Source organism: Typopeltis vanoorti, chromosome 5 (genome assembly GCF_054136105.1).
Source record: "Typopeltis vanoorti isolate ZY-2024b chromosome 5, IOZ_Tvanoo_1.0, whole genome shotgun sequence".
NCBI lineage: Eukaryota > Metazoa > Arthropoda > Arachnida > Uropygi > Thelyphonidae > Typopeltis > Typopeltis vanoorti.
The window spans coordinates 164,201,235-165,257,934 of record NC_143553.1 but is presented as its reverse complement, the minus strand read 5'-3'; the positions used below and the strand labels follow the sequence as shown (position 1 = coordinate 165,257,934).

The window sequence follows — 1,056,700 nt, the reverse complement described above, 5'->3', positions numbered from 1 at the left end:
TAATCCAAATCACCAGCTTCAGATCCATACCCATTTGCTCTAATCTATGCAACAGGGTTCCCGTGTGGAATCTTGTCAAATGCCTTTGCAAAGTCCAGCAATATCATTGAGTAAGGATTTCCTTTATCCAACTCTACTGTTACTTTAATATAGAAAATAAGCAAGTTATCTCATAGGGTATATTCCATTTATTAATTTTATTATTTTAAATAACTTAGTACTATCGTTTTAGTTCCCAATTAAACGTGATTTGCTTAGCTCTGACTCAACTGAGAACTTGTTTCAGATAGCTTTTAATTCTTTATTACGCCCCTGCACTCGATGTGTCACAACCCAGTGTGTGTGTGTGTGTGTGTGTGTGTGTGTGTGTGTGTGTGTGTGTGTGTGTGTGTGTGTGTGTGTGTGTGTGTGTGTGTGTGTGTGTGTGTGTGTGTGTGTGTGTGTGTGTGTGTGTGTGTGTGTGCATCAGCTATTATCAAGCCACTGCTGGATGAAGGCTTTTCCAGTATTACTCCAAAACTGTTTGTCCATGGCTCTCCTTTCCCATGTCACCCATGCAAATCTGATGATATCATCAATCCACCATGATTTAAGTCGGCGTTGTGGTCGTTTTGCTTCTCGTGGAATCAAATCCAATACTTCTTTTGTCTATCGTTGATCTTGTCTTCGAGCAAAATGCTCAGCCCACTGCACATACTAGCAAAACCCTAGTTGAAATCCCATCTAATCCCACAACTATATTTATATTGAGATTCTGCAATATCCTAAGAACAAGAAACTCCGATTCATCCACCTCTTTTCCCACATTAGTGTCTGTCACATAGTTTAAAGCAATAACCTCACTAGGAAGATATATGCTTGCAAAGTGGTCAATCAGTAACTCAACTATTTTATCCGCTTTTGTCTTCTTGTGATGACTCCTTGTTCTGGTGCCTCTAGCGAAGTACTCAACCATTTCCCTTGCATCTATTCTATAAAATCCTTTAATTAACTTAAAAGCAACTATCATATTCCCTCTTTTTCTCCTATCAACCAATTTCTGCAATTCACACACCTTCAATCTATCCTCATAGGGAATTTTCCACATGCCACTCACCATCTTGGACACTCGCCTCTGAATCCTCTCCACCGTTTCCTCATCCCCAAGAAACCCAGTGGATATTCTTGCAGAGTGGTCACTCAATAACTCAACTATTTTATCAGCTTCTGTCTCCAAGAGATGACTCCTTGTTTGGGGAAAATTATTGTTTAATTTTTATGTAAATGACATTTGAAAGTGCTGAAATTCTGATATACAGCTGTTTGAAGATAATGCAAAGTTGGGGAAGAGTTATGAAAAGTAGAGCAAATTATAATCTTGCAAGAGGACTTGAATAGACTGGCTGAATGAGCGAGTGTGTGCGGATACAGTTTAATGTCACAAAATGTAAGCTTTTAAAATTTGAGAAGAAAAGATGAGATGCAGAGGATAGGATTGGTGGGGATATTTTAGAGGGAGTGGAGGAAATGATGATCTGGTGGATAGGAACATGAAATTTCCTGGACATTTGGCTAAAATTGAGGACCACACACAGAATTATGGGAATGATGCAAGAACACTGATGTGTGTAGAAGTAAGGATATTTTGATTTCATTATACAAGGCTATGATCACTCTGCACATAAATTACTGTGCACACATTTGGTCACTTGATTTTCAAAAGGATGACGAAATGTTGGACAGGGGTCAGAGATGATTGATTAAATTGGTTTCTGGTCTCTGAAATGGCAAATATGAGGACAGATTGAGAGACTGAAAATTACAGAGCATAGTGGATAGAAGGAAGAGGAGAGACATGATCGAAACGCATAAGTTGGTAAGGGGCAATTAAAAGATTAACGTGGATTAGATTTTTCATAGAATGTCTGGAGATAGGAGAACAAGAGGCCATCCTTGGAAGCTATACAAGGAAATTGTGAGCAAGGGGGGATGAGGGGTAGATTTTTCGCATGAAGAGTGGGGGTGATTGAAATGTATTGTCTGAAAGTGTAGTGCAGAGACAGCGAATGCACTTAAGCAAAGGTATGATGAGCTGTGAGTAAGAGAGTGGGACCTTCCATTGTCTGCTGATGGTAATACGAAAATGTTCTTCTAATCGGTGATTAGAATAGAACCTAGAGTAGCCTTTTTTTCTGCAGATGTAGCGTGATGGTTCTCAAGGCAATGTAGTCACAGCTCACTTTCCTCGAATTCCATTCATTCATCCTTAATGTTTTATTTATTTTTTATGACCACAACAGCAAAAGACTGACTCTTCTGAGTTCGATTCCAGTCTACGACGTCAGGAAATTTTGAGGTCTTTTCAATCAAATAATTAAATATCCTGTCTCATATAAGGTCTCATATAAGAACGGCTTGGGGGTGTGACTCATCCCAACCAAGCACGTCCCTCGGGTGGCATGGGACGTGCTTGGTGATGAGGGAAGCCCAAGCGGGCAGCTCTGAATAACGAATAAGGAGCCGTGGACCAAAGGCGCACTTCAGAACCATGGTCAGGAGAAGTGCAGTAGACCACTGTAAAGTTGCCACCATCTAGAAGAAAAAAAGGCCCCCAGTCCTGGGCGGCTTTTTGCAATCCCACCAAGGTGGTGGTGAGAAATCTGAAAGAGCAGGGGTGCTAAGAATCTCTCAGAGGAAGGTAGACCACCATCTGGAAATCCTACCCTATTTATTGGTTCCTTCAACCCTCGAACTCTGTCTTCTGACTCCCATATTGATTTCCTGCTTGAAGAACTGCAAAATGTCAAGTTTGCTGTCCATGGTATTTGTCAAACCCGAAGAGGCTCTCAATTAACAGCAAAAAGGAACAATGGCAACCAAATTTTCCTGGGAGCTTCAGAAAACACTACAACGGCTGGAGAAGTTGGCTTCATCATAAATAAAAAGTAACTAAAAATATTATTTCTTGCACAATCGATTCTGAATGACTAGGAACACCAAAATTAAAAATTGGAGAATCCGTAACAAAAAAAAATAATAGTAGCTTACGCACCACCTCAACAGCTGACAAAGAAGAAATAGAAAATTTCTATGAACACCTATGAGAAACATTACAGGAAAAAAAAACATACACAAGAGTCTGTGGAGATTTCAACACAAAGATTGGTACAGGATTTATTGAAGAAAAATACATTGGATCGTGAGGGAAAGGGAAAAGAAATGAACGAGGTGAACTCCTAGCAGAATTTGTAGAAGCAGAAAGGCTGTACATTATGAATAGTTTCTTTAAAAAAAGAACTGGAAAAAAATGGACTTGGCAATCTCCAAATGGAGAGACAAGAAATGAAATTGATTTCATCCTAGAATAATAAAAAATGTCGAAATCATTGGGAAAACCTACTGCGACATTCATTCAGAACAGAGCCATCCTCAAAATACATTTAAAAAAATGAAGAACGCATAGGAGCACAGTCCAACCATAAAAAACGCTTAAAACAGATAAACCCAGAAGAATTTAGAAAAAATGTGGATGAAACCGACTGGAAATTAAAAAATGACATCGATGAAAATTTCATAGATTTTAACAATCAGTTAATCAACTACAAAGAAAGAACCTCGTATGAACTTCCTCCTAAGACCAGGGATCGCCTATCAGCAAGAACAATAGGACTATTGAAGAAAAGAAGAATAATGAAAGATACAGGAAAAGACCGTCTAGAATATAAAATTATTTGTAAACAACTGAAGCAGGGCATCAAAGACGACTCTAACATATATAGAATAACAAAATTGGCAGCAGCAGCTAGGCTCCGCAGTTGCCTAAAAAAGTAGAAAAAGAAATAAATCTAAAGCAACCACTACCGTCAGCCTTCATAGACAATCAAGGAAACAGACACACAAACAGAGGTGAAATGGGAAAAATAGTAAAATTGTTTTATGAGAACCGTTACTCATCTAAACAAGTAATCACAGCTCCAGTACCAGACGAAAATTTGGAAATACTATTTGTCCTACCTGAAGAAGTAAAAATGGCTATCCACCATATGAAAAATGACCAATCACCAAGAATTGACGGTATAAAATCTGATGAATTAAAAATTGGTGGACAAATACTCTTTAAAGCTCTAGCAGAAAGGTTTACCCGATATATATACAATTAAGGAAAGTACCCACAGAATGGAAAACATTAAAGACCATAATTCTGCATAAAAGGGTAATAAAGAAGACATCAGTAACTACAGACCCATCTGTCTGTTAGCACACACATAAAATATTCGCCAGAGTCATCCTAAACCGAATACAAACATCCATTAACGCTGCAAAGAACTGACTGGTTTCAAAAAAGGCTTTTCAACAATAGATCACATTCAAACTATTACTCGACTAACAGAAAGATGCAGAGAACACAAGATTCCACTTTGTCTTCTTTTTATAGATTTTAAAAAGGCATTTTATACTGTTGAGCATAACGCAGTATTCCAAACTTTAATAGAACAAGGCGTAGAAAAAGCATACATCCAACTCATAAAAGATATCTACAAAGAAGGCACAACAAATATCACCCTTTTCAATCACCTGATTAGAATTAACTTAAGTAGAGGAGTACGTCACGGTGATGTCTTATCACCTAATCTGTTCACATCTACTCTGGACAGTAACATTCGAAAAATTGACATGAAAGATGGAATAAACATTGATGGTGAAATGTTAAATATTCTATTATTCGCCGATGATGTGGTATTAATATCTCACTCACACAAACTCTTAGAATCAATGCTAAATAACATAAACCAAAACTGCCAAAAAATTGGATTGGAAATACATCAGGACAAAACAAGATGGATGAAAAACAAATACTGTAAAGATCATACAATTACTCTAGAATCTCACACCATTGAAAAAGTTGAAGAATACATCAACCTCGGTCACTCCACAAAAATGAATAATGATATAACAAATGAAATAGCAAGGAGAAAAGTGCTGCTTGGATAGCCTTCAACAAAATAAAATCAACAATTACCTACCAAAACATAGACATAGAAATAAGATCCCATTCTTTTCAATAGGCACATCTTACAAGCATTAAATTATGGCAGTGAAACATGGAACACAACTTTAAAAGAAAAACTTAATAACAACTCAACGTGCAATAGCAAGAAGAATGTGCAATCTAAAAATAGACCGTGTAAGACACACAGAAATCAGGAAGAAGTCTGGACTTATGGATACAATAAAAGCAATCTACAACAGTAAAAGATGGGGAGGACATCTCGCCAGAATGAGCGTCAACAAATGGACAGTCAGAGTTACAAACTGGTATCCGAGAGATACCAAAAGGAAACCTGGAAGACTTTTTTAGACTAATGGTTAAGAAAGTTGGAAGAAAATGGAGAAGAAAGGCCAAGACAAGAACAGCTGGACTCTTTACGACCTGCAGTCATGGAGAAATCCTGACTGAAATCACAGGTCCATCAAGGTAATATAAGAAGGTACACAGTTTTTTCTCCAGGAAAATGTATTTTCATTCCTTAGAATAAGCAAACCGGATCCATGAACATACAGTTCTGCAGACATAAAATACATATCCCTAGATGGCTGAAGCAGAGGAATGGGAACTTGCTGCATTAAATTGCATAAAATCCCTTGATCAGAGGATTGAGCCGTCTTGGAAGGATGAGGAATGTATGACTGCAAAGTGTCTAAGATTAGTATATTCTTTTACTTAATTGCATGTGCTAGTTGCAGAAGCGAGTACTTGAAAGCCCTTTTTCAAAGCTCGTCAGTAAAAATGATGAGATTGAAACAACAAATACAACTATGCGTTAAACATTCCAATGTATCTAAAATATAAAAATAAAAATTCTGATGTATATCCATATCGCAGGTAGTGTTATGGACTGCGCGATGGCGGTTGTTGTTGTTTACTATAGACTCTTCCACCCAGATACCCATTAGAAACCATTGCTGGCATTGTAAAGGCTGCCAGTGATGGCAAACGGTATATATATATATATATATATATATATATATATATATATATATATATATATATATATATATATATATATATATATATATATATATATATATATATATATATATATATATATTTGGTATTCAGATGCACATCTCAAACAACAAATTTTATTGTCTGTAATCGGCCTGATTGAAACGAAGTTTAAATATATTAACATTTAAATGAATTTTAGCATTTAAATTCAAGGCACAGTTCGATCAAATCTCTCCTCCCTGCCCTCGTGAATAAATTGCTTTAAGGAGAGAAAACGTATCTACGTATTTTTAGAAGTACTTATCTCTTAACACTTTCATTGCCTAGCTGAAAATTGGAATTTGTTGTGGTGGCCAAATTTTTTTTATTTTGTTATTTAGTTAGCGACTTCCACGCGATAACACGTGATCTGCCGTTTGTGAGAACTCACACCGCGCGATATCGCGTAATTGGCAATGCACATGTTAATAAATATTTTTAACATATAACATAAGAAACTTTTAATGGTATTTACTTACAAAAATGTCGGCTTCAAGCTAAACTGTTATTTAATATTTCTTGTGTTTACTTGTTAAAATATTTTTTAAAATCTAATATGTGCTTTACGTATGTGGAGCCTGTGTAGCTCAGTGGATGTGGCGTTTACACACCACGGCGCTTGGCCGCACGAAGGAAGACTTGGTTTCGAGTCTAGTCGGCGACTAGAGGAAATTTTTCTAAGCCTTTTTTTCGACCGGTTCTCGAGTTAGTCGATCTCTGGCACGGGCTAGCGGGTTTTTCCTCCCGGAAACTCGGGTTTTTCGTCTCGTAAACTTAAGAAAATCGACCGTAGAACCCACATTATTTCAGACATTAAATATATTGTGTTAGGGTTAGGGACCACGAGATGGTGGCACATATGAACCCTCTCTCTTCACTGTGTACCGCTTAATTAGTGATAGCCTTGGGCCATCTATCTCTGATTGGTACCAGTGGAGATTGAACTGCCCACTCAGTCTCCAAAAAAAGTTAGATAGGGCTAAATGGCCTAGCCTACTCCCCGTATAGGGGGAAAAAAAGGCGTTAGCTGATAGCTTTACGTATTTGTAGAAACACACTTAAAATGTATTGATGTCTCATAAAAGCTGCGGTGTAACTTTTAGAGATATCTAATATTTTTACTGATAAATTACACTATAGAAATTATATTTAAGAAAATCATGTTTTAAGAATCAAGTATATAAATTACACTTATACATATTTGCTATTAGATAAACAAGCTGAACAAAAGTCGTTTTGCTGTTCCCATGAATAAAGCCCAGACAAACGTCTGTTGTTGAGTAGAGATGAGTAGATTTCATTCATTACATTGAGTCAGTTCTTGAAGATATTTTCCAGGGCATAGGAATACAAGGATTACATTCTCAGATTAGGTCACTTGTAACGAGATCGCTTCGTTCCTATGCGGTGATCTCGCTAACATCCAACGCTAAGACTAACAGCAGTTGTTGCACAAACTCTAGTTTCCTTCATTTTGAGTACCTTCTGAGTATGCACTTTCACTATCGTCAAACGAGTGTCTATATGCTATGTGTGAAGAAGTAACATTGAAATCTGCAAAAAAAAACTTTGAGTATTTACTTTAAACAAGCAAATGTAAAGTGGCAGATCATGTACTGATCTCCTACTTGGGTTTCAGCATGTATGCACAGTATTTAATAGAATGGGTAAAGTGTGCATATTCATCAGCGATGTTTATTGTTTCAATTTTACAGACCTGTGTTATCCTCTGGAAGCGGAATTTTAGCCCATAACCCTAGGTGGCCGAAAGAAAGACCTTAGTTCAATTCTAGTCGCCGACCTAAAGAAGCATTTTCGAACCATTTTTGACCGATTCCCGAGTTAGTCGATTTTTCTTCTCAGAAACTCGATTTTTTCGTCCCATTATATTTTGTGTTAGGGTTAGCTAACGCGAAAAGGAGACACTTCCCTACCGTATTCTCTCACTGGATGCGATTCAAAAGTGATAGTCTTGGACCATCTATCTCTGATTAGCTAACCATAGAGGGGCTAATTCAGCCTCAGTCTTCAAATGTTAGATAGAGCTAAACGGTCTCGCCTACTCATAAAATAAAAGAAGTTAGCTAATTATTAATTTTTTTACAGCAAAGAGGTGTAGTTCTGTTTAATTTCTTTTTGTCCAGTGGTACAGTGGCAAATGGATCCACTGATTTCAATGGCTCCTCTTGAGGAAAAAAAATTACTAGATCAATGTAATGAAATAGTTGGTAATATTCTACTTCTTATTCTTGACATAGTTCACGAAGGACAGTATCAGGAAATATTGCTCACTGACATCTTCTACTCAGTGTTTCACTGACACTGTACGTTCAGCTCTATAAGTGAAGTACCCGTCCATTATTTATATTGTCTATCCAGTTTATTCTAGGTATGTCTAGGCATTCTTTTTGACCTCTTTAAATAAGTTCTTCAAGTATTTGCATAGGTAGATCTGGTGATATGACCGAATATTTAAACTGTTTCCTTCGAATCTTTTTTATTTCTTATACCATCGAGAGATTTGATTCTTTATCTTGTTTTAAAATTTGTGAGATGATCAGTATATGGTATCTTTAGGAGTCATCTATAGTACCTCATTTCAAGATAGCTACCTCTTTCTTTTCATCTTCATTTAAGGGGATGCAAGATTCACTTCTGTGTAGAAGTACTGAATTAACTAATGTGTCAAGGCGGAATCTTTGCAATTCTAAGCATGATATCTGTCCATTGGGGTTTTAGTTTTTGGAGTGCTGTTGTTGCTTTTTTTTGCAATTTTTGTTCTAATATCATGTCTTGATCTTCCATCTTTATTAAAGATATTGCTTAGGTATTTAACCTGATCAAATTCTTCTATGGGTGTATCCTCAAGTACGATTTTTTTTTTTTTTGTTTGTTTGTTTGTTTCTGCCACCACACTTCATTCTTGGTCAGAAGAACAGATATTTTGTCAGTTTTTCACATTTGGGTATTTATGGTTAAGCTATATTTTTTAAAACTTAGAGATGACTACATGATGATTTCCTTATTTGATTTCTGCTAGATCAATATCATCACTAAACCTTAAATGGTATGTTATTTACTTCCTCCTGCCAGGAATCCAATATCAGAGTTCTCCAGGGCTTCATTTACAACATATTCCAGAAAGCATTTAAATGACATTGGTGATAATTGGCACCAATTTCTCACTCCAAGTTCCATTGGAAAGGGAGTTCTATACTTCCCTTTTATTTCAACCATTTCAGAAGACGAGTTCATCAATCAGCGATGTTATTTTGCTTTTCCGTTATGTTGCAGAATTTTCCAAAGAGCATCACTCCAAATAGAATCCAAAAATCAATATAATTATTCCGGTTTTGTGACCACATTAAAGAAAACTATTTTTAAAACTAAACCAGTACTAAAAACAACACCCGACAAGTTTCGTTAGTCGTCAGACTAACATCTTCAAGGGTAAAGAGAACTAAAAGTTTAAAGCACAAACTATTAGAAATTACGAAAATTAGTTCATTTGTTGGTATTGTGAACAACGAAACAGTTTGTTAAAAACCGAATAACAGATCTATACAACCGTTAATTAGTGTTAGCTGGAGATAATACTATTTGTTGTCGATTTCTGTATTTCGCGCTCACTCTGTCTGAGGTCTGAAATTGGTAAATTTTAAATAAACAATGGCCAAACTTGATTTAAAATCAAACCTTGGATTTTGTTACATTGCTCAGGAATTTTAATCATATTTGCTGCCGCTTTGAATTTTCTTGTGAAACAATTCTTATCTATATATATACAACGTGTTTGTTTATCCCAGAGTACATCATGACCGGCAGAGGCTGTGTAAAATCCCAATCCTGATTTATGTTCTCTCTGATTTTGTACATCCTTTTGATGTTCGCTCATGTGGATTTCTTTCGATCTCCACCGTCTGGCACACATAGCAGATGCCACAGGAACAGTGAATATTATAAACTCCTGGTTTTTTTCATTGGGTAATGTAGAGGTTTCGGAAGATGAAGAGATCTTGATATTTTTTCAAGTGGCAGGAAGGTCACTTTTATGTTGTATCTGTAGAGAAGTTTGGCTAATTTATCTGTGACATTCTTGATATAAGTACGGGTGACTTCTTTCTAGAAATCTTGTTTAAGTTTCTTGTTTAATTAACTTAATATCGAAACCATTCAGTTGTAGGATCTGTGTTGAATATTGTATTTCTTCTTTCCGTTTTTCTGTACTGGGGATGTTGTGTGCTCCCTTAAGGTTTTTATTAAGCTTATTTTTTGAGTGGGGTGGTGATGGGAAGTGACTTGTAGAAATCTTCCTGGGTTTGTTGGTTTTCTATAGATGGAGGACGATAATCGGTTTTTTCTTTCATTTATTACTATAAGGATGCTTAGGAAAGGAAGTTTTTTTTTTTTTTCTAATTCAGAGTGAATTTAGGGTGTAAGTTATTAAGATAGTATTGAAATGTAGTCTGTCATAGTGCTGTTCCTGGCCAAATGATGAAGATATAGTCCACATTTAGAAGCTATATTTTTAGTTTTTTGTGCCAGTTGTGTAAAGCCTAATTTTCAAAATTTTCCATGCAGAGGTTTGTTAGAACTGGTGAGAGGGGTGAACCCATTGCCAGTCCTTCTTTTTGTTCCCAGAGTTTGTCTTGGTAAAGGAAAAATGTATTTTTTATGCAAAGTCTGTAGAGCTGTACAATGTCTGGTGGGAAGAGATTATCTAGAATGTTCACTGTTTCATTTCTTGGAATCTTTGTGAAAAGGCTGACTACATCTAATCTCGCTAATGTCTGAAGGATCTATGTGTATATATTTTACTTTTGCTATGAAGTCTTGTGTTTTTAATGAACGATAGTGTTTTTCCTATATGTGGTAAAATCAAATTTGTAAAGTGTTGTGCCAGATTTCAGATCAAAATTCCTATGCAATGCAAAAATAACCAAGGTTTGATTTTAAATCAAGTTTGGTCATCGTTTATTTAAAATTTACCAATTCCAGACCTCGGACAGAGTGAGCTTGAACCACACAACGCGAAAACAAATAACATGTCTCCAGCTAACACGAATTAACGGTTCTATAGATATGTTATTCGGTTTTTTAACGAACTGTTTTGATGTTCACAATACCAACAAATGAACTAATTTCCGTAATTTCTAGTGGTTTGTGCTTTAAACTTTTAGTTCTCTTTACCCCTGAAGATTGTTTATAGTACTCGTTTAGTTTTAAAAACAGTTTTCTTTAAAAACATGTGGTCACAAAACCGGAATAATTATATTGAACTTCTTAACCACAGAAACCTATGCAGGAAGAAACCAAAACTTTCTGTAGGTCAAATCCAGCATTGAAGTCTGAAAAATTGGATTCCATTTTTGCTTCAATACGTGAGAGTAAGGTGTCCTAAAAATTTGATTGGGTGACGAATGAGACTAATTATCCTAAAATTATTGAACTTTTACTGTTTCGTTTTTTGGAATAGAAATAAAGATAACTGTGCCCCAATCTTTTGGTTGGTCAGATCTCAGTGTTCCTGCTGGCAAAATTTGTGGGGTGCACTAACAATAGGTTCTTCCCCCTTTTATAAATATTCATATAAGATATTGTCAATTACTAATCTCTAGATTCCCAGGAAATTAAGAAAATCTAGAGATTAGTAAATGCGAGAGTGATTACATTATGTCAAATGTAGAATACCAGGTTTGTAACTTTGGTAGGCTAAGCAACACAAGGTGGAAGGAAGGTTGTGGGATGAAAGAAGTATTGCCGTTAATGTATACTAATGCCTTAGTGTGTGTGGGGGGGCTCAACTATAGGGAGAGATTGGCGGGAAGATGGTCACACAGAATGAAGGAAATGGGATTTATACAGCAACTACTTAGACATAATTGTCTGAGGCGGCATGTAATGGAGGGCTCACGTAATTCGATAAAGCTGTATCTGATCATAGCATTTATTTATTTTGACAAAGTATTCGCTTCAGTCTCAACGCTGGCTATTTTAGAAGCTCTTTATAATCAATGAATTGAAAAAAATTACATTGTTATACTTGACCAAATAGATATAAATCAACTGCAACTATGAAAGCAGGAACAAATATTGAATTTCCTATAAGGGGAGTTAGCCAGATGCCATTACCTAAATTATTTACAACAGCCCTACAAGAATTTTTTTAAAAAGCCGGATTCAAAAAATAGAGTGATTATGGTAAATGAGAAAGAACTAAATCACCTACAATTCGCTGATGATTGTTCTTTCAGGAAACTCTGCTCAAGAACTTCAACAAATGATCACTGAATTGAATGCAGAAAGTAATTAGAAAGGATTAAATAAAAACAAAAACAAATAAAATTAATGTATAATAAATAGATACGCAAAATGCCAGTACAAATGAGACACCAAAAAAATGATATTCTAACCTCCTATGTTTATCTAGAACAAAAGATCAAAAAAGAGGAAGACGGTGAAGAAAAATAAATTATATGTAGAATTTTGGTTGAATAGCCTTCATAAAACGTCATGAAGAACTCAAAGAAAACGCCCCAACCTGCCTAAAAATAGATAAAGAAATGTATTCGATTGGCATTCTGGTTATGACATATGGAAGTGAAACGTGGACTTTGACAAAAATTTTTTCCAACAAGTTGTGGATTTCCCAGAGGAAATTGCAAGGATCATTATTCAGTATTACTATGTTAGATAGAAAGCACAATACTTGGGTCAGAGCTTAGACTAGGGTGAAAACAGTATAACAACCATTAAATTAAAATATCATAATGACAAAGGGCAGCTCATCTGATAGATATAACACTCAAAAAATGAAAAAAAGTTGATATCAGAATGGTAAACCAGAGATGGAAAAGGAAGACCACAGAGAAGGATAAGATTAAAGAGATAGCTTGAATACAGTGGCATAAAAATGCTCAAGAAAGAATTAAATGGAGAACTTTGAGGAAGGCCTTCATGTAACAGTGGATAGAAAATGGCTAATGATGATAACGGTGGTTGAATGTCAGAAGTAATCGAAATATGGGCAAACATTTCCACTGGTTAGCTCAACTTGGCCAAACACTATAGGCATAAGGCATAAAGCACAAAGCATTAGCATGTTAGTTCAGGATAAATAATTTTGTAGGATATTTCAAATATGGCGACAAAGATTGGGAGGAGGCTTCTCAGGGAAAGAAGACAAATCGGATTTTATTATTATTATTATTATTATTTTAACGGTGTCTCCATGGAGTCAAAAGACTCATCGCGGGAGACCCGACATTGACACACTAACCATTATTTACACAATACCTGTCATACCTCTTCTTAAATTCATTCACAGTTAAAGCATTCACAACCAGTTCTGGCAAAGCATTCTACCCATTCACAACCCTCCAAGTAAAAAATCTAGTCCTAACACCCTTGTTAACCACACTCTTACACAATCTCCAGGGATGGCCCCTCGTTCTCTCACATCCTGTATTGGTCTTAAGAATATCATCAGTATCAATCCTGTAAAATCCCTTTAACAATTTAAATACCTCTATCATATCTCCTCTCCTACGTCTATCAGCTAGTTTTTGGAGCGCACAGATCATCAATCTATCCTCATAGGGAACATCCCACAGACCTGCAACAATCTTTGTAACCCGCCTCTGAATCCTCTCTACCACTTCCGCCTCACCAAGAAATCCTGGCGACCAGATCTGTGCAGATATGTCTTGCTTACCTTCTATAATAATGTGACAATGCAGTTGGATATGGCTACTCGGTGAAAATGCCATACTTTACAAAGGCATTTGACAGGATTCCAGAATAGAACTCTGTTACATAAATTGGGAAAATAGGAATGAACAGTTTGACACTCTAACCCACGGGTCGGGGAACTTTTTTACCGATTATCCCAAAATATATTTATTTACGCCGACGTTACTCCCTTAATTTGAAAGGGAGAAAATCATAGATTATTTAAATCCAAAAGGTTTATTGAATCTATTTATATGAAGAATACAATTATAAATATAAAAAGTATAAAATAAATGCGACAAAATAAATTAATATCCTCATTATGAAAGAAAAGGATTTATTTGAAAACTTTTTCCCTTCAGGTTTTGGAGAAATTATGTTTTTTCATTTTTGATACAATAACATCAAAATTGGGGCAATTTGATGTCAAGTGCTTGGAGATAATTACCTGAGGCAGCACATAACTGAGGGAAACAAGGATTGACATTTCTGGATCTGATCCTAGTATAATATAACTTAATAGTAACCGTTCTAGCCATCCAACATCCACTTGTGGAAAGTGATGATGCAGTCTTGACTTGGGAGATTGCCAGATATGAAGATTTCTCTGTTAAGAGATATGTGCGAAATTACAAAGGAGATTATTGTGAGAAACTGAGGAGTCAGTCAAGTGGGAGGTACATGTGGAATTACAAAGCAACTGATTATGATAACTTGAGAAGTAACGAGTCAAGGCACAGGCCAGAAGGGTCACCTGTATGGAAAGGAAGGCTTTTCTCTCATAAGCCAAAGCTAATTATGAGAGAAAACTATCTCATGAGGCCACAAGAAATCCTAGAGTTCTTTTGTTATGTGGTAAATAAAAGGACGAATAACTTTGGAAGGATGACTATAAAAACTGTTGATAATGGAGAGGTAACGGAAGCAACTCAGTTGTATTACTGAATGAGCATTATGCAAGGGTGAACCATCTAGTTGGTGATGTTGCAATGGTAGATGTGACACTGACTGACGGGCGAATTGACGATGAAGAAATGGAGGTGCAGAACCTCAATGTCAACCAGGCCATATGATTATTTGGTATATCCGAGTGTGCATTAAGATATTGTTCAAGGGAATCCTCAGCTCCAGACTAAGTTGCTCAATTTAGGTTTTCATACTGGGAAGGTGCAAATGGAATGGAAAGAAGGCAAAATCGCTCCACTACATAAAGGAGACTCAAAAAGTGAAGCAGGAAATTAATGCTCCAATTAGCACATCGAATTGAGGTTAAAACTGTTAAAGAAATTGGAGAAAGAAATCATTCATGAGTGGGTGGAAAGGAATATGATAATTTATGAGGGACAACATGGTTTTGCAAAGATATGTCTTGCTTAATTTATTTGCTTACCTTCTATAATAATGTGACAATGCAGTTGGATATGGCTACTCGGTGAAAATGCCATACTTTACAAAGGCATTTGACAGGATTCCAGAATAGAACTCTGTTACATAAATTGGGAAAATAGGAATGAACAGTTTGACACTCTAACCCACGGGTCGGGGAACTTTTTTACCTATTATCCCAAAATATATTTATTTACGCCGAGGTTACTCCCTTAATTTGAAAGGGAGAAAATCATAGATTATTTAAATCCAAAAGGTTTATTGAATCTATTTATATGAAGAATACAATTATAAATATAAAAAGTACAAAATAAATGCGACAAAATAAATTAATATCCTCATTATGAAAGAAAAGGATTTATTTGAAAACTTTTTCCCTTCAGGTTTTGGAGAAATTATGTTGTTTCATTTTTGATACAATAACATCAAAATTGGGGCAATTTGATGTCAGAGCAATTTGGATACTGTCTCTGGGATCCAATCGATTTCTTTGCTTTGTTTTCATGTTTATTGGAGTAGTAAATCCTTGTTCGCAAAGGTAGGTTGTAGCAAAAGTCAGCAACTTTTTGACTGCCTCCTCAAGTGCAATTTTGAAAGCCTTTGCAACTATTGACATCCAAAAATACTGCAGATCTGCTTTGTTTTCAAATTCAATACGTGCTTCATTATTGGATCGAAGTTCAAGAAGTGCCTCTGCACCAACCCTTGAGGCTCTTCTGGTATATCAGCAATTTCACATTTAAAGGGATCTACAACCCAACTTACAGTATGTGAATCAAGATCTGGAAAGTAATCAGCGAACCGCTCTTTGAGTTTGATAAGATGCCTTATAACTGTATCCTTAATGTCGTCAAAAGTAATATTTTCACAATCTTCCAAAAACAAAGCTAACTTTGAAAAGGCACCTATGTTGTTTTGTTCAGCTTTGTGTCTCCAAAATAAAAGCTTTGATCCTAACACTTTTGTTCGGATCAAAGCTTTTATTTTGAAATATTTTCTCTGGCTGAAATTATATTGATGTTTTTTCCTTGCAATTCTTTGTTCAATTCATTCACATACTCAAAAATATCAGTTAAATATGCGAGATATGCAGCCCAAGGAGTTTTTAAACTTATCTGCGAGAACATGCTTTTGATTAACCATAAAAATTTCAAGTTCAGTTTTGAGAGCCTACACTCGGTTCAGAACACATGTAGAAGTGAGAGCCACCTCACTTCTGCATGATAAAGTTGGTCTGTATATTCAGCCTCACCATCTTTACATAATTCACGGAATAGTCGCGTGTTTAGTGCATGTCTTTTGACAACATTGACAACCTTGATAACATCATGTATGACGGCTTCCAATGCAGGTTCCAAATGTTTCACAAGCAGTGCCTGGCGATGGATCATACAGTGGTTAACTTCAATTTTTGGATTATTCATTCTCGCCAAAGCCTAAAAACCACTTACATGACCCAACATAGCTGGAGCTCCATCAACAGACACAGCAATGCAGTCTTCCGACTTTAAATTAACGTTATTAAAGTATTCATTAACTTTATTGAAGACATCAATTCCACGAGATCGCAACCAGAGAGGAGAACAAAACAACAATTCCTCTTAAATTGCATGTAAACCTTTGTAGCGAACATACGCCATCAGCTGCGAATTACTACTGACATCTGTAGTCTCGTCAAGCTGAATAGCGCATTTACTCTCTTTTATTGAAGAAATAACTTGTTCCCTCACATTTTCTGCAAAAATAAAAATTCTTTCTTTCACAACTTTTGCAGACAAGGGCACTGAATTTAGTTTCATGGCTTCTTTCTGACCACACATAATCTCTGCCATTTTCAAAGCTGCTGGTTTAAACAATTCCTAACCAATAGTATATGGTTTCTTGTTTCGGGCAAACAACCAGGCCACTTCAATGCTAGCCTTTGATGCTGAACGTTGATCGAATATACTTCTCAAGTTGCTGTCCAGTCTTTGTTTTTTGACAGACATTCCAAATTTACAAATCATTCCCGCGGTTTGGAAGACAGATGTGAGTGCAAATTTTACAAGTGTTTCTTCAATTGACTCTTTTTGAAAGATTCTGCAGTCAGTACTTTCAAACAGACAACACACTGTGCTTTCATTATTCCTTCGTCTTTTGTGTAAACCCATAACTGAGGAACTCTTCCTGGTGTATTCTTTTTCTAGTTGATGTCATCTGAAGGGTAAAAAAGACAGTGATTGAATTCAAGTTTTTTAAAGTTCGTTTAATTTTACAATACTTTAATTGGTAAACGTGGCACTAAGACATGTCTTCAAGATGAAGGCAGTATTTAATTATTTTAATGACCATCGAAAATTAATCGAGCAAGGAGAAAATATATTAATCAGATTATCGAACTAACATAAAACTAAAATATGATTAATAAATGAAAATCTTACACTTAAAATAGAACTATTGAAATAAATTAAATTAAATAATTAAATAACTACTTAAAGTTCAGTGGATGTGGCGTTTGTACATCATGGCGCTTGGCCGCACGAAGGAAGACTTGATTTCGAGTCTAGTCGGCTCGATAAATTTCCTCTAGTCGGCGACTAGAGGAAATTTTTCTAAGCCTTTTTTCGACTGGTTCCCGAGTCAGTCGATCTCTGGCACGGGCGAGCGGGTTTTTCTCCCGGAAACTCAAGAAAATCGACCATAGAGACCACGAGATGGCGGCACTTGTTGAGCCGTCACTCTTCACTGCGTGCCGCTTAATTAGTAATAGCCTTGGGACAGCTATCTCTGATTGGGTACCAGTGGAGATTGAACTGCCCACTTAGTCTCCAAAAAGTTAGATAGGGCTAAAAACGGCCTCGCCTACTCCCTGTATATATACGGGAATAAAAAGGCGTTAGCTGATTTTTTTTCTTAAATCGACTTAAACAAAGCAAAAACACATGTGTGGAAAAATAAGGTTAAGGCGAGTAATAGACAACTGACAAATAATATCTGTTTAGCCACTTGACAATGCCTTAGCAACCAAATTGTTTGGAGTTCAACATGGCGTGACGTCTCCTAAACACGTATATTACATTGGCCAGATGCAATGTTGCCAGAAGAAAAATTTCTGTCGTAACAAGGAACGCCCTTTTTATATAATTTTATTTATGTCTATTGAGTCCTCTCATTACCTCCAAGAATTTCATTTTTACCCCGGTTAGAGTCTAATCAAATGAAAGGAAAGAGATGGATAATTGGAGGTACTGAAGCTCTGTTATGAGTTCATCCTGGCGAAAGGTTATTGTCATTAGTGAGACATGGCTAACAGAAGATATATAGTTAGTGGGATAGAATGTGAAGCATATGTGCTCAAGGAGGATAGAGAAAAAAAATGAGGGGAGGAGTCTTATTGATATCCGATGAACTGCAACCAGAGAGTATAGCTCAACTGCTGGACATTGAAAATATCAAATTTGAGGCTATCTGGTGTGAGAGAGGACAGTAGAACAAAATATATAGTTGGATGCTACTGGAGACCAGGGTATGGAAAAGATGATGCAAATTGTTCTCGATCTAGTAACTGCATCTGAGAATTTGTCTATAACAAATATGACCATGTTGCCACTAATTGGTGAGAGTGATCATATGGTCTTGACCTGGCAGGTGGCTAAATATGTGGGATTTTCAGTTAAGATGGGATATTTGTGGAATTAGGGGATTGCTTAGATTGGTGCCATGGCATGTAAAACTTCAAGGGCTGAATGTTGATAGTGAATGGGAAGTAGTGGTAAAGGAGTGTTTGAGGGAGGTAATGGCAGACTGCATACTTAGAGTCAGGGGAGTAAATCAAGTGAGAGTTAAATGGACGAATACCATCATTAAGCTAGAGCTGCAAAAAAAAAAGAAACAATTGTAGAGGGAATTCAAGGAGAAAGATGACAAGCAGGCACATGAACAGTAAAAGGCACAGGCCAGAATTGTGGTAAGAAAGGCAAAAGCAGAGTATGCAAGGAAGTTAGCAATGCAGGTTAAAGAGAATCCCAAACAGTTATTACAATATGCAGAATGTTTTAATGAATTCTGATGGTAGGGAGATAACTAAATCAGTCGAAATAGTAGAATTACTAAATGAACACTTTGCAAGCGTATATCATCCAGTTAGTGATACTGCAGAAAGGAGAGCCAAAGGTTTATATAGGAACTGAGGTAAATGAAATGGAGGTGCTTAGAATATTACAGAACTTTAAATGTGAATACAGATGTGTGACTGGATGGTATACCAGCTCGAACTTTACGTGAAGCGGCGAGAGAAATGTCAATACCCTTATCCATATCGTTTAATCTAAGTCTCAGCTCTGAATTAGTCTTGAGGGGGTAAAAAGAGGGGGAAATAGTTCCAATGCATAAAGGAGGCTACAAGACTGATGTAGCAAATTACCGACCGATCAGCATATCAGGAGTTGTCAACGTATTGGAGAAGTTGGTCAAGTGCAAAATACAGGAATGGTAGATGGAAATTGGACAGCTGAGTTGGATAAAGGTAATGGGTTCACAGTGATACTGCTGAACTTTGCGAAGACTTCTGACAGGATACCACATGGAATTCTAATCAATAAACTGCAGCACATGAGGATGGATATAGTGCTGATGAGATATGAGTGGTTCATGTAGAGATATCAGAGTAGTTTATTAAAAAGCAGAGTCTAAATGAAGGCCTGAGGCTAGTGGCGTGATGCAAGGTCATGTTCTAGGACACCTACTGTTTAATTTGTACATTAACGATTTCGGCAATGATGTGAAAGGAACTTCGGTTATTTGCTAATACAAAGTATGTTAGAGCAATAGTTAACAGAGATTATGTCAAACTTTTGCAGGATGACTTGGATAGATTGGCAGACTGGGAAAAGGAGAATGAATGCCAGTTTAACATAGCAAAGGGTAGCTATGCGTTTTGTGTTGAAAAGATTACCAGCTGTATACCACATTGTTGGAACTGTATCCCAGGAAATTGAGAAAGCCAGAGACTTGGGAGTGTTGGTGGATAGGGAGTTAAAGTTTAGAGGCATATAGCAAAAGTGGCTAAATCAGCTCATCAGATTACTTGGTCGCTGAAGAATGCTTCGACGATCAGAGACAAGCTGGTTATTGTTCCTTTTTATCAAGCCTTGTTAAGACCCAATCTTGACTACTACTACTGTATGCAGATCTGGGCGCAGTGGTAGTTGGTGATGAGGAGATTGAGAGGATCCAGAGGTGAGTGGCCAAGATGGTAGCAGGTCTATGGAATGAACCTTACGAGAACAGGTTGAAGATTTGTGGTTATGGAAACTTGTTGATAGGTGGAAAAGGGGTGATGTGATTGAGACATACAAATTACTAAGGGGTTTTTGCAAGATTAATTCAGAGGTCTGGTGGTGGTGGTGACCAGATGCCATTAATGCAAACTGAGGCGAGAGTGTAGTTAGCAAGAGTGCTAGAACCAAGTTTTTTTTTGCTTGGAGAGTAGTGAATGAGAGGAATAGGTTGCCAGAGTTTGTTGTGGGTACCATAGCCGTGAATGAGTTCAAAGCGAAGTATGCTAGATACTGTGCAAATGTTGGACAGTTCTCGATTTGCCACAGGATTTGTGGCATTTCACAAGCGTGCTGATATAATGTGCAAAAGACTTAGCAGTGCCCGTTCACTTGGTTACTCAGCTTTCCTCAACATACATACAGTTCTTCATGTCATACTGTACCCTGGCCAGCATAAATGATAGCATTTGTAGTTAAAAGCAATTCTTGCTTTAGCAATTTGCCACCGTTTATAACCAAGTGACTGCGGAGTCGAGTTTGAATTTCAAATTCCATATGAGATTATAATATAATTATAAGGTTTATTGCTAAACGTAGCTTATGACATGGATAAGAGAGTGGTTAATTAATGTTAGGAATGAGGGAATAATGTACGAAACTAAGTGCAGAATTTAAAAGCAGGATAACAGTAAAGTGCTTGTGCAATTTTTCTTTATCTCGTATATTGGGATTGCTTAGGATAGTAATATACAATTATTTTCACACTATCCAGCTAATAACGTATGACTTTAATAGTAGCATTATCATCATCATGCTTTTCAAGGATTTAGGCCTTGAGTGGCCGGTTACGGCCTTAGACACCATCGTTGAATCTCTTTAGAGGACATCCTGATTTTCTTTTTCTTAATGTTTTGTAATTTAAGGATTCTTTTGGTATTCTTTCAATGTGTTCCATCCATTTATGTTTATATTTTTTCTATTACTGATTCCTGGTTTAATTCTTTCATAATTTCTTTTGTGATCGAATAGAGTATATTTTAGTTTTTCTCAAATTATCTTTCAGCTCTTATTAATCTTCGTTTGTCTTTTTGTTCTATTGTCCAGATTTCACCTCCATACAATAGGACTGGTAGGGCTAATGTATTGTATACTTTTAGTCTGGTTTGTTTTTGAACTAGGTTAGATTTAAATAGAGTTAATTACACCTGTTATTTTTAAATATTTCGCAGTTTTTCGGTTTATCTTTTTCATGTGTAATTATACATTCTAAATAGTTAAATGAATTCGCCTGTTCTAAAATCATGTTATCTATTGCTTATTTGTCAGCGTTGTTAGAACATCCGCTCTCCAGCCAAAGTCTGCGGGTTCGAATCCCGTCGTAGCCATGGGTATTACGTTTTTCTGTGAAAATACTAGTGGTGGTGCAGTAGATGGCGCTGATGTATGTCATGCGGTTCGCCGTAGTTGAATTGAGTGGTGGAGAGAGAGTTGTCGAGTAGGTGCCCTCTCTCTCCATGAGTCCTTGGACGTGTCAGGTAATAATAATTATTACTATTTTAGTTCTTATTCAATATTGCCCTTTAAAGGCCATCGTTTTTTTTTTTTTTTCTGTTGATATCATTCCACAATCTTTGGCTAATTCATTTAAAATTTCTTTCTATGAATTATCTTCAGCAATATAATTATTATTTAGTCATCAGCAGAAAAAAATGACTATTCACAGCAGGAGAAAGTTTAATACCTTGATCGTGATTTTTATTCCATTTTATTATTTCATTTAGATAAATATTAAAGTTGTTGAAAGCGGATATCCCTGTTGGACTCCATGGTTTATTTTTCTCGGATATGATAGTTTTTGATTTAATTGTATTTGTATTTGATTATTTTCATAGCAAATTATGATAGTTTCTAGAATATTATTTGGTATTTGTCTTTCTATTAATATGCTAAATAAAATACTTCCTTAAACGTTAACAGTAATGTTGTTATTTATATATTATGGTCCAGATACAGAATCTAGAGATTTCAATACCTAATCAGTGGCAGCTCGTAAGAATTTGTAGTGGTGGGGCTGCAATGCTACCAGCCCAAACTGCACATAAAACACGCATTACCCCCACTACGTTATCCCGACTAGGTAGCGGTTTGGTGCGGCCTGCATTGAATGCAGCTCCAGCGTTGAGTATACTAGCCCGCACACCACATTGACTATTGCAAAATACAAACTATTGCTACAAAATGAATTATATAAAATACTATCGAGCAGTATTGAATTACAAACAAGAAAATAACGGTTTTTAGATAAATATATAAAAATTTAAGAACGGCGATAATAAAACAGGAACTTTCATTTTATACTGGAGGAGCTGCAGCCCTTATGGACAAGTCGCTGCTGGACGTATGCTATGGAAACTGTGGCCCTGAGGAAAAATAACAACAGCAGGATGGAGGTAGCAGAGATGAGAATGCTTAGGTGGATGTGCAGTGTGACCGGAAAGAATCGTGTGAGAAATGACTATGTAAGGGGAAACGGTGAAAGCTACGAACTTAGGAACGAAGATACAGGAGGCAATGTTGAGATGATTTGGTCATGTGATGAGGGAGAATGAGTATGTGGGAAGAAAGGTCATGCAGATGGATGTGCAGGGGGGAGGAGGAAGCGCTGGTGGCCAAAGAAGAGATGGAGCGGGTTAGTGGAGGAAGACAAAATTTTGATTGAACCACCGTACCATATCACCTTTTTTTTTTTTCTTAGATTTTAATTGACATACCTTATTATTATTACTAAGTTCAGTGCTTTCCTACTTCTTGTTCTAATCCGTTTTCTTATCCTGGTTGATTTTCTAATAAATTCTTTTAATTGGGAATTTTCAACTTCATATTTTCCACGGATATATTTTCAACACTACAGCAACGATTCTGCTCACTGAGTAGTAACTACATTAAATCATGCTTTAAACATTGCCTTATTGTGACGTTTTTGGTGCAATTCTTAAGACTATTAAAAACTAATAATAATTCTACAATTGTTATTACATGGAATACACTAAAAAATATAATATACTACAAATACACCAATTTTAAGGTAGCATGTGATGGAGAGGAATAGGAGTGGGAGAGTATTGGACCTGGTCATAGGTTCAGAAGAGTATCTATGACCAATGTGACCACATTGCCTTCGATTACTGAAAGTGACCATGCGGTCTTGACTTAGGAGATTGTAAAACATCAGGAATATTCTATCAAAAAGGGGTATTTGTGAATTACAAGGCAGGTGATTATGACATGCTTAGGAAGAAGCTTAAATCAGTACCATAGCATAAAACACTGCAGGGAAAGGATGTCCAAAGTAGTGCTTGGGATTTAGTTAAGGATCATCTAAGGGAAGCAGTATTAAATCGTATAATTAGGGTAAGGAGGGCTAATCAGGTAGCAGTTAGATGGATGAGTAATATTATTAAGCACGAGCTGAAGAAGCAGAAAATGCTGTAGAGCAGGGGTCTCAAACTCAAATGCAGCAAAGGGCCAGTCAATTAGATGTATATCAGATGCAGGCCGTATTCAATATAATTCTGTAAACCAAAACATAAACTAAAAAAAAAAAAGGCTCTAACAAAGGCCCCCTTTTGTTGCCAGGCCTTTACGACTTACATAAACAGTTACACTGCCATTTAAATTTATAACCATTTTTATTTTTAAATTTTAAAAATATAAGTTCAATTACGTTTTATTCATACTTTAAGAAAACTATTTAAATACATAATTTTGACTTACAAAAATAAAGATTTTTATTTAAGTCTTTTTTTTTTTATTTGATTTCATGATTTTGATCCTGAAACCTGACATTCTGTGCCATCTAAGACACCGGCATTATGCAATATTGCACAGGATATGTCTGGTTTTGGGCTTGGTGTCTTGCCATTTGGATCACCTGTCCTTGTTCTTCTCGTGGTGCTCGACCTAAGATAAGGAACAATATTTATGGATTGCCTTCTTTAGCTCGTTCTAGTGATCGTAAGTTTAACATGCAGCAGCAACCTCATGTGTCACTAAAGGGCAAATGGAACAAGTGATGTTAGTACAGAGCATGGTGATTCATCAACACTTGATAGCAATTCAATTCTTGTGTCTATTCCACTCTCTAAGTTGAAGAGGAGTTGTGTTCCAATTAACTGTCCAACAAATGCTGCATCCCTCTGCAGATTCTCCAACAGTTGGAGTCCAACTTTCACTAAAAATGAAGATTCCTGTCAGACGAGCTCATCATTCTTTTCTGGTTCTGAAATGTCTGAACTTCATCTCCTGCAAGAGGAATTGGAAATGCTCAGAAAGGAGGTTCAGGATATTAAGACTGAGTTAAATGTGATGAGTAGAGAAATTAGAACTATTGAGATTACTTTAGTTGAGGTAACTAAAACAGGTTTAAGTATCAGTGAGAATTTGGTAAATGATGGAGTAATGAATAGAATGGAAGTGATTGGGAGTCGACATAATGAAATCACAAACGTTCGGGAGGAAATGAGATGTGAAAGTGAGGGAGTAAGTAAAGGAGTGATGAGGGAAAGTAATGAAGTTGGGAGAGAGGTATGAGGGAATGTAATGAAATTGGGAGAGTGATGCAGAAGTGTGTAGAAAATGAGGGAGTGAGTGAGTGATGCTTGTTTGGGTGTGAATGAAGTTATGAGTGGTATAATCTATGGTGATTCAATGATTAAAGGTATGGAGGGCAGTATGCCTGAGGAGTGCTTCTCTGGCAGAACAATAGAGGGTGATTTTAGCAATAAAGAGAGGATAAGATGAAAAGATATTAGTTATGGTGGGCACAAATGACCTGAGAAGTAGTATTAATTGTGTAGCAAAATATTTAAGAACATTGTTAAATATCGTGAAGAAGAAAAGTGTCAAAGGGAGAATAGTGTGTGTGCTGCCTCGTTTTGACAATTATAAGCCAAGTAGACGAGTGATGATAATGAATGATATGATTGCAAGAATGTGCAAAAAAAGAGGTCTGAAATTTGTTGTCTGGAGTGTATTTAAAGGCAAAAGACAGCTGTATGCAAGAGATGGGTTACATCTGAACTTGGAGGGTCACAAGCGAAAAGTTACTGTTTTCTGAGCAAGTAGAAGTAATTGGACAGGGAAACAACTAAATTTGAAGAGGTTGAGCATGAGACAGAGAAACTTATGCAGTGAATGTGTGTTTGTTGATCCTTTTTCATGAAATAATTTTAAAAATAGTGGATAAAAATCAGCATGGGACCATTGTGAATACTAAATTTAGTAGAATGAATATCAGTTCTAAAGCTGGTATAAGAAGTAAAGGGAATCTGCAGTTTTTGTACACTAATTCAAGAAGCATACGAAATAAGAGGGAGGAATTTTTGGCAGTAGCAGGGAAATCACAACCAGCATATGGCTTGGATAGAAATAGCTATAAACCTAAAAATGAACTGTTTGTTTACAAATGCCAGAAGTATCAAAAATAAAGGGGTGAAATGGTTTCAGTGATTGAGTTTATTCGCCCCCAAATCATTGGAATAAGTGAAACATGGTTGAATGAAGATGATACTGTAACAGGAACAGAAATGGAAGGGTACAGTATTTTTCATGAGGAAAGGGCAGGAAGGGGGGGGGTGTTGATGATAGCAGGGTTAAGTCCACATAAGGCAGACATGAAAGAGGGAAATAGTGGCAATTGTTATGAGGCAGTGTGGTGTAATGTGGAGGTTGAGAGGAAGAAAGACATATTTAGTTGGATGTTGCTATAGGCCTGGGAATATGGAAGGTGGTGATGAAGAAATATATAAACAACTTGGATTGGTGAACAAAGGAAGGGTAATTATTATGGGTGATTTTAACTATGGTGGTATAGATTGGAATGAAGCAATAGCATTTGGGAATAAGGAAAGTGAATTTCTAGAGTTCTTCAGAGATAACCATCTAAGGCAGCATGTGAAGAAAGGCACACGAGGATCATGAGTTCTAGATCTCATCATTTCATCCGAGGATGTAATTGTTAGAGGGGTTTCACATTTTCCTCCAGTTGGTGAAAGTGATCATGAAGTAATCACCTATGTTGTGACTAGTCATATTCAGGCTTTTGCAAGGAAAGGATATATGTGGAATTATAAGACTGCTGATTATGACAAGCTTAGGAGACAACTTCCAGCTATAACATGGAACGAGGAGTTGAGCGGTTAGGAAATAAATGCTGCATGAGAACTTACAAAGAAATACATAACAGCATTCAATGTGCGAATGCATCCCAAAGGCCAAAAGGCTGAATAAGGTTGGTGTAAAATGGATGAATGTGGAGCATAAGCATGAAATCTGGAAAAAGAAAGTCCTTTGGAGGAAGTACAAGATGAATAATGGTAATCAGTCACATGAAGAATATAAAGAACAAGCCAGGAGAGTGACTCAGTATCATGTTATCTCAGTTACTCAGTTCATAGTATCAGTTAGAGATCATGTTTCACTAACTTACTAATGTACTATAACAAGGTGACAAATACCTTGAACAGAGGAAATGCGTATATAGTGGTGTGCTTGGATTTTGCAAAGGCTTTTGATAGACTGCCACATGACAAGCTCTTAATTAAATTGAAAGAGATGTGGGATTGGATAACAGACTTCTGTTGGATCAGTGACTGGCTGTCAGATGGGTATCAGAAAGTTGTATATGGGGATGCAGTATCTCGAAAGAGAGAGGTCACTAGTGGTGTGCCACAGGGGTCAGTTTTGGGGTCATTATTATTCAATTTGTATGTTAATGATATTGGGTTGGGTTTAACTAGTGATATCCAGCTGTTTGCAGATGATGCAAAACTGGGGAGAGCAATGCAGAGTCAAGTGGATGTTATTGCCTTACAAGAAGACTTGAATAGATTGCATGATTGGGCAGGTAAGGGAAACTGTCAGTTCAGCGTTGCAAAGTGTAAGGTTTTGAGATTTGGTAAGCAATAATGGGATGCCAAGTATAAACTTGGTGGGTAAACTTTAACAGAAGTAGAAGAGATGATAGATCTAGGTTTGATGGTGGACAAGGACCTGAAATTCAGGGGCCACAGTGCACGAGTTGTGAAGACATCACATTGAATAATGGCAATGATGTGGAGAACCCTGAAATGCAGAAATAGAGAGGTTATGATTCCATTGTATAAAGCCATGATCAGGCCTCATATGGATTATTGTGCACAGATTTGGTCGCCAGGTTTTCATGGTGACGAGGATATGTTGGAAAGGGCACAGAGAAGATTCACAAAGGTAGTCAGTGGTCTTTGGAATGTTGAGTACAAGGACAGATTGAGGGAATGGAAGTTGCAGAGCCTTGTGAATAGGAGGAAGAGGGGATATGATTGAGACATAAACTGGTCAGGGATTGTTATCAGGTAGATATGGATTTTTCATAGAATTGGAGAGGGAAATAGAACAAGAGGCCATTGCTGGAAACTGTATAGGGAGGTGCAAAGGAGTGAGAAGCAGGTTCTTTGCATGGAGGGTGGTTGGTGAGTGGCATACATTGCCTGAGTGTGTTGTGGATACAATGAATCAGTTTAAGATGAGGTTGGATAAGCATTGTATGCAATAGTGAGTACCACTCACAACGAGTCTGACTCCATGGAGTTCGGGTTTTGATAATAATCATAATAATAATATTACAATGGTAACCTGCAACTTATTAACATAATTTATCACGTTAAATGACTGTGTGACAAGTAGCTTCCATTCACTGTTGCCAACATTTCATGATAGAAACATGGTGCAAAGAATTGTAGTAGTAAGTTTTACTTTTGTTTAAAGCTCTCATAAAACATTTAGAAGTCTGAATTTTTTCTGTTTTAATCCCCGCAGGATGTTAGAAACTGATTTTTAGAAAAGAAATCGTTCAGGTTGCGGCCAGATACGAAGCTTTCACTGGCCGTATCTGGCCCGCCAGTTTGCGACCCCTGTTGTAGGTAAATAAAGAGAAAGGTGACTAGTAAAGTCATAAACATTACAAGGCTCAGGCAAGAAAGACCAGAATGGCAAAATCAGAATATGAGAAGAATCTAGCCAAGCAGCTCAAAGGAAATCCCAGAGTTCTTATGTGGCAAATAAGAATGACTATGAAAAATTAACTTTAATGAGTGATGATGGTCATGAGGAGACAGAAGCAGATAAAATAGTAGAGTTACTGAGTGATCACTTTGCAAGGGTATATCATCCTAAATGAGGTTACTGCTTTAACATATGTGACAGACATTAATGCAGGAACAGGGATGGATGAATTGGAGTTTCTTAGGATATTGTAGAATCTCAATATAAATACAGCTTTGGGGTTAGATGGGATATCAGCTCAGGTTTTGCGAGAATGTACAAGGGAACTGGCAATGCCTTTAACTAGGCTCTTTAACTTAAGTCTCAGCTGTGGTAGAGTTCCAAGGGAGTGGAAAGAGGACAAAATAAGGGAGATTCTAAGACTTTGACTTATCTAGGCACTATCAACCCAGTAGGACTTTTGGCCTCAAGCACCACATGATGCTACTGGGCACGGTCCTCTGTGACTATCCACCATGTTTCGGCCTCCAGCCCAACAACCTGCAAGTCCTACTCCTCCTGATCCGCCAATCTCCTTCTGGGTCTCCCTGATCGGGGTCGGGTTTACCACTTGCCTCACAGTCCTTTCGGGGCCCATACGATGCAGGTGCCCCAGCCACTGGGCTCGCAGCTCCATCAAAACATCTGCCGAGTTGTACAAAGCATGTATGGCAGCATTCGACCGCCTCCTCCAGACTCCGTCTGCCATGACCCCTCCATAGATACGTCGTAGCATCTTGTTCTCGAATACTCTCAGGTGATCGGGTTGCCTCACCATGAGAGTCCACGCTTTAGTACTGTAGAGGAGAACCGGTCTAATCAGTCTTGTATAGTCTCACCTTTGTAGTCCAAGATAGTATACACAAGGGCAATAGGGGTTGCACTTGGTAATAGGCCAAACTTCGTCTTCTCAACATTTATCTTCAGGCCATTTTCTGCAGCTTCCTCAATGGCAGTAATCAATGCCACTGCATCGTCTCATTGATGCACCATGACGTTCAGGTCGTCCACGTAGCCAAGAATCCTGACTTGCACCCCCATGTCAACCCAACCCACCACTTGCTGTGTACTTCTAAATACCTTTTCTAGCACTAAATTGAAGAGAATCGGAGAAAGCCTTTCACCCAGCTTCACGCCGGTCTGCACTTGAAACAGGTCCGACAGGTCACCTGATTTCACTCTTGCTCTCGAACCACCACGTACACTGACATTCAGCAAGTTCTCAAACTTGCTGAATGTCAGTGTGTGTTCTTTTATGTTCTCAAAATATCTACGCCACTGAGCGAGGGTGTCTTTTGAGTTTGTTAGAAGAGTTCCACTCTCATCTCTTATGGTTGCCACTGGGTACCTCGCATGGTTTTGATCGTCCGATACATTTCCTGCCCAAAGCAAATTATAAACCAATCAGTATCTCAGGCATGGTGGTAAAAGTACTAGAAAAATTGGTAAAAAAGAGAATTCAAGAATGAGTAGATAAAAATGATACTGTATGAGGATCAACACGGCTTTGCGAAGGGTCGATCATGCCTTAGTAATTTACTAACTTTTTATAATAGATTAACAGCTGAGTTGGATAAAGGAAATGGCTATACAATGCTTTTACAAAGGCATTTGACAGAATACCACACATAGAACTCTCTTATGCAAATTAGAACAAATGGGGATGGATATTGGTAAGTCGATAGGAGGGTGGCTGCTGGACAGATATCAAAAAAGTAGTATATGGAAGGGCAGAATCGAGGCAAAAACAGGTGTGCCACAAGGTTCAGTGCTGGGGCCATTGCTGTTTAATTTGTACATAAATGACATAGGAAATAACCTAAAAGGAAATATTCAGTTGTTTGCTGATCATGCGAAATTAGGTAGAGTAATCAAGTGATATGGAGAGCTTGCAGGATGATTTAAATAGGGTTAGTATGGGCAAAGGTTAATGGGTGTCAGTTTAATGTTGAGAAATGTAAATTTATGCATTTTGGAATAAATAGATTACAAGCTGTGTATCAGATTGATGGCAGTGTACTCAAGGAAATGGATGAAGCTAGTTTTTTTTGGGGGGGGGGGGAAGAGTTAAAGTTTAGAGGACATATTGCTAAGGTTGCTCATAAGGTTACTTGAACACATTAATAAGTAGAGAAGGAAGTTGGCGTTCCTCTTTATAAGGACTTGATACACCCACATCTGAATTACTGTGCCCAAGTCTGGTCTGCTGGGTTTCTTGGGAATGAGGAAGCGACAGAGGACTCAGAGGCGAGCGATCAAGATGATGAGCGGCCTGTAGAATGTTCCCTATGAAGACAGATTGAAGATTGCAGAAATTGGCTTAAATGTTTCTTAAATTTTTAAGAAACATTTAAGTTCTTAAAATGTTTTACATAATAGACAAAGGAGAAATATTTCAGGACTTGGCTAGAGGGATCAGAACAAGGTGTCATCCTTGGAAGTTTTTGCTTGGAAAGTTGTGAATGAGTGGAATGGGTTGCCAGAGTCAGTTGTTTGTGCTTTGTCTGTTAATGAGTTCAAGGAGAAGAGTTTGATAGATTCTGTGGACAGATTGGGTCACCCACGATGAGTTTTTAGACTTCACGGAGGTGTCTGTATTATAATAATAATAATCTATGAGAACACTCAATAAATCACTGATCTCAAGATCTTTGTAACAGTGCATTTTCATGAGATAGCTTTGAATTAGGCATCTCAAATGATGAAGAATCCTTTACGGTGTAATGAATAACAAGGGATTACTTTAAATCAAGTCTGATCTTCATTAATTCATTACAACACATTTGTATCTATCAGTAGTATGCTACAGCAATCCACACCAGCAGCCTGCATAATAGAGAATTGTTTAAACATTTTCAAATATTTTTCACTAGAAATGTTGACTTATCATTTGCATTCCAGTTTTTAGTTTATTCATGTTATTTCCTGAAGTGCAAAAGTATTTCACAAAAGTAGTTGAAATAAAAACATAGTTTCTATGACATCTCTGTTGGTAGTTTTATACCAGAATAGTTCTAAAAATAAACGTACAAGGTGGGGAGATGAAAAATTCCGATAAACACCTAGAACAAAAATATATTAAAGAAACTGATATAACGACAAGAAAGAACATATCTTAAAAAACTCTTTAACCCCCATGTTTCATGAAATTGGAATAATTTGTTCTTTTTCTTTTAGGATATATAAGAAGAAATGTCAGAGGTTTTGAAGAAATTCAAAGACACAGAGGTGCAGGATGTCATCAAGTTTTTCGTGCTGCAAGGAAAGTCCACAACTGAGATTCACCAAACTTTGTGTGAGATTTTAGGTGACTGTGCCCCAGCATATCCAAGAGTTGCTAGATGGGTGGTCAAGTTTAAAACTGTGTATCCTGAGACAACAGATGCTCCCAGGTAAGGAAGACCTTCCACAGCATTCACACCTGAAAACATTGATGCAGTGCATGTCATGATCCTTGGTGATAGACAAATACCAGCCAAAAACATCTAAAAGACTCTGGGGATATCTATGGAACAAGTTGGGATCGTTCTCCATCAACATCTGGGTATGCAGAAGCTCTGAGCAAAGTGGGATTCCAAACATTTGAATGCCAACCAAAAGAGAATGTGTGCTGTCATCTCAAGGAATTTGGGGCCATTTTCGAGAAATCAGGTGCATTTTTTGATCGTATTGCAACTGTTGAAGAAACATGGTTTCATCACAATGACTCAGAGACCAAACAAGTCAATGGAGTGGAGACAGAAAGGTTTCCCATAGCCCAAGAAGTTCTAAATCCAAAACTAAGTAGGGAAGGTTCTTGCCATTATCTTTTGGTATGTGGATGGTGTAATCCTTACCAAGTAGCTTAAAAGTGAAATTGTTACAGCAATAGTTTATTCAACAGCTCTGAAGGAAAAAACCATGGGGGAAACTGAGCAGAGGTGTGTTGCTTTTGCAGGACAACACACCTGTTCACGAAAAACCCAACAGACAATACATAACTTGGGCTTTCAACATCTACCTCACCTACCCTATTTGCCAGATCTGGCCCCATCTGACTATTTCCTATTCCAAATTTAAAGAAACACTCAAAAAGGAACAAAATTTACCACAGATGAAGTAGCCATATCTGCAGCTGAGAACTGGTTTGTACAAAGGGAAAATCCTCTTTCTCAGAGGATTACAAATGATGCAGCAGCACTGTAACACTTTGCAGGGAATATGTAGAATAATGTGTAGGTTACATGATTCTACTTCAATTCCTTCATGATTATCGCAAGTTTTCAGCACACCATCATTGGATTCTTAAGAAAACCACTCTTAATGAAAGTAGATTTCGTGGAGTCAGGCCTTTTTACACTAACCAAACCTTCTGATGGCTGTTGGTTATCCCCTTTATGTGGAATATTTATTGTATCAATTTTATTTAAACTCCTGATTATTATTATTATGTGACACCTCCAGGGAGTCCAAAGACTCATCGAGGAAGAGTCTGCCAACAGCATCGAACGATTGTTCATCTTCTAACTACTACTAACTGCACTCAAACTTGTTTAACTTTTTGCATGAGCCATTAGTAGCAGAGGCTCTACCAATCGACCAATCTTTGCTCTTATATTGTTTATTTCTTTTTTAAATTAGGAATTTACTGGCCATCTTCCATCGTATACCATAGTGATGCTTTTAAAATTAATTATTTTATTGCATTTTATATCAATTCTATTTTTAACTTTTTGATGATGCCATTAATGCATAAGCAAAAATTTTACACCTAATAAATTTACTTCAGTGTGAGTTTTCATCATTAATATTTTACAAACGTTTTCGGAACAATCCTAAATGCAGTCTCTGGTCTTTCAACAAGTATTTCCAAGCCAGCTCTCAGATCTATAAAATTGGTTTGAAGTCTTGTGTACTGTTAGTTTAAAGTTTCACTAATTTCTCTCTTATTCCATAAATTTATTAAGCTGACTTCTAATCATACTAGCTTTGCTAATTCTCTTGTCTATTTCCATATTTAATTTGCCATCTTCACTAAAAATTTGCCTAAACAGCAAAAATGTTTTACTTCTGCATGTTTTCAAAGCTTCTTCTTCTTCTTCTTCCCTCTTTTACATTGCAGCGTTGAGGGTTTTCTATTCATTTAACCGTGTGCACAAGGATAAGGTGATTAGCTCCATGCCTTCCTGTGTATCCAATGTCTGTAGAGGCATTGAGTTCTTGAGGCCGGTTTGCCTGCTTGCGGAATGACTGCAGGGTTTTTCTCCACAGATAAACTGGGGAGAAAAACCCTGCAGTCCACTCCCAAGACCAGCTAACTTGGCTATGCCTGAGAAAGATCCTAAGCTCCTCACACCAGCGATGGGAATTGAACCGGACACTCCTTTCCCAGGCATATGGTTGGAAACACGGACACTTCTGGCCAATTTGTCTTTTCTTCATAATGTGATCCATATGGATAGTGAATAACAGAGGAGACAATATGCACCCTTGTCTTACACCTCGTTTAACAACAAACCATCTTGTACCTCCTTCAATTCTAACTGCTGATTTACTACTCAAATCTAGACCATGTATTGCTTGATTTAATGACCAATTGACACCACATAACTGTAGCAGTTTGAACAGCTTTTCTCTTGGCATCTTTAAGTTTCATATATCTGAAAAAGGCACACGACTTTTTTAGATATATGAAACTTAAATACAGATCTTGTTATATTCATATGATTTCTCAACATGTCCTGATATCCTCTATTTAGCCTGAACCCAGCTTCCACAATTTCTCTCAACTTTTTTTTAAGTATGTTTGCATACATCTTATCAGGAACACTCAGTAGTGAAATTCTCCTGTAATTCTCAAATTTACTTTTTCCCATTTTACAGGAGTATATTAGAGCTCCACTCTAATCACCTGGAATTCAACTCTATGACTAGGCCCTTCTGAATTATGCAGAAAACTTTTTACTTCCACATAATAATGTTACCATTTTATTTTGCTAAGGTTTTTGATAGAATACAGCATGTAAGACTGTAGCATAAACTGGAGAATATGAACTTTGGATATGAAAATATCAGCATGGACATGAAGATGGCTGATGACAAAATTATCAAAGTGTAGTATATTTGGGCTGTGAGTCTGCTAGATTTAAGGTAACCAGTGGTGTACCAAAAGTATCAGTCTTTGGTCCATTGTTATACAATCTATACATTAATGATATTGGGAAGGATTTGACAAGTCACATAGAGCTATTTTCTGATGATGCAAAGATGGGCAGGGTAATCAAAAATGTGGCTGATATGCAGTACTTGCAGAATGATTTGAATAGGCTGGAATTGTGGATATGTGAAAACTGGCTATTAGTTCAATGTTAATAAATGTAAAGTCATGCACTTTGGTGTGAGATTAGATATCCAATGTCATTATATTGTTAGGGTTATGCTAGAAGAAACTAATTAGGCTAGGGATCTTGGAGTTTTAGTTGACAGGAAGTTGAAACTCAATGGCCAGATAGCAAAGATTGCAAGTACAACTCAGAGGATAATTGCAATGTTGAAATGAAAATGAACTTTAACATACAAATATAAGGAAGTAATTTTACCTTTTATAGAACTCTTTCCTCCTTTCTAAGCTTTTTCAAGAGTCTAGAATATTTTGTCACCTTCCTGATATTTATTTTCTATGTTCTCTTATCGCTTTTGTTTAGCTAGTTTTACACACTGTGTACTTTCGTACATTTTTCTCTGTATTATCTAAGAGCACAAACTGATTTACCTGCCAGGAACTTTTCATATAGTTATTTTTTTTACTTCACTGCCTCTTAACTTCCTGAGTCCACTGTGGACTTTGATTTTTCTATTCTTGCACACAACCTCAGCACATGCCTCTCTGTTTGAACAATCAATGTTTTCTTCAGAGTTTGCCAGTGAATCTCCAAGGTTTGTTTCTTGTTTTCAATCTCTCATTTTTTCATGAATAATGCGCATTTGAGTCTACAGTTCAATTCTGAAAACTGCTCAACTTCAATTCTTTTAAAATTTTTTTACATGCTCTTATTTCCAATAAATTCACCTTTATCTTGCTCAAAACTAAATAATCAATTCCAATTTCAAATCTTCTATATATTATTGTGTCCTGAAGCAACAGTGACGAAACATCACTATCAACTGACACAGTTTTCATATTTCCTGCATCTCTCCATTATTATTAACTTAGTTCTTTTCTTCAAATTTTCTCCAAACATTTCTGGTAATCATTTCCTACTCTGCTGTTCAGATCTTTCAAGGACCATCTTATCCTAATTAATTCTGTCAGCTGCCTTCTCTAGTGCCTGAAAAAATTCTTTCACTTCTTCCTTAAAACTTTCTGTGGAACCTTCAATACAAAGAAGTCCTATTGTCAGATTCCCCATTCTAATATTTGCCCACATCACTCTACTTGATACTCCTACCACCATTAAAGATTATTTTCATATTTAGTGCTGAATACCATAGCTACTCCTTTTTTTCCCTGATCATTAATGCCTGAATATAGCATCTTGTATTTGTTGCTTAAAAAGATTTTTGTTTTGGTAGCACCTATTATGTCTATCTGGTACTTATCCAATTCCACTGCTAGTTCTTCTTCCTCTCCTCCCCATTTCATGCTTCTTAGATTGATTGTGACAATCTTCAACTCTGCTGAAGAGTTGCTCTGAGATTTGTTCCAGTAGCTGTTTCACTGCTCTTGGTTGGTTACTAATCAAGTTCCTAGACTATCTGTTAACTTACCATTTAGTAAATATGCTACAGGTTACTAACCTTGTAGGTGGGAGATGAATTTCATTTCTGGTGTGAGGCCACTGTTCCACACACTAAAGGTCTGAAGTAGTTTAACAAAGTTCCATGTTTGATCTCTAGAGCAACATTTTCAGACTAAAGCTTTATAAAATAACCTTTCAGTGACAGGGGCCATATAAAAATGCTTTGCCAAAAAAAAGAGAAATGTTACCATTCCTCAACCAACAGTCAAAAGAGAATAAAGATTCAAAAGAGAATAAAGGAAATGGTGTAAATATATCTTTGTTTGATAATTATTTTATTTCTGGATGCTATACATTATTGGAGTTTCTTTTTAAATTTGTGTATCATGAATAACTATAAAAACTAGACTCGTTTTTGGCAAATATACTGACTTTTTGAAATGTCAACTACTCCACTCTAAATGTCAAAGAAAACTATGATCTATATACCAACCCTATACCACCTTCCTACAAAAAAAAAAAAAGTCAAGGCACCACCAGATTAAAAAACATCATCTATAGAAAAGCCATTCATAGGACTTTGTAATTTTAAATATTTAATAATTAAATGTGGTAGAGGGAGAAAATCAGCAACTGTTTTTGTTTTCCCACCTAAGATTCTCCACACCGTTGTCCTGCAAAGATCACTTAGCTGAGGAACATCTGTTGATCTCTTGACTAACCAGGTCCGTAATTCATCATCCATTATATGAAAGGTATCTTGGTAATCAGAATTAGCCTGATCTAACCAACTGAGATTATGCACGTCTGCACCAGCAGCTACTAACATAATTACTAACTGTCTTTTACCACACCTTGTGGCATAAAACAATGGTTGAAGCCCCAGATAATCATAAGTATTTGGATTGCAACCAGAACGAATTAATTTTTCTGCTACTAAGTCACTGTTAAGTGTAACACTTAAGTGAAGAGGAGATTGCCGTAAAGTAGTGCACACATTTAAATCGCATCCTCTTTCTATAAGAGTCTCGACAATCTTAATGCTTTCATTTTTTGCTGCAGAAAAACAATGTTCTTCATCTATTAATCTCTGAATAGCAGCAATTAAAGGTGTATCACCATGATGATTGAATTGGTTAACCTATAAAAACAAAAACAACCAAATTATAAATTCAGTAATAACAACAACAACAACAACAACAATAATAATAATAATAATACACATAAGGTATGTAATAAGGTTAAGAATTCTATTAAAACAAAGCATTTAGAAGAGTTAAATCTTTCCTAGGGTGCTTATGAGTCAAAGCTGTATAACTGAGAGGAGCCCTCCACATAGCCTTTAGAGGAATGCGGAGAACCGACCAGGGCTTCTGACCTAATGTCCAATCTTCACCTATTCGTGGTGCACTGTGCTGAGTATCTACCTGGATACTGAACGAATAAGGATGGGCTGCCAATTTGGGATTTAACCAAAAAAATTGTATTCTTATTGGCTTAAACCAATATACAAAATGATGGTACAACATGACAAAATTTCATGCCGGCTGGGGTGTCGCCCGGTTAAACAAGGCCCAAGTTGTTTTCGCCAGGGAACCAGAGTGAACAGCGAAAAGTCAGCTACTGGAACAAATCTGAAAGCACACCCCAACTCAACATCACCAGAATTAAAGATCAGTACTATCAACATAAGAAGCCTGAATGGCAAAGAAATGGAGCTAGCTGAAGAATTAGATAAGTACCAGATCGACATAATAGCGGGGAGACTGAAACAAAAAAGAAAAAAACTGGCGAGATCTTTCTGAGCAATAAATACAAAATGTTATATTCAGGAAATGACAATCAAGGAAAAGAAGGAGTAGCCATAGTATTTAACACAAAATACGAGGCTAATCTTCTTGAATGGCAGGCAGTCTCAAGCAGAGTGATGTGGGCTAATATCAGAATGGGGAATTGGACAATGAGACTTATTTGTGCCTATGGTCCAACAGAAGGGTCTACTAAGAGAGAAGTGGAGGAATTTTTTGATGCTTTAGAAAAAGCAACTGACACAATGAAAAAGGAAAAGTTGGTCTTTGGTGGGGATTTAAATAGCAGAGCAGGAAATAACTGTCAGACATACAAAAATATTTTGGGAAAATTTGGAAAAAAGAGCAAAGCTAATAATAATGGCAAATACCTGTTGGATTTCTGCTCAGGACATGGACTGGTTATTACTAACACCATTTTCCAACATAAAAATTTGCACAAATTCACATGGAGAGAAAACGCAAGGAAATTATTGTTGATAGTGTTTTCTCCCTGGTGCAGGGCACAAGAGTGTACAGAGGATTTGAAATTGGAAGTGATCACTATTTAGTCTTGAGCAGGATAAAACCGAATTTCATATTGAAAAGAATAACATGTAAGAAAGTTTTAAAACGAATAAAAGTTGAGCAGCTCTCAGATGTGAACTCTAGACTAAAATACACAAAGATTATTGAATTAAAAATGAAAGAGTTTGAGAACAGGAATCAAACCTTGGAGATTCAGTGGCAAACTCAGGTGGTATGATCACTTAGAATGGGCGAGGAAAGATTAGCAAAACAAGTGTTCTCTGCCAGGTCGGCAGGGAAACAACCCAGAGGAAGACCAAGATATAGGTGGATTGATACGGTACAAAGTGCCTTAGAAGATAGAAATATAATATCTGACAATGTTGGGGTCTTGACAAGTAACACACTGATTTGGAGGAAAATTGTAGATAGGAAGTTAGTAATGATGTAAATTTTTCATGTAGTACTATCATATCCTGTAGACTCCTTGAGGGTACATGTTAGGAATTTGATGATGATGAAATCTTTCCTAGGATGGACATATAGCAGAATATTATGACAATTCACCAACATTAGACTTCATTTACTGGTCTTCTATCAATCTCCCATTTTCTTTACGAACTGAACTGTTATTTGTTATGTTTACAACATATCTTAGTTCTTAAATTTCAGGATTTTATGAAATAACTAAAGCAAAAATGAAGATGGATAAAATGGATTAATAAAGTTAGTACTGCTTTAAAATGTAGAAAGGCTTACAACAACAACAAAAGTGGGTTGAAGAGAAGACCAAATAAAGCTACATATGTGAAAGAAAAACTGAGAATAGAACACAAGCTTAGGTGCTGAACATTATTCATAAATCAGCTAAATTATTAAAAAAAATGTTTATTAACTAGCTTATATTTGCTGGATTTCAAACTAGTATCTTCAGAGCACATTACACGAAACAGTTAACAAGTGACAATGAATAAATGAAAGAATTTGAATTGTAATGGACAAAAGATCTAAAGTCCTGGCACCCTCTAATGTAAAATAACAGTCTCCCAAATTTATGGCAAATTAATGCAACCATACTAACCTGAGCAAGTGTGGCTGCATTAATTTTTAATTTACCAAAAATTTGGGAGAGACTGTTATCTTAAGATCAAATCCTACATAGCTGTAATATCCTTTTTTACAATATTAGAGGGTACCAAATTAGAACTTTAGATTTTTTATCTGTTAAAATTTGAACTGTTTCACTTACTCATTATCATGTGTTAAATGTAACACGTAATGTGCTCTGAAGATGCTGGTTTGAAATCCAGCAAATATAAGACAGTTCATAAACACATTTTTTATAATTTAGTTGGTTTGGTGTTGTAATATCATTAATATAAATTATGAGAATAGAAGAAGCATACAATAAGCCACCATTTTGACCATAAAATGCAAACAGGCAGTGAAAATATCCTATATCTCAGATACTGTATTTAGTCGAACATAACTCGCACCCTTGATTGTACTTTATGAAAAAAGGAATTAAGGAGTTTCACATATACCTCGCACACAAAAAATGTTTAAACACATTCACATCAGGGCGATAGTAACTTGCTTGTAGCAGTAAGCAACATGCCCTCCTCAACAACCACTATAATGCAGACACAAGAAAAACAAGTAGTTTTATTGTATCACTGAATAAGGCACAAGACATTTGCAGTCTGTGTAATATATTTGTCAACAAATAGTGAAAATAGAGACAACCGGGATAAAAAATGGCACTAACTAATGAATCACATGTCCCCTCCCACAAAAACTATGCTGTATAAACTCGAGTAAAACTGTATGCTGTACTGCCAAACACAGTATCTAACTAAAAACTATTGTCCACATTTTCAATTACATGAAATAAATATTTGTTCAATTGCATTTGAAATTTTCAATGTCATTAAGACAGATCACAAAGGCTAACTTCAAATAAACTTTTGCCAACAAATTGAACTGACATGCTGTATAATGTACATGTGAGGCTGCCTGACATGGAAGCAGCAATAAAATTTAACCCAAGGATTGAAACTTTGTGTCAGTTAAGCCCATTCGTGCAACACAGAAGCAGCACATAAACAGTAATAAGTAGTCCCATGGGAATGATAAATGGACAATAAACAGACCTTTGTCGTTGAATCATCAAATCTTTTGTTAATACTGCACTAATCATATGCATGTCTTCATAGCTGCTCTAGCTCTACTGGCCTAACATAGCTGTCTGTTTTATGCTCTGCTTTCACTTCTCATTAGTCATTCTTGAAGGATTGTTCATTATGTATCTCGAGTCATGTAAATTATTGACAATTTTTGCTTGAAATATGGAGAAATGTTCAAGTTATAGTGCTGGTTTTAAACTGAGAGTTATGATAAACTCAAAGATCTTATGATTCCAAAATGATAAAAGGACAAGCAAGAATGAAACTCTGTGTTTTGAGTTAATTACAAAAGTATTGTTGCTAAAGACTCAAATATATCATGTGATGAAGGTGAGCAAATGATCGCATAAATAACTTTGATAATTATAATTTAAATTTCATTCATTTTATAAAAAATGTGAGCAATTATAAATTATTATGAATACTGAACATTTAATTATAAATGTCCATTTAGTCTTTGCCTGAAAATCTTTAGTTTCTGAAAATCCCTGCATATATCTCGCACCATTTTTTTAACTTTAATTTTTGGGAAAAAAGTGTAAATTATATTCGAATAAATGCAATATTATTATTTTATTTTATTTGTTAAAATAATTTTCTGACATGCGGTGCCAATATACGAGGGTGGTCTGAAAAGTTCTCAGCCTGACAATGAAAAAACGAATTTATAATTTCAAAATTATTTTTATTTTTCAACATAATCTCCCTTAATACTAATACATTTATTCCAGTGATGCTCCAGCACCATTATCCCATCCCTGTAGTGGTTCTCAGTAAGATCTGCAAAACACCCCTCTACAGCTGAAATCAAAGAATTGATTCGAAGAAAAACGCTGACCAGAGAGGAAGAATTTTAGTTTTGGGAATAGATAGAAATCAGAGGGAGCCAAATCTGAGGTAGATAAATAGGGTGGTTGTTCCAACAATTCACAGTGCAGATCCCTTAATTTTCCCATTGCTAAAACACCTTTGTGGACAGGTACATTGTCCTGGTGAAAGATGATTTTTTTTCTGCTGCAAACCAGGTCTTTTCTCATGAATTTTTTTATCTAATCTGGTTAAAAGATCGGAATAATATTCCCCAGTTACTGTTTTACCCTTTTCAAGATAATTAATAAATAAAACGCCTTTAGCACCAAAAACACCGATGCCATGACTGTTCCTGCTGATGGAATTTACTTTGTCTTCTTTGGCACTGAACAACCGGCTTCTGTCCACTGTTTGGATTCTGGTGTGTAATGGTGAACTCAAGTCTCATCCACAGTAATAAATCGATGCACAAAATCAGTTTTATTCTTGTTAAAACGTTCCAAGCACTGTTCAGAGATTTTCATGTGAATGCATTTTTGATCTGCAGTGAGCAAGCACAGCACCCATCTTGCACAAAGCTTTTTCATATGCAATTCTTCATGCAAAATATATCCTATACATTTTTTTGAAATGCCTATAATCATAGCAATTTCACGCACTTTGACTCACCGGTCATCCAATACCATATCGTGCACTTGTTCAATGATTTCTGGCGTTGTTACACTTTTTGGACATCCTTCACATGGATCACCTTCAAGGCTGGTATGGCCATGTTTAAACTCGGCAGTCCATTACTTAATTGTCAAAAACGAAGGAGAAGAGTGCCCATAAAAGTTTATGCACTTCAAATTAATTTCTTTTGGCATTAAACCTTCTTTTACAAAGAATTTTATAACCACACGATACTCAATTTTATCCATTTCAAGGGATACAGACAACACTTTTACTTCAGACATATGCATAAAACAAACTACTTGATAGAATGACTAGCAATGCATACATGTAGTGAAATATGGATGTCCCAAATCACTTTGACTGAAACCATTCTTCTATGATAAAAATAAAAGTAGCTGACTTTGAATTCAGCTCAGAAAACTGATGTGGAGACCACATAAAAATTAGAATTTTTTGTCAGATACACTTGATAGTTATCTATAACTGATCATATTCGGTTATTTTCATCCCTTCGGCGTTTTTTCAATCCCCTCCCCCATTTTTCAGTGTACTCAGTACACCCACTTATCGAGACAATTTTCAAGAACTTGAGTAGTAAGAAGTAAGCAAAATTATATGTTGAGAGTTTTTGTATGTCACCAGAATCATTGTAAAAGTAGAATGAAACATTAAATTTTTTTTTTTTTTTTTTTTTTTTTTTTTTTTTTTTTTTTTTTTTAAAAGTATAGCAGCAATTTAGCATGTGGGAATGTGTAATTTCAATATCCCCAATCCCCAGTACATGCAAAGAACAGATGCACTGCAATTTGAAGTGCTTATAAAATTTTTTGTTCTATTTTAACCAATTTTAGCCAAGTAATAAAAGTAACTAGTACTTATCACTTAAATATAATTTTTCCAGAGAATGTAAGATATAAACTTGTCATTTTTAATAGCATTTATATGTTAAGTCAATTCGATTTTAAAAGTTACCATCATAAACACAGCAGACTTAATTGTTCACCTGTGATGAAACAAATTTTGATGCTCGAGTGACTGCAGCAACTACAAAGGTTTTCTGAAGCAGAATAGTGGTGGACAAATATTTTCCCTCGTTAACCAGGATCCAGCTGTGATATGTTCTTATTTTATGAATGAACAACTTAATGACACACACATCTTTAACAAACACTAACAGAGCACTCCATTATCACATTTAGTCAACTTGCGTACAAACACAACATCACAGCAACATGAGACTGAACAAAACTGTCAGGAGTTAGGGGGGCGGGAAGGAATGGGATGACAAATAAGTTGTGAATCCTGTCTCCACCTGCACCAACATACTGAGTCACAGACACCACTCGTATTTTCAAAGTAGCCTGTATTACTACAAGTTCTGTAGTTTCCACAATTCTCACAGTTTTGGATATGAAAATTTTAGTGTTTTGTGTAATTCCTGTTTATATCCATCCTCATCATTAAATTCCTGATGGATATCTTCAAGGGGTGTACAGGATATGATAGTACTACATGAAAAATTTACATCATTACTAACTTCCTCTCTACAATTTTCCTCCAAATCAATCTGTTACCTGTCAAGACTCCAACACTGTCAGATATTATATGTCTATCTTTTAAGGCACTTTTTACCATATCAATCCACCTATATCTTGGTCTTCCTCTGGGTCTTTTTGCTGACAACCTGGCAGAGAACACTTGTTTCGCTAATCCTTCCTCTCCCTTTCTGTTTAAGTAACCATACCACCTGAGATTAGCTCTGACAACACATTCCTGGATGATAACAACATCAAGTCTTCCTAATATCCTTGTTTTTTAATATGTATTGCCATTGATGCCATCTGTTCACGCTCCTAATCTTTCTCAGGACTCATATCTGCAGTCTCTAGTCTTTGGTCAAGTGTTTTACTTCTGACCCAGCTCTCAGATCCATAAGTTAAAATTGGTTTGAACACTGTCTTGTATATACAGCTAATTTAGTGTTTTGACTAACTTCTCTCTTATTCCATATAAATTTATTCAATTGACTTCCTACCATACCAGCTTTGTTGATTCTGTTGTCTATTTCCATATTTAATTTACAATCTTCACTAAAAATCATGCCTAAGCATGAAATGTTTTACTTGTTCTATAGGTTCTCCATTCATAATGCAGTTGATATTTTCAATGCTTTTGCCTATTTTCATCATCTTTGTCTTGTTATTGCTGACTTTCATATCATATCTATTAAAACAGTTATTCAATCAGGTTTAATCCCACTTTTTTCATAATGTGATCCATTTACATAATTAATAACAAAGATGATAATGTACATCCTTGTCTGACACCATATTTAACATTAAACCATCTTCCTTCAATTCTGACTGCTGACTTCAAATTCAAATAAAGACTAAGCATTGCTTGATATAATGCCCCATTGACACTATATAACTGTAGCATTCAACTGCAGCTACTGTATAACTTTTATACCTCCATATTTGAGCATATCTGGTCAAATATGATCTACTCCCACTGCCTTTCCACATTTCAGGCTTTTTGATGGCTTTTTCTACTTCAAGTATGGATATGTATTCTTGACTGCATCCCTGTTGAGCATTTTTTTTACCACTGTGCTATCACTGCTTACCACTTCCTCGATATTTATTTTCTATGTTCTTACCAAAGTCTTCATGGGAAGACTTTGGTAAGAACATAGAAAATAAATAAGGTTAGCTTTCTTACATTTGTCTCTGTAATATCTAAAAGCACAAGCTGACTTATTTGCCAGGAACTTTTGATATGCTTTCTTCTTTTCCTTCACTGCCTGTTTAACTTCCTGTGTCCACCATGGAGTTCTGAATTTTCTATCCTTGCAGACAACCTCACCACATGCCTCTCTGACTGAATCAATCAATGTTTCCTTTAGTGCTTGCCAATGAATCTCTAAGGTTTGGTTCCTGTTCTCACACTCTTTCATTTTTTCTTCAATAATGTTTGCATATTTTAATCTATATCTGAGATCTGCTCAACTTTTATTCACTTTAAAACTTTCTTACATGTTCTTCTTTTCAATATGAAATTCAATTTTATTCTGCTTATGACTAAATGGTGATCACTTCCAATTTCAAATCCTCTGTACACTTTGGTGCCCTGCAGCAGGAAGAAAACATCACTATCAACAATAATATAGTCAATGAGACTTTTCTTATTCGTTGCCTCTTCTCTCCATGTGAATTTATGCACATTATTATGTTGGAACATTGTGTTAGTAATAACAAGTCCATGTCCTGAGCAGAAACCCAACAGGTATTTGCTATTATTATTAGCTTTGCTCTTTTCTCCAAATTTTCCCAAAATATTTTTGTATATCTGACAATCATTTCCTACTCTGCTATTTAGATCCCCAACAAGGACCAACTTTTCCTTTTTCATTGTGTCAGTTGCTTTCTTTAAAGCCTCAAAAAATTCCTCGAATTCTATCTTAGTAGAACCTTCTGTGGAACATAGGCACAAATGTCTCATTATCCAGTTCCCCATTCTGATATTTGTCCATATAACTCTGCTTGAAATTGCCTGCCATTCAAGAATATTAGCTTCATATTTAGTGTTGAATACTATGGCTACTCCTTTTCCTTGATTGTCACTGCCGTTTAAGGGGGGTGGTTAAGGGTCAAAGCTGTATAACTGACAGGAGACCTCCATATAGCCTTTAAAGGAATGAGGAGAACTGACAGGGCTTCTGACCTAATGTCCAATCCTCACCTTCACAGTGTCATATGGCAGGTGCTAATGCAATAGTTTGAGGAAATGGCGTGGAAAATCTGAAATGGTCTAGAATTCAACTCAACAGAATACCTTTCACTCAAGAACAGAAATATCATGAATGGCGATAAAATAAGCATGTCTGACAATGTGTATGAATTGGTGGTTGCAGAAAATACCTGGCTGACATTATTACAAACCAAGTAATGCCTGGAAAGTATGTCTAGAAAGGTCAAAGTCAGTCTCCAAAATATTACAGTCCAGAAGAAGATTCTGAGGTGTGAGTGAATGAGTGAGAGAGAGATTAAGGTTTCTCTGAAAAATACAGCCGTCCTGATATTAACTTCAGTACAGCATATGAATAAAGTAATGAAGTGATATGTTTGCAGGGAGCAAACATATCACTTCATTACTTATTATATAAACAGAATATAATCATTGGATTTAATATGCAAGTCTCCTCGAACAGAACTAAAATAACAATTAGATATATTATCTGCATGATTCTGTCATAAAAGTGTTATTTCTGAGAAAATAGATAAATATTCCAATTTTAAGTGAATGAAAAACAATTGTAATTAAAAATGAAGGTGCCTATATGAACTAATGCTCCTAACAAGGTGCCTTGTTAAGACATTAGTTCATGTGAGCACCTTCATCTTCAGACAATTTTGACAATTTAAATTGGTTGCATCTACCACCACATTTATAGTTTTTATGTAACCTTCCCCTCTCCCCCCAAAAAATGAGCCTTTGTAGCTCAGTGGTGCTTGGTGTTTGCACTACTCAGCACTAGACCACCCAAAGAAAGAGTTGCTGACCAGAGGAACTTTTTTCTAAGCATTTTTAGACCAGTTCCCAGTTTGTTGATATCTGGCATGGGTAAGCGGGTTTTTTGTCCTGTAAACTCAAGAAAATCAACTGTAGAACCCACACTATTTCAAAAATTAAAACATTGTGTTAGGGTTAGGGACCACAAGATGGTGGCACTTGTAGCTGTCACTTCACTGTGTCATTGTTATCTGTTCATTGGACATTCACAGATGCCGTATGGTCTCCGATGATCGGCGATGCCACACCAGTCCTCACCATGTAGTCAGTCCTGTTGCATGCCCTTCTGGAGGCTTCAACTCTTTAAAATCAGTCACTCCACACACACACACACCATCCATCCACTGAAGGTCTGTCCCTTCCATCCTTTCAATGTGTCCAAAATATTTTACCTGTCATCAGTCAATATCCTTAAAGTTCTACTAATCTTTTCTAATAACCATTCATTTGTATGCCTTTCAGTATATGATATCCTCAACAGCCTTCTGTAACACCACATCTCAAAAGCAGCTATCCTTTTCTTATCTGACTTCTCTAGGCTCCAAGTCTCACATCCATAAGTTGCTGTTTGAAAAACAACTGCATCCAAAATCCTCAACTTTGTTCCCATCGAAATAGATCCATCCTTCCAGATTTTAGACAGGTCTCTGACTGTTGTTTTAGCCATTCCTAATCTTCTTCTAGACAGCAATTCTCATTAATAATGGATCCCAGTTACTCAAACTTCCTGTGTGGCACTTAAATTAGTGATAGCATTGGGCCAGTTATCTCTGATTGGTTACCAGTGGAGATTGAACTGCCTAGTCAGTCTCCAAAAGTTATATAGGACTAAATCAGCCTCATCTACTCCCTTTTATTCCCTATAAGGGAATAAAAGGCATTAGCTGAGGGAGATGATGTGACCCCCACCCATGAAAGGATGCAAACCTATAGTATGTTAGTACAGTGGGTAGACATAGGATTCCCCCCTCCCAATTTTTTAAAAATTAATTTTGTAAATTGTTACTGTATTTTTTTATTCATTTTCATTTCATCTGGAAACCCTGCTCTAGAGACCAAACATGAAACTGTTTTCAAGTCACCTCAGGCCTCTAATAAGCAGGACAATGGTCTCACACCAGGCAATGAAATGTATCTACCACCTAAGGACAATCACAAACATCCATGCCCACAGTGGGATTCAAATCTACTCCTGTTGGTTGGAGAGCAGATAGGCTAACCACTTGGCCAACCAGGACAGCTGGTTGGAAGCAGAGAGGAAATTAGTAAGCTGAATAACTTAATTATTTATTTTCCTCTAGTGTTGCTTACACCAAGAAGCACTTATGAATAACAATCAACAACTAAGCCTATCTACACATACAAGGCAGGAAATTATAAGAAACATAGGAGATAGCTTGAAGCAATATGAAGTTGCTAGCTATTACAAGAGAAAAATGTAAACAATGCACGAAAAAGAGTAAAGGGTTGTTTTGATTGAAGTATTTCACTGCATTCCTAGAATTAGAAGAATAAATTAAGTGGGAGTCAGATGCATAAGTAATCTGATTAAGAAAGAGATTCTACAAAAAACTATTAAAAGAAGAAAGATGAGAAATTACACAAGCAGTAGAGAGCAGATAGAAGAGCAATAAGCATAAAAAGGAAAACAATATTGAGAGAGAGAGAGGCAACTAAAGAAGCCAAAGAAAATGGTTTGTTCTATCACTATTTATCACGTATATCTATTATTTATGAATCCCACTCATGAAATGTTAGGAACCTATAGTACATTAGTAGTGTGGATAGGCTAAGGGTTAAATAGTTAGTAAACCTTGCTCTCAATGCCAAACATGGAACAAATGGTAGGATGGCAACAGATACACAAGAAGTAATTGAATTAATGAGTGACTATTTTGTAAGGGTCTGTCATTTGGGTGGAAATAATCTAGTACCTCTAGTACCTTACTGATGGAGTAGTTCAAGTTTTAACAAGTAAAATCCTGAAGTAATGTCAGAGGGGAAAGATAGTAGCCATGTTGCACAAGGGTGATGTCTAAACAGATGCTGCAAGTTATATGCCATCAAAATCTCTGGAGTAGTAATTAAAATCTTCAAAATAGTTAAGAGTTCCAATTCAGGACGGGATAAACAGAAAATTAATACTCTGTCATTAGCAGCATAGTTTTGTTAAGAGAAGATCTTGTCTTAGTAATCTATAATTTTATAATCAAGTTATCTAAAGGTATGCTAGGTTGAATTGAGAAATGGATGATATTATCAAACTTTGCTAAGGCATTCAACAAAATGATCCATGGTAGATTATTGTATAAACCTATGAAACAGAATGAAAAATAAATTAGAATACTGCTCATATGCTTGTGAACGTATTTTTGGTGACAGATGAATTTCATTCATTGCTAAAGATGTTCAGTTCACAAATATCCATGCTCACAGTCGTACTTGAATCCATGACCAATCAGAAAGCTAAAGCACTATCCACTTGGCTGGCCAAGCCTGGATGAATTGACAGAGAAATAAGAATAAGATGAAGAAATAACTCATAGACACGAAGGTACTCACTGCAAATAAGAATAAATTTAGTGTTGCATTCAGACAAGCAGGACTGCAATCAGAAAAAAAACTGAAAAACAATCATCTAACCTATGGAATTTATACTCTTATCTAACCTCTAATTTATATTATTTATTTTTTTTCCACAAGAAAAAGAGTATAAATTACAGAGGTCATCCATGGCAAACTGGAGTGATAAATAATGACATATTATAAATGAGAAGATTTAAAGGAAAACAAATCTGTATATGATATAAATGCCCATCAGAGAGGCAATTTCAACAGAACCAGTGAAACAATTAAATGCACAGAAAAAGAGCAACTATGCTGGGAAAGTGAGAATCAAAACTTAAGATTTACGCATCAAGTAGCTGGATTGCTCTTGGTGACAGTCCACTATATTAAAATTTCACATTTTGTACAGATTGAACTACATACTTTCACCATGAAAATGAAAGGAGGGAGGAAATTTCCATTCTAAGAACAAGTGACATTACATATATAGCTCAAACATTGAATTTATATGTACTTACTAACCTTTACTCCTGAATCTAATAAGAGATTGACTGCTTCTACAGTAGGATAGGGAGAACTTATTATATGTAACAATGGAGTGTTTGCATATATATCTTCAACAGTAACATCCGCACCCTTATCAATAAGATACTTAATAACACGAACACTTCTTTGGGCACAAGCATAAATTAATGGAGTACAACCATTCTGGTCTATACAGTTAATGTCACTTCCAGCCTCAATCAGCAATTTTATTGCTTCTATGAATTAAAAAAATAAATGTTATTTAAAAAGTAAATATTAAATTTTCTTGACAAAATATAAAATGCACACAAGATTTCTAAATATCATTTGAATAGTTTATTTAGGTAGGAATAGAAAAGAAACAGCAAAACAAAATAGCACTGGCATTATATACAATATACTGTATCATAATGGAAGGCAAAAGAGTAGAGATTGGGAGGTTCTGGGGGGGAAAAAAAAATCTTTTAACTGTTAAGGTTTCATTCAATGGGATATTGATGGAGAAAAAAAAATTTTTTTTTCCCCCCTGATGTCACTGATCTCTGCTCTTCTGCCATCCATGCAAGTTACTTTCCTGGAAGAATAGAGTATACAACTAGATAAGGAAGTGCTGAAATAAGTTCATTCATCTGACTTCCCAGCCAAGTTCTACACAGTGATGTTTTAAAAGCATACTCTTGCACTTAAGCCTTCTATGTGGTTAAGGTATATACTGATAATGCATTCTCAATTTGGGCTCGTCAAACACTTTCTTCCTCCATCTCAACAACAACATTTTACTACCATAAATATGGTCAAGCAATGGGCTCATCTCTACTGCCTCCCATTGCAATTTATATGTGGAAAAACATCAGGAAGAAGCTATGGCATAGACAATCCTGAACATTTTGCACATTTCCTGAATAATCACAAAAAAAAAAAAAAAAACTCAAATTAGAAATAGAAAAAGACAATAAATTACTATTCCTAGATACCCTCTAGGAATAGTAATCAACAAAAACATCGCTGGTGGATTAACATTAAACATTTACAGGAAACTGATATTTATTTTCTATGTATTAACAAAATCTTAACATAAATTTTGTTTAGCTAGTTTTACATAGTGAATTACTTTCTTTCATTTTTCTCTATTTTCTCAGGGCACAAGCTGATTAACTTGACAGGAACTTTTGATATGCTTTCTTCTTTTTCTTGACTACCTCTTTAACTTCCTAAATCCACTATGGACTTCTGATTTCTCTATCCTTGCAGACAACTTCACTATACCCCTTTAGCTGAACCAATTAACATTTTTTTCAGGGTCTGGCTGCTACTGAATTTAAGAGATTTGGTTCTTGTTTTGAAATCTTTTAACCTTTCCTTGAATAATAATTGTGTATTTGAGTCTCTGAGCCTCCATAGCTCAGTTGGTATAGACAAAGCCCTTTGGTCGGAAAGACCTGGGTTCGATTCTTTTCCATGATGTGAGGAACCTTTATCTGGTCTCTTTCGACTAAAGATGAGTGAGCTGATCTTACATGGAGGTCGAGGGTTTTTTTCACCCGGAAACTCAGGTTTTTCATCCCTCAGAACAGGGCCTGTGAACATACACATCTACAGACATTGGACACTCCTGGAATAAGGATTGCTGACCTATTCCGTGGGATTTCCAGTTTTGGATGCCTGCACAGTGAAGTGTGGGTCTACGCATGAGCATAAATCAGGATTTGAGTCTCCAGTTAACCTCTGAAAGCTGCTCAACTTTGAATCTTTTTAAAACTTTTTCACACACTTCTTTTCAACATGATATTAATTTTTATCTTGCTCAAAACTAAATAGTGATCACTTCCTATTTCAAATCCTCTGTATGCTCTTGTGTCCTGAACAAGTGGGAATATAATCACTATTAACATAATCAATGAGACTATGTTATTCAACTGTTCAAGAAACACATCCACAGTTTCTTTCTTCTTATCTGCATATAGCACTGATATACTATAGGTCATGCAACTTCTTCTGTGTGGATCATATATGAGGCCACATTGCCAAATAGGATAGAAGTTCTTAAAATGGTTTATGATTTATATATGAGAGTGAGAGATAATTATATTTGTTCATATCTCTTAATTTTTAATCTTATACATTTGTTTCTCAAGATATACTTCTGTAAAATAAATTTCAAAGATAAAAACAAAACCATAGCAAATGAGTGATGGTCATAGTATCATTTATAGTATCTCAGTCTGCACGGTTAGCCTAATGGCTATGCGCTTAGCAACCATATGTCTAGGAAAGGAGTGTCCTGGGTTCAATTCCCATTGCCGATTAGGAGCTTAAGGATCTTTCTCAGACATAGCCAAGTTAGCCGGTCTTGGGCACGAACAGCAGGGTTTTTCTTCACGTAAAGCAAGCAAACTGGCCCCATGAATACACGCAGCTACAGCCATAGAATATACCGGGAGGCATAGGGCTAGTCACCTTATCCTCGGGATGGGTACGACTTATAAGAGCTTAAGATAGGCCTACTGGCCTGTTACAGAGCTAACACATTGAAGAAAGAAGAAAAAAATATATCTCATCTATCTTCCTGATACCCTCTTTTACCTTGCGGTGTCGAGGGTCCATTGATCATCAGACCTCACTCCGTTTACAGGATAAGGTGGTCAGCCTTATGCCCCGGTGTATCCTATGGCCTGTAGTGTTGAGTTCTCAAGGCCAGTTTGCCTGCTTTGCGGGATGAAAAACCCCAGAATAAACTGGGGAAAAAACCCTGCTGTCCACGCCCAAGACTGGCTAACTTGGCTATGGCTGAGGAAAATCCTTCAGCTCCTCACGTCACCGACGGGAATCGAACCTAGGACACTCCTTCCCCAGGCATATGGTTGCGAAGCGCATAGCCACTAGGCTAACCACGCAGGAAAAAAAAAAAAAAAAATATATATATATATATATATTAAAAATAGTAAAATGCAGTATATGAAACAATATATTGTAAGTTAAATTAACTACTTACCAAATGGAGAGTGTTTAACTGCAAGATGCAAAGGAGACTGTCTATGAATTTCCAGAGCTTTAACATTTGCTCGATGTTTCAACAATAACTGTGTAATTAAAGTATGACCATGCATTGCAGCAAGATGAAGAGGAGTGTACCAATAATAGTCAAACTGACTAGCACTACAACCATGGCTTAATAGAAGTTCAGCTATGAAATAAACAAATATTATGATCTAACAGAGAACTTTTTTGCAAGTAAATAACAAAAATAAACTAAAAGAGAAAGCAAAATAAAAATACTGGAGATATATTCAAATTATTATGTAATGTTACAGAGATTCCTCATCATTTCATGAGTTTTCAATCTTTAAAGTATTATTACTTTTTTTTTTTTCCTTCTGATATATACTTTCAAGAGGGGTACAGGATATGATGATAGCACTACTAAGCTACAAAAAAAAAAAAAAGTGAAGATTATATTATTTTATTTTAACAAAAGCAAATTTTAGCACCATTAAAAATACAGAAGTATTTTTAATGGTGCTAAGCAAACAGTGGTTTTTAAAAAATTGTATAGCTTTTTCTGTAATAATATGTTTGTAACAAAACTGGATATGGGTGTTGTTCTGTGGTGTTATCTTAATTTTGTTACATTAGCATTGTTACTGTTTGGTTCCTGCAGTAGTTGACATTTCAAAAAGGCACCCATAAAGAAGCACACACACACCAGCATTGCATAATGTTTCAATTTCAAGTTTTTCCTTGGATTTTTTCAGAGGACATGCTGCAGAAATTATTGCACGTATGTGACAAAAAATGAAATGTTTGAGCTCATGAAAAAGCTGAAAACAAAGAGTGAAATGGAACATACAGAGGATAAAACTGAATGGAGAAGGAGAAAGTTAGTAGAAAGAAGTAAATATCAAAGGATGATGTGGTGGCACTATATAAAAATTCAATAATTAGAAGTGTGGTGAATAACATGGTACATGAAATATTTTCCAGGCGGCATACTGAAACAAATGCATGATGCTTTGCATGGAAGGAACAAGTATAATCAGTGGTAGTTGTGAATGGTGAGAAAAGGATAGTGGAAAGGGATTTGGAAGCTGTGTTTGGAAGAGGATTCAGTGTTGTTGGGAAAGTGATTAGAGTGTTGCCCAAATATGACAAGCTGAGAAGGAAATCAGAGTTAAGAATAGCAAGATAGCAGAGTTAAGGTAAAGGATATGCAATTTTTGAATGTACTGAGTGAATGTGAAAGGAAATCAGAGAATGATTTAAAGTTCATGAATTGCATTTGAATGGATTTGATGCTGAATATTTAGAGCAAACACTGTCTAGTGTGGCTAAGGATCATTAAGAAATTGAGACATGGGCTGTAGGACAGGAAGATGATGAATACAAGGTTGAGTAAGTAATTATTGCAAGACAGAATGATGGAAGGCATGAAGGTGAGGATGAGAGAGATGAGATGAGGATGACAAAGACAAGAGTAAAGAACAGGGAAACAAGAGTGGTAAGAGTAGGGGAGATGTACTATTGTAGCCAGAGTAAGCAGGAATGATGATAATGGGATGGCCTCAAAGAGAGTGGAATTGCTGTTTATGTACTAAAGTAAGGAGTATCCGAAATAAGGGAACTGAGTCTGTGGCACTGACCAAGTCAGTAGACCCTAAGATACTTGTTACAAGTGGATGGATATAAAATTTATGGAAGGTTAGAAAGGTGAAAAGATGGGGGAGGAGCTGTTAATGACAGCAAATGAATTGTATCCACTAAGAGTGGAAATGAAAAAAAAAATAGTATATGTTAAGATTTAGTGGAATCAATTCAGGACATCTATAAAACAATAGAATTACATGAAGTTTTTACATCTATCTGCATACCAATTCCAAAGAAAAATAATGCACAAAATTGTGAGGATTAAAGAACTGTGAGCCTAATATCCCACGCATCTAAAATTATTTTAATCATTGTTAACAAAGAAATTGAAAGAGCCTTAATCAGTGAATTGAGTGAACAACAGAAGAGGAATGGGAACCATTAATGCTATCCTAGAACTAAAAATACTAATAGAAAGATCACTTGAAAGAAATGGGAACATACATATGTTTCATAAACTTTCAGAAGGCCTTCAACCAGGTAAAACATAATAAAATGTTCAATATATTAGATAAATTAGACATAGAAGATCATGTACTTAAGACTATAAAATTGATTTACACCAAACAGAAAATGCAGCTGTTTAACTCTGAGACTCCTGAAGTGAAAATAAAATGGAGTTAGACAAGGTTGTATCCTTTCACCAAATCTACTTAATACGTATAGTGAGACAGTGATGAAAAAGATTGAAAAACAAAAAATAGGAATTAGTATCAATGATATAAAATACAACAATCTTAGATATGCTGATGATACATTCTAATAGCAGAAAACAGAAACAAATTAATCAAATTACTACAGCTACTAATTGAAGAAGGAAAAAGAGTTTGGATTAGATATAAATGTAAAAAAGACCAAATTTATGAAAATCTCAAAAGAAAAACAGATCGAAGCCAGAAATATTCATAAACAATATGAAAATTGAACATAGAACAGAATACAAATATTTAGGCACCTACTTTACTGCAGATGGAAAGCAAGATAAAGAAATAAAAATAAGAACAGCCATAGCTAAGGATACCTTCTGGAAAAAATAAGATCTGCTCAGAAGTTCTGTGGATATCAAGACAAAGAAAAGAATGATAAAAACATTAGTCTGGCGAGTTTTCACATATGGAAATGAGACCTGGATATTCAATAACAGAGTAAGACGATAGTTAATGGCCTTTGAAACGTGGTACTATAGGAGAGCTCTGAAAATCTCATGGGCAGATGACGCAACAAGGATACTAACAGTTTTAGAAGGAAAAATTATGGGAAAGGGATCAAGAGATAAAAAAACAAAGGACATGGTTTGAAGATATAAAATCATGGACAGGATCACATGGCTATGCAGAAACAAAAAGGAAAGCCACCAACAGAGAGAACTGGAAGGGCATGGTGCTGCATCCTCTCACTGAGGAAGCTACATGATGATGACAAAGATTTTGAAATTAATAGAATAGCATATCTAATAGGATGTTATAAGGAATGTGGAGAGAACTGACTGTGAAATGGTTAGAAATGTAAAAGAATAGTGATCTTACTGAGAATTTTAATAATTGGAATATGGATCCAAAGAAAAAGACAGTGTACTGAAATAATCTGCTAAGTTCCTGAGATAAATCAATAGATTGTTTCCTCTCACAGAACAACTGCATTGTACACTGCCACACACAAATTGTTTCAAATCTTAAGCAGCATGTGATGGAACACACACACACACACACACACACACACACACACACACACACACACACACACACACACACACACACACACACACACAAGGTTTTAGAGTGTTGGATTCAGAGCTGTCACTAATTGGTGAGAGTGATCATGAAATACTGGGAAGTGATCAACAGGAAAAGTTGCTATCAAGAAGGGATATACATGGAATTATAAGGTGAAGCATCAACCTTAGCATCAACAGTTTCTTTTAGCTTCTCTATCCTAGTATCAACTCCCCAAGTAGTTGATGCTAAGATAGAGAAGAAATTGATAGAGCATAGGAATTAATTAGGAAGCATCTAACAAGCAACACACAACTGTATAACAAGAGTTATGTGAATAAATACAGTAGAAATGAGATGGATGAACAGTGAAATCAGGCAAGCAATGTGAGAAAAAAAAAGATGTTATGAGGTACAAGAGAGTTGGTAGGGATCAGAAGCATGAAAATATAAAACATGAGTTAAGAAGGTGACAAGTGTGGTAAATCATCAGAAACCTCAATCTAATAATAAAAAAATAAGGAGAAAAAGAGAATGTTCACAACTATGGACCAATAACTTACTTTCCCACCTCTATGAAATATTCACAAGAACCATACCAAATATAAATTAAAAAACACTATATGCACTTAGCAGGTGAAAGTAGAATTTAAGAATGAATTCTTCACAATCGATCATATTATTATTATTATTAAGAGAGACCTCCAGGGAGTCAGGGACTCATCAAGGGAGGCCACATACAAAAAACATGAACTATCACATTTATTCTTGAATTCATTCACAATGCTTGCACTCACAACATTCAATGGCAATTCATTCCAATCATGCACCACCCAATGAGAGAAAAATCTAGCTCTTGCTGTCTGAGACTTACAAATTCCATCAACTGAAATCCTGTATGATCCTTTCAGAAATTTATAAGTCTCAATCATATCACTCCTCTTTCTCCCGTTTGCTAGTGTCTGCAGTCTACAAATTCTCAATCTGTCTTCATAACCAGTATTCCACAATTCTGATATCATTTTAAAATACTCTCTCCACTATATCAGAATCACAACAGAAACCAGGAGACCAGACTTGCACACAATAATCCAAGTGAGGCATTATCAAGGCCTTGTAAACAAGCAAAATGACATCCTTATATTTACATGTGAACGTTAGTTTCAAAAGGTAATTTCCTTTTGATAACTTCCTATCTACTAACACTCCAAGACCCACAGCCGCATCAGTTTCTTCTAGCATAGTCCCATCAATATAATACGACATTTTACATTTACTGACATTGAATTGCCATCCATTTTCCATTGCCCACAATTCCAGCCTCTTCAAATTATTCTGCAAGCACTGCATATCAGCAGCAAATAGCTGTATGTCGCATGTCAAATCCTTCCCAATATCATTAATGTACAGATTGAATAACAGTGGACCAAGCACTGATCCTTGTGGTACACACCACTGGTTACCTTAAATCTTGCAGACTCACATTCCCCCATATACCACTTTTTGATATCTGTTAGTCAGCCCTCCTGTTATCCATGCTAATATTCTTTAACCGAAACCCATATCCTACAATTTATGTAACAGTCTATCATGCTGTATTAGTCAAAAGCCTTAGCAAAATCCAAAAGTATCATGGTGTATCTGTTCCTCCTGTCTGGTTCAATAACATTGTTATTGAATGTGAGCAAACTGCTAAAACATTACCTTCCCTTAGTAAACCCATGTTCTTTATTGCAAAGTAGAGATTCACTATCAACCCATTTCTGAATGCAGGGCCCTAACCAATTTTTCCAAAATCTTCACCACCACTCCTGAGATACTAATTGGCCGATAGTTGGATACATCGGTCTTTGCACCACCCTTGTGCAATGGAATTACCATACATTCCTGCCATTCCTGCAGAATCTTCCCTGTTCTGAGACTCATACTAAACATCCTGGTCAAAGGAATGGCCAGTTCAGCTGAACACTCTTTTAGCACACGTGCTGATATTCCATCAGTCCTTATTGCTGAATTCTTATTACCTCGGCCTCACACACCTGTGTTTCTTCATCTAGTGAAAAGGTAACAGTCAGCTCAATGTTGCATACACTAGGTTGATAGCCTTTAACAAAATGGGCACTCATTAACTGAACAACCTCTTTTGCTAAAACATGCCATCTATTACACTCATGCCATCTGCATTCAGAAGAGTTATATTCATTCTTTCTTTTACTTACAACATATTGATAGAATTTTTGTGGATTGCCTTTCACATGCAGAGGTAGTTTCTTTTCATTCTCAGACTTTGCTTTCTGTACAACAGTTGTGACTAATCTAGCCTGCTGCTTATAATTTTCATAACAGATTCATCCTTATGCACACAGTATTCCTTTTCTTACGAATCGCTTGCTTAATAAGATTACATATCCATTTGACTCTTACCCTATTTATTCTTCGAACTCTCAGGACACACTCTGATATCGCATCATTTAAGTATTGTTTAAATGCTTCCCATGCACTGTCAATATTCTTCCCATTCATCAACCAATCCCATTCAAGTGAACTTAATATATTCCTCAGTTGGTCATAATTTCCTGCTGTAGTTAGCATGTAATTTCTGAATGGAACATTCATAAACATAATCACTTCCCAAGTGAGTACTACATGATCACTGTCACTAACCAGAGGCAGAATAGTTACGTCTTTAACTTAAACTCCCTCTGACACTATAATCATATCTAGCACTCTTTGACCTCGAGTTCCTTCTGTCACATGCTGCTTGAGGAAGTTGTCAGGCAACAGCTCAATAAATGCATTTTCATTCTTTTCATGAGATTCTATTGCTACCAAATTAATATTTAGATAATTAAAGTCTCACATTATGATTACTCTTTTCACTCTCATCTTTTCTATTTGGTAATGCACTTCTTCATCACTAACAACTGATCCATCAGGTCTGTAACAACACCCCACTATGTAATTGATCTTGTTAGATTCCACCTCACACCAGATGGCTTCAAACTTGCTGCCATATGAAATACTATGATTGTAGTAATAGTAGTACTACAATGAATAAAAAAGTGCGTCTTATATGCCGGCAAATACGGTAATTGAAACTTGCAGTTGAAAAGTCCTCAAAGTGTTTTGCATCCTATGGGTAAACCTTGATTCTTTCAACCAAAGGGTACTGTTGATACAATCTGAGCTATGGAGGTGCATTAGAAATATAATGAATTTTGCAATTGAAATCCCTTTCTTGCAATGCTAGCATTTGACTTGCAGGCAGTAAATGTCTGTTTTTGACTGCAAGTTGCCGGTATCACAGGTTTTCCCCTGCTTCCCACTGACGGAACAATCCTGTCTAGTAGTGAAACCTCAAAAAAATGAACTAAATAAAAATGCAATTGTAATCCCTTCAGAAAGCATGTCTTTTATTAATTGTTATGATTTTGCATTTAAAATAAAAGTTAGATATATTCATGTCCAGCTCTTATTTTAAAATCACCTATCCACCAGAGTTTTCATTCTACACTCCCTCAATCTTTCTCATAACCAACATTCCACAGTTCTGAAATTGTCTTGGTTATTTGTCTGTGGATCCTCTCAAGTGTTTCCACCTCACAATGCAAACTAGGTAACCAAATTTGAGCCTAATAGTACATATGTGATTGCATTATGCAGTGGCATCACTACTTCCTTATTCATATTCATCAGTTGTACTCCTTATTATAGCAGCAGCACAATATACAGTCATTGCAATGTGTCCAGTGTCAACCATCATCCTCATATTCCAAGTCTCATTCACTTCTTGAAATGCATTTCCATCACTACAGTTTCACAGCCATATATCTGCACTCCAAAGTGTGTCGCCTTCATTTATTATTAAAAACTAAAGCCCACTCATTTGTCCAAGCTAAAAGTCTGCTCAAATCATTCCTGAAAGGAAAACATCAGAAATACTCTTTATAATTCTCCTCGACTTTACATCATTAGCAGACAATTGAAAATCCCATTTGGTCTGCATGAAATATCATTAACAAATGATGTTTCATGCAAATATTATCATCATCATCAAATTCCTGCCATGTACAGTCAAGGGGTGTACAGGATATGATAGTACTGCACGAAAAATTTACATCAATAAATGCAAATATTATTATTATTATTATTCGTGACACCTCCAAGGAGTCCAAAGACTCATCGCAGGAGGACACCTACTGTACAACTCTCCATCTCCACTACTACACAGAACCTCTACTACCAATCACCTGCATCAACACCATCTACTGCCCACATCCACCACCACTAGTATTTTTTGGCTGCAAATTGTGTGTGTTCTGAAGGGCCGATTTGTCTGTATGCAGGATGAAAAACCCGAGTTTCCAGGAATAAAAACCCTGCTACCTCCGTATGAAATTGGCTAATTCACCTTCAATTGAAAAAGTCCATATAAAGATTCCTCCCATCATGACGAGAATCGAATTTAGGCCTTTTCCAATCGAAGGGCGCAACGTACCGTCGTTCTTCCAATTGCACTACGGAAGAGCTTAATATAACAAATGTTATTGCTGGATTGGTTAGCATATCCATTCTCCAATCAACAGGTTGTGGATTTGAATCCAACCATGGGCATGGATGTTTGTGATTGTCTTTAAAGACGAGAAGTGAATCGCATTACCCATTGTGAGACCACCACTCTGCTTATTGGAGTCCTGAAAGTAGCTTGAAAAAGTTCCATGTTTGGCAACTAGAGCAGAGTTTCTGGACTAGGTAAAAAATAAATAAAACAAACAAATATATAAAATTAATTTTTAAAAATGGAAAAAAAAATTCATACATCATGTATGGTATGAATGTACTATAGGTTCACAGCAATAATATTTCACAGGTGAGAGCCACATAAACAAGTTATGTTAAACAGCAGGATCCCAAGAAAAGAACTCTGAGGCATGCCACTGGTCACCTTTCCTTTTTTGAGACACTGTTCCCACATACTTGCAAGCTGGTTTCATTCAGAGAGTCAGTCTCCTATCCATCTAACCTGTTTATCCAGACTCATCTTTCTTAGCATGTACACCAACGTATTATGTTTTAATTTATTCAAATGCCTCTGAAAAATCCAAGAATATCACCGTTTAAGAATCTCCCTTATCCAACACATTTATTGCCTTAAATAAAATGCGTACAGATTGCTAAAACAATATCTATCCTTCACAAATCCTGTTGATCATTGAGAATGCTGTGTCTATCATCCAGTCCTATATGCCATTCCTGACAAGCTTTCTCCATACACAGATTGGTCTGATAATTAGAAACTTTGTCCTAGAACTGTGTTTGTGGGGTGGTGCTATTTTACTTTCTTTTCATTTTTAGGAATCTTTCTCTGCAAGATGCATAAATAACCAGGTCAGGGGCATAGATAACTCTTGTACATTCCTTAAAAATATGTAATAATATGTCATCCATTCTCACAGCTTGACATATCTCTCCCAATCAGTACTTATTAACATCAGGCCCAAACAAAACTTGATATTTTTTGTGCGACTCTCACACACAATAAGCATGAAGTTTTATCTCTTTTTTGTATCTTTATTTCTTACATAATTCAGAAATCCTACTCTAGATACCAAATGTGGAATGTTTTCAAGCCACTTCAGGCCTCCATTATGTGTAGTTGTGATCTCACACTAGATGAAGTTCATCTCCCGCCTAAAGACAGTCACAAACATCCTTGCCCACTGTGGATCTGAAAACACAGCCTGTAGGTTGGAGGGGATCAACTGAACTATTCAGCCAACCAGGCTACTCTGATTTCTCTAATTCTTTCACTTCTGATTCCTTTGAAATTACAAGGAATAACTAGGAAAAATTCTTGACAAAGTTAACGAGATCAATAAGAACAGAGGACTTCAACTCAATCCTAGCAAGACAAAGATTATGATTATCAAAGGAAATATAGACAAGGAAGCTGCTGAGAAACAAGTGCATCTTAATGGAAAAAGAACTGAGAAACTCGGCAAGTTTGAGTACCTGGGCTTCATTAGTAATGAGAAGAATTGCTGTTCAGAAGATATCAGAAGATTAGGAATGGTCAAAACAACAGTTAGAGACTTGTCTAAAATCTGGAAGAATGGATCACGCGAACAAAGTTGAGGATTTTGGATAAATTCCAACAGCGACTTATGGAGATGAGATTTAGAACTTAAAGAAGTCTGATAAGAAAAGAACAGCTACTTTTTGAGATGTGGTGTTACAGAAGGTGTTGAGGATATCCTACACTGAAAGACAAACAAATGGATGGGTGCCAGAAAGGATCAGTAAACTTTAAAGCCCCTTAAGAATACTGACAGAAGAAAGTTGAAATATTTTGAACATGTTGAAAAGATGGAAGTAGGACTTCTCAAAACAGTAATAAAGGTAAAGTTCCTGGAAAAAGAAGAAGGGGTAGACTGTCAATGAGATGGACGGATGGTGTCTGGAGTGACTGATCTTCAGAAAAAAGCCTCCAGAAAAGCATACAAGAGGACCACATGGTGAGGACTGGTGTCACACATCACCGAGCATCTCACTAACCATAAGGCATCTGTTGATGTCCAATTAACAGATGGAATAGATTCAAGGTACTAAACCAACAAGATTTCATGACACAGAACAAATACTAAATACAATGCGTGTTCAATAATTTTTTTCTGCCCAACAAATTTTGATCCACTTGATCGAATTGGCTTCATCAATTTCCTGGAGTACAGTTCCCTCAATGTGGTACACAGCTTGTAATCTTTGTATCCCAAAATGTTTAACTTTACATTTTTCCACTTTAAATTGATATCTATTACGTTTTGCCCATACTATCAGCCTATTTACGTCATCGTGCAAGCTCTCTACGTTACTTTGATTAACTATTAACCTAACCAACTTTGATTCGTCAGCAAACAACTGAATATCACCCTTAAAATTAATTCCTATATCATTTATGTACAAATTAAACAGCAGTTGTAGCACAGAGGTCCATGGTACAGTACTAGCTACCTGTCTTCTCCTAGATGATCCACCATATACTACTTTTTGGCATCTGTTCATAAGCCACCATTTTATCCATATCATCAGTTTCATTTCCATCCCTATTTGTTGCAGTTCCAGAGTTCCATGTGGTATTCTGTCAAACACCTTTGCAAAATCCAGTAGTATCATCGTGTAGTCATTCCCTTTACTCAGCTGTTACCCAATTATAAAGTAAGGCATGATGACCTCACAAATTCATGCTGCCTCTCAGAGTATCATATTCTTATTCAGCCATTCCTGAATTCTCTTTTTGACCAACATTTCCAGAAATTTTACCACCACTTCTGAGATACTGATTGGTCTATAATTTGCTACCACAGACTTAAATCCTCATTTATACAAAGCAATTATTTTGCCCTCCCACTCTCTTGGGGCTTCACCAGAGATGAGACTCAAACAGCCTAGTCAAAGGTATTGCCAGTTCCCCTGCAAATTCTCTTAAAACATGAGATGACATCCCATCCAATCACACAGCTGGATTCGAATTCCGATTCTGTAATATCGTAAGTACCGCCAATTTATCAACCTCTGTTCTCAGATCAGTTCCTGTCACCTCTGCTATATCTTCACTTGGATGATATACACTTGAAAAATGGTCATTCAATAGCTCAACAATTTCATCTGCCACTGTTATCATCTGCACTCATTAAAGTTATTTTTCCAGAGTCAATCTTCCTCCTCCTACTTTCCACATAACGAAAAAACTCTGAGATTTCCTTTTGCCTGCTCAACTAATTTCTTCTCATAATCCTTCCTTATCATGTGGGTCACCTTTCTTGTTATATACCCTCCACAACATTTTCTTTTGTTTGTAGCTCATGTTTAATGACCCTACTCTTACCTGATTTATCCACCTGACCTCAGGTATACAGTGTGATGTTGCTTCTGCCAGATACCCTTGATTATCTCCCATGCACTGAACATCCTTCCCTTGATGATCTTTATGCCAGAGTACTGTTTCAAGTATATCATAATCCTAAGTGTATCATAATCACCTGAACTTGTAGTTCCACATATACTCCTTAACTGTAATTTCCATATGTTTGGCTACCTCCCAAGTCAAGATCACATGATCACTTCCCCAATTGGAGGCAATAGACAACCTTAGTTATGGACAGGTCTTCCGATCCTATAAAAAGATCCAACACTCTCGTACCACAAGTTTCCTCCATCTGCACTTATTCTGCTTCAAGTAATTATCTCTCAGTAAGTGTATAAAATCCATTTCCTTCATGCCATGTGATCTTTCATTCTTCCAATCTATGTCTCCAAAATTGAAGACTCCATAATAATTATTGTACTAATCTGCTGATGCATGTCTTCCACATTTTCCCTGGCACCCCCTGGCCTATAGCAGCATCCATTTTATATTTTGTCCTACTAGCCTCAATCTCACATTATACTGATTCAAAAGTACTGCAATTTGCTATCATCAGTAGCTATCACCCCATTCCCTGTCCTGTCTATTCTATCCTCCCTGATTAATATTAAATCCATCCATTCTATCCCTGTAACTATATCATCTGCTGTCAGCCAAGTCACTAACTTTTAGGAGAGTGGCACTAACCAATGCCAAAAAACTCCATCCTCTTATTCTAGCTTCTAGCAATAGTATATAGAAAATGTAGTCTCCAACCAGCTTCGCATCCTGAATTGATTACACCGTTCGATATTGTTGCCTGAGAGACTAGATTCTGCATGTTTTGCTCATTCACACACACACACACACACACACACACACACACACACACACACACACACACACACACACACACACACACACTCATCTGCATTAATTTCTTTACTTTCCCTGACTTTGTACTTCCAAAGTACAAAGTGAACAAAGCTCTTGTTCTTTCTCTTGACACCTAACTCTGAGTTCATATAAGAGCAGCCCATCAGCTATGCCCAAATCTTTCCATTCATGAAACTCAGGCCACAGGTTCACAAACTATTCTGCACAAGCTGTGTATTGATTCATTACCATCATCACTCTCTTCCTCAGTTCATCTCTATGATAGTGTGGCAGAAAACACAAACTTCACCTGCTAACTCTACTTTTTTGCTTCTATAAAATATTCTTTCACATACTCTCTCATACAACACTTCTCCTTTTAGGTCATTGGTTCCAGCCAAAACAATCAATTCTTTCACCTCCCTTTTCTGCATTCTAAGAGCATTACTAATATTATTATTTTTCACACCAGAGAAACAAGATTTTGTAGTACTTTCTTGAAGTACTCCCCCCCCCCTTATCACAGAATCACAGCAATAAAATTATATGTCTATGCTCTTTCCCTTGTTTATTCTTACAGTTTTCTTTTTTAGCTTCAAATATTTTGCTTTTTTTCTGTTCTCAGTTCAACTGATCTCTTGCTGTTTCTGCAGCCTTTCAATCTTGTGGTTTATCCTATGACAACATGCATGGAAAACATCATCCATATGTCATGAGGTAAAATATTATTATTATTATTCAGGCCTCCATGGAGTCAAAAGACTCATCGTGGGAGGTCCTTCCTAAGAACATAAAGTCTGTCAAGACTCATCGAGGGGAGGTCCCCCCTAAGAAACACAAAGTCTATCACACCACTCTTTAAACTCATTGATCGTTCTCGCCCCAACCACTCCATCAGGCAATGCATTCCGCATTCCACAGTTCAACCACCCTCGACGCAAAGAAACCACTCCTTACCTTCTTGCTCACAGTTTCCTTTCGTAACTTCCAGGGATGGCCTCTTGTCATCACTCCTTCCCGCTGTTCAACCAAGTGAAAGAACTCCCCAGTGTCAACCCTGTAACTACCTCTCAACAGTTTAAAAGTCTCGATCATATCACCTCTCCTTCTTCTATCCACCAAACTCTGCAGTCCACATTCCCTCAGCCGATTCTCATAACTATCCTTGTACAGTCCTGAAACCATCTTTGTCATCCGTCTTTGTATCCTTTCCACACTTAATTTATCCCCTTCAAATCCTGGGGACCAAATCTGAGAACAATAATCCAAGTGTGGTCTGATCAGAGACTTATACAACGGAATGATAACCCTCTTATCTCTGCAGGTCAGAGTCCTTCTCATAATTGCAGCAATCCTCTGTGTTACCTTTACCACCTTTGCAATATGTCCCCTAAACTCCAGGTTTCTATCAATCATCAACCCCAGATCTCTTGTCTCCCCTACTTCCTCCAGTATAACTCCTCCCATAGTGTATGCAGCATCCCATTGATGTTTCCCAAACCTCAAGACCTTACATTTTGCTGCATTAAACTGACACCCCCATTCATCTGCCCATCTATCTAGTTTATTCAAATCCTCTTGCAGGGCTACCACAGCGGCACTATTAGTAATAATCCTTCCCAGCTTCGCATCATCCACAAACAACTGAATATCCCCTTGCAATGTCATTGATATAAAGGTTAAACAATATAGGTCCTAGTACTGAGCCCTGTGGGACCCCACTTATAACCCTCTGCCTCCTGGAAACTGCTCCACCATACACAACTCTCTGATACCTATCAGACAGCCAATCCTGAATCCAGTTGACCAATCTGACATCCAGACCCATGTGCTGCAACTTAAATATCAGCTTATCATGTGGCACCCTGTCAAATGCCTTCACTAAGTCTAAAAAATTTGCAGTATAAGCCTTTCCCTCATCTAATGTTCTTGTAACTTTATTATAAAAGGCTAGCATATTGCTAAAACAAGAGCGCCCTTTCACAAATCCATGTTGACTCTCACTCTCTGCATATATATGTTAATTATTTAAATTTAATTTAAATAATTAACATATTTAATTATTTAAATTAAATATGTTAATTTAATTTAATGTCTTTACTTAACTTTTAATTTACTTTATTCTGCTTCACTAAGTTAGGACTAGAAACTTCTTTAACACAAACTTCTCAAGGTTAGGCTTATGTTTGCTTAACTGTACCACAAAAATTAATCTCACCATAACCAATTTCTGTTCCCCCCCCTTCTCTGTGGTTAGTTAAACCTCGTGTAGTAAGCCTATTTAACATAAGCAGTCCCTAAGCACTCGTGCAATATCAATTAAGAAATTTATATTTTATTATCAACCTTGCAACCTAATTGACTTTCTATTGCTTGAAAGTTACGGTGAGAAGAAAATAGAAATAAATGAATACATTTACACAACTTCCTTATATGCAAGTCGTGATTAGTCATTTCTTACTATGCCCGCAGGTTTGCTCATTTTTCCGAGATAGCGCATTGGCTAAGGAATAAAACCAGGTAATTACAAAACAAAACATTTATTTTTGATCTAGCGGAATAGGTACAGAGCACATAATAATTACTGAGAGATTACTTCACTCAAAAGATTTAACACACTAAAAAAATGCAATTCTAGCAATGGAACGTACTGTGCATTCACTACCAATAGAAACTCATTATACATTAACATAAATATGTCTCTTGTGACACAACTACGCACATATACGCTTACAAGCTATAATTCAAGTAAACATTAAACAAGTAAACATTATTCTTTCTATAAGGATTGTAACAAAAACTTTCTTCCAGCCACATACAATACTTATTTAGCACTATTACCAATGTTATCACATACACTCTCATAAACTAAACATACTTAACAGCACATAATCTTCCCTCAACTTATAACCAAGTTACCACCTTGCCAAATATAGTAAACTATAAAGTATCGGCGACACTAGAGTTAGCCAATGCAAGTGATCCTAGTACGTAGTACAATACCGGACGACTCGTTGCAAAGGTAGGGGAAGTTCAGATCGCTATTCTTGGGTATTTTCCATAATGTAAAAACACATTTCCTAGGAAATGTATGCTGTTATTACATTATGGAGGGAGGTCACTACCCAGACCGGTTTCAGCCTTTTTTGAGGCTTCATCAGTGAGTAGCTAGACCTAATACCAAAGTGTATAGCGAAAAGAACTTATGTACTCTGCGAACGAGTTTTCCAAAAAGGTGCAACCATTAAGTTACTTAAGTATAAAGAGCTAATAAGCTTCATTTCGGCAATGAAAACATTACTTAAATTAAGGGGATATTAAATCCCACATAGTTTTAAAACCGAATAAGAAACTCAAAGATTGGAATCAGAAAGTATTGGCGACACTAGCGTTAGCCAATGCAAGTGATCCTAGTCACTTGCATTGGCTAACACTAGTGTCGCCGATACTTTATAGTTTACTATATTCGGCAAGAAACTCTCCGATTCCAATCTTTGAGTTTCTTATTCGGTTTTAAAACTATGTGGGATTTAATATCCCCTTAATTTAAGTAATGTTTTCATTGCCGAAATGAAGCTTATTAGCTCTTTATACTTAAGTTACCACCTGTTTACAAATAATATCTCGCAATCACATACAATTTCGAGGTACACTCTCTTAACAAAATACAATAAAATAGTTGCTTACTTGCTAACTATCACTAGTGGAAGGTCCAATTTACACACAGCAAACTACATTGAGACTGAAGCATCTTCCATCTGGTCAGTCTTCGAGCTGCTCGGACTGCTTTGGCAGTTTCCCCATAGAGTTTTCCTCCATCGAACTCGCTGGGGTTCTGCCGTAGCTACCCGGAGCTTAGAGAGAGAGAGAGCTGACGGCAGAAAAACATCCGGCAACAGGAAGAACAATTCTCCTGGATGAAGGGAAGGAGCCCCGAGGAAGTCGAAGGTAAAAAGCCAAAAAAAGTCTCGAGCCAAGCACTGCATTCCCTTTCATGCAGATTTTCAGCCCTTTGTTCTTAATTATGAACTTGCCAGGATTAGCCAGTAGCAAAAATGATGTCATTGCCGGCCGTTCAACCATACGATCTTTGGATGGTACTTATCAGCAATAATCTGGCTTAATTCCTACTAAGCTTTACTAATAGGTCAAATAATAATGAATTTAGTTTAATCCTTTATCCAAGTCTTTATCAAACTTAGATAAAGGATTAAACTAAATTTATTATACTCTAACCAAGTGAAAAATAAACTTTCAACATCTTTCTCTAAATCCAGAGTAATTTATTAAAAAAAGGTGGCACACCATTTGGCAATTCCTATAGGTAGAGATGACCTGCTAATGCTTCTGCCTGGTATCTCCACTTGGGCCTGGCTCCCGCTGAAGAGACCTCAATAAAGGTCGAAACTAGTGTGGGTTGTGGCCCTTCCCTTAATGCATAACATTAGACATATCCGCAAGGAGATGTGTTTTGCATTATGGGAGATACTGAGTTAGGAGTGTTGGTAGCTTGCTCCACCTTTGCAAGGAGTGCCCTGGTGTTGTACCACCTTACCCCAGTCCTGAAGATACTTTCAGGCGCAAACTTTGTTTGCTCACACTTGGATAAAGGATTAAACTAAATTTATTATACTCTAACCAAGTGAAAAATAAACTTTTAATAGGTCAAACGTAAGTGCATTCTTAGAGCAAATTTTATAACATCTCATTTAGTACATTTTTCATAGATAATTTCAAACAAAAAACCAGAAAATCTATAATGAAAATTTTACGAGATTTTACAATGATAACAGCGATATAGCTAATTTTTTGTAAAACAGGTCCACACTGATTGCCAAATGAGCAATGTGCTTACAAAGACATTTGCATAACTTCTTGTCAAGTAAAAAAAAATGCTACTCACCAGTTAAAAAGGATGTAGTAATGGAAATGGCTAAAAAGAAGATAACAATTTTGCTGCTGAAGCAGTTAGGTAAGGTAAGATAAGAAGTAATTGCAATATGGATTTCTACAAGAAAATCTAAATGATATGGGCTGATATGGAAGTGAGCATAAAAATGATTAACTAGAATAACATCATCATCAAATTGCTGCCATGTATCCTCAAGAGGGTGTACAGAATATGATAGTACTACATGAAAAATTTACATCATTACTATCTTTTCTACAATTTTCTTCCAAATCAGTCTGTTACCTGTCAAGACTCCAACATTATCAGATCTTATATTTCTATCTTCTAAGGCACTTTTTACCATATCATCCACCGATATCTTGGTCTTCCTCTGGATCTTTCTCCTGCCAACTTGGCAGAGAACACTTGTTTTGCTAATCTTTTCTTGCCCATTCTGTTTAAGTGACCATAACACCCGAAATTACCACTGCTAACACATTCTTGGATGCTGACAATGTCAAGTTCTTTCCTAATAGCCTCGTATTTAATATGATATTCCCATTGATGCCATCTGTTCAACCCCTAATCTATCTCAGGACAACTTCTTGACTCAGCTCTCAGATCCATATGTTAAAATTGGTTTGAACACTGTCATGTATACACTTAATTTCATGTTTTGACTCATTTCTCTCTTATTCCATATAAATTTATTCAGTTGACTTCCTATTGTACCAGCTTTGTTGATGCTGTTGTCTATTTCCATATTTAAATTACCATCTTCACTAAAAATAATGCCTAAGTAGCTGAAATGTTTTACTTGTTCTATAGGTTCTCCATTCACAATGCAGTTGACATTTTCAATGTTTCTGCCTATTTTCATCATATCTGTCTTGTTATTGCTGACCTTCATGTCATATCTATAACAACAGTTATTCAATTTAGTTAAGGAATCTTGCATACTTGCAACGGAGTTATTCAGAAGTATAACATCATCCAAAAAAAAGCAAAGAGATGACATTAACATCTCCAATTTTGATATCAAGTTTAATACAACTTTCCTTTGTATTAAACAACTTTGCCATAATGTGTTCCATATAGATAATGAATAACAGAGGGGATGATGTACAGCCTTGTTTGACACCAGATTTAACATTAAACCATCTTCCTGTAATTCCTTCAATTCTAACTGCTGACTTACAATTCAAATAAAGACTAAGTATTGCTTGATATAATGCCCCATTGACCACTTATAACTCTAGCGTATTGAATAGCTTCTTTCTTGACACCTTGTCATATCCTTTTTTCAGATCTACAAAACGTAAATACACATCTTTGTTATATTCCCATGATTTCTCAAATATATGTCATAAAATGAAGATCTGATCCTGACAGCCTCTATCTGTTCTGAATCCAGCTCATTCACCAAGCTTCCCTTCCACAATCATTCTCAACCATTTCTCAAGTATTTGTGTAAATCTTACCAGGAACACTCAGTAGAGAAATACCTGTGTAATTCTCACATTCAGTTTTCTTTTCCTTTTTATATATGAGAGCTCTCATATATAAAATTCCAGATGATTGGAGTAGAGCTCTCATGAGAGCTCTACTCCAATCATCTGGAATTCGTCCCTCTGTCTAGACCTTCTGAACTATGCAGTGCAGCCACTGTAAGATTTTTATACCTACATACTTGAGCATTTCTGGCCAAATATCATCTACTCCAGCTGCCTTTCCACATTTCATGCCTTTGATGGCTTTTTTCTAATTCAAGTATGAATATGTATTCCTGACTGCATCCCTGTTGAGTGCTTTTTTACCACTGTGCTATCACTGCTTGTTTCATTTAGTAATTTTTCAAATAATTATTCCATACTTCAAGGATATCGTTTTCTCCAGTTTTCATGTCACCTATAGCATTTCTAATTCCTTTTACAGCACTTTTTCCTCCATTTCTGAGCTTCTTCAACAACCTCCAGAATATCTTTCCACCTTCTTGATATTTATTTTCTATGTTCTTACCAAAGTCTTCCCATGACTTTTGTTTATCTAGTTATATACAGGGTTTAGCTTTCTTACATTTGTCTCTGTATTCTCTAAGAGCACAAGCTGACTTATTTGCCCGGAAAGTTTGACAAGCTTTCTTCTTTTCCTTCACTGCCTCTTTATCTTCCTGTGTATACCATGGAGTTCTGATTTTTCTATCCTTGCAGACAACCTCACCACATGCCTCTCTGATTGAATCAATCAGTGTTTTCTGCAAGGCTTGCCACTGAATCTTCAAGGTTTGGTTCCTGTTCTCAAATTCTTTTGTTTCTTCTTGAATGTTTGTGTATTTTTAGTCTAGAGTTCATATCTGAGAGCAGCTCATCTTTTATTCGCTTTAAAACTTTCTTATATGTTCTTCTTTTCAATATGAAATTCAATTTTATCCTGCTCAAGGCTAAATAGTGATCACTTCCAATTTCAAATCCTCTGTACACTTTGGTGTCCTGTACCAGGGAGAAAACATCACTATCAACAATAACATAGTCAATAACACTTTTCTTATTCCTTGCCTCTTCTCTCCATGTGAATTTGTGCACATTTTTATGTTAGAACATTGTGTTAATAATAACCAGTCCATGTCCTGAGTAGAAATCCAATTATTTGCCATTATTATTATTATTAGCTTTTCTCTTTTCTCTAAATTTTCCAAAAATATTTTTGGATGTCTGACAATCACTATTTCCTACTCTGCTATTTAGATCCCCACCAAGGACCAACTTTTCATTTTTCATTGTGTCAGTTGCTTTTTCTAAAGCCCCCCTCCCCCCAAAAAAATCCTCAATTTCTACCATAGTAGAACCGTCTGTGGTACCATAGACACAAATGTCTCGCCATTCTGATATTTGCCCACATCACTCTACTTGAGACTGTCTGCAATTCAAGAAGATTAGCCTCGTATTTAGTGCTGCTTCTTTTCCTTGATTGTCATTGCCTGAATATAAAATTTTGTAATTACTGCTCAGAAAGATCTCACCAGTTTTTGTCTTTTTTGTTTCACCCGTATTATGTCTATCTGGTACTTATCTAATTCCTCAGCTCACTAGAATAACAATCATCTAAAAATATATTATGGAGGTTCCAAATATATAGGAAATAAATGTGTAAAAGCAAAATTTTTGGCCTAATTTCAAGACTCAAGACATTCTCAATGAGAATTATCAAAAAGACAAAATGCAATACAATAACAAAATTAAAGCACATAGTATAATACGTGATATTCATTTCAAGAGATTTATCTATAATTGATCTGAGGAGTATACTGGGTTCAGCACAACAGTATCAGTTGTTGGATACGAAAAATGACAGTGCATGGAAAGTATTTAAAAAATACTTAAAGAATGCAATATCAGAATGTGTCTCAAGAGTTCGAAGAATAAACAGGATAAGAGTCAAATGAATGTGAAATCTTATAAGAGAGATTCATATCAAGTAAGAGATTCATAAGAAAATATGTAGAAGGAATACCATGTCCATTACAAAAACGATAAGTAGCAGGCCAGAAAAGTAACAAGTTTTGTACAGAAATCTATTTCTGCGTATGAAAAGAAACTAACTCTGCAAGTTAAAGACAACCCCAAAGATTTCTATCGTTATGCTGCAAATAAAAAATAAATAAATAAAAAATAAAAATGAATATGAAAGAATAACAAAATGAGCACTCATTACTTGTTCACGTAATGAGTGTCCATTTTCCTAAAAGCTATCAACCTGGTGTATGTAACATCAAGCTCACTACTATCTCTTCACTGCATGAAGAAACTCAGGTGTATGAGAGGGATGTATTAGAGATGTCACACAAACTGAATAAGAATTCAGCAAATAGGGACTAATGGGATATCAGCACAGGTGCTAAAAGAGTGTTCAGCTGAACTGGCTATTTCTTTGAGCAGGCTATATAATTTGAGCCTCAGAACAGGGAGCATTCCACAGGAACGGAAAGAATGTATAGTAATTTCATTGCACAAGGGTGGTGCAAAGACCAATATCCAACTATTAAACCAATGAGTATCTCAGGAGTGGTGGTGAAGATTTTGGAAAACGAAAACTTGGTTAGGGCTCACATTCAGAAATGGGTGACAGAAAATCTCTACTTTGTAATGAACAACATTGGTTTACTGAGGGAAGGTCATGTTTTAGCAACTTGCACACATTCTATAATGGTGTTACCAATGAGCTAAGCAAGGGGAATGGATACACCATGATACTTTTGGATTTTGCTAAGTAAGACTGTTCCAGAGAGCAGCAGAAGGGATTAGCAAAGAGGAAAGAGTGTCAGTTAGCTGCTGCAATCATTTGGAGGGATTCACACAAGAATGAAGGAATTATTGATACTAATTCTGATCAACAGAGGCCATAGAAAATGTAGGATGCAGAGGGTGAATACTTGTAAAAAATGAGTGGAATGTATTTGAATGGAAGACTGTTGAATAAATTGAAAAATATGGGTCTGGATTATAAAATATTAGTGTGGATGCTGACTGACATATCAAAAATTGGTATACGGAGATGTGTGTATGCAAGATTTAAGGTAACCGTACCACAAATATCAGTCATTGGTCCATTGTTATTCAATCTGTATTAATGACACTGGGAAGGATTTGACAGGCTATATACAACTATTTGCTGATGATGCAAAGATAGGTAAGGTAATCAGAAATGTGGCTGATATAAAGTACTCTTAAAATTATTTCAACAGCCTGGAATTGTGAGCATGGGAAAATGGATGTCAGTTCAATGTCAGTAAATGTAGTCATTCACTTTGGCGTGATTAAATATCCAATGTGGTATTATACTAGAAGAAACTGGTGAGGCTATGGATCTTGGAGTGTTAGTAGATAAGTTGAAGTTCAGCGGTCATGTAGCAAAGATTTTGAGTTGCTAATACAACTCAAAAGATAATTGCAATGCTGAAATGAACTTAGACATGTAAAGATAAGGATGTAATTTTACCTCTTTACAAGGCTTGATAAGACCTCACTTGGACTATTATGTGCAGGTCTGGTCACCTGGTTTCCATCATAATTCTGATACAGGATTATATCAAGATTGTGGAATACTGATTATGAAATCAGATTGAGAATTCATAGACTGCAGACACTAGCAAACAAGAGAAAGAGGGGCGATATGATTGAAACTTAGAAACTTCTAAAAGGGTCATACAGGATTTCAGTTCATGGAATTTTTCAATTTATGAAGGGTGGGAAAAGGATGAGAGGACAGTATTGGAAGCTGAGATTGAAAGCTGCCAAGAAAGGGCTGAGATCTGGATATTTCTCTCAAGGTGGTGAGCGATCAGAATGGATTGCCATTGTGATGTGTGTGAATAAATTCAAGGACAAGTATGACAGCTGGTGTGTGTAGTATGTGGCCTCCCTCAGTGAGTCCCTGACTCCCTGGAGGTCTCTCTTAATAATAACTATCAGAATTCAAGAAAGAATATTGAAATCATCATAGATTTTTTTTTTTTTTTTAATGGGGAACCCATCCATGAGAAGTTGTCAACCATCTACCATCCATGGTACTATAGTGCACTAGTACCATGGATGGTAGATAAGGGCTTATTCACATTTGACTTGAAAATGCATGGGTTGTATTCCTTGGAAAACTCATGGTGGAAGACTGTTCCAGAGAGCATCAAAAGGGATTAACAAAGAGGAGAAATTTGTTCTGTGGGTTTGGAATTGAACTATGAGAGAGTGTCGGTTAGCTGCTGCAATCATTTGGATAGATTTGCAAGAGGATGAAGGAATTATCGATACTAATTCTGATCAACAGAGGCTATAGAAGATGTAGGCTGCAGAGGTTGAATACCTATGCAAAAATGAGTGGAATGTATTAGTGAGAGAAATCATCAATCAATGCACATTTCTCTATAAAATCCAATATTTTCAGGGAGCTCTTAAACGGCACCTCACTAGTTTGGAGAGCAGTATTCAATGGTTGTGCAAATTTGTATCAGACTAGGAGCTATTTAAAGTAATGCCTCAAACAAAAGAGAAAGCCTAACTACTGAAAAAAGAGCCAAAAGGCTTCACTTCGGCAATGCAAAATTATTCAAATTAACTGGATATTGAATCCAACATTACTTCAAAGCCGAGTAGAGAAACTACAAGAGTTTTATGCCAAATATAGAAACTATAAAAGTTTCAGCAGATCCAAGTGTAAGCAAACCTTTCATGACAGGAGCAGTTTATAGTTTCTATATTTGGCATGAAACTCTCGTAGTTTCTCTACTCGGCTTTGAAGTAATGTTAGATTCAATATCCACTTAATTTGAATAAATAAGAGAAAGCCGAATTTTGGGGTGCAGAGATGGCAATATTTGTAATGTTTGTGCCAACAGAAATTTTAAGTCAGAGTTCCGCTGATAAAGTGAATATCATCCTGAATAGAGATTTAAGTATTGTCAAGGGTAAGATTGAAAGAACAGGGTTTTTCTTTTCTGGGTAATAGCACTGAAGTTGATAACGTTATTTATCCAAATCCGAATGATGAATGTTTTGAAGATCGAAATTTAAAGTAGTAGAGATTAGAGTTCTGGAGGTTGTGATGATTTGTACTTTGCAGAGTTTGTCAAATGAAAAGGAGGAGTGCAATGTGCTGTCATCAGCAAACTATGTACCAGATTGGCAGTCAGGTGGAGTAGATAGTTTATGTGCAAAAAGAAGTGGGTGGGCAAAAGAATCGAGCCTTGTGGGACCCCAGCATCAGTTGTATAAACAGAAGATAAGGAGCTCCACCATCACTCAAAGTAAGCAACCATCCAAAAAGCTGGCTATCCAACTGCAGAAGTCAAGGGAAGACCAAATGATGGGAGTTTTCTTTATAGACCTTTGTGCCAAACTTGGTCAAAAGCCTTGGAGATATCATGAGCAAGCACTTGAGATTTACACCAAATCTTACCATGGTGTTTCTCCAGAGATAGTAACATAGGTTAGATCCCCTGTTGCTCGACAATGACATGATCCATACTGTTGGTCATTTATTAGATTAGAGTTGTCAAGGTAGCATAGTAGTTAGCTGTTCATTGTTCTTTCCATTACTTTAGAAAGAACTGAAGTGAGAGAAACTGAACAATAATTTGAAGGTAAAGATTTGCCCCCCCCCCCCTCTTAAGAATAGGTTGTATGTGAGCTAGTATCCAGAGTGCAGGATAGAAGTGGAATAAGAAGTATAAATAGGTAGCATAAAGTGACATATATTAGACACAGAATTCACTGGAATAATAGCCATCCTGGTTGGCCGAGTGGTTAGCATATCTGCTCTCCAGACAAACGGCTGCGGGTTTGAATCCCACCGTGGACATGGATGTTTTGATTGTCTGTGAGCATACTAGTGGTGGTGGGCAGCAGATGGCATTGGTGTAGATGATGATCGTAGTTGCAGTTCGTTGTAGTTGGTGAATTGAGTGGTGGAGACAGAGAATTGAAGAGTGGATGCCCTCCCTCAATGAGTCATTGGACTCTCTGGAGGTGTCATGTAATAATAAGGTTTTACACAGGAGCCAATTTTTATTAGAAAGACTGTATAAAGAAATCAACCCAATCTGACCAAAAATTATTTTCCCCAAGCTGGGAGGTCATCTTACTCAATTCTTTTTCTGGTTCCCATCTGCCATACGGCCGCGGGAGGGTAGCTATATGCTACCATTCTAGGGAGAGATGATTATGAGCAAGGTGGTTTCCCGTTGCCTTCCTTGCTGTAAGTATTTATGACTGTAACCTGTGTGTTCACGGGGCCGGTTTGCCTGCTTGTGGGATGAAAAACCTCAGATAACTGGCGGAAAAAACCCTGCGGCCCACGCCCAAGACCGGCTAACTTGGCTATGGCTGAGGAAGATCCTTAAGCTCCTCACGTCGTGGACGGAAATCGAACCTAGGACACTCCTCCCCAGGCATATGGTTGCGAAGCGCAAAGCCACTAGCTAACCGCGCGGACACAATTTTAGAATTCTAATAGTTACAGATCAAACCTTTCTCTTGGACTATATGTCACAAGCTTTAATTTTCAATTGTTATTCCACTGTATTTTGTCTTTAACTCTTTGCAATGAGAATGGTCTTTGCTTTTAATAAATATTTATTTCTAGTGTAAGTCAATTCTGTAATTTAATTCATCAGAATATATCAACCTCTTACATTTCTATATTTTGTAATATTCAGAATAAGAATGTTAGCATAAAAGATCTGGAGAATAATGTGGCAGATGTAATGAGAGAGAGAGGGAGCTTATATGGAGTCTTTTAGGATATAAGCTTGAGAGATTGGAGAAACATTTGGTAAGTGGTACTACTGAAAAGAAGAGGAAGTGAGGAAAGAGAAAGGAATATTTGACAAAGTGAGACAAGGAGGGTAATGAGAAAATTCTGTCATTTTTATGATGATTCTATAATAAAGCAAATGACAAGAGCAGGATGAAATTGCATTTCCAGAGTGTGAATAATGAAGTGAGTAAGGCTATCAGGATGCAAAGAGCTAAAGTGAAAACGCTGATCATTTGGCAGGTAAGAATAGTTTGAAAGGTGATGTGATATGAGGGAAAACAAAATGTCTGGTTGTGGATCCCAGGGGGTTACTTAATTTTTTTATGTATACTAATGTCAAAAGCAGCTGGTACAAGGTTTCTGGCAATGGTTAGTTCTATTTGACCAAAGTTCATTAGCGAATCATGGCGGAGAGAAAAATGATATAATTATAGGAACAGAATGTAAAGGGTACAGTATGAGGGTTGTAAATAAAGTAGTGGCAACATGTGCACAAAATGTAAAATTGTTTATTTATCAAGTCTATACAATTACATCCCTTCAATGTAATCTCCTGCCATGTTCTACACCTGTTTCCAAATTTGTGGGAGAAGCAGGAGAGTGTTGAGTATTGACATGTGATGTAGTGCTCGAAGAACCTCTTGCACATAATGAAAGCACAGACCTCTGAGGGATTCTTTCATTTTGAGGAACAAGTCAAAGTTGCAAGGATATCTGGTGAATACAAAAGATGTTCCAAGACTTTCCATTGCCATCTGTCCAACATCTCTATCACCAATTGCATCACACATTATCACACATGGCATCATGCACTGTCATGCAACAAACACGATGGAGAACCTGTGAAAAAGTGTGATCACTTTCTTCTTAAAGCTGGACACAAATGGTGCTCTACAAATTATCGATAGTACTGTGCATTAACAGTTTGCCCTCAGGACACAGCATGATGAAGAATGACAACTTGAATGTCACAAGCAACTATCAACATGATTTTAACTTAGCTGGGTTTCTGGCAAAGTTTTTTTCAGATAATCCTGAATGGTGCCATTCATTAGATGGTCTCTTCAGTTTAGGCTCATAAGCCCTTGCCCAAGTTTCATCAATGGCTACAATAATTCAGGAATGCATCCCTTTCATTTTCGTATCACTGCAAATGGAGCTCAGCAACCACGTACCTGTACCATTTTTATATCTCAGTCAAATGATGTGGAATCCCATTGAATGTTATATCAACCACAAAAAACGTGTATATAGAATATGACTAAAATAAAAAGAATACCTAAAGAAATTTACAGATATCCAAACCAACTAAAAATTCCAACACAGCCTGTATGTTGAACAATGGTAGCACTATTCACTTGATGAACCAAGCCCAGCATTTGATATATTATTTGAATGGTTCAATTATTTGATCTTTCCCTAGTTTTATAGATCCTTATAATAGGCAAGTTAGCATACATATCTACCTCACTTATGTTTTTTTTAATATCATATCCACATAGAAAACAGCCTGGTTATAGAACCTACAGCACATAAGTACTGTGGAGTAGAGGTCAGAAAGAGAACACTGGGGAACACGTGGAAAACCCACAAAATGGAGACTGACAGAATGAAACAGTGGTTGTAGTTGGACAGTGAAAGGATGCTGAACACTGTGGTTGTATTTTGAGGCTTAGAGGAAGGTGGAATAGGGTGGTATAGGGGAAAGAGAGAGAAGTTATAATTAGACAAACTGACTCCTTACGGAATCAACAAATATTTTTGATATTTATGCATACATATTTGTTTTGCAACACATTCAGTGATTTGTTATTGTTATCAAAATAGAATGGCACTATACTTTTTCACATTATACAGTTCTTCTATAAAGGCTTACAAAGGATTTTGAAAAAACTGACTACAGTTAAAAATCTGAAAGTTGATCCAAATTCTGAATGAAGTTTAAAGGTCTTAGCCATTATCAGAAATGGCTCATCATGTTACTGGTAAATTCACTGGGAAAAAAAAAAAAAAATCTTTAGTTCAGAATCAACTATGTAGAGAATTTTATTTGAAGACGCTCTAAACAGTAAATCCTGTAGCATTTTTACTTTTCATGTCAAAGCTTATGAAAAATCAGGGATCAATTTATGACAGCTCCATTAACAATATTTTTGCAGGTAACCAAATCATAAAGCAAGAATCTATGCTTCATCAGAACAGTTTATGTGCTACCCATCCCTCATGTTACAGTACTCATCTTCATGATAATTTACTCATCCCATCAGGTATATGCATTTTTAACGATAAGCACCTTTAAATAGCACTTGATCATTTGAAAACATCTAGGAACTGAAAGATTAAAGACCAAGTTATAGAATCAATCTTCAAGATATTTCATCACAATTATGAAAATGAGTAAAACATAATTATATTATCATACCTATTTCTAAGTTTCCACTCTCAACAGACAAGCAAAGTGCCGGTTTCTGCTGACCACCCATCTGGAATCGGACATCGGGATCAATCCCAGAGCATAACAATGATTTAACACTTTCAACGTCATTATTTTTGATAGCCACCAAAAGCTTACTCTCACGATCCCACTTCATTTGGAACAATAACTAATGTTCATCTGAAATATTTTCCTGTTTAAAAGGGAAAAAAAAAAATTAATAAGCAATTCTCAAATAGTATTTAATTTACTAATTTCATGCAGTGCAGAAAATTGACTTTTCATTACCCACATTGCTGTACTAATGTTCATATTTCTATTTACATTCATTCATGAACTTGGATGTAAAAATAAAATTATTTTATCCTGAAATGTGGTCTGCACACCTTTCGAAATGTTGATAACAAAATGCATTCAGTAAATGTAATATAAGCCTGCTGCATTCAACTTCTCGACAATATTGCATATGTCAAGAAGATATTTCATCTTGTTTCACCCCCCCCCTTTCAAACCTGTTACTTTTGGAGTAATTTTCTAGGTATTGTTAGTAAGCTCTTTGCATTTACTCATACAATATGTCTAACACACATCACCTTTTCCTCCTATCTGCCAAGATATATAATATATCAAGATGGCAATTTATTACATTCTTTCAATATATTCTCATAGTTAACATTCCATAATTATTGTAAATTTAGTTTAATCCTTTATCCAAGTGTGAGCAAACAAAGTTTGCACCTGAAAATATCTTCAGGACTGAGGAAAGGTACTGCAACACCAGGCAACTCGTAGCAAAGGTGGACCAAGCTAACATCACTCCTATCTCAGTATCTCAGATAATCTAAAACACATCTCCTTGCAGATATGTATAGTGTTATGCATTAAGAGAAGGGCCACTACCCAGACCGGTTTCGACCTTTATTGAGGTCTTGTCAATGGGAGCCAGGCCCTGAGGTGGCAGAAGCAATGGAGAGGTCACCTTTACCTATAGGAGTTGCCAAAAGGTGTGCCACCTTATTATTAAATTACTCTGGATTTAGAGAAAGATTTTGAAAGTTTATTTTGCATTTGGTTAGACTATAATAAATTTAGTTTAATCCTTTATCCAAGTGTGAGCAAACAAAGTTTGCGTGCAAAATAAACTTTCAACATCTTTCTCTAAATCCAGAGTAATTTAATAATAAGGTGGCACATCTTTCGGCAACAAATCTGAAAACACACCCCCAACTCAACATCACCAGAGTTAAAGATCAGTACTATCAACATAAGAAGCCTGAATGGCAAAGAAATGGAACTAGCTGAGGAATTAGATAAGTACCAGATCGACATAATAGGTGTGACTGAAACAAAAAAGACCAAAACTGGTGAGATCTTTCTCAGCAATAAATACAAAATGTTATATTCAGGAAATGACAATCAAGGAAAAGGAGGAGTAGCCATAGTATTCAACACAAAATACGAGGCTAATCTTCTTGAATGGCAGTCAGTCTCAAGTAGAGTAATGTGGGCAAACATCAGAATGTGAAACTGGACAATGAGACTTATTTGTGCCTATGGTCCCACAGAAGATTCTACTAAGGTAGAAGTAGAGAGGTTTTTTTGAGGCTTTAGAAAAAGCAACTGACACAGTGAAAAATTGAAAAGTTGGTACTTGTTGGGGATCTAAATAGCAGAGTAGGAAATGATTGTGAGACATACAAAAATATTTTGGGAAAATTTGGAGAAAAGAGCAAAGTTAATAATAATGGCAAATATCTGTTGGATTTCTGCTCAGGACATGGGCTGGTTATTACTAACACCATGTTCCAACATAAAAATGTGCACAAATTCACATGGAGAGAAGAGGCAAGGAATAAGAAAAGTCTCATTGACTATGTTATTGTTGATAGTGATGCTTTCTCCCTGGTGCAGGACACCAGAGTGTACAGAGGATTTGAAATTGGAAGTGATCACTATTTAGTATTGAGCAGGATAAAATTGAATTTCATATTGAAAATAATAACATGTAAGAAAGTTTTAAAGCGAATAAAATTTGAGCAGCTCTCAGATGTGAAATGTAGACTAAAATACACAAAGATTATTGAAGAAAAAATGAAAGAGTTTGAGAACAGGAATCACACCTTGGAGATTCAGTGGCAAACCTTGAAGAAAGCCCTGATTGATTCAATCAGGGAGGCATGTGGTGAAGTTGTCTGTAAGGATAAAAAAATCAGAACTCCATGGTGGACACAGGAAGTTAAACAGGCAGTGAAGGAAAAGAAGAATGCATATCAAAAGTTCCTGGCAAATAAGTCAGCTTGTGCTCTTAGAGAATACAGAGACAAATGCAAGAATGCTAAACACTGTAAAAATAGCTAAAAAAGTCATGGGAGGACTTTGGCAAGAATATAGAAAATAAATATCAAGAAGGTGGCAAAATATTCTGGAGGTTGTTGAAGAAGCTTAGGAATGGAGGAAAGAGTGCTGTAATAGGAGTTAGAGATGAAAAAGTGGACATGAAAACAGAAGAAAAAGATATCCTTGAAGTATGGAGTAATTACTTTGAAAAACTGCTAAATGAAACAAGCAGTGATCACAGCACATTGGTAAAAAACACTGACCAATCATGCAGTCAGGAATACATATCATACTTGAAGTAGAAAAAGCCATCAAAGGCTTAAAATGTGGAAAGGCAGCAGGAGTAGATGATATTCGACCAGAAATGCTGAAGTATGATCTTCAGCATTTCTGTAAAAGTCTTACAGTGGCTGCACTGCATTGTTCAGAAATGCCTGGACAGAGGAACGAATTCCCGATGAGTGGAGTAGAGCTCTCATAGTACCCATATATAAAACGGGAAATAAAACTGAACGTGAGAATTACAGAGGTATTTCCCTACTACAAGATCTATGCACGTATACTTGAGAAATGATTGAGAAGAATTGTGGAAGAAAAGCTGGGTGAAGAACAAGCTGGAGTCAGGTCAAATAGAGGCTGTCAGGATCAGATCTTCACTTTACGACAAATAGTGGAGAAATCATGGGAATATAACAAAGATCTCTATTTGAATTTTGTAGATCTGGAAAAGGCATATGACAAGGTGCCAAGAGAGACGTTATTCAATACACTACAGTTATATGGTGTCAATGGGGCATTATATCAAGAAATACTTAGTCTTTATTTGAGTTGTAAGTCAGCAGTTAGAATTGAAGGAAGTACAGGAAGATGGTTTAATGTTAAATCTCGTGTGAGACAAGGATGTACATTATCTCCTCTGTTATTCATTATCTATATCGATCACATTATGAAGGAAAGTGGTATTAAGCATGATATCAAAATTGGAGATGTTAATGTCATCTCTTTGCTTTATGCGGATGATGTTATACTTCTAAATAAATCCGCTACAAGTCTGCAAGATTTTCTGACTAAATTGAATAACTGTTGTAATAGATATGGTATGAAGGTCAGCAATAAAAAGACAAAGACAATGAAAATAGGCAGAATCATTGAAAATGTCAGCTGTGTTGTGAATGGAGAACCTGTGGAACAAGTAAAACATTTCAGCTACTTAGGCACGATTTTTAGTGAAGATGGCAAATTAAATACAGAAATAGACAACAGAATCAACAAAGCTGGTATGGTAGGAAGTCAATTGAATAAATTGATATGGAATAAGAGAGAAATTAGTCAGAACACTAAATTAGCTGTATACAAGACAGTGTTCAAACCAGTTTTAACTTATGGATCTGAGAGCTGGGTCAGAAGTAAAACACTTGACCAAAGACTAGAGACTGCAGATATGAGAGTCCTGAGAAAGATCAGAGGCGTGAACAGATGGCATTGATGGCAATATCATATTAAAAACGAGGATATTAGGAAAGAACTTGACATTGTCAGCATCCAGGAATACATTAGTAGAGCTAATCTCAGGTGGTATGGTTACTTAAATAGAATGGGAGAGGAAAGATTAGCAAAACAAGTGTTCTTTGCCAGGTTGGCAGAAAAATGACCCAGAGGTAGACCAAGATATAGGTGGATTGATACAGTACAAAGTGCCTTACACGATAGAAATATAAGATCTGATAATGTTGGAGTCTTGACAAGTAACAGACTGATTTGGAGGAAAATTGTAGATAGGAAGTTAGTAATGATGTAATTTTTTACATGTGGTACTATCATTCCTGTACACCCCTTGAGGGTACATGGCAGGAATTTGATGATGACCTTTTGGCAACTCCTATAGGTAAAGGTGAACTCTCCATTGCTTCTGCCTTGGTATCTCCACCACTGGGCCTGGCTCCCACTAACTTTGTACATTATGCAAAACACATCTGCAAGGAGATGTGTTTTGCATTATGGGAGATACTGAGATAGGAGTGATGTTAGCTTGGTCCACCTTTGCTACGAGTTGCACTACCTTTCTTCAGCCCTGAATTTATTTTCAGGCACAAACTTTGTTTGCTCACACTTGGATAAAGGATTAAACGAAATTTACCATAATTATTGGTTAATCACCTTGAAGTTTTTCCAAAATTTTCTCTTCTTCTACCTTAAACCTTGACAACTATACACCCAATGATCTAGATGTAGTCTGGATCAAGTGTTATAAAATGGAATAACTATTTTCTCTGCTTGTTCATGTACTTCTCATTATTACAGTAATCCTGTTAAGTTCAGGACCTTTGCAATGTGTGTCTCAGATCAACACCTTGTCTACGTTCATAAAAATTCAAAGACGAAAACAAACTTACGTGAAATAAATTTATTAGCTGTAAAGTGTTGCCTAAGTATCATAGGTTCAATAACAACAATGGAACACAAAATAAAATTACAATAAATCTTATAGATAGGCTTACCACCTTCTAACCTAAGTCCATCAGAATTTAAAGCACTTCATTCTCTAAAAAAGAATGACAATCTTATTATTATTCTGGCAGACAAAGCAAAGTAGTAGTTATATAAGATAAGAAACTGTGGAAAGGATACAAAGACGGATGACAAAGATGGTTTCAGGACTGTACAAGGATAGTTATGAGGATCGGCTGAGAGAATGTGGACTGCAGAGTTTGGTGGATAGAAGAAGGAGAGGTGATATGATTGAGACTTTTAAACTGTTGAGAGGTGGTTACAGGGTTGACACTGGGGAGTTCTTTCGCTTGGTTGATCAGCAGGAAGGAGTGATGACAAGAGGCCATCCCTGGAAGTTACGAAAGGAAACTGTGAGCAAGAGGGTAAGGAGTGGTTTCTTTGTGTGGAGGGTGGTTGAGCCGTGGAATGCATTGCCTGATGGAGTGGTGGGAGCGAGAACGGTCAGTGAGTTTAAAGAGTGGTATGATAAACTTTGTGTTTCTCAGGGGGGGGGACCTCCCCTCGATGAGTCTTGACAGACTTTATGTCTTAGGAAGGACCTCCCTCGATGAGTCTTTTGACTCCTTGGAGGCCTGAATAATAATAATAAGAAGAAGAAGAAGAAACAATATTTTAGAAAGATTTCCTTAATGCTACATGTCTTCACTACTTATCACTTATCATCCGCTCTCATCTGATCTGACTTCTAGCCAAATTAATAATGTCAAGAAATTAATTGATAATATCTCCAGTTGGGATGAAGAATTCAAGAAAAAACTAAAAAAATTTTTCATGATCATCCATCTAAATTATATGGTCTTCCCAAGATTTAAAAACCAGGTATTCCATTAAAAAATACTAGTGGTGGTGGTTGTCAGTAGATGACATTGGCATAGATGATGGTAGTGGCAGTTCTGTATGGTTGGTAATTGTGGTGGAGGCAGAGAGTTGTAGAAGTCCTCCCTTGATGAGTCTTTGAACTCATTGGAGGTGTCACATAATAATAATAATTAAAATCAGTAGCAGATTATATCAGCTTTCCCACATAAAGTTTCTAAACACTTGTCTCTGTTATCTTCATTTACTGGATAACTACTTCTCACGTCAAGAACTCCATAGATTTTAAAATAAGTTTGTAATCTACATTTAGAACCTTCGGTTATTATGTTTAGGCTTGATATAGTATCTCTTTTCACAAACATTCCTTTTGCAGAAACTATTAATTTACTTAAACAAGATTTCCCACTTGATATTATCAAACTTTTTGACTTTGTAATTCATTCTGGTTATTTCAGTGTACAAGAAAATTATACTAACAAGTGTTATAAAATGGAATAACTATTTTCTCTGCTTGTTCATGTACTTCTCATTATTATAGTAATCCTCTTAAGTTCAGGACATCTGCAATGTGTCTCTGAGATCAACACTTCCAGGGATAACCTCTTGTTCTCTCCCTATCTTTACCCATTCTATGCAAAACATCCTAGACATTAATCTGGTAATAACCTCTTAAGAACTTATATGTTTCGATCATATACCCTCTCCTTCTTCTATCCAATTTCTGCAAATTATATTTTATCAATCTGTCTTCATACTCAACATTCCAGAAATCACCTTAGTCAATTGTCTCTGGACCTTTTACAATAATCTTCATCTTTTTGAAAACCAGGTGATCAGATCTGTGCATATGTGGCCTGATCAAAACCTTATACAAGGGACATTAACATCCTTAGTTCTACAAGTCAGCGTCCTCTGCATCATTCTCATTATCCACTGCGCTGTCATCACAATTTTAACATGTTCCCAAAATTTTAGGTACTTGTCCACAATCACTCCCAGATCTCTCATCTCCTCTACCTCTTCCAAGATATTTCCACCAATTGTGTACTCTATACCCCATCTCTACTTCCCAAATTTCAAAACGTTACACTTGGCAGCATTGAATTGACATCCCCACTCATTACCTATTCAGCCAGTATATCCAAGTCCACTTGTAAAGCCACAGCATCCACTCTACTCCTTATAGCTCTTCCCAACTTCGCATCACCTGCAAACAGCTGCATATAAATATTCAGATCTCTCCCAATATCATTTATATACAAATTAAACAACAATGGACTCAAATCAGACCCTTGAGATATACTAATAGTAAGTTTCCTTTTCTGGGATATCGCTCCTTCATTGACAACCCCTGATACCTATCAGACAGTCAATCTCCAATCTGGCGAACTAATCTACTGTTCAGTCCCATCCATTCTAATTTAATTACTAGCTGGTCACATGTGGCAATTTATCAAAGGCCTTTGCAAAATCAAAACATGCCACAGTGTATGCAACACCCTATCCAATGCATTTGTCACTTTTATAAAAAGTAAGTGGATTATTAAAACACAATCTTCCTTTAACAAATCCATGCTGGCCACCAAAGAATATTTTTCTGTTGTCAACACAATTCTGAATATTGGTCTACCCTCTTTCCACTGTTTTGGAACTTGGACCAGTGCAAGACTCATGTTAAAAAGATATGTAAAAGCTGTTGTTGACTCTCCAGAACATTCCCTCAAAACCCACAATGAAATAGCATCAAGTTTATTAAATTCCTCATATACTCCTGCTCACTTACTAACAGTTTCTCCTCCTCCTCGTTTATCAAATTCTCATTCAAGTTCTGAAAGATGTCACAAGAATGAAATACTTTTATAAATTGCTCATTAAATACCTCAACTATATCCTCCGCAACGGTAATCATTCCTCTATTTTCATCAGTCAATGCCATCCTTCCATAATCATCCTTTCTTCTACTGGCCGCATATCGAAATTAAAACGACTATTCAAAAAAAAGTATATTATAAAAAGCACTTTTTTTTCCAAAATAAAATTTCAAATACTTATTTAAAAGAGAAATTATTTATTTTTTCACACATTCCACACGTTGTTTTCGCCTGATATCTGGAATACACAACTGCACTTGATGGATTAGATTATTATCATCTGTCTCTTTTATGGAAGGTCACATGGAACATATTTTCGTCTTGAAGCATAAACTAACAGCAAAAAATGTAATTTATTTTCATGGTGGAGTTTTTAATCATATCTGCTGACTCTCAGCCTATCTTACTCTACAGGCCAATGATAAAGTTTGTTGAACTCACAAAATATATATTATTATTATTCCTGACACCTCTCTAATTCTGGAATACGGTAGTGTGTATCGAACTTTTTCTAGATTACTATTAAAAAGTTTTATATCACACATGAAAATAGTAATATTTTAAATTTATTTTCATCTCAAATACATGTTTACTAAACATCAAAGCGAAGTCTTTATTCACACCTGTTTGCATACAGCTTTGAATAAACAAACCGCCAGTTGAAAGACACCGGTATCACTGTCAGATAAAACAGATCGTTCAGATAAAACATCAAACACCAGATTATGAAACTTATGAGATAACTTTATTTTTATTATTTAGCTTTTGTGTAGCAACTGAAAGGTAATTTGTAATGCTCAAGGCAAAATACATACCTTGAATATAGCAAAGCGAAGAGGTGGATTGGTAGTCCTTGACCCGAGGAAAGAAGAAAAAAATGCAGGATTAGAAAGAATGAAATTAGTTTCCGTATTTCTTAACAATGAGTTATGAATAAGCATTTCGGGAAAAAAATGCAACTAGCAAAAATACGGAGGCTACATTTCGAGCCTTTCTAACTGCATCTTTACCTAATTTTGCATATCTCATAGTTGATGTGCCAGGTCAAAGCAGTAAATAACGTCCAGTGAAAATTGCACAATGACATTACCAACGTGATGAGTTTTCGATTTTAATGCAGACATTTAACAAATAACCCTCCACCCCATGTGTTTTCTGAGTACAGTACGCTAATAAAATATACACTAATTAATAGTAATAATAATAATAAATATAATATAATCAATCCGATTATATCCTTTCCTGGGATATAATCGGATATAAAAGTTGAAAATTTGCTGTATATTTTATTATGCACATAAAATTTGGGAAGGGCTAATAAAGATCTACGAAAGTCTAATAAACAATGGAACGAAACAATGCACGAATACGAAAAAAAAAAAAAAAAAATCTAGTATCAATAATAATAATAATTGCTAATTCTCATAAAACAAACACCAACAAAGTAACTCATACTCACACGATATTATATATGAATTTACGAACATTCTCTTAGAATATCAATACACATTAATTATCTTCCAATGTCACTACTACCGATAACGAGATTTTAATTCACTACAACGGGCTCACACACTAAGACACCGTCGGAACCTCAACTGAACGAAACCTTGAACGAAAAACAGCTTATAGCGGTGACCTTGACTATTGCATAACAGACTTCGATGTACCGGACGAAAGTGAAACGATGTTATCAAGAAAGAATCTCTGTACTCCTTTCAGTATTTCGTATTACAGAAGGAAATAATACATTAGGATTGCACAATATTCGTAATAAACAGAGGAAACATAATACGTTGTTTTTAATGACGCAGACTGTGCAAACAAAAAAGGAATGACAGCCACAAGTTTAATTTTATTACGCCACTGCTACCTGACTGTTTAGTAAAATTGAAAGCGAAAATTAATAATATACCATTTAGAGGTGATTATCACACTCGCTAAATTTCTAAAAACGCAACAGTTATGATCGGATTGATTATATCGACTTGGACTAAACAGACTATATACTGAAAGTGAGCAAATCCACCATTCCTGTACTACGTTTACAGCAAAATAAAAGATCATCAAACATAATTAGTTATCTTGGAATGCAAGTACGAAGAAAGTAACTAAAGCAAATTATATGTTACAGAAAATTTTTACGGTTGGTTAGAATCTAAATTACATGACTAAAAATTATTTTTTTAATGCTTTACCCAAGCGTAAGAAACCGAAGATAGCACGCAGAGCCGGATTTAAGGTTGTTATGGCCCTTAAGCTATAATTTTTAAGATTTCCCACACTTCCTCCTCTACTGAGCTAATTTTAGGTACTCTATACTGAGGCAAAAGTCTCTAAATTGTAACTTCTCTAGTTATGCATACATCCAGCCTTGGCATGTAAAGTATCTTCAAAACACTATTTGTGACGTTGGAAGTTTATTTGGTACTTGGTTAGACTATAATAAATTTAGTTTAATCCTTTATCCAAGTGCGAGCAAACAAAGTTTGCGCCTGAAAATATCTTCAGGACTGAGGCAAGGTTGGCAACTCGTAGCAAAGGTGGACCAAGCTCTCATCACTCCTAGTCTCAGTATCTCCCACCATGTAAGGCACATCTCCTTGCGGACGTGGATAAAGGATCAAACTAAATTTATTATAGTCTAACCAAGTTCAAAATAAAATTCCAACATCTTTCTCTAAATCCAGAGTAATTAAATACAATAAGGTGGTACACCGGTTGCAACTCATATAGATAAATATGACCTCTCCATTGCTTCTGCCTTAGTATCAGGACTTAGTATCACCACTTCTGGATCTGCCTTCCACTGACAAGACCTCAATAAATCTGGGTGGTGGCCTTTCCCTTAATGCATAGCATTATACATGTCTGCAAGGAGATGTGCTTTGCATGGTGGGAGATACTGAGACAAGGATTGATGAGAGCTTGATCTACCTTTGCTACAAGTTGCCAACAGATGCACCACCTTGCCTCAGTCCTAAAGATATTTTCAAGTGCAAACTTTGTTTGCTCGCACTTGGATAAAGTGTTAAAATAAATTTATTATACTATTTGTGATGTAATCTTGTATCGATACTTTGAGTGCAAACTTTTGTTTGCTCGATTTTGAATGAAGTATAAAAATAAGAATATAATTCCTTATAAAGCTGAATTTTCTTTCTGCAAAGCGAAAAAACTAGCAACTATCACTAATCCATACTATTTTAATAATATGCTTTTACAGCAAATTGCTGGCCTGTGCAGTTCTATGGAAATGCTGTATGCATCAATAGCGCTAGTCTTCCTGAAGATTATTCTAAGTCGATTCTAGTCACCGACTAGAGGAACTTATAATTCCTCTGGTAGAAGTAAAGCTTTTTCCTCCTGGCAACTCGGTTTTTTAATCCTGCAACTCAAGAAAATCGATTTCAGAATTCACACCATCTCTGACAATAATATATAGTGTTAGGGACTAATATAATTGTCAGTTAGATTGCAGAAATTTTCTACTGTACTCTTTACCCAGATGCCAATGAAAACTGTCTTCGATAAGCTTTCATGATTGTCTTAGGGTCTCTGGAGGTTGGTTGACTACCTTAGTTTCCAAAAAGTAGTTAGGGCTAAATGGCCACATCTGTTTCCAAGGATATAAAAATCTTTAGCGGATTTATCTATTATATTTTATATTGTATACCATAGTGCTACCAGTATATGGAATATATGACTTGCACTTTTTAAAGCCATCCCGAGAATATCCTATCCTAAAAGTATATTCAGTTTTTGCCTCTGGGTTGAGCTCAACTCCAACTCTCATGCAAGCCTCGTCTATCGCCCCCCGAGCTGAAATACAGCACGTGATGGGTTTTCATACAAATGCCCTGCAGCACAGTGCTATCTGGTGGAACCAAGGTAGAGAAGACGCAGTAACCTGGAGTAATAGGTATAAAGTTACAAGACCATCATAGTTTTTTGGAAACCATAGAACCTGTCATCAAATTGATTACAAATTGTTATACTTACTCATTGTCCTGTGCAAAGTATAACATGCTGCTTTGTGCTCTGAAGATGCTCGCTTGATATCCAGCAAAATATAAGCTACTTAATAAACATAATTTCTATAAAATAGTTCTTTTGATGTTATTAATACTGTAAATATAAATTATGAACAACTTCAACACCTAAGCTTGTCTATTGGATACTACTTTAGAAAAATCTAAAAATGAATTGAGCGATTTCGTTTCATTTTAAAATGCTATTCACATTAACAAAGTGAAAACATTTGTAGTAATCGCAATGAAAATGAAAATGAGGCATCGCATATAGTGTAATTATCAAATACAGAAAAAAAACAGAAAATTTACGACAACCAACTCAAACAAAATACAATAGAAAAATAATATACACGTAATTACTTTCGTTGTAATTTCTATAACAAAACGTCTGCAGAAGAGACTGTTATGCGTTGGGAAATAATATATTTTCTTATTCTTTCTCATCCATCAGATGACGGGTTAAGATTCCTATGAATCAATCTTTGCCATCTAGCTCTATGGTCATTTCTCTCATCTCTCTGAAGCTCGATGATCGTTTCTTTCCTTCAAAGACTGTAGACAAGATATTTTTGGTCTGCCTCTTGCTTGTCTTCTTCCAATAAATTCAAGATTATATTTGATAATCTCTGAGAGGAAATTCTCTGGAATAAAAAAAATTTAAAAAACGCTAACTCCACTTACACCCTTACAGGGTGTACGTGAGGTCGTTTTAGCTATCTAGCTTTTGGATACTGAGGGAGCAGTTCAACCACCACTGGTGGCCAATTAGAGTTAGCTGGTCCAAGACTATCATTAACGGTATCTGGCATCTGGAGGAGAGAGGCGGGTTGCAAGTGTCGCCATCTCGCGGTCCCTATCACTATATATTTATTGTCTGATATGGTGTGGGTTCTATAGTTCATTTTCTTGAGTTTATGTTATGATAAACCAGAGTTTCCCCCGGAAACTCTGGTTTATCATAACATAAACTCAAACCTGCTTTGCACCTCAAAACCCGCTTGCACCTCCCAGAGGTCCACTAACTCAGGGACCGGTGGAAGAGAAGAGTGGAAAAAAAGATCCTCTAGTCGGTGACTAGATTTTTTATTTGAACTAGATCTTCCTTCGGGGATCAAGCGCCGTGGGGTGCAAACCTCATTTCCACAGAGCTACACAGGCTACTAGAATATCCAAATAAATAAATAAATATAATTTTTTTTCATTTAACGTTAGTTAAAATATACATTTGATTATTTCGAAACAATAAAGCATTTTTACACTTTAAAATGCATATTAAATACATGGTGCTTATAACATAAACCCAGAAAAATTAAACAAAACATCAGCAACAAGCAAAAGTCGGAAGGATAAGACATTTTCACATTATCACGGAAAAGGTAGTACAGTTTTAAAAGCAGAGGAGGCACCGTACTTCTCATGTCATTCACAACTGCATGCTTTTTTATGGTCCATACACAGCTCTGAGATTATTTGTTAGTGGGTGATGAGTCTCTGTGCTTTTCCAGCATTGTAAGGGACCCCGATAGAATGGAGACAGTTTGGGAGGTGCCAGTGGATTGAACATTCGAGAGACTGTGGATAATTCCAGTCCTCTTGTGCCTCTTTCAGAATATGATTGAGAGTTGTCATATAGGTTTGTTTAATCTGGAGTGTCCTAAAGAAACAAATAATCCTGAAGAAGGCGATTTTGGTCTCAAGGGAGACTAGACCCGCAGTTGAATGGCTTGCAGAGTGCTGGGTAGGTTGAACAGTTAGTTTTACTTCAGAGAAATCGTGTTACTGACTTCTGGATTTAATGGAGGAAGTCTTCAGGCGTTGTTAATACTTTACAGGTGTGCCATATCACACTATAAGCCATCTGTTAATGATTAGCACTCTTCTCTTAAATGAAGAAGTTGCTCGTGTGTTGTCCCATTTATTTAGTACCTGTTTGAACAGTTGAATGAATTGTAAGCTGGGGTATTATCGAAGTAGATACCTAAGCATTTTATCCTTCACTTGATCAGTTATTTGATTAGAGAGACTGTTCTAGTTTTCTAATTGCTTGCTCACAAGCCAGAAGATTTTTAAAGAATTTTTTAATGTTACCGTCCTATAGTATAATGGCAGAGATGTAAGTGGTACTGAGCATTTTTTTTCTAGAGTGAAGAGTAATTTGTGGGGCATCTAACAGGTTTATATGTGTACCATGATCTAAAGGGGGAATCTTTCTCAGACTCTCCTAGGTGTGATTTTATAGCTTGGAGTACAGATTGGTATTTTAGACTTCCTTCAGTGAGGAACTGAAGCTGCTGTTCAAATTGCCTTATGCTGGTGTTCCTCTTTGAAGAATTTGATGACTGTAGATTTGTATGTAAACTTTCCGTTGAGATTTCAGGTCAGGCGACCATATTTTCATGAGTTCTGTTGTATCTCTTGATTATGTAAGGTTGGAGAACAAGGCCTGGAGGTTCTGTACTTATTCTGATCCATTAGGTGCTTTCTGGTTTGGACGCTTTCTAAGGTAATGAGAGTTCTAGATTAGTGATGAAGTAATCTGAGATGTAGGATGGGATATGTTTCTTATCAGAGGAATAGTATCTTTAAAGAGGTGGAATCCATCCAGTCGAGACTGGTGGAGAGACCTATTTGATGCTATAATAGATGATCTTTTAGAATAGCACTTCTTTTCTGCATATTGGTGCCGAAAGGCATCGACAGGTTCATTCACTGTTCACGATTTCCTGCAATGTGTTGATGAAAGAGGTGCGATGCTCAGTGCAGTTTAACCAGGTAGATTTCGGGGTTCAGGATGCAGTTGGAATAGTCGATTTTGGAGTTAAGGGTGCAGCTGACGTGTTCTAAATGGATTTTTGAAACACAGGCATTTGTGAATTCCAGTAGTTTTGCTGCAACAGCATCTTGCAGTGGTATGTAACTATTGAAAATATGGAGGGCGTTGCGATTTGGTTTCAGTGCAGGAGTACAGCACATGGCTATGTACCTCAGAAATCTTCTTGACCTTGTAGGAGGACTGATGATGGGCTTCCCGGTTAACTCCTGTTCTATGGTGCTTCTGAGCAGGTCAGTGGTGGATTTCGTTAGATCAGGATGTTCAGTTTGCTGCCAGTTTGGGTGTTAATTTGATATCTGTTTGCTGTAAAAGAATTAGAATTAGATCAACACCATGTTGCTGTACTTTCTCAAGGACTAGCTTGTTGTGTAAGGTACAGAACACCTTTCATTTAACGACAAAATTCTTAGAGCCATTATGATAAAGTGGATTTGGAAGATCATGAATTGATTTCCTTTAGTACTGTTCCTAGTATTGGGTTTCCAGTGCGTTGATTAGGCAGAAGTCCACAGATTTGCACCTGTGGACGTCTGCTATGTACTTTTTGCATTTTAGATTTGAATATAACTCCTTGAGCTGACATGAGTTCAGATATTCTTGTGGTGTATGTTTGAGAGTTATGGTTAATAAATGAGGGGAGCCTCGCACTTTCTGTATGAAGGACAATAACTGTTTGCTGTTCAGCACGCCTTCATTAGGTGGGAGTTCACCTTCAGCTTCTTCTTCTACGTCGTCGTGTAAAGGAAGTTTCTCCCATTCATTCTCCAAAACCTCATTATCTCCCTTGTTCATAGAGTCTAGTGAGGTTATACACGTATTACAAACTGGAATATCCTCTTGCTCTGGGTCTGCAAGAGATACAACTGAGTTTAATTGTTGAATGTGCAAATTTCCTCCCTGCAATCATTCATGTTTGTTCTCGTTGGGTGGGTTTCTACCCAAAAGCAGTGTGGTGGGTGCATCATGTAAAATGTCATGATTGTTTTATTCTTCAGACAATCGGCCTTCAACAGCGTAATCAATTTTTTTTTTGTGGAGTTTCGTTGTTTCCAGTTTGGAGGTAAGCATTTTGGATGCATTTTATTCCGTACTCGGATTTTTTTTCCATGAGCAACGTTACATTGGGCTGCATATCTGTTTCCAGTGACTGTTCTTAGGGTTTTAGTGTTTCTTGCAGTGTCGCTGGAAGTGAAGGGACAGTTCTTCCTAATATGACCCTCCTTGTGGCAGTGACGTGAAGAATATGTAGAAATTATAAGTGATTTCCCTTTATATCTCTGTTGATGATCATCGTAAAGTTGTTTATTGCATCGTTCCAATAAACAAATTAGGAAACTTCTGATGTGCGCAAATTCAGGCCTAGTGGTAGATGCTGATAGTGTACGTATTTTCCAAATGACAAAGTCGTATTTCGTTAAGAGTCCTCTAAAACCCTGAGGGATTTCAGGGGTAATTTGACATTTGACAACGTTACTTTGGTCGGTGCTAATGTGATGAGACAGCGTCTAGGTGGTAAGGGCCGATATTAATGTTCTTTAGCATCACTGCTTGTGCCCATCAGATGTGAGTGAAAGAAACTAGTACGGTTCTTATTACGTGGATGCATCAGTAACGTTTTTTATTACCGATGCATCCAGGTCATGCATACAATCTTGGTAGCAATGTCAGGTAATCTTCTAAAGAATGCTTTTTTAGTGGCCAAAATGACTATACCATTTTCTCTGGAAATGCCGTTGTTAGTGGAATTGGTTGAAGATGTACTATTTAATTGGCTGTTTGCTGGAACCGTAGTGCGTGAAAGAGCAGTGTTTTCGCTGGTGAATTTTTGCTTTTGCGACAATATTAGCATAAGTATTAAAAATTACCCACCTATTTTCCTTCTGAAAGGTCTTCTGTCTTTCTTGAAAAATGAAAGCAGGGGGACTACACTGGCGTTAGCTGCAGAACATATATTCAAAATTAAAACGGAGACAATACGTGTAAGTGCATATATTACTTCAAATCAGCTAATCAGCTAATATTACTTACCAATGGATATTGGAAAATCAACACCCAGGAGCTAGTGGCATAGGAAGGCTTCAGCATTGGTACAGAGGTAAACAAGCGCTGGTGTCAGAAGAGCTAAAGTGGCATGATATATAACCAATCATCCAAAGTGCCATAATATAATAGAAACTAAGTTACGAATTTGCCACCAGCACACTAAAAACCTAGCTATACCTGCTGCCAGGACCAATACTAAAAGAATCTCACTCAACATTTTCACAAATCCTTCAAATTCACAAAGTCTTGAGCATTTTGTTCCTAAATGTAAGAACATGTGCTCTGTATAACGCAATAAGCTAGTCCTTGAGTAGGTGCAGCAATGTCTTGCTGAAGTAACCTTTTACAGAAAGAAATATCTATTCAGCATCAGAAATGGTAGCAAAGAGTAGAGTCAGGCCTTGAGGAGACAGTATAGGACTGCAATATAAATCACATTACTCAAGTAATCGGAAAAGGACTTGGACATGATCCTTAATTCCAGCACAAAAACACCAAACCATACGATTCTTTATGGATTTAATATCTGCTTATCTTAGCAAGATACTCTGGCATCAGATTTTTAGAGTTCATGCAAGCTCATCTCCTTAAAACTGATCAAGAACATATCATCGTTGCTGAACATTTCAAATACATATTTGGGTTTAAAATAGTTAACCTCCAGTGTAGTTTCTTCAGGTCAATTATTTCATTGTGCCTCATCGCCCTCTGCTTGTCTCTATGAAGAGGTTTCTTGCAACCATCCACGAAACCTTGATAGTCAAAAGCAGATTCTTGTACAAAGCATAAAATTTCTTGAAAATTCTATTACAATGGAAGAACTAAAAACAATATACTCAAGAAAAAATCTCTACCGCCTGGCGACTCCTTGTTAAAATTCTGTAAAACGTTTGCATAGACAGGCTTCCATAATTTGTCATATCCTATATGGCTCCCCTCATTCCTAATGAGGGAAATGACACAGATCATCGGAACGTGTTAAATCTCACTAATTAACACAGACTGTAAAATTATTTCCAAAGTAATTTCAAATTGACTGAATCAACGTTACCTGGTGTTATCGGACGATGTTCAAAGCACTGGGACTCACAGAAGAATTTATTTACATTAGATTGAAGAAGTAATCACACATTTCCTTCGGAACTAAACGAAATGGACAACACCTTCGTAACACACGAAAGGCTATTGCATAAACTGGAGAATATGGGATTGAAATATAAATTCTTGACATGGATCAGTGGATGGTTGAGAGCCAGATTTCAAAAAGTAGTGCAGAATGGGTGTGAATCTGATATATTTAAGGTGACCAGTGGTGTACCTAAGGGTTCAGTCATCTACCAGATGTGCAATTATTTGCCGATGTTGAGAAGATAGGGAAGACAATCAGGGATGTTACTGATATCTAGCACTTACAAAATGATTTGAATAGGCTGTAAATTTGGACAAACGCAAATGGCTAACACTTTAATGTTAGTAAGTGTCAAGTTATGCACTTCGGTGTGATTAGATTTCCAGTGGCATATTATATTAGTGGGGTTATGCTACAAGAACCTGATGAGGCTAGGGATCTTGGCATAATGGTGGATAAGAATTTGAAGTTAAAAGGTCACCTAACAAAAGTTGCACAGAGGACAACTGCGATGTTGAAGCGAAACTTGAAATCTATGGATAAGGAAGTCATTTTGCCTCTTTATGAGTCCATGAGAAGACCGCTCCCGGATTATTGTGCACAGATTTGATCTCCCGGGTTCCAAGAGAATAAAGATTTAAAAAGATTGTATCCGGATTATAGGATTTGGATTCCGAGAACAGAATGCGAGTGTGTGGATTGCAGACTCTGGTTAATAGGAGAAAGAGGAATGATATGATAGAGGTAATTAAACTTCTGAATGGGTGTTATAGGATATCACCTGATGAAATTTTTTGTTATATGGAAGGTGGAGAGAGAACACGGGGGCAGGCATGTTAGTTGTTTGTTCGCAGACAAGAAAGGGGTAAGAGTCAGGTTTTTTCGCCTGTGTAGCTCAGTGGATGTGGCGTTTGCCAACCACCGCACTTGGCCGCACGAAGGAAGACTTGGTTTCGAGTCTAGTCGGCGACTAGAGGAAATTTTTCTAAGCCTTTTTTCGACCGGTTCCCGAGTTAGTCGATCTCTGGCACGGGCAAGCAGGTTTTTCCTCCCGGAAACTCGGGTTTTTCGTCCTGTAAACTCAAGAAAATCGACCGTAGAACCCACATTATTTCAGACATTAAATATATTGTGTTAGGTTTAGGGACCACGAGATGGCGGCACATTTGAGCCGTCTCTCTTCACTGCGTACCGCTTAATTAGTGATAGCCTTGGGCCATCTATATCTGATTGGTACCAGTGGAGATTGAACTGCCCACTCAGTCTCCAAAAGTTAGATAGGGCTAAATGGCCTCGCCTACTCCCCGTATACGGGAATAAAAAGGCGTTAGCTGATTTTTTTTTTTTTTTTTTTAGTTTGCTTTTAGAAATAGTGAGTGGATCTAATGTGAATGAATTTAAGGAAAAGCATGACAGCTGGTTTTGTGATTTATAGGCACTCTCGATGGATCCTTGACTCCCTGGAGGTCCGAGATAATAATATCAACACTGGCTATCATTGGCATCTTCATCTTCCTTTTTTGACCATAATGAAATTCAAATAGCGTCAAATTATCAAGAAATCCAAAATCAACTGTGATGGTAGTCATGTTTAAACTTTTTCCAAATTGTACTCCATAACCTTTGTAATACTCGCATTCTCCAGTGAACCTACGGATGTTTTTTGCGTCCTAGGCAGTTCAGATTACAGGATAGTGTAATGATATATCTCCTGATCTCCCACAGAAAAGTCGATCTTGTGGTCTTTTTTTTTTTAAATCTTGCTTTAATGATATTACAAAATGCCATCGCCTGATTCTAAAATCAAAACATTCAGTGCACCATTAATTTTTCACTATGATAAAATCAAAAGTCTTGTTCATTGCAGATTTAAAAAAAAAAAAAAGAAGAAAAGAAAAGAAAATCTTAGTGAAATTTCTATTGTTCTGAATTCAGGGTTGAACTGTCCTATTTGTCCAAGTGAAATATTAACACAGTCCGGTCAAATCATTATAACTAGCGTCCTAATAGTTCCTTCTCTTGCTACAGGAACTGTTACTACTATTCGACGTGACATGGACTCTCAAGACATGAACATTGCAGGCCATGCTGTACCACGTCATCAGGATAAGTTCAGTAGTGATATGAGTTCAGGGTGAGGATTCCAATGCGAGACCTCTCGATCCGCGCTATCTCAGACATGTTCTATAAGATTCAGACAATGATAATACTTGATAGCTGGTTGTGTTTGACGAACCACTCTGAAAAGATATCGGCAACGCACATTTTCCTGCTGAAAATGCGCGTTGCTTTGCTGAAAAGACAGAACCATGACAGGAAGTACCTGATCAGTAATGCACAGGCACTTTTAATGTCACAAAGAATTCCAAGGGAAACATAAGGCTGCTGCTTCCTGCCTGACCATGACATCAGGGTGATTCGTCTTCCCAGTTTTCTGCTAATCTCCCACCTGCCATCCACACGATATGGACGAAGATCCACATTCTTCAGAAAAGGCAACGTTTTTCTAATCCTTTCAGTGGTCATCGAAGACTACTTGTACACGCAAACTGTACACGCAACAGTCAGTGATAAGGCATAAACATCGAGCCCAATAATTCATATTTTTTTAAATATTTCATATCTTCATATTCATATTAATATTTCGTATCTAAGCATGGAACCCAATAATGGGCTATTGTTTCTTTGGTAAAAGAAACAATAGCAACAGAAGAGTTTATTTTTTAACGTAATCTGACTGTTCTTATTTCTGCCTGCAAATGACTTGCGAGCTTATTCATTCTGATCTAAAATAAGAAATAATATTACTATTAATAATCGATACAAATTTTCATGTAACTAAATTTTCGATTATTAATAGTAGTCTCCAGTCCTTGCTACCAATCCTCGGTATGGGGAAATCTCGGAGCTCGCAGTTATTACATGTAACATCCATGGATATAGATCGCAAGCAGATTAAAGCTGATAATGAATACACTGTATTCATTACGTGGATGCTGTATATATATATCTATCTATATATATATATATATATATATATATAGAGAGAGAGAGAGAGAGAGAGAGAGAGAGAGAGAGAGAGAGAGAGAGAGAGAGAGAGATGTTACTGAGGACAAAGGGAGCCTGTGTAGCACAGTGGATGTGACGTTTGCACGAAGGAAGACTTGGTTTCGAGTCTAGTCGGCGACTAGAGGAAATTTTTCTAAGCCTTTTTTCGACCGGTTCCCGAGTTAGTCGATCTCTGGCATGGGCAAGCGGGTTTTTCCTCCCGGAAACTCGGGTTTTTCGTCCCGTAAACTGAAGAAAATCGACTGTAGAACCCACATTATTTCAGACATTAAATATATTGTGTTAGGGTTAGGGACCACGAGATGGCGGCACATTTGAGCCGTCTCTCGTCACTGTGTACCGCTTAATTAGTGATAGCCTTGAGCCATCTATCTCTGATTGGTACCAGTGGAGACTGAACTGTCCACTCAGTCTCCAAAAAGTTAGATAGGGCTAAATGGCTTCGCCCACTCCCCGTATACGCGGGAATAAAAAAAAAAAAAAAAAAAAAAAAAGGCGTTAGCTGATTACTGAGGACAATTAAAACGATGAAAAATCTGACAATATTTATTTTAAACATTTGTTTGATTAATATAACTGTCTTCACGTTTCACTAATAGCAGTTCTTTTAAATTTAAATGTATATTATTATTATTACGTGACACCTCGAGGGAGTCCAAAGATTCATCGAGGGAGGGCACCTACTCTATCACTCTCTATTTTCACCACTGAATTATTATCATCTACCATAACCATCTACATCTACCGTCGACTAACACCACTAGTATTTTCACAGACAATCACAAACATCCATGCCCACGGCGGGATTCGAACCCCCCGCAGCCTTTTGGCTGGAAAGCGATTACGCTAACCACTCGGCCAACCAGGAGGCAATTTATTTATATTATAATTCAAGAAAGTCTATAAAGAAGTTTATTTTTATGTTCTTTAAGGGAAAAATCACCAATATTTGTCCTGTCTAATTTCTTCAAGCACAAGCAATCCCACCCCCGCTGTATTTATTACTGCTTCTTAATCGGAGATTCAGGACTGCCGGGTTTATCGGTCAATGACGCATGTGCACGTAGTATGCCTTTGTATTTAAGGAAGTGGTCTCGGTATCTTCATATTCCTTCTCTTGATGATGTGAATAGAACTGATGACGTCATCAGTACAATTCCAACCCACATAAAACCTATCTCTGTTTTGCTATAAATTACTTAATAAACAAAAATAACAAATGCAAAAATAATCACAGAGAGTCACATATATACTTGAAATTTAACTTTACTTAAATAACAATATTTTACAACTGTATATCAGTAGGATTACGGCAAATCACTTTTTTATTTGCTGCATTTTCATTGCCTGTTTGTCACATTAATTAAAATATTCAGGTAAGCTGAACATGCAATAAATTATTACGTAAAAAATGACGCAATAGGGAAATAATTTCTTAGAAGTATAAAACCCGTGTAAACAAGTTTCCAGCGTGAAGTAACCTTCATTCGTCCACGCCAGGCGTAACCTCTAAAGCAGCAATTACAAAAAAAAAAAAAAAAAAAAAAAAAAAAAGAGAGAGAGAGAGAGAACAGTTAAAATATTGCGAAAGAAATTGCAGCGCATGTCCCAATTTGTATTAGTCACCGAAGTCCGCCCCGAGTGGATTCATGATACTTAATATCGTGTTCGCTTTTCTCGTATATGTTGTTTATCGCAAAATACCTGTATCACAGGCAACTATAATATAACATTCACTACTTATAGGTGCACTCAGCTTTTATAATAGGTATTGCAGATATATTCGTGTGAAATATTTAAATTATACTATATCAACAGCACACCTGGAATATATATAAAGATAATATATATAGTATCTGTTTATCATATGAACAGTTTATCCTTTCCGATTAATATTAGTAAAATTAATCCACTTTTAATGTTACAGTGTAATATATAACATTAACTATGGATTAAATTTACAAATATTATTCTATTGTTTTAACTTAACAGTGGATTAATAGAAAACAAACCAAATAAATAAAATAAATTATGCAAAGTTGGGGAGAATTATGAAAAGTAGAGAAGATGAAGCTTTGCAAGAGGACGTGGAGGAAATGAAGAATTTGGGGGTTGTGGTAGATAGAAATTTGAAATATCGTCTTCACATTTTGCTAAAATTGTGAAGACGACACAGCGGATTATGTGAATGCTGTGGAGAACACTGACATGTAGAAGTAAGGATGTTTTGATTCCATTGTACAAGGCTTTGATCAGGCCGTATATGGATTACTATGCACAGATTTGGTTGCCAGGTTTTCAAAAGGATGATGAGATGTTGGAGAGGATCCAAAGATAATTGACTGAGTTAGTTTCTGGTCTCTGAAATGTGGAATATGAGGAGAGATTGAAAGAATGCAAATTACAGTCTATTGGGTAGAAGGAAGACAGGAGACATGATTGAGACGTATAAGTTGATAAGGGGTAATTACCAGATTAACGTGAGTGAGATTTTATTTAGAATATCTAGTAAACCCATGGTTTACTAAAAGAAGGTCATGTTTTAGAAATTTGTTCATATTTTATAACAATGTTGGATAAAGGGAATGAATACACTACGATAATGTTGGATTTTGTTAAGGCATTTGATAGGATACCACACAAATGGCTGTTGCATAAACTGGAGAATATTGATTGGCATATAAACTCTTCAGTTGGATCAGTGTATGGTTGACAGTCAGATATCAAAAAATGGTGGAAAATAGGTGTGAATCTGCAAGATTTTAGGTGACCAGTGGTGTAACTGAGGGTTTAGCCATTGAACTATTGTTGATCTATCTATTCATTAATGACATTAATGAATAGATAGATCAACAATAGCCAAATGACGGACCCCACAGTTACACCACTGGTCACCTTAAATCTGGCAGATTCACACCTAGATCCAAACATGAAAAACCACAAAGAGACCAATCTCTTAATACGTAATATGACTAGATGGCATCAAGAATTACAACGAAATTAAAAATCTCTACATATATTACCACCATTCTTATATGATGTACCAAAAGTTCATAAAGTCGGAGTTCCGCTCTGCCCAATCGTGGACGGTAGATATTCTCCAACATATCTACTAGCTAAACACCTAGCCGGTCTGTTGAAAGATAGGATAAAGAAATTGGCCTCATTTATAAAGAATTCTAAGCATTTCGTTGAAAGATTAAAAACTTTATCAATATATCAAATACAGATATACTTGCCAGTCTAGACATAAGTAGTAGGGTGGCCACTTTGAACCAGATAAGATGAGGAACCGTGACGTCATTGGTTGATAAGATGATGACGTCATGGTGTGTAACATCATGCGTTTGGAATGTTTGGAATTTCCCTGGGGGGCATATGTGTCAATGGCTTCAGTTATGTTTTGGTTCGCATATAGAATTATGGGTGATGGTAGAGATAAGGATTCATGTCGTGATTGGTGGGACACTTCGACAAGATCAAGATCAGGATAAGATAGGGAATCGTGTCGTGCGTGTGCGTTGTTATCAGATGTAGATGAGTGACGTCATTTGTTAGTTGTAAATAAGTGACGTATTTGTTAGTTGTAAATAAGTGACGTTATTGGTTTGAATGGAAAAGGAAGATATTTTTTTTTAATGGAAAAGGAAGAAACGAGAAAACATAACGTACTTTTGAATGCTTTTGGAAACATAGCGAACATTTCTGTAGTTTTAATAATGCACAATAATATATGTATTGGTTTCAAAATAATAAAAATGTGACCCTTAATTTTACTGCAATAACAAATTCCCAACGATCACAAATGAAGAAAATTTCAGATGAGAGTCACATTGTCGAAAACCACATGATGTCAATTCCACAACCATGGGAAGAACCTTTGAACAACAGTGCAAAACTAACAATAAGCAGATTAAGGACCAAAAAATAAGATCATATTTTTTACTTTATTTTCTGTGTAATAGATTCAGTAAATACATTGTAAATAAAATTTTCACTCAAATAAAATGTGTAAATTAGAATGAACAAATCGGGTGTTTTTGATGTGTTATACAAAGTTAAGTAAGACTTTTTTGTGTGTGAAATTTCATGCCACAAACCAACCCAGACTTTTTTTTTTTTTTGAAAATCCACTCAGTGAATTAAAAGTCTTACTTGTTCATGCAAGCCCTCAAATATTTCAAGAAACTGTCAACTCTTGGAAGCAAAAGGAATCGGGTATTAAATTAAGCCAGAATTTTAGTGGAGAAGTTTTCACCTGAAAATACACAATTTTGTTATTATATCTGCAGATACCCGCAACAGACTAGAAAAAAAACAGTCGTACTGAAAGTACGACTGTTAGAATTTGGTCATTTTACAAAGAGAGACATTAGATATTAAAAACAGACATGTTACTAAAACTCTTAAAAAGATTCCTGTAGAAAAAAGGTATCGTAGTGTGCAGATAAAATAAAGTGAATCAACATGCATATGTCAAATTATAGTCGTCATTGGAAGAGATAAAAAAACAATAACGAACTTAATAGCGAGACCCGTTCTTCTCTTAAACGATACCAAATGATGAATACAATATTTGCATGAATTTCAAAACTTTGAAAAAGATGATGAATTTCTTGTTTGCTGTGATTATAAATATCTATTTTATTATTATTAGTATTATTGTTCCGGTAAACTCCAAGGAGTCGAAAAACTCATCGAGGGAGACCCTAACATCATGTCAAGAACAACTATTCGACATTCACACAGTATCTATCATACCTTGCCTTGAACTCATTCACGGTCGTAGCACCCACAACAGATCCTGGAAGCTTATTCCACTCATTCACTACTCTCCAAGTAAAAACCTAGCTCTAACACCCTTGTCAACCACGCTCTTTCCCAGCTTCCATTCATGGCCGCTAGTCCTCCCACCACCAGTCATATTTTCAAAAATATCTTCTGGATCAATCTTATAGAAACCCTTCAGTAATTTGAATGTCTCTATCATATCATCCCACCTTCACCTATCGACCAATTTCTGCAACCCACAAATCATCAACCTATTCTCATAAGGTTCATTCCACACCTGATATCATCTTGGTCACTCGTCTCTGGATCCTCTCCACTTCCTCCCCATCACAAAGAAACTCTGATGCCCATAACTGGACACAGTAGTCCAGATGGGGTCTTATCAAGGCTCGATATAGAGGAACAACTTGTTCGTCTCTGCATGTTAAAGTAATTTTCAGAAGCCAAGTGATTTGGTGAGCTGTTTTAGTCACTTTAGCAATGTGCCCCCTAAACTTCAATTCCCTATCCACCAACACTCCCAAATCCCTGGCCTCATCAATCTCCTGGAGTACGGTTCCACCAAAGCTATATACTGCTGCTATTCTTTTCACCCCAAAGTGCATAACCTTACACTTTGGCACATTAAATTGACATCCATTTTTCCTAGCCACCCAGTCCTCCAAACTATCCAAATCATCCTGTAAAATTTTGACATCCTGTGCACTCATAATTGCTCTACCCAACTTTGCATCATCAGCAAACAAGTGAACACTTCCTCTCAAATCCTTTCCTATACCATTGATGAACAAATTGAAAAGCAGTGGTCCAAGAACAGAGCCCTGTGGCATTCCACTAGTCACAAGCCGTCTTTTAGACTCCACTCCTGAATAAACCACTGTCTGGTATCTCTCCTTCAACCACCCACCTATCCAGCTCAACAACCCTATAATCAGCCCCATCTGCTCCAGTTTACTCATTAGGATTCCATGTGGTATCCTATCAAAAGCCTTGGCAAGGTCCAGTAGTATTACTGTAAACCCATTACCCCTATCCAGTCGTCACTGTGTTATAAAACGTGAGCAAGTTACTGAGGCATGATCTACCCTTTACAAAACCATGCTGTCCCCGATACAATATCCCATTTCATCTATCCAATCCTGTATTCTTTTCTTGACTAATTTCTCTAAGACCTTGACAATGATTCCTGATATGCTAATCGGTCGGTAATTTACAACAGCAGTCTTGGAACCACCTTTATGCAGTGGAACTATTTTCCCCTCTTTCCACCACCTCAGGACTAACCCACACCAGACTCAAATTAAACAAAATGGTCAAGGGTACTGACAATTCTTTAGCTGCTTCTCGTACAACACGAGCTGGTATACCATCCAATCCCACAGATGTATTGACATTGAGGTTATGCAATAGACAACTCACCTCCAATTCATTCACCACAATTCCGGTATAATTTACTGGTACATTCGTTTCTGCAATGTCACCACCTAGATGATATATTCTTGCAAATTGCTCACTCAGTAACTCAACTATATCAACTGATTCAGTTACCTCCCTACCATCGGCATTCTTTAAAATCATTCTGCCATGTACATTTTTCATTTTACTTGTTATATATCTAAAAAACTGTTTAGGATTCTCTTTAGCCTGCATGGCCAATGTTCTTTCGTAATCCTTTTTTGCTTTTCTTACCACACTCGTTACCCTTCTGGCCTGCGCTTTATACCGTTCGTGTGCCTGCGGGTCACCTTTCTCCTTAAATTCCCTCCATAGTTGTTTCTTTTTTTGCAGCTCAAGCTTAATGGTGTTATTCATCCATTTAACCCCTAGTTGATTTATTATTTGGACTCTAGGTATACAGTCAGCCATTGCTTCATGCAAACACTTCTTAACTACCTCCCATGCACTATCGACTTCTAGTCCTTGCAGTTATATATGCCATGGCACTAAACCAATCATACTCCTAAGGTTGTCATACTTTCCAGCCTGATAATTCCACATGTACCCTGTCTTAATTGAAAATTCTACACCTTTAGCCACCTCCCAAGTCAAGACCCTATGATCACTCTCACCGATTGGTGGCAATGTGGTCATATTTGTTACAGCCTCAGATGTAATTACTAGGTCAAGCACTCTCTGACCCCTAGTATTTTCAATTACATGCTGTCGCAGATAGTTATCCTTTAATAACCGCATAAAATCCAATTCCTTCCTCCCGTGTATCCTCTCCTCACTCCAATCAATGCGACCATAGTTGAAATCTCCCATAAATATCACCCTTCTTCCATTCATTTCTTCTATTTGCTTGTGCATACTGTCACCACCATCTTTTCAATCACTTGGTCTATAGCAGCACCCAATTTTATATTTAGTTCTGCTAGTCACAATCTCACACCAAATGGCCTAAAATGTGCTCTTTTCTCTATCCTGCAAGTCAACTTCTATTCTCCTTGGCTGCAGCTCATCAGCAATACTCTCCCCTCCCCATTTTATTCTCCCTGTCATTCCTGAACACGCTATACCCATCACATTCAATCCCACTAGCTATATCATCTACAGTCAGCCATGCTTCACTAATACCAATAACCTATGGTCTGGAAGTGCCAACCATGGCCAAAAACTCTTCCTTCTTGTTCCTAATACTCCTCTGATTAGTGTACATGAATATAAGACCCCCATTAGCCCCAACCCTACCTTGATGCCTTATATTAACTGTCCCACTCTGATTTGTTGTCCTTATTTGCTCGGGCATATTATATTCATTCTTACATTCAACTGCCTCCCTAAGGACTGTATATCTATTCCCCCCCCTTTAATAAATCTAGTTTCCCAGAATTGCACATCCACCACATTCAGCAACACTTTCTCAAGTCTTCTTACACCGTAACCATTCAAATGCAAGCCATCCATCTTATATAGATCCTTTCGCCCATCGAACTCACTCCACACGTTTCACAAATTCCACACCACTCGTCATACATAACCCACGCATAAAGTCATTCGCAATTATGGCCTTCCTTTTAAACATTTCACTGTCATACCGTGGCAAAAGACTAATCATTCTAACTTTCTCACTCTTTTCTTTTGCTACCTCAAACAATTCATTCAGGTCTTCTATCATTTCCATTTTGTCTACTTTCAAATTATTCGTACCTGCCACAACAATCATTTCTTTCACCCTTTCCTTTTGCTCTCTAATAGACCAGTTACATCCTTTATGGTCGCACCAGGTTGGTACGCTTTTTTCAAATCCTCTACTAACACACCTCGTATTAACGAGTCTCCATACAGCACTCTATCCTTCATTCTGTTCATGTTCACATTCATACGTCTATTTTTCCTGTCATACTTTTTATTATTAGCTGGTTCATTAAGTCGACTTTTGCTCATATGCTCTAGCTGCTGTTTTGCCCTTTGTATTGCACCATTCAACAACGCGATCTCACTCATTGCGTCTATCTCATCTTTTTATTCTCAGTAAAACCATTAATACTATCATTTACACTCTTATAATTCTCTGGTACAACCTCGCTGTTTCTTGTCATATCCCTATTTTCTTCCTTCTGAAGTTTGACAAAAATTATCACACTCACGATCCGAAATACTCTTCAATTTCTCATTCTCCCTACATTTTCTACACACATCCACTCCTTTATTATCATCTAACCACACACCGACCGCACTTCGCAAAGCGTACATTTCGCAGCTAGTAAACTGACTCCCTCTTTTAATGGCGAACCATCATTACTGGCCGCCATTTTCCTTTGTGCTGGAGCCATACTTACTTGCAACGTATTTTTTCAAATTATAAATTATAACACACTAAAAACACACAAAAGGATGCACTAAGAGACGCAAGGTAAACAAAACTACGCAATATTAAATAAATTTATCAACGATAACTGAAAATAATACCTTTCTTATCCGGAGCTTTCACGAACAGTACAGACTATGAATCCCTCTAGCGGCGACAGCCCCAATAAAATATGTTATAAAGACACACAAAATACTCTAAAAACACGAAAATCGTTCTAATATACTATAAAACCAATTTTCTAAGGAAAAACACACACAAAAAAAACCAAAAATCACAATTTTACACGGGCGCTAAATTACACCGACCACCATTTGAAGGTAAACATTTTTTTTTCTCTCTGAGCTAATTTTCATTTGAAATAAGAATAAGTAATTATTTATTTGTATTGGAAAGAATATCTAACATAATAATTGTATTTATATTATATATATATATATATATATATATATATATATATATATATATATATATATATATATATATATATATACTGTGAAATAATTTTCGGGCTGAGAGGACAACAGTCAATTGGGACTAACGGAAATTAGTTTTACATAGCTGAACTATGTAAAACTCATAATTCAACTTGTTTTGAAATGTCACATGGAGAAAAAAATGACATGAATTACATGTAAACACCAGTGGTAAATACACTACGAACAGGGCCGGTGGAAGCGCCCATGCGGGCGCCGCTATGATGAGGGTGCCGCCGCCAGGAAGCGGTTTATAAGTTAATTTTTAAGAAACAAAATTTTTATCATAAAAACAAAAAATTCTTAGAATGATCAATATTAAAATAAATAAGGCCGGATACACTGAATAAAAAAAAAAAAGTATATTGCCGCCTCTTTGATCTGCTGGCTGTTTACCATTTGCAGCTAGAGCAGGCTAAATGCTTGCCTGCAGAATGTTGTGTCTACTGCAATCTATCTAAAGTGAAAGATGAACGGTTTTTACGTGCAGAAAAAAATTTTCGTACATAACATTTGTTGCTAGTTAACCAGTCATATGGTACGCATCTCAGTAGGCTACTGACAGTAGCGCAGTGCTGACTATTATTTCGTCTCTGTGTCGTGTTGTGTAATAATTTCTTGTGGGTATAAAATAGAAATGGAATCAAAATTTAAAAACAAAAGTCATTCGGTGCACAAAATCGTAAGCGTCATGCTGTGAAAGAAGCAGATATTAAGAAACAAACCGGGGCTCTTAATAAATTTGTTAAATATTCTGATGCAGATTGCAACCAACTCGATACATCAGAAATTAGAGTTGAAGAACCGTGCACATGATCCAGTTTTCATGAAAGTACTATTGCAACTATTGAACAAGATAATTGAACATGATTTAAGTGAAAAATAGTTAGGATTTAGTCAACTACAACAAGATTTAGTTGTAGTTGACCAGGAAACTAACACATTGCTAGTCTCTGTAAATTTAGAAGAGTGAATGGGGAAATATTGATGAAAAATTACGAGCTGTTTTAATTGAAATGGGGCCTGTTCAAAAGAAAAATATAATATATTCCAGAGATACATATGGTCATAAATTTGGCGACACGTATTATAATAGAAAAATAGAAAACGGGAGCTCGTGCCAAGAACATGGCGCATTTATTCCGAAACTTTAAATTCTGTTTTTTGCTTTTGTTGCAAACTTGTCGCACCTACTAAATCAACTGAATCATCAACTGAGTTTTAGTCTTGTAGAAGGTTATAACGATTAGAGAAATGTAAGTACAACTTTACATAGACATGAGACTAGTTTAACTCACATGAAAAATTTCTTTAAATGGAAGGAACTTGATAAAAATTAAAAAAAAAAACTACTATTGATTTCCACACTCAAATCATGTATAAAATGGAAAAGAAACATTGGATGAGTGTTTTAGAAAGTTTGATTGAAATTATAAAATTCCTTGGTAGTCGAAATTTAGCATTTCGAGTATCATCTGATAAATTATATGAAAGGAGTAACGGCAATTTTTTTAAATTAGTCGAACTGTTTGTTATGTTTGATCCCGTTATGGAAAATCATGTTGAAAGGGCCCTACATCAAACAATAGAGTACACTATTTTAGTAAAGACAGTCAATATGAAATATACGAAACTTTAAGTAACACAATCAGGGATACAATTTTATTATCAATTCGTAAATCTGAATATTATTCCATAATTTTAGAGTGCACACCTGACGCAAGTAAAACAGAACAAATGACCATTATTATTCGCGTTGTTTCCTGTGACAATGGAAGTGTCAAGATCAGGGAAAACGTTTTAGGTTTTGCAGATATATCAGATTCGAACGGAGGTGGTTTATGTGCAACAATAATGGAACAACTGGAAAAATGGAACATTCCCATTGAAGACATGCGAGGTCAAGGGTATGAAAATGGGGCAAATATGGAAGGGAAAAAATATGGGCTCTGAAATTTGCTTTTGAACAAACATCCTCGAGCGTTTTACGTGACATGTGCTGCTCATACTCTAAATTTAATCATTAACGATGCAGCCAAAGTGAATGCAGATACAATTAGTTTCTTTGCAATTATTCAAGAAATATAAAATTTCTTTTCATTCTCTTACAAACGTTGGGCAATCCTTTCAAAGTTCGTAAAAAAAAAACTAACATTGAAACAACCATCAGAAACGCGATGGGAAAGTAAAATTAATGCAATCCGCCCTCATTGTGCAATCCCACAATGCTTTACGCGAACCAAACACAGCACGTGATGTCCCTGACAGATAAATGTTTGGAATTTCGCCCCCAGCGAAATTCCAAACTTTATCTTATCACTATCCATCACCCATAATGCCATATGCAAACCATTTACTTATCTACAACTCATAACAATACACATCCAAGACACTGTCGTTGCTTCCCCTAATTCACCCTATCCCTATTTGTTCATAGAGTCCCACCAATCACACCACTAATCCTTATCTCCTAATATATCTCTCTTTTCCATTCAAAACAATAACGTCACTTATTTACAACTAACAAATTATGTCACTTATTTACAACTAACAAATTACATCACTTATCTACATCTGATAATAACGCACACCTACGACACGATTCCTTATCTTATCTTGATCTGGTCAGAAGTGTCCCACCAATCACGATACGAATCCTTATCTCTACCATCACTCATAATTCCATACGCGAACCAAAACATAAGAACTGAAGCTATTCACACATATGCCCCCAGGGAAATTCCAAACATTCCAAACTCATGACGTCACGCACCCCATCGATTGGGACAACAGCTCTATGCCATACATTGAAGAAGATTTCAGATGTAGAAACTTTAAAGGAGCTGCAGTGGCTCCAGACAGGAGAGAATCTCAACAGAAATCAAAGCATGATATTAAAAGACATTTGGAAAAACTTAATAAATTCACTATGTACAGCAGAACTCAATTTCGCGAAAAACTATAAAGCGTGATCTATAAACAACGACTAAGTCGCCATGCTTCATGCTCTTAATGTCACGCGTCATTTCGATTTTAATTAATTTTACTGTCATCACTGCATTCCTTTTTTAGCATTTAATGTTAGTGTACCGATTTCTTGTCCTGAAGAAGCCAGACAGACTTAAGCTGGCGAAACTTGTAGATGATTGTATACATATAATTGGAGAAAACTATGATTCTTTATACATGATTGTATAAAGAATCATGGTCCAATAAAATCCAAAGAAAATGTCTCATAATTAGTATAAAAGGACCAAATATTAACAGTTACAATTAATGTTAGTAATTGTAAAATAAAATTGTAACAAAATTATGCACTTTAGTGTGATGAGATTTCCAGCAGCATATTATATTAGAGGGGGGGTTATGCTACAAGAATGTGATGAGACTAAGGATCTTGGTGTATTGGTAGATAGGAATTTGAATTCAAAGTCATATAACAAAAACTACAAATACAACTCAGAGGATAATTGCGATGTTGAAGTGAATCTTGATATGCAGGGATAAGGAAGTCATTTCCCCTCTTTATAAAGCCTTGACAAGACTGCGCCTGGATTATTGTACACAGATTTGGTCTCCCGGGCTCCAAGGGGACAAAGAAGCTGTGGAAATGGTGCAAAGGAGAGCTACAAAGATTATATTTTTATATGGATTACAGTCTCTAGTTAACAGGAGAAAGAGGAGTGATATGATAGAGGTCTATATACTTCTGAATGGTTGTTATAGGATATCGTCTGATGAAAATTTTTATTATGTGGAAGGTGGGGAGAGAATACAGAATCCGTGGAAGTTTGTTCACAGTCTAGAAACGGGTGAGAGCAAGATTTTTCTCTCACAAAGCAGTGTGTGAGTGAAAAATCTTGCCTTTAGGGGCTGTAAGTGCATCTAGTGTGAATTAATTTAAGAGTAAGTATGAGAGCTGGTTTGTGTCATTTATAGCCTCTTTCTTGATTACTCTCCTTTACTCCCCGAAGGGCTCAGATAATAATAAAAATATAAATAAAATTAGATGTAAGAAAAAAGACTTAAAAACACTAGTTTCAGCAGAATGTAGCTCAGATATGTCACTGACGGGTCACAAATGTGAATATACCATCTTATGTCAACTATTACTGATGAATGTCTTAAAAAACTGGATAATAAAACCCCTCAAAGAATCCATTAAACAGAATATACTTTTTGTCATTCAGGTATATAGTCATGAAATTGGAATAGTTTTCTCCAAGAGTGCTTCACTCTTGTTCAAAATTATCCACCTCAATTATGAAATTTTAGCTGTTAGAAAGTTTTCAATAACTTATTAAACAATAATTTTCCGAATAGTGAAAAAAAAGATTCTGATTACTTTATTCTGCCTTCAGAGATTTGGTATTTTATCTGTATTACTTTATTATTATTCTTAAGCAAGACTTCAAGAGAGTCAGAGACTTATTGGTGAAGATTTCATTATACCCACACCAGTTCTCATACCTCTTCTTGAATTCATTCACACACTACTTGTGCACAACATCAATCGCAATCACAAACCACTCTATGAGAGAAAAATTTAGCTTTCATCCTTTTCTTGATGGCATTAGTCTTAAGTATATATATATATATTAAGTATATATATATATATATATATATATATATATATATATATATATATATATATATATATATATATATATATATAATGAAACCCTCACAAAATTTGAAAGCATTATGGGAGAACATTTACACAGAATACAAACATCAACCCCAAGTAATATGACACGTTTAGAGGAGGAAATATAAAACCATTCAATGAATAAATAATGTTGAATAAGGTACTAAATATGGTTATTCGTTTAATAAATATTATTCATTTAATTTTAGATACAATCTTTGATGTGAGTCATGTAAAAACAAATAAAACGTTTTGTTAGATTTGTGGATTATACACATTAATGCACTATTTATGAATTTTGATCTAGGCAAAAGTAATTAGGAGCCAAGGATATTACAAGGCTGGAAATATTGTTATTTATTGGGCAAGAGCTTCCGTAGCTCAGTTGGTACAGACGAAGACCTGGGGATCGATTCCGTTCTATGATATGAGGAACCTTCATCTGGTTTCTTTCAACTAAAGGTGAGTTGAGCCAGTCTCATACAGATGTAGAGGGTTTTTTCACCTGGAAACTGATTTTTCGCCCATCATAAAGGCAAACTGGCCTCGTGAACACACACGGAGTCATAAAAAATATATATACCTAATCTCTCACTAGGAGGACATAACATCGAGAAATGGGTTGAAACCCATACGAATAAATAAATAAAATTTACTAGGAATCTCTATAAACTCAAAGACTCATTATGTGAGACCCGCTCTAACCACTGTTCATGCAATACTAATCATACCTTTCCTTGAATTCGTTTACTGATGAAACATTCACAGTCACCTCTGGCAACCTATTCCACCCATTCACCATACTCCAAGCAAAAATCTAGTCCTAATACCTCATTAACCACACTTTTATACAAAACCTCACAATTTTAGTAACAGGTCCCCGAAATTTTAGGTCCTTTTGTCTACAATCACACCCAGATCTCTCATCTCTCCACTTCCAAGATATTTCCACTGACTGTGTACTCTACTTCCCAAATGTCAAAACCTTACATTTTGCAACATTGAATTGACATCCCCACTCATTACCTATTCAGTCAGTATATTCAAGTCCACTTGTAAAGCCACAGCATCCACTCTACTCCTAATACCTCTCCTTAACTTTGCATCACCTGCAAACAGCTGCATAGAACCATTCAGACCTCTCCCAATATCATTTATATACAAATTAAACAGCAATGGACCCAAAAAACAGACCCTTGAGATATACCAATAATAACTTTCCTTTTCTGGGATTTCGCTCCTCTATTGACAACTCCTGATACCCATCAGACAGCCAGTCTCCAATCCAGCGAACTAATCTACTGTTCAGCACCATCCGTTCAAATTTAATTACCAGCTTGTCATATGGCAATTTATCAAATGCCTTTGCAAAATCTAAATATACCACTGTATATGCAACACCCTTATCCAATGCATTTGTCACTTTATTATAAAAAGTAAGCAGATCGCTAAAGCACGATCTTCCTTTAGTAAAGAGTATTTTTTTGTTGTCAACCCAATTCTGAATCTTAGTCCTAACTAACTTCTCTAATACCTTGACCACAACTCCAGACACACAGAGTGGTCTGTAATTCAAGGCTCAACTCTTATTACCTGCCTCATGAATTCGAACAATTTTACCCGCTTTCCACTCTTTTGGAACTCGACCCAGTGAGAAACTCGTTGAAAAAAATATGCAAAAGCTGTTGTTAATTTTCTGGAATATTCTCTCAAAACATGTGGTGAAATAGTACCAAGTCCCACAGCCTTATTTACATCAAGTCTATTGAATTCCTCATATACCTCCTTAATCCTCAATGGGATTAAGAAATTCTTCAAAGATAAACAAAGGGATGATATTTATGAAAAATATATTATTGATGCTAAACAATTTGCAGTCACTTGACACTGATGTCACCTCTCCAATGTAGAATTTACTAAAAAAAGGGAAGGAGAGACTAATTTCTAGAATTCAAATCTTATCAGCCCATCTATGATTCAAAACTAACAAAATTTTAAAATCAATTTATAGTTTCTATGTTAAAGATATCAATATCCTTAAAGGAAATGTCTATGATATTAAATGAATATCATTATATTTTTATTTAATAGATGATATATTTCATTTGAAGAATTACAATGTTCACGAACTACTGCAATTATGTAAACATTTACAATTGAAATTCGCTGATGATTAGTAAGGAATGTGATGATGGAGCATTGAAGTATGAGGAACAAAAAACCTTTAGTTTTCTAAAATTTACTGCTCCAATTATTGCAATTAAATAATGTATTCAAGTATTTGTATACCAACACACACACAGTTGACGCTTGAACAACGGGGGGGGTAGGGAAGCCGACGTAACTTTTGACTCCTCCAAAACTTAACTACTAATAATCGTAACCTACTATTGACCGAAGCCTTACCGATAACATAAACAGTCGATCAACACATATTTTGTATGATTTATGTATTAGATATTGCATTCTTACAATAAAGTAAGCTAGAGAAAAGAAAATGTTATTGAGAAAATCATAAGGAATTAAAAATACGTTTACACTACGGTACTATATTTATCAATACCGTAAGTTTACGTCGTCTGTTTACAACATGAAGCATTTTATAAACAGACTACGTGTATATATATATATATATATATATATATATATATATATATATATATATATATATATATATATATATATATATATATATATATATATATATATGAGCCTTAAAGTACAAGCCATTAGGAAAAAGAAAACCAGGACGTCCTCTTAAACGATGAGTTCTAAGGCCGGAACAGGCCATTCTAGGCCTAAATCCTTGATACGCATGATACACAAAACACTGTAGATGTTTTACGTATTATTAACAGAAGACATCAAAAATGACAAGACAATGTGAAAAAGAAATTTATATTTACAGGTATATCGACTCATGCATTGATAACGAAGTAGCAGCAAATATGATTGCTTCATTGGTGTATACTAATGAATGAATCGTTATAAAATTTTTATTATATGCTAATTAAATAAATTTAACCAATTAATTAACAGTTCATTTTTTGCAGTTATGAATTTTAATACTGCATCCTTACGTTTGTTTATATTTCTCGACTACGAATGACGCCATGTGCAGTTTGCAAGCTTTGATAAATTTTAACTTTTTATAATATATTTGCGTTTATTTTATGACAGTAAATGGTAAAATAGAGTGGTATCTACATATATTTTATGCATTCATGAGACTTAATTTTTTCGATATTTCTGGGCTGCACGGTTCGTCTGCGAGTTTTCTTCAAATTGCCGCAAATCCCCAAACATTTTTCCAGTATATTTATTGAAAAAAAAAAACCAGCGTTGTTCAAGAGTCAACTATATATTATTATTATTATTCGACAACTCCAGAGATCCAAAGACTCATCGAGGGAGGGCACTGGCTCTACAACTCTTCTCCATCTCCACCACTCAAGTCCTCCAATTACATCATCTACACCAACGCCGTCTACTGTCTACTACCATCACTAGTATTTTTCACAGAGAATCACACACATCTGTCCACAGCCTTTTGGCTGGTGAGCGGATACGCTTACCACTCGGCCAACCAGCCTGGTAGTGTGTGTGTATTATATACTGTATATATATATATACACACACACTACAGCTACAACCACCTCTTGATTCAAAGAAAAACGCTGACCAGCGAGGAAGAGTTTTAGTTTTGGGAAGAGATAGAAGTCAGAGGGAGCCAAATCTGGGGAATAGGGTGGATGTTCCAAGAATTCATAGTGCAGATTCATTAATTTTTCCATTGCCAAAACACCTTTGTGGACAAAAAAAAAAAAAAAAAAAAAAAAAAAAAAAAAAAAAAAACGGTTAAAAGATCGGAATAATATTTCCCCGGTTATTATTTTACTCTTTTCAAGATAATTAATAAACAAAATGCCTTTAGCATCCCAAAACACCGATGATGCCATGACCTTTCAGAACAACTGGCTTCTGTTCACTGTTTTGACTGCTCTTTGGATTCTGGTGGGCAATGGTGAATCCCAGTATCATCCATTGTAATAAATCAACGCACAAAATCAGTTTTATTCTCGTTAAAACGCTCAAAGCACTGTTCAGAGATTTTCACGCGAGTGCATTTTTGATCTGCTGTGAGCAAGCGTGGCACCCATCTTGTGCAAAACATTTTCATTTGAATTTTTCAATCAAAATATATCCTACACGTTCTTTTGAAATGCACATAGTCTCAGCAATTTCACGCACTTTGACTCGACGGTCATTCAATAACATATTGTGTGCACTTGTTCAATGATTTCTGGTATTGTTACACTTTTTGGACGTCCTTCACGTGGATCATCTTCAAGGCTGGTATGGACACGTTTAAACTCGGCAGCCCATTTCTTAATTGTCGAAAACGAAGAAGAGTGCCAATAAACTTTTATGAACTTCGAATGAATTTCCTTTGGCGTTAAATCTTCTTTTACAACGAATTTTATAACCGCACGATACTGAATTTTATCCATTTCAAGGGATACAGACAACACTTTTGTTTCAGACATATGTATAAAACAAACTACTTGATATACCTGCAATTTCACATGGATGCTTTTGACAATTCTATCAACTTAAAAAAAAAAAATCTTGCCAATAGTGTTGCCATCTATGGTCGAGGCCGAGAACTTTCCAGACCACCTTCCTATTTATTATTGTATGATTATTATGTATTTACGATATACAGGGTGTTCGGGATAAATTTGACATATTTATAATTAATTATATTTTTCCGTAAGTTACATGTATTAACACACACTTCTCTTCATTTAAAAGTTTGGACCCTTCTTCATTCATATACAAGATGTCAGAAAGGATGGATAGCTGGAACCCACCTGAATCATGGAAGAGAATAACTTGTATCATGATGATTCGTGCCCGCCATCAAAATAAGGATATTACGACTGCTGCCCAATGCTCCCTGAATACAGTAAAAACAATCAGGCATGAACTAGAGACTTGCAATGGTGACTACGAGGATGTAGCAAGAAGAAAGATCCCTAGCAGACGATCTGATTGCGTTCGTACAGCAGAATTCCTCGCAAATCTGCAGGAACAGGTGTTGAAGAACCCTGGCATTGGAATTCGGGCTTTGTTCGTGGAGTTGCTAACTGTAGTCAAGCCCTGGATAACAAGGGTAGCCAATGGTAGGCCGTATGTATGGCAGCAGGATTCGGCCCCTTGCCACACCTCTGGGAAAAGTCAAAAATGGTTGTCTGAAAATTTCTACGACTTCACCAGTCCAAATGTTTGGCCTCCAAACTCCCCAGACCTTAACCCCATGGATTATTTTGTATGGGGCGCAGTTGAAAAAGACACCAATCGCACTTCCAGTAATACAAAAGCCCAGTTAATGGATAAAATTAAAACAGTTTTTGCGGCCCTTCCCAGGGAGACTGTAGCATCAGCTTGTTCGAGGTTCCGAAGCAGAATTGAAGCTGTGATCGATGCTAATGGTGGTTATTTTGAGTAAATCTTGTTGATAGTATTGTAATTAACTCTGCCTGTAATGTTTTTTTGTCAATTCATTAAATTTAATAGATACAAAGAAGATTTTCTTTTTCCTTACGAAACTGTCAAATTTATCCCGAACACCCTGTACAATACAGGTAGTTATCACTTTACAAATTTTTTGGATCGCAATTTTTATTTTAAATTGTGCGCGGCGAAGGCGATTAGGGGCGTGTACGGGGACTTATGTAATATGTAATGACGTAATGATCAGTTAGAACGAGCCTTGGCGACGCGTGTGTGTGTTATTCGTAGTTTTCTTCAATTACACCTGCTTTTTTATTTTGTTTTCTTTTTAACTATAACCTTTCACTTTTCCAACAATGTCAAAAAGAAGCAACAGTGCAAAACCAGAAGATGAGCAAAAGAAACAAAGAAAAGCAATTACATTAGAGAAAAAAATTGCGAAACTATTACCAGCCATCAAGCGGGTTGGCACTGTCAAAGGCCTTTCTGAGAAATTTTCTCTTGCTGCTTCCACAATTTGCATCATTAAGAAAAATATTTGAAAGTAAAAAAAAAAAATGCGCAATCTATGCAGTCTACATCTTTTGCTTAATAAAGAAACAGGCAGTATAATTCCTCATATGGAAAAAGCGTTAACTGCTTGGATATGTGACCAAACGATTAAACATGCCTATTACATAGGCAACGATTTAACATCAGGAAAGGTGCCGCCTGAGGATAAGGAGGCAAGGTGGTGGAATGAGGAGGTGTAGTTGGAGATCAGGGAAAAGAAAGAGGCAAAGAAAAAATGGGACATGACTGGAACCAGAGCCGACAAGGAGGTATACAGATTGGCGAAGAAAAGTGCAAAGAGAGCTGTGGCGAGGGCAGTTGAAGAGGTTTATGAAGTACTGGAGAGAAACGGTGGTGAAGCTAAGTTGTTGAGAATAACAAAAGCTAGAGATAAGGCCTCAAAAGACATAACATCAGTCAAGCATATAAAGGACGCCACGTGAGTACATGAGTAGTACTACAAGAGGAGGCCAAAATCAGAGGAAGATGGGAAGAATATTTTCGTAATCTACTAAATGAGGAAAATCCAAGAGAGAGGTGTGAGGATGGAGAGGCAAACGAAGGATCGGTGCAGGACATAAGCAGAGAGGAAGTTTATTGGGCACTGAGAAAAACGAAGAATGGAAAGGCTGTGGGTGCGGACCAGATACCTGGAGAAGCTTGGGCAGCGAGGATGTAGACATGTTATGGGATCTCATGAGGAAAATAACCCAACAGGAAAAGATACCAGAGGAATGGAGGAAAAGCATTCTCGTCCCGATCTACAAGGGAAAAGGAGATGTTCAAGATTGTGGCAACTACAGAGGAATCAAGCTGATGTCACACACGTTGAAGATATGGGAAAGAGTAATTGAAGGAAGGATATGGTGGGGAAACAAAAATTGGTGAGGAGTAGTTTGGATTTATGCCAGGAAGAGGGACAACAGATGCAATATTTCCGCTAAGGCATTTGATGGAGAAATATAGGGATGCAGGTGGAGCTACATATGGTGTTTATATATGTATGGAGGTGTATGAGGAAGAAGGGGGGGTGTCAGAAAACTACGTGAGGTTGGTGAAGATGTATGAGGGAGCGAAAACTCAGGTCAGGTCAAGTGTCGGCATGACAGGGGTTCCCCATTGTCGTAGGGCTCCATCAGGGATCAACTCTGAGCCCCTACCTCTTTGATCTGGTCATGGATGTACTAGTGGTGGACATAAAGGAGGCACCAGGTAACATGATGTTTGCCGATGATATTGTTCTCTGCGAATAATCCCGAGAGAAGCTTAAACAGACCCTGGAAGAATTAAGGTATTGGAGGAGAGAGTCATGAATTAACCAGGTAAAGATCAAATATATGTCAACGGGAGTGACGAGAATATGATCATACGACTCCACGGTGAAAGGCTAACTTCAGGGAAGAAATTCAAGTACCTTGGGTCGGTCGTCGAGAGGAATGGTGACTGGATGAGGAAATACAGCACCGAATAACATGCGGCTGGATGAACTGGAGGAAGATGAGTGGGGTCCTGTGCGACAAGAGAGCGAGCTGCAAGATGAAAGGAAAGCTGTATAAGATGGTGGCGATGCTCCATGGTACGGAGACGTGGCCTATAACAAAGGCACAGGAAAGGAAGATGGAGGTAGCAGAGATGCGGATGTTGAGATGGATGAGTTGTGTGACAAAGGACAGAATAAGGAATGATTACATCAAAGGGACGATCAAGGTGGGATCAATCGATAAGAAGGTAAGCAGGCTGAGTGGTTCCGTCATGTAGAGAGGAGTGAGGAGTATGTTTGTAAACGAGTGGAGCGTATAGAGGTGGAGGGAAGGAGGAAAAGAGGCAGGCCCAAACTCAGATGGAGGGATAACAGAGGATCTTAGGGAGAAAGGATGGAGTTGGGAAGATGTCCTGGACTGGGGAATCTGGAAGATTAAAGATGGGAACGCCGACCCTGTTTAACATGGTAAAAGGCATAGCAAAAGAAGAAGATTACATAGGCAATGATTTGTACTAAAGCATTAGCCATTTTTTAAAATGCTGAAAGACTAAAAAGGGGATGACCGCAAAAACACTTTTGCAGCAAGTAGAGGGTGGTTTGACCGCTATAAAAAGTGAACTGGCTATATAGCACAGCATTAAAGCACAAGGTCAAGCTGCAGTTGCAAACTGAAGTTTTGGGAGGTGATGTTAATGAGCAGCTTCAATCTCATGCTATGGAGCTCTCACCCAATGATCTCCTTGAATTAGAGGAATGGAAACGAAGAAGAAAAAGACAAAGATAACGTATATGAAGCTCCAACTCGGTTTTTCATTTTAAAAGGCCTAGAAGAGGCATTTAAACTTCTCGAAAAGCTCAAGCAATTTTTGAATCACAGGATTCAGACTTAGAACGATTTAGTAAATTTTCTCGCGAAATGCATAATGCTTCTGCTTGCTATCCAGCTATTTTAAACCAAAAGAAGCGAAAGTCAACGAAGCAGACATTCGAGGCCTTTAAAAAAAAAGGAAAAAAAAGATGCATGGAAGTTTCCTAATATATCTCCTATTACCTGTCAATTCAACTGGCGATATAGAAATGAGTTGTTTTTTTTCCAAAGAATCTTTTCTAATTTAAAATTTTTCTTATGTTATTTTTTAAATACGTAAATTTTTGGCCAGTTTCTTAAAGTCTTTTCTTATCATTTAATATTTATATTTTATATAAAGCGAACGTAACCGTCGCTTATTATTATTATTATTACGGGCGACCTCAGGGATTCCTTAGACTCATCGAGGGAGGCCCTAAACATCATGTCCACACAACTATATGACATTCTCACAGTAACTATCATACCTTGCCTTGAACTCACTCACCATCATAGCACCCACAGCAGACTCTGGCAGCTTATTCCACTCATTTACCACTCTAAAAGTAAAGAACCCAGCTCTAACACCCCTGCTAACCACACTCTTGCCTAGCTTCCATAGGTGTCCCCTAGTTCTCCCACCACCAGTCCTGATCTCAAAAATATCCTCTGAATTAATCCTTTAGCAATTTGAATGTCTCAATCATATCTCCCCTCTTCCGCCTATCAACCAATTTCTGCAACCCACAAATCTTCAACCTGTTCTCATATGGTTCATTCCATAATAAATTTAGTTTAATCCTTTATCCAAGTGTGTGCAAAAAGTTTGCGCCTGAAAGTATCTTCAGGATTGGGGTAAAGTGGTACAACCACCGGGCGACACCTTGCAAAGGCGGAGCAAGCTACCAACACTCCTATCTCAGTATCTCCCATAATGCAAAACACATCTCCTTGTCGATATGTATAATGTTATGCATTAAGGGAAGGGCCACTACCCAGACTAGTTTCGACCTTTATTGAGGTCTCTTCAGTGGGAGCCAGGCCCAAGTGGAGATACCAGGCAGAAGCATTAGCAAGGTCATCTCCTCCTATAGGAGCTGCCAAACGGTGTGCCACCATTTTATTAAATTACTCTGGATTTAGAGTAAGATGTTGAAAGTTTATTTTTCACTTGGTCAGACTATAATAAATTTAGTTTACTCCTTTATCCAAGTGTGTGCAAACAAAGTTTGTGCCTGAAAGTATCTTCAGGACTGGGGTAAAGTGGTACAACACCAGGCAACTCCTTGCAAAGGTGGAGCAAGCTCCCACTGACGGCCTGGCTCCCACTGAACAGACCTCAATAAAGGTCAAAACTAGTCTGGGTAGTGGCCCTTCCCTTAATGCATAACATTATACATATCCATAAGGAGATGTGTTTTGCATTATGGGAGATACTGAGATAGGAGTGTTGGTAGCTTGCTCCACCTTTGCAAGGAGTCGCCCGGTGTTGTACCACTTTACCCCAGTCCTGAAGATACTTTCAGGCGCAAACTTTGTTTGCACACACTTGGATAAAGGATTAAACTAAATTTATTATAGTCTGACCAAGTGAAAAATAAACTTTCAACATGGTTCATTCCATAGACCCGCTATCATCTTAGTCACTCACCTATGGATCCTCTCCCCTCCCCCCCATCAAGAAGGAATCTAGGTGACCAAATCGGGGCACAGTAGTCAAGATGAGGTCTTATCAAGGCTCGGTACAGAGGTACAATGTCTCTGCTCGTCAAGGTATTTTTCAACAACCAAGTGAGTTGATGAGCTAATTTAGCTACTTTTGCAATGTGCTCCCTAAACTTCATCTACCTATCCACCAACACTCCCAAGTCCCTGGTCTCATCAATCTCCTGGAGTACAGTTCCACCAATATAGTATACTGCTGCTAATCTTTTCACCGCAAAATGCATAATGTTACATTTTGTCACATTAAATTGACATCCATTTTCCTTAGCCCAGAACTCCAATCTATCCAAGTCATCCTGCAAGATTTTGATATCTTCTGCATTCACTATCGCCCTACCCAACTTTGCATCATCAGCGAACAAATGAACTGTTCCTCTTAGATCCTTCCCTATATTGTTAATGAACAGATTAAACAGCAATGGTCCAAGAACAGAACCCTGCAGCACACCACTAGTCACAAGCCGTCTTTTGGCTTCTACTCCTGAATAAACTACTCTTTGATATCTCTCCATCAACCACCCACCTATCCATCTCACCAACCCTATATCCATTCCCATATGTTGTAGCTTATGGATTAGAATTCCATGTGGTATCCTGTCAAATGCCTTTGCCAGGTCCAGCAGTATCACTGTAAACCCATTACCCTTATCAAGTTCAGCCATCACCTTTTTATAAAACTTGAGCAAGTTACTGAAGCATGATCTACCCTTCACAAAGCCATGCTGTCCCCCATACAGTATCTCATTTTCACTAATCCATTCCTGTATTTTTCCCTTGACGACTTTCTCCAAGACCTTGACGACTCCTGATATGCTGATCGATCGGTAATTTGCAACTGTAGTCTTGGATCCTCCGTTATGCAGTGAAACTATTTTCCCTTCTTTCCACACCTTCGGGACTAAACCAGACCTGAGACTCAGATTAAACAACATGGTCAAGGGCACTGATAATTCCTTAGCCGCTTCACGCAAGACCCGTGCCGGTATACCATCCAATCCCACAAATGTATTCACATTAAGGTTCTGTAATTTCACCTCCACTTCATTCATCACAATTCCCGTATAAACTAATGGTTCCTTCATTTTTTCAATGTCACCACCTGGATGATATACTCTTGCAAAGTGCTCACTCAGTAACTCCACTATATCGACTGTTTCAGTGACTTCCTTACCATCGTCATTCCTTAAAATCATTTTGCCATGTACAGTTTTTTTCTTGCTTGCAGCATATTGAAAGAACTGTTTGGGATTCTCTTTAGCTTGTATAGCTAGTTTCCTTTCATAATCCGCTTTTGCTTTTTTTACCACATTCGTTACCCTTCTGGCCTGCACTTTATACCGTTCGTGCGCCTACAGGTAACCCCTTTCTTTAAATTCTCTCCACAGTTGTTTCTTTTTTTGCAGCTCAAGCTTACTGGTGTTATTCATCCATTTAACCCCTACTTGTTTTACTATTCGGACCCTAGGTATACAATCAGCCATAACCTCCTGTAAATGCACCTTGACCACTTCCATGCTCTATCGACATCCAGCCCTTGCAGTTGTACATGCCACGGCACTGATCCAAGCAATCTCCTAAGCTTGTCATACTTGCCAGCATGGTAATTCCACATATACCCTGTCTTAATCGAAAATTCCACGCCTTTAGCCGCCTCCCAGGTTATTACTAAGGCAAATAAACTCCTGCTTTATGATCGCCAGGAACCAATTAATTCGTAAAGGCGAACTACCTCTATGTTTACGATATATTTCTGAATACTTTTGCAGTGATATAGAAAATGAGGTACTGGAGCAAGTAAAAATTGAAACTGTCAAAGAATTTCTCCACCATTAAAGCAAGAAGTATTTTTTAACAAATTATTATATCCTAGTAATTTTGATTTCTTAATTATTATATTTAAATTTGAATTTTTATTATTTTATGTTCAGTCATTTGAATTGTATAATAATTCATACAGAATTATTTTGTTTTTATTACTGAGAAATAAATAATACTATTAATAACTTTAAAAAAATTATTTCAGGAAGGGGACCTTTTTCTAATTCAAACAGAGGTGCCATGTGGGCTAGCAACAGCCAAGTATTTCTGGCTTTTCATTTCTCATTCTACTTTTGTTCTCTTTGCACAGTCGACTTCTCAATTCTTGAAATTTCTTCCTATACCTTCTTTAAGTGAAATGTTTTGCCTTCCACTTCCTTTCTTATTAGCTCTATTTCTCGCTCTCTCTTTCTCCAAGCATCCAGACTTAACATTTACCAACACAATCAAGGACATCCATCAGAACTGTCATATCATCCTCAGTCACACTATCAAAGATTAAATTCATTGCCATTTCATGTTGAAGAACATATTCACGGATAAAGATAGGGAAGTTATTATCCCTCTTTATAAGGCTAAGATTTGGTCACTGGGCTTGTTAAGGATCAGGAAGTGGGGAAAAGAGGATTCAGAAATGTACGACCATTGACATACACCTGGCAATAGGTGTATGTAATGCTCCCTATGTGAACAGATTAAAGGTGTGTGAGTTACAGAGTTTAGTTAACAGATGGAAGAGACAGGACATGATAGAAACTTAGAAATTACTAAAAGAATTCTATAAGACTTCACAAAAGAAATTTTTCAATACATTATAAGTAAGGAAGAGAACAAGGGCACACCCCTGGAATAAATTAAAGATGCCAAGAAATTATATTCTTGGTTTAATCCTTTATCCAAGTGTAAGCAAACAAAATTTGCACCTGAAGTAATTTCAGGACTGGGCAACTCATATATAGAAGCTATGCCTTCACATTACCTGTTTTAGTATCTCATAAAACTTGGATAAAGAATTAAACCAAGAATATAATTTCTTGACATCTTTAATTTATAGTATAACAAACTGGAAAAACTTTCAACATATATCTCTAATCCAGAGTATTTTAATAATAAGGTGTGACACCATTTGGCTACTCGTATATGAAAATATGACTTGTGCATTACTTCAACCTTGGTATCACAGATTGCAGAAAAAGTAATCCTTACAAGGCTTCAATCACAAACAGATAAACTAGGTATAATCCCAAATGAGCAATTCGGATTTAGAAAAAACCACTCCACCGTTCAGCAGATCCACAGGTTGATCAAATACATCTCCGAAGGCTTCGACCGGAACCTACATACAGCTGCAGTCTTTCTAGATGCTGCAATGACTTTTGATAAGGTGTAGCATCAGGGTCTTCTCTACAAGCTCATCACATTCAATATGCCTACTAATCTAGTTAAAATAATTCACTCTTACCTCAGAGACAGATACATGCAAGTCAAAATAAATGAAACTGTATCAACCAGACACAAGGTTCTGGCGGGAGTGCCGCAGGGCTCATGCTTGGCCCCTTTGCTGTTTTCTATCTATATTGCTGATATCCCTCAAAACCCAGGCTCAACAATCACTGCATTATTAGCAAGATCTCTCAGCTCCAAAGTAGCTATCAAAAGACTCCAAAACAGTATTCACACACTAGACAAATGGTTGATGGACTGGAGAATCCAAGCCAACCCACAGAAGAGTTCAGCCATACTGTTCACTAGAAAAAACCTCAAATCAAGGAAGATATACATTTATTGGGTGTTAAAATCCCATGGCAGAATACACTCAAATATCTCGGCGTAATTCTCGATAAAAAACTACAATTCACCAATCATAGAGAACACATAAGTTCAAAGACATCCAAAGTAATAGCGCAGCTCTACCCCATGATCAACAGAAAAAGTAAATTCGATACTCAGAACAAACTTCTCATATACAAGATGGTAATACACCTAGTCATCACTTACGCATCTCCTGCATGGAGTCATACTTCGAACACAAATATTCAAAAGCTGCAGAGAATACAGAACAAATGTCTGAGAATGAGTTTGGATGCCCCATGGTTTATCAGAAACTCCCAAATTCACAGAGAAGTCAACATTTCCTACATCACATTTCTCCTTCATGACAGCTAAAAAGTTCTTCATCAAGACAATTAATCATCCAAATTCACTGATCAAGCAAGCTTCAGACTATAATGAAGCAGATTTCTGCAAATACAAGAGACCCAAATCAATTCTATGCTCAGCTGAACATAGTTAATCTCACTACCCTTTCAGGGCAAGCTTAAAGCTCAATAATTCTCCACCCAAAGAGCTTTCCTTTTCAGATGGAGGGGAATATGAAAAGCATTTATGCTTCACCCATCAAGTCAGTATTGTTCTGCGTTCTGTCTTGGTATCATGGACATTGATTGAAAAAAGTTTTCATGTGATTAGGAGGTGAATGATCGAGGATGTTTAAAGTCGACTATTACTGTAATGCAAGTATGATGTGAAACTGGTTTTGTAGTGTAGCTACTAGATTAACTAGCAGAGATGCGATTATAGTTTTTAAATTATATACAAGAACAGCAAGTTAACATCACAGGTAAGTGGACTGTAATTGGGCAATTCGATAGGCCTAACTGCCGTTGGAATTGCCATTGTTAATTACTAAAAGCAACTGAATCGTAGGCTCACTGCCACATGTTGTTGAGGGTTTTTTTTCGTAGCCCTTACATAACTCCAGGAGACTCCTGATTGGTATGGAAAGTATCAAGGAACAGGTTACGACTCTAAACAAGGACTCATTAGAAGTTTTAAAACTTATCATGGCAAAGTTTGAGACTGACTGGCTGGGTTATTTAAACCTGTATGCCCAAACAAATGATCCAGAAGTAGAGGATGAAGAAACCCAAGGGGAATTCATAACTGTTCCACATCTAAAAACCTCTGTCATACAACTCACAAGAAGAACACTCCAGCAAACGGAGAACAGCATACGATCTTATGGAAGATGACTCACTCACACAGGACGCTGCACGATCCAAGAATACTTCCTCAAAAAAATTTACAAACTCCAACCATACATCAGCTCTAACTGCCTCACTAGCTACCATGCTTCAGGAATTCAGCAAAACAAATCCTACACCATCCTCCATGAAGAAATTCCTTCAAGGTACTCATTCCATTCTGACAGCCCTCAATCATGAGCAATAGGAAATATAAGCCTAACTCCCTTACTATAACTGCATGGAATGCAAATGGATTGAACAACAAAATCCTTGAACTACAAGAGTTCACTCACAGATATACTCCTGATATAATTCTAGTAAATGAAACACATCTCAGACCAGCTAATAACCCTAAATTACGGAAGTACGCAATATACAAAACAGACAGACTCACTGTCAGTGGAGGAGGCACAGCCATATTCATTAAAAACTACATAAGCCACAATGTACTGACCAATCCACAAACCAAGAACCTAAAGATAACAGGCGTTGAAGTCCATACAAACAATGCTGGCAGTATCAAAATCTATGCAGTATACAACCCACCCAGCATTCCATTACTGGTATCTGACTTGGACTCCATTCTTGGCTCCACAATCAATGACAAAGGCTGCACCCTAAACCATTACTCAATGCAAAATTCTATTGTTATAGCCAGACCCACAGAGCCCACTCATCACAGTCCAAATGGAAGATGAGACACACTGGACATCGCAGTCCTTAGAAACATCAGATACCAATACCAACTGGAAATGCTAAATGAATTATCTGATCACAACCCCATTCTGCTCAAGCTCGCTACACAAGAACAATTCTCTCCTCCACACTCTTTTATATCATGGGAAAAGCTCTCCAAAACTCTCTCAGACCACATTGGCCCAACACCCATTATCCATAAAAAGAGGAGATAGATATAGCTGTCAGCAACCTCACTTACCAAATTTAAAAAGCAATAACTTCAGTCGCACAAACCACAGTTTTTCATTCCAGTGGTCGGATCCCTGAGGAAATTATGGACCTGATCAGGCTGGAAAAAAGAGCCAGAAAGAGATACCATAACACAAAAGCCCCACAAGATAAAACAACTCTGAATAATTTAAATAGACAAGTCCGGGAAGCTCTACAAAAACATCGAAATCAAGATTGGGAAACCAAACTGAACAATCTGAACCCAGAGGATAACTCCATCTGGAAATTCTTGAGAACCCTCTGCACTAAAAGACAACTCATACCCCCAATTCAGACCAAGAAAGGGGCAGCTCACACTGACCAAGAAAAAGCAGAAGCTTGGTTGACAATTTGGAAACTCGGTGTAACCCCTCTTACCAGAACTAAAACATCAGTCTAATCTACAAGATTCACCGCAGAGTCAGGCAGGTTATAACAGAAGAATAGGAGAAGGCAGAATCCATCACACCCACCTCTCCAGCAGAAGTTAAAAATATCACAACCAACTTGAATGACAACAAGGCTCCAGGTTCAGATGGAATCACAAACAGAACAATCAAATTACTCCCCAGAAAAGCCATTGTGCACCTAGTCAATATTATCAATGCAATAATCAGATTCAAATATTTTCCCTTAGCATGGAAAACGGCTGGCATCGCACCAATCAAAAAGATTGGAAAAAACCCTCAACTCCCCGAAAGCTACAGACCTATCAGCTTACTGTCCAGCCTAGGTAAGGTTGCAGAAAAAGTCATCCTTACAAGGCTTCAATCAGCAACAGATAAACTATGTATTATTCCTAATGAGCAGTTCGGATTCAGAAAAAACCATAGCACCACACATCAGATACATCAACCGGTTGAATTTATCATCACAAGTTTCAACTATAAAGACTGCAACACTGTTGCAGTCTTTATAGATGCTGCGAAGACTTTTGACAAGGTGTGGCACCAGGGTCTTCTCTACAAACTGATCAAATTTAACATGCCAACTAATCTAATAAAAATCATAGATAGTTACCTTAAAGACAGATTCATGCAAGTAAAAATAAATGAAACCGCATCAACCAGATGCAAGATCCTGGCAGGTGTGCCACAGGGTTCTCTTCTGGCTCCCCTTCTGTTTTCTATATACATAGCTGATATTCCACAAAATCCAAGTTCAACAATCACAGCATTATATGCAGATGATACCGCTTTATTAGCAAGATCTCTCAGTCACAAACTAGCTGTCAAAAGACTCCAAAACAGTATTTACACATTGGAGAAATGGCTGATGGACTGGAGGATCCAAACAAACACAATGAAGAGTTCAGCCATCCTGTTCACCAAAAAGAAGTTTCAGATCAAGGAAGACATACACCTGCTAGGTGTCAAAATCCCATGGCAGAATGAAGTTAAATACCTCGGTGTCATGCTTGACAAAACACTCCAATTCACCAATCATATAAAACACATAAGCTCAAAGACATCCAAAGCAATCGCCCAGCTCTACTCCACGATCAACAGAAGAAGTAAACTGGATATCCGGAACAAACTACTCATATACAAGATAGTAATACACCCAGTCATCACTTATGCATCTCCTACATGGAGCCACACCTCAAATACAAATATTCAAAAACTGCAGAGGATACAGAACAAATGCCTGAGAGTGATTCTGGATGCATCACGGTTTATCAAAAACTCCTAGATTCACCAATGAGTCAACACTCCTTACATCGCATCCCTCCTCCATGATCTAGCAGTAAAGTTCTTCACCAAGACAAACAATCATCCAAACCCGCTGATCAAGCAAGCTTCAGACTACAATGAAACAGAATTCTACAAATACAAAAGATCCAAGTCAATTTTATACTTAGCTGACCACAGCTAATCTCACTGCCCTTCCTGGGCGAGCTTAACACTCAATAACTCTCCACTCAAAGAACTCCCTCTCAGACAAAGGGGAATATGAAAAGCATTTATACTTCACCCATCAAGTCAGCAATGTTCTGCATTCTGCTTGGTATCACGATTATTCAGAAAAATGGCACCTATCATGAAGAGAGTTTACGTGTACTTGTTACTAAAGTTACTAATTTTGCATTTTGATTAATGTGATATTTTTTTGGGAATTCCGAATGATTTTTAGAGGTAAGCTTCTTCGTTATGTGACTATTTTTGCACTTATATTGTTTAGCTGGTAGACTATTGCATTAGCCAACACTTGGCATTGCTGGCAGTTCTCTACGGCTGCAGGATTCCCTACAGAAATTTTGCTGGCAGGTCTCTAGACCTGCGGGATTTATATTTGTGCTCATACGCAATTAAATTGAAATGAGCGTGCCTGACTTGGACGTTGTCACTGACTTGATTGACAAAGAGCCAGCTATCATACTCATTAATAAACTTCAAAAGAAGTTCGAACTGAAATGGCCTGCTAACTTGATTGATCCCGACATTATTGTCGACTCTCTTGACAAAGGGCTAGCACTCACTTTCATTAAAAAGCTTCTTAAAAAATTTGAACATGAATGGCCCGGTTACTTAAATTTATATTCTCTACCCAAAGTTGATGATGAAGAAAATAAAGACTCTCCCCAAATGGAGAAAAAGCTACATTTACTGGTGTCTGCCTCTAATCCCACTGATCAAGAAGAAACTCATGTTTGTAAGAAGCAAAAAACTCTTGCTTCTGAACCAACAAATGAAGTTGGTATGGACGAAGACTCTCCGAATTCAGACTCCTCCGCCTCTCCCAATGAGAAGGTTCCACCGATCATCCTAAGGGAGAAGCAGAGATGGACAACCTTAAGAACCACCATGGCTAACCTACAGATAAATTATAGATTGGCCAAAACTATAGATGAGGGCATAGAAATTCAGCCTGCCATGGCGGCTGATTATAGAAATCTTACAAAGGAGCTGGACGCAAGAGGAATACAATACCATAAATTTTCACTTACCTCCAAAAAAAATCTGAAAGTGGTCTTCCGAGGATATTGACACGGATGAAATAGTCACTGACCTCAACTTACAGGATCTACCTCCCATAAAGGTCAGTAGAATGTTCAGATCAAATAAGACACTATGCCTCTAGTTTTAGTAGAGATTCATAACATTTACAAGGATATTTACAATCTAAAGTCAATCTGTGGACTTAAAATAACCCCAGAACCATTCAGGAAAAGAGCATCTTCTGGGCAGTGCCACAAATGCCAGAAGTTTGGCCATGCCCAAAAGTTGTGCAAAGCTCAGTACAGATGCTTGAAATGTGGTGAGAATCACCCACAAACATTTGCACCAATCCAAAATCCACCACGGCTAAGTGACGTTAATTGTGGCGGTCCTCACCCCACTAATTATAGAGGGTGTATTCATCACCCCAAAAACAGATGGAACGATCCAAATAGTCAACCTACCTCGTCATCTAGTGCGAGAGTTCCTGAAATTCAAGCTCCTCAGTCCTCCAAAAGTGAGACCATGACAACAGATGATCACTCATCATTAACTGAGCTCCTTAAGAAAGTGAATCTTCAACATCAAACGAGAACATATGCCGATGTGGCCGGCTCCAAACAGATAGCACAAAACCAGAACCTGGCTAAACCACATTCAAATCTATCACTATTATCACCACTTTTCTTGCAAATATAATGCAGAATTTCAGCAACACAAATCCATCACTAAATGTTACAAAAAGATTTTTACAGCAAACTCAATCCATATTATTTGCACTCTCTGATGCACAGGAAAAAAATCACTCCAGATTCACTTAGGATTATTATTATTGTTGTTGTTCCGGACAACTTCAAGGAGTTGACAGACTCATCGAGGGAGGCCCTAACATCATGTCAAGAACAACTATTCGACATTCACACAGTATCTATCATACCTTGCCTTGAACTCATTCACGGTCGTAGCACCCACAACAGACTCTGGAAGCTTATTCCACTCATTCACTACTCTCCAAGTAAAAAACCTAGCTCTAACACCCTTGTCAACCACGCTCTTGCCCAGCTTCCATTCATGGCCGCTAGTCCTCCCACCACCAGTCATATTTTCAAAAATATCTTCTGGATCAATCTTATAGAAACCCTTCAGTAATTTGAATTTCTCAATCATATCACCCCCCCTTCGCCTATCGGCCAATTTCTGCAACCCACAAATCTTCAACCTATTCTCATAAGGTTCATTCCACAGACCTGCTATTATCTTGGTCACTCATCTCTGGATCCTCTCCACTTCCTCTCCATCACGAAGAAACCCTGGTGCCCATAACTGGGCACAGTAATCCAGATTTTTGATATCACTTGGAACGCTTGGCGTTCCAAGCGATATCAAAAACAAAGTGTCGAAAATTTAGGAATTCAATAATAGATATAATCCAGATATACTTCTAATCAATGAAATTCACCTGAGGCCTGCTGACAACCTAAAAATCAGAGGGTATCAGGTTTACAGAAACGACAGACTTGGGTATAGAGGTGGAGGTACAGCCACCCTTATCAAAAACTATATAAACCATCATTCAATAACCAACCCTGCAACCACCAACCTCGAAATCACAGGCATTAATGTCCTCACAAACTCAGTTGGAAACCTAAAAATTTTTGCTGCTTACAACCCTCCAACAAAAACATTGTTGACCTCAGATCTAGATGCCATCCTTGACGTAAAAGGACTGGTCATCATCGCTGAAGACTTCAATGCAAGACATCCTGCTTGGAACAGTAAATCTGCCAACAAAAATGGTCGCATACTGTTTAACTACTCAAGTTCCAATTGCATAACTGTGGCTGGTCCTTCAATACCAACTCATCTCAGTCCAACTGACTCCTCCGACGTCCTAGATATAGTTGTCCTCCAAAACGTCAAATTGCAGTACCACTTGGATTAGTCCAACAAACAGCAAATTATGATGAATCGGAATTATGCAAATATAGATGATTTAAGGCGTCTAGTTTCCTTTTAAGATCTATAACTTGCCCAACTTGGGCTGAGCACATAGCTCATAAATTTTTCCCTACACAGTAACCTTATCAGATAGCAGGGATTAAAAGCATTATGCTTCACCCTTATAGACAGTAACGTTCTGCTTGGTATCACTTCTGTGTCTAGCTCCTGCTGATGGGGATTCAATAAAGGTTGAAACCAGTCCGGGTAGTGACCTTTCCCATAATGCATATCATTATACATGTCTGTAAGGATATGTGCTTTGCATTATGGGATATTAAGACAAGTGATGTGAAGTTAGTAGCTTCTTCATATGAGTTGCCTAATCCTGAAATTACTTCAGGTGCAAACTTTGTTTGCTTACACTTGGATAAAGGATTAAACCAAGAATATAATTTCTTGGCATCTTTAATTTATAGATAACCAAGTGGAAAAACTTCCACCCCTGGAAGTTTTGTATGAGTTGGTCAGAAGGGTGTGCACACTAGATTTTGCTGAGAGAGTAGTGAATGAGTGGAATGGATTGCCAAAGGTAATTGTGAGTGTCCTGGCAGTGAATCAGAGTGAATAAAGGTTTGCATCAATAGCTTAGGTACAGGACTATGTTCACCTTAAAAATGAACGAACACAACCAAACAAGAACATTGGGAATTGCCTGGCTATCCACCAGTTGAATATCGAGGGATTCACTAGATCAAAATTATAAGTACTAAATAATACCAGGAACAAAGTAGACATTGTTGCTCTACAAGAAACTCATCACATCCCACAAGGAAATATTATCATTCTTGGCTACATTCTTCTCACTGACAAACCTGATGAAAGACAAGGCCTAACAATCTACACAAAAGCAAATTTTGAAATATGAGCTCTTCCCCATTCAGAAAGTGACTTTTTCTTTGGTATATGGCTGAATAACTTCTCCATCTACAATGCAACATATAAGCTTTCTCTACTTGACAGACCAAGCCCTGCACTTCCTCAAACATCCTCCATCTCCTCTATAACAGCAAGCAATCTGGAACCTTTAAATATGGAAGATGGAGATTAGACAATGCCTGACTTCTGTTTTACCACTGCTGATATGGAAGAAACCTCTCAACCTATCAAATATTGCCTCCTTTTCTCCACAGCCAGAACAGACCCTGCCTAATTATTGTAGGACTTATAATACCCAGAATAATAGGCCCAAATTTACTCAATTCATTGAAAACAACATCAACATAATTCCATCTACAGTCGATAAGTATAAAAGATGGACTAAACTTCTCATAGTATCTGGCAAGAAACACATCCCAAGAGGATTCAGAAAAATCTACACACCATGCTGGTCAACTGAAAGTGATACTCTTCTGACAGATGTCCTTAGATGATGGTAGAAGAGCTTGCTGGCATGAAGAAATGAACAACCTCAACTTTACCAGATCAATTGTGTTGAATTTTTTCTTGACAATTATTCATAAGACTATTACACTTTTTTTTTTTTATAATCTTTGTCAAGTAGTTTTATTTTATCCTCCTAAATGTTTCACCAATCTTTTTCTATTGGCATCCTCAGGGAATACAAACTAGTAAGCTAAAATGAAGGTTACAGACTAGGTTATAACTGATAATTCTAATTCATACAAAAAATTGGTATTGTGCGTGACAATGTGCGTGTCTCGTTAATGTGATTTATTCGTTATGGCTCATTACGTAATTGTTATGAAAGTTCATTTCTTTGATGTTTAATGATCTGATAAAAGTTTTCCAAATTTCTGGTAAAATTAGACCTTGATTCTTGTTTAGGTTTTCAGTTTTACGGGCGACTGTAGCTGCTTCTTTAAAGGTTCTTGAATGGTAGTTATCTTCTATGTATGGCATAAGGCTCTTATCCCACTCAATATGATGGTTAGTAGAGGCAAAGTGGCATGAAAGGCCTGAAATGTCTTGTCTGTTATTTCTGACATATCCTATGTGTTCTTTCTTTCTCGTTTCAAAGCTTCTAGAGGTCTGACCTACGTAACTAATACCATGTGAGCAAGGTATATTATATACTCCAGAGTACTTGTAGAATGGGTGAGGATCTTTCGGTGATCTTAAAAATTTCTGAATAGTGTTGATTGGTTTGAATGCCACTCTGATCTTATGTGGTTTTAAAAGGTTAGCTAATTTTTTGGAAAGGTTGCTGACAAAAGGAATCGTAATTGTACTGATGTATTGGACGTCATCATGTTGTTGATGTGGTATATCAGTAAAGAGAATCTTGTTATAGAGTCTTTTTGGGTAACCATTTAAAGAAAGTTCTCTGGATATTGTGGTTAATTCCGTTAGTAGGTCATCCTTGTCTGTCGTATACTGTATAGCTCTTTTCTTGAGACTATGGATAATGCTAAGTTTCTGAGCTATGTGATGAGCTGAGTTGAAATGGAGGTAATGTCCAGTATTTGTAGGTTTTCGGTATACAGATAGGTTGATACTATTATTGGATTGTTTCTTTATTAAAATGTCAAGGAATGGCAGTTTTTTATCTTTTTCCATTTCTAATGTGAATTTGATGGTATTGTGGAAACTATTGATTTGGTTGAGGTAATTCATTAGTTCTTCTTTCGTATGATCCCAAATGATAAAGATGTCATCTACATATCTGTACCAAATGCAACAGACATGGCAACTATTAGACAATATGATTAGCAACAGTTTTACCAAAACATTTAATCAAAGCAAAAAGACACAAATTGATAAATTCAATATACTGTATGATAATCATAGCAACTGCAAACCATCTCTACCAGATAACCAAGTGATAATTAACCTATCTAAACACGTTTTAAGTAAACCTGAGATCTCTATCCTCAAAAAAAGGATTCAATTTTGCTTTAAAACCCACTGTCATTCCTAAAATAGAGTTCATCTGCAACTTAGAAAAAGCCTTCTCATTACTAGTTCCAATAGCTAATGACTTACGATTAAAAAGTAGCATAATGCTTTCAGCTCAGTCAAGATCTCCTAACACCAACTCTAACCAAATGGAAAGAAGAACGTTTCTCAAATTAAGGAATAATAAAGATATCATCATACTCAAAGTCAACAAAGGTAATAATACAGTTATTTTAAATACTTTAGATTATGAAGAAAAAATTAAAAATCTATTATCTGACAGGTCTGTATATGAAGTTCTCAGTAGAGATCCTACCACTATAAACCATAATGACACCAATGAATTATTACGTGGAATGAATAACTGGCCTATAGAAATTATAAAAAAACTAAAATCTATGCACCACTTACTCCTAGATTGTATGGCCTTCCAAAAATTCATAAAGAAGGTATACCATTATGCCCACTAGTTGATGGAATCTATTCTCCCACTTACCAACTGTCAAAGTATCTTGCAAAGATTTTACAACAACACATTCACGTCTCCGATACTTATATTAAAAACTCAAAGCATTTTATAGATAAAATAAAAAACATCCCTATTTTTGAAGAGGATATACTAGCAAGCTTGGACATTACTTCTCTGTTTACTAACATACCAGTGTTTGAAGTCATCAACATCTTAGACAACTTATTCCCCAAAACATCACTACTTTGTTCAATCACTGTTATTATTATTATTATTATTATTATTATTACGGGTATCTCCATGGAGTCAGTAGACTCATCGCGGGAGACCCAAACTAGCAAAACAATATCTGTCATATCTCTTCTTGAATTCATTTACAGATGAAGAGCTCACAACAAAGTCAGGCAATGAATTCCACTCATTCACCACCCTCCAGGCAAAAAACCTTGAATTTCTGAATTGTTCCATCTGTAATGCACTTAATTGGAAGATATACAGACACATACCGAAGAGTTTCAGAAGAGGCGTTATGACAAAGCCACATCTATCATCTTGATATTTAAAAGCGAAATTTCAACTACCTGAAAAACCTACAAATTGGTTAATGCAGGTTTTTTCTTCTTTTTTTTTATTATGATCCAAAACACGAGAGATTGCAAGACCTATGACAGCAGTGTTATTTACTCATTGAATTAAAAAAAAAAAAAAAAAAAAGTTGGAAAGTTTGGTCTAAAGAATAAAGTCGATGGTCATCCACTATCACCCCAAACTATTTTATTTGGCAAAAAACAATCTACAAACAACTCACTGGATTAGCTATGGGCAGCCCCCTATCACCTGCTTGTGCTGACTTATTCATGGAAGATCTAGAGAAAAAAATCTTAACCCAGATCATTCCAAAACCGAAAATTTGGTAGAGATATGTAGATGACATCTTTATCATTTGGGATCATACAAAAGAAGAACTAATGAATTGCTTCAACCAAATCAATAGTTTCCACAATACCATCAAATTCACATTAGAAATGGAAAAAGATAAAAAACTGCCATTCCTTGACATTTTAATAAAGAAACAATCCAATAACAGTATCAACCTATCTGTATACCGAAAACCTACAAATACTGGACATTACCTCCATTTCAACTCAGCTCATCACATAGCTCAGAAACTTAGCATTATCCATAGTCTCAAGAAAAGAGCTATACAGTATACGACAGACAAGGATGACCTACTAACAGAATTAACCACAATATCCAGAGAACTTTCTTTAAATGGTTATCCAAAAAGACTCTATAACAAGATTCTCTTTACTGATATACCACATCAACAACATGATGACGTCCAATACATCAGTACAATTACGATTCCTTTTGTCAGCAACCTTTCCAAAAAATTAGCTAACCTTTTAAAACCACATAAGATCAGAGTGGCATTCAAACCAATCAACACTATTCAGAAATTTTTAAGATCACCGAAAGATCCTCACCCATTCTACAAGTACTCTGGAGTATATAATATACCTTGCTCACATGGTATTAGTTATGTAGGTCAGACCTCTAGAAGCTTTGAAACGAGAAAGAAAGAACACATAGGATATGTCAGAAATAACAGACAAGACATTTCAGGCCTTTCATGCCACTTTGCCTCTACTAACCATCATATTGAGTGGGATAAGAGCCTTATGCCATACATAGAAGATAACTACCATTCAAGAACCTTTAAAGAAGCAGCTACAGTCGCCCGTAAAACTGAAAACCTAAACAAGAATCAAGGTATCATTAAACATCAAAGAAATGAACTTTCATAACAATTACGTAATGAGCCATAACGAATAAATCACGTTAACGAGACACGCACATTGTCACGCACAATACCAATTTTTTGTATGAATTAGAATTATCAGTTATAACCTAGTCTGTAACCTTCATTTTAGCTTACTAGTTTGTATTCCCTGAGGATGCCAATAGAAAAAGATTGGCGAAACATGTAGGAGGATAAAATAAAGCTACTTGACAAAGATTATAAAAAAAAAAGTGTAATAGTCTTACCAGATCAAGTTGCAAGGCTTGGTTAACTAACTAGAAAGACTAGTTAGGACTCTAGTCTTTCATTCATGTGTTTCAGTTGTGTTGCTTTGTGTATGAATGTGTGTTAAGTCTCATATTATATTCCACTAGCCATATGGTATATAGCCATATACCATATGGCTAATGGAAATACTAGATGATGGTCCCTAGGACAGGTGGAGAAGATGCTGGAACAAAGTACAAACAAGTACCTGATTCTCATGTTAGAGGCTTAATTTAGGATGAGAATGAACTTAAAATATTATTTAATTCTTCCAATATTTTTTCTCAGCCACTGAGACATTGTCAGGTAGTACAATATGAGATTTGTAACTCACACATACAAAGCAACACAAAACTAAAGTGAAACACGTGAACAAAAGACTAGAGTCCTAACTAGGTAGACGCACCCTCTGTGTGCACCTATTAGCAGCCTAGGATGTAAACTGGGGTCTCAAAGTATTAGTGTTTCACATATTTTGGGAAGTTCAGTGCAGTCCTGTTTATTAAATTAGGTTGATTTCTGAAGCAGCTGCTGACTCCAAAAATTGTATTTTTCTTCTAAATTTACTACAATGGAACATGGTAGTCTTTTTTCCAATATCTCTGCAATACAATCTCTATACAGCTCTCAAACCCCACCAAAAGCTTGCTACCCTTATATGTTCTACTAAAGATAAGCTCCCTTCTCTCTCTCTCTCTGTGCCTGGAATATATAAAAAGTGTCCTGTTCCTGCAAGTTGGCCTACTATGAATGGACAGGAAGATCAGCTAACATTCATGTGGAAGAACACAAAAAATACATTTGCAGTCATGACTATGGTCAACTGAGCTTTGCAGACTATGCTTTATGAATTAGAATTAGAATGAGCCAACCGAATCTTTAGATTCAGCTCATAGAATCAACTGGAGAAAAGACCACCATGCTCCATCACAGTAAATATATATAGAAGAAAAAGACTATTTTTTGGAGTGTGCTGCTGCTTTCAGAAATCAGCCTAATTTAAATAAACACGAATACTTTGAGATCTCAGTTTACATCTTAGGTCACCAACAGGTGCACACAGAGGTCACCCCATCTAGTTAGGGATGTAGTCTTTTGTCTACATGTTTCACTTAGTTTTTCTTTGTGTGTGTGTGTGTGTGTGTGTAAGAGAGAGAGAGAGAGAGAGAGACAGACAAGTCTCATATTGTACTCCCTGACAATGTCTTATTGACTGAGATGAAATATTGGAAGAATTAAATAATATTTTACATCCTTTCTAAGTGCTGTTTCACACCATTAAGCCTCTAACACGAGTTTCTTCCAGCACTTAAAACACGAAGTAACTCGTTACAGATCCAACTATCAAAGCTCCTGGATTCAATGTACCTTGATACCTCTGGAGCCATCTAAACAGATTTAGGATGGGACAAGGTCACTGTGCTGCCCACTTGTCTGTTTGGAAATTTCACAGTCACCCTTTTGCATGTGTGAGGTGCTATGCGGACTGTGCATCATATCACTGAAAATTGCCCCCCCCCCCCACTCCTTCCCTGGAGGCTTCAGGAACTTGCATTTACTTCTAGATAGTGCCATTGATTGGTTAACTGAACTGTCAATCTGTATATTTTTTTTCTCATTAATTTCTTGTATTTTTCCCCATATGCTAAATAAATAAATTATAAATAGGTATTGTGTGAATAATGGTTAGCAGGGAGTCCCCCACAATGACTCTTTTGTTTCCATGGAGATATCCATAATGATAATAATAATACTTTTGCAGATGTTCAAGTGTCAGCAATGACTCAAAGCTAAGTACATGCAACAAGTCATTAACTCGCTGTTACGTCACTGAGACTAAAATTCAACCTATAGTAACTCTGTTCTAAGTGGAAAGTGACTGGTTTGCTATCTCTTTGCAGTATTCAACAAGACAGCCTATCAAATTTGATATGTTAAGTCCAATTAATTAAAAAAAATAACTGAAATGCACATAATTTTTTCATGAAGATACCTCTACATTTTACATCAACCAAATTTCAGCCGAATTTGGAACAGAGTTTACATTGCCAAAGATCCATCCATATATGAATGAATTCTACATATTCATTCAGTTGAATAAGGTGACAAAAACTCATTCAACTGAATGAATCTTATGTTGCAAAAAAGTTTAATCAGACTGATGAGACAAAAATGAAGTGGAGATTATTGCAATAAGCCTCCTTTCACTATAAAAACCAGACTGCATCATTCAATTGTTTTCAACTAGATCTAGAATATAGTTGTATATGCTGTTTAATATATCCTGAAAAATTTTGAACAACTGGAACTAAATGAAGCATAGGATGTTAGCAGGAAAAAGAAATAAAATTTCACAGCCACTGATACATATTTGCATCATTACACCAATTTCAATAGCAATTTATTTCTCAGTTGTTACCTACTTAATCTAAGGTCAGAGGCATTGACAATTCAACCAAAAGGACTTTGTACAGTGCAATGTCTGTGAGATGTACACATTACTAAAGGCAAATTGACTTTGGTTTGAAAATGATGGTGGGAAAGTGTGTCAAAAATGCTACAAGAGTGAGGGTCAAAGTGTAGGTCAGATTGCGAGATTGCAGCATTGGACGGAACAGAGAATACACGTGAAAATGTGTGTGGTGGGTGTAATGGCAAGTAGGATTGAAAGAGAGGTACTAAAATTAATGATATTAGTGAGGCTATTAGAATGCAAAAGGATAAAGTGAACGAGCCGACTGTTTTAACTGGAAAGAATGATTTGAAAGGAGAAAGTATATAATGAGAGAGGACATGAAAGAGTTACTGAAAGTAGCAAAAGAATTGAGAAAGTTAAGATAGTGAGTCTGCCTTGGCATGACAGAGTTGAGTTGAGAATAGTGAATGAGTCGATGCATACGATGGTTATGCATTTGAACAGATTTAGTGTTCAGAGTCTAGAAAAAGTGTTGTTGAATGAAGTGAAAGTGGATGTGTAAAATCTGGAAAGTAGAGCTTTTAGGGGAGAAGCTGTTGAGTGGGTACACATATATTAGTGAGGCAGTTGAGTGTAAGAATGCACATAAAATTAAGGTTCTTGAGGAAAATCCTTTCTAGGAACTTCCAGGGTAACGGACGGTAATGCCGTAGCCAGTGAAGTTTTTGCTTCCATAGCACAATTGGAAGAACTATGATACGTTGCACCCTTTGATTAGAAAATGCCTAAGTTCGATTCTCGTCATGACAGGAGGAATCTTTATATGGACTTTTTCAATCGAAGGTGAGTTACGGTGGTAGCAGGGTTTTTTTCTCCCGGAAACTCGGGTTTTTCATCCGGCATACAGACAAATCAGCCCTTCAGAACACACGGCATTTACAGACAAAAAAATACTAGCTGTGGTTGTGGTAGTTGTGGGCAGTAGATGGCGCTGATGTAGGTGATTGGTAGTAGAGGTTCCATGTAGCAGTGGAGACAGAGAGTTGTACAGTAGGTGTCCTCCCGCGATGAGTCTTCAGACTCCTTGGAGGTGTCACGAATAATAATAATAATAATAATAAAATGCCTAAGTTAGTACTGCTGGTAACAAACCAGACTGGGATAGTAAGTATAAAGCATCAAGATAGCAGTGAGCTTAAGGGGCTTTTGCACTTTATGTACACTAATATCAGGAGCATTTGGAACAAGGGAGAGGAGCTTTTGGCATTGGTTAGTTCATCCTGGCAAAGGTTATTGGCATTAGTGAGACATGGTTGATAGAAGATAATATAGTTAGTGGGATAGAATGTGAAGGGTATAGTGTGTTCATGGATAGAGAGAAAAGAAGGAGTATTATTGATGATGATAGCCAATGAACTGCAACCACAGAGAGTAGAAGTTCAACTGCAGGCCAGTGAAAATAGCACATTTGAAGCCATCTGGTGTGCAAAGTGGGCAGCAGAACAAACTATATAGTTGGATGCTTATATATGCTTCTACAGGGGATATAAAGGATAATAGGATAGTATGCATCGGCAAATAAGCTCAATGAATGGAAGGCAGGTAATTAATATAGGGGATTTCAACTAAGGGAACATAGGTTGGAAGGAGGAGGGGACACATGAAAGGAAGTAAAATTTATGCAGTTACTAAGGCAGCATGCAATGGAATATACTAGGGGTTTGAAAATGCTTGATCTAGTAACATCAGAGAATTTGTCTATAACCAACATGACATGTTGCTACCAATTGGTGAAGGTGATCATACGGTCTTGACCTGAGAGGCGACTAAATGCATGGAGTTTTCACTTAATAGGGGATATATATGGAACCACAGTGCTCGTAAGCATGATAAGCTTAGGAGATTACTTGGAACAGTGCCATGGCACGGCATGGCATGTCAAACTACAAGGGCTGAATGCTGATAGTGCATGCACAGGAAGTGGTAAAGGAGTGTTTGAGGAAGTAATAGCAGACTCAAGTGGAAGTTAAATAAATGAATATCATCATTAAGCTGGAGCTAAAAAAATAAGAAATTGTGGAGGGAATTCAAGAAGAAAGGCAACCAGCAGGCACATGAGCAGTACAAAGCACAAACCGCATATATCAATGAGGCAGTTGAGTGTAAGAATGCTCATAAAATGCCTAAATTGTTAACCAGTGTGGTAAGAAAGGCAAAAGCAGAGTATGAAAGGAAATTAGCAATGTAGGACAAAAAAAAAGTACAATGAAAAGGTTGCTGAAAAGTTGCAAAGTATGACAGATATTGCACAAATGTTGGATAGTGCTGCCATGATGTTTAGGACCTCCTTTAATGAGTTTAAGGACTCGATGGAGTAATAATAATAAAAAATTGAAAACATAAGTGATAATTTATAAAACTCCTCCCCCTCTACCTTTTGATACTTGTACTTCAAGTATCAAATGGTAGCTATAATTTGGAAGTGGCTACTATGCTCATATTCATGTTCTTACTGTTCAGTAAGAACATGAATGTAACCTCTTCGCTGACATTCAAGCAATATCATATCAGCAACAACATCATTATTATTAAATATAATGTCAGCAGAGAAGCTGCTTCTCTACTGACAATGGTTTTTTCCATTAAACCATAGAAGATGATTCATGACATTGGCACCCAATTTTTATATCTTTCAAGAGTTAAAAATAAATAAAAATACAATTGTAAGGTGTCCATGCAGTTAGCTGAGTGGCTAGGTGCTTCATAACCATATGACTGGAAAAGGAGTGTCCTGTGTTCGATTCACGTCACTGACATGAGGAGCTTAGGATCTTTCTCAGACATATCCAAGTTAGCCGGTCTTGGGCGTGGACTGCAGGGTTTTCCTCCAGCCTGCTTACTGGAGGAAAAACACACACATTTACAGACATAGGACTAGCCACCTTATCCTCGCGATGGGCATGGCTTAGGACAGCTCCATAACAGGCCAATAGGTCTAATACGAAAAAGGAAGAAGCAATTGTAAGGTGAAGGTGGTCTGTTCAAACTGTAGTGATATAAAATACTTTTTTTTATATATCTGCAAGTAATGAAAAAAAAATATTAATATAAAAAAAAAATCAGGTACTATTTAATGATATTGGAATGAGTTTAATTGGTGATAAACAATTGTTTGCAGCTGATGCAAAACTAAGGACACTGATAAAGAAACAAGCAGATGCAGCATTATAGGAAGAGTTGGCTGGATTTTATGAGTGGGCAACAGCATGGAACTATCAGTTCGATGTTGCAAAGTGTAAGGTTCTGAAATTTGGTAGTCAACAATGGGATGTGAAGTATACACTTGGTGGGGAAATTTTGGATGAAGTTAGGGAGACAAGAGATGTTAGAGTGGTGGTGGACACAGATCTGAAGTTCAGAGGTCATGCTGCAAAAGTTGTAAAGTCATCACAATAATGTAAATAATGTAAAGGACTTTAATGTGCAGAAATTAAGAAATTCTGGTTCCACTGTATAAGGCCTTGTATGGATTATTGTGCACAAATTTGGTGCCCTGGTTTTCATGGTGATGAAGATATATTGGAAAGTATTCAGAGAAGACTGACTAAGGTGGTAACTGATCCCTGATCCTTGGGATGTGGGATAAAGACAGATTTAGAGAAAGATGTTCAGAAAGCCTTGTGAATAGAAGGAAGAGAAGAGATATAATTGGGACTAAATTCATAAAGGATTGGTGCCAGATTAATGTGGAAGAAATTTTATGCCCCTGCTGTATGAGCAGGGGCATAAGAAACAGTTTCTATGCATGCAGAGTGGTTGGTGAATGAAATGTATTGCCTGATATTTTGGTGAATATGGATATACTGAATGAGTCTAAAGAATTATTATTATTATTATTATTATTATTATTACGGGTATCTCCATGGAGTCAGTAGACTCATCGCGGGAGACCCAAACTAGCAAAACAATATCTGTCATATCTCTTCTTGAATTCATTTACAGACAAAGAGCTCACAACTAAGTCAGGCAATGAATTCCACTCATTCACCACCCTCCAGGCAAAAAACCTTGTTCTGACACCTTTGTTAACCACACTCTTCTTTAATTTCCAGAGATGGCCTCTTGTTCTTCCATCACTATCACACAGCTGAAACATTTCCCCTGCATCAATCCTATAAAAACCTTTTAGTAATTTGAATGTTTCTATCATATCCCCTCTTCTTCGCCTATCAACCAATCTCTGCAATCCACAAGCTCTCAATCTATCAATGTAGGGAGCATTTTTTATATCACTCACCAACTTGGTCACTCTTCTCTGAACCCTCTCCACAGCCTCCTCATCTCCAAGGAATCCAGGTGACCAGACCTGAGCACAGTAATCCAAATGTGGAAGTATCAATGCTTTATAAAGGGGAATAATAACCTCTTTATCTCTGGATGTCAGTGTGTTCCTCAACAACCAAGTAATCCTATGTGCAATCTTGGACACCTTAGCAATGTGTCCTCTGAACTTCATCTCCCTATCTACCAATACCCCTAAGTCCCTAGCCTCATCAATCTCTTGGAGTACCTTTCCATCGATGTAGTACACAGCTGGTAATCTTTTAATCCCAAAATGCATGACTTTACACTTTTCCACATTGAACTGACATCCATTTTCTTTTGCCCATTTTACCAGCTTATTTAAATCCTCCTGCAAACTTTCAACATCAGCTTGATTTTTTATTGCACTACACAACTTTGCATCATCAGCAAACAACTGAATATCTCCCTTTAAGCCATTTCCTATATCATTTATATACAAATTAAACAACATTGGCCCAAGCACAGAGCTTTGATGGGGCTTTGTGTGTAACAATGTGCATCTCCCATGATGAGTCTTTTGACTCCATGGAGGTCTTATGTTAATAATAATAATAATTAATGGTGGCATAAAGTTATCTTGTCCATGTGGTTAGTCTAGTGGCTATGCACATTTGCAACCATATGCCTGGGAAATGAGTGTCCTGGGTTCGATTACCATTGCTGACATGAGGAGCTTAAGGATCTTTCTCAGACATAGCCAAGTTAGCCAGTCTTGGGCATGGACAGCAGGGTTTTTCTCCCCAGTTTATTTGGCGTTTTTTCTCCTGCAAGCAGGCAAACTGACCCCGTGAACAGACGCAGCTACAACCATAGAATATACTGGGAGACATGGGCTAGTCGCTTCATCCTCGGGATGGGTACAATTTAGGACTTAAGATAGCTATGTAACAGGACAGTAGGCCTAACACATAAAAGGGTGAAGGAGAAGATAAAATTACCTAATTTGATGTATCAGAGAGAAATTGTATAATGGTTTCTCTAATAACCAATCATTATCAACTTCTGCTGTTTTCTAGTATGAGAAGACAGCAAAAGTTTTCAGCAATAAAGTTGTCTATAGCAATTTTATTAACATCGCAGCAAAATAAAGCATGTGATGGAAATTTTAACATTTTATTTACACTGATTATCTGTAACAGCATGCATTTCTTGGTATTATTCATCACTATCCTTAGTTATATTTAATATATTTGGAAGCCATTGCAATACACATAATATCTTCAAACCATTGTGATTATCATTTATAAAATATTTAAATGAATACTTAGTATGCTGAAAGAATGTTTAATATCCATAAGTACTTATTTTTATGTAGTTCCAAGCATATTCTACATGTTCATCATAATTAAAAAAACAACAACCTTATTCTATTACAAAGTACATATATTCAAATTTTACTACAGTTATAATATTCATGTTGAAACAGCTGTATCTATAGTACACAGATATATTCAATTACAATATGTAATTTATAAAATAACAATTTTGATAGCACTACTAAATAATCAGTAGTGTTTGTCAGGTACAAAAAAGTTATAAACATCACTATTATAAAATCTCAAAAATTCCACATTTCTCATAGGTGAAAAATTATGTATATAGATTTATCATATTTACATGTGACAATATTATTTTCAACTTTATCAAAAGTTCCTTATGAAAAGGATAACATATCACAGCAGTGCTTAATATTAAATTCTAAAATATAAATATCAAACATTTTGTTTTAACTTATATATATATATATATATATTTATTTCATAAACTCAACAAAAGCAAAAAGTGCAATGAAAAGGCTGCCTGAAATGAAAAATACTGTATAACTGCGGGGGGGGGGGGGGGGAAAGAGGGGAGAGATTTCAAAATATTAGTTTAAGAAATAAGATAAAAAAACCTAAGTTTGTTATAAGAAATATATTAGTATAGCATAATGCTGCAAAATATAAATATTGCTTTTTTTTTAATTGATAATAGACATCATTATATGATGCTACTGGTTTATTTTAAAATAGTCCTTTTTATTATAAAGTCAAAGAAAAGACAAAAAAAGTTATTTTTTAAAAATTAATGTAGCTTCTGTATATGTGAAGTATGTGTTAATGTGGAACAGTGAAATGGTTTCGACTAGAAATAATAAATCTAACTTATTGAAATAAAGCATAAATTCAATACTGTTTATCCACTGCAACAAATGCTGGAAGATCTCTAACAGTACAGAATTTATAAATATGAAACTGAAATGTCAAGAGCTAAAGAACAATGTCGTCATGATAAGAAATAATATTTGGATAGCAGACAGAATGGTTATCGTATTAGCATGCATTGCAGATATTATTTAGATTAAATTCACTGTAACAAATATTCCACTACAATAAAACTATTGCTTAAAAATAGTACCACACAGTACGATTGACCATACCAGACAGTAAAACATCAGAGCAAAAGAATCTCAGAAGGATTAATTTTTGATAATTGAATTAGATTTTAATCAAAGTAACAAATAGAAAAAAAGTTTGAATTTTAATATACGAAGAATATTAGCCAAGCAAATAAGAAAAGGGCGATTATTATGGGAGATTTTAATCATGGCAATATAGACTGGAATGATGAGATAACAACTGGAAGTAAAGAAAATGAGTTTCTTGAGTTTTTGAGGGATAACTACCTCAGACAGTATGTAACAGAGGGCACACGAGGATTGAGGGTCTTGGATTAGAGTGACCATGAGGTGATTACCTGGGTGGTTTCCAGCAGTGCGAGGACCTCCGTGAGAAAAGGGTATATGTGGAACTACAAGGGGGGGGGGGTGATTATGAAGAGCTCAGGAGACAGCTTGCGGGTATAGCGTCGAATGAGGAGTTAGCTGGAAAAGAGATCAATGCAGCTTGGGGGATTTTCAAAAACTGTTTAGAAAATCCCCCAAGCTGCATTGATCTCTTTTCCAATGTCTAAATGTATTCCAAGGGTGAGAAGGTTAAATAAGGTGGGTGTGAGATGGATGAATAAAGAGATTAAGCATGCGATACAGAGAAAAAGGACATTATGGAGGCAGCAGAAATAACTTGAGAGCAGTAGAAATAACCAATTCCATGAGATCTACAAAGACCAAGCAAGGAGGGTGGCTTGGTTGGTGAGGGTAGCTAAAGAGAGGAATGAACAGCAGTTGGCTAATGAAGCCAAAAGGAATCCTAAGGAGTTCTTTCGATATGTAGCCAGCAAAAGAAATAATAATTATGGAAGGATGACATTGATTGGAGAAAATGGTATAAAGACAGCTGATGCAGATTGTGTGGTGGAGATACTTAATGAGCAGTTCATAAAGATCTTTCAATCTTCTAAATGTGACTTCATGGAGGGGATTGAGAGCAGTTGATGATGGGGAGGAGAGACTGACTGTAGGTGAGCAAGAGGTGTATGGGGAGTTGAGTAAACTAGATGTTAATAAAGCAGTGGGACTTGATAATATATCACCACATATTCTGAAAGAATGTGCCATGGAGTTGACACCTGCCTTGACATATTTTTTTAATATGAGTCTTGCACTCAGTCAAGTTCCTAAGGAGCGGAAGGAGGGCAAGATTGTGCCACTTCATAAAGGAGGTGATCGAACTCAAGCATCAAACTATAGGCCTATCTGTGTGTCAGGTGTTGCGGTTAAGTTGTTGGAGAAGCTTGTGAGAACTAGGATCCAGAGTTGGGTTGATAACAATGGTATTATCTTTGATGGACAGCATGGATTTACTAAAGGGAGGTCATGTTTTAGTAATCTACTTACTTATTACAATAAAGTGGCTGCTTCCTTGGACAGAGGAAAAGGATACACAGTAATATATTTGGATTTCGCAAAGGCTTTTGATAGAGTACCTCATGATAGGTTGACAGTCAAACTAGAGCAGATGGGGTTGGATATTAGATTAGTGCATTGGATTGGAGACTGGCTATCTGATAGGTATCAACAAGTTGTGTATGGGGAAGCGATATCCAGGAAAAGAAAAGTCACTAGTGGAGTGCCTGAGGGGTCTGTTTTAGGTCCATTGCTGCTTAACTTGTATATTAATGATATACGTGAAGATTTGGATGGAAATATTCAGTTGTTTGCAGATAATGCAAAGTTGGGACAAACCATGAAGCGTAGTGAAGATGTTGTGGCCTGCAAGAAGACTTGAATAAATTGAGTGATTGGGCATGGAAATGGGGATGTGAATTCAATGTTGCAAAATGTAAGGTTTTAAAATTTGGAAAACAAAGATGGGATGCAGAATTTATGCTTGGTGAGAATGTATTGTTGGAGGTAGAGGAAATAAGAGATCTGGGGGTGAAAGTGGATAAGGATCTAAAATTTAGGGGACACATCACCAAAATTGTGAAGACAACACAAAGGCTTCTGGGAATGATGCAAAGGACACGGACTTGTAGAAGTAGAGAGATTCTTGTTCCGTTGTATAAGGCTTTGATTAAGCCACACTATTGTGCCAAGATTTGGTCACTGGGTTTTCAGAAGGATGAAGAGATGTTGGAAAGGGTCCAAAGGAGACTGACTAAGGTAGTTTCTGACCTCTGGAATGTCGAGTATGAGGAAAGATTGAGAAGATGTAATTTGCAGAGTCTGGTGGACAGGAGGAAGAGGGGAGATATGATAGAGACCTACAAGTTGGTAAGGGGTTGTTATAGGATCAATGCTGGAGAAGTTTTACAGAGAATAGTGGGAGATCGGGGGAGAACCAGAGGTCATCCCTGGAAACTGTATAAAGAGGGTGTGAGTAGGGGAGTGAGAGGCAGGTTTTTTCATGCAGAGTTGCGAATGATTGGAATGTCTTGCCTGAGAACGTGTTGTCTGCCAAGAGTTTGAATGTTTTTAAAACACGGTATGATGAGCTGTGTGTGTGTGTGTGTGTGTGTGATAAAATGACTTCCCAGATGAGTCTTTGACTCCATGAGGTCTTGGGGTGGTAATAATAATAATAATAAGAAGAAGAATAACTCAATGCATCAAAATTTAATTTAGACAGGTTATTAAAACAAAGTTCACAAATTTGTCAAGAAGCCAGATGATAAACACCACAGCAGACACAAAGAAGTACATAATTTTAGTTATCTACTAGTTAAAATTAAAAAAAAGCAAAATATTAAAATATATTTGGATAATCTTTAAAGCATTCATTTGAAGAATATGATCATAACAAGTAATAAAACAGAAAATTCAAAAAGAATGGTAAAAAAAGATAATAAATCATGCAGTTAAGGGACTCAAGATACTGATAAAGCTGTGATGATTATGATTTCTCTCTTGACTAGATCTATATCTGCAAAATATTAAGAGATTCAACTTTAAGAGCAAAATGGAATGCATTTACTGCATAGTTAGTCAACGGAGCATGGAAATATTTGCTGAAACTATTTATGTTTTGAAATCTTAGACATCATTGCTAACCACAATGGAAATAAAAATGTCATTAACTGTGATGCTCATGCATTCATACTATGATCAGTGCACAGTAAATGAAGGGATTCTTGATCATTTTAAGTTCCTTTGCAAGCAAAAAGATTAGCAAATTATTATTATTAGCATCTGACCTTCATAGAATCATCATGCAAATACTTGGAAAGTAGCAGAAACCTTTTGAACTTTGAAACATTATTATAGTGACAACCATATAAATAAGAATATGATTACCCTTGGTAGCCATTCATTTATATTAATGTGTAATAACTGAAATTGGAAAATATTTACAGTAATTATATCTGTGAGCAATAGCTAAGAAAACAAAACATGATTATCAGTTTTATCTTTAGGACATGATATTTTTTTCCTTTACATTTTTCTATATTAATAACAAATGTGATCTCCCTCACCCTTTACCCGAGATAAATAATGAATGGGTGCAATGCTATACACATGGCTCATATTTGTTCTGCACTATTCATACCACCACTGCTTTCTAACATCCATGAATTTTTTGGCTAAATCTAAACCTTTGAACAAAGAAGTTCTTTTCCTGATGTAATGAGCAGCAAAAAAGCATATCTAGATTTGTTAAAAAAAATGAAATTAAATTAAAAAGAAAACTTTTATTATATTTTAGAACATGTATTAAAAACTATTTGCTTTTGTGGTTACAGCTTTCTTAAAAGAAAACAATTTTTATACATAAAAAAATGAAACTGAATAAGTGATTCTATTCTGTTTGAACAAAATTTTATTCTATTCCATTTGCCATCTGATTGTCTGAAGCATAATTATACTGACTTACTAATTGTCCATTATGTTAAAAAGTTTAAAATGATGCCTACCTGAATATTCTATCATCTGTTACTTTAAAAATCAGGGGTGGAGAACTTTTTTTTTTTTTTTTTTTTTTTTTTTTTTTTTATTTTTAACTTGATGACCAAAATTTACTTCAGGGAGCAGAGAGTTAGTATCAGGTTGCAGAATTATCACAATATTGTCTGATGCTAACTCCCTGAAAGTGAAAATTATATCAGCTTTGTTAACGAAACGTCACCATGTTCGTTGCTACAATGCACTACAATAAATAATGAAACATGAATGCAGTATGCTTCTCTGCACATACCATTAAAATAATCAGATGAAACACATTAAGGCTATAGTAATTCTTCAAAGCCACTGCTTTATTATTATTATTATCCCCATAAGACCACATGGAGTCACAGACTCATCTAGGAGGTCCATTTGTCATACATACAGCTCATCATATAGTGCCTTAAATACATTCAAATTCTCTGCAGATGCAATGCATTCCAATCATTCAACAACCTCCATACAAAATACCTGCTTCTCATGCCCTTGCTCATATCATCCTTATACAGTTTCAAGAGATGATCTCTTGTTCTCCCTCATTTCCAAATATTTCATTAAAAAACCTCTTAAACATTAATCCTAGAATAATCCCTTACCAACTCGAATGTCTCTATCATATCACCTCTCTTCTTCCTATCCACTAGACTCTGAAAATTGCATCATCTCAACATTCCTTCACATTCAACATTTGATACATCAGAAACTATTTTGGTCAATTGCTTCTGAATCCTTCCCATTACCTTTTCATCCTTTTGAAAACCAGGTAACCAAATCTGTGCACAGTAATCCATAAAAGTCGATGTACTCTGCATCATTGCCAGAATTCATTGTGTTGTTCTCACAGTTTTAGCAATGTGTCCTCTAAATTTTACATCCATATCCACCATCACCTCAAGATCGCTTATTTCCTCCACTTCCAACAATATATCCTCACCAAGAGTAAATTCTACATCCCATCTTTGTTTTCCAAATTTTAAAATCATACATTTTGCAACACTGAACTGGCATCCCTACTCCTGTGCCATTTCACTAAGGCCACATCTGCCCTACTGAACTCCTTATAGTTCTCAACTTTCCATCATCTGCAAACAACTGAATATTCTCATTAAAATCTTTCTCAATATCATTAACATACAGGTTAAACAGCAATAGCCCTAAAACAGACTCCTAAGGCACATCAATAGCGACTTTCTTCTTCTGGGATATTGCTCCTCTATAACCAACTTTTTGATACCTATCAGATAGCCAATCTTCAATCCAATGCTAATACTAGTCTAATATCCATTCCCATTTGCTGTAGTTTGACTATAAACTTCTTATGTAGTCAACTATTAAACTTTTATAAAATCTAAGTATACCACAGTGTATCCATCTCCCTTGTCCAATGCAGATGTCCTTATTGTAATAAGTAAGCAGATTACTAAAGCATGACCTCCCATTAGCAAATCTGTGCTGTATATCAATGATAATCATCTCCCTTGTCCAATGCAGATGTCCTTATTGTAATAAGTAAGCAGATTACTAAAACATGACCTCCCATTAGCAAATCTGTGCTGTATATCAATGATAATACTACTACTGTTCAAGCCAATACTAGATCATGGTTCTAACAAGCACTTTCCAACATTTTACCACAACACCCGACACACAGATTAGCCTATAATTTGATGCTTGAGTTCTGTCAACTCCCTTATACAGCAGAACACTCTTTCCTTCCTTCCACTCCTTTGGAATTTGACTGAATGTAAGACACATATTAAACAAATAAGCAAATGCAGATGCTAATTCCCTGACTTTGTCAGGGAATTAGCATATTCATTAGCATATTCAATTCCATATTCATTCATTTCTCATTTGCTCAATACCATTTGGTCACTCACAGTCAGTCTCTCTTCCTCTTCATCCACTGCTCTCAAACAATCCTTGAAGTCAAATTCACAAGGATGAAAGACCTTTATGAATTGCTCATTAAGCATCTCAACTGTATCCTCTACAGCAGTTGTTCTTACACCACTTTCTCAGGACAATGTCATCCTTAGAAATTAATCAAAATTAGAATTTGACAATGAATCAAATATATATATATATATATATATGATTTATTAGCTAACTGCTGCTCATACTGCTCTTTTGCTACTCTTACCAACCAAGTCACCAATACTAGACCCTCTTTACTTGTTCTTTATACACCTCATTATTACCACTCATCTCGCCTCCATAATGAGGTGTACACATTACCAGGTCTATAGTAACACCCAACGAAGTATATCGTTCTATTCACCTGTAGCTCACAATATACTACCTCAAAACCACTACAACTATTTCCATCTATTCCTGGTATGGACATAACTCTTTTTCAACAGCACTCTACCTCCCTTTTTATCCTTTCTAAATTCACGAGATACATCATACCCTTCCTGTCAGGATGTCATCCTCATCCAAATATATCTTGCTTACTCCAAAAATTTTTGGGTGAATGAACTCAATCAATGCAGTCATTTCCTTTATTTCTGATACTGCTATCATTCATTAACAAGCATAACAGTTCATTCAAGTTTCACTGATACTATTTATTAGATATGACTTCTCCATACTCTCCTCGAGCCATTTTTTTTTTACTCCTTATCCAGAATCTTCTTCAAATCTAACTGTTCTTTCTACATCCCAGGCCATCCCATTCTCTTTTTGTCTACAAATACACTCACTTCTTCTTTGAGCATCAATCTTTCTCATGTTGTGTTCCTCTGCCCACCATGAATCTCCTCATTTCCCTGTTTGTCTTGCACATTTGTTCTCTCAATCTCTACACTTATGCAACCCACCTCTCCATTCATAAGCACCACTTTAATCTCTCCTGCCTTACTCTTTGTCTCTTTTACATCACTTTTTACTTGCTCAGATTCATTCTCTGCATGCATTCCTCTACCTTCCAGCAGCAGTCTCTCTCCAAATGACTCACACAAAAACCATTAAAATGCAGTTTGATTCATCCTTCAAACTCACAAACACACACATCAACAAACTGCACTCCTTTCTCTTCAATCATTTCCAATAAATATCATTCATAATCCTTGCTCTCCACTTCATCTCATCATTGTCATACCTAGAAACATACTCACTACCTATCCTGTCAAACTATTATCTTTTATCTTTCTCAACAACCTCCTGATATCCAATCTTACATTCTCCTTTTTCAGTCAAGTCATTATGTGAATGTGCAAAACAACTGGCAGGGTACTTGACTTGGTTGTTTAACAGAAGTCTGGCAACAGCAATAGGTCCCAGAAGAGTGGAAAGAATGAAAAATAGTGCCACTGCATAAAGGAAAATCCAGATCAATAGTGTCAAACTATAGGTCGATGTGTATATCAAGAGTAGCAGTAAAGGTGTTAGAGAAGCTGATTACAGACAGTACACAAACCTGAATTGATGGGAATGGAAATATTTAAGAGAGCAGCATAAGTATGTTAAAGGGAGGTCATGCTTTAGAAATTTGGTTTCATTTTATAACAGGTTTACTGGTGCACTGGACAGAGGAGATGCTTATATAATTATTATTATTCAGGCTTCCATGGAGTCAAGAGATTCATCGTGGGAGGACCTCCCTAGGAAACACAAAGTCTATCATACCACTCATTGACCGTTCTTGCTCTCACCACTCTATCAGACAATACATTCCACCCTGCACACAAAACCGCTCCTCATCTTCTTGCTCACAGCTTCCTTTTGTAACTTCCAGGAACGGTCCCTTGTCATCACTCCTTCCTGCTGTTCAACCAAGTGAAAGAACTCCCCAGTGTCAACCCTGTAATTGCCTCTCAACAGTTTATAAGTCTCAATCATATCACCTCTCCTTCTTCTATCCACCAAAGTCTGCAGTCCACATTCCTTAAGACGATTCTCATAATTAGCATTGTACAGTCCTGAAACCATTTTTGTTATCTGCCTCTGTACCCTTTCCACAGTTAATTTATCCCCTTCAAATCCTGGGGACCAAATTTGAGAACAATAGTCTAAATGTGGCCTGATCAGAGTCTTACAATGGAATGATAACTCTTATCTCTGCAGGTTAGCGTCCTTGTCAGTATTGCAGCAATCCTCTGGGTTACTTCACCACTTTCGCAATATGCTCCCTGAATTTCAGTTTTCTATCAATCATCACTCTCAGATCTCATCTACTCTACTTCCTCCAGTACAGCTCCTCCAATTGAGTATGAAGTCTCCCATCGATGTATCCCAAACTTCAAGACTTTATATTTTGCTGCATTAAACTGACATAACCATTCATCTGTCCATCTGTCCAGTTTATTCAAATTCTCCTGCAGGGCTGCCACATCTGCACTATTACTAATAACCGTGCTCAGCTTCACATCATCTGCAAACAACTGAATATCCTCTTGCAATCCACTGACAATGTCATTGATATAAAGGTTAAACAATACAGGTCCCAGTATTGAGTCCTGTGGAACTCCCACTTGTAACTTTCTGCCTCCTTGATATTGCCCCACCATATATACAACTCTCTGATACCTATCAGACAGCCAATCCTGAATCCAGTTGACTAATCCGACATCTAAACCCATGTGCTGCAACTTAAGTATCAGCTTATCATGTGGTACCCTATTAAATGCCTTTGCAAAATCCAAAAAAATGGCAGTATATGCCTTTTCCTCATCAACTGCTCTTGTCACTTTATTATAAAAGGCAATCATATTACTAAAGCAAGAGCACCCCTTAACAAATCCAGGTTGATTCTTACAGATAACATTACCCTCATCTGCCCAACACTGTATATGGTCCTTCACTAATTTCTCCACAAACTGGCCTATAATTAGACACTTCCAGTCTGCTACTGTGCTTATGCATTGGAACTATCTTACCTTCCTTTCATTGCCTGGGTACCTTTCCCGCAGCCAGACTTTCATCGAAAAGCCAGGTCAATGGAGCTATCAGTTCTTTAGCACATTCTCTCAAAACCTGTGGTGAATACCATCCAGTCCCATAGCTTTACTGACATCCAGAGTACTCAGTATTTGGAATACACTCTCCTTTTGCACCTCTAAAACGCAAACCTGCCCTATCCTTCTAGTATTAAAACCTATTTCTCCAAGATGAAATACTCGAATAAAGTGGTCATTGAACAACTCCACTATATCCTCTACATCAGTCACTCTATTCCCATTTTTATCTCACAATGTCATTCTCACAACATTTCTCCTCCTACTGGCCACATAGCTAAAAAATTCCCTAGGATTTTCTTTGGATCTTAATGCCAATCTCTTCTCATATTCCAGTTTTGCCTTTCTCACCACACTAGTCACTCTCCTGGCCAGAGTCTTATATTTTTCATGTATCTGCTCTCCACCCCTCTCTTTATATCTCTTCCATAATCTCTTTTTCACCTGCAGTTCCTGTTTGATATTGTTTGTCATTCACTTTACACCAAATTGTGTCCACTTCTTCACTCGTGAATACAGCTTACTATTGCTGCTAACAAATATTCCTTCACAATTTCCCAAGCACTAATGATATCCTGGCCTTCCAATTCTGTCCTCCACTGAACTGTCCAAATTGATATCTAAGACTATTATAATTCCACATACGTTCCCTTTTCTTTGATACTCCTGCATGTCTATTCATCTTCTAAGTCAAAACCACATGGTCACTCTCTTCAACTGGGGGAAAGAGATGTCATCTCAGTTATTATCAGCTCTTCTGATACTATGACCAAATCCAAAACTCCTGAACCTCTTGTTCCCTCTATTACATGTTGCCTAAGACATTTGTCCCTTAAGATTTTAACTACTGCTGTAGTTAAAATCTCCCATAACAATCATTCTTCTTGCACTTGCCAGGCTCAACTGTCTAAACATTTCCTGGTCCTCACCCTCTGTGCTTCTTGGTTTGTAGCAACACCCCACTAAATATCCTGTCTTGCCCACCTCTACCTCATACCATATGCTTTCAAAATTATTAGTGTCACTGCCTTCCAAAACCTCCACTCTGAGAGGACATAAGTCATCACTTATCATAAGCAGTACTCAACCACTATGTTTTCCCTTCCTATCCTGCTGAAAAATGCTGTATCCTGCTACTTCTATTAATGTTATTATATCATCTTCCATCAACCACATCTCAGAGATCCCAATTATCTTTGGCCAGGTTGATGCTATCAGCGCTGCCAATTCATCTCCTTTATTCCGGATACTCCAGGAGGCAATCCCTGCTGTCCTGGCATCACTCCATCCCTGGTTCCAGCACTCACTCACATTCTTCTCATTCTCTCTCTCTGACTGTTTCCATTCTCTCCTCTTCTATCGTTCCCATAACTCTCTCTCATTTCCTCTCTTCCACTGTTTGTATTTTCTCCTCTTCTATCATTCCCATACCTCTCTTTCTCATTCCCTCTCTTCTACTGTTCATATTCTCTCCTCTTCTATCATTTCCATACCCCTCTTTCATTCCCTCTCTTCTACTCTTTCTATTCTCTCCTCTTCTATCATTCCCATAACTCTCTCACTCCTGCTCTGATTTGCCTTGCAAACAATGACACATCTGGATTTTGGAAAAGCATCTGATTGAGCACTGCAAGATAAACTACTGTTGAAATTGAGCAGGATAGAGGTGGATAGTGATTAGGTAGTTTGGTTACAGGAATGATTGGCACTGCCATACAAGTTATGTATGGAGGTGCAGTATCATGAAAATGGAAGGTGTTGGATTCTGATTGAAGATAAATTTTATTGATATTTCTTTCAGAATCCAACATAATCTTCCATATCATAAGACTTGTAAATATTGTTTATTGTTTGTCTCTTGCTTAAACTGTATTACTCATATAATTTCCCTGTATTTTGTTTATTACTAAATGATGGCGTGATCTTATGTAAGTATAATATTTTTTTATTTTTCATTACTGTATGTAAAGGTATAATCTTATGTAATGCTTCTGTTTATGTTTTGTTTTGGTTGTTGTCATGGAGACAGAGTTAAAATTAGATAGAGCGAGCTTAGAACGTGAGCTATGGTATTCGACGGGATAAAGAATTAATATGAGCTGAAGTGTGAGAACAAGTTTTGGCGGGATGAATAGTGGAGATATATAAGCGGAAAGCGAAAGTAAACAAGGAGCACTCAGGGCAGGACCACTCACGACAGCACGGAGAAGGGAGAGAGGGGGAGGCATTCACGACAGTATGGAGAGGTGGGAAGGAGGGAGCACTCATGGCAGCACGGAGTAAAGTAAGGGGCTGCAGTATCAGCGATTGTAATGCTGTAATTAAATTAAGAAGGGACAGGGAAATGAGTTTATAGGCAGCACGGAGTAAAGTAAGGGGCTGCAGTAATAGGAATTATAGTGCTGTAATAGGATTAATAAAGGACTGGGAGATTAATAGGCAATTCAGAATAATTCTTCTGAGTTCTAGAATTACTTCATATTCCAAAGTCGTTTTAAAGAAGGATTGTGCAAAGCTGAATTTGTTATATAGAAGTAAACATGGAATAAGTATTCTGCCTTATTGCAAGTGCATCAAGATTTGTGAAGTGCAATGATTAATAATTCAGTTATCATTGAGAAGATTTCTTTTGAATAGTGTTTCTTCAGAGTGATAAGTGAATATAGTTTTAAAATGTGCCTACTGTGAATCTGATGTGCAAAGAATTTAACCAGGTAAGAACAATCCTATTTTATTGTATTTCTGAGTGAAGATGTAAGAGTTGACTCCTCCTGTTGTATCCCTACATTAACTGTGGCATTTTGCTGAGATTAGCCGAAGTTAGAAGCTTGAAAGTCCCTTGAAGTAATAACTACCACCATTAATGAATTTAGAGTTTGCTAACTGAGTGATAACAAGTGAAGATATAAGAGTTAGCTCCTCATGTTATACCCTAACATTAACTGTGGTATTTTGCTGAGTTAGCCATAGTTAGCAGAGCAATCTGGCAAATAAGCAGCCATGAACCAACAGCGACTGAGCTATCAGGGCGTGGGGGAGCAGAAGTGGCAACTCTGTTTCACTTAAAACCTCACAAAGCCCAATGACAACTCGGTGACATGGCGAGTAGTGCCGCCATTAAATAAGCACCTGCTGGGGTCACTGCCCCTGACATTGGGAAGCAGCATTGTCAGTACTGACACAAGGTGGAAGCCAAATGATGACAGAAAAGCTTGTGATCAGAGATTTGCAGATGGCAATATGATTATATTGTGTACGTCTGTAATACTGCAGAGCAGAAAGCAAATGGAGAAACTACTGCTCTACCTTATCTCCAGAACAACCACCATGGCGAGCAAACCCTTACAATTGGCCCCAAGTTCCCGGCGTCCCTTAAATGGGACAGGGGTGCGAAGAATCTCCGGGCTCAAAATGGTGTCCACTCTTAAAATTGCAACTTGGAATGTCAGAACTCTGTATGAAGCTGGCAAATTAAGAAATGCCACAAGAGAAATGAAGAGGCTGGGCATCTGGATTTTGGGAATTTGTGAGACAAGATGGCCAGGATCTGGAAAGCGTCAACAAGATGGCCAGGATCTGGAAAGCGTCAACAAGATAATACGACAATGTATTACTCTGGGAATGATGAGAACAAACATCGACATGGTGTAGCTGTAATAGTAGATGAAGAAATCAATAAATCAGTAATAAATTGGATTCCATTTTCTGAAAGGATAATGCTGTTAAAACTTAAGGGAAACCCCGTTAACATAAATATCATCCAAGCTTATGCACCCACATCTGACAAAAGTGAAGAAGATGTTGAAGAGTTTTATGAACACCTAAAAGAGATTAAAAACCTAACAAAGAAACATGATATAAACATAGTGATGGGTGACTTCAATGCAAAAGTGGGAAGAGGGGGTGATGGAGAAATTGTTGGCGAACATGGCTTAGGCACCAGAAACGACAGAGGAGATCGCCTAGTCCAGTTCTGTCAGGAAGAAGATCTAACAATAGCAAATACCTGGTTTAAACTTCCACCCAGAAGACTGTACACTTGGAAATCGCCTCAAGATAACCAACATAACATTGTCAGAAATCAAATTGATTATATACTGATAAATAAAAGATTCCACAGTAGTATAAAGAGCGCAAAGACTTATCCTGGAGCAGATATCTCATCAGACCACAATCCCATAGTTGCAGAAGTATGTCTTAGATTAAAATCAGCTAAAAAATCACAAAAGAAGAAAAAGAAAATTGATGTAGAAAAACTGAAAGATCCGAACATAAATAAAAGTGCCAAGACACAGCTTAACCTGCGATTACAACAGATTAACATAGAAGAAAATAAAAGTGTGGAATCTCTTTGGAATAGCTTAAAGAATGCCATCGTAACAACAAGTATTGAAGAAGTAGGTTATGTGAATAATATAAAACAACAGGAATGGATGACAGATGAGATTCTTTCTCTTATTGATACAAGAAGAATGTACAAAAACAAAGACCTTGCCAGGTATACAGAAACACATAACATCATCAAGAAAAAATAAAAGAAGCCAAGGAAAATTGGATGAAAAATTTATGTACTGAAATTGAACTGCTTCAGAAGAAACATGATAATTTCAATCTATATAAGAAAATCAACGAAATTTCTGGAAAACTAAGGTAAAAGCAAATAGTGTCTCTAAGAGACGAAAATGGAAAAATAGTTCTAGAAGAAGAGAATAAAGCACAGATTTGGATAAAATATGTAACAGAACTTTTCAATGATACTAGACAGAAGCCTATAAATATAAAAGATAACATTCAAGGACAAGCAATCGTGAAATGCGAAATAGAGAATGCTATACGAACAAGTAAAACAGGAAAAGCCAGTGGACCAGATGGTGCAAACAGAATTTTTAAAATTAATAGAACCAGATAACATCAAACTTCTTGAAAAACTATTTAATAAAATATATGAAAGTGATGAATTTCCATCAGATTGGCTCAAATCTACATTTATCACTGTCCCAAAGAAACCCAAAGCGAATTCCTGTGGTGACTTCCGATTTATTAGTCTAATGAGCCAAACATTAAAAATATTTTTGAAAGTAATTCAGAATCGTATTTATAGAAAAAGTGAAGAAACTCTAAGTGAAACACAATTCGGCTTTCGGAATGGTTTTGGTGCTAGAGAGGCCCTTTTCTGTACCCATATATTGATACAAAAATGCATAGAAAAACAGAAATCTGTCTTTATGTGTTTCATAGATTTTGAAAAAGCATTCGACAAAGTCAGACACACTAACTTAATAGAAGTCCTTCAACAAATAAGGCTAGACGAACAAGACATAAGACTAATAACAAATCTGTATTGGAATCAGTCAGCTACTGTTCAATTAGACAACATTACCACCAGTGATATTAACATCAAAAGAGGAGTGAGACAAGGATGTGTGCTCTCACCACTCCTGTTCAACATATATGCAGAGGTAATCTTTAAAAAAGCATTGGAAGAATGTTCAGAGGGAATCACAATAAATGGAAAGATTGTTAACAACCTTCGATATGCAGATGACACTGTGCTAATTGCAGATAATATTATGGATCTCCAAAAACTCATTGACAGAGTATACATAGAAAGCCAAAGAATGGGAATACATATAAACATCAACAAGACAAAATACATGATCATCAGCAAACATCCAGCCTCATCAATGAAACTGACACTCAATGGGAAAAATATTGATCAAGTGTCAAGATATAAATATCTTGGTTGCTGGCTTAATGAACAGTGGGATCCAGAAATAGATATAAAGACAAGGATTGAAGTTGCATGGCAGTCCTTCATGAAAATGAGAACACTATTCTGCAATAAAGACCTAAACATGGAAGTCAGATGCCGAATGCTGAAATGCTACGTGTGGTCTATTCTGCTCTATGGAGTTGAAACATGGACATTGAAGGCGACAACCATCAAGAAAATCGAAGCCTTTGAGATGTGGCTATACAGAAGAATGCTAAAGATATCATGGACAGAAAAAAATACCAATGAAGATGTCTTAAAATCCATTGGCAAAGCTAAACATCTTGTACAAATAATCAAGAAACGAAAAACATCATATCTTGGCCACATCATGAGAAACAGCAAATACCAACTTCTACAAACTATTTTGATAGGAGGAATTGGTGGCAAAGGAACTAGAGGAAGAAAAAGAATATCATGGTTTGACAACATCAAGACATGGACAGGAAAGAGCAGTGCACAACTGCTCAGATTAGCACAAGAGCGCAGTTTGTTCGCCAAGATGGTCGCTGACCTTTGATAGAAGATAGCACAATAAGAAGAAGATGATGCTTGAAAGAATCCCCCCCCCCCCCCGAAGTGATAACTGTCTCATAACAGAAATTAAGTGTTAGCTCTGTCTGTTATATCCCAACATTAACTGTGGCATTTTGCTGAGATTAGTCGAAGTTAGACGCTTGAAAGTATTCCCCCAGAAGTGATAACTGCCTCATGACAGAAATGATGTGTTTGCTGACTAAGTGATATATTAATGATGTGTTTGCTGACTAAGTGATATATTAAGGAGTACAATTGTTAAAATAATTACTGAGAGATTCTGTAATATTGAACTGTGTGATTCATTTTAATTACTAGGAAAAACTATAGATTTAATGACTGAATGTCTAATGTCTAAATCTATGTGAATGTTATTACCAGTTGAACTAAGTTATTTGCATTATCTTGTTTTCAAAGTTAAGCTTATGTACTCGTCATATAATCCTGCATTAAATGTTTTGTTATATTGATTTCAATATTGTGTGCCTGATTCTCCTTCATTGCACCATTCATAAAGATATCGGACCTTGTGGAAGCCTTAAGTGTTAAATTTAAAACTCGGCCTGTATGAATAATAAGATTGCTCAAATTAGTTGATGATTAATTCTACTATTTTGCATAGACTAATTTGAATATAGGGTGACACAGTATAAATATAAATTTCTCTATATTTGATTAGTAATCAACCTACAATTAATTAATTTAATTAGTTCTGGAACCACTGTTTTTTTTAACTTATTTATCCATGATATAGTTTACAGTGTTAAAGGAGATATTCAGTTTGCTGATGATGCTAAATTGCAAGATCTGAATAGGTTGGTGCTTTGGACTGAAGAATAGGGGATATCATTTCAGTGTTGCTAAATGTAAAGATAAGCACTTTGGTCAGAGATGATGGAATAAGGCTTACCACACTGGAGGACAAGAAGTGGAGGAGACAAGGGATCTGAGGATCTTGGTGGATACGAAACTGAATTTCAGGGAACATATTGTGAAAGTTGTAAGAGTTACCCAGCAATTTTCTGGGTAACTCAAAGAACATTTTCATGCATGGATAAGGAGGTGACAGTTCCATAGTATAAGGCAAAATTAGGGCCTCATTTTAATTTTGAACTAAAATTAGCAGTTAATTCTATTGAAATTGTGGAGGGCTATATTTACTTAGGTCAATTAGTTCTAATTAAAAAACATAATAAAGAAATAAATAGAAGACTCATGCAAGGAAACAAAGAATTCTAGCTGTATAAAGATTATGTGATTGACAAGAAAGCTATACCTCTCTACTGGCCCTGATGTGTGTGTGTTCGTGTGGGTGTGTGCATCCAGCAAAATCTGGATACGATGCATCGATGAAAATGGCTAAGAAGTGCAAGCCAACCCTCATATTCATTACAAGGTGTGATAATCCTTCATGCTGAGGGGAACACTTAACCAGATTAACTTATGTTCATAGCTGCATCTTAGTTACCTCTACTCCATAAATGTAGTTGTTTGCGGTATGCTCAGTAACAGAAATCTTATTTACATTGGATCTGATCTGATTTTCCCTTTCAGTCATTTCTGACCATAAGGTGACTTTGTAGGCATTGCCCACAAAGTATTTCTGGTGAGATTTTTTTACAGGGTAGTTCACCACTGCTTTCCCCAACTCCCTAATTTTATCCGGGCTCAAGACCAGCATATGGCTGGAACGTATTCATGACTGTAATCCATGTGTGTTCGGGGGGGGGGAGGATGGTTTCCCTGTTCTGGGAGATGAAAAACCCTAGTTTCCGGGTGAAAAAACCCCCTACCTCCGTATGAGACCGGCTAATTCACTTTTAGTCGAAAGAGACCAGATAAAGGTTCCTCAGATCACTGACGGGCATCAAACCCAGGTCTTTCCTACCAAAGGGCTTCGTCTATACTGACTGAGCTACGGAGGCTATTTTACATTGGAGAGACTAAATATATAGAAATAATTTGTTTTTCTACTTTTTTTATCATATAATTGTTTTGTGCCAGCCTAGTTGGGCGAATGGTTAGTGTATCTACTCTCCAGCCAAAACGCTGAGGATTTGAATCCCGCCTTGGGAATGGATGTTTGTGATTGTCTGTAAAAATACTAGTGGTAGTGGCATTGGTATAGATAATGGTAGCTGTGGTTTGTTATAGTGGTGGAGATGAAGAGCTAGTGCCTTTCTTCAATAAGTCTTTAGACTCCTTGGATGTGTCACATAATAATAATAATAATAATATAATTGTTTTTCAATGTCAGGACAAAAGAGATCCTTGCATACTCTCTTCACTTAAATAGTGCTTCAACTTTGAAAGCCAATGTCATTATCAATTTTTTGTTCTATGACTAATCACTTAGATGACAATACATTTCATTTGTTCTTGAAGAACTTGATTCCAGAAAATTTTGTCAAACATTTAATTTATAAATCAATGAAAATCCAAATCTTAAAAATAAGAGATCATATATGTTCCAAATGAAAATTTGTTTATTTTTTATTCATAATCATATTTTGAAAAATACTTCGCAGATTGTGTCAATGTCTGACCATTTCACTTTACATAGAACAATACACACATCTTTATTCATATCACATAATTTATATTCCTTATAACATAATCTGCAGTTTTTTGCACTTCAACTTTCTTGGTCCTCCAGTATAATTATTATTATTATTATTATTCAGGCCTCCAAGGAGTCAAAAGACTCATCGAGGGAGGTCCTTTCTAAGACATAAAGTCTGTCAAGACTCATCGAGGGGAGGTCCCCCCCTGAGAAACACAAAGTTTATCATACCACTCCTTAAACCCACTGACCGTTCTCGCTCCCACCACTCCATCAGGCAATGCATTCCACGGCTCAACCACCCTCCACACAAAGAAACCACTCCTTACCCTCTTGCTCACAGTTTCCTTTCGTAACTTCCAGGGATGGCCTCTTGTCATCACTCCTTCCCGCTGATCAACCAAGCGAAAGAACTCCCCAGTGTCAACCCTGTAACCACCTCTCAACAGTTTAAAAGTCTCAATCATATCACCTCTCCTTCTTCTATCCACCAAACTCTGCAGTCCACATTCTCTCAGCCGATCCTCATAACTATCCTTGTACAGTCCTGAAACCATCTTTGTCATCCGTCTTTGTATCCTTTCCACAGTTAATTTATCCCCTTCAAATCCTGGGGACCAAATCTGAGAACAATAGTCCAAGTGTGGTCTGATCAGAGACTTATACAACGGAATGATAACCCTCTTATCTCTGCAGGTCAGTGTCCTTCTCATAATAGCAGCAATCCTCTGTGTTACCTTCACCACCTTTGCAATATGTCCGCTAAACTTCAGGTTTCTATCAATCATCAACCCCAGATCTCTTGTCTCCCCTACTTCCTCCAGTATAACTCCTCCCATAGAGTATGAAGCATCCCATCGATGTTTCCCAAACCTCAAGACCTTACATTTTGCTGCATTAAACTGACACCCCCATTCATTTCCCCATCTATCTAGCTTATTTAAATCCTCTTGCAGGGCTACCACATCTGCACTATTACTAATAATCCTTCCAAGCTTCGCATCATCCGCAAACAACTGAATATCCCCCTGCAATCCACTAGCTATGTCATTGATATAAAGGTTAAACAATATAGGTCCTAGTACTGAGCCCTGTGGGACCCCACTTGTAACCCTCTGCCTCCTGGAAACTGCTCCACCATACACAACTCTCTGATACCTATCAGACAGCCAATCCTGAATCCAGTTGACCTATCTGACATCCAGACCCATGTGCTGCAACTTAAATATCAGCTTATCATGTGGCACCCTGTCAAATGCCTTCGCCAAGTCTAAGAAAATTGCATTATATGCCTTTCCCTCATCTAATGCTCTTGTAACTTTATTATAAAAGGCTAGCATATTGCTAAAACAAGAGCGTCCTTTCACAAATCCATGTTGATTCTCACAGATAACATTACCCTCATCTGCCCAATGCTGTACACGGTCCCTCACTACTTTCTCCAACATCTTAACAACTACTGATGACACACAGACTGGCCTATAATTAGACACTTCCAGTCTGTTACCACCCTTATGCAATGGTACTATCTTACCTTCCTTCCATTCCCTGGGCACCTTTGCCAAAGCCAGACTTTCATTGAAAAGCCACGTTAAAGGTATTGTCAATTCCCTAGCACATTCTCTCAAAACTCGTGGCGAAATACCATCCAGTCCCACAGCTTTACTGACATCCAGAGTATGCAGTATCTGAAACACACTCTCCTCCTGTACCTCCAGACCTCGTACCAGTCCTATCCCTCTAGCATTAAAACTGACTCCTCTATGATGAAATACTCCAATAAAGTGTTCATTGAACAATTCCACTATGTCCTCTGCATCAGTCACTCTATTCCCATTTTTATCCCACAATATCATTCTTCCACACTCATTTCTCCTCCTACTGGCCACATAACTAAAAAATTCCCTAGGATTTTCTTTGGATCTTAGGGCCAATCTCCTCTCATATTCCAGTTTCGCTTTCCTTACCACACGAGTCACTCTTCTGGCCTGTGTCTTATATTCCTCATGCATCTCTTCACCTGTCTCCTTATATCTCTTCCATTGCCTCTTTTTCGCATGCAATTCCTGTTTAATATTGTTTGTCATCCACTTTACTCCAAATTTCGCCCTCTTCTTCACTCGTGGTATACAACTTACCATTGCTGATAACAAATATTCTTTCACAATTTCCCACGCACTGGTGATATCCCGGCCTTCCAATTCCTCTCCCTCCATGAAACTTCCCGAAGTTGACGTCTAAGACTATTATAATCACCTGCCTTATAATTCCACATAAGTTCCCGTCTCTTTGATACTCCTGCATGTCTATTCATTTTCCAAGTCAAAACCATATGGTCACTCTCTCCAACTGGTGGGAGAGACGTCAACTCAGTTATTATCAACTCTTCTGATGCTATAACCAAATCCAAAATTTTTGAACCTCTTGTTCCCTCTGTTACATGTTGCCTAAGACATTTGTCCCTCAAGAATTCTAGAAATTCCATTCCCCTATTGCTACATGCATCTTCCCCTCTCCAATTTATACTACTGAAGTTAAAATCTCCCATAACAATCATTCTTCTTGCACTTGACAAACTTAGCTGTCTAAACATCTCCTGGTCCCCATCCTCTGTGCTCCTGGGTCTGTAGCAACACCCCACTAAATATCCTGTCTTGCCTACCTCTACCTCACACCATACGCTCTCAAAATCATTTGTCTCACTACCTTCCAAATTCTCCACTCTTAGAGGACATAGGTCATCACTTATCATAAGCAGCACCCCACCACCACACTTTCCCCTCCTATCCTGGCGAAAAATGCTATACCCAGCGACTTCTATTCCTGTTTTTATATCCCTTCTGTCAACCACGTCTCAGTGATCACAATAATTTTTGGCCAGGCTGATGCTATCTGCGCCACCAATTCCTCTCCCTTATTCCGAATACTCCTGGCATTAGTATACAGCATATAAATGCCATTGTTTCTATACCCAGCATTATCCCTTCTAGACTCCACTGGGCTCAGTCTTACCTGACATTGTCTCCCTTCTCCCAAGTATCCATTCCCACAAGAGGCCACCCCTGCTATCATCCTCCCTGGGACACACTGACTCGTTCAGAACAGCAATCTCTCCAGATGCCTACGTCCTTCCTCATTCAAATGTAAATGGTCTCTCGCAAACAACTCCTCTCTTTCCTCAAACGCACTCCAAGCATCCACATATACCAGTCCTCTCTTGTCACACATTCTCGCTATTATGCCATTCAATATCACTGCTCTTCTGCTCAGCTCATCATTATCATACCTAGGCAACACGCACACTATTTTTCCTCTCTCTGTCTTCTTCCGTACAGTCTCAAGCAAAAATCTCATATCTCTCGCTGCCCGACTTACATTACCACTCAAGTCATTCGTTCCTACCATCACAATCATCTCATCCACCCTTTCACTTCTCTTAATTGCCATAGCCACCCTTTCTATTGTTCCTCCTGGCAAACACTCCTCACGCATCCTATCCTGAACACCACGGATCATTGAGTCACCATACATTATACCTCTTACCATTCCATCGCTCCTATTGTTTCCATTCTCTCCTCTTCTTTCATTCCCATACCTCTCTCTTCTACTGTTTCCACTCTCTCCTCTTCTAGCACTCCCATACATCTCTCTCATTCCCTCTCTCCTACTGTTTCCATTTTCTCCACGTTCATTGCAAAATGAAATAAATGGTTATGAAGTAAATTATTCTGTTAGTTTAGATATTATGTAGTGATTTTGAAGTAATGATACTTTCGCTATTGTTCATTATTCAAGGTATTATTATTATTATTATTACCCAAGACCCCATGGAATCAAAGACTCATCTGGAGGTCCTTTTATCACACACACACAACACATCATACCATGCTATAAACACACTCAACTTCTCTGCAGACACCACACTCTCAGGCAACGCATTCCAATCATTCACAACTCTGCATGCAAAAAACCTGCTTATCGCTCCCCTACTCACACCCTCTTTATAGTTTCCAGGAATGACTAGCGGTTCTCCCCTGATCTCCCACTATTTTTTGTAGAACCTCTCCAGGATTGATCCTGTAACAATCTCTTACTAACTTGTAGGTCTCTATCATATTTCTCATCTTCCTCCTGTCCACCAGACTCTGTCGCATCTTCTCAATCTTTCCTCATACTCGACATTCCAGAGATTAGAAACTACATTAGTCAGTCACCTCTGAACTCTTTCCAACATCTCTTCATCCTTCTGAAAAACCAGGTGACCAAATCTGGGCACGATAGTCCATGTGTGGCCTAATCAAAGCCTTATACAACGGAACAAGAATCTCTCTACTTCTACAAGTCAGTATCCTTCACATCATTCCCAAACGGCTTTGTGTTGTCTTCACAATTTTGGCTATGTTTCCCCTAAATTTCAGATCCTTATCCACTACCACCCCCAGATCTCTTATTTCCTCAACCTCGTATAAGTAAAAAATCAAAAGTGAAATTTTATTTCCAAAATTTTCATAATATAGCAAACGAATTAATCTGAACAAGCCAAATTTTTGCTTTTGGTTTAGTTTTTGTTTCAGTTCACAATAAGTTTGGATTTGATTTTTGTTTACTATTTTGGTTGAGTGCTGTGTGCTTTAATTGTTTTAACTGTCTCAATGACGTTTATTAATAGAGTGGTGTGTTTTTAATAGTCTAAACAATGCATTCTTAGTGTTTTATTCATTTTATGTAGCTATAAAATGCATTCAAAAGCATTCAAAGATACATACTCTTTCTCAGCACATATCCATAACTCAAAGACAAATTGCCAATCAGTGTGGTGTTGGTTCGGGTACTGTTAGTGTGATTTTAAAGTGGTTTAATGAGACAGTAACATTTTATTCCACAGAAAAGTAAAACGTGGCACCAAAAAAGGAAAACTACATTTACTAGTTAGGAAAAGCAAAATGAGTTCAAGATTGTCTACTGTAGACTTAAATAGAGACTCAGCACCTAGTCAGATTAATGTTTCTCACATGACAGTCCATGAAAGATTGTTGGAAGCAGGGGGAACTGTCCAAAAACCAAAAAAAGAAACAACTATTAATGAAGGCTATGTAGAAAAAGAGGCTCCAGTGCGCAAAAGTGTACAAAGATTGGACTATTGAGAAGTGGAACAAAATAATATATTCTTAATATAATATACTATATAATTTATAATAATATAATAATTTTTATAATAATTTATAATAATATATATAATTTATAATTATATATAATATAATAATATAATATACTTAAGCACCTCCGTAGAGCAATGGGAAGAATGATGGTACATTGTGCCCTTCGATTGGAATAGGCCTAAATTAGATTCTCGTCGTGAAGGGAGGAATCTTTATGTGGACTTTTTCAATCAATGGCGAATTAGCCGATCTCATAAGGAGGTAGTAGGTTTTTTATCCCGAAAAGTCGGGTTTTTCATCCTGCATGCAGACAAATCGGCCCTTCAGAACATAAGCAATTTACAGACAAAAAAATACTAGTTGTGGTAGCGGGCGGAAGATGGCGTTGATGGAGATGATTGGTAGTAGAGGTTCGATATAGTGGGTATCCTCCCGCGATGAGTCTTTGGACTCCTTGAAGGTGTCACGAATAATAATAATAATAATATACTCAGATGAGAGCCATTTCTTTGTCCAAGGAGAGTGAGTACCCTATGTTTGCAAATCAACAGCTGAGAAGACTTCTCCCACCTACCTTCAACAAGCTCCTAAACAACCAGCTAAAAAAATGTTCTAGGGTTGTTTTACATATGACTATGCAGGATCACTTGTGCCTGTTGATGGTAGGATGAAAAGTAACCAATACGAGGGTGGTCTGAAAAGTTCTCACCCTAAATGAAAAAACAAATTTATAATTTCAAAATTATTTTTATTTTTCAACACAATCTCCCTTAAGACTAATATGTTTATTCTAGAGATGCTCCAGTGTCATTGTCCCGTCCCATCCCTGTAGTGGTTCGCTGCAAAATACCCCTCTACAGCAGCAATCACCTCTAGATTCGAAGAAAAACGAGGGAGAGTTTTATTTTTGGGAAGAGAGAGAAGTCAGAGGGGGCCAAATCTTGGGAATACGGTGGATGTTCCAACAATTCATAGTGCATATCCCATATTCCTTAATTTTTCCATTGCCAAAACACCTTTCTGGACACGTGCATTGTCCTGATGAAAGATAATTTTTTTCTTCTGCAAACCTGGTCTTTTCTCACGAATTTTTTCACCTAGTCTGGTTAAAAGATCGGAATAATATTCCCCAATTATTGTTTTACCCTTTTCAAGATAATTAATAAACAAAATGCCTTTTGCATCCCAAAACACCAATGCAAAAAAACCTTTCCTGCTAATGGAACCGACTTTGTCTTCTTTGGCACTGAACAACCGGTTTCTGTCCACTGTTTTGATTATTGTTTGGATTCTAGTGTGTAATGGTGAATCCAAGTCTCATCCATAGTAATAAATTGACACACAAATTCAGTTTTATTCTTGTTAAAACGCTCCAAGCACTGTTCATAGATTTTCATGCAAGTGCATTTTGATCTCCTGTGAGCAAGCGTGGCAGCCATCTTGCGCGAAGCTTTTTCATTTGCAATTCTTCATGCAAAATATATCCTACGCATTCTTTTGAAATGCCTATAGTCTTGGCAATTTCACACACTTGGACTCACCGGTCATCCAATACCATATTGTGACTTAATGAATGATTTTTAGTGTTGTTACACTTTTTGGATGTCTTTCACGTGGATCGTCTTCAAGGCTGGTATGGCCACATTTAAACTCGGCAGCCCGATTACACAATTTTATCCATTTCATGGGATACAGACAAAAGCTGTATAAAACAAACTACTTGATAGAATAACTTGCAATTTCACATGGATGGATATGACAGATGTACCAACTTAGAAAAAAAAAAATCAAATTAATCTGAACACTCACGTTTTAAAGAAATATTTTAATTTTATGAAAATAAGTACAAAAATTAGACTCCAACTTTACCTAATAATTTATTTGTGCTCCTCTATTCCTAATAAGTTCATTAATTTGCTTAGGCATGGAACGGTATCAACATGAACTTATTATTATTATTATTATTATTATTATTATTATTATTATTATTAAGAGAGAGAGACCTCCAGGTAATCACAGACTCTGCAAGGGAGGCCACATACTACAAACACTGGCTATCATACTTATTCTTGAATTCATTCACACTGCTTGCACTCACATCCAAAGGTAATCCATTCCAATCACACATCACCTTCTTAGAGAAAAATCTAGCCCTCACACCCTTCTCAGCAGCCTTCATTCTCAGCTTCCAAGGATGCCCTCTTGTCCTTTCCCCACCCTCCATAAATTGAAAAATTCCATCAATTGAAATCCTGTATGACCCTTTTAGAAGTTTGTAAGTCTCAATCATATCACCCCTCTTTCTCCTGAGAGAATAAAAAGGAGAGTGTTAAAAATGATATCATGATTGTGGAATACTGATTATGAAGACAGATTGAGAATCTGTAGACTGCAGACATAATCAGTATTCCACAATCCTGATATCATTTTTAACACTCTCCTTTGTACTCTCTCTCTCCAACATATCAGAATCGCAACGGAAACAAGGAGACCAGACCTGCTCACAATAGTCCAAGTGAGGTCTTATCAAGGCCTTGTAAAGAAGAAAAATACCATCCTTATCTTTACATGTGAATGTTCATTTCAGCATTGCAATTATCTTTTGAATTGTATTTGCAATCTTTGCCACATGGCCCCTGAACTTCAACTTCCTATCTATTAACACTCCAAGATTCCTAGCCTCATCAGCTTCTTCTAACCTAATCCCACCAATATAATACAACATTGGATATCTAATCATGCCGAAGTGAATGACTTTACATTTACTGACATTGAACTGACACCCATTTTTTAATGCCCACAATTCCAGCCTATTCAAATCATTCTGCAAAGACTGCATATCGGCAGCATTCCTGATTACCCTACCTATCTTTTCATCATCAGCAAACAGAATCCTTCCCAATATCATTAATGTACAGATTGAATAACAGTGGATCAAGCACTGATCCTTGTGGTACACCACTTGTTACCTTAAACCTTGCAGACTCAGATCCCCCATATACCACTTTCTGATATCTGTCAGTCAGCCATCCTCTTATCCATGCTAATATTGTATAGCCCAAACCCATTTTCTCCAATTTATGCAACAATCTACCATGCTGTATTCTGTCAAAAGCCTTAGCAAAATCCGAAAGTATTACAGTGTATTCATTCCCCTTGTCTAGTTCAATAGTTAACATTGTTATAGAATGTGAGCAAGTTTCTGAATGAAATGGTTGAAGTGAATGTGGGCCGTAACGAATTTTTCCAAAATCTTCACCACCACTCTTGAGATACTAATTGGTCAACAGTTGGATACATCATCTTTGCACCACCTTTGTGCAATGGAATTACCATACATTCCTGCAAATCTTCCCTGTTCTGAAGATCATATTAAACATCCTGGTCAAAGGAATGGCCAATTCAGCTTTATACACTCTTTTAGAACACATGCTGATATTCCATCAGTCCCTGTTGCTGAATTGTATTAGGAACAGAGGAGCACATATAAATTTTTAGGTAAAGTTAGAGTCTAATTTTTGTAATTATTTTCTTCTAAAATTAAAATTTTTCTTTAAAACATGAGTGTTGAAGATTAATTTGTTTACTACTGCAAAATTAAAATTGTATTTTGCATTTGTAGAATACATTCCACATTCTCACAGTAAACTTTGGAGCCAAATAGATATTAGTATGTTGCTTATATTCATAGCACTCTTGATTGTGCAAGGTTCTGAAAAAGCCCACTCTCAAGATGTATTAATCTACAAAATGGATTCTTAACATGCCAGTGTTTTGCGATGTTATGACTGAAAAACAATTCAGTTTCAACATGAAGAATTTGCATTTTTAGAATAATGTGAAATATGATCAGGCAACACATCTTTGTCCAGTCCTCAACAAAATTTAGACCACTATACATTCCATAGAGAGAGACTTGAGGGTCAATGAAAGCCTTATGCCATTCAAAGGCAGACTGAAATGTAAGCAGTATATTCTCCAAAACAAAGTATGGAATAAAACTTTTTACGCTTTGCACAGCACAAAGTGGATGTTTTTGGGATTTCAAACTTTAAACAGGAAAGGAAGCTGTATCTGAACATGATAAATATTTGGATCTCCCCTTGTCAATGTGTGTCGTAATGCAGTTACTAGACCCTTTACTGGAGAAAGGTTACTGCATTACAATGGATAATTATTATGCTGAACTCGCTGATTTACTTTTACAACATTGTACAGATAGTTATGGTGCCATAAATGCAAAGAGGCAAGACATGCCTCCAGATCTAACATCAGAAATTTATCAAAGGGGGGAAATGCATGCTTATTGGTGTGTGGGGAAAGTCTTTGCACTATGTTAGAAAGACTAAAAAGATATTTTTCTGCTATCATCCCAACACAATCATCATCAATGGAATCTACCGAGAAGCACGGCTTCAAGAAAGAGATCCAGAACATACAGAAATCCATTGCTGTATGTGCATACAACAACATATGGGTGTAGTATGTTGTTGTATGCATACAACAACAACATATGGGTGGAATCGACAGGGACAATCAGTAGCTATCATTTTACTTAGTAATGAGGAAAAATATAAAATATATTAAAAAAAAAATGTTTGGACATAGATTGGATTTTATTATTTGGAGCAGTTTCCCAAGAAAAAAATCTGTCTACCATAATATATCTAGATTACAAAGTAGAAATCATGAAAGTATTGCTACAAGCTTTTGCTCCTCCATCTTCAGAAAGCAGAAAAACAGGCAATCCTTCCAGACTTCTGATGTTGAATACTGTTGACTCCAACCATTTCTCAGAAATAACTTTACCACATACAGCTAAAAAACAGGCACACAAATTATTATCCCAAGATCCCATGGAGTCAAAGACTCATCTAGGAGGTCCTTTTGTCATACACCAGCTCATCATACTGTGCCTTAAACACACTCAAATTCTCTGCAGACAACCAACAACAATAATAACAATAATGCTATTTCATCAGAAATAGCATTATTGTTATTATTGTTGTTGGTGTTATAGTAGTGTACATACTCTTTTCATGTACATATCGATTTTTTATCAGAAAACGTATTGTGTTATCATAATGTAAATTGTATTTTATAATAACAGCATAGTCATAAAATAACAACAGTTACATAATGATAACATAATATTCTATTATTTTCATTCACTCAGGAAGAACAAATAAAAGTAAAATTACCTGCTACTGTTATCATCAAATTTCATTTCTAGTGGAAAAGAAAGAATTACTATTAGAACATGGAACTTTCAGAATAACTACAGAGCAATCTTCAAAAGAAGATTCTCATTTTATCTCATAATACACAAATTCTGTTTTGCATGAAATTCCAGTTTTTATCAGGAGAAAACATTCGAAAACTACCAGTGAAAAGTAAACTGTTTCACAGTTTATTTTCAAATGTAAATGTGCATGTATACACACACACACACACATCAACAATTTATTTTATATATACACAAATATACTGTATTTTTCCCTTTATAAGATGCATTTTTTTTGTACCTAAAATTTATCTGAAAATTAGGATGTGCCTAAAATGCATCTTATAAACCAGTGAATCTTACACACTGATGTGTGTTTTATGTATGTGTAGTTAGTGTGTCATCGCTTGTCAGTAATGCATGATCAGTTTGAATAGTTGCATGGTCGTTAATGGTCATGCATTTAAACAAGTAATCAATATATTATTATATTAATATTTTTTTATAACCCACAGATTCTATGAAGGACAGATATATCTATATGATTGTGTTTAAGTATAGCGTAATTGAGTATGCAAAAAAGAATGGCAATAGGGCAGCAGAACAGCACTTTGGGCCTCTGCCAGTTTATAAGATGCATTGGGCTTTTAGGACACATAGAAAAAATAGCACAAACTTGGAGGAAACAAGAGAAGCAATTAACAGAAGCAAATTCTAAAAAAACACAATCTCCATATAAAACTGGCAAATAGTCAGAAATTGAAAATGAATTAAAAACTTAGATAATGTATAAAAAAAGATCAGGTTGCTGCATATCTACAAAAATTATTATTCAATGAGCAAAATTATTGGCAACAGAAAGAAATATCATCAGTTTTACATTGGTGGCATTATGGTACTCTAGATTTATGAAGAGATTTATGCATGCATGAAAAAATGAAAACATCACAAAAAATTCCAGATGAATTTGAAAAAAAAAAAAATATCGAGTTTCACATATTCATCATAAATGCTAGAAAATAAGACAATTTTGAACTTTCATAAATAGCTAATATGGATGAAGTGCTTCTGATTTTTGATGTGTCCTCGAACAAGATTGTTGACTTGAAAGGGAAAAAAAAAATTATATTCCAAATACTTCTGAATAGTAGGCTAAATCATTCTCCAATTATTTTTTAATAAAATATCTTCAACTGGTTTGAAATTTGCCTATTATGAGATCATTTCTAGTAAATAAGATTACAGTTTGCTGATAGTGAAACTTTGTCTATTAAATTTTCATAGCAGTGTGTACCACAGTTAAAAAAAAAATTCAAAATAGCTATTTTATTTGCTGTTTGTAAAAAAAAAAGAATGTTATGATATATTCAAAGGGATAAAAAATAAGATTCTGCATAAACAAAACTACACAAAAATTATTTCGTGCTATTCAGCTTCCTTCTCATTTTTTTAAGGACAGAAAATATTAACCTTCACATCTATATAAGACTTTTTAAGTACAAAAAATAAGACGCAATTATTATTATTTATATGGGCACTAAATGGAGTCAAAAGACTTATCGCAGGAGACCCACTTTTTTCATTAACACAATACTTATCTTATACCTTAAACCTATTCACTGTTGGGGTGCTCATAACCAACTCTGTCAACTCATTCCACTCATTCACCACTCTCCAAGAAAAGAACCTTGTCTGCATACTCTTACTAATGACACTCTTAGCCAGCTTCCAAGTGTGACCCCTCGTTTTCTCCTTACTCCCCCATGTATTGAAAAATTTCTTCTGTGTCAATCTTATAGTGCCCCTTTAGTAACTTATAAGTTTCTATCATATCCCATCTCCTCTGCCTGTCAGCTAAACTCTGCAACTCACACTCCCAATCTATCCTCATAGGGAACATTCCAGAGACTTGTCACCAGCTTGGTCATTCATCTTTGAATCTTCTCCACCACCTCCCAATCCTCAAGAAACACAGGAGACGAAATCTGTGCACAGTAGTCAACGTGGCTGAATCATAGATTTATAAAGAGGGATAATAACCTCCCTATCTTTACTTGTCAATGTGCTCTTCAGCATCCAAGTAATCCTGTGAGTTATTTTGCCAACTCTTGCAATATGTCCTCTGAATTTCAAATCTCTATTCACCATCACCCCCAGATCCCTAGCCAGATCACTACCAATTTATTGAAATCATCTTGTAAGATATCTACATCACCGTTATCAACTATTGCCCTCCCTAGTTTTGCATCATTGGAAAACAACTAAATGTCCCCTTCAAATCTTCTGCTATACCATTAATATACAAATTCAAGAGTAGCGGTCCTAGCACAGAGCCCTGGGGCACTCCACTAGTCACCCTCATTTATCTCGATTCCACCACCACAATACATCACACTCTAATATAATGTATTAGTAAAAATTACAACAATTTCAGATGATCACTATTCCCTAAACAACTGAATACTGGGACTCACAAAGAATTGAAAATAATGGCTGGAATAATAAAATTGCAAAAAAATAGTATGGATACAGATAAGAGAATAATTATGTCATTTCTCGATGGGTAAAATGAAGTTACAGAATTTGAATACTGAAATATGAAGTACACAATGTGACAAGAATGAAATACCAAAGAATAAAAAGCAGATATTTATAATTCAGTTACTATGAGCAGTTGTGCTGAAAGTGGGGAGGGGATGCTGGAATACTTCAAAATGAATATAAAATTTAAATCATTTCAGTATAGGACATGTCTCAGATAATTTCATTATATATGTATTTTGCAATGATTAATTAACAGAATTCTTATTATTAAAATGTGCTCTCTACAAATAATAATTATTATTATTTAATAACCTCCATGGAGTCAACAGACTCATCACAGAAGGCCCACTCAACCAACAACATGACTATCATAATGAGCTTTGAAGTTATTTACACTCACAACACACTCAGGCAATGCATTCCACTCACTAACAACTCTCCATGTAAAAAATCTACTCCTCACACCCTTCTTCACCACATCTTTATACAACTTCCAGAGATGACATCTCGATCTTCCCATCTTAACATCCAGTCTTTTCATAATTTCTTCTGAATTAATCTGATAGAATCCCTTAACTAACTTGACGATCTTTATCATATCTCCTCTTGTTTTCCTATCCACCAATCTCTGTAATCCACATTCTCTCAAATGCTTTTCATAACTAATGCTCCAGAGTCCTGACACTAATAATAATAATCTGTTTCATTTTTCATTTTTAAAGTCAAGAAGTCATACAGGGTGCAATTCCATTACAGGTAAGTTAATGTCATTCTTATACTTATTTCAGATGTTCAGTTGGCAAAAACAGCAAGAAAATAATCACGTGCATTTTTCTTTAAAAAAAAGAAAAAAGAACATTGTAAATTTACCCAATGAAACAAAAGAATTACTACATATTTTTCTTATTATTTTTTTCTGATATTTTCTTGTAGTACAAACAAGAAATCACTGCACATTTGAAAAATACATTCACTGCTAGTTTAGATGTGTATCATTTTTGAAGTAACTATACTTTTACTACTTTGTTACACTAAAATGTATGAGCATGTTCTCCAAGTAATTTACGTTTGTGACAGTTGTCTTGTGAACATGTTTGAAAATAAAATGTCTGAAATATTTGCAGGTTGAACAGATTGGTAACCCTACACCACTCAAAAAAAAAGTTAAACAATTATGTGACACACGTGCACCTTTTTAAAAAAATTCAAATCCTTTTTTTTTTCCCAAGATAACTGTATCAAATAATTTATAAATTTTCAATAGTAAAAGTGAAACTGTGATTATTATAAATTAAGAAATTATTTCGACATAAATACAGTATCAGCCTGCAAAAAAAAAAATCAGTATTTCTGTTTAGGTTGTCTACTAATCAACAACTGAAAATGATGTATTCGGAAATATTGCTTGAGGCACTTTAGTGTAATTTTGGCAAAGTGTTCTCTCTTGTCTTTCTCAATAGCAGTGAGAGTAATCTAAGCCTTTAGCCTTTTCCTACAGCTGAGAGGGTTATTGGCTGGCCGAGTGGTTAGCATACCTCCTCTCCAACCAATAGGCTGTGGGTTCAAATCCTGCTGTGGGAATGGATGTTTGTGATTGTCTTTAGGCAGAAGATAAATTTTGTGACCCAGTGTGAGATCACCACCTCACTTATTGGGCCTGAAGTTACTGAAAAAGTTAAATGTTTGGTCTCTACAGCCGAATTTCCGAACCATGTAAAAATAAATAAAAAATTTATAGAAATTAAGTGGATAAATTTACATCGCTGAAGTGAGGCCTTTTGCCGCTTTATATTAGTAAAAAATTTACCCCCCCCATTTTCATCAATATATAAAATTGATAAAGATGGAAAAAAAAATCCTTAGCTCACTGATGGTACAAATGTACCATGGGCTTAGCAATAACCTTTCAAGGGTGTTAACCATATTTAAAAAAAATGTGGTTAAAGTAACATTAACAATATTTACAATTTTTTAAAGAAAAAAACTAACACTGCTGAACTTTCCTTTTTTGTAGCATGCATATAAACAGCTTTATGTGGTGAAAATATAGCATAGTATTTCTAAACTTTAGAATAACTTCAGTTGTTCAGTAGACAGCCGAACAACTGATTGTAGAATGCAAAGAAATAGTCCGTAATTAGAAGTACCTGCTTCCACAGAAGTTACAGATTTTGAATACTGTCTATCAAAACTTTCAAAGCAGTAGAAAATTACATAGAGTAGTTATTTAAAATTCAGTTCCAGGAGCAGAGAGGGAGGGAGGGGAGTGGGGGGGATGCATTGGAAATCTTCTAAATGAGCATAAATAAAAAAAAACTGGAGTAGCCATAGTATTCAACACTAAGTACGGGATAATCTTCTTGAATGGAAGGCAGTTTCAAGTAGCGTGATGTGGACAAATATCAGAATGGAGGACTGGATAATGAGATTTATTTGTGTCTGTGGTCCCACAGAAGGTAGAAGTGGAGGAATTTTTTCTGAGGCTTTAGAGAAAGCAACTGACACAATGAAAAAGGAAAAGTTGATCCTTGTTGGGGATATAAATATCAGAGTAGGAAATGATTGTCAGACATAAAAAATATTTTGGGACAATTTGGAGAAAAGAATGAAGCTAATGATAATGACAAATACTTGTTGGATTTCTGCTCAGGACATGGACTGGTTATTACTAACACAATGTTCCAACATAAAAATGTGCACAAATTCACATGGAGAGAAGAGGCAAGGAATAAGAAAAGTCTCATTGACTATGTTATTGTTGATAGTGATGTTTTCTCCCTGGTGCAGGACACCAGAGCAGGGGTGCACCAGTGGTGTCCAGCACCTGTGTGCAAAACTTTAGTTGGCGCCCCTATCCCCTCCCCAAAATAAAAAATCACTTTATAAAAACATATCAGTGAGTTAAAATGAAATATGAAATATATTAATTAAAAGTTTATTGAACAAAAAGCAGAAATTACAAAAAAAAATGTATAAAAAACAATAAACATACAAGAAGGGAACAAAAATAACAAAAAAAAATAAAGTAAATAAATAATAAGATAAATAAATAATAGTAACTTACAAGTATATAAAATAGGAACATATTAAACATTATTGGGTAAAGAAATAGTTAAATAAATATTTAAACAGAAAGAAAAATCACTTAGTGAATTGAACTTTTCTAGTTTTCAGTAATGAAAATTCTCGAATAATATCATGTATATCAGGTTGATCCAAAATATCTGATTCTATTGATATAATGGCAAGATTTGAAAGTCTGTCTTGTACCATTATGGAGCACAAGTATTTTTTAATAATTTTAAGTTTAGAAAAGGACCGTTCCACAGATGCTACAGATACTGGTAATGACAAAAGAATCTGAAGAGCAATTGTAAAGTTTGGATAAACTGTGATTAAGTCGTTTGAATAAATATACTGAATTATCTGATATATATTGTTTTTAAAATTAGAAATAAATGGTTGACAGTGTAAAATTTCTTCGCATAAATCATCTGTGTCAATGTCTGAATGATTCACGTGTTAATTTTTGTCATAACTTTTTACAAGATAATAAATATTCTTCATTTTGTGAAGTACTTAACAAATACAAAAACTGAAATGAATCCATATTTTCATTTTCATGTTCGTAATCAAATTGTGTTGTCTTTTTATGTAGCCTTAGTGGTCTACAAAATACAGATTCTGTGTCAAATTTTGCTGCAATTAATTTTAGCTTTCTACAATTTCTTTGAAAGTTTCATCAGATCTATAATCATTTAAAATTTGATTTAGATCATTCAATGCATCTAAAGTAAGTTGGAGATTCATAGATTAAAAAATGCAGTATTTTGCTGACAAAAATTCATTTTATTTAAAATATCATACCAAATCTTTGGTGCCTTTACTATCCTGGCTCCTGTGTGCGTCGCACACATTGCACATATGGCCGGCATGCCCCTGCACCAGAGTGTACAGAGGATTTGAAATTGGAAGTGATCACCATTTAGTCTTGAGCAGAATAAAATTGAATTTCATATTGAAAAGAAGAACATGTAAGAAAATTTTAAAGCGAATAAAAGTTGAGAAGCTCTCAGATATGAAAAATACACAAACATTATTCAAGAAAAAATGAAAGAGTTCGAGAACAGGAACCAAACCTTGGAGATTCAATGGCAAGCCCTGAAGAAAAAATAAATATAAAAAATGTAAAAAAGTTGTTTGAAAGGATAGAAAAATCAAATCTCCATGGACATAGGAAGTTAAAGAGGCAGTGAAGGAAAAGTAGAAAGCATATCAAAAGTTCCTGGTGAATAAAGTCAGCTTGTGCTCTTAGAGAATACAGGCAAATGTAAGAAAGCTAAACACTCTATAAAACTAGCTAAACAAAAGTCATGGAAAGGTTGTTGAAGAAACTCAGAAATGGAGGAAAAAGTTTCCTGTTGAGTGGTAAAAAACACTCAACAGGAAACAGTCAGGAATACGTATCCATGCTTGAAGTAGAAAAAGCCAATCAAAAGCCTGAAATGTGGAAAGGAAGAGGAGTAGATTGATATTCAACCAGAAATGCTCAAGTATGGTATAAAAGTTTTACCTGCATAGTTCAGAAGGCCTGGACAGATGGATGAATTCCAGATGACTGGATTAGAGCTCTCATAGTACCAATATAAAAAAGGGAAATAAAAATGAATGTAAGAATTACAGAGGTATTTCTCTATCGAGTGTTCCTAGTAAGATTTATGCATGTATACTCAAGTATACTTGCGTACAAGTATATATGGTGTACATGGGCATTCAAAATGCCCCATTTACACCATATATCAACACTCGTATATGGTGTAAATGGGGCATTATATCATTATTATTGGTATTATTATTATTATTACTGCAAGATTCCATGGAGTCAAAGCCTCATCTAACAGGTCCTTTTATCATACACACAGCTCATCATACCACACTTCAAATACACTCAAATTAAACTAAATATAAAATTGGTAGCATAGCCAAGTGAAAAAACTTCCATCACACTCAAAATTGTCTGCAGATACTACACTCTCAAGCAAGGCATTCCAATCATTCACAACTCTGCATGCAAAAACTTGCTACTCACTGGTATCCGGAGAGTTCATCGAAAAACAGTTTACCGAAAGACAATTCATCGAACAACAATTCATCGAAAAAGCAATTCACCGAATAAACAATTCATCGAAAATCAGTTTATCGAACAACAATTAATCGAAAAAGCAATTCATCGAAAGACAATTCCCCAAAAAAGCAATTCACCGATGAGCAGTTAATCGAAAAGACAATTCATCGAAACGCAATTGATCGAAAAACAACAATTCATCGAAAAATCACAATTCATCGAATATACAGTTCACCGAAAAATGAATTATAAGGCGTGTGGGGGCAAAGATGTGTGTGCAATTTTTTTTTTTTTTTTTTTTTTTGTTTTGGATTATTTTGAGAGGTATTTTATATTATTTGAGAGGTATATATATCTTTTTATTATCCTACTATTTATAACTGTTATTTATCCTACTTCGTTCGGAAAGCGAATTTTTGGCGGGGCATACTGGTTGCAGTGAATGATATCCACTGAGGCGGGTATAGTTGAGATGTTAAAAGAACATTTCATAAAGGGATTTCATCTTCGTGAAATTTTTTAGCTCATATTCTAACCGTTGATGAAACATGGCTTCGTCACTATGACCCAGAGAACAAACAACAGTCAATGGAGTGGAGACACAAAGGTTCTCCATGGCCAAAGAAGTTTCGAACCAAACAGTCAGCAGGGAAAGTTCTTGCCATTGTCTTTTAGGATATGGATGGTGTAATCCTTACCTTACCTCAAGAAAGGTGAAACTGTTACAGCAGCTCTGAAGGAATTGAAGGAGGTACTGAAGGAAAATCGGTTCGAGAAACTAAGCAGAGGCGTGTTGCTTTTGCAGGATAATGCACCTGCTTATGAAATCCAACAGACAATATACGACTTGGGATATCAATATCTACCTCAAACACCATATTCACCAGGACTGGCCTCAGGGCCAACCCTAGAAATTTTGTCGCCACGTGCAGTAGCATATTTTTCCGCCCCTTCCCCTTAAAAAAAACTATTTTAATGACGTCTTAAAAGCCATGATATTAATCTAGGCTTCAACATCTCTGATCATAAATTCTAAATAGCAGCATTAGCTAATAAAAATTCATACGTTAATGAAAAAGGATCATAAACTATATTTTTTACAGAGAGAGAGAGAGAGAGATTTGCTCTTAATGTGCAGTATAATAAAATGATTCGAAACGTGTTATTGTACTTCGGGATCTTTTAATTTTTAAAGGGGGAGGGGGACACAAAAATTTTGCACTCAGGCGGCGCAAACCCACGGAACGGCCCTGAAGATCAGTCACTAAGAGTTGTGTAGATTCTAGTTAATTGTTAAGAAAAGTTAATTGCTCTCCACATGTTTACTTGTGGCACCAAATAATGAATGAATGATTCCAGGAAAAACAAAAGTTTCTTTTCCAGGCATTAAAAAATACACAGCCTATATATTTACAAATAAATGAATTGTAAGAATAAATTGCTGGTAGACAGTTTCATTTCCTGATCATGTTATCAGGAAATGAACGTTTATGCTAAGAAAGAAGATATATATATATATATATATATATTCAAGATACCAAGTAATTTTATATTAACTTTGTTTTAATCCTATTTCCCAAGTAAGCAAACAGACAAGAAAGTCAAGTTTGCGCCTGTAAGTAGTGCAAGTCCAAGGCAACTCTTGGTAGTGCCAGTCGAGGCATAATATATATATATTAGTTAATTAGTTATTAGTATTATACACACTAAGAAAAGTGATCAGAACTTTATCCACCTTTACCAAGAGTTGCCTCGATTGGCACTACCAAGAGTTGTCTTGGACTTGCACTACTTGCAGGCGCAAACTTGACTTTCTTGTCCGTTTGCTTACTTGGGAAATAGGATTAAAACTAAGTTTATATAAAATTATTTGGTATCTTGAATACATAATATACCCAAGTTAAAAAACGTTATATATATATAGTTCTGTAGTACGCAAGTTTACATTACTGAAATACATGAACTTAATTAAGAAAGGAATATTAGCCACATTTTTTTACATAGAGAAAGCAAAGCATTCATTATGAAATTTCTTCACGTACCATGATGCACGGATGTCAAAAATAGACTGGACGTATAAATGCTTGTAATCTTTTTTTTTTTTTTACTAAATTTAAAAAATTAAAATAAACATCGATATTTCTTAGGCAACCAAAACGAAACGAGAGAGAGTGTTCGCTATGAAATAGTAAATTGACGGAAAGAAGAATAAACATCGATATCGCCCTATCTAAGTAAACTCAAAGAGACCACACATAAAAATCAGAATTACATTAGTTGGGATGTCTTTCTAAATATAAAAAATGAATTCATTTACGGCGCCATACCATTTTTGCGGAAAATGTTGTGATATTTTCAGCTATTTTGCCTAGTTAAAGTTATGTTTGCAGCTTAGCATCATTCTACATGTCTAGAAAGAGTGATATCTAGTGTTAAGGGAAAAAACAATAAATTGATAATTTCGAATGACTGCACAGGAGCCCTCAACTATCGCGAGAAAGTGCAGTTTCTGTGGACATCTGACCTATGATTCAAATCTTTGAACGATAGTTGTTTCAGATGTCGAATAAACTGTAGATTATTAAGTGTGTGTGGTGTTTTCGTTTTCTTCCCAACAGTAACCCTACCGGGAGGTTATTTATTGTTTATCGTATGACAATCTACATAAAGTTATAAAAGTACATTTACAAAAATGGGTACAGATATGTAAAAAGTAAAATAAAAAAAAAGTGTAAATGATAAATAATTACAATAAAACAGGCAGTTACACGTTTGACGGACAACGCACTTATGAGTTAAGATCATGTTCTCTGATCCAGTCTATAGAAGGCGGTGTCGCCTCTAGGAAGTCGCTCCTTTGACCTGTATATGCGCGAAGACTGCACTCAATGCAAATATGATGGATTGATTGGTTCGGGTGTCCATAGTCACACTCCGGTGAGGGAATTTTCCTCCACTTGTACAGAAAGCTTGCACATCTTCTATTGCGTACGAATCCTGTTCACTGTTATCCATGTCTTTCCAATTCCAAACCCGGGATACAGGGGCACGCCGGCCATATGTGCAATGTGTGCGACGCACACAGGCGCCAGGATAGTAAAGGCGCCAAAGAGGAGGAAATACTTTTAAAAAAAACGTTTTTTTTAAGTGATTTTTTTATTGGAGGGGAGGATAGGAGCGCCAATTAAAGTTTTGCACACAGGCGCCAGACACTACTGGCGCGCCCCTGCCGGGATGTTGAGGCAGCAACTATCAAACTAAATTTTGAGTTGGGCATTAGTATTTATGCTCCACACTCGTTTCCATTAATTTTTAGTATTTTAATTAATCATTCTCAGATGTTTATCTTCACGAAGAGTGAGCTTTCTTGATTTCAATCTGTTAAGCTATAGTTCTGATATGTCATTATGTATAGGCAATACAGTATTTCTGAGTACTTTGTCATGTTCTCGTGAACAAGCATCACTTCTTAGATTTGGTGGTATTATGTTGCTTAGCATTGTAAGCCAATAAATAGGAGTTGTTTTAATGGTTCCAGATATAAGTCGCATGGTGCTGTTAAGCTGACCGTCAATTATCAATGGTAGTATAGCTCCTGTATATATTGTTTTCAGGGCTCATTGGCCTAATCCCTCAATCTCAATTTTCAATCTCTTGTTATCCTAGGTATTTTAGCTGACTGGCTACCTCGAGAACTTCGACCTTTGGAAAGACCGTTATGGGTTGTTTTGATTATTTGAGACAGATGTGGAGTATTTTAGTCTAGCGCTTCCCAAACTGTGGGCGCGGCCCCCGGAGCCGTTAGTTTTGTTGAGAAGTCTCAGATATAAGTTGCATTGTGCTGTTAAGCTGACCGTCAATTATAATTGACGGTCAGCTTAATTGTTTATTTATGAATAATTGTTTATATATGAATAATTATTCACTTAAAAGTGAATAATTATTCATGTTGCGGAAAAGGTAGATAATAGATAATATATTATTCATAAACTGTTATTTGTGTTTCTTTCTGGTTTATCTTTTAAAAGTTCTTATATTATCACATTTTTGAAATCAATGGCTGAAATCAACAGTTTCACCATTGAATATAAAGTTGCATCGTAAACGAAGAATTTAAAGAATTTTTGTAGAACGCACTTAGAACTTTTACTAGATAGCTCCAAGCATCACAGTTTTCCATAGTGTCAATAGCAATGGGAAACCTAGGGCATGCCGCCTTTTCGCAATTAAGAAAGAAATGTAATCAAAAATTATGAAATTAGCTCAGATTGAGATTTTAATGAGATACAACTACATATCCTATTCTGTGCAGTTAAAAGAAATCGTAAGGAGAACGCTGAAGTTATCATTTATTTCATAAATATCAGATATTTAATATTTAATATATTTAACATTTAATTTCATTTCCATCTCCTAATGGGGTATTAGGGTTGAAGTTATTTCCATTGTCGAAGTTCCTTCAGAATTCAGAATTTTTGTAGAATACACTTAGAGCTTTCACTAGAAAGCTACAAGCATCACAGATTCCATAGTGTGGCCCATATATTTATTTATTTATTTATTTATTATATTAAAAGCAAGCAGGCCAGAAGAACATATTTAATATTCACTTAGACATTACACAGTCATCGAAGGCTTAGTCCATTCGGCCGAAGCATATTTATGCCGCATATGTTTGCATATGGAAAGACATTAGTGTGAAACCCATAAAATTCAAATGAAGAAACTACACATATGGCATCCTCGAAAACATTTAGTTGTTTAGGAATATACCCTAAGATAGCAGTTTGAGAGCGATCAACCACAAACAAAACAAGAAACCAAAAAAAGTCGCATCACGAAGCTGCAGACAAAAACTCAAAATAATTAACACAAACAGAAATCTTGAATGTTTAATTTAATGCGACGGATTTCACGCCCGTTTGTATCTTATAGCTTGATTTGATTTTTAATAATTTGTAAAATTATTAAAACTACACTTTCAACTTGTGAACTACACTTTCCAGTTGTCATGGCGGATAATCAACAGCTTAAAATATAATATATATAATATAGTATAATTATATGTAATATAATATAATAATATATATGTAAAAAGTTTTTTTAACTTGGGTATATACTATGTTAAAGATACCAAGCAATTTTCTAAACTGGGTTTTAATCCTTTTTCGCAAGTAAGCATACAGACAGATTAGTGAAGTTTGCGCCTGAGGTATTTTCAGGTTTGAGGCAGCTCGTCGTAAAGGTGAAGTAAGCTCTGATCACTTTCCCTTAGTATCTCCCCTAATGATAATAATCCTCTAATGATCACATGTAATAATCCAAAACAGGAAAGAGAATTGGTATACAAATGCATTGTTTAAAATGAGTAAATTAAAATGAATAAATAAATAAGGATGCACTAACAAAGATTATCGGGAACTAGAAGACTAGATTTCAGAAAAATAGATAATAAAAAGAAGTATAGAAAACAACAAAAACGACTGTCTTCAGTTTACAATGTAGAGTAATACTGCTTAAGAAACTTGCGGTGTTATGTTTTGAATAGTATTCTAAAATAAATGCACATTATTGCAAAAATTGAAATGTAACATAATGTATAATATAATACGTATAATAATATATATAATATATGTCACTGAATAATTGTATTTCCTTACTAATTCTCATATGATTAATTTATTATCAGTATACGAAAGTTGCTGGTAATTGCAATTACATATGGAAAATAACGGGAATATAAAAGTAGGGCAAGTTTATTACATTATACATATTATAAAAGCAAGAGAAAATGCATCACTACCAGCCTAAGTGTAAATAAGTCACTTAAACTGAATGAAAATGGAAAAGTTATTTGGAAAAAAAAAGTTCAGCAAAATCAGATAACATACATATAAACTATATGATTCATTTACAGTGTAATATCATATCACTGAAAATCAATCCGCGCGGTTAGCCTAGTGGCTATGCGCTTCGCAACCGTACTCCTGGGGAAGGAGTGTCCTAGGTTCGATTCTCGTCAATGACGTGAGGAGCTTAAGGAAATATCCAATTGTCTAGTAAATTTTCTGGAAAGCTCCATTGAGGGATCTTGGGCGTGGACAGCAGGGTTTTTTCCACCAGTTTATCTGGTAGTTTTCATCCCGCAAGCAGGCAAACCGGTCCAGTGAACATACACGGATTACAGTCAGGAATACTGACCCAGCCATAGGTCTGATTCCTCATCTGTTCCAGAGCCCGGATAAAATTTTGGGGGGAATGAGATGGTACCGTACCTCCTCATAAAGGGGACTCACGGCCGTGTATCATCATACGATTATTATTATTACTGAAAATCGATTAGTTTCAATACTTGGTAAATAAATTTGTTGACAAAAATGATAAATTTGTTGGTAATAGGAATTTTTATCTACAATATTGATCTTAGCATAAAGATGATAACTAAAATATTTAAATAATATAAAAAATATTTAAGATGCGCATGCAAATATCTTGTCTAATTTTAGTTCTTGGCTAATTCTCTACAAATGATATGTGTATGTATACTTGTAAATTAATAGTAAACAGTTATGTAAATTGCATAAAAATGAAAAAAAAAAAAATAGAACAATTTCGGCTTACAGTAGAGGTCAATTTTTTTTTTTTTTTTTTTTTTTTTTTTTTGCATATTCTTAAATAGTTTAAACTTCCACATTGGGCAGGAATGAAGTCTGCTGACTTGGAAGGTAAGATACAAATTGAAGTACAGGTAACTCTCGTATAACGCGGATGTTAGGTTCCACAAAAATACCGCGCTGTATAAATCGCGTTATGCGAGACTCAAATCACATAGAAAAAGTAGGTTTAGGTTCCCAAATCGTTTTTTTCTTTTTTTTTAAGATTATAAACAATGACATATTCAGGTAATTCATGTAAGTTAAGAAAACATAAACTATGCAACAAATACATAGTAAAAAATTATAAAAATTATAAATTGTATGTATACTTCATAGATGTTCTTTATTTATATATGCAATAGTTCTTATTGCATACTTCGGCTGGTTTAGTTATGAATTCAAGAAGTCAGTAATAAGACCTTGCTTACCACTATGCTACAATTTTTTATTAAGTTCATAATACGGAACTAAACAAATGTCCAATTGTCTCGTAAATTTTCTGGAAAGCTCCATTGAGAGATCATTATCCATAAAATAACTTTCTTGCCAAATCTAATCCTATTGCTAATTTCTTTAAACTGAATTCTTTAACGGACTCATCACAATCATAATCTTTGGCAGAACTTTCGACGTCATCTATTAATTGTACCAGTTCCTCCTCGTTTAACCCCCCCCCCCCTCAACCGGTCAGGACGTCTATAGACGTCCAGATAAATCTGGATACGATGAATGCTATCTGTTGAAGTTATAAGAAGTGCAATTCGGCCAGCATGTCCATTAGAAGGTGTGATAAACCCTCCCGCTGAAGAGAACAGTTAATGGGATTATCTCACGCTCATAGCTGCATCTCAGTTGTCTATAACAAGGAATGCAGTTCCTCGTTCTATGCTGGGTAACTGAATCCTAGTTATATTGGATAAACTAAAAATATAGAAATTATTTTTATTTTCTCTTTTTCTTGTACAAAGCAATTTTAATGCCTGGACAAAATAAAGGTTCTTGCATAGTTTCTTCATTTAAATATTGCCTTACCTTGGAACACTAATTTCATTTTTATTTATTTTTATTTTTTTGCTAATTTTTTTCTAATCGCTTACTCCACAAAACATTTTCTTTGTTCTCGAAAAAAAATAATTCACGATAGTTATTTGATATATTTGAATTATTTTTGAAAAAAACAGGCTGCGGAGGTTCAAGATTATGTTATATTTTTGTTCAAAATCATGTTTCGAAGATTTCCTGAAGGACGTGCTTGAGCGACTCTGCTTTATAGAGAATAAAATGAAATTCTTTAATCATATCACTAATTTTTTTCTTTATATTGTGATCTTTTTGGTTTCCCTGTATAATTGGTCATTACAAAATGAAATTAAAGGTTATGATTTAAATTGATATGTATGTATTTTCTGCTAGTTCAGATATACTAATTGTATCAGATGTTATAATGGCAAAAATAGTAAGAAAATAATCATTTACACTTTCCTTCCAAAACACAAAGAAAGGACATTGTAAATTCACCCAATGAAAAAGAAAATATTACATATTTTTCTTGTTGACTGATTTTTTTTTTTTTGTAGTACAAAGAAGAAATTACTGCCCATAAGATGGTAGAATACAAGAGGGCAAAAATCTGTAGATTGATTACATTATAACTAATAGAGATATGTCAGAAAAAAATTATTTATGAAAGAGTTCTAGCATCAGCAGATTTATTAGACGTTATTACTCTTGTATAAATATTTTTTTCTTCCAGTTTAGATACATGGCATTGTTGTATTTACATTAAAATGATTGGACATGTTTCCCCAAGTGATTTACGTTTGTAACAGTTGTTTTGCGAACGATTTATAAAATAAATTCTCTGAAATATCTGCAGATTGAATAAGTCTATAACCCCCCACCCCACCAAAAAATAAGATTATGCATATGTTCCTTTTCTTTCAAAAACAATTCAAATCTTCTTTTTCAAGATAATTGAAAGAAATAATTTATAATTTTTCGATAATAAAAATGAAACTGATCATTATAAATTAAGAACTTATTTTAGATAAATACTGTATCAGCCTGTGAAAGAAATGTCTATATTTATTTCTATGTTAGGATGTCTACTAATCAACAATTGAAAACAAAACACGACATTCTTGATGTAATTCGCACTACAGCTTGAGGCACTTTAGTGTCCCTTCTGGCTAAGTGTCCTCTCTTTTCTTTCTCAGTAGCACCCAGAGTAATCTAAGCCTTTACCCTTTTCCTCCAGCTAAGAGGATTACTATCAAATATTTCTAAGACGTAGTATTTCTAAGACGTATTTTACTTCAGAAATAGCAACCAGCATCTGAAGTAGAAGTAAAAATATTTAGATTATTTTAAGAAAAAGAAACAAAAATCTGAACTTTCTACTGAACTTTCTTTTGTGGTATGCATATAAGCAGTTTTACACGTTGAAAAAATAGCATAGTGTTTCTAAAATTTCAAATAATTTCAGCAGACAGTAGAACAGCTGATTTTAGATGGCAAAGAAAGAGTACAGAATTAGAATCTGCACGGTACAACAATATTATTCTCTTATTTCTTTTGTCAAAATGGTAAAATGAAGTAAGAGATTTTGAATACTATCTGGAAACTTTTAAAACCTGTAGAAATTTAGAGTGGTTATGTAATCGAATTGCAGGAGAGAATAAGGAGGGGAGAGGGGCGTAAGCATTAGAAATTCTTCAAAATAAGCATACATTTTGAATCATTCTGTATATGATATCCTTCATATTATATTTTCAACATATCTACAATGGTTACGCACTGGATATTATCGTAATATGCATCCTACAAGAAAAAAAAAAAATATATATATATATATACTCTCATATAAATCCAGTATAAGTCTGCTTGCCTAAATAAACTGAATAAATGCTGTATTAAATTTGGTATAACAATCAACAATAAAAAGACGAAATGTGAACTGCATCCTGAATGGAGAACTTACAGAAGAAGCATAATATTTCAGCTATTCAGGCACAATTTTTAGTAAAGTTGGCAAATTTAAAATTTTAAATATGGAAATAGACAACAGAATTAGCAAAACTGGTATGGTAGGAAGGAAAAAGAACAAAGTTTCATGGAATTAGAGAAATTATTCAAAACACTAAAACTAGCTGTATACAAGACAGTGTTCGAACCAGTTTTAAAAAATTATGGATCTGAAAGCTGGTTTAGAAAAAAAAAACACTATCAGTCTAGAGACCGCAGATATTAGAGAGAAAGATTAGAAGCGTGAATAGAGGGCATCAATGGCAATATCATATTAAAAACAATGATATGAGGAAAGAACTCAACATTGCTAGCATTGAACAATTTGTTAATCTCAATACATTAGGTTTTTTTTATTTTATTTATTTATTTTTTTGCTGTCAGCAGCGCTTATGTCTTATCAATAATAGAAGATCTCAAAAATAAAAAAATGCTAATATTTTGTTGTAAATCAACTTCTTATAACACAGAGAAGTATTCATTTTTACTCAGGAATTGATAAATTTTTACTACTTCTGTTTTGTCCGATGAAAATGTCCATGTACCATTAAAGAAACTTTCACTTCAACAGATGCTATAATGCAGAAGCCAGAAAACAGGTGGCTTTGTTTAACACTGAATACGGTAAAAAGACATTTATGTATTGCGATGGCAAATAAGTTTGTTCAGTTTATGCGTTAGTAAAAGTTTACGCCTTTACGAAATTTATCTTCACTGCATTTACTTTTCATATCGGTATCAATGCAATATCATTTCAATTTTCTAGCGAATAACATTTTCAGCGAATTTTTTCTGCAATCAATAGTTCGCGAGATGAATTTTTCTGATTTTTCCTCGCGATGAATTGTTCGGACACGAACATAGCCATATGTAAAAATCGGAAAAAGTAATCATTTGGGAAAATAACTCTTTTACTTAATTATTTATACACAAATATAAATATACGCAAAAGAAGAAATCCATCGGAATCAAATCGGGACTGCGCGGTGGCCACAAGCAGTGGGATACGCGCAGTCACCATAATGTGGAGTTGCTCCATCATGTTGGAAAATGAGGCCCTACACATTCTCAATCTGGGGAAACACAAATTTCTCTAGCATATTTAGGTATGCCACTCTCGTAATCGTCTCCTCATGGAAAAAATGGCTCAACAATGCGATCATGCATGATCGCATTGTTGAGCCATTTTTTCGAACCAACTCGAAAATTCCAAATCAGAAAACTCAACTTTAAGAAACATCTCATCTCTGGAAAATGGAAGACCACAAAAAAACTTGGCGTGAATGTATAAAAAAAGTTCTCCATCCTAAACTTATTTTCATCAAAACTGCAGAAACCGAGAAGAGAAAAATTCTACAGCTCATTTAATGAAATTGCTGAAAAGGACTTCAGCATCCTACGTTTATCAAGGATGTCAAGTGCAAAATTTGGTAGAACGAATTTCTTAGCCTATTCCTCCCCTTATTAACTGCAATTACATGTTTTCGAGGTTATTCGGGAGATAAGTGCATGCGGTACTCCTGTCTTCCCTACAGATAAATCGCTAACTGTACAATGAAGCAGGATGTACACTTACATTAAATGCTCTAAAATGCAAGAAAATAATTATTACGTTTCAATGACCGCTTCCATATGATGTCTGTATCATGAGTAACGTTCCACATTGTTACTGAACATTTTCTAAACAATAGTTTGCAAGAAAAATGACTTTTCGATGAATTCTTTCATAATTCATCGAAAATTTTTCGGTGAATTGTTTTTTCGATGAATTGCATTTTCGACGAATTGTCGTTCGATGAATTGTCATTCGAGGAATTGGTCATTCGATGAATTGCCTTTTCGACGAATTGCCATTCGTTAAATTGCCGTTCGGCGAATTGTTTATTCGGCGAATTGCTTTTTCGATGAATTGCTGTTCGATGAATTGCATTCGGTGAATTGTCTTTCGATTAACTGTTTTTCGATGAATTTGCCGGTAACCTACTCACTCCCATGTTCACACTCTCTTTATACAGATTCCAGAGACGACCTCTGGTTCTCTCCTGATCTCCCACTGTTTTCTGTAGAATCTCTCCAACAGTGATCCTAAAAACAAACCCTTACTAACTCGTAGGTCTCTATCATATATTCCCTCTTCCTCCTATCCATTTAGACTCTGTAATTTGCATCTTCTCAATCTTTCCTCATATTCGACATTCCAGAGGTCAGAAACTACCTTAGTCAGTCGCCTCTGGACCTTTTCCATCATCTCTTTGTCCATTTGAAAACCAGGTGGACACAGTAGTCCATGTGTGGCCTAATCATAGCCTTTTACAATGGAACAATAATCTCCCTACTTCTAAATCAGTCTCCTCAGCATCGTTCCTAGAAGTCTTTGTGTAGTCTTCACAATTTTGGTTATGTGTCTCCTAAATTTCAGATCCTTATCCACTATCACCTCAAGATCTTTTGGTCTTTCTTTATCACCCCAAGATACTTAGTCTTTATTTACGTTGTAAGTCAGCAGTTAGAATTGAAGAGGAAGCACAGGAAGATGGTTTTAATGTTAAATTTGGTGCCAGACAAGGATGTACATTATCCCCTGTGTTATTCATTATCTATACGGATCACATTATGAAGGAAAGTGGTATTAAACCTAATATCAAAATTGGAAATGTTAATCTCACCATTTTGCTTTATGCAGACGATGTTATACTTCTAAATAAATCTGCTTCAATTCTGCAAGATTCCCCGACTAAATTATTATTATTACGGGCAACTCCAAAGAGTCCATAGACTCATCGAGAGAGACCCTAACATCATGTCAAGAACAACTCAACATTCACACAGTATCTATCATACCTCGCCTTGAACTCATTCACAGTCATGGCACCCACAACAGACTCTGGCAGCTTATTCCACTCATTCACCACTCTCCAAGTAAAAACCTAGCTCTAACACCCTTGCTAACCACCCTCTTGCCCAGCTTCCATGTATGGGCAATCAATATAAATTATATAACTGCAATAGATATGGTATGAAGGTCAGCATGTAATAGGCAGAACCATTGAAAGTATCAACTCAATAGTGAATGTTGAACCTAACAAGTAAAACATTTCAGCTACTTAGGCAAGATTTTTAGTGAAGGTGGTAAATTAATATTGGAAATAGACAACAGAATCAAAAAAGCTGGTATGGTAGGAAGTCAAATGAATAAATTTATATGGAATAAGACAGAATGCACGGTGATCAGCATTCATTTTAGAAATTATGGACTTTACAATGTGTTTTATATAACTATTTTAATTTCCCTACGTTTCGACCTTCATATTAAGGTCATCATCTGGAGTATATACAAATATACAAGGACAAGCTGAGTTACATTTCACACAATAAGCTAAAGAAACAATGATTTGATCACCAGTTATTCTAGCATGACCTCTAGTGAAAAAAAAATACAGATGAAACTACAAATTAATTATTTAGAAACGACATCAAAGCTAAATTCTAATTAAAATAACAGCAGAGAGAAACATTCTTTTTTATAAGATAGTTTTCTTACAGTCACAATGATGTTGTATTTTTAACATTACAATTGTTATATTAGATTTAGGATTCAGGATTATCTACAGTCCTGTTTATAGTTAACTCATAGGGAGAAAGGTTTTGTTGGTAGAATATATGCCTTCCATATGCTTGGGATTTTTAGACTATCATTATTGTTCAGATTGGGGTGGTTAATAAGAATCTCACCGGCTTCCTTAAATTTGTGTTCATACCGTGTTTTGGTGCGATGCAAACAACTGGCGCTTTTCCAGTCAATTCTATGTAAAGTGTTCAGGGAACGATCAGAAAGGCCAGCTTCACCATATTTTATTATTATTATCATTATTGTTCCGGGGAAACTCCAAGGAGTCGACAGACTCATCGAGGGAGGCCCTAAAATCATATCTGGAACAACTATTCAACATGCACACAGTATCTATCATACCTTGCCTTGAACTCATTCACAGTCGTAGCACCCACAACAGACACTGGAAGCTTATTCCACTCATTCACCACTCTCCAAGTAAAAAACCTAGCTCTAACACCCTTGTCAACCACGCTCTTGCCCAGCTTCCATGCATGGCCCCTAGTCCTCCCACCACCAGTCATATTTTCAAAAATATCTTCTGGATCAATCTTATAAAAACCCTTCAGTAATTTGAATGTCTCAATCATATCACCCCTCCTTCACCTATCGTCCAATTTCTGCAACCCACAAATCCTCACCCTATTCTCATAAGGTTCATTCCACAGACCTGCTATCATCTTGGTCACTCGTCTCTGGACCCTCTCCACTTCCTCCCCATCACGAAGAAACCCTGGTGCCCATAACTGGGCACAGAAGTCCAGATGGGGTCTTATCAAGGCTCGATACAGAGGAACAACAACTTGCTTCTCTCTGCATGTTAAAGTATTTTTTATAAGCCAAGTGATTTGGTGAGCTGTTTTAGTTACTTTTGCAGTGTGCCCCCTAAACTTCAACTCCCTATCCACCAGCACTCCCAAATCCCTGGCCTCATCAATCTCCTGGAGTACGGTTCCACCTATGCGATATACTGCTGCTATTCTTTTCACCCCAAAGCGCATAACCTTACACTTTGCCACATTAAACTGACATCCATTTTTCCTAGCCACCCAGTCCTCCAAACTATATTTATTATATTTAATGAGTCGTTTATGTTCCAATAGTCTGACAGGAATTGTGCATCCTGTTTCTCTTATATATGGTAGATTACAGTTGCAATAAATATGGTATACTCCAGGGAGAGTGGGTCTTTGGATGAGTTGAGTAAGCTTTTTAATTTTGCGGGAGATTTAAATGTGGCTTTGAAGTTGTATTTCTGTAGTATTCTGTTTATTTTATCTGATGTCCCTTTATTGTAGGGAATGGTTATAGTTTTATTGTAGTCTGGTTTATCTTTGTTTTTTATTAAGGTCTTGTAGAGAATTTTGTTAATAGTGTTTTGGCTGTAACCATTTTTTAGAAAAGTATTGCTGATAACTTTAAATTCATCTTTCAGCACTTGTTCATTGGAGAAGACCTTCAAAGCCCTGTTTTTTAGAGTATTAATGACACCTACATTTTGTGTTGGTGGTGGTAGGAGTTTATTATTATTATTATAAGGTGAGGGAGAGTGAATTTAGATTAAGAGTGACTGACCTGCAGCAGGAGATAGATGAGTTGAAAGAGGAGGTGGAATGTCTAGTGAATGAGAGCAGAAGTATGAAAGATAAGATTAGGAGAATGGAAGAGATGAATGCAAGGCGAATCAGAGTAGGAGAGAGAGAGAATTTAAGGAGTATGAGTGAGAGGTATGGGGGTGCTAGAAGAGGAGAGATTGGAAACAGTAGAAGAGAAGGAATGAGAGAGAGGTATGGGAATGCTAGCAGACGAGAGGATGAAAACAGTAGGAGAGACGGAATGAGAGAGAGATATGGAAGTGCTAGAAGAGGAGAGAATGGAAACGGTAGGAGAGAAGGAATGAGAGAGAGGTATGGGAATGCTAGAAGACGAGCGGATGGAAACAGTAGTAGGAGAGACAGAATGAGAGAGGGATATGGAAGTGCTAGAAGTGGAGAAAATGGAAACAGTAGGAGAGATGGAATGAGAGAGATGTATGGGAGTGCAAGAAGAGGAGAGAATGGAAACAGTAGGAGAGAGGTATGGGAATGAAAGAAGAGGAGAGAATGGAAACAATAGGAGCGATGGAATGGTAAGAGGTATAATGTATGGTGACTCAATGATCCGTGGTGTTCAGGATAGGATGCGTGAGGAGTGTTTGCCAGGAGGAACAATAGAAAGGGTGGCTATGGCAATTAAGAGAAGTGAAAGGGTGGATGAGATGATTGTGATGGTAGGAACGAATGACTTGAGTGGTAATGTAAGTCGGGCAGCGAGAGATATGAGATTTTTGCTTGAGACTGTACGGAAGAAGACAGAGAGAGGAAAAATAGTGTGCGTGTTGCCTAGGTATGATAATGATGAGCTGAGCAGAAGAGCGGTGATATTGAATGGCATAATAGCGAGAATGTGTGACAAGAGAGGACTGGTATATGTGGATGCTTGGAGTGCGTTTGAGGAAAGAGAGGAGTTGTTTGCGAGAGACCATTTACATTTGAATGAGGAAGGACGTAGGCATCTGGAGAGATTGCTGTTCTGAACGAGTCAGTGTGTCCCAGGGAGGATGATAGCAGGGGTGGCCTCTTGTGGGAATGGATACTTGGGAGAAGGGAGACAATGTCAGGTAAGACTGAGCCCAGTGGAGTCTAGAAGGGATAATGCTGGGTATAGAAACAATGGCATTTATATGCTGTATACTAATGCCAGGAGTATTCGGAATAAGGGAGAGGAATTGGTGGCGCAGATAGCATCAGCCTGGCCAAAAATTATTGTGATCACTGAGACGTGGTTGACAGAAGGGATATAAAAACAGGAATAGAAGTCGCTGGGTATAGCATTTTTCGCCAGGATAGGAGGGGAAAGTGTGGTGGTGGGGTGCTGCTTATGATAAGTGATGACCTATGTCCTCTAAGAGTGGAGAATTTGGAAGGTAGTGAGACAAATGATTTTGAGAGCGTATGGTGTGAGGTAGAGGTAGGCAAGACAGGATATTTAGTGGGGTGTTGCTACAGACCCAGGAGCACAGAGGATGGGGACCAGGAGATGTTTAGACAGCTAAGTTTGTCAAGTGCAAGAAGAATGATTGTTATGGGAGATTTTAACTTCAGTAGTATAAATTGGAGAGGGGAAGATGCATGTAGCAATAGGGGAATGGAATTTCTAGAATTCTTGAGGGACAAATGTCTTAGGCAACATGTAACAGAGGGAACAAGAGGTTCAAAAATTTTGGATTTGGTTATAGCATCAGAAGAGTTGATAATAACTGAGTTGACGTCTCTCCCACCAGTTGGAGAGAGTGACCATATGGTTTTGACTTGGAAAATGAATAGACATGCAGGAGTATCAAAGAGACGGGAACTTATGTGGAATTATAAGGCAGGTGATTATAATAGTCTTAGACGTCAACTTCGGGAAGTTTCATGGAGGGAGAGGAATTGGAAGGCCGGGATATCACCAGTGCGTGGGAAATTGTGAAAGAATATTTGTTATCAGCAATGGTAAGTTGTATACCACGAGTGAAGAAGAGGGCGCAATTTGGAGTAAAGTGGATGACAAACAATATTAAACAGGAATTGCATGCAAAAAAGAGGCAATGGAAGAGATATAAGGAGACAGGTGAAGAGATGCATGAGGAATATAAGACACAGGCCAGAAGAGTGACTCGTGTGGTAAGGAAAGCGAAACTGGAATATGAGAGGAGATTGGCCCTAAGATCCAAAGAAAATCCTAGGGAATTTTTTAGTTATGTGGCCAGTAGGAGGAGAAATGAGTGTGGAAGAATGATATTGTGGGAAAAAAATGGGAATAGAGTGACTGATGCAGAGGACATAGTGGAATTGTTCAATGAACACTTTATTGGAGTATTTCATCATAGAGGAGTCAGTTTTAATGCTAGAGGGATAGGACTAGTACGAGGTCTGGAGGTACAGGAGGAGAGTGTGTTTCAGATACTGAGTACTCTGGATGTCAGTAAAGCTGTGGGACTGGATGGTATTTCGCCACGAGTTTTGAGAGAATGTGCTAGGGAATTGACAATACCTTTAACGTGGCTTTTCAATGAAAGTCTGGCTTTGGCAAAGGTGCCCAGGGAATGGAAGGAAGGTAAGATAGTACCATTGCATAAGGGTGGTAACAGACTGGAAGTGTCTAATTATAGGCCAGTCTGTGTGTCATCAGTAGTTGTTAAGATGTTGGAGAAAGTAGTGAGGGACCGTGTACAGCATTGGGCAGATGAGGGTAATGTTATCTGTGAGAATCAACATGGATTTGTGAAAGGACGCTCTTGTTTTAGCAATATACTAGCCTTTTATAATAAAGTTACAAGAGCATTAGATGAGGGAAAGGCATATACTGCAATTTTCTTAGACTTGGCGAAGGCATTTGACAGGGTGCCACATGATAAGCTGATATTTAAGTTGCAGCACATGGGTCTGGATGTCAGATAGGTCAACTGGATTCAGGATTGGCTGTCTGATAGGTATCAGAGAGTTGTGTATGGTGGAGCAGTTTCCAGGAGGCAGAGGGTTACAAGAGGGGTCCCACAGGGCTCAGTACTAGGACCTATATTGTTTAACCTTTATATCAATGACATAGCTAGTGGATTGCAGGGGGATATTCAGTTGTTTGCGGATGATGCGAAGCTTGGAAGGATTATTAGTAATAGTGCAGATGTGGTAGCCCTGCAAGAGGATTTAAATAAGCTAGATAGATGGGCAAATGAATGGGGGTGTCAGTTTAATGCAGCAAAATGTAAGGTCTTGAGGTTTGGGAAACATCGATGGGATGCTGCATACTCTATGGGAGGAGTTATACTGGAGGAAGTAGGGGAGACAAGAGATCTGGGGTTGATGATTGATAGAAACCTGAAGTTTAGGGGACATATTGCAAAGGTGGTGAAGGTAACACAGAGGATTGCTGCTATTATGAGAAGGACACTGACCTGCAGAGATAAGAGGGTTATCATTCCGTTGTATAAGTCTCTGATCAGACCACACTTGGACTATTGTTCTCAGATTTGGTCCCCAGGATTTGAAGGGGATAAATTAACCGTGGAAAGGATACAAAGACGGATGACAAAGATGGTTTCAGGACTGTACAAGGATAGTTATGAGGATCGGCTGAGAGAATGTGGACTGCAGAGTTTGGTGGATAGAAGAAGGAGAGGTGATATGATTTAGACTTTTAAACTGTTGAGAGGTGGTTACAGGGTTGACACTGGGGAGTTCTTTCGCTTGGTTGATCAGCGGGAAGGAGTGATGACAAGAGGCCATCCCTGGAAGTTACGAAAGGAAACTGTGAGCAAGAGGGTAAGGAGTGGTTTCTTTGTGTGGAGGGTAGTTGAGCCGTGGAATGCATTGCCTGATGGAGTGGTGGGAGCGAGAACGGTCAGTGGGTTTAAGAGGTGGTATGATAAACTTTGTGTTTCTCAGGGGGGGAATTCCCCTCGATGATCTTGACAGACTTTATGTCTTAGGAAGGACCTCCCTCGATGAGTCTTTTGACTCCTTGGAGGCCTGAATAATAATAATAATAATAATTATTATTATTATTATTATTCAGGCCTCCAAGGAGTCAAAAGACTCATCGAGGGAGGTCCTTCCTAAGACATAAAGTCTGTCAAGACTCACTGAGGGGAGGTCCCCCCCTGAGAAACACAAAGTCTATCATACCACTCTTTAAACTCACTGACCGTTCTCGCTCCCACCACTCCATCAGGCAATGCATTCCACGGCTCAACCACCCTCCACACAAAGAAACCACTCCTTACCCTCTTGCTCACAGTTTCCTTTTGTAACTTCCAGGGATGGCCTCTTGTCATCACTCCTTCCTGCTGATCAACCAAGCGAAAGAACTCCCCAGTGTCAACCCTGTAACCACCTCTCAACAGTTTAAAAGTTTCAATCATATCACCTCTCCTTCTTCTATCCACCAAACTCTGCAGTCCACATTCTCTCAGCTGATCCTCATAACTATCCTTGTATAGTCCTGAAACCATCTTTGTCATCCGTCTTTGTATCCTTTCCACAGTTAATTTATCCCCTTCAAATCCTGGGGACCAAATCTGAGAACAATAGTCCAAGTGTGGTCTGATCAGAGACTTATACAACGGAATGATAACCCTCTTACCTCTGCAGGTCAGTGTCCTTCTCATAATAGCAGCAATCCTCTGTGTTACCTTCACCACCTTTGCAATATGTCCCCTAAACTTCAGGTTTCTATCAATCATCAACCCCAGATCTCTTGTCCCCCCTACTTCCTCCAGTATAACTCCTCCCATAGAGTATGCAGCATCCCATTGATGTTTCCCAAACCTCAAGACCTTACATTTTGCTGCATTAAACTGACACCCCCATTCATTTGCCCATCTATCTTGCTTATTTAAATCCTCTTGCAGGGCTACCACATCTGCACTATTACTAATAATCCTTCCCAGCTTCGCATTATCTGCAAACAACTGAATATCCCCTTGCAATCCACTGGCTATGTCATTGATATAAAGGTTAAACAATATAGGTCATAGTACTGAGCCCTGTGGGACCCCACTTGTAACCCTCGCCTCCTGGAAACTGCTCCACCATACACAACTCTCTGATACCTATCAGACAGCCAATCCTAAATCCAGTTGACCAATCTGACATCGAGACCCATGTGCTGCAACTTAAATATCAGCTTATCATGTGGCACCCTGTCAAATGCCTTCGCCAAGTCTAAGAAAATTGCAGTATATGCCTTTCCCTCATCTAATGTTCTTGTAACTTTATTATAAAAGGCTAGCATATTGCTAAAACAAGAGCGTCCTTTCACAAATCCATGTTGATTCTCACAGATAACATTACCCTCATCTGCCCAATGCTGTACACGGTCCCTCACTACTTTCTCCAAGATCTTAAAAACGACTGATGACACACAGACTGGCCTATAATTAGACACTTCCAGTCTGTTACCACCCTTATGCAATGGCACTATCTTACCTTCCTTCCATTCCCTGGGCACCTTTGCCAAAGCCAGACTTTCATTGAAAAGCCACGTTAAAGGTAATGTCAATTCCCTAGCACATTCTCTCAAAACTCGTGGCGAAATACCATCCAGTCCCACAGCTTTACTGACATCCAGAGTATGCAGTATCTGAAACACACTCTCCTCCTGTACCTCCAGACCTCGTACCAGTCCTATCCCTCTAGCATTAAAACTGACTCCTCTAGGATGAAATACTCCAATAAAGTGTTCATTGAACAATTCCGCTATGTCCTCTGCATCAGTCACTCTATTCCCATTTTTATCCCACAATATCATTCTTCCACAGTCATTTCTCCTATTACTGGCCATATAGCTAAAAAATTCCCTAGGATTTTTTTTGCATCTTAGGGCCAATCTCCTGTCATATTCCAGTTTCGCTTTCCTTACCACACTAGTCATTCTTCTGGCCTGTGTCTTATATTCCTCATGCATCTCTTCACCTATCTCCTTATATCTCTTCCATAGTCTCTTTTTTGCATGCAATTCCTGTTTAATATTGTTTGTCATCCACTTTACTCCAAATTGCATCCTTTTCTTCACTCGTGGTATACAACTTACCATTGCTGATAACAAATATTCTTTCACAATTTCCCACGCACTGGTGATATCCCGGCCTTCCAATTCCTGCCTCCATGAAACTTCTCGAAGTTGACGTCTAAGACTATTATAATCACCTGCCTTATAATTCCACATAAGTTCCCATCTCTTTGAAACTCCTGCATGTCTATTCATTTTCCAAGTCAACACCATATGGTCACTCTCTCCAACTGGTGGGAGAGACGTCAACTCAATTATTATCAACTCTTCTGATGCTATAACCAAATCCAAAATTTTTGAATCTCTTGTTCCCTCTGTTACATGTTGACTAAGACATTTGTCCCTCAAGAATTCTAGAAATTCCATTCCCCTATTGCTACATGCATCTTCCTCTCTCCAATTTATACTACTGAAGTTAAAATCTCCCATAACAATCATTCTTCTTGCACTTGCCAAACTTAGCTGTCTAAACATCTCCTGGTCCCCATCCTCTGTGCTCCTGGGTCTGTAGCAACACCCCACTAAATATCCTGTCTTGCCTACCTCTACCTCACACCATACGCTCTCAAAATCATTTGTCTCACTTCCTTCCTAATTCTCCACTCTTAGAGGACATAGGTCATCACTTATCAAAAGCAGTACCCCACCACCACGCTATCCCCTCCTATCCTGACGAAAAATGCTATACCCAGCGACTTCTATTCCTGTTGTTATATCCCCTTCTGTCAACCACGTCTCAGTGATCCCAATAATTTTTGGCCAGGCTGATGCTATCTGCGCCACCAATTCCTCTCCCTTATTCCGGATACTCCTGGCATTAGTATACAGCATATAAATGCCATTGTTTCTATACCCAGCATTATCCCTTCTGGACTCAACTGGGCTCAGTGTTACCTGACATTGTCTCCCTTCTCCCAAGAATCCATTCCCACAAGAGGCCACCCCTGCTATCATCCTCCCTGGGACACACTGACTCCTTCAGAACAGCAATCTCTCCAGATGCCTACGTCCTTCCTCATTCAAATGTAAACGGTCTCTCGCATACAACTCCTCTCTTTCCTCAAACGCACTCCAAGCTTCCACATATACCAGTCCTCTCTTGTTACACATTCTCGCTATTATGCCATTCAATATCACCGCTCTTCTGCTCAGCTCATCATTATCATACCTAGGCAACACACACACTATTTTTCCTCTCTCTGTCTTCTTCCGTACAGTCTCAAGCAAAAATCTCATATCTCTCGCTGCCCGACTTACATTACCACTCAAGTCATTCGTTCCTACCATCACAATCATCTCATCCACCCTTTCACCTCTCTTAATTGCTATAGCCACCCTTTCTATTGTTCCTCCTGGCAAACACTCCTCACGCATCCTATCTTGAACACCACGGCTCATTGAGTCACCATACATTATACCTCTTACCATTCCCTCGCTCCTATTGTTTCCATTCTCTCCTCTTCTTTCATTCCCATACCTCTCTCTTCTACTGTTTCCATTCTCTCCTCTTCTAGCACTCCCATACATCTCTCTCATTCCCTCTCTCCTACTGTTTCCATTTTCTCCACTTCTAGCACTTCCATATCCCTCTCTCATTCTGTCTCTCCTATTACTGTTTCCATCCACTCGTCTTCTAGCATTCCCATACCTCTCTCTCATTCCATCTCTCCTACCGTTTCCATTCTCTCCTCTTCTAGCACTTCCATATCTCTCTCTCATTCCGTCTCTCCTATTGTTTCCATCCTCTCATCTGCTAGCATTCCCATACCTCTCTCTCATTCCCTCTCTTCTACTGTTTCCATTCTCTCCTCTTCTAGCACCCCCATACCTCTCACTCATACTCCCTAAATTCTCTCTCTCTCCTACTCTGATTCGCCTTGCATTTATCTCTTCCATTCTCCTAATCTTATCTTTCATACTTCTGCTCTCATTCACAAGACATTCCACCTCCTCTTTCAACTCATCTATCTCCCTCTGCAGGTCAGTCACTCTTAATCTAAATTCACTCTCCCTAACAAAACCATCTCCTAAACTTCCACAGTCACTCACACCTTCCACACTATCAACTATTATTTTCTCATTCTCTCCTATCATACTACTTGTCTTCCTACATTCATTCCCCGTGCCTGTAGCAACAAAGTCAGATATCGACATATCTAATGTACTTATTTCCTCCAACTGCCTGCATTTTGCGCACATACGAGAGAGAAAAAAAAAATGGCGGTGGCATTGTCATTCCATGATTTGAATGTAGATTTCAGTCGTTTCGTTAAGTGTGAGGTCTGTTATATGTATTCCTTCGATTACATAAATGATTTGTGGATGTTTAGTGCGGATGGAAGAAGGGTGTGTGCGAAGTGTGACCTGAACGAAGAACTAATGAATGCGATTATGAAATTGATGACAGAAAGTGCTAGTACCGATTGCATCGCGATCGCACGTTTGAAAGAAAAGGATACTGAGCAAGAGAAGCGAAAAAATGTTAAAAAATGAGGAAAAAAGAAAAAGAGCGATTTGACAACCGTAACGGATGTTAAAAGGGGACGAAAGTGAAGTGGAAAGAAACGAAATTGAGAGAACGAATGAAAGTAGAACCTGCGTAATGCAGAAATTGCAAGTAAAAAAAATCGAAAGAATAAATGATGGCGAAAGTTCGACGCATGTTGGACCGAAAGTACTGAAACAAAGAAAGATGAATGACAGTAAAAGTGAGAAGAATGATAGCGAAAGTTGGACGCATGTTAGTCCGAAAGTACGGAAACAAAGAAAGATAAATGAGAGTGAAAGTGAGAAGAATGATAGTGAAAGTTGGACGTATGTTGGACCGAAAGTACGGAAACAAAGAAGGATGAATGAGAGGGAATGTGAGAAGAGGGGGTCGAGAGTTAGAAAGTTAGAAAGATTTAATGATAGAGAGAATGTGTCGCGAGGTTCGGAAAGTGAATTAGATTGGATGAGGCAAGAAATGAAATGGATGCGGAATGAAATTAAGAGATTTCAGGTCAAAACTATTACAATAAATCATGATGGCATGAAAGAGTTAACGAAAGATGAGCGAGTGGCGTTGTATGGCGATTCCATTATTAAAGGTGTGCTAGAGGATAAAATGCACAAGGTATGTTTTCCAGGTGGTAAAAGTGATTGAGGCATTGGATATGAGGCGGGAGCGAGCAAAAGAGTTAATTGTATTAATTGGTACAAATGATTTGAGAGAGAACAAAGAGCATGTCAAAATGAATGTCAAGAGACTGCTTGGAAAGATAAAAGAGAATAGTGTGACAGGAAGGGTGGTCAGTGTGTTGCCTAGGTATGATTGTGGTGAAATGAGGCAGAGAGCAAGGATTATGAATGGTATTCTGGCTGAAATGTGTGAGGAGACGGGAGTACAGTTTGTTAATGTGTGGAATGAGTTTGAGGGACGAAGTGAGCTGTATGGGAGCGATGGACTGCATTTGAGTGGTTATGGTGTGAGTCGCTTGGAGAGACTGCTGCTGGAAGGTAGAGAAGTGAACAGAGAAAATGAATCAGATCGAGAGGGGAGTGATGTGGAAGAGCAGGAGAGTAAGACAGGAGAGATTGAAGAAGTGGAAAACAATGGAGAGGTGAGTGGTATGAGTATAGAAAATGAGAGAATGGGTGTGCAAGAGGAGCAGGGAAACGGGGAGGCCCAGGGTGGACAGGGATACACAGCGTGAGAAAGGTGGATGCTCCAAGAGGAGGTGAGAGCATGTGTAGGCAGGAAAGTAATGGGATGACCAGGGATCAAGAGGAAACAGATGTTGTTGCAAAGGGTTCTAAAATGAAGAAGCAGAAAGAGAAATGGCCCCAGTCCAGCATGGAGAGAGCACATCGAGTGAATGGTATCAGTGGAACTAGCTGTAGATCCAGAAATGAGTTGTTGTGTTTGTATACCAATGCTAGAAGCATAAGAAACAAGGCGGATGAAATGGTTGCACTAATTGCGTCTGTGCACCCAGAGATTGTCGGAATAAGTGAGACATGGTTAGATGAGGACGACATCCTGACAGGAATAGAGATGGAAAGGTATGATGTGTTTCGTGAGGATAGAAGGGATAAAAAGGGAGGGGGAGTGCTATTGATGATAGAGAAAGAGTTATGTCCATACAAGGTAGAGATGCAAGAGGGAAATAGGGCCAGTGGTTTTGAGGCAGTATGGTGTGAGATAGAGGTGAATAGAATCAAATACTTGGTGGGATGTTGTTATAGACCTGGTAATGTGGATGGTGGTGATAGTGAAATGTATAGTCAAATAAGCCAAGCAAATAAGAAAAGGGTGATCATTATGGGTGATTTTAATTATGGCAATATAGACTGGAATGAAGAGATAGCGACTGGAAGTAAAGAAAATGAGTTTCTTGAGTTTTTGAGGGATAACTACCTCAGACAGTATGTAACAGAGGGCACACGAGGATTAAGGATCTTGGATTTGGTCATCTCATCGGAGGATGTAATTATAAATGAGGTGTCAAATCATCCACCAATTGGTGAAAGTGACCATGAGGTGATTACCTGGGTGGTTGCCAGCAGTGCAAGGACCCCTGTGAAAAAAGGGTATATGTGGAACTACAAGGGGGGTGATTATGAAGAGCTCAGGAGACAGCTTGCAGATGTAGCATGGAATGAGGAGTTAGCTGGAAAAGAGATCAATGCAGCTTGGGGGATTTTCAAAAACTATTTAGTAGATGCAATGTCTAAATGTATACCATGGGTGAGAAGGTTAAATAAGGTAGGTGTGAGATGGATGAATAAAGAGATTAAGCATGCAATACAGAAAAAAAAGGCATTGTGGAGACAGCATAAGAGAAGTGGAAGTAACCAATTTCATGAGGTCTACAAAGACCAGGCAAGGAGGGTGACTTGGTTGGTGAGAGTAGCTAAAGAGAGGTATGAACAGCAGTTAGCTAATGAAGCCAAAAAGAATCCTAGGGAGTTCTTTCGATATGTAGCCAGCAAAAGAAAGAATGATTATGGAAAGATGACATTGATTGGAGGAAATGGTATAAAGACAGCTGTTGCAGAATGTGTTGTGGATATACTTAATGAGCAATTCATAAAGATCTTTCAATCTTGTGAATGTGACTTCATGGAGAGATTAAGAGCAGTTGATGATGGGGAGGAGAGACTGACTGTAAGTGAGCAAGAGGTGTTTGGGGAGTTGAGTAAACTAGATGTAAATAAGGCTGTGGGACTTGATAATATATCACCACGTATTCTGAAGGAGTGTGCTAGAGAGTTGACACCTGCCTTGACATATTTTTTTAATACGAGTCTTGCACTTGGTCAAGTTCCTAAAGAGTGGAAGGAGGGCAAGATTGTACCACTTCATAAAGGAGGTGATCGAACTCAAGCATCAAACTATAGGCCTATCTGTGTGTCAGGTGTTGTGGTTAAGTTGTTGGAGAAGCTTGTGAGAACTAGGATCCAGAGTTGGGTTGATAACAATGGTATTATCTTTGATGGACAGCATGGATTTACTAAAGGGAGGTCATGTTTTAGTAATCTACTTACTTATTACAATAAAGTGACTGCTTCCTTGGACAGAGAAGGATACATAGTAATATACTTGGATTTTGCAAAAGCTTTTGATAGAGTACCTCATGATAAGTTGACAGTCAAACTAGAGCAGATGGGGTTGGATATTAGATTAGTGCATTGGATTGGAGACTGGCTATCTGATAGGTATCAACAAGTTGTGTATGGGGGTGCAATATCCAGGAAAAGGAAAGTCACTAGTGGAGTGCCTCAGGGGTCTGTTTTAGGGCCATTACTATTTAACTTATATATTAATGATATTGGTGAAGATTTGGATGGAGATATTCAGTTGTTTGCAGATGATGCAAAGTTGGGATGAACCATAAAGAGTAGTGAAGCTGTTGTGGCCTTGCAAGAAGACTTGAATAAATTGAGTGATTGGGCAAGCAAATGGGGATGTGAGTTCAATGTTGCAAAATGTAAGGTTTTAAAATTTGGAAAACAAAGATGGGATGCAGAATTTATGCTTGGTGAGAATATATTGTTGGAAGTAGAGGAAATAAGAGATCTGGGGGTGATAGTGGATAAGGATCTAAAATTTAGGGGACACATCGCCAAAATTGTGAAGACAACACAAAGACTTCTGGGAATGATGCGGAGGACACTGACATGTAGAAGTAGGGAGATACTTGTTCCAATGTATAAGGCTTTGATTAGGCCACACTTGGACTATTGTGCCCAGATTTGGTCACCGGGTTTTCAGAAGGATGAAGAGATGTTGGAAAGGGTCCAAAGGCGAATGACTAAGGTAGTTTCTGACCTCTGGAATGTTGAGTATGAGGAAAGATTGAAAAGATGTAATTTGCAGAGTCTTGTGGAGAGAAGGAAGAGGGGAGATATGATAGAGACCTACAAGTTGGTAAGGGGTTGTTATAGGATCAATGGTGGAGAAGTTCTACAGAGAATAGTGGGAGATCAGGGGAGAACCAGAGGTCATCCCTGGAAACTGTATAAGGAGGGTGTGAGTAAGGGAGTGAGAGGCAGGTTTTTTTCGTGCAGAGTTGTGAGTGATTGGAATGCCCTGCCTGAGAGCGTGGTGTCTGCAAGTAGTTTGAATGTGTTTAAGACACGGTATGATGAGATGTGTGTGTAAGATAAAAGGACCTCCTAGATGAGTCTTTGACTCCATGAGGTCTTGTTTTAATAATAATAATAATATACGCTCTCCACTCTCTTTAACAATTCCCGAGACGCATACATGCCGCAAGTACTGCATGCCACAAAGTCCCTTATGATATTGCTAATAATTGAGTTCTTAAATGACGGAGGACTTGGCGTTACGCCACTTGCGACTGCTGCTGAATCCACCATCATTCCTTACTGCCGAGTAGCGTAATCTTTAATAATTATTCAATTAATAAATAAGAGGGAAAAAAAGTACAAACATCAGAACATTTAAGTACTAAATATAATTAAATAAAATGAAATATAACTAAATACAGTAACTTAGCTTCGTTTTGTCTTCCACCGTTACGCGTTCGATTCCGACAGTACCAAAATATATTATATCGCGACAGCAACTAACTTCCAAAAAACAACCACTGAAGTACACTCGTATTCAGAGAAACAATTTAGCACTCAAAAACGTAGAAAAACGGGGAAAAAAGCGGACTATTCACCGATTAAAAATCACTTTCTTCTGCACAGCTCAAATTCACCATGTGTGTATATATTGACTGTTTATGTGTATATATTGACCAGTATGTGTTGGTTTTCTGTAAACAGCGAAGGAAAGATTCCAGAATGAAGTCATGTGACAAGTGTATCTAGAAATGGAAGTATGTTCTGTTTTTCAATCTCAATTGAAAATCATGGGTCCAGACCATGAAAACATTATCAACGTATCTAAGCCAGACTTTGGGTTTTAAAGAAGAGGAATCTTCTAAAGCAGTGGTCTCCAAACTTTTCACCATGAGGGCCACATTGGGTACTTCAACACTGTTCAGTGGGCCGTAGTAATAAAACACTCTAGAACTAGATATATGAATTTTATTGAAAGCAGATAAAAACTGATTATAGAATATGTGAGATTAAATTATCATATATTAATGAAAACGAACACTGTCAGCAAATTCTCATATTTTTATCACAAATTATAATAAAACCATTAATGTGAATGATGTAACTGTGTTTGTGTTTTTAAAATCTTATTAAACTCAGGTTCAAATTTTGAAGTGCTAATTACAAGTAGTGATTTCAAATGTTCATCAGATAAATTTGCCCTGTATTGTGACTTGATATATTTCATTCGGGAAAAAGTTTGTTCGCAGAGATACATTGTCCCAAAAATAGAGATAAATTTACAAGCAAATTTCTTCAAATTTGGGAACTGCTCAGAGTTCAAAAATTTATAAAAATCGATCAAGTTTCCTTCCTTGTATTTATCTTTAATATGTTCATTTGCCTGAAGTTCAATAATTTCCATTTGAAGTTGACTTGGGACATCAGTAGCAACACAGTCAAACGGATTTTGAAACAATCTTATTTCCCTAGCATCGGCGTCCAAATCAGCACATAGCTTCTGAAATTTTGTTTAAAGATCTGAAATAACTAAATTTGTGAATGAGAAAGGAAATTCTGCTTCACCCTTTTTATGCAATTCTGCACAGTATGGCATATGAGCAAAGTTGCAATTTTGAACCTGGCCTTCCAGAAGTATCAAGTTTGCTCTGAATGCCTTGATATGAGATATAAATCACAAACTAAGTTATTTTCACCCTGCAACTTTAAATTCAAATTGTTCATGTGGTTCACCAGATCTGAAAAAAATGCCAATTTCCAAACCCACTTGGTATCTGATAAAAGTGGTTCATAATGGTTTTTCTCGGTAAGAAATATATCAATTTCATTCCTGAGATGAAAGAAGTGTGAAAGAACCTTTCCACAGCTAAGCTAGTGAACTGCAATTTATTTATTTATTCGTATGGAGTTTCCTCCCTTTTTCTCTCCCAGCCTTATTGAGGCGAGTTGAGTATTTATGGCTGTAGATCCGTGTGTGTTCACGGGGCGGTTTGCCTGCTTGCAGGATGAAAAATGTCAGATAAACTGGCGGGAAGAAACCCTACTGCCCGCTCCCAAGACCGGCTAACTTGGCTATGGCTGAGGAAGATCCTCAAATTCCTCACGTCTTCGAACCTGGGACACTCCTTCCCCAGTCATATAGTTGCAAAGCGCACAGCCACTAGGCTAACTGCACGAACAGCGAACTGCAGTATAATATGTCAAGTCAACATACTCAGAATCACATTCCTCGAGAAAAGACCTAAACTGGCAATGATTAAGTGCATGAGAGCGAATGAAATTTGCCATAGAAATAACAGGTTTCAAGACACAGCTCATATCAATGTATTTTCCACAAAGTGATTGTTGGTGGATAACACAGTGAAGAAACATTGGTTATGATATTTTTGCATCTTCACAAGCTTTTGTGATTTGCCCAACCAACCCCATTTTTATGCCAGACATGTTTTTTCCTCCATCAACTGTCACGCACTGCAGATGATTCCAGTCCAAATTACATTCTGTTAGTGTTTTTTGAATTTCTTTGAAGATATCTTCTCCTGTTGTAGTACCATGCATGCTGTGAAGTGACGCTAATTCCTGTGTGACATTATCAATGCCACTGAAAATACTACGAGTTGCGAGGTATTACAAACATCAGTTGATTCATCCAGTACGAGAGAATACCAACTAAAACATTGTGCTTTGCCTACAACTTGCTGGATAATGTTATTTCCCATATTTTCGACCCGACGAGCAATAGTATTTGACAAAAGACTTATTATTTTATAAATATTAAGCTTTTCTGGGCATAACTCGGCAACTGCTTCCATCATACATTCTTTGATGATATTGCCATCGATGAATGGTTTTCCTTTTTTAGCCAACATATAAGCAACCTTGTAGCTTACCAAGGTTAAGGCTTCATTGTCCGAGTTTTCTTTCATAAATAAGCCTTGCTGAGAATGCAAACAATGACATAATGATTGAAATTTATCTGAACGCTCCTTTTCTCTAAATTGCGAAAACGTTGAAGTGTGTTTTGTTTCATAGGCTGTGTTGAAAGAATACATATATTGTATTCTTTCAACACAGCAAGTGTCTTTACAAATGAAACATACAGCTTTATCCTTTGAGTTCAATTGTATGAAGAAGTATTTTACACCCCATTCTTCATTAAACACACGACAGTCATGATCAACTTTTCTTTTCTTTTTCCCATCCATGTTAACCCTATAAAATAGAATAAATTGATAAATAATTATAAACAATTTTTTTTATTTATTTCAAAAAAAATTTTGTAAAAATTACCAAAAAAAATCTTATCACGACAATTTCTACGCATGGACTGATGCTTTATTTTTTGAAATAGCCGAATTCATTTTTTTCTGTTCGGGGAAACAATTTGTTTAAATTTTTGCTAGTCATCAGTTTTTCAACCGAATATACACCGACAATTTACACATAACTTTTTTTTAATTTCATATAACTTCGAGTTTTTTGTCAATGAATACAGATCGGGAAATTTTGTTTTTATTTCATTTTTTGCTCGTTAGTTCATTTTAACCATGTTTTTACCGACTTTTTTAAGTGTTCTTATTTCGTGTGACATAAAATTTTTTTGTTGATAAAAAAGTTTATTCGGATGTAACTTTTTTATTTCATTTGGAATTCTTTAAAATGTTTTTCTTCATTAGTCCATTTTAACTGACCTTTTACAGTCAGAAAGACCTTAATTTGGATTACAGTTACTTTTTGCTCTTCGGGAATAATATTTTGAACACAATTTTAATTGATGCAGTTGAAATCTATCAACACCCTGTGTTTTTTTTGCAGATTCTAATTGAAAAATCAGTCCAATTGGAGGGCTGGATAAAATCATATCGGGGGCCACATCTGACCTGCGGGTCGCAGTTTGGAGACCCCTGTTCTAAAGCATGTTGCTCAAAATGTTCCATTTAAAAGTTAGCAATGGGAGGGGATAATGGTGAGCCCATGGCTGTGCTTTCTTTTTATAGGTAGAAAGTGTTTTGCCATACAAAATAACCAGAACGTAATACATGCACAAAGAGCGCCATGATATCTGGAGGGAATTTCTTCTGTAAAAGAAGGATTGAGTCATTGATTGGGACATTCGTAAAGAGGGTAGAGACGTCAAAATTGACTAATAAATCATCTTTTTCTAATGTAATGTCTTTGATAATGTTTATAAAGTGTTGTGTGTTTCTGATATAGGAGGGGGGAATGATCTACCAACTCCTTGAGCGTTGCCACTAATTTCTTGGCTAGGTGATAATTCGGGCTGTCTATACCCTCGACTATTGGCCGCAGTGGTGTGTTTTGTTTGTGTATCTTTGGTAGACCGTAAATTCTCGGGGAACGAGTGTAGTCTGGAAGTAATTTTGTGCATTTTTGGGCCATGTAGTAACTGATTTAAGTAGTTTCTCTGTTTTCCTTTTTATTCTGTTGTTTAGGTCGTAGTTAACAAGTTGGTATGTACTATTGTCCAAGACTAGTTGATTCATTTTTTCTAAACAAATGGTTCCGTTTAGAATAACGGTAGCACTTCCTTTATCGGCTCTAGTTATTACGATGTTCAGATTTGATTTGAATGATTTCACCGCTAAGTTGCTTGTAATTGTTTTCTTATGATTTATATTGAAAATGTTGGGAGTTTCTAAACATATTTTATCTGCTTTATTTGGAAAGAATCTTAAGCTTCTTTCAATATTACAAATAAAATCCAGTTTGTTCAATGATCTGGGTGCTATGGCAAAATTACTTTGCTGAGTAGCGAGAGTTCATCTTTGTTTAAGGCATGGTTGGATAGGTTAACTATGTTACTGTTACCTGCAGGTGATTGGTGGCTCCTGTTGTTTCTTGCTTCTAGTTGGTCGTTAATGTTCACTGTGAAGAAATTCGAATATGCTCATTGGTTTTGTCAATCTTTTAGTCTATGAAATTTGGATATGAGATTTTCTCATATCCAAATCCTATCCGTTACTCAAAACAAAGTACAAAATGAAAAATCTAAACTTTCAAGTTACTTGAATGCAGATATTTGGATTATCATCGAAAAGATTATGGACAACATGGTGATCGATATCCTTCAAACTAAGAAAGAAAATCTCATATCCAAATTTCATAGAATAAAAGATCGACAGAACAAATGGCATATTCGAATTGCTTCACAGTGAACGTTAACAACCAACCAGAAGCAAGAAACAACGGGAGCCACCAATCGCCTGCAGGTAACAGTAACGCAGTTAACATATCCAACCTTGCCTTAAATAAAGATGAACTCTCGCTACTCAGCAAAGGTCTAAATTTTTCTGTAGCACTCAGATCGATGAACAAACTGGATTTTATTTGTAATATTGAAAGAGGCTTAAGATTCATACCAAATAACATAGCAGATAAAATACGTTTAGAAACTGTCAACATTTTAAATATAAATCATAAGAAAACAATAAAAAGTAACTTAACGAAACATGAATTAACAGCAGTGAAATCATTAAAATCAAATCGGTACATCATAATAACTAGAGCTGATAAAGGAAGTGCCACTGTTATTCTAAACCGAACCATTTATTTAGAAAAGATGACTCTGCTAGTCTCGGATAATAGTACATACCAACTTGTTAACTACAACCCCAACAACTGAATAAAAAAGAGAATAAAAAGGAAAACAAAATTACTTCCGCACTACGCTCGTTCCCCAAGAATTTACGGTCTACCAAAGCACAAACAAAACACACCACTCTGGCTGATAGTCGAAGGTATAGACAGCCCGAATTATTACCTAGCCAATAAATTAGCAGCAACACTCAAGGAGTTGGTAGGTCATTTCCCCTCCTATATCACAAACACACAACACTTCATAAACATAATCAAAAACATTACATTAGAAAAGGTTAAATATTTATTAGTCAGTTTTGACATCTCTGCCCTCTTTACGAATGTCCCAATCAATGCCACAATCCTTCTTTCACAAAACAAATTCCCTCCAGATATCACAATGCTTCCTTCACACGTCCTCCTTCTGGAGTCTTTCCTTCACTGTTTACCAAAAACTGACACATACTGGTCAATATATACACATAAACTCCTACCATCACCACCCAACACCAACACTAGGTGTCAATAATACTCTAAAAAACAGATCTTTGAAGTCTGCTCCAATGAACAAGTGCTGAAAGATGAATTTAAAATTATCAGCAATACTTTCCAAAACACTATTAACAAAATTCTCTACAAGACCTCAATAAAAAAAAAAAAAACAGACTACAATAAAACTATAACCATTCCTTATATTAAAGAGACATCAGATAAAATAAACAGAATATTACAGAAATACAACCTCAAAACCACCTTTAAACCTCCTGCAAAATTTAAAAGCTTACTGAACTCATCCAAAGACCCATTCCCTCCACTGGCCCACCCTGGAGTATACCGTATTTATTGCACCTGTAACATACCATATATAAGGGAAACAGGAGACGCACAATTTCTATCATACAAAAAGAACATAAACGACATATTAAATATAATAACTATGGTGAAGCTAGCCTTTCTGATCATGCCCTGAACACCTTACATAGAATTGACTGGAAAAGCACCAGTTGTTTACATCACAACAAAACATGGTACGAACGCAAATTTAACCCTTCAGAGGTCGTGTAAAAATTTTTGCCATCAAGGATTGCGCGCATTCTGCACTCATTTTTAACAAAATTGAAGGTGTTTTGAATAATAAAAAATAAGAATATTGTAAAAAAAGATTATTTATTCAAATTACAACATATCTGTAAGAGAAAACAAAATAAAAAAATAATTAAATGTCTTAGAAATGGAACTGCATATGCTACATGCTACATGTGCAATAAATGTGTAGAACTGGATTAACATAACATTCTTTTACTTCAGTTCTACGCATTCATTGCACATGATTGTAGCATGTTCAAGACACATAAATTTGTAACATCTCTTACAATAATATTTAGATGCATGGTTTTTTTTCTATCACAATAATAGTATTTTCCTTTTTCTGGATGTGCAACTGCAGTTTTGTTCTCAATTTTGTTCTCGAGTGATCCACAAATTTCGGCGAGTCTTAGTTTTATATTTCTTGGCAAACTTTGAATTGATACCCTTTCTTGCAAATGTGCTTGTAGTAGAGAGAATCCAAGATCTTGCAGAAATTTACGTCGCAATATATTTTTCTCAATGTTATTCACATGGTAAATAACTTGAGAATTAATTCTAGCAATGTTGATGCAAGAGTAAAAAACTACCATAGGCCATCTTCATGTTGATCTAGCACAATTGTATGTTGAATACAAATGATCCACAACATCTACTCCTCCTTTTGTATGGTTATAGGTAATCAGAATTTCAGGTTTGTATAAAGCTCCACTCTCTGTATCAATGCCATCATCATCATGCAAACTTGATGCTAACAAAACAAATTTCTTTTTTTGGGGACAGTATGATACAAGTGTGCATTTATCTTTGAAAGCAAACATACTCAATTTTATAGGACAATTTGCTTGCAATAATTCAGGAGGTAGTTCTCTTTTATTTTTTTGAACTGTTCCTATTACAGTAAGTATATATTTCTTTAGAAAGTTTTCAATCAAAGGAAAAGAAGTGAACCAATTATCTAAAGTAATATTTATCCCAGAATTTTTGATTGGTTCTACTAGTCTCTCAACAACGTCATCTGGCGAATTGCTCATGAAGTACAGCCCTTCCAGTTGTTATCCAACATATACCTCAAGATTAGCCGTATAGTACATTCTAGCATCACATAATGCAAAAATTTTAATACCGTATTTATTTGGTTTACTTGGTATGTATTGGCGAAATGAACATTTTCCTCGAAAATCTTCAAACTTTTCATCGATTGTAGCGAGTGCACCTAGATTGTATCCATTTTTGCACTTTGTAACAAATAGATCAAAAACTTCACAAATATGTGCCAATTTGTCTAGCTTTTTTCTTTCTTCACATGTACTCTTATCATCAAATCTCAAACACCTCAAAAGGAATTTGAATTGCCTCACCGACATTGTTAGTAGAAATATTTCAATGCCTTTACCATTACTTCCAAAAAGATCTTCTAAATTCAAACGGTTTGCTTTATATGTACCAGCAATATATAGAAGTCCAACTAAAGCCCATATTTCATTCAGAGTTGTAAACTTGGCATCTCATTCTCGAGTGTAATTACTAGCTAAACTTTCAATATACTTGTTCGTGTTTTCCAAAATAAACGATAAAATAGAATCGCCTATAAAATAATTCCAAATATCAAGAGGTGACCAAATTTTGAGTGTCGTTTTTAGGGCCAGATGATTCTTTGATTATATTGTATCTCTCAGTCCTAATACGTTTGTTAGTTTGTGGTACTGCTCTCCATAAAGTCACATCATTTCCTTGATAGAATCTATCCTCCAAACTCTCCGGGTTAACTTCAGCTACTTCTAATGACACCTCATCGGCTTTTGTTCGGCTTTGCTGCCACTCATTTCTTCCACATTGTCTTCCACCTCTGAACTAACATCATTGTCTGAAACATCTTCATCCTCGTCATTAGTGAAGCATTCATTCATCAGCTTCTGTAGTCGTTCTTGCTCCTTCTCATAGTCACCCATTTTATTTTGCCTAAAGAGAATATAATTTACCATATTGTAATTATATATAAACATATATAAAATAGATATATACGTATAAAAAATATATTTCCTGTGTAAATATATAAGCCTGTATGTAAAAATATAAATAATTTACAAGTACTCACCAATTTTAAAAATTCTGATGACTGCTTATTCTCATAACACTAAGGGTCGCATGGGATCTGTGACTGCGCAATGTCTCAGTGGGAACAGTTATTATCGCATCAATGTAATATTCTACACTAACATATGTCCTGCCTATATACAAAGCTAAATAAATGCACAATCAGATTTAACCAGCTGCTTTAGAAATATATGCAAAAAAGCAAACGTGCGGACTGGGAGTCCACACGCAACCTCCGGAGAGTTAAGAAAACCTGTGAGATTCTAATCAACCACCCCAATCTGAACAATAATGATGGTCTAAAAATCCCAAGCATATGGAAGGCACATATTCTACCCACGGAACCATTCTTTCTAAGAGTTATCTATAAACAGGACTGTAGATAATCCAGAATCTTAAATCTAATATAACAATTGTAATGTTAAAAATACATCATTGTTACTGTAAGAAAATTATCTATAAGAAAAAACGTCTCTCATGTTATCTTAAATAGAGTTTAGCTTTGTTGTAGTTTCTAAATAATTAATTTGTAGTTTTATCTGTATTTAAAAAAAATTTTTTTTCACTAGAGGTCATGCCAGTAGAATAATCAGTGATCAAATCATTGTTTCTTTAGCTTACTGTGTGAAATGTAACTCAGCATGTCCTTCTTTGTATATTTGTATATACTCCAGATGATGACTTTAATATGAAGGTCAATGGCACAATGACTTGTTACTGAGGGCTTATGATGCAACAATAGCATGGCAGACAGATTGGACTGCCAAAGCTCCAGTAATCTGGCAGACTGTCTTTAACAAAAACAGCCCTCCATGAGGATTCGACCTACCTCGAAAAATATGGACCTCCCCTAAATAGGGTTCGCACCAACCATGGTAGGTGCAGAGCTTCCTTATTTATTTGGGCAATAAGACTAAACTTTTCTTGTGACTGTGGTGAGGATAACCAAACTATACAACATATCACATTCGACTATCATCACAGAGCCTACATGGGACTGTAACTGACTTTATAACAGTTTCTACAGATGCTATTTACTGGCTGTCAAACTTAGACATTCAATTTTAATTTTATGCTTATTTGTATATCTTTATATGTATATATGACTACAGTGTCACTTCAAACTATTGTATTCTTTTATGCATTTTGTTGTCTTGTATGTGGTGTTTTTTTGTGTGTGGTGGCATATGCATGTATTCTTCTTAGCCAAACACTAAAAAAAAAAAAAAAAAAAAAAAAAAAAAAAAAAAAAAAAAAAAACCAGGAGGATTTGAACAGATTGCATGAATTTGGTAAGCAGTGATGGGATGCAAAGTATACATTTGGTGGGGAAACTTTAAAGGAGGTTAGAGGAGATGAGAGATCTAGAAGCGATGGTGGAAAGGGACTTGAAATTCAGGGGCCACATTGCTCAAGTTGTGAAGATAATGGCAAAGATGCAGAGGGCCCTGACATTCAAAACAAAGAGGTTCTGATGCCATTGTATAAGACCTTGATCAGGCCTCATATGGATTACTGTGCACAGATTTGGTTGCCACATTTTCATAGTGATGAGGATATGTTAGAAAGGGTCCAGAGAAGATTCACAAAGGTGCTCAGTGGTCTTTGGAATGTAAAGTATGTGGACAGATTGAGAGAATGTGAACTGCAAAGCCTCATGAATAGGAGGAAGGGTAATATGACTGCGACATATAAACTCTTGTTCATGGCTTCTTGTTCTGTTCCCCTCTCCCATTCTATGAAAAATCTCTTCCATGTCAACCTGATAACCACCCCTGACTAGCTTATATGTCTCAATCGTATTCCCACTCCTCCTCCTATTCATAAGACACTGCAATTTACATTCTTTCAATCTGTCCTTCTACTCGTACTCTACATTCCAAAAACCACTGATCACCTTTGTGAATCTTCTGGAAGAATGAGTAGTCGATAGTGAATTGTGTGAATAAAGTACTCTTTTGCAATGAGTCCTCTGATTTCTTGGAAGTTGAAAGTAATTTTCACTTGGTTAAACTATAAGTTAAAGATGCCAAGAATTATATTCTTGGTTTAATCCTTTATCCAAGCCAAAGAAAACAATGTTTGCATGTGAAGTTTCTTAATGACTGGGGTGTTTGTATATAGAGGCTAATGACTTCCCATCACTTGCCTTAGGCATCTTATAATGCAAAGCACACATCCTTTTAAGCATTAATGGAAGGGCTACTACACAGACCGGTTTCCACCATATTGAGGTATATTAATGTGCAGGGATACCCCTCCAAAACTACAAGTGATTTCATGAGCATCTTCAAGATCATACGGGCAATCCAATCATCTTGATTGTAAGGGATCAGTCAACTCTTCTTATTTTATGATCCTTATGCTATTAGGTACGCAAGGGGTTTAGGTTTTTCCGTTTCTGGCCCATATCTATGCCCTCGCTCTAAAATATACTCTTTCCCCTTCAAATACTCTTCCTCCTAGAGGTTTAAATTTGGAAGAAGGCTAATTCAAAAGCCTTAAGGTAGTAGCCCTATGACTGGAGTATCCAACACCAGGCTAGTCACCAGACATGGAGAACATTAATTACTTTTAAGCCAACAGAGAAAGGTAATTGAAATGAATCTATGGAAAAGGTAAAATGAAAATGGAAATGACAAAATATAATACATATAGGAAACTGGAAAGTAAGAGGAATAGAGTATAAAGAAATAAAATTAGATCAAATATTAAATGAAAGAAACTCAGCAGTAATCACTGAAACAAAAAAGAAATTAAAAGGAATCCATGACAACTGAAAATTTTAATGTAATATATAGTGGAGTTGACAGAGACCAAAGAGCACAAGATTTGAATTCATAATTCTTTTCAAAACAGTTAAAATATTATAAATTATGGAATGAACGAATAATAGAAGCTAGAATAAAAGATAAAGGTTATTTAACAATAATTGTTTTTTATGTCCAAGAAGAAGGAAGAGAAGAGGATAATATTGAATTTTATAATCAATTACGAAATATATAATAAAATAAATAAAAATAATTATGTAATATTAGCAAGAATTGGAAACACAAAAATTAATAATAATTGTAATTATTATTATGACTACACCCTCCATGGAGTCGACAAACTCACTGTGGGAGGTTCATTCAACTGACAAAATATTTATCATATAGAAGCTTAAAGTCATTAATACTCCTTGCATTAACAACACATTCTGGTAGTGCATTCCATTCACTGACAATTCTCCATGTAAAAAATCTACTCTTCACACCCTTCTTCACTGCACTTTTAAATAACTTCCAGGAATGACATCTGGTTCTTCCCCTCTCACGTTCTACTTTTTTTATATAGGAAATATATATTAAAGTTTATTTTAATTTATATTCCATATAGGTTGTGACTTCCTTAAGTTATTTAGTAATCATGTACTCATTTTATAATCCCCTCTGGATTAATCTGATAAAATCCTCTCACTAATTTAATCGTCTCTATCATATCACCACTCTTCCTCCTATCCACCAGACTCTGCAATTAACATCTCTTCAACCTCTCTGCATAGCCAGCATTCCAAACTCCTAATACTATCTTAGTCACTTGCCTCTGGACCCTCTTCAATGTGTCCACATCACATTGAAAACCAGGTGACCAGATCTGAGCACAATAGTCCAAGTGTGGTCTGACCAGTGCCTTATATTTCCTTATCCTTGCATGTTAGAGTACTTCTTATCATAGCATCACTATGATGTGCAACCTTTGCAACCCTAGTAATATGCCCTCTAAACTTCAGTCTACTATCAACCATCACTCCTAAATCTCTAATCTCATCCACTTCCTGCATTATAGCACCATCAATATAGTACACAGCCTTATATTTCTGCACTCCAAAATGCAACACCTTGTACTTATTGATGTTAAAACTACAATCTCACTCTTTTGTCCAAGTAAAGTCTATTTAAATCTTCCTGAAGGGATTCAGTATCAACAGTGCTACTTATAGTTCTTCCCAACTTTGCATCATCAGCAAATAACTGAAGATCCCCAGTCAGTCCACTTGATATATCATTTACAAACAAGTTAAACAGCAGGGGCTCAAGAACAGAACCCTGGGGCACAGCACTGGTTATCCTTCTTTTTTAAAACACTGCTCCATCATACGCAACCTGCTGGTATCGTTCAGAGAGCCAATCTCTGATCTATCTAACCAATATACTGTTTATTCCCATCCTCTACAGCTTGTACACCAATCTATCATATGGTAATCTATCAAACGCTTTTGCAAAGTCCTAGAATATCAATGTATATGATTCTCCCTTATCTAACAGGCTTGTTACCGTATCGTAAAATGCAAGTAAATTACTGACACAGGACCTACCCTTTACAAATGCATGCTGACCCTTCATAAAGAATGCCATGTCCATCAACCCAATTCTGTATTCTATTCCTTATCAATCTTCTCTTCAACATCTTGACCACAACTGCAGTTATACAGACTGGCCAATAGTTGGAGACTGCTGTCTTAGAACCACACTTGTGGAGTGGTATTATTTTGCCTCCTCTTTCTACTACTTAGGAACCCTACCCACTGCAAGACTTTCATTAAATAACCAGGTCAAGGGCATAACCAACTGCCATGCACATTCCTTAAGCATATGTAGTGATATGTCATCCATTCCTACAGCTTTATTAACATCTAACCCTACCAACATCTGATATACCTCCGTTTATTTCACTTTCAATTCTCCTAATACTTGCCTCTCTTCTATATATTGAACATGATAATTTATACCAGTATGATGTACGCTGATAAAGTGCTCGTTCAATAATTCCACTATATCTTTTGCAGCTGTTAGTATGCTGCCATGGCTGTCCATCAATGTTAGTCTGCTGTAATTCTTCTTCTTCTTGCTTGCCATGTAGCAGAAAAATTCCCTCGCGTTAACTATGGCCTGACCAGCCAATCTTCTCTCATACTGCACCTTTTCTTTCTTTACCATGCTCATCACCTTCCTAGCCTGCACCTTATACTCTTCATGGATCTGATCACCAGCAACTGTCTTGTACCTCCTCCATAACATTTTCTTTTCCAGCACAGCTTGCTTGCTTGCTTGATTTCTCTGTTCATCCATTTCACTCCCACTCTATTTACTCGCTTAACCCTCGGTATGTAGTCATACGTTGCTCTTGTCAGATACTACCTTATGAGTTTTCATGCATTTTCAACATCTTTTTTGCTCAGCTCATCTACCCAATGCTAACTGACAACAGAGGTTCCTACAATCACCTGCTTGATACTTCCACATGTATCCATTTTTGGCAGTAACCTTTTCTTGTTTCATCACTTCCCACACAAGTACCTCATGATCATTCTCACCAACTGGCAGCAGTGTCAACACCTCATTAACAACTACATCTTGTGAAGTTATCACCAAATCCAAAACATTAAAGCTTCTATCACTTCAATGTTCTGCTTACGATAATTATCTCTCAGAAATTCCACAAACTCACTCTCCTTGTTCCCGTACATTATCTCTTCCTCCTTTCAGTCTATATTCCTGTAATTAAAGTCTTCCATCAGGATCTTCTTTTTACATGTGCAACTAATTTGCCTAAACATTTCACAATCAATATTCTCTGCATTCCCTGACCTATAACAGCATCTTATCAGATATACTAACCTGTTTATTTCAACTTCGCACCACACGGATTCAAAATCTGTGCATGCACCATCGACTTCCATACTTCGCAGACACAATTCCTCTGCATTCATTAACAGCACTCCCCCTCCTCTTTTCACATGTCTATTCTTCCCAAAAATTATATATATCCTTCTAATTCTATTCCTGACAACATATCCTCCTCAGACAACCAAGTTTCCTTATTCCAATTACTTTTGGGCATACCATCTCAATCAATGCCACAAACTCAGCTCTTTTGTTTCAAATACTCTTTGCATTTGTGTATAAACATAACAATATTGCTGCGTGTTTGAGGCCATTCTACCAGCACCAACATTCTGTATTGTAGCTGCTATACTACACCTTGCTCTTTGGTCTGACCATTCCTATTTCCCTGATGCCGATTGTGATTTCCATTCTTACCTGTCTCATCCTAACTTTTATGCATTTCATCACCTTGTGCTGCTGCAGCAACATCTTTAGCCTCATATCCATCTTCCTCCTGCTGTACAATCTGTTGATTTGTGCTATCCTGTTTCACAAGTAAACTATGATCATTTGCTACATTAACTTCTTGACTCTGTGCCTTCTCAGAAAACAATAGCCTTTCTAAATGCCTAACACCAAACCCATTCAAATGTAATCCATCAGGTTTATACCATTTGAACTTCTCTTCAAATTCATTCCACAGATTTACAAATTGAACCCCCTTTGCCTCACAGAAATCAGCCATCTTACTATTCATTATCTCTGCTCTCCTTTTCAATTCACTGTTATCATATCTGGGCAACAAGCCTACCACTTTTCCAACAACACTATTCTTCTTTACCTGCTGCAACAACTTCAAGTTTCTATCAAATTCTTCTCCCCAACTAAGTCATTTGTGTTCACAGCTACTAAGTTTGATGTCCAGTATTTCCTTTTCTGCAATGCTTCAGTTATTTGCTTTATTGTTCTATCAGGAAAGCATGTTTTGTGCACTTTATTAATAGTCACACCTCTAATGATCTAGTCGCCATACACTGATATGCACCTATCCTTTGATTCTTTCTTTATAACATTAACTTCCTCCTTTTTCTTATCATCAGCAAATCTCTCGTTTAGTTGTTTAATATCCTCTTCTAGATGATTCCTTTCATTTTTCATTAACTCCTGCCGAAGCTCTTCTACTATGGTTCTGACGTTTGCTCACATTTCTAATCGTTTTAATCTATCCAAACACTTTTCACATACGTTAACACTTTCCTTCTTCTCGTTTATCTAAAGAGTCCACAGATCTTTCATATAATATAGGAATATATGGAGAACATACTCTAAACAGGAATGGTAAAAATATGATCGACTTTGTAGTTTATAATAATCTTAAAATAGTGAATTTTTTCTATAAACATAAAGACATACATAAATATAATTGGGCAGTAAAAGGATGGAAATAAATATTAGATTACTTTATCTCAAACAAAAAAACATCAAAGTTCTCTTTAGATGTTAGAGTTCACATAGGATATGACATAAGTAGTGACCATTTCCTCATTAAAATAAAATTAAGATTACCACCTAAATGACTACAAATAACAAAATCAGAAAATTTAAAACATTTGTTTATAAAATAGATTATTAAATGACAGTACAATGGCTATATGAACAAATAATAAATCAATATTTAGATAAAATAAAACGAAATGAAGACATAGAAATGGCTTAATATAAAAATGATAGTAAATATAGCAACAAATGAAAGCTTAGGAAAGACCAAAGAAATTCAATAAAAAGAAAAAAACTAAAGATATGGGAAGATACAATCAAAGAAATAATCAAAATGAAAAAAGAAGGATATCATAAATAGATAAGCAGTAAAAGATTAGAAGATGAAATAGAATATAAAAGAATAAGAGCCATAGCTAAAAGAGAAGTCAGAAAAAGACAGAGAATCGTGGAACAAATCTGTTTCTAATTTAGAACATGATTTATATAAAATAAGACCCAATGTATATAAGATTTTGAAACATTTAAGTACAGATACTAAAGAAAGCTTAAAATTAAATACTGAATTGAAATTATTATTATTATCCCAAGACCCAATGGAGTCAAAGATTCATCTAGGAGGTCCTTTTGTCTTACACACAGATCATCATACCATGCCTTAAACACACTCAAATTCTCTGCAGACACTACACTCTCAGGCAATGCATTCCAATCATTCACAACTCTGCGTACAAAAAAAACCTGCTTCTCACTTCCTCCTTACATCCCCCCTTTCAGGGATGTCCTCCGGTTTCCTCCGAGCTCCCACCGTTTGCTCTAAAACCTCTCTGACACTGATCCTATAACAACCCCCCCCCCCTCACTAACTTGTAGGTCTCTATCATATCATATCACCCCTCTTCCTCCTATCCCCTAGACTCTGTAAATTGCATCTTCTCAAACTTTCCTCATATTCAACATTCCAGAGATCAGAAACTACCCTTAGTAAGTCGTCTCTGGACCCTTCCAACATCTCTTCATCCTGTTGAAAACCAGGTGACCAAATCTGGCCACAGTAGTCCATGTGTGGTCTAATCAAAGCCTTATACAATGGAACAAGAATCTCCTTACTTCAGTGTCGTCTGCATCATTCCCAGAATTCTTTGTGTGGATCTCATAATTTTGGCATTGTGTCCCTTAAATTTCAGATCTTTATCTACTATCAGTGCAAGATCCCTTATTTCCTCAACCTCCAACAATATATCTCCACTAAGATTAAATTTTACATCCCATCTTTGTTTCCCAAATTTTAAAACCTTACATTTTTCAACATTGAACTGGCATCCCCATTTTGTGCCCATTCACTCAATTTATTCAAGTCTTCTTGTAACCACAACATCTTCTAGAAGAATTTAGAATTTAGAAGAATTTCTAAATTTCTATACAGAATTGTGGCCAGATAAATATTTTAAAAAAGATAACCGGCAAACATTTAATGAAAATGAAAAGGAAATAACTAAAGAAGAATTAGAAATCAGCCTGAAAGAAACAAGAAATGGAAAATCACCCAGAGAAGATAATTTAGGTTCAGAATTATATAAATATTTCAATGAAAGACACTGATTATTCTTAAATAAAATGTATTCAACAAGTCACTCACCAATAGACTGGAAAAAAGTAATAGTGATCCCTATCTTTAAAAAATGTAGTAGAGATAACCCTAAAAATTATAGAGGTATAAGTATAGGTATTGTTGCAAAAGGCAGGGCTACACATGATCATCCATTTCTAAATCCATTTTGTACTTCTAAAATAAAACTTTCAGAATATTTTATTAGTTTGTTATTTGAAATTCTGCTATATAACAAACCAATAAAATATTCTGAAAGTTTAATTTTAGAAGTACAAAATGGATTTGGAAAAGGATGTTCATGTATAGACCCTGCCTTTTGCCGAAAATTAATAATAGAGAAAAGAAGAGAATGCAATTTAGAAACACATATTGCATTGGTGGGCTTTGAAAAAGCATTTGATAAAGTTAAAAGAAGTATTTTATTTAACATATTAAAAGAAAGACAAATACCAAATAATAATAATATTATTATTATTACGGGTATCTCCATGGAGTCAGTAGACTCATCGCGGGAGACCCAAACTAGCAAAACAATATCTATCATATCTCTTCTTGAATTCATTTACAGACGAAGAGCTCACAACTAAGTCAGGCAATGAATTCCACTCGTTCACCACCCTCCAGGCAAAAAACCTGGTTCTGACACACCTTTGGTAACCACACTCTTCTTTAATTTCCAGAGATGACCTCTTGTTCTTCCATCACTATCACACAGCTGAAACATTTCCCCTGCATCAATCCTATAAAAACCTTTCAGTAATTTAAATGTTTCTATCATATCCCCTCTTCTTCACCTATCAACCAATCTCTGCAATCCACAAGCTCTCAATCTATCAATGTAGGGGGCATTTTTTATATCACTCACCAACTTGGTCACTCTTCTCTGAACCCTCTCCACAGCCTCCTCATCTCCAAGGAATCCAGGTGACCAGATCTGAGCACAGTAATCCAAATGTGGAAGTATCAATGCTTTATAAAGGGGAATAATAACCTCTTTATCTCTGGATGTCAGTGTGTTCCTCAACAACCAAGTAATCCTATGTGCAATCTTGGACACCTTAGCAATAACCTGTCCTCTGAACTTCATCTCCCTATCTACCAACACCCCTAAGTCCCCAGCCTCATCAATCTCTTGGAGTACCTTTCCATCAATGTAGTACACAGCTGGTAATCTTTTAATCCCAAAATGCATGACTTGACACTTTTCCACATTGAACTGACATCCATTATCTTTTGCCCATTTTACCAGCTTATTTAAATCATCCTGCAAACTTTCAACATCAGGTTGATTTTTTTATTGTGCTACCCAACTTTGCATCATCAGCAAACAACTGAATATCTCCCTTTAAGCCATTTCCTATATCATTTATATACAAATTAAACAACATTGGCCCAACCACAGAGCCCTGAGGCACACCACTGGTCACCTGCCTCATTCTGGACTCGGCTCCTCCATACACCACCTTATCGTATCTCTCCCTGAGCCATTCTCCTATCCATATCACCAATTTAATATCCATTCCCATCTGCTCCAATTTGCGTAACAGTGTTCTATGGGGTATCCTGTCAAAAGCCTTAGGAAAATCCAGAAGTACCACTGTGTAGCCTGCTCCTTTGTCCAACTCAGATGCTATTCTATTATGAATAGTTAATAGATTGCTAAGGCAGGATCTACCTTTAATAAAACCATGTTGGCCTCTATAGAGTATCATATCCTGATCCACCCATTCTTGGATTTTGTCTTTAACCAACTTTTCCAATACTTTTACCACTACTCCTGAGATGGTGATTGGCCTGTAATTAACTACTGCAGTTTTAGAGCCACCCTTATGCAAAGGAACCACTTTCCTAACTTCCACTCCCTAGGGACCATATACCAGAGTTCAAACTTAAATTAAATATCCAAGTAAGAGGGGTTGACAATTCATTTGCACATTCGTGCAACACCCTCGAGCTGATATTCCATCTAGGCCTACAGCAGTGTTTGCATTTAACTTTTGCAATATATTTAATACCTCTGATTCTTTAGCTTCAATTCTCACATTAGGTATTGCTAGAGGTATAGAGATATCCTCACTTGGGTGATAGACTTTTGAAAAGTGATCACTCAGTAACTCGACTATTACATCTGATTTTGTCACCTCAATACCATCAGCACCCACTAAAGTTATCCTTCCAAAGTCATTCTTCCTCTCACTTACTGCATAGTGGAAGAACTCTTAGGGATTACCCTTGATCTCTTTGGCTAAGGTCTTCTCATAATCTGATTTAGCTTTTCTTACTATGCTGGTAACCTTCCTAGCTTGAGCCTTGTACTGCTCATGGGTGTAGTGGTCGCCTTTCGCCATGGTTGGAAGTGCCAACCATGGCCAAAAATTCTTCCTTCTTGTTCCTAATACTCCTAGCATTAGTGTACATGAATTTAAGAACCCCCCCCCCCATTAGCCCTAACCCTACCGTGATGCCTTATATTAACTATCCCACTCTGATTTGTTGTCCTTATTCGCTCGGGCATATTATATTCATTCATTCATACATTCAAACCCCCACCCCTTAATAAATCTAGTTTCTCTGAATTTGCACATCCATTACATTCAGCAACACTTTCTCAAGTCTCCTTACACCGTAACCATTCAAATGCAACCATCCATCTTATATAGATCCTTTCGCCCATTGAACTCACTCCACACATCCACAAATTCCACACCACTCGTCATACATAACCCACGCATAAAGTCATTCGCAATTATGGCCCTCCTTTTAAACATTTCACTGTCATACCGTGGCAAAAGACTAATCATTCTAACTCTCTCATTCTTTTCTTTTACTACCTCAAACAATTCATTCTGGTCTTCTATCATTTCCATTTTATCTCCTTTCAAATCATTCGTACCTGCCACAACAAACATTTCTTTCACCCTTTCCTTTTGCTCTCTAATAGACTCAGTTACATCCTTTATGGTCGCACCAGGTTGGTACGATTTTGTCAAATCCTCTACTAACACACCTCGTACTAACGAGTCTCCATACAGCACTCTATCCTTCATTTTGTTCATGTTCACACTCATATGCCTATTTTGCTGTCATACTTTTTATTATTGGTTGGTTCATTCAGTCGACTTTTGCTCATATGCTCTAGCTGCTGTTTTGCCCTTTGTATCGCACCATTCAACAACGTGATTTCACTCATTACATCTATCTCATCTTTTTTTCTCTGTAAAACCTTTAATACTATCATTCACACTTTCTACATTCACACTCTCACAATTCTCTGGTACAACCTCGCCGTTTCTTGTCATATCCCTATTTTCTTCATTCTGAAGTTTGACAAAAATATCACACTCACGATCTGAAATACACTTCAATTCCTCATTCTCCCTACATTTTCTACACACACATTCACTCCTTTATTATCATCCAACCACACTCTGACTGCACTTCACAAAGCATACATTTCGCAGATAGTACACCTTATCCTCGGGATGGGTATGACTTAGAATGGCTTAAGATAGTTCTGTAACAGGCCAGTAGGCCTAACACGTAGAAGGGAGAAGAAGAAGGACATTAATAAACACCATGAGTGGGAGCCAGACCTAGAAGAGATACCAAAGTTGAGGTAATGCAATGGCATATATTAGCCATATATAAGTAGTGAAAAGTAGTATCACTTTATTATTAATTATTCTGGATTAGAGATAAAAGTTGAAAGTGTTTTCACTTGATTATACTATAAGTTAAAGATGATAAGAAATTATATTCTTGGTTTAATCCTTTTATCCAAGCATAAGCAAACAAAGTTTTCACATGAAGTTTTTTCACAACTGAGCTAGTTGTATATAGAGGCTAATGACTAACTTCACATCACTTGCCTTAGTATCCCATAATGCCAAAGTTTCTTGGCATCTTTAACTTATTTCTGGGAGGTATCATATAATAATAATAATATTCACTTGTCTATTTACTATGTTAACACTTACCAGTATCTACAAAACATTAAACAACTGGATAAGAACACTTTCTTATATAAATTTGTTTCCTTTCTCCGATCAGAGGTGCACTCTCAGATAATCTAGGTGGATCGGACAATTTTGCTTCAGTAAATCTAGATTGCTCATGTTCATCCTCAACTGACAACTCCCCAAAACATTTGCAAGGATTGATCCAAGCTAGAGTAGCTACTATACTCTTAAAAAGAAATAAAATAAAATATTTCCTTAATATCAATATATATAATTTAACATTTTTAAATAATAAGTTTAAAACAAAAAATACCAAAAGAAAAATCTCTTTCACATTCATTTCACAAATACTACAGAAACAATCCCAACATAAACGTACACTGCTGTTTATAGTCATTCAAGTCCATTTTTTTCCCTTTCCAATTATGTTTATCCATTCCTTGACCCAGGAGCACAGAGGATGGGGACCAGGAGATGTTTAGACAGCTAAGTTTGGCAAGTGCAAGAAGAATGATTGTTATGGGAGATTTTAACTTGAGTAGTATAAATTGGAGAGAGGAAGATGCATGTAGCAATAGGGGAAATGGAATTTCTAGAATTCTTGAGGGACAAATGTCTTAGGCAACATGTAACAGAGGGAACAAGAGATTCAAAAGTTTTGGATTTGGTTATAGCATCAGAAGAGTTGATAATAACTGAGTTGACGTCTCTCCCACCAGTTGGAGAGAGTGACCATATGGTGTTGACTTGGAAAATGAATAGACATGCAGGAGTATCAAAGAGACGGGAACTTATGTGGAATTATAAGGCAGGTGATTATAATAGTCTTAGACGTCAACTTCGGGAAGTTTCATGGAGGCAGGAATTGGAAGGCCGGGATATCACTAGTGCGTGGGAAATTGTGAAAGAATATTTGTTATCAGCAATGGTAAGTTGTATACCATGAGTGAAGAAGAGGATGCAATTTGGAGTAAAGTGGATGACAAACAATATTAAACAGGAATTGCATGTGAAAAAGAGGCTATGGAAGAGATATAAGGAGACAGGTGAAGAGATTCATGAGGAATATAAGACACAGGCCAGAAGAGTGACTAGTGTGGTAAGGAAAGCGAAACTGGAATATGAGAGGAGATTGGCCCTAAGATGCAAAGAAAATCCTAGGGAATTTTTTAGCTATGTGGCCAGTAGGAGGAGAAATGACTGTGGAAGAATGATATTGTGGGATAAAAATGGGAATAGAGTGACTGATGCAGAGGACATAGTGGAATTGTTCAATAAACATTTTATTGGAGTATTTCATCATAGAGGAGTCAGTTTTAATGCTAGAGGAATAGGACTGGTTCGAGGTCTGGAGGTACAGGAGGAGAGTGTGTTTCAGATACTGAATACTCTGGATGTCAGTAAAGCTGTGGGACTGGATGGTATTTCCACGAGTTTTGAGAGAATGTACTAAGGGAATTGACAGTGTCTTTAACATGGCTTTTCAATGAAAGTCTGGCTTTGGCAAAGGTGCCCAGGGAATGGAAGGAAGGTAAGATAGTGCCATTGCATAAGGGTGGTAACAGACTGGAAGTGTCTAATTATAGGCCAGTCTGTGTGTCATCAGTAGTTGTTAAGATCTTGGAGAAAGTAGTGAGGGACCGTATACAGCATTGGGCAGATGAGGGTAATGTTATCTGTGAGAATCAACATGGATTTGTGAAAGGACGCTCTTGTTTTAGCAATATGCTAGCCTTTTATAATAAAGTTACAAGAGCATTAGATGAGGGAAAGGCATATACTGCAATTTTCTTAGACTTGGCGAAGGCATTTGACAGGGTGCCACATGATAAGCTGATATTTAAGTTGCAGCACATGGGTCTGGATGTCAGATTGGTCAGCTGGATTCAGGATTGGCTGTCTGATAGGTATCAGAGAGTTGTGTATGGTGGAGCAGTTTCCAGGAGGCAGAGGGTTATAAGTGGGGTCCCACAGGGCTCAGTACTAGGACCTATATTGTTTAACCTTTATATCAATGACATAGCCAGTGGATTGCAGGGGGATATTCAGTTGTTTGCGGATGATGCGAAGCTGGGAAGGATTATTAGTAATAGTGCAGATGTGGTAGCCCTGCAAGAGGATTTGAATAAGCTAGATAGATGGGCAAATGAATGGAGATGTAGGTTTAATGCAGCAAAATGTAAGGTCTTGAGGTTTGGGAAACATCGATGAGACGCTGCATACTCTATGGGAGGAGTTATGCTGGAGGAAGTAGAGGAGACAAGAGATCTGGGGTTGATGGTTGATAGAAACCTGAAGTTTAGGGGACATATTGTAAAGGTGGTGAAGGTAACACAGAGGATTGCTGCTATTATGAGAAGGACACTGACCTGCAGAGATAAGAGGGTTATCATTCCGTTGTATAAGTGTCTGATCAGACCACACTTGGACTATTGTTCTCAGATTTGGTCCCCAGGATTTGAAGGGGATAAATTAACTGTGGAAAGGATACAAAGACGGATGACAAAGATGGTTTCAGGACTGTACAAGGATAGTTATGAGGATCGGCTGAGAGAATGTGGACTGCAGAGTTTGGTGGATAGAAGAAGGAGAGGTGATATGATTGAGAATTTTAAACTGTTGAGAGGTGGTTACAGGGTTGACACTGGGGAGTTCTTTCGCTTGGTTGAACAGCGGGAAGGAATGATGACAAGAGGCCATCCCTGGAAGTTACGAAAGGAAATTGTTTACAAGAAGGTGAGGAGTGGTTTCTTTGCATGGAGGGTGGTTGAACCGTGGAATGCATTGCCTGATGGAGTGGTGGGAGCGAGAACGGTCAGTGAGTTTAAAGAGCGGTATGATAGACTTTGTGTTTCTCAGGGGGGGACCTCCCCCTCGATGAGTCTTGACAGGCTTTATGTCTTAGGAAGGACCTCCCTCCAACAGTCTTTTGACTCCTTGGAGGCCTGAATAATAATAATAATGATAATACTCATATATAGTATCTCATACTGAACAATGCAAAACCACATCTCTCCTTTTGTTGATCATCTAATACCTCCACATCTCCTTGTCCCATTCTGATAGATCAATTTTCTCCCTTTACCACTTTCAAAATTCTGAAAATCATTCCCAACTTTTGAGTTTCTATCTTTGAATTTTATGGGTTGCTTGAGTCAGTTCATAAGTGCTTCTTTAATGGTTTCAAGGAGAGGTACAATAGATATTGTGTTGATAGTCAGAAAATCAAAATTCAGTTGAAGAGTGGATAAAAGAACACTTTGGCCTGGTTGGTCAAGTGATTGTTGTATCGACACTTCAACTGACAGGCTGTAGGTAAAATTCCTGCCGTAGGAAGGATATTTGTGATTATATTTAGGCAGGAGATGAATTTCATTGCTCTCACTTACTGGTAGCTTGAAGTGGCTTGGAAAAAAGTTCCATGGTTGGTCTCAAAAGCAGTTTCTGGATTATGTAAATTAGGACTATAGTCTTGTGTTGCACGCTGCAATCACTTATACTGTCCCCACTGTTACACCGGATTGTGGTTGTCTTGCCTTTGTAACAAACTTTGTGTTGTGGGCTCTGAAGATGCTGGATATAAGACCAGTGAAATATTAGCCTTAAGTTAATAAATAGTTATTTGCTTAACCATCTGTGTTCTTTTATACCGTGAAACCTATCATAACATGTCGGACGAACACATAAGCCTATCCACGCGTATAAATATTCTTCACGGAGATAACATCATATGTAAGGCACGACAATACGGTAAGTGGAAAGTAAAATTGTCACGGCAACTGAACCAGTTAGCCTTCTTAAAAAGGTGCCGAGATACCAAATTGATACCAAACTGTATAAAAATTAGGGACAAGTTTCACTCGGCCAAAGCCCAACGTATTTATAAAACAGCGAGTTTAGCACTATTACGGGAACAGGTATACGCTAATCGCTGAGAACTTTCAAAAATAAATTCCTCGATCAGTGTACTTCGGGATACATTATCTGACATTTTGAACCCGCAGCTATGGGAGATTTTGGATAGAATCTCCAACTCTACAGCCAATAAAGAATTTGCTAAAGTTAAAAACCGACACCAGAAAAAATTTGAAATCCTCCAGCAATGCAACGTTACACAGCGGCCGCATTTTCATCAAGATGGCGTCATTGTGAACCTATTATCGACTACCTTATCCAAAGAGGCCACCAGTGCATTAAGTCTTGGACACAATTTTGCCGTTACTCCAAAAGATGTGCCTAAAACCAAAATAATGGCTTCCGTTGAACGTGGGATTCACGACTTGCCTCCAGCCATAGCCAATAATATTAGGTTAGACGTGGCCAATATCCTTATCCATTCTAAGCCTCCCAAAAATAACATCCCGCATAAAGAAATAATAGCTCTAAAAGAACTACGCAATAATAACCACATTACAATAACCAAATCAGACAAAAGAAACGCCACTGTAGTTATGGATACAACAGAATATGAAAGCAAAATGCATGCACTGCTCCAAGACCGGTCTACATATGAAATCATAGATCGAGATCCCACCAACTCACAAAAGAATAAGGTGTGCAAGTTACTGAACAAAATCACTTCCTGGCCTAAAGAAATTATCAAAAAACTTAAACCCATACACGTTAAAGCACCCAGAATATATGGTGCTCCAAAAATACACAAACTAGGTACACCTTTACGTCCTATTGTAGATAGTATAAACAGTCCTATATATAAACTAGCCAAACATTTAGCAAAATTACTAACCACTCACACAAACAATTCTCCTTCTTTTGTTAAAAATTCTACCCACCTAAAAAGTATTTTAGAAAACCACACCTTAAATAGTTCAGACCTAATGGTGAGTTTTGATATCACCTCATTATTCACTAATGTACCACTGATTGAAACACTTAACTTACTAAATTCACAATTTCCCCCAGATATATTCCAGCTATTTAAATTCACAGTACAGGCAGGTTATTTTACATGGAAAGGGAAAATATACAAACAGTTAGATGGGACAGCTATGGGTTCACCTCTTTCTCCCCCCTTAGCCAACTTCTACATAGAACATCTGGAAAAATTAGCTATCAACACAGCCACTCTCAACCTAGCCTCTGGCTACGCTATGTTGACGATGTGTTTGCCATTTGGCCACATGGCCCAGACACATTGAATACATTTTTAGCGCATCTAAATAGCCAGCATCCTAAAATCCACTTTACAATGGAACTAGAAGCCAATGACTGCCTGCCTTTCTTGGACACACTGATCACACGTCTTCCAGAAGGTACCTTATCATTTTCTGTTTACAGAAAACCCACACATACAGGAAGATACTTACACAAACAATCACACCATCACCCTTCTCAACAATATGGTATCTTAAAAACACTAACCCATAGAGCTAGAGCAATCTGTTCCAATGACAGTGCTCTCACTGCTGAACTTTCTCACCTACATCAAACCTTCTTAAACAATGGTTATAATCCCCGTAAAATAGATAACATACTAAATGCTACCCATAAATCCCCTCTATCTACCACAGAACACTACAACAAAACAATCACCATCCCATACATTAAAGGCACATCTGAAAAGATATCTAGGGTGCTTAACAAACACCAATTACGCACAGTATTTAAACCTTATAAAAAATTAGCAACTCTCATCTGCTCACCCAAGGACAAATGCACTCCTTTATCACATCCTGGTGTCTATGAAGTGCCCTGTTCTTGCCATCAAGCCTACTACGGACAGACAGGAAGAAATGTGGACATCCGCCTCAGTGAACACAAAAAATATATCCGACACTTTCACTATGGTAAGTCAGGTCTGGCAGACCATGCTCTGGATACCCCTGCACACAGGATCAATTGGAAAGAAACAAAAGTAATGCACAGAAGCTTCTACAAGTCAGAGAGGTTGTTCCTGGAATCAACAGAAGCCTTGAAACATACCCCAAACCTTAACAAGTATGGCTGTATAAATCTACCAAAGATTTGGGAGACAGTCATCCTAAGACCAAATTAATATTTATTACTTTTATTTTTTATCATTTGGACTCTATTTCAAAACTTGAAATTTTTTTTTTTTTTTTTTTTTTTTTTTTTTTTTTTTTTTTTACCTAGATGGCGCCATATTAGGACTATAGTCTTGTGTTGCACGCTGCAATCACTTATACTGTCCCCACTGTTACACCGGATTGTGGTTGTCTTGCCTTTGTAACATACTTTGTGTTGTGGGCTCTGAAGATGCTGGATATAAGACCAGTGAAATATTAGCCTTAAGTTAATAAATAGTTATTTGCTTAACCATCTGTGTTCTTTTATACCGTGAAACCTATCATAACATGTCGGACGAACACATAAGCCTATCCACGCATGGATTATGTAAAAATAAAATAAAAATAAAATAACAAAAATTATATAGCATTTCAGAATAGAAAAAAAAATCCATAGTCCACCCATGGTACTAATGTATTATACGAGGATGGTCTGAAAAGTTCTTGGCCTAACAATGAAAAAATGAATTTATAATTTCAAAATTATTTTTATTTTTCGACATAATCTCCTTTAAGACTAATACATTTATTCCAGCGATGCTTCAGCGCCATTATCCCATCCCTGTAGTGGTTCTCAGTAAGATCTGCAAAATACTCCTCTACAGCAACAATCATATCTTGATTCAAAGAAAAATGCTGACCAGTGAGGAAGAGTTTTAGTTTTGGGAAGAGATAGAGGTCAGAGGGAGCCAAATCTGGGGAATAGGGTGGATGTTCCAACAATTTATAGTGCAGATCCCTTAATATTCCCATTGCCAAAACACCTTTGTGCGGAGGTGCATTGTCCTGATGAAAGATGATTTTTTTTTCTTTTCTGCAAACTGGGTCTATTCTCACAAATTTTTTCGTCTAGACTGGTTAAAAGATTGGAATAATATTCCCCGGTTATTCTTTTACCCTTTTCAAGATAATTAATAAACAAATTGCCTTTAGCATTCCAAAACACCGATGCCATGGCCTTTCCTGCTGATGGAAAGGCCATGGCACCAACTTTGTCTTCTTTGGGGCTGAACAACTGGCTTCTGTCCACTGTTTTGATGGCTGTTTAGATTCTGGTGTTTAATGGTGAATCCAAGTCTCATTCATAGTAATAAATCGATGCACAAATTCAGTTTTACTCTTGTTAAAACGTTCCAAGCATTGTTCAGAGATTTTCATGCAAGTGCGTTTCTGATCTGCTGTGAGCAAATGTGGCACCCATCTTGCGCAAAGCTTTTTCATTTGCAATTTCACGCACTTTGACTCACCGGTCATCCAATACCATACGTGCACTTGATCAATGATTTCTGACATTGTTACACTTTTTGGACATCCTTCACGTGGATCACCTTCAAGGTTGGTATGGCCATGTTTAAACTCGGCAGCCCATTACTTCAAAAACGATGGAGAAGAGTGCTCATAAACTTTTATGAACTTTGAATGAATTTCTTTTGGCATTAAACCTTCTTTTACAAAGAATTTTATAACCGCACAATACTCAATTTTATCCATTTCAAGGAATACACACAACACTTTTGCTTCAGACATCTGTATAAAACAAACTACTTGATAGAATGACTTGTAATTTCACATGGATGCTTATTACAGATGTAAACTTAGAAAAAAAAATCTTGCCGATAGTGTTGCCATCTATGGTCAAGGCCAGGAACGTTTCAGACCACCCTCGTAGGTTTTTGACCTTTCATGCAGTGAATCATCTTTCTGGAATGTTTATAACTGCAACTGACTTTCATTTTCCACCTCTACAGACTAAGAGTTGGAATGATATGAGTTGCTAAGGTGCTGTAGGTAACAATCACAAATGTCTCATATGTCATATCCACCCCCTTGCAGAATTCCAAGGAATTCTCATCAACTTCTCAAAATCCATGGCACTGCCAGAAAACTGCTATGTGTATGCATCAAAAAATGTGAAAGATTTGTAGTCTGTTTGGGTAAAAGAGAAGGAGGAAAGCATTAACGTTTGTGAAAAGCGTCTCTTGATAGATTAAAGAGATTAGAAATGGGAGTAAGCACCAGAACCATAGCAGAAGAGCTTAGGCAGAAGTTAGTGAAAATAAAAAGTGAAATGAAATCTGGAAGAGGACATTAAACATCTAAAGGAGAGATTGGCTGATGAAAATGAGAAGAAGAAAATTAATATTATGAAGAAAGAGTCAAAGGATAGTCGTATATCATTGTATGGGGACTCGAACATTAGAGGTGTGATTACTAATAAAGTGTGCAAAACATGCTTTCCTGATGGAACAATGAAGCAAATAACTGATGCATTGTAGAAAAGGAAATACCAAGCTTCAAAATAAGTGGTAGAATGGGCACAAATTACTTACTTGGGGAGAAAACGAATGTTGATTGAGACTTCAGGCAGTTGTTGCAGCAGGTAAAGAAGAATAGTGTTGTTGGGAAAGTCATAAGCATGTTGCCCAGATATGACAACAGTGAAATGAGAAGGAGAACAGAGATAATGAATAGTAAGATTAGAGGGACTGCTGCTGGAAGGTAGAGAAGTGAATAGAGAGAATGAATCAGATCAAAAGGGGAGTGATGTGGAAAAGCAGGAGAGTAAGACAGGAGAGATTGAAGAAATGGATATGAATGGGGAAGTGAGTGGTATGTGTATAGAAAATAAGAGAATGAGTGTGCAAGAGGAGCAGGGAAACGAGGAGGCTCAGGGTGGACAGGGGTACAAAGTGTGAGAAAGGCGGATGCTCCAGGAGGATGTGAGAGAAGGTGTAGGCAGGAAAGGAATGGGATGGGATGACCAGGGATCAAGAGAAAATAGTTGAAATTGAAAAGGGTTCTAAAATGAAGAACCAGAAAGCAAAATGGCCCCAGTCTAGCATGGAGAGATCACATCAAGTGAGTGGTATGGAACTAGCTGTAGATCCAGAAATGAGCTGTTGTGTTTGTATACAAATGCTAGAAGTATAAGAAACAAGGCAGATGAAATGGTTGCACTAATTGCGTCTGTTCACCCAAAGATTGTTGGAATAAGTGAGACATGGTTGGAAGAGGATGACATCCTGACAGAAACAGAGATGGATGGAAGGGTGTGATGTGTTTTGTGAGGATAGAAGGGGTAAAAAGGAGGGTGGGGGAGTGTTATTGATGATAGAGAAAGAGTTATATCCATACAAAGTAGAGATGCAAGAGGGAAATAGTGCCAGTGGTTTTGAGGTAGTATGGTGTGAGATAGATGTAAATGGAATCAAATACTTGGTGGGATGTTGTTACAGACCAGGTAATGTGGCTGGTGGTGATAATGAAATGTATGATCAAATTAAGTAAATAAGAAAAGGGTGATTTTAATTATGGCAATATAGACTGGAATGATGAGATAGCAACTGGAAGTAAAGAAAATGAGTTCTTGAGTTTTTGAGGGCAAACCACCTCAGAAGACAGTATGTAACAGAGGGCACATGAGGATTGAGAGTCTTGGATTTGGTCAGCTCATCAGAGGATGTAATTATAAATGAGATGTCAAATCATCCACCAATTGGTGAAAGTGACCATGAGGAGTTAGCAGGAAAAGAGATCAATGCAGCTTCGGGGATTTTCAAAAACTATCTAGTAGATGCAATGTCTAAATGTATTCCAAGCGTGAGAAGGTTAAATAAGGCAGGTGTGAGATGGATGAATAAAGAGATTAAGCATGCGATACAGCGAAAAAAGGCATTGTGGAGACAGCATAAGAGAAGTGGAAATAACCAATTCCATGAGGTCTACAAAGACCAAGCAAGGAGGGTGACTTGGTTGGTGATGGTAGCTAATGACATGTATGAACAGCAGTTGGCTAACGAAGCCAAAAAGAATCCTAAGGAATTCTTTCGATATGTAGTCAGCAAAAGAAAGAATGATTATGGAAGGATGACATTGATTGGAGAAAATGGTATAAAGACAGCTGTTGCAGAATGTGTGGTGGAGATACTTAATGGACAGTTCATAAAGATCTTTCAATCTTGTGAATGTGACTTCATGGAGAGATTGAGAGCAGCTGATGATAGGGAGGAGAGACTGACTGTAAGTGACCAAGAGGTGTTTGGGGAATTGAGTAAACTAGATGTAAATAAGGTTGTGGGACTTGATAATATATCACCAAGTATTCCGAAAGAATGTGCCATGAAGTTGACACCTTCCTTGACATATTTTTTTAATACAAGTCTTGCACTTGATCAAGTTCCTAAGGAGTGGAAGGAGGGCAAGACTGTACCACTTCATAAAGGAGGTGATCGAACTCAACCATCAAACTATAATCCTATCTAGGTGTTGTGGTTAAGTTGTTGGAGAAGCTTGTGAGAACTAGGATCCAGAGTTGGGCTGACAACAATGGTATGATCTTTGATGGACAGAATGGATTTGCTAAAGGGAGGTCAAGTTTTAGTAATCTACTTACTTATTACAATAAAGTAACTGCTTCCGTGGACAGAGGAGAAGGATACACGGTAATATACTCGGATTTCGCAAAGGTTTTTGATAGAGAACCTCATAAGTTGACAGTCAAACTAGAACAGATGAGGTTGGATATTGGATTAGTGCATTGGATTGGACTGGCTATCTGATACGTATCAACAAGTTGTGTATGGGGGTGCAATATCCAGGAAAAGGAAAGTCACTAGTGGAGTCCCTCAGGGGTCTGTTTTAGGGCTATTACTATTTAACTTGTATATTAATGATATTGGCGAAGATTTGGATGGAGATATTCAGTACCCTTGACCATTTTGTTTAATTTGAGTCTGGTGTGGGTTAGTCCTGAGGGGGTGGAAAGAGGGGAAAATAGTTCCACTGCATAAAGGTGGTTTCAAGACTGCTGTTGTAAATTACCGACCGATTAGCATATCAGGAATCGTTATCAAGGTCTTAGAGAAATTAGTCAAGAAAAGAATACAGGATTAGATAGATAAAAATGGGATATTGTATGGGGGACAACATGGTTTTCTGAAGGGTAGATCATGCCTCAGTAACTTGCTCATGTTTTATAACACAGTGAGGGCTGAACTGGATAAGAGTAATGGGTTTACAGTGATTCTACTGGACCTTGCCAAGGCCTTTGACAGGATACCACATGGAACTCTAATCAGCAAACTGGAGCAGATGGGGATGGATATAGGGTTGGTGAGATGGATAGGAAGGTGGTTGATGGAGAGATACCAGAGAGTGGTTTATTCAGGAGTTGAGTCCAAAAGATGGCTTATGACTAGTGGTGTGCCCCAGGGCTCTGTTCTTGGACCACTACTTTTCAATTTGTTCATCAATGATATAAGAAAGGACCTGAGAGGAAGTGTTCACTTGTTTGCTGATGATGCAAAGTTGGGTAGAGCACTTGTGAGTGCACAAGATGTAAAAAGTTTACAGGATGATTTGGATAGTTTGGAGGACTGGGCTAGGGAAAATGGATGTTAATTTAATGTGGTGAAGTGTAAGGTTATGCATTTTGGGGTGAAAAGAATAGCAGCAGTATATCACATTGGTGGAACCGTACTCCAGGAGATTGATGAGGCCAGGGATTTGGGAGTGTTGGTGGAGAGGAAATTGAAGTTTAGGGGGCACATTGCAAAAGTGGCTAAATTAGCTTATCAAATCACTTGGCTTCTGAAAAATACTTTAACATGCAGAGACAAACAAGTTATTGTTCCTGCATCGAGCCTTGATAAGACCCCCATCTAGACTACTGTGCCCAGATATGGGCACCAGGGTTTCTTCTTGATGGGGAGGAAGTGGAGAGGATCCAGAGATGAGTGACTAAGATGATAGCAGGTCTGTGGAATGAACCTTATGAGAACAGGTTGAAGATTTGTGGGTTGCAAAAATTGGTCGATAGGTGGAAAAGGGGTGATATGATTGAGACATTCAAATTACTGAAGGATTTCTATACAATTAATCCAGAGGATACTTTTAAGAATAAGACTGGTGGTGGGAGGACTCGGGGCCATACATGGAAGCTGGGCAAGAATGTGGTTAGCAGGGGTGTTAGAGCTAGGTTTTTTACTTGGAGAGTGGTGAATGAGTGGAATAAGCTGCCAGAGTCTGTTGTGGGTGCTATGACCGTGAATGAGTTCAAGCCGAGGTATGATAGATACTGTGTGAATGTCAAATAGTTGTTCTTGACATGTTGTTAGGGCCTCCCTCAATGAGTCTGTCGATTCCTTTTAGTTGCCTGGAATAATAATAATAATAATAATAATAAAAATAATAACACAAAGGCTTCTAGCAATGATGTGTAGGACACGTGTAGAAGTAGGGAGATTCTTGTTCCGTTGTATAAGGCTTTGATTAGGCCATAGATGGACTATTATGCCCAGATTTGGTCACTGGGTTTTCAGAAGGATGAAGAGATGTTGGAAAGGGTCCAAAGGCAACTAATTAAGATAGTTTCTGACCTCTGGAATGTTGAGTATGAGGAAAGATTGAGAAGATGTAATTTGCAGAGTCTGGTGGAGAGGAGGAAGAGGGGGAGATATGATAGAGACCTACAAGTTGGTAAGGGGTTGTAATAAGTGCAATGGTGGAGAAGTTCTATAGAGAATAGTGGGAGATCAGGGGAGAACCAGAGGTCATCCCTGGAAACTGTATAAAGAGGGTATGAGTAGGGGAGTGAGAGACAGGTTTTTTCGTGCAAAGTTGTGAATGATTGGAATGCCTTGCCTGAGATTGAGTGTGGTGTCTGCAAGGAGTTTGAGTGTGTTTAAGACACGGTATGATGAGATGTGTGTGTGGTGATAAAGGGATCAGATGAGTCTTTGACTCCATGAGGTCTTGGGGTAATAATAATAATAAAAGATGGCTGATTTGTGTGAGGCAAAGGGGATTCAATTTGTAAATCTGTGGAGTGAATTCGAAGGGAAGTTGGAATGGTTTAAAGCTGATATATTACATTTAAATGGGTTTGGTGCTGTGCAGTTAGAAAGTCTATTGTTTTCTGAGAAGGCACAGAGACAACAAGTTAATGTAGTAAATTATCAGAGCCCATGTGTGAAGTAGGATAGCACAAATCAAAAATGGTACAGCAGGAGGAAGATGGATATGAGGTTGAAGCTGTTGTTGCAGCAGCAACACAAGATGATGGAATGCATAAAGGTGAGGATGAGACAAGTAGGAATGGAAATCAGAGTCAGGATAAGGAAAATGGTGGTGGTCAGACCAAAGAGCGAGGCATAGTATAGCAGCTACAATAGAGAATGTTGGTGCTGGTAGGATGGCCTCAAACATACAGGGAATGTTATGTTTATACACAAATGTAAGGAGTATTCCAAACAAAAGATCTGAGTTTGTTGCATTGGTTCAGATGGTAATAAGTGAAACCTGGATGTTTGAGGAGGATGTGATGTCGGAAATAGAAATAGAAGGATATATAATTTTCTGAAAGGATAGAAATGTGAAAAGAGGAAGGGAGAGTGAGAGAGAGTGCTCTTAATGATTGCAGAGGAATTGTGTCCACAAAGTGTGGAAGTTGATGGTGAATGTACAGATTCTGAATGTATGTGGTGTGAAGTTGAATTTTAGTTGAATTCAGGTTACTGTTTATTTCAACTTCACATTTCCTAAATGTGAAGTTGAAATAAACATATTTAGGAAAATTGTTGGTAAAAAGAAGGTGATCCAGATAAAAGACTTTAATTACAGGAATATAGAATGGAATGAGAAGATAGTATATGGGAACAAGGAAAGCGAGTTTGTGGAATTCCTGAGCGATAAGTTTAAGCAGCATGCAATTGAAGCAACCAGAGGTGTTAATGTTTTGGATTTGGTGATAACTTCACATCATGTAATTGTTAATGAAGTGCTGATACAACCACCGGTTGGTAAGAACAATCATGAGGAATTTGTTTGGGAAGTGATGAAACAAGAAAAGGTTACTGCTAAAAATGGATACATGTGGAAGTATAAATCAGGTGATTATAGGAAGTTCTATAGTCAGTTAATATCATTAAGTTGGGTAGATGAGCTGAGCAAAAAAGATGTTAATAAGGAATGGAAACTCAGAAGGCAGTATCTGATAAAAGCAATGTATACCTGCAAAACAAGGGTTAAGAGAGTAAATAGAGTAAGAGTGAAATGGATTTACAGTGAAATCAAGCAAGCTGTGCTGGAAAAGAAAATGTTATGGAGGAGGTACAAGACAGTTGGTGGTGATTGGATCCATGAAGAGTATAAAGTGCAGGCTAGAAAGATGATAAGTATGGTATAGAAAGAAAAGGTGCAATACAAGGGAAGATTGGCTGGTAAAGCCAAGATAAACTCAAGGGAATTTTTCCGCTATATTGCAAGCAAGAGGAAGAATAATAATGACACTGGTGGACAGTCATAGCAGCAAACTAACAGCTGCAAAGGATACAGTGGAATTATTGAACAAGCACTTTATCAGCGTATATCATACTAGTTATCATATAGATAATATATAGAAGAGAGGTAAGTATTATGAGAATTGGAAGTGAAAGAGACAGAGGTGTATCAGATTTTGGTTGGGTAGATGTTAATAAGGCTGTAGGAATGGATGACATATCACCACGTATTCTTAAGGAATGTGACCACAGTTGGCTATGCCCTCGACCTGGTTATTTAATGAAAGACTTGCAGTGGTTCGGGTTCCTAAGGAGTGGAAAGAAGGTAAAATAGTACCACTCCACAAGTATGTTTCTAAAACAAAAGTCTCCAACTATGTGCCAACCTGTAAAACTGCAGTTGTGGTCAAGGTATTGGAGAGATTGGTAAGGATTAGAATACAGGATTGGGTTGATGGCCATAGCATTCTTTATGATGGTCAGCACAGATTTGTAAATCATAGGTTCTGTTTTAGTAATTTACTTGTATTTTACGATAAGGTAACAAGCCGGTTAGATAAGGGAGAATCATATACTGTACTAATGTACTATAGGTTGACAAGTTAACCTCTCATATATGGGCCCAACATTTAAAAAAAAAAAAAAAAAAAAAAAAAATATATATATATATATATATATATTCAAAGAAGCCAGTTTACTTCGCATGGAAGCATTACTTGCGATTAATAATGCAAGACCTCCATCTGATAACATCTCCCTTGGCGAAAGGCTAGCAATAAAAAGTCTTAAGAACAACAAAGACATCGTTATCATACAAGCTGACAAGGGCAATGCAACTGTAGTGCTAAATAAAACAGATTATCATGAAAAAATCTTGGCATTATTAGAGTCAGATACATACTTGGAAATTGAGAGAGAGCCAATGAGGGAGATACATAACAAAACAAACAACCTCTTACAAAAAGCCACAGAACTTCCAAGAAACATACGCCTTGCCGCTCGCTCTTTACATCCACTCATCCCAAGGTTATATGGTCTCCCAATGATACACAAGGAAAACTACCCACTGAGACCAATAGTAGATAGTATTGACTCGCCTACCTATAGCTTATCTAAGTTTCTGGCTTCATCTTCAAAAGGTTTTACAGGAAATTCTTCATATATCAAAAACTCAACAGATTTCATCTCAAAAATCAAAAATTTCAAACTCCAGCCTTCAGATATCATGGTGAGCTTTGACGTGGTAGTGCTCTTTACAAACGTACCAATTCAAGAGGTTCTCGATATTTTAAAGAACAAAATTTCAAAAAAGGTGTTTTCCATGCTATCACATTGCGTTCACTCTGGCTACTTTCAATATGAGAAGAAAATCTACAAACAAAATAAAGGATTGGCAATGGGAAGCCCACTGTCTCCTATATTAGCTAACATCTTTTTTGACGATTTCGAACAAAAGGCAATCTCCTCAGCTACTCTTAAACCAAAAATTTGGCTAAGATTTGTAGACGACATATTTCTTATCTGGGACCATGGCACCGATAACCTTCAGTCTTTTTTAAATCATTTAAACAACTTCCACCAAGATATCAAATTAACAATGGAGGTTGAAGAAAATGGATCTCTTCCCTTCCTGGACGTAAGACTTACTAAGTCATCTGATTCTATTAAAATATCAATCTTTAGAAAATCTACACACAGAGATCGATACTGCACGCGTCCTCACATCACTATCCTGCACAGAAAGTGGGTATCATCTCAACCCTAGCACATCGTGCTAGATCTATACTGTCAGATGATGAAGATCTAAAAAATGAACTACAACATCTACAAAGAACCTTCACAAGTAATGGCTACTCGTCGAAAACTATTAATAAGCATCTATACCACCGCCATCAAAACAACTCAGAAACACAAGACAATCCAAAAGGTTATATCTCCTTACCATATATCAGCTCGCTCTCCATGAAACTAAGAAAAATTTTAAGAAAGTTTAACATAAAAACCTGTTTCTCTACTCTTCCTAACCTAAGATCAATTTTAAGCAAATACAAACAAGCTCACAACCATCTACAATTCTCAGGAGTGTACAAAATCACGTGTGACTGCAGGAAGCAATACTATCAAACTGAAAAATCCATCCTCCTACGTCTAGAAGAGCACGCGAGAGACATTGCCTACAAAAGAACTAGAGCAAGTGCCCCGTCAAGCCATGTACTGTTTTCAGTAAACACAAATGATGAAGGCCGTCAACATGAGATAACAACCTCAAACCTTCATATATGCCATGACGAGGTGGAGCGATGCATAGTCGAGTCTAAGGAAATTGTTATGGACCCTCATCACATAAATAATAACCTTACCTATAATCTATCGGACTCTTTCAGCTCTGCTATCCGATATTGGCACACATATGCAATCAGAAGCACGCAGCTACTTAACAACAGAACTTCAACATGGATGGTAGCTACAGTTCAAAGCTAACTGATTTTATAATAGTTGTTTTATAGTGATACGATGTTTCTTATAGTGTTTACTTGCTTTCTATGTTCCCATGCCTGAAGAAGTTGGACAATCCGATGAAACATGTTGTTTTGAATAAATTTAATTGTTATTCTAGTCTCAGTTATAGTCAGTATATATAAATATGAACATATCCCAGTACCGAGTTAATACTACAAATTGCTATATATATATATACACACACACACATACACATTGTATTCTTGGACTTTGCAAAAGCGTTTGATAGGTTGCTGTAAAAGCTGCAGGGTGGGAATAGATAGTATACTGGTTAGATGGATCAGAGATTATCTTTCTGAACAATACCAGCATGTTGTGTATGATGGAACAGCTCAAAAAACATAGGGTAACTAGTGCCGTGCCCCAGGGTTCTGTTCTTGCACCGTTTCTGTTTAACTTGTTTATAAATGATATATCACATGGACTGACTGGGGATCTTCAGTTATTTGCTGATGATGCAAAGTTGGGAAGAATGATAAGTAGCACTACTGATGCTAATTCCCTCCAGGATGATTTGAATAGACTTTTGACTTGGACAAAAGAGTGGGGTTATAGTTTTAATATCAATAAGTGCAAGATGTTGCATTTTATAGTGCAGCAATATAAGGCTATGTACTGTATCGATGTGTCATATTGCAGGAAGTGGATGAGATTAGAGATTTGGGAGTGATGGTTGACAGACACTGAGGTATAGAGGCATACTGCTAGTGTTGCAAAGGCTGCACTTCATAGTTCTGCTATGAAAAAAAGTACACTAAAATGCAAGGATAAGGAAGTGGTTGTGCCACTGTATAACTCACTGCTCAGACCACGTTAGGACTATTGTGCTGAAATTTGGTCACTGGGTTTGTTTTCAGTGTGATGTGGAAACATTAGAGAGGATCCAGAGACAAGTGACTAATACAATATCAGGACTTTGGAATGCTGGCTATGGAGAGGGGTTTAAGAAATGTAGATTGCAGAGTTTGGTGGATAGGAGGAAAAGAGGTGATATGATAGAGACATTTAAGTTAGTGAGAGGATTTTATCAGATTAATATAGTTGGGATTATAAGAAGAGTAAAAGGCGAGAGGAGAATAACCAGAGGCTATCCATGGAAGTTATGCAAAAATGTGGTAAAGAGGGGTGTGAGGAGCATATTTTTTGCAAGGAGGATTATCAGTGAATGGAAACCATTACCAGAATGTGTCAATGTAAGGATAGTTAAGAATTTTAAGATTCTATATGATAAATATGCTGTCAGTTGAACAAACCTATAATAATAAATAATCTTATATATATTTTTTTATTTTATTTTATTTATTATTATTTTTTTTTTTGAGCCCATACACGAGCAGTTGGTTGATCCTATAGTACTAATGTACTATAGGATCAACCTATAGTACATTAGTGCAGTGTATGGGATAGTGTTTTGGAAAGGGAGAACTTGTTTACATTGGATTTAAAGGACTATATATTGTATTCTAGGAAACACAACAGGGGGAAGACTGTTCCACAGAAGAGCAGTAGTTGCCGAAATGAAGGAGGAAGAAAAGAATCTTGTTTTGTACGTTTCAAGGTGCACTGTGAAAGGATGTTGAGTAGCAGCTACGCATGTTCTGAGCTTAATGCTAACTGGGGGAAAATTATTGAAACTTATTGTAGAAAACACATATTGGGGAAATCAAACATCTGTGCTAAAGTGGAGGGAGTGAGTCGGTAGGAGATGGGTCGTTAATAAGTCTAATTGCTCTCCTCTGTATCGAGTCAAGCATTTTGAGGGAGCTTTTAGCCCCATCCCATATGTGAGAGCAGTATTCAATAGCTGAACAGATTTGCAATTTGTATAAAGTTAACAACTGTTCAGGGGTGAAGTAACATCTTGAGAGAAAGAGAAATCCTAGTTTTTTAGAAGCTGAGGATGCAATAGTTGTATGTGTTTATGCCAGGAGAGGCTTGATGTCAGGGTAATTCCAAGAAGAGAAATCTCAAATTGTCTGGAAATTTGGGTGTTGTCAAAAATAATACTGAGAGAAAATGGTTATTTTTTATGAGAAATAAGACAGCCTGGGTTTTATTAGCATTGAAATTGACAAGGTTATCTGAACTCCACTGGAGGATAGCTTGGAGATCAGAAGTGAGGGAAGTGGTGACTGATATTCTATAGGTTGAGGTGAGTTGTGTAGAGTAAGGTTTATCAAATGAAAGGGAGGAATGCAACGTTCTGTCATCTGCAAAACTGTGTATTGGATTGGAGGTCAACTGAAGTAGGTTATTGATATATAGTAGGAAGAGGGTTGGTGAGAGGACAGAACCTTGTGGAACCCTGGCATTAGTTGAATGGTAAGATGATAAGGAACCATTCACCACCACCACATACCAAATGAGGTAGTTTGCTTAGTAAGCCACCAGACTCAGTCAAATGCCTTGCAGATATTGAATGCAGCCACTAGAGATTTGCTAAACTTCTCCATGCCATTTGTCCAGAGATGGGTGATATATGTGAGCAGATCTCCTATTGATTGGCATCAATAGAATCCATACTGGCAGTCGTTTATTAAGTGGGTGCCTTCAAGGTAGTGTAGGAGTTGGGAATTGATTTTTTTTTACATTACTTTAGAAAAGACTGAGGTAAGCGAGATATGGTGGTAGTTAAATGATAATGACAGATTGAATATAGTCAAATTTACAGGCTGTGGAACAGATTCCAGTGGAGTAAGAGAGAGAGTATATACAGGCAACATAGGATAGGAGTCAGTTCTGGTGCACAAACTTTCAGGACAATTGGGGGAATGCCATCATGACCAGGAGACTTTTTTTGTGGCTAATTTAGACCCTATTTTCTGATCTCTTTCTGACAAAAAGATATAGGGGTTATAAGATATAGGATAAAAGGATATCAGGGTTATATAAAAATTTGAGAATTTATATTGCCCTATTGTATTGTAAATCTCCTTAGAACTAATGGTCTGGGATTTGGGCCAGAAAATAATACCCACATTTTTCTAAATGACTGGATATTGAGATTTTAGAAAAATATTGTAATACTTCTTAGTGAGGAACTCCAGATATATTTAATCTCAGGCAGATTTAGACAGGTGTTTTGTTTTGTATTTGAAACCATGTGTTTCAAATACTGTTATTATTTTATTATTCCAAATATATTTCAATTTATCAAATATATTTCATTTTTTAATTACTAATATATAACATTTGTAGTGTCTTTACTTATTGCAAGGTTTGATATGTATTGTCTTTAAGACTTTTTTAATAAATGTAATTAACATTTCTTGTATATATACACACACACACGAGAGTGAGGAGTAGTTTCTTTGAGTGGAGGGTGTTGAACCTTGGAATGCATTGCTTGAGAGAGTGATTGGGGCGGGAACAGTCAATGGGTTCAAGGAGTGGTATGATAAACTTTGTGTTTCCTAAAAATGACCTCCTGATGAGTCTTTTGACTCCATGGAGGCCTGGATAATAATAATAATAATAATAATAATAATAATGATTGTTTTTATTTGTCTTTATTCATTTTGTAAGGTGGGTTCCTGGAGCATTCTAGCATCTCAAGCCCCATAGTGTAAGTATGGCCAAGACTCCACTATGACAGTATAAAAAGTAAATTACTAAGGCAAACCATGTTGTCCTTCATAGAGTTATCATATTCCTAACAATCCAATAGGGAATTCCCTTTTTTACCAATTTCTCCCAATATTGTCATATGCAAGTATTGAAAAGGTGTTCACCGTATTAGTAAATTACTCTGGATCAGAGATAGATGTTAAAGGTTTTCACTTGGTTATGCTTTAAATTAAAGATGTCAAGAAATTATATTCTTGATTTAATCCATTATGCAAGTGTAATTACACTTGCATAATGGATTAAACATTACACTCTTTTCTGCAGACTGCAGAAAAGAGTGTACAAAAGAATATGCAGTTAGATTATTATGTCTGTACATTAATGCTAGGAGTATGAGAAACAAAGGGGTAGAATTTGTTGGCCTTAGTCAATATATTGGGACCTCAGATTGTAGGATTGTAGGCATTAGTGAGACCTGGCTATCAGAATCAGACATACTAGCTAGTATCGAGTGTAAAGGGTACACTACTTTTAGGAAGAATAAAGCGGATAGGAGAAGAGGAAGCATGCTGCTAATGATATCGAATGACTTGAATCTAGTTAGAGTTGAGACCTATGATTGTAGTACTAATGCTAACAGTATTTCATGTAGCAGTGAGTTTGAAGCCATCTGATGTAAGGTTGAATCTAAGTAGACCAATTACATAGTGTGTGTTGTTACAGACCTGTGGATCGGTTGCTAGTGATGAAGAGATGCATCACCAAACAGACAGGATGAGTGTGAAAAGAGTAATCATAATGGGAGACTTTAATTATCCAAATATTGGTTGGGTAGCTGTAGAATCTCATGAGAAGATTAAAAATGCATTTATTAAGCTGTTGCAGGACAACCTCCTCAAGCAGTATGTGACAGAAGGAACTCGAGGTCAAAGAGTGTTAGATTTGATTAGTATCAGAGGGCATTTCAGTTGAAGATGTAATTATTCTGCCTCCGATTGGTGACAATGATCATGTGGTACTCACTTGGGAAGTGACTAAGTTTATGAATGTTCCATTCAGAAAAGGATACATGCTGAATTACAAAGAAGGAAATTATGACCAACTGAGGAGTACACGGAGTTCAGCAGAATGATATTGGCTGCTGGATGGTAAGAATATTGACAGTGCATGGGAATCCTTTAAAAAATACTTAAAAGCAAAATCAGAATGTATCCTGAGAATTCGAAGAATAAATAGGATAGGAGTCAAATGGTAATCTTATTAAGCAAAAGTTTCATAAGAAATGGATGATGTGGAAGGAATGGTGCATAAGGATGATGTCCATTATGAAAATTATAAGCAGCAAGCTAGAATAGTCACAAACTGTTGTACAGAAACTAAGAGTGAGTATGAAAAGAAACTGGCTTTGCTAGCTAAAGACAACCCACAAGAATTCTATTGATATGCTGCAAGTAAAAGAAAGAATGAATATGAAAGAATAACTCTTCTCAAATGTAGATAGTGTGAAGGTGACACACTATCTACATTTGCAGACTGAGACTCAATTAGTTGACTCTCAAAACAGGGAATATTCAATAGGAATGGAAAGAATGTATGATATTCCTATTGCAAAGGGTAGTGCAAAGACCGATGTATCCAACTATTGACCAATTAATATCTCAGGAGTGGTGGTGAAGATTTTGGAAAAATTAGTTAGGGCTCACATTCAGAAATGGGTTGACAGAGAATCTTTACTTTGCAATGAACAGCATGGGTTTACTAAGGGAAGGTCATGTTTTAGCAACTTGCTCATATTCTATAATGTTACCATTGAACTAGACAAAGAGAATGGATACATCATGATACTTTTGGATTTTGCTAAAGCTTTTGACAGAATACAGCATGGTAAGCTGTTGCATAAACTGGAGGAAAATAAGTTAGGGTTATAGAATATTCACGTGGATAAGAGGATGGATGACTGACAGATATCAAAAAGTGATATATGGAGGATGTGAGTCTGTAAGATTTAAGGATTAGTAAGGGTTATCAGCCCTGGTAGGGTAAAATTTACTCTCTTGCAACAATGCATCAGATGAAGGCTCGTCAAGTGTAATTCCAGATGCTTGTTTCTTGTTTGGAGGTGATCCTGCCTCCCGTCCAAGCAGAGTCCTCAGGAAGAAAGTTAAAAGAAAGCTCTGCAAGGACTGTCACCAACCCATTTCTTCAAGTTCTCATCATACTTATTTCGGCAGTCAAGGAGTTCCAAATCTCAAATACTTCGTGTATTAGGTCTGCGATCGTGCATTCTCCACTGCAGTCAGCCTTGCCGTGAATCACACCTCAAAACATCCTGCAGAAGCCAACGCTGCAATAAGAACTGAGAACGTCAAAGCATGTTGAACTGCCAAAGAAGAAAAGATCCTTGCCACTCATGAGATCGAGTTGACGGCTCGAGGGATAAAGAACATCAATGAGGCTTTATTTAGGGTGTTCCCATTAAGATCTTTGGATACCATCAAGTGTCATAGACAGAACGCCAGTTACAAAGCCTTAGTTCAAGAATTGGCAGATCATCCGCCACAGGTAGAGAAAGGTAATATCTCCATATCTCTTGTCCCTGCCTCTCCATCTTCCAGCCACCATCCTGATGTTGAAGAAGAGGCTTTGATTCTCAGACTGACATCATATCTAGATGACCCTCCTCTTCCAGAATATAACCATCAAATTCTTATATCTCTCATCCAGACTCACCTTCTGGGAATGGATATCACAGATCAGTTAAATGACTACCTCCATGCTGAATTCTCTGAACACTTGATGCCTCATCAACATCAGCCTACGTGTCATTCTACAATGACTTTGTCAAATAGGAAGCAGAGGAAGAAGGCCTATGCAGCTATGCAGGCCCTCTATAAAAAGAATAGAGGGCAATGTGCCAAGACCATTCTTGACAGTGCCTCCCCTCCACTTCTAGCAGACTTATATGATGATTTTGTTAAATTCTGGTGTACAGTCTTTTCTGCTCCACCTCCGCAAGTCCCTGATGATGATCAATCTATGATATTGAGATCCATTCCTGCCCTTCAGATATATCAGCCTGTCTCCTTCCAGGAGATCAAAGCAGCTCTTCCATCCAATTTCTCTGTCTCTAGACCTGATGGTGTTCCTGCGGCTAGGCTTCAGAAGGTGCTGTTGAAGATTCTTCAAGACTTATTGGACATTCTCCTTTCCAGTAAAGCAATACCACCATACCTACATGCTTCAAGAACTATCTTCATTCTGAAGAAAGAAGCTTCAAGCTGTGCATCAGACTTTAGACCTATTACCATCTCCCCTGTGATACTTTATCATAAAATCTTAGTTAAACAACTTCAGCAGCATATACAGCATGATTATAGATGGAGAGCTTTTGTCCCTTCAGATAGCTGTGCCGAGAATATATATCTTTTTTCTTCTCTTCTCTCTGATTCCCGACGCTGCCTTAAGCCTCTATACATGGCATCGCTGGATCTCCAAAAGGCCTTTGACAGCATCTCCCTTCCCGCTCTCCTTTGAGCGCTATCTATTGCTGGATATCCAGAACCCTTTCTTTCCTATGTTATGGAGCTATACATTTTAAAAATTTTATGGAATTTACAACCGTGTTAAAAAAACTTTTTTTATTATCCCGACGTTTCGATCTTCACATCAAGATCATCATCTGGAGCATACATAAATATACAGGACAAGCTGAGTTACATCGTTAACTGTAAGCTAGAGAAACAATGATCTGATTACATGTTATTCTACTGGCATGAACTCTAGTGGAAAAAATAAAAATAAAAAATAAAAATAAAAAATAAAATAAAATAAAATAAAAAATAAATTTTTACATCAAACTAAATTCTATTTTTACAATGACAGGAATAAACATTCTTTTAGATGGATTTCTTTCAGATAATTGGTGTCCTATTTTTAGTATTACAATTCTTATTTTTGATTTACAATACTGGATTTTTTTTTTTTTTTTTTTTTTTGATTTACAATACTGGATTTTTTACAGTCCTGTTTATAGTTGTTCTTGGTGAGGAAGGTCGAATATATACCTTCCATATGTTTGGTATTTTTAAACCATCATTGTTGTTCAGATTGGGGTGGTTGCTGATAATCTCACAGGCTTCCTTGAATTTCCGTTCATACCATGTTCTAGTGTGATGTAGACAGTTGGTGATTTCCCAGTCAATTCTGTGTAAGGCATTCAGGGCATGATCAGAAAGGCCAGCTTCACCATAATTATTATATTTAATGTGTCGTTTATGTTCTTTTTTTCTAATAGGAATAGTGCGTCCTGTTTCTCCTATATATGGTACGTTGCAAGTACAATAAATCCGGTATACTCCAGGGTGAGCTAGTGGAGGGAGTGGGTCTTTGGATGAGTTGAGTAAGCTTTTTAATTTTGAAGGAGGTTTAAAGGTGGCTTTGAGGTTGTACTCTTGTAGTACTCTGTTTATTTTGTCTGATATTCCTTTAATGTAGGGAATGGTTATAGTTTTACTGTAGTCTGGTTTGTCTTTGTTTTTTATTGTGGTCTTATAGAGAATTTTGTTTATAGTGTTTTGGCTGTATCTGTTTTTTTGTAAGTTATTACTGATAATTTTAAATTCGTCTTTCAGTGCCTGTTCGCTGGAACAAATCATCTGAGCTCTGTTTTTTAGCGTATTGATGACACCTAGTTTTTGTGTTGGGTGGTGGTAGGAGTTTATGTGTATATATTGTCCCGTATGTGTCGGTTTTCAGTAAACAGTGAAGGAAAGATTGCCCGAGAGAAGACGTGTGACAAGTGTATCTAGAAATGGAAGTGTGTTGTGTTTTTCAATTTCAATTGTGAACTGTATGCATTTGTGTTGTTTGTTTAGGTGGCTAAGGAATGTGTCTAATGTCTGGCGGCCATGGGACTAGATCGCGAAAACATCGTCAACCTTTCTAAGCCAGATTTTGGGTTTTAGAGGGGGGGAATCGGGCAAGTTGCTCAAAATGTTCCATGTAAAAGTTAGCAATGGGGGGGATAATGGCGAGCCCATGGCTGTGCCTTCTTTTTGTAAGTAGAAGGCGTTTTGCCATACAAAATAACCCGACCGTAATACATGCGCAAAAAGTGCGGTGATATCTGGAGGGAATTTGTTCTGTAGGAGAAGGATTGTGTCATCGATTGAGACATTCGTAAAGAGGACAGAGACATCAAAACTGACTAATAAATCATCTTTTTCTAATGTAATGTCTTTGATGATGTTTATGAAGTGTGGTGTGTTTTTGATATAGGAAGGGGAATGACCTACCAACTCCTCGAGTGTTGCAGCTAATTTTTTGGCTAAGTGATACGTCGGGCTATCAATTCCTTCAATGATAGGTCTTAGCAGGGTGTTTTCTTTGTGAATTTTTGGTATCCCATAAATTCTAGGGGAGCACGCGTAATGAGGGAACAGTTTTTTGACTGTATCTTCGGGCCATGTGGTAATTGATTTAAGTAGTTTCTCTGTTTTGTTTTTTGTTCTGTTAGTTGGGTTGTAGTTAACTAATTTGTATGTGTTATTGTCAGAGACCAGCAGATTAAATTTTTCTATATAAGTGGTACGGTTTAAAATGACAGTGGCATTTCCTTTATCGGCTCTGGTTATTACTATGTTCAGATTTGTTTTAAGTGATTTTATCGCTGTTAATTCGTGTTTAGTTATGTTGCTTGTTATTGTTTTGTTATGGTTTAAAATGTTCGCAGTTTCTATACGTATTTTGTCTGCTATGTTATTAGGTATGAATCTTAGGCCTCTTTCCATATTACAAATAACTTCAAGTTTGTCTATCGTTTTCGATGCTATAGCAAAATTTAAACCTTTGTTAAGTATAGAGATTTCATCTTTGTTTAGAGGTGGTTAGATAGGTTAATTATGTTATTGATACCTGTGGGTGATTGGTGGCTCCTGTTGTTTCTTGCTTCTGGTTGGTTGTTGCTGTTCACTGTGGTAAACTTTGAATATGGCGGCTAGTTTTGTCGTTCTTTTAGTCTTTGAAATTTGGAAATTAGGTTTTCTTTCTTCGTTTGTTGGATGTGGTTTGCTGTGTTGTCTGTAATCCTTTCTAGGATTATCCACATATCTGCGTTTAAGTAGCTAGACAGCTCCATTTTTTTCTTTTAGTAGCTGGTTTTGTGTAGTGGCTAGGTTCTTCTGGTAGCTTGGATCTGCTTTCTCAGTAGTGCTTTCTCCATGCTGTGGTATATTCTTTGAACCTTTGTTGAAGTGAATTTTCTCTTTAGCTTGATGCAATTAGGAGTGATATCGCTGTCCCTACACGGTTTTAAAAACGCCAGTCGATTGATCAAATTTGAAACTTGGATCTTCAGCTTACCGTATTGATTACATCGCTTGTGGGTCGAATCTCCATGAATTATAGTAATCATTTTTTAGGGTTACACGGTAATCAGCATACATTTTAAAAATGTTATGGAATTTACAACCGTGTTAAAAAAAACTTTTTTTATTATCCTGACGTTTCGATCTTCACATCAAGATCATCATCTGGAGCGTACATAAATACACAGGACAAGCTGAGTTACATCATTAACTGTAAGCTAGAGAAACAACGATTTGATCCCATGTTATTCTACTGGCGTGACCTCTGGTGGAATAATTTATGTACGCTACAGATGATGATCTTGATGTGAAGATCGAAATGTCGGGATAATAAAAAAAGTTTTTATAACACGGTTGTAAATTCCATAAATTTTTAAAATGAATGCTGATCACTGTGTAACCCTAAAAGAAAGGATTATGGAGCTATATTTGGATAGCTCCGTCACTATCACTAGAGGGTCCCATGCGACTTTTATTCCTGCAGTGCAGGGTGTTCGCCAGGGTGATTCTCTATCTCCCCTTTTCTTTAACTGCATCATAGATGAGTATGTTCACTCTCCTCCTAGCCATATAGGCTACTCTCTAAGCGCTTCTTCCTTTAATGATATGGCCTTTGCAGATGATCTTATTCTCATAGCCTCTGCTAAGGTAAGGTTGCAGGAACTCCTTGACTGGGCAGTTGACTTTTTCTCTATTCAAGGCCTTTCTATTAATGTAGAGAAGTCCTGCTCTTTAGTTCTTGTTCTCTCTGGTCATGACATGAAGCTTAAGGTTGAGACTATAGAGCTTTACCTGCATGGGAGGCCATGGCATGCTTTGACTATCCTGGAAGAGTGGAGATACCCCGGTATCATGTTCACCCCAAAGAGAAGGTCTTCTGTCCCTTCTATCCTAGAAGCTGGGATCGCTTCTTTGAGGAAAGCTCCTCTCAAGCCCCAGCAAAGACTGTTTCTCCTTTCCCACTATCTCCTACCTCGCTTTTACCACAAGTTGGTGCTTGGTAGGACATATATCTCGGTACTGTCCCGAATGGACAGGGCTATCTGTTTAGTCATGAGATCATAGCTCCGACTGCTACCTCACATCCCTACTGCATATTTCCACGCGAGGGTGAAAGACAGTGGGGTCGGGGTTCCATCGCCTAGATGGCTGATCCCACACCTGTGGCTGTCCAGAATCGCGAAGTTAGAACTATCTTCTTCCCCTATCTGCAGAGAGGCTTTCTATAGCCCAGTAATACAAGAAGATTTTAGGCAGGCTAAAGGCTGGTCCCATTATCAAGGTACCTTAACTGAGTCAGCACCCGCAGAACACAATAGATGAGCATCTCTACTGCACTGTTCTGTAGATGGTGCTCCTTTAAAAGAGTCATATCTGGTGCCTCCCCAGCATGATTGGGTAAGGGATGGAACCAGACTCCTCCCTGGGTTCAAGTATATTGACCTTATCAAGATGAGGATCAATGCCCTGCGCACTCGAGCCTGCACAGCTCGATGGGATAGTGACGACTCAAACTGTAGGGTTGGCTGCCAGTACAGTGAGACATAGTCTCATATAGCCCAGTGTTGCTTCCGCACCCTAGATCTAGAGCGGAGTCCACATGCAGAGGCATGATGCCGTGATCTCCATTCTGAACAACCACTTTAAGAACAAAAGTTGGGAGACCGCAGTGGAACCGCATTATAGGACCTCTGCAGGTTTGCGTAAGCCAGACTTAGTGATTAAAAGAAATGGTGATGTTTGGGTAGTTGATGCCCAGGTGGTGGGAACAGGGCACCCACTAGCCTATAGCCATAATAATAAGGTAAACTATTACAAGAATAAGCAAGATCTAGTTAGTAAGATATGGGAGGAGCATGGGGCAATTCCGAAGTTTACCAGCACTGTTTTAAGTCCTTATAGCGCAGATAGCTCCATACACCATCACCAAGGTCAATATATTTAAACCCAGGAAGAAGTTTGGTGCCATCCCTTACCAAATAAGGACTTAAAACAGCTTGGGCTTACTCAGAAGAATATTAAAGTTCTTTCCTTGAGGGCCCTACAGGGCATACTGGTGGCATGGCATTGCCACCAGAGAATGACTACAATGATAACGAGAACAGGCATAGGGTAAAACACTTGTAAAGGCCTAGGCCTATATCAAGTTTGGACATGAAGTAAGAATAGCACTGCCCGTAACCAGTACAAAGATTAATAAAAAAATAAATAAATAAATAAAATAAAATAAATAAACAGTGGCGTACCACAAAGATCAGCGATTTGTTCACTGTTAGTCAATCTATACCTTAATGATATTGGGAAGGATTTGACAAGAGACATACAGCTATTTGATGATGATGCAAAGATAGGTAGTGTAATCAGGAATTCTGCTGATATGCAGTACTTGCAGTTAGATTATTACCTGCAGAATGATTTGAAGAGGCTGGAATTATAGGCAAGGGAAAATGGATGTCAGTTCAATGTCAGTAAATGTAAAGTCATTTCGGCATGATTAGATATCCAATGTCATATTATATTGGTGGGATTATGCTTGAAGAAACTGATGAGGTTAGGGATATTGGAATGTTAGTAAATAGGAAATTGAGTTAAGGAGCAATGTAGCAAAGATTGCAAATAAAACTCTAATGATAATTGCGATGCTGAAATGAACATTCACATGTAAAGATAAGGATGTAATTTTGCCTCTTTACAAGGTCCTTGATAAGACATCACTTGGAGTATTGTGTGCTGGTCTGGTGCCCTGGTTTCTGCTGTGATTCTGATATATTGGAGAGAGTGCAATGGAGAGTGTTAAAAATGATATCAGGATTATGGAATACTGATTTTGAAGACTGACTGAGAATTTGAAGACTGCAGGCAATAAGGAGAAAGGGGATGATGTGATTGAGACTTAGAAACTTCTGAAAGGATCACACAGGATTTCAGTTGATAGGATCATTCAACTTAGGAAGGGCGGGGAAAGGAAAAGAGGGCATGCTTAGAAGCTGAGAACGAATGAATGCCGCTGAGAAGGGGGATTCCGGCATGAGTTTTCTCTCACAGGGTGGTGCATGATTGGAATGGATAGCTGTTGGATGTTGTGAGTTAAAGCAGTGTAAATGAATTCAAGAATAAGCTGATAGCTGGTGCGTGTAGTATGCGGCCTTCCTTGATGAGTCCCTGACTCCCTGGAGGTCTCTCTTAATATTAATAATAAGAATAATACTAAAAATAATATGGAGTGCCTAAGGGTCAAAGTTGTATAACTGAGAGGAGATCTCCATATAACCTTTAAAGGAATGGGGAGAACCGACCATGGCTTCTGACCTAATGTCCAATCCTCACCTTCACATGGTGTGTCCTGTTAGGTATCTACCTGAATAATGAACGAACGAGGATGAGCTGGCTATTTGGATTTAGCTGACCAAATTGTATTCTTACTGGCTTAAATGAAAATGTAAAATGATGGTACAACATGACAGAATTTCATGCCAGCTCGGGCGTCACCCGGTTAAACAAGGTACCTATTGTTTTTGCCAGGGAACCAGGGCAAACAGCGAAAAGTCCGTTACTCGAACAAATCTTAAAACACACCCCAACTAAACTTCGCCAGAGTTCAAGATTGGTACTATCAACATAAGAAGCCTGAATGGCAAAGAAATGGAGCTAGCTGAGGAATGAGATAAGTACTAAATGAACATAATAGGGGTGACTGAAATAAAAAAGACCAAAACTGGTGAGTTCTTTCTGAGCAATAAATACAAAATGTAATATTCAGGCAATGACAATAAAGGAAAAGAAGGAGTAGCCATTGTATTCAACACAAAATATGAGGCTAATCTTCTTGAATGGCAGACAGTCTCAAGTAGATTGATGTGGGGAAATATCAGAATAGGGAACTGGATAATGAGACTTAATGCCTATGGTCCCACAGAAGGTTCCACAAAGGTAGAAGTGGAGGAATTTTTCTGAGGCTTTAGAGAAAGCAACTGACACAATGAAAAATGAACAGTTGATCCTTGTTGGGCATATAAATATCAGAGTAGGAAATGATTGTCAGACAAAAAAATATTTTGGGAAAATTTGGAGAAAAGAGTAAAGCCAATCTTCTTCTTCGCGTTATTCCCACTTCCTATGCAGGGTCCACGTGTTACATAGATGCGACTTCTTGTTAGTATTACTCCCAACTGACCCGTCGCCTGGTCTGCCGTTGGGGGGGGGTATATTTTTGACTGTAGAAGTGTATGTTCACGGGGCCGTTTTGCCTGCTTGAGGGATGAAAAACGCCAGATAAACTGGCCGAAAAAACCCTACTGACCGCGCCCAAGACCGGCTAACTTGGCTATGCCTGAGGAAGATCCTCAAATTCCTCACGTCTACAACAGGAATCAAACCTGGGACACTCCTTCCCCAGCCATATGGTTGCGAACCGCAAAGCCACTAGGCTAAATGCGCGGTCAGAAAAGAGTAAAGCCAATAATAATGGCAAATACTTGTTGGATTTCTGTTCAGGACATGGACTGGTTATTACTAACACAATGTTCCAACATAAAAATATGCACAAATTCACATGGAGAGAAGAGGCAAGGAATAAGAAAAGTCTCATTGACTATGTTATTGTTGATAGTGATGTTTTCTCCCTGGTGCAGGACATCAGAGTGTACAGAGGATTTGAAATTGAAAGTGATCACTACTTAGTGTTGAGCAGGATAAAATTGAATTTCATATTGAAAAGAATTATTATTTTTATTATTACATTACACCTACAGGGAGTCAAATGACTCATCGAGGGAGGACACTCGCTCTATAACTCTCTGCCTTTACCACTCACTACCCCAATTACAATCAACATCTATACCAACGCCATCTACTACCCACCACTAGTATTTTCACAGACAATCACAAACATCCATGCCCATGGCGAGATGCAGCCTTTTGGCAGGAGAGCGGATACACTAACAACTTGGCCAGCAATGCCAGCATTTCTGGCCGAGTGGTTAGTGTATCCGCTCTCCAGCCAACAGGCTGTGGGTTCGAATCCTGCTGTGAGCATAGATTCGATTGCCTGAGAAAATACTAATGACGGTGGTGGGTAGTAGATGGTGTTTGTGTAGGTGATGAAAGTAGTTGAGGTTCATTGTAGTTGGTGGATTAAGTGGTGAAGACAGAAAGTTGTAGAGTAGATAAGAAAGTTTTAAAGCGAATAAAAGTTGTGCAGCTCTCAGATATGAACTGTAGACTAAAATACATAAATGTTATTCAAGAAAAAATTAAAGAGTTTGAGAACAGAAACCAAACCTTGGAGCTTCAGTGGCATGCCCTGAAGAAAACACTGATTGATTCAATCAGAGAGGCATGTGGTGAGGTTGTCTGCAAGAATAAAAAAATCAGAACTCCATGATGGACACAGAAGTTAAAGAGGCAGTGAAGGAAAAGAAGAAAGCATATCAAAAGTTGCTTGTAAATAAGTCATCTTGTGCTCTTAGAGAATACAGAGACAAATGTAAGAAAGCTAAACACTGTGTAAAACTAACTAAACAAAAGTCATGGGAAGACTTTGGTAAGAACATAGAAATTAAATATCAAGAAGGTAGTAAAATATTCTGGAGGTTGTTGAAGAAGCTCAGAAAAGAAGGATAGATTGCTGTAAAAGGAATTAGAGATGATAAAGGTGACATGAAAACTGAAGAAAAAGATATTCTTGAAGTATGGAGAAATTACTTTGAAAAATTGCTAAATGAAACAAGCAGTGATAGCACAGTGGTAAAAAGCACTCTACAGGCATGCAGTCAGGAATACATATTCATACTTGAATTAGAAAAAAGCCATCAGAGGCCTGAAATGTGGAAAGGCAGTTGGAGTAGATGATATTTGGCCAGAAATGATCAAGTATGTAGGTAAAAAAATCTCAGTGGTTGCACTGCATAGTTCAGAAGGTCTGGACAGAGGGATGAATTCCAGATGATTTATAGCAGAGGTCTAATAGTACCCATATATAAAAAGGGAAATAAAACTGAATGTGAGAATTACACAGGTATTTCTCTACTGAAAGTTCCTGATAAGATTTATGCAAGTATACCTGAGAAGCGGTTGAGAAGGATTGTGAAAGATAAGCTTGGTGAAAAACAAGCTGGATTCAGGCCAAATAGAGGCTGTCAGATCAGATTTTTAATTTTACGACAATTGTTGAGAAATTATGGGAATATAACAAAGATCTGTGTATAAGTTTTGTAGATCTAGAAAAGACATATGACAAGGTGCAAAGAGAGAAACTATTCAATACACTCAGTTATATAGTGTCAATGGGGAATTATCTCAAGCAATACTTAGTCTTTATTTGAGTTGAAAGTCAGCAGTTAGAATTGAAGGAAGTACAGGGAGATGGTTTAATATTAAATCTGGTGTCAGACAAGGATCCTCTGTTATTCATTATCTATTATTATTATTATTCCGGGCAACTCCAAGGAGTCGATAGACTCATCGAGGGAGGCACTAAACATCATGTCCACACAACTATACAACATTCTCACAGCATCTATCATACCTTGCCTTGAACTCATTCACAGTCGTAGCACCCACAACAAACTCTGGCAGCTTATTCCACTCATTCACCACTCTCCAAGTAAAAAACCTAGCTCTAACACCCTTGTTAACCACATTCTTGCCCAGTTTCCATGACTGGCCCCAAGTCCTCCCACAACCAGTCCTATTTTCAAAAATATCTTCTGGATTAATCTTATAGAAACCCTTCAGTAATTTGAATGTCTCAATCATATCACCCCTTTTCTACCTATCAAACAATTTTTGAAACCCACAAATCTTCAACCTATTCTCATAAGGTTCATTCCACAGACCTGTTATCATCTTGGTCACTGGTCTCAGGATCCTCTCCACTTTCTCCCCATCACGAAGAAACCATGGCACCCACAGTAGTCTAGATGGGGTCTTATTTAGGCTCGATACAGAGGAAAAATAACTTGTTTGTCTCTGCATGTTCAAGTATTTTTCAGAAGCCAAGTGATTTGATGAGCTGATTTAGCCAATTTTACAATGTGCTCCCTAAACTTCAATTCCCTATCCACCAACACTCCCAAATCCCTGGCCTCATCAATCTCCTGCAGTACGGTTCCACCAATGTGATATACTGCTGCTATTCTTTTCACCCCAAAATGCATAACCTTACACTTCACCACATTAAATTGACATCCATTTTTCCTAGCCCAGTCCTCCAAACTATCGAAATCATCCTGTAAAATTTTGACATCTGCACTTACAATTGCTCTACCCAACTTTGCATCATCAGCAAACAAGTGAACACTTCCTCTCAGATCCTTTCCTAAATTGATGAACAAATTGAAAACTAGTGGTCCAAGAACAGATCTCTGCAGCACACCACTAGTCACAAGCCGTCTTTTGGACTCAACTCCTGAATAAACCACTCTCTGGTATCTCTCCATCAACCACCCTCCTATCCATCTTACCAACCCTATATCCATCCCCATCTACTCCAGTTTACTGATTAGGGTTCCATGTGGTATCCTGCCAAAGGCCTTGGCAAGGTCTAGTAGAATCACTGCAAACCCATTACCCTTATCCAGTTCAGCCATCACTGTGTTATAAAACGTGAGCAAGTTACTGAGGCATGATCTACCCTTCACAAAACCATGTTGTCCCCCATACAATATCCCATTTTTATCTATCTAATCCTGTATTCTTTTCTTGACTAATTTCTCTAAGACCTTGACAACGATTCCTGATATGCTAATCGGTCGGTAATTTACAACAGCAGTCTTGAAACCACCTTTATGCAGTGGAACTATTTTCCTCTCTTTCCCCCCCCCCCCTCGGGACTAACCCAGACCCGAGACTCAAATTAAACAAAATGGTCAAGGGTATTGACAATTCTTTAGCCACTTCTCGTACGACACGAGCTGGTATACCATCCAATCCGACAGATGTATTGACATTGAGGTTATGCAATAGACTATTCACCTCCACTTCATTCACCACAATTCCCGTATAATCTACTGGTTCATTCATTTCTGCAATGTCATCACCTGGATGATATATACTTGCAAAGTGCTCACTCAGTAACTCAACTAAATCAACTGATTCAGCTACCTCCCTACCATCGGCATTCTTTAAAATCATTCTGCCATATACATTTTTCCTTTTACTTGCAACATATCGAAAAAACTGTTTAGGATTCTCTTTAGCCTGCATGGCCAATGCAGGCTAAAGGTGGTATTAAACCTGATATCAAAATTGGAGATGTTAATGTCAGCTCTTTGCTTTATGAGGATGATGTTATACTTCTAAATAAATCCACTATAAGTCTGCAAGATTCCCTGACTAAATTGAATAACTGTTGTAACAGATATTATTATTATTATTTCAGGCGACTCCAGGAGTCCTTAGACTCATCGAGGGAGGCCCTAAACATCATGTCCACACAACTATGCGATTACATTCTCACAGTATCTATCATACCTTGCCTTGAACTCATTCACCGTCATAGCACCCACAACAGACTCTGGCAGATTATTCCACTCATTTACCACTCTAAAAGTAAAGAACCCAGCTCTAACACCCCTGCTAACCACACTCTTGCCCAGCTTCCATAGGTGTCCCCTAGTTCTCCCACCACCAGTCCTGATCTCAAAAATATCCTCTGAATTAATCCTATAGAATCCCTTTAGCAATTTGAATGTCTCAATCATATCTCCCCTTTTCCGCCTATCAACTAGTTTCTGCAACCCACAAATCTTCAACCTGTTCTCATATGGTTCATTCCATAGACCTGTTATCATCTTAGTCACTTGCCTCTGGATCCTCTCCACCTCCTCCCCATCAAGAAGGAACCGAGGTGACCAAATCTGGGCACAGTAGTTGAGATGAGGTCTTATCAAGGCTCGGTACAGAGGTACAATAACTTGCTTGTCTCTGCTCGTCAAGGTATTTTTCAACAACCAAGTGAGTTGATGAGCTGATTTAGCTACTTTTGCAATGTGTCCCCTAAACTTCATCTCCCTATCCACCAACACTCCCAAGTCACTGGCCTCATCAATCTCTTGGAGTACAGTTCCACCAATGTGGTATACCGCTGCTAATCTTTTCCCCACAAAATGCATAACCTTACATTTTGTCACATTAAATTGACATCCATTCTCCTTAGCCCAGAACTCCAATCTATCTAAGTCATCCTGCAAGACTTTGACATCTTCTGCATTCACTATTGCCCTACCCAACTTTGCATCATCATTGAACAAATGAATTGTTCCACTTAGATCCTTCCCTATATCGTTAATGAACAAATTAAACAACAGTGGTCCAAGAACAGAATCCTGCAGCACACCACTAGTCACAAGCCGTCTTTTGGACTCTACTCCTGAATAAACTACTCTTTGATATCTCTCCATCAACCAACCACCTATCCATCTTACCAACCCTATATCCATTCCCATATGTTGTAGTTTACGGATTAGTATTCCATGTTTTATCCTGTCAAACGCCTTTGCCAGGTCCAGCAGTATCACTGTAAACCCATTTCCCTTCTCCAGTTCAGCAGTCACCTTGTTATAAAACTTGAGCAAGTTACTGAAGCATGATCTACCTTCACAAAGCCATGCTGTCCCCTGTACAGTATCTCATTTTCACTAATCCATTCCTGTATTTTTCCCTTGACTACTTTCTCCAAGATCTTGACGACTCCTGATATGCTGATCGGTCGGTAATTTGCAACTGTAGTCTTGGATTCTCCTTTATGCAGTGAAACTATTATCCCCTTTTTTCACACCTTCAGGACTAAACCAGACCTGAGACTCAGATTAAACAACATGGTCAAGGGCACTGATAATTCCTTAGCCGCTTCACGCAAGACCCGTGCCGGTATACCATCCAATCCCACAGATGTGTTCACATTAAGGTTCTGTAATAGACTAGTCACCTCACTTCATTCATCACTATTCCTGTATAAACTAATGGTTCCTTTATTTTTTCAATGTCACCACCTGGATGATATGCTTTTGCAAAGTGCACGCTCAGTAACTCCACTATATCGACTGATTCAGTGACCTCCTTACCATCGTCATTCCTTAAAATCATTTTGCCGTGTACAGTTTTTTTCTTGCTTGCAGCATGTTGAAAGAACTGTTTGGGATTCTCTTTTGCTTGTATAGCTAGTTTCCTTTCATAATCCGCTTTTGCTTTTTTTACCACACTCGTTACCTTTCTGGCCTGCACTTTATACCGTTCGTGTGCCTGCAGGTCACCCCTTTGTTTAAATTCCCTCCACAGTTGTTTCTTTTTTTGCAGCTCAAGCTTAATGGTGTTATTCATCCATTTAATCCCTACTTGTTTTTCTATTAGGACTCTAGGTATACAATCAGCCATAACCTCCTGTAAATGCTCCTTGACTACTTCCCATGCTCTATTGACGTCCAGCCCTTGCAGTTGTACATGCCATGGCACTGATCCAAGCAATCTCCTAAGCTTGTCATACTTGCCAGCACGGTAATTCCACATATACCCTGTCTTAATCGAAAATTTGACACCTTTAGCCACCTCCCAGGTCAAGACCGTATGATCACTCTCACCAATAGGTGGCAACATGGTCATATTCATTATAGTCAAATTCTCAGATGCTAATACCAGGTCAAGCCACTCTCACACCCCTAGTATTTTCAATTACATGCTGTCTCAGATAGTTATCCCTTAATAATTGAATAAAATCCTTTTCCTTCCTCACATGTGTCCTCTGCTCCTTCCAATCAATATCACCACAGTTGAAATCCCCCATAATAATTACCCTCCTTCCACTCATTTCATCAATTTCCCTATGCATACTATCTCCACCATCTATTCCATCACCTGGTCTATAGCACCCAAATGTATATTTTTTTCTGCCAGTCTCAATCTCACACCAAATAGCCTCAAATGAGCTCCTTTCACTATCCTGCGATACAACTTCAGTTCTCCTTGGCTGCAGTTCATCAGCTATCATCAATAATACCCCTCCCCCCATTTCATTCTCTTTGTGCCTCCCAAACACATTATAACCTACACATTCTATCCCACTAGGTATATCATCTTCCGTCGGCCATGTTTCACTAATGCCAATAACCTGTGGCCAGAAAGAGCCAATCAAGGCCAAAAATTCTTCCTTCTTGTTCCTAATACTCCTGGCATTAGTATACATGAAATGCAGTGATCCCTTAGTCCTACCCCTATACTGATGCGTTATTCCAAATGACCCATTCTCATTTTTTGTTCTTAGTGCTGGCTCGGGTACATTATATACATTCTTACACTCATCTGTCTCACTGATGTCTGCATATCCATTTCCCCCCCCCCTTCTTGGTAGTTCTAGTTTCCCTGGTTTTGCACATCCATTTTCACTTCATTCAGCAACACTCTTTCCAGTCTCCGCACACCAAGTCCATTCAAATGCAGGCCATCCATCTTGTATAAGACCTTTTGCCCTTCAAACTCATTCCACACGTCCATGAATTCCACACCACACTGTCTGCATAACCTGCGCATAATGTCATTTGCGATTATGGCCCTCCTTCTAAACTCCTCTCTGTCATACTGCGGCAACAGACTAACCATTCTAACTCTGTCACTCTTTTCTTTTGCTACCTTTAACAATACTTTCAAGTCCTCTCTCATAAAAAATTTATCACCTTTCAATTCATTCGTACCTGCCACAATTATTAATTCTTTCACCCTCTGGTTTTGCACTCTAATACTCTCACTTACATCCTTAAATTTCGCACCTGGTAAGTACGATTTAGTTACACTGCCATCTATCACCCCTCTTAATAACAAGTCACCATACAACACTCTTTCCTTCATTTCAGAAACTCTCCCATTCTTACACTGTTTATTTACATTAGCCGAATCACTCTGGAAAGAGTTTTGCAGGTGCTCTAATTGCCGCTGCGCATTTTGTATCACTGCGCGCAACCTAGCGATCTCACTTCCTACAAATAATTCCTCATTATTTTTATCATGTAAACCATTTTCTCTCTCTGTATGGTTGCTTTCATTCTTTCTTAGATCATTGCTCTCATTGCCATCTTGTGCATCGCAATTCCCTATCAAGCCACTATTTTCACTCACATTCTGGCAATTCTGGTTTTCTTCAACTATAACTATCTCACAACCTGACACATACTTCAACACTTTGCTTACACTTTCTGCACATTCTCCCACCACTATCACTTTCAATCCAAATTCCAGCCTCATTCGGGAATGCATACATCCCACACACATCACATTGGACAAACTCTCTCACAGTATAGTTTTTGAACAATGGCATCGTATTTTTGGACGCCATTATCTTATGTCGCATTGGCGCCATATTCAAATCTATGAAACATAACATTAAATACTAAATTAAATAACGGAATTCACACCAAAATCCCACAGACACAACAAGCAACCAAAATTAGGCAATATTATGTTATGATTTTAACCTATATTCTAATTTTTACTCAAAATTGTACTTAACTTTCGGGAGCTCTCTGAAAACACAACCATCCGTCTGGCCCTCTAGCGGGCATGTTGATATAAAGATTATGGTATGAAGAATATGGTATGAAGGTTAGCAATAACAAGCCAAAGAAAATAGGTAGAAGCATTGAAAATATCAACTGCATTGTGAATGGAGAACCTATAGAACAAGTGAAACATTTAAGCTACTTAGGCACATTTCTTAGTGAAGATCGTAAATTAAACATGGAAGTAGACAATCAACAAAGCTGGTATGGTAGGAAGTCAACTGAATAAATTTATATGGAATAAGAGAGAAATTAGAAAAAACACTAAATTAGCTATATACATGACAGTGTTCAAACCAATTTTAACATATGAATCTGAGAGGTGGAGCAGAAGTAAAACATTTGATCAAAGACTAGAGACTGCAGATAAGAGAGTCCTTAGAAAGATTAACAGCATGAACAGATGGCATCAATGGCAATATCATATTAAAAACAAGGAATATTAGGAAAGAACTTGACAATGTCAGCATCCAGGAATGTGTTAGCAGACCTAATCTCAGGCTGTATTGTCACTTAAACAGAATGGGAGAGGAAAGATTATCAAAACAAGGGTTCTTTGCCAGGGTGGTAGGGAAAAGATCCAGAGAAGACCAAGATATAGGTGGACTGATGCAGTAAAAAGTGCCTCAGAAGATAGAAATATAAGATCTGATAGTGTTGGAGTTCTTGACCAGTATCAGACTGAATTGGGGGAAAATTGTAGATAGGAAGTCAGTAATGATGTAAATTTTTTATGTAGTACTATCATATCCTGTACACTCCTTGAGGGTACATGGCAGTCAGCTATTTGATGATGATGATAAAAATAATATATTTTACCTAAATCATAATTCTACCTAAATTATAATTAGAAATATAGTACTCTAGGATCTTAGCCTTAACGAACTGATGTTAAATTATTCATCAGACCACCACTATTGTTGTATTAAAAGTATTTATATGAATTTGTTTTATCACCATGTTATAAACAGGATATAACTTTGATGTAGTTTTTTTTTTCCAATAGAGGTCAGGCCAGTAGAATAATGGTTGATCAAGTCACTGTCACTTTGGTATACTGTTTGAAATGTAATGTAGCTTGTCTCTGTGTGTGTATATGTGTAACATCATCACGCAGGTGATGATGTTGAGAAGGTGGAAATGGCAGGAAAATAAAGTCATTATTACTGTTATTATTATTCTCCATGAAGTCACACTACCCATAGTGGGAGATCAACAGTAGTCAAAACAAAATCTATCATACCACTCCTTAAAATCATCTAAAGTCTATATGTTTCACCATCCTCTCATTCAATGTTTCTCCCACTCTCTATGCAAAAAAAATTCTTACCCTTTTACTCACCACCTCCTTTTGTAACTTCCAAAGATGACCCTTTGTCCTTATTTTCCTGTATTCTACAATATGAAAAATCTCCTCAGTGTTAATACAGTAATAACCCTTCAACAGCTTAAATGTCTTGATCATATCCTCCTCTTTGCCTTCTATCCACCAAACTCTGCAGTTCACATGTCCTCGGTCTATCTTTATAATCAACATTGTACTCTCTGATATCATTTATCATATTCATCTCTGAGGGTATGAGCAGCAGGTTCTCTGCATGGAGAGTGATTAGTGAGTGGAATGAAGTGCCTGAAAGTGTGGAGAGTTTGAGAACTGTTAATGAGTTCAAGGCAAGGCTCGATCTTTTGGCATAAGATAATACAGATCTCCAGCAAAGAGTCCTTTGACTTCATGGAGGTCAGGTGATGACGATGATAATAATAAAAATATAGCATCGATATCATAGGGTGATAATGCTCTGGTGTATCTGATCAAATATCATCAAGTATCTAATTAAAAACAGAAGCACAGGCATTATAAGTTACTCAAATGGAACAAAGCATTTTTATAATAAAGTTGGTTAAAAGAAGCAAAATTTTCAGCCATGTTACTTGGCTATTCTCATTGAAAACTAAGGTTTGCAGTGAAGGCTGCCATGAAATATTCCATTCTAGCTACCACGAAGACAGTCAGAATATAATAACAATGAATTTAAATATCATGACAACCATGTGTTGTACATCAGAAGACGAGCATGATCAATATTACCATTAGAATTCGTAAGAAATAAAGCACTTAATATATTATTATTATTATTATTATTATTATCCAGGCCTCCATGGAATTAAAAGACTCATCGTGGGAGGTCCTTCCTAAGAAACACAGTCTATCAAGACTCATCGAGGGAAGGTCCCTCCCATAAGGAACACAAAGTCTATCATATCACTCCTTAAACTCATTGATCGCTCTCACTCTCACCACTCCATCAGGCAATGCATTCCATGGTTCAACCACTCCTCACCCTCTTGCTCATGGTTTCCTTTCATAACTTCCAGAAATGGCCTCTTGTCATCACTCCTTCCCTCTGTTCAACCAAGCAAAAGAACTCCCCAGTGTCAACCCTGTAACCACCTTTCAACAGTTTAAAAGTCTCAATCATATCACCTCTCCTTCTTCTATCCACCAAACTCTGTAATCCACATACCCTCAACTGATCCTCATAACTAACATTGTACAGACCTGAAACTATTTTTGTTATCTGCCTTTGTACACTTTCCACAGTTAATTTATCCCCTTCAAATCCTGGGGGCCAAATCTGAGAACAATAGTCTAAGTATGGTCTGATCAGAGTCTTATACAATGGATGATAACCCTTTTATCTCTACAGGTCAGTGTCCTTCTCATTATTGCAGCAATCGTCTGTGTTACCTTCACCACCTGTGCAATATGTCCCCTAAATTTCAGGTTTCTGTCAAACATCAACCCCAGATCTCTTGTCTCCCCTACTTCCTCCAGTATAACTCCTATAGCGTCCCATCGATGTTTCCCAAACCTCAAGACCTTACATTTTGTGGATTAAAATGACACCTCCCATCATTTGCCCAGCTATCTTCTGGTTCCCATCTGCCATACGGCCGGGGGAGGGTAGCTATATGCTACCATTCTAGGGAGAGATGATTATGAGCAAGGTGGTTTCCCGTTGCCTGCCTTGCCCATCTATCAGGCTTATTCAAATCCTCTTGCAGGGCCACCACATCTGCACTATTACTAATAATCCTTCCCAGCTTTGCATCATCTGCAAACAACTGAATATCCCCTTGCAATCCACTGACAATGTCACTGATATAAAGGTTAAACAATATAGGTCCCAGTACTGAGCCCTGTGGGACGCCACTTGTAACCCTCTGCCTCCTGGAAACTGCTCCACTATACACAACTCTCTGATACCTATCAGACAGCCAATCCTGAATCCAGTTGACCAATCTGACATCCAGATCAATGTGCTGGAACTTAAATATTAGCTTATCATGTGGCACTCTGTGAAATGCCTTCGCTAAGTCTAAGAAAATGGTAGTATATGCCTTTCCCTCATCTAATGCTCTTGTAACTTTATTATAAAAGGCTAGCATATTGATAAAACAAGCACGCCCTCTCACAAATCCATGTTGACTCTCACAGATAACATTACCCTCATCTGCCCAATGTTGTATACTGTCCCTCACTACTTTCTCCAAGATCTTAACAACTACTGATGACACACAAGCTGGCCTATAATTAGACACTTCCAGTCTGTTACCACCCTTATGCAATGGCACTATCTTAATTTCCTTCCATTCCCAGGGCACCTTTGCCGAAGCCAGACTTTCATTGAAAAGCCAGGTTAAAGGCATCGTCAGTTCCCTAGCACATTCTCTCAAAACTCATGGTGAAATACCGTCCAGTCCCACAGCTTTATTGACATCCAGAGTACTCAGTATTTGAAACACACTCTCCTCCCGTACCTCTAAACCTCGAACCTGCCCTATCCTTATAGTATTAAAACTGACTCCTCCAGGATGAAATACTCCAATAAAGTGTTCACTGAACAATTTCACTATGTCCTCTGCATCAGTCACTCTATTCATATGGATTAAAAAAAAAACCCAGATTACTTAACAATCTTTGAGATATATTTAGTAATCCATATATTAAGTGCTATATTTTTTACGGATTCTAATGGTAATATTGATCATGCTCTCTTCTGATGTACAACACATGGTTGTCAAAATATTTAAATTCATTGTTATTGTATTCTGACTGTCTTCATGGTAGCTAGAATAGAATATTTCATTGCAGCCTTCAAGTGCAAACCTTAGTTTTCAATGAGAACAGCCAAGAAACATGGCTGAAAATTTTGCCTCTTTTAACCAACTTTATTATGTAAAGGCTTTGTACAAATTTTTGTATAAATTTAGAGGAGAAAGTTTTGCCTTGTGTACAAGGCTACTTCAAATTCATTGTCATGAGGAATGTGCATAGGTATTTATTAATGTTATTGAGAAAATCCATTGCTGGAAATTATTTTTTTTTATGGTAACTATGGATCAAAACCTTTAACTGCTAGTACAGGTATCTCATAATTTGTTGAAATCAAATGTCAGAATCTCGGGTTGCATCTCAAGTTGTCTGAGGTGTTACTAATAGTTTTCTAAGCATCAAGAGTACAGCTAGGAGGATGACATTTCTTGCTTAGTAAATGTAAACTTTTGAATATGTCGTGTCAGTAGCCATATCATAATCTGAAACAGATGACACTGTGTAGATTATTTATCAGAAGAGATTTGCTTCTGGATCAATGAGCCTAATTAAACTGAAGTGTATGTTTGAGTAGACAACAATGCCTAATTAAACTGAAGTGTATGTGTGAGTAGACAACAAGAATTACTTGTACTTCTTGTTGTCTACTCGAACATACACTTCAGTTTAATTAGGCTCATTGATCCACAAGCAAATCTCTTCTGATAAATCATCTACACGGTGTCATCTGTTTCAGATTATGATATGGATACTGACATGACATATTCAAAAGTTTACTTTTACTAAGTAAGAAATGTCATCCTCCTAGCTGTACTTTTGATGCTTAGAAAACTATTAGTAACACCTCAGACAACTTGAGATGCAACCTGAGATTCTGACATTTGATTTCAACAAATTATGAGATACCTGTACTAGTAGCTAAAGGTTTTGATCCATAGTTACCATAAAAAAAAGTTCCAGCAATGGATTTTCTCAATAATATTAATAAATACCTATGCACATTCCTCATGACAATGAATCTGAAGTAGCTTTGTACACAAGCCAAAACTTTCTCCTCTAAATTTATACAAAAATTAAATGAGCTCAGTTTTCTCTCTAAATAGAATGATAATCTTATCATAATAGTTATGAAGTGGTTGTTAGTGTCCCAGGGTATGATAGAAACTTATAAGTTATTAAAGAAATTCTATAAGATTGACACAAAAGAAATTTTCCAATACATGCCAAATAGGGAGAGAACAAATAGTAGTCACTCCTAGAAGTTGTGTAAGAGTGTGATTATTAAAGGTGAGTGGACTAGATTTTTTGCTTAGACAGTGATGAGTGAGTCGAATGAATTGTTAGAGGTAGTTGGGAGTGCTTTAACAGTGAATGCATTTAAGGAGAGGTATGATAAGTATTGTGTGAATAATGGTTAGCATGAGTCGCCCATGATGAGTCTTTTGACTCCATGGAGAAACCTGTATAATAATGATAATAATAATATAATAATGAAGCATGACAAAGGACATGTAGCATCAATACATGACAAAAAAGAATACCAAAGGAAACAACATATTATGGTAACACTCTGCAAATGTACCACTCTGCATCTGAAGAGACCTGACACAACAGTAAATTAAGAAATTAAATAAATTTCTGGATAAGTCCAGTCTTGGAAAAGAAATAACAGATGAAATTCATGTTGAACAGTTAACTTTTTCTCTGTAGCATGTTCACGATGAGTACTGTACAAGTTGATAATATGTCTGCTCTCCAACCAATAGGCTCCACCATGAATATGGATATTAGACAAATGTCTATGTGGTAGATGAATTTCATCACTTGGCAAGAGACTATCATTTCACTTATTGGAGGCCTGAAGCGGCTTGAAAAATAGTTTCACATTTAGAATATATAGGGTTTCCTAGATTACCTAATGCTCAGTCCACTCAGCCCAGTCTATTGTTCATTGTGGGTAGAATGCATATTAAAAAAAATGAAGGATACATTGACAAATAGTAAGGCTTATCTTACAATTTATTAATATGTTCTTCAACATCCAAGTAATCCTTTGAGCTATTTTGCCAACTTTTGCTATGTGTTCTCTGAACTTCAAATCTCTATTCACCATCACTCCCAACACTTTTTTTTATAAAAACAATTAGGAGAACCAGTATAAAATTTAAACTGCTGATTCAAACATATCCAACCATGGTTAAGTAATTGTGTACAGTGTATTTAAGGCATAATGATTAAGAACTATGATAAAATATGCTTCATATAAATGTAACTTACAACAAATAGAGAACATGCAGCCATTATGGTAGAAGCCCAAGGAAATGTCAAGAAATCACTTAAAAACCCTCCTAAAGTTGGACCAGCAACTTCACTGAAAAACAAATAACAGTCTATACTTTATAAATTAGTAATGCACATCAAATTATTTTGTAATTTAGAAAATTAAACAAAACAATTTTATAATGAGTATATATCTTCTTATATATATTGAATCCAATGACCTATTAAAGACTGTGTGTGTGGGGGGGCATGCAAGTCTTTCTGTGTTGAAAAATCCAAGCATCCAGAAGGCAAAACTCTTCATCTTCATATGTGATCTTCTAACACATGCTTGGATGAGCTCTTTTTATTGTACTAAACAGGAACAGAATAAGGTTTCATAATTAAGAATACTAGCTACCAGGTGTGCTATAATATTATTTTTCTAAGCCTCCACGGAGTCACAAGCCTCATCACAGGAGATGTTCTTTACATACTTTCCAGTCAGATATAGATGTTGACATAGCACAGCTGGAAGCACAACAGGACTTGCATCCTACAACTGGAAAAACATCCCAGTTCAATTCTCATTGCAAAGAGTGGAATCTTTATGCCGGCTTTTTCCCCCCCCCCCCTCAATTAAAGGTGAGTTAGCTGATCCATATGGAGCTAGCAGTAATCCCTTCTATTTTACTTGTTAATATGTTCTTCAACATCCAAGTAATCCTTTGAGCTATTTTGCCAACTTTTGCAACGTGTTCTCTGAACTTCAAATCTCTATTCACCATCACCCTCAAATCTCTAGTCTTATCAATTTCATATAATTCAGTACCATCAATATGATACAAAGTATGTCATCTTTTCATCTCAAAGTGAATAACCTTACATTCTTCAATATTAAATGACAACCCTTGTCCTTTTCCCACAATGCCAATTTATTTAAATCATCCTGCAGGATATCTACATCACCTTTATCAAGCATGCATCTCCAGTTTTGTATTGTTAGCAGACAACTAGACATCCTGTTCCTTAAATCATTCCCAATATCATTAATATACAAATTAAACAATAGTGATCCTAGTACAGACCACTGAGGCAAGCAATAGAACAGTTACCCTCTTTCACCTTCATTCCATTCCACCATACCAACCTCTGATGTCAATGCATCAGCCACCCCTAACTATGCAACCAGCTTTATATCCATCATTTGCTCCAATATATGTAACAGTTGAAATCAAAGGCCTTTGCAAAGTCTAGTAATGTGGTATAATCATTTCCTTTATCTGACTCCGCTATCATTTTTACTAACCTTTTACAAAGCCATGCCACCCACAGTATCATATCATATTCCTATCCATCCATTCCTGAATTTTACCTTGGACCAATTTTTCAAATACGTTAACCACTGTTCCTGAGATACTAATTGGTCTGAAATTTGCTACTTCCATCTTGGAGTCAAATTCATGTAATAATGATACTATCTTACCCTCTTTCCATACTCTTGGAACCTTACCAGAGATCAAACTTAAATTATACAAACTTTGTCAAGGACACTTTCAATTCTCTTGTATATTTTTGTAGCACACAGGCTAATATGCCATCCAGTCCCACTATAGTATTCATGTTGATATTTTTCAACATGGTAAGTAACTCCTGTTTGTTCACCTCAATTCCCACATCAGCAACTGTAAAATCTCTACGTTGATGATTCTCTACCTTGCAAAGTTTCTGTTTCTGTCACCTTCCTATCATAAGTATTGATTAAAGTCATTGTTTCATAGTCATTCTTCCTCTAACTCACAACAATAGTGACAAAAATCTTGTATTTAATTTGGCCTGCTTAGCTAATTTTCTGTCATAATCTGATTCAGCCTTTCTTACCATTTTATTCACCCTACTTGCCAGCATTTTGCACTACTCATTGGTATGCTGATCACATTTTACTTTATATTCCTTCTACAATGTTTTCTTTTTTTTTGAAGCTTCTGCTTTACATCTCTACTCATCCACTTAACCCCACTTCGTTTATCCTTCTGACCATGGGTATGCAATCTGATACAGCTTTTTTTCATGCAATCACAGATCACTTCCCATGCACTACTGACATGCTTCCCTTGTATCTCTTTAACCATGATGGCACTGCTCCATAAATCTGTCATAATTTGACTTGGAAAATGAATAGACATGCAGGAGTATCAAAGTGACGGGAACTTATGTGGAATTATAATGCAGGTGATTATAATAGTCTTCGACATCAACTTCGGGAAGTTTCATGGAGGGAGGAATTGGAAGGCCTGGATATCATTAATGCGTGGGAAATTGTGAAAGAATATTTGTTAGCAGCAATGGAAAGTTGTATACCATGAGTGAAGAAGAGGACACAATTTGGAGTAAAGTGGATGACAAACAATATTAAACAGGAATTGCATGTGAAAAAGAGGCTATGGAAGAGATATAAGGTGACAGGTGAAGAGAGGATGCATGAAGAATATAAGACACAGGCCAGAAGAGTGACTAGTGTGGTAAGGAAAGCGAAACTGGAATACGAGAGGAGATTGGCCCTAAGATCCAAAGAAAATCCTAGGGAATTTTTTAGCTATGTGGCTAGTAGGAGGAGAAATGACTGTGGAAGAATGATATTGTGGGATAAAAATGGAAATAGAGTAACTGATGCAGAGGACATAGTGGAATTGTTCAGTGAACACTTTATTGGAATATTTCACCCTAGAGGAGTCAGTTTTAATGCTAGAGGGATAGGGCTGGTTCGAGGTTTAGAGGTACAGGAGGAGAGTGTGTTTCAGATACTGAGTACTCTGGATGTCAGTAAAGCTTTGGGACTGGATGGTATTTCACCAAGAGTTTTGAGAGAATGTACTAGGGAACTGACAGTGCCTTTAACCTGGCTTTTCAATGAAAATCTGGCTTTGGCAAAGGTGCCCAGGGAATGGAAGGAAGGTAAGATAGTGCCATTGCATAAGGGTGGTAACAGGCTGGAAGTGTCTAATTATAGGCCAGTCTGTGTGTCATCAGTAGTTGTTAAGATCTTGGAGAAAGTAGTGAGGGACCGTATACAGCATTGGGCAGATGACGGTAATGTTATCTGCGAGAGTCAACATGGATTTGTGACAGGGCGCTCTTGTTTTAGAAATATGCTAGCCTTTTATAATAAAGTTACAAGAATATTAGATGAGGGAAAGGCATATACTGCAATTTTCTTAGACTTAGCAAAGGCATTTGACAGGGTGCCACATGATAAACTGATATTTAAGTCGGCACATGGGTCTGGATGTCAGACTGGTCAAGTGGATTCAGGATTGGCTGTCTGATAGGTATCAGAGAGTTGTGTATGGTGGAGCAGTTTCCAGGAGGCAGAGGGTTACAAGTGGGGTCCCACAGGGCTCAGTACTAGGACCTATATTGTTTAACCTTTATATCAGTGGATTGCAAGGGGATATTCAGTTGTTTGCAGATGATGCGAAGCTGGGAAGGATTATTAGTAATAGTGCAGATGTGGTAGCCCTGCAAGAGGATTTGAATAAGCTAGATAGATGGGCAAATGAATGGGTGTGTCAGTTTAATGCAGCAAAATGTAAGGTCTTGAGGTTTGGGAAACATCGATGGGATGCTGCATACTCTATGGGAGGAGTTATACTGAAGGAAGCAGGGGAGACAAGAAATCTTGGGTTGATGATCGATAGAAATCTGAAATTAGGGGGACATACTGCAAAGGTGGTGAAAGTAACTCAGAGGATTGCTGCAATAATGAGAAGGACACTGACCTACAGAGATAAAACAGTTATCATTCTGTTGTATAAGAACCTGATCAGACCACACTTGGACTATTGTTCTCAGATTTGGTCTCCAGGATTTGAAGGGGGATAAATTACTGTGGAAAGGATACAAAGACGGATGACAAAGATGGCTTCAGGACTGTACAAGGATAGTTATGAGGATCGGCTGAGGGAATGTGGACTGTAGAGTTTGGGGGATAGAAGAAGGAGAGGTGATATGACTGAGAGACTTTTAAACTGTTGAGAGGTGGTTACAGGGTTGACACTGGGGAGTTCTTTCGCTTGGTTGAACAGCAGGAAGCAGTGATGACAAGGGGCCATCCCTGGAAGTTACGAAAGGAAACTGTAAGCAAGAGGGTGAGGAGTGGATTCTTTGCATGGAGGGTCATTGAACCATGGAATGCATTGCCTGATGGAGTGGTGAGGGCGAGAACGGTCAATGAGTTTAAGGAGTGGTATGATAGACTTTGTGTTTCTTAGTGTGGACCTCTCCTCGATGAGTCTTGACAGCCTTTATGTTCTTAGGAAGGACCTCCCACGATGAGTCTTTTGACTCCATGGAGGCCTGAATAATAATAATAATAATAATAATAATAATAATTACCAGCTTAAAAGTTCAATATAAAGTTCAATAAAGGTAATCTGTATGTTGGCCAGGTATTACAGTCATGAGATGACATGGAGAGCAAGAATGATGAATGATATATAAAAAGAAATGTGTGAAGTTAAAAGAGTGCAGTTTGCTAATGTGTAGAATGAATTTGAAGGAAGAATTGAACTGTGTAAGAGTGATGGACTGCATTTGAATGGTCTGTGTGAGTTATTTGGAGATACTGCTGAGGGAGAATAATGAGTGCAGAGAATGAATTTGAGCAAGTGAGAAGAAATATGAAAGAGTGACAGAGTAAAGAAGGAGAGATTAAAGTGGTACTTATGAATGAAGAAGTGGGTAGCACGAATGTAGAGAATGCAAAAACAAGTATGCAAGACAAACAGGGAAAAGGCAAACTCATTGTGGATAGGAGACCATAGCATGAGAAAGGCCGATGCTCCGAGAGGATGTGAATGTGTGTAGACAAAAAGGGAAGGAGATGACTTGGGATCAAGAAAAAATAGTTGGATTTGAAGTAGGTTTCTAAGATGAATAAGGAAAAAGAAATAGCTCGAGTTAAGTAGGGATAAGTCATCAGCAAAACTTACTACAGATCTCGCAAAATGAGATGTTGTGTTTCTATACAAATATTAGAAGTGTAAGAAATAATGCAAATGAAATGGTTGCATTAATTGAGTCTGATCACACAAGAATTGTTGGAATATGTAAGACATAGTTGGATGAGGGTGATATCCTGACAGGAAAAGAGATGAAAGGGGATGATGTGTTTCGTGAAGATAGAAAGGGTAAAAAGGGGGGTGGAGTACTATTATTGATAGAAAAGAGTTATGTCCATACCAGGTGCAGATGCAATGGGGGTGGGTGGGGGAGAAATAGTGGTTTTGAGGCTGTATGGTGTGAGATAGAAGTGAATAGAATGAAATACTTTGTTGGATGTTGCTATAGACATGGTAATGTGTATGGTAGTGACCAGGAAATGTATAAGCAAATTAGCCAAGCAAAAGGTGAAAAAGGTGATCCTTATTTGCTGCTTGGATGCTATTTAAGAACTACCTAGTAGAGGCAATTTCTAAATGTATTCCATGGGTCAGAAGGTTAAATAAGGTAGGTATGAAATGGATGAATGAAGAGATTAAGCATGCAACAATACAGAAAAAAAAATGCATTATTGCAGCAAAATAATAGTAGTAATAATCAGTTCCATGAGGAATACAAAGAACAGGTAAGAAGGGTGACTCAGTTGTTAAGGGTAGCAAAAGTTCAGTATCAGCAGCAGTTGGCTAAAGAAGATAAAGAAAATCCTAGGGAGTTTTTTTGATATGTACCCAGTTAAAATTAAGAATGATTATGGTAGATGGCATTGAGTTTAACTAATGATATGCAGCTGTTTGCAGATGATGCAAAACTGGGGAGAGCAATGCAGAGTCAAGCGGATGTTATTGCCTTACAACAAGACTTGAATAGATTGCATGAATGGGCAGGTACATGGAACTGTTAGTTCAATGTTGCAAAGTGTAAGGTTCTGATATTTGGTAAGCAACGATGGGATGCAAAGTATACACTTGGTGAGGAAACTTTAAAGGAAGTAGAGGAGATGAGAGATCTAGGAGTGATGGTGGAAAGGAACTTGAAATTCAGGGGCCACACTGCACAAGTTGTGAAGATAATGGCAATGATGCAAAGGACCCTGACATGCAAAAATATAGAGGTTATGATGTCACTGTATAAGGATTATTGTTCACAGATTTGGTCACCAGGTTTTCATGGTGATGAGGATATGTTGGAAAGGGTCCAGAGAAAATTCACAAAGGTGGTCAGTAGTCTTTGGGATATGGAGTATGAGGACAGATTGAGAGAATATAAGTTGCAGAGCCTCGTGAATAGAGGCATATGATTGAGACATATAAGATAATTAGGGGTTGTTATTGAATCGACACGGAAGAGATTTTTCATAGAATGGGAGAAAGGGGTGGAACAAGAGGCCACTGCTGAAAACTGTATAAGGAGGATGTGAACAGAGCAGTAGGTTCTTTGCATTTATTCAACTTCCAAGGATGACCTGTTCTGCACCCTCAAGCTAAGTGCTGAAACATTTCCCTTTCAATCCTATAAAACCCTTTAAGTAATTAAATGTTTCTATCACAGCCACTCTTTTTTACCTGTCATCCAATTCTGAGGTCCACACAGCCTCAATCTATCCTCATATGGAACATTTCACAGACCATTCATCATCTTGGTTGCTTCTCTCTGAATCCTCTCTACCACTTCCTCATCACCATGAAACCCAGGAGACCAGACCCGAGCACAGTAATCTAGATGTGGACATATTAAAGGCCTTTTAAATGGGAATAACAACTTCCTTATCTCTATTTGTCAGTGAATTCTTCAACAGTTAAGTAATCTTTCTTATCAGCTACCTTAGTAATATGATCTCTAAACTTCAACTATCTGCCTACTACCACCCCCTAAATCCCTAGCTTTATCTATTTCCTGGAGTATGGTTCCATCAATGTGGTATGCAGCTTGTAATTGATTCATTTGAAAATGCATAACTTTACACTTTTCTACATGAAACTGATACCAGTTATATTTTGCCTATACTGACACCTATTTAAATCATCCTACTAGCTTTCCATATTACCTTGATTCACTAATTTCACTAATTACTCTACCTAATTTTGCATCATCATCATCAAACAACTGAATATTCCCTTTCAGGTTATATCCTGTATCATTTATGCACAAATGAAACAGTAGTGGGCCGAGAGCTGAACCTTTTGGCCCACCACTAGCAGCAGCTTTCACCTGGCTTCTGTTCCTCCATATACTACTTTTTGATGTCTGTCTAGCTTATCCACATAACCAATAATCATATCCATCCCCATTTGTTCTAATTTGTGTAACAGAGTTCCATGTGGTGTTCAGTTAAATGCATTTGCAAAATCCAGCAGACATCATGGTAGTTATTTCCTTTATCCAATTCAGTTAACACTCCAATATAAGAAGCTAGCAATTTCAATCCCAGAAATATCATCAAATGCCATCTTTTCGGACCCATAGATAAAAGAAAGGATGGAACGAACTTCCCACATCTCATGAAAGTGACCTGCGACACACCAACAAACACATCCAAATTTATAACGACAAGAAACAACAAGCTAAAGGACACTTGCCCCCAGTCGAGCATACAAGCTCGACCTGATTTAACCTTTGCCCAGAGAGAACAAAGATGCCAACTCCAAAGACAACTAGAAGAAAAACCAAAATGGAGACGACAGTTGGATGATAGACTACAAACAAACCAAACTTGTGCAAAAACCAAGTGATGCCACTAGTAGCCACCAAGGACACCTGTATAGGAAATGTGCAAGAACCTTGAGGTCAAATCCATGCCTCACAGAACCTTGCATATACACTTCACCAACATCCGTGGACTCAATTCCAACCTAAATAGCATCCACTACTATCTGCAGTCCACCAAACCCCCACCTACTCTTTTTAACAGAAATCTCACCTTCCCCCCAGCACTATTCATCTCAACCTTCCTAACTATACACTATTTAACTCCTTTTGACCCAAGGGTTCTGATGTCTGTGCATCAGAACTCCTTTTGACCCAAGGGTTTTGATGTCTGTGCATATATCCACTCTGACATACCCTGCCCGAGAGCACCTAACCTAGAATCACCCAACTTCAACCTTCTTTGGCTGAAGATATCCCTTCCCCCACTCAGTCAAATTCATCTGCTGTCTCTATCGCTCTCCTTATACCACCAATCACTCTGAGCTCTTTCATTTCGTCTCCTTAAAAGTTGATTTTCTCCAGTTCCACTCTCCTAACAGCAAAATCATCCTCCTGGGTGATTTTAACATCCATAATACCAATTGGCTATCCTCTTCCAGTTATACAGATCCTGCAGGCAGAGATGTTGAAACATTTACCATCAAAAACGACCTTACACAAATTGTTCAAAAACCGACCAGAATACCAGATAACCCAAACCACTACCCAAATACCCTAGATCTCTTCCTTACTAATGACCCCTCCAAATATGCAGTGAAAGTAGTGAGCCCCCTGGGTAATTCTGACCACAACCTTGTGCTCATCTCCTCCCCCATGCAACAATGCTTACACAGTCACTCCCACACAAGAGTGGTTTGGCATTATAACAGTGCTAATGGGACAGTCTCCGAGACTACTATGCTTCATTCCCATGGTTGGACTATTGTTTCCAGCCTTCCAGTCCAAACATATGCACTGAACGTATCACCAAATTAATCCTCACTGGCATGAAAACATACATTCCCCACACCACTCAGAACTGCCGTCCCCCTAACTAAACCCTGGTTCTCCAAAAGATGTGCCAAGGCTGTACAAATGAAAAATCAAGCATACCACAGCTAGCTCCCATCCTCCTTCAATGCCTATACTGAAGCCCGAAACAGATGCAAGAAAATTATCAATGCTTCTAAAACAGAATTTGAATGTGCAAAAAGCAGGAAGCTTGCAGCCTGTCCAAATGGCAGCCATGCCTTTTGGTCTCTTGGCAAGGCAATTGGTCATAGCTTTAGCCCTACACTATTCCCACCTCTATCATACTCAGATGGTTCAATTGCAACATCACCCATAGAAAAAAATAACCTCCTGGCTCCACACTTTGCCTCCAATGCCCTCCAGTCGTTCCAACTGCCCAACATACAATATCCCCTGTATCCTTTAGCCAAAAAGATATCATAAACCTGTTGTCTAAATAAGACACAAAAAAGTCTCCTGACGGCATTCCTCCAATTGTTCTGGTCTATGCACCAGAACTGACTCCTATCCTATGCCATCTGAACACACTCTTACTCCACTTGTATATCTATCCCAAAGCCTGGAAACTGGTCTATATCCAACCCATTCCTAAAAAAGGATGACAAATCACTGCCATCTAACTACTGCCCTGTCTCACTCACTTCAGTCCTATCTAAAGTGATGGAGAAAACCATCAATTCTCAACTCCTAATCTACCTTGAAAGTACCCAGCTATTAAGCGACCACCAGTATGGATTGCATCGAAGCCGATCAGCAGGAGATCTACTCTCATACATCACCCATCGCTGGACAAATGGTATGGAGAAATTCGGTGAATCCCAAATAGTTGCACTTGATATCTCTAAAACCTTTGACCGAGTCTGGCACAAAGGCTTACTAAGCAAACTCCCATCATCTGGACTGTCTCAGGACTTCTGCAGATGGATTGCCAGCTTCCTGTCTGGATGCACACTGTGTGTGATGGTAGATGGCTCCCTATCCTCTCACCATCCAACCATGCTGGGGTCCCACAAGGTTCGGTTCTTTTGCCAATCCTCTTCATTCTATATATCAATGACCTACTTCAGCTGACCTCTAACCCAATACACAGTTTTTCAGATGACAGCACATTACACTCCTCCCTTTCATTTGACAAACCCTACTCTACACAACTCACTTCAACCCACCACTGCCCTTAATTCCGACCTCCAAGCCACCAATGGGGCTCAGATAACCTCGTTAACTTCAACACTAGTAAAACCCAGTTCTGTCTTATTTCTCAGAAAAAAAGAACCATTTTCCACCAGCATTGTTTTTGATAACACTCAAATTCCCAAACAAGATGAGATTTCTCTTCTCGGAATTACCCTGACATAAGCCTCTCCAGGCATCAGCCTCTAAACAGGTGTTAACATTATACAAATCACAAATCTGCCCAGCTATCGAATAATGCTCTCACAATTGGAGTGGGGCTCCTAAAAGCTCCCTCAAAATGCATGACTCAATACAGAGGAGAGCAATTAGACTGATAAATGACCCATCTCTCAACAACTTGCTCCCCTCACTTTCACATAGATGCTTGGTCTCTGCAATTTGTATATTCTATAAATATTTCCATGGGAAATGTTCATCTGAAACAGCATCAATAATTCCCCCACTCTGTACTAAGCCCATTGGAACACACACACACAGCTGCCACCCAACATCCTTTCACAGTACACCTTGAAACCCACAGAACAAGTTTCTTTTCCCCCTCCTTCATACCTGCCACTGCAGTACTGTGGAACAGTCTTTCCCCTGACATATTTCCCAAGGAATACAACATACAGGTTTTTAAATCAAATGTAAACAAGTTTCTCCTTTCCCAACCCACTACCCATATATTGTACCAACGTACTATAGGTTAACCAGCCAACCTCTCGCATATGGGCCCAACATAAAAAAAAAGAATTACTAAGGCATGATTGACCCTCCACACAAAGCCATGTTTCCACTCATAGAGTATCACATTCCTATTCATCACATCCTGAATTCTCTTTCTGACCAATTTTTCCAGTACTTTTACAACCACTCCTGAGATACTGATTGGTCTATAATTTGCCTGTATTAGAAATTTTTTTATGCAAAGAATTTATTTTGTCCTCTTTCCACTTCCTTAGAACAGAGCTGAGATTTAAAGATCCTGGTCAGAGGCACTGTAAGTTTCATTGCACATTCCCTCAAAATGCAAGCTGATATCCCATATATTCCACAAGCCACATTCTAAGGATGTCTAATTCATCCACCTCCATTCCCACACGAGACCAATGCTGTGTCATATATATCACTGCATTAACCCCACTTGGATGATATATTCTCACAAAGTGGTCACTCAGTAACTCAATAGTTTTATCTGCTTTTATTCCCTTGTCACCATCAGCACTCATCAGTTATTCTTCCATAGTCATTCTTCGTCTTACTATTACTCAAAATCAGATTATGAGAAGAAACCTAGCTGAGCAGGCCAAGGGAAATCCCAGAGTTGTTTCACTATGTGATTGTGTCTTCCTTATCATACTGGTCACCAGTGGTGCACCCGTGGGGTGCACCAGTCCCAAAAAATGAAAAAGGAAAAAAACACTAGAAAATTTTTCAAAAATCTTTTCCTAATTAAAATTTATTTTTTTATTTATGTTATGTCGAGTCTCCTATTTCTATACTACTTATGAATTAGTGGTCACATAAGGTGGGAATACCCTATAGCTCTCAGGAATCACAACTGCTGTGAACGCAAGGCGAATGAGGTAGTGCTCGGGTGGACAGAGTGCTACTTCATTTGCCCGAGCTGGGCCAGAGGAGATCGTGGGTTTCATGTATTGGCGATCACTGCAGTTGCTCAGTCATAGGTCATATGCAATGTGTAGTGTCTATTCTCAAATAGTCTACTTAACTCTCCCCCCCCCCAAGATTAAATCCTGAGTTCACCACTGCTGGTCATCTTTCTTGCTTGACCCTTGTAATGTTCATGAGCTTGCTGGTCACCTTTCTCTTTATATATCCTCCACAGCATTTTCATTTTCTAAAGCTCATGCTTACTGATATTGCTCATTCATCTAACTCCTACCTAATTAACCCTCCTTACCTTTGGTATACAATTCAATATAGCTTCCTCTAGATACCCATTAACTATCTCCCATGCACTATTAACATCCTTCCCTTGCAGGGTTTTATGCCTGGGCACAGCTTAGCTTCCTCCTAAGCTTGTCATAATCATCTGCATTGTAATTCCACATATATCCATTCTTGACAGAATATTCCTTATTTTTTAATCTTCCAAGTCCAGACTGCATGATCACTTTCTTCAATTAGAAGCAATGTGCCCACTTTAGTTATGGACAGCTCTTCTGATCCTATAATCAGGTCTGACCTCATGCACCTCAAATCCCCTCCATCAAATGCTCCCTCAAGTAATTAACTCTCAGTAGGTATATAAATTCCATTTCCTTTCTGCTTTGTGTCTCCTCTCCTTCCAATCTATATCTTCATAGTTGAAGTTCCTCATAATAATCACTTGACCTGCATTCATTGCACTAATTCGCTGAAGCATATTAGCTATCATTAATAATATCATACCTCCTGTGCTATTTTCCTGTATTCTCCATGAAAATACAATACTAGATCTTGCTGATGCCTATAATTTTTGTCTGGGTAGAGCTGACCAATGTCAGAAACTCCTCTCCTTTATTTCTGATACTTCTGGCATTCATGTATAAGGAGGGGGGGGGGAGTCTGAAAAGCACTGATGAACACCTAGAACAAAAGTGATATTAAAGAAACTGATATTAACATCCAACCCCCATGGAGTCAGAGACTCATCGTGGGATAACTACAAGAAAGAACATATTCGTTCTTGTAGTTATATCAATTGCTTTAATATCGTTTTTGTTCTAGATGTTTATCAGAGCTTTTCAGACCCCCCGTACATGCATTTTAACATGATCTTGGACCCACAGTTACCCTCATATGTCATTATCAACACATGCCGATTTGAAACCTGTGAAACTGCATTTAGCATTGCATAATCGTTTCCACACACACATTTGTCTCAGGGATAACTTAACTGACACGTGACTGCATCCCCCCCCTGCCCAATACTTCTAGTTTCTATGATTTTGCACTGAAACCTGTGAAACTGCATTTAGCATTGCGTAATCATTTCCACACACACACACACACACGCACATTTGTATCAGGGATAACTTAACTGACACGTGACTGCATCCCACATCCCCCACCCACCCAATACTTCTAGTTTTTATGATTTTGCACTTCTAACCATTAACTGAACAACACTTCCACCAAACATCTAACTCCAAAACCATTCAAATGCAGTCCATAAAGCATATGAAAGTACTTTCATCACTTGCTAAAATTCGCAAACAAACACACATACTCAATTACACAGTCTAATGTAAGTAAAAAGTTATCAATAAAAATTATTAAAATTACTAATATTTACTAAAATAAAATGACTTTTATGTAAACCCACTATTACTACAATAGCCAATTATGTAATGTATTATATCTCACTATGGATATAGGCTATGAAAATAGCCTACAATTTCAGGTCACTCCTGACATTTTTATGAAATACTTTTCATAAAAATGTCAGGAGTTAAGGAGTCGTATGATAGACTATGTTTCCTTAGAGGGACCTCCCATGATGAGTCTTGATAGAATTTGTGTTTCCTAGGAAGGACCTCCCGCAATGAGTCTTTTGACTCCATGGAGGCCTTAATAATAATAAACTCTGAACAAGGAGGTCTTGGCTGCAATTTTCCTCCACTGATCAGGTCAAGAGTGACCTGAAATTTTTTTGCCATACTTGGCAAAAAAAGGGATGATATGGCAAGGAGTGAGTGAACTAAATCGCTTGGTTGGGTGGTGAAGAGTGAAAAAATGCAGCATGATAGATATGATTCTGTTGAATAATTGGGATGAGTCCACTGATTCCATGAGTATTATCATTATTCTTATGTAAAAAAAAATACACACACACACACACACACACACACACACAATGGACAAAACATTAGAGATATCTACCTAATAGTGTGTCCGTCCTCCTCTAGCATGAATAACAGCCTTCTCAAAGTATACTTCAAATGTATACTTCAAAGCTATACATAACAGCTTTGAAAGAAGATTTTAAAAAATGCCTCAATAACACAGTAGGTGACACATATTAAATCATTTTAATACTATAATTTAAATAGTGAAATATGGGTACAGTTCCTTAGTGAGGAAAAAAAAATTAGGCTAAATTATCTGGACTTAGAGAAGAGGCAAAGTAGTTTTGTTCCTGTACTCTGAGTCACTGACTTCACTAGATGCTGGAGGGTTGCTGGAGATAATTCCAGCCATGCCTGTTGCAACATTGTTCACAACTACGGTTGCCTTCGAGAATCCCCTAGGGTTCTTACCACTTGGGTGATAGAATGACACATCTGTCTTGCACCGATAATATGTCCATGATCAAAGTAGCTAAGATTGCCACATTTACGCATGTTCATCAATTGTGATACACCATGAGGAAGCCCCAATATCTGTCCATTTACCGTCTGCATTCAGTTTGAGTACGTTTCACTCTGTGTAGGGATGTCAGTGTCAGCTTCCCATCACCCCTATCTATATCCCTAATGTTTTGTCTATTGAGTGAATATACACTCAACTCTCACTATAGCAAATACTGTTATAACAAATTAGCTCAGCAAACCACTAAAACAAACTATTCAAATGGTTCTTACAAATTCACTATAGTGAGCATCAATTGTATGATTGTGAAACATATTATGAGCATCAAGAATGGACTTTTGTTACTTTCCACACATAGGGGAAAAGACAATTTTCATTACTTCAAAGCTATACATAACAGCTTTGAAAGAAGATTTTAAAAAATACCTCAATAACAGTAGGTGACACGTATTAAACCATTTTAATACTATAATTTAAATACTGAAATATGGGTTCAATTCCTTAGCGAGGAAAAAAAAAATAGACTAAATTATCTGGACTTAGTGAAGAGGCAAAGTAGTTTTGTTCCTGTAAAACAGATAAAATGGCTGAAAACACATATTTCACCAACACAATAAATAAGAACATCCTAATGTGATAGTTGAAAGATTACTATATGTAACAAGTAACTTTTTTTAAATGAAATAAACAAAAATCCACCAGCCTGGTTGACCAAGTGGTTAGCGTATCTGCTCTCCAGCCAAAAGACTGCAGGTTCGAATCCCACCATGGGCATGAATGTTTGTGATGGTCTGTGAAAATACTAGTGGTGGTGGTGGTAGATGGCGTAGATGATAAAAGTAGTTGCAGTTCGTTGTAGTTGGTGGATTGAGTGGTGGAGATGGAGAGTTGTGGAGCATGTGCCTTCCCTCTTTGGACTCCCTGAAGGTGTCACCTAATAATAATATTTTTGCTGGCAGAGCTGGCTAAGTGGTTAGCGTATCCACTCTCCAGCCAGAAGGCTGCGGGTTTGAATCCTGTGTGGGCATGGATGTTTGTGATTGTCTGTGAAAATACTAGTGGTGGGCAGTAGATAGCATTGCTGGTGGATTGCACGGTGGAGATAGCAAGTAGTAGAGTAAGCCCTCTCTCGATGAGTCTTTGGACTCCCTGGAGGTGTCACGTAATAATAAAAATCACTTATGATTAATTTTAATTTTTTTTCCTACTTACCCTAATGAATACATTGCATTCCACAATCCTGCAACCACACTATAGGTACCAATATCATCTTCCAATCCTCCAGCCCTTAAAAAAAAAAAAATAAATAAATAAAATATCTTGTATGTAGAAAGTTTTTTTTTATTATTATTATTTCCTGAGATGAGTATGCATTATTCTTGCAAAAATTATATTCATGTTTTCATTTATGTTTTATCAAAGCATAAACAAACAATAAACTTCACTTATTCTTTGCAAACTAAGCAACTGAATTAGCCACAAGTTTCTCTACATATCCGCTGCACTGACATAAAGCATGTCTTTTTAAGTAACGTATATTGCCTTATCATACATTAATTACTATTAATTGAATATATACTAATGCTAGAAGTATTCAAAATAAGGGGAATGAAACTGTTGCTTTGCTTGAGTTCATTCAGCCTAAAATTGTTGGTATAAGCGAGACATGGTGAGATGACGATGGCATCCTGACAGGAATAGAGATGAACGGATATGATATTTTTCATGAAGACAGACAGAGAAGAAAGGGAGGAGGAGTTAATGGTAGCAGATGAGTTGTGCCCATCTACATTGGATTTGCAAGGTGCAAATAGTGGCCACAGTTTTGAGGCAGTATAGTACAGAAGCAAACAGGATGAAATATTTAGTTGGTGTTGCTATAGACCTGGTAATATGGAGGGTAATGAGCAAATTGGCCTAGCTAGCAAGAAAAGAGTGATCATTATGGGCGACTTTAATTATGGTATACACTGGAATCAAGAGATTGCATCTGGGGGGGGTAAAGAAAATGAATTTTTGGAGTTTTTGAAAGACAATTACCCAGTAAGTAACAGAGGGTACACGAGGATCAAGAGTATTGGATTTGATCATCTTATCAGATGTGTTGTTATAAATGAGGTGTCAAATTTTCCACCAGTTGGTGAGAGGGACCACGAGGTGATCACTTGCAGGGTGACCAGTCATTTGAGGACATCTGTTAGAAAGGGATATATGTGGAATTATAAGATTGGTAATTATGAAAAGCTCAGGAAACAGCTTGCAATAATAAATTGGAAACAGGAACTGGATGGAAAGGATATCAATGCTGCTTGAGCCCTACCCAAGAACTATTTGGTGGAGGCAATATCAGAATGTATTCCAAAGGTTAAGAGGGTAAATAGAGCAGGTGTGAAATGGATGAATCAAGAGATAAGGTATGCAATCTGGAAGAAAAAGGTATTATGGAAGAAACACAAGATGAGTAGTTATAACAATCAGTTGCTTGAGAAGTAAAAAGAGCAGGCAAGGAAGGTGGACTCGCTTGATAAGGGTAGCAAAAGTGAGGTACGAGCAGCAGTTAGCTAAAGTAGCCAAAAAAATCCTAAAGAGTTTTTTCGATATGTAGCCATTAGAAGAAAGAATGATTATGTTAGGATAAAATTGATTAGTGAAAACGGAGGAATGGTCTGCTGCAGAGGATATAGTTGAGATATTTAATGAGCAATGTATAAAAGTATTTCATTCTTATGAATGTGACATCATGCAGAACCTGAAAGCAGTGAGAAAGAAGGAGGAGGAACTGTTAGTAGGTGAATAGGAGTTATATGAGGAATTGAATAGACTTGATGTAAATAAGGCTGTGGGAATTGATGCTATTTTACCACGTGTTTTGAGGGAATGTTCCAGAGAGTTAACATCTTTTGCATATCATTTCAACATGAGTCTCTCACTGGGTTGAGTTCCAAAAGAATGGAAAGAGGGTAAAATTGTTCCAATTCATAAGGGAGATAATAAGAGTAGGGCTTTGAATTACAAACCAGGCTGTGTGTGTGGAGTTGTGGTCAAGGTATTAGAGAAGTTAGTTAGGACTAAGAATCAGAATTTGGTTGACAACAGAAAAATACTCTTTGGTGACCAGCATGGATTTACTAAAGAAAGATCATGCTTTAGCAATCTGCTTACTTTTTATAATAAAGTGGCAATTTGTTGGATAAGGATGTTGCATATACAGTGGTATATTTAGATTTTGCAAAGGCATTTGATAAATTGCACTATGATAAGCTGGTAATTAAATTGGAATGGATGGGGCTGAACAGTAGATTAGTTCACTGGATTGGAGATTGGTTGTCTGATAGGTATCAGCAGGTTGTCTATGGAGGAGCGATATCCCAGAAGAGGAAAGTTACTAGTGGTGTACCCCAAGGGTCTGTTTTGGTCTACTGATTTTCATTTGTATGTAAATGATATTTGGAGAGATCTGACTGGTGATATACAGTTGTTTGCAGATGATGCAAAGTTGGGAAGAGCTATCAGGAGTAGAGCAGATGCTGTAGTTTTGAAAGAGGACTTGAATGCACTGGCTGAATGATAAATGAATGGGGATGTCAATTCAATGTTGCAAAGTATAAGGTTTTGAAAATTGGAAAGCAGAGATGGGATGTAGAGTACACAATTGATGGAAATATCTCGGAAGTGGTAGAGGAGATGAGAAATCTGGGAGTGAATGCAAACAAGGACCTAAAAGTGTGAGGACAACACAGTGGATAATAGGAATGATGTGGAGGGCACTGAATTGTAGAAGTAAGGATGTTATGGTTCTTTTGTATAAGGTTTTGATCAAGTCACATATAGATTACTGTGCACAGATTTGGTCACCTGGGTTTCAAAAAGATGAAGATGTGTTGGAAAAAAGTTCAGAGATGAGTGACTAAGGTGGTTTCTGGTCTCTGGAATGTTGAGTATAAAGACAGATTGACAAAATGCAATTTGCAGAAATTGGTGGATAGAAGGAGGAGAGGGGATATGATCGAAACATATAAGCTGTTAAGAGGTTATTACCAGATTAATGTCAGGGAGGTTTTGCACAGAATGGGTGAAGATAGGAAGAGAACAAGAGGTCATCCCTGGAAGCTCTATAAGGAGGGTGTGAGCAGCAGGTTTTTTTGCAAGAGAGTGGTGATTGATTGGAATGCACTGCCCGAGAGTGTGGCGAGTGCAGAGACAGTGAATATAAAAGTATGATAAACTGAATATTTCCATGGAGTTTGATTATTCATTTTTCAAGCCAGCTCTAAATCACACAGTACCTAGCATCCCTTTAAATTCATTCCTCCTTAGCACTTCCTCTATAACAATATTTCACTCATTCACTACTTGGCAAGAGAAAATTCTGCTTCTTACTCCTTCTCGATGACCATTCTTTTTATCCCTGCAGTAGAATGAAAATTCTCCTCTGTATTTATCATATCATATATAATGATATAGATACTTATCAACTTTATAATATTCCCCCTTTTCTGCCCATTTGTGAAATTCTGAAATTGCAGTACAAATAACGGAGAAACAATGGCAGAATTTTCAGAGCATAATTAAAACTGCAAAACACACACAGCACTCTTAAAGGGTGTTTTGATAGGATATTACTCCTTTTCAATTACAATCTAAACTGCAAGGGAACTAATGTCCTCTCAAGGGACATTAGTTCTCTAAGAGTAAAATAAAATAAAATTTCATATAAAATATAGAAAATAAAGTTAATTCAGGGTAGTTAGACTAAATGTGGTCATGGAATGAATGTGGCCAGATCTCTCACAAATTAATGCAGCCATATGGACTGAGGTTAGGAGAATGTTTCACAGCCAATGGTGAGTAAAAATTAAATGTGTGAAAGATTAAATCCTCCAGAGCCTAGTCTGTCACTCTTGACTTGAATTGTTAATGTAGTTTCTGTAATTCAAAGAAGTTGTAAAAAATCCACAAGACAGTTCACAGTAGGACAAGTTGCAAGCACAAAGAACTTTATCTACTCCAGAATGTGTAAGAGAATGAAGCTTCAGCGAATGGACAAAGAATGTGTCATTTGAAAGTGCCATGGAGATTATAGTAATCAACAGCTAGCTATCTATCTTTTGAGATGTATCCTGTGCATATCCAAGAGGATGTGAGAGCATGTGTAGACAGGAAAGGAATGGGATGACCTGGGATCAAGAGGAAACAGTTGGAATTGAAGAGGGTTCTAAAATGAATAAGCAGAAAGGGAAATAGCCCCAGTCGAGCATGGAGAGATCACATTGAATGAGTGTTATCAGTGGAACTAGCTGTAGATCGGAATGAGCTGTTGTGTTTATATACAAATGATAGAAGTATAAGAAAAAAGATAGATAAAATGGTTGCACTAATCGAATCTGTTCACCCAAAAATTCTTGGATTAAGTGAAACATGGCTAGATGAGGACGACATCCTGACAGGAATAGAGATTGAAGGGTATGATGTTTCGTGAGGATAAAAAGGGTAAAAAGGGAGGGGAAATGCTACTGATGATAAAGAAAGAGTGATGTCCATAAAAAAGTAGAGATGCAAGAAGGTAATAGTGCAAATGGTTTTGAGGCAGTATGGTGTGAGATAGAGGTGAATCGAATGAAATACTTGGTTAGATGTTGTGATAGTGACTATGAAATGTATAATCAAATTACCCAAGCAAATATAAAAAGGATGATGGGCAATTTTAATTATGATAATATGGACTGGAAGGATGAGATAGTAAAGAAACTGGAAGTAAAGAAAATGAGTTTCTTAAGTTTTTGAGAGACAACTACGTCAGACATTATGTTACAGAGTGCACACAAGGATTGAGGGTATTGGATTTGATCATCTCATCAGAGGATGTAATTATAAATGAGATGTCTAATCACCCACCAATTGGTGAGAGTGACCACAAAGTGATTACCTGGGTGGTTGGCAGCAGTGTGAGGACCTCTGTAAGAAAAGGGTATATGTGGAACTACAGGGGGGGGTAATTACAAAGAGCTCAGGAGACAGCTTGTGGGTATAGCATGGAATGAGAAGTTAGCTATAAAAGAGATCAATGCAGCTTGGGGGATTTTCAAAAACTATCTAGTAGATGCAATGTCTAAATGTATTCCAAGGGTGAGACTGTTAAATAAAGGTAGGTGTGAAATGGATGAATAAAGAGATTAAGCATGCGATACAGAGAAAAAGGACATTATGGAGGTGGCATAAGAGAAGTGGAAATAACCAATTCCATGAGGACTACAAAGACCAGGCAAGGCGGATGGCTTGGTTGGTGAGGATAGCTAAAGTGAGATATGAACAGCAGTTAGCTAATGAAGTCAAAAAGAATCTTAAGCAGTTCTTTCAATGTGTAGAAAGAATGACTATGGAAGGATGACATTGATTGGAGAAAATGGTATAAAGACAGCCATTGCAGATGTTGGAGATACTTCATGAGCAGATCATAAAAGTCTTTCAATCTTGTAAATGTGATTTCATGGAGAGATTGAGAGCAGTTGATGATGGGGAAGAGAGACTGACTGTAAGTGAGCAAGAGGTGTATGGGGAGTTGAGCAAACTAGATGTAAATAAGGTTGTGAAACTTGATAATATATCACCGCGTATTCTGAAGGAATGTGCAGGGAGTTGATGCCAGCATTGACATATTTTTTTAATATGAGTCTTGCACTCGGTCAAGTTCATGAGGAGTGGAAGGAGGGCAAGATTGTGCCACTTTATAAAGGAGGTAATAGAAATCAAGCATCAAACTATAGGCCTATTGGTGTATCAGGTGTTGTAGTTAAATTGTTGGAGAAGCTTGTGAGAACTGGGATCCAGAGTTGGGTTGACAACAATGGTATTATTTTAGTAATCTACTTACTTATTACAATAAGGTGACTGCTCCCATGGACAGAGGAGAAGGATACACAGTAATATACATAGATTTTGCAAAGACTTTTGATAGATTACTGCATGATAAGTTGATAGTCAAACTGGAGTTGATGGGGTTGGATATTAGATTGGTGCATTGGATTGGAGACTGGCTATCTGATAGGTATAAACAAGTTGTGTATGGGGGAGCGATATTCAGGAAAAGGAAAGTCACTAGTGGTGTGCCTCAGGGGTCTGTATTAGGGCCATTACTGTTTAACTTGTATAGTAATGATATTGTTGAAGATTTGGATGCAGATTTCAGTCGTTTGCAAATGATGCAAAGTATGAACAATGAAGAGTAGAGAAGATATTGTGGGAATGGGAATGTGAGTTCAATGTTATTATTATTATTATTATTCAGGCCTCCATGTAGTCAATAGACTCACCTGAGAGGTCCTCTTAAGAACATAAAGTCTGTCAAGACTCATCAATGGGAGGCCCTCCCTAAGAAACACAAAGTCTATCATACCACTCCTTAAACCCACTGACCGTTCTCGCTCTCACCACTCCATCAGGCAATGCATTCCACAGTTCAACCACTCTCCATCCAAAGAAACCACACCTCACCCTCTTGTTCACAGTTTCCTTTTGTAACTTCCAGGGATGGCCTCTTGTCATCACTCCTTCCCGCTGTTCAACCAAGCGAAAGAACTCCGCCAGTGTCAATCCTGTAACCACCTCTCAACAGTTTAAAAGTCTCAATCATATCACCTCTCCTTCTATCCACCAAACTCTACAGTCCATATTCCCTCAGCCGATCTTCATAACCAAAATTGTACTGTCCTGAAACCATCTTTGTCATCCATCTTTGTACCCTTTCCACAGTTAATTTATCCCCTTCAAATCCTGGGGACCAAATCTGAGAACAATAGTCTAAGTGTGGTCTGATCAGAGACTTATACAATGGAATGGATAACCCTTTTATCTCTGCAGGTCATTGTCCTTCTCATAATTGCAGCAATCCTCTGTGTTACCTTCACCACCTTTGCAAAATGTCCCCTGAATTTCAGGTTTCTATCAATCATCAACCCCAGATCTCTTGTCTCCCCTACTTCCTCCAGTATAACTCTTCCCATAGCGTATGCAGCATCCCATTGATGTTTCCCAAACCTCAAGACCTTACATTTTGCTGAATTAAACTGACACCTCCCATTCATTCGCCCATCTATCTAGCTTATTCAAATCCTCTTGCTGTTGCAAAATGTAAAGTTTTAAAATTAAAAAAACAAAAATGAGATGCAGAATTTATGCTTAGTGAGGATATATTGTTGGAGGTGGAGGAAATAAGAGATCTGAGGGTGGTGGTGGATGAGAATCTGAAATTTAGGGGACACATAGCGAAATTATGAAGAAAACACAATGGCTTCTGGGAATGATGTGGAGGACACTGACTTGTAGAAGTAGGAAGATTCTTGTTCCATTGTATAAGGCTTTGATTAGGCCACACATGGACTATTGTGCCAGATTTGGTCACCTGGTTTTCAGAAGGGTGAAGAGATGTTGCAAAGGGGCCAGAGGCGACTCACTAAGGTAGTTTCTAACCTCTGGAATGTCGAGTATGAGGAAAGTTTGAGAAGATTCAACTTGCAGAGTCTGGTGGACAGGTTATTAAGGGGTTGTTATAGGATCAATGCTGGAGAGGTTCTACAGAAAATACTGGGAGATCAGGGGAGAACCAGAGGTCATCCCTGGAAACTGTATAAAGAGAGTGTGATTACAGGAGTAAGTGAGCAGCAGGTTTTTTTCATGCAGAGTTGTGAATGATTGGAATGCCTTGCCTGAGAGTGTGGTGTCTGCAGAGAATTTAAGTGTGTTTAAAGCATAGTACGATGAACTGTGTTTGATAAAAGAACCTCCTGGATGAGTCTTTGACTCCATGTGGTCGTGGGTAATAATAATAATAATAATAATATGGGATAGGAATAGTTTTGTTGTGGTTTTTATGTCTCTGGCATGGCAGGGATGAGAGAGGCATGCAGTATTTTGCCTATTTTATAGGGATTGTATCCACTGGCTAAAAAGTGTTATGAACATAACTGAGTTCTGTGACAACAGAAATCCCATTTTAACAGTCCTACATCAGTGTGTAGATGCTTTGACGATGATGAATTATTAGGATGAATGATAATCTAACTGCTTATGCAAGAATGTTAAAATATGTATGTGTGTGTGTGGGGGGGGTTCCAATAAAGAGAAAAAATGATAATGAAAGACTTCAGTGCAGGTAGTCTGTCCATCGTTTTTGTAGTCTACCAACTGGTCTTTTCATATTTGGTTTCCAGTCTCTTACTAGTTTAACTATTCATTTTGGTCCATTTCATATCTCAACCTGGCTCAGGCTTGAATTCTGCTGCTGGCATGGATGTTTGTAATTGTCTTTATTAACACGTTCATTGCCAATCACACGATATCGCGTGATGCGAGTTCTCACCAAACGGCCGATCACGCATTATCGCGTGGACGTCGCTATCAAGTAAAAAAAATTTGGCCACCACACAAAATTCCAATTTTCAGCTTGGCAATGAACGTGTTAAGTGGAAGATGAATTTCGTTGCCCGACATGAGACCACTATCCTGCTTATTGGAGGGCTGAAATGGCTTGAAAAAGTTCCATATTTGGTGTCTAGAGAAGGGTTTCCCAGAGAATGTAAAAAATACAAAAACATAAAATCGATAAAAAAATTGGAGAAAAAATCCTCCCACCCACAGTACAAATTTACTATAGGTTTGCAAATAATCTTTCATGGGCGGGAACCACAAAAAAAAAAAATTCTATTCATATGTTCCATTCTGATCTCTTTTCTATTCGTTTATGAGTTGTAACTGATATTCTTTATTAAACTTGTGATTATTTACTCCATCCTTTGTTTCATTAACTATTTTTCTTAATGTTTTCATTTCACATGTTGTATTTTTTAATGTTTCTATTCATCAGTATTGGTCAGGGTAATGATTTACATGTTTATACTTTTGTTTTCTTTTGTTAGATCTTTATTGTTCCATATAGTTGAATTTAGACAATGATATTTTATCAGCCTTCGGAGATTGTTCTTTTACTTCATTCTGTGTTATATTTTCATTAATTAACAGTTGTTCCTAGGTATTTAAATTTCCTGTATTTTTTCCAGTTTAGTTCTAATTTGCATCTTATGGGTTCTTTTGCAGTTATCATTGTTTTTGATTTTTCTTTGATATTTTCATGTTACAACTTGAATATCTGTTAAAACTGGAAATCTGAATAACTGCTTTTGGAGATCATCTTCACTTCCTGCAAATAATACTACATCATCTGCAGATCTAATGACAGTTAAATTTTCTTTTTTTATCTTTATTCCATTTCATTTCTGTTTCTTCATCATCATCATCACGCCTATTAAGGATTTAGCCCAAGAGTGGCCTGTTCCAGCCTTAGAAGTCATTGTTGAATCTTTTAAGAGGATGTCCTGGTTTTCTGTTTCTTAAATTCTATTATTATTTCATCCATTATTATGTTAAACAATCATGGATTTAAGAATCACCTTGTCTGGTGCCTCCATTATTTTCATAACTTGCAGTGGTATATTTCTTGATGCTACTTCTTCTCTAAGTTAATCAAACACATAAATATTAGTTTCTTATATTATTATTATTATTATTATTACCCAAGACCCCACTGGAGTCAAAGACTCATCCAGGAGGACCTTTTATCAAACACACAGCTCATCATACCGTGCTTTATGCACACTCAAATTCTCTGCAGACACCACACTCTCAGGCAAGGCATTCCAATCATTCACAACTCTGCATGAAAAAAACTTGCCTCTCACTCCCCTACTCACAACCCCCCTTATACAGGGATGACCTCTGGGTTCTCCCCTGATCTCCCAGTATTTTCTGTAGAACCTCACCAATATCGATCCTATAACAACCCCTTAATAACTTGTAGGTCTCTATCATATCTCCCCTCCTCTGCTTTTTCTATAATTTACTTTATGGTAAATATAGCATGTATATATGACCTTCCCTCATAATTTAGTCTTGATTCTATTTCTTCTTTAATAATTTTTTACATATTTTTAGGGAAGTGTACAATAAGTTTATTCCTTGATAGTTTTCAGATTTTGTTCCCTATTTAAATATTGATACTGTAATGTTCAGTCGTCATTCATTGGGAATCTATCTGTTCTTAGAGATAGGTTTAATTAGAATTCTCATGTTTATGGTAATTTCTTTGCCTCCATAATTTAGAATTCAAAAAGAAACCAAACTGTGCCGGATACTCAGCAACAGATTGAGTTACAGTCTCATGACATTATGTGTCAGTGGTGTAACGTTGTTGAGTCAGCCCATCATGTGGCATTTAGCTATGTGCAATGCATGTTATTCTTATCACATGTTGGTGTCATTCTGTGATTTCACCATGAATGCAAAATTAGAACAAAGGGCAAATGTAAAATTTTGCATATAAAACTGGGGAAATCTGCCACAGAGATCCTTGAATTACTTCGTAAGGTATATGAAAATGAAGCTATGAACCGAACTCAGTGTTTTCAGTGGCACTCACATTTTAAGAAAGGTAGAAACACCTTGGAGGACGATACAACTAACAAAAATGTCAAAAAAATTTGGCAGATCATCCGTTCAGATCAATGCATCACCATCCAGGAAGTTGCTGAGAGAGGCATGAGAGAATTGAACATGCATATCTCCTCATGAGAGAATTGAACATGCATTGCTGCAAAGTTCGTTCCCCATCTCGACTTCTGACCAGAAGGAGCACTATGTGAACATTTGAAAAGATTTTCATCAAAAGGCGATTAAACCCAACCTTCATCCTAAAGGTCATCTTAGGGGACAAGACTTAGGTTTATGGCTATAACCCAGAGACAAAACAGCAATCGTAACAGTGGAAGAGTGGAGAACATTCTCCAAGACTGAAGTGTGACAAAGAGCATGTTGATCATCTTTTCAACATTAAGGGGATTTTTCACCAAGAATTTGTCCCATGTGGTCAGACAGTCAGCGCAGAATTCTACTGCAATGTTTTAAGGCAGTTGAGAGAAGACATACATCGCTCTAAACACCAGAACTGTAGCAAAGTCACAACTGGCTCTTCCAACACAACAACACTCCTTCCAACAGCATCATGAGAGAGTTTTTGGTGGCCAACAGCATGGCAGTCATCCCACATCCTTCTTACATGCCAGATTTAGACCCTTGTGACATCTTTTTGTCCCCAAAAATGAAATTGAAGCTGAAGGAGTGGGTGGTGGTTAGACACCGTTAAAGGGATCCAAGATGAACAGCAATCAGTGCTTAATGCACTTAAACTAAAAGACTTCTAAGAAGCATTTGGAGCATGGGGAATTCCCCAGTGGGATCCCTGCATGAACTCGGAAGAGCTTTGAAGGGGCTCTAGTCAAAATTTATATTGGGTAAATTGTAAAGATTTTATTAGCCTAGTCCAGTGTTTCTGTTTGATGGTACCTTGTATAAAGTTTATTTTTCACTTGGTTAAAGTATAATAAAATTAGTTTAATCCTTTTTTTCCAAGTGTGAGCAAACAAAGTTTGTGCCTGAAAGTATCTTCAGGACTGGGGTAAGGTGGTACAACACCAGGGAAACTCGTTGCAAAGGTGGAGCAAGATACCAACACTCCTGTCTCAGTATCTCCTATAATGCAAAACACATCTCCTTGCGGATATGTCTAATGTTATGCATTAAGGGAAGGGCCACTACCCAGACTAGTTTCAACCTTTATTGAGGTCTCTTCAGTGGGAGCCGGGCCCAAGTGGAGATATCAGGCAGAAGCATTAGCAGGTCATCTCTACCTATAGGAGTTACCAAATGGTGTGCCACCCTTTTTTAATAAATTACTCTGGATTTAGAGAAAGATGTTGAAAGTTTATTTTTCACTTGGTTTAAGTATAATAAAATTAGTTTAATCCTTTTTTCCAAGTGTGAGCAAACAAAGTTTGCGCCTGAAGATACTTTCAGGCACAAACTTTGTTTGCTCACACTTGGAAAAAAGGATTAAACTAATTTTATTATAGGCACCTTGTATAATTTGATAAAATAATTTTCCAACTCTTCCTGTGATTTATGTACTCACAAATTTCTTTTTTTTTTATTTTGGATCATTTTTCATATTTGTTTCTATGATAAATAAAAATCATATTATAGCTGTCTTATTTTGTTGTTAATTTAATTTCTTATTCTTTTACAGTCTTCATATTTGGCTATATTAGTCTTAGATTGTAGATGTTTATTAAATGCACTTTATTTGATTTCTGATAGTGCTTGTATTTCTTCAGTATGTCATGCAGTCCATCTTGTTTTATTTTTCAGCTGGTTTCTGTCCCAGTGCTTCATATACATCATGTTCATTTTGAATGTTTCCCAATGAGAATATATACTGGTGTACAAAAACTTAGGACAAACTACATTTTTACCTGCATGTGAAAAATTTTTCACGACTACTGCCAAATGTGGACATAAATTTATTGCAAGCATACTAATAAATTATATTACATAAAAGATGCGTTATAGATTTCATACAAATGAAATTGCAATATGTTTTTGGCAAAAGTTAAAAATTTCCTAAGGATGTAGTTAAGGATTTAATTCGCAATACATACAGAAAACTATGCAGAGAGACATTTTAGTATGGAACATGTCCATCCTGAATTGCAATGCAGCTCTCACAATGTTGTACCATGCTTAGCACCAAGTGATTCAGGAGTTCTTGAAGCAAACTAGCCCACTTCACCTTCAAAGCAAAGATAACACCTTGTTTGTTTTCTGGAGGGAAATTTCAAGTAGCAATGCATCTCCCTATTGCATCCCAGACATGTTCTATGGAGTTGAGATCTGGTGAGCATGCTGGCCACTCAATTCCATTAACATCCTTTGTCTCCAGAAGCATCTCCACTGCTCATATGCGATGTGGTGTGGTTTGTCCTCACCACATCCACGAAAATGAATTCTTTTCCAACAGCACCATGGAACAATCGAACATGACACCGAAGGATTTTGTTGCAATATTTTCACCAGTCATTGTCCCTTTCTTCCAGCACTGGTAGCTTGGTGTGTCCATTAAACATAATGCCTCCATACAACATGACCCTAGCACCATTGTATCTATCCCTTTCAAGAACATTCTCGTGATGGTAAGAGTGCCACTTTCACAACAGATCAAGTGTCATCTAGAATTGGAGGAAAGGCTAAAATGACTCCCACCCGTAAAGATTATATTAGCCTATTAGTGTCTTGTCCAATTTTTATAAATAAAAAAAACACTAAAAACATACTCTATAATGAACTGTGGATAAAGAGATGCAAACTCTTTTTATTTTATTTATTTACTCTTTTTATTTATATACCCAAAGGTCTATAGGCATACTTGTCGCAGATATCTTGTCACAATATGTTTAGATATTCATGTACCTGTGTTTGAATGGAGCCAACTTGCAAGCTGACCTGCCACGGTGTGTCGATTATGTTTTATTGTTATAACCAAAAATCTGTCTTTGTGCTTTGTGGTAGGGCGAGGGCAACATCTGAAACACATTCCATTGGTTTGAAATACTGCCCAGAGCGTGGATACAATGCTATGTAAGATTCCAAACTCTGTGGCAATATCAGTAATTCTGTGACCGTCTTCAAGCTTTCAAATAATTCTTCCCCATGTGAAATCACAGGGAAGAATTATGGAAATGTCTTATTCCTTCACAAAAAGAGCCTCCTTCAATCACAATTTGCTTAGCACAGCCTTTTGTCTTTCATCCTGTTGAGTGCTATCACATGATCCGTTTGGGTGCAATTTGAAAATTTGAATGTGTACTCGCTTTCTACTTGAAATAGTCAGTTATACAAATTGCCACAAGCTGATTCATCTGAATTTGCAGTTGTGATCTTCAGAAATAGTGTTCGTCCTTAAGTTTTGGACACCAGTGTACATTACTGACCGCATTTTCTTGAAATTACTCTTTTAATCTATTTTGATAAAGTATTCTTATACTATGTTCTTGAAATAATTCCACCTTAAATTTATATCCATATAATTCTTTAATTTGGTTTTTGACTTTTTTTATATTTTATCGTAGTTAAAATTTTCCTATCAATAGTCCACGACCATTGCCAACATTTGCAGATGTTAGAACTCAACTATCCAAAATTTCATCTGGTTTAGCTGTTCTATTGTTATTATATAATCTATGGTAGATATTTGTCCTCTGTTATTTCTCCATATTATTTTGTGCTGACTCTTGTGGTTAAAGGAAGTATTATTTATCCTAAATTAATCTGTATAAACCTGATGTAATCTTATTCCATTTGAGTTTTCAATTGTTTCATTGAATCTTTCACATGTTCCTGGTATTACACTCTTTCCAATTCTTATATTTAAATCTCTTGTAAGTATTATTAATCCAGCTGATGATATTTCTTCACAGTTTTGCTGGAGACTCATTGCTGGAGACCCAGACTATTCCACACAGTGTTCAAATTTCTAGTCCCAGTTTTCCTTCTTCAGGGCTATAGGCATAGATTATATTTTGCAATTTTATTTTTATTCTTAGTATCCTTTCAGATACATATACATTCCCATTCTTTTATTTCATTTTGAAAATTCTCATGTATCATACCTACACCTGATTTGGCTCTCACTTGTTTTTCTATTCCACTGAAAAATATGTGATATTTATTTAATGTATACATCCCTTTAACATTCTGTTTTGTTTCTGATATGCAAGTTATTTTTATATTTTGATTATCCACAAGTTGAGTAAAAGTGTGGTTAGTAGGGGCATGAAGACTAGATTTTTTGCTTAGAGAGTTGTGAATGAATGGAATGGGTTGCCAGAGAAAGTTGTTGGCACTTTTTCTGTTAATGAGTTCATGGAGAGGTATGAGAGATTGTGTGGAATAGTCTGGGTCTCCAGCAATGAGTCTTCGGACTCCATGGTAGGTGCCTATACAATAATAATAATAACAACAACAACAACACTATAATAACAAGATAGATTTTCTGTCTTTGAGTTTCTTATTCGGCTAAGAAATAATGTTGGATTCAATATCCACTTAATTTGAATATATTTACTTCACCGAAGTGAAGCCTATTGCTCTTTATCTCAGTAATTTATTAGTGCACCTTTTGGCGACTTGTACAGTAAAGAAATAAACTTGGTATTACTGCAACCTCAGTATTTACATCTAGGTCTACCTACTCACTGATGAGACCTCAAAAAAGGTCGAAATCGGTCTGGGTAGTGACCTTCTCCCATAATATATAATAGCATACATCTCCTAGGAGTTGAGTTTTACATTATGGGAAAATACTAAGGAAAGTGATTGGAACTTAATCCACCTTTACTACGAGTTGCCCAGCATGTACCACCTGTTGGCTTACACTTGGACTCGCCGACTTTTATAGTTTCTATATTCGACATGAAACTCTTAGATAGATTTTCTATCTTTGAGTTTCATATTTGGCTAAGAAATAATGCTGGATTCAATATCCACTTAATTTGAATAATAACATTTTGTACACTATTCATTTAGTCTTCCTATTACATTCTCTACAAAATTTTCACTATTCTGCCTTACATCATTAGTATCAGTTACTTCATTCTGCTGCTTTTGATACAACTCACATTTCTTTCATTCATTCATGAAACATTTCCAATGTTTCATGAATGAATTAAATCCAATGAAACACTCCCCATTCTTGCTTTCATAACAAACCATTCACTTTAAGCAATGAGTACACTGTATTACACGAAATCCCTCGTATTAAAATCAGTGAATATCAAAGTCTTGCAACCATTTTTCTCATATGCAATGGTGCCATGTAGAATACTTTTTACACAATATTGCACTGCATAATAAGATTCACAATTAAACATATACACCCTCAACCACACAGTCTAAAAATAAAAACATAATAATAAAAAACAATATTGATTAGTGATATTGCAAATATTTGCTAAAAATAAATACTTATCTTTACAACATGCCATTCTGCTGCTTAAAAGGACAACACTAGCAACCTCTCTCTTATTATTAAAAAAAAAAAAAAAAAAATGTGTCTATATATGAGAGAGAAGTCAATACAGATGAGAAATTAATTAAAAACAAATTAAATGAATATATTATACTTACACTGCTGCATCTAAAACACATTCAAATGTTGGAACATAAGCCATGGCCAGAGATATACCTAATAGGAAGATGGCTAATATATTCATCCAGAGTTTCCTAAAAAGAGCATTTAATATTTAATAACATATTTTATCATATGAAAAATCAAAAGGCAACAAATGTAATATTTTCAAAATCATGATTCCCTTACCTAATACAATAATTATCACCAACTCTTCCAAAAGGTGTTCTATAGGGTTCAAGATTAGAACTCTGTACTGGCATTATTTGTCCAATTTTCTCAAGCCATGCCACCACAGCCTTGTAGTATGGCATGATGCACAACATGTTATTATTACCATTGCTCAACTATAATAAATTTAGTTTAATCCTTTATCCAAGTGTGAGCAAACAAAGTTTGGACCTGAACAAGGAGTCGCCCCAGTCCTGAAGATACTTTCAGGCGCAAACTTTGTTTGCTCACACTGGGATAAAGGATTAAACTAAATTAATTATATTCTAACCAAGTGAAAAATAAACTTTCAACATTGCTCAACTAGATAGTTTTCACAACAATGCTACAGTACTGGTAATATGGAATTGTTTAGAATATCAATATAATATAATTTCAATATCATTTCTGTAAGGCATACAGTCTATTGTGCACTCTCTTATAAATGTAAGTTATGCTCCAGAATGCTGCAAATTCAGAATTTTTGGTTAATTATTTATGGGATTTGATATGCTTATGTTTTTCTGTTTTGAGAACTATTGCAGGGGTTGAGTACTTGAGGTGTGTACTTATTTTAGATATAATAATATAATGATCAAGATACAGTTGACATGAACTGACTAATATGTTAATCAGGATGGGAGCCGCTTTATATTTATTGGATATACACTTAGTCATTAGTCATTTCGTGAAGTATGAAATGCGTTTATAGATCACACTGTAATTTATTCTTTACATTATGTTGCAGATCTTTAAATGAGATGGCAGGTAAGTGTGTGCACTTACTTGAATGAAGAACTGATGAATGATGATGATGAACAAATGGCTGAGAGTGCAAGGTAGCACTTTAGTAGTTTGAAGACTGGATATCCTCTGTATGGGTAACATGTTCAGGAGTCTATTTCCTTCCATTGCATGCTCCCATTTTGTTTTTCTCTTCATCTTTTACAATATTAAACATGAAACTAAGCTTAAATAAGTATAACCTAAATAAGTATGATAAAAACCTGAAATTTAGGGGACATATTGACACTGGGGAGTTCTTTCGCTTGGTTGAACAGTGGGAAGGAGTCATGACAAGGGCCATCCCTGGAAGTTACAAAAGGAAACTGTGAGAAAGAGGGTGAGGAGTGGTTCCTTTGCATGGAGGGTGGTTGAACCATGGAATGCATTGCCTGATGGAGTGGTGAGAGTGAGAACGGTCAATACATTTAAGGAGTAGTATGATAGACATTGCGTTTCCCGGGAGGGACCTTCCTTGATGAGTCTTGCTAGACTTGTGTTTCTTAGAAAGGATCTCCCACAATGAATCTTTTGACTCCATGGAGGCCTGAATAATAATAATAATAATAAAAGTCTTACAGTGGCTGCACACTGCATAGTCCAGAAGGCCTAGACAGAGGGACAAATTCCAGACTGGAGTAAAGCTCTCATATTACAATTATACAAAAAAGGGAAATAAAACTGAATGTGAGAATTACAGAAGTATTTCCCTATTGAGTGTTCCTGGTTTACTTGAGAAACAGTTGAGAAGGATTGTGGAAGGGAAGCTTGGTGAAGAACAAGCTGGATTAAGGCCAAATAGAGGCTGTCAGGATCAGATTTTCACTTTACGACAAATAGTTGAGAAATCGTGCAAATATAACAAACATCTCTATTTAAGTTTTGTAGATCTGGATAAAGCATATGACAAGGTGCCAAGAGAAAAGCTATTCAAAATGCTACAATTGTATGGTGTCAATGGGGCATTATATCAAGCAATACTTAGTCTTAATTTGAGTTGTAAGTCAGCAGTTAGAACTGAAGGAAGTACAGGAAGATGGTTTTATGTTAAATTTGGTGTCAGACAAGAATGTACATAATCCCCTCTGTTATTTGTTATCTATATGGATCACATTAAGAAGGAAATTGGTATTAAACCTGACATCAAAATTGGAGATGTTAATCTCAGCTCTTTACTTTATGCAAAGAGCTAAGATTAACTGGATTTATTTAGAAGTAGAACATCTAAATAAATCCGGTACAAGTATGCAAAATTCTCTGACTAAATTGAATCAATATTATACTAGATATGGTATGAGGGTCAGCAATTACATGACAAAGAGAATGAAAATAGGCAGAAGCATTGAAAATATATTGCAGGCCTAGTTGGCCGAGTGGTTAGGTATATCCTCTCTCCAGACAAAAAAGCTGCTGGTTCGAATCCCACTGTGGGTATAGATGTTTATGATTGTGAAAATGCTAGTGGTGGGCAACAGATGGTGCTGGTGTGGATGATGAAGGCATTTGTAGTTGGTGGACTGAGGTGGTGGAGACAGACAGCTGTAGAGTAGGTACCCTTCCTCAACGAGTCTTTGGACTCCCTGGAGGTGTCATAATAATAATAATAATAATATCAACTGCGTTTTGAATGGAGAACCTATAGAACAAGTAAAACATTTCACCTACTTAGGCATGATCTTTAGTGAAGATGGTAAATTAAATATGAAAATGGAAAACAGAATCAACAAAGCTGGTATGGTAAGAAGTCAACTGAATAAATTTATATGGAATAAGAGAAATTAGTCAAAACACTAAATTAGCTGTATACAAGACAGTATTCAAACCAATCTTAACTTATTTATCTGAGAGCTAGGTTAGAAATAAAACATTAACCAAAGACTAGAGACTGCAGATAAGAGAGTCCTGAGAAAGATTAGGAATGAGACCAGGAATCTGTTAGCAGAGCTAATCTCAGATGGTCACTTAAACAGAATGTGAGAGGAAAGATTAGCTAAATAAGTGTTCTCTGCCAGGTTGTCAGGAAAAAGGCTCAGAGGAAGACCAAGATATAGGTAGATTGATACAGTAAATAGTGCCTTAGAAGATAGAATTAAGATGTGATAATGTTGGAGTCTTGACAGGTAACAGATTGATTTGGAGAAAAATTGTAGATAGGAAGTTAGCAATGAAGTAAGTTTTTCATGTAGTGCTATCATATCCTGTACACCCCTCGAGAGTACATGTCAGGTATTTGAGAAACCAGGGTTTCTGAAAGTTTCTTAAAGTTTGAGAAACCAGGGTTTCTCAAACTTTTCATACAACGGAACGCTTCACAAATCCTGAAATTTTAACGGAACACCTTGGTTAGAGTCAAGTATCATCGGTCTTGTATTCAATGTGAAGCTAAGCACACACCACAGGTGTGTTGGGCTGCATCGCATCGCACTGACCTTGCTTGTGACCACATTTTTCCTAGAATAGATACTTCCATACTTCACTCATGCTTGGAGGTGTCAACAACTGTGGGCCATCAGCTAACAGCTGAGCCAAGTCTGGTGCGTGCTGGCCTTAATAGCACAATCCACACACAAAGTGAGGAGTGCCTGATTTTCGAACATGTTTGAACTTGTTACAACATTTAAAACCATTCCAGGTTCATATTAATTTTGATAATTTTTCACAGAACACTTATTCACTTAGTCTGGGAAACGCTGCTCTACACAACCCACCACCTCATTCAAAAGAACATCAACAATCACTGCCCTCAATTCTGATCTCCAAGCCATCCTCCAATGGGGTTCAGATAACCTTGTCAATTTCAATGCTAGTAAAACCCATTTCTGTCTTATTTCTCACACAAAAAAATACATTTTCTCCCAGTATTATTTTTGACAACACCCAAATTTCCAGACAAGATGAGATTTCTCTTCCTGGAATTACTCTGACATCAAGCCTCTCTTGGAATAAACACATCACAGCTATTGCACCCTCAGCTTCTAAAAAACTATCATTTCTCTTTCACTCAAGACGTTACTTCATCTCTGAACAGCTGTTAACCTTATACAAATCACAAATCTTACTAGCTATTGAATACTGCTCTCACATTTGGAGTGGGGCCCCTAAGAGCTCCATCAAAATGCTTTTGATGGAGGAGAGCAAATAACTTATTAATAACCCATCTCTTACTAACTCACTCCTCCCACTTAAGCATAGATGTCTGGTTTCTGCAATATGTGCATTCTGTAAATATTTCCTTCACAAATGTTCATCTGAAAAACATCAATATTTCCTCCACTTAGTACTAAGCCCATTGGAACATGTGCAGCTGCTGCTCAACAACCCTTCACAGTGCATCTTAAAACCTACCGAACAAGTTACTTTTCCTCCTCCTTCATCTCTGCTACTGCTGTATTGTGGACCAGTTTTCCCTCTGATGTGTTTCACAAGGAATACAAAATAGTCTTTGAAATCAAATGTAAAGAAGTTCTCTATTCCCAACCCACTACCCATATATGTAGGTTGATTAACCAACCTCTTGTGTATGGGCTCAACATAAAAACAAATCCCAAATCTGCCTATGTTTTAAATGCTGCTCAGATGTTTGAGGCAAGTGATTAGGCTCAGTGATGATCCCCTCTCTTACAAATTAAATTCAGTCTCTATCTCACAGATGCAGTGTTTCAGCACTATAATTATTCCACAGGTACTTCCATGGTCACTGCATCAGTGAATTGACAACTATCATTCCTCCACTTTCTGTTTCATGTGTTAATATAAGGACAGCAGCTGCCCAACATCCTGTTTTCTTCCATCCTCTGGAACAGCCTTCCTCGTGAAGTATTCCCAAACTATAACTTGCAGCTCATCAAAAAAAAAAAAAAAAAAAAACACCAATAAATTTCTATCTCAGTTCGCATCTGCACACAGCAACGATATGCTTATAGGACTCTTGATCCCTCGTGTATGGGATCGATATTAAAAAAAAGTTCCAATTTCAAAATGTTCCTACTGTTTTTGCTTTGTAGACTTGACCTATTTTCAAGAAGTTGAGGCTTACCTTTGTCAGATTAATATTTATCAATTGAATTTTGGGACGAATGGAAGACCAGTTTCTATCTATTCCTCTGGAAAAATATTCAATACATCATCTAAAGTTTCGGGATTGGCTGAAGTTGGTAAGTTTAATTTACTTTTAGTGGATCTCATAGGAGTATTCATGTTTTCTGTGGGAATCTGGAGTTTATCTTTAAGTGATATCCTAACCATAATTTTCTGAATAAATTTTCTGAAAACAAACTTGTTTCCATTCAATGAAAACAAGTTTGTTTTCATTGAATGGAACTATTCGTAGAATTGTTTCTGGAGTGGGACTGTAGGTCATTGGTTGATGCACTCAACATTCATAATCATAAAGTTCAGGTGTGGTGAAATTAAAAGATAATGGAATGGACATATGAGTTTGATATGCTGTTGGCATTGTCTTAACTGCCACAGTCTCAGCATAAGATGATTTCTGGACAGGTGTGGTGGTGGGAAACTTCCATTTTGCAACCTGGCGTGATATATTTTGTTCTGCTTTAATCCTGGCCTGGTTGGCCGAGTGGTCAACATATCTGCTCTCCAGCCAAAAGGCTGCGGGTTTGAATCCTGCCATGGGCATGGATGTTTGTGATTGTTTGTGAAAATACTAGTGGTGATCGGCAGTAAATTGCGTTGGTGTAGATGATGAAGATAGTTGCGTTTGATGGAGACAAAGAGTTGTAGAGTAGGTGCCCTCCCACGATGAGTCTTTGAACTCCTGGAAGTGTTACACAATAATAATTTCTTTTTCACTGTTCCACTTCTGGCATGAATGTGAGTAAGCTGGATGATCTCCATGACAGTTGACACAATTAGCTTTCTTTGCAGAGCAAGGTTGTTATCATGCTCTTTACAACTACATAGGACACAGGTGGTATAGCTATGACAGACAGTTTGGGCATATCCATATTTCTGACATTTAATGCATCTTAGTGGATTAGGTAAGTACAGTCTAACAGAATAGACTTAGGTGTATGAAAAGTAAGTATAATGTTCCAGTCAGAACAGTAAAAATCCCTACATATTAGGATGCGTCTCATAACTGTCACTCCTAGATCTTTCAAGCTCTGTACCTTTCCTCATCAGGAACATCACACAGATTCCATTCTGATATCACTCCTCTATGAGAATTGAGTGTTTTATAACATGGTTATTGTGATTGGTATTCCATCCATTTATGTTGCACTCACTCAAGTAACACTGACTTCTCGCTCAATTTTTTTTCACTTATCACTTATAAATCCTTCACACTTTGATAGCAAATACCCTGATTACATAAACTTCCTCATATTTGATTTCTTGAATAATATTATTCAAATGCTCTCTTGCCAACTGTTATCCTGTGTTCTGTTTTAGCATCATGGGCACTTCCATGGATTCCTAAGACTCATCGTGGGCAACTCAAATTACCAACACAATATCTATCATGCATCTCCTTGAAACTATTAACAGACAAAGCACCCACAAATGACTTGGGCAACCCATTCCATTCATTCAGCACTCTCCAAGTGAAAAATCTAGTCCTCATCTAGTCGCCACCAAAAGGCTGTGGGTTTGAATCCCACTGTGGGCATGGATGTTTGTGATTGTCTGTGGAAATACCAGTGGTGGTGGTGATCGGCAGAAGATAGCGTTGGTGTAGTTGTGGTCAGTTGGTGGTTTGAGTTGGTGGAGACAGAGTTATGGAGCAGCTGCCCTCCCTCAATGAGTCTATGGACTCCCTGGAGGTGTCAAATAATAATAATAATAATATTCTCCCCTCCCCCAATTTCACCCATCAACCAACATTTGCAATCCACAAAACCTCAATCTATCCTCACAAGAAGCATTCTGCAGACCACTCACCATCTTGGTCACTTCCTCATTCCTAAGAAACCCAGGTGAACAGATTTGAGCATAGCAATCCATGTCTGGTTACATAAGACTTTACAAAGAGGAATAATAACTCCCTTATCTCTGCTTGTTAGTGTCTCTTTCTTTTCTTCACATCACATCCCGACATCACAAGGAGCAGCCAATCACCCACAAATGAAGTTAGGAGCAACCAACCACCATCAGACCGCAGCCTGGTTATCAACAAATCAAACTACAACCTCACCCAAGGGGAACTCTCACTGCTGGAAAAAGGCCTAAACTATGCCATTGCACCAAGGTCAGTAAACAAACTTGATATCATTTATCATATCGAGAGAGGTCTAAGATCCCCCCGCCAATCTAGCTGACAAAATACGTATGGAAACATGTTGCATACTAAACTCAAACAAAAAACTAAGCAGCAACCTAAACGAAACAGGAAAACTGGATATCAAAGCCCTAAAAAATAACAAGGACATTATAATCACAAAAGCAGATAAAAGGAATGCTACTATTGTTTTAGATCGGACAACCTACATAGAAAAAAATTAACCATTTGGTATTGGACCACAACATCTACCAAATGGTAAACTACAACCTCATGAAATGAATCAAAAAGAAAATAACTGAATTAATTAAATCCATTAATACATGGCCAGAAGAAACAACCAAAAACCTAATACTTCATTATGCCTGCACGCCCAGAATTTATGGCCTGACAAAAATACACAAAACAAACACACCACTACGTCCGATTGTTGAAGGAATCGACAGCCTGAATTACACACTTAGCCAAAAAAATTAGTGCCCACACTCAAGGAATTGGTAGGTCATTCCCCTTCCTACATAAAAAATACACAACATTTCATAAACAAAATTAAAAACATTACACTCAACGACCAAGATTTATTAGTCAGCTTTGACATAACTGCCATGAAAACAGCAGTTATGTCAATCTCATTCACTACTCTCCAAGCAAAAATCCTAGTTATAACACCCTTGCTAATTACACTCATATTCAGTTTCAACAGATGGCACCCTAGATCTCCCACTACAAGACCTGTTATGAAAAATTTCCTCTGAATTAATCTTGTAAAAACACCTCAGTAATTTGTATGTCTCAATCATATCACCCCTTTTCCACCTATAAACCAGTTCTGTAACCCACAAATCTTCAATGTGTTCTCTTACAGTTCATTCCATAGACCTGCTACCATCTTCATCACTCACCTCTGGATCTTCTCCATATTACCAAGAAACCCAGTGCCCAGATCTGTACACAGTAATCAAGATGATGAAGTCTTACTAAGGCTTGTTAAAGAGAAACAATAACCTGCTTGTCTCTGCTCATCAAAGTATTCTTTGACGAGTAGTTTCCTAAATTTTGCTATGAGTCCCCTAAAGTTTAGAGGACACATAGCAAAAGTGGCTAAAACAGCTCATCAGTAACCAAGTGATCTGATGAGCTAATTTAGCCACTTTTGCTATGTGACACCTAAATTTTAACTCCCTATCCACTAATACTCCCAAGTTTCTGGCTCCGTCAATTTCTTGGAGTACAGTGCCACAATGTGGTATAGAGCTGGTAATCTTTTCACCACAAAATGCATAACCTTACACTTTGCCACATTAAATTGAAATCCATTCTCCTTTGCCCAGTCTGCCAATCTATTCAAATCATCCTGAAAAATTTTGACGACATCTGTATTAACTATTGCTCTACCTAACTTTGCATCATCAGCAAATAACTGAACAGCTCTTCTCAGATCTTTTCCTATATTGTTAATAAACAAATTAAACAGTAGCAGTCCAAGAACAGAACCCTGTGGCACATTGCTGGTCACAAGCCTTCTTCTGAATTCTACTCCTGAATAAACCACTCTCTTCTATCTCTCCATCAACTACTCTCTTATCCACTTCACCAGCCCAATGTCCATCCCCATATGCTACATTTTCTGATTGGAATTCCATCTGGAATCCTGTCAAATGCCTTTGCAAAGTCCAACAGTATCACTGTAAACCCATTACCTTTATCCAACTCAGTTGTCACTGTATTATAAAACATGAGCAAGTTACTGAGGCATGACCTATCATTTACAAAACCATGTTGATCCCCACATACAGTATCTCATTTCCATCTATGTCCTGTATTTTGCTCTTCACCAACTTCTCCAATACTCTGATAACTCCTGATCGGTTGGTAATTTACTACATCAGTCTACTTTATGCAATGGAACTATTTCCCCCCTCTTTCCACTCCCTCGAGACTAACCTAACGTTGAAACTTACATTAAACAATATGGTCAATGACACTGACAATTTCCTCACTGCTTAGTGTAAACTAGAGCTGGTATACCATCCAATCCCACAGCTGTATTTACATTAAGGTTCTGTAATATGCTATCCACCTCATTTCTTTTACCTCAGTTCCTGTTTAAGCCTTTGGCTCTCTCATTCTTGCAATATCGCCACTTGGATGATATACTGTTGCAAAGTGTTCACTCAGTAATTCTACTATTTCGATTGATTCAATTATCTCCCTACCTTCAGCATTCTTTAATATCATTCTGCCATATACATTCTTTCTTTTACTTGCAGCATATCGAAAGAAATGTTTGGGATTATCTTTTGCCTTCATTCCTAGGAATGAAGAACATTCCTAAGAATTTAATGAGAAATGTGCCTGCAGGTCACATTTCTCATTAAATTCCCTCCAAAACTGTTTCTTTTTTTGCAGCTTGATGATGATCCTCATTCATTTAACTCACATTTAATTTACTTTCCTGAGTCTAGGTATGCTATTACCTCCCTCAAACACCCCTTTCAGTACCGTCGACATGATATAGCATAGAGGCAGCCTGCCTCATGGCGCATCTAAATGAGGGCGCTCATTCAACCATATTGCGGTAGGCGCAGTTGCTACACTAACAATTCATGTTAACGTAGCAAGTGCAGAAAGAAGTTTTTCCAAGCTTAAACTGATTAAAAATTATTTACAAACAGTAATGACCCAACAAAGATCTAGCAACTATATCGATAGAGGCAGACATAGCTTATAATTTAAATTTAGAAGAGATTATAAATTGTTTTATACTGTGATATCCCCATTTAGCAAATATTTAATTAATATTATTATGTAATTATTTTGCATTCATGTTTCTGTTGTAATAAAAACAAAATAGCATTTGAAGATTTTCTTATATTTTTGAAAATATAAGAAAATAATCCTTATAATCCATCAGGAGCGATATTCAATTGTTTGCCTCACGGCACGATCTAATCTGGCGACAGCCCTGACTTCATTACCACTTCTCATGCACTATCAAAATCCAGCAATTGCAGTTTTAATTGCCATAGCACTGATCCAAGCAATCTCCTAAGCTTGTCATAATTATTATTATTATTAGTCAAAGAGTCATCTAGGAGTCAAAGACTCATCTAGGAGGTACTTTTATCAAAGAGAGAGCTCATCATACCGTGCTTTATACACACTCAAATTCTCTGCAGACACCACGTCCTCAGGCAAGGCATTCCAATCATTCACACTGCATGAAAAAAAACCTGCCTCTCACTTCCCTACTCACACCTTACTTATAGTTTCCAGAGATGACCTCTGGTTCTCCCCTGATCTCCAACTATTTTCTGTAGAACCTCTGCAGCATTGATCCTATAACAACACCTTAAAAACTTGTAGGTAACTATCATATCTCCCCTCCTCCTCCTGTCCACCAGACTCTAAAAGTTGATTCTTATCAATCTTTCCTCATACTTGACATTCCAGAGGTTAGAAACTACCTTAGTCAGTCGCCTCTGGACCTTTCCCAACATCTCACCCTACTTCTACAAGTCAGTGTCGTCTGCATCATTACCAGAAACCTTTGTGTTGTCCTCACAATTTTGGCTATGTGTCCCCTAAATTCCAGATCCTTATCCACTATCACCGCCAGATCTCTTATTTCCTCCACCTCCGACAACATATCCTCACCAAGCATAAATTCTGCATTCCATTTTTGTTTTCAAAATATCAAAACCTTAGATTTTGCAACATTGAACTCACTTACCCATTCCCTCCATTTATTCAAGTCTTCTTGTAAGGCCACAACATCTTCTCTACCCTTCATGGTTCATCTCAACTTTGTATCATCTGCAAACAACTGAATATCTCCATCCAAATTTTAACCAATATCATTAATATACAAGCAATGGCCTAAAACAGACTCCCTGAGGCACACCACTAGTAACTTTCCTTTTCCTGGATATCGCTACCCCATACACAACTTGTTGATATCTATCAGATAGCCAGTCTCCAATCCAATGCACCAATCTGATATCCAACTCCATGCACTGCAGTCTGACTATCAACTTATCACGCGGTAATCTATCAAAAGCTTTTGCAAAATCAAAGTATATTACTGTGTATCCTTCTCCTCTGTCCATGGAAGCAGTCACCTTATTGTAAAAATAAGTAGATTACTAAAACATGACCTTCCTTTAGCAAATCCATGCTGTCCATCAAAAATTATACCGTTGTTGTCAACCCAATTCTGGATCCTAGTTCTCACAAGCTTCTCCAACAACTAAACCACAACACCTGACACACAGATAGGCCTATAGTTTGATGTTTGAGTTTGATCACCTCCTTTATGGAGTGGCACAATCTTGCCCTCCTTCCACTCCTAAGGAACTTGACTGAGTGCAAGACTCATATTAAAAAAAATATGTCAAACCAGGAGTCAACTCCCTGACACATTCTTTCAGAATACGTGGTGATATATTATCAAGTCCCACAACCTTATTAACATCTAGTTTGCTCAATTCCCCATACACCTCTTGCTGACTTACAGTCAATCTCTCTTCCCCATCATCAACTGCTATCATTCTCTCCAAAGTCACATTCACAAAATTGAAAGACCTTTATGAACTGCTGATTAAGTATCTCCACCACATGTTCCGCAACAGCTATCTTTATACCATTTTCTCAAATCATTGTCATTCTTCCATAATCATTCTTTCTTTTGCTCGCTACATATCGAAAAAGCTCCTTAGGATTCTTTTTGGCTTCATTAGCTACCCTCACTAAGCAAGTCACCCGCCTTGCCTGGTCTTTGTAGTCCTCATGGAATTGGTTATTTTTACTTCTCTTATGCTGCTTCCATAATGCCCTTTTTCTCTGTATCGCATGCTTAATCTCTTTATTCATCCATTTCACACCTCCCTTATTTAACCGTCTCACCCTTGGAATACATTTAGACATTGCATCTACTAGATAGTTTTTGAAAATCCCCATTGATCTCTTTTATAGCTAACTCCTCATTCCATGCTACACCTGCAAGCTGTCTCCTGAGCTCTTCATAATCACCCCGCTTTTAGTTCCACATACACTCTTTTCTTATAGAGGTCCTTACACTGCTAGCAACCATCCAGGTAATCACCTCATGGTCACTCTCACCAATTGGTGGGTGATTTGACACTTTATTTATAATTACATTCTCTGATGAGATGACCAAATCCAAGACCCTCAATCCTCGTGTGTGCTCTGTTACATACTGTCTGAGGTAGTTGTCCCTCAAAAACTCATGAAACTCATTTTCTTTACTTCCAGTTGTTTATTATCAATAGCACTCCTCTCTCTTTTTACCCATTCTATCCTCAGGAAACATATCATATCCTTCTATCTCTATTCCTGTCATGATGTCGTCCTCATCTAACCATGTCTCACTTATTCCAACAATTTTTGGGTGAACAGACTTAATTAGTGCAACCATTTCATCTGCCTTGTTTCTTACACTTCTAGCATTTGTAAATAAAGACAACGGCTCATTCCAATGATAACACTCATTCGATGTGATCTCTTCATACTCAACTGGGGCCATTTCCCTTTCTGCTTATTCATTTTAGAACCCTCTTCAATTCCAACTGTTTCCTCTTGATTCCAGGTAATCCCAATCCTTTCCTGTCCACACATGCTCTCAGATCTTCGTGGAGTATCTACCTTTCTCACGCGTTTACCTCTGTCCACCCTGAGCCTCCGCATTTTCCTGTTCATCTTGCACACCCATTCTCTCATTTTCTATGCTCATGCCACTTACTTCCTCATTTATAGCCACCTCTTCAATCTCTCCCGTCGTACTCTCCTGCTCTTCCACATCACTTTCCACTTGAACTGATTCATTCTCTATATCACTTCTCTACCTTCCAGCAACAGTCTGTCCAAATGACTCACACCTTAACCACTCAAATGTGGTCCATCCCTCCCATACAGTTCACTTCGTTCTTCAAACTCATTTCACATATTAACAAATTGTACTTCACCTCTCCTCACACATTTCAGCTAACATACCATTCATAATCCTTTGCTCTCCACCTCATCTCATCAGTCATATCTAAGCAACATGCTTACTACCCTTCCTGCCACATCTTTTATCCATCTAAGCAGCCTCCTGATATCCATTCTGACGTACTCTTTGTCCTGTCAAGTCATTCATACCTATTAAAACCATCAACTCCTTCGCTCGCTCCCTCCTCATATCCAATGACTCAATCACTGTACTTATTTTACCGTCTGGAAAATATACCTTGTGCATCCTCTCATCCAGCACACCTTTAATAATGGAGTTGCCATACAACACCACTCGCTCATCTTTCGTTAACTCTTTTGTACCTACTTGATTTGTTTTAATCATTTTCATCCGAATTTTCTTAAATTCACTCTGCATCCATTTCATTTCTTGTCTCATCCAACCCAATTCACCTTACGAATCTTGCATCACATTCTCTCTATCAAGCAATCATTCTAATTTTCGAACTCTCGACTGCCGAATCACACTTTCACTCTCATTCAGCCTTTTGAGTTTCTGTACTTTTAGTCCATGTGTCCAACTTTCACTTTCATTCATTCATTCCATTTTTTCCACTTTTGATCATTTCATCATGCTATTTCCAGTTTCTTTTGTTCTCTTAATTTTGTTTCCTTCCACCACATTCACCTCGCTTTCAATCTTTTTACAGAGTTTTCAGGGTTTTTAAATCACTCGCTTTCTTTTTCAATGCTTTCTTCACAATTTTTCGCCTTTCTTTAACGGCATGCTTATCTTTCGAATGAGCACTCATTCTTCCCATGACATTCTCGCTACTAACACTTTCTGTCATCAAATTCATATTAGCACTCATCAAATCCTCGTTTAGCTCATGCTTCGCACATACCCTCCTTCCATCAGCCTTAAATGTCCAGAAATTATCTATGTAATCAAAAGAATGCATGTAAAACACCTTGCACTTCACAAAATGACTAAAGACTAAATCATGCACTAACAAAGCCACCGCCATCTTTCCTCTGTTGGTTACTACTCTAAGGGCCAAAAAACAATGAATTTGTAATCAAGTTTAAGCAAAATATCCCACACACTAATAATACTAGTAGTGCATAACTTTTATAGCAGCTCAAACAATCACTCATATACAATTAATTATTTCAAAATAACTTATCTGAATCCAGAGCACTTCTCACACGTCACTGCTACTGTTGCCTCACGAGTGCCCTGTAACTGAAAATTCCACACGTGGCCACTTCCCAGGTCAAGACCATATGATCATTCTCACCAATTTGTGGCAACATGGTCATATTGGTTATAAACAAATTCTCAGATGCAATTATTAGATCGAGCACTATTGAACCTCTAGTATAGTACAATACATGCTGTATCAAGTAATTATCTCTTAGAAACTGCATAAAATCCATTTCCTTCTGCTCATCCTTCCAATCGATGTTCCCATAGTTGAAATCCTCCCACAATAATTAGCTGTCCTCCATACATTGAGTCTATTTCCTGATTCATGCTATCTCCATCATCTTTTCCATCCCCTGGTCTATAGCATCATCCAACTGCATATTTTGTTCTGCTGGCCTCAATCTCACACCAGATAGCCTCAAATGTGCTATTTTCACTGGCCTGCAGATGAACTTTTACTCTCTTTGGTTGCAGTTCATTGGCTCTCATCAATAACACTTCTTCCCCATTCTTTTCTCTCTATCCTCCCTGAACATACACATGAGAATAATTAACCGCTCCACTCACTGAGCTTATTTGCTGATGCATACTCCCCCCATCATTTTTTCCATTCCCTGGTCTATAGAATCATCCAACTGTATATTTTGTTTTGCTAGCCTCATTCTCAAATCAGATAACGTCAAATGTGCCATTTTCACTGGCCTGCAGTTGATTGGTTATCATCAATAACACTCTTACCCCAATTTCTCTGTATCCTCCCTGAACACATTATACCCTTCACTTTCTATCCCGCTAACTATATCATCTTCTATCAGCCATATCTCACTAATCCCAATAACCTTTGGCCAGGATGAGCCAACCAATGCCATAAATTCCTTCTGCTTGTTCAAATGCTCCTGGCATTAGTGTACATAAAGTGCTATCCTGACATTTTATAATAACTATTCCATTCTGTCATCCTATTTAAATCATCCCTGCATAACAGTTCCATGTGGTATCCTGTTACATGCCTTTGTAAAACCCAGCAGTATCATCAAGTTCTCTACATCAACTTGATTAAATATTACCTTACCTAACTTTGCATAATCAGCAAACAACGAACATCACCATTCAAATTAATTCCTGTATCGTTTCTGTAGAAATTAAACAGCAGCGGTCCAAGCACAAAGCACTGTGGAACACCACTAGTCACCTCCCTTCTCCATATACTACTTTTTGGTATCTGTCCATTAGCAACCCTTTTATCCATATCACCAGTTTATATCAATTCCCATTTGTTGCGGTTTGTGCAACGGTTCCATGTGGTATCCTGTCACATGCCTTTGTAAAATCCAGCAGTATCATCATGAAGCCATTCCCTTTATCTAACTCAAATGTCACTGTATTACAGGGGTGGCCAACTACGTGTCCTTTTGGAACCAAAATAATTCCAGTAAGACTTAGAAGAGCTGCAACCTTCGAAGGAGCAATGGTATGGGAGTAAGTAAGTGAGTGTGCGTATGGTGAGGTGGGTGGTGGGGATGGAGAAGTTATGCTTTCCCACCACACCACGTTAGTTACCCATCTGGCGCTCATCTATAGGTATCGGTCAACATATTCTTGATCGAATCCAATGACAGCTCTTGCACTGTCAATGGACTCGTGCAACAATATTTCTTTTTTGTAAAACGACAAAGTAAACCAATGCGTGTCATATGCCAAATAACACTTGCGCAATTCAAAGCCAGCAATCTTAAGCACGTTAAAATTAAAAGATGTTTATAAGAATGCAGTTGCAGCAGTTAGAATAGGTGATGATTTGGGAAATGGTTTGGAACAAGTAGAGGTACTAGGTACTAGACAGGGGGACACAATATCATCAAGCATTTTCATCACACATTTAGAAAGAGCAATGGATAAAATGAAGGAAGATGCAAAAGGAATATCAGTATATGAGATGAGAATTAACAATCTGAAATTTGCAGATGACATTGTTATTATTAAAGAAGACGAAAGAGAACTACAAAAAAACCCATTGAAACTGTTAAATGAGGAAGGGAAGAGATTGGACTTGTTATGAACTTGAAAAAAAAAAAAAAAAAACCAATTTGGTATTTGGTGAGAAGAACATGAAACAAAAGATACAAGTGGATGGAATTGATAAAGAAAATGTAGAACACTTCACATATTTGGGAAACAAAATGCCATATGATTTGGACCGTAAAAAAGAAATAAAGATCAGGATTGCAAAGGAAAAAACAAATCTGAAAGCCATAGATAACACATGGAAAAGTAAAGTGATCAGCCTGAAAACAAAACTAAGAGTACTGGAAACATGCCTCTTTAGTGGTGTACTGTATGGATCTGAAACGTGGGCAATAAATAAGTACAAGAAAAAGAATTCTGGCATTTGAAAGAACTTGTTACAGGAAGATTCTAAGAATAAAATGGGTACAGAAAATCACAAATGAAGTGCTCTATTGGAAGATACAACCAAAGGGAATCTAATGAAGAAGATTATATAACAGAAGCTGCAATTATTCGGACACATCTGCAGAATTTTTCCCTCATCTCAAAGACACTCGGTGGTTGTTAGACATGGCATTTTTCACTGATGTTTTCCAGCATCTCAATATTAAACGTTTCACTTCAAAGGGAAAAGATAAACTAATAACCAATCTCGCACAGATCATGCTAAACTTCCAAAGCAAACTGCAATTTTTCCAGTGAGATTTGGAAAATAAAACTTTCAATCACTTTGTTTGTCTGAAGAAAATAGTGACAAATTCGTCTGAAGTGGAATTAGAAAAGGGATCTTATGTTAGCAAATTAAATGATCTTGCCAAAGAACTCAACAGTTAATTTTGAGACCTTCAAGAACTTAAGCCGACATTCGCCTTTTTTGGAAAATCCTTTCTTCAGAAACATGCTTGAGTACAGTTGTCCTATTTCAAAACCAGTTGCGATGGATGTCACAGCTGCAGAACTGGAGGTTTTGGAACTTCAAGAGGATGAAGGACAAAAGCTAGTGAAGCAAAGTGCATGTTCCAAAACTGAGTTTTAGAAGTAAGTTCCAGACCAAATAGTATCCAACACTTAAGCAATGTGCCAGACAACTGATCTCTATTTTTAGGACTCCTATAAAGCACTATATTTGACTCTTATATTTATTAAATCTAAATATAGATCTGTTTTAAATGATGAACATTTGAACTAGCTTGTAAGAACTGCCTTGCCTAATTTTAAGGAGTTTACTAAGAAAATGGATACAAGGCAGGCCTTTGCTAGTAAATAAGTAACTAAAATTATTGTTTTGACTTTAAAATTATTCTAATTGTTCAAAAGTAAACTTCACTGAATGTGTTTTGAATTAAACTTTTGTATTGCAGTAATTTTTATTAACTCTGTTTTTTTCTCTCTTTTTTTTTTATTTTGTTCCTCTTTTTTGTTGTCTCCTCTTCTCTTTTTGTTTACTTATTTATTCTGGTAGAGCACGAAGAGCCACATAATGCGTGGCTTGCGAGGCACATTGTGGCCATCCCTCCTCTATTATAAAAAGTTAGTAGATTGCTAAAGCTAATCCTTCACAAAGCCATGCTGCCTCTCATAGAGTATTACATTCTTATCCAATCATAAGACTTCTCTTTTTGACCCAACTTTTCCAGTACTTTTACCATCACCACTCCTAAGATACTGATTGGTCTATAATTTGCAACCACAGACTTTGATCCTCCTTTATGCAAAGGAATTATTTTGTTGTCCTTCCAACTCTCTTGGGACTTTCCCAGAGCTAAGATTTAAATTAAACAGCCTAGCCCAAGGCTTCATCAGTTCTACACATTCTCTTAAAATGTGAGTCAATATTCCACAACTGTATTCAATCCCACAGCTGTATTTACATTCAGATTCTGTAATATCCTAAGTACCTGCAATAATTCATCAGCCTCTGTTTTCACATCAGTCCCTGTCATCTCTGCCATAACAATATCTTCACTTGGATGTTATATCCTTGTAAAATGGTCGCCCAGTAGCTCAACTATTTCATTTGTCTCTGTCATTTCTCTACCATTTAAACTCATTAAAATTATCCTTCCATAGTCATCCTATTTGCCATATAACAAAAACTCTCTGGAATATCCTTTTGCTTGCTTGGCTTATTTCTTCTCATCATGTGATGTGATTTTGACTTTTTTACTATGCTGGTCACCTTTCTTTCCTGATCTTTGTACTGTTCATGAGTTAGCTGGTCACCTTCTCCCTATATACCCTAAAGAACATTTTCTTTTTTTTTTTTTTTTCTAAGCTTATGCTTAGAGATACCACCTATCCATCTAACTCCTACCTAATTTATCCCTCCCTCTGACCTTGGGTATATATGATATTGCTTCTTCCAGATACCCCTTGAAGAATCCCCATGTACTGTGAAGTATTTTCTCTTGCAAATATTTATACCATGGTACTGCTTAAACTGCCTCCTAAGCATATCACAATCACCTGCCTTGTAGCTCCACATATACCCTTTCTTAAATGGAATTTTCACAATTTTCTACCTTCCGATGATTACTTCACTCCAATTGCAGGCAATGTAGCCACTTTAGTTATGGATCTAACTCTCTCATACCCAGAGTTCCCTCCTTCACATTCTGCTTCAAGTAATTATCTCTCAGTAAGTGTATAAATTCCATTTCCTACCTGCCAGTTCAAATCTCCCATAATAATTACTCAATTTGCACTTGCATTAATCTACTGATGCATGCCTTCGACATCATTCCTAGCACCTCTGGACTATAGCAGCAACCGATTTTATATTTTGTCCTGTTGGCCTCAATCTCATACTAGACGGATTCAAAAGAACTGTCATCTGTCTGACTGGCTCCTACTCTTGTGGGCTGACCCATCTGCTATCATCAACAGCAGCCCCCCCCCCCCCCCCCATTCCTGTCTGGTCTACTCTATCCTCCCTGAAAATACTAAATCCATCACATTCTATCCCTGTACCTACATCATCTGCTGTTAACCAAGTCTTACTAATGCCCATAATGTTTGGCAAGGCTGCACTAATCAATGCCAAGGTCTTCTCCCTCTCATATTCTGATGCTTTCAGCTTAGTATATAGACACTGCAGCATTCCTTTAGGCTCACATTTACATCCTGAATTCACCCCCATTCAATATCATTTAATGAGTGACTAGATTACACATTTCTTGTTCATCCACACACTAATTCTCTTCACACACACACACACACACACACACACACACACACACACACACACACACACACACACACCTGCATACAACGTAATTTAATTTTGCTGATTTTGCACTTCCACACTCTCAGTGAACAGAGCTCTCTCTAGACACCTAACTCAGAATCCATTTAAGTGCAGCTCATCAGCATTGTACAAATGTATCTGTCCATCATACTCAATCCATAGGTCCCAAACTCTACATCATTCCTTCTGCACAATCTGTGTATTGATTCATTAGCCATCATAGCCCTTCTTCAGTCCAATTCTATCACAGCATGACAGCAGATGCACAAACTTCATCCTCTTGCTCATGTTTTTCACTTTTTCCAATAATTCTTTCACATCCTCCCACATACAACACTCCTCACCTCTCGGTATTTGGTTCCAGCCAAAACAATCAATTTTTTCACCTTCCTTTTCTGAGTTCTGACAGCATTACTAATATTATTAATTTTTCAACCAGAGAAGCAAGATTTTGTAGCACTTTCAAAAACTATCTAGTGGATGCAATGTCTAAATGTATTCCAAGGGTGAAAAGGTTAAATAAGGCAGGTGTGAGATGGATGAATAAAGAGATTAAGCATGCGAGACAGAGAAAAGGGGCATTGTGGAGGCGGCATAAGAGAAGTAGCGATAACTAATTCCATGAGGATTACAATGAACAGGTAAGGCAGGCGTTAAGTGGTTGTTAAGGGTAGCAAAACTGAGGTATGAACATCAGTTAGGTAATGAATCCAAAAAAATCCTAAGGAGTTCTTTCGATATGTAGCCAGAAAAAAAAAAACTAATAATTATGGAAGAATGACATTGATTGGAGAAAATGGTATAAAGACAGCTGTTGCAGAATGTGTGGTGGAGATACTGAATGAGCAGTTCATAAAGGTCTTTCAATCTTGTGAATGTCACTTCATGGAGAGATTGAGAGCAGTTGATGATGGGGAGGAGAGACTGACTGTAAGTAAGTGAGCAAGAGGTGTATTGGGAGTTGAGTAAACTAGATGTTAATAAAGCTATGGGAATTGATAATATATCACCACGTATTCCGAAGGAATGTGCCAGGTAGTTGACACCTGCTTTGACATATTTTTTTAATATGAGTCTTGCACTCGGTCAAGTTCCTAAGGAGTGGAAGGGGAGCAAAATTGTGCCACTTCATAAAGGAGGTGATTGAACTCAAGCATCAAACTATAGGCCTATCTGTGTGTCAGGTGTTGTGGTTAAGTTGTTGGAGAAGCTTGTGAGAACTAGGATCCAGAATTGGGTTGACAATAATGGTATTATCTTTGATGGACAGCATGGATTTGCTAAAGAGAGGTCATGTTTTAGTAATCTACTTACTTATTACAATAAGGTGACTGCTTCCTTGGACAGGGGAGAGGGATACACAGTAACATACTTGGATTTTGCAAAGGCTTTTGATAGAGTACCTCATGATAAGTTGACAGTCAAACTAGAGCAGATGGTGGTTGGATGTTAGACTAGTGCACTGGATTGGAGACTGGCTATCTGATAGATATCAACAAGTTGTGTATGGGGGAGCGATATCCAGGAAAAGGAAAAGTCACTAGTGGAGTGCCTCAGTGGTCTGTTTTATGGCCATTACTGTTTAACTTGTATATTAATGATATTGGTGAAGATTTGGATGGAGATATTCAGTTGTGTGCAGATGATGCAAAGTTGGGAAGAACCATGAAGAGTAGTGAAGATGTTGTTGCCTTACAAGAAGACTTGAATAAATTGAGTGATTGGGCACAGAAATGGGGATGCGAGTTCAATGTTGCAAAATGTAAAGTTTTAAAATTTGGAAAACAAAGATGGGATGCAGAATTTATGCTTGGTGAGAATATATTGTTGGAGGTGGAGGAAATAAAAGATCTGGGGATGATAGTGGATAAGGATCTGAACTTTAAGGGACACATAGCCAAACTTATGAAGACAACACAAAGTTTTCTGGGAATAATGCGGATTACACTGACGTGTAGAAGCAGGGAGATTCTCGTTCCGTTGTGTAAGGATTTGATTAGGCCACATATGGACTATTGTACCCAGATTTGGTCACCTGGTTTTCAGAAGGATGAAGAGATGTTGGAAAAGGTCCAAACTGACTAAGGTAGTTTCTTACCTCTGGAATGTCGAGTATGAGGAAAGATTGGGAAGATGTAATTTGCAGAGTCTGGTGGACAGGAGGAAGAGGGGAGATATGATAGAGACCTACAAGTTTGTGAGGGGTTGTTATAGGATTAATGCTGGAGAAGTTCTACATAGGATAGTGGGAGACAGGAGGAGAACCACAGGTCATCCCTGGAAACTGTATAAAGATGGTGTGAGTAGGGGAGTGAGAGGCAGGTTTTTTTTGTGCATAGTTGTGAATGATTGGAATGCCTTGCCTGAGAGTGTAGTGTCTGCAAGGAGTTTCAGTGTGTTTAAGACATGTTATGATGAGCTGTGTGTGTGATAAAAGGACCTCCAGATGAGTCTTTGACTCCATGAGGTCTTGGGGTAATAATAATAACACAAAATGAGTAAAATAAATACTTTTCGCTGAATTAAAACTATATAAAATGAACTAAATCTAACAAAAAATATATAATATTGTTAACTAAAACCAAATTACATCTTATATTTTTACAGAAACATTATGCCTGCCAACCTGCCTTCACATCAAGCAGTAATTTCATTAACAAATTAAATTGCTGTCATTTAGTATTATTATAAAGTAAAATATTTACCCATCAAATGGCAGAATTGGTGATGGCCCCAGCAGAAGAAATGACAGAGTCATCAAAAGTAGTCCATAAATCATGAGAGGATAAGGATTAGTCTAGAATGAGAAAAAAACAAAATATAAATGATTATTAAAATACTTTTTTTCCCTATTTTTTAGTTTTTTTTGGCCCATGCAAAAAACAAATAAATGAAAAAAATCACGAGAGAATAACTGTAAGGATAAAAAAAAATTAATCAATTATCCTTAAACACATACAGAAATTATTTTCTGCAAATATTTTTGAAACCAGACTTTTGAAAGTTAATCTAAAATAAATATTTATCTGTTCAAAGAGTTTAGCTGTCATCCCATTCTAAACAACCAATCAAGATGGCGACAGGTGAGCAAAAAGATCATTATTGAATATTAAAAAAAATATGAATTACGGATTTGTGTGCAATGAGAATTTGACGAATCTCCATTAAATCCACTTGATGATAAAAGTATCAGGTGAAAGTAAAATCAATTTAAAGAAACTGATAATGTTAAGGAACATTGTGAAATGATCTTTTCCAAAATAAGTGGGTGGGTAGAAAAGGATAGATTCCTGTCTACCTCATAATCCCAACTTCTCACTCTAATTTTATTGTATGGGGTTACCATAAAGGGATAAAATATACTCTTCAACAGCAATTTGCTGCAAGAGTTTACAAGACAAAATTAGAGATGATGCAAGTACAGTCAACTCAGAGCATATACAGCAAGAACTGAGTAACATGATGGAAGTATGACAAGTATGCAAGTAGAGCCAACTGAATTTGCTTCTGCCAAATAAATTCCTTTACACTATGACTATCATTTACAATATTTGTTACTGCTGTTTCTTAATTATTCATTTCTTAATTATGTTTCTTAATTTCTTAAATGAAATAAATATTTGCATTTAAGCTACTGCAATGTTTTATGAAAACACCCATTAAAGTTAGATGTCCTGAGCCAGAAAAAAATACTGAAAAAGAGAATATCACAGATAAATGAGGGTTGATGAGTGAGCTGCCAATGAATAATAAATCTTTTTTTTTTTTTGAGATATCACTCCCCCATACACAATCTGCTAATACTTATCTGACAGCCAATTACTTATCCAAGTCACTAGTCTCTTATCTAGTCCCACCCATTTCAATTTATTCATCAGCTTGTTGTGTTGCAATCTGTCAAAGCCCTTTGTAAAATCTAGTCATACAACTGTATATGCATCTTTCTTATCCAATGAACTGTCATTTGTTGCAGTTTACATAAACAGATTGATAAAACATAACCTCCCACCAAAAAATATAGTGCTGACCGTTATGGAGAAGCCAAATATTATAATCCTAGTCCTTACAAACCTCTCTAACAAACAACTCCAGACACACTGATTAACTTATAATTTTTAGCCTCAGCCTTATCCCATCCTGTGCAAAATGGAACAAATTTTCCCACTTTCATCCTGTTGCAATACTCATGTTAAACAGGTGTGCCAAGGGCACTGTCAATTTCCTAGAGCTTACTTTCAAACACACAGTGATATTGTCAAGTCATACTGCTTTATTAACATCAAAGTTTACTTAATTCCTCATACACCTCCTGTTCACTTACCATCAATCCCTCCTCCTCCTCTAGCCTAAGACAGATCCCTCCAGCATCTCATGATGTTGCTTTCACAAGGATGAAATTCAGATATCATCTGTGAAACTCTTCTTCACAGGATCTCCAAAGAACTCAGAAGCCCACAGTCCAGGTGCAGTGCATGACCTCTCACATGACCTCATCCCTATGCTGAAGCATGCAATAAATGCAAAACAACTATCGGCAAATCCAAATCTGACTTCATAAAAGCCAACAAGAAAATTCCCTTCATGTCCAAATAGAAGCAGTGCCTTCTGGTCCTTTTCTGAGGCCATCAGATGCAACTTCTACTCACCAGTGTTTCCACCTCTCTCTCTCATCTATATGGCACATCTACTACACCACCTAAACACAAGGCTAACCTCTTAAATTCACTCTTTTCCTCCAACTTTTGCAGAGACAACACAAATCACCTCCTAACATACCAGAAGCACTGCATTTCTCCTTTTTTTGGAAAATAAACATCAAAAAATGCAAAACAACTTGGACACAAAAAAGTTTCTATCCTCAGGAATCTCTCTAATTGTACTCATACACTATACCCCAGAGCTAATACATGTCTTGTATTGTCTCCACAATCTTCTTTATTTAGCTGGCACTTATCCCAATGCATAGAAGCAAAATATAAATGTAGCCTATTCCAAAAAAAGGAGACAAAAGTCTACCAGCAAACTACTTACAAAAAGCCAAGCTTCATCAAGTGAATACCCTCCTGAATAATGGAGAAAATCATCAGCAGTTAACTTTTCCACTGCCTATAAGCTTTCCAGTTAATCAGTGACCACCAGTATGAATTTTGTCAATCAATATCCATTACTGGATTATATGGCATGGGAAGTTTCAGAGAAACACATGCTCTCCTGCTATTGCGCTCAACATTTCAAGACCTTTTGATGGCATCTGGCATGCCAAGCAGACAGTCATCCTTTGGTCTATCTGCCACCCTCTGAAATTGGACCAGCTTTCTCTCTGGTCATTTACAGCATGTCATGGTGTCACCACCAATGCAGGAGTGCCTCAGAGCTCTGTTCTATCACCTACCCTTTTTCTCCTATGCATATATGATGTACTATCAACCTCCACCATACACAGCTTTGATGATGATAGTATACTCCATTCATCTAACTCATTTTACAAACAATGTAGTGCTCTGATATACCACTGGTTTAAGGCATTGGTTAAATATTATCTTGATCTTTAACGAGTACATTAAACAATGATCTCCATAGCATCCTTCAATAGGGCATGGAAATCTTGTCACCTTCAATGCTATCTATCTTCTTAGTCTTGCCTTTTCTCTAAGAAAAGGGATATCACCTTAACTTTCTTTACTCTCAGCAATACACAAAAATCCTTAAAATATTGCTCAATAGACAGGACCAGATCTCTCTCTGCATAGACATTTACCTCTAGCATATCCTGCCATAAACACATCATATCAATGCCTAGTTTTATTTTTATTTTTCTAAAACACTAGGCATTCTCTTCCATTTAAGATGATATTTTTCACCAGCCCAAATACTAACTCTATACAAATGCAAAATACACTGGTGTCTAAAAGTTCAATGCCATCTATCTTCTTAGTCTTGCCTTTTCTCTAAGAAAAGGGATATCACCTTAACTTTCTTTACTCTCAGCAATACACAAAAATCCTTAAAATATTGCTCAATAGACAGGACCAGATCTCTCTCTGCATAGACATTTACCTCTAGCATATCCTGCCATAAACACATCATATCAATGCCTAGTTTTCTTTTTATTTTTCTAAAACACTAGGCATTCTCTTCCATTTAAGATGATATTTTTCACCAGCCCAAATACTAACTCTATACAAATGCAAAATACACTGGTGTCTAAAAGTTAAGGACAAGCTATATTGTTACAGCTATATGAAAAAAAATTTCATGACTGCAGCCAAATACAGATTTAAATTTATTGTCAGCATACTAATAAATTATATTACACAAAAAAAGTGTTATAAATTTCATACAAATTAAATCGCACTAAGAAATGTTATAAATTTCCGAAGGATGTAGTTAAGAGAATTAGCATACAGTGCTTACAGAAAACTATGCAGAGAGAGAGATTTCGGTATAGAATATATTCACCCCAAAATGTGATGCAGCTCTCACATCATACCATGTGATTCAGGAGTTCTTAACACAAACTGGCCCACTCCTCCTTCAGAGCAAGGATATGGCATTGATTGTATTTTGGAGAGGAATTTTGAGCAGCAATGCATCTACCTACTGCATCCCAAATGTGTTCTTCGGGTTGAGATCTGGGGAGTGTGCTGGTCACTTGATTTGGAATGGTAATCCATTCCAATCCCACACTACCCAATGAGAAAAAATCTTGTTCTCACCTCCTCCTTAGCAGCATTCATTCATTATCAGCTTCCAAGGATGTCCTTATGTCCTTTCCCCATCCTTCATAAAATGAAAAATTCCATCAACTGAAATCTTGTATGAGTCTTTCAGAAGTTTGTAAGTCTCAATCACATCATCCCCTCTTTCTCTTGTTGGCTAGTGTATATAGCCTACAAATTCAATCTGTCTTCATAATCAGTATTCCACAATCCAGATATCCTTTTTAACACTTTCCTTTGCATTCTCAATCTCTCTCTCTCTCTCTCTCTGTATCAGAATCAGAATGAAACCAGGAGACCAGATCTACGCACAATAGTCTAAGTGAGGTCTTACAAGGCCTTGTAAAGAAGCAAATTACATCATTATTTTTATAAGTGAACATTTGTTTCAACATCACGATTATCTTTTAAGTTGTATTTGCAATATTTGCTACATGGACCCTGAACTTCAACTTGCTATCTACTAACACGCACTCCGAGATCCCTAGCCTGATCAGTTTCTTCAAGCATAATCCCACCAATATAAAACGACGTTGGATATCTAAGCATGGCAAAGTGCATAACTTTGCATTTACTGATATTGCACTGACATCCATTATCACATTCCCACAATTCCAGACTATAAATCATTCTGCAAGTACTGCATATCAGCAGCATTCCTGATTACCCTACCTATCTTTACATCTTCAGCAAATAGCTGTAATGTTGCCTGTCAACTCCTTCCCAATTTCATTAATGTACATGTTGAATAACAGTGGACCACCATTAGTTATTATTTTTTTTAATTAATCATTGTACTGGTTATGGGCAGTACTACCTTTACATCATGTCCAGACTTGATATAAATCTAACCCTTTATGAATGTCTTACCTTATGTAAAACACAGGGTAAAACACTATTATCATTATATTGGAGGTTTAATGGATTTTTTACAACACTCAAAAACAACACTTTTTTTGAGTGTTGTAAAAAATCCATTAAACCTCCAACATAATGTCCTCACAGCACTTAAGCCTCTACACAAGAAAACTATTATCATTGTAGAACTATTATCTAGTTATCATTGAAGTCATTCTCTGATGGCAACACCATACCACCAGTAGGGCCCTCAAGGAAAGAAACTTTTGTATCCTTCTGCGTAAGTACAAGCTGTTTTAAGTCCTTATAACTATCTGCACCCCATACACCATGTAAAGAGATGGTGGCACTGATAAACCTCGGAGTTGCCCGATGCTGCTCCCGTATCTTAAATAAATCTTGCAGGCTCACATTGACCATATACCACTTTTTGATATCTGTCAGTCAGCCGTCCCCTTATCCATGCTAATATTCTATAATCCAAACGCATATTCTCCAATTTATGCAACAGTCTTCCATGCTGTATTCTGTGAAAAGCCTTTGGATTTGACAAAATCCAAAAGTATCATATTATCATTATCCCAAGACCCCATGGAGTCAAAGACTTGTCTAGGAGGTCCTTTTATCATACAAACAGTTCATCATACAGTGCCTTAAACACACTCAAATTCTCTGCAGACACCACACTCTCAGGTAAGGCATTCCAATCATTCACAACTTTGCATGCAAAAAACCTGCTCACTCCCTACTCACACCCTCCTTATATAGTTTCCAGGGATGTACTCTGGTTCTCCCCTGATTTCCCACCATTTGCTGTAAAACCTCTCCCACATTCATCCTATAACATCCCCTTACTAACCTGTAGGTCTCTATCATAACACCCCCTCTTTCTCCTTGGCACCAGACTCTGTAAATTGCATCTTCTCAACCTTTCCTCATAATCGACATAACAGAGATCAAAAACTACCTTAATAAGTCATCTCTGGACTCTTTTCATCCTTTTAAAAACCAAGTGACCAAATCTGTGAACAGAAGTCCATGTGTGGCATAATCAAAGCCTTATACAATGGAACAAGAATCTCCTTACTTCTACAAGTCTGTTTCCTCCGAACCATTACCAGAATTCTTTGTGTTGCCCTCACAATTTTGGTAATGTGTCTGCTAAATTTCAGATCCTTATCCACTATCACCTCAGGATCTCTTATTTCCTCCACTTCCAACAATATATTCCCACCAAGCATAAATTCTACATCCCATCTTTGTTCCCCATTTAAAACCGAACTTTTTGCAACATTGAAATGGTAACCCCACTCCTGTACCCATACACTCAGTCTATTCAAGTCTTCTTGTAAGGCCACAACATCTTCTATACTCTTCATAGTCATCCCAACATTGCATCATCTGCAAACAACTGAATATCCCCATCCAAATATTCGCCAATATCATTAACATACAAGTTAAACAGCAATGGCCCTAAAACAGACCCCTGAGACACATCACTAGTGACTTTCTCTTCCTGGATATAGCTCCCCCATACACAACTTCCTTATATCTATCAGATTGCCAATCTCCGATCCAATGCACTAGTCTAATATCCAACTCCATCTGCTCTAGTTTGACTATCAACTTATCATGAGGTAATCGATGAAAAGCCATTCCAAAATCTAAGTATACTACTGTGTATCCCTCTCCTCTGTCCAAAATCACCTTATTGTAATAAGTAAGTAGATTACTAAAACATGACCTCCTTTTAGCAAAACCATGCTGCCCATCAAAGATAATACCATTGTTGTCAAACTACTTCTGAACCCTAGTTCTCACCAGCAACTTAAACACAATACCTGACACACAGATAGCCTATAATTTGATGGCTGAGTTCTATCACCTTCCTTATGACGCGGCACAATCTTGCTCTCCTTCCACTCCTTTAGAACTCAGCCCAGTGAAGACTCATATTAAAAAAAAATATGTCAAGGGAGATGTCAACTCCCTGACATATTCCTTCAGAATACATGCTGATATATTATCAAGTTCCACAGCCTTATTAGCATCATCATGAAAATTATGGAAACAACTATCATGCTAGAGTAAAACTTTAGTTTAATATAAACCAAAATAAACGCTTGATGTTTTGACCTTCACATTAAGATCATCATCTGGAGTATATACACATATATACAAAGAAACAAGCTGCACTACAATCTACATGGCATGCTAAAGTTACTGAACAACCTTTAAAACTGACCTTTGGGGGAAAAAAAAAAAAACCTTACTACATCATGCTAGACCCTATTATTATTATCAATTAGGTTACAAGATTAAATTAAGCTGGAGAGCAACATGTTTACAAAAAAGGAAACATTAATAAATACTAAATAAAAATAAAAAAATTACTTATATAAGTATACATATAAATTACAACCAACTGGTATGGATAGTAGACAATAAAAGCTGAAAAACTGCTTAGAGTCCTAAAGTCAGGGTTTGCTGGAAACTAAATGGGCGGAATGTGTGCTATCTAAATTCTTGGGATTTTTATGCCACCATTATTGTTGGTTTTTGTATGATGTAAAGAGCAAGTACTTTTCCAATTAGTTTGGTGTAGGGTGTTAAGAGCGTGATTGGATGGCACACATTCAGCCCACTTAGTTTCCAGCAAACCCTGACTTTAGGACTCTAAGCAGTTTTTCAGCTTTTATTGGCCACTATCCATACCAGTTGGTTGTAATTTATATGTATACTTATATAAGTAATTTTTTATTTTTATTTATTATTTATTAATTTTTTTCCTTTTTTGTAAACATGTTGCTGTCCAGCTTAATTTAATTTTAAAACCTAATTAATAATAATAATAACCATAATAGGACTCTAGCATTGATGTAGTAAGGTTTTTTTTCTCTTTACCACAGGTCAGGCTAATAGTTGTAATGGTTGATTAGTAACTTTAGCATGCCATGTAGATTGTAGTGCAGCTTGTTTCTTTGTATATATGTGTATACTCTAGATGATGACCTTCATGTGAAAGTTGAAACGTCGACTATTTATTTTGGTTTATATTTAACTAAAGTTTTACTCTAACAGTTAGTTGTTTCCATAATTTTCATGATGCATTCTGATCACCATATAAGCATGAAGGAAAGGATTAACATCAAGTTTGCTCAATTCCCCACATACCTCTTGCCCACGGTGTATCCATTCCCCTTGTCTAGTTCAATGTTAACATTATTATAGAATGTGAGCAAGTTGCTAAAACTATTGAGTGGATACTCATATTGAACTGGTAATTAGTTTACAGAATTTACGAAATAGAAGCCTTGCTACTAGGATACTCATATTGGTGAGGCAGTTGAGGGTAAGAATGTGTATAAAATGCCTAAATTAATACCACTGGTAACAAACCAGAATGGGATAGTTATTATAAAGCATCAGGATATCCGTGGGCCTAAGTGGCTTTTGCACTTCATAATGCCAGGAGCATTTGGAACAAGGGGGAGGAAGTTTTGGAACTGGTTAGATCATCCTGGCCAAAAGTTATTAGCATTAATGAAACATGGTTAACAGAAGATGATATAGTTTGTGGGACAGAATGTGAAGGGACTTATGTGTTCAGGGAGGATACAGAGAAAAGAATTGGGGTAGGAGTGTTATTGATGATAGTCAATGAACTGCAACCAAAGAGAATAGAACTTCAACTGCAGGCCAGATAACCTCAAAAGCACATTTGAGGTTACCTGGTTTGAGAATGAGGCTAGCAGAACAAAATATACAGTTGGATGATTCTATAGACCAGGGAATGGAAAAAATGATGGCGGAAGTATGCATCAGCAAATAAGCTCAATGAGTGGAGGGCAGGTAATTATTATTTTTATTATTATTATTCAGGCCTCCAAGGAGTCAAAAGACTCATCGAGGGAGGTCCTTCCTAAGACATAAAGTCTGCCAAGACTCACTGAGGGGAGGTCCCCCCCTGAGAAACACAAAGTTTATCATACCACTCTTTAAACTCACTGACCATTCTCGCTCCCACCACTCCATCAGGCAATGCATTCCACGGCTCAACCACCCAATACACATAGAAACCACTCCTTACCCTCTTGCTCACAGTTCCCTTTCGTAAACTTCCAGGGATGGCCTCTTGTCATCACTCCTTCCAGCTGATCAACCAAGCGAAAGAACTCCCCAGTGTCAACCCTGTAACCACCTCTCAACAGTTTAAAAGTCTCAATCATATCACCTCTCCTTCTTCTATCCACCAAACTCTGCAGTCCACATTCTCTCAGCCGATCCTCATAACTATCCTTGTACAGTCCTGAAACCATCTTTGTCATCCGTTTTTGTATGCTTTCCACAGATAATTTATCCCCTTCAAATCCTGGGGACCAAATCTGAGAACAATAGTCCAAGTGTGGTCTGATCAGAGACTTATACAACGGAATGATAACCCTCTTATCTCTGCAGGTCAGTGTCCTTCTCATAATAGCAGCAATCCTCTGTGTTACCTTCACCACCTTTGCAATATGTCCCCTAAACTTCAGGTTTCTATCAATCATCAACCCCAGATCTCTTGTCTCCCCTACTTCCTCCAGTATAACTCCTCCCATAGAGTATGCAGCATCCCATCGATGTTTCCCAAACCTCAAGATATTACATTTTGCTGCATTAAACTGACACCCCCATTCATTTGCCCATCTATCTAGCTTATTTAAATCCTCTTGCAGGGCTACCACATCTGCACTATTACTAATAATCCTTCCCAGCTTCGCATCATCTGCAAACAACTGAATATCCCCCTGCAATCCACTGGCTATGTCATTGATATAAAGGTTAAACAATATAGGTCCTAGTACTGAGCCCTGTGGGACCCCACTTGTAACCCTCTGCCTCCTGGAAACTGCTCCACCATACACAACTCTCTGATACCTATCAGACAGACAATCCTGAATCCAGTTGACCAATCTGACATCCAGACCCATGTGCTGCAATTTAAATATCAGCTTATCATGTGGCACCCTGTCAAATGCCTTCGCCAAGTCTAAGAAAATTGCAGTATATGCCTTTCCCTCATCTAATGCTCTTGTAACTTTATTATAAAAGGCTAGCATATTGCTAAAACAAGAGCGTCCTTTCACAAATCCATGTTGATTCTCACAGATAACATTACCCTAATCTGCCCAATGCTGTACACTGTCCCTCACTACTTTCTCCAAGATCTTAACAACTACTGATGACACACAGACTGGCCTATAATTAGACACTTCCAGTCTGTTACCACCCTTATGCAATGGCACTATCTTACCTTCCTTCCATTCCCTGGGCACCTTTGCCAAAGCCAGACTTTCATTGAAAAGCCACGTTAAAGGTACTGTCAATTCCCTAGCACATTCTCTCAAAACTCGTGGCGAAATACCATCCAGTCCCACAGCTTTACTGACATCCAGAGTACTCAGTATCTGAAACACACTCTCCTCCTGTACCTCCAGACCTCATACCAGTCCTATCCCTCTAGCATTAAAACTGACTCCTCTAGGATGAAATACTCCAAGAAAGTGTTCATTGAACAATTCCACTATGTCCTCTGCATCAGTCACTCTATTCCCATATTTATTCCACAATATCATTCTTCCACAGTCATTTCTCCTCCTACTGGCCACATAGCTAAAAAATTCCCTAGGATTTTCTTTGCATCTTAGGGCCAATCTCCTCTCATATTCCAGTTTCGCTTTCCTTACCACACTAGTCACTCTTCTGGCCTGTGTCTTATATTCCTCATGCATCTCTTCACCTATTCTCCTTATATCTCTTCCATAGCCTCTTTTTCGCATGCAATTCCTGTTTAATATTGTTTGTCATCCACTTTACTCCAAATTGCATCCTCTTCTTCACTCGTGATATACAACTTACCATTGCTGATAACAAATATTCTTTCACAATTTCCCACGCACTGGTGATATCCCGGCCTTCCAATTCCTCCCTCCATGAAACTTCCCGAAGTTGACGTCTAAGACTATTATAATCACCTGCCTTATAATTCCACATAAGTTCCCGTCTCTTTGAAACTCCTGCATGTCTATTCATTTTCCAAGTCAACACCATATGGTCACTCTCTCCAACTGGTGGGAGAGACGTCAACTCAGTTATTATCAACTCTTCTGATGCTATAACCAAATCCAAAATTTTTGAACCTCTTGTTCCCTCTGTTACATGTTGCCTAAGACATTTGTCCCTCAAGAATTCTAGAAATTCCATTCCCCTATTGCTACATGCATCTTCCTCTCTCCAATTTATACTACTGAAGTTAAAATCTCCCATAACAATCATTCTTCTTGCACTTGCCAAACTTAGCTGTCTAAACATCTCCTGGTCCCCATCCTCTGTGCTCCTGGGTCTGTAGCAACACCGCACTAAATATCCTGTCTTGCCTACCTCTACCTCACACCATACGCTCTCAAAATCATTTGTCTCACTTCCTTCCAAATTCTCCACTCTTAGAGGACATAGGTCATCACTTATCATAAGCAGTACCACACCACCACGCTTTCCCCTCCTATCCTGACGAAAAATGCTATACCCAGCGACTTCTATTCCTGTTGTTCTATCCCCTTCTGTCAACCACGTCTCAGTGATCGCAATAATTTTTGGCCAGGCTGATGCTATCTGCGCCACCAATTCCTCTCCCTTATTCCGGATACTCCTGGCATTAGTATACAGCATATAAATGCCATTGTTTCTATACCTAGCATTATCCCTTCTGGACTCCACTGGGCTCAGTGCTACCTGACATTGTCTCCCTTCTCCCAAGAATCCATTCCCACAAGAGGCCACCCCTGCTATCATCCTCCCTGGGACACACTGACTCGTTCAGAACAGCAATCTCTCCAGATGCCTACGTCCTTCCTCATTCAAATGTAAACGGTCTCTCGCATACAACTCCTCTCTTTCCTCAAACGCACTCCAAGCATCCACATATACCAGTCCTCTCTTGTCACACATTCTCGCTATTATGCCATTCAATATCACCGCTCTTCTGCTCAGCTCATCATTATCATACCTAGGCAACACGCACACTATTTTTCCTCTCTCTGTCTTCTTCCGTACAGTCTCAAGCAAAAATCTCATATCTCTCGCTGCCCGACTTACATTACCACTCAAGTCATTCGTTCCTACCATCACAATCATCTCATTCACCCTTTCACCTCTCTTAATTGCCATAGCCACCCTTTCTATTGTTCCTCCTGGCAAACACTCCTCACGCATCCTATCTTGAACACCACGGATCATTTCCCATGGGTGTGTGTGTTCAGGGAGGATAGAGAGAAAAGAATGGGGGAGGAGTGTTATTGATGATAGCCAATGAACTGCAACCAAAGAGAGTAGAAGCTCAACTGCAGGCCATTGAAAATAGCACATTTGATATTATCTGGTGTGAGATTGAGGCCAGCAGAACAAAATATACAGTTGGATGCTTCTATAGACCAGGGAATGGAAAAGATAATGGGGATAGTATGCATCAGCAAATAAGTTCAATGAGTGGAAAGTAGGTAATTATTATAGGGGATTTCAACTACAGGAACATATGTTATTTATTTTCATGTATTGGTGAAAACATAGAATGATAAGAAAATATTATTTACTAACTTATTTGCTGATATTTTGCTGGTATTATATTGGCACCTTCAGAGCACAAAAACAGTTTGTCACAGTATGCAAAACAACAACAATCTGGTATAACAGTGGGACTAGTTTAAAAAAATTGTAATGGACAACACAAAGAACTGAAGTCCTAATTAGGCACCATGTATGTTGGAAAAAGGGAGAAAATAAATATTAATTAGTTCTTCAAATGACTGTCTGACAGATTTCTGGTAAATAAATAAATATTTTTTTATCATTCTGTGTTGTCATCAATAACATGAAAATAAATAACTTGCACTGTGAACACATAAGCCTTTCCACGTGTTATAGGCACATATATTGGAAAGAGGAGAGGACAAATGGGAGAAAGGAAATGGAATTTATGCAGTTACTCAGGGATAATTACTTGAGACAGCATGTGATAAAATATACCAGGAGTTTGGGAGTGCTAGATCTAGTAATTGCATTTGGGAATTGCATTTGGGAATTCTATAACCATGATGGCCACGTTGCCACCAATTGGTGAGAGTGATGATATGGTCTTGACCTGGAAGGAGGGCAAATGATTGGAATTTTCAGTGAAGTGGGGATATATAGTGAGACTGGCTATCTGATAGGTATCACCAAGTTGTGTATTGAGGAAGATTAAAGTCACTAGGTTTGCCTCAGTAGTCTGTTTTAGGGCCATTGCTGTTTAGCCAGTATGTTAATGATATTGGCAAAGATTTGGATGGGCATATGTAGAGTTGTGTATTGGAGAGCAATATTCTGGAAGAGTAGTCACTAGTGGTGTGCCTCAGTGGTCTGTTTTAGGGCCATTGCTGTTTAGCCTGTATATTAATGATATTGGCAAAGATTTGGATGGGATATTCAGTTCTTTGTGGATGATGCAAAGTTGGAACGAACTATGAAGAGTAGAGAAGATGTTGTGGCCTTACAAGAAAACTTGAATAAACTGAGTGAATGGGCACAGGAATGGGGATGTGATTTATGCTTGGTGGGGATATATTGTTGGAGGTGAAGGAAGTAAGAGATCTTGGGGGTGATAGTGGATAAGGATTTCAAATTTAGGGAATACATTGCCAAAATTGTGAGGACAACATAAAAAATTCTGGGAATGATGCAGAGGACGCTGACTTGTAGAAGTAAGGATATTCTTGTTCCATTGTATAAGGCTTTGATTAGGCCACATATTTACTACTGTGCCAAGATTGGGTCACCTGTTTTTCAGAAGTACAAAGAGATATTGGAAAGGGTCTAGAGATGACTGACCAAGGTAGTTTCTGGGAATGTCGAATATGAGGAAAGATTGAGGAAATGCAATTTATAGAGTCTAGTGGATAGGAGGAAGAGGGATGATAAGATAGAGACCTACAAGTTAGTAAGGGATTGATATAGGATCAATGATGAAGAGGTTTTACAGAAAATGGTGAGAGATCAGCGGAGAACCAGAGATCATCCCTGGATGCTGTAGAGGGAGGGCGTAAGCAGAGGAGTGAGAAGCAGGTTTTTTACATGCAGAGTTGTGAATGATTGGAATGGCTTGCCTGAGAGTGAGGTGTATGCAGAGAATTTGAATGTGTTTAAAGCATGGTATGATGAGCTGTGTGTATGACAAAAGGACTTCCTAGATGAGTCCTTGACTCAATGAGGTCTTGAAGAGATGATGATGATAATAATAATATTTGGAATTATAGGGCTAGTAAGTATGACAAGCTTAGAAGATTGCTTGAATCAGTGCCATGGCATGTGAAACTGGAAGGACTGGATGTTGATAGTAAGAGAAGCGATGGCAGACTGCATACCTAGAATTAGGAGAGTAAATCAAGTGGGAATTAAATGGATGAATATCATCATTAAGCTGGAGCTACAAAAAAAGAAAAAACTGTAAAGAGAAAGAGAAAGGTGACAATGAGAAAGGTGACCAGCAGGCACATGAATAGTAGAAAGACAGGCCAGAAGAGTAATCAGCATGGTAAGAAAAGTAAAATCAGAGTATGAAAGGAAATTAGCAATATGCCAAAGATAATCCCAAACAGTTCTTTCAATATGTTACAAGTAAAAGGAAGAATGTTTATGGCAGAATGATTTTAATGAATGTTGATGGTAGGGAGGTAACTGAATCAATCAAAACAGTAGAATTATTAAGCGAACACTTTGCAAGAGTATATCATCCAGGTGGACATATTACAGTAATGAGAGAGGCAAAGACTTACATGGAAACAGATATAAATGAAATGATATGCATAGCATATTACAGAACCTTGATGAGAATATAGTTATTGGATTGAATGGAATACCAGCTCAAGTTTGAAGGGAAGATTCTAGGGTATTGTCAGTGCCTTTGACTACATTGTTTATTCTAGGTCTCAGCTCTGGTTAATTCCAAGGGGGAAGGAAAGGAAATATAGTTCCACTGTATAAAGGAGGCTACAAGACTGATGTAGCAAATTGCCGACTGATCAGTATATCAGGAGCTGTTGTCAAGGTACTAGAGAAGTTGGTCAAGAACAAAATACAAGAATGGATAAACAGACATGTATGGTGGTGGGACATGTTTTTTTGACTATCTAGTAGAAGCAATATCTAAACGTATTCCAAGGGTCAGAAGGTTAAATAAGGTAGGTGTGAAATGGATGAATAGCGAGATTAAGCATGCAATACAGAGAAAAACAGCATTATAGAAGCAACATAAGAGAAGTGGTGATAACCAATTCCATGAGAATTACATAGACCAGGCAGGGCAGGTGACTTGGTTGGTAAGGGCAGCAAAAGTGAGGTATGAACAGCAGCTAGCTAATGAAGTCAAAAAGAATCCTAGGGAATTCTTTTGATATATATAGTTGCGGTTAGTTGTAGTTGGTGGATTGAAGGCAGGGACAGAGAGATGTATAGCAGCTATCCTCCCTCGATGAGTCTTTGGAATCCCTGGAGGTGTCACTTATTATTATTATTATCATTATTCACCACCATCATCATCACGTGTATCAAGGATTTAGGCCTAGCATGGCCTGTTCTGGCCTTAGAAGTCATCGTTGAATCATTTAAGAGGATGTCTTGGTTTTCTTTTTCCTAATGGCTTGTACTTTAAGGCTTGTTTTGGTAACCTTTCTGTTTTCATTCTTTGAATGTGTTCCATTCATTTCTGTTTATATTTTTTAATTTTTTTCTATTACTGGTTCTTGGTTTAATTCTTTCATAATTTCTTCATTTCTTTTGTGATCAAATAGAGTATACTTTGCAGTTTTTCTCATAAACTTCATTTCTGCTGTTGTTAATCTTTGTTTGTCTTTTTGTTTTATTGTCCAGATTTCGCTTCCATACATTAAGACTGGTAGGGCTAATGTATTGTATACTTTTAGTCTGATTTGTTTTTGTACTAGGTTTGGTTTAAATATAGAGTTAATTACACCTGTTATTATTAAATATTTTGCAATTTTTACATTTATATCTTTTTCAATTTCATATGTGATCATACATCCTAGGTAGTTAAAAGAATTCACCTGTTCTAAGATCTTGTTATCTATTACTATTTTAGTTCTTGCTGGATCTTGTCCTCTAAAGGCCATAGTTTTTAATTTTTCTGTTGATATTATCATACCATAATCTTTGGATATCTCATTTAGATCTAAAATAGCTTTCTGTAAATTATCTTCAGAATTTGTAATTATTATTTGGTCGTTGGCAAAGAGGAGAGTGTTTAAGTTAACTGTAGGAGAAAGTTTAATTCCTTGATGTAAATTTTTATTCCATTTTATTATTATTTCATTTAAGTAGATATTAAAAAGAGTTGCTGAGAGGGGACATCCCTGTCGGACCCCTTGGTTTATCTCTCTCGTATATGATAGCTCGTGATTTAATCTTATTTGTATTTGGTTATTTTCATATATACTTGTGATAGCTTTTAGGGTATTATTTGGTATTTGTCTTTCTTTTAATATGTTAAATAATATGTTTCTTTTAACTTTGTCAAATGCTTTTTCAAAGTCAATAAATGTAATATGTGTTTCTAAATTGTATTCTCTTCTTTTCTCTATTATTAATTTTAGGCAAAAGGCCAGGTCTATACATGATCGTCCTTTTCTAAATCCATTCTGTACTTCTAAAACAAAGTTTTTGGAATATTTCATTAATTTGCTATTTAAGATTCTGTATATATTTTGTTGAAAATATATAGCAGAATTATTCTTGTTCTATTTCATGGTTTTCAACTTTGATAGTTGAAAACCATGAAATAGAAAACAAGTTACTTCATATGTATATTTGAGCCAATTGTTATCCTTTGAGGAGTGCCAAAGAAAAGAGATTGAATGAAGAATTCACCTTGGACGGATGGCTTATGGGAAAATGAGAGGCATACTCAGAAGTGACATCCATATGAGTCTAAAAAGGAAAGCTTTTGACCAGTGCATACTTCCTGTCCTAACACATGGAGGAGAAAGATGGACTTTAACAGAAGCCCTAAATAAAAAGCTGAGAACAACACAACATTGCATGGAAAGAAGTATGCTAAAAATAACATTAAGAGATAGGAAGACAAAGATCTCAAACAAGTGTCATGGATATATACGTTAAACAGGCTAAGTGGAGATGGGCTGGCAATATTGTCAGATGCAGTGACGGGAGATGGACTAGAAAAACAACAGAGTGGAGACCAATGGATGGAGCAAGACAAAGAGGAAGACCGAGAAGAAGGTGGAGAGATGAACTGGAACAGATTGCAGGAGTGAGATGGATGGGAGAAGCAGAAAACCGAGTGATCTGGAAAATCATGGGGGAGACCTTCATCCGACAGTGGACAGAACCAGAAGGTTGAAGAAGAAGATACATTTTGTAACAGGAATTTAGTATACTGATACCTCTATAGTTTTTAGGGTCATCTCTATTACCTTTTTAAAAGATAGGAATCACAATTACTTTTTTCCATTCTATTGGGAGGATACCAGTTGAGTAAATTTTATTTAAAAATAATAAGAGTCTTTCATTGAATCTTGTTCCTGTGTATTTATATAGTTCTGAACTTAGCTTATCTTCTCCAGGTGATTTTCTGTTTCTTGTTTCTTTCAGGCTTATTTCTAATTCTTCTTTAGTTATTTCCTTTTCATTTTCGTTAATTGTTTGCCAGTTGTCTTTTTTAAAATATTTGTCTGTGCGCAGTTCTGTGTAGTAATTTAGAAATTCTTCTAATTTCAATTCAGTGTTTAATTTTATGTTTTCTTTGGTATCTGCATTTAAATGTTTCAAAATCTTATATACATTGGGTCTTATTTTATATAAATCATGTTCTAAATTAGAAACAAATTTCCATGATTCTCTGTGTCTTTTTCTGACTTCTCTTTTAGTTATAGCTCTTATTCTTTTATATTCTATTTCATCTTCTAATCTTTTACTGCTTAACCATTTGTGATAGGCTTCTTTTTTCTTTTTGATTATTTCTTTGATTGTATCATCCCAGATCTTCAGTTTTTTTCCTTTTATTGAATTTTTTGGTCTTTCCTAAGCTTTCATTTGCTGCTGCATTGAGTATCATTTTTATATTAAGCCATTCTATTTCTATTTCTTGATTTTGTTTTATTTTATCTAGATATTGGTTAATTCTTTGTTCATATCACCATTGTACATTTGTGTCATTCAATAGTCTAGTTTTATAAACAAATGTTTCAATTTTTCTTTCTGTTCTTGTTACTTGTATCCATTTAGGTGGTAATCTTAATTTTATTATAACAAGGAAGTGGTCACTGCTTATTTCATATCCTCTGTGAACTCTAACATCTAGTGAAAATTTTGATGTCTTTTCATTTAATATGAAGTAATCTAATATTGATTTCCATCCTCTTGCTGCCCAAGTATATTTATGTATGTCTTTATGTTTATAGAAGGAATTCATTATTTTTAGGTTATTATAAACTACAAAGTCAATCAATTTTTTACCATTCCTGTTTAGAGTATGTTCTCCATGCATTCCTATATTATTATTAATGTTCGTGTTTCCAATTCTTGCATTTAAGTCTCCTGCTAAAATTACGTAATCATTTTTATTTATTTTATTATATATGTTTTGTAGCTGATTATAAAAATCAATATTATTCTGTTCTCTTCCTGCTTCTGGGGCATATAAGCCAATTATTGTTAAATAGCCTGTATCTATTTTTATTCTAGCTTCTATTATTCTTTATAATTTATAATGTTTTAACTGTTTTGAAAGGGAGTTTGAATCCAAATCATGCTCCTGCTTGTGCTCTTTGGTCTCTTATTAATAATAATAATAATAATAATAATAATAATAATAATAATAATATAGCTAGCAAAAAAAAAAGAATGATTATGGAAGGATGACATTGATTGCAGAAAATGGTATAAGAACAACTGCTGTAGAAGATATAGTGGAGATACTTAATGAGCAGTTCATAATGGTCTTTCGTTCTTGTGAATGTGACATAATGGACATTTTGAAAGCAGTTGATGATGAGAAGAGACTGACTGTCAGCAAGAGGTATATGGGGAATTGAGCAGACTTGATTTTAGTAAGGCTGTGGGACTTCATAATATATCACTACATATTTTGAAGGAATGTGCCAGGTAATTGGCATCTGCTTTGACATATTTGTTTAATATGAGTCTTGCAATGGGTCAAGTTACTAAGGAGTGGAAGGACAAGATTGTGCTGCTTCATAAAGGGAGATGACAGAACTCAAATATCAAATTATAGGTCTATAATTTGACTAAATCTCTTATAGACCTATAAGGTCTATAAGAGAGCATGGTGAAAACCAGGATCCAGAATTGGATTCACAACAATGGTATTATCTTTGATGGACAGCATGGATTTGCTAAAGGGAGGTCATGTTTTAGTAATCTACTTATTACAAAAGATGACTGCTTCCTTGGACAGAGGGATACACAGTAATATACTTAGATTTTGCAAAGGCTTTTGATAGATTACCGCATGATAAGTTGATAGTCAAACTGGAGTGGATGGGGTTGGATATTAGATTGGTCATTGAATTGAAGACTGGCTATCTGATAGGTATCAACAAGTTGTGTATGGGGGAGCGATATCCAGGAAAAGAAAAGTCACTAGCGGCATGCCTCAGGGGGCTGTTTTAGGGTCATTACTGTTTAACTTGTATATTAATGATATTGGTGAAGATTTGGATGGAGATATTCAATTGTTTGCAGATGATGCAAAGTTGGGATGAACCATGAAGAGAGTGAGTAAGGGGTTGTTACAGGATCAATGTCAAAGATGTTTTACAGAAAACGGTGAGAGATCAGGATAGAACAAGAAGTAATCTCTGGATGCTATAAAGACAGTGTGAACAACGGAATGAGAAGTAGGTTTTTTGCATGCAGAGTTGTGAATGACTGGAATGCCTTGCCTGAGAGTGTGGTGTCTGCAGAGAATTTGAGTGTGTTTAAGGTACAGTATGACGAGCTGTGTGTGTGTGTGTGTGTGTGTGTGTGTGTGTGTGTGTGTGTGTGTGTGTGTGTGTGTGTGTGTGTGTGTGTGTGTGTGTGTGACAAAAGGACCTCCTGGATGAGTCTTTGACTCCATTGGTCTTGGGGTAATAATAATAATAATATATCTCTCTTTATTTGTATATCAAATGAGTTATGCTGTTTCCTACTATATATATATATATATATATATATATATATATAGTAGGAACTCTGCTTAAGACCAAACATGGATTTCATGCCACCTCACATCTTTAATAAGAAACACTATATCTCATTCACTGGGCAATGAAAATTATTCTGCCAATCACAGACTTTCCCAAATCCATGCTGTAGTGGTATATAAAGTCTGAGACTTGGCAAAGCAGATATACTATCTATTCAACTGCCCAAAGTATCATGAAAATCACATAATATTATTAGATAAGTGTTCCTATTCAAGAGATCCACTGTAGGAAACATCTCCTCACCTTTCAACAGCCAATACAGCAACTACCATATCTCTACTTGAATTTATTCAAAAGAAGCACTTACTCATTGCTGGAAACTTATTCCATATACTCCACATGTTATGGCAAAAATCTAAACTCCCAGAAATTATTAATTTTCCAGGATTACTGCATGTTCTTTCCACATATGCTGTGATTTCAAAAAAAATTTCCTGTATCTATAAAACCCACTTACTAATTTTTAAGTTTCTATATTCTCTTTTCCCTCTCTGTGTCAAACTTTTAAGTTTACATTTCCTCAATCCATTTTTATAGTCAATAATTTCAATAGCCTGAATACAATATATTGGATATCAACCTCTGAAACTTCTCAATACTCTTCTCATCCCCCAGAACATGGGCAATGATAATATTTGAGCACAGAATACAGGCATAATTATCGGTCTACAGTATTAAATATTATTACTGACACAACACAATACACCAAATTCCTATGATTTTCTGATTTTACATGAATTTATTAAGTATAAAATTTTACAATATTTTCGTACTTACCAATTTCCCTGAAATCCAACCAACAACAGGAGATAAAACAGAATAGGCACCAGACATTCCCAAAAACAGAGCTCCAACGACTCCCACAGGAACATTATACTTAAATAAAGAAAGATGACAAAATAAACTTAAAAGTAGATTCATTGTGAACTTCAAATTCTAAAATTATTATAATACACATTATTATTATTATTATTTGACACCCATGAAGTTAAAAAAAACAGATACTGATAATAAAAAAGATGAGTTAGTAGTTTATTAGTGACCGTGTGAAAGCAGGACATTATGATCATCTGTTGTAACCCAACTGGTATAAACTCAGCTTATGCACCTGTCCTCCCACAGATGGAATTGTACAATAGTGATGGACTGCATTTAAATGGATTTGGTTTGAGTCAAGGGAATAGATTTTTGCTAGAAGAAAGTGCTAGATCTCTTGTTCTGAACAAGAGATCAGAAAAAATAAGGTGATGTGAAAGATCATGAAAGTGGAAAAGATGAGCCTAAAATGCTTGTAAATGCAGAGATTACTAGTAAAAGATGAGTGCAGGAAAACAGAAACGCAAGATAAACAGGTAAACACAGGGAATCAGAATGGAGGGATTAACTATTGTAAGGAGAGCTTCTAGAGCAGTAGTGAATATGTGTGTGGGAATGGTCAGCACAGGTATGGGATGTAAAGGAAGTAGTTGAATCTAAGTAGTAGATATATGGGATAAGAAATGTAAAGGAGAGTGGCAACAGACAGGTGCAGAGAAATCACAACTGAGTGGTGGCATGATAAGTCTGGTTATAAAACTAAAGTGAATAATTATTTATAAATGTCAGGGGCATCAGAAATAAGGGATATTAAACTGTATCACTGATTGCATTTGTTTGCCCCAAAACTGTAGGAATAAGTGAAACATGGTTGATTGAAGATGATATCCTGGAAGTAATAGAAATGGAGAAATACAATGAAGGTAAGAAGGACAAGAAGGGAGGGCAAGTGCTGCTGATGATGATGGAAGAAAAATTATGTTGGTACATGTGGTAGAGATGAAAGGGTGTGTGTGTGGGGGGGGGTGTTAGCAGTAGTTCTGAGGCAGTATGGTGTGAGGTGAGGTTGACCTCCCCCATAGTCTGAGGTGGATGAAATAGCCAGACCACCTTAGCATTTTTCATGGATCAAAACTTTATCGACATTCTACCTTTTATCTTGTAATTACTCTCCTCTGCTCTTAATCTCTTAATGGCAATTTTAGAGCATTAGCGAATTAGCTGTGGTGGAGCGCCCTGTGTGTGTCACTTGTCTTTACGTGTACTGTGTTACTTGGAATTTCCTTTACTGTCCTCCGATATTTGACTTTTTTTTTGCTGAAATTTATTTATTGTCTCTTCCCAAAAATAAAAACGGATTTCACACATGCAAAAATAAATAATCAATCTTGAAATGACCAGAGATCAGCATTTACAATGAATTTATTTAGTAGTAGCATATTTATTCTTCAAATCGGTGCAACAGAACGAAGTCAATTGATGTTCTTTCATTTTACTGACAATATAGAAGCAATTTTTTTTTCTCACAATTTTCCAATGTTTGTTTGCTTTGAAAATTATTATGTTAAATATTTATATTTTTTAAAATAACATTTATTAAAATAAAAATGTGATGATCCATAAAATACCATTATATGGATCATCACATTTCAGTTTTAGAAACAAATTAGTTTTTCGTTTTTATGAATAACAAATGATATTAAATTGCATTTCTCGGTTTCTGATTGTGAGACATTTTTAATATCAAAAATTTATATCAAATGATATTATCATTATTATTATCCCAAAACCCCCATGGAGTCAAAGACTCATCTAGGAAGTCCTTTGTCACACACACATACACACAGCTCATCCTAACGTGCCTTAAACAGACTCAAATTCTCTGCAGACACCACACTCCCACACTTTCATTCCAATCATTCACAACTCTACATGCAAAAAACCTGCTTCTCAATCCCCTGCTCACACGCTCTTTATACAGCTTCCAGGGATGTCTTCTATTTTCATGAGGAAATATTTGAGGTCTCATCAGTGGGAGCCAGACCCAGAGGTGATACTATGGTTGAAGTAATGCAGAAGTCATATTTTCATATAATAAGGCAAGTGGTGTAAAGAAGTCATTAGTTTCTTTATACGAGTTATTACCCCAGTCCTGAAAACAGTTCAGGTGCAAACTTGTTTGCTTACACTTGGATAAAGGATTAAACCAAGTATATAATTTCTTGTAATCTTTAATTTATCGTATAACCAAGTGAATAAACTTCCAACAACTTTCTCTAATCCAGAGTATTTTAATAATAAGGTGTGACACCTTGTGGCTACTCGTATATGAAAATGACTTCTGCATTACTGCAATCTTAGTATCACCTCTGATATATGGAAAGATACTCTTGGAGGGTAATTGGTGGCAATGCTGTAGCTAATGAAGTTCTAACTGAGGCTTGGCTATTGCTCTTACCCTCCTGCCATGATCAGAGCTTTAATAGCTCAATAACACCTTATCCCTACACTGTCCTCCACAGATAACGGGGAAGATGAAAAGCATTCTTGCTTCGCCCCTTTAAGCCAGTCCTTATAAGGACTATTAGTATCACCTCTGGCTCCCACTGATGAGACTTCAATAAAGGTTGAAACTGGTCTGGGCAGTGACCCTTCTCATAATGCATAGCAATATACATGTCTGCAAGGAGATGTGCTTTGCATTATGGGATACTAAGGCCAGTGATGTCAAGTCATTAGCTTCTTTATACAAGTTGAGTTGCATCAGTCCTGAAAATAGTTCAGGTTTAAACTTGTTTGCACTTGGATGGTTGGTTGCATTAATTGAGTCTGTTTTATTTTAAAATTCCTAGAAACTATCCCATCACCAAAACTAGCCAATGTAATTAACCAAATACTAGCAGACAGATGGATACAAATATCTCTCAGTGAATCCAAAAGTAAATTCTTTAAGATTAAAAATGGCCTATCTCAGGGGTCAGTTCTTGCCCCATTGCTCTTTAACTTATATATTAGTGATATCCCAGAGACAACATCATGGAGATTCATGTATGCTGACGATATTGCCATTGCAACTCAACATTCCAAAAAGCTGACAATACCTTAACTGAAGATCTGGCTGTACTTGATAAATACTTCAGATGATGGTGATTACGACCTAATCTGAACAAAAATGAAGTAGCATCATTTCATTTAAGTAATATCCAGGCCAATTATATCCCAAAAGTTTACTTCAGAAATAAATAGTGAAATTTAACAATCATCCAAAATACCTAGGGGTTACCCTAGACAGAAGTTTGAAATTTAAATATCATGTAAGAAAATATTGCTGGAAAATTAAAAATTCGTAATAGTATAATGCATAAACTTGGTGGTACTTCTTGAGGTGCTGATGCCAACACACACTGCATACTACCATACTGTCTTTGGTCTATTTTACAGCAGAATATTGTGCTCCTGTGTATTGCAATTTGTATTGCACTCCTCCAGGCAGGGAGGAGTGCAATACAAATGAACGACCAGAACTTCGCAATATGCGAGTCATGGGGAGAGTATTGGCTTCAACGTATCTCCAATCTTCAATTCCCATTTAAAATCCAACATCTTGCTCAGAGGACTTTGATCTACCTAGACATGTATGGACCACTTTAATTTGGATCAGAACAGGACATGGGAGATGTAAGCATCTCTTGCATAAATGGAACTGGTCGATATCAGGCAGGATACAGACAATCAATCACATTGTGCATGAGTGCCCTGTCTACCATTCTCAGCTACTAAAGAGGACTTTTTTAAACTGAACCCAGAATCCCTGGAGTGGATCTGGGATTTAGGGATTAAGCTCTGACTCCTGATTCTTAATTTTGATGTTTAATCATTTCAATCTATTGTACCCCTTTTAATATGATTTTTACAATTTTTAAGCTGTTTTTTGCAATATGTATTTAATATCTTGAAACCTGTACATCATATGTTAAATAAAATAAATAATAATTCAGTCTGTATTCCAAAAATTGTTGGAATAAGTGAGACATAGTTAGATGAGGATGACATCCTGACAGAAATAGAGATGGAAGATTATGATGTGCTTCGTGAGGATAGAAAGGGAAAATGGGAGAGGTGAATGCTATTGATGATAGAGAAAGAGTGATATCCATACAAAGTAGAGATGCAAGACGGAAATAGTGCCAGTGGTTTTGAGGCAGTATGGTGTGAGATAGAGGTGAATAGAATGAAATACTTCGTTGGATGTTGTTATAGACATGGTAATGTGGATGGTAGCGACTATGAAATGTATAATAAAATTAGCCAGGCAAATAAGAAAAGGATGATCGTTATGGGCAATTTTATTTATGGCAATATGGACTGGAAGGATGAGATAGCAACTGGAAGTAAAGAAAATGAGTTTCTTGAGTTTTTGAGGGACAACTACCTCAGACAGTATGTAACAGAGTGCACACGAGGATTGAGGATATCGTCAGAGTATGTAATTATGAGGTATCTAATCACCCAATAATTGGTGAGAGTGACCATGAGGTGATTACCTGGGTGGTTGCCAGCAGTGTGAGGACCTCTGTGAGAAAAGGGTATATGTGGAATTACAAGGAAGGTGATTATGAAGAGCTCAGGAGACAGCTTGTGGGTGTAGCATGGAATGAGAAGTTAGCTGAAAAAGAGATCAATGCAGTTTGGGGGATTTTCAAGAACTATCTAGTAGAAGCAATGTCTAAATATATTCCAAGGGTGAGAAGGTTAAATAAGGTAGGTGTGAAATGGATGAATAAAGAGATTAAGCATGCGATGCAGAGAAAAACGGCATTATGGAGGTAGCATAAGAGAAGTGGTGATAACCAATTCCATGAGGATTATAATGAACAGGCAAGGTGGTAATAGACTTGGTTGTTAAAGGTAGCAAAATTGAGGTATGAACATCAGTTAGGTAATGAAGCCAAAAAGAATCCTAAGGAGTTCTTTCGATATGTATCCAGAAAAAAAAAAGGAATAATTATGGAAGGATGACACTGATTGGAGAATATGGTATAAAGACAACTGTTGCAGAGGATGTAGTGGAGATACATAATGAACAGTTTCATAAAGGTCTTTCAATCTTGTGAATGTGACTTCGTGGAGAGATTGAGAGCAGTTGATGATGGGGAAGTGAGACTGACGGTAAGTGAGCAAGAGGTGTATGGGAAGTTGAGCAAACTAAATGTAAATAAGGTTGTGGGACTTGATAATATATCAGCACATATTCTGAAGGAACGTGCCAGAATGTCGATGCCAGCCTTGACATTTTTTTTTAATATGAGTCTTGCACTAGGTCAGGTTCCTAAGGAGTGAAAGGAGGGCAAGATTGTGCCTCTTCATAAGGGAGGTGACAGAACTCAAGCATCAAATTATAGGGCTATCTGTGTGTCAGGTGTTGTGGTTAAGTTGTTGAAGAAGCTTGTAAGAACTAGGATCCAGAATTGGGTTGACAACAATGATATTATCTTTGATGGACAGCATGGATTTGCTAAAAGGAGGTCATGTTTTAGTAATCTACTTACTTATTACAATAAAGTGACTGCTTCCTTGGACAGAGGAAAAGCATACACAGTAATATACTTAGATTTTGCAAAGGCTTTTGATAGATTACTGCATCAATAGTTGATAGTCAAACTAGAGCGGAAGGAGTTAAATATTAGGTTAGTGCATTGGATTGGAGACTGGCTATCTGATAGGTATCTGCAAGCTGTGTATGGGGGAGCAATATCCAGGAAAAGGAAAGTCACTAGCAGTGTGCCTAAGGGATCTGTTTTAGACAAGTAGCGTGATAGGAGAGAATGAAAAAAATATATGTATGAATGAGAAAATAGTTGATAGTGTGGAAGGCGTGAGTGACTGTGAAAGTTTAGGAGATGGTTTTTGTTTGGGAGAGTGAATTTAGATTAAGAGTGACTGACCTGCAGAGGGAGATAGATGAGCTGAAAGAGGAGATGCAATGTCTTGTGAATGAGAGCAGAAGTATGAAAGATAAGATTAGGAAAATGGAAGAGATAAATGCAAGCAGAATCAGAGTGGGGGAGAGAGAGAAATTTGGTAGTGTTAGAAGAAGAGAGAAAGGAAATAGAAGAGAAGGAATGAGTGAGAGGTATGTGGATGCTAGAAGAGGAGAGAATGGAAACAGTAGAAGAGAGGGAATGAGAGAGAGGTATGGGAATGCTAGAAGACGAGAGGATGGAAACAGTAGGAGAGATGGAATGAGAGACAGATATGAAAGTGCTAGAAGAGGAGAGAATGGAAACCGTAGGAGAAATGGAATGAGAGAGAGATATGGGAATGCTAGAAGACGAGAGGATGGAAACAGTAGGAGAGACAGAATGAGAGAGGGATATGGAAGTGCTAGAAGTGGAGAAAATGGAAACAGTAGGAGAGAGGGAATGAGAGAGATGTGCGTGAGTGCTAGAAGAGGGGGAGAATGGAAACAGTAGGAGAGAGAGGTATGGAAATGCCAGAAGAGAGAATAGCAGTAGAAGAGAGGGAATGAGAGAGATCTATGGGAATGAAAGAAGAGGAGAGAATGGAAACAATAGGAGAGAGAGAGAATGGTAAGAGGTATAATGTATGGCGACTCAATGATCTGTGGTGTTCAAGATAGGATGTGTGAGGAGTGTTTGCCAGGAGGAACAATAGAAAGGGTGGCTATGGTAATTAAGAGAGGTGAAAGGGTGGATGAGATGATTGTGATGGTAGGAACAAATGATTTGTGTGATAATGTAAGTTGGGCAGCGAAAAATATGAGATTTTTGCTTGAAGCTATATGGAAGAAGACAAAGAGAGGAAAAATAGTGTGCGTGTTGCCTAGGTATGGTAATGATGAACTGAGCAGAAGAGCGGTGATATTGAATGTCATAATAGCAAGAATGTGTGACAAGAGAGGACTGGTATATGTAGATGCTTGGAGCGTGTTTGAGGAAAGAGAGGAATTGTATGCGAGAGACTGCTTACATTTGAATGAGGAAGGACGTAGGCATCTGGAGAGATTGCTGTTCTGAACGAGTCAGTGTGTCCCAGGAAGGATGATAGCAGGGGTGGCCTCTTGTGGGAATGGATACTTGGGAGAAGAGGGGACGACATCAGGTAACACAGAGCCCAGTGGAGTCTAGAAGGGATAATGCTGGGTATAGAAACAATGGCATTTATATGTTTTATACTAATGCCAGGAGTATCCGGAATAAGGGAGAGGAATTGGTGGCGCAGATAGCATCAGCCTGGCCAAAAATTATTGGGATCACTGAGACGTGGTTGACAGAAGGGGATATAATAACAGGAATAGAAGTTGCTGGGTACAGCATTTTTCGGCAGGATAGGAGGGGAAAGCGTGGTGGTGGGGTACTACTTATGATAAGTGATGACCTATGTCCTCTAAGAGTGGAGATTTTAGAAGGCAGTGAAACTAATGATTTTGAAAGCATATTGTGTGAGGTAGAGGAGGGCAAGACAGGATATTTAGTGGGGTGTTGCTACAGACCCAGGAGCACAGAGGATGGGGACCAGTAGATGTTTAGACAGCTAAGTTGGGCAAGTGCAAGAAGAATGATTGTTATGGGAGATTTTAACTATAGCAGTATAAATTGGAGAGAGCAAGATAAATGTAGAAATAGTGGATTGGAATTTCTAGAATTCTTGAGGGACAAATGTCTTAGGCAACATGTAACAAAGGGAACAAGAGGTTCAAGAGTTTTGGATTTGGTTATAGCAGAAGAGTTGATAATAACTGAGATGACATCTCTCCCACCAGTTGGAGAGAGTGACCATATGGTTTTGACTTGGAAAATGAATAGACATGCAGGAGTATCAAAGAGACGGGAACTTATGTGGAATTATAAAGCAGGTGATTATAATAGTCTTAGACGTCAACTTCGGGAAGTTTCATGGAGGGAGGAATTGGAAGGCCTGGATATCATTAGTGCGTGGGAAATTGTGAAAGAATATTTATTAGCAGCAATGGTAAGTTCTATACCACGACTGAAGAAGAGGACACAATTTGGAGTAAAGTGGATGACAAACAATACTAAACAGTAATTGCATGCTATGGAAGAGATATAAGGAGACAGGTGAAGAGAGGATGCATGAAGAATATAAGATACAGGCCAGAAGAGTGACTAGTGTGGTATGGAAAGCAAAACTGGAATATGAGAGGAGGTTGGCCCTAAGATCCAAAGAAAATCCTAGGGAATTTTTTAGCTATGTGGCCAGTAGGAGGAGAAATGACTGCGGAAGAATGATATTGTGGGATAAAAATGGGAATACAGTGACAGATGCAGAGGACATAGTGAAATTGTTCAATGAACACTTTATTGGAGTATTTCACCCTAGAGGAGTCAGTTTTAATGCTAGAGGGATAGGGCTGGTTCGAGGTTTAGAGGTACAGGAGGAGAATGTGTTTCAGATACTGAGTACTCTGGATGTCAGTAAAGCTTTGGGACTGGATGGTATTTCACCACGAGCTTTGAGAGAATGTGCCAGGGAACTGACGGTGCCTTTAACCTGGCTTTTCAATGAAAGTCTGGCTTCGGCAAAGGTGCCCAGGGAATGGAAGGAAGGTAAGATAGTGCCATTGCATAAGGGTGGTAACAGACTGAAAGTATCTAATTATAGGCCAGTCTGTGTGTCATCAGTAGTTGTTAAGATCTTGGAGAGAGTAGTGAGGGACCATATACAACATTGGGCAGATGAGGGTAATGTTATCTCTGAGAGTCAACATGGATTTGTGAAGGGACGCTCTTGTTTTAGCAATATGCTAGCCTTTTATAATAAAGTTACAAGAACATTAGATGAGGGAAAGGCATATACTGCCATTTTCTTAGACTTAGCGAAAGCATTTGACAAGGTGCCACATGATAAGCTGATATTTAAGTTGCAGCACATGGGTCTGGATGTCAGATTGGTCAACTGGATTCAGGATTGGCTGTCTGATAGGTATCAGAGAGTTGTGTATGGTGGGACAGTTTCAAGGAGGCAGGGGGTTACAAGTGGAGTCCCACAGGGCTCAGTACTGGGACCTATATTGTTTAACCTTTATATCAGTGGATTGCAAGGGGATATTCAGTTGTTTTCGGATGATGCAAAGCTGGGAAGGATTATTAGTAATAGTGCAGATGTGGTAGCCCTGCAAGAGGATTTGAATAAGCTAGATAGATGGGCAAATGAATGGAGATGTAGGTTTAATGCAGCAAAATGTAAGGTCTTGAGGTTTGGGAAACATCGATGAGACGCTGCATACTCTATGGGAGGAGTTATGCTGGAGGAAGTAGAGGAGACAAGAGATCTGGGGTTGATGGTTGATAGAAACCTGAAGTTTAGGGGACATATTGTAAAGGTGGTGAAGGTAACACAGAGGATTGCTGCTATTATGAGAAGGACACTGACCTGCAGAGATAAGAGGGTTATCATTCCGTTGTATAAGTCTCTGATCAGACCACACTTGGACTATTGTTCTCAGATTTGGTCTCCAGGATTTGAATGGAATAAATTAACTGTGGAAAGGATACAAAGAGGGATGACAAAGATGGTTTCAGGACTGTACAAGGATAGGTACGAGGATCGGGTGAGGGTATGTGGACTGCAGAGTTTGGCAGATAGAAGGAGAGGTGATATGACTGAGACTTTTAAACTGTTGAGAGGTGGTTACAGGGTTGACACTGGGGAGTTCTTTCGCTTGGTTGAACAGTGGGAATGAGTGATGACAAGAAGCCATCCCTGGAAGTTACGAAAGGAAACTGTGAGCAAGAGGGTGAGGAGTGGTTTCTTTGCATGGAGGGTGGTTGAACCGTAGAATGCACTGCCTGATGGATTGGTGAGAGCGAGAATGGTCAATGAGTTTAAGGAGTGGTATGATAGACTTTGTGTTTCTTAGCGGGGATCTCCCCTCGATGAGTCTTGACAGACTTTATGTTCTTAGGTCCTTTAGTACTGTGCCCAGATTTGGTCACCTGGTTTTCAGAAGGACGAAGAGATGTTCGAAAGTATCCAGATTCAACTGACTAAGGCAGTTTCTAACTCCTGGAACGTCGAATATGAGGAAAAATTGAGAAGATGCAATTTACAGAGTCTGGTGGATAGGAGGAAGAGGGTAGATATGATAGAGACCTACAAGTTAGTAAGTGGTTGTTATATGATCAATGTTGGAGAGGTTCTACAGAAAACAGTGGGAGACCAGAGGTTATCCCTGGAAACTGTGTAAAGAGGGTGTGAGCAGGGGAGTGAGAAACAGGTTTTTTTGCATGCAGATTTGGAATAATTGGAATGCCTTGCATGAGAGCGTGGTGTCTGCAGAATTTGATTCTGTTTAAAGCATGGTATGATGAACTGTGTCTCTCTGTGTGTGTGTGTGTGTGTGTGTGTGTGTGTGTGTGTGTGTGTGTGTGTGTGTGTGTGTGTGTGTGTGTGTGTGTGTGTGTTTGATAATAGGACCTCCTAGAAGAGGCTTTGACTCCATTGGGTCTTGGGTGATAATAATAATAAAGGATTAAACCAAGTATATAATTTTTTGTTATCTTTAATTTATAGTATAACCAAGTGAAAAAACTTCCAACAGGAAATTACTGGAAAATATCAGACACACAATGCATTTGCCATAATTCCAATCAAAACAAATCCACAATCTTAGTGAACTCAATCAATTTTCTGATTGAGACAACTAAGCTTGGATAGCCAACTGGAATGGGTCAATGTTTTTTTTTTTTTTACTAAGCAACTGCAGATCAGAATCCTCATACTGGAACAAATGCTTATGAAAATATTTATGTGGTAGATGAATGTGTAAATAGCATAGTGCAAAGCCATCCCAATTTATTGGAGGCTTTAAAAACGTTTTTAGTCTTATGTCAAATGTTAATTTGATACATATAGCATTAATGTATTATAGGTTTCCAAACTTTTGTGGTTGTGGAAATAAATATTTTATTCCCTTAAAAAAAGTACTATTAGCCACTTCGAGAGGAACAATATATTATTTTGCATGTTATAAAAAGAAATTAAATAAATTACTCTTCAAGAGCAACTTTAATGAGTACAGTCAGGCATCTGTCTATCAACATTTGTAATCCAGAAAAGGAACTGTTTTGATGGCCCTGAAAGGGAACATTTTTGTTTTCATACTATTCAAAATTTATAAATCTTGAACAGTATGGGACACCTTAAACCAAGGGCGAACACACAAAGCAATTTTACATTCTGGACACTAGATTATTGTCTTCTGGAAAATGGTTAGAGATATAGTTCGCCCACCGATTAGAGGTCCCTCGACACTTCTGTGCATGTCAGAAAAAGGAGAATCCATTCCGATAATAGGGTAATCAGTCTGTCTTCTGGGATGTAATAATAAACAAACTGAGTTTGTTTATTATTACAGGTCGGAAAATTTAGCTTTTCTTTTACGAACATTGCTGTTTTTAAAGTGTAACTATTTTGCTTGTATAACAGTTGGAAAAATGTATGTAGAGTGTTAATAAAATTAAAAAAGGTATAGCATGAAAAACAAAAATGTAACTAAGTTTATTTTTAAGAAAGTTTTCTATAAAATAAAAATAATTATACAGAAAAACAGAAATTATTTCAAATGAACTTAGATATTCTAAACTTACAGTTGAGAGAACTGAGACACTTTAATGTTCTAAACTGATTAATTATTTATGACTTGTTGTGACTCTCAATAGCATGCAAAAAAAATGTTGGAAAAAAATACCATTGTCAAATTCTTTTAATCTTCAGAGTCATCTGAATCGGTCTCCGAATCGCCATCACTTTCACTTAAACTGATCACCAAAGGTTTGCACAATTCTTCGATAATTCCGTCTCTATCCCAATATATATTTTCCAATGAGGTGACATTAGAGCAATATTTTCCCCACTTTTGAACTGTAATACTTTCAATCGCCTGTTCTGAAAGCTTAAAAAGTTTCGACATGTCAATATCCCAGTTACGTTGCAATGGCAAATGAAACTTTCCACTTCTGCCCAAACATACTCAATAGCATTAATATCACAATGATATGGTGGTAGCATCAAAGCTAGAAATCCATGCTCTTTGAGCATCGTGTCAAATTTAAATAGTTTAGTTGTGGGCAAGTTTCTTTTGACCAAATTAAGCAATTTAATTTTTTGCATATCTGGGGAATGAGAAATGTTATTTGCAGAAAGCCAATCCATAAGAACTTGCTTCTTATTAGACCAATTTGGAACTTTGTTTAATCGAATAGAGTGATATGAAGCGTTATCAATTATAACAATTTTTATCAATTTTTAGGAAAGTTTGGAATCGGTTTTTCTTCTGCCCACTTTTCGAATATCGTAGAATTGATTTGCCCATGGTAATCTCCAATAGTTGAATTGGCTTTGTATAATAAGTTTTAATTCGCTAAAAAAACCCTTTCTCCACTCGCACACAAAATTATTATGCGCCGTGAGGCATTTCCAGTTTGTAGCACTCCACATTCTTCTTTAGACTGCCAACATTTTCCATAAGTTAAATTACTATCAATCCAAGTTTCATCTAGATACACAATCGGTCTTTTCTCCTCCCTGAAACATCTTATTGCTCTCAAATATTGCGTTCTACATAAAACAATGTCACTTCGCTCCATGATAAGTTTCCTTTTATTCTGGGACTTTTTAAAACAAAATCCGATTTCATGAAGTATTTTCCTTAAAGTTTCTCTTTTCCAAAGAAAATTAATTTTTTCTTTGAGCACAGGAATCAATTTCGGAACAGTTGGCACTCTTTTCTCGACCATGTAAAAATCGTGAATAGTTCTTATATCTACATCAAAATCATTCAAAGCTACGGTGTCGATGGTTTTCTTTCTCTGGATTCGAACCTGCAGCCTTTTGGCTAGAGAACAGATATGCTAACTACTCGCCATCCAGGCCGGCAATAATATAAGGTTTGAAATCCCAAAGATATCTACTTTGAGCATAAATTTACCCCATTTCTTTGGGAGAATATACTGCTTACATTTCAATCTGCCTTTGAATGGCATAAGGCTTTCATCGATACTCACGTCTCTCTCAAGAATGTATAGTAATCTAAATTTCTGACGAATTTTCATCAGAAAATCATAGTCATAAATTTTGTTGAAGACTAGGTAAAGATGTGTTGCCTGACATAATCCTCATTACTCTGAAAATGGAAATACCTCATGATGAAATTGAACCATTTTCTAGTCATAACATCACAAAACATTGGCATGTTCACAATCTATTCTGTAGACCAATACATTTCGAGATAGCATGAAACTGAATAAACTTAAAAGACATTTGGAAACACTTCATAAGGAGTACGTTAACAAACCTGGAGAGGTCTTTACTGTCAAACTGAAATGTTTTGAAAAGCTTAAATCTAGCATTAAAAAAGCTTTGTCTGTAAATGAAAAAGCTTTACTAGCTTCTTACAAAGTTGCATATAAAATAGCTAAGCGCAAAAAGCCCCACACTATTGGAGAAGGTCTAATTCTGCCAGCTGTGATTGATATTGTGGAAACTATGCTTGAAGAAAGTTTTACTAACCAACTACAGTGCATAACTCTATCAAATGATACTGCTGCTCGGCGAATTGGTGATATATCTGAAGATGTGCAGCTACAACTTTTGTCGAAGCTTTGTGACCAATTATTCTCAATTCAGCTTGACAAAGCAACAGATAGCAACAAAATTGTTATTTAATTGCTTAAGGAGTACGTTAACAAACCTGGAGAGGTCTTTACTGTCAAACTGAAATGTTTTGAAAAGCTTAAATCTAGCATTAAAAAAGCTTTGTCTGTAAATGAAAAAGCTTTACTAGCTTCTTACAAAGTTGCATATAAAATAGCTAAGCGCAAAAAGCCCCACACTATTGGAGAAGGTCTAATTCTGCCAGCTGTGATTGATATTGTGGAAACTATGCTTGAAGAAAGTTTTACTAACCAACTACAGTGCATAACTCTATCAAATGATACTGCTGCTCGGCGAATTGGTGATATATCTGAAGATGTGCAGCTACAACTTTTGTCGAAGCTTTGTGACCAATTATTCTCAATTCAGCTTGACAAAGCAACAGATAGCAACAAAATTGTTATTTAATTGCTTATGTTCGATTCACAATGGATTATCAGCAGTTGAAAAGTTGTTTTATAAACCAATAGAAAGAAGAGCCACAGCACCTGAATTGGTCAAAACATTGGACGCTTTTATATGCAAGGCACACATACAGTGGAAAATTGTGTTGGAATTTGCACTGATGGTGCTTGAGTTATGTCTGGAATGTTTAAAAGTTTACAAGCCCTTGTGAGGAAAAAATCCCCACAACGTATTTGGACACATTGCATGATTCATAGAGGAGCTCTTGCTGCAATGGAAATGAATCCTGGTCTAAACATTGTGTTAACAACAGTTACAACCATAGTGAATTATATAAAAATGAGACCCTTAAAATCAAGTCTATTTTCTGAACTTTGCAAAGACATGGCTGGAGTGGGGAACATTCAGTGTTACTATTTTACTGCGAAACAAGATGGTTATGATAAGGAAAATGTTTACAACATGTTTACGAATTAAGAGATGAAATAGCAATCATCTTGGAAGAAGAAAATCACAAAGAAGCAGAGAAGTTTAGAGACCACTTATTTGTGATAAAATTGAGCTACTTAGTGGACATATTCAAGATACTAAATATATTAAACCTGCAAATCCAAAGAAAAAATACACATAACTTAGAGATGAGTGACAAAGTTAATGCTTTTTGTAAAAAAACTAGAGTTATGGAACAAAAAAAGTAAAGCAACAAAAATTAGAAATGTTTGCAAATGCAGATGAATTTATCAAAGCCTACAAGACAGAAGAGCAACACATCAAAGTTTTATTTGCAACTTCAAAGTAATTTAACAATGTTGACAAAGAATTTCAGAAACTATTTTATTATTATTATTATTATTATTATTATTCAGGCCTCCATGGAGTAAAAAGACTCGTCGTGGGAGGTCCTTCCTAAGAAACACAAAGTCTATCAAGACTCATAGAGGGGAAGTACCCCCCCCCGTGAAACACAAAGTCTATCACACCACTCCTTAAACTCATTGACTGTACTCGCTCTCACCACTCTGTCATGCAATGCATTCCATGGTTCAACCACCATCCATGCAAAGAAACCACTCCTCACCCACTTGCAAACATTTCGTAACTTCCAGGGATGGAAGTTACGAAATTCACTCCTTCCCGCTGTTCAACCAAGCGAAAGAACTCTCCAGTGTCAACCCGGTAACCACCTCTTAACAGTTTAAAAGTCTCAATCATATCACCTCTCCTTCTTCTAGCCACCAAACTCTGTAGTCCACATTCCCTCAGCCAATCCTCATAACTAACATTGTACAGTCCTGAAACCATCTTTGTTATCCACCTTTGTACCCTTTCCACAGTTAATTTATCTCCTTCAAATCCTGGTAACCAAATCTGAGAACAATAGTCTAAGTGTGGTCTGATCAGAGACTTATACAATGGAATAACCCTTTTATCTCTGCAGGTGAGTGTCCTTCTCATTATTGCAGCAATCCTCTGTGTTACCTTCACCACCATTGCAATATGTCCGCTAAATTTCAGATCTCTATCAATCATCAACCCCAGATCTCTTGTCTCCCCTACTTCCTCCAGTATAACTCCTCCCATAGAGTATGCAGCGTCTCATCGATGTTTCCCAAACCTCAAGACCTTACATTTTGCTGCATTAAACCTACATCTCCATTCATTTGCCCATCTATCTAGCTTATTCAAATGCTCTTGCAGTTCTACCACATCTGCACTATTACTAATAATTCTTCCCGCTTCGCATCATTGTTTAACTGCAAACAACTGAATATCCCCTATATTGTTTAACTTTTATATCAGTGACAATGTCACTGATATAAAAGTTAAACAATATAGGTCCCAGTACTGAGCCCTGTGGGCTCAGTACTGGGACCCTCTTGTTTAAGGACCCCACTTGTAACCCTCTGCCTCCTGGAAACTATCCCACCATACACAACTCTTTGATACCTATCAGACAGCCAATCCTGAATCCAGTTGACTAATCTGACATCCAGAAGCATGTGCTGCACCTTAAATATCAGCTTATAACGTGGCACCCTGTAAATGCTTTTGCTAAGTCTAAGAAAATGGCAGTATATGCCTTTCCCTCATCTAATGCTCTTGAAACTTTATTATAAAAGGCTTGCATATTGCTAAAACAAGAACGCCCTTCACAAATCCATGTTGGCTCACAGATAACATTACCCTCATCTGCCCAATGCTGTATACGGTCCCTCACTACTTTCTCCAAGATCTTAACAACTACTGATGGCACACAAACTGGCATATAATTAGACACTTCCAGTCTGCTACCACCCTTATGCAATGGCACTATCTTACCTTCCTTCCATTCCATGGGCACCTTTCCCGCAGCCAGATTTTCATTGAAAAGCCAGGTTAAAGGCACTGTCAGTTCCCTAGCACATTCTCTCAAAACTCCTGGTGAAATACCATCCAGTCCCACAGCTTTACTGACATCCAGAGTACTTATTATTTGAAACACACTGTCCTCCTGTACCTTTAAACCACGGACCTGCCCTATCCCTCTAGTATTAAAACTGACTCCTCCAGGATGAAATACTGCAATGAAGTGTTCATTGAACAATTCCACTATGTCCTCTGCATCAAAAGTTCCTTGCCGACTAGAATCTAACTCGTGAAACTCTTTCTTCAGGCAATGTACGAGTGGGTTAGAAACTCATTTCGAATTACCCTGAGGGTTTCACAATTGAAGAAGAGGAACAATTTATATACATCATCATCATCAAATTCCTGCCATGTACCCTCAAGGGGGGGGGGGTGTACAGGATATGATAGTACTACATGAAAAAATTATATCATTACTAACTTCCTATCTACAATTTTCTTCCAAATCAGTCTGTTACTTGTCAAGACTCCAACATTATCAGATCTCATATTTCTATTGTCTAAGGCACTTTGTACCGTATCAATCCACCTATATCTTGGTCATCCTCTGGGTCGTTTTCCTGCCAACCTGGCAGAGAACACTTGTTTTGCTAATCTTTTCTCTCCCATTCTATTTAACCTCCCTACCGGCTAGGACGTCTATAGACGTCCAACTAAATCTGGATATGTTTCAGCCCACCTGTTTAAAGAACCTGGATAAGAAGTGCAACTTGACTGTCATATCCATTAGAAGGTGTGATAAACCCTCATGCTGAGGAGAACGGTTAATCGGATTATCTCCCGTTCGTGGCTGACTCTCAGTTGCCTATAACAAGAAACGGACTTTCTTGTTCCATGCTGGTTAACTGGATTTTAGTTATATAGGATAGACTAAAAATAGAGAAATTATTTATATTTTTGTTTTCTCTTTTTATTGTACAATACAATTTTAATTTCTGGACAAAATAAAGGTCTTGAATAATTTCTTCACTTAAATATTGCCTTACCTTGGAGAACCAATTTAATTTTTTATTTTTCTGCACTAATTTTTTTCTAATCGCTTACTAGACAAAAGATTTTTCTTTGTTCTCGAAGAAATTAATTCACAATAATTATTTGAAATATTCTTTTAAAAAAAGAAAAGAAAACCGGCTGCTGAAGTTCCAGTTTATATTCTTTTTATTTTTGTACAAAACCATCGAAATCGAATAATACTTCACAGATTTCCTTTAGGACACGCTTGAGTAACTTTGTTTTATAGAGAATAACATGAAATTCTTTAATCATATTACTAAATTTTTTCTTCATGTTGTATAGTAATCTGTACTTTCATTTTCTTGGTTTCCTTGTATAATTGGTCATTACAAAATGAAATTAACAGTTATGATTTTAATTTATATTTTCTGCATAATTCAGATATTTTATTCTGCAATTTTTAAAGTAAGCAATACATTTGCTTATTTTTATCATTCAAAATATGTATATCAAATGTGAAATTTCATTTCCATATTTTTACAATAGAATTGAACTTTATTTCGCCTCTGATAGTTTACCCCCCCCCCCCATTGCATTACTATCACACCCCCGAAAACTCCATATTTTTACAATAGAATTGAACTTTATTTCGCCTCTGATAGTTTAACCCCCCCCCCGTTGCATTACTATCGCACACCCGAAAACTGTTATGAAACATAGGTACAGTTTTTATTTAATTCGTTATTTTTCTCTAGTAATTGTTCCACATAACTTTAATTTTTCGATACTGAAACTATGTGGTGACTATTATAAATTAGCAAATTATAAATCAGACAATATACATATTTCTTGATTATTATAAATCAGGAAATTACGTGATATATTCGGATATAGGTGAAATTAATATTTAAAATCACTGTCATCCTTCAAATGCAATATCAGAATAAAGAAAGTGGAAAACCCGAAGTTTCGAAATACATTTCGAAAACCCGCTCTCAAAATGTATTGGTCTACAGACTGGATTCTGAACACGCCAATGTTTCGTGATGTTATGACTGAAAAACAATTCAGTCTCATCATGAAGTATTTGCATTTTCAGAATAATGAGGAATACAATCAGGCAACACATCCTTACCCAGTTCTCAGCAAAATTTATGATTTTCTGATGAAAATCCATCAGAAATGTAGATCACTCTACATTCCTGAGAGAGACTTGAGTATAGATGAAAGCCTGATGCCATTCAAAGGTAGACTGAAATGTAAGCAGTATATTCCCAAAAAGAAAGCAAAGTATGGAGTAAAATTTTTTATGCTTTGCAAATCGGAAAGTGGATATCTTTGGGATTTCAAACCTTATACGGGAAAGCAAACTGTAATCGAGCATGATAAATATTCGGATCTTCCCTTGTCGATGCGTGCAGTAATGCAGTTACTAGACCCTTTATTGGGGAAAGGTTACTGCATTATAATGGATAATTACTATATATATATGTGTGTCCTGAACTCACTGATTTGCTTTTACAGCATCATACAGATATTTATGGTACTGTAAATGCAAAAAGGCGAGATATGCCTCCAGATCTGGCTTCAGGAAAGCTATCGAAGGGGGAAATCCGAACTTATCAGCGAGGGAAAGTCTTTGCACTACGTTGGAAAGACAAAAAAGATGTTTTTCTACTGTCTTCCCTGCACAATCCATCAACGGAATCCGTGGAGAAGCATGGTTTGAAGAAAGAAAAACCCATTGCTGTGTGTGCATACAACGACACTATGGGTGAAGTCGAAAGGTGCGATCAGTAGCTATCATTCTACTCTGTAATGAGGAAACAGCATAAAAAATATTACAAAAAAAGTGTTTGGACATGTATTGGATTTTATTATTTGGAACAGTTTCCTCCTGTACAAAAAAAAATGTTTGTCTACCATAACATATCTAGAATACAGAATAGAAATTGCGAAAGCATTACAAAAAAAGTGTTTGGACATGTATTGGATTTTGTTATTTGGAACAGTTTCCTCCTGTACAAAAAAAATGTTTGTCTACCATAACATATCTATAATACAGAATAGAAATTGCGAAAGCATTGCTGCATGCACATGCACCTTCTTCAGCAAGCAGAAAAACAGGAAATCCTGCCAGACATCTGAGGCTGAACGCTGCTAACTCCAACCATTATCCCGAAAATCTACCACCAACGGCTGATAAAAAAAAAAACCTGCACGCAAATATTATGTATGTAATAAAAAATATATCAGAAAGGAAACAAAAATCTGGTGCCCTGAGTGTAAAACTACTTTGTGTGTTTACCCTTGCTTCAAGGTGTTCCACGCTGTTCAAGAATTTTAAATTATGAACAGTATATGAAATAAAAAATGTTTGTTTTCAAGACCATCAAAACAGTCCTTTTCAGGACTACAAATATTGATAGAGGGATACCCAAATGCACTGTTTCTTTTTCATCTTGAAGACTAATTTTTAAGTTCTTTTTATGAGACAGAGAAACTGGAAAGAGTATTCCAGGTAAAGTATTTCATCAAAACAATAAAAAATAACGAAATAAAATCTACCCTATATATATATATATATAAAATGATAAGCCTTTTTGTCATGTTTATTGAAACGTTTTGAAACTCAGGGGCTACCCTGAGTGTCAAGTCTTCAAAATTCGAGTCATCAGAATTCAGGGGTAGAACCCCCTTACGAGTTATCACAATTGAAGGAGAACTGGTCTACCATACCGGAACACGGGGGGGGGTTAATAAATGAAATATATAAATAATAACGGGAACATTTTCACCTTGCCAACACTCAACATTGATGTGATATGGGTTACAAATTTCTTGTTTCGGAGATATATATATATATATATTTCAAAGTTTTGTAATAAAAATTTCTGCTACAATGAAGTTTGGCAGAATCAACAATATTATTACTACCTTATTTCTGTTTCTCGTGTGGGAGAAAAACGGTAAAATGTCACTCTTATAATTATATGAGATGTTATAATGGCAAAAATAGTAAGAAAAAAGTCATTTGCACTTTCTCTTCAAAACACAAAGAAAGAACATTGTAAATTCAGCCAGTGGAAAAGAAAATACTACATATTTTTCTCCTGTTATCTGATTTTTTTTTCTTGTAGTACAAAGAAGAAATCACTGCATATAACATGAAGTCTGCAGGAGGGAAAAAAATCTGGAAATTGGTTACATTATAACGAATAGAGAAATCATGTCAGAAAAATTATTCACATAAGATTCCAATCTCAGCAGACATAACATTTTCTTCTAGATTAGATATCTAAAGTAACTGACCATTTGCTACTATTTTACACTAAAATGAATGGGTATGTTCCCCAAGTGATTTACGCTTGTAACAGCTGTCCTGCGAACGATTTATGAAATAAATTATCTGAAATATCCGCAGAGTGATTAGGTCTATACCCCCCCACCCAAAAAAAAAGAAGATTATGAAACGCATATCTTCTTTGAAAATAATTAAAATCCTCTTTTTCAAGATAATTGTATGATTTAATTTCTAATTTTTGATAATAAAAGTTAAACTGATCATTATAAATTAAGCAATTATTTTGGCATAAATAATGTATAAGCATGTAAACGAAATGTCAGTATTTCTGTTAGGATATAGGTAATCAACAATCGAAAAGGAAACAAGACATTCTTGACATATTCTGCACTACAGCCTGAGGCACTTTAGTGTTCTCCCCTTTCTTCTCAATAGCACTGAGAGTAATAAGCCTTCAGCTTTTCCTCCAGCTAAGAGGATATTATCAAGTATTTAGAAGACGTAGATTATTTCAGAAATAGCTTCCAGCAGCAGAAGAAGTAATATCTAGATGTTTTTAGAGAAAAACAAACACAAATAATACTACTGAACTTTCTTTTGTGTGGTATCCATATGAACAATTTTGCATGGTGAAAATATAGCATATTATTTCTAAAATTTCACATAATTTCAGGGGACAGTAGAACAGCTGGTTTTAAATTGCAAATAAATAGAACAGAATTAGAAGCTTACGATATAATCTGATTGCCGTATATCTCTTGTCAAAATGTAAAATGAAGTAATTGATTTTGAATGCTGTCTAGAAAAGCTTTCAAACCTGTATAGATATTTAGAGTAGTTATGCAATTGGATTCCAGGAGAGAATAGGGGGGGGGGGAAAGCATTAGAAAATCTTCAAAATGAGCAAAAATGTTGAATCATTCCGTATATGATATTTTTCACATTACATTTTCAACATATCTACGAGGTTATGCACTAGATATTATCATAATATACATAATACAAATAAATAAATAAATGACGAAGGCGAAGTATTACTGCTAAAATATCATTGGATGTAAATTTTTGATAGCAAAAAGACATCATCAGAAACCGAGTAATGCAATTTAGCATTTTAACATTTTTTTTTATTTTGTCTTGATGAATAACACATTTCAGACTTAGATACGATTGTATCTAAATCTGAAATGTGATGATCCATGTAATGCTATTTGGCTAGAAACGAAAGAAAAAGGACATATTTATTTCAATAAATATTATTTAAAAATATAAATATTTGACATAATATTTTCAAAGCAAACATTTGAAAATTCTAAAAAAAATTATTCAATTATTATATGTAAAGTGAGAGAACAATCAGTGCAACTCTTCCGGTGCACTGATTTGTAGAATAAAATACACCAAATTTACTATCACTAAATAGATTCATTGCAAAAGCTGACCAGCGGTCATTTCAGGATCGATTTTTTTCGCATATGTGAAATTCGTTTCAATTTTTGGGAAGAGATACAATAAATCATTTTAGAAGCAAGAAAGGTCAAATAACTTAGGACAGTAAATGAAATACTAAGCAACACAATAGACGTAAAGACAGGGGGAGAGGACACAAAGGTCACTCAGCAACAGTTAATCCACTAATGGCTATAGAATAGCCGTAACGAGATTAACGGCAGAGGAAGGTAATGGCATGATAAAATGTAGAATGCCGACGAAGTTTTAATCCATGAAAAAAGCTAGGGAGTGTTGAATATTTCATCCACACCGGCCAGTTGGGAGGTTAAGTGACCATACTACCTGAGATTAGCTCTGCTAACGCATTCCTGGATGCTGACAATGCCAAGTTCTTTCCTAATATCCTCATTTTTAATATGATATTGCCATTGATGCCATCTGTTCACGCCTCTAATCTTTCTCAGGACTCTCATATCTGCAGTCTCTAGTCTTTGGTCAAGTATTTTACTTCTGACCCAGCTCTCAGATCCATAAGTTAAAACTGGTTTGAACACTGTCTTGTATACAGCTAATTTAGTGTTCCGACTAATATCTCTTATTCCATATGAATTTATTCAATTGACTTCCTGCCATACCAGCTTTGCTGATTCTGTTGTCTGTTTCTATATGTAATTTACCATCTTCAATAAAAATCGTGCCTAAGTAGCTGAAATGTTTTACTTGTTCCACAGGTTCTCCATTCACAACACAGTTGACATTTTCAATGATTCTGCCTATTTTCATTGTCTTTGTCTTTTTATTGCTGACCTTCATACCATATCTATTACAACAGTTATTCAATTTAGTCAGAGAATCTTGCACACTTGCAGCGGATTTATTTAGACATAAGGCAAGCAGCTGACTTTAACATCTCCAATTTTGATATCATGTTTAATACCAGTTCCCTTCATAATGTGATCCATATAGATAATGAATAACAGAGTGGATAATGTACATCCTTGTCTTACACCAGATTTAACATTAAACCATCTTCCTGTACTTCCTTCAATTCTAACTGCTGACTTACAACTCAAATAAAGACTAAGCATTGCTTGATACAATGCCCCATTGACACCATATAACTGCAGCGTATTGAATAGCTTCTCTCTTGGCACCGTGTCATATGCCTTTTCCAAATCGACAAAACTTAAATACAGATCTTTGTTATATTCCCATGCTTTCTCGACTATTTGTCGTAAAGTGAAGATCTGATCCTGACAGCCTCTATTTGGCCTGAATCCAGCTTGTTCTTCACCAAGCTTTTCTTCCACAATTCTTTTCAACCGTTTCTCAAGTATACTTGCATAGATCTTGTCAGGAACACTCAGTAGGGAAATACCTCTGTAATTCTCACATTCAGTTTTATTTCCCATTTTATATATGGGTACTATGAGAGCTCTACTCCAATCATCGGGAATCCGTCCCTCTGTCCAGGCTTTCTGAACTATGAAGTGCAGCCACTGTAAGACTTATTCCACCATACTTCAGCATTTCTGGTCGAATATCATCTACTCCTGCTACCTTTCCACATTTCAAACCTTTGATGGCTTTTTCTACTTCAAGTATGGATATGTATTCCTGCCTGCATGCCTGGTCAGTGTTTTTTACCACTGTGCTGTCATCACTGCTTGTTTCATTTAGCAGTTTTTCAAAGTAATTACTCCATACTTCAAGGATATCTTTTGTCCTGTTTTCATGTCACCTTTATCATCTCTAACTCCTTTTACAGCACTCTTTCCTCCATTCCTTAGCTTCTTCAACAACCTCCAGAATATTTTGCCACCTTCTTGATATTTATTTTCTATATTCTTGCCAAACTCCTCCCATGACTTTTGTTTAGCTAGTTTTACACAGTGTTTAGCATTCTTGCATTTGTCTCTGTATTCTCTAAGAGAACAAGTTGACTTATTTGACAGGAACTTTTGATATGCTTTCTTCTTTTCCTTCACTGCCTCTTTAACTTCCTGTGTCCACCAGGGAGTTCTGATTTTTTTTATCCTTGCAGATAACTTCACCACATGCCTCTCTGGCAGAATCAATCAATGTTTCCTTCAGAGTTTGCCACTGAATCTCCAAGGTTTGATTCCTGTTCTCAAACTCTTTCATTTTTTCTTCAATAATATTTCTGTATTTTAGTCTACAGTTCACATCTGAGAGCTGCTCAACTTTTATTCCCTTTAAAATTTTCTTACATGTTATTCTTTTCAATATGAAATTCAATTTTATCCTGCTCAAGACCAAATAGTGATCACTTCCAATTTCAAATCCTCTGTACACGCTGGTGTCCTGCAACAGGGAGAAAACATCACTATCAACAATAACATAGTCAATGAGACTTTTCTTATTCCTTGCCTCTTCTCTCCATGTGAATTTGTGCACATTTTTATGTTGGAACATGGTGTTAGTACTAACCAGTCCATGTCCTGAGCAGAAATCCAACAGATATTTGCCATTATTATTAGCTTTGCTCTTTTCTCCAAATTTTCCCAAAATATTTTTGTATGTCTCACAATCATTTCCTACTCTGCTATTTAGATCCCCAACAAGGACCAACTTTTCCTTTTTCATTGTGTCAGTTGCTTTTTCTGAAGCCTCAAAAAATTCCTCCACTTCTACCTTAGTAGAATCTTCTCTGGGACCATAGGCACAAATAAGTCTCATTGTCTAGTTCCCCATTCTCATATTTGCCAATTTATATTTATATACATTATTTATATACAATTTATATACTTCACATCAAATGGCAAAATAAATAGACAAGTCGCATCTAAATTTTTAGCTGGTGTTCATGATGAATTTTTTACACTAAATTCAAAAACTTTGTGTGCACTTTTGCTATTTCCAACATCTTATCTTTGTGAAATCGGGTTTTCTGCAGTGGCTGCCTTAAAAAAAAAAAATATAGATCTCAGTTAAATATAGAATGAAAACTAGAGTGTCAATTTCCAATGTATCACCATCATATGAAAAGCTTTGCTCTGCAACACAGGCCCAAGGAAGCCATTAATTTTTAGACATGTTATCATTCAGTTTTAATTAGTTGCTCGGTATATTTTGCAATATTGATATGTTCTCGTAAGCGTAAATAGTTTATTCAATACAGTGGATTTTATACATTTTATTATTTTATTTTCAGAATGTATTTTTTGTTTTTGTTTTGTTTTTGAGTGAATAAATAGTTTCATCAAATGCTTTTTTCGATAAAGTAGTTTTTCCTTTGATTTCCACTTTCTTTTCCCCCTTAGGTATTTTGCACCCCCTTTAGGGGGCGAGCCCCACAGGTTGAGAATCACTGGTCTGCACCCATAACACACACACACTCAGACAATGTATTCCATTCAACAACCATTCTCCATGCAAAGAACCTACTCCTCACTTCTTCCTTATACGGTTTCCAGCGATGGCCTTTCGCATTCTACATTCTATGTCAACCTGATAACAAGCCCTGACTAGCTTATATGTCTCAATCATATTCCCCCTCAACAAAGATTAGCTTATAGCTAATCTTTGTTGAAATTTTCTCAGCTTACAGCTGAGAAAGAGAGGAAAGAAAACTTCTCAGTAGATACTAAAAAATCCCAAGCAACAGCCAGATACATGCAGAAATTTGTTTTTTTGTTTTCAAATTTTTGATTCATTAGCAGATATTTGAAACATTTTATTCTGATTTGTAAGATGACACTGTATTTAATCATTAATTTTCCAAATTACCCAATATTAATTTCCAGATTTATAATAATGAGGAAATAATATAAATGGGAAAATATACAAAATTTGCTAATTATTATTATTAGACCTCCAGAAAGTCAAGGACAGCCATACATCGCCCCCACCAGCTGTAATAGCTTTGATTAAATTCATCACACTAGATGCACTTACTATTTCAACAGGCAAACTGTTCTGTTCACTCACTCACTCATAGCTCTTAACCCTTTCTTAACTGCACACAAACTTAACTTCCTCTTATATCTACCTGCCCTCTCCCCACCTTCCATACAACAAAAACTTTTATCAATTAATATCCTATAATACCCCCTAAAAAGTTTATAGATCTCTATTATATCACTCCTCTATTTTCTGTCTTTTTCTTTTGTTGGCAGTTCACATACCCTCTATTTTGAAAGTTTTTGAAACTAAAGAGACCTCAATAAAGGTCGAAACTAATCTGGGTAGTGGCCCTTCCCTTAATGCATACCATTATACATATCCATAAGGAAATGTGTTTTGCATTATGGGAGATACTGAGATAGGAGTGATGTTAGCTTGGTCCACCTTTGCTACGAGTTGGCCAGTGCTGTACTACCTTACCCCAGTCCTGAAGATATTTTCAGGCACAAACTTTGTTTGCTCACACTTGGATAAAGGATTAAACTTAACTTATTATACTCTCAATCTATTCTTAATCTACATTCCATAAACCCAATATCATCTTTATAACTGTTCTTTGCAGCCTTTCCAGTTTCTTTATCCCTTTGGAACCCAGATCAAATCTGTGCACAAGAGTACAAGTGCAGTCATATCAAGGCAGACCTTGTAAAGAGACAAAATGATTTCCATATCCTTATGTGTTGATGTTCATTTCAACATCACAATTATCCTCTGAGTTGTATTTGCAATTTTTGTTATTATGACCTTTGAACTTAAATTTTCTATCCACCATAACTTCAAGATCTCTAGCCTTGTCAGTTACTCCAAGCATAATCTCACCAATATAATATGCTGTTGGATATCTCACATTGCCAAAGTGCATAACTTTACACTTACTAACATTGAATTGATAGCCATTATTGTTTGCCCAAACTTCAGCCTATGCAAATAATCACCCTGTAAATGCTGTAATCAGTCTCTGATTGCCCTTCCTTTCTTTGAATCATCAGCAAACAACTGAAGATCTCCTATCACTCCCTTTCCAATATCATTAATGTATAAATTAAATAACAGTGGTCCAAGGACTGATCCCTTAAGCACACCAATGGGAAATTTAAATCTGGCAGATTCACATCCCTCATATACTACTTTCTAATATCTGTCTGTGAGCCATCCACTTGTCCAGTTTATATTCCAATCACATATTCTCTAGTGTATGCAACTGACTTTCATATGGTATGCAATCAAGTCCCTAGCAAAGACCAACAGTATCATAGTGTATCCATTCCTTTTATTCAACTCAGCTGTAACATCATTATAAAATATGAGTTTGCTCAGACATGTCCTCCCTTTAGTAAACTCATGCTGTTCCTTGCAAAGTATATTTTGTTTATTCACCCATTTCTGTGTGACAGTTCTTACTGACCTCTCTAAAATCTTTACAATTACTCCAGAGATACTGAAAGTTTAATAACTAGACACATCAGTCTTTGCACCACTCTTGTCTAATGGGATTATTATACATTCTTTCTATTCCTGTGGCTTTTTTAGCATTTCTTTAGCATACATAATTAAAATAATTTCTATTCTCATATTCCACTATTGAAAATCATCTTAATTATATATGTATTAATAAATTATGATAATTAAGACATTATATGAAATTATCTTAATATTCATCTATAATTTCAGGCTTGTTTAATGTAAGTCATAAGTGTAAGTATTCAGACACACAAGTTATTGTGTGTCAGTTTACCTCCCAATATCTTCTAGAGGATATCTAGAGGAGTTTACCTCCCAATATCTTCGCAGATGGCTTTTCAAAGGCTATATGTGGAAACTACATAAAGGTGTGGCAAGTACGAGAGTGATGCTTTTTACACAGGAGAGCTGTAGGTGATGAGGACTCATTAGAGAGAGTATAGGTGCAAAAAAATGTGAATGAACTTGTGATTACTGGTAATAATAATAATAATAAATTACTGTTAAGACTTTGCTCACAGTTTATAATTATAGGTAAAAAGAAGAATATATTATTATCTCTAAATGTAGTTATGAAATTCAGTTCCTCACTTTCTGCTTAGAATAAATGCAGTCTTGCAGCAAAAGCTGTGGAACAAAAGGCTGGTATTGGAACTTTCATGTGATATTGCAGTAATCTTATTTCAAGTCAACTCTCAATTTTAAGACCATTAATTTTAATTACATGGCATCTTCAAGTTCTGCATATTTTGGCATTCAAAATTCAATTTAATACCAGAGGTGAATTATATAATTACTTTCAATAGATGCTGGCAATGCTATAGATAAGATTACTATATGTTTTAATAATGATTTATAACATGAACATGTAGCATTTAGTGAAATAATTTGGCTAAAAACAAGTGCTTATCTTAAATTTACTGATATTTTATGTGATCATCTTGGAGCAATGCCATGGGCTTGAGATGCTACAAGGAAAAAATGCCAGAAGTGCACAGGTAGTGGAATGGTCAGGGACTGTTTGAGAGAAGCAGTATCAGACTGCATACCCACAATGAGAATGATAAACCATGAAGGGGTTAAGTGGATTAGCAGAGATATAAAACAATAGCTGCAAAAAAAGAAAACATTGTGAAGGGAATATAAATAAAAAGGTGATCAGTATTCTCATGACCAGTACAAAGAGCAAGCAAGAAGGGTGACTAGAATGGTAAGAAAGATTAAGTTAGATTATGAGAGAAAATTAGCTAAACAGACCAAAGTAAATCCAAAAGGTTTATTTGCTATGTTACTAGTATGAGGAATAATGATTATAGAAGGATGACTGTAATCAATGCTGATGAGAATAAGATGCCAGAAGCAGAAGAAATAGTTGAATTCCTGAGTGATCACTTTCCAAGATGTATCATCCAGATGGAAATCGTGCTGTTGCTGATGTGAGGATTGAGGAAGATGAACAGGAAGTGCTCAGAACATTGAAAAATGTCAATGTATATACAGTAGTGCAACTGGATGGCATGTCGGCCCATATGCTATCCGAATGGGCAACAGAATTGGAAGTACCCATAACAAAGTTGCTTGATCTGTCTCAGCTCTAGCAAACTTCCAAGGAAAGAGGAAAGAGAGTAAAATAGTTCCATTACAAGATAGAAGTAGAAAATTACAAACCTATTAGTAAACAACAAAATTACATGACAACCACAGCAACAAATTATAATAAATACAATTTAATTTCGGTATTGGAAAATTAAAAGTTACCTGGTACAATGACTTTGGAAAAATAATGAATTCAAACAAAAAATGTGCAGCTATGTTACCTAGCAGTTTTTGTGTGTGAGTGATAGTTTGGGGAATGGGAGGGTTTTTTTTTTTTTTTTTTTTTACTTTTGACACACACACCTTATACATGTTTTGAATGATAAACTATAGGAAAAGTATCGATACTTCAAAGCTGCTGCATAATATCTAAACTAGCAGAAATCAAAAAGTTGAAGTGTAAAGAACTACAGATTACATTATAAAGGTTACACATCACATGATATAATTCAAGATTTATGTATAGTTCTCTATAAAGCAAAATAGTAAAAGTGCGAACCTTCATGCAATCTGTGATGTAATTTTCGAACTAAGATTACTATTATTATTATTATTATTTATAGCATCTCCTTGAATCCATTCACCATCAGGAAACTCACAACCAATTCTGTCAATCCATTCCACTCACTTACTATTCTCCATGCAAAAAATGGTCTGTACATCCCTACTAACCACACTCTTACACAACTTCCATGGATGGTCCCTAGTTCTCTGACTATTTGTCATATATTGAAAAATATATTAAAGCAAAGATATTAAAGATATTAGGTTGACAGTTTGTTGACAACAAACTCTCAACCTATCCTCATAGGGAGTATTCCACAGACCTGTCACCATCTTGATCACTCGTCTGTGAATCTTTTTGACCACCTCCTGGTCCCAAAGAAACCCAACTCTTGACAGAGAATTCCACATGTTTAGCAACTTGGAGGCTGAGTGTCTACTTGGTTATGGATATATTTTCTGATGCAATTATCAGATCCAGCACTTTCAAATCCCTGGTCCCCTCTATATTATGTTGTTTCAGATAATTATCCCTTAACAACTGTATAAATTCCACTTCCATCTTGCCATGCCCCCCTTTCCTCCCACCAATCTATGTTTCTATAGTTGAAGAGTCTCCCATAATAATTATTTGGTCTGCACTCATTGTGCTAATCTGTCAAGACATACTATCTATATCTTCCTGTGGACCCCCTGGTCTATGATGCATTAGCAGCCAACAAAAAATTATACCAAGAAGAAACTGCAAAAAAATATACAATCAAAGAAATAACAGGAATGAAAACAGAAATATACAAATGGATAATATACAGGAAAATCTTCAAATAATCATTACAGAAAGTGCACATAAAATTGTAAAATATAAAAAGGTTAAAAAAAGCACCTCTCAGGGAAAACAAAAAGTCTGTTGAAGAAAATAAGACAACTGACTGATTAAAATAAAGAAAAAGAAATAAAATAATGAGAAAAAATATTAAGAAGACAAAGAGAAAGAAAAAGGTAAAATGCTACAAAAAACAGCAGATACCAACAATATCAAAATTCTATGAAACAGTCTCATAAAAGAAAAAAAAAAAAAAAGAATAATGATACTAGAAATTGAAAATGGACGATATATCAAAGAAAAAAAAAGCATAGAAAAAAAGCTAGACAGTATTTTTCAGAATTGTATAACACCACAAAGCACTGTTTTAAACAATACATGGAAGTCAGAAGAACAGAAAGAAGCAGAAAGAAACAAGTAATAATATATAAAATGTCAGAAAAATAATAAAATGCCAGAAAAAAATGGAATTGCAGTATAAATGTAGAAAGGTTTTTTTTTCCCACCTTGGATATAATAAACGTTAAAGATACCAAGCTATTTTATATATAAACTTCGTTTTAATCCTATTTCTCGAGTAAGCAAACAGACAAGTAAGTCAAAAAAAACTTTCTACATCTAACTCTCATCCTGAGATTTTTATTTAATAAGGTCAAAGCACCTTATGGCAACTTGTTTAGGTAAAATTTATAAGCTCTGTATTACTTAAACCTTAGTATTTCTAAGCCTGGTTGCCGTTGATGAGACCTCAATAAAGGTCGAAACAGGTCTGGGTAGTGGCCCTTACCTTTAATGCATAGCATCATACATCTCCGCAAGGAGATGTGCTTTGCATTAGGGGTAAATACTAAGAATAGTGATCAGAGCTTATTCCACCTTTACTACAAGTTGCCTCAGACTTGCACTATGTGCGGAGTCGCCCAGACTTGCATTACATGCAGGCGCAAACTTGACTTACTTGTCTGTTTGATTATTTGGGAAATAGGATTAAAACCAAGTTTATATATATATATAAAATAGCTTGGTATCTTTAACATGCAGCATAAATGATGAAAATCAGAAAATATATTAACAGAATTAAACAGTATATTTAATAAATGCTCATAAATGAATGATATACCAAACAGCTGGAATAATGCTAACATGATACTCTTGTTTAAAACACCTAATAAAATTTTACCTGTGTTGGAGTGGAGAAGCCAGTTGGAATTGTGGACATTGAGGTCACCCAGGAAGATGACTTCACTATTTGGATAGCTGGATTGCAGGTGGTTGAGTTTCATAGAAAGGAATGTGAAGAGATCTGAGTGGTTATCAGTGTTTGGAGATGAGTAAATGGAACGAATGAATGTTACTAAATGAGGCAAGGAAACCTTGAGCCAGGGAAGGTCAAAAACTGGGGATTCTAAATTAGCCATTCTTCAGCATGTTATGTCAAAGCACAGGCGTTATGATACAAAGAATAATAATAATAATAATGTATTATGATAAAAAGAATCGTGAAGTTTGTGTGCAGTAAAATAAAACCAGGAAATAGAGCCAAACTGGAAAACCAGTGTGTCATTTAAGTTATGATGTGTGGATCGAAGACATGGCCAATAACCAAACAAATACTGGACAGAATGAGGAAAACTGAGCAAAAAATCAGAGAGCCATGTAAATCAGATTGCAATACACAATAAGGAATGAACACATAAGAAAAGAAACAAAAGTGTTGGGTATGGGGGGGGGGAAGAGATTTTAAAATTAAATTGGAGATGGACAAGACATAGATTTGCATGGATGAAAAGTGATAGATGGATAAAGACGATCACCTATCAACATCTATAAGAAAAAGATGACTGCATGGATGACCAGAGAGAGAAGACAGAACAATGACCTAGTGGAGATAGCTAGAGAATGTTGTCATCAAGACACCGTAAACAGAGATAGATGGAGACAAATGGAGAATGCCTATAACCAAAAATGGTTATAAGAAGGGCTTAGAAGAAGAGAAAAAGAATATCTCTGTGATGTTCACATGCATTTGTTAAAGGGAGGTCTTGTTTTAAAATGTGGTTATGTACTACAAGGTGACAAATGAATTATACAAAGGCGATGCCTATAAAGTGGTATATTTAGATTTTGCAAAAGCTTCTGACAGATTGTCACATGACAGTTTGTATGGAGGTTCTATATGAGCTGTGGCGGGACAACTTCCTCAAGCAGCATGTGACAGAAGGAACTCGAGATCAAAGAGTGTTAGATTTGATTATTAGAGGGGATTTCAGTTAAAGACATAACTATTCTGCCTCCGGTTGGTAACAGTGATCATGTGGTACTTACTTGGGAAGTGACTAAGTTCATAAATGTTCCACTGAGAAAAAGTTACACGCTGAACTACAAAGCAGGAAATTATGACCAACTGAGGAGTATACTAAGTTCAGTGGAATGGGATAGGTTGATGGATAGGAAGAATATCAACAGTGCATGGGAAACAATTAAACAACACTTAAATGATGTGATATCACAGTGTGTTCAAGAGTTCGAAGAATAAATAGGGTAGGAATTAAATCGATGTGTAATCTTATTAAGCAAGAGATTTGTAAGAAAAGGATGATGTAGAAGGAATGCTGAGTGCATAAGGATGATGTCTGTTATGAAAATTATAAGAAGCAGGCTAGAATAGTCACAACTGTTCTACAGAAAGCAAATTCTGAGTATGAAAAGAAACTGGTTCTGCATGCTAAAGACAATCCACAATAATTCTGTCAATATGCTGCAATTAAGAGAAAGAATGAATATGAAATGCAGATGGCATGAAGGTTACAGATGCAGAGGAGGTTGTTCAACTAATGAGTGCCCATTTTGTTAAAAGCTAACAACCTGGTCTGTGCGACAAAGAGCTCACTGCTGCCTCTTCACTGGATGAAGAAACTCAGGTGTATGAGGACAACGTATTAGAGCTGTTGCACAAACTGAATAAGAAGTCAGCAATAGGGACTGATGGGATATCAGCATATGCGCTAAAAGAGTACTCAGATAAACTAGCTATTCCTTTGACAGGCTGTTTAATACGAGTCTCAGAACAGGGAAGATTCTGCAGAAATGGAAAGAATGTATGGTAATTCCATTGAACAAGGATGGTGCAAAGATCAATGTATCCAACTACCAACCAATTAGCATCTCAGGAGTGGTGGTGAAGATTTTGGAAATATTGCTTATGGCTTGCATTCAGAAATGGGTTGACAGTGAATCTCTACTTTGCAATTAGGAACATGGGTTTACTAAGGGAAGGTCATGTTTTAGCAAATTACTCCCATTCTATAACAATGTTACCATTGAACTAGACAAGGGGAATGGATACACCATGATACTTTTGGATTCTGCTAAGGCTTTTGACAGAACACAGCATGTAGACTGCATAAATTGAGTCAATCTATACCTTAATAATATTGGGAAGGATTTGACAAGCGACATATAGCTATTTGCTGATGATGCAAAGATAGGTAGGGTAATCAGGAATGCTGCTGCTAATATGCAGTACTTGCAGTTAGATTATTACCAGCAGAATGATTTGAATAGGCTGAAATTGTAGGCATGGGAAAATGGATGTCAGTTCAATGTCAGTAAATGTAAAGTCATTCACTTCGGAATGTTTAGATATCCACTGTCATATTTTATATTGGTGGGATTATGCTTGAAGAAAATGATGAGGCTAGGGATCTTAGAGTGTTAGTAGATAGGAAGTTGAAGTTCAGGGGCCATGTAGCAAAGACTGCAAATACAACTCAAAAGACAATTGCAATGCTGAAACAAACATTCACATGTAAAGATAAGGATGTTAGTTTGCCTCTTTACAAGGCCTTGATAAGACCTCGCTTGTCCTATTGCGAAAAGGTCTGGTCTCCTGCTTTCTATTGTGATTCTGATATGTTGGAGAGAGTGCAACGGAGAGTGTTAAAAATGATATCAGGATTGTGGAATACTAATTATGAAGACAGATTGAGAATTTGTAGACTGCAGACACTAGCAAACAGGAGACAGATGGGTGATATGATTGAGACTTACAAACTTCTGAAAGAGTCATAAAAGATTTCAATTGATGGAATTTTTTAATTTATAGAGGGTGGGGAAGGACAAAAGGGCATCCTTGGAAGCTGAGAATGAATGCCACTAAGAAGGGTCTGAGGGCTAGATTTTTTTCTCATAGGGTGGTGCATGATTGGAATGGATTATCATTGGATGTTGTGAGTGCAAGCAGTGTGAATGAATTCAGGAATAAGTATGATAGCTGGTGTGTGTAGTATGTGGCTTCCCTTGATGATTCCCTGACTCCCTGGATTTCTCTCTTAATAATAATAATAATAATAATAAATAATATTCCAAAAGAGAAAAGTCACTAGTGATGTGCCATAGAGATCTGTTTGGAAGCCATTTAACTAGAGATATCTAGTAGTTTGCAGATGATACAAAGTTGGGTAAAACAACGAGGAATCAAGTAGGTCTGAGGTGGCCCTATAGGAGGATCTGAATAAACTGTAAGCAATAGACAATTGAGTGAGAACTACCTTGTGAAAAAGAGTTATGTTTTGAAATATAGGGATAGAATACAAAATCAAAAATTGATGGGGAAATTTTGTAGGAAGTGGAGGAAATGAGAGATCTGGGAGTGGTGGTGATAAGGACCTGCAGTAAAAGGGAGGAATGAAAAGATTAAGCATGCAATCTGAAAAAAGACACTGTGGAGCAGCACAAGTTAAATACCAGTAATAAATAGTTATACGAAGTGTACAAAGAACAGGCCAGAAAGCTCCTCCTCATCACTGTCACAACCTAATTATTGTCAATGATGAGGAGAAGCTTGACATACAGAAGTGAGGTTATGGTTCCATTATATAAAGTCTTAATCAAGCCTCATATCAGTTACTGTGTGCAAATTTGGTCACACAGCTTTCATCGGAATGAGGATATATTAGAAAGGGTTCAGAGAATGACTATGAAAGTTTCCAGTATGTGAATATGAGGGCAGACAGAGGGTCGGCCATTTTCAGAGTTTCATAAATAGGAGAAGGGAGGAAGGAGATATGATTGGGACAATATAAGTTGGTAAGATATTTGTTACTAGGTTAATATGGTATTAGGAAGTTCTGAGCAAGGGGATGCAAAGCAGGTTCTTTGTACAAAAAGAGTGAAATAGCCTGAGAGTTTGGTGAGAGAGGAAACAATGAATAAGTTTAAGGCACAGTTTGATGACCTTTGTGTGTGACAGTGGAGAACTGATATGCCTTTTGACTTTGCTGAGGTCTGGTTGCTAATAATAATAATAATAATAATAAAGCAGTGATTCTAGATAGCATGCCAGCTGTTTGTTATGAGAATGTGCAAGAGAATTGGCAGTACCTCAGACCAAACTATTTAGGTCTCAACTCTGGCAAGGTTTCAAGAAGTGCAGAGAGGGCAAGACAGTTCCATTATATAAAGTAGTAATTTACAAACCAATTAATATCTCAAGAGTGGCGGGCAAAGTACTGGAAATGTTGGTTAAGTGCAGAATTCAGGAGTGGATGGATAGGAACAGGAATACAATGGTAAGTGACACAGCTTTGTGAAAAGTGGGTCCTGCCTTAGTAATTAACTGACTTTTTTTTATATGGCAAAAGCTAAGGGAATTGTCTATGCATACACTGTTGGACTTTGCAAAGACATTTAACAGAATACCACATAATAAGCTGGAGCAATGGGAATGAATGTGAAGCTGGTGTAATGGAAAGGAGGTATGGTTGTCAAACATATATGAGTATGAAGTAGGCAGGAGAATGAGGGAGACTAGTAGAGTGTTTCCAAGCTCAGCACTAGAGCCACTGCTATTATATTTGTATATTAATGATATAGGGGATGATTTGAGGGGAGAGATCCAGTTGTTTCCTGATGATGATGCAAAACTGGAGATGGCAATAGTTAATAAGCAATGTAGAAATCCTAAAGAATGAGTTGAATAAACTTGTGCACAAAGACTAATGGCTGTCATTTTAATATAATGAAATGTAAGGTTAGGCAGTCTGTGATGAAAATATTACATACTGTGTATGACACTGATCATACCAGACTGCAGGAAATTGATGAGGCCAGGGGTTTGGAAATGATAGGGGGACACTCAGTTGAAATTCAGAGGGCACATTATTAATGACATAGGGAATGATAATATGTCCTCTGTACTAGAAAAGCAGCTCTAGTACAGAAGGCATATTATCCCTTTTTCACGAGGCTATGATACCACTGAATCTTGACCTATTGCACACAGATTTATTATTATTACCCCAAGATCAATCTCATGGAGTCAAAGACTCATCTGAGAGGTCCTGAGAGGTCTTTTATCTCACACACACACACACACACACACACACACACACACACACACACACACACACACACACACACACACACACACACACACACACACACAGGGCTCATCATACTGTGCTTTAAACACATTCAAACACCACATTTTCACGCAAGGTATTCCAATCATTCACAACTCTACACGAAAAAACCTGCCTCTCACTCCCCTACTCACACCTTCTTTATACAGTTTCCAGGGATGACCTCTGGTTCTCTCCTGATCTCCCACTATTTTCTGTAGAACCTCTCCAGCATTGATCCCATAACAACCCCTTAATAACTTGTAGGTCTCGATCATATCTCCCCTCTTCCTCCTGTCCACCAGACTCTGCAAGTTGCATCTTCTCAATCTATCCTCATACTCGACATTCCAGAGGTCAGAAACTGCCTTAATCAATCACCTTTGGACCCTTTCCAACATCTCTTCATCCTTCTGAAAACCAGGTGACCAAATCTGGGCACAATAGTCCACGTGTGGCTTAATCAAAGCCTTATACAATGGAACAAGAATCTCCCTACTTCTACAGGTCAGTGTCCTCTGCATCATTTGCAAAAGCCTTTGTGTTGTCTTCACAATTTTGGCTATGTGTTCCCTAAATTTCAGATCCTTATCCATTATCACCCCCAGATCTCTTATTTCTTCCACCTCCAACAATATATCCTCACCAAGCATAAATTCTGCATCCCATCTTTATTTTCCAAATTTTAGAACTTTACATTTTGCAACATTGAACTCGCATCCCCATTTCTGTGCCCAATCACTCAATTTATTCAATTCTTCTTGTAAGACCACAACATCTTCACCACTCTTCATGGTTCATCCCGATTTTGCATCATCTGCAAACAACTAAATTTCTCCATCCAAATCTTCACATATATCGTTAATATACAAGTTTAAACACTAATGGCCCAAAACAGACCCCTGAGGCACTCCACTAGTGACTTTTCTTTCCCTGAATATTGCTCCCCTATACACAAATTGTTGATACCTATCAGATAGCCAGTCTCCAATCCAATGCACTAATCTAATATCCAACCCCATCTGCTCTAGTTTGACTATCAATTTATCATGAAATACTCTATCCAAAGCCTTTGCAAAATTGAAGTGTATTACTGTGTATCCTTTTCCTCTGTCCAAGGAAGCAGTCACTTTATTGTAATAAGTAAGTAGATTACTAAAACATGACCTCCCTTTAGCAAATCCATGCTGTCCATCAAAGATAATACCATTGTTGTCAACCCAACTCTTGATCCTAGTTCTCACAAGCTTCTCCCACAACTTACCCACAACACCTGACACACAGATAGACTTATAGTTTGATGCTTGAGTTCGCTCCTTGGAGGTTGTGCGAGAATGTGGTTAGTAAGGGTGTGAGGACTAGATTTTTTGTATGGAGAGTAGTAAATGACTGGAATGAACTGCCACATGTGAGCGCTTGGACAGTGATTGAGTTTGCAGAAAGGTGTGATGGAAGATAATCATGTGATAATAATATTAATTCGTTTGTTATTATTATTATTATAATTATTATTAATAACAAATGAATTTTTGTGATCAGCCCTTTGACTACATGGAGGCCTAAAAAAATGGACCAAACTAATCTTATAATAGAAACATTCATTTTTTTTCAGAAAACAAAGCAAATAATTAAAAGTTATATTCTTATCATTTAGTTTCATTCTACATAATTTCAAAATTAGGAAAATGAGAATGAATATTTATAAACAAGGTACACCATATCAGTATCCATTATTTATAACAAGATATTCCTTATGAGGTCATTACCTTTTTGGAATGCAAGTTGAAAGAAAGTAAACTAAAAGTATACAAACTTACTTCTCTCATGTGAGGCTCTAGAGTGGGATCAACAAATCCCTGACCTTGTGCTGATACCATCAGTATGAGAGATAAAACCAATACATGAGGCATTGAAAGCAATTTTCTGTATGAAATTTCTGAGCTGACTTCAAATGCGACATCTACAACAAGAACATAAATGAAGATTAATTATTCAACATAAGTATATTCATTCAACATAAGTATAACAAAGATCAATATTTAAGTTTTGTAGATCTGGAAAAAGCATACGATAAGGTGCAACAGAGAAGCTATTCAAAACACTACAGTTGTATGGTGTCAGTCAGTGGGGCATTATATCAAGCAATACTTAGTCTTTATTTGAGTTGTAAGTCAGCAGTTAGAATTGAAGGAAGTACAGGGAGATGGTTTAATGTTAAATCTGGTGTCAGACAAGGATGTACATTATCACCTCTATTAATCATTATCTATATGGATTACATTATGAAGGAAAGTGGTATTAAACCTGATATCAAAATTGGAGCTGTTAAAGTCAGCTGCTTGCTTTATGCAGATGATGTTATACTTCTAAATAAATTCGCTACAAGTGGGCAAGATTCCCTGACTAAACTGAATAACTGTTGTAAAAGATATGGTATGAAGGTTTGCAATAACAAGACAAAGATAATGAAAATAGGCAGAAGCAATGAAAATATCAGCTGCATTGTGAATGGAGAACTTATAGAACAAGTAAAACATTTCAGGCTACTTAGGCACAATTTTTAGTGAAGATGGTAAATTACATATGGAAATAGACAACAGAATCAACAAAGCTGGTATGGTAGGAAGTCAACTGAATAAATTTATATGGAATAAGAGAGAAATTAGTCGGAACACTAAATTAGCTGTACACAAGACAGTGTTCAAACCAATTTTAACATGGATCTGAGAGCTGGGTCAGAAGTAAAACACTTGACTGAAGACTGGAGACCACAGATATAAGGGTCCTGAGAAAGATTAGGGGCATGAACAGATGGCATCAATTGGCAATATCATATTAAAAATGAGGATATTAGGAAAGAACTTGACATTGTCAGCATCCAGGAATGCATTAGCAGAGCTAATCTCAGGTGGTATGGTCACTTAAACAGAATGGGTGAGGAAACATTAGCCACGCAAGGGTTCTCTGCCAGGTTGGCAGGAAAAAGGCCCAGAGAAAGACCAAGATATAGGTGGATTGATAAGGTAAAAAGCGCCTTGGAAGACAGATATATAAATTATTATTACGGGCAACTCCAGGGAGTCCTTAGACTCATCGAAGGAGGCCCTAAACATCATGTCCACACAACTATACAACATTCTCACAGTATTTATTATACCTTGCCTTGAACTCACTCACCGTCATAGCACCCACAACAGACTCTGGCAGTTTATTCACTCGTTTATCACTCTATAAGTAAAGAACCCAGCTCTAACACCCTTACAAAACCACCCTCTTTCCCAGCTTCCATAGGCATCCTCTAGTTCTCCCACCAGCAGTCCTGATTTCAAAAATATCCTCTGAATTAATCCCATAGAAACCCTTTTGCAATTTGTATGTCTCAATCATATCTCCCCATTTCCGTCTATCAACTAATTTCTGCAACCCACAAATCTTCAACCTGTTCTCGTAAGGTTCATTCCATAGACCTGCTATCATCTTGGTTACTTGCCTCTGGATCCTCTCTGCCTCCTCCCCATCAAGAAGAAACCTAGGTGACCAAATCTGGGCACAGTAGTCGAGATGAGATCTTATCAAGGTTCGGTACAGAGGTACAATAACTTGCTTGTTTCTGCTCGTCAAAGTATTTTTCAACAACCAAGTGAGTCGATGAGCTGATTTAGCCACTTTTGCAATGTGCCCCCTAAAATTCATCTCCCTATCCACCAACACTCCCAAGTCCCTGGCCTCATCAATCTCCTGGAGTACAGTTCCACCAATGTGGTATACTGCTGCTAATCTTTTCACCCCAAAATGCATAACCTTACATTTTTTCACATTAAATTGATATCCATTCTCCTTAGCCCAGAACTCCAATCTATCCAATTCGTCCTGCAAGATTTTGACATCTTCTGCATTCACAATTGCCCTACCCAACTTTGTATCATTAGGGAACAAATGAACTGTTCCTCTTAGATCATTCCCTATATCGTTAATGAACAAATTAAACAGCAGTGGTCCAAGAACGAAACCCTGCGGCACACCACTAGTCACAAGCCTTTTGGACTCTACTCCTGAATAAACTACTCTCTGATATCTCTCCATCAACCACCCACCTATCCATCTCACCAACCCTATATCCATTCCCATATGTTGTAGTTTATGGATTAGAATTCCATGTGATATCCTGTCAAATGCCTTAGCCAGGTCCAGCAGTATCACTGTAAACCCATTACCCTTATCCAGTTCAGCCATCACTGTCTTATAAAACTTGAGCAAGTTACTGAGGCATGATCTACCCTTCACAAAGCCATGCTTTTCCCCGTACAGTATCTCATTATCATCAATCCATTCCTGTATTTTTCCCTTGACTACTTTCTCCAAGACCTTGACAACGACTCCTGATATGCTGATCGGTCGGTCATTTGCAACAGTAGTCTTGGATCCTCCTTTATGCAGTGGAACTATTTTCCCCTCTTTCCACACCTTTGGGACTAAACCAGACACGAGACTCAGATTAAACATGGTCAAGGGCACCGATAATTCTTTAGCAGCTTCACGTAAGACCTGTGCCGGTATACCATCCAATCCTACAGATGTATTCACATTAATGTTCTGTAATAGACTATTTGCCTCCACTTCATTCATCACAATTCCCATATAAACTAATGGTTCCTTCATTTTTTCAATGTCACCACCTGGATGATATACTCTTGCAAAGTGCTCGCTCAGTAATTCCACTATATCGACTGATTCAGTGACCTCCTTACCATTGTCATTCCTTACAATCATTTTGCCGTGTACAGTTTTTTTTTTTGCTTGCACCATATTGAAAGAACTGTTTGGGATTCTCTTTAGCTTGCATAGCTAAGTTTCCTTTCATAATCCGATTTTGCTTTTTTTACCACACTCGTTACCCTTCTGGCCTGCACTTTATACCATTCGTGTGCCTGCAGGTCACCTCTTTCTTTAAATTCCCTCCACAGTTGTTTCTTTTTTTGCAGCTCAAGCTTAATGGTGTTATTCATCCATTTAACCCCTACTTGTTTTACTATTCAGACCCTAGGTATACAATCAGCCATAACCTCCTGTAAATGCTCCTTGACCACTTCCCATGCTCTATCATAATATAAGCTCTGACAATGTTGTAGCTTTGATAGGTAACAAATTGATTTGACAGAAAATTGTAGGTAGGAAGTTAGTAATGATGTAAATTTTTCATGTAGTACTATCATATCCTGTACATCCCTTGAGGGTAAATGTCAGGAATTTGATGATGTATATTCCTTTCCTGTTTTTCAAATTAATTTCATTTGACTCAGCTTATGCTACGATAATATTAAGTTTATATCATAAGATTGCTAATGATGTCTTCTAGCAGTTCTTATTCTCTAATTTCTGTGGATTCCAATCATTGATTTCTTTTTCCCCCTTCCACATATGAGAGACCACAGAGCCTATAACAAATACATGCTATGTATGGGTTGAGGTCGAAAGCAAAAACAATCTGTTTATATTCTTCTTGAAGAGTTGGTGATTGGGAAATACTTCATGGGGAAGGCTGTTCAACAGAAGCAAGGTTGATGGAATAAAAGACAACTGGGAATAACAGGTTTGGTGAGTCAACAGTTTAAAAAGATGTTGGCAGCTGCTGCTCATGTTCCTGTAAGTTTAGAAGAACTGGAGAGATAATGAATGCCAGTTCTGCTGAACAGTGATCATGGAAATATCTGTAGAAGACACAATGTAGAAACTGACTCTCTATGAGACAGTCACTGAAGGGACAGTGTAATGGGGAGGGGGGGGGGTATCAATCAACAGAACTACTCTCATCTGGACTGCATCAATTATTTTTACAGAAGTCTTAGAGTTGCAGCACCATAATTGTGAAATTTTAGATTTGTACAGAGTAAGTAATAGGACAGGTGAGAAATAATATTTTAAGAAAAAAAGTATGCTAAGTTTTCTGGAAGATAAAGATGTTACAGAGGTAATTACATTACCTCTGTAGCAAGACCAGGAAAGAATAAGAGTCAGTCCATAAAGAGAGAGAGATCTGGTCTTGACTGTTAAACTGAGTATTTTCAAAGGTAAGAGAACTAAGTGCTTTTTTTTTGTGAAAAAACAGGTGAAACTGTTGTTTTGGAAACACTGCAGATGAGCAGGTTGTTGTTGTCCCAATGAAGGATAGTTATGAAAATCATTGTTTAGGGTAATTATCATAAATGATTTTGAAGCGTGAGATATTTGAGCATTGCAGGGTTTATTATACGAGTAAGATGAATCGACAGTGTTTTCATCAGCAAACTCTGAGCAGGATTTGAGGTCAGTCAGAGCAGATCATTTACGTATATAAGGAAAAGAGTTGGTTGTCGTTCTTCATGGCAGTTATGAACACTGATCTGCTCATTTGTGAAATAACTGAGTCCTGACGAACATGTGCATTAAAAGGAAAATGTTCAGAGAGAAACAGAATACCTTCCATCATTACACACAGTGAACAACTTAAGAGAAAAATGGTAATCCAATTAAAAAAGGAAGAAGGTAGACCATAAGATGGCACTTTACTGAGAATCTCTCAGTGTCAGATCCAATTAAATGCCTTGCAAACGACAAATGCAACAGCACGGGTTTCTCCAATTTTTTATTATTATTATTATTATTATTCAAGCCTCCATGGAGTCAAAAGACTCCATGGGAGGTCCTTCCTAAGAAAGACAAAGTCTATCAAGACTCATCGAGGGAAAGTTCACCCCCCCTGAGAAACGCAAAGTCTATCATACCACTTATTAAACTCATTGATCATTCTCGCTCTCACCACATGTCACGCAATGCATTCCATGGTTCAACCACCCTCCATGCAAAGAAGCCACTCCTCACCCTCTTGCAAACATTTTGTAACTTCCAGGGATGGCCTCTTGTCATCACTCCTTCCCGCTGTTCAACCACGCAAAAGAACTCCCCAGTGTCAACCCTGTAAAAACCTCTCAACAGTTTAAAAGTCTCAATCATATCACCTCTCCTTCTTCTATCCACCAAACTCTGCAGTCCACATTCCCTCAGCCGATCCTCATAACTATCATTGTGCAGTCCTGAAACCATCTTTGTTATCTGCATTTGTACCCTTTCCACAGTTAATTTATCCCCTTCAATTCCTGGGGACCAAATCTGAGAACAATAGTCTAAGTGTGGTCTGATCAGAGACTTATACAATGGAATGATAACCCTTTTATCTCTGCAGGTCAGTGTCCTTCTCATTATTGCAGCAATCTTCACCACCATTGCAATATGTCCCCCAAATTTCAGGTCTCTATCAATCATCAACCCCAGATCTCTTGTCTCCCCTACTTCCTCCAGTATAACTCCTCCCATAGAGTATGCAGCGTCCCATCGATGTTTCCCAAACCTCAAGACCTTACATTTTGCTGCATTAAACCTACATCTCCATTCATTTGCCCATCTATCTAGCTTATTCAAATCCTCTTGCAGGGCTACCACATCTGCACTATTACTAATAATCCTTCCCAGCTTTGCATCATCTGCAAACAACTGAATACAATCCCTTGCAATCCACTGACAATGTCACTGATATAAAGGATAAACAATATAGGTCCCAGTACTGAGCCCTGTGGGACCCCACTTGTAGCCCTCTGCTTCCTTGAAACTGCTCCACCATACACAACTCTCTGATACCTATTGGACAGCCAATCCTGAATCCAGTTGACCAATCTGACATCCTGTCTCATGTGCTGCAACTTAAATATCAGCTTATCATGTGGCACCCTGTAAAATGCCTTTGCTAAGTCTAAGAAAATGGCAGTATATGCCTTTCCCTCATCTAATGCTCTTGTAACTTTATCATAAAAGACTAGCATATTGCTAAAACAAGAGCGCCCCTTCATAAATCCATGTTGACTCTCACAGATAACATTACCCTCATCTTCCCCAATACTGTATATGGTCCTTCACTACTTTCTCCAAGATCTTACTAACTACTGATGACACACAAACTGGCCTATAATTAGGTACTTCCAGTCTGCTGCCACCCTTATGTAAACCCACTATCTTACCTTCCTTCCATTCCATGGAAGGAAGGTAAGATAGTGGGTTTCCTGAAGCCAGACTTTCATTGAAAAGCCAGGTCAAAGGCACTGTCAGTTCCCTAGCACATTCTCTCAAAACTCGTGGTGAAATACCATCCAGTCCCACAGCTTTTGTGACATCCAGAATACTCAGTATTTGAAACACACTCTCCTCCTGTACCTCTAAACATTGAACCTGCCCAATCCCTCTAGCATTAAAACTGACTCCTCCAGGATGAAATACTCCAATAAAGTGTTCATTGAACAATTCCACTATGTACTCTACATCAGTCACTCTACTCCCATTTTTATCCCACAATATCATTCTTCCACAATCATTTCTCCTCCTACTGGCCACATATCTAAAAAATTCCCTAGGATTTTCTTTGGATCTTAGGGTCAATCTCCTCTCATAATCCAGTGTCGTCTTCCTTACCATACTATTGACTCTTCTAGCCTGTCCATGGCATGTGTCTGAAAGTTGGTGATACAGACTAGGAGATCTGCTGTGGATCATGATTGGCAAAATCCATATGGGTGGTCATTGATTAGCTCACCTTTCAGATTCATATATTAAATTTGGATTTATTTTTCTTGTGACTATAATCTAACATATTCTGGGTAGACAGGCCATTCTGTGGAAAAAAAGAATTAGTGAACCACAATACTACACTGAATACCTTAAACCTCAAAAGTCTGGTCTTACACAACATGGAATTATTATTACCAAACACAGTATTCTTTAGAATAAGGCTCTAGTTTCTCTATAGAAGCAATTTTAAATACGAAGCACTCTTCAAAGAAAGTTGGGAAGCCTTTCTACACCAACCTAATTTGAATTGAATGATTGTCTCTCCCTCCCCCTCAAAAATTTGGGAGATTCTCATCCTATATAAATATCAGAAATAATATTTTTATGTTTTAAATTTTTTATTTCTTTTTTAAATACAATTCTTCTGGCATATGGCAACTGTTTCAATGGTTAACTGATTATTGTATTTACCTTGTATTCTTGTCTCTTTGAGGAGTTTGTTTATTCCACATGCCGATGATGTAATGTTAATATGAGTATGAAATAGTTTTGCTATTTTCATTATTTATTTACTGTGTTTAACATATTTTGCTCTATTCATCATTACGCTACAGGTGCCATTAGAGATTTCTCACACATTTAGTACCCAGGAAAGCTAATCATTTAATAATCTAGTTTCCCTACTTTAGAGACCAAACACAATACTTTTTCAAGCCATTTCATTGAGTTCTTCTGGAGGTCTAACCAGACCGAACAACTTCACATGAATACCTTAAACCTCAAAAGTCTGGTCTTGCACAACATGGAATTGTTACCAAACACAGTATTATTTAGAATAACGCTCTTGTTTCTCCATAGAAGTAATTTTAAATATGAAGCACTCTTCAAAGAAAGTTGGGACCCTTTACACCAACTGTGAAATGTCTGTTCTAAGCATCTATTGCTGCTGCTGCATGTCACTGTAAGAGAGTTTTATTTTATTAAAGTCTTGTTTGATATTGTCAATCCCTCTTATTCAGGGTCTTCCTCTTTCCTTAATACTTTCTGAATCATTTAATGTAATTTTGTTGACTAAGTGAATGTAATGTCCTGCATTCTGTCAACATGGATGAACAATCATAGCATTTCCTTACATAGGATAATACTAAGAGTACTGCACAATAATCCAATGTATCATCCATATTCACAGAGTCAAACCATCTTACACTCCAGACCTTAAACAGCTCTGATCAAGAGCATCAAACCTGTGATTATCACCCTTACACAATGGTCATGTTTTGGCTCCATTACACACAATTGAAAGAATCAGGTTATTATAAATTTTAAGTTTTATTCTTATTACTATTTTCCTGTCTTTCAAACTACCCATGTTTTTTGAAAATGCCAGAAGCTATTCGTAATCTTCTACCCATTTCATTCTTCACCTCACCAACATCAATTACACAATCTGGAGTTGATGATTGATAGAAACCTGAAATTTAGGGGACATATTGCAAAGGTGGTGAAGGTAACACAGAGGATTGCTGCAATAATGCTTTGGGAGTGTTGGTGGAGAGGGAGATGAAGTTTAGAGGGCACATTGCAAAAGTAGCTAAATCAGCTCATCAACTCACTTGGTTGTTGTAAAATACCTTGATGAACAGAGAAAAGCAAGTTATTGTACCTCTGTACCAAGCCTTGATAAAACCTCATCACGACTACTGTGCCCAGATTTGGTCACCTAGCTTCCTTCTTGATGTGAAGGAGGTGGAGAGGATCCAGAGGCGAGTGACTAAGATGATAGCAGGTCTATGGAATGAACCATATGAGAACAGGTTGAAGATTTGTGGGTTGCAGAAATTAGTTGATAGACGGAAAAGGGGAGATATGATTGAGACATTCAAATTGCTAAAGGAGTTTCTATAGGATTAATTCAGAGGATATTTTTGAGATCAGGACTGGTGGTGGGAGAACTACGGGACACCTATGGAAGCTAGGCAAGAGTGTGGTTAGCAGGGGTGTTAGAGCTGGGTTCTTTACTTTTAGAGTGGTAAATGAGTGGAATAAGCTGCCAGAGGCTGTTGTGAGTGCTATGATGGTGAGTGAGTTCAAGGCAAGGTATGATAAATACTGTGAGAATGTCGTATAGTTGTGTGGACATGATGTTTAGGGCCTCCCTCGATGAGTCTAAAGACTCCCTGGAGTCGCCCGTAATAATAGTAATAATAATGAGAGGGACACTGCCCTGCAGAGATAAAAGGGTTATCATTCCGTTGTATAAGTCTCTGATCAGACCACACTTAGACTATTGTTCTCAGATTTGGTCTCCAGGATTTGAAGGGGATAAATTAACTGTGGAAAGGGTACAAAGGTGGATAACAAAGATGGTTTCAGGACTGTACAATGTTAGTTATGAGGACTGGCTGAGGGAATGTGGACTACAGAGTTTGGTGGCTAGAAGAAGGAGAGGTGATATGATTGAGACTTTTAAACTGTTGAGAGGGTTACAGGGCTGACACTGGGGAGTTCTTTTGCGTGGTTGAACAGCGGGAAGGAGTGATGACAAGAGGTCATCCCTGGAAGTTACGAAATGTTTGCAAGAGGGTGAGGAGTGGTTTCTTTGCATGGAGGGTGGTTGAACCATGGAATGCATTGCAGGATGGAGTGGTGAGAGCGAGAACGGTCAATGAGTTTAAGGAGAGGTATGATAGACTTTGTGTTTCTCAGGGGGGGGTGGGACTTTCTCTCGATGAGTCTTGATAGACTTCGTGTTTCTTAGGAAGGACCTCCCACAATGAGTCTTTTTACTCCATGGAGGCCTGAATAATAATAATAATAAACAATCTACCAACACCAACAAAAGATAACCAAAGTGAAAAATGTGCTTTATATCACATGTAATAAGACAGACAGGAAACTCGTCTTTATCATCTATTTCTTTTATCATTTTCAATATCTACTCCCAGAATTATCAAGTGCTGCAAATAAAGGAGTTTATTTTTCCCATTATTTGTGAATAATGCCAAATCATTAGCATAATACAGATCAGTTATCCTAAGATTAGACCACTTCAGTCCTCAGTGATTCCTTGAATAATCTTGTTATTAACAAAATCAATTACTAGAATAAACAGAAAAGATGACAAGACACACCACTCTGTTACTTACTTCAGTTATTGTAAATCATTCTCTATATAGGGGAGAGAAATCAGCAGTGTCTGGGACTTGGTCTAGAATCAATTATTTATGGCAATGTCAAATTATATTCCAAAGGTTTGGAGGATAAATAAAGTAAGAGTAAAATGGATGAATCATGAAATTATGTGAGAGCTTCTGAGAAAGAGGATGTTATAGGATATGAGATATCCAAAAAACAGGGTATCGCTCAGAAGCACGAGAAGCATAAGTTGATGAGTATAAGTAAGGAAAGAGAAACTGACATATGAAAAGAGATTGGCTAATTGACTGAAGACAGATTGCTTCATTAGTATATTATGGGGGGTTAAGAATGGTGTTTATTATTATTATTATTAATAACATCTGACCTCCATGGAGTAGGAGACTCATTGTGGGGGGGGGGGGGTACACACTATTGCACACAATGTTCATCCGACTGTGTTTTAAACTGATTCAATGATGTGTCTACACCCACAACACACTCAGGCAATGCATTCCACTCACCAACCACTATCCATGCAAAGAACCTACTCCTCACTTCTGCTCACATCCTCCTTATACAGTTTCCAGCAATGGCCTCTTGTTCTATTCCCCTCTCCCATTCTATGAAAGATCTCTTCCATGTCAACCCAATAACAATCCCTGACTAGCTTATATGTCCCAATCTTATCCTACCCTCTTCCTCCTATTCACGAGGCTCTGCAACTTACCTCATCTCAATCTGTCCTTGTACTCCACATTCCAAGTCCAGTAACCACCTTTGAGAATCTTATCTGGACCCTTTCCAACATACCCTCATCATCATGAAAACCAGGTGACCAAATCTTTGCCAATAATCCATACGAGGCCTGATCAAGGCCTTATACATGGTATGATAACCTCTATTTCTGCATGTCAGGATCCTCCACATCATTGCCAGTGTGATGTCTTCACAACTTGTGCATAATGTGGACCTTAAATTTAAGGCTCTGTCCACCATTATTCTTAGATCTCTTATCTTCTCTACTTCCATTAAAGTTTCCCCACCAAGTGTATACTTTGCATCCCATCGTGGCTTACCAAATCTCAAAACCTTACACTTTGCAATGCTGAATTGACCTTCCCTTACCTGCCCAATCATGCAATCTATTCAAGTCTTCTTGTAAGGCAATAACATCCACTTGACTCTGCATTGCTCTCCCCAGTTTTGCATCATCTGCAAACAGTTGGATATCACTAGTTAAACCCAACTCAATATCATTAACATACAAATTGAACAACAATGGCCCCAAAAACTGACCCCTGCAGCACACCACTAGTTACCTTTCTTTTTCGGGATACTGCACCCCATATACAACTTTCTGATACCTATCCAACAGCCAGTCACTAATCCAACTCAGAAATCTGTTATCTGATCCCATCTGTTTCAATTTATTTAAGAGCTTGTCATGTGGCACTCTATCCAAAGTCTTTGCAAATTCTAAGTACACCACTGAATATGCATCTCCCTTGTCCAAGGTATTTGCCACTTTGTTATACATCAGCAATAAAAAGGAGAACAGAAAACTGACAGTTCAAGAATGGAAGTCTTTAGAATATTCAGTAATCTTGATGCTAATAAGGCTGTGGGATTGGATGGGATATAACAATGCATATTACAAGAATGTGCAAAACAGCTGGCAATGTCTTTGACTTGGTTGTTGAACAAGTCAAGGGCATTGACTTAGTTGTTCAACAGAAGCCTGGCAATCCAGAAGAGTGGAAAAATGGTGATGCTGCATAAGGGAGAATCCAAATCAGTAGTCTTTAATGATAGGCTAGTGTGTATCTATATCAAGTGTAGTAGTGATGGTGATAGAGAGGCCGGTTAGAGACAGAATACAAACTTAGATTGATGAGAATGAAAATCTTATAATGAGGATTACTTTCACTTCATAATAGGGTGACTAGTGTACTGGACATAGATGCTTATATAGTGATTTATCTGGATTTTGCAAAAGCATTTGATTTAGCAGGTTGGGAGGATGGATAGTCATTTGTCATCTTAGCTACAGAGATTGTTGACTGACAGAGAGCGATTGCGTATTGATGTGCAGTGTCCCAAAAAGGAAGGTGACAAGAGAGGTGTCACAGGATTCTGTTCTGGGACCACTGTTGCTTAATTTATATATCAATGATATAGTTTACAGTGTGAAAGTAATATTCAGTTGTTTTCTGATAATGCTAAATTAGGAAGACCAATACCAGGAAGTTCTGATGTGTTGTTGTTACAAGAGCAATTGAATAGGTTAGTCCTTTTGGCTGAAGAATGAGAATGTCATTTCAAAGTTGCTAAGTGTAAAGTTATGCACTTTGGTAAAAGAAGATGGAATGAGGTTTACCATATTGGAGGAACTTTGTTTCAGGAGTTGAAAGAGGCAAGGAATCTAGGGATCGTGGTGGATAAGAAACTGAAATTTAGGAAACACACTGCAGCATAGAACACTGACATGCACAGATAAGGAGGTGATAGTTCTACTGTATAAAGCACTAATTAAGGCACAGATCTCATCATCTGGCTATACTGGCAATAAGGAAACATTGGAGAGAGTGCAGAGGTGAATAACTAAGGCTGTCTCAGGACTCTAGAATATTGAATATGAGGACAGACTGAAGGAATGTGGTCTCCAGAGCCTAGCAACACAGTATGTTACCAAAAGTGTCCAGACACCCCATAGTTCTACATTGCCTCGCCTGTCTGATACAGATACATGTTCACGATGCTATAAAAGCATAGGCAGCACATTGGCATTAGCAGTGTAGACATGCTTTGCCATCAGGATGAGTGGACAAGAAGAGTTTTGTCCATTCAAATGTGGTATTATAGTTGGAGCCCACAAGTTCAGTCATTCGGTCTGAGAGATTTCTATGCCAGTCTACTTTCAGTGAAGTTATTGTGAAGTGGAGATGTGATGGAACCACTAAATCCTCCCCAGAAACTGGTAGGACCAAGAAACTGACAAATTAGGGCTGGCAAAACTCTCAAGCATGTTATCACAGTAAATTTTCAGTTTCCTTAGCAATCATTGCAGCAACTTCTGCATGAGTTCTGGAAAGGATGTCAGTGACAGAACTATTCACTAGGAGATGTTTGCCCTTGGGTTTCATGGTCGTGCTGCAGGTCACAAGCTCTTGATTACACCTGCCAATGCCTGGTGTCATCTGGAATAGTGCAAACAACACTGTCACTGAACTGTGGATCAATGGAAAAGTGGTCCTGTAGAGTAATGAATTGCAGTACATGATCTGGCAATCCGATCTGGACCTGGCAGATGCCTGGTGAATAATACTTACAGGAATGGCTTGTATTGAATGTGAAATTTGGATGTGGCAGCATAATGGTCTGGGGCTGTTTTTCCTGATTTGGACACTGGGCCCGTTGGTTTCTTTTTCCAGATATTTAAATGTTGATGACTACCATGGCATTTTGAATAATCCTGTTCTTTCCACATTGTGCCAACATGAATAGGCCCTTTCCTGTATCAGCATAATAATGCACCTGCTCACAAAGCAAAGGTCCTAGCTCCGTGATGGAGATGGAAGAACTAACATGGAGCTAGGACCTTTGCTTCGTGAGCATTTTTGAAATTTTTGGGATGAGCTGGAGTGAAGGTTGCAGGCCAGACCTATTCACCTAAACACTAATCAGCTGTTCACCATACTACAGGAGGAACAGAAATGAATTTCAGCAGTTCAACAGAACTTAGTGGAGAGCCTGCTGAAGGATAATGGTTGTAATAGCAACAAAAGGAGACCTGAACTCATACTGACAGCAAAGCTGTAATGACAGGAAATACAAACAGTTGCTGTCTCGACACTTTTGGCAACACAGCGTAGGAGGAATGGTATGATTGAGATGTATAAGTTGGTGAGAGGAGCCTATCAAATATATACAGGGGAATTATTATATAGGGTAATGGGTGATGCAAGAATGAGAGGTCATCCCTGGAAACTGCACAAAATGTTAGGCATGTGAGTAAGGAAGTGAAAAGGAGCTTTTGCTCAGCTTTATCCTCTTGAATATAGCAATGCAGAGGACTTTATCTGAAATAGACAATAAGCTAATTTCCCTATAATTCTCGCACACAGTTCCATCTCCTTTCTTAAAATGGGCACTATTATACATCTGATGAAGTCATCTGCAACTATTACATTGAAAGAAAATGTTCAGGATCTCAGTCAGCGAAGTCAATATACTCTTCCCACCGCTTGTTTGGTGAGGGCAAAAGGATAGCATGAGCACTAGGTAGCTCATGAGGATAAAAAAAGAATCTCAGTGGGTTCTCTTGATACGTGGCCAATAGAAGAAGAATGATTATGGAAAGATGATATTGACTGGTGAAAATAGCAGAATAATAAATACTGTAGAGGATAGCCTCGATGAGTCTAAGGACTCCTGGAGTAGCCCGTAGTAATAATAATAATAATATACGTGTTTCCATCAATTAATGAACAAAGAGAAAAATCGCGATAACTCAAAAACTGTAAGATGAATTTTTATGTAATTCTGTGAAACACATAATGATATGAGATGTGAAAGAAACACCCACAAAAACTGTAAATAAATAGTTTAATTCAGTAACAAATAAATAATCCTAAGGATTTCTTTCGTATGTAGCCAGCAAAAGAAAGAATGATTATGGAAGGATGACACTGATTGGAGAAAATGGTATAAAGACAGCTGTTGCAGAAGGTGTGGTGGAGATACTTAATGAGCAGTTCATAAAGGTTTTTCTGTGACTTCATGGAGAGATTGAGAGCAGTTAATGATGGGGAAGGAAGGCTGACTGTAAGTGAGCAAGAGGTGCATGGTGAGCTGAGCAAACTAGATGTAAATAAGGCTGTGGGACATGATAATATATCAGCACATACTCTGAAGGAATGTGCCAGGGAGTTCACGCCGACCTTGACATATTTTTTTTAATACGAGCCTTGCACTGGATCAAGTTCCTAAGGAGTGGAAGGAAGGCAAGACTGTGCCACTTTGTAAAGGAGGTGATAGAACTCAATCATCAAACTATAGGCCTTTATGTGTGTCAGGTGTTGTAGTTAAGTTGTTGGAGAAGCTGTTAGAACTAGGATTCAAAACTAAGTTGAAAACAATGGTATTATCTTTCATGGAAAGCATGGATTTACTAAAGGGAGGTCATGTTATAGTAATCTACTTGCTAATTACAATAAGGTGACTGCTTCCATGGACAGAGGAGAAGGATACACGGTAATATACTTAGATTTTGCAAAAGCTTTTGACAGATTGCGGATAAGTTGATAGTCAAACTGGAGTGGATAGGGTTAGATATTAGATCAGTGCATTGGATTGGAGACTGGCTATCTGATAGGTATTAACAAGTTGTGTATGGGGGAAAAAATATACAGGAAAAGGAAAGTTACTAGTGTTGCGCCTTGGGGGTCTGTTTTAGGGCCACTGCTGTTTAACTTGTATATTATTGATATTCAATAATATCAATAATATACAAGTTAAACAATGACAATCAAGGAAAAGAAGGAGTATCCATAGTATTCAACACAAAATACGAGGCTAATCTTCTTGAATGGCAGTCAGTCTCAAGTAGAGTAATGTGGGCAAATATCAGAATGGGGAACTGGACAATGAGACTTATTTGTGCCTATGGTCCCACAGAAGGTTCTACTAAGGTACAAGTGGAGGAATTTTTTGAGGCTTTAGAAAAAGCAACTGACACAATGAAAAAGGAAAAGTTGGTCCTTGTTGGGGATCTAAATAGCAGAGTAGGAAATGATTGTGGGACATACAAAAATATTTTGGGAAAATTTGGAGAAAAGAGCAAAGCTAATAATAATGGGAAATATCTGTTGGATTTCTGCTCAGGACATGGACTGGTTATTACTAACACCATGTTCCAACATAAAAATGTGCACAAATTCACATGGAGAGAAGAGGCTAGGAATAAGAAAAGTCTCATTCACTATGTTATTGTTGATAGTGATGTTTTCTCCCTGGTGCAGGACACCAGAGTGTACAGAGGATTTGAAATTGGAAGTGATCACTATTTGGTCTTGAGTAGGATAAAATTGAATTTCATATTGAAAAGAATAATCATGTAAGAAAGTTTTAAAGGGAATAAAAGTTGAGCAGCTCTCAGATGTGAACTGTAGACTAAAATACAGAAAGATTATTGAAAAGAAAATGAAAGAGTTTGAGAACAGGAATCAAACCTTGGAGATTCAGTGGCAAACTCTGAAGAAAACATTGATTGATTCTGCCAGAGAGGCATGTGGTGAGGTTGTGTGCAAGGATAAAAAAATCAGAACTCCCTGGTGGACACAGGAAGTTAAAGAGGCAGTCAAGGAAAAGAAGAAAGCATATCAAAAGTTCCTGGCAAATAAGTCAGCTTTAACTCTTACAGAATACAGAGACAAATGTAAGAAAACTAAACAGTGTGTAAAACTAGATAAACAAAAGTTATGGGAGCACTTTGGCAAGAATATAGAAAATAAATATCAAGAAGGTGGCAAAAAGCATGGGAATATAACAAAGATCTGTATTTAAGTTTTGTCGATTTGGAAAAGGCATATGACAAGGTGCCAAGAGAGAAGCTATTCAATACGCTGCAGTTATATGGTGTCAATGGGGCACTGTATCAAGCAATACTTATAGTCTTTATTTGAGTTGTAAGTCAGCAGTTAGAATTGAAGGAAGTACAGGAAGATGGTTTAATGTTAAATCTGGTGTGAGACAAGGATGTACATTATCCCCTCTTTTATTCATTATCTATATGAATCACATTATGAAGGAATGTGGTATTAATCCTGATATCAAAATTGGAGATGTTAATGTCCTCAGCTCTTTGCTTTATGCGGATGATGTTATACTTCTAAATAAATCCGCTACAAGTCTGCAAGATTCTCTGACTAAATTGAATAGCTGTTGTAATAGATATGGTATGAAGGTCAGCAATAAAAAGACAAAGACAATGAAAATAAGCAGAATCATTGAAAATGTCAACTGTGTTGTGAATGGAGAACCTGTGGAACAAGTAAAACATTTCAGCTACTTAGGCACGATTTTTTCTGAAGATGGTAAATTAAATATAGAAATAGACAACAGAATCAGCAAAGCTGGTATGGTGGGAAGTCAATTGAATAAATTCATATGGAATAAGAAAGAAATTAGTCGGAACACTAAATTAGCTGTATACAAGACAGTGTTCAAACCAGTTTTAACTTATGGATCTGAGAGCTGGGTCAGAAGTAAAACACTTGACCAAAGACTAGAGACCGCAGATATGAGAGTCCTGAGAGGCGTGAACAGATGGCATCAATGGCAATATCATATTAAAAATGAGGATATTAGAAAAGAACTTGACATTGTCAGTATCCAGGAATGCGTTAGCGCAGCTAATCTCAGGTGGTATGGTCACTTAAATAGAATGGGCGAGGAAAGATTAGTAAAACAAGTGCTCTCTGCCAGGTTGGCAGGAAAACGACCCAGAGGAAGACCAAGATATAGGTGGATTGATACGGTACAAAAGCCTTAGACGAGAGAAATATAAGATCTGATAATTTTGGAGTCTTGACAAGTAACAGAGTGATTTGGAGGAAAATTGTAGATAGGAAGTTAGTAATGATGTAATTTTTTCATGTAGTACTGTCATATCCTGTATACCCCTTGAGGGTACATGGCAGGAATTTGATGATGATTATTGATATTGGTGAAGATTTTGATGGATATTCAGTTGTTTGCAGATGATGCAAAGTTGGGACGAACCATGAAGAGTAGAGAATGTTGTGGACTTACAAGAAGACTTGAATAAACTGAGTCATTGGGCATGGGAATGGGGATATGAGTTCAACATCGCAAAATGTAATGTTTTAAAATTTGGAAAACAAAAATGGGATGCAGAATTTATGCTTGGTGATGATATATTGTCGTAGGTGGAGGAAATAAGAGATCTGGGGGTGATAGTGGATAAGGATCTAAAATTTAGGGGACACATAGCCAAAATTATGAAGACAACATAAAGCTTCTGAGAATGATGCGGAGGATGCTAACTTGTAGAAGTAGGGAAATTCTCATTCCATTATATAAGGCTTTGATTAGGTCACACATGCACCTATTGTGATCAGATTTGGTCACCTGGTTTTCACAAGGATGAAGAGATGTTGGAGAGGATCAAGAGGTGACTGACTAAGGTAGTTACTAACTTCTGGAATGTCAAGTGTGAGGAAAGACTGAGAAGATGAAACTTGCAGAGTCTAGTGGATAGGAGGAAAAGATAGAGTATGAGATATGGTAGATCTACCAGCTATTAAAGGGCTGTTATGGATCAATGCTGGAGAGTTTTTACAGAAAATAGTGGGAGATATAGGGAGAACCAGAGGTCATAACTGGAAACTATATAAAGAGGGTATGAGTAATGGAGTGAGAAGCAAGTTTTTTTCATTTAGAGTTGTGAATGATTGGAATGCCTTGCCTGAGAGTGTGGTGTCTGCACAGAATTTGAGTGTGTTTAAAGCACAGTATGATGAGCTGTATGTTTGATAAAAGGACCTCCTAGATGAGTCTTTGACTCTATAGGGTCTTGAGTAATAATAATCATCATCATCATCAAATTCCTGTCATGTACCCTCAAGGTGTGTACAGGATATGATAGTACCATATGAAAAAAATTACATCATTACTAACTTCCTATCTACAATTTTCTTCCAAATCAGTCGGCTACTTGTCAAGGCTTCAACATTATCAGATCTTATATTTCTATCATCTAAGGCACTTTGTACCGCATCAATCCACCTATATCTTTGTCTTCCTCTGGGTTGTTTTGCTGCCAACCTGGCAGAGAACACTTGTTTTGCTAATCTTTCTTCGCCCATTCTGTTTAAGTGACCATACCACCTGAGATTAGCTCGGCTAATGCATTCCTGGATGCTGACAATGTCAAGTTCTTTCCTAATATCCTCGTTTTTAATATGATATTGCCATTGATGCCATCTGTTCATGCCTCTAATATTTCTCAGGACTCCCATAGCTGCAGTCTCTAGTCTTTAGTCAAGTGTTTTACTTCTGACCCAGCTCTCAGATCCATAAGTTAAAACTGGTTTGAGAACTGTCTTGTATACAGCTAACTTAGTGTTCTGACTAATTTCTCTCTTATTCCATATGAATTTATTCAATTGAACTTCCTACAATACCAGCTTTGTTGATTCTGATGTCTATTTCTATATTTAATTTACCATCTTCAGTAAAAATCATGCCTAAGTAGTTGAAATGTTTCACTTGTTCCACAGGTTCTCAATTCACAACACAGTTGACATTTTCAATGATTCTGCCTATTTTCATTGTCTTTGTCTTTTTATTGCTGACCTTCATACCATATCTATTACAACAGCTATTCAATTTAGTTAGGGAATCTTGCAGACTCGTAGCAGATTTATTAATAAGTATAATATCGTCCGCATAAAGCCAAAAGCTGATATTAACATCTCCAATTTTGATATCATGTTTAATACCACTTTCCTTCATAATGTGATCCATATAGATAATGAATAACAGAGGGGATAATGTACATCCTTGTCTCACACCAGATTTAACATTAAACCATCTTCCTGTACTTCCTTCAATTCTAACTGCTGACTTACAACTCATATAAAGACTAAGTATTGCTTGATATAATGCCTCATTGACACCATATAACTGTAGCATTTTGAATAGCTTCTCTCTTGGCACCTTGTCATATGTCTTTTCCAAATCGACAAAACGTAAATACAGATCTCTGTTATATTCCTATGGTTTCTCAACTATTTGTCGTAAAGTGAAGATCTGATCCTGACAGCCTCTATTTGGCCTGAATCCAGCTTGTTCTTCACCAAGCTTTTCTTCCACAATTCTTTTCAACCGTTTCTCAAGTATACTTGCATAGATCTTGTCAGGAACACTCAGTAGGGAAATACCTCTGTAATTCTCACATTCAGTTTTATTTCCCTTTTTTATATATGGGTACTATGAGAGCTCTACTCCAATCATCGGGAATTCGTCCCTCTGTCCAGGCTTTCTGAACTATGCAGTGCAGCCACTATAAGACTCTTATACCACCATACGTCAGCATTTCTGGTCGAATATCATCTACTCCTGCTGCCTTTCCACATTTCAAGCCTTTGATGGCTTTTTCTACTTCAAGTATGGATATGTATTCCTGACTGCATGCCTGGTTAGTGTTTTTTATCACTGTGCTGTCATCACTGCTTGTTTCATTTAGCAGTTTTTCAAAGTAATTACTCCATACTTCAAGGATATCTTTTTCTCCTGTTTTCATTTCACCTTTATCATCTCTAATTCCTTTTACAGCACTCTTTCCTCCATTCCTAAGCTTCTTCAACAACCTCCAGAATATTTTGCCACCTTCTTGATATTTATTTTCTATATTCTTGCCAAAGTCCTCCCATGACTTTTGTTTAGCTAGTTTTACACACTGTTTAGCTTTCTTACATTTGTCTCTGTATTCTGTAAGAGCTGACTTATTTGCCAGGAACTTTTGATATGCTTTCTTCTTTTCCTTCACTGCCTGTTTAACTTCCTGTGTCCACCAGGGAGTTCTGATTTTTTCATCCTTGCACACAACCTCACCACATGCTTCTCTGGCAGAATCAATCAATGTTTCCTTCAGAGTTTGCCACTGAATCTCCAAGGTTTGATTCCTGTTCTCAAACTCTTTCATTTTTTCTTCAATAATATTTCTGTATTTTACTCTACAGTTCACATCTGAGAGCTGCTCAACTTTTATTCGCTTTAAAACTTTCTTACATGTTATTCTTTTCAATATGAAATTCAGTTTTATTTTGCTCAAGACTAAATAGTGATCACTTCCAATTTCAAATCCTCTGTACACGCTGGTGTCCTGCACCAGGGAGAAAACATCACTATCAACAATAACATAGTCAATGAGACTTTTCTTATTCCTTGCCTCTTCTCTCCATGTGAATTTGTGCACATTTTTATGTTGGAACATGGTGTTAGTAATAACCAGGCCATGTCCTGAGCAGAAATCCGACAGATATTTGCCATTATTATTAGCTTTACTCTTTTCTCCAAATTTTCCCAAAATATTTTTGTATGTCTCACAGTCATTTCCTACTCTGCTATTTTGATCCCCAACAAGGACCAACTTTTCCTTTTTCATTGTGTCAGTTGCTTTTTCTAAAGCCTCAAAAAATTCCTCCACTTGTACCTTAGTAGAACCTTCTGTGGGACCATAGGCACAAATAAGTCTCATTGTCTAGTTCTCCATTCTCATATTTTCCCACATTACTCTACTTGAGACTGACTGCCATTCAAGAAGATTAGCATTGTATTTTGTGTTGAATACTATGCTACTCCTTTTCCTTGATTGTCATTGCCTGAATATAACATTTTGTATTTATTGCTCAGAAAGATCTCACCAGTTTTTGTCTTTTTTATTTCAGTCATCCCTATTATGTCGATCTGGTACTTATCTAATTCCTCAGCTAGCTCCATTTCTTTGCCATTCAGGCTTCTTATGTTGATAGTACTGATCTTTAACTCTGGTGATGTTGAGTTGGGGTTTGTTTTCAGATTTGTTCCAGTAGCTGACTTTTTGCTGTTTGCCCTGGTTCCCTGGCGAAAACAACGGGGGCCTTGTTTAATCAGGCGATGTCCCAGTTGGCATGAAATTTTGTCATGTCGTACCATCATCTTTTATTTTGGTTTAACCAATAAGAATACAATTTGGTCAGCTAAATCCCAAATTGCCAGCCCATCCTCATTTGTTCAGTATCAAGGTAGATACCCAACAGGGTGCACCACGAGAAGGTGAGGATTGGACATTAGGTCAGAAGCCCTGGTCAGTTCTCGGCATTCCTTTAAAGGCCATGTGGAGGTCTCCTCTCAGTTATACGGCTCTGACCCTTAAGCATCCCATCTGACCCTTAAGCAACCACCCAATAATAATAATAATAAAACAAAAGGTAAAAATGAGATTGTTAAAGTGCTTCAATAAGGAATGCAGTCAACCTGCGCAGCAACACAGAGCTCACAACAATGTTTCATACTCTTTATAATGGTGACCAGAAACTCAGTTGATAATAACAACCATTGCTCTTACAAAACTGTCCTAAGCCCTTCAAAATTTTGGGGAGGGGAAGGGATGAGGGCAGTAACACATCTATCTATATTGCAACACATCCCCAACATGCTGAATAGAATTAAGGTTAGGACACCTGGCTGGCCAGTCCATATGTATGATAGTCTCTTCTTGAAAAAGTGGTACATGAGCTTCACTCAATGAAAATAACTATTATCATCTTGTAGGATAAATATCTCCCCATCGTATTTGTATATGGATGAACATGGAGGTAAAGGACCTCTTCTCTATAAGTTGTAGTCATGGTTCAGTTAGAAAGCATATACAGGTTGATGCATCCACCCAAAGAGATAATTCCCCAAACCATCACACTAGTGTCTCTTTCAAGGATGTTAGAGGGATGATAATATGTTTCTTCTTCTCTCCAGATCAGAGCATGCCAGGTATAACTTTGAGAACAAATCAAAACTTGCCTGTAAAAAATACTAACTCCCACTGGTCTTGGGTTCAGATGACATGGAGCTTGGCCCATTTTGAAAGTTCTCTTTAGTGATGAGGGAATAGAAGCGTGCAGATTACTGGTTGCCTGACACACAGATTCCCTTTATGAAGCTTTCTGCACACAGTGAAAGCATATACCAAATATTCTTTTCGCTGATGGGAATGTGGATTGTAGTTGATTTGGGGTAGCATTCCTTTTTTGGAGAACAGATAATTGGAGATATCAGTCACCCACTTCAGTTGTAACCTATGAACTTCTTTCTCTGTATCTCCAAGAGGCTGTTTATGACATTTGGAATTGGTTCTGCAGTCTCTGAGCTACAGAATTCATTGGCTAAAGGTTAAATGAAATTTTACAGTCATATCGAAGAATTTTGCTATCACAAATTGTCTTGCTACATAAAAATGGAAAACCACCAAAATGCCCAATTTAATGTGATGGCTCATTTGCATATAGTGCTGACAGCACTACTCATATGCATATGATAATCAGACTCAGTGTCATGTTTACATAATATACCTGGCTTTTATGTTTGCCACCCCCCTCTCCTCTATGCAAGTTATTGTGATTTTTCTTTTTGTTACTCAATTTATGGAAATAAAAAAAAAAAAAATATATATATATATATATTATCGTTCATATTTACTCGGTAAATAATGTTATAAAAAATTAGTTTGAATGACTATATACCGAGAATGAAAAAGAATAAGGTTTAATGTTAAGATACTACTAGTTTCGTTGAATAAATCAACTTCTTCAGGTATCACAGGCAAAGAACTGTATAAAATAACAGAGACATGATAAAATTACATCAACAGATCAAGTATAAAATACAATAGCACATTTTAAAACAGGAATGTGTGCTGGAGTTCCAATTGAGGTTGAATACGTGCGTGAGCTGTCACGAGTGCGCCAATACTGAACAATGACAATGTGTGCATCAGAAGGATTGTAGCTAAGGCTGTTGTTAATATGGGATGAATCTAGGGATATTTCTCTAGGTTCGATAATCTTTCTTTCGAGTTCATCATAACACACATGGATATTAGAGATTTTTTATTTACAATTTTTATTTATTTCTCTTGTGAAACATTCAAAAATAAACTATATGAAGAATTGAGTAAACTTGATGTTAATAAACTTGATGATGCTATAGGGCTCATTAAAATATCACCACTTGGTTTAAAGGAATGTTCCAGTGAGGTAACAACAGATTTGACATACCTTTTTAACATGAGTTCCAAAGGAGAGGAATGAGGGTAAAGTCATTCTTCTTCATAAGGGAGGCTATAAGACTAAAGCTTCAAATTATAGAGAATTCTGTGTCTGGAATTGTGGTTAAAGTGTTAGAAAAGTTAGTCAGGACCAAGATTCAGAATTCAATTGACAATAGCAGCATTCTCTTTGATGGTCAGCATGGGTTATATTTAGCTTTCTGAAAATTTTTATTCTGTATAAAGTTATTAATATTCTTTCTTACTACAGGCTCTGTAGATGGAATATTAATTGCTACAGAACTCGGATAGGATGGTTAGGGAGAAAGAGCACCATATTTAAGAATATTTAGGGATAATAGTAATATCCAACTAATATTTATAGTTAACTATTTACATATTCCTATTATTTCTATTAACTATTCTAACTATTAATAGTTATATTAGGGAGAATAAAATATTTAAGTATAGTTAAGGATAAAGGGCACAATATTTAAGGATATTTATTCTTCTAACCATTCACTATTTTTCTGTTCATTTAGTCATTCATCCAGGTGGGATATTTTTTTTTATCTGAACTAATTCAGAAGCTTACGTGTTTCAGTTACTGAATACACATGTATTTTGAAAATGACTCCACTTTTCCTGCATACGAAAGACAGAAATATCATGTCGTTAACTAGATAGTGTACCCTCTCCCACCAATGAGCTGTGGATTCAAAACTCACAATGGGCTCAGAAGTTTGTAATTTTTTTTAGGTAAGAGATGAATTTCAATGTCTGATGTGAGACCACAGCACTGCTTATTGGAAGTCTGAAATGGCTTGAGTGGTTTCCACGTTTGGTCATGGAATCTGAGCAGAATTTCCGAACCAGGTTAAACTGAATAAAAATTACAACAAAAATAAAATTAGGAAACTCACCGATTATGAAATATATTGCTTTCATTGTATAAGAATAAAAATATTATGAAAATCAAATTAAAATCTAAACAAATAATACCTACATACCTAAAAAAAAACAACTATATTTTGTGAAATTTATCTTGCAATGCATTTACTTTTTATATATTGGTATCAATGCAATATTGTTTCAATTTTCTAGCGAATAACATTTTCAGCAAATTTTTTCCACAAAGAATAGTTCCCACAATGAATTGTCCATGAACCCTTGAAAGTGTTGGCTAAATGGGCAAGTCAGTGAGCCAGTTCAATGTTGCAAAGTGTCAAGTTTTAAATTTGGGAAGAAAGGACGGGATGCAGAGTACACAATTGGTGGGAATATTTTGGAGAAAGTGGTGGGAATGAAGAATCTGGGAGTGATTGTGGTCAATAGTATATATGATGAACTGTATATGTGTGTGTGTATGAGAGTGATAGTGGGAACCTCCCGCAATAAGTCTTTTGACTTCATAGAGATCTGAAAATAATAATTATTATTACTTCATTTATATCACTTCTGAGGCTTTTCATTTTAAATTTCATATTCAACAAACTTTGACAACAAATAATATATATGTGGAATTTATATTGGACTCAAAAAGTTTAAAAGATTTTATTTTTAGCCACAGATGATTTTCATAAACAATATAAAATAATTAGCAAGGCCTTTTATAAAAATAAAATTTAAAACTAAATGTTTTGTGCATTATGCACTTTACAAAGGCATGATTTTTCTGTTTCCTTAGATCATAATAAATTTGCACATGATCCACAGCAACAAGGTTATAGGCTCATGTGTAATTCACTTCATCATTTTCTTCATCCTGTTCAGCGACAACCCAATAGCCTCTTACTGTCTACTACCTCTTGACTGAAGGGGCTTGAGTCGCCTAGTTGTCTCCTTCCTCTAGGAGTCCTTCACTGGAAATCGTATAAGGGAGGTGTCAGCAAGGGTTTCAGGAGCAGATTTCTTTGCATGGATGGGGTGAGTGGTATTTAGTGAGTCGGTGAGTGGAATGCATTTCCTGACAGTGTCACGAATGCAGACACACTGAATAATTTTAAAATAGTTTGATAAACTTCATTTGTAATCAAAGTGTACCTCTCATTATAATGATGCTTATAAACTGAGGGTTTTCACTGATCTTGCCTATTTTGATAGTATCTTTTTAGTAATGATTTTCATAATAAATGTGTTACAGCAGTTATTCAAATTCTTGTAATTTCTTGTATTCAAATTCAAGTAAGGAATCTGCATTTAGTGAATTTATTTAAGAATATAATAGCATCTGCATGAAGAGCTGTAACATATCCAATTTTGATATCAAATTTAATGTGACTTTCTTTTATAAGGTGATCATATATATGATCACATATATTCTCATGATTTATCTATCTATCTGTCTATTCCATTCCCTTCTGCCATATAGTTGGTGGGGGATAGCTATATGCTACCATACTAGGGAGATGATTATGAGCAAGATGGCTTCCTGTTGCCTTCCTTGCCATACTATATCATATGGCTGTATCCTGTGTGTTCAAGGGGCCGGTTTGCTTGCTTGCAGGATGAAAACCCCCAGATAAACTGGTGGGAAAAACCCTGCTGTCCATGCCCAAGGCCGGCTAACTTGGCTATGGCTGAGAGAGATCCTTAAGCTCCTCACATCATTGATGGGAATCGAACCTAGGGCTCTCTTCCCCAGGCATATGGTTGTGAAGCGCATAGCCACTAGGCTAACTGTGCAGACCATGATTTATCAACTATTCCTAAAGAGTGAAATTATGATCCTAACCTTTATTTGACCATAACCCAGCTTGTTCTTCTCCAGTTTTCCCTTTCACAATTTTTCTTAGCCTATTCTTAAAGATTTATGCTTGCATAAATCTTACAACTTTCTCTACTGAGTGTTCTCTTTCTCTAATAAGTGAACATTGTACCATTTCCTATTTATTTCCCAACTCCCGAGATAAGTGTTTTGACTCCTTGGAGGCCTAAATAATAATAATAATAATAATTTTTATAGATGGGTACTATGAGAACTCTAACAAAAGCATCTAGTTTTCAACTCCATTACCAGGCTTTCTAAATTATGCTGTGAAGCCACTGTAAAACTTTTATAACTCTATATTTGATCATTTTAGACTGGATATCATTTACTAAAGCTGCCTTTCCACATCTCAGGTTTTGGACAGTTTTTCTACCTCAAGGCTGACATGTATTTCTTAATTACATTTCTCTTGAATATTTTCTGATACTGTTCTGTCATTTCTTGTCTCATTTAGCAATATTTCAAAGTAATTACTCCAGATATCTACAATATCTTTAGCTTCGATTTCTATGCCATCTTTGTCATATCAGATTCCTTTTACATGACTATTTTCTCATTTTTAAGCTCTGCAATAGCTTCCAGAACATTTTGCCACCTTTTTGTTAAACATGTTCTATATTCTTACTCAAGTCTTCTCATGACTTTTGTTTAGCTACTTTTACACACTGAAAGCATACGGTTAAGAATGCAACTTCTTACATTCTTAACTGTATGTTTTCAGGGTATGCTGAATGACTTGCTAGGAATGGTTCATACAATTCCATGAGTTAACCATGGAATTCTGATTTTTCTATCCATGTAAACACCTTCACCATATTCCTCATAGCTGAATCCAAGTTTTCAGAATCTTCCACTGAGTCTCCAAGGTTTGGTTCTTGTTTTAAACTTTCATTTTTTTTTCTTGACTAATATTTGTATATTTTGAGTCCACAGATTACCTCAAAGTGCTCAGCTTTGATTCTTCTTTTAAAAGTTATTTCTTACATATTTTCCTTTTCAGTATATTCATTTTTATCCTGCTCAGAACTAAATGGAGATCACTTCTATTTCATATCTCTTGTATACTCTCCATAATCTCTAGTATTAAACCAACTGAATGTACCCAACAATACGTCCTAGCCATATGCCGGTCCCAAGCCCGGATAAAACTGAGGGATTGGGGGAAAGCAATGGTGAACTACCCTATAAAAAAAAAAAATCTCACCAGGAATACTTTGTAGGCGATTACTACAAAGTCACCTATGGTTGGAAATGACTGAAAGGGAAAATCAGTTAATATAGCCCACACCATTACTGCTCCACCACTAAACTTTACTGTGGGTACAACACACTATGATAATAAGTGTCCACCAGGCTGCCTCCACATCCTGCAATCAGACTGGAAACAGGTGCACCTTGATTCATCGCTTCAGAGAGCCATTTTCTACTGGTCAGCTGTCCAGTTCACAAGCTCTTTGCACAAGGCCAGACAAGCCACGTTGTTCATTGTCATGATGTTCGGCTTGTGTGCTGCTGCTCTTCTGTTGAAATCCAGTAAATGGAGTTCTTTTTGTACAGTGTTAGTGCTCACCATGGTGTTACTGATGCTCTGGAACTCATTATGGATGGTCTGTGCTGATTGTAGCCAGTTTCAGCATGCCACCCATTTTAACACCTTCCTGTCCCTGTCAGTCATTTTCAGTGGCTGCCATGGATGTTTTCCTACACTAGTGATGCCAGAACATCTCCATTTGTTGATCACATCATTCATTTTGGATGCTCCAGTTGAGCAATAATGGAATGTATGAACATGTCACTAATGTGACAGCCCACAATGACATCTCTCTTGAAGTCACTGAGTTCATGTCATATTACCATACTATGAAGTATGGCAATATGACATGAACTTCAGAACTGCTATGAAGAAATCCTACTGTACACAGTTTTTATGTTATTAACAAACCTGGAATGTTTTATAACTTCAAATAACAGGGGTGACTGGGTAATTATTAGTAAAATTGTGTGTGTGTGTGTGTGTGTGTGTGTGTGTGTGTGTGTGTGTGTGTGTGTGTGTGTGTGTGTGTGTGTGTGTGTGTGTGTGTGTGTGTGTGTTGATGGTACCTGTCACGACTTCTGCTGATGATGAGTTAGAATTTATTCCAATAGCTGACTTTAAAATGCTTGCCCTGGTTCCATTCCATAATTCCCACTTGTTTATCTAAGTGATGCCCCCAGCATAAAATTCCAAAGATATTGTTTTGTTTTGTTTTTTAAAGCAATAAAAATATTGGTCATTCAGCATCCTAGACTGATATGCCTCCTAATAGGGTGTGCTATGAGAAGATGCGGATTGGATTAGGTTAGAAGCCCCAATCTCTTCTCCACATTTCTTTAAGGCTATAGGAGGTCTCCTCCCAGATAATCAAATCACACATGAATGTAGAAGCTAAATGTTTCAAAAATGTGCTCATAAAATAACATTATGACAGTTTTGCTACACTTACTTACCTTGAATATCTTTCATAAGATACCAACATAATGGAACTGTCAGAATAACAAATGACCCAAGTGTAAAAAATGGCAAAGGATATCCTCCAGCCTAGAAGAAGAATATCATCTTTTAAAAACAAAACATAATTTCTTTACAATAATGATAAATAAAATATTAGTATTCTTCAAAGTTGATTTTCCTATCAGTGAATTTCAGATAGTTTGCATCAGATTAGCCATACTAAAGAGGTTGCCTGATATAATTAACATACCCAACTGGCAGTACATAATAGTGAACTCTTAAGAAAAATAACAAATTCAAAATATCACATTTAAGTACAGCTGTGATTTTCAAATTGAATAATCTAATTTCTTTTCAATGCTTACTGAATGTATGCAAAAACTTGTAGTTTGCATTCAGATTTATTCCATTCCATTGAGAGAGAGAGAGAGAGCTTAGGTTCAAGAGATACAGAAAATTACTTTGACAGAGAAATGGATGCTGAGAAGCAGAGATGATGATGTGTAATCTCATTGTCTAAGGTCAAACCAGCTCTAACCAATACAAATTTAGTCACTTCAATTTCATGGAGATAGAGAAACCCTGAAGAAAGTTCAAAGGAGTTCTAACAAAGTTAGTATCAGTGATGGTGAATATCAATTATGATGAGGAGAGGCCAGAGAATGTGAGCTGCAAAGCTTGGTATCATATGACATCAATTATTGAAGGAGCATACTGTAATAGGCTTGCTTACATGAATCTTCCTAAAGACAGAAGAGAAAAAGGGAATAAAAACAGATAATCATCCCTCTAAAGTTTGATAAGGATATAATAATAATGCTGGCCTGGTTGGACGAGTGGTTACTATCTGCTCGAGCCAAAAGGTTGCAGGTTCATATACTACCATGGGCGTGGAGGTTTGTGATTGTCTGTGAAAATACTAATGGTGGTGGGCAGTAGATGGCACTGGTGTAGATTATTATTATTATTACGTGACACCTCCAGGGAGTCCAAAGACTCATTGAGGAAGGGCACCTACTTCACAACTCTCCGTCTCCACCACTCAAATCCAACAATAATGAACTGCAACTACCATCATCAGCATCTACACCAATGCCAACGCAACAATAGAACATGAAAAATCATAACAAGTGAATCAAGATTTTTCAGAAAAGTTCTGTATGCTTATATGAGGAACAATCAAATCAACCTTGATAATTAGCTGGCCTGGTTGGCCCAGTGATTAATATATCTGTTCTCCAACCAACAGGTCACAGGTTCAAATGTAGCCACGGATGTCTGTGATAGCTTTCAGTCGGGAGATTTCATTGCCTAATATGACCAGTTTTCTTTCTTACTGGAGACCTGAAGTGGCTCAAAAATTCTGTTTGATCTCTAGAACAGAGTTTCTAGCCAATTTAAAAAATAAATACAATATATATATATATATATATATATATATATATATATAAAGAATAATTAAAATCCTTAGTCCACCCAAAGCATAAAAGCACATTAAGAATAAGAAGGCTAAAATAGCATGTTGTACTGCCCACCAAGGGTACATTCTAGAAAGAATAAAGATAACAAATGCAGACAGGTAATCAATGTGACATTTACTTCATGATACAGTTTTTGCAACCCCCATCCCTCAGTAATTTCATGAATGCTATTTAAACCCTGACAACTGCATTTTAAAGTGAGTAAACACTTCATCTAAATAGCTCAACCATGCTTTACAACTTTTTGTGGGTGGGAGTCACATTAAAAAATAAATAAATAAAATCTGAAAATAAAAACTTTTTACCAGGATCTATCATATCCATACAAAGTAAGATGACTTTTGTTAGTTCTTTTTGCACATTTTGCTAAGATATCCTCTTCATATATTTACAAAAAATCATTCTCAAGTGATACATAAAATTTATACTTTTCAGATGATCAGTAATTATTTGGACTTTCCATCCCATGTCTCTGTTTGGATTATGTACTATATTAGCACATGCACATACATATCGGTTAATTCATTTTTTTTGCTTGTTGTTTGTTTTTTTACTGTATGAGCTTTCATTAGAGCAGATGCATTGATCTTATCAACACATTTATGCTTTATTTTACACCAACATTTTCTTCATCCCCCTTGCCCTCAATTCACTTGTATTCAACTTGTACTTGGCACAATCGCTCTGCTCACTATCCATCAGGTCCTTTACAATGATTGTAATTAAGAGATTTCCAATTTGTAAGGATATAAACATGCTACACCTCTGGATGCAGTAGGGACAAAAACTTCAATTTCCTGATTATTTTCCAGATGATGCAGTTCATTGTGGTTGGTGGATTGAGTGGTGGAGGCGGAGAGTTGTAGAGTAGATGCCCTCCCTCGATGAGTCTTTGAACTCCTTGGGGATGTCATGTAATAATAATAATCAAGGCACATGGAACAGTTTTTTGCACACAAAGTAACAAGTTAGTGAAATGAATTTGCCAGAGGAAGTTGTAAATAAATGGTCATCAAAATAATTTATGATATGAATACATATAATGTTGCATTATTAAATCCACATGTGAAGAGTTACAAAATCTATTGTATTGATTTGATATTTTATTATTTTCTTACTGTTCTCTGCCATGCTGCCTGCCAGATGTTTCTAACTCACACTTCCTGTGAAAAAACTGCACATACAGGCATTATTTTGTTCATTAAAGTCATCTTTCTATCTCCTCGTCTTAGTTAATTTCTTGGTTATCTCTCTTCTGACTTACAATTTCATCATTTATATTTCATTTAGCTTTACTTATTTCTGTTACTCTCTTCATTCTTTACAACACACATTTTTGCAAACTTCACAAATATTCACCACATACTATTTCTCTCTGACTTGCACACTTCTGACATTCTCTTACATAACACTTTATTATTATTATTATTAATATTATCCCCAAGACCTCATGGAGTCAAAGACTCATCTGGGAGGTCCCTTTATCACACACAGCTCATCACGGCGTGTCTTAAACACACCCAAACTCCTTGCAGACACCACACTCTCAGGCAAGGCATTCCAATCATTTACAACTCTGCATGAAAAAACTCTGCCTCTCACTCCCTACTCATGCTCTCCTTATACAGTTTCCAGGGATGACCTCTGGTTCTCCCCTGATCTCCCACTATTTTCTGCAGAACCTCTCCAGCATTGATCCTATAATAACCCATTACCAACTTGTAGGTCTCTATCATATCTCCCCTCTTTCTCCTGTCCACCAGACTGCAAATTACATCTTCTCAATCTTTCCTCATACCTCAACATTCCAGAGGTAAGAAACTACCTTAGTCAGTCACCTTTGGACCCTTTCCAACATCTCTTCATCTTTTCTGAAAATTAGGTGACCAAATCTGGGCACAATAGTCCATGTGTGGCTTAATCAAAGCCTTATACAACGGAACAAGAATCTCCCTACTTCTACATGTCAGTGTCCTCTGCATCATTCCCAGAAGCCTTTGTGTTGTCTTCACAGTTTTAGCTATGTGTCCCCTAAATTTTAGATCCTTATCCACTATCACCCCCAGATCTCTTATTTCCTCCACCTCCAGCAATATATCCTCACCAAGCATAAATTCTGCATCCCTTCTTTGTTTTCCAAATTTTAAAACCTTACATTTTGCAACATTGAACTCACATCCCCATTTCCGTGCCCAATCATTCAATTTATTCAAGTCTTCTTGTAAGGCCACTACATCTTCACTACTCTTTATGGCTTGTCCCAACTTTGCATCATCTGCAAACAACTGAATATCACCATACAAATCTTCACCAATATCATTAATATGCAAGTTAAACAGTAATGGCCCTAAAACAGACCCCCGAGCAACTCCACTAGTGATTTTCCCTTTCCTTGATATTGCTCCCCCATACACAACTTGTTGATACCTATTAGATAGCCAGTCTCCAATCCTATGCACCAATCTAATATTCAACCCCATCTGCTCTAGTTTGACTGTCAACCTATCATGAGGCACTCTATCAAAAGCCTTTGCGAAATGCAAGTATATTACTGTGTATCCTTTTCCTCTGTCCAAGGAAGCAGTCACTTTATTGTAATAAGTAAGTAGATTACTAAAACATCATCTCTCTTTAGCAAATCCATGCTGTCCATCAAAGATAACACCAATGTAATAATATAAGCACGTAAACATAAGAAAGATATTTAATTAGCCAAATATTTCGGTCTGAAAATTGCAGACCATCTTCAGTGGCACTACAAGAACAGTTTAAAAAATAAAATAAAATAAAAAAATACAAGGTGGAATACTAACAATAGATCATTTAAAAATAGAACAAGCCGTGTGATGTTATATCACTAAGTATTAAGGGAATATTTTTAAACAGAGACATGATTGAAATAAAGATAATTATTAATAATATTAAATAACATAAAATTAATATAAATTAATGAGTTATCCTGATTAGACTTTCCCAGATTTTTGAAATAGATATACAGTCATTCCGATTCAGGTTAGGACGATGGAGTAAGGCCTCTACGCTTTCTTTGAATAAACGTTCAAATTTATAATGGGATCTATGTAAGAGGTGAGTTTTTGACTAAAGGATGTTGTGGTTAGTTTCAATCCCGTGCTGAGCCAATCCAGATTTTTCAGGTTTGTTGTGATGAATGGAGGATTGATGTTCTTGGATTCTTTTTTCAAGAGAACGTCGAGTTTGTCCAAAATAGGAGAAATCACAGTTGCAGGGAATTTGATAAACTCCAGGAAGAGACATAGTTGAGCGTTTATCTTTAGGAGAAGGAAAATAGGAAGATAATTTGTTAATATGTGAATACGTAGCTGTTAACTCATATTTCTTCAGAATTCTTATGATAGGTTCTGAAATCCCAGAGATGTATGGAATTGGAACTCGACGTATTGAATCTTTGTTGTTTTGTGGTGGATTATAAGAATCGAGAAGATGTTGAGTACTCTTTTCGGAAAAGCCACTGAGTTTCATGTGTTTTTGGATAGTAGAAAGTTCTTTCTGTAGAAAATTAGAAGTAGAACAATTAGTTTTGGCTCTTCTGATTAGACATTTTATGATTCATGTTTTTTGACAAGGATGATAGGCTGATTCTTTAAGAATATAACGACCTGTGAACGTTGGTTTCCAGTAAACTGTAGTTGTAAGAGTATTTGAATGTGACCGGATGAGGAGAACGTCTAAAAAAGATAACTGGTTGTTTTCTTCCATTTCCATAGTAAACTTTATACGATGAATTAAGGAACTGATACTGTTTAAAAAAGAAGGTAAGGAGTCTTTGTTGTGCTGCCATACAGTAAAGATGTCATATATATATATATATCTTACCCAAAAGGATGGTTGAGGAAAATAGATGAGAAGAGGACTTTTTCTAGATGTTCTAAATAAAAGTTGGCTAAAGCAGGAGAGAGAGAGGATCTCCCATGGCTATTCCTTCTACTTGGCTGTAAAATTTGTTTTGACATAAGAAATATCCAGAGTGTATTACAAAAGCAAATAGTTTTATGTCTTCTGGAAAGATGTCAGCAAATAATATTAATGTCTCCTTGAGAGGTACATTTGTATATATTGTATATAATGTATATTTGGTGCAAAGTGAATGACAAACAATATCAAACAGGAACTGCAGGTGAATAAGAGATTATGGAAGAGATATAAGGAGAGGGGCAGGGAGCAGATGCATGAAGAATATAGGATTCAAGCCAGGAGAGTGACTAGTATGGTGAGGAAGGCAAAACTGGAATATGAGAAGAGATTATCACTAAGATCCAAAGAAAATCATAGGGAGTTTTTTTTAGCTCTGAGGACAGTAGGAGGAGAAATGATTGTGGAAGAATGACATTGTGGGATAAAAATGGGAATAGAGTGACTGATGTAGAGGATATAGTGGAGTATTGTTCAATGAATACTTTATTATCAGCTGCAGGTTCGAATCCTGCCGTGGGCATGGATGTTTGTGATTGTCTGTGAAAGCACTAGTGGTGGTAGTCAGCTGGATGCCATTGGTCTATGAAGGCTGACGGTAGTGGTTGCTTTAGATTTATTTCTTTTTCTACTTTATTTAGGCTAATGCAAAGCTTAGCTGCTTCTGCCAATTTTGTTGTTCTATATATGTTATAGTCGTCTTTGATATTCTGCCTCAGTTGTTTACAAATAATTTTATATTCTAGATGATCTTTTCCTGTATCTTTCAGTATTCTTCTTTTCTTCAATAGTTCTATTGTTCTTGCTGATAGGCATTCCCTGGTCTTAGGAGGAAGTTCATACGAGGTTCTTTCTTTGCAGTGCATTAATTTATTGTTAAAGTTGGTTAAATCTTCGTCGATGTCATTTTTTAATTTCCAATCGGTTTCTTCCACCTTTTTCTAAATTCTTCTGGGTTTATCTGTTTTGAGCGTTTTTTATGGTTGGACTGTGCTCATATGCGTTCTTCATTTTTTTTATGTATTTTGAGAGTGGCTCTTATTGGACAGTGGTCTGAATGAATGTCGCAGTAAGTTTTCCCAATGACTTCGACATTTTTTATTATTCTTTTGCAATCTGTTAGGATGAAATCAATTTCATTTCTTGTCTCTCCATTTGGAGATTTCCAAGTCCATCTTTTCCAGTTCTCTTTTTAAAGAAACTATTCATAATGTACAGCCTTTCTGCTTCTACAAATTCTGCCAGGAGTTCACCTCGTTCATTTCTTTCCCCTTTCCCCCAAGGTCCAATGTATTTTTCTTCAATAAATCCTGTACCAATCTTTGCATTGAAATCTCCACACACTATTGTGTATGTTGTTTTTTCAGTAATGTTTCTCATAGGTGTTCATAGAAATTTTCTATTTCTTCTTTGTCAGCTGTTGAGGTGGGTGCGTAGTCTACTATTATTCTTTTTATTGTTATGGACTCTCCAATTTTTAATATTAGTGTTCCTAGTCATTCAGAATGGATTGTACAAGAAATAATATTTTTAGTTAGCTTTTCATTTATGATGAAGCCAACTCCTCCAGCCCTTGTAGTGTTATCTGAGGCTCCCAGGAAAATTTGGTTGCCATTGTTCCATTTTGCTGTTAATTCAGAGCTTCTTCGGGTTTCACAGATAGCGAGGACATCAAAGCAGTGGTTAATTGTTTCACTATCATCCCAGCTAGTTTTCTGTTACCAATAAAAGTTTCGCATATACTTCACACATGAAAAAAAGCTTAAACAAGTTCATGTGGGGAGATAGTAACTCGCTTGCAGTGGTAAACAACACACTCTCCCTAACAGCCACTATACTGCAGAGGCAATAAAACAAGTACTTTTATTATGCCAGTGAATAAGGTAAGAGGAGTCTGTGTAATATTTCTCAACAAATAGTGGAATTAGAGACAACTGGGATAAAAACACACTAATTAATGAATCACATATCCCCTCATACAGAAACTATGCTGTATAGGCTGAAACAAAACCACATGTTGCATGGGCAAACACAGTATCTAACTAAAAACTATTGTTATTAATTAGATGTATGTGTGAGTTCGATTTCCCAAGGCAGCAATAAAATTCAACCAAACGTGTTAAAATTCATATATATATATATATATATATATATATATATATATGAATGTTATGGCAGTTTCACATATGGAATTCGGTTGAAGAGAGTTAGCATTTCAACTCAATTGTCAGCTATGCTTTTATCTTTCAGTTGCGCGATCTTTTGTTAATACCGCACCAATCATATGCACGTTTTAATAACCTTCCTTTGCTGTCTGTTTCGCGTTAGGCTTAATTACCATAAAGGGAGAAAAGTCACAAAAGAGAAAAATGTTCCTGGTCCAGCGATTCCCTTATTCAGGTAATATTCACTAATTTCATGTTATCAGTCTGTGGTGTGCCAGTATCGGTAAGTGGTGATATTATTTGATCTATTCTACGTTAAAAAATTTAACCCTGAGATGGATAAGTGGCTGATAAAAAAAAAAAAAAAAAAAAATCCCGCGAACAATCAGAAGCAGAAACAGACTCAAAAAAAAAAAAAAAAAAAAGGACAGTATTTCATATTTTAACAGAACGGCCCGCATTGTCTTCAGAACCAAACGGTAAGAGGCAAAAAATGTAATATATGCATTTGATTTTTGCTATATTCGCTGGGTATGTTTTGTATTGAATATAAATACAATAAATATTATAATAATATATCTCTCTATTACAATTTTTTTTCGAGAGGGGGCCGTGAAATATTGTAATTTTTGCAAAGGGGGCCCTGACATCCAGAAGTTTGGGAAACACTGGTTTAGATCATTTAAGTGATGTATATCAAGTCCTTTTCTTTTATTTTCTTGCTATGAATCCTTTTTTGAACAAGGTTCTAGGAGATTTAAAAAAATACAATGATTTAAGTTTATCAATGTGTTTTTTGGTAGAATAGTGGAAAAGAATGGCTCTTTGTTTATTTCAATGGACAGGTGCTCTAAGTCGATCTGTTTTCTAATTTCATAATCATGTTTTAAAGTAGATAACCTCTTTAGTCTAGATTTTCTTGTCCAGGCATCGAAAATCCTGAGTGAGACGTGATCCTGTTGTTCACTCCTGATTTTGTTAGTGAATTTAACTGTGGAGATTTTTCTTCTGTCTTCTAGTATGTGAAGCCAACACTCTTGTTAAGCTTTTAAATTATTTCTGGATGAGAGTGCACTATAATAATTTTTGCTGCTCTGTCAAGTTTTTCTTCTGAGCTAGTAGAAGCTGGAGTCCAGACTGATGAGAGACCCATTATGGAAATGCATCGTATGAGTGCAATGTAGTTTTTATGTGTAGTTTGAGTGTCTTCAGTTCTGCATCCCACTTTGTTCCACAAAGCCTTTTGATGATATTAATCTTTTTAAGAGCTTTATTAGATATATTAGTAATATGAGTTGTAAATCTCAGTTCAGTATTTAGGATTAAGCCTAAGTATTTTGGAGACTGTTTTTTCTAATTTGGTATTATATATTTTAATTTGGGGGTTGTAATTGTGTCTATTTTTTCTATCAGTGGAGAAGATGCTCAATTTTTTTTTTCTGGGTTTATCTGTAATTTAAGTTCCTCTGCCAATATTTCTAAGCCTTTTATTGAATTATTCAGGACTTTTTCAGATTGTTGAAGATTATTGCTTGTGTGCCAGATTGCTATATCATCTGCATAGCATGCTATTTTTGTGTCATTTATTATGTGAGGATGGACATTGTTCACATAGATGAGAAATAGGAGTGGACTTAAAACAGAACCTTGTGGGACTCCAGCCCAAGTTCGATGCATGTTAGAATAAATTCCATTAACTTTTACTTTCATTTTTCTTTCATGAAATCTAAAATCTAAATTAATGTGTTCCCCCTTATTCCAGTATTGTATGCAATTTTTATTAACTTTTGTCTCCAAATGCGATCAAAGACAGCTATGAGATCCAAGAATATTGCTGTTGTCTTCTTGGGTGGTTTTTCTTGAAAGCAATCTATGACTGATTGGCAAAGATAAAATAATTGATCTTCTATACTGTGCTGAGACCTGTATGCAGTTTGGTAGAAGTTGATCTTGTTATTTTCTAAGAGTCAATTCATAAGTCTGGTATGTATTATTCTTTTGTTTAGTTTACAGGGAATGCTAGTCAAAGCTATCAGTCTGGAGCTTTTACACTGGGGTTTTTGTTAGGTTTTAGTAAGAGTATAATGACGGATGTTTCCCAGATTTTTGGTAATTTATCTGTATTCCAGGAAGTGTTAAATGTCTTCAGAAGACAGTTTTGGGCTATTTTTCACATGTTTTTAATCACATGTCCAAAGAAGAGTGTCTGTTCTGATATTCTGGATTAATTACTTTGAAAGACTGCTAAATGAAACAAGCAGTGTCAGCACAGTGGTAGAAAACTCCCAACAGGAATGCAGTTGGGAATACATATCCATACATGAAGTAGAAAAAAGTCATCAAAAACCTCAAGTGTGGAAAGACAGCTGGAGTTGATGAAATTTTACTAGAAATGGTCAAATATGAAGGTCTAAAAGTTTTATAGTGACTGCATTGCATAATTCAGAAGGCCTGATCAGAGAGTTTAATTCCAGATGATTGGAGCAGAGATCTCATAATATCCATCTATAAAAAGGGAAATAAAACTGAAAGTGAGAATTACAGAAGTATTTCTCTGCCGAGTGTTCCTGGTAAGATTTATGCAAGTATACTTGAGAAACAGATAAGAAATCATCCGAAATGAAATTTCTGAGCAGAACTGAAGGAGTCGCAATAATGGACAAAATGAAAAGCAGCAAAATCAGAAAAAAGTTGGAATTACAACCTCCCTAAATGAAACAGTTATTTGCTATAGAGAAAAATGGAAAGAACACATACTGAGAATGAATAGAAACAGAATACCTAAACAAATTATAAATTTCCACCCAAAAGGTACTCAATGCAGAGGAAGACCCTTAACAAGATGGAATTGAGTTAGAACAGACCACTTGGCCTATAAGCCTGGAAAGGAAGAAGAAGACAGATAAGAAAAATTGTGGATAGAAAGCTTGGTGAAGACCAAGCTCGATTCAGATTACATAAATGTTATCAAGATCAGATTTAGTTTACAGGGAATGCTAGTCAAAGCTATTTCTCAACTTTAAGACAAATAGTTGAGAAATCTTGGGAATATAACAAGCATGGGAATTTAAGTTTTGTTGATCTAGAAAAGGCATATGACAAAGTGTCAAGAGGAAAGCTCTTCCAATCACTACAGTTATATGGCGTAAATAGGACATTATATCGAGCAATACATAGTCTCTATTTTAGCTGTAAGTCAGCAGTTAGAATTGAAGGAGGTACACGTTGGAGTAAAATCAGATGTGCGACAAGGGTGCACGTTATCTCCACTATTATTCATTATCTATATGGGTCACATTATGAAGCAAACTGGTATTAAATCTGATATCAAAGTTGGTGATGCTAATCTAAGCTCTTTACTTTATGCAGTTAATGTTATACTTCTGAATAAATCCAGTACAAGTCTGCAAGATTCCCTGACTAAATTGAATAACTGTTGTAATAAATTTGGTATGAAAATCAGCATTGAAAAGACAATGAAAATAGGCAGAAACATCAAAAACATCAACTGTATCCTGAATGGTGAACTTATGGAACAAGTAAAACGTTCAACTATTTAGGCACAATGTTTAGTGAAGACGGTAATTTAAATATGGAAATAGACAACTAAATTAGTAAAGTTGGTATAGTAGGAAGTCAGCTAAATAAATTTATATGGAATAAGAAAGAAATCAGTCAAAACAATAAATTAGCTGTATACAAGAGTGTTCAAACCAATTTTAGCTTATGGATCTGAGAGCCAGGTTAGATATAAAACATTTGATCAAAGACTAGAGGCTTTGATATGAGAGTTCTGAGAAAGATTAGCGGAGTAAATAGATGGTATCAATGGTAGTATAGCATTGAAAATGAGGATATATTAAGAAAGAATTTGCCATTTCTAGCATTCAGGAGTGTGTTAGTAGAACTAATCTGGTGGTATGGTAACTTAAACAGAATGAGAGAGAAAAGATTAGCAACACAAGTGTTCTTTGCCAAAAAAAGCCAGAGGAAGATCAAGATGTAGGTGGATTGATACAGTACAAAGTTCCTTAAAACACAAAAATATAATATCTGATAATGTTGGAGTCTTTACAAATAACAGACTAATTTGGAGTAAAATTGTTGATCAGAAGTTAGTAATTGTACAGTGGTGCCTTGCAATTCGACGTCCCATAATTCGACAGTTGAATTTTGCAGGCCCAGCACATGCATGTGCATGGAATTGAGAGATGCCATTTGTTATTTGTCATTTCTTGTTGGGCTGTGTTGGTGTATGCTCATGTTGTTTGTGCTAATTTTCAATTCTGCATTTTTCAGAAAGTAAAAATTATGTGCATCCGCAGTTATTATTATTTTTTTGAGTGAAATTTAAGAATGGATCCAAAGAGAAGTGAACAGAGGGATAATTCAGGAAAGAAGCACACTTGGTTGAACATAGAGAAGAAGAAGAAAGAAATTGTAGATAAAGTGCAGAAAGGTAGAACAATTACAGATGTAGCTCAAGAGTATGGCGTTCCTAGGTCAACTGTTGCAACTTTTTCGCAACAGAGAAAGAAGATTATGGGTGCTAAGGCGTCTGCTAGTGCAATGAAGATTTCTGACAAGAATAGATCTTCAATCAATGAAGGGATGGAAAAGCTGCTTATCACCTGGATTAGAGAAAGACAGATGAGATCCAGTAACTCAGGTAATGAGCTGTGAGAAGGCTAGGTTAATTTTTGAAGAATTTCAGAAGAAAATTCCAGGATGTACCTCAGATCAAACGAAGGAATTCAAAGCAAGTCGAGGCTGGTTTCACAGATTCCAAGGTAGAACAGACATCCATAGTGTTCTCAGACACGGGGAAGCTGCTAGTAAAGATAAAGAGGCTGCAGAAAAGTTTGTGAAAAAATTTGAAGATTTAATCAGGAAGGAAGGCTACCTTCTACAGCAAATTTTTGACGGGCATGAAACTGGGTTATTTTGGAAGCACTCGCCAAATCGAACTTATATCATGCAAGAAGAAGTGAAGCTCCCAGGACATAAGCCTATGATAGGCTTACCTTGTTATTGGCAGCAAATGCATGCAGAGACTTTAAACTAAAGCTATTTCTGGTCTATCACTCAGAAAATCCTTTGGGAAGAAAATCATTAAGTCCAAACTGCCAGTGATATGGAAATCCAATGCAAAAGCCTGGGTAGACCAACAAGTCTTCAAAGATTAGATTTTTGAGGTGTTTGCCCCGAGCGTGAAGAAATTCCTCACTGACAACAATTTGCCTTTGAAAGTACTGCTGATTCTTGAAAATGCTAGTGCCCACCCTCAAGACTTAGAGGACATTCTTGAAATTGACTTCATCAAAGTCCAGTTCTTGCCTCCAAACATGACGTCACTAATCCAACCCATGGATCAAGAAGTGATTGCATGTTTTAAAAAACTTTACACAAAGGCTTTGTTATCACGGTTTTCTGACATCACTCACTCTTCTGACAGGACACTGAAGGACTTCTGGAACACTGAGTTCAACATTCTCCATGCCATTTCCTTCATTAAAACTGCATGGAATGAAATGACACAGAGAACCCTTCATGCATTGTGGAAGAAACTCATTCCTAATTTTTCTCAGGATAACAACAGTGTAGACCAAGCAGCTGGAGAATCAGAAGCAGCTGAAGCTATGTGAAGGATCATTTTGGCAGAGAATCTTGACATAGTAGAGGTTGATGAGGCTGATGTAGAAGAGCTTGTGGAGGATCACGATGAACTGACTGTGGAAGAACTCAGCACTAAGTGAACAGCAAACAAAGGAGAGAGAGAGAGAGAGAGAGAGAGAGAGAGAAAGAGGAGTTTCACCTGAAGAAGAGGATGGCAGGGAAAAAGGGCCGATGCCAACAGCTGCCATTAAAGAAGTTTTATTCCATTGGGGGAAAGTTCCGTGCAGTCTTTTTGTTTGAAATGGCACCCCAACACTGCTGATGCGAGTAGAATGATAGACTTGTTCAACAACACCATCATGCATCATTTCAAAACCATCTTGAAAAAGAGGGAGAGACAGTCCACCCTTGATCAGTTCCTCATCCCTGTTCAAGCAAAGAGGAGACAAGAAGAGGTAGAACAGGATAAAAAAGACTCCCTTCCAACATCCAAGGCTCAATAGTGTATTTTGTAATTTAGTGTGTTATACAATAGTAAAATATGTAAAGTAAAGTAAAGTAAATAATATGGTGCATTTCTCCCACTTCCTCGTTAGGGGGAGTGGAATGGGCATTCCAACAACAAATTAATCTTTTTTCCATAGACTTATATGGGAAATATTGTCCAGCAATTCAACAGTTTTGCAATTCAACATTAGTTCGTTAATGGATTAGTGTCGAACTGTGTGGCACCACTGCATAACTTTTTCATATGGCACTATCATAATTATCCTGCACACCTCTGAGGGTACATATCAGGAATGATAAACAGTAATAAAAAAAATAAATTAGTATATGTACAAAAAACAACTTTTGATAAATTAAGTTAATCAAATCAGTATCTACATATAAATAGAACAGATAATCAAATGTGTTTGTAGTGGAAGAAGGGAAAGATTGTGCAAAGGTAATAGAACTTAAGCATCAAATTATAAGCCTATCTATATGTCAGGTGTTGTGGTTAAGTTGTTGGAGAAGCTTGTGAGAACTGGGATCCAGAATTGGATTAACAACAATGGTATTATCTTTGATGGACAGCATGGATTTGCTAGAAGTCATGTTTTAGTAATCTACTTACTTATTACAATAAGGTGACAGCTTTCTTGAAGAGAGGAGAGGGATACATAGTAGTATACTTAGATTTCACAAAGGCTTTTGATAGATTACCACATAATAAATTTACAATCAAACTACAGTGGATGGGGTAGGATGTTAGATTATTGCACTGAATCGGAGACTGGCTATCTGATATGTATCATCAAGGTGTGTATGGGGAAGCAATATCCAGGACAAGGAAGGTCACTAATGGTGTACCTAAGGGGTCTATTCTATGGCCATTGCTGTTTAACCTGTATGTTAATGATATTGGCAAACATTTGGATGGGGATATTCAGTTGTTTGCAGATGATGCAAAGTTGGGATGAACTATGAAGAGTAGAGAAGATGTTGTGGCCTTACAAGAAGACTTGAATAGATTGACTGAACAAAACAGAAATGGGGATGAAAGTTCAATGTAAAGTTTTAAAAATTGGAAAACAAAGATGTGATGTAGAATTTATACTTGATGGAGTTGTATTGTTGGATGAGGAGAAAATAAGAGTTCTTGGGGTGATAATGGATAAGGATCTGAAATTTAGGGGACACATTGCCAAAATTGTGAAGACAACACAAAGACATCTGTGAATGATGCGGAGGACACTAACTTCTAAAAGTAGGAAGATTCTTGTTCCATTGTATAAGGCTTCGAGTAGGCCACACGTGAATTACTGTGCCCAGATTTGGTCACGTGGTTTTCAAAAAGACGAAGAGATGTTGGAAAGAGTCCAGAGGCAGCTATCTAAGGTAATTTCTGACCTCTAGAATGTCGAATAGAAAGAAAGATTGAGAAGATGCAATTTACAGTCTAGTGGATAGGAGGAAGAGGGGAGATATGATAGTGATCTACAAGTTAGTAAGGGGTTTTTATAGGATCAATGTTGGAGAGGTTCTACAGAAAACAGTGGGAGATCAAGGGAGAACTACAGGTCATCCCTGAAAACTGTATAAAGAGGGTGTGAGCAGGGTAGTGAGAAGCAGGTTTTTTGCATGCAGAGTTGTGAATGATTGGAATGCCTTGCCTGAGACTGTTGTGTCTGCAGAGAATTTGAGCGTGTTTAAGGCACGGTATGATGAGTTGTGTGTATGATAAAAGGACCTCCTAGATGAGTCTCATGGGGTCTTGGGGTAATAATAATAAATTAACAGTTTTTAAAAAGTTGAAAACTTCATACAATTTATCCATGTCTGTTACGATCTGCATGAGGCTAAATGAAATGACTGAATGAAAAAAGTCATTCCTTTCTCGAGTAAAGTGCTGGCATCCCATCAGAAGATGACGAATAATGAGAAGCATGTTGGCCTGCTCTTTCTCTCTCTCTCCCTCACTCGCTCACACACACACACACACACACACACACACACACACACACACACACACACACACACGTGTGTCATAAGCCCTCAATAACTACAAATAAGTAAGATGACTGTGACCTATGCAGAGCCTAGCAAGAACAACTTTTGTTCTTCTGTTTCTCCATTGACTATACCTGTCAATGGGTATAGTCAATGGACAATTTATTTGTCAATGCTTCCTGACATGATGACTTAGAAAGATGGGTTATTAGATTTGATCTTGTAAACTACTATCTGTAGACTGCATACAGGACTAACAAACAGTATGGAAAAAATTTATCAGCTGATCTAACAGATGCATCTGTAGTCTCATTTCCCTCAACAATGAAGCTGGGAATAAAGCACAGCTCAATACCAAATTTTTGAATTTCAATTTGTAAAACAGGTGTAGAATGTTCACAAAGCACTGGAAGTGGATAGTACAAGAGATGATATGAGATGGCCTGTATAGAACTGAATGAGTCATATAAATCATAACTTTTGGTAGTAATTTTCTTTGATATGCACAAACTGAACTGCATGCAACTCTGCTGTGTAATACTGCAATCAAGTAGGATCTGATAAAGTCAAAAAATACAGCAGCACCACCAACAGAGATCTCAGATTTTGAACCATCGATATAAATGGGAACAAAATAAGTATTCTGCTCTGCATACATTAAATAACAGCATATAGATGGATGACAGAGTGTGAGACTTTCTTAGTTAACACAGCGAGAGATTGCAGAATGGAGTATAAACCTATTGTGGAGCAATGCTGTTATGTTTGGTGCAATTAATCCTGTCACCATTCATGGCAACAGCTTGCATAACCTCGTTAGCACACATACCAAAAGGACATATGGTAGTCTGCCATTTGCAATATTGAGCCTCCCAATGTAGAGAAAAGGTCTCTCGAAGAGATTATTTTCAGGGCAGAGTTAGATGACAACTATCTTCATCTAAGTGACAGAGCTGGTTCATTTGCTTCAACATAAAGAATGGGTGATGTGAAAAAGACACAGCAGCTATCCATATACTTTGATGGTGGATGGGATCCAAACATCACAGTCTAATCTACCTTGCAGAACTGCCAGCTTTGAACATATAAATGCGTGATCCAAATGAAGCAATGAAGGTCAATCCACACCACATTCAGTAGAGGACAGCACACATTGCTCATCCAACCATGCCATCAACTGATTCAATGTGTCTACACCCACAACACACTCAGGCAATGCATTCCAATCACCAACCACTATCCATGCAAAGAACCTACACCTCACTCCTCTGTTCACACCCTCCTTATACAGTTCCCAGTGATGGCCCCCCTTGTTCTACTCCCTTCTTCGATTCTATGAAAAATTTCTTCCATGTTGACCTGATAACAACCCCTGACTAGCTTATATGTCTCAATTATATCCTCCCTCTTCCTCCTATTCAAAAGGCTCTGCAACTTACATTCTCTCAACCTGTCCTCATACTCCACATTCCAAAGACCAATACTACCTTTGAATCTTCTCTGGACCCTTTCCAACATATCCTCGTCACCATGAAAACCCAGTGGCAAATCTGAGTACAATAATCCATATGAGGCCTGATCAAGGCCTTATACAATGGAATCATAACCTCTCTATTTGTGCGTGGCAGGGTCCTCCGCATCATTGCCATTATCTGATGTGATGTCTTCACGACGTGCAGTATGGCCGCTGAATTTCAGGTCCCTTTCCACCATCACTCCTAGATCTCTCATCTCCTCTACTTCCTTTAAAGTTTCTCCAATAAGTGCATACTTTGCATCCTATTGTTGCTTACCAAATATCAAAACGTAGAAAGTTTTTTACCTTGGGTATGATATATGTTAAAGATACCAAGTATTTTTTTAAACTTGGTTTTAATCGTTTTTCCCAAGTAAGCAAACAGCCAAGTCAGTCAAGTTTGTGCCTGAACATAGTTCAGGTCTGAGGCAACTCGTGGTAAAGGTGGAGTAAGCTCTGATCATTTCCTTAGTATTTTCCCCTAATGAAAAGCACATCCCCTTGCGGAGATGTATGATGCTATGCATTAAAGGCAAGGGCCACTACCCAGACTGGTTTCTACCTTTATTGAGGTCTTATCAGTGGGAATGGTCTTCTGGCTGCCTGGTCATATGACTAGTCACAACACAGATGATTACTTAATGATCACTTCCACCAACTGGAGGAAAATGTAAAACCCCTCTAACAATTACATCCTCCGATGAAATGATGAGATCTAGAACTCTTGATCCTCGCATGCCCTTCTTTATATGCTGCCTGAGATAGTTATCTCTCAAGAACTTGAGAAATTAATTTTCCTTATTCCCAGATGCTATCTCTTTATTCCAACCTATACCACCATAATTAAAATCACCCATAATAATTACCCTTCCTTTGTTCACTAATCCAAGTTGTTTATACATTTCTTCATCACCACCTTCCACATTCCCAGACCTATAGCAACGTCCAACTAAATACATCTTCTTCTCAACCTCCATGTTACACCACACTGCCTCATAACCATTTCCACTATTTCCCCCTTTCATATCTACTTTATATGGACTTAATTCCCCTGCTATCATCAGCAGCACCCACTCCTTCTTCCTCTTTCTACCCTCGCGTAAAATACTGTACCCTTCCATTTCTATTCCCATTACGATATCATCTTCATTCAACCATCTTTCACTTATTCCAATGATTTGGGTGTGAATAAACTCAATCACTGAAACCGTTTCATCCCCTTTATTCCTGATACTTCTGGCATTTATATACAGACACAGCAGTTCATTCTTAGGTCTATAGTCAGTCTTACCCAAGCCATGTGTTGGTTGTGATTTCCCGACTACACCTGCTCAATCATCGCTTACCACATGCATCTGATCAGTCTCAACTTCTCCACCCACATCGCAATATATTCCCTCTTCATACACACACACATTCACTCTCACTATGCCATGACTCCCTGTCCACCTGAGCCCCCCCCCATTTCCCTGTTCCTCTTGTATTCCCATTCTCTCTTCCTCTCTCACACTACTACTGTTTCCACTGCCAAGCACTTCTGTCTCTTCAGTGCTATTCTCCTGATTTTTCCTTTCATCTCTTTCTTCTGATCTCTGGCATGCATCAGACACTGTACTTCCACACACTATACTTCCATCCAGCAACACTTTCTCCAGCACATTCGCTCCAAAGCCATTTAAATGCAACCCATCATGCCTGTATATTTCATTCTACCTTCAAACACATGCCATACGTCCACAAACTCCACTCCCTTCTCCTCACACAGCTCTGCTAGCATACCATTCATTATTTTGGCTCTCTGTCACAACTCATCATCGTCATATCTAGGTAACACACTGACAACCTTTCCTACTACACTGTTATCTTTCACCCTTCAGAGGGAGCCAAATCTGGGGAATACAGTGGGTGTTCCAACAATTCATAGTGCAGATCCCTTAATTTTCCCATTGCCAAAACATCTTTGTGGGCAGGTGCATTGTCCTGATGAAAGATGATTTTTTTCTTCTGCAAACCAGATCTTTTCTCACAAATATTTTTGTCTAGTCTGGTTAAAAGAGCTGAATAATATTCCCTGGTTATTGTTTTACCCTTTTCAAGATAATTAATAAACAAAATGCCTTTAGCATCCCAAAACACCGATGCCATGACCTTGCCTGCTGATGGAACTGACTTTGTCTTCTGTCCACTGTTTTGACTGTTGTTTGGATTCTGTTGTGTAATGGGGAATCCAAATCTCATCCATAGTAACAAATCGATGCACAAAATCATTTTATTCTTGTTAAAATGCTCCAAGCACTGTTCAGATATTTTCATGCAAGTGCATTTTTGATTTGCTGTGAGCAAGTGTGGCACCCATCTTCCACAAAGCTTTTTCATTTGCAATTCTTCGTGCAAAATATATCCTACACATTCTTTTGAAATGCCTACAGTCTCAGCAATTACACGTGCTTTGATGGTCATCCAATACATATCGTGCACTTGATCAGTGATTTCTGGTCTTGTTACACTTTTTGGATGTCCTTCAAATGGATCATCTTCAAGGCTGGTACAGCCATGTTTAAACTCGGGAGCTCATTTCTTCTTCTTCTTCTTCTGCAGCTTCTCCCACTTAAGTGGGGTCACTGTTTGTAATAAGTGTCCTCCACACCATCCTGTCTTGGGCTGTCACCACATCCAAGTTCTTCATCTTCAAGTCCTCTTCTACCAGCTCTCTCCATCTCTTCTTTGGCTGCCCACGCTTCTGCCTTCCTTGCACATCCATCTGCATGACCCTTCTTCCCACATATTCGTCCTCCTTCCTCATCACATGAGCAAACCATCTCAACCTTGCCTCCTGTATTTTCGCTCCTAAGTTCGTAACTTTCACTGTTCCTCTGACATAGTCATTTCTCAGATGATCCTTTCTGGTCACACCACACATCCACCTAAGCATTCTCATCTCTGCTACTTCCATCCTGCTGATGTTATTTTTCCTCAGGGCCACAGTTTCTATAGCATATGTCATAGCTGGCCTCACTACTGTCCTATAAATTTTTCCTTTCAGATTGATCGGCACCCTCTTATCGCATAACATCCCGTTGCCATCTCCCTCCAGTTCCTCCAACCTGCTTGTATCCTGCATCCCACTTCCTTCTCAGCTCCTCCATCTTCTTCCACTGTTGAACCTAAGTATCTAAAGTCTCTCACCTTCCTGATGACATTTCCTTCCAGCTCCAGATCTGTCTCCTGGTCGCCACCACCCACTGCGCAACACATATACTCTGTCTTACTTCTGCTCAGTCTCATACCTCTCTCTTCCAGTACTTTTCTCCATCTTTCCAGTTTAGTTCCTGCTTCTTCTCTTGAATCTACACACAGCAAGATGTCATCTGCATACAACATTGTCCAAGGCGCATCTTCTCTCACCTCCTCTGTTACCACCTCCATCACAATATTAAACAGAAACGGACTTAATGCTGACCCTTGATGCAAGCTAACTGTTACTTGAAAACTTTCTGTCTGTCCCAAACAGGTCCGAACATTTCTGTACATTTCCTGCACCAACCTGACATATTTCTCCGGCAACTTCTTCTCCCTCAGACACCTCCAGACTTCTTGCCTTGGCACTCTATTGTATGCTTTCTCCAGATCAATGAATACCAGATGTAGCTCCCTTTGTTTCTCTCGATATTTTTCCATCATCTGTCGTAACCCAAAGATAGAATCTGTTGTTGATCTACCAGGCATGAAGCCAAACTGTTCCTTTGCAATCTCCACCTCCTTCCTCAATCTACCATCAAGAACCCTTTCTAGGATCTTCATTGTGTGGGACATCAACTTTATTCCTCTGTAATTTTTACAGTCTTGTGCATCCCCTTTACCCTTGTAGATGGGAACAAGAGTACTCTCCCTCCATTTCTCGGGTATATTTTCCTGTTGGCAAACTTTCATGAACAGGTCCCACAGCAGGTCAATTCCCTCTTCTCCCCAGTGCCTTCCATGCCTCCACTGGAATTCTGTCAAGGCCCACCGATTTTCCATTCCTCATCCTCTTCATGGCCTCCGTCACTTCCATTCTACTGATGTTCTGCACCATCCCCTCAGAAGGCTGCCCATCTCCTCTGTGAGTCCTTGCATTTTTCTCATTCAAAAGTCCCTCAAAGTATATTTTCCATCTGTTTCTTATGTCCACATCCCGCCATAATACTCTTCCTTCAGCATCTTTGATCTGCCTCACATGTAAGATGTCCTTTGCTGCTTTATTTCTACATTTCGCTAGTTGGTAAATTTTTCTGTCCTTCCTTTGTTTCTAATTGATCATACAGATCTTGATATGCCATGGCCTTCGCCTGTGCCACAACTCTCTTGGCTTCTTGCTTTCTCTCTTTGTACACCTCTCTGTCCTCTTCCACTCTTGACTCATCCCACTTCTGCTTTGCCTTCCTCTTAGCTGTCACTGCCACTTGTACATCATTATTCCACCACCAACCCTCCTTCTGCTCTCAAATCTTTCCAGATGTCTCACCAAGCACCTCGATTGCACAGCTCAGGATTACTTTTGAATTATGTTTCCACCAATCTTGTACACTTTCCAGTCCATCCGAAATCCTCTCTAACACCCTCTCCCTAAAACGATTCCTCACACTCTCCTCTTTTAAGCGAAACCACTTAATTGTCTTCATCGCATGGCATCCAGAAGTTCTTATCTTCGATCTTATTTTAAAGTCTGCGCACAGCAGTCGGTGTTGTTGTGCTACTTGATCTGTTGGAATTACTTTACAATTTGTCACAACCTTAAGATGTTTTCTTCTAGTCAAAATGTAGTCAATTTGTGAGCTGTTGTTACCACTCCTAAATGTTATCAAATGTTCTTCCCTCTTGTAGATAAACGAGTTCACAATTGCCAGATCAAACGCTACTGCAAAGTCCACAACCCTCTCTCCTTCCTGGTTCATTATTCCCACTCTGTGGCCACTATGCACCCTTTCACAGTCTCTATTCTGTCTTCCTATGTGCCCGTTCAAGTCTCCTCCGACAATCACCATCTCATTTTCTTCCAATTCCCTCATTTCTTCATCTAACACGTTCCAGAAGTCATCTTTTTCCACTGCTGTACAACCAACTTGCGGGGCATATACACATAATACAACCACCTGCTCTTCTCCAAGACCCAATTTCATTCGCATGATCCTGTAGTTCCTTCTACCCACGTCTAGTACTTCACCCTTCATTCTGCCACACACCACAATTCCTACACCATTTCTTCCCTCGTTATTCGCTCCAGAGTAGAACAATTTATATCCATCTCTTAGTTCCTTTGCCTTTCCCCCTTTCCCCCTTGTCTCCTGCACACATAAAATGTCCAACTTCCTCTTCCTCATCATGTCTGCCACCTCTCTTCCCCTTCCAGTCATGCTTCCAACATTCAGTGTTCCCACTCGCAACATCCTCTCCACCTGCTGGGCTCGCTTCTTTAACCACACCCGCCCTTGATGCGGTAGCCCTCGTCCACTTCTCGCAGCTGTAGGGCGATGTGGCTGCGTGTCGCTTAAGGGCCCTAGCCCTTATATCATTTTCTCTTTGACTCATAATCATAGTTCGAGTTGGCACTGAAGTTTTCCGACCGGATGCCCTTCCTGACATCAACCCTCGCATTTATCCAGGCTTGGGATCGGCACCTATTGAGGCTAGCTTGCCTCCTTCAGTGGCTGCATAAGACGAAATAGACTTGCATAAGACTTAGCAAGATAGGAAAGACTCACCTCTATCCCTCGAATACTCTAATAGCATCAGGGGAAGGAGCAAGGAGAGGAGAAAGAAGCAAAGAAAGAAGAGGAGGGACCAGTCTACAGAATAATATAACAGATATATATTACATGAAGTAAGGCATGGTCCAGCATCAGGTACCTCGGGTTTGCCATGCCCGTACTCACTAAAGTGAGCCCTTGAGGTATCGGGAGCTCATTTCTTAATTGTCAAAAATGAAGGAAAAGAGTGCCCATTAACTTTTATGAACTTCTTTGGTTAAACCTTCTTTTGCAAAGAATAATTTTATAACTGCATGATACTCAATTTTATCCATTTCAAGGGATACAGACAACACTTTTGCTTCAGACAGCTGTGTAAAACAAACTACTTGATAGAATGACTTGCAATTTCACATGAATGCTTATGACAAATGTACCAAATTAGAAAAAGAAATCTTGTAGACAGTGTTGCCATCTATGGTCGAGGTCGAGAACCTTTCAGACCATCCTCATGTTTATTATATAGAATCTTAAAATCTTTAACACTCCTTGCATTAACAAGGCATTCCAGTAATGCATTCCATTCACTGACTTAAAAATGCAAGAAAGTATCACTTTTGAACAGACTTAATTGCTTGTAAAATTGGAGTGATAACTCTATAATTCCTGCATTTCTAAGTATTAAAGAAAATTTACATACTGCCAAAGCATGAAAGATATATAGAAAAGAAAATTTTGCTCTTTGGCGAGCCAAAATACAAAGATTAGATCAGGCTTAATTCTCAACTGAGCAAAATGCATATCACCTACATTGTACAGTGGCTAATTCAATATCTCCGGATACATGGAATGTCATAGATAGCATACATTCAAAGAAGGTCTGAAGAACAGATGGAAAAAAACTGCAAACATAGACTGTCAAAAAATGTCAAGCATTTATACAACAGAGTTCACCAAAATGAAAAATTTCAAAATTTTAATAAATTTGTCTTAATTTTTTCAAACTATAATCTTACTAATATAGAGGCTTCAATTTTAGAGAAAGACTTTAGTTATGCCATCACTCTAAGAGACATCCCAAAAGTAGACTTTATGACCAGCGTTGAAAAGCTACTAAATTTCTGTCATCACATGAAGAGGCATTATCCACAAGATTACTTAGTGCTTCAGTTTTATTAAACAGTCACACACCAAAAAATAATTTCACAGCTTTAGAAAAAGAAATTTTGAGAAGTTTACGTAACAATGATTTCATCATTTTACGTAAACTTATACTTAAGGCATATAAAGGGAATTCAACAGTTGTTATATCAAGTCAAATTATATCATGCCCAACTAGTAATTAAACTGGAACAGATGGAGTTGGATAACAGATCATTGTGTTGGTTTGAAGACTGGCTGTCTGATAGGTATCAGCAGGTTGTGTATGGGGCAGTGATATCCCAGAAGAGGAGAGTCATTAGTGGCATGCCCCAGGGGGTCTGTTTTGGGACTACTGTTGTTTAATATGTATGTAAATGTGACATTGGAAGGTGATTAAATGGTGATGTACAATTTTTTGAAGATTATACAAAGTTGGAGAGAGTTATGAGAAGTAGAGCAGATGTTGTACTCTGGCAGAAGGACTAGAATGGACAAGTGTGTGTGTGGTGATATCAACTCAATATAGTAGATTGTAAGGTTTTAAAATTTGGGAAGCAAAGATGGGATGCAAAGTACAGAATTGGTTGGGATATTTTAGAGGAGGTGAAGGAGATGAAATATCTGGGGAGTGATGGTGAATAGGAACTTGAAATTTCATGGACATTTTGCTAAAATTGTGGGGACAACACAGTGGATTATCGGAATGATGTGGAGAACACTGATGTGTAGAAATAAGGATGTTTTGATTCCAGTGTACAAGGCTTTGATAAGACTGCATATAATTACTGTGCACAGATTTGATTGCCTGCTTTTCAAAAGGATGATAATATGTTGGAGAGGGCTCAGAGATGATTGACTAAGCTGGTTTCTGTTCTTTGAAATTTGGAATATCAGTACAGATTGAGAGAATGCAAATTACAGAGCTTAGTGGATAGAAGAAAGAAGGAAGACATGATCAACACATATAAGTAAGGGGTAATTACCAGATTACCGTGGATGAGATTTTTTTCATAGAATATCTGGAGACAGAGGGAGAATGAGAGGCTATACTCTCGGATAGCCTCTCGTTCAAGGGGGTAGAGTAGATTTGATTTTTTTGCATGGAGAGTAGTAGATGATTAGAATGCACTGTCTGAGAGTGTGGTGAGTGCTTGGGACAGTGAATGCATTTAAGTCAAGGTATGATGAGTTGTGCATGTGAGAGTGGGATCTCCCATAATGAGTCTCTTAACTCCATGTTGATAATAATAATAATGTTATGTGGGGAGAGAATCAAGGTTCATTAAAGGAACTGAGTGAGAAAGATCAACAAGTATGTGAAGTCTATATTTTTCTTGTGGTATATATGGCAAGCAAGTAGAATAAGTAGAGCAAGCAGAATAATTATGAATTGCTTATTCAGTAAACATATTCAATGTGAGGTCTTATCTTGATGAGTCTTTGGTTTCCCTGAGGTACTTATATTATAATGTTATTTGTTACCCTTTCTTTCAATAATTTTAACTGTCAAGTTTCAATGCCTTTAGGCTTTTTTTTATGTGAAATTGTTATTTAATGTTAAATTAACAGATAAGTGAATTAATTTTTAATTTAATGTTACATTAACAATAGCTTGCATTAAATTTTCATAGCATGCATGCATCAGTGCAGCATTCATAATTTTTTTTTTAAATCCAATTAAAATCAATTAATGTATCTATCTGAAATTCAGTTAGGGGCAAGATGCATTTTGTTACTGTTCCAAAGCTTTCTAATTCCCCTGGTGATTAAAATGAAAAAAATCCTAATTTTATATATATATATATAAAAAAGAACAATGCATTCAAAAAATGTGAGATTAAAATCCTATGAAAATGTTCTATTTTCTAACTTATTTTATTGCTTTAGATTAATTCTTACTTTTTAAAAAAAATTAAACATGTTTAGATCTAATATCTCTTAGCTCAAGTGTATAACACAGTGAACTCTATGCTATTTGAATAGGAAATGGCATCTTCAGATAGTAGAGTTATATGCATGCTAGAGGCCAGTAGAATGATGCTTTCTTGATTATCATAAAACCAACACACCATCATGTATTTGGATATGTGAATTTCAATATTACAATATTAGTGCTATTAGGTGTGTCAAGAATTTCATTCAGAAAAATCCAATTACTGAAGAGGGGAAAAATAAATAAAAACATTACTGTCATAAAATTAATACAGAATGCTTACATCATCAAACAAATATGCACACACACAAAGGAAACATGCACAAAAAAAACCCATTTCACTTCCATCATCTTTCATTCTCCGTCTCTCTGCAAACCAAAAATTTCCACTTTAAAATATGAAGTTCTTCAACAGTGTACAAAAAACAGTTATCACTGGTAACTTGAATTTGTCAGATTAATTTATATTTGAATTAAATGGAATTTAATTTGTATAGTTCCAAAAGTTTATAAAAGAAGAATATAGAGGCAATCGCTGGAAACTGTATAAGGAAGGTGTGTGCAGAGGAGTGAGGAATGAGTTAGCTACTGTTCAGCAATGTGTGCAGATAGTTGGCTGAAAACTTGAAGTCTGGCATATGGAATGATCTGATAAGTAATTTCCAAGTATCACACAGATTTAATCCTTGATTCCTATTAAATGTGCCTTGTGAAAAGATAATTAGAGTAAATTCATTTATGCTGGGAGCAGTAAAATTGTCTTCAATGCAAGGAATGGAGCTCTTAATCCACTCAATGTTGTGGTGTGTGTGTGAGAGAGAGAGAGGGGGGGGGGTATGAAAAGCCAAGTCTGAGTTGTTGTCTCTGTTGTTGACATTTCCAATGTGTTCTTTCTGTTTTATTTCAAAACTTCTTGATGTCTGGTCTATGTAAGAAAGGCCACAAGAGCAAGGAATATAATAGACCCAGGATGTTTGTAGAAGAGGTTGTGGTCGTCAGGAGAATGAAATAAACACTGAGTAGTGAAAATAGGCTTGAAAGCCACCTTGATGTCATGAGCTTTAAGGAGACTGGCGATCTTGATAGAAAGTCAAGTCCCATAATGAATGTCAGGATTTGCTGTGGAGCAAGAGATTTGCTATATTTAGAGAATAGCAATTTGTGTACAAAGTTCTGTGTTCTATTCTTTGTGAACAAGTTGTTGGAGAAGAGTTCGTATTTCTTCAGAAAATAAAATAAAATAAAATCAGATAACTACATTATAAATATTTAAAATCAGTTTAAACTATGTCATTTAAAATTGGTTTTGGTTTTTAATCAGTAGTTTATAGTTTCTCCATACCCAAAACAAGTTACAAATATCATAGAACCCTAGTTTAAGAAAATAATGCATGCATATTGTATCTTTTCATTGGCTGTATTCCATTATAACAAAATTAGTAATATTGACAAAACAGGCATTCTTAATAATCAGCATTCTCCAATAGATGCAATAAGTAAGGTGAATATATACAAAAACTATTTATGACAAAACACATTACATAAATAAAACTGACCTTTAAGCTGAAACTTTTCTTTTTCTTTTTTTTTTAATCACCACCTACAACTTCTCACTCATCACAGATGAGCACATTTTTCAAGCCTTGATTATAAGTAAACCATAGAAGAGATGGTAAAACATGCATTATCACTTAGTTGACTTCAACGGATGAAACAGAAGTGAAAATATCAGAAGACTATTATCTCCATAGCACAACCGGAAGAAAAGTGGATTATTGCACCCTTTCATTGGAGAAAACCCTGCATTTGATTCTCACTGTGATGAGAAGAATCTTTATATGGACTTTTTTAATTAAAGGTGAATTAGATGATCTCATGCAGAGGTAGCAGAGTTTTTCTGCTAGAAACTTGGATTTTTTTGTCCCATGTACAAGCAAATCAGCCATGAGAACACACAATTTACAACAGTATTTTACAGACAAAAATACTGTTGTTTTTGTTGGTGGTGATAGGTAGTAGATAGTATTACTGATTTAATGGTAGTAGTGGTGTCTTTGTGTGCATTTCGAGAATTAAGTAGTTGGGGAGATGGTGCAGCAGAGTAGATTACAGTAGAGTGTCCTCTAGCAATGAATCCTTGGACGTGTCACATAATAATAATAATAATCGTATAAATGCTGCATTCGTGATATGTCTAAAGATTTGTTTCGTTTTTTCTACAGAAAAGCCATATAAATGCAGAACCTAAGCATTCATTTTGTGAAGTAATTTTTAACTAAGACTATGAATAAACAAAACTTAACAGACAGACTGGTTGACTGACTGATTTTCCCTTTCAGTTGTTTCCAACTGTAGGTGACTTTTGTAGGTATTGCCCACAAAGTATTCCTGGTGAGATTTTTACAGGGTAGTTCACCATTGCTTTCCCCAACCCCATAATTTTATCCAGGCTCAGGACAGGCATATGGCTGGACGTATTCATGACTGTAATCCATGTGTGTTCACAGGGCCGGTTTGCCTGTTCTGAGGGATGAAAAAATCAAGTTTCTGGGTGAACCCCCCCCCTCCATATAAGACTGGCTAACTCACCTTTAGTCAAAAGAGACTAAATCAAGTTTCCTCACATCACTGATGGGAATCGAACCCAGGTATTTCCAACCAAAGAGTTTCATCTATACTGACTGAGCTACGGAGTCTCAACAGACAAACAGGGAACTTTTTTAAAACTTGAACCTATGAAATTAATGCAAGCCAAATAAAATACTGTTGCATGATTACCTACAATAAAATTCTTTGTAAACAGAAAATACTAAGTGTAATTAGGCAAAATTAACATGTTAATCCTTTCTCAGTCCCTCAACAGCCTACATCCAAGAATCCAGTTCATGATGGAAAAGGAAAAGAACAATTGTTTACCCTTCCTAGACACCTTAGTTACACGCCTTCCCAACAGTACACTTTCCTTCACAGTATATAGAAAACCCACGCACACAGGCAGATACATTCACAAACTCTCTCACCACCACCCTGCTCAACAATATGGCATTATTAAAACTCTTACCAAGAGAGCCCACAATCTTTGTTCCAGTGGAACCATCCTTACAACTGAGCTTGACCCATACACAACATTTTCCTCTCTCCAATGACTACAGCAATCACAGCATTAAAAAAATAATCAGGTCCTCCCCCATTCCCCGGTCCTCTCTCCAGAAAGAGTTTAGAAATGCCGTCGCCATACCCTACATCTGTGGCACATCCGAAAAAATAGACAAGATTTAAAAAAAGTACAACCTACACACAGCATTCAAGTCCCACTGCAAACTTACTAAACTTATCCACTCTACAAAAGATCAGCTACCTCCTCTCTCAGTGCCTGGAGTCTATAAAGTACCCTGTTCCTGTAAACTATACTTTGGGCAGACAGGCATATCAGCCACTATCCACCTGGAAGAACATGTCATACATCTGCAACCACGACTATGGTCAGTCAGGTCTGGCTGACCATGTCTTGGATACAACCCACAGGATTTCATGGAAAAAACTACCATGCTCCACCACAGCAAATTCAAAAGAGAGAGACTATTCTTAGAATCAGCAGCAGCTCTCAGGAATCAGCCAAATCTTAACAAATATGGTTGCATTAAGCTTTGGGAAACGCTTATCACCAGATGTCCCACTTTACATTCCAGGCCTGGAATAAAGTGGGACATCTGCCCTTAGAGTGGAATGTAAAGTGGGACATCTGCCCTTAGAGTGGAATGTAAAGTGGGACATCTGCCCTTAGAGTGGAATGTAAAGTGGGACATCTGCCCTTAGAGGGTGCTCCACCTAGATAGGACTTTAGTGTCACCCACGAAGTTGGGCTTAGTACTGTTTGTTATTTGTTTTTATGTTACATTAGTTTTTTTTGTAATCCCTGAAGATGTCTCATTGACTGAGATGAAAAATATAAAGAATTAAATTCTGTTTTAATCCTTTCTCAGTGCTGTATACAATCCATTAAGCCTCCAACATGATGTCCTCACAGCACTTGAGCCTCTACACATGCAAAATTAACAAAAAATAAACAGTAAATAATAATTCTGAGATCACATTTTTGGATAGGAACAACATTTGTGTGATCAGATAAATATTGTATCTGCTTGTATTGAGTTTTTACAAGAATTTTTTATGGTAAAAAAATCATATATTTCAATATGGAAGTTTCTCATATTTGTCATACCATTAGCAACAAACTATAATTATAAGATAACACTATATATAAAAAAAATTTATGCAAGAAAACAAGAATTTCTTGGCAAGAAATTTCCCATCACCCATTGTAAATAACAAAGAACTGAGAAATAACAAAAATATAACAAACAGCTGAGATTACTACTTAATTTGACTTATGAACAAAATCAAGTGTGGATTACACCCTAAAATTTATCAACTGTTAGCAATACATGCAATGCCACTTTTTCTGGAGGTAGAATGAGTAGAGTGATTGAGGCACAGGATATGAGAACTAAGTGAGCAAAAGAGCTGGTAGTTGTAATAGTGACTGGGAACAAAGAGCATGTCAGATTGGATATCAGGAGAGTTGTTGAGATGGATAAAAGATAACAGTGTGATAGGAAAGGTAGTAAGTATGTTGCATAGGTATGACAGTGATTAGTGGTGTGGCTGGAGCTTTTGCTGCCCATGGCAGTCCCCGAGTTTGCTGCCCCTCTCAATACACACCAAAAATACTAAAAAGTCAAAATAATGAATAGGGAAATAAATTAAAACACTGTTTTTTTCTGAAGTAAAACTTTAATTTCAGCATTCTAAAATATTTTTCTTGCTTTTCTGTTAGCAAAATTGTTGATGACATTGGCAAAGTCTATTATTATTATTATTATTATTATTCATGCCTCCAAGGAGTCAAAAGATTCATCGAGGGAGGTCCTACCTAAGACAAAGTCTGTCAAGACTCATCGAGGGGAGGTCCTACCTAAGACAAAGTCTGTCAAGACTCATCGAGGGGAGGTCCCCCCCCTGAGAAACACAAAGTCTATCATACCACTCTTTAAACTCACTGACCGTTCTCGCTCCCACCACTCCATCAGGCAATGCATTCCACGGCTCAACCACCCTCCACACAAAGAAACCACTCCTTACCCTCTTGCTCACAGTTTCCTTTCGTAACTTCCAGGGATGGCCTCTTGTCATCACTCCTTCCCACTGTTCAACCAAGCGAAAGAACTCCCCAGTGTCAACCCTGTAACCACCTCTCAACAGGTTAAAAGTCTCAATCATATCACCTCTCCTTCTTCTATCCACCAAACTCTGCAGTCCACATTCTCTCAGCCGATCCTCATAACTATCCTTGTACAGTCCTGAAACCATCTTTGTCATCCGTCTTTGTATCCTTTCCACAGTTAATTTATTCCCTTCAAATCCTGGGGACCAAATCTGAGAACAATAGTCCAAGTGTGGTCTGATCAGAGACTTATACAACGGAATGATAACCCTCTTATCTCTGCAGGTCAGTGTCCTTCTCATAATAGCAGCAATCCTCTGTGTTACCTTCACAACCTTTGCAATATGTCCCCTAAACTTCAGGTTTCTATCAATCATCAACCCCAGATCTCGTCTCCCCTACTTCCTCCAGTATAACTCCTCCCATAGAGTATGCAACATCCCATCGATGTTTCCCAAACCTCAAGACCTTACATTTTGCTGCATTAAACTGATACACCCTTTCATTTGCCCATCTATCTAGCTTATTTAAATCCTCTTGCAGGGCTACTACATCTGCACTATTACTAATAATCCTTCCCAGCTTCGCATCATCCGCAAACAACTGAATATCCCCCTGCAATCCACTGGCTATGTCATTGATATAAAGGTTAAACAATATCGGTCCTAGTACTGAGCCCTGTGGGACCCCACTTGTAACCCTTTGCCTCCTGGAAACTTCTCCACCATACACAACTCTCTGATACCTATCAGACAGCCAATCCTGAATCCAGTTGACCAATCTGACATCCAGACCCATGTGCTGCAACTTAAATATCAGCTTATCATGTGGCACCCTGTCAAATGCCTTCGCTAAGTCTAAGAAAGTTGCAGTATATGCCTTTCCCTCGTCTAATGTTCTTGTAACTTTATTATAAAAGGCTAGCATATTGCTAGAACAAGAGCCCTTTCACAAATCCATGTTGACTCTCACAGATAACGTTACCTTCATCAGCCCAATGCTGTATACGGTCCCTCACTACTTTCTACAAGATCTTAACAACTACTGATGACACACAGACTGGCCTATAATTAGACACTTCTAGTCTGTTACCACCCTTATGCAATTTCACTATCTTACCTTCCTTCCATTCCCTGGGCACTTTGCCAAAGATAGACTTTCATTGAAAAGCCATGTTAAAGGCACTGTTAATTCCCTAGCACATTCTCTCAAAACTCGTGGTGAAATACCATCCAGTCCCACAGCTTTACTGACATCCAGAGTACTCAGTATCTGAAACACACTCTCCTCCTGTACCTCCAGACCTCGAACCAGTCCTATCCGTTTAGCATTAAAACTGACACCTCTAGGATGAAATACTCCAAGAAAGTGTTCATTGAATAATTCCGCTATGTGCTCTGCATCAGTCACTCTATTCCCATTTTTATCCCACATTATCATTCTTCCACAGTCATTTCTCCTCCTACTGGCCACATAGCTAAAAAATTCCCTAGGATTTTCTTTGGATCTTATGGGCCAATCTCCTCTCATATTCCAGTTTCACTTTCTTTACCACACTAGTCACTCTTCTGGCCTGTGTCTTATATTCCTCATGAATCTTCTCTTCACCTGTCTCCTTATATCTCTTCCATAGCCTCTTTTTCGCATGCAATTCCTGTTTAATATTGTTTGTCATCCACTTCACTCCAAATTGCGTCCTCTTCTTCACTCGTGGTATACAACTTACCATTGCTGATAACAAATATTCTTTCACAATTTCCCACGCACTAGTGATATCCCAGCCTTCCAATTCCTCCCTCCATGAAACTTCCCGAAGTTGACGTCTAAGACTATTATAATCACCTGCCTTATAATTCCACATAAGTTCCCGTCTCTTTGATACTCCTGCATGTCTATTCATTTTCCAAGTCAACACCATATGGTCACTCTCTCCAACTGGTGGGAGAGACGTCAACTCAGTTATTATCAACTCTTCTGATGCTATAACCAAATCCAAAACTTTTGAACCTCTTGTTCCCTGTGTTATGTGTTGCCTAAGACATTTGTCCCTCAAGAATTCTAGAAATTCCATTCCCCTATTGCTACATGCATCTTCCTCTCTCCAATTTATACTACTGAAGTTAAAATCTCCCATAACAATCATTCTTCTTGCACTTGCCAAACTTAGCTGTCTAAACATCTCCTGGTCCCCATCCTCTGTGCTCCTGGGTCTGTAGCAACACCCCACTAAATATCCTGTCTTGCCTACCTCTACCTCACACCATACGCTCTCAAAATCATTTGTCTCACTTCCTTCCAAATTCTCCACTCTTAGAGGACATAGGTCATCACTTATCATAAACAGTACCCCACCACCACGCTTTTCCCTCCTATCCTGACAAAAAATGCTATACCCAGCGACTTCTATTCCTGTTGTTATATCCCCTTCTGTCAACCACGTCTCAGTGATCGCAATAATTTTTGGCCAGGCTGATGCTATCTGCGCCACCAATTCCTCTCCCTTATTCCGGATACTCCTGGCATTAGTATAAAAATATACCTACATTACTATTTCATAGTAATGTAGGTAATTCTTAAAAATCAACTTTATTTAGAAAAACTCCTCTTACAACTAGCACAACTAGCAACACTTACAGCAATTGTGAGGAAAATTTGCAGTAGTAACAAGTAGAAAAACAATATTTGGAAATGAGTTCTCGAGACAGTATTTTAGAATTAACTACAAAAGTGCAAAAAAGGCTCAAAGTGCCACCTGGGGCGACCCCCTGCCTCGGGTGGTCTGCTGAGACTGACTGTAAGTGAGCAAGAGGTGTATGGGGAGTTGAGTAAACTAGATGTTAATAAGGCTGTGGGTCTTGATAATATATCACCACGTATTTTGAAGGAATGTTCCAGGGAGTTGGCATCTGCCTTGACATATTTTTTTAACGTGAGTCTTGCACTGGGTCGAGTTCCAAAGGAGTGGAGGGAGGTCTAGCTTATGCCACTCCATGAGGTGATAGAACTCAAGCATCAAATTATAGGACTATCTGTGTGTCAGATGTGGTTAAGTGTTGAAGAAGCTGGTGAGAACTACCCGAATTGGGTTGAAAACAAAGCAAATCCATGCTGTCCATCTTTGATGGACAGCATGGATTTGCTAGAGAGAGGTCATGTTTTAGTAATCTACTAATTTATTACAACAAGGTGATGGCTTCCTTAAACAGAGGAGGGGGATACACAGTAGTATACTTAGATTACCAGATGATAGGTTGATAATCAAACTAGAGAGGATGGGGGTTGGATATTAGATTAGTGCATTGGACAGAAACTGGCTATTTGATAGGTATCAGCAAGATGTGTGTGGGTGAGCAATATCCCAAAAGAGGAAAGTCACTAGTGTTATCCCTCAGGGCATCTGTTTAGGACATTTGGAAGTAGAGAAGATATTGTGGCCTTAAAGAAGATTTGAACAAACTGAGTGAACGGGCACAGAAATGAGGAACAAGTTGTATGGTTTTAAAGTTTATACTGTGACCTTGCAAGGAGCAGCAAGATAATTATCATCACAGACATGGTAAATAACTCTTCCTACTTATTAGTCAATAACAGCAGTGTACTGTGTATTGCTTACAAGACTTGCAAGCTGTTATATGGGGAGAATCATGGGAGATATAGCAGTGTTAAAGGAAATATTCAATGGGCAAAACTAATATCTAAGCAAATACCATATGATACACAATGGGCAGTTTTGTTAAAAGAGTTTACAAAGCATGCAGTAAAACATTCTTTTATTGTAATTTTATACGCTAAAAACAGACAGTAGTTTTTGTTTGATAAAGAAGCAAGTCAACAACAGCAAAATTTGCCTAGTTTATCAAAGTATTAAGTGTTCACTGAAATGAAAAATATTTTGTCCTTTCCATTTTTTTATATGAAAATATGGTGAATGTGGTGTGAAAAAAAAAAGTTGTAAAAATAGAGACAATGTGTTCTATTGGTAATACAATGCAGATTTGTAAGGGGGGAAAAAAACGTATGAAGAGCTGACAAATATTAGTACAACTAAGCAAATGTATATATTTTTTTACTTCCCATGTATTCAAGAATATATTCATTTCATCTGAATGATTTTTGCAACCAATTCTAGTAAATAAACAAAGGAAAAAGGTGGAAATAATGCTTTAAAAGTGACAGGGAAAAACACAGATTGTCAAGTCCCAAAAATTTGTGAAATTAAATTTGTACAGAAAATGCAGTATAACTTCAAAAGTTATACTGCTATTATAATGTGATGGATTATTATTAAATAGATAATTATTATTAATAATATTACGGGCAACTCCAGGGAATCATTAGATTCATCGAGGGATGCCCCAATGTTAAGGGGGGGGGAGTAGAGATACAGTCCTTATGGAGGCAGTTGAATGTAAGAATGAATATAATATGCCAGGGCAAATAAGGACAACAAATCTGAGTGGGATAGTTAATATAAGGCATCAAGGTAGGGTTGGGGCTAATGGGGGTCTTAAATTCATGTACACTAATACTAGGAGTATTAGGAACAAGAAGGAAGAGTTTTTGGCCATGGTTGGCACTTCCAGACCACAGGTTATAGGTATTAGTGAAACATGGCTGACTGTAGATGATATAACTAGTGGGATTGAATGTGATGGGTGTAGTGTGTTCAGGAATGACAGAGAGAATAAAATGGGGGGAGGAGTATTGTTGATGATAGCTGATGAGCTCCAGCCAAGGAGAATAGAAGTTGAATTGCATGATAGAGAAAAGAGCACATTTGAGGCCATTTGGTGTGAGATTGTGGCTAGCTGAACTAAATATACAATTGGGTGCTGCTATAGACCAGGTGATGGAAAAGATGGTGGTGACAGTATGCATAAGCAAATAGAAGAAATGGGTGGAAGGAGGGTGATTATTATGGGAGATTTCAACTATGGTCGCATTGATTGGAGTGAGGAGAGGACACACGGGAGGATGGAACTGGATTTTATGCAGTTATTAAGGGATAACTATCTGCGACAGCATGTAATGGAAAATACTAGGGGTCAGAGAGTGCTTGACCTAGTAATTACATCTGAGGATTTGGCTGTAACAAATATGACCACATTGCCACCAATCGGTGAGAATGATCATAGGGTCTTAACTTGGGAGGTGGCTAAAGGTGTAGAATTTTCAATTAAGACAGGGTACATGTGGAATTATCGGGCTGGAATGTATGACAAGCTTAGGAGTTTGATTGGTTCAGTGCCATGGCATGTACAACTGCAAGGACTAGAAGTTGATAGTGCATGGGAGGTAGTTAAGTGCTTGCATGAAGCAATGGCTGACTGTATACCTAGAGTCCGAATAATAAATCAAGTAGGGGTTAAATGGATGAATAACACCATTAAGCTTGAGTTGCAAAAAAAGAAACAACTATGGAGGGAATTTAAGGAGAAGGGTGACCAGCAGGCACATGAACAGTATAAAGCGCATGCCAGAAGGGTGACGAGTGTGGTAAGAAAAGCAAAAAAGGATTACGAAAAAACATTGGCAATGCAGGCTAAAGAGAATCCTAAACAGTTTTTTAGATATGTAGCAAGTAAAAGGAAAAATGTACATGGCAGATTGATTTTAAAGAATGCCAATGGTAGGGAGGTAACTGAATCAGTTGAGATAGTTGAATTACTGAGTGAGCACTTTGCAAGAATATATCATCCAGGTGGTGACATTGCAGAAACGAATAAACCAGTAGATTATACGGGAATTGTGGTTAATGAAGTGGAGGTGAGTAGTCTATTGCATAACCTCAATGTCAATACATCTGTGGGATTGGATGGTATACCAGCTCGTGTTGTACGAGAAGCAGCTAAAGAATTGTCAGTACCCTTGACCATTTTGTTTAATTTGAGTCTCGGGTCTGGGTTAGTCCCGAGCGGGTGGAAAGAGGGAGAAATAGTTCCACTGCATAAAGGTGGTTCCAAGACTGCTGTTGTAAATTACCGACCGATTAGCATATCAGGAATCATTGTCAAGGTCTTAGAGAAATTAGTCAAGAAAAGAATACAGGATTGGATAGATGAAAATGGGATATTGTATGGGGGACAACATGGTTGTGTGAAGGGTAGATCATGCCTCAGTAACTTGCTCACGTTTTATAACACAGTGACGGCTGAACTGGATAGAGGTAATGGGTTTACAGTGATACTACTGGACCTTGCCAAGGCCTTTGATAGGATACCACATGGAACCCTAATGAGTAAACTGGAGCAGATGGGTATAGATATAGGGTTGGTGAGATGGATAAGAGGGTGGTTGAAGGAGAGATATCAAAGAGTGGTTTATTCAGGAGTGGAGTCTAAAAGACGTCTTGTGACTAGTGGAGTGCCACAGGGCTCTGTTCTTGGACCACTGCTTTTCAATTTGTTCATCAATGATATTGGAAAGGATCTGAGAGGAAGTGTTCACTTGTTTGCTGATGATGCAAAGTTGGGTAGAGCAATTATGAGTACACAGGATGTCAAAATTTTACAGGATGATTTGGATAGTTTGGAGGACTGGGCTAGGAAAAATGGATGTCAATTTAATGTGGCAAAGTGTAAGGTTATGCACTTTGGGGTGAAAAGAATAGCAGCAGTATATCGCATTGGTGGAACCATACTCCAGGAGATTGATGAGGCCAGGGATTTGGGAGTGTTGGTGGATAGGGAGTTGAAGTTTAGGGGGCACATTGCAAAAGTAACTAAAACAGCTCACCAAATCACTTGGCTTCTGAAAAATACTTTAACATGCAGAGACGAACAAGTTGTTGTTCCTCTGTATCGAGCCTTGATAAGACCCCATCTGGACGTCTGTGCCCAGCTATGGGCACCAGGGTTTCTTCGTGATGGGGAGGAAGTGGAGAGGGTCCAGAGACGAGCAACCAAGATGATAGCATGTCTGTGGAATGAACCTTATGAGAATAGGTTGAAGATTTGTGGGTTGCAGAAATTGGACGATAGGCGAAGGATCGGTGATATGATTGAGACATTCAAATTACTGAAGGGTTTTTATAAGATTGATCCAGAAGATATTTTTGATAATATGACTGGTGGTGGGAGGACTAGGGGCCATGCATGGAAGGTGGGCAAGAGCGTGGTTGACAAGGGTGTTAGAGCTAGGTTCTTTACTTGGAGACTGGTAAATGAGTGGAATAAGCTTCCAGAGTTTGTTGTGGGTGCTACGACCGTGAATGAGTTCAAGGCAAGATATGATAGATACTGTGTGAATGTTGAATAGTTGTTCTTGACATGATGTTAGGGCCTCCCTCGATGAGTCTGTCGACTCCTTGGAGTTTCCCGGAACAATAATAATAATAATAATAATAATAATCCTAACTCTCTCACTCTTCTCTTTTGCTACTTCAAGTAATTCCCTCACATCCTCTATCATTTCCATTTTGTCCTCTTTCAACTCATTTGTTCCTGCCATGATTATCATCTCTTTCACCGTCTGTTTTTGCAGTCTAATAGATTCGCTGACCTCCTTTATGTTCGCACCTGGCTGGTACGACTTCATCAAACTCTCAACTATCACACCTCTTAATAATGAATCCCCCATACAGGACTCGCTCCTTCGTTTTATTGACATTTACGAACATTCTATTATTTGTCGTCACAGACTTTCATTGGTTATTAGTCGGTACATTCAGCACACATTTTTCCATATGCTCCAGTTGCCTTTTTGCTCTGTGTATTGCTCCGTTCAAACGCACAATTTCACTACTCGCATTTATCTCACCATTTTCATTATCAATCAAATCATCCATTCATTCTGTATTTCTACCTTCATTTACACTTTCAACGACGCTCTTACACCTATCTGGCACTACCACGCAATTCTCTATCACACTGCCATTTTCTACATTCTGACTATCGTTAACGATATCACTCTCGCCACCCGAAACACGCTTGAGATCCTCATTCTCCTTCCACTTTCTGCACATGTTAACTCCACTATCGCCCTCTAACCAGACTCCTACTGCTCTTCGCAAAGCATACATCTCGCAGACAGCACATTGCATAAATTTGTTTACATCAAAACTCTTAAACAAACATGGCGACCTGGCCGCCATTTTTTTCTTTATCGTGCCATATGTACGCTATCTTATCTTAAAAATAATACTTAAAATAACAGAAAATGCACAAAAATTGCACAGATACACCAAGAAACAAAAAGCAAACAATACTACTTAAAATTCTAGTAAAATTGCCAATGTTAACACAAAATACTACTAATCTTTTCAGGAGCTCTCAACAAGCCGACGATCAAATCACTCTATTATTCCTTTTGTATACTTTCTATAGGTAGTATATGTAAATGCTTGCATTGTCAGTTTTTTTTATATCATAAGAGTTTTAAATTCATAACTAAATCTTAAAAATAAATAAAAGAACAGCAAGCAACATATACACACAGAAACATTTAGGCCTGGCTGAAACTATTTTTTGGCACTCTAGATAAACATAGTCTTTTATAGTTGGCATAATAAGAGGTATAAATAAATTACATCAATGGTTATTTTTCAAAGGATTTTTTGGATAACATGACATATAAATGAAGTAGCATCTCTTAAAATAGAACATGCAAATTTTATTTTTGAACCAAAACTTTGACATACAGTCATGAGGATTGGCTGAGGGAATGTGGACTGCAGAGTTTGGTGGATAGAAGAAGGAGAGGTGATATGATTGAGACTTTTAAACTGTTGAGAGGTGGTTACAGGGTTGAAACTGGGGAGTTCTTTCGCTTGGTTGAACAGTGGAAAGGAGTGATGACAAGAGGCCATCCCTGGAAGTTACGAAAGGAAACTGTTTACAAGAGGGTGAGGAGTGGTTTCTTTGCATGGAGGGTGGTTGAACCATGGAATGCATTGCCTGATGGAGTGGTGAGAGCGAGAACAGTCAATGAGTTTAAGGAGTGGTATGATAGACTTTGTGTTTCTTGGGGGGGGGGGGGGGAGACCTCTCCTCGATGAGTCTTGATAGACTTTGTGTTTCTTAGGAAGGACCCCTCCCACGAAGTCTTTTGACTCCATTTAGGCCTGAATAATAATAATAATATTAATACTAATAAAATAATAATATACAAATATACTATTCTGTTATAATAATACTAATAACAGAATAGAAAATAAAAAATATTTCACATTAGTCTTCCTCAGTGGTGCACCCAGAGAGGGGGTAAAAGGGCCCCCCCAAAGAAAAAGGAAAAAAACACTAGAAAATTTTCCAAAAACCTTTTTCTAATTAAAATTCATTTTTTTAAAATTTATGTTGTGTTGTGTCTTCTATTTCTATACTACTTATGCATTAGCGATCATTGCAGATACTCAGTCATAGGTCGTATGCGATGCCGTAGTATGTATTCTCAAATTGTCTACTCAACTTGCCCCCCCCCCCCAAGATTAAACCCTGAGTGTGCTACTGGTCTTCATACCTTTAAACTTAATTGCAACACAGTTTAATTAGAACACTTCTAATACAAGGATAAAAATAAAAAAAACATGTTAAAAAAATGGAAAAAAATGAATACACAACAAAACATAACTTATAACGAGGGCATTGTATCACGTGGCAAAACACAGAACTAGATAGCTCTGAAATTTGTAATTCGGTTAAGTACTCACTTATTTGTGGTTCAGATAATACTGAGTTCACTGTATATAAAATCATATCTTCTGAGATTACGTTTTTATGTATCACACTTACACACAAAAGGTTTGTCTCCCTGTGATAGTGCTACACACTACTGTGTAGCACTGTCACAGGGAGACAATAAGTTAGGGAGAAAGGAGGGATATACTGACAGATTTCTTGAATATGTCATATTCCTTCTGAAAGTAAATGAAGACTGCAGTCGTAGGGAAAGATGGGGTGAAGATGAGTCTTCCAATGAACAGAGGTAAATGAATGAAAGATGAAGTGTTGTTTCAGTGGGTTTAAAAATGTACTTGAATTTTACTTGTATTAATTTGCATTTTAACCTCCGTATATGTTGTATCTTTGTTCTATCAACTGTTAAATATATCATCTTGATTGCATGAAGATTATTCTTAGGTATTTATTTTAAGAAAACACTTACAGAGTACAAGGCTCCACCAATGGCTGGTCCCAAGCTCATGCCAATTCCGATGAAAGTCTCTGTTAAACCCTATACGAATATCACAAATATTAGATAAATATTATAAATATTAGACTAATAAATACAATAAACATTAGATATCTAAATGGATATTAACTTCCATATCAAGAAGAGCTTATTTCATCGTGGCAGAAATCACTTTAAATATATATATCAGACTTGACACAAGAACAATAAAATGAATTGCAGAGAAAGGTTTATGAATATTATTATTATTTCTTTATTATAGATTCTGCATCATGCAACCAAGAGATTCACAAGAGAATCTGCTCTGTTTAGCACAGTATCATAAAATAAGGATAATACTTAGTAATTTCTCAATATTTTGATTTTATAACAGGATCATCCTAAGGAGCATATACACACTTGTGTATACAAGACTGTAATTTCTTGTGTATACACAACAAACGATGTGTGTATACACTGCAAACTAATAGAAGCCAATAATACCAAATATCACAACAAATGTGACATCTGATTAGAAAAGAGAAAATTTGCCATCAATAAACATTAATATGCATATAAAAACATGAAAAAATATATGACTATTAAATAATAAAGAAATGTAACTGTACTCAGGAATAGTATATGAAATTCATGGAATGACGATATGCTAACATTCTTGAATCCTCAAAAGAGCATGCAAATTATTCATTTATATGTATATACTTATAATGTACCATGAAGATTGATGGGTAGCCATGTGTTTGGTCTAGACAACTGTGTCAGAAAAACATTAAGTGCTAAAAATTCTGGATGATTGCCCTACATCCTGTTGATTTCTCTTTTGCAGTCTAAAAAGTCTGGATATCAGTTTTCAGTGGAGATTCAGGCTGTAGACATGTGCCTATTGGAATACAGCCCTGAACATGTGAAGCATGATGTATTGGGAGAGGGGGGACTGGATGGTGAGAGCAGATTAAATCCTAGATAGTTTGGGGCTTCTTGGGTAATCCAGTGTTAATTTTCCAAAGTGGATGATCTTAAGGTCTCCAGGATTTGGCCTACACCATATCAGAAAAACCTGCATTAATATTTCATATGATCAGGAGTGGATTTTGACAGGCTTAAATTGCTAAGAATCAGAATAACAGGAAGAATTGACATTTGGCAGAGGATTTTTTGCCCAAGAATTTTCAGGACTTTTTGTCTCGATTCATAATAATCTATAAAAGATAATTAAGTATGTCAAAAGTGTCCTTGATAGAATAGAGCAATTAGAAATGGAAGCAAGCATCAGGGACTGTAGAAAAGAGCTTAGGCAGGAGTTAGTGAAATTGAAAAGTGAAATGAAACAACTGGAAGAGAATAATAAAACATCTAAAGAAGAGATTGGAGAATGATAATGAGAAGGAAGAAGTTAGTATTATGAAGACTACGCCCCATGTTGGGCATAGCATTTTTGCCAGCCTGGTTGGCCGAGTGGTGAGTGCATCTGCTCTCCAGTCAAAAGGCTGTGGGTTCGAATCCTGCCGTGGGCATGGATCTTTGTGAATGTCTGTGAAAAATACTAGTGGTGGTGGTGGAGGACCGTAGATGGTGTTGGTGTAGATGATGCGTTTGGTGGATGACAGGTGGATGAGTTTGAGCGATGGAGACGAGAGTTGTAGAGTAGGTGCCCTCTCTCGATTAGTCTAGAACTCCCTGGAGGTGTCAAATAATAATAAAGAAAGAATCAAAGGATAGTTGTATATCATTGTATGGGGACGCTATCATCAGAGGTGTGATTACTAATAAAGAACACAAAACATGCTTACCAGGTGGAACAATGAAGCAAATAACTGATGTGTTGCAGAAAAGGAAAGACTAGGCATCAAAATTAGTGGTAGTCATGGGCACAAACAATTTATTTGGGGAGAAAAAGAATGTTGATAAACATAAGGAAGTTGTTGCAACAGATAAAGAAGAATAGTGATTTTGGAAATTCTTAGGCTTGTTATCCAGATATCACAACAGTGAATTGAGAAGGAGAGCAGAGATGATGAATGTAAGATGGCTGAGTTGTGTGAGGCAAAGGAGATTCAATTTGTAAATCTGTGAAGTGAATTTGAAGGAAAGTTGAAATGGTTTAAATTTGATGGATTGCATTTGAATAGGTTTAGTGTTGGGTCTTTACAAAGGCTATTATTTTCTGAGAAGGCACAGAGTCAAGAAGTTAATGTAGTAAATGATTGAATGTATTGTATGACAGGAGAAAGACGGATATGAGGTTGAAGATATAGTTACAGCAGCACAGGGTGATGGTATGCATAAAGGTGAGGGTGAGACAGGTAGGAATAGATATCACAGTCAGAATTAGGGAAACACGAGTGGTTAGACTGAAGAGACAGGTGAAGTATAGCAGCTAGAATCGAGAATGTTAGTGCTGGTAGAATGGCCACAAAGACACAGCGATTGTTATGTTTGTATACAAATGTAATGAGCATTTGAAACAAGAGGGCTGAGTTTGTTGCATTGATTGAGTCAATATGCTCAAAGATAATAATAAGTGAAACTTGTTATTGTCTGAGGAGGATGTGATGTCGAGAATAGAAATAGAAGGATATATACTTTTCCAAAAGGATAGAAATGTGAAAAAAGGAAGGAGGAATACTGTTAATGATTGCAGATAATTATTATTATTATTAACATTTGACCTCCATGGAGTCAGAGACTCATCGTGGGAGGTACACATTATTGCACACAATGCTCATCCAACCGTGCTTTAAACTGATTCAATGTGTCATGTTGGAGGCTTAATGGATTTTTTACAATACTCAAAAATAATTAAAATAGAATTTAATACTTCCTATATTTCATCCCAGTCACTAGGACATCTACGGGGATTACAAAAACAATTAACGTAACATGCAGACAAATATCATATAATACTAAGCCCAACCATGTGGGTGACACTAAAAAAGAACAATTGTTTACCCTTCCTAGACACCTTAGTCACACACCTGCCTAATGATACACTTGCCTTCATTGTATACAGAAAACCCACACACACAGGCAGATACATTCACAAACTCTCTCACCACCACCCCTCGCAACAATATGGCATTATTAAAACTCTTACCAAGAGAGCCCACAACCTTTGTTCCAGTGGAACCGCCCTCGCTACTGAGCTCAACCACATACACAGCACTTTCCTCTCCAATGGCTACAGCGAATACAGTATCAAAAAAAACAATCAGTTCCTCCCCCATTTCTCATCCTTCTCGTCAACAAGATTTTAAAAATGCCATCACCATACCCTACATCTGTAGCACATCCAAAAAAATAGCCAAGATACTAAAAAAGTACAACCTACACACAGCATATAAACCCCACCACAAACTTGCTACCCTTATCCGTTCTACGAAAGATCAGCTCCCTCCTCTCTCTCTCTGCCTGGAGTTTACAAAGTACCCTGTTCCTGTAAGCTGGCGGACTTTGGCCAGACAGGCAGATCAGCATCCATCCACCTGGAGGAACACAAGTCTTACATCTGTAAACACAACTATGGCCATTCAGGCTTGGCTGACTATGTTTTGGACACCACCCACAGGGTATCATGGAAGAAAACCACCATGCTTCACCACAGCAAATTCAAGAAAGAGAGACTTTTCTTAGAAGCAGCAGCAGCAGCTCTCATAAACCAACCAAATCTTAATAAATACGGTTGCATTAAGCTTCCGAAGATTTGGGAAACACTCATCACCAGAGGTCCCACCTTACATTCCAAGCCACCTACTACTGCCCTTAGAGGGCGCTCCACCTAGATAGGACTTTAGTGTCACCCACGTGGTTGGGCTTAGTATTGTATGATATTTGCGTACATGTTACATTAATTGTTTTTGTAATCCCCGTAGATGTCCTAGTGACTAGGACGAAATATAGGAAGTATTAAATTCTATTTTAATTCTTTTTGAGTGTTGTAAAAAATCCATTAAGCCTCCAACATGATGTCCTCACAGCACTTAAGCCTCTACATACAATGATTCAATGTGTCTACACCCACAACACACTCAGGCAATGCATTCCACTCACCAACCACTATCCATGCAAAGAACCTACTCCTTACTCCTCTGCTCACACCCTCCTTATACAGTTTCCAGCAATGGCCTCTTGTTCTACCCCCCATTCTATGAAAGATCTCCTCCACTTCCATGTCAACCCAATAACAATCCCTGACTAGCTTATATGTCCCAATCTTATCCTACCCTCTTCCTCCTATTCACGAGGCTCTGGAACTTACATTCTCTCAGTCTGTCCTCGTACTCCACATTCCAAAGACCACTGCCCACCTTTGGAATCTTCTTTGGACCCTTTCCAATATATCCTTGTCACCATGAAAACCTGGTAACTAAATCTGTGCACAATAATCCACATGAGGCCTGATCAAGGCCTCGTATGGATTATTGTGCACATATTACAGATTATGGGTGGATAAAAATATTATTATTATTATTAACATTTGACCTCCATGGAGTCAGAGAATCATCATGGGAGGTACACACACACACACACACACACACACACACACACACACACACACACACACACACACACACTATTGCACACAATGCTTATCCAACCGTGCTTTAAACGGATTCAAAGGGTTCTTTTAAGGCCTGATCAAGGCCTCATAAGGATTATTTTGCACATATTATACAATGGTATCGTAACCTCTCTATTTCTGCATGTCAGGGCCTCTGCATCATTGCCATTATCTGATGTGATGTCTTTAACTTCGTTGCTTTCCAAATCTCAAACCTTACACTTTGCAACATTAAACTGATAGTCCCACTTACCTGCCCATTCATGCAATCTATTCAAATCCTCTTAAAAGGCCATAACATCAACTTGACTCTGCATTGCTCTCCCAAGCTTTGCATCATCTGCAAACAGCTGCATATCACTAGTTAAACACATCCTGATATCAATAACATTCAAATTGAACTATAATGGTGCCAAAACTGAGCCCTTTGGCACACTACTAGTGAACTTTCTCTTTTGGGATACTGCACCCCCATATACAACTTTCTGATACCTATCTGAGACAGCCAGTCACTAATCCAACTAAGAAGTTGTTATCCAATCCCATCTGTTTCAATTTAATTAAGAGCTTGTTGTGGCAGTCTATCAAAAGCCTTTGCAAAATCTAATTACACCACTGTATTATGCATCTCCCCTATCCAAGGTATATGTCATATGTCACCTTGTTATAGTATAAGTAAATTAGTGAAACATGATCTCCCTCTTAACAAATCCATACTGATAACCACAGAGAATACCACCTTTATGCAGTGGAACAATTTTACCCTCCTTCCACTCCCTTAGAACTTGTGCTGTTGTAAGACTCTTATTAAACAGGCATGCTAATGCTACTGCCAATTCCCTGGAACATTCCTTTAAGATGCGTGGTGATGTGTCATCAAATCCTATTGCCTTATTGACATCAAGTTTATTTATTTCCTCAAATACCTCTTGCTCGTTCACAATTAAGCCATCCCCTCCTATGTTCTCTACGCTTACGTTCCTCATGATTCGACCCTGATGAGGATGAAATACCCTTATAAATTGATCGCTGAATACCTCAACAATGCCTTCTGCAGCAGTTACCATTCTACGTCTTTCATCCCTTAACTTCATCTTACCATGAGCATTCTTCCTTCTACTTGCTGCATATCTAAAAAACTCTCTAGGGTTTTCTTTGCCTGATTTGCCAATTTCTGCTCATACTCTACTTTTGTTTTCCTTACTAACTGAGTCACTCTCCTGGCTTATTCTTTATACTTTTCATGTGACTTATTACTATTATTCATCTTGTACTTCCTCCAAAGTATCTTCTTTTTCCAGATTTCATGTTTAAGCTCCACATTCATCCATTTTACACCTACCTTATCAACCTTTTGGCCTTCAGAATACAGTCGTACATTGATACTGTTTTGTATTTCTTTGTCAGTTCACATACAGCATTTATATCCTTACCGTTCAACTCCTCATTCTGCGTTATAGCTCCAAGCTGTCTCCTAAGCTTGTCATAATCACCATCCTTATAATTCCACATATATCCTTTCATCACAAAAGTCTGCATATGAGTAGCCACCACACAGGTGAGTATTTCATGATCACTTTCACCAACCAGAGGAAAGTGTGAAATTCTTCTCTCAATCACATCCTCTGATGAAATGATTAGATCTAAAACTCTCGATCCTCGCATACCCTGCTTTACATCTTTAAGTGCTGCCCTGAGGTAGTTATCTCTCAAGAACTCGAGAAATTCATTCTCCTTATTCTCAAATGCTATCTCTTCATTCCAATCTACACTGCCATAATTAAAATCACCCATAATAATTACCCTTGCTTTGTTCACTAATCTAAGTTGTTTATACATTTTTTCATCACCACCCAGATTCCCAGGCCTATACAACATCCAACTAAATATGCCGTCCCCTTAACCTCCATGTTACACGACGTTGCCTCATAACCATTGCCACTATTACCACATTCATGTCTAACTTATGTGAAATTAATTTCCCTACTATCATCAGCAACACCTCTCCCCTTCCTTCTTCCCCTTTCTATCCTCACAAAAAATACTGTATCCTTCCATTTCTATTCCCATTACAATATCATCTTCATTTAACCATGTTTCACTTATTCCAATAATTTTGGGGCGAATAAACTCAATCACTGAAATCATTTCATCCCCTTTATTCTTGATACTTCTGGCATTTGTAAACAGACACAACAGTTCATTTTTAAGTCTAGAGCCATGTGTTGGTTGTGATTTCTCCAATTGTGTCCACAAAGTGTGGAAGTTGATAGTGTATACACAGATTTTCATTCTGTGTGGTGTGAAGTTGAAATAAACAGTAATAATAATAATAAATTTAGTTTAATCCTTTATCCAAGTGTGAGTAAACAAAGTTTGTGCCTGAATATATCTTCAGGACTGATAAGGATAGGTATTGCACCACCTTCTCTTGGTGGTGCAATACCATGGCAACTCGTAGCAAAGGTGGACCAAGCTCTCATCTCCCAGTATACATGTCTGCAAGGAGATGTGCTTTGCATAGTGGGAGATACTGAGACAAGGAGAGATGAGAGCTTGGTCCACCTTTGCTATGAGTTGCCATGGTATTGCACCACCAAGAGAAGGTGGTGCAATACCTCTCCTTATCAGTCCTGAAGATATATTCAGGCACAAACTTAAGGGAAGTTTGTGCCTGAAGGGAGGGGCCACTACCCAGACCGGTTTTGACCTTTATTGAGGTCTCATCAGTGGGAGGCAGACCCAGCAGTGGTGACACCAAGATAGAAGCAATGGAGAGGTCATATTTACCTATATGAGTTGCCAACAGGTGTACTACCTTATTATTAAATTACTCTGGATTTAGAGAAAGATGTTGGAAGTTTTGCACTTGGTTAGACTATAATAAATTTAGTTCAATCCTTTATCCAAGTGTGAGCAAACAAAGTTTGCGCCTGAATATATCATCAGGACTGATAAGGAGAGGTATTGCACCACCAAGAGAACGTGGTGCAATACCATCCTGAAGATATATTCAGGCGCAAACTTTGTTTGCTCACACTTTGAAATAAACAGGTTAGTATATCTAATAGGATTCTGTTATAGGCCAGGGAATACTGATTATGAAATGTTTAGGCAAATTAGTTGTTCGTGTAAAAAGAAAGTAATTCTGATGAGAGACTTTAATTACTGGAATATAAAGTGGAAGGAGGAGATAGTGTATGGGAACAAGCAGAGAGAGTTTGTGAAATTTCTGAGAGATAAATATCTTTAGCAGCACATGATTGAAGCAACTAGAGGCGTTAATGTTTTGGATTTGGTAATAACTTCAAAAGATGTAGTTGTTAATGAGGTGTTGACACTGCTGGTTAGTGAGAGTGATGATGAGGTACTTATTTGAGGAGTGGTTAAACAAGAAAACGTTACTGCCAAAAAAAAAAAAAAAAAACATGTGGAAATATAAAGCAGGTGATCACAGGAAGCGCTACAGTCAGTTAGCATCAGTATGTTGGGTAGATGAGCTGAGCAGAATAGATAATGATGACAATACATGGAAACTCACAAGGCAGTATCTGATAAAAGCAATGCATAACTGCATGCCAAGGGTTCGGTGAGTAAATAGAGTAAGAGTGAAATGGATGAACAGTGAAATCAAACAAACTGTGCTGGAAAAGAAAATGTTATGGAGGCAGTACAAAACAGTTGGTGGTAATCATATCCATAAAATGCAGGCTAGAAAGGTGAGGAGCATAGTAAAGAAAGAAAAGGAGAGGAGATCTGCTGGTGATGCCAAGGTCAACCCAAGGGAGTTTTTGCTATATGAAAAGCAAGAGAAAGAATGATTATGACAGACTGACACTGGTGGATAGTCATACAGCAGAATAACAGTTGCAAAGGATATAGTGGAGTTAGTGAACAAGCATTTTATCAGCATATATCATACTGGTGTAAATGAAGCCTTGCAATATATAGAAGAGAGGCAAATATCAGGAGAATTGGAAGTGAAAGAATCAGAGGAGTATCAGATGTTGGTTGGGTTAGATGTTAATAATGCTGTGGGAATGGATGACAAATCATCATGTATTCTTAAGGAATGTGCGCCACAGGTGGCTATGCCCTTGACCTGGTTATTTAATGAAAAGCTTGCAGTGGGTAGAGTACCAAAGTAGTGGAAAGAAGGCAAACAGTACCACTCCACAACCATGGTTCTAGGAGAGAAGTTTCCAACTGTAGACCAGTCTGTATAACTGTAGTTGTGGTCAAGGTGTTGGAGAGATTGGTAAGGAATAGAATACACACTTTGGGTTGATTGACATAGCATTCTTTATGACGGTCAGCATGAATGTGCATAGGGTAGGTCTTGCTTAAGAAATTTATTTGCATTTTATTATAAGATAACAGGTGTGTTAGATAAGGGAGAATCATATACAGTGATATTCTTGGAATCTGCAAAATCATTTGATAGATTAGCATATGTATACAAGCTGCAGAGGATGGGAATAGACAGTAATCGGTTAGATGGATCAGAGACTGGCTCTCTGAATGATACCAGAAGGTTGTGTATGATGGAGCAGTGTCTTAAAAAAGGAGGGTAACCAGTGGTGTGCCCAGGGTTCTGTTCTTGGGCCCTTGCTCTTTAACTTGTTTGTAAATGATATATCATGTGGACTGACTGGGAGTCTTCAGGTGTTTGCCGATGATGAAAAGTTGGGAAGAATTATAGATAGCACTGCTGATGTTAATTCCCTTCAGGAAGATTTGAATAGACTTTCGGCTTGGACAAAGGAATGGGGTTGTAGTTTTAATATCAATAAGTGCAAGGTTGCATTTTGGAATACAAATATATAACTCTGTGTACTATATCGATGATGTCATATTGCAGGAAGTGGATAAGATTAGATTAGTGGGAGTGATGGTTGACAGTAGATTGAATAATTAAATAATAAATTACACAGTAATTAATTTTACCACAGTAATTAATTTTAATGAAATGAAAGTAGAGATATTTCGTACTGAAAATAACAGTACATCATCATCAGTGTGAGGAAACAAGCAATCAAAGGAACTGGATTACAAAGTACATACAGCAGTCAGTAGTTTAAAGTTTATTTTTCACTTGGTTAGAGTATAATAAATTTAGTTCAATCCTTTATCCAAGTGTGAGCAAACAAAGTTTGCACCTGAAAGTATCTTCAGGACTGGGGTAAGGTGGTACAACACCAGAGCACTCCTTGCAAAGGTGGAGCAAGCTACCAAGGGAAGGGCCACAACCAATGGGTTGTGGCCCTTCCCTTAATGCATAACATTAGACATATCAACAAGTAGATGTGTTTTGCATTATGGGAGATACTGAGATAGGAGTGATGTTATCTTGCTCCACCTTTGCAAGGAGTGCCCTGCTGTTGTACCACCTTACCCCAGTCCTGAAGATACTTTCAGGTGCAAACTTTGTTTGCTCACACTTGGATAAAGGATTAAACTAAATTTATTATTAGTCAGTAGTTTACCAATTAAAAATTGTTGCTGCATGCTAGAAATTAGTATTAATAAATAATATTATTAAAAATATTATTAAACAACTATTTTTGATGGTTACATAAGATAAGAATCTCCCAAACTTTTGGGAGAGAGACAATTGTTCCGATTCAGATTTGGCCGATGTAACTTCACCACTTTCTTTGAAAAGGCATTCATATTTAAACCTACATCTATGGAAAAACGCCCTGTTTGTCCAAAGTATGTTAGATTACATTCACACAATATCTGGTAAATGCCAGCTAATGATAGAGGCGCCAGTTTGTCTTTTGTAGATGGCAACAGATGAGAAATTTTGTTGATCAGAAAATATGTGAGAATGAGATGATACTTCTTCAAAATTCTACCAATTGGTAATGAGATGCCAGAAATATAAGGGACTGGAACCCTGTGGTCTGTTGATGAATCCTGTGGTGTTGGAACTTATGTAACTATCAAAAATAGTTGTTTAATAATATTTTTAATAATATTATTTATTAATACTAATTTAAAGCATGCAGCAACATTTTTTAATTGGTAAACCACCGACTGCTGTATGTACTTTGTAATCTGGTTCCTTTGATTGCTTGTTTCTTCACACTGATGATGTACTGCTATTTTCAGTAAGAAATATCTGTACTTTCATTTCATTAAAGTTAATTACTGTGGTTATCGTGAAATTTATTATTTATAATCATGCCACAAGTACCTTTAAAGTAGATTGAAGTTTAGAGGGCATATTCCTAGTGTTGCAAAGGCTGCACATCGTAGTGATGCTATTATAAGAGGTACTCTAACATCTGGCGATAAGGAAGTGGATGTGCCACTGTATAAAGGACTTGTTAGACCATGCTTGGACTATTGTGCTCAAATTCTGTTCACCTGGTATTCAATGTGATGTGGAGACTTTGGAGAAGGTTCAGCAGCAAGTGACTAAGACAATGGCAGGACTTTGGAATACTGGCTATGGATAGAGGTTGAAGAGATGTGGATTACAGAGTTTGGTGGATAAGAGGAAAAGAGGTGATATGATAGAGACATTTAAGTTAGTGAGAGGATTTTATCAGATGAATTCAGAGGGGATTATAAAAAGAGTAGAAACTCAGTGGGGAAGAACCAGAGGTCATCACTGGAAGTCATGTAAAAAGTGTGGTGAAGAGGGGATGTGAGGAGTAGATTTTTTACATGGAGAATTGTCAGTGAATGAACGCATTACCAGAATAATAATAATAAAGCCTATATCATAACAGTGAAGCTTGGGTGCAAACCACAAGAGCAAAAGCTGAGGATGAAGCAATCTGCACCATGGAAAATCCGGTTGAAATGAAAAGTCAAACTCCACGCTGATTTGAGCAACTTAAGGAGTCTTAAAGAAGGATGGCTGAAAAATAATAGCATCAAAAACAACTGATAAACACATATAATTTGGCCAATAAAAGAAATACTGAAGTTATGAAAGAGCTAAAACAAAGAATTATAGACAGCACAGAAAATTAAGACATGAAGCATGAATAAACCAATATGTACAAAATATGGAATTTTGACAGAACCAATGTCAATTCTTTCAGAAGAATTGATGTTGCTCAATTCCCTCCAGAGAAATCAATCAGAAAAACAACCATTCACCATTAAAAGAAGAAACACTCAAATTCTGGAAGTCAAGCTGGGATAATCCTATTGAACATAATAAAAATACCTCATGGATTAAGGAAACAGAATCAGAAATGAAACAAATACAAATGCAAATTGTTGTTCTCACTAAAGAAATGGGCAGTGCACAAGCTAGAAAATTAAAAAACTGGACTGCACCTAGCAAAGATGAACTACATGGATTTTTGTAAAGCATCTAACCAGTGTACATGATTGAAATGCAGAACAATTTAATTATTTTTTGCAGTCAGGCTCAGTGGAAAACTGGATGATATCTGGCATACTTTTCTCTTCATGAAAGATAAGGATAAGGTGCAGACCCAAGTAACTATATTCCAATAACATGCCTACCAACTATGCTTAAGCTGTTCACTGCAATCATAGCAAATTCCATATAAGACTACTTATCAGATAATCATATTTATCTGATTGAACAAAAAGGTAATTTTCAAAAATCTAGACGAGCAAAAGACCAGATCCTTTTTAATAAAATGATCCTCAGAAACTGAAATAGGCAAAAAACTAACTTAAACATGGCATGGATAGACTATAAGAAAGCATTCTATTCCATCTCACACTCCTGGATCCTAAAATCACTACAAATATTTGGAATTAGCAATAACATACGTTCGTTTCTGACTGCTGCTATGAAATCATGGAAAACAACTTTAATAGTCAATAATGAATGATTCGGAGATATTACCATTAAATGTAGAATTTTCCAAGGTGATTCTTTGTCACCATTGCTCTTCAACATTTCATTGATACCTTCGTCTATGATTTTGAAGAAAACAAAACTTGGATATGAAATTTCTAAATATAATATTAAAATTTCCCATCTGTTTTATATTTCTTCGAGATGCTGAGGGAAAAAATTGACACGAACAAGACGTTTCAATGGCTACAATATTGATACATTAAAAAATAAACAGAAGTATTTATTCTAGCAGCTCAAGAACAGGCATTACAAACTAATGTAATCAAAGTAAAAATTCAGAACATCAATAATAACAGCAAATGCAGATTATGCGATCAGAAAGATGAGACTGTAAGGCAGTGTTTCTCAACATGGGAAGTACGCCCCACAGGAGGGCAATTTGAAGATTGGGGGGGGGGGCAATTAGAAAATGTACATATTTGTACATATTTATATTATACTTTCTCAGAATTTGGCTAACTATTATGCTAGAGGGGGGGGACATCAAAATCTTTGAGACATTGAGGTGGGGCATGATCTCCAAAAAAGATTGAGAAACACTGCTGTAAGGCATCTAATCAATGCCTGTAGCAAGACAGCTCAAACTAATTATAAATACCACCATGATCAAGTGGCCAAAATAATTCATTGGCATGCATGCAAAAAATATGGCTTTCTTATTTCTGGTAACAGCATAAAATAGACAGCACTGGAAAATGAAACAGCAAAAATTCTCTGGGACTTGAGAATACAAACTGATCACATTTGGTACACAACAGACCCGACATCACAATTATCAAACATAGACAGGGTTTGGATTATTGATATTGCTGTACCCAGTGATAACAACATTAACAACAAAGAACTGGAAAAAATTACTAAATATCGAGATCTGACAATCGAAGTTGGCTGGCTGTGGTTAAACACACCAAAGTCATCCCATAGTTATTGGTGCACTTGATGCAATTTCAAAAAAAAAAGCTATCCAACTATTTACAAGAATTAAACATCAATGAAATGACCACATATGATCCACAAAAAACGACATTACTTTGAACAGTCCATATTTTACAACGCTACCTGACAGATATTCTTAGATTCTTGGGCAGAATCTGAATTGCACTGTTTCACCAGTCAAATTGTTGTTTGAAGGATATCTTGTTTTCATCATCATCACGAACCATGGGCTCACTGCCCGTTGATGTCTGATGCCTGTTTCACTATCTTCATCCACCTTTCTTTGTCCAGTGCACAGTGTAGCAGTTTTTGTACATCCATTCCACACCAGTCTTTTATATCGTCTATTCATTCTCTGTATGGACTACCTCTTCTGTTTAAACCATCCAAAATACCAAACATAAATGTCTTTATCTTCCAGTCCTCACTCATTCTACAGATGTGTCCAAATAATTGCAGCTTCTGTTTTATAATCTTCTGCATTAGATTCTCTTTTGGTTATATCTTCCGATAGAGCTCTTCATTTTCTGTACCCATCCTATTCTTAGAATCTTCCTGTAACAAGTTCTTTCAAATGCCAAAATTCTTTTTCTTGATTCCTTATTTATTACCCACGTTTCAGATCCATACAGTACACCATTTAAAGATGCATGTTTCCAGTTCTCTTAGTTTTGTTTGCAGGCTGATCACTTTACTTTTCCAGATGTTATCCATGGCCTTCAGATTTGTTCTTCCTTTTGCAATCCTGATCTTTATTTCTTTTTTACAGTCCAAGTCATATGTCAGTTTACTTCCCAAATATGTGAATTGTTCTACATTTTCTATATCAGTTCCATCCACTTGTATCTTTTGTTTCATGTTCTTCTCACCAAATACCATTGTCTTTGTTTTTTCAAAGTTCATAACAAGTCCAAATCTCTTCCCTTCCTCATTTAAAAGTTTCAGTGTTTTTTGTAGTTCTCTTTCATTTTCTTCGATAAGAACTATGTCATCTGCAAATCTCAGACTGTTAATTCTCATTCCATGTACAGATATTCCTTTGGCATCTTCTTTCATTTTATCCAGTGCTCTTTCTAAATGTGTGATGAAAATGCTTGGTGATATTGGGTCTCCCTGTCTGGTACCTCTGCTTGTTTTAAACCATTTCCCCAAATCATCACCTATTCTAACTGCTGCAACTGTATTCTGATAAACATCTTTTAATATAGCTATTAGTTTTTTATCAATTCCATAGAATTCCAGAACTGCTAATGTCACTTTCTGGTCAATACTGTCAAATGCTTTCTGAAAATCAACAAAGCAAGTATATATGTTTTTGTTTTTTCTCCTAGCTTTCTCTGCTATTAACCTCATTATCAAAATCTGTTGAATTGTAGTTCTATCCTTCCTAAATCCTGCTTGCTCGTCTGCAAGGTATGCTTCCAATTGTGTTCTCAATCTTTCTGTCAATATGATCATCATCACTTTACCAAGGCGCCTTATCAAGGCAATTGTTCTATAATTTTTACATTCTTTTTCTTCATATAACTCACTACAGTATCTTGTCCACAGCTGTACAATTTTTTCTTTATTCATCAATACTTTGCCTTTTTCATCTTTAAATGTGGTGTGTTTTGGTTGCCACTTTCTATTAACTGTTCTGAATATTTTGTATACCTCCCTTGTTTTATGCTCTCCATAGTACTGTTCTATATTGTTGCATTGGGCTTCTAACCATTTCATCTTATCCATTATGACTTCTTTTTTCACCTCATTACACTTTCTTCTATATTGCTCTTCTATTTGTTCTGATGTATCGCTTCTTATCTTCAACATTCTTTTCTCCTGTACAAACTTCAGTGTTTCTTGTGAAATCCATTTCTTCTGGTACTGTTTCTTCAACTGCATCTTCTATCGCCTTCATTACTCTTTTCACTCTTAAATTCGAGTTTTTTTTCTTTCTCCACACTTTTAAATTTCTCTTCTAACACTGTTCTGTACCTTCTTCCTATTTCTGCTTCACTTATTCATGCTGTATCTCTTCTATTCTGATGTTGGGATTTATATTTCTTTTTTAATTTCATCTTGATGTTTGCAATCACTAAACTATGGTCCGAGTCTATATCCGCTCCTTGAAAATTTCGACATTGCTGTACTGATGTTATCTGTCTTCTTTTAATCATATCAATCATGTTTTTGGTTTTCCCATCATTTGATCGCCATGTCCATTTTCTACACTCCTTTTGTTGGAATCTTGTGTTACAGATCATCATCTCGTGGTCCACAGCAAATTCTAACAATTTTTCACCTCATTCATTTCTTTCCCTGAAACCATATTTTCCCATGACTCTTTCCCAACTCATTATCTATTCCAACTTTGGCATTCCAATCTCCTTCAATAATTAGCACATCTTGCTTTGGTATTGTTTCTATTGTCTCGGTCAGATCTTTGTAGAATAAGTCAATATCCTCATCTGTGCTGTCAGATGTGGGTGCATATATCTGGACTATTGATATGTTGAATGGCTTTGCCTGAAATCTTGCTACTATGATTCGTTCATTAATTGGTTTGTAGCCTAACAGTGCCTCTCGAGCTCTTTTGCTAAGAAGGAAGCCAACTCCAGCTTCGTGCATGGTGTCATGTCCTGACCATATTACTTCGCATTCATTGATCTCTCCAGATGATGTCCATCTCATCTCTACCAATCCTAGTATATCCCACCAATATCTCTTCATTTCCTCACAAAGTAGTTCTATTTTCCTGACGTCCAGATGTCCGCACATTCCACATTCCTACTGATAACAGTTCTGTTAGTTTCAGTTTCTGTTTCTTTTCAGTATCCCACTTTTCAATCCAATCCCGATCGCTCGATTGGTATCCCGGGCCTTGTTTATCCAGGCGACACCCGAGCCGGCATGTTGTAGCTGTTGATTGTATAGGCATCAGATAACAATCGTGTTTTTTCTTTCAATTTATCTTGTTTTGACTGTGTATTAATTATGTGAATAAAATAATAATAAATATTAAGTATATAAGTGCTCAAGACCCATACATGAAATTAATATTATTATTATTATTATTATTATTCAGGCCTCCAAGGAGTCAAAAGACTCATCGAGGGGAGGTCCCCCCCTCAGAAACATAAAGTTTATCATACCACTCTTTAAACTCACTGACCGTTCTCGCTCCCACCACTCCATCAGGCAATGCATTCCACGGCTCAACCACCCTCCACACAAAGAAACCACTCCTCACCCTCTTGCTCACAGTTTCCTTTCGTAACTTCCAGGGATGGCCTCTTGTCATCACTCCTTCCCGCTGATCAACCAAGCGAAAGAACTCCCCAGTGTCAACCCTGTAACCACCTCTCAACAGTTTAAAAGTCTCAATCATATCACCTCTCCTTCTTCTATCCACCAAACTCTGCAGTCCACATTCTCTCAGCCGATCCTCATAACTATCCTTGTACAGTCCTGAAACCATCTTTGTCATCCGTCTTTGTATCCTTTCCACAGTTAATTTATCCCCTTCAAATCCTGGGGACCAAATCTGAGAACAATAATCCAAGTGTGGTCTGATCAGAGACTTATACAATGGAATGATAACCCTCTTATCTCTGCAGGTCAGTGTCCTTCTCATAATAGCAGCAATCCTCTGTGTTACCTTCACCACCTTTGCAATATGTCCCCTAAACTTCAGGTTTCTATCAATCATCAACCCCAGATCTCTTGTCTCCCCTACTTCCTCCAGTATAACTCCTCCCATAGAGTATGCAGCATCCCATCGATGTTTCCCAAACCTCAAGACCTTACATTTTGCTGCATTAAACTGACACTCCCATTCATTTGCCCATCTATCTAGCTTATTTAAATCCTCTTGCAGGGCTACCACATCTGCACTATTACTAATAATCCTTCCCAGCTTCGCATCATCCGCAAACAACTGAATATCCCCCTGCAATCCACTGGCTATGTCATTGATATAAAGGTTAAACAATATAGGTCCTAGTACTGAGCCCTGTGGGACCCCACTTGTAACCCTCTGCCTCCTGGAAACTGCTCCACCATACACAACTCTCTGATACCTATCAGACAGCCAATCCTGAATCCAGTTGACCAATCTGACATCCAGACCCATGTGCTGCAACTTAAATATCAGCTTATCATGTGGCACCCTGTCAAATGCCTTCGCCAAGTCTAAGAAAATTGCAGTATATGCCTTTCCCTCATCTAATGCTCTTGTAACTTTATTATAAAAGGCTAGCATATTGCTAAAACAAGAGCGTCCTTTCACAAATCCATGTTGATTCTCACAGATAACATTACCCTCATCTGCCCAATGCTGTACACGGTCCCTCACTATTTCTCCAAGATCTTAACAACTACTGATGACACACAGACTGGCCTATAATTAGACACTTCCAGTCTGTTACCACCCTTATGCAATGGCACTATCTTACCTTCCTTCCATTCCCTGGGCACCTTTGCCAAAGCCAGACTTTCATTGAAAAGCCATGTTAAGGGTATTGTCAATTCCCTAGCACATTCTCTCAAAACTCGTGGCAAAATACCATCCAGTCCCACAGCTTTACTGACATCCAGAGTACTCAGTATCTGAAACACACTCTCCTCCTGTACCTCCGGACCTCGTACCAGTCCTATCCCTCTAGCATTAAAACTGACTCCTCTAGGATGAAATACTCCAATAAAGTGTTCATTGAACAATTCCACTATGTCCTCTGCATCAGTTACTCTATTCCCATTTTTATCCCACAATATCATTCTTCCACAGTCATTTCTCCTCCTACTGGCCACATAGCTAAAAAATTCCCTAGGATTTTCTTTGGATCTTAGGGCCAATCTCCTCTCATATTCCAGTTTCTCTTTCCTTACCATACGAGTCACTCTTCTGGCCTGTGTCTTATATTCCTCATGCATCTCTTCACCTATCTCCTTATATCTCTTCCATAGCCTCTTTTTCGCATGCAATTCCTGTTTAATATTGTTGGTCATCCACTTTACTCCAAATTGCGCCCTCTTCTTCACTCGTGGTATACAACTTACCATTGCTGATAACAAATATTCTTTCACAATTTCCCACGCACTGGTGATATCCCGGCCTTCCAATTCCTCCCTCCATGAAACTTCCCAAAGTTGACGTCTAAGACTATTATAATCACCTGCCTTATAATTCCACATAAGTTCCCGTCTCTTTGATACTCCTGCATGTCTATTCATTTTCCAAGTCAACACCATATGGTCACTCTCTCCAACTGGTGGGAGAGATGTCAACTCAGTTATTATCAACTCTTCTGATGCTATAACCAAATCCAAAATTTTTGAACCTCTTGTTCCCTCTGTTACATGTTGCCTAAGACATTTGTCCCTCAAGAATTCTAGAAATTCCATTCCCCTGTTGTTACATGCATCTTCCTCTCTCCAATTTACACTACTGAAGTTAAAATCTCCCATAACATAAATATCTTTTATGCTCATTCAAAATATGATGCCTGAACAATATCTTTGAACTATGACTAAATCCTTTCAGATACTGTTCCCAAATGAGTGCAATCACCTTTTCTTTATCATTTTATGGGAGTTTTATATTATCATTATTATTATTATTATTACGAGACATCTCAAATGAGTCTAAGGACTCATCAGATTAAGGCACTCTGCTCCACTCTGCTATACACATCTCACAGTCTCCTCTACTACCTAATTCACCAAATACACACACCATCAGTGCCATCTACCACTCACCATCAATAGTATTTTTTTTGTCTATAAATTGTGTGTGTTCTCATGGCCGATTTGTCTGCATACAGATGAAAAACCCATGTCTCCATGTGAAAACACTCTGCTACCTCCATATGAGATAAGCTTACTCATCTTCAACCGAAAAAGCCCATATATTTCTTATATTATTATTACGGTTTTCTTATGTGTATATTTTTTTTGGATTTTGTTCCTTCTCTCATCAGATGCTAAGCCTACTTTAATGATTTGAAAGGATGGCTTCTGTTAACTTGCTGTCATTAGTTATGGTGTTTGTTATATATATATATATGTGTGTGTGTGTGTGCACAAAAGGATGAACTTCATGCAAATATTAATACAGTGTGAGAAAGTAATGAATATTAATCTAAAACTACGGATTATCCTGCACAAAAGTGCTTCAATACTCACAGGCAATATTTTAATCCTGATATTACCTATGTTACTCCATCTTGCCTCTGTACCATTTCTAAAGTTTCATTGTAACCTCAACATCTATGTACACATATCACTCTAGATGAATTCAAATCAAACATTTATAGTAAAATTACCACATCCTGATGTGGAAATTTTACTATAAAGTTTTACTATAAATTTTGCTGTTGTTCTTCAGTTGAAGAACAACAATGGAACAACAACTTGCAATTTTTTTTTCAAACAACAACCTAAATAGAATGTCTGAATGGGCAAGTGTGTGGTGGATATCAGTTTAATGCTACAAAGTGTAAGATTTTAAAATTTGAGAAGCAAAGATGAGATGTAGAGTATAGGATTGGTGGGGAAGATGAAGGATTTGGGGGTTGTGGTGGATAGAGACTTGAAATTTCATGAACATTTTGCTAAAATTGTGAAGACGACACAGTGGATTATGGGAATGATGTGGAGAACACTGACATGTAGAAGTAAGGATGTTTTGATTCCATTGTACAAGACTTTGATCAGGTCACATATGAATTACTGTGCACAGATTTGATCACCAGGTTTTCAAAAGCAAGATGAGATGTTGGCAAGGGTCCAGAGACAATTGACTAAGTCAGTTTCTGGAATGTGGAATATGAGGACAGACTGAAAGAATGGAAATTAGTTCACACCAAATACACACAAAATGAACTTCATGCAAGAAGTTCATTTTGTGTGTATTTGGTGTGAACTAAAGAGCCTAGTAGATAGAAGGAAGAGGGGAGACATTATCGAGACATATAAGTTAGTAAGGGTAATTACCAGATTAGAATGGATGAGATTTTTCAAAGACTATCTAGAGACGGGGAGAACAAGAGACCATCCCTGGAAGCTGTGTAAGGTGGGTGAAAGCAAGGGAGGGGGAAGGTTTTTTTTGACGTGGAGAGTGGTAGGTGATTGGAATGCATTGCCTGAGCATGTGGTGAGTGCAGGTACAGTAAATGCATTTAAGTTGAGGTACAATAAGCTGTACATATGAGAATGGGACCTCCCTCAATGAGTCTCTTGACTCCATGGAGGTCTGTTGATGATAATAATAGTATATTGTGCCCTTCAATTGGAAAAGGCTTAAGTTCGATTATTGTTGTTATGAGAGGAATTTTTATATGAACTTTTTCATTTAAAGGCAAGTGAGCCAATCTCATATGGAGGTAGCAGAATTTTTTCTCCTGGAAACTCAGCTTTTCTTTTTCATTTTCATCCCACATTCAGACAACTCAGCTTTCAGGATACAACAATTTACAGACAAAAATACTGTTGGTAGCAGTGATGGGTGGTAGATGGCATTGATGGTAGTTATGTGGTAATTAAATAATTAATTACCACATAATGCTGTTTGTATTATGTGGTAATTGAGTAGTGGGGAAAGTGGTTAGATGTGTGTAGCAGAGTGGAGTGTCCTCCTGCAATAAGCCCTTGTACTCCTTGGAGGTGTCATGTAATAATAATATTTTCCTTTCTTTCTGAAGGTGATGACAGCTGCTTTCATCACCTTCGAGCTAGCAAACTCTCTCTGCACCATCATCCTAAGGTTTCTCGCTATCTTCCACTTCCATCAGTAGCATCACATCAACAGAATACACTACAATCTCTGATATTCAGTTTATAGCATCACCTGCAGCCTAGTCACAACAATGCATACTGGCTGGAAAGATCTAGATCTAATCCTCACGTGGTATGAGAGGGAACTTGATAAGGGATGTGGTAGGATTCCCCATCCAAGAAGCTTTGGTTTTTGGTACTGCATGAACCAGACAACATGACCAGAAAATAAACAATTTACAGATATAATACATTTGCTAGATATCTCGGCTATGGAGTAACCAAAACGAGTAATCAACAAAAGTTTAAAATTAACCTTAGTTCATTTAAACTTATATTCTCACTCATTTTTTCCACCTTTACAGCCTTTATACATACAAATAAGTGAACATCTGGCAATCAATACATAATATCATTAACATAAAGAAAGAACAATAAGCCCTGATCCTCCATGTTGCTTTTTTTCCTTCTTGATAGTGTTACTTCCTCATACACAGCCTTTTAATATATACAATTCCCCCCCCCCATAAACCACTCTGGTTATTTTTATTATTATTATTATTATATTATTATTATTATTTAGGCCTCCAAGGAGTCAAAAGACTCTTCGAGGGTGGTCCTTCCTAAGACATAAAGTCTGTCAAGACTCATCGAGGGGAGATCCCCGCTAAGAAACACAAAGTCTATCATACCACTCCTTAAACTCATTGACCATTCTCGCTCTCACCAATCCATCACGCAGTGCATTCTACGGTTCAACCACCCTCCACACAAAGAAACCACTCCTTACCCTCTTGCTCACAGTTTCCTTTCATAACTTCCAGGGATGGCCTCTTGTCATCACTCCTTCCTGCTGTTCAACCAAGCGAAAGAACTCCCCAGTGTCAACCCTGTAACCACCTCTCAACAGTTTAAAAGTCTCAATCATATCACCTCTCCTTCTTCTATCCACCAAACTCTGCAGTCCACATTCTCTCAGCCGATCCTCATAACTATCCTTGTACAGTCCTGAAACCATCTTTGTCATCTGTCTTTGTATCCTTTCCACAGTTAATTTATCCCCTTCAAATCATGGGGACCAAATTTGAGAACAATAGTCCCAGTGTGGTCTGATCAGAGACTTATACAATGGAATGATAACCCTCTTATCTCTGCAGGTCAGTGTCCTTCTCATAATAGCAGCAATCCTCTGTGTTACCTTCACCACCTTTGCAATATGTCCCCTAAACTTCAGGTTTCTATCAATCATCAACCCCAAATCTCTTGTCTACTTCCTCCAGTATAACTCCTCCCATAGAGTATGCAGCATCCCATCGATGTTTCCCAAACCTCAAGATCTTACATTTTGCTGCATTAAACTGACACTCCCATTCATTTGCCCATCTATCTAGCTTATTTAAATCCTCTTGCAGGGCTACCACATCTGCACTACTGATAATCCTTCCCAGCTTCGAATCATCTGCAAACAACTGAATATCCCCTGCAATCCACTGGCTATGTCATTGATATAAAGGTTAAACAATATAGGTCCTAGTACTGAGCCCTGTGGGACCCCACTTGTAACCCTCTGCCTCCTGGAAACTGCTCCACCATACACAACTCTCTGATACCTATCAGACAGCCAATCCTGAATCCAGTTGACCAATCTAACATCCAGACCCATGTGCTGCAACTTAAATATCAGCTTATCATGTGGCACCCTGTCAAATGCCTTCGCCAAGTCTAAGAAAATTGCAGTATATGCCTTTCCCTCATCTAATGTTCTTGTAACTTTATTATAAAATGCTAGCATATTGCTAAAACAAGAGCGTCCTTTCACAAATCCATGTTGATTCTCACAGATAACATTACCCTCATCTGCCCAATGCTGTATACGGTCCCTCACTACTTCAGGCAATGCATTCCACGGCTCAACCACCCTCCACACAAAGAAACCACTCCTTACCCTCGTGCTCACAGTTTCCTTTCGTAACTTCCAGGAATGGCCTCTTGTCATCACTCCTTCCCGCTGTTCAACCAAGTGAAAAAGAACTCCCCAGTGTCAACTCTGTAACCACCTCTCAACAGTTTAAAAGTCTCAATCATATCACCTCTCCTTCTTCTATCCACCAAACTCTGCAGTCCAGATTCTCTCAGCCGATCCTCATAACTATCCTTGTACAGTCCTGAAACCATCTTTATCATCCTTCTTTATATCCTTTCCACAGTTAATTTATCCCATTCAATTCCTGGAGACCAAATCTGAGAACAATAGCCCAAGTGTGGTCTGATCAGAGACTTATACAACGGATTATAAAACACTAACAGTTCATTAATGCAAGACAGACTTTTAATAAACCATGCTGCTCTGTATTTTTAACATATAATATATGTTAAAGATGCCAAGCTATTTTAAACCTGGTTTTACTCCATTTCTCAAGTAAGCAAACAGACAAATAAATCAAGTTTGTACCTGAATGTATTGCAAGTCTAGGTGACCCGCAAGTAGTGCAAGTCTAGGCAACTAGTGGTAAAGGTGGAATAAGCTCTGATCACTATTCTTAATATTTACCCTTAATGCAAAGCCCATCTCCTTGAGGAGATGTATGATGCTATGCATTAAAGGCAAGGAGCCACTACTCAGACCGGTTTTGATCTTTATTGATGTCTCATCCGTGGGAGCCAGGCTTAGAAATATCAAGGTTAAGTAATACAGAGCTTATAAGTATTTTACCAAAACAAGTTACCATAAGGTGCTTTGACCTTATTAAATAAAAATCTCAGGATGAGGTAGACATGTAGAAGTAGGGAGATTCTTGTTCTATTGTATAAGGCTTTGATTAAGCTACACATGGACTATTGTGCACAGATTTGGTCACCTGGTTTTCAGAAGGATGAAGAGATGTTGGAGAGGGTCCAAAGGCGACTGACTAAGGTAGTTTCTGATCTCTTGAATGTTGAGTATGAGGAAAGATTGAGAAGATGTAATTTGCAGAGTCTGGTGGACAGGAGGAAGAGGGGAGATATGATAGAGACCTACAAGTTGGTAATGGGTTGTTATAGGATCAATACTGGAGAAGTTCTGCAGAAAATAGTGGGAGATCAAGGGAGAACCAGAGGTCATCCCTGGGAACTGTATAAAGAGGGTGTGAGTAGGTGAGTGAGAGTCAGGTTTTTTTTGTGTAGAGTTGTAAATGATTGGAATGCCTTGCCTGAGAGTGTTGTGTCTGCAAGGAGTTTGAGTATGTTTAAGACACAGAATGATGGGCTGTGTGTGAGATAAAAGGACCTCCAAGATGAGTCTTTGACTCCATGAGGTCTTGGGGTAGTAATAATAATAACAGTAATAATTTGTTTCATTTCTCAACTGCGAGTTCATTTGAAATACTACTGTATGTAATGCAATTTATTCATAAAAGCTTGTTCATAAAAGCCCTGTGTAGCTCAGCGGAAGTAGCACCTGCATCTTCTGCGTTAGGCTGCCCAAAGATAGACTTCAGTTCAAGTCTAGTCGCCGACTGGAGGAGCTTTGTCTAAGCCTATCTTTGACATGTTCCTGAGTTAGTCGATCTCTGGCACAGGATAAGCAGGAGTTTTCTCCTGGAAACTCAGGTTTTTCATCCCATAAACTTAAGAAAATTGACCGTAGAACACATATTAATTAAGACAGTAACCTATCCTGTTAGGGTTAGGTATGTCTAGAGATGGCAGCACTTATTTGCCGGTCCTCTTCATCAGTGGTGGCTTATAATTAATGATAGTCAAGGACCAGCTATCTCTGATTGGCTACCGGTGGAGACTGAACTTCCCACTCAGTCTCCAAAAGCAAGATAGAGTTAAAAGGCCTCACCAACTCCCTATAAAGGAATAAAAAGGCGTTAGCTTATTATTATTTAATATATGTAATATATGTTCATAAAAGCAGAAAGAGATGTTCTCAAATTGCAGCAACAACGGGACACACCCATATTTCCATACAATGTAGTAGTGCAAGGTAAAATAAAAAGTAATGTTCAAACTTTATTTATTGCAATGAATTTTGCTCGATAGTATTTTTTTTTTAGAAATTTTAAAACAAATGTTTAACACAAGCGTGGAAATTAGCATGAAAATAATTTTCACAATATTTTCTGTAATACACCTTCGAAAATGAATATATATATATATATATATATATATATATATATATCTTGGAAACAACCAAAATGTTGACTTGGAATTTCCTAATGGAGGAACCCCCTAATAACACATTCACTATTCAAAGTCAAGAGATCATAAACATTACAAATTTGCTACAGTTAGTCATTCTCATTATTTCCAATGTTTAGTTGACAAAAATAGCAAGAAAATAATCACATGCACTTTCTTTTCAAAAACACACAATTAAAGTACCTGAGGTTTTGTATTGAGGTTTAAATGCTGTGAGGACATCATGTTGGAGGCTTAATGGAATATATACAGCACTCAGAAAGGATTAAAACTGATTTTCCATTAAGCTTCCAATGACAAAAATAGTACATTATTAATCACACTTCATTCTGAAACCTCCACTCAATGAAAAAGAAAATTATTATTATTACACCCTCCATGGAGTTGGCAGACTCATCGTGGGAGGTTCATTCAACTGACAACATATTTATTATTATTATTATTATTATTCGTGATACCTCCAAGGAGTCCGAAGACTCATCGCTGGAGGACACCTACAACTGTCTCAACCACTACACCGAACCTCTACTACAATCATCTCCATTAACGCCTACCACCCACCTCCACCACTACCACAACTAGTATTTTTTGTCTGTAAATTGCGTGTGTTCTGAAAGGTCGATTTGTCTGTATGCGGGATGAAAAACCCGAGTTTCTGGGAAAAAAACCTGCTACCTCCATATAAGATCGGCTAACTCATCTTCGATTGAAATCGTCCAGATAAAGATTCCTCCCGTCGCGACAAGAATCGAATTTAGGCCTATTCCAATCGAAGGGCGCAATATACCGTTGTTCTTCCAACTGCGCTACGGAGACATAATCTTAAAATCCTTAACACTTCTTGCATTAACAACACATTTTGGTAATGAGTTCCATTCACTGACAATTCCCCATGTAAAAAAATCTACTCCTCACACCCCCTCTACATCACACTTCTACATAACTTCCAGGGATGATCTCTGGTTCTTCCCCCTCTCACCTACTACTCTTTTTACAATCTTCTCTGGATTAATCTGATAAAATCCTCTCACTACCTATTTTCTTATTATTATCTGACATTTTCTTTTAGTACAAAGACAAAATCACCACATATTTGGAAAAGACGTTTACCTCAAAAAACTAACACTACTGAACTTTCTTTTTTGTTGCATACATGTAAACGGTTTTTATATGGTAAAAATATAGAATAGAATTTCTAAAACTTAGAATAATGTCACCAGACAACTGAACAAATGCTTGCAGATTTCAAAAAAATAGTCCAGAATTAGAAGTATCCGCTTTCGCAGATACAACAATATTATTGGCTTACTTCTTTTATCAAATGGTAAAATGAAGTAATAGATATTGAATACCATCTGTGAAAACTTTCAAACCAGTAGAAAATTAAAGTAGTTATTGATAATTCAGTTCCAGGAGTTCCATTCTGAAAATAAAAAATCTATTGAACAAAAAATTTGGTAAGACATAAAAATTAAATGTAAATAAACAATAAAAATAAATAAATACTCAAAGAAATGCATAATTTTTTCTTTGATTTGTAAATCCTAAGGTTAAATTCTACTTACCTCAGTGTGAAGTAATTACACATTCACTGCCAAGTGTTTGGCAATCAACAATTCGATGATTTATAAAGAGAATTTGAGCCGGGTACACGTGTGTGCCTCACGTCCTAACTGGCGAATGTGTAATGCATTTAAAAAAAAAAGTCTGTAATGTAAGAAGTCCCCCCCCCGTAACACGATGCCCTGGCAAATGCTTGGCTTGTCTAGTGCTTCCAACAGCTCTTTATTGCAATATATTTAGTGCATATCTACATTTAATAAATGCTAATATTAATATGTGTTTTTATTGTTTCTGCTCACTTCAGTGTCCCTTGAAGAAGTTGCCCCGATGTGGTGCATCGCCTGCTTACCATGTCAAGCTGGCCCTGCTGTAATGTAATGCATATATCCTTACAGACATGTATAATGGCATGTATTATGGAAAGGGCCACTATCCAGACCAGTTTCGACCTTTATTGAGGTCTCATCAGTGGGAGCCAGAGCCAGAAGTGATACCAAGGTTGAAGTAATGCATATTTCCATACACAAGTAGTCAAAGTATTTTTGTAATAAGGTGTGACACCCTTTGACTACTTGTGTATGGAAATATGACTTCTGCATTACTTCAACCTTGGTATCACTTCTGGGTCTGGCTCCCACTGATGACATCTCGGATTTTGGCAAGAACCTTAATTTTCTTTCCTTTATTTTTTTGCTTTGATTTAATTTTAGTAGTGCTAGTGGTGTTTTTTCCCCAACAAGCACTGACTTTTTTTAAGTAAATATTAAGAAAACTGGTAGTGCAGTTAATATCTGCATTACAGGATTACGTTTGGTGGTATCACGGCCACCATTTTATACTTGAAATATAACATTTGCTGGGTTTTTTTTTTCTCTTACAATCAAACACAGAAGTTTTTAGTCCCCCCCCCCACAAGATAATGGTACCAATTTCTCCAAGGGTGCAAACTATAGGAATTGAAATTTCAGATGTGAAGGAGAGAGACAGGTGACTAAGGTTTTAAAAGAGATAGGTGCTGCTAGTAAGATTTATTCTTTCATGCCATACAGCAGAGGAAAATATTTAAATGTAATTAAAGATGAGGAAATAAGGAATAAACTATTATAGGGCTTTACATTCGAACGTAGCACAGTAATTCCTGTAATGGTGGGAAGTAAAAGTTATAGAACCAGAGTTATGGTAAACTATCCAGAAGTACAGAGGCAGTGCCCGCATTGTGGTTCATGTGATCACTTGAGTGGCAACTGTCCCAAATCTAAATGTTTCAATTGCATGGAGATTGGACATATCGCTAATCAGTGTCTGAAACCCTCAAAAATGCAAAAGTTCCCACCACATTAATTGTTAACACCTGTCCTTTCAGAACTTTCTCTGAAAGAGTGGGAGCACTGGGAGAGTGAATTAGAACTGTGTGTGTGTGTGTGTGTGTGTGTGTGTGTGTGTGTGTGTGTGTGTGTGTGTGTGTGTGTGTGTGTGTGTGTGTGTGTGTGTGTGTGTCAGAGAAGCATAAAGAAGAGTTCCTTGATCATCCAATTCAGTCTGGTAAAGATGGCACTTTTAAACAAACTATATTTGGTAAAATCACAAAAAGTGCACAACCAAATCAGCCAGAAATTAGTCCCAAAATTCCAGAACTGAAGTAGTCATTTTCCCAGTCAAATATGGATGGAAAAACATCAGTTGAAGTTACCAATAATGAACCTAGTATAACCAGTGAACAGATACAAGATGAAATGCAAACACATGAAACTGTTCTACAAGGAGAAACTGGAGAAGAAACAGAAAAGCAATTAAGATGACTGAAAGAATTTAATATGCAGACAACATCATCAAAAATAAAAGATTAATAAAAAAAAACTGATAAACAAAACAAATTAAAAATGTGTTAAAAAAAGGAACTTAATCTAAAAGAAGAAGAAATAATAAAAAATGTTTCATTCAGATGAAGAAGGTTACAGATCATCAAATGAAGACTCTTTGAAGACAAAATTTGAAAAACAAAGATAGGATGTAGAGTTTGCTCTTGGTGGGGATATATTGTTGGAGGTGGACGAAATAAGAGATCTTGGGGTGATGGTGAATAAGAATATGAAATTTAGAGAATATATATTGCAAAATCAAGGAACAGGATGGTAAGGGGTGTAATGTATTGGGGACTCAATGATCCGTGAGGAAAGATAAAAAGTGTGGCTATGGCAATTAAGAGGGATGAAAGGGTAGATGAGATGATTGTGATGGTAGGAATGAATGACTTGAGAGGTAATGTAAATTGGGCAACAAGAGATACAAGATTCTTGCTTGAGGTTGTACGAAAGAAGATGCAGAAAAGAAAGATAGTGCGTGTGTTGCCTAGGTATGATAGTGAAGAGCTGAGCAGAAGAGCAATAACATTGAATAGCATAATAGCCAGAATGTGTCAGAAGAGAGGATTGGAATATGTGGATGCTTGGAGGGGCTTTTGAGGACAGAAAGGAATTGTATGCGAGAGACCGCTTGCATTTGAATGAGGAAGGATGTAGGCATCCACAGAGATTGCTGTTCTGAATGAGTCGGTGTGTCACTGCAGGGAAACTAGAATGCCCAGGATGGATAGTAGTAGGGATGGCCTCTTGTGGGAATGGATGCTTAGGAGAAGGTGGACGACATCAGGTAACGCTGAGCCCATGGAGTCTAGAGGAGATAATGCTAGGTATAGAAACAGTGGCATTTTTATGCTTTATACTAATGCCAGAAGTATCTGGAATAAAGGAGAGGAATTGGTGGAGCTGATAGCATCAACATGGCAAGATTGTTGGGATCACTGAGGCATGGTTGACAGAAGAGGATATAATAACAGGAACAGAAGAAACAGCATACACCATTTTTCAGCAGGATAGGAAGGGAAAGCGTGGTGGTAAAGTACTGCTTATGATAAGTGACGACTTATGTCCACTAAGACTGATGGCTTTGGAAGGCAGTGACACTAATGAATTTGAAAGCATATGGTGTGAGGTAGAGGTGGGCAAGACAGGATATTTATTGGGGTGTTGCTACAAACCAAGAAGCACAGAGGGCAGGGACAAGGAGATGTTTAGACAGTTGCACTTGGCAAATGCAAGAAGAATGATTATTATGGGAGATTTTAACTACAGCAGTAGAAATTGGGGAGAGGAAGATGCATGTAGCAATAAGGGAATGGAATTTCTAGAATTCTTGAAGGACAAATGTCTTAGGCAACATGTAACAAAGGGAACAAGAGGTTCAAGAGTTTTGGATTTGGTTATAGCATCAGAAGAGTTGATAATAACTGAGATGACATCTCTCCCACCAGTTGGAGAGAGTGACCATATGGTTTTGACTTGGAAAATGAATAGACATGCAGGAGTATCAAAAAGATGGGAACGTATGTGGAATTATAAGACAGGTGATTATAATAGTCTAAGACTTCAACATGGGGAAGTTTCATGGAGGGAGGAATTGGAAGGCCAGGATATCATTAGTGTGTGGGAAATTATAAAAGAATATTTGTTAGCAGCAATAGTAAGTTGTATACCACGAGTGAACAAGAGGACACAATTTGGAGTAAAGTGGATGACAAACAATATTAAACAGGAATTGCATGCAAAAAAGAGGCTGTGGAAGAGATATAAGAAGACAGGTGAAGAGAAGATGCATGAAGAGTATAAGACACGAGTCAGAAGCGTGACTAGTATGGTAAGGAAGACGAAACTGGAATATGGGAGGAGATTAGCCCTAAGATCCAAAGAAAATCCTAGGGAATTTTTTAGATATTTGGCCAGTAGGAGGAGAAATGACTGTGGAAGAATGATGTTGTGGGATAAAAATGGGAACAGAGTGAATGATGCAGAGGACATAGTAGAATTGTTCAATGAACACTTTAATGGAGTATTTCATCCTGGAGAATAAGGTTTTAATACTAGAAGTGGTAGGGCAGGTTTGAGGTTTAGAGGTGCAAGGGGAGAGTGTGTTTCAAATACTGAGTGCTCTGAATGTCAATAAAGCAATGGGACTGGATGATATTTCACCACAGGTTTTGAGAGAATGTACTCAAGTACTGACAGCTCCTTTGACATGGCTTTTTAATGAAAGTCTGGCTATGAGAAAGACACCCAAGAAAGGGAAAGAATGCAAGATAGTACAATTGCATAAGGGCGGTAGCAGACTAGAAGTGTCTAATCATAGGCCAGTTTGTGTGTCATCAGTAGTTGTTAAGATCTTGGAGAAATTAATGAGGGACCATATACAGCATTGGGCAGATGAGGGTAATGTTATCTGTGAGAGCAACATGGATTTGTTAAGGGGCGTGCTTGTTTTAGAATATTCTAGCCTTTATTATATAAAGTTACAAAAGCAACTGAGGGAAAGGCATATACTGCCATTTTCTTAGATTTAGCGAAGGCATTTGACAGGGTGCCACATGATAAGCTGATATTTAAGCAGCACATGGATTTGGATGTCAGGTTGGGCAACTGGATTGGCTGTCCGATAGGTATTAGAGAGTTATGTATGGTGGAACAGTTTCAAGGAGGAAGAAGGTTACAAGTGGGGTCTCACAGGGCTCAGTACTGGGACCTATATTGTTTAACTTTTATATCAATGACATTTTCAGTGGATTGCAGAGGGGGATATTCAGTTGTTTTCAGATGATGTGAAGCTGGGAAGGGCTATTAGTAATAGTGCAGATGTAGTAGCCCTGCAAGAGGATTTGAATAAGCTAGACAGGTGGACAAATGAATGGAGGTGTCGGTTTAATGCAGCAAAATATAAGGTCTTGAGATTTGGGACATGTCACTGCATACTCTTCGAGGAGTTGTACTGGAGGAAGTAGGGAGACAAGAGATCTGGGGTTGATGATTGATAGAAACCTGAAATTCAGGGGACATATTGCAAAGGTGGTGAAGGTAACGCAGAGGACACTGGCCTGCAGAGATGAGAGGGTTATCATTCCATTGTATAAGACTCTGATCAGACCACACTTAGACTGTTCTCAGATTTGGTTCCCATGATTTGAAGGGGATAAATTAAGCCTAGAAAGAGTACAGAGGTGGATAACAAAGATGGTTTCAGGACTGTACAATGTTAGTTATGAAGACTGGCTGAGGGAAATTGGACTGCAGAGTTTGTTGGATAGAAGAAAGAGAGGTGATATGATTGAGACTTTTAAACTGTTGAGAGGTGGTTACAGATTTGACACTGGGGAGTTCTTTCGCTTGGTTGAACAGCAGGAAGGAGTGATGACAAGGGGCCATCCCTGAAAGTTGCGAAAGGAAGCTGTGAGCAGGGGGGTGAGGAGTGGTTTCTTTGCATTGAGGGTGGCTGAACCATGGAATGCCTTGCCTGATGGAGTGGTGGGAGCAAGAACAGTCAATGAGTTTAAGGAGTGGTATGATAGACTTGGTGTTTCCTAGGAAGGACCTCCCGCAATGAGTCTTTTCACTCCATGGAGGCCTGAATAATAATAATAAAAATTGTAAGGACAACACAACAGTTTTTGGCAATGATGCAAAAGACACTGACTTGTAGAAGTAAAGAGATTCTGGTTTCATTGTATAAGATTCTGATTAGGCCACATATGGACTAATGTGCACAGATTGAGCACCTGATTTTCAAAAGAATGAAGAGATGTTGGAGAGGATGCAGAGACAATTGACCAAAATAGCTTTTGATTACTGGAATGTTGAATATGAAGAAAGTTTGAAACGATGCAATTTGCAGAGTTTAGTGGATAGGAGGAAGAGAGGTGATATAACTGAGACATACAAATTAGTAAGGGATTGTCAGTGGATTAACAATGAAGAGATTTTTCATAAAACAGTGAGAGATTGGGGAAGAACAAGAAGTCATCCCTTGAAGCTATATAAGGAGGGTATGAGAAAAACAGTGAGAAGCAGGTTTTTTTGGCATGGAGAGTTGTAAAGATCAGAATGCCTTCCCTGAGAGTGTAGTGTCTGCAAGGAGTTTGAATGTGTTCAAGGCACAGTATGATGAGATGTGCGTATGACAAAAGGGACCTCCTAGATGAGTCTGCGACTCCATGGGATCTTAGGATAATAATAATGATGATGATACTATTTCTTCATCCAGAGTTAGTGGATTCAAAAAATTTGGACCCAATATATCAGATCGTCATTAAAATTTATTTCCTTCATCCAAGACTTTTTTTCCTAGGTTTAACAATGTCACTATTCATATTATCCATAATGTCTGGAAGATATTCCTTAGATTTTTTGCTATCTCTTTATTACCAGTAAGTATTAGTATTCATCTTAAGTGCACAATCTATTTCTTTTTTAAGTTCATTACTTATATTTGATATCTTTATTAGGCCAATATTCCATTTTCTCTTTTTCTAAATATTCCTGCAATTTTTTTAACGTTATGCAAAGACCAATGATTATTCACCATGTATTTCAGCTATAAAATTACATTAACTCTTGGCCAATTGTCCATATGGTACATACTAGATCTCCTGGTGATTTTCATATTATAGCTCATTTGTTTTGGTTCTTCAAAAAAAAAAAAAAAGTGTTACCAATCATAAAACCATGCTATTCACAAAAGTCTAACAATCTAGCTCCTTTTCATTTCACATGGTCCAAAATGCCTAGTTTCTTAACATTTGGTGCTCTCACCAACCACCACAATAAAATCATCCATTAAAGTTTTATATTATTTTTGTCTTTAACTGATGTTATTAGTTCCTCTAGTTCAGTAGTTCTTAACCGGTGTTCCCTGGAACACTTGCAATTGAAAGATGTCACATAACACAGTTATGAGTGTAATTGGCTATACTGATCCTAACAACTGAACACTGCTATGCACATTGACTTCTAAACCAATAGAATATCCTTTATAGGTCAATGGATTTGTTACCCTTACAAAGAAAATAAACCTGAATATTATATCTGCACACTGTTTTTTTGCACAGAGAATTCATAGTTTCAAAAACATTATCGGCAATATTAAAAACTGTACTAAACCAAGTTGTAAATATGGTAAATTACATCAAGTCAAGACCTTTAAAAGCACACCTTTTTAAATATTTGCATATGCACATCTTTGCATATCTATGGAAGCCAAGCACGAATCTTTGCTTTTGCACACTGAAATAAGATGGATAAAGTGCTATTCCGAATATTAGAACTTAAGAATGAATTATTAGCCTGTTTTCAAAATGAAGGTACAGATGCTTTTGTAAAATGTCTTCAAAATATTTGGTGTGCTAAAATGGCATATTTAGCAGATATTTTTAATTACTTAAATATCGTTAATACAAGTATTATTATTATTATTATTATTCAGGCCTCCATGTTGTCAAAAGACTCATCATGGGAAGTCCTTCCAAAGAACATAAAGTCTGTCAAGACTCATCGAGGGGAGGTCCCCCCCCCCCTAAGAAACACGAAGTCTATCATACCACTTCTTAAACTCATTGATCGTTCTCACTCTCACCACACGTCACGCAATGCATTCCATGGTTCAACCACCCTCCATGCAAAGAAACCACTCCTTACCCTCTTGCTCACAGTTTCCTTTCGTAACTTCCAGGGATGGCCTCTTGTCATCACTCCTTCCCACTGTTCAACCAAGCAAAAGAACTCCCCAGTGTCAACCCTGTAACCACCTCTCAACAGTTTAAAAGTCTCAATCATATCACCTCTCCTTCTTGTATCCACCAAACCCTCAGCCGATCCTCATAACTATCCTTGTACAGTCCTGAAACCATCTTTGTCATCTGTCTTTGTATCCTTTCCACAGTTAATTTATCCCCTTCAAAGCCTGCGGACCAAATCTGAGAACAATAGTCCAAGTGTGGTCTGATCAGAGACTTATACAATGGAATGATAACCCTCTTATCTCTGCAGGTCAGTGTCCTTCTCATAATTGCAGCAATCCTCTGTGTTACCTTCACCACCTTTGCAATATGTCCCCTAAATTTCAGGTTTCTATCAATCATCAATCCTAGATCCTCTTGACTCCCCTACTTCCTCCAGTATAACTCCTCCCATAGAGTATGCAGCATCCCATCAATGTTTCCCAAACCTCAAGACCTTACATTTTGCTGGTTACAGGCAAATTCATCAAAAAACAGTTAATCGAAAGACAATTCATTGAATGCAATTCATCGAACAGTAATCGAAAAAGCAATTCGCCGAATGACAATTTAACGAATGGCAATTTGTCGAAAAGGCAATTCATCAAACGCCAATTCGTTGAAAAAACAATTCATCGAAAATTTTTCGATGAATTCTTTCATAATTCATCAAAAAGTCGTTTTTCTTGCAAAGTATTGTTTAAAAATCTTCAGTAACAATGCGGAACATTACTCATGATACAAACAACATATTTAAATGGTCATTGAAACATAATTATTTTCTTGCATTTTAGAGCATTTAATGTAAGTGTACATCCTGCTTCATAGTACAGTTAGCGATTTATCTGTAGAGAAGACAGGAGTACCAAATGCACTTATCTACCGAATAACCTCGAAAACATGTAATTGCAGTTAATAAGGGGAGGAATAGGCTAAGAAATTTGTTCTACCAAAATTTGTCACAATAAGTCTAGTCGATTGAAATTAAAAATTTCATTAAATTTCATCCAGCCAGAGCGAAATTGCTAGTATTATTTAGGAACTTCTCTACGGAAATGTCATGATACAAGTGATCCATTATGAACTAAAACTGAACCGTGCATTCAGCTTCTTGTTCTGAAAACTTCTGCGAATTCTTCTACGTCTGCGAGTTATCGTATACATAATTTTGACACTATTCTTTGTAGCCCCGATTATAGCTGAACTGAAAACCGGAAGGGTTCGACATTTTTTTGTAAAAGTTTCAAATACGGAATCCAAATAAAATTTTTTCATTAATAAATGTAATAAATAAATAAATTTACTGAACGTAAGTTAGTAGGCCTAATACTGATATGATTAGGCTTTTCCTCCTGAAAATAGGCAAATCGGACAAGAAAAACAATAAGAATCGATATTGTTCTGTAATTATTCCTTAGTAAAGCAGCATTGCTATACCAACAATCATTATTAATCATTAATATTACAACTACTACTACTAATAATAATAAATTGATTCTTGATGTAAATATTTTTCACAATATAATAATAAAATATACAGGAATTCAGAGTAAAAATATTGGAAAACTTGAAAAAAATTCATTCCTGAAGATTTTTCAATCACGTTTCATTTATTTACTCCTGTTTCTGTTATTCCTCAAAGATAGGAGTGCTACATGCACTTATCTCCCGAATAACCTTGAAAGCAAGTAATTGCAGTTAATAAGGGGAGGAATAGGCTAAGAATACTGAAGAGTATAGTGTGGGTATATTTCTGGGTTTTGAGGAGGTGATCGGTGCAGTTTGTTAAAAAATATTAAACAAATATTAAACAAATTCTTAAAATATTCTCTAGGAATGGAAAATAATAAAATAAGGAATGATGAATAAAGAGTCTTAAAAAACAAACCTATAAACCTTTTAGAAGCATGCTCATCTGGTGTTATATTTAGATGGGCAGCGGTTGGAAGTCTTATTCGACTTTTGAAGGATGCCAGTGGTTGGCAGATCACAGTTAGAAAACACAGTGCTAAAGGAAATTGAAATTGGGTTGAGTTGTTTTGAATTAAGGAAGAAGCAACTGGCCTTAAATCCCTGCGTGTTTTTCCAATTCGGTTCGCTTGTTTTTCGGTAAGAAAAAACCAAGTTTCAGAGAGGAAAAACCTTCCATCCTCGTATGAGACAGGCTAACTCACCTTCAGGTTAAACGCCCTGATAAAGGCACTTGACATCCTTGATAAACATAGGATGCTGAAGCCCTTTTCAGCAGTTTCATTAAATGAGCTGTAGAATTTTTCTCTTCGTTTCTGCAGTTTTGTAGAAAATAAGTTTAGGATGGAGGACTTTTTTTTTATATACGTTCACGCCAAGTTTTTTGTAGTCTTTCATTTTCCAGAGATGAGATGTTTCTTAAAGTTGATTTTTCTGATTTGGAATTTTCGAGTTGGTTCGAAAAAATGGCTCAACAATGCAATCATGTGTGATCTCATTGTTGAGCCATTTTTTCCATGAAGAGATGATTACGAGAGTGGCATAACTAAATATGCTAGAGAAATTTGTTTCCCCAGATTGAGAATGTGTAGGGCCTCATTTTTCAACATGATGAAGCAACTCCACATTATGGCGCCTGCGCGTATCCCACTGCTTGTGGCCACCACGCAGTCCCGATTTGATTCCGATGGATTTCTTCTTTTGCATATATTTATATTTGTGTATAAATAATTAAGTAAAAGAGTTTTTTTTTAAGGGGAAGGGGTAGAAAAATATGCTACTGCACGTGGCGACAAAATTTCTAGGACCAGTCCTGGTGAATATGGTGTTTGAGGTAGATATTGAAATCCCAAGTCATATATTGTCTGCTGGATTTCATAAGCAGGTGCATTGTCCTGCAAAAGCAACACGCCTCTGCTTAGTTTCTGGAACCGATTTTCCTTCAGTACCTCCTTCAATTCCTTCAAAGCTGCTGTAACAGTTTCACCTTTCTTGAGGAAAGGTAAGATTACACCATCCATATCCTAAATGACAATGGCAAGAACTTTCCCTGCTGACGGTTTGGATCAAAACTTCTTTGGCCATGGAGAACCTTTGTATCTCCACTCCATTGATTGTTGTTTGTTCTCTGGGTCATACTGACGAAGCCATGTTTCATCAACGGTTAGAATATGAGCTAAAAATTTCATGAGGATGAAATCCCTTTATGAAATGTTCTTTTAACATCTCAACTATACCCACCTCAGTGGATATCATTCACTGCAACCAGTATGCCCCACCAAAAAATCGCTTTCCGAACGAAGTAGGATAAATAGTAGTTATAAATAGTAGGATAATAAAAAGATACATACCTCTCAAAATAATCCAAAACAAACCAAAAAAAAAATTGCACACACATCTTCACCCCCACACGCCTTATAATTCATTTTTCGGTGAACTGTATTTTCGATGAATTGTCTTTTCGATTAACTGCTCATCGGTGAATTGTTTTTTCGGGGAATTGTCTTTCGATGAATTGCTTCTTCGATTAATTGTTGTTCGATAAACTGATTTTCGATGAATTGTTTATTCGGTGAATTGCTTTTTCGATGAATTGTTGTTCGATGAATTGCCTTCGATGAATTGTCTTTCGGTAAACTGTTTTTCAATGAACTCTCCAGATATCCATTTTACTGCATTAAACTGACACCCCCATTCATTTGCCCATCTATCTAGCTTATTTAAATACTCTTGCAGAGCTACCACATCTGCACTATTACTAATAATCCTTCCCAGCTTCGCATCATCCGCAAACAACTGAATATCCCCTTGCAATCCACTGGCAATGTCATTGATATAAAGGTTAAACAATATAGGTCCTAGTACTGAGCCCTGTGGGACCCCACTTGTAACCTTCTGCCTCCTTGAAACTGCTCCACCATACACAACTCTCTGATACCTATCAGACAGCCAATCCTGAATCCAGTTGACCAATCTGACATCCAGACCCATGTGCTGCAACTTAAATATCAGCTTATCATGTGGCACCCTGTCAAATGCCTTCGCTAAGTCTAAGAAAGTTGCAGTATATGCCTTTCCCTCGTCTAATGTTCTTGTAACTTTATTATAAAAGGCTAGCATATTGCTAGAACAAGAGCGCCCTTTCACAAATCCATGTTGACTCTCACAGATAACGTTACCTTCATCAGCCCAATGCTGTATACGGTCCCTCACTACTTTCTCCACGATCCAAGGGAAAAATTAAAATATTTTAACATCCACTGACAAATTGTCAGCTTTTCAGAAAAAAAAGTATCTCTTGGGAAAAAACGCATATCAGAAAAAAATACAGTAGATATGTTTCCTTCATTCCATAATAAAAATGTCGAGGGAATTATTTCCGTTATAACAGAGCATTTAACAATATTGGATGAAAAGATTTCAAGTTATGCTCCTTCCTTAAATACACACAATTATGACTAGATACGAAATCCATTTGGCACAGTTAATACATTGAGTTGTGAATTTTCGTTACAAGAAGAAGAAGAACAATTAGTTACCTTGTCAACGGATCGTATGCTAAAAATGAAATTCTCTGAAATAACTCTTGAAGAATTTTTGATTTTTATCCAAGTCAAATCCTGAGCTCCCTCCAAAAGGGCACTGAAAATTTTGTTACAGTTTTCAACATCATATTTGAGGTGAGCTCGGTTTCTCAATATTAACCAAAAAACTAAAAAGCGTGAAAGACTTACTAATATAGACAAAGAGATGAGAGTAGCTATATGACATATTAGACCTGATATTGCTGAAATCTGCAAAAGCCAACAAGCTCAATAAATATTGTTATTTGAATGGCAAGTATTTTTTACTTTAACCAATCTTCTTGTACAGGGGTGGGTCAAAAGTCACAAAAGGATCTGAAGTTTTAATAACTTTTTTTAATTAATTAAAAAAAAATTTTTTTTACAGATTTTATAAAGAAGACCTTGGAGATCAACCATAGAAAAATTCACGACTGAACAGTGAACACAAATTGTGAAATTTTACTATCAAAACCAAGGATCAATAATTCTTACCCAATGGGCATATCATTCCCATTATGGTGAGAGATTCTCAAAGCAAATCAATGATTAGAAGTTTGATTGGTTCATTTTGAGGAACAGGGTTCAGTAAGCAACCTTCTATGAACAGGCAGACTGCGCTCAGTTAGGAATGAAGCCACAGTTGAGCATGTAAGAGAGTGTTGCAGAAGACCAGAGCACATCGACTCGAAGGCGGTCAAGGACAGGCTGGAGTCTCTCAGACATCACTCTGGCATATTCTGAAAACTTCGAGCCTGTTTCCGTATAAAATCAAGTTGGTGCAACAGTTGAAGCCACCAGATTATGCCCACAGATTTCAAGAATTAGCAAGGAGAGATCCTGAATTTATTTGCAAACTGATAATGTCAGATGAAGCACATTTTCATTTGAATAGCTTCATTAAGAAACAAAACTGCAGCACTTGGGGGTTCAGAAAATCCTAGGGCAATTCACCAAAGGGACTGCACCCCCTTAAGTGTATGGTCTGGTGTGGGATAACGTCAGAAGAAGCAATTGGACCTTACTTTCTCCAAGACCACATTGGGAACCCTGTCAATGTTACAGGAGATGAATATCGGTCTATACTCGAAAATTTCTTACTCCCAGCAGTTCAAGATAAACATGAAATATGGTTCCAACAGGACAGAGTGACAGCTCACAATCCAACTGCTCAGGCAAATTTTTGAGGAAAGAATAATTTCCCATCCATGGTTGTGACCAGTGGTGAGCTTTGGAAATTTTAACAAAGGGCTCGCATCGTCGACAAAAAAAAAAAAAAGGCCTAACTTAGTCCTTATAATATTTATATTGCGACTTTGTGTAGAGCTTCTGACAGATATGATAATTCCTGTAGGATATCAATCATTAATGCTAGATCTTTTAAAAATTCCAAATTGAGAAGTCAGTTTAAAAAGCCCTTATATTTATAGTTCAATGCAAAATGCTTGTATAAAGCTGGGTAATTTATCCACGCAGCAAGAGCCATTCGTAAACTGAAAGCTGCCCATTGTGGTCCAAACACACGCCCGATCTTTAAAATTTCGATACCAAGGTCTTCTGCAATCGTATTTAATTCTCGTTGATTTTTTGGTGATTGATGATAAAAAGCATATAATTTATCTATAAATATTTCAAAATGATTTATTTCTTTAATGTTTTTTATTGAATCATCTAATGCTAAGTGTAAACGATGAACGCAATGCCAAATCACAACATTGGGAAATTTTCGTAGAAGTTTGATGATTGCAACACCCGATTGTTTCCTAACATTACACTAACTCCATCAGAACAAAATGCAACGAAATGATTTTTATATAGTTATCAGAAAATCCATATGAATTTAAAGTAGCAATTATAATAGCACGTATACATTCCACTCTGGTATTTTCTAGTTCTATAAAATTATTAAACAAGATGAACAAGGGGCTCGCAAATGTGAGAAAAATTTAACAAAGGGCTCGAGCTAGCCCCCACAAGCCCCTTACAGCTCACCACTGGTTGTGACTATCTCAAAGATAGTGGCAACCATGGGAACCATGGGACTATCTAAGAAAAAGTTCATGTTAACAAGCCTCAGACACTCCAACAGCTGAAGAACAATATTCAGGCTGAAATCAGAGCACTGGAACCTGAAACACTAAGAGGTGTCATGAAAAACGCCTTAGAAAGGGCATGTTTGTGCGAAGCAGGAAATGGACGCCATTTACAAGATTTGATTTTTCACACCTAGTGTAAATTTATTTCCTATATATACTGTATATGATGCTATGTTATTGTAAATTTAAAATAAAAAATAAAGGAGTTATTAAATATTGAAACCCCTTCGTCACTTTTGGTCCACCCTGTAGTAACCAAATGCACAATTTTGTCCTCTCTCTCTCCCCTCCACTACAGATTATCATACAGTCTACACTCCAGTAATCTCCATTTCCTTTCCATTGGATTTCACTAACTCCTAAAATTTCTCCATCTGATTCCGTTGTTTGTTCTTGCAGTTCTAACTTTCCTCATTGTTTCTTTTTGCAAGTTCCAATATATACAGGTATTTCATTATGCTCTTGGTATCTCCTCTTCAGATAATTAACTATACCTATTTTTATTTCTATTTTTAAAGATATTCAAGTGCATTTTGTCCAGGGATTCTTCACATCTCTGTCCTATTAAAGGGATATTAGAAAGAACCAAACTGAAGTTCTCTCCACAGTAATATTATTATTATTACGTGACACCTCCAAGGAGTTCAAAGACTCATCGAGGAAGGGCACATACTCTACAGCTTTCCATCTCCACCACTTATTCCACCAGCTACCAAAACTACCATCATCATCATTATCTACTGGCAAAGGTTGGTCGATTGGTAGAGCCTTTGCTACTAATGGCTTAGTTAAGTAAGTTTGACCGTGGTTAGTAGTTGGAAGGGGACCAATCGTTCGATGCTGTTGCCACACTCTCCCTCAATGAGTCTTTGGACTTCCTGGAGGTGTCAAATCATAATAATATATATCTACACCAACGGCATCTAATGCCCACCATCACCACCACTAATATTTTTTATCTGTAAATTTGCGTGTTTTTTCAAGGCCGATTTGTCTGTATGTAGGATGAAAAACCCAAGGTTTCCAGGAGAAAAAACACTACTACCTCAGTATGAGAGCAGCTAACTCACCTTCAATTGAAAAAAAACCATATAAAGATTCCTTTCATCATGACGAGAATCGAACTTAGGTCTTTTCCAATCGAAGAGCACAATGTACCATTGCTCTTCCAATTGTGCTAGAGATGTTTGGGAAAATAGTGCAGTAGCTTCCCCTTGCTTTCTGCATCAGTCTTGCAACCAATTTTGTCATAACTATACTTGCAAATATCTGAAGCACTGGCATAGATCTAGTCATATTACTTATGGCATAGACTTTGTCATATGATTATGCTTGCAAACACCTGAAGTCCTATCAAGCTAGTCAACTTAATAATACCAACTAATAATATGAATAATACTGGAGAATGGCTTAGTGACTAAGGGTTACATAATCCTGAAACCTTGCTTTTGTAACACTTCAGCTTTCTAAAAAGCATGGTGGCTTATATATACAAATTTTTGCTGTTAAAAGTGACATTTGTTACACTTACAAAAGACTCAATGTTTTAGAACCTGCAAGTCTCTTATGATAACTTAATTCATTAGGATGGAGGAGAAAAAGAAAAAAAACTAACTTACAAAGACTGTACCTATGTCATCTGGAAACATGTCTAAGATAATGGTACATGCTGCTGTGCTAAAAGCTGCAGCTCCCACTGCTTCAAAAGATCGTACTAAGAAGCAAAATGTAGAAAATGTGACTTCATTATCTATTCTGTCTAATAACCTATTAAAGAAAAGCAGATTTTATATATATATGCACACACACACACTATAAAATGCAGTTAGAGAATAATAAAAAATAAAGAAAAACACTAAAACATTAGTATTTTATCGTTTTTTTATCACATTTTAAACACTGGAATGAATCAAAGCACTCTGAATTGGAGATCAGTCATAGCAATTATCGATGAGCAAAAAGCCCAACCACAATATTAAACAATTATAGAATGAAATAGGAACATGGTATCTTAGTTTGCACTGGGAGATAAATGATTGATGCTGCTGATGGAAAAATGGGGATAAGAGATGGATAACATGTTAAAAGGAAGACATTCTGGAAGAGATAGGAGAGGAAGAGAGAGGTATATGTCAAAAGAAAGAATACGTCAGGTGGGAAGGAAGAATAAAATGGGAATGCATTACATATTTTGAATATTGGACTTACTGAGAGAAACAAAAATATTAAGTATAAAAAAAGAGTGAAGGTGGGAGAGAGAGAGAGAGAGAGATCATAAATATATGGAATATACACCCACATATGAGAAGATGTATACAGGCAAACATACACACACATCTCTTTCAATTTTGGGTACAGGTGGTTAAGTTTCTGTTACACAGTAGGCATGATTTTATTACAGGTAGTTAAATTTCTGTGGTGTGCTATGGCTTGAAAAAGAAATGCTCACCTTTTTAAGTGTGAGTACCTTTCAAGAAGTGTTTTGCATCTTGTGTATGTGTTACTTCTGCTTTCAAGTGGATAGTTTCTTATGAAAGCAATGGATAAGCATTTTATTTCAATGCCAGAAGAAATTGTATTTGTGAGAGAGTGGGTACTAGCTGATTCAGCATCAATAATGAAATGCACTAAAAAAAAAAAAAACTAACAATTTCTAATCACACACTTAAATCACTAGATGTCTCCTCTCTATATATATGAAGGCTGAGAACACGACTTCCATCAACATCATGCAGTGTATTGTAAACCATAACCAGAGCCGGCCATCTCGGGGGTGCGGTTGGTGCAATGCACCCAGGTCCCATGATCAAGTGGGCACAGTCGATACACGTTTGCAGAAACGTATTATATTTCTAATGTGTTTTTTTTTTTGTTTTCCTGTGCCGAAATCATTTGCAGGTAAGAGGTTTTACAATACATTTATTTAATCCTTTAATTTTTACCTTTGAAAAATATTTTAGGGCCCCAAAAGGTTTCTTGCACCCAGGCCTCTTTATAGAGAAGGCCGGTCCTGACCATGACACAAACTGACACAATGAACCAATTCACCCTCAACAGTGACCTACTTCTTTACACCATCTCCTCCTCAGCAAACTTCTCTGCATCGAACAGTCGAAATGCAACTAGCAACTAATTTGCCAAAGATCAAATGGTTTTTGTCTACATGTGGAAGACACTCCATATGACTTTTCAACTTCTTCATCACACCTAGAACATACTTGTCTAAGCCCATTGCCAGACATCTCTTAGTACATTGGCTTATTTCCAATACTGAATCAGCATTCAGCTTATTAGAGACCTGAAGTAGCAAAAAATTCTATGTTTGGTCTCTAGAGCAGGGTTTCTGGACTATGTAAAAGATAATTTAAAAACTACCAAAAAGTATACAATATTGATAAAAAAAAAAAATAGAAAAAAAATCCTTAGCTCACCCAGTGTATGAATGTACTATAGGGGTTTATAGAAAAGGGTTTATAGAAAACCCTTTTGTGGGAGCTACATAAAAAACCTTATGCAATACAACAGATTGTGGTTCTTCCTCAAAACACAAATGAAATGCTTGATTAACTTCCTCAATTTCACCACCGCTGGCCCAATGTGAACTCTTAGCTTCCACTAAGACATTGACAACCATCTCTGCCAAACTTATACCACCCTAGGAAGTATTTTTACCTTGGGTATAAATATGTTAAAGATACCAAGTAATTTTAAACCTGGTTTTACTCCATTTCCCAAGTAAGCAAACAGACTAAAAGTCAAGTTTGCACCTGCAATTGATGCAAGTCTAACTGATCCCACAGGTAGTGCAGGACCAGGGCAACTCGTGGCAAAGGTGGAACAAGCTCCGATCACTAATCTTAATATTTACCCTTAATGCCAAAACACATCTCCAAGAAGGGGATGTATGATGTTTTGTATTAAAGGCAAGGGGCCACTACCCAGACCACTGACGAGACCTCAATAAAGGTCGAAACCGGTCTGGGTAGTGGCCCCTTGCCTTTAATACAAAACATCATACATCCCCTTCTTGGAGATGTGTTTTGGCATTAAGGGTAAATATTAAGATTAGTGATCGGAGCTTGTTCCACCTTTGCCACGAGTTGCCCTGGTCCTGCACTACCTGTGGGATCAGTTAGACTTGCATCAATTGCAGGCGCAAACTTGACTTTTAGTCTGTTTGCTTACTTGGGAAATGGAGTAAAACCAGGTTTAAAATTACTTGGTATCTTTAACATACTTATACCACCCTGTTGAAAGTTTATTTTTCACTTGGTTAGACTATAATAAATTTAGTTTAATCCTTTATCCAAGTGTGAGCAAACAAAGTTTGCACCTGAAAGTATCTTTAGGACTGGGATAAGGTGATACAACACCAGGCAACTCATTGCAAAGGTGGAGCAAGCTAACATCACTCCTATCTCAGTATCTCCCATAATGCAAAACACATCTCCTTGTGGATATGTATAATGTTATGCATTAAGGGAAGGGCCATCCGCAAGGAGATGTGTTTTGCATTATGGGAGATACTGAGATAGGAGTGATGTTATCTTGCTCCACCTTTGCAACGAGTTGACCGGTGTTGTATCACCTTACCCCAGTCCTGAAGATACTTTCAGGTGCAAACTTTGTTTGCTCACACTTGGATAAAGGATTAAACTAAATTTATTATACCAGCCTCTTTGCATCAAAAAAAAAAAAAGAAAAGGCAGTCAGTCACAACAAATTCCACAATACTTATGCCTGCTTCCCCCTCTACAGAGATTTCTAAAGATCCTACCCACTTAAGCATAAAGAAATCCAAAATACATCACTCAAGTCTCTGAATATCTCCAAAAACATAAAATGCATACAACAATATCCTCAACCCTTTCTGGAACACCAAACTAAAACACCTTGTAGAAAGAGCTCTAAACCACCCACTTCCACTTGATGGAAACACACACCCACTACAACATTACCATCAATTACAAAATTAGTTTCCCAGAATCCAGAACACTGGCTCACACTTAAAGAGAATTTTGTTTCATCCATAACACTACAGGAATTATGTCTTATCTGTTCCTCCAGACTAAAGCAAACATGCAGAAAGCAAAATGATCCTTCCCCACAAAAAAAGAAAGAAAGTATAACTAAAGCAGTTAAAAAAAAAAAAATTTCATGTATATATTATATATCGATCCTTCACATATGAGAGATTTTTTTTTTATGTCATGTGCAAGCAAGGATTAAGGCAGAAGGAATCTGCTGATATTTTTCTTGAAAAGCTGGAGGTTGTAGCTATTGGGAACACCTCATGAGGAATGAAAGGCAGAAGGAGAAAAGTTCAGTGGGTTTGCAGCTGGATCCTAAAACAATGTTGGGTGGCTACTGCTAGTGTTTTAATAGGCTTAGTGAAAAGTGAGAATAATCAGCAGTACCCATGGAAGAATCTGTAAAAAACAGACATAAGGCTAAAGAAAACTATCAGTAAGAAATGATCAATCAGATAACCTACCTCTAAAAATATCAAAAAATTTTAGGAAAGTCCTTAGCACCATTTCCAAAAAAATGAGAACAGTATTTAATGTTAAACCGAATTAAGATTTTATACAGAGTTAGCTCAATTGGTAAATCAAGTTATATATTAATGTAATGTGTTTATGCCTGGATAGGCTATTATCATGGATAAAAGAAGGTGAACAGAGGTTGTTGTTTTTAAAAAAAAAAAAGGCATTGTCTCACGTGATAGAAACCAAGCACATACCCACTGAAAACTACCATAAAACAGGCCTATGGTACAGACAGACCACCACTACCATTATGTATTTCCTGCACTAAAGTAAGATACCTCCTTATTCCAAGCATGTTTGATAAGGTTAAATTAGCACTTGTTAATCAGGGATAATAGCCACTACTGATATACATAATTTTTTATACATAATATACATAATATACAAATCACAAAATCTCATTATAAAAAACATGAATTTTATATAAATCAATGAAATATTGTTAATCAATAATAAAATAAGTGTTAAAGGCTAAATATTCCAGAAAATTCTCCTCTAAAAGACAAACATGAAACTTTTTAGCATTTAACAAGCCTAATAAAAATGATCAAACATCTCAAGACATTCATAAATGTCCATGCACAGTATGGAATTATTATAATTAACATCTTACCTGCATGGAGTCAGAGAGGTATCATGGGAGGTACACACTATTGCACAGAAAGCTAATCCAACTGTGCCTTAAATTGATTCAATGTGTCTACATTCACAACACACTCAGGCATTGTATTCCACTCACCAACCACTCTTCATGTAAAGAACCTTCTCCTCACTCCTCTGCTCACACCCTCCTTATACAGTTTCCAGTGATGGCTCTTGTTCTACCTCCCCCCTCCTATTCTATGAAAAATCTCTTCCATGTCAACATAATAACAAACCTTGACTAGCTTATATGTCTTAATCATACCCCTTCCTCCTATTCACGAGGCTTTGCAATTTACATTCCATAAATCTGTCCTTGTACTCCACATTCCAAAGACCACTGACTACCTTCGTGAATCTTCCCTAGCATATTCTGCATCACACCATGAAAACCCAGCAAACAGATCTGTGCACAATAATCTGTGCATATGAGGTCTGATCAAGGCATGACATCACAAACCTCTTTATTTCTGCATGTCAGAGTTCTCCGCATCATTGCCATTATCTGATGTGACGTCTTCACAACTTGTGCAACGTGGCCTCTGATTTTCAGGTCCTTTTCCATGACCACTCCCAGATCTTTCATCTCCTCTACCTCCTTTAAAGTTTCCCCACTAAGTGTATACTTTGCATCCCATCATTACTTACCAAACTTCAAAACCTAACACTTTGCAACATTGAAATGACAGTTCCACTTACCTGCCAATTCATTCAATCTATTCGAGTCCTCCTGTAAGGACATACCTAACATTTGCATTGCTCTCCCCTGATTTTGCATCATCTGCAAACATTTGCACATCACCAGTTAAACCTATCTCGATAACATTAATATAAAAATTGACCCATGCAGCACACCACTAGTGACTTTCCTCTTTCAGGATACTACACTCTCATATACAACTTTCTGATACCTATCTGACAGCCAGTCACTGATCCAACTCAGAATTCTGTTATGCAATCCCATTAGTTTTGATTTATTTAACAGCATGTTGTGTGGAAGTCTATCAAAAGCTTTTGCAAAATCTAAATACAACACTGTACATGCAATACCTTGCCCAAGACATTTGTCACCTTGATATAGTACAAAATTTAGTAAAACATGATCTCCCTTTAACAAACTCATGCTGATAACCACAGAGAATACTGCTGTATTCAACCCATATCTGTATCGTACTTTTCACCAATCTCTTTCTCTCTCTCTCTAGTACCTTCAACACAACTCCAGATATACAGATTGGCCTATAATTTGTAACCACAGCCTTATCACCACCTTTATGTAATGGAACAATTTTACCCTCCTTCCACTCCTTTGGAACCTGTGCTGTTGTAAGACTTTTATTAAACAGGCATGCCAATTCCCTGGAACATTCCCTTAAGATGTGTAGTGATATGTCATCAAATCCTATTGCCTTATTGACATCAAGGTTATTTATTTCTTCAAATACCTCGTTTTTATAATTAAGCCATCCTCTCCTATGTCCTCTATATTTAAGTTTCTCATGATTTTACCCTGATGAAGATGAAACACCATTATAAAATGATCACTGAATAACTCAACAATGTCTTCTGGAGCAGTTACCATTCTACCATTTTTATCCATTAACATCATCTTACCATAATCATTCTTCCATCTACTTGCCACATATCTAAAAACCTCCCTAGGGTTCCTTCGCCTGAGTTGCCAATTTCTGCTCATACTACACTTTTGTTGCCCTTACTGAGTCACTCTACTGGCTTGTTCTTTATACTCCTCATGTAACCGATTATTATCATTATTCATCTAGTACTGTCTCCAAAGTACCTTTTTCTTCCAGATTTCATGCTCAAATCCTTCATTCATCCATTTTATACTTACTTTATTCAGCCTTTTGGCCTTCAGAATATATTCACACATTGATGCTGTTATGTATTTCTTTGTCAGTTCTCAAGAAACATTTCAAGGGGATAAATGAGCTGTGGAAAGAGTGCAAAAAAAGAAACACAGAGATTAATAAAACAGAATTATTATTAAAGGAGACCTCCAGGGAGTCAGGGACTCAACAAGGGAGGGTAAATACTACATGCACCAGCTATCATATTTATTCTTGAATTCATTCACACCACCTGCACAAACAACATCCAATAGCAATCCATTTCAATCATGCACTAACCTATGAAAGAAAAATCTAGTCCTCACCCCCTTCTTAGTGGCATTCATTCTCAGCTTCCCAAGATACCTTCTCATCCTTTCCCCACCGTCCATAAAATGAAAAATTCCATTAATTGAAATCCTGCATGATTCCTTCAGAAGTTTATGGCATTCAGATTATGAGAATACACTGTATGTGGATTACAGACTCTGGTTAACAGGAGAAAGAGGGGTTATATGATAGAGGTCTGTAAACTTATGAATGGGTCTTATAGAATATCACATGATGAAATTTTTTGTTATACACAAGTAGAAGGTGGGGAGAAAACACAGGGGAGTATCCATGGAAGTTAAGTTTGTTCACAGTCAAGAAAGGGACAAGAGCTAGGTTTTTCTCTCACACAGCAGTCAGTGAAAGGAATAATTTCCCTTTAGAAGTAGTGAATGCATCTAGTATGAATTAATTTATCCTTTCTTTTAGTGTTACAGGGTGATCAGCATTCATATTTGAAATTATGGATTCTACAACCGTGTTAAAATAACTCTTTTTATTATCCCGACATTTCAATCTTCATATCAAGATCATCATCTGGAGCATACATAAATATACAAGACAAGCTGCATTACATTTCGAACCGTAAGCTAGAGAAACAACGATTTGATCACATGCTACTCATTGACATGACCTCTAGTAAAAAAATAAATAAATAAATAAATAATAATAATAATAATTACATCAGGCTGGATTTAATTTATGATTACATGAATAAACATTCTTGCTTACAGATGGTTTTCCTTCCAGTAACCGTGGTGTCCTATTACAACATGAATAAACATTCTTTCTTATAGATTTTTTCTTTAACAGTGATGTCCTATTTTTTAGTATTAAAGTTGTTAGTTTAGATTTAGGATCCTAGATTTTCTACAGTCCTGTTTATAGTTGTTCTTAGAGAAGAATGATTCGTGGAACGAATATATGCCTTCCATATGTATAAGATTTTTAGACCATCAGATTGGGGTGGTTGATAATGATCTCACAAACTTCCTTAAATTTGTGTTCATACCATGTTTTGATGTGATGTAGACAACTAGTGCTTTTCCAGTCAATTCTATCTAAGGTGTTCAGGGCATGATCAGAAAGGCCAGCTTCACCATAATTATTATATTTGATGTGTCGTTTATGTTCTTTTTGTCTGATCAGAATCGTGCATCCTGTTTCTCCTATGTATGGTATGTTGCAGGTGCAGTAAATATGGTATACTCCAGGGTGAGCCAGCAGAGGGAGTGGGTCTTTGGATGAGTTGAGTAAGCTTTTTAATTTTGCAGGAGGTTTAAAGGTGGCTTTGAGGTTGTATTTTTGTAGTACTCTGTTTATTTTGTCTGATGTCCCTTTAATGTAGGGAATGTTTATAGTTTTACTGTAGTCTGATTTGTCCTTGTTTTTTATTGAGGTCTTATAGAGAATTTTGTTAATAGTGTTTTGGCTGTATCCATTTTTTTGAAAAGTATTTCTGATCACTTTAAATTCGTTTTTCAATGCCTGTTCACTGGAGCAGATCTTCAGAGCCCTGTTTTTTGGGGTATTGATGATACCTAGTTTTTGAGTTGGGTGGTGGTGGTAGGTGTTTATGTGTATATATTGGCCAGTATGTCTCGGTTTCCGGTAAACAGTGAAGGAAAGATTGCCCGAGGAAAGATGTGACAAGTGTATCTAGAAACGGCAGTGTGTTATGTTTTTCAATCTCAATTGTGAACTGTATATGTTTGTGTTACTTGTTTGGGTGGCTAAGGAATGTGTCTAGTGGCCATGAGACCAGATCGCGAAAACATCTTCAACGTATCTAAACTTCGGGTTTTAAAGAGGAGGAACCTAAAGCAAGTTGTTCAAAATGTTCCATGTAAAAGTTAGCAATCGGGGGGGGGATAATGGCGAGCCCATGGCTGTGCCTTCTTTTTGTAGGTAGAAAGCGTTTTGCCATACAAAATAACCAGAAAGTGATACATGTGCAAAGAGCACCGTGATATCTGGAGGAAATTTGTTCTGTAAAAGAAGAATTGTGTCATTGATTGGGACATTTGTAAAGAGGGCAGAGACGTCAAAACTGATCATCGTTTTCTAATGTGATGTATTTGATGATGTTTATGAAGTGTTGTGTGTTTTTGATATAGAAGGGGGAATGACCTACCAGCTCCTTGAGTGTTGCCGCTAATTTTTTGGCTAAGTGATAAGTCGGGCTATCAATCCTTTCAACTACAGGCCTTAGTGGTATGTTTTCTTTGTGAATTTTTGGCAGCCTGTAAATTCTCGGGGGACGAGCACAGTGTGTAAATAGTTTTTTGACCGTATCTTCGAGCCATGTGGTAATTGATTTAAGTAGATTCTCTGTTTTCTTTTCTATTCCATTAGTTGGGTTATAGTTAACTAATTGGTATGTGTTATTGTCCGAGACCAGCAAATTCATTTTTTCCACATAAGTGGCTCGGTTTAAGATAATGGCACTTCCTTCATCTGCTCTGGTTATTAAAATGTTTGGATTTGACTTTAGTGATTATATTAGTGATAGAAAAATACGTTTAGAAACCGTCAACAATTTAAATCATAACAAAATAATAACAAGCGACCTAACTCAACATGAATTAACAGCGATAAAATCACTAAAATCAAATCCGAACATCTTAATAACCAGAGAAGATAAAGGAAGTGCCACCATTATCTTAAACCGAACCACTTATGTGGAAAAAATTAATCTGCTGGTCTCAGACAATAACACACCAATTAGTTAACTATAACCCAACTAATAGAATAAAAAAGAAAACAGAGAATCTACTTAAGTCAATTACCACATGGCCCAAAGATATGGTGAAAAAACTATTTCCATACTATGCTCGTCCTCCGAGAATTTACCGGCTACTGAAAATTCACAAAGAAAACACACTGCTAAGTCGAAGAGACTGATAGCCCGACTTATCACTTAGCCAAAATATTAGCGGTAACACTCAAGGAGCTAGTAGGTCATTCCACCTCCTATATCTAAACACACAACACTTCATAAACATCATCAAAAACATTACATTAGAAAACGATGATCTATTAGTCAGTTTTAACATCTCTGCCCTCTTTACAAATGTCCCAATCAATGACACAATTCTTTTACAGAACAAATTTCTTCCAGATATGACGGTGCTCTTTGCGTATGTATTACGTTCTGGTTATTTTGTATGGCAAAATGCTTTCTACCTACAAAAAGAAGGCACAGCCATGAGCATGCCATTATTCCCCCCCGATTGCTAACTTTTATATGGAATATTTTGAATGACTTGCTTTAGGTTCCTCCTCTTTAAAACCCAAAGTTTAGATACGTTGAAGATGTTTTCGCGATCTGGTCTCATGGCCACTAGACACATTCCTTAGCCACCCAAACAAGTAACACAAACATATACAGTTCACAATTGAGATTGAAAAACATTTCAATCGAAACAGACTACAGTCACACGTCTTCCCTCGGGCAATCTTTCCTTCACTGTTTACTGGAAACCGACACATACTGGCCAATATATACAAATAAACTCCTACCACCACCCAACACAAAAACTAGGTGTCATCAATACCCCAAAAAACAGGGCTCTGAAGATCTGCTCCAGTGAACAGGCATTGAAAAATGAATTTAAAGTGATCAGAAATACTTTTCAAAAAAATGGATACAGCCAAAACACTATTAACAAAATTCTCTATAAGACCTCAATAAAAAACAAGGACAAATCAGACTACAGTAAAACTATAAACATTCCCTACATTAAAGGGACATCAGACAAAATAAACAGAGTACTACAAAAATACAACCTCAAAGCCACCTTTAAACCTCCTGCAAAATTAAAAAGCTTACTCAACTCATCCAAAGACCCACTTCCTCTGCTGGCTCACCCTGGAGTATACCGTATTTACTGCACCTGCAACATACCATACATAGGAGAAACAGGATGCACGATTCCGATCACACAAAAAGAACATAACGACACATCAAATATAATAATTATGGTGAAGCTGGCCTTTCTGATCATGTCCTGAACTCCTTAGATAGAATTGACTGGAAAAGCACTAGTTGTCTACATCACACCAAAACATGGTATGAACGCAAATTTAAGGAAGCTTGTGAGATCATTATCAACCACCCCAATTTAAACAATAATGATGGTCGAAAAATCTCATACATATGGAAGGCATATATTCGTCCCACGAATCATTCCTCTCTAAGAACAACTATAAACAGGACTATAGAAAATCCAGGATCCTAAATCTAAACTAACAACTTTAATACTAAAAAATAGGACATCAATGTTAAAGAAAAAATCTATAAGAAAGAATGTTTATTCATGTAATTTATAATTTTTTTTTTAAATCAAAAACAACAATTCTAATAATAGAAATAGGACACCACTGTTACTGGAAGGAAACCATCTGTAAGCAAGAATGTTTATTCATGTAATCATAAATTAAATCAAGCCTGGTGTAATTTTTTTTTCTTTTTTTTTTTTTTCAGGAGATGGCCTTGCCAGTGAGTAGAATGTGATCAAATCATTGCTTCTCTAGCTTACGGTTTGAAATGTAATGCAGCTTGTCTTGTATATTTATGTATGCTCCAGATGATGATCTTGATATGAAGATCAAAACGGCCGGATAATAAAAAGAGTAATTTTTAACACGGTTGTAAGAATCCATAATTTCAAAAATAAATGAATTTAATTTAAGGGAAGGTATGACAGCTGGTTTGGTTGATGTATAACCTCCTATGGTGGGTCTGACTTGATGGAGGTGAGGTCTCAGATAATAATAATAAAAAGTTGGTTCAATACATTTGGATTTGGACTGTGTATGGATGTAGACCCATGGCAGTTCAAGTTCATACACGATTAGAGGAAAATGATCAAATAATCTGAGTCAGTTCAGCAGAGTAACACCCACATGAGAGTACCTATTAAAAAAAGATATGATGCAAAAACAGAACACCTATGGGAAAGTAACTGGAGAGAGTATTTGAGGAGTCACATATTAGGCAAGACTGCCCTCTTTTGTATACATAAATTAAAGATGCCAAGAAATTATATTCTCGGATTTATCCTTTATCCAAGTGTAAGCAAACAAAGTTTGCACATGAAGCAACTTCACAACTGGGCTACTTATATATATAGAGGTTAATGACGTCACATCAATTGCCTTAGTATCCCATAATGCAATGTCCATATCTTTGTGGACATCTATAATGCTATTCATTATGGAAAGGGACACCACTCAGACCTGTTTCGACCTTTATTGAGGTCTCCTCAGTGGGAGCCAGACCCAGAAGTGATACCAAGATTGAAGAAATGCAGGTCATATTTCCATATGCAAGTAGTCAAAAGGTGTCTTCAAGTTACTTCACGTGCAAACTTGTTTGCTTACTCTTGGATAAAGGATGAAATCAAGAATATAATTTATCGGCTTGTTTAATTTCTAGTATAACCAAGTGGAAAAAACTTTCAACATCTATCTCTAATCCAGAGTATTTTAGTAATAAGGTGTGACACCTTTTGACCACTTGCATAATAGGCCTGCAGATAGGCCCATAACATGGCATCTGATCACAATGCCTCTTTCAAACTCTGTCAGTTCTCTTCTAGCAACCATTTGACCAGGATACATTTGAATTGACTTGGGAGCATCATATTCCTCCAATTTATATTGGCTACAAACATGACTCGTTACATGGCACAATGCACCTTACTCATGGGGATGTCCACTAACTTCTTTCCAAGCAGTGTACATATGGTTTATATGTGCTGAAAGCTGTAAATGATTTACTGATAGATTAAAGGTTTATGCACTGTTCAAGTTGTAACAGTATTTATGGCTAGACTAAGTATTTTGGTTTTATTACACTTTTGGATGATTTTCACATGTTATTCAGTCTTCTGAAAGCAGTATTATTATTATTATTATTATTATTCAGGCCTCCATGGAGTCAAAAGACTCATCGTGGGAGGTTCCCCTCTAAGAAACACAAAGTCTATCATACCACTCCTTGAACTCATTGACCGTTCTCGCTCTCACCACTCCATCAGGCAATGCATTCCATGGTTCAACCTCCCTCCTTGCAAAGAAACCACTCCTCACCCTCTTGCTCACAGTTTCCTTTCATAACTTCCAGGGATGGCCTCTTGTCATCACTCCTTCCCACTGTTCAACCAAGCGAAAGAACTTACCAGTGTCAACCCTGTAACCACCTTTCAACAGACTTGCTTTTGTCAATCCCTGTGTCAGTTTCACTATAAACATTAGCTCCCAAGTATGCAAAATTCTTAACCACTTCTACTATAGGTTGGTCAATTTTAATTTGGGGGGGGGATTTGTTCAATTTAAGAGCAATTGTGTTATTCATATGTAAGTCCAACATTTTAAGCTGTTTTTTTTTTCACAATATTTCCAATTTTTGCTTTTAAAAAAAAAAAAGAACTGAAAATGTTATTATAAATTACACAAATTTAAAAAGAAGCACGACAAACATATTTACAGAAAGTGCCACAAGAGAAGAGGCCAGCACGATAGTCCACTATTTTCTGATTTTGTTTTGCTAAAGATTGTCAATTGGATGTGTATTGGAAATACATCATTTTTTTTTTTCCTTTCATGCTCACTTTTACTTATTTAATCTTTAATTACCCTTATGATTAGAAAGTTTTCTAGTAGTTCTACTGAAATTGTTGTTGTGGGAGAAGATGCAAAGTCAAGGCTGCATAACTAGGAGGAGACCTCCTCATGGCCTTTTTGGGAATGCAGACAACTGACCAGGTCTTTTGGCCTGATGTGCAATCCTCACCTTCTCGTAGTTCGACCTGTTGAGTATCTAACTGGACACTGAACAAACGATGCTAGGCTGGCAATTTGAAATTTAGTTGATCAAATTGTATTCTTATTGGCATAAATCATAACTCAAAATGATTAATATTATTATTATTATTATCCAGGCCTCCATGAAGTCAAAAGACTCATCGTGGGAGGTCCTTCCCAAGAAACACAAAGTCTATCAAGACTCATCGAGGGGAGGTCCTTCCTAAGAAGCACAAAGTCTATCATACCACTCCTTAAACTCATTGACCATTCTCACTCTCACCACTCCATCAGGCAATGCATTCCATGGTTAAACCACCCTCCATTAAAAGAAACCACTCCTCACCCTCTTGCTTACAGTTTCCTTTCGTAACTTCCAGGGATGGCCTCTTGTCATCTTTCAGATGACAAGAAACCATCCCTGGAAGTTATCTTTCATTTCAATCATATCACCTCTCCTTCTTCTATCCACCAAACTCAGAAGTCCACATTCCCTCAGCCGATCCTCATAACTAACATTGTACATGCCTGAAACCATCTTTGTTATCTGCCTTTGTACCCTTTTCACAGTTAATTTATCACCTTCAAATCCTGGGGACCAAATCTGAGAACAATATTCTAAGTGTGATCTGATCAGGGTCTTATACAATGGAATGATAACCCTTTTATCTCTGCAAGTCAGTGTCCTTCTCATTAACAGTAATCCTCTGTGTTACCTTCACCACCTTTGCAATATGTCCCCTAAATTTCAGGTTTCTATCAATCATCAACCCGAGATCTCTTGTCTCCCCTACTTCCTCCAGTATAACTCCTCCCATAGAGAATGCAGTGTCCCATCGATGTTTCCCAAACCTCAAGACCTTACATTTTGCTGCATTAAATCGACACTTCATTCATTTGTCAATCTGTTTAGCTTATTCAAATCCGCTTGCAGGACTACCACATCTGCACTACTACTAATAACCCTTCCCAGCTTCACATCATCCATAAACAACTGAATATCCCCCTGCAATCCACTGATAATGTCATTGATATAAATAATATTAAATAATATAGGTCCCAGTACTGAGCCCTGTGGGATTACACTTGCAACCCTCTGCTCCTTGAAACTGCCCCACCATACACAACTCTCTGATACCTATTGGACAGCCAATCCTGAATCCAGTTGACCAATCTGACATCCAGACCCATGTGCTGCAACTTAAATATCAGCTTATCATGTGGCACCCTGTCAAATGTCTTCGCTAAGTCTAAGAAAATGGCAGTATATGCCTTTCCCTCATCTAATGCTCTTCTAACTTTATTATAGAAGTCTAGCATATTGCTAAAACAAGAGCACCCCTTCACAAATCCATGTTGACTCTCACAGATAACATTACCCTTATCTGTCCAATGTTGCATACGGTCCCTCACTACTTTCTCCAAGATATTACTAACTACTGATGACATACAAACTGGCCTATAATTAGACACTTCTGCTATGCCCTTATGCAATGGCACTATCTTACCTTCCTTGCATTTCATCTGGGCACCTTTTCTGCGGCACTGTCAGATCCCTAGCACATCCTCTCAAAACGTGTGGTGAAATACCATCCAGTCCTACAGCTTTACTGACTTCCAGAGTACTCAGTATTTGAAACACACTCTCCTCCTGTACCTCTAAACCTCGAACCTGCCCTATCCCTCTAGTATTAAAACTGACTCCTCCAGGATGAAATACTCCAATAAAGTGCTCATTGAACAATTCCACTATGTCCTCTGCATCAGTCACTCTATTCCCATTTTTATCCCACAATATCACTCTTCCACAGTCATTTCTCCTCCTACTGGCCACATAGCTAAAAAATTCCCTAGGATTTTCTTTGGATCTTAATGCCAATCTCCTCTCATATTCCAGTTTCACCTTCCTTATCATACTAGTCACTCTTCTGGCCTGTATCTTATATTCTTCATGCATCTTCTCTTCACCTGTCTCTTTATATCTCTTCCATAGCCTCCGTAGTCTCTTTTTCGCATGTAATTCCTGTTTAGTATTGTTTGTTATCCACTTTATTCCAAATTGTGTCCTCTTCTTCACTCGTGGTATGGTAGAACATGATGGAATTTCATATTGGCTGGGGTGTTCCCAAATTAAACAAGGCCCTCATTGTTTTCATTAGGGAACCAGGACAAATAATGAAAGTCAGTTACTAGAACAACTCCAACTGAACATCAGCAGAGATCAAAATTGGCACCATCAACATAAAAAGCAAATGGAACTAGCAGAAGAAATGGATAAGTACCAGATCAGTATAACAGATGTTACTGAAACAAAGAAGACCAAAACAGGTGAGATCTTTCTAAGCAACAAATACAAGATGTTATAATCAGAAAATAACAATCAATGAAGTAGCTATAATAATAAACACTAAATATAAGCATAATCTTCTTGAATGACAAGTAATATCAAGTAGAGTGATGTGGAATAATATCAGAATGGGGAACTGGACAATGAGACTTATTTGTGCTTATGATCTCACAGAAGGTTCTAAAAAAGGAGGAACTTTTTGAGACATTACAGAAGGCAGTTGACATAACAAAAAAGGAAAGGGTGGTCCTTGTTGTAGATCTAAAAAACAGCAGAGTAAGAAATGATTACCAGACATATGAGAATGTTTGGTAAAATTTGGAAAAAAGAGCAAAGTTAATGATAATGGTAAGTAACTGCTAGAGTTCTGCTCACGTCATGGACTAATTATTACTATCACCATGATCCAACATAAAAATGTGCACAAATTCACATGGAGAGAAGATGCTAGGAATAAGAAAGTTTCATTGATATGTTATTATCGACATTTTTCCACTGGTTCAGGACAAGAATATACAGAGCATTTGAAAGAGGAAGGGATCACCATTTAGTGTCGAGGAGGATAAAACTGAACTTCAGCTTGAAAAGAAGGATGTGAAAGAAATTTTTGAAACAAATTAAAGTTGAACAGCTATCAGATGTTAACTGTAGACTCAAATACACAAACATTATTCAAGAAAAACTGAAAGAGTTTGAAAACAAGACCCAAACCTTGGAGATTCAGTGGCAAACCCTAAATGAAACTTTGCTTGATTTAGTCAGAGAGGAATATAGTTTGGGTAATCTGCAAGGACAGGAAAAAAACATAACTCAGTGGTGGACTCAGGAAGTTAACAAGCTACTCAAAACAAAAGATATCATATCGAAAGGTCCTGGCAAGTAAATCACCTCATGTTCTTAGGGAATATAGAGAAAAATGTAAGAAAGCAGAGCATTGAGTAAAATTTGCTAAACAAAAGTCATGGGAAGACTTTGGTAAGAACATTGAAAATAAACATCAGGAAGGTGGCAAAATATTCTGGAGGCTATTGAAAAAGTTTAGAAATGGAGGAAAAAGAACTGTAAAAGGAATGAGAGATGATAAAGGGTACATGAAAACTGAGGATAAAAGATATTCTTGATGTGTGGAGTAATTACTTTGAATTGCTAAATGAAACAAGCAGTGACAGCATGGTAGTAGAAAACACTCAACAGGAAAATGCCAACTGGAATATAGGAGTGTGGTCTGAAAAGTTCTCGGCCTAACAATGAAAAAACAAATTTATAATGTCAAAATTATTTTTCTTTTTCAACGTGGACTGCAGAGTTTGGTGGATAGAAGAAGGAGAGGTGATATGATTGACTTTTAAACTTTTGAGAGGTGGTTGCAGGGTTGACACTGGGGAGTTCTTTCGCTTGGTTGAACAGCAGGAAGGAGTGATGACAAGAGGCCATCCCTGGAAGTTACGAAAGGAAACTGTGAGCAAGAGGGTGAGGAGTGGTTTCTTTGCATGGAGGGTGGTTGAACCGTGTGGTGGGAGCGAGAACGATCAATGAGTTTAAAGAGTGGTATGATAGACTTTGTGTTTCTTAGGTAAGACCTCCCCTCGATGAGTCTTGACAGACTTTATGTTCTTAGGAAGGACCTCCCATGATGAGTCTTTTGACTCCATGGAGGCCTGAATAATAATAATCTCTCTTAAAACTAATAAATTTATTCCAGTGATGCTCTAGCAGCATTATCCAGTCCATCTAGTGGTTCTCAGTAAGATCTGCAAAATACCCCTCTAGAGCTGCAATCACCTCTTGATTCGAAGAAAAACGCTGACCAGCGAAGAAGAGTTTTATTTTTGGGAAGAGATAAAAGTCAGGGGAAGCCCAATCTGGGGAATAGGGTGAATGTTCCAACAATTCATAGTGTAGATCTCTTAATTTCCCATTGCCAACACACCTTTGTGGGCAGGTGCATTGTCCTGATGAAAGATGATTTTTCTTCTGCAGGGTCTTTTCTCACGCATTTTTTCATCTCTAGTCTGGTTAAAAGATCGGAATATTATTCCCTGGTTATTGATTTGCCCTTTCCAAGATAATTAATAAACAAAATGCCTTTAGCATCCCAAAACACCTTTCCTGCTGATGGAACTGACTTTGTCTTCTTTGGGGCTGAACAACCAGCTTCTGTCCACTGTTTTGATCGCTGTTTGGATTCTGGTGTATAATGGTGAATCCAAGTCTCATCCATAGTAAGAAATCGACACACAAAATCAGTTTTATTCTTGTTAAAACGCTCCAAGCACTGTTCACAGATTTTCAATGGAGTGCATTTTTAATCTGCTTTGAGCAAGTGCGGCACCCATCTTGTACAAAGCTTTTTCATTTGTAATTCTTCATGCAAAACTGACTTTGTCTTCTTTGGGGCTGAACAACCAGCTTCTGTCCACTGTTTTGATCGCTGTTTGGATTCTGGTGTGTAATGGTGAATCCAAGTCTCATCCATAGTAAGAAATCGACACACAAAATCAGTTTTATTCTTGTTAAAACGCTCCAAGCACTGTTCATAGATTTTCAATGGAGTACATTTTTAATCTGCTGTGAGCAAGTGCGGCACCCATCTTGTACAAAGCTTTTTCAATTGTAATTCTTCATGCAAAATATATCCTACGTGTTCTTTTGAAATGGCTATAGTCTCAGCAATTTCATGCACTTTGACTCACTGGTCATCCAATACCATAGTTCAATATCATCCAATACCATCTGGTGTTGTTACCTTTTTTGGACGTACTTCACATGGATCATCTTCAAGGCTGGTACGACCATGTTTAAACTTGGCAGCCCATTTCTTAATTGTCGAAAGCGAACGAGAAGAGGGACCATAAACTTTTATGAACTTCAAATGAATTCCTTTTGGCATTAAACTTTCTTTTACGAAGAATTTTATAAATGCACAATACTCAATTTTATCCATACAGGGGATACAGATAACACTTTTGCTTCAGACAGCTGTATAAAACAAACTACTTGATAGAATTATCTGCAATTTCACATGGATGCTTATGACAGATAACTTAGAAAAAAAAAATCTTGCCGATAGTGTTGCCATCTATGGTCAAGGCTGAGAGCTTTTCACACCACTTTCGTATATAAAACAAACTACTTGATAGAATTATCTGCAATTTCACATGGATGCTTATGACAGATGTACCAACTTAGAAAAAAAAAAATCTTGCCAATAGTGTTGCCATCTATGGTCAAGGCTGAGAGCTTTTCAGACCACTTTCGTATATCTGTACTTGAAGTGGAAAAAGCTATCATGAGCCAAAATGTGGTATGGCAGCTGGAATAGATGATATTTGACCACAAATGCTAAAATATCAAGGTATAAAAGTTTTATATTGGTTATGCTGCATAATTCAGAAGGCCTGGTCCGAGAGTCGAATTCCATATGATTGGAGGAGAGCACTCATAACGCTCATCTATAAAAAATGGAAAAAAGCTGAATGTGAGAATTACAGAGGAATTTCTCTACTGTGTGCTCTTGGTAAGATTTATGCAGGTAGTCTTGAGAAACAGCTAAGAAAAATTGTGGGGGGGATAGAAACTTGGAGAACAACAAGGTGGGTTCAGGCTAAACAGAGGTTGTCAGCATCAGATTCTCACTTTAAGATAAATGGTTGAAAAATCATGGGTAAATAACAAGAATCTGTATTTAAGTTTTATAGATCTGACAAAGGCATATGACAAGGTGCCAAGAGAAAAGTTGTTCAGAATGCTCCAGTCATATGGTGTAAATGGGACATCATATCAGGCAATACATAGTCTCTATTTGAGTTGTAAATCACAGAATTGAATGAGGAGGTACAGGAAGCAGGAAAATGGTTTGATGTTAAGTCAGGTGTGCCACAAGGTTGTACATTATCTCCATTGTTATTCATCATCCATGAATAACAATATGGATCACATTGTGAAAGAAAGCAGCATTAAATCTAATATCAAAAATGGAGATGTTAACCTCAAGCTCATTACTTTATGCAGATAATGTTATACTCCTAAATAAATCTAAGCCAAGTCTTCACCAAAAGAATTAGTAAAGCTAGTATGGTAGGGAATCAACTGAATAAACTGATATGGAATGAGAGAGAGAGAGAGAGAGAGATTAGTCAAAACACTAAACTATCTGTATACAAGACAGTGTTGAAACCAATTTAACTTATGGATCTGAGAGCTCGGTTAGAAATAAACCTCTTGATCAAAGACTAGAGACCACAGATAAGAGCGTAATGAGAAAGATTAGGGGACTGAACAGATTGCATTAATAGCTGTATCATATTAAAAATGAGGATATTATCAGGAAAGAACTAGACACTGTTATCATTCAGGAATATGTTAGCAGAGCTAACATATTCCTGAATGATAACAATGGGTATAGTGTGTTCAGGAATAACAGAGAGAATAAAATAGGGAGAGGAGCATTATTGATGATAGCTGATGAGCTACAGCCAAGGAAAATAGAAGTTGCATTGCAGGATAGAGAAAAGAGCACATTTGAGGTCATTTGGTGTGAGATTGTGGCTAGCAGAACTAAATATACAATTGGATGCTGCTATAGACCAGGTGATGGAAAAGATGGTGGTGACAGTATGCACAAGCAAATAGAAGAAATGAGTGGAAGGAGGGTGATTATTATGGGAGATTTCAACTATGGTCGCATTCATTGGAGTGAGGAGAGGACACACGGGAGGAAGGAATTGGATTTTATGCGGTTATTAAGGGATAACTATCTGCGACAGCATGTAATGGAAAATACTAGGGGTCAGAGAGTGCTTGACCTAGTAATTACATTTGAGGATTTGGCTGTAACAAATATGACCACATTGCCACCAATCGGTGAGAGTGATCATAGGGTCTTGACTTGGGAGGTGGCTAAAGGTGTAGAATTTTCAATTAAGACAGGGTACATGTGGAATTATCGGGCTGGAAAGTATGACAAGCTTAGGAGTTTGATTGGTTCAGTGCCATGGCATGTACAACTGCAAGGACTAGAAGTTGATAGTGCATGGGAGGTAGTTAAGAAGTGCTTGCATGAACCAATACCTAGAGTCCGAATAATAAATCAAGTAGGGGTTAAATGGATGAATCACACCATTAAGCTTGAGTTGCAAAAAAAGAAACAACTATGGAGGGAATTTAAGGAGAAGGGTGACCGGCAGGCACATGAACGGTATAAAGCGCAGGCCAGAAGGGTGACGAACGTGGTAAGAAAAGAAAAAAAGGATTACGAAAGAACATTGGCCATGCAGGCTAAAGAGAATCCTAAACAGTTGTTTAGATATGTAGCAAGTAGAAGGAAAAATGTACATGGCAGAATGATTTTAAAGAATGCCAATGTTAGGGAGGTAACTGAATCAGTTGAGATAGCTGAGTTACTGAGTGAGCACTTTGCAAGAATATATCATCCAGGTGGTGACATTGCAGAAACGAATAAACCAGTAGATTATACAGGAATTGTGGTGAATGAAGTGGAGGTGAGTAGTCTATTGCATAACCTCAATGTCAATACATCTGTGGGATTAGATGGTATACCAGCACGTGTAGTACGAGAAGCAGCTAAAGAATTGTCAGTACCCTTGACCATTTTGTTTAATTTGAGTCTCGGGTCTGGGTTAGTCCCGAGCGGGTGGAAGGAGGGGAAAATAGTTCCACTGCATAAAGGTGGTTCCAAGACTGCTGTTGTAAATTACCGACCGATTAGCATATCAGGAATCGTTGTCAAGGTCTTAGAGAAATTAGTCAAGAAAAGAATACAGGATTGGATAGATGAAAATGGGATATTGTATGGGGGACAACATGGTTTTGTGAAGGGTAGATCATGCCTCAGTAACTTGCTCACGTTTTATAACACAGTGACGGCTGAACTGGATAGGGGTAATGGGTTTACAGTGATACTACTGGACCTTACCAAGGCCTTTGATAGGATACCACATGGAACCCTAATGAGTAAACTGGAGCAGATGGGGATAGATATAGTGTTGGTAAGATGGATAGGAGGGTGGTTGAAGGAGAGATACCAGAGAGTGGTTTATTCAGGAGTGGAGTCAAAAAGACGTCTTGTGACTAGTGGAGTGCCACAGGGCTCTGTTCTTGGACCACTGCTTTTCAATTTGTTCATCAATCATATTGGAAAGGATTTGAGAGGAAGTCTTCACTTGTTTGCTGATGATGCAAAGTTGGGCAGAGCAATTGTGAGTGCACAGGATGTCAAAATTTTACAGGATGATTTGGATAGTTTGGAGGACTGGGCTAGGAAAAATGGATGTCAGTTTAATGTGGCAAAGTATAAGGTTATGCACTTTGGGGTGAAAAGAATAGCAGCAGTATATCGCATAGGTGGAACCGTATTCCAGGAGATTGATGAGGCCAGGGATTTGGGAGTGCTGGTGTTGAAGGGAGTTGAAGTTTAGGGGGCACATTGTAAAAGTAACTAAAACAGCTTACAAAATCACTTGGCTTCTGAAAAATACTTTAACAAGCAGAGAGAAGCAAGTTGTTGTTCCTCTGTATCGAGCCTTGATAAGACCCCATCTGGACTTCTGTGCCCAGTTATGGGCACCAGGGTTTCTTCGTGATGGGGAGGAAGTGGAGAGGGTCCAGAGACGAGTGACAAAGATGATAGCAGGTCTGTGGAATGAACCTTATGAGAATAGCTTGAGGATTTGTGGGTTGTAGAAATTGGACGATAGGCGAAGGAGGGGTGATATGATTAAGACATTCAAATTACTGAAGGGTTTTATAAGATTGATCCAGAAGATATTTTTGAAAATATGACTGGTGGTGGGAGGACTAGGGGCCATGCATGGAAGCTGGGCAAGAGCGTGGTTGACAAGGGTGTTAGAGCTAGGTTTTTTACTTGGAGAGTGGTGAATGAGTGGAATAAGCTCCAGAGTCTGTTGTGGGTGCTACGACCGTGAATGAGTTTAAGGCAAGATATGATAGATACTGTGTGAATGTTGAATAGTTGTTCCAGACATGATGTTAGGGTCTCCCTCAATGAGTCTGTCGACTCCTTGGAGTTTCCCGGAACAACAATAATAATAATAATAATAATAATAATAACAGTAAGGCTACTTAAACAGAGAGGAAGGATTAGCTAAACAAGTTTTTTTTCATAGGATTGCAGGAAAAAAGACCCAGAGAAAGACCAAAATGTAGGTGGATTGACACAGTAAAAAGTGACTTAGAAGACAGAAATATAAGATCTGATAATATTGGAATGTTGACAGATAACAGGTTAACCTGGAGGAAAATTGTTGATAGGAAGTTAGTAATAATGTAGCTGTTCATATAGTACTATCATAAGATCATATACACTCCCTAAGGATATATGTCAGGAATTTGATGATGAGATGAATTTTTTTATTTTGTTTTTTATGTGGTTCCCACCCATGGAAGGTTATTAGTAAACCTATAGTACTTTTGTACCATATGTGGGCTTGTACCATAGACGTTTTCCCCCATTTTTATCAATTTTATATATTTTTTTAAATATTTTTATTTATTTTTACATTATTATCACCATCATCATCATTGGAGACCGTGTGTAGTTCAGTGGTGTTTGGACGGACTCCTTAGCACTAAACTGCCCGAAAAGAGAGAGTATCAATATTTCAATTCTAATCACTGACTAGAGGTACTTTTTTTGCCGGCCTGGTATTTTGGACTCCAGAGAGTCCAAAGACTTGTCAAGGGAGGGCACCTACTCTACAACTCTCCGTATCCACCAGCAGCAACTACCTTCATCATCTACACCAATGCCATCTACTGCCGACCACCACCACTAGTATTTTCACAAACAAGCATCCATGTCCACGGCGGGATTCGAACCCACAGCCTTCAGGCTGGAGAGCAGATACGCTAACCACTCGGCCAACTATGCTGGCATGATGATGACTGTAGTTGGAGAACTGGGTAGAGACAAAGTTGTAGAGTAGGTGCATACCCTCGATGAGTCTTTGGACTCCTTGGAGGTGTAACGTAATAATAATAATAACAATAACGGTATTTCCATTGATTTGCAAGACTTATTACAGGGAACCCACATTAACCTTTATACACACAACACCTATCATACCACTCCTTAAACTCATTCACTGTTATGGCACTCACAATCATATCTTGTAATCCATTCCACTCATTTACCACTCTCTCTCCAAGCAAAAAATCTAGTCTGCACAATCTTCAAACCTAACTGAATTTTATAACAGTCATTTTTATAGTGATATGATGTTTCTTATAGCGTTTATTTGCTTTCTATGTTCCCTCGCCTGAAGAAGTCAGACAATCCGATGAAACATGTTGCGTTTTGAATAAATTTAATCGTTATTCTAGTGTCGGTTGTAGTCAGTATATATAAATATGAACATAACCCAATTCCGAGTTAATACTACAAATCGTTATATATATATATATATACTTGAATTCCAAGTATATATATATATACCAAATACTTGAATTCCAAGGATGTCATTCCAAAGACTAGAGACTGAAGATATGAGAGTCCTGAGAAAGATTAGAGGCCTGAATAGATGGCATCAATGGCAATATCATATTAAAAATGGTGAAAGAGGTGATACGATTGAGACTTTTAAACTGTTGAGAGGTGGTTACAGGGTTGACACTGGGGAGTTCTTTTGCTTGGTTGAACAGAGGGAAGGAGTGATGACAAGAGGCCATCCCTGGAAGTTACGAAAGGAAACTGTTTACAAGAGGGTGAGGAGTGGTTTCTTTGCATGGAGGGTGGTTGAACCATGGAATGCATTGCCTGAGCGAGAACAGTCAATGAGTTTAAAGAGTGGTATGATAGACTTTGTGTTTATCAGGGGGGGACCTCCCCTCGATGAGTCTTGAGATAGACTTTGTGTTTCTTAGGAAGGACCTCCCAAGACGAGTCTTTTGACTCCATGGAGGTCTGAGTAATAATAATAATAATGTTAAAAATGAGGATATTAGGAAAGAACTTGATTGTCAGCATCCAGGAATGTGTTAGCAGAACTAATCTCAGGTGGTATGGTCACTTAAACAGAATGGGCGAGGAAAGATTAGTAAAACAAGTGTTCTCTGCCAGGTTGGCAGTAAAGTGACCCAGAGGAAGACCAAGATATAGGTGGGTTGATAAGATACAAAGTGCCTTAGATGATAGAAATATAAGATCTGATAATGTTGGAGTCTTGACAAGTAACAGACTGATTTGTAGGAAAATTGTAGATAGGCAGTTAGTAATGATGTAAATTTTTGATGTAGTACTATCATATCCTGTACACTCTCCCTTGAGGGTACCTGGCAGGAATTTAATGATGATATATATATATATATACACACATAGACACACACACTGACTGTTTCTAAAATGTTTGGTTCAACTATGGGTACTTGTTCTACTGCCAATTTATGATGACAAAATATCATTTAATGGGTGGGATGGTAAAATCTATGCAGTTGTGTTAATGATATGAATGTATTTTATCACAGAGGTGATTATGATGAACAGATTATTATTATTATTATTATTATTATTATTAAAACAAGACCTCATGGAGTCAAAGACTCATCTAGGAGGTCATTTTATCTTACACACACATCTCATCATACCGTGTCTTAAACACATTCGAACTACTTGCAGACACCACGCTCTCAGGCAGGGCATTCCAATCACTCACAACTCTGCACGAAAAAAACCTGCCTCTCACTCCCTTACTCACATCCTCCTTATACAGTTTCCAGGGATGACCTCTGGTTCTCCCCTGATCTCCCACTATTCTCTGTAGAACTTCTCCACCATTGATCCTATAACAACCCCTTACCAACTTGTAGGTCTCTATCATATCTCCTCTCTTCCTTCTCTCCACGAGACTCTACAAATTACATCTTTTCAATCTTTCCTCATACTCAACATTCCAGAGGTCAGAAACTACCTTAGTCATTCGCCTTTGGACCCTTTCCAACATCTCTTCATCCTTCTGAAAACCCGGTGACCAAATCTGGGCACAATAGTCCAAGTGTGGCCTAATCAAAGCCTTATACATTGGAACAAGTATCTCCCTACTTCTACATGTCAGTGTCCTCCGCATCATTCCCAGAAGTCTTTGTGTTGTCTTCACAATTTTGGCAATGTGTCCCCTAAATTTTAGATCCTTATCCACTATCACCCCCAGATCTCTTATTTCCTCTACTTCCAACAATATATTCTCACCAAGCATAAATTCTGCATCCCATCTTTGTTTTCCAAATTTTAAAACCTTACATTTTGCAACATTGAACTCACATCCCCATTTGCTTGCCCAATCACTCAATTTATTCAAGTCTTCTTGCAAGGCCACAACATCTTCACTACTCTTTATGGTTCGTCCCAACTTTGCATCATCTGCAAACAACTGAATATCTCCATCCAAATCTTCACCAATATCATTAATATACAAGTTAAATAGTAATGGCCCTAAAACAGACCCCTGAGGCAGTCCACTAGTGACTTTCCTTTTCCTGGATATTGCACCCCCATAGACAACTTGTTGATACCTATCAGATAGCCAGTCTCCAATCCAATGCACTAATCTAATATCCAACCCCATCTGCTCTAGTTTGACTGTCAACTTATCATGAGGTACTCTATCAAAAGCTTTTGCGAAATCCAAGTATATTACTGTGTATCCTTCTCCTCTGTCCAAGGAAGCAGTCACTTTATTGTAATAAGTAAGTAGATTACTAAAACATGACCTCCCTTTAGCAAATCCATGCTGTCCATCAAAAATTATACCATTGTTGTCAACCCAACTCTGGATCCTAGTTCTCGCAAGCTTCTCCAACAACTTAACCACAACACCTGACACACAGATAGGCCTATAGTTTGATGCTTGAGTTCGATCACCTCCTTTATGAAGTGGCACAATCTTGCCCTCCTTCCACTCTTTAGGGACTTGACCAAGTGCAAGACTCGTATTAAAAAAATATGTCAAGGCAGGTGTCAACTCTCTGGCACATTCCTTCAGAATACGCGGTGATATATTATCAAGTCCCACAGCCTTATTTACATCTAGTTTACTCAACTCCCCAAACACCTCGTGCTCACTTACAGTCAGTCTCTCCTCCCCATCATCAACTGCTCTTAATCTCTCCATGAAGTCACATTCACAAGATTGAAAGATCTTTATGAATTGCTCATTAAGTATCTCCACAACACATTCTGCAATAGCTGTCTTTATACCATTTCCTCCAATCAATGTCATCCTTCCATAATCATTCTTTCTTTTGCTGGCTACATATCGAAAGAACTCCCTAGGATTCTTTTTGGCTTCATTAGCTAACTGCTGTTCATACCTCTCTTTAGCTACTATCACCAACCAAGTCACTCTCCTTGCCTGGTCTTTGTAGACCTCATGAAATTGGTTACTTCCACTTCTCTTATGCTGTCTCCACAATGCCTTTTTTTTCTGTATTGCATGCTTAATCTCTTTATTCATCCATCTCCCACCTACCTTATTTAACCTTCTCACCCATGGTATACATTTAGACATTGCATCTACTAAATAGTTTTTGAAAATCCCCCAAGCTGCATTGATCTCTTTTCCAGCTAACTCCTCATTCCATGCTACATCTGCAAGCTGTCTCCTGAGCTCTTCATAATCACCCCCCCTTGTAGTTCCACATATACCCTTTTTTCACAGGGGTCCTTGCACTGCTGGCAACCACCCAGGTAATCACCTCATGGTCACTTTCACCAATTGGTGGATGATTTGACACCTCATTTATAATTACATCCTCCGATGAGATGACCAAATCCAAGACCCTTAATCCTCGTGTGCCCTCTGTTACATACTGTCTGAGGTAGTTATCCCTCAAAAACTCAAGAAACTCATTTTCTTTACTTCCAGTCGCTATCTCTTCATTCCAGTCTATATTGCCATAATTAAAATCACCCATAATGATCACCCTTTTCTTATTTGCTTGGCTTATTTGACTATACATTTCACTATCACCATCATCCACATTACCAGGTCTATAACAACATCCCACCAAGTATTTGATTTTATTCACCTCTATCTCACACCATACTGCCTCAAAACCACTGGCCCTATTTCCCTCTTGCATCTCTACCTTGTATGGACATAACTCTTTCTCTATCATCAATAGCACTCCCCCTCCCTTTTTATCCCTTCTATCCTCACGAAACACATCATACCTTTCCATCTCTATTCCTGTCAGGATGTCGTCCTCATCTAACCATGTCTCACTTATTCCGACAATCTCTGGGTGCACAGACGCAATTAGTGCAACCATTTCATCCGCCTTGTTTCTTATGCTTCTAGCATTGGTATACAAACACAACAACTCATTTCTGGATCTACAGCTAGTTCCACTGATACCATTCACTCGATGTGCTCTCTCCATGCTGGACTGGGGCCATTTCTCTTTCTGCTTCTTCATTTTAGAACCCTTTGCAACAACATCTGTTTCCTCTTGATCCCTGGTCATCCCATTACTTTCCTGCCTACACATGCTCTCACCTCCTCTTGGAGCATCCACCTTTCTCACGCTGTGTATCCCTGTCCACCCTGGGCCTCCCCGTTTCCCTGCTCCTCTTGCACACCCATTCTCTCATTTTCTATACTCATACCACTCACCTCTCCATTGATTTCCACTTCTTCAATCTCTCCCGTCTTACTCTCCTGCTCTTCCACATCACTCCCCTCTCGATCTGATTCATTTTCTCTATTCACTTCTCTACCTTCCAGCAGCAGTCTCTCCAAGCGACTCACACCATAACCACTCAAATGCAGTCCATCACTCCCATACAGCTCACTTTGTCCCTCAAACTCATTCCACACATTAACAAACTGTACTCCCATCTCCTCACACATTTCAGCCAGAATACCATTCATAATCCTTGCTCTCCGCCTCATTTCACCACAATCATACCTAGGCAACACACTGACCACCCTTCCTGTCACACTATTCTCTTTTATCTTTCCAAGCAGTCTCTTGACATTCATTTTGACATGCTCTTTGTTCTCTCTCAAATCATTTGTACCAATTAATACAATTAACTCTTTTGCTCGCTCCCGCCTCATATCCAATGCCTCAATCACTCTACTTATTTTACCACCTGGAAAACATACCTTGTGCATTTTATCCTCTAGCACACCTTTAATAATGGAGTCGCCATACAATGCCACTCGCTCATCTTTCGTTAACTCTTTCATGCCATCATGATTTATTTTAATAGTTTTGACCTGAATTCTCTTAATTTCATTCCGCATCCATTTCATTTCTTGCCTCATCCAATCTAATTCACTTTCCGAACCTCGCGACACATTCTCTCTATCATTAAATCTTTCTAACTTTCTAACTCTCGACCCCCTCTTATCACATTCCCTCTCATTCATCCTTCTTTGTTTCCGTACTTTCGGTCCAACATACGTCCAACTTTCACTATCATTCTTCTCACTTTCACTCTCATTTATCTTTCTTTGTTTCCGTACTTTCGGACTAACATGCGTCCAACTTTCGCTATCATTCTTCTCACTTTTACTGTCATTCATCTTTCTTTGTTTCAGTACTTTCGGTCCAACATGCGTCGAACTTTTGCCATCATTTATTCTTTCGATTTTTTTTACTTGTGATTTCTGCATTACGCAAGTTCTACTTTCATTCGTTCTCTCAATTTCGTTTCTTTCCACCTCACTTTCGTCCCTTTTAACATCCGTTACGGTTGTCAAATCGCTCTTTTTCTTTTTTCCTGATTTTTTAACATTTTTCGCCTCTCTTGCTCACTATCCTTTTCTTTCAAACATGCAATTGCGATACAATCGGTACTAGCACTTTCTGTCATCAATTTCATATTCGCATTCATTAGTTCTTCGTTCAGGTCACACTTCGCACACACCCTTCTTCCATCCGCACTAAACATCCACAAATCATTTATGTAATCGAAGGAATACATATAACAGACCTCACACTTAACGAAACGACTGAAATCTACATTCAAATCATGGAATGACAATGCCGCCGCCATTTTTTTTTCTCTCTGCCGGTTATAGGTCTAATAATAACGATTTCGTAATTTAGTTTAGACAAGAAAAAAAAACCCACACTAATAATACCAGTAGCGTACAACGTTTACAGCCGCTCTTACTCAAACAATTACGCATATATACTTAATTATTCCTAGTAAAAACTTATCTGAATCAGGAGCTCTTCAAAACACGTCCGCAGTACTTGGCCTACTAGATTGTGTAAACATCCAGTCTGGACTTATTCAGTATGTATAAGAATGTCTACATAAATAAGGCATTAGTATTATACAGTTATCTATATGAAGTCAGAAAACTCATCAAGGAGATCCATTATTTACACAATACTTATCATATCTCAAACTCACTAAATGACAAAGCTCTCACAACCACCTCTGACAACCCATTCACTACCCTCCAAGCAAAAATTCTAGTCCTAACGTCCTTGCTAACCACACTCTTACACAATTTAAATGAATGACTCCTCATTCTCTTCCTTCCTGTCAAACTGAAAAAGTCTTCAGTGTCAATCCTACAAAATCCATTTAATGACTTATGCCTCTACCATGTGTCTGCATTTCTATCAGCTATTTTGGCAGGTCTGTGGAATACTCCATATGAGAATAGATTGGAGGTTTGTTGGAACATTCCAAAGACCTGCAAAATCTTTGTCACTCACCTCTGAACCCTCTTCATCATTTCCACAGAATCCAGGTAACCAGATCTGCAGTCCAGATGTGGTCTAATTAAAGATTTAAAAAGGATAACAACTTCTCTATCCCTGTTTGTTAGTGTTTTCTTTACCAACCACATAACCTAGTGTACTCTTTCTGTTTTGGCCAACTTTGCAATATGTACTCAAAACTTTAACTTCATGTCCGCAATCATCCCAAGTGCCTGACCTCGTTACTTCCTGCAATTCAGTTCCATCAACACAGTACACATTTTGTGATCTCTTCTTCCCAAAGCATCACTTAGTCAAATTAAACTGACGCCATTTATAATTACCCTTACAGCTAGTCTATTTAAGGATTCCTGCAAGATCTCTACATGAGTTTCATTTACTGTCATTCATCCCAGTTTTGCATCATCAGCAAACAACTGAATACTTCTGTCTAATCATTTCCTATATCACTGATGCTCAAATTAAGCAACACAGGACCAAGCACCAAGGCCTGTGGAATACCAAGTCATCTGCCTTCTCCTGACCTTAACTCCTCCATAAACAACTCGTTGATATCTGTCCATCAGCCACCCTCTAATCCAAATCACCAGATTTGTATCCATCTCAACTTCCTCCAATTTATACAACACAATTCTAGGTAAAATCCTGTTAAATGCCTTTGCAAAGTCCAGTAGTATCACTGAGTAGCCATTTCCTTTATCAAGAAAATTACTATGGCAAGACATACCCTTCACAAAACCATGTTATCCCCTTATAAAGTATCATGTTTCTATCCATTCAGTTCTGAAGTTTTTCTCCAGCTTTTTGAGCTGTCTTTCTCCAATAATGTAACTACCGCCACTCCTGAGATGCTAACTAGCATATAATTTGCTACTTCTATCTTAGAGCACCCTTAATGCAGTGGGAATATTTTGTCTTCTTTTCACTCCACTGGCACCTTACCAATACTGAGAATTAACAGCTTGGTCAGAGGAGATGATAATTCCCTTCGACATTCTTGTAATACACAGGGTGATATGCAACTAATGTTGATAATGAGGTTCTGCAATATTCTAAGTACCTTCGATTCTTCAACCTCTATTCGCCCAACAGTCAATGTCACATTCAGCATTGCAACATTGCCACTTAGACGGTACACCCTTGCAAAATTCTCAGTCAATAATTCAACTATTTGCTTTGCTTTGCTTCTGTTACCTCTCCACCATAAGCACTTTTTAAAGCCATCCTTCTAGAGAAATTCCTCCTTTTACTTGCTACACAGCAAAAGAACTCTTTAGGATTTCTTTTAGTCTCACCAACTAGTTTCTCTCATAATTAGCTTCAGCACTTCCTTTCAATACAGGTTAACTCTTCTTGCCTGAGTTGCTCATGGGTATGCTGATTATCATTTCAAAGCTGAATATAGAAACCATAAAAGTTTTGTGCATAAACTATAGTAGTTTCATGCAAAAATTGACCAGAGTTTAGCAGGAATACACCACTGCCATACTACGAGTTGCCCTAGCCAAACCTTATAGGAAGTGACGAACGCTCAAAGTGCCTGTATATATTTGCCTCCTATTGGTTCATTTTGATAGGTTTCACCAGTCTGACAGCTGTTTCAAACTCATTGGTTTTTGTCAGAGATACTGTTTAAGTAAAGGTCTCGCTAAAAATTAGGCGATCCCCCTGGACCACTCCCTATGAGTGACTGAAAGATCATCCAACTCGGCGTTCGTTCCACCCAGTGACAGGCTCACCCCACCGAGCAGAACCGCTCATATTCCAGGAAAAAGCACCACCGAAATAGCCCATCACGGACCATGCTGGAAGGCACTTCCCCCAGAGACTCAAAATGCTCTCTCAGGCAAAACTCTTCCGAAATCTTAAGTCCCCCTCAGCGGGACAAGACTCAGAGCAAACCTAACAGAGCAAAAACTCTCGGTACTAAGGAACTTGGAACCTCTTTGGGAGATGGACCGAGTCCTTGACTCTTTATCCCTTCATCTGATTTTAGCTTGTGTATGAGAGGATTATTGTTGGTAAACTACCCGCTCATTGTGAGCATTGTAGGCTGTATTAGCTTTCTTTTGTAATGGAGGACTTCGGTTTTTTGTGTTTGAAATGATCTGAGGGTTTGTAGTCTACTGCCTGTTGAATTAGCTGATTTGGGTGATTATCTGTGACTGCGAAGAATTTTTCTGCAATGCCTATCATGTAGGTCTTGATATCTGGAAGGTTGGCTTCTTGGTGTGACTGGAGATTTCTCATGAACCAAGGGGCATTAAATGCCATTCTCAGGCATTTGTTCTGGATGGTCTGTAATCTGTTGATGTTGCTTTTCGCTGTGTATCCCCAGGTTGGTGATGCATAAGTTAGTCTTATCACTGTTTTGTAGAAGAGGAATTTGTTATTTATGTTTAGGAAGCTCTTCCTGTTCAAAAGTTCAAATTAGCTGTGCTATTGTTTGACTTGCTTTAGTGGAGATACTATTTATGTGTGTCTTGAAATTTAGGCATTTATAAAGATGAACTCCTATATATTTGGTAGAGTTGTGCCAAGGGACTTGGAACTTGAGGCGTCAGAGAAGTATATTTTCCGTAAGCGAAATTCCCAATCGGTGCGTAAAGTATTTACTAAAACAAAGAGCTAAAAGGCTTAATTTCAGCAATGCAAAATTATATAAATTTAGTGGATATTAAATCCAACATCATTTCAAAGCCGAATACAGAAACTATAAAAGTTTCATGAAAAAAAATGTTATATGTGAAAATTGACCAGAGAGCTAGCAGAATACATTGCCACCATACTACGAGTTGCCCTAGCCGAATCTTATAGGAAGTGACTAATTCTCAAAGAGCCCGTATATTCGACTCCTATTGGTTCATTTTGTTAGTTAACTGACAGTTAACTTTTTCAAACGCATTGGTTTTCATCAGAGACTAGGTAGAAACCTAAGAGAACAAAAACTCTCAGTACTAAGGAACTTGAAGCATCTGAGAGGTGTATTTTCCATAAACAGAAATAGGAAGCAAATATAAGGGTGCTTTAAGCATTCATCACTTCCTATAAGGTTCGGCTAGGGCAACTCGTAGTATAGCGGCAATGTATTTCCACTAGCTCTCTGTTCAATTTTGGCACAAAACTTTAATAGTTTCTGTATTTGGCTTTGAAATGATGTTGGATTTAATATTCACTAAATTTATATAATTTTGCAACACCGAAATGAAGCCTTTTGGCTCTTTATTTTAGTAAATGCTGATTATTTTCTCTTTATATTTCCTCAACAAGTTTTTCTTTGTCTGCAATTGCTACTTAATAATGCTATTCATTCATCTATCTCCTACCAGATTTATTCATTTTTCAAAGTGAAGCTGGCATTTCTGATCATGCCCTGAACACTTTACATAGAATTGACTGGAAAAGCACCAGTTGTTTACATCACAGCAAAACATGGTTTGAATGTAAAGTTAAGCCTGTGAGATTCTTATCAACCACCCAACTCCTGCCAATCTATAATGGTCTGAAAATCCCAAGCATATGGAAGGCAAATATTCTACTCATAAAACCTTTCTCCCTAAGAGTTAACTAGAAACAGGACTGTAGATAATCCAGAATCTTAAATCTAATATAACATTTGTCATGTTAAACTAACACATCATTGTTACTGTAAAAAAACTATCTATATGAAAGAATGTTTCTCTTATGTTATCTTAAATGGGACTAAACAATGTTGACATTTACTTTAAACATATAGTATAAGGGATCATTATAACTGACATATCATATCCAATTAAGGTACCAATATACTAACTAGTTCATTCACTTAGAAGACTAATATATTAACATGTACATCAAATCAAACCGTGTAAGGTGAGCCCTCATAGATACTGTCATTGGACTCGCAGTGACTGCTTCGAACTAATTTAATTCTCTAGTAATCAGTATGGCTATGACCCTTGGTTACAAACAAATGCACAAACTAACTTACTTTATCACTAAATCCAGTAACTTATTATAAAATACGAAAACTATCTGAAATGTATTTTAATCTATTTGTATATATATAAGGAAACATTTATTAACTGTAACAAAATAATAGCCAAAAATAAGTGTAATAACCAACAGAAATGTTATTAATACTTGAACTGTATAATATAATTATATAATATAATATAATTTATATTATATAATAATATAATATAATATAACTGTATAATATAACTGTATAGTATAATATGAAGTTGATGACAGAAAGTGCTAGTACCGATTGTGTCGCGAGTGCACATTTGGAAGAGCAGGATGGCGAGAAAGAGAGGCGAAAAAATGTTAAAAAATCAGGAAAAAAGAAAAAGAGCGATTTGACAACCGTAACGGATGTTAAAAGGGACGAAAGTGAGGCGGAAAGAAACGAAATTGAGAGAATGAATGAAAGTAGAAATGGCGTGGTGCAGAAATCGCAAGTAAAAAAAATCGAAAGAATGAATGATAGCGAAAAAAGAACGACTGATGGCGAAAGTTGGACGCATGTTGGAACGAAAGTACTGAACCAAAGAAAGATGAATGACAGTAAAAGTGAGAAGAATGATAGCGAAAGTTGGACGCATGTTAGTCCGAAAGTACGGAAACAAAGAAAGATATGTGAGAGTGAAAGTGAGAAGAATGATAGTGAAAGTTGGACGTATGTTGGACCGAAAGTACGGAAACAAAGAAGGATGAATGAGAGGGAAAGTGAGAAGAGGGGGTCGAGAGTTAGAAAGTTAGAAAGATTTAATGATAGAGTGAATGTGTCGCGAGGTTCAGAAGGTGAATTGGATTGGATGAAGCAAGAAATGAAATGGATGCGGAATGAAATTAAGAGAATTCAGGTCAAAACTATTAAAATAAATCATGATGGCATGAAAGAGTTAACAAAAGATGAGCGAGTGGCGTTGTATGGCGACTCCATTATTAAAGGTGTGCTAGAGGATAAAATGCACAAGGTATGTTTTCCAGGCGGTAAAATGAGTAGAGTGATTGAGGCATTGAATATGAGGCGGGAACGAGCAAAAGAGTTAATTGTAATAATTGGTAGGAATGATTTGAGAGAGAACAAAGAGCATGTCAAAATGAATGTCAGGAGACTGCTTGGAAAGATAAAGGAGAATAGTGTGACAGGAAGAGTGGTCAGTGTGTTGCCTAGGTATGATTGTGGTGAAATGAGGCAGAGAGCAAGGATTATGAATGATATTCTGGCTGAAATGTGTGAGGAGATGGGAGTACAGTTTGTTAATGTGTGGAATGAGTTTGAGGGACGAAGTGAGCTGTATGGGAGCGATGGACTGCATTTGAGTGGTTATGGTGTGAGTCGCTTGGAGAGACTGCTGCTGGAAGGTAGAGAAGTGAATAGAGAGAATGAATCAGATCGAGAGGGGAGTGATGTGGAAGAGCAGGAGAGTAAGACAGGAGAGATTGAAAGAGTGGAAATGAATGTGGAAGTGAGTGGTATGAGTATAGAAAATGAGAGAATGGGTGTGCAAGAGGAGCAGGGAAACGGCGAAGCTCAGGGTGGACAGGGATACACAGCGTGAGAAAGGTGGATGCTCCAAGAGGAGGTGAGAGAATGTGTAGGCAGGAAAGTAATGGGATGATCAGGGATCAAAAGGAAACAGATGGAATTGCAAAGGGTTCTAGGGTGAAGGAGCAGAAATTGAAATGGCCCCAGTCCAGCATGGAGAGATCACATTGAGTGAGTGGTATCAGTGGAACTAGCTGTAGATCCAGAAATGACTTGTTGTGTTTGTATACCAATGCTAGAAGTATAAGAAACAAGGCGGATGAAATGGTTGCACTAATTGCGTCTGTGCACCCAGAGATTGTCGGAATAAGTGAGACATGGTTAGATGAGGATGACATCCTGACAGGAATAGAGATGGAAAGGTATGATGTGTTTCATGAGGATAGAAGGGGTAAAAAGGGAGGGGGAAAGCTATTGATGATAGAGAAAGAGTTATGTCCATACAAGGTAGAGATGCAAGAGGGAAATGGGGCCAGTTGTTTTGAGGCAGTATGGTGCGAGATAGAGGTGAATAGAATCAAATACTTGGTGGGATGTTGTTATAGACCTGGTAATGTGGATGGTGGTGATAGTGAAATGTATAGTCAAATAAGCCAAGCAAATAAGAAAAGGGTGATCATTATGGGTGATTTTAATTATGGCGATATAGACTGGAATGAAGAGATAGCAACTGGAAGTAAAGAAAATGAGTTTCTTGAGTTTTTGAGGGATAACTACCTCAGACAGTATGTAACAGAGGGCACGAGAGGATTAAGGGTCTTGGATTTGGTCATCTCATCGGAGGATGTAATTATCAATGAGTTATCAAATCATCCACCAATTGGTGAAAGTGACCATGAGGTGATTACTTGGGTGGTTGCCAGCAGTGCAAGGACCCCTGCGAAAAAAAGGGTATATGTGGAACTACAAGGGGGGTGATTATGAAGAGCTCAGAAGACAGCTTGCAGGTGTAGCATGGAATGAGAAGTTAGCTGGAAAAGAGATCAATGCAGCTTAGGGGATTTTCAAAAAATATTTAGTGGATGCAATGTCTAAATGTATACCACGGGTGAGAAGGTTAAATAAGTTAGGTGTGAGATGGATGAATAAAGAGATTAAGCATGCAATACAGAGAAAAAAGGCATTGTGGAGGCAGCATAAGAGAAGTGGAAGTAACCAATTTCATGAGTTCTACAAAGACCAGGCAAGGAGAGTGACTTGGTTGGTGAGAGTAGCTAAAGAGAGGTATGAACAGTAGTTAGCTAATGAAGCTAAAAAGAATCCTAGGGAGTTCTTTCGATATGTAGCCAGCAAAAGAAAGAATGATTATGGAAGGATGACACTGATTGGAGGAAATGGTATAAAGACAGCTGTTGCAGAATGTGTGGTGGAGATACTTAATGAGCGGTTCATAAAGATCTTTCAATCTTGTGAATGTGACTTCATGGAGAGATTAAGAGCAGTTGATGATGGGGAGGAGAGACTGACTGTAAGTGAGCAAGAGGTGTTTGGGGAGTTGAGTAAACTAGATGTAAATAAGGCTGTGGGACTTGATAATATATCACCGCGTATTCTGAAGGAATGTGCCAGAAAGTTGACACCTGCCTTGACATATTTTTTTAATACGAGTCTTGCACTTGGTCAAGTCCCTAAAGAGTGGAAGGAGGGCAAGATTGTGCCACTTCATAAAGGAGGTGATCGAACTCAAGCATCAAACTATAGGCCTATCTGTGTGTCAGGTGTTGTGGTTAAGTTGTTGGAGAAGCTTGTGAGAACTAGGATCCAGAGTTGGGTTGACAACAATGGTATAATCTTTGATGGACAGCATGGATTTGCTAAAGGGAGGTCGTGTTTTAGTAATCTACTTACTTATTACAATAAAGTGACTGCTTCCTTGGACAGAGGAGAAGGATACACAGTAATATACTTGGATTTTGCAAAAGCTTTTGATAGAGTACCTCATGATAAGTTGACAGTCAAACTAGAGCAGATGGGGTTGGATATTAGATTAGTGCATTGGATTGGAGACTGGCTATCTGATAGGTATCAACAAGTTGTGTATGGGGGTGCAATATCCAGGAAAAGGAAAGTCACTAGCGGAGTGCCTCACGGATCTGTTTTAGGGCCATTACTATTTAACTTGTATATTAATGATATTGGCGAAGATTTGGATGGAGATATTCAGTTGTTTGCAGATGATGCAAAGTTGGGACGAACCATAAAGAGTAGTGAAGATGTTGTGGCCTTGCAAGAAGACTTGAATAAATTGAGTGATTGGGCAAGCAAATGGGGATATGAGTTCAATGTTGCAAAATGTAAGGTTTTAAAATTTGGAAAACAAAGATGGGATGCAGAATTTATGCTTGGTGAGAATATATTGTTGGAAGCAGAGGAAATAAGAGATCTGGGAGTGATAGTGGATAAGGATCTAAAATTTAGGGGACACATTGCCAAAATTGTGAAGACAACACAAAGACTTCTGGGAATGATGAGGAGGACACTGATGTGTAGAAGTAGGGAGATTCTTGTTCCATTGTATAAGGCTTTGATTAGGCCACACATGGACTATTGTGCCCAGATTTGGTCACCTGGTTTTCAGAAGGATGAAGAGATGTTGGAAAGGGTCCAAAGGCGACTGACTAAGGTAGTTTCTGACCTCTGGAATGTCGAGTATGAGGAAAGATTGAAAAGATGTAATTTGCAGAGTCTAGTGGAGAGAAGGAAGAGGGGAGATATGATAGAGACCTACAAGTTGGTAAGGGGTTGTTATGGGATCAATGGTGGAGAAGTTCTACAGAGAATAGTGGGAGATCAGGGGAGAACCAGAGGTCATCCCTGGAAACTGTATAAAGAGGGTGTGAGTAGGGGAGTGAGAGGCAGGTTTTTTTTCGTGCAGAGTTGTGAATGATTGGAATGCCCTGCCTGAGAGTGTGGTGTCTGCAAGGAGTTTGAATGTGTTTAAGACCCGGTATGATGAGATGTGTGTGAGATAAAAGGACCTCCTAGATGAGTCTTTGACTCCATGAGGTCTTGTTTAATAATAATAATAATAATAATAATATTGTACATTGAATTGTATTGTACATTGAATTGCAAAACTTGAACTGTATTGTATAATACTAATTCAAGTTGTACACTGAATTGTGCAACTTGAATTGTATTGTATAATAGTGTACATTGAATTGTATAATATAAATATCTTGTATACGTGATGGGAATGATAATAATAAACTGTTAAATAGAATTTAACTTTGATGTAGTTTTTATATATATATATATATATATATATATATATATATATATATATACACACACTAGGAGAGCTCTTCCCTCTGGTGCCTACAGTGCCCAACTCCCCAAATTCTAGGCCTGTTAAGCCGGTTCTCCATTGTTTTGAAATGTCTAACAAATTGTTGTTTCATGATGGCAAACACATTGTTGGACGTAAAACGTTTCAAATTTCGGCTTATCAGCTTAACCCGGCTCAAAACAATGAAGAGACATAAAAACGTTTCAAATTTCAGCTTATCAGCTCAAAACAATGAAGAGACAAAAAATGTGACATAAAAACGTTTCAAATTTTGGCTTATCTTTTTATATATATAGAGTGGATATTATATATATATATATACATATGCATTTTTTTATATTATATTTTCACTAGAGGTCATGCCCGTAGAATAACAATTGATCAAACCATTGTCTCTTCAGCATACTGTGTGAAATGTAAATAAGCTTGTCCTTGTATATTTGTATATACTCCAGATATGAAGATTTCGACCTTAATATGAAGGTCGAAATGTCAGGAAATTAAGTTATTTATAACACAGTTGTCAAGTCCATAATTTCTAAAACGAATGCTGATCACCATGCAACACTAAAAGAAAGGCTACCAGATTTATCTTCTGACTTGATACTGCTTTCTTCAAACATCCCATGCATTGTCAACATCTGTCACATTCAACAACATCTTTCAACAGTGCCATGGTACTGTTGAAAGCTGACTTCTCAGCTTATCATAATCACTTGCTTTGTAATCCACATATATCCCTTCTCAACAGAAAACTCTGCATGTCTGACAATCTCCAAGGTCAAGACTACATCATCACTTTTCCCCACAGATCCAGCATTCTCGAACCTCATGTCCCCCTCCATTACATGCTGTCTTGGGTAATTATTTCTCAGCACTAGCCAAAATAAACATATCTTTTGCCTTCACTCTCTGCATGTTACATTACTAACATCATTAATCTTGGCACCAGGTGTATAAATTCCATTTGTTTCCCTCCCTGTAATCATTCCTCCTGCCAATCTATGTTTCCATAGTTGAAATCCCCCATGATAATTACTCGACCAGCACTCATCATACTAATTTGCCAATGCAAGTCATCTACATTCTCATCTAAATATCCCCTGGATTATAGCAGCAATCAATTATATACTGCATGCAGCTGGCCTCTGCTCACATCAGATAGTCTCCAATGAACTGTCCTCTACATCCCTGTCCTTGTAATGTAATTCTATTATTTTTGGCTTTAATTCCTCTGCTATTATTAGTATAAATCCTCCTCTTACCCTCTTCTTTCTGTCCTCTCTGAAGATAACTCTCCTTTACACTCTATTCTTATATCATCATCGATGAACCAAGTCTCACTATGCCTATAACATTTGGCCAATTTGAGCTTATCAATGCCAAAAAACAAATCCTCACCCTTATTCCAAATACTCTTGGCATTAGTACACATAAACAGCAATACCTCATCATCGCACAACCTCCATTACACCTTGTGTTGCTTATCCTGCTAAAGTTAAGAACCTGGGGTGCTACATTTAGCATCATGCAATCATTCTCCTGTTTACTAACCTCTAGGTTGTCTGGACCAACCCTAACCAGCATCTCCCCCCTACCCCAACAATCTAGTTTCTCTGACTCTGAACTCTCACTGAAGAACACTTTCTCAAGCTTCCTGACCTAAATCCATTCAAATGCAAACCATCCACCTTATATAAATCCTTCCATGAAACTCACTCACACATTCAAACTCCACACCATTCTTCCTGCATAACTGTGCACTGACTCATTCATGATCATAACTCTGTTTCAGCTCACCTCTATCATATGGTGACAACATATTCATAATTTTCTCTCTTCTTTTTTGCATGTACCAGCAACTCTTATACATCTTCTTGAATACCACACTAGTCACCTGTTAAATAATTTGTACTAGCCAAAATAAACATATCTTTTGCCTTCACTCTCCGCATGTTACATCACTAACATCATTAATCTTGGCACTAGGATCACATGATTTCATCACACTCTCTTCAAACACTCCTCTAATCAAGGAAACATCATACAAAATTCAATCCTCATTCTCACACTTCATACTCTGCTTCCTCTCTTCTTGCATCTTCCCCTTCTTTCACTTCTATGTCATTCCATCTCCCAGGAACTTTTCCAACCACTCAATATTACATTTTGTGTTGTGGAGAACTCCACATAAGTGGGCAATCTTTTGCATTACATCTAGTTATTCTTTTAATTTTCACAGTCACTCATACATACCACTTGTAATATCGACCTCACCAATCTCATTTTCATGCATTTTGTCTTTCAACTCACATCTCATTCTGCTTACTCTCCTCAAGTTTCTGGCTTTAACTCTGGAATCACTATATGAATTTATTATATTATATGTACAAATAAAGATTTGTAAATTATATGGTCCTAAAGATTACAAAGGTAAGCATACAAAAAACCTTAGAGGTAACTTATTTAGTCCACACAAACTGACAGGAGTAATCAGGAACAAAAGGTTATAGGAGTGATTGGCAACATTTTATCACTGTGGGGTCAACGTTCACCACTTAATGGTGGATTACAGGAGACAATGTTAGAAAAAAAACATATAGTTAAATGATGTACTAAGTGTTACAGAAAAACAAAACTTTTATTCTTCTTATAAATGAATATAAAAAAAAAATACTACAAAAATCTGTTAAACACTATTTCAATATTGAAAACACAAATAAACATATTTAAATCGCAAATTTATATATAAATTATCACAAAGCATATAAATAATGCAATCATGATATAAATAATGATAAATATATTAAACAATTATAAAAAAATTATATACATTTTTGGTTCATAATTGAAAACTTTTACATGTACATATGACTCAGAATTGTCACACATTAGTTTGCTTCTCAGTGGGATTTAAAATGTAATTCACATGTATATCATCATCATCATCATCATCATCAAATTCCTCACATGTATCCTCAAGAGGTGTACAGGATATTATGAAAGCACTACATGAAAAATTTACATCATTATTAATTCTTATCAACAATTTTCCTCCAAATCAATCTGTCATCTGTCAAGACTCCAACATTATCAGATCTTATTATATTTCTGTCTTCTAAGGCACATTTTACTGTATCAATCCACTTATATCTTGGTCTTCCTTTGGTTCTTTTTTCTGCCAACCTGGCAGAGAACACTTGTTTTGCAAATCTTTCCTGTACTATTCTGTTTAAGTGACCATACCACCTGAGATTAGCTCTGCTAACATATTCCTGAACAATAACAATGTCTAATTCTTTCCTAATATCCTCATTTTTAATATGATACTGCCACTGATGCAATCTGTTCAGTCCCCAAATATTTCTAAGGACTCTCACCTCACATCTGTGGTCTCCAGTCTTTGATCAAGAGTTTTATTTCTAACCCAGCTTTCAGATCCATAAGTTAAAATTGGTTCGAACACTGTCTTGTTCGAACTAACTAATTGACTAACTAATCTCACTCATATTCCATATCAATTTATTCAATTGACTTCCTACCATACTAGCTTTGCTAATTCTGCTGTCTATTTCCAAATTTAATTTGCCATCCTCACTAAAAATTGTGCCTAAATAGATGAAATGTTTTAGTTGTTCTATAGGTTCTAAATTCATGATGCAATTGATATTTTCAAAGTTTTTGCCTATTTTCATATCAAATTTATTACAGCAGTTATTTAATTTAGTCACGGAATCTTGCAGATTTGTACTGGATTTATTTAAAAGTATAACATCATCTGCCTAAAGTAATGAGCTGAGATTAACATCTCCAATTTTGATATCAGGTTTAATACTGCTTTCCTTTATAATGTGATCTATACAGATAATCAATAACAGAGGGAATAATGTGCATCCTTGTTTCACACCATATATAACATCAAAGCATCTTCCTGTACTTCTTTCAATTCTAACTGCCGACTTACAACTCAAATAAAGTATTGCTTGATATAAGGCCCCATTGACACCATAAAACTGTAGAGTTTTGAATAGCTTTTCCCTTGTTGTATGCCTTTTGAAGGTCTACAAAACTTAAATACGGATCTTTGTTATATTCTCATGATTTCTCAACTATTTGTTGTAAAGTGAAAATCTGATTCTGACAGCCTCTATTTGGCCTAAATCCTACTTGATCTTCTCTAAGCTTCCCTTCCGCAATCCTTCTCAACCATTTCCCAAGTAGATATGCATAAATCTTACCAGGAACACTCAATAGGGAAATACCTCTGTAATTCTCACATTCAGTTTTATTTCCCTTTTTATATATGGGTACTATGAGAGCTGTACTCCAATCCTTTGGAATTCGTCCCTCTGTCCAGGCCTAATGAACTATGCTGTGCAACCACTGCAAGACTTTTATACCTCTGTAACTGAGCACTTCTGGTCGAATATCATCTACTCCCTGCTGCCTTTCCATACTTCAGGCTTTTGATGGCTTTTTTTTTCTACTTCAAGTAGAAAAAGTATTATTATTATTATTATTATTATTATTATTATTTATCACCTCCAGGGAGTCCAAAGGCTCATCGAGGGAGAACACCTACTCTACACCTCTCTGTCTCCACCAACAAACTGCAAATTACACCAACGCCATCTACTACCCATCACCACCAGTAGTATTTTCACAGACAATCAAACATCCATGCTCACGGCGGGATTCGAACCTGCAGCCTTTTGGCTGAGGAGTGGATATGCTAACTACTCGGCCAACCAGGCCGGATATGTGTTCTGGATATAAGTATCGATAAGTATTCCTGATTGCATGCCTGCCGAGTGTTTTTTTACCATTGTGCAACTCACTGTTTGTTTCATTTAGAAATTTTTTGATGTAATAACTCCATCATCAAGGATATCTTTTTTTTCCACTTTTAATGTCACCTTTATCATCTCTAATTCCTTTTATAGCACACTTTTCTCCATTACTGAGCTTTTTACAGCCTTCTGAATATTTTGCCACCTTTCTGATATTTATTTTCTATGTTCTTACCAAAATCTTCCCATGACTTTTGTTTAGCTAGTTTTACACAGCATTTAGCTTTCTTACATTTGTCTCTGTACACTCTAAGAGCACAAGCTGATTTATTCCCCAGCCACTTTCGATATACTTTCTTCTTTTTCCTTCACTGCCTCTTTTGCTTGTGTCCACCATGGAGTTCTGATTTTTCTATCCTTGCAGAAAATCTCACCACATGCCTCTCTGGCTGAATCAATCAATGTTTACTTCAGAGCTTGCCACTGAGTCTCCAAGGTTTGACTTCTGTTCTCAAACTCTTTCACTTCTTCTTGAATAATGTTTGTATATTTCAGGATAAGTTCACATCTGAGAGCTGCTCAACTTTTATTCACTTTAAAACTTTCTTACATGTTCTTCTCTTCAATTTTATCCTGCTCAAGACTAAATGGTGATCACTTCCAATTTCAAACCTTTTATGCCAGGAGTCTTCAATGCATGGCCCACAGGCCACCTGTGGCCCGCAGAGCTCTTTGCCGTGGCCTGCCGACCATTTTGAAAACATAACTACTTAACATTAAAACGCAATTAAATAAAACATAATTTCATGTGAAGAGGCTTAAGTGCTGTGAGGACCATGTTAGAGGCTTAATGGATTGTATACAGCACTCAGAAAGGATTAAAAACAGAATTTAATTTTTCCTATATTTCGTCTCAGTCAATAAGACATCTTCAGGGATTACAAAAAAAACTAATAACATAAACGTTGCGGGTAGATGGCTGAAGCAGTAGTTCATTCAAGTGTGCTGTCTAGTGCCTTCCAGATACATCTCGAGGGTTCTCGATACTTCGTTATTTTCATATAAATACAAAAGGATTTCATCCACAGTCAGTCAGTCCGTCAGTCGTGAACAGTGTGATATTTGTGTATAAGCACACACAGATTTGTCGTGTCAGCCCATAGCTTCTTGTGGTTTAATATTGCCATATTTTTTATTAGTGTGAGACATATTCATCGGATAATAACCATTACAAGGCCATTTTGGATCATTTTTTGGGTTCACCTTCCATCACTATGGTGTCTACGAGTAAAAAGCGCAAATTAAGTGATTCTTATCAAGTTTTTAATGAAAAATGGACCAATTTGTACTTTTTTGTGCGGATCAACGATAAGCCAGTGTGTTTAATTTGCCGTGAGTCGGCATCAGTATCAAAAGAATACAATATAAATTGACACTATGAGACAAAGCATGCATCCAATTTCGATCACCTTCAAGGACAGCTTCATGTGGACAAAGTAAACCGCCTTCAAATTGATTAAAATGCCAGCAGAGTATGTTTAAAAGGCAGAGGGAAGAGAGTGAAGCGTGCATCAAAGTAAGTTATGTAATAGCTGAAAAAATTGCTAAAAAATCAAAATAAAAAATCATCTGTATATTTTGTCTTAATGGCTTTAATGTCACACTAGACTGCTTCAAATGAACAGCCACCCTCCCACCTATCTCCTATTATTTTATGGCTGCAATACATCTGCTATCATCAGCAGTACCCCTTCCCCCATCTTATCTTCTCTGAACTAAACCATTAACATTCTAAACCATTAACTAAAATACTAAACCATTCACATTCAATCCCTGTAACTACATCATATTATAGGATCAATGCTGGAGAAGTACAGAAAACAGTGGGAGATCAGGGGAGAACCAGAGGTCATCCCTGGAAACTGTATAAAGAGGGTGTGATTAGGGGAGTGAGAGGCAGGTTTTTTTTGTGCAGAGTTGTAAATGATTGGAATGCCTTGCCTGAGAGAGCATGGTGTCTGCAAGGAGTTTGAATGTGTTCAAGGCACAGTATGATGAGCTGTGTGTGTGTGTGTGTGTGTGTGTGTGTGTGTGTGTGTGTGTGTGTGTGTGTGTGTGTGTGTGTGTGTGTGTGTGTGTGTGTAGTGTGATAAAAGGACCTCCCAGATGAGTCTTTGACTCCATTAGGTCTTGGGGTAATAATAATAATAATCTGCTGTTATCCACCAAGTCTCATTAATGCTTGTAACTTTTGGCGAGGTTTGCCTCTATCATAGAGGCAAACCTCGCTTATTTCGTATGATGGATGTATCTTAAACACTGCCTTGGCGGAATATTTGTCTAATTTTTGAATTATGAAGTCTTTAGTTAAGTAAATCAAACCGAATCAGCATTGAAGTTTTAACTGCATAAAGGGCAACAACTGTCTAGCCAAATGGTACTGTAGACTAGGATTGTTCAAGATGACGACCAAGAATAGTCGAAATGGACCGCACCCCACCAACCCGCCTTTTTCCCCTTCCTCCTCTCTATATAAAAAATAAACCCTTTCACCTTTTCCCCCACCCTATATAATATAATAATATAATATATATGTTTATATATATATTACTGGAAAAAAACCCGGGTTTTTCTAATTTAATTCTCCCAAATTACCTACCCCCCCTCCACACGCTCAGTAGTTTTTGGACATCGCAGAAAGAAGAAAAGCCGCAACACCCAGAAAAAGGTATGTGTAAATTTCTCTTCCTTATGCTACATATACTTTTTGTAGATTTACATTTACAATGCCCTAAGAATCCGTGAGTAAATAGCCAATGACATTTAAACAGGGGCACTCCTAAACTGAAGCAGGCAAAATAGCTGTAATTATAATAGTTTATTAAGAGGAGTAACATGGGAGTTTTCCCAGAAATAATATACATAGCTAATAACAATTTAGTAAAAATGTTTTCTCAGTACCACCTGGAGCATCCAAGAAAAACAGTTTCCCAGATTGATTTTCACAGCTTGTTAAAACATTGTGAAAAACTTGAGCTTGATCTGAAGTTAGTGATTGTTCATGCAAACTTAATAAATCCCAAAGTTCATTGAAATAGTATAAGGTTTCCCAGATTAAATCTGTATCTAGAGCCAAAGGATTGTTCAGTATCAGAAGACCGAAATCTTTAACACTTTTGTTACTTATTGACTTCAATTGATTCAAGTCTCAGTAATGCCTCATATGTATTGCTTTATTGCTTTATTAAACTGAGCCTGAGAATGGGTAGAACATTCTAGGTGTAAGGTATCTTCCGAAAAATAATTTTTGTAAGTTGACCATAGCAATAGAGGGTCAGTCATGTTGCAGTGAACCAACATTACAGTAAACAAAAGGTGCAAAATAATGGTGAGTGTGAAATTATTGCATCACTGAGACAATTGGACCAGTGAGAATCATCTTCTATCAAATTCAAAGCGTTACATGAATCCCAGTATGTTGGATGTTTTACACCATTTACTGTTCTTAGGTTGCTGAATGATTTTAGTCTTTTCACATGCATCAAGAGCATTCATAAATAAAAGCATTGAGCATTATTAGGATGCACACTATAAACACAACCTAGAGCATTGCTCTTTTTCACACCAGGATAACTGTCCATGTTGGCACCCTGTCTCTTTGTTGAAATTTGTTTTGATGCCAGGTGCAGTATGTAGGTATCTCATTATAGGTCAGTGTTTGGGAAAAATTATCTTTGATGCATAGCTTAAAAAAGGCTGTTAATGTTGTGTCCCTTGGTGACTCCAGTATGCTGACTATTTTCGAGATGAACTACTATGGTTGGATGGTGCTCATGAATGTTAAAAGATAACATCTGCCAAACAACTTCAGAGGTAGTGGTGTATTGTCCGGTTTGGTATAGATCTACGTTCATTTTGTAAATGAAATGGAGCTTGGTCTGAGCATTTGTTGATATACTTGCATACATATTTAATAGATTTCACAGAACTGCAAATTTCAACATATGTGTGCATTAAAAGTTGGCCACAAAACCGGATTATAAGACACTATATGACAATTATCAATTTCAAAAGTTCCTTGGCTATCTTGGATATTGATGATATCGTGGATATCCATCCTCACTTATTTGAATTAAATTGATAAATGAGCTTGGATTTATCTTTGTGCACTTTCCTGACTTCATGCATGGTGAGTTTGGATTAACAGGACTGCATGGACTGTACACCATATGTTTTGTTATGATATCAAACAGTTCTTTGTCATTTTGAGGAGAAGGTATATCAGCATGTGGCAATTTCCTTTTTTAGAATTTAACAATATCTAAAAAATATAACATCTGGCCACAGGTAATAACGAAAGATATCACAGTATCTAACAATAGAATTTAACAATATCTAAAAAATTTAACAATATCTGGCCACTATTTTACCTCCCTCCACAACCAGTACTGCAGTTTAACAAGCTGCGGTACTGGCTGACAGAGGTAAAAAAAAAATTAATCACTGCTCCATAATCTGGAGGTGTACATCAAAGAAAATGCACATAAACCATCTTTGGAACATTTTCTATCTATTGTTGAAGAGATCATCAAATCAAACAATTCATTCTCAATATGGAACCTAACATCCGCGTTATATGAGGCAACCCTCATATAACGTGGATGTTAGGTTCTATAGAAATGCCGCATTATATAAATCGTGTTATGCGAGACTCAGATCACATAGAAAAAGTAGGGATATGTTCTGAAATCGTTTTTTTTTATTATATAAACAACAATGACATATCCAACAAAAAATATTTTTATTTAATTCAGGTAATTCATGTAAGTTAAGAAAACATATAATCTATTAAACAAATACATAGTACAGTATAAACTTATAAAAATTACAAATTGTACGCAAACTTCATTGCACATAATGCATAAATGTTTTAGGCAAAATAAAATAAAGTACATATTTTAATCATCATCACTATCTTCAAAACTAATATTTTGTAGATGTTCTTTATTTATGAGTGGCCGGACGTCGTCATCACTTGAAATCTCTTGGACACCATTAGTATAATTCTCATTGCATGCCTTGGCTGGTTTAGTTATCAAGAAGTCAGTAATAAGACCTTGATTACCACTATGCTGCAATTTTTTTATTAAGTTCATAATATGGAGCTAAACAAATATCCAATTGTCTGGTGAATTTTCTGGAGCTCCATTGAGGGATCATTATCCGTAAAATAACTTCCTAACTTTCTTGGCAAGTCCAATCCCCTTCTGCTAATTTCTTTAAACTGAATTCTTTAACGGATTCATCACAATCAGAATCTTCGACAGAACTTTCTCCGCCATTTGGTTCAACGTCATCTATTAATTGTATCAATCCCTTCTCATTTAAATCTGTTTTCCCATTAATTAATTCACTAATTTTGTTTTCAACCATATCTCAAAAGCCCTCTAAGTGGCCATTACTATAAAAATAAATTTTTACATAAAAAAGAATTACATATTGTATGTAACTCAGCTTGAGATTAACACAGTTATGATTTTTAATGCACTTTCCTGGCAAAAAACGAAGGCAATTTTCAACAATAAGCACTTTATACAGCAAACAATTGACATATATGCATGCTAAAGGATATTTCCCTAATATAAATTAGCTTCTTATAACTACATGCGCGATATGGGCACACTCAAATTTAACGAAGATAAAATTTGATTTTTAAGTTGCACGGTGAAAAATATATTAAAATATAAAGGGTTACTACAGTTTGTAGACGATGTTATATTGAAACTGCGTTGTATAAGTACCGTGTTCAACAATTGTTACTGCAATTTGTAGACCACGTTATACCGAAACCAGGTTGTATAATTACTGCGTGATACGAGGGTTACTTGTATGTGTATATATATATATATATAGATATTAAATCTTGCATTATTTCGAAGCCAAATACACTAACTACAAAAGTTTCGTATTAAATTTGACGAGAGAGGCTTACTGGAATACACTCGCTGGCATTTACAAGTTGCCCTAGCCGGATTGAAATAATCTTGGCTGAATTTAATATCAACTTGATTTATATAATTTTGCATTGCCAGAATGAAGCCTTTTGGTGCTTTATATTTTAATAAATACTTTATGCACCGAACGAGAGTTTGCTTACGAAAAATACACCTTTCTGACACTTCGAGTTCCTTAGTACTGAATGAGAGTTTTTGTCTCTTAAGGTCTCTGAGGAGAACCAGTCAGTTTGAAATAGCTGTAAGGCCAGTGAAATCTTATCAAAATGGACCAATAGGAGGCGTATATATGGATGCTTGGGCAAAGCGATCATGTCTCCTATAATGTTTGGCTAGGGCAACTCAATAATGCTGGTGAGTGTATCTCCGTAAGTTCTCTGGTCAAATTTCATACTCAACTTTTATAGTTTCTGTATTCAGCTATGAAATAATGCTGGATTTAATATCCACTTGATTTATATAATATAGATAGATAGATAACCCGAAGCACCTAAGAAGGACTTTCTAATAATTCAAGGGGACTGGAATACAAAAATCGGATTAGATATATTTAGGGCGAATGGGGGACTTAAATTCATGTACACTAATACTAGGAATATTAGGAACAAGAAGGAAGAGTTTTTGGCCATGGTTGGCACTTCCAGACCACAGGTTATAGGTATTAGTGAAACATGGCTGACTGTAGATGATATAACTGGTGGGATTGAATGTGATGGGTATAGTGTGTTCAGGAATGACAGAGAGAATAAAATGGGGGGAGGAGTATTGTTGATGATAGCTGATGAGCTCCAGCCAAGGAGAATAGAAGTTGAATTGCAGGATAGAGAAAAGAGCACATTTGAGGCCATTTGGTGTGAGATTGTGGCTAGCAGAACTAAATATACAATTGCGTGCTGCTATAGACCAGGTGATGGAAAAGATGGTGGTGACAGTATGCACAAGCAAATAGAAGAAATGGGTGGAAGGAGGGTGATTATTATGGGAGATTTCAACTATGGTCGCATTGATTGGAGTGAGGAGAGGACACACGGGAGGAAGGAACTGGATTTTATGCGGTTATTAAGGGATAACTATCTGCGACAGCATGTAATGGAAAATACTAGGGGTCAGAGAGTGCTTGAACTAGTAATTACATCTGAGGATTTGGCTGTAACAAATATGACCACATTGCCACCAATCGGTGAGAGTGATCATAGGGTCTTAACTTGGGAGGTGGCTAAAGGTGTACAATTTTCAATTAAGACAGGGTACATGTGGAATTATCGGGCTGGAAAGTATGACAAGCTTAGGAGTTTGATTGTTCCAGTGTCATGGCATGTACAACTGCAAGGACTAGAAGTTGATAGTGCATGGGAGGTAGTTAAGAAGTGCTTGCATGAAGCAATGGCTGACTGTATACCTAGAGTCCGAATAATAAATCAAGTAGGGGTTAAATGGATGAATCACACCATTAAGCTTGAGTTGCAAAAAAAGAAACAACTATGGAGGGAATTTAAGGAGAAGGGTGACCAGCAGGCACATGAACGGTATAAAGCGCATGCCAGAAGGGTGACGAGTGTGGTAAGAAAAGCAAAAAAGGATTACGAAAAAACATTGGCAATGCAGGCTAAAGAGAATCCTAAACAGTTTTTTAGATATGTAGCAAGTAAAAGGAAAAATGTACATGGCAGATTGATTTTAAAGAATGCCGATGGTAGGGAGGTAACTGAATCAGTTGAGATAGTTGAATTACTGAGTGAGCACTTTGCAAAAGTATATCATCCAGGTGGTGACATTGCAGAAACGAATAAACCAGTAGATTATAAGGGAATTGTGGTTAATGAAGTGGAGGTGAGTAGTCTATTGCATAACCTCAATGTCAATACATCTGTGGGATTGGATGGTATACCAGCTTGTGTTGTACGAGAAGCAGCTAAAGAATTGTCAGTACCCTTGACCATTTTGTTTAATTTGAGTCTCGGGTCTGGGTTAGTCCCGAGCGGGTGGAAGGAGGGGAAAATAGTTCCACTGCATAAAGGTGGTTCCAAGACTGCTGTTGTAAATTACCGACCGATTAGCATATCAGGAATCATTGTCAAGGTCTTAGAGAAATTAGTCAAGAAAAGAATACAGGATTGGATAGATGAAAATGGGATATTGTATGGGGGACAACATGGTTTTGTGAAGGGTAGATCATGCCTCAGTAACTTGCTCACGTTTTATAACACAGTGACGGCTGAACTGGATAGGGGTAATGGGTTTACAGTGATACTACTGGACCTTACCAAGGCCTTTGATAGGATACCACATGGAACCCTAATCAGTAAACTGGAGCAGATGGGTATAGATATAGGGTTGGTGAGATGGATAGGAGGGTGGTTGAAGGAGAGATATCAAAGAGTGGTTTATTCAGGAGTGGAGTCTAAAAGACTTCTTGTGACTAGTGGAGTGCCACAGGGCTCTGTTCTTGGACCACTGCTTTTCAATTTGTTCATCAATGATATTGGAAAGGATCTGAGAGGAAGTGTTCACTTGTTTGCTGATGATGCAAAGTTGGGTAGAGCAATTGTGAGTGCACAGGATGTCAAAATTTTACAGGATGATTTGGATAGTTTGGAGGACTGGGCTAGGAAAAATGGATGTCAATTTAATGTGGCAAAGTGTAAGGTTATGCACTTTGGGGTGAAAAGAATAGCAGCAGCAGTATATCGCATAGGTGGAACCATACTCTAGGAGATTGATGAGGCCAGGGATTTGGGAATGTTGGTGGATAGGGAGTTGAAGTTTAGGGGGCACATTGCAAAAGTAACTAAAACAGCTCACCAAATCACTTGGCTTCTGAAAAATACTTTAACATGCAGAGACGAACAAGTTGTTGTTCCTCTGTATCGAGCCTTGATAAGACCCCATCTGGACTTCTCTGCCTAGCTATGGGCACCAGGGTTTCTTCGTGATGGGGAGGAAGTGGAGAGGGTCCAGAGATGAGTTACCAAGATGATAGCAGGTCTGTGGAATGAACCTTATGAGAATAGGTTGAAGATTTGTGGGTTGCAGAAATTGGACGATAGGTGAAGGAGGGGTGATATGATTGAGACATTCAAATTACTGAAGGGTTTTTATAAGATTGATCCAGAAGATATTTTTGAAAATATGACTGGTGGTGGGAGGACTAGGGGCCATGCATGGAAGCTGGGCAAGAGCATGGTTGAGAAGGGTGTTAGAGCTAGGTTCTTTACTTGGAGAGTGGTAAATGAGTGGAATAAGCTTCCAGAGTCTGTTGTGGGTGCTACGACCGTGAATGAGTTCAAGGCAAGGTATGATAGATACTGTGTGAATGTTGAATAGTTGTTCTTGACATGATGTTAGGGCCTCTCTCGATGAGTCTGTCGACTCCTTGGAGTTTCCCGGAACAACAATAATAATAATATAGGAAGGAATGTTCGCCCCTTTGTAGGCTCTATTTTTGGATTAGGAGAAACAAATGACAGGCGTATGAAACTATTAGAATTTGCTTTACACAGTATACCCGCCATAACTAACACATTTTTCTCATGTAAAAGGTCACGAAAATAGATCTGGATCTTCCCAGATGGAAAAAATCAGAATCTAATTGATTATGTACTTATAAAAACTAAATATAAAACCTGTACAAATTCAGCAAAAACTAGACCTTTCCCAGGTACTGACATTGGAAATAAGATGATTTAGTCAGAGTAATATTTATGTTGAAATTTGGATTTAGACCCATGAGACAAATAAGAATACAAAAGTTTAACCTTTTAAATTAGCTGCATTAGCTTATTAAATTAGCTGTATTAGCTGATTAAATTAGCTGTATACTAGACAGTGTTCAAGCTAATTTTAACTTATTGATCTGAGAACTGGGTTAGGAATAAAACACTTGAACAGAGACTAGAGACTGCAAATATGAGAGTCCTGAAAAAGATTAGTGGTGTGAACAGATGGTATCAGTGGCAATATCATATTAAAAACGAGGATATTAGGAAAGAACTTGACATCGTTATCACCCAGGAATGTGTTAGCAGAGCTAATCTCAGGTAGTATGGTCACTTAAAGAGAATGGGAGAGGAAATGTTAACCAAACAAGTGTTCTCTGTGAGGTTGGCAGGAAAAAAGACCAAGAGGAAGACTAAGATATAGGTGGATTGATACAGTAAAAAGTGCCTTAGAAGACAGAAACATAAGATTTGATAATGTTGGATTCTTTACAGGTAACAGATTGATTTGCAGGAAAATTGTAGATAGGAAGTTAGTGGTGATGTAATTTTTTTATATAGTACTATCATATTGTAAAAATAATCATAATTTAAAATTATGAATATTTTTACAAATTGTTTGTTAGTATATTATTAGTTTTGATTTTGTAACACGTATATCACACTTGCGATGTGCCTGCTGTTGATATTATTATTCTCAAAATGTAATGTAAAGCATTTGAAATTTTGATGTACTTACTAGATTCTGATAATTATGTTGCTTTCAATCCTTGTTATTGTAATTTAAAATTATCAAGTGTTGTGTTTTGTAAAAGCCATCATATGTTGCTTCTTGCTTGCCATCATACATGGAATATGCATCATTGCCGAGGGGTTGATGGGTGATTGATAGCTGATAGAGAGAGTGTTCAGTATCGTGGTAATGAGGAAACCAAGCATTCAGTAACAAGAAAAAACAGAGAGAGAGAGAGAGAGCGCTAATGAAAGTTTAAGAATGCAGACCAGAGAAATTTTGTTGTCAGAAAGTTTAAGTTTTACGTGATAGTCGGAAGAATATTAATAGAAGATTCTGAAAAGGAATCGTCGTGGAAGAATTGAGGCTGTCAACAAGTATTTACTAATTAAAAGAATATATGGCAGTCGATGTTCTAATTGAATGTTCGAGGAAATGCTGATTGGAAAGATTCATCTGTCTCAAGAATTATTATTTTTTATTATTATTATTATTATTATTCAGGCCTCCATGGAGTCAAAAGACTCATCGATGGGAGGTCCCCTCCCCCTAAGAAACACAAAATCTATCATACCACTCCTTGAACTCATTGACCATTCTCACTCTCACCACTCCATCGGGCAACGCATTCCATGGTTCAACCACCCTCCATGAAAAGAAACCACTCCTCATCCTCTTGCTCACGGTTTCCTTTCGTAACTTTCAGAAATGGCCTCTTGTCATCACACCTTCACCTCTGTTCAACCAAGCAAAAGAACTCCACAGTGTCAACCCTGTAACCACCTTTCAACAGTTTAAAAGTCTCAATCGCATCACTTCTCCTTCTTCTATCCACCAAACTCTGCAGTCCACATTCCCTCAACTGATCCTCATAACTAACATTGTACAGTCCTGAATCCATCTTTGTTATCCGCCTTTGTACCCTTTCCACAGTTAATTTATCACCTTCAAATCCTGGGGACCAAATCTGAGAACAATAGTCCAAGAGTCTTATACAATGGAATGATAACTGTTTTATCTCTGCAGGTGAGTGTCCTTCTCATTATTGCAGCAATCCTCTGTGTTACCTTCACCATCTTTGCAATATGTCCCCTAAATTTCAGGTTTTTATCAATCATCAATCCCAGATCTCTTGTCTCCCCTACTTCCTCCACTATAACTCCTCCCATAGAGAATGCAGAGTCTCATTGATGTTTCCCAAACCTTAAGACCTTACGTTTTGCTGCATTAAACCAAGATCCCTATTCATTTGCTCATCTATTTAGCTTATTCAAATCCTCTTGCAGGACTACCACATCTGCACTACTACTAATAACCCTTCCCAGCTTCACATCATCCATAAACAGCTGAATATCCCCTTGCAATCCACTGATAATGTCATTGATATAAACATTAAATAATATAGGTCCCAGTACTGAGCCCTGTGGGACCCCACTTGTAACCCCCTGCTTCCTTGAAACTGCCCCAACATACACAACTCTGATACCTATCGGACAGCCAATCCTGAATCCAGTTGACCAATCTGACATCCAGACCCATGTGCTGCAACTTAAATATCAGTTTATCATGTGGCACCTTGTTAAATGCTTTTGCAAAGTCTAAGAAAATGGCAGTATATGCCTTTCCCTCATCTGATGCTCTTGTAACTTTATTATAAAAGGCTAGCATATTGCTAAAACAAGAGCACCCTTTCACAAATCCATGTTGACTCTCACAGATAACATTGCCCTCATCTACCCAATGCTGTATACGGTCCTTCACTACTTTCTCCAAGATCTTACTAACTACTGATGACATACAAACTGGCCTATAATTAGACACTTCCAGTCTGCTACCACCCTTATGCAATGGCACTATCTTACCTTCCTTCCATTCCATGGGCACCTTTCCCACAGCCAGACTTTCATTGAAAAGCCAGGTCAAAGGCACTGTCAATTCACTAGCACATTCTCTCAAAATTCATGGTGAAATACCATCCAGTCCCACAGCTTTACTGACATCCAGAGTACTCAGTATTTGAAACACACTCTCCTCCTGTACCTCTAAACCTCGAACCTGCCCTATCCATCTAGTATTAAAACTGACTCCTCCAGAATGAAATATTCCAATAAAGTGTTCATTGAACAATTCCACTATGTCCTCTGCATCATTCACTCTGTTCCCATTTTTATCCCACAACATCATTCTTCCACAGTCATTTCTCCTTCTACTGGCCAAATATCTAAAAAATTCCCTAGGATTTTCTTTGGATCTTAGGGCTAATCTTCTCCCATATTCCGGTTTCTTCTTCCTTACCATACTAGTCACACTTCTGACTCGTGTCTTATACTCTTCATGCATCTTCTCTTCACCTGTCTTCTTATATCGCTTCTACAGCCTCTTTTTCGCATGCAATTCCTGTTTAATATTGTTTGTCATCCACTTTACTCCAAATTGTGTCCTCTTCTTTGCTCGTGGTATACAACTTACCATTGCTGCTAACAAATATTCTTTCACAATTTCCCACGCACTAACGATATCCCGGCCTTCCAATTCCTCCCTCCATGAAACTTCCCGAAGTTGATGTCTAAGACTATTATAATCACCTGCATTATAATTCCACATAAGTTCCCATCTCTTTGAGACTCCTGCATGTCTATTCATTTTCCAAGTCAAAACCATATGGTCACTCTGTCTCCAACTGGTGGGAGAGATGTCATCTCAGTTATTATCCACTCTTCTGTTGCTATAACCAAATCCAGAACTCTTGATCCTCTTGTTCCCTCTGTTACATGTTGCCTAAGACAACATGTAACATGTAACTGTCTAAACATTTCGTGGTCCCCATCCTCTCTACTCCTGGGTCTGTAGCAACACCCCACTAAATATCCTGTCTTGCCCTCCTCTACCTCACACAATATGCTTTCAAAATCATTAGTTTCACTGCCTTCTAAAATCTCCACTCTTAGAGGACATAGGTCATCACTTATCATAAGCAGTACTCCACCACCACGCTTTCCCTTCCTATCTTGCTGTAAAATGCTGTTACCAGCGACTTCTATTTCTGTTATTATATCCTCTTCTGTCAACCACATCTCAGTGATCCCAATAATTTTTGGCCAGGCTGATGCTATCTGTGCCACCAATTCCTCTCCCTTATTCCGGATACTTCTGGCATTAGTATATAGCATATAAATGCCGTTGTTTCTACACCCAGCATTATCCCCTCTAGACTCCACTGGGCTCAGTGTTACCTGATGTCGTCCCCCTTCTCCCAAGTACTCATTCCCACACTATTTGTTATTTCTACTGGAGAAGGTAATGTAATTAGCTGAACTTAGATACATTGTTTATAAAGTATTAGAAGAAACTTTTTCCTCTAGTACAAAAATGAATGAATTGTGCATGAAATTGAACTGGAATTCAGTAAGAGTATTCATACTTCAATGAGTCATTGAGGAATAATATTGTATACTACATGAGGGTGATAAGAAGGGATGCCATGGAAAAGAAGAAGGAAATGTTAATATTTTTGACAAATGCCTTGACAAAGAAACTGACTATGAACATTTTGTTATTGTGAAAACAAGGTGTTTAGTCTGGTAGACGTGATTAAGCATTCAAGCAATCCAATAATAGAATGAGCCAGAGGACAAATGACTTTAATATTTTGGATAAGAAAATCTCTAAAGTGTAGATTTAATTTAGAAGGTCTTGGATCCAGTTATTTTTGTAGTTATGTTTTTTTATTTAAAGTGTATATATTGTTTTAGTTTTATTAAATGTGTATAATTTTTGTATTTGGTCTGGAGTCAAAGATTTTCTGAAAACTTTAAAAGAAACAGTTAAAAGTCATTGCACCAATCAGAATTGAATCTTTGTGTAAATACAAAACACTCTGAGTATAAAACATTTCTTTGTAGAGATGAATAAAAATAAAAGGCAATCTCTTTACAATATCCTGTATACCCCTTGAAGGTACATGCCAGGAATTTAATGATGAAGTTTAACCTTACACAACTCAAATCAAATACCACTAAAGAATTATTTAAAACAAATCTTGCTTCTGCTCTTTCTAAAATCTCTTCTTGACTCTCTTTATCCTGATACCTCTTGTCAACAGTTTTCGAGGAATGTTATTGAAGCAGCTGAAATATCCAAGGAAGAAAATTTAGTATTAATAAACCTTTACCCAAGAAACATTACAGCTTTGTGATTAGTGGAGAAGATTATGACCAATTCAAAACATTGGAAACAACAATAAACACTAGTATAACCATCTGAACAGACAGATTAAAAAGGAGATAAAGTTTGCAAAACATAATGGTTATCCAAAGAATGTAAAGAAATTCAGGATAATCTTCATAGGAATAACCACACAACAACATATAATAACAACAACATATAACCACGCAAGAACAAATAATTAAGAAATTAACAATGCCTTTTGTTTCTAAGAGCTGGATAATTGAGGATGAGGATGGAACAAATATTACTGATCATGAAAAAATATATTGAAAATCCATGATATTAGCCATTCTATCCAGATGAAGAAAGGTAAGTCAAAGGAAATTATTGTCTTGGTTAGTACAAATGATTTGACAGGCGAGTGGTATTCTATGAGAGAGGATTTAACAAGTTGTTAGAAGAGGCAAAACTGAAGAATGAGATGGTGAAGATTGTGAGTTTTTGTTTAGTAGAAAACTCACAATCTTCATGGGGGGGGTGGGGGGGGGGGGGGGTGGGGGGGGGGGGGGGTGGGGGGGGGGGGGGGTGGGGGGGGGGGGGGGTGGGGGGGGGGGGGGGTGGGGGGGGGGGGGGGTGGGGGGGGGGGGGGGTGGGGGGGGGGGGGGGTGGGGGGGGGGGGGGGTGGGGGGGGGGGGGGGTGGGGGGGGGGGGGGGTGGGGGGGGGGGGGGGTGGGGGGGGGGGGGGGTGGGGGGGGGGGGGGGTGGGGGGGGGGGGGGGTGGGGGGGGGGGGGGGTGGGGGGGGGGGGGGGTGGGGGGGGGGGGGGGTGGGGGGGGGGGGGGGTGGGGGGGGGGGGGGGTGGGGGGGGGGGGGGGTGGGGGGGGGGGGGGGTGGGGGGGGGGGGGGGTGGGGGGGGGGGGGGGTGGGGGGGGGGGGGGGTGGGGGGGGGGGGGGGTGGGGGGGGGGGGGGGTGGGGGGGGGGGGGGGTGGGGGGGGGGGGGGGTGGGGGGGGGGGGGGGTGGGGGGGGGGACTGTTAATCCAAACTCACCATGCATGAAGTCAGGAAAGTGCACAAAGATAAATCCAAGCTCATTTATCAATTTAATTCAAATAAGTGAGGATGGATATCCACGATATCATCAATATCCAAGATAGCCAAGGAACTTTTGAAATTGATAATTGTCATATAGTGTCTTATAATCCGGTTTTGTGGCCAACTTTTAATGCACACATATGTTGAAATTTGCAGTTCTGTGAAATCTATTAAATATGTATGCAAGTATATCAACAAATGCTCAGACCAAGCTCCATTTCATTTACAAAATGAACGTAGATCTATACCAAACCGGACAATACACCACTACCTCTGAAGTTGTTTGGCAGATGTTATCTTTTAACATTCATGAGCACCATCCAACCATAGTAGTTCATCTCGAAAATAGTCAGCATACTGGAGTCACCAAGGGACACAACATTAACAGCCTTTTTTAAGCTATGCATCAAAGATAATTTTTCCCAAACACTGACCTATAATGAGATACCTACATACTGCACCTGGCATCAAAACAAATTTCAACAAAGAGACAGGGTGCCAACATGGACAGTTATCCTGGTGTGAAAAAGAGCAATGCTCTAGGTTGTGTTTATAGTGTGCATCCTAATAACGCTCAATGCTTTTATTTATGAATGCTCTTGATGCATGTGAAAAGACTAAAATCATTCAGCAACCTAAGAACAGTAAATGGTGTAAAACATCCAACATACTGGATTCATGTAACGCTTTGAATTTGATAGAAGATGATTCTCACTGGTCCAATTGTCTCAGTGATGCAATAATTTCACACTCACCATTATTTTGCACCTTTTGTTTACTGTAATGTTGGTTCACTGCAACATGACTGACCCTCTATTGCTATGGTCAACTTACAAAAATTATTTTTCGGAAGATACCTTACACCTAGAATGTTCTACCCATTCTCAGGCTCAGTTTAATAAAGCAATAAAGCAATACATATGAGGCATTACTGAGACTTGAATCAATTGAAGTCAATAAGTAACAAAAGTGTTAAAGATTTCGGTCTTCTGATACTGAACAATCCTTTGGCTCTAGATACAGATTTAATCTGGGAAACCTCATACTATTTCAATGAACTTTGGGATTTATTAAGTTTGCATGAACAATCACTAACTTCAGATCAAGCTCAAGTTTTTCACAATGTTTTAACAAGCTGTGAAAATCAATCTGGGAAACTGTTTTTCTTGGATGCTCCAGGTGATACTGAGAAAACATTTTTACTAAATTGTTATTAGCTATGTATATTATTTCTGGGAAAACTCCCATGTTACTCCTCTTAATAAACTATTATAATTACAGCTATTTTGCCTGCTTCAGTTTAGGAGTGCCCCTGTTTAAATGTCATTGGCTATTTACTCACGGATTCTTAGGGCATTGTAAATGTAAATCTACAAAAAGTATATGTAGCATAAGGAAGAGAAATTTACACATACCTTTTTCTGGGTGTTGCGGCTTTTCTTCTTTCTGCGATGTCCAAAAACTACTGAGTGTGTGAAGGGGGGGTAGGCAATTTGGGAGAATTAAATTAGAAAAACCCAGGTTTTTTCCCAGTAATATATATATAAACATATATATTATATTATTATATTATATAGGGTGGGGGAAAAGGTGAAAGGGTTGATTTTTTATATAGAGAGGGGGAAGGGGAAAAAGGGGGTTGACGGGGTGCGATCCATTTCGACTATTCTTGGTCGTCATCTTGAACAATCCTAGTCCACAGTATCATTTGGCTAGACAGTTGTTGCCCTTTATGCAGTTAAAACTTCAATTCTGATTCGGTTCGATTTACTTAACTAAAGACTTCATAATTCAAAAATTAGACAAATATTCCTCCTTATTTCGTGTGATGGATGTATCTTAAACACTGCCTTGGCGGAATATTTGTCTAATTTTTGAATTATGAAGTCTTTAGTTAAGTAAATCAAACCGAATCAGCATTGAAGTTTTAACTGCATAAAGGGCAACAACTGTCTAGCCAAATGGTACTGTAGACTAGGATTGTTCAAGATGACGACCAAGAATAGTCGAAATGGACCGCACCCCACCAACCCGCCTTTTTCCCCTTCCTCCTCTCTATATAAAAAATAAACCCTTTCACCTTTTCCCCCACCCTATATAATATAATAATATAATATATATGTTTATATATATATTACTGGAAAAAAACCCGGGTTTTTCTAATTTAATTCTCCCAAATTACCTACCCCCCCTCCACACGCTCAGTAGTTTTTGGACATCGCAGAAAGAAGAAAAGCCGCAACACCCAGAAAAAGGTATGTGTAAATTTCTCTTCCTTATGCTACATATACTTTTTGTAGATTTACATTTACAATGCCCTAAGAATCCGTGAGTAAATAGCCAATGACATTTAAACAAGGGCACTCCTAAACTGAAGCAGGCAAAATAGCGGTAATTATAATATGTTATTAGCTAAGTTGAGAAGCCAAGGTGAAATCGCTCTAGCTGTGGCATCCTCAGGTATAGCAACTACTCTATTGCAAGCAGGGGTGCAACAGTAGTGTCAGGTGCCTGTATGCAAAACTTTAGTTGGTACCCCTATCCCCCCCCCCTCCAATAAATAAAGAAATACTTTAAAAAACGTTTTTTTTTTAAGTATTTCCTCCTCTTTGGTGCCTTTACTATCCTGGCACCTGTGTGCATTGCACACATTGCACATATGGCTGGTGCACCCCTGATTGCAAGGTAGTTGAACTGCTCATTCTACTTACAAATATGACTAATGATACACCTATGTGCAATATATCAAAACAAAGTAATTTGTCAAAATTATTACATCTTATGAAGTTGTTGGTGCATACTTGTTACAGAACCTTGAGTTGACCATGGTGGTATAATGATCAAACATTCCATGTTCTAATCATAAATCTGCTTCTCAGACAAAAATGAATGTTTGAATATCTTTATAATCACGGGAAGGTCATTATCACTAATAGCTCATTTTTCATCATCTCTCCTGGTGTCTCCAAACACCAGGAGAGATGATGAAACAACCTCATGATGTGGTCCTTGTTTGTCCAGACAACAATCATGCCCACATGGCATTCTGTAATGCCATGTGGGCATGATTCTAATAATCTAAGAGTGGGTAATTAAGAACAGGTGGTACCCATGTCCTCTCCTATCTTTGCCTACTAGTGAAGCAAAAGAAGGCAGACTCCCACTGCATAAGACAAAAAGAAATAGTATAATAGGGAAGATTCACCCCCTAAGCCCTCGAATACTCTAACAGCATTGGAGGGAAGGAGCAAGAAGAAAAGAAAGAAAGAAAGGTAGGGACCAGTCCACAGATAATTATTAATTTTCCATGCTAAGTAATCTTATATATTATGAAAATTATTTTACCGAAAAAATAATATTATTTAAAATTAAATAATATAAAAGAACTGAGAATGAACTTACCCAAACAAAATATTACAACAACCAGCAAAAAAAACTCCACTAAGAAACAAAAATTTAGATCCGACAAGTGGAAGCTAAGGAACAAAAACAGAACACACAAATTATAAACAATTTTAAAAAAATGGGTTTTTTTGTTTGTTTCTGATTGTTTAATAATGATAAATATAGCTCTCTACTAAAACAGTAGCTAATATTTTTATAACATCTTCTCTCTACTTGTACAATGTCTCCTTATATTAACAGCAATACACAGCATGAAGTGTCCTTTGATCAAGGAGGTCAGTATATTGGTCATAACAGGTCTCATTCAATCATTCAATTCCTGTCCTGTCACCATCCAATAAATGCTAGGGTCTCACAAGGTTCAGTTTTCTCACCGACCCTCTTCCTTCTATGTATCAATGACCTACTTCAGTTGACCTCTAACCCAATACACAGTTTTGCAGATGATAGCACATTACGTTCCTCCCTTTCATTTGACAAACCCTACTCTAAACAACTCACCTCAATACACAGAACATCAACCACCACTGCCCTTAATTCTGACCTCCAAGCCATCTGCCAATGGGGCTCAGATAACCTCGTCAACTTCAATGCTAGTAAAACCCAGTTCTGTCTTATTTCTCACAAAAAATAACCATTTTCCCCCAGCATTGTTTTCGATAACATTCAAATTCTCAGACAAGATGAAATTTCTCTCCTTGACATCAAGCCTCTCCTGGCACAAACACATCACAACCACTGCATCCTCAGCTTCCAAGAAACTAGGCTTCCTCTTCCGCTCAAGAATTATTTCAACTCTAAACAGCTGTTAACACTATACAAGTCACAAATCCGCCCAGCTCTAGAATACTGCTCTCACATCTGGAGGGGGACTCAAAAAAGCTCCCTCAAGATGCTTGACTCAATACAGAGGAGAGCAATTAGACTAATAAATGATCCATCCCTCACCAACTCACCCCCCCCCCCCACTTTCACATAGACGGCTGGTTTCTGCAATCTGTATATTCTATATTCTATAAATATTTCCATGGGAAATGTTCATCTGAAACAGCATCAATAATTCCCCCAACCTGTACTAAGCCCATCGGAACACATACAGCTGCCGCTCAATATCCTTTCACAGTACACCTCGAAACCCACAGAACAAGTTTATTTTCTTCCTCATTCATCCCTGCTACTGCAGTATTGTGGAACAGTCTTCTCCCAAACATATTTTCCAAGAAACACAAACATACAGGCACTCAAAACTAATGTAAACAAGTTTCTCCTTTCACAACCCACCACCCATATACGGTACTAACGTACTATAGGTTGACTAGCTAACCTCCTGTATATGGGTCCAACATTTAAAAAAAATAAAAATAAAATAAAAAATCAACAACATACAGTTCCTTAAACACATTCGCATTCTTCAATTCAGAAAATTCACTGGCAAGGCATTCCCATCACATAAAACATCTACTTCTCATTCATGACACTCTCTTATAGAACTATTAGAATAGCCTCTTAATTCCAATGATTCCTCCTCCTCGTCTCCTTATCTTTATGTATAATCCCCACCATATTAATCCGTTAACCCAAACAATGTCATTAACTAAAAATCTCTCTCTCTCTCGTAGCTCTTTTCCACCTATCCAACTATGTATGCCAATTTACAATTCCTCAACTTCTCCCAATTAATGTTCCAGGTCCTTATATCACCTTATATTCTATATAATATTGCCTTATTACTCATCTCTGGACCAACTCCCAAATTTTCTTATTGTAGTGAAAACCAGGTCACCAAATTTATGCACAAGAGTGTGGGTGTGGTCTGATCCAGGCATTGCATAGTGGGAGAGGTGATTGTATACTGCAATCATCTCCTTCTCTCTACTTGTCAGTGTTTCCTTATCTTAACAACAATACACAGCATGAACTCTTCTGAAGTGTCCCTTGCACAATGAATTGACCATTATACTCAGATTCCAAATGACATTTGCCTGATGGAGACTTCACAATATAGTATGCAGCATTACACTTCTATACTCCAAAGCCATGACAGTGCTCCCCAAATCTCAGTCAAATGTACAAATTAAAAGCCTATTTAAATATTCCTGAAGTGATTTGACATTAGCAGAATTCCCTCACAATCTCTGCTTATCTGCTAAAGATGTTTCGCATGGCCTTGATTCCTATGAACATCATTAACAATATATAATAAGTTGAACAGTAAAGCCTCAAGGGCAGAAAATTTTTCACACATCCTTAATTATCTTTACTTTTACTGTGTTTCTCCTAATCCTCACTCCCTTCATTCTGCACACAACTTGTGGTATCTTTTCAGACAATCAATCTCCTAGCTGTCTCATAAATCAATTATAGCATTATGATTGTTAAATACAATCTGTAAAGAACAAAGAATGTAGCTCCAAATTCTTGTCAAATGAGAAACCTTGTTGACATATTATCTAGTAATAATCTCAGTAGTTTATATCCATTATTTTTACATAGTTTATATTATGTATATAAAAATTAAAAAGAAAAATATTTCTTCATTTTATTATTATTACAAAAGACATCCAGGGAGGTAGGGACTCATCAAGGGAGGAAGCCCATATCACCCGCACCACATGCCATACCTTGTCTTGAATTCATTCAAACTTGCAGCTTCTAATGACATTTAATTCCAATCAAACATAACTCTATGAGAGCAAATGTAGTTCTCATCCCTTTCTTGACAGCATTTATTCTGAACTTCAAGGATGCCCTCTTATCCTCTCTCTCCTTCATAAACTGAAAAATTCTACTGGTATCTTATATAACTCTTTCACAAATTAAAAGGTCTTTATCATATCATCATTCTTCCTCCCATTTGCTTAGCATCTGCAATGTACAAATTCTTAATCTGTTCTCATAATCTAGATTTCATAGTCCCAATAATATCTTTAACCCTGACTTTGCACTCTCTCCACTATACTGCATCCCTTTGGAAACGGAGAGACTAGATCTGCACACTTGCTATCTCCTAAAACTTCAAGATCACTATCCTAATCATCAGTTTCTTCTAGCATCATATAGCATCTTCTGTCCCCATATAACATGCTACTGATATCTCATAACATCAAAATGCATAGCTTTACATTTACTAACATTGAACTGATAGCCATTTTCAGATGTCCATAATTCCAGCCTCTTCAAATAATTCTGCAAGTGCTGCATGGCAGACACATTGCTGATCTCTGCATAATCAACAAACGCCTGTATATTAAGTTTCGTGAAAATCCTTTCCAGTATCATTAATCTAAATATTAAATAACAATGAATCAAGGACTGATATCTTGTCTTATACACCACTGGTCACCTTAAATCTTGTAGACTCAAGCCCCCCCCCCACACACACACACACACCACACCACCACCACTTTTTGATATGTCAGGCAACCATTCTCTTATCTCAACTAATAGTTTATAATCCACTGAAATATTGTGCAACTTTTGAAATAATTTTCCATTGTGTATTCCATCAAAAGACTTAGCAAAGTTCAAAATATGGACTGAGTAGTAGACCCAACCCTCCTGCAATGGGAGAGGCCTTCACCCTGCAGTGGGTAGAAAAATAGGCTGTTCCTCATCATCATCATATTCTATTTGATATCATACTCAATAATATCACAGAATGAAAAAAAAATTATTATTAGTTAATTTGTAGAGGTTTTTTCAAAAGAAAGTTCTTTTAATATATAGCCAGCAGAATTATATTAGTTCCACAAATGGCCGAACTGCAACTTCTACAGAGGATTCAGTTGAGGTATTCAATGATCAATTCATAAAGCCTTTTTTGCATCCTCATCAATGTCATCATATCATGGAAAGTGTGAGTATAGGGAATGGTGAAGAAGGAACCAGCAGTGAATGAGCAGGAAATATATGTAAAGAAGACATTAGTAAAGCAGCAGCATTCTGGACATGTTCTAACATGTTCACAGCACTGGACAAATTGTATCATGTCATACTTGCCCATGCAACAAATTGTTATCATTCAAACATGGAATAAATCATTACATAGCTTGTCGTGTATATTTATTTTTCTTTTTAGTTATATTTTGCTTTTTTCATTTTTTAAAAATGATATTACTAGTAGTGATTTACTAGTTCCTCTCACACACACACACACACACACACACACACACACACACACACACACACACACACACAATAACAATAACAAAAGAAGTTTTACTGCAGCACTAAGTACACCATCCTAAAATAATTAATAAGGAAAATTATTCTAAGAAAGTTAAGCTTCTATTCTTTTGCAACATGAGTGAACTACTTTTAGTTTTAAATGTGTATTCCCAAGGAAATACTTAGTAATCCTTTAATTTATTTTTCATTTTTTGGAAATCACTGGTGGTAAAGAAAAGTGGAAATAAACAATTGTGAAGCATAATGAACATTTCAAAATCTGATATATGACTTTGATACTGAATTTATGGTATGTCTTATTACAGGATATAGATGTTGTGTCGGAAAAAGTGATGATTCACTTTTAATGAGTCATCCTATTTTCGACCCAACATAAGGTAATGTTAAAAGCCATGGATATGGACATGCTTATGCCTACCAGAAGAAAATGTGCATCTTGGTAATTCAGAACTATGTCTAACCATTGCTTTGTAGATATGAAGTAAATTTTGAGAACCCCATAATTGAAATAGATAATGTTTGGGGATTATTTAACAGAGAAAAAATTTGTATAAGTGCTGAAAAATGTATATAAGATAATATATGTATTGAGCCATGTCAAAAACAGTTTGGAGCTACGGTGACCAATCGGCTGCCACTATGTGTGTGACATAGCCACCAAGCGAGGGCGCTCACATAAGGTATATAGGTTTCGGCACCGAATTCAATCGTTCTCTTATTTTCCTGTTCCTGGTTCCTGATCGAAGTGCTGGATAGCTGTGAAGCTTGCCGCCATGCCAGGCAACATTTCCCGTTGCTGTTTGTGCCGCGTCGACCATAGCCACAACTGAGGAATGCGGCCAGAGTTTCAATCTCTTTCGAAAAGAATAGAAGTATGTCTCAGACGCCGTAAGATATATACGGTGAGGAAACCTGGAGATCTAGTTAAGGAAGTCCCAATAACTACCAGAAAAGCAAGAACGGTAAGATGCAAGTTTTCGTATTAAATTGAATAATAACCAAAGAGGGTATAAGAAACAGAACGTTAAGGAGCTCCATATAATCAACTTCCACTTTGTATCTAAAGAACTGTAATCTTTTGGACATTCTATCTACGTCAAAAGAGCAAGTGACACCCTGAGCTTAAGCTGAGCTGAGAACCAAGGCTTTGGACTGTTTATGTTAGAGGAGACATTGTTATCATTGTATTAAATTTGAATTTAAATATTAACTGAATTTTGGGGGAGGATAAAGCCTGAACATAAGAGAGAATATTGTCTCATGTGAATTTTGCAAGATGGAGGACATCTGATATGCTTCACACTAGGATTGTAGAATGTATCTATGTATATGCGTTATTCCTATATATGAACTGAGCAACCAAGCCTGAACGTAGTTATACAAAGAAGAGTATGAGATTGATAGTGTAAGACTTTAAAGTAAAGTTTTTAGCTATGTAAATTTAAGAGGGGGGGGGGAGTTCAGGCTCTTTAGAAGTGAAATTTCTAACTGAAGTGTATATATGTATTCGTCTAAAATAAATGTATTTCTTTAATTCAAACCTCATGAGTCTGTCATTGTTCTGAGAATTGAGTTACCACGTGTTAAAATTCGGACCATGCATAATTAGTAGGGGAATCCATTAGCAACTAAGAAAGGGGGACCACGACTGCAAACCACTTGATCCCTATATTGTTTTCAGTAGCTTAAAATTGTGTCTCAGACTTCAGTTGTCGGCTGGCGCAGTCGACTTAAAGAATATAAATTTGTCGGCAATGGAAGAGCTGAAAATAAATAAGATAAGTGAATAACATAAATAATAAATAAAGGGGAAGTATAAGACGTAACATAGAATTTTCTTAAGTAAATAAAATCAAAATATATGATTTATTTTATAAAGGTAATAATGGCTGTGGTGTATAGTTTTTAAGCAATGCTTGCTAGCATTTTTGGTAACTGTTGGGTAGACAAAATGGAAACTCTAACCTCCTTTAAGTTCACCACCAAAATCATCATCACAAATTCGATAAACTGATTGATAATTGGTTGATAACTATTGAAAATTGGACTACTATGGGCCAGTGATGCACAATACACAGCCTGCTCAATTCAATCCCACCTTCTCAAGGTGTGGCCTATTTCCATCAAACGGGCTATTGGATCAATAAGCATTCCCAATGTAAAACAATATATTCTAAGTTGAAGAAAATGCCAACTATAGATGGTAGATGACCTTCATCACCCAGTGAAATACCACCACCTTGCTTATTGGAGACTGAAATAGCTGTTGCCATGTTTGTTCCCAGAGCAGGCGGTTTAGGTTTCTGTCACTTCCCACAATTTGCAACACGCAGTGTGAGTGATACGTATCTTTCCAGAGCATGCTAAGCATATCGTAAAGGTACAGCACCTCCTCTATCTTTGAGGGTACAGCAGTAAAGCCTGCTGTACAGGATAGAATGTGTCGCAGAAAGTACAAGCAATTTTACTGCTATACCTGTAGCATAGCTGACAGCAGTATCTTGCTGACAGATCATGCCTGGATGGAGGCTGTGTAATGGTATGTGAGGGGAACTGTCAAGAACACACTATTATTACACGACATCTCCAAGAGTCCAAGGGCTCATCGTGGAAGGGCACACTAATCTACTTCGCTAAATACATCACATCCCCCCCACCCCACCACTACTCAACTCTCCAACCACAACACTACTACAATCAACACCATCTATCATCCATCATCACCAACAACAGCATTTTTTGTCTGTGTGTTCTGTTTGCCAACGTGTGTTCTGAAGGCCAATTTGTCTGTACACAAGATGAAAAAACCACAGTTTCTGGGAGAAAAAATCCTGCTACCACCGTATGAGATCGGCTAACTCACCTTCAACTGAAAAAGCTATTACAGCATGCAAACCACTCTGTATGGGCAACATGTCTAAGAGTCCATCTCCTCTCAGCATACGTGCTCCAACTCTTTTTCTTTTTATTTTTGCAATAGCAGCATGAAAGTAAACTTAAATAAATGTAGTGTTACTGTGGTTAAATTAAAGAACAAAATTCCCTCAAAAATTTTCAAAACAAAAAAATTGTAAAAAGTTAAAAATCTTACAAAAACTTTCTTCTACATTCATTTAACCAGAATTCAAACACCAACCTAAATTATGTGCATCATCACCTATGGACATCCAAACCTGATCTGTTTTTGACTGAACCAGAAATATCTGCCAACAATAACCACAACCCATCTTAACTGTCCAAACTATACTTTGTGTGATTCCTTCCACTACAAATACTCACGCTTTTGTGAGATCTTACATTCCTGGCCAGAGGATGCCTAATCTTGAATCTTCCTTTTAACCTATACTTTGCCCATTTGTGCTTATTATTATTACTATTATTATTCAGGCCTCCATGGAGTCAAAAGACTCATCGTGGGAGGTCCTTCCTAAGAAACACAGTCTATCACGACTCATCTAAGAAACACAAAGTCTATAATACCACTCCTTAAACTCATTGACCGTTCTCGCTCTCACCACTCCATCAGGCAATGCATTCCAAGGTTCAACCACCCTCCATGCAAAGAAACCACTCCTCACCCTCTTGCTCACAGTTTCCTTTTGTAACTTCCAGGGATGGCCTCTTTCTCATATATATATATACACACACACACACACACACACACACACACACACACACACACACACACACATAAAATATAAGATTGACCTCCTGGCATCATTCTTTCAACACTCTTTCCTGCTGCTTCTGCCTCTTTCTCATACACACACACACACACACACATAAAATATAAGATTGACCTCCTGGCATCATTCTTCTCATCCAATTCCTGCCATAGATGATGAAAACATATCATCTCTTGCTTTACCAGAAACACTTTATCATATGCCTATAGCTTTCTGCAAGAAAGACATCATAGTGGTTGGTTCATTTGGGTTGGATTGAATTTATAGCTAAAGCAACATAGGCTATGAGGCCAGTGATTTCTTCTGGCCAGTTTGCCTGTCAACTGAATGGGTTCTTCTGGCCGGTTTGTTTGTTTCACAGGATGAAAAACTGGACTTTCTGGGAGGAAAAACTGCTACCTCCATACAAAATGGCTAACTCACCTTCAAGATATCAAAAGAATCTTCTGGTCTTCATGAAATCCCACCAGCAATTCTGGCTGAACTAACAACTATTCTTTATCATCTCTACACTATATTATACTCAGCTGGAATACAGACCAGCATGGAAGTAAGCCCACATATAGCCAATTCCAAAAAAAAGGTGATGAGTGTCTACCATCCCACTACTACGTGCTGAATTGTCATAAAATACTTCCTTGTTGTGCATATGGACAACATCTTTGGTGGCTAAACTTTCACAGCTATTGGGAGCCAAATCTGTCATTTTTTTTTTTTGGCCTCCCGGCTAATATGTGTAAAATGAAAGGGAAAATGTAACAGGAAGAAACAAAGCAGACCTTTTCAAAAAGGTTCCAAAACTGTCCAAAAGGAACAAAAAATAAGGGAAACTGACTTCACCCTACGGATCCTGCAAATTAACATAGAGGGTGCCTCCCAAGACAAAAGTAAACTACTTGGAAAAATCTGCAGGACAAATAACATAAATGTAATCTCTGTCCAGGAACTACATATCAGCAAAGAAGATGAGATTACCACAAGAGCTAATATCATTGGCTACATGTCACTGGGCTACATCCTGTCACCAATATATGGTTCTGCCATCTGTGAGAGAACATGGAAAACTGCAAAATACTATCTTTTTCTAATCATAATAACATTGAAAGTTTATTTTTCACTTGGTTAGACTATAATAAATTTGGTTTAATCCTTTATCCAAGTGTGAGCAAACAACATTTGCGTCTGAAAATATCTTCAAGACTGGGGTAAGGTAGTACAACACCGAGCAACTCATAGCAAAGGTGGACAAAACTAACATCACTCCTATCTCTGTATCTCCCATAATACAAAACACATCTCCTTGCAGATATGTATAATGTTATACATTAAAGGTAGCACACCTTTTGGCAACTCCTATAGGTAAAGATGACCTCGCGATTGCTTCTGCCTGGTATCTCCACTTCTGGGCCTGGCTCCCACTGAAGAGACCTCAATAAAGGTCGAAACTAGTCTGGGTAGTGACTCTTCCCTTAATGCATAACATTATACATATCCACAAGGAGATGTGTTTTGCATTATGGGAGATACTGAGATAGGAGTGATGTTAGCTTGGTCCACCTTTGCTACGAGTTGCCCGATGTTGTACTACTTTACCCCAGTCCTAAAGATATTTTCAGGCACAAACTTTGTTTGCTCACACTTGGATAAAGGATTAAACCAAATTTATTATAATAACATTGAGATCATCACAGCAAAGGCAGCTGGCACAACCATAGTGTCAGTTTACAAACCACCAAAACAAACTTGGTCTATCCTAGTTCTTCCTGATCACCAACATCCAGCAGTCTACATAGGAGATTTTAACAGTCAAGATTACTCCTGGGCTATTGTAGAAATGGTATATTAACGGTGTTAGACTGACGGAATGAGCTGAAAGCCTCGAAATATCACTGGTTTTTGATACAAAAGACTCTGGAACTTTTAAATCAGGTAGATGGAAGAAAGATTCAAACCCTGACCTCTGCTTTGTCACTTGCAACACTGAGGATAATCCTTTACCCATTGATAGGAAAATACTTGAAAACTTTCCACGATCTCAACATAGACCTGTTATAGTCACTATAGGAACACAAATCTCGATTATACAATCGGTGGAAAGACCAAGATGGAATTTTTGCAAGGCTAACTGAGAACAGTACTCTAAACAAATTGAATCTTACATCTATTGGGTCAAACCTGAATTCAAAAATTACAGATGTTTTGTAAGTGTACTGACAGGTGCTGCAAAACGATGTATACCAAGAGGTTTCCGGAAACAGTATACCCCATGCTGGTTGCTTGAAACTGAGGAACTATTCAAAAATTACAAAAAAGATCCAGATCCTGAAATTGGAAAAAGAATTTTAGAAATGCTTAATGAACAACGATGGCAACATTGGAAAACCAGAACCGAAAATTTATACTTTGCTCATTCTAGTCATAAGGCTTGAACCTTGCTCAGAAAACTCGGAACTGCATCAGTTTCTAAGCAGAAAGTCACACAGATCACTCCTAAAGACATAGCAACTAGAATCCAGCAAATATCTAACAGTGTAAAGATTAGCGCATCCTATTCTAAAGAAATTAGGATCAAATATATCCGTCTTTGTAGAAGTGTCAAACAAAATAACCGCCTCTCAATACCATTTCACTGAAAACTAACTGAGTCAAGCATTTAAATCACTGAAAAATAAAAAAGCAGCAGGCCTGGATGGTATATACCTTGAGTTCATTAAACATCTTTGAAGTAACGCTCGTAAGTGGCTTTTGCAGTTTTTCTGTAAAATTCTAGAAAGCAGGAACATCCCAAAGAAATTCCTGAGGAGCAAAGTTATAGCCATCCTAAAACCTGGAAAAGGGCCTATTGATGCAGCAAACTATTGACCAATATCTTTACTAAGTATTCCCTATAAACTTTTTGAATGATTATTCTATAATCGAATTTACTCATTGATTAATGCCATAGTACCATATCAACAAGCTGGATTCAGACTCTCACAGCTACTGTAACCAAGTACTTGCCTTATTACACATATAGAAGTTGGTTTCCAAAAAGGCCTTCAAACATCAGTAGCATTCATAGATCTGTCAGCTGCATATGACACAGTTTGGGGTGAATGGATTCATACTGAAATTTGCAACTGTAATACAAGACACAAAGATGATTAAGATTCTAAAGCACATGACATCAAAGCACAAATTCAAGGTATAAGTGAATGGTAAAAATAGCTCCTTTAAAATTCTAAATAATGGGCTACCATAGGGCTCTATGCTAGCTCTACTCCTCTTTAATTTATACATTAGTGACATGCCACAAACTCCTCCCGGAAGTTCACATATGCAGATGACCTGGCATTGGCAACTCAGACTAAACACCTGAAAGAGGCCAAGACTGTGCTCAGTTCCGACCTTGAAGTTCTGTACAACTATTACACCATATGGTATCATTGCCCAAATCCCTCTAAGACTGCACGTTTCACTTGAACAATCATCAAGCTGATAAACAGCTGAAGGTCTCATTAAGAGGGAAGACTTTGAAGCACAACCCCAACCCAAAATATCTTGGAGTCACCTTAAATCGCTCTTTAACCCTCAAATCATCAAGCTGTGTGGGGGGGGGGGCAGGAACTAACACTAAAATTTGCTGCCCATGCCCTAGTGTGGTATATTTGAGTCATCATGTGTTAGCAAGGTCGATGTACAACTTAACGATACCATGAGAATCATCATGGGTTGCATAAATTCTACACCTGTTTAGTGGCTACCAACACTCTGAAACATCATACCACTAGATATAAGGAGGAGAGCTGCCACTAACAGAGAGTGGATAAAATGTATGGGAAATAACAACTTACCCATCAACGAGGACCTTCAAAATCTACCACCTATTTGCTTAAAGTCCCGCAAGCCCAATCTGGAAAAATCAACAACCAGATATATATTTTCCTGAAACTGAATGGAAGAATCGCTGGCTTACTTCAACAATAAAAAATGAACACCTCATTACAGATCCCACAACAGAGTTCCCTAGTTTGAACTGTCCAGACAGAAATGGAGCACACTCAGCTGCCTGAGGACAGGCCATGCCAGATGTGCTACCATAATGTACATGTGAGACCTGGGTCAATCCCCAACAAGTGACTGTGGTGCTGATCAACAGACCGTCAATCATATTATTCAGGACTGCCCACTTCGGAGTTTTGAGGGCACACCGACCGACCTGTTACAGGTCAACCCAGATGCAATCCAATGGATTAAAGATAATTTGAACTTAAATTTGTGATTTTTAGCATATAGTTTTAGTGTATATATATATATATATATATATATATATATTATTATTATTTCATGACACCTCCAAGGAGTCTGAAGACTCATCAAGGGAGGACACCTACTCTACAGCTCCACATCTCCACCACCAGGGCTGCGCTGTGCGGTTGTGCAGATTGTGCCCCGCACAAGGGCGCATGAAGATGAGGAGCGCCATTTCACTGCAGGAAATGATAAAAATATATATATATAAATTTTCTTATTCTTGAATTATATCATACTATATAAATTACACAATTACAAATTATAGTTAATGCAATAAAAATTAAATTTAAAATGAGTCAAATTATTATGAATTCTTAATAATCTAACAATATTTTTAATTTATTATTATAATTTTATTTGAAGTGACACGTTATCAATATTATCAGAGATTTTATTTCACAGAGTAAGCATCGACTCACGAAAATTGTATAAATATTCTTGATTGTTTTAAATAAAAATATTATATTTTTAGATGAAATTATTAGTTTAAGACAGACATTGAATTCATTCTTATGCTGTGCTTTGCCCTTTGTGGATGTGTGATTGTGACTGAAGCAGTGTTCTGCAAATTTGGAAGGTAAGAAACTATAACATAATTGATTTTTTTCCGACAGTAAGCATTTGGTGAGACTTCAAAATAAAAAGGGCGGTAAAATTTAAAAGCCAAAACAAATTTTGATTTTAATTAAACCTCTAGTTTTCACGAAAAACATTTATAACATTTTTTTTTTAAATAAATTGTAAATTACTGTTATTTTTGTTGTATAGTTGAATTTATAAATTTACCTATTATTTTCTTCTTAACCCCTTAACCAATTATCCCGTATATATATGGGTCGCTGCTGAGGGACCATAGCTAAAAATTTTGTATATATGCGAAGTAGAACAACTTTTACCGCTCTTGTTATTTTAAAGTCTAACCAAGTAAGGTTAATCCCTAGATGTCAGAAAAAAACCAAAGAAGCTATCTGGTGCACAAAAACAGGAAAAGACAATTGGCGCATCAGGCTGATGTGGCTCGATTTAAATTAATAAACATAGTTTATTTATGAGTTATAAAACTCTTTAGATGATCAAGATTTGTTTACACATAATAATACTGCAATTGGCACTTTCTTGATACTTTTTTGATGTATTTTGCATCATTTCATTTTGTGCATTAACTGTAACTGTGAATTTGGATAATTATTCACGTTAAAGTCTGTTATATTTTTGCTAAGTTTGAAAATCAGTTAAATTATTTCATTTTAGTTAATTATCTTATTTTGAAAACAAGAATTTTATGTCATGTTGGGTAGACGTCTAGAAAATAAATAATTTTCAATAAGAGACTTATATATTTCTAATTTCTAATTTACTCCTTATTTCTAATTTACTAATTTCTTTAATAATTTTAATATTCTATAAATTTCTTAATTATTAAATAATTACCAGGATGTAAAAAATATTAAATAAATATCACTGAGAAATCAATCAGTCGCTAATATCTCTACATGTTAATTTTCAAAAAAATACCTCAAATGTAAGCATATTTATTATTCAAAACATCTGAAAAATCAAATTCTGTAATGATAATTAAAAAAAAGTCAGTTTTGGGGCATTCTCATTAAAAAATAATAGTCAGTTAAGGGGTTAAAAAATAAGTTTAAGGGGAGATTTCAGAAATTATTATTTATTCTGATGGATAACTTTTACCGTTCTTCTTATTTTAAAGTCTAACCAAGTATGTTAACCCCTAGATGTCGATAAAAAGCCAAAGAAGTTATCTGATGCACAAAACAGGAAAAGACAATTGCAACGAGAACAACTGGAACATAAATTTGCCGGATCGCTGAATAAATTTTTAACTTCAGGACCACATAAAACACGAAGAACAGAAAGTTCTGAAGAAGCAAATACTCCGTATAGCTCTACTACAGAAAAAGAGAGGACACAAGATAACTATGAAGAAACAAATGCTACATGCGAAAATGAAACTGGCCTGACTGGACTGTCTACAGAAGTTGCACCAGAAGAAATATTGGATTCCGATTTAGCGAAACCCAAAACTTCAAATTTTACTTTAAATTTTAATGTTAATGATCCAGGTACCAGGTCGAAACATATAACTACCAAAGTTAGAGATTGTTTAATTGAGCATTGCCCTCATCAAGTAGTTAATAAAGAATTTCCCAAAGATGAATCTGGCCACAAGTTTTCCGATTCATACTATTATCGAACTTTAGCATATAAAGAAAAACTTTTACGAAGTTATTTAGTTTATTCAGAATCGCAAAATTCGGTTTTCTGTTATTATTGCAAAATATTTGGTAGTCAAAATTCCCAAATTACTAATGAATACGGTTGTAACGATTGGCAACATTTGAATCATATACTAAAAATACATGAGACAAGTTCCGCGCACATTAAAAACTGTTCAAAATACAGCGAACTTAAAATGTCGTTCATTAAGAAATGCATTATTGATTGCACACAACAAAGATTATATGAAACTGAGGAAAAATATTGGCAATCTGTTATAGAACGGTTAATCTACATAATACAATTATTATTATTATTATTATTTGACACCTCCAGGGAGTCCAAAGACTCATCGAGGGAGAGTGTGCCAACAGCATCGAACGATTGAACCCCTTCCAACTATTAACCGTGCTCAAACTTGCTTAACTTTTTACGTGAGCCATTAATAGCAGAGACTCTACCAATCGACCAACTTTTGCTGGCAAAGATATTTATCAAGACAGTGGTTCGTTTAGAGGTTCTTCACAAAAACTTTTTTAAAATGATAATGCCAATTTTTTAATGTTAGTAGAAACTGTCGCTAAATTTGATTCGATAATGGCAGAACACTTGCATCGCATCCAAACATCACAAAAAAGGAACACTGTTCATTATTTAGGTGATAAAATACAAAATGAAATCATCCGTATAAAGAGGGAGAAATATTATTCATTAATTCTTGGCACTACTCCGGATATAAGCCACAAAGAACAATTATCTATTGTTATTAGATTTGCTAATCAAAATAAAGACACAATAAAGCAGAAATTCATGAACATTTTTTGGGTTTTCAATCTGTAGAAGATACCACTGGGCGAGGACTATTTGAATTTATAAAAAAATATTTAAAATTATTGAATATTAACATTTCGGATTTATGCAGCCAAGCTTAAGATAATGGTTCAAATATGCGAGGCAAACATAATGGACTGCAGAAAAAAATCCTTGAAATGAATTCAAGGGCTTTTTTTATTCCGTGTGCTGCTCATTCATTAAATTTGGTAGTTAATGATGCAGCTAAGATATCCTGTGAAATTGTAAATTTTTTTTATGGTAATGTTTTGGTTGTGAATACGGGAATAATATAATTATTTTTCAATATCTGTGAAGCGTTGGGCTATATTTAAAAAACATATTCGTGTTTTAAATTTGAAACTACTTTCTGCTACTAGGTGGGAAAGTAGAGTAGAAGCAATAAAGTCAGTTAAATTTAATATCAAGGATATTTACTAAGCTCTTTTTGATATTACAGAAGATGAAACTAAAGATACTGATTCTAGAGTTCAGGCAGACAACTTAATTTCAAAGATTTATTCGTTTAAATTTATTTGCTCTGTTCATGTTCGATACGAAATCTTAAGTCTCGTAAGGGTTGCAAGCAAAATAATGCAGAATCCGACATTTGATATAGGAAAAATTACAGAAAATCTTGATTATGTTATACAAGAATTAAATACTTGCCCAACAGACCAATATTTTGAAAATATTAGAACTGCAAAAGAAGTAGCAAATGATCTTAATATTGATTCTATTTTTCAAGACATTTGCAAAATAACAAAAACGAAAATGTTTGGTTACGAAGCATCAGATGAGATAACACATGATCCTAAACAAAATTTTCAAATAAATTTTTTCTTCGCGATCTTAGACCCGACAATAACTTCAGTCACGGAAAGATTCACACTCTTAAAACAACATAGTGAGGCCTTTAAGGTTACAAGAGACATTAGCAAATTAAAAGATTGGAGCGATGAAGATTTAATGAAACATTGTAAAGATTTGCACTTAAAACTGAGCGACAATCAAGATTCCGACAATTGCAATATTGATGGTATGACTTTATTTGAGGAATTAAAAACTTTGCAATGTTTTATTAAAAAAGAGTCGGCTCCTCAGAGTGTTTTAAATTATATATACGAAAATAATTAACCGACACGTTTCCAAATGCTGTGATTGTAATGCGTTGTCTCATCTGATGCTTCATAACCAAACATTTCTGTTTTTGTTATTTTGCGAATGTCTTGGATTCATTAGACATTAAAGATATTATTAAAAATTTTGTGGTGGCTAAAGCAAAACGAGTAAATATGTAAAATAAATCTACATTTAATCTAATTGTTATATAATTAAAAGCATATCTCCAAATTATCTTTGTTATGTAATAATATTTCTTTTTGTATTAAAATAAAAGTAATTTTTGTTTATATATATATATATATATTCTGTTGTATTTATGTATTAACAAAATAAACATTTTTGAAAATTTTTATTGGTAGAGCCTCTACTACTAATGGCTCAGTTAAGTAAGTTTGAGCACGGTTAGTAGTTAGAAGGGGTACAATCGTTCGATGCTGTTGGCACACTCTCCCTCGATGAGTCTTTGGACTCCCTGGAGGTGTCAAATAATAATAATAATAATAATAATAAAAAAATTCCTTATTAATAAATTTTAGTGATTACAATGTTCTAATATTGTTAAATAAAATTAATTTTTATGTATGCGTATAAACAGTTTTGTACTTTTAACAAAGTAAAATTTTTTCGCAAAAATTTTTCATGGAAACTTATTTTATCATGGCGCTGAATACGTTTTGCACAAGGGCGTCTCCTACCCACGTCGTGCCACTACACCAAACTTCTACTACCATCCATTTACATCACTGCCATCTATTGACAACCACCAGTATTTTTTGTCTGTAAATTTGCATATATATTCATTTTTCTATTTTTATCTTTCTATTTGCACAAACCCAACCCATATGAATGTATGTATCCCGCTACTGACCCATTGTGTTGTCAAAGTAATGGAGAAGGTAATCGACAGTCAAAGTTTTTCACATCCGGAGAACTGTCAACTCAGTGACCACCAATATGGATTCTGCCCCTTAAGATCTACAACAGATCTCCTGGCCTACATCAACCACCTCTGAACATGAACCATGGACAAAAGTTTGGAGAAACCTGTGCTGTTGCAATTTGACATTTCCCAAGTATTTGATAAGATCTGGCATCAAGGACTCTCTCAGCAAATTGTGATCTTATGGTCTGCCTTCCTTCATTTGTAATTGGATTGTCAGTTTTCTCTCAGGTCATTCACTATGTGTAATGGAGGAATCAGATTTTCCTGTTAATGCAGATGTTCCTCAGGGCTCTATTATTTCACCCAACTCTCCTTTATACATATAGATGACATGCTCTCGTTGACTTCAAACCCTATTCAGTTTTGCTGATGAAAACACTCTTCACTCATCCTACTCATATGATAAACCTTGTAGACTAAACTTCTCAAGCTTGAAAATCTATGATAATATGATTAAGTTCAGTTGCAAGAGAAACCTCACTGCAACAAAAATTGATTGCTCTATTGGTTAGAATTTTAATAATACCATGCTGCTGGGGGAGGGGATGTTTGTGAATATATCTACTCCTGTGAGTAAATTTTTTGTGTAAAGAAATTATATATATGAGATGATTGTGATGGTAGGAACGAATGACTTGAGTGGTAATGTAAGTCGGGCAGCGAGAGATATGAGATTTTTGCTTGAGACTGTACGGAAGAAGACAGAGAGAGGAAAAATAGTGTGCGTGTTGCCTAGGTATGATAATGATGAGCTGAGCAGAAGAGCGGTGATATTGAATGGCATAATAGCGAGAATGTGTGACAAGAGAGGACTGGTATATGTGGATGCTTGGAGTGCGTTTGAGGAAAGAGAGGAGTTGTATGCGAGAGACCGTTTACATTTGAATGAGGAAGGACGTAGGCATCTGGAGAGATTGCTGTTCTGAACGAGTCAGTGTGTCCCAGGGAGGATGATAGCAGGGGTGGCCTCTTGTGGGAATGGATACTTGGGAGAAGGGAGACAATGTCAGGTAACACTGAGCCCAGTGGAGTCTAGAAGGGATAATGCTGGGTATAGAAACAATGGCATTTATATGCTGTATACTAATGCCAGGAGTATCCGGAATAAGGGAGAGGAATTGGTGGCACAGATAGCATCAGCCTGGCCAAAAATTATTGCGATCACTGAGACGTGGTTGACAGAAGGGGATATAACAACAGGAATAGAAGTCGCTGGGTATAGCATTTTTCGTCAGGATAGGAGGGGAAAGCGAGGTGGTGGGGTGCTGCTTATGATAAGTGATGACCTATGTCCTCTAAGAGTGGAGAATTTGGAAGGAAGTGAGACAAATGATTTTGAGAGCGTATGGTGTGAAGTAGAGGTAGGCAAGACAGGATATTTAGTGGGGTGTTGCTACAGACCCAGGAGCACAGAGGATGGGGACCAGGAGATGTTTAGACAGCTAAGTTTGGCAAGTGCAAGAAGAATGATTGTTATGGGAGATTTTAACTTCAGTAGTATAAATTGGAGAGAGGAAGATGCATGTAACAATAGGGGAATGGAATTTCTAGAATTCTTGAGGGACAAATGTCTTAGGCAACATGTAACAGAGGGAACAAGAGGTTCAAAAATTTTGGATTTGGTTATAGCATCAGAAGAGTTGATAATAACTGAGTTGACATCTCTCCCACCAGTTGGAGAGAGTGACCATATGGTGTTGACTTGGAAAATGAATAGACATGCAGGAGTATCAAAGAGACGGGAACTTATGTGGAATTATAAGGCAGGTGATTATAATAGTCTTAGACGTCAACTTTGGGAAGTTTCATGGAGGGAGGAATTGGAAGGCCGGGATATCACCAGTGCGTGGGAAATTGTGAAAGAATATTTGTTATCAGCAATGGTAAGTTGTATACCACGAGTGAAGAAGAGGGCGCAATTTGGAGTAAAGTGGATGACCAACAATATTAAACAGGAATTGCATGCGAAAAAGAGGCTATGGAAGAGATATAAGGAGATAGGTGAAGAGATGCATGAGGAATATAAGACACAGGCCACAAGAGTGACTCGTATGGTAAGGAAAGCGAAACTGGAATATGAGAGGAGATTGGCCCTAAGATCCAAAGAAAATCCTAGGGAATTTTTTAGCTATGTGGCCAGTAGGAGGAGAAATGACTGTGGAAGAATGATATTGTGGGATAAAAATGGGAATAGAGTAACTGATGCAGAGGACATAGTGGAATTGTTCAATGAACACTTTATTGGAGTATTTCATCCTAGAGGAGTCAGTTTTAATGCTAGAGGGATAGGACTGGTACGAGGTCCGGAGGTACAGGAGGAGAGTGTGTTTCAGATACTGAGTACTCTGGATGTCAGTAAAGCTGTGGGACTGGATGGTATTTCGCCACGAGTTTTGAGAGAATGTGCTAGGGAATTGACAATAACCTTAACATGGCTTTTCAGTGAAAGTCTGGCTTTGGCAAAGGTGCCCAGGGAATGGAAGGAAGGTAAGATAGTGCCATTGCATAAGGGTGGTAACAGACTGGAAGTGTCTAATTATAGGCCAGTCTGTGTGTCATCAGTAGTTGTTAAGATCTTGGAGAAAGTAGTGAGGGACCGTGTACAGCATTGGGCAGATGAGGGTAATGTTATCTGTGAGAATCAACATGGATTTGTGAAAGGACGCTCTTGTTTTAGCAATATGCTAGCCTTTTATAATAAAGTTACAAGAGCATTAGATGAGGGAAAGGCATATACTGCAATTTTCTTAGACTTGGCGAAGGCATTTGACAGGGTGCCACATGATAAGCTGATATTTAAGTTGCAGCACATGGGTCTGGATGTCAGATTGGTCAACTGGATTCAGGATTGGCTGTCTGATAGGTATCAGAGAGTTGTGTATGGTGGAGCAGTTTCCAGGAGGCAGAGGGTTACAAGTGGGGTCCCACAGGGCTCAGTACTAGGACCTATATTGTTTAACCTTTATATCAATGACATAGCCAGTGGATTGCAGGGGGATATTCAGTTGTTTGCGGATGATGCGAAGCTGGGAAGGATTATTAGTAATAGTGCAGATGTGGTAGCCCTGCAAGAGGATTTAAATAAGCTAGATAGATTGGCAAATGAATGGGGGTGTCAGTTTAATGCAGCAAAATGTAAGATCTTGAGGTTTGGGAAACATCGATGGGATGCTGCATACTCTATGGGAGGAGTTATACTGGAGGAAGTAGGGGAGACAAGAGATCTGGGGTTGATGATTGATAGAAACCTGAAGTTTAGGGGACATATTGCAAAGGTGGTGAAGGTAACACAGAGGATTGCTGCTATTATGAGAAGGACACTGACCTGCAGAGATAAGAGGGTTATCATTCCATTGTATAAGTCTCTGATCAGACCACACTTGGATTATTGTTCTCAGATTTGGTCCCCAGGATTTGAAGGGGATAAATTAACTGTGGAAAGGATACAAAGACGGATGACAAAGATGGTTTCAGGACTGTACAAGGATAGTTATGAGGATCGGCTGAGAGAATGTGGACTGCAGAGTTTGGTGGATAGAAGGAGAGGTGATATGATTGAGACTTTTAAACTGTTGAGAGGTGGTTACAGGGTTGACACTGGGGAGTTCTTTCGCTTGGTTGATCAGCGGGAAGGAGTGATGACAAGAGGCCATCCCTGGAAGTTACGAAAGGAAACTGTGAGCAAGAGGGTGAGGAGTGGTTTCTTTGTGTGGAGGGTGGTTGAGCCGTGGAATGCATTGCCTTATGGAGTGGTGGGAGCGAGAACGGTCAGTGAGTTTAAAGAGTGGTATGATAAACTTTATGTTTCTGAGGGGGGGGACCTCCCCTCGATGAGTCTTTACAGAATTTATGTCTTAGGAAGGACCTCCCTCGATGAGTCTTTTGACTCCTTGGAGGCCTGAATAATAATAATAATAATAATAATAATAATAATAATAATAATATATATATATATATCATAAATGATCTAATATAAACATGAAAGGATGCAATGCAATGCCTGTAGCACATAAGGGCCACATGTGAGCTACACAGATGTGCCTCAGGTAATGCAGATACAACAGTGTTATCAGGATTTTTTTTCCTCCCAGAAACTCAGAATTTTATTATTATTATTATTCGTGACACCTCCAAGGAGTCTGAAGACTCATCACGGGAGGATACCTACTGTACAACTCACCGTCTCCACTATTACACTGAACCTCTACTACCAATCAACAACGTCAGTGCCATCTACTGCCCACCACCACCACAGCTAGTATTTTTTGTCTATAAATTGCATGTGTTCTGAAGGGCCAATTTGTCTGTATGCAGGATGAAAAACCCAAGTTTCCAGGAGAAAAAACCCTGCTACCTCCATATGAGATAGGCTAACTCACCTTCGATTGAAAAAGTCCATATAAAGATTCCTTCCATCGTGACGAGAATCGAACTTAGGCGTTTTCCAATCGAAGGGTGCAACGTACCGTCGTTCTTCCAATTGCGCTACATCTAGCATGTAGATATTATTATTATTACCCCAAGACCTCATGGAGTCAAAGACTCATCTTCCCAGATAAACTTTTGGCCAAATAATTTTGGTCAATACCAAAGTATCGACCAAATAAACTTTCGTCAAAGTTTATCTGGGAAGATAAACTTTGATAAACTTTGGTCAGTTTATCAACTTCAGATAAACTGACCAAATTGTGGTATAGTGTGGATGGTGAATTATGAAGTGTCTAGAATGCTCTTCTGACATGAGTCTTCGGACACCATGGAGGTCTTGTGCAGTAATAATAAACACAAATAATATACTGTAGTGCCGTTATAGTGAAGAAAAGACAAAATTCTTACTTGTAAAATAGTTTAAACTTACCACTTTGCCAAAGACTGGTGATGCCAGCATAACTACCAATGCATAAATGCTGAACACAAATCCTGCAACTGAATTTGACATTCCCTTCTTTTCTGCCTATAAATAAAATAAGCTTAGCAAAAATATAAATCAATAATAAGTAAAAGAGATCTTATTATGCTAAAGAAAACAAAGTCAAAAAAATAATAAATAAAACATAAAAAGAAAACGCTGTACACATTTGGCACTATACCAGATACAGTAATACTATCTAGATGCCAATCTCTATACCTGTCCGCACGGTTAGCCTAGTGGCTTTGCGCTTCGCAACCATATGCCTGGGGAAGGAGTGTCTTAGGTTCGATTCCCGTCGGAGACGTGAGGAGCTGAAGGATCTTCCTCAGTCACAGCCAAGTTAGCCGGTCTTGGGCGTGGATAGCAGGGTTTTTTCCGCCAGTTTATCTGGTGTTTTTCATCCTGCAAACAGGCAAACAGGCCCCTTGAACACACAGGGATACAGCCAAGAATACCTTGAGGCATAGGAGTGACCATTCTATCCTCGTATTTCGGTTACGAAATCCAAGCATGCTTGGAAGGTTGTGGGCCTTAAAGGCCTGTTAAAGCCATTGGGATAGATAGAATCTCTATACCTAGTGGTAATGACAGGAGTAGTTAAGATTAGAAAATCTAATAAAAATAAAATAATTTAAAAAAATGACAGTTAATATCGCTATGAGCCAAAGTATTTTTCACTTTCACTAGAATATGGATGTGAAGCAAACTAAAGAGTTAAAATAACTAGAAGAGAGAACGAGAACGAGAGGGACAGGGAAATGGGGAGAGGCTGGGTGGACAGGGAGACATGGCATAGGGAAAGTGGATGTTGAAAGTAGCAGTAAATGTGTGTGTGTGTGTGTCTGGAAATGGAGTTGCAATGTGGGTGAGGAAGTTGAGACTCAGCAGATATATGTAGTAAGTGGTGATAAAGGTGATTGGGCAAGGGCAGGTGCAATTTATGAATACGAGAAACCACAACCAACTAGTGACTTGGATAGGACTGGTTATACACCTAAAAATGAACTGCTATGTTTGTTGACAAATGCCACAAATATCAGGAAGTATTTCATCCCCCTACTTCCTGATATTTGTGATATTTGTCAACAAACATAGCAGTTCATTTTTAGGTGTATAACCAGTCCTATCTAAGCCACTAGTTGGTTGTGATTTCTCGTATTCATAAATCGCACCTGTCCTTGCCCAATCACCTTTATATATAGTTTCAGTGATTGAATTTATTCGCCCCAAAATCATTGGAATAACTGAAACATGGCTAAATGAAGATGATATCGTAACGGGAATAGAAATGGAAGGATACAGTATTTTTCGCAAGGATAGAAAGGGCAAGAAGGGGGGGGGGAATGTTGTTGATGACAGCAGGGGAATTAAGTCCACATAAGGTAGACATGAAACAGAGAAATAGAAGCAATGGTTATGAGGCAGGGTGGTGTAACATGGACGTTGACAGGAAGACACTTATGTTGCTTTAGCCCAGGGATTAGTGAACAAAGGAAGGGTGATTATTATGGGGGATTTTAATTATGGCAATATAGACTGGAATGAAGAGACAGCATCTGGGGATAAAGAAAATGAATTTCTCGAGTTCTTGAGAGATAACCATCTCAGGCAGCATGAAAAGGAGGGCATGCAGTATCACGAGTTTTAGATTTGACCATTTCATTACAGGATGTAAATGTGAATGGGGTTTTGCGCTTCGCTCTAGTTGGTGAGAGTGATATGGCTAGCCATATCACCTAATTTCATCATCTACACCAGCGTCATCTACCACCAACCACAACTATTTTTACAGACAATCACAAACATCTATGCCCATGACGGGATTCGAATCCACAGCCATTTGGCTGGAGAGTGGATACACTAACCATTCGGCCAATTAAGCCAGCATAGAATATTGTAAAAGTGATTATTGTAAGTCTTGTCAGATTGAATGAATGAATTAGTGACAGAAGTTTTACTTAAAGTCCTTCTACCCTGTTGGGAGCGTGGATATTTTTTATTTGCCTTTAAGTGTAATTCTAGTTGCCATATACAGCCAAACAATATAAAGATGCAATTTTTAACATCAGCAAAAGGGTAAACAATAATTCTGAATTTTTTTTTTTTTATAAAGACCAATCAGACATAAGTGTTTTCCAATATATTACAATGCACAATCTCATAATCGTTTTACTTAACTAAAGCACAATAAAAGAAAATATTCTTTTATTAATTCTTAATCTCTTATGAGCAATACATAAAAATGCCAGATAAAATAAAATATTATTTTACCTACATAATGTATTAAAGAAAAGTTAATCTTTATGATTTTTTAGCAGAAAATATCAAATCAAAACTAGATAAAGAAAAATAGTAGACATTTTATTTATTTATCAATGAGACTTCTGCTGCTGCATCGTTGATGACAGATCATTTATATCAGGTTTATATTTTGTAACCTTTGGAGATATATATCCGCTAATGTTTCATAACAATGATTCACAAGAATATGTAGATGCAAAAATGGACAGTAATGCTGTTGGAAGGGTTTTTAAACATACAAAAGTTTAAAGTACTTAGTAACTCATTTCCAGCTTTTTTCTCTGTTACTCCCATCTCTAATCGCTCTTTTTCAATGTTTTCCATTGAAAAGGGACGATTAGAGACGTTGGCCTCAGGTTAACAAATTTCTGCCTCCAAATTGAGTTACTTTGAAAAACAATCAACTGCATTTCAAAATCATCCATATTTATTATTATTATTATTATTCAGGCCTCCATGGAGTCAAAAGACTCATCGTGGGAGGTCCTTCCTAAGAACATAAATTCTATCATACCACTCCTTAAACTCAATGACCGTTCTCGCTCTCACCACTCCATCAGGCAATGCATTCCACGGTTCAACCACCCTCCATGCAAAGAAACCACTGCTCACCCTCTTGCTCACAGTTTCCTTTCGTAACTTCCAAACATCTGCAAGTTTAATTTATCCAATTTTATAGTGTCTGGAAACTTAATGAATTTTGCAGTCTCTTCTAATTCTCTAAACTTAACAAATCTTAGAGAGAACTGCTGAACAGTTTTTACAAAGACGGTCAAAAATAGCTTTAGAAGACATTACCAATCTGTTTTTTCATCCTTTTGGAGATCACTGATGCATTTCTCTAGGTTTGGAAAATATCTAAATTATTATTATTATTCGTGACATCTCCAAGGAGTCTGAAGACTCATCACGGGAGGACACCCATTGTACAACTCCCCATCTCCACCACTACACCGAACCTCTACTACCAATCATCTACATCAGCGCCATCTACCGCCCACCACCACCACAACTAGTATTTTTTTTGTCTGTAAATTGCATGTGTTCTAAAGGGCCGATTTGTCTGTATGTGGGATGAAAAACCCGAGTTTCCAGGAGAAAAAACCCTGCTACCTCCGTATGAGATCGGCTAACTCATCTTCGACTGAAAAAGTCAATATAAAGATTCCTCCCGTCATGATGAGACTCAAACTTAGGCGTTTTCCAATTGAAGAGCGCAACGTACTATCGTTCTTCCAATTGCGCTACAGAGGCGCTTATCTTTCAATAATAAATTTAGTTTAATCATCCTTTATCCGAGTGTGAGCAAACAAAGTTTGCGCCTGAAAGTATCTTCAGGATTGGGGTAAGGTGGTACAACACTGGGAAACTTGTTGCAAAGGTGGAGCAAGCTAACCCTTAATGCATAACATTATACATATCCACAAGGAGATGTGTTTTGCATTATGGAAGATACTGAGATAGGAGTGATGTTAGCTTGCTCCACCTTTGCAACGAGTTTCCAGGTGTTGTACCACCTTACCCCAGTCCTGAAGATATTTTCAGGTGCAAACTTTGTTTGCTCACACTTGGATAAAGGATTAAACTAAATTAATTATAGTCTAACCAAGTGAAAAATAAACTTTCAACATCTAAATCTTTCACCATCTACATCCCTCTTAAAAACTCTTAGTTTCATTTCAAATGCCTTTATGTCATCAAACATAACATCAAGAGTCTTACCAGAGCTCTGTAATTTAATGTTCAAGTATTTAAATGTTTGCAAAAATCTGCAAAAAACATCAAAGTTTACAAACTCACACAATGTCATATATTTCTTTATAAGATATTTGTTGATCAGTCAAAAAGCGTTCTATCTCATCCAGGCATTCAACAAATCGTTTCATAACAAGACTTGACTAAGCAAACGAACATCATTGTACATCATTAGTCCTTTGTACACTTAATCCACCTCATTCAATAGATTCTGAAATTGTCTTTTATTCAAAGCATGTCAAGAAATGTAATTAACAACCTTGGTTACTGTTTGCATTACTTCTTGAAGTTCCTTTAGGCCAGCTTTTGCACATGAAGTCTCCTCATGTAAGATGCAATGAATACTTATCAGTGGATGACCAACATGTTTTGCAAACAGATTTACAAATCCCGCTTCCTTACCAATCATACTGGGTGCACCATCTGTTGTGACAGATACCACTTTTGAAATATTATTTTCTTGCCATTTTCTTGGATTTAGCGAAGGCATTTGACAGGGTGCCACATAATAAGCTGATATTTAAGTTGCAGCACATGGGTTTGGATGAATGGTTGGTCAACTGGATTCAGGATTGGCTGTCCGATAGGTATCAGAGAGTTGTGTATGGTGGGGCAGTTTCAAGGAGGCAGAGGGCTACAAGTGGAGTGCCACAGGGCTTGGTACTGGGACCTATATTGTTTAACCTATATATCAATGACACTGTCAGTGGATTGCAGGGGGGGGGGGGGTGTTCAGTTGTTTATGGATGATGTGAAGCTGGGAAGGATTATTAGTAATAGTGCATATGGGGTGGTCATGCAAGAGGATTTAAATAAGCTAGATAGATGGGCAAATGAATGGGGGTGTCAGTTTAATGCAGCAAAATGTAAGGTCTTGAGGTTTGGGACACATCAATGGGATGCTGCATACTCTACGGGAGGAGTTATACTGGAGGAAGTAGGGGAGACAAGAGATCTGGGGTTGATGATTAATAGAAACCTGAAATTTTGGGGACATATTGCAAAGGTGGTGAAGGTGACACAGAGGATTGCTGCAATAATGAGAAGGACACTCACCTGCAGAGATAAAAGGGTTATCATTCCATTGTATAAGACCCTGATCAGACCACACTTAGACAATTGTTCTCAGATTTGGTCACCAGGATTTGAAAGGTTAAATTAATTGTGGAAAGGGTACAAAGGCAGATAACAAAGATGGTTTCAGGAATATACAATGCTAGTTATGAGGATCGGCTGAGGGAATGTGGACTGCAGAGTTTGGTGGATAGAAGAAGGAGAGGTGATATGATTGAGACTTTTAAACTGTTGAGAGGTGGTTACAGGGTTGACACTGGGGAGTTCTTTCGCTTGGTTGAACAGCGGGAAGGAGTGATGACAAGGGGCCATCCCTGAAAGTTACGGAAGGAAGCTGTGAGCAAGAGGGTGAGGAGAGGTTTCTTTCCATGGAGGGTGGTTAAACCGTGGAATGCATTGCCTGATGGAGTGGTGAGAACAGCCAATGAGTTTAAGGAGTGATAAATTTAGTTTAATCCTTTATCCCAGTGAGAGCAAACAAAGTTTGCACCTGAAAATATCTTCAGGACTGAATATAGTGTTGTACTATCTTACCCATCTTACCCAGGTAAGATAGTACAACACCAGGCAACTCGTAGCAAAGGCGGAGCAAGATACCCACACTCCTATCCCAGTATCTGCCATAATGCAAAAAACATCTCCTTGCAGATATGTATAATGTTATGCATTAAGAGATTGGCCACTACCCAGACTAGTTTCGACCTTTATTGAGGTCTCTAGTCTGGGTAGTGGCCAATCAAAACTAGTCTTGGTAGTGGCCAATCCCTTAATGCATAACATTATACATAACCGCAAGGAGATATGTTTTGCATTATGGGAGATACTGGGATAGGAGTGTGGGTAGCTTGCTCCACCTTTTACAAGTTGCCTGGTGTTGTACTACTTACCCAGGTAAGATAGTACAACACTATATTCGGTCCTGAAGATATTTTCAGGTGCAAACTTTGTTTGATCTCACTGGGATAAAGGATTAAACTAAATTTATCATAGTCTAACCTAGTGAAAAATAAACTTTTAGTTTAAGGAGTGGTATGATAGACTTTGTGTTTCCTAGGAGGGACCCCCACGTTGAATCTTGATAGACTTGTGTTTCCTAGGAAGGACTTCCTGCGATGAGTCTTTTGACTCCTTGGAAGACTAAATAATAATAATAAAATTAATTTGCCAAATAGATAATTCGTTCATAATGGATTTACATATTTCAGCCCCAGTGGTATGCTCAAGTAGTGTTACAAGGTTAATCATCTCTTCGCATACTTCAAGCAAAGATTGCCATGCTACAAAATCAAGCAAAGATTGCTAGCCTAGCTGATGATGTAATGTCTGTGCTCTCATCAACACAAATAGAAAAGAACTTACATGAAGCCAAATGTTTTGTTAATTATTCTGCTGTATTCCTTTCCAACTTAAGTATCATATTCTTAACTGTTTTTCTACTCACAGACAAATCATTAATAAGATGAATATTTTTTACCTTTTCTAAAGGATTGTCAAAAAAGGAAAGGAGCACATTCTAGCCATGCTTCTTTAATATACTCCCCATCACTGAGTGATTTTCCATGTTGGGCAATAACGTTTGAAACCTCAAAACTAGCTGCAACTAAATTGAAACTAGACCTTACCTGAAAATACCTGAAATAAATTTCTTCAAAGTATCAGATTGTTTTTTTTCTCTTGCTCATTTCATGAAAAAGTAATTCTCTTTGTTCTTGCTCACTTTCATTGCTTAAGTTCTTATGAGCAGTTTCAAATGTCTCTTTACAGAAGAAGTCCTACAAACAACTGATTTGGAACATAAAGTGCATAATGCTTTATTATCTTTCTTAATCATGTCAAAATTTTCAGTCCAGTATTCTTTAAATTCTCTAATATCCTCTTCATTTGAATGTCTCTGTTTCTTTGCTGATGGTTGTGACATTCAATTGACAATAAATATTTCCAATCCATATTTTAATGACTTACGATTTAATTAAATCCAAATCCATATATACACACTTTAGAACACAAATAAATTCTTTACGAATTTATTTGTTTTCTAAAGATTGGAACATGAAAAAAAAAATATAAAATGATGGTAAAGGAGTCACACCACATCTGGCTGTGGCATGACTTGTACATCAGTATATCACAGAGATAGATGGCTTGGAAAAAGGATGTTTGTTTCATTTCGTTATTACTTATTATTACTAAAACAGCTGATAGTGTTTGTTTCTTTATTGCATTTTTATTTGATATCACTCTACTTTAATAAAATTGTATTCTATTAAGTTAAAATATACAACTCAGCGAAGATGTTGGATATGTATTTATTTATTTAATCATTTTTTAAGGTGAGCCCTGGGTAGCATGCCAGAATGATTATGGTAAGATGATGTTAATGAATAAAAATGGTAGAATGATAACTGCTGAAGAAGACATTGTTGAGGTAATCAGTGATCAATTTATAAGAGTGTTTCATCCTGATCAGGGTAGAATATCAGTAAAAAATCAGGAAATTAAGTGTAGAGGACATAGGAAAGGATGGCTTAGTTGTGAGTGAGTAGGAGGTATTTGAGGAATTATTAAATACAGCGATAGGATTTGATGACATATCACCATGCGTCTTAAGGGAATGTTCCAGGGAATTGACATGCTTGTTTAATATGAGTCTTACACTAGCACAGGTTCCAAGGGTGTGAAACAACGGTAAAATTGTTCCACTGCATAAAGATAGTGATAAGGCTGTGGCTTCAAATTATAAGCCAATCTGTATATCTGGAGTTGTGAAGTTAGTAGATAGACTGGTGAGCAGTAGGATACAGAACTGGGTTGAAAACAGCAGTACTCTTTGTAGTTATCATCATGGGTTTGTTAAGGAGATCATGTTTTACTAACTTACTTATGTACTATAGCAAGGTGACGAATAGGTATCAGCAAGTTGTGTATGGGGGGAGCAATATCACAGAAGAGGAAAGTTGTAAAAAAGGTGTGAGCAGAGGAGTGAGAATAATGTTCTTTACATGAAGAGTGGTTGGTGAGTGGAATGCATTGCCTGAGTGTGTTGTGAATGTAGACATATTGAATCATTTTAAGGCATAGTTGTGTGCAATAGTGTGTACCTCCCGAGTTGAGCTTCTGACTCCATGGAGCTCGGATGTTAATAATAATAATAATAATAATTACAAGGTGTGATAATCATTCACACTAATGAAAACATTCAACTGGATTAACTCTCATTTGTAGCTACATCTTAGAGTTAGTGCTACTGAAAACAAGAAGTATGTAGCATAGTATGCAAGGCAGTTCTAATTTTAGAAATATTAGATAATCTAAACACACAATATAAATTCATATTTCTAGTCTCTTCAGCATATAGCTTGTGAATGATAGAACAAAATAGGCTGCTTCTGTGACTGGGGCAAAATATTGGAAGCATTATGTTTAATGCTCCCCATATGATTTATTATAATTATTATCCAAAGACTCATCTAGGAAGACCTTTTGTCATACACACAGCTCGTCATACCATGCCTTAAACACACTCAAATTCTCTGCAGATGCCACACTCTCAGGCAAGGCATTCCAATCATTCACAACTCTGCATGCAAAAGGATATTCTCTGGTTTTTCCCCTGATCTCCCACCATCTGCTGTAAAACCTCTCCAACATTGATCCTATAACAACCCCTTACTAACTTGTAGGTCTCTATCATATCACCCCTCTTCCTCCTATCCTAACTTAACCACTACATTCTGTAAACTGCATCTTCTCAACCTTTCCTCAAATTCGACATTCCAAAGATCAGAAACTAAATTTTATTTAGTGTACTTAAATGTTTTGTTTTGCTTGTAATTGTTTGTACTTTTTCTATTTATTTAACGGAATTTATTAATTGAATAATTAACGATTACGCTACTTGGCAGTAAGGAATGATGACAAATTCAGCAGCAGTCACAAGTGCCGTATCGCCAAGTCCTCTGCCATTTAAGAACTCAATTATTAGCAATAGCATAAGGGACTTTGTGGCATGCAGTACTTGCGGCATGCATGCGTCTTGGGAATTAGATATGTGGCTTGTGAAAGAGAGCGGAGAGCGTATATGCGCAAAATTCAGGCAGTTGGAGGAAATAAGTGCATTAGAAATATCGATATCCGACTTTGCTGCTCCAGGAATGGGGAATCAATGTAGGAACACAAGTAGTGTGATAGGATAGAATGAAAAAAAGATATATATGAATGAGAAAATAACAGTTGATAGTGTGGAAGGTGTGAGTGACTGTGAAAGTTTAGGAGATGGTTTTGTTTGGGAGAGTCAATTTAGATTAAGAGTGACTGACCTGCAGAGGGAGAGAGATGAGTTGAAAGAGGAGATGGAATGTCTTGTGAATGAGAGCAGAAGTATGAAAGATAAGATTAGGAGAATGGAAGAGATAAATGCAAGCAGAATCAGAGTACGAGAGAGAGAGAGAATTTAGGGAATATGAGTGAGAGGTATGGGGGTGCTAGAAGAGGAGAGAATGGAAACAGTAGAAGAGAGGGAATGAGAGAGAGGTATGGGAATGCTAGCAGACGAGAGGATGGAAACAGTAGGAGAGACAGAATGAGAGAGGGATATGGAAGTGCTAGAAGTGGAGAAAATGGAAACAGTAGGAAAGAGGGGGAATGAGATAGATGTATGGGAGTGCTAGTAGAGGAGAGAATGGAAACAGTATGAGAGAGAGGTATGGGAATGCTAGAAGAGAGAATAGCAGTAGAGGAGAGGGAATGAGAGAGACCTATGGGAATGAAAGAAGAGGAGAGAATGGAAACAATAGGAGAGAGGGAATGGTAAGCGGTATAATGTATGGCGACTCAATGATCCATGGTGTTCAAGATAGGATGCATGAGGAGTGTTTGCCAAGAGGAACAATAGAAAGGGTAGCTATGGCAATTAAGAGAGGTGAAAGGGTGGATGAGATGATTGTGATGGTAGGAACGAGTGACTTGAGTGGTAATGTAAGTCGAGCAGCAAGAGATATGAGGTTTTTGCTTGAGACTATACAGAAGAAGACAGAGAGAGGAAAAATAGTGTGTGTGTTGCCTAGGTATGATAATGATGAGCTGAGCAGAAGAGCAGTGATATTGAATGGCATAATAGCAAGAATGTGTGACAAGAGAGGACTGGTATATATGGATGCTTGGAGTGCGTTTGAGGAAAGAGAGGAATTGTATGCGAGAGACCGTTTACATTTGAATGAGGAAGGACGTGGGCATCTGGAGAGATTGTTGTTCTGAACGAGTCAGTGTGTCCCAGGGAGGATGATAGCAGGGGTGGCCTCTTGTGGGATTGGATACTTGGGAGAAGGGAGACGATGTCAGGTAATACTGAGCCCAGTGGAGTCTAGAAGGGATAATGATGGGTATAGAAACAATGGCATTTATATGCTTTATACTAATGCCAGGAGTATCCAGAATAAGGGAGAAGAATTGGTGGCGCAGATAGCATCAGCCTGGCCAAAAATTATTGGGATCACTGAGACGTGGTTGACAGAAGGGGATATAATAACAGAAATAGAAGTTGCTGGGTATAGCATTTTTCGTCAGGATAGGAGGGGAAAGCAAGGTGGTGGGGTACTGCTTATGATAAGTGATGACCTATATCCTCTAAGAGCGGAGACTTTGGAAGGAAGTGAGACAAATGATTTTGAGAGCATATGGTGTGAGGTAGAGGTAGACAAGACAGGATATTTAGTAGGGCGTTGCTACAGACCCAGGAGCATGGAGGATGGGGACTAGGAGATATGTAGAAAGCTAAGTTTGGCAAGTGCAAGAAGAATGATTGTTATGGGAGATTTTAACTATAGCAGTATAGATTGGAGAGAGCAAGATAAATGTAGAAATAGTGGATTGGAATTTCTAGAATTCTTGAGGGACAAATGTCTTAGGCAACATGTAACAGAGGGAACAAGAGGTTCAAGAGTTTTAGATTTGGTTATAGCATCAGAAGAGTTGATAATAGCTGAGATGACATCTCTCCCACCAGGTGGAAAAAGTGACCATGTGGTTTTGACTTGGAAAATGAATAGACATGCAGGAGTATCAAAGAGACGGGAACTTATGTGGAATTATAATGCAGGTGATTATAAATCTTAAACATCAACTTCGGGAAGTTTCATGGAGGGAGGAATTGGAAGGCCGGGATATCGTTAGTGCGTGGTAAATTGTGAAAGAATATTTGTTAGCAACAATGGTAAGTTGTATACCACGAGCAAAGAAGAGGACACAATTTGGAGTAAAGTGGATGACAAACAATACTAAAACAGGAATTGCATGTGAAAAAGAGGCTATGGAAGAGATATAAGGAGACAGGTGAAGAGAGGATGTGTGAAGAATATAAGACACAGGCCAGAAGAGTGATTAGTGTGGTAAGGAAAGTGAAACTGGAATAAGAGAGGAGATTGGCCCTAAGATCCAAAGAAAATCCTAGGGAATTTTTTAGCTATGTAGCCAGTAGGAGGAGAAATGACTGTGGAAGAATGATATTGTGGGATAAAAATGGGAATAGATGACTGATGCAAAGGACATAGTGGAATTGTTCAATGAACACTTTATTGGAGTATTTCATCCTGGAGGAGTCAGTTTTAATGCTAGAGGGATAGGGCAGGGTCAAAGTTTAGAGGTACAGGAGGAGAGTGTGTTTCAGATACTGAGACCTCTGGATGTCAATAAAGCTTTGGGACTGGATGGTATTTCACCATGAGTTTTGAGAGAATGTGCTAGGGAACTGACAGTGCCTTTAACCTGGCTTTTCAATGAAAGTCTGGCTGTGGGAAAGGTGCCCAGGGAATGGAAGGAAGGTAAGATAGTGCCATTGCATAAGGATGGTAGCAGACTGGAAGTGTCTAATTATAGACCAGGTCTGTGTGTCAGCAGTAGTTGTTAAGATCTTGGAGAAAGTAGTGAGGGACCGTATACAGCACTGGGCAGATGAGGGTAATGTTATCTGTGAGAATTAATATGGATTTGTGAAAGGACGTTCTTGTTTTAGCAATATGCTAGCCTTTTATAATAAAGTTTCAAGAACATTAGATGAGGGAAAGGCATATACTGCAATTTTCTTAGACTTGGCGAAGGCATTTGACAAGGATATTCAGTTGTTTGCGGATGATGCGAAGCTGGGAAGGATTATTAGTAATAGTGCAGATACGGTAGCCCTGCAAGAGGATTTGAATAAACTGATAGATGGACAAATGAATGGGGGTGTCAGTTTAATGCAGCAAAATGTAAGGTCTTGAGGTTTGGGAAACATCGATGGGATGCTGCATACTCTAGGGGAGAAGTTATACTGGAGGAAGTTGGGGAGACAAGAGATCTGGGGTTGATGATTTATAGAAACCTGAAGTTTAGGGGACATTTGCAAAGGTGGCGAAGGTAACACAGAGGATTGCTACAATTATGAGAAGGACACTGACCTGCAGAGATAAGAGGGTTATCATTCCGTTGTATAAGTCTCTGATCAGACCACACTTGGATTATTGTTCTCAGATTTGGTCCCCAGGATTTGAAGGGGATAAATTAACTGTGGAAAAGATACAAAGACGGATGACAAAGATGGTCTCAGGACTGTACAAGGATAGTTATAAGAACCGGCTGAGGGAATGTGGACTGCAGAGTTTGGCAGATAGAAGAAGGAGAGGTGATATGATTGAGACTTTTAAACTGTTGAGAGGTGGTTACAGGGTTGACACTCTGGAGTTCTTTCACTTGGTTGAACAGTGGGAAGGAGTGATGACAAGAGGCCATCCCTGGAAGTTACGAAAGGAAACTGTGAGCAAGAGGGTGAGGAGTGGTTTCTTTGCACGGGGGGTGGTTGAGCCGTGGAATGCATTGCCTGATAGAATGGTGAGGGCGAGAATGGTCAATGAGTTTAAGGAGTGGTATGATAGGCTTTGTGTTTCTTAGGGGGAACCTACCCTCGACGAGTCTTGACAGACTTTATGTTCTTAGGAAGGACCTCCCACGAAGAGTCTTTTGACTCCATGGAGGCCTGAATAATAGTAATAATAATAATAAAATGTGTGCCAAATCTGTGCACAGAGTCTTTTGACTCCATGGAGGTCTGAATAATAGTAGTAATAATAATAAAATGTGTGCCAAATCTGTGCACAGAAATCCATGTGTGGCCTAAACCTTATACAATGGTACAAGAATCTTCTTACTTCTACAACTCAGTGTCCTCCGCATTCCCAGAATTCTTTGTGTTGTCTAAACAATTTTGACAATGTATCCCTTAAATTTCAGATCCTTATCCACTATCACCCCAAGATCTCTTATTTCTTCTGCCTCCAAAAATATATCCCCACCAGGCATAAATTCTATATCCCATCCTTGTTTCCACATTTTAAAACCTTACATTTTGCAACATTGAACTCGCATCCCCAGTTCCGTACCCATTTACTTAATTTTAGGGATATTCAGTAACAACTGAATATCCCTATCCAAATCTTCGCCAATATTATTAGCATACAGGTTAAACAACAATGGCCATAAAAAAAATCCCCTGAGGTTCACCACTAATCACTTTTCTCTTCCGGGATATTGCTCCCCATACACAATTTGCTGATACCTATCAGACAGCCAGTCTCCGATCCAATGCTAATCTAATATCCAACCCCATCCACTCTAGTTTGAAAATCAACTTATCATGCAGTATTCTATCAAAAGCCTTTGTGAAATCTAAGTGTACTAGTGTGAATCCCTCTCCTTTGTCCAAGGAAGCCGTCACCTTATTGTAATAAGTAAGTAGATTACTAAAACATGACCTCCCTTTAGCAAATCCATGCTGTCCATCAAAGATAATTCCATTGTTGTCAACCCAATTTTGGACCCTAGTTCTCACCATCTTCTCCAACAACTTAACCATAACAACACCTGACACATAGATATCTTTTTATTCCCCCCCCCCCCCACACACACACATTTAATTCTTTCCCTGTGCTGTTTTCACTCCATTAAGCCTTTAACATAAATCATCTCTCAAGTCAAAACATGATGGGTACAAGAAATTATTTATGTACAGTAAATGATTCCAACATTTTTTGATTTCAGTGATTTTCAGTGATTTAATTTTCAGTAAAAATTGTCATTTTTTTCCATCAAAGAATTGCATCTGGGATTTAAATAGTTTGCTGTTGGTTGTAAATTAATTTTGTTTGTTGTTTACCCATAATTCTAGATAGAAATCAAAATCACCTCACAGAATGAAAATATATTAGTGTTAAAACTTAGTTTTAACACTAATATATTTTTTCTCAACAGAAAAAAAAAAAACATAAATCTTTACAGATATAACATTTATAAGAATTTACACAGTTCCCACCATGCCAAATTACCAGAATTGCTTATTACAAAATTGAAATCAACAGTTACATTACAATTTATGTAGTTCTTTCATTCCCATTATCATTCTTATTATTTTCAATGTTAAGTTGGATCGAAAATAGTGAGAAAATAATCTTGCAAACATTAAAAATTTAGTTCAAAAATATCCCAAGAAAAAAGAAAAGAACCATAGATTTAACACTAATATATTTTTTCTCAACAGAAAAAAAAAAACATAAATCTTTACAGATATAACATTTATAAGAATTTACACAGTTCCCACCATGCCAAATTACCAGAATTGCTTATTACAAAATTGAAATCAACAGTTACATTACAATTTATGTAGTTCTTTCATTCCCATTATTTGAAAAGAAATACATTTTCTGCTAGTCTTCATATTATGCAATATTTTAAATAGCTTTACTTTTATTATTACACAAAAAATATATAGATGCATGCTTCCAATATATTTTTAATTTATTATTATTATTATTACAAGACCCCCATGGAGTCAAAGACTCATCATGGGAGATCCCTTTGTCAAACTCAGCTCATCATACCATGCCTAAAAACATTCAAATTCTCTGCAGACATCACACTCTCAAGCAATGCATTCCAATCATTCACAAACTCTCCATGCAAAAAACCTGCATCTCACTCCCTTGCTTACACCGTCCTTATGCAGCTTTCACAGATGACCTCTTATTCTCCCACCATTTTAAGAAAAACCTCTTCAACATTAATCCTCTGACAACCACTTACCAACTTGTATGTCTCTATCATATCATTCCCTCTTCCTCCTATCACTAGACTCTGTAAACTGCATCTTATTATTATTATTATTATTATTAAACAAGACCTCATGGAGTCAAAGACTCATCTAGGAGGTCCTTTTATCTCACACACATCTCATCATACTGCATCTTAAACACATTCAAACTCCTTGCAGACACCACACTCTCAGGCAAGGCATTCCAATCATTCACAACTCTGCACGAAAAAAACCTGCCTCTCACACCCCTACTCACACCCTCTTTATACAGTTTCCAGGGATGACCTCTGGTTCTCCCCTGATCTCCCACTATTCTCTGTAGAACTTCTCCACAATTGATCCTATAACAACCCCTTACCAACTTGTAGGTCTCTTTCATATCTCCCTTCTTCCTTCTCTCCACTAGACTCTACAAATTACATCTTTTCAATCTTTCCTCATACTCGACATTCCAGAGGTCAGAAACTACCTTAGTCAGTCGCCTTTGGACCCTTTCCAACATCTCTTCATCCTTCTTAAAACCAGGTGACCAAATCTGAGCACAATAGTCCATGTGTGGCCTAATCAAAGCCTTATACAATGGAACAAGAATCTCCCTACTTCTACACGTCAGTGTCCGCTGCATCATTCCCAGAAGTCTTTGTGTTGTCTTCACAATTTTGGCGATGTGTCCCCTAAATTTTAGATCCTTATCCACTATCACCCCCAGATCTCTTATTTCCTCTACTTCCAACAATATATTCTCACCAAGCATAAATTCTGCATCCCATCTTTGTTTTCCAAATTTTAAAACCTTACATTTTGCAACATTGAACTCACATCCCCATTTGCTTGCCAAATCACTCAATTTATTCAAGTCTTCTTGCAAGGAAAAAATTCGCTTGCCGTGCCCGAGATCGATTAACTCAGGAACTGGTCAAAAGAAGGCTTAGAAAAAGTGCCTCCAGTAGGCGACTAGACTCGAACTTATAAATCATCCTTCATGTGGTCAAGCGCTGAATGCATACACTACTTGTACTGAGCTACACAGGCTCTATGTCATTAATGTTCGATTTATTATTATAACATCACACCTCCAGCAAGTCCAAAGACTCATCGAGGGAGGGCATCTACTCCACAACTCTTCGTCTCACTACTTCACCATCTAACACCAACGCTGACTACTACCACTAGTACTTTCACAGACAATCCCAGCAGCCATGCCCACAGCGGGATTCGAACCAGCAGCCTTTTGGTTGGAGAGCAGATACGCTAACCACTCGGCCAACCAGGCCAGCATATCTTCTCATCCTTTCTTCAAACTCAACATTCCAGAGACCAGAAATTACCTTAGTCGATTGCCTCTGAACCTTTTCCAAAATCTCTTCATCCTTTTGAAAACCAAGTGACCAATCTGTGCATAGTAGTCCATATGTGGCCTAATCAGAGGCTTATAAAATGGAACCAGAATCTCTTTACTATCAGCGTTCTTGGTTGAATGGTTAGCATATCATCTTTCCAGCCAAAAGGCTGCAGGTTCAAATCCTGGTGTGGGCATGGATGTTTGTAATTGTCTATGAAAATATTGGTGGTGGTGGTGGTGGGTTGTAGATGGCATTGGTGTAGATCAGGGTTTCTCAAACTTTTCCTACGAAAGAACACTTCACAAATCCTGAAATTTTAACAGAACACCTTGGGTAGAGTCAAGTATCATCTGTCTCGTATTCAATGTAAAGCTAAGGCCACACAATCGCCGCAGCAAGCTATATCGCATCACAAAAATCTGACAGCGCACATTACAGGCGTGCTGGGCTGCAGTGCATCGAAATGACCTTGCTCATGACCGCACGTTTCCTAGAATAGATATCTCCGTACTTCACTCATGCTCTGAGGTATCGACAATCGTGGTCAGCTGAGTCGAGGCCAGCGCACTCTGGCCTTAATAGCACAATCTACACACAAAGTGAGGAGTGCCTGATTTTCAAACATTTTGAACTTGTCGCAGCATTTAAGACCATTCCGGGTTGATATTAATTTTGATAATTTTTAATGGAACACTTATTCACTTTCCGTGGAACACTGGTGTTCTGCAGAACATAGTTTGGGAAACACTGGTGTAGATGATGATTGTAGTTGCAGTTCACTGTAGGTTAGTGTATTTAGTGGTAGAGACAAAGCTGTAGAGTAGGTGCCCTCCCTCGATGAGTCTTTGGACTCCCTGGAGGTGTCATGTAATAATAATAATAAAAGTCAGTGTTCTCCATATCATCGCTAGAATTTGTGGTGTTGTCCTCACAATTTTGGCAATGTGTCCTCTAAATTTTAGATCCTTATCCACCATCACCCCAAGTTCTCTTATTTCCTCCCCCTCCAACAAATCCTCCACAAAGTGTAAACTTTACATTCCATCTGTTTTCCAAATTTTAAAATCTTACACTTTGCAACCCCAACATTATTATGGGCAACTCCAAAGCATCTTTAGACTCATCAAGGGAGGCCCTAAACACTATGTCAAGAAAGCGAAAATATGATAGATACTGTTTGTGCAGTATCTATCATATTTCGCTTTGAAATCATTCACAGTCATGGCATCCACAACACACTCTGGCAACCTATTCCACTCATTCACTGCTCTCCAAGCAAAAAACCAAATATCTTACAGGTTAAACAGCAATGTCCCTAAAACAAACCACTGAGCCACACCACAAGTGACTTTCCTCTTCCAGGATATTGCTTCCCACATATATAACTTGCTGATATCTGAGATAGCCAATCTCTATCCAATGCACTAGTCTAATATCCAACCCCAATCTATTCTAGTATGATTATCAACTTATTGTGTGATAATCATACATGTGATAATCTATCAAAAGCCCTTGCAAAATCTAAGTACGCTACTGAACAGTTCAAAAAAACCTATTAAGCAGACAGATCTGTAGCAACAAGTAGCTAAATAACCGTACCACAAAAAAAAAAATGTTCAATGACTTCATATAACATAACTGTATCTCCTAAACAAAAATAGACTAAAATAGCCATAAAAATAATGTTTACTTAGACGAGTAACATGGGAATTTTCCCAGAAATAATATCTATAATTGTATCCTTTTTTTCAAATGGTGATTGCATCAGATTAAATGATACCATGGTCAGTTAATTTATATTCTTTGATAATGAAACTAAAACTGTGATTATTATAAATTAAGAAATTATATAGCCTTAGCTTATCATTTTGATAGTATTCTTGCCAAAATTAATTGTGAATTAGCCATCAGCCTACAAGAGAAATATCAGCAATTTTGTTTAGAAGCAATCAAAAGACTGAGACAAAAAAAATTTCTGATATATGCTGTGCTATTGCTTGGGGGCTCTTTAACATACCTTTTAGGTTATCTTTTTTTTCTTTCTCGACAGCAATGAGTACTTTCACCTTTTAGTCTGGCAGGCGCTCTGACAGAAAGGATTATTATCTAGTAGATAATAATCCTAGACTAAGATATAGCTGAGAGCCTCTGTAGCTCAGTCAGTATAGATGAAGTCCAGGTTGGAAAGACCTGGGTTTGATTCCCATCCAAGACATGAGAATTCTTTATCTGGTGTCTTTTGACTAAAGGTGAATTAACCAGTCTCATACAGAGGTAAAGGTTTTTTTTTCATCTGGACTGTTGGATTTTTTGTTCCCCAGAACAAGCAAACCAGCTGTGTGAATATACACAACACCTCTACAGTCATAAAAATTGTTTCCTCTCCCCCTCCTAATGCCAGACCCTGCAACAAGCCGGTTGGGGTTTCCCACAGTCGCATAATCATAGCAGACCTTTTCAAAAGAGTGGGACATCACTATTTTGAAAAACGCTTTTCAATTTTCCAAATGCACTCTATGTAGATCGAACTCTTCTATTTGTTTCCTTTGGGAATCCATTGTTTAAATCAATGAGATGACCTAAGCGTTCTAAGCATCATTGTGATAATCTATTGTGCTCTCCTCACAATTTTAGCAATGCATCCCCTAAATGTTGAATCGTTATCCACTATTATCCGTCTAATCCATAAATTGGATTAGATGAGGTTGGATAGCATATTAGTGTGCTATACCACAATCTGCTATACTCCTTATGAGGAGTATAGTAGATGTTGTAACTTTGAATAAATAAGGTGAGTGGAGCTTCAAGTTCAGTTTTTCAAAGTGTAAGGATTTAAAATTTGGGAATCAAAGATGGGATACAGAGTGTCTCATCATCTACAGTTGGTCTGAATTCCTAGTCTCCACTTTCTCTAAGATATCCAGACCAACTATAGATGTCCTTGTCCATGAGTTTATCACCTTGTTATAATAAGTTAGCAGATTGCTAAAGGAAGACCACATTTTAGCACTCTCATGCTGTCCATGAAAGAAAATTCTACTATTGTCAACCCAATTCTGAAGCTTGGCCCGTCCTTACTACTTCTTCAAAATGTTAATCATAACTTCAGATGGACAGACTGGCCTGTAATCAAAACCTTAGTGTTATCATCTCCGTTATGAAGTGAAACAATTTTGCTCTGTTTGGAACGTGGCTCATATACAGCTTGTGTTAATCAAGTATGGCAAAAATGTTGTTAACTTCCCCTCCCCCCTTGGAATATTCTCTCTAAACACATGATGATATACAGTACATGTATCATGAAGTCCTACTACCTTATACCATTGAATTTACTCAATTTTCCATACAGTTCTGCATGTCACATTCAAAAGGATGATATATCTTTATGAAAGCATGGATGTTTGTAATTGTCTTTAGGAGGAAGATGAATTTTATCACCTGGTGTGAGACACCACCATCCGTATTTGAGGCCTGAAACAGCTTGAAAAAGTTCAATGTTTGGTCTCTAGAGTAGGGTATTCAGACTATGTAAAACATAAATACAAATATAATTATAAAAATTAATTTAAAAAAATGGAATTTAAAAAAATCCTTACTCCTCTCACTCTGAGAGGAGTAAGGATTAATGTACTAATGGATAAATTATTAAAGGATAAATTACTAATGTACTCTGAGTGTTTGGCCTCCCATATTTTTATAATTCCCTGTGGATTAATCTCATAAAATTCTCTCACTAACTTAAACATCCTAACCAAACTCTGCAATCCACATCTCTTCAATATAATCTCTTTCCATAGCCAGCATTCCAAAGTCCTGATATTGTCTTAGTCATTCGCCTCTGGACCGTCCCCCAATGCTCCACATCTCATTGAAAACCAGGTAATCAGATCTGAGCACAATAGTCCAAGTGTGGTCTGACCAGTGCCTTATACAGTGGCACAACCACTTCCTTATCCTTACATGTTAGAGTACTTCTTATCATAGCAGCACTACGATGTGCAACCTTTGTAACCCTAGCAAATATGTCCTCTAAACTTCAATCTACTGTTAACTATCACTCCCAAATCTCTAATCTCATCCACTTCCTGCAGTATAGCACCATCGATATAGTACCCAGCCTTATATTTCTGCACTTATTGATATTAAAACTATAACCCCCACTCTTTTGTCCAAGTAAAAAGTCTATTCAAATCTTCCTGAAGGGATTCAGCATCAGCAGTACTACTTAACATTCTTCCCAACTTAGCATTATCAGCAAATAACTGAAGATCCCCAATCAGTCAACATGATTCCACTGTATAAAGCAGTGACTAATACAATATCAGGACTTCGGATTGCTGGCTATGGAGAAAGGTTGAAGAAGTGTGCATTAGAGAGTTTGGTGGACAGGAAGGAAAGAGGTTTATTTATTTGTTTATGCTTAAGTAAAGAGTAGAATCACAATTTCCAGCAACAAATGATGAAAATCTTAACATATAAAAGTTCATTACATAAAAGGCACAACCAGCTTTCTAAGTCTTCGTTTTTTTTTGTTTTTTTTTTTAAATAAAGCAAAAGTAACTTGTCATAATCAAGCCAGGGGCAATTATCGTCCTACTGTAACAAGTATGACAAGGCTGCATGTTCTCACAACACTTCACAACATAAATGTAGTTGTATCCTAGGTTTAATTAGAGAGAAGTTGTGTCTTGTGTGAGAAAACTTGATCCATTAGAGGGGACCCATTTCACATTACATCATCTTCTAACATGAGGAGGAGTTCTGTTGATACCATGACGAGGACTATGAGAGTGACTACGAGAATAACGTCTTCGTGGTGAGACAGGACCGTGATCTTCTGTTTCCTCCATAACCACCACCACACCAACTACAGGTCAAGGTCCAGTAGTTCCAGCAATTCCAGGCCTTAAATTGGCTTTCCAGCCAATTTAAGGCCCTCATCCATCACTTTGTGGATGTCCTGCAGGACACCACCATGAAATTGGCGCCTTGAGCAGTCATATACAATATGAGTAATCGTCTGAGCCACGGGAGAACAATCACAATAAGGGTGATCTGACAGCCCTCATTTATGTAGAAGGTAGCCACATCTGCCCTGACTAGTTCTGATCCTGTTTACTGATGACCAAATCTTCCTCGGAAGATCAAAACCAGGCTGAAGAGCACAGGGATCTTCTACCAGGAAGCCATTTGTTGGTAGATTGTTGGACCAGTGTTCTCTCCATATGTCAGATATCGATGGCAGCGAAACTGAAGAGAGTTCGTCCATGGACCAGAGAGACTTTCTAGATTTGAAGCATAGACTAGGTGGGTTTATGAGAGTCTGATGTAGGGGCAGGAGTTGGTTGCTCACTGCTTTATTAAATTCCTTAATCGAGGCTTGTCTTCTCCATATGTGTGGTGGAGCAATGTTAGATAGAACAGGCAGCCAGGAGAGAGGGAGGTGCTTCTCGTTGTCCCACTAATTATGCGCATGGTAGTGTTTAGCTGGGAGTCTATAATGTTAGTGTGTGTACTTCTTTCCTAGACAGGGGCACAATATTCTGCTGCAGAGAATGCGAGGGCTAGTGCACACGACCATAGGACTTCTGCACCACAACCTCAGGTTGTTCCAGCAAGCCTTGAAATGATATTACTTCTGGTTTTAATTTTATTGGAGAGGTAGATGACGTGCCTTTTATAGGTTAGGCTTATGTCAAGGCCCACCCAAAGGTATTTTGGGTGAGGCTCGTGTTCTACCATTTTTCCACAGAAGGAAAGGTTGGGTTGTCGATTCCCCTCTGCATTGTACAGGTGGAATACTGAGGACACTGTTTTCGTTGGATTTGGCTTCAAGTATACCACTGCTTAAAGTACTTTTCCAGGATGTTCAGGTCTGTATTCAAGGTTGATTCTAGGTTGGTAAAGGAGGTGGATTGATGTAACATCGCTAGGTCATCAGCATACACATACTTGCTTGATCTGATATGAGGGATCATACACGTAGATGTTAAAAAGTATAGGGGATGACACAGAGCCCTGAGGAAGACCGTTGTGAAGGAATCTGGGCCTGCTCTTTTTTCAGCCAATATGGACCCGGATCTTTCTGTTGGAGAGAATAGAATCAAAAAGTTGTAAAGTTTTTTTACACTTTATAATATTTCCTAGTTTTAGGAGGAGGCCCCTGATCCAGACAGTGTCATAAGCAGATGTTAGGTCAGTGAAAGTGGCTCCAGATTTAAGTTTCTTCTGGAAGCCTGCTTCAATTTGAGTTATCAAGGCCAGGACCTGGTCACAGCAACTTCTTCCTGGCCTGAAGCCAGCTTGTTCAGTCGGGAGTGCTCTTTCGATGAGCGGTAAAATTCTTTTAAGGAGAATTCTTTCAAAGAGCTTAAAGGTGGTGCAAAGCAAGGAGATAGGTTGCAGGTTTTTCACATCATTTAGATCTTTCCCTGGTTTGGGCACGGCAATTATTTTGGCTTCCTGCCACAGCTTTGGTAGTTTACCAGTCATGATGATTTCTGAGAAAAGGGCACCCAGCCATGTTTGGCCATATTGACCAAGATGTTTTAGGAACTCAGGGGGTATACCATCCACTCCTGCAGCTTTGCCATTCTTGATAAGTTTTAAGGCTATTTGTACCTCTTCCTGAGATATAGATATGGGTGTACGAGTTCAGGAAACTCGGGTTCCATCCTCAGGATTTGTCTGGTGGAAGCTTGTACAGCAATTGTCCTGGTAGAGCTGGGATGAATCTTAGAGGTTTTCAATAATTGGTTAGCCATTTGATCAGGAGTTATCTCTGTTGTTTTTTGTGTTGTTGGCTCTGCTCCACCTAGGGAAAGAGGTGATATGAGAGAAACATTTAAGTTAGTGAGTGGATTTTATCAGATTAATACAGATGGGATTATAAAAAGAGTAGAAGGTGAAAAGAGAAAACCAGAGGCTATCCCTGGAAATTATGCAAAAATGTGGTGAAGAGGGGTGTGAGGAGTACATTTTTTACATGGAGAATTATCAATAAATGGAAAGCATTACCAGAATGTGTTGTTAATGCAAGGAGTGTTAGGTATTTTAAAATTCAGTTTGATAAACATGCTGTCATTTGAATGAACCTTTCAAGATGAGTCTGCTGACTCCATGGAGAGTGCAATAATAATAATAATAATAATAATAATAAAATAGATTGCAGATGGTTTTCCAGATTCTGTAAATTACTAATCCATCATTCTTGTTTAGATTTGGGTGATGTTTCAGCATCTCACAAGCTTCTGTGAACTTTCTTTCAAACTAGGTTTTAGTGAATTATAGGGAATTGGTGCTTTTCCACTTGATTCGGTGACATGTCTGAAGTGCATGGTCTTACAGCCTGTTTTACCAATGCGGAGGAATTTAATGTGCTGTTTATGTTTATCTTTTCTTATTGAGATGGTGCACCTGTTTCCCCTATGTAGAATAGGTTGCAGGTGTACTGAATTTTTTAAACCCCTGTGTGGGCAAGGTAGGGAAGGCAATCTTTTGATGAGCTGAGTATACTTCTTAATTTTGCAGAGGTCTGAAGGTTTTGTAGTGTTCTATTTTTTTTGACATTCCCCTAATGTATTGTATGGCTATGGCATTCTTATAATCTTTTTTTTGCTTTTGATGGTATTACTGTGGAGGATCTTGTGAACTGTTTTGTGTTGTAGCCATTTTTTATAAACATTTGGCTAATAATTTCATATTCTTTGTTCACAGCCTACTCACTGGAACAAATTGTCAGGACTCTATGTTTGAGGGTACTGATGACCCATGGTTTTTGTGTTGAATGGTGGTATGAATTTTTTATGTATGAATTGGCCTGTGTATGTGTACATTTGCAGTAGACTATGAATGAAAGGCAGCCTTTATTGTTTTCAATCTCAATGGTAAATTGGATGCATTTGCTTCCAATTTACCATTGAGTTGTTTGTTCAGGTAGCTTGAAATGTATATTTAATGTTTTGTGGCCATGGGGCCAAAGAGAAAAAAATTCATCAACACATGTGAGCCAGACTTTGGGCTTTAGGCTTGTTGAATCTAGAGTTAATTGCTCAAAGGCTTCCATGTAAAAGTTAGCTGGGGGGGGGGGGGGAGTGGTGTGGTGAGCCCATTGCTCTGCCTTCTTTTTGCAGGTAGAAATACCTGAGAGTGAAGTACATAGCCAAAGAGGGCCATGATATCTGACAGAAATATGTTTTGTATGAGAAGAATACTATCATTGATCAGCACATTAGTGAAAAGGTCATTTATGTCAAAGCTGACTAATAAATCTTCATCGTTGGGTGTGAAAAAAAAAAATCAGTTAATGCCTTTTTATTCCCATATATAGGGAGTAGGCGAGACCATTTTAGCCCTATCTAACTTTTGGAGACTGAGTGGGCAGTTCAATCTCCACTGGTAGCCAATCAGCGATAGCTGGTCCAGGGCTATTACTAATTAAGCAGCATGCAGTGAAGAGAGACAGCTCAATAAGTGCCGCCATCTTGTGATCACTAACCCTAACACTCGTATTTAATGTCTGAAATAATGTAGGTTCTACGGTCGATTTTCTTGAGTTTACAGGAAGAAAAACCCAAGTTTCCGGGAGAAAAAACCTGCTTGCCCATGCCAGAGAGCAACTAACTCGGGAAGCAGTCAAAAAGAAGGCTTAGAAAAATTTCTTCTAGTCGCCGACTAGATTCGAAACGAAGAAGTCTTCCTTCACACAGTCAAGCACCGTGGTGTAAACAGCACATCCACTGAACTATCGTTTGGTGTGATGTTTTTTAATTTTCTTTATGAAGTGTTGTGCATTTTTTTTTTATGTAGGAGGGAGAATGTCCTGCCAACTAGTGGTAGGTCATTCCGCTAGTTTCTTGGCTAAGTGAAATTGGGGCTGTCAATTCCTTCAATTATCGGTTATATAGGTGTGTTTGTTGGGTGTATTTTAGGCAGTCCATAAATTCTGGGAGCATGGGCATAATGCGGTAATAGCTTTATAATTGTTTCCTCTAGTCACATGATCACTGACTTGATTAATTCTGTTGTTTTCTTTTTGATGTGGTTTGTAGTATTGCAGTTAACCAATTGGTACATGTTCTGGTCAGATATCAACTAGTTTATTGGTTCCATCTTAATTAATCAGCTAGCTTTCTAAAACGATGTAGAGACAGCAACTTAATACCTACCTGCATTAGGCTTAAAAGGAAGTTTACTTCAGCCAAAGTGCTCCATATTTATGCTCATATGGAAAAAGCTATGTTGAGAGAACAAATCAATCAGGCCAGCAAAAATTACCCAAAGCTACATTTTTACAACTAAAATTAGAGCTATTGAGCCACATAAATCCCAATATTTGGGATATTCCAGAGAGGAGTAACCATACTGGCAAAAAGAAGGTATGGTCAGAGGCTCACCAATTTCTCCCCCTATAGCTATCTTTTACATGGATGACTTCGAGCAATAAGCTCTACATTCAGGAAGCCTAAAGCCCAAAGTCGGTTCAGATATGTTGATGAAATTTTCACTATTCGGCCCCACAGCTGCAAAACATTAAACACATTCCTAAACCACTTGAACAAACAACACAAATGTATCCAATTTACCACCAAGATTACTCTCTTCCTATTCCATGTGCATTTGTCACATTTTCCCTTGGGATGCCTTTCATTCACGGTCTAACACAAACTTACACACACACAGGCCAATAAATACATAAAAATTCATACCACCATCCAACACAAAAACTAGGGGTCATCAGCATCCCTCAAACATAGAGTCCTTAACAGTTTACTCCGATCAGCAGACACTGAAGAAGGAATATGAAATGATTGAGACTTTTAAACTGTTGAGAGGTCATTACAGGGTTGACACTTGGGAGTTCTTTCGCTTGGTTGAACAGCGGGAAGGAGTGATGACAAGAGGCCATCCCTGGAATTTAAGAAAGGAAACTGTGAGCAAGAGGGTGAGGAGTGGTTTCTTTGCTTGGAGGATGGCTGAACCATGGAATGCATTGCCTGATGGAGTGGTGAGAGCAAGAACGGTCAATGAGTTTAAGGAGTGGTATGATAGACTTTGTGTTTCTTAGGGGGGGGACCTCCCCTCGATGAGTCTTGATAGACTTTGTGTTTCTTAGGAAGGACCTCCCACGATGAGTCTTTTGAATCCATGGAGGCCTGAATAATAATAATAATAAAATAATAATAATTATTATTAGCCAGGTGTATTTGAGGCAGGTGACCAGTGGTGTGCCTCAGGGCTCTGTGCTCGGGCCATTGTTGTTTAATTAGTATATAAAGGATATAGGAAATGGCTTAAAGGGAGATATTCAGTTGTTTGCTGATGATGCAAAGTTGGGTAGCACAATAAAAAATCAAGCTGATGTTGAAAGTTTGCAGGATGATTTAAATAAGCTGGTAAAATGGGCAAAAGATAATGGATGTCAGTTCAATGTGGAAAAGTGTAAAGTCATGCATTTTGGGATTAAAAGATTACCAGCTGTGTACTACATTGATGGAAAAGTACTCCAAGAGATTGATGAGGCTAGGGACTTAGGAGTGTTGGTAGATAGGGAGATGAAGTTCAGAGGACAGGTTATTGCTAAGGTGTCCAAGATTGCACATAGAATTACTTGGTTGTTGAGGAACACACAGACATTCAGAGATAAAGAAGTTATTATTCTCCTTTATAAAGCATTGATACTTCCACATTTGGATTACTGTGCTCAGGTCTGGTCACCTGAAATCCTTGGAGATGAGGAGGCTGTGGAGAGGGTTCAGAGAAGAGTGACCAAGTTGGTGAGTGATGTAAAAAATGCTCCCTACATTGATAGATTGAGAGCTTGTGGATTGCAGAGATTGGTTGTTGGCAAATAAGAGGGGATATGATAGAAACATTTAAATTACTGAAAGGTTTTGATGCAGGGGAAATGTTTCAGCCGTGTGATAGTGATAGAAGAACAAGAGGTCATCCCTGGAAATTTAAGAAGAGTGTGGTTAACAAAGGTGTCAGAACAAGATTTTTTGCCTGGAGGGTGGTGAATGAGTGGAATTTATTGCCTGACTTAGTTGTGAGCTCTTCGTCTGTAAATGAATTCAAGAAGAGATATGACAGATATTGTTTTGCTAGTTTGGGTCTCTCGCGATGGGTCTACTGACTCCATGGAGATACCCATAATAATAATAATAATAATAATAATAATAATAAAAATAGCTACAACAAAAAAAAAAAACAGTTCACAAGATCCTCCAACAATAATACCATTAAAAGCAAAAAAGATTACAAGAATGCCATAGCCATACCATACATTAAGGGAATATCAGAAAAAATACAACACTACCTAAATATAACATTAAGAAAACATCGAACGCATTAAGGCAAAGAGTCAGACGCTGCGGTGAAAAGATAAGTTTTCGTTATTTAGCATAGTTAAATATAGTTTTATTAGCTTATAGTTAGAGCATATAACATAGTATTTAGCATTTAGTTGCAGTAGTATTTATTATTTAGCATTTAGTTTAGTAGTTCCTTGGCAGTAAGTGAATGACAGCGGCCACAGCTCCAATTACAAATGCTGTGTCACGAAGTCCTCTCCATTTAAGGATACTTGTGACATAAAGATTGAATAATATAAGCACGTAAACACAAGAAAGATATTTAATTAGCCAAATATTTCGGTCTGAAAATTGCAGACCATCTTCAGTGGCACTACAAGAACAGTTTTAAAAAATACAAGGTAGAATACTAACAATAGATCATTAAAAATAGAACAAGATGCGTGATGTTATATCACTAAGTATTAAAGGGAATATTATTAAGCAGAGACATGATTGAAATAAAGATATTAATTAATAATATTAAATAATAAAATTAATATGAATTAATGAGTTATCCTGATTAGACTTTCCCAGATTTTTGATACAGATATACAGTCATTCCGATTCAGGTTAGGATGGTGGAGTAAAGCCTCTACGATTTCTTTAAATAAACATTCAAATTTATAGCGGGATCTATGTAAGAGGCAAGTTTTTGACTAAAGGATGTTGTGGTTAGTTTCAATCCAGTGCTGAGCCAATCCAGATTTTTCAGGTTTGTTGTGATGAATGGAGGATTGATGTTCTTTGATTCTTTTTTCAAGAGAGCATCCAGTTTGTCCAAAATAGGAGAGATCACAGTTGCAGGGAATTTGATAAACTCCAAAAAGAGACACAGTTGAGCGTTTGTCTTTAGGAGAAGGAAAATGGGAAGATAATTTGTTAATAAGTGAATACATAGCTGTTAACTCATATTTCTTCAAAATTCTTGAGATAGGTTCTGAAATCCCAGAGATGTATGGAATTGGAACTTGACATATTGAATCTTTGTTGTTTAGTGGTGGATTATAAGAATCAAGAAAATGTTGTGTACTCTTTTCAGAAAAGCCACTGAGTTTCATGTGTTGTTAGATAGTAGAAAGTTCTTTCTGTAGAAAATTAGAAGTAGAACAATTAGTTTTGGCTCTTCTGATTAGACATTTTATGATTCATGTTTTTTGACAAGGATGATGGGCTGATTCTTTAAGAATATACCAACCTGTGAACGTTAGTTTCCTGTAAACTGTAGTTGTAAGAGTATTTGAAGGTGACTGGATGAGGAGAACGTCTAAAAATGATAACTGGTTGTTTTTTTCCATTTCCATAGTAAACTTTATACGATGATGTAAGGAATTGATATTGTTTAAAAAAGAAGGTTAGGAGTCTTTGTTGTGAGGCCATATAGTAAAGATGTCATCTATATATCTTATCCTAAAGGATGGTTGAGGGAAAATAGATGAGAAAAGGACTTTTTCTAGATGTTGTAAATAAACATTGGCTAAAGCAGGAGAGAGAGGACTTCCCATGGCCATTCCTTCTACTTGGCAGTAAAATTCATTTTGACATAAGAAATATCCAGAGTGTATTACGAAATCAAATAGTTTTATAATGTCTTCTGGAAAGATGCCAGCCAGTAATTTTAAAGTCTCCTTGAGAGGTACATTTGTATATAAAGATTTTATATCAAAGTTCACCATAAGATCTGTAGGCTTATGTAAATTTGAAAAATATCTCATTGCAACCTACAGATCTTAAATTGAGCTTTGATATAGAATGTGTAGTGCCACTGAAGATGGTCTGCAATTTTCAGACCAAAATATTTGGCTAATTAAATATCTTTCTTGTGTTTGTGTGCTTATATTATTCAATTTAAGGACTCTATTTTACAAAAGATAATAAAGGATTTTGTGTCATGCAGTGCTCATGGTATGTATGCATCCCGGGAGTTGGACATGTGGTGTGTGAGAGAAGGGGTGAGTGCATATATGCACAAAATGTAGGCAATGGGAGGAATTTAATGAATTAGATATTACGATAGCCAATCTAGTTGCCTCAGGGACGGGAAATAAATGTCGGGAGATAAGTAGTGTGATAGGAGAGAATGACGAGCGAAATATGAAGGAAGAAATAAGAGTGGGGAGTGTAGAAAGCTTGAATGATTGTGAAGTTTTCGGGGATGGTCTTGATTGGGAAGATGAATGGCAAGTAAGACTGACTAACTTGCAGAGAGAGAGAGAGAGATAGACGAGTTGAAAGAGGAGGTGGAATGTCTCGGGAACAAGATCAGAAGTACAACAGATGGGATTAGGTGAATGTAAGAGATGAATGCAAGGCAAATCAGAGTAGGAGTGAGATATGAATGAGTGAGTGAGTAATGAAAAACACAATAATGATAAAATGCAGCAGCACAAGTTCAGAGTAGCTTATTCACAGACACTGTTTGGCAGACCTCAATTGTTCAAGTTTTCCTGAATTTGCACTTCAGCATGCTCAGTGAACAAAGCTCTCTCTTTATATCTAACACCAAAACCATTTAGATGCAGTCCATCAGCACTGTACAAATGCTCCTTTCCGTCAAACACAGACCACAGATCCACCAATCCTACATCATTCCTTCTGCATAACCTACATATAGGTTCAGTAGCTAGCAATGCCCTCCTCCTCATTAACGCCTCTATCATAGTGTGGAGGAGACTTACAATCTTCACCTTCTCGTTCTTTAGTTTTGCCTCTTCTAGTAACTGCTTTACATCCTCCCTCATAGAATACTTCTCACCTCTGAAATCATTTGTGCCAACCAAGACAATCATTTCCTTCGACTTACCTTTTTGCATCCTAATAACGTGACTAATATTGAATTTTTGCACCAAGGAAACACGATTTTTTGCAATTTCATTAAGTACTCCCCTGACCACTGAGTCTCCATATATAATTTTCTCCTTAATTTGTTTTTCTTGTTTGTTCTTCACTCGATCTTTATTATTACTTCAGACAACCTGCTTCTTTCTCTTTTCAGCAATGCTAATCTCTTACTGCTTCTAAAATTTTTCAATTTCGCATTTTGTCTTGTGAAGGATAACGTTCAAATGTGCTATTTGTTTATTAATGTATATTTTGTTCTCCTCTATTTTCACAGCCGCATGTTTGACATTAATAACCTCTTTTCTATCCAATCATTGGTACCTGTCCACTCTACTAACATTTCTGCATTCTCGTCACCTAATAGGCACTCTCTGTCTAGTTTCAATTTTCTTCCACTTATCCTTTAATTTTTTTGACAAATACATTTCACACATGCTGTACTGCATAAAATCCTGCAAAATTCAAATCACCGAACAACATGGTCTTTGCCACCATTGCTCTAGCACACACTGGAGTCATACCAAATTTTGTATTTAAACAAAAAATGCACAGTTTACTTACAAACTAAGTAGCTCATTCAATCACACACTCATTTAAAACCAAAACTACAATAAGTTTACCCAATATTTTCAACTAAAATACTTATCCTTCTGGAGCGATAAACACACACTATTTATAGCATCCAGAAAACGGTGGAAGAACCACAACACATGAAAATCTTAATATAAGAGGACTGTAGAGATGTGTTTAATGTAGGTCTGCTATAAAACTTTATTTTTATTGAGTTATACTGATTTTTATATTGATATGTATAAAAAAAACGTATTTTGTTAATTTATTTATATTTTTGTATATATATATATATATATATATTTTTTTTTTTTTCACCAGAGGTCATGCCGATTGTATTCCATTATTTTGGAATAATCAACTGGAATAATCAAATGTTTTGTTGATTATTCCATTTTGTCATAATCAACAAAACAGTTTTTAATGACTATCAAAGCCTTCACAAGCATAATAAGTGCGATAAAAAAAAGTCTTTATGACATAAAACATGCCAAAGAATCACACTATGTAAATAAAACTTACAATTCTTATTCTAATTTTTAGTCACCAACTAAAAATTCTCACTCATTACCAAGACACACAAACAAGTGCATTTTTCAAACCCTGCACTTAATCCTTGCAATGGGGAAAATAAGCTTCTTTTAAAATATTAAGCTAAAGAAAATTCTTTATGAAAATATGTGTGACAATTTTATGGAAGGAATGTAAAAAATAGTCAAGGGGTGTGGAAGCAGTATCAGATTGAATAGCTGGAGTCAAAGAAAAAATCAGACAAGTGTTAGAGTAGCATCATTAAACAGGAGCTGCAAAAATAAATAAATAAATGGTGTGGCAGGAATATAAGCAGAAATGTGAGCAGTACTTCTGATGAGAATGTTGATCACATAAGTTGGTCATTGATATGGTAGAAAGGGCAAAATCAAATTATAAGAGGAAATTAATCAAGCAGGCCAAATGAAATCTCAAAGAGTTCTTTCTGTTTGTGGCTAAGGTAAACAATTAACAAAGCATTTAGATTTATCTTACTTTTGTGTAGTGTCATGTAGCTTATATCCTGTACATATGTATGTTTTCCTGATGATAACCTCAATACAAAGGTCGAAACATTGAGTGTTATTTTCTTAATTAAAAGTTAAGTAATTACTCGAACACGTGCGTTTTTTTTGTCTCCATAAATTCTTCACTGAGAGAGTAACTGTTTCAGGATGAAAATAATAAGTTTTCTTACTGTCCAGATATCCAGGTGACCAGATCTGGGCACAGAAACCCATATGAAGCCTGACGACTGCCTTGTACAGAGCAACTGCCACCCCTCCTCACTATCAAGGTCCTCTGCATTAGAGCAGCAATTTTCTGGGTAAGTAACCTTTAAAATTTTTTGATGTATTCCATGAACTACAGCTCCCTATCAACCAAGGTCACCAGATCCCTTGCCTCCTCCTCCTCCTACAGCAAAGTTCCTTCAATATAATAAACCTTATTCCATCCTCTCTGCCAATGTAGCAAGAGAAGCAACTCCAATTCTCAGCCCAAATTACCAACCTATTCAAATTCTCTTGCAAATTCAGAACTTCCTGATGCTGCTCTTCATAATTCGGCATCATCATCAAGCAAATGAACAATGACAAATATTAATTTTTCAAAAGCTGTGTGTTTGATAAAAGGATCTCCTAGATGAGTCTTTGACTCGATGGGGTCTTGGGTAAAATAATAATAATAAAAAAGAAAATTAAGTGAGTTGGGCAATTTTGTTGAAACCTACTACAGTCTCAATGAAAGAACATTCTGGCACTATAATTGAGTTACTAATGGGCAAATGACATGCAATATACAGCATTTCTCTATCGAGTCAATTCTACCTTCCCTTGGTGTAGCCTATTTCCACAAAATGAGTTGTGGCAAACGCAGTGAGTATTCCCAAAAGAATATCTTACTAGTTGAAAGAAATACCAACTAGACTGACTATGTGATAGCAACCTTCATTTCCCATCACCCAGCTTATTGAAAGCTTGAAATGGTGAATGTGCTATGTTTGGTCTCCAGAGCAGGGGTTCTGGTTTCTATATGCCCCTTTTATATCCTGCTAAACACACTTAGAGACCTAAAACCTCCTCTATTGTGAGAGTACATCAGTAAAAATGGTGGTGCTGTAGGCTGTATGCCAGATAGTACATGGGCCTGAACTTGTCAGGAGGCTTCCCAGTCAACTAATGCATAATCCTGCTACCACATACTCTGCTGTTAAACATTCTTGACTAGCATATCTAGATCAGTGCTTTTCTAACACAGTAATGGTTATAATGTATTAATCATTTAATATATTCCATTATTATGAAATAATAATATACTGCTGTTTTCACTATAAAAATGTTATATTAGTAATTTAAATCAGTTGCACTCACAAACATAATTATGATTATCTTGGGAAAATATACATACCTCTAAAGGAAAGAATGGAGCAATAATAGACATAATGAGAAACGATGTAAAATCCACTAAACATATGCAAAAAATTATTAGCTTCTGGTGTGTAGTAAATTTGACTCTTTTTTTCTGAGGTGGAAGTGATAAAGAATTATCTGTTATATCTTTACTAACTGATCTTGTGCGTCTTGCACTTAATCGTCTTTCTCGCTCTCCTGGCAAAACTCGTGGACAGCCAAAGAGCTTACCCTTGAATGAATGCACTGAAAGCTTTAGTGTAAGTGGTGGTGGCTGTGATTCTGATGATAATCCTCTAGATAAAGGAGGGCAACTTTCAACAAAGGGTGCATTAGAATCACTTTCAGAACTGTTCATTATGTCAGTTTCACATGCATTTGGATCATATAAAGGAGAGATCTGTTCTGCACCTTCAGAAAACTCATTTGTATCGTACATGTCTGATTCTTCAGCAGTAAATGTGCTCACCAGTATTGTAGAGGAATACTCAAGGTGAGGATCTCTTTGTTCTTGTGATAAACATAACTGCCCTGTAGCAGATGCAAAAGTTTCATCAGATGATACAGTATTTGCCATTAAGACTTCACAGGACACAGAACGATACTTAACTTCATTTATAAATTCATCAGAATAATCATCGCTGAATTCAGATAATGGTTCATCTGTGGCATGGTCTTTATTCATTATGCAATTCTTTTTTTTTTTACTGTTTTTCTTGCAACTATATTTTGCTATGGTCTCTACTAATAGGATTCTGCTTACACTAATATTTATTATATACTCTTCTTAACAATGAAGTTTACTGTCTGTAATTAATGTTCCAAAAATTGCTTCACAGAAAACTCCAGAATATAATTCTGATATGCTACAGAAAAAGAGAAAAAAAAAATTATTAGTACTTTTTACTAATGATTGCAGTAGTAATGCCAACATTACCACTGTAATCAATCACAAGGAGAGGTAAAAAGAAGTTACTGTATACTTAGCATTTTATAAACTGAACTAATGAAACAGACTCAACTCCTCGTGATCCAGCACAAAATTTTTCATCAGGAGATCATCATCATCATGAAAAATGTGCTGGATCATTAGTCAGGTGTAACAGTGGGTTGCTTGATATATCTTAGTCATATATTCAATCATGGACTTGAATTTAAAAACTTTTGTTAATGCTACAGATAATTTTTATTATTTAACTACCAGTATTGAATATGTTAACTACTTATATATTCAGTGTGTACATTTTATTACTGACACAGGATAAGGATCTGATATTTAGGGGACACATAGCCAAAATTGTGAAGACAACACAAAGGCTTTTGGGAATGATGCAGAGGACACTGACGTGTAGAAGTAGGGAGATTGTTCCATTGTAAAAGGCTTTGATTAGGCCACACATGGACTATTGTGCCCAGATTTGGTCACCTGGTTTTCAGAAGGATGAAGAGATGTTGAAAGGTAGTTTCTGACCTCTGGAATGTCGAGTATAAGGAAAGATGTAATTTGCAGAGTCTGGTGGACAGGAGGAAGAGGGGAGAAATGATAGAGACCTACAAGTTGGTAAGGGGTTATTATAGGATAAATGCTGGAGAAGTTCTACAGAAAATAGTGGGAGATCGGGGGAGAACCAGAGGTCATCCCTGGAAACTGTATAAAGAGGGTGTGAGTAGGGAGTGAGAGGCAGGTTTTTTTCGTGCAGAGTTATAAATGATTGGAATGCCTTGCCTGAAAATGTGGTGTCTGCAAAGAGTTTGAATGTGTTCAAGGCACAGTATGATGAGCTGTGTGTGTGTGTGATAAAAGGACCTCCCAGATGAGGCTTTGACTCCATGAGGTCTTGGGGTGATAATGATAATAATAATGATACATGATGATTTTCATACACGTTTTCACCACTTCTTTCTCATCTTACAAGTTTTAATATCCATTATTAATGGTTCGCATTTTGCATACCCATAATTTTTTATATCCATCATGGATATAAAAATAAGCCAATTGCTAAGATCAGTAATTGGCTTCTTTTTAAAGACAATTAAAAAATTGGCTTTAAAAAAATAAATAAAATATGCCTGAATAGTCTTTATATAAATATTTTTGTGATGCCTGAATATCCTATTATTGTCTTACTGATTGTATTCCATTATTTTGGAATAATCAACTGGAATAATCAACTGTTTTGTTGATTATTCCATTTTGTTATAATCAACAAAACAGTTTTTAATGACTATCAAAGCCTTCACAAGCATAATAAGTGAGATAAAAAAAATATCTTTATGACATAAAACATGCCAAAGAATCACACTATGTAAATAAAACTTACAATTCCTATTCTAATTTTTAGTCATCAACTAAAAATTCTCGCTCATTACCAAGACACACAAACAAGTGCATTTTTCAAACCCTGCACTTAATCCTTGCAATGGGGAAAATAAGCTTCTTTTAAAATATTAAGCTAAAGAAAATTCTTTATGAAAATATGTGTGACAATTTTATGGAAGGAATGTAAAAAATAGTCAAGGGGTGTGGAAGCAGTATCAGATTGCATAGCTGGAGTCAACAAGAAAAAATCAGACAAGTGTTAGAGTAGCATCACTAAACAGGAGCTGCAAAAATAAATGAATAAATGGTGTGGCAGGAATATAAGCAGAAATGTAAGCAGTACTTCTGATGAGAATGTTGATCACATAAGTTGGTCATTGATATGGTAGAAAGGGCAAAATCAAATTATAAGAGGAAATCAATCAAGCAGGCCAAATGAAATCCCAAAGAGTTCTTTCTGTTTGTGGCAAGTAAAAGAAAGAATGATTACCAAAGGATAACTGTAGTAAAGAAATAGTAAGGAAAAGATAGAAGCAGAATCAACAGTTGAATACTGAATGATCATTTTTCCAAGGTTACCATCCAGGTGGAGCTAATGTAATGGCAAATGTAATAGGGATTGATATGAGAATGGAGGTGTTTAGGATATTACAAAATATCAATAAGAATACAGTCATGAAATTTAGGTGGGATATCTACCAATGTGTTTGAAAAAAAGTATACAAGGCCAGTGACCATGAGCCAGTATCCAAGACCAGGCTGTTAATTTTAATTCTTAGCTGGCAAGATTCCTAAAAAGGATTAGATGCAAGACAAGATAGTTTTGTTACATAGAGTAGGTTCCAAGACAAAGGCAACAAATTAAAGACCGATCAGTATCTAAATAGTGGTTTAAGGTATTGGAAAAATTTAGGAATGGATGCAAATGAATGTGGGATTATATAGAAGAAATCTCAATTTTTTTGAAGGATAGAATTTACCTTAATAATTTACTCACTTTATACAATAATGCAACAGCTGAACTGGATAAAGAAAATGGCACAATACTGCCAGACCACAATGGTACTTGGCAGATACCACAGAAAACTATTATGTAAACCAGAATCGACGGGGACAGATATGAAGCTAGTGATGGATAAGAGGGTGGCTGATGGATAGAAACCAAATACATGAAAGAGTAGTTTATGGGAGAGTATAATCCAAGAGAAGTTAGGTGACAAGCAAAGTGTTTACAGGTCTTAGTACTACTTGGGCTGTTGCTGTTTAATTTCTATATTAATGATATCAGAAATGATCTGAGGAGAAATATACAGTTGTTTGCTGATGATGCTAAATTGGAGAGGGTTAACAGTCAACAAATATGATGCAGAGATCTTGCAATCAAGTTTCACTTGATTGACATTTAACAGATTAGTCTTTTGAGTCAAGGATAATGGTTAGCAGATCAGTGTGGCAAAGTGAAAAGTTATTTGCTTTAACCATCCAAATGCCATACATATAAAATATATCATAAATATAAGCTTCATATCCATGCTATTTCAACAGTATGTAAATATTATATTAACGTCAATGGACACTTCATATCCATGTAATTATTGACATGTAAACATGTCAAGGCTGGTTCAGTGGTTAAGATGAAAAGACAATGATATGCATATGACATTCTTCTTCTCTTCTTCTTCAACCTTTTTGGTTCTGTCCACTGTGAATGAAGGTCTCCCCCATAGTTTTCCAGACCACTCAGTTTTCTGACTCTCTCCCATCCATCTCACTCTTGCAACTTGTTCCAGTTCATCCCTCCACCTTCTTCTCAGTCTTCCAATTTATCTTGCTCCATCCATTAGTCTCCACTCTGTTGTTTTTCTAGTCCATCTCCCGTCATTGCATCTGGCAATATGGCCAGCCCATCTCCACTTAGACTGTTTAATGTATTTTACAATATCCGTGACACCTGTTTGAAATTTTATCCAGGTCTTCCTATCTCTTAATGTTATTTTTAGCATACTTCTCTCCATGTGATGTTGTATTGTTCTCATCTTTTTCTTTAGGGCTTCTGTTAAAGTCCATGTTTCTCCCGCATATGTTAGGACAGGAAGTATGCACTGGTCGAAAGCTTTCCTTTTTAGACTCATAGGGATGCCACTTCTGAATATGTCTCTCATTTTCCCATAAGCCATCCATCCAAGGGTGAATTCTTCGTTCAATCTCTTTTCTTTAGCAATCTTCAAAGGACAGCAATTGGCCCAAATATACATATGAGGTAACTTGTTCTATTTCATGGTTTTCAACTTCAACAGTTCTTTGGTTTATGTATTTATTCATCATTATTTTTTTGTTTTTTCTCTATTTATTTTTTAATCCAATTACTCCGGAGGCTTCGTTTAGCTGATTTAGCCTTTCTTCCAGCTCTTCAAGATTATCTGCTATTACAGTCTCCCACAGTATAGAGAGCTGTCATTGGAAGGCTGCCAAGAAGAGTCCATTCATGTTGAAGGGGAGAAAGAAATAAGGCGATGTACAAATTGGTCACCAAAACGCAAATTTACGTGCTTTATACATAAAATTTTCCAACTGTTATACAAGCAAAATAGTTACCATTTTATAAACTACAATACTCATAAAAGAGAAGTTAATTTTCCGACGTATAGTAATAAACAACCCATCCCACATGATGGATTGATTACCCTATAATGGGAATGGATTCTCGTTCTTTTCACATGTGCAGAAGTGTCAAAGGATCTCAAATCTGTGGGCATACTATAGAACATCATCATCTGCAAATTTCAGATGATGCAGCCTTTCTACATTTATTGTTTATTCCTTCTGTTTCCCAATCACGGCTTCTAATGCAGATGTAAATAGTTTGGGGGATATAGTATCACCTTGCCAGATGCCTTTTTTGTACTGAAACTTTTCACTGTTTTTATATAATTTAATTACAGAAGTTGCATTATGGCATTAATGGAAATGAAATGCAAAAAACTTAAGAGCCTAGAGATTGAGGGATGGAGAAGCTGGAACAGAGAGTTAAAGTTCAAAGAACATACTGCAAAAAAGAGGGCAAACTAGCTCAAAAAACACTTGGTTAAGTTATTATTTATTGAGTTATTATTCATCTTTACAAGGTATTGATATGGCCACATCTAGGCTGCTATGCATGGATTTGATTATGGTTTCTGAGAGATGGGGAAGTGGAGAGGATTCACAGTCTAGTGACAGATGGTGACTAGTGTGTGGAAATTTTCTAAGAAGATGTCCTGAAGGTTTATGACTCACGAAATTTGGGTGATAGGAAGAAGAGAAGAGCAGAGGTATGATGACAGAAACATGTATATTACTAAAGAGATTTTATGGGATACATGCAAAAGAATTTTTGAATACAATACAATAGAAAAGCAAACAAGTAAGTCACTACTGAAAATTATGTAAGGGCATAGTCAGCACAAGTATGAGGACTAATTTTTTACTTGTAGAATGGCAAATAGCAGAATGGGTTCCAGAGGAAATCATGACTGCTTTGTTAGTGAATGGGTATATGGACACCTATGACTTATCATGTACAAAAGTTAGTGTGAAATCCAAATACGAGTCTTTGGATTCTGTGGAGTTATCCAGATAATAAAAAACTGTTCTGTTTATTTCAAACTCACACTAGGTGACCTGGCTGGATATACCAGATCCTGTTTATTTATCACTCATATTTTTGTTTAATAGCAGACACAAACATCCATGAAGACTAACTTTTTTGCTGGAAGTTTTAGATTAATATTTCCACCACTTTCAAGCCTATTAATTCAATCACCTCTATGATAACATCTCCAAAACATAAAATTCCATCTCTGCTGATAGCTTGAGTGTACTCAATCCCAAGCAATCTAGTTATACTACTTCCAACAGGCTGATCTGTTCTTATATGCATTTCTACACATCAGTCCTTTATCTCCAATAAATGCAACAAATCAGGCCTAGCAGAACAAATATGAACATCTCTTTAATGAAGTTATGAGGTCCTTCTGCATCACCCAAATCTCAAACCTTAATGATGGAATCTTTCTATGCCAAAACTCTTGGAAATTATTATTACTATATATATATATTTTCCCTTCCCAGAAATGAAAGACAGAAGAGCCTATAGCAAACAAAATGCCATGTGTGAGTAGGGTTAGGCATAGTGTAATTTGTTAATATTCTTCTTGAACTACTGGAGATTGTGGTCCTTTGGAAATACTTCACAGGGTAGGCTGTTCTAAAGAAATGATGTGGAAGGAATGAAAGATGACTGTTCAAATGAAAGCTGCAGCTGCTCAAGTTCCTACAGATCTGACAAAAATGAGAGGCATAATGGATGCTAGTTTTGCTGAACAATGGCCATGGAAATATCTGTAGAAGAGACACAATGCACAAACTGATCTTCTTATGGGAAAATGGCTGAAGAGAGTCTGTAAGACAAGTGTAATTAATCAAACTACACTTTTCAGAACAGCATCAAGAATTTTTAGAGATATCTTAGGTGCTTCACCCCAAACAGGAGAACAGTAGTCCAATATTGGTCAGATTTGGGATTTATACAGAGTAAGTAAATGTCTAGCAGAAGCACTATTTTGAGCAGAAAAAGCAAGTCAAGTTTTTTGAAAGCTGATGATGCCATACGAGTGATATGATTGTGACAGGAAAGGTTTGGAGTAACAGTCAGCCTGAGAAGAGAGATATGGTCTTGACTATTAAGCTGGAATTTTAAGGTTTAAGTTTTTGAACAGCTTCAGCAGACAGGATTTAACATTATCTAGCAATTCAGATGGTGCATGGGATCAAACCCGACAGTAAGTAATGTCTGTTGGAGGCTTTCTGATCTCAGCTGGTAAATAATCCTGCTTACTCTGCCAGATCATGCCTGAAGGGAGACTGACTTAGTGGTGCATAAGAGTGCTGTCCAAGGCCGCACTTGGATATGAGTGTTGGCACTCCCTGTGTTTGAGTTGTCTACACAAGTTTCTCACCCCAGCTGCATGCACCTGCTCTTGTTCTATGTTTCCTGAATCGACAACTCGAACACGAAAGACAATCATACAAGTACTAGCAATTTTATTGTAGATATAAAAAAAAATCATGAAAAATAAGAAATAAATTTCTTAAACATGAAAAATGCAACAAGAAAATGGAATAAATAATAAAAATATGCTACAATCACTCCAAAATAACACACAAACTTCAATAGAGTACTGCGAGTGAATGTAGTGGTAGATTTGAGCTGTGCTAAAAAAAAGTGTTTTTAATTAGTGTATAATGTGACTTTTTGTCACAAATTGTGCTGCATTTTTTCAGTTTGGATACAAGTGTTCTTCAGTAGTGTTGTTGAAATTTTTTTGTTGTGTATATTGTGTTTTGTTACTTGTTTCCTTTACTGCTTCAGCTTCAGAAAATGGGGTCCACAAAGAAATGCACGTTAGCAGCATGGAAGGCTTCTGTACAAAAGTCTAGATCTATCTTGGATTTTTCACAGAGGATACATTGCAAAAATTGCCATATGTATGCACTTAAAAATGTGAAAGATTTGTGAACTATTTGGGTAAACAACAAGAAGGAAAGCATTAACATATGTGAAAAGTGCCTTGAGGATTAGAGCAATTAGAAATGGAAGCAAGCATCAGGACCATGGTAGAAGAGCTTAGGCAGGTGTTAGTGAAAATGAAAAGCGAAATGAAACATCTGGAAGAGGATATTAAATATTTAAAGAAGAGATTGGCTGATGATAATGAGGAGGAGGAAGTTAATATAATGAAAAAAGGAGCAAAGGAAAATCATATATCATTGTGTGGAGACTATCATTAGAAGTGTGAATAATAATAAAGTACACAAAATATACTTTCCTAGTGGAACAAAGAAGAAAACAGCTGATGTGTTGCAGAAAAGAAAAGACCAGGTGACAAAATTAGTGGTAGTTGTGGGTACAAATCACATAGTTGGAGAGAAAAAGAATGTTGATAGACTTGAGGAAGTTATTGCAGCAGGTAAAGAACAATTGTTTTGTTGGGAAAGTAGTAGGCATGTTGCCCAGATATGACAACAGTGAACTGAGACAGAGAGCATACATAATAAATAGTAAGATGGCTAAGTTGTGTAAGGCAAAGAGGGTAAATCCATAGAGTGAATTTGAAGGGAAGTTGGAATGGTTTAAATCTGATGGATTACATTTGAATGGGTTTGGTGTTGGGCATTTAGAGAGTATATTGTTTTCTGAGAAGGCACAGAATCAAGAAGTTAATGTAGTAAATGATCAGAGCCTACTTGTGAAGCAGGATAGCACAAATAAACAGATTGTATGACAGGAAAAAAATGGATATGAGGTTGAAGATGTGGTTGCAGCAGAACAAGATGATGGAATGTACACAGGGGAGGGGAGGATGAGACAGTTAAGAATGGAAATCAGAATCAGAATCAGGAAAACAGGAGTGGCCAGACCAAACAGAGGGATGTGGTATAGCAGATAGAACAGAGAATGGGTGCTGGTAGAATGGCCTCAAACACACAGAGTTTGTTATGTTCGTACACAAATATACAGAGTATTTGAAATAAGAAATCTGAGTTTTTTTGCATTGATCAAGGCAGTATGCCCAAAGAGAATTGGAAAAGTGAAACTGGGTTGGCTGAGGAGAATGTGCTGCTGGGAATAGAAGTAGAAGGATATATATTATTATTATTATTATTATTATGGCCTCCATGGAGTCAAAAGACTCATCGTGGGAGGTCCTTCCTAAGAACATAAAGTCTGTCAAAACTCATCGAGGGGAGGTCCCCCCCCTAAGAAACACAAAGTCTATCATACCACTCCTTAAACTCATTGACCGTTCCCACTCTCATCACTCCATCAGGCAATGCATTTCACCCACCCTCCATGCAAAGAAACCACTCCTCACCCTCTTGCTCACAGTTTCCTTTCGTAACTTCCAGGGATAGCCTCTTGTCATCACTCCTTCCCGCTGTTCAACCAAGCAAAAGAACTCCTCAGTGTCAACCCTGTAACCGCCTCTCAACAGTTTAAAAGTCTCAATCATATCACCTCTCCTTCTTCTATCCACCAAACTCTGCAGTCCACATTCCATCAGCCGATCCTCATAACCAAAATTGTACAGTCCTGAAACCATCTTTGTCATCCGTCTCTGTTCCCTTTCCACAGTCAATTTATCCCCTTCAAATCCTGGGGACCAAATCTGAGAACAATAGTCTAAGTGTGATCTGATCAGAGACTTATACAACGGAATGATAACACTTTTATCTCTGCAGGTCAGTGTCCTTCTCATAATTGCAGCAATCCTCTGTGTTACCTTCACCACCTTTGCAATATGTCCCCTAAATTTCAGGTTTCTATCAATCATCAACCCTAGATCCTCTTGTCTCCCCTACTTCCTCCAGTATAACTCCTCCCATAGAGTATGCAGCATCCCATCGATGTTTCCCAAACCTCAAAAACTTACATTTTGCTGCATTAAACTGACACCCCCTTTCATTTGCCCATCTATCTAGCTTATTTAAATCCTCTTGCAGGGCTACCACATCTGCACTATTACTAATAATCCTTCCCAGCTTCGTATCATCCACAAACAACTGAATATCCCCTTGCAATCCACTGGCAATGTCATTGATATAAAGGTTAAACAATATAGGTCCTAGTACTGAGCCCTGTGGGACCCCACTTGTAACCCTCTGCTCCTTGAAACTGCTCCACCATACACAACTCTCTGATACCTATCAGACAGCCAATCCTGAATCCAGGTGACCAATCTGACATCCAGACCCATGTGCTGCAACTTAAATATCAGCTTATCATGTGGCACCCTGTCAAATGCCTTCGCTAAGTCTAAGAAAATTGCAGTATATGCCTTTCCCTCATCTACTGTTCTTGTAACTTTATTATAAAAGGCTAGCATATTGCTAAAACAAGAGCACCCTTTCACAAATCCATGTTGACTCTCACAGATAACATTACCCTCATCTACCCAATGCTGTATATGGTCCCTCACTACTTTCTCCAAGATCTTAACAACTACTGATGACACACAAACTGGCCTATAATTAGACACTTCAGTCTGTTACCACCCTTATGCAATGGCACTATCTCACCTTCCTTCCATTCCCTGGGCACCTTTCCCACAGCTAGACTTTCTTTGAAAAGCCAGGTTAAAGGCACTGTCAGTTCCCTAGCACATTCTTTCAAAACTCGTGGTGAAATTCCATCCAGTCCCAAAGCTTTACTGACATCCAGAGTACTCAGTATCTGAAACACACTCTCCTCCTGTAACTCTAAACCTCGAATCTGCCCTATCCCTTTAGCATTAAAATTGACTCCTCCAGGATGAAATACTCCAATAAAGTGTTCATTGAACAATTCCGCTATGTCCTCTGCATCAGTCACTCTATTCCCATTTTTATCCCACAATATCATTCTTCCACAGTCATTTCTCCTATTACTGGCCACATAGCTAAAAAATTCCCTAGGATTTTCTTTGGATCTTAGGGCCAATCTCCTCTCATATTCCAGTTTCGATTTCCTTACCACACTAGTCACTCTTCTGGCCTGTGTCTTATATTCTTCATGCATCTTCTCTTCACCTGTCTCCTTATATCTCTTCCATAGCCTCTTTTTCGCATGCAATTCCTGTTTAGTATTGTTTGTCATCCACTTTATTCCAAATTGCGTCCTCTTCTTCACTCGTGGTATACAACTTACCATTGCTGATAACAAATATTCTTTCACAATGTCCCACGCACTGGTGATATCCCGGCCTTCCAATTCCTCCCTCCACGAAACTTCCCGAAGTTGACATCTAAGACTATTATAATCACCTGCTTTATAATTCCACATAAGTTCCTGTCTCTTTGATACTCCTGCATGTCTATTCATTTTCCAAGTCAAAACCATATGGTCACTCTCCAACTGGTGGAAGAAATGTCATCTCAGTTATTATCAACTCTTCTGATGCCATAACCAAATCCAAAACTCTTGAACCTTTTGTTCCCTCTGTTACATGTTGCCTAAGATATTTGTCCCTCAAGAATTCTAGAAATTCCATTCCTCTATTGCTACATGTTTCTTTCTCTCTCTAATTTATACTACTGTAGTTAAAATCTACCATAACAATCATTCTTCTTGCACTTGCCAAACTTAACTGTCTAAACATCTCCTGGTCCCCATCCTCTGTGCTCCTGGGTCTGTAGCAACACCCCCACTAAATATCCTGTCTTGCCCACCTCTACCTCACACCATATGCTCTCAAAATCATTTGTCTCGCTGCCTTCCAAAGCCTCCACTCTTAGAGGACATAGGTCATCACTTATCATAAGCAGTGCCCCACTACCACACTTTTCCCTCCTATCCTGCCGAAAAATGCTGTACCCAGCGACTTCTATTCTTGTTATTATATCCTCTTCTGTCAACCACATCTCAGTGATCCCAATAATGTTTGGCCAGGCTGATGCTATCTGCGCCACCTATTTCTCTCCCTTATTCCGGACACTCCTGGCATTAGTATAAAGCATATAAATGGCGTTGTTTCTATACCCAGCATTATCCCCTCTAGACTCCACTAGGCTCAGTGTTACCTGATGTCGTCTCCCTTCTCCCAAGCATCTATTCCCACAAGAGGTCACCCCTGCTATCATCCTCCCTGGGACACACTGACTCGTTCAGAACAGCAATCTCTCCAGATGCCTACGTCCTTCCTCATTCAAATGTAAGAGGTCTCTCGCATACAACTCCTCTCTTTCCTCAAAATAATTTTCCAGAAAGATAGAAATGTGAAAAGAGGAGAGGGAGTGCTGTTCATGATTGCAGAGAAATGGTGTCTACAAAGGGTAGAAGTCAATAGGTTATGCAAAAATTTAGAATCTGTGTGGTGTGAAGTTGAAATAAACAAGTTAGTATATCTGATAGGACGCAGTTATAGGCCAGGGAATGCAGAGAATACTGATTGTGAAATTTTGGGCAAATCAGTTGGGCATGCAAAAAGAAGGTGATCTTGATGGGAGACTTTAATTACAGGAATATAGAATGGAAGGAGGAGATAGTGCATGGGAACAAGGAGAGCGAGTTGGTGGAATTTCTGAGTGATAAGCATCTTAAGCAGCATGTGATTGAAGCAAGTAGAGGCTTTAATCTTTTCGATTTCATAATACTTTCACAAGATGTAATTGTTAACGAGGTGTTGATACTGCTACCGGTTGGTGAGAGAGTGATCATGAGGTACTTGTTTGGGAAGTAATGAAATAAGAAAATGTTACTGCCAAAAATGGATACATGTGGAAGTATAAAGCAGGTGATTATACCAAGCTCTGTAGTCAGTTAGCATCAGTGCATTGGGTAGAAGAGCTGAGCAGAAAAGAAGCATGGAAAAAAAAAATCTATTCTAGCAAGTAAATAGAATAGGAGTGAAATGGATGAACAGTAAAATCAAGCAAGCTGTGCTGGAAAAGAAAATGTTATGGAGGAAGTACAAAACAGTTGGTGGTGATCAGATCCATGAAGAGTTTAAAATGCAGGCTAGAAAGGTGACAATCATGGTAAAGAAAGAAAAGGTGCAGAATGAGAGGAGATTGGCTGGTCAGACTAACGTTAACTCAAGGGAGTTTTTCCGCTCTATGGCAAGCAAGAAGAAGAAGAATAATTATGGCAGATTAACACAAGTGGATAATCATGGCAGCAGATTAACAATTGCTCATTCAATATAGTGGAATTATTGAACAAGCACTTTATCAGTGCATATCATAGTGGTGTAAATGCTGTGCAATATATAGAAGAAAGGCAAGTATTAGGATAATTGGAAGTGAAGGAATCAGATGTCTATCAGAAGTTGGTTGCCTTGGATGTTAATAAGGATGTGTGAATGGATGACATATCGCCACATATTCTTAAGGAATGTGCATCACAGTTGGCTATGCCCCTGACCTGTTAATTTAATGAAAGTCTTGCAGTGGGTAGGGTTCAGGTTAGCCAAAGGCAATCCAAACCTGGAATCTCTGCTTTTTGATTTGATCTGGCTCAAAATTTCCTTACCTTCATAGCCTTCATTTGCTGCATTTACTGTTCCCCCAACTCTGACGACAATGCTGCCCTTTTTCGACTACTTATCACTAAAAACTGATTTCATATAAACTAATTACCAAAATTGTGAGAGTGTCTTCCTAGAAGATTTTAACGTCCTTAACACAAACTGCCCCCCCCCCCCCGATCCAACTTCACGAATCAAGTCAGAAGGGAAGCTGAATTATTTGCCATCATCATGATCTATCACAAATAGTTGATCTGGTTGGTTGATCTACCAACCAGATACCAGACAATCATCATTCTTCCAACTTTGACTTTTCTTAATTAGCTCTTCCTCCAAATACACTGTGGATTTTTGCTCTCCTCTTGCCAAATGTGACCACAATCTTATCCAGATCTCTTTCCCTACAGTTCAGCCAATCTCAGCCTTGAACTCTATGGGACTATAATTGTGCCAAATGGGATGACCTCCAGAATATTTATGGCTCTCTTCCATGGCCAGATGACTGTTTTCACTCTTCTAATCCAAATCTGCACTGAAATAATCCTTATAGGAATGAAAGCCTTCATTTTCCACTCTGCAGCAAACTCCTGACTCATTAAAGGTCTTGAGTGTGTTAAAGCTTCAAAATGTCACTGTCAAAATTAAAGTGGAAAATACCTGCAAATTAGTTTAAATTCGAATGGTTGGGCAAATGTGTTTAAATGGCAATGCCAACATCAAAGAAAAGTATGTACAAGTTACTGCACCAACAAAGTCTGAGATGAAACTTGTTTCATCTCAGACTCAGTTGGTGCAGACAAACAGAATGTTTTTCTCAGACACACAAAATGTTTTTCATACAACATGGCCAGCAAAAATTAGAAGGAATATTGATGGACATTCATTGATTAGTGTCTACAATATGGATTTTCAGGTGCTTGCTAATCTCACCCACCTTTGAACATATGCCATGTAAAGATTTGGAGAAATCCATGTGGTTACTCTCAATATTTCAAAGGCATTATATTGTGCCTGGCATCGAGGCTTCTTAACAAGCTTCCCTCTTACAGCCTTCCTACTGCACTTTGTGATTAAACTGCCAGCTTCCTCACTGGTCATTCACTGCATGTTGTGGTGAATGACTTCCTCTCATTAGATTTCTTTATCAATGCTTGAGTACCCCAAGGTTAAGTGCTCTCACCAATGTTCTTTCTTGACGTTAATGACCATCTCTCTCTCCTACTTCAAATTTCTATTCATAGTTCTGCTGATGACAGTATTTTCCATTCCTCTTCCTCATTCCAGAAACCCTGTAGTACTCAAATGATTGATGCCTTTGGATCTCCTCATCATTCTGAAATGGATGAAAACAACATAATGAATTTCAATGATATAAAAACTCAGGCTTGTCTTATTACAAGCAAAAAAGTTCCTACTTTGCTCCCACTTACTTTTGATAATGATCCAATTTCCTTTCAAGATCAGCTTTCTTTCTCCTCATGGGCTGATCCAGTTTATCCTCCTCAGCTGCTAAACAATTCAGTGTTCTTTTCTTCTTCTTCTTCTTCAAAAAATGACTTCTCTTCTGATCAACCCCTAGCACTCTGTAAGTCTTAGATTTGACCAACCTTGGAATACTGTTCTCACATTTGTTGTAGATGCATCCAAAACCTCCCAAAGAATTCTTGATGATATACAGAAGAGGGTGATCCACTTAATAGATGACACTGCCCTCACATGCTCTGCTTCCTTCAGCCACTTTCCCACATTTTTGCTCTCAGCATTTTCTATAGATACTTTCATGGACATTGCTCCTCTGAATTAGCCCCTACCATTCCTCTACTTTCTTCATACCACATAAGAAAAACAGCAGCCACTGGCCAACAATCATACAAGGTCCAAATCCAAACATATCAAATAAACTTATCTTCTGCCTCCATTCCATCCAACTCTATTCTATGGAAAAATCTCTCCCATACTGTTTTTCCCTCTGAGTGTAACCTCCAACTGTTTAAGAAACATATCAATAAGGCTACTTTTTCTCCTTAATCGCTTACCCACATACAACACTGTTGTATTATTAGTTCTGTGTCCTTTCATTCAATCACACTGAAAAACAATGAATGACTAACTAATGTCCATAAGTATTGGTTCTCCACTTATGAATAGACCAAATACTTAGATAAAGCTCTCTCTCTCTCCTTCCCTATTAGCTATACTGCCTCCAATGTGAAAGATCCTGTGCCTTTCCAATCTAACTTGAGACATATTCCTCAAAGACTGTGACATTATGGTGTCGTTGATTATTCATAACCATAATTAATGGTATACAAAACAGCAAGATAAAAAATATATAAATAATTTATTGAACTCATTATTATTTCATGAGGCCTGTGTAGCTCAGTGACACTGGTGCTTGCATCCTCTGCACTAAGCCACCCGAAGTTAAACTTAAGTTCAAGTCTAGTCACCAACTGGAAGAACTTTTTCTAAGCGTTTCTTTGACCAGTTCCCAAGTTAGTCGATCTCTGGCATGGGCAAGTGGAATTTTTTTCTCCTGGAAACTCAAGTTTTTCACGCCATAAACTCAAGAAAATTGACCATAGAACTCACATTATTCCAGACAGCAACATATCCTGTGGGTTAGGTACCAAGAGATGGCAGCACTTATTTACCTATCTCTTCATCGGTTGCCATTTATAATTAGTGACAGTCATGGACCAGCTATCTCTGATTGGCCACCGGTGGAGATTGAACTGCCCACTAAGTCTCCAAAAGCTAGACGGGGTTAAAAGACCTCGCCTACTCCTCTATATGGGAATAAAAGGCATTAGCTGATTATTTATTTATTATTATTATTTCTCTGGTTTTCTATCCAACATCATCACAGCATAAATTACATCTTTGACAAGCACACGGTACTCAAGTAAGATAGCTGTAGAAACAATTCAAACCGTAACTTAAAAAGAACTGATGTCATAACAAGATGCCCTCTACAGGCTGGATAACCATAAAGTTAGTTTAGAAAAGTCAGGCTATATACAGTCTCAAAATGACGGTCTCCCAGATCTTTGGCTAATTAATGCATCTATACTTGTTGAGGAATTGCTTCATAGCCAATGCTGATTCTAAAAAGTCTCTCAGACCTATGGTGACTTCTATGCAGCACAGATGTCTTGTGTGAGGGAATATTCAGAGCATGGTCGGCCAATCGCAATTTGCCACAGATGATTTCAGATGTTAACTGATCTATCACTGTCCAAAGTGGGCTAAACTGCAGGGCTCAAGGAACTTTATACACTCTAGGATGTGCAAGGGGATGGAGTTGATCCTTAGCAGAACAGATAAAAGTGGCTATCTGAATAAGTGGTTTGTGCCCTGAGAGATTATATTTGTAAGAACTTCACCTGACTACCCTGTATATAAGAGATGGGAGATGGAAATGGTTTATTATGATCTTGCGTGATGATTACAGAGGAATGGATAGTGCATAATCCTTTATCTATTTTATAAAGGTTGTAACCACTAACTAAAATAAACATTGTGAAAGTGTGCAAGTGTTTGAGGATGCCATACTGTTTTTATTATTATTTGATTTTTTTTATTGCACAAAGACATCAAAGGTCTTACTGAACCTGGACACAGCACTACACATGGTAATTTAGTTAGTAGGACAAACATCTACACCCTTGGTGGGATTCGAACCTGCAGTTTCTTGGCTGGAGAGCAGATACACTAACCACTTGGCCAGCAAGACTAGCTGCCATACTGTTGGGATAGGGTGATGGTATGATTACATATGTAAATATCTTCCCATGTGTGTGTGGTTTTTCTATAAACAGAAAAGGATAATAAACCATTTGGTAGTCATGTCACTAGTGTGTAGAAAGAGAGACAATTGATACTTTCTTTTTCTATAGTGAAGTGTATTTTTGGATGTTGAATATTTAAATGTACTAGAATTGTATTTAACCTGTCTATGCCATGAGTCTAAATAATAAACATATCACCTACATAGCATGGTCAAGCTATTGATTTATGTGTTGAGTGTTTGGTATTCCAAATGTTCCATACATAAATTGACTTGTGGTGGTGTGTGTGTGGGGGGGGGGGAACCTATTGCAGTTCCATTTTAGCTGTTTGATATTTTTTCTTTCTATGAAAAATAAGCAGAATAAATGGTGAATATGAATAACTCAAACATGTCAGATGGGAAATGTGGCTTAATAAGCTCAAAGGTTTCTGTCAGTGGTATAGTTCGCCCACCGTTTGTAGGTCCCTGCTTCGCGTCTTTCCAAGAATAGTCGATTCGTGCTGAAGGGGAGAAAGAAATGAAGGACGTCCGAATTGGTCGCCAACACGCGAAATCACGTGCTTTATAGGTAAAATTTTCCAACTGTTATACAAGCAACAGAGTTAACTACAATAATCATAAAAGAGAAGTTAATTTTCCGACCGGTAATAATAAACAACTCATCCCACAATACGGACTGATTGCCCTATTATCGGAATGGATTCTCCTTTTTCTGAGATGCGCAGAAGTGTCGAAGGATCTATAATCGGTGGGCGAACTATACATTAGTAAACAATGAAGTAATGCTAAAGTCATGATATCAGAATCCGTCAGGATAAGATTTTTTATTAATGCTTTAAAGGGAAGAGAATTTTAATGAATGAAGGAGGGTTACCTGTGGAGAAGTGATTTGGGTAAATGTTTGCCCAGTTTCTAGGTGGGGCTGTCTATGCTGTCATCTATTAAATGAAGAATGGAAGAGAGACATCACATATTCGAATTTTGGCGAACCCCATATACTTGGGGTCAGTAACATACTCAAGGTTTAATCTTGGGTGGGGGTGAGTTGAGTAGACGATTTGAGAATATACACATACGACATATGACTGAGCATCTGCAATGATTGCTAATTCATAAGTAGTACAGAAATAGAAGACACAATACAACATAAATAAAAAAATAATTAATTTTATTAATTAGGAAAAGATTTTTGGAAAATTTTCTAGCGTTTTGTTTCCTTTTGGGGGGCATGGCCCTTGCACCCCTCAAGGTGCACCACTGCTTGGGGTGGATTGACATGATAAGAATTTAGTGGTTTGGTAATTTCTTTGGGCCAAGATGTAACTTTATTTTATGCATTTATACACGTTTTTCTTTTGAGATTGGCAGGATCTAAATCTATAATTTGATATTATGTGGGAGAATCTTTAAGAAGATTGCCATAATGACTAGCATGGAATGTGGTATCTATGATCTATCAACTAATAAAATTCATGTGGGAGTGGCAAATTCCAACAAAACTTCTAACTGCCAGGAGCAAAGAAATATTATTATAACCAAAGCTGATAAGAGAAATGCAACTGTCATTATGACCAAATGGATAATAACAAAAAAAGAAGAAATCTTCAAGAGCTCTGGATATTTCTTCATAAATGATTACATGGAAGAAGACATCTCTGTTGCGCAAAAGTCACAACAGGTCTAAAAGACTATTTTAGAATCAGCATTGACTATGAAGCACTCTCCCAACCTCACAACAAGTATGGCTGCATTAATTTGCCAAAAATCTGGAAGACAGTCATTCTGAGACCAAATAGCCCAACTCTTCCCAAACTAACATTATGACTATCTGGCTCCTAATGCCTTATGTTAGGACACGAGTTATTTTTCCATTATAATTCCACCTGTTTCTACAACTATCTACTCAAGTGTTGTGCACTTGTCACAGTTGTAATTTGTGCTCTGAAGATGCCGGGTAGAAAACCAGCAAAATATTAAGCAAGTTTAATAAATAGAATTATATATATTTTTTCTCTCAGTGTTGTTCATATTTCATATTGTTCAAGTCTCCCTAAAGAAATCTCAGAACTTACTCACTCTCTTTCTCTGATATTTTTTGTTTTATATGTTCTATTAAACTGGTATCCATCATTATTCTGCTTTTAATTAAGTTAAAGCATACTAACAACTATTTTCAACATCCTTTTACAAGTCCACTAAACATACTTTTCCTCTTCCAATTTCTTTACAACAATATTCAGTAATAGTCCTTTTCACAAAATGTGACCTAACAATTACAACTTCCAGCTTTTCAAATGAAACATCAATAGAATGTTTTTCCCTTACCCTTGCTTACACACAACACTAGATTTATAGTTTCTGCAATAAAGTTTATGGAACATATTACTATTATTATTATTACACCCTCCATGAAGTTGACTCCTTGTGGGAAGTTCATTCAAATGACAACATATTTATCATATAGAATAATATTAAAATCCTTAACACTCCTTCCATTAACAACACATTCCAGTAATGAGTTCCACTCACTGATATTTTTCGTTTTAAAAAATCTACTCCTCACACCCTCTGCACCACACTTTTACATAACTTCCAGGGATGACCTCTGGTTATTCACCTCTCACCTTCTACATTTTTTATAATCCCCTCTGTTAATCTGATAAAATCCTCTCACTAACTTAAATTTCTCCATCATATCACCTCTTTTCCTTCTATACACCAAACTTTGTAATACACATAGCCAACATTCCAAAGTCCTGACATTGTCTTAGTCATTTGGCTCAGAACCTTCTCCAATGTCTCCACATCACATTGAAACCCAGATGAACAGATTTGAGCACAATAGTCCAAGTGTGGTCTGACCAGTGCCTTATACAGTGGCACAACCACTTCCTTATCCTTACATGCTAGAGTACTTCGTATCATAGCAGCTGCAATGTGCAGCCTTTGCAACACTAGCAATACGCCCTATAAACATCAGTCTACTGTCAACAAATCTCTAATCTCATCCACTTCCTGCAGTACAGCACTGCCGATATAGGACACAGCCTTATATTTCTGCACTCCAAAATGCAACATCTTGCACTTATTGATATTAAAACTATGACCCAATCTTTTTGTCCAAGTAAAGTGTCTATTCAAATCTTCCAGAAGGGAATTAACATCAGCAGACATCACCAAACAACTAAAGATCCCAGTCAGTCCCCATGATATATCATTTATAAACAAGTTAAACAGCAGAGGCTCAAGAACAGAACCCTGGTGCATGCCACTGGTTACCCTCATTTTTTGAAGCACTGCTCCATCATGCACAATCTGCTGGGATCATTCAGAGAGCCAATCTCTGATCCATCTAACCAATATACTATCTATTCCCATGCTCTGCATCTCTTACACGAACTTATCATGTGGTAATCTATCAAATGCTTTTGTCAAGTCCAAGAATATCGCTGTATATGATTCTCCCTAATTAAACACACTTGTTACCTTATAATAAAATGTAAGTAAACTGCTAAAACAGGCCCTACCCTTTACAAATCCATGCTAACTATCATAAAGAATGCCATGTCCATTAACCCAATCCTGTATTATATTCCTCACCAATCTCTCCAACACCTTGACCCACAACAGTAGTTATACAGACTGGCCTATAGTTGAAGACTTCTGTCCTAGAACCATGCTTGTAGAGTGGTACTATTTTGCCTTCTTTCCACTCTTTAGGAACCCTATCCACTGCAAGACTTTCATTAAATAATGAGATCAAGGCATAGCAACTGTGGTGCACATTCCTTAAGAATACATGGTAATATGTCATTCATTTCCCACAGCTTTATTCATATCTAATGATAACCAACATCTAATACACCTCTCATTCTTTCACTTCAAATTCTCCTAATACTTGTCTCTCATCTATATATTGTCATCATTTACATCAGCATGATATATGCAGATAAAGTGCTTGTCAATAATTCCACTACATCCTTTGGAGTTGTTATTCTGCTGCCATGACTATCCAGCAGTGTTAACCAGCCATAATTATTCTTTCTCTTGCTTGCCATATAATGAAAAAATTTCCTTGAGTTAACCTTTGCCTGACCAGCCAATCTCCTCTCATACTGCACTTTTTCTTTCTTTACCATGCTCATCACCTTTCTAGCCTGCACCTTATACTCTGTATGGATCCAATCACCACTAACCAACCATCTTATACCTGCTCCATAACAATTTCTTTTCCAGCACAGCTTGCTTACCTTCAGTGTTCATCCATTTCACTCCTACTCTATTTATCTGCTTCACCTTTGGTATGCAGTTATACATTGCTTTTGTCAGATATGGTGAGTTTAGAAGCATATATATATATATATCCCAAAGAATATTGGAATAAGGATCCTTATTCCAATTATCTTTGGGCATGCTGACTCAATCAATGCAACAACCTTAGCTCTCTTGTTTTGAACACTCCTTGGATTTGTGTACAAACATAACAATCCATGTGTGTTTGGAGGCCATTATACTAGCACCAACATTCTCTATTCTAGCTGTTATACCACGCACCACTCTCACATCATTCACATTTATAATATTAATAATCATCCCGAATAAGTAATGAACAAGGTATCATTAGTCAGCATTAAAAGTTACTATACAAGTTTATTTGAAGCTTATTTATGTGAAGCTTATTTGCTCTTTACACTTAAGTACTATACAAGTGTTTAATAAACTCAAAAGTTTAGTTAATTGTTTATTGCAGATATAAATATCTGATTTTTTTTTTTTTTTTCAGTTCCATCACCAAATGAGTCAATAACAGGATGGGAATAATGCTTGTTTCAGACTAAATCTTTTACTCCAAGAATATTTGATTTTAACAGTAATAATAACAATCTTTCTTGCTTAGTAAGCAAAAGAAGACTGTTTCTTTCCTGCTTAGCTTACTTCTTATATCCAATATTATTATAATTTTTTAACTTTCTTACCCAGCTAGAAGATTAAATTTTCTTAATAAATACACAGATTATGTTTCTAAAATAAAGGACATGAAATATTTCTTATTCTATATATGAATAATAAATAAAATTATTGAGCAATTCTTATGTATGATATGGTATACAGTAAACTAATACACTGTGGGGGGGGAGGGGAATCATGAATGGTCTCAACTAGAACTACTCTCACATCCATTTAGGAAGTTTAACATGATGTAAAATATCTTGGCAATACTAAAAATTATGATTTTCCAGACATATTTGTTTCCAACCAACATTCTTTATAACAATGTGAACTGTTTCAAACAAATAACTTCCAGGTTGAAAATCCCCACTACACAAATACATAATGTCAAGTACATACCAATAAAAAGCCTAAATCTCATTAAAAGAAAGAAAAGAAAAGATAAACAGACAATACTGCTGAATAGCTACCTTTCCATATTCAAACCTATCATTTAATCCATAGTAATGAATGCAGATAACAGTCTGAGATAGAAAGGGAGACACTAGATACTGTTTAGTACAGACTGATAAATAATGGTGAAGTAATTCTGTTTGCTTGTTCAAAGTCCACACTTACAGATGATCTGCTCAACTAATCTTGAGTGTAATTATATTTAAGAGTGAAAATCTGATATTATCAATAGAGTGAAAAATAGAAAAATATAAATAAAAAAGAAAAGCATAAAACAGATTAAAACTGTTAAAATAATTCTAGCATACTTCAAGACCATGCACAAGTTCTTACTTAGAAAGGTGCTATTAAAGGCATGTCCTACTTATATCTTATATTCCATGTCCCTTAAACTTACTAAAAATATATCATTCTATATTATGACCTGAAAGAGCTCAATGGCCCAACCTGAAAGAGCAAACCTAGATATGGCTATCAAGCCTCCCTTTAAATGCATTCCATCCTTCAGCTCCCACCAATTACTGGCAATGCACTCCTTTCCATTCATTAGTTTAAAACATCACTTCTTACTCCCCCTCTTCACTGTTTATGTACAGCTTGCTTCCATAAATATTATCTTATCATCTGATGAGAAGATACTTGTATAAATATATGATCTGATGAGATCATACATTTTTGCAAAAAATTAAGTTAATATGTATTAAACTTATTAAATTCTCCTTTCATTTCTAAGATGAATGATTAAGAGATACTAATTATTATTATTATTCAGGCCTCCATGGAGTCGAAAGACTCATCATGGGAGGTCCTTCCTAAGAACATAAAGTCTGTCAAGACTCATTGAGGGGAGATCCCCCCCCCTAAGAAACACAAAGTCTATCATACCACTCCTTAAACTCATTGACCGTTCTCGCTCTCACCACTCCATCAGGCAATGCATTCCCCGGTTCAACCACCCTCCACGCAAAGAAACCACTCCTCACCCTCTTGCTCACAGTTTCCTTTATATTTAAGGTGTTGAATTTAAATATGCAATACAAAAAGTTCTATCAAATAAGGATTTTTATTTAAAGAGTGAATTTCAAAAGTTTTTGAAATATTTCATCATAAATTAGTAACAATATGAAACTGTGATATATAGCTAATTAATTGTCTTTTTTGTAGATGTGACACCTTACGGCATGTAGCAGCAATTTGAAAAATGAATGGAAACATGGTTTGAACACTTTAAAACTTGTCTTAAATCAACGGATACTGTAAAACAAGCTCAGTTGCTTAAATTTTCACTTGCATTCAGTTATCTTTGAATCTTGAATTTCTTTATTATTATTATATGACATTTTAAAGTTAGAGATCTTTCATGGACAGCATGGATTTACTAAAGGGAGGTCATGTTTTAGTAATCTACTTACTTATTACAATAAGGTGATTGCTTCCACGGACAGAGGAGAAGGATATACAGTAATATACTTAGATTTTGCAAAGGCTTTTGATAGATTACCACATGATAAGTTGATAGTCAAACTGGAGTGGATGGGGTTGGATATAAGATTAGTGCATTGGATTCGAGACTGGCTATCTGATAGGTATCAACAAGTTGTGTGTGGGGGAGTGATATCCAGGAAAAGGAAAGGCGTGTGCCTCAGGGGTCTGTTTTAGGGCCATTGCTGTTTAACCTGTATATTAATGATATTAGTGAAGATTTGGATGGAGATTTACAGACAAAAAATACTGGTAGTGGTGGAAGGGGGCAGTAGATGGCGTTGGTGGAGATGATTCGTAGTAGAGGTTTGGTGTAGCGGTTGAGACAGCTGTAGGTGTCCTCTCGCAATGAGTCTTTGGACTCCTTGGAGGTATCACGAATAATAATAATAATATTCAGTTGTTTGCAGATGATGCAAAGTTGGGACAAACCATGAAGAATAGAGAAGATGTTGTGGCCTTCAAGAAGACTTGAATAAACTGAGTGATTGGGCATGGGAATGGAGATGAGAGTTCAATGTTAAAGATACCAAGCCATTTTAAACCTGGTTTTACTCCATTTCCCAAGTAAGCAAACAGAAAACAAGTCAAGTTTGCGCCTGCAAGTGTTGCAAGCCTAGCTGATCCTGCACGTAGTGCAAGACAAAGGCAACTCATGGTAAAAGTAGAATAAACTCAGATCACTAAGGGTAGTGGCCCCTTGCCTTTAATACAAAGCATCATACATCTCCTCCAGGAGATGTGCTTTGCATTATGGGTAAATATTAAGATTAGTGATCAGAGCTTATTCTACTTTTACCATGAGTTGCCTAGGTCTTGCACTTGTGTGCAGGGGCAGCTAGACTTGCAACACTTGCAGGCGCAAACTTGACTTGTTTTTCTGTTTGCTTACTTGGGAAATGGAGTAAAACCAGGTTTAAAATACCTTGGTATCTTTAACATTTATTATACCCAAAGTAAAATACTTTCTACATTTATATCTCCTCCTGAGATCGTTATTTAATAAGGTTAAAACACCTTATGGTAACTTGTTCTGGTAAAATACTTATGAGTTTTGTATTACTAAACTCTTGGTATTTCTAGCCTGGCTCCCACTAATGAGCTCTCGATAGGGGTCGGAACTGGTGGGGACTGGCTTTGAGAGGCTCTGCTCGGGGATAGGTTTTGTCTGTCTCTGAGTAGGGCCACCGCTGAGATTATGGCTCTGGCTGGTGGTGGGGTGAGACTGCCACTGGGAAGAGCTAATGCTGAGATGTTCGTCTCGGTGACGGAGTAAGTCTGTCACTGAGTGGAACAATGCTGAGTTGGACGGTCTTTTGGCCACTATGGAGTGGTCTAGGAACCGTCCTAATTTTTAGAGAGGTCTTTACTTAAATACACCTCAATAAAGGTCAAAACCAGTCTGGGTAGTGGCCCCTTGCCTTTAATACAAAGCATCATACATCTCCTCCAGAAGATGTGCTTTGCATTATGGGTAAATATTAAAATTAGTGATCAGAGCTTATTCTACTTTTACCATGAGTTTATTCTACTTTTACCATGAGTTGCCTTGGTCTTGCACTTACGTGCAGGGTCAGCTAGACTTGCAACACTTGCAGGTGGTGGGGTGAGAGGAAGAGGAAGAGGGGAGATATGATAGAGACCTACAAGTTATTAAGGGGTTGTTATAGGATCAATGCTGGAGAGGTTCTACAGAAAATAGTTGGAGATCAGGGGAGAACCAGAGGTCATCCCTGGAAACTGTATAAAGAGGGTGTGAGTACAGGAGTGAGCAGCAGGTTTTTTTCATGCAGAGTTGTGAATGATTGGAATGCCTTGCCTGAAAGTGTGGTGTCTGCAGAGAATTTGAGTGTGTTCAAAGCACGGAACGATGAGCTGTGTGTTTGATAAAAGGACCTCCTAGATGAGTCTTTGACTCCATGGGGTCTTGAGTAATAATAAAAAAACACACAGCCTGCTTTTGTTGTGGGTATGTGGTTGGCTTACAAGGTGTTAAGCAGAACATAATATCAATACCACAGGAAGGAATGCAACTGATATTACCTCATAAGTAAAATATGGAACTTAGATAAAAAGCTAACTTTCTCACAACTAGTGTACATTATTATTATTGCAGTAATCTCCATGGAGTCAGGAGACTTATCATGGGAGGCCCACTCAATAAGTAACATGTCTATCATATTGAACTTTGAAATTGTTTACACTCCCTGCATTCACAATGCACTCCTGCAAAGTATTCCACTCAACAACAACTATCCGTGTAAAAAACTATTCCTCACCACATCTTTATACAACTTCCAGGGATGGTCTCTCCTTCTTCCCATCTTACCCTCCACTCCTTTTATAATTATTTATATACTAATCTGATAATCCCTTAATCAACATGAGGATCTCTATCAAATCTCTCTTTTCTTACTAGCCACCAAACTCTATAATCTACACCCTCAACCTCTATGCATAACCAACACACCGGAGTCCTGATATATGGACTAAACTGCATGGAAAGGCTTGTGTTCACAGTAAATGTTATTTATTTTCACAGTATTAATGACAACACAATATTATAAGAAAATAATATTTATTAACTTATTTGCTGATATTTCATTGGTATTACATCCAGCATCTTCAGAATACAAGAAGAGTTTATCACAGTATGCAAAACAACAACAATTTGGTATAATAGTGGGATTAGTAACGTTAAAAAAATTTAAAAAAGTTAAAAAAAATTGTAACAGGCAATAAAAGGAACTCAGTCCTAATTAGGCACCATCTGTTGAAAAAAGAGAAAAAACAAATATTAATTAAATCTTAAAATGACTGTTTCCCAGATTTTTGGTAAATTTATACAGCCATACTTGTTGAGGTTTGGAGCATGTTATAAAGCTTCTGCCTGATTCCAAGGCATGGTCTACTAGATTTGATTTGCCATAACAATAGTGCTGGATGTATTTTTTATGTTCACCAAGGCAGATGACAATATTTCTTCCTGTCTGTTCATAGCAAGCCTGATCAAAATAACAGGGCACTTCATAAACTCCTGGATGGGATAAAGAAGAGAGTTTGTCCTTAGGTGAATAGATGAGAGTTGCAATTTGACATAAGGTTTAAATACGCTGATATTTATTGAGCATTCTAGATATCTTTACAGCCTTGATTGTAACAGTTTTGCTGCAGTCTTTATGGAGGGGATTTCTGGAGAGGATACAAAAAATACTAATGCTCCCCAGAAATCCCTTCCATTGCCTACCACAAAAAACTACAGCAAAACTGTTACCATCTCATACATTCAAGGTACATCTGAAAAGATATCTAGAGAGATATTAGCCCTTGCCTAATTTCCTCTCATAATCTGATTTTTTCCTTCCTTACCCTAACTGGTCACCTATCTTGCATATACCTGTACTGTTAGTGAGCTTGATGTCCATCTTTCTCCTTATATGTTCTCCAAACTTTTTTTTTTCAGCTCCTGCTTAATGATATTACTTATCTAATTCCTACCTAATTTATCCTCCTGACCCAGGATATAGTCCTACATTGCTTCCTTCAAACACCACTTTACCATTTCTCAAACTGCTAACATCTTTCCTTTGCAGATTCTTAAGTAACAGAAGAGATCGTAGCTGCACAGATCAGGTCCTTAGCTTAACAACTTACATTGAAGCAGGGTTTCAAAGATGCTTGAAGACTACTGCAGTCTTTATTGACTTGACAGTGGCCTACGACACTGTCTGGAGGGAAGGACTCATATACAAATTCCTTAAGATCATCCCATGTAAAACACTGGGACACCTTATAAACAAATTATTATGTGATCGATATTTCAGAGTGGTATATGGGAGAAGTATCAGTAAACAGAGTACTTAAAAATAGGCTACCACAGGGCTCGGTGCTAGGCCACTGCTTTTCAGTCTTTACATCATGGACATCCCTGAAACAGTTAGTAAAAAGTTTGCTTATGTAGATGATTTAGCTTTGGTAATCAGTAATAAATGTATAGAAAGAACTGAAGAAATATTAATAAATGATATGTCAGCCTTATGGCAATTCTATAAAAAATGGAGATTAACATCAAATCCTGGTAAAACTGAATGTTTTTGTTTTCATCTTAATAACATACTTGCAAATCAAAAACCAGAGATATTTGTTGATGGAACGTTAATCTTGTTTAATCCAACACCTAAATACTTGGGGATAACCTTGGATAGAATATATCCAAGGTTATCCTTGGATATATTCTATCCAAGGATAACCTATCTATCCAAGCATATAATTATATGTCATATAAACAACATATGATTAATATCACTGCTAAAGTACGTACTAGAAATAATACAGTTCAGAAGCTCTGCGGTACTACATGGGGCTCGAGTGCCACAACTCTACGGTGCACCGCTTTGGGACTGGTCTACAGTGCAGCAGAGTATGAGTATAACAGCCACCACGTCAACAAATTAGATGTTCAACTTAATCTCACTGTGTGCTTAATAATGGGCTGTATCAGAAGCACACCCTTACACTGGCTCCTCATTCTGAGCCATATTTCTCCTCCAGAACTGCAACAACTTCATGAATATAAAATAATCATAAATAACCAAAATCTCCCAATACATGAGTTTATTCCATATGCTTTATGTGATGATTAAAATCCAGAAGACCTGTCATTAAAACTGTCTGTAATCTTCTCAGTCAGAATGCCAGCTTGTGTGGGATAAGTAGGATGCACTGTGGACTCAAGCAGTATCACCTGAAGTCCATAGCTACATAAATATTCTTCAAAGACCATCTGGATTTGACCTGCCCAGGAATATATGGAAGACTGCTAACAGGATTCGTACAGGTTATGGTATATCCGGAGACTTACTATCAAACTGGGGAAAGATATTGAATCCCCACTGCCCATGTGAAGCCAAGACCCAAACCATTCATCATATAGTTTGGGAATGAGTTAATGGCATATCCAGGTGAACTAAAGGACATTTTTGACCTATCCCTAGAGGCGATCAATTGGATTAAAAATCTAAATGTAAAAATATGACTAAATATTCTGCTTGATGCTTGTCATATATTTAATATGTATTTTATCTGCTTGTTTATGTTTTATTTCTTATTCATAATTTTATATATTGTATCGTATCTATATTCATATGTATTTTATTTTAACTATGTGTATATGCCATACGATAAATAAATCTTAAGTAACAGCGCTTCCTAAACTTTTCATAATCACCTACCCTGCAGTTCCACATACATCCCCTTCTTAACTGAAAATTTCCTACTGGATCAAGTGATACACTATCTGATCAAAAGTATCCAGACACCTACTCAAAACTGTAATCAGACTTTCCCTGTGACACACTTTCCAGTAGTGGACATTAATACTGGGTGGGTCAACCCTTTGCTTCTATGACAACTCTAACTCTGCTGGGGAGACTTTCTACCAGGTGGCTGCCATTCCTCTAGGGATGTCCTGACACCTGGTCATATAGTATCACGAACTGCTCTAGCTGTAGCCAGAGCAGTTCGTGATATGGGTCATTGGGGTCTGGAGTGAATTTGGCATTCTAATTCATCCCAAAAGTGTTCTATGGGATTCAAGTAAGGGCGCTGGGCTGGCCAGTCCATTTCTGGAATGTTATTGTCTACAAACCATTCCCTCACAGACCTTGCTTTATGGCAGGTAGCATTGTCATGCTGATATAGACAATAGTCATCATCGAATTGATCTTCTACCATAGACAGTACACAACAGGTCAAAATGTCCTTGTATCCTTCTGCATTTAGATTTCTGTGTAGTTACAAGAGGGCCATGTCCATTCTATGAAAAACACCCCCACACTGTAACACCACCTCCTCCCAATTTCACTGTTGGCACTACACATGCTTGTAGGAATCGTTCTCCAGGCATTCACCACCCAGACCCTCCCATCAGACTGCCAAATAGTAAAGTGTGATTCGTCACTCCAAATTACACGTTTCCAGTTGTCCACTGTCCAGTGGCATTGTTCTTTATACCACTGCATGCGCCGTTTAGCGTTCACAGGAGAAAGGTTTGGTTTATGGGCAGTTGCTTGACCATGGAACCCCATTCCTCTTAACTCTCGATGCACAGTCATGATGCTGGTCGGACAATTAGTAGCACTGTGGAACTCCCAGGTGATTGTTTCACTCGATGTCTGGCGATTTTTCCACGAACCAACTTCTTCAACACTCAATGGTCTGTCATTAAACACACACTACCCAACTGTGGTTTGTTTGTTTGTTTTTTATGGTTGTGCCTTCACATTTCCACTTCACAATCACGTCACCAACTGTTAACTTGGGTAACTTGAGGAGGGCTGTCTCTGACAGATTTCTTACTGATGTGGCAACCAATAACTAGCCATGTAGGTTATTAAAGGGTTAGATGGGGAACTATAAGGCAAGTGATTATGGCAACTCGGGAGACAGCTTGCAATAATATCACAGAAAAGGCGAATTACATGGGAATGAAATCAATGCTGCTTGGTCTATATTTAGGAAGTATCTGGCAGAGGCAATGACTGGATGCATTTCAAAGTTCAAGAGATTAAATAAGGTATGTAAAATAGATGACTAAAGACATAAAGCATGCAATCTGGGCAAAAAAGATATTGTGGAGACAGCACAAGATGAGTGGAGATAATCAGTTACATGAGGAGTACAAAAAAGCAAGCAAGAATCAGTAGTAAGGGTAGCAAAAGTGTGGTATGAGCAGCAGTTAGCAAATGACGCTAAAAGAAATCCTAGGGAGTTTTTTCAATATGTGGCCAGTAGAAGGAAGAATGATTAGGGGAGGATGTGTTGGTCAGTGATAATGGGAGAATAATAAACACTGAGGAGGATATAGTAGAAGTGTCAGTTCATTAAAGCATTCCATCTTTGTGATTGTAACATAATGCAGAACTTGAGAGCAGTGGGAATCGGGGAGGAACCACTGATGGTGAGCAAGCAGGAGGTATATGAGAAATTGAGTCAACTTGTTGATGTCAACAAGGCCACGGGACTTGATCATATCGCCATGTGCCTTGAGGGAATGTTCCAGGGAATTAACAGCTTTAATGTACATTTTTAACACGAGTCTTAGATTACTGCAGATTCCAAAAACTTGAAATATGGCAAAATTGTTCCACTTCATAAAGAGGGTAATAAGACTAAGGCTTCAAATTATATAGGTCAATCTGCATGTCTGGAGTTGAAGAGTCAAGGTGTTGAAGCTAGTGAAGACAGGGATTGAGAACTGGGTGGACAGCAGCAGAATTCTCTTTAATGGTTTGCTAAAGGAAGCAGCAGAATTCAGCAGCAGAATTCTCTTTAATGGGTTTGCTAAAGGAAGATCGTGTTTTAGCAAATCTGCTTACTTATTTATTATAACAAGGTGATGAATACATTGGACAAAGGGGTTAACATATAAAGTAATATATTCAGATTTTGCAAAAGCTTTCAATAGGCTGTCACATGACAAACTAGTAGTTAAACTGGAACAGATGGGATTGATTAGTAGATTTATGCACTAGAATGGAGATTGCTGTCTGACAGGTATCAACAGATTGTGTATGGGGGTGTGATATCAGAAGAGGAATATCAGACGTGCGATATCAGAAGATATGAGATATTAGTGCGATATTAGAAGAATCATCCCAGAAGAGGAAAGTCACTAGTAGTGTGTCACAGGGACCCCACTGTTTAATTTGCATGTAAATGACATTGGAAGGTCTTAAATGGTGATATAGAGTTGTTTGCAGATGATATACAGTTTGGGAGAGTTATGAGAAGTAAAGCAGATGTTGTAGCTTTGCAAGAGCCCTAAATAGACTGAATGGGTGAGTGTGTGTGTGAATATCAGTTTAGTGTTTCAATTTATTTGTTAGTAATTTTTCAAAAATTATTAACAGATTTTATTATTTGTTATTGGTATTTCATGGGTAATGACAGGAAATATTCATTTGTTATAAAGATGGTACTAATATCAAATATTTTCAGGATGATTCAAACAGACATTTAACTTACACCAATGAGCAGGAAGCCTTTTTATTATTGATAAGTGCATATTCAGCATATAAAGATTTTTATAAGAGGAGTGAAGAAGATTAAGGTGGTATGATGTATCGGTAGAGCAATGCTTCAGGAAAGGAATGAGATTCGGGATCGAGATGGCAGTCAACAGACCTGAAGGCATGCAGCTCTTATGATGAGAACGCTAAAACAAATTAAGATATGAAGGCAGTGCTTAATGAAAGGTTTCAAAGTCTTACTCTTACCAAACAACTGTGTACAACTTGGATCAAGATTACCATCATAATGTCATGTTCTCGGCCAAAAACAATGCCGCCATTTTGCCACTTGATAATATCACCTTCACGACCCATGGTTGTACCTGTACAAGAGAATACAGAATGCTAGAGATGCATTAAACACACGGCTCAGATATCCACAATCATATTCCAGAAATTTTACTCTACCTATACATATAATTCTTTACGTCCATTGATTTTAAAATTACATACATATTTCAAACAGCATTTTATAATTTGTTGTCTGGTGTGTTTATTTCCCAACACAATGAAAAAATTTGTTACAACTAACTTTGACACAGAGTCATGATGATGTTGATATACCTGTTCTTCTATTTGTATATTGAAAAATGATTTCTGCCACTGAGATAGCCTTCAATATCTACATGCATCTAATTCTCACTGATGATCTCTCTCAAGGTCAACCAGTCTAGTTTCGACTCTACCACATTGTATGCAGTACACGTGCTGGAGAAATATGCTATGCATGAAATATTTTTCATGTGAATCACAAGATTTACATGCAAAGTAATGTGATATAATGTCAACAGCTCTCTACCTACAAGTCATATATCATGAAATATTCATGTAAGTCAAGAGATGATTTTTTTTTTTTTTGACTTTGATAAAATCAAAATTTGATTTGCTTTGATGGGAGTACTGATGATGATAACATGGTAATTATATCCACATAAGGTAGACATGAAAGACAGAAATAGCAGCAATGGTTATGTGGCAGAGTGGTGTCAAGTAGAAGTTGACAGGAAGACTTTAGTTGGATTTCACTATAGGCCAGGGAATGTGGAGGGTGATGATGAAGAAATCTGTATAAACAGCTTGGATTAGTGAACAAAGAAAGGGTAATTATTATGGGCGATTTTAATTATGGCAGTATAGACTGGAATGAAGAGATAGTAGAGGATTTGACAAAATCGTACCAACCTGGTAAGACCATAAAAGATGTAACTGAGTCTATTAGAGAGCAAAAGGAAAGGGTGAAAGAAATGATTCTTGTGGCAGGTACAAATGATTTGAAAGGAGACAAAATGGAAATGATAGAAGACCTGAATGAATTGTTTGAGGTAGCAAAAGAAAAGAGTGAGAGAGTTAGAATGATTAGTCTTTTGCCACGGTATGACAGTGAAATGTTTAAAAGGAGGGCCATAATTGCAAATGACTTTATGCATGGGTTATGTATGATAAGTGGTGTGGAATTTATGGACGTGTGGAGTGAGTTAGATGGGCGAAAGGATCTATATAAGATGGATGGCTTGCATTTGAATGGTTACAGTGTAAGAAGACTTGGGAAAGTGTTGCTGAATGTGGTGGATGTGCAAATTCAGGGAAAATAGATTTATTAGGGGGGGGGGAGTAGATATACAGTCCTTAGGGAGGCAGTTGAATGTAAGAATGAATATAATATACCCGAGCAAATAAGGACAACAAATCAGAGTGGGATAGTTAATATAAGGCATCAAGGTAGGCTTGGGGCTAATGGGGGTCTTAAATTCATGTACACTAATGCTAGGAGTATTAGGAACAAGAAGGAAAAGTTTTTGGTCATGGTTGGCACTTCCAGACCACAGGTTATTGGTATTAGTGAAACATGGCTGACTGTAGATGATATAGATAGAGGGATTGAATGTGATAGGTATAGTGTGTTCAGGAATAGCAGGGAGAATAAAATGGGGGTAGGAGTATTGTTATGATAGATGATGAGCTGCAGCCAAGGAGAATAGAAGTTGAATTGCAGGATAGAGAAAAGAGCACATTTGAGGCCATTTGTTCAGGAATGACAGGGAGAATAAAATGGGGAGAGGAGTAGTGTTGATGATAGCTGATGAGCTGCAGCCAAGGAGAATAGAAGTTGAATTGCAGGATAGAGAAAAGAGCACATTTGAGGCCATTTGGTGTGAGATTGTGGCTAGCAGAACTAAATATACAATTGGGTGCTGCTATAGACCAGGTGATGGAAAAGATGGTGGTGACAATATGCACAAGCAAATAGAAGAAATGAGTGGAAGGAGGGTAATTATTATGGGAGATTTCAACTATGGTCACATTGATTGGAGTGAGGAGAGGACACACGGGAGGAAGGAATTGGATTTTATGCGGATATTAAGGGATAACTATCTGCGACAGCATGTAATGGAAAATACTAGGGGTCAGAGAGTGCTTGACCTAGTAATTACATCTGAGGATTTGGCTGCAACAAATATGACCACATTGCCACCAATCGGTAAGAGTGATCATAGGGTCTTGACTTGGGAGGTGGCTAAAGGTGTAGAATTTTCAATTAAGACAGGGTACATGTGGAATTATCGGGCTGGAAAGTATGACAAGCTTAGGAGTTTGATTGGTTCAGTGCAATGGCATGTACAACTGCAAGGACTAGAAGTTGATAGTGCATGGAAGGTAGTTAAGAACTGTTTGCATGAAGCAATGGCTGACTGTATACCTAGAGTCCGAATAATAAATCAACTAGGGATTAAATGGATGAATAACACCATTAAGCTTGAGCTGCAAAAAAAGAAACAACTATGGAGGGAATTTAAGGAGAAAGGTGACTGGCAGGCACACGAACGGTATAAAGCGCAGGCCAGAAGGGTAACGAGTGTGGTAAGAAAAGAGGATTACGAAAGAACATTGGCCATGCAGGCTAAATAGAATCCTAAACAGTTTTTTAGATATGTAGCAAGTAAAAGGAAAAATGTACATGGCAGAATGATTTTAAAGAATGCCGATGGTAGGGAGGTAACTGAATCAGTTGATATAGTTGAGTTACTGAGTGAGCACTTTGCAAGAATATATCATCCAGGTGGTGGCATTGCAGAAACGAATGTACCAGTAGATTATATGGGAATTGTGGTGAATGAAGTGGAGGTGAGTAGTCTATTGCATAACCTCAATGTCAATACATCTGTGGGATTGGATGGTATACCAGCTCGTGTCGTACATGAAGCGGCTAAAGAATTGTCAGTACCCTTGACCATTTTGTTTAATTTGAGTCTCGGGTCTGGGTTAGTCCCGAGGGGGTAGAAAGAGGGGAAAATAGTTCCACTGCATAAAGGTGGTTCAAAGACTGCTATTGTAAATTACCGACCGATTAGCATATCAGGAATCATTGTCAAATTCTTAGAGAAATTAGTCAAGAAAAGAATACAGGATTGGATAGATGAAAATGGGATACTGTATGGGGGATAACATGGTTTTGTGAAGGGTAGATCATGCCTCAGTGAGTAAAAATAAATAAAACGTGAGCAAAAATATTTTCAAAATATTTTTGCTGACGTTTTATAACACAGTGACAGCTGAACTGGATAGGGGTAATGGGTTTACAGTAATAGTACTGGACCTTGCCAAAGCTTTTGATAGGACACCACATAGAACCCTAATCAGTAAACTGGAGCAGATGGGGATAGATATAGGGTTGGTGAGATGGATAGGAGGGTGGTTGAAGGAGAGATACCAGAGAGTGGTTTATTCAGGAGTGGAGTCTAAAAGACGGCTTATGACTAGTGGAGTGCCACAGGGCTCTGTTCTTGGACCACTGCTTTTCAATTTGTTCATTAATGTTATAGGATAGGATTTGAGAGGAAGTGTTCACTTGTTTGCTGATGATGCAAAGTTGGGTAGAGCAATTATGAGTGCACAGGATGTCAAAATTTTACAGGATGATTTGGATAGTTTGGAGGACTGGGCTAGGAAAAATGGATGTCAATTTAATGTGGCAAAGTGTAAGGTTATGCACTTTGGGGTGAAAAGAATAGCAGCAGTATATCGCATTGGTGGAACCGTACTCCAGGAGATTGATGAGGCCAGGGATTTGGGAGTGTTGGTGGCTAGGGAATTGAAGTTTAGGGGGCACATTGCAAAAGTGACTAAAACAGCTCACCAAATCACTTGGCTTCTGAAAAATACTTTAACATGCAGAGACAAACAAGTTGTTGTTCCTCTGTATCGAGCCTTGATAAGACCCCATCTGGATTTCTGTGCCCAGTTATGGGCACCAGGGTTTCTTCGTGATGGGGAGGAAGTGGAGAGGATCCAGAGACGAGTGACCAAGATCATAGCAGGTCTGTGGAATGAACCTTATGAGAATAGGTTGAAGATTTGTGGGTTGCTGAAATTGGTCGATAGGCAAAGGAGGGGTGATATGATAGAGACATTCAAATTACTGAAGGGTTTCTATAAAATTGATCCAGAAGATATTTTTGAAAATATGACTGGTGGTGGGAGGACTAGGGGCCATGAATGGAAGCTGGGCAAGAGCGTGGTTGACAAGGGTGTTAGAGCTAGGTTTTTTACTTGGAGAGTAGTGAATGAGTGGAATAAGCTTCCAGAGTCTGTTGTGGGTGCTACGACAGTGAATGGGTTCAAGGCAAGGTATGATAGATACTGTGTGAATGTCGAATAGTTGTTCTTGACATGATGTTAGGGCCTCTCTCGATGAGTCTGTCGACTCCTTGGAGTTGCCCGGAACAATAATAATAATAATAGCATTTGGGAATAAGGAAAATTAATTTCTCGAGTTCTTGAGAGTTAAATATCTCAGTAGCATGTAAAGGAAGGCATGTGAGGATCAAGAGTTTTGGATCTGATCATTTCATCAGAGGATGTAAATAACAGCATCAATGTGTGAATGTATTGTATTCTGAAGGTCAAAAGACTGAATAACATAGGTATAAATGGATGGATGAGGGGCTTAAGCATGAAATCTAGAAGAAGGCATTTTGGAAGTGCACAAGATGAATAATCAGTTACATGAAGAGTATAAAGTACAAACCAGGAGAGTGACTCAGTAAGAACAACAAAATTGCAGTATGAGCAGAAATGAATAAATCAGACAAAGAAAAACCCTAGAGTTTTATTTTAGACATGTGGCAAGTAGAAAGAAGAATGATTAAGGTAAGCTGATTTTAAGGTATGAAAATGGTAGAATGGGTTTGCTGCAGAAGACATTAAGGTATTCGATGATCAATTTATAAGGGTGTTTCATCCTCATCAGGGTGAACTCATGAGAAACTCAAGTGTAGAGGACAGAGGAAATGATGATTTAATTGTGAGTGAGCAGGAGGTATTTGAAGAAATAAATAACCTTGATATAAAGAAGGTGATAAGGTTTGATGACATATCACCACACATCTCATGGGAATGTTCCAGGGAATTGGCAGTAGCATTTATATGCCTGTTTAATGAGAGTCTTGCAACAGCACAGGTTCCAAGAGTGTGAAAGGAGGGTAAAATTGTTCCACTGCATAAGGCTGTAGCTTCAAATTATAAGCCAATATATATATATATATATATATATATATATATATATATCTGGAGTTGTGATGAAGGTACTAGAGAGAGAGAAATTGGTGAAAAGTAGATAAAGCAATGGGTTGATAACAGCAGCATTCTTTGTGGTTATCAGTATGGGTTTGTTAAAGGAAGATTATGTTTTTCTAATTTACTTGTGTACTATAACAAGGTGACAAATGTCTTGGACAAGCAAAATGCATATACAGTGGTAAGCTTTTGATAGACTGCCATTAAATAAATTGAAACAGATGGGATTGGATGACTGACTTCTGAGTTGGGTCAATGACTGGCTGTAAGATAGGTATCAGAAAGTTGTATATGGGGTGCTGCATCCCAAAAAAGGAAGGTTACTAGTGGTATGCCGCAGTGGTCAGTTTTCGGATCATTATTGTTTAATTTGTATATTATTATTATTACCCAAGACCCCATGGAGTCAAAGACTCATCTAGGAGGCACTTTTATCAAACACACAGTTCATCGTTCCGTGCTTTGAACACACTCAAATTCTCTGCAGACACCACACTTTCAGGCAAGGCATTCCAATCATTCACAACTCTGCATGAAAAAAACCTGCTGCTCACTCCTGTACTCACACCCTCTTTATACAGTTTCCAGGGATGACCTCTGGTTCTCCCCTGATCTCCCACTATTTTCTGTAGACCCTCTCCAGCATTGATCCTATAACAACCCCCTTAATAACTTGTAGGTCTCTATCATATCTCCCCTCTTCCTCCTGTCCACCAGACTCTGAAGGTTGCATTCCTCTCAATCTTTCCTCATACTCGACATTCCAGAGGTTAGAAACTACCTTAGTCAGTTGCCTCTGGACCTTTTCCTACATCTCTTCATCCTTCTGGAAACAACCAGGTGACCAAATTTGGGCACAATAGTCCATGTGGCTTAATCAAAGCCTTATACAATGGAACAAGAGTCTCCCTACTTCTACAGGTCAGTGCCCTCTGCATCATTCCCAGAAGCGTTTGTGTTGTCTTCACAATTTTGGCTATGTGTTCCCTAAATTTCAGATCCTTATCCACTATCACCCCCAGATCTCTTATTTCCTCCACCTCCGACAATATATCCTCACCAAGCATAAATTCTGCATTCCATTTTTGTTTTCCAAATTTTAAAACCTTACATTTTGCAACATTGAATTCACATCCCCATTATTAACGATATCCCAATATTAACGATATTGGGTTAATATTGGGAAACCCATCCCAATATTAACGATATTGGGATGGGTTTAACTAGTGATATGCAGCTGTTTGTGGATGATGCTGGGGAAAGCAATGCAGAGTCAAGCAGATGTTATGGACTTACAGGACCTGAATAGATTGCATGAATGGGCAGGGGAGTGAAACTATCAGTTCATTGTTGAAAAGTGTAAGGTTTTGAAATTTGGTAGGCAACAATGGAATGCTAAGTATAAACTTGGTGGGGAAACTTTAAAAGAGGTAGAGAAGATGTTTGAGAGTGGTGGTGGACAAGGACCTGAAATTCAGGAGCCACATTGCCTCTGAATTTCAGAGACAATGTGTTCTGGAGGAAGCTATATCGGAATGTATTCCCATGGTCAGGAATTATAAGGTAGGTCTTAGATGGATTAGTACTAGTAGTAATTAGGCATGATCTGTAAAAAAAAGAAAATGTTATAGAGGATTTACAAGAAGAAAGGGGGATCAGCACACTCACAAGTACAAAGCTCAGGCTAGAAAGGTTACCAACATGGTAAGGAATGATAAATCAGATTATGAGAAGACCTTAGCGATGCGGGTCAAAGGAAGTTTCAAAGAATTCTTTTGCTACGTGGCAAGTAAAAGGAAGAATGACTTGGGAAGGATAACTTTGCTGGATGCTGATGATAGTGAGGTGACAGTCATATGTAACAGTAGAGTTACTAAGAGACAACTTTTCAAAAGTATCAGCCAACTGAAGATGTTTCTGCATCCTAAGTAACAATAACTGATATGAGAACTGAGGTTAACAAATCAGAGGGACTTAGGATATTGCAGAATTTAAATGTAAATACTGCGGTGGGTGTTGATGGGATATTAGCTTGGATATGTGAATGTGCAAAAGGAATTGTCAATGCCTCTTACTTGGCTGTTTAACCAAGTTTGAGCCCTAGTAAGGTCCCTATAGAGTGGTGGGAGAGTAAAATTGTTCCTCTGCATGAAGGAGGCTCTAAGACTGTGGTTGAAAATTACAGACAAATCACCATCTCAAGAGTGGTAGTAAAAGTATTGGAAAAGTTGGTGAAGATAGAATTCAAGGAATTGGTGGATAAGAATATGATAATTTATAAGAAACAACATGGTTTTGTTTTTGTCAGTTTTGTCTTAGTAATTTATGAACTTTTTATAATAGAGTGACAGCTGAGTTGGACAAAGGGAATGGCTATACAGTGACACTCCTGGATTTTGCTAAGGCATTTGACAGGATATCCCATGAAATACTGTTATGCAAATTGGAAAAAATGGGGGATAGATATTAAACTGGCGATGTGGATATAAGAATAGCTCATAGACAGATACCAAAAAGCAGTATATGGAGGAGCAGTTCCCAGAAGGAAGCAGATGATCAGTGGTGTGCCATAAGGCTCTGTGCTTAGACCATTATTGTTTATTTTTGTACACAAATGATATAAGAAATGATGTGAAAGGAGATATTCAGTTTTTTGCTGGTGATGCAAAGTGGGATCATCATCTTCCTCATAGTTTATTCACAATATGAAAGGGGAAAAGAGATTTACATTAAAAATTAAAGATTGCAAATGATGGTCTTCCAAGTCTCTCTCTCTTGAGCTAACTGGTAGATGTCAGATTGAGTTTACAGTTCAGCCTATTAATAGTTTCACAGATGTACTGCCAAAACTATTTGCATGGTCTTCCTCTACAGTGATTGCCATCTTCTGGTTTGTACAGGATAAGGGATTCTAAAAAGGATGAGACTTCAGGATGTCTGAGTTGATGTTCAAGCCATCTGAGTTGTAGTTTTTTTTGACTATACTGAGAACTGTTTCTTACTTAGCCAGATTTAGCACAGCAGAGTAAGTGACATGGTCCATTCAAGTATATCCAAGGATCAGTATGCAACATGTAGTTCCAAAGGTGTAATAATTAATCAAGCTGATGTAGAGATTTTGAAGGATGATTTAAATAAGCTGGGCAAAAGATAATGGATGACAGTTTAATGTGGAAAAGGCATTTTTGGATTAAAATATTACATGCTGTGTATCACATTCATGGATTGTACTCCAGGAAACTGATGAGTTAGGGCCTTGGGGATGATGGCAGATAGAGTTGAAATTCAGAGGGCATATTGCTAAGGTGTCTAAGATAGCTCATAGGATTATTTATTGAAGAACACACTAACATGCAGAGATAACAAGTTATTATTCCTCTTTATAAAGCATTTATATATCCACATCTGGATTAATGTGCTCAGGTCTGGTTGCCTGGATTTTTGGAGATGAGGTAGTGGTAGAAAACATTCAGAGGCAAGTGATGAAGTTAGTAAGTGGTCTGAGGAATGCTCCCTACATTGATAGATTGAGAGTTTATGAGTTGCAGAAGTTGGATGATAGGCAGAGAAGAGATCTGATAGAAACATATTTTAGGGGAAATATTTCAGCAATTGGCTTGTGGGGCAACAAAACTGGCTTATGGTCATTCCTAGAAATTAAGTAAGAGTGTGGTTAACAAGGGTGTGAGGACTAGATTTTTTGACTGGAGAGTAGCGACTGATTGGAATGTGTTGCCTGACTGATTGTATCTCTTCTATCGATGAGTTTAAAGGGAGATATGTCAGATATTGCATGAACAGTTTGCCCCCCCCCCACCATGATGGGTCTTCTGACTCAATGGAGATGCCTGTAAATAATAATAATTACCACACACAGCCAAAAGAAATGGCCTAAGGACAAACTCTGAAGTCCTACATTGATGACAATCCCCCCCCCCCTGAATTCTACTCCTCCATATACTACTCTTTGATGTCTGTCCCTCAAGATCTTCATATCATTCCCATTGGTTCCATGCAGTATCCTATCAAATGCCTTCACAGACCAGCAGTATTATCATGTTGCCATTTAATTTATCCACCTCAACTGGTACTTTATTACACAAAGTAGTACAAACCCCTTCCTTCACAAAGCCATGTTTCCACCTTAGAGTAGCATATTCTCATTCACTCTCCGAATCCAACCGCTGATTAACTTCTGTAATACTTTAACCACCACTCCTCAGATAATAATCATCTCTATTGTAAATTTATGCAAGGAATGAATATAATTAATTAAGAATATAATGAAGTTTAAGGACGATTATTGTTTCTTTTAGTCTACATCACGTACAACTAGGAATGTCTATACTTTAAAGCTGAAAAAAAAAAAAAAAAAAACGAGAACGCAAAACGGCATCATACTTTTATTGTTCAGTGCTGTCATCAGCCAACACATTCTTGCAAATTACTTCCGTTCCCGGTGAGAGTTATCACAAATAAAGAAGACAAGTATTAATAAGACGAAAAAACTTAGCCAACATATTACTGACTAAAATTACAAAAGAACAGGGTAAACTTGAGACTTAATTAACTTTTTCAAAGCAAAAATATGTGTTACTATTAAAAAATTACAAAAGAGTCCAAACTAGCACTTGGATAAACTTCTCACGCCAAATAAAACCCATATGCACTCAGCCGTCAAAATGTTTATTACATAGCTCTCACAGTGCGCCACCTCTAAGAGATACCGAAATTGATATAAAATAACATCAATATTTCATTTCATTTTTAGGGTTTTGTTTTTGCTGTCATTGTGATCGGACGTATTCCTTTCGACTCTGCCGAGTTGAATTTTATATAAGGTTTTTCGGGAAGCTCACATTGCACTGGAACTAACACAGTTCGAGACCTACTATCTCCCCCTCTGTATGAAATATTATTATTATTATTATTATTATTATTATTATTATTATTATTATTATTATTATTATTATTATTATCACGGCCTACTCCAAGGAGTCCTTAGCCTCATCGAGGGAGGCCCTAAATGGAGATGCCTGTAAATAATAATAATTACCATACACAGTCAAAAGAAATGGCCTAAGGACAAACTCTGAAGTCCTACATTGATGACAATCCCCCCCATCATGTCCACACAACTATTCGACATTCTCAGAGTATCTATCATACCTTGCCGTGAACTCGCTCACTGTCATAGCACCCACAACAGACTCTGGCAGCTTATTCCACTCATTTACCACTCTAAAAGTAAAGACCCCAGCTCTACCACCCCACACTCTTGCCCACCTTCCATAGGTGTCCCCTAGTTCTCCCACCCAGTCCTGATCTCAAAAATATCCTCTGAATTAATCCTATAGAATCCTTTTAGCAATTTGAATGTCTCAATCATATCTTCCCTTTTCTGCCTATCAACTAGTTTCTGCAACCCACAAATCTTCAACCTGTTCTCATATGGTTCATTCCATAGACCTACTATCATCTTAGTCACTCGCCTCTGGATCCTCTCCACCTCTTCCCCAACAAGAGGGAACCGACGTGACCAAATCTGGGCACAGTAGTCGAGATGAGGTCTTATCAGGTCTTATAAATATGCAGAGGTATAATGGCCAGCAGGCCCCACCCACAACGAAGACCAGTGGGGAACGAATGGTATTTTAGGGAGGAAGGTAGGTCTTTGCACTGTGTCCAAGTAAGTTCCCAAAACTCCTTTTTCCTTGTTTTTAGGATAGTCACCTATAACAAACTAACTTTTGGCTGTTAGACGCTTACTCTAAGCTGTCTACGGGATTAGCTAGTAGACTCTCAGTTTACAGGATTACTCGGGAGACCCGAGAAACCGCTATTTTCTCAGGGCCAAACTATGGGCACTCTCCATACGATGAGCTCGATTTTAAGCAGCTATTGGCAATCTTCAAACATGTAGGAAGCTTACCACAAAGGAAATGGCCAGAAAGGTGGCAATCCACCAAACAGAAGAGGTTGAAACAGAGGACTGTCAATCCCCTGACCCTCTCCCAGCACTTCTCAAGATAACACCAGAGAGATTATGTCACCGGCTAACGACCAGCCCCTAGTGGACTCAGATAACTCTACAGACTATCAGGTTGTCAGCAGAAAGAAGCGTAAGAAGGGTTCGCCAGAAGCAGATCCTGAAATAATACATCAATCCTTGGAAAGAACAACTCCAATGGATTTAGCAGCACAACCTGGTGAAAGAATAGAGACCGACTCCAGGGCACAACGCAAAGAGAGGATTCCACCAGTAATTTTAAGAACAAAAGAAAAATGGTCTTCAATTACAGCGACGATGAAGAATGCAAACATCAAATTTACATCAGCCAAGAGTACAGATGAAGGAATCCGGATTCAACCAGAAGGAATTTCGGACTACCGCCAGCTCACCAGACTTATGGATGAACTGAAAGTCCCATATCACACGTTTCAGCCTAAAAGTGAAAAAAATTTAAAGGTGGTAATCAGAGGTCTGGCTGAGACCATACCAGCCAGAGAAATAGCTCCTGACCTCATATCACAAGGCCTTGAGCCGAATAAGATATCGCACATATACCGAGCAGACAAACGCCCGATGCCTCTGGTCTTGGTCGAGATCAGTAAAGATTACAGAGAAATTTACGACCTTAAAATAGTTTGCAGCTTAGTCATCAAGACCGAACCTCTCAGAAGAGAGGCTTCAGCAGGTCAATGCCATCGCTGCCAAAAGTATGGGCATGCGCAGAAACTCTGTAGGGCGAAATACAAATGTGTGAAGTGCGGAAATGATCATCCCTCGCATACATGTGCCAGACCAAGAACCACTTTTGCTAAGTGTGCCAACTGTGGCGGCCCACATCCAGCTAATAACAAGGGCTGTTCACTCCGCCCATCTAACCTGACAAGGACTAGGGAAGCAGTAACCCCACCCACTCAGAAGCGAGTTACACACCTTAAATCGGAAATTAAAGTGAGGAATATTACACCTGATAAATCATATGCCTCTGTAGTTTCCACATGCAACAAATCGGCAGAAACCACACCAAGCAGCCAAACCTCAGCTGCAATGCTTGATTTCTCAAAAATACCGAAGTTATATTCTCATTGATTAATGAATAATTCGGCCATCACAATAAATTCCATACAGGTTGCATTCTGGAATGCTAATGGACTCAGCAACAACATTCTAGAACTCCAAGAATTTGCTACCCACTACATATCCTGTTATATATCCTGTTAGTTAATGAGACCCATCTGCGGCCCTGTGATAATCCCAAGCTAAGAATTACTCGTTAATTACAAATGATAGCCCTAATGCCAGAGGTGGAGGTAGTGCAATCTTTATCCGTTATAATGAGAATATATCTGTTATAATGAGATAAAAAAAAGATTCTTACAACCAATCTGGAAAATACTGGCATAGAAATTTACACCATTAATGCAGGCAACTTAAAAATTGCCTGCATTAATGGCTCTGCCTGGATGGTTATTCTGTTTATAACCATCCAGGCAAAACTCTGCTATCCTCTGATCTTTCTCAGATGCTCGACACTATGGAAGCAACAATAGTAGCAGGTAATCTAAACTCAAAACATCCCTTATGGAATAGCAGGTGTACCAATTGCAGCGGAAAAATCCTTTCAAATTTTGCTAAGCTGAGAAATATTATCATCGCAGGCCCGATTGAACCAACACACTATGGAACACATGGCAAGCCCGATGTATTAGACATAGCCATATTCAAAAACACCTCATCAATTCCAGTTGGAAGTGGGTAACGCACTCAGATCGACCACAACCCAGTACTTCTAAAAATGGGAGAGAATCCGGAACTTATTCCCAGTCAGTCATTTAATAATTTCAGAAAATTCAAGGCTACAATCAACACTATCATGGATTCAGTGCCGAATATCTCCACATGTGAAGAAATTCACGCAGCAGTTGACAATCTGGAAAGAAAAATTCAAACTAGCTTAACTGCAGCTTCTTCTATTTCTACTTCAGCTCAAGTAAACCTACTTCCAGAAGAAATCCTTGTTCTAATCAAAAACAAAAATAAAATCAGACGTCACTTTCATAACACGCTATCTCCTCAAGATCGCCAAGAAGTGAACAGAGCAACAAACTTACTTCGCTATGCACTAAAAGATCACAGAAATCTACAATGGGAAAGAAAACTTTGTTCCCTGAAAACTGAAGATAACTCCTTGTGGAAGTTGGCAAAGGACCTTACGGACCATTCCAATATCCACTCCATTCACGGAGATAGAGGTACAGTTTACAGGGACGATGAAAAGGCAGAAACCCTCGTTGAAGCTATTCAACTTCAGTGCAGTCCTAATTATGCACATACGGATTTGGTCCTCATAGAGAAATTCACCGTCGAGTCCGTACTGCGCTCCAGCAGCCTAACAAATGTGAAAATATCTGTCCCACCTCGCCTAAAGAGGTCTACTCAATTATTAGGAAGTTTAACAACAAAAAATCCCCTGGCCCACATGAAATTAACAACCAGATGAAAGACACAAAACAATCAAGGCCATTCCGCACAAAGCTGTCATGCCCTTGGTAGCAATCATAAATGGAATACTCAGACTAAACTATTTTCCAACCCGATGGAAACAAGCAGATATAATCCTCATTCATAAGCAGGGAAAAGCTCCTCAGTTACCACAAAGTTAAACACCCATCAGACTCCTTTCATGCTTGGGAAAGATTGTAGAAAAAATCATCCTCAATCGACTTCAAGATGTGGTGAACATTAACAACACAATAGCGAAAGAGCAGTTTGGGTTTCGAACCGGACACAGTACTACACAACAAGTTCACAGACTGGTCGAATTTATCACTACTGGATTCAATTGGCAACAACATACAGGATGTAGCAAAAGCCTTTGATAAGGTTTGGCACAAAGGCCTCATCTATAAATTATTTATGGCCAAAGTTCTGCTCTATCATATCAAACTTATCGACTCCTTTCTAAAAAACCGGACATTTCAGGTCAAGTTGAGAGGACTCAAATCCTCTTTGAAAAGAATCATTGCAGGTGTTCCTCAAGGCTCGTTGCTCTCTCCGCTGCTTTTTAACATCTTCGTTGCTGACGCCCCTAGCACGACATCAACCAGCACAGCTTGCTATCCGGATGACATGGCAATTTTGAGTAGATCTCTCAGGCCGAACTTAGCTACACAGTGCTTGCAGACCGCAGCCACAAATCTGGAAAAATGGCTCAGGATATGGAGAATAGCTGTGAATGCCGACAAAAGTACTGCCATTCTCTTCACAAGACGGAAGGCATCCCACTATGCAGAAATCAAACTTTTCAACACAACTATTCCATGGAAATCCAGCACCAAATATTTAGGTATTCAACTAGACAACTGCCTCAACTTTAACTCTCACATCGACTAATCCTGCAGCAAGGCAAACTCCGCAATTATGCAACTTTACTCTCTTCTCAACCGAAGAAGCCTTGTCATTACAGAAAACAAACTACAGATCAACAAAACAATCAGTAGAACCACATTAACTTATGGATCACCGACTTGGGGGTCACATCTCTCCTGGAAACATCATAAAGCTACAGGACATCCAGAACAAATGTCTCCGTATGATATTCAGTGCTCCGTGTTTTGTCAGGAATGCTCTCCTCCACCGAGATGCTTACATTCCTGATATTCACATGTTTCTCCGTGATACTGCCATTACATATTTCACCAAGGCAGCTAGTAATCCCAATCAACTCCTCCGAGAGTCATCTAACTGCGATGAAAACGATAGATAGAAAGACAAGCGTCCGAAAGCGGCTCTGCTCATCGGTACAGACGCTCCCACACTGCCTAAAATGGGTGAGCCAGGTACTTGATAAATTCTCATTAATTTAAGCCATTTTTCATAGAGATGAAGGGATTATGATTCAAGGGATTGAGATCTATTAAGCCACAAAGGTTAAAGGTATTTCATTTTTATAACAACTATCTGGCATAATAAACTCGAACAAGTCCTGCCGTCAGTGAAGAATGATATTTCAATATTAAAGAATAAAATATGTAATTATTATATGTGATCTAATCAATAAAGGTTAATGCTTGTGAAATTCCTCCAGTTTCTTTCTTTAGTGCAAACACGATTCGATGGTTGTTTATTATTATTATTATTATTATTATTATTATTATTATTATTATTATTATTATTATTATTATTATTATTATTACAAAATATATAACAAAGCATTAACAAAAATAAAAATACACCCCCAAACTAAACAAAATCCATGGATAACAGACAGCATACTAACAGACATACAAAGAAAAGATGCCCTATGGAAACAACTTAAGAAATCGCCGAACAATATCGCTTTAAAAGCTGAATACAAAAGAACACGGAATCTCCTAACAACACAGATTAGAATGGCAAAAAGAAACTATTACAGCAACAAATTAACAACAGCTCAGAATGACATAAAGGAAACTTGGCACCTGATTAATGAAATGCTGGACAATATACACAGAACCACTGCTTCAGAAACAATAAAACACAGCTTTGCCTGCGACCCCAAATCCCTCAAACAGTTGGCAAACAACTTCAATCAGCACTTCGTGAACTCTGTCCAAAAGCTACAAGAAACAACCTTGCCTCACACAAACGAACTTTCTCCACTAGGTCCACGAGCAACCCAGTCGATGTGGTTCCCCACAGTAACAAAAGAAGAACTAACACTGGCAATTCAACAAATGAACCCTAACAAAGGACCGGGGATAGACGGAATCAGACCAAAAGACATCAAGAAACACTCAACCAACCTACTTCCAGTTATACAAAAACTGTTAAATAAAATCTTCGAAACGGGACACATACCTGAAACATTGAAGACTGCATTAATTACACCCATACACAAACAGGAAAAAAGAAACATTATAAGTAATTACAGACCCATCGCCACGCTGTCTGTAATCAACCAAATCATGGAGCGCATCATGCATCAGAAACTCTCCACATACGTTGAAAAATTTCAAATCATACTCAAAATACAGTATGGCTTTCAAAAAAATAAAGGAACAGCAACACTCCTGGAAGATTTCACAGACCTAATAAATGCTGCATTGGATAAAAACAGAGTAACATTAGTGGTATTCATTGACCTAACAAAAGAATTTCACACAATAACACACAAAACCTTGTTAACGAAACTAACCCATATCGGAATTGGTGGTCGTCTACTCCAGTGGTTTAAAGCATACACGAAAAACAGAAAGCACATCACACATATAGGATCAGCATACAGCAAAGAGGTAGATGTAACCTGTGGATTACCGCAAGGAGCTGTCCTGTCTCCCATTCTATTTAACATATACACACACGCCATAAGCCAACTCCCACTAAAAAGTAAAATCTTCCAGTACGCAGGCGACACGGCCATAGTATCCATTCACAACAATGCAAATATCACTTACACAAAATATGCAACACGACATCAATTAAATCACTAACTGGTTAACCGAAAACGGCATATATATAAACCCTGGAAAAACAAAGCTAATGGTATTCAAAAACCCCCAAATCCTGCCCATAGAAATTAAATATCTCACTATCCGACATTCATCCTCCTATACACAAAGCTCAGAACCTAAAATCACAATCATCACACAGGTGAAAACAACACGCTATCTCGGACTTCACTTCGATGCTGATTAAAGTTGGAATAGCCATACAAATTACCTACATACCAAGCTTAGGATAATAGCAAGAGAACTATACAGATTAACACTTTCATTGCCAAGCTGAAAATTGGAATTTCATGTGGTGGGCAAATTTTTTTTTAAATTTTTTTATTTAGTTAGCGACGTCCACGTGATAACGCGTGATCGACCGTTTGGTTAGAACTCGCATCGCGTGATCGCGCGATATCGTTCATTGCCAAGCCGAAAATTGGAATTTCGTGGTGGCCAAATTTTTTTTTTTTACTTTTTTTATGTAATTAGCGACGTCCACGCGATAACGCGTGATCGGTCGTTTGGTGAGGCGTCGCATCGCGCGATATCGCGTGATTGGCAATGGACATGTTAAAAGACATTGCCCCAACCCACAAAAATATTAATCTATAAAGCATTATGTGAAAACATTTTAAGATATGCAATCACATCATACGCATTCTGTGCAGAGTACAGACTTAACAGGCTACAGTGGTTGCAAGATAAAATGGTAAAACTGATATTCTGGGAACAACCCACTCTTATGCAGGAAGCACGGAAAAAACACAAAATATTTAAGGTGAAACACTTATGTCACTACACAGTCATATTAAAACATTACTGCAGCCCAACATATAGAGTAACCAGAACTACATATCAAATAACAAGACCACAGTCAACAAACTACATAACATATAAATACAACAATCACTACAGCAAAGCCACCCGAAACTTCTACGTACCTGACATGATAAACAAACTGCCGTTCGACAACAGAAACCTAGGAACATACAGAGAGCTGAAACAGGCACTATATAAATATTATAGCGAGAATGAAAATTAGAGCAATTCCTGTTTCTCTCTCCCCCACCACACATACACACACACACAAACCTATGACAACTCCCCCCTCCTCCCAAAAAACTATCACTACAAGAACACAAAGAAACAAACACACCATGTCTAAATCCAATCCTATTTGCACAAAAAAAAAAAAAGTTAAACTGTAATAGCAGTCCAAGTGTTTCAAGCACGTACCAACAAACAGTAAAATCAACACCTGGCTTGTGACCACTATAGAAACACAACCATGAAACCACCACCCTCTGTCATCTATTATCTTCCTCAGATAAGCTCTGCTAAGCTTCAAGGAAGAAAATTACTAACTTGCAAGTATCTGTTATACACACTTGTAATGCATTATAAATATTATATACATATAATTACTACAGCAACTATGTATGCAATTCATCTGAGACAAAAAAAAAAAAAAAAAAATTATGTAATAATCCTTATTGTAAATACTGGAAATATTATTATTGTATGTAACTTATACTGAGACATAATAAAATGTAAAAAAAAAATTATTATTATTATTATTATTGAATTGTGTGTGTATGTTGCATTACTGCATTGTATCGTGAATTGTGTGCACATTGGTGCCAATCCACATTTAGCTAGTTTAAAAAAATGTATATTCATATTTATAAAATGTACTCTGCATTTTGTATATCGAATTTTCGTACTGTACAGAAAAGATAATATGTTTTTCATTGTGTGTGCGCAAATACTCTGTGTGATAGTAAACCTTATCATTTTCATTGTAAAAATAAATAAGTCGTTTATAAAAAAAAAAAAAAAAAAATTATTATTATTATTATTATTATTATTATATTCTAAATTCAAAAATTCTGTATAAACCTTATTGTAAATATTGTAAATATTATTATTGCATGTAATTTATACTGAGACATAATAAAATGTTATAAAAAATTATTATTATTATTATTATTATTATTATTATTATTATTATTATTATTATTATTATTATTATGTATATTCTATATTCAAAAATTCTGTATAATCTTTATTGTAAATATTAGAACAGGTGTTGTAAATACATAATACAGAGGCAAAAAGTATTTTTAAAAATTTTAATTGAAATCCAATGTAGAAAATGTAGCACTTAATGCTGAATTCCGTAAAACTATAAGTTGTAATGTCACTCAAGATGCTTACTGTACGTGTAAATATTTTACACGTACAGTAAGCATCTTGAGTGACATTACTATCAATAAAAAAAAAATTTTAAATAAAAATTATTATTATTATTATTATTGTCATCTTCATGGAGTATGCTGACTCATCGCGGGCGGTTCACTAATATTTCAAAAACCAAATACTAATCTTCAATTGTGCAATACTTTTTTATGCCTGCGTAGCTCAGTGGAAGTGGTGATTGTATCCACTGTGCTAGGTAGCCCAAAGATAGATCAAGTTCAATTCTAGTCGCCGACGGGAGGAACTTTTTCTAAGCCTTTCTACGACCGGTTCTCGACTGAGCCGATCTCTGACACAGGCAAGCGGATTTTCGTCCCGTCAAGGGAGTAAGGCCATCTCATCCTAACTATCTTTTTAAAGTTCTATTAGATATAACTGACTCCAAGGCTATCACCGACAGCCTTGGAGTCACTTATGAAAAGGAGAATGATGAATACAACACTGCCATCTCTAACCCTAATGCCATAGATTAGGTATCATAACTATCCATCATAACTTCAAGATCTCCATCTTAGCAGTTTCTAAGGAAAACCCTATCATATAATATGCCAATTAATATCTCAAAACACAGCATAAATTTTAGCTTAATTGAGGGCCATAATAGCTTGTCTGCAGCTCCATACTTTTCATGCTATTCGGTAAGTGGTGTAGGTCTGTAGCATTCTTGCCTATTATTCTATCGCCAACAAAAAGTGAACAACATTATTTAGGTCATTCTCAATATCATTTATATACAGATTGAAGGAATAACAATAGTGCAATCATTAGTGTTCTGATCACTAGGTAGAACCACTGGTCACTTAAGTTTCTCAGATTCTCAACGCCAAATTACTTTTCGATATATGCATGCATAGATAAACCATATGTCTGACAGCCACCGCTTATCCAAATGTCAAAAGTTTCTATATCCTACAATCTACCAACACATTTACATGTGGTATTATGTCAGATGCCTTTAAAAGGCCAACAGTATTGTGGTGAATTTATATGGTATTCGGAGAACTTAATATGAATAGAGAACGTTTCGAAAGCAAATTCTATAAAAGAGAATAGAAACCAAATTTAACTATAATTCTGAAAAGGTTCATAAAATTTTCTTTTATATACCTATTGGCTGCTGTAGAAACAATTACATGGCAATCCGAGAAAGAAGAAAGATTTTATTTGTTTTAATTATAATGAACATTTATTTATATTTTTTTTTCAAAGGAGATAGAAGAATGACATTCATACGAAGGGAAAAAAAATCAGCTAATGCCTTTTTGTTCTCGTATAGGGAGTAGGCGAGGCAGTTTTAGCCCTATCTAACTTTTGGAGATTGAGTGGGTAGTTCAATCTCCACTGGTACCCAATCAGAGATAGCTTGCCCTAAGCTATCACTAATTAAGGGGAAGAGTGAAAAACCTTCGAGGATACAAACCAGAAAAACGAGAAAAACCTTCGAGGATACAAACCAGAAAAACCAGAAAAACCTTCGAGGATACAAGCAGAGACATTGAGGAAGTCACAATCTTCAAAAAAAAAAGGAATTATTAATTATTTATTAACAATTTTTGCTTTTTAACGCTAAAAAGGTTAAAAAGCAAAAATGTAAAATATATACGACTTACAGTTATAATATAACTGCTGTTAGAAAAATGTAATCTTATCCAATTGCAAACTATAAATTACCATCCATAGTAACTATTATTAATGAATTTTAGAATAGAAAAAACGGAAAAATTTCTGTGAAATTCACTGTAAAAAATATATGTAATAAGTAAATATATGTAAATATGTGTATATCGGTAAATGCTCTGTAAGATGAAAAATAAAATGTTATTATTACAGAAAAAAAAGAGAGATTCAGGGAGTCAGAGACTCATCGAGGGAAACCACATACTGCACACACCTTATATTATTCCCGTCATACTTATTCTTGAATTGATTCAGACAGCTTGCACTCACAACCTCCAGTGGCAATCCATTCCGATCACGCACCACCCGCTGAGAGAAAAATCTAGCCCTCACACCTTTCCTGGCGGCCTTCATTCTCAGCTTTGAAGGTTGCCCTCTTGTCCTTTCCCCACCCTCCATGAATTGAAAAATTCGATCAATTGAAATCCTGTATGATCCTTTTAGAAGTTTGTAAGTCTCAGTCATGTCATCACTCTTTTTCCTGTTTGCAATGTCTGCAGTCTAAAAATTCTCAATCTGTCTTCATAATCAATATTCCACAATCCTTATATCATTTCTAACACTCTCCTTTGTACTCTCTCCAATCTATTAGAATCACAATGGAAACCAGGATACCAGACCTGCCACAATAGTCCAAGTGAGGTCATATCAAGGCCTTGTAAAGAGGCAAAATAACATTCTTTTCATTACATGTGAACGTTCGTTTCAGCATTGCAATTATCTTTTGAGTCGTATTTGCAATCTTTGCAACATGGCCCCTAAACTTCAACTTCCTATCTACTAACATCCAAGATCCCTATCCTCATCAGTTTCTTCTAGCCTAATCCCACTAATAAAATACCACATTGGATATCTAATCATGCCGAAGTGAATGACTTTACATTTACTGACATTGAACTGACACCCATTTTCCCATGCCCATAATTCCATCCTATTCAAATTATTCTGTAACGACTGCATATCAGCAGCATACCAGATTACACTAACTATCTTTGCTTCATTAGCAAATAACTGTATTTCACATCAAATCCTTCCCAATATCATTAATGTATAGATTGAATAACAGTGGACCAAACACTGGTCTTTGTGGGACACCACTTGTTACCTTAAACTTTGCAGACTTAGATCCCCCATATATCACTTTTTGATATCTGTCAGTCAGCCATCCTCTTATCCATGCTAATATTGTATAACCCAAACCCATTTTCTCCAATTCATGCAGCAGTCTGCCATGCTATATTCAGTCAAAAGCCTTAGCAAAATCAAAAAGTATCATGATGTATCCATTCCCTTTGTCTACTTCAATGGTAACATTGTTATATAATGTGAGCAAGTTGCTAAAACATGACCAACTGATTTCTGAATGCAGGTCCTGACCAATTTTTCCAAAATTTTCACCACCACTCCTAAGATACTAATGAGTCGATAGTTGGTTACATTGGTCTTTGCGCCACCTTAGTGCAATGGAATTACCATACACTCCTTCATTTTCTATAGAATACTTCCTGTTCTGTGTCTCATATTAAACATCCTTGTCAAAGGAATGGCCCATTCAGCTGAACACTCTTTTAGCACATATACTGATATTCCATCAGTCCCTATTGCTGAATTCTTATTCAGTTTGTGCAACAGCTATAATGCCTCAGCCTCACACATCAGCGTTACTTCATCTAGTGAAAAGGTAACAGTGAGCTCATTGCGTTCACCAGGTTGCCAGCTTTTAACGAAATGAGCACTCATTAACTGAAGAACCTCTTCTGCATCGTAACTTTCACGCCATCTGGATTTATAGAATAGAAGAGAATAGAATAGAATAGAATAGTTATTGTTTCATATTCATTCTTTCTTTTACTTGCAGCATGTCGATAGAATTCTTGTAGGTTGTCTTTAGCAAGAAAAGACAGTTGCTTTTCATAATCAGACTTTGCTTTCCGTACAACACTTTGACTATTCTAGCCTGCTGCTTATAACGTTTCCATTATATATCCAGTTATGTGTATATTCTTAGGGCAGACTTCAGCTATAGTTCAATTCCCAATGTTGAAAGCCACTCAAGAGCCACATTTGACAATTCATGCATCTGCTGCACATTGCTGTATCCAGGTATTGAGAAATAATATTAAAATATTTTCAATATTTCAGAATAAAAGTCGGAATTATTTTCCTGCTCTTTTTACACATTTTGCAAAATGCTTGTCACTTTAATTGGTAGAAAGGACTATTGAATGTGTCCTTGGTCAAGCATAATAGTTAAAAATTTTATGATACACAGTTTTCATTATAGAATTTTTCTGTGCTTCTAATTCTTTTGTTTTATCGTGAAAAGAATACATAATAGAATGAGCAAACACAAAGAAGCTTCTCATAAAGTTGATTCAACAATGTTTTCAAAATACTTGGACAACTCTCACTAGATAAAAAAAAATAAGACTTCATGCTGGGAGATATTTCCAAAACGTGATTCAAATCAGGAAACGTTGATAACTAGCGTTTAAGACTATGCTATAACAGTTAACTGTATTCGACTTCCACAAATTCACAAAATTCCTCACTTTCTCAGTCCATACAGTATGTTTTGAAAAAATGATTACATATTGTAATGATTATTGATTGGACGTCGAAAATTAATGTCTCCAATCCTAGTTTGGTTTTATTGTGTATAACATGTACTGGGCAGCCAATACTAATCAAATCCTTGTGCACCTCAGTTTTAATAAACTGTACATTTTCTTTACCCATTCTCTTCACTCCTCAAAATTTGCGTTTCATTGTCAACAGAAAAAGCCACGCATTTTTCAAACCAGTTAATTATTTTGGAGTTTTCATTATTGATTTACATATGATTTCTGCTTTTTAATTTGTAAAGTTTCCAAATTGATCATTTTTGAACAGATGCCTTCATTAACGGTGAAGTATTAAATTAAAACCATCCATCCAACTGTCCGCGAACATCCACAGATGCCGTATGGTCACTCCGATGCTCGGCGATGTACCACACCAGTCCTCGCCATATGTTCCAGTTGTATTATTTTCTGGAGGCTTCAACTGTCTGAAGATTAGTCAGTACACACACACACACACACACACACACACACACACACACACACACACACACACACACACACACACACACACACACACACACCACTCTTCTATCTCGTTGTCGGTCTACTCCTTTTTTCTTTTTCCAGAAATTTTTACTTTCTATTACTTTTCTGAGAAGTCCTCCTTCAATCCTTTCAATGTGTCCAAAGTATTTTAGCTTCCTTCTCTCAGTATCCTTAAAGAGCATTAAAGTTCTACTGATCCTTTCTAACAGCCATTCATTTGTACTCCTTTCAGTATATGATATTATCAACAGCCTTCTATAAAACCACATCTCAAAAGCCATTGTGCTTTTTTTATTTGAATTATTTAGGTTCCAAGTTTCCCATCGATAAGTCGATTTAAAACCAGAAATATTTTATCCAAATCACTGTTTCCTGCCTCAGTAGACACTGATATTAGAGGGATGTTAGATACAGACTCAGCAACACGACTGATGCAATAGGTCGCAAACATTTCTTTCAATCCATGTCGTTTTTAGGATGACAGATGATCAACGTTTGGTGATTTCGAATCTTCAAAAATATAATAATAATAATAATAATAATAATAATAATAATAATAATAATAATAATAATAATAATAATAATAATAATAATAATAATAATAACGTCCCCCATCTTAATGGTAAAAAGTAAGAAGATATCCATACCGGATCAGACGACTCCCAGGTCATCAAGGACTGCGTCAGATGTTGAGGATCCTAGGCATCAGGCGACAAGAGGGCTACAGGACCCAGCTTTCCTTGCTGGGCATCAGGGCAGGAAGATGAAAAGCGACTGGAAGAAACCAAACGTAAAAAATGAGCTATAGAAGAAAACAGAGAAGTTTTGAAATATTTTTACAGATCAACACCAGAAAAACGAGGTTTTTGAAGACGCATGCATTTAATTTGGAAACAGAAATTCCAAGAATCTTCAATAATAGAACAAAGACTTATTGACCAAAAGAATTTCATTTTCGGTAACAAAATATTTACTGAACTTCAGCTACAAGAGTTACGTAATAAACCAACAACTCCATTAACAGCAAAACATCAGGCAGTAGCTAGATCAAACTTTGGAGTTCAATTCAGTAAGCATCAAGCTAATGACATACCTCAGAATGTTTTGACAGAAGTGGAGTGTAAAATGAATTCAGGAATACTGGAACATGTGAACTCCATACATGACCGTATAAGACTACCTCCATGAAAAGTTTCACATAAATCTCACTTAAAACACCTCCCCCTTAGATGCAAATGTTGTGATTAAAACCGTCACAACCGACAGTATAAAGGAAACAAATCAACTATGCAGAACAGCTTATATCATTTCGTTAATCTTGGTTACAAACTGCAAGAGCAAAAGCCGAGGATGAAACAATCTGCACCATGGAAAATCCGGTTAGAACGAAAAGTGAACAAAGCTGATTTGAGCAACTTAAAGAAGAACGGTTGAAAAATAATAATATCAAAAATAAACTGATTAACACATAGAATTTGGCCAACAAAACAATTACTGAATACCGAAGAGCTAAAACAAAGAATTATAGGGACTTCACAGAAAATTAAAAGATATGAAGCAAGGATAAACCAATATGTGCAAAATATGCAATTTCCACAGAACCAATGCCAGTTCTTTCAGTCTCTCCAAAAAAACACAAATGTAAACAATTATTCATCAGAAAAATAATAAATTCAAATTTTGGAAGACAGTCTGGGATAATCCTATTGAACACAATAAAGATGCCTCATGATATTAAGGAAATGGAATCAGAAATGAAACAAAAACAAATGCTAAATATCATTATCACTAAAGAAATGATCAGCACAAGCTAGAAAATTTACAAACTGGAATGCACCTGGCAAAGACGAACTACATGGATTTTGGTTAAAGCATCTAACCAGTCTAAACGAATGGCAGAACAATTTAATTATTTGTTGCAATCAGGCTCAGTGGAAGACTGGATGATATCTGAGCGCACATTTCTTTTCATGAAAGATAAGAATAAGGGTGTAGTCCCAAGTAACTATCGCCCAATAACATACCCACCGACTATGCTTAAGCTATTCACTGCAATCATAGCAAATTCCATATACCACTACTTATCAGAAAATCAGATTTATCCGATTGAAACAAAAAGGTAATTTTTCAAAAATTCAGAGGAGCAAAAGACCAGATTCTTATTAATAAAATGATTCTCGGAAATACAAAAAGACGAAAAATTAACTTAAACATGGTATGGGGAGACTAAGAAAGCGTTCGATTCACTACAACACCCCTGAATCCTAAAATCGGAGCAATTTAAGTATCCAGGGGTTAGTGTGTTGTACCATTATTTTATTTTTTGCCATTCAAACCAGATTTAACTTATAAATCTGAGAGCTGGGTAAGAAGTAAAACACTTGACCGAAGACTAGAGACCGCAGACATGAGAGTGCTGAGAAAGATGATGGGCGTGAACAAATGGCAATAACCTATTAAAAACGAGGATGTTAGGAAAGAACTTGACATTGTCAGCATCCGGGATGTTGACATTAGCTGAGTTTATTAGCTGGATGCTGACATTAGCTGTTAGCATCCTGGATGCATTAGCTGAGCTAATCTCAGGTGGTATAGTCACTTAAACAGTTACCATGATTGGGAGAGGAAAGATTAGCAAAAGAAGTGTTCTGCGAGGATGGCAGGAAAAAGGTGCAGAGGAAGACCAAGATATAGGTGGATTGATACAGTAAGAAGTGCCTTAGAAGGAGAAATATAAGATCTGATAATGTTGGAGTCCTGACAGGTGACTTGAGGGAAAATTGTAGATAAGAAGTTAGTAATGATGTACATTTTTCATTTAGTACTGTTATATCCTGTACACCCATTGCGGGTACATGGCAGGAATATAATGATGAGGATGAAGAGGGATTAGTATTTTTGACATTGTATCTATCGGTGCCGTGTCGGTGGATGCTTTCCCCTGGAATATGAGCTTTTCTGCTGAGTGGTATGGTGAGCCTGTTACTGAGTGGAACCACCGCTGAGTTGGACGATCCTTTGGTCACTCATTTAGACTGGTCTGAGGGATCTCCTAATTTTTAGAGAGGCCTGTACTTATACAATGCTTTGTATCTGAAGAGAACCAACTAGTCGAAACAGCTGTCACGTCGGTGAAACCTTATCAAAATGGACAAATAAAAGGCGAATATATAGACACTTGGGCAGCACCTATGTCTTTTAATAGTACACATAGTTTCTACATTCCGCTTTGAAAAAATTACCTTGATTACCTTGATGGACCTAGGTTTCATTCATGATTTCTCCATGAGCGCAGGTCATAAAGATGCCTCCAACGATCTCAATCTTCAGCATCTCTCTCTTCCATGTTATGCCCCATACATTTCACTATTGCATCTTCCCATCTTGTAGGTGGTCTTCCTGATTTTCTCTTTATTCTTGGTTGCCAGTTGATTATTCTATATGTCCATCTGTTATCCCTGAGTCTGACTATGTGACCTGCCCATCTCATCTTGCTTTCATATACTGCAGTTACCGCATCTTTTATGCCTGATCTCTTTCTTGATTTTGTATTTCTAACATTTTCCATTTTGCTGATGCTACAAATCCTCCGTTCTATTGCATGCTGAGTTATTCTGAGGGTTATTTCTTCTTTTCTTGTCGTGTTCCATGTTTCTGATCTATATATGAGTGATGGAAGAATGTCACTATTAAATAGTTTTGCCTTTGAAGAGATTTCAAGATTTAGATCAGTAAGTGTTTCTTTCAGTCTCTTGAATGATAGCCATGCAGCTTTCTTTCTTTTTGCTTTATCTTCAGATAAATCTTTCTTCATTTTTATTGTTTGTCCTAAGTAATTTTAGGAATCAACTTGTTCTATAGGGATGTTATTAAAACATAGGTTACTGTCGCTTGTGTAGATGTTTTGGAACCATTTTGTTTTTCCTAGATTCATTTCTAAGCCTATATACTGCTGTTTTTGTATATTTTTTCATCCATCTCTTCTAGGTCTTTTGACTTTCGGGATATCAGTAATAGATCATCGGCAAACACAAGGATTTGTAGTTTTCACAGCTCATTTCAGAGAATACCGAACCCCCTCCCCCTCTATGTTTCCTCTTTATTTATTTTAAAAAAGCATTTGATATGATAGAGCACAATGCAGTCATTAGTGCCTTAATAGAAATAAATGTGGATTCTACTTACATCCACATGATAAAGGAAATGAACAAAATTCAGACCACACAAATAACCCTATTTGATCAACCTATAAATATAGATATAAAGAGAGGAGTCCGCCAAGGCGATATGATCTCCCCAAATCTATTTACTAGCACTTTAGAATACATTCTGAAAAAAATAAACCTAAACGGAGGAATAAGGATAGATGGTGATAAATTACAATTCCTTTGAAATAATGTTGGATATCATGTCCACTTTCTTTATATAATATCTATATTTATCTTTCAAATGAAAAGAAATGTGCATTTTCTTTTACTAATCACTAAAAAAAAAAAAATATTTTAATAAATAGCATAATATATAGAGAGAATTTTTCACATATGCATTATTAATGCATATTAATATGCATTAGTAGTGCATATTAATTTATGTACTACTACTACTAATACGACTACAGTTATACTGTTCATCGCATATTCTCACGAACAAACACAAGAAGAAATTGGGATTTGTGATCGATACGTGGAACGCCTCCGTAGCTCAGTCAATATAGATGAAGCCCTTTGGTAGGAAAGACCTGGATTCGATTCTCTTCAGTGACGTGAGGAACCTTTATCTGGTCTCTTTAGACTAAAGGTGAGTTAGCCGGTCTCATACTAAGATAGGTTTTTTTTAACCCGGAAATTTGAGTTTTTCGTCCCCCAGAATAGGCAAACTGGCCCCTTGAACACACGCATGGATTACAGTCATGAATACGTCCCAGATATATGCCGGTCCGGAACCGTGATAAAATTGGGGGGTTGGAGCAAGTAATGGTGAAATACCCTGTAAAAATCCCACCAGGAATACTTTGTGGGCAATGACTATAAAGTTACTTACAGTCAGAAAAGACTGAAAGGAGACACCAGTCAGTCGCTAAGTGAATATAATTCTTTACACACTACTCTCACTCTGAGACAATAAGAGACGGAATGAACGTAAGATTTGCAGAATAACATCTTTTAAAAACTCTACTAATGCAAAAATTACATACCTTTAAATATTTGTTACGTTGTGACATCAAATATTTAACAAATATTTGATGTCACTGATATCAACAAAAGTACAGTTATGCCTCAAGCTTGATGTCTGGTTCCTTGTACTGCGGTGTTGCTGTTCCTCGACATTATTGTTGATGTTGCCAGCATGTCGATTTTGGTTGAAAAAAAAGAGAGAATAAAAGAGAACGTCGTGATCCAAGAGAGAGAGAGAGAGAGAGAGAGAGAGAGAAAGAAAGTTCCGAACCAAAAAAGAATAGAACATGTTCTGTTTAGAAGAGATGTGCTGGCATTAGTAAATACATTCCCTCTGTTCAACAATGCTGTAGCATTATTATAAAATATGAGAAAATTTCTCCGACTTGAACGTCCTTTAGTAAAGCCATACATTTCTTGCAAACTTCTCTTTTCTTAGCAACTGTTCTTAAATCTTCTGCACCACTCCAGAGATACTGATATCATAAATTTCTTTCTAGATTCCGTAAAGAAATTTAGCTTTACTTGTAGGTTTATATATTTTTCGTAACTCTTCTCATCCATATTCTCAAGATCTTTATTCTATATCATCTTCGCATCCAGTTCATTCCCGCCCTTCTGTCGTTGGAATTTTAGGGATATATTTTGCATCATTCAAGCAACTTTTCAAAGTTGCTTGAAGTGTTGTATCTAGGATACAACAATACTCTCCCAAGTATTGTTGTATCCTAGACATTTAATGAATTATACTTTGTTATAATTTATTACTCCTATATATATCGCTCAATATTTCATGTCTCTGACATATTGACTGACTACTAGATATGATGAATTGTGATTATTTTAGGACATATAGTTATATAAATTGAAAAAAGCACTGGTTATCCCAATCTATAAAAAAAGGAAATAAAGACAATTGGAATAATTATAGGGGAATTAGCCTGTTGAATGCAGGATATAAAATATATTCAGGAATATTAAAAGAGAAACTAAGCAGCATTGTAGAAGGCAAATTACTAGAAGAACAAAATGGTTTCCGAAAAGGCCGATCCTGAATAGATCCAATTTTTACTTTAAAATTATTAATAGAAAAGAGAAGAGAATTTCAAAAAGAAACACACGTGGCCTTTATTGATTATGAAAAAGCCTTTGACAAAATTAGTAGACAAAAATTGTTTAAAATATTAACCGATTTAAACATACCAAACCAACTTTTATAATCTATTGAAGAAATATATACAGGAAATAAAATAGCAGTTAAATTAGAGCACATCTCAGAATGGAAAGATATATAAAGAGAAGTACGACAAGGATGTACCCTCTCACCTCTGCTTTTCAATATATATATATATATATATATATATATATATATATATATATATATATATATATATATATATATATATAAATGAAATATTAGCAATCTGGAAACAGCATAACTCATTTGGGTTATGCTGTTACCAGATTGTTACTATTTCATTCATAGATACACTACTATTTGCAGATGATCAAATAGTATTAGCTACATCAGAAGATGGCTTACAAAGATCATTAAAATCATTAAATGATATCTCAAAACAATATAATATGACAATATCTAAAGAAAAAACAAAAATAATGGCATTCAAAGGAGAAAACCCAATAAGAAGTAAAATAGTGATAGATAATAAAATATTAAAACAAGTAAACACTTTCAGATACTTCGATGTGATCTATCATACGAAGAAGTAAAAGACATAGACAATAAAATATCAAACTTTGTCAAAGTAAATGGCATTCTTTAAAATCAGCTAATGCCTATTTGTTCCCGCATAAGGAGTAGGCGAGGCCGTTTACACTATCTAACGTTTGGAGACTGGTAGCCAATGTCTTCACTGGTAGCCAATCAGAGAGATAGCTGGCCCAAGATTATCACTGATTCATCGGTACGCAGTGAAGAAGGCGGCAAGCTAGTGCCGCCATCTCGTGGTCCCTAACCCTAACACAATATTTTTAATGTCTGAAAATAGTGTGGGTTCGACGGTCGATTTTCTTGAGTTTACGGGACGAAAAACCGAGTTACTGGGAGAAAAAACCCACTAGCCCGTGCCAGAGATCGACTAACTCGGGGAACCGGTCTTAAAAAGGATTAGAAAAATTTCCTCTAGTCGGTGACTAGATTTGAACCACCAAATCCTTTCTTCGTGCGGTCAATCCCCATAGAGTGCAAATGCCACTTCTACTGAGCTACACAGGCTCTCTGTAAATGTAAATGGCATAATAAATAATATATTCAAGCCATCCCTAATACAAAAACACACTAGAATCAGACTATATAATGTCTTGTCAAAACCAACTCTACTATATGGAAGCGAAACATGGACCATGAAAAGGAAAGATGAAAAACGAATTCAAACAGCAGAAATGAAGTTCCTCAGAAAAACAGCTGGATATACCAAGTGAGAGCACAAAACAAATGAAGAAATCTTACAATAAAACCCTGAAAATAAAACCAATTAATTACCACATAAGACAGTATAAACCAAAATGGCTAGAACATTTAAATTGAATGGACAACAGCAGACTACCAAAAATATACAGATACAAAATAAGTGGAAAAAGAAGAATCGGAAGACCAAGAAAGCGATGACATGAGACCGGAACAGGCCACTTGACCTAAATTCCATGTTAAGAAAAATTCTTTTTTCTTAACATGGAATTTAAGAAATTCCATGTTATATAAATTGCCGTTATATAAAAGAATTTTTATATAACTGCGAAATTTTATATTTCATGGTTATGTACAGTTGTTCAACTTCACGCAAAAGAAATAATGATGCGAATGATCATACTCACTATCTATAATAGGCCTTTTCTTCAATTATTATTTGGTATAATAGCCTTAAGGAATATGATTTAGGGAGCTCCGAATAAAATATAAGTTTTGTTACATAAGTGTATAGTAATGGAGGGGATCAAAAGACTGGTGCATATTATGCAATTCTTTTATGTAATTTAATTTTAAAATTAGAAAAAATGTAATTTTCTAATTTTCATGTAATTCCATCTAATTAAATGTAATTAGAAAAATGTAATTTTTCTAATTTGGGGGTGGGGGGGGGGGGGGGTGGGGGGGGGGGGGGGTGGGGGGGGGGGGGGGTGGGGGGGGGGGGGGGTGGGGGGGGGGGGGGGTGGGGGGGGGGGGGGGTGGGGGGGGGGGGGGGTGGGGGGGGGGGGGGGTGGGGGGGGGGGGGGGTGGGGGGGGGGGGGGGTGGGGGGGGGGGGGGGTGGGGGGGGGGGGGGGTGGGGGGGGGGGGGGGTGGGGGGGGGGGGGGGTGGGGGGGGGGGGGGGTGGGGGGGGGGGGGGGTGGGGGGGGGGGGGGGTGGGGGGGGGGGGGGGTGGGGGGGGGGGGGGGTGGGGGGGGGGGGGGGTGGGGGGGGGGGGGGGTGGGGGGGGGGGGGGGTGGGGGGGGGGGGGGGTGGGGGGGGGGGGGGGTGGGGGGGGGGGGGGGTGGGGGGGGGGGGGGGTGGGGGGGGGGGGGGGTGGGGGGGGGGGGGGGTGGGGGGGGGGGGGGGTGGGGGGGGGGGGGGGTGGGGGGGGGGGGGGCGGGAATCACAGTGCGATAATAGCGAGTCGGCAAGTCACTCAAGCAGCTAATAAAGTTTACTAGTCGAGAGGCGGTTAGCTAATAAGTTGTAGAATAACAATTATAGCTACGGAAGACAGCTGAGTGACTACTAAATAGACTAGCAATACTTGATTTGAGATTTAATTTCAGGGCCGACCTTTCAAGGACACACAGAACCTTGAAGCAAAGCACGAAGTTATTAAAGAACAGTAGAGCTGTAAAGTTGAAGTATACCGATAGCTGTGTTTAGAATTGTAGTATATAAAAATTAATTGAATGCCGGAAGAGTGAACAACTGTGCATATAAAACATAAAGTTAAGGAATTATTGTGTTGCCCTATTTCATGAGTGATCAGTAGTACTTTATGCAACAACGTTTGTTTATGTGTATTGTGACCGATGATTAATTCAGTTATTGCTTAGAAGAATTATTTTAATGAGTGCCGTTGACTGTTTAAAGTGTATACAGTTATAAAAGGTGTACATGTATAAGTAGATGAAGATAGAAGATTATCGGTAAGATTATTCCAACCATTTTGGTTGGAATAAACTTAATATTCCTATATAGAGAAGTGTGTGAGGTTCATCCTAGAATTTCCTTATATTAACAGTAATTATTCCGAAGATTAGCTGAAGTGTAAATTTAAAAGTGTTTGCTTGTAAAGAGGTGTTAGTGCAGATTTTATTGTATTTGGAACTTAAAGAACTGTGAGAAGACTGTATTAGAGATAACAGATTTACCATTATCTGAGTTTGTATGACCGTATTATCAGAAAGACTGAAGTGTTTATAATAACTTATTTCGTGTTTTGATCTTAAATGTAAAATTTGTGATTCTAAAATTAAATGTTTGTTTTTGTTTATCAAAAGTTGTAGTTTGCCTGAATCTCTTTTACTGCACCACCATTCATAAAATATCCGAACCGAAGCGGGAGAGATAAATAAGTTAAATATACTCGGCCAGTATATACAATATTAACATCATATAAAGGAGAGATAGTTGTGAGTTGGTTTATCTTCAATTCTTGAACTAATTCAGATATAAAGCGGCGCAGTCTTTAAATATAAATTTTCTTTATATTTGAATTAGAAATCAACTTAATACTTATCAATTAGTTAAGAACATCGTAATAGTAATCATGTCGGATCCAAGGTATAGATTAAGACGAAGTAGGAGCCAACACTCGGTGTGAGTGAAGGGTATGGTTCCGGACAGTAACTGCATGGCGCCAGTAGTGCAGGATGCACGATTCTTGAGCTGCTTATAATTAGCACTCATGTTTTAGTGTTGTTTATTATTTGAATTATAGTAAAATTAAATCACCGGAGACATAGACTGTAGATTATCCTGAAGTAAAGCATCAAAGTCTCTTGAACGGGATCCAAATTTTCAGCATACCCGTTATTTTAGCTTGTTGTAATAAACCAAGTAAAACTGGATAATGTGGCAGATTCGAAATGTACAATCTAATATCTCAAAGTCTAGACTACATGGTTGGCATCTCTCCGAAAATGACACAAAGATCACATATTGTTTCGAAAGCGTCAGCATAATAGATTTTTTTTTTCTTTGAATTTTCGATAAGTTAAACCTTACGTTTTGGGCGTTAAAACTCATTAACAGGAATGGTCGGAGGGAAATAAGGTCGACTTCTACGAATGGCTTTGTTTATAACTCCATCATAGCCTAGTTCGAAGCCAGTGCTTTTATGTACACACTGGAAATACGTCTCTTTCTATTCTTGGCAGTATATGATATCCACATAGAAGAATATGACTGCTTGAAAGCTTTCATTGTAATGAATTTATGTGGAACATCTGAAAAGCGACAGCGCTTTTAATAGGTATGCAGTTAAGCCTCATGATATACCGCAGTTTTTTGTTGTTTTTTTTATGCGAAAAGATTAACCGAACTAACTACCGTTTATGGTTTTAAAAACGGCGCCAGTTGAGCAGAGTTTACTTGAGTGCGAGAAATGCGTTTCACATCTACCTCATGACTCCTGATTCCCTAACAATATTCCATAGTAAAGTCAAATCGTTAAGTCTTTAAACAAGAATGATGATGATTTCCAGTATTTAAAGAGTACGTTTCCAAGAATGAACTTTTTATTAGCCCACAAATTCAGATTTTTATGAAGGAGTGTTCTTTCGATGCCATTATCTTGTGAAAGACGTGTTACAAGCATAGAACAGTAGTGCAACGGTTCTTAAAAAAGTGAAACTGTAATTAAAGGTTACCTATCTCATTGACGAACGTGTATACGAAGATATACCGTCATACCTTCGGTTTGCTAAGTTTTTTTTTTTTACTTTTGTTTATCAGAAGTAAAAATATAGCAAAAATATAAACAAATTTACTTACAGCTCAAGAAGACTCTTTTGAGCTGTAAGTAAATTTGCTTATATTTTTGCTACTTAAATTTATGTCGTCCTGGTTGGCCGAGCGGTTCGAGTATCCGCTCTCGAGGCTGCGGGTTCGAATCCCGCCGTGGACATGGATGTTATTGATTGTTTCTGGAAATACCATTGGTAGTGGGAAGTAGATGGTATATAATTAAACACATTTTTATTCCTGAATAACTGGAGGGCTATATGACAGTCTTATGCTCAGATTCGAATTCGTCGAAATTAACCTTGCTCTCCTTCTATCGTGTCATTGGGGAAAAAAAAAAGCAATGCGATAAAGGGAATTTCTGAACGCTGATTGGGGAATTGTAGTGGTGTATCACACGCGTGTTTCTATTCATCCGGTATAAATTCGTATTCTGGGTTTGCGAGGGTTTGTTTACGTTGTGTGTGTAGTTACGGATTTATTGTGCAGTGACGTAGGCATATTGTTGTTGTAATACAAATGTATTGGGATTTACTGATATAGGACATCTAGGTAAACGTCTTCAGTGGTTTTGATCTTTAAGCTCGTTTTTGATGGCTCCTGTTGCTAGACCACATGTACAACCTTTGGAAGAGCAGGAGTCCAAAACTGGTATTAATGCCGTATTGTTAGGACCTCCCGGTGCAGGAAAAGGGACGCAGGTATTTCAACACGGTTGCAACACTTTAAACTTATTTGTTAACTATTATCTCGTGCAGTTAAAGTAAGAAATCGTAACTTAAACCAATTCATTATTAGATATGATTTAAAAATGCATAGTATAAAAAGTGGCTATATAGTGCATAGAAGTGGGTGTAATTATCGCGTGTCGACTTCTGAACTTAGTTATCTGTGTGTAAAATTAATAGTTTTTCAGCTTGCATTTATGATTTGTAACGGGACACATGTTGACGGAGTTTATTAAAATATGGGTAAAAATACTCTGAGGATATACTTGAAACACGGATTTGGATAAAATGTGCATAAACTGAAAAAGGACATATAGAAAAGTAGAGTAAAAATATTATCAATGAGATGTGCCACTTCGAAACAAATATCGTAGACATGAAATAAAAAATGGAGTTTAAAAATGCTCTGAACCACTAATGCTAATCACTGATGTGATATTCCATTAATTTAACCAGCATTCAATCTGTTATCAGTAAAAATGTACTAATTATAATCAAGCCTGTTTCTATAGCATCAACCAATATTTCCCATTCAGAAGGGAAGAGAAAAGATTGTTGGCTAATCAGCAAATAAGAACAAAAAATATTCAAAATTTTCCATTAAATAGCAAAATACAAGTTTTCTGCATATATTTTTTCAATTGCAATATAAATTAAAATGTTGAAGTAGATTTTGTTAGTAACAAGTTAAAGTGAATTATATTAATAAAATAAAATAAGCATTAAAATGTATTTCTTACTTGTCCTCCCTCAAAAAAAAAAAAAGTATAAGAGGCTGAATCTGCCATGTCAGAGGTAGATCCAGACTGCATAAAATAGCATGAACTTTAACCTTTTATATCTCTCATGTGAAAACAAGAATAATTATGAAACAATAATGTACATAACTACCAAGTTATTTATTAGCAAAGGTTGGTCGATTGGTAGAGCCTCCTGCTACTAATGGTTCAGCAAAAAAAGTTAAGCAAGTTTGAGCACGGTTAGTAGTTCGAAGGGGTTCAATCATTCGATGCTGTTGGCACACTCTCCCTCGATGAGTCTTTGGACTCCCTGGAGGTGTCGCATAATAATAATTATTATTATAAAGCACATTCATATTATATGGAGTTCTAGAATCATCGGGGTGTAGGCACGGGGGGGGGGCGGAACGTCCCTTTCGAGTCTTCAAAATTTGAGTCTGAATTCAAAGAGAACCAGCCTACCAGTCTGGAACTCGGGGGGGTTGGGCACCATAGGTGCCAGGGGGGGGGTGGACTCCCATTTTGACTTATCAGAATTCAAGGAGAATCGGCCTACCAGTCCAGAACTCGAGGGGGGGGGGCAGAGCCCCCCTTGTAATAATAAATTCACAGGCACTGTTAATCTAAAATTGCTTGTGTAGTTCCACTATTTTCATCTGAAAGTTTCTGTGGTTATTAATGGCCTTCACTTGGAAATACCTTGGTTTGAATTTTGTCTAGACATGAGAAAACTTTCTAAGAAGTTTTTTCAGTTGAAGGTTATTCACATGAAGATTACATGAATTCTTTTCTAGAAACTAGTTTTTCATCTTGCAAAACAGGCCAACTGACCAAAACACAAGCATTTCATAGTTCTAAAATACTGGCTTCATAGCTTTAGTTACTTTGGTCATAATTCAAATGACATCCCTCAAATCATTGTTAAAACCAAGTAGCAGTCACTGACTTGGATTTGCTGTCTAAATGCCCATCATCATTATCATTGCTCTGTTATTATATTTGGGCAAATATTCTCTCTCTCAAACAGCATTTCCATGAAACTACTATCTGCAGCCATTCACAATGTTAGTAATCTATCTTCTTTCCACTGAAGTTTGGTCCACTCTCCATGCTCTTCTACTGTTGGTTTAAAATAATTTGAGTAAGACTGCTTTCAAAAATAAAGGAATAGTGGGGATTTGAGTTTGCATAGTTTTGCTGTATTTTGTAAAAATTAACCTAAGTTCAGAGTTAACTGATTTTATCTATACCTGATGTGTGAAAATGTAAATGTTTATTGATTGCTACTAATTAATACTTTTTTTTAATCAGCAGCACACATCTATTTTTGTTAATATATTCCAGTTATGAATTATAGTTACATTGTCATCTAGTTCATTTTCTAAAATGAATTTGTCTTTAAAAAATAGCTTCTGTTATATACAGTGGGTGATCATATTATTAGAGCTACCTCCATTAATTACAGTTACAATTTTACACTTCAACCAGTTATAATAAACAAAAAGCTGGAGTTCTTTATATTTTTTTATTAAATAATTATGTTTACTGATTTTAAATATATAGTTCACAATACTGACTGTTGATTTCATAACCTGTCATATGGATGCTGTTTTGTGTTTAGATTCTCACCCACCGCTTGACAGCCATCTTGTTCAGTTGTGTTTGTTTATAAGTTATTGAGGTTATTCAAGCGTTTTAATTACTTTTGAAGTGTTCTTATAATATTTTGACAGTAAGTAGTTTATTTCAAGAATTTGTATATGGTTTATAAGTGTTGTATTGTGTTATTTTATGATTTTTTTTATTCTTTTCTTGACAGTGTATTTTTACCATGGGCAAGGCTAAAGATCTTTCTCCAATGAAAATTTCAGAAATAAAAATGCTCTTAATGAATACTGAACATTCTCAAAGGAAGATAGCATCAATTGCTAATGTTTCATGAGCATCAGTGGGCCGAATATATATATAAAAATTGATGAAATATTGAATTGGCACTGAAGCGTTTGAAGAAATGTGGCCGAAAAACAAATTACCACCCCCACGGGAAAAGAAAAATTAGAGATATTTGCGTGGAAAACAGGAAGGCACCTCAGAGGGTTCTTACAAAAATGTTGCAGGATACTGGCATTAAGATATCTTCAATGGCTCGTCGACACATCAAGGACTTGGTATTGAACAATGAAGCAGGATCAATACATCAAGGTACTGGAGACCAAGATGCTACCCCAGGTACAGGAGTGGTTCCTGAATAATGATTTCACATTCATGCATGATTCTGCTCCTTGCCATAAGGTAAAAAAAGTAACAAAATTCCTGAATGACATAAAAGTCAAAGTTCTTGACTGACCTGGAAATTCACCGGATCTCAACCCTATCGAGAACCTTTGGGAACTGATGGAGCGGGAAATTTCCAAGGAACTTGTTACCAACAAATGCCAATTAATAGAGTGTTTGATTGATGTGTGGCACAGGAATGAATCAATAAAATTAAACTGCACCAATTTGCATAGAAAGTATGCCCGAAAGAATCGAAGCAGTAATTGCAGCAAAAGGTGGCGTTATCAAATATTGACCTAATAATTATTTTATATATATTTTTCTTTAATTTATATAAGCATACTTTACTTTTTTAAGTGTATCATTAGAGGACTAATTTAAAAAAAAAACAATTTGATGTAAAAGCACTGACAATAATTTATTTCTACTCAAAACTCACAAAATACCTTTTTTGCACTGTTGCTCTAATAATTTGATCACCCACTGTAATGTAATAATGAAAGGATAATAAATATCCATTGTTTACTGGAATGCCATATTTGTCCCAAGTTAGAATAACCATGTAATTTCACATATGGGACATATGTGTCATCAGTACTGCAGGTGAGTTAGTTCAGAAGTATCTGTTTAGCAACAGTTGGAAATCGCATGCCTCAAAGAAAAAAGATAGTTATTTGGAGTGTAGTGGATGACTATGAAATCAAATATGAATTGGAAATGAAAAAAAAAAAGTTACGAGAAGTGAACAGTTATACAAGAAATATGGGAAACAAGCTAGGAAGGTGATTAGTTTAGTAAGAATAGAAAAATTAAATATGAGTGGAGAATTGCTCGATGAGTGGTCAGCATATCCACTCTCCAGCCAAAAGGCTGCGGGTTCGAATCCTGCCATGGGCATGGATGTTTGTGAAAAATGCTAGTAGTGGTAGGTAGTAGTTGGCGTAGTTGATGAACGTAGTTGAGTGGTGGTGACAGAGAGTTGTGGAGTAGTGTCCTCCCTCGATGAGTCCTTGGACTCCCTGGAGGTGCTATATAATAATAATAATTTCTGTGATCCAAGCAGAATCCCAAGATGTTTTTTTTTTGTTATTTTGTTTTATTTATTATTATTATATGATCAGCAGGAGGCAAACTGGCTGGGAATGAATGAATGAACTTGCTGGGTGGAGATTGTAGTCAGGTGACCATTGTAGTATAGTAGAGCTGTTTAATGGTGACTTTATTAGTGTTTCATTCTTCCAAGCAAGTTTTATTACTAAGGGATAGAGAGGCTTGGAGAATTAGAAGTGAATGAAGGGGATGTATTTCAAATATCAAACACTAGATGTCAGTAAGAAAATGGGACTGGTTGGGGTTTATTGTTATTTGTGACTTCCATGAAGTTGCAAATAAGGATCTAAATCTGTGGTAGCAAATTATAGACCAATAAGTATCTCAGGAGTGGTGGTAAAAGTACTAGAAATATTGATCAGAATGAGAATTCAGGAATGGGTGGATAAGAATATAATATTCTGAGGGGTAGCATGGCTTTGTGAAAGGTTATTCATGCCTTAGTAAACTACTAACTTTTTTATTATAGTTTTTTTTTTTTAATGTTGAGCTCATACACAAGAGGGTAGTTGATCAACCAAAATACATTAGTACCGTTTATGGGTAGCAGGTTGGGAAAAGAGAAACTTATTTATATTTGAATGATAACTGAGTGGAATAAAGAGAATGGATATGCAATGATAGGGCTGGATTTTACAAATGCATTTGACAGGATACCAGATAGAATTCTGTTACGCATGCAATAGATGAAAGGATGGCTGATGGACAGATACCAAAAAGTAGTATGCGTGTATGTATATGTGTGTGTGTGTGTGTGTGTGTGTGTGTGTGTGTGTGTGTGTGTATATATAGTGGAGCAGAATCCAAGAGAAGGCAGGTGACTAGTGATATATTGCACAGCTCTGTGCTTTGACCACTGCTGTTTAATTTGTACATAAATGATCATCAAATTTCTGATATGTACCCTCAAGGGGGGGGGGTTGCAACTCAAACATTATCAGATCTTATATTTCTCTGTTTTAAGGCACTTTTTACTGTATCAATCCACCTACGTCCTTAGTCTTCTTCAGGATCTTTTTCCTACCAACCTGAGTAATCGACTAACATTTGTTTTGCTAATCTTTAATATCCCATTCTGTTTAAGTAACCATATCACCAGAGATGAACTCTACTAACACATTCCTGAATGCTAACATTGATAAATTCTTTCCTAATATCCTCATTTTTAATGTGATACTGACATTGATGCCATCTATTCACTCTATTAATCTTTCTCAGAACTCTCACATCAGAGGTCTCCAGTCTTTTATGAAGTGTTTTATTTCTAATCCAGCTTTCAGAACCATAAGTTAAAATTGATTTGAACACTGTCTTCTGTACAGCTAATTAATGTTTTGACTAATTTCTTTCTTATTCCATATAAATTTATTCAGCTGACTTCCTAAAATACCAGCGCTGCTAATTCTGTTGTCTATTTCCATATTTAATTTAACATCTTCACTAGAACTTGTGCCTAAATAGCTGAAATGTTTTACTTTTTCTATAAGTTCATCATTCAGGATACAGTTGATGTTTTTAATGTTGCTTCCTATTTTCATTGTCTTTTTATTGCTGATTTCATTCTAAATTTATTAGAACAGTTATTCAACAGTTAGTCAGGGAATCTTGCAGATATGTACTGGGATTTATTCAGAAGTATAACATTATCAGCATAAAGTAAAATCACCAATTTTGATAACAAATATAATACCACTTTTTTTTTTCATAATGCAGTTGTATAGATAACGAATAACAGTGGAGATGAGATGTGCATTCTTGTTGCACACCTGATTTTACCTCAGACCATCTTCCTGTACCTCCGTCAGATCTAACTGCTGACTCAAGCTTAAATAGAGACTATGTATATTGCTTCATATAATGTCCCATGAACACCATATAACTGTAGTGTTTTGAAAAGCTTTCCTTTTAGCATCTTGTCATATGCCTTTTCCAGATAAAAAAAAAAAACTTAAATACTTGTTTAAGTTAAGGGATATTGTATCCCATATTGTTTCTTAGCCGAATAAGAAACTCAGAGTTTCATGCCGAATATAGAAACTATATACATAGAAACTATACAAAGTTTGGCGATTCCAAGCGTAAGCAAATACCTGGATAGCACACCTGATCCCGTAGGTAGTGCAAACTGAGGCAACTCATAGAAAGGGTGGAGCAAGCTCAGATCACTATTCTTGATATTTATCCATAATGTGAACTTAGCTCCTAGGAGCTGTATTGCTGTTCTACATTATGAGAGAAGGTCACTACCCAGACCGGTTTCAACCTTTTTTTGAGGTTTCATCAGTGAGTAGGTAGAATGGGAGTTCATGTCTTTCATCATCGGCCTTTGGAGTATAAAAGATTGCTGAGAGTCAGCTGGTAGTAAGAGGGGAAGAGAGCGAAAGGTAGAGTATGATAGTAGGAGGTAGTAAAGAGGCTTCAGTCAACCTGTTTAGCTGTATAACCCAGAGGTTGTGGCTAAAAGGTCTGTGAACATCTCCTTGCACCTATTCTTTAAAAAAAAACTTTGAAATAAACTTTTCTTATATGCGTTCGTAAAATAGTTAATCAATTAAAAAAATTACAATTTCTCTTGTCAAAACCAACTCTACTATACGGAAGCGAAACATGGACCATGAAAAGGAAAGATGAAAAACGAATTCAAACAGCAGAAATGAAGTTCCTTAGAAAAACAGCTGGATATACCAAGTGGGACCACATAACAAATGAAGAAATCTTACAATCCCTAAAAATCAAACCAATTAATTACTACATAAGACAGTATAAACAAAAATGGCTAGAACATTTAAATCGAATGGACAACAGCAGACTACCAAAAATATTATACAGATACAAAATAAGTGGAAAAAGAAGAATCGGAAGACCAAGAAAGAGATGGCATGAGACCGGAACAGGCCACATGGCCTATATTCCATGTTAGGAAGAAGAAGAACAATTTAACTAACCAGGTGTCTATGGAGGTCCTCTCCTAACACCTGTTTTAGTATAAAACTTAAGCTGGATTTTTTTTATTTTATTTTATTTTTATTTTTTATTATTATTATTATTTTTTTAAAAGTACTGCGCTAAAAAAATGAACACTTAGCTACGGGAGTCGAAAGGTAAAATTACTGCGGGAATGAAAGCATTTCTGCATGGATTAGAGCATAAAAAAAGTTATGAACGTTTTTTTTTTTTTTTTTTAATATATATAAAAGAAGCAGTAAATAACTGGCCAACCTTACACCACAGGGAAAACAAGATTTGGGGGAAGAATCTTGCCCGAGAGATGCCGCTCCCAAGGAGCAGCACTGCCTCGCAGTAAGCCTTTGCAGCTCGGGTTCTCAGATCTGTCCCCTGCTATATGAACTGTAAGAACCCGTGAAGAAAGAAAAAGAAAAACACATGATGTTACTTTTTAAAGGAACAGACATGGTATGATTAGGCCCTGTCTCAGGACACAGAGGATAGGAGGTTTGCACCATTTATTTACAAACCTCCCATCCCCTAGTATATGCCTTTCTTGTGCGAAAAACCTAGGGAGGTAGAAATAGATCCCGCTGAGTATTCTGGCTTGTATTATGTTTTCGTCGCTGATTTGGGACTTTTTCTGCACTTTCCAGCTGTGATACTTGATTACATTGATGAGGAAAATTTGTAAATTTCTGAATTTTCTTGACTGGTGGGGGAAATTGCAGGTACAAGACCTCCTCTAGTGTAAATGGCTGGATTCCCAGTAGCTGCGCTTAATCTCTGCCAGACATGTCGGGGGGACACAAGTAAAAGAAATGTCCCACTGTTTCAACACTCTGGCAGACGTCGCAGAAGGGGTCGCACGGTCTTGAATTGTATCGGGACATAACCAGTTTCACCGGTAGCTGACCATAGGCTATTCGCCATGCCAGGTCGCAGTGAAATGGCTGTCCCCAGCTATTTCTGATATTTTGAAATAGCATTTCCATGTTAGTTTCTATATTTGGCATATCACATCTGGAAAGTTGAAAGAACTCCCAATATCTTGCTTGTGGCTTTAATTTTAGGATTTCCCTCCTTTCGGTTTTAAATTTTTTAAGCTGTTGCCATAATGGATTATACCATTCTGGCACAACCTCCGCGATGGAATCAGCATGTCTCGTGGTCCCGAAGTAGGGGAGAAAATGCCCTAGAAAGTATTTAATTAGGGATTCTGAAATATGGTTAGATTTTAAGGCCTTCCCTATGGTTTTGAGAGTGTTTGCATAGAATAGGTAGTTTACTTTCGGAAGTGAGAAATCCCCTTGATTGGTTTTGAGATTTGGATATTCTTTTTTAACCTCGTGCCTTTTTCCATTCCAAAAAAAATCTATTAGTATTTTGTAAAGTTGATTCTCTTGGGTTTTTTTATTATTACTATTACTATTATTACAGGCAACTCCAGGGAGTCATTAGACTCATCGAGGGAGGCCCCAAATCATATTCATCGGGGGGACACAAGTAAAAGAAATGTCCCACTGTTTCAACACTCTGGCAGACGTCGCAGAAGGGGTCGCACGGTCTTGAATTGTATCGGGACATAACCAGTTTCACCGGTAGCTGACCATAGGCTATTCGCCATGCCAGGTCGCAGTGAAATGGCTGTCCCCAGCTATTTCTGATATTTTGAAATAGCATTTCCATGTTAGTTTCTATATTTGGCATATCACATCTGGAAAGTTGAAAGAACTCCCAATATCTTGCTTGTGGCTTTAATTTTAGGATTTCCCTCCTTTCGGTTTTAAATTTTTTAAGCTGTTGCCATAATGGATTATACCATTCTGGCACAACCTCCGCGATGGAATCAGCATGTCTCGTGGTCCCGAAGTAGGGGAGAAAATGCCCTAGAAAGTATTTAATTAGGGATTCTGAAATATGGTTAGATTTTAAGGCCTTCCCTATGGTTTTGAGAGTGTTTGCATAGAATAGGTAGTTTACTTTCGGAAGTGAGAAATCCCCTTGATTGGTTTTGAGATTTGGATATTCTTTTTTAACCTCGTGCCTTTTTCCATTCCAAAAAAAATCTATTAGTATTTTGTAAAGTTGATTCTCTTGGGTTTTTTTATTATTACTATTACTATTATTACAGGCAACTCCAGGGAGTCATTAGACTCATCGAGGGAGGCCCCAAATCATATTCATCACAACTATCTGACATTCATACAGTATCTATCATACCTCGCCTTAAACTCATTCACTGTCACAGCATCCACTACAGACTCAGGGAGCGCATTCCACTCATTCACTACTCTAAAAGTAAAGAACCCAGCTCTAACACCTTTACTAACCACACTTTTGCCCAGTTTCCATGGATGTCCCCTAGTCCTCCCACAACCAGCCCTGTTCTCAAAAATATCTTCTGAATTAATTTTATAGAAACCCTTCAGTAATTTGAATGTCTCAATCATATCTCCCCTCCTCCGCCTATCAACCAATTTTTGCAACCCACAAATCCTCAACCTGTTCTCATACGGTTCATTCCACAGACCTGCTATCATCTTGGTCACTCGCCTCTGGATCCTCTCCACCTCCTCCCCATCAAGAAGAAACCTAGGTGACCAAATCTGAGCACAGTAGTCTAGATGGGGTCTTATCAAGGCTCGATAGAGAGGAACAATAACCTGCTTGTCTCTGCTTGTCAACGTATTCTTCAGCAACCAATTGATATGATGAGCTGTTTTGGTCACTTTTGCAATGTGTCCCCTAAATTTCAATTCCCTATCCACCAACACTCCTAAATCTCGTGCCTCATCAATTTCCTGGAGCAGGGTTCCACCAATGCAGTAAACTGCCGCCAATCTTTTCACCCCAAAATGCATAACCTTACATTTTGCCACATTAAACTGACATCCATTCTCCTTAGCCCAGACCTCCAATCTATCCAAATCATCCTGCAAAATTTTGACGTCATCTGCATTCACTATTGCCCTACCCAACTTCGCATCATCTGCAAACAAATGAACTGTTCCTCTCAGATCATTTCCTATATCATTTATGAACAAATTAAACAGCAGTGGTCCAAGAACAGATCCTTGTGGCACACCACTAGTCACAGGCCGTCTTGTGGACTCTACTCCCGAGTAAACCACTCTCTGATATCTCTCCGTCAACCACCCTCCTATCCATCTCACCAACCCTATGTCCATTCCCATATGCTGCAATTTACTGATTAGAATTCCATGTGGAATCCTGTCAAAGGCCTTGGCAAGGTCCAGTAGAATCACCGTAAACCCATTACCCTTATCCAGTTCAGCCGTCACTGTGTTATAATACGTGAGCAAGTTACTGAGGCATGACCTACCCTTCACAAAACCATGCTGTCCCCGATACAGTATCCCATTTCTTCAATCCAATCTTGTATTTTCCTTTTGACTATTTTCTCTAAGACCTTGACAATGATTCCTGATATGCTAATCGGTCGGTAATTTACAACAGCAGTCTTGGAACCACCTTTATGCAGTGGAACTATTTTCCCCTCTTTCCACCCGCTCGGGACTAACCCAGACCCTAGACTCAAATTAAACAAAATGGTCAAGGGTTCTGACAATTCTTTAGCTGCTTCTCGTACAACACGAGCTGGTATACCATCCAATCCCACAGATGTATTGACATTGAGGTTATGCAATAGACTACTCACCTCCACTTCATTAACCACAATTCCCGTATAATATACTGGTTTATTCGTTTCTGCAATGTCACCACCTGGATGATATACTTTTGCAAAGTGCTCACTCAGTATCTCAACTATCTCAGTTACCTCCCTACCATCGGCATTCTTTAAAATCAATCTGCCATGTACATTTTTCCTTTTACTTGCTACATATCTAAAAAACTGTTTAGGATTCTCTTTAGCCTGCTTGGCCAATGTTCTTTCGTAATCCTTTTTTGCTTTTCTTACCACACTCGTCACCCTTCTGACCTGCGCTTTATACCGTTCATGTGCCTGCCGGTCACCCTTCTCCTTAAATTCCCTCCATAGTTGTTTCTTTTTTTGCAACTCAAGCTTAATGGTGTTATTCATCCATTTAACCCCTACTTGATTTATTATTCGGACTCTAGGTATACAGTCAGCCATTGCTTCATGCAAGCACTTCTTAACTACCTCCCATGCACTATCAACTTCTAGTCCTTGCAGTTGTACATGCCATGGCACTGAACCAATCAAACTCCTAAGCTTGTCATACTTTCCCGCCCGATAATTCCACATGTACCCTGTCTTAATTGAAAATTCTACACCTTTAGCCACCTCCCAAGTTAAGACCCTATGATCACTCTCACCGATTGGTGGCAGTGTGGTCATATTTGTTACAGCCAAATCCTCAGATGTAATTACTAGGTCAAGCACTCTCTGACCCCTAGTATTTTCCATTACATCCTGTCGCAGATAGTTATCCCTTAATAACCGCATAAAATCCAGTTCCTTCCTCCCGTGTGTCCTCTCCTCACTCCAATCAATGCGACCATAGTTGAAATCTCCCATAATAATCGCCCTCCTTCCACCCATTTCTTCTATTTGCTTGTGCATACTGTCACCACCATCTTTTCCATCACCTGGTCTATAGCAGCACCCAATTGTATATTTAGTTCTGCTAGCCACAATCTCACACCAAATGGCCTCAAATGTGCTCTTTTCTCTATCCTGCAATTCAACTTCTATTCTCCTTGGCTGCAGCTTATCAGCTATCATCAACAATACTCCTCCCCCCATTTTATTCTCTCTGTCATTCCTGAACACACTATACCCATCACATTCAATCCCACTAGTTATATCATCTACAGTCAGCCATGTTTCACTAATACCTATAACCTGTGGTCTGGAAGTGCCAACCATGGCCAAAAACTCTTCCTTCTTGTTCCTAATACTCCTAGTATTACTGTACATGAATTTAAGACCCCCATCAGCCCCAACCCTACCTTGATGCCTTATATTAACTATCCCACTCTGATTTGTTGTCCTTATTTGCTCTGGCATATTATATTCATTCTTACATTCAACTGCCTCCATAAGGACTGTATCTCTACCCACCCACCCTAACAAATCTAGTTTCCCTGAATTTGCACATCCACTACATTCAGCAACACTTTCTCAAGTCTTCTTACACCATAACCATTCAAATGCAAGCCATCCATCTTATATAGATCCTTTCGCCCATCAAACTCACTCCACACATCCACAAATTCCACACCACTCATCATACATAACCCACGCATAAAGTCATTTGCAATTATAGCCCTCCTTTTAAACATTTCACTGTCATACCGTGGCAAAAGACTAATCATTCTAACTCTCTCACTCTTTTCTTTTGCTACCTCAAACAATTCATTCAGGTCTTCTATCATTTCCATTTTATCTCCTTTCAAATCATTCGTACCTGCCACAACAATCATTTCTTTCACCCTTTCCTTTTGCTCTCTAATAGACGCAGTTACGTCCTTTATGGTCGCACCAGGTTGGTACGATTTTGTCAAATCCTCTACTAACACACCTCGTACTAACGAGTCTCCATACAGCACTCTATCCTTCATTTTGTTCATGTTCACATTCATACGTCTATTTTTCCTGTCATACCTTTTATTATTGGTTGGTTCATTCAGTCTACTTTTGTTCATGCACTCTAGCTGCTGTTTTGCTCTTTCTATCGCACTATTCAACAACGCGATCTCACTCAATGCATCTATCTCATCTTTTTTGTTCTCTGAGAAACCATTTATACTATCATTCACACTTTCTACATTCACACTCTCACAATTTTCATGTACAACTTTGCAGTTTCTTGTCATATCCCTATTTCCTTCATTTTGAAGGTTGACAAAAATATCACACTCACGATCCGAAATACACTTCAATTCCGCATTCTCCCTACATTTTCTACACACATTCAATCCTTTATCATCATCTAACCACAATCCGACCGCACTCCGCAAAGCGTACATTTCACAGCTAGTACACTGACTCATTTCTTTTATGCTACCGTTCTTTGATAACGATGGCGAACCTTCATTACTGGCCGCCATTTTCCTACGCACAGGTGCCATATTTATCTGTAACGTGTTTTGTCAAATTAAACGTTATAACACACCAAAAATAGACGCACTAAAATACGCAAGGCAAATAAAACAAAACTACACAATATTAAGTAATTTGTATCGATAACTGAAAATGATACTTATCTTATCTGGAGCTTGCACGAATACTACTCATTACGAATTCATCTAGCGGCGACTTCCGACATAGGTTATGTTATAAAACACTTTAGTACACTAACCACGTTTATACCGTTCATGTGCCTGCCGGTCACCCTTCTCCTTAAATTTCCTCCATAGTTGTTTCTTTTTTTGCAACTCAAGCTTAATGGTGTTATTCATCCATTGTATTCATCCACTTTATTGTATGCATTAGCATGGGGATTATTACTGTTTTTATTATTACTGTTCTTCCGTAGAAGGAGAAATAATTGGGTTTAAATGGTTTTAGTTTCTTTTCGCACTCTTCCCGCAATTTCTTAACAGGCAGTACTGGGTTCGCCGTGAATGGGACGCCTAGTACTGTTAGGGGCTGAGTTTGCGGGACTAAACCAATTCTCCCTAATATCACTTAACTGCTCAACAGAATGCACTTGTCTGGATTTAGAGGTAGGATGAATATCAAGCCTCTTTCTCTGACCGTGAGGTAAGAGAAAGAGGCTTGGCCGCACCACACCACGCCGCTTGGCCGCACGAAGGAAGACTTGGTTTCGAGTCTAGTCAGCGACTAGAGGAAATTTTTCTAAGCCTTTTTTCGACCAGTTCCCGAGTTAGTCAATCTCTGGCACGGGCAAGCAGGTTTTTCCTCCCAGAAACTCGGGTTTTTCATCCTGTAAACTCAAGAAAATCGACCATAGAACCCACATTATTTCAGACATTAAATATATTGTGTTAGGGTTAGGAACCACGAGATGGCGGCACATTTGAGCCGTCTCTCTTCACTGCGTACTGCTTAATTAGTGATAGCCTTTGGCCATCTATCTCTGATTGGTACCAGTGGAGATTGAACTGCCCACTCAGTCTCCAAAGTTAGATAGGGCTAAATGGCCTTGCCTACTCCCGTATATGGGAATAAAAAGGCGTTAGCTGATTTATTTTTTTTTTATTTTTAAAAACTTCTGAATTGCTAACTACCTCATCCTCTTGCCAAAACTATCTCAATCCACCATACTCGATATTATGTGGATTACATCCTGTTGACTGTGCCATTGTTAATGTTTTTTTTTTCTTTGCTGGCTGTTTGGGCCACTGTTACAATTATATATATTTATTGTTTATATATAATTTATTTATATTGGTTAGTATTGTCGAGTGCGCCTTTGTTATATTCTACACGTGCCGCATTCCCAGTGCCTTGTACTTTACCTAACCTCTATCTACTTTGCTCAAAATAAGCCTATTATCTGCTAAACTAGGGCTCAGTACTAGGACCTATATTGTTTAACCTTTATATCAATGACATTGCAAGGGGATAATCAGTTGTTTGTGGATGATGCGAAGCTGGGAAGGATTATTAGTAATAGTGCAGATGTGGTAGCCCTGCAAGAGGATTTGAATAAGCTAGATAGATGGGCAAATGAATGGGGATGTCAGTTTAATGCAGCAAAATGTAAGGTCTTGAGGTTTGGGAAACATCGATGGGATGCTGCATACTCTATGGGAGGAGTTATACTGGAGGAAGTTGGGGAGACAAGAGATCTGGGGTTGATGATTGATAGAAACCTGAAGTTTAAGGGACATATTGCAAAGGTGGTGAAGGTAACACAGAGGATTGCTGCAATTATGAGAAGGACACTGACCTGCAGAGATAAGAGGGTTATCATTCCGTTGTATAAGTCTCTGATCAGACCACACTTGGATTATTGTTCTCAGATTTGGTCCCCAGGATTTGAAGGGGATAAATTAACTGTGGAAAAGATACAAAGACGGATGACAAAGATGGTCTCAGGACTGTACAAGGATAGTTATGAGAATCGGCTGAGGGAATGTGGACTGCAGAGTTTGGCAGATAGAAGAAGGAGAGGTGATATGATTGAGACTTTTAAACTGTTGAGAGGTGGTTACAGGGTTGACACTGGGGAGTTCTTTCACTTGGTTGAGCAGCGGGAAGGAGTGATGACAAGAGGCCATCCCTGGAAGTTACGAAAGGAAACTGTGAGCAAGAGGGTGAGGAGTGGTTTCTTTGCATGGAGGGTGGTTGAGCCGTGGAATGCATTGCCTGATAGAGTGGTGAGGGCAAGAACGGTCAATGAGTTTAAGGAGTGGTATGATAGACTTTGTGTTTCTTGGGGGGAACCTCCCCTCGATGAGTCTTGACAGACTTTGTTCTTAGGAAGGCCCTCCCACGATGAGTCTTGACTCCATGGAGGCCTGAATAATAATAAAAACAATAATCTCGCTTTAATCCCATCAAGTCTTACTTTTGTTTCCACTGGTGTTAAATCAGACTTTAATTTATCAGCCATTTTAAAATATGCAGTTTATTAATCTTCGCACTATTCAATTAGAAAAATTAATATTTTTATTGACTGCGCCATTCTAAATGAACTAATGTAGTTTGAAAATTAAGGTAAGGAATACAGGCAAGATCTTAGTCAATGCACAAATTTTCTTATAGCAAGTCGTGGCGATTCTAAACTTAATGTGCACACAGGTTCGCTAGTTTTTTGGAGATAGTGCATTGGCAATGGATCAGGCAAGGTAGTTACACAAACAAAACATTTTCTTTTGACGTAGTAGATTAGTACAATGCACATACAAATAGGAGTCATTCTCTCTCTAAGCCCTCTTACATACACAGTAGACAAAATATGCTACTAAACAATTTTGCACTCAACACTTAGTTGATCCTGTCACAATACTTAGTTATGTAAATTAGGCATGTAGCTACTTCGTATGTTACACCTAGCTAAACATCATTCACTTCATATATAGGTTAACAACATTCATCTTCCCTTTCATTACTGAAACTTATTAACTAACTAAATGCTAACAATTTCCTGTTAAGCACACATACAATATCAGTTGTAAGCTTTTAAGACATTAACAAAATTGTTCTTATTTACATTGACTTTTACAAACACAGTTCAATCAACTTGAACCAACTTCAGCTAATTTAGCTTGACGTTGCACCTTCTTCCTCCTTGATACTGGCTGTTGGGTTCTGCTGTAGAAGTTTTCCGGGAAGGCTTAGGTTGATTTTCCACCGGGAAACTGGAATAGAACTGCCGAAGTCACCACGATGTCTAACGGGTGACTTCGCTTTCGTAGCACGTCCTTACATCTACAGGAAATCTATCAAAAATGTCTTCTCTTCCCCCCCCCCCCTCCTTCCTCACCTGGGGTCATGTATCTGGAGATGAAAAAAAATGAGAGCCAAGGGAGCAAAAAGCTTAGAGCCCTTTTATGTTGTCACTAATCCTTTGTTCTTCTGATGTAGTTTCCAGGATACCCACCAGCACGATGACCTAACTTCAGCTCCCTCCATTCTTGGGTGCATATTTCTATGTTCGCATGACCTTGCAAACTTGTTTTTACTCTGTCATCACTGTAATCTGGGTTAATCCCTTACTTTCCATTTTACATATACTTCAACTGGTCTAACAGCTATTTCTGTTGGGTTTTTCCTGGTCACAGATAAGAAACCAGACAGAAACAAAAATTCCTCAAATATGTGTTTGAAAGTTTTATGTATACTCTCAGTCAGTAAATATAATTATTTCCTTTTCAATAATTATAATTATTGAAAAGATCTTACAGGACAAAGACAGAAAACTATCCCTTAAGGTTTGTCCTCTGTCTTTTAAGTAATGTAATACATCGACAACTCATGTTGTAACGAATGAAACCTAATGCATTATTGTATACAGGGGTATTAACTCTTTATTCTAATTAGCAGTGTGCTTTTGATTTCGTAACCTTTTTTTATTTATTCTGTTGCATACTATGTTTATCCACCTTTCGTATTGACTAGTCGTATGCCTATGAACACTGGAAAATTTATTTGTTAAGACTGCGCCACCAGTATTTCTATATCAGCATAAAACTCAGTAAAACGTCTGATAGATCTCTCTCTCTCTCTCTCTCTCACTAGCATAAATTCCTTCAACAAAGTTACATAAACAGTCGTGGTTCTTAAGTACTTAAACTACACTTTTAATGCTTTAGTTATTTCCCGCTCACAGATCTGAGTTTATTTAGGAACAGTGCATTGTAAAATAAAAGATCAGGCGGCACTCTATTGACGTATAATTAAAACGCATTTATTTACATTAATCACAAAGTACATTAATTAATGATATGGAGGTTACTCTCTCTCCCTATCCTTTAGACTTTTAGCATAAAGAAATTACAAACATTCCCTTTTCAATACTAAATAACTATACAATATAATTACTCAATTACTTCTCTGCTTATTAAATCACATTATTGAAACTTTAATTTACTCACAAAGAGGTTAGCTAGCTAATCCAGGTTATCTCACAAGTTATATTCCAATTAATAACAAATCAGAGGGCACTTATAGATTCTTCTTATTACTATTTCTTATCAGTCCATCTATAACATATCTCCTAGATTACAAAAGAAATGTACAACAAAAGATGGAACAAACTTACAGAGACTCTGTGTCGCACACTCATTCAAAGGTCCTGCACTAAAGTCCCTATGCTTTTCCTTTCATCTCGGGCCTTAGGCTTCCATCTTGAGAGTCTTGCTTCAGGGGGCGTTTCATCAGAATAGTGGCGGGCTTTGGACTGCAATTTTCCTGTACTCGAAAAGCTCAGGCAAGAGGTTTCAGCATACAGGCTTGCAGAGCGATCTGCAAGCCTGTATGCTGAAACAGATCTTGCAGATCGCTCTGCAAGCCTTTTGGCTTCAGTTGACATCCTGTGGCAAAAAGACATCTGACCTACACTTGGCTCGAGTATTTACGTCGGCCGTTCTCTCGTCATTCCCATTCTTCTTCTCTGGCGTGGGTTTGCCGCAATGTCCTGTCCTCAGGATCCTACTTCTGGAACTTCTGCCTCTAAGTGCTGATCACAATGTTTGGCTCAGTCCCTTTTTATTTCACGTTCTCCGGGACCTTGCACCGAGGGCTGTAAGCTCTGAAGAATTCGGCACGACTCCTTGATCTTCTGTTAAGACCGACCCATTCTTTCTTCTCCTCTGTGCACTCCTTTAATCCTATCTTGTCAGGCAGCGGAAACTTGTCTGAACTTTGCTGATCTCTTTTTCACTGACTTTGACGGTGTTTATACGCAGAGCTTGCAAACAACTTTCTCATTCACTTAAATTGTAAACAACTTTCTTGTGCCCTTATACATAGCTGTTATACAAAGTTCCGGTTGCAAAGCATCCTTTGTTTTTTTTACATTCTAGAAATTTTTGTTAAAGCAGTAAGTACAGTCAATTCCCATAAGGTTATTTACATTAATATTTAGCATAAAATACATAGAGACATACAAGGTTATTTTTGTAACAATCTCATGAGACTTGAAATCTGTAAAAATCGATGTAAAGCACTTTGGTATTTCCAAGCTACATAGAGTTTTACAATGTCAGAGGTTTGTATTTGCAATCAGTTTTAAAATTTAAAGTTTTGATTACTTGGCTATGAAATCATTGTTTGCTTACTTGGCTATGAAATAATAATGGATATTTATTATCTATTCAGTTAATAGTTTCTGCTATCAAGTTGATGGTTTTAGGCTTTTATCTTCAATAAATATATAATAATTTATATTATTTTGGGATTTTTTTATTTATCATAATGTTTTCACATTAGAAAATTATTTATTTTTATTTATATTTTTTTATTTTAATAAGGCACCAAGGCTTCGGGATGAATATTGTGTATGCCATCTGGCCACAGGTAAGATAATACCAAAGAAAGACAACAAAAATAAGATAATTCAGCTGTTTAATTACTTGAAAAGATGTTTTTCAAAGTATTGGCTTTCATATATTCTATGTGCAAGGGATATTTTGTACATTTACTGCTTTCATTATCCAGAAATTATAATATATACGTATGTGTGCACACACACACAGAGCAGATCACTTGTAATAACCTGTTTTTGCAATGGCTAGCAGAAGTTTTTATTATTGTCATAAATTCTTTTCACTCAGAATAAATATATGCAAGTTTAAAAATAACATTTTCTTCAAGATTATTTAGGTCAAATGCCATTTCTTCATAATTTAACAATGAAAATGACAGAATTTATAAGTTTGTAAGAAAGACATCTAGCTCAAAACCTGTGAAAGAATCATCAACTTTCTTTGGATAAATTAAATTGGGAAAACTTAGTTTCTCCTGAAATGAATAGTAAATAATTTATTATATATTCTTCTTATATGACCTTTTACTTTTTCTATGAAAGGAAATGAATAATATTAGTTAATCTACAGTGCTATGAAAATAAATCTCTTGAAACTGAAATTTTTTTCTGATTATTTTTTCATATTTGGAAGTTCATAAGCATCAAAGAATACTGCCTTACTATTTATTGTGCTTATTATATTAGATATCTACAGTATTCAGAAAGTGAGAACTCTGATATACCCATGAGCTATTTATGCTTTTTTAAAAATATAAATGAAATTGTATTAATGTTAATTATATATTCCTCCCATAATGATTATTCATTTAGTATACTCATCAGGGTAATTTGGTAATACATTTCATCACTTCCTACAGCTGAACATCTAGGTCTGTAGAAACGTTCCACCATATATTTCTTCCTGTTAGCCTCTTTCACACCAGGTAACCTCAAACTCTTCTACATGGAACATTATTACTTATTGCTTTCACAAGTTTCTACCCTAACCAGACTTAAATCATCTGATATAATTAGTAGTAGTTACACCCCCTTTCTCTTCTGTTCTTCCTAAAAATGCTATATTCTTTACCCTCAATTCCAGTTACTACATCTTAGTCCAAGTCAAAGAAGGTTTTAATAATGGCAACAGTATTTGCCCACGATGTATTCGTTAAAGCAACAAACTGAACACTTTGTTCCTGATGTTCTTGGCAGTTGTTTATAGACATAAGTTACCTTCCAACTCTTTTGCATACTTACATTTGCACTCTGTTTGGCCAGTTATAATTATGGGTGCACTGAATATTCTGTTTTGTTTCAGTATACAGCATGTTTTTCAAATATTCAAAGCAGAAAGATTCCTATTACATGCATGATTACAAATGCAACTAATTGAATAAGTCCTCTTTTATCTTGCAAAACTGCATACAAAGTCTTCTTGCCTTTGCTATAGATATTTTGGCATTTTTATTTCAGTTTGTTATGTAGTCTTAAAAGTTGTTTATATTATGAAATATTAAAATTCACCTTAAAGTATTGAAAAATAGTTCAGTTTTGGTATAATTAAAAAAACAACAAAATATGGAAATTTTTTGATTCATGTGAAGATTCAAAATATGCAAACAACAAAAATAATATTTAAAAACACAGGCATAGTGATGAATTTGTAAAACAAAAATGAAACGGAAATATCAGACCACAATGCAAGAACAAATAAGCAATCGGAATCTGAAGTAAATTCACCAAAAAAAACAAAACAAATATTATTTGATGTTTATGAATAATCTAAATAAAAATAGGATGAATATGACAAACAGGCAAAATCTTCGCATTACATTATGGCTTAAATAGTTGCATTGGATAATAGGCCATTTTCAACTGTTCAAAAACAGGAGCATTTTCAAGGCCAATGAATAAACTTATTCCGCAATACAGTTTCTGAGAGATTTCTTTCTGAGAGCACCAGAGATCAGCATATTCAATCAAGAGTTTTTTTTCAGAAGTGGGATATTTATAAAGAAACTAGATAGACTTCTAGAAACACAAATATAAAAACCTACTTCATCACAAATTCATTTTAATTAATAAATTCATAATAGTTTTTTGTATTTCACAATTTACTGTGTTCTTTAAATAAATATTTCCCCTAAAGTTTAATTATGTTGAAATGGAGAATGTTGAAAGTTTTTCCACTTGGTTTTACTATAATCAAAGTTTGCACCTGAAGTATTTTCAGGACAGGGCAACTCATATATAGAGACTAATGACTTCACATCACTTGCCTCATTATCCCATAATGCAGAAAGCACATACAAGAGTGGATATGTATAATGCTATGCATTATGGGAAGGGTCACTGCCCGGACCAGTTTTGACCTTTATTAAGGTCTCATCACTGGCAGCCAGATCCAGAGGTGATACCAAGGTTGAGGTAATGCAGAAATCATATTTCCATTTATGAGTAGCCAAAAGGTGTCGCGCCTTATTATTAAAATATTCTGGATTAGAGATATTTTTTGGAAGTTTTCCACCATCATCATCATCAAATTCCTGCCATGTACCCTCAATGGGTACATGGCAGGAATTGATACAATACAGGATATGATAGTACTACATGAAAAATTTACATTATTACTAACTTCTTATCTGGTTATATACTATAAATTAAAGATGCCAAAAAATTATATTGGTTTAATCCTTTATCCAAGTGTAAGCAAACAAAGTTTGTGGCTGAAGCATTTTCAGGACAGGGCAACTCGTATATAAAGGCTAATGACTTGCATCACTTGCCTTAGTAAATTAGTTTGCATCTGAAAATAGCTCAGGTGCAAACTTTGTTTGCTTACACTTGGATAAAGGATTAAACCAAGAATATAATTTCTTGGCATCTTTAATTTATGAAATGGAGAATATTATGGATCCAACCATATTTTACAGCCAAATGTAGAAGGAAACTTAGTTTCATATGTTTACCAGAGAACTTCTGAGTGTCAGAATTCTGTGGGTTGCATTATACTTAAGACATGAACTTTGCACGAGAGCCTTCACATTCTCCTTTTATTTTATTTCAAACAACATCATCGACAAGAGAACCGGACAGAAAGTATTTTTGGCTTCACAAGCAAAGAGGTAAAATTGAGGATATCGTGTACTTGTGCATAAGGTAGGAAAAGGTAGAAAAAATTTACACAGCATTTTAATTAACAAAATATCACTGTGTATTGCACTATGGTTCTTTGCCTAATAAGCACAGTGTTTGCTCTATAATTCAAGGGCAAAATAATCCACATTCCACTATTTATTAAAAATGCTGTATTAAGAGAGAGCATTTCTCTTACACTTGTGACATGATTGGTACCTACTTTAAACAGTGTTCATTTTGTATCAGGGGGGCTATATTAAGAAAACATTCTCCACACCATTACATCCCCACCTCTAGCCCAAGCTGTTGCAACTTGGCAGGATGGATCCACTGCCTTATGTTGTTGCCATCACATTCTGATACTGTCATCAGCATGATGCAGAATAAACAGGGAATCATCAGACCAGGCTACATTTTTCCAGATGTCAACAGTCCAACGTCGGTGATTATATGCCCACTGAAGCTGCATCTTCTTGTTTTTTGCTGATGGCATTGGGACCCAGGGTGGTCATATGCTCCTGTACTCCACCAGTGACTGTGCAACAAACTGTCTTGAGATGATGAAAATTAACTATTATTTAGATATTGGTCAAGTGTGGGTGAATAACTAATTTAATTACCAACTAGTTTCGCTGGCTTGTGCTGTCGGTTTCATCAGGGTACAATCAGGAGAGCAAAGAAATGAAAATTACAAGCTGAACGTTAATTGACAATTCTATTTCAATAACAAAATAGTAGTGTGCGTGAAACAATACGTGTGTCGCGGATACATGATTTACTTGAGGTACATTGTGTAGTTTGCACTGAAGTTCATTTCTTGTGTTTTTATTGATCTAATTAAAGTCTTCCATATATATGGTGGGATTAAACCTTTGTTCCTGTTGAAGTTATTTGTGGAACAGACAACTGTAGCATCTTCTTTGAAGATTCTGGAATGGTAGTTTTCTTCTATATATGGCATAAGACTTGTATTCCATTCAATAATGTGGTTGGTTGTAGAGAAGTGGGAAGAAAGGCCAGAAATATCTTGTGTGTTGTTTCATAGCTGATGTGTTCCTTTTGTCTCACTTCGAAGCTTCTAGACATCTGACCAATGTAACTTAGACCACAGGAACAAGGAAACATGCAGGAGATGTTATAAACTCCTGCATGTTTGTAGAAAGGATTGAAATCTTTTGGTGATCTTAGAAATTTCTGGATAGTTTCAACTGGCTTGAAGGTCACTCTAATATTGTGTGGTTTAGGAGGCAAGCTAGTTTTTTGGAGATGGTACCAACATATGGAATAGTTATAGTAGTTACATATTGAGTGTCATCATTTGTATATCAGAGAAGAGAATCTTGTTAACAAGTCTAGGGTAGCCATTTAGGAATAGATCATTTGATATTTTATTTAATTCTTCTTGTAGATCATTATGGTCTGTGTTGAATTGTATAGCTCTTTTCTTTAGCATATGAATAATACTGAGTTTTTGGGAGATGTGGTGTGATGAGCTAAAGTTTAGATAATGTCCAGTATTTGTTGGTTTTTTATAAACTGATAAGTTGACACTGTTATTTTCTTTTTTCTTTATTATGATGTTTAGGAATGGTAGTTGTTTGTCCTTTTCAAGTCTAGTGTGAATTTGATAGTATGGTGGAACATATTGATTTTGTTTAGGTAATCTAGTAGCTCTTCCTTTTTGTGGTTCCAAACGATAAAGATGTCATCAACATATCTGAACCATGCCTTAGGTTTTGGATTAATTTGAGATAACATTTTACTTTCAAGATCTTCCATAAATAAGTCAGCACAAGAAGGAGAGAGGGGGCTGCCCATGGCCAATCCAATTAATTGTTTGTGAATTGTTTTCTTCCATTTGGAATAGTTAGAAGATAGATGGCTAAACAATGAAGAGACGTCTTGTGGGGATAAATTGCCTAAGATGTTGAAAAACTTCAACCACTGGAATGTTCGTAAACAGGGAAGGGATCATGTATCCGCAACACGGGTATTGTTTCACGCGCACTACTATTTTGTTATTGAAATAGAATTGTCAGTTAATGTTTAGCTTGTAATTTTTGTTTCTTTGCTTTCCTGATTGTATCCTGATGAAGCCGACAGCACAAGCTAGCAAAACTAGTTGGTAATTACATTAGTTATTCAAGCACACTTGGCCAATATCTAAATAATAGTTAATTTTCATTAATCTTTGTGGTCAAGAATTAACAATTTCTAATATGTCTTGAGATGATGATGTGACTACCACTGTTGTACTGAGATGTGATTTGACTTATGGGCCTGATATGTCATGTTGCACAATCCTTGCAATTCTTCTCTGACCTTGAACATCAATGAGATATTTCTGTCCACAGGACTGCCATTTGCTTGAAGTTGCCTGGTTAGTACACCACTCCTGGTACACGCTAAATATTGCTGTGCTGAGAAAAGTAGACATTTGTGAGATGCTGGCAGAAACAACCATACCATGCTGGAAATTACTCAAGTTACGCTTTTGCCTTCCTTTTTCCCTCTTTTACCTTGCGGTGTCGTAGGTTTTCTATTCATTTAACTGCAGCTGAACACACGGATAAGGTGGTTAGCCCTATGCCCTATCCTATGTCTGTAGAAGCATTGAGTTCTCAAGGCCTGCTTGCAGGATGAAGAGCTCCAGATAAAATGGGGAGAAAAACCCTGCAGTCCATGCACCGGCTAACTTGGCTTTGTCTGAGAGAGATCCTAAGCTCCTCATGTCAGTGACTGGAATCGAACCCAGAACATTCCTTTCCCAGCCATATGGTTTCAAAGCGCATAGCTACTTAGCTAACCGCACGGAGTATGCCTTGTACCTATTCAGATTGTTTACCTGTCTGCCTGATTTATATAGCACACTGCAGCCATGTGACTTGTCTTCAGGAACAGTATTTCCTAATTGGAGAGGTGTTCCTAATAAATGGCTACTCAGTGTATATATAAAGTTTAGAATGAAGACCAGAGAGCTCATGAAAATATGGTCCTCAGCATCAGAGTTACCTTAGCTGCCACTAATTAAAAAAAAAAAAAAAAAAAAAACATTCCAACTTTCTGTATGCATATATATACTGCTTGGAAAGAACTCAGCGGACTCCATAGTGTGACAAACAAACAACCATGGCCCTACCTTAATAATAAGTAGGATGATCTTCTTTCACTGTGATCGTGGCAGCAATCCTACCTAGCATAGTGATTGATTGGAATTTTGGACCATTCTTCCTGGGCATGTAATGAGACTAGATTGTTGTGGGACAAATGTCCCTTTACCTCATGCGATGCTCTATTTTATCCCATAGATGTTCATTAGGGTTGAGATCAAGGCTCTATGGAGGCCAGTCACAAGTGTGTGCTGTAAATGTTTGTGGACATTTACAGCAGCAGTCCTATGATAGAGTGTATTGTCTTGCTGAAGTCGGTTCTGTAGAAATGCTTCAAAGTAAGAAGCGCTTCATTCTGGACAATGCAGTGCAATTCAATTCTTGGAGTTCAATGTTTGTGGCAGCACAAACAGAGGCCAAACCAGGAAAAACAAGACCATACCATCACACAGCCACCTCTGAATTTCATAGTTTGGATGACACACTCCGGTAAGAGATGTTCCCTGGGCATCTGAAATACCCACACACATCCATCTGCTTGATAGAAGATATAGCACACCATAACACAGCTTTCCAAGCTTCCACATCCCATTGTACATGGTTTTGGCACCACTGAAAATAATGCTTCAGATAATGCAGGGCTTGCATATTGCAGTCCTACAATGGGGAAACCCATGTTATGAGCCTCAGTTCTGAATGTTTTTGTACAGATTCATGTTCCAATCATTGCCTGCAACTCTATCTTCATTGTATCAGATGAAAAATGGCAGTTTTTACATATCATCCATAGCACCCTATAGTCAGGTTTGGTGTGCGTGTTGGATCATCATTTGAGAGTAGCAATTGCAGTTGACCCCTGCAATTCCATCTCAGTATGGTATCACTGATTGTTGGCCCGCAATGGCCTAATTTGGCACAAATTTCCTGCAATATGGCATCCTATCACAATGCCTCTTTCTTGCAGCCATTTCACCCAGACACAGTTGCACTGACTTGGTAGCATCATATTCCTCCAATTTATACTGTTTACTGTTAACTGGTTACATGGCATGATGATGCACCTTGCCCATGAGGGGGGCCTATTGACTTTTTTCTAATCAGTATACACACTGATATATATCAGAAGTGTATATTCAGGATGTGTATGTGGTGCACATCCACAGAATAGCAATATCATCAATATTATATTTTTGTATTTATTCCTTTTAAAGGAATTGTTTGATTGTTTCCTGACTTTGCATGATTCCTAAAATTAAATACAATATACTAATGCTTCATGAAGAGGACACTTTTCAGTGCTAAACATTTGCATTATAGCTTGGGTGTGCAGTCACAAATACAGACATCTTTGAGCCCTTTGAACAGGCATATAGATGGCAAAGTAGGTAAAATTCAAGTTCTAGTGATTTTAAACCATCTAGAAGGCTAGGTAGGGTATGCACTGAGAAAATAGCACTCAGAAATCAGTGGCTGTGATTGGTTATTGTGTCAACCAATCCAATTGAATATTGCCATTTGCCATGAGTTGCTGTTTTTGTTTTCTGAATTTCATTGTTTTGCATGTGAAGTGTGAGCTGACATATTTATGACACCAATATAGACAAGTTTTTTAATGTATAATTTTCTGTATATAATTTATCACTCTTTTGCCCATGTTTACAATGGGAAACAGTGTTGATGATTAATGAATGTCCCATTTTCTTCCAGAGCTTTTGTGGATTGTATGTTTGTAGTCCAAGGAGGTAAGCCTCATCTTCCTCTTCCAAATTTACTGAGCAGGCACAAAGATGCAAAAACTGAGTACATTGAGACATTTCTCTCTTTCACAATACAACATAGTAGAATGTTTAACTGGATGTGAAGTGCGGTCAAGATTTTCTTGTTTGCCTTCTTTATTATTCTCCGAAGAGAAAGGTGTTTGGAATAAGTATGAACATTGCAACCTTAATTGTTTAGCCGCAGCAGTGCAAACACATGAGCATTACCAATCGTATTCAGTCATTTTTAAATCTTAAGATGTTCGGAAAACAAAGAATTGACACTTTCATTGACAAAGAAAAATTGAAATTACTGGTCATAATGAGAACAGATAGAGAAAAATAAAGACATTTTAAAAAGATTAAATGATATCATTAGTGCTATATCTGATGTGGTTAAAAATGATATAAAGAAAGAAATTGCTGCTGCTACATTTGTGGTCATTCTTCTGGATGAAACTTCCGATGTCATGTCAAAATCAGAGCTATCTTTCCCATTTTGTCCATAATGGGCAAATGCATGAAAGGTTAATCAGATTTAGAGATGTAAGTGATGCATGTGGTGCTCTTTTTAAACATGTTGTAAACAGAGATGAGGAATTTAATATTAAGGACAAGTTAGTTGGCCAAACTTATGATGGTGCCTGTGTAATAAAGATAATTAATGGGGATACAGTTATTGAGGCATTTCATTTGGCAATATTTACATATTGCCAAATGAAACGTATTGCCCACATTCTGAATTTAGTTCTGAAGCGAATCCTCTCAAATAACAAGGAATGTAGATTATTTTTCCAAACTATCAGTGGATTGGTAGCATATTTTTCTAACTCATTGACAAAGACAAATGTTTTGCAAGATTTTGTTGCTAAAAAATTACCCTCCATTGCACCAACCAGATGGAACTTTACTTCCCATTTACAGTAAAACATCACAGAAGTCAACTCATTGAATTTTTTTGAACATGCAGTGGAGAATTCTGGGGAATAGGATATGTATACTGTAATCAAAGCTCATGATTTTTTGCATTTTTGGCAAGATTTTCAAACGATTTTGTTGCTAGAAATTTCTTCTGTTCTATTGGCTATATTGATGTCTTGAATAATATACTGCAAACTTCATCCTGTGATACATTCTTTGTTGTAAAAAAGTGCATGACACTGAAGCAACTTAGGAATGACAGAGAACATGGATTTGATGATATATGGGTTTCTACATCAAAGAAGCATATAATTAATGAGTTGAGACCTAAGAGATGAAAAGGGCCTGAAGAGAAGGAAAAAATCATGTACCTTTGATTAATAGTCATCTGCATGTGCCTGGAGATGGAAGAAAGATACTGTTTATTTTCGAAACTTGAATTTTTTTTTTTTTTAAATCCTTTGTAGTGAAAGATAATCAGTATGTGAAGACGTTTCCTGTTGGTATTTTAGAAAACTTGAAGGATTTCTATGGGCCAGTTTTTGACTACATTCGCTTGAAAACAAACTGAAAGTACTCTTTATTTCTGATGAATTAAAAGTGCATCGCCTATTAAAATTCATGCAAAAAAATGAACTCCAGGCTGCATTCAAGGAAATTTATATGTTATCAGAACTTGTCATGTTGATTCCAAGCTCTACTGCTAGTCAAGTGTTCTTTTTTTGGCTGTGAAGAGAATACATACATGTTATAGAGGAACACAAACACAGGAAAGGCTGTGCAACCTAAGCTTAATTGTTATTGAAAAGATGATGATGGAACTGAAGGAAAAAAAAAATCTTCATTTTATAATGATGTACTGACACAATTCCTAAGGAAAAACAGGAGATTTGGAACTTATGTATAAATAAGTAAGTAAAATGATTTTTTTCAGCCTTTCTTTGGTTCAATCCAGAAAAATAATAATTTCCCAAGTGACTACTTTTCCAGATTTCTGTGCGCATTGTATGGCTGTATTTAAAAATTGTATCAAAATACAAATTATCCATATCTCACTCTAGTATTTGCCAGTGATAATTCTGATCTCATCATTAAGTGTAAATCCTTTGTGCTTCTCACAAAAACGTCATGCGTGAAGCATAGTTATTGTTCATTTGCCCTTTATGCTTTCTATATTTAAAATTATATTAACAGATTGTCATGTTTGCACCTGGAAGGGTCTGCCATTTCTATATTCCTTGGTAGGTACTAGCTTTAGCATGTAATCTGCTTCCACTTTGAGTTATCACATTTTCACAAAGCTTATACAGCATTTTAGTTTCACCTCTTCCAATAGAATTTTATTTCTAAAATTAGCATTTAAGTGTCTAGATAATATTAAATATCTCAATTGTAATTCAAACTGATTCGAGTTTCCTCCTCATCCCTCTCATCCGTCCTAGAGCGGGTTGGGTCCCCTCCTAATGAGGGGTTACTGGCGTATTAATGCAGCTGGTTTGCCACTTCTCTGCTGCATCCCTTAAGGGCAATATTCATGACTGTAATCAGTGTGCGTGTGTGTTTTCATCATGCTTGCAGGATGAAAAACCCCAGATAAACTGGGGAGAAAACCCTGCTGTCCACGCCCAAGACCGGCTAACTTGGCTATGGCTGAGGAAAATCCTTGAGCTCCTCCCATCGTTGACGGGAATCGAACCTAGGACACTCCTTCCTCAGGCATATGGTTGCATAGCCACTAGGCTAACTGCACGGACTGATTCAAGTGTGTGTGTGTGTATTCATTTTAATTTCTGCAATTCATCTGTTCTGTTTGTATGCATGCAGCATATTCTTGGTTGTGCAGTAAAGCAGCTGGAAATTTTTCGTGGTATAGGAATGTTTTTAATTCTAGTCTTTGGAAACAACAGACATAATAAAAATTTATCTATTCCTGAATAAAAATGAATACTTTTATGTATTATAAGACATATTCATTTAGATTTTTTTTTTTTTTTCTTTATTAAGTATTTATTTTGTTGATCTATAAGAAAATTGCAGCATTTGTGAGATATCTATTGTTGATAAGACAGAAAAAATGTAGGAATTCTTGAAAGTGTGGATAATTCCAATAATGATTGGATGTTATGTATACTGAGCCTCAGTAAAAAAAAAAGGAAATTCTTAGAAAACAAAGCGAAATATACATAAACCAGAGAAATACACCTAACATGCACAACAAATTTCATGAAATGGTTTGTTGTTCCATCAAACCACATGTATTCTTGCCACATATTCCAAGGCTCCCAACATGGGTTTCCATGGTAGGACTGCAATATATGCAAGCTCCACATTATCCAAACCAACATGAGCACCATCTTCAGTGATACCATGAGCATGTGTAGTGGGACGTCGAAGCTTGGAAAGCTGTGCTATGGTGCAATGAACCATTCTACACCCTCCAGCGAGGAGATAGGTGGGTATGGGTGTTTCAGATGCCCAGTTAACTTCTCTTACCAGAATTTGTGCAACTTCAACTATTAAATTCGGAGGTGGTGGTGCAATATGATCCTGTCTTTGTTGTGCCATGAATATTGAACTCCAAGAATTGCATTTGCATTTTCCAGAATGCAATGCTTCCTAATTTGAAGTGTTTCTATAGAACTGACAACTATCTCTTTCAGCAAGAGAACGCACTCTGTCATAGGACTCCTGCTGTAACTGTGCGGTTGTGACATGAATGTCATCACACTTGACTGGCCTCATCTGTGGGATGAACTGTGTGAACTATGTGAATATTGAGATCACAGCTACCCCTTCACTGAACGAAGAAACTTAGATATATGAGGTATTAGAGCTGTTGCACAAATAGAATAAGAATTATCAATAGGGACTCATGGGATATCAGCACGTGCTAAAATAATGTTCAGCTGAACTTTCTATTGCTTTGACCAGGCTGTTTACTATGAGTCTCAGAACAGGGAAGATTCTGCAGGAATGGAAAGAATATATGATAATTTCGTTGCACAGGAATGGTGCAAAGACCGATGTAACCAACTATTGACCAATTAGTATCTCAAGAGTGGTGGTGAAGATTTTGGAAAAATTAGTTACGAGTTGCATTCAGAAATGGATTGACTGTGAATCTCTACTTTTGCAATGAGCAACATGGGTTTACTAAGGGAAAGTCATGTTTTAGCAACTTGCTGAAATTCTTTAACAATGTTGCCATTGAACTAGACGAGGGGGAATGGATACACCAATATTTTTGGATTTTGCTAAGGCTTTTGACAATTTATGCAACAGCATGGTAGACTGTTGCATAAATTGGACAATATGGGTTTGGATAATAGGATGGCTGGCTGACAGATATAAAAAAAAGTGGTATGTGGGGGGTCTTACTAAGTCTTACTGGTTACCTTAAATCTTGGTAACAAGATTTAAGGTAACCAGTGGTGTACCACAAGGATCAGCGCTTGGTCCACTGTTATTCAATCTGTACGTTAATGATATTGGTAAAGATTTGACAAGTGACATGCAGTTATTTGCTGATGATGCAAAGATAGGTAGGAGAATGCTGCTGATATACAGCTTGCAGAATGATTTAAATAGGCTGGAATTGTGGGAATGGGAAAATGGGTGTAAATCAGTTCAGTGTCAGTAAATGTAAAGTCATTCACTTCGGCATGATTAGATATCCAATGTCGTATTATATTGGTGGGATTAGGCTAGAATAAACTGATGATTCTAGGGAATCTTGGAGTGTTAGTAGATAGGAAGTTGAAATTAAGGGGCCATGTGGCAAAGATTGCAAATACAACTCAAAAGATAATTGCAATGCTGAAATGAACGTTCACATGTAAAGATAAGGATGTTATTTTGCCTCTTGACACAAGGCCTTGATAAGACCTCACTTGGACTATTGTGCGCAGGTCTGGTCTCCTGGTTTCCATTGTGATTCTGATATATTTGAGAAAGTACAAAGGAGAGTATTAAAAATGATATCAGAATTGGGGAATACTGATTGTGAAGAGAGAGAGAGAATTTGTAGACTGCAGACACTAGTAAACAGGGTTGATATGATTGAGACTTAAAAAATTCTGAAAGGATCATACAGGATTTCAATTGATGGAATTTTTCAATTTATGGAAGGTGGGTAAAGGACAAGAGAGCTAGATTTGTCTCTCAGGATGGTGCATGATTGGAATGGATTGCCATTGGATGTTGTGAGTGCAAGCAGTGTGAATGAATTCAAGAATAAGTATGATAGCTGGTGTGTGGCCTCCCTTGATGATTCCCTGGAGATCTCTTAGTAGTAGTAATAATAATAACTGGAGCATTGAGTGAGGTCAAGGGATTTCTGCTCCACAACATTCCAGGATTTCATTAGATATCTACAGGAAGAATGTTCAAAATTGATCGCTATCATATACTTTTGAAAAGTATGTCTTGTAGGATTACTCTAGTCATCGTGGTGAAAGGTCATTCTACCTCTTGTTAAGGTGGGGGCCCAAGGCTGTTTATTCCTCACACTATGGTGTCTGTTGACTTCTTTCAAAGCTCTCTCTCCGTGCTTGTGCATGAGTCATCTACGAAATATCAACTGATCTGTTTATTTTGCAATGCCAGAATGAAGACTTTGAGGCTCATCTATGATGACTACCCTTATTCACCGACAGTGGTTTACCTATGAAAAATAAAACTCTGACACAGGATTGCTTTGGTATTGAATGAATTTTTGTGCCTGATATATGAGAACCAACAGTTTGGAACAGAATGCAGTAATACAAGTCAAATATATGGGTGTCTGGGCAATGCTTTTAAATAATGTAGGTTATGGCAATTCTGATGCCATGGGTTGTATTCTCATAAACTTTCTGGCCTTTTTCTGAAACTTTTTCCAAGCTTCGGAAATTTATATTCGGTTATGAAATAAGGATTTATTTTATTTTATTATTTTTTTATTTATACATTTTCTTGTGGTTATATGGTTAGGTTACTGATATTTTTCAATCTTTCTTCATTCTACAATATGGCTGAAAGCATACTTTTTTCAACACTTAGAATTAAATTTTTTAAACAAATGTTTTGAACAAAGAAATGCAGTTAAAATTTTTATTGATATTTAATGTGTGTGTGAGTGATTTTTTTTTTTCAAAACATCTGTTTATTAATTTTAATCCAGTATGCTTTGGCCAAATATTTGGTGCTTTAGGAACTGAATTCCAAATTTCAAACCAAATATTTGGTTATTTGGCTAAATTATGATTCACAACATCCCTAGCTATAATGGCAGTTGTTTCATTCTCATCCCCACACATACTCCAAAAAGTTTGAACCCAAAATGTAAAGTTCAACCTCTTCACCAGTTTCATATTCATGCTTATTGACATTCATATCATTATGATATTTGCATACATTAGCTGAACTTATATACATTTTCTCAACATTTTTCTCATGATGAACTAATGGTCCTTACTTTCTGAATTTGGTCTAACTCCAATAAATAATTTCTTCTGGCTCCTGAGATGATAAATCCATTCAAGTTCAAACTGTCCCTCTTTTATAAGCCTTCAAACTCATTCCTCTCATATTGTGTTTATCACTAAATTATCATCATCTTTTTTTTTTTTTTTCCTTTCTGTTTCTTGATTACATTTGTCATCCTTAATTTAAACTCCCAAAGTTTATTTTTATATCTTATCATATACTTTTTCATGATATACAAAAGTGAAATAATGATCTTGTTTCATTCCCATTATTTCTTAACTTTCATTTTCCTTTTCTGGACTGCATCCCCTAGTGTGCTGTAATAGTCTAGAACAATTAAGATTTCATTACTTGTCTCCTAATAACAGTTTTTCTACAACTTTTTCTTTTACTATTATCCATTAGATGGTGGCAAGTTCTTCTTCTGAGGCACAGGTAACTATATTGAACTATCCCAGATTTTATCTTCCATACCTGTTTTGTTTTTTACTATTCTATATAAATTGACATACTGCCTCAGATTACTTCTGTTTACTCATTTATCTTAAAGTAAAATTGATTCTTATATTCCTGTAAGGATCAAGTTTGACTGACCGAGCATGTTCATCAAAAAGTTTATTTTGGCCATTAAGGATTTAACTTCAGATCAAGCTTTCTAATTTATACAGAGGGGGGGGGGTCATTGTAAAATTTTTCTACTTCCAAATTTAAGCTGCTTAGGTTATCAGTAGAAGCAACCTTTTCCATCACTGAGATTTAAAATTGTTTCTTATATCTCCAGAATTGAAATCACTTATTACTGCATTCCTCAATAACTTCTCAAGGTAAGCTTCGTTACTTGAATTAATTTCCACTGAGAATGGAAATATTTTAGTCTGAGCATTAAATGCCTAAGTAAAGTACCTTAGAAATAATCTTTAGCATACACATTTGTTAGTATGGATATAAATAGTTTTATTTTTGAGAAGATGCATGGTACAAATGACTTGAACCCCTATCTGTTTTTTTTCCTCTTTGGGCATAATTGAAACAACCATCTGCTCAAATAAATTAACATTCCCACAATAATGTTCATGTTGATCCATTGTAATCCCATAAAAAATATAAAGTGTAAAAAATATTTTAAAAAAAAAGTTCATGCTAATATCCATTGAGAAGCAGTAAACTTTCTCTTTTGTGTCCATGAGCAATAAAAGCATCTCATTTCTGGAAAAATATATTAGATATGATTGACCTCACCAGAGTGCACTTAAAGACCATGGAATTAATTTGTTATGGTGAATGTTTTCTTACATAAGCTCCTATAAAAGTTTTTTATTTTTGAGATGATGCATGGTACAACTGACTTGAACCCTTCTCTCCCCCCCCCCCCCCCCATTGTTTTCTTCTCTGAGCACAATTGAAATGATCATCTACTCAAATAAATTAACATTCCCTCAGTAATGTGCAAGATGATCTATAGTAAATATCCCATGAAAAAATATAAGGCATAAAAATATTTTAAAGAAATGTTTTTATGCTAATAGGCATTCTCTTTTTGTATCTGTTAACAAAGGTTGATGGACACAAAAAAGTATCTCATTTTCTGAAAAATATATTAGATATGGTTGACCTCACCAAAATGAATTTAAAGACTGTGGGAATAATTTGTTATAGTGAATGTTTTCTTATCATGTAAGTGATGTTCATGTTTTAAAATTAGCTGGTTTTTATTTTCTGATAACATTTATTTCATAGCAGCTGTTTATATGTATAAATATAAAGCAGTATCTTTCTTTCTCTCATAAATCACATTGACCTATACTATATAAACAGGTTCATTTATTTTCCATGCTTTAATATTAGGTGATCTACTAAGAGCAGAGGTGTCTTCTGGTTCTCAGTTGGGTAAAACATTGAAGAAAATCATGGATGAAGGAAAACTAGTGAATGATACCTTCATAGTCAACTTAATAGATAGAAATCTAGATAAACCAGAATGCAAAAATGGATTTTTATTGGATGGCTTTCCTCGCACAGTTGGTCAAGCAGAAAAGGTATCAGTTTAAATGAACGATAATTGTAAATTATGAAGCTATTTGGATTTTCTTGCTTTTCTAATCAATACATTTTTGTTGAAGTATGAATGAAACTTCTTCCCATAGTTCACAATAGGACCATCAAGTAGATATCAGGAAATATTCCTCAAAGAAATCTTATATTCAGTCTTTTAAATTAAAGATACCAAGAAATTATATACTTGGTTTAATCCTTTATCCAAGTGTAAGCAAACAAATTTGCACCTGAACTATTTTCAGGACTGGGGCAACTCGTATATAGAAGCTTATGACTTGACATCATTTCCCTTAGTAAATTAGTTTGTACATAACCAAGTGAAAAAACTTCCAACAACTATTTCTAATCCAGAGTATTTTAATAATAAGGTGTAACACGTTTTGGCAACTCATATATGAAGATATGATTTCTGCATTACTTTAACCTTGGTATTACCTCAGGGTCTGACTCCCACTGGTGAGACCTCAATAAAGGTCCAAACCGGTCTGAGTAGTGACCCTTTGCATAATGCATAGCATTATACATATCCGTAAAGGTATGTGCTTTGCATTATGGGATACTAATGCAAGTTATGTGAAGCTTCAATATACGAGTTGCCCCAGTCCTGAAAATACGAAGGTGGTCTGAAAAGTAGTTCTCGGCCTCGACCATAGATGGCAACACTATTGGCAAGATTTTTTTTTCAAAGTTCGTACATCTGTCGTAAGCATCCATGTGAAATTGCAAGTCATTTTATCAAGTAGTTTGTTTTATACATATGTCTGAAGCAAAAGTGTTGTCCTTGAAATGGATAAAATTGAGTATCGTGCAGTTATAAAATTCTTTGTAAAAGAAGGTTTAACGGCAGAAGAAATTACTTTGAAGTTCATAAAAGTTTATGGGCACACTCTTCTCCTTCGTTTTCACAATTAAGAAATGGGCTACCAAGTTTCAACGTGGCTGTACCAGTATTGAAGATGATCCATGTGAAAGACGTCCATAAAGGTAACAATACCAGAAATCATTGATCAAGTGCACGATATGATATGGTATTAGATGACCGGTGAGTCAAAGTGCATGAAATTGCTGAGACTATAGGTTTCAAAAGAATGTGTAGGATATATTTTGCATGAAGAATTACATATGAAATTGCTTTGCTCAAGATGGGTGCCATGCTTGCTTACAGCAGATCAAAAACGTACTCTCATGAAAATCTCTGAACAGTGCTTGGAGCGTTTTAACAAGAATAAAACTGATTTTGTGCATCGATTTATTCCTATGGATTAGAATTGGATTCACCATTATCCACCAGAATCCAAACAGTGAACAGAAGCGGGTTGTTCAGCACCAAAGAAAACAAAGTTGATTCCATCAGCAGGAAAGTTCACGACATTGGTGTTTTGGGATGAAGGCATTTTGTTTATTAATTAGTGAGAAAAGACCCGGTTTGCAGAAGAAAAAAAAATCATCTTTCATCATGACAATGCACCTGCCCAAAAGTGTTTTGGCAATGAGAAAAATTAAGGGATCTGTACTATGAATTGTTGGAACATTCACCCTATTCCCCTAGATTTGGCTCCCTCTGACTTCTATCTCTTCCCCAAACTAAAACTCTTCCCTGCTGGTTAGCATCTTTCTTCGAATCAAGATGTGATTGCAGCTGTAGAGGGGTATTTTGCAAATCTTGCTGAGAACGACTACAGGGACGGGATAATGGCGCTAGAGCATCGCTGGAATAAATCTATTAGTCTGATAAGGGAGATTATGTTGAAAAATAAAAATAATTTTGAAATTATAAATTTTTTTTTTTTTTCATTGTTAGGCCTAGAACTTTTCAGACAACCCTCGTAGTTCAGTCATAAATTTGTTTGCTTACACTTGGATAAAGGATTAAAGCAATTATATAATTTCTTGGTATCTTTAATTTATACTATAACCAAGTGAAAAAACTTCCAACAACTACTTTGTCTTAGAAGTTTATTTTGCACTTTGTTAGACTATAATAAATTTAGTTTAATGCTTTATCCAAGTGTAAGCAAACAAAGTTTGTGCCTGAAAATATCTTCAGGACTGAGGTAAGGTGGTGCAACGCCAGGCATCTCCGAGCAAAGGTGGACCAAGCTCTCATCACTCCTTGTCTCAGATTTTCTCCCATAGTGCAAAGCACATCTCCTTGCAGACATGTATACTGCTATGCATTAAGGGAAGGGCCACTGCCCAGACCGGTTTCGACCTTTATTGAGGTCTCGTCAGTGGGAGGCAGAAGCAATAGATTTGGATAAAGGATTAAACTAAATTTATTATAGTCTAACAAAGTGCAAAATAAACTTCCAACATCTTTCTCTAAATCCAGAGTAATTCAATAATAAAGTGGTACACCTGTTGGCAACTTGTATAGGTAAATATGACCTCTCCTTAGTATCTCGATGTTTGGGTCGGTCTCCCACTGACGAGACCTCACTAAAGGTCGAAACCGGTCTGGGTAGTGGCCCTTCCCTTAATGCATAGCAGTATACATGTCTGCAAGGTGATGTGCTTTGCATTATGGGAGATACTGAGACAAGGAGTGATGAGAGCTTGGTCCACCTTTGCTCGGAGTTGCCTGGTGTTGCACCACCTTACCTCAGTCCTGAAGATATTTTCAGGCACAAACTTTGTTTGCTAACACTTGGATAAAGGATTAAACTAAATTTATTATAAACTACTTTGTCTCTTATTGACGGTTATCTTTCATCTCAATAAGTTGAAGCATTTGTCCATTTTTTTTTATCTAGTTTATTCTGGGTCTGCTTCTTTTTTGAGTGCTTGGAATAATTCCTTTAAGAAAGAATGACTTATTTTTATTTATAAATGTGATTATCCATAACAGATTTATAATAATAGCTTCACAAATGTTGTTTTGAATTTTTGTGGTGTCCTTTCTTAAATATCTAAGAAAAATTCACTAATCACTCAAAAAAAAAAAAAAAAAAAGCATTTTGTTATTGTTGATAGCATGATATGGTTGTAATTTATACCAGAACTTTGTTTATCAAATCAATCAGTGTAGGAGGAGGTTTTTTATGGACAGGAGGAAAATTAATGGAACAAGGGAAAAAGAACAATTAACATTTAGAAAGTAACATCAACATCTCATCCTGAGAACTTCAGTTCAAAAGCCAAGAACATCCATCCAGACCATTAGGGGCACCATAAGTTTTTTCTAATTAATATATAGTATATGTTGTTAATTTCCTTATATAATACCATTTGTATGACCAATGTATAAGCCTGAGCCTGTGTAGCTCAGTGGATGTGGCGTTTGCACACCACCGCGCTTGGCCGCACGAAGGAAGTCTTGGTTTCGAGTCTAGTCGGCGACTAGAGGAAATTTTTCTAAGCCTTTTTTCGACCGGTTCCCAAGTTAGTCGATCTCTGGCACGGGCAAGCAGGTTTTTCCTCCCGGAAACTCGGGTTTTTCGTCCTGTAAACTCAAGAAAATCGACTGTAGAACCCACATTATTTCAGACATTAAATATATTTGTGTTAGGGTTAGGGACCACGAGATTGCGGCACATTTGAGCCATCTCTCTTCACTGCGTACCGCTTAATTAGTGATAGCCTTGGGCCATCTGTTTCTGATTGGGTACCAGTGGAGATTGAACTGCCCACTCAGTCTCCAAAAGTTAGATAGGGCTAAATGGCCTCGCCTACTCCCCTATAAACGGGAATAAAAAGGCGTTAGCTGATTTTTTTTATTTTTTTTTTATTTTATTTTATTTTATTTTTTTTTTTATGTATAAGCCTTTCCACCTGAATATATCATTAATATTTTAGCGATGTCCTGACATCAATACAAAGTTTTGTTTTTGTTTTGTGGAAGCATTTTTTTATTTGAAAGAATTCTTTTTTTGGGGGGGGGGGTGTATTTTTTTACATCTGCAGTAATGCTAGCATTTGTTTGTTTATCTCTCATGATAGAATTGGTGGCAGGAGCATGCAGATAAAGTGAAGAACTTGTACACAAAACTCCCATACAGGGAGTGCACAGACTCCAATCCAAGTATTACTTCAACAGTGCCTCTGCATGCAGCTTTACTTGGAATCCAATTTACTTGGAAACAGAATAAGCAATAGCAGAATTATTTGCCAGCAGATTGGGAAGCCTTCAGCAGATGCATTACCATCTGGTGCAGTCCCATGCACTATCTAGCAACCAGCCTACAGAAACTGCTTTATTGCTGTGTCCTCAAATGGAGGATGTGTTGGTGGCAACTCCCTAAATCATTAATAACAGCATGTTAAGCATGCCCAACAAGACTATCAACCTGCATATGAGAGGAAAGAGGAATGGAAGAAACTGTAGACCTTACTCTGGAGATCAAACATGGCAGAAGCCACTTCACACCTCCAATAATCAGAGTAGTGGCATTTCACTGGGTGATTTAAAATATCTACCACCTAGAGTTTTAGTTAGCATTTCCTCCAACTGAGGAAGATATGACACATAACAGCACTAACCAGCCTTGTCTGAGCTCTGTTTGTGGAAACAGGTCATACTACAAAATGGTAGGTTTGGCTTGACCAAGAGATACTATATATTGCACATCCTCAGCCCGTTGATCACCCAAATATTTCCGTGTCAGTTGTAGAGTTTCTTTGCTTGGTTAACCGCTAGACTACTTGTATATAGAGGCTGATGATTTCATATTGTTTGCATAGTATCCCGTAATGCAAAGTGTACTTCTTTAGAAAGTGCATAATGCTATGCATTATGCAAAGGGCTCTACTCAGACCATTGTCAACCTTTGTTCACTTCCAAAAACTCTGAGCAATCTACAAGATCACTCTAAATCTCTCTGAGTGACCCACTAATAAAAACCAATCACCCCTGACCTGAATTACTCCAGAGCAGGAAACTCAGCCCAGTGACAAGCAGAAACTTACTGCTAAGGCAGATCCATTCTACTCCCCAGGAAGGAAACCCCTAAGAAATACCAAGGTTAAATTAATGCAGAAGTCGTATATTTCCCATATATGAGTAATTAAAAAATGCATTACCTTATTATGAAAAGACTCTGGATGAGAGATAGTTGTAGAAATTTTTTTTCACTTGGTTACAAATGAAAGTAGACTTGCCAAGGAATTATATTCTTGTTTAATTCTTTATTCAAGTATAAGCAAACAAAATTTGTGTTACTTATATTTAGAGGCTGTTGACTTCACATTAATTGCCTTAGTATCAAATGCAAATCACTCTTTCTTTTAAATATGCATAATGCTATGAAACATGGCAGAAGGTCAAAACTGGACTGAATAGTAGCCCTTCCCAATCCATGGACCAACTGCTGCATCTTGACACCAGAATTTTCTATGAATGTACATTTCCAGATACTTGACAAAAGGCATATATTATTGCTTTTCCTAAGCAAGGGAAGAATCCAAAATTCCCAAGTACAGTCATCCCCTGAGTTAAGTAATGCATTCCGTAAACCATTACATAACTTGAATTTTACGTAAGTCGAATTTGTAAATTGCTTAAGTGTAACTTTGTAAGAAACTGCAATATTTATTATTATTATATGTATGTATATATACAGATATGTATATTATTTACACAGTATTATTTTATAAATGAAACATCATGCAGCAGTATTTACTCGGATATAAACTATAAAAAGTATGAAAAATATATAGAAGAATATAAAAACAAACTGAGATAACATTTTTCAAATAAAAAAATGTTATGCGACAGACCTCTCAGGCAACTTTTACCCCTCTCGATGTTGAAGCCCGAGCATAGTCAGGGTTGTCTGAGTTGTCATCTTGACGTTGTGAGCAGCATCTCACAAACATGTCTAGAGTAGATTGTGTGGTCACGCTTTTTGTCATCATAGATGGCCTTGTAGCTAGACATATTGGAATGGATATGGCGGCTAACATTCTCGAACCGCTTGGTGTTCGGATCCATCGAGTCTAATTTTGCTAAATTTACAACAAAGGGACTAGCCTCGGCTAGTCCCTTTTGTTGTAAATTTCTTAATGTCTGGAGTTGGTGGTTCAATTGGCCGAGTATTTTCTTCAGAATGCCTCCAACTGAATAAGGTCATCATTAGTAAGCTCTTCATTGTGACTTAAAAGAAGCTCGTTAACGTCAACGTTATCCACTTCCAGCTGTAATTGCTCTATCAGTTGCACATACACTTCTCCGTCACCTGCTGTAATTCTTGTATCAACTCAACAACCATATCAGTCATTGTCTGCTCTCCTTCCTTTAAACGATTTTGCACCAATTCTGGGCAGAGTTTCTTCCACACAGCATTCATTGTTGTCTGCTTGACTTCATCCCATGCCACCCCAACGTTTTTGATAGTGTCAAGGATATTATAATTCTTCCAGAAATCACATAGAGTAATGCCCTCACCACAATCAATGGCCTTGATTGCTTGGGAAAACATACGCTGCAGATAGCAGGCTTTGAAAGTCGCAATAGCGCCTTGATCAGATTGCAAAAGTGCGGTGGTTCTAGGAGGCAGATAAACAACTTTTACATCAGAATGAAAGTCATCGAACTCTTCTGGGTGGCTGAGGGCATAGTCCAGGAGGAGAAGCACTTTAAACAGGATTCCTTTCTTGGCACAATATTCCTTCACCTGCGGAATGAAGTGATTATTGAACCAGTCTGCGAACAGCACACGTGTAACACAAGCCTTGGTATTGAATTTCCAGATTACAGGCAGCCTACTCAGGTCAATGTTCTTAAAGGCCTGCAGTCTCTGGGAATAGTACACTGTAAGCGGTTTAAGTTTCAAGTCCCCTGAAGTGTTGCTGCCAATCATAACAGTGATTCGATCTTTTGCGAACTTGAATCCAGGCATAGATTTTTCCTCTTTTGCAATAAATGTCCATGTTGGCACCCTCTTCCAAAACAGAGCCGTTTCGTCAACATTAAATATTTGCTCAGGCAAATATTCCATCTCCTCAATTATTTCTGCCAGAAGTTCGGGAAATTTACTTGCTGCCTCACCCGTGACTTTAATGCTGTGTAGATTTGTACGCTTCTTGAATCATTCGAACCATATAAGCACTAGCTTTAAATGCACTCTCTGTGTCCATGATGCTGGCCTTCTTTTGTAAATTTTTATGTAAAGACCTAGAATTCTCCTGGATAATCAGAAAACTCAACAGTATCTGCTTCTGTGTTAGATCCTCGATCCAGAGAGACAATTTCTCCATCTCTGGAATCGGGCCCAGCATCTTCTTGGTAATGATTGTGCCCTTCAACGTTACCGCACCTTTCATGCTTTCAACAATGCGAACTTTAACATTCACTGTTGTATTCAATGTCGAAATAGGTCAATTTATATCCAGAGCTATTGTTGATATAATTTTTCCCGTCTTCCTACTTAGGAATTATTTTCAACTTTTCTTCTAAAGTAATTGCAAACCTTTGTTTTTTAGATTTATTACTAGCGCATTCAGTTTTGCGTTTCGAATCCATTTTAAGGGTAAATAAACAACGAACACTAACGGTGATAAACAAGTGACTAAACTAATTGTGCGAGGCATGGACTACTGATTGTTTGGGGAAAGGAGAAATTGTTTATGAAGTCCTTATTTCTAATTGGTAGGTTTCAGTTTGAATGTTACAGCTTTTTTTTTGGGTGCTTAAGGGTCAAAGCTGTATAACTGAGAGGAGACCTCCACATAGCCTTTAAAGAAATGCGGAGAACCAACCAGGGCTGCTGACCTAATGTCCAATCCTCACCTTCTTGTGGTGCACCCTGTTGGGTATCTACTTAGATACTGAACGAATGAGGATGGGCTGGCAATTTGGGATTTAGCCAACTAAATTGTATTCTGATTGTTTAAACAAAAATAAAAAAATGATAGTACAACATGACAAAATTTCATGCCGGATCGGGCGTTGCCCGGTTAAACAAGGCCCTTGTTTTCGCCAGGGAACCAGGGTGAACAGCGAAAAGTCAGCTACTGGAACAAATCTGAAAACAAAAACCCCAACTCAACATCACCAGAGTTAAAGATCGGTACTATCAACATTAGAAGTCTGAATGGCAAAGAAATGGAGCTAGCTGATGAATTAGATAAGTACCAGATCGACATAATAGGGGTGACTGAAAGAAAAAAAAAGACAAAAACTGGTGAGATCCTTCTGAGCAATAAATACAAAATGTTATATTCAGGCAGTGACAATCAAGGAAAAGAAGGAGTAGCCATAGTATTCAACACAAAATACGAGGCTAATCTTCTTGAATGGCAGGCAGTCTCAAGTAGAGTAATGTGGGCAAATATGAGAATGGGGAACTGGACAATGAGACTTATTTGTGTCTATGGTCCCACAGAAGGTTCTACTAAGGTAGAAGTGGAGGAATTTTTTGAGACTCTAGAGAATGCTACTGACCCAATGAAAAAGGAAAAGTTGGTCCTTGTTGGGGATCTAAATAGCAGAGTAGAAAGTGATTGTCAGACATACAAAAATGTCTTGCGAAAATTTGGAGAAAAGAGCAAAGCTAATAGTAATGGCAAATATCTGTTGGATTTCTGCTCAGGACATAGACTTGTTATTACTAACTCCATGTTCCAAAATAAAAATGTGCACAAATTCAGATGGAGAGAAGAGGCTAGGAATAAGAAAAAGTCTCAACTATGTTATTGTTGATAGTGATGTTTTCTCCCTGGTGCAGGACACCAGAGTGTACAGAGGATTTGAAATTGGAAGTGATCACTATTTAGTCTTGAGCAGGATAAAATTGAATTTCATATTGAGATTCAATTTTATACTGCTGTAAGAAAGTTTTAAAGCAAATAAAAGTTGAGTAGCTCTCAGATATGAACTGTAGACTAAAATACACAAAGATTATTGAATCAAAAATGAAAGTTTGAGAACAGGAATCAAACCTTGGAGATTCAGTGGCAAACTCTGAAGAAAACATTGAATGAATTCTTCTAGAGAGGCATGTGCTGAGGTTGTCTGCAAGGATAAAAAAATCACAACTCCCTGGTGGACACAGAAAGATAAAGAGGCACTGAAGGAAAAGAAGAAAGCATATCAAAAGTTCCTGTCAAATAAGTCAGCTTGTGTGCTCTTAGAGAATATACAGACAAATGCAAGAATGCTAAACAAAAGTGGGAGGACTTTGGAAAGAAGATAGAAAATAAATATCAAGAAGGTGACAAAATATTCTGGAGGTTGTTGAAGAAGCTTAGGAATGGAGGAAAGAGTGCTATAAAAGGAGTTAGAGATGATAAAGGTGATGTGAAAACACGAAAAAAAGATAACCTTGAAGTATGGAGTAATTGCTTTATTTCGAAAAAATAAAGGCACGATTTCCCGATGATTGGAGTAGATTCAATTTTATACTGCTGTAAGAAAGTTTCAAAGCAAATAAAAGTTGAGCGGCTCTCAGATGTGAACTGTCGACTAAAATACACAAAGATTATTGAATCAAAAATGAAAGTTTGAGAACAGGAATCAAGCCTTGGAGATTCAGTGGCAAACCCTGAAGAAAACATTGATTGATTCTTCTAGAGAGGCATATGTTGAGGTTGTCTGCAAAGATAAAAAAAAATCAGAACTTCCTGGTGGACACAGAAAGTTAAAGAGGCAGTGAAGGAAAAGAAGAAAGCATATCAAAAGTTCCTGGCAAATAAGTCAGCTTGTGTGCTCTTAGAGAATACAGAGACAAATGTAAGAAAGCTAAACAATGTGTAAAACTAGCTAATCAAAAGTCATGGGAGGACTTTGGCAAGAACATAGAAAATAAATATCAAGAAGGTGGCAAAATATTCTGGAGGTTGTTGAAAAAACTTAGAAATGGAGGAAAGAGTGCTATAAAAGGAGTTAGAGATGATAAAGGTTACATGAAAACAGGAGAAAAAGATATCCTTGAAGTATGGAGATTGCTTTATTTCGAAAAATTGCTAAATGAAACAAACAGTGATAGCATAGTGGTAAAAAAACAATCAGCAGGCATACAGTCAGGAATACATATCCATACTTGAAGTAGAAAAAGCCATCAAAGGCTTGAAATGTGGAAAGGCAGCAGGAGTAGATGATATTCGACCAGAAATGCTGAAGTATGGTGGTATAAGAGTCTTACAGTGGCTGCACTGCATAGTTCTGAAAGCCTGGACAGAGGGACGAATTCCCGATGATTGGAGTAGAGCTCTAATAGTACCCATATATAAAAAGGGAAATAAAACTGAATGTGAGAATTACAGAGGTATTTCCCTACTGAGTGTTCCTGGCAAGATCTATGCAAGCATACTTGAGAAACGATTGAGAAGAATTGTGGAAGAAAAGCTTGGTGAAGAACAAACTGGATTCAGGCCAAATAGAGGCTGTTAGGATCAGATCTTCACTTTTTGACAAATAGTCGAGAAAGCATGGGAATATAACAAAGATCTGTATTTAAGTTTTTGTCGATTTGGAAAAGGCATATGACAAGGTGCCAAGAGAGAAGCTATTCAATATGCTGCAGTTATATGTTGTGAATGGGGCATTATATCAAGCAATACTTAGTCTTTATTTGAGTTGTAAGTCAGCAGTTAGAATTGAAGGAAGTACAGGAAGATGGTTTAATGTTAAATCTGGTGTGAGACAAGGATATACATTATCCCCTCTGTTATTCATTATCTATATGGATCACATTATGAAGGAAAGTGGTATTAAACATGATATCAAAATTGGAGATGTTAATGTCTGCTCTTTGCTTTATGCAGATGATGTTATACTTCTAAATAAATCCGCTACAAGTTTAAAGATTCCCTGCCTAAATTGAAAAGCTGTTGTAATAGATATGGTATGAAGGTCAGCAACAATAAAAAGACAAAGACAATGAAAATAGGCAGAATCATTGAAAATGTCAACTGTGTTGTGAATGGAGAACCTGTGGAACAAGTAAAACATTTCAGCTACTTAGGCACGATTTTTAGTGAAGATGGTAAATTTAATATGGAAATAGACAACAGAATCAGCAAAGCTGGTATGGTGGGAAGTCAATTGAATAAATTCATATGGAATAAGAGAGAAATTAGTCAGAACACTAAATTAGCTGTATACAAGACAGTGTTCAAACCAGTTTTAACTTATGGATCTGAGAGCTGGGTCGGAAGTAAAACAATTGACCAAACACTAGAGACCGCAGATATTAGAGTCCTGAGAAAGATTAGAGGCGTGAACAGATGGCATCAATGGCAATATCATACTAAAAACAAAAATATTAGGAAAGAACTTGACATTATCAGAATCGAGGAATTCGTTAGCAGAGCTAATCTCGGGTGGTATGGTCACCTAAACAAAATGGGCGAAGAAAGATTAGCAAAACAAGTGTTCTCAGCCAGGTTGGCAGCAAAACGACCCAGAGGTAAACCAAGATATAGGTGGATTGATATGGTACAAAGTGCCTTAGACGATAGAAATATAAGATCTGATAATGTTGGAGTCTTGACAAGTAACAGACTGATTTGGAGGAAAATTGTAGATAGGAAGTTAGTAATAATGTAATTTTTTTCATGTAGTACTATCATATCCTGTACACCCCTTGAGGGGGGTACATGACAGGAATTTGATGATGATGTTACAGCTTTTGCGCACTTGCCCTCTGCTGCTCTCGGCATTTACCGGTAACCTGTCACTGCTTGTTGTTATTCGTTATATTTGCTGTGAATGCCGAGTCTAGTTAACATTATATCATTGCATACTGCAATGGATTTCAAAGATGCAAAAGCCGCAAACATGTTCATACGCGCTAGTAGTTGTAATTTTCGAGATTTATTCCGTAAATCATGGGATGAAGTCTTATGGTTTCTTGAGAGAAACAACTTTTTTTTTCTTTTTTCCAGAACACTATCTGGCTTTTGAAAATATCATTCTATTACTGTGATTACCCATTTTGTTTTCAGAATTTCCCTCTCGATAACAGAACATCTCCTTCCAACAGTAAGTAATGCCCTCTGTGTGGATGACATTTACCATCTAATGTCATTCATGTAATATGAAGATCTCAGAAAGGCAATAGCAAGCCATTGACCATTTCTCAAAATGGGTGCTTGCAAAATGGGTTCAGATTTTTACAGCAACAGACAGTTGGTGTGCTCTTTTGCCACTGATATAGTCTCCATCCTGACCTAGAGCTCTAAGACAAACATTAATTTCATTTGCACCAGAAGCTAAATTCTTGGTACAACAAACTTTCCTTCCTTTGTCCCTCACATAATGCAGTTGCGAGATAAGTGCCATAAAGCATAGAATATCCTTTATAGCCTATCTTCCACCTCCTAGGGTGCTGACAGGTGTACTTTGTTTTTACAGGGCGTTGATAAAATCAAAACTCAATTCAGGGTCCTAAGTTTATTCTTCTGCTAGGGAGAGTACTCTGTGATGGCTGGATCCTATTCACCATCAATCCATCAGAATTACAGCTGAAGCATTTTGAACTAAATCTATTCCTTGTCTATACATTCAGGCAAATGACCCACAGTTGTTGATATCTTCTTCAACATCAACAACTGTCTTTGTTATATGCAACAAAAATAAACCCCCTTCCAAAACTCCACCCCACATGGCCAACTATTTTTCGTTCATGATGGAGAATCTATATAACTTGATAAGCTGCCATAAAACCCATTGATTTGTGAAAAACTTTCTTTCAAGCTCTGTTGGGGGTAGACAAAATAGCATAGATGAGATGTCACTAAATACATTACTACTGTGGCATTCATACCACCATACAGCTTTGCTTTTTGTAAGCTACCAAAATATTCCACTCCTCTTGTTGTCTACCAACAACTCTTTCAGGTGCACAGAATGGAATACTCTGATTTTGGGCCTGACAAATGGTTCAAAATCGAAAGACATAGTGAGCACTTCTACTGCCTTTCCAGACTTCATTATATCTACACAAATCATAATAGAGTAACAACCTTACAGCTGAGCTAGCTGCATGCAATAGAGCTTGCATTAAAATACAGACTACATTGCTACCATAAGTGTATAATATATTCAGGTTCACATAGTTCTCGTCAGACAATAAAAGGTCTAGAGTAGGGGTCGGCAGCCCGAGGTTCGCGAGCCTTGCAAAGCATTTTTAAAATGCTTCCCACTGTGCCAGATATTGAAGTGTTGAACAACTTTTAAATTTTTTAGTGCGCATGCAAACCACACATCACCAATTATGGGTTACTCACTTCTGTTGCACTAGGCTAGTAGACTGAATTCTTTTCTAGAGTGACAAAGTGACAATCAGTTGTTTATTTGATGTATTTCTAATAATTTTATATATTTATATTTTTATAACTTTAGCATTTCAGTTACGTGCCAGATTATAATAAGTTAGCTGAATATCTACAATGCAAAGTATTGCAGATATTCAGCTAACATTCAGCTATTCTTTTTGAAGTACATACTAAGTTTGTAAAGAATTTTGTATTAATAAATTCATTTAAAATAAATATGTATTGAATGTACTTTAAGCTTACAACTTTCCCTCCAGCAATATTAAGGTAAAGTGCCCTTTGTCATAAGCCAGCCATTCAGGGTTCTTTTTTTTTAGTGAAAGGGTTGCCGACCTCTGGTCTAGAGCTACAGAAACATCCAGGACACCCTGTGGAATTTCTGTGAAACAACACTTCTCTATATAAGATACACTTAGATGTACACTTCGGTTGCATTTCATAGAGAAGTTAGCCAGTCTTGGGTGTGGACAGCAGGGTTTTTTCCCCAGTTTATTCTGGGGGTTTTCATCCCGCAAAGCAGGCAAACTGGCCTTGAGAACTCAACACTACAGGCCATAGGATACACCGGAGCATAAGGCTGACCACCTTATCCTGTAAACGAAGTGAGGTCCGATGATCAATGGACCCTCGACACTGCAAGGTAAAAGAGGGTATAAGGAAGATGAGATGATGTGTTGTTTCACAGAACTTCCATCGAGAGTGTCCTGGATGTTTCTGTAGCTCTAGACCAGAGGTCGGCAACCTTTTCACTAAAAAAGTAACCCTGAATGGCTGGCTTATGACAAAGGGCACTTTACCTTAATATTGCTGGAAGGGAAGTTGTAAGCTTAAAGTACATTCAATACGTATTTATTTTAAATGAATTTATTAATACAAAATTCTTTACAAACTTAGTATGTACTTCAAAAAGAATAGCTGAATGTTAGCTGAATATCTGCAATACTTTGCATTGCAGATATTCAGCTAACTTATTATAATCTGGCACATAACTGGAATGCTAACGTTATAAATCTTTTTCTTTTTATTTATGTTATCCATCATGGGTTATAAAAAAATATAAATATATAAAATTATTAGAAACACATCAAATAAACAACTGATTGTCACTTTGTCACTCTAGAAAAGAATTCAGGCTACTAGCCTAGTGCAAGAGAGTTGAATAACCCATAATTGGTGATGTGTGGTTTGCATACACACTAAAAAATGTAAATGTTATTAAACGCTTCAATATCTGGCACAGTGGCAAGCACTTTAAAAATGCTTGTGAGCCTCGGGTGCCCGTGGGCTAATTCCCTTGATCCCAACATCACTGCTGATTACACCAGATTATCGGACATGAACTTTTATCCCAGCAGAAGTCATCTTAGACTAAACTAAAAATAAACTCTGCCAAATTAAGCCTGAAATTATTCAGTCTGGTCTGCACAGGGTTCAGAGGAAGTTCTTCTTGCTCAGCTCCACAATAGGTCATAGTTATCTTACATACTCCTTCCTAGTGAGGGATGATCTGCCTGTGTTTGCGAGTTCTGTAATGACCAACTAACTATCAGTCATATTTTAATTTACTGCCCTCATTTCACGAATAAGTGTAGTCATTATTTTAGCTGTATTCACAATCTGCTGAGCCCTATACACTGAGGCAGATTTTGAGACTCGATAAATGTTTTTGTTTTTAAATTTACAGCCAATTAATATCTTTTACCATATATAGATCATTTACATTAATTTTTATTTATACAGTATTGTTTCTTGCACACACCGTTTTAATACCTTGTTCTTTTTTTGACTTTTTACATTTTTTTTTTTCATAGATCGTTTTACACCTTTCTTCTTATTCATCCTTTTTATACTTGTTTTTGTACACTCTTTCTTTTTAAAATTGCATTTATATACATTCTGATCTATACCCATTTATGCTATTTTAAAAAACTGTTTTAACTTTTATACTGCAATGACTGGTGCCGTATGACTCAGGTTGTCCTTGCCACATAAAAGATCAAACAATAGCCATAGCATATTTTTAAAAAATAAAATAAAATAAATTATGGTAATGATAAAGGTTAATTATCTTCAAAGTCTGTTATGTCCACCACTGCATGTTTACTCTTGCCATTTTGTATATTTTTCTGGAGGAAGAATCTCTGCTATCTTCATAGGAGACCAACTCACCTACATTTGAAATGCCCTTACAAATGTTCCTTATTTCCTGGATGGGATTTAAATGCAAGTGCTTTCAGATTTGCATTCAAAATCTGTCCAGGACATACTAAGCAAGCTGTAATATGAAGTTTATTTCCTTATTTGTAAAAACTGGTATAAAATAAGAAATATTGTAATATAAGATCAGAGTTCAACCATAAAGTTTGGTTAAGTTTTGTACTATTGTACAAAAAATGTTTATGGTTCCAAACACTTATTTTACAACTTGGATTACTCTACTGCTGGGTGAAGGTCTTCTCCCTTAATTTTCTCCATTTCTTTTCAGCTTTTCTCATCCGTTTCACATGCCGAACAATTTCATCTTGCCATTTTATCCTTGTTCTGTAGTTTTCTATTCTGTTAACATTGCAGGCCATCTTGTGATGTTATATCTTGCAATGTATCCTGTCCATCTAATTGGAATATCACCTTGGAAGATATCCCATATCTTCCAAGGTGATATAGGATATCTTCCCCACAAAAGCTGTTCAACCCAGTTGTATCTGTCTTTTTATTTATTTATTTTATTTTATTATTTTTTTTTTGTGCATCTTTGATTTGATTCCAAACACTAGTCAACTTACCGTTAAGTTGACTCCTTTAAAAACATGTCTGAATAGAAATTAATAATAAACAGTTCAGTATCCACTGAAGTATACATTTCCTCATACAGATTTCATTTTTGTTTCTAATTGTCTGCATAACAATTTTAAATAGAACATCCTGTATTTGGCCTGTATATAAATTTTTGCTCACCAGGAACCAAAAAATAGGTTTTCTGCATTTTATGTTTTCCAGAGGGGTGCTTAAGAGTCAAAGCTGTATAACAGAGAGGAGACCTCCACATAGCCTTTAAAGGAATGTGGAGAACCGACCAGGGTTTCTGACCTAATGTCCAATCCTCACCTTCTCGTGGCGCACCCTGTTGGGTATCTACCTGGGTACTGAACGAACGAGAATGGGCTGGAAATTTGGGATTTAGTCGACCAAATTGTATTCTTATTGGCTTAAACCAATATAGAAAATGATGGTACAATTTGACAATATTTCATGCCGGGTGGGGTGTTGCCCGGTTAAACAGCTTTGACCCAGGGCAAACAGCAAAAAGTCAGCTACTGGAACAAATCTGAAAGCACACCCCAACTCAACATCACCAGAGTTAAAGATCGGTACTATCAACATTAGAAGTCTGAATGGCAAAGAAATGGAGCTAGCTGATGAATTAGATAAGTACCAGATCGACATAATAGGGGTGACTGAAACAAAAAAAAGACAAAACCTGGTGAGATCTTTTTGAACAATAAATACAAAATTTTATATTCAGGAAATGACAATCAAGGAAAAGAAGGAGTAGCCATAGTATTCAACACAAAATACGAGGCTAATCTTCTTGAATGGCAGGCAGTCTCAAGTAGAGTGATGTGGGCAAATATCAGAATGGGAAATTGGACAACGAGACTTATTTGTGCCTATGGTCCCACAGAACTAAGGTAGAAGTGGAGGAATTTTTTGAGACTCTAGAGAATGCTACTGACCCAATGAAAAAGGAAAAGTTGGTCCTTGTTGGGGATCTAAATAGCAGAGTAGGAAATGATTGTCAGACATACAAAAATGTCTTGGGAAAATTTGGAGAAAAGAGCAAAGCAAATAATAATGGCAAATATTTGTTGGATTTCTGCTCAGGACATGGACTCGTTATTACTAACTCCATGTTCCAAAATAAAAATGTGCACAAATTCACATGGAGAGAAGAGGCTAGGAATAAGAAAAAGTCTCATTGACTATGTTATTGTTGATAGTGATGTTTTCTCCCTGGTGCAGGACACCAGAGTGTACAGAGGATTTGAAATTGGAAGTGATCACTATTTAGTCTTGAGCAGGATAAAATTGAATTTCATATTGAAATTCAATTTTATACTGCTGTAAGAAAGTTTCAAAGCAAATAAAAGTTGAGCGGCTCTCAGATGTGAACTGTCGACTAAAATACACAAAGATTATTGAATCAAAAATGAAAGTTTGAGAACAGGAATCAAGCCTTGGAGATTCAGTGGCAAACCCTGAAGAAAACATTGATTGATTCTTCTAGAGAGGCATATGTTGAGGTTGTCTGCAAAGATAAAAAAATCAGAACTTCCTGGTGGACACAGAAAGTTAGAGGCAGTGAAGGAAAAGAAGAAAGCATATCAAAAGTTCCTGGCAAATAAGTCAGCTTGTGTGCTCTTAGAGAATACAGAGACAAATGTAAGAAAGCTAAACAATGTGTAAAACTAGCTAATCAAAAGTCATGGGAGGACTTTGGCAAGAACATAGAAAATAAATATCAAGAAGGTGGCAAAATATTCTGGAGGTTGTTGAAGAAACTTAGAAATGGAGGAAAGAGTGCTATAAAAGGAGTTAGAGATGATAAAGGTTACATGAAAACAGGAGAAAAAGATATCCTTGAAGTATGGAGATTGCTTTATTTCGAAAAATTGCTAAATGAAACAAACAGTGATAGCATAGTGGTAAAAAAACAATCAGCAGGCATACAGTCAGGAATACATATCCATACTTGAAGTAGAAAAAGCCATCAAAGGCTTGAAATGTGGAAAGGCAGCAGGAGTAGATGATATTCGACCAGAAATGCTGAAGTATGGTGGTATAAGAGTCTTACAGTGGCTGCACTGCATAGTTCTGAAAGCCTGGACAGAGGGACGAATTCCCGATGATTGGAGTAGAGCTCTAGTAGTACCCATATATAAAAAGGGAAATAAAACTGAATGTGAGAATTACAGAGGTATTTCCCTACTGAGTGTTCCTGGCAAGATCTATGCAAGCATACTTGAGAAACGATTGAGAAGAATTGTGGAAGAAAAGCTTGGTGAAGAACAAACTGGATTCAGGCCAAATAGAAGCTGTCAAGATCAGATCTTCATTTTAAGACAAATAGTTGAGAAAGCATGGGAATATAACAAAGATCTGTATTTAAGATTTGTCGATTTGGAAAAGGCATATGACAAGGTGCCTAGAGAGAGAAGCTATTCAATACGCTACAGTTATATGGTGTCAATGGGGCATTATATCAAGCAATACTTAGTCTGTATTTGAGTTGTAAGTCAGCAGTTTGAATTGAAGGAAGATGGTTTAATGTTAAATCTGGTGTGAGACATGGATGTACATTATCCCCTCTGTTATTCATTATCTATATGGATCACATTATGCAGGAAAGTGGTATTAAGCATGATATCAGAATTGGAGATGTTAATGTCAGCTCTTTGCTTTATGCTTAATGTTATACTTCTAAATAAATCTGCTACAAGTTTGCAAGATTCCCTTGAATTCCTGTTGTAATAGATATGGTATGAAGGTCAGCATTAAAAAGACAATGAAAATAGGCAGAATCATTGAAAATGTCAGCTGTGTTGTGAATGGAGAACCTGTGGAACAAGTAAAACATTTCAGCTACTTAGACATGATTTTTACTGAAGATGGTAAATTAAATATGGAAATAGACAACAGAATCAACAAAGCTGGTATGGTAGGAAGTCGATTGAATAAATTCATATGGAATAAGAAAGAAATTAGTCAGAACCCTAAATTAACTGTATACAAGACAGTGTTCAAACCAGTTTTAACTTATGGATCTGAGAACTGGGTCAGAAGTAAAACACTTGACCAAAGACTAGAGACCGCAGATATGAGAATCCTGAGAAAGATTAGAGGCATGAACAGATGGCAGCAATATCATATTAAAACGAGGATATTAGGAAAGAACTTGACATTGTCGGCATCCAGCAATGCATTAGTAGCGCTAATCTCAGGTGGTATGGTCACCTAAACAGAATGATTGAGGAAAGATTAGCAAAACAAGTGTTCTCTGCCAGGTTGGCAGCAAAATGACCCAGAGGTAGACCAAGATATAGGTGTATTGATACAGTACAAAGTGCCTTAGACGATAGAAATATAAGATCTGATAATGTTGGAATCTTGACAAGTAACAGACTGATTTGGAGGAAAATTGTAGATAGGAAGTTAGTAATGATGTAATTTTTTCATGTAGTACTGTCATATCCTGTACACCCCTTGAGGGTACATGGCAGGAATTTGATGATGATGTTTTCCTGATAGTTTTTTTGCCTTTTTTGTAAAATATAATAATGTGTAAGCTCATTATTCTATTTGACAAAGTTAGACTGCAGTAAATGCATAGCCACACTTTGGTAGACTATAATACTAGTCTGTCAGTCTGTGATTTTACAGAAACACAAAAAAATAGCTTTAGGCATTGTTTCTCTAAAGCAGCATTTCTCAACCTTTCTATGCCCAAGCCCCAGTAAAATGCCTAAAACAATTCTGCAGACCAGTAAAGTATGTAATTGGAAGTAAACGATCAAAAGAGTATCATCATTGAACAAATTCTTTTAATTTTTATTAAACAAATAAATAATATGATATAATTATGTTTTTAGAGATGGTTGAGGTTATCGGCCTTGTAGAGTTGCTGGATACCTGGTTCGATATTGTCACTCGAAGGTCGGCACACATACTAAAATGCTCTCTGTATTTTGTTATTGTTTGAAGGAGCAATGAAAATCCTTTCTCACAAGAAAACTGCACGACAATTTTCAATGATAATTCAGATAATTCACTTCTCTTGAAGGCAAGATCCAGAATCGAGCCAAACCAAGATCACCGAATTGCATTTTAAGCCCACTTGAAAGCTCTATTTACTCTTTTTGATTGTGAAAGGTTCTTCTCGTGACTGTAAGCCTAAAATGGATCGCGAACTCACAGAAATTTCTTATAAAATTTATTCGGGAAAATATGTTTCAGAGTTTTGAAATGGTCACAAATGCTTTCCAGAAACCAGCAATCAACAAAAATATCATCTTCCACTAAAAAGAATTCCAATATTGAAAAAGGTGCAAATTGTCTATCTTTTACATAACTAATCCATAACACCAGTTTTTTTCTCGAATGCTTTGATTCTCGTGAGAGTGTGAAATATTTCTTCTCCAGTTGTTCGGGATGACAAAGTTCTACAAAACAGAATATCATCATGAATGTTATCGTGCGCATATCTTACATAGCATATTAACTGCAGATCATTTGTAACATCAGTAGTCTCGTCTGTTTGTAACGCATAATAAGGGCTCTTAACTCTTTCAATTAACTGAGATTCTACTACATCACCTGCCATATTATTAATTCTGTGACCGACAGTGTCCTTTGAAAGAAGAATCAAATCAACATCTTGTAGTAACTTGTTGCTAAACAGTTTTTACCACATCTTTTATAGCTTAGCTGGAAATAGTAAATTTTCCCTGATAGAATGAAGTTTCCCTCTTTTTGCTATGCACCAACTTTAGAGATCGGATGCTTCCAGGCCTTACTATTAATCGAACTAATGACTGAAACTATATCTTTCCACATGATTTAATGTCCCTAAGCATCACTGAAAAAATTCAGTTGGCTTATTTTTCACATCACAATGTTAATTTTTAATGTCGTTCGACATTAAAAATTAACTCGTTCGACAACACTTCATAACACAAAACACATTGTGGTTTCTGTTATATTTCCTACTGTATTTTTTCTTTGAACTGCTTGTTTCTTCTACTTTAATACTATCAGATTTACTCGCGTGTATCACAATTAGGATTAGCATCGCCTGTTTCATTTGCTTTTCTTTCAAAGTCCTAGTGCTAAGCCACTTTTCCATTATTAAATGGAAAAGTTACTTAGAAGTAGGATATACTGAGCTTTAGTCAAAGGAGGAAAACCTTCAATAATAAAAATCAATAAACAACAAGCAATTGGTTGTAATGTGGATAATACGTGTTTACTTCAAATATGATAAAATAGCAAGGGAAGGTGGAATTAATAAAACCATATTGTTGTTCACGTCATCACTCTTTTATTACTGGTCATTCTGCCACTATTTGTTGGTTTTTTAACTATCCATTTTATTTCAATAATTTTTATGTATTCAATTTTAATTTGTTTTGTTGGATAATTAAAATGTATATTAATTTATTTAATTTGCCTGCTTGCAGACTGCCTGTCGCAGACCACAGTTTGAGAAACACTGCTCTAAAGCATTATAATTGTTCTAATTTTTTTTTTTTTTTTTTTTTTTGGAAAGGTATTTGAAATAAAATTTTTTTTTGGAAAGGTATTTGAAATAAAATTATTCTTTGGAAAGGAATTTGAAACACTTCATTTATGACTTTTTTATATTTATTATAATTCAAAAGTTCATATTTCATTATACGTATATGATATTAATTACAGGTGCACTTCATGCAAAAAGTTATTTCTTTTTCTTATATGCAGTTTCATCTTCTTTATTTTTCCTTAGCTTGATGAGGTATTACTTAAGAGGAATACAAAATTAGATTCAGTTATTGAATTTGGAATAGATGATTCTTTACTGGTCCGCCGAATTACAGGAAGGCTAATTCACCCTTTAAGTGGTCGAACATATCATGAAGAATTTAATCCTCCAAAAAAGGCTATGGTAGACGATGTAAGTGCATCCATATTCAAACATAGAATAGTTTGTTGTAGTTTACTTTTTTGTGTGTGTGCCTGTGGGGCTCTTTGATAGTTTGATGTGACTGTGTTTGCTGTAGTGCAAGTTGACTATATATATGAATTTTATTTGTAATTATTAATAAAATTTAAATATAATAATGAGTCATATATTTTGATATACATTCAGTTTTTTCTGATTTTTTTTTTTATCATATTCAACTTGTGCCTTGGAACATAATCAAACCGTCAATTATTAACCTGTTTAGCAGCAACTTGGATTCAATATCTTTAACCATCATGTTTCCAGATTTTAACTTAATTTAATACATAAAATCTAATCGAAGTGATGTGTGGAACCTTTGCAAATGCCAGCGGATTAGTCTCTCTCTCTCTCTCTCCCTCTCTTTCAATCACTGGTAATTCATTCATCATGGGCTGAACCTGAAGTGCTTAACTGAAAAGGCACTCCATTGATGAAACATTTGTAGATTTTTCTGTGACATTTTCCTCCTTGCAGGTATCATTTTCTACGCAGTCTTGCAATAAATACTGTTACATCTTTTGCACACACCCTGCACTGCCCACTGAATTGCACAAGCCCAGTTCTATTAGTAGCGCTGTGCACATCCAACATTTGTGTATTTATCAGTAGAGAGAGAGAGAGAGAGAGAGATCTAGCCTGTATGCGTTAACAGGCAGTGGAGAGATTATGAAAATCGTGTAGCTGTAATAGCACTTCACAAGGTTGGAATGCAGCCACCTGTTATTTTTAACACACTAAAAACACTTGGGATCAGTAGGATGTTTGTGTATTAGACTATTAACTGTTATACAGAAGATGTGCTGCATTAGGATACAATTTGTGAAGGCACACCTCTGCTATAATCCTGTGAGAACACAGAAAGTGATGTCGTGAGAGATGAATGTTTCGCAGAGAATGATGTCGCATGTTCTAACTGATGACCTAGGGTTGAGAGCCTATCGTTGTTCTACTGGATACTTCCTGACACCTCAACTTATGCGACAGAGGTTGATAAAATCAAAAGCACTTCTGGCAGTACATGAACAACAGACACGAAGATATTCTCTTCACAGATTGAAGATCTTCACCATTGAAGAATGTTTAACTGCCAAAATGATCTGGTATATGCCTCGGATGGTCGCACAGCATGCCCAGGATTTAGAGAGGTCATCACCCTGCATCAGTGATGATTTAGTGGTGAATGACGTATTGGATATGCAAGTTGCATTTCTGTGAGAAAGGGGTCAGAACCTCTACCATTGTGTATTAAGACACTGTGCTGGAACCCATGGTATGACCCTTGAACAACACCTTGTTTCATGGCAGGCAGTGGACCCTCCAACAGGACTCAGCCCCTACACCCAAGGTGAGGACTACACAAAGTGGTTGGAGGTGAATGTGCCCAACCTCAATATCACTACCTGGTTGTCTGGAAGTCCTGATCTGAATCCATCAGATTTCAAGAGAGAGAGCTTGAGAGAGTAGCCTGCAAGAAATGACACTCCAGCATCGCCAGCCTGAAGGTGGATTTGAAGCAAATAGTGGCAGCATTTTTCGTTGGATGTTGTGCATGCCATCACCTCGCACACTACAGGCATGTGTGAAGGCAAAAGGGAGCATTTCAGACATTGAGTGCTGCTATATGCACATTATACATGTGGTTTGTATGTGCTGAAAGCTGTAAATGATTTACTGATAGGTTAAAGGTTTATGCACTGTTCAATTTATAATAGTATTTATGGATAGACTAGGTATAATAATCAAGTTAATACAGAATGAAATGATTAATTTTGTCTCCTTTGTATACTAGATGTAAAAGATAATAAAATCTTGGGATACTGAAATGGTAATGAGAATATTGCTGTGATAATAAATTTAGTTTAATCTTTTTTCAAGTGTAAGCAAACAAAGTTTGCGCGTGAAGTATCTTCAGGACTGAGGCTACTCGTGATAAAGGTGGACCAAGCTCTCAACACTCCTTGTCTTAGTATCTCCCATAATGCAAAGCACATCTCCTTGCAGACATGTATAATGCCATGCATTAAGGGAAGGGTCATTACCCAAACCGGTTTCGACCTTTATTGAGGTCTCATCAGTGAGAGCCAGACCCAGAAGTGGTGATACTATGGCAGAAGCAATGGAGAAGTCATATTTACCTGTACGAGTTGCAAAAAGGTGTGTATACCACCTTATTAAATTACTCTGGATTTAGAGAAAAAACTTCCAACATCTTTTTCTAAATCCAGAGTAATTTAGTAATAAGGTGTACACCTTTTGGCAACTCGTATAGGTAAATATGATTTCTCCATTGCTTCTGCCTTAGTATCACCACTTCTGGATAGTGGCCCTTCCCTTAATGCATAGCATTATACATGTCCACAAGGAGTGATGAGAACTTGGTCCACCTTTACCACAAGTTGCCTCAGTCCTAAAGATACTTCAGACGCAAACCTTGTTTGCTTACACTTGGATAAAGGAGTAAACTTAAATTATTATAGTCTAACCAAGTGGGAAAAAACTTCCAATTGCTTTGATAGCTGTGAGAATAGAGTAAGTGTTTTACTCCATTTCCCAAGTAAGCAAACAGACAAGTCAAGTTTGCGCCTGCAAGTCTAGCTGATCCTACAGGTAGTGCAAGACCAAGGCAACTCGTGGTAAAGGTGGTATAAGCTCTGATCACTACTCTTAATATTTACCCTTAATGCCAAAACACATATCCTAGAGGAGATGAATGATGTTTTGTATTAAAGGCAAGGAGGCCACTACCCAGACCGGTTTCGACCTTTATTGAGGTCTCATCAGTGGGAGCCAGGCTAAAAATACCAAGATTTAGTAATACAGAGCTTATAAGTATTTTACCAGAACAAGTTACCAAAGGTATTTTAACCTTATTAAATAAAAATCTCTAGAGAAGATATAAATGTAGAAAGTATTTTACCTTGGGTATAATAAATGTTAAAGATACCAAGCAATTTTAAACCTGGTTTTACTCCATTTCCCAAGTAAGCAAACAGACAAACAAGTCAAGTTTGCGCCTGCAAGTGCTTGCACTACCTGTAGGATCAGCTTGACTTGTTTGTCTGTTTGCTTACTTGGGAAATGGAGTAAAACCAGGTTTAAAATTGCTTGGTATCTTTAACATTTATTATACCCAAGGTAAAATACTTTCTACATTTATATCTCCTCCTGAGATTTTTATTTAATAAGGTTAAAATACCTTATGGTAACTTGTTCTGGTAAAATACTTATAAGCTCTGTATTACTAAATCTTGGTATTTCTAGCCTGGCTCCCACTGATGAGACCTCAATAAAGGTCGAAACTGGTCTGGGTAGTGGCCTCCTTGCCTTTAATACAAAACATCATACATCTCCTCTAGGAGATGTGTTTTGGCATTAAGGGTAAATATTAAGAGTAGTGATCAGAGCTTATACCACCTTTACCACGAGTTGCCTTGGTCTTGCACTACCTGTAGGATCAGCTAGACTTGCAGCACTTGCAGGTGCAAACTTGACTTGTTTGTCTGTTTGCTTACTTGGGAAATGGAGTAAAACCAGGTTTAAAATTGCTTGGTATCTTTAACATTTGTGAGAATAGAGGTTGATGAATTGGATACTTAGTAAATTGCAGAATCTCAATGCACATATGGCTTTGGGATTAGATTGAAATAATTGCTTGCATTTTACAAGAATGTGCAAAGGAACTGACAGTGCCTCTGACTAGGCTATTTAAGTCTTAGCTCTGATAAATTTCCACTGCAGTGGAAGGAAAACAAAATAATTCCTTTACATAAAGTAGCATCTAAGTCTTTATTAGCAAATTATAGACCAGTCTCAGGAGTGCTGGTAAAAGTATCAGAAGTTGGTAAAAGGTAGAATTCAGGCACCTAGTGGATAGAAATATACTTTATAGGAGGCAACATGGTTTTGTGAATATGTGCCTTGTATTATGGGATACTAAAGCAATTGATGTGAAGTCATTAACCTCTATACACAAATAGCCCAGTCGTGAAGTTACTTCACTTGCCAACTTTGTATGCTTACGCTTGGATAAAGGATGAAACCAAGAATATAATTTCTTGGCATCTTTAACTTATAACATTTAGGTGAATTGATGTGGTTTTAGAAGTGCAAAATATATGATCTGACAATAGTGGAGTCTTAATAAATGATAGCATAATTTTGAGGAGAATTGTTGATTAGGAGATTAGATAAGGACAGCCAGTTTCAAGTGCGGCAGTTGTATTTTGTTTAAAATACTGGATATTTTTTCAGATGTGCTTCAGACAAAGGGAATGGCGAAATAGCATTAGTAAAAATCCTTCTGAAGAGAATATCATGAATTGGGAGCAGGATTGGTTCTATTTTTTTTTTTTTTTTTTTTTTTTTTTTTTTTTTTTTTTTTTTTTTTTTTTAAGATTTGATAGTGTTGTGTCCTGAATAAGCATTAAAAAGGTTTATATTAAAATATTCAGGTCACAACATTAATTCTACTCAGGCAGAGAACATGGAACATTGGCAATAGAAAAAATAAATTGTTTGTGAATACAAGTCAAGATAAAGTTTAAGGAATTGCATAAAATTGTATAAAGTGTTTAAATATAATCTGTATTAAGTGTGGGCCTGATAATAGAAATCCATGTAAGCTGGCAAAATCCGTTGGAAAAACCAGCCTCTTGCACTGAAATAGTAAGGCTTGTGAGTCAGGGTTCAAAGGTCACTTTTACCGTCCTGCATTATAAAATTATTGGAAAGGGAAACCTAAGCATCTTCCAGGAATAGTAGGCAGACACACGTGCGAAAAATTAATAGAGGGAGCTAATGAGATTGACGTGGACACACGTGACCGAGTTGGCGCGTATTGCAAATATCGAGATTTAACGAGAGGAGAAAATTGAACAAAAAGGCCTTGCATGAAGATTCAAACTCTCTGATCTTTTTTCTTCCTGGATTCCTGATCTCTCGGAGTGGTCCTGCTCGTCGTAGGAGGGAAGTCCCTGGCCAGTCGCAGAAGGCACTTAGTTCGTCCATCGTAGCGTTTGTATTGGGCCAAGCTATGTCCGTGTTCTAGGAATAGCTGTGATGTTGTCGTACGACGGAGGGACTAAATTGAGCCGTCCATTCAAGGCGACGTTACTGTGCCACCTCCCATGTTTCCCTCGGAGATTCTACTCGTACGGATCTACGGAAAATATCCTCCAAAGTGGTTACATTTGAAGGCCTTGATGATTAGACAAGGCGGGAACAAGTTTTAAGAGTTCAAGGACAGAAATGGTAATGTAGACTTTTGAAATACTAATTCCAGTTGTAAGAAGAGTGTAAATTTCCTCTGTGAACGTTTAAATTGGACTGAACTTAAAGAACTGTAAGAGCACCTACAACTAGATAGATGTCCGAGACAGTGTTAAGAATTGTTTGCCCAAGAGGCCGAATAGATACAAGATTATGTTAAACTAAAAGTGTAATTGTGCTGATGTGTTCACTGATAGCCACGTGTATCCGAATGGCTTATTGATAATCTATGAATTGTATTTTGTGATTGTATTTAAGGTTATTAAGATTTAGTATGTGTGATAAGTACAAGTTAATTAGAGCTTTTGATCTGAGTTGAGTGCAACCATATTATCCTGTTTTGAAATGTATTATAGTGTATCACCTTAAAGCTAATTAAATTGTTTCATTCATGTACTTGCCTGATCTGCCTATATTATATGAATTCAAAACTACCGCTCATAAAAATAACAACGAACCAAGTGGGATAAACCCATGAATACTAGTGCAATAAGTAAGCCGCGACTGTAAGAAAGAAAAGGACAAGTCAGGGGGAGATAAATTTATGCTCGGTCAAATAATCATTAACTCTCTAAAGGGGTCACCCTGAACAAGAATCATTTCTACCTAGGTATTAGCTGGTGCAGCTTAAATATAAATGTGTTAATACTTATAGGGTGAACTTCTTCAGATTGTTTGTTTAGGACATAGAGAGGCCAATAGGCCTCTCTATGTCCTAAACAAACTTCTGCAAAGCACTGAAGGAGAGAATATTTGATTGTAGAGTTTAAATTATAAGGGATAAATGTGTATAAGTAAGGTACAGTGTTAGACGAGTTTTGAAATTAAGAAAGATAGAATATTGGATTAGTTAAAAAAGGGTAGATAAAGGGTAAATAACTAATTAAGTAAAGAAAAAGCAAACAAAATAAGAAAAGGGCAATAACATAAATGACGGAGTCGAGAGGATAATAAAGACAAAGAATAAGAAAAAATCACAACATAAATGGCGAAGCTGGTAGGATAAAGGAAAGATATAAAACAATAGAAGTTAATCTAAACGATTAGAGTACAAACGTATTATAACAAATAAGTAGAGAAAGAGAGAAAAAAAATAAATATTCTATAAGAAAAAGTACAACAACAATAGGAACTGTAGCCATGAGATAGGAATGGGTAGCATATATGGCTGAGTTCTGTTGCAAGAGGGACCTCATTGGATCATAGATTGTAGGCTCTATTGGTCAGTTTCTATGATACCATATTGTTGAGAGTGGGGGGGGGGAGTATATAGAAAAGTTTGTATACTGTGAAAGAGAGGTTACCATTGGGAAGATGCATTACTTAGGTTCCTAGGAAGGCCACATTATTTTTAGTTTCCTTTTCCATTATAAATTTGTATTCTCAAATGTCATCATCATCATCAAATTCCTGCCATGTACCCTCAAGGGGGTGTACAGGATATGACAGTACTACATGAAAAAATTACATCATTACTAACTTCCTATCTACAATTTTCCTCCAAATCAGTCTGTTACTTGTCAAGACTCCAACATTATCAGATCTTATATTTCTATCGTCTAAGGCACTTTGTACCGTATCAATCCACCTATATCTTGGTCTTCCTCTGGGTCGTTTTCCTGCCAACCTGGCAGAGAACACTTGTTTTGCTAATCTTTCCTCTCCCATTCTATTTAAGTGACCATACCATCTGAGATTAGCTCTGCTAACGCATTCCTGGATGCTGACAATGTCAAGTTCTTTCCTAATATCCTCGTTTTTAATATGATATTGCCATTGATGCCATCTGTTCACGCCTCTAATCTTTCTCAGGACTCTCATATCTGCGGGCTCTAGTCTTTGGTCAAGTGTTTTACTTCTGACCCAGCTCTCAGATCCATAAGTTAAAATTGGTTTGAACACTGTCTTGTATACAGCTAATTTAGTGTTCCGACTAATTTCTTTCTTATTCCATATGAATTTATTCAATTGACTTCCCACGATGCCAGGTTTGCTGATTCTGTTGTCTATTTCTATATTTAATTTACCATCTTCATTAAAAATGGTGCCTAAGTAACTGAAATGTTTTACTTGTTCCACAGGTTCTCCATTCACAACACAGTTGACATTTTCAATGATTCTGCCTATTTTCATTGTCTTTGTCTTTTTATTGCTGACCTTCATACCATATCTATTACAACAGCTATTCAATTTAGTCAGAGAATCTTGCAGACTTGTAGCGGATTTATTTAGAAGTATAATATCATCCGCATAAAGCAAAGAGCTGACATTAACATCTCCAATTTTGATATCAGGTTTAATACCACATTCCTTCATAATGTGATCCATATAGATAATGAATAACAGAGGAGATAATGTACATCCTTGTCTTACACCAGATTTAACATTAAACCATCTTCCTGTACTTCCTTCAATTCTAACTGCTGACTCACAACTCAAATAAAGACTAAGTATTGCTTGATATAATGCCCCATTGACACCATATAACTGCAGCGTATTGAATAGCTTCTCTCTTGGCACCTTGTCATATGCCTTTTCCAAATCGACAAAACTTAAATACAGATCTTTGTTATATTCCATGCTTTCTCAACTATTTGTCATAAAGTGAAGATCTGATCCTGACAGCCTCTATTTGGCCTGAATCCAGCTTGTTCTTCACCAAGCTTTTCTTCCACAATTCTTCTCAACCGTTTCTCAAGTATACTTGCATAGATCTTGCCAGGAACACTCAGTAGGGAAATACCTCTGTAATTCTCACATTCAGTTTTATTTCCCTTTTTATATATGGGTACTATGAGAACTCTACTCCAATCATCGGGAATTCGTCCCTCTGTCCAGGCTTTCTGAACTATGCAGTGCAGCCACTGTAAGACTCTTATGCCACCATACTTCAGCATTTCTGGTCGAATATCATCTACTCCTGCTGCCTTTCCACATTTCAAGCCATTGATGGCTTTTTCGACTTCAAGTATGGATATGTATTCCTGACTGCATGCCTGGTCAGTGTTTTTTATCACTGTGCTGTCATCACTGCTTGTTTCATTTAGCAGTTTTTCAAAGTAATTACTCCATACTTCAAGGATATCTTTTTTTCCTGTTTTCATTTCACCTTTATCATCTCTAATTCCTTTTACAGCACTCTTTCCTCCATTCCTAAGCTTCTTCAACAACCTCCAGAATATTTTGCCACCTTCTTGATATTTATTTTCTATATTCTTGCCAAAGTCCTCCCATGACTTTTGTTTAGCTAGTTTTACACACTGTTTAGCTTTCTTACATTTGTCTCTGTATTCTGTAAGAGTAAAAGCTGACTTATTTGCCAGGAACTTTTGATATGCTTTCTTCTTTTCCTTCACTGCCTCTTTAACTTCCTGTGTCCACCAGGGAGTTCTGATTTTTTTATCCTTGCACACAACCTCACCACATGCCTCTCTGGCAGAATCAATCAATGTTTCCTTAAGAGTTTGCCACTGAATCTCCAAGGTTTGATTCCTGTTCTCAAACTCTTTCATTTTCTTTTCAATAATATTTCTGTATTTTAGTCTACAGTTCACATCTGAGAGCTGCTCAACTTTTATTCGCTTTAAAACTTTCTTACATGTTATTCTTTTCAATATGAAATTCAATTTTATCCTGCTCAAGACTAAATAGTGATCACGTCCAATTTCAAATCCTCTGTACACTCTGGTGTCCTGCACCAAGGAGAAAACATCACTATCAACAATAACATAGTCAATGAGACTTTTCTTATTCCTAGCCTCTTCTCTCCATGTGAATTTGTGCACATTTTTATGTTGGAACATGGTGTTAGTAATAACCAGTCCATGTCCTGAGAAGAAATCCAACAGATATTTGCCATTATTATTAGCTTTGCTCTTTTCTCCAAATTTTCCCAAAATATTTTTTGGTTGTTGGAATGTTGGAGAAAGAGTTTAGTGTGCATGGGCCATGAGGCCAAAATAGAAAACAATGATCCACATATCTTAACTAGATAGAAAGCTGAGAGTTAAGAGCATGTTTTTCAAAATCCTGTGAAAAAGTTGGTGGGGGGGGTGAGAGGGTGGAACTCATAATAGTATCCTCTATCCATTTGTAAATCTTGTTTTCTTTCAAGAGAAATAGATAGAATGGATGGAAAAGAGAAAGAGATCTATTATATCAGGAAGAAAAAACATTTTTTAAAACTGTTAAGGTGCCATTGGTAAACAGTTGCCAAAGCTGACTGGTATATCAGTTATTTACAATTAAGTTTTTGATAGAAGTTTTAAAATGGGTAGAGTTTTTTTTTTTATTATTTATTTTTTTTTTATGTCAGACATCATATAATAGTGAATGGGGAGTAAGAGGTGTTTTTAATTCTTTGGATGACTTGTAACAGGGGGAATCAGTAGCGTCTACTATAGGTCTTAGGAGGGAATTGGTTTAGTGGAATTTAGGTAAATCATATATTGGCTCCAAAAATAACTAATGTTAGCTATTTTTGGAGCCAAGTCACTATCAGATCTAATACTGGTACTTGTATCTTCAGTACTACGTCAAAATTGTGACGAAGATTTAGAGTGCTGGTTGGCAACTTCATTAAGCCTTTGCAATGACTGGTTAGCTACAGTATGAAGATGCTGAACTTGAGGTCGGGATTTGGAATTAAAAAGGCTGTTATACTTTTGATGTGAATGTTTCTAATTTTTAAGAATTCTTTCTGAGCAAATACTTGAAAATGTCTGCAAGAATGGTCCAGTGTACTCCAAGTTGAGTATACTGAATACTCAGATTGTAATGAGCTGATGGCTGTGTTGATAGTAGTGAGGTTAGTATGAGTGGCAGCAGTCTGTTCACAATAGAGAAATGCTGGCACAGTTGTAAATATGGAGGGCTTATATATCTGGACATCATTTAAGAAAGGTCAGCCAGTTTAATTGTCTAGCTACCCAAGGTTTTAACTTTCTGTATTATCTTGCTTTGTGTGCTATATTTTCACCATGAATAATCATAACCACTTGCTAAGGTTTAAGTACTGGAAGGAACTAATGTCTTAGGCTTGTGTACTTGTTACAAATTTATATTATACTCTCTGAAGATGTCTCTGTGACTGAGACCAAAACATTGGAAGAATTAAAGTGTTAATCCTTTTCTAGAATTGTTGTACTCTATTAACACCTAACCGACCACACAGATAAAATATATCAAAAATATATGCTCTGTATTAATATTATTCCTGTAATATAGAAAGGTTATATTGACTTCAATGGATACTTTGCCTCTGTGTAATTATGGATATATACACATCAAGGTTAGTACAGTGGTTAAATCTCCAACATGTTGATTAAAATGACCTCAGAGAACTACTACTGCTTATTCTCATTGTAGTGACAAAAGAATAGCTTTTCTTATTTAAAAGTTGTTATAGAATTGCTTTGGAATTTCCTTTAGAATTGATAATATGAAGCTTTGCCTTTAACTTTCCACATTTTGTTATATTTAGTTAAACTATCTAGTGATCTGTATATACAGTGCATGCATTTTGCCAGCCACCTGGTTGGCCAAGTAGACATCATCTCTTTCCAACCAAAATGCTGAGTTCAAATTCTACTTTAGAATTTGAACTCACATTTGAACTCTGTCTTTAGATGGAGCTTCATTCCTGCTGTTAGAGAGACTTTCCTTATTGGAAACCTAAATTGGTTTAAAAAAGTTCTATAAACAGTTACACTGTTTATTTTAGTACTAATTTTTTAGTTATCAAAAAAATAAAATAAAGTTATGACAAGTATGGAAAGATGTTATTGTGCAACAGTACTATCATATTCTTGCACAAATAAATTTGAAGATTATGACATTATACAATTTTATTCCCTGTTATATTTAGGCAAACTGAATTGAAATAGTGTGATAAATTTTAATGTCAATACCAAATTCAGTGAATTTTTATTAAACCAGAAAAGTTCTGTTATATGAATCTGTTAGGTTTGCTTTGTCAGCATGCCAACTTTTTCTAAAGGAATCAGCTGTCACTATAGTAAATGCTGTTATGGCAAAATCACTTGCTATAACAAACTACTGTCCCAGCTGACATTTTGTAGCATTAAGTGAATTAGTTATTGCATTATGAAGGATTGCTTAAGACAATTCTTTCTATATGTGCACCATTTTCTAAATAAATAACCTGAGACATTGAACATTAATGGGGGATAAATTGAGTACACATCTCCCATGGTTAATGATAATTAGAGCATAATTAAGTCAGATATAGTCATTGTATTTTATTATTTTATCTGATATTTATCTTTTGATGCATTGATCTTTATCTGATATTTTGTATGTCACAGTTCATAATGCCTTAAATAGCATTTAAATTTTCATCATAAATTCTGTTTCAGATTTCTGGAGAAACCTTAATTCGCAGATCAGATGATACTGCTGAGATTTTGAAGAAGAGACTAGAATCTTACCACAAACAAACATCTCCACTTGTTGACTACTATCAAAAGAGAGGAATACATACAAGGATTGATGCTTCTGAAAAACCTGGAATTGTTCATGAAAAAATCAAAGAAGCATTTAAGAAAGCAAAAACTAAAGATTTTGTCTATTTTGTTTAATTCATTTTGTAATTTTTCTAATATAGGAAAATGTATTAATTTGAAATGCCGGAAATCAAAGACCAGTTTTGAAATAAGTAAATTTGAATTATTGTTAAAAGATTTATTATTATGAAGTAAAAATAAACGTGGTTTTTTTAACATGAGAAATAAATTATAGTACGTGCTCTTTAAATTTGTCATACATGCATCATATTGTCAGCAGTGATTATTTATCCAGTAGTCCAACTTAATTTCTGTCAATCTGTGAAAATATGATTCATCATACATACAACAGTAGTAGCTCATGTTGGAGGCTTAATGGATATTTTTACAACACTTAAAAAGAATTAAAATAGACTTTAATGCTTCCTATATTTCGTCCTAGTCACTAGGACATCTACGGGGATTACAAAAAATTAATGTAACATATGCACAAATAACAAACAATACTAAGCCCAACCACGTGGGTGACACTAAAGTCCTATCTAGGTAGAGCGCCCTCTAAGGGCAGTAGTAGGTGGCCTGGAATGTAAGGTGGGAACTCTGGTGATGAGTGTTTCCCAAATCTTCGGAAGCTTAATGCACCCATATTTATTGAGATTTGGTTGGTTTTTGAGAGCTGCTGCTGCTTCTAAGAAAAGTCTCTCTTTCTTGAATTTGCTGTGGTGGAGCATGGTGGTTTTCTTCCATGATACTCTGTGGGTGGTGTCCAAAACATGGTCAGCCAAGCCTGAATGGCCATAGTTGTGTTTGAAGATGTAAGACTTGTGTTCCTCTAGACGGATGGATGCTGATCTGCCTGTCTGTCCAAAGTACGCCAGCTAACAGGAACAGGGTACTTTGTAAACTCCAGGCAGAGAGAGAGGCGGGAGCTGATCTTTCGTAGAACGGATAAGGGTAGCCAGTTTGCGGTGGGGCTTGTATGCTGTGTGTAGATTGTATTGTTTTAGTGTCTTGGCTATTTTTTCAGATGTGCCACGGATGTAGGGTATGGTGATGGCATTTTTAAAATCTTGTTGACGAGAAGGAAGGGGAATGGGGGAGGAGTTGAGTATTTTTTTGATACTGTGATCGCCGTAGCCATTGGAGAGGAAAGTGCTGTGTATGTGGTTAAGCTCATTAGTGAGGGCGGTTCCACTGGAACAAAGATTGTGGGCTCTCTTGGTAAGAGTTTTAATAATGCCATATTGTTGAGAGGGGTGGTGGTGGGAGAGTTTGTGAATGTATCTGCCTGTGTGTGTGGGTTTTCTGTATACGGTGAAGGTAAGTGTATCATTAGGCAAGCGTGTGACTAAGGTGTCTAGGAAGGGTAAACAATTGTTCTTTTCCTTTTCCATAGTGAACTGGATTCTTGTATGTAGACTATTGAGATGGCTGAGGAAGGAGTCTAACGTGTCTGGGCCATGAGGCCAAATAGAGAACACATCATCTACATATCTTAGCCAGATAGAAGGTTTGAGTGGGGCTGAGTCTATGGCTCGTTTTTCGAAATCTTCCATATAGAAATTGGCAAGGGGGGGGGGGCGAGAGGGGGGAACCCATGGCAGTTCCTTCTATCTGCTTGTAGATTTTGTTGTTCCAAGAGAAATATCCAGAGTTAATGGCAAAGGAAAAGAGATCTAAGATATCAGAGGGAAAAACCTTTTCTAAGAGAGATAAGGTGTCAATTAAGGGAATATTGGTAAACAAAGAGGAGATATCAAAGCTTACCAATATGTCTGTCTTCTTCAAGGTTAAATTTTCTGTGAGGGCTTTAAAGTGGGTCGAGTTTTTTATATAGGAAGAGGACCTTCCGGTGAGGGGGATCAGAGAGTTGGCCAGCTGTTTAGATAGTCTATAGCAAGGTGCATTGGTAGCATCTACTATAGGCCTGAGTGGGGAGTTGGGTTTGTGGATTTTTGGTAAACCGTATATTCGGGGGGGACGGGAGCGGAAAGGTTTAAGTTTTTTCGTGACATCTGGAGGCCAGGAAGATACTTTTTTGAGTAAAATTTTAAGTTTCTTAACTTGTGTTTTTGTGGGGTCGTGTTCTAGTGGGATGTAGGTAGCGCGATCGCGGAGGATGATGTTCATTTTACGCTTATATTCGCTGGTATTAAGAACGACTGTGGCATTGCCCTTATCCGCTCTGGTGATGACAATACTTTTTTCTTTACGTAGTTTCAGGAGAGCCGTGCGTTGGGCATATGATAAATTACTTTTTGGCGGAGAAGAATGCGCGAGGAAAAATATCCATTAAGCCTCCAACATGATGTCCTCACAGCACTTAAGCCTCTACACACGAACAGTAGTAGCATTTATTGTAGCTATGCTCATTTGAGCATAGCTACAATATTGAGTTTGAGATATGCATTCTGATGCATATCGCAATCGTGGTGACTGCCTTTCTGCAGTAGCTGTTTAAACTAATTGTGCACTGCTTCTTCCACTTCAGCTGACTGACTGGGAGTTCTACTCTTGGAACTTCTCTTTCAGAGGAAATATGGAAGTTGCCCGTGGAAGAGGCTCAGACAAAAAAGAGTATGTTCCAGCATCTCCTCGCATTTAATTAATCACTTCCTGGATGATTGTGCAACATGGAGTCATACATTGTCACAGAAGGATGATTTCTAGTATAATTTTTTCTTGATATCATCAAGATAAGTGTCAAGAAATATCATGACTGTATTTGTGATGACTATGTAAACATTCAGAAATTTCAGTGTATCTTATTTTTACTGATGGAGACCAGGTTCATTAAAATTCTTGAAGGGGTGGAGGGAGTAAGCAAGACCTTTCCAACACATGTTTGAATTCCGAATTTCTGTCTCAGGGAAGACTTCAAATATTTCCCCTCTACCCATTTAACTTCTTCATTTTTTGGTTAATAGTGTCTGTGTTTAGTCACCATTTGGTTCATCAGATTGCATCAAATTGCCAGCTTGGTTGGCTGAGTGGTTAGCATATCTGCTCTCCATCCAAAAGGCTGTGGGCTCGAATCCCACCATGGGCAATGGATGTTTGTGAAAATACTAGTAGTGGTGGTGGACAATAGATGGCACTGGTGTAGATGATGCAGTTGGTGAATGACAGGTGGATGAGCTGTAGAATAGGTGAATGACAGTAGATGGAAAGCTGTAGAGTAGGTGCCCTCCCTCGATGAGTCTTGAACTCCTTGAAGGTATCAAATAATAATAATAAAAAATTGCAGAGAAAGTTCATGTAACACTTCTTTATGGTACACAAGATCATATTATACACCATAGTCATCCAGGAAGAAGTTAGTCGTTTTAAATTATGGCCCAAGTGGTTAAGGCAAGTGTATTATATATCCATTAATTGCATATATTGTTCTTCTGGCTGGTTGACCTGTTTTGTGGAGATGGAAACAAATCTAAGTTTTGGAATGAAAATTTTACCATACCACCTCTGTATAAGACTAGTTGTTTACCATCTCTTAAAAAACGTTCGGAAGATTCTTCTTTACTCAGCACAATTTGAATCCAGCTCTTTCCAGTCATTGCCCATGAGAAGATTCATCAAATAGGTTGAAACATTATTCATGTAGTCTGGATCTCTTCCAGAAGAACCATCCAGTGTAGCTTTTTTATGGTGCAAATACATCAAAGGTCATGCTGCACCAGGACACGGTTCACAGCAGTACATGTGGTAATTGGTTTGTTCGACAATCACAAAAATCAATGCTTGGCAGGATTCGAACTCGCAGCCTCTTGGCTGGAGAGTAGATACGCCAACCACAAGGCCAACCTGGCCGATGGAGAGTGAAGACAATACCTACCAAGCCAAACAGACCAACAGTTCCCTCAAAAAAAAAAAGTCGAACTCTGCCTTCATCTAAGCATGGCCAAGCAACTTGGTAAACTAGATAGGGTGTAGTCTCTTGGGATTAAAAAAAAAAAATTGAGTTTCCAGGAAGAGAAACCTACCACATATGCCAACTAACTCACTTCTGGTTGAAAAATTCTTATAATGCTTGGTTCCTCACACCTGGACAAGATTTAAACCTAGGTCTTTTCAACCAAAGGACATCATCAGTAGTGAATGATTCTTCTAAATTGCAAAGAAACAAAAAAAAAAAAAAAAAAAAAGTTAATTTCATATTTTAACAATTTTCTTTTAAAATTCAAACGTTCAAAGACAACTGCTGAAGGTTACTCATGCAGTAACCTCAAGTGGGGATAAGAGGATATACTGCAAAATACCATATGGGTGTGACTGTTATTGCTATTTGCCATCATCTGACATTTTAACTTGTTTATTTATTGGAAGTTTTTTTGTTGTGTAATCTTTGTGGACATAAGAGATTTCAAATTACAAATCTGATTGGTTTTAATGTAAATATTGTTTAGTCATATATTAACCAAACCAATATATGCATATTTATTTATTTACAGTACAAATTATACATTTGATTATGTTAATTTTCTGTTTATATGTAAGGCTGTTTTATAGAAACCCAGAATTTTACATGAAAAAATCAAAAATAATCATTTAGGAAAATAATTTTTTTTTACTGACCTGAAATGTTTGAAACTTCTACTTGTACCATGGAAATATTCAGAGAAGTCTTTGCAGCTGCTGTTGTTATTTACAAAGCATTCGATTGCATCCAGCATATTCAGGTCTACTATTATTACAAGTTTCCAGTAGCCTTCCATTTATACTTTGTAACTGGGCAAGCAATTTCATGTCAAGCAGCTCAGTGTGTTTTTTGGTGGATATCTTTCTTTCGTTCCAATCCCCAACCTAATGGAGTTCTGCAAGGAACTGTTCTTTATCCTCCCCCTTTTCTTTATAATGGTCTTTTTCACTTAAAATTTTTTCACTTTCATTTTACATGAAAAAATCCAAAATAATCATTTAGGAAAATAATTTTTTTTACTGACCTGAAATGTTTAAAGCTTCTACTTGTACCATGGAAAGATTCAGAGAAGTCTTTGCAACTGCTGTTGTTATTTACAAAGCATTGGATTGCATCCAGCATATTCAGGTCTACTCATATTACAAGTTTCCAGTAGCCTTCCATTTATACTTTGTAACTGGGAAAGCAATTTCATGTCAAGCAGCTCAGTGTGTTTTTTGGTGGATATCTCTCTTTCTTTCTTTCCAATCCCCCACCTAATGGAGTTCTGCAAGGATCTGTGCTTTATCCTCCCCATTTTCCTTATAATGGTCTTTTTCACTTAAATTCTGTCCATAGTTTTGTTGATGACTGTGTATCTCCACATCTCTTGCACATTCAACAAACCTTTCAATTAAATATTCCAAGATCATCTAACAACAGAGTTTTAAATAAACACTGATCTTCAATGGCAAATACCTGTTGGATTTCTGCTCAGGACATGGACTGGTTATTACTAACACCATGTTCCAACATAAAAATGTGCACAAATTCACATGGAGAGAAGTGGCAAGGAATAAGAAAAGTCTCATTGACTATGTTATTGTTGATAGTGATGTTTTCTCCCTGGTGCAGGACATCAGAGTGTACAGCGGATTTGAAATTGGAAGTGATCACTATTTAGTCTTGAGCAGGATAAAATTGAATTTCATATTGAAAACAATGACATGTAAGAAAGTTTTAAAGCAAATAAAAGTTGAGCAGCTCTCAGATGTGAACTGTAGACTAAAATACACAAAGATTATTGAAGAAAAAATGGAAGAGTTTGAGAACAGGAACCAAACCTTGGAGATTCAGTGGGAAGCCTTAAAAAAAAACCCGGATTGATTCAGCCAGAGAGGCATGGTGAGGTTGTCTACAAGGATAGAAAAATCAGAACTCCATGGTGGACATGGAGTTCTGATAATAAGTCAGCTTGTGTTCTTAGAGAATACAGAGACAAATGTAAGAAAGCTAAACACTGTGTAAAACTAGCTAAACAAAAGTCATGGGAGGACTTTGGCAAGAACATGGAAAATAAATATCAAGAAGGTGGCAAAATATTCTGGAGGTTGTTGAAGAAGCTTAGACATCGAGGAAAGAGTGCTGTAAAAGGAGTTAGAGATGATAAAGGTGATATGAAAACGGGAGAAAAAGATATCCATGAAGTATGGAGTAATTACTTTGAAAAATTGATAAATGAAACAAGCAGTAATAGCACAGTGGTAAAAGAATACTCAACAGGCATACAGTCAGGAATACATTTTCTACTTGAAGTAGAAAAAGCCATCAAAGGCTTGAAATGTGGAAAGGCAGGAGGAGTAGATGATATTCGACTAGAAATGCTGAAGTATGGTGGTATAAAAGTCTTACAGTGGCTGCACTGCATAGTTCAGAAAGCCTGGACAGAGGGATGAATTCCTGATGATTGGAGTAGAGCTCTAATAATACCCATATATAAAAAGGGAAATAAAACTGAATGTCAGAATTACATAGGTATTTCTGTACTGAGTGTTCCTGGCAAGATCTATGCAAGCATACTTGAGAAACGATTGAGAAGAATTGTAGAAGAAAAGCTTGTTTAAGAACAAACTGGATTCAAGCCAAATAGAGGCTATTAGGATCAGATCTTTCTTCACTTTTTGACAAATAGTTGAGAAAGCATGGGAATATAACAAAGATCTGTATTTAAGTTTTGTCGATCTGGAAAGGGCATATGACAAGGTGCCAAGAGAGAAGCTGTTCAATGCGCTAGTTATATGGTGTCAATGGGGCATTATATCAAGCAATACTTAGTCTGTATTTGAGTTGTAAGTCAGCAGTTAGAATTGAAGGAAGTACAGGAAGATGGCTTAATGTTAAATCTGGTGTGAGACAAGAATATACATTATCCCCTCTGTTATTCATTATCTATATGGATCACATTATGAAGGAAAGTGGTATTAAACATGATATCAGAATTGGAAATGTTAATGTCAGCTCTTTGATGTTATACTTCTAAATAAATCCCCTACAAGTTTGCAAGATTCCCTGACTAAATTGAATAACTGTTGTAATAGATATGGTATGAAGGTCAGCAATAAAAAGACAAAGACAATGAAAATGGGTAGAATTGTTGAAAATGTCAACTGCGTTGTGAACGGAGAACCTGTGGAACTAGTAAAACATTTTAGCTACTTAGGCACGATTTTTACTGAAGATGGTAAATTAAATACAGAAATAGACAACAGAATCAGCAAAGCTAGTATGGTAGGAAGTCAATTGAATAATTTATATGGAATAAGAGAGAAATTAGTCAGAACACTAAATTAGCTGTATACAAGACAGTATTCAGACCAGTTTTAACCTATGGATCTGAGAGCTGGGTCAGAAGTAAAACACTTGACCAAAGACTAGAGACTACAGATATGAGAGTCCTGAGGAAAGATTAGAGGTGTGAACAGATGACATCAATGGCAATATCATATTAAAAACGAGGATATTAGGAAAGAACTTGACATTGTCAGCATCCAGGAATTCGTTAGCAGAGCAAATCTCATGTGGTGTGGTCACTTAAACAGAATGGGTGAGGAAAGATTAGCAAAACAAGTGTTCTCTGACAGGTTGGCAGCAAATCGACCCAGAGGAAGACCAAGATATAGGTGGATTGATACGGTACAAAGTGCCTTAGACAATAGAAATATGATCTGATAATGTTGGAGTCTTGACAAGTAACAGACTGATTTGGAGGAAAATTGTAGGAAGTTAGTAAAGATGTAAATTTTTCATGTAGTACTATCATATCCTGTACACCCCCTTGAGGGTACATGTCAGGAATTTGATGATGATGATCTTGCTTCAGTTGGATGAAGAATTTAGTCAATGTCTGTGCATCCAAAAAAAGTTCTGTTTCCTTTCTCACAGAAAGGCTTCCCACTTTATAGGCAAAAAGCAGATGAGATGCTTGTAAATAACCATTACAAGATGTTATATTCAGGTAATAATGATTAGGAAAAGCAAGGGGTAGCTGTAGTATTCAACACTGAACAAAAGGAAAACCGTGAACAATATCAACTAGCAATATTACTTACCTTCAGAATTAGACAACAATGCTTATTTCTACTTATCCACCCCAGAAGATTCTTCTAAGGAAGAAGATGAATTTTTCAAATCTTTTTAGAGAAGGCAACAAAGACACAAAGAAAATGTTAATCCTTGTTGGAGATCTAAACAACAAAGTATGATATGAATAGCACTCATACAGAAATGTTTTGGGGAAAATTTGAAAAATATTAAAGTTGAATATGGTACCTACTGGATTTCTGTTCAGGACATGAACTACAGTGATACTATATTTCTGCACAAATTCACATAAAGAGAAGACATAGTCATTAGCTATATTATTACTTATAGCAATACCTTTATGCCTGTTCAGGACACAAGAGTATAAAGAGGATTTGAAATAGGAAGTGAATCACCATTTAAATTTGAGCAGGATGAAATTGAATATCATATTGAAAGTTTTAAAAATAATCAGTGTTGTGCTGCTTTCTAAGGTTAATAAACTCGCGTACACAAATGTTAAGAAAAAATGAAAGTGTTTGATGATAGAAAGAGAAAATGGTTTGAATGATAAAAAAAATGAGGAATTATTTGTAGGAAGTGAGATCGCTAGGCTGCGCGCAGTGATACAAGATGCGCAGCGGCAATTAGAGCACCTGCAAAACTCTTTCCAGAGTGATTCGGCTAACGGAAATAAACAGCGTGGGTGAGTTTCCGAAATGAAGGAGAGAGTATTGTATGGTGACTCGTTATTAAGAGGAGTAATAGATGGGAGTGTAACTAAATCGTACTTGCCGGGTGCGAAATTTAAGGATGTAAGTGAGAGCATTAGAGTGCAAAAACAGAGGGTGAAAGAAATAACAATTGTGGCTGGTACGAATGAATTGAAAGGTGATAAATTTTTTATGAGAGAGGACTTGAAAGTATTGTTAAAGGTAGCGAAAGAAAAGAGTGACAGAGTTAGAATGGTGAGTCTGTTACCGCAGTATGACAGAGAGGAGTTTAGAAGGAGGGCCATAATCGCAAATGATATTATGCGCAGGTTATGCGGACGGTGTGGTGTGGAATTTGTGGACGTGTGGAATGAGTTTGATGGGCGAAAGGACTTATACAAGATGGATGGACTGCATTTGAATGGACTTGGTGTGCGGAGACTGGAAAAAGTGTTGCTGAATGAAGTGAAAATGGATGTGCAAAACCAGGGAAACTAGAACTACCAAGGAGGGGGGGAAGTGGATATCCAGACATCAGTGAGACAGTTGAGTGTAAAAATGTATATAATGTACCTGAGCCAGCAATAAGGACAAAAAATGGGAATGGGATATTTAGAATAACGCATCAAGATAGGGGTGGGACAAAGGGAACACTGCAATTCATGTATACTAATGCCAGGAGTATTAGGAACAAGAAGGAAGAATTTTTGGCCTTGATTGGCTCTTCCTGGCCACAGGTTATTGGCATTAGTGAAACATGGCTGACGGAAGATGATATAGTTAGTGGGATAGAATGTGTAGGTTATAGTATGTTTAGGAGGGACAGAGAGAATAAAATTGGGGGAGGGGTGTTATTGATGATAGCTGATGAATTGCAGCCAAGGAGAATTGAAGTATTGCAGGATAGTGAAAGGAGCTCATTTGAGGCTATTTGGTGTGAGATTGATACTGGCAGAATAAAATATACAGTTGGGTGCTGCTATAGACCAGGTGATGGAATAGATGGTGGAGATGGTATGCATAAACAAATTGATGAAATGAGTGGAAGGAGGGTAATTATTATGGGGGATTTCAACTATGGTAACATTGATTGGAAGGAGGAGAGGACACATGTGAGGAAGGAAATGGATTTCATTCAATTATTAAGGGATAACTATCTGAAACAGCATGTAATTGAAAATACTAGGGGTGTGAGAGTGCTTGACCTGGTAATAGTATCTGAGAATTTGACTGTAATGAATATGACCATGTTGCCACCTATTGGTGAGAGTGATCATAAGGTCTTGACCTGGGAGGTGGCTAAAGGTGTGAAATTTGTGATTAAGACAGGGTATATGTGGAATTACCGTGCTGGCAAGTATGACAAGCTTAGGAGATTGCTTGGATCAGTGCCATGGCATGTACAACTGCAAGGGCTGGACGTCGATAGAGCATGGGAAGTGATCAAAGAGCATTTACAAGAGGTTATGGCTGATTGTATACCTAAGGTCCGAATAGTGAAACAAGGAGGGGTTAAATGGATGAATAACACCATTAAGCTTGAGCTGCAAAAAAAGAAACAACTATGGAGGGAATTTAAAGAAAGGGGTGACCTGCAGGCACACGAACGGTATAAAGTACAGGCTAGAAGGGTAACGAGTGTGGTAAAAACAGCAAAAGCCGATTATGAAAGGAAACTAGCTATGCAAGCAAAAGAGAATCCCAAACAGTTCTTTCAATATGCTGCAAGCAAGAGAAAAACTGTACATGGCAAAATGATTTTAAGGAATGACGATGGTAAAGAGTTCACTGAACCAGTCGATATAGTGGAGTTACTGAGCGCACACTTTGCAAAAGTATATCATCCAGGTGGTGACGTTGAAAAAATGAAGGAACCATTAGTTTATATGGGAATTGTGATGAATGAAGTGGAGGTGAATAGTCTATTACAGAACCTTAATGTGAATACATCTGTGGGATTGGATGGTATACCGGCACGGGTCTTGCATGAAGCGGCTAATGAATTATCAGTGCCCTTGACCATGTTGTTTAATCTGAGTCTCAGGTCTGGCTTAGTCCCGAAGGCGTGGAAAGAGGGGAAAATAGTTCCACTGCATAAAGGAGGATCCAAGACTAAGGTTGCAAATTACCGACCGATCAGCATATCAGGAGTCATTGTCAAGGTCTTGGAGAAAGTAGTCAAGGGAAAAATACAGGAATGGATTGATGAAAATGAGATACTGTACAGAGGACAGCATGGCTTTGTGAAGGGTAGATCATGCCTCAGTAACTTGCTCAAGTTTTATAACAAGGTGACGGCTGAACTGGATAAGGGAAATGGGTTTACAGTGATACTGCTGGACCTGGCAAAGGCGTTTGACAGGATACCACATGGAATTCTAATGCATAAACTACAACATATGGGAATGGATAAAGGGTTGGTGAGATGGATAGCTGGGTGGTTGATGGAGAGATATCAAAGAGTAGTTTATTCAGGAGTAGAGTCCAAAAAACGGCCTGTGACTAGTGGTGTGCCACAGGGTTCTGTTCTTGGACCACTGCTGTTTAATCTGTTCATTAACGATATAGGGAATGGTCTAAGTGGGACAGTTCATTTGTTCGCTGATGATGCAAAGTTGGGTAGGGCGATAGTGAATGCAGAAGATGTCAAAGTCTTGCAAGATGACTTAGATAGATTGGAGTTCTGGACTAAGGAGAATGGATGTCAATTTAATGTGACAAAATGTAAGGTTATGCATTTCGGAGTGAAAAGATTAGCAGCAGTATACCACATTGGTGGAACTGTACTCCAAGAGATTGATGAGGCCAGGGACTTGGGAGTGTTGGTGGATAGGGAGATGAAGTTTAGGGGGCACATTGCGAAAGTAGCTAAATCAGCTCATCAACTCACTTGGTTGTTGAAAAATACCTTGACGAGCAGAGAAAAACAAGTTATTGTACCTCTGTACCGAGCCCTGATAAGACCTCATCTCGACTACTGTGCCCAGATTTGGTCACCTCGGTTCCTTCTTGATGGGGAGGAGGTTGAGAGGATCCAGAGGCGAGTGACTAAGATGATAGCAGGTCTATGGAATGCACCATATGAGAACAGGTTGAAGATTTGTGGGTTGCAGAAACTAGTTGATAGGCGAAAAAGGGGAGATATGATTGAGACATTCAAATTGCTAAAAGGATTCTATAGGATTAATTCAGATGATATTTTTGAGATCAGGACTGGTGGTGGGAGAACTAGGGGACACCCATGGAAGCTGGGCAAGAGCGTGGTTAGCAGGGGTGTTAGAGCTGGGTTCTTTACTTTTAGAGTGGTAAATGAGTGGAATAAGCTGCCAGAGTCTGTTGTGGGCGCTATGACAGTGAGCGAGTTCAAGGCAAGGTATGATAGATACTGTGAGAATGTTGAACAGCTGTGTGAACATGATGTTTAGGGCCTCCCTCGATGAGTCTAAGGACTCCTGGAGTAGCCCGTGGTAATAATAATAATAATAATAATGATAATCAAATCTTGAAGACTCATTGGAAAGCTCTGATGATAACATTGATTCAGCCAGGGAGATATGATGAAGTTTGTCTGCAAGAATAGCAAATCAGAAATCCATGATGGAGTCAGGAAGTTAAAAGCAGTCGTGGAAAAAGAAAGTATGTAAAAATTTCTTATCAAATAAATCAGTATGTGTTGTGAGAGAGAAATGTAAGATGCCAAGCAATTTGTAAAAGCAGCTAAATAAGTCATTGGAAGACTTTGGTAAGAATATGGAAAATAAATATCAGGACAGAGGCAAAATGTTCTGAAGGCTATTGAAAACGCTCAGAAATGGTATAAAGAGTATACTGTAAAAGGAATCAGATGACAAATATGACATGAAAATAGAAGATATTCCAGGTTGATTTGAAAGATTACTGAATGAAACAAGAAGTGACAAAACAGTGGTAGAAAATAGTCAAAAGGAATGCAGTCAGGAAAACATATCAATATTTGAGGTAACTAAAGTCATCAAAATCTGAATTGCAGAAAGGCAGCTGGAGTAGATGATATTTGACCATAATGATTAAACACAAGGGTGTAAAAAACAGTAAATTACATGATAACCATAGTAATTAACTTTAATGAAATGAAAGTACAGATATTTTGTACTGAAAATAACAGTTCATCATCAATGCATAGAAACAAGCAAATCAAAGAAACAGGGATACAAAGGTACATACAGCTGTTTGTTTGATTTGCTTGTTTCTAGGCACTGATGATGTACTGTTATTTTCAGTACGAAATATCTGTACTTTCATTTCATTAAAGTTAATTACTATGGTTATTGTGTAATTTATTGTTTATAGTCATTCCACAGATACCTTTTGAAGATTAGGAGTGTAAAAGTTTTACTGTAGTTACACATAATTCAGATAGTTTAGTCACATTGTTGAATTCCAGATGGTGATTGGATTGAGAAAAACCACAGGTGCAAGAAGAAGAATTACTGTATTTTTCCGTGTATAAAATGCACCCATGTAAAAGACAAACCCTAATTTTTCAAACCTAAAATTAAGAAATCAATATTTTAAACACAAAACAGAACACATTTGATAATTTTTAAATATTCAAAGTATATTTAGTAATTTGGTAATATTTTTAAGATACATACCAAGATGCACTTTAGGGATACATTTAAAATGCATTTTCTGGGCTAACTTGGTTTGTGTTCTTATGGTCAGACCTTCTCTCCTCATGAAGTTGAAGCACCATTTTGCCTTTCCTGTGAAATCAACAATGTTCATTTCTCTTGCAAACCTTTTTGCCTCATATTGAATAAGCTTGGTTGACACACATATTCCACTGTGGTGCTGCTCCATAATCCAAGTCGTAAGCCTCTGCTCCAAGTTTGGCCATTTTGCTGGTTTTCCTTTTTAAGACCATCTTCTTTTTTGGCATCTTGAGTAGCTGTATGAGGATATTAGGAAAGAACTCTACATTGTCAGCATTCAGGAATGCATTAGCAGAGCTAATCTCAGGTTGTATGGTCACTTAAACAGAATGGGCGAGGAAAGATTAGCAAAACAAGTGTTCTCTGCCAGGTTGGCAGGAAAACGACTCAGAGGAAGACTAAGATATAGGTGGATTGATACGGTACAAAGTGCCTAAGACAATAGAAATATAAGATCTGATGATGTTGGAGTCTTGACAAGTAACAGACTGGTTTGGAGGAAAATTGTAGATAGGAGGTTAGTAATGATGTAAATTTTTCATGTAGTATTATCATATCCTGTACACCCCTTGAGGGTACATGGCAGGAAATTGATGATGATGATGATGAGTAGTAGTTCTTCCTGTTTTCTCCACTGTCTAATCATACACTCAGTGGGAGGTCTAAACTGTCTCTCTCTGAAGCTTTCTTTCCATGTTCTTTTGCGTAATTGATGAGTTTGAATTTTGAAGAATATGGCAATCATTTTTTTTATTTTCAGACATTTTTGTGGACTAGTGTTCAAAATATTGTTAATGTATTAACTTACCCCACCAATGAGTTGCAGACGTATGAATGCTTTCAGAGTTCTGATTGGTTTATTCAGAATCAACCATTAATGACGTCAATCAACAGAGTTAACAAAGGCTAGTGATTGGCAGAAGCCTGTTTGCGAAGACACTGTACCGGCAGTTTTGCCACAGCAACTGTGGGTCTCTCAACCAGTTACCCTCTGTGTATAAGATGACCTCCAATTTTTGGTCTAAAAATTTTAGAAAAAAAGTATCATCTTATGACTGGAAAAATACAGTAAATGGAATCCTGTGTCACAGTTTTGAAGATCTGGATTATGCAGATGAGTTTTGATTTCATCAAATTGGCAGCATTGCATAAAACAGCTGAAAATATGTCAAAATAAATTATTTTCCTATTTATTATTTGACACCTCAGTGAGTCCAAAGATTCATCGAGGGAGAGTGTGCCAACAGCATCGAACTATTGAATCCCTTCCAACTACTAACCGTGCTCAAACTTACTTAACTTTTTGCTTGAGCCATTAGTAGCAGAGGCTCTACCAATCAACCAACCTTTGCTGCCTAACTAAAATATAACTAAAACAACAATTCTTCAGTTGAACAGCAAAAGAAATTAAAATCAATCAACATATTAGAAGTTCAGAATTTTACATAGTTGTGAGCTAATAATATAGAAGATGGAACTGGCAAAGATTTACAAAAGCAAATACTGCTTTCAGAAAATTGAATTCAGAAAAGTTTGCTGATTAAGTTTGAGGTATTGGATATGAGGAAGACATTGCATCAAGTCCAGTTACTTCAGATTTCAAGATACTATATACAAGCAAAATCATGGGCTGGCTATGGGTAATCCTTTATCCTCTGTACTCGCAAATATTTACTTAAAGGATTTTGAAACCAAGGCTATCTCTTCCTTTATTTTAACACCTAAAGTTTGGAAATGCTATGTAGATGATGTCTTCATTATTTGGAGCCATGGACATGAATCCCTTATGGTTTTCCTCGAACATCTCAATAGCCGACATCAAAGTATTAAGTTTACTGCCGAGCTTGAAACGGATAATTCCTTGCCTTTTCTTGATGTCAAATTGACTCGCTCTTCTGGTAAATTCAAAATATCGATATATATATATATATATACAAAGCCCACACATACCAACAGATATCTGCACAGTCAGTCCCATCATTTCCCTCCTCATAAGTTTGGAATAATTTCCACCTTGGCACATAGAGCCCGTTCTCTTCTTGATGACCCAAATGAACTTCTTACAGAAATAAACCATCTGAAAATTTCTTTCGAAGTTAATGGATATTCCAAGAAAATCATTGACAAATTCCTTCTTAATCCTCCTAGACATCACTCAGAAGAAACAAATAGATTCGAAGGCAATATATCTATTCCTTACATAAGTACTGTTTCACACAAATTAGCAAAAGTTCTAAGAAAATACAATATCAGAACCTTGTTCACTCCACTTCCAAAGATCCGTTCCTTAATTAGCCACCCAAAACCTTGTCATCATCATCTTAAATACCCTGATGTATATAAAATATTTTGTATGATTGTGATATTCCTTATTTTGGCACAGACATCTGTCGAATTGCATATGGAAGAACACATGAGGGACATTACTTACAAGAGACAGCGAGCCAGTGCATTATCAAGTCATATCCTTTTCTTGGCTAATCCTAATGATGAAAGCCAAAGTCTCACAGTCTGCTGGGAAAAATCTACTAACATCTTCCGTTGCAATGATGAACTAGAGAGAAAAATCCTGGAATCTAGGGAAATCATCTTCAATCCTGTTCATCTAAATAATAACTTAAGCTACAACCTCTCAGATAGTCATTCAGCTGTAATCATGTACTGGCGTTCACGAGATGCTACTAGCACGCATTTTCCCAACAATACAACAAACGAAAGAACAGCTTTAAATACAACCACAACGTTTCAATGTCAATTATGCATAGAGACTCTCTATGTTGTTCATAGTTTATTTAAGCTTCAGTGTTTTTTCATTTTTCTTTCTTTTATAATGTCACCTGATGAAGGCTGTTACAAGCCGAAACTAGTCGTGTTTTAATATTAAAACCTTTTTACTTAAAGCTCGGTTTTAGTCATTCAATTCTTTTTAATATATATATATATATATATATATATATATATATATATATATATATATATATGGCGATCAGCTTTTACTCGGTTGTCATACATTTGAAAAAAATAGATTTAATGACTCCAAGACCGAGATAACATATAAAGATTTTAATGATAAATACTACTAGTTTCGGCATATAGCAGCCTTCTTCAGGTATTTATAAAGGAAAGGAATACTAATAAACATTGAATTATTTAAACAAACTGGAAATTACAGGTACAAATTGCCTCACATAATCGATACATAAAAACGTTGTATTTTTCAAGTTGTTCCAACTGGCGTGCCATTGTTTGTTGCAATTGTGCGTGCAAGTTCACGTGAACGCCAATATTGAATAACTGCAGCATGGCTATCTGGGATGTTATAACTTAAATTATTATTTAAGTGGACCGGGTTCATAGGATTTCCCTTGATTCTACGATTTTTCTTTCAAACTCATCTTCACAGCGAAAAATATTTTCTGATCTATTCCAGCATACAGAGTGGCTTTGTTGGTAATCATTAGGATTATTTGAAAAAAGAACATGACTGGATAACACAGTTGCATGAGATCTTTTGTATGAGATGTCTCTCTTATGCTCTTCTATGCGTTGTTCAATAGATTTGTTAGTTTGACCAAAGTATGGGATATTGCAATCACACCACAATTTATATACTCCAGGGTACTTAAGGTTGTGATGAGTAGGTTTTGGATGGCTGATTAGAGAGCGGATTTTTGGAAGTGTGGTGAAGAAGGTCCTGATATTATATTTTTTAAGGACTTTAGCTATTTTCTTAGAGACTGTGCTAATGTATGGAATGGAGATGCTACCTTTAAAATTAATAGTCTCTGTTGTGCACTGCTTAGGAGGGTTCAAAAGAAATTTCTTAATTGTTTTTTCAGAGTATCCATTTTGTTTAAAAATAAGAGTGAGGTGACACATTTCTTTTTGTAGTTCATCTTGTTCATTTAAGAGCGAACGTGCTCTGTGTCCTAAGGTAGATATAATTCCAAGTTTTTGTGGTGGAAAATGATGAGAAAGATTATGCAGATATCTATTGGTATGCATAGGTTTTCTGTACATAGAGATTTTTAATCTTTCAGAGCATCGTGTAAGCATAACATCCAAAAAAGGTAAAGAGTTATTATTTTCTATATCAGCAGTAAATTTTATATTAGGATGTTGGATGTTTAGATGACGAAGAAAATCTGTGAGAGCTGTATATAGATCTCATGCAACTGCGTTATCCAGTCATGTTCTTTTTTCAAATAATCCTAATGATGACCAACAAAGCCACTCTGTATACTGGAATAGATCAGAAAATATTTTTCGCTGTGAAGATGAGTTTGAAAGGAAAATCATAAAATCAAGGGAAATCCTACTGAACCCGGTCCACTTAAATAATAATTTAAGTTATAACATCCCAGATAGCCATGCTGCAGTTATTCAATATTGGCGTTCACGTGAACTTGCACGCACAATTGCAACAAACAATGGCACGCCAGTTGGAACAACTTGAAAAATACAACGTTTTTATGTATCGAATATGTGAGGCAATTTGTACCTGTAATTTCCAGTTTGTTTAAATAATTCAATGTTTATTAGTATTCCTTTCCTTTATAAATACCTGAAGAAGGCTGCTATATGCCGAAACTTGTAGTATTTATCATTAAAATCTTTATATGTTATCTCGGTCTTGGAGTCATTAAATCTATTTTTTTTCAAATATATATATATATATATATATATATATATATAATATGCTTATATGTTTTAAAGAATAAATTTTTAAATGACTTTAAACCGAGATAAAATATTAAATTTTAATGATAATGATACAACTAGTTTCAGTTTTTTGCAGCCTTCTTCAGGTATCCAGTAAAGGTAAGAACACAGTAATAAAAAATTGAAGTTCCAAAAAACTGAGAATTACAGGCAAATAATGCAATACATAATTGACACAAAAACGTTGTATTTTTCAAGTCCTATCTAGCATGCTATTGTTTGTTGTATGCATGCTTGCAGGTTCTCGTGAGCGCCAGTATTGAACAACTGCAGTATGGCTATCAGGGATGTTATAACTCAAATTGCTGTTCAAATGTTCAGGATTAAGGAGGATTTCTCTGGACTCCATGATTTTCCTTTCAAACTCATCACTACAGCGAAAAATGTTTTCGGATTTATCCCAGCAAACTGAGTGACTGTAGATCGTCATGAGGGTTATTACAGAAAAGAACATGACTGGATAGCGCAGATGCATGTGATCTTTTATAGGAGATGCTTATATAATATATATATATATATATATATATATATATATATATAAGCAAATTAGCCGAACAAATAGGAAAAGGGTGATCATTATGAGTGATTTTAATTATGGCAATATAAATTGGGATCTATGAGGTAGCAACTGTGTGAGTAAAGGAAATGAGTTTTTGAGCAATAACTGTCTCATGCAGTATGTAACAGGGCACACAGGGATTGATGGTCTCTTGGATTTGATTATGTGGATGGTTATCAATAATGTGAGGAAAAGGGTATATGTGGAAATACAAGGTTGGGGATTGTGAGAAGCTCAGGAGACAGTTTACCACTGTAGCACGGAATGAGGAGCTGGGTAGAAAGATCAGTGCTGCTTTGGTGATATTCAAGAATAATCTGGTACAAGAAATGTCTAAATGTATTGTAAATGTCAGAATGTTAAATAAGGTGTGTGAAATGGTTGAATGAAGAGATTAAGCATGCAATACAGTGGAAAAAGGCATAATGAAGGCAACATAAGAGGAATAATAATCAGTTAAATGAGGAATACAGAGAACAGGCAGGAAGGGTAACTTGGTTGCTAATGGTTGCAAAAGTTCAGTATAAGCTATTGGCTTCAGTATTACCCAATGAAGCCAAAAAAAAATCCTAGGCAGTTCTTTCAATATGTAGTCAGCAAAAATAAGAATGCTTATGGTAAGATAGTATTGACTGGAGAAAATGTCAAAGGACAACTGTTGCAGAGATATTAAATTATTATTATATATATGGGTATCTCCATGGAGTCAGAAGATTCATCGTGGGAGACCAAAGCTATCAAAACAATATCTATCATACCTCTTCTTGAACTCATTTACAGACAAAGCACTCGCAACTGAGTTGGGCAATGCATTCCATTCATTCACCACTCTCCAGGCAAAAAATCTAGTTCTCACACCCTTGTTAACCACACTTTTCCTTAATTTCCATCACTATTACACAGCTGAAACATTTCCCCTGCATCAATCTTATAAAAACCATTAAGTAATTTAAATGTTTCTATCATATCTCCTCTTCTCTGCCTATCAACCAACCTCTGTAATCCACAAGCTCTCATTATATCAATTTAGGGAGTGTTTTTACACAACTCACTTAGTCACTCTCCCCTGAGCCCTCTCCACCAATTCCTCATCTCCAAGGAATCCAGGCAACCAGACTTCAGCACAGTAATCCAAATGTGGAAGTTATTATTATTCCTTAATATTATTCCTCTTTAACACCTTATAAAGAGGAATAATAACCGATTTATCTCTGGATGTTAGTGTGTTCTTCAGTAACCAAGTAATCGTATGTGCAATCTTGGACACTAGCAATGTGTTCTCTGAACCTCAATTCATCATCAAATTCCTGACATGTACCCTCAAGGGGTGTACGGGATATGATAATACTACACGAAAATTTTACATCATTACTAACTTCCTATCTACAATTTTCCTCCAAATCAGTCTGTTACTTATCAAGACTCCAATATTATCAGATCTTATATTTCTATCATCTAAGGCACTTTGTACCGCATCAATCCACCTATATCTTGGTCTTTCTCTGGGTCGATTTCCTGCCAACCTGGCAGAGAAAACTTGTTTTGCTAATCTTTCCTCACCCATTCTGTTTAGGTGACCATACCACCTGAGATTAGCTCTGCTAACAAATTCCTCGATTCTGATAATGTCAAGTTCTTTCCTAATATTTTTGTTTTTAATACGATATTGCCATTGATGCCATCTATTCACGCCTTTAATTTTTCTCAGGACTCTCATATCTGCGGTCTCTAGTCTTTGGTCAAGTGTTTTACTTCTAACCCAGCTCTGAGATCCATAAGTTAAAACTGGTTTGAACACTGTCTCATATACAGCTAATTTAGTGTTCCGACTAATTTCTCTCTTATTCCATATGAATTTATTCAATTGGCTTCCTACCATATCAGCTTTGTTGATTCGGTTGTCTATTTCCATGTTTATTTAACCATCTTCACTAAAAATAGTGCCCAAGTAGCTGAAATGATTTCTTTGTTCCATAGGTTCGCCATTCAAAATACAGTTGACATTTTCAACGATTCTACCCATTTTCATTGTCTTTGTCTTTCTATTGCTGACCTTCATACCATATCTATTACAACAGTTATTCAATTTAGGCAAGGAATCTTGTAAACTTGTAGTGGATTTATTTAGAAGTATAACATCGTCCGCATAAAGCAAAGAGCTGACATTAATATCTCCAATTCTGATACCATGTTTAATACCATTTTCCTTCATAATGTGATCCATATAGATAATGAATAACAGAGGGGATAATGTACATCCTTGTCTCACACTACATTTAAAATTAAACCATCTTCCTGTATTTCCTTCAATTCTAACTGCTGACTTGCAACTCAAATAAAGACTAAGTATGCTTGATATAAAGCCTCATTGACACCATATAACTGTAATGTAGTGAACAGCTTCTCTCTTGACACCCTGTCGTATGCCTTTTTCAGATCGACAAAACTTAAATACAGATCTTTGTTATATTCACATGCTTTCTCAACTATCTGTCATAAAGTGAAGATCTGATCCTGACAGCATCTATTTGGCCTGCATCCAGCTTGTTCTTCACCAACGTCTCTTCCAAAATTCTTCTCAAGTATACTGACATAAATCCTGCCCGGAACACTCAGTAGGGAAACACTTCTGTAATTCTCACATTCAGTTTTATTTCCCTTTTTATAATGGGTACTATGAGAGCTCTACTCCAATCATCAGGCATTCTGAACTATGCAATGCAGCCACTGTAAGACTCTTATACCACCATACTTGAGGATTTCTGCTCAAATATCTTCTACTCCTGCTGCCTTTCCACATTTCAAGCCTTTGATGGCTTTTTCTACTTCAAGTAGAAAATGTATTCCTGACTGTATACCTGTTGAGTGTTTTTTTACCACTGTGCTATCACTGCTTGTTTCATTTAGCAATTTTTCGAAGTAATTACTCAATACTTCAAGGATAACTTTTTTCTCCCATTTTCATGTTACCTTTATTATCTCTAAGTCCTTTTTACAGCACTCTTTCCTCCATTCCTAAGCTTCTTCAACAACCTCCAGAATATTTTACCACCTTCTTGATATTTATTTTCTATGTTCTTGCCAAAGTCCTCCCATGACTTTTGTTTAGCTAGTTTTACACATTGTTTAGCTTTCTTACATTTGTCTCTGTATTCTCTAAGAGCACAAGCTGATTTGTTTGCCAGGAACTTTTGATATGCTTTCTTCTTTTCCTTCAACTTTCTGTGTCCACCATGGAGTCCTAATTTTTCTATTCTTGCAGACAACTTCACTACATGCCTCTCTAGCTGAATCCATCAGAGTTTTCTTCAAGGCTTGCCACTGAATCTCCAAGGTTTGGTTCCTGTTTTCAAACTCTTTCATTTTTTCTTCGATAATCTTTGTGTATTTTAGTCTACAGTTCACATCTGAGAGCTGCTCGACTTTTATTCGCTTTAAAACTTTCTTATATGTTATTCTTTTCAATATGAAATTCAATTTTATCCTGCGCAAGACTAAATAGTGATCACTTCCAATTTCAAATCCTCTGTACACTCTAGTGTCCTGCATAATTGAGAAAACATCACTATCAACAATAACATAGTCAATGAGACTTTTCTTATTCCTTGCCTCTTCTCTCCATGTGAATTTGTGCACATTTTTATGTTGGAACATGGTGTTAGTAATAACCAGTCCATGTCCTGAACAGAAATCCAACAGATATTTGCCATTATTATTAGCTTTGCTCTTTTCTCTAAATTTTCCCAAAATATTTTTGTATGTATGACAATTTCTTCCTACTCTGCTATTTAGATTCCCAACAAGGACCAACTTTTTCATTGTGTCAGTTTCTTTTTCTAAAGCCTGAAAGCATTCCTCCACTTCTACCTTAGTAGAACCTTCTGTGGTACCATAGGCACCAATAAGAGTCATTGTCCAGTTCCACATTCTCATATTTGTCCACATTACTCTACTTCAGATTGCCTACCATTCAAGATTAGCCTCGTATTTTGTGTTGAATACTATGGCTACTCCTTCTTTTCCTTGATTGTCATTGCCTGAATATAACATTTTGTATTTATTGCTCAGAAAAATTTCACCAGTTTTTGTCTTTTTTGTTTCAGTCACCCCTATTATGTCGATCTGGTACTTATCTAATTCCTCGGCCAGCTCCATTTCTTTGGCATTCAGGCTTCTTATGTTGATAGTACCGATCTTTTACTCTGGTGATGTTGAGTTGGGATGTGTTTTCAGATTTGTTCCAGTAGCTGACTTTTCGCTGTTCACCCTGGTTCCCTGGCGAAAGCAACAGGGGCCTTGTTTAACCAGCGATGCCCCAGCTGGCATGAAATTTTGTCACGTTGTACCATCATTTTTATTTTTGTTTAACCAGTAAGAATACAATTTGGTCTGCTAAATCCCAAATTGCCAGCCCTCCCTCGTTCGTTCAGTATCCAGGTAGATACCCAACAGGGTGCACCACGAGAAGGTGAGGCTTGGACATTAGATTAGAAGCCCTGGTCGGTTCTCTGCATTCCTTTAAAGGCTATGTGGAGGTCTCCTCTCAGTTATACAGCTTTGACCCTTAAGCACTCCCAATGTGATACACAGCTGGAAATGTTTGAATCCCAAAATGCAAAACTTTACACTTTTTCAGGTTGAACTGACATCCATTACCCTTAGCCCATTTTGCCAACTTATTTAAATCATCCTGCAAACTCTCAACATCGGCTTGATTTCTTATTGCACTTACCAACTTTGCATCATCAGCAGACAACTGAACATCTCCTTTCAAGTCATTTGCTATATCATTTATGTACAAATTAATAACAGCCCAAGCACAGAGCCCTGAGGCACACCACTGGTCATCTGCTTCATCGTGGACTCTGCTCCTCCATAGACTACTCTCTGGTATCTCTCCATAAGCCAGTCTCTTATCCATAGCACCAGTTTAGTATTCATCCCCATATGTTCTAATTTGTGAATTATGTGATTTAAGAAACTTAAGATTAATAAGGCTGTGGGAATTGATATATCAGTGCATATTTTGAAGAAATGTGCCAGGGACTCATTAAATTAAACAAATTGACATTTGTTTAATTTAATACGAGTCTTACATTGGGTCCAATTCCAAAGGAGTGGAAGGGAGGGAAGATTATATGGCTTCTTAAAGGAGGTGACAGAATTCAAGCATTAAATTATATTATATGCCAATCTGTGTGTCCAGTGTCGTGGTTAAAGTGTTTGAAAGACTGATGAGAAACAGTATCCAGAACTGGGTTGAGAATAATAGTATTATTCTCAACCCATGAAAGATAATAGTATTATCTTTCATGGACAGCATGGGTTTGGTAAAAAGGGGTCATGTTTTAGTAATCTACTTATACTTATCATAATAAGATGATGGCATCATTGGATACACAATAGTATACTTAGATTTCGCAAAAGCTTTTGATCGATTACTGCATAATAAGTCGATAGTCAAACTACAGTAGATTGGGGAAGTTGGATATTAGACTAATGCATTGTATTGGAGATTGGCTGTCTGATAGGTATCAACGAGTTGTGTATGGGGAGTAATATCCCAGAAGAGGAAAGTTACTAGTGGTGTGCTCAGGACTGTTTTAGGGCCATTGCTGTTTAACCTGTATATTAACAATACTAGGGAAGATTTCAGTGCCAATATACAGCTATTTGCAGACGATTCAAAGTTAAGGTGCACTATGAGGAGTAGAACAGCGGCCTTATAAGAAGTCTTGAATAGACTGAGTGAATGGCACTGGAGTGAGTATTGCAGTCATGAGAAATGTAAGGTTTTAAAATTTGGAAAACAAAGATTAAAAAAAATAAATCAGCTAATGCCTTTTATTCCCTTATAGGGGTAGGTGAGGCATTTTTTTATTATTGATATGTGATATCTCCAGGGATTACAATGACTCATCAAGGGAGGGCACCTACTCTACAACTCTGTCTCTTCCACTCAATCCACCAGCTCCAACAAACCGCAACTACACCAACGCCATCTATAGCCATTCACCACCACTAGTATTTTCACAGACAATCACAAACATCCATGCCCATGGTGGGATTCAAACCCGCAGCCTATCTCTGGAATGTTGAACATGAAGAAAGGTTGAGTCGATGCAGAGTCCAGCGGATAATAAAGGGTTGTCATACAAGATAATAAAGGGTTGTCAGAGGATTGACATTGAAGAGGTTTTTCATAAAATGGTAGGAGATTGGGGGAGGACAAGAGATCATCAATGGAAGCTGTATAAGGCGGGTGTGAGAAGCAGGTTTTTTGCACGGAGAGTTGTCAATGATTGGAATGCATTTCCTAAGAGCATGGTGTCTGCAGAAAATCTCAATGGGTTTAAGGCATAGTATGAGCAGTGTGTATGACAAAAGAAACCTAGATGAGTCTGGGGTTCTTAGGATGATAATACTGTTACTACTAATAATAATATGGATATCATCCAAAATTAAATTAATACAAAAATGATTCTCAGAAGCAATGTTAAGACCATATTATTATATGGATCAGAGAGATGGGAATTGACCAGTCAATATACGGAGGCTGTTCAATAACTTATAAGACTATATTTATACAGAAAACAGATTATACGGAGGCTGTTCAATAAGTTATAAGACTATATTTATACAGAAAACAGATTATCTTTAATCGTCATCATTTACATGGTCCTTTTCGAAGAAACTACCGTGAGACGGGATGCATTTGTCCCAACGTTGCGTCCACTTCTTAAACACGTGAAAGTCCGTTTTTTGAGAGTTCTTTCAAAACCGCCTTAGCAGCTTTTACACATGCTTTGTTGCTTTCGAAATGGCAGCCTCTTGGTGGTTTCTTGAGCTGAGGAAACAGCCAGAAATCGCATGGTGCGAGATCAGGACTGTATGGAGGGTGTGGTAGGATATCTATGTTGTTCTTCTGCAAAACGTCCACTACACAACCAGCAATATGTGGCCTTGCATTATCGTGGTGCAATAAGAAGCCATTCTTCAGCAATGGATGCTTCCTTTTGACGTGCTGTGCCATTGTCCGTAAAACATCCGCATAGTATGAGCCGTTTACAGTATTCCCGAGTTCTATAGCGTGTTGGTAAACAATGTCTTCGTAGTCAAAAAAACATTATGGTCATAACTTTACCAGCCGATTTTACAGTTTGTGCTTTCTTAGGGGGTAGGTGAAGACGGATGCTTCCATTCACTGCTTTGTTGTTTCATTCTAGGGTCATAGTGATACAACCAAGCTTCATCTGCTGTAATGATGCGTTTTAAGAAGTTGTCGCCTTCTTGTTCCAGTCTTTCTTTCCATTCTGTGCACACATCCACTCGATGTTGCATTTGCTCTGGTGTCAAGAGTTTGGGAATCCATCGGGCGCAAACACGTTTCAGGCCCCAAATGTTCAGCCATGATTGAGTGAACACTTCCCATAGAAATATTCAGGACAACATGTAGCTGGCGTACTGTAATTCTGCGATCCTCCTTGATGGTAATCGCTGCTGTGTTGATCATCGTCTCTGTGATGGACGTCGAAGGTCTTCCCTCACGTTCAAGATCTTCCACATTTTGCCTTCCTTCCTTAAAAGTTTTATGCCAGCGAAAAACACTTGCCCTCGACATTGCTTCATCGCGGAAAGCTTCGTGTATCATGTTAAAAGTGTCCGATGCCGATTCTTTCAAACGCACACAAAATTTAATCGCATAACTCTGTTCCAAGGACGCTTCCGTTTCGACGACTGGTTGCGGTCGTAGGCGCGCCGAAACAAGCTTGCGTTTAGTCACGTGACACTCTGGCACATCAGCCCGTATACGCCATCTATCAGCCTCTTAAGTAAGCTTGATTAAATATTTTGAATGAGTAGTAAACCAGTCCCCAAAAGATCAAAACTTACTCTACAGGTAGAGTATTCAGAAGAAAATGTTGATGGACCTGCTATTGAACCATTTCTGGCTGGAGTCAAGAATGTTATTAAAGCATCAAAAACATTAAGGCAACTGGTGAAAATAAAATTGAAGTTGAACTTTTAAAAATCGCAGGAACACACTTAACCACAGAGATTGGAGATTTATGAACTAATGATAATAAGGCAAGAAAGAAATACTGTTTTTGGTTGTTGTCTAATGTTATTTTCTATTTTTTATTAAAATTTATCAAGAGAGGATCCATAATTACCAGTAACTATAGAGGCGTTTCCCTCTTGGACACTTACTATTAAATACTGTCTACACCAAGGGTGTCTAACTCGTTGCATGGGTCCCCATAAGATCTTAAACTTTTAACATTATTATGTGATGCGAAAAATATGCTGTCTTTCAATCCATTTTGATATAGGAATTTGAGAATAGGTTCCAAGATTTCAGAAAAAAATATCTTTTTTTTTTTTTTTTTTTTTGTATATTTGCTACTCCATTTTCAGTCGACATAAATACATTACCTTTGAATTTTCAGCAGTTAGAATTGAAGGAACAGCAAGAACAGGAAGATGGTTTTATGTTAAATTTGGTGTCAGACAAGGATGTACATTATCCCCTCTGTTATTTATTATCTATGTGGATTACATTATGAAGGAAAGTGGTATCAAAATTGGAGATGTTGATCTTGACTCTTTACTTTATGCAGATGGTGTTATACTTCTTAATAAATGTAGTGCAAGTCTGCAAGATTCCCTGACTAAATTGAGAAACTGTTGTAATAGATTTGGTATGAAGGTCAGCAATAACGAGGCAAATACTATGAAAATAAGCAGAAGCTTTAAAAATATCAACTGCATTGTGAATAGAGAACCTATAGAACAAGTAAAGTATTTCAGCTAGTTAGGCACGATTTTTAGTGAAGATGATAAATTGAATATACAACATTTAATTTACCATATGGTAAATTAAACAGACAATAGAATCAATCAAGCTGGTATGGTAGGGAGTCAACCGAATAAATTATACGGAATAAGAAAGAAATTAGTAAAACCACTTAATTAGCTGTATACAAGACAGTGTTCATACCAATTTTAACTTATGGATCTGAGATCTGGGTTAGAAATAAAACACTTGACCAAAGACTAGAGACCACAGATATGAGAGTCCTGAGAAAGATTAGGGTGTGAATAGATGGCATCAATGGCAATATCATATTAAAAACGAGGATATTAGGAAAGAACTTGACATTGTTAGCATCCAAGAATGTGTTAGCAGAGCTAATCTCATGTGGTGTGGTGTGGTCACTTAAACAGAATGGGTGAGGAAAGATTAGCAAAACAGATGTTCTCTGCCAGGTTGGCAGGAAAAAGACCCAGTGGAAGACCAAGATATAGGTGGAACGGTAAAAAGTACCTTAGAAGATAGAAATATAAGATCTGATAACGTTGAAGAATTGACAGGTAATAGATTGCTTTGGAGGAAAATTGTAGATAGGAAGTTAGCAGTGAGTAAATTTTTCATGCAGTACTATCGTATCCTGTACACCCCTTTGAGAGTACATGGCAGGAATGTGATGATGATGATGGCGAATTTTCAAGTGGAATTATAGAATTACAATCAGATTGTTATAATACCTATTCTAGCTTTTTTGGTAGTACGTTCAATTTGTGAACAACTATTTTAAAGAATGAAGCATACGAAGGTAAAGTTAGATCAAAAATTTCTGACGAGAACCTGGAGAGCTCACTACGAATTGCAACCACTTCCATCGAACCAGACATTGATGCATTGGTTTCACGTAAACATGCCAAATATCTCACTAGTTTTGTGTTTTTGCGGCCCTCATTTTTTAATGTTATAATTTAAAAAAATTTTAAAAATAAAGGAAGTTTTGTTACTTATATACATTAACTATAATACGTTTTATATGCGACCCAAGACAACGTTTTTCACTGAATGTGGCACAGGCAAGCAAAAGGTTGGACACCCATGGTCTACACTGATCTGGAAAATAATTAATGTATATGCCTCGAACTCAGCGTGGCTTATGTAGTGAAAAGTTGGCAGTTGTTGATGTTTTTTCACTCTCACAATCCTTTGGAAAAATAGAATTTGATTAAGAATTACATTTAGTGTTTGTGAACTTTAAACATCACAGCATACATCCAACCGACTGTAGTATGCAATAAGACTTTTTTATAGGAATACCACAAAACTATATAAATAAATATAATGCGACTATATAATCGCCACCCTGTGCAAAGTACATTTCGTACAGGAATATATTATTTTTATAATATGTATCTCCATGGAGTTAGAAGACATAATGAGATACCCAGTAACGCACCCAGGGTTTAATCTTGGGGAGGGGGATGCGATTTGAGTAGATGATTTGAGAATACACACTACACATCGCATACGACCTATGACTGAGCATCTGCAGTGATCGCTAATTCATAAGTAGTATAGAAATAGAAGACACGACATAAATTTAAAAAAATGAATTTTAATTAGGAAAAGATTTTTGGAAAATTTTCTAGTTTTTTTCCCCTTTTCTTTCGGGGAAGTTCCCCATTCCCCCCTCCTCTGCGTGCGCCCCTGGAGTGACCTAAGCTAAACGTTATTCACATGGTACTATGTGACCTAAGCTAAACGTTATTCACATAGTACCAATCATATCTCTCGTTAAACCCATTCACTGCCAAGGCACCCATAAAGTGACAATCCATTACATTCATTCACTACTCTCCAATCCAAGCAGAAAATATAGTCTGAACATCCATACTTACCACTTTTATGTAACTTCCGTGGTGACTTTTGTTCTCTTCATACTCGTCATGTATTGAAAAATTTATTTGGTGTCAATCTTATAAATCCCTTTAGTATATTTTAAGTTTTATCAAGTCTTGGGGGAGGGGAGGGACAGACTTGATGGAAGACATGATGGGGAAGAGGGAGTTGGACATTTTATGTGTGCAGGAGACAAGGTGGAAGGAGGGAAAAGGCGAAGGAACTGGGAGATGGATATAAATTGTTCTACTCTGGAGCGAATGAAGAGGGAAGAAATGGTGTTGGAATTGTGGTGTATGGCAGAATGATGGGCGAAGTATAGGAAGTGGGTAGAAGAAACGATAAGATCATGCGAATGAAATTGGGTCTTGGAGAAGAGCAAGTGGTCGTCTTAAGTGTACACATCCCGCAAGTTGGCTGTATAGCAGAGGAGTTCTGTAATGTGTTAAATTAGATGAAGAAATGAGGGAACTGGAAGAAAACGAGATGGTGATTGTCGGAGGAGATTTGAACGGATACATAGGGAGACAGAATAGAGACTGTGAAAGGGTGCATGGTGGGAATGATGAACTAGGAAGTAGAGAGGATTGTGGACGTTGCAGTAGCGTTTGATCTGGCAATTATGAACTCATTTTTCTATAGGAGGGAAGAACGTTTGATAACATTTAGATGTGGTATCAACAGTTCACAAATTGACTACATTTTGACTAGAAGAAAACATCTTAAAATTGTGACAAATTGTAAGGTAATTCCAACAGATCAAGTGGCACAGCAACACCGACTGAAAATAAGATCGAAGATAAGAAAGAACCTCTGGAAGCCATGGGATGAAGACAGTTAAGTGATTTCACTTAAAATAAGAGAGTGTGAGGAATCGTTTTAAGGAGAGAGTGTTAGTGATGATTTCGGATGGACCACAAGGTGTACAAGATTGGTGGAAACATAAATCAAAAGTAATCCTGAGATGTGCAATCGAGGTGCTTGGTGAGACACCTGGAAAGATTAGAGAGCAGAAGGAGGGTTGGTGGTGCAATAATAATGTTCAAGAAGCAGTGACAGCTAAGAGGAAGGCACAAAGCAGAAGTGGAATCAGTCAAGAGTGGAAGAGGACAAAGAGGAGTACAGAGAGAGAAAGCAAGAAGCCAAGAGAGTTGTGGCACAGGCGAAGGCATATCAAGATCTGTATGATCAATTAGAAACAAAGGAAGGACAGAGAAAAATTTACCAACTAGCAAAATGTAGAAATAAAGCAGCAAAGGACATTTTAAATGTGAGGCAGATCAAAGACACTGAAGGAAGAGTATTAAGGAGGGATGTGGACATAAGAAACGGATGGAGAATATACTTTCAGGGATTTTTGAACGAGGAAAATGCGAGGACTCACAGAAAAGATGGACAGCCTTCTGAGGGGATGGTGCAGAATGTCAGTAGAGTGGAAGTGAAGGAGACCATGAAGGGGATGAAGAATGGAAAATCTGTGGGCCCAGAGGCAGGATTCCAGTGGAGGCATGGCTGGCACTGGGGGAAGAGGGAATTGACCTGCTGTGGGACCTGTTCATGAAAGTTTGCCAATAGGAAAATATACCCAAGGAATTGAGGGAAAGTACTCTTGTCCCCATCTACAAGGGTAAAGGGGATGCACAAGACTGTAAGAATTACAGAGGAATAAAGTTAATTTCCCACACAATGAAAATCCTAGAAAGGGTTCTTGATGGAAGATTGAGGAAGGAGGTGGAGATTGCAAAGGAACAATTTGGCTTCATGCCTGATAGACAGATGCTATCTTTGGGTTATGGAAGATGATGGAAAAGTTTGGTGCAGGAGATATACAGAAATGTGAAGACAAGAGTTTGGACCTGTCTGGGACAGACAGAACGTTTTCAAGTAACAGTTGGCTTACATCAAGGGTCAGCATTAAGTCCGTTTCTGTTTAATATTGTGATGAAGGTGGTGACGGAGGAGGTGAGAGAAGATGCTCCTTGGACAATGTTGTATGCAGATGACATCTTGCTGTGTGCAGATTCAAGAAAAGAAGTGGCAGCTAAACTGGAAAGATGTAGGAAAGTACTGGAAGAGAGAGGTATGAGACCGAGCAGAAGTAAGACAGAGCATATGTGTCCAAAATGGGTGGCGGCCAGGAGACATATCTGGAGCTGGAAGGAAATGTCATCAGGAAGGTGAGGGACTTTAGATACTTAGGTCCAACAGTGGAAGAAGGATGGAAGAGCTGAGAAGAAAGTGGGATGCAGGATACAAGCAGGTTGGAGGAACTGGAGAGAGATGGCTGGAGTGCTGTGCGATAAGAGGGTGCCGATCAATTTGAAAGGCAAAATCTTTAGGACGGTAGTCAGGCCAGCTATGACGTATGCTATAGAAACTGTGGCCCTGAGGAAAACTAACATCAGCAGGATGGGGGAAGCAGAGATGAGAATGCTTAAGTGGATGTGTGGTGTGACCAGAAAGGATCGTCTGAGAAATGACAATGTGAGGGGAATAGTGAAAGTTACGAACTTAGGAGCGAAGATACAGGAGGCAAGGTTGAGATGGTTTGGTCATGTGATGAGGAGGGAGGACGAATATGTGGGAAGAAAGGTCATGCAGATGGATGTACAAGGAAGGAGGTAGCATGGGCGGCCAAAGAAGAGATGGAGGGAGCTAGTAGAAGAGGACTTGAGGATGAAGAACTTGGATGTGGTGACAGCCCAAGACAGGGCGATGTGGAGGAGAAGCATCATTAACAGCGACTCCCACCTAAGTGGGACAAGCTGCAGAAGAAGAAGTTCTATCAAGTCTTCTCTCTTTCCCCTGTTAACTAAATGCTGAGACCCACACACCTCCAATCCATCATCTTCATAGGGAACATGCCACATACCCATCACTGGCTTGTCCCTCTCCACATCCTCCTGAGCCCCAAGAAATCTAGGTAATCAAATGTGCACAGTCCTCAAGATGCAGCCTCTAAGCTTATAGGTTATATAGCTTATAAAGAGAGATAACAGTCCTTATTTTTACTTGTCAATGTGTTCTTTTACATGCAAGCAATCTTTTGATCTATTTTGCCAACTTTTGCAATATGCCTTCTGAAATTCAACCATCTGTCCACTATCACCCCAGATCCATAACTGCATCAATCTCCTGCAATTAAATACCATCAATGCAATACATAGTATGTAACATTTTCGACCATGAGTGCATAACCTTCATTTTAAAACATTAAGTTGACTATTATTATCCTTTGTCCACACTTCCTATTTATTTAAATCATCTTACAGGATATTTATATCATCTTAAGTAACTTCTGTGATTTGGTGTTTAACAATCATGGTACTCCAGAGTGTCCGTTACTCTGCCATCCTTTTGATCTCATAATAAATCTTGTTTCCCATCCATTTCTTTACATCATGAACCCAAGAAGTTCTTGGTCTACTATTGGTCTACAGATCTCTTATTTTCCGTTCTGTTTTCAGAAACGTATCCCCTGCTGATCCTCTAAATATGTGTCCTGCCATCTTGCACTTTCTCAGTATAAGGTCCTCTATGAGAAATGTTTTGGTTCCCATTAACTTCAGTACCCCTTCATTCATTTTTTTTTTCTTTGTGCAAAAAATCTTCCATGCTCTACATCTCAAAGACCTGCAATTTCCTGATTATGTATTTTGTATATGTCCACGTCTCACATCTATAATTCCATGCATATATAACCAAAAGAAAATAGCAAGCCAACAGTAAAAAGATAAGAATAAGAATGTTATTATAAATCCAGAATACAAGATCCAGAGATAGAAGAAATGCCTAATAAAAACCATATAATGACCTCAGGTCTGGCCAAAACATCCATAATTTCATGTGGATAACCAAACGAAAATAACAAGCTAATTAATTTCAGTACCTCTTCATTAAAAGTTAAAAGTTAAGAATAACATTGCCATATAATTAATGCCATATATAATAAATGTCAATTAATGCCGTATAATTTGTTTTAGCTGTATTTAATAGTAGGATATAACTCAAACTCTTTTAATGATACTAATAATCAGCTAACACCTTTTATTCCCTTATAGGGAGTAGGCGAGGCCTTTTAACCTATCTAGCTTTTTCAGACTGACTGGACAGTTCAGTCTCCACAGTACCAATCAGAGATAGCTGGCCCATGACTGTCACTAATTCTAAGTGACAACCGATGAAGAGAGGGCCAAACAAGTACTGTCATCTCTTAGTACTTAATCCTAAGAGGATATGTTACGTTCTGAAATAATGTGGGTTCTAGGATAGATTTTTTTGAGTATACAGGACAAACAATCCTCGTTTCTGGGAGGAAAAAAAACCCGATTGCCCATGCCAGAGATCGACTAACTCGGAAACCGTTCGAAGAAAGGCTTAGAAAAAGTTTCTCCAGACTTTTTGATTAGTATTTCAACCATACTTTGTAACTGTGCTTTAATTTTGTTATGAACACCAAATCATCAGCAAATCTAATATTGATAATTCTATTGCCATTTGCTTATATTCCCTTCTCAATTTCTTCGTATGTATATAAAAATTGAAACCTATAAGGGATATTATAAGCCCTTCTTTCACTCTTCTTTTGATATCTATTGGCCATTATTATTTCATTTATAATTTGTTTCTTCTGATTCCAGTATACCAGTAATTCTATTATTATTATTATTATGAGATCTGGTATCAATTTGAATGTCTTTTACGTGTGTAGAGGCTTAAGTGCTGTGAGGACATCATGTTGGAGGCTTAATGGATTTTTTACAACACTCACAAAGAATTAAAATAGAATTTAAATTCTATTTTAATTCTTTGTGAGTGTTGTAAAAAATCCATTAAGCCTCCAACATGATGAATGTCTTTTAATATCTCTATTAACGTTTTATGGTTTATTTTGCCAAATATTTTTTGTGAGTTTATAAAGCATATATGTTATATGTGTTACATATTTGTTATTATTTATTTCAATTGATCTTTCTGTAATTCATAAATTGCATTAATTTTACTTTTTTGCTGGCATGAATCCTTTTTGCTGTCCGCTTATGGCAATTAATTCTAGAAAATATTTTACATTTTATTATTTTCAATAGTATTTTTGAATCTTTTTTTTTTGGTATAGGAATCCAAATAGATTTTATTATGGTAGTAGAATGCCTGTCTCATACATATTTTGCATTATTTCTATTAAAATCTATTCCTTTCCCCCATCTCTTTTATTAACTCAGCTGATATTCCATCACATTCAGTCATTTTACCACTTGGTAGTTCTTTCATTGCACTTACTATTTCTTCAAGTATACCTGGATTATTTGAGTTAACATTGATCATAAATTTGCCAGACCTGTGGTCATTATATGGTTCTATTAGGTGTTCCTTCCAACTCTGTATCTTGTATTCTGGATTTATAATAACATTCCTAGTCTTCTTATCTTTTAGAGTCCTATGTAGCTCAGTGGAAATGGAGCTTGCCTCCTCTGTGCTAGTTCGCACGAAGATAGACTTATTTTCAATAGTATTTTTTAATCTCTTTTGTTATCGGAATGCAAATAGATTTTATTATAGTAGTAGTAGTATGCCTGTATCATACATATTTTGTATTAATTCTATTAAAAAATCTGTTCATTTGAACCCCCTATCTTTTTTATTAACTGAGCTGATATTCCATCACATTCCATCATTTAGCCATTAGGTAGTTCTTCTATTGCACTTACTATTTCTTCTTCAAGTATACCTGGATTATTTGAGTTGATTCTAGTCGCCGACTGAGGAACTTTTTCTAAGCCTTTCTTCGACCGGTTCCCGAGTTAGTCGATCTCTGGCACAGGTAAGCTGTTTTTTTCTCCTGGAAACTCTGGTTTTTCATCCCATAAACTCAAGAAAAATCGACGTAGTACCCGCATTATTTCAGACAGTGACATATCTTGTTAGAATTAGGTACCAAGAGATGGCAATACTTCTTTACCGGTCTCTTCATCGGTGACTGCCTATAATTAGTGAACATGGGTCAGCTATCTCTGATTGGCTACCGGTCGAGACTGAACTGTCCACCCAGTCACCAAAGCTAGATAGGGTTTAAAGGCCTCGCATACTCCTTATAAGGAAATGAAAGGCGTTAGCTTATTAGTATTATTATTTGTCTTATCTTTTACATGTTCGTTTGTTATTTTCTTTTGGTTATTAAGAAGTTTTAGTTTTGAATGTAACTCTACAATTTCATTTTCTTGATCTAATTTCTCTACTTCTAAGCAATTATTATTGATCCATGTATGTTTTTCTTCTCGAAATTTATTTTTTTATTTGTCTAACTAATATTTTATAAAAACAGTCTTTGGAGAGTGCTGGAGTGGAAAAAGAAGTGTGCAGGGTTGTATACTGTCACTCTCTCTCTCTCTCTCTCTCTCTTTAATATTTATAGTGAATATATTATAAGAATAGCTAACTTATACAAAGATCGAGGTGGAATTACGATTGATGATAGAAAATAATTTAAAATATGCAGATGATATAACTCTCATAACAGGAACTAAGGATGATCTGGAGCAGTTCATTCTGTTGGTTAAAAGGATTCTATTATATGGGTTAGTCGACTTTTCGTAGAATCAGTATTAAGCTGGGAGTAATGATCCTACTAAAAGTCAACTAAAAAACTCAAGTTACTGGATAAAATAACATCCATAGATCAAGAAACCATCAAAAGACTCAGAATATACCATGCAAGCTCTCCTAGAATATATGGTTCAACAAAATTACATAATAGCAACTGTCCACTTAAACCTATTGTGGATTCTATGTGCATCCTAAGTGTAAAATATCAAGATTTCTGTCTGACCTTCTTCGCCCCTGGTTGGCCACTCGGCTTCTTTGATAAAATTTTTTATAGAATTTCTTAGAGGAATGAAAAACATTAAACTGACAGATATAGACATGATATCTCAAAGGCTCACACTGCTGATTATAGGAGTGGCAAACCCGAGATATCCGAGCTAAACCTGATCTTACTTCCTATAGTATACACTTGATTGATTGTTTGATTCATCTCATTCATCCCTTTAGAATTGGTAAAGTCCCCTAATGAGGGTTTCACGACGAATTTTAAAACAGCGGGTTTTTCACTCCTCTGTTGCATCCCCTAATGGCAATAAATCTGTATGTTCATGGGGCCGGTTTGTCTGTTCTGGGGGACGAAAAACCCGAATATGCACTCGGTATATTATGAATGTAGACTGTTACTTCTACTCTTCTCTCCTCTACTCTCTTACTTCTTACTCCTTCCCAGTGGCGGCTCGTAAGAATCTGTAGTGTTGGGGCTGTAGCATATTCTAATAATCCTCTAAAAACTCGGGGATTCGTTGATAATTCGGTTTCGTTGAATGTCCCACATAAGTAGTTCAAATTTACCACAAAACACAATACAGTCTAGAATTTTAGACAAAATACCACAATTCTTTTTCACGTTCTTTTTATTATTATTTCTATAAACTTCACTTAATTGCGTTTTAATATTAACTGTCCCTAAAATTCCAAGATTACACACATTTTTTAAATGTTCAACACTTTTCTCATGTTTTTTTAAATTTTTTTCACCTAAGTGTTTTAAATCTAATCTAACCCTCGACAACGGAAGGTAAAAGAAGGAATTTCTACAAAGATATAAATTAAATGCTAAAATTAAATAGAAAAAAGAAAAACTGCACAATATTCACCTACGACAAACGTTAATTGGTGTTGTTTGTACTCGTGTAGTAGCAATGATCTTGGGCTGCAATGCTACCAGCCCAACTCCGCGTAAATCACTCGTAACCAGGGGTGTAGTCCTGAAAGAAATAGTGCCAGGGCTCTACCTCAGAAACAAAAATCCAGAGCACGAAGTGCGGTATTATTATTATTATTATTATTATTATTATTATTATTATTATTATTATTATTATTATTATTATTATTAATATTGCGACGGCCATATGGTAGAGAGATTGCCATGTTTTCTTAAACGAAAATTACAAGAGTGGCAAGCTGCTATTTTTTGACCGAACACTGGAAATGCATTATAATTCTCATTATTATAATTCTTATAATTTATTATAATGATTTTAAAACTTTTGATAGTTTTAAAAAAGTACCAGGGCATCGCCCTGGCCCCACTACACCCCTGCTCGTAACCCCAACTACGTTTTCCCCACTAGGTGGCGGTTTGGTCCGGTCTGCATTGAATGAAGCTTCAGCGTTCAGTATACCTGTCAGTACTGATACTAGCCCTAGCCCGCACAACACATTGACTATTGCAAAATACAAGTATTGCTACAAAATGAATTACATAAAATACTATTAAGGGTTTTGTATTATATTACAAACAAGAAAATAATGGTTTTTAGATAAATATATAAAAATTTAAGAACGGCGATAATAAAACAGGAACTTTCATTTTATACTAGAGAAGCTGCAGCCCTTATGGACGACCAGCCACTGCTCATTCCCCAGTGTTATTAGAGCAATTCAAGGGCAAGGGTGTGACTCTCTCCTCTCAAACTATATTTTCCACTACCTACTATAAAAAGGCAAGTCTAGGTTTCCTTAAGGTGGCAGCCCCACCTTGTGGATAATAAGGGACACCTTGTGCTTTTTCTAGTAACTAGTTCACAAGTATTCTAATTACTTTAAAATCTGAAAGAAAGAAAGAAAGAATTCAAACACCGCAAAATGGAAAGACCCTAGACCGGCTAAAAGTACCGAATGGAAAAAGATGATCACTCGCTTTGCTACCTGGAATGTAAGAAGTTTATCTTACCAAGAAACCAAATAGATGTAATTTTAAAAGGAAATCAAAATAGCAGTATTGCCTGGAACAAAGAAGAAGAAAATCAGGGAACCAAAGAAACCGATAACTACATACATAATGTGAGATTACAGATGCGAGAATACCCCTTGACACTTCTGCGCATGGCAGAAGAAGGCGAATCCATTCCAATAATAGAGTAATCAATGCGTTTCGTGGGATGAGTGTTTATTATTATACGTCGGAAAATTCGCTTTTCTTTTATGAAAATTCTAGTTTTTAAAATGGTAACTATTTTGCTTGTATACAACAGTTGGAAAATGTAACATACAAAGCGCGTGATTTCGCATGTTGGTGACGAAATCGTACATCACCTTATTCGTTTCTCCCTTTAAACATGAATTGACTCTTCTTGGCAAATTTCCAGCTGAGGTTCTCGCATCTATCGTTGGACAGTATCTATAGTGGAGTACAAGAAGACCAGAGACCAAGAGCAGGTGTATCGATCATGATTCACAAATTCCTTAAGGACAGCATCAATAACTATAAATACTGGGAAGAAAGAATATTGCAACTCAGATTAAAACTTAATAGAAGATATCTCACAGTTCTCGGATTATACGTTCCAGAGTAGGGGAGAGAAGAAGAAAGTTTGAACTTCTATAATCAACTCCAAAATATAACAGAAAAAATAAACGAAAATGAAATGTATTACTGCTGGGTGATTTGAAGGCTCGCATATGCAATATGAATATCCAAAATCATGTCGGAACATTGGAGAATTAGTAAAAAAATATAAATAGCCAAAGATTAATCGCTTTCTCTATCTATAATAATCTAAGAATAATGAATACAATATACAAACACAAATACTTTCATAAATTTACATGGTCAACAGAGAATCGAAATTTATTATAGACTATACTATAGCAAATAATAAAATAGTCAAATTCATTCTCGTTGTTAGTCTTCCAAGGATTTTTGAAATTGAATCAGATCATTAGCTATGTAAGACATCAATACATTTGCCCAAGATGGATAAAATACAATTATCCATTAGATAACCAAGAACTTAGGTTTAAATTCAGCTCATTATCTGACTCCGATAAAAGAAAATTATATCAGCAAAAATGAATGAAAAATTACAGCAATTACCCTCAAATGGATCGATTACTGAAGAGTGGAATATCTCTGCAATATTTTAGGAAATTCAGCCGAGAAATTGTGGGAATGAATAAACAATGGAAAAGATAAAAAAAGGTCGTCATAACTAGTACCTAGAAATCAGGAAAATCATAGATGAAAAAACGAAGGCCTCTAAAAATCGTTAAGCACAAATAAAATAGAGGATGAAATTGAATATAAACACAAAAGAACAATAGCAAAAAGAGAAACACGTAAAAGGCATAGAGTTCAATCGAATAATTTCGTTACCAATTTAGGAAACAATATTGATAAACCTCAAACACAGACATATAAATTTATATGGTATGTGAATAATAACGTTAGATAGCATCGATCAAGATCAATACTAAACATTTGGAGGACTGGCTTTAATATTATTAAGAAACATGGATAATTGGGACAATTGATTACACTCCACTCTCAGAACCAATACCTACAAATAATCCAACAGACTCTTTTACTCTTGAAGATTTAGAGTCAACACTTAAAGCAATGCAAGAACCATAGAAATCCAGGAGATATTATCAATATGGAACTTTTCAAATGCTCTGGAGATAACGTCAGATACAAACTACTAAAATTCGTGAATAACATTCTAAATGACCAATTACCACCAGAAAACAAAACTCAATGATCTTTCCCATCTTCAAAAAGGCAATATTAATGAATGTCAAAACTGCAAAGGCATTAGCCTTTTAAATACTGGATATAAAATATATTCAAGTTTCTTAAATACTAAAGTAACCAAATATTATTAAAATATTTTTGGATAGTAATAAAACGGTTTCTGTAAAAGCAATTCCTGCCCCGATGCCTTTTTCAGTCTCAAGCTTCTGATAGAAAAAAGAAGATCATTCAATTTAGAGACTCATATTATTCATCGATTATAAAAAGGCCTCTGATAAAGTCAATATCGTAATAAGCTACTGGAAATTTTAAAAGATGACAACATTCCTAACTAGTTAATCAACAATTTTCAATATATATATATATATACAACATCAACAAATTAAAATAAAGATAGCTGCACAGAAATCTGAATAAAAGAACATAAATGCAGGTGTCCGACAAGGATGTAGTCTCGTAACGATGCTGTCTTCTGCGTTATTGTAATATCTTCTTTTATTCTTTATTACTAATTAGCAGTGAGCGCTTTTTCTCTCTTAACCTTCCTTACTTATTGTACTGCATACTATGTTCATCCACCTTCTGTATTTACTAGTCATATGCCTATGAACACTGGAAAATTTATTTGTAAGACTGCGCCATCCAATATATCAATATTCGGCATAAGACTCAATAAAACGTCCGGAAGATCTCTCTTACCAGCGTTAATTCCTGCAATAAAGTTTACATAAACAGTCGTGGTTCTTAAGTAATTAAACTGCACGTTTAATGCCTTAGTTGTTTCCCGCTCACAAGTCCGATTATTTTTAGAAACAGTGCATTGTAAGATAAAGGAATCAGGCAGCATTCTTTTAACAAATAATTAAAACACATTTATTTACATTAATATGAAATATACACGAATCAAATGAGAGGGAGATTGCCTTCTCTACCCATCTAAAAAAATCTTTAGCATAAAATTAGAACCATTTTACTTCAACACTAAATAATCTATTTAACTCTAAAAAACTTATTTACTCTGCTTACAAATTCAACTTATTAAACTTCTAGTTTACTCGCAAAGAGGTTAGCTAACTCTCTGCTAAGTTATTTTTAAAAATTTGATATCAACTTCTAACATGCCAATTGACTCTCTTATGGACACTTCTTAACAGTCCATCTACAACATATCTCCTAGATTATAAGAGAAAATGTACAAAAGGGATGGAACTTACAAAGGCTGTGTCGCACATTCAGTCAAGAGTCTTACACTAAAGTCTTTCTGATATTTCTTTTATCTCAGATCTTAAGCTTCTTTCAGGAGTGTCTTGCTTCAGCGGTATCATGTAGGGATATTGGCAGGCTTTTGGACTGCAATCTGCAGTACTTGAATAGCACATGCAAGAGGTTTCATCATACAGGCAAATTCTCCTCTGGATCCTACTTTGGGAACTTTTGCTTCTAACTACCGACTTCTCTGCTTCTAACTGCCGCACTTCTGTTACTAATTGTCTATGACTGTGCCTCTAACTGCCGATCGCTGATGACTGTAACTACTGCCGACTTGCTCTAACTCTCTTCGGTAACAGCGCTTCGCCTTGCTCTCTCGACAACTGGATCTCGGCTCTCCTCTGTCGGCAACTGGACCTGGACACTCCTCTTTCGTAAATGGGGCCTTGGCTCTCTGCCGCCACTGCTCTGGTTCCGACTGCCTCTCCACTGCCGACGATGGGAAGCCCCTTATGCCCGGCTCAGTCCCCTTTTATTTTGCGATCTCGGATCCTTGCACTAAGGATAATAAACCCTGAAGAATTCGGCATGACTTTCATCTTCTCTTAAGTTCGACCCGCTCTTTGTTCTCCTCCGAGCACTCCCTTTTTCTTTATCTTGCCGGTCAGTAAAACTTGTCTGAACCTAGCGGCACTCTTAGATACCGACTTTAAAGGTGTTATGCGCAGAGATCGCAAAGAACTTTCTCATACATAACTGTAAACAACTTTCTTATGCTCTTATATAGAGCTATTATGTAAAGTTCCATTGGCAAAGCATTACCTTTGTTTTTGACATTATAACAAAACAGTAAATACAGTCACTTCCCATAGGGTTAACTACATTAAAATTTAGCAAAATATACATAGAAACAAACAAGGTTATTTACAGTTCTCATGAGACTTAACCTATGTAAAAATTGATGTAAAGCGCTTTGGTATTTTTAAGCTACATCGAATTTTACAGTCTATCTCCACTCCTATTTAATATCTATATTAACAATATTATAAAAGAGTGGAGGGAGGCAACCAGTTTTGGCATTCAAATAAATGATTACACTAACATTGACACAATTTTATTCGCCGATGATCAGGTTCTAATTGAAGATAACGAAGATTCACTACAGCCAGCAGCGTTTTCATTAAATGAAATAGCAAAAATATGGAAACCTCCACTTCCAAAACCAGAGTCATGGCATTTGAAGGCCGAGACCCAATTACATTCAAATATCTAGGCTACCACTTATCTTATGAAAGAGAGAAAGACATGCAAGATAAAATAACCAATTGTATAGGAATAACAAAAACTATTAATCCGATATTGAATCCAAATTTAATAACAAGAAAAAAAGTATAAGAATCCATAACCAGTGGCGAGATTTATCCTAACATATGGTTCAAAAGCCTGGACCATAACTCAAGCAGATAAAAAAAGACTGATAAGCACTGGAATGAGATATGCACAAAATAGTTAGATATAATAGACGAGACTTCAAAAGAAATAGCGGTATATCTTATAGGAACATGAGGTGATATCTATTTTAGACTATGTCGATCTTTATGGAGTGAGACAGAGACAACATACAGAAAGAATGAGTATTCCACAGAAATATATCGACTCATGGGAGAAGATATAGAGGATAGCCTTCGAGAAGATGGGAAGACACCGTAACAGGCCACCAGGGCTATTACTGGAAAGGAAGAAGATATATGCATGTTCGTAAGCGTTAACATTCTCTCTCTCTCTCTCTCTCTCTCTCTCTCTCTCTGTGTGTGTGTGTGTCCCCGCAAATATCACCCACAAAGCAATAGCATTTCTAACCCAAAAACTTCTATCGGACATAGTGGACTTATTCAAATTTACAATTACATCTGGTTAATTCATATGGAAAGATAAAATATATAAACAAGAGGAAAGAACTGTAATGGGTTCAGCTTATCACCTAACCTAGCTAACTAGTATCTTGAACACCTAACACAGAATTTTTTCGCTGCTAGGTGTTCATTGTTGCGGTACATTCATGACGTCTTTGCAGTTAGGGGAAAAACAGAACCAGAATTCCACTCATTTCTTAAAAAGAAATCAACAACGTACACTCCCATGTTATGTTTACACTAGAGAAAGACTCATCAAAAAGGTATTTCCTTTCTAGATGTACACAACCAGCATAAGCAAGATGGATCCATTTCCACTTCTGTCAACCGAAAACCAACTTTTCAGGTCGTTATGTCCACAATGTATCAGCTCACCATCCATCTCAAGAACACAGCATCATACAAATCCTAGTATCAAGAGCACAAAAGATTTGTTCTGAAGAATCGCAACAACCTTTCGAAATCGATACAATCCAAGAATAGCCCAAAAACTAATTAACCGCTCTCCTATACAAAACCCAGACAAGAAGATGCCCACAGGAATTCTAAACCATATCTTAAAGGCATCTCTGAAGGTGTGGCAAAATTATGAAAAATATCAACTCATTGCTACCTTCTCACCACTAATGCTACCTGACCTATACCAAGTACTGTGTTCGTGAAACGTGTCCTACTATGGACAAACAGGAAGATCTGTCAATAAAACGTATCTCTGAACATTAAGACCACATCCGGCTTATCAAATCGCAAATCTGATCTGGCACAACATGGAACTGAAAACACTACCCACATGATCCGATGGGAAAACTCCAAACTGATCTACCATCAATTGTAATAACTCCTTACTACTCCAAAAGTATGGGACGTTGTTATCCTCAACTGTATGCAATAAAATTGTAACCTCTTAGATATATTTTATTTTGAACTACTTTTCATCATTTTCCACGCAATAGTTTTAATCCATGATCAGGATACTGTATGCCTAAGGGATTCCGATTTAACGCATGAGCACTATTGTCCAATTCCTTGTTGTTTTCTGCTTGTAGTGATGATATCTTACGATACATAAGACGAAATATTTACATAATAAATTTATGAGTGGAAGAGACTATTAAGAATCTCAACGACTGCAAGAATGACGAATAAGGTTTTAGAAAGTATAAAAACAGAATGCTCCTGGTAGGCATGATCACTAAACAGAAGATGATGTACTTTGGACATATTTTGCGAGCAGATCAGTCATTGGAAAATGCCGTTACATCGGGGAGGATTGTGGGATTGAGAAGTAGATGAAGGCTGCAAAACCGTTGGATGAACAATAGAAAAGAACTTTCCAACATGAACTTACAATTACAGAAAGAAAGGACAAGAGACCGAGTGGGATGAAGAGCTTTGTTCACGGAGTCGAAAACGATTGGATATAAAAAAAAATTTAAAAAAATCAGCGAACGCTTTTTTTGTTCCCGTATAGGGAGTAGGCGAGGACGTTTTAGTCCTATCTAACTTTTGGAGACTGAATGGGCAGTTCAATCTCCACTGGTACCCAATCAGAAATAGCTGGCTCAGGGAAATGACTAATTAAACATCACGCAGTGAAGAGACGGCTCAACGAGTGCTGCCATCTCGTGGTCCCTATGTACCCTCTCACCTCTGCTTTTCAATATATACATAAATAAAATTATAATCTGGAAAGAGTATAACACATTTTATATGCAAATACCCCACAAATGAAGATACACTATTTTCAGATGATCAAACAGTGTAAGCTACATCAGAAGATGATTTACAAAGATCTTTAAAATCATTAAATCATATATCTGAAAACATATAATACAATACAATATCTAAAGAAAAAAAATTTAAAAAATGGCATTCAAAGGAGAAAACCCAATAAGAAGTAAAATAGTGATAGCAAATAAAATATTAGAATAAGTAAATACTTTCAAATACTTGGGATGTGATTTATTATATAAAAAAGAAAAAGATAAAAAAATAAAAAAATCAGTGAAAGCTTTTTTATTCCCGTAGGTGAGGCTTTTTAGCCCTAACTAACTTTTTGAAGACTGAGTAGCAGTTCCATCTCTACTGGTACCCAATCAGAAATAGCTGGCCCAAGACGATCGTTAACTAATTAAGCAGCACGCAACGAAGAGAGAGAGAGAGAGAGAGGGCTCAACAAGTGCCGCCATCTCGTGGTCCCTAACCCTAACACTCGTATTTAATGTCTGAAATAATGTGGGTTCTACGGTCGATTTTCTTTAGTTTCTGGGAGAAAAAACCCGCTTGCCCGTGCTAGAGATCGACTAACTCGGGAACCGGTCGAAAAAAGGTATAGAAAAATTTCTTCTAGTCGCCGACTAGATTCGAAACGAAGAAGTCTTCCTTCGTGCGATCAAGCGCGGTGGTGTACAAACGCCACATCCACTGAGCCACACAGGCTCCACTAAAATATCACACTTTATCAAAGTAAATGACATAATAAATAATATATACGCCATTCCTAGTACAAAACACACTAATATTAGACTATGTAATTTTTTGTCAAAACCAACTCTACTATACGGAAGCGCAACATGGACCATAAAAAGGAAAAATGAAAAACAAATTCAAACAGCAGAAATAAAATTTCTCAGAAAAACAGCTTATGTTTTAGAAAACCACCCTTGGATATACAAAGTGGGACCATAAAACAAACGAATAAATGGCCAGGTGGGCCTACAGCTTATTAATAAAAAATTCTCCTAAAAATTTGTAGGTGTTTCCATTATTTTGATAACTCCCTGTAGCTTGTCATATGGCAATGCATGCAAGCTAAAGGCAATACAGAAGAATTTTATTGTTATGCCGCAAGTAAAAGAAAGAATGAATTGGAAGAATAACTATTGAATTCAGATGGCACTCGAGCGTCGGAAGCTAATGAGATTGTTCATTTAATGAGTGCTCACTTTGCTAAGATATATGTATGAACCAGTTGTATGTAACACAGTGCATGGTGCTACTGCTACATTGGATGAACAGTTAGAGGTTCATGAGGATGAGGTTGAAGAGCTGTTAAATAATCTGGATAAGAATTTTTCTATCGGGACAGATGGAATATCAGCATGTTTGCTAAAGGAATGTTCAGTCAAACTGGCTAGGCATTTCACATGTTTGTATAACTTGAGTCTCATTTTAGGAATGATACCAGAGGAATGGAATGTATGATAGTTCCATTGCACAAGGGTGATAAAAAAAAACTGATGCGTCTTACTACCGATCTGTCAGTATCTCTGGTGTGGTAGTGAAGATTTTAGAGAAGTTGGTAAGAACTCGTATACAGAAATGGGTAAACAAACATGCTATACACAGCAAGGAACAGCATGGGTTTACTAAAGGAAGGTCATGTTTTAGCAACCCGCTCATATTTATAAGAATGTTACGGCAGAGTTGGATAAAGAGAATGGATACACTATGATAATGTTAGATATTTCTAAGGATTCATTTAATAGGATACCACGCAAAAGGCTGTTGCATAAACTGGAGAATATGAGATTGGAATATAAACTCTTGATTTGGATCACGGGATGGTGACAGACAGATATCAAAAAGTGATATACAGTGGGCTGAATCTGCTAGCTTTAAGGTGACAGTGGTGTACCTCAGGGCTCAGTCCTTGGGTCATTATGGTTTAACCCTGCAACCTGCCAGGACGTATATATGCGTCCAGCTAAATCTGGATACACCTGTTGAAAGAACATGGATAAGAAGTGCAATTTGGCTGTTCTGTTCTTTAGAAAAGTGCGATAATCCTTCACGATGTAGAGAACACTGCCGACATTTCATGATCCTGACCGAAACACTATATACTGTATATATATATGAATATGAAAGAAGTGAATGTACACCACCATAGCGTGAGGAACAAACAGCAATGGCTCCCATCTCAATTAGATGTAGGACCTGCAATCTCTGCGATGATTGCAGCAATCTTACGAGACATACAATTCTTTTCAGCGTACGGCAGTCATCAATGGGAATTTTAGATCATTCTTCCTGTAGGATCTAAGGAGTTCCTGAACTGTTGTAGGATGGACGTCGCTTGACCTCACTGGACACTGCAGTTCATCCCACAGATGTTTAAGAGTTGATATCAGGGCGCTGTGGAGGTTAGTCAAGTTCGGTGATGTTCTTGTCCACAAACAACGCAGTTACTCGATTGGTAGGTCTTACCATGATTTCAATTGAATATGAAATCGGTCAGAAATTAGATTCTGCGAATATGAAAGTAAGAAAAGTTTCGTTCTAAACAGTAGGTTTACATTTTAACAGTGAAAATATAGATTAACTTGTTAAGACGTGACAATGTTCTAAAATCTAATATATGAAAGTAAGAAAAGTTTCGTTCTAAACAGTAGGTTTACATTTTAACAGTGAAAATATAGATTAACTTGTTAAGACGTGACACATGTTCTAAAATCTAATATATATATATATATATATATATATATATATATATATATATTGATGGGGATGAGGTAGAGAGGATCCACAGGTGAGTGACCAAGATGATAGGTCTATGGAATGAACCTTATGAGAACAGGTTGAAGATTTGTGGGTTGTGGAAAAGGGGTGATATGATTGAGACATTCAAATTACTAAAGGGTTTCTATCAAATTAATTCAGGGGATATTTTTCAGAACATGACTGGTGGTGGGAGGACTAGGTTTTTTTATACTTGCAGAGTGGTGAATGAGTGGAATAAGTTTCCAGAGTCAGTTGTGGGTGCCATGACTGTGAATGAGTTCAAGGCAAAGTATGATAGATACTGTGTGGATGTTGAATAGCTGTTATTGACATGTTTAGGGCCTCCCTCGATGAGTCTAAGGACTCCTTGGAGTTGCTTGCAGTAGTAATAATAATATTTACTACAGTTACGTGTTTGTGATTTAGCAGTTCTTCATTCTACATGACGTGATGACGAGCTTACTCGTCATTTTTTTTTTGGGGGGGGGGGTAATGATGAGTACACTCGTCATGTGAAAGATGAATTACTCTTTGTGATAAAAATTAAAATGTTAGTAAAAATCACAAAATATACATTTCCGTTATTATAAAGGAATCTGATGATCAATGATTTTTTGCATTTTTTAATAAAAATAATGTTATATGCGAAGCAAATGAAGTACCATTGCACGCAATTCAAATAATTTCTTGTGAGAACGGCGCCTAATTTTCTCCAGAAAAGAACGAAAACTCCGAAGAACTTAAAGATTGTGCAACGCACTCCTAATTTGTAGTATTTTTTAATAAGTCGAATCCGATTTTTTATAAACTATAATCTACCAGAAATTGTTATACTTTTTTCTATTTTCGTGGATTTTTCATGTTTTTTTTTAAACAAAACAGAACAATATTTTTAGGTTATGTTGATAGTATTTGTGATATTAATGTAGCTCAGTAGATGTAGCGTTTGCACACCACCGCGCTTGGCCGCACGAAGGAAGTCTTGGTTTCGAGTCTAGTCGGCGACTAGAGGAAATTTTTCTAAGCCTTTTTTCGACCGGTTCCCGAGTTAGTCGATCTCTGGCACGGGCAAGCAGGTTTTTCCTCCCGGAAACTCGGGTTTTTCGTCCTGTAAACTCAAGAAAATCGACCGTAGTTCCCACATTATTTCAGACATTAAATATTTGTGTTACGGTTAGGGACCACGAGATGGCGGCACATTTGAGCCGTCTCTCTTCACTGCGTACCGCTTAATTAGTGATAGCCTTGGGCCATCTGTCTCTGATTGGGTACCAGTGGAGATTGAACTGCCCACTCAGTCTCCAAAAGTTAGATAGGGCTAAAAATGGCCTCGCCTACTCCCGTATATACGGGAATAAAAAGGCGTTAGCTGATATTTTTTTTTTTTTTTTTTTTTTTTATGAATTTTGGAGCAAAAAAAAATATTGATTTTTTAAATAAACTTTTAATAATTGCCACTTTATTATTTAAAATTTACAGTAGATGCATTTATTCTCCGTTTGAACGAGTATACTCGTCTTCGCTTGATTTTAATTACACATTTTCAAAAGAAAATTCCACCGCTAAAGGATTTTCTTTCTGTAAAAAAATATAGTTTATGATCATTTTCCATTAGCTAATGCTACTATTTAGAATTTATGATCAGACATGTTGAAGCCTAGTTTAACATCATGGCTTTTAAGATGTAATGAAAAGTTTTTTAGGGGAGGGAGTGGCGAAATATGCTATTGTAGGGCGGCAAAATTCCTAGGGCCGGCCCTGCTTGGGGACAGTAAGTGCGAATGAACTTAAGGGAGGTATGATAGCTGGTAATAATAAGTATGATAACTTAGATAATATCTAAGTATACTCTGTATATGCATTCCCCTTGCTCAATGAATTCATCACCCTGTTATAAGTAGATTTGTTAAAACATTAACTTCCATTAGAAACCCATGCTGTCCATTAAAGAGAATTCTGCTACTGTCAACCCAGTTCTGAATCATTGTCCTCACTAGCTTCTCCAACACCTTTACCACACCTTCAGACAAGCAGGCTGGCCTATAATTTTAAAAGGTCACTCAAGTTGTGACCTTTGAACTTCATATTCTTTTCCACCATTACACCCAAATCCTTATCAGTTTCTTGTTGCATAACCCTGCTAATATATGCTGTAGGAAATCCCATCATGCCAAAGTGCATAACTTTACACTTACTAACATTAAACTGACATCCATTTTCTTTTGCCCAAATTTCCAGCCTATTCAAATTATTCTGTAATTTTACCATGTTTCCACTCCTCTGGACCATAGGCTAATCTAAGACTCATGTTAAAAATATAAATTAAAGATGTTAACTGCCTGGAACATTCCCTCAAGACATGTCATGATATTCTATAGTCCCATGGTTTGATGACATCAAGTTTACTCATTTCCTCACATACCTCCTTCCCCCTCACCATCAGGGTTTCTTCCTCATTCCACTGATCTATTATCTGAGACCTCCAGAGAGTCAAGGACTCATTGGGAGAGGCTATAAATCACCCAAACCAGCTGGCATATTATCCCTTAAATTCATTCATACCAGATGCACTTATTGCCCCTAAAAGCAAACTATTCCACTCACTGCTCTGTGAAAGAAAAACTTAGCTCTTACCTCTTTCTTGTCTGCAAACTTAACTTCCATGGATGTCCCATGTTCTCTCCCCATCTTCCATATATATATATATGACAAAATTTCATCAGACGATACCTAAAACATCCATTCAGAAGTTTATAGAACTATCATATCATCTTTCTCCTGTTAACAAATCTGTAATTCATATACTTGCAATCTCCTCATAATCCCAATATAATCTTTGTAACTCTTCTTTATCCCCTTGGAATCCAGGACACCAAATGTAGGTGTTTTCTTATCAATGCCTTATAAAGAGGCAAACTGACTTTATCCTTATATGTCAAGGTTCACTTCAACATTGCAATTATCCTTTGAGTTGTGTTTGCAACTTGTGACCTTTGAACTTCATATTCTTATCCACATTACACTCAAATCCTTATCGGTTCCTTGTCACGTAACCCTGCTAATATATGCTGCAGGAAATCTCATCACGACAAGTGCATAACTTTGCACTTGTATTAACATTAAGCTGACAGCCATTTTCGTTTGCCCAAATTTCCAGACTATTCAAATCATTCCATACATGTTGGATATCAGTAGCATTCTGATTGCCCTGCACATCTCGTCTTAGAGACTCTTCCTAATGTCATTAATGTATAGATTGAACAATGGCCCAAGGATAGAATGTCGAGGTAGACCACTGGTTACCTTAAATCTGGCAGATTCACACCTACCATATACCATTTTTTGATATCTGCCTGTCAACCATCCACTGATCCAAGTCAAGAATTTATATTCCAAACCCATATTTTCCAATTTATGCAACAGCATTCGTGTGGTATCCTATCAAATGCCTTAGCAAAATCCAAAATTATCAGTGTATCCATTTCCCTTTATCCAACTCGATTGTAACATTATCAAATATGAGCAAATTGCTAAAAGATGACCTTCCCAAGTAAGCCCATGTTCCTCCTTGCGGAATATAGCTTCTTTTTCAACCCATTTCTGTGAGTTCTTAACTTCTCTACCACACCAGATACGATAGGTCAGTAGTTAGACAAATCAGTTTTTTCACCACCCTTGTACAATGGAACTATTATACATTCCATTCCTAAGCTGAGACTCAAGTTATACAAACATGAAATGCCTAGCCAATTTGGTTGAACGTTCCTTTAGCAAACATGCTGATATTCCGTCTGTCCCTATAGACAAATTTTTATCTGCCCTGACAGTAAATGAGTTTAAGGAGAGGTATGATAGGTACCATATGAATAACAGGTTAGTATGGGTCCCCTGCAATAAATCTTCTGACTCCATGGAGATACCCTTATAATAACCATGACAAAATTAGCAAAATAGCATAAATTGGACATTCATAGAGGAAAAAAAAAAAATATATTCTATACCATACCAGTCTGCAGCTTCAGAAATCTTCAAATTGAATAACTGCAACAATTTTGTTAACAATTGGCAATAAAAGAAAATTTGTGAAAATAGGCAGGAACGTGGAGTTTCTATAGAATAAGTAAATATTTCAGATATTTAGTTAAGATAGTAAATTAACTGGCATGGTGGAGAGTTCAGTGAAATAATTTATTTTTTATATTGATCTCATACATGAGAGGCAGATAGATCTATAGGACACCAGTGTCATGTGTGGAATACAGGTTTGGGTTAGGAAAGAAGTCCAACAAACAGCAGAGGAATAATGGTTGCCATATGAGTTGAGCACTAACCATGGAAATACCTGTAAAAGAGACAATGAGCTGAAACACTGTATCCACAAGCTAAACTGCTCTCTTCTGGATAGCCTCAAGAATTTTTTGGTTAGTTTTTAGTGCCCCATCCTAAACATGGGACGATATTCTAAGGATAGGCAGATTTGGAATTGGTATAGTTAATAGCTAGATGAAAAATAGTGTCCCGAACAGGTATGATAACTGATGCAGATAGTATGTTGCCTCCCTCAACAAGTTCCTGAATCCCAGGAGGTCTCTTAATAATTTATTTAAATAATTTGTCATAATAATGCCTAAATATTTCATTTGCAAGTCTGTACATAAGATTCTATTTGATCAGTTATGTATAATTAAAAATAATATAACGCTACTGATTATATTTATAGTTATTAAAAAAAAAAAAAAGGAGCGAAGAGAATTTTGAATTTATCTGAAATCAGTCACTACAGTGTACTGAACTACACACACAGTGAAAATAAATGTAATTTGGCACTTTTAATTTTCCTAGTTTTATTAATAAAGTTTCAGGATTCCCATACTGTACAATAGTTGAATATCAACAGGATATTTGAAAAAAAAAAAAATCTACAAAGCAATATACACAAAAATTATATCATACAGCCAAAATGCATTCACTACTGTTTCAGGTAAAAAAATTAAAATAAAGCAGCATTATTATTTAGCATTATATGTTATATAAAAATTCTTTCAGTAAATTCTACAATTTCCACATACATAATTAGTGGATATTTTACTTCCAAAGATCTATTGATGTTAGGAAGTATCCTGGCTTTATTCTTATCAAAAATAGATCTTTGGAAGTATATAACAGCTTTTTATCAGTAAAACTGTACAGAAATATATGTTCAGGTAATAGCAAAATGTGTACAGCTAAAAAAAAAAAAAAAAAAAAAAAAAAAATTATATATATTCAGTTACCTATACAATACAATAATAAACAACACAGGTACTAACTAGTATTCAGAAGTATTGTTATGTTTTTAATCCTTTTCACACTGTAATCAGCAAATTTATTTTCCAAACACTGATAATCACATTAATTCCTATTTTTAATTGCAGTAAAATTCATGAAAAATAATATTTTATTTTATATTCAGTGTCTACCCATAAATGATATTTTATGGACTTTTTTTATTTAGTTATATACAAAATACCTGTACAGCTTGAGAAATAAATGCAATTTTATTTCACACAATGGAGTACATGACCATTCAGGATGAAAATCAGATGCTCTATTGTACATATGAAGGAATATTCAAAAAAATTAGGCTTGTAACATTTACTCAAGGTTTGAAACAATTTCATCATATTGCACAGCTAAGAGCATAACAAAGAATTGAAAAGGAAATGAATAGAATATTCTTAGGGTAATGCATCTGCTGAAAAATAAATGCTTAAAGCATATTTTAAATTAAGGGGATATAAAATCCACATTGTTTCAAATGAGAAACTCAAAGATTGGAATCAGAGAGTTTCATGCCGAATATAGTAAACTATGAAGTATCGGCGAACCTAGCACGGTACCGGACAACTCGTTGCAAAGGTGGGGAAAGTTTAGATCGCTATTCTTAGGTATTTTCCATAATGTAAAAACACATTTCCTAGGAAATGTATGCTGTTATTACATTATGGAGGGAGGTCACTACCCAGACCGGTTTCAGCCTTTTTTGAGGCTTCATCAGCGAGTAGCTAGACCATAATACCAAAGTGTTCTAATATTTAAAAAAAAAAAAAAAATCATAGTCATTGCTTTAAATTGGACAGAACAAGCAGGTACTTGCACTGAAATCAATAATTATACAAAAATAATAATAAATAAAATATAGCTATATATTTTACGTTAACCTCCCTAACGGCCAAGGTGGATGAAATAGGGAGACCAAATTGCACTTCTTATCCATGTTATTCAACGGGTGTTAAGAATCGTATCCAGATTAGTTGTTCGTCTATATATACGTCATGGCTGGTTGGGGTGGTTACGTTTGTTTAGTGCTATTTTTGAAGTAAAAAATTTCAAACAAAAATTAAAGGAGACTAAGTGAATTAAAATATTCACCTCCAGGGAATGCACAATAATTAGTATGTTGCCAAACAAACCAATCAACCAACCAACCAACCTAGTGATGTTACTATGAAGAGATTTATCTCCCACATCTTTCTTGAATAATAGTTTCCCAATGTTAATTTTTCAATCTTTTCATCAGAGGTACTGAACATGTTCTCGAGATTTCATCATTAGGTTGTATATTTGCGACTTGCAACATCAGCTTCCGTTTTGATACACCGCAATAACAGTGGCTATTTCATCCCCCTCCCCTCTTTTAGTTATTGATTTTATTCATATGAGAAATATTACATTATTGGTTTAATGCTTTGAATTTCCAAAATGTCACTGTCAAAATTAAAGAGGGAAAGAGCAGCAAAGTCGTTTAAATTTGAATGGCTGAATGTTACATAATTTATTTACAAATTACATGTATAATAAATATTTTGCATGCAACATACATCTTTTAACAAAGATGTTGTTGCCAAATTCAGGCATATCAAATTAAGTTTGTAGCTTGTGAATTTCAGTATTGTGAGCACAGGGTACTGCACATCCCGAACCAGACTGGAACTTGTGCACAAAATGCTTTTCATGGGCACATGGGCTGGTAAAAATTAAAGCAAATATTGCTCTTGACATTTCCAGAGCATTTGACTGTATCTGCCATCAAGGCCTACCAGTAAATTACTATCCTTGAGTCTATCTGCCACTCTCTGTAATTAGGTAGGCTTTCCTCTCTGGTTGCTCAATATACAGGGTGTTCGGGATAAATTTGACATATTTATAATTAATTATATTTTTCTGTAAGTTACATGTATTAACACACACTTCTCTTCATTTAAAAGTTTGGACCCTTCTTCATTCATATACAAGATGTCAGAAAGGATGGATAGCTGGAACCCACCTGAATCATGGAAGAGAATAACTTGTATCATGATGATTCGTGCCCGCCATCAAAATAAGGATATTACGACTGCTGCCCAATGCTCCCTGAATACAGTAAAAACAATCAGGCATGAACTAGAGACTTGCAATGGTGACTACGAGGATGTAGCAAGAAGAAAGATCCCTAGCAGACGATCTGATTGCGTTCGTACAGCAGAATTCCTCGCAAATCTGCAGGAACAGGTGTTGAAGAACCCTGGCATTGGAATTCGGGCTTTGTTCGTGGAGTTGCTAACTGTAGTCAAGCCCTGGATAACAAGGGTAGCCAATGGTAGGCCGTATGTATGGCAGCAGGATTCGGCCCCTTGCCACACCTCTGGGAAAAGTCAAAAATGGTTGTCTGAAAATTTCTACGACTTCACCAGTCCAAATGTTTGGCCTCCAAACTCCCCAGACCTTAACCCCATGGATTATTTTGTATGGGGCGCAGTTGAAAAAGACACCAATCGCACTTCCAGTAATACAAAAGCCCAGTTAATGGATAAAATTAAAACAGTTTTTGTGGCCCTTCCCAGGGAGACTGTAGCATCAGCTTGTTCGAGGTTCCGAAGCAGAATTGAAGCTGTGATCGATGCTAATGGTGGTTATTTTGAGTAAATCTTGTTGATAGTATTGTAATTAACTCTGCCTGTAATGTTTTTTTGTCAATTCATTAAATTTAATAGATACAAAGAAGATTTTCTTTTTCCTTACGAAACTGTCAAATTTATCCCGAACACCCTGTATATATATAATGGTGGATAACTACCTCTCCTCAAGCTTTGCCACCAATACAGGAGTGCCTCAGAGTTCTGTTCTATCACCTACCTTCTTTCTCCTATACATAAATGATATACTCTCAATCACCATTAATCCTATCCACAGCTTTGTTGATGATAGTACACTCTCTGTTCATCCTACTCATTTCACAAACCATGCGATGCTCAGACATCAAGGTCATTTTTAACTAGTGCCTTCAAACACTGATTTCCATACCATCAATGACACCAAAGTCAGTCATGCCTTTCTGTTGCAAAAGGTTACCATCACAAGTAACCTAACCAGAATGGGAGTTGTCATTACAGAATGCAAGAATACCTGTGGGCCTAAGTGGGAGATATTGCAATTCATAAAAGGAAAGAACATAACACTATACAATATAAATACAAAACTATAAACATATAAAGTGCTATTAGCATATTTCACTAGAAACTGATGCCAGAAATGTGGGACACCTGATATGGCAAACCAATTCAAGTTTCAATTCAGATCCAGGATAAGAAATTTTTGTCTTTTTTTTTTTTAAATAATAAAAACAAGTGTTCTGGTGGCTTAGATAAAGGAAGCTATGCTGGAGTAATTATTAAAGCTTATATATATATACTAGAGGGGACTCTGGCACCTATGGCACCCAACCCCCCAAGTTCCGGGTTGGTAAGCCGGTTCTCCATTGTTTTGAAATGTCCAACAAATTGTTGTCTCATGAAGGCAAACACATTGTTGGACGTGAACGGTTTCAAATTTCGGCTTATTAGCTTAACAGCTTAACCCGGCTCAAAACAATGAAGAGAATAAAAACATTTCAAATTTTGGCTTATCTTTTTATATAGAGTGGATATATAAAGACACCCACACAGCTTCAATATGCATTCCGATAGTTTATTATTAAAGGCTCATTTATTAATTCTTGTAATGAAGACTGTTTTCATACTCTTTCCAATCAAAGGGATCGTCTATACTGACTAAGTTATGGAGGCTCCAAGTAAGTAATTCCTAATACAATATAATTCCACCCCCCCCCACACACACACCCATATCAATTTTAGTTTATGACAGAAACACTTATAACATTAAACCATCAATTACCTGATTGTATCAGGAAGTCAGTTTGCTGGTCATTTAATTAAGGGTTTGGTTAACTGAAGGTTCAGTTACATGGTACTGTACCAGAAGTCAGCTGACACACTGACCTATTTATTCAAGGGTTTGGTTAATTAACTGAGGGCTTGGTTATTTGGAAGGATAATTGAGGGATTACTTCAGAATATGACTGGGAGTGGGCAGGAAAGCTGAAAATTAAATTTAATGCAGATATTACCAATAATACACACAACAGAAGGAGATGCCTGACTACTGAGAAAAGCTCACTACCGAGAGAGAGACTTAAATTGAAATGGATATTTTTATTATTATTATTCAGGCCTCCGTGGAGTCAAAAGACTAATCGCGGGAGGGCCTTCCTAAGAAACAAAGTTTATCAAGACTCGTTGTGGGAGATCGCTCCTAGTAAACACAAAGTCTATCATACTACTCCTTAAACTCATTGACCGTTCTCGCTCCCACCACTCTATCAGGCAATGCATTCCATGGTTCAACAACCCTCCATAGAAAGAAACTACTCCTCACCCTCTTGCTCACAGTTTCCTTTCGTAACTTCTAGGGATGGCCCCTTGTCATCACTCCTTCCCACTGTTCAACCAAGCAAAAGAACTCCCCAGTGTCAACCCTGTAACCACCTCTCAACAGTTTAAAAGTCTCAATCATATCACCTCTCCTTCTATCCACCAAACTCTGCAGTTCACATTCCCCTCAGCTGATCCTGATAACTAACATTATACAGTCCTGAAACCATCTTTGTTATCCACCTTTGTACCCTTTCCACAGTTAATTTATCCCCTTCAAATCCTGGGGGACCAAATCTGAGAACAATAGTCTAAGTGTGGTCTGATCAGAGTCTTATACAATGAAATGATAACTCTTATCTCTGCAGGTCAGTGTCCTCATTATTGCAGCAATCCTTTGTGTTACTTTCACCACCTTTGCAATATGTCCCCTAAATTTCAGGTTTCTCTCATTCATTTCCATAAGGGAAAGAAGATTAATGACAAGGGTGACCTAATTTAAACAAATCACAAGCTGGAATGACTCCTCATTCTAGCTGGAATAACAGGGATATAAGATTCATTTCATGCAATCTTTAAATTTCCAAGTTTTAGTCCTTGTTAACTACTATTCATCTATACAAAAACATCACAGAAAATGAGGCATGAGCATACACAATATGCAGCACAGCAAGTGATATAAACCATGCGATTTTTATAACTATTAAAAATTATTTAAAAATCATCTATTATGCTCTTCATACACATTTCTTAGCAACTACCTATCAGTTAAGGAATATGTCTCCTAAGAAATTAAAAACAAGATTTTTTAAAAAAAAATTAAATTTAAGCAAGCAAAGAGATTGTTTTCAGAGTTTACTTAAACATACTTAAAACAATCAGATCTAGCAAAACTATAACATACTGTAACAAAAATTGCAGTGATTTTTCAGTTTTGATCTATACTATACTATTCAGATCATTTCTAGTAAAATTAAATGCCATTTTATTAACCTTACAAACAGTCTTAAAATGAACAGAATACAATGAAATAAATGCACATAACTAAATATAAATCAGAAGTTATCTGTCTAGTGGAATTTTGTTTCAAAAAAGTGCTAAAATTCGGTATCCAGATACAAGACTTTTTTTCAGAAGTTTAGTAGCATTGATTCAAAATAAAATGGAGAGGATACACATAAACAGCAGATTAAATATAAGTAAATATTTTTGTTTTAATTTAAATATATGACATCATAATCAACTATTTAGACTTATGGTTTAAACTCATTAGGTTTAATGGAATGAAAATAGCACATAATTAATTAAACACAAGCTTAATTGATCCTATATTTCATCTCAGTCACTGAGACACACCACCAGGGAAACAATATTAAAATTGCAAAAACAAAAAAATGTACAAAACAAGAAGTGGAAAAAATTAGACAAAGCCTAAAGTTCGAGGATGGGTGCCATTGGCTGGCCTTAGCTGTTGGGTGAGAGGCCTATGAATTAAAGTTTCCCAAATTTTGGAAAGTTTAACACAACCATATTTATTGAGATTTGGTTGGTTTTTAGATCTGCTGATTCTAAAAGAAGGTCTTTCAAGTTTATATTTGTTGTGAAGAAGCATAGGAGCACCTTGGAAAAGACAGCCAAAACTAAAAAAAGTACAATCTCTGCAGTGCATTCAAATCTCATCTGAAGCTGGCTGCCCTCATCAGCTCTATCTTCTCTCTCTGCTACAGGTGTTTACAAAGTTGCAAGGACCTTGTTCTTGCAACTTATATTATGGTCAAACAGAGATCTGTTAACACCTGCCTAGATGACCATATCTACCTCCATAAGCATGGTGTCAGATCTAGCTAACCATGCCTTGGATACCTTGCACAGAATCGAATGGGAAAAAAAAAAACTATGCTTCACCACAACAAATACAACCCTGAAAGACTTTTCTTAGAATCAGTAGAAGATTTAAAAAACCAACCCAATCTCAATAAATATGGTCATGTTAAGCTTCCCAAGATTTGGGAAACTTGAATTCATATGCCTCCTCCCCAACAGCACCCCATAGAGGGCGACCTCCTCTAGGCTTTCAGTCTAATTTTTCTAACTTATCGTTTTGTGCATTTTTGCAATTTTAATATTGTTTCCTTGATGATGTCCAAGTGACAGAAGAAATACAGGATTGATTAAACTTGTGTTTAATTATTTATATGTGCTGTATTCATTCCATTAAACCTAATAATGAGACATAATTTCTAACCCATCCCAACTGTAACCAGACATTTTAGTTCAAAAACCAATCTTTCGAGGTTTTTTGTTTTTGAGTTCTGGATATCACCCAAGAATCAACCCTTCCTCCTAACATCCAGTTACTCCAAAGAACTGATTCTTCCTCAGAACTAAGTGGGAGATTGAATTATGTAATTTATATTTTCTCTCAAGTGATCAAAAGATAAGTTATTCTGCATGCATTTGCTGATGAAAAAAATTATTTATTTACATTAATCATTATGCAACCAAGAAATAAGCAAAAGCAGTGCATAATAATGCAAGAATTCTTATTAAAATTAATTATAGTGCTGTAGAAAAAGATGAAATTCATTGTTTACAAAAAATGTTGATATTACGTTTAATGTTATGCTCTTTTCACGTTTGAATATTCATTCAAATGCAAATAGTTTTGCTAGATAAGCAGCAAGTGAAAACAACAAGAATGTATAGTTTCTATAACTCACTCTCAAGACTATGTGCAAACATTAACTTAATCAGTGTGATGTTTTTAATTTATTTATTCATGTTATATTTTCCTCATTTAGTTTTTTCTCTTTCAAAGATATGAGAAAACTATATTTAAAGAAACTGACACTTCGAAAACTAATAATTACTGCTTCCAATGATGATAACTGGAAATGATGCAATCATATTCCAAGAAATACCTAAATTAAGGTATTTTACAATAACAGAATGCCTGATAATCATCACTTCTAATGTAATCTAATGCTAAATGGCAGTGTTTTTATAATACCAATAACTTTGTGGCACATATACGTAAATACAATAGAACAGATGTGGAAGACAGAAAAAATAAGCCAAAAAAAAAAACAACAACTATCAAATATATAAACTGGGTAAAATATGCATAAAAAATGATAGCTAAGTATGCCTAGCACCAGAAGAAAAACACAAATGTCTTCAGTTATTAATCCTCTTGGGATTTTTTAAAAATATTTTTCAATGTTTTATTCTAAAAATATTACCTTAATATTTTTAACATAATTACTGCTGATATCAAAACAGAATCAACAAACAATTCCTGATAAATTCTGATGTTTTTCAAGCCATGCTTATAGTTCCTGAAATAAAATTTTTGTGCGAATGAATCTTTTTCCATTATTTCAGCATACGAATGCTCATATTTATATACATTACAAAAAACTAAATCCCATAATGCATATGCATATATACATACCAACAACCTAAAATGGTTAGCCACCTTATATACTACATTAAATAACTTTCTTTCACAACTGAAACTTATATAATTAATGATCTTTTCTTTCCTGAATTAACTGTATAATGCCAATTTTCCAACAACACTTTAATTCTGTATTTGCCCATTTAGTGTGAAAACTAATTTACAAATATGCAGGAAACTAAACTTATTAAAACAGATCACAATAAGCTATGATACCAATGTTCAAACTTTAAACTAAAAACATTCTGAACTTTTTTTGCTTTGCGTTTTATGTTGAGCCCATACACGAGAGGTTGGTTGATCAACCTATACTACATTAGTACTGTGTATGGGTAATTTTTGAGCTAATAAAGGACCAAGTTTGAATGTGTACAAGATAAATTATCAATATTTTATTTCTCTGCATAAAATTCACTATTAGTGTATAATGAAAATATGCTAAATTTTGAGTGAAGGAAATTACTCTCATCCTTAACATGAATCCTCCACAAGAAGAAAAATCTTATACATTATAATTTAATAAGTAATTATCTAATCATATGAGACAAAATCTGAAATAGAAACTGGTCTGCTAGCCTTAGATGAGATGAGTGGAAAATATCTCCACTCTGTAGATTTGAATCTAACTGTGGTATGGACATATGTGACAGATGATTGGCAGGAATGTTTACCTAACCTTCAATTCACACATGGTACTAATGTGCTATACATTAAAAATAAAACATTCCAAATTCCATGAATTACTTTGTCCTAAAATCATTAATGCAAAAGCTTAAAGAGTTATATTATATGAATAACATTCTCAACATTCTTCAAATGTTACACTACATCAGGGAAAAAAAAGTCTCCTTTAGTAGACTTTTTTTCCCCCATGAAGACTGAAGAAAATACTGATTCAGTTAAAGAGGTATGTGGTGAAGTTTGTCCTGTAATGATAGAAAAAAATCAAATCCCCACATCAAACTCAGGGATATTCATGGAAAAGAAGCAAGCATATAAAAGTGAAGCAATATGTAAAAGTATCCTGTACACCCCCTTATCAACATATAAAAACTTCTTTCCATAATAACTACACTAAGATTTTAAAACTCAGCACAGGAAAATGTCAATGTTCCAAAAATGATTATTTAGGAATTAATCCTCTTAACCAGACAGACAGCAGAAATATTTCTCTGAATATTTACTCATATATGTTGGATTCAATATGGCTTCAATATTTTGAAAATCATTTACTTGTAATTGCTTAAAAAGAAAACTTCACTGAGCTGTTCATATTAAAACATTAAATAAAGAAAAATTCCAACCTGTAAATTTTCATTTAAATGAGTATCACACTAAGATTTCAAAATATGAACAGTTATATTAAGAAGTGATATTTGAATTTTTGCATACGTTTATAATAATTTCATAAATATGGTTGTTTAACATATAGTACAAGTACTATGGATGGGTAATAAGTTTAGGCAAAAAAAACTTGTTAATAGTTTGAAAAACTTGTAATGGTATTGAATATTTAGAAAATACTTAAGGGGAGAGAGAGAGAAAGATAATTTCATACAACAGTAATAGAGGGAATGAACAAAAGGAAGAAAATTCCATTGTGAACTGGAAGTTGAATTGTAAAGGTATAATGCTACTTCATGTTTTTTTGAACTTAGAAAAGTGAGGGAATTATTGATGTTAATTTTGATAAATAGTGAAAAACATACTGAATATCTATAAGAAAGAGTGGAGTGAATTGGTGAGAGATGGATCATTAATCAGCCTAATTGTGCTTTTCTACTGATCAAGGATTATTACTAACATGGTTTGATAGGGCTCGTTTTGATAAGGCACCCTCAAAGCAAGAAAATCCATTGTGTGTGAAATAATAATATATCATTTGTGTTTCTATGATGTACTCAACTTTTATTTTAAATGTAAAATAACAGTGGTAGTGGTCTGACAGTGATCACAAAGCATTAAACCTTCTGGCATTAGAGTGGCTTAGTACCCATACAAAATAAAATACCAGAAAGCTCAATATATCTATCTACCTTTTATTTCTAATTAGGTTTCTACTGACTTTCCAGCACTGTTTCAGAGGGCGGGCAGAAACCCTCCATGGACCATCATATGGTGCATGCACTGAAGGTTTGTGTAGCCCACTGAGGGCTACAAAAAGGGTATCACTGTGTCTTATTAATATGCTGTTAATTCTTTTTGGGCTAAAACAACTCATACCAGAAATAGTGCTGTCAGTTTAGAGTTGTCATTTATTCTACTTTATGCTTTTGCATCAAAGTTGAATGCAATGTTATTTTATATCCAGTTTATTCCATTTAGGATTAAATCTTCATTTTGAATAATCATGCATAATATGTTGCGAGATCTCAAATGTAATATATTATGCTTGATTACTCAAAATGAAGATTTAATCCTAAATGGAATAAATTGGATATAAAATAACACAATAAGTGAATAGTTTCCAGTTTTTATTTTGATATCTGACATACTAATGTAATTCAATACAATTTACAGATAGTCAGAATGACCAAGGAGAGGGATATGCCTTAAAGCCAAATGCAATTAAAAAATGAACTAACAAAATCAGGCCTCAAAGTATGGGTTAAAGAAACATATTCGCAAAAAAAATAAAAATAACACATGAAGTACTGAAAGTTGATTATGGGACTGCAACAAATTCATAGTTTCTCCTACTATTTCCTGAGTTACATTGCAGTAGAACTGTCTTCATGTTATTTTATTATTATTGTGTTCATATTTTTTATGCTATGATCTTATTAAGCTGAGACATACTTAATGAAAAAACTTCACTATTCTTTCCTCCCTTTCCTAACTTAAAGAAACAAAGTAAGTTTATTGTTATAAATACAGTGAACATTTTTAATACAGAAGTATGGATCAGCCTTGATCAAAATTTAGAGTGTGTATATATATATATATATATATATATATAATATTAAAAAAAATGACAATTAAATGCATAGAGAGGGAAAGGATAAAAAAATCTAGTAATTTAGAAATTGGTAAAATTTTCATTTCTCACCAAATAGATGATGCACAAAGAACATTCAAACTAAGTTTTTTGAAACTAAAAGTATCATAACATCAAACAGCACTTAGTCCATAGCCTATATGAAATCACATACACCTAGGTATATAAATATAAATGTTTTGTTTTTAATTTACTAGCATGTGCACTTAATATTAGTTGGCACACTATGTGGGCCAATACAACATTAATCAAAAACATCAAGAAATACATAATTTTCAATTAAATTAATGATATTGCAGAAGAAACAATTTAAACCAACTCAACTTTAAAATGAATTTAAATTTATCATTTGTTTCAAAAAACATAAAATTACACAATATGGAATTATTTAATTTGTTCACAACGCAAGGCTAATAAATCACGCTATAAATAACCATGTATGCTTTAAGCATTGATATATAGCACTATCACAGTAAAACAAGGAAAAGTGAATAAGCCAGAGTGTTCAAATTTGAAATGGTAAGCCACTGAAGTGGGTAGCAAAGTTTAAAAAAGAAATGAAAGTAATGAAGTCATGTACTCCACCACCCATTCCACCCCATACACATGCAACAAATGACAGGCCCTTTTGGCTTATGCTATTTTTAAATCTTTCTGAAAGGATGATTGAATAATGTGACTAATGTAAAGAAAACAAAAAAGCGCATGCAGAGAGAGAGAGATACCTGAAATCTTCCAATTAGCTGTATGAGTAACTTCAGTGTCTGGAACAGGAAACAACTTTAGAGTGCTAGCTAAAAAGATCTGGACTCAAGGCCACTGCTTTTAGGATGGATAAAGAGGAATCTATGCATAATGACAATAGCATAGTTCACCTAGGAGAGCCTCATTCTTGGTTCTTACTGAAAAGGCACTGTCAGTTAACTACTTACAAGGTGACACCATATTCTAACAAACTGAAATTCTTTTCTGACATACCTCTTCAGGTAAACAAACAAACTAATCCTTTATCAATGTTATAATGGATCTCTGTTTAATATAAATTGTGATCATGATTCAAAAAATGGCTTCTTTAACATGAGAAATTTAAAATGTTTATTACACATTAACAGCAGTAATGTGTTGCTTGGATTTCAATAGTAAAAGATTAAACTATAAGTTAAATTGAAAAATCAGTGCTATTATTAAAATATCACATTATTTTCTGAGAATAAGATAATTTTTTCCTTAAATGGAACCAATGTAAATATCTACTCATCACTTTTAAAGAAAAAAAAGCATACTTTTACAAACCATGCTCTTTTTATTTTTATGGCAAACACTCCTGTGAAGGACTGTAAACTTAAACTACATTAGTATGAGTGAGTCAAGTTAAAGTTAGAAAAATCTCAGATGCACCAACCATGTGTCTAGAGAATTTAACTGTCACTTCAAGACACCAATATGATAGGTGTCTTGAAGTGACATCAAACTGAGCAATGAAAATAATTTGCTACTGTACATTACAGCATTCAAAATAAACATCAATGCCAGAGTTGGATTCAAACCCACAACACATCAGCATCAAGGCAGAACCTATACCTTCTCTATCAAGGCATTAATGTTTTTATTTATTCCCCAACGGTACTTTTGCAATGTCATGTAAGTGTGAAGTTTCGTGGCATCAGTACTTGTATAATAAAAGCATAAAGCTTGTAACTGCTGGTAATTTGCATTTTAGGTCCCTTTATTATAAATGACTACTATTAAACTGCCTTGTATAGTATTTGTGGTAAGTGGAAATAATAAAAATTACTCACTAAAGGGAATCTGTAAATCAACATACAATTGAATAGATTCAAATCTTTAAAACAAAATTAGTGAAATGACCATTATGTCTGTTGATATGACAACAGGAAGTGCGAAGATTTTTAAGTGATAGATTATAAGACATTCTTTCTGTGAGCATTCAGTATTTTACAGGAAAATATGCTATACTTAGAAACCATGAATTTTAAAGCTGGTAAGTGAAAGCTGCAAGAAAGAAGGATTAGTAACAAAACTAACAAATGAATCACATCCAATTTCATCATCTAAATGAGGAAAGGGAAAAATTTTATGTTACTAGAAATGGAGAGAAATTTATGTGACCAAGAAACTGGAAAAATAAATCACATACAAAGGAATATCTATATTAGAAAAATAAGAAAATTTCAAGAAAAATTAAAAGAAAAATTTTGCCTATAACATATTCTTTGGAATATATAATGGTAGTGAAATGGTGTTTTTGATTCTCAAGAAAAGAAAAGTCACTGGCTGAAGACAATAGCACTTAAAAAAATTAGTTTGCTATAATGTTTTCTTTTTAGAAAAACTGAGTGACTTGGGTAGTACATACATAAAACTTCACTTAAATGCTATTCTTATGTAAGATTTCTGGACTTTTCACACACCACCCAATATTAATGAAGTCCTTGGATTTTCTTGTTTATTTCACTGGACCAATAAATTCAACTTATATTCAGGTTAGATGTTTATCCCTTTATTTAATTCTCAAAGCAATATATTTTTAAGAAAATTATTTTGAAATCTCTGTAATGATTCATATTTATAAAACATCTTTCAGTTCCTTAAACTTTGATATGAAGACAGTGAATTGGCTATTAAGAAAACATATAGCTCAACCTTGTTATAACTGGATTACAAAGTTCTGAATAATACATATCTGCTATTAGATAAGTTACTCCTTTATTCTGTTTAAAAATATGTTATAAAGGTATTTACCAAAATACTGTATATTACAAATATTTTTTTATAATACAAATGGGAAATATTCTATTTCTGTATGTAAAACAGTTGCTTTCTTTCTTTCTTTCTTTTTCTTTTTCTTGTTTGGTGGTATTCTCACGAATGAAAATTAGATAAGGTTTTATTTCATGGCCAAATTGCAGAGATAATAAAATTATATGTGGTCCTAGAGTATACTTGGATATGTCATCTGCAAACTAGTAGAGTAGACAATTTAAAAATGTCATTTTCTTTCAAGATCAGGCTAACATGATCAGTTCCACTACTAGTTGAATACAATCAATGTCAGTTTCCAAGAAAACACTTTTGTTTTCTTGGAAACAACTTTTCCAATTTAATACTTAATATTTTCAATATTAAGTATTAAACGTGCAAGACAGAAATTCTCTAATTTTGAATAAAATTGATTTAAAATAAAATGATCAATTCTATTTTCCTTTCTGAAATCATTTTCTCAGGAAAATAAAAAAGAAAATTTAAATTTAAAAAGGAAAATTAAATTGTTTTATTCTTTGCTGAAATGGAGATAATATAATAGTGCAAAAGTACTTATATCTGAATGCAAATCTACTCCCACCATGCACAGTCGTGTGATTGCAGTGTGAACATACATTGATGAACAAAACATTTTATATAGAAGCATATTTTTTTAATTGATAAACAAGACATTGATGTTTTGTTCATCAATGTATGTTCACACTGTAATCACATGACTTCACATTTTTCAATAAGCCAAAGAAAACTTACAAAATATGACTGACTAAAAATGAAATTAAAGTATAAATGGTAACTTGATTACAATCCATTTAAATCAAGTCAGCTTAGGCTCAACATGCCAATTAATGTAATTACATTTTCTGATCATATACAGATGATCGTCAGTTAAAGAAGTTTCACTTAACAGCAACTCAGTAACAATAAATAATGCAATTTTTTCAATGTTACAATACAAAATATATTAAAAAATAATAATTTTGGAAAAAAAAAAACCAAACTTTCATAATCATTAATACAGAAAATGGGATCTTTCACAACCTATTTCTAAAGAGAATGAACCAAATTTATTGAAGATGGTCTTATATGAAAGCTCTGATTAAATGCCACAAGCTATCAAAATTTTTACAAAATCTTTCTGACTACTACATTTATATATGAAAAATCTCATTATGGGGCCATAGTTAACCAAATAGCCAGTTCAGTGAAGGTTAACAGGACTGATGCAAAAGCTATACACTACTAAAATAATCATCTAAGATGAAGCATTCCTGGTCCCACCTTATGCACTTTTGTAGAGAACACTACAAGACAGATATCATTAACTTTGTTTTTGGCAGCAGGATTAATGTCCTTTGTGAATATTTCAGGCAGGTACTGCTTAAAATTCAAACACCAAGTATTCATCCCTTTGGCAGTTTAAAAGTTCATAAACTAACTAGCATAGTTAATCAAGTGCAAAGCATCCCTATTCTGTAATCTGTAGGCCACAGATTTGGATCCCTGTGGCACCAATGAAATGTCTTTAGACGGTAATGATTTTCCTTATCTAGTATGGGACTACTACTGCCCTCCTTGAAGGAGGACTTGAATGGGACTTGAAAAAAAATTTTTTTTTTTTTTAAAATTAAAAAAAAAAAAAATCCTGTTTGCTGTCTCTAGAACAGGAATTCCATATTATGCAACTCTTAGCTCAATCACAGTACTAATGTGCTACAGGTTTATGATCTTTTGCTGGGTGAAATTCACATAAAAACATACATGCAGTTTGAATAGAAAGAACTCATTTCCTTCTATTCAAAATGGACAATATCAAGCAGTCAATAACATATATGAGATATGGTTCAGTTCCATGACAATTTAATCATAACTGCTGATTTTTATTAACAAGTAAAAAAGTAATAGTGCATTGTTAAACCTTGTGCACCAAACCCATATTAAGTGCCTCCTCCATAGTGCAATTGGAAGAATGACTGAACACTGTGCCCTTCGACTATTAAAGGTCTAAGTTAGATTTTCATCATGATGGGAGGAATCTTTATGTTTTTTTTTTTTCATTTGAGGGTAAGTTAGAAGATCTCATATGGAGGTAGCAGGGTTTTTCTTCCTGCATACAAACAAATTGCCCTTCAGAACAAGTGCAATTTACAGACAGGGGAAAAAAAAAATACTAGTGGTGGCAGTAAGCAGTAGACGGCATTGGTGTAGATGATTGTAGTAGCAGTTTGGTGTAGTTCGTGGATGAAGAATTGGAGACGGAGAGTTGTAGAGTAGGTTCCCTCCCTTGAAGAGTCCTTGAACTCCTTGGAGGCGTCATGAAATAATAATAATATTAGCTTAAGAAAAAAAAAAAGAGGGTGAACACAGTAAAGCTACTGTGGTCACCCTCTTAAAGTCAACAATACTTTGTAGTGTGAAACGTAATATAAACAGGGTAGTTTGCTACAATGGCGGCAAGTATTTGCACTTTTCCAGAGAATTTCTAGACAGCCAAATTTTAAGTGCATTGCTACTCCATAAATTGATCCTTAAAGTAAACATTACATAGCTTTATAATTATTGCAATCAGTTTAATCAATACACCTGATGTGGGATAATTCAAACGTACAAAGCTTTCTGAGTTCACTGGTTATTAATGATGTCTTAAGAAGGGTACTTTTTAAGACATCATTAATATGAATTGATATGACCAATTCATGTTAATGGTGGATTCAGGGTCTTGGTCCTAGAGCACTTTACCAGGAAACCTACTGCAATGTGCAGTAGAATTCTCTCAACCATCATTATGCAAAAAATTCATGTAAGAAATATACATCTAAGTGGCTTTAAATTATAATAAAAGATGTATGTACAATGAATATTAAAATTATGAAATTAGAAATAACAAGTTGGGTTGATGGAGCTGTGCAGAAAAGATGTTGACAGTGCATGGCAGTATCTGACACAAGCAATATATAACTGTAACAGCATTCCAAGAGTTAAGAGAATAGGGAGCTCCTCAAAGATTGTTTTTATTACTCTTAAGAATGGTGGCAAAAACTTGTCACAACAGAGCCGTGTTTAAAGTTCAAGTTACTACTGAGGAGGACATTTGTCAAAATGATTTAGTGATGATGACAATCTGACATTGGAAATATTCCAATTAAAAGAAATTATTAGAAAATTAGAACAAGTGGGAAAAAGCTTAACAAAATTTAGACAGGATAAGAAAAGGATCAGAACAAAAAGCAGGAAAGCACTGAATGTGGTATCAGAATATTAATAACAAGGTAAGTCAATTAAAATCCAAGAAAAAGAGGTGACATGGTATGTTTCAATGGGTTTTAGTAATGACTCCCTCAGCACTTGCCAAGGGAGACACTACTACTAGTTTCCAGGTGCGAAAATTAAAGATATGACAAAGGTAATTGAAAAACAGAAAAGAAAAGAGATAGTAGTTCTGGTAGGAGCTAATAATTTAAGTAGCAACAAATATAGTATGAGAGAGGACATGAAAAGGTCTGTGGGAAGAAGCACAAAAGAAATGTGAGAGAGTAAAAATTGTAGGTTTGCTACCCAGATCCATTTGGCATCAGAAGCCTGGAAAAATTACTTATTGGTATGAGAACTAATGCAGAGAATTAGAGAAACTAGATCATCAGGGGAGGAATGGGCAAAATGTGTGTGAAAATTCACCTATGGTATGCAAATATGATTTGGGGTCATACCTTTTCAGTATGTCTGGGGAGGAAAAGCGAAAGTTCTACAACAAGGCCAAATAGATTGCATATCTAATTATAAGAATAGACTAGGTAGTAATTTGTTATGTCTATACGCAAATGCCAGGAGCATCAGAAACAAAGGGATTGAGTTCACTGTTTTATTGAATACAATGTGGCTTAAGATTGTTGGCATTAGTGAAACCTGGCTATTAAAATCAGATATGGTAACTGGGATCAAGTGTAATGGATATACTATTTTTAGAAATGACAGAAGAGAGAGGAGGGACAGTACTACTTTAACGTTAGTACTAGTAATGTTATCAGATGACTTAAGTCCAGTTAGGGTAGAAATGCAAGAAAACAATGGTGGTAACAATGTCCCATGTAGCAGTGAGTTTGAGGCTATCTGGTGTGAAGTGGATGCTAACAAAATGAAATATATAGTAGGGTGTTGCTACAGACCTTGTGGCTCAGTTGCAGGAGACGAAGAAATGCATCACCAATTTAGCCTTATAGGCACTAAATGAGTGATCATTATGGATGACTTTAATTATCCAAACATTGATTGGGTAGAAGAGAATCTTGCGATAAGAACGAAGAGGAATTTATTCATTTTTTGCAAGACAACTTTCTCAAGCAGTATGTGAAAGAAGGAACTCTAGGTCAAAGAGTCTTAGATTTGTTCATAGCATCAGACAGTCTCCGTTAAGAAATATGACTATTTTACCACCAGTCAGTGACAGTAATCAAGCTGTGCTTTCTTGGAAAGTATCTAATTATATTTATGTTCCCATTAGAACATGTTACATGCTTTTTAGTTACAAAGCTGGAAATCAACTTAGGAGAATATTATCTTTTCTCCCATGGTATCCATTACTGAATGGGAAGAATGTCAGCAGACATGAGAATGAGAATCTTTGAAAAAGTGCTTAAACGAGGCAGTATCTGAATGTATCTATAGTGTTTGAAGAATAAATAGGTTGGGAGTGAAATGGATGTGCAATCTTATTAAGCAAAAGATCCACAAGAAGATGATGAAGTAGAAAGAATTTTGTGAGAATAAGAGTGAGAGAAGTTATGAAATATATGAAGCTCAGGCCAGAAAATTAACGAGTATTGTGTAGAAAGCTAAATTGGAGTATGAGAAGAAATTGGTTATGCAGACTAAAGGCAATCCAAAATAATTTTATCATTATGTTGCAAGCAAAAGAAAGAATGAATGTGGAAAAATAACTTTACTGAATGCAGATGGTACTCTAGTGTCAGAAGCTAATCAGATTGTTCAATTAATGAGTGCTCACTTTGCTAAGATATATCAACCAGATGTATGTAACATGATGTATAGTGCTACTGCTACATTGGATGAAGAGTAACTTGTTCATGAAAATGAGGTTGAAGAGCTGTTGAATAATCTGGATAAGAATTTATCAATAGGGACAGATGGAATATCAGCATGTTTGGTAAAGGAATGTTCAGCCAAATTGGCTAGGCATTTCATGTTTATATAACTTGAGCCTCAGCCCAGGAATGATACTAGAGGAATAGAAGGAATGTATGATAGTTCCATCGTACAAGGGTAGTGCAAAAACCGATGCATTTGAATGCTGATGTTAATTCCCTTCAGGAAGATTTGAAAAGACTTTTAGCTTGTAGAAAGGAGTGAGGCTATAGTTTTAATATTAATAAATGCAGGCAGGTATTGCATTTTGGAGTGCAGAGATATAAGGCTATGTAATATATTGATGGAGCTGTACTGCAAGAAATAGATGCGATTCGAGATCTGGGAGTGTGAGTTCACAGCAGATTGAAGTTCAGAGGGCATATTACAAGTGTTGCAAAGACTGACTAGTATTGCCATAGGAGTACATTGACATGTAGGGATAAAGAAGTGGTTGTGCCACTTTATAAAGCACTGTGTCAGACCACACTTTGACTACTGTACTCTCTGATTTGGTCTCCTAGTTTTCACTGTGATGTGGACACATTGGAGAAGGTCCAAAGATGAGTGACTATGACAATATCAGCAACTCTGGGCTATGGACAGAAGTTAAGGAAATGTAAATTACAGAGTTTAGTGAATATGAGAAGAGGTGATATGTTAGAGACATTAAAGATAGTCAGGGGATTTTATTGGGAGTATAAAAACAGTAGAAGGTGAAAAGGGCATGAGGAGTAGATTTTTTGCATGGAGAAATGTGAGTGAATGGAACCCATTATCAGAGCATGATGTGAATGCAAGGGGTGTTAGATTAAAATTTAAAATCATAAACTTAAAAAATTTAAGTTTAAGATTTTAATGTGATAAATATTTTTTCAGTTAAACAAACCTCCCATGATAAGTCTGCTGACTCCATGAAGGGTATTGGTGATAATAATAATACTAATTTTACTGTTCAGTTTCTTTTGATGATTTTCACTCTTCATTTATGAAGAATGAATAAATTACTTAAAAAATTCAATAACAGTATACATATGCAAAGTTTACTCTAGTAGTAGTAATAATAATAAAAAAAAGAATAACTGAATACTCTGTTCTTGTGTTCCATGGTAGGGTGTCTGGCTTGGTGGTATATACTATATCTTGTACTTTCATTAAATCCATCCTAGTAGGATAGCAGTGTTTTTGGTATTAAACTGCAGACAAATTCTTGTATGTCCTTGGAGTTCATTAATACAGATATTCTAAATGAATACAGAGAAAAATGTAGAGAGCTAAGCTATCATGCCAGCAGGGAAGTTGACTAGTTATATACAATTCCTCCACCTGTTATGGAACTATGATGAATAGCATAATGTCGTCGGCTACTGAAACAACTTTAACTGAAATGAAGAGAGGTATTACAGAAAAAGAGCGCGTACATGTCAATTCAAATGATGAAAACTGAGATGAAGAAAAATAAAATCAACAGAAAGAATGGGTAGCTATGGTATTCAACACTGACCACACTGTTTGAATGGAAGTGTGAGTTTTTTTGTAGTGATGTGGACAAATTTCACATGGGATACTGGACAATGAGACATTACGATCAATGCTCATTGGAAGATTCTATTATGGAAGAAAGATTTAAAAGGGAAAGATTGTTTCTGCTGGACATCTAAACAGAAAAGTAAAAAATTCCAAACATAAAATTCTGGGCTAATAATAATAATAATGACAACTACCTAGGTGTTTTTTTTTTTTTTAAGCACAGAAAACTTGAGAGTTTGGAAACAAAAACTAAATATTAATGATTGAATGGCAAAACCTGAAGAAAACATTGTTTGCCTTATAAGGAAAGGCTGGCTGTTTGAAAAAAATAAAAACAAGAATTTTGTACTAGTCAACAGGAGGTTAAGAAGTAATATATGAAAAGAGGAAATCACATTTAAAAAAAGCTACTGTCTAGTAAATCAGCATAAGCTGTTAAAGAATACAGAGAAAAATGGAAAGAAAAAAGTAAGTTGATGTGAAAATTAGTAAGTTATGCAACATTTGGCCTAAGATTGTTGGCATTAGTGAAACCTAGCTATCAGAGCCAGATGTTATAACTGATTGAGGATAAAGAGTACAGTATTTTTTTTTACAAAGGACAGGAAGGGAAGGAGAGTATTATTAATGATATCCGATGATTTGAGTCCAGTTAGGGTAGAAATGCATCAAAGCAATAATAGCAAGCAATCCTTATTATGGTGACTTACGTTATCCATACGCTGATTGGAATTAGCCAGCAGGAAAAAACTCATTATAGAATGAGTTTTTAATGAGCTGTTGTGAAATATCTTTCTCAAGTAGCATGTGAAAGAAGGAACATGAGGCCAGGAGAGCATTACATTTGATCACAGCATTAGAAGGGATCTCAGTTAAGAATATGACTGTTTTGTCACCAGCTGACAGTGATAATGCAGTATGCAGTACTAACCTAGGAAGTAGCAAACTATATGGAAGTTCCAATTAGGACAGGTTGCATGCTGAACTACAGAGATAGAAATTATGACAAGCTCAGAAGAATACCATTTTGCTTCCATGGTATCAGTTACTTAATGGGGAAGATATCAGTGATGCATGGTAAGCTTTGAAAAGCACTTAAATGAGAGAGTATCTGAACGTGCCCCTAGAGTTTGAAGAACAGATAGCGTGGAAATGAAATGAATGTCAAACTTATTAACTACATATCTATAAGAAGATGATGTGGAAGGAATAGTGTGGGCATAAGAGTGAGAAGAGTGCAGGCTGGAAAAGTACAACTACTGTATGGAAAGCTAATCAAAGTATGAAAAGAAATTGGCTGTGCAAGCTAAAGGTAATCCAAAAGAATTTTGTTATGCTGCAAGTAAAAGAAAGAATAACTGTGGAAGAATAACTTTAGCAAATGCAGATGGTACTCTAGTGTCAGAAGTTAAAGAGAATGTTCAAAAAACAAGTGATCACTTTGCTAAGATCTATCACCCAATTGTAAATAACAGGGTGTACAATGCTACCACCACTGCAGACGAAGAGATGAGGTTCAAGAGCTGTTGCATAACCTGGATATCGATTCAACTCAAGTAGTTTGGTTCTTGACATGTTCATATAACTTGAGTCTAAGCTCAGGAAAGATACCACAGGAATGGAAAGAATGTATGATAGCTCCATTGTACAAGGGTGGTCCAAAAAGTGATGTGTCTAACTAATGACTTATCAATATCTCTGGAGTGGTGTGAAGAATTTAGAGAAGTTGGGAAGAACTCGCATACAGAAATGGGTTGATAGATAAGCTACACTTTACAAGGAATAGCATGGATTTACTAAAGGGACATCAGGTTTTAGCAATTTGCTCATATTTTATAATAATGTTAGAGCTGAGATACACTGGGATGTGACTTTGCTGGCACATTTGATAGGATACCACACAAATTGTTGCATAAACAGGAGAATATGAGATTGGAATATAAACTATTGACTTGGATAAGTGGGCGGCTGATGAACAGGTATCGGAGGTATATAGTGGATGTGATCTGCCAGATTCAAGGTAACAGTTGTGTACTCCAGAGATCAGCCCTTGGACCACTGATGTTCAATCTATACATTAATGATACTGGTAAGGCTCTGACAAGAAATGTTCAACTGCTTGCTGGATACAAACAGTTGAACATTGTAGGCTGGACGATCAGAGATGCTACTGAAATCCATCACTTACATATTTGAATAGGCTGAAAATGTGGGCAAATGATAAAGGCTGTAAATTCAATGTTAGTAATTGTAAAGTTATGCACTTTGGCATGATGAGATTTCCAAGGGCATACTATATTGGTGAAATTATGCTACAAGAAACTGATGAGAGCTAGAGATCTTGGAGTTAAGGTGGATAGGAATTTGAAGTTCAAAGGTCACATTACAAAAATTGCAAATACAACTTAGAGGAGGATAACTGTGATATTGAAACAAACACTGACATGTAAGATAAGGCTCATTTTTGTCTCTTTACAAAGCCTTGATACCACTGCATTGAGGGTAAAGAGTACAGTATTTTTTGATACATCATAAAGATGATATAAAAACTATAGGTAAGGATATTCTGGAATAAGCACTTTGAAAAATTAATAAATGAGATAACTGATAAAACAGTGCAAAAATATCCAAGATGAATGCAGACCGAAAGACTGCAGACTACAAGGAGTATATTTCAATACTTGATGTAGAAAAGCCAGAAACATGAAATGTGAAACTAAAAGGTGACTTAAAATGCCAAAATAACAGTGGTACACTCCATCCTTTATCACATCCAAGAGCGTATAACGTGCTCTGTACCTGTGAAGAGGCTTACTATGAACAGACAGATCTGTTAGCATCTACATTGGTGAACATAAGAAATATACTCAACACCACTGTTATGGCAAGTTAGGACAAGCAGAACTTCAGACCACCCTTCACAGAGGATGAGATTACTGTGCACAGATTTGGTTCCCTGGGTTTGAAGGAGGATAAAGTAGCTGTGGAAAGGATGCACAGAGGACTAGATGAAAGAGAACCAAAGTGCTACATAGAAGTAATGCAGAGGATATAGTTCAATTGTTCAATGATCAGTTTATTTCATTCTCGTGAAAGTACAGGAGAAGTTGGAGTGTAAAATGTATGGCAGAGGAGGGATTGATGGTGAATGGGCAGGAAGTACATCATATTTACTTAATTCTTCATGTACTTCCTGATGGTGAATGAGAAGAAAGTACATGAAGAATTAAGTAAACATGATGTTAATAAGGCATAGGATTTGACAGTATATCACAACATGTCTTGAGAGAATGCCCTATGGAATTAATGGCACCTTTGGCACAACTATTTAACAAATGATTCGCTAAGGTCATGAATGAATGTAGTGGTAGATTTGAGCTGTGCTAAAAAAGTGTTTTTAATTAGTGTATAGTGTGGCATTTTATTGCAAATTGTGCTGCACTTTTCAGTCTGGATACAAGTGTCCTTCAGTGGTGGTGGTGGGTGTTGAAAATTGTTGTTTATATTGTGTTTTGCTACTTGTTGTACTACTTCTGAAAATGGCATCCATAAAGAAACGTAAGTCAGTGGCATAGAAGGGTTCTGTGAGAAAGTCTGGCTCTGCCTTAGTTTTTTTTGCAATGGATGCGTTGCAAAAATTGCTAAAAGTATGCACCGAAAAATATGAAGATTTCTGGACTGTTTGGGTAAACAAGAAGGAAAGCATTAAATGTATGTGAAAAGTGTCTTCATAGATTAGAACGATTAAAAATGGGAGCAAGTGTCGGGACCATAGTAGAAGAGATTAGGCAGGAGTTAGTGAAAATAAAAAGTGAAATGAAACATCTGGAAGAGGATATTAATTATCTGAAGAAGAGATTGGCTGATGATAATGAGAAGGAGGAAGTTAATATTATGAAGAAAGAGTCAAGGAATAGTTGTATATCATTGTATGGGGACTCGATCATTAGAGGTGCGATTACTAATAAAGTGCACAAAACATGCTTTCCCAGTGGAAAATGAAGCAAATAACTGATGCACTGCAGAAAAGGAAAGACCAGGCATCAAAATTAATAGTAGTCCTGGGCACAAATGACTTAGTTGGGGAGAAAAAGAATGTTGACAGACTTAAGGAAGTTGTTGCAGCAGTAAAAAGAATAGTGTTGTTGGGAAAGTCATAGGTGTGTTGCCGAGATATGACAACAGTGAATTGAAAAGAAGAGCAGAGATAATGAATAGTAAGATGACTGAGGTGTGCGAGGCAAAGGGGGTTCACAATTTGTAAATCTGTGGAGTGAATTTGAAGGGAAGTTGGAATGGTTTAAATCCGATAAATTACATTTGAATGGGTTTGGTGTTGGGCATTTAGAAAGTATATTGTTTTTTGAGAAGACACAGAATCAAGAAGTTTATGTAGTAAATGATCGGAGTCTACTTATGAAGCAGGATAGCACAAATAAATGGATTGTACAATAGGAGGAATATGGATATCAGGTTGAAGATGTGGTTGCAGAAGCACAAGATGATGGAATGCATAAAGGGGAGGATGAGACATGTAAGAATGGAAATCAGAGTCAGGATCAGGGAAATAGGAGTGGTCAGACCGAAGAGAGAGATGTGGTATAGCAGCTAGAATAGAGAATGGCCTCAAACACGCAAGGATTGTTATGTTTGTACAGAAATGTAAGCGGTATTCGAAACAAGAGAGCAGAGTTCGTTGCATGATTGAGTCAGTATGCCCAAAGATAATTGGAAAAGTGAAACTTTGTTGTCTGAGGAGGATGTGATGTCTGGAATAGAAATGGAAGGATATATAATTTTCCTGAAGGATAGAAATGTGAAAAGTGGAGGGCTGTTAATGATTGCAGAGGAACTGTGTCTGCAAAGTGTGGAAGTTAGCGTGGATAGTGCATGCACAGATTTTGAATGTGTGGTGGGAAGTTGAAATAAACAGGTTAGTATATCTGAAAGGATGCTGTTATAGGCCAAGGTATATAGAGAATACTGATTGTGAAATGTTTAGGCAAATTAGTTGGATATGTAAAAAGATGATCCTGATGGGAGACTTTAATTACAGGAATATAGAATGGAAGGAGGAGGTAGTGCATGGGAACAAGCAGAGTACATTTGTGAAATTTCTGAGAGATAAGTATCTTAAGAAGCATGTGACTGAAGCAACTAGAGGCTTTAATGTTTTGGATTTGGCAGCAGTGTCAACCTCATTAACAAGATGCAATTGTTAATGAGGTGTTGACACTGCCACAGTTGGTGAGAGTGATCATGAGGTACTTGTTTGGGAAGTGGTGAAACAAGAAAAAGTTACCTTCAAAAATGGATTCACGTGGAAGTATAAAGTGAGTCATTATAGGAAGCTCTGTAACCAGTTAGCGTTAGTACGCTGATAGATAAGCTGAGCGGGAAAGATGTTGACAATGCATGGAAACTCACAAGGCAGTATCTGACAAAAGCAATGTTTAACTACATACCAATGGTTAAGCGAGTAAATAGAGTAGGAGTGAAATCGATAAACAGTGAAATCAAGCACACTCTGCCAGAAAAGAAAATGCTATGGAGGAGGTACAAGACGGTTGGTGGTGATTGGATCCATGAAGAGTATAAAGTGCAGGCTAGAAAGTTGACAAGGATGGTAAAGAAAGAATAAAAAATACAGCATGAGAGTAAATCTGCAGGTCAAGCCACAAGGTTAACTTAAAGGAATTTTTCCACTATATGGCAAGCAAGAGAAAGAATAATTATGGCAGAATAACACTTGTGGATAATCATGGCAGCAGAATAACAGCTGCAAAGGATATAGTGGAATTATTGAATGATCACTTTATCATACATATAGAAGAGAGGCAAGTATTAGGAGAATTGGAAGTGAAATGATATATCACCATATTCTTAAGGAATGTGCACCACAGTTGGCTATGCCCTTGACCTGACTATTTAATGAAAATCTTGCAGTGGGTAGGGTTCATAAGGAGTGGAAAGAAGACAAAATAGTACCACTCCACAAGTATGATTCTAAGATAGTTTTTAACTATAGACCAGTCTGTATAACTGCAGTTGTGGTCAAGGCATTGGAGAGAATGGTAAGGAATAGAATACAGGATTGGATTGATGGACATAGCATTCTTTATGATTGTCAGCATGGATTTCTCAAGTGTGGGTCCTGTTTTAGTAATTTACTTGCATTTTATGATAAGATAATTTTAATAAGTGTATTAGATAAAAGAAAATCATATACAGTGATATTTTTGGACTTTGCAAAAGCATTTGATAGATTACCACATGATGTTGGTGTACAAGCTGAGGATGGGAATAGATAGCATGTTGGTTAGATGGATTGGCTCTCTGAACGATACCAGCAGGTTGTGTATGATGGAGCAGGGTCTCAAAAAGAAAGGGTAACCAGTGGCATGCCCTAGAGTTCTGTTTTGGTGCTCCTGCTGTTTAACTTTTTTGTAAACGAAAAATGAAAGTTTGTAATCATGTAATACTATCATATCCTGTACACCCCTTGAGGGTAAATGTCAAGAATTTGATGATGATGTAATCATGTGGACTGACTGGGAATCTTCAGTTGTTTGCTGATGATGCAAAGTTGGGAAGAATGTTAAGTAGTACTGCTGATGCTGAATCCCTTCAGGGAGATTTGAATAGACTTTTTACTAGGACAAAGGAGTGGGGTTGTAGTTTTAATATCAATAAGTGCAAGGTGTTGCATTTTGGAAGGCAGAAATATGAGGCTGTGTATTATATTGATGGTGCCATACTGCAGGAGATGGATGAGATTAGAGATTTGGGAGTGATGGTTGACAGTGGACTAAAGTTTAGAGGGCATATTGCTAGTGTTAGAAAAGCTACACATCGTATTCTGCTATGATAAGAAGTACCCTAACGTGTAGGAATGAGGAAGTGATTGTGCCACTGTATAAGGCACTGGTTAGACCACACTTGGACTATTGTGCTCAGATCTGGTCACCTGGTTTTCAATGTGATGTGGAGACAATGGAGAGGGTCCAGAGGTGAGTAACTATGACAATGTCAGGACTTTGGAATGCTGGCTATGGAGAGCGGTTGAAGAAATGTGGATTAAGGAGTTTGGTGGAGAGGAGGAAAAGAGGTGATGTGATAGAGACATTGAAGTTAGTGAGAGGATTTTATCAGATTAATCCAGAGGAGATTATGGAATGAATTACCTGGAATGTGTTGTTATTGGAAGGAGTGTTAAGGATTTTAGATGATAAATATGTTGCGAGTTGAATGAACCTCCCACAACGAGTCTGCCAACTCCATGGAGGGTGTAATAATAAATCTTACAACAGGGTGAGTAAAGTTTTTTCTACATTCCCAAAGCGTTGGGAATGTAGGAAAATTGTTCCACTTCACGGGGGGGGGGGGGGAATAACACCAGGACTCTAAATTATAATATAGGCCAATCTTTGTGTCTGAAGTTGTTAAGGTATTAAAGAAGTTGGTGAGGCCTAAGATTCAGAAATGGATTGATTCTTTATGATGGTCAGCATGGATTTGTTAGGGGGAAGGAAATCATGTTTCGGCAATTTGCTTATGTATTACAACAAGGTGACAAATTCACTCGATAATGGAGATGCATATATGGTGGCATACTTCAACTTTTTCAAAGGCCTTTGATGGACTGCCACATAAAAAGATAGTAGCTAAACTGAAACAGATAGGATTAGATAACAGACTAATAAGTTGAATAGCTGATTAGCTGTTAGATATCAACAAGTTGTATATGGAGGAGTGGAATCCTAAAAGAGGAAGGGCACTAGAGGAGTGTCACAGGGATGTGTTTTGGGACCATTATTGTTTAACTTTTACATTAATAACATTCAAACTGGAGATGCACAGCTCTTCGCTGATGATGCAGTTAAGCCAGTCTGAATTGAGAAGGGCTATGAGAAGTAGAGTAGACATGAGGATCTGAATAGACTATGTGAGTGGGCAAATGATTGGAACTATCAGTTTAATGTTGCAAAGTGCAAGGTCTTGAAATATGCAAGTTTGCAATGCAGAATATACAATTAATGGAAACATTTTGAAGTAGGTGGAGGAAATGAGACATATGGGAGTGATAGTGAACAGAGACTTGAAGTTTAGGGATTACATTGCTAAAATTGTTATAACATCCCAACAGATTATGGCAATTATGGATTAATGAGCACATATCTGGTCACCTGGTTATCAGAGGAATGAGGATGTATTAGAGAAGGTTTACTTAGTGTCAGGTCTATGGAATGTCAGATACCCAGGAGAGATTGAAGAATGCAATTTACAGAGCTTTGTGAATAGAAGAAGAAGAGGGGGATATGACTGAGACATATAAAATGGTGAGTGGTTGTTACCAGATTAATGTGGAGAAAATATTTCATAGAGTAGAGAGAGGCAAGGGTAGAACTACAGGCCATCCATGGAAGTTGTATAAAGGTGTGAGCAGAGGAGTGAGAAGCAGGTTCTTTACACATAGAATGATTGGTGAGCAGAATATATTGCTTGAAAGTGTGGCGAGTGTGGAAACTGTGAATGGGTTCAAATCAAGGCTCAATGATCTTTTGGCATGAGAGAGTATAGACCTTTCGTGATGAGTTTGGAATCAGCAAGAGCTATGAAATATTCCTCAAACTTCAAGTATGGCTATATTAATTTATCAAAAATCTGGGAGACTAGTCCTTTTGAGATCAAGTTAATACTTGTGACCTCTCTATCCAATTAACAAATAGCACTGAATTAAGACTTTAGTTCCTTGTATTTTCTATTGAAATTTTAAAACTGTTTCCGCTAAGAACTGATTGTTAGTGCTTGTTAATACTAATATTACTATAGACTTACAGGAAGTCAAGGACTCATCGAGGGAAGCCAAATATCACTGACACCAGCTAATGTTCTGTCAAATTAATTTACACTAACTGTGCTCGTCCATGTGGTTAGCGTAGTGGCTATGTGCTTCGCAATCATATGGCTGGGGAAGGAGTGTTCTAGGTTCGATTCCTGTCAACGACATGAGGAGCTCAAGGATCATCCTCAGCCATAGCCAAGTTAGCCAGTTTTAGGGTGTGGGCAGCAGGGTTTTTCACCCCAGTTTATCTGGGGGTTTTCATCCTGTAAGCAGGCAAACCAACTCCATGAACACACAGGCTACAGTCATAGGATATCTCCAGGAATAAGGAGTAACCAACCTATTCCATAGGATTTTGGTTCCGAATACCTACACGGTAAAAAGTGTAGGTCTACGGGAGAGCGTAAATTAGGACCTGTGCTCACCATCTCTATCCATGGCAAGCCATTCCAATTTTGCACCACTCCATGAGAGTAAAATCTAGCTCTCATCCCTTATTCAACTGCATTTATTCTCAACTTCCACAGGTGCCCTCTCCCTACTCTTCATAAAATAAAAAATTTCATCTATTGATATTTATGACTCTTTCAGAAGTTTGTTGTAGGTCTCTATCATATCACTTCTCTTGTTCCTGTTTGCTAGTGTCTGCAGTCCACAAATTCTCAATCTCTTCTCATAATCTGCATTCCACAGTCTCAATATTATCTTTAAGAGTCTCCTTTGCTAGCATAAAAGTATTAATTGTGTTCAGCTACCATAACATTGGCAAAATCCCTAGAAGCATATCTCAGAAAGTGAAGATGATGTAAATAAAGTAAATAGAAAAAAGATAGGTTTGGTTATTATGTCTTCTAAAATTAATTCTCAAGGTACTTTTGTTGACACTTTTGGCAATGCATCAGGTTCAATGATGCTAGACTGCCAAAAGAAAGACTGATTCTAGTCACTCACCACAAACTTTTTGTAGGCCTTTTTACAGCAAATTCTATTCTCGAGTTAGCAAATCTTTGATATAGGCAAGTGGGGTTTTTCTTTCCCAAACACTCATTTTCAATTCTGAAACAGAAAAATCAAGAAATGCACACTGTTTCAGAAACAATAATAGTTAGGATCATAAGATCATGACAGTTGTTTGCTATACTCAACCTGATGCCTTCCAAATCATTAGTAGTAATAAGCTGAGATATTACTGCTGAATAAGGGTGGAGATTAGCTGGCTGCTTATTACTTTTGCAGAATAAGAAGCATTCAAGGACTTATTTATTCGTTTATTTAGTTAAATGAATTCCATAGCAGCTAATGCCATACGATATGAGTGCAAAGGTCATTTTTCATCTGGGAGTGGTTAACTCAGCTTCTGCAGTCCACAAATGGAAGATTATATTAATGATAAAAAGGAAATAAGTTACATAAAAATATCATTTAGTGACCAGAGAATTTTTGGTTCAAGTTTTACAGCCATCTTATTCTGTAAAACAATTATAAGATAAGTGTCAGATTATAAAAGAAATCTATAAATTGATTCATCAACCAAATTTAAATATAAAAGTTATCATTACTCCTCATTTTTTTTTAACTTTTTTTTTTTTTTTTACAGTTTAACTGCTTTTAGCTTGACTATTGGCATTAGAGATCAAACTCTCCTCATGTATGTAACATCAGATAATCTAACATGCACTTTTTATGTAACTGTTATTCTGTTCTCTTCTCTTTAACTACTCTTGCATTGAAAATGATTGAGAAACTTCACTAAAAATTCTGCAGTCATTAAAAGATCTTTTTACTTAAGTGAATTTCATTTCTATTATTAGTATAATGTCTGATACTTAGTTTCAATCTTTTGACATGCTCAGCTGAAAATTTAGGAAATGTTCTTTGCCATCCTGAAGAATTTAAATCCATTTTTCCAATTAAAGAAGACATTTCCTTCTTCTCACTGTGCTACAAAGTAAAAGATAAAATATGAAAGGAAAAAAAAAACTTAAGATATTGTGAAAGAAAGACTTTTTTTGAAATATTAAACAATGGTCTTCTATAAAATAAACAGGAAATTATGTAAAATTAATGTATACTTTAACAAGTTTTGAACTGTAAAGTAATGACTTGAGACTTTATGGATAGCAGAAAGAATATCCTTTATCATTCATCTATTCCCAAAGTATTAAATGTTGATTTTCAATCTTTGTTTAAGTTAAAAATAACACTATAATAAAAAATGATGTATTTATTAGCATAAAATTTTTGCCCAAGTTTCCTAAGCATCTTCAGCCTGAAGTGAATGAAAACATAGGTGAAAATTTAATGCTAATAAATAGTCAAATTTTTTTATTGGGTGGGATCTGTATTATCTGTGTGGTGTTTCATGTTTTTGTTGTATGTACATTCTCATTCTTAAGCAGAACTCTTTAATTTCAAATTAAAGTAACTGAAAATTACTGAAAAATTGTGAGAATGTAATTGCTCTTTTAAATAGGAGTAGTGGTAGATTAAATAAGAATTTGAATTTTTTACTTGGATGAAATTTCAGAAATTTATTTGTGAACTGATCTCAGATATGGAAGTCACGGATCACAGTTGTTTAATTCTAAAAGGACATGACATTAATGGAGGGAGAGGATAGCTATGATAAGAATCATTAACAAACTTTCCATAATATGTGATATCATCATGAAGAATCTATGAGGGTTTCAATGCAGTTAAGAAACCATTTTGCTTTAAGCTCAAATATGCTCGAGTCCATAGGTAAGCAAGCAAAGCATTTGTAAACATCGAGATCAAGCAGAAACAATCTGTGGATGGGACATTTATGAATAATTATATTAAGGGAGTGAAATTTGTATCTCGTATTAAAGATTTATCTTTAATACAGCATACAAAGACAAAACACAAGACAAATATTGATACAAATGGATTTGACAGCTAGATATGATTTACCCTCTTTCTTTATATCTGTTTGTCACTTAAGTAAGGGGTGGACATTTAAAAAAGTAGTTCCTACTTCAATACCAAACACAAGCAAAGACTTTAATTATAAAGTGCCTGTAATTACAAGCAAAATTTGAACATGAACAGACTTAAATTAGAAATGAATAATTCCAAGAAACTTTAAATTACAAACGGTAGATTAAAAATATCTGTGATTTACTATAATTTCTATGTAATATGCACTGTTTCATCCATTATCAAACTTTCTTATAATCATGCACATTTGACAAATAATTACAACACTCAATTTTCATAAAATACATTAAAGCATTTTTTGGTTCAACTAGTCCTAAGTAGCTGCCCAATTTAAGAAATAGAGATTTCTTTCATTATCTGCTACACACAAGAATAAAAAAATGAAGTGTGAAATTTAAAAAAAAAAAAAATAATAATAATAATAATACCATCATACAATGAATAAAAGAATATTTCAAAATATTCTGTCATGCAATTCATACAGTAAATTATGAATGATTTTTTTTTCTTTCATATGCAGGAATTTTTCTTCTTTTATGAAATATTTAAAACTTAACATTCAATTCAACAACAGCATCATACAAATAATGTGGTCTTGATAAGTATTTTTCCCTGTAGAAACAATTATACAAAATTTGCTGTACAACTCATATCTGTACAATGTCATTGAAAAAATAGTTAAAGCATTTCAAAAAGAAATGCTTCACATTTATAACAAAACTGAGCGGTATATTTTATCCTCTCCATGGCACGCTATCATTACTTAGTTTAAAATGAATTATAATCCTTTCATGGAAAAGTAGGTGAAACTTCAACTAGGAAGGAAGCTTAACATTCTGGAAGTAATAGGAAGAGATACAAATCTATCCTGTGAAGAATGGCATTTTTTTCAACCATACAAGGTTAAGTTTCTGAGCTTATTAAGCCCGCTGTAAAAAAGATAGTATTAAAAAATACCTTTCTAAATTAAAACATGATAAAGAGCATTGAAAAAGGAAGCCACTGGCAGGTTTTGATAAAATCCAGCAAAATGTCTGAACCACAGTGTTAACTAGCAGAAATTCTTGGTAGTTAAAACATCATACAAAATATCTCTTGGCACAGTTCAAAGATCATCATCACCTATTCCTTCAAAAGCATAATTTTCAACTAGAGATTTAGGAGATATTGCACCACTATTTCCTCTTGTTGATGTCTTCACTGACACAGATGCCAATTTTTCCTATTAATCAAAAAATAAATAAAATAGAAATAAATTCAGAAGAATAAAATCAGAATTTCATAAAATTTTATTAAATCAATTCAAACAAGTTGCATTTCCAATCTTGTTCCAGTCAAATGTTAAAAATTCTAGTTCTTTTCATAAAAATATGAATTTATTTTTACTGAATATTCACCTAGAGTGTGTCTAGCTTAATTAAAATTAAAAACCCAATATTTTGATTTTTTTTCATCCTAAAAAAATTCTTTTTATTTGCTAATAACTGTTCTGAGATTTAACAGACTTCTGTAATGACATCCATAAAGAACACGGGTTTTCTTCCATCTAATCCTGTATGAAGAGGTGTCCAAAGCACAGTCTGCCAGTCCAGACTTGCCATAATAATAGTAGCAAATGTATTTTTTTTGGTCTCCATAGTAGGCCAAGTCACAGTCACATGGAACTTCCTATGCTACTGATACATTATTGATCTTAGACTGATTGACTGATCATGATTGACTTCATAAGTTAGTGATCAAACCCCACTGTCTCAAAAGAAAGACAGTCCATAAATTATTGAGAAACATGACTTCTTGGCCCAAAGCCCAACAAAACAAAACCTGTTCATGTTAAACCACCCTATATCTATTGGGTACCTAAACTCCACAAATCTAATATCCCACTACACCCTATAGCATAGAGAGTCCTACTCATAAACTTGCTCAACAGTTATCTAAGTTGCCTATCTTCCTTACTGGCAACTTCTCCACTTTTATAAAAATTCTTCTGCCCATTTCAAATCACTAGTTAAAAAGTCATATCCTTAAAAATACAGACATAATGGTTAGTTTCAATGTCATGTTTTTATTTACTAATGTACCAATGTACCACTAATAAACACTCTAGAAGTCCCCCACCCCATCTCCCTCACACTTCAAAAACAAAATACTCACCACAGCTACATACAAGCTCTTAGTGTGGTTACACCTTGCTGATGTCTTTTGTCCATTTGGCCCCATGGAAAACATCTTGGATTCTTCTGTTACTTACACAGTGGGAAAAAAAAAACAAAAAACTAATAGTTTTTTGCCTTTTCTTGACATATTAGTCACCTGGATTTCAGATGGTTCACTATATTTTTCCATTTATAGGAAATCAACACACACAGGAAAATATCTACATAAACAATCATCATCATCCAGCCCAACTCCTGCATAGTATTCTTACACACAAGGTTATTTGTTCTAATGATGCAGCTCTTTTCATTGAACTTAAAAATATCTTCACCATACTTTTTTCCTGGCCAATGGCTACAGTGCCTACAAAATAGATAAAATACTACATGGCCCTCTTATTTCCCCCCTCCAACACACAAGAACAAAACACTACTATTCCTATTCACTATGTCTGAGGTACATCTGAAAAGATAGCCAAAGTATTAATAAAATATAAACTTCGCACCACATGTTAAATTAGCAATTCTGATCTGCTCTCCTAAGGATAAATCTCATCCCCTGGCATATCCAGGAGCGTTGAAGTTCCATTGACTGTGATTTGGCTGCTATGGACAGACAGGAAAATATAAGAAATACATTCATCACGATTATTATGGCAAGTTCGGACTGGCCGACCATGTTTTGGACACCATTTCACACAAGATTAGATGGAAGGAAAATCAATGCTTTATAGAAGTCATTACAGATCAGAAAGATCATTTTTAGAGTCAGCCACGGCTATGAGCATTCTCCTAACCTGAACAAATATGGTTGCATTAATTTTCCAAAACTTTGAGAGACTATCTTAAGATCAACTCATACACAGCTGTAATACTTCTTTTTCACAATGGTAGAGGGTGTCGAATTAGGACTTTAGATCTTTTGTTTGTTACAATTTGAATTGTTTCACTTATTCATTGTCACATGTCAACTGTAACATGTAATGTGTCCTGAAGATGCTGGTTTGAAATCTAGCTAAATATAAGCTAGTTAACAAACATCTTTCTTATAATTAAGCTGGTTTGATGTTGCAATACCATTAAAATGAGTTATGAATAATTGTGACAGTACTCTGAAGTTTAGAACACTCAGATTGGCTAAATGAAATACAGTTGCACTCAGAGCAGTCTGATTAGGTATTAATGTCGTCAATAAATGTGATACTATTTTCTTTTCGTCATGATATTCAAATAATTCTGATTAGAAAAGTTCCAGACTAGATGAAAAACAAAGTATAGGCCTTAAATTAGTTGCAGATTATTGCTGTTCTCTTTAAAGTAGTTCTGCAAATCTATATATGTGCTGCAACATTTCTGTCACTGGAAATGCCACCATTTTTCCCTTTGAGATTACATTCAGCATAAGTGATTCATCTTAGAGTTACAGAAAGAACAAGATCTGGAAGTATGGAGAGTTCCAGCTCACAGATTCCTATAGCCACATTGATCTTGGTCAAAAAATGTTGCAGTTGCAGGCAACATAGCATGTTTTCTGCCACTTTCTCTTTTATCGTTTTAAGTGAAAAGGTTATCTGAAATGTCCAAGCACAAAACAATCAAGTTAGTTGAAAGTGTGGTCGAGAATGAATTTCTTACAACTCCTTCACATTTAAAGAAAACCATTATATTCAACTAGACCTGCACTTTTTTTGGATGATGTGAATAGATAAAGTTTTGATGATGGCTGTTTGTGATGTATTTAGTATTGAGTTCTAGCTATGACTTCCTTTTCCTGATCATTACTGCCTGTATTTGTTATTTAAAAAGAATTTTGGCTGATTTTTGTCTTCTTTGTTTTGGTAGCAGCAATTACGTCAACCTAGTACTCATCTAATTCTTCTGCCAGCTGCACTTCTTTTCCATTGATAATACAGGGTATTTCAAAAGGGGGTATACAACTTTGAATGACAATAGAAGGTAAACAGCGATAGATGAACAATTTTTATTCAACGCAGACAGTTAAAGTTTGATATGACTGCCTTCAGTAATTCTGCAGACGTCCCATTTATAATCAATTTCCTGCTACACGCAACAGAACATATCTGTGACTTCAGCAATGGTGGCAGTAATTCTGGAATGCAGCTCATCCAAATTAGCTGGTAGTGGTGCTACAAATACTTGATCTTTCACAAAGCCCCACAAGAAAAAATCTAATGGTGTATGGTCAGGGAAATGCAGTGGTTATGCTGCAGGCAGCCCTCTACAAATCCATCTGCCTGGAAAATGGGTGTTGAGGTATGACCTTATGCAGAGCCGGTGCTAGGGTCTTTGGCATCCGCATGCAATTTCTATCTAAGCGCCCCTGTAATGATCCAGGAGAGTATGGTTCTTTTAAGATAATAAAAATTTTAATTATTTGAAATTTCTTAAATAAATTTTGACTGAACAACCACACGTTGGTTCGCTAAATGTAACAAACTGGGGGTGTTGGCTAGGCAGGATAATTGTTAAAAACCAGAATATTCAAAAATTTCTCAAAAGTTAAAGCAAATTTTGATAAAGCCACTTCACTTTAATCGTTGAATATAATGATACAGGGATTATAGCCTTCTCACCGACCCGAATCGCTAACAAAATTAAAATGAATTTTAATTAAAGTTAAAATTTATTTGAACTGAAGTTTAAAAAATTCTTGCATTTTACAAGTTACTAAATTCTTAGTAACTTGTAAAATATTTTTAATAATTTTTATAAGTGGAACTATCTTTTAGAAAAATAAAAGAAACTCAACATAGATGAGAAAATAAGAAAAGAATTCAGAAATAATTAGAACATTTAATATAAGTATTCAAAAAATGACATCTTTACAGAATAACAGAAAATAAATTAAATTACATAAATATACTTGAAATTTTTTTAATTAAAATTTCAAGGTTTCTGATTTCATATTCACAAAATTGGAAATAATGGTCTTATCATTTAATTCCGCACATATACCATTTTCAATAGCTATTAACGCCAAACTAACAAGCCTTTTTTGTGACATACTTGTTCTTAAGTAGGTTTTAATCAATTTCAACTTGGAAAAGGAACATTCACCGCTCGCTACACTAACAGTTAGGTTAATAGTATTCTTAAAGCAATTGAAAAGTTAGGGAAAGATAAATTATTAGACACAATAAAATTAAGAATATCGAAAGGGCTTTTGAATATTTAAATTATCCTTACGAAAAATATCCCGGAAAGCACATAACTCGTCATATAGTTCTGTTGCATTTACGTCTTTATTGTCGCAGTCCTTCAAGAGAATCTCTAAATCGTCACAATTTTTTCGTAAATCTTCGTTATTAATTTGTAGTAATCTATACAAGAAATTGAAATTATCATAATATGTTTTTAGTGGTTCAAAACGTTCTATTAATGAACACATTGCAACGTCTAGAAGTGTATAAAACACATTCTCTAAATTTATCTTCTGGTGATTGTGGCGTTTCGTCATGATACTCATAGTCAAATTGTCGTGTCTTCTTTCGTCATCAAACTTCCGTACCAGTTTTAAATTCTTGTTCTCCATCCACCTCTTCACTCAGTTCTTTTGCCGTTTTTAGAACTTCTTTAAAATTTGTATCTGATCGATACTCTTGTAAGAATATTTTCAAGTTTTCGATAGATTCTAAAGCAAGTGTAATGTTCATATTTTTGTCTTGAAGTATTTTACTCACAGGGTTTATTCTGTTAAGTAAATCATGCCAAGTTATAAGAGAGCAAATAAATTTGTACTCCTTTATTTTACCACATAATGTTTGTGCTTCATGCTGAGTTTCTTTATTAAAATTTTTATTATTTAAAATTTCAAAAAGTGCATCATAAATTTCTCCTAACTGATATCATAGAGGGCAGATCGCATTAATTTTACTTTCCCATTGCATTTCTGATGGCTGTTTCAATGTTAGTTTTTTTACGAACTTTAAAAGGATTGCCCAACAAAAACCCGCCACAGAATAAGGTGGAAGAAAGCCACAGTAATACACCGCAGCAAGTTCAAATATGAAAGACTATTCATGGAATTAGACTCAGCCCTTAGGAACATGCCAAACCTCAACAAATTTGGGTGCATAAGACTGCCCCAAATTTGGGAAACATATATAAGAAGAACTTCAGCCCAAAGGCCAATAATTACCAATATATCCCACCAGGGGGCACCATCAGGACTTTAAGAAAACGGTAGCTTCCTCGCTTCGTTTCTCATTTGCTGTATTGACAGCATACACTAGAAATATAAATTAAAAACAACTTTAATAAATATTTTCCGATATTTCGGCAATGTCACGTTGCCATCTTCTTCATCATCAAAATTTCATGCCAACTTCTTGGGAACTTAAAATAAAGAACAGGTGCACACAAGTTCCCAAGAAGATGGCAATGTGATGTTGCCAAAATATCGGAAAGTATTTATTAAAGTTGTTTTTAATTTATATTTCTAGCGTATGCTGTCAATTCCTTAATTATTAATTACCCTTATACAATGGCACTATCTTACCTTGTTTCCATTCTTTGGACATTTTCCCAATAGTTAGAATGAAGAGCCACATGGAATGTAATTGTCAATTCCTTAGGTCACAGGCAAAGTTTCTTATTCTGTTATCTTATTTCATATTATGTGAGTATATTCTAAGTCATGAAGAGTACTGGAAAATATTGGTGTGGTGTCCTATTTCATGTCATGTGGCAAAAGCTTGACTATGATTCTTTGTTAAAATTTCCTTATACACCTTTCTTTTCAATATATCGAATTTTATCCAGCTCAGAACGAAATGATCATCACTCCGTATTTCAAATCCACCATATGCTATAATGTCCTTAGCCAGCATGAAATGCTATCAACAATAACATAGTCGATACTACTTCTTATTTCTTGTGCCTTCTCTCCATGTGAATGAGCTTTATGTTGGAACATGGTGATAATAACTAGTCTATGTTCTGAAGAGAAATTTAGCAGGTACTTACCATTTTTATTAGCTCTGCTCTTTTTCTCTTTTTTCCAAATTTCCCCTAAGCCTGTCTGGTATTCTTAAAAAAAAATCTTAAAATATGTCTGTTATTCTTCTCCTACTCTGTTTAGATCTCCAACAAGAACCCATATTTCTTTTATGTCAGCTGCCTTCTATAATTACTTGAAAAATTTTTCTACATTTTCCTTAGGACCCTCTTTGGACCATAGGCAAATATAAGTGTCAGTTGTTTATTTTTTAACGGTATATATTAGAACACAGAATAATAAGTAAATAATTATTTATTAACTTATTGCTGATATTTCACTGGTGTTATAATCAGCATCTTCAGAGCACAAAAACACTGAAGATGCTGGTTATAAAATCAGCGAAATATCAGCAATAAGTTAATAAATAATTATTTACTTATTATTCTGTGTTCTAATATATACCGTTAAAAAATAAACATGTACGACAAACACATAAGTCTGTCCACACGCATAAGTGTCAGTGTTCACCATTTTTAAATCTACTAAAACACTTTACTTCACTTACACTTTTAAGTAAAAGTGTTTTACTTAAAAGTAAAACACTTTTACTTTTAAGTAAAAGTGTTTAAGTAAACACTTTTACTTAAAATTGTCTGGAAGACAATTTTAAGTAAAAGAAGTTTATCTTTGTGATTAGTATTGAATGTCATACTTCTTCATTTCCTTGATTACTATTCTCCAAACATAACATCTTATAGTAATTACTTAGAAGAATCTCACCTGTTTTTGTCTTCTTAGTCTTGGTAATATCAATTATGTCAAAAAGGTATTACAGTAAACCCTTGATTTAACGGACTAATAGGGGCTAAGGAGTGTCTGTTAAATCGCGAATTTTTTAAAATAAAAATATCTGTAACATTATATTGCAATTTTATCAATATTAGCACTGTAATAACAAAAAAATTGTTTTACACACACTTTTAGATAAGTTAATGTGAAGTTAATGTTCGATGTTGAGATGCTTGGTTTTAGGTAATCCTGCTTTGAAAAAACTATCAAGTTTTTTTGAACTTTTGAATTCTGCTATTTTTTTTATAATTAACTCCCTAAAATTACGAAAGTGTATGTAATAAAACTGCTACAGAAAGTCACGCCACGTGACAAAAGAACCAATTACAGTGCAATTGGTGTGATCATGTCCTAATCATTCGCCAAACATGTTTTTATGAGCAGTGACTCATTTATGTCAGCAAAATTACTACAGTGTTTTTCCAACGTATGATGGCCTATTCGTCAAAATTTGTTAACAATAACAGAAAATTAATAATAAAAAAAAAACTGTCAATTTAATTATATGCAAATCTTGCTTAAAAGCATTTTAAAATTAACAGAGTGTTAAATCAAGGGTTTACTGTACTAACACTTCTGCTAGTTCCACTTCTTTTCTGTTGATAACTTCTTATATAATGTGAGTATATTATTTTGGCCACTAACAAGTTTCACCCAGTTGGTGAAAATTGTTGGCATAATTTATCATTAAATTCATTGGACCATAAAAAACCCAGTGTAATCTTATTCTTATATAATGCTCATATCACAATTTAATAGAATGTCATTAAGTGTAAGGGATGAATTAAACAGATTGAATGATTCCAATATTTCATCCATCACAGAGGGTAATCATCAAGAATACAATGTAAGAATTTTAACAACACACAAATAGCACAAAATGGAAGAGATTAGACTGAAAGCCTCAAGTCCAAAGAATTTATATATATATATATATATATATCTTGTGAAGTTTCACAACCATATTCAGTGAGATATGATTAGTTTTTCATAGCTACTGATTCTATAGTCTTTTGTGTTTGTATTTAATATGGTGGAGCACAGCAATTTTATCCTGTTCAATTCTGTGCAGTGTTCCAGTCATGGTGTGCTAAATCTTACTGACCAGAATTGTGGCAGTGGATATATTTCTTATGTTCTTCCATAACAATGTTGGCAGTTCTTCCAGTAAGTCCATAATATAAGTTGCAAGAACAAGAAACTCTGTATCCACCTGGAACTAAGAGGGAAGGGAGTCTCTCTTTAAGAAAGCGGACAAGAGCAGCGTTTCACATAGAGTTTGAAAGCAGTGCAAAGATAATTTCTTTAAAGTTCTAGCTACTTCTGCTGCAGTAGCTCAGATGTAGGAGATCTAATAGCACAACTGCAATCTATATGGAATGAGAAGGCCATGAAAAGAAGGGAATCCTTTTAGGACTTTGTCTAATCTCTTCTGCTTTGTGTAGTTTGTGTGCACTGTCACAATTCTTATATCCTTGATGTTTCTATGAAAGAGAGAAAATAACAGAATCATAAAACCACAATTTAATTCATTTCATTAAACCATATGCTTCAACCAAAACTTAAGTCTACTAAACAACAGCTCTTAAATAATGTCAAATTTATTTGAATAAATCTTATCTGAAACATTAGAAAAGTGTCTTGACAATTATTTAAATTAAGAGGATATTAAATCCCACATTGTTTTAAAATCGAATAAGAAACTCAAAGATTGGAATCATAGAGTTTCATGCCGAATATAGTAAACTATAAAGTATCGGCGACCACTAGCGTGAGCTAATGCAAGTGACCCTAGTATGTAGTACAATACTGGAGAACTCGCAGCAAAGTCGGTAAAGTTCTGATCGCTATTCTTAGGTATTTTCCATAATGTAAAAACACATTTCCTAGGAAATATATGCTGTTATTACATTATGGTAGGAGGTCATCACCCAGACCAGCTTCAGCCTTTTTTGAGGCTTCATCAGTGAGTAGCTAGACAAATTAATACCAAAGTGTATAGCGAAAAGAACTTATATACTCTGCTATACGAGTTTCCAAACAGGTGCAACCATTAAGTTACTTAAATATAAAGAGCTAAAATGCTTCATTTCGGCGATATAAACATTATTTAAATTAAGGGGATATCAAATCCCACATTGTTTTAAAATAAGAAACTCAAAGATTGGAATCATAGAGTTTCATGCCGAATATAGTAAACTATAAAGTATCGGCAACCACTAGTGTGAGCTAATGCAAGTGACCCTAGCACGTAGTACAATACCGGAGAACTCGCAGCAAAGTCAGTAAAGTTCTGATCATTATTCTTAGGTATTTTCCATAATGTAATGGAAATAAATAATGTTTATATCGCCGAAATGAAGCTTATTAGCTCTTTATATTTAAGCAAGTCTCTCTACAATTCCCCACATTGTTTTATTTCCCTTTTTATAGATGAACAGTATGGGAACTCTCTTCAGTGCAGCCACCATAAAACTTTTATACCTCTATATTTGAGCATTTTTTGTAAAATAACACCAGCTGATAACACAAAGACTACACCAGCTGCCTTTTCTTATTGCATGTTTTAATGGCTTTTCTATTTGACATATGTACTCCTTATTGCATTCCCCTTGAATATTTTCTATCACTGTTGCTTACTGCAGTGGTTCCCAAACTGTGTCGTGGCACCTTGGGACACTGTGAAATATTCCAATATTTTCACTGAAATGACACTTAACCCACATAGTTTTAGAATCGGATACCATCGATGTGTTGATGCGATGATAGGAAGGATAGCTAATGGACACTGTACAAGTTGGATTCCAAGATTTGAGAAGAATGTGCAGTGAATAGCAGGTTCACACATCCCACTAATTACGATTTATTTATTCAATGATTTGATTGTTCAAAATATGTACTTATTTAATACTTTTTACATAAATTGTTTGTGAATTTGAAATACGTGTTTCATTTATTTTTTTTTTAACTTAACCAACCTAACTGCACCAATTGCACATTGCAACTGTTAGGTAGGCCTATGTTCCGACTTTGAGCACTTTGGAAAATTCCTGATACACTAAGGGCGCCATGAACCGAAGAAGTTTGCAAACCACTGGCTTATTGCATTTAATTTTTCTCCTTCCTTTCCCAGATTACTATTGTTCAAATATAACATCTTACTGTTATTACTTAGTAGCATCTCACCAGTTTAGTGTTTGTTTCAGTAATACCAATTAAGGTAACATGGTATTTCCATAATTCTGCTTTTTCCACTTCTTTTTCAGTGAGACTTTTTACTTTACTTATTTTCAGTTCTGCAGAGTTTGATTTACTAATAGTTGACTTTTCATTGTTTGTTCCCATTTAACTAGATGGTGTGCCCCAAAATGGCAAAAATGACAGTAATATAAATTTTTGCTTGTTGTTTAAAGTCAGCACAGAATACAGTTTGGTTGGTTATGTCCCAAATTGCTATTCCATCTTCCACATTTAGTTGGATATCTAATAATCGAATCTGCCACAAACAGGTGAGGTGCGAATACTGGGCAAGAAGCCCTGGATGGTTCTCTGCATCCCTTGCCGGTTATATGGAGGTTTCCTTCCAGTTATCTAGTCTTGATCCCCAAAAGACCTAATATTATTTTTAATACTGTATGCATATATACAAGGATGTGCTGAAAATGTTGGAAGTTTTTTTTTTTTTACTTGGTTAAACTATAAATTATATATTTAGTTTAATCCTTTATCCAAGTGTAAGCAAACAAATTTTGTGCTTGATGTATCTTCAGGACTGGAGCAACTAGTGGCAAAGGACGGACTAAGTCTTGATCACTTTCCTTAGTATCCCATAATGCAAAGCACATCTCCTTGTGGACATGCATAATGCTATGCATTATGGGAAGGGTCACTACCCAGACCGGTTTCAACCTTTATTGAGGTCTCTTCAGTGGGAGCCAGACCCATAGGTAATACCAAGGTTGAAGCAATGCAGGTCATATTTCCATATGCCAGTTGCCAAAAGGTGTCACACCTTATTATTAAATTACTCTGGATTAGAGAAAGATGTTGGAAGTTTTTTTCCACTTGGCTAGACTAAAAAAAAAATCAGCTAATGCCTTTTTATTCCTGTATATACAGGGAGTAGGCGAGGCCGTTTTCAGCCATATCTAACTTTTTGGAAACTGAGTGGACAGTTCAATCTCCACTGGTACCCAATCAGAATAGCTGGCACAAGGCTATCACTAATTAAGCAGCATGCAGTGAAGAGAGAGATGGCTGTACAGGTGCTGCCATCTCGTGGTTCCTAACCCTAACACTTGTATTTAATGTCTAAAATAATGCGGGTTCTACGGTCGATTTTCTTGAGTTTACGGGAGGAAAAAACCCGCTTGCCCGTGCCAGAGATCGACTAGACTCGAAACAGTCTTCATTCATGTGGCCAAGGGACGTGGTGTGTAAACACCACAACCACTGAGCTACACAGGCTCTAATATTTAGTTTAATCCTTTATCCAAGTGTAAGCAAACAAAGTTTGTGCTGAAGTATCTTCAGGACTAGGGCAACTCGTGGCAAAAGACCTGAAGATACTTCAGGCGCAAACTTTGTTTGCTTACACTTGGAAACGGATTAAACTAAATACATAATTTATGATGTGCTGAAAAGTTGTGATACTCACCATGAAAGAATTGAAGTAGGACCATGTAACTTACACGTTATTCTACATATTCCTCACAAAGTGTTATATACGTTACAATGCTGCTGCATCATTTGCAATCCTCTGAGAAAAAAGTCTTTCCCTGGTTGCACAAACTAGTCTTCAGCTGCAGATATGACTTCTTCATCTGTGGTAAATTTTGTTCCTTTCAAGTGTTTCTTTAAATTTGGGAATAGGAAATAGTCAAATGGAGCCAGGTCTGGCAAATAGGATGGGTGAGGGAGACACTGAAAGCCCAAGTTATGTATTGTCTGTTGGGTTTCATGAGCAGCGTGAGCAGGTGCATTGCCCTGCAAAAGCAACATGCCTCTGCTCAGTTTCCTCATAGTGTTTTTCGTTCAGCACCTCCTTCAATTCCTTCAGAGATGTTGAATCAACTGTTGCTGTAACAGTTTCATCTTTTTTTTTTTTTTTTTTGAGGTACTTGTTAAGAATTACACTATCCATACCCCAAAACGGGGTGCTTAAGGGTCAAAGCTGTATAACTGAGAGGAGACCTCCACATAGCCTTTAAAAGAATGCGGAGAACCGACCAGGGCTTCTGACCTAATGTCGAATCCTCACCTTTTCGTGGTGCACCCTGTTGGGTATCTACTTGGATACTGAACGAACGAGGATGGGCTGGCAATTTGGGATTTAGCCGACCAAATTGTATTCTTATTGGTTAAACCAAATTTAAAAATGATAGTACGACATGACAAAATTTCATGACGGCTGGGGAGTCACCCGGTTAAACAAGGCCCCCGTAGTTTTCGCCAGGGAACCAGGGCGAACAGCGAAAAGTCAGCTACTGGAACAAATCTAAAAACAAACCCCAACCCAACATCACCAGAGTTAAGGATCGGTACTATCAACGTAAGAAGCCTGAATAGCAAAGAAATGGAGCTAGCTGAGGAATTAGATAAGTACCAGATCGACATAATAGGGGTGACTGAAACAAAAAAGACAAACTGGTGAGATCTTTCTGAGCAATAAATACAAAATGTTATATTCAAGAAATGACAATCAAGGAAAAGAAGGAATAGCCATAGTATTGAACACAAAATACGAGGCTAATCTTCTTGAATGGCAGTCAGTCTCAAGTAGAGGAACTGGACAATGAGACTTATTTGTGCCTATGGTCCCACAGAAGGTTCTACTAAGGTAGAAGTGGAGGAATTTTTTGATGCTTTAGAAAAAGCAACTGACACAATGAAAAATGAAAAGTTGATCCTTGTTGGGGATCTAAATAGCAGAGTAGGAAATGATTGTCACACATACAAAATATTTTGGGAAAATTTGGAGAAAAGAGCAAAGCTAATAATAATGGCAAATATCTGTTGGATTTCTGCTCAGGACATGGACTGGTTATTACTAACACCATGTTCCAACATAAAAATGTGCACAAATTCACATGGAGAGAAGAGGCAAGGAATAAGAAAAGTCTCATTGACTATGTTATTGTTGATAGTGATGTTTTCTCCCTGGTGCAGGACACCAGAGTGTACAGAGGACTTGAAATTGGAAGTGATCACTATTTAGTCTTGAGCAGGATAAAATTGAATTTCATATTGAAAAGAATAACATGTAAGAAAGTTTTAAAGCTTAAGGGTCAAAGCTGTATAACTGAGAGGAGACCTCCACATAGCCTTTAAAGGAATGCGAAGAACCGACCAGGGCTTCTGACCTAATGTCCAATCCTCACCTTCTCGTGGTGCACCCTGTTGGGTATCTACTTTGATACTGAACGAACGAGGATGGGCTGGCAATTTGGGATTTAGCCGACCAAATTGTATTCTTATTGGTTAAACCAAAATAAAAAATGATGGTACAACATGACAAAATTTCATGCCGGCTGGGGCGTCGCCCGGTTAAACAAGGCCCCCGTTGTTTTTGCCAGGGAACCAGGGCGAACAGCGAAAAGTCAGCTACTGGAACAAATCTGAAAACAAACCCCAACTCAACATCACCAGAGTTAAAGATCGGTACTATCAATGTAAGAAGCCTGAATGGCAAAGAAATGGAGCTAGCTGAGGAATTAGATAAGTACCAGATCGACATAATAGGGGTGACTGAAACAAAAAAGACCAAAACTGGTGAGATCTTTCTGAGCAATAAATACAAAATGTTATATTCAGGCAATAACAATCAAGGAAAAGAAGGAGTAGCCATAGTATTCAACACAAAATACGAGGCTAATCTTCTTGAATGGCAGTCAGTCTCAAGTAGAGTAATGTGGGCAAATATGAGAATGGGGAACTGGACAATGAGACTTATTTGTGCCTATGGTCCCACAGAAGGTTCTACTAAGGTAGAAGTGGAGGAATTTTTTGAGGCTTTAGAAAAAGCAACTGACACAATGAAAAAGGAAAAGTTGGTCCTTGTTGGGGATCTAAATAGTAGAGTAGGAAATGATTGTGAGACATACAAAAATATTTTGGGAAAATTTGGAGAAAAGAGCAAAGCTAATAATAATGGCAAATATCTGTTGGATTTCTGCTCAGGACATGGACTGGTTATTACTAACACCATGTTCCAACATAAAAATGTGCACAAATTCACATGGAGAGAAGAGGCTAGGAATAAGAAAAGTCTCATTGACTATGTTATTGTTGATAGTGATGTTTTCTCCCTGGTGCAGGACACCAGAGTGTACAGAGGATTTGAAATTGGAAGTGATCACTATTTAGTCTTGAGCAGGATAAAATTGAATTTCATATTGAAAAGAATAACATGTAAGAAAGTTTTAAAGCGAATAAAAGTTGAGCAGCTCTCAGATGTGAACTGTAGACTAAAATACAGAAATATTATTGAAAAGAAAATGAAAGAGTTTGAGAACAGGAATCAAACCTTGGAGATTCAGTGGCAAACTCTGAAGGAAACATTGATTGATTCTGCCAGAGAGGCATGTGGTGAGGTTGTGTGCAAAGATAAAAAAATCAGAACTCCCTGGTGGACACAGGAAGTTAAAGAGGCAGTGAAGGAAAAGAAGAAAGCATATCAAAAGTTCCTGGCAAATAAGTCAGCTTTTACTCTTACAGAATACAGAGACAAATGTAAGAAAGCTAAACAGTGTGTAAAACTAGCTAAACAAAAGTCATGGGAGGACTTTGGCAAGAATATAGAAAATAAATATCAAGAAGGTGGCAAAATATTCTGGAGGTTGTTGAAGAAACTTAGGAATGGAGGAAAGAGTGCTGTAAAAGGAATTAGAGATGATAAAGGTGAAATGAAAACAGGAGAAAAAGATATCCTTGAAGTATGGAGTAATTACTTTGAAAAACTGCTAAATGAAACAAGCAGTGATGACAGCACAGTGATAAAAAACACCGACCAGGCATGCAGTCAGGAATACATATCCATACTTGAAGTAGAAAAAGCCATCAAAGGCTTGAAATGTGGAAAGGCAGCAGGAGTAGATGATATTCGAGCAGAAATAATAAAGTATGGTGGTATAAGAGTCTTACAGTGGCTGCACTGCATAGTTCAGAAAGCCTGGACACACGGACGAATTCCCGATGATTGGAGTAGAGCTCTTAGTACCCATATATAAAAAGGGAAATAAAACTGAATGTGAGAATTACAGAGGTATTTCCCTACTGAGTGTTCCTGGCAAGATCTATGCAAGTATACTTGAGAAATGGTTGAGAAGAATTGTGGAAGAAAAGCTTGGTGAAGAACAAGCTGGATTCAGGCCAAATAGAGGCTGTCAGGATCAGATCTTCACTTTACGACAAATAGTCGAGAAAGCATGGGAATATAACAAAGATCTGTATTTAAGTTTTGTCGATTTTGAAAAGGCATATGACAAGGTGCCAAGAGAGAAGCTATTCAATACGCTGCAGTTATATGGTGTCAATGGGGCATTATATCAAGCAATACTTAGTCTTTATTTGAGTTGTGAGTCAGCAGTTAGAATTGAAGGAAGTACAGGAAGATGGTTTAATGTTAAATCTGGTGTGAGACAAGGATGTACATTATCCCCTCTGTTATTCATTATCTATATGGATCACATTATGAAGGAATGTGCTATTAAACCTGATATCAAAATTGGAGATGTTAATGTCAGCTCTTTGCTTTATGCGGATGATGTTATACTTCTAAATAAATCCGCTACAAGTCTGCAAGATTCTCTGACTAAATTGAATAGCTGTTGTAATAGATATGGTATGAAGGTCAGCAATAAAAAGACAAAGACAATGAAAATAGGCAGAATCATTGAAAATGTCAACTGTGTTGTGAATGGAGAACCTGTGGAACAAGTAAAACATTTCAGCTACTTAGGCACAATTTTTACTGAAGATGGTAAACTAAATATAGAAATAGACAACAGAATCAGCAAAGCTGGTATCGTGGGAAGTCAATTGAATAAATTCATATGGAATAAGAAAGAAATTAGTCGGAACACTAAATTAGCTGTATACAAGACTGTGTTCAAACCAATTTTAACTTATGGATCTGAGAGCTGGGTCAGAAGTAAAACACTTGACCAAAGACTAGAGACCGCAGATATGAGAGTCCTGAGAAAGATTAGAGGGGTGAACAGATGGCATCAATGGCAATATCATATTAAAAATGAGGATATTAGGAAAGAACTTGACATTGTCAGCATCCAGGAATGCGTTAGCAGAGCTAATCTCAGATGGTATGGTCACTTAAATAGAATGGGAGAGGAAAGATTAGCAAAACAAGTGTTCTCTGCCAGGTTGGCAGGAAAACGACCCAGAGGAAGACCAAGATATAGGTGGATTGATACGGTTCAAAGTGCCTTAGACAATAGAAATATAAGATCTGATAATGTTGGAGTCTTGACAAGTAACAGACTGATTTGGAGGAAAATTGTAGATAGGAAGTTAGTAATGATGTAATTTTTTCATGTAGTACTGTCATATCCTGTACACCCCTTGAGGGTACATGGCAGGAATTTGATGATGATGATGAAGTTTTAAAGCGAATAAAAGTTGAGCAGCTCTCCGATGTGAACTGTAGACTAAAATACACAAAGATTATTGAAGAAAAAATGAAAGAGTTTGAGAACAGGAACCAAACCTTGGAGATTCAGTGGCAAGCCTTCAAGAAAACATTGATTGATTCAGCCAGAGAGGCATGTGGTGAGGTTGTCTGCAAGGATAGAAAAATCAGAACTCCCTTGTGGACACAGGAAGTTAAAGAGGCAGTGAAGGAAAAGAAGAAAGCATATCAAAAGTTCTTGTCAAATAAGTCAGCTTGTGCTCTTAGAGAATATAGAGACATGCAAGAATGCTAAACACTGTGTAAAACTAGCTAAACAAAACTGATGGGAGGACTTTGGCAAGAATATAGAAAATAAATATCAAGAAGGTGGCAAAATATTCTGGAGGTTGTTGAAGAAGCTTAGGAATGGAGGAAAGAGTGCTGTAAAAGGAGTTAGAGATGATAAAGGCGACATGAAAACTGGAATAAAAGATATCCTTGAAGTATGGAGTAATTACTTTGAAAAACTGCTAAATGAAGCAAGCAGTGATGACAGCACAGTGGTAAAAAACACTGACCTGGCATGCAGGCAGGAATACATATCCATACTTGAAGTAGAAAAAGCCATCAAAGGCTTGAAATGTGGAAAGGCAGCAGGAGTAGATGATATATAGTAGATGATGAAATGGACAATGGGTTGGTGAGATGGATAGGAGGGTGGTTGACGGAGAGATATCAGAGAGTGGTTTACTCAGGAGTAGAGACCACAAGACGGCCTGTGACTAGTGGTGTACCACAAGGATCTGTTCTTGGACCACTGCTGTTTAATTTGTTCATAAATGATATAGGAAAGGATCTGAGAGGAACAGTTCATTTGTTTGCGGATGATGCGAAGTTGGGTAGGGCAATAGTGAATGCAGATGACGTCAAAATTTTGCAGGATGATTTGGATAGATTGGAGGTCTGGGCTAGGGAGAATGGATGTCAATTTAATGTGGCAAAATGTAAGGTTATGCATTTTGGGGTGAAAAGATGGGAGGCAGTTTACTGCATTGGTGGAACCGTGCTCCAGGAAATTGATGAGGCACGAGATTTAGGAGTGTTGGTGGATAAGGAATTGAAATTTAGGGGACACATTGCAAAAGTGGCCAAATCAGCTCATCAAATCACTTGGTTGCTGAAGAATACGTTGACAAGCAGAGACAAGCCGGTTATTGTTCCTCTGTATCGAGCCTTGATAAGACCTCATCTCGACTACTGTGCTCAGATTTGGTCACCTAGGTTTCTTCTTGATGGGGAGGAGGTGGAGAGGATCCAGAGGCGAGTGACCAAGATGATAGCAGGTCTGTGGAATGAACCGTATGAGAACAGGTTGAGGATTTGTGGGTTGCAAAAATTGGTTGATAGGCGGAGGAGGGGAGATATGATTGAGACATTCAAATTACTGAAGGATTTCTATAAAATTAATTCAGAAGATATTTTTGAGAACAGGGCTGGTTGTGGGAGGACTAGGGGACATCCATGGAAACTGGGCAAAAGTGTGGTTAGTAAAGGTGTTAGAGCTGGGTTCTTTACTTTTAGAGTAGTGAATGAGTGGAATGCGCTCCCTAAGTCTGTGGTGGATGCTGTGACAGTGAATGAGTTTAAGGCGAGGTATGATAGATACTGTATGAATGTCGAATAGTTGTGATGAAAATGATTTGGGGCCTCCCTCGATGAGTCTAATGACTCCCTGGAGTTGCCCGTAATAATAATAATAATAATAATATTCAACCAGAAATGCTGAAGTATGGTGGTATAAGAGTCTTACAGTGGCTGCACTGCATAGTTCAGAAAGCCTGGACACACGGACGAATTCCCGATGATTGGAGTAGAGCTCTCATAGTACCCATATATAAAAAGGGAAATAAAACTGAATGTGAGAATTACAGAGGTATTTCCCTACTGAGTGTTCCTGGCAAAATCTTTGCAAGTATACTTGAGAAACGGTTGAGAAGAATTGTGGAAGAAAAGCTTGGTGAAGAACAAGCTGGATTCAGGCCAAACAGAGGCTGTCAGGATCAGATCTTCACTGTACGACAAATAGTTGAGAAAGCATGGGAATATAACAAAGATCTGTATTTAAGTTTTGATTTGGAAAAGGCATATGATAAGGTGCCAAGAGAGAAGCTATTCAATACGCTGCAATTATATGGTGTCAATGGGGCATTATATCAAGCAATACTTAGTCTTTATTTGAGTTGTAAGTCAGCAGTTAGAATTGAAGGAAGTACAGGAAGATGGTTTAATGTTAAATCTGGTGTGAGACAAGGATGTACATTATCCCCTCTGTTATTCATTATCTATATGGATCACATTATGAAGGAAAGTGGTATTAAACATGATATCAAAATTGGAGATGTTAATGTCAGCGCTTTGCTTTATGCGGATGATGTTATACTTCTAAATAAATCCACTACAAGTCTGCAAGATTCTCTGACTAAATTGAATAGCTGTTGTAATAGATATGGTATGAAGGTCAGCAATAAAAAGCAAAGACAATGAAAATAGGCAGAATCATTGAAAATGTCAACTGTGCTGTGAATGGAGAACCTGTGGAACAAGTAAAACATTTCAGCTACTTAGGCACGATTTTTAGTGAAGATGGTAAATTAAATATAGAAATAGACAACAGAATCAGCAAAGCTGGTATGGTGGAAAGTCAATTGAATAAATTCATATGGAATAAGAGAGAAATTAGTCGGAACACTAAATTAGCTGTATACAAGTGTTCAAACCAGTTTTAACTTATGGATCTGAAAGTTGGGTCAGAAGTAAAACATTTGACCAAAGACTAGAGACCGCAGATATGAGAGTCCTGAGAAAGATCAGAGGCGTGAACAGATGGCATCAATGGCAATATCATATTAAAAACGAGGATATTAGGAAAGAACTTGACATTGTCAGCATCCAGGAATGCATTAGCAGAGCTAATCTCAGGTGGTATGGTCACTTAAACAGAATCGGCGAGAAAAGATTAGCAAAACAAGTCTTCTCTGCCAGGTTGGCAGGAAAACGACCCAGAGGAAGACCAAGATATATATGGATTGATACGGTACAAAGTGCCTTAGACGATAGAAATATAAGATCTGATAATGTTGGAGTCTTGACAAGTAACAGACTGATTTGGAGGAAAATTGTAGAATGGAAGTTAGTAATGATGTAAATTTTTCATGTAGTACTATCATATCCTGTACACCCCTTGAGGGCACATGTCAGGAATTTGTTGATGATGAAGTTATAATAAACTGAAACAGATTTTATATAATGCTTAAAAGCATATGAATCTTTCATTTGAGCAACAGTACATAACCATTTTAAAGTAGACATGAAATTATGGCATCTTAAAAATTATCACTGAGAAAACTTATGTTTAACTCTAAGTCAATTACTGTTCACCACAGTATCAGTTTATACAATTACACATTACCTGCCATAGACAAATATAAAGAAGTGGCAATGTACTCACTGTAATCTTACGGACATGTTCCCTTGACCTTCCTGAAAATTTCTGATCATCTTTCTGCAAGAAATAATAATACATAATGTCTCTCACAGAAGATTAGCAAAATTAAATACAGGTGATTCTAAATATAGCAAACTTACAGTGACATCACATAGAACCATCTCAGTACTATATGATTACAATGACACTATTATTAAATTTGCTGTCAACAGTCTTCCTCTAATTTACTGTCACTTGTCAGTCATATCAACTGATCTTATATTTCCATCTTATAGGAATGTTCTGAATGTATCAAACCACCTGGATTTTGGTCTTCTTTTTTTTTTTTTTTTTTTTTTTTTTTTAACTACCATCTTAGCATCAAACATCTGTTTTGGTAACAATTTCTTCTCATTTGGTTTAAGTGGGCATAGCATCTACCACATGAGATTAGCTGTGCTCACACATTTTTGAATGCTAAGAAAATGCCAAGTTATTTCCAATATTTTCAATTTAAATATGATACTGTCACTGATGTCATCAGTTCACCAACCCTCAATTTTTATCACAAGTCACATATCTGTTATCTCCAATCTTTGATCAACTGTTTTATTTCTGAGCCAGCTTGCAGATCCATAAGTTAAAATTGGTTTGAACAATGTCTTGTATACAGCTATTTCCATGATTTTAGCTAATTTCTCTCTTGTTCCATCATCATCAAATTCCTCATATACAGGGTGTTCGGGATAAATTTGACATATTTATAATTAATTATATTTTTCCGTAAGTTACATGTATTAACACACACTTCTCTTCATTTAAAAGTTTGGACCCTTCTTCATTCATATACAAGATGTCAGAAAGGATGGATAGCTGGAACCCACCTGAATCATGGAAGAGAATAACTTGTATCATGATGATTCGTGCCCGCCATCAAAATAAGGATATTACGACTGCTGCCCAATGTTCCCTGAATACAGTAAAAACAATCAGGCATGAACTAGAGACTTGCAATGGTGACTACGAGGATGTAGCAAGAAGAAAGATCCCTAGCAGACGATCTGATTGCGTTCGTACAGCAGAATTCCTCGCAAATCTGCAGGAACAGGTGTTGAAGAACCCTGGCATTGGAATTCGGGGCTTTGTTCGTGGAGTTGCTAACTGTAGTCAAGCCCTGGATAACAAGGGTAGCCAATGGTAGGCCGTATGTATGGCAGCAGGATTCGGCCCCTTGCCACACCTCTGGAAAAAGTCAAAAATGGTTGTCTGAAAATTTCTACGACTTCACCAGTCCAAATGTTTGGCCTCCAAACTCCCCAGACCCAGACCCCATACAAAATAACCCCATGGATTATTTTGTATGGGGCGCAGTTGAAAAAGACACCAATCGCACTTCCAGTAATACAAAAGCCCAGTTAATGGATAAAATTAAAACAGTTTTTGCGGCCCTTCCCAGGGAGACTGTAGCATCAGCTTGTTCGAGGTTCCGAAGCAGAATTGAAGCTGTGATCGATGCTAATGGTGGTTATTTTGAGTAAATCTTGTTGATAGTATTGTAATTAACTCTGCCTGTAATGTTTTTTTGTCAATTCATTAAATTTAATAGATACAAAGAAGATTTTCTTTTTCCTTACGAAACTGTCAAATTTATCCCGAACACCCTGTATATCCTCAAGGGGTATACAGGATATGATAGTAATACACGAAAAATTTACATCATTACTAACTTCCTATCTACAATCTTCCTCCAATAATAAATTTAGTTTAATCCTTTATCCAAGTGTGAGCAAACAAAGTTTGCCCCTGAAAATATCTTCAGGACTGAATATGGTGTTGTACTGGGATAAGGTAGTACAATACCGGATAACTCGTAGCAAAGGTGGTCCAAGCTAACATCACTCCTATCCCGGTATCTCCCATAATGCAAAATACATCTCCTTGCGGATATGTATAATGTTATGTATTAAGGGATTGGCCACTACCCAGACTAGTTTCGAACTTTATTGAGGTCTCTTCAGTGGGATCCAGGCCCAGAGGTGGAGATACCAGGCAGAAGCAACAAGGTCATCTTTATCTATAGGAGTTGCCAAAAGGTGTGCCACCTTTTTTTATTAAATTACTCTGCATTTAGAGAAAGATGTTGAAAGTTTATTTTTCACTTGGTTAGACTATAATAAATTTAGTTTAATCCTTTATCCAAGTGTGAGCAAAGTGAGTTGCCCGGTGTTGTACTGTTACGTATTTGTTTTCTCTATATTATACCTTATTCTACTTCTAAATAGCCCACTTTCTAATCTACTGCTGTACCCTTAAAATATTAATTCAGTACTATTTCCTTTTCGGATATTGGCAAAATTTATTTTATGCTGCGCCAGCCAATATCCTATAACAGAAGAGACTCTTGTTCAGGGAAATAACTCTAAATTCTAAAGGGATACACACAATTATTAATCTTATGCTAGCACTGTGCAGATTCAGTTAGCAGTCGTGACCTGAATCTCACTTAAGCAATAATATCTAATTCCTTCCCACCAAAAGGTTCTATTTCATAAGTGGTGGTTTGAATTCATAATCAGGCATAAACTCAGGTATAAGGTACAAAACATGTTTATTGGAAAAACACAAAACAATTACAGTTAAGAAAATTCAATTACTCGATAGAACAAAACTCACTCTAAGTTAAGGTTCATACTAAATCATAACAATGAATTCGAGTATGCTAAATCCTTCAATTACAAAAAGATAAGATTGAGCATAACATTACTAAGATATAATTCCTTCACACAAGTTATTCACAGTACACGCGTTGAACACTTCCATTAATACTCTGTCAATAACTATCTTAATTCTAAATTTCATTAGTCAAGCCTAGCTATTCTCAATCAAAATATTGCCTATCAACAATTCTTCTTTGTTCCACGTGGTCTTAACTAATCCAATCAAATTCTCAGTTAAAAGTTCTCTATTAGTGTCCTTTAGTTTACAGTATACACAAATTTCTTATTCTTCTAAGCGATTTTTAACAAAGAATGAAAATCTTTACATTACCGGATCCTTTCAGATTTCATGACGCAATCTCGTGTAGATCTGGATTACCTTACTGTATATTTATCAGGCGTCTTTGCACCTGGCGATGCACTACGCTTTTCTTTGAATCTTTTCCAGACTGTGGTGTGTTGTCTACTGCTCCACAGGAAACTTTCTCCATTCTCTCCGATGGGACATTCTACTAAGACTCGATTCTGCATAGACCGTCATATTGAGATCAGCTCGGCTTGGAAATATTCAAGCATTCTCAAGAAAAGAACCCACCATCCGTCATCACTGTAGTCAACCCACCGCTCTCTCATGAATCCCCCGACAAACCTCCTAAAACCGGAATCCAGAAACCAAAGAAGAAATAGCCTTGTAATATGGCGCGCATAGTCTTTTATTCACAATTTCGGGCGCCTCTACTCGATGTGTTTCTTACCCACGAACCCCATCGTTCATGCCCCTTAGGTGATCCTACACTCTCCCTAATCTGTTAGGTTACCCTATTCCAGGTATTCGTTCTGACATCACTTTCCGTGTAGGTACAGCCTCCATCGCTACACTCGACTTGCACAGATTATACACGATTATTCCGGATTACTACTTATTATCTTTCTGGAAATTTCGTAATGTAATAGACAGCTTAATGGGATTTACAAATAACTTAATTCCCTTACATAATTCTTACTATTCTGACACAAAATTCTCTGCTTCTCATTTCAGTTATTACAGGAATAAATTTCAATTCATTGAAATTTAAGAAGACTACACATTATCACATAACATAAAGAAATTTCTCATAATTATTAGCTGATGTGCAGGTATCTCCTTAATTAGTAATATTTATCATGTTAAATCCTGAATAAAGAATTTACTGGTAAAGTTCTTCATTCAGGATCTAACAGTACTGCCTTATACCAGTAAGGTAGTACAACACCTACCTTACCCCGGTAAGGTAGTACAACACCATATCCAGTCTTGAAAATATTTTCAGGCGCAAACTTTGTTTGACCACACTTGAATAAAGGATTAAACTAAATTTATTATAGTCTAACCAAGTGAAAAATAAACTTTCAACATCTTTCTCTAAATCCAGAGTAATTTAATAAAAAATGTGGCAAACCTTTTGGCAACTCCTATAGGTAAAGATGACCTCGCTATTGCTTCTGCCTGGTATCTCCACCTCTGGGCTTGGCTCTCACTGAAGAGACCTCAATAAAGGTTGAAACTAGTCTGGTTAGTGCCCAATCCCTTAATGCATAACATTATACATATCCGCAAGGAGATGTGTTTTGCATTATGGAAGATACTGGGATAGGAGTGATGTTAGCTTGGTCCACCTTTGCTACGAGTTGCCCGGTGTTGTACTGCCTTACCCCCAGTAAGGTAGTACAACAGCCTTACTCTCGGTAAGGTAGTACAACACCATATTCAGTCCTGAAGATATTTTCAGACGTAAACTTTGTTTGCTCACACTTGGATAAAGGATTAAACAAAATTTATTATAGTCTAACCAAGTGAAAAATAAACTTTCAAAATCTTCCTCCAATTTAGTCTGTTACCTGTCAAGGCTCAAATATTATCAGATCTTATAATTCTGTCTTCTAAGGCACTTTCTACTGTATCAATCCACATATATCTCGGTCTTCCTCTGGGTCTTTTTCCCGCCAAACCGGCAGAGAAAACTTGTTTTGCTAATCTTTCCTCTTCCATTCTGTTTAAACGATCATACCACCTGAGATAATCTCTGCTAATGCATTCCTGGATGCTGACAATGTCAAGTTTTTTCCTAATATCCTCTTTATTAATATGATATTGCCATTGATGTCATTTGTTAATGGCACTAATCTTTCTCAGGACTCTCATATCTGCGGTCTCTAGTCTATGGTGAAGTGTTTTACTTCTGACCCAGCTCTCAGATCCATAAGTTAAAACTGGTTTGAACACTTTCTCGTATACAGCTAATTTAGTGTTTTGGGTAATTTGTCTCTTATTCCATATAAATTTAATCAGTTGATTGACTTCCTACCATACCAGCTTTGTTGATTCTGTTGTTCATTTCCATATTTAATTTACCATCTTCACTAAAAATTGTGTTTAAGTAGCTGAAATGTTTTACTTGTTCTATAGATTCTCCATTCACAATGAAGTTGATATTTTAAATGTTTCTGCCTATTTTAATTGTCTTTGTCTTTTTAATGCTGATCTTCATACCATATCTATTACAACAGTTATTCAATTTAGACAGGGAATCTTGCAAACTTGTGGCAGATTTATTTAAAAGTATAAATCATCCGCAAAAAGCAAATAGCTGACATTAACATCTCCAATTTTGATATCAGGTTTAATATCACTTTCCTTTATAATGTAATCCATATAGATAATGAATAACAGAGGGGGATAATGTATATCCTAGTCTGACACCAGATTTAACATTAAACCATCTTCCTGTACTTCCTTCAACTGCTGATTTACAACTCAAATAAAGACTAAGTATTGCTTGATATAATGCCCCATTGACACCATATGACTGTACCATTTTTAAATAGCTTCTCTCTTGGCACCTTGTCATATGTCGTTTCCAGATCTACAATACTTAAATACAGAACCTTGTTATATTCCCATGAATTGTCAACTATTTGTCGTAAAGTGAAAATCTGATCCTGACAGCCTCTATTTGGCCTGAATCCAGATTGTTCTTCACCAAACTTTTCTTCCACAATCCTTCTCAACCGTTTCTCAAGTATACTTGCATAAATCTTACCAGGAACACTCAGTAGAAAAATACCTCTGTAATTCTCACATTCAGTTTTATTTCCCTTTTTATATGTGGGTACTATGAAGCTCTACTCCAATCATCGGGAATTTGTCTCTCTATCCAGGCCTGAAATGCAGCTACTGTAAGACTTTTATACCTCCATACTTGAGCATTTCTGGTCGAATATCATCTACTCTTGCTGTCTTTCCACATTTCAGGCCTTTGATGGCTTTTTCTATTTCAAGAATGGATATGTATTCCTGACTGCATCCCTGTTCAGTTTTTTTTTTTTTTTACCACTGTGTTATTATTGCTACATTCATTTAGCAATTTTTCAAAGTAATTACTCCATACAGTTTTTATGTCACTTTTATCATCTCTAATTCTTTTTAGAGCACTCTTTCCTCCATTTCTGAGCTTCTTCAACAACCACCAGAACATCTTGCCACCCTCTTGATATTTATTTTCTATGTTGTTACCAAAATTTTCACGAATTTTGTTTAGCTAGTTTTATAGAGTGTTTAGCTTTTTAAAATTGTATTCTCTAAGAGCATAAGCTGACTTATTTGCTAGGAACTTTTGATATGCTTTCTTCTTTTCCTTCACTGCCTCTTTAACTTCCTGTGTCCACCATGGAGTTCTGATTTTCTCATCCTTGCAGACAACCTCACCACATGCCTTTAGGGCTGAATCAATCAGTGTGTTCTTCAGGGCTTGCAACTAAAGCTCCAATGTCTGGTTCCTGTTCTCAAACTCTTTCATTTTTTCATGAATAATATTTGTGTATTTTAGTCTACAGTTCACATATGAGAGATGCTCAACTTTTATTCGTTTTAAAACTTTCTTAAATGTTCTTCTTTTCAATATGAAATTCAATTTTATTCTACTAATGACTAAATGGTGATTGCTTTCGATTTCAAATCTTCTGTACGCTCTGGTGTCCTCCACCATGGAGAAAACATCGCTTTCAACAACAACATAGTCAACGAGACTTTCTTATTCCTTTCCTCTTCCCTCCATGTGAATTTGTGCACATTTTTATGTTGGAACATTGTGTTAGTATTAACCAGTCCATGTCCTGAGCAGAAATCCAACAGGTATTTGCCATTATTTTTAGCTTTGTTCTTTTCTCCAAATTTTCCCAAAATATTTTCGTATATCTGACAAACATTTCCTACTATGCTATTTAGATCCCCAACAAGAACCAACTTTTCCTTTTTCATTGTGTCAGTTGCTTTCGCTAAAGCCTCAAAAAAAAAATCCTGATTTTACCATTGTGCCTGTGGTCCCAAAGCAGGTTCTACTAAAGTAGAAATAAGTCTCATTGTCCAGTTCCCCATTCTGATATTTGCCCACATCACTCTACTTGAAATTGCCTTCCATTCCAGAAGATTAGCCTCGTGTTTAGTGTTGAATACTATGGCTACTCCTTTTCCTTGAGTGTCACTGCCTGAATATAACATTTTGTATTTACTGCTCAGAAAGATCTCCCCAATTTTTGTCTTTTTTGTTTCAGTCACCCCTATTATGTCAATCTGATACATATCCAATTCCTCAGCTAGCTCCATTTCTTTGCTATTCATGCTTCTTATGTTGATATTACTGATCTTTAGCTCTAGTAATGTTGAGTTGGCATGCGTGTTTTAGAATATGTTCCAGTAACTGACTGACTGTTTGCTGGCAAAAATAATGGGGGCCTTGTTTAACTGGGCAACGCTGTAGCCAGCATGAAATTCTGTCATGTTGTACCATCATTTTATATATTGGTTCAAGCCAATAAGACTACAATTTGGTCGGCTATATTCCAAATTGTCAGCTCATCCTTGTTCATTCAGTATCCAGGTAGATACCTAACAGGGGCACACCAAGAAAAGGTGAGGATTGGACATTAAGTCAGAAGCTCAAGTCGGTTCTCCACATTCCTGAAAAGGCTATGGGAAGGTTTCCTCTCTGTTATACAACTTTGACCCTTAAGCACCCCCCCCCCCCCCCAACTATATACATAGTTAGTGAAAATGTTTTGTTGACGCGTGAAAAAATTTAGAAGTTTCAGTTTATTCATAACTTATTTTATATAATGCCAATTCTATGACATTTTATACTGTGCATAGTTTGTATTTTTACTCATGTCTATTGGGGCATGCCAATCATTACAAATAGTTTCTTTGTTGATTATCACTGATTTTTCATAATAGAATATAACCATTAAGAGAACAGGATAAGCATTCATCAATTTATTTTTATAGTGCAGTCAGGAGCACCACAAAGTAATTTGATAATTTTGACACAGGAATCTAAAATACATGTGCAACAGTTATAATCTGATTTCCAGTGATGAAATATTCAGAATTTAAACTATTTATTAACAGTGGATATTAAAACCTGGAAAGTTAAGAAAGAAATATAGTAATCTACTATTATGTCCTATTCTGAAGGTCCAATAACCTTCAATTTGGCATGTCAACCAACTTCTAGTAACCAACTTGTAAACAAATTACCAGTTCTGGAAAAACTTTTATTGGGATTATATTGATCAAGTGTATATAATAAACAACTAAGTTATACCATTATTATATTAAACAAAGAACCTTGGTTCTTTGTTTAATATAATTGGAATCAGTTGATTTTAGTTTGTAACAGTTTTTTACTTTTTAGTGCCTTACATCCGTTATGTACCCTGAAGATGCCAACAGACTTAGTTGGTGAAACTAGTTGGTATAACTTAGTTGTTTATTATATACACTTGATCAATATAATCCCAATAAAAGTTTCCAGAGCTTTTTTGGTCAAGAAAATTAAACGTTTTTTAACATAAATTAGCAGTTCTGTAATGCCGTGAAAACATCATCAGAAAATTCAATAATCATCATCATCATCAATAATTTCTTCTCTAAAGTCTATGTCACAGAAATAAAAAACTACACTAGAGGTGAGCCCTTTTTACCAATAAAAATATCTCAATCAAATAGTTTGCAACAGGCCATAAGTAACAAGCTTTGTTATATTAACATTTCTAATTATTATTAGAAATAATGTATTTTTCCACTATACATTTTGAAAATGTTTAACTTCATGATAAATTATAGAAAAAAACAAAAGCTCTCCTTTCCTTTTTATTTTGTTATTTTATCAAGTTCAGCTGCACTAAAAAATTAATGCAAGAAAATCAGATATTGCTAAATAGTAGATATCCTATACTTCTATCTAACGCACAAGTAAACTAATGATGAATCTTACAAACAATGACAGTGACAAAAAGTAATCTACATCAAAAACTAATTACAATAAAAAATACACAATGCAACCAATCACAACATACTAACCATGCCAGAATCTCCTTAACAAAAACTCGCTTTCCCATCCACTTTACTAACATCCATGGCATTAATACCAACATAAAATTACATTTATCATCACTTACAGTCATCCAGATCAGACCTCTTAGACAGAAAACAACACAGCATCTACATCCACCACTGTCCACCTCCAATGTCCTGATTACACACTTTACACCTGTGCCATTGTGAAATTCAATACTGCATGCCAGAGAGTGGCTAATTTAGAATCCACTGCTTTTGACCTCTGGCTCAAGGTTTCCTTGCCCCCATTTAGTAATATTTATCTGCTGCATTTACCATTCTCCAAACTATGATAACGACTCAGATCCCTTCACATTCCTTTCCATGAAACCTGACTATCTGCAATTCAACCATCAAAAGTTAGATCAATTTCCCTAGGTGAGTTCAGCATCCACAATTCCAACATCATATAGTTTTTAACCTGATCAAGATGGATGATGTAAGGTCATTGCCATAAGCAATGCAATGACCAAATGCAAATCGTACACCTGCCTATATGAATTCCTGAGAACCCTCTTCACTCTCCTAATATTCTGGATCTTTTTTAACCCAGTTCTCCTACCAGATACACTGTAGAGGTCACCTCTCCTCTTGGCAACTCAGACCACATTCTTGAGCAAGTCTCCTCTTTCACAGAATGCCCTTCCTCAAACCATTCCTGACCTTACATCCTCTCACACTACAAAGATACCAAATGGAATAATCTCCAAAATTTCTACTCCTACGTTTCTTGATATGGATGCTGCTTTAGCTCATTTGATCCTAACACCTGCTCCAAACAAGTCACAGAAATTATCCTCACTTGCTTTTCAAGTCCTGGTTTAACAGAAAGTGCATCAAAGCAGTTGAAGAAAAAATTCAGCTTAGTGCAGGTGGTCCACATCAAGAATCCCCAGCTTCATACTCTACCCATACCAAAGTATGCAACAAATGCAAAACAATCATCAGCAGACCTAAATCCAATTTCATAAATACAAACAGCAGAGAACTTGCCTCCTATCCAAATGGAAGCTGTGCCTTCTGGTTCTGTGCTAAGACACAACTTCTGCTCACCTGCACTTTCATCCTTTTCTCATCCTGATGGCTCTACTGTTATTTCACTCAAATATAAAACTGACCTCATAGTATCACTCTTTTCCTCGAACTCCTTCATATATGACCAAAGGGAATCACCTCCCACCAATACTGAAATCTCAGCACCATATGCCTCCTGTAGCTTGTCAACAAAAAGACATCAGATAATTACTAAATAACTTGGACACTGAAACATCTTTTAGTCCTGACGGCATCTCTCTAAATGTTCTCAAACATTGTGCTCCAGAGGTAATTTATCCATATGTCCTTTATCATCTCTATAATTATGCATAGCAAGTACTTATCCCAGGGTGTGGAAGCAGTCGCATAGCCAGCCTATTCCAAACATGGGAGATAGAAGTCTACCACGAAACTAGTGACCAATTACTATTAACTCAGTCCTCTCCAAAATAATGGAGAAAATCATCAATATCAAATTCTCCACCACCACCTAGAAGCCCAGCAATTATAGTAGATTACTTATCTCAGCTTACATCACCTACCAACTGTACAAATGCTATGGAAAGGTTCAGAGAAAATTGCACTGTCTCCACTTTCTGCTGTATCTGTTAATATAAGAGCAGAGGCTGCACAGCACCCCTTTACTATGTAATTTGTTGCTTTTCTCTACATTTTCCCAAAATACTTCTGTCTTTTATATTATTTTCCTACTCTGCTGGTTAGACCACCAACAAGAACTAGCTTGAAGTTTTCTCATTTTCTTAATTTTAATACCTGAAAACATCTTAAAAAGACCTCACCTGTTTGGTTATTTTAGTCTCAATAACATGTCAATAAGGAATATCTGTAATTCTTCTGCTAGCTGTACCTCATTTCCATTGATGCTGTTCCACTAGTTGACTTTCCACTGTGCATACTAGTTCTCCAATGAAAAAAATGTGTGGTATACGTAGTTTCAGTTTAGTATAGAGTTTATCCATCAACTAATTCCAAATTGCCAGCACATATTTATTCATTCGGTATCCAGATATATGAATGAAACAGTTCAACTTTTCATAAGGAATAGTGCATATTGGATAGGCTAGGTTAATTTATTATTAATTTATTTATTTATTTATGTATTTTGAAATAAAACATATTCTGATGTTTTTTTTTTTAAATAAGATTAACTGAAAATCCTGAACAAATGTTTCAGGACTTTTCAACTAGTTTAGTATAATTCTTTTAAGCATGATTAGGAAAAAAAAAAAAGCAGTCCTATGCTAAAAGAATTTTAATTAGAGATTAATTCTATTACAGAACTAAAGGTCGTATACAAAAAGGTGCTGTGATGAAAAATGATTCCTGAAATTACCGTATTTTTTGCCTTATAAGATATGCTTTTTAGTACCTAAAATTTATCTGAAAATTAAGATGCATCCAATAAGCTGAATGCATCTTTTAAACTGGTGCATCTTATACACCAATGTTTTTTTTATGTATGCACAGTTATGTCATCATCACTTGTCAATAATGCATGATCAGTTTGAGTAGTTGCATGGTCATTAACAGTCATGCATTTAAACTAGTAATCAATACTTATTATATTAAAATTTTTCTTTTATAACCCATGGATTCTAAGAAGCACAGACATAGCTATACGATTGTGTTTAAGCATAGTGTGATTGAGTATGCAATTAATTATTTATTTCGTATCCAAACACAAGTGGTACATTAGTAAGTGGTACAACATGATTTACAACAAATTAGGATACATTACAATGAGATCAGCTTAGATTTGGTAGGTGAATTATACAGGGAAATAATAATTATTTATTTCGTATCCAAACACAAGTGGTACATTAGTAAGTGGTACAACATGATTTACAACAAATTAGGATACATTACAATGAGATCAGCTTAGATTTGGTAGGTGAATTATACAGGGAAATAATAATTAAATATGAAAAAAAAAAAAAAAAAAAAAAAAAAAAAAAAAAAAAAAAAACCAGGCAATGACAATCAAGGAAAAGAAGGAATAGCCATAGTATTCAACACAAAATACGAGGCTAATCTTCTTGAATGGCAGTCAGTCTCAAGTAGAGTAATGTGGGCAAATATGAGAATGGGGAACTGGACAATGAGACTTATTTGTGCCTATGGTCCCACAGAAGGTACTACTAAGGTAGAAGTGGAGGAATTTTTTGAGGCTTTAGAAAAAGCAACTGACACAATGAAAAAGGAAAAGTTGGTCCTTGTTGGGGATCTAAATAGCAGAGTAGGAAATGATTGTGAGACATACAAAAATATTTTGGGAAAATTTGGAGAAAAGAGCAAAGCTAATAATAATGGCAAATATCTGTTGGATTTCTGCTGAGGACATGGACTGGTTATTACTAACACCATGTTCCAACATAAAAATGTGCACAAATTCACATGGAGAGAAGAGGCTAGGAATAAGAAAAGTCTCATTGACTATGTTATTGTTGACAGTGATGTTTTCTCCCTGGTGCAGGACACCAGAGTGTACAGAGGATTTGAAATTGGAAGTGATCACTATTTAGTCTTGAGCAGGATAAAATTGAATTTCATATTGAAAAGAATAACATGTAAGAAAGTTTTAAAGCGAATAAAAGTTGAGCAGCTCTCAGATGTGAACTGTAGACTAAAATACAGAAATATTATTGAAAAGAAAATGAAAGTGTTTGAGAACAGGAATCAAACCTTGGAGATTCAGTGGCAAACTCTGAAGGAAACATTGATTGATTCTGCCAGAGAGGCATGTGGTGAGGTTGTGTGCAAGGATAAAAAAATCAGAACTCCCTGGTGGACACAGGAAGTTAAAGAGGCAGTGAAGGAAAAGAAGAAAGCATATCAAAAGTTCCTGGCAAATAAGTCAGCTTTTACTCTTACAGAATACAGAGACAAATGTAAGAAAGCTAAACAGTGTGTAAAACTAGCTAAACAAAAGTCATGGGAGGACTTTGGCAAGAATATAGAAAATAAATATCAAGAAGGTGGCAAAATATTCTGGAGGTTGTTGAAAAAGTTAGGAATGGAGAAAAGAGTGCTGTAAAAGGAATTAGAGATGATAAAGGTGAAATGAAAACAGGAGAAAAAGATATTCTTGAAGTATGGAGTAATTACTTTGAAAAACTGCTAAATGAAACAAGCAGTGATGACAGCACAGTGATAAAAAACACTGACCAGGCATGCAGTCAGGAATACATATCCATACTTGAAGTAGAAAAAGCCATCAAAGGCTTGAAAGGTGGAAAGGCAGCAGGAGTAGACGATATTCGACCAGAAATGCTGAAGTATGGTGGTATAAGAGTCTTACAGTGGCTGCACTGCATAGTTCAGAAAGCCTGGACAGAGGGACGAATTCCCGATGATTGGAGTAGAGCTCTCATAGTACCCATATATAAAAAGGGAAATAAAACTGAAGGTGAGAATTACAGAGGTATTTCCCTACTGAGTGTTCCTGGCAAGATCTATGCAAGTATACTTGAGAAACGGTTGAGAAGAATTGTGGAAGAAAAGCTTGGTGAAGAACAAGCTGGATTCAGGCCAAATAGAGGCTGTCAGGATCAGATCTTCACTTTACGACAAATAGTTGAGAAAGCATGGGAATATAACAAAGATCTGTATTTAAGTTTTGTCGATTTGGAAAAGGCATATGACAAGGTGACAAGATAGAAGCTATTCAATACGCTGCAGTTATATTGTCAATGGGGCATTATATCAAGCAATACTTAGTCTTTATTTGAGTTGTGAGTCAGCAGTTAGAATTGAAGGAAGTACAGGAAGATGGTTTAATGTTAAATCTGGTGTGAGACAAGGATGTACATTATCCCCTCTGTTATTCATTATCTATATGGATCACATTATGAAGGAATGTGGTATTAAACCTGATATCAAAATTGGAGATGTTAATGTCAGCTCTTTGCTTTATGCAGATGATGTTATACTTCTAAATAAATCCGTTACAAGTCTGCAAGATTCTCTGACTAAATTGAATAGCTGTTGTAATAGATATGGCATGAAGGTCAGTAATAAAAAGACAAAGACAATGAAAATAGGCAGAATCATTGAAAATGTCAACTGTGTTGTGAATGGAGAACCTGTGGAACAAGTAAAACATTTCAGCTACTTAGGCACAATTTTTACTGAAGATGGTAAACTAAATATAGAAATAGACAACAGAATCAGCAAAGCTGGTATCGTGGGAAGTCAATTGAATAAATTCATATGGAATAAGAAAGAAATTATTCGGAACACTAAATTAGCTGTATACAAGACAGTGTTCAAACCAATTTTAACTTATGGATCTGAGAGCTGGGTCAGAAGTAAAACACTTGACCAAAGACTAGAGACCGCAGATATGAGAGTCCTGAGAAAGATTAGAGGCGTGAACAGATGGCATCAATGGCAATATCATATTAAAAATGAGGATATTAGGAAAGAACTTGACATTGTCAGCATCCAGGAATGCATTAGCAGAGCTAATCTCAGATGGTATGGTCACTTAAATAGAATGGGAGAGGAAAGATTAGCAAAACAAGTGTTCTCTGCCAGGTTGGCAGGAAAACGACCCAGAGGAAGACCAAGATATAGGTGGATTGATACGGTTCAAAGTGCCTTAGACGATAGAAATATAAGATCTGATAATGTTGGAGTCTTGACAAGTAACAGACTGATTTGGAGGAAAATTGTAGATAGGAAGTTAGTAATGATGTAATTTTTTCATATAGTACTGTCATATCCTGTACACCCCTTGAGGGTACATGGCAGGAATTTGATGATGATGATGATGATGAAAAAAAGGAAACTATGCATAACATATACAATAAATATGGTCAGATGTTCCTCCAGTATCTTGCACAATCAACTGCTCTTTCTGTGCAGGATATAAGGTCCTCTTCTGTGCAAGGTGATGGAAGAAAGGGGCAAGAAAGAAGGTGTTCCATGGACTGGGTTGACGTTGACTCACAATTGTCTGGGCCAGTGAGGGAGCCCCATTTCATGAGGTTTTGTTTGTAGTGTCCTATCGTTCGTAGTCTGTTGAGGATTTTCCAAGTATTCCAGTCCAAGTGGGCACCATGTGGAAGATATGCAGCTATTGGAATACCAGTATTATTTTCAGGATAGAGTGCAACCCATTGTTGAAGTTTTGTCTCTGGGAGGTTTTTAGGTGGTTCAACAGTTGCCAGGAAGCTATGTCGAGATCTTAGTCTTTGGGACACTGTGGTCTGGCCGAATAGTGGGTGGTGTTCATCATTCATTTGCCTGCTTCTTTCATCAGCTGAGAATGCAGATCTTCGAATTGAAAGGGGGGGGGTGCAATACCAGCCAAAGTATACAAGTCTTTTAGTGGTGTTGGTTTCAGGCATCCTGCAATTAAGTGGTAGCTTTCATTCAATGCTGGATCAAGTTTTTCAGCATGCCGGGATCTGGACCACATCTGGATCTTCTGCCTTGGCCCTTTGCTATTTTTCTGCCGAATACGCCTGCCCAGTGTGGTCCAGATCCCGCCATGCTGAAAAACTTGATCCAGCATTGAATGAAAGCTACCACTTAATTGCAGGATGCCTGAAACCAACACCACTAAAAGACCTGTATACTTTGGCTGGTACTGCACCCCCCCCCCTTCAATTCGAAGATCTGCATTCTCAGCTGATGAAAGCAGCAGGCAAATGAATGATGAACACCACCCACTATTCGGCCAGACCACAGTGTCCCAAAGACTAAGATCTCGACATAGCTTCCTGGCAACTGTTGAACCACCTAAAAACCTCCCAGAGACAAAACTTCAACAATGGCTTGCACTCTATCCTGAAAATAATACTGGTATTCCAATAGCCGCATATCTTCCACATGGTGCCCACTTGGACTGGAATATTTGGAAAAGCCTCAACAGACTGCGAACGATAGGACACTACAAACAAAACCTCATGAAATGGGGCTACCTCACTGGCCCAGACAATTGTGAGTCAACGTCAACCCAGTCCATGGAACACCCCATTTGGAGGAGGTAAGCTTTCGTAGCATATTGTTTCTTGCATTCACTTTTGCCTTTGTTTTTTCTATGTGTGTTTTATATGAGAGGGTGCGATTGAGAGTCACACCGAGGTAGATTGAGTTCCAGGGATGTTCTATTTTAGAACTTTCCCAAGATATCTGTAGCTTCCTGTTGGCTTCCTTATTGTTAAGGTGAAAGAGGCCAGTCTGGGTTTGGTTTTATTTGATTGCTGGTATAGTATGTGGTTAGACTATTTAAGGCAAGTGATAGAGTAGTTTCAATGGACTTGAAATTGTTTGATTGAGTAGCTATGGCAAGGTCATCAGCATAGATAAAATTTCTAGTTCCTGGAAAGATGGGGAGATCATTGACATAGATGTTGAAAAGTAATGGTGATAACACCCTTCCCTGGGGGAGGCCATTTTTTTGGAGGTACCAGTAGCTCTTCCTACCCCCCAGGTCTACATAAAAGCGTCTGTTTTCCAAGAGTGACTGGATCAGGAGGACAAGGCGAGAGTCTCTAGTTATTCTGTATATTTTATTTCTGTGCCCCTTCGACCAATCGTGGAAGGAATAGACAGTCCCAATTACCACCTAGCCAAAAAATTAGCGGCAACACTCAAGGAGTTGGTAGGTCATTCCCCCTCCTACATAAAAAACACACAACACTTTATAAACAAAATCAAAAACATAACACTCGACAAAGACGACTTATTAGTCAGTTTTGACGTTTCTGCCCTTTTCACTAATGTCCCCATCAATGACACAATTCTCCTACTACAGAACAAATTTCCGCCCGACATTACGGCCCTCTTTGCCCACATACTAAAGTCCGGTTACTTCGTGTGGCAAAACAAATTTTACCTACAAAAAGAAGGTACAGCCATGGGCTCACCACTATCCCTCCCCAATCGCTAACTTCTACATGGAAACCTTTGAGCAAAGGGCTCTTGATTCCGCCACGCTATGACCGGCAGTCTGGCTCAGATACGTTGACGTGTTTGCGATCTGGACGCACGGGCAACAAACACTAAACACATTCCTCAGCCACATGAACAAACACGAATGCATACAATTTACCATCGAAATCGAAAACCAGAATTCGCTCCCGTTCCTAGACACACTAGTTACACGTCTTCCTTCAGGCAGTCTACCAAAAGCTGACACACACTGGCCAATACATACATGCGAATTCATACCACCACCCATCACAAAAATATGGAGTCATTAACACCCTTAAAAACAGAGCCACAACTATTTGCTCTAACCAGCAAGCCCTGAAACAAGAACTAAAAATCATTAGTGACACATTCATAAATAATGGCTATAACAAAAATACTGTTAATAAAATACTCTATAAAACTACAACAAAAACGAATCTAGATTACAGTAAAACCATAGCCATCCCATACATTAAAGGATTATCAGAAAAAATCAACAGAATCCTACAACATTATAACCTCAATGCCACCTTTAAACCACCCACTAAACTTAAAACCATATTCAGCTCCTCTAAGGATCCTCTCCTCCCATTAGCACATCCTGGAGTCTATTGCATCCGCTGCACATGTAACCTACCGTACAATCCCTATACACAAGAAAGAACACATTAGACAAATTAAATATAACCATTATGGTGAAGCAGGCCTCTCAGACCACGCACTCAACACCTTACACCAAATCAACTGGAAAAAACACCTGCTCCTTACACCGCACAAAAACCTGGTACGAAAGGAAATTTAAGGAATCCTGCGAAATCCTGATAAACCACCCAAATATCAATAACAAAGATGGCATGATAATTCCAAGGATCTGGATGGCACACATTCAGCCTACCTAATATGAAAGATCCAGCATAAGTCAGGACTCTAGCCAATCCGTAACTAGTATTAGAAATCAATCCATACCAACTGGCTGGAATGATGTTAATGTGTATATATATTAGACAACACTAATAATACGACTCTAGCGTTGATGTATAATTTTTTATTTTTTATTTTTTTTTCACCAGAGGTCAGGCCAACAATTGTGGTAGTGGTTGGTCAGTGTCTTTAACGAACCAGTTTGAATGTAGTATAGCTTGTTTTCTGTGTATATTTGTAGGCTCCAGAAGATGATGACCTTGACATAAAGGTCGAAACGTCGAATGTAGATTTTAGTTATATTAAACTGAAGTTTTTATTCAAACACGGTAGTTGTCTCCATAATTTTCAAAAATGCATTCGGATCAACGTGTAAGCCTAAAAGAAAGGAATAATGATGTAAGTTTTCATGTAGTACTGTCATAATATCCTGTACACCCCCTTGAGGATACATATCAGGAATCTGATGATGAAAAATTTGATGCACAGCTTGTGCATTTTATACTGCAAAGATTTTTTTTTTATCCAAAAATTTGACATGAAAAATGTGATGGGCCAATACAATGGTGTGTCATATAAGGCAAAAAATATGGTAACTGAATGCAAACTAAAAATGGATATCTTTATGAAATATAACATAAGGGTAACTTAGCCAATATAAGTATTCAACTTTAATTTGACTTAACTGCTATACATTTATTGAGGCTTTGACATCAAAGACACAATATGAGGTTATGTGAATGAATAAATGTCTCAGAAATATCTTTGGAGGTTAAATCTACTTCCTAACTTATGATACAAGACATCCCTATCCTTCCTCATAATCACTGGAAATGCACATAAGCAAATAAAAGCTTAGTTATTTTTCCTTCACACCAAATATTATAAAACGGAGAAAAGCTAAATATTCTGAAGAAAGACACTTACAATAGTACTGTGAACAATTCCATCAGATGAGACTGATCGACTCACTGACATCTGATAACTACTGCCATCTCTTTTCATGTAACTCCAGGATCCTCTCCTGTTTGATTTATCTTGAGGCCTTCGAAATTTTGATCCACTTTTTTTCATTAATAATTCATCCACCATTCCTTGCAGACACATGCTAATCAAAATGGCCTTTAAAGAGAAAAAAGTGTCACTCCATGGCAATCATAAACTGCATCTTTTAAATAATGTAGTAGTCAACAAAATGTCTAGGAGAAAGTGAAAATGTACACATCCAAAGAACAGAGCATTAATTTAAACAAACTAATTCATATTTAGCAACATATTTTCTATTACTTGCATGATTTTTATTTCATATATATGTACTATATAACACAAGAAACAATTTGGCCATTTAAATTTAAAGATACAAATAAATTATTAAAACAGGGTTATGCTTACTAAATAACTTAAGGAAATTACAATGTACAATAGTATATACATTAAATTAAACTTTAATATATTTCCAATATTTTGGCAACATCACGTTGCCACCTTCAAAGGAACTTACAATAAAGACACGTGCACACAGGCACTAAACACAGTAAATGAGAACAAAGCAAGGAAACTATGGTTTTCCTAAAAGTCCTGATGGTGCCCCCTAGCAGGCTATGTAGGTATTTTTGGCCGTTGGGCTGAACGTCTCCTGGTGCAAGCCTCCCAAATTTGGGGCAGTTTCATGCAACCAAATTTGTTGAGGTTTGGCATGTTTCTTAGGCCTGAGGTTGATTCCATGAATAGTCTTTCAAATTTGAACTTGCTATGGTGTATTATTGTGGCGTTCTTCCACCGTATTCTATGCCGTGTATCCAGAGCATAGTCTGCAAGACCAGAGTGGCTGTATTGGTGAAACCGGATGTAGTCCTTGTGTTCTGAAATTCTGATATTCGCTGTCCTGCCTGTTTGGCCAAAGTAGGACAACTTACAGCTGCAAGAGACCTGGTATACACCAGGTAGTCTGGTAATATTTTCTGAGGTGCCTCAGATGTAGGGAATGGTGATGGATTTAGAGTAATCCTTGTTGTGTGTGTGTGTGGGGGGGGGGCTGTGGTTTACTGGTTTCAATATTTTTTGGATTTTTTATTTTTTGGAAGGGGGGGTATCATTGGCTGAGAAAGTGTTGAGGATGCGATTTAGTTCATTGGTTAGGGCATTGTTATTTGAACAGATTAGTTTAGCCCTGTTGTATAGTGTCTAAACAACTCCATATTGTTGTGAGGGGGAATGGTGGGATTGTTGGTGAATATATCTGCCTATATGGGTGAGTTTTCTATAAACTGAGAAAACCAACGTTTCATTAGACTGGCGGCATATACATACATGGGAACTGCCCTCAGTACTGATATTGCATTCCATGAATCATTTTCTAATTCCGGTGAGCAAATACAGCATGAGACTGTTTATTTCAGACAAATGGAGATGTATTTACAAAAAATCATATAGTAACCATGTTTTACTCGTAGATAGGCTTAAACGTTGGTCGTACATGCTTACTAAATAACTTAAGGAAATTACAACATAAAATAGAATATACATTAAATTAAACAATATATTTCCAATATTTCGGCAACGTCACGTTGCCATCTTCAAAGGAACTTACAATAAAGATACGTGCACGCAGGCACACCATAAATGAGAATGAAGCAAGGAAACTATGACTCATGGAATGCAATATCAGCACTGAGGGCAGACCCCATGTATGTATATGCTGTTGAAACAAGTATATAAAAAATGACCATATCAGTTGAAGAAAAATAAATAACTAATAATTAAGGAAATTAATAAACATGGGCTAGAAATAAATTACACATATCCAACATCATCAGATAAGAATTGTGTGCATATTTCTAAACATTTGCTAATAATATAATAGTTTTGTAAGTACTATTTCTGATATTAAATTGAGGGTTACATGTTAGAAATTTTTTTCACTTGGTTAGACTATAAATTATATATTTATAGTCTAATCCTTTATCCAAGTGTAAGCAAACAAAGTTCGCACCTGAAGTATCTTCAGGACTGGGAAAACTCGTGGCAAAGGTGGACTGAGTTTTCATCACTTTCATTAGTATCCCCATAATGCAAAGCACATTTCCTTGTGGACATGTATAATGCATAGCATTATACACTGACGAGACCTCAATAAAGGCCGAAACCAGTCTGGGTAGTGACCCTTCCCATAATGCATAGCGTTATACATGTCCGCAAGGAGATGTGCTTTGCATTATGTGATACTAGAGAAAGTGATGAGAACTCAGTCCACCTTTGCCACGAGTTGCCCCAGTCCTGAAGATACTTCAGGTGTAAACTTTGTTTGCTTACACTTGGATAAAGGATTAAACTAAATATATAATTTATAATGGGGGTTACATGTATTCACACTTAACTTTTAATATTAACTTATTCTAAATGATCTAGAAGATGATGATAATAATAATCATAAGAATGACTGTGGACCAAAATCTCCTACTAAAAATGACAATCAATCATAAAAATCGCCAATTTACACCAAATTTTGTGACTTAAAAAAAAAATCACAAAAATCAAAAATACACCCAAAAATTCCCTCAAAAAACAATAAAATCCATGCAAAAAACATTAACAGCTTCAGCATGTACATATCAATAACATACATCACCACTTAAGTTATTTCTCACAGAATCTCAACTATCCAAATTAGTCTTCCATAAAATTCCATCCATAAGAAGGCTAGTATATGCTTATTTAAGATCCAACATTACAAATAGAGATTACTAAATTTATGGAGCAGAAACTTGGCCAATCAAAAAGGAAATAATAGATAAAATGCAAAAAACAGAAAGAAGAATAAAAAGATGTCTATTAAACATAAGACTCAAAGATAAAATCAAAACTGAAGAAATAAAAGTTAAAACAAAATTTTTAGATATTGAAAAAATTATACTTCGAAAGAAATGGAAATGAGCAGGACACATCACAAGACTCAAGGACAATAGATAGACAAAATTTTTACTAGAGTGGCAGTCATATGAAGGTAAAAGATCTGTGGGAAGTATATACTTATAAATAAGTATATACCTAAATAAGGGGAATAAGCCGATATACAGACCTTTTCATAAAAGGTTCCACTCATCATGCAAAAAAGGCCTATTTGTTAAATTTACACCCTCTGTCCAAAAAGAAACCGAACTTTTCGAAAATAGAGGAAACTGAAAGAAGATGGTTAAACAATATAAAAAAAAAAAAATAATTGGAATTCCCTAGCACCAAGAAGTTCAGAACAGAAACAGATGGAGAGAATTGGGGAGTTATAAAAAGGGTTAAAAGAAAGAAAGAAAGAAAGAAAATTTATAATCTCTTCTTGATGATCTACTCTGCCTCAAAACATCCTTGTGACACTTCAAATGCACTTAATTTGCTGCCTGCATCACTTTCTAAATTCTGAAAACCACTCTGAAGTTATTTTGGTTAGTCATTTCCCCTAGAAATGACTTCAATGTTCCCAATTCAAACTGGCTTCCCTTCTCTAATTCTGGAAGAGATTTTAAGGGAAGCTATGACAGCTGGTTCATGTGATTTATAGCCTCTCTTGATGAATCCTTGACTCCCTACAGGTCTCAGATAATAATAATAATAGTGGCCAATTCAGCAGAGCACTGTTCATGAAATTTCAATTGTTCCGCTCAATTGTTTCACAAAAGCAATTATTTTCAATAAAGTTCATGTAGGACAAAAAAATGCATGGTCATCTAAGCATAATTGGGCAAAATTTTTAAAAAAAATTGATTTGGGAATTTTTTTTTTCTAGGCTAATATAAGACTTGCATGTAATAACTGATTGTAACATTTTCCATATACATCGATAATGTTGTTTTTTTTTTTCTAAGATAAAAAAAATAATATATTTCTCTTACTTTGTATTTCTTATATGGGTTGCAGCCAATGACTAAGAATGTGTGGACACATTCTTTTAAAAATTTAAAATCAGAAGTGGATTCTTTATAACATCCATGAAGTTCAACAAACCAAAGAATTTGAAAAAAATGAAATCCACCTCCAGTGTATGTGCCAATTGCAATCATGTTCTGATTGTAATATCTGATTTTGGAATTAGTTGGAAATGTAGCATTGCTCTTATCAGCTTTCATGATGTATGGTAATGCAAGGAATGAAGAGCTTGTAATCCTGAAAATGCATTTCAAAGGAAGAGGTATAACATTATATAAAACCTGTGCAATTTCAAACCATTGTTAGCTTCATCTGTATATAGGTAGCTATTGTTTTTTGGAATTAGTTGCTTTTACAATTACCATGAATTCTAAATAAGCTAAATAAGGGAATAAGCCAATATCTGGACCTTTTCATAAAAGGTTCCACTCATCATGCAAAACAGGCCTATTTGTTAAATTTACACCCTCTGTCCAAAAAGAAACTAAACTTTTCAAAAATAGAGGAAACTAGTGGCGCCATCTGTTGTATCTTTTTGTTGTCGAAAGCGGCAACCTTCATTAGTGTTGTGTCAACTGTTTATGACATTTGTTTCATTAGAAGCCGAGTTATAGTGCCAAGAGTGACAGTGTGTTTTGACGAATGGTCGAAAATGAGTTTCCAACAGAGAGCTGCAATTAACTTTTGTGTTAAACTTGGTAAAAGTTTTACTGAAATGCATCAAATGCTTCAAAAAGCATACGGTGACGAATGCTTATCCTGTACTCAAGTTTACGAGTGGTTTAAGCGATTTCGAAGTGGTTGTGAGATGCTTGAGGACGACGAAAAGCCTGGCTGTCCAAAAACTGGATTGAGCGAAGTTAACATCCAAAAAGTGCGCAATTTCATCGAAGATTCCAAAAGCAACTGTGCACAACATTTTGACCGAGAGTTTGGGCCTTTGTAAATTGAATCGCGATTTGTTCCCCACAAGTTGAATGACGACCAAAAAATGTGTCAAACTGAATACTGTAGGGACCTCATTAAAACTGCTCGTAAGGACTCAAACTTCTTTGAAATGATCGTTTTACTGGTGACGAAACGTGGTGTTTTGAGTATGAGCCTGAAACAAAGTGGCAGAGTGCTGAGTGGAGACCACCAGAAGAGGAGCATCTAAAAAAAGTTGCTTGGAGACGTCAAAAGTAAAGACAGTGATAATTTGTTTCTACAATTCCAAGGGTATTATCCACTAAGAATTCATTCTGCCTGGTCAAATGGTCAATGGTGAGTTTTATCTTGTAGTTTTGAAGTGATTGATAGCAAGAATTCATCATGTATGGCATGATATCGTGATGCAGTCAGCTGGTCACTTTTGCACGATAATGCACCATCTCATTGTTCGAACATTGTGAGACAGTTTTTGAGCAAAAACTAAGTTTGTATGTTGAATCACTCGCTGTATTCACCTGATTTAGCACCCCGTGAATTCTTTCTCTTCCCCCGACTTCATTTGCTGATGAAAGGAAAGCGATACGACACCATTGAAAACGTTCAAGCGGCAGTAACCACAACCCTCAACAGTATCCCAAAAACCAATGTAAAAAAACTCATTTAACCGTGCCAAACGCTGTATCAAAGCTGAGGGAAGGTATATTGATTAAAATAAATGATTTGAATAATTATAATTGGCCCGTGTTTTATTTTCTATCAAAAGTTTGGTTTCTTTTTGGACAGAGGGCGTATAACTCATTTATCATGGATAGAGATGGGCAGCAGCTAAACAATACATTGGCTTCTTTGTTCAAACAATTCAAACTTATGAATCAATCATCATTTGCAATTTAAATGTCTCTGCCTGGCTAAGGATAGAGAAATTTTAGAAACTAAATCAAAATGCTCTCGAAATAAGATTGTTCTTTGGAAGGTTTTCAGGCTTGGTGAATTTCAGCATTATTTGAAAAGAAAATATGATCCAACTGATCTTACACTACTGAACATGAATCCAATAGTCTTCCCTTTCTGGATACATTTAATAATCTGTACCTTTACAGGCAGTATCTAAATTTTCCATTTATAAAAAAAACAATCCTTCACTGGAAGATATCTCCAACTGGCTTCACACCATCATCCATCAAAAAAGACAAGTATTATCTGGATCATCTTCTGCAATGCTTCTTAATGTCTATTAAGCAGCATCGCAGAAGATGATTCATGTTTTACCATCTGGCCATATTCTGCTTTGATCTATCCATTCCAGAACGAAGTCTATTCGATGTCTTCCATTCTTTGCCAGTCTAGATGTAAGTCGGAAGGAAGAGATTGATTTAAGTTCAGAACCTCTGAAGATTGTTCTTGCCACACTGTTGACCTTATAGATTTTATGGAATCAACCAATGGTTACACTGAATAAAACTTTTCCTTGATCCTAGCCTCCTATGTACTGCAACATGTCCATAGTGTTAAATTGTGAATGAATACAATTTACTAAGGAATGTTTCATTCATAGTTTAACAAGCTTAAGCACATAAAAGAGAAATGTTTGTATTTTGGTATAATTGTAAATAGCCTGTAAAACTTTAACATAGCTAAACTGTACATTAAAAATGAAATTAATATATATCTTGTCTGCTAGCAATGATAGAAAGTTTGTGAATTGTATATAACTAACTAGTAACACAAGGTCAAAGTACGCGGGTGAGACACCGGGATTAGTGAGATGCCTGAAGCGGTCACGTATGCGTAGGGCACGTGGCGTGCTGAAGTCTTCTTGGAAGACGCTACAGAAAGGCAAGCCCCACGAGTACAAGAAAATAGCATATTGGGTGAAAATTAAGTATTGCAGAAAGGTGCCGACAGGGTTGATATAAAAGGGCTGGAAATCCCCCCCTCCCCAAAAAAAGTTCTTATGTTTTTCTCTCTCTCTCTCTGTGGTCGGAGTTCTACTGGTGCCCTGGTCGAGGTGTGTGTTGCCACCGGTTTCAAGCATTATGATGAGCGGGTAGAAGTTTTCCTATGCAGCGGGCTACACACGGGGAAGTAGCGGCTAGGTAGCGAGCCGGATGGATGCAGTTTCGTCTACATGCCAAGAAATCTCTAGGCATAGCTGATCGATGTGTAATTCCAAGTGGATCAACCTAAGCTGCTGAAATTCCCACCCGCAACAGACAATGTGTTGAGAAAAGGAACCAAGAAACAAAGAGATAAGCCTGATGAATCTTCAAGTTTGGTAAGGTACAAGTCATTGATTAAGTTTTGTATGAAAGGAAGAATTTTGTAATTTAAAAATCAAGGACATTCAAGAAGGTTAGAACTCTAATTAAGATTAAGGCAGGACTGTGATATATAATCAAAGTTGGTGAACATTTCAAGCCAAGGGCTTTGTCTAGTATATGTGATGACTGTTAATTATGTCTAAGGTGTTATAGCATTAACTAATCCTAATTGTTTTACTAATTGTTGGTGTTAGAGAACTGAGAAAGCGAGCTGCCGGAATTTTAACAAGATTGTTCCGAAGCATTGATTTTTGTCCAATATATGTTGATTTCTTTTACTTTGTAATTTAGTAGTTTAGTAATGACTGAAAATTCTCTGTTGTGCAAAATTATCAATATGTTAAATAAACCTTTTGCTCTTATTCATTTGCTTGCCTGAATTTAAGAATCTGATGCACCACTCATAAAAGATTCGGACCGAAGCGGGATATATAGGGAGTAGACTTTATAAAGGAGGGTCACAACTAGCATTAGAATTGAATTAGAAGGTATTATCATTTCAAAGTGGGGTATTTTAAGTATGACAAAGTAACTATGTACCAGTCTGAGAGTTCACTTCTTGTCTGAAAGATATTTCCAATCTAGGGGTTCAGGGTGGCACAGCAAAACAAAAAAATTTTCCCTGAACCTTAACAAGGAGATAACTCCAGACATCTCTAGCAAAGGAACTGGCTCCTCACAGATACAGTTCCCTTTAAGAAAGGTCAGTCGCTTACTTGACTACTTAAACAGCAAGAGTGCACATAGAGCTCTATATCTTAAATTATTAATAAGGGAATTGTATGCAGTGCCATAACTAAATATAATATAAGGTTAAGGGAAGCAAGACAGAAGGTAACGGCAAATATAAGAGAACATCATAATGTAAAACAAGTCATAACAATAGGATTTGTTCATCATTTAGTTGTTTCTGCTCACATCTAATCTGTGTAATCTTTCTGATGTGAGGAGTGCAATACCAGACAGTGAGTATAGATGGTCAATTTTTGTAGGCTTAAGGCAGCAGGTAATGTGTCACTTATAATTTAAGGTCCCATCTAGTGTAACACCTAGGTAAGTTGGATTTGGATAATTGACCAATTTCACACCATTCCATTCTATATTCAACTCTCTCCTCATTTCCCCATTATTGAGATGGAAAAGACACATTTGGGTTTTACTGGAATTTGGTTTCAGTTGGTTTTCCTTATAGCAAACTGTAAGGGTTTCTAGTTCTTATGTAAGCTAATTCTCAATGTTATCAAAGGATTTTGTTTGACCAAGCTATTGCCCGGTCATCTGCATATAACAAGATAACAAGGTTCTTGACCGTGGGTTTATAGGTTGGTCATTAGTATATATATTGAAGGGGGGAGGGAGGAAATAGCACACTTCCCTGAGGTATAACTATTAAATTATTTAAGGAATTTACAACGTATACTGGAATATTAATTAAAAGAAACTTTAATAAATATTTCCTATATTTAGGCAATGTCACATTGCCATCTTCATGGGAACATACAAATACGGCACGTGCAGGCAGGCACTACAAAAAGCAAATGAGGCAGAAGATAAGAAACTACTGTTGTTCCTAAAGTCCTAATTGTGCCCCCTAGTGGGCTGTAGTGGATTGTCTTGGCCATTGGGCTGATGTTCTCATGATATAAGTCTCCCAAATTTGGGGCAGTCTCATGCACCCAGATGTGTTGAGGTTTGGAATGTTTTTTAGAGCAGAGGCTGATTCCATGAATAATCTTTCGTACTTAAACTTGCTGCGGTGTATTACTTTGGCTTTCTTCAAATGTATTCTGTGACAGGTATCTAGAGCATGGTCTGCAAGCCCAGAGTGGCTGTACTGGTGAAACCGGATGTAGTCTTTGTGTTCTGAAATCCTGATATTCACTGTCCTGCCTGTTTGGCCAAAGTAGGACAGTTTTCAGCTGCAAGGGACCTGGTATACCCCAGGTAGGTCTAGGGAAAGTGGTTGGTCTTTGGTAGAGCAGATAAGCTTTACCAAACTGTTAACTAACAAACAAACAAAACAAATTAAAACCTTTTAACTCTAGACCCTCCTGATTATATGAACTTCCAAAAATACCAAAGAAAATGTGCCATTACGTCCCATAGTGGATGGCATTGATTCCTCCACTTACAAACTAGCTAAATATTTAGCCAAAGGGCTCTCACACTATACTGGCAATACACCATATCACACAAAAAACTCAGCCCACTTCAAAGCCAGTATAGAAAACCTCTCACTCCAACACACTGACATAATGGTCAGTTTTGATGCCTCCTCCCTATTCAGAAATGTCCCACTCAAGGAAACCTTAGGGCTCATCCAAGCTAAATTTCCTCCCAGTATCTCAGCCCTATTTCAGTTCACAATGAACTTAGGCTATTTCGTTTGGCAAGGAAAATTCTACAAACAGATAGAGGGGACAGCCATGAGTTCACCACTTTCTCCACCCTTGTCCAACTTCTTTATAGAAACTTTTGAAGAGAAAGCCTTAAACTCTGCCCCACAAAAACCCACTATTTGGCTTTGTTACGTGATGATGTGTTCACTATTTGGCCACATAGCTCAGATACACTCCACTCCTTAACACGCTTAAACAACCAACACCTCAGAGTCCTGTTCACCTTGGAAAACAACAGCCTCCCTTTCCTAGACACTCTAATCACTCATAAGCCTGATTAATCCTTGGTTTTCTCTGTGTACAGAAAACCCACCCATACAGGCAGATACATTCACCAACAACCTGCCCCCCCCCCCACAACAATATGGGGTTATTAAAACATTATATAACAGGGCAAAATTAATCTGTTCAGATGACAATGCCCTAACCACAGAACTAAACCACATCCTTAATGCTTCTTAACCAATGGCTACAACCCCCCCCAAAAAATATTAAAACCAGTAAACCACAACTCCCGTTCACAATAAAGATTACACTAAATCTATCACCATTCCCTACATCTGGGGCACCTTTGAAAAAATAACCAAAATCCTTAAAAAATATGACCTCACTTCTTGTTATAGACCATATAAAAAGTTGGCATCCCTTATCCACTCTACCAAAAACCAACCACTTCCCCTAGACCTACCTGGGGTATACCAGGTCCCTTGCAGCTGTAAACTGTCCTACTTTGGCCAAACAGGCAGGACAGCGAATATCAGATTTCAGAACACAAAGACTACATCTGATTTCACCAGTACAGCCACTCTAGGCTTGCAGACCATGCTCTAGATACCCGCCACAGAATACGTTGGAAGAAAGCTAAAGAAATACACTGCAGCATGTTTAAGTAGGAAAGATTATTCATAGAATCAGCCTCTGCTCTAAAAACCGTTCCAAACCTCAATAAATTTGGGTGCATGAGACTGCCCCAAATTTGGGAGACTTACATCATGAGAACATCAGCCCAATGACCAAGACAATAGGTGGCACCATTAGGACTTTAGGAACAATGGTAGTTTCTTATAATGAGTATGTATTTTCTTGATCACAGAACTAATGTAAATAACTATTTGGGAATATTGATCAAGTGTAAACGGACACTCCTCTCCTTCTTAACACACTTAAACAACCAACACCCCAGAATCAAGTTCACCCTGGAAAAAAGAAGAAAACAACAGCCTCCCTTTCCTAGACACACTAGTTACCCGCCAGCCTGATGGAACCTTGGTTTTCTCAGTTTATAGAAAACCCACCCATACAGGCAGATACATTCACCAACAATCCCACCACTCCCCTCACAACAATATGGAGTGGTGAAAACACTATACAACAGGGCTAAACTAATCTGTTCTAACGACATGGCCCTAAACACTAAACTAAATCACATCCTCAACACTTTCTCAGCCAATGGCTACCCCCCCCCCCAAAAAAAAAAATTAAAACATACAAACCACAGTCCCCCTCCACAACAAGGATTATTCTAAATCCATCACCATTTCCTACATCCCAGTCACCTCGGAAAAAATTACCAAAATCTTAAAAAACATGACCTGACCTCCTGTTACAGGCCTTACAGAAAATTGGCATCCCTTATCAGCTCGACCAAAGACCAGAAACTTCCCCTAGAGCTACCTGGTGTATACCAGGTCCCTTGCAGTTGTAAACTGTCTTACTTTGGCCAAACAGGCAAGACAGCGAATATCAGAATTTCTGAACACAAGGACTACATCTGTTTTCACAAGTACAGACATTCAAGTCTTGCAGACCATGCTCTGAATACACGCCACAGAATACAATGGAAGAAAGCTACAGTAATACACCGTAGCAAATACAAATTCGAAAGACTATTTATGGAATCAGCCTCAGCCCTAAGAAACTCTCCAAACCTTAACAAATTTGGTTTTATGCAACTGCCCCAAATTTGGGAGGCTTACATCAGCAGACCTTCAGCCCAATGGCCAAGAACACCTACTTAGCCTGCTAGAGGGCACCATTAGGACTTTTAGGAGAACAATAGCTTCATCTCTTTATTCTCAATTACTGTGTTGTATTGCCTATGTGCACATGCCTTTTTTTGTAAGTTCCTTTTGAAAATGGCAACGTGACATTGCCGAAATATCGGAAATATTTATTAAAGTGTAATTAAATTTATATTCGTATCTACGTTGTTCAATTCCTTAAGTGATTTAGTAATAGTTATTTACATTAGTAGTTTCTTATCTTCTGTCTGATTTGCTTTTTGTAGTGCCTGCGTGCACATGCCATATTTGTATGTTCCCATGAAGATAGCAATGTGACATTGCCGAAATATAGGACGTATTCTTTTAATTAATATTCCAGTATACATTGTAAATTCCTTAAATAATTTAATAGTCATGTGTTGCCAACGTATAAGCCTTTCTACAAGAATTCCCTGAGGTAGACCATTTTTCTGGATACACCATCTGCTCTTTTTTTTTGCTTGAAAATCAACAAAGAATCTCCTGCTGAACAACAGCAACTTAAATATCTCCACTAACTGATAGTTGTTTGTCATGCTGTAAATTTTGACTATAAGCTTTCTAAGATTTAGTGTGTCGTATGCTGCTGGCAAATCTATAAATACAGTTCCTGTTCAAAGCCATTCTCAATAAACCGTGTTAAGTGCATGATCTTCCTGGTCTAAATATCCTGTCTGTTCTTTTATCAGCACTTTCTCTATTTCTGGACTCAGTCTGTTCAAGATTAACCTCTCATTCAGCTTCAGCATTGTGCATAGGTGAGCTATAGGCCTATAGCTCTTTAGATCCTCAGCAGGTTTACCATGTTTCAGAATAGGTATTACTTTCATTTGTCATTCACTTATTATCACAATAATGAGTCATAAATCATGCGCGTACTAGCTCATGTCTTGGTCACAGTTGAAGTATATGATTACACTATTAGAGTTCAAAAGAACACTTGTAAAAGTTGCATAAATATAAAATAATTTAACATAATTATTTTTCATTTATGCCAAAAAAGCATCACAAACAATTAATAGTAATCATGTAACAAAACTTAGAGATTGGCATACAGACCGAGCAGATAAGGTTTGGACAGTTTTGGAGCATTTCATATTACCTTAATTGACCTGTGTTTCATTCAGGATTTCTCCATGAGTGCAGATCACAAAGATACATCCAACAATCTTGATCTTGAGCCTCTCTCTTCCATGTTATACCCATCAGCCTTCCCATCTTGTAGGTGGTCTTCCTAGTTTTCTTTTTATTCTCGGTTGTAAATTAAGTATTCTGTATATCCATCTGTTATCCCTGTCCATCTCATCTTGTTTTTGTATACTGGAGTTACTACATCTTTTACACTTGATCTCTCTCTCTCTCTCTCTCTCTGTGTTAAACATGTTCCATTTTGCTGATGCTAAAAATCCTACATTCTACTGTATGCTGAGTTATCCTGAGAGCCTCTTCTTCTTCTTGTCTTGTTGTGTTCTATGTTTCTGATCTGTATGTGAATGATGAAAGAATGTCACTATTAAATAGTTTTGCCTTTGCAGAGATGTCAAGATTTGGATCAGTGTGTCTTTTAGTCTGTTGAATTATAGCCATGTGGCTTTCTTTCATTTTACTAGTTCTTCAGATAAATCGTTTTTCATTTTTATTGTTTATTCTAAATAATTGTGAGAGTTAATTCTATAGGGATGTTATTAACACAGGTTGCTGTCACCCGTGTAGATGTTTTTAATCAATTTTGTTTTTTCTAGATTCATTTCAAGCCTATCTCATGTTCATTCCTTCATTTAGATCTATTTTTCTCAGAATATATTCTAAAGTGCTAGTAAATATGTTTGGGGAGATCACATCACCTTGGCAGACCCCTCTTTTATATCTATATTTATAGGTTGATCAAATAAGGTTATTTATGTGGTCAAATTTTTGCTAATTTCTCTTATGTGGACGTAACTGGATTCGCATTTATTTTCAGTAAGGCACAGATAACTGCATTGTGCTCTATCATATCAAATGCTTTTTTGAAATAAATAAAGAGGAAACATAAAGGGATTCGGTATTTTCTGCATTTTTCTGTTAATTGCAAAATGACCTGAATATGATCTATTGTGGAGAAGCCTCTTCTGGATCCTGCTTGCTCTCTGCTGAAGTTGTCTTTGAGAGTAGTTTGGATTCTGTTCAGTATTACTCCTGTTCATGATTTTATATATGTGAGAGAGTAGACAGAGTAGCGTATCCTTTTTTGAATAGAAGTATGGTTTGAGATCTTCCATTCCTCTGGAATTTCTTTCTTTCTTTCAAGTGGATCTGGTAGCCAAGGCTTTGAATATTGTTGGTTCGCTTTGTTGGATTTCTTAAGCCTTAACATGATCGAGTCCTGAGGCTTTTACCTTTATTCATTTTCTTAAGGGCATGTTCTATTTCATCAGGAAGTATACATCTGGTATATTGCTTGGTTTTGGAACGATAAGTTCTGAGCCTTGGCATTTAGTTGCATAAAGATTATAGAAATTATGCTCAATTTCTTCGATCTTTTTTTCTATTAATATGTTTTTCTCCATTTTGATCCTGTAGAGCAGATGGAATTGACTGTTTGAAATTTAAGTCTTTTTCCATTTTTTTCAGGTTGGTTTTTGCCTGTGCTGCTTCTCTTAGTTTTTGTATACTGAAAGCTTTGAGTCTTCTGGAATTTTTTCCCCTTAGTAACTTACAGATAATTTTGTATTCTAGAAAATTTCATTTGGATTTCTTTAGTTCTTTTCTCTTTTTCAGTAGTTCTATGGTTTGAGGCGTTCTCTTTTCTTTTTTTTCACCGGAATTTCTGATTTATTTTATTTTTTATTTTTTGCATTCATTAAATTTATTAATAAATTCAGTATAATCGTCATCTATGTAGCAGTTCTTAATAGTCCATTCGGTCCCATGTACTTACTGAACTTGTAATAGTCTATTTGTTTGGGCTGTCTTTTATGGTTTGATGTTACCCTGATATGTTCTTTTTTGTGATCTATCCTTATAATGGCTCTGAGAAGTCTATGGTCAGAATCTCGCCTATTGTACCAACATTTTGTATCAGTCTTCAACAATCTATTAAAATGTAGTCTAGTTCATTTTTTTGTGTCTCCATTCGGTGATTGCCAAGTCCATCTTCTTCCTGGGTGTTTGTTGTAAAAAAAAAGTATCCATAATAAAGAGTTGTTCAGCTGCAGAGAATTTGGCTAATCTCTCTTTATTGCCAAGTCCATCTTCTTCCTGGGTGTTTGTTGGAAAAAAAAAAGTATCCATAGAGAATTTGGCTAATCTCTCTCCTCTTCTATTTCTCTTTCCCAGACCATTTGGACCTATAAGCTTTGTTTTGTTTTCCACATCCTATTTTCGCATCCACCAATGAATGTGTATGTTGACTTGCAATTTAATGCCTGTTCGAGATTCATGTAGAAATTTTCCATTTTTTTATTATTCGCTACAGATGTTGGAGCATAGCAGGATATTAATTTTATTGTTATATTATTCTCTAATCCAATTAGTAACACACCTATTCTTTCAGATATGATGTTACAAGAAAGGATCAACTTGTGAGCTTATATTTAACAATAAAACCCATTCCACCTCGTTTAACACTATTTGGAGATGCACCCAAGAATGTCTGTGAGCCTTCATACCATATTGCTGTTAATTCTTTTAATCTTTTTGTTTCATTCACTATGAGATTATTATTATTATTATGTGAAACCTCCAGGGAGTCCAGTCCAGACTCATCAAGGAGTGCACTTACTCTACAACTTTCTGTCCACACTCAAACCACCAACACCATCTAATGCTCACCACCACTAGTGTTTTCACCAACAATCACAAACATCCATGCCCATGATGGAATTCGAACCCGCAGCCTTTTTTGGCTGGAGAGCAGATACGCTAACCGCTCAGCCAACCAGGCCGACATTTCTAAGTTGATATTGGTTAGTTCTTTGAATATTAAATCTATTCTCTTGCCAAAGTTCGAGTATTGAGGGCACCGACTGCCAGTTTCAAAGATTTAATAGGCTGCCTGCCTTCTTCTGCAATATTCTTAACACCCCTGGCCCCACTCAATGCCTTACCACTGTGATAAAGAGGTGAGCATGGGCCACACAGGACTCGGGACCATTTCTATTGCTGTAATCAGATATACACTTCTCCTGACTAGGTTCCGAAGTCGTCACAGACCTCTGTTAGCATTACTGGATCCAGGTCCGATTTGCCTGGTTCCAAAAACTCTGTTCCTTGTGTCATAGCAAATTCCAAAAATGTAACATCATATCCTTGGATTCTAATCAAAGGCAGAATGGCCAAGTCTGTACAAAATATCAAAGATGATATGGGCAGGATACCTGATAGACACCAGGTAAGGAAAGAGATGATACGTATCCTCTGTAGATTGTAACAAGACAGTTTCCAAGCTAGTTTGAAAAAAGTGTAATAGATTTAACTGGCAAAGAATCCCTGCTGTTTGTTCAGAGGTTCATTTAAGATAGGGTATTGAAATTCTTTTCACATCAGATTATAGTCTGGGTAGAAGAATGATAATGATCAATAATTTTTTGAATGGTCATTTTGATGCATCCATTACATCAGATTGCTTTTAATTTTATTCAGTTCATCTAACAAAATGAAAATCAGAAGAGCAGATCGTATGAGCTCTATGTACAAGACACTTGCTAATATCTATTTTCTGTGAAGAATGATGGCATGAGCATGCGTTAATGTATCTGTCAGTAAAGGTTGGCTTCCAATAAACTGAAAACTCACCAGGACATGTGGAATTTCAAATTATTAAAGGTATCCAAAAAGGGTAGTTGGTTATTGGATTCATGTTCACAGTAATATGGGAGTATAAGGAGTTTATTTTCTCCAATACTGAAGTAATTCTGACTCAGAGTAGGACCAGACTGCAAATATGTCATCAACAAAATGTAACCACATACCAGGCTAAGGAATTATAGGGTCAAAGAGTTATTTTTCTAGATGCTCCGTAAAATAATCAGTTAAGGCTGGTGACATAGGACTGCCAATTGCTGTTCCTTCAATCTGTTTGAACAACTTGGTGAATTTAAATAGGTTAACAATGTCATCTGGAAATCAGATTGTAAAACTGAAGAGAATCTTGTAGTGGTACATTGGTGAATAGGGAGACTACATCAAACAAAAGCTTGGTGAGTGATGAATGAGTGGAATGAGCTGCCAGAGTCAGTTATACAAGTATTGTACAGGTATTGATGGTTAACATTCATGGAATGGACCTCCCATGATCAATCTAGACTCGATGGAGGTGCCCATATGTAATAAATGATAATAATCTTATTAGACAGGCATAGATCTTTTATTTTTTCTTTAAAGTCAAGACTGTTTTTAATTTTGGGAAGTGATCACAATTAACTGTTCATATATACTTCAGCTGAAACCAAGACACAAGCTAGTACGCACATGCATTATGACTCATTCTTGTGATTTATGTTTTGAAGGTAATTAATGATTCGTCTTCCTGATGGCATCATATAATGATGGATGAAATATATTGGAGTTTTTGAATAAAATTCTATATATATTTTTACATGTGTAAGCCATGAAAATTTTTAAACATAGAAAAAGTTAATTACCAATATAGCTTCATACCTGATCACTAACAACACTTATCCACTGCAGTTTATCTTTGCTTAATAGGTATTCAAATGATAACTCTAAGCGTAAGTTACTGTTAGTTAATATTCCAGTACTTTCTCCATTTGTCTGGTCTGGAAGCTAAATATAAAAATGCAAAATATTTGTATATGAAATTTATAATTCACATATCAATAAGGAGTTTTGATTCTAATTTCATATAGTCATTTTTTAATTAAATAGGTTTAAATAAAATTTGATTAAATGTTATTTTAATTACAATTTAAATTAAGAACTTTGCATCTTTTGAGATAAATTCAGTAAAAATGACTATATAAATACTAGTGTTAAAAGCTATGAACATGCACACACACACACACACACACACACACGCACACACACGAAAAACATTTTTTAATTGGGAGTTAGAATTATATCTGATTACATCCTCATATAGCCAAAAAGGATAATTTTTATTGACTTTTATTCATTAACTTTAATAGAATCTCAACAGCAAGCAATAATTACGAATTTTGGTTTAAAAGCCTGTTTCATTAAGCAGTTAGAATTGAAGGAAATATAGGAAAATGGGTATGCAAAATCAGGTGTAAGACAACAGTGTACATTATCTCCACTCTTATTAATCATCTATATGGATCACATTATGAAAGAAAGCAGCATTAAACCTAATATTAGAATTGGAAATAACAAACTTAGCTCTTTGCTTTATACAGATATTGTACCCCTATACACACATCCAATGCAAGTCTCGAGGATTCTCTAACTAAATTGAATAACAACTATAACAAATCTGGCATGAAAAATTGGCAATAAAAAGACCAAAATTATCAAAATAAGTAGGAACATAGAAAACTTCAGCTCCATTCTCAATGGAAAACCTATAGGGAGAAGTAAAATATTTCAGCTATTAGGCATGGTTTTTAGTGAAGATGACAAATTAATATGGAAACAGAACAGAATAAGTAAAGCTGGCATGGTGAGAAGCCAGCTGAATAAATTTATATGTAATAAGAAAAAAATTAGCCAAAACACTAAACTAACAGTAGTATACAAGACAGTGTTGAAACATGTTTTAAGTTATGAATCTGAGAGTTCAATTAGAAATAAAGCACTTGATCAAAGACTGGACCACAGATAGAGAGCTGCAAGAAAAATTAGGGATCGAACAGATGGCATCTCAATGGCAGAATCATATTACAAATTAAGATAGGAAAGATCTTGAAATTCAAGAATTCAAGTTCTAGCATTCAAGAATGTGTAAGCAGGACTAATCTAAAGTGGTATGGTCACTTAAACAGAATGAAAGAGGAAAGGTTAGCAAAACAAGTTTTTGATGCCAAGATGGGAGGGAAAAAACACCCAGAGGAAGACCAAGATCTAGGTGAATTGATTCAGTCAAGAAGTGCCTTAGAAGACTGAGATGTTAGATACAGCCGTAATTAATCTATTACTGACAAGTAATAGATTAATTTGGAAGAAAATTGTTCACAGGAGATTAGTAATAATGTAAACTTATCATTTCATCAAAGGTGGGGGAGGGAGGGGAGAGTATGCAGATACTGTGACAGTAGTCTGTATACTCTTTGAGGGCACACATAAGGATATTGATATGCACCCTCACCAATCAGGACGATGATTTTATCTTACGCTGAAATTTTTGAAACTAAAAATCTCCATTCAAACTATGAATTTAAAACTAAATATGAATCTACAAATCGCATCCACTGTTTGAAATATAGTAAAGTTAGTAAACTTATTTAGACCCCCCCCCATCTGGTAATGTGTTTCTTAGACTACTCTAAAGCTTTTGATCAGCATGTGAAACTGTGGGAAGTAATGAAAAGAATGGGTTTTCCTCAACACACTATCAGGTTGATAGCCAACTTGCACAGGGAGCAAGAAACCACAGTAAGAACAGGTGTTGGATTGACTGATTGGCTTCAGTTTGGAAAAGGAGTAAGGCAAGGATGTTTACTTCCTCCTCACTTGTTTAGTATATATGCAGAGGACATAATGCATGAAGCATTGCATGAGCTCAAGATAGGAATTAGGATAGGTGGTAGATTGATCAGTAATCTGAGGTTTACTGATGATACCGTACTCCTCTTTAAATGACAAGGAAGAACCAGGACAAATTCTTGATAAAGTTAACAAGATCAATAATAACAGAGGACTTCAACTCAATCCTAGAAAGACAAAAATTATGGTTCTCAAAGGAAATACAAACATGGAAGCAAGAATAGAGATTAATGGAGAAAGAATTGAGGAAGTTAGCAAGTTTGAGTACCTGAGATCCATTATTAATGTGAAGAACTGCTGTTCAGAATATGTAAGAAGAAGATTAGGAATGGCTAAACCAACAGTCAGAGACTTGTCTAAAATCTGGAAGGATGGATCTATCTCCATGGGAACAAAGTTGAGGATTTTGGATGCAGTTATTTTTCCAATAGCGACTTATGGTGCGAGACTTGGAACCTAAAGAAGTCAGATAAGAAAAGGTTGGCTGCTTTTAAGATGTGGTGTTACAGAAGGCTGTTGAGGATATCATATACTGAAAAGCATACAAATGAATGGGAGTTATTAAAGATCTGTAGAACCTTAAAGTTCCTTACGGATATTGACAGAAGAAAGTTAAAATTTTTTGCAACACTGAAAGGATGGAAGGAGGACTTCTCAGAACAGTAATAGAAGGTAAAGTTTCTGGAAAAAAAGGAAGGGATAGACCGTCAGTGAGATGGATGGAGTGTGTATGGAGCGACTGATCTTCAGAGAGTTGAAGCCTCCAGAAAAACATACAACACGACTACATGACGAGACCAGGTGTGGCACATCACCAAGCATCGGAGTGACCGTATGGCATCTGTGGATGCCCAGTGAAATATGATGAGTAAACTTATTACTGTTGCTATACTTTGCTACCTTAACAAAAATAATTATTCTATAACTTACCTGTTGTTAAAGGGTGGAATGCTATAATAGTTGCAACGTGCCATGTGTACGCACATACGTATATATCACATGTTTATTGATCAGGACTTTTCCCAGGCTATGCACAGCTATTCTCTGTGCAGGTACCTTTTTCATAAAAAATCAATGTTTCAAGTAGTTTAGCAATTATTCTTGTTTGCTTTACAATAAAGCTGGACAAAAGAATCCACATAATAGAAATTAAAAACTGCAACTATATAATGCTATGAGAGATAAAAACAAACCGTTTTATTCTCTCTCTATTTATTGATTTTCTCGTTTCTTTTTTAATTTAATTTTTAATTTTCATTTCTGTTTATTAATTTAGAGCAGTGGTCGGCAACCTTTTAATATGAATGGCACAATACTGCGGGTGCCATGACGCTCATGGGTGCTGCGTTGCTGACTCCTCCTGATTTAAATAATTAAATTTAAAATTACAATTGGCATGAATGGTTTTGAAATGTCTTTCTATATTACTTTTTTTTAGAAATAGCCACACTATTATTGCATAATAAACAAACACATTTGCCATTATGATTGATAAAGCAAGGCGCTCGCATCTGATCTGACAGATACATGCTAATTGTTAATATGAATATTCTTTAATGGTTAACAAATATTCATGTTAACAATTAGCATATATCTGTCAGATCAGATGCGAGCATCCAAGTGGATGAGAGGCCTCTGATCATAAGTAGTTTGAGTTGTTGATGTCATCTAGTTATCAATGTGACCACTCTCACTACCCTTCACACATTTCTGAACGTTGTTTTTTTTAAAAACAAAGAACCCTTTGTTTTTAAGTATGTGTGTTTGTTGAATCAGTCTCACTAGCAGTGCAAATACTTTGGTTTACAAAGATATTTCTAACCCTTTATAATGGATAAACATGAAAGGAAAAGAAAGTACTATTTTAATGACGATTGAAAATACTAAGGGGAGAGGTCTGGAACTTGCTCCACCTTTACTACGAGTTGCCCACAAGGCACTACTTATGCTTGCATTCGCCGAAAGTTTTAGTTTCTATATATTCGGCACAAAACTCTTGTAGTTTCTATATTCAGCTATGAAATAATGTTGGATTCAATATTCGCTTAATTTGTACCATCATGTATTATATTTGCAGTGTTTTTTCTTTGTGTTTTCTTGTATTTTAGCACATACTAATAATGAATGTATCTCTCTCAGATACACTGCAATCTATGCTGCAAAATTACCGCTGCGAGCTCCAAAGCAGTTTACAATAATTTCTCTGAGGGCGCACTAAAAATTCACTACAGGTGCCATGGTGTCCACGGACACTGCGTTGCTGACCTCTGATTTAGAGTATTTTTGTGAAATGTAGACTCAATGCTTAATTTATTCTGCAGACAGCACATTTACATGATATTTTGTCATTTTCAAACATCTAGTCATCTTCCTAAGTATTGCCTTTATAGTGACAGCCACATTCTGATCATTGTTTAGCCATGAAAATACCAACGACAAATGTCCAATGCACCTTTCACATTAATGTGATTTCATAACAAATGAATTATGTAATTATTAGATTAACTTACTGATTAAATGATGAAGAGTGATATGCTTGCTTATACATTTTATATTTAAACACTAACATTCATGAAATCTTTTTCTTTAAAGTTAGAACCCCGCCCCCAGGTTATTTTAATTAACTATGTCTGCTGTGTAGATTCCAATGTTGTGAAATCTTTGTAAGAACTCCTGCAACATTAAAACATTTTAAATGTTGGTTTTGGAGTTCAATATAATATACTAGATAGGATAGGGTCAGAGAGTGGGGTGAGGGTGGGGAGATAATACTGTAACCATGTGAAACTAGACCTTTCACAATATCTGACTACAAAAATTAAATTATTAAAATACACAAGTCTGATCATATTAGGTGCTAAAAGTTACAAAAGCAAGAAACTTTGTTCTGATTTCCTCAGATTTTCAAATACTGTATGGATTTTTTTCTATGGTATTTTTTCTCTCCCATGTAAAATATTTATGTTCAGTTTTCACGCAGGCCAAATCAATCAGTGTTTAGCAGTAAAATTTGTAAGTTAAAAGACAACTAACATGAATACAGTAATCAAAAATTTTAAATATTCCTTCCTTCTGTTCAGAAATTTTAAATACTATTCCCTATCATGTAAAAAAAAAAAAAACACAGCTTAGCTTTTTTAGTTTTCTCTGTATTCTTTTAGAGCATCTGACGACTAGGTGCTTTTGGTATGTTTTCTTTTTTCCAGAACTGCTGCTTTAACTTCTTGTGTCCACCATGGTGTTTTTATTTTTCTACCCTTGGAGACAATTTTACCACATGCCTCCTTAGCTGAATCATATGCTTTCTTCAGAGTTTGCCACTGTGACTCTTCTTATATGTTGTTATTTTCAGTGTGATATTCATTTTTACCATACTTAGCACTAAGTAATGGTCACTTCTAATTTCAAATCCTCTGTGCAGTCTTGTACTCCGAACGACATGAAGACATTTCTGTCAACAATAACAAAGTCAGTGAGGCTTTTCTTATTTCTTGTGTCTTCTCTCCATTTGAATTCAGGCACATCTTTATGTTGCAACACGGTATTAGTAATGACTAGTCCATATCCTGAGTAAAAACCCCGCAGGTACATACTTTCATTATTATTAACATTGCTCTTTTCTCTAAATTTTACTACAACTGTTCTATACAACCAATAGGATTCACTAGAAAGAGCAGTTGATTGCACCAGATAATGGAGGAACATCTGACCATATTTATTGTATATAACTTATATACAGTTTCTTTTTCCTTCATATTTTACTTATTATTCCCTGTATAATTTATCTATTAAATTTAAACTATTCTCATTTGTAATGTATCCTAATTTGTTGCAAATAATGTTGTACCAATTATTTACTACTGTACCACTTGTGTTTGGATATGAATTAAAATAAATAAATAGGATTCACTTCCTATTCTGCTATTTAAATATCCAACAAGGACTACTTTTTCAATTTTCTTTGTCAGCTGCCTTCCTTAACTTTCATTTCCTGCTCTAATGATTCAATATATATATATATATATATAATGAATGTACTATATCAAAGAATGAACATACCTGCTGTTAACAATGATCTAACATCTACTCACCATACCAGATAATTTTCACCATTCTTCTGAGTATGTTGAACCTTTTCTTAAAAGGTTCTCCTCTTGGTCATGTTTCATTTTCAAATGAATATCCTTCACTCAGCCATTCCCAGTCTTGTATCCTTTAGCACTATCTTCTTCTTCTTCTTCTGCAGCTTCTTCCACTTAAGTGGGGTCACTGTTTGTAATGAGTCTCCTCCACACCTTCCTGTCTTGGGCTGTCACCACATCCAAGTTCTTCATCTTCAAGTCGTCTTCTATCAGCTCCCACCATCTCTTCTTTGGCTGCCCACGCTTCCGCCTTCCTTGCACATCCATCTGCATGACCCTTCTTCCCACATATTCGTCCTCCCTCCTCATCACATGACCAAACCATCTCAACCTTGCCTCCTGTATTTTCGCTCCTAAGTTTGTAACTTTCAATGTTCCCCTCACATAGTCATTTCTCAGACGATCCTTTCTGGTCACACCGCACATCCACCTAAGCATTCTCATCTCTGCTACTTCCATCCTGCTGATGTTATTTTTCCTCAGGGCCACAGTTTCTATAGCATATGTCATAGCTGGTCTCACTATTGTCCTATAAATTTTGCTTTTCAGATTGATCGGCACCCTCTTATCGCATAACACTCCAGCCATCTCCCTCCAGTTAATCCAACCCACTTCCTTCTCAGCTCCTCCATCTTCCTCCACTGTTGAACCTAAGTATCTAAAGTCTCTCACCTTCCTGATGACATTTCCTTCCAGCTCCAGATCTGTCTCCTGGCTGCCGCCGCCCACTGCGCAACACATATACTCTGTCTTACTTCTGCTCAGTCTCATACCCCTCTCTTCCAGTACTTTTCTCCATCTTTCCAGTTTAGTTCCCGCTTCTTCTCTTGAATCTACACACAGCAAGATGTCATCTGCATACAACATTGTCCAAGGCGCATCTTCTCTCACCTCCTCTGTTACCACCTCTATCACAATATTAAACAGAAACGGACTTAATGCTGACCCTTGATGCAAGCTAACTGTTACTTGAAAACTTTCTGTCCGTCCCAAACAGGTCCAAACACTTGTCTTCACATTTCTGTACATTTCCTGCACCAACCTGACATATTTCTCTGGCACCTTCTTCTCCCTCAGACACCTCCAGACTTCTTGCCTTGGCACTCTATTGTATGCTTTCTCCAGATCAATAAATACCAGATGTAGCTCCCTCTGTTTCTCTCGATATTTTTCCATCATCTGTCGTAACCCAAAGATAGCATCTGTTGTTGATCTACCAGGCATGAAGCCAAATTGTTCCTTTGCAATCTCCACCTCCTTCCTCAAGCTACCATCAAGAACCCTTTCTAGGATCCTCACTGTGTGGGCCATCAACTTTATTCCTCTGTAATTTTTACAGTCTTGTACATCCCCTTTACCCTTGTAGATGGGAACAAGAGTACTCTCCCTCCATTCCTCGGGTACATTTTCCTGTTGGCAAACTTTCACGAACAGGTCCCACAGCAGGTCAATTCCCTCTTCCCCCAGTGCCAGCCATGCCTCCACTGGAATTCAGTCAGGGCCCACCGATTTTCCATTCCTCATCCTCTTCATGGCCTCCGTCACTTCCATTCTACTGATGTTCTGCACCATCCCCTCTGTGAGTCCTTGCATTTTCCTCATTCAAAAGTCCCTCAAAGTATATTTTCCATCTGTTTCTAATGTCACATCCCTCCATAATACTCTTCCTTCAGCATCTTTGATCTGCCTCACATGTAAGATGTCCTTTGCTGCTTTATTTCTACATTTCGCTAGTTGGTAAATTTTTCTCTGTCCTTCCTTTGTTTCTAATTGATCATACAGATCTTGTTATGCCATGGCTTTCGCCTGTGCCACAACTCTCTTGGCTTCTTGCTTTCTCTCTTTGTACACCTCTCTGTCCTCTTCCACTCTTGACTCATCCCACTTCTGCTTTGCCTTCCTCTTAGCTGTCACTGCCACTTGTACATCATTATTCCACCACCAACCCTCCTTGTGCTCTCTAATCTTTCCAGATGTCTCACCAAGCACCTCGATTGCACAGCTCAGGATTACTTTTGAATTATGTTTCCACCAATCTTGTACACTTTCCAGTCCATCCGAAATCCTCTCTAACACCTTCTCCCTAAAACGATTCCTCACACTCTCCTCTTTTAAGTGAAACCACTTAATTGTCTTCATCCCATGGCATCCAGAAGTTCTTATTTTCGATCTTATTTTAAAGTCTGCGCACAGCAGTCGGTGTTGTTGTGCTACTTGATCTGTTGGAATTACTTTACAATTTGTCACAACCTTAAGATGTTTTCTTCTAGTCAAAATGTAGTCAATTTGTGAGCTGTTGTTACCATTCCTAAATGTTATCAAATGTTCTTCCCTCTTGTAGAAAAATGAGTTCACAATTGCCAGATCAAACGCTACTGCAAAGTCCACAACCCTCTCTCCTTCCTGGTTCATCATTCCAACTCCGTGGCCACCATGCACCCTCTCACAGTCTCTATTCTGTCTTCCTATGTGCCCGTTCAAGTCTCCTCCGACAATCACCATCTCATTTTCTTCCAATTCCCTCATTTCTTCATCTAACACGTTCCAGAACTCATCTTTTTCCTCTGCTGTACAACCAACTTGCGGGGCATATACACATAATATGACCACCTGCTCTTCTCCAAGACCCAATTTCATTTGCATGATCCTGTCGTTCCTTCTACCCACGTCCAGTACTTCACCTTTCATTCTGCCACACACCACAATTCCTACACCATTTCTTCCCTCGTTATTCGCTCCAGAGTAGAACAATTTATATCCATCTCCCAGTTCCTTTACCTTTCCCCTTTCCACCTTGTCTCCTGCACACATAAAATGTCCAACTTCCTCTTCCTCATCATGTCTGCCAACTTTCTTCCCCTTCCAGTCATGCTTCCAACATTCAGTATTCCCACTTGCAACATCCTCTCCACCTGCTGGGCTCGCTTCTTTAACCGCACCCGCCCTTGATGCAGTAGCCCTCATCCACTTCTCGCAGCTGTAGGGCGATGTGGCTGCGCATCGCTTAAGGGGTACGCCCTAGCCCTTATATCATTTTCTCTTTGACTCATAATCATAGTTTGAGTTGGCATTGAAGTTTTCCAACCGAATGCCCTTCCTGACATCAGCCCTCGCATTTATCCGGGCTTGGGACCGGCACCTATTGAGGCTAGTTTGCCTCCTTCGGTGGCTGCATAAGACGAAATAGACTTGCATAAGACTTAGCAAGATAGGAAAGACTCACCCCTAGCCCTCAAATACTCTAATAGCATCAGGGGGAAGGAGCAAGGAGAGGAGAAAGAAGCAAAGAAAGAAGAGGAGGGACCAGTCTACAGAATAATATAACTGATATATATTACATGAAGTAAGGCATGGTTCAGCATCAGGTACCTCGGGTTTGCCATTCCCATACTCACTAAAGTGAGTCCTTGATCCTTTAGCACTATCAATGGTGCCAAATTAAATGACTTCTACATAATGAGTTCTACTTCTCATTTCCTGTGTCTAATTATTATTTTTCTTTTGTCCTGATCCAAACACCCATGCTGACTGATTAACTTAAATAATCTATACTGGAAAGGCCTTTATTCCCTCCCATTCTATCCAGCCATTATTCAAGCCTTGATACATACTTCCATTATTATTAGCCTTGCCCTTTCCTCCAAATTTTCCCACAACTGTTCTATATGCCCAATAGGATTCACTTCCTACTATTTAGATATCCAATTTGACACACACACTTGTTGTAGACAAGTGTGTGCCAAGATAGTCTAAGAAAATAACTGAACATATCAAACGTGACTCAAGATTAAACTACAGCTTTACTTCCACATACAATAAAGCTCACAATAACCTGCAAAAAAGCTATCAACAAATGAAACTGTTCTTGATGGTTTTTTTTTCTTCTCCCAAAAAACTGACTTGCTGTTCCAACACAGCAATCAATCCTCCTGACTCCTCACAGTTACTTTGTGCAACTGGCCTTCCATACTTTCCCTTCTCTCACATGAATCCTGAAGATACTATCATATCATCATCCTGAAGGAATCAACATAACCATCATCACCTAAAGCTGAGGATGGCTTCCTGGAATCAACCTTCATCCCCAACTCTCATAAGGACTAAAGCAAATCACCTCTAGTACACCAAGAAAAGCTCACTGCATGCTTCCTCTGGTCTTGCTCCAGAAAACCACCAGAAGGGTCTTTAATAGTTTGGATACCAGCTTCATGGTCTAGATGGTATCTTTCATGAGTTCTAGAATAAACAACCATTGTATGTTGCCTGTACAAGCTTCTATCCAGTTTATCCCCCCCCCCTGCAAAAAAAAAGGGAGATAAGTCAGCCATTAACTATTATTCTGCTGCTTTTGTCTCATTCATCTCAAAACCAGTGGGAAAAGTTCAACTAATTTCTTCACTACTTAAAGGCCCACCAATTAAATAGTAATCAACAATATGGATTCCACCATTTTTACTTCACAGAAGATCTGACTAATCTTACCCATCATCAGATGCAAGCCATGGTGAAATCTGGACATTGCCAAGGTATCTTGGAAATGTTCAGATTTCTTGGCAAGGAGGACCCCTGGCCAGGGGCTCCTTGCCAAGTTACCACCCTATGCAACTAGATCAAAGTTTTCTCTCTGATTATTCATTATGTCATAGTGAAAGATTTCATTTTCTCAGATTTCTCTATCAATGGTGGAGTATCCAGGGACCTGTACTTTTGTCCAGATTTTTTCTCTTATATATATATACACACACACACACACACACACATACTGGGGGGGGGGAATAAATTTATATGGAATAAGAGAGAAATGAGCCAAAACACTATACTAGCAGTATATAAGACAGTGTTCAAAGCAGTTTTAACTCATGAATCTGAAAGTTGGGTTAGAAATAAAGCCCTTGATTAGAGCCTACAGATCACAGATATCAGGGTTCTGAGAAAAATTAGGGCAGTGAACCAATGGTATCAATGGCAGAATCGTATGAAAAATGAAGATATTAGAAATGAATTTGACACTATTAGTATTCAAGAATGTGTAAGCAGAGTTAATGTAAGGTAGTATGGCCACTTAAATAGAATGGGTGAGGAAAGGTTAGCAAAACAGGTGGGTGATGTCAAGATGGCTGGAAAGAGACCCAGAGGAAGACCAAGATCCAGGTGGATTGGTTTGGTCAGAAGTGACTTAGAAGCAAGAAATGTTAGATATGACAATATTGGATTGTTCACAAGTAATAGATTGATTTGGAGGAAAATTGTTGATAATATATTATTATTAATCTGTTATCAACAATTTTCCTCCATGTAGTGCTGTCAAAGTAACCTGAACACCTGTTCAGGTACATATCAGGAAATTGATGATGTCCCTATTTTTAAATAATTTCACATATATAAATAAAAAAATTGCGACCTTTAATTAAACAACAGGAACTTACTGATGTCGTAATTCTCCAACAACGTATCCTAGTAACTCTAAAGCTGGTTTCTCTCACTTGATCCTTTATATAAATAAAATACATAAAATTATATTTTTAATAAATGAAGAAAAAATAAACTAGTATAATTAATTAAAGGATATGTTGCACTCAGTGGATGGAGGAGGAGAAATTCTCTAAAATAGTTAGTCTTTTGAATGACCAAGCTATTTCTAGAAATACCTGAGTAAATCCATCCTGAAAGAATCTTTAAGAATATTTATGTAAGACAAAATTTATTTTCCCATTTTCATTATTCTTACTGTCTTGTACTTTAATATTTATATAGGGTTTCCACAAAAGAATGCTATATTTTCAATGAAGGTCTGAGCTAGACACTCATTGAGTAAACTAGAATCTAAAATTCGACATTCACACCAGTTTATGTTCCTGAAATGTGGAGTGCCAAAAGTGTCACACTCTCCCCTCTTATAATGCATGGCAATACACATTCCAAAAGGAAGTATGTTGTATTATAATTTCTTGTCTAATATAATTTAAATAAATATAATCGCACTGCTTTTGAACCACGTTTCAAACTAGCAAGCATTTCTTTATCCATTCTCTCAAATTCCAACCTTTAATACATCCAGGAATGTGAAATCAGTAGTAGGCTCAGTTGTGCCTGCAACTTGGTCTAGTACAGACTAATAGGAAGAACTATTAACTTTTAATTTGAAGAAACCAACACACAGGATTTGAATGCAAGTGGAATTTCTAATAAAGGACTAATGAGCTGACATGGAGGGTAGTGACACATATACTCTACTTCTGCTCACACTTCTATTATGTTTTGCATGTGTCACCACCCTACAATAATACAAGTGTGAACAGAAATAGAGTATATGGAGTACACAAACTAGCTACTGAATTAGAAACTTTTATTTAATACCATGTTGGCCATCATTTAGCCTGAATTACAGCACACATGTGGTTCGGCATAGATTCTACAAGGTGTTGGATTGCAACTATGTCTACAACATAGACAGACATTCACCAAACAGTCCTTTGACTGGTTCAGATTTGATGATAGAAGACCTGGATCTGTTTATCTAACATGTCTCAAACATTCTCAAAAGGTTTAAGATCCAGACTTTGTAGCGGCCAGCAAAGACAACAGAAGTTGCTGTTGTGCTCGCTGAATAATTCTTGCATGATTGAGAGTTGCACTGTCATCCATGAAATAACTGTCACCTGCTGGATAAAAAGTCAACATTGTAGGATGGACTTGACTGGCAACAAAGTTCAGATATTCCTTGGAGGAGACCTGAACTTCCAGCAATATCAGGTGATCCATTCTGTACCAAGAGAACATGTCCTACACCATGACACCACCTCCAGAACCTTGTGTTTACAAGGCAAGCTGGGTTGATTGCTTCACAGCAGTTCTGCCAAACTTTCTGCCTGCTGTCAGAACAGAACAAATTGTACCGTGACTTGTTATAAGACTTTTTTTCCATTCTTCCAATGTCCAATCACAGTGTTACTGACGCCACTGTAGACTAACTTTCCAGTTTTTCACAGAAATCAGTGATTTCCGTAGAGGCATGCGACTGCCAATACCGATCCACTTTAATTCCCTGTGCATATTTCAATTAGATTCGGGTCAGCGAAAGCCTTTATTAAATGCTACAGTCAACTGCCGCACACGGGAAGTTCTGTTTGTCCATACAAGCCTTCTCAAATGACGGTGATCATGTTATTGACAGACTGTCTTAGGACCACAGTTACACCTCTTAGAGACTCAATGTAGGTTTTTTCCAGCTGATTAATCAAGGATCTGGATGTTTAATCAGTGGGAAACCAGGTTTTCAAAATCATGGCTCTAACTAGGTGAGCACCCATAATAAGTCCTTTACACCAGCAATTTTCTTAAATAGTTGCAAGAACATATGGTGACATATGTAACCATCATCATCATATTCCTGACATATACCCTCAAGGGGTATACAGGATATGATAGTACTACATGAAAAATTTACATCATAACTAACTTCCTATCTACAATTTTCCTCCAAATCAGTCTGTTACTTGTCAAGACTCCAACATTATCAGATTTTATATTTCTATCGTCTAAGGCACTTTGTACCATATCAATCCACCTGTATCTTGGCCCTCCTCTGGGTCGTTTATCTGCCAACTTGGCAAGAGAACACTTGTTTTGCTAATAATTCCTTGCCCATTCTGTTTAAGTGACCATACCACCTGAGATTTGCTCTGCTAACGCATTCTGAATGCTGACAATGTCAAGTTCTTTCCTAATATCCTCGTATTAATATGATATTGCCATTGCTACCATCTGTTCACGCCTCTAATCTTTCTCAGGACTCATATCTGTGGTCTCTAGTCTTTGGTCAAGTGTTTTACTTCTGACCCAACTCTCAGATCTATAAGTTAAAACTGGTTTGAGCACTGTCTTGTATACAGCTAACTTAGTGTTCTGACTAATTTCTCTCTTATTCCATATGAATTTATTCAATGGAACTTCCTACAATACCAGCTTTGTTGATTCTGATGTCTATTTCTATATTTAATTTACCATCTTCAATAAAAATGGTGCCTAAGTAGCTGAAATGTTTTACTTGTTCCACAGGTTCCAAGGTCACAACACAGTTGACATTTTCAACAATTCTACATATTTTCATTGTCTTTGTCTTTTTAGTGCTGACCTTCATACCATATCAATTACAACAGTTATTCAATTTAGTCAGGGAATCTTGCAAACTTGTAGCAGATTTATTTAGAAGAATAACATCATCCACACAAAGCAAAGAGCTAACATTAACATATCCAATTCTGATATCATGGTTTTAATACCACTTTCCTTCATAATGTGATCCATATAGATAATGAATAACAGAGGGGATAATGTACATCGTTGTCTCACAACAGATTTAACGTTAAGCCATTTTCCTGTACTTCCTTCAATTCTAACTGCTGATTTACAACTCAAATAAAGTCTAAGTATTGCTTGATATAATGCCCCATTGACAACCATATAACTGTAGCGTATTGAATAGCTTCTCTCTTGGCACCTTGTCATATGCCTTTTCCAGATCTACAAAACTTAAATACAGATCTTTGTTATATTCCCATGCTTTCTCAACTAATCGTCGTAAAGTGAAGATCTGATCCTGCCTCTATTTGACTCGAATCCAGCTTGTTCTTCACCAAGCTTTTCTTCCACAATTCTTCTCGACCGTTTCTCAAGTATACTTGCATAGATCTTGCCAGGAATACTCAGTATGGAAATACCTCTGTAATTCTCGCATTCAGTTTTATTTCTCTTTTTATATAGGGGTAATATTCGAGCTCTACTCCAATCATCAGGATTTCGTCCCACTCTCCAGGCTTTCTGAACTATGCAGGGCAGCCACTGTAAGACCTTTATACCACCATACTTCAGCATTTCTGGTCGAATATCATCTACTCCTGCTGCCTTTCCACATTTCAAGCCTTTGATGGCTTTTTCTACTTCAAGTATGGATATGTATTCTTGACTGTATGCCTGTTGAGTGTTTTTTACCACTGTGCTATCACTGCTTGTTTCATTTAGCAATTTTTTGAAGTAATTAGTCAGGATAGTTGGCTCCATACTTCAAGGATATCTAGTTCTCCGGTTTTCGTGTCACCTTTATCATCTCTAACTCCTTTTACAGCACTCTTTCCTCCATTTCTAAGCTTCTTCAACAACCTAAGAATATCTTACCACCTTCTTGATTATTATTTTCTATATTCTTGCCAAAGTCCTCCCATGACTTTTGTTAAGCTAGTTTTACACAGTGTTTACCTTTCTTACACATTTGTCTCTGTATTCTCGAAGATCATAAGCTGCCTTATTTGCCAGGAACTTTTGATATGCTTTCTTGTTTTCTTTCACTGCCTCTTTAACTTCCTGTGTCCAGCATGGAGTTCTGATTTTTCTATCCTTGCAGACAACCTCACCACATGCCTCTCTGGCTGAATCAAACAGGGTTTGCTTCAAGGCTTGCCAGTGAATCTCCAAGGTTTGGTTCCTGTTCTCAAACTCTTTCATTTTTTCTTCAATAATCTTTGTGTATTTTAGTCTACAGTTCACATCTGAGAGATGCTCAACTTTTATTTGCTTTAAAACTATCTTACATTTTATTCTTTTCAATATGAAATTCAATTTTATCCTGCTCAAGACTAAATAGTGATTGCTTCCAATTTCAAATCCTCTGTACACTCTGGTGTCCTGCACAAGGGAGAAAATATCACTATCAACTATAACATAGTCAATGAGACTTTTCTTATTCCTTGCCTCTTCTCTCCATGTGAATTTGTGCACATTTTTATGTTGGAACATGGTGTTAGTAATAACCAGTCCATATCCTGAGCAGAAATCCAACAGGTATTTGCCATTATTATTAGCTTTGCTCTTTTCTCCAAATTTTCCCAAACTATTTTTGTATGTCTCACAATCATTTCCTACTCTGCTATTTAGATCTCCAATAAGGACCAACTTTTCCTTTTTCATTGTCTCAGTTGCTTTTTCTAAAGCCTCAAAAAATTCCTCCACTTCTACCTTAATAGAACCTTCTGTGGGACCACAGGCACAAATAAGTCTCATTGTCCAGTTCCCCATTCTGATATTTGCCCACATCACTCTACTTGAGACTGGCTGCCATTCAAGAAGATTAGTCTCATATTTTGCGTTGAATACTATGGCTACTCCTTCTTTTCCTTGATTGTCATTTCCTGAATATAACATTTTGTATTTTTTGCTCATAAAGATCTCACCAGTTTTTGTCTTTTTTGTTTCAGTCACCCCTATTATGTCGATCTGGTACTTATCTAATTCTTCAGCTAGCTCCATTTCTTTGCCATTCAGGCTTCTTATGTTGATAGTACCAATCTTTAACTATGGTGATGTTGAGTTGGGGTGCGCTTTCAGATTTTCAGATTTGTTCCAGTAGCTGACTTTTCACTGTTCGCCCTGGTTCCCTGGCGAAAACAACTCGGGCCTTGATTAACCGGCGACGCCCCAGTCGGCATGAAATTTTGTCATGTTGTACCATCATTTTGTATACTGGTTTAAGCCAATAAGAATACAATTTGGTCGGCTAAATCCCAAATTGCCAGGCCATCCTCGTTCGTTCAGTATCCAGGTAGATACCCAACAGGGTGCACCACGAGAAGGTGAGGATTGGACATTAGGTCAGAAACCCTGGTCGGTTCTCTGCATTCCTTTAAAGGCTACGTGGAGGTCTCCTCTCAGTTATACAGCTTTGACCCTTAAGCACTCCATGTATGTAACCAAGTATTGTATATATGCTGTTTAAGTGATGTTTATACATGTATTTACAGGAAGGTTTCTAATTCAGTGACCAGTATGTGTACAAAACAGATAATATGGGAGTAGTAGAAGAAAAAAAAAACAACAGAAGAGTGCAGTACAATGACTAAAATCACAGATTCATTGAGTACTTCAGTACTTCACAATACAAAACAGGAGTCAGAGAGATTGGAAACCTGCTTAGTATCAGGGTTCTTAATGAGCAATTAAGATAACGTGCAATATGTAGCCTCTGTCAGTCAAATGTCAATTCTGCCTTCAAGTGGTACAACGTGTTTACACCAAAGGAGCTAAAGACAACTGAGCATCATCAGTATAAGAATAAAGTCTTGATTAGAGGAAATGCTAATAAGGTAGTAGGTATCTAATTCTATCCTCACCCAAATTGTACACTGATATAGCAGAAGAATGGATAGCTAGCTGCATTACAAGCTATTTAACTCTTGTGAACAGTAACCTAACCCAATGCAAAATTGATATTAACTAATCACTCAGGTATACTATTCTGGTATATAATGACAACCAGTGATAAGACAAAGATCTTAATAGTCCCAATTTTTTGTCTAGGATGATGCCTGCATATAATGGATGTGCAAACATTCATCTGAAATACTGAAAAGCACAGAATGTCAATATGGTTGATGAAGAAGTAGATTCATGAAAGATAATTGGGTTTTTTTTAATTTTTTTTATTTATTTTTCATTTTTTAAACTTTTTTTTCTAAAGTGATTTGTATTCTGGGATTGGTTGTATTTATATTGGATATATTATTATTATTATTATTATGTGACACCTCCAGGGAGTCCAAAGATTCATCGAGGGAGAGTGTGCCAACAGCATTGAACGATTGATCCCTTCCAACTACTAACCGCACTCAAACTTGCTTAACTTTTTGCGAGCCATTAGTTGCAGAGGCTCTACCAATCAACCAACAGATCAAAAGAACCTTTCAAAGCTGCAAAGATGCTGACACATCTGTACCAAAACATAGCTTGGGAAAAATATCATTGAGAAGATTATGTTTGAAGCATTCCATAGTGTAGTTAGCAAGAATTGGCAAAAGAGGACTCCCCATTAATATACCTTCAAATCTCTTCAAATCTGTTAGTACAATCTTTTTCTGAATGGTAACATCCAGAATGAATTACAAAATTAAAAAGTTTAACCAGGTGGAAAATCTTGCTTTGGTAATGAAATGGTATATAAATAAAAAAAATGCTAGTGAAGAAATATGATTATATCTCCTCTAAAATTTTTAATATCAGATGGACTTAAATGAAGATTTCAAAATTTGTTACAAAAGTGAAGATTGTTCTTAATATAAGAGGTGGACTTCCTGTGAAAGTAGACAGCAAAGTTGACAGATATGTAGAGTTTATAACAGGGTCAAGCAAATACAATCAACAACTAGTCTTAAAGGAATACAAGGTTTGTAGATCATTGGAATACTATATAACCCAGAATGCACACACATTCCCTTGGGTTATATTCTTTAAATCATAATCCCAACTAGAAGAAGACTGTAACCAGAAATTATTAAATTTATTAATCTGGTCTTGTACAATCTCAGACAGAACACAAGCTTCTGTGTACGAATTGAAAAATCAATTAGTAGCAGGTTACTTGGAGAAACAGCATAATTATGACCCTTCGATAATTTCATCTTGAGATGAAACTGAGATGAAATAACACTATAATTTCATCTTGAGAGAACAGTCAGCCAGATATATTAATTACTAATTTCCCTAGGTTGCTGGTAACCAGTAGCTCTGTAACAGCTGATGGGTAATTCAAATTTCAGGTTGAGATTGTCACATCATCATCTGTTCACTAGACATCTACAGATGCCTTATGGTCACTCCAAAGCTTGGTGGTGTGCCACACCAGGCCTCGCCATATAGTCATGTTGCATGCTTTTCTGGAGGCTTCAACTCTCTGAAGATCAGTCACTACACACACCATCAGTCCATCTCATTGATAGTCTGTCCCTTCCTCTTTTTCCAGGAACTTTACCTCCCATTACTGTTCTGCAATCCTAAGCCTCCAAAAAGCTTAGTATTCTTTTTCATTCCAAAGAGTATTTCTCTTCAGCTCAATTCTTGGTACTTTACAAAGTTCAAATCTGTCGAAACTTAGAATACTGTTCCCATATTTGGGGTAGCGTACCTAAGATATCTCTCTCTCTCAGATGCTTGATTCTATTCAGAAGTGAGCAGTTCACTTAATTGATGATCGCCCTCCTCATTTACTCCATCCAGTAACTTTACCATAGACACACTGTTGCTGCAATACGTCACTTCTATAAGTATTTCCATGGGTGGCACTACTCCAGTGAACTGGCTTCTACAATCCTTTACTTTCCTCTATGCATATACAAACACAAGCAGCTGCCAATACCCATATACAGTTCAACTCCAAACTCATCAAACCAATCATTCCCTATACCTCTGCTCTTTTAGAACAATCCTCCCCATACTGTATTTTGCAATGATTACAACCTTCAGGTCTTCAAAAAAACAGATAAATTCCTTTCTTCCTTTTAACTACTTGCAACTATACATGGCACTGTCATGTTAGAGGTCTTGACCTCTCATATGTGGAGCTGATATAAAAAACAGCCATCCAACTTAGATGGTATTTCTTCCCCCCCCCCCCTCCAAACTGTCTGTACTAACTTTTTGATGGCTAACTTTTCTTGAGAACAGGCTGGATCAAAGCTTGCTCTTGCTTCCTTGCTATTGGGTTTTAATTCTGCTTGTAAAGTGATACAGGTTGGGTGTTAATTCTGGAGCACAAGCAGAATTAACACCCAATAGCATGGAAGCAAGCTTTGATCCAACCTGTTCCCAAGAAAAGTTAGCCATCAAACAATTATAACACTAACACTGTCCAATGGTTAATTAGTAAACTCCAGTAGAAATGTGAAGACAAATGTTCAGACCTGTCTGGGACAGACAGAAAGTTTTCAAGTAACAGTTAGCTTGCATCAAGGGTCAGCATTAAGTCAGTTTCTGTTTAACATTGTGATGGAGGTGGTGACGGAGGAGGTGAGAGAAGATGCGCCTTGGACAATGTTGTATGCAGATGACATCTTGCTGTGTGCAGATTCAAGAGAAGAAGTGGGAACTAAACTGGAAAGATGGAGAAAAGTACTGGAAGAGAGGGGTATGAGACTGAGCAGAAGTAAGACAGAGTATATGTGTTGCGCAGTGGGCGACGGCAGCCAGGAGACAGATCTGGAGCTGGAAGGAAATGTCATCAGGAAGGTGAGTGACTTTAGATACTTAGGTTCAACAGTGGAAGAAGATGGAGGAGCTGAGAAGGAAGTGGGATGCAGGATACAAGCGGGTTGGAGGAACTGGAGGGAGATGGCTGGAGTGTTATGCAATAAGAGGGTGCCGATCAATCTGAAAGGCAAAATCTATAGGACAGTAGTGAGGCCAGCTATGACCTATGCTATAGAAACTGTGGCCCTGAAGAAAAATAACATCAACAGGATGGAAGTAGCAGAGATGAGAATGCTTAGGTGGATGTGCGGCGTGACCAGAAAGGATCGTCTGAGAAATGACTATGTGAGGGGAACAGTGAAAGTTACAAACTTAGGAGCGAAGATACAGGAGGCAAGGTTGAGATGGTTTGTCATGTGATGAGGAGGGAGGACGAATATGTGGGAAGAAGGGTCATGCAGATAGATGTGCAAGGAAGGAGGAAACGTGGGCGGCCAAAGAAGAGATGGAGGGAGCTGGCAGAAGAGGACTTGAGGATGAAGAACTTGGATGTGTTGACAGCCCAAGACAGAAGGATGTGGAGGAGACTCATCATCAACAGTGACCTCACTTAAGTGGGAGAAGCTGCAGAAGAAGAAGTATGAATTCCAACATTCATGTTCTACAGAAGATTTCCTTGCTAACTTGACTCACCTTTGGACACACAAAGACCAGGTAAAGATTTAGAGAGCCTCATGTAGTTGCTTGATATTTCCAAGGCATCCTACTGTCTAGCACTGTGGCTTCTTTTCCAAGCTGTCATCTTGTAGTCTCTCACCCTTTGTAAATGGATTACCAGCTTCCTCTCTGGTAATCATGCAATGATTACCAGAGAGATGAAAGGGAACCAGGTATATGGTTCCCTTTCATCTGATATTTTCATCGATGCCAAGGCCATGTGCTTTCACCTACACTCTTTCTTCTATAGATGAGTGATCTCTCACTGATATCCAATCCTATTCATAGCTTTGCTGATGAGAGTGCACTTCATTCCTCTTAGTCATTCACAAAATCTTGTAGCATTCGGATGACTCAAGCTTCGAGATCTTCTATGGCGATTTCATTAAACACTAATCTTTTAGCCATTCACAAGTGGGATAAAGATATGAATTTTAATGATACCAAAACACAAACAATACTGCCCTTTATCCTGAAAAAGGACTATGCCACACTTTTTCTTAATTTTGATAATACTTCAATCACCAACTTAGATCAGTTTCTCTTCGTGGTTTGACTTTCACAACTAGCCTATCCTGACATAAACAAGTCCACAGCCTTTGTTATTTTTTGTTCTGAACCTTAGTTCTTTTCTGCTCAACTCCTAAAAGTTTATAAATCCCAAATCTGACAAATCTATGGAATATTACTGTCACATCTGGGGTAGTGCACCAAAAAGCTCCCTTGGAATGCTATATTCTATCATTTAACATATGACCATTTTCTCTATGACTTCATCTAATAACTATGTCATAGATGCTCTGTTTATGCATTATCTTTCCAAAATTTATTTCCCTAGATGCCGTTCTACAACTGAACTGGCTGCCATTATTTCTCCACTTTCCTCTAATCATGTACAGACAACACAGCAGCTGCTGGTCAGTATTCATAAACCATTCAGCTTCAAACACACTAATCTATCTTCTCATCCTCTTCCTTCACACCAGATACCTGTCCTTTAGAAAAGTGTTACCAATACAATTTTTCCTAATGCATACCACCCCCAAACTCTTCAAGAAACACATTAATAGATTGCTTTTTCTCTGATCGCTCTCTCTCTCGCACACGCCTGTCATGTTATAGGTCCTGAGATCTCTCATGTGTGAGGTTGATTAAAAAAAAATAACTACAAGTTTACATTATTACTAACTTCCCATCAACTATTTTCATCCAAATTATCTGCGATATGTCAAATCTTACATTTTAGCATCTTGAGGCATTCTAACTACAACAATCTACCAAGGTCTTATCTCTCTTCCTCTGGAATTTTTCTTCCATCCTATCACCAAATACCTGTTTCTACTAACCTTTCCTTTCCCATTCTGTTTAAGTTATCATTCTACCTGCGATAGGATTTGGAAATATGTGAGCAGAGCCAAATGAGGTCAAGTTCCTTCCTAATATCTCATTTTTCAAATTATTCTAATACTTACTTGTTTGCATTTTATTTACATATTTTGTTTGATCATCTGAAAATTGTGCACAAATAGTTTAAATATTTAATGAGTTCTATAGGTTCTATGTGGAAAATGCATTTGATGTTTTCCATGTTCCTACCTATCATAGTCTGTCTCTTTATCTGATTTTCAACCGAATTTGTTAATTTAATTTAGCTAATGAATCATGAAAACTTGTACTGGATTTATTTAGGAGTATAACAACATCTGCATAAAGTGAAGAGTTGAATAGAACGTCTCCAATTCTGACATCATGTTTGATGCCATTTTCCTTCATGTGATGCACACGAATGACAGACAAGAGTTGAGATTGTGCTCATTCATGTTTCACACCTGATTTTACATTAAACTATCTTCCTGTACCTCTTTCAATTCTAACTGCTGACTTGCAACTTAAATATAGATTATGTATTCAATATCATTAATATTTTGAACAGCGTTTTTCTTAGCACCTTGTCATATGTCCTTCCCAGTACTAGAAAATTGAAATACAGGTCCTTGTTATACTCACATGATTTCTCAACTATCTGTCATAAAGTGCAAGTCAAATCCCAATAACCCCTTTTGGTCCCGAATCCACCTTGTTTTTTCAGTTTCTCTTCCACAATTTTTTAGTTTCAAGTATGCTTTCATAAATCTTAAAAGGAATGCTCAGTAAGGAAATTCCTCTGTAATTCTCACATTAATTTTCATTTATCTTCTTATACATGGGTATTATTAGAAATATATGCCAAATGTTTGGAATTGAATCTTATAATTAAGCTTTCTGAATTATGCAGTGTAGCCACTGTATAAACATTTATAGCTTCATATTTGAATACTGCTGGTCAAATATCACCTACACAAGCTATCTTTCCACATTTCAGTTTCTGATGACTTTCTCCACTTAAAGTAGTGATATGTATACTTGATTGTATTTCTGTGGTGAATGGTTTTTACCTGTGTTACTTCACTATTCTTTTTTTTTTCATTTAACAGCATTTCAAAAATTATTCCAGACATCCAGAATTATTCTGAGTTTTTTTGCCATCTTTATCATCTCTGATTTCTCTTATAGTTCTCTTTCTGCCATTTCTAAGTTTTTTCAAGAGAAGAAGAGCTCTATATTTTCTCAGGCACATGTTGACTTACTAAGAACTTTAGACATTAATTCTTATTTTCCAGGATTGCCTCTAACTTCCGAGTCCACCAGGAAGTTTAAATTTTCCATTCTGGAAAATGATTTCCACCACATACCTCCTTCACTGACTGTTTTCTTCAGATAGCTTCTTCAGGGCTGCAAAACAAGTAAGAATTATATAAGTTAAACAGAAATTTTAAAAACTCAGACAAACAATTTGAATGTTAGCAACTGCAGAACAATAATGAGCAAGAACATGTCTGGCTCATGTCACCTCTCATTTGGGATTGATTGAAAGTAACTGTTTCAAAAGCTGAACTAAGTTATAACAGATATATCCAAGTATCATTTAAGATGAGTCCTTGATTTTTGTTAAGGGAATCACGTCAGTGAATGATAGTGATGGATTCTTTGATATGACATGAAAAGTCTCCTTCAAGATGGCACAAGTGGCTTTATCCCAACTGATGTGATAAGCAAGACCTGTTTTTTCTTCTTTTTCTGTATGCCACACCTGTAAAATTTTTCTTCTTTATTTCACACATCTGATTTTCACACTTCTGCACATCTCATTTGTAAGGCAGAGTGTAAGAACAAGGAATTCTATAAAACAACTGGATTTTAAAGGAGGGATTATTGTCTTCTGGAAAATGAAAGAGGCTTTGAATTGTCTGGAAGGCAACAATAATATTACTGATTTGGAGTAAAACCGTGATTTTGATGATGAAATTTCTGATGTACAGTATGTAAACACAGTCTCTATAATGAAAATGAGAATTTTACTGTGGGACAGTATTAGAAAACAGTAATTTTTGAACAGTGATTCTTGAATATACATTAAAGACAGCCATACTAGCTAACTGAAGTTCTTTTCTCTCTAAAATTTAAAACTGCTTCCTTTTTTAAGATTTTCACTATACTATTTTGTGATATCTGGCAACACATGAAAGCATCCAGTGTGAGTGGGCTTTCAGAAAATGTCCATGGAATTTTGTTTCCTGGTGTTTCTTTAATATGATCATTAAAAACTCACATTACCTTTTATCCAATTATCTTGCTTGCAGTCTATAGTCTAACCAAGTGCAAAATAAACTTCCAACATCTTTCTCTAAATCCAGAGTAATTTAATAATAAGGTGGTACACCCTCTGGTAACTTGTATAGGTAAATATATGACCTCTCCATTGCTTCTGCCTTGGTATCACCCACTTCTGGGTCTGCCTCCCACTGACGAGACCTCAATAAAGGTCGAAACCGGTCTGGGTAGTAGCCTTTCCCTTAATACATAGCATTATACATGTCTGCAAGGAGATGTGCTTTGCATTATGGGAGATACCAAGACAAGGAGAAATATGAGAGCTTGGTCCACCTTTGCTACAAGATGCCAACAAATGTACCACCTTGCCTCAGTCCTGAAGATATTTTCAGGCACAAACTTTGTTTGTCTACACTTGGATAAAGGATTAAACTAAATTTATTATAGTCTAATCAAGTGCAAAATAAACTTCCAACTTGCTTGCAGTCCTCTGAAAGAAAATTCGAGGAAGCTGGTGAGATGCTGAAACATCATCCTAAATCTCAACAAGGATGATAGATTAGTAATTCTAAGAATCTGGAAGACCCATCTGCAACCTATATGGCATCTAGAACATGATGGCAGAACCCCAACACAAGAAAACCTTAAGAAGATGTCAGAGAAGTATTTGATGTAGTTCTACTGCAAATTTTTTTAATCATCTGTATATTATTTTACTTATTAAGTATAAAAAATTATATTATGTTAATTAATTAAATATGTTAATATTTTTTTTATTTTTTCACCAGAGGTCAGGCTAGTGTAAACAAAGCATTTAGATTTAGCTTACTACTTTTGTGAATGTCATTTAGCTTACGTCCTGTGCATATGTATGCTTTCTTGATGATAGCCTTTCTATAGAGACCGAAACATAGTGTTATTTGCTTAATTGTAAGTAAAGTAATTACTCCAACATGAGTGTTTTTGTCTCCAAGATCACTACAGAATTCTTCAGGATCACTGAACAGCCACATTCAGACACTGATTCCTTCATCACGAATGCAGCTCATTTTGTTCATAAATGTTGAATATTTCCATTTCATTGTTTGACAGCCTTGCAAGTCTAGATAGAGTTTCTCTCTACACCAATCAGCAATATATGAAATACTGAATCTTACTGAAGACCTCTTTGCATAAGATGATGTACCTCTGTTTCAACTTTTCAAGCACCGAATTCAATCCAATTCCTTTAAATGGAATAATGTTATTACAAATAACTTTTTGACCTTGGGTATTCCCATCACTTCCCTCCTTCTGCAGATCTAGTCATGGGGAACTTGAGAACTTACACTGGACACTCACATTCCTCACAACAGTGTAACATTTTAAGGCACTCCTTAAAACAAGCTGTTTCCATTTTAAAAGAGAAAGACACACAGAAAACAAAATTTGCCAGTTCGTTCTTAATAACTGTTACAATTCCATACGTTGGAAATCTCTCCATAAAATTGCTGCCCTGCCTTATTCCTCCATTCACCAAAAGACAGCAACTCCTACTATAAATACATGGGTATTTATAAATTCCTATAGATCTATCCTACAAAAACTTGCAGAAGACTTGAAAGAAGGAACATCTTGGTGATATGGCATACAAATGAGAAGGAAAATAAGGCTTTGCTTATCATTCTTTGTATCCAATGTGCACTATCTTGAAGAAAACTTCCTTTCATATCATATCAGAGAATTTACCACCATCATTCACTCATGTGAGTCCCTTAACAAAAACCAAGGACTCATGTTAAGTGATGCCTAGAAGTCATTATTTATATCTCTCTATTATAACTTAGTTCAACTTTTGAAAAGTTACCTCCAAACAATCCCAGATGAGAGGTGACTTAGACTAGACATGTTCTAGCTACCCTTTCTTCAACTGTCAATATATTCAAATGATTTATCTGAGTTTTTAAAATTTCTATTTAACTTTTAATCCTTACTTGTTTCATCACCACCACCACAAGTTAAAACCAATTTTAACTTATGGATCTGAGAGCTAGGTTAGAAGTAAAACACTTGATCAAAGAGTAGAGACCGCAGATATGAGAGTCCTGAGAAAGATTAGGTGCATGAACAGATGGCATCAATGGCAATATCATATTAAATCAAGGATATTAGGAAAGTACTTGATATTATCAGCATCCAGGAATGCATTAGCAGAGCTAATCTCAGGTGGTATGGTCACTTAAGCAGAATGAGAGTAGAAAGATTAGCAAAACAAGAGTTCTGTGCCAGGTTGGCAGGAAAAAGACCCAGATCAAGACCAAGATATAGGGGGATTGATACAGTAAAAAGTGCCTTAGAAGACAGAAATATAAGACCTGATAATATTGGAGTCTTGACATTTAGCAGGCTGATTTGGAGGAAAATTGTAGATAGGAAGTTAGTAATGATGTAAATTTTTCATGTAGTACTATCATATCCTGTACAGCCCTTGAGGGTATATATCAGGAATTTGATGATGATGATGACTGCCATTGATGCCATTTGTTCAATCTCCTAATCATTCTCTCAAACTCTCATATCTATGGCTTCCAATCTTTGATCAAGTGTTTTATTTCTAACCCAGCTCTCAGATCCATAAGTTAAAAATGGGTTTGAACACTGTCTTGTATACAGCTAGAATAGTGTTTTGACTAATTTTTCTCTTATTCCATATAAACTTATTCAATTGACTTCTTACCATACCAGCTTTGCTGATTCTATTCATTTCCAATTTTAATTTGCTATCATCAGTACAAATTGTGCCTAAATAGTTGAAATGTTTTACTTGTTCTATCGGTTCTCCATTCAGAATGGAGTTGATCTCAATGTTGCCTAATGTCATTATTTTTTTTATTGTTGACTTTCATACCTAATTGAATTTGAATTGAAATTCAATCATACCTAATTGAATAAGACAATTTGAAAAATTGTCTTATTTTTCTTCAAGAACATATAAAATGCACATTTGCTTTCTTAGAATCACTTTTACTTGCAGCTCATCTACATAGCTTAATCAGCATCCTAAAGTAATCTCCACATTTTTATACAGAATTGTTTCACACACTACTTCTCTTCCAAATAACTACTTATTTTATAATTTCTCATTATTATTATTACCTGACACCTCCAGGGAGTACAAAGACTCATTGAGGGAGGGCACCTACTTCACAACTCTCCATCACTCATCACTTCACAACTACAGCGAACCTCATCATCTATACTGTTGGATTGTGATAGAGTGGAATTTTATGAACTCCTATCTTATCACAATCTAACACGCTTTTCCAATCAAAAAAGGGAGATTAATATAGTAAATTGCCTCTAAGTGTAAAATAAGTGCTATGTGTGTGTGTGTGTGTATATATCAAGCATGTTCTGTTATAAGAGGTTAAATAAGTATGTATTTTGTGCCACTCGCAAATGAAGTTAAATTAATGTTGAAAGTGTAAAACATTAGCAGAGCATTATAAAATAACATGTATAAAAATTATAGAATGTAAGCACAAATTCAACAGTTGGGGGGGGGAGTCAAGTCCAAAGGTCACGGAGACATAACGCTAGGGAGCGGCTCGCCCCAAACAAACAACGTGATGGCAGCGTACGTGCGATAGTGGGGGAGAGGATGGACGCCGTGACGTAATAGCACGTGAGAGTTCGCTGGACATCGAATAGGGCGAGAAACGCCGAGAAGAAAAGAAGGAAATATAAGAGTCATGCGACCCTGAAACACTGCTTTTTTTTTGTTCCTGGATCTCCTGTGTGTTCCCCTCTCGTGGTGGCGAAGGGTGTCAGTGCCCCCGTACCGGAGGGATTCCGATTAAGGCAGTCGCGGGTCTCGGCGGCAGTATCTCCGCGGAAAAAAGCAAGTCCAGCTGTCCACAGAAGCAGTTTCCTGTGAACCTATGATGTAATAAAGAACCATAGGGGAAGATAAGTAGACTTTGTTTGTGTTTCACTGAATATGAATGAAAGATTTGTGCCACGTTAATATGTTATAAAAGGGAACGTTAATGATATAGGATAAGGTTGTATTGCTATCACTTTAGAAGGATATTGAATTTATTCTTGTCTGTCAATGTGTTAAAGTTCGCTTTTATATTGATTGAAATTAAGGATATGTTTAGAGTGAAGAATTGACAAATTATAAAGAGATTGTGAAAGATATGAATGTTATCTTGAATAGTCTGACAGAGCTACAGAGTTTTGGAATAACTGTGATAATAATACATAAATAATGCATTAGAGAGTGTTAATATAGTTCTTACTTTAGATAGCTGCTACATAATATGTTATAAGTATAATAGTAGTGTTTGAATGTTTTATGCTTTGTATGGATCTCCCTTAAGATGGGATTTGAATTAATGTTATTAAGTGTATCTACTTTTGAGAATTAATAAACCTTGCTTTTGATTCTAACAAAGACTTTCTGTGATTTCTGGAATCCGATGCACCTCTTATAAAATATTAATGCGAACCTATGCGGGATATTAGAAAAGGGTATATTTTGGCCACGTCTGCAGAGTTGATAGGTATCATTAAGTACTGTCCTGAGATTACCTCTTGGTTGTTAATATTAATAATAGTGCTAAGTGGCGCAGCGAAACAAATAAATTTCTTGGCGTTTAATGAGGGATAAATCTCGGACACTCTGATACTGCCTCGATCTCGAGGAAATTCCATTGTCCCTCAGAGGTACCACGTGTTACCCGATAGAGTGTATTACAGAGATATAGCACAAAGGTTGAAAATAGTTGTAAATGTAAGAAAGCGACACAACAATACCAACAGCATTTACTGCCCACCTCCATCACTAGCATTTCCACAGACAATCACAAACATCCATGCCCACAGCAGGATTCGAACCCACAGTCTTTTGGCTGGAGAGCCTAACCAGGCTGGCATGGTTGGCCGAGTAGTCAGTATATCCGCTCTCCAGCCAAAAGGCTGCGGATTTGAATCCTGCCACAGGCATGGATGTTTGTGATTGTCTGTGGAAATACTAGTGGCAGCGGGTGATAGATGTCATGACATTTAATAATTCACAATTTAAAGATAAACTATTAGATGTTTTTGACAAATAACACTGTTAGTTTTAACAAACATTTACTTGGCTGGTTTGATAAGTGAATTATGATTCTGCTCTCCTACCAACAGGCCCTTGAATTCAGCTGTAGACTTGGTTGTTTCTGTGAATGTCTTTAGGTAGCAGATGATTTCATCACTCAGCAAACCAGTAACCTGCTAGTGAAGGCCCAAAATAGCTTATTAAAAAAAAAAAAAAAATCAACTAACGCCTTTTATTCCTTAATAGGGAGTAGGCAAGGCCTTTATACCCTATCTAGCTTTTGGAGACTGAGTGGGCAGTTCAATCTCCACCGGTGGCCAATCAGAGATAGCTGGCCCATGTCTATCACTAATTATAGCAGCCACCGATGAAGAGGCTGGCAAACAAGTGCTGCCATCTCTTGGTACCTAACTCTAACAAGCTATGTCACTGTCAGAAATAATGTGGGTACTACGGTCGATTTTCTTGAGTTTCTGGGAGGAAAAACCCGCTTGCCTGTGCCAGAGATCGACTAACTCGGGAACTGGTCGAAGATAGGCTTAGAAAAAGTTCCTCCAGTCAGCAACTAGACTAGAACCTAGGTCTAACTTCAAGCGGCCAAGTGCAGAGGACACAACAAATACATAAATATTGCTTGATTCTTATTCTTCAATGTTTAAATGTAAATGACATGCTTTTTTCAGAAAAAAATCTTCTGTTTTTCTTTTTTGGAATTATACTGGTACAGCTCTATTAAGTCTTCAAAATGCTACAACATAAAACATTTTTTTATAAGATTAAGAGAAGTAAAGATTTGAAAATAAAAGGATTTTTAAAAAATTAATGATTGTCTTTAATCTGAGAACATATAATAAAAACATTCCATCTTCACAATGGACAGACAATTGTTTTTTTGTATGCAAAAAGCTAAATAAATCAAACTTACCGAAGTTAATTGCATTCTGAAGCTAATTTCTCTGCCACCTGCACTAATAATTACCCTTGTGTTAGGCTGAGGATAATTACAAATACATGGTCGGAACTGAACATTTCCATAATATTTCAGAGTTCTTGCCAACTGTAAGTACTATTTAAAAAAAAAAAAAAAGGTAAACAGGAAACAGGTGCAGGAATACAGTATATGTAAAAAATATGAATCATTCTGTATGAATGAATTGAAAATATGCAAAAACCCAATAATAACTTACTAATTCACTCTGACTGTGTGATATTCTGCTGAGAACTCGCCACACTGTCCTATCATATACCATTCTCTTAGCTTGTCCCTACTTGTTTTGCTTGTAGATTCTCCATTATGTTGTTCTTCCATTATATTCAGAAATGTCTCCCAGGTCTGGTTCTTTTGCATCTTGTGTCTCAAACACTGCAGTATTCTATCAATGTCTGTCCTAATAAGGTGCCCAATTCACATGAGTTGAGTTTCCTTAATTCTTTCTTGCAAAGGTTTTATCTGATAGCTTGATTCTGCCTGATAATTTGATTTCTTATTTTTCTTCTAATTTAACCTAATACATCTATTTTGATGTAATTTAGCCTTTGGGTGGAAGGCAGGATAGCTCCATCATTAAACTTTGCTATTTCTCTGGAAATAGCACAGCTTAAATTTGAAGTCCTTAGAGAATCTAATTTGCTCTCTATTCTTTTAATCAAATACTTGCAGATCAGATATACAGGGGATTACAGTATCTCAACATGATGAGGAGTTGCCATATCAAGCTTCCTTGAGAGGACTATGCAGACTCTCCAAGTAGCACCTTCCCTTCCTTTCTCAACTGGTCTTGGAACTAGTTATGGCAGACCTTCAGCAAAAACACTTCTATACCTTTATTATTACAGAGACTGTTTCCCAAGCAGTCATCATTTTATAAGAAATTAATCTAATTCTTGTAGATAAATTTATATGTTGGTGATACATAACTGTTAATTTTTAGGGAAAGACAATGTATACTATTATATTAATTAAAAAACTTTAATTAATACTTCCTATATTTCGGTAATGTTCATTACATTACCATCTTCAGGGAATAAAAAATGATATGTGCGTGCATGCACTAACACTAAACAAATATGGCTGAAGACAACAACTGAAGTCGGTCCTAGAGTCCTAAAAGGTGCCACCTAATGGGCTAAATTGGATAGTAGTCTTGGCTATTGGATTAGAACATCAGTTCTAATAATGCAAGCTTTCCATATTTGGGGCAGTCTCATGCATCCAAATTTGTTGAGGTTTGGGGAGTTTTTTTAGAGCTGAAGATGATTCTAGAAATAATCTCTCATATTTATACTTGCTGCAATGTAGTAAGGTGACTTCCTTCAAGTGTATTTTATGGCAGGTGTCCAAAGCATGGTCAGCAAGTCCTGAGTGGCTGTATTGGTGGAAACGGATATAATCCTTATGTTCAGATATCCTGATATTAGCTGCCCTGCCTGTTTGACCATAGCAAGACAGTTTGCAACTACAAGGGACCTGGTATGCTCCAGGTAGGTCTAGGGGAAGTGGCTGGTCCTTGTGGGAGTGGATAAGAGATGCCAATTTTTTTATATGGTTTGTAACAAGTTGTCAAGTCATATTTTTTTAGGATTTCTGTTAGCTTTTCAGAAGCACCCCAAATATAAGGAATGGTAATAGATTTAGAGTAGTCCCTATTATGGAGGGGAGGAAGGGGGGGGTTGAGGTTAATTGGTTTTAATATTTTTTGGATTTTATGGGGGTTGTAGCCAGTGGCTACAAAGATGTTAAGAATATGGTTAAGTTCAGTAGTAAGGGCATTGTTATCTGAACTGACATAGTGGGGGGGGGGGGGGGATTGAGGTGAATGTACCTACCTGTATGTGTAGGTTTTCTGTAAACAGAGAAAGCCAGGGATCCATCAGGCTGGCATGTAATCAGAGTGTCCAGGAAAGAGAGATTGTTATTGTTTTCTTTCTCCAAGGTAAACTGGATCCTAGGATGTTGATTGTTTAAGTGTGATAAGAAGTTGTGAAATGTGTCCAAGCCATGCGGTCAGATAGCGAACACATCATCTACATAGCATAGCTAAACAGTAGGTTTAAGTGGAGCTGAGTTTAAGGCTTTTTCTTCAAAGATCTCCATAAAGAAGTTGGCCAGAGGTGGAGAACCCATGGCTGTCCCCTTTATTTGTTTATAGAATTTTCCCTGCCAAACGAAATAGCCCGAGTTCATGGTGAACTGAAATATGGTTGAGATATCGGAAGGAAATTTGGCTTGGATGAGGTCCAAAGTATCTTTGAGTGGGACATTGGTGAATAAGGAGGAGACATCAAAACTGACCATTATGTTAGTGTATTGGAGTGAGAGGTTTTCTATACTAGCTTTAAAGTGGGCTGAATTTTTTGTGTGTGAAGGTGTGTCGCCAGTATATTATGTGAGCACTTTGGCTAAATGTTTGGCTAATTTGTATGTGGGGAGAATCAATGCCATCCACAATAGGACGTAATGGCACATTCTATTTATGGATTTTTGGAAGTCCATATATTCTCGTGGATCTAGAGTTAAAAGGTTTTAGTTTGTTAGTCATTTTCAGAGGCCAAGAAGTAACCTTCTTAAGGAGCCTATGGATTGTTTTGATTTGGGAACTGGTGGGATCATATTCTATAGGGAGGTAAGTAGACCAATCTAATAGTAAAGAGGAAAGCTTACCTGTGTAGTCAGTTTTGTTTAGAACTATCGTGGCATTTGTCTTATCTGCTTTAGTAATTATTATTTTACTGTTATTTTTTATTTCGTGTAAAGCTTTGAATTCTTCTTCAAGATAGGTTGCTTTTTTGGAGGTTTTGCTTGGGTAAGAACACTGGCTATATCTAGTCTGATATTGTTGGCAATATGGTTGGGAAGGTTGCGGATACCACGTTCTACCTGAATCATTATTTCTTCAGAAGGGATTTTTTTTCAGTGCTATGACGAAGTTGTTGCCTAGGGAGAGTGCACTGATTGCTTCAGGCTTCAAGGTAAGGGATGACAAGTTTATTACTATGTTGAGAGGCACCTCTTATCTGCTTCCCCAAGGACCAGCCACTTCCCCTAGACCTACCTGGAGCATACCAGGTCCCTTGTAGTTGCAAACTGTCTTACTACGGTCAAACAGACAGGACAGCTAATATCAGGATATCTGAATATAAGGATTATATCCATTTCCACCAATACAGCCACTCAGGACTTACTGACCAAGCTTTGGACACCTGCCATAAAATATGCTTGAAGAAAGTCACCTTACTACACCACAGCAAGTATAAATATGAGAGATTATTCCTAGAATCAGCCTCAGCTCTAAAGAACTCCCCAAACCTCAACAAATTTGGATGCATGAGACTTCCCCAAATATGGGAAGCTTACATTCTTAGAGCATCAACCCAAGACTACTATCCAATTTTGCCTACTAGGTGGCACCTTTTAGGACTTTAGGAATGACTTCAGTTGTCTTCAGCCGCATTTGTTCAGTGTTAGCACCTGCATGCACATATTATTTTTAATGTTCCCTGAAAATGGTAATGTAACATTACCGAAATATAGGAGGCATTAATTAAAGTTTTTTAATGAATATAATAGTATATGTTGTCTTTCTCTAAAAATTAATCTAATATATAAAAGAGAAATAAATTTCGCACTAATTTAGGAAAATACATACGAAACAACTGATCTATATGACAATTCTTTCTTTAAGGTTACACAGTGGTCAACATTCATAGTGAAAAGTTATAGAGACAAAAACATATGTATTGGAGTAATTGCTTATAATTAAGAAAATAACACTCAACATTTTGACCTTATTGAGGTCATCATTAGGAAAATATATGCCCGAAATTCACTTACTAAGGGCCATTTCATTTCTGCTAGCGATGTTTCAAACATATCTGCCATTATTATAGAAGTTAACGACCTAAAAATAATTAATGTCTGCAAGCCATCATCAGCAAGTCGGCCTGATTTAGTTTTGCCAGCTTTAATGTTTATATTGGAGACTTTAACAGTCATCATACCCAATGGGATTATAGAGAAACTGATGCAAATGGTGTCCAGCTATCTGAGTGGGAAGAGGCAAACAACTTACAGCTGATTTTCAATCTCAAGGATCTGCACTTTTAACTCAGCCAGATGGAATCCACCAATCCTGACTTATGTTTTGTAACAACCAATCAAAGGGGCCTCCCATCGCCAACCAGTTGTGTTTTAGGAAGATTCCCACACAGTCAACACTGCCCTGTCTTTATTGAGGTGGGCCCTCAAATCCCAATTACTGAAACTACACCAATGCCACATTGGAATTTTGCCAAGGCAAACTGGAACAGCATTTCATCAGATCTAGATAAAAATGTACGCTGGATTCCACCACAACCTTATAACCACCGAAGATTTATGAAAACAGTGATTTCTACAGCGAAAAAACATCCTTAGAGGTGCTAGGAAAGAATACATACCTGGCTGAAGCAAAACCAGAGAAGCACTTTATAACGACTTTCTGAATAGTGGACGTGTGGATGTTGCAGATGATCTTATTGACAGCTTAATGAAGCTAGAAAGAACAAATTGATTGACACCATGGAAAGGCTGAACTTTAAACACTGAAGCAGGAAGGCATGGAGCCTCCTTTAAAAGTTGGGTGGTAATTCCCATCGCCCCAATGCAAAAGCTGCTGTTAGTACCAACTGTATTGCCAATCGGATAGTGAATCTGCCCAGAGCTAAATCAGAAACAACCCACAACTAACTTCCTAAAATAATTAGGAAGGAATTGACCAGACTTAAAGAAGGTTGTTCTGAAGTGACCAATCTACTGAATCCATTCACCAAAGAACTTCTAGCTGCACTCCAGGGAGTGAAAACTGGTAAAAGCGCCTGGATTTGATAATATTCACCCCGAGTTTTTAAAAAAACTCTGGACCAAATACAGTGGAATGGCTGACAAAAAATTCTTTTCTAATATCTACAGAGTGGTAGATTACCAGCAGAATTTAAAAAATCAAAGATAATAGCCATCCTGAAACCTAGAAAGCCTGCTGATAAACCTGAAAGCTATAAACCTATAGCACTGCTCAGTGTCTGTCGTAAGTTATTAGAAAGACTTATTTACAATAGAATTAGTACCATTATTACTGACACTCTCTCTCACATGAACAAGCCGGTTTCAGGCCCAGGTGCAACTGTGAAGATCAAGTTTTGGCCCTAATGACAATATAGACTCAACAGCTGCAATTGACACCGTACGGAGGAACGGCATGATCTACAAGCTCCTTAAAATACTGAAATGTAAAAAAATGACCCATCTGATCAACACTATTCTATCTAATAGAACAATAGAGGTAGTTCTAGATGATGATATGAGTAAGCCAAGAAACTTAACAATGGATTCCCACAAGGGTCAGTTCTGGCCCTCTATTCTTTCCAATTTGCATATTTCTGACCTTCCAAGGACAATGTCTAGAAAATTCGCATATGCTGATGATTTATGAATCATATTCCAACACCAGAACTTCTGTACTATAGAGCATGTACTAACTAGTGACCTAGAGGAGCTAAACCACTTCTTTGAGAAGTGGCATCTTATTTCAAGCACTACCAAGACTGAAACGTGCTATTTCCATTTGAACAATAGCATGGCACGAGACATCTTAAGAGTGCCACTAAATGGGAACATATTACCGCACAATTTTAATCCAAAGTATCTGGCCATAACCCTCTCCTTTAATAGCCATCTCTCCAATATTGTTGCCAAACTCAGAACTAGAAATAACATACTGCATAAACTTGCTGGAACAACCGGGGGGGGGGGGCTTGTGCTTCCACACCACATTAAGGACATCTGCTCTGAGCCTCGTCTACTCAACTGTCTAGCTGAATGCACATGTTAAATTAATTGATACTGTGTTGAATCAGACAATGCGTATCATTTCTGAAACAATAAAGACTACTCCATCGTATAGGCTACCAGTTCTGAGCCACACACAACCGCCACGACTATGACACCGAGACAACCTGATTTGTGAATATAAAAAATTTGCCAGAATCCACTGCTTTTTATACACTGTGATATTGATAGCTTTACATCCCAGAGGCTTAAGATACCCGTTTATTATAATGGCACAAGAACTTGTCACTGAGGGTTAGATCCAGAAGTGGTGTCTCGCTCCCACTGACAAGACCTCAACAAAGGTCGAAACCGGTCTGGGTAGTGGCCCTTCCCTTAATGCATAGCATTATACATGTCTGCAAGGAGATGTGCTTTGCATTATAGGAAATACTAAAACAAGTGATGAGAGCTTAGTCCACCTTTACCACAAGTTGCCTCAGTCCTGAAGATACTTCAGATGCAAACTTTGTTTGCTTACACTTGGTAAAGGATTAAACTAAATTTATTATAGTCCAACCAAGTGGAAAATAAACTATCAACATCTCTCATATTGTTCACAGCACCCCTCCTCTGATCTTTTGTTAGGACATTAGAAAAAATAAAAGAAAAAACTTTCAACAGTTTTGATGCTTAATAACTTTTGTGATCTAGATGGATCTCTCCAATCCCTACAATTGTCTATACAAGTTGACCTACTTATTTGTCATCTACCTGACATGGAAGAAAGTCTTTATGCAATCCAGCTAATTCCCCGTACCCCTCCTCACCAAAAAAAAAATAGAAGTTAAAAAAACGTTTAAAAAATTGACAAAAAAAAATAAAGGACACAATATACGATATTCAGGATAAGACAACAGGCATAAATTTCAGCAACTCTTTCACTTATTTATAAGCAACGCCAACTTATTCATGAGTCACAAATTACACATTTCAATATTTATATGATAATAAATACAATATTGAAAGGAATATTAAAAGTTATATTAAGTTTTAATTGGAAACATCAGCATCAAATTCCTGCCATGTACAGGGGTGTACAGGATATGATAGTACTACATGAAAAAAAATTACATCATTACTAACTTCCTATCTACAATTTTCCTCCAAATCAGTCTGTTACTTGTCAAGACTCCAACATTATCAGATCTTATATTTTTATCGTCTAAGGCACTTTGTACCATATCAATCCACCTATATCTTGGTCTTCAACTGGGTCGTTTTGCTGCCAACCTGGCAAAGAACACTTGTTTTGCTAATCTTTCCTCACCCATTCTGTTTAAGTGACCATACCACCTGAGATTAGCTCTGCTTATGCATTCCTGGATGTTGACCATATCAAGTTCTTTCCTAATATCTTTGTTTTTAATATGATATTGCCATTGAAGCCATCTGTTCACGCCTATAATCTTTCTCAGGACTCTCATATCTGCGGTCTCTAGTCTTTGGTCAAGTGTTTTACTTCTGACCCAGCTCTCAGATCCATAAGTTAAAACTGGTTTGAACACTGTCTTGTGTACAGCTAATTTAGTGTTCCGACTAATTTCTCTCTTATTCAATATGAATTTATTCAAATGACTTCCTACCCATACCAGCTTTGCTGATTCTGTTGTCTATTTCTATATTTAATTTACCATCTTCAGTAAAAATCGTGCCTAAGTAGCTGAAATGTTTCACTTGTTCCACAGGTTCTCCATTCACAACACAGTTGACATTGTCAATGATTCTGCCTATTTTAATTGTCTTTGTATTGCTGACCTTCATACCATATCTATTACAACAGTTATTGAATTTAGTCAGAGAATCTTGCAGACTAGTAGCAGATTTATTTAGAAGTATAACATCATCCACATAAAGCAAAGAGCTGACATTAACATCTCCAATTTTGATATCATGTTTAATACCACTTTCCTTCATAATGTGATCCATATAGATAATGAATAACAGAGGGGATAATGTATATCCTTGTCTCACACCAGATTTAACATTAAACCATCTTCCTGTACTTCCTTCAATTCTAACTGCTGACTTACAACTCAAATAAAGACTAAGTATTGCTTGATATAATGCCCCATTGACACCATATAACTGTAGTGTATTGAATAGCTTCTCTCTTGGCACCTTGTCATATGCCTTTCCCAAATCGACAAAACTTAAATACAGATCTTTGTTATATTCCCATGCTTTCTCGACTATTTGTCGTAAAGTGAAGATCTGATCCTGACAGCCTCTATTTGGCCTGAATCCAGCTTGTTCTTCACCCAGCTTTTCTTCCACAATTCTTCTCAACCGTTTCTCAAGTATACTCGCATAGATCTTGCCAGGAACACTCAGTAGGGAAATACCTCTGTAATTCTCACGTTCAGTTTTATTTCCCTTTTTATATATGGGTACTATGAGAGCTCTACTCCAATCATCGGGAATTCGTCCGTGTGTCCAGGCTTTCTGAACTATGCAGTGCAGCCACTGTAAGACTCTCATACCACCATACTTCAGCATTTCTGGTTGAATATCATCTACTCCTGCTGCCTTTCCACATTTCAAGCCTTTGATGGCTTTTTCTACTTCAAGTATGGATATGTATTCCTGACTGCATGCCCGGTCAGTGTTTTTTTATCACTGTGCTGTCATCACTGCTTGTTTCATTTAGCAGTTATTCAAAGTAATTACTCCATACTTCAAGGATATCCTTTTCTCCCATTTTCATGTCCCTTATCATCTCTAACTCCTTTTACAGCACTCTTTCCTCTATTTCTAAGCTTCTTCAACAACCTCCAGAATATTTTGCCACCTTCTTATTATTTATTTCCTATGTTCTTGCCAAAGTTCTCCCATGACTTTAGTTTAGCTAGTTTTACACAGTGTTTAGTTTTCTTACATTTGTCTCTGTATTCTGTAAGAGCACAAGCTGACTTATTTGCCAGGAACTTTTGATATGCTTTCTTCTTTTCCTTCACTATCTCTCTAACTTCCTGTGTCCACCAGGGAGTTCTGATTTTTTTTATCCTTGCAGACAACCTCACCACATGCCTCTCTGGCAGAATCAATCAATGTTTTCTTCAGAGTTTGCCACTGAATCTCCAAGGTTTGATTCCTGTTCTCAAACTCTTTCATTTTTTCTTCAATAATCTTTGTGTATTTTAGTCTACAGTTCACATCTGAGAGCTGCTCAACTTTTATTCGCTTTAAAACTTTCTTACATGTTATTCTTTTCAATATGAAATTCAATTTTATCCTGCTCAAGACTAAATAGTGATCACTTCCGATTTCAAATCCTCTGTACACTCTGGTGTCCTACACCAGGGAGAAAACATCACTATCAACAATAACATAGTCAATGAGACTTTTCTTATTCCTTGCATCTTCTCTCCATGTGAATTTGTGCACATTTTTATGTTGGAACATGGTGTTAGTAATAACCAGTCCATGTCCTGAGCAGAAATCCAACAGATATTTGCCATTATTATTAGCTTTGCTCATTTCTCCAAATTTTCCCAAAATATTTTTGTATGTCTCACAATCATTTCCTACTCTGCTATTTAGATCCCCCAACAAGGACTAACTTTTCCTTTTTCATTGTCTCAGTTGCTTTTTCTAAAGCATCAAAAAATTTCTCCACTTCTACGTTAGTAGAATCTTCTGTGGGACCATAGGCACAAATAACTCTCATTGTCCAATTCCCCATTCTCATATTTGCCCACATTACTCTTCTTGAGACTGACTGGAACATTAGCCTCGTATTTTGTGTTGAATACTATGGCTACTCCTTCTTTTCCTTGATTGTCATTGCCTGAATATAACATTTTGTATTTATTGCTCAGAAAGATCTCACCAGTTTTTGTCTTTTTTTGTTTCAGTCACCCCTATTATGTCGAACTGGTACTTATCTAATTCCTCAGCTAGCTCGCTCCATTTCTTTGTCATTCAGGCTTCTTATGTTGATAGTACCGATCTTTAACTCCTAGCAGTATGATCCATAACTAGAAAATGAGAGCACCCATCGTATATATGGTATTAGATTGTGCAGATTAAAAATAATCTCCAAACATCTAATTTTCCTAAAGTTTTCTGCTACTATACACACACGTGTGCATATCATTCCCACATGAAAGGCTCAATAACCTATACCACAACAATGACAACATATATGAGCAAATTGTTCCTGATCTGCTGCTACTAAATATCTTAATGGTGTCTTTAAGATATAAAAATTAGTGGCTGGTGATGCCAATGTTCATTACAGAGTAGAGCATGCAAGTGAAACACATTAAAAGTCATGGCTTCCAGTAAGGAAGACAGTAGATTTCAACAAGAAATGGAAGTCAGCAATGCATCTATGTTTAGGATGGCATTTCCCTAATTAACAAACATATAGAGTAATCTACCATTTATTTGACTCTTCAATTATCAGAACTGAAAGTTCTGATAAAAGTACAGTAGACTTACTGTACTTTTAAAGTGAAAATACTCAACTAACATACTGGGGATATTTGTGAAAACAGGCCACAATGTAGGAAAGCATGAAATAACTTAGCTCAAGATGGCTATATACTGCACACCATCAGCACATTAGCAGTCCAAACACAATCTATTATTATCTAGCAATTTGGCTGAGTGGTTAGCATATCCACTCTCCAGCCAAAAGGCTGTGGGTTCGAATCCTGCCATGGGCATGGATGTTTGTGATTGTCAGTGAAAATACTAGTGGTGGTAGTGGGCGGTAGATGATGATTGCAGTTGGTGTACTGAGTAGTGGAGACAGTCCTGTAGAGTAGGTGCTCTCCCTCGATGAGTCTTTGGACTCCCTGGAGGTGTCAGGTAATAATAATAATAAAAAACAGAAGACTCATACTTGAATTCTCATTTGCACTTTTTTTTTAATTTTTTTTTTAATTCTCTAGAATTGTTTTGAAATGTTTCACTAAACATTTCAATTTGTGCCTAGTACTTGGTGATAAGTGCTTTTGTGCTCTGAAGATACTGGTTTGAATCCCATGAATTATCAGCAACTTAATAGATTATGTAATTGATTTCATTCTTATATGGTGCTATGAGATATACCATTAAAAAAAAAAGGCAATGAATAACAACCAGCACCTAAACCTTTCCAATGATGCCAACTGTCAACAGGAGTAGTAGTAGCATACAATAATCTCAATAACTTTTTATGCGTAGAAATACCTTAAAAAAGTTAGCTTACAACAAGCTATGAATGGTAAGAAAAAATTCATTTCAATTTGAAAGTACCTCTCGTTTGGATCCTCGAGCTTGAAGGGCAGCAAGCTGCCTTTGGGTTTCTTTGTTAGTCAGGGTCCAACCTTGTTCTACATCACAAACTGCTTGAACATATAACAGATTCAGGGATACTCTATCCTCTACTATATCATCATCATAAAGTGAATCCCAGTAACTGTTTAAAAATAAAACAGAGAGAAGTTTTTATTCACAGACAAGGAAACTAATATGTGCAAATTTTTTTTTTTCATAAAATCAAAACATAACATATATTAATCTAATATAACCTTTTTATTATTTAAATTAAATTTAAGAACAGATTATACTTTTCTTGCTGAAAGGCTTATACGCTAGTTAAACGTGATAACTAATAATTAAGGAATTAACAGCGTGCACTAGAAATATAAATTAAAACAACTTTAATAAATACTTTCTGATATTTCAGCAACGTCACGTTGCCATCTTCTTGGGAACTTAAAATAAAGAACAGGTGCAAGCAAGTACTACATAACAGCAAATGAGAAAAGAAGCAAGGAAACTACCATTTTCCTAAAGTCCTGATGGTGCCCCCTGGTGGGCTATATTGGTAGTTATTGGCCTTTTGACTGAAGTTCTTCTGATATATGTTTCCCAAATTTGGGGCAGTCTTATGCACCCAAATTTGTTGAGGTTTGGTATGTTCCTAAGGGCTGAGGCTGATTCCATTTGAACTTCCATTTGAAATATGAGTCTTTCATATTTGAACTTGCTGCAGTGTATTACTGTGGCTTTCTTCCACCTTATTCTGTGGCGGGTATCCAGAGCATGGTCTGCAAGCCCAGAATGGCTGTACTGGTGAAATCAGATGTAGTCTTTGTGTTCTGAGATTCTGATATTTGCTATCCTGCCTGTTTGGCCAAAGTAGGACAATTTACAGCTGCAAGGGACCTGGTATACACCAGGTAGGTCTAGGGGAAGTGGTTGGTCTTTAGTGGAGCAGATAAGGAATGCCAATTTTCTATATGGTCTGTAACAGGCGGTTAAGTCATGTTTTTTTAGGATTTTGTTGATTTTTTCCTGAGGTGCCTCGGATGTAGGGGATGATGATGGATTTAGAGTAATCTTTTTTTGTGAAGCAGGGGGAAGTGGGTTGTGGATAACTGGTTTAAGTATTTTTTGGATTTTTTTTTTTTTTTTGGGGGGGGGGGGGTAGCCATTGGCTGAGAAAATGTTAAGGATGTGATTTAGTTCAATGGTTAGGGCTTGATCATTGGAAGAGATAAGTTTTGCCCTGTTGAATAGTGTCTTAACTCCATATTGTTGTGAGGGAAGGGGGAATTATAGAAACCCACCCATACAGATACATTCATGTTGTAAATGTATCTGCCTGTATGGGTGGGTTTCTATAAACTGAGAAAACCAAGGTTCCATCAGGTTGGTAGGTGACTAGTGTGTCTAGGAAGGGGAGGCTACTGTTTTTCTCTTTTTCCAGGGTGAACTTGATTCTAGGGCGTTGGTTGTTTAAGTGTGTTAGGAAGGAGAGGAGTGAATCCAGGCCATGTGGCCAAATAGCGAACACATCATCAATGTAGCGAAGCCATATGGTAGGTTTTTGTGGGGCTGAATTTAAGGCTTTCTCTTCAAAAGTCTCCATAAAGAAGTTGGCCAAGGGTGGAGAGAGTGGTGAACCAATTGCTGTCCCCTCTATCTGTTTGTAGAATTTTTCCTGCCAAACGAAATAGCCTGAGTTCATTGTGAACTGAAATAGGGCTGAGATATCGGGAGGAAATTTAGCTTAGATTAGCTCTAAGGTTTCTTTGAGGGAGACATTTGTGAATGAGGAGGAGACGTCAAAACTGACCATTATGTCTCCTTCCAACAACAACCACGCTCAAACTTGCTTAACTTTTTTTCGTGAGCCATTAGTAGCAGAGGCTCTACCAATTGGCCAACCTCTGCTGGCGACCAATCTTTGCTCCTTTAAACAAATAGCTGTATATTGCTTGTCAAATACTTCCCAATATCATTAATGTACAGATTGAATAACAATGGACCAAGCACTGATCCCTGAGGCACACCACTACTTACCTTTAAATCTTGTAGATTCATACTCCCCATATATGACTTTTTGATATCTGTCAGTCAGCCATCCTCTTATCCATGCCAATAGTTTATAATCCAATCCCACATCCAAATTACGCAACAGTCTTCCATGCTGTATTCTGTCACAAGCCTTAGTAAAATCCAAAAGAATCATGGTGTATCCCCTTGTCGAATTCACTGGTAACATTATTATAGAATGTGAGCAAGTTGCTAAAACATAATCCTCCCTTCGTAAACCCATGCTCTTCGTTGCAAAGTAGAGATTCTCTGTCAACCCATTTCTGAATGCGAGCCCTAACCAACTTTTCCAAATATTCACTGCCACTTCTAAGATACTGAATGATTGATAGTTGGATACATAGGTCTTTGCAACACCCTTGTGCAATGGGATTACCATACATTCTTTCCACTCCTGTCGAATCTTCCTTGTTCTGAAACTCAAATTATACAGCTTGGTCAAAGGAATAGTCAGAACACCCTTTGGCATCCATGCTGATATCCCATCAGCTTCTATTGCAGAATTCTTGTTCAGTTTGTGCAACTGTTGTAGTACTTCTTCCTGGAACACGAGTTTCCTCATACAGCAAAGAGATAGTGGTGAGTTCAATGTTGCATATACCAGGTTGATAACTTTTAGCAAAATGGCTATCATTAATTGAACAATCACTTCTGCATCAGTCACCTGCAAACCACTTGCATTCAGCAGAGTTATTCTTTCATATTCATTCTTTCTTTTACTTGCAGCATAATGATAGAATTCTTTTGGGTTGTGTTTAGCTTGCAGAGCTAGTTTCTTTTCATATTCAGACAGCTTTCCATATAACACTTGAACTCTGATGGCCTGCTGCTTATAATTATCATAACTGACATTACCCTTCTTGTGTAGTGGCTTAAGTGCTGTGAGGACATTATGTTGGAGGTTTAATGGATTTTTTACAACACTCAAAAAGAATTAAAATAGAATTTAATACTTCCTATATTTCGTCCTAGTGACTAGGACATCTACGGGGATTACAAAAACAATTAATGTAACATGCACACAAAAACTTACAATACTAAGCCCAACCACGTGGGTGACACTAAAGTCCTATCTAGGTGGAGTGCCCTCTAAGGGCGGTAGTAGGTGGCCTGGAATGTAAGGTGGGACCTCTGGTGATGAGTGTTTCCCAAATCTTCGGAAGCTTAATGCAACCGTATTTATTAAGATTTGGTTGGTTTCTGAGAGCTGCTGCTGCTTCTAAGAAAAGTCTCTCTTTCTTGAATTTGCTGTGGTGGAGCATGGTGGTTTTCTTCCATGATACTCTGTAGGTGGTGTCCAAAACATGGTCAGCCAAGCCTGAATGGCCATAGTTGTGTTTAACGATGTACGACTTGTGTTCCTCCAGGCGGCTGGATGCTGATCTGCCTGTCTGTCCAAAGTACGCAAGCTTACAGGAACAGGGTACTTGGTAAACTCCAGGCAGAGAGAGAGGAGGGAGCTGATCTTTCGTAGAACGGATAAGGGTAGCAAGTTTGTGGTAGGGCTTATATGCTGTGTGTAGGTTATACTTTTTTAGTATCTTGGCTATTTTTTCCGAAGTACCACGGATGTAGGGTATGGTGATGCCAATTTTAAAATCTTGTTGACGAGAGCGACGAGGAATGGGGAGGAATTGATTATTTTTTTGATACTGTGTTCGCTGTAGCCATTGGAGAGGAAAGTTCTGTGTATGTGGTTAAGCTCAGTAGTGAGGGCGGTTCCACTGGAACAAAGATTGTGGGCTCTCTTGGTAAGAGTTTTAATGATGCCATATTGTTGCGAGGGGTGGTGGGGGAGAGTTTGTGAATGTATCTGCCTGTGTGTGTGTGGGTTTTCTGTATACAGTGAAAGCAAGTGTATCATTAGGCAGGCGTGTGACTAAGGTGTCTAGGAAGGGTAAACAATTGTTCTTTTCCTTTTCCATAGTAAACTGGATTCTTGGATGTAGGCTATTGAGATGACTGAGGAAGGAGTCTAACGTGTCTGGGCCATGAGGCCAAATAGAGAACACATCATCTACATATCTTAGCCAGATAGAAGATTTGAGTGGGGCTGAGTCTATGGCTCGTTTTTCGAAATCTTCCATATAGAAATATAGAAAACGTGCCAGCCTGGCATTACTACACGAGCAAATCGCCTCTACTCGTGCCGCCCTCGCAGTGATGAACGCCGCCATTGGCTCCTTACTTTCAGAGCTCTCCACCGTTCTTAACCCTGAACTTTGGTCGATTCTCTCTGACATTTCGGAAACTTCTGCACAGAGAGAATTTCAAAAAATAAAAAACAAACATGTCAAGAAATACAACAACCTGGTTAAAGACAAACCACAACCACAAATTCAACCGCTCCAGACAGTAATAAACCTCTTTTCCAAAAGGCTCAACGATGATGCCATCAGCACCCTTTGCCCCGGCCGTAATTTTGCCGTCACCCTGAAAGAAGTCCGGTGCTCGATGTAATGGTTAACGTCGAACGGGGGATCGGTCGCTTACCGTCGGAGATAGCCAACAACATCAGACTCGACGTAGCCAACATCCTCGCTCACTCTTCGCCTCCAAAAAGTAACTTATCGTATGCCCAACGCATGGCTCTCCTGAAACTACGCAAAGAAAAAAGTATCATCACGACCAGAGCCGATAAGGGTAATGCCACAGTCGTTCTTAATACCAGCAAATACAATTGTAAAATGAACATTATCCTCTGCGATCGCACTACCTACATCCCGCTAGAACACGACCCTACAAAAACACAAGTTAAGAAATTAAAAATCTTACTTAAAAAAGTAACCTCCTGAACCCCCTGACGTCACGAAAAAACTTAACCCCCCCCCCCCGAATATATGGTTTACCAAAAATCCACAAACCCAATTCCCCACTCAGACCTATAGTAGATGCCACCAATGCACCTTGTTACAGACTGTCTAAACAGCTGGCCAACTCTCTGTCCCCCGCCCCCTCATCGGAAATTCCGCTTCCTATATAAAAAACTCGACCCACTTTAAAGCTCTCACAGAAAATTTAACCTCTTGAATGATACAGACATATTAGTAAGCTTTGATATCCCCTCTTTGTTTACCAATATTCCCTTAACTGACACTTTATCTCTCTTAGAAAACGTTTTTCCCTCTGACATCTTAGATCTCTTTTCCTTTGCCATCAACTCTGGGTATTTCTCTTGGAAGAACAAAATCTACAAGCAGATAGAGGGAACCGCCATGGGTTCCCCCCTCTCACCCCACCCCTTACCAAATCTCAAAATCTTATACTTGGCAACAATGAACTGACAGTTCCACTTACCAGCCCATTCATGCAATCTATTCAAGTCCTCTTGTAAGGCATTAACATCAGCCTGACTGTGCATTGCTCTCCCCAGTTTTGCATCATCTGCAAACAGCTGGATATGACTAGTTAAACCCAACCCAATATCATTAACATACAAATTCAACAACAGTGGCCCCAAAACTGACCCCTGTGGCACACCACTGGTGATCTTTCTCTTTCCAGATACTGCATCCCCATATACAACTTTCTGATGCCTATCCGACAGCAATCACTGATCCAACACAGAAGTCTGTTATCCAATCCCATCTGTTTCAATTTATTTAAGAGCTTGTCTTGTGGCAGTCCATCAAAAGCCTTCGCAAAATCCAAGTACATCACTGTATATGCATTTCCCTTGTCCAAGGTATTTGTCACCTTGTTATAGTACATAAGTAAGTTAGTGAAACATGATTTCCTCTTAACAAACCCATGCTGATAACCACAGAGAATACTGCTGTTATCAACCCATTTCTGTAACCTACTTCTCACCAATCTCTCTAGGATCTTCACCACAACTCCAGATATACAGACTGACCTATAATTTGAAGCTACAGCCTTATCACCACCTTTATGCAGTGGAACAATTTTACCCTCCTTCCACTCCCTTGCAAAGGGAATGTTCCAGGGAACTGGCAGTAGCATGCCAATGCTACTGCCAGTTCCCTGGAACATTCCCTTAAGATGCATGGTGATATGTCATCAAATCCTATCGCCTTATTAACATCAAGGTTATTTATTTCCTCAAATACCTCCTGCTCACTCACAATTAAGCTATCCTCTCCTATGTCCTCTACACTTAAGTTCCTCATGATTCCACCCTGATCAGGACGAAACACCCTTATAAATTGATCACTGAATACCTCAACAATGTCTTCTGCAGCAGTTACCATTCTACCACTTTCATCCCTTAAGTTCATCTTTCCATGATCATTCTTCCTTCTACTTGCTACACATATCTAAAAAACTCTCTAGAGTTTTTCTTAGTCTGATGTGCCAATTTCTGCTCATACTCTACTTCTGTTTTCCTTACTTACTGAGTCACTCTCCTGGCTTGTTCTTTATATTCTTCATGTGACTGATTACCATTGTTCATCTTGTACTTCCTCCAAAGTACTTTCTTCCAGATTTCCTTCTTAAGCTCGACATTCATCCATTTTATACCTGCCTTATTCAGCCTTTTTGCCTTTGGGATACATTCGTACATCGATGCTGTTATGTATTTCTTTGTAAGTTCCCATGCAGCACTTATTTCCTTACTGCTCAACGCCTCGTTCCATGTTACAGCTCAAAGTTGTCATAATCACCAGCATTATAATCCACATATATCCTTTCCTTATGATTGCTCTTTTCACACCTATCGTATTTACTTGGGGATTTCATCACACTAGCAACCAACCCATCAAGTCTGTAACAACACCCCATTATGTATTTAATCTTATTAGAATCCACCTTGCACCAGATGGTTTCAAACTCACTTCCACATGAAAAACTGTTACTAGAATTGCAGTCGTGGTTCTCAAATCTAACTGGATTCAAGTCATCTGATATCATTAGCAGCATGCCCTCCTCTCCTGCCTATCCTTCCTAAAAAACTGTACCTTTTGCACTCAATAGCAGTTAGTATGTCTGCTTCATAGCCAGTTCTCACTAATGCCTACAATATGAGGTCCCAATATACTAACCAAGGCAACAAACTTTACTCCTTTGTTTCTGATGATATAACAGAATAAATAAATAGGACTATTTTCACAGAACAAAAAAAAAAAAAAAAAAAAAGTATATAAAAATTCTGAATCATCCACATATCATTTTTGACAAGGTTCCAAGAGAAACTGTTCAAAACATTACAGTTGCATAGAGTAAACACACCACACTACAAATTATATGGGGGGGGGGGGCTGGAAAGTTCTGATAAACACCTTGACAAAAATGACATTAAAACAACTGATATAACCACAAGAAAGAACATGCTAGTAGCAGAGTTATGAAGGTAACATATTCTTATATCCTCATACTCTTATGTTTTTTCTTGTGATTATATCAGACCTTCTCCCCATATAGTTTATATTTTAATTACAAACTATCAGTGAGAACTGAAGAAAGTACAGAAAAATGAAGCAAAATCAGATGTAAGACAAGATTACACACAAACACATACACTATCTCTGTTCTTATTTATCATCTATATGGATCACATTTCAAAGAACGGTTAACCAAAACACTTAATAGCAGTATACAAGACAGTGTTCAAACCAACTGAAACTTATGGATCTGAGATCTGGATTAGAAATAAGACTTCATCAAAGAATAGAGACCAGAGATGAAGGTCCTAAGAAAAATTAGGGAAGTAAAGAGATAGCATGAAGGATCAAAATCTTATTAAAAATAAAGATATTACAAAGCAGCTTGGCATTATTAACACTGAAGAAGGTATGTGCAAAGCTAATATAAGGTGGCATATTCAATTAAATAGAATTGGAGGTAAAGATTAGCAAAACAAGTGCATGATAACAGAATGACCAGAAAAGACCCACAAGGAGACAAAAATCCAGGTAACATTTATTTTGTTGTGAGTACATTAGAACAGCACTTCCCAAACTGTGGGCCGCGGCCCCCTTGGGGGCCGTGAAATAATGAAAACAAATTTAAAATGTTTTAAGACTAAGTAGATTTTTTTATTTTAAAAGAAACGTATTTAACTTTTATTATTTATTATTTCTTTTTTGTTATTTTTTATATTTTAATGGAAAAATTCACACATCGGTGTTGGTTCACAAACTTTGCTTCCTGCGTATTTCGGCGCTTAATGAATATTAGTAAATATTGCTTATTCATATGTTTCATTTCAAAACAGTGGTTAATTGTATTTACTTCGAATGCTCTCCAGGGAAGCTCCAAATCTTCCTGTCCCTTTCATCAGGCGTTCGTAATCAGGTACTGTTGATATTGACTTTATATACATATCAAAACTCGTTTTATATTATCACTGTCATCCCAGCTAGTTTTCTGTTACCAATAAAAGTTTCGCATATACTTCACACATGAAAAACAGCTTAAACAAGTTCATGTGGGGAGATAGTAACTCGCTTGCAGTGGTAAACAACACCCTTCCCTAACATCCACTATACTGCAGAGGCAATAAAAACAAGTACTTTTATTATTCCAGTGAATAAGGTATGAGCAGTCTGTGTAATATATTTCTCAACAAATAGTGCAATTAGAGACAACTGGGGTAAAAACACACTAATTAATGAATTACATGTCCCCTCATACAGAAACTATGCTGTATATATAGACTCAAGCAAAACCATATGTTGCATGGGCAAACACAGTATCTAACTAAAAACTATTGTTAGATGTGTGCAAGTTCGATTTCCCAAGGCAACAATAAAATTCAACCGAACGTGTTAAAATTTGTAAAAGTGTTAAAACTAAGTAATATATATATATATAATGAATGTTATGGCAGTTTCACATATGGAATTCGGTTGAAGAGAGTTAGCATTTCAACTCAATTGTCAGCTATGCTTTTATCTTTCGGTTGCGCGATCTTTTGTTAATACCGCACCAATCATATGCACATTTTAATAACCTGCCTTTGCTGTCTGTTTCGCGTTAGGCTTAATTACCGTAAAGGGAGAAAAGTCACAAAAGAGAAAAATGTTCCTGGTCCGGGGATTCCCTCATTCAGGTAATATTCACTAATTTCATGTTATCAGTCTGTGGTGTGCCAGTATCGGTAAGTGGTGATATTATTTGACCTATTCTACGTTAAAAAATTTAACCCTGAGATGGATAAGTGGCTGATAAAAAATAAAAAAAATTCCCGCGAACAATCAGAAGAAGCAGAAACAGACTCAAAAAAAAAAAGGACAGTATTTCATATTTTACCAGAACAGCCCACATCGTCTTCAGAACCAAACGTAAGAGGCAAAAAATGTAATATATGCATTTGATTTTTGCAATATTCGCTGTGTATGTTTTGTATTGAATATAAATACAATAAATATTATAATAATATATCTCTCTATTACGATTTTTTTCGAGGGGGGCCATGAAATATTTTAATTTTTGCAAAGGGGGCCCTGACATCCAGAAGTTTGGGAAGCATTGCATTAGAAGACCAAAATAAGATCTGACAGTAGTGGGGTCTTGATAAATAACACTAATTTGGAGGAAAACTGGTGATATAAAGTTAGTAATATTGTGAACTTAATCATGTAGTAGTGTTATATTATCCTCTATACCCCCCCCCCCACCTCTAGAGGTATAGTTTAACCATATATAATCCTATATAGTGAGCCTCCATAGCTCAGTCGGTATAGACAAAGCCCTTTGGTCGGAAAGACCTGGGTTCGATTCCCGTGCATCTGGTCGCTTTCGGTGAAAGGTGAGTTAGCTGGTCTCATACGTAGATAGGGTTTTTTTTTCACCTGGAAACTCGGGTTTTTCGTCTCCCAGAACAGGCAAACCAGCCCTATGAACACACGCATCCAGATATAGGACACACCCGGAGGCACAGGGCCAAACACCTTATCCTCGAGTTGCGGTTGTGCAGTCCAAGAATGCTTGGCAAGGTGTTGTGGGAGCTTAAGTGCCTGTTAGAGGCATACTGAAGATTGAATAAATTTTTTGTTTAATGTCAGCCATGACACTGAAGTGAACATTACAACTAGCAACAAACAATCACCTGTACTACACTGAGACTTAAACTAATGTTTAAGTCTCAGTGTAGTGACATTTTTGTGGGAAGATAACAGAGATTTTACATATTATACTACAACAGCAGCACTAAATGCATCTAATGTTAAAAATCTTATAGCTCTTATAGCAGAGATTTAAGATATCAAAAAGAAAAATTTTTTATTCTGATATCTTAGGTCTCTTTTCCTTTGCCATCAATTCTAGTTATTTTTCTTGGAAGAACAAAATTTACAAACAGATGGAGGGAACCATTATGGGTTCCCCCTTCTCACCACACTTGCCAATTTTTACATGGAAAATTTTGAAAAATGAGCCATAGGTTCAGCCCCTCTCAAACCTTCTATCTGGCTAAGATATGTAGATGATGTGTTCTCTATTTGGCCTCATGGACCAGACACATTAGACTCCTCCCTCAGTCACCTCAATAGCCTATATCCAAGAATCCAGTTTACGATGGAAAAGGAAAATAATAATAGTTTACCCTTCCTAGACTTCCCCCCCTTCTCAACAATATGGTATCATTAAAACTAACCAATAGAGCCTATAATTTTTGTTCCAGTGGAACCTCTCTTTCAACAGAACTCGACCATATACACAACACCTTCCTATCCAATGGTTACAGCACTTAAAAGCACTCAGGGGCACATTAGAAAAAATAGTCAGGTCTTTAAGAAAGACCAACTTTTTTAAAGTACAACTATACAGCTTTTAAGCCCACCAGAAACTTTCTACCCTTATCCATCCTTAAAAAGTTCAGCTCCCTCCTCTCTCTCAGTGTCCAGAGTATATCTCCTATAACCTGTGCCTGCAAGTTGGCTTACTTCAGAAAGACAGGCAGATCAGCTGCTATCCATTTAATGAACACAAATCTTACATATGCAATTACGACTATGGTCCATCTGGCCCTGCAGACCATGTATTGGATACAACACACAGGATCTTCTGGAAGAAAACCACCATGCTCCACCATAAAGGAAAGAACTGTGTTTGGAATCTGCAGCGGCACTCAGAAATCAACCTAATTTAAACAAATACGGATGCATAAAACTTCCCAAAATTTGGGAAACAATAATCATCAGAGGTCCCAGTTTACATCTAGGCTGCCTACAAATGCTTATAGAGGGTGCACCACCTAGACAGGACTTTAGAGTCACCCATGTATTTCATTAAGTATTGTGTTGCCTTCATGCCTGTGTGTTACAAGTGTTAATTGTACTCCCTGAAGATCTCTCAGTGACTGAGACAAAATATTGGAAGAATTAAAAATGGTTTTTGATCCTTTCTTAGTGCGGTCAATACTCCATTAAATCTCTAACATGCTACTCATCTCAGTATACTGAAATCCACCATTGCTTATGCACTCATAGATGGAAAGTTGATGTTACCACAGGAGAAAATGCAATGGGAAGCCACAAACACTCTCTCTCACTGAGATCAACGAGCTCTGTCTTGGAATGTTCAAACATTCCGCACGTATCGGCAAGTAGAGCTTACAGTCAACCTAGAAAATGCTGCAGGGATATCTGTGAGCACTAGAACTGTCCACAGAGAGTTTATGCCTTAGATTACCAGGGTAAAGCTGCTGCCACACATCATCCCCACCCGTCAATGCCAATTAATGTTTGGATTAGTGTCTTTTACACCAAATCATGCTTCCAAATGTTCTCCTCTGATGGTTGTGTTTGTATCTGGAGATTTACCCAGGGAACAGTTCCAGCAGGACTGCATCATTCCATCTGTCAAGTTTGGTGTAAGCTTTGTAATGGTATGGGTTGTGTTTCAGATGGATAGGGCTTGGTCCATTAGTGGACAAAGGAAGGATAAAATGTAATATTACATATAAGGCTGCAATAAAAAAAATAAATAAATTAAAAACTTACCTTTTACGTATTACAAGATAATGACCACTTCCAGCTGCTTGAAGTGATAAGTATGGTGCCTCAAAATCCTGAAGTTGTCTTTCAACTGTAACATTTATATACAAAAATAAAGTAATTTATTTATTATTAATTATATAACATTTCAGTATAACACAAACATTCCATGTTGTAACAATGAGAGCAAGCATAAATAACACTGTCCTATGATGGTTTCTGTCTTATATAGTTGACCTGTTATGGAATCATGCTGATTCCCTATTCTTGTGGGTTTTTGTGGGTCCTCAAATAGCAAAAATGAGTTCAGATGAACAATTCAAAGAACCAAGTAGAATGTTAAAGGTGCATATAAACTGAATTTAAAGTATTTGTGAACAAGTTTTTCCCTGGAATTTTTGCAGTGGATATGATGCAAAAATTACACTGTCCAACACAATTTTTGCTGACTTTTATATGAGACTTGTTTTTTACTAATTTGGGTGCACTGATTTCAAATATCAAACCCATTTTTCTCTATCATGTCAGGTTTTTCCTCTATGGCATTTTATTTTTGCTAATTTGTAAGTTTTTGATAGTTTTAAGGAGGCAGTACTATTTAGAGGATCAAAAAAATCGATTTTTTAATATTATTTTCTGAAAGTATGTAGTTTTAAAAATCTGTTCCTAACTTTTTATCAAGAAATTCGAAAAATTCCCGAAGATATAGCCTATTATTCAAAGCGGTGCGCAGATCAGAATTGGAGCGCTCACTGCTCTCGCTTGTTAGTAAACGAATAAATGCGTAAGAAACTGCAACAGCACATACTGGCGCTTTGAATGCGAGAGAGGCCGATAATTAGATACATAACTACTTAACAATATTCATTAAAAATTACAAGAATATTTATAAAAAAATAACAATTTTACTTACACAAGTTTCAGGGAATAAATTTTTGTTTGTAGCAATTTTTGCTGTGTGTTCTGTTTGGCAATCCCTTTGAATACTCCAACAGTAGTCAGCCATCATGTGAGAATCCCATCTTCCTTGGTACCGATCTTCCATAGTTTTTAAGTCTTGATGAAATCTTTCGCCTTGTTCATCGCTTACAGCACCTAAATTCTTGGGAAATCTATCAAGATGACTGTATAGGAAATTAAGCTTTATCTCATGTTGCAACCTAGGCGCTGGAAATTTTCAAGCATTGTTTCCACTAGAACTTTGTAATTGCATGCTTTTTTTTTCCAAGAAAATTATTCGTAACCATTGTAAATGAAGTCCAGACCTCTTTCTCAATTTCGTTCATAGAGTTGATGAAATTTGGGTCTCTCATTAAAGTTCTAATTTGCTGTCCATCAAATACACCGGCTTTAATTTTTTCATAACTAAGTCGTGGAAATTTTTCACATATGTATTGGAAACAGTCACCTTGTAAATCTAAAGCTTTAACATACTGCTTCATAAGACCTAGTTTGATGTGTAGAGGTGGAAAAATGATTTTTTCTCTGTTGATTAAAGGTTGATTTACAACATTCTGTTCTCCAACATTTAAGGATGTTCTAAGAGGCCAATGTTTCTGACTCCAGTGTTGGTTTCTAGCTCGACCATTCCAGAAGCATAGAAAACATGGAAACTTTGTATATCCTCTTTGAAAGCCAAGTAAAAAGTTCACCATTTTAAGATCCACACAGATGATCCAGTTATGGTCTGTATATTTTAATAACTTCAGAACCTTTTTAATGTCCTCATATGTTTCCTTTAAGTGGACTGAATAGCCAATAGGAATTGAGCCATATACATTCCCATTGTGTAGTAAGACACACTTGAGACTTCTGCTTGAACTGTCGATAAATAAATGCCACTCTTTTGGATGATATTGTACAACACTCATTTCAGTTAGTAAACCTGACACATTGTTACAGTAAACAAACCCACTGTCGTGTTTAAAATATTGTACAAGATTACTTTCCCTGCTACGATAAAAAGTTATCTTCATATCTTGCTCCAGTAAGTTTTTTTCATTTAATCTTGATGCTAACAATTCCAATGATTCTTTTGATAGGCCCAAATCTCTTACTAAGTCATTCAATTCCGATTGAGTAAAATGTTGCGGTCCAGAACTAGAAATTAAATTTTCATTGTCTAAATCAACATCCAGGTCTTGCTCCTCAAGAACATCTGGCATATCCCGATCATGCTCGTTCTCAAGTAAAGGAAGTCCTTTTTAAATTGGCACGGCTATTTCATTGGAATGAGCAACTGGCCGAATTGCTGAGTCGAGATTTGGATACATAATTTTTTTCTTATTCTTCTTATCATAACCAGAAGTCTGAACTAAACAAAAATAGCAATCATCTATGTAATTTTTCGGTTCACGCCAAATCACTGGAATGCCAAAAGCTAATTTTTGGCGTTTTCCCTTGCTCCACTGTCGTAAATTTTCTACACGACTTACACACTTTATTTGGAGCCCATGACTTGTCCTGATCTGCAATTTTTACATCAAAGTATGCAGAGTACACTTTCTTAACGAAATCAGTGATATTTGTCCTTTGACTGGGAACAGTAAAGCTGCCACAAATGTAGCAGAAGGAATCTACACTATTGACACAATTTTGAGTAGTAGACATAACGTTCTTTCTTCAATGCCGACTAACACGCAATTAACAAGACAAAAAAAAACCAGAGACTTCATTGAAACGTTATAAGCGCTCATCATACTTTCACGATCGATTAACAATTGACTGATTTCGATCGTTCTTTGTCTGCTATGACGCATATAGCATTCATTTGTTTTAGGCAGTTGTCATCGCCTACTTTTCATCACCTAAATGTATTAGGTTGGTTATCGGCCTCTCTCACATTCAAAGCACCAGTACGTGCCGTTGCAGGTTCTTACGCATTTATTTGTTTACTAACAAGCGAGAGCGGTGAGCACTCAGATTCTGATCTGCGCACCGCTTTGAATAATAGGCTATATCTTTGGGAATTTTTCGAATTTCTTGATAAAAAGTTAGGAACAGATTTTTAAAAGTACATACTTTCAGAAAATATTAAAAAAAATCGATTTTTTTGATCCTCTAAATAGTACTGCCTCCTTAAAACTATCAAAAACTTACAAAATAGCAAAAAGAAAATGCCATAGAGACAAAACCTGACATGATAGAGAAAAATGGGTTTGATATTTGAAATTAGCGCACCGAAATTAGTAAAAAACAAGTGTCAGATCATAATCAGCAGAAAAAAAAATTTTTTTTTGTTGGCCAGTGTTATTACACGTATACATCAAAAAATTTGAAGATTTATGAACTATTAGGTTATATAAAAAGGAAAGTATTGTGTGAGAAGTACAATGAAAGACATCCAAAAATGAGAATAGTATCACCAAAGGTGATCAGAAAATGAATGAAAGTGCTTGTGATGATAACAGAAATGAAGAGAAAGAGCTTAGACAAGAGATGATGAAAACAAAGAGTGCAGTTAAATGTATAGAGGTAGTAACTAGACATCTAAAGAATTGATTCACTCATGTGAATGAGAAGGAAACTAATAAGAAGAAGCAAACATCAAAGGATGATAGGGTGGTTTTGTATGGTAACAAAGTGCATAAAACATGTTTTCCAGGTGGTAGATTGAAATGAATATCTGATGCCTTACATGGAAGGTAGGAACAGGCATCAGGATGGGTGTAGTAGTGGTAGGCACAAATGATTTGGATGGTGAGACAAGAAATATGGAAAAGAATTTGAAGTTGAAGAGATGAAAAATAATAGTGTCATTGGGAAAGTGGTCAGGATTGGGGGAAACAGGACAGTCAGATCAGAGAGAGAGAGATGTACTATACCAGCTAGAATACTAATATAAAAAATATAAAAAATAAAGAGGGACAGGTTTATGAGTTTGTTTGGTGTTGTCTGAACTGTCCAAAATAGAAATGTGAGAATATAGAATTTTCCAAAAGGATAGGAAGGTGAATGCTATCAATAAAAGCAGAGGAATTGCATCTTTAAGAGTGAAAGTAGAAAATAGTAGCACATCTGAAAATTTTGAAGCTGTTTGGTGTGAAGTTAAAATCAATAAAATAGTCTATCCAATAGGATGTTGTTATAGGCCGGGGAATGTGGGAAGCACTGATTGTGGAATGTATTTGACAAATTAGTTGGATATGTAAAAGGAAGGTGATCATAACGGGAGATTTTAATTATAGAATGTGGACTGGAAGGAAGAGCTAGTGTATGGAAACAAGAAGAGTGAATCTGTTGAGTTTTTGAGGGATAATTCTCTTAAGCAGCACGTGATGGAAGCAATATGACGTTCTTGTGTGTCGGATTTGGTGATATCCTCACAGGATACAGTTGACTCATTCACAACTACATGAGATATCAACACTGCCACCTGTTGGTGACAGTGATCATGAAGTATCGGTCTGGAAGATGGTCAAACAGGAAAAGGTTGTCTAGAAAGTGTATATGTGGAATTATAAGATAGGTAATTATGAGAAGCTCCAGAGTCAACTAGCATCAACACGCTGAGTTGATGAGCTTTGCAGAAAAGATGTGACAGTGCACAGGAACTGATAAGACAGTATCTGATACAAGCAATGCATTACTGCACAGCAAAAGATAAGCAAATAAATAGAGGAGGGAATGAGATGGATGAACAGTGAAATCAAGCTAGCATTATGGGTAAAAATAAACCAAAATAAAGTTAATTCACATTTTGGAAAATTGTTTATTGGTGTCAGTCAAATGAATTGTTTTGTAGTTGATAACATGTTTATAGATATTAGTAGAAAAAGTAAATTTAAACGCCTTTAAAAATTTCCCCACCCTTCAATAACGAAATCCTTAAAACACCATAATATAACGATATGAACATTTATACTCACCAGAAATTTCATTGTCAATTTTCTTGATAAGATATATACAAAAGTAACAGATATTATCATAGGGAAGATTAATAGACCTGGAAACAGCCTAAAATATAAGGAGAGGAAAAAAATTACAAATGTAATTTTTAAAACATGATAAAATAAAGAATATTTCACACATTCCAAAAATTTGTTATTGTGAACAACTTTCTAATTTGAAAAAGAAAAAAAAAAAATTGCTTGAAATATTCCATATACAGTAAAAATTAATTTGGGAAATTTTGGAGCAGAAAAGAAGAGCACTATACTACTTAATGAAACTTTCAATATGGCTATAAAATGTTATTTTTACTATTCTGTTTTTTTTTTTTTTATGAAGTTAAAAGTTAATGCAATCAATTCTCTACAGCAAACTCAGAGAACAAGATAATGATTTGTTATAGTGGAGAGTTTGCTATAGTGAATTTCTTTTAGCACAGCATTCCTTTAAAAGGACATTCCTTTTAAAGGAATGCCCTAAGGCTTAAGAATATTAAAATATAAAACACCTGAACAATGTCAGCACGGTTTGGAACTAGGAACTTTCGTTTTCAAGCTGCTGTAGGTTGTAGTCCATGAAAATATAACATTACATGGCATTTTCCTTATGTTTTGCTTGTTTCACTCTATAACTGCAACCCAGATCCAGCTTCTTCTGGATCTGGGTTGCAGTTTTTGTTTATGAAGTTAAAAGTTAATGCAATCAATTCTCTACAGCAAACTACCAACCGCAACTACCATCATCATCTACAACAACACCATCTACTGTCCACCACCACCACTATATTTTCGCAGACAATCACAAACATTCATGCCCACAGCTTGATTCAAACCCGCAGCCTTTTGGCTGGAGAGCAGATACGCTAACCACTTGGCCAACCAGACCAGCTAAAATATACAAGTTCATTAATAGGTTACAAGAATCATTTATCCTGTGACGGTTAATGTCCAAAAATACTTAACACATGCACCTCATGTGATGTAGTGTTCATTAGGTTTAGCACACAATCTCTCATAATCCACTTCATCTTTATTTGATCTTGTGCAGATCACAAACCATCCCTTGGTTTTTATCACACTATGTTGAAATACATATTTCTAATGCTCTTTGAATTTTCATATAATAACTCTGTATATAATGTATGGCTTTTTCATTAATCCCAGATAACATTATTATATTTCTCCTTTGCAGTGTAGAATGTTAAACCTAACTTCTATGAATTCTTTTTCATGTCACCTTCATAGGTAGGGGTGAGTTGCACATTAAGTATTTTCTAGCTTTGTCTGTTGAATCATTCTTGTTACCTAACGGACTTAAATATTTTTTGTGTTGTTCTGTATTTATTATTGAATGACATTTTTGTTGCACAGCTGGAATAATGATACATGCCCTTCAACTGGAAAAGACCTGGGTTCAATTTTGCTCATATTAGGAATCCCTACAGGGATTCCTAACATTTTAAAATTTCACCTTCATTTTAAAAATGCTCAGGAATCCCTAAGCATTTTTAAAATGAAGGTGAGTTAGCCAGTCTCAAAACAGACAAGCAGGGTTTTTCCTCTCTGAAAACAGGTGGACAACACATGCAGTTAACAGACAAAAACACTGTATAGTAGAGATGGTGGATCTGGATCATCTAGTTGTATTTTGTAGTATACAGTTGCCTCCCACAATGAGTCCTACAATTCCATGGAGGTATCATGTAATAATAATAACTGGTTGATACATTAATTCCTTATACTCTAGTTTTTACCTAATGACCTTGTATCTCATATCCTGAAAAAAGCAGTTCATAGCAACAACAAAATCCATGTCTAATGGGGGGGGGGGGGGACTGTTTACTGTGAAAAATAACATGTAATATCATATCATCAATTAATTTTTCTTTCTTGTTTCAAGTAACACACACGCACACTGTATCAGTTAAACAATGGGACAAAAATAAAGGCAGCTACAGGAAGATGAATAATTTATTTATATTCAGTATAATCTCCCCTTAATACAATGTTTATATCATTCTTATACATTTTTGAAACATCACTGGTAAGACTTCTAAAGGGACAGCATTGAGCTTGGCAGTCACACTCTTATGGATGACCTCCACTGAATTTTTTTAAAAAATCATTTGAAGTTTGCTTGCAATTTTGGGAACACAAAAACACAGTCAGTGCCAAATTTGGTGGATATTCAAGCACTGTTATGGATCCAAAAGAAGAAAATGTTCATGTTTGATGCACAATGTAAGGATGCATTGTTGTGTAGCAACAGCCAACTGTTTTGATCTAAAAATCAATATGTAAGTGGAAGAATTCATTATAATGAAGTAATAATGGACTAATTAATAACAGAATAACTTACAATAATTTAAATATTTTTATTTGTAGAATTTTCAGCATTTTCAATACGATTATAGGAAAAGAATAACAAAAAGAGAACATCAATTCAGTTGAAAGTATATGATATTATATGCACTATCTGCTGCAGGAGAATAGCTCTATCTGCATTAATAGATATCCAAAAATAATTAGAATAAAATAAATTAGTTAATAAAATAGTTTTAAATAGAAACAATTAATTACAATTTACAGAACACATTAGTTAGTATAACTTCCCAAAATTGAGAAAGTTTCAGGCAATCGTTTTCGTTAATGATGTTCTCAACCTAAGTCAACCAAATGGTAATCTATAGTTTCAGCCTATAAAAAACGAACTCATACTCAGGGGCGAATGCTGGTCTTGAAATTCATGCTTGCTCTCGTTATCATTCAGGGAGTGAGAGGTGTGATTGAAGTCTGATTAGCGGAATAATGAATTATTGACCATTTAAAACTATATATTTAGAAATTTATGTACATTTAATCATACAAATACAACATTTATTTTACAAATGATATTCTATGTTTTTCAATTTAGCTACTTGAATACAAATTATACCCTACGGTTCTTCTTTATGAACTGGTCAATAACATCATCATAACAAGCTGGTTGTAACTTAATCTTCCCAAGCAACACGCACACTTGTAAAGGCTGGCTGAAGCTCACCGGCTAGAGCTATGTTGACTGCATGTGGCCTGTGTTTAAGCAACAGAGTGAGACGACATGAAACGGCTATGCGTGCGCATGAAATCACAGTGCTGCTGTGAGGACCTGGAAGCTCCTACAACTGAGCAAGCCAAGGTATAGCTTTGACTAGATGAGCAAGCATTGGCCTTCGACACACAACGCAAAGCTCAATTATTGCCGCGCAAGCTTAAGAAGTCTTCTGTCTACAAAAATAAAAGCCTAAATGGAATGCTTATAAATCCCCTATCCCTATGGCTTTAACAGGCCTTAAAGGCCCACAACCTTCCAAGCATGTCTGGATTTCGTAACCGAAGTACGAGGATAGGATGGTCACCCCTATGCCTCTAAGTATTCTTGGCTGTATCCCTGTGTTCATGGGGCCGGTTTGCCTGCTTGCAGGATGAAAAATCCCCAGTAAACTGGGGGAGAAAACCCTGCTGTTTGTGCCCAAGACCAGCTAACTTGGCTATGGCTGAGGAAGATCCTTTAGCTCCTCACTTCGGCGATGGGAATCGAACCTAGGACACTTCTTCCTCAGGCATATTGTTGCGAAGCGCAAGCCACTAGGCTAAACGCATGGACATTTATATCATCATCTTCCTTATACCCACTTTTACCTTGCGGTGTCGAGGGTCCATTGATCATCGGACCTCACTCCGTTTATAGGATAAGGTGGTCAGCCTTATGCCCCGGTGTATCCTATGGCCTGTAGCGTTGAGTTCTCAAGGCCAGTTTGCCTGCTTTGCGGGATGAAAAACCCTAGAATAAACTGGGGAAAAAACCACGCCCAAGACTGGCTAACTTGGCTATGGATGAGGAAAATTATTTATAATTTTATAAATAATTATTTATAATTATAAATAATTATTTATAAATAATTATAAATTTTTGGATATCTATTAATGCAGATAGGGCTATTCTTGTGCAGCTGATGGTGACCATAATATCACATACTGTCAAATGAACTGATGTTCTCTTTTTTGCAATTGTTTTCCTATAATATTGAAAATGGCTACAAAACAGCCAAAAATTTTGCATTATAATGGGTTGATACTGTTCACATTCTCACTCATCTCATGCATTGATTCAGACATTGCATAACACCAAGATAGTATCGATTGTTAATTGTTTGGCCCTCTGTAACCAATTTCTTATGAATCATTTCATGAATATCAAAGAAAACAATCAGCATACCATTGTTTTGACTCAATACATCTGCAGATGAACCTTTTGCTATCTTGGAGATGTCAGCAATGACCATTCTATGCGTTTCCATTTTTTTTTCTGGGTCATATTGGAAGAACTACATTTAATCACCAATCACTGCTTGTTGTTCAGTTTTCAAAATTTTGACACAAGAACTAATAAAGATATGGCAATGCTTTGCTTGTTGGAAAGAGCACACTGGCAGTTAAAATGTACTCTTTTGCTCAATTCTATTTACAGTATGCTCATAAAAAATGTCTTATTATTTAATGGGCACATGAAGTATAGAGGAAAATTAATAAGACATTTGAGGTCCAAACCTAGTAATATAATCTTCACATGGGTATAAAGAGATATATGGAGCACATGCATGCAGGCACACTAGTAGGAAGGCAAACACAGACTGATTGCAATGGGTGCAGTGATGAACACTTGCTGAAATGTTTCTAAATGATTCTCTCATGTGGCCAAATGGAGAATATGTCAACATAGCCATATTGTGGGTTTGCAGTTTAGGGCTGTGTTTTCAAAACATTCCATGTAAAGATTAGCAAGGAAGGGGGGGGGGAGCTGATAGGTGTGCTTTCAATCTGCTTATAAGTTTTTCTTGCAGGTAAAACAGCCAGAGTGCATCAAGAAGGTGAATAAGGCTGATATGTCTGGGGGAACAAAGAGTTGGAATGAGTTCTGTGGTTTCTTTAAGGGTTACATTAGTGAATAGGTAGGCTATATCAAAATCGACCATGATGTCAGTGTCTCTGAGGATCACATGTGACATGTCCATCACTGCACACATATAGAGTGCCAGTTAGGACTGTAAGAATTCACCATTGCAATCAGTCTGAGTTTGCCTTTCTACTAGCATGCCTGTATGCACATGCTCAATATATCTCTTTGGGCCAGTGAAGATGCCTTGGTGAAACATTGGCTTAATAATCTAATTAATTAAATAAATTAAGTTGATTAATTATTAGCTTTAGATATCTGATTTATTCCACTAAACAAAATGTAGACATAAATAACCAACATTCAAGTATCCATACCAGGTAAAGTTAAAATGAACTTCTGGTGAAAAACTGATGCCAAGAAAAAGCACATTCAAGCTTTTTATTTCACAAATGTAATAAATTATGGAATTGAGTGTAAACAAACTCCAAGAAAATTAACAGAGGATTGCTTTATATCCCAATCAAATATCACTAGTATGAACAATAAAAATTAATTCTTACTGTATGACAGAATACTTATTGAGGAGTGATTTTTGGATTCATGACAAAAGACAATTTTGTCATGAATCTATAAAATGCCAACAATCTATAAAATTAACTAACAAAAGATTACATATGAAATAACTTTATGGGATACTATAGTATGATATGAAGCCATCTGCCTCTATATACAAGTAGCTCAGTCACGAAGTTACTTCATCTGTAAATCTTTGCCTAACCATCCTATATGAACTAACATTTTTTCTCAACATTAATGTAGACAACATTACTCAACATGAACAAGATAGGCTTCCACCACAGGAGGTTTGTGTTCCATCATACTGCATCTTGTTGTGCCAGCTAAACCAATTGCTTGCTCCATCTTTTTGGCTGCAGATTCGAATCCCTCTGTGGGCATGGATGTCTGTGAAAATACTAGTAGCAGTAAGTTTTTTCCCACTTGGTTGGACTATAATAAATTTAGTTTAATCCTTTATCCAAGTGTGAGCAAACAAAGTTTGCGACTGAAGTATGTTCAGGACTGAGGCATCTCATGATAAAGGTGGACCAAGCTCTCATCACTTCTTGTCTCAGTATCTCCCATAATGCAAAAGCACATCTCCTTGCAGACATATATAATGCTATGCATTAAGGGAAAAGCCACTACCCAGACCGCTTTTGACCTTTATTGACGTCTCGTCAGTGGGAACCAGCCCAGAAGTGGTGATACTAAGTCAGAAGCAATGGAGAAGTCATATTTACCTATACGAGTTGCCAAAAGGTGTACCACCTTATTATTAAATTACTCTGGATTTAGAGAAAGATATTGGAAGTTTTTTCCCACTTGGTTAGACTATAATAAATTTAGTTTAATCCTTTATCCAAGTGTAAGCAAACAAAGTTTGTGCCTGAAGTATCTTCAGGACTGAGGCAACTTGTGGTAAAGGTGGACCAACCTTTCATCACTCCTTGTCTAAGTATTTCCCATAATGCAAAGCACATCTCCTTGCAGACATGTATAATGCTATGCATTAAGGGAAGGGCCACTACCCAGACCAGTTTTGTTTTGACCTTTATTGAGGTGTCATCAGTGGGAACCAGACCCAGAAGTGGTGATACTAAGTCAGAAGCAATGGAGAAGTCATATTTACCTATATGAGTTGCCAAAAGGTGTACCACTTATTATTAAATTACTCTGGATTTAAAGAAAGATGTTGGAAGATTTTTCCCACTTGGTTAGACTATAATAAATTAGTTTAATCGTTTATCCAAGTGTAAGCAAACAAAGTTTGTGCCTGAAGTATCTTCAGGACTGAAGCAACTTGTGGTAAAGGTAGACCAAGCTCTCATCACTCCTTGTCTCAGTATCTCCTATAATGCAAAGCACATTTCCTTGCAGACATGTATAATACTATGCATTAAGGCAGTGCTTTCCAAACTTTTCATGTTGGTGACACACTTTTTAGACAAACATAATTTCGCGGCACAGTAATTCAGTCTGATGTGCCTCTCATGGGTCACGTGGCCAGATCAGATGTAGTTTAAGTATATGCCTTTACAATTATATTTTGTATAAGTTTTAGAAGGTTTATTTAAAAATCTCTTCCTTTTCATCCGATACCGGGTTAATAAAAATTCACTATTTATAGTAAGTGATTAATCACCACTTACTCCTTTTAAAACTGATTCCATCATTATGACAACAAGCAACTCCTTTTAATATTTGATAAGATCAAATATCATATAACTCCTTCTTTAAAGGTTGCGTGATATAGTTAGACTATACTCTTGTCTTGAGAGCATGACACAGCCTATTAGCAAACCAGAGGTTAAACTTGTTTCACGACACAACCTATCTCATGAAAACCTTTCATTAAAAATATATAATACAGTATGATCGAATAAAAAACACAACAAGTGAGCTGAAATGATTCTCTCTTCTTAATTTTTCAATGTATTTAATATAGGGAAAACAGATTTCACAGCTCGCATGTTGAGTTTTTTCGATCAAACTGTATTTTTATATATAATAAAATATACAAAATAAAAATATATAATATATTTATATTTATTTCCAAGATTAATGTCATTGTTATAAGAAATAGAAAGAAAAGAAATATATAATAATAGAATTTTAATGAGATATATGAGCTTCATGGGATGAACACAGCTTTTCAATATTTGGTGGAATAGTAGATAAAGACACTCGCATTTCGTCATCACGCATTCTTAAGCTTCCACGTTTCAATGTCTTCAAGTTTGCCATCGTTGAAAAGGATACTCCACACATGTATGTTATGGAAAACTGCAAAAGAATTTTTAACACTTTTTTACCTATGTTTGGATGCATTTTTGAAACACGAATCCAAAGGTTGTCTAAATTACCCTCTTCATACATCATTAACAGACTTCGATCATTTTTTATTTCAGCTAATTCTTCTTCTTCAATAAGTGACAAGTTAATCGTTGCAGTTGAAAAAAATGGATTTCTGATCCAATCATAGTCTTGTATTTCAATATTTAGGAAGTAGTGATGAATTTTCTCTCCAAGCATTGTTAATTGGTCAACAATTAGCGAGTTGATATCACATTTTAGTTCACAGTCTGCAGTTTTGGAAAACATTTCAAAGTTTCCTTCTTTCACTTTCCTTTTCCAAATTTCTATCTCGGCTCTCAGAGCACAAATTTTATCCACCACAGTTAAGATATTTTCTCCTTTTCCTTGCATACTGGTGTTTATTTTATTTAAGTGTTCAAATATGTCAGCAAGATATGCCAATTTTGTGCACCATAATTTGTTTTGAATTAGATCGCAGAATTCATTTTGTTGATTTTCCTTAAAAAGTTTAAGCATCATTTCCCTCAATTTATATACACAACAGAGCACTCGACCTCTTGACAGCCAACGAACTTCTGAGTGTAGTATAAGTTTTTTAAATTTTGCCCCCATATCTTCACAAATTTTAGCAAATAATCTAGATTTAAGAGGTATACTTTTAATGTAATTGACCATTTGAACAACTTTGTCCATAACTTATTTTAATTCATTACCAGTGGTTTGCACGACTAGTGCTTCGCAATGTAAAAAGCAATGACTAATTATAATATTTTCATTCTCTTTCTTTGCTAAAGCTGTGAAACCTTTTGTTGAACCAACCATTGAAGGAGTGCCATCTGTGCATATTCCTACACAATTTAACCACAGCAAATTATTTTCCTTCATGAAGCAATCTACTGTTTTAAATATATCTTTGCCTCTAGTTTTCATTGGAAGTTCTAGACAACACAAGAATTGTTCAATAATTCTGTTAGTATGAATGAAACGTATAAAAACGAGTAATTGCGTTAACCCACTGACATCTCTTGATTCATCTAACTGCAATGTAAAAATCATATTCAAGATGAATATGATTTTTCAGGACGAGAATGGTTACACTGACATTAAATGCATTAACAACCTTAAAATTAGTTTAAAAAAATTGAAAAGGATGCGCGACATTAAGAGCCTAAAGCATGGGATAATTAATCATTGTTAGTAGATCGCGTTTTATAGTTTTTTGCATAATTCAGTTCTGCAAAACATAGTGAATTTATTAAGCTTTTCCAAATGTCTTTTAATATCATGCCTTGATTTCTATTGAGATTGTCTCCTGTACGGAGTACCATTGCAGGGTCTTTAACCACTTACCAGCCATTATGGATCAAATACGCATCCTCATACGCTTCATATCCATCATATATTTCAATGTAATATCAATGGTATTAAAATTTTAATATGCACTTCGCATCCATGGTAACTTGGACGTATATATACATCCTGGCCAGTAGCGTGGTTAAAGTTTCTACATTTGAAATCTTCAACGTACAGCATGGAGCTGTTGTTCCAATCAATGGAATAGTTTGAAATTGAGAAATGATGGGTTAATCCTGAGGTGTCTGTTCTGTTGACATCTCCAATATGTTCTTTATTTTTTCTAGATCTAGGCTTTGTGATGTTTGGCCTACATAATTCAGTCCACAGGAACATGGGAAGTTGTATACTCCTGCAAATTTGTAGAAAGCGATGCTGTCCTTAGGAGATCTTAACATGTGCTGTGTAATTAAAATAGGTTTAAACGCAACCCTGATGTTGAAAGACTTCATGATTTTTGCTATTTTGGTGGAGACTGAGCCTGCATAGGATATGATGATGGACGATGTGTACTGTGTCACTTGAGGTTGTCGCTGTGGGCCATTTCTATAGAGAATCTTTTGATCACATTGTCCATCGTCATACCTTATGCAAGCTCAGTCTCCACCAATATAGCAAAAATTATGAAGTCTTTCAACATCTGGGTTGCCTTTAAACCTATTTTAACTACACGGCACATGTTAAGATCTCCTAAGGACAGCATCGCTTTCTACAAATACACAGGAGTATACAACATCCCATATTCCTGTGGACTGAATTATGTAGGCCAAACATCACAAAGCCAAGAAATCCGAAAAAAAAAAGAACATATCGAAGATGTCAACAACAACAGAACAGATACCTCAGGATTAGCCCATCATTTCTCAATTTCGAATCATTCTATTGATTGGGACAACAGCTCCATGCCACACATTGAAGAAGATTTCAAATGTAGAAACTTTAAAGAAGCTGCAGTGGTACTCCGTACAGGAGACAATCTCAATAGAAATCAAGGCATGATATTAAAAGACATTTGGAAAAGCTTAATAAATTCACTATGTTTAGCAGAACTGAATTACGCGAAAAATCATAAAACATGATCTATTAACAATGATTAATTCTCCATGCTTTATGCTCTTAATGTCGCGCATCCTTTTCAATTTTTTTTAAACTGATTTTAAGGTCGTTACTGCATTTTTCTGTTATAGCATTTAATGTTAGTGTAACCATTCTCGTCCTGAATTGTATACATATATTTATAAAGAATCATGGTCCAATAAAATCCAAAGAAAATGTCTCATATTTAGTATAAAAAAAGGACCAAATATTAACAATCAAAATAAAAAAAAATTTAGACAATATTACTCACGATAAACATGATAGTCTTCCATCATAGAAGGTTTGTGTTCCACCGTACTGTCTCTCACTGTAGTCACTTGTATGTGAATCAAATGTATGATTTGTACATATATTTATACATACCAAGAGGTGTGATTTATACATCTGGCATAGCACTCTTTTTTAATGTGCCACTCCCAACTACAAAAGATTGAGCCTCTAGCACAAATTAGTATCATTTTTACATAATTCAGAAACCTTGCAATGGACTTTTTTTTTTTTTTACCACTTCAGGCCACCAAATAATCAGACCAATGGTCTCAACACTAGGCAATGAAAATCACCTCCACCTAAAGACGCTCAAGCATCTATGCTCAGCAGGATTTGAACCTGCAAACTGTCATTTGGAGAGTGTGGTATGTTAGTATAACATACCACATATGGTTGGGTCAAATAAGCAGTTTGAGGATGAGAAGGCAGATCTTACACTTGGATGACAAAATGCATTAATTCTTTGTAAAAAAATTTTTTAACTTTTTACAAAGAATTAATGTGTACAAATACAAATGATCATTAATGTTTTTATTATATATATATATATATATATATATATATATATACATACACTGTGTTCAATTTTTTTTGCTTGCGTGTACATCAAATTTTATTTATTTACTGATGTCAATATTTATTTTTACCTTGTATACTGCTGTAATCTTTGTCATGGCACAAACATATTGTTTGTGCCATGACAAACAATATAGCCTCAAGCATCAATAAGCCACAACCTACCCACCCACCCAAATAGAGTTCTGAGAAGGGGAGGGAGGGGTTAATACATTGTAATTCAACATATGAAAATTCTGTAAACAATGACAGTACTTACTTCAAGAACAATGGAAGAAGGTTCTGTGGTATTAACACGTACTGCAATTTTTTGCCAATTCATCAGATATACATCTAGATTCACCTCCTCCTTTTTGGCATTCTGAGTTTCTTGTTGGGCAGTGAGCAGGAAACCATGAAATATGTCATCTCCTGTAATCCTATGATCTTGGCTAACTACAAATAAAATATCCAATTAATAGTTTAAACTAGGGGAACCTACACAGTAAAGCATGAGAAAATTTAAAAGGATGCTTAAAGTCTGAAACTAAATAACTTAGATGAAGCTTCCACAGAGTCCATAAAAAAATGTCCTAAAAAAACAAATGCCATTTCTGAATGAATGCCTAATCTTCACATTCCTGTGATGCACTCCATTAGTAATTTAGAATTAGATTAAATAATTTTATTAGATTAAGTAATTTAGATTAAACAGGTTGTGGATTCAAAGCAGGTCTTACCTCCTCAACAGACAGCATACTTGCTCATCAACAGGCTGTGGGTATGAATCTCACCATGAGCATGGATGTTTGTGAATGACTTTAATGGAAGGTGCATTTTGTTGTCTAATAAGACCACTATCCTACTTACTTAAAGTAAGTACGGTAGTGGCTTTAAATTGCTTAAAAAAGTCCAAGAGAAGGGTTTCGTTTCTAGTCCTTAGCATGCACACAGTACTAATAGTAATGTATTACAGGTTGACAACATTTCATGAATGGGATTCACATATATATAACAAGGATGAGTTGGCAATTTGGAATAATTGACCAAAGTGCATTCCATATCGGCTGAAACACATTTTCGTTATGATAGTAATGGTACAGCAAAATCAGATAAAGCCAGCTGTCTATAATACAAAGCACATCAGAAACTAGAGTAGCTGACTTTCACTGTTCACTCTGACAACCTTAACAGGACTGAAGATAAGCACTACCAATATAAGGAACAACAATGGAAAAAGAAGTAAAACTGGCAAAAAAGTTGCAGAAATACCATGCCAACATAGCTGGTGTTACTGAGACAAAGAAGACCAAAATAACAGAAGTACTTCTAAATAATCATAAGGTAATTTATTCAGCATTAGGGATCAAATAAAAAGATAACAGCAACAAAACATGAATAAAAGCCAAGTTTAAGAAGAATGTGAATAAATTTCAAACTGGAAAACCAGCCATTCTTCTTCGTATGCTTTTTGATTCCACTAAAAGTTCTACAAGAGACAAAACAGATGAATTTAAAATAGCGAGTACAGCTGATATAAAGAAAAATGGAAAAAAGCTAGTCATGTTGGAAACCTGAATAGCAAAGTAAAAAACAAGGCATTACTAATGTCACTGGCTTCCGACTTTGAGAAACATCGCACCACCAAACCTGTGCAGACAAGATGCTCTTGTAAAAGAGTACAAAAAAATAAACAGCAATCCCTTGTTACCAATACATGAAGACCTCCCACATATAAGTATAAATCGCCTTAAATCCTGATGGCCTCCACTAATACTGAATGAAGAACTAGTAAATAGCGATTTCAGCGTTGCAGTGACACCTGAGAGACTTTTTTTGAGGCAGATCCTTCAGCTCTTGAATGGCTAGATGAAATGCTTAAAATTTTTCTTACTTTTTTCATCTAGTTTGGTTAAAAGATTGGATTAATATTCCCCGGTTATTGTTTTACCATTTTCAAGATAATTAATAAACAAATTGTCTTTAGCATCCCAAAACACTGATGCCATGACCTTACCTGCTGATGGAACCGACTATGTCTTCTTTGGCGCTGAACAACTGGCTTCTGTCCCCTGTTTTGCTGATGTTTCTGCTGTTTGGATTCTGGTGTGTAATGGTGAATCCAAGTCTCATCCATAGTAATAAATCAATGCACAAAATCAGTTTTATTCTTGTTAAAACACTCCAAGCACTGTTCAGAGATTTTCATGCGAGTGCGTTTTTGATCTGCTGTGAGCAAGAGTGGCACCCATCTTGCACAAAGCTTTTTCATATGCAATTCTTCATGCAAAATATATCCTACATGTTCTTTTGAAATGCCTATAGTCTCAGCAATTTCACACACTTTGACTCACCAGTCATCCAATACTATATCGTGCACTTGATCAACAATTTCTGTGTTGTTACCCTTTTTTGGATGTCCTTCACGTGGATCATCATCAAGACTGGTACAGCCGCGTTTAAACTCAGCAGCCCATTTCTTACTTGTCGAAAATGAAGGACAAGTGTGCCCATAAACTTTTACGAACTTCGAATGAATTTCTTTTGGGTAGAAAATGTCCATACTGAATGCAATATATATATATATACACACACACACACACCAATACTTGGATGGTCAGGATGCTATTGATGTAATGTGTTTATGCCAGGATACACACTGTAGTTAAATGTTAGTCCAAGAAGAGAGATCTGATCCTGTTTGGTGATTTGTGTATTCATTTTGGTGGCAGTGAAGATGACCAAATTGTCCTTGCCTCACGGCAGGATGTATGAAGATCAATGTTTAAAGCACTGATTGTAGATGATCTTAAAGCTTAGGATTTCTGAGCATGGTCTGTAAAACGAGTGAGATGAATGGACAGTATTACTGTTTGCAAAGGTGTGAATAGGATTAACAGTAATTGAGAGTAGGCCATTTATGTACAGGAGAAAGAGCTGGTGATAGGACAGAGACCTGAGACATTCTCCTTCATTGGTGGGGAAGCCTGAAGGAAGGGAGCAATCCCTCATTGCATGCCATTGTTCATGTTTCTGTTAGAGAGATTTTTATACACTGAATGTTTATTAATTACACAAGGGCTCAATTCCAATTGGTGCAATGACTTTTAACTATTTCTTTTAGAATCCGGAAAAATCACACTGACTCAAAAATAACAAATAAAAAACTATATACATTTACTAAAATAAAGAGCCAAAGGCTTTTCAGCGATGCAAAGTTATATAAAATTAAGTGGATATTAAATTCAACATCATTTCAAAGCTGAATATAGAAACTATAAAAGTTTCGTGGGGTGCTTAAGGGTCAATGCTGTATAACTGAGAGGAGACCTCCACATAGCCTTTCAAGGAATGCAGAGAACCGACCAGGGCTTCTGCCCTAATGTCCAATCCTCACCTTCTTGTGGGGCACCCTGTTGGGTGTCTACTTTGATACTGAACGAACGAGGATGGGCTGGCAATTTGGGATTTAGCCGACCAAATTGTATTCTTATTGGTTAAACCAAAATTAAAAATGATGGTACGACATGCCAAAATTTCATGCCGGATGGGGAGTCGCCCGGTTAAACAAGGCCCCTGTTGTTTTCGCCAGGGAACCAGGGTGAACAGCGAAAAGTCAGCTACTGGAACAAATTTAAAAACAAACCCCAACCCAACATCACCAGAGTTAATTGGTGCTATCAACGTAATGATGGGTACTATCAACCTAAGAAGCCTGAATGGCAAAGAAATGGAGCTAGCTGAGGAATTAGATAAGTACCAGATCGACATAATAGGGGTGACTGAAACAAAAAAGACCAAAACTGGTGAGATCTTTCTGAGTAATAAATACAAAATGTTATATTCAGGCAATCACAATCAAGCAAAAGATGGAGTAGCCATAGTATTCAACACAAAATACGAGGCTAATCTTCTTGAATGGCAGACAGTCAAGTAGATTGATGTGGGGAAATATAAGAATAGGGAACTGGACAATGAGACTAAATGTGCCTATGGTCCCACAGAAGGTTCTACTAAGGTAGAAGTGGAGAAATTTTTTCACGCTTTAGAAAAAGCAACTGACACAATGAAAAAGGAAAAGTTGGTCCTTGTTGGGGATCTATATAGCAGAGTAGGAAATGATTGTGAGACATACAAAAATATTTTGGGAAAATTTGGAGAAAAGAGCAAAGCTAATAATAATGGCAAATATCTGTTGGATTTCTGCTCAGGACATAGACTGGTTATTACTAACACCATGTTCCAACATAAAAATGTGCACAAATTCACATGGAGAGTAGAGGCTAGGAATAAGAAAAGTCTCATTGACTATGTTATTGTTGATAGTGATGTTTTCTCCCTGGTGCAGGACACCAGTGTACAGAGGATTTGAAATTGGAAGAGATCACCATTTAGTCTTGAGCAGGATAAAATTAAATTTCATATTGAAAAGAATAACATGTAAGAAAGTTTTAAAGCGAATAAAAGTTGAGCAGCTCTCAGATGTGAACTGTAGACTAAAATACAGAAAGATTATTGAAAAGAAAATGAAAGAGTTTGAGAACAGGAATCAAACCTTGGAGATTCAGTGGCAAACTCTGAAGAAAACATTGATTGATTCAGCCAGAGAGGCATGTGATGAGGTTGTCTGCAAGGATAGAAAAATCAGAACTCCCTTGTGGACACAGGAAGTTAAAGAGGCAGTGAAGGAAAAGAAGAAAGCATATCAAAAGTTCCTGTCAAATAAGTCAGCTTTTACTCTTACAGAATACAGAGACAAATGTAAGAAAGCTAAACAGTGTGTAAAACTAGCTAAACAAACGTCATGGGAGGACTTTGGCAAGAATGTAGAAAATAAATATCAAGAAGGTGGCAAAATATTCTGGAGGTTGTTGAAGAAGCTTAGGAATGGAGGAAAGAGTGCTGTAAAAGGAGTTAGAGATGATAGAGGTGACATGGAAATGGTAGAAAAAGATATCCTTGAAGTATGGAGTAATTACTTTGAAAAACTGCTAAATGAAACAAGCAGTGATGACAGTACAGTGATAAAAAACACTGACCAGGCATGCAGTCAGGAATACATATCCATACTTGAAATAGAAAAAGCCATCGAAGATTTGAAATGTGGAAAGGCAGCAGGATTAGATGATATTCGACCAGAAATGCTGAAGTATGGTGGTATAAAAGTCTTACAGTGGCTGCACTGCATAGTTCAGAAAGCCTGGACAGAGGGACGAATTCCCGATGATTGGAGTAGAGCTCTCATAGTACCCATATATAAAAAGGGAAATAAAACTGAATGTGAGAATTACAGAGGTATTTCCCTACTGAGTGTTCCTAGCAAGATCTATGCTAGTATACTTGAGAAACGTTCGAGAAGAATTGTGGAAGAAAAGCTTGGTGAAGAACAAACTGGATTCAAACGAAATAGAGGCTGTCAGGATCAGATCTTCACTTTACGACAAATAGTCGAGAAAGCATGGGAATATAACAAAGATCTGTATTTGAGTTTTGTCGATTTGGAAAAGGCATATGACAAGGTGCCAAGAGAGAAGCTATTCAATATGCTGCAGTTATATGGTGTCAATGGAGCATTATATCAAGCAATACTTAGTCTTTATTTGAGTTGTAAGTCAGCAGTTAGAATTGAAGGAAGTACAGGAAGATGGTTTAATGTTAAATCTGGTGTGAGACAAGGATGTACATTATACCCTCTGTTATTCATTATCTATATGGATCACATTATGAAGGAAAGTGGTATTAAACCTGATATCAAAATTGGAGATGTTAATGTCAGCTCTTTGCTTTATGCAGATGATGTTATACTTGTAAATACATCCACTACAAGTCTGCAAGATTCTCTGACTAAATTCAATTGCTGTTGTAATAGATATGGTATGAAGGTCAGCAATAAAAAGACAAAGACAATGAAAATAGGCAGAATCATTGAAAATGTCAACTGTGTTGTGAATGGAGAAGGAACAAGTAAAACATTTCAGCTACTTAGGCACGATTTTTACTGAAGATGGTAAATTAAATACAGAAATAGACAACAGACTCAGCAAAGCTGGTATGGTGGGAAGTCAACTGAATAAATTCATATGGAATAAGAGAGAAATCAGTCGGAACACTAAATTAGCTGTATACAAGACAGTGTTCAAACCAGTTTTAACTTATGGATTTGAGAGCTAGGTCAGAAGTAAAATACTTGACCAAAGACTAGAGACCGCAGATATGAGAGTCCTGAGAAAGATTAGAGTCCTGAGAAAGATTAGAGGCGTGAACAGATTTCATCAATGGCAATATCATATTAAAAATGAGGATATTAGGAAAGAACTTGACATTGTCAGCATCCAGGAATGTGTTAGCAGAGCTAATCTCAGGTGGTATGGTCACTTAAATAGAATAGGAGTGGAAAGATCAGCAAAACAAGTGTTCTCTGCCAGGTTGGCAGGAAAACGACCCAGAGGAAGACCAAGATATAGGTGGATTGATACCGTACAAAGTGCCTTAAATGATAGAAATATAAGATCTGATAATGTTGGAGTCTTGACAAGTAACAGACTGATTTGGAGGAAAATTGTAGATAGGAAGTTAGTAATGATGTAATTTTTTCATGTAGTACTGTCATATCCTGTAAACCCCTTGAGGGTACATGGCAGGAATTTGATGATGATGATAAAAGTTTCGTGCGAAAATTGACCAAAGAGCTTGCGGGAATACACTGCCGCCATACTACGAATTGCCCTAGAGGAACCTAATAGGAAAAGTACAAATGCTAAAACCCGTATATTGCATTCTATTGGTCCATTTTGATAGGTTTCACTAGTCTGACAGCTGTTTCAAACTCATTGATTTTTGTGAGAGACTAGGCAGAAACCTAAAAGAGCAAAAACTGTCAGTACTAGTGTCGTGACGTGTTCTCTTGACGTTCGAATCCGCCATCTTGCTAAAAGTCACTTTCATCAAATAAGGAAAACTAATTGCAAATTAATCACTGATCTAAGGGTAGAGAAATTTCTATTATACTGCGCCACTCTATCCTTAGATAAGTCTATATGAATTAGTAGGATCAATTCAAAATTAGTTAGCAGTCTTTTCATTCCATCAGGCCGATGGTATTTATTTTCTTTCTTTCTGGGATTCCCGCTAGATTCGAGTTTTTGTGAACGGTGCAGTAAAAAGAAATTCAGGCAAACACAATATTTAAATTAACAAACAAAATATTTAATATATGGTTATTTGACAAATACATAAATTCCACTTCTAAATATGACAAACCAGTCAAGTTAGCACATCAAGTCAAGTCATTCATATTAATCCAATCTTTCAAACTTTCTCAAACAAATTCACAGTTTCAGAATCACAAAGTTTCTTTACTCAAATTATTACAATAGAATTTCTTATTTATTCAGTTTCCATGTATCTCTCAGCTACACTCTACGATTAACTCATAACAGGCACTAACCACGGTAGATATCACTTCAATGTCTATATTTTCAACTCTCAGCCTCGATGGTAAGCTACAGTTAATGTTAGAAACAGCGCAACGGAACTAATACTTAAATCTGCATACACTGAAATAAACTAGTATGACTGTCCTTACCAGAAATAATCTTCAGTACTTCCAATATTTTGTGAGCACACTTTCAAATTGTATTTATCACACTCGCGAAACACTAAATAACTAAAACATTACTAATCGCGCTTCAAAAATCCAGATAACAACTATAAGGTGCATTAATTATTATTATTTATCATTCATCAACTAGTTTAACTCCATACAATTCCCTTTCATGGTAGTACAGAAATAAGTCGTAATTGTAGACTGACTGGAATTTTTCAGTATTCTTCTTTGAATGTCCAGTTCTCTAATTATCCGATTACGGCAATAATTTCTTTTTATTACTACGGCTGGTTTTGCTTTCAGCCAACTATAAGATTCACTTATATAAAAAAAATATCTACTCAACTCCTATCCTTAGGAATCTTTTAATTACTTCTACTTCTTTAGTTTACTTCCTTGCTACCTTATAGTTCCAAAGTTCCGTTCCGACTCTCTACTTACTACTACGTATCTATTTTCTCTTCTCCTCTACAAACGCTCCCTTCACACGCGCTCGTTTATTTCCACGCGTCTCTATGACAACCGATAGACGTAAACATTCTCGCGAATGTTACATTAGGTTATATAACTACATTCAGTTATTACATAACATTAACTTTCATGAAAAGAATAAATAGAATATTTGCATTCCAATAAATGCGTAGTTAAATTACAAAAATAAGTTCTTACAATATTGACAGAATAATAAATAAAACAGCTTAATAATATTTAATACAGAATCTATTTACCATTAAAACATTTCTTTGATTAAGCAATTAAATATTTGACATAATTAAGGTAGTTATATGATATCAATTATAATTTATGTTATTTACATCAAATAATATTTACAAATATAGTTCTTGTGACGGAAAGTCATGTTGGATTCTGAATCAAACAACATTTATTCTATTTTCTACATAATTAGAATCCAACACTAGGGAACTTGAAGCGTCGGGAACTCCAATGCTTCAAGTTACCCAGTACTGAGAGTTTTTGCTCTTTTAGGTTTCTGCCTAGTCTCTCACAAAAATCAATGAGTTTGAAACAGCTGTCAGACTAGTGAAACCTATCAAAATGGATCAATAGAAGGCGAATATATGGGTGCTTTAAGCATTCTTGCTTTTTCTATTAGGTTCAGCTACTGCAACTCGTAGTATGGCGGCGGTGTATTCCTGCAAGCTCTCTGGTGAATTTTCGCACAAAAACTTTTATAGTTTCTGTGTTCGGCTTTGAAATGATGTCGGATTTAATGTCCACTTAATCTATATATAATTTTATATTTAATGAAACTAAAATAATATATACATTTTAATTAACATTACATAAATAACTACAAAATTAACTGGATCCAAGGCCTTCTAAAATAAATCTACCTTTAGAGATTTTCTTATCCAAAAAAAAAAAAAAAATCATCATTCATTCTCCAACTCATTCTATTATTGGATTGTTTGATATATACTTAATCACGTCTACCAGACTTTCACAAGAAAAAAATGTTCATCAGAGTCAGTTTCTTTGTTAGGATCTTTCTGAAAATATAAAAATTTTCTTCTTTTCCAATGGATCCTTTTTTTTATCTCCCTTATGTAGCATACAATATTATTCCTCCTGCCTCACTGAAGTATAAATATTCTTACCTCTTGTACTTCTATTTGAGACACAATTTATTAATTTTTGTACCAGAGAAAGAAGTTTCTTCTACTACTTCATAAACAACATATCTAGGTTGAGCTCTTTACGTCAAGCCACTTTACAGTTTCAAATTTCACCAATTGCTTTTTCCATAGTAATCTGATGTCCTTAAAACAGAAGTTGAAACTTTCCATTCAGCGTTTCCTCGAACATTCAATTAGAACATCGATTGAAATATCTTCTTTTATTTACTAAATACCTATTGACAGTCTCAACTCCTCCAGTTTATAGACTCACAGTTCTACTATTCCTTTTTGGAATCTTCTATTAATATTCTCCCAAATGTCACATAAAACTTAAAAACTTCCTATGAACAAAATTCTCAGGTTGCAGTTCTCAAATTTCCATTAGCTCTCTGCTTGTTTTCTTCCTTACCCCGATAACAAATGCTCTCTCTGTCAGCCAATCACCCATCAATCTCCTCAGAGAGCATGCATGCGCCATGTAAATGGCAAGCAAGAAAACAGACTGTCTTTACAAAACACAGCAAATATCTCAACTTTACAATTTTAAATTACAATAAAAAAATTTTAAGTAACATAATTAGCAGAATCTAGTAAGTACATTAATTTCAAATGGTTTATATTTCATTGTGACAATATTAATATCAATAATGGGCACATCACAAGTGCCAATGTGCGTGTTACGAAACCAAAACTAACATTATACTACAGGGTGGTCATAAAATAACTTTCCCTCTTCAGAGGCATCTGTAGCTAAAACCAATAAACGGAATCAAGTATATAAACTCAAGTGAATTAGACTCAAGTATATAAACTCAAGTGAATTAGACTCAAGTATATAAACGTTGTTTATATACTTGATTCTAAACAACAGATTAATTTGAAGAGAGGCAGATAAAATGGAATAATAACATTTCGACGGTGTAAGCAACAGCCGCGTCACTCATTCCAGCTGGATATGTGGTGCGTTACAATGATAATAAGAATAATAACAAACTAAAACAACAACTTGGGAGAGACAGAGAAATTAATATAATGATTGAACTCACAGGAAATAATGTTTTATTTCAGAATCAGGGTCCCCTGGACCACATACATGATTTTCAATGTGCTGACCTTTCTTGTGTAACGTCTGTTACTGTCTCTTTTTGCACTGCTTTTCATCCTCTGCCAAGTCTAACTCCTAGTGATCCAGTTTCTTCAAACTTCTTAATCATAGCTCTCAGTGCTACAGCTGGCATAGGACCTGTACGCAGGTTATGAAGCCTTCTAAATTCCCGAAGGACCACTACGGCATTGCATTGTTTAAGGTAAAACAACTTAACAAGTAAAGCACGCCGAGGCAAAGTAGGATGCATATTGAGCACAATTTGTCAGTCATTCGAATAACTGCCTGAACGTTCCCAATCCCTTTTTAAGTGGAATTGGTGGCATTGCTGTCACGTATGCACAGTAAAATTTGCATAATCCTTTTTACCTGCATTAACTGCAAATATTTGACTGCTTTCGACTCTGCCAGACCAAAATTTCCCCTGTCGGCAACTTTTGGTACTAAATCTTTTTTTTTTTGCGGAAATCATCTCCCCATGCCTTCAAAAGTCTCAATATAAAATTTGGTCTCATTCCGTTTATTGGTTTTAGCTACAGATGCCTCCAAAGAGGGAAAGTTATTTTATGGCCACGCCATAGAATGAGAAACAATTGTAAAACTTTTGTGCTCTTCAGTGATCTCCATAATAATAAAGGATTATTTAAATAATAACTTATCTATGATGTTCTTGCAAGATGGAATTGCTTAGAATGAGGCCACCTCAACTTAGAGGTACTTATAAAGTTTTAAAAATTAATGTTTAGACAAGCTGAGACAAGTATAAAAAATGGCATTACTTTTGGGATGACCTGATACAACTCAGATGGTAACTGTAATGCTAAAAAGAACCTTGACATGTAAAGATAAGATCATTTTGCCTTCTTACAAGGCCTTGATAAGACCTCAATTGAGCTACTGTGTGTAGATGTGGTCTTCTGATTTTCATGGTGATTTTGATACAGTGAAGTGTGCAAAAGAGAGTGTAAAGATAATATTGGGATTGTGGAATACAGATTTTGGAGGCATTGAGAATTTGTGGACTGCAGACACTAGCAAAAAGGTATGATATGATTGAGACTCAGTCTTCTGAAAGGATCATACAGAATATTAGTAGATAGAATTTTTCATTTTATGGAAAGTGGGAAAAGGACAAGAGGGCATCCTGGGAAGCTGAGAATGCTGTCAAGAGGGGGGATAAGAGTTAGATTTTTCTCTTATAAGGCAGTTATTATGATCAATGCATAATTGGAATGGATTGCCATTGGAGGTGGTGAGTACAGTTAGTATGAATGAATTCAAGAACAGGTATGAAGGCTGGTATGGGTTAATATGTGGCTTCCCCTCAACGAGTCCAACTCTCTCTGAAGGTTTCTCTTAATAATACCTAAAAAGATGTTACAGGCTAAAGAACATAGAGAGCACTGAATATGAAATATTTAGTGTAAATTAGTTGAGCATGTAAAAGGAAAGTGATGATTATAGGGGTTTTAATTACAGAACTATGGATTGGAAGGAGGGAGATAGTGTATGGAAATAAGGAGAGTGAATTTTGGGTTTCTGAGGTATGACCATCTTGAGCAGCATACGAGGGAAGCAACAAGAGGTTTTAAAGAGTTAGTTTTAATGATATCCTCACGGAACATGGTCGTGATTGAAGTGTCAACACTGCTATAAGCTAGTGAGAGTGGTCATGGTCATGAGGTACTGGTGTGGGAGGTGATCAAGCAGGGAAAGGTTACTGTCAAGAAGACATGTGTGGAATTATAAGGTGGGTGATTCTGAGATACTCTGTAGTCAAAACAGCCACATAATAGTACAAAGTTGATAGATCTTGAGAAATGATTATGAAGCATCTACTGTAACACAAGCAATGCACAACTGTAAACCAAGAATAAGAATGAAATGATGAACAATGAAGTCAAGCAAGCAGCATATAGAAGAAGGATGTTATAGAAGAGGTACTGGACAGTTGGAAGAGAATGTATGCATCAGGAATATGAAGTGCTGTCTAGAAAGGTGACAAGCATCATAAAAAAGAAAACCGCAGCATGACAGAAGGCTAGTCAGAAGAAAAACAATTCAAAGGAATTCTTCCATTATGTGGCAAGCAAGAGGAAGAATAATTATGGAAGGGTGACACTGGTGAATAGTTAGGGTAATTTGAGTGAACATGGCAAAGAATGTAGTGGAATTATTTAACAAACACTTTATCACTAATTAATTACATAAAAACATAATTAATAAGTAATACTATTTATTTAGATAAAGCCAAATATTTTGTCTGAAAATTACACGTCATCTTCAGTGGCAATGACAGTTTATTACAAATCAATCCAACAATGGATTGATTTGAAACAAAAAGGGCTGCATGATGTTATACATACAACACCATAATGGTGTTGTATGCATATGTAACTGGGGAAACTTAGGTTAATCATTGGTAACTGTAAAAAAAAAAAAAATAATAATAATAATAAATAATAAAATACATTTTATTGATGAGTTATTTTGATAAGACTTTCCCATATTTTAGATAAAGATACGCAGTCATTCCAATTCAAGTTTGGACAATGATCCATTTGTACTGAGAACGATGAAGTAAGCAAGTTTCAGATCAAAGGATATTGTAGTCTGTGTTTACTCCATGCTGAACCAAGCCAGATTTATCAGATTTCCTTTAGTAAATACATGATTAATGTTCTTGTATTCTCTTTTCTGCTGAGCATCCAGTTTGTTCAAAGTAGGATAGATGGCAATTCTGGAAATCTGAGCTTCTGAAGCATAACAGATTTCCAGGATTCGGAAGAAATACAATTTAGTGGCTACTTTTTATACCTATCAATAAGTTATCAAGTTGTCTTCCCTCTTCAAAAAATAAATGCTCCCCTCTGTCTCTCCCTGGTGTATACCAAGTTCCTTGTGATTGCCATCTATCCTACTTCAGGCAAACTGGATGCTCAATAGAAAAGAGAATACAAGAGCGTCAATCGTATATTTACTACAGAAATCTGCAAAATCTGGCTTGGTTCAACTTGGGATAGACACAGACCACAATATTCTTTGGTCTGAAACTTGTTTACTTTGTTGTCAGTACAAATTTGAGCATTTTTTTAAAGAGAGTGCCGAGTTCTTGCTTCATCACCTTAACTTGAATCGGAATGACTGCCTATCTTTATTTAAAATATGGGAAAGTCTAATCAGAATAACTCATCAATAAATTTTTTATTTTATTTATTTATTATTTAAAAAAAATTTTTACCGCTATCAATGATTAACCTAACTTTCCCCAGTTACACCATTATGCTGTTGTATGTATAACATCACAGAGCTCTTTCTGCTTCAAATCAATCCATTGTTGGTGCTCAACCTTGTAATAAACCGTCATTGGAAGATGGCCTGTAATTTTCAGACCGAAATATTTGGCTTTATCTAAATAAATAGTATTACTTATTTGTTGTGTTTTTGTGTAAATAATTAATAGTAGCTCTATGGCAGAAGTATCTCTAAAAGAGCAAACACTTTATCAACTTATATCATACTAGTGTAAATGATGCCATATAACACCTAAAGGAGAGATAAAGGTGAAAGCATCAAGTGTTAATTTGGCTAGATGTTAATAAGACTATGGAAATAGATGACATATCACTACATATTAAAGGAATGTGAGAAAAATGTAGCTATAGCCTTAACCTGGTTAATTAGCATATTCACTGCCATTCATTTATGACAGAATGTCATCAGGTCAGACTGAGTCATGCAGCATAGAAACATGCAATTATTACAATGCATAGAAGCAGCAGTGGCACATAGGCAAATACCGGCTTGATGCTTTAAAGCGTTGGTGGCACTGAGTGTGTTAATGAAAGTCTTGCAGTGAGAAAGTTTCCTAAGTGGAAAGAAGGCAAAAATAATGCTACTTTACAAGAATGGTTCTAAGAGAGAAGTTTCAAATTATATATTAATCCATATATCTGCAGTTGCAGCCAAAATACTGGAGATAATGGTTAGGAACAGAATAGAGAATTAGGCTGATGAACACAGAATTCTCTGTAATGGTGAGTGTGGGTTTGTGAAGAACAGGTCTTGTTTTAGCAATCTACTTACTGCATTTTATGATAAAGCAAAAAATGTGTTGGATAAAGGAGATTCAATTCAGTGATATTCTTAAAATTTGCAAAGGCATTTGATAGATTACCACATGCTGCAAAAGATGGGAATGAATAACAGATTAGTAAGCTGAGTTGGCTCTGAATGATACCAACAAGTTATGCAATCTGAAAAAAGGAAAGTAACTTGTTGTTTAATTTATCTGTTAATGATACTTCATGTGGAATGAAATATCATTGACAAATAAGATAATGATCTTCAGTTGTTAGCTGAGGATGTAAGTTGGGGAGAATTATAAGGACTACTCTGATGTGATTATCTCGAAAAAGTTTAAAGATTTGATTAGACTATTAGCTTAGACAAATGAATAGGCTTGTAGTTTTAATCAGTGCAAGGTGGAACACTTTGGAGTGCAGAGATTTAAGGCAGTATACTTACTGGTGAACGGGATTTGGCATGACAGTAAACTGAAGTTTACAGTGCACACTACAATGTTGCAAAGACTACACATCATATGACTGCTATGATTAAGAATACAATTACCAGTAGGGGATAAGGAGGTAATATAAAGCATTGGTTAGACAACACATGAACTATTGATCTCAAATTGGTCACCAAGTTTTCATCATGATGTGCAAATCCTGGAGAGAGAGAGAGAGTGTCTAGAGATGAGTGACCAAGGCAACATCAAGTGTCTGGAAAGGAGAAAGAAATAAATTAAAGATGCCAAGAAACTATATTCTTGGTTTAATATTTTATCCAAGTGTAAGCAAACAAAGTTTGCAAGTGAAGTAACTTCAACTGGGGAGCTCATATATATATATATATATATAGAGGGTACTAATGACTCCACATCACTTGCCTTAGTATCCCATAACGCAAAGTATATCCTTACAGACATGTATAATGCTATGCATTATGGGAAGGGTCACTACCCAGACCAGTTTTGACCTTTATTGAGGTCTAATCAGTGGGAGCCAGACCCAGAAGTGATATCAAAGTTGAATGCAGAAATGTTAAAAATACCAAGCAATTTTAAACCTGGTTTTACTCCATTTCCCAAGTAAGCAAACAAACATACAAGTCAAGTTTGCTCCTGCAAGTGATGCAAGTCTAGCTGATCCTACAGGTAGTGCAAGACCAAGGTAATTCGTGGTAAAGGTGGCACAAGCTCTGATCACTAATCTTAATATTTACCCTTAATGCCAAAACACATCTCCAAGAAGGGGATGTATGATGTTTTGTATTAAAGGCAAGGGGCCACTACCCAGACCGGTTTCGACCTTTATTGAGGTCTCATCAGTGGGAGCCAGGCTAGAAATATCAAGATTTAGTAATACAGAGCTTATAAGTATTTTACCAGAACAAGTTACCATAAGGTGTTTTAACCTTATTAAATAAAAATCTCTGGAAGAGATAAATGTAGAAAGTATTTTACCTTGGGTATAATAAATGTTAAAAATACCAAGCAATTTTAAACCTGGTTTTACTCCATTTCCCAAGTAAGCAAAACAGACAAACAAGTCAAGTTTGCACCTGCAAGTGATGCAAGTCTAGCAGATCCTACAAAATTGCTTGGTATTTTTAACATTTATTATACCCAAGGTAAAATACTTTCTACATTTATATCTCCTCCAGAGATTTTTATTTAATAAGGTTAAAACACCCTATGGTAACTTGTTCTGGTAAAATCTTGATATTTCTAGCCTAGCTCCCACTGATGAGACCTCAATAAAGGTCGAAACCGGTCTGGGTAGTGGCCCCTTGCCTTTAATACAAAACATCATACATCCCCTTCTTGGAGATGTGTTTTGGCATTAAGGGTAAATATTAAGATTAGTGATCAGAGCTTATGCCACCTTTACCACGAGTTGCCTTGGTCTTGCACTACCTGTAGGATCAGCTAGACTTGCATCACTTTTAGGCACAAACTCGACTTGTTTGTCAGTTTGCTTACTTGGGAAATGGAGTAAAACCAGGTTTAAAATTGCTTGGTATTTTTAACATTTATTATACCCAAGGTAAAATACTTTCTACACGTTGAATGCAGAAGTTAGTTAAAACCGATCTGAGTAGTGACCTTTCCCATAATGTATAGCATTATACATGTCCGTAAGGATATGTGATTTGCATTATGGGATACTAAGGCAAGTGATGTGGAGTCATTAGTAGCCTCTATATATATATATATGAGTTTCCCAGTCGTGAAGTTACTTCACACGCAAAATTTGTTTGCTTACACTTGGATAAAGGATTAAACCAAGAATATAATTTCTAGGTATCTTTAATTTAAGTATATAAAAAAAAAAAAAAAAAATCAGCTAACGCCTTTTTATTCCTGTATACGGGGAGTAGGCGAGGCCATTTAGCCCTATCTAACTTTTGGAGACTGAGTGGGCAGTTCAATCTCCACTGGTACCGATCAGAGATAGATGGCCCAAGGCTATCACTAATTAAGTGGTACATGGTGAAGAGAGACGGCTCAAATGTGCCGCCATCTCGTGGTCCCTAACACAATATATTTAATGTCTGAAATAATGTGGGTTCTACGGTCGATTTTCTTGAGTTTACGGGATGAAAAACCTGAGTTTCCGGGAGGAAAAACCCGCTTGCCCCAAGTGGAAAAACTTTCAACAGGGAGAAAGAAATATGATAAAGCTGTTTTTAAGATAGATAGTGTTCTTAAGATTTTACCAAATTAATATAGCATAAATGTAGAGGAGATTATAAAATGAGTAAAAAACAAGAGAAGAATGACAAGTCATTCTTGGTTATACAGCAATATCACAAAAGGTTCAAAAACTCTAAAGTATAGCAGTACTCTAGACAACCCAAGAAGTGAGTAGGTAGATAAATAAGTTACTTTAAAAAAAAAAAAAAAAAAAAAAAAAACTGTAATTGCTTGAAAATACTGCTGGAGAGAGCTTATTACAGAGGAATAAAACAAGAATAAAAAAAAATTTAACTTTTTTCAAGTTTAATTAGTACAACTGTCTTGAAATTTAACTAAAAATTTCATCACCATTCTTCTCAAAAACAAGGTTTGAGGAGAATGGTGAAATTGATGTAAAAAGTACACCATTTAATTACTATTATTACTCATCTGATATTTATATTATTTATTATCACTGTCCATCCAAACTTGCTTTTTGAAGAATGGATGGAATCAAAACACAAATTAATGCCTGTTGAAGTTTTTTTCTAAAAAGAGACATGGGACATAGTTGCAGCAAGTTTTTCCACTGGATAAGAAAGTAAATCATAGGTAGATGACTTTACATATTCCAAAAGCATGTATGTAGCACATGAGATACCAGAACAAGCTGACATGCAGCCTGCTGTGTGTAAATAAGTAGCTGATTTTGAAGACTTCCTGACATGAAAACTTTTGTTTGCTCACACTTAAATGAAGGATGGAAGCAAGACCTAGAGAAAAAACTTACTACAACCAGAAATATAACCAGACAGTAGTTGAATGCTATATCTCAGACCAGAATATTATAATACAATGATACACCATTTAACTACTGTCTAGGAAAATATTTCTGCCATGGATTTCTCTGTCTGTGCTGCGAAGTTAAAAGCTAGTCTCATTTATATGTTATGACGTGAAACCAAACATCCAAAAGATACAGTAGAAGAAAAATGAAAACACTGTGATTAAGAATTGCTGAAAAGTATCCTCAGGGGATTACAGATAATATCACATGAAAAAGTTACATCATTACTAACTTTTCATCTGCAATTTTCCTCAAAATTAATCTAATATCTATCAATAAAATTCGAATATTGTTAGATCTTATATTTCTAAGACAATTCTTACTGTAACAATCCACCTAGAACTTGGTCTTTCTCTGGATTCTTTTCCTGCAATTACAGCAAAGACTTTCTTTTGCTAACTTTACCTCTCCCATGCTGTTTAAGGGACCATACAACTTAAGTTAGCTATGCTAACACATTCCTGAATGCTAACAATGTTAAGCTGCTTCCTAATATCCTAATTTTTAATATGATACTGCGTATCAATTTTTAATATGTGTGTGTGTGTGTGTGTGTGTGGCCTCCAGTCTTTGATCAAGTGTTTTATTTCTAACCCAGCTTTCAGATCCATAACTTAATGAATTGAACATTGTCTTACATGTATTACTTTAATGTTTTGACTAATTTCTCTCTTATTCCATATAAATTTATTCAGTTGACTTCCTACCATACCAGCTTTGATAATTCTGCTATCTATTTCTCCATTTAATTTGCCATTTCACTAAAATTTGTGCCTAAATAGCTGAAATCTTTTACCTCTGATACAGGTTCTCCATTCAGGATACAGTAAATTCTTGCCTATTTTCATTGTATTTTTATTGCTGATTTTCATATTAAATTTATAACAGCAGTTATTCCATTTAGTCAGGGAAATCCTAAAGATCTGTACTGGATTTATTTAGGAGTATAACATAATCTGCATAAAGGAAAGAGCTGAGAATCTCCAATTTCCATATCAAATTCAATGCAACTTTTCTTCTGAATGTAATATATATAGATGATGAATCACAGCGAAGATAATATGCACCTTTGTCTCAGAACTGATTTTTTTATATTATGCCATCATCCTGTATCTCCTTCAGTTCCAACTGAAGGACTTATAACTCAAATATAGAATATATATATATATATATATATATTGCTTGACATGATGTCTTATTTACACCATATAACTATAGCCTTTTAACAGCTTTTCTCCTGATATCTTGTCATATGCCTTTTCCAGATACACAAAATTTAAATACAGATCCTTGTTATATTCCCATGTATTCTCAACATCACTGACATGTACCATCAAGTACAGGATATGACAGGGTGTACAGGATATGATAGTACATGAAAATTTACATTATTACTAACTTCCTATCTACAATTTTCCTCCAAATCAGTCTGTTACTTGTCAAGACTCCAACATTATCAGATCTTATATTTCTATCGTCTAAGGCATATTGTACCGTATCAATCCACCTATATATTGGTCTTCCTCTGGGTCATTTTCCTGCCAACCTGGCAGAGAACACTTCTTTTGCTAATCTTTCCACTCCAATTCTGCTTAAGTGACCATACCACCAGAGATTAGCTCTGCTAATGCATTGCTGGATGCCGACAATGTCAAGTTCTTTCCTAATATCCTCGTTTTAATATGATATTGCTATTGATGCCATCTGTTCAAGCCTCTAATCTTTCTCAGGACTCATATCTGCAGTCTCTAGTCTTTGTTCAAGTGTTTTACTTCTGACCCAACTCTCAGATCCACAAGTTAAAACTGGTTTGAACACTATCTTGTATACAGCTAACTTAGTGTTCTGACTAATTTCTCTCTTATTCCATATGAATTTATTCAATTGAACTTCCTACAATACCAGCTTTGTTGATTCTGATGTCTATTTCCATATTTAATTTACCATCTTCACTAGAAATCGTGCCTAAGTAGCTGAAATGTTTTACCTGTTCAACAGGTTCACCATACAAAACACAGTTGACATTTTCAACAATTCTACCTATTTCATTGTATGCTCACCTTCATACCATATCTATTAAAATAGTTATTCAATTTAGTCAGAGAATCTTGCAAACTTGTAGCGGATTTATTTAGAAGTATAACATCATCCGCATAATGCTAAGAGCTGACATTAACATCTCCAATTCTGATATCATGTTTAATACCGCTTTCCTTCATAATGTAATCCATATAGATAATGAATAACAGAGGGGATAATGTACATCCTTGTCTCACACCAGATTTAACGTTAAGCCATCTTCCTGTACTTCCTTCAATTCTAACTGCTGATTTACAACTCAAATAAAGACTAAGTATTGCTTGATATAATGCCCCATTGACAACCATATTACTGTAGCGTATTGAATAGCTTCTCTCTTGGCACCTTGTCATATGCCTTTTCCAGATCTACAAAACTTACATACAGATCTTTGTTATATTCCCATGCTTTCTCAACTATTTGTCATAAAGTGAGGATCTGATCCCGACAGCCTCTGTTTGGTCTGAATCCAGCTTGTTCTTCATCAAGCTTTTCTTCCACAATTCTTCTCAACCGTTTCTCTAGTATACTTGCATAGATCTTGCCAGGAACACTCAGTAGGGAAATACCTCTGTAATTCTCACATTGTTTTATTTCCCTTTTTATATATGGGTACTATGAGAGCTCTACTCCAATCATTGGGAATTCGTCCCTCTGTTCAGGCTTTCTGAACTATGCAGTGCAGCCACTGTAAGACTTTTATACCACCATACTTCAGCATTTCTGGTCGAATATCATCTACTCCTGCTGCCTTTTCACATTTCAAGCCTTTGATGGCTTTTTCTATTTCAAGTATGGATATGTATTCCTGACTGCATGCCTGTTGAGTGTTTTTTTACAACTGTGCTATCACTGCTTGTTTCATTTAGCAATTTTTTTGAAGTAATTACTCCATACTTCAAGAATATCTTTTTCTCCTGTTTTCATGTCACCTTTATCATCTCTAACTCTTTTTACAGCACTTTTTCCTCCATTTCTAAGCTTCTTCAACAACCTCCAGAATATCGTACCACCTTCTTGATATTTATTTTCTATGTTCTTGCCAAAGTCCTTCCATAACTTTTGTTTAGCTAGTATTACACAGTGTTTTGCTTTCTTACATTTGTCTCTGTATTCTCTAAGAGTAAAAGCTGACTTATTTTCCAAGAACTTTTGGTATGCTTTCTTCTTTTCCTTCACTGCTTCTTTAACATCCTGTGTCCACCATGGAGTTCTGCTTTTTCTATCCTTGCAGACAACCTCACTGTCAACATGCCTCTCTGGCTGAATCAATCAGGGTTTTCTTCAAAGGCTTGCCACTCAATCTCCAAGGTTTGGTTCCTGTTCTCAAACTCTTTCATTTCTTCTTCGATAATCTTTGTGTATTTTAGTCTATCTACAGTTCACATCTGAGAGCTGTTCAACTTTTATTTGCTTTAAAACTTTCTTACATGTTATTCTTTTCAATATGAAATTCAATTTTATCCTGCTCAAGACTAAATAGTGATCGCTTCCAATTTCAAATCCTCTGTACACTCTGGTGTCCTGCACAAGGGAGAAAATATCACTATCAACAATAACATAGTCAATGAGACTTTTCTTATTCCATGCCTCATCTCTCCATGTGAATTTGTGCACATTTTTATGTTGGAACATTGTGTTAGTAATAATCAGTCCATGTCCTGAGCAGAAATCCAACATGTATTTGCCATTATTATTGGCTTTGCTCTTTTCTCCAAATTTTCCCAAAATATTTTTGAATGTCTCACAATCATTTCCTACTCTGCTATTTAGATCCCCAACAAGGATCAACTTTTCATTTTCATTGTGTCAGTTGCTTTTTCTAAAGCATCAAAAAATTCCTCCACTTCTACCTTAGTAGAATCTTCTGTGGGACCATAGGCACAAATAACTCTCATTGTCCAATTCCTCAATCTGATATTTGCCCACATCACTCTACTTGAGACAACCTGCCATTCAAGAAGATTAGCCTCGTATTTTGTGTTGAACACTATCGCTACTCCTTCTTTTCCTTGATTGTCATTGTCTGAATATAACATTTTGTATTTATTGTTCAGAAAGAACTCACCGGTTTTTGTCATTTTTGTTTCGGTCACCCCTATTATGTCGATCTGGTACTTATCTCATTCCTCAGCTAGCTCCAGTTCTTTGCCATTCAGGCTGCTTATGTTGATAGTACCGATCTTTAACTCTGGTGATGTTGAGTTGGGGTGTGCTTTCAGATTTGTTCCAGTAGCTGACTTTTCACTGTTCGTCCTGGTTCCCTGGCGAAAACAACGGGGAACTTGTTTAAACGGGTGACGCCCCAGCCAGCATGAAATTTTGTCATGTTGTATCATAATTTTCTATATTGGTTTAAGCCAATAAGAATACAATTTGGTTTGGCTAAATCCCAAATTGCCAGCCCATCCTCGTTCATTCAGTATCCAGGTAGATACCCAACAGGGTGCACCACGAGAAGGTGAGGATTGGACATTAGGGCAGAAGCCCTGGTCGGTTTTCCGCATTCCTTTAAAGGCTATGTGGAGGTCTCCTCTCAGTTATACAGCTTTGATCCTTAAGCACCCCTGTATTCTCAACCATTTGTCTTAAAAGTGAAAATCTAATCCTGACAACCTCTACTGGCTTGAAACCAGTTTGTTCTTCTCCAAGATTCTCTTACCACAATTTTTCTTAGTCTTTTCTCAAGTATATTGCATAAATATTACAAGTAACACTGAGTAGGAAAATTATTCTGTAACTGTCACATTCAGTTTTACTTTACTTTTTATAGATGGACTACTCTGATAGCTCTAGGTTCTTCAATCATCTGGAATTCAATCCTCTGACTAGGCCATCTGAATTATGCCGTGTAGCCAATGTAAAACTTTTATACCTACATATTTGAGCATTTCTGGTCGAATATCATCTACTCCAGCAGTATTTCCACATTTCAGGTTTCTGATGGCTTTTTCCACTTTAGGTAATCATTTCCTACTCTGCTCTTTAGATCGCCAACAAGGACCAACATTTCCATTTTGTTACTATGTCAGCTGCCTTCTTTAATACCTGAAAAAATTCCTTCACTTTATCCTTAGTACAACCTTCTGTAGGACCATAGACACACCTCTCAATGTCCAGTTTCCCATTCTGATATTTGCCCACGTCACTCTACTTGATATTGCCTACCATTCAAGATTATCCTCATATTTAATGTTGAATACTATAGCTATTGAAAACCCAAACCATGGGATGCATTGGAAGAAAACCAAACTTCTACATGGATATTCATCTATAGCTACTCTTTCTTCCTTTTTTTTTTCCCTGATTGTTATTACCTGAAAATAACATATTATATTTGTTGCTTAGAAAGATCTCACCTATTTTTGTTTTTGTTATGGTAATATCTATTATGCTGATGTGGTATTCATCCAATTCTTCTGCTAGTTTCATTTCTATTCCACTGATGCTTCTTATGTTTATGTTGCCAATGTTGAACTCTGAGATGTTGAGTTGGGATATGTTCCAGAATTTGTTCCAGTAGCCGACTTTTTGCTTTTCACCTGGTTCCCTGATGAAAACAACAGGGTCTTGTTTAACTGGACAATGCCCCAGACTGCATGAAATTCTGTCAAGTTATACCATCATTTTGAATTATGGTTTAAGCAAATAAAAATACAATTTAGCTAAATCCCAAATTGCCAGCATATTTTTGTTCCTTTATTCTATGAGAATTACTTCAGTACTCAGGTAGATACCTAACATAGTGCACCATAAGAAGATGAGAATTTGAAATTAGGCCAGTTCTCCACATTCCTTAAAAGGCTATATGGAGGTCTAACTCCTAATTATCTGGCTTTGACCCTTAAGCAATCCTCTTACATTGTCTTTCCACTTAATTTAAAATAGCTTCTTTCACCTGTGGATCAAACCATATTAAAGGAAATGGTAGCAATACACTAGCAAATAATCACTACAATGTAGTCACAGACTGGACATGCTACAAATACCTGTGAAAATCAACTATCAGGGACACACATATACTGTTTAACATTAAAAAAATTTAGAAAGCTACTAAAATATCGGAAATTTCTGCGAGTAAAAAAAAAAAAAAAAAACCCTATGATTCTATCAGTGCCAGTTTACGGAATATTTCATTTTGTAATTAATACTAAGTCTTCCAGACATTATATAACATTAGTTTAGAATTTTTCAGATGATTTCACCTCTGCCTCTCCTCCAGGATATGCTTATGCAATAAATGATTGATCACTCAAATTGGAATAACTACTGCCCAAATGACTTTTTTTTTTTTTAATTTCTTAAAATTTAACATGAAATGAAGCAGAAAAGGTTCTTATTACATACCAAGCTGAATATATTTTTCTAGCTGAGCTCTTCTTTCTTCTGTTTGGGCAGGCGTAAGTGGCAAAAGTTTTTTTGGAGGGAAGGAAGGGAGAGAGTTTGGACCATATTCTTTCTTCAGCTGGAGTGAAAATAAACTATAATAATTATACGAGCTCACAGTTTTGAGGATAAATACATGTTATAGTAGTAGTATATGTTCTAAGACATCTACTTATAGTACAATATCAGTTCTTGTTTTGGTTACTATTTCTATGTGTAAAAACTAACTCCTAAGTTCTTATTCCAAGTTACAGTATAATGTGGAATAAACCACTATTATTCAAACATCTGAAGTGAAATGTCTGAAGTAAATACAGTCATACCCCAAAGTTACGCAGTAGGTGGGCCCAGCAAAAGACCCGTAAGTCGAATTTGCGTAACTCAGGATATAATTTTGCATGTAATTTATATATACAAACATACAAAATATTAGTTAATTGGGACCAAAGGTTTACAAAAACACCTATATTTTTTAAGAAATGTAATCATAATTTTAGTTTTTCGTACATAAAAAAAAAAGAAAGTTATTTCGATGTCGATGGTTTCATAAAATCTAATAGATTTGTCTGACGGCATAATGTCTTTTTCTTGTCACGCAAAATTTCTTCATAGCAAGCCAAGGTTTTTTTATTCCTTGCCTTGTGGCTACAATTCGTTCCTCGTCAGAATCAATGTCCTCCAAAATCTGTAAACCTTTCTTTTATGATTGTTCTTACTGTGGATTCCTGTAGATCAAACTTCTTTGCTAGCTCACAAATTTTCATTCCGCCTTCAAAATCCTTAATAATGTTGAGTTTTGTTTCCAAAGTCAATATTTTTCTTTTCTTGCTAGCTGTAGAAGAATCAGACTTGCTTCTTTTGGACGACATCATTATTTTTTATGTGATAAAATTTTTATCAAGAACATTACATTAAACAATCGCAAGGTTTGTAGACTATAAAAATCGTGTATGAATGGAGACTGCATGAAATACATCAGTGCTTGTTCACAGCATGTGTGACACTGGTGAATGCGGCTGACGACAGAAAGATACGACTAGTGGTGAGACGTGAAGCGGGATGGGAATATTACATATAAGAAACCGCGTAACTCTGGATTCGCATAAATTGGGGTATGACTGTATTGGATAAATATGCTTACTTAGTGATACAACTGCATGTGTTCAATGTATGTGCACATATACACAAATTCATATGTATGTGTATAAATACACGATTTATACCGTCCTCTTCAGCATTTTAATTATTATGAATGCTCCTCCAGGAAGTCCAAGGATTTGTCAAGAGAGAGAGAGAGAATTTTACTCAGTCATAAGTGAGTAAAATGAAAATTAAGGGCATTACCGCTAATAATAATACCCTTACTCTTATCCTTCGGTTCCTCACATTCTCTCAATCTGTCCTTATATGCACCATCTATAGGCCAATTATCACCTTGGTTACCTACCTCTGGATCTATTTAACTGTCTCCCCATCTCTTTGGAACCCAGATGATCATCTCTGTGTACAGCAGTCCAGATGTCATCATATGAAAGCCTTGTAAAGTGTAAAAATAACATCCTTATTCCTCAAAGATAGTAATGTCTTTGCCAGTGTGATTATCCAATGCAATGACTTAACCACCTTAACAATATCATTATTATTACATGACACCTCCAAGGAGTCCAGACTCATCGAGTCTGGGCACCCACCCTACAACTATCCATCTCTACCAACTACAGCAAACCACCACTACCATCCTCATCTATACCAACGCCATCTATTGCCCACCACCACCACGACTAGTATTTTTTGTCTGCAAACTGCGTGTTCTCAATTGGCGATTTGTCTGTATGCAGGATAAAAAAAAAAACGAGTTTCCAGGAGAAAAAACCCTGCTAAAGGATAAACTTTCACTCACACTTCACTATAAATCCCAAAGTTTGCAGCTTCATTGCTTACATTACTCACAGCAAATTCCTATTAATATGATACTCTGCCTGCAGTGTCTTTCATCCGTAATGCATAACCTTACATTTAGAGGAGAAGATCATTAATTAATAAGATATGGACAATAAAAAAAGCAGATGAAAGAAGAATTGAATCATCTGAAATGAAATTTCTGCACAGAACTGAAGGAGTCACAATAATGAACAAAATGAAAAGCAGTGAAATCAGAAAAAAACTTGGAATTACAACCTCCCTAAATGAAACAGTTATTTGCTATAGAGAAAAATGGAAAGAATGCATACCGAGAATGAATAGAAGCAGAATACCTAAACAAATTCTAAATGATCACCCAAAAGGTACTCGATGCAGAGGAAGACCCTTAAGAAGATGGAATTGAGTTCGGAACAGGCCACTTGGCCTATAAGCCAGGAAAGGAAGAAGAAGAAGATCATTAATTAATGAGAGAAGGTGAGTAAAATATAGGAGAAAAAATACAGAGCTCAGGGGTATCTTGACATCGACAGAGAAATATGATTACAGGAAACCATCAAACATGACACTCAGGGAACAACTAGAGAGCAAACTGATGACCCAATCACAAGAGACAGAAAGGGATACTAAGATTGCAACTTGCTAAAAAAAGCCTCTGTACTCAACTAACTCTCAACTAAATCCCTTGAATATATTAAGAGCAACCATGTGGATTTCTCCAATCTTTATCATGGCCTGTGTCCAAAGGTGGGCAATATTGGCTAGAAGATCTGACGTAGAGTGAGAAATGTAAAATTAAATATATAATGTGATCACTAATTAATTGGTAAGTCTCCAGATAGTAAAGTAAGCTGTTAAGGACTTCTTCCATTATTGTTAAGAGTACTGAAGAGAACATAATGGAATAATATCTTGAAAGCAGACTTTTATCCTCCTTTTTAATGATGGGCTGGATAAACGCATGTTTCAATGTTGCTGGATGAAAGATGAGTATCACAGTTTGTATAGGCAATTCAAGATGGTGCAAATTACAGAGTACAAGTTTTTATAGCTAAAAGGATGCTATCTGAGCAGAAGCCAATATCTAGATTAGTGAGAATTTTTCTGATGCCTTTCTGGCAAAAGATCACAGGAGACATGTAGTGAGTTATTCATGGTATAGTCGAAGTGATTTTCCTTGGTCATCTACACAACTGTTGGAGAAGAGTAATACCGTGAGGTTCAGGCTTATATCTTACTAATCAGTTGTTGGCCTGGAAATAAAGTACCACAGTTGCCTAATATATCACAGTTAGGTATTTAATCCCAGATATAATTCAATCCTACTCTTTGTGGAATGTAACTCTTACATAAGAGTTAATTTCTGCAAACTTTACATAACACAAATTTTATGTGTTATGTGTCAGATTTAACTCGCCCCAATCATTAATCACACCCTACTACTTACACATTTACGTATATGTAGTAGTATGTGTAACAGCCTCCGTAGCTCAGTCAGTATAGATGAAGTCCTTTGGTCAGAAAGGTATGGATTAGATTCACGTCTAAGACGTGAGGAACCTTTATCTGGTCTCTTTCGACTAAAGGTGAGTTAGCTGGTCTTACACAGAGATAGGGGATTTTTCATCCCCAAGAACATAAAAACCAGCTCAATGAACACACACATCTATAGTTAAAAATTATCCCCCCCCTCCCCCAACACCAGATTCTGCAACAAGCCGGTTGAGGTTTCCCACAGTCACATAATCATAGCAGACCCTGAATCAAGCGGGATAAAAGTACTATAAAGAGGAAGAAGAAATACAGTAGTACATGTATTAAAGGTTACTTCTGTTAACTTCATTCACAGGATGAATACACAAATTAGGTTTAAACATGTAATTATTAATGCAAAGCAATATAAATACAATATATTTATATTGTATTTATGAGAAAATAGAAAAATAAAATTTTAATTCAGCCACCTTCCTTAAGAAATTACTAAGAGAATACTGAACAGTGGACATAGAGGACTGAGAACAGTCTGGATGTTTTGATTTTGTGCCTTCTAAAAGACTTACCATCATCTGAATCATTATTAAGCTTAGAAGAATGTGCTTTTGGTCTTCAATCCACATAGTTAAATTTTCCATGTCATAAATAGCACCAGAACGCTTTTCCATTATTGCTGATTTTAAAGTGGCAGCTTCTTTCAAATATCTTTTATATTAGCAGCATCCTTCACAATTGAATTCACTGCTGATGGTGAAAGATGAACAAGTCTTATGGACACTAAGCTTTGTCCACCTTCATATTTCTTTAATTTCCATCTCTAGATCAGTTTAGCAAGTTTACACATGGGTTCACTTTTTCCACTTCTGTTCCATTTTTGGTCATGATTGTACTCTACCACAGTTCACACAAACACTAAAAACTTAAAATATATGAACAGAAATACATACTGACCCACATTCAACAGTAAACAAAACAAGACTAAGAATGGTGCACTCATGCACACAAGAGAGGAACAAAGGGATTATTGCAAATAAATGCTTTGTGTGGGCTGGGATCAAGAGCAAAGTAATCTGTTGATATTCTTTTTTGAGGAGGTGGTACTAGTATCTGGGTGGAGAGGATTATTTAATGGGGAAGGCTGTTACACAGAACCAAGATTGATGAAATGAAATGGAAGATGAATGAGAGCAGCAGGTTCAGTGAGTCATCAGTTTATAGGTAAAAGGATGCTGGCCAGCTGTTACTCGTGTTATTGATTAAGCAGAAATGGAGACATGATTGATGCCAACTCTCCTGAACAGCACTCATTGCAAATTCTGTAAAAGGAATACAATGAGGAAACTGATTCTCTTTAACTTCCTGTGTCCACCATCAACCACGGAGTTCTGATTTTTCTATCCTTGCAGACAACCTCACCACATGCCTCTCTGGATGAATCAGTCAATGTTTTCTTCAGGATTTGCCAATGAATCTCAAAGGTTTGGTCCCTATTCTCAAACACTCATTTTGTGTATTTTAGTCTACAGTTCACATCTGAGAGCTGCTCAACTTCTATTCGCTTTAAAACTTTCTTATATATACTTCTTTTCGATATGAAATTCAATTTTATCCTGTTCAAGACTAAACGGTGATTAATTCTAATTTCAAATCCTCCGTACACTCTAGTGTCCTGTGTCTTGCACCACCAGTGAGAAAATATCACTACCAACAATAACATAGTCAATGAGATTTTTCTTATTCTTTGCCTATTCTCTCCATGTGAATTTCTGCACATTTTTATGTTCAAACATTGTGTTAGTAATAACCAGTCCATGTCCTGAGCAGAAATCCAGCAGGCATTTGCTCTTATGATTAGCTTTCTCCAAATTTTTCCCAAAATATTTTTGTATATCTGGCAATCATTTCCTACTCAGCTATTTAGATCCACAAGGACCAACTTTTCCTTTTTCATTGTGTCAGTTGCTTTCTCTGAAGCCTCAAAAAATTTCTCCACTTCTACCGTAGTAGACCCTTCTGAGGCACAAATAAGTCTCATTGTCCAGTTCCCCATTCCAATATTTGCCCACATCATTCTACTTGATATTGCTTGCCATTCAAGAAAGTTAGCCTCATATTTATTATTATTATTAATAAGCGACACCTCCAGGGAGCTCAAGGACTCATCGAGGGAGGGCTCCTACTCTACAGCTACTCTGTCTCCACCACCAACTACACCAATGCCATCTACCACCAACCCACGCTAATATTTTCACAGACAATCACAAACATCCATGCCCATGGCAGGATTCGAACCGGCAGCCTTTTGGCTGGAGAACAGATACGCTAACCACTCAGCCAGCCAGGCCAGCTAATTATATTTAGTGTTGAATACTATAGCTACTCCTTTTCCCTGACTGTTATTTCCTGAATATAACATTTTGTATTTATTGATCAGATCTCACCAAATTTTGTCTTTTTTTGTTTCAGTTACCCCTATTATTTCAATCTGGTACTTATCCAATTCCTCAGCTAGCTCCATTTCTTTGCCATTCAGGCTTCTTATGTTGATAGTACGAATCTTGAACTCTGATTATGATGAGTTGGAGTGTGTTTCAGGATTTGTTCCAGTAACTGACTTTTTGTTGTTCATCCTGGTTCCATGGCAAAAACAATGGGGGCCTTGTTTAACCGGGCAACACCCCAGCCAGCATGAAATTCTGCCATGTTATACCATCATTTTATATTGTAGTTTAAGCCAATAAGAATACAATTTGGTGGTCTAATTCCCAAATTGCCAGCCCATTCTCATTCATTCAATGTCTAGGTAGATACCTTATAGGGTGCACCATGAGAAGGTGAGGATTGGACATTAGGTCAGAAGCCCTGGCTGGTTCTCCACATTCCTTTAAAGGCTAAGTGGAGGTCTCCTCTCAGTTATACAGCTTTGACTCTTAAGTATCCCAGTCTCAGATGATAATGATAATAACAATATGCGATAAACAGATTCATTCAATTCATAAAGCAAAACAATATATGCAATTGTGTGCTTACAAATTCATCATATATAGTTCAAATATATTTTACGAGTTTGGTATGCATGAATTATGTAAAGAAATAATAGAAATTATCAATTATACGAATCATTAATAAATAATATCAAGAGCAATAAAAAAAGGAAGAGAAACAATCACAAAACAGTTTATATTTCTAGAACCAATAGAAAGAAATTATTTATTTTGGGAAGAAAAAAAAAACGGTTATTCTTCTTATTCAACTTTCAACATTTAAATTACAAGAGGTACTGCAGTGTACCTCTTGTAATTTAACTAACAAGAGCAGAGCACTCGGCCTGGGCACAATACTCAAGGGACCAACATGGAAAACAAACAGCAAAGAAAAGTATATTTCTTATTCAATTTCTTAATATTTCTTGTGTATCAAGGATTTAGGCCTAGCATGGCCTGTTCTGGGCTCAGAAGTGATCATTGAATCGTTTAAGAGGACGTCCTGATTTTCTTTTTTCCTAATGGCTTGTACTTTGAGGCTTGTTTTGGTAATTTTTTTGTTTTCATTCTTTGAACGTGTTCCATCCATTTATGTTTATATTTTTTAATTTTTTCTATTACTGGTTCTTGGTTTAATTATTTCATAATTTCTTCGTTTCTTTTGTGATCAAATAGGGTATACTTTGCAGTTTTTCTCATAAACTTCATTTCTGCTGTTATTAATCTTTGTTTGTCTTTTTGTTTTATTGTCCAGATTTCGCTTCCATACATTAAGAGTGGTAGGGGTAATGTATTGTATACTTTTAGCCTGGTTTGTTTTTTAACTAGGTTTGATTTAAACATAGAGTTAATTACACCTGTTATTTTTAAACATTTTGCAATATTTATTTCTTTTTCAATTTCATATGTGATCATACATCCTAGGTATTTAATGAATTCACTTGTTCTAAGATCGTGTTATCTGTTACTATTTTAGTTCTTGCTGGATCTTGTCCTTTAAAGGCCATAGTTTTTGATTTTTCTGTTGATATTATCATACCATAATCATTGGCTATCTCATTTAGATCTAAAATGGCTTTCTGTAAGTTATCTTCAGAATTTGTAATTATTATTTAGTCGTCGGCAAAAAGGAGAGTGCTTAAGTTCACTGTAGGAGAAAGTTTAATTCCTTCATGTAAATTTTTATTCCATTTTATTATTATTTCATTTAAGTAAATATTAAAAAGAGTTGCTGAGAGGGGACATCCCTGTCAAATCCCTTGGTTTATCTCTCTTGTATATGAGAGCTTGTGATTTAATCTTATTTGTATTTGATTATTTTCATATATACTTGTGATAGCTTTTAGGATATTATTTAGTATTTGTCATCATCACCATCAAATTCCTGCCATGTACCCTCAAGGGGTGTACAGGATATGACAGTACTACATGAAAAAATTACATCATTACTAACTTCCTATCTACAATTTTCCTCCAAATCAGTCTGTTACTTGTCAAGACTCCAACATTATCAGATCTTATATTTCTATCGTCTAAGGCACTTTGTACCGTATCAATCCACCTATATCTTGGTTTTCCTCTGGGTCGTTTTCCTGCCAACCTGGCAGAGAACACTTGTTTTGCTAATCTTTCCTCTCCCATTCTATTTAAGTGACCATACCATCTGAGATTAGCTCTGCTAACGCATTCCTGGATGCTGACAATGTCATGTTCTTTCCTAATATCCTCATTTTTAATATGATATTGCCATTGATGCCATCTGTTCACGCCTCTAATCTTTCTCAGGACTCTCATATCTGCGGTCTCTAGTCTTTGGTCAAGTGTTTTACTTCTGACCCAGCTCTCAGATCCATAAGTTAAAATTGGTTTGAACACAGTCTTGTATAGAGCTAATTTAGTGTTCCGACTAATTTCTTTCTTATTCCATATGAATTTATTCAACTGACTTCCCACGATACCAGCTTTCTGATTCTGTTGTCTATTTCTATATTTAGTTTACCATCTTCAGTAAAAATTGTGCCTAAGTAGCTGAAATGTTTTACTTGTTCCACAGGTTCTCCATTCACAACACAGTTGACATTTTCAATGATTCTGCCTATTTTCATTGTCTTTGTCTTTTTATTGCTGACCTTCATACCATATCTATTACAACAGCTATTCAATTTAGTCAGAGAATCTTGCAGACTTGTAGCAGATTTATTTAGAAGTATAACATCATCCGCATAAAGCAAAGAGCTGACATTAACATCTCCAATTTTGATATCAGGTTTAATACCACATTCCTTCATAATGTGATCCATATAGATAATGAATAACAGAGGGGATAATGTACATCCTTGTCTCACACCAGATTTAACATTAAACCATCTTCCTGTACTTCCTTCAATTCTAACTGCTGACTCACAACTCAAATAAAGACTAAGTATTGCTTGATATAATGCCCCATTGACACCATATAACTGCAGCGTATTGAATAGCTTCTCTCTTGGCACCTTGTCATATGCCTTTTCCAAATCGACAAAACTTAAATACAGATCTTTGTTATATTCCCATGCTTTCTCGACTATTTGTCGTAAAGTGAAGATCTGATCCTGACAGCCTCTATTTGGCCTGAATCCAGCTTGTTCTTCACCAAGCTTTTCTTCCACAATTCTTCTCAACTGTTTCTCAAGTATACTTGCATAGATCTTGCCAGGAACACTCAGTAGGGAAATACCTCTGTAATTCTCACATTCAGTTTTATTTCCCTTTTTATATATGGGTACTATGAGAGCTCTACTCCAATCATCGGGAATTCGTCCCTCTGTCCAGGCTTTCTGAACTATGCAGTGCAGCCACTGTAAGAATCTTATACCACCATACTTCAGCATTTCTGGTCGAATATCATCTACTCCTGCTGCCTTTCCACATTTCAAGCCTTTGATAGCTTTTTCTACTTCAAGTATGGATATGTATTCCTGACTGCATGCCTGGTCAGTGTTTTTTATCACTGTGCTGTCATCACTGCTTGTTTCATTTAGCAGTTTTTCAAAGTAATTACTCCATACTTCAAGGATATCTTTTTCTCCTGTTTTCATTTCACCTTTATCATCTCTAATTCCTTTTACAGCACTCTTTCCTCCATTCCTAAGCTTTTTCAACAACCTCCAGAATATTTTGCCACCTTCTTGATATTTATTTTCTATATTCTTGCCAAAGTCCTCCCATGACTTTTGTTTAGCTAGTTTTACACACTGTTTAGCTTCCTTACATTTGTCTCTGTATTCTGTAAGAGTAAAAGCTGACTTATTTGCAAGGAACTTTTGATATGCTTTCTTCTTTTCCTTCACTGCCTCTTTAACTTCCTGTGTCCACAAGGGAGTTCTGATTTTTTTATCTTTGCACACAACCTCACCACATGCCTCTCTGGCAGAATCAATCAATGTTTCCTTCAGAGTTTGCCACTGAATCTCCAAGGTTTGATTCCTGTTCTCAAACTCTTTCATTTTCTTTTCAATAATATTTCTGTATTTTAGTCTACAGTTTACATCTGAGAGCTGCTCAACTTTTATTCGCTTTAAAACTTTCTTACATGTTATTCTTTTCAATATGAAATTCAATTTTATCCTGCTCAAGACTAAATAGTGATCACTTCCAATTTCAAATCCTCTGTATACTCTGGTGTCCTGCACCAGGGAGAAAACATCACTATCAACAATAACATAGTCAATGAGACTTTTCTTATTCCTAGCCTCTTCTCTCCATGTGAATTTGTGCACATTTTTATGTTGGAACATGGTGTTAGTAATAACCAGTCCATGTCCTGAGCAGAAATCCAACAGATATTTGCCATTATTATTAGCTTTGCTCTTTTCTCCAAATTTTCCCAAAATATTTTTGAATGTCTCACAATCATTTCCTACTCTATTTAGATCCCCAACAAGGACCAACTTTTCCTTTTTCATTGTGTCAGTTGCTTTTTCTAAAGCCTCAAAAAATTCCTCCACTTCTACCTTAGTAGAACCTTCTGTGGGACCATAGGCACAAATAAGTCTCATTGTCCAGTTCCCCATTCTCATATTTGCCCACATTACTCTACTTGAGACTGACTGCCATTCAAGAAGATTAGCCTCATATTTTGTGTTGAATACTATGGCTACTCCTTCTTTTCCTTGATTGTTATTGCCTGAATATAACATTTTGTATTTATTGCTCAGAAAGATCTCACCAGTTTTGGTCTTTTTTGTTTGTCACCCCTATTCTGTTGATCTGGTACTTATCTCATTCCTCAGCTAGCTCCATTTCTTTGCCATTTAGGCTTCTTACGTTGATAGTACCGATCTTTAACTCTGGTGATGTTGAGTTGGGGTTTGTTTTCAGATTTGTTCCAGTAGCTGACTTTTCGCTGTTCGCCCTGGTTCCCTGGCGAAAACAACGTGGGCCTTGTTTAACCGGGCGACGCCCCAGCTGGCATGAAATTTTGTCATGTTGTACCATCATTTTTTATTTTGGTTTAACCAATAAGAATACAATTTGGTCGGCTAAATCCCAAATTGCCAGCCCATCCTCGTTCGTTCAGTATCAAAGTAGATACCCAACAGGGTGCACCACGAGAAGGTGAGGATTGGACATTAGGTCTGAAGCCCTGGTCGGTTCTCCGCATTCCTTTAAAGGCTATGTGGAGGTCTCCTCTCAGTTATACAGCTTTGACCCTTAAGCACCCCTGTTAAATAATATGTTTCTTTAAACTTTGTCAAATGCTTTTTCAAAGTCAATAAATGCAATATGTGTTTCTAAATTGTATTCTCTTCTTTTCTCTATTATTAATTTTAGGTAAAAGGCCAGGTCTATACATGATCGTCCTTTTCTAAATCCATTCTGTACTTCTAAAATAAAGTTTTCGGAATATTTCATTAGTTTGCTATTTAAAATTCTGCTATATATTTTGTAACAGGAATTTAGTATACTGATACCTCTATAGTTTTTAGTGTCATCTCTATTACCTTTTTTAAAGATAGGAATCACAATTGCTTTTTTCCATTCTATTGGGGGGATACCAGATGAATAAATTTTATTCAAAAATAATAAGAGTCTTGATTTGAATCTTGTTCCTCCGTATTTATATAGTTCTGAACCTAGCTTATCTTCTCCAGGTGATTTTCCATTTCTTGTTTCTTTCAGGCTGATTTCTAATTCTTCTTTAGTCATTTCCTTTTCATTTTCATTAATTGTTTGCCAGTTGTCTTTTTTAAAATATTTGTCTGTCCACAGTTCTGTGTAGTAATTTAGAAATTCTTCTAATTTCAATTCGGTGTTTAATTTTATGTTTTCTTTGGTATCTGCATTTAAGTGTTTCAAAATCTTATATACATTGGGTCATATTTTATATAAATCATGTTCTAAATTAGAAACAAATTTGTTACATGATTCTCTATGTCTTTTTCTGACTTCTCTTTTAGCTATGGCTCTTATTCTTTTATATTCTATTTCATCTTCTAATCTTTTACTGCTTAACCATTTATGATAGGCTTCTTTTTGATTATTTCTTTTATTGTATCATCCCAGATCTTCAGTTTTTTCTTTTATCGAATTTTTTGGTCTTTCCTAAGCTTTCATTTGCTGCTGCATTTAGTAGTTTTTATATCAAGCCATTCTATTTCTATTTCTTCATTTTGTTTTATTTTATCTAGATATTCTTTATTTCTTTGTTAATATAGCCATTATACATTTGTGTCATTCAATAGTCTAATTTTATAAACAAATGTTTCAAATTTTCTATCTGTTCTTGTTACTTGTATCCATTTAGGTGGTAATCTTAATTTTATTTTAACAAGGAAGTGGTCACTGCTTATTTCATATCCTCTGTGAACTCTAACATCTAGTGAAAATTTTGATGTCTTTTCATTTAATATAAAGTAATCTAATATTGATTTCCATCCTCTTGCTGCCCAAGTATATTTATGTATGTCTTTATGTTTATAGAAGGAATTCATTATTTTTAGGTTATTATAAACTACAAAGTCAATCAATTTTTTACCATTTCTGTTTAGAGTATGTTCTCCATGTATTCCTATATTACTATTAATTTTCGTGTTTCCAATTCTTGCATTTAAGTCTCCTGCTAAAATTATGTAATCATTTTTATTTATTTTATTATGTATGTTTTGTAGCTGATTATAAAAATCAATATTATCCTGTTCTCGTCCTCCTTCTGGGGCATATAAACCAATTATTGTTAAATAGCCTCTATCTATTTTTATTCTAGCTTCTATTATTCTTTCATTCCATAATTTATAATGTTTTAACTGTTTTGAAAGGGAGTTATGAATCCAAATCATGACTCCTGCTTATGCTCTTTAGTCTCTGTCAACTCCACTGTATATCACATTAAAATTTTCAGTTCTCATAGTTCCTTAATTTCTTTTTTGTTTCAGTGATTACTGCTATTTTAAAATTTCTTCATTTAATAGTTGGTCTAATTCTATTTCTTTATATGCTATTCCTCTTACATTCCAGTTTGCTATGTGTATTATATTTTGTCGTTTCCATTTTTGTTTTACCTTTTCCATTCCAGGGTCATTTTCCATAGATTCAATCCGATTATCTTTTTCCGTCAGCTTACAAGTAGAATTATGTTCTCCATGTCATTGGACTAGCCTGACGATGGAATAGTTCAGTGGTAGGGCTGCTACCTTAAGGCTTCTGAACTAGCCTTCTTCCAAATTTAAACCCATAGGAGGAATACGGTATATTGAAAGGGGAAAGAGTAGATTATAGAAGAATTATAGTAAGGTTTATAGAGAGAGCATAGTCGTAAGGTCAGAAATGAAAAGACCCCATGGCCCTCGAGTACTCTAATAGCATAAGGGTCATAAAATAAGAAGAGTTGGCTGATAAGCTTTATAGGAAAGATTAAAGTAAGTGATCTTCCTCAAAGTAGAAGAAGAAGAGGATAGATCCAGCTAGGGGTCCATGGGAGTGCCACTTCCCTTACAATCAAGATGATCGCCCCTTATGGCCAATATTTATTAATGTATCATTAAAAGAAAAACTTAAGTAAAAATTAAAAATTAAGACATTTTCAGATTAGAGTACATTTTTATCTCACATGTAAAATTTGGAGATATATTAGTATTTTGCATCTGAGCACAGAAAAAGATACCTAGTTATTTCACTACTATATGGTCAATAAGAACAGACATGAGATAGGAGATACATAAAATATGAGATACATTAAACTGACACTAGCAGAGACATATCACTGTTCTTGCTAACATGCATAACTGTACACTGATTTGTACCTTTTTAGTGAAGCCCATCCATCTGCCATTCAGCTAGTAGATATGTTTCACCAATTTTGCTTGACACAATGTTGACATATGTTCTTAGAGATAAGTTACCAGTTATTCCTAACAAAAGATAAGATTGAGTGGTTGAAGAAATGACTGGCAGATGGTATACTACAGAAACGAAAGAAGGAGGAGATGCAAGGGAAGAGAAGTCAGAGTATGAAAGAGCGAGAGCATGAGAATAAGAACAGGATTTTGTATGGTGATTCACTGCGAAGAGAATGTGATGTGGTTATATTTTCCTGGAACCAAGATTAAGGATATTAGTGCTATGTAAGGAGCAGAGAGTGAAGGTGAAAAAAATACTTATTTTGGCTGGTACAAATGATTTAGCAAAAGTGTGGTATGTGAAAAAATATGAAAGAGCTGCCAATGCATGTCAAAAATAAGAGTGAGAAAGCAGAAGTTGCAAGTCTGTTGCCATGGTATGATAGAGGAGAGCTGGGTCAAAGAGTCATTAACTTGAATGAGTCAGCATGTAGAATGTGCAGAAGAAATGAAGTGGAATTTGTGGATGTGTGGAGCAAGTCTGATTGAAGGAGCAATTTATATAAAGTGGATGGCTTGCATTTGAAGGAATTCAGGGTCAGGAGTCTTGAGAAAGTATTGTTCAGTGAGAGTTCAGAAGTGCTGATTCAGGGTAACTGGAATATTGAGGGGGGGGTATGCAGGTGAGCATAGGTTCAGGCTCATTATTGGGACAGTGATCACATGATGCTAAATGTAGCATCAATTAGTGGACTGAGCAACACAACATTTAAGAAAGGCTGGGGAATGAAGAGGTTATGGCAGTTTATGTACACTAATGCCAGAAGTATTCAAAATAAGTGTGAGGAGAGGGCATTGATTAGTTCAACTCAACTAAAATTTATGGGAATTAGTAAAATTTGGTTGACCAAGGATGATACAGTCATAGGAATAGAATGTAAAGGATATAGTATCTTCATACTGCTAGTCTATTTAAATCTTACTTCAGGATTTCTACATCACTTTCATTTACCATTGCTCTTCCCAGTTTAGAATCATCAGCAGACAACTGAATATTTGTCCATCAGCAATATCAGCTGTCCTCTAATCCAAATCACCAGATTCATATCCATGCTCATTTGCTCCAAATTATGCAAGAGGGCTTTTTGCTAATAATGGCAAGGAATTGAAGTCAAAAATAGTAGAATACATCGGGACAGAGATTACTGCAGAGTCTCAATGTGAACACAGCCATATGATTAAATCGGCACATGTATTACGAAAATGTGCAAGGGAGTTATCAGTTCCCCAGACCAAGTTGTTTAAAATTTAAGCCTCAGTACTGGGAAGGCATCAGTGGAGTGGAAAGAGGACAAAACAGTCCCAATGCATAAATGAGGGTTCAAGACAGAAGTAGCAAATTATAGGTCAATCAACATCTCAAGAATGGTGGTTAAAGTATTGGAGAAATTGGTGAAAGACAGAATTCGAGACTTGGTGAACAGGAATAATACTCTATAATGGATAACATGGTTTTGTGAAGGGCTTGTCTTAGTAATTTGTTAAGTAATTATAGTTTTTTTTTTTTTGCTTTAGTTTTGCTTTTATAATAAAGCAAAAATGAAGTTGGATAAGGGAAATGGCTACTCACTGATATTGCTTGATTTTGCAAAGGCATTTGACATGATTCTACATAGAACTGAGTTGTATAAATTGGAGCAAATAGGCATGGATATGAATCTGATGATTTGGATTAGAGAACAGCTGATATTGCTGATGGACAGATATTCAGTTGTGTGCTGATGATTCTAAAATGGTAAATGAAAGTGCTGTAGAAATCCTGAAGTAAGACTTCAATAGACTAGCAGTATGGACAAAGATAAATGGCTGCCAATTTAATGTATCCAAATGCAAGGTGATGCTTTGGAAAGAGAACACAGGCTGTGTACTATATTGATGGAACTGCAGTGCAGGAAATTGATGAACTTTCCTGTAATTCTTGCCAAGGATTTGAGGGCGATTGTAGATGGAGAGAGTTAAAGTTTAGAAGGCACATCGTGAAGGTAGCCAAAATAGCACATTAGATTATGTCAGTGGTTCTTAACTGGTGTTCCCCAAGTGAAAGATGTCACATGATACAGTTCTGAGTGTAATTGGCTACTTGGAATAAAAATGTCGAGGGAATTATTTCTGCTATAACAGAACAATTAACAATATTAGAAGAAAAGATTTCAAGTTACTTTCTTTCCTTGAATACACACAATTATGACTGAATACGAAATCCATTTGGCACAGTCAATACGTCGAACTGTGAATTTTCGTTACAAGAAGAAGAACAATTAGCTACCCTGTCAATGGATCATACTCTAAAAATGAAATTCTCTGAAATAACTTTTCAGGAATTTTGTATTTTTGTTCAAACCGAATATCCAGCTCTCTCCACAAGGGCACTGAAAATTTTATTACAGTTTTCAACATCATATTTGTGTCAGCTCAGTTTCTCAATATTAATCCATATAAATATAGACAAAGAGATGAGGGTAGCTATATCACATATTAGACCTGAAATGTGATATGTCAGCCTGGTTGACCGAGTGGTTAGCATATCCGGTCTCCAGCCAAGAGGTTGCAGGTTCAAATCCCACCTGTGGGCATGGATGTTTGTGATTGTCTGTGAAAATACTACACCAACTGGTGGTCAGCAGTTGGTGTAGATGATGAAGGTGGTGGTGGAGACAGAGAGATGTAGAGTAGGTGCCCTCCCTCGATGAGTCTTTGGACTCTCTGGAGGTGTTACGTAATAACAATATTGCTGAAACCTGCAAAAGCCGGCAAGCTCAAGTATCGCACTAAAATAAGTTTCATTTTTATAAAGGGCAAGTCCATGCATATGTTTATTGTTAGTTTTATGATCCTTATGCTTTTGGTGTTCCCCAAATTTTTCTTATAATCAAAAGTATTCCGTGACTTTGAAAAAGTTAAGAACCACTGGATTATGTGGTTGTTGAAGAATACACTAACAAGCAAGGATTGGTTTTTAAGAGACAGATAAAAAAAGATTTTAAAGAATGAAAAGAGATGAATGGGCTGCCAATTTTTCATTCATTAATAATGAATAATATCAAATTGGTGAATTTATAATTCAAGTTGTATAAAGTAAATAAAGTTAATGCAATCATCTTATATAACACAACTTACCTGATCATGTAGATTATGCAGCTGCCGATAACGGACAGTACAGTGGAAGGCTCCATTTACATGTACATTATAAGCCTAAAAACAAAACAATTTATTATTTCTCTTATAACCTTATTATTATTGTTATTGTTTTTGCTGTTAACAGATATCTTCATGGAGTCAAAAGACTTTTCATGGGATGCCCACAACATCACAGTTCATAATATACCTATCCTACCATCCACAATCCAATCAGAAATTCACCATGGGAGGCAGAAGCTAACCAGTATTCACACAGTACCTCCTCCTTAAACTGATTCACTAACGAAGAACTAACAACAACCGCAAAAAAACCATTCCACTTATTTACCACCTTGGTAGCAAAAAATCTAGATGTCAGATTCTTTCTAATTAAAGGTTCATTCAACTTCCATTGATGATCTTTTATTCTATCCCTACTTCCACATCACCAAGAAACCCAGGCAACCAAATCTGAGCCATATAGTCCAGACGAGGGCATATTAGACTTATAAAGAGGAATAATGACTTTTTTGTCCATACTAGTCAACGTATTTTTGAGCATCCAGGTGATCTTTTGAATTGTTTTGACAATTTTTGCAATATGACATCGTAATTTCAGTTCCCTATCAACCATAATACCCAGATCCCTCGCTTCATCAATTTCCAGCAATAAAATCCCATCAATAGAATACACAGACTAAAATGTTTCCTGTCCAAAGTGAATAACTTTACATTTAGTAACATTAAAAGAAAAACTTCTATCCTTTGACCACACTTATTCAAAAGCAATATTGCGATCCTGAAGGATCGCTATATCGCTTTTATTTACTATAGCTCTTCCCAACTTAACATCATCAGCAGACAATTGGATATCACTCTTCAAATTATCTCAAATAATCTATGACTCTGCTCGACCATATACTACTCTCTGATACCTATAAATCAAAGGAGTCAGGGACTCCTCGTGGAGGCCATCGAGGAGTCCCTCGATACTTATTATTGAATTTAATCACACTGCTTGCACTCACAACATCCAATGACAATCCATTTGAATCATGCACCACCCTATGAGAGAAAAAGCTAGCCCTCACCCATTCTTAGCAGCATTCATTCTCAGTTTCCAAGATGTCCTCTTGTCCTTTCCCCACCCTCCATAAATTGAAAAATTCCATCAATTGAAATCCTGTATGACTCTTTCAGAAGTTTGTAAGTCCCAATCGTATCACCCATCTTTCTCCTGTTTGCTAATGCAAACAGGAGAAAAATGCAGTCTACAAATTCTCAATCTGTCTTCATAATCAATATTCCATAATCCTGATATCATTTTTAATATTTTCTCCTTTGCACTCTCTCCAATATATCAGAATCACAACAGAAACCAGGAGATCAGACCTGTGCACAATAGTCCAAGCAGTACCATTGACAGGGTGTAGCATAGAGGTAGCCTGCCTCACAGTGCAGCTTAATAAGGGCGCTCATTCAGCCATACTGTGTTAGACACCGTCACTATGCTAACAATTCCTGTTAGCGTAGCAAGTGCAGAAAGAAGTTTTTCCAAGCTTAAACTGATTAAAAATTATTTGCAAACAGCAATGACCCAAGAAAGATTGGTTGGTCTAGCAACTATAATGATAGAGGCAGACATAGCTTATAATTTAAATTTAGAAGAGCTTATAAACAGTTATATTGGTGATATCCCCGTAGAGCAAACATTTAATTAATATTATTATATATTCATTTTGCATGAATGTTTCTCTTGTAATAAAAAGAAAATTGCAATTGGAGATTTTCTTATATTTTTGTCTTATAATCCATCAGGGGTGATATTTAATTGTTTGCCTCAGGGTGCGATCTAATCTGCTGACGGCCCCAAGTCCAAGTCTTATAAAGACCTTGTAAAGAGGCAAAATGACATACTTATCTTTACATATGAAGATTTGTTTCAGCATTGCAATTATCTTTTGAGTTGTATTTGCAATCTTTGCAACATGGCCCCTGAACTTCAACTTTCTATCTACTAACACTCCAAGATCCCTGACCTCATCGATTTCTTCAAGCATAATCCCAATATAATACGCCATTGGATATCTAATCATGCCCAAGTGATAAACTTTACATTTGCTGACATTGAACTGACATCCATTTTCCCATGCTCACAATTTCAGCCTATTCAAATAATTCTGCAAGTACTGCATATCAGCAGCATTCCTGATTACTCTACCTATCTTTGTCATCAGCAAAATAGCTGTATGTTGCTTGTCAAATCCTTCCCAATATCATTAATTATAGATTGAATAACAGTGGACCAAGCTCTGATCCTTGTGGTACACCACTGGTTATTTTTTTCATTTTTTATTATTATTATTATTTTTTTTTATTATTAATCTTTGTACTAGTTATAGGCAGTACTACCCTTACATCACATCCAGACTTGATATAGGCCTACACCTTTACAAGTGTTTTACCCTATGCCTGTTCTAGTTATCATTGTAGTCATTCTCTGGTGGCAACGCCATGACACCAGTGTGCCCTGCAGGGCCCTCAAGGAAAGAACTTTTATATCCTTCTGTGTAAGCCCAAGCTGTTTTAAGTACTTATAACTATCTGCGCTCCATACGGCATGTAAAGTGATGGTGGCGCTGGCAAACCTTGGAGTTGCCCCATGCTCCTCCCGTTACTAACTAGATCTTGGTTATTCTTATAATAATTTACCTTATTATTATGGCTATAGGCTAGTGGGCACCCTGTTCCGACCACCTGGGCATCACTAAGTCTGGCTTACGCAAACCCAAACTTAATTTCTTGTGTTCTGCAGGTGCTGAACACAAGAAATTAAGGTACCTTGATAATGGGACCAGCCTTTAGCCCGTCTAAAATCTTCTTGTATTAATGGGATATAGAAAGCCTCTCTGCAGATAGGGGAAGAAGATAGTTCTAACTTCGTGATTCTGGACAGCCGCAGGCATGGGATCAGCCATCTAAGTGATGGAATCCCGAGCACACTGTCATTAACCCTCGTGTGGAAATATGCAGTAGGGGTGTCAGGTGGCAGTTGGAGCCATGATCTCATGGCTGAACAGATAGTCCTGTCCATTTGGGACAGTATCGAGATATATATCCTACCAAGCACCAACTTGTGGAAAAGCGAGGTAGTAGATAGTGGGAAAGGTGAAACAGTCTTTGCTGGGGCTTGAGAGGAGCTTTCCTCAAAAAAAGTGACCCCAGCTTCTAGGATAGAAGGGACAGAAGAACTTGCCTTTGGGATGAACATGATACTGAGGTATCTCCACTCTTCCACGATGGTCAAAGCATGCAACGGCCTCCTGTGCAGGGAAAACTCTATAGTCTCAACTTTAAGCTTCTTGTCACGACCAGAGGGGACAAGGGCTAAAGAGCAGGTTGGTTTAGTTTCTCTACATTAATAGAAAGGTCTCAAATAGAGAAAAAGTCAACTGCCTTGTGAAGGAGTCCCTGCAAGCCTGCCTTAGTAGAGGCTACAAGAATAAGATCATCCGCAAAGGCCATAGCATTAAGGGAAGAAGCGCCTAGAGAGTGGCCTATATGGCTAGGAAGAGAGTGAAGAAACTTATCTATAGAGGATAATCCTGGCGAACACCCCGCACTGCGGGAATAGAAGTTGCACGGGACCCTGTAGTGATAGTGATGGAGCTACCCAAGTATAGCTCCATAACATAGGAAAGAAAGGGTTCTGGACATCCAGCAATAGACAGCGCTCGAAGGAAAGCAGGAAAAATCCTTAAATCTTGCAGACTCACATCCCCCATATACCACTTTTTGATATCTGTCAATCAGTCATCCTCTTATCCACACTAATAATCTATAATCCAAACCCATATTCTCTAATTTATGCAACAGTCCACCATGCTGTATTCTGTCAAAAGTCTTAGCAAAATCCAAAAGTATCATGGTGTATTTAGGTATAGGCCTAGAGTGGCAAATTTTGAGGGGGCGGCAGAAATTTCTGGGCTCTCATTTTTGTAATTATATTTATATTACGAATTTACGATATAAATAGGTTATGCATGTAAATCAACATGTTCATTAAATATGGGGGGGTGGCACTTTCTGCAGGCTTAGGGGCAGGGAATACCTAAATACACCACTGGGTGTATCCATTCCTCTAGTCTAGTTAGATGGAACAATGTTATAGAATGTGAGCAAGTTGCTAAAACATGACTTTTTCATAACAGGGCAACTCGTATTTCATCAATCTCTAATACCTGTCTGACAACCACTCATTTATCCATCTCAGCAATCCAGTATCCATTACCATTTGCTTTAGCTTGCTTAAGAGATTCAAGTGCAATATTCAGTCAAATGCTTTTGCAAAGTCCAACAATATCATAGTATAGCCATTATCTTTATCCAAATCTAGCATTACTTTATTATAGAAACAAAGTAAATTGCTAAAGCAAGACCTCCCCTTAACAAAATCATGCTGACCTATAAAAAGAATCAAATTATCCATTATATATTAACTTTTAAATATTATTATATATTAATTTCTTTTAACTATATATTAAATATTAATGAATTTTTTTATGACACTACAAAAAATAATAAGCCTATAACACATGAATACTCTGAATAGAAGATAATAGTTAGAAAATCCACAATATCTAGAAACCAAAATGGATTTTTCCCTGCAAGTCACCTCATGCCACCAATAAGCAAGGTGGTGGTCTAACATCAGGCGATGAAAATATGATTAATGTTAAACATATTAATATTATCAATTAATATTTTATTTTAATTGTTGTTGTTCTTCTTTTCAGCCATTTTCAGCCACTTTCAGCCACTATTGGATGAAGGCCTCATCCAGTTCTTTCCACCTTTCTCTGTTCTTGGTAATGGTTGACCAATTTTTCCCAACATTTTAATTGTTATTACTAACAAAATCCTCATGATACATTATACTACACAAGAAATTATTAATCTTAAACAACCTAAGCATTGCCAAACAAAGTTCACTTGAAGTATTTGGCCTGACTCTTCCCATAATGCACACTTCCTTTTGGATATGAATATTGTTATGAATTATGCAAAGTGTTACCCATACCAGTTTCAATCTTTAATGAAATCACATCACATTTAATTTACATGTAGAGATATTTTGTTTGCTGACACTTCAGTTAAGGTTTAAAATAAGAAATTATTTTCTTGTCCAACAGTATAATTTACTTTGTAACCAAATGAAAAAAAATCTGCTACAATTATCTCTAATCCAATATTTTGCTATTTGCATATGGAAAATTATGACTTCTCCATTGATTTAGCTTCCCCTGATGAGACCTCAATGAAGATCAAAATTGTTCTGGGGTAGTGATCCTTCCCATAATGAAAAGCAATACAAACATTCAAATGGAAGGTGTTCTGGGTCATCTGCCTCCATGTAGAAGTAGCCTAGTCACGAAGATGATCCACATACAAACTTTGTTTGCTGATGCTTGGGTTCCAGTTTTCTCTGGAACCAAGTGAAAAAAAAAAAAAACTTTCAGCAAAGATCCCTATGAAGTCAAGAATATGCAGCAGCATACTGTATATGCTGGATTTCATAGTTGTTTTTTTTTACAATAAATAATTAAATAAATAAATAAACTCATTTTACATTACAATCAAGATCAATCCTTTCACCATTAAGAATCAAACTTAGCAATCCAACACCTTCCAGCCTCTGCTCATAAGAAATATTGAACAGGGCAGTACTTATGCACGCACACGAGGCTCTAGGTGGGGGTGCCAAAAATTAGGGCCCCCCAGAGCACTCTAGCACCTTAGGAAAAGTGTAAGTAGGAGACTACATCCAGACTACCAGATTTAGTCCAGATGCAGTTGCAAACTGCTACTATAGCCAAACAGCTAGGGCAGCCAATATCAGGATATCCAAACACAAGGACTACATCCGATTCCACTAATACAGCCACTCAGGACTGGCTGACCATGCTTTGGGTACCATCACAGGATACTCTGGTAAAATTGCAAACTTTGTTTGCTTGTACTTGATTAAATAATATAATTTAATATAATAATACAGGATTAAACAATATAATTTATTGGCAAGTATAATTTACTTTGTAACCAAGCAGAAAAGGTTTCTACAACCATAACAATAAATTTTTGGACTTCCAATATAAAATAGAGATTCAATGTACAGATAACTATTAAAATGCAAATAACAAAAAATAGAAGCAACTGAAATGAATGATTTTTATATGTTATTGAAATCTGTAAATGATAAATATCATGTAACTCACTATATTATTATTGTTGTTAATGTCATGAGTAAACTAAGGATTAGATAATCAAAACCCTGTTCTAGAGACCTAACATGGAACTTTGTCAAGCCACTTCAAATTCCATAAGCATAATGGTATGATGAAATTCTTCTACATTAAACTTTTGTCATTAATTTGTTACTTAACGAACAAAAGACAGAGATAAATGCATGATGATAAACACAAGATTACATTCTCTGGGTGTCCTGAGAAATGTGACGTGCACAAAATTACACTGTTGTCGTGAGAGAGTGGTTAAAATCACCAGCATCGAAGGGGTAACTACTGTATACCTTGGTAGACAACTTCAGAGTCACTCTATAAGGGTCAGGATAGTAGTAGGACACAACATAAAGATTCACATAATCTGTTTTTGCAAATGGGTGTATAATGGTCAAACACCAGCCACTGAGAATATAAACATTAACCATGGCCAGGGCTCAACAAATACGCTCACCCACGGTGAGTAGATTTTACTAGCTGGCAAGTAACTGCGCATGAGACGTCATAAAGTATCGTCCAAAGATCATGGCCAAGTGTATTCGAAAGCTCTTCCTCTAGTGCCCGTAAGGTTTTGTTTTCGTCGGCAAGGAGAACACGCGTCGCGGTAATTTGTTCTCTTAATAGGGCGAAGCTAGTGCAATTATGTGCAGAGCTTCTGTGAAGTAAAATTGTGCTTCAATTTAACACACAATTAGGGATTACCTTGTTATCTCGGCAGCGTTTTAGGAACGTCAGACGATTTAGTTGTCTCAATATCTTCAACCTCATTTTGTCCATTGATTCCCCCACATATAAATTAGCCAAACATTTAGCCAAAACACTCAAACACTATACTGGCAACACACCATCACACATAAAAAACTCAGTCCACTTTAAAGCCAGTATAGAAAACCTCTCACTCCAACACACAGACATAATGGTCAGTTTTGACGTCCCCTCCTTATTCACTAATGTCCCACTCTAGTAGCAAGGCTTATACGTTGGTCATACACAACTGGTAATTAGTTTACAGAATTAACAACGCACATAAAGTATATTAATTAAAGGTTACTTTAATGAATAACTTCTATATTTTGGCAACGTCACATTGCCATCTTCAGGAACATAAAGATATGGTATGTGCATGCAGGCACTAACAAAAGCAAATGAGGAAGAAAGCAAGAAACTAATATTGTTCCTAAAGTCCTAATGGTGCCCTCTGGCGGGCTAATTTGGTAGTCTTGGCAGTTGGGCTGACGTTCTCATAATGCAAGTCTCCCAAATTTGTTGAGGTTAGGAACGTTTTTTTAGAGCTGCTGATGATTCCTTGAATAATCTCTCGTATTTAAACTTGCTGTGGTGTATTATTTCTGTTTTCTTCCAACCAATTCTATGGTGGGTATCTAAGGCATGGTCTGCCAGCCCAGAGCGGCTGTACTGGTGAAACTGGATATAGTCTTTGTGTTCTGAAATCCTGATATTTGTTGTTCTGCCTGTTTGGCCAAAGTAGGACAATTTGCAGCTGCAAGGGACCTGGTATACACCAGGTAGGTCTAGGGGAAGTGGTTGGTCTTTAGTAGAGCGGATAAGGGATGCCAACTTTTTATATGGTCTGTAACAAGAAGTAAGGTCATATTTTTTGAGGATATTGGTTATTTTCTCAGAGGTGCCCTGGATGTAGTGGATGGCGATAGATTTGGTGTAATCTTTATTGTGGAGGGGGGAGGGTTGTGGTTTACTGGTTTTAGTATTTTTTGGATTTTTTGGGGGTTATAGCCATTGGCTAAGAAAGTGTTGAGGATGTGGTTTAGTTCAGTAGTTAGGGCCTTGTCACCTGAGCAGATTAATTTTGCCCTGTTATATAGTGTTTTTATAACCCCATATTGTTGTGAGGGGGGGGATTACTGGTGAATGTATCTGCCAGTATGGGTGGGTTTTCTGTAAACAGAGAAAACCAAAAATGTAAGAAAGCTAAACACTGTGTGAAATTGGCTAAACAAATGTCACGGGAGGACTTTGGTAAGAACACAGAAAATAAATATCAAGAAGGTGGCAAAATATTCTGGAGGTTGTTGAAGAAGCTTAGAAATGGAGGAAAGAGTGCTGTAAAAGGAGTTAGAGATGATAAAGGTGACATGAAAACGGGAGAAGAAGATATCCTTGAGGTATGGAGTAATTACTTCGAAAAATTGCTAAATGAAACAAGCAGTGATAGCACAGTGATAAACAACACTCAACAGGCATACAGTCAGGAATACATATCCAAACTTGAAGTAGAAAAAGCTATCAAAGGCTCGAAATGTGAAAAGGCAGCAGGAGTAGATGATATTCGACCAGAAATGCTGAATTATGGTGGTATAAAAGTCTTACAGTCGCTGCATTGCATAGTTCAAAAGTCCTGGACAGAGGAACGAAATCCCGATGATTGAAGAAAAGCTCTCATAGTACCATATAAAAAGGAAAATAAAACTAAATGTAAGAATTATAGAGATATTTCACTACTGAGTGTTCCTGGAAAGAATTAAGCAAATATACTTGAGAAACGGTTGACAAGAATTGTGGAAGAAATCCTTGGTGAGGAACAAGCTGGATTCAGGCCAAATAAAGGCTGTCAGGATCAGATCTTACCTTTACAACAAATAGTTGAGAAAGCATGGGAATATAACAAAGATCTGTATTTAAGTTTTGATTTGGAAAAGGCATATGATTTGGAAAAGGCAGAACCCCCCATTTTGAGTCTTCAAAATTCAAGTCATCAGAATTCAAGGAGAAGTGGTCTACCAGTCTGGAACTCAGGGAATTGGGCGGTGTAGGTGTCAGAACCTCCCCTTTCAAGTTTTCAAAATTCGAGTCATCAGAATTCAAGGAGATCCGGTTTACCAGTCTGGAAAATGGGGGGGGGGGCACCCCCTGTGTTCGGAGAGATTTTGGAAATACAGTACTGGGTCATAATTTAGTCACATTTATCAACAATGATATGGAGGTCAGTTTAGGGCACTGACTGACTAACAAAGATACTGTTCTCTCCCTTCCTAGACATAAGACTACAAATGGTTCATTATCCTTTTCTGTTAATAGAAAACTGATACATATGGGAAGGTACATAAACACACAACAACACAAACACTGACACCACCACCCCATCACAACAACATGGCATCACCAAAACTTACACAGAGCAAGGACTATTTATTATAAAGCAAACGACTATAACCCTTATAAAATAGGCAAAATAGTGCATGCTCCCACAACCAGCACACAAGAAAACAGCAAAATTTTATATTCAGAGTAAATCTGAAAAAATATCTAAAGTTCTCAGCAAATATAATTTCCATTCCAACTTTCAAACCACACAATCAGCTGGTTACCTTCATCCAATTCTAGGAATCAGCTTCATATACTCATGCACATCCCGGAGTGTATAAAGTTCTTTGTGTCTACAGCTTAGCCTGCTTAGGACAGACTAGTAGATCTTTAACATCTTTCTTGATGAACATAACTACATCTGCAGTCGTCTGAATGACAAGTCAAGATTGGAAGACCATACCCAATCACTATGAGAAGGCAGAAGTTCTATTTGTAAGTCTTTAGCATCAATGACTTCATTGATGCTAAAAATTCATCAGCATATTTATGAGTGTTTGATTAACTCTAAAAGGTAATGTGTTTAATTTTCTGACTTTTAAAGGTTTAATATTTGTTTTCTTGTACACCATATTGTGCAGCATGGCACTGATGTGCAAGATTACATTTGTTGCAGAATGAGCAAAATGTATGCCGTTCACAGAAAGAGATTTTTGGAAGGAGAATGAAACTGGAGAATATGTTTGCTGAAAGTGTTTCACGAGTGAATGCGAGAAGCGTGGAGAGAGAGTAAGAAGAGTGACAGCAGTGAGTTGAAAGATGAAATGTGCGATAACACAACCAACTTAGTTAGTTTGCAGGTAGTACGAGTGTGATTGTACAAATGACATGGTGGAGAATGAAGAGTGACCAGAAGGAAATGGAAAAGATAGCACACTTACATGGAGTTCTTCACAGAACTAAACATGAGATTGAGTGGTTGGAGAAATGTCTGGCAGATAGTATGATATAGATGTGAAAGAAAGCATAGCAAAACAGCAAAAGTGTGAAAATAAGGATCGAATTTTGTATAGTGATTCACTGATACACAGAATCCTTGATGAAAATGTAGCAAAATTGTGTTTTCATGGAGCTAACATAAAGGATATCGTTACACTGTAAAGGTGCAGAGAGTTAAGGTGAAGGAAATGTTTATTTTGGATAGTACAAATGATTTAGCAGATGAGAAGTGTGGTATGTGAGAACATAAAAGAGTTGCTAGTGCTTGCAAAAAAGAAGAGTGAGAAATTAAAACTGAGCCTGTTACCACAGTGTGATATAGTTGAGCTGAGCCGGGAAGCTATCATCATAATTATTTTAGAGGATTATAGTTTTATAGGATTGATACAGGGGAAATGTTTCTGCACTTGGTTAGAGAGGGAAGAACAAGACGTCATCCCTGGAAGTTGAGTATAAGTGTGGTAGGTTAAGGTGGGGGGGGGGGGGGTAGGACTAGATTTTTCACTGGGAGAGTTGCGAGGTTTGCTAGAGGCATCAGTTGTTAGCACTTTGTCTATTAATGGGGGGTTCAAGGAGAGGTATGACCAATTGTGTGGTTAGTTTGGGTCTCCTGTGATGAGTCTTCAGACTCTATGGGATGCCCGTACAATAATAATAATACGAAGATCAGAATGATGATGACTATCTACATCCCAACAAAAAGAAAAAATACAAACAAAAGCACAACAGCAATATTATCAAAAATCCCACCACTGAAATATCTTTACAAGCCATACCATTAAAACACATCCCAAATATTGAGAAGAGATGCATTTTAATTGTATGGCATTGCTGATTTCTTCATTACTGCTTTCCAGGAAAATGAAAACCAGTTATTACAGTGCTCAGAATCTCTAACTATAAGAACTAGTTAATATGCCATAAACATGAAAAGACTTTATCTACTCTCTCCTTCTTGGCAATTAAATAAAATAAACTACTACTCCTTACTCTCACACCATCTTAATTAAAATCAAGCAAACAATGCAGAAAGCTCATAACTAGCTTTTGTTATCCTTTATCTGATATTGAACTACCAAAATGGCCAGCACAGTATCATAATTATTATTATTATTATTATAACATCACACCTCCAGGGAGTCCAAAGACTCATCGAGGGAGGGTATCTACTCTACAACTCTTCGTCTCGCTACTCCACCAACCTTCATCATCTACCACCAACGCCATTTACTGCTGACTACCACCACTAGTACTTTCACAGACATCCATGCCCAAGGCGAGATTCGAACCCACAGCCTTTTGGCTGGAGAGCGGATACGCTAACCACTCGGCCAACCAGGCCATCATACTGCTGGTTGGTTTTCTTTACTGCTTGGTCTTTTGTGTTTAGTTCAAAATTTAATATTATCTAATCTTTAAATCCATCACACCTTCCAAAATTTGTTTTAGTTTATATTTTTAAAGGTTTTATTATCTATTTTTTATATATATATTGTTACTTATGTATTTAGTTTTACTTTCCACACAGTTTTCCCAACTCGCATCAATTTTTGGCTTGATTTTAAGAATTTGATCTAAATATTATCTTCACATTATCCAGGTATGTTTGACTTATTATGTGACACCTCCAAGGGCTCATCATGGGAGGGCACTCCACTCAGCTACAAACATCTTACTGTTTTCCCTCCACACACTAACATAATTCTCCCACTGCACACAACTACCACCAATGCCATCTACTGCTCATCACCAACAACAGTATTTTTTGTCTGTAAATTGCATGTGTTCTCACTAGCTGATTTACCTGTATGCAGATGAAAAATCTGAGTTTCTAGGAGTTCCCTGCTAACTCTGAAAGGGTTAGCACCTTAAACAATAAAGCTTGGCTTTTATTTATTTATAATCTTAAAAATTGGGTGCCATATGAAACTTATGTTTCACATTCTGAAGTTATTCTACAGTCATGTGTTGTGCATGATGCTCATGAAAGAGCTTGTGCTCCCAGTGCAAACACACATTTGCTGCAGAATAGTCAAATGTGAAACACATTATTATTAGCATGATTTGCAAAGAATGCCACAAGGTTCCATAAAAATGGTTAAGCCAAGAAGCAATTTTACTGCTTCTTGAAAAGTAATGAAAATGTGTTTGCAGTAGGTAAGAGAGAAAAAAAAAAGATGCAAAAGTGTTGGAAGAAATATTTTGATAAAGTGCAAACCATATTTCTAATTCGGAAAAAAAAAAAAAAAATCAAAGTGGAAAATTCAAATTTCAAGCAAGTTATGGATGGTTTAAGCATTTTATGAATAGAAACAGGATCAATCTAAGCACAGGACACAAGAAAGCAACATTAGCAAATAAAGTTGTAGCCAGCAAATTGATGGAAAACTGTGAAAAACTTGTCCAAGGTTATTTACTTTCCCAAGTGTTCAACATTGATGAAACTAGTCTCTTCTGGAAAAAGATGCTCAAAGGAATATAGATTAAGAAGGATGAAGAAAAGAAGCTGCCAAGATATAAAGCATCAAAAGATGATGTTGGGATCAAATCAGCAGACTTCAAAATGAGTCACTCCATATTATCTATCATACCAAGAGCTTGACAGTATTAAAAACATGGGAAAGTTCTGACTCCTGATAGTTTTTAAGGATGGTAATCAAAAAGTGTGTGCGAACTATGAAATTTATTTTTGAATAGAGATTTGTGAATTATATAACATGATATTGTTCTGACATCATAAAATACTCTATCTTCAGAGTGAGAACTTAGTGAAGAAAACTATCCTATTTATTGACAAGCACATCAACTCGCAGCTTAGAGTATTTGTCAAAATTTGTAAAAGTTAAATTTTTGTCCCTGAACACAACATAATTGATTCGACCAATGAATCAGCACTGCAAACTTCATGACGAGGTGCATAAGTTCATGTTCAATATTTCATGATAAAGGCAAGCCTACATTAAAAGAATTTCTAATGACTGAAAACATTGAAGATACCATAAATAACACTGGCAAAACATGGAAGCCTGGAGCAAATCTTGTCCTTCACGCAACACTGGAAGATGCGGAAGAGCTTTCCCAGCATGTTAAAAGGAACCTCCTTGAAAAAAAAAATTCTTGATACCATCAGAAACTGTATATACAGATACTAAATAAAATATACAAAAACACAAAATGAAGTCATTATCGTTTTCACATGACTCTGACCATGAAATAGGCTTCCTAATTAATTCCTAAACATTCAAGACTTGTTTGGAAATTAATTATCATATTGAGCCATTTGCATTTAGCGATTCTTCTTTTAAGAAGAATGTGGCAAACCTCTCCCCTCAGAAGAATGTCAAAAATTCATCCCATCCACATACAGTAACCAAAAATTTTTTGTTTGTTGTACACCAACAAAAACTTCAAAAGAGCAGAAAGTTTCCTAGCTTTCTCAAGTTCTGAGCAAGTGTTTTTTTTTTGCTGTAAGCTTTTATTTAAATTAATATATAATGCACTGTGTTTATGTGTTAATTAAATTTCATTCTTTGATCAGGTTTCCACAAAAGGCAAGTAGTTTAAATTTTTTTTAACAATATATTATTATTAAGAGAGACCTCCAGAGAGTCAGAGACTCATCGAGGGAGGCCACAACTACACACACCAGCTATCATACTTATTCTTGAATTCATTCACACTGCTTGCACTCACAACATCCAAAGGTAATCCATTCCAATTCACGCACCACCCTCTGAGAGAAAAATCTAGCCCTCACAAAATCTAGTCCTCTTGGAGGCCTTCATTCTCAACTTCCAAGGATGCCCTCTCGTCCTTTCCCCAACCTCCATAAATTGAAAAATTCAATTTATGGAGGTTGTTGAAATCCTGTATGATGACCCTTTCAGAAGTTTGCAAGTCTCAATCATATCACCCATCATTCTCCTGTTTGCTAGTGTCTGCAGTCTACAAATTCTAAATCTGTCTTCATACTCAGTATTCCACAATCCTGATATCATTTTTAACACACTCTCCTTGGCACTCTCTCCAATATATCAGAATCACAACGGAAACCAGACCTGCACACAATAGTCCAAGTGAGGTCTTATCAATGTGCTATAAAGAGGCAAAATAACATCCTTATCTTTACACGTGAACATTCGTTTCAACATTGCAATTATCTTTTGAGTTGTATTTGCAATCTTTGCTACATGGTCCATAAACTTCAATTTCCTATCTATTAACACTCCAAGATCCCTAGCCTAATTCCACCAATATAATACGACATTGGATATCTAATCATGCCAAAGTGAATGACTTTACATTTACTGACATTGAACTGACACCCATTTTCCCATGCCCATGATTCCAACCTATTCAAATCATTCTGCAAAGTGCATATCAGTAGCATTCATGATTACTCTACCTATCTTTGCATCATCAGCAAATAACTGTATGTCACTTGTCAAATCCCTACCAATATCATTAATATACAGATTGAATAACAGTGAACAAGCACTGATCCTTGTTGCCTTAAACCTTGCAGACTCAGATCCCACATATACCACTTTTTGATATCTGTCAGTCAGCCATCCTCTTATCCATGCTAATATTGTATAACCCAAACCCATTTTCTCCAATTTATGCAGCAACCTGCCATGCTATGTTCTGTCAAAAGCCTTAGCAAAATCCAAACATATCATGGTGTATTCATTCTCCCTTGTCTAGCTCAATGGTAACATTGTTATAGAATGTGAGCAAGTTGCTAAAACATGACCTTCCCTTAGTAAACCCATGTTGTTCATTGCAAAGTAGATATTCACTGTCAACCCATTTCTGAATGTGGGTCCTAACCAATTTTTCCAAACTCTTCACCACCACTCCTGAGATACTAATTGGCCGATAGTTGGATACATCGGCCTTTGCACCACCCTTGTGCAATGGAATTACCATACCTACCATACATTCCTGCAGAATCCTCCCTGTTCTGAAACTCATTAAACATCCTGGTCAAAGGAATGGCCAGTTCAGCTGAACACTCTTTTAGCACACGAGCTGATATTCCATCAGTTTGTATTGCTGAATTCTTATTCAGTTTGTGCAACAGCTCTAATACCTCAGCCTCACACACCTGCGTTTCTTCATCTAGTGAAGAGGTAACAGTGAGCTCAATGTTGCATTCACCAGGTTGATAGCTTTTAACGAAATGGGCACTCATTAACTGAACAACCTCCTCTGCATCTGTAACCCTCATGCCATCTGGATTTAGAAGACTTATTCTTTCATATTCATTCTTTCTTTTACTTGCAGCATATCGATAGAATTCTTGTGGATCGTCTTTAGCACGCAGAGCCAGTTTCTTTTCATAATCAGACTTTGCTTTCCATACAACAGTTGTGACTATTCTAGCCTGCTGCTTATAACGTTCATAACGACGTCATCCTTATGCAAACAGTATTCCTTCCACATTGTCCTTTTCTTACGAATCTCTTTCTTAATAAGAATACACATCCATTTGACTCCTACTCTATTTATTCTTCGAACTCTCGGAACACATGGTGATATCGCATCATTTAAGTATTGTTTAAATGCTTCCCATGCACTGTTGATATTCTTTCCATCCAGCAACCATTCTACTAAAATCAGTATACTCCTCAGTTAGTCATAATTTCCTGCTTTGTAGTTCAGCATGTAACCTTTTCTGAATTCTTTTCATGGAACATTCATAAACTTAGTCACTTCCCAAGTGACTAAGTTTATGATCACTGATCACTGTCATCAACTGGAGGCAGAATAGTTGTCTTTAACTGAAACCCTCTGACACTATAATCAAATCTAACACTCTTTGACCTTGAGTTCCTTCTATCACATGCTGCTTGAGGAAATTGTCCTGCAACAGCTCAATAAATGCATTTTCATTCTTCTCATGAGATTCTACTGCTCATTTGGATAATTAAAGTCACATATTATGATTACTCTTTTCATCCTCATCTTTTCTATTTGATGATGCATTTCTTCATCACCAGCAACCGATCCACCAGGTCTGTAACAATACCCCACTATGTAATTTGTCTTGTTAGATTCCACCTCACACACATTAACTTAACTCAAACTCACTGCCACGTGAAATATTGTTAGTAGTATTACTACATTCATAGGTCTCAACTCTAACTGTATTTAAGTCATCCAATATCATTAGCAGCATGCAGTGGTGCACCCAGAGGGAGGGGGGAAAGGGGCCCGGGCACCCCCCCCAAAGAAAAGGAAAAAACACTAGAAAAATTTCCAAAAATCTTTTCCTCATTAAAATTCATTTTTTTATTTATGCTGTGTGCTACTTATGAATTAGCGATCACTGCAGATGCTCAGTTATGGGTCGTATGCGATGTGTAGTGTGTATTCGCAAAACGTCTACTCAACTCGGCCCGCCTAAAGGTTAAATCCTGAGTGCGCCACTGGCAGCATGCCCCCTCCACTCCTATCCACTCTATAGTAGGTCTGAATATTATGATAGCCAGGTCTCACTAATTCCTACAATCTGAGGTCGCAACATATTCACTAAAGCAACAAATTCTACCCCTTTGTTTCTGATACTCCTAGCATTCGTGAACAGACATAATAATCTACCAGAATGTTCTTTTGTATACTCTTGTTTGCAGTCTGCCTGACACAGCTGGACATCTTGCAGATCTCTATTCTTCTTTAATGCCTTACACATGTAGACATCTTTGCACACATATGATGGGTCCAAACCAAATGAACACAAACCCAAAATCGTTCTCACCTAGTCAACATATCCATGACAAAGCCCGTTCCTGTCATTAACACAGTTATATGCCATTGTCGCTCTTACGCTCACATTCACACCATTCCTCCCTTAAATTTAGTTTCCCTGACTCTCTGTGTTAGGTCTCATACCAGTTATTAGTTTTTCCAGACTCATGATACCAAACGCATTCAGGTGTAGGCCATCCCTCTTATACAAATTCAATCTTCCCTCAAACTCACTCCACACATCCAAAAACTCTCATCCATTTCTTCTACACAGCCTACGCATCGAATTGTTTGCCATCATAGCCCTTCTTTTTTTATTCATTTTAATCATAGTGAGGAATAATACTAACGATTTTCACTTTCTCGCTCTTCACTCTCGCCTCTTCCAGTAACCCTTTCATGTCCTCTCTCATACTGAACTCTTATTTCAAGTTAAATCATTCATACCTACTACAACTAAGATTTAGTTCACATTTTCTTTTCTGTTTTTGAATTACTTGCGTTATATTTTTAATTTTCGCTCCAAGAAAACACGAAGTTATAACTCTCTCTCATCTATAGCATGTTTTATTATAGAATTACCATACAAAATACCTTCTTTCTTTTTACTAACAATGTCACTTACCTGATTTTCATTATTTCCTGACGACCCTGTTTCCTTGCTTTGTTGTTTCTTATTTTCCTGTTCATTTTTCTTTTTCTCCCTATGCTCATTTAAACATCTCTCTCAACTTTTTGCAATTCCCACGTTATCTCTCTGATGATCTGCTTCAACTTCACTATTTTGGTGGTTAATTCATTTTCGTTAACCTCCTCCATGTGCACAATAACCTTGTTGCCAGGGCTAAACTTCTTGTTCTCGCCTGCAATGCTTTTTTTAGCATTACCTTTCTTGCCCTTTTTCGAGTCATTTTAATCATCATCAAATTCCTGACATGTACCCTCACGGGGTGTAGAGGATATGATAGTAATACATGAAAAATTTACATCATTACTAACTTCCTATCTACAATTTTCCTCCAAATCAGTCTGTTACTTGCCAAGACTCCAACATTATCAGATCTTATAATTCTATCATCTAAGGCACTTTGTACCATATCAATCCACCTGTATCTTGGTCGTCCTCTGGGTCGTTTTCCTGCCAACCTAGCAGAGAACACTTGTTTTTATTATCTTTCCTCGCCCATTCTGTTCAAGTGACCATAACACCTGAGATTAGCTCTGCTAACGCATTCCTGGATGCTGACAATGTCTGGTTCTTTCCTAATATCCTCGTTTTTAATATGATATTGCCACTGATGCCATCTGTTCACAGCTCTAATCTTTCTCAAGACTCTCATATCTGCTGTCTCTAGTCTGTGGTCAAGTGTTTTACTTCTGATCCAGCTCTGATCCATAATTTAAAACTGGTTTGAACACTGTCTTGTATACAGCTAATTTAGTGTTCTGACTAATTTCTCTCTTATTCCATATGAATTTATTAAATTGACTTCCTACCATACCAGCTTTGTTGATTCTGTTGTCTATTTCCACATTTAGTTTACCATCTTCACTAAAAATAGTGCAGAAGTAGCTGAAATGTTTTCCTTGTTCCATAGGTTCCCCATTCAAAACACAGTTGACATTTTCAACGATTCTACTTATTTTCATTGTCTTTTTATTGCTGACCCTCATACCATATCTATTACAACAGTTATTCAATTTAGGCAGGGAATCTTGCAAACTTGTAGCGGATTTATTTAGAAGTATAACATCGTCTGTAGAAAGCAAAGATTAACATTAACATCTCCAATTCTGATATCATGTTTAATACCATTTTCCTTCATGATGTGATCCATATAGATAATGGATAACAGAAGGAATAATATACATCCTTGTCTCACACCACATTTAAAATTAAACCATCTTCCTGTATTTCCTTCAATTCTAACTGCTGACTTGCAACTCAAATAAAGACTAAGTATGTTTGATATAAAGCCCCATCGACACCATATAACTGCAATGTAATGAATAGCTTCTCTCTTGACACATTGTATGCCTTTTCCAGATCAACAAAAATTAAATACACATCTTTGTTATATTCCTATGCTTTCTCAACTAATCGTCGTAAAGTGATCCTGACAGCCTCTATTTGGCCTGAATCCAGCATGTTCTTCACCAAGCTTTTCTTCCACAATTCTTCTCAACCGTTTCTCAAGTATACTGGCATAAATCTTGCCCGGAACACTCAGTAGGGAAATACCTCTGTAATTCTCACATTCAGTTTCATTTCCCTTTTTATATATGGTGTACTATTAGAGCTCTACTCCAATCATTGGAAATTCGTCCTCTGTCCAGGCTTTCTGAACTATGCAGTGCAGCCACTGTAAGACTTTTATACCTCCATACTTCAGCATTTCTAGTCGAATATCAGCTACTCCTGCTGCCTTTCCACATTTCAAGCCTTTGATAGCTTTTTCTACTTCAAATATGGATATGTATTCTTGACTGCATGCCTGGTCAGTGTTTTTTACCACTGTGCTATCACTGCTTGTTTCATTTAGCAATTTTTCGAAGTAATTACTCCATACTTCAAGGATATCTTTTTCTCCCATTTTCATGTCACCTTTATCATCTCTAACTCCTTTTACAGCACTTTTTCCTCCATTTCTAAGCTTCTTCAACAACCTCCAGAATATTGTACCACCTTCTTGATATTTATTTTCTATGTTCTTGCCAAAGTCCTTCCATAACTTTTGTTTAGCTAGTTTTACACAGCGTTTAGCTTTCTTACATTTGTCTCAGTATTCTCTAAGAGCACAAGTTGACTTATTTGCCAGGAACTTTTGATATACTTTCTTCTTTTCCTTCACTGCCTCTTTAACTTCCTGTGTCCATCATGGAGTTCTGATTTTTCTATCCTTGCAGACAACTTCACCACATGCCTCTCTTGCTGATCAATCAGGGATTCCTTCAAGGCTTGCCACTGAATCTCCATGGTTTGGTTCTTGTTCTCAAACTCTTTCATTTTTTTTTCTAATAATCTTTTTGTATTTTAGTCTACAGTTTACCTCTGAGAGCTGCTCAACTTTTATTCGCTTTAAAACTTTCTTACATGTCATTCATTTCAATATGAAATTCAATTTTATCCTGCTCAAGACTAAATAGTGATCGCTTCCAATTTCAAATCCTCTGTACACTCTGGTGTCCTGCACCAGGGAGAAAACATCACTATCAACAATAACATAGTCAATGAGACTTTTCTTATTCCTTGCCTCTTCTCTCCATGTGAATTTGTGCACCTTTTTATGTTGGAACATGGTGTGTTAGTAATAACCAGTCCATGTCCTGAGCAGAAATCCAACAGATATTTGCCGTTATTATTAGCTTTGCTCTTTTCTTCAAATTTTCTCAAAACATTTTTGTATGTCTCACAATCATTTTCTACTCTGCTATTCAGATCCCCAACAAGGACCAACTTTTCCTTTTTCATTGCATCAGTTACTTTTTCTAAAGAATCAAAAAATTCCTCCACTTCTACAGGCACAAATAAGTCTTTTGCCCAATTCCCCATTCTAATATTAGCCCACGTCACTCTACTTGACACTGTCTGCCATTCAAGAAGATTAGCGTCGTATTTTGTGTTGAATACTATGGCTACTCCTTTTACTTGATTGTCATTTCCTGAATATAACATTTTGTATTTATTGCTCAGAAAATCTCACTAGTTTTTGTCTTTTTTGTTTCAGTCACCCCTATTATATTGATCTGGTACTTTCTAATTCCTCAGCTAGCTCCATTTCTTTGCCATTCAGGCTTCTTATGTTGATAGTACCGATCTTTAACTCTGGTGCTGTTGAGTTGGGGTGTGCTTTCAGATTTGTATACGTTTGAAATGGTGCCAAATCTGAAGGTGCCATTTTAAACATATACTAAATATTAAAATATCTTAATAAAAATATATGATAAAATACTAAATACACTATAAAACACTAAAATCTACACTAGTATACTATAAAACACTAATTTTCTAAGGGAAAACACAATTAAGAAAAATAAAAACACCAACTTTACAGGAGCACTAAATTCGTCGACTAACCACTATGTATCCTGGAACCAATGATATCTTCTATATTAAAATAGTAAAAGCAACCTGATTATTATTTTATTATATGAATTATTTAAATCTCATTATTTGAATCAGAATTATTATTATTTGACAAATCTTCAATATCAACATCAGCCTGGTTGGATGAGTGGTTAGTCCGCTCTCCAGCCAGAAGTCTGTGAGTTCGAATACCACCGTGGGCATGGATGTTTGCGATTGTCTGTGAAAGTACTAGTGGAGGTCAGCAGTAGATGGGCGTTGGTGTGAATGATGAAGGTAGTTGTGATTGGTGGAGACAGAGAGTTCTAGAGCAGATGCCCTCCCTCGATGAGTCTTTGGACTCCCTGGAGGTGTTACATAATAATAATCATCAAATTTTGCATTCAATCTTCTATGGTGCCCTAAATGTATCAATATAGTTTTAAGACTGCTCTGCGAGTACTGACAATGCCCTCTGTTGAAAAGATCTTAAGCTGAAATCCCATCAAGGATGTGAAGAAGGGCTTTACAACTAAAGGTAAGAAAGTGTTTTACATCCCACAGAAACAGGCAAACTCACAAAAAAAAAAAAAAATTTAAACAACCTTAGCTACTTCAGCTGTAATTTAAATTAATGACAATTCTCACAGACATAATTTTTCTGCCATCCTGCATTTTGCTCTCCTTTCCCCTGCATTTGGTTTAAATAACCAGATCACCTTAGATATGCTTTGCTCACAAATTTTGAATATTAATAACAACATCAAGTTCATTTCTGATGTCTTTTTTTTGTTATCTGAATTACACTAAAAATGTTCACTCCCTTAATTTCCTGATTTTTGATCAAATGCTAATATTTTTGCTGTTTGTAATTACAGCCAAAGCTTATAAGGACAGTATATCATTTTCAGCATACATTTGCTTTATCTGTTTTGCAAGATGCAAATATGCTAAGTTTCTTGGAGGAAATGTACCATGTCACTTCTAAATGACACTAGCTAGTGATTTTCATTTGACAAGCCCATATAAAAGTTCTTCATTTTTAGGCAAGATTTAAACTTTTAATTCTAAACCAACTTTAAAATCAGGGGCGAATTCTCCGTGCTTACTGCGCAAGCTCATTACTTGAGAAAGAAGTAATATTTATTTGTTAATAAATGCATGCATTTATAAGCATTCCATTTAGGCTTTTATTTTTGTAGACAGAAGACATCTTAAGCTTGCGTGGCAATAATCGAGCTTTGTGTTGTGTATTGAAGGCTGATGCTTGCTCGTCTAGTTAAAGCTACCTTGGCTTGCTCAGTTGTGGAGCTTCCAGGTCCTTGCTGCAGCACTGTGATTTCATGCGCACGCATAGCCATTCCCGCTCCCTTCACATCGTCTTAAACACAGGCCATATGCAGTCAAAGTGGCTCTAGCCAGTGAGCTTCAACCAGCCTTTACAAGTGTGCATGTTGCTTGGGAAAATTAAGTTACAACCAACTTTTTGACAATGTTATTGACCAGTTCATAAAGAAGACCAGTAGGGTAGAATTTGTATTCAAGTAGCTAAATTGAAAAAGATAGAATATCATTTGAAAAATGAATGTTGTATTTGTATGATTAAATGTACATAAATTTCTAAATATACAGTTTTAAATGGTCAGTAATTCATTATTCTGCTAATCAGACTTCAATCACACCTCTCACTCCCTGAATGATAACAAGAGCAAGCATGAATTTCAAGACCAGCATTCGCCCATGCTTAAAATCACTTTGAACACTGTCTTAAATGCCAGTAATTTAGTGCTTTGGACAAATTTCTCTCGTATTTCATATAAATTAATTCAAATGGTTATCCACTATGTGCTAGAAATGTTTATTCTGTTATACAGTTACATATTTAATTTGTAATCACCACTACAAAATTGTGCACAAATAGCTGAAATGATAGTGCTCCAATCTGAGAATGTAGTTAATTTTTTCATATTTCTACCTACTTTCATAAGCAGAAATATGGAATGTCTTTTTATTTCTAAATTTCACACCAAATTTGGCATAGGAACTATTCAATTTTAGTTAAAAAGTCAAGATTATAAGTCATTGTCACAGTATGACAGTAGCAGGCTGAGGCAAGGGCTATGATTCTGTGAACACATTGGGACTTGCAAAACAAAACCAACAGAGCTAATAACAGCATCTGGGAATATGTCTATAAACAAGTGACTTATGCCTCCAATTAGTGAGTGAATGTGTTGTTTTGATTTGGGAGGTAACAATGCATTTTGGAACTTTGAGGAGGGACATATGTTCTATATTGTAAGATAAAGCAGGTGATTAAAAGACACTTTGAAGCTGTGCCTTGCTGTGAAAAACTGCATGGCAAAGGAATCAGCAATGTACAGAAAACCATCAAAGAGTTATCATTATTATTATTATATATTTAATTATGTATATAATTAAATATGCTGGCAGAGCTCCCAGTTTGACTATAAGATAATCTGCAAGAACATGAGACCTTGTAAACACCTGGAACAGAGAGCAGAGGAAGTGGATCCTTAGGAGAGAGAGAGAGAGCATATAGGGGCAGCCGGACCATTTCAAAATGATGTTTGAAAGCTTCCAAACACCATTTCAAATAATGTTTGAAAGCAGTGGGAAAATATTTCTTAGAGTTCTGGTTATTTATTTTTTTTTTTTGAATCAATCTTATAAAAACCTTTTAGTAATTTAAATGTTTCTCTCATATCCCCTCTTCTCTGCCTATCAACCTACCTCTGCAATCCACAAGCTCAATCTATCAATGTAGGAAGCATTTTTTACATCACTCACCAACTTAGTCACTCTCCTCTGAACTCTTTCCACAGCCTCCTCATCTCCAAGGAATAAAGGTGACCAGCCTTAACACAGTAATCCAAATGTGGAAGAATCAACTTTATAAAGGGGGATAATAACCTATTTATCTCTGGATGTTAGTGTGTTCCTCAATAACCAAGTAATCCTATGTGCAATCTTGGACACCTTAGCAATGTGTCCCCTGAACTTCATCTCTCTATCTACTAACACCCCTAAGTCTTTAGCCTCATCAATCTCTTGGAGTACTGTTCGATCAATGTAGTACACAGCTGGTAATATTTTAATCCCAAAATGCATAACTTTACACTTTTCTACATTGAACTGACATCCATTTCCTTTCGCCCATTTTACCAGCTTATTTAAATCATCCTGCAAACTCTCAACATCCACTTGATTTTTTATTGTGCTACCCAACTTTGCATCATCAGCAAACAACTGAATATCTCCCTTTAAGCCATCTCCTATATCATTTATGTACAAATTAAACAACAATGGCACAAGCACAGAGCCCTGAGGCACACCACTGGTCACCTGCCTCATCCTAGACTCTGCTCCTCCATACACCACCTTCTGGTATCTCTCCCTGAGCAATTCTCCTATCCATATCACCAGTTTAGTATCCATCTGCTCCAATTTGCACAACAGTATTCCATGGGGTATCCTGTCAAAAGCCTTAGCAAAATCCAAAAGTACCACTGTGTAGCCATTTCCTTTGTCCAACTCAGATGTCATTCTATTATAAAAAGCTAATAAATTGCTAAGGCAGGATCGACCTTTAACAAAACTATGTTGATCCCTATAGAGTATCATATCCTGATCCACCCATTCTTGAATTTTGTCTTTGATCACCTTTTGCAATACTTTTACCACCACTCCCAAGATGGTGATTGGTCTGTAATTAACTACCACAGTTTTAGAGCCACCTTTATGCAAAGAAACTACTTTGCCTTCCTTCCACTCCCTAGGGACCATACTTAGGTTAAATAACCAAGTAAGAGGCGTTGACAATTCCTTTGCACATTCACACAACACCCGAGCTGCTATTCCATCTAAACCTACAGCAGGTTTAGATGGAATAGTATTTAAATTTTGCAATATACTAAGTACCTCTGTTTTCTTAACTTCAATTCTCACATTAGTTATTACTACAGGTACAGAGATATTCTCACTTGGGTGAGAATATCTCTGTACCTTTTGAAAAGTGATCACTCAGTAACTCTACTATTACATCTGAATTGGTCACCTCGATACCATCAGCACCCACTAAGAATAGTAATAGCATTACTGGTCTGTATGTTGAGAGGGATATGAGATGGGAGGAAACACCAATTTGTTAATCCTTTTGGCACTGTAACCAATGAACAGGAAAGTCTGGAAAATAAAGGAGAATTCAGATGAAAGGGAAGCCTGGGTGGAACAGATATTGGAATCTCTGTTTACAAGGGTTTTGATAACACCAAACTGTTGAGTGGGGGGAGAAAGTTTATGTATGTATCTGTGTGGGTGAGTTGCTGTAAACTAAAAAAGAAAGAGTGCCATTGGGAAGATGCATCATTAGGATATCTAGAAAAGGCATGCTATTTTCTTTTTCTATAATGAACTGAATACTGAAGTGGAAGAAGAAAAAGTAATGTGTCTGAGCTATGTGGCCAAACAGAGAACACAATATATCTTAGCCAGACAGAAGGTTTGAGAATGGCAGTATCAAGGGCATGCTTTTTAAAATGTTCCATACTGAAATTGGCTAGAGAGAGGATCCAGCTGATAATTCTGTTTATATATGGTATCCTTCCAAGAGAAATTGCCAGCATGGATGGCAAATTCAAAATTTCAATGATATCAGGAGAAAGAAATCATTTTTCAGTAAAGTGTCAGAAAGGGGGATATTGGTAAATAATTTTATTTATTGGTAAATTTTTTGGTGTCAAGGCTATCTGCTAAAAAGACGTGCTGTTGCAAAGTTCCTGAAAGATCTGCGATTTTTGTTCATTTATTAAGAGTTTTCTTAGATTCATTGGTATTTTTAGTATATTATTGTAGATTTTTAGAGTAATGATTGTACTACAGAATTTTATAACATAATTGCAGAAATATTATTAGTTTTTACAAACTCTTAAGAATGGTGCCAAAAACTCATCACAACAAGGCAGTGTTTGAAGCTCAAGTTGTTACTACTGAGGATAACATTTGTACTCATGAGCAAAAGTACTGCTGCAGTGATGATAATTTATCTGAGGATAAGTTGACATTAGAAATATATCGATTAAAAGAATATTAGAAAATCGACCAGACAATTATTATTATTATTATGGGCAACACCAAGGAGTCAATAGACTCATCGAGGAAGGCCCTAACATCATGTCAAGAACTATTCGACATTCACACAGTATCTATCATACCTCGCCTTGAATTCATTCACAGTCATGGCACCCACAACAGACTCTGGCAGCTTATTCCACTCATTCACCACTCTCCAAGTAAAACCCTAGCTCTAACACCCTTGCTAACCACACTCCTGTGCAGCTTCCATGTATGGTCCGTAGTCCTCCCATCACCAGTCCTATTCTCAAAAATATCTTCTGAATTAATCTTATAGAAACCCTTCAGTAAATTGAATGTCTCAATCATATCACCCCTTTTCTGCCTATCAACCAATTTCTGCAACCCACAAATCTTCAACCTGGTCTCATAAGGTTCATTCCATAGACCTGCTATCATCTTGGTCCTCCTCTGGATCCTCTCCATCTCCTCCTCATCAAGAAGAAACCTAGGTGACCAAATCAAATCTGGGCACAGTAGTTGAGATGAGGTCTTATCAAGGCTCAGTACAGAGGAACAATAACCTGTTTGTCTCTCCTTGTTAAAGTATTTTTCAGCAACCAAGTGATTTGATGAGCTGATTTAGCTACGATGTGCCCCCTAAACTTTAATTCCCTATAAACCAACACTCCCAAATCTGTGGCCTCGTCAATCTCCTTGAGTACAGTTCCACCAATGTGATATACTGCTGCTAATCTTTTCACCCCAAAAATGCATAACCTTACACTTTACCACATTAAATTGACACCCATTCTCCTTAGCACAGTCCTCCAATCTATCCAAATCATCCTGCAAGATTTTGACATCATGTGCATTCACTATTACTCTACCCAACTTTGCATCATCAGCAAACAAATGAACACTTCCTCTCAGATCCTTTCCTATATCGTAAATGAACAAATTGAACAGTAGTGGTCAAAGAACAGAACCCTGCAGCAAACCACTAGTCACAGGCTGTCTTTTGGACTCTACTCCTGAATAAACCACTCTCTGATATCTCTCCATCAACTACCCTCCTATCCATCTCCATATGCTGCAGTTTACCGATTAGAATTCAATGTGGTATCCTGTCAAAGGCATTAGCAAGGTTCAGTACAATCCCTGTAAACCCATTACCCTTATCAAGTTCAGCCATCACTGTGTTATAAAACGTGAGCAAGTTTCTGAGGCATGATCTACCCTTCGCAAAACCATGCTGTCCCCACATACAGAATCCCATTTCCATCTATCCAAGACCTTGACAACAATTCCTGATATGCTGATGAGTCAGTAATTTACAACAACAGTCTTGGAACCTTCCTTTATGCGGTGGGACTATTTTCCCCTATTCCCCCCCCCTCATTGAATGAGGGAGGGTAGAAAGAGGGGAAATCCCTTCTGCAATGTCACCACCTGGATGATATACTCTTGCAAAGTGCTCGCTCAGTAATTCCACTATATCAACTGATTTAGTTACCTTCCTACCATCGGTATTCTTTAAAATCATTCTGCCATATACATTTTTTCTTTTACTTGCAACATATCGAAAATACTGTTTGGGATTCTCTTTAGCCTGCATGGCTAATGTTCTTTCAAAATCCGCTTTTGCTTTTCTTACCACACTCGTTACCTTTCTGGCCTGCACTTTATACCGTTCATGTGCCTGCCGGTCACCTTTCTCCTTAAATTTCCTTCACAGTTGTTTCTTTTTTCACAGCTCAAGCTTAATGGTGTTATTCATCCGTGATTTATTATTCAGACTCTAGGTATACAGTTAGCCAATGCCTCCTGCAAACACTTCTTAACTGCCTCCCATGCACTATCAACATCCAGCCCTTGCAGTTTTATATGCCATGGCACTGAACCAATCAAACTCCTAAGCGTGTCATACTTACCAGCCTGATAATTCCACATGTACCTTGTCTTAATTGTAAATTCCACACCTTCAGCCACCTCCCAGGTCAAGATCCTTTGATCACTCTCACCAATTGGTGGCAACATGGTCATATTCGTTACAGCCAAATTCTCAGATGCAATTACTAGGTCAAGCACTATATGACCCCTAGTATTTTCCATTACATGCTCCTGCAGATAGTTATCCCTTAATAACCGCATAAAATCCAATTCCTTCCTTCTGTGTGTCCTCTCCTCCTTCCAATCAATGTTACCATAGTTGAAATTTCCCATAATAATTACTCTCCTTCCACTCATTTCTTCTATTTGCTTATGCATACTATCTCCACCATCTATTTCATCACCTGGTCTATAGCAGCACCCAACTGTATATTTTGTTCTGCTAGTCTCAATCTCACCAAATAGCCTCAAATGTGCTCTTTTCTCTATCCTGCAGTTCCACTTCTATTCTCCTTGGCTGCAACTCATCAACTATCATCAATAACACTCCTACCCCCATTTTATTCTCCCTGTCACTCCTGAACAAACACACCATACCCCTCACATTCAATCCCACTAGCTATATCATCTTCTGTCAGCCATGTTTCACTAATGCCAATAACCTGTGGCCTGGAAGTGCCAACCAAGGCCAAAAATTCTTGTTTCTTGTTCCTAATACTTCTGGCATTAGTATACATGAATTGCAGAAGCCCATTTGTCCCATCCTATTTTGATGCCTTATACTAACTATCCCATTCTGATTTGTTGTCCTTCGTACTCGCTCGGGCATATTACACACATTCATACACTCAACTGTCTCCCTAAAGTCTGCATAACTACTTCCATCCCCCTTAATAACTCTAGTTTCCCTGATTCTCCACATCCACTTCATTCAACAACACCTTTTCAAGTCTCCGTAATTGGAAAAACGTTTAATTAAACTTAGACAGGATAAAAAAAGGATCAGCACAAGAACAAACAAGAAAGTACTGAACTTGGTAATCATAATATTAATAACAACAAGTCGGTTAAAATCTAAGAAAAAAGGCGATATAGTATGGTGACTCAATTTTAATATTTATGCTTCCCGAGGGAGTCACCACTTCTAGTTTCCTACGGATGAAAATTAAAAATATGACAAGCGTAAATGAAAATCAAAAAGAAAAGTAAAAGAGATGATAGTTCTTGTAGGTACTAATAATTTAAGTAGTAACAAATATACTATGAGAGAAGATGAAAGGTCTGTTGGAAGAAGCAAGAAAGAAATATGATAGTTTAAAAATTGTAGGATTGCTATCCAGCTATGACAGTATTGAGTTAAGGAGGACGATGATAGCAAATGATTATGACAGACATGACAGTACTGAGTTAAGAAGGAGGGCGATGATAGCAAATGATTTCAAGTGCAGGCTGTGTAGAAGAAATGAATGCAAGTTTTTAGATGTGTGGAGTGAGTTTGATGGCAGAAAAGACTTGTATAAGAGGGATGGCCTGCACTTCAATTCATTTGGCATCAGGAGCCTGGAGAAATTACCTAATGCAGAGAGTCCAGGAAACTAGATCATCAAGGGAGGAATGGGAAAAATTTACGTAGAAGTTCAGATATGGTATGCTATGCAAACATGATAAAGATATGAATGTCTTTGAACATAACGGGTGCTTAAGGGTCAAAGATGTATAACTGAGACGAGACCTCCACATAGCCTTTAAAGGAATGCAGAGAACTGACCAGGGCTTCTGACCTAATGTCCAATCCTTACCTTCTCGTGGTGCACCCTGTTGGGTATCTACTTAGATACTGAACGAACGAGGATGGACTGGCAATTTGGGATTTAGCCGACCAAATTGTATTCCTATTGGTTAAACCAAAATACAAAATGATGGTACAACATGACAAAATTTCATGCTGGCTGGGACATCCCCTGGTTAAACAAGGCCCCCATTGTTTCCGTCAGGGAACCAGGGCGAACAACAAAAAGTCAGCTACTGGAACAAATCTGAAAGCGAACCCTAACTCAAAATAACCAGAGTTAAAGATAGGTACTATCAACATAAGAAGCCTGAATGGCAAAGAAATGGAGCTAGCTGAGGAATTAGATAAGTACCAGATCAACATAATACGGGTGACTGAAACAAAAAAGACAAAACTGGTGAGATCTTCCTGAGCAATAAATACAAAATGTTATATTCAGGCAATGACAATCAAGGAAAAGAAGGAGTAGCCATAGTATACAACACAAAACACGAGGCTAATCTTCTTGAATGGCAGTCAGTCTCAAGTAGAGTAATGTGGGCAATATGAGAATGGGGAACTGGACAATGAGACTTATTTGTGCCCATGGTCACACAGAAAGTTCTATTAAGGTAGAAGTGGAGGAATTTTTTGAGGTATATAGAAAAAGCAACTGAGACAATGATAAAGGAAAAGCTGGGCCTTGTTGGGGATCTAAATAGCAGAGTAGGAAATGATTGTGAGACATAAAAATATTTCGGGAAAATTTGGAGAAAAGAGCAAAGCTAATAATAACGGCAAATATCTGTTGGATTTCTGCTCAGGACATGGACTGGTTATTACTAACACACCATGTTCCAACATAAAAAGGTGCACAAATTCACATGGAGAGAAGAGGCAAGGAATAAGAAAAGTCTCATTGACTATGTTATTGTTGATAGTGATGTTTTCTCCCTGGTGCAGGACACCAGAGTGTACAGAGGATTTGAAATTGGAAGCGATCACTATTTAGTCTTGAGCAGGATAAAATTGAATTTCATATTGAAAAGAATAACATGCAAGAAAGTTTTAACATGAATAAAAGTTGAGCAGCTCTCAGATATGAACTGTAGACTAAAATACATAAAGTTTATTGAAGAAAAAATGAAAGAGTTTGAGAACAGGAATCAAACCTTGGAGATTCAGTGGCAAGCCTTGAAGAAAGCCCTGATTGATTCAGCTAGAGAGCCATGTGGTGAAGTTGTCTGCAAGGATAGAAAAATTAGAACTCCATGGTGGACACGGGAAGTTAAAGAGGCAGTGAAAGAAAAGAAGAAAGCATATCAAAAGTTCCTGGCAAATAAGTCAGCTTGTGCTCTTAGAGAATACAGAGACAAATGCAAGAATGCAAAACACTGTGTAAAACTAGCTAAACAAAACTCATGGGAGGACTTTGGCAAGAATACAGAAAATAAATATCAAGAAGGTGGCAAAATATTCTGGAGGTTGTTGAAGCTTAGGAATGGAGGAAAGAGTGCTGTAAAAGGAGTTAGAGATGATAAAGGTGACATGAAAACGGGAGAAAAAGATATCCTTGAAGTACGGAGCAATTACTTTGAAAAACTGCTAAATGAAACAAGCAGTGATGACAGCACAGTGGTAAAAAACACTGACCAGGCATGCAGTCAGGAATACATATCCTTACTTGAAGAAGAAAAAGCCATCGAAGGCTTGAAATGTGGAAAGGCAGCAGGAGTAGATGATATTCGACCAGAAATGCTGAAGTATGGTGGTATAAGTCTTACAGTCGCTGCACTGCATAGTTCAGAAAGCCTGGACAGAGGAACGAATTCCCGATGATTGGAGTAGAGCTCTCATAGTACCCATATATAAAAAGGGAAATAAAACTGAATGTGAGAATTACAGAGGTATTTCTCTACTGAATGTTCCTAGCAAGATCTATGCAAGTATACTTGAGAAACGTTTGAGAAGAATTGTGGAAGAAAAGCTTGGTGAAGAACAAGTTGGATTCAGGCCAAATAGAGGCTGTCAGGATCAGATCTTCACTTTACAACAAATAGGCGAGAAAGCATGGGAATATAACAAAGATCTGTATTTAAGTTTTGTCGATTTGGAAAAGGCATATGACAAGGTGCCAAGAGAGAAGCTATTCAATACGCCACAATTATATGGTATCAATGGGGCATTATATCAAGCAATACTTAGTCTTTATTTGAGTTATAAGTCAGCAGTTAGAATTGAAGTACAGGAAGATGGTTTAATGTTAAATCTGGTGTGAGACAAGGATGTACATTATCCCCTCTGTTATTCATTATCTATATGGATCACATTATGAAGGAAAGTGGTATGAAACATGATATCAAAATTGGAGACGTTAATGTCAGCTCTTTGCTTTATATGAATGATGTTATACTTCTAAATAAATCCGCTGCAAGTCTGCAAGATTCCCTGCCTAAATTGAATAACTGTTGTAATAGATATGGTATGAAGGTCAGCAATAAAAAGACAAAGACAATGAAAATAGGCAGAATCATTGAAAATGACAACTGTGTTGTGAATGGAGAACCTGTGGAACAAGTAAAACATTTCAGCTACTTAGGCACGATTTTTAGTGAAGATGGTAAATTAAATATAGAAATAGACAACAGAATCAGCAAAGCTGGTAAGGGAAGTCAATTGAATAAATTCATATGGAATAAGAGAGAAATTAGTCGGAACACTAAATTAGCTGTATACAAAACAGTGTTCAAACCAGTTTTAACTTATGGATCTGAGAGCTGGGTCAGAAGTAAAACACTTGACCAAAGACTAGAGACTACAGATATGAGAGTTCTGAGAAAGATTAGAGGCATGAACAGATGGCATCAATGGCAGTATCATGTTAAAAATGAGGATATTAGGAAAGAACTTGACATTGTCAGCATCCAGGAGTGCATTAGCAGAGCTAATCTCAGGTGGTATGGTCACTTAAACAGAATGGGCGAAGAAAGATTTGCAAAACAAGTGTTCTCTGCCAGGTTAGCAGCAAAACGACCCAGAGGAAGACCAAGATATAGGTGGATTGATACGGTAAAAAGTGCCTTAGACGATAGAAATATAAGATCTGATAATGTTGGAGTCTTGACAAGTAACAGACTGATTTGGAGGAAAATTGTAGATAGGAAGTTAGTAATGAGCATGGTTGGAAGAATCACGGTGCAGCGAGTTATTTTCCTCCCGCGATGAGTCTTCGGACTCCTTGGAGGTGTCACGAATAATAATAATCATGTACACCCGTTGAGGGTACATGGCAGAAATTTGATGATGATGTCATCTAACATAGTTATGTATGTGGTGAAGGGGTGGAAACATATACTTTTGGTTTGGACCTTTTAAGTATGTCTGGGAAGGGAAAAGAGAAAATTCTAGAACAAGACCAAATAGATTGCATATCTAATTATAAGAATAGGTTAGGTGGTAATTTATTATGTCTATGCACAAATGCAAGGAGCATTACAAACAAAAGGATTGAGCTCGTTGCTTTATTAAATACGCTGGTGACCTAAGATTGTTGCCATTAGTGAAACCTGGCTATCAGAATCAGATATGGTAAGTGGGATCGAGTGTAATGGGTATACTATTTTTAGGAATGACAGAAGATATAGAGGAGGAGTACTACTAATGAGATCAGATGACAAGTCCAGTTAGGGTAGAAACAGAAGAAAACTGATAGTAACAAGTCAAGAGTTTATACTCCATGTAGCAATGAGTTTGAATCCATCTGGTGTGAAGTGGAGGTTAACAGAATGAAATATATGGTGGGGCATTGCTACAGACCTGGCAGCTCAGTTGTGGGGGACGAAGAAATGCATCACCAATTTAGTCTTATGGGTACCAAATGAGTGATCATTATGGGTGAATTTAATTTTCCGAACAGTAATTGGTTAAAAGAGAAATCTCGTGATAAGAAAGAAGAGGAATTTATTAAATTGTTGCAAAGCAACTTTCTCAAGCAGCATGTGAAAGAAGGAACTCGAGGTCAAAGAGTGTTGGATTTGCTCATAGCATCGGAAGGGATCTCTGTTAAGAATATGGCTATTTTACCATCAATTGGTGACAGTGATCATTCTGTTTTCTCTTGGGAAATATCTAATTGTACTGATGCTTCGATTAAAACAGGTTACAAGCTGAATTGCAAAGCTGTAAATTATGATCAACTTAGGAGAATACTATCTTTGGTCCCATGGTATCAGTTACTGAATAGAAAAAATGTCAGCAATGCATGGGAATCTTTGAAAAAGTGCTTAAATGAGGCAGTATCTGAATGTATCCTTAGTGTTCAAAGAATAAATAGGTTTGGAAAGAATATCGTGAGAATAAGAGTGAGAGGAGTTATGAAATATATAAAGCTCAAGCCAGAAAAGTAACGAGTATTGTGCAGAAAGCTAAATCGGAGTATGAAAAGAAATTTTTCATGCAAGCTAAAGGCAATCCAAAAAAATTTTATCATTATGCAGCAAGCAAAAGAAATAATGTATGATAGTTCCACTGTATGTGAAAGCATAACTTTATCGAATGCAAATGGTACTCAAGTGTCAGAAGCTAATGAAATTGTTCAGTTAATTAGTGCTCACTTTGCTAAGATATATCAACCAGGTGTATGTAACATGGTGCACAGTGCTACTGCTCCATATATAAGAATCTTTTGTATAACCTGCAAATTCTTATGCAGGTTATGCAACAGATGGAATATCATCAGATGGATGACAGATGGAATATCATCCTAGTTCCTAAATGAATGTTCAGTTGAATTAGCTAGGCTAGGCTAGGCCTTTCACATTTTTGTATGATTTGAGTCTCAGTTCAGGAATGATACCACAGGAATGGAAGGAATGTATGATAGTTCCACTGTACAAGGGTGGTGCAAAAACTGATGTTCTAACTACTGAGCTATCAGTATCTCGGGTGTTATGAAATATATAGTGTGCTAGTGAAGATTTTAGAGAAGTTGGTAAGAACTCACATACAGAAATGGATCAACAAACATGCTATACTCTGCAAAGGAGCAGAATGGGTTTACTAAAAGAAGGTCATGTTTTAGCAATTTGCTCATATTTTGTAACAATGTTACAGCAGTGTTGGATAAAGGAAATGGATACACTATGATAATTTTGGATTTTTCTAAGGCATTTGATAGGATATCACATGAAAGGCTGTTGCATAAACTGGAGAATATGGGATTGGAGTATAAACTCTTGACTTGGTCAAGGGATAGTTGACAGACAGATATCAAAAAGTGGTATACAGTGGGTGTGAATCTGCCAGATTTAAGGTGAACAGTGGTGTACCTCAGGGTTTAGTCCTTGGTCCATTATTTTTCAATCTATACATTAATGACATCAGGCAAAGTCTAACAACAGATGTGCAATTGTTTGCTGATGATGCAAAGATAGGCAAGACAATCAGGGATGCTACTGATATTCAGCACTTACAAAATGATTTGAATAGGCTGGAAATTTGGGCAAAAGAAAATGGCTTTCAGTTTGATGTTAGTAAGTTATGCACTTTGGCATGATTAGAGTTCCCGCATCATATTATTAGTGGGGTCATGCTACAAGAAACTGAGGAGGCAAGGGATCTTGGCATATTGGTGGATAGGTATTTGAAGTGCAAAGGTCACACAGCAAAAGTTGCAAATACAACTCAGAGAATGATTGTAATGTTGAAGAGCACCTTAACATGTAAGGATAAAAAAGTCGTTTTGCCTCTTTATAAGTCATTGATAAGACCACATCTGGATCACTGTGCGTAGATTTGGTCTCCCAGGTTCCAAGGGGATAAAGAAGCTGTGCAAAAGGGTGCAAAGAAGAGTTACAAAGATTATATCTGGATTACAGGACAGATTGTGGATTGCTGACTCTGGTTAACAGGAGAAAGAGGGGGTGATATGATAGAGTTCTATAAACTTCTGAATGGGTGTTATAGGATTTTGTCTGATGAAATTTTTCGTTATATGGAAGGTGGAGATAGAACAAGGGGACATCCATGGAAGTTAAGTTTATTCACAGTCAGGAAAGGGGTAAGAGCTAGGTTTTTTTTCTTCCAGAGAGCAGTGAGTGAGTGGAATAGTTTGCCTTTAGGGGTAGTGAGTGCATCTAATGTGAATGAATTTAAGGGAAGGTATGACAGCTGGTTTGTGATTTATAGCCTCCCTTGATGAGTCCTTGACTCCCTATAGGCCTCACATATAATAATAATGAGCTGACATCAGCACTCACCATGATATTATTTAAAACTAAATTTTGGATTAAAGATTTGAAATGAGCAGAATTTTCAATATAAGATGAAGTTTGACCAATAAGTGGAAGTTAAAGATTTAGCTAACTGATTGGCTAACTTAAAAGGAGGGAGAAGAAGTCAGTGGCATCCACTATGGGGACAAAGAGGATCATGTTTATGAATTTCAGGAAATTCATATATTGGGATGGGAGAAGAGCCTAAACAGGTTGAGATTTTTTTTTAACTATTTCAGGAGGCCAAGAAGTGACAATTTTAGAAGTCTTTATAATAGCTTATTCTGAGAACTAGTGGATCATAATGCAATGGTTTATATGTAGTATAGATCTCTGAGAAACACTCATTATCTGATTATGATCACTACAGTAGTGTTACTCTTGTCAGCTCTAGCAATTGTTTTTGTTTCCATAACTTTTAGAGATTATTATTATTATTACACTCTCCATGGAATTGGCAGACTCATATGGATCTGGCTGTCAGATTTCTTTTAAGTGGTGGCACTTGCATAAGGATGTTAGCTACCTCAGGCCTGATGTTATTAGCAATAGTAGGTTGCAAGCTGTCGATTCTATATACAGCATGAAGTATAAGGACACTACTGCAAAGTCATGGCTGTGGCTAAGGACACTAACAGCTGTTCTGCTGATATTTTTGAAAAATCTGCCCATGAGGAATTTTAAAAAATTAAGAATAAACCATATATTTCATTCTGAAATATATGGTTTATATTGCCATATATTTCAGTCTGAAATATATGGCAGTATATTTAATAAATAATCCTTTTACCTTGTGTTTTTATGTGTATACTGTATAGAACTATAGCAAAATTTTCTCTAAAAACAAGAATCTAGGAGCTTATGTTCTTTATACATGTTTTTGCATAATTTTATTAAACCATAAGCTGAAGTTCAAAAAAAATAATAATAATAAAAAAGAAAATGAAAACAAAATAATAAATTATGAAATTAGGCTTTATTCTAGCTATATAGCCAGACTTCCTCTGTACCAACCTAACCTCTGGCTACAAACTGTGATTAGGAGCATGTGTATTGGCTGCGGGTTCGAATCCTGCTGTGGGCATGGATGTTTGTGATTGTCTGTGAAAGCACTAGTGGTGGTAGATGGCGTTAGCGTTAGATAATGAAGGTTGGTGGAGTAGTGAAATGAAGAGTTGTAGAGTTGATGCCCTCCCTCGATGAGTCTTTGGACTCCCTGGAGGTGTGATATAATAATAATAATTGTACAATGAGAATATATAATAATGTTCAGAAAAGAGCAAATTGTACTTGTTTTAAAATCCATTACTTTTCCTCTTCCAGCTTCTAGTATTAGACATTGCAGTACTGGTTTCTCTTCCCTTTGTATTGGTGTGGGTACTACTTGAATGCTGTTAGAATAGTATATATTACCAGAAGAATTTAATCAGCACTGGCTATGCAGTGAAAGTTTCTTTTAACATCTGGTGTTGGAGTTTGTGAAAGCATGCATGTGCCACAGCAAGTTAAGTGACTGCATACAATTATTCACTCAAGATGATCGTACACTATCACACTATTTTCAGCTTAATTATAGTACATGTTCAGATACGCAACTTTTGCCCATCGAAATATGATTTAGATCATTAAGCATTGAAAACATAACCCAGACAGTCAACCACAGTGCACAATAAAAATTAATAAGCGTACGGTGCATTCGTAATTACATGCATCTTCGTAATCCAAAACATTACAAATAATAATAATTTTGGATCGGTAAAAGCTTCGTTCCCTCAGTTGTGCGCGTAACCGATTTAATGAATAACATTGAAAATCATAATAAAAGCAAAGGCGTAACTAATGTTAAGAGTAATATATTTCTAAAAGTTTCCTATCACTGATATTTTTATATAATTTCTAAATAGTTAACGTAGAATGGCAATAATGAGGGGATGTCAAAATTCATAAAGTATGCATAGTGTCATGTAAACAACAGCATGCTAACTCGTAACGCAAAACCCAAATTACGCGCACACAAACACCAGCTTTGATTTATAGTTGTAGACCTATCTATCTATACAGCTGCTATACGAAATAGCAGTTATCAGATGTAAACATCTTTTATTTACAGAAGTGGTACAACATATAAATTGATAACGAATAGGACCACTTACAACGTACGACGATCCATTTTCTTCCTTAACTTCTTGGGTATCTGGGATGGAAAAATGCATCTTGTTGACTTAACAGCTGAGTCATTCGCTACAAAATAAAAACAGGACGGCATGCGCAACAACCGACACGTTACCGTAACACAAATATTTGACTCTTTGGCACCAAGGTAGACAACTACCTATATTGGCACCTTCGTTGTCGGTGGTAGCAGGACAATGCCACTTCGCACAAACTGCCACCTGCTTAGCATTTAAGACATGTAACACGCTAAATACCGTGAATGTATTCACAGATTTATTTCAATTTCATAATAAAATTACGAAACTAAGAAAGTTAAAATACACACTTATTTAATACAAAGATTAAGCAGAAGTGAAAGGCAATGAAAAACAATCAGCTGAAGAATTTGCTTTTCTGGACAACATTCTGAAGTGGAATAACTTATTGCCAGAGGAGGATGTGATGTCCGGAATAGAATTAGAAGGATATATAATTTTCCAGAAGGATAGAGATGTGAAAAGAGGAGGGAGAGTGCTGTTAATGATTGCATAGGAATTGTGTCCGCAAAGTGTGGAAGTTGATAGTTATTGAATAGATTTTGAATCTGTGGGGTGCGAAGTTGAAATAAACAGATTATTATTATTATTATTATTATTATTATTATTATTATTATTATTATTATTATTATTATTATTATTATTATTATTATTATTATTACGGGAGACTCCAGGGGGTCCTTAGACTATTCGAGGGAGGCCCTAAACATCATTTACACACAACTATATGACATTCTCACAGTATCTATCATACCTTGCCTTGAACTCACTCACTGTCATAGCACCAACAACAGACTCTGGCAGCTTATTCCACTCATTTACCACTCTAAAAGTAAAGAACCCAGCTCTAACACCCTTGTTAACCATACTCTTTCCAAGCTTCTATAGATGTCCCCCAGTTCTCCAAACACCAGTC

At 36.8% G+C, this 1,056,700-nt stretch overlaps 4 protein-coding genes across 8 annotated transcripts; 1 reads left to right on the top strand and 3 right to left on the bottom strand.

Moving 5' to 3' along the window:
- Positions 1 to 24,219: 24,219 nt before the first annotated feature.
- On the bottom strand, positions 24,220 to 90,119 carry LOC150107026 (uncharacterized). Of its 2 annotated transcripts, XM_090392903.1 has the most exons (6): positions 89,613 to 90,119; positions 80,604 to 80,808; positions 52,844 to 53,035; positions 49,849 to 50,087; positions 36,852 to 37,341; positions 24,220 to 24,705 (listed from the first exon to the last, which is right to left on the bottom strand). In XM_090392903.1, the coding sequence occupies exons 2-6, from the start codon at positions 80,770 to 80,772 to the stop codon at positions 24,635 to 24,637; spliced, it is 1,161 nt and encodes a 386-aa protein (XP_090249029.1). In that variant the 5' UTR covers positions 80,773 to 80,808; positions 89,613 to 90,119; the 3' UTR covers positions 24,220 to 24,634. The 2 variants fall into 2 exon arrangements, with proteins under 2 accessions (XP_090249029.1, XP_090249028.1); XM_090392902.1 differs by lacking the exon at positions 24,220 to 24,705 and having other exon boundaries at positions 36,528 to 37,341; positions 89,613 to 90,118.
- Positions 90,120 to 150,962: 60,843 nt separating this feature from the next.
- Positions 150,963 to 659,207, bottom strand: LOC150107025 (MFS-type transporter SLC18B1-like). Of its 4 annotated transcripts, none has more exons than XM_090392899.1 (15): positions 659,052 to 659,207; positions 626,734 to 627,601; positions 592,892 to 592,987; positions 570,724 to 570,797; positions 507,354 to 507,501; positions 464,622 to 464,690; positions 423,269 to 423,359; positions 394,271 to 394,413; positions 355,487 to 355,585; positions 334,521 to 334,612; positions 312,147 to 312,242; positions 296,295 to 296,369; positions 280,890 to 280,983; positions 235,191 to 235,398; positions 150,963 to 154,045 (listed from the first exon to the last, which is right to left on the bottom strand). In XM_090392899.1, exons 2-14 carry the CDS (start codon positions 627,418 to 627,420, stop codon positions 235,207 to 235,209), a joined length of 1,956 nt encoding a protein of 651 aa, XP_090249025.1. In that variant the 5' UTR covers positions 627,421 to 627,601; positions 659,052 to 659,207; the 3' UTR covers positions 150,963 to 154,045; positions 235,191 to 235,206. The 4 variants fall into 4 exon arrangements, 3 of the variants coding, with proteins under 3 accessions (XP_090249025.1, XP_090249027.1, XP_090249026.1); XM_090392901.1 differs by lacking the exon at positions 659,052 to 659,207 and adding an exon at positions 649,311 to 649,326; XM_090392900.1 differs by lacking the exon at positions 659,052 to 659,207 and adding an exon at positions 649,014 to 649,085.
- Positions 659,208 to 694,476: 35,269 nt separating this feature from the next.
- Positions 694,477 to 764,216, top strand: Ak2 (Adenylate kinase 2). Its single transcript, XM_090392898.1, has 5 exons — positions 694,477 to 694,766; positions 713,762 to 713,807; positions 729,998 to 730,188; positions 751,962 to 752,129; positions 763,826 to 764,216. The coding sequence occupies exons 1-5, from the start codon at positions 694,659 to 694,661 to the stop codon at positions 764,045 to 764,047; spliced, it is 735 nt and encodes a 244-aa protein (XP_090249024.1). The 5' UTR covers positions 694,477 to 694,658; the 3' UTR covers positions 764,048 to 764,216.
- Positions 764,217 to 849,083: 84,867 nt separating this feature from the next.
- LOC150107023 (sorting nexin-17-like) lies at positions 849,084 to 1,055,910 on the bottom strand. Its single transcript, XM_090392897.1, has 13 exons — positions 1,055,728 to 1,055,910; positions 1,017,365 to 1,017,439; positions 1,000,435 to 1,000,552; positions 976,349 to 976,524; positions 964,956 to 965,043; positions 960,094 to 960,178; positions 948,101 to 948,263; positions 936,917 to 937,057; positions 917,957 to 918,019; positions 906,364 to 906,489; positions 889,042 to 889,236; positions 870,091 to 870,144; positions 849,084 to 850,211 (listed from the first exon to the last, which is right to left on the bottom strand). Exons 1-13 carry the CDS (start codon positions 1,055,785 to 1,055,787, stop codon positions 850,095 to 850,097), a joined length of 1,461 nt encoding a protein of 486 aa, XP_090249023.1. The 5' UTR covers positions 1,055,788 to 1,055,910; the 3' UTR covers positions 849,084 to 850,094.
- Between the last annotated feature and the right edge of the window lie 790 nt (positions 1,055,911 to 1,056,700).

What these genes read in the sequence shown, in the direction of transcription:
- LOC150107026 (XM_090392902.1), bottom strand. Translation starts at nt 80,772, where the DNA reads ATGAAGTGGGATCGTGAGAGTAAGCTTTTGGTGGCTATCAAAAATAAT. An exon ending in GAGTGGAAACTTAGAAATAG is followed by an intron (nt 53,036 to 80,603) that starts GTATGATAATAT and finishes TTTATTTCATAG; the next exon opens with CTGAACTTCTATTAAGCCAT. An exon ending in AGTTAAACACTCTCCATTTG is followed by an intron (nt 50,088 to 52,843) that starts GTAAGTAGTTAA and finishes TTTAATTCATAG; the next exon opens with AAGCAATAAAATTGCTGATT.
- LOC150107025 (XM_090392899.1), bottom strand. Translation starts at nt 627,420, where the DNA reads ATGAATAAAGACCATGCCACAGATGAACCATTATCTGAATTCAGCGAT. An exon ending in CCAATTCTGCCATTTGATGG is followed by an intron (nt 312,243 to 334,520) that starts GTAAATATTTTA and finishes TGCTCTTTTTAG; the next exon opens with GAAACTCTGGATGAATATAT. An exon ending in AATGCAATGTATTCATTAGG is followed by an intron (nt 280,984 to 296,294) that starts GTAAGTAGGAAA and finishes TTTGTTTTTCAG; the next exon opens with TGAAGTTGCTGGTCCAACTT.
- Ak2 (XM_090392898.1), top strand. Translation starts at nt 694,659, where the DNA reads ATGGCTCCTGTTGCTAGACCACATGTACAACCTTTGGAAGAGCAGGAG. An exon ending in TGTATGCCATCTGGCCACAG is followed by an intron (nt 713,808 to 729,997) that starts GTAAGATAATAC and finishes CTTTAATATTAG; the next exon opens with GTGATCTACTAAGAGCAGAG. An exon ending in CAGTTGGTCAAGCAGAAAAG is followed by an intron (nt 730,189 to 751,961) that starts GTATCAGTTTAA and finishes ATTTTTCCTTAG; the next exon opens with CTTGATGAGGTATTACTTAA.
- LOC150107023 (XM_090392897.1), bottom strand. Translation starts at nt 1,055,787, where the DNA reads ATGCATTTTTCCATCCCAGATACCCAAGAAGTTAAGGAAGAAAATGGA. An exon ending in AAAATGGATCGTCGTACGTT is followed by an intron (nt 1,017,440 to 1,055,727) that starts GTAAGTGGTCCT and finishes TTTTGTTTTTAG; the next exon opens with GCTTATAATGTACATGTAAA. An exon ending in GAATTGTTCACAGTACTATT is followed by an intron (nt 870,145 to 889,041) that starts GTAAGTGTCTTT and finishes TATTTCTTGCAG; the next exon opens with AAAGATGATCAGAAATTTTC.